The sequence below is a fragment of the Caretta caretta genome, chromosome 5 (assembly GCF_965140235.1).
Source record: "Caretta caretta isolate rCarCar2 chromosome 5, rCarCar1.hap1, whole genome shotgun sequence".
In the NCBI taxonomy this organism is placed as follows: Eukaryota; Metazoa; Chordata; order Testudines; family Cheloniidae; genus Caretta; species Caretta caretta.
Genome location: NC_134210.1, coordinates 68,670,031 through 69,691,371, shown reverse-complemented (window position 1 = coordinate 69,691,371; position 1,021,341 = coordinate 68,670,031). Strand labels below are relative to the sequence as shown.

Sequence of the window (1,021,341 nt, the reverse complement as noted above, 5' to 3'; positions counted from 1 at the left end):
TCTCACCTGGACTCTGAAATACACTGCAGCTTTACCTACAAAAGTAGGAAGATAATGAATGTAATACATTGCTGTAAATTCCCCAGAAGGACTGAGAAAGGATTCTTTAATAAGTAGATCTTACTGCACACTCATTTACTGCACTTAGAGTTACTGACAAAAATTCTCTGCCCTGAAGCTGCACTTTCCATTTCCACATTGCACTTAAAAGGCAGACTAACAAATTGTTTAATTCCATGTATGTTGTATTATGCTAATTAAAGAGCAGTAGATGCCTTACAGAAAACCATTTTTTCTGACTTTTTCATGTTACTATAAAATGGGTAAATCTCACAAACTACACTTTTCACCAGGTTCAGTTAGGTTATTACAAATGAATTGTTATGCTAACCTAGCTGAAGTCATGTACACATCATTAGATTCTAGTGAATGTGACTATTGGCAATATAACAATACAATCATGCTATCTATAGAATACATCATTAGTGCAAAGAGTGCTAGTAGTACTATTATGGGTATTTAGTATTTACTCTCTACTGTTTAGGATAGAATTTCCACACTACTAAAATTATATGATGAAGCATTAAACTGAACTCCTGACCACCTGTGATGATGAACAATATTAAGCACTTTTCACAAGAGAAAGGATGTTCTTCCAAGTACCAAAATAACATTCTGGTTATCTTTATTCCATTTATAGTTTCAACTGATACATTATTTTTCACATTCTATCCTGAAAAAAAAAAAGGAACCTCTGGTAGAATGCTGATTGTCAAAGTGGCTATATACCAGTGGAGAATGTAAATTCTGTTTATGTTGCAACCTATAAAAGACATCTCACAGCAACATGGTGTGAGAAGCCAAAACAAACCACCCAAAAAAGCTTTAAGTCCTCCCCTGTGTGAGATATAATAGTTCAACAAAAAAAGGCCTTCCTTCTAAAAAGGCATACACAAGTTCAGATAAACATCCTTCCTGCTACCAATTTTTTTTTTAATATGTAAATATATAAAAACAACCTCTCCCTTTCTGGAGTCTACCTATAGGCATAACATTCACCCATTGCTGGCTCTCCCCCATCTTGCTTACTTCCATCTCCTTTTATATCTAGCAGCTGGGCCCGACAAGTTATTGAGTTCAGCTGCAAGTATCTTACACTCCAAAGTGTAGAACAGGATCTTCCTTACTGTTTTTAACTGAACCAGTGCGTTATAATGATTTTATTGCAAAAGTGTACCAGAGAAAGCAGTATACACACTGTACTAGTACAATGGCCAGACTCAAAGATCTGTAGCAAACAAGGAGGAGATCATTTTCCAAGATAATGAAACTGGCCTGTTGTCTTCCTACACTCTATGAGTCAAGTCCATAAGAATAAAAATTCATCAAGCTTCTCCCCCGCCCCCCAAAAAATCACCAAAATATGAAAATCACCGTATGCTGAATATGAAAAAAAATGTATGTCACTGACATCTATAAAGATCACCGTAGGGGAAGTCAAAATGCTCATTGTGATCCTTGGAGACCCTGCTTACCCTTTAATGCCGTGGCTCATGAAACCCTACACAGGGAGCCTTGACAGCAACAAGGAGCGGTTCAACAACAGGCTGAGCCAGGGCAGAATGACTGTGGAATTTGCTTTTGGCCATTTAAAGGGCCACTGGTGCTCTCTGTATGGGAAGCTGGACCTGGCCGATGACAGGATCCCCACGGTTATATCCGCGTGCTGTGCCCTCCATAACATTTGTGAAGGGAAGGGTGAAAGATTCACTCAGGCATGGAACTTGGAAGTTCAACACCTGGAGGCTGAATTTGAACAGCCAGAGAGCAGGGCTATTAGAGGGGCCCAGCTCGGGGCTGCAAGGATTAGGGATGCCTTGGTGCAATTTGAGGCTGAAAGCCACCAGTAATGTCTGGTGCCCTGCACGGGAGTGAAGTGCAGTGGTTCCAATGTTAGTAGGAATCTGTGTTTGCTACTCTGACTTGCAGTGAATGTTTCTTTCCTGGGCTAAGGTATCTTTTACTTTGTGCAATAATAAAGAATGTTTTCAAAGCCAAAAAATTGAAAAGAAAATTCATTTATTGAAAAGAGACACAACTGCTTGGGAAACAGAAAGGGCAAGGGGGTGGAGAACGGTACCATCACAGATTTGCATATGTCCTATCTGGAATACTGTGCACTGAGTGCTGCACTTCAGGATGGCTATACTGCATGGTGATGGGGGTTGAATGCAGTGAGTAAGGATCGTAGTTTTCAGGGCTGGGTGGTGAAGCTACAGGTGTTGGAGGGAGCTGGTGGCGGTAAGAAGCCGGATGTTGGGGAAAGTGGTTTGGAGGTGACATGTGGGCACAAGGGAAAGAGTTTTGGGACAAGGGCTGCGGGGGGGGGGGGCGTGGTAGTGCTCGGCCTCCATTGCTACCAGCGCCTGTATCTAGTCTGCTTGGCGCTCCATGATGCTTAGCAGCTGCTCCGTGCTTTGGTGCCGGCGATCTGCATTCTGCTGGCAGACCCTCCTTTCACTCTCCTGCCACTCCTGCACTTTTTGATTTTCATTACTTGAATGCTGCATTACTTCATGCAACATGTCTTTCTTGCTTCTACATGGCCTCTTTCTGATTCTGTGGAGTCTTTCAGCCGGTGATAAGACGGACGGCTGAGATCTCAAGCTTGCATCTGTAAAGGCAAAATTCAACACTTAACAGAGGCAGCATTGTTCACACCAGACAGAGCAATGATTCCCCCATACTTAAGGGCAAGCACAGTCTACACAATAGCAGAATTTGCCCATTCCAAAATGAGCGCACATAACCCACGGGAGCCCCAAAATGATGAGTAAGCACAGGGTCAAGCATGACTGATTGTTTCACGGCTGTACTGTCCTCTGGGTTTCTGTGCCTTGGGGAGAGCCAACAGCGGCAGGGGGCCCCTATACTGAACACTGTCCCCACATTTTTCACAGGAATTCATCCTGCAAGATATCTCGCTGCTGAGGGTGACCTGGGAAGCAAGGGAGGGTCTTCTGCTACAATGCGGCTTCCACCCTGGCCCATATGCAGCTTGCCTGTGTGCAGCAATGGTCCCCTCGCCCCTCATGGCAGAGTGGCATAGACAAGTTAGCCTGACTGGGACAAGGACCACAGTGGCTCTCCCGAGAAACCTGCACAAGCGCATTGCCCAAGTTCTGGATGAGACCTTTGAAGAGATCACTGAGGCCGATTACTGCAATGTGAGAGAGCACATCAACGCCCTATTCCGCATCCAGGCATGCATGCAGCCCTAACCCTCCTTGCACCAAAAGCCTGCACCGAATAACTTCCTTCCCAAAATAAAAGCCGCTTACCAGGAATCTCCTCTCGTGTTTGTCCTTCCCCAAGCACCGGCCCCCGCAACTGGCTACCTTCCTCCTGGCTGCATGCATCTAGGGATTCCGGGGTGTCTTCCTCCGCCTCAGCACCCTCGCTCCCGCTTTGCTCCTCCTCCTCCTGCCTTGTTGCACTGGGGTCTGAAGTTCCCATGGTGGTCCCCGGAGTGGAGGTGGGGTTACCCCCAAGTATCGCATCCAGCTCTTTGTAGAAACAGCAGGTTGTGGGGGCAGCACCAGAGTGGCGGTTTGCCTCGCAGGCTTTGTGGTAGGCATTCTGCAGCTCCTTCACTTTAATCCTGCACTGCAGTGCGTCCCAGTCATGGCCCCTTTCCATCATGTCCCTTGATATCTGCCTGAAGGTATCGTAATTCCTATGGCTGGAGCACAGCTGGGACTGGACAGCTTCCTCCCCCCAAACACTGATGAGGTCCAGCAACTCGCCATTGCTCCATACTGGGACTTGCCTGGCGCGTGGAGGCATGGTCACCTGGAAAGATTCGCTGAAAGCACTCCACGCCTGGCTGAGCAAACAGGAAGGGATTTTTCAAAATTCCCAGAGAATTTAAAGGGCGGGTCTGATGGTTGGTCACCTGAGGGCAGGGCGGTAGAGATCAAAGTGATGACCATAGTGGCTAGCACAGGCATTGCGGGACACTTCTGGAGGCCAATCAGAGCGCACTATAGGACCAGGGCATCCACATTGGCGCCGCAGCTCTCCAGCGGGGGCACAGCAAACGTTATTCCACTCGCCAAGGTGGAGTACCAGTAGTGCTCTAGCCATGGAGTCAGAGCGCCCTACGTGCCTTGCCAGTGTGGACAGGTAGTGAGCTAGTGCGCCCGGGGCTCCTTTATTGCGCTGTAACTCACAACTGTAGCCAAGGCCTTAGTGGAAAATCATCAGAGGCATCACCAAACAATCAAAACCTCTTAGAGGTAAAAAAGGAACATTACAATAGACTGAGGTTTGCCCTGGCTGTGAATGGAAACAAAATACTGTTTTCAGTATAACAAAGTGTAGGAAAAGGCACTATTCATTCACTGAGGAAACCACTTGAGGAGCAAGGGTACTTTCATGAAAATTTGGGATCCTTGTTATTCAGAAAATACTGAACTGGGGGCAGGTGGGGTGGTGAGGAAAATCTGTATTAGATACAATAGGTAACTACTGCTTAAGTATAGCCACAGGTTCACATTTGATTATTTTATTTTGTATTGTAAACATTTGCTTCCAGCACTCTTTCTTCTTTCTATTTAAATTTTTATTCTTTCTTAAATAAACCTACTTTTGTTTTATCATAAGTGCTGTGTGGTTTACAGGTAGTTTCAGGTAAAACTGGGGTACACTCCACCTTTGGGTGTAGAGGATCTGGAATTTCTATGAATAGTCAGTTTCAGGGGCTTGATACCACAGGGAACAATTCAAGGGTGAAGTTAGGGCTGGCATAGCCCAGAGAAGAGAGCTTGAGTGGCTGAAAGGCTGTTGGTGCCAGGAGTTTTGTCACAGGTGCCCTTCTCTGTTCTTTTGGACCACTGCAAACAGGCTGGACAGTTCCATGTTTATAAGCACCAGTGTGTTATTGATTGGGTCTCCTCTACCGGTTCACCAGTACAGCCTTGTGCAGCAACACACAAATTAGAAGTAAACTTCCCCTTTGGTCCATTCTCCCAGAAGTACTCCTGGAGGGAATTCTGCACCAAAAAGTTAAAAATTCTGTGCACAATATTTTAAAAATCTGCATATTTTATTTGTCAGAATAACACAATATAATCATGCCAGTTTCAATTATTTTGGTAATTTATTTTAAAATTTCTGTCAACTAGTATGTCTGTAACAATACAGACAACAAAAAAGAGTCAGGAAATGTTTTTTGACAAATAGATTCCTTACTAGGAATATTAATATAGAACTTTGAGTAATAATTCATTGAAACTACAATACACAAACATATTTCCCGCACCCCTTAAAAGCAGTGCAAAGGCTTGGAGTAGTCAGGGGTAACAGAGGAGCTGAGGGAGAGAGAAGTAATTGCTGGGAAGGAGCCTGGGAGTCTACCTGGAGGGTTGTTGGGTGTGGATGGGAGAAATATCGAACAGGTTGGGGGGAGGGATTGTTAGGGAATTGGGGAGTCTCCCCCATGCCTGACTGACCCCTAGCATCTCCCATTCAGTCAGGCACATCTGCCTCTATTCCCATGTGTCCCTGCACTCCCCTGTCACCATGTGGCCCTGCATCCCTCCATCCACACGTGACCCTGTACTCCCACTTACCCTCCCATTTGTCCCCATGTGGCCCCGCACCCACACTCCCATTCAGCCCCTGGCTCAATGCTATCATCCCACTAGCTCCTGTGCACCTGCCCCAGTCTGTTCCCCAAACTAACCATTCTGAAACCCCAGTTTGTGACCTCCCAGAAGCCCTGTGTGCCCCACACTGTCTGCCACCCCTATGTCCCATACCTTTTCACCTGGTCCCAAGGGCAGGGTGCTCTAAGAGAATGAGCTCTCAAAACTGGAGACTCATACAAAACCAACCTTCCACACAAAATTCCACATGGCTGGACTTTACAAAAACAAGACAAGCCATTTACAACACACACTTGACTTCTCTACAGAGGAAAAAGGACATTAAACTATTTAAACTCCTACATGCCACAGGGGCTACAAGAGTGGTACCCTTAACTCATCCAACAATATTGTTAATCTATCCAACCACACACTTAGCCAGCAGAAGACACTGTCCTATCTTGGAGACTCCCTTTCTGCCGCAGCCCACCCCACACACATGATACAGTTCTGCGGTGATCTGGAAGCCTACTTTCGCCGTCTCCTACTCAAGGAATATTTTCAACACACCACTGAACCGAGCACTGACCTACAGGAACCCTCCTACCAACATTACAAGAAGAAGAATTCTGCGTGGACTCCTCCTGACAGTCAAAATGGCAGACTGGACTTCTACATAGAGGGCTTCCGCAGATGTGCACAGGCTGAAATTGTGAACAAACAGCATCATTTGCACCATATCCTCAGCTGTACAGAACGCAACACGATCCGCAGCCTCAGAAACAACTCTGACATTATAATCAAAGGGGCTGACAAAGGAGGTGCTGTAGTCATCATGAACAGGTCAGATTATGAAGAGGAGGCTGCCAGGCAACTCTCCAACACCACATTCTACAGGACACTATCCTCCAGTCCCACTGAGGAGTACCAAAAGAAACTACAACATCTGCTCAAGAAACTCCCTGCTAAAGCACGGGAACAAATCTCCATAGACACACCCCTAGAGCCCTGACTAGGGGTATTCTATCTGCTATCCAAGAGCCATAAACCTGGAAATCCTGGTGCATTGGCACTCTTACAACAGGATCATCTGGCTATTTGGACTCTCTCCTCAGACCCTACGCTACCAGCACTCCTAACTATCTTTGGGACACCACCAACTTCCTGAGGAAACAACAATGCATTGGTGATCTTCCTGAAAACACCATCCTATCCACCATGAATGTAGAAGCTCTTTACACCAATATCCCACACGAGGTTGGACTATAGGCTGTCAGGAACAGTATCCCTGATGAGGCCATGGCACACCTGGTGGCTGAGCTTTGTAAATTTGTCCTCACCCACAACAATTTCAGATCTGGGGACAACTTATACCTTCAAGTCAGCAACACTGCTATGGGTACCCAGCATGGCCCCACAGTTTGCCAACATTTTTATGGCTGACTTAGAACAACACTTCCTCAGCTCTCGTCCCCTAACACCCCTCCTCTACTTGCACTACATTAATGACATCTTCATCATATGGACACACGAGAAGGAGGCCCTTGAAGAATTCCACCTGGATTTCAACAATTTCCACCCCACCATCAACCCCAGCCTGGACCAGTCCACACAAGAGATCCACTTCCTGGACATTAAAGTGAAAATTAGTGATGGTCACATAAACACCACCCCATACCGGAAACCTACTGACAGCTGTACTTATCTACATGCCTCCAGCTTCCATCCAGGATACATCAACACGATCCATTGTCTGCAGCCAAGCTCTAAGATACAACCACATTTGCTCCAGTCCCTCAAACAGAGACAAACATGTACAAGACCTCTATCAAGCATTCTTAAAACTACAATACCCACCTGGGAAATGAGGAAACAGATAGACAGAGCGAGATGGGTACCCAGAAGTCACCAACTACAGGACAGGCCCAACAAAGAAAATAACAGAACACCACTGGCCATCACATACAGCCCCCAGCTAAAACCTCTTCAGCGTATCATCAGTGATCTACAATCTATCCTGGAGACTGATCCCTCACTCTCACAGACCTTGGGAAGGAGGCCAGTCCTCGCTTACAGACAGGCTCCCAACCTGAAGCAAATACTCACCAGCAACTACACACCATACCACAGAAACACTAACCCAGGAACCAATCCCTGTAACAAACACCATTGCCAACTCTGTCCCCATATCTACTCTAGCGATACCATCATAGGACCCAACCACATCAGCCACACCATCAGAGGTTCATTCACCTGTACATCTACCAATGTGATATATGCCATCATGTGTCAGCAGTGCCCCTCTGCCATGTACATTGGCCAAACCAGACAGTCTCTACGTAAAAGAATAAATGAACACAAATCAAACATCAGGAATGGTAACATACAAAAGCCAGTAGGAGAATACTTCAATCTCCCTGGACACTCAATAGATTTAAAAATAGCCATTCTTCAACAAAAAAAAACTTTCAAAAACAGACTTCAAAGAGAAACTGCAAAGCTACAGTTCATTTGCAAACTTAACACCATCAATTTGGGCTTGAATAGGAAGTAGGTGTGGCTGGCTCACTACAAAAGAAATTTTCCCTCTCTTGGTATTGACACCTCCTTATCAATTATTGGGAGTGGACCACATCCACCCCGACTGAATTGGCCTTGTCATCACTTTTTCTCCACTTGTAAGGTAACTCCCTTCTCTTCATATGCCAGTATATTTATGTTTGTATCTGTAATTTTCACTCCATGCATCTGAAGAAGTGGGTTTTTACCCATGAAAGCTTATGCCCAAATAAATCTGTTAGTCTTTAAGGTGCCACCAGACTCCTTGTTGTTTTTGTGGATACAGACTAACACAGCTACCCCTCTGATACTTGAGGAAGGCAGCCTCTCCCCCCTCCCTTTCCATGGCAGTGAGCCAGCTGCTCTCTCTCTTCTGGCACCACAGCAGCCCCTGGTGGGAAAAAGGTATAACTGTAGCACCGCCCTGGCAGAATCTATTATTCTATGGGTTGAAAAAATCTGGGAGGGGAACCTGGTTTCTGCACTTATGCAGTGGCGCAGAATTCCTTCAGAAGTATAAGAAGGAAGAGGACAAGTTCTTGCAATTCTGAGATCCTGTATCCCCGACCCCTGCCAGCCTTCCTCCTTGCACTTTCTTCCTATTTTTAGCAGTTCCAAGCTGACAGATTGATTACTCTCATTAGCTTTTCAGTCTGCTGCCTAATAAAGTGAATGAAAACCTTTCCCCACAACTGAACCCACTCCAGGGAGGAAACAGCTAACTAATATCTTAGTGATCAGAGTGCTAGGTCCTAGCAGTCTGTCATAAGCTGACACCCAACTACCACAAGAAAGACTCCCCTCTCACTGAAGGCAGGTCCCCTCTCACTGAAGGCAGGGAGTAACAAGGTGACTCACAGTCCTGGGTATCCTGAGAACCATCACAATAGCCATCAGAAGTTAGATGGGAATAGAAATGGAAGCCTACACTCAGACTTTAATACTGGGTCGAGACCAACATTTCCACAATTCTGAATTTCAGCTACAGTGTTCTCATTTTAACAGGGCATTGAGATGGGGGTCTACCGACCTTATGCTGAACCAAGGCAAGCAATAGAGCAAAACTGGTCTAGGGAAACCCCACCCCTCAGCAGGTGCAGGGCATGCTCTCACTGGAGGAATAGATTAAAAGGACGCGCAGAAAAAGTGTGCATGTTGCAACAGGAAGCAAGGCTGATGCTCGGATAGGAGTAGTTACAGCTTTGTTAAGATTGTTATAGCAACAGTTGATTTCCCTACCCCTTGAGAACTGTAGGTTTCTTTATGCTAAAGTTCTTGACCCACTGCTGGTTATTCCAAGTCTGCATGACTATGTGATTCCACCAGTCTGTGCCTGTGGCCTTGCTCCAGAAGTACCAGTCTATGTGGAGGTCATCAGTGGTTACACTGAGAGTCGTAAGCAGCAGCAGCCAGTTCAAGTCCGCCATGTCTGTTTGTTCTCCATATCTGACAGGTACCTTTGATAGGTCAGAAAAGGCTTCCAAAATGTCCACCAGTATCTCATGGGTGCTCTGCCTGTTTCCTGAAACAGGAGTGAAAGTCCACACAGGACAAATTCTTCAAATGGTGACTCTTCCATGTTGCTGGCAGCATACAGACCCAAAAGATGGCTCAGCTGGATGTTGTGGCAGGCTGCAACAACTTCCTGTTAGGTGCTGGGGAAGACAGTCACATTTTCCCATAGTGCCTCATGAACAAAGGGCTACAGTGACTTGGGTTTACTTGGGTTTGCATCATGCAGTGTAGATGCCTGAGCACAGGTGTGAGACCTGTGTTAAGAAATTCTAAACCTCAGATAAATATTCAGTGTGGAGGCCCACATCTGGGCTTACAAACACTGAGGCTGCAGGCTTGAGTTCCACAGACTCTTGGTTTACATTGCAATCCAGATATACCCAGGGCCTAAGTCTCATTGAAAGTCAATGGAAGTTGGCATCCTATGTGCCTAATTCACTTTTGAAAGTAGGACCTAGCTGTCTAAGTCACTTAGGCTTTGCAGCACTGGGTGAAGCAATGCCTAAACTTTGAAAATCTGAGCCTAGACCCTTATCTTGGATTTCAGATACCCTCTCTTTTAGATGAAAATAATTTGTAGTGTCAACAATTCTTTTTTAATTTAAAAAATAGTAATTAGGGCCTGATACTGCAGTGAATCCTGTACAGTTCTCCATGTTGAGTTTATTGCAAGACTGGGACTTAAAATTAGTAACTAGCTTGCATAAAACCAAATATGTATGCAATGGAAAGAAAATAACCAATAGCTATTTTTCTAATTGTAAGAGGAGATGTTTGTTAAGATGCCATTTTTTTAGGTTGGACTTTTTTTCAGCTACATTGAATTTGAGAAGTCTTAATTTAATTGCAAAAATGCTGAATAAACAAAGGGTTAAATTGTCTGAAGAAGCAACTGACACATTGCGGGTCATGGCTTAACTGCAAGTGTAGACCAGGTTAGACCTTACTGTGGAAGCTTGCTTGCATAAATAGTCCTTACCCAAGAGAAATTGCTCAAATGAATAGGAAGGACAAATATGAGTAAGGTAGGGTTTGTAGGATCTAGTCCATGGTTTAGATAATCTAGCTGACTTTGATTATTTAGAAGCTGTTTCAAGGTTAGGGTAGTATTTCTCCCTCCAGTTTTGTGGGAGAAGTTGAAACAGTTTAATCTTAAAAGCCAAACATTTTTTCCATTAAAGATGTTTAATTAGTTAATTTGAGACTGCCGCTACAGCATGCTCTATTTCAAGCCTTGCTAATGTTTATGCAATAAGAGGAGGTAAAAACAGAAATCACTTTGTCTCAAGACAACCAACCTCTATAACATCATCTGCTATATCCTTTGCCAGTTTCTTACCCATCAAATAAGTTCCAACCTTTCTTTCACACTCTATTTGACTGTCCCTATGGCCCTGGAAATCCCATGTGATTTTCTCCTTTCATAACAGCTTTTCTAGTCCTGTTCGATTAAGCTCCAGCTATCCAGAATCCTTTCCTTTTTGCTCTTCTGTCTGCTATCCCTTCAAGTTCACTACCAGACCTATATTTCAATGCTTTCTCTTAATTTTGAATCCTCCTCTCCACCCTTGTCTAGTTTCTTCTGCTTTCTTATACATAGTCTTAAATTCCCAAATGAAATTTGGAGTGTGTGCTGCACAGTGCTAATCCTTGTGCTGAGAAACCTTAAAGTTGTACTTAGGGGACAGATCACTACTTTGTGTTCCATTATTAGAAAGAACAGCACAGAGAACAATATCAAATTTTAAATGAAATTACATGCCTAGAAGGGGAGTATAAATGTAAGAGGGAGAGTACCTCATTATTGCTCCTCTAAGCAGCTAAAACAAAATTCAAGTAATTGTAAATTTAAAAAAATAAAAAATAAATCTCTTGGATATACTAAAAATGCTATTATGCACACAGCAATAATATGGGAAAGTTATTAGAGAGGGACATTAAGAGTAAGAAATTGCAGAGGCAGATTTCTGTGAGGGATAAAAAATAATAAGCTCATTAATAAATATCCTGAAGTAGTCAGCTCTCAGACTTTTGAGCAGAAATTGCATTCCTTGGAGTACTCAGCCGGTCAAGTGATATAAACTCTTCTAGTTCACTTAGATTTGCTACAGGTCTTTGCTGAGCCATGCATGAAAGTATGTATCAATAATGTACTGTATATTCTTGGAAAGATTTGCAACTGCCAGTGGTGCACATCCATGGTTTCACTCTCTTTCCTCCACCCTTCTTCGATTTGCTACTACTGCAAGATAGGAGGAATATGGCAAAGGAGTTAAAAAAAACACAAACTAGTGAAAAAAGCACTTGAACTTTTATACCAGGTGTCATAAATATAAAGGGAAGGGTAACAACCTTCCTGTATACAGTACTGTAAAATCCCTCCTGGCCAGAGGCACAAAATCCTTTTACCTGTAAAGGGTTAAGAAGCTCAGGTAACCTGGTTGGCACCTGACCAAAAGGACCAATAAGGGGACAAGATACTTTCAAATCTGGGGGGGGGGGGAGGTTTTGGTCTGTCTGTTCAGTGTGCTTGCCAGACACAGATCAAGGAAGCAAGCAATCCAGCTCCATTAGAATTGGTAAGTACTAGCAAGGGAATGTGTAAGCTTATTTTTGTTTTGGCTTGTGATTTTCTCTGTGCTGAAAGGAAGGTGTATTCCTGGTTTTCTTTTTGTAATTTCAAAGTCTGGCCCAGAGGGCAATCCTCTGTGTTTTTGAATCTTTTGTTACCCTGTAAAGTTATTTTTCATCCTGATTTTACAGAGGTGATTTTTATCTTTTTTTTTTTAAATAAAATCCTTCTTTTAAGAACCTTTCTGATTTCACAGGGGTTTGGGTCTGTGATCACTTTGTAACCAAGTGGTTAGGATAGTATTCTCAAGCCTCCCCAGAAAAGGGGGTGTAAGGGCTTAGGGGGGATATTTTGGGGGAATAGGAACTCCAAGTGGTCCTTTCCCTGATTCTTTGTTAAATCACTTGGTGGTGGCAGCGTACCTTCCAAGGGCAAAGAATTTGCGCCTTGGGGAAGTTTTAACCTAAGCTGGTAGAAATAATCTTAGGGGGTCTTTCATGCAGGTCCCCATGTCTGTACCCTAGAGTTCAGAGTGGGGAGGGAACCCTGACACCAGGAATGGAGAACTGTTATTGCTGTGTAAGGGACTTGTGCTCTTCAATTTCTTTTACATAGTGAATAACAATCATATGTTAACATGTAGTGGAATGATGAACTTGTGGGTAAGAAACAGAACTGGGAGTCAGGAGTTCTCTTCTCCACTCCGCCACAGACTTCCTATCAGTCTGACCTTGAGTAGGCCATTTTCTGTGTACTTCAGTTTTATCATATGTAAAACAGGGATAACAATACTGTTATAAGCTGGGTGAAACTTTTTTATGGTATTGACACTGATAGGTGTGAACTCACCCTTCAATTAACATAATGGTAAGCATAAGCTCCTCCTAAGACAAAGGAAGTGTGTGAACCCATCCAGGAGCTGAGGATCATTTTAGGCAGATGTAAGTGAGTGAGAAAGCAGAACAAAAAGAAATTGAGAACAGACAAGAGAGCAAGTGCTTAAATAGGCAGCCTAAATTACAGCAGGGTTGATTGCTTCCCCTAGAAGAAAGCTGGTGCGGATGACATTTGGGTCGGGATGGAGGCTGAAAATAGCATTCTTGGTGCTGTGAGCATAAGAAGCTGTTTCCTTCTGCGTTCAGAGACACAAGACTTTGTACATTCTTTGTGAATAAAGAAAGCTGCATCCAAGAAATGCCTGATTCCATCAATACCCAGCTGGAGCACCCACAGGGCCTTAACTTTGACTAGCCACTCAGGTCAAAAGGGACAACAGTACTTTCCACCATGAACATTACAAGGAGTAATGCCTGGATACTCTGGTATCTGTGGGAGTAAGTGCCTAAATACCTTTCTAGGATCTGGGCCGAGGGCATTAACAAATGCCTTTCAGATCCTCGGATGGAAGATGCTATACAAATTTGTTTATTTTATTTTTATTTTTATTTTATTCTTTATTTTTATCATCATACGGCATAGAAATCCCAGTCATTGATCAGGACCCCATTGTGATAGGTGTTGAACAAAAAGACAGATCCTGCCTCAAAGACCTTACAAGCTAAGTATAAGACAAGGGACAACTGATGGATGCAGACAGATGGGAAACAATAAGGCAACAGAATGACAGTCAGTGGTCTCAACACAGTGGCTGTCTAACTGTTTCCAAGTTTTTTGGTAGGTCTCACAGCAGAGTAGAATTTTAAGGAGGGTTTTGAAGGAGGATAGCATGGTAGCTCTGCGGATATTTATAGGGAGCCTCTCCCAAACATGAAGGGCAGCATGGGAGGAAGTACAAAGGTGCTTGTTTGAAAATTAAACAAGTGGGCAGTAGAGGCTGGAATCAAGGGCAGATTCAAGGTGGGAATCAACTTTTAAATACTGAATGAGAAATGATAGGTAGGGCAGAGATAGGTCATAAAGGGCCTTGAAAGTGAAGACAAGTGGCTTATGTTTGATACAATAGACAAGCGGGAGCCCATGCGGGGATTGAAAGAGAAGGGTGACATTGTCAAGCCAATGGGTAGGAAAATGATCTTTGAAGCAGCATTCTGAATAAATATTAGCAGGGCATTTGTTATGTCCAGAGAAAAGGATGTCGCAGTAACCAGAATTCAAGATAATGGGAACCTCGATGACAGTATTAGTTGATGAATAACATTTTAACGATTTACATTGCAAACCTGTTGATCCCCAAAGTGTAAAATTTTAAATTCTTTTACACTCACTGCATATAGAGTTACATGATTGCTTGCTATATTTTTCTACGAATGTTTTATCCTTCCTCCCCTCTCCCTTCTTTTGTAGTTAGTATTTTGAATTTCAATGTGTGTTGCCATGACAACATCATGATCTGACTGGAGCTGCTTTCTGAGTGTTTTCCAGTCTATGCTGTGCTATTTAAAACTACACATTTTCTGTTAAAGGTGCCTGGAGATTTCCTCAGAACCACCTGATAGGCTTTTCCCTATCAGAAGCTATGCTGCAGACACACGTTCGTGATTCCTAACACCTACTGTTGATTCCTATCCCCAGGCATAAATTACTTTGAAGAATTGCTTCTCCAGGCCATGCTGGCTAAATCTGAACTGGTGAGGATGGGTGTGGAATATATACTATATACCTAGCAACACTGTCATCCCACTTTCCTTCAGGAAGCAACATGTGAACTGGAACCCCTAGGCAAAATTTTCCAGAGAGATTGACCCCAGAATCCACCAGCTGCTACCATCAGCACCAGAGAAGAGTGGGAAGGAGATAGCAAGCTCCCTTAATCTCTACAAACCAGGAAGAAGTAGCCAACTCAGTCCACTCCCAGAGAGTCAGGACTTTGGGGCATTTGGCCCCAGGGTATGACATAGTTATATCCTCAAAAGCCTCATGATATCAGCAGTTCCAAACTCCAAGCTGCTATGTGGGCTTTGGGAAGAGACTGACTGTTGGGGAGGGCCAATGTAGGTAATAGGTAGGCCACAGTGGATTCTTCACAGCTCCGGGCTGTAATGACATCAGCGTATATGCTCCATAACTGATCAATGGACTTTCTGCTCTCCTGTAGCTGTCACTTTCAGGGACCCTTCCCTGGCCCCTGGACAGGAGCAGGGAAAGAGGAATAATTTTGAGGGTCCTGTGGTGCCCAATGTACATGGGACAGGTTTCACAGGGTAGGGAACTTCCGAAGAAGTACAGGGAGGTGAGATTGTTGTGGGGATCATCATTTTTTTTAAAGAACTAATAATGCTAATCTGTATAGAAAGGTAGAAAAATACATGCTATGGAGGTGCCAGTTGCAGTCATTAGTTACAATTCAACAGTTCAACTCTCGCCTCTCCTAATGTTGTCTAAACTCCCATACAATTTACAACCCTTATTATTGACTGCAACAATTAGCCACAGTGTAGAAGACAAGAGCTGCTAAACATTTCCATTTTAAAACAACTTAGTAGAGAGCTTATGCGAGGTCACTGCAGGCACAGATCCCGAGTCTCACATAAACAAAACCAATATTATCCAGTACATCACAGGGTGACTTAGGTGCTGCAATGGTCAACCTAACTTTTAGGGGCAATGCCACAAAGTCGAATTCCCAGCTCTGAGGCACGCAGGCTCCCTATATAATGCCTGGAGAGAGTTAAGCGTCTAGAACAGGGATTCACAGATGCTAGCATTCTGAGTGCTGAGCTGCATAAGCTAATCAAAAGGAAATGCTGAGGAAAGAGATGGGGACTAAGTCTCATCACTCAGAGGGAGTTAGGCACCTAACTCCAGGCCAGAGGGAGGTGTCTCGCTCCACTAAGGATTCACAGCCTTGAACCCTTTCCCAGAGTTAGGCACCTAAACACCAGGTCAGTAATTTTTCAAGAAAAACTGAGGGGGAGCTGCTGTCCTCTATCCAGAAGTCAGAGCACTAATCCAGGATATGGGAGAAGCGGCTTCAACTCTCCATTCTGGTTGAAGTGGAACAGAAACTTGAATTCAGGTCCCACAAACCCCCTGTGACAGCCCTAACCACTGGGCTATTAGGTATTCTGGGGAGGGTAGCTCTCAATCTCTCCTTTTAAAGATGATCAGCTTGGTTTAATATACTTTTAGTACCAAAAAAAAAAAAAAAGAAAAAGATTATCTCTATAGCCAGTAGTTATGGCACTCATGTGAAATGTAGAAAACCCAGTTTTGAATTATTCTGAGTCAGACAGAGTGAGGATTTTGAACTTGCCTTTGCCGCAGCCCTGGACAAATGGATATGTGAAGAAAAGAACAGCACCACTATCTTCTTCTTTGGCTGTTTTTTATAGTAGGGGCGGAGGGAACTGGTAGCTATGCTCTAAGGCAGTCTCTGAACACATCTGCTGTGGAGATATAGGGAGGTAGGGATGCCTAGTTTGTGACTCACACAGTACGAGTTGAGGCACAGAGATGCTTAGTTGTGTCAGGATTGACATGGCTCTGGGCATGGCCATGGGCATGGCCATGAGCAAAAATTTAGTCACCTAGGGGACTTTACCATTGGAACGTTAGATGTCTAAAAAGTTTAGGCACCTTGAGGGTTAGGCAGCAACAAACCAGGCATCTTGAGGATCTAAATATTGTGCTTGGGCACCAAATGTGGCAGTTCGATGTCTCAGTCTCCACAGTGCCTTTCAGAGTAGGGTGACCATACATCCTGCTTTGGTCGGGACTGTCCCTTTTTTTAGGCCCTGTCCCAGGCGTCACGACTTTTTTGACAAAACTGGGTATTTGTCCTGTTTGCTCTTTTCAACTGATCATCAGAGGGGGGCCTTGGGCAGCCCCATGCATGGGCATGCGGCGGAGGGACTCCGATGACCGGTGCTCAGCTGGCCCCAGGGGGTTCCCAGGTGTCCAATTTTCAACTGAACACTCGGTCAAGAAGGGACCCTCCCCTCAGTCCAGTGAAAATGAGCGATTGAGTGAGGTGGGGTAGAGTGAGCGACAGAGGAAGCGGGGGATGGAGTGAGCAGGGCAGGGCCTCGGAGAAGGGGTGGGAGAAGGGTGTTCAGTTTTGTTCAGTCAGAAAGTTGGCAACCCTAGGCACCAGTGTGGAGGGGGACCTCAGGGTGTCCTCAGATGGGTGGGAGGCAGGGAGGGCTTGGCCCGGCCTTGTGCGTCGGAGGGGTTGCGTGGGTGAGCGGTGGGATTCAGGCAGCCCCAAGCATGGGGAAGCAGCAGGAGGTCTGGGGCCAGCTCTGGTGGGGGGAGGGACCTCAGTCCAGCCCTGCATGGGCAGGAGACAGGTGGGGCATGGGCTGGCCCCACACGGTGCAGGGCTCAGGCCGGCCCAGGGGTGTACCATTTTCCCTTTGGGAAAATATGGTTACCCTATTTCAGAGTGACTAAACCAGTTTGTTATCCTACTTCTAATTACTACAACCCACATTCCTTTTCCAGATCCAGGAATTGAATCCAGGATTCTTGATCACTAATATTCTATTGCAGACCAGCCAAAAGTTGTGTAACCCCTCCTCCAGGTGCTGGGCTAGAAAGGAGCTAGCAATTACCCTGAATCTCAACTAGTAAGGGCCTCAGCTAAAAATCTGAAGCTCAAGGGAGTGAAGCCATGCTGCCTATATATGTGGGGGGGAAGGTATGGTTACATGTGATTCACAAAGTGAAAAGACCACTTTAAAACAGTGACTTCAGCAAATTAAGGCAAATTAACTTCCCAAATGCATGGAATGTGTGACAGTCAGATGTGCTGATATGTTGAAATACAAGCATATGAGGTCACTATTAAGCGTTTCTGTTAGAGTCCAAGTTTGGTTAAGATGTAGTACATTCTGCTTTGGGGTATCTGTGGGAGATGGAAGTGAACCCCTAATGGAGTCTTGGAGTGTGTTATTGGATGTGTGGGCAATATGAAGTTGAGCAAGTCTTTCCCCTTAACTTCTTAAGGTTTTGTGTAGATGGGGTGTGTCCTGTTGCAACCTTTGCTATTACTAAACATAGTTTTTTGTTTTGCTAATTGGATACATTTTGAGGCAAGATTCAGTGTTACTGAAGCCACAGACATCTCAATTAAACCCCATATGTTTTCCACATCACAGAATTATTTGCCAGCGCAATGGTCTGGGTGGCAGGGTTGAGAGCTTCTAGGGCAGTGCAGCTGCAGAGCCTGGCCTGACCTGATGCTCTGTGCTGGGCAGTGGGCATGACTGGCTCCGGCCGGGCGGCTCAGCTGTAGCAACACCAGCCACCAGTGCTCCAGGCAGCGCGGTAAGGGAGCAGGAAGCGGGGGGATTGGATAGACGGCAGGGGACTTCGGGGAGACTGGTCAGTGGGTTGGGGTGTGGATAGGGGTTGGGGTGGTGAGAGGGCGGGGAATGGGGGGGGTTTGAATGGGGGCAGGGGCCCCAAGGGAGCAGTCAGGGAGAAGGGGTGGTTGGATGGGGCAGGGGTCCGGGGGAGGGGGACTGTCAGGAATGAGAGGAGGGGTTGGATGGGGCGGCGGGGGGCAGTCAGGGGTGGAGGTTCTGGGGGCCGTCAGGGGACAGGGAGCGGGGGGTGCGTGGATGGGGCAGGAGTACTGGGGGGGGCCATCAGGGAACGGGGGGGTTGGATGGGGCAGGAGTCCCGGGGCCGTCAGGGGGCGAGAAGCAGGGTGGGGGGAATAAGGGGTGGGGACCAGGCCACACCTGGCTGTTTGGGGAGGCACAGCCTCCCCTAACTGGCCCTCCATACAATTTCCAAAACCCAATGCAGCCCTCAGGCCAAAAAGTTTGCCCGCCCCTGCTTTGGCAAGTCATAAGAAATACAAACCTTGGGTAGTGCTAGTGGCTAGAAACACTCCAAGTCAGAAGACATTTATGGTTTTATTTTTCTTTTGCTTTGAAATCTTTCTGGAGTGGTACCAGAATTCTCCTTAAAATTCTGACCATCACCAACAAGTGGGCTCTCAGCTTGGCATTTCATTTTAGCAGAATGTGGTTTGGATTTCTAGGCCTCAATCCTGTGAGGTATTTAGTGTGTTGTTGTTCTTATTAAGACATGGAAAACTGGTATTTTAAAACTATTACTCGTTAAGCATTGCATAACACAGCAATAAGAGCCTGCTTCAAGCTACAGCTAGCTACAATCTGTTTTGCCTCGTGCAGTCCACAACGCCACCTTCCAAAATGGAGGATGGCCTTTGGTCTTTGCAGCCACAACCACATCTTTACACAGCAATGACAGCTATTCCACATCTTTTGCTTTTATACAAAAGCAAAAAACAAACCTTATTTCTACATCAATAAATTGAATCCCACAAAAAAATTCTTTTTCAATAAGTTTCTTGGGTGTTTATTTGAAAACTATTCTGTCACTACATATTGTTGCAGGTGTTAAAACAGACCATTTAGTAGAAGATCCTAGAATTGCAACTGCATGTTGTGGTGACATTACTCCAACACATCATTACCAAGAAAGCACAGTGGTTCTGTGCCAGGGTATTAATATCCTTGGAAGTCTCATCTAGTTATACCATTTCTGTGCAGATTAGTATGGCTCCAGGCAAGTCCAGTCCATAGGCTGTTGTAAGAGTGAGCACATGTGCACATTTTTCCATATGAACCCTAGTAAGTCTTTGGTCAGTGAAGCACTGGAACCAGAAACAGGTGATTAAAGTTTCTTCTTAACAAGAGTCTTACACAATGATAACTATGCCACACACTGAACTTTTCCAGCAAGGTGCTGCTCACCCTCCCATTGAAGCCCTTGCTGATTATTGGGGGGCTTGTGCCCCGGCTTGCCCCTCCTTGTGCACACCTGTGTGCCACCATTCTCCTTCATGTTGTTGTGCTGTGATTCAAGCAGGCTTCTCCAAACGACCAGTATCCAGGTTCCTGCCCCATTCCACTGAGCCTTCCTTAGTCCTTGGACTTATCTTCTTCTCTTTCCAAGCCCCTTCCCTTCTTGAGGCTCTGCTGTGATTCAGGCAGGCTGCCCTAGCTCACCAGTCTCCTTTCTGGTTTGGGATCTCATCTCAAAGGCCCTCTCTCCTGACTTGATGCTCCCCTGTCATTCTCTTCTGCTAGGAGTCACCTAACGGCTGGGTTTTAGCATGTTAAGGAGGAAACTACCTGATTAACACCTGGCTTCAGCGAGTCTGCTTCTCCCTTGAATACCTGTTTCCTTGGAGTAGGGTTTGGCTGGCCCAAAGCACCACTATCCCTTAAAGGGGACAGACCATCCTGTTATATCAGACCACTTCCAACAAGCTCATATACCACCAGTAGTACACGTACCACAGTACTACAGTAAAGAAACTGTGCCCTCTAAATTCTGACATAGGTTTCTACATGAGAAATACTTTCTGAATTAGCCTCTTCAACTTCGGTATTTAAAGGGAAAAATCAGCAGAAAATATTAAAATAGGAACTGTCTTCCCGGTTGCAAATATAATAATTGATCTTGTTTCAAAAAATATCTATTTTGTCTTTATCTCTATTTCAGTCCTGATTGTATCATAATTGTACATTAAGTGCAAACAGTGTGCTTCTTAGAAGATTGAAAAAAAAAGGTTTTTTTAAGTCAAGACTCTGTTCTCCTTCACTGATAGTTGTTATTTAATGTAGATGATTGCATTTGCAGGACTACTTTGATATAATTTAAAAAAAAACTAAAACCAAAAACACCATTAATGTATTTGACTAGGATGTTGTATAGCGTTACTGTATGTAGTTTATTTTATAGGCACTCATCACTATATTGATTTTTATTAAACACAGAAGTTGCTTGGCTGCCTTTCATTAACTATCTGGTACTTGGGACAATGTTTGTGTTTATGTACAAAGTTGTTTTTTTGCAAAAACTACCTTAACATCTCTACGTCTTTTTTGGTTTCTTTTAGATATTCATGCCAATACATCAAGAACACACTATTTGTTTCTTTTTCATCCTTTTATGTCCCTTTGTCCTTTTTACATACTGTATGAATGCAAAGGCTTGCCTGAACTTGAAAAGTAGCACAGACTGCACCACACTGCCACAGAAATTTCTTAATCTAGGAGTGAAACTCACCAGGCAAGAAGGGGTTAAAGAGCAGCTTTGGACCCACAAGGCATGCCGGTCGTGGAGAAGGAGAACATCTTGATGAACATCTTGATGGAGAAGGAGAACATCTTGATAGAGAAGGAGAACATCTTGATGAGTGAATGTAGTGAAATCTGAGCATAGTATGTAGTGAATGTATGTGAAATCTGATTTCACTGAGCAGTGAAATCTGAGCATTCATCAGAATGCATCTGATGAAGTGAGCTGTAGCTCACGAAAGCTTATGCTCAAATAAATTTGTTACTCTCAAAGGTGCCACAAGTACTCCTTTTCTTTTTAAAAAAACAGGGAGATTTGTGTGGGTGTGAGGAGTAAGGGGCAATTTTGGGGCTAACATGTAAGTGGTAGAAGCCAGTTTAGAATGGTAGTGATTCACCAGGCCGCCAACTTCTTGCCCTATGGGTGGAATGGACTTGGACAGAGAGTTGTATGGGGAGAATGGGACTGGCTGGGCAAGGAGCCTGGACTGAGATAAGAGGCCTGAGGAGTGGAGATTGTTACTGGTATCTGAGGAGAATGGGATTAGGATAAAGAAACAGGACTGGCACAAAGGCAGGTTGAAGTGGATGAGGCAGAAGGAATCAAACTTGGAGCAAAAGTGCAGAAGCTTCTGTGCTCCCTAAAGCATGCTCCCCTCCAGAGCCTTGAATGGAACCCAAGATTCCTGAGTCTTACCATTCCTCTCTGGTTAGCAAATGTCTCTGGAGTGCTGTGACAAAGTGCCTCATCCCCATCAAGGTTGATCCACAAAGAGGATTACATATTACAATTTACAGTAGCTAGCATTAACTCCATTAGCTCAAGTGGCTGAAGTTTGGGTGGCGGATCTAAAGGTTCCAATCTTACTGATGAAACATGGGTGACAGTATGATGCCAAATGATGGAATTTCTAGGTTCTGTTTAGTTTGATTTAGTTTGATTTTTAAAAAAACCTAGCAAATTACTCACAAAAATTATATTAAAAGAACATTATTAAGGTTGTAAACTCAAGTACCCAAAAGTTAGTAAATGCTACAATTAAGATTTCCTATGCAAACTTAATTTTTCCTTCTTGTGCATCTGCTTTATGATACAGTTTTAATTTACATGATCACATACTATTTTCTCCACAATACCCCTGCCTCTTTAAGTGCACAGAATGGACCTGCTATATGGGTAAATCAGTGTTGTGTAACAAAAGGAGATTTTTATCCACAAACCCCTGCTTCCTCCGTGAAAAAGTTGGAAGGCGTGTCATGAATGAGGCAGGGGATTTCAGGAAGAGAAAAGATGATGTCATGATTAAGATACTTAAATGTTGCCCAGGGGAGTTAGATTCTATCCTAGCCTCTGCCACAAAGTTCCTATGTGATGCTAAGCAACTCAGTTAAAACAAGTTTTTCAAAACTTTGCACAGGTAATCTTAATTCTGGCATTTCCTAAGTTGAATGCTTGACTTTGCGACCTTAACAATGTTCTTTTAATGTAGGTTTTTGTATATAAATATATAGTTTCCACTGAACTCTTTCTTTTCTCAGCTACAGGCAAAACACCAGGAAATCAATTGCAGAACTTCTTGAAATTTAGCTTATAATAATTGTGTTTTTTCCATTTTCTCATTGTTCAGTTTTTTAAAAACAATACAGCTCTCTCAAAATTGTTTCCCACATTCATCTTCATAGGCTGTATGCATAATTAGTAGCTCAGTCTCATATTAGCATGTGGCCAGCTGTCACAGGATGGCACTATAGGGAATCCAGTATAATTTTAGTACAAGCTGCAGAGTCACATCATCCATAAATCTAAAATTCACTTGATGGTTTATAAGGGACATAGTTATCATCAGACCTGGAAACAAATCCTTCATTGCTTTTATCTTGAGTCTCATCATTTACTTGGCTTAAATTATTTTAATTATATAATAGATGTTGAAGCTCATCAGTGATAAAGTTGCAAAGTACAGTCTCAGTTGCAGAACTCTTTTAAAGTCTTCCCAAAGACCTCTGATTCTCCCGCCCCTCCCCAAGCCTTTCAGGGTTTTTGGTTGCTTTTTTCTTAATACTTTGCAGCCCCTGAAAGAGATCTGTGGGCTGCTATCACTGAAATGTCATATCTTATGATCATGACTAAAAATAATCAGAAGCATACGTGTGTAGCCTAACTGCAGCCTAGGAATTTCAGTGTGAGTACAGATTTTATTGTCGGAAAGACTATAAAAAGTGTCAAATGGTCACCTGCTCCAGATTTCTATCAAAACCTGACTGTTCACTTCCTTAATTTCTTATGCTGATTTAATTAGTAATCATTCTTTTATTTTTCACATAAAACAGTCCTATAGTTTTCCTGAAAAAAGAGACAGAAGATGAAATTTAGCTCAGAATCATCTTACTTTAGTAGGATCAGAGTCTCACATTCCCACTGTGTGTTTAATCTTTTACCATGCTTTACAAGCTCCTGTGAATTTTGGCATAAATCTCTGATTAAGGTGGCATAAAGCACTGAATGACTTCTAGAAAGTTTTTGAGAATGCAGTGTCTAATAATAAAATTTATTGTATTTGTATAGTACTGTCCAGCCCTAAGAATCCAAAAGTGCCTTACAAACTGTGGACCTGATCTTACAGTCCAGGTTCATGCTGAAAATAACAGGGTCTAGATCTTTGGAACCAGCCACATGCAACCAAGTGCAACTTTTGAGGGGCAGCTGCAAAGATCACTCTTACTGCTCATTGATCCTCAGGCTTCCAAGTTCTGGTCTAGTCCTAAAGCATTTTTAGAGTCTCTTATAGCCACTCTAACTTCAGACACTTGTAGTGACCCCTTCAGGGCTATTGCAGCAGCTAGTGATTGCTGGTCTGCAGCAACACTCTCATCCCCTTTTCCTGGCTACATTGCCCTCGGTTGCAGGAGTATCGGGGCGGGGGGTGCAGAGAAGAGGTGGCGTAGCACTTCAGATAGCTGGTTAAGGCAAATATAAGTCTGCTCCTTGCTACCAGAGAGGCACTAAATGTCTCAACAGAGATTGTGATCAGACTTTGGAAGTGCTACTTGTGTTATGATTGCAGGATTGAGATCTATGCTTAGGAAATACTTCACCCACACCTGTGTGCAGCCACTTCTCAAACAGAATGACCGTGCTGTATCTTAAGCGGGGTGGGGGGAGGGCATTGTCTACATGTCTGGGGGACAGGGGTATACCTCTCTCAGGGCAGAGGCATGGATGTTGTTGCGGCTGCCAAGTGGATCAGCATGAGGACACTGACTCATTCCCCCCAGGAGACTGCTAAGAGGGGGGAGAGTAGATAGATGCAAGCTAGGCAGGAGAAGACATCTTTCACTCAGATTCTTCTGGAAGGGCTTTGGAACCAGAGGATATACACTGGGAGGGGCAAGTGGAAGTCAAAGGAACTTGCAGAAGTCAAAGAAGGATCAAGGAGGCTGGGGTGAATCAATAGTCCTTTGGGAGGGAAGCAACCCTGGGGGCTGCCCTGTGGAGTCTTTGAGGGCATACATGGCAATAAGACCGAAGAGTGATGATCTCCTTTTTGTGCATGGTGACAGGAATTGCCTCACAACATACCAGTTCATTACAGTGTTGAGATGGGGACTAGTGAGCCTGGGGCTCCCAGGCTATGAATTTGGTTCCCACTCATTCAGGATTAGGGCAGCAACAGCAGTGACACAGCTGGGTTTGGGGGCTAGGCCAATTCAGGCAATTGGGTGTTGGCATTCGGAATCATAAGGAACCTATGTGAGACCCCAGGTGGAGGAATCAATGTTCATTTTCTGTTGTGTTTTCATTCCAGATGTGGGAAGATGGGCCAGGCAGGCAGTGGTATGGATCTGTAGGCACAGTATTGTACTGGGTGCACAGGTGGGCTTCCATGTTGTCTGAGGGTTCGCAGCTGGGGCTCACTGATTAAGCAATCCTGAGCTGGCATGGAAGGAAGGGCATGTTATGTGATCAGCTGATGCCCCTTCTGTATGTTGTGGGGGCTCATAAGTGGGAACCACATATAATTGTGATGCACCGTGGGGGAAATGATTTGGGAGTGTGTAAAGGAGTAGCCTCAATGCTTAGAGTGAAGAGGGACCTGGGGGAGCTCTTGGAACTTTTTCCAGGAGTAAAAATTGTGTGGTTGGACGTGCTGCAACACAGGGTGTGGTGGGGAACTGTGAAGGTCCCCTTGGGTTGACAGGCTAAGAGGTATGTGAGTAGGGAGGTGGCCAAATTCATGGGGGTCATATGGGGCTCAGTAAGTTTGTATCCTGATATAGCATACAGGATACGAGAATTATTCAGGGAAGATGGGGTTCACCTCTCAGACGTGGTGGCTGACACTTTTTTGGCTGATATTAAAGGGAACATTAAGAGACGCCTGGGAACCTGGCTGGGTATGCAGGGGAGTGGCCGCCTAGCTAATTGCTGGCACCTCCTTGTGACAGATGTCCAGTGTAGGTACTCCAGGGAAGGGATACAGTGATCAGACAAATGGTTTGGTAAAGAATTTGAAGGAGGTGTTTGTTAAAGTAGCGGAAACAGGGTGGGATTCAGGGTTCCTATGACTGGCACGGCAGGGAGCCACCCCTCCTTCTTTATAGCCTACCTAACTCTCATTCAAGGGTTGGGGAGATGGTAAGATCCCAGCACGGGGTTGGCTGGGGACCAGGATGAAAAAAAAGCAGGAGGGCCTGATGGAAGCCCTCCAGGTAGATATTGAAATGATCATAGAATTACCTGCACTGTACACTTTTATCTGCTGGGTACTCCCAGACAGTAATATAAAAGTTGTGGTCTAATTAAACACATCCAGTTTTTGAGCTGTAGCTCACGAAAGCTTATGCGCTAATAAATTTGTTAGTCTCTAAGGTGCCACAAGTACTCCTTTTCTTTTTCCAGTTTTTCCTGTCCACTTTCCAGTATAGCTGGACAATGGATTTAATATTTACAAGGAGATTGGTTTATGTCTCATTCTAAAGAGTGCACCCCAGAACCTCATTTCTGTCTGAAGACTATGCTGAGGCACTTGAAGAGTAAGAGTTTTATTTCTATTAGGCTGGGCCTGTTCACTCCTTGGATTTCTTAATTTGGGCCGCCTACCCAGAGTGGATATTGCTGTAGAGTAGTGACAGGATATTTTATTTTGATTCAACAGAAATGCCTTTAAGACCAACAAAGAAATTCCTAGCAAAACCAAGAAAGATCAGAGAATGATACAGACAGCACTAGCTTCACTGATGTCTGAACATCCTGTTACATTATGCGTCAGTTCATCTGTGTAGACTGATGGTGAGTGCCTTCTCATTCTAACAGCATACCACAAAGCTATCTCAGTTGGTTTATTCTGCCAAGCATCTGTCACTTCATGCTTATTGTATCCCCTATTGTTTTGGACCCCTGTCTGGAACTTTTTCTTCCCTTGCTTGATTTCTGTACTTCATTGGAAATTTTTTACCTCCTAATTCATTTCTTATAACCCTGATGTCTGCACTAAATTCCTGCTGGTTTTCTTTGACCTCTAGCTATATTTCTGGCTGATAGTTGCACTTTATTTATTTTTTTGGATTTACTTTTACATCTACTGTTCTTTAGAAAAGTGCTCTCCTGACCAGTGTTGTTATACTTCAGGTTTTTACCAGCTATTTTTCAAGATGTGAGTGGTGTCAGAAGTACTTTTTCTTTGATTGGCAGTTTTAGGACCCTACACTACGCTATGAAATTAGGTCGAATTTATAGAAGTCGATTTTTTAGAAAGGGATTTTATACAGTCAATTGTGTGTGTCCCACTAAGCGCATTAAGTCGGCGGAGTGCATCCAGAGTACCACGGCTAGCATCGACTTTCAGAACGTTGCACTGTGGGTAAGCTATCCCACAGTTCCCGCAGGCTCCGTTGCCCATTGGAATTCTGCGTTAAGCTCCCAATGCCTGATGGGGCAAAAATATTGTTGGGGGTGGTTTTGGGTACGTCGTCAGTTGCCCCTCCCTCCGTGAAAGCGACAGCAGACAATCATTTTGCGCCTTTTTTCCGTGCGGGCATCATACTGCTTTCAGCAGAGGGTGCAATAGGACGGCAAACCATTGTCATCGAACGACCGCTTCCGCTGCCACTCTGCTCTCCTGATGCTATGAATCCACCTGCAGGTCCTCTATATGACCGTCATCATCCACTGCTTCTGCTGCCACTCTGCTCTCCTGGTGAACTCGCAGGGCCACTTCCGCTGCAGCTCTGCTCAGCTGCTATTGTCTCACCATACCACGGCAAGCGTGCAGCCCGCTCAGCTATTGTGTCCTGTCAGCAGATGGTGCAGTAGGTCTGCAAAACCGGTCATCCAACCACCGCTTCCCCTGCAACTCTGCTCTCCTGCAGACGCTATACCACAGCAAGTATGGAGCCCGCTCAGATCGCCGTGGCAGTTATGAGCATTGTAAACACCTCACGCATTATCACACAGTATATGCAGAACCAGAACCTGCAAAAGCAGATGAGGAGGTGATGGCAGCATGATGACGAGAGTGATGAGAACATGGACACAGACTTCTCTCAAAGCACAGGCCCCGGCAATTTGGCCATCCTGGTTGCAATGGGGCAGGCTCATGCTGTGGAATGCCAATTCTGGGCCCAGGAAACAAGCACAGACTGGTGGACTGCATAGTGTTGCAGGTCTGGGATGATTCCCTGTGGCTGCGAAACTTTTGCATGCGTAAGGGCACTTTCATGGAACTTTGTGACTTGCTTTCCCCTGCTCTGAAGCGCAAGAATACCAAGATGAGAGCAGCCCTCACAGTTCACAAACGAGTGGCGATAGCCCTCTGGAAGCTTGCAATGCCAGACAGCTCCCAGTCAGTTGGGAATCAATTTGGAGTGGGCAAATCTACTCTGGGGGCTGCTGTGATCCAAGTAGCCAACGCAATCACTGAGCTGCTGCTATCAAGGGTAGTGACTCTGGGAAATGTGCAGGTCATAGTGGATGGCTTTGCTGCAATGGGATTCCATAACTGTGGTGGGGTGATAGACAGAACGCATATCACTATCTTGGGACCGGACCACCTTGGCAGCCAGGCATAAACCGAAAGGGGTACTTTTCAATGGTGCTGCAGGCACTGGTGGGACAAGGGACATTTCACGAACATCAACACAGGATGGCCGGGAAAGGAACATGATGCTTGCATCTTCAGGAACTCTGGTCTGTATGAACAGCTGCAGGAAGGGACTTACTTTCCAGACCAGAAAATAACCGTTGGCGATGTTGAAATGCCTAAAGTTATCCTTGGGGACCCAGCCTACCCCTTAATGCCATGGCTCATGAAGCCATACACAGGCACCCTGGACAGTAGTCAGGAGCTGTTCAACTATAGGCTGAGAAAGTGCAGAATGGTGGTAGAATGTGCATTTGGACATTTAAAAGTGCGCTGGCGCAGTTTACTGACTCGGTTAGACCTCAGTGAAACCAATATTCCCATTGTTATTACTGCTTGCTGTGTGCTCCACAAAATCAGTGAGAGTAAGGGGGAGACGTTTATCGTGGGGTGGGAAGTTGAGGCAAATCGCCTGGCCGCTGATTACACACAGGCTGACACCCAGGCGATTAGAAGAGCACAGCAGGGTGCATTGCACATCAGAGAAGCTTTGAAAACCAGTTTCATGACTGGCCAAGGTACTGTGTGACACTTCTGTTTGTTTCTCCTTGACGAAAACCCGCCCCCTTAGTTGCCTCTAAATTCCCTGTAAGGCAACTGCCCTCCCCTCCCTGCTTCGATCACAGCTTGCAGAGGCAGTAAAGTCATTGTTGTTTCAAATTCATGCATTCTTTATTAATTTGTCACACAAATAGGGGGATAACTGCCAAGGTAGCCCAGGTGGGGTGGGGGAGGAGGGAAGGACAAGGCCACACTGCACTTCAAAACTTATTCCATGCTAGCCTTCTGTTGCTTGGGCAGTCCTTTGAGGTGGAGTGGTTGGGTGTCCGGAGCTGCCCCTGCCCCCCGCGTTTTTGGGCATAGAATCATAGAATCATAGAATATAAGGGTTGGAAGGGACCCCAGAAGGTCATCTAGTCCAACCCCCTGCTCAAAGCAGGACCAATTCCCAGTTAAATCATCTGGGTGAGGAAGCTATGGAACTTGGGGAGGAGGGCAGTTGGTTGCACAGGAGCTGCAGTGGCGGTCTGTGCCTTTCCTGCACCTCAACCATACACCAGAGCATATCAGTTTGATCCTCCAGTAGCCTCAGCATTGCATCCTGCCTCCTTTCATCATGCTGCTGCCACCTTTCCTCTTGACCCCGCCACCTCTCCTGTTGCTTCCGCCACTTGTCCTCACATTCATTTTGTGCCTTCCTGGACTCTGCCATTGTCTGCCTCCATGCATTCAGTTTGGGTGGATTGCATGAGCTCAGAGAACATTTCAACGAGAATGCGATTTTTTCACCTTCTCATCTGCGCTAGCCTCTGGGACGGAGATGCTAGTCACAGCGTTGAAACATTTGCAGCTGCAGGAGGGAAAAAAGGGAGATTAAAATTGAAAAAGACACATTGGCCATTTAAAAGGAGGGGCTGATGTTTTCGGGTTAACGTGCAGCACAAACCCAACTAAACCTCCGCACACACCCAGTTCTCTGGGATGATCGCTTCCAGATCTGCGTGGCTAACAGGGGGGATGATTTCTTTTCAGCCACAGGCAAACATCCCAGCAGGAACGGGCACCTCTGATGTCCTCTGAATAAAATTTCCCTATTTCAACCAGGTGACCATGAATGATATCACTCTCCTGAGGATAACACAGAGAGATGAAGAACAGATGTTGTTTGAATGCCAGCAAACACTGGGACCACACACTGCCATGCTTTCTTATGCAATGATTCCAGACTATGTGCTACTGGCCTGCTGTGGTAAAGTGTCCTACCATGGTGGATGCAATAAGGCTGCCCTCCCCAGAAACCTTTTGCAAAGGCTTTGGGAGTACCTCCAGGAGAGCTTCATTGAGATGTCCCTGGAGGATTTCTGCTCCATCCCCAGACATGTTAACAGACTTTTCCAGTAGCTGTACTGGCCGTGAATGCATCCCAAGTCTTCAGGGCAAATTAATCATTAAACATGCTAGCTTTTAAACCGTGAATTATATTTACAAAGGTACACTCACCAGAGGTGTCTCCTCTGCCTTCAAGGTCCGGGAGCCCGGGTTGGGACAGTACTGTCTCCGGGGTGATAAATAGTTCCTGGCTGTTGGGGAGAACGGTTTCTCCGCTTGCCTGGTGTGCGCTATCTTCAACCTCCGCCTCCTCATCATCTTCCTCATCCCCAAAATCCTCATCCCTGTTGAGTAAGACTCCTTTGCAGGAGTCCATGTACAGGTGTGGGGTAGTTGTAGGGGCACCCCCTAGAATTGCATGCAGCTCATCATAGAAGTGGTATGCCTGGGGCTCTGACCCCGAGCAGGCGTTTGCCTCTTGGGTTTTTTGGTAGGCTTGCCTAAGTTCCTTAAGTTTCACGCGGCACTGCTGCGGGTCCCTGTGATAGCCTCTGTCCTTCATGCCCTTGGAGATTTTTTCAACTATTTTGGCATTTCGTCTTTTGGAACGGAGTTCTGATAGCACGGATTTGTCTCCCCACACAGCAATCAGATCCAGTACCTCCCATTTGGTCCATGCTGGAGCTCTTTTGGGATTCTGGGACTCCATGGTCATCTCTGCTGATGAGCTCTGCGTGGTCACGCCACGGTGGCCAAACAGGAAAAGAAATTCAAAATTTTGCGAGACTTTTCCTGTGTACCTGGCCAATGCATCCAAGTTGAGAGTGCTGTCCAGAGCGGTCACAATGGAGCACTGTGGGATTGCTCCCGGAAGCCAATACCGTTGAATTGCATCCATACTAACCCAAATTCGATCCAGCGATGTCAATTTCAGCACTAATCCCCTTGTCGGAGAGGAGCACAGAAATCAATTTTAAGAGCCCCTTAAGTCGACAAAAATGGCTTCGTTGTGTGGACGGATACAGGGTTAAATCGATCTGGTGCTGCTAAATTCAACCTAAACTCGTAGTGTAGACCAGGGCTCAGAATATAAAATAAAAAGCACAGTGATTAGGCAATATTTACTCTACATGTTATATAGAAAGGAAACAAAGAACAAGGAGATCTATTGATATTCCAAGCCAAATGCTGACACTAAAATGGAGTTAAGGTTGAGAGTAAGTATGAATAACATAAGGGTAAAAATCTTTACAGGGACATTGTAATCATCTCAAAACCAAATATAACAAACCCAGGAAATTCAAAGTTAAGGTTACATTTAAAAATGCAAAAATTAACAGTTAAGACACCCTAACAACTTTAACTTTGCCCTGAAATGATTCCATGCAATAACCAAGTGAATTTTTTATTTAAAAATTTTAGTATTTGTACTTAGATTAAACTGATTTTTAAACAGTTAGATTTTTCAGCTTTTTTCATTTTTTTTCTCCCCTCTTGGTGTCACTTTCCCTGCCTAAGTGGCTGAACCCTATAGATATTTGAGTCAGTAGAGCCTTTGATCTAACAGATCCAGAGGTCTTGGATAAGCCGTCATGGGATAAGACAGAAGGTCATCTCATGAATCAGTGGTTAAAAGAAGGAAACAAAGGGTAAGAACAAATGGTTAGTTTTCGGAATGGAGAGAAGTAAATAGTGGTGTCCCCCAGGGGTCTGTACTGGGACCAGTGCTGCTCAAGATATTCATAAATGATCTGAAAAAGAACATGAACAGTGAGGTGGCAAAATTTGCAGACGATGCAAAATTACTCAATATGGTTAAATCCAAAGCTGACTGTGAAGAGTTACTAAGGGATCTTACTGAACTGGGTGACTGGGCAACAAAATTGATCAATATTGATAAGTACAAAATAATGCACATTGGAAAACATAATCCTGACTATACATAAAAAATGATGGGGTCTAAATTAGTTGTTACCACTCAAGAAAGAGAGTTTGGCATCATCGTGGATAGTTCTCTGAAAAGATCCACTCAATGTGTGTAGCGGCAGTCAAAAAAGCTAACAAAATTATAGGGGCCATTATGAAAGGGATAGATAATAAAACAGAAAATATCATAATGCCACTTGTGATGGGATATTCACCCCATACCCGCCTAGAAGGGCTTAATGAGGCTGAGGAGAGACCAATTAACCAGATAGGCCACAGCTGAGGGAAATTAGCTGGCCTAAGTAACCCCCTGAATAATGATAGAACTCAGCTTGGAAGCAATAGGTGGGGCTAGGATAAAGCCAGGAAGCTGGTAGCAGACTGGAATTGCAGTGAACACCTATAGCCATTCTTAGGATAGTGCCGCAGAAAAGAAGAAAAATCAAGTTGGAGCTAGCATAGGAAAAGGCGGTAAGGTTTAACAGGATGCAGACTTGGCTGCTGATTAGAGGGTCCCTGAGGTAGAACCCAGAATAGAGGATGGGCCTGGGTTCTACTGGGGAAGTGGCATGATTTGGGTAGAGGAGGTAAAACTCTTCTCTTGGAAAAAAGTTTCCAGAAGGGGAAAAAAAACACAGTGATTTGGCAAGAGGGCTATGACAGGAAGCACCCTGAGTCAAGCAGAGTGAGGGTGGATGGTGGTAGTATATGCAGCAAGCAGCTGAAGGAGGTGTTGGACCTTGGAAAGAGCTAATCCACTAGTGGTGAGTGAACCTCACAATGCCACTGTATAAACCTATGGTATGATTAAACTGTGAATACTGCATACAGTTCTGGTTGCCCTGTTTCAAAAGTTCTATTAGAACTAGGAAAAGTACAGAGACGGGAAACAAAAATGGTTAGAGTTATGGTACAGCTTTCGGAGGAGAGACTAAAAAGACTGGGACTGTTCATCTAAGCAAAGAGGTGACTGGGGGCAGGAGGGATATGTTAGATGTCTATACAATCATTAATGGTGTGAAGCAAGTGAACAGGGAAGTGTTAATTATCCCTCCACATACTACAGAAACCAGAGGTTACTAATGACATTGAGAGGCAGCGGGTTTAAAACAAAGAATGTACAACTTCACAGAGTTAACCTGTGGAATCTGTTGCCAGGGCACGTTGTGAATGCCAAAAGTAAACTGGGTTCAAAAAAGAATTACCTAAGCTTATGGAGGATAGGTCTGTCAAGGCCACAACCCCATGCTTCAGGTGTCTCTAAACCTCCATCTGTCAGGACCTGGGACTGTATATCAGGGGATGGATCATTTGAAATTGCCCTATTCTGTTCATTCCCTCTGAAGCATCTGGCACTGGCCACTGTTGGAAGACAGGGTACTGAGCTAGATAGATCATTAGTCTGATCCAGTGTGGCCATTCGTATGTTTAATTCCTGCTGCCAATCCACCCAAAAATAATGTGTTAATATTTCTAATGATCTGAAAATATGAAATAACAGTCTTAAAAATGAAAATTTTAAAAATAATTTAACAGCAAATTCACTGAAATGCTAAAGCAGCAAAAAACAACCAGCGTATACGAGTGGGTCTGGCCTTTATTTGCAATTGACTGGTTGACTTAGATGACTGTTAGTGAGACCATTGCTAAGTAGAGGGAGAGTCCAGTTCTTGAATCCTAATATGTCTGCCCTTTAAAGGGTTCTCCCTATGTTTCTGCCTCAGTTTCCCTAGCCATGTTGTCTTCGTATATAGTGGTGCCAAGGTAGCATTGCCATGGGGAGTCTTTCAAGCACTCAAGCCCAAAATAGCATGTGGACACAAAACTTTTAAAAACAGGGATAGTTAGGCCACGCAATCAACAATGAGAACTTTTGACAGTGGCATATGGAAGTATAGACACGTGACTCACAACAATAGAATTATTGCTTGCAAAGTAGTTGTAGAATGGTTTGCCTTTGTCACAATAGTCATACTTAAAGCATTACCTGAGCTATGATGTGACCCTATCTGTAGCCTGTATAATAGTCATGACAATGAGATACAAGGTTTCAGTTAATTTTCTCTATAAGGAAAGTTTAGAGTTTTTGTTGTCCTATATTTATAATCACTTGGAACAAAGATATCAATGCAGCTGATTTTCTTTTTATTTAACTCAAACTAATTAGTGGATTTAATTGGAAATACCCTGATTTCTAGAATGAATTTTATGAGAAAGGGCTGTAACTTTGGGAAGTGTACTCTACCTTTCATACATTAATAAGGGGTTGGATTCCTGTTTGAAGTATAAAATGGTTCATGCCCCTGCTGCAAATCAGGTAGAATGGGGATTTGAAAACAACAGGTTTCTGATATACCAAGTGAATGCCTGAACAGCTTGTCTATTTGGTATTCTGACACTTTCACACTTGCCCGAAAAATTCCTAATCTAGTCACCCCAGTTGTCTTGGGGTGAGGCCTGATTCAGTAGACAGGTGTCCTGGATTGAGCCCCACAGAAGATAGGAGGCAGAGAGCCTGATTTAAGGAGCCTGCCAAGGCTCATGTGTGAGGGTGGGTGGCAAGCAGCTTGGTAGCATTAGGACTTGGGCACTTTTGCACAGACTCAGGAGAAGCAATGTAGATAGTTTGAACTTTTCTGGGTGCCCACAGGTATAAGCAGCAGTGGAGTGGGATTTGAGGATCCCAGGTGGATTTATATAGTGGACTTTGCCACATAAACTGGCAGTTAAGGACCTATGTACCTTTGAGAATCCCTTGATCTCGGCCTGGCCCTCAATACTGTACCATCTGAGCGCCTGACATGAAAGCATATACAAAATTAGGAGTGTATGAAGGCACAGCTGGGAGCGATGTGATACTCCAAGTGGAGGGAGATAAGTCATGACCATGAAGGTGTAAAGAAGAAGCTTGAACTTTATTTGGAAGAAAAGAGGAAGTCAGTGTGTAGTGATTCAAAAAGTAGGGGCGGTATGGTCAATACACCATGTGCTGTATTATACATATGTTTATCACTCTATTATTGCAGCAGATGACTATTGGTATTTAAAAAAAATACAAAAGAAATCCCATTATCGCTGTACTAATTGTATTTTATTTGAGAAATATGGTTCAATTTTGAAAAGGCAGTACTTTTGACTGACAGTGGACATAGCAGCAGCAGCAGCAGCAGCAAGCATGGTGATTCATAAAATGAACCATTGAGGCTATGGGAAGCACAGGAAAAAGTGAGATGAGCAGATGAAACATACCACACAGTAGCATTTCTTTTCTCTGTACATGCAGTTTGGTGTTTTTTTTCCTGTGCTTTTACCAAGAGGAAAGGCACTGATTGCACCATCCCACTCAATGAGAAATAAGATATAAATTACAGTGTAAAAATACTGATTATGCTTCTAGAACCCTACAGGAAGAAGCAATGCTATTTTGTCTTTGGCTGTGTGGGCCTGCCTTATCTTTCACCATAAGAGATTAAATTCTATAATCCTATTTTAATAAATTAGGATGCAAGGACCATGCATAGCAGAAGGAAAAAGGAGCTGAGACTTAGAGTTGGAAAGACAAAGCATTTTTATGGGGGAGAGGGGAGGGGAGGATTCAGCACTGGAGATTTTTTTTTTTTGAGTATTTGTTGGTCTTTTGTCCTGAAAGCTTTTTTTTTTTTTTTCCCCCCCCCTGGTGTTGCATCCTGTCACTCTCCTCTTTAACACGAGGATCAGGCGATTGGGAGAGTTAGCTAGAAGATACCTATAGAAACTCTTTCAGTATGTTGATGACACCCAGCTTTTTATCGCTACTTCATCCCATACAGACAGTGTGGTAAAGCATGCTTTCAAAAGCTTGGTAGGTATTGGGTCATGGATGACAGCAAGTTGATTGAAGTTCAGCCTATGCTAAGGTGATGAGAGATTATGAAAAAGTTACATCGGGCCCCTTTGACAGTGTGCATCCATGAGTTCACTTGAGTTCCTAATTTGGGAGAATCTTGTTAGATTCCCTAGTGTTTTTAGACAAAAAATAGCTGCAGGGACCAGGATGGCTTCCTTTCATCTGCAACAAGTCAAGATACTCTCTTGGTGGGGATCTCACTATTATGATTGAATCCTTTGTTGGCTCAATATTAGATTACTACAGTGCACTCTATTTTCACCACAAAATCCATTTGAAAATGGAAGCTAGGGCAAAATATAGCTGCCAAATTGTAGAGTATGAGCACGTGAAATCTGTACTCTGGTATCTACACTGGTGGAATGTTTCTGATTATATGGTGCTGGCTTGACCTTCTAAGCCACCTTCTCCTTTATCACATCAAACATAAACTGCTTGTATTCACTGTCAAGGTCCTTCACAGTCAATCACCATGGTATCCATCATTTCTCATTGAGCTGACAAGGCTCACTTTTGATTGCCCAGGTGCCAGACTCCACTGACGACTTGCTAAATTTTAAAACCAGCATCTTCATGCTTTCTCCCATGCTGCCCCACACACTTGGAAGGCATTGCCTGTAAACATCCACAAAGCTACCTCATCTTCAAATCCTTTGCCATGATGCCTATGTAGAACTGGATAGTGGTTAGGCTGCTTGTGTGCAGAGACCACTGCCTACCATGCTAACCAATATTGTCTCATTGTTCACTCATATTTCCCCTTCTGTCTGTATCCATCTCTTGTCTCTTACTTAAGTTGTAAGATCTTTGGGGCAGGGACTGTCTTGTTCTGTGTTTGGTACTGCGCCTGACACAGTGGGATACAAGTTCACGACTGGGGCTCCTAGGCACTATAATAATACGAATAAACAATAATAGAAGTCTTGAGACCTGTTGGTTTGAGAGACTGCATCTCTCATTAGGCAATAATGCCTCAGTTGTGACCAGCATTTGTGCTCAAGCCCCTTTATAAACACGACTGGAATCAGAGGACCTGGGATCTATTCTTAGCTGGTTGATATTGGGCAAATCACTTAACCACATCATACCTCAGTTTCCCCATCTGCAAAATAGCAACAATAGTATTTGATGATCCCCTTCATAAGGTACTTCAAAACCTTGAATGAAAGGCACTTTGTGATTAAGTATTGCTTTTATTATAAACGAGGGGGCTGTCTCAGCAGCAGCATTTTGTGAGGGTGCGTGATTCTGGAATTCTATTTTAAATATTAGAATAGTTTTAATTCAAACTCCTAACCCTAGAAAGAACGGAACCATTTTTCTTTTAGTAGTAGATGCTATCTGTTGGCTCTATATACTATTCTCACCCACCCCTGAAAACAAATATCTTTTGTGTTTTGAAAGATTACATTGACAACAATTACTTGTTTAGGTCTTACATGCCATTGTTGTTTGTTCTGACTGGAAAATATTTTTCATTATAAATCTCATGGACCAGAAATCAGGATACAGTAATAGATGTCTTACATTACTTCGCAGTTTTTAAATACTGACTATAAAATGCCTTTAGTGTTTGAGAGGGGGATGCTGAATTACCCCATCATTCACTTCTTGACCTTTCTGCTCCAACTGGCAACAAGCATACCAATTGTTTCTGAATAGAAACTGGACTGAAACCAGCTGGCTGTGGCTGAGTGAGGGGTGGGTGATTTGTTGAGGAGATGGGGGAGTGTTCAGCAGTCAGGAGTAGGTTAGAGTTGCTTTGCTCAACAGTTGGAAGAGGATTGCTGAGGGGAGAGGAGGGAGAGCTTTTCAGAGAAGGAATTGTAGGAGGATTCCATAGAAGAGTTGTTCAGGTCAGATTCCAGAGCAGTATATTCACTGAACTACACTAAAGATGAAGTTGAGTCTGCAATATTTTAAGGGATACATCTGGTGATGTTACAGACTAGATCCCATTTCTTTGTAATGCAAGCTGGTCAGTCTGGCACTGTTCTGTTCTTGATAGCTTTTTTTTTCTTCTTGAATGAAGAGTGAGTAACTTGTTCCATTCTGTGACCCCCCCCCCCCCCGACATTCAAGGGTTGTCAAAATTTTGACAGCTAATATTTTGTGAATTGAAGTGACCTTTTTAAAATACTATGTTCTGGCCACATGGCCACCCCTTTCCTCTCTGGATTTTGGGACAGTAGCCAAGGCAAATACAGAATACTGAAAAGATTAGTATCACATTATCATAACTCAGATAGTCACAGAGTGATTCCTCATTCTTCTGACAAAGCTCCTCACAAAGGAGGCTAGATGGTACCGACAATTCACTTGGGTTTATTTATAGGCACTTATGTGTATGGGGGGTGGGGGGAAAAGCTGTGTTATGTGGGACTTCAATCTGGGTGACCAACTGGAAGCCTCAGGGTGCAATAGTAAAACATCAGAAAAGTATAGATTTCCTAACTCAGTGTTGCATCCAACATAGGGGAAACCTATATTAGTCCTCATTTTGATAAGTTAAGAGGAATTGATCACAGAACTAAAAATTAGTGGTTGCTTTGGTGCATTTGAGCTTGACTTGATTTCATTTGTTGTGTGCAAACAGGATAAAGTCCAAACCAGCACTTAGGAATTTAAAAGGGCCAATTTCACAAAGTTGAAAACAATTATAACCAAATTATCTGGGAGAAAAAAAAATCAACAGAAAAATGTGAATAATTGGCAACTGCTAAGAATATTTTACTAGATACCTGAGAATCCTCAATCAAGGAAGAATACTACAATGATTAAAAAGTTAACATGGCTTAGAGTGGAAATGAAAGCAACTATAAAATTTAAATATATAACAAATGGAAAAAGGGGGAAGTTGATAGCAATGTACATAAACTGGAAGCTAAAGAATTGTAGAAAATAAAATGGAAAACAAAGATACCAAGAGAAATCAATGGCTAGCAGAGTAAGGAGTTTCTTAAGTGTATTAGAAACAGAAGGAATTCTAAAAATAGTATCCTACCATTATTTGCCTTTTCTGCATTATTGACAAATTGTACCATTTCCATCAATGTTCAATAAATACTTGTTTTGTAGTTAGGGATAGGCTATGAATAAATCACTCTTCCCCTATGATAATGAAATACTTTCAATTCCAACAATAACTCAGGATGTTAAATAGCTGCTATAGTTAGAGTCAAAGGTGTATGCAGAGAGCCAAAGGTGTAAGGGGCTGTTGCCACCCAACTTGCTCTCTGCTCCTTTGCACCACATTATCACGATCCTAAAGTAGAAGGGAGAATAAGGGAATGTGTATGTTCAGAACACATTTTGTACAATAGTTACCATACCATTTTAGTGAAAGAAAAAAGTTACGTGGTGATGAACATATATTCCACTTCAGGTGACTCACCAGCAATTCCCATGTCGATGGCTGGACTTCAGAACCATTGAATAATAACCTAAACACCAACATGCTGAAGTTTGCATTAGCTCAGGAAGTCTGGATAATGGCTTAGCACCTTGAGAAGGTTTGCCTAGATCATGTAGCAGCCCTGCAGATGTCTACAAGAGACATAGCTTGAGGCATTCTGGAATAAGCCATTATCCTTGTTGGAGGAATGAGTTTAGCAAGGTCATGGCAATATTTTTATAAACTCAAATACCCAAAGGAGACAGTCTTTGAGCTGAGACAGGTTGTCTTTTAACTCTCTAAGCATATGCTACGATCCACCAAGAAGATGCTCTGAACACTTTGGTCCAATTGATAGAAGATAATGCTCTACAGCCATACAAGGTATGAAAGCTCACTTCACTTTTATTTGCATGAGGCTCAGGACAAGAGATGGGCAGCTAAATCTGATTCAAATGAAAAGCTGAAATTATTTGGACATAATTTCAGGATGGGGCCTCTGAGTAACTTTGTTTATGAAATACCATGAATGGTTGGTTCGCTAAGAGATCCTGCAGCTCTGAAACTCTAACAGCGGTAACTGCTATCAAAAAAGCAGTTTCCATTGACAGGACTGATAAAGACTGTGATGCTGGCAGACCAGGTGCCAGCTTATGCCAAGCCCCTAGGCCTCACTGAACAGTGACAAATGCATAGGTAGAAGCCTGTTTGCTATTAGATTTATAGAGGTGTGTTTGAACTTTATGAAATGTTTGTAGGATGCTGCATGCATTAATCTCACTTTTAAAATCTGTATCCCATGTTATAAGACACTAGTTAAGGGTTTTTGCTCTAATTATTAAAGCATTTTCTATGAAACCAGAAACCCCAATAGTCAGAGAAGCATTACCAACTGTGAAATACTAGTTTCTGATGAGGTGTCATCTCCTGCCCAACAAAAGAAGGGCTATACCAGACAAACTGTTTTTGTCCACTGATGTTCAACAGGTTTTGTTTTCCCCACACCAATTAAGAAGGGATGTGCACAAATGCTTGTCCCATCATGGCTTGAACTCATGGAGAAGGAAATAAAAATCCCTGTCAAGAAGAAACTATCAGAATGTTGCTTGGAATTTGGAGAGGGCAATATTTCTAAGAATAAGCAAGGAATCTCCAAGCTGCTTAACTTAGTTTAGCCCTAAAGGACACAGAGCTTGTACATTGCATACGACTTTTTGGAACCTCAGTCTAACTCATATGTTTACTTGCTTTAACCTTGTAAATAACTCATTTCTTTTTCCTAGTTAATAAACCTTGAGTGAGTTTTTATTATAGGATTGGCTACAAGCATTGTCTCTGAGAGATCTAGGGTGCACTTGACCTGGGGTAAGTGACTGGCCCTTTAGGACTGGGAGTAATCTGAATATTATGATTTTTGGTGTAAGGGACCAACTATGACAAGGGAGACCTTTCTAGGTGGCAAAATAGACTGTCAGACTGTCTGTGACTCCACATTAAGGCTGTTAGAATGCCTGAGGGATTCACACTTGATACTGGGTTGGTGAAATGTAAGTATAGAACACAACAAATTCAGGGTTTATGCCCTGGTTTGTAACAGTCTACTCTGAGGTTGGTACTCACAGCCATGAGCCACTCCACACAGCTTGACAGACTGTCACCATTAGTTCAAATGGGGGTCCTACTGAGCAAGACAGAACTAAGTTCAGGGGGGAACTGGAAATGACATGAGGATCATCTTAGACAAGACTTCTAAGGAATTTTTGTTACCATTGGGTGTGAGAACCGGGGAACTATTGATGGGTGGGTGAAAAGTTGAAATGGCCATCAAATGAATTAACACCAAACTAATTGAGAGATGTGCAGGTTTCAGATGGAATGAATGGTCCAGCATATGCGTAACTTCAGTGTGAGAAGCTGAGAAACCATGAGACTGAGCCTAGACTGAACCTTTTCCTTTGAGCTGAATATAACTCTCATTGAGTCCTCTCTAGTGCTGTGAGTCCTGTGAGATGAGCTAAATCGTTGATCAGCCAGAGATGAGATGAAGGCTCTGTAAATCTGGATACAGAGTGACCTTGATTTTGAGATGGAAGATCTTCCATCAGGGGCATGATCAGCAACTGTACTGAGAATTGCTAGAGATCAACTAAAATACCAAATAGCCATTATCACAGAGGGAATCCCAGGTGAGTGCCCTAACCATCATGGTATAGAATCATTGGCCCAGTGACTATTTATCCAAAGACTTGCTCTTTAACCCTTGGTTCCCTAGTGTGGGGCTTATATACCCATCACATACATTCCCTCTCTGGCTAGGACCCAGAGGCAGGTCTTCCTCCTGTCACCTCCTCCATCCCAAGAAAAGAAATTAGTGTTTGTGTGCCTTTCCCAGATGATGGCGTACCTGCAAGTCATAGGACTGCAGAGAAAGGTACCATTTTGTGATCTGGGCATTGGTGTCCTTCATGGAGTTTAGCCAGTGGAGGTGGGCCATGGTCTGTAGTGTATAGAACAGAGTTCTTTAGGAGAAATCTCTGGCCCATTTTACAGCCAGGGCTTCTTTCTTGATCATCAAGTAGCCCACCTCTGGAGGGAACATCTGTTTACTTGTGAATAGGATCAGATATTCTTTGCCCTCGACCTCTCAGGACTACATCTGACATGTCCACTTGTGGAATGGATTGTTTCATGAAGTCAGGGTGGAAGAGAACTGGCCCCTGGATTAACTGGTTCTTTAGACTTCTGAAGGCCCTGTCACCAGCCTCCATCCACTGCTCCTCCTTCAGGGCTGGTGCCTTACCACAAGTTGGTAAGAGGGGTGGCTACTGTGGCAAAGTTGGCCTGTAATAGCCAGCCAAGCCTAGGAATCCTAGAAGATTAGAGTTGGAAGAGACCTCAGGAGGTCATGTAGTCCAACCCCGTGCTCAAAGCAGGACCAACACCAACTAAATCACCCTATCCAGGACTTTGCCAAGCCAGTTCTTAAAAACCTCTAAGAATGGAGATTCCACCACCTCCCTCAGTAACCCATTCCAGTGCTTCACCACTCTCCTAGTGAAATAGTGTTTCCTAATATCCAACCTAGACCTCCCACTGCAACTTGAGACTTACTCCTTGTTTATCATCTGCCACCACTGAACAGCTGAACTCCATCCTCTTTGGAAGCCCCCTTAACGTAGTTGAAGGCTGCTATCAGATCCACCCTCTTTTCTGCAGTCTAAACAAGCCCAGTTCCCTCAGCCTCTCCTCATAAGTCATGTGCCCAACCCCCTGATTTTTATTGCCCTCCACTGGACTCTCTCCAATTTGTTCACATACTTTCTGTAGTGGGGGGGCCCCCCAAAACTGGATGTAATTCTCCAGGTGTGGCCTCACCAGTGCCAAATAGAGGGGAATAATCACTTCCCTCTATCTGCTGGCAAGGCTACAAATGCAGCCCAATATGCTGTTTCCCTTCTTGGCAACAAGGGCACATTGCTGACTCATATCCAGCTTATCCACTGTAATCCCCAGGTCCTTTTCTGCAGAACTGCTGCTTAGCCAGTTGGTCCCCAGCCTGTAGCAGTGCATGGGATTTTTCCTATGTAAATGGAAAACTCTGCACTTGTCCTTTGTTGAACCTCCTCAGATTTTTTTTTGGCCCAATCCTCCAATTTGTCTAGGTCACTCTGGACCCTATCCCTACCCTCCAGCATGTCAACCTCTCCCCCAAGCTTAGTGTCGTCAGCAAATTTGCTGAGGGTGCAATCTATCCCATCGTCCAGATCATTAATGAAGATGTTGTACAAAACCAGCCCCAGGACCAACCCCTGGGGCACTCTGCTTGATACCGGCTGCCAACTAGAGATCACGATGTTGATCACCACTCATTGAGCCTGACAATGTCGTACCTGGTTTTTTTGGCTGACTGCATCAGGCAATTTCCCAGCACTTGGTCCTTGTCTGCCGGGGGAGCAGCCAGCTCTGCCCCATAGTGTATCTGAGGTATGTCACCAATCTGTCTGAAGTAGCATTTGGCAGGGTTCACTATAAGTCCTGCCCTCTCAAGGGCTCAAACAATTGTGGTGACATGCAGTATGTGGTCTTCCCCATTACAGCTATAGGTGACTGTCATCAATGAATGTGGCTGTGTACTGATCACAGGGCCACAGCACCTAGTCCATCCACTGCTGAAAGGTGGCCAGAGTGGACTCAGCCTTTCCCAGTCTCTCGGGTAGCTCACCCACCTGGGGCATTGGGTATGTGCTGAACGTCAATATCTCATTGACTTTCTAAAAGTCAGGGCAGAATCACATCAAGCCATCAGCTTTTGGAACCAGCACAATCCAATTCCTCCTTTTACTGTGGGACATGTTAACAACTCCAGGTTAGCAGAGCTTGTAGTTTGTGGACCACATTCCTCGGCAAGGGTAGATGACACTGGCATACTCTTGGCTCTGGTGCTGTCGCAAAGTGATGGTGGGTTAGAGCTTTCCCCAGGAGGGCCAACAGCCTGGGGAATGCCTGAGTCAGTGGCAGCATTTGTGCTCATTGCATCAGGTAGAGCTCTGTCTCCATTGGCATGGAGCCTGGGTTCAGAGATGTCATGGCTTGAGGCCCCCCACTTTGGCTATGGTGGGTACGGTGCTACCAGTGAGTCCTCCTGAGATTTCAGGCCTTTAAGAGGTTGAAATGATATGTTTGCATCTCTCCATTTTCCAGGCAGATGGATCTCCCAGTCTACAGGCCCTACCCTCACTGCTTCAAATGGCCCTTGCTACTGGGCCAGTAGTTTAGAGTTTGCTGTTGGGAGTAACACCACCCTGTCTCCAGGTTCACCCCATCACAAGTCCCCTCTGTTGGGGGTGTTTTTTTGTTTTTTGTGTTTGTTCTCTCCCTTCTATATCTACTGTATTTTATCACAACAATTTGTATTCAACCCAACTCAAAACACCTACACAAGCCTAATGGGACTCGCTTACCTACTTCACTTCAAGCATATATGAAAGTATTTGCTCGATCAGGGATCTAACAATATATTTTTTGAAATAAAAGTTTTAACAGTTAAAGTGCAGGAGGTTCTTGCTTAATGTGCATCTCTCTTTCAACATAATGACTAGAGGTTGTTGGGAACTGGCATTTCCATTCTGTAGGAAATTCCGACATTTAAATTTAGTTCTGAATCAGAAACTTCAACATTTCTTATGAAATGAAAATTCTGAAATTTTGACTCCAGACCATCAAAACATTTTGAGTGTCAGTGTTTCATTTTGTTTTGGCTTTTGTTTGTTAATCTGATATTGAAAGGAAGCTATAAGTGAAAATGACTTTGACCCCTTCCCCTAGAAAACCTTGTCAAAATCATGTTTCTGCAAAACATTTGGATTTTTGACAAAACTGTATATTTTGACCAACTATTCCATCAAAATTTGTATAACGAGCTCTAATGATGTAGTTTCTACTTAAGTATCTACTACTTAGTGTGCAATGTCTGAGGTCACTGTCATTCCCCCTTCCTCCATAAGGTGTAGTTTCTACTCTCAGGAATACTCTATTTGTCAGGTATTGTGCTCCTACTCGCACTGAAAATCTCTTCCTTTACCTCTACTACAGACTAGTATTTGTTTCTGTTGCTAGAAATACTGGTACTTTTTTTAATCTTTGTTTTTTGGTGGGTTTCTCCCCCACCTCTTGTGCTATAGATAAGTGGCAGCATACAAAGCTTTGCACATGCATAAGTGTTTGCCTGACTGGTATTCTAGTGTCCTAAAAATCTATAGGTATCTGTCCTCAGGCATTTTCTGAGGTCTGCATAGGAGTCCCTTTAACTCAGTCAGTAATGGGACCATTATGGTTTGTAGATACTGCTGTCTAGTTTTATACAACTGTTTTTATGATATTGTACCTTTTTTGCTTTTTACATAACAAATGTAATATGAAGGAACAACATGGGCACAGGGCAGTCCAAATAACATTTTTTACTTCCTGGATCCTGTACAACTTACAAAGCCTAGCTACACTGCAGTTCTGGGAGGGTTCTGGTGGCTTCTGAAACAGAGGACAATGAAGCCACTAGAAGGTGTCAAATCATTTCTAGGGATACCACCAAATTCCTGTACACAGCTAACTGATACCCTTTAAAGATGAAGTACAAATCAAAAGACAAATAGCATATAAACTTATACTTAGCTGATGCTCAATCTTCTCACTGTAGGAAGCATTCAGCACAAAAACACTTTTTTAACTTCCTCTTTTAAGATACCTCCCCCTTTACTGTAGAATCAGTGATTCTACAAACTCTGTGGTCCTTACTCAAGCACAACTGCTATTGTGTTCAGGGGAGTCTTTTGTTCAATCAAGGACTGCAGAATTTGGCCTATGGGTTACAACTAGACTTTTGGTATTTGCTGTCACAGTATGACACTGATACTATCTGGGATACTTATTTTCAGAGAACCAGGAAGTACCAAGTGGTTTACAGAGGGAAAAATATTTTAAAAGTGAGTTCAGTGTTTGTTTCATGGCCTTACCCGAATAGTCATTAGTGACTATTAGCGGAGTTGTCCCTTGGGTACAGCAAATCAGGGTGACCACTCCTGGCCCTGCTCTTTGGGAGGCTCAACAGGCCAATGCAATTGGCTGGCGTGATTGGTCCCAGAAGTGACAGGTTCGTCTCTTTCACCCCAGGCCCTGCACCCCACTAGGGACAGCCCTGGCTATTAGTCACAATGATCAGGGATGCAATCCCATGCTCTGTGTCCTTAAACTCCAATTGCCAGAAATTGGAAGTGGACAATGGAGTGGATTGCTTGATAAAGTACCCTGTTCGCTTCCTCTGAAGCATCTGGTACTAGCCACTGTCAGAAGACGGAATACTGGGCTAGATGGACCATTGATCTGACCCAGTATGGCCATTCTTATGTTCTTACCCTGTTCTTCATGCTGAGTAATGAAAACTGTTTAGCACTTAATTTTAATTAATCATAGATTTAACTTTTGATTTGCAGTTCACCTTTAAAGAATAACTGAGCTCTTTTTGCACAGCACAACAATCTGAAAGTAAATAAGCTAAGAAGGACAGTCCAGTAGGAATAAGCTGTGGAAGGTAACTAAAATTAAAGGTTTTAATTAAAAATGGCTTTTCTAAATCTACAGATTATGCTGGCCATTCTTCTTGGAAAAATTACACTGTTTGTGACAGACATAGGCATTGCACTCTTTCAGAACTTGTAAAACCAGCTCTAGCCTACTTTCATACTGGCTTAATAATTAAGAGGAGCATCTATCCTTAAAGAATTTTTTTAATTCAATTAAGTTTAAGGATAGAAGCTCTTCTAACTCTTGTTAAACCAATATGAAAGCTGGCTGGAGACTATTTTACAAACTGACATTGGAATTTCTCTGCTAGTGTCAGAAATGTTATACTTTATAGGCAGATGGTTGTATGCCAGGATTAGCTCGAGAAGTGTCAATTGTAATTAAAAACAAACAAAAAACCCCACCTCTTTATCTAAGCAATCATAACCCCTGTCTGGTATTTCCTGGCAGTTACTGACCAGCTGGAGTTGTTGAGTTAAAGCTCCAAGGCATTAACTGGCAGGAAATGATCTTCTAGATGGTCCTTATGCCTGTTAATTTTTTAAAATATTTTTATGGTTTAAGAAATAAAGCTCATTTTTAAAGTAATTTCTGATGCAAACTTAATTGTTGCCATGGACACTCTGTTTATAGTCCCAGGCCCAGATTCTGAGTCAAGATCCACCCAGAGAGGTTGCTGGGGTGGGGAACAAGTCAAAGAGCTGGTTATAGCGATTCACAGGCTGACCTGGCCCTGGGCCCTAGCATAAATTAGAGCAGACTTGGGCTGCTTTGATTTGTCAGCTTTTATCTCCATGTAACAGGTATGGGTGGGGATCTGGGCAGCAAAGCAGGGTGTGAGTGAAAGTACTTTTGGGCTTGGAATCAGGAGGTGAATCTATTGGAGTATGATGCTATCTCACCAACATAGTTTCCGCTGCTCATTGAGCTAGTTCTATTATATTGACAGAGCTCACTCCTGTTGACATAATGTGGCTACACAAGTGATCTTACAGCAACACAGCTGTATTGGTGCAGCTCTTAATTTCATTTTGTACTTTTCCATTTATATCTAAATTAAATCTTGAGATAGGATCTCCTTTTCAACTGGGTCATGATCAATTGAGCTCCAGTCTTTCACAATCTCACATAAATACATCCATATGCCAGTGCTGTGAAGGATTTCACTATTTCCTGGGACAGATACTTAAGGGAAAGTTCACAGCTGCTGAAAATCTATTTTTCCAAGTTTATTTTTAAACATGACACAAAGTTGTGCTTATATGGTTAAGCTCCATTACCCACTACCTCAATCCTTCTTCAGACTCACTGTGTATTTTTTAGGATCAAGCCTTCCTAGGAGGCTCTCTTAGCTTGGCAATAAATATATCTCTAATATGAAGATAAACAAAGACTTGAGGACAGGGTTGGCTCTAGGTTTTTTGCTGCCCCAAGCTACGAGAGCGCAACTGTCCAAGCCCCTCCTCCCCCCCTCCCCCCCCAAAAAAGGGTGGCCGGATTGCTGCCCCAGAATTGTGCCACCCCAAACACATGCTTGCTTTGCTGGTGCCTAGAGCCGATCCTGCTTGAGGAATTAAGATTCTTTTTTCTGTTTGTAGAATCCTCCAACATGCTGTTTCAGAATACTGATGTAAATCAGCCACCATTGGTATTAAGAAGTTGAATTTTGTATCACTAATAGAATTACTTTCCAATAATTATTTGATGGAAATACCCATTTCATCTAAGTATCACTCTTGTGTCTATGGAACTTCATGTGGATTTGGCAGGACATCCTTTAGTTTAACATTCTAATCTAAGACACATGACCCAACATCTTAACGATAGGTTAAGACAGCTGTCAGATGAATTCTTAGGGAAACTTCCCTTTATCCTCCATCTCTGACACCTGCAGGAGGTACTCAAGTAGTTTTTTCTTTGTGGTTTTTTTTGTTTTTGGTATGAAGCATGTAAATGGATTAATTAGAGCTTTTTTGCACTAGACCACAAACAGTTTTTGCAGATACTAATACTTTCCATAGACATACTGTCTTGGTTTTTTTTCTTTCTTGGCTGGTAGATGCCCACTAGATATTTCTTGTTGGACTAATCCCAAGCCTGCAGGGTTTCTTGAAACAGGAGACAAGCCCCTAACAGACCTTGCTTTATATGTAAAACTTAGTGGACTGAGTGGTGGCTGCAAACAATGGCGAAAACAACATGGGAAAACCAAGTCTTAGTTGTCTGCACGTTCCTCGATTTCCCCACTCCAGAGGCAGTGAGGCATTCGAATGACAAGAGGCTGCAAAGAATCTCTGGTGCCAGGTTGCCAAAAGGAAACCAGACAACTCTCTCAGTGTGCACTTATAACTGCAGAATACTGACAAGGGAGGAATCTATTAAACCATCTCATGGAGGAAAAGGCAAAAACAACCTGCAATGTGCTGGGTGTTTGTGAAACATGATGAAAGAAGGAGATAGAAGTCAGCTGGAGGGATGGAAGCACAGTCCTTCCAGGAAAAGGAGAAGGCAGGAGGACAGTTGGAGTCAGATTCATCATAAACAAGGAATGGTCTTCAAAAATTCTCATTACATTTTAAGTCCTTGCATATCAGGGTGCTTTACCTCCAACTGAACTGAAATAGTACCCTCAAATCATCCAGATCTATGCTCCCACAAGTGTATGCAAAGATGATGTGAAAGGATTCTATCAGGAACGGGAGGGAACCCTTGCCCAGAGTTCCACATATATGATTGTGATGGGAGATTTTAACACTAAGGTTGGAAGAGGGAGAGAGGGCAAAAAGTTCATAGGAAGGTACAGTATCGGAGAATGAAAGGTGTGAGGAGAACAACTAGCTATATTGGCAGAGACTAGGAGAATGTTCATTGGTATGATCCAGGTCCATCTTCTGTTGGCCTTCTTTTGGAACCAGGTGTTACCAAACACAGGCAAAAAATGAGAGATTATTTTCTGACCAATAGACAATGCATTGTGCAGGATATTTCAGTAGTGCCATCATTCAATATTGGCAGTGATCATCGCTTATTGAGAGCGAGCCTATTGAGAGCTGTGTTAGGGCAGCAAAAAATGGTCGCTGTCAAAGATTGAACATCAGCTGTCACACAGAGGGCAATGGAACAAACCATTTTTGGGCATTGCGCTCCACGATCACATCCCAATGAAATAATTAGGCAGCAGTCTAGAGTGCAAGATGTTGTTGAAAGCAGGCTCAGCAAAATGGGGCGGGCGGGACGTGGCCCAACTCGGTGACAACAGACGGACTGAAGCTATATCAGAGTGGTATCCACGAGAACAGAAATGGCCATACTGTCGGCCTCCCAAGAGGTGGGATGACTTCCTCATAACAAGGAGATATGGACAAGCATGGTGAAGGATGTCTAGAGCGAGAGAAGATTGGAAGATGTGTTGTGTTGTGATCAGCTCAGTCTCAACCGATAAAGGACCAACAGTCTACGCAGTGGACTGATTGCTGTTATGGAATATCCAGTCTCCAGAGTTTTGAATGAAGACTGGTAAAGCAGATGGCCCAAAAGAGGCTCTAGGTCTTAAATGGTGGACAGCACAGAACCTTTTGAGAACCATTACATTAGTGCTTTCGGGGCTACTTCTCTCCATAACAATAAATAAACCTGTAGTTCCTGGAGAAATTGAGAACTCTGGGTGAAGAATTCATCCCCATGAGCTGCCCGTCCTAGGTAGGATACATCATGGTTACGGTTACAATTTAGCAGTCCCTGCATTTCCACCACGCCAGAAAAGTTTGGAGGTCCATTTGAGATATGAAGTCTTTGTGTACATTGTGGCCACTTGGACCTCAGAATCCTGAGGTTGTCTAATGCCTTTGAAACTATGATTATTGTTAATCCCTCCTATCATGGACCTGTCTTATAGCTTCTGGTTCTGGCAAGTCCTTTTTTACCTGTTGTTCAATGGTCTGGATGCCAGTCTCCGTCAGGAAAGCTTTGAGATGTCTCACATATATGTTTTCCAATTTGTTTCCAGGATGCTGAATAGTTCTCTTGAACCCTAATGACTCCATTACCCTGCTCGTGGGGTGGTCTGAATCTTGGATCTCTTCCTTGATAAGTTGGTAAAGGAACACCCATACTCCACTGTGTAAATATATGGTCACTATCGTCAAGCATTTTGTAAAATTGGACAGTGCCAACACCAACTCAAATTGGTGATAGTGTTACAGTATTAGACATATGAGGTATGTGTCAAGTACAGGGTGCATCTGTGACAACAATTTTCAAGGTTGATATTCTGCTCTCCTGTTTAAAACAAAACCCTATTTTGAATTTTTCTTTGACCAAATAAGTGATGGGCCTCAGATGGGCCCGTGTTCTGCCCGTCTCCAGGACTGATGCCCTAAAATTCAGAACTCAGTGGGTCAGCTATTGCCAGACGCTTTCTGTCCTCCTCCACCCCATCTCCTTTCGCTCCTGGAAGAGACAGACAAGGCAACATATCCAAGAGGGAGTTAATGTTTTTGGCCTTAGTGAGGGCTTCCAGAGGAAGTTCACACTGCTTCACAAGGATTCTGGTTCTTTAAAGCCTTATCCTGCACTGAAAATAGATACCAGATAGGAAAGCAACATAGCTGAGAGAACAAAATGCCAATGAGCTGAGACAAGCCTTCCTTTTAATTGTCTGTTGCTTTGCAGGCTTGGAGCTGGTGAAGACTCCTTACCAGGTGTAAATACCTTTTTTTTTTTTTTTTTAGGAATTTTTCACTAGTTTCCGATGCAAGGAATTCTAGGAAGCAGTCTAGGCTATAAAAGCCTAGATGTAACTGAAGACAGGATTTAGCTCTTGCTTGTCACTTGAGGATGACTGAAGAGTCTATTTCAAGGGAGACATTATGCAGAAAACCCTGGAACAGCTCTCACAGCAGGGGCACAGATAATTAGGTAGAGCTTATATGTTTGATTTTTTTTTCTCACTTTGCAATAAACAGTTTGTTTTGCAGGATACTACGTCAGGACACTATCAAGATGCCAGTACTTCTATCACAGTATCCTTAATTTAGATGCTTCACTCAGAGAGCAAGTATGACACAAAATTTGTGCCAACTAAAATTTAAAGGCAGTGTTATCTGTTGGATTGGATAGAGCTATCGCTTCATTTATTGGGCAATGACTCTAAATTATTCATACCTGATCTAAGCAGGGCCACCAGAGTGTTCACATGACAGATTAGGAACCAATGTGATTGGATGGCTACCCAATTATCCATCAGTATTTTACCACATCTGATCATTACAAATTAAGCTATTGACTGTCACCATTTTTCTATTTTTGCAAAGAGAGGATGCCTTCTGGCATTTAAAACTGCCTGCAGGCTTGGTGATCAAGGAAAAGAAAACATACAAACAATAACCCAGAATAAATGATTCTTACATATATTTTGCTTCCACCTGTAGGAGTCATAATGTAGACTGATCCTCTTACTCTCATTTCTGCCAGTGACTAATCTAACTTCATTCTCCTATCCATACTGGCAAAAGTACCAGAATCATGTGAGGATGATTGATTATAGGTTTAATGAAAGGCCCTGTGTACTCAGGGGCATCATCAGCCTAGATCCTGTGGCAAGGTCCTATGGTTTCTTTAACATACCAGTTCAAAATTTAAAGTTTTAAACAGGAAGATTGTGATGAATTTTATATTTAATACAATTGTCAGAAATATCCCTTTTTATATTGAATTTAGTTTATTTTACCTCTTCCTTGAGGCACAGATTTGTTTTTTGTACTAATGATTCCTACCCATCTATAGGAGTTGCCAGAAGAAGCTGGAGGCTTTAGCAGCTGTGGAGGGGGCAAGTGGGCCTTTAACAATGGAGTAGCAAGAAGTTTGGGACTGGGAGATAAGCCATTAGCTTCATATTTCTGCTAAAATAAGTGACATTAAAGTGGTTGTTGTCATACATCAGCATGAATGCCACACTGAAACAGGATAATTACATCTAACTGTCAGCAGAGTAAAAAAAGATAGGACTATACCCATTTTACACTTAGCCATTATGTACAAAAACCTTAAAACAAACTATCAACATAACTTTTATTTTTTTAAAAAAGAAAGCTTAGATGCCAGTGCAAAATTCAGTAGCAAGGGGTGGATTGTGTTAGATATGGTGTGTGCTAGACTGTGAACTATACAAGGCCTTGATTTAATGCAAACATAAATTAAGGACACTTTTGCATAATCCATGTTCTAAGCATGTATGTTCCGTTACACTCCCTGATGAGGGACAGTTTTAGAACTGGAATTTTATGACACTTGCTGCAAAATAACCAACACATGCCCCATTGCTGCTCAGTCCTTTTAGAACACATGCAACTTTGCTGCTGCAAACCAGAGCTACCCCCATTGATCCTTTCAGGAGACTGTCAATCCTTAAAGGGACAGAGTACAGGTAAATCAAACGCTCATATTCCCTTATGAGTGCTACATATGCACTTTTGATCCTTTAGGGAAAGGAAAAGGAATAATGCTAAAAAAGATGTAGTAGTATTCATGACATATCTCTTAAATAGGAAACTGTCATTTATATAATCTACTGTGGCATGTCTGTCTCCATTTGTGTCATTTAAATGAGATTGTGCATCAACTGTTTTATAGAATGGAAAAACTAACTATAGTAACTAGCAAATTATGACTAAGACTTTGAAAAATACCTTCCTAAAATAAGGCTTCGAAGCCAAGATTTTCAAAGGTATGCAATGGCTGTCTGTTAGGCATCTAACATAGTGTCTAAGGTCCTTCTAGTTACCTGTGCCATTTTCAGAAGGGGGGATAAGCATGAATCAGGTCTTACTGGCATATTTCTGGGGACAAATAAGTTGTAAAAATTCTATGTCTAATGGGAAATGAGGAAAAATTCTGAAAGATATGCTGGCACCTAATTTGAGCTTTTTGAATGGGAACCACACTGACCTCATCAGGGGACCTATGAGATTGGTATACAGGTGATGCCTCCTAGGGGCAGTATAAATCCTGGTTCATGCCCCTTGTAACCCAATAGGGTGTGCGGATGCACTGGATATTTGCACATATAGAAAATTAGGCAGGGTCAGCCAACAATTACCTTTCCAGGAGCAGGACCAGGTAGTCTTCACCAAAATATTGTGTGCATAAATTTAGATATTTATTAGGCCTTATCTACACAGCTAGTTACTGCGTAGTCAGCCAGTGTGTGAATCTACAGTGCACCAGCTTGCTGTGCAGTAACATCCCATGAGGACACTGTTGTAGTGCAGTGAAAGACCTAGAGTATGGGTCGGCACGCGACAGTTTCAAGAAGTATTCTAAAAATTCCATCCCATAATCCTTATTTAGGATCACGCTAAAGACTACAACCTAACTGTAGTGCTCATTTTTAAAAATTTTGGCCTGTCATTATGCGTGTAGTACAAAGGAGAGCTGTACAAACAGGGTCCTTTTCATTCAGATCTGGAGGACAAATCCTGGCCATCACAGGGTGTAGTGGAGAAATCTGAGGAGAATGTTCTGATTTCAAACAAATGACATTTACTCCATAGTTTAATCTATTATTGAAAAATTATCACATACATTGCTAAAGAAGCATTATTTTTATGCTGAAGTGAGACTTTTCTTAACTAATCCTAATTGGGTTAAGTGAGTTAGGTGTTATGCCCTTTTTATATTAATAATAAATTAACCATATATTAAGCCACTTGGCCAAAGTGTTCTCCCTCCTTGCACCCCCCACCCCCAAATAGGTTAGTTATTTGGTTTTGTAGTTTAAATGCTGTGGGCTTTTTTTTTTTCCCCATCACACCCACCACGTAAGATACTTATGTGTGGAAATTACATATTAGTTAAAATCTAATTCTCCCAAACACACTTGTGGGCAGAGAGAAATATCACCTTGATATTTACTTCAATGATAGACCTATGCAGTCTCTCTGGAGCTGTGAAATTGTTATCTAGGACATAGTAATCAAAAGGGGAGGTGATCATTTAAATTCCAACATGCACAAAGCCTTGCTCAATGAAGGTCACTTATAAATCAAATCGATGTCATTTCATAAACACCCCTAAACAACTGTACTCCATTATCTAAATGGGAAACAGAGCTGTTAATGGGTATCTAAGGACTGAAATCAATTTAGCTTACAGGCACTCAGCTGTTAGAACAGTTGTGAATGTGTCTGAATGTTTTTAAACATTGGTTAGTATTACCATCCCATACACATTTTGTAATGGGGCTAGAATGAAACTTTAAAATCATTGAAGGGTGGGGCTTGCTGATAAAGGTTCAGTTTTCTTTATGCCCCGGGGTGTGTAGAGTTTACCATCAGCTTTATATCAAAGCACTAGCAGTGCTAGGTTCGTGAGTCTCTAAGGTGCCACAAGTCCTCCTTTTCTTTCTGTGAATACAGACTAACACGGCTGCTACTCTGAAATAGGTTTTGGAGACTTACTCCCAAAGGCACTCTTTGCTTGTGATGATGCTCTGAAGGAGAATGTGACTGGGCTGTAATGTGCAAACAACATACACTATTGCACTGCACGCTTTAAAAGCTTCCATGGGAAGAAGAGACTTGGAGCCATGAAGCAGACCTGTAGGGGATGATGCAGATATTTTGAAATGGAGTTTGGAAGTTGCCTAATTATATAGCTCAACTGTCAGTGTCTTTAGCCCAGCTGTGTTTTTCTTGTGATTTTTTTTTTTCATAACGTGATGATGTTACTGGGAAGGGAGAGCCTCTGCTATCAACTACAGCAGAAGTAGAAAAACTCACCAGAACAAAAACAAACATTTTGCTCTCCAAAACAGGTGAGGACCATGTCAGCTCCACTTTTTAGAGGTAATTAGAAAATGTGAAAAATTAAGGGGTAATCAGTCTGGTCAGACTCTATCAATCCACAAAGGTCTGAATGGTACTCGGGGGGAATTCTGCGTGTGCCCAGAATTCATGTCCCTTGCAGATTTCTTTGCTTCCCTGCAGAAAAATGACTTTCTGACAGGGAAGCAAAGTGAACCTGCAAGAGCAGTCATGCACCACTCCCTAGCAGGCCAGGTACATTGTTTCAGGCACCTGGAGCAGCCGACAGAGACCTAGTGGCTCCTATCCTGAGGCAGGATCAGTTGCTAGTCCCAGCTGGGGACTAGGTAGGAGAGGATTGGACTTCCTCTTCCCCTGCAAGGAGTGGCTGGGGCTTTGTCAGACCCACCCCCAGCTGCAGGAAGCTCAGCATCCTCCCCTGCTTTCTACCTCCATCACTCATCAGCTGTGGAGGGAGGAGTCACTGTATTGGGAACTGCTCCCCCATCTGCCCAACCCCCATGCAGCTGGACTTCCCATACCCAGATATGACTGCTAAACCTCACCCTACACACCCAGAACTCATGTAGCACCCCAACCCCACCCCTCTGAACCTCAACTCCTCCATCTGGAACCTCCCTGCATCCAGACCTCCACCCCTACACACAGACCACCCCCCACTGAGCTCCCTGCACTGAAACCCACATCCAGACCTCCACGACCCTCAGACCTCGCTGCAGAATTTTAAAATATTGTGCATAGAGTTTTTAATTTTTTTGGTGCAGAATACCCTCAGGAGTAGAGAGGCAATGGAGTGTGCTTGCACTATCTTGCCACTCTGAAATATTGGCTGAAAAGAAAGCTCTTTGATTGAACCAATTTTGACCCCACATCCTAAAGTGGAGTCTCTTCAGAAATGTGTGCCCTCGGAAGAAGAGAAAGTGAACTGGTTTTTGGGAAGCTGCCTGGTGTTCAAGAGTTTCCAGTAAAGAGTAGAGAAAAGACCCCGTGGAATCAGAGTTTGAAGAAACAAAGGAAACTATGAAATAAATGTCTAAACTTGCAAAACACTCCTAAAAAAACAACCTTGGGCTGGAACAAAACTTGGAAGCACTTGGGAATTAAGTTAGGGTTTGAAATATGCATATTCTTGGAACATCAGCTTGGTTTTTTTTGAGCCCCAAGCCATAGCAAAGCAAATCACTTGTGGACACTCCAAATGATCCCATATATATATTATAATAAAAAGAGGAATTATAGAGCCCCTACATGTAAAAACAAAGTGTACAATGGAGGAAGCACAACTACTACCTTGTGTAATACGTGACAGAAAGGGATTGCTGAAAGCAGCTAAACCCATAAGGGGAATCACTTACCAGAGTTAACATATTATTTTTCTCTGGTCAAACCCCTGTCACGCAGGTTCATTCAATAGTTTGTATGTCTTAGAAAGGCCATAGAAAGAGTCAGGATTAGAAACAGCTACATTATTCTTAGCAAAATTGCAGATAATCTCTTGGCTCATTAGTTCAGCTAAAGCCCTGCTGGAAAAGATCCTTAAAGCCAACTGATCTAGCTCAGCTGAATTATCAGAGGAGAAAGGGCTAATGTTTAAATAGTAATTACTGCAAATAAGAGAATTTTTACTTTAGGGTGTGTCTACACTTTGAGCTGGGGGTATGATTCCTAGCTCAAGGAGCCATACCTCTGCTCGCACTCTCATTTAGCTAGCATACTAAAAATAGCCACAGGGGCATGAAAAGCAAGAAAAGCCAACAGAGTATATGCTTAGGGTCTTGGATGGGTACACATTCAGGATGGCTAATCCCTCTAGCTTCTCGCACTGTTGCAGCTACATTCTATTTTTAACATAGTTAGCTAAATCCAGAGGTAGTACATGTTTCCCTGAGCTGGGAATCACGCCCCCAGCTCAAACTGCAGACATACCCTTAGTTGCCAGACATCTTATTCTATTGCAGATGGATTTACTGTCTATCCATCAATGGAATGCTTTTTCCCCTTCTTCTGTTATAATTGTGTATAGCTGTATCACAATGGCAGTGCATACACAGTGAAAGCAATTAGGAGAATTCTTGTGGGCCGTAGTAAGACAAAACTTACATTTTCAGCAAGTTACGTTTGACATCTCCCTATTAAAAAATGGCCAAAATTTTCATATTTGGATAACTAAAGTTAGGCACCTAAATAAAAATGTCTTTCTTGCATTGGGGATGCTTCAAATTGTAGCCAATACTTGAGGAGGGGAAGGAAACTCCTCTTAGCATAAAGGATCATAGGAAGATCTCCCAGGTTTCTGTTTACAAAGGGAGCAGTAAAGATTAATTTTAACCCCTTTCTTCCTAGCATACAGCTCAAGTAGTAGTAAAATTTTCCAGATCCATAATACCTCCGACCATACTGTATTTGGTGTTCAGCCTATAGTCTTTTAGCCAGGGCTAGATTTGGCCATGTGTTCTTGCTCCAGGCTATTACTAGTACTATTTGTATTGCAGTACGGCCCAGAGGCCCAATTCAGGATCAGGGTCCTGTTGCTCTAGGTGACATACAGAAGACTAGGAAAACACAATGCCTTGTACTGGTGCCAAACATGAATATTCCCCTCTCCTCAGTGGCACAAAGTCATCTTACACGAGACTGGAGCACAGGTATTGAACATGTGTGGCAAAGTGACTCATCAAAACACCCATTGGAGTTATCACTTTGGTCTTGGTCTCCCTGTGATTTACATGCTGTAGCATTGAATTTGCAAAGGAAGAAGACAGGAGACATAATGAACAAAGTGGAGCCACACTTCTGGGTACCAATGCAAAGGCACCAGAGATGCAGTGCAAAGGGACAAGGAAAGGCCTCATTGGATCTTGGGGAACTGCCCGTTTCTGAGACAGAACAGTAAAGGTGAATCTCTGTAAGATTTTCTCCCCCACATCCCTCTCCTGTGGGTTTTACCTTGGACATGAATGATCTGGGTCGGAAATGTCTTAGTGTAGCTAAAGTTATGTGTTATGGGTAGAGTACACTTGCCTAATCCTTTCCCAGAAAGTGTGTCAGATTGATGTGGGTAACCTAATTAACATGAAAAATGGAAGAGAGAAATTGTGAGCACAACTAGTATTACTAAGTTACCTGCATTGATTCATTTCATGGCAATAGGTGAAGATGGTAGCAGTAATTGTGGATACTTAGCATGGCTCTGCTGCTCTCATGACAACACCAGTCATCTTCTCTGAAAGTTGAATGGATTAAACGGTTGTTCACAGCGTTGGGCCAGTTGGTGCCTTCACCCTGGGGACCACCATCTTCTTGGTGTTTGTCTTCAATAAAAAAGGGAAAATTAGGTTAGGGTTTTTTTAATTAATAATATTCATTCAGCCACAGAGCACCTGAACACATGAACAGCCTGCCAGATCTTTGTACACACTCAGAGGGCTAGTACCACAGACTAACAGGTTGCAGACTGATGCAGAAGTACCATGAGAGCGATGCACTATTTGCTTTTATATCCATTGTGAAGAACTATTGCTGCTGTTCATTTAATAGAATTTTGGTGAAATAGGTGATTCTACTTCAATACACTGATATTTCATATAAAGAGTTAATAAGAGTATTTAATTAAGGAACAGATGTTGGTGTAGGTAATTCAGCTGCTGCTCTTCTTCCAGGTCCCAGTAATAAACTATGACCTCGAAGAAATGTTATTACTATAGATGTATTATGGCTGTCCTTATGGTGAAATTGCTGGTTAACAGTGAACTAAGCTTAATTATTTCTGGATGCTATAATATTTAGAAGTGTTACATGAGGAAAGAGATGACAAAAGATAAAAGCAAGCTTTTTAGGAAGCCTGGAGATAAGACAAAACTTGAGGGATAAAGAGGAAACAGACCACAAGAGGAGATACTAATTCAAAGAAAATAAGAGAAAAGTAGAGGAGAGCGAAAGACAGAAAAGGTAGTGACACATTACTCATTGGCAGGAAAAGCAGCCTGAAACTGTTGGTACCTGTAGGGGAAGTTTAAATAATCTGATCTATGCATTATGTGATTTTTTTTAATTAAAATATTTTTGAAAGACCACTAGGGGATAGGAGAAGGGAAGGGAGCCTCATATGTCTTAGAATAACTTTCAAATAGACTTTTAGAGCACTTTTGAAAAAATATACATGTGGAGGATTCCAGAACTTGTTCTCCTATTGAGATTCAAAGCCTTTAGCAAATTAAGCTTCATGCCCAAGCATTTCTATTATGGCATAATGGCAAGGACTTTAAAACATTTCTGACTCTGGGGGTTTAAAGTTAATAATGGCCTCTGCAATGCTTTCAATGTATTTATAGTTTTTGATCTAAGATAGACATAGTTTAATTGTGTTTAAAAAAAAACAGGTGAAATTTTTAGGAATTTTTTTGCTCAGCTACCAAGAACAACACTCACATGGATCATCCATTGTTGAGCTCCTAAAAAAAAATTAGAGGAAACGTTATTTAATATATGCATAGGCCAAGTTTACTTTTTCCAGATTGGTTTTAAATCAATAATTTTTGAAGTTACAGTTTAAATAAGAGAATAAAGTAATTTAACATGTTATATTTCTGGTTGAAGGTTTTTATATTTCAAAATTATATAGTCCCTTCCTGCAAACTCTGTACAACACAGTGCTATAACTATGTCTTTGTGTCAAGCATAACTAATAGAGCCTACAATTTGAATTGATATGCATTATTTAATAAAAACTGAAGATAATATGCCCTTAGGGACATTGTTTTTGGTCTGCTTGCATTACTTTATTGTATATTTGAAAATATCTTAAAAGAAATACATGGAATAACCACATGTAATTCTGATCTAAACTTCTCTGTGTAAAAGGAACTTTGATGCTGTCAGAAAAATAAGCTTTTCTGCTATTCTTTTGAGGAGCAAAAAGAAAACCACTGATTAGGTTCTTATTTTTCTAATTTTCAAATGATTTATTGTACTGTATACTTATCTTTTATATGCCTGAAGGTAATTATGACATTCCAGGGTGTAATCCAGACCCAGGAAGGGGCTATATCACCACCTGCCCTGAAACCTTGAGTGCCTCACAATGTTTTCGCAAAAAGAAAAGGAGTACTTGTGGCACCTTAGAGACTAACCAATTTATTTGAGCATGAGCTTTCGTGAGCTACAGCTCACTTCATCGGATGCATACCGTGGAAACTGCAGCAGACTTTATATATACACAGAGAATATGAAACAATACCTCCTCCCACCCCACTGTCCTGCTGGTAATAGCTTATCTAAAGTGATCATCAGGTGGGCCATTTCTAGCACAAATCCAGGTTTTCTCACCCTCCACCCCCCCACACAAATTCACTCTCCTGCTGGTGATAGCCCATCCAAAGTGACAACTCTTTACATAATCAAGTCGGGCTATTTCCTGCACAAATCCAGGTTTTCTCACATCCCCCCCACCCCCATACACACACAAACTCACTCTCCTGCTGGTAATAGCTCATCCAAACTGACCACTCTCCAAGTTTAAATCCAAGTTAAACCAGAACATCGGGGGGGGGGGGGTAGGAAAAAACAAGAGGAAACAGGCTACCTTGCATAATGACTTAGCCACTCCCAGTCTCTATTTAAGCCTAAATTAATAGTATCCAATTTGCAAATGAATTCCAATTCAGCAGTTTCTCGCTGGAGTATGTAGACTACTCCCTCCTCAGGCCCTACGCTACCAGCACTCCCAGCTACCTTCGAGACACCACTGACTTCCTGAGGAAACTTCAATCCATCGGTGATCTTCCTGAGAACACCATCCTGGCTACTATGGATGTAGAAGCCCTCTACACCAACATTCCACACAAAGATGGACTACAAGCCGTCAAGAACACTATCCCCGATAATGTCACGGCTAACCTGGTGGCTGAACTTTGTGACTTTGTCCTTACCCATAACTATTTCACATTTGGGGACAATGTATACCTTCAGATCAGCGGCACTGCTATGGGTACCCGCATGGCCCCACAGTATGCCAACATTTTTATGGCTGATTTAGAACAACGCTTCCTCAGCTCTCGTCCCCTAAAGCCCCTACTCTACTTGTGCTATATTGATGACATCTTCATCATCTGGACCCATGGAAAAGAAGCCCTTGAGGAATTCCACCATGATTTCAACAATTTCCATCCCACCACCAACCTCAGCCTGGTCCAGTCCACACAAGAGATCCACTTCCTGGACACTACAGTGCTAATAAACAATGGCCACATAAACACCACCCTATACCGGAAACCTACTGACCGCTATTCCTACCTGCATGCCTCCAGCTTTCACCCTGACCACACCACACGATCCATCGTCTACAGCCAAGCTCTGCGATACAACCGCATTTGCTCCAACCCCTCAGACAGAGACAAACACCTACAAGATCTCTGTCAAGCTTTCTTACAACTACAATACCCACCTGCAGAAGTAAAGAAACAGATTGATAGAGCCAGAAGAGTTCCCAGAAGTTACCTACTACAGGACAGGCCTAACAAAGAAAATAACAGAACGCCACTAGCGGTCACCTTCAGCCCCCAACTAAAACCCCTCCAACGCATTATTAAGGATCTACAACCTATCCTAAAGGATGACCCAACACTCTCACAAGTCTTGGGAGACAGGCCAGTCCTTGCCTACAGACAGCCCCGCAACCTGAAGCAAATACTCACCAACAACCACATACCACACAACAGAACCACTAACCCAGGAACTTATCCTTGCAACAAAGCCCGTTGCCAATTGTGCCCACATATCTATTCAGGGGACACCATCACAGGGCCTAATAACATCAGCCACACTATCAGAGGCTCGTTCACCTGCACATCCACCAATGTGATATATGCCATCATGTGCCAGCAATGCCCCTCTGCCATGTACATTGGTCAAACTGGACAGTCTCTACGTAAAAGAATAAATGGACACAAATCAGATGTCAAGAATTATAACATTCATAAACCAGTCGGAGAACACTTCAATCTCTCTGGTCACGCAATCACAGACATGAAGGTCGCTATCTTAAAACAAAAAAACTTCAAATCCAGACTCCAGCGAGAAACTGCTGAATTGGAATTCATTTGCAAATTGGATACTATTAATTTAGGCTTAAATAGAGACTGGGAGTGGCTAAGTCATTATGCAAGGTAGCCTGTTTCCTCTTGTTTTTTCCTACCCCCCCCCCAGATGTTCTGGTTTAACTTGGATTTAAACTTGGAGAGTGGTCAGTTTGGATGAGCTATTACCAGCAGGAGAGTGAGTTTGTGTGTGTATGGGGGTGGGGGGGATGTGAGAAAACCTGGATTTGTGCAGGAAATAGCCCGACTTGATTATGTAAAGAGTTGTCACTTTGGATGGGCTATCACCAGCAGGAGAGTGAATTTGTGTGGGGGGGTGGAGGGTGAGAAAACCTGGATTTGTGCTGGAAATGGCCCACCTGATGATCACTTTAGATAAGCTATTACCAGCAGGACAGTGGGGTGGGAGGAGGTATTGTTTCATATTCTCTGTGTATATATAAAGTCTGCTGCAGTTTCCACGGTATGCATCCGATGAAGTGAGCTGTAGCTCACGAAAGCTCATGCTCAAATAAATTGGTTAGTCTCTAAGGTGCCACAAGTACTCCTTTTCTTTTTGCGAATACAGACTAACACGGCTGTTACTCTGAAACCTGTCACAATGTTTTGTTGCTGTATTCCCATCTGGGTTGCTCCAAACAGCCTGCCAGCATGCAGGTCACACCCTGAATGTCTGTGTATAGCTGCAATCTTCCAGCACACTCCAGTTGCACTCAGGCTTCCACCAGCCTCGGTTACTACACAGAAGGTGACCCAACATATTGCCAGTCCTGGATTTCCCCCCCAAAACCTATGATCTGTACTAGGCAGCCCTCCCTTAAACAGTCCAAGTATATTATATCCATTGCCCCTTGAAGGGGATCAAGATAAAATAGTTTGTCACCTCAAATGGAATTACCCACACAATTCACAACACTTTTTTAATTAAAGAACAAAAAAGTGTATTTAATTAAGAGCTGTTTTAAGCAAGTACAAGTATTGAGGCATAAAATCAGAAATGGCTACAAGAGAAAAAAAGAAAAAATGCTTTCTAAATTTAACAAACTAGACATGGTTCAAGAAAAGTCCCTTACCACATGTTCCAGTAACTTTGCTGACTAAACTCTCAGGCCAGGATCTGTTTCCAAGCTTCAACGTTTTTTTTTGTCCTTAGGTGAAAGAGAGAGAGAGAACTAGGGCTGTTTTTGTTCCTCACGTTTATAGTTGTCACCCTTTGAAATGCATTTTCCTGAAAGTGATCTCCTACATAAATTTCTTTCCAACTGTGACCAAAGAGACATTGACTCTGGTGGAGGATGTTCCATGCTTTTTCTTTACACCTGCATATGCTGAAACAAAGATTTGCCTTGTTTCTTGCCTTCCTTTCTTTCCATGCCAATGAATGGCTGCTTGATACATGATGGCCCATCAGCTTTGACACCTGGGTAGAAGCGTCAGCTTGTCCTTTGACTTTGAGATATAGGTTTACCCACTTTCTGGACTGCTCTGGTAAACACACTTCAGTCATGATTTCAGCTTATCTTCATAATTTTATATATAATGTTACTACATACATGTCACCATATTATTGACCAGCAAGTTATTAGTTTTCTAATGATACTTTACACGAGATATTTTGTACAAATATTATTACAGTGGGGTGTAGGGTGTGAATACAGGGGTTCATTCCACCACAGTAATACAGTGGTTGGACTATCTTCCCTGGATTCAAGTTACTCCATCTGTTCTACTTCTGAAGTTTTTCTTATTATATCAAAGCAACAGAACCTCTGAAGATATTTTGTCAGGATTCTCATTCCTTGGGCTTGTGCACAAGGTAGAAGGAACTCCTCAAGCTCTAAGGATTTGTTTGATCCGTGTGGGTTAAGGCACAGCCACTCCCTACTACAATGGTGGTGCATGTCACCTTTTAGATTTAAAAGTCACATTTGGAACCCTTCCAGTTAGTTCCAGATTTGACCAGGACATAAAGGTTCAGCAAAGAAAAATCAGTAAATCATTAAACAAAATCAGTGCCTCAAAAAGTTAGAACAACATCTTTGAAAAGTAAAACCGGGCAAACAAACCAAAAAGGTTCCCTTCTGAACACAAAAGGGAGGTAGGTGAGTGCAAATCCTACCAGAGTTCTGTCCGCAGAATTACAAGGAAAGTAATTCCATGTTATCTAAAGAAACTATCTTTGGAAGCTTTCAAAAGCTTTGGGTTTTTGATGTTTTGGAGAGGGAAGTTAGGCCTGCTTAGCTTATGTTGATGATGATGCTGTGGCCAAATGCCCTGTGTTGGGGGAAACTAAGCCCTTTTAAGTCAATCATTGATTTGAAAGTTTTGTAAATTGAGTATTTCACTTCATGGCTATTGGAAGGGGGGGGGGGGGCATTTGATAAGACACACATCTAAAGGAAGGCAGAGGGACTCTTAACTCCTTTATCTTCTCTAGATAGGTTCTTGCTGGTATAGAGTAGATCCTATTCCATGCCTCTTGGTGGAATGTTGAGATCTGCAGCCAGTCAGCTGTGTGAACATTCACCCCTGAAACAGGGCTCTTGCTACCATATGCCTAAATCACAGGACTCCTGTACCTGATGTTGTATCACAGCCAGACTTTCAGGCACTAGCTTTTTAAATTCCTGATATTTGTCCTGTGAAAGAGATTCAATAAGGGCAAATAAATTTTTCCAGAGCTTGTACCTTTTGACTATGAAGGCTTGGTTATCTAAATTGTGAAGGGTAGCAGCTGCACACTGAATTTTGTTCAAGAAATCCCAGTACCAAAGCTCAGGGTTGTGGTGTATAGGTACCATGTGTTTACAACTGGTCTTTGTTCTGCCCATGGGCACTACAGATCCTGAGTTCTCTGGTGAGTGGGTGGAAGACATAGCCAGCAGCACTCTCAGAGAGGACATATTTTTGATGCCTTTCAAGTCAGAGCAGTGATCTTAGGTGTCCCCCATACCTTCTTCGTCTATTGGCCCAAAATAGGGTGGAAGGATACAGTAGCCCTACTGAACAGGGTTTTGTGGACCAAGTACCTCTGCACTGTGGCCCCTAAAGATACCTGTCTCAGATTCACCTGACTTAGCCCATCTTTCCATAAACTTGCTCTCATGCAAATAGTTCTAGCAGAAATGGAGATGAACATGATATTGATACCATAGGCTGCTGAAAAAGAAGTAGAAATCTTCAGGAACCACTCTTTTCTTACCTAAAAAGAAAAGGAGTACTTGTGGCACCTTAGAGACTAACCAATTTATTTGAGCATGAGCTTTCGTGAGCTACAGCACGAAAGCTCATGCTCAAATAAATTGGTTAGTCTCTAAGGTGCCACAAGTACTCCTTTTCTTTTTGCGAATACAGACTAACACGGCTGTTCCTCTGAAACCTGTCTTTTCTTACCCTAAACCCACATAAGCTCTCTTAAACTAAGTAGGATTGGGCAGTGCTAACACTTCACTTAGAGACTTGCAAGAACAGCTAGGTGCCTGGGCCAATCCCCATCTCTAAAGGCATATGACAATGTAGAGCCAGGATTGTGTCAAAGTTTAAGAGTTGAAAAGGGCAGCGTTCATTTCAGTGAGTTGCAGGGGATGATGCAACACAAAGCAGCTGTCTCAAAGCTCTGGCTCTCTGCCCAGCCTTACCTCCCCAAACTTCACCTTTGTGGCGTTCACGCAGCGGGACTTCCATGTTTTCTAAGGAAGGAAATGAAACCACATAGGTTCCTTTGCCTCCCTTTACTTACTTAATGGACATTTGGGGCTGGTATTTGTCCCCCTCTTGTACTCTTCCCACCTAAAAACAAATGAAATAATTGGGTCCAAAGTTTGTAAAAGACTTTGAGATCCTTCTGTATGAAAGTAATAATATATAAATGTGAGTTCATTCTCAGTCTTATCAGTTTTCTTAAATACCACACATTGTTAATCATTCTCAGGACAGTACTAGTTTTATTTGTTTGTTGTTGTTCTGTCTTTGAGAGGAAAATGCTAATTTTTAATAATTTACAAGAAATTAACATGACAAAGTAATTTCATACTGTTATTCTTTTTATTTTTGTGTTTTCAAATGTAAATGGCTTAACAGGCTTGTAGAGACCAAAGATGACCAGTATTCTGCATTCAGTAAGAAACTCTTTGATTCCTGTTGAGTATGGACAGCTGGATGTTAGCATTTGCATTGTGCTTAAGAGCCATCATGTAAAAAAGACGCACACACATAAAGGCTGATTGTTTTTCATTATGCCCTTGAGCAGCACATCATTAACAAAACTTTGTCCAATTAGTTTATGCTGTGGAGCAAAATTCTACTATACTTTCTAAATTAGCAGAGAGGAAACTCATTTAAACCTGCCGTAAGTTTCAAGCTAGTATCTCTTAGGGTTTCTAACTTACAGGAATGTAATAACTGACCTATTGTGCTATGCCCTAAAGCAACACAAGAGTTGAAACAGTATCTAATTAACCTCCTGCTAAACCTCAAATGTCAGGCAGGAATATCATCAAACCTAAAAGGTTTTTTAATACAGTAGACATGGATGGAATTAGTTGTTCTCAATTTTGAGTCAATTGCCCTGAAAGGTGACAAGTCACTAACAGATAGGCACTTTGCATTTAAAACCTGGGACTTTGCCAAAAGGGAAATCTAAGGTCTTCTATATTTCAACCTATGTTTGTAATGGTGAGACAGACACTAGTACCTGAAAATTACATTTTGCTTTTTTTTAAGCTTGAATTCGTTTGCAAGTAAATTGGTTTTCTGTTGGGAAGCTGTCATCACTGACCAGAATGTGCACATGATGATCATTCCAATTCATGTAAATGTAGAAAGGAAAACTTATTCACGTTGTGTAGCAATTCCAATTTGAACATTTTACTTATCTGCTTTATATTCTTGATACACAGATGTTAAACCTGGATATAATGCAGAAATTCATTAACAAATAAATTTCCCATATAGCTTAATAAAACAGAATCACAGGGAAAAAAAGCTTAGAAATTAAGATGCTCTTGGTGGGTCCATATGCTAAGTGAGTCAGTATGAAAAGCACCTCAAATTATCTTGTACATCTGCATCAGAGGCTAGAGAACATAAACTTCAGTATTTTAATTGTTTGTGCTCAAATGTGTAGAGTTATGTGCTGGGAAGATGATCATGTTTCATTAACGGAAGGGTTTTGGTCAGAGTCCAGTTACTCTCTGAACATGGAGAGGTGTGTTCCACACCTGGAATAGTAGTTCCATTTTATGCTATTTGTGAACTATAAAAATCTTGTTAGAATGATTTTGCTGCTGTGCTAGCTGTGCAATGGAGAGAGAGAAAAGTTCACTCGAGGTTCAACTCTGAACATAAAGTTACCTCTCCAGGTAGCACTTTATTGCAGGGTTTGAGATTTTAACACAAGTTTGGCTAATTAACTGCATTCCGTACATGCACTTTCACAAGCAGCAAACTCGAAATCCCTTCCTCAGAAAGCACAAACCATACTAGTAGCTCTCATGTTTCCCTCAAACTCTGTGCTCTGGCTTCTGATACAACTCCTTTTTCCCTCCCTTCACTGTAGTACCACACCCGTATTTTAAGGTTTTTAGCTTAAATAGTAGGATGACCATATTTCTCAAAGGGAAAACAGGACACTGCCCCCCCCCCCGCCCCACTAGGCTGTCACTGGAACCCAGCCTATCCCCTGTGCAAGGCTGTGGCTGGTTGGTGGAACTCTGTTTCCCCCCCCACACACACAAGCCCTGCCTGCCCCATGCATGCTGGCACCCTACGTGCCCCTGCCAGAGCCCTGCCTCCCCCATTGCATAAGGCTGGCATCATAGCTCCCCCCCAAACATTCCTCTGCACCGCACCCCACTTTTTTGACAAAAGTGGGGATTTGTCCCATTTGCTCTTGTTTGCTCTTGCCAACTGATTAAGTCAGAAAGAGCAAATGGAACAAATGGCCACTTATGTCAAAAACAGGGATTAACAACGGGACTGTCCCAGCCAAAATGGAATGTATGGTCACCCTACTTAGACTCCATGACACTTAGGAACATAGGATAGGAAGGGACCTCCTGGGAAACCAAGTTCAGTCCCCTGTCATTGCAGGCAACCATGTCACATAAGTGCATTCATAAATTTATCAAGCTCCATCTTAACACTAATTAAGTTGTTTCCTGCACACACACTATTCCTATTGCCCTGCTGTTGCAGAACCTCACTCCTCTGATGCTTAGAAACTTTGTAATTTCCAGATTAAATTTATTCATGGCCAGTTTATACCTATTTGTTTGTGTGTTAACATTGTCCTTTCACTTAAATAGCTCTTCACCCTCCCTGCTGTTTACAGTCCTGGTGTACTGATAGGGGGCAATCATCTCCCCTCACAGCCTTCAGTTTGCTAAGCTAAACAAGACAAGCTCTTTTAGTTTCCTCATCCTAGTAGCCCTTCTCTGCACCTGTTCTAGTATGAATTAATCTTTCTTGAATAGGGGTGACCAGAATTGTACATGGTATTCCAGATAATATCTTATCAGTGTCTTTTTTTCACCTCGTAGCCTTTCTACTCTGCTGTGTAGGTTCGTACATCATTCTTATCTCTGTAATATCTGCACCTCCCAGCAGTGCATTAAATGATATAACATCTGTCCCGTGTTGTTTGTTCTCTCATCCTCTTCCCAGGCGGAAAAATATGTAAAGCTGAATGTCTTGTTTTGGTAAGGATTTTTTTAATTAAAAAAAAACCCCATGCTGCTAAGGATTGGGCTATTCTACCGCGGTAAATCAATCTAACTTACGCAACTTCAGTTACATGAATAACGTAACTGAAGTCGATATAGTTAGATCCACTTATTGTGGTGGCTACATTGTGCTGTGTAGACGGGAGAGCGTCTCCCATTGACTTCCCTTATGCTTCTTGGGAAGGTGGAGTACACAAAGTGATAGGAGAGTGCTCTCCCATCGATTTAGCGTGTCTTCATCAGACCCTCTAAATCGACACTCGCTGTATTGATTGCAGCAGTGCCAATCTATCGGTAAGTGTAGACATGCCTTAAGTATCTGTTAAAGAAGGCCAGGTCAAAGTAGTACGCCTTGCATTTGGAGTGGAAGGTGGTGAGATCCATCCTGTCTATTCAGAATGTAAACTCCTCAGGGTGGCGATTGTCTCTCACTGTGTGTTTGTACAATGCATAGCAGAATAGGGTCCCTACCTTGTTTTGGGTATCTAGGGCACTACTGTAACACTGTAACTAATAATATTTCTGATTCAATCACATACCATATTACGAAGCTGTAGGATTACTTGAAAAGTTCTGCTTTATTTTAAAATAACAAGAGTACTTGTGGCACCTTAGAGACTAACAAATTTATTAGAGCATAAGCTTTTGTGGACTACAGCCCACTTCTTCATCAGCAGAAAAACAAAAACAAAAACTTTTGTAGTGATAATCAAGATGGCCCATTTAGACAGTTGACAAGAAGGTGCGAGGATACTTAACATGTGGAAATAGATTCAATACGTGGAATGACCCAGCCACTCCCAGTCTCTATTCAAACCCAAGTTAATGGTATCTAGTTTGCATATTAATTCAAGCTCAGCAGTTTCTTGTTGGAGTCTGTTTTGCCGATGAAGTGGGCTGTAGCCACAAAAGCTTATGCTCTAAAAAATTTGTTCGTCTCTAAGGTGCCACAATTATTATGGTTTTTTGGGGGGTTTTTTTTGTGGATACAGACTAACACGGCTGCTACTCTGAAACCTGCTTTATTTTAGGCTCTGTCTAGTAAAATACATGTCAGTCTATGGGTTTGCTCATTTTAGTTATCTCAGTACCTACAGTAAATAAACTTTTACTATTTTTCTACGCATGAAAATTTTTCATTTAAGAAAATTAGAAAGATTAAAAGACAGCAGTTATTGTATGGTGTGTTACTTTCTATTTATCTGTATTGGCTTCAGATGCAAGATAAGTCTCCATCGTTTCTGTAATGAACTTTGATCTTTGTGGTTTGCTATCAGAACAATTCTGATTTAGGACATTTTGTTGTTCTAACTAAAAATTAGAACTGCATAGATTAAGCTACGGGCATGCAATATGGTACGACAAGGAAATCTGGATTAGCTTCTCATCTTGATTTCTTGTTCCTGGGAAGAGGCAAGAAGAGAAATAAAGTTAGGATATTCTTCTGGTTGGCAGAGTTTGGGAGGAGATAGAACCCTTGACCACTTCTGGTCAAATGAAAGTGCTCATTGACTGACTGCAGAAGGAAGCAACATCTAACATTACTGGAAGAGGGGAAAGGTTTTTGTCACACCAAGGGACTTTTGAGGGAGGATTAGCATGACCTGGAAGGAGAAAATTGATGGACTTCAGAGACGTACCAACCAGGGCTGATTGTGCCCCCAAAGATCTGTATGTAAGGAGAATCTTTATTGCACAGATCACATCCATGCTTCATGAAAATCGGAGGAGAGAGAGAGGAAGCAAAGAGAGGCAGCAACCTCCATGGCAGCAGCTAGCTGTCTTCCCCAGAGCCTGTGGAGCGAAAAGGGGATGAGGGCTAAGGGGGGAGGAGTACTGATGGGGTTGTCCCCTTCTGTGCCTTGTGGAATGTGGTAGAGAAAGTAATACAGTACCAGGTTGTATTATCTCTCCCCGTACGTGATGGTGATACCTCATTAAGGATTGTCCTGGAGTAGCTGCTGTCTGAGGAAGCCTCGACTCCACATCCAAACACACTGAAACTCAGCAGCTTGGCCCCAATTCCAGTTGTCATTTTTTAGTTCTCCTACACCTCTCCACTTTCTTGTTTGGGCTGCACCTGAAAGCAAAAATACCTAAAGCGGAGCCATTTTTCTGGTATTTCCACCAGTATTTCCAGTTTCTCCCCCCAGTAAACTTCAGGTAATCTACTCAGCTCTTCTCTGACAGGGACCTCTCAGAACCCCAAAATCTTTGTGGTTTGTTCATCACTGGTAAAGACAAAATCCTTTGTCACTATTTCTGCTGGGATATGTCATACATCAAGTTGCACCACTCTGATCACCAAAAATGTCATGTGGCATGGCAGTCTGATAAAACAAATGGAACAGTAGCAGGGTGCACTTAAGATGCAAGGGTTAATTTCTATTAATTATGTAAGGGTCATGCACAAGAAAGTTTGAAGTATTTTTATGAATCATGTAGAACCTTTCAAAATTCCTAGATCTGTTTAAAAGTCATGGCAGCAGGCCAGCTGACTCTGTAAGTTCCATATGAAGAAAGAGCAAGAGACAGGAACAGAAGAACATTGCAACTTAGAAGGTATTTAAAGCCTTGCTAAAACTAGCATTTCCTTGCCAAGTTTGATAGGGTATAGCTAATTTTAGCAAGTTTATTTCCCTATAATCTCCCTCTCCAGAGTATCACATGCCTTCAAAAGAGAAAGATTTTTTTATTTTCCAGTCTGAGTTCACCCTCAGCCCACACCATAATGATGAAATACAATGTAAAGAGTCATAAAAGTTTACGAATGACATATTTCTGATTACCTGAGGTTTCCTTTAGAAAATTCTCATCACAGATTCCACTGGGCATGATTTAGCCTAGTTGGGATTAAGGACACTCAGCAAGATATGTTCTAGTCTAGATAGATCCTTATAGTGTGCTCATCACAGTAGTATCTGAGCATCTTCCGGTAGGACATAAATAACATGACTTCTAAAATCTGACACATTTCCTCACCCCAGGGGGAGAAGCATGTGCTGTGGATTGTCTTGTTTTGTAAATGTGTTTTTTGCGAGCACGGGGTTGGGTGGGATTCATTTTGTGTTTTATTTGCTTTTTAAATATACATGTTGCTATGTATGTGTTAGAGGCTGCAAGGTTAAAGAAATGCACCTCACACTTGGAGAAGAGATGGTGAGATTTGTTATGGTCCTTAGTTCTTGTGGGATTTTGTTCCAGAATTTTGGGTCAGCCTCTGAGACAGGAGCCTCTGGGAGCCTCTGTCTCCCACACAGATGAGTTTTACCCTTACTGTGAACAGTTCCATTGTGCCAGAGGAGAGAAGATGTCGACCACAGTGTTCATTCAGAATCCTTAGTAGTCTTTTAGATATCCTGGGCCAGATACCCTGGACCATGAAGCACCTTGAACATAAAGTGTAAGACCTTGAACTTGATTTAAAATGTTCTGGGGAAATCAATGGAGAGAGCAAAAGGCAGGCGTGACATGCTCACACTAGCCTTGGTTGCTGAGGAGACACGCTGCAGTGTTTCTATACTTGTTGGAGTTCTTAAGCATTGAAGCTTTCATGCCCAGTTATACTGCATTACTGTAGCCCAGCTGAGAGGTAACAAAAGCATGAATAGCTGAGGCCAAGTCATCATCTGACAGGATGGGACAGAGTCTCCTAGCCACCCAGAGATTATAGAAAGTGTAATTCATGAATGCTGCTAGGTGAGAGCTTAGTGTGAATGAGGAATCCAAAGTAATTATGTAATTATTCTCTGTTGCTTAGCCTGATCAAGTGAATTTAAGAGGCACAAAAACAGTGAAAGAGAGTATCTGCCCACTAAATCTGTGATGCGGGTGAATCAACAACCTCACCACTTTTCACAAGTAATTTTACAACGGTACCCACTGAAAGAACACTGCATCCATTTTCCTTTACCTTTTCCCCTTATCGTTCAGAAAGGAAGAAGCAATTTTCACAGTGAAAACACTAATGCATTTAAAATACATTTGACATTTCTGGGCCCATGTTGGTCATTCCCGTCTTGCTGAAAAGTGACATTGGCAATATAACAACCCAAAAAGCAATAGTGCTGTAAGTAGATGCAGCCATGTATTCCATGTAGGTGTGTATGAGCAGTCCCCTTCAGACCTGGCAAGTGAAGCCATACCACAGCTCACACTGCCCAGGCCACAGACCATGGAATTGAGGCCATTGCTGGGCCCAAAGGCCTCCTCGATGCTGGTGCACCCTTTGCCACCATTGTTGTCTTGGTGACAGATCCCATTGTCAAGTTCAGTGCTGGCATCCTCTGCCCAGTCGGGCTCGACCCATGCCAAGCAAGGGGCCAAACGGTCATTTTGAGGATGTACGCGAGGGCGACCTACCAGACTGTTCCCCAGGAACCACTCCATCGTATATCCTCTATCTGCACACCACACTAATATCATCCCGGCCTGGCTTGGTCTTAAAGCCACTGCTCTAATCTAATCCAATCTAAGCAGCTAGGCACTGGGAAAGCACAGATATTACACCATCCAAGTGTGATGAAAATGAGACAAAGCTGCAGGTCATCTTCATACAAATTGTCTTGCAATCTTCTTCAGTGGCTTCATTGAACTTGAATAGGAGAAATTACAAAATCGAGCCTTGTGGAAGGTGCCACAAAAAATCCTTCCAGGCAGGCTACTGTGCAAAAAGCACCCTTTGTGACTTCTTGTGGAGGAAACAGTAGAATTAATCAAGAGCAACACCATCCACCTTGGCTGGGTTGGTAGGCAGGTTAACAAAACTTCAAGTCAACTATATCAAAGACTGCTGGCAAATCTAAAAGAATTAGTATGAACTTCTAAACATGATATCCTCTAACAAATCAGCCAATGAGACTAGAGCAGCCTCTATCCCATATCCATATGTAAAGTCAGCTCAAAAGGGACCAAGGAAGTCTGAGGCCTACAGCTGATGCCAAAGTTATTTTATCATAAAAATCCAAATCTTTCTCAAGGGAAGATTAAAGAGACAGAGATCATTAGCAACATTGCCAGCATTCAGAAATGGTTTTATGATTAAAGGTCAAACAACCATTGGTTTGAGAGAAGCTGGCCATCCATCTTCCCACAGGGAGGCTGTGGAGTGGACTAGTTGGTCCAGTTGCAATTCTTTCACCAAGCTGTTTTCCTTCCAGGCTTTATTTTGAGCCATTGTGTGCATTAGTTATGGAAAAAAACCCACAAGTGTTTTTAATATAAACACAGATCCAAGAGCAAGAAAAAGTCATACTCAAGCCAACAACCCAGCTCTTGAACAAACAAGTATAAAGGTGAACCTCAGAGACCTAACTTCCGATGACCATGTAGATGTTCTTCATAGAAATTTGCTGTGTTCTCTCTGAGAGCCTGATTAGGCCTTCAGTTCTCAGCTCCGTTTCATTACTTCACCTTGTCCACCGGTGTAAGAACTAAACATATTAACTCCTTGCTGTCTGGAAAAAAGATAGTGTCTCTGCATCTGACACACATGATTGACTAGAGTCTATTTTATCTAAGTTGGAGGGGGAAAAGGCAGCAGCACAGAGGTATTGACAAGCCCAACTAACAAAGGGACAGTACCTCTCCGCTTCTTTCAGCATGGATACGAGCAAAGCTAAAGAAGGAACTTAAAGTAGGGAACCAGGAGGTGCAAATCATTAGTTCCTTCTGTATTTCATTCACCTTTTTGATTATTGGATTCCCAAGCAAGAACGAGACACCAGCATACTGGAAGCACGTTTGAGGGTAGCCAGACGATGAGTTGCTTTCCTTGCTGGTCCTGCTACGAGCAGCTCAGTGAGAATAAAGTTTGGCAGTGAATTGTTTTCTCATCATCAAGTTTCCATACTAAACTACAAAGAAACAGTACCTCATGAACTGAGAGCTGGCAGGGGATGTGAGCCTCCCAAAAAGAGAGGCTACTCTGCAAGCTACTTTCATTGCTCATGTGTCAGGTGAGTCTCACATTCAATGGTACTCACATCACAACTGAAGCAGAATACCAATGTTCTTTTCAGCCTCACGTTGGATGTTTTTTTTTGCTTTTTTATCATCCAGGATTTTAGGTAGATGTCAACAAGTTTACTGTAGCACAATGAGAAATTAAATGTCACTTTTCCAGACTGGGTTATGATTATCTAGGAGTGCTGAACAATGACTAAGATAAAAGTGAATACAAAATTTATAACTGGCTAAAATCATCACTGTTTTACCCAATGGAATTACCCTGGATATTAATTTTATTTATTAAGACTAAGAGAATAGAGGTCAAGGACGCAAAGGACATTGGAGCTTATTAAGCACCGTACACAGTGCCAGAACAACTTCTGAATAGTAATTTTGATTCTAACCTTTCATTGGAAGAAATAGGAAATAGCTTCATGAAAATCCACTGAAAACCTCTGTAGCATTTCCTGGTGTTTAATTACTAAAACATGGATCTTCAGTATACTGAAACTTAAACCTTAATCTAGCTCTTTTTGTAAGAAATCCTCAATTATAAAGATGGGAAATCTAGGAGGGTTTGCTTAAGGGAGCTGTGATTTGAGACTATCTTCTTTTTTTGTCATAAAAGTTGAAGGTACCTGGGTTGTGAGAGAAAGGTGCCATTCATTCCTGTGCAGAGTGTCCACACAAAACTCATTCCGCACACTTATGCTCCATGGTAAGATCTTAAACAGCATAAAGGTCTGGTGTGGGTTCTCTGTACTGAGGTGAATAAAATGTCCCTCTATGGCCCAAATTCCCTGCTGGTGTAAAATAGTGCCGCTCTGTTGGGTTCCGCTGAGAATTTGGGCCCTAGGGCCTGGATCCACACAAACGTAAGCATTGTGATGCTGACCATTGCCTAAAGGCGCCTTAAAAATCACTGGAATCCATAAAGTCTGAGTTGGGTGCTCAGGCTATATACAATGCACAGGACCAGAGTCTCCCACATCCAGGTGAGTTTCCAAACCACAGGGCTAAAGGCTGGTTATCCTTCTCCCTGTTTTGTGTGGAGTTAGGCAGGTGCCAAAGCCATTCTTGCAAGAAATGCCTTCGGTGTCTAAGCCTATCTGACTCCAGAAGACAATTCCCAGCTGTGGATTGCAAGCAGAGATAGGCATCAGCACAGTTTTAGGTGCTGAAGGCCAGATCTTTACATATATTTAGGCATCTAGTGAGAATTTCAAAACATCTAGGTACCTAACACCCATTCAAAGGAATGTGTTTTAGCCTAGGTGCTTTTGAAGATCCCACTAGGAGCCTAAATAGTTTTAAAAATCTATCTCTGAGCACTGTAATGTCTAAGTTCCTTTGTGAATCTAGCCCTAGATTCTTAAGGGGTTGTTAAGTGATACCTAGGAGCTTGCACCCTCTGCACAGGGTGAAGTTCATATATAGAGGACAAAAAGAAAAGGAGTACTTGTGGCACCTTAGAGACTAACCAATTTATTTGAGCATGAGCTTTCGTGAGCTACAGCTCACTTCATCAGATGCATACCGTGGAAACTGCAGCAGACTTTATATATACACAGAGAATATGAAACAATACCTCCTCCCACCCCACTGTCCTGCTGGTAATAGCTTATCTAAAGTGATCAACAGGTGGGCCATTTCCAGCACAAATCCAGGTTTTCTCACCCTCCACCCCCCCCACACAAATTCACTCTCTGTCAAGCTTTCTTACAACTACAATACCCACCTGCAGAAGTAAAGAAACAGATTGATAGAGCCAGAAGAGTTCCCAGAAGTTACCTACTACAGGACAGGCCTAACAAAGAAAATAACAGAATGCCACTAGCGGTCGCCTTCGGCCCCCAACTGAAACCCCTCCAACGCATTGTTAAGGATCTATGGCCTATCCTGGGGGATGACCCAACACTCTCACAAGTCTTGGGAGACAGGCCAGTCCTTGCCTACAGACAGCCCCGCAGCCTGAAGCAAGTGCTCACCAACAACCACATACCACACGGCAGAGCCACTGGCCCAGGAACTTGTCCTTGCAACGGGGCCCGTTGCCAATTGTGCCCACGTGTCTATTCGGGGGACACCATCGCAGGGCCTAGTAACATCGGCCGCGCTGTCGGAGGCTCGTTCGCCTGCACATCCACCAATGTGATGTGTGCCGTCGTGTGCCAGCAATGCCCCTCTGCCATGTACATTGGTCAAACTGGACAGTCTCTACGTAAAAGAATAAATGGACACAAATCAGATGTCGGGAATTATGGCATTCATGAACCGGTCGGAGAGCGCTTCAATCTCTCTGGTCACGCGGTCACGGACATGAAGGTCGCTATCTTAAAACAAAAAAACTTCGAATCCAGACTCCAGCGAGAAACTGCTGAGTTGGAGTTCATTTGCAAATTGGATACTATTAATTTGGGCTTGGATGGAGACTGGGAGTGGCTGGGTCATTATGCAGGGTAGCCTGTTTCCTCTTGTTTTTTCCTACCCCCCCCCCCCCGATGTTCTGGTTTGACTTGGATTTGAACTTGGAGAGTGGTCAGTTTGGATGAGCTGTTACCAGCGGGAGAGTGAGTTTGTGTGTGTATGTGGGTGGGGGGATGTGAGAAAACCTTGATCTATGCAGGAAATAGCCCGACTTGATTATGTAAAGAGTTGTCACTTTGGATGGGCTAGCACCAGCAGGAGAGTGAATTTGTGTGGCGGGGTGGAGGGTGAGAAAACCTGGATTTGTGCTGGAAATGGCCCACCTGTTGATCATTTTGGATAGGCTATTGCCAGCAGGACAGTGGGGTGGGAGGAGGTATTGTTTCATATTCTCTGTGTGTATATGGGGTCTGCTGCAGTTTCCACGGTGGGCATCTGATGGGGTGAGCTGTGGCTCGCGAAGGCTCATGCTCAAATAAATTGGTTAGTCTCTAAGGTGCCACAAGTACTCCTTTTCTTTTTGCGAATACAGACTAACACGGCTGTTCCTCTGAAACTCTCCTGCTGGTGCTAGCCCATCCAAAGTGACAACTCTTTACATAATCAAGTCGGGCTATTTCCTGCATAAATCCAGGTTTTCTCACATCCCCCCCACCCCCATACACACACAAACTCACTCTCCTGCTGGTAATAGCTCATCTAAACTGACCACTCTCCAAGTTTAAATCCAAGTTAAACCAGAACATCTGGGGGGGGGGGGGGGGTAGGAAAAAACAAGAGGAAACAGGCTACCTTGCATAATGACTTAGCCACTCCCAGTCTCTATTTAAGCCTAAATTAATAGTATCCAATTTGCAAATGAATTCCAATTCAGCAGTTTCTCGCTGGAGTCTGGATTTGAAGTTTTTTTGTTTTAAGATAGCAACCTTCATGTCTGTGATTGCGTGACCAGAGAGATTGAAGTGTTCTCCGACTGGTTTATGAATGTTATAATTCTTGACATCTGATTTGTGTCCATTTATTCTTTTACGTAGAGACTGTCCAGTTTGACCAATGTACATGGCAGAGGGGCATTGCTGGCACATGATGGCATATATCACATTGGTGGATGTGCAGGTGAACGAGCCTCTGATAGTGTGGCTGATGTTATTAGGCCCTGTGATGGTGTCCCCTGAATAGATATGTGGGCGCAATTGGCAACGGGCTTTGTTGCAAGGATAAGTTCCTGGGTTAGTGGTTCTGTTGTGTGGTATGTGGTTGTTGGTGAGTATTTGCTTCAGGTTACGGGGCTGTCTGTAGGCAAGGACTGGCCTGTCTCCCAAGACTTGTGAGAGTGTTGGGTCATCCTTTAGGATAGGTTGTAGATCCTTAATAATGCGTTGGAGGGGTTTTAGTTGGGGGCTGAAGGTGACCGCTAGTGGCGTTCTGTTATTTTCTTTGTTAGGCCTGTCCTGTAGTAGGTAACTTCTGGGAACTCTTCTGGCTCTATCAATCTGTTTCTTTACTTCAATCTGTTTCTTTACCACACAACAGAACCACTAACCCAGGAACTTATCCTTGCAACAAAGCCCGTTGCCAATTGCGCCCACATATCTATTCAGGGGACACCATCACAGGGCCTAATAACATCAGCCACACTATCAGAGGCTCGTTCACCTGCACATCCACCAATGTGATATATGCCATCATGTGCCAGCAATGCCCCTCTGCCATGTACATTGGTCAAACTGGACAGTCTCTACGTAAAAGAATAAATGGACACAAATCAGATGTCAAGAATTATAACATTCATAAACCAGTCGGAGAACACTTCAATCTCTCTGGTCACGCAATCACAGACATGAAGGTCGCTATCTTAAAACAAAAAAACTTCAAATCCAGACTCCAGCGAGAAACTGCTGAATTGGAATTCATTTGCAAATTGGATACTATTAATTTAGGCTTAAATAGAGACTGGGAGTGGCTAAGTCATTATGCAAGGTAGCCTGTTTCCTCTTGTTTTTTCCTACCCCCCCCCCCAGATGTTCTGGTTTAACTTGGATTTAAACTTGGAGAGTGGTCAGTTTAGATGAGCTATTACCAGCAGGAGAGTGAGTTTGTGTGTGTATGGGGGTGGGGGGGATGTGAGAAAACCTGGATTTATGCAGGAAATAGCCCGACTTGATTATGTAAAGAGTTGTCACTTTGGATGGGCTAGCACCAGCAGGAGAGTGAATTTGTGTGGGGGGGGTGGAGGGTGAGAAAACCTGGATTTGTGCTGGAAATGGCCCACCTGTTGATCACTTTAGATAAGCTATTACCAGCAGGACAGTGGGGTGGGAGGAGGTATTGTTTCATATTCTCTGTGTATATATAAAGTCTGCTGCAGTTTCCACGGTATGCATCTGATGAAGTGAGCTGTAGCTCACGAAAGCTCATGCTCAAATAAATTGGTTAGTCTCTAAGGTGCCACAAGTACTCCTTTTCTTTTTGCGAATACAGACTAACACGGCTGTTCCTCTGAAACCTGTCATATAGAGGACAGTAACTATTTCTCTTCATGAAACCCTGAGCTTTCTCCCCAGAAATCATTTCAACAGCCAAGCCTTTATACTAAACTTTTCTACATTGTTATGGAAAAGAGGGAATGACACTGTATATGGCTCTAGAGGGAATAGCAAATGCTTTGGGGCTAAAAGGAATAGGAGGTCTTCAAAGGTGAATGCAAACCTTACATGAAAATTGAATTAAGCCCAGAAATGTGTGCTGAATGTCTCCCTTAACTCGTCTCTGGGAGTGTGTGGGACCAATGGGATCCAGGAGCTCACAAAATGATGTAATTCAGCAGACAGTATCAGACAATCGAACAGAAATGGAGAAATAATTATTTAAAAAGTAAATGATCCATTTATGTGTGTTCCATGTCAGCCATAGTCTGGTACTGTGGGCAGCGTTTTTATTAATTAGTCAACAATATTGCTGGTCTCTTTACAGACCAGGGTGAGGTGACAAGGGCCCTGCACCCACTCAGCATATTTTTTTTTGGACTAGTTCAATTTTCATGTTAACTGTGCTGTTCACCTTTAAGCTTTTGAGCTGTTTGCTCACGTTGAAGCTATTAGGATTCCCTTTGGTTCATTCCTGGAAACAGGCCTAGTGACCTCGGTAAGTCAAATGAAAGGGGGAAAATATTGCACAGCATTTCATGGGACAAAAAGAATTTGAAAGTACATCTGTTGTTGCCTATTGTGGTTACTTTGGGATTTTGTCACATTTTGACAAAACTGCCTTTTCTCTGGTGGCAAACAGGTCCATAACCATTATTCCCTATTTTTGACAGATATAGTAAAACCTGCAAGCCCAGGGCGCTTTCATCACATTGGACAGACTCCAAGATCAACCACTATGCTGTCTACACTTATCAGTTATGTGAACTGTGCCTATACTCTATGCCCTGGTCTACACTAGGACTTTAGTTCGAATTTAGCAGCATTAAATCGATGTAAACCTGCACCCGTCCACACGATGAAGCCCTTTATTTCGACTTAAAGGGCTCTTAAAATCGATTTCCTTACTCCACCCCTGACAAGTGGATTAGCGCTTAAATCAGCCTTGCCGGCTCGAATTTGGGGTACTGTGGACACAATTCGACGGTATTGGCCTCCGGGAGCTATCCCAGAGTGCTCCAGTGTGACCGCTCTGGACAGCACTCTCAACTCAGATGCACTGGCCAGGTAGAAAGGAAAAGAACCGCGAACTTTTGAATCTCATTTCCTGTTTGGCCAGCGTGGCAAGCTGCAGGTGACCATGCAGAGCTCATCAACAGAGGTGACCATGATGGAGTCCCAGAATCGCAAAAGAGCTCCAGCATGGACCGAACGGGAGGTACGGGATCTGATCGCTGTTTGGGGAGAGGAATCCATGCTATCAGAACTCCGTTCCAGTTTTCGAAATGCCAAAACCTTTGTCAAAATCTCCCAGGGCATGAAGGACAGAGGCCATAACAGGGACCCGAAGCAGTGCCGCGTGAAACTGAAGGAGCTGAGGTAAGCCTACCAGAAAACCAGAGAGGCGAACGGCCACTCCGGGTCAGAGCCCCAAACATGCCGCTTCTATGATGAATTTAGGGGGTTTAGCCACCACTACCCCAACCGTGTTGTTTGACTCCTTCAATGGAGATGGAGGCAATACGGAAGCAGGTTTTGGGGACGAAGAAGATGATGATGATGAGGTTGTAGATAGCTCACAGCAAGCAAGCGGAGAAACCGGTTTTCCTGACAGCCAGGAACTGTTTCTCACCCTGGACCTGGAGCCAGTACCCCCCCAACCCACCCAAGGCTGCCTCCTGGACCTAGCAGGTGGAGAAGGGACCTCCGGTGAGTGTACCTTTTAAAATACTATACATGGTTTAAAAGCAAGCATGTGAAAGGATTACTTTGCCCTGCCATTCACGGTTCTCCTGGATGTACTCCCAAAGCCTTTGCAAAAGGTTTCTGGGGAGGGAAGCCTTATTGCGTCCTTCATGGTAGGACACTTTACCACTCCAGGCCAGTAACACGTACTCGGGAATCATTGTACAACAAAGCATTGCAGTGTATGTTTGCTGGCGTTCAAACAACATCCGTTCTTTATCTCTCTGTGTTATCCTCAGGAGAGTGAGATATAATTCATGGTCACCTGGTTGAAATAGAGTGCTTTTCTTCAGCAGACACTCAGAGGAGCCCATTCCTGCTGGGCTGTTTGCCTGTGGCTAAACAGAAATGTTCCCCGCTGTTAGCCACAGGGAGGGGGGAAGGTTGAGGGGGTAGTCACGCGGTGGGGGGAGGCAAAATGCGACCTTGTAACAAAAGCACATGTGCTATGTATGTAATGTAAACAGCAAGGTTTACCCTGAAAGAGTGTAGCCACTGTTTTATAAAATGTGTCTTTTTAAATACCACTGTCCCTTTTTTTTTCTCCACCAGCTGCATGTGTTTCAATGATCACAGGATCTTCTCCTTCCCAGAGGCTAGTGAAGCTTAGAAAGAAAAAAAAACGCACTCGCGATGAAATGTTCTCCGAGCTCATGCTGTCCTCCCACACTGACAGAGAACAGACGAATGCGTGGAGGCAAATAATGTCAGAGTGCAGGAAAGCACAAAATGACCGGGAGGAGAGGTGGCAGGCTGAAGAGAGTAAGTGGCGAGCTGAAGACAGGGCTGAAGCTCAAATGTGGTGGCAGCGTGATGAGAGGAGGCAGGATTCAATGCTGAGGCTGCTGGAGGACCAAACCAGTATGCTCCAGTGTATGGTTGAGCTGCAGCAAAGGCAGCTGGAGCACAGACTGCCACTACAGCCCCTGTGTAACCAACCGCCCTCCTCCCCAAGTTCCATAGCCTCCACACCCAGACGCCCAAGAACTCAGTGGGGGGGCCTCCGGCCAACCAGCCACTCCGCCACAGAGGATTGCCCAAAAAAAAAGAAGGCTGGCATTCAATAAATTTTAAAGTTGTAAACTTTTAAAGTGCTGTGTGTCATTTTCCTTCCCTCCTCCACCACCACTCCTGGGCTACCTTGGTAGTCATCCCCCTATTTGTGTGATGAATGAATAAAGAATGCATGAATGTGAAGCAACAATGACTTTATTGCCTCTGCAAGCGGTGATTGAAGGGAGGAGGGGAGGGTTGTTAGCTTACAGGGAAGTAGAGTGAACCAAGGGGTGGGGGGTTTCATCAAGGAGAAACAAACAGAACTTTCACACCGTAGCCTGGCCAGTCATGAAACTGGTTTTCAAAGCTTCTCTGATGCGTACCGCGCCCTCCTGTGCTCTTCTAACTGCCCTGGTGTCTGGCTGCGCGTAACCAGCAGCCAGGCGATTTGCCTCAACCTCCCACCCCGCCATAAACGTCTCCCCCTTACTCTCACAGATATTGTGGAGCACACAGCAAGCAGTAATAACAGTGGGAATATTGGTTTCGCTGAGGTCTAAGTGAGTCAGTAAACTGCGCCAGCGCGCCTTTAAATGTCCAAATGCACATTCTACCACCATTCTGCACTTGCTCAGCCTGTAGTTGAACAGCTCCTGACTACTGTCCAGGCTGCCTGTGTACGGCTTCATGAGCCATGGCATTAAGGGGTAGGCTGGGTCCCCAAGGATACATATAGGCATTTCAACATCCCCAACAGTTATTTTCTGGTCTGGGAATAAAGTCCCTTCCTGCAGCATTTGAAACAGACCAGAGTTCCTGAAGATGCGAGCATCATGTACCTTTCCCGGCCATCCCACTTTGATGTTGATGTCCCTTGTGATCCACCAGAGCTTGCAGCACTATTGAAAAGTACCCCTTGCGGTTTATGTACTTGGCGGCTTGGTGCTCCGGTGCCAAGATAGGGATATGGGTTCCGTCTATGGCCCCACCACAGTTAGGGAATCCCATTGCAGCAAAGCCATCCACTATGACCTGCACATTTCCCAGGGTCACTACCCTTGATATCAGCAGATCTTTGATTGCGTGGGCTACTTGCATCACAGCAGCCCCAACAGTAGATTTGCCCACTCCAAATTGATTCCCAACTGACCGGTAGCTGTCTGGCGTTGCAAGCTTCCACAGGGCTATCGCCACTCGCTTCTCAACTGTGAGGGCTGCTCTCATCTTGGTATTCATGCGCCTCAGGGCAGGGGAAAGCAAGTCACAAAGTTCCATGAAAGTGCCCTTACGCATGTGAAAGTTTCGCAGCCACTGGGAATCGTCCCAGACCTGCAACACTATGCGGTCCCACCAGTCTGTGCTTGTTTCCCGAGCCCAGAATCGGCGTTCCACAGCATGAACCTGCCCCATTAGCACCATGATGCATGCATTGTCAGGGCCCATGCTTTCAGAGAAATCTGTGTCCATGTCCTGATCACTCACGTGACCGCGCTGACGTCGCCTCCTCACCTGGTATCGCTTTGCCAGGTTCTGGTGCTGCATATACTGCTGGATAATGCATGTGGTGTTTAATGTGCTCCTAATTGCCAAAGTGAGCTGAGCGGCCTCCATGCTTGCCTTGGTATGGCGTCCACACAGAAAAAAGGCGCGGAATGATTGTCTGCCGTTGCTCTGACAGAGGGAGGGGCGACTGACGACATGGCTTACAGGGTTGGCTTCAGGGAGCTAAAATCAACAAAGGGGGTGTCTTTACATCAAGGAGTATTTCAGGCAGGACTTCACGGAGGGTTCCAATAAGAAATGGTGCACCTAAGTTATTGTTCTTATTGGAACAAGGAGGTTAGCCTGGCCTCTGATTGATACATGGCTAGATTTACCTCGCTGCACCTTCTCTGTGAGTGACTGCAGTGTGACCTAGAGGAATGAGTCCCCTAGACAGGGGAGGAGGCAAATGAGTACAAAACAAATCTGGTCTATTTCTTGTTTTGATCCACTCCATCTATCTTTTACATCTTTGGCTGGCAGCAGACGGTGCAGAAGGACTACATGCCATCCACATCTCATGGCTGCTTGGCAGAAGATGGTACAGTACGACTGCTAGCCATCCTCATCTCTTGCCTGCCCGGCAGAAGATGGTACAGTACGACTGCTAGCAATCCGTATCGCCTGCCTGCTCACTATAAGACGGTTCAATAGGACTGACTGCAGGACTAAAGAGAATGACCTAGTCAAGTCACTCCAAATTTAGTCCCTGCGCCCATGTCTGCCCAGGCGCTCCCAGCCGACATGGCCAGGAGCACCTCGGACATGACGATGACGGCTACTAGTCGTACTGTACCATCTGCTGCCACAAGGCAAGGGGTTGCTGCTACTGTGTAGCAATGCTGTACCGCGTCTGCCAGCACCCAGGAGACATAGGGTGACGGTTACCTGAGCGGGCTCCATGCTTGCCGTGGTATGGCGTCTGCACAGGTAACTCAGGAAAAAAGGCGCGAAACGATTGTCTGCCCTTGCTTTCACGGAGGGAGGGAGGGAAGGGGGGCCTGACGATATGTACCCAGAACAACCCGCGACAATGTTTTAGCCCAATCAGGCATTGGGATCTCAACCCAGAATTCCAATGGGCAGCGGAGACTGCAGGAACTGTGGGATAGCTAGTTAACTTCCTCCTGGCCCTGGCTAAAACGGCCATCTATAAAACCAGAGCGAGGAAGTTGGCCGATGGAGTTTCCTGTGACTGTGGGGCCGTTTTCCGATCCTCGGTCCGTTCATCTTCCCCTTTCTTTCTAGTGTGTCAGGAACTGCTCTAGCACACCTAAGGATTTGTTTCAGGGGCTTTGTTTCAAAGATTCACGTCACAGTTCCTCATTTTAAGGGGCAGAAGTTAACTAGGAGATCCCGCAACTTTGTGAGGCCACGGATGGGGAGTGCATAAATAAAAAGGTGAGGGGAAAAATGCAACCAAAAACGTAATAGGAGATTTGTGAGGAGCCGGAACAGGGGCTGCAGCCTGGTGCACTCCAAATATATGTGTGCCAGGGTTCCCTCACACCACAAAAGGGACAAGTATCTGGGACGAGGGTGAACTGCTCCAAGTACGTGCCTGTGCTCACAGCTCTGTGAAGGAGCCACCAACTGATGTCCCCGATGGGCCTCGGAACCAAGATGGAATATAGGCTGGCCCACCGGGGCTGCTTACCCTCCAAAGGTGGCAGAAGGTCTCGCCACTTTGTGTCGGGGCGGGACACTAGGGTGAGGGCGTGAAGGGTGTGGAGCACGAGCATGTATAGATGTTTCCTTGGCGTGGTTTGGAAGCGTACCGGCTGCAGTTCATGCAGCCGGCTCACAGTGAAGGGCGGGGGGGGTCGATTGGATCTGTGGGGCAGGGGTCCAATTAAAAAGTCCAGCAGGCCTGGGGTAGAGGGTGGGCGGGGCATGCCCTCAAGCAGGACCTGGTCGAGGTAAGCTCGAGCAGAGGGCGGCAAAGCGGCCTTCACCTCCTGAAGTACACACCGGGAGGTATGAGGTCTGGAGAGTCCCATGTGCCGGGCGAGCATCAGGGGATCCAGCCAGTCTCCCCAGTCGTAGTCCAGGAGGTCTCTGACTCTCGTGAGTTCTGCCAGGATCAAGCTCTGGCGCACCGAGCGGGACTCCGCCACCTGCACACGGAGCTGGGGGTTGTGTAGCAGGGGCTCTGTGAGGAGATCTACCCCCTTGGTGGCCGCCACAGACCTGATCATTAAAAACAGTTTCCAAGTCCGGAGGAGGTCCTGGTAGAAGACCAGCAGCCTGGAGAGGTCTCGCGGAAGACCTCCCGGACGGAGATAAAAGAGCTGCCGGTCATATTGGAGCCCTCGGATGCGGCGCAGGATGGCGTGCGCCAGTGTGCTCCACGCCGAACTGCCTGCACCATAGAGGAGCCTCTAAAGGGCCTGGAGGCGGAAGACACGGACCTGAGTGTGTAGACACTTCAGGCCCTGTCCTCCTTCCTTCAGGGGTAGATGAAGAACCCCTACAGGGGCCCAGTGCGTTCCTGACCAAAAGAACCCCAGAACCGATGTCCGGAGGTTGGTCAGGAAACCCGGGGCTGGGACCAGGGTGTTGAGCCGGTACCAGAGCATGGACAGGACTAGTTGATGTTAGGGATTGTCTATAAATGAAACAATTCCTAAAAAATCTATACCACCAGTCATATTAAATCAGACTATTTATTTATGCTGTGCTACCTAGAAACTTCCACTTTAAATGAGTTGCATCTGCTTACACCGGGGAAAATGCATACCTCATGAAGCGGTGCATAGGTCATGTGGTGACTCTCTGCAAAGACATGAATTTCACCTGGTTTGAATTCAGCCCATAGGGGCTCCCATATAAGGGAATTTCATTTCCTGACAGGAATTTGAAGGAAATTTAGGGCATGTCCACAAAGGAAACCCAGGAAAGTTGACTAATCAACTAAAGGTGTGAAATCAATGTGCATAAATTAAAGTGTGTTTAATCCTCTCTCTATCAAGGATACTGTAATTCAGGAATGAAGTGGTCTGTGTTCACTGTAATTTATATTCGTATAACAACGTCGCTCAGGGGTATGAAAAATCCACACCCCTGAGTGATGCGTTTGTAGCGACCTAATCCCCTGAGTAGACAGCACTACATTGACGGGTGGGCTTCTCCCCTCAACATAGCTACCATCTCTCATGGAGATGGATTAATGAGGTTTAGCAGAGTCTTCACTGAAGCACTACAGTGGCTCAGCTGCGCCACTGTAGCATTTTAAGTATAGACCTGCCCTTAATCCTCTTTACCTAGGGTTTGTCTACACTGCAATCACAAGGTGTGATTGCTGTTCATGTATGCACACCTGAGCTAGCTTAAATCTAGCTAGTTTGGTTAGCAGTCGCAGTGAAGCTGCAGCAGGGCAGGTTCCACAAGCCCACCCAGAACACTGGATAATTGCTTTGCTGGCTAGCCTGCACTGAAGCCCATTGTCCTGCAGCTTCACTGCTCTAGTACTCAAACTACCTAGGGTATGTATACATGAGCTGTTATCACACCCCGCTATTGTAGTGTAAACATAACCATTGTGAGCAGAAACGTATGCTGTTTTCTCATGCCCTAGTGGTAATAAACTCTGCAGGAGAGAAAGTGGCCCATATTTGCTATTGCATCAAATAAATTGTCTTCTTTAAATATCTGCTTTTAATTTATTTTTATTTTGATTATCAATATACACAGGTCTCTTGAACTTACTGTTGGCTGATATGTGATACAGTATTGTGTACAGCAGGCTTGTCTAGTCTTTAGATGAGCAGAGCCCATTGTAATTATGTACAGCAACACATAAGTCTAAACCCTAAATTTCTGAAAATGTGACCTTAGGGCCAAAACAGTAAAAACCTTTACTGCTGGAGTGAGTCTTCTAATAACCTCAGTAGACAATAAAGTTATTGGCACCACAAGCTTTGCATTTATAAAACCAACAAACAAACAAAAATAAAACAGGTGACTTGACATTTCATATTTGAAATCAGGAGTGTAAATAAATGTACATAAATCTTTGTATCATGATCGAACTAAGGAGATGCACTGTGCTGCTACAGGCTGTATGAGCACAAACCAGTTTTATTTCACTAGCTCAGGAATAACAGATGTCTGGTACAGAAGAGATAATCTTCTCTCAAGAGAAGGCCAAGTAAAAAGAAGTAGGCTGAAAAAAAAGAGAGGAAAAACCAAAGGACTGGACTGAATTTTATTTACTTTCACTTTTGTGAATTATACTAGATATATAAAACTATTTATACAGATACTGGCCCTAGTTCTCCAATGTACTCAAGTTGTACTAGGACATGGTGGAGAGTGGCATTTACTACCCACAACATGCACATTCTTTACCCTTGTGCTAGGGCTTGAAGGACCAGACTTATGACCGTGGAAATTGCCTCTCTAGTGGGAAAATTCACCTGTGGGTATCTCTGGCTGGTTTAGGTTACCTTTGTGCTGCTTATATGGTGCAATGTGAACTTGGCAGGCCAGGAAATTTGGCCTGCTGAATTTTTAAAGGTCATACCAACCCTCATGTTACAGACTGGAGATGACCAGCTTTTTGGAGGGGGTCTGGCATTACTTGCTTGATCACATTCACTTCTCACCTTGGAGAAAGCCTAATTAAAACCCTAATTGAAAACGAGTGGTTTTTGAATGATTATGTATGCTTGGTCTATACTACAGAGTTAGGCTGACAAGCCAGCTGACACTGACCTAATTATGTCAGTGTACACACTATAGCCTTGCCCCTGTGGATGTAAGTGTTCTAGTACACCGACATAATAACTCCACCTCCACAAGAGGCGTAGGGCTTACGTTGGTGTAGTTAGAGCAACGAAGTGTCTGTGTAGACACTATGTTACTTATATTGGCATAGTGCCATGAAATTGACAAGAAAGTCAGGCTGTCAACCTGGGGCTGATGGGGCTCTAGCTAGAGCCCAGCTGCCCCCGAGGCTCCCTGCTCCCATACCGGCTGCGCCTGCCCTACGTGGAGCTGGGCTGCGCCCCGGGTCCTGGGTCCCCAGCCTGGCTGCTGCTCAGGCTCCATGCTCTCCACTGGATTCACCCTGGATTCCCTGCTCTCTGCTGGGCTGGAGCCCAGGAGCCTCCTGGACTTAGGGTACGGAGCTCCTTGCTGGGGCAGGGTGGGCAGCTGAGCTCCCGCATGCAGAGTTGTGTGTGGAGCTGAGAGCCTGGATGGTAATTTACTGCGGTGGTTGTAGGGCAACCTACCATAGCTTGACTAAAGTTTCTAGTGTAGACATGCCCTTAGTTTACTACAGCATTTTAATGTCATGCATAATACAATAACAGTCACAGATGGAGACCATAAAAACATAAAAATTGCCATACTGGGTAAGATCAAAGGTCCATCTAGCCTAGTATCCTGTCTTCTGACAGTGGCCAATGTCAGGTGCTTCAGAGGGAATGAACAGAACAGGTAATCATCAAGTGATCCATCTCATCGCCCATTCCCAGCTTCTGGCAAACAGAGGCTAGGGACACCATCCCTGTTCACCTTGGCTAATAGCCACTGATGGACCTATCCTCCATGAACGTAACTCGTTCTTTTTTGAACCCCGTTTTAGTGTTGGCCTTCACAACATCCTCTGGCAAGGAGTTCCACAGGTTGACTGTGCATTGTGTAAAGAAATACTTCCTTTTGTTTGTTTTAAATTTGCTGTCTGTTAATTTCATTTGGTGACCCTAGTTCTTGTGTTATGAGGAGTAAATAACACTTCCTTATTTACTTTCTCCACACCAGTCATGATTTTATAGACCTCTATCATATCCCCTCTTAGTCATCTCTTTTCCAAGCTGAAAAATCCCAGTCTTATTAATCTCTCCTCATACGGCAACCGTTCCATACCCCATATCATTTTTGTTGTAATTTCCTGAATCTTTTCCAATTCCAATATATCTTTTTTTGAGATGGGGTGACCACATCTGCACACCGTATTCAAGATGTGGGTGTACCATGGATTTATATAGCGGCAATATGATATTTTCTGTCTTATTATCTATCCCTTTCTTAATGACTCCCAATATTCTCTTTGCTTTTTTGACCTCCACCACACATGGAGTGGGTGTTTTCAGAGAACTATCCACAGTGACTCCAAGAAGAAAAGGAGTACTTGTGGCATTAGAGACTAACTAATTTATTTGAGCATAAGCTTTCATGAGCTACAGCTCACTTCATCGGATGCATACTGTGGAAAGTGTGGAAGATCTTTTTATACACACAAAGCATGAAAAAATACCTCCCCCACTCTCCTGCTGGTAATAGCTTACCTAAAGTGATCACTCTCCTTACAATGTGTATGAATGCTTTTTCATTGTTCTCAGATCCAAGGGTTTGGGTCTGTGGTCACCTATGCAAATTGGTGAGGATTTTTACCAAACCTTCCCCAGGAAGTGGGGTGCAAGGTTTGGGAGGATTTTAGGGGGAAAGACGTGCCCAAACTACATTTCCCAGTAAACCCAGTTAGAGTTTGGTGGTGGCAGTGGAGATCCAGGGACAAAGGATAAAATTAATTTGTACCTTGGGGAAGTTTTAACCTAAGCTGGTGAAAGTAAGCTTAGGAGGTTTTCATGCAGGTCCCCATATCTGTACCCTAGAGTTCAGAGTGGGGGAGTGTGCGGGGGGGTGGTGGTGAGAAAACCTGGATTTGTGCTGGAAATGGCCCAACTTGATTATCATACACATTGTAAGGAGAGTGATCACTTTAGATAAGCTATTACCAGCAGGAGAGTGGGGTGGGGGAAGGTATTTTTTCATGCTTTGTGTGTATAAAAAGATCTTCAACACTTTCCACAGTATGCATCTGATGAAGTGAGCTGTAGCTCACGAAAGCTTATGCTCAGATAAATTGGTTAGTCTCTAAGGTGCCACAAGTACTCCTTTTCTTTTTGCGAATACAGACTAACACAGCTGTTACTCTGAAACCAGTGACTCCAAGATCTCTTTCTTGAGTGGTAACAGCTAATGTAGACCTTTAGTCATGACCAGAAAACCAGCTGAAGCATATGTTTTTCATAAAGGCTTTGAGGATTTTTTTTCTGATAGTCTTCTTCAGTAAATTCGTATTGAAATTGAATATGAGACAAAATTGCTTTTAGAATAAGGCATAACAACATTGGGTCTGATTTTCAGATATAATCAACACCAGCAGTTTCCACTGACTTAACCTGGCTTTCCGTGTTTAGCACTTCCGAAAAATAAATTCCCTTGTCATGTGCCATTTGGTTTGAAACTCACTGCCTCAGTGCCTCACCTTCTCCTGCTGAAGCAAAACTCAAAAATTTACAAGTAACAGAAGTGTGTGTGTGGGGGGGAATAATAAAAAGCAGAGTAAATAGTGAAGCTACCAGACAGAAAGTGGGGTTTTTAATTTTTTTGTATTTTGTTTTCTTCCCTGTCTTCTCATCTCATCTTCTCCCACTTACTTCACTATAAGTTAACAAGGCATTTCTCCTCAGACTACCTGTCAGATATTTGTGATTAGAGTGTCTGCTTATATGGGGAGAATCCCAAGTAGTCTTTTGAATTGGAAAGAAGCAGCTTTAAAAAAAATTATTAATTTTTTTCTTTAAAATTTGAATAGTTAATGGGGACATTTTCAATATAACTAACTGGAAAATTATTCCTATTAAATGTGCTTCCTTTTGTGTTAGATGCCTTAAAATACCTTACCTAGATAGGTAATTACCATATCTTGGACACATTTCAAAATACAAATCATGAGAGGGCATGTTTCCACAGGAGGACCCCAAAACATGAGGAGAACAAATGAAACATGTACATGAACTTGTATGAATTAGCAAACAATTGTGAGTATAGGGACAGGAAACTGGAAACTGTGAGGGACAAGCCTGTCATAAGGACATTAAATAAAGAGTTTCCTTGAACTTGCTTGTCTGAGAGTAGCTGGCCCTCTGCAATCTTTTATTAAACACTCCAACCACTAAAACAACACAGCAAAAACAGACATAAAAAAAACAACATAAAGGGTCAAAAATAGAGACAACCTAACCGTCCTCTTCTTTCTGTCTGATATTCCCTTGACAGGAGAACCTCAACACTAAAGGTTTGTGCCCATCCTCCAAATACCATCCATTTGGTGTCCAAAGTCCAATCCAAGAAGAAATCAACCTTGATCAGTTGTCCTTGCTCAATACCATAACAGGTGCTACATCCCTCCACAGAAAGCCCCATACATATGCTGAAAATTCTGCTTCTGGCATCCTTCCAAAATGTGGGTGCAAACACAGCTCCTTGATACACAGAAACACATCGTTCCATAAAAACCAAAGGATAGAGAAAGACAATCAGCCTACAGCTATAACAAAATCCTCAGTCATTACATAGTACTGATACTCTGTGCCCCGACATATTAATCAGTTAACTATACTCTTGGTCCAATGTAATTTCCCCCACCTTACACAGTAATCCTTTTCCAATTCCCACTATATCATGAGCTAAAACACATTCCAACATCCTCTTACTCCTTCACACTTTTGTCCCAAATTTACTTCCAAAGGCCTTTGTGCCTATACACTGGGCTTTTCTCCCTCAAAGGAGATTAGCCCAACCCAAACTCAACCCATGTTAAACTCCACCACGTCCTCTCCTTCTCTAGGCTGCATTTCCTCTCTGCATGCCCCAACACCCCCAGCTCCTTCGGGATTGTGTGCATCAACTCCTTCACAGATTCCCACATTAGAATAATAGAATATCAGGGTTGGAAGGGACCTCAGGAGGTCACCTAGTCCAACCCCCTGCTCAAAGCAGGACCAATCCCCAATTTCTGCCCCAGATCCCTAAATGGCCCCCTCAAGGACTGAACTCACAACCCTGGGTTTAGCAGGCCAATGCTCAAACCATTGAGCTATCCTTATTTCCTAATAGGTCATAGGTTTCTTCTGAAACCACCACCTCACACCTTGCCTTGTACACAGGACCATGCTGATGAGATAGAAGGTCTCTCCTTCCCACTATACCAGACGTGATATACCAGCCTTGAAAAATCCCCATATCCCCATTGGGCCCTCTCTTGTCCTAAAATAACTAGCACTTTCAGCATCCTTGCTAATCCCACCTGAACCTTCTGAGCCCACAGGTATTCCCCAACAAATACGCCAGAGCCTTCTGAACCACCACACCCCCCTGAACACAGCTGTTGCCTGGGACGTGCCCAGTCTTGTTTTTGCCAGGTTATCTATACTTCCCGCACGGCCACTTTATCAAGGCAAAGCCTCCAGGCCATCTCTTTATATTTAAAGGGGACCCTCTGGAACCTTAGAAGTCTCAAAGCCCCCAAAATGACTGAAGGGCTAAAATCTATATGCTATTTATGTAACAACCTGAAATATAGACCATGTCAGCTCTTTTTACAGGCCCAAAGTCCAGAGTTTGGTCAAGAGGCCAGAGGCCTAGCAAATAGTGAACAGTATTAGCTAAGAAGCAGAATAAACAAAAGACAACCTTGCTTATTGCTGAGATAAGCTTGGTCAGCAAGATGTCAGGTGAAGAATTATAATTGGTGGTTTTATCTAAAAGTTGCAAACAGACCTAAGGAATGAAAGGGGCCCTGTTTCTTCTGTAGGAAGAGGTGCCTTTCCACACACCAACCTTGAGTTTATGGAAGAGGTTCAAACATGTTAGTATGAGATATGACATCCTCCTTCTCACAGATGTACACCCCTCCTCCAAGCCACTACCAATGCCTGCCTTAGAAACACAAATGAGCAACTAAAAAGTAATCTTTATTGCCATGTGCTTTTCATTTGTCTCTTTGCTTTAACCCCTAGGTATGTACCTGTGGACAATCAGAGGAGCTACTTCATTCCTATGGACCCCAAATCAGAATTCAACATATATATTTTATACTAACACAGTTTATACATTTTTTAAAGGAAAACACCTGTGTACTAATTGTATGTTACTTGTTAACCTGAAACCATGGGTGGAGACATTATGTAATCTTTTTACTATTGGCTACTGTGCTTATCTTGTCTTGCTGCTAGACCTATCCAGGGGTTTGGGACTGCCTACCCCGTCATTTCCTCTGCCCATGGAAAATCCATATAATCCACTGTAATCAATTGTTTGGCATTGTCTCTGAGCCTAATAAGCAAGTTGACACTCCGCCAGCGCTGTGTGTAACAAACCCACATGCTTGATTCTACACAGTGTCCGTTTGGTCCTTCAATGACTATCATCTGGACCACCAGCTGGCTGTAAAGGCTCATATACCTTAGCCTCCAACACCTGCTGGTACATCCCCTATCTGGTCTGTCCTCCTCTCATCTCATCCCAGCATGTCCACCATTAGACAGGAGAGATTCCAGAGGACTGGAAAAGGGCAAATATAGTGCCAATTTATAAAAAGGGGAATAAGGACAACCCAGGGAATTACAGACCAGACATCTTAACTTCAGTACCAGGAAGATAATGGAGCAAATAATTAAAGCAATCAATTTGCCGACACCTAGAAGATAAGTAACAGTCAGCATGGATTTGTCAAGAACAAATCATGTCAAACTACCCTAATAGCTTTCTTTGACTGAGTAACAAGCCTTGTGGACAGGGGGGAAGTGGTAGCCTTTTCATACTCCATTTCAGAGTGTAATCTGGTTTTCCGAATCAGGTCTTGTAACAATCCCATCTTTCACTCTCGTGTCGTTGATGCTCTAACACAATTCACATTCAATGTCCCCATCAGAGGATCCAGCTCCCCTGTCTGCCCCTGCCCATTTTGCCCCTGCAGGTCATATTCTCACAACACATCCTGTTCACTTCGGACAGGAAGGTGGGAGGAGGGGGGAAGAGAGAGAGAGACTGACTGTTAATAGCATTTTTATTTTTAAATCATTAGGAAGTGATCATGCTCCACTGAGGGGAAACTATATAAGTATCTACATAGAACAGCTAAGTTTGTGATGCAAAGACCATGCCAAACTAACATGATCACTCTTTTTTGACATAAGTGTTGGTGAATGAAAAGACTACAATTTATCTGTATTTTAACAATTTATAATACTACACAGAAAACTCAGTGAGTGGCTGGAGAAATATTGTTGGGCTAGTATACAGTAAAATGGGTAATCTAGTTACTTAAGAAAAATATTATTTATCCCGATCAGACCAAATTACTGTGCGAGGATGTGTAAAATGGGATAAGTCAATATGGGAACAAGCATTATTCACCATAGTCATTAATGACCTTGAGAAAAATGTTAATTCAACATGAATTCAGTTTGGTGATGAGACAAATAGAAGGTACAGCAAATATAAAAGCTGATATATTAAATGTGCAGAGGGTCTGGATTATCTGAAACACTGGGCAGAACAAAGTGAGATGAAGTTAAGTATTAACAGACCTGCCAAGACTATTTTCCAATATAGACTACAGGTTTTTGTCTGCAGGAAAGCTCATGTACACTGCTGGTCTTGTGCCCACTGATGTAATGGTAAAGGCTCAGTGAGGGGGATTTCATATGAAATTAGAAAGTGGTGTGGGGGTAAATACCCTTGGAATTAAAATATTTCAGTCATCTGCTTTCTTGATTTCTCTCAATTTAGATTAGCCAAATCCATATATCCCGGGTTCTCTCACAAGCAAGTATCTTTCTTTCATTTTTTTAATGTCCAAATTTCTCACTTCATCCTATTTAAAATTTACTATGAGAACTTATTGGCGCTACCATGGAATTTTACAAGTGGCTCTGAAGTCAGAGAGCCATCACTTTTGCATTTTTGAAAGAAGTTCATCCCTGACTTTTGAATCCATGATCTTAAAATATAACTACCAGTTCTTATAAGAGCACCAGTGCAGTCCTTTTGACATTTTTGCGGTTGTTATAATGAAGCAAGGGATAGTACTCCCAGGGAATCCTCCCCAAGTTACTGCTTGCCAAACTGGAAATGTGGTATGAATGCTTTTAATTTATTTAATGGATTTATATACAGTATGTGACAAACAAACGATTGAGTAAATGTGTGCAATTATACCCTCATAGTGGGGTTTGTTACAGCATAACTTTAAAAAAGGAAGGGTGATGCTTCTGATGATCTATGCCTGAATTTATACAAATGTATGAAAACTTAGTTAACTTGCAAATCTAACGCTTTGTTGCAGAGGATGTTGGCAGGTGTGTGTTTATAAAAGCCTTCAACATAATACAACTGGGGAAGTAATTCAGCAAAGATTATTCATGGATTATTTAGAAATCAGTCATGAAGAGAGATGTAACTGAGTGGTCTGCCCCTTTAAGAGCTAGGGGACCTCAGGCCAGCCACCCTTATTCTGAGACAGAGCACCTTTAAGATTAGGTATTTGGGCCTGGGAGAGGGGATTATCAGACACTTGTGGGAAGGGCTTGGGTGACTCCTCGATGAGCACTTGATTCCTATAACCACTGAAGGAATGGGGTGCAGAGTACAGAAAGCAGGTTGGCTCATATGGCAGTTGCTAGAGTAGGGGGATGTCCAAGCAGATGGTCTGGGGAAGAGCTGCTAGGAACAGAGAGACTCTGGCCAGGTAACCCCTGGATCAGGGGAAATATGGTTTAGCTGTTGGATTTATGTTGAACTGTTGGGTTTTGCTGAAGATTATTGGTGCCTCTGATAAATGAAGTCCAGAGGAAAAGGGCCTGATCCAGACTCAGGGTGTGGTGCCAATCCTTTGTGGGCTAGGGAAACAGATGATCAGCCCTCAGAAGAGATTGAGGAGTAACGTTGGGAAACACACTAGATGAGTTCACAGCATAGTGTTGTGAAGGGCCAATACTGTTCTGGGATGTGTAGAAAACATAGAGGGATCTCTTCACACTGCATTGGTAAGAATGAACCTGTGATATAATGCTGGAGATTGTTTTGGTGCCAACAGCTTTAAAAAGACATTAGTATGATAAAATAAACCTAAAGAATGGTAACTAGAGCAATGAAAGGATTTCAGAACAGTTTCAATAATTAAATTTGTTTAAATAAAGCTAAGGAAGAAGGTGGTATCTTCATAGAAAAACATAAAAGGTAAATTATACAAGGGAGGGAAATACTATTTAGATCTGATAATACTAGTAACACAACAAGCGGGGAAGACAAATTCAACTTGGAAAATAGGAAAGTCTTTTTTGATGACATTAAGGACAAGCAGACAGCAGATCGGTTTGCTTAACAGAGGAGTTAGAGCAAACTAAAAGCAATTCAAGTCAAGGCTAGATCACATTATGTATAGTATAGACTGTTTCTCGCTTGGCAAAGGTGCTGCTCCCACCTCTGTAATCTCCGATTGTGTAGTGTTCTGCTTTAACTGAAGATCTGACAAATTTTGGCACTTGTGAACTTTTTTCTTATTTACAGTAGTAATAGATTTAAAGTATCACTCTTAATATTTTCTGCACTGTATTGACAAAAAGTGTGTGGTGCCTAAGTGCAATGTGAAAGCATATTTGTGTATGTATCAATATGTTTCCATAGCACACATTAGAAATGTAGGCACTATCCATGAAGAAAACATAGAGTTAACTTTATTAATCTGTTTCTGCCCTCAACGGGTAGTGATCAATGGCTCCATGTCTAGTTGGCAGCCGGTATCAAGTGGAGTGCCCCAAGGGTCGGTCCTGGGGCCGGTTTTGTTCAATATCTTCATAAATGATCTGGAGGATGGTGTGGATTGCACTCTCAGCAAATTTGCGGATGATACTAAACTGGGAGGAGTGGTAGATACGCTGGAGGGGAGGGATAGGATACAGAAGGACCTAGACAAATTGGAGGATTGGGCCAAAAGAAATCTGATGAGGTTCAATAAGGATAAGTGCAGGGTCCTGCACTTAGGACGGAAGAACCCAATGCACAGCTACAGACTAGGGACCGAATGGCTAGGCAGCAGTTCTGCGGAAAAGGACCTAGGGGTGACAGTGGACGAGAAGCTGGATATGAGCCAGCAGTGTGCCCTTGTTGCCAAGAAGGCCAATGGCATTTTGGGATGTATAAGTAGGGGCATAGCGAGCAGATCGAGGGACGTGATCGTTCCCCTCTATTCGACATTGGTGAGGCCTCATCTGGAGTACTGTGTCCAGTTTTGGGCCCCACACTTCAAGAAGGATGTGGATAAATTGGAGAGAGTCCAGCGAAGGGCAACAAAAATGATTAGGGGTCTGGAACACATGAGTTATGAGGAGAGGCTGAGGGAGCTGGGATTGTTTAGCCTGCAGAAGAGAAGAATGAGGGGGGATTTGATAGCTGTTTTCAACTACCTGAAAGGGGGTTCCAAAGAGGATGGCTCTAGACTGTTCTCAATGGTATCAGATGACAGAACGAGGAGTAATGGTCTCAAGCTGCAGTGGGGGAGGTTTAGATTGGATATTAGGAAAAACTTTTTCACTATGAGGGTGGTGAAACACTGGAATGCGTTACCTAGGGAGGTGGTAGAATCTCCTTCCTTAGAGGTTTTTAAGGTCAGGCTTGACAAAGCCCTGGCTGGGATGATTTAACTGGGAATTGGTCCTGCTTTGAGCAGGGGGTTGGACTAGATGACCTTCTGGGGTCCCTTCCAACCCTTATATTCTATGATTCTATGATTCTATGATTCATCCATTATGTTCAGTTCAGAATGGCTTATGTTAAAATATTTAATTTTTGTTATATATGTATGTGTTCTGAATGTTTTGGAGGATGCCTCTGTCTGCTAGGCATTCACTTGGCATTCCTGTCCATAGAATAAAACCATGTCTCCACACTAACCCAAACCAGACTAGAAAAATATCATTATTTGTATAGTAAAATGTGATGCTTTCAAAGTAATTCTTACCATATCTAAAGTTAATGAGAAATTCAGTGACTCCCTCACCTAGCTTAGCTGAAATATGCTTCTCAAAACATCCTTTAATTAAATTTTACAGTGTTTTGCTTTTTAAGTCCTATTGCTGTTGGCTGTTATGAAAATAGGATAAGCGTTACTGCTGGAAGGAGAAAAATCCATTTTTTCCTCCAAGAAAGCACCCTTTGGCTAATCAGCATAGTGTGTAAATAGTGTGTTAGACGGTGTTTCTGTCTAAGGGGAAGGAACACTGAAGCTGGCAAGATACAAGTAGAAACTCAGCCAAAGATGCCAGGTAACTTGCTGTAGCCCCACAGTTTTTCCATTTGGAGAAATTAACTCTTAGTCATATTGATTTGGAGGAATAGAGGTCAGTGCGAGAACTGGATGAATCATTGTTTTATTTTTTGGGTACTCATGTGGGATACAGGAGACCCAAGTTCAAATCCCTGTTCCAAGTATTGGTATAAAGCTTTAACAGAAGAGACTGAGGGAGACCCACCCTCCAGTACATGACAGTTTGGGGGCACTCCCCTGCAAAGAGGGAGACCTGGGTTCAAGTCTATGTTGCAGAGCAAAGAATCAAACATGAATCTTCAACATCCCAGGTAAATGACTTACTCTGTAGGTTAACTCATTGGGTATGAGGGGCCATGAGTACTGCTGCTGCTAAATCCCTTGTGAATCTAGTCTGAATTATTTTGTCTTAAACTGTCAAATATGAGAATAGTTTTAGTCAACCTGAGACTGCATTTTTTGGGCAAATAAACCATTTGTCTGAAATTTTTTTTTAACTTGGTCCTAGCCAGAATATAATCCACTGTGTTCAAAGTGCAGTGTGTACTGAGTGAGACATGATCATCTCTTTAGCGGGGGGCGGGGGTGTTATCTCCTGGAAAACAACACATGCCAATGATATTTACTGCATTCCTAGTAAATGAAAAAGACTGACCTACTAAGTAAATTGCTTAAAAGGCCCCAGTAAAAATGAGATTTGTTTCTTCTCTCCTCCCCCCCAACCCCCCGCCCCAAAAGAGAGAGGTCAACAAATGTAATAGTCATAGGCGCCGACTCCATGGGTGCTCCAGCCCTGGAGCAAACATTAGTGGGTGCTTAGCACCCATCAGCAGCCAGTTTCCCCCCTCCCCGACCCCAGTGCCTCCGGTCCGCCAGTGGCCACGCTGATCACTTCCTCTCCCTCCCTCCCAGCGCCTCCCACCCACCACAATCAGCTGTTCCGTGGCTTGCAGGAGTTGCTGGGAGGGAGGGGAGAAGCGGGGATGGAGCATGTTCGAGGGAAGGAAAGTGGTGGAGCAGGGGCTGGAAGAGGTGGGGGCTTGGGAAAAAGAGTGGGGTGGGGCATGGGGCAGAGTAGGGGTGGGAAGAGGCAGGGTATGGGTGGGGACTTGGGGGAAGGGGGTCAGTGGGGGTGGGGCCTGGGCAGAGCAGGGGGTTGAGCACCCCTTGGTCCCAGAGAAAGCCAATACCTGTGGCAATAGCAGATCCTGAGTTTCTACTTTATCTTCTTACAATTTAAATTGTTTACAGACTTACAGCTTAGATATAGAGAAGACATAGAAATTTACTTCTTTCTGAAGATGTCATCTCTGGGATTTCCCTCTTCTTTCCATCTTCCAATTACTTTGGGTGCTACTTTTTTAGACTATGAAGCAGTACTTCTCCTGAGCTAATAAGCTCCAGGACTTCTTGTTTTTATCCTCTGAGTTTTAGCCAATGAAATGGTTACTACCAACTTAACAGGGAAAGTGGTCAACTGTTATACTGAATGTATTATGATACTCAAATGTACTCTCCATCATCTCAGCTCTGCACTCTGGCTGCTATAAATCCTTCTGCTCCGATAGTCTATAGCCCTCAGGACCATATGCCCATACAGATAAGGATGCATTGACTTCTTATCCAATCATCCCTCTGACCCCCATCTTCTCAAAATCTACCCTTTGATGATCCGTACCTCCTGAGGAAGGTTTCCTTGCCCCTTTTACTTCTTGAACTAAGATTAATTCTATTTCTAGTTACACTAACTCTAATTCTCATTTATACTCAGGCCCATTGTACTTAATATTTATTGTTAAATTGTGTGATAGAGTAGGAAGGGGAAAGGAGAAGAGGTGACCATACGTGTTGTAAGCAGTGTATTGCAATAAAGCAGTTTATTCCACGATTGATCAGTCTGAGCCTGGATCGAGGCAGCACCTGGGGGTTAACCCTGCAGCACAAGCTATATTCTTCAGTCTGTGCACTACAGTGTTGGAATTATTATTATTTATGCAGGGTATTAACATAACAGTAATTTAACCATAAAATCCTTTATTAAATCCAAAGGCTGAATGGTATTTATACAATTGCTTATTATTTAGGCTTTTAGGCTTGTTTAGAGCAATTCACTACATCCAAACAGGAACAAAATATTTATAAGCATTATCAACTGGCTAAACTCTGGGGTGCTTAGACCCATATTAATCAGCTCTAACTTGGTTAGGCAGATATTAGCAATGAACCCTTTAAGAGTTTGTTTTTATACCCTTTAACAAACAAGTGATGTCTTTGCCAATTATCAGATTTTAGCTAAGTCCAGATGAAGGAGTTTCTTATATAGCTAATTATATTCTGCACCTGATACCCAATTAACCATGTTTTATTTCTATTAATTCAGCCCAAACCTGAAATAAGATAACACTGGTATTTCAAAAGGCCTCTACAAGTTTAGCACAACAACTCTTCTTTCTCATGATTTCATTCTTTTTTGGTCATAGGCTTTGGATCTGTTGCTCATGCTAATATCCTAACTCAATTTAAAACCATAGTTCATACAGGTTTAATTTGGGCCTATATTCCTACATACAGAATATCTGCTTGTCCTGTCACCTGCATATGGTAGCTGTACTCTGTACTTACTGCACCTGGATCCTGTCTCATTACCATCACAAAGAACACTACAGGCTTATGGATGGGGAATTTTGCTGATCTCTACTGCTGTCTTTTCTCTCTTCCCCTATGCTAATCACAAAGTAAAAAACATGATCGTTTAAGCTTCATACACAATGTCACATCTTTGGTTTTTATAATCCTTCTCTTGCCTTTCTGTTCCTCTTCCTTCACTGTTATTTCTGTATTGGTCTAATTTATGCTCCCCATTCCACTTTATGTGGGAATAATCTTCAGGAACCATGCTACAAATTCCTCCTTCAATCTCCAGCTTCTACAAAACTACCCTCGAGGGATGGGATCCACATCACAGAGCGTCAAGCAATGTAAATTGTTGCAGCCTCTGTACAGTAATTTACTCTGCTTTGGCACACGTGTGTGTGTAAAAATGTGGCAGAAATTTGCCTATCTGTCCATATCCATTGAGCTGTGACTCCCTGGAGCATACCATGGAGGAGACATCCCCTGCCAGCTGTGAGCTCTATACCTAGGCTCCCTTCTGTTAGCTCTTCAGGGAAGGGACTGTGCCAGTTTGTTTTCTGCAAGGAATCTTGCAGATTTGTGGCACAACATGAATATTAAATAATAATAATCCTGAGGACAGTAACCAGTCAAAGCAGAGGGATTTACATAATCAATGTGTGGCTGTAACTGTGCAATTATTAGGCATATGTCCCATCTCTGGCTGCAATGGCTCTCAGCCAGTCAGTATGACTATTAGCATACTATATTGTTAAAATACCAGTAATAATTGTATGAATAACTTCCTTACAGTTCTTGCCACTTGATGTCATAGAATCATAGAATATCAGCGTTGGAAGGGACCTCAGGAGGTCATGTAGTCCAACCCCCTGCTCAAAGCAGGACCAATCCCCAATTAAATCATCCCAGCCAGGGCTTTGTCAAGCCTGACTTTAAAAACTTCCAAGGAAGGAGATTCCACCATCTCTCAAGGTAACACATTCCAGTGTTTCATCACTCTCCTAGTGAAAAAGTTTTTCCTAATATCCAACCTAAACCTACCCCACTGCAACTTGAGACCATTACTCCTTGTTCTGTCATCTGCTACCACTGAGAACAGTCTAGATCCATCCTCTTTGGAACCCTCTTTCAGGTAGTTGAAAGCAACTATCAAATCCCCCCTCATTCTTCTCTTCCGCAGACTAAACAATCCCAGTTCCCTCAGCCTCTCCTCATAACTCATGTGTTCCAGTCCCCTAATCATTTTTGTTGCCCTCCACTGGACGTTTTCCAATTTTTCCACATCCTTCTTTTAGTGTGGGGCCCAAAACTGGACACAGTACTCCAGATGAGGCCTCACCAATGTCGAAGAGAGGGGAACGAACAGGTCTCTTGATCTGCTGGCAATGCCCCTACTTATACATCCCAAAATGCCATTGGCTTTCTTGGCAACAACAGCACACTGTTGACTCATATCCAGCTTCTCGTCCACTGTAACCCCTAGGTACTTTTCTGCAGAACTGCTGTTTAGCCAGTCTGTCCCCAGCCTGTAGCGGTGCATGGGATTCTTCCTTCCTAAGTGCAGGACTCTGTACTTGTCCTTGTTGAACCTCATCAGATTTCTTTTGGCCCAATCCTCTAATTTGTCTAGGTCCCTCTGTATCCTATCCCTACCCTCCAGCATATCTACCTCTCCTCCCAGTTTAGTGTCATCTGCAAACTTGCTGAGGGTGCAATCCACGCCATCCTCCAGATCATTAATGAATATATTGAACAAAACCGGCCCGAAGACCGACCCTTGGGACACTCCACTTGGTACAGGCTGCCAACTAGCCATGGAGCCATTGATCACTACTTGTTGAGCCTGACAATCTAGCCAGCTTTCTATCCACCTTATAGTCCATTCCTCCAGCCCATATTTCTTTAACTTGCTGGCAAGAATACTGTGGGAGACCGTGTCAAAAGCTTTGCTAAAGTCAAGGAACAACACGTCCACTGCTTTCCCCTCATCCACAGAGCCAGTTATCTCGTCATAGAAGGCAATTAGATTTGTCAGGCATGACTTGCCGTTGGTGAATCCATGCTGACTGTTCCTGATCATTTTCCTCTCCTCTAAGTGGTTCAGAATTGATTCCTTGAGGACCTGCTCCATGATTTTTCCAGGGACTGAGGTGAGGCCGACTGGCCTGCAGTTCCCAGGATACTCCTTCTTCCCTTTTTGAAAGATGGGCACTACATTAGCCTTTTTCCAGTCGTCCGGGACCTCCCCCGATCACCTTGATGTTTCAAAGATAAAGGCCAATGGCTCTGCAATCACATCCGCCAACTCCTTTAGCACTCTCACATGCAGCGTCATTCATGTCATTCAGGCCTAAGCAGAATACAAGCACCACTCTGACGCTTGTCTATAGAACAAATGCAAGGAGTATGGAGAATGAACAGGAAGAACTGGAAGTATTAGGGTATAAGCCAAATTATGATGTATTTGGCATCACAGAGACTTGGTGAGGTAAGTCTCATGGACTGGAATATTGGCAAAGAGGGATATAGCTTGTTCATGAAGGCCAGGCAGGGTAAAAAGGGAGGAAATGTTGCACTGTACATCAAGAATATATATACACTAGTTCTGAGGTACATAAGGAAGTAGGAGGAAGACCAGTTGAGAGGCTCTGTGTAAAAGATAAAAGGGGTAAAAAAATAGGGTGATGTCATAGTAGGGGTTTATTATAGACCAACTCAGGAAGAGGAGAAGGAAGAGTCATTTCTAGAATAAATAACAGAAATATCCAAAACACAAGACCTGGTAGTAATGGGAGAACTACCCAGACTTTTCTGTTAGAAAAGTAATATGGCAAAACACAAAATTTCCAAAAAGTTCTTGGAATGTATTGGGGACAACTTTTTGTTTCAGGAAGTGGAGGAAGCAGTGATTAATTTGTAATGAAAGAGTTGCTGGGGCTCAAGCAATTTTTTTACTTTCATATATGATGGGGCAACCCCAGAGGTGCTGGGGCTATGAACTGGAAAGCCTAGAGGTGCTTGGGCTCAGCCCTGGCAAGCCCTGGCACAAATTAAGCACTGGGAGGAAGTAACCAGGGATACAGCCATTTTAGACTTGATTCTGACCAGGGAGGAATTGGTTGCGAATCTGAAGGTGAAGGCAATTTGGGTGAAAGTGAGCATGAAATGATACATGTCATGATTCCAAAGAAAGGAAGGAATGAGAGGAGCATAATAAGGACAATGGATTTCAAAAAAGCAGACTTTAACAAACTTAGAACTGGTAGGTAATGTCCCATGGGAAGAAAATCTAAGGGAAAAAGGAGTCCAGGAGACCTGGCAGTTTCTCAAGGAGACAATATTAAAGGCACAATTGCATACTATCCCTATGCAAAGGAAAGGAAAAAGAGCCAATCTGGCAGGAGCTTTTTAATGAATTGAAAATCATAAAGGAATCCTCCAAAAAGTGGGACAAATTGCTAAGGAGGAGTACAAAAGAATAACACAAGTATGTAGGAATAAAAGCAGAGAGGTAAAGGCATAAAATGAGTTACACCTAGCAAGGGACATAAAAGGCAATAATGACAGGTTTCAAAGGAACAGCCGTGTTAGTCTGTATTCGCAAAAAGAAAAGGAGTACTTGTGGCACCTTAGAGACTAACCAATTTATTTGAGCATGAGCTTTCGTGAGCTACAGCTCACTTCATCTGATGAAGTGAGCTGTAGCTCACGAAAGCTCATGCTCAAATAAATTGGTTAGTCTCTAAGGTGCCACAAGTACTCCTTTTCTTTTTGAAAAGGCAATAAGAAGACTCATAGACTCAAGAGGTTCTTTAAATACATTAGGAGGAAGAGAAAGACAAAGGAAAGTGTAGGCCCTCAACATACCAGGGAAGGAGAGCTAATAATTGGCGACATCAAGAAAGCTGATGGGTTTAATGCCTATTTTGCTTCAGTTTTCACGAAAAAGGTTAATGGTGAGCAGATACTCAAAACAATGAAGGGGGAAGGAATGTAAGCCAAAATGGGGGAGGGAGGTTAAAGAATATTTAGATAAGTTAGATGTATTAGACAGATAACTAGGGACAAGTATAAAAATATTGCTAGAGCATGCAGGGGTATAATAAGGAAGGTCAAGGCATGCTTGGCGTTGCAGCTGGCAAGGGATGTGAAGGGTAACAAGAAGGGTTTCTACAGGTATGTTAGCAACAAGAAGAAGGTCAGAGAACATGTGGGACCCTTACTCAATGGGGGCAGCAACACAGTGACAGATGATGTGGAAAAAGCTGAAGTACTCAATGCTTTTTTTGCCTCAGTCTTCACAGACAAGGGCAGCTCTCAGACTGCTGCACTGGGCCACAAAGTATGGGGAGGAGGTGGACTTCAGTAGACTTGGAGAACAGTTGTTCACAGTCCCCTTTATAACAGCCCTTCACATATTTGAAAACTGTTATCAAGTCCCTTCTCAGTCTAGTTCTCAAGACTAAACATGCCCATTTTTTAACTTTTTCTCATAGATGAGGTTTCCTAACCCTTTTATCATTTTTGTTGTTCTCCTCTGGACTCCCCAATTTTTCAAGATCTTTACAGAAGTATGGCACCCAGAATTGGACACCATATTCTAGTGGAGGCCTCACCAGTGCCAAGTAGAGTGGGGCAATTACCCTCCGTGTGTTAAATATGGCACACTGTTAATACAATGCAGAATGATACTAGCCTTTTTCGCAGCTGCATCACATTGACTCATTTAGTTTGTGATCCGGTAACACCCAGATCCTTTTTCAGCAGTACTAGCACCTAGTCAGTTATTCCCCATTTTGTACTTGCGAATTGGATATTTTCCCTTCCTAAATGAAATTCTTCGCACTTGTCTGTATTGAATTTTATCTTGTTGAATTCAAACCAGTTTTTTAATTTGTCCAGGTCGTTTTGAATTCCAATGCTGTCCTCCAAACAAAGTGCTTACAACCCAGCCAAGCTTGGTGTCATCTGCACATTTTATAAGCATACTCTCCACTCCACTATCCAAGTCATTAATGAAATATTGACTAGTACCGGACTCAGGACTGATGCCTGCCAGACCCCACGAGATACGTCTTCCCATTTTGACAACAAACAATTGATAACTACTCTTTGAGCACAGTCTTTCAACCAGTTGTATACACACCTTATAGTAATTTCTTCTGGACCACATTTCCTTAATTTTCTTATGAGAACACCATGTGGGATGGTGTGAAAAGCCTTATTAAAATCAAGATATATCACATCTACTGCTTCCCTCTTCTCCACTAGGTCAGTAACCCTGTTAAAGAAGGATATTAGGTTGGTTTGGCATGAGTTGTTCTTGCTGGCTATTTCGTATCACCCAAATATCCTCTGGGTGCTTACCAATCGATTGTTTAATGATTTGTTCAAGTTTCTTTCCAGGTATCAAAGATAGGCTGACTGGTCTATAATTTCCTGGGTCCTCTTTGTTCCCCTTTTTAAAGATAGGTACTAAGTTTGCCCATCTTCAGTTCTCTGGATACTCATCCATCCTCCATGAGTTCTCAAAAATAATTGCAACAGTTCTGAGATTGCTTCAGCTAGTTCTTCAAGTACCCTAGCATGAATGTCATCAAGCCCTCCTGAGTTGAATACATAGAATCATAGATTATTAGGGTTCAAAGAGACCTCAGGAGGTCATCTAGTCCAATCCCCTGCTCAAAGCAGGACCAACACCAACTAAATCATCCCAGCCAAGGCTTTGTCAAGTTGGGACTTAAAAACCTCTAAGGATGGAGATTCCACCACCTCCATAGGTAACATATTCCAGTGTGTTACCTCCCTCCTAGTGAAATAGTGTTTCCTAATATCCAATCTAGACCTCCCTCACTGCAACTTGAGACCATTGCTTCTTATTCTGTCATCTGCCACCATTGAGAACAGCCGAGCTCCATCCTCTTTGGAACCCCCATCCAGGTAGTTGAAGGCTGCTATCAAATCCCCCCTCACTCTCGTCTTCTGCAGACTAAATAACCCCAGTTCCCTCTGCCTCTCCTCATAAGTCATGTGCCCCAGCCCCCTAATAATTTTCGTTGCCCTCCACTGGACTCTTTCCAATTTATCCACATCCCTTCTGTAATGGGGGACCAAAATTGGACGCAATACTCCAGGTGTGGCCTTACCAGTGCCGAATAGAGGGGAATAATCACTTCCCTCGATCTGCTGGCAATGCTCCTACTAGCTACAGCCCAATATGCCATTGGCCTTCTAGGCAATGAGGGCACATTGCTGACTCATATCCAGCTTCTTGTCCACTGTAATTCCCAGGTCCTTTTCTGCAGAACTGCTGCTTAGCCAGTCGGTCCCCAGCCTGTAGCAGTGCACGGGATTCTTCCTTCCTAAGTGCAGGACTCTGCACTTGTCCTTGTTGAACCTCATCAGATTTCTTTTGGCCCAATCCTCCAATTTGTCTAGGTCACTTTGGACCCCATCCCTACCCTCCAGCATATCTATCTCTGTCCCGCAGCTTAGTGTCATCTGAGAACTAGCTGAGGATTCAATTAATCCCATCATCCAGATCATTAATGAAGATGTTGAACAAAACTGGCCCCAGGACTGACCCTTGGGGCACTCTGCTTGATAACAGCTGCCAACTGGACATCGACCCGTTGATCATGACCCGTTGAGCCCGACAATCTAGCCAGCTTTCTATCCACCTTATAGTCCATTCATCCAATCCATACTTCTTTAACTTGCTGACAAGTATACTGTGGGAGACCGTATCAAAAGCTTTGCTAAAGTGAAGGAACAACACATCCACCACTTTCCCCTCATCCACAGAGCCAGTTATCTTGTCACAGAAGGTGATTAGATTAGTCAGGCATGACTTGCCCTTGCTGAATCCATGCTGACTGTTCCTGATCACTTTCCTCTCCTCTAAGTGCTTCAAAATTGATTCCTTGAGGACCTGCTCCATGATTTTGCTGGGGACTGAAGTGAGGCTGACCGGACTGTAGTTCCCCGGGTTCTCTTTTTTCCCTTTTTTAAATATGGGCATTATATTTGCCTTTTTCCAGTGGTCTGGGACCTCCCCCGATCGCCACGAATTTTCAAAGATAATGGCCAGTGGCTCTGCAATCACATCAGCCAACTCCCTCATCACCCTAAGACGCATTAGATCTGGACCCATGGACTTGTGCATGTCCAGCTTTTCTAAATAGTCCTTCACCTGTTCTTTCACCACTGAGGGCTGCTCACCTCCACTGAAGGTAGGACAAGAAGTAATGGTCTTAATCTACAGGAAGGGAGATTTAGATTAGATATTAGGAACATTTTTCTAACTATAGAGCTAGTTATGCTCTTAAATAGGCTTCCAAAGGATATTGTGGAATCCCCACCATTGGAGGTTTTGACAGGTTGGACAAACACCTATCAGGGACGGTCTATGGTTACTTGGTCCTGCTACAGCACAGGGAGTTGAACTTGATGCCTTCTCAAGGTTTCTTCCAGCTTTAAATTTCTATGATTCTAATACTGTTTTCTTTTTTCAGCTGGTGGATCTATAGCTCCTGTACTTCCAGAACTACTACTGCTGGTTTCTTCAGTGGAGTTTTATTGAATGCTCATGTAGTTGAGTTATATGGAAACTTTAGGAGGTCTGTGTGTAGTAGGTCTGAAAATGTTCTGCAGAGGCTCACATCCTTCATGCTAATCTTCAGTGCAACAGACTGAACTGTTACACTGGTGTAAATCTGAAGTAACTTCATTATCTTCAGTGGAGTTACTCTGGATTCAGAATGATGTAATTGAGGTCAAAACCTGGCCCAACGCCAGAAAGTTTATGAATATACAGTTATGCTTTACAGCTGGACATCCTCATGAGCTGACAGTCTAGTTTAAAATTAGCATTTTCCATAATTTCTTTCCTTGCCCTCATGTCTGATCTTATATTTGTAAGATTCAGTCCTGTGAAGTTATAAGTATCAATATATGCCATAAGGTAAGAATACAACTCCAGTGCTAAAAATCTGACATCTAGGCAATAAAATTATTTACAGTTTAAAAACACAATCCAACTCATATTTAAAAGATACTATCCTAGATCTTTAGCTTGGCTAAGGGGCTCACAAGGCAACTCAGGAGAGGGTAATAGGACAAGCGTGACCTTTGTGCTCCCCTAATCCTGTGCTGACGGTTTGCCAAGCCCACCTCCCCACATAATTTATTGGAGCCTCTCCAAAGTTTCCCCAAATTATGCCAGCTATCAATTGCCCAAGTAGTCACTATGGCTGCTGTGGATCAGTGGGGTGGGCATACGGAGGCCCAAAAATGCCCTCTGCATCAACACCGAGGAAGAAAATTGGTACAGCAGCCTCTTTATCAAGTCAGTACTACTGCAAAACATCTTTACGGTTGTGATCATCCCCTGTCTGGCTATGCAGCCAGACTTTACTCGTGTGTGCTTGGATTTATTAATTTTAGCAAAATCTACCACCACCATAACATAATTTGAACCATTTGGTATTGGCTGGAGTTCTAGGCTCTTCTGGGACCAATTAGTTTTAACTTATAATGCTGAATATTACACATGAGTAGTTACTGAATATTTTTCCCATTAAAACTTCCTGAGCTTACTGAAGTGGCAAATTTTGTTTTATTTGCATGAATATAGCCTCTGTATTGCATGTTCTTTCAGAAAGGTACTTGTTATACCAACAGAAAAGGTCTGCACTAGCTTGTTTTCAAGTCAGATCTTATCCTCCTTATAAATGTTTCGCATTTGACATGGTTTAAAGGGGGAAGAAAAAATCCACACAGTTGCAGTAGATGAACATTCCTGTGGCTCAATTTTAAAAACTAGCTGTTAGCAGGTTATATTGTCACTTGTATTGTTTTTCCTATGGAAATTCTTGATTATGAGTTACCCTGGAGGCAAGTGACTCAAATCTGTTAATATTTATATGTTGCTCTTGTAATTAATTTGCAACACACTAAATGGTCAGTTTTCAGAATGGAGAGGTAAATAGTGGTGTTCCTTGGGGGGTCTGTACTGTACTAGTGCTGTTCAACATATTCATAAATGATCTGGAAAACGGGTAAACAGTGAGATGACAAAATTTGAAAATGATACAAAACTACTCAAGATAGTTAAGTCCCAAGCAGACTTCACAGAGCTACGAAAGGATCTCACAAAACTGGGTGACTGGGCAACAAAATGGCAGGTGAAATTCAATGTAGATAAATATAAAAGTAATGCACACTGGAAAACATAATTCTAACTATACATATAATACGATGGGGTCTAAATTAGCTGTTAGCACTCAAGAAGGAGATCTTGGAGTCATTGTGGATAGTTCTCTGAAAACATCCACTCAATGTGCAGCAGCAGTCAAAAAAGTAAACAGAATGTTGGGAATCATCAAGAAAGGGATAGATAATAAGACAGAAAATATCATGTTGCCGCTATATAAATCCATGGCATGCCCACATCTTTAATACTGCATGCAGATGTGGTCACCCCATCTCAAAAAAAGATACATTAGAATTTGAAAAGGTTCAGAAGAGGGTAACATAATGATTAGGGGTATGGAATGGCTGCTGAATGAGGAGAGATTAATGACTGGGACTTTTCAGCTTGGAAAAGAGACGACTAACGGGGCATATGATAGAGGTCTATAAAATCATGACTGGTGTAGAGAAAGTAAATAAGGAAGTGTTATTTACTCCTCAGGTCACTTGTCAGGATCATCTGAATATCTTATTTAATCAATTTCTTGCCATTGCAGGGGCCTTAAGTATTGGTGCAGCTGGGTCCCTCCTATTCTCTGCCTGTGGCACATAATAGTTTAGTCCCTGAGGGCTGTAATACATTGGTCTAATTTCAGTTGTTGGGTTTAGTGTGCAGGTATTGGCTGGTGTTGGTGTCCTATGATACACAGGTAGCCAGACTGTGTGATGATCCCTCTGGCCTTAAATTCTGACTCTATGACTCTGTCTGCTTGAGCATGTAGGCAGCCTGACATAAAAGCTCTACAGGGTGTGAACTACCCTATGCATCTTAATAGGATGTTAACTGTTCCATCCCCACCAAAGACCATGTATAGCAGGAGGAGAAGAGCCCAGTTGGCCAGGTCCACCCATGCAAACATATACACCGCAGCTGCTGAGGTAATTATTGAGGCCCCCCTCTGCTGCTACCACTGCCTCTCCAGGAGAGAGGCTAAGGGAATCCCTGCTGAATGAGTGGACCTTCCGGAGTGAAGTCCAGTGTTGTTAATGGCCTAAAGGGTGAAGTCCTACATTGCCTTAATCCTGTCCTGACCTAGGCCCTAGTAAGGTTTTGTTTCCTTTCTCCTCTTTTCTTTTTCTTCCTTGCTTTGTAATAGGGTGGAAATTAAAAAAAATTTCAAGCTACAATAAAAGTAAAGAGGAGGGTTTATTATGACAAAAGCAAAAAATACTGAAATGGTCTAACTCTCTATTATGTCTGGGTATAGCAGCAGATGGAACATTACTTTTATCCCTATTAATTAGACACCTATAAATAATAGGATGAGCAGGACATCATGGTCAGTGAATATCAGCTGATATCTTCATCCTATTTGTTCTCTAGTAATGAGCCACTTTTGATTCTGAGCAAATGCACAGATCCCCAAAATGCAAAAAATTCACTTCTTGAATATCAAGATCTGTCAGACAAGTCATTGCCTCTGAAGTGTTTTAAAATGTCTGAAATGATTCAACTCCATTAGGAATAAGTATTTTAAGAACTTCACGTTGCAAAGTGTGTGAAATAATTTTCATCTTTGAAGATGAAAAGCAAGTAGTGTCTAACTTGAAGAGCTTTATTTTGAGTCTTCAGACAACTTTCTTTTACTTCCTGCCATATAATTTGTGATCCATCAGCATGAACGACTGCAAAATATAAGGAAATGATTTGTCAGTTTTAATAACTATTTCAAAAGGATATTTTATGTACTTCTGTACCAGATATGGGCTGGTCACAGAACTTGCTTATGCACACCAGATGTGTTCATAACACCCTTTAATGCTCTTCCAGCTATGGCTCAGGTAAATAAGGTATTTTATGCACAGTATCACCTAGTGACTGAAAAGTATAATACAGTATAGCATTCCATTACAGATATCACTTCTGTTTCCTGCAAAAGTTGATGGAGTTATCCAGAAGACTATTTTTCATTACAAATATTTATCAGCCAGCCCTGCTGGATTGTTTTTGGGGGGATGATCACTGAATGAATGATGTACATTATAACAAACCTAGAGGAATGCTTTTATGTACTTAATTTCTTTTATTAAACTTGAGCTCTACCTCTTTTTCTTCTAGAAAGTGTGTGTGTGTGTATATATATATATATATTTAAAAACCATTGGCAATAGCCACTTATCTGTAAGCACCCAAAACAAATATTTAGTCAATTGGTAACCCTTTATAAATGATACTTGGGAATGGGTCTATATAGAACATATGCGATTCAACTATGGGCATATGGTGGGGCATACAAATCCCACAGTAGCCAATCAGCCCCAGCACACTTCATGTGCAAGAGCTGTCAGGTATGAAGGGTGCTCAGTCTGTGTAGTGAGAAAGTGGAAGAGGAACTATCTTCTGATTTTCATTGTGGGAAAAGAAAGGATGGTCGTGAGGCTATCGCAAAAGATAGGGAAATGAGTGTTGTGCATTCTATTTCCATTTCTGCAACAAGTTTCCTGTGTGATCTTGGGCAAGTTATTAACTTCCTTGAGCCTTACTTTCCCCATCTGTAAATATAGGATAATGTCAAACAATTAATCTTTGTAAAGTACTTTGTAATCCTAATACATAGAAGGCACATTAAATTGTACAGATCCCTGCAGCACTGTCACTGGAAGGGCTCTGAGTTGCACTTTTTCTCAGTTGGAGACTGATTGGGAAGGAAAGCAGACAAGGAGCTACCACGTTGCATGAGAAATCTGCATGGGTCAAGGAGCTAACTGAAGTATGTGATCTTGCAGGACCTCCTTGTGCAAGGGTAGACCTGACACCAACTGTTATTTTGATTTGTTATCAACTACCAGGAACCTGTTGGTGGGTGATAAGGCAAGCCACTGCAGCTGGGGCCTGCCTAAAAGGAAGAGAGCTGAAAGCTGAACCCACTAGTCACTAATTCTTTTTATGTATTTATCTATTTTTGTACATTGCTATACTAGCTGTTTCTATGCTAAGTCATCTTCCGTTTCACAGAACTGCAGTATTCTTTGTCTAAATGTGTCTCTATATAGTTATTTGCAGCTTATTTTCTGAGGTCTAGAGGGTTTAACACGTACTCTGACTCAAAGTGTCTCATCTATAAAAACAGACAAAAACCTAACAGGAAAGTAGCAGTTACTAGTGTGCATAGCTGTGGGCTTTGCAAGAAGTGCCTAGAATTACAGCTTGTTGGAACTATAGGTTGTTGCCTTGCAGCAAAGGTGCTATCCCTGTACACGCCCTAATGGCATAGGATTGCAGGAGCACTGCCTCCCCCAATGGAGTTTCACCCAATGGAGTCTTCAGGACACTTTGGTTACTGATGACACCAGCCAAGTCACTGCGAGAATTCAACTCCTTTCAGAGGTACAGAGTCCTCAAGTCAAAATCCAACATAAACACAAACCAAAAGAATCTTCTGCCAGTGCCAATTCAGTACCTGCTGTTTACTATGGCTCTAAGTGGCAGTGGACCCCAGTCTTTATGTTGCTTTCTTGTTCTTTGCTATAAGCTGTTCTGCGATAGTCACAAACCATATCATTCAAGATTTTTGTGGAAACAGCCCGTGTCGCTGGAGGGCTCACATGCACATCCCTTAGGATCAGTTCATTTGGGACAGTGGCTGGGGAGAAAAGAGGAAGAGGGGCTTAAGAATGAAATATCCCACTTGTCCACGTCCATAAATTGGGAGGTAAGCAAGATAGATTATCTGCTGGTTCTGAGACCCTCAAATCAGTTCTGCTCATAAAAGCTCTAGGTTTATTTGCTATTAAGATGACAGTATTGGATCCTAACAGGTGGTATGTTCTGCTGTAACAAATACTTGCAAACTGAAGTGTCTCCATTATAATGCTATTGTTTTCTGCAAGATGTGTTCTCCACATGGATTCCACTCTTGATGATATACAAAATCTGATTCTTTTGGCCAGCACAGTCAAACTGAAACCATGCCTGGGCCTGAGGTGCCCTCCCACTTGAGGGCATAAAGGATGGAGCAGTCCCAATCACCCATCAGCACCTTTGCCAATACAGAAGTCCATAGGAGCAGTACTCCATAGTAGTTGATTCCATGACCCCCCCTCTTTCCCCGTGTGAAAAACACATTTAAAAAACCAAATCACTCCAGAATAATACTGGTTTTTCCCCCCTCCAAGTGGTTGTCCACACAGATTCCACTCTTGATGACTAACAAGCAGTTGTCTATTGCTTGGAGGTGGGCAACATGAGTCCTACTTAATTAGACTACAAATCAGCCTTACTAAAACTGGCATCCGATCTGGAAATCTCTGTTAATTAATAATGTATTGTAAATGTGTTTGAGCTCCATTTAGTGCTCTACAAATCTCAAACAGGCAGCAGAGGCTGCCTGAGCTCTTTTTATTATTTGTATTACAATAGCATCTACCAGTATGGCTACAGAGCAAAGAAAAACCCATGGGTGGCCCACGGGGGTTACATCTGTAACTAGGGTCAAGCCAGTGGCTTCACAGTAACACTCTTTACTGAAGTGATAAAGGCACAAATTTAGGAGGAATCTCAGTCTTTGAGCCAGTGGATAGAAATGTTTGGGCTCCAGGAAGAATGGAAGTACTGTTCAGTGTCATTCTTTCTGTCAGCCAGTAACTAAAGTGAGAACTTTCAAAATGGTGAATGGAGATTTACAATTTACATGCTCAAATCCCAGGAACATTAGTGGGAGCTTTTTTACCTAACCTGCCTCCATGCCCTCCTCCCATACCCCACTTGTGCAGCTTTAAAGATGCAACTTTTAGTAGCATTAGCCACATCAGACATGTTCCTGTCTGTAGGGACAGAGATTCAGTCAAAAAGCCATCTAAATAATGGTTGGTTCTATGGGGATAGAATAATGGGGTGCTGCAGGACTCATTTAAGTTACTTCAAACAGCAAAATCTTTAGGAACAGATCTAGGCTATTTCAGTTAAGTAATTTCAATTTAAACGTGGGCAAAACATAGTAAGCCGTTTTACCTATTTCAAATTAATGCCAATGCATAGAGAGAGAAAGCAGGCCCAGAATGTAACCTCAGGCTAACCCATAGGGAATGTAGACCTATAATTAACCATCATTAGGTATCACTACTGCTCAACTTAATTGCAGCTCAGAATGCATTTATCTAGCAGTGTAAAGTACTTTATATGTCTCATACAACAGCTTTGTACAGTTGCATTTCTAAATAAATCCACTTTATTACAAGAAAGCTTGGGTGGGGGGATTGGGAAGCATGAAGCTGTGTAAATATGAAACTTTATTAAGGAATAAAATTGTATGTCATTCAATGGGAATAGGTGCCATATGTTCCAGTTCTTGCACGCATTGCAGTAAATGGGAGTTTTGCTATTGACTTTCTGGGAGCAGGACTAAGCCCCTAGGATCACTGACCACTCCTATCTGACCACTGACATTTATTTAAACTTTAAAATAGAGGTACCTCCAAGGGTCTGCCTCATGATTTTTGATCTTTTAAGGTTGGCACTATTGCAGATTTTCTAAAGAGCTGTGCATGCAACATGCTGAGCTTTTCAGAAATCTGCCTTCTATTTTGATATATAAATGGAAGGCGAAATCTTTTGAAAAACTAGCTCAACATCTCTCATAGTTCCTGTGAGGGTGATGTACCTTTTCACCAGCTCATACATGGGACTGTGCCTTCAAGCCCTCTATATTTGCCTTTTGTAGTAAGGGTCTTTTCGCCTACTGATCTGGTGCAATAGAAATATTGACAAATCCAGTAGAGGACCTGATCCTACAACTTCTACACACTTATGTAGACTACATTGAGACTACTCATGAGTAAAAATTGCAGGAACAAGACCACATTCAGTGATCGGAATGCAGTATGGCATAACTATTTGGATAAGACTGTATCAATTTAGTAATTAACCATGACAAAGTATTACAATAAAATATTAATCCTAAAAGAGAAAAAAATATATATATGAAAAAGTAGTATAATGGTAGAAAAACTAGAAATGCAAGAAAGTTATGTGTACATAATTATTGTATGTGTTTTATAGTTTAAGCGGGGCTTGCTATTTTGCCAAGAAATACTTGGCAGAAGATAGATGGTATCCATTGGTGCCACACATTATGGGTGTACCTGTAGTGGTCCCTCACTCACAAGCGAGGAGGGAGGCCACTCCACCTCACTACTGCTGGCAACAATAGCTGGGCTTACTGGCCCCCATAGACGACTGGTGCCTCCCCAAACTGGGCAATCTAAAAGGGAGGACATGTGACCACCCCATGTGTCTCCTCTGACCAGCAACACCCCCTGCGCCCAGTCTGGGCCCGCCGTGCTCTCCCCTCCCCATGTTACCTGCGAGGAGGGGCGGCTTTGTCCTTTTTCTGCTGCACCATGACTTTCCATCCACCACAGCACGTTTGACCGTTCTCCCTCGCAGGTGGGCCCGGGCAGGGAGCAGGACAGCGCTGCTTCTCACGTGACTGAAGCTGGCCACTCTGGGTCGCTGCTCTGTGCAGCGCAGCAGCTGCCTGAGAGCCTGGCTGGGGCAGCAGTGGTGGCCCGCCCCAGGTCTGGCTGCCAGGGACAGGAGCCAAGCAAGCTGGAAACATGCTGGAGCAGGTGGGGGGACTCCAGCTCACTCGGCCCCTGTCCCTGGTAGCTGGGACCGTGTTGGGGGCAGAAGGGGGCAGCCCCGCCACCTCAGGCAGCTGACATAAGAAGTGGCTAGTCCCACCCCTTCCACTCCCTGCCTGAGCCCAGCTGCTTGTGGGGTGTGGGGGAGCAGGTGCAGCGGGAGGACAGAGCCCCTCTCCCACCCACCCCCAACAGGCCAATATGAGGGAGCATTTGACCCCGCATGCCCCCCGCATGCGTTGCCCCAGCTAGCACCGCTGGCCGAGGCAGAGCAACAAGCAGTCCTTAATCCTAACCCTTCTGGCTGGGGCAGACAGCCGTCAACAGCCAGAGAGGAAGTGTACAGCCAACCCCAAGTGTGGGTATGGCAACAGGGGTACAGGGGCCCAGGCCCACCCCACTCCACTGAGTCCCAGCCAAGGGTTTTGTTAGTGGAAGGTGGTCCCTTCATTAGGTCAGCAAAGAAACAAAAATACACTGCTTTGCTTCCTACCAGCACAACCAGACCAAAGTCTAGTTCTGCTGGACTACTTCCTACCCAGCTCAGACAGCTTTGCTCTATTGGCCCCAGGCTCCTTCTCACCGCTTCACAGTCGGATGGCATCCTTTCAGGCAACTCCTCAGAGTCCTCTGCCTCTTCGGTCAGTAGGGCGCTAGTCTGCTCAGTTTCTCGTCCGGGATCCCGCAGAAAGCTCAGTTCCCCAGAAAAGATGTCTGTCTGTTCCAGCCCCAACTGAGCTACAGAGCCCTCACTTTTATACTTCCTGTCCTGCCCAGATACTTCCGGCAAGTGAGGCAGGGCAGGACAGGAAAATAGCCTCTCTCTAGCCCAGAGGGAGGCCACTCCGCCTCACTACAGTGCCCTTCAGGATCTCCATTAGAAAATGTGTGAAATAGAGGGATATGAGATAAGATGCTGTACCATTTTAATATAGGTTTTACCACTGCAGATCTCTTAAGTTACTGAAGATTTCACAGCTTTTCTGGCTTTGTTATGTTTGCATAAGGGTTATGTATACCTTCAGTTTGGGGATCTGCAATTGTTAGAAGGAGTGAAAATGTTTAACTTTGTTGCCCATTGGGGACTAGACTGACAAAGCTTCAAGGAATATTGAGAGCTGTATTTTCTCTGAAAGGTTCTGCCATGGCTGCTGCTACAAGATAAAGGGCCAAGTTCCATGTAGGTTTATGCTGGCATAAACCCTGGCAAAGACCACAACCTCATTTCCATGGAGAGACTGTAGGGACTCAGCTCTGCTCGAAACATTTCTAACGGATTATCATAAATGGCTCCCTGAAATAGGAAATGGGATTTGATAATTTTCTAGCCATATATATTTTTGTCACTTTTATGAGGCAATGTACAGGTTATGTTGATAGAGTAAACTGGGCAAAGTGAAAGATTACAGACTGTTCATTTACAGACATTTTATCATTTGGCTTTTTCAAAGAAGCAGAATTTTTGAAAAGAAAGTATATTTTTGGTGTTAGCTGAGCTTCCCGGAAACACACATTCAGTCTTAACTCCGTTTTCAAAACTATTAGTTTCCAGATTACTCTTTAAATATAAACTTTTCCTAAATAAAGGTAAAAAGTCTCCTGGCAAGTCTGTTACCACAAAGGTTTTCAGCCACATTGCCCTTTGGCTTGCGTCACCTGTTTCTGACAGAATTTCAGGCACATACCTAGTAAGGTTTTTCTCAAGACAGCTTTTGTGTTCAGTCCTGTATCTCTTTTGGGGGCAACCTTCATCTTGGTCTGGACTTGCTCATTCTCTGGCTTCCCATCACTTGGTAACCCCCAGATATTGGTCAGGTATTTTTGGGATTGGCTCACTCAAGTTTTCAAATTCCTTTCATCATCTTGTAGCACGGGGTGGCCAACCCGTGGCTCCGGAGCCACCTGTGGCTCTTCAGAAGTTAATATGCGGCTCCTTGTATAAGCACCGACTCTGGGGCTGGAGCTACAGGTGCCAACTTTCCAATGTGCTGGGGGTGCTCACTGCTCAATCCCTGGCTCTGCCATAGGTCCTGCCCCCAGTCCACCTCTTCCCACCCCCTCCCCTGAACCTGCCATGCCCTCGTTCATTCCCCCCCTGCCCCCCCCGCCTCCTGCATGCCACAAAACAGCTGATCTGGAGATGCAGAGAGGGAGGACGAGGTGCTGATCGGTGGGGCTGCCGGTGGGCAGGAGACACTGGGAGCAGGGGGAGCTGATGGGGGGGCTGCTGACGTATTACTGGGCTCTTTGGCAATGTACATTGGTAAATTCTGGCTACTTCTCAGGCTCAGGTTGGCCACCCCTGTTGTAGCATTTTATAAGTTATTGCAACTAATTTAATGATAAATCCTTCCAAAGACAACTTTCTAAAGCATATTAAACAAAATGTAACTCATTTAAAACCACTTATTAAAAATAACAAAAATGCCAGTTTAAAAAACAGCAACCAGTTAAATGGCTTGTGCATGTTAATTAGGAAGTGTTTCATGCAGCTTCTCCTTTCCTTTCGGTAAGCAGGGGAAAAAAGCCATCAAAGTCAGCCAGATCTTCTCCTCTATTTTCAGTATTTATAACAGAGTAAACTAATTTAAACAGTGAGTCAGCAGAGCTACACTAATGATCTTTCTCTGAGTACAAGGGGAGAGGAAACTGAGGTTAATACCTTGTTCCTCAAGAAACAGGCACTGTTGTATGCATTGTCACACCTCTGTGTGGCATCAACAATTTTTTTTTTCCCTGGAAGGTTATTGGGGCTTTCCTGAAAAAGGATAATCCCTCCTCTCCGTTTGGTACTTAGAGTGGAAGAAACAATGAAACTTTCAAAAAAGCATTCTATATGACATACAATCTGTCAGTAACAATTCTCAGATGTATAACAAATAAGGAGCAGTCTAGATATACAGTGTCCCATTCTCATTTGCACAAAGACCTCTATGCTGCCAGAGTAATGTAAAATGGTTATAGTGTAAATGACACTCAGACTCATATACTTTTAAACGCCTTTGTACAGAATAGGAGATCCAATGTCACTGAGTACACTCTTGTATATAGACCTGACCTAATAAAATGTACAGTTGCATTAGAATCTGATCCTACATTCCTTACAAACCAAAACTCACTTTGCATTCATCAGGCATTCTGAATGTTCATGGAAAAATTAGGCCCATTATGTACAGCACTCAGTTTGTGATCTTCAGATTGAGAATATGGGATAAATAATATAATTTTTCAGAGCACAATATGGGCCCATGTGAAAAAAGACATAATAAATAAGAAATTGGTTCTAAAAAATGTTGCATAGATACCAAGGTCATAAGTGATCATTGTGATCATCTCATGTGACCTAGTATAAAACACAGGTCATAGAGTTTCACCAAAATAATTGCTAGAGCATATCTTTTAGAAAAACATCCAATCTTGATTTTACAAAAGTCTGTCTATTACATCAACACTATTACCTTTATCAACCAAACTTGTAATCTCATAAAAAAAAGATATCAAATTAGTTTGATATGATCTATTTTCTATAAAGCCATGTTGACTGGTATTAATTATATTATTATCCTTTTAATGAAGTCCTGCTTCATTAACTTGCCCAGGATTGACATCGGACAGAAAGCCCTATAATTACCTGGGTCATCCCATTTACCCTTTTAAAATATTGAAACAACATTAACTTTCTTCCATTCTTCTGCAACTTCAAGACTTATAGAAAATCAACATTAACAATCTAGTGAGCTCCTCAGCCAGCTCTTTTAAAACTCTTGGATGCAAGTTATCTTGGGCTGCTGATTTAAAAATGTCTAACTTTAGTAGCTGCTCTTTAGCATCCTCCTGAGAAGTGGAATGGAATGGAATACTAGTGGAATGGAAAAAGTGTTATCATATGCTATGACTACATCATCTGTTCCCCCCCCCCCTCGCAAATACAGAATACTCCTGTAAATACTCCTCCTCATCCTTGACTCTACTAGCCATAGATTTCTCCTTGTGTCCCTTTGTATCCCTGATCAATTTTTTACAGTTCCTAGCTTCTGATTTGTATTCATTACTATCAGCTTCCCCTTTCTTCCATTTGTTATCTTTTTTACTTACCCTCACTTCCCCTCTAAACCAGGTCAGTTTTTTTATCCAATATAGCCTTCTTCCTCAAATGTGGATTGTGACTTTTTGGGCATCTAGTAAAGAATTCTTAAATAATTCCCAATTATCAGTCAACATTTTTCTGATTAAATTTTTTCTGTCAGCTGATTTGGCTAATAATTGTTTTCAACTCTGTGAAAGTATCAAGTACATATATTACTGGTCTAGACTTTATTCTTTGTGCACATTATAAACGTGATCAGGTCATGACTGCTTGTGCCCAGGCTACCATTAATTTTTAGTTCTGTTATCAGTTCTTCTTTATCTGTCAAGAAGAGCTCAGATATTGAATTCCCCTGTGTTGAAGGCAACGCTTTTTGGCTTAGGAGATTGTCATCTATAATATTTAGAAATTCCAAGGATGTTTCAGTACAGGCAGCATGAGACTCCAGCATGTGTCACTCAAACTGGAGTCCCCCATGATCACACAGCTTTTTTTCCTATACATTATGGATAGGTACATAAGGAGCACTGGCCCTGGTCTTCCACTAGGAGAATGGCAGCCACAGTGAGACAGCTCCCTGGTCCTCAGTTGACTTCTTGAAGTTGGAGCAGAAGGGGGAGCCTCCTGACTTCTACAACTAGCTGAAAGTCTACAACCTGTAGATTGAAGGTCTACAATCGCTATGGAGCTCTGCTCCTCCACACCCCCTTTTGACCTTGGAATGACCGCCCTCTTCCCTGATGCTAGTGGCAAAGAGGTAGCTGGTGCAGAAACCAGTGTAGAGTTCCCCTACAGAAGAAGAATTCTCTACTGTCTGTCTCAGGCCATTTTAAGGCCATGTGGCATTAGCAAACTGGAGAATCCAGATTACTGTATATTTTATGCCACAGTTATTTATTTTACCCCCTGTGTAGTTAAGATCCCTGTATGATACCTTAGAATACAGAATCTATAGTTTAAATTTTATGGTAGCAAGGAAGTATGAACCACAGTCATAGAAGCACTAGTTATGTGTCCCTCAGAAAAAGGTAAGAGACAGATTTCTGGGAGAAGTTCTGTCTGTAAAGGGACTTAGAACTGTGAATAAAGAATCTGTCTCCTGATGTTTGATTCCTATTGTGTTCAGAGAAACAGGACATTTTTACATTCTTTGTAATTAAACAAGATTGTAGCAAAGAAATACCTGACTCCATCATCTGTTTCTCCCCCAGATGGAAACAACCCAGAAGACCCTGCAATGTGGCTAATTGCTCAGGTTTATATATTGTGATTGCATCTATATAGATGATCAAATCTTGTGTGTTACTGTAAATGTCTTAACCATTTAACAGCTGTGAGAAGGGCATTATATAAGTCCATGAGAGAACCAGGCAGCCTTGCTGATGGGTGCAGCCTGCAAATATGTGGCCTAAATCTTTTGATTTTGACTTCGCACTTTGCCACTGCAGCCAAAGGCCCCACTTATAGTCATTATCAGTGCATCTGATCACACTACTTCTGAAGCAATCAAGCTTTCCCCAAAATGGCATGGAAGGTCAAAACCAGAGGCCTGGACTGTTGGATCTGTCATGAGATAGGCATTGGCTATGTTTGTAGGTTGTTCTTGCCACCTACCACACCGCATGCAGGTGATATCAAGGTTCCTTTGGCAAATTGTCCAAATGGGGGTGACTTGAGCTGAGATGATGGCTCAGTGGATTAAATACATCTTGAAACAGGGATAGGTGTGATATGTCTTGCATCTAAAGGAGCATATTCCACAAGGTGGCTTGCACCTGATGTCAGGAGTGGCGATGTTGAACAGGACTGGCAACCAGGCCAGGTTGATCAGTATCATGGTACCCATTATACACATGGTTCCATTCAGCTGAGTATCTATTAGTCCGGAGGGGTGGGGGAGAAGGAGGAGGCTGAGCCACACCGGGGAGCAATACTCTGCCACAAAATAGCACAAGACATGCCAAGAGTATCTTAATGTCTGCACATTGGCTCCCCAGGTAGAATCAGCTAATTTGCTGATCAGGTTGTTTCTTGTCCTTATTTTCTGTGAGGTCTTGGTAAGATGTTCCTTGAAAGTCAAGGTATATTTCAGTGTAACACCTGAAAGTCTTTGGGTTGTGGTCCAGCCTATGACAATTCAGGAAGATGCTGAGCTGTTTGTTGGTCTTTGTGTGGTATAGATGGAATCAGCTGGAATGTCTCTTTTTGGTACTATATTTAAGTAACTTTCACAATAGTGGGTCAGATCTCTGATAAGAAAAGGAGTACTTGTGGCACCTTAGAGACTAACCAATTTATTTGAGCATGAGCTTTTGTGAGCTACAGCTCATGCTCAAATAAATTGGTTAGTCTCTAAGGTGCCACAAGTACTCCTTTTCTTTTTGCGAATACAGACTAACACGGCTGTTACTCTGAAACCAGATCTCTGATGTTATCACTAAGGACTTCTTCCAGGTGACTGACATCCTGGTCCTGTAGTCCCAGACAGATAAAACACCAGGCAGTGGTGTTGATAAAACATCTGGCAGTAGTGTTATGAAAATCATTTGTAAAAGTTTAAAAAGTGTCAATGCTAGACTTTAGCCCTGAGGCAGAGCATTGTTATGGGACCTCCAGGAGCTATTTTGTGTGTGTGTTGTGTTGTGTGTTTTTTTCCAGGTAAAACTTGGAAAAGATGGCCTCTCAGCAACAGTTCCACAACCATGAGAACCCACTTCGTTAGGACCAATGACAGTTTGTACAGTAGGCCTGTATGTCAGATCGTGTCATATGCAACAGTAGGATCTAGGAGTACTGTCTTCTGCCTGGTCTGGAAGGAATTCTCATTGTAAATGGTGAGTGTCAGCACTTGAACACAGATATTTAGCTACACTCAGGACATCATCCAAGGTGGGGGCATTTCTTTGAAGGATAAGCTTTTCAAGTAATCTGTACACGCAGCTTAGCAAAGAGATGGGTTGGTAATTTATTGCAAGCTGGTGATCTCTCTCTCAGGTTTTGGCAGGGCTATTACTTTTGCTCTATGCCAGAATTTAGGTATTTTATTCTCCTGAATGGCTCTAGATGGAAAGGTGGCTAGCTTTTGTCTGCTAATTTTTCCCAGGTTCTTCAGGAATTTAGGGGAGTTGTTATCAAGCCCACAGGCTTTACCATTTTTCACAGGTTTCATTGCCATTTCTATTTCTTCTGCAGTGAAAGGCTGGAAGACTTCTTTGATATGCACTGTTTACATTGCTGCCATTTCTTCTTTACCTCTCCTTCAACCCTTTTGTTCTTATTCATCTTAGCAACATTTATCAGGTGGGTAGCAATCCTGTTTGGAGAGACAGGGTAATGGGGCTGTACTGGAAGCTTCCGAGAAGCATTAAGTTATCTGATGAGTGCAGGCCTTGTGGTAGGATCTTGACATGTTTAGGTCCAGGGTAGCCCGATGACACCTTGCTCTTCTACAAATGTTCAATCTGTCTAAAAGATGTGTGCCAATGACTGGATTGCCACTCTCTTCATATTTCTTGAAGAGTTCTGTACTCTCCTCATCTGGGCAGGGAACATATTATAACGGCATCTTGGAATTGACTTGGTGGTAACTTTGCAAATAGTTTTGGTGATCCGCATGTAAGCTTCTTCAATAGAGTTGTTGTGTGGGATACAAGTGATGTGGTGGTGAGTGAATTGAGCAAATCTGGGCCAGTTTGCTTTCTGATAGTTCTAGAGAGTGTTTTTATTAGTGCTCAAAATAAGCATGATTACTTTGACTTTGGTAAGGATCCGACAATGTTGACCATATGGAAAGTTTTTCAATACACTGCTTATAGTCAATTCTTGCCTGTGTTGATTGTCCAGGTGAGGTAAGGAGAGTAGTCTTACTTCCATCGGGTACAATGAAAAGTACTCAGTTGTCCCTGTTGATCACTCAGGTCGAAAGAGGTAACACCAGTCACAATTGATTTAGTAGGAGAAAAAGAAATTACTAGGAAGTCCATTTTGCACTTAAAAGTCACAGTGAGACACATAGAAATGAAAAATTGTAAGTAAAGCACTGTAGGTGAGTAAAGCACAGTGGCCCCACTGAAGTCAGTGGGAAAAACTCCTGTAGATTTCAATAAGGCTAAATGAATGAGTTAACACAGGACAGTATGTGTGTAGCCAAATGCACAGAGTCCGATCTGGTCTGATCTGCCAACAAGGATCTTCAGAAAGCAATGACATTTATGGCCTTATTTTAGAAAGAGAAGAGTTTAATTTTGCTTAAAGTAAAGCCCTTTGAAGCAAATATGTCATTGGGTTTAGCCAGATTTTTATAACCTATTGCAAAAAATGCACTCTTCTTGTAAGTATAAAATATAATGCAGTATAGTAGGCAAAGGATGTTAAGGATGCACTTTTTAGCCTTAACATTGAATTTCCTGGATTATGTCAATTTAAAAAAGTCTTAATGTTATCTTTAACAATTTTTGTGTGTGTGAATTTATTTTCTCCATGTTACTTAAAAGACAAAACGTTGCAGTGAGGAAACTACAATGATTCCAAATGAGACACTCTGTAGTTTTCTTGAAAAAATCTGTACTGAATGCTTGGAAAGTAGTATTTTGGTAATAAAGTAATATTCTTCTTTAAAAGGCAGTTTCTACTTTTAAAAGTTACAGGATAATTTATTTCAGATTTTGAGCTAATTTTAATTCAAAATTAATTTCACTGCTTTTTTAAATTTCAGGATGCATATTTTTGTCTAATACTGGTAATTCTGTATATTTTTCACTCAAAATTTGAAACTTGTAATTTTAAAAAAACCTTTGTAAACGAAAAGGATGTGGTGCAGAGCTGAGACCTTTAGCACCTAAGTTTCTGTATTAAATAAAGTTTTATTGACCAATGACAAAGGCTAACCTAACAATAAGGATTTTAATGACACCATAGACAGCAGACATGTACTTATAGCAGTATTATGGGAGACCAGAATACACCTTTTTGGTAATCAGTGTAAATATGCTGTTTCACTGCAATCTCAATTATACAGGCTTTTACAGGTGACAGCGATTTTAAGAAAATTATGGCAGATCAGAATATTTTGAAACATGTGCCACCTCTTTCCCCATCCTCCCTCCTCTTATTGACAGCCTGCCACTTAGGTTCTAGTTTTCTTTTAATTGTACCTTAGCACCTGAGCTGTATTTCTTAAATGTTTGTTTTCTGAGTAAAATGCTGCCATCTTGAGGCTGTCTTAATTAAAACAAACAAACAAAAAACTTCTATTTTTTCCCCTACACTTCATGAAGTATTCATAAATGTGGATTTTTAAAAAAATTATTGAAAAGTTCTTCAGCTCAAAAGAAGCAGCTACTTTTATAGCCAATCAATTAATGGAAATATTTCTTCATTTAACAGGTGTACACACTCATATGCCCGAATCCTGCAAAAAAAAAACACCTGTCACGGATGTTCTACATAATACTTAGACCTGCCTCAGTGTAGTCCTCAGCAGACTGGACTAGATGACCTATGGAGGTCCATTCCAATCTTACATTTCTGTGATTCTATGTGCTTAACTTTATGCACATAACCACATGTGCAAGTCTTTGCAGGATCAGAGCCTAAGTTTTAATGATGAATCAGGTACTGACAGATTCTGAATTTATACTAAGAAAAAAATCTCTGACATAATCTTTAGGATGTTATACGAATGTATGTGAAAATGAAACTGGCAAACGTCATTTATTGCAGCAGACATTTCAGATGAACTGCATTAAGCAGGCTACAAGGCATTCAGCACATCAACAATTACATTAACTTTCCTTTTCCTTCCTCACATTGCCCTGGCTAATTGTGCTTAGCAAAGTGATCACATAATGCAGCAGAAAGAAGCATGGCTGGAGTGAAGACTGGATCTATAAAAGCTCTGATAACATAGTAGATTTTTTTCATTTAAAATTTATGACATGGTTTCCTTTTTAGTACTATATACCCCTGATGATATACAGTAATATAAAGATAGGAATTTTCAGATTACCATTTTTCCAAAGATTTTTGTTTAATGTGGCACACAGAAACCATCATACTCGCTCTATAAATATGATCGTATGTATGCCATCCATAAATAGATCAGGATTCCAAAAAGCAAAAGAAATCAGTACCAGCTTGATCCTGAAGCATATTTATGGACAAACACTTATTTATGGACAAAAAATTTATGGACTAACCCAGATCATTCAATTAAATTAAAAAAAACAGTTAACATACTTTTAAAGTTGAAATATCACAAACTTTAAAAGTCAGAAATTCAAATTATTATTCCCATGGACATATTCAGTCACATTATATGTATTATGTTCTATTTTCTACTACTGTTTTATTAGTTAAATGTAAAATATTCAGGATAGCATGGGTGAGTTAATATTATGGAAATTACTTAATCTTTTGGGATTTCCTAAACTTTATGTACCTGATATTGGGAACTGGAACATATCTCTTCCAGTTGTGACTTCCACGAGCCTCATGAGCAAGAGCCCCGAGATCATTGCTGAGTCTGTCTCCCCCATATAGTAGAGCAACATGTTTCTTCTGGATCCCGAGGTTAGTAATGTCACTGACATTTTCCTCGTTGTGATTTATTTTCACAACCCAAATCCAGTGAGAATAAACATTTTAAATTTGGTGATAGTAATGAACAGAGGAGTGGAGGGAGTTTAAATTAAATTCTTTGGAGCGCTTCAGTTAAAGCTTTGGGGTCATTTCTCCGTTTCCCTTGTGTCAACTATGATAGGATAAGAGACTGATCTTGTGGAAACAGATATATGAAAGTTTGTGAGATTCAGGAGATCAGATACTATGATAATAATGGCCATATCAGTACCATAGATAAAATGATGAAAGGAATAAAAACCTTCTCTGATCATCAATGACTTTCAATATGAGAAAAATCTCACTTAGAAAAGGAAAAGTCCTTGGCCAAAACTATTCTTGTGAAATGCCAACCTTCTATTCCTCGTAACGATCGTTTTACAAAATGTAATGCAGCCAGTTGCTGGGAATGAAGATAACTGAAAGTTGAAAGTAGACCAGTTCTCCTTCAACCCAGCTATCTTCCTTGGTGAGTATATTAATATCTGTATATGCCCTATATAAGTACATTATTAACCAACTTTTTAAAAGTAACCCAGAGTCACTGTGTAAAAGTGTATATGCTGCCTAGATGTCCAAATGCAATTTCCATAATTTCACATGAAAATAAAGAGTTAGGTGACTATCATTTGCAGGAACAGTCACTGTAATTTCATGGGCATATGTAGGCACATGACTGCCCATACATTTTGCAGATAGACCTCAAATCACTTTCTAAAAGAGTCTGTTGGCTTCTATGTATGCATAAATACACTGTACAGAATATATTTTAATTTATACTAGAGCCAAATTCTGCTCTCATTTACACCTCTGTAAATCTGGAATAACTCCATTGTTGTTGGAGTTACTCTAGATTTACATTGATAACTGAAAGTAGAATATAGCTTTTTTCCTCCCTTGCCTCTTACTCTTCCTGTTCAGCACAGGAGAGAAGGCACCTTCTCATTCATTTCATCATTTTTTCTTTATCATTTTATTTTATCAATTTATTTTATCAATTTATCATTTTATTTTCTTCCTATCCTTTCCCTCTGACAGCTGCTGACATGATGCTTTGTCAAATAACCTCTTCCTAAGCTAGACCCAATTGCACTCAAAGTTGCAGCCAGCATGGGAACATTGCAAGAGAAATAATGTTATCAGCAACCAGTCTCCTAGGGTCCAGGTCACCTCTATGTTTAACTCATGGACATAGATGCAAGCACAAAAAAGGTTGGGTGGATGGTGAGGGAATCAGTAGACTTATTTGGACTCACAAGTTGAGGGGGAGGGGCAACAAGCTAGCTTCACAGAAAAGCTTAGTTCTACTCTTCCCAAAGGTCTCCCCAGTAACTCCACAACCTATATTTACACCATAAAGGTATGTGTGTGGCTATCTTTTGTGTACATATGTGTATACCCAGTGATTTGTCACCCCCTTCACCCCATTATTCTGTCCCCTTCATTCTCTCCCTTTGTGTTTTGTTCCCCACCAGCCTGTGTTCTTTGTCCCTTCTGCACTCCCCCATGTTCTCTGTTTCCCTCACCCATCTTTTGGATCCAGGCAGTATCTGCTTCCTTCCAAGAGTACCTTCTTCCTTTCCATTGGGAAAGTCACTGCTGCGTGTTCTCTTCTTCCTCTCATAAGTTGCAGCTTGTGGGGGCACGAGGGAGGGGCTCTTCCTCCCTGCCCCTGTGAATATAACCAGAAGGTAGGAAGTTTGACTTTTCCCTCTGGTTTTCCCTGCTGGATCTGTATGGTGCTGCCTCTGCTCTGTCTGTCAGATTGTAAGCAGCTCTTATCCTCACTCATCATCTATTAGTAGACTCAACAGGGGATGGAAGCAAGAATGCTGAGCCCACTGCTGGTGGAACTCATCCCCATTTGCTTCCCCTCCAACACAAGCTCAAAGTTGGGTGAGAAAAGACAGGGGTTGTGAAGTCTCACAAGTAATGTTATTTTGGCCCCTGCTGCAGACAGTCTTGCAATGATGTGAAAAGCTATGGCCCTCATGCAATTTTTTAGAAGTAAAACTAGAGAGAAAGACGCATCCCCACACCCAGCAATGCCCCTGTAGCAGAAGCTTTAACTGAGAGTTTATAAACCATGAGCTCTAGTCTCAGCTCTTCCACTGACTGCTGTTAAAATTTCTGTGCACTTAACCACCCTTATTATGAGCAATTTCATTCCTTTTCTGGTAATTTTCACAAACCTATTTCACAGATAAGATCAACAAGAGCTTGCACAAAATCACTTCAGACAGAGCTCACAACAGAAGTGAGCTCTCTAATAATAGACCTAAGTCTTTGCCACAGTCTTTTGAGAAGAATTTGTGAACGTAGGTGTTTGTTTAACTCTTACTAAGGCAGTGTGACTCTGTCACTGTCTACCTACAGCACATGTAGAGATTTATGGCTCTGCTACTACTTCCACACTGAGAGAGCTTGTTTTCTATCTGCAGTGGTAAATGCTCATGCTTTCACATGCAGGGTCCCAGTCTCAACAGACGAACCAGACAGCATAGTTGTTACATTTGGACATGCTGTCTGTAATCACTAAACAATAATCTGCTCCCAGTGCCAGGAGAAGAATCCTGGTGCTCAGTGTTCCACTGCTATCTTACAAATACTGTAACCCACTAGCACTGTGTGTATTGCAGGGGATGGTTCACATATCAGATAACAGCATGCTTTCACTCTCTACGGCTCCTCTTGTAGGTGGAGTGGATGCTATAGATCTGAATTTTGTGGTTTCAAACCTTTCTAACTGTGAATAAATTGAGCAACTGTCTTGTCAAGCTTAAATGGAATAGAAGTATTGCAAACGTTAGGCCTCAAACTTCTGTTTACTTTAAAATGTAAGCCTTGCAAAAACAAAGCCTAAGCTTGTGGCTTGTGGTCAGGACGTGCTGCAACCAGATAACAATTTATGCTGACTCCTATGTACTTATCAACCCCAAATTACCCACATTCAAGATCTAATTGGCTACAGAAAATAAACAGGCCTAAATTATATGAACAACTAACAATTGGACATAAAAATTAAATATGCATCTGTCATAAATATAAAGGGAAGGGTAAACCCCTTTAAAATCCCTCCTGGCCAGAGGAAAAATCCTTTTACCTGTAAAGGGTTAAGAAGCTAAAGGTAACCTCGCTGACACCTGACCAAAATGACCAATGAGGAGACAAGATACTTTCAAAAGCTGGGAGGAGGGAGAAAAACAAAGGGTCTGTGTCTGTCTGTATGCTGCTTTTGCCGGGGACAGAACAAGAATGGAGTCTTAGAACTTTTAGTAAGTAATCTAGCTAGGTATGTGTTAGATTATGATTTCTTTAAATGGCTGAGAAAAGAGCTGTGCTGAATAGAATGACTATTCCTGTCTGTGTGTCTTTTTTGTAACTTAAGGTTTTGCCTAGAGGGATTCTCTATGTTTTGAATCTAATTACCCTGTAAGGTATTTACCATCCTGATTTTACAGAGGTAATTCTTTTCTTTTTACTTCTATTAAAAGTCTTCTTGTAAGAAAACTGAATGCTTTTTCATTGTTCTAAGATCCAAGGGTTTGGGTCTGTGGTCATCTATGCAAATTGGTGAGGATTTTTACCAAACCTTCCCCAGGAAGTGGGGTGCAAGGGTTGGAAGTATTTTGGTGGGAAAAACGTGTCCAAACTCCATTTTTTTCAGGAACCCAGATAAAGTTTGGTGGTGGCAGTGGAAATCCAAGGGCAAAGGGTAAAATTAATTTGTACCTTGGGGAAGTTTTAACCTAAGCTGGTAAAAGTAAGCTTAGGAGGTTTTCATGCAGGTCCCCACATCTGTACCCTAGAGTTCAGAGTGTGGAAGGAATCTTGACAGCATCAATTATACAAGTAGGGCAACCACATAAACAATGTGGCCCACCCTGATTGGTTGGTCTGTTCTAAAACACGGCCGTCAAATCAGATAAAAAGAACGAAGGCATGGGACTGTGTGTATGTGTGTGTTTTTGGTACCCACACCCCCTGAACCGAAGGGACATGCACTTCTCGACTGTCTGTATCCGGCCAATGCGGAAAATGGCTGACTGAAGGGTAACGTATTTTCGGACGAGTGCAGGGTAAGTCTATGGCGTAACGAAGTCTGGTCACTCGAGCTGAATTGATCATAGTTGTATCGATACTGTAGTATAACATCAATAGTAGGTGGCTGATGCATAATAGCTTTGCATGTATTTGTGCTTCTTTTTTAAGTAGTCTGAGCAGATGCATGTAGTGCTGTCGTTCACTAGCTCCTTATACGTATAGTTGTGTTGCCACAATATTACATGTACTTACGCTTGTCTTCAATATAATCTGCCTTTTGTATTAATTCTTATTCAGTGCTGGTCTTTGGTTTTCCTTTTCTTGTTTTGTTTATGCTGTTATTGTCATCGAAAATCATTAAAAGCCTTTCTTGAGGAATAATTAGTAGTTATAAGGACACCACTTAACCTCATTACATCTGTGTTGAGTGGTGGGAAGTAGCGAACATCCCGGGGTGAAATAGGGCCCCAAAGTGTGCCTCCTTCTTCCATTATCTCCGCACTAATGAGCCATGTGAGGGTAAAATACATTTATGTATAGAAATTAGTGTAAGGATGCTGAAATGATTTTATATTGCAAAAACCACAGAGCTAAAGTATGATTTAATCTTTTAAAATCTGATGATTTGGGGGCCAACTTCATGGTGTTTGGGGGTGTCATAAATATAAAGGGAAGGGTAAACACCTTTAAATCCCTCCTGGCCAGAGGAAAAAACCCTTTCACCTGTAAAGGGTTAAGAAGCTAAGACAACCTTGCTGGCACGTGACCAAAATGACCAATGAGGAGACAAGATACTTTCAAAGCTGGGGGGGGGGCAAAGGGTTCTCTCTGTCTGTGTGTGTGTTGGTTTTTGCCGGGCCCAGAGCAGGAATGCAGGTCAGAACTCCTGTAAAAAGTCAGTAAGCAATCTAGTTAGATATGTGTTAGATTCTGTTTTGTTTAAATGGCTGATAAAATAAGTTGTGCTGAATGGAATGTATATTCCTGTTTTTGTGTCTTTTTGTAACTTAAGCTTTTGCCTAGAGGGATTCTCTATGTTTGGAATCTGATTACCCTGTAAGGTATTTACCATCCTGATTTTACAGAGGTGATTCTTTTACTTTTTCTTCAATTAAAATTCTTCTTTTAAGAACCTGATTGCTTTTTCATTGTTCTTAAGATCCAAGGGTTTGGGTCTGTGTTCACCTATGCAAATTGGTGAGGATTTTTATCAAGCCTTCCCCAGGAAAGGGGGTGTAGGGCTTGGGGGGATTTTGGGGGAAAAAATGTTTCCAAGTGGGCTCTTTCCCTGTTATATTTGTTAGACGCTTGGTGGTGGCAGCAATAAAGTCCAGGGACAAAAGGAAAAATACTTTGTACCTTGGGGAAGTTTTAACCTAAGCTGGTAAAAATAAGCTTTGGGGGTTTTTCATGCAGGTCCCCACATCTGTACCCTAGAATTCAGAGTGGGGAAGGAACCTTGACAGGGGGTCTGACTCATTACTTTTGAACTTTTTGTGTTGACTACTTTTGTCGTCCCTCCCTGTCTGAAAATTGGAGGCAGGGAATGATCCTTGTGTCCCCTTTGTACTGGTACTTCCAATCATGGATAAATTAAACAATGATCTTCCCTTTTGAGAACGTGTTTACATGAACAGATAATTTCACCCCTTGAGCACCTATTTGTGGGCTCAGCAAATGAAGTGCTTAGCAGTCTGACCCTAATATAGCCAAACATTTAAGTACATGTTTAACTTTCAACATAGGAGTAGCCCCACTCAAAGTTAAGCATTGCTTAAATTCTTTGCTGGATCAGGGCCAGGGTTCTCAGCATCTTGCAGGATAAGCAGGTGATCTCTGTCAAATACACAGTTGTGATGCATGAGAGAGAAAAATAGAATAGCTTCATTTCTTTTAGCAGCCCAGAATTGTTTAGTCCTACCTTTAGCTCACCATTAACTACATGTATCCTGATCAAATTTGCAAGGAGATAACTTTGATAAATGTCATACATTCAGAAAACTTGATTGTAGTATATCCAGTAAATCTTTAGCAGCATAAACTAGGTGGGATAGATAATTTTTTCAGTGTCCAGGTAGTGCATTTAATTGAATTTCTTGGATAGTTAGTTATTCAGCTTTTGGTTTTATGCCTTTTAATCTCAGCTAATATATGCAATAATCATTCAGAAATGCACTGCTAGTTATGTCCTCTTGCTTAAATTAAGGTAGTTAAGACTTCACAGCTGATCAGATTGCTTGATTACTCCATTATCTAATATTTCTGTCTCATCCCGCTGCCACAGCAAACCTTCACATGGTGCTCTTCTTGCATGAAGCAATAGTGACATCCAGTGACTAAATATATATATTAATCACAAGCATCTATGCCCATTGACTTCTATGTATCCCTTAGGACAAAAATTCCATAATTGAAACTTTATGGGTTTACAGCTTCTAATAGGCCAAATTCTCCTCTCAGCTACACCAGTGCAACCCTAATTGGCTAGCTGTGTAGATGTTTAACAGTAAGCAACATTTAAAAATGTTGCTTGAAGAATTGCAATTACTTTAGTCTCAATACAAATTTACTGGGAAAAAATCTGAAATACTCATAGATTATTAGATCACCATTTTACAAAAGATTATAGGACCAAACTTGCTCTACCTGATCATAGAAGATATATACGACCAGATTTGGATCTAATTTACACTGAAGTTAATAATTAATTCATTTAGCCTGTGGTATTTGATATTTATATCTGGGAACAAAAAATGTAGGTCATACTTACAAGATGGGGGACTCTATCCTGGGAAACAGTGACTCTGAAAAAGATTTGAGGGTTATGGTGGATAATCATGTGAACATGAGCTCCCAATGAGACACTGTGGCCAAAGGGGCTAATGTGGTCCTGGGATGCATAAACAGGGGAATCTCGAGTAGGAGTAGAAAGATTATTTTACCTCTGTATTTGGCATTGGTGTGGCTGCAACTAGAATACTGTGTCCAGTTGTGGCATCTATAGTCCAAGAAGGATGTTGATTGGAGAGGGTTCAGAGAAGAGCTACAAGAATGACCAAAGATGAGAGACCATGTCTTATAATGATATATCCTAGGGCTCATTCTATTTAGCTTAATAAAGAGAAGGTTAAGAGGTGACTTGATTATTGTCTAAAAGTAACTACACAGGGAACAAATATTTAATAATGGACTCCTCAATCTAGCAGAGAAAGGTGTAACATGATCTAATAGCTAGAAGATGAAGCTAGACAAATTCAGACTAGAAATAAGATGTAAATTTTTAACAGTAAAGGTAATTAACCATTGGAACAATTTACTAAGTTGTGGTTTCAGAGTAACAACCGTGTTAGTCCTGAGGAACCTACAGTCCATCAGTGATCTTCCTGATAACTCCATCCTGGCCACTATGGATGTAGAAGCCCTCTACACCAACATTCCACACAAAGATGGACTACAAGCTGTCAAGAACACTATCCCCGATAATGTCACGGCTAACCTGGTGGCTGAACTTTGACTTTGTCCTTACCCATAGCTATTTTACATTTGGGGACAATGTATACCTTCAAATCAGCGGCACTGCTATGGGTACCCGCATGGCCCCACAGTATGCCAACATTTTTATGGCTGATTTAGAACAACGCTTCCTCAGCTCTCATCCCCTAACGCCCCTACTCTACTTGCGCTATATTGATGACATCTTCATCATCTGGACCCATGGAAAAGAAGCCCTTGAGGAATTCCACCATGATTTCAACATTTTCCATCCAACCATCAACCTCAGCCTGGTCCAGTCCACACAAGAGATCCACTTCCTGGACACTACAGTGCTAATAAACGATGGTCACATAAACACCACCCTATACCGGAAACCTACTGACCGCTATTCCTACCTACATGCCTCCAGCTTTAACCCTGACCACACCACACGATCCATCGTCTACAGCCAAGCTCTGCGATACAACCGCATTTGCTCCAACCCCTCAGACAGAGACAAACACCTACAAGATCTCTATCAAGCATTCTTACAACTACAATACCCACCTGCAGAAGTGAAGAAACAGATTGATAGAGCCAGAAGAGTTCCCAGAAGTCACCTACTACAGGACAGGCCTAACACAGAAAATAACAGAACGCCACTAGCCGTCACCTTCAGCCCCCAACTAAAACCCCTCCAATGCATTATTAAGAATCTACAACCTATCCTGAAGGATGACCCAACACTCTCACAAATCTTGGGAGACAGGCCAGTCCTTGCCTACAGACAGCCCCCCAACCTGAAGCAAATACTCACCAGCAACCACATACCACACAACAGAACCACTAACCCAGGAACCTATCCTTGCAACAAAGCCCCTTGCCAACTGTGCCCACATATCTATTCAGGGGACACCATCACAGGGCCTAATAACATCAGCCACACTATCAGAGGCTCGTTCACCTGCACATCCACCAATGTGATATATGCCATCATGTGCCAGCAATGCCCCTCTGCCATGTACATTGGTCAAACTGGACAGTCTCTACGTAAAAGAATAAATGGACACAAATCAGATGTCAAGAATTATAACATTCATAAACTAGTCGGAGAACACTTCAATCTCTCTGGTCACGCGATTACAGATATGAAAGTTGCGATATTACAACAAAAAAACTTCAAATCCAGACTCCAGCGAGAGACTGCTGAATTGGAATTCATTTGCAAATTGGATACAATTAACTTAGGCTTGAATAGAGAATGGGAGTGGCTAATTCATTATGCAAGGTAACCTATTTCCCCTTGTTTTTTCCTACCCTCCTTCCCCGTTCCTCAGACGTTCTTGTTAAACCCTGGATTTGTGCTGGAAATGGCCCACCTTGATTATCATACACATTGTAAGGAGAATGATCACTTTAGATAAGCTATTACCAGCAGGAGAGTGGGGTGGGGGGAGGTATTTTTTTCATGCTTTGTGTGTATAAAAAGATCTTCTACACTTTCCACAGTATGCATCCGATGAAGTGAGCTGTAGCTCACGAAAGCTTATGCTCAAATAAATTGGTTAGTCTCCAAGGTGCCACAAGTACTCCTTTTTCTTCTTAAGTTGTGGTTGATTCTCTGTCAATGGCAATTTTTAAATCAAGGTTGGATATTTTTCTAAAAGAGATGCTCTAGGATTTTTTTCGGTAAAGTTGTATAGCCTGTATTCTAGATGATCACAGTGATCTTTTCAATCTATGAATTAAGGGGGCTTCTCTGATTTTGCAACAAAGCTTTACAGTCGTTGAAGTTTATAGGATCCTGTCTTGAGCAGGCTGGGTCTTGTCTTCAGTTAATCAATGCTGTAAAAAGAATATTGGCAATCTGAGAATCCCATAGAACTTGCATTGCCAGAGGGAACTCTGAAGACTAACTGCTAGAAAAATCCAGATTGCCTGAGACAAATATCTATTTGTAAATAAGTAACAGAGCAATTGAACATAATATGTTAATTAGTAATTGGGTAAAGCTTCCATCCTTAGGTCCAAATACTGATTCATATGTTTCATATTTACTGTGTGTAAATAGTCTTTTGTTATGTGAATTGGCCCCTGAATATTCCCACTGCATTCCACCTCAAGTGCTATTGAGTTTCAAGGACTTTCTGGAAAGCAGTGCCCGCTGGGGCCACAAAAATGCCCTCTCACTCTCTAAATGTTTGGAGCTAAACTCTTTCCTTTATGCAGCCAGTAGTGATTATAGGGCCCTTCAGTTTGTATCTGGAGTGATTTCTGGGTGTGTAGTCTAGACTACAGAGATAGGTTGACGTAAGGCAGTTTTCGTCAACCTAACTCTGTAAGTGTCTACACTACAGCATTGCTCCTGCCAGTGTAAGGCCCCCATTATGCTGACCTAATAACTCCACCTCCACAAGAGGTGTAGCGCTTAGGTTGATGTAATCAGGTCAGTGTCTGTATAGACACCGCATTACTTACATCGTCTGTCAGCTCCACACCCTGCCCAGCTCCCTGCAGGGAGTTCTGTGGGGAACTCAAAGCCCAGCCTTTCAGCACCTGGCAGCCGGGCTCCCAGCATGGAGCTCCGTGGGGAGCTGAGACCCCAGGCTCTCAACGCCAGGCTTCCAGCAGGGTGCTCTGCAGGGTTCTGAAAGCCCAGGCTCTCAGCCCCTTCACTGTCCCTCTTAAGTTGGTGCAGGTGTTCCTGGTGTGGACGCTAACCACCATAGTGTGGATATGAAAAACTGTGGTAATTACTGCAGTGGCTGTAAGTTGACCTAACATAGGTTGACTTAATTGTGTAGCATAGACAAGGACTTAATTTATGGTTTGTCATAACTAGTTAGTTAAGTTAGGTAGTTCATTACCCAGTGTAATTAGGGGCTGATTCCGACCCCAGTATGGTACTTCAGCAATGTATAGGGGCTGTGAATGACTTGCAATTTCTCCCCCTTCCCCACCAGAGAAGAAACATTGGGCCAGTGCAAGAGGCTATATGCTTCCCTCTCCTAGCAAACCTTGGACCAATAAAAGATGTTATCTCCTTCACCGTCTCTCTAATTGTTGCATAAGATTGTGTGGCTGCAGAGACCAATAGTCATTCTCCCTTTTGAAAGATGGGGTTCTGGACTGCAAGCAGCAAAACAAACTGTGGCAGACTGAATCTTTCAGCAGGCTCTCACTGCTGTGTTACATAATGCTTAAATAATAATTTGTTAATCAGTCTTTCTATGCCTCAATAAGAACAACACCACAGATGTAAGTAAAAGTAGCCATAGCACTCAGCATAAAGGAGATTCTGGGCTTCATTGGCCATTATCTTTGAAAATGTGTGTGATCGGAGGAGGTCCCGGACGATTGGAAAAAGGCAAATATAGCGCCCATCTTTAAAAAAGGGAAGAAGAAGAATCCGGGGAACTACAGACCAGTCAGCCTCACCGCAGAGACCAGTCAGCCTCACCTCAGTCCCTGGAAAAATCATGGAGCAGGTCCTCAAGGAATCCATTTTGAAGCATTGGAGGAGAGGAAGGTGATCAGGAACAGTCAACATGGATTTACCAAGGGCAAGTCATGCCTGACCAACCTGATTGCCTTCTATGATGAGATAACTGGCTCTGTGGATATGGGGAAAGCAGTGGACGTGATATATCTTGACTTTAGCAAAGCTTTTGATATGGTCTACCACAGTATTCTTGCCAGCAAGTCAAAGAAGTATGGATTGGATGAATGGACTATAAGGTGGATAGAAAGCTGGCTAGATCATCGGGCTCAATGGGTAGTGATCAACGGCTCGATGTCTAGTTGACAGTCGGTATCAAGCGGAGTGCCCCAGGGTTTTGTTCAACATCTTCATTAATGATCCAGATGATGGGATGGATTGCTCCCTCAGCAAGTTCGTAGATGACACTAAGCTGGGGGGGAGAGGTAGATATTCTGGAGAGTAGGGATAGTGTGTAGAGTGACCTAGACAAATTGGAGAATTGGACCAAAAGAAATCTGATGAGGTTCAACAAGGACAAGTGCAGAGTCCTGCACTTGGGACAGAAGAATCTCATGCACCGCTACAGGCTGGGGACCAACTGGGTAAGTGGCAGTTCTGCAGAAAAGGACCTAGGGATTACAGTGGATGAGAAGCCATTGTCCATCAATGGCTATTAGCCAGGATGGGCAGGGATGGTTTGCCAGAAGCTGGGAATGAGCGACAGGGGATGGATCACTTGATGATTACCTGTTCTGTTCATTCACTCTGGGGCACCTGGCATTGACCACTGTTGGAAGACGGGATACTAGGCTAGATGGACCTTTGGTCTGACCCAGGATAGCCATTCTTATGTTCTTAAGCCGGGTATGAGTCAACAGTGCCCTTGTTGCCAAGAATGCTAATGACATATTGGGCTGCATTTGTAGGAGCATTGCCAGCAGATAGAGGGAAATGATTATTCCCCTCTATTCAGCACTGGAGTACTGTGTCCATTTTTGGGGCCCCCCCTACAGAAAGGATGTGGACAAATTGGAGAGAGTCCAGCGGAGGTCAACGAAAATTATTAGGGGCTGGGGCACATGACTTATGAGGAGAGGCTGAGGGAACTGGGCTTCTTTAGTCTGCAGAAGAGAAGAGGTGAGGGTGGATTTTATAGCAGCCTTCAACTACCTGAAGGGGGGGTTCCAAAGAGGATGGAGCTTGGCTTTTCTCAGTGATGGAAGATGACAGAATAAGAAGCAATGGTCTCAAGTTGCAGTGGGGGAGGTCTAGGTTGGATATTAGGAAAAACTATTTCACTGGGAGGGTGGTGAAGCATTGGAATGGGTTACCTAGTAAGGTGGTGGAATCTCCATCCTTAGAGGGTTTTAAGGCCTGGCTTGACAAAGCCCTAACTGGAATGATTTAGTTGGGGTTGGTTCCGCTTTGAGCAGCGGGTTGAACTAGATGACCTCCTGAGGTCTCGTCCAACCCTAATCTATGATTCTGTGCAGTGCAGCTAATAGGCAGCTGGGAAAAGGCTACTGCAAGTTAGGGCAAGGTTCATTGCACAGTAGCTGCCAGAGGGTACGCAATGGTGCGTGTATACTGCTTAAGGAAAACCTTGCTCTCTGCTTTTGTCTATTACTCCCATCTTCTTCAACTCTGTCTAACTCAACCTTTTCTTTGTCTCCTCCTATTTGTGGCTCAGTGTTTCCCCCTGCTAAAATATTTCCTACACCTATAACTTACTTCCAAAGCTAGCCCACCTTTCCCCATCCTTCTCCTCCTTCAAATGTCTCCTTAAGAGACTTCAAACAAAGCTATAAGTTGTACACTTCCCCGCAGTGAAGTGCTCAAATCCTCTTTAATAGTTTATTGATAGCTTTCAAGTAGGGTTGTCAATTAAACAGTTAACTCATACAATTAACTCAAAAAAATTAATCAAATAAAAAAATTAATTGCGATTAATCGCAGTTTTAATCTCACTACCAATTGAAATTTATTAAACATTTGTGGATGTTCTTCTACATTTTCAAATATATTGATTTCAATTACAACACAGAATACAAGTGTACAGTGCTCACTTTATATTATCATTTTTATTACAAATATTTGCACTGTAAAAATGATAAAAGAAATAGTATTTTTCAATTCAGCTCATACAAGTACTGTAGTGCAATCTCTATCATGAAAGTCCAACTTACAAATGTAGATTTTTTTTTGTTACATAACTGCACTCAAAACAATGTAAAATTTTAGAGCCTACAAGTCCACTCAGTACATCTTCTTGTTCAGCCAATCACTAAGACAAACAAGTTTGTTTACATTTATGGGAGATAATGCTTCCTGCTTCTTATTTACAATGTCACCTGAAAGTGAGAAGAGGCATTCACATGGCACTTTTGTAGCCGGCATTGCAAGGCATTTACATGCCACATACCCTAAACTTTCATATGCCCCTTCATGCTTTGGCCACCATTCCAGAGGACATGCTTCAATGCTGATGGTGCTCGTTTAAAAAAAATGTATTTAAATTTGTGACTGAACTCAGGGGGAGAATTTTATGTCTCCTCCTCTGTTTTACCCACATTCTGCCATGTACTTCATATAGCAGTCTCGAATGATGACCCAGCACACATTGTTCATTTTAAGAACACTTTCACTGCAGATTTGACAAAACACAAAGAAGGTACCAATGTAAGATTTCTAATGATAGCTACAGCACTTGACCCAAGGTTTACGAATCTGAAGTGCCTTCCAAAATCTGAGAAGGACGAGATGTGAAGCATGCTTTCAGTAGCCTTAAAAGAGCAACACTCCTATGCCAAAACTACAGAACCCGAACCACCAAAAAAGAAAATCAACCTTCCGCTGGTGGCATCTGCCTCAGATGATGAAAATGAACATGCGTCGCTCTGCACTGCTTTGGATCGTTATGGAGCAGAAGCAGTCATCAGCATCGACGCATGTCCAATGAAATGGTGGTCGAAGCATGAAGGGGTATATAGATCTTTAGCACATCTGGCACATAAATACCTTGCGACACCAGCTATGACAGTGCCATGCGAACATCTGTTCTCACTTTCAGGTGACATTGTAAACAAGAAGCGGGCAATATTATCTCCTGGAAATATAACAAAACTTGTTTGTCTGAGCAATTGGCTGAACAAGAAGTAGGACTGAGTGGACTTGTGGGCTCTAAAGTTTTACATTTTATTTTTTAATGCAGTCATTTTTTTTACATAATTCTACATTTGTAAGTTCAACTTTCATGACAGAGATTACACTACAGTACTTGCATTAAGTGAACTGAAAAATACTATTTCGGTTTTTACAATGCAAATATTTGTAATAAAAATAAAGTGATCACTTCACACTTTGTATTCTTTGTTGTAATTGAAATCAATATATTTGAAAATGTACAAAACATCCAAAATATTTAAATAAATGGTATTCTATTATTGTTTAACAGCGTGATTAATTGTGATTATTTTTTTAATCACGATTAATTTTTTTAATCACTTGACAGCTCTACTCTCAAGACAAATCCTCCATTAAGAAAAAAAATATTTACGGAATAAGATAACAACACTTCCTGCTAATCTCGAACTGTAGCCTGTGAATGCCTTGCCTTGTGCTCCTTCGTTTATCTCCTCCCTAGCATGTAGTGCCTCACAGAAAAAAACACAGAACTGCTTATAGAATGTACAGGAAGTGTGGCATCTCTGCTCCTCCTGAGGACTCACTCTATAGCACAGCCCCCTTTCAATTTTTTAAATTTATATTTTATTAATTTTTTCCCACAAAAAATAAGGGGAGAACAAAACAAACAAACAAAAAAGGAAGGGGAAGGGAAGGAAGGGGGACTGGTAGGAAGAAAGGAATGCCACATCTCAGTTTCCATCTGCCAGGAATTAATCAAAGGTTTCTAAAATGTTAGAGCAAATCTTTTCAAATTTGTATTGAGGTCCCTCGTCTCCAAAACATTTCTCACTCTTTAGCTACCAAGTCAGTCAAGTTGCTGTGCCAAGCTTCTATCCGTGGAGGCAGTCTGCTGTTCCAGCTAAGTAATATAAATCATTTGGCTACAAGCACAGCTCTGCAGAACCAAACTTTCTATGAGTTAGAGAGTTTCCAAGATGCTGAGAAGTAAGTAATTTTAAAGTCGGTATCCATTATCATATTAATTCTCCTGCCGACTTCTAGCAAAGAGGATAGTACCATGGGACGGTCCCAAAACATATGAGCCAGTGTGGCTCTGGGAGACTCACATCTCCAGAAGCAGTCTGTTTTACCAAGGCCCATGCACTGCAACCTGTGTAGGGATCAGTGTAAACAAAATACAATTTTCTCTTGGATTAGCCTTAATCATAGATCAATAGTATGGTTTTTAACGTTTTGTGAGGCACTTCTACATTGGCTAGGTTTCCAATATATCCATAAATCTTTTTTCTAGGCTTGGTCCAGGTAATCTAAATTAGGGAGGGTCTTTTGGGCCAGGACGTAATTTTTTTTTTCAATTGACATGTTACATACACATTCAGTGTGTCACATTCTCTTTTTTTCCCTTTCTTGATTTTGTGTTGCCTACTCTAATGTAAAGCTCCTTGGGGCAGAGTCTGTCTTTCATAAGTTTGTAAAGTGCCTAGCAAATTGTGGGTTCAACACAAACAATAATCAATCATTTGTAGACAGGCTTGTAGGAATCTTGAAAGAAATGTGTCTTCAACACAGTCTTAAAGAAAGAAAATGTGGGAACATTTCTTACAAAAAATATAAATCACAGTTGTGCGTTTGATAATTTGATTTTGATAGAACAATCGTTTTAAAATCACATCACAGACAGAATGTCTAAATGTAACCACCTTGTTTGGGCAGTTCTCTTACTATGGAAGTAGGAGCAGAGTCATAAACCTCTACATGCTAGAGGAAGACACGTCATTATACTGCATTAGTGTATGCATTACACAAGCACCTGCTATGGCAGGTATTGTCAGGTAGCACTGGTATCCATAATCTTCAAATTTATTTTTCTTTGAGTGAAAACAAATGATAAGCCTTGGAAAGACATGATGTGTGTTGTTGTTAGTTTTGTTATGCAAGGTTCTGTGTAGCTGTTGTGGTCCTTGGAGGGGCAGTTGTGCAAGCAGCAGGAGCATTTGCTGTCTGCCTCAATCCTTGATTAGAATCAGTTCCTGAAGTAAACTTGCTCTGTAGGAACCAGGCATTGATGTTGGACTGGGATTATTGAAAGATGAGATTGCCAGCATGCTGTTTGACCACCTCTGTTCTAAGAGTGGTTTACATGTGTAAATAAAACAAGTTACACTTAGAATATACTCAGACTCCACATCACTGACTTCTCTTCCCTGGGAAGGCAGCCTTCAAGACCCCAGCATTTACGAACTTTCAGGAGATGGGTGATTCTGGTGTTAGTATGAGATGCTGGTGTCTGGAGAAGGAACAAAACTGTTATAATTTTTAAAGTGATATTGAATAGACTTGTCCATAACATTCAAGCCAATCATATTGACAGCAAAAATATCCCTACCAAAAGAATAATTTAAAAAGAAGTTTACTATTTCTTTCTTAAATAAACATATTAGAATATTTATAAAATGAATTTCCTATACTTGGTTCTCCTTGCATAAATGGAACTAGTCTTAAATCTTAAATTTAAGCATCACCAAATACAAGTGATTTGTTTTGAATATTGAAAAGAGATGTGTAATAAAATTGAACATGTTTAATACCTGAATTATCTCTTTGATTTTGTCAAGTTGAATTGTTAACTTAAAAACATAATCTTCCATGAAAAAACATTTCATTTCTTAAGAAACAATATACACTGCATAAATTCATCACAAAGCCTCTGAAAGAAAACTTTCTGTTAACCCAGAACACACCAACTTTCCTCTGAAACATAATTCAACATGCACATAATAAAAGAACTCGTCAGAGCTTTGATTAAAAAAGAACAGGTTCCACAATAACATTTTTAATAGCTTAAAATAAGTTTAGGTAATTTTATATTTAAGAACATCATCAAGTTTTAGTGCTCTGTAATTTTACTGTAAGTTGATAAAATGCTCTAAGGTTAAATCAGCTGGAATCAGAAGGCAACCCAGGTCACAGGCTGTGTGATCATGGAACAATGAAGTGATGGATCCTGCTCTGATTCTTTGAACTGTACTAAGGAATTCATTGATTCCAAGATCGGTGAGACACAGTGACTTATAAACTTAGTATAAGGCATTCCTAAAAGTTCTGGGAAGATAGGAGCATTTTGAAATGCAATGTTCACTGCAAGGGTCAATCTTTGTTGCAGCAATAGAGGACTAGAAATGTTCATACTACTCAGTCCGGCTGCATAAACCCAGAAGATAATGAATTTTTTTCAGGGTAGCAATTTCAGACTGGATAGTGTTCCAAAAACTGACTCATCATCAGACTCAGAAATCCAATATTTGCATGTATCTCTTTAGATTTATTCTGTAAAATACAAAATCCCTGAAAATGAAACTTCAATTCCTAAAACTGAGCAGCTTTAATACTTGAGCAGTTATAACTATTTCAGAGCTCCTTTCATAGAGATTAACTATTATTCCAGTATACTAAATATTAAAAAATTGAATTTAAGCACGTTAGAACCTTCATAATGAACTACAAAAATAGGAATTCATATTGAGAAAAAGCTGCTGGCATCAGAAGATTTACTAAATCTCATGTGTGTAAAGTGATGACTATAAGTCAGTACATTCACCATATATTTTAAAAAGGACAGTCAAGTTAAAAATAATACAAAAACAAATAAATACATTTTACAGATGTAATGCCCTGCGTGTTTGGAGTGGTGCTTTGTCCCCCTCTAGTGTTGGCTAGGCCCTGTAGAAAATTATGAGCTTGCTACAGCCTTGGCTAACAGAGATGCGTCTTCCAGAGGTCCCAGGGTTGATCCCTGCTGCTCATGCCCATGTGTGGGTAGGCTTTACAAGTGGTGGCCCAAACAGGGATTTCAGGCAATTCAACTGGGAAACAGCCTCGGAAGCTTGGGAACATGTTTCCCTGCCCAGGGGGAGTATGTTATCACCTGCTTTCTCTGAGGGGCACTCATGTAGTGGTGGCTAGGCCCTCTAGAGCAGCAGTTCTCAGACTGTGGGTTGGGACCCCAAAGTGGGTCGTGACCCCATTTTAATGGGGTGGCCAGGGCTGGCATTAGTCTTGCTGGGGCCTGGGGCCAAAGCTGAATCCTGAGCCCCACTTCCTGGGACTGAAGCTGAACTCCGAGGCCCACCTCCCAGGCAGCAGGACTCAGGTTACAGGCCCGCTGCCTGGGGCTCAAGCCCTTGGGATTCAGCTTTAGGCCCCTCCACTGGAGGTAGTGGGGTTCAGGCTTTGGCCCTCCTGCCAGAGGGGTTGGGGCTCAGGTGGCTCAGACTTCGGTCCCGCCTCCTGGAGATGGGTAATAATTTTTGTTGTCAGAGGGGGTTGCAGTGCAATGTAGTTTGAAAACACCTGTCCTAGAGAATGCTGAGCCTGTTACAGTCTTGGCTAATAGACAGGTGTCTTTTAGCTTGTGCAGTAGAAGCTAATGCATTTAGCTCCAGAGGTCCCAGTTTTGATCCCTGCTGCCAATGCCCGGGTGTGGGTTGTTGCTACACATCTATTGAAAGAGTGAAAGATAAAGGAGTTAAATAGGTGAATGGTAGAAAACTGTAGAAAAACCTGAGTGTCTCTGGATTAAGTTTAGAAGTGTGTGCAACAAGAGTGATGTAGTGGTGGGAGTCTGCTATAGACCACCGGACCAAGGGGATGAGGTAGATGAGGCTTTCTTCCGGCAGCTCACGGAAGCTACTAGATCGCATGCCCTGATTCTCATGGGTGACTTTAATTTTCCTGATATCTGCTGGGAGAGCAATACAGCAGTGCATAGACAATCCAGGAAGTTTTTGGAAAGCGTAGGGGACAATTTCCTGGCGCAAGTGCTAGAGGAGCCAACTGGGGGGGGGGGGGGGCGCTTTTCTTGACCTGCTGCTCACAAACCGGGTAGAATTAGTGGGGGAAGCAAAAGTGGATGGGAATCTGGGAGGCAGTGACCGTGAGTTGGTTGAGTTCAGGATCCTGACGCAGGGAAGAAAGGTAAGCAGCAGGATACGGACCCTGGACTTCAGGAAAGCAGACTTCGACTCCCTCAGGGAACGGATGGCCAGGATCCCCTGGGGGACTAACATGAAGGGGAAAGGAGTCCAGGAGAGCTGGCTGTATTTCAAGGAATCCCTGTTGAGGTTACAGGGACAAACCATCCAGATGAGTCGAAAGAATAGTAAATATGGCAGGTGACCAGCTTGGCTTAATGGTGAAATCCTAGCGGATCTTAAACATAAAAAAGAAGCTTACAAGAAGTGGAAGGTTGGACATATGACCAGGGAAGAGTATAAAAATATTGCTCGGGCATGTAGGAATGATATCAGGAGGGCCAAATCGCACCTGGAGCTGCAGCTAGCAAGAGATGTCAAGAGTAACAAGAAGGGTTTCTTCAGGTATGTTGGCAACAAGGAGAAAGCCAAGGAAAGTGTGGGCCCCTTACTGAATGAAGGAGGCAACCTAGTGACAGAGGATGTGGAAAAAGCTAATGTACTCAATGCTTTTTTTGCCTCTGTCTTCACGAACAAGGTCAGCTCCCCGACTGCTGCGCTGGGCATCACAAAATGGGGAAGAGATGGCCAGCCCTCTGTGGAGATAGAGGTGGTTAGGGACTATTTAGAAAAGCTGGACGTGCACAAGTCCATGGGGCCGGACGAGTTGCATCCGAGAGTGCTGAAGGAATTGGCGGCTGTGATTGCAGAGCCATTGGCCATTATCTTTGAAAACTCGTGGCGAACGGGGGACGTCCCGGATGACTGGAAAAAGGCTAATGTAGTGCCAATCTTTAAAAAAGGGAAGAAGGAGGATCCTGGGAACTACAGGCCAGTCAGCCTCACCTCAGTCCCTGGAAAAATCATGGAGCAGGTCCTCAAAGAATCAATCCTGAAGCACTTGCATGAGAGGAAAGTGATCAGGAACAGTCAGCATGGATTCACCAAGGGAAGGTCATGCCTGACTAATCTAATCGCCTTCTATGATGAGATTACTGGTTCTGTGGATGAAGGGAAAGCAGTGGATGTATTGTTTCTTGACTTTAGCAAAGCTTTTGACACGGTCTCCCACAGTATTCTTGTCAGCAAGTTAAGGAAGTATGGGCTGGATGAATGCACTATAAGGTGGGTAGAAAGCTGGCTAGATTGTCGGGCTCAACGGGTAGTGATCAATGGCTCCATGTCTAGTTGGCAGCTGGTGTCAAGTGGAGTGCCCCAGGGGTCGGTCCTGGGGCCGGTTTTGTTCAATATCTTCATAAATGATCTGGAGGATGGTGTAGATTGCACTCTCAGCAAATTTGCGGATGATACTAAACTGGGAGGAGTGGTAGATATGCTGGAGGGGAGGGATAGGATACAGAAGGACCTAGACAAATTGCAGGATTGGGCCAGGAGAAATCTGATGAGGTTCAATAAGGATAAGTGCAGGGTCCTGCACTTACGACGGAAGAATCCAATGCACCGCTACAGACTAGGGGCCGAATGGCTAGGCAGCAGTTCTGCGGAAAAGGACCTAGGGGTGACAGTGGATGAGAAGCTGGATATGAGTCAGCAGTGTGCCCTTGTTGCCAAGAAGGCCAATGGCATTTTGGGATGTATAAGTAGGGGCATAGCGAGCAGATCGAGGGACGTGATTGTTCTCCTCTATTCGACATTGGTGAGGCCTCATCTGGAGTACTGTGTCCAGTTTTGGGCCCCACACTACAAGAAGGATGTGGATAAATTGGAGAGAGTCCAGCGAAGGGCAACAAAAATGATTAGGGGTCTGGAACACATGACTTATGAGGAGAGGCTGAGGGAGCTGGGATTGTTTAGTCTGCAGAAGAGAAGAATGAGGGGGGATTTGATAGCTGCTTTCAACTACCTGAAAGGGGGTTCCAAAGAGGATGGCTCTAGACTGTTCTCAATGGTAGCAGATGACAGAACGAGGAGTAATGGTCTCAAGTTGCAGTGGGGGAGGTTTAGATTGGATATTAGGAAAAACTTTTTCACTATGAGGGTGGTGAAACACTGGAATGCGTTACCTAGGGAGGTGGTAGAATCTCCTTCCTTAGAAGTTTTTAAGGTCAGGCTTGACAAAGCCCTGGCTGGGATGATTTAACTGGGAATTGGTCCTGCTTCGAGCAGGGGGTTGGACTAGATGACCTTCTGGGGTCCCTTCCAACCCTGATATTCTATGATTCTATGGTCAAAATAAAACTATGAACCTAACTTTGCTCAGCAACTCCTACTGATTTTAGCTAGAATTGGGTGAGTGGTCATCACTTCTGGAAATAGAGCCTGAGAAATATCTATGTTCAGTGCCAATGCAATAAACCTAAAAACAAAAATAGAACAAAACCTAGAATGCTTGGCAATGGAAGAGGACTGTAACATAATGGACATTATTAAAACTTGGTGGGGCAGATCCTCAGCTGTCATGCAGTAGAACCCCTATTTTATGCGCCAGTTGAGGCAGTCTTAAAATCCGATGAAGTGAGCTGTAGCTCACGAAAGGTCATGCTTAAATAAATTGGTTAGTCTCTAAGGTGCCACAAGCACTCCTTTTCTTTTTGCGAAGACAGACTAACACGGCTGTTACTCTGAAACCAGTCTTAAAATTGAACATCTCAAAAGTACAGTAGGCACTATACATAAATTGCAGTATGATTCACTGCATTGCTTTCTTCTTGTCCTTCAAATCAGTGCATTAGAAATCACTTTGCATGAAGGCATCAATGTGAAGGGATGTCAACTTGTTCTTCAATGACATCACTTCTGTTATGTGATTCCCTCCTCCCCCCCCCATCAGGAATAATAACTTGTATAACTGGTCATTTGTAAGATTGGTATTTGTAAAATGGAGATTCTACTGTCAGTGGAAAGATGACAAGTTACACCAACTGAGGATCAACCCTGGTGGTTTTACAAAAGTCCATAGGATACAGTATCACGTGGGTATAATCTATATAGGAAGGACAGATTAGGTCACAGAAATTGGAAAGTAGCATTATACCTGAAAGATACCATGTAATCTAATTAGATGAAATTTCTGTAGGAAAGGACCTTACAGTAAAACCTGTACTGATACAAATTCCAAGGCATCTGAATTCCAAAATATTAGTATGGTTATATTTTTTTAGTATAAAAACATAGTAAGAGACCCAAAAAAGTACCACTGTGGCTAAACAACAACGTAAAAGAAGAAGTGAAAGACAAAAAGGCACCCTTTAAAAAGTGGAAGTTAAATCCTAGTGAGGAAAATAGAAAGGAGCATAAACTCTTGCAAGGAAAGTGTAAAAATATAATTAGGAGGCCCCAGAAGAATTTGAAGAACAGTTAGCCAAAGACTCAAAAAGTAATAGCAATTTTTTTAAGTACATCAGAAGCAGGAAGCCTGCTAAACAACCACTGGAGCCACTGGATGATCGAAATGCTAAAGGAGCACTCAAGGATGATAAGGCCATTGTGGAGAAACTAAATGAATTCTTTGCATCAGTCTTCATGGGTGAAGGAGATTCCCAAACCTGAGTCATTCTTTTTAGGTGACAAATCTGAACAACTGTCCCAGATTGAGATGTCTTTAGAAGAGGTAAAGAGTAATAAGTCTTCAGGACCAGATAGTATTCACCCAAGAGTTCTGAAGGAACTCAAATGTGAAATTGCAGAACTACTAACTGTAGTCTGTACCCTATCATTTAAATCAGCTTCTGTACCAGATGATTGGAGTATAGCTAATGTGATGCTCATTTTTAAAAAGGGCTAGAGGTGATCCTGGCAATTAGAGGCTGGTAAGCCTGATTTCAGTACCGGGCAAACTAGTTGAAACTATAATACAGAACAAAATTGTCAGACACAAATTAACATTGTTGTAAGCAAGACACAAGAAGTAATTCTTCCACTCTACTCAGCTCTGATTAGGCCTCAACTGGAGTATTGTGTCCAGTTCTGGGCACCACATTTCAGGAAGAATGTGGACAAATTGGAGAGAGTCCAGAAAAGAGCAACGAAAATGATTAAAGGTCTAGAAAACATGACCTATGAGGGAAGATTGAAAAAATTGGGTTTGTTTAGTCTGGAAAAGAGAAGACTGAGAGGGGACATAATAGTTTTCAAGTATTAAAAGGTTGTTAAAAGGAGGAGGAAGAAAAACTGTGTTTCTTAACCTCTAAGGATAGGACAAGAAGCAATGGGCTTAAATTGCAGCAAGGGAGGCCTAGGTTGGACATTAGGAAAAAACTGCTGTCAGGGTGGTTTTGCACTATAATAAATTGCCTAGGGAGGTTGTGGAATCTCCATCACTGGAGGTTTTTAAGAGCAGGTTAGACAAACAACTGTCAGGGATGGTCTAGATAATTAGTCCTGTCATGAGTGCAGGAGACTGGACTGGATGGTCTCTCGAGGTCCCTTCCAGTTCTATTATTCTATAATTTGTTGTGGAAGAGTCAACATGGTTTTTGTAAAGGGAAATCATGCCTCCTCAATCTACTAGAATTCTTTGAGGGGGTCAATAAGCATGTGGACAAGAGGGATCCAGCAGATATTGTGTACTTAGATTTTCAGAAAGCTTTTGACAAGGTCCATCACCAAAGGCTCATAAGCAAAGTAAGCTGTAATGGGATAAGAGGGAAGGTCCTCTCATGGATAAGTAACTGGGTAAAAAGATAGGAAAAAAACAGGCAGGAATAAATGGTCAGTTCTCAGAATGGAGAGCGCTAAATAGTGGTGTCCCCCAGACGTCTGTACTGGGACCAATACTGTTCAACATATTCATATTCATTCTGGAAAAAGGGGTAAACAGTGAAGTGGCAAAATTTGCAGATGATACAAAACTATTCAAGATAGTTAAGTCCAAAGCAGACTGCGAAGAGCTACGAAAGGATCTCACAAAACTGAGTGACTGGGCAACAAAATGGCAGATGAAATTCAATGTTGATAAACGCAAAGTAATGCACATCGGAAAACATAATCCCAACTATACATATAAAATGATGGGGGTGTAAATTAGCTGTTACCACTCAAGAAAGAGATCTTGGAGTCCTTGGGGGTAGTTCTCTGAGAACATCCACTCAATGTGCAGTGGCAGTCAAAAAAAGCAAACAGAATGTTAGGAATAATTTAAAAAAGGGATTGATAATAAGATAAAATATCCTATTGTCTCTATATTAATCCCTAGTGCACTCACATCTTGAATACTGCATGCAGATGTGGTTGCCCTATCGCAAATTAATAAGCAGCAGGTTTAAAACAAACAAAAGGAAGTCTTTCTTCACACAACACAAAGTCAAGCTGTGGAACTCATTGCCAGAGGATGTTGTGAAGGCCAAGACTATAATGGGGTTCAAAAAAGAACTAGATAAATCCATGGAGGATAGGTCCATTGATGGCTATTAGCCAGGATGGGGAGGGATGGTGTCCCTAGCCTCTGTTTGCCATATACTGGGAATGGGCAACAGGGGATGGATCACTTGATGATTATCTGTTCTGTTAGCTCCCTCTGGGGCACCTGGCATTGGCCACTGTTGGAAGACAGGATACTGGGCTAGATGGACCTTTGGTCTGACCCAGCATGGCCACTGTTGAGTTCTTATACTAATGGATTCCTATTCAGGAAAAGGACATTGTGTGCACACTGCTGAGGGAGATGAAATAGATAACTAAATCTAATACAGCAGTAATGCTCAATGACTTCAACTATCTGTATATAATCTGATTGTATATCATGTGAAGATAAGGTTTACAGAAGATATTCGTAGACATATGACTACTTCTTAGAATAAATAGTTCTACACCAGTCAAAAGGAGAGGCTTTACTGGTAATTCACTGTGATGCTTCCTGGGGACACACAGAGTTGTGAGGCACCTCGCTAACAGCTTAGTGTGAGGAAGTGTTGTCTGTGCCTGCTGTGAGTCAGCTCCCCAGCTCCACTGGCCATAGGCAATACAAGCACTGCCTTCCAGACCTCCACAGGCCTGCTCTCTCTTTCCAGATTAGTGATAGGCACATATCAACTCCCGAGCCCTGTAATCATTTCCCTGGGTTTCCGGCCCCTGTTCTACTGGACACTCACAGAATTCACAGATTCACTGCTCCCAAAGGAACAGTACACTCCAGCTTACCAGTTTCACCTCAGATCATTACTCCATTTAACATGCAGCACTTACATATGTTTATAGTGAAAACATGTAAAAGTTTATTTTACAAAGTACAGAGTTTCACGTGATACCAAGGAGTATTAGACACGAATGATAACATCTAAAATAAAATCATAACATACATTCTATAACCCAGAGTTATTTAACTAAGCACTTTCATGTTTTATAAAGCAATGCTCTCTCAAAGCCTTCCATCATTTTACGAGACAAGTCACGCTGTCAGCTTTCCTCCTCAGTGAATGCTCCAATGTTTCTGTTTGCACCCTGTGGCGCTGGAAAATTTTTAAGAGTTGGGGTGCTGAAAGCCATCCCCCTTACCTCTGTCCACCCCACCCGAGAGCTGAGGCCAGGATCCTGGGTGCCTGGGGCTGGCAGCCGGGAGTTTGGGGGTGGTGCAATACCCCCCGCACCCTTAGTTCCCATGCCTATGTTTGCACTCCCAGATATATCAGAACAATCCTTTGTCCTTATTCATCACAAGATACTTCTGTGTGGGTTGTTTTTCCTGTATACTTTTTTATTGTAGATTTCACAATCCTTTAATCAGCATCTGGCTCAGTATGGAAATAGGCCTGCATTGTGACGCATACAATACACAATGACCAGACAGGGAGATAAGCGTCTGTTACCCCTGGCCTGAAAGGAATCCATCCCAGACATGACACCTCCTTGTTACTTGCCTCAGGAACATAATTTTAAGTATAGACACGTAATTCCTTAAATATTATTTGTGCATACATTTCACAATGATCATGGTGACCAGTGGGCTACGGGCTTGCAGTAGAGCCAGCACGTGTCACCCTTCAGTTCCCTCTGCCATTTGGCACCAAGAAGTCCCTGGGTCACACTCAGGTAACACTCAAGGAACATAAACCTCAACTTCAGCTTTCCCCCCCACCTAGTCATTCCTAGTTTACTGCAGGCAGTGGTGGATTAGCCACTTGGCCCCATGCCCAGAGGCCCCGACCAGCTGGTGGCCCCCTGGAAAAAATCCACTACTGGCAACAGAAGCCTGGAGCCCCGGCCACCAGGCGGGCAGGGTGGGGGAAGCCCCCCGTGGCAGCAGCTCTGAGCAGGTGGGGTGGGAGAAGCCCCAGTGCCCTGACCCCGGTCCCCTACAGAAGTGTAGGGGGGATGGCGGGGAAGTCCCAGCACCCAGACCCCCACTGCGGCCCTGGGACTGGAGGAGCTCTCACTCCCTGCTGTGATCCCGGGACCGGGGTGCAGGGAGAGAGCTCCTCCGATCTTGGGGCTGTGGGGGGGAGGGCGTGGTATGTGTGTGGCAGAAAGGAGCAAAGGGGTTGCAGGGCTGCAGTTCTGTGGGAGCAAAGTGGGCGAGAGACCCTGGGTGGAACAGGGGCAGGCCCTGGGGAAGGGACAGAAAGGGGTGGGGCCGCAGGCAGAAGGGGTGGGGAGGAGTCTCCCACTTGCTCTGGCCCCGGGCCCCAGCAAACCTTACTCTATCTCTGGGACATACTTTGTGGGAAGCCAAACTCTTGGTGGTTTTGAGCCTTGTTAAGTCTTAGCCCATCATTGCTGAAGACTAAGGTGTCTACACTGCAATTAAAAACCCATGGATGGCACGGACCGGCTGACTCGGGCCTGTTTAATTGCAGTGTGGGGCTTTTTAAATGGAGTGTAGACATCACGGTTTGGTCTGGAGCTTGGGCTCTAGGATGCTGGTAGGTGGGAGAGTCCCAGAATTCAGGCTGCAGCCCAAGTTGGAATGTTGCAGCCTGAGCTGGAATGTCTACAAGGCAATTAAACAGCCGCACAGCCCAAGCTGGAGTCAGCTGTCACAGGCAAGTCATAGATGTCTAATTGCAGCGTAGACATACCCTAAGTATGATCTTGAAAAATACATGTATAACTTGACTCACCTTGGTAGCCCTATTTAGTTCAATAGGAACTATACACATAAATCAAGTTAGTCCCATGCTTGAGTGTCTGCAGGAGTGGGCCTGAACATAGGTATAATGCAGTGTCAGTTGGTGCAGTACCTAGCAACCATGCTTGTAAAAGGAGAAGCAGTTACTTTGTGTGGGGCAGGGGAGGCAGGAGTGAGGCTGTTTTTGCGTGTATGTGGAGGGGGGAGAAGGGTTGTTGTGGGTGTATGGAGGGAGGGAGAGGGGCTGTTGTAGAGATGTATGTGTGGAGAGTGGAGTTGTTGTGGGGATGGCGATAAGAGGAGGAATTGTGGATGTGGGGGAGTGGTAGGATGACCAGACAGCAACTGTGAATAAACGGGATAGGGGGTGGCACGTAATAGGCGCCTATATAAGAAAAAGTCCCCCAAACCGGGACTGTCCCTATAAAAACGGGACATCTGGTCATCCGAGCGAGTGGAGTTGTTGTGGGGATGTGTGTAGGCGGAGAGTGGGGCTGATGGTGTGTGCATGTAAGGGGAGTGGGGCTGCTGTGTCTGCTTCCGGGGAATGGGGCTGTTGTGGGGTGTGTCCTGGAGGAGTGGGGCTGTTGGGGGTGTGCGTGGGGGGTGAGGACAGCCCCTCGCCGTGAGCCCGGGGAGTGACTTCGCGGAGGGCGGGCTCCGGGCTCCTTTCTAGGCGTCTCGCTGAGCATCCTCGGCCCCAACAGCCGTTGCGGGTTGGCGGCCCGAGTCCAGCCCGGCCGCAGGCGGCAGCAGCAGCGCAGAGTGCTGGCCCCGAGGCGGCCCCTCTTGCTGGGCCGCGAGCGGCGCCTGGGTAAGGTCAGGGCGGCGGTAGCGGAAGCTTCTGCCGGTTCCATGTCCCGGAACAACCGGCGCCGCCTCCCGCTCGCTGCCACCTGCTGCCGCGCCCAGCGACCGGCCCCCGCCCGGGCACCATGACACCCGCCGCCCCTGCCACCGGCCGCAGTTGACACCGCGACGGGACCTGCCTGGGGGCGGCGGCCGGGCCCCCGCAAATCCCCGCTCTGGAGCTTCCTATATGGGCCACCTGCTCTCGAGGGAGGGAACCAGCCTAAGCCGGGAGAGGAGTCGCCGCCGTTGCGGGAGCAAGGTGCCGCCGCGGAGCCGGAGCTGCTTCCTGCGGGGGCCCTGCATGCTCTGCTTCATCGTGCACGGCGCCAGCCCGCCCGCCCCGGAGCAGCCCCTGCCCGGCCGGGACTCGCCGCCTCTCTGCGCGGCCCTGAGTTCCCCGGAGCAGCGCGCCGCCCGCCGCCTCCTGCACCTCTCGCCCGCCGCCTGGGAGCAGCGGGGCCCCTGCCAGCGCCTGCTCCTCTCGGGCCTGCTGCCTCCGCCCGTGCGGGCCTTCCTGGGCTCGGCGCGGCCGCCCGGCGAGCCGGCCCCCGACATGGTGTGTAAGCGCAAAGGGGCCGGCCTGCCCGCCTGCCCCCCCTGCAAGCAGCCCCGCTGCGGCGCCACCGCCCCGCCGGAGCCAGAGGCCGCCGTTTGCGAGTGCCCGAGCGAGCAACAGCTCTCTCCCGTGCCCTGCGCCTCAGACCGCGCTGCTGGCGGCGGGGGGCCGCTGCCCAGGGGCTCCGCCGGGGAAAGTGGCGGCAGGGGGGAACTGGCCGCTGAGCTGCCGCCGCAGGAGGAGGAGGAGGAAAGCAACGAGCCGGACCGCCAGGAGCCGCTGGAGAACCCCAGCGAGTGCTGCCGAGAGTCTCTGCAGCCGCCGACCCCTGACATCAATCAGCTGCCGCCCTCCATCCTTCTCAAGGTGGGTCCGGGTGCGGGGGAGGCCCCGCCAGAGGGGGCTGATTCCTCGCCAGCGGCTAAGCGGGAGCCGGAGTTGAAGGTGCTTCAAACTCCTTCTGCTGATGGTGGTGTCTGTCGTCATCAGGAGTGCTTGCACCGACTTAAGTGGACCATTAAGTGGACCAGTGTTGGGGGTGACAGCAGGAGTCTCTCCTTCCCCATCCTGGGGTCTGATAGCAGGAGTCGAAGTGGGGAGGCTCCAGCAGTGAGCTTGGGACAGGGCTGACAGACAGGGGTGGCAGAGCTCAAGCTGTGAGCCCTGGGGTGGGGCGGACAGCTAAGAGATGATGTAAGTAATACAGTATCTACACAGACATTGCAACACCCTAATTACATCAACCTCTTACAGAGGTGAAGTTATTAGGTTGATGTAGTGGGCAACTTACATCGGTGGGAGCAATGTTATAGTGTAGATGTTTACAGAGTTCGGTCAACATAAGTTGCCTTACATCGACCTAACTCTGTAGTGTAGATAAGCCTTAGTTGCCTCAACAATGCCACTTCTCCTCTCTGCTGCATCCCTTTTCCTCTAGGACCTTGCAGGATGTGGATCCATGCATGGAGGTTGATGGGGTCTGCTTATGAAGATAATGGGCGTTCCGGAGTTGGGTGGGAAGGGAAAAGGCATGTGATTACTTCAGTAGCTTTACAGAATAATCTGGGAGACATTTAGTGAGGGTAACCTTGCCTACCTTCTACCTTGTTCCCTTCAGAGTTCCTCTGGGCGGTGTCCACTGGCTCCCTTGGCACCTTCGAGGAGCAGTGGGCACTGTCTGGGGGTCTCTGCTTGGTGTCCCCCTAGGGTTCCCTTTGTTTGACCCTTTAACGCTTGTACCTGCCCCAGTTACATTTTTGGTTGTCCCCCTTAATTATTTGCATTCCTGGACCTTGTGGAATCTCCCCTAAGGCTGGGGGAACATCCTTTAGCAATGGACGGGCTTTTGCCCACCCGGTTCCCGAAACCCAATAGGACCTTGTTCCTTTCTGAGAGTCTTACCATGGGATGTGGAGTGACTGAGCTCTTAGTGGTAGGTAATGAGTTCAGTTTCAAGACTTAGCTCAAGGTTAATTTAAAGAATATTCTAATGTGTTCTCTCCACCCCCTGAGCCCCTAAGGCATAATCTCAGGTGAACTTCAGATTTAACCTTTCCTTGCCAAAATTTTCTCTATCATGTAAATACACCTGTTTGTTACAGCTGACAAGTACTAGGCTGTTGGAGTTGTGTGTGATTGAGGGAGACACATGGATGACCACTGATGGGAGAATAAGAGATGTTGATAAAATGGAAAGGATTTTCATTTGACTAGATTGTGACCCAACTCTTGGGTCACACTTCAGAGGAAGTGCTGTTCAAAATTTATTTGAAATTAGTTGTACGTTTTAGGCAAATCTGACTCTGTACAACAATTGTAATACTCTTCCTTAGGCATATATTACAATAACGCCTTTTAATGTATGGTTCAGTGTGGGAAGTAAAATAAAATAATTCATGTGGACTTGTGTTACAAATTTACAGAAAAGTGCTTAACGTTTTGCCATCAGTTTCTATCTATTTTCCTTTGATTCTATTCATGTATAAAATTCTATTTGTTCTGTTCACTTCTTGTTCCACCCTTGGTGTTTAGTCTTCAGATACTTGTAGACTGTTATGTCTCCCCACTAGCTATTTTTTAGCCACGCTTTTCATGTTTAGCTCTTAATCTTTCCTTATGCATCAAACTCTCCAGTTCCATATTTGCTTTGGTTGAGTATTCTGATAAAGAATTACACTGGAGTTGTACACATTGGGAAAACTGCTTCCCTATCCTTCGTATTCCATGATGCTTATTTGCAGCTTAAAACTGCATTAAGTTTTTTATATTGGCATATTGCATTGCAAACTTGTCTGTTTTGGTATCCATTACATGGGTTTCTTTTAGCAGGACTGCTTTCCACATTTCTCCCAACCTGAATATTAGCATCTTTCCTGGATTATTTTTCTTAACATACTCTGTTTACTGCCTTTCCAAGTACAAATTGATGTGGTTTTCCCCATTTTGCTAATTTCTTGGTCCCTTAGTATTACTTTTGTCCTCACTAGTGATCAGAGTGCTTTCTCATTTTGTTACCCTTCTTTTTGTGTTGCTAACCAAGATATTAAATGAAATATTACTGGATCCAAAGATGGATACTTGTTACCTCTTCCATAACTTAAAACATTGTTTCTTTACCTATTTATTTTCCTTACATACATTCCCCAAGCCAGTCCTACTCATACAATTCAGCTTTTGTGAGAGACTATTGAATGCTGTACTAATACTCAAGCATGCATCATATTTCCTCATCGACTAAGGTCCCAATCCTGCTGACACTTAAGTATTTGCATAATTTATAGGAGCAGCTTCATTGAGTTGATGTGCTTTAAATGTTTGCAGGATTGGGATCTTTCTTCATAATGCTGTGAAAACAATTGCTTTGGTCTGGCAATATTAATTCTTTATAAGCCTATGTTGCTCATGGTCACAGTATTCTCTAGGGATGTTAAGTGTTTGTGTTTTTCTTCTTAATATTTGTTCTATTATCTTACTGTCAATAACTTCTATTCCTAGTAATTCCGAGGATTACTTTTTTTAAGATCATTGGCACATTTGCTTTTCTTTGGTCTTGCAGTACTTCCCTAGATCCCCAGGACTTCTCAAAATAGCAGCTTGGTGAGCCCACTAGCCCAGTGGTTCCCAAACTTTTCTGCATCATGCCCCTTTTTTAATTTTCAAGAAACCCTCAAATCCTCATGCCCCCCATCTCTCCTTTACCATCATCCAATCCCCCCTGATCCTTGTCTGCTGACTGCCCCCACAATTTGCAGTCTCTTTGACTGTTGGGGAAATCACAGTTCTTCTAGACCAGCTGTCCATCTGATTTCTCCAACACCAGTAGCTAGTAGGGGAACCCAGGCCTGCTACCTGCACTGGGTTCCAGACTAGGGACCCTATAACATGTACTGTACTGACCTAGTCCTTACTGCTGTTTCCCTGGGCTTCTACCTATATAACTGGCTTCCACCTTCTCTGGGTATGCCAGCCTCCCAACTCCCTTCTCTCAGGAAGTAACAGTAGCCTGCCTTCCTGCTCTCTCTTGTTGCCCTCAGCTTCTGGGCTTTATACAGGCCCAACCTGTTCTTGCCCAGCTGAGCCTGCTACTAATTAGTTTACAAAACTTAAAAGCTGTATGTTTATTTCCTCTAATTAGTGGCCTCTTTGTAGCCTACATCTCTCCCTGATTTGCTGCTTAATTGGTTAATTAGGTGTGCCTCCCTAATTTACTTTCTCAGAGCCAGTTTGGGGAATACACCCCATCACAGGTGCTCTCTCTGGACCTTGCTTAGGGCTCTATCTTAAATATTTTTCTTTAGCTAGTAGGCATTTGACAGACTTGAAGCTCTACCTCTCTCTAGGTTTGGGAAAGACCTTTCCATATCTTTTTCCTAACTTTGTAGCCTCCTGGCTACTGCAAGGAAGTAGGTAGAAAATAAGTTAGCATTATTCTCTCCAATTAATTCCAATTTTTTCCTACAGTTGTGCACAAATTTTTCCAAGCATGAAACTGACTTGGTGGGGTGTCTTTGTTTTGTTTTGGAAAGTTCACTGCTGCCCATAGCATTCCAAAAAAACAGTCTGAAACTGACTGGTCTTGTTAACCTCATCATGCTGCTTCTGGGTGAAGCTAGGAGTAGCATCAGAGGTACTGTTATTGTCAGAAAGATGTTTTGGTTCACGTTTTGAAGGCTATCTTTGCAACCATAATGTTTAGAAACTTTTTTTTAACATCTTAAATTCTGCAGAAATTGATGGCTTGGGCTTTTGCACTTGTCGTTAAAAACTTCGGACTTATCAGTGTTCTGTTGTAAGCATGCTATGTACTATAAAGATGAATTTACAAAGAGTTCAGTAAGTGTGGTATAGAACAGCATGGGAGAACAGATCATAGGAAAAATGACTGGGGGATTGGGAGAAGAGAGGAGGCATATTTGTGAAGAGAAAGAAATAGACTGGCAATGGGAAAGAAGAGGTGGGACTGGTTCAGATGCTGTATGAATCAACATTAATTTTTGACAGGTTTCAGAGTAACAGCCGTGTTAGTCTGTATTCGCAAAAAGAAAAGGAGTACTTGTGGCACCTTAGAGACTATCCAATTTATTTGAGCATAAGCTTTCGTGAGCTACAGCTCACTTCATCGGATGCATACTGTGGAAAGCTTATGCTCAAATAAATTGGTTAGTCTCTAAGGTGCCACAAGTACTCCTTTTTTTTTTCATTAATTTTTGGTGGCAGACTTATGAAAGGCAACCTTAAATATTTGAATGCTGTAAAGTAATTGAGCATCACCTGCCTGATTTTGCAGTCAGCATGATACAATAGTTATGTGATACAATAGTTACATGATACAATAGTTATGTGAACTCTCATTCACTTTCTTTGGAAGCACCCATGGACTTTTCCCAAGATGTTGTGGAACACCTCCCACTGCAAAAATGCTATGCATTTTGCTGCAGTCATGTGCCTTCTGTCTCTGCCCTGCTGGAGTCAGCCTGTAGCTGCCTTTTGCTCTCCAAAGCTTTTCATAAAATTGGTTGGGGGTTAATTGGATTGTCGTATGTGTTCCTGAGCTGATTTGTAGAGCCAGACAATTGTGGATCAGGAAGTCAAGCTTGCAGCCAGTGCAGGGTGGGGAACCAAAAGGGCAGGCTGGGTACTTGGGCTGCCTTGTGAACAGCACAGAGCCAAAGGCTGAAGAGATGAGCTGTTGGAGGCTGGCTGCCAGCCTCCTTTCCCTGACATGCATGGTGGGGAAGTAGGTTCCGAGATGGACTGACTGAACAGCACTACAACAGTCAAGATTTATGGAGCTGCCTGGAGAGCATAATGAATAACACCATCAAAAAATAATCATTGCTGAATATAATTGATGAATTTCTCAGTTGAACATGCTCATTATGAGCTGTAGTAGTAAGTGAGGGAGGAGATGGGATAGAATAAAATATTACTGTGTAACTTAGTGATGTTTGTTACAGAATTTGAGCCCTTGTCCTACTGAGTGCACATGGGACCATGCCTGTATCTGATGTTCAAGTGTTAATACAGTTTTGTGTTCAGAATGAACTTTGAAGATGAAAAGCACTATACTATATGAGTGCTATGTAATTTATCTAACACAGACTTCAGTTGTGTTCCTTTCTTTGAGGTACCTGACAGCTGAATATATTTGCTTTTTTTCCGTAACTTTTTCCTGGGAGAAGTGTTTCAGAGAAAATATTTTTCTGTCGATTGTTGTTACCAGATTTGCCCAATATTTGGGGTGTGCTAATTGATTAGGGTTACTCTTCTGGGGTGTGTGTGTGTAATTCTGTCAATGTACTGCTTGTATCACTTGTGTTGTCATACGGAGCTCTACTTCTCCCTGCTTCAAGTTCCCTCCCAATGGAGCTATCCTGCAGGACCTAGGTTCCCCAGGGCTGGGTTTTTCCAGCCCCAGCATCAGACAAACGCACACATTAACAGAGCACATCTTAGCAGCACTCCCAGGCAGACCCCTTATATGTTCCTGGACTCAGCAGGCTGGGTCGAACAGCACCTCCAAGCTGTCACCCTCAAATGCCATGGGCACCACACCAGAAGTGTGGGGCCCATGCTTGGGGTGGGGGCAGCACGCAGAGCCCCGTGGTCCCACTGCCTAGAAGCCGGAACCGCTGCTGGCTGGTTCCGGTACTGGGTCTCTACCTGAACTTTGAAAAACACTGCTATAAAGGATTTACTGTCTCTGAGCTTTCCGCCATTGTGTCTGTTTTTACTTTCTTTTAAACATATTTAGGAGTTCCCTAAGAGTAAATAGTAGCAACAGTATATTATTATTAATAGGTGGCAGCATCTGCAGGACATAGGCTGGAGGGGCCTTGTCTGGCAACAGCAGCCGGGCTAGCAACTTAGAGTAGTAATTGTATACCTAGTACCTTTTTTCCTAAAGCTCTGGTAGCAACTTCTTTCACTTCATTTTGGACCAAGGACTTTTGGCTGACTTTTCATCTCCCACTCATTGTCTCCAAGTGCCATGAAAGCTTCCAGCATTTTTTCTTCAGTCTTATCTGTAGTCGCAACCTTCTTTTTTCGCATTACAGCCATACCTCTGAAAGAGGACTGGGTGTGACTCCTTTCCCAGCACCTCCGCTCCTATATACCCTCTCTAGAGTGACACGGATCATTCCATCTTTGAAGATCATGGTGTGTCTCTCTAGCATTCAAAGCCTCAAATTGGGATAAGGATAAAATGCTAATCCTGCACTTGGATCCCTTGCATTGCAGTGATTTGTATTGTTGAACCTCTGGGCTATCCTTGTATGTGATCTCTGAGGATGCTTTTTAAAAAATTAATGAACATGTTTGTTAATAAAGCATTGTCGCAGTGTTTAAAAGGTGTGCCATGTCTCAGGCACATGCAGAACATCAGATGTAACACTGTGCCTGAACTAAATGTTTAAGTAGAATCCATGCTCTATACCATATGGTTTATATGACTGAGATAAATATCTCAACAAAGCTGTTTTGTTAGTCCTGTTTTTCATCCTTGGCTGAACAAGTTGGAGACAAAGAATAGAAACAAGTGGAAATTACAACTATATGAATATTTTTTCTGTCTGTCTTATACACAGGTTTTCATGGTCCACTAATAAGGAAAGCATTTAATTCTGTCTCTCATATATGGTAACCATATCTGACAAAGTTTTTCTTCTTTTACAGATATTTTCCAATTTATCCTTGAATGAGCGCTGCCTTTCAGCATCATTAGTTTGTAAATACTGGCGTGACCTCTGTTTAGACTTCCAGTTCTGGAAGCAGCTGGATCTCAGTAATCGTCAGCAGGTATGAAGACATAATTATGAAAAATTGAGTACATTTGGACAATTCAAAATTTGTTAAAACTAAAATCAAAATTGTGAAGTACACGCTGGTAGTTGGTGATCTTTGTTCCTTCACTTTTCAACTTTACTTTTCCTGTTAGAAGCAGAAGATGAGTGAATTATGTCTTAATTTAGATTTTCTAAATGCACTTTTGCTTTACTTTGAAGTCTGTTAGAGCACACCTTCATTCTGTTCTATTTAAATCAAGTGGTGTGTTACCTGTCATCTATTCATTGTATACTTATGTAAATAAGACTACCACTGTTTAATAGCTGATCTTGGAGAAGAGGCCTGCCTTTGCTTAAATTGTTGAGAATTGGTTGCTACTAGATCTAGTTTTTGTGATCTTTGTCCAGCTGGTAATTGGTTCAGCATAATCTTAGGGAGAGGCGTATCTGTGGTGTTTTGTGGGCGTTTTTTTTTTTTTTTTAAATGACCCTCTTCATCAGTAGAGGGTGCACCACTTAAACATGGAGTCTGTGTGTCTCCTCGGTGAACCAAGTCCAGAATTAAACCTATCTAGGATTCACAGAGCATAAAGTCCATTTTGCTCCTCCCTTAGATTCCTTACGGTGTGTGACAGGAATCTTATTGGGCCTGGTGTTGGAGTTGTATATGGTTATTTTTAAATGCTGGATTCTTATTCTGTAACAGCCTATGTGATTATCAAAGTGACTTGAGAATCCACTCAAAACAGTGGTTACACACTGTAGTTTATCTTTGGGATAGACCTGGAGATTGAAAATATGAAGGTAATACATTGGTCATGGTCAGATAAGCCCTTCCTTTAGACCAGGGTGGGCAAACTTTTTGGCCTGAGAGCCACATCGGGGAATATAAATTGTACGGTGGGCCATGAATGCTCACAAAAGTGGGGTTGGGATGCGGGCGGGAGTGAGGGCTCTGTTTGGGGGTGCGGGCTCTGGGGTGGGGTTAGGGGATGAGGAATTTAGGGTGTAGGAGGGTGCTCTGGGCTGGGACTGAGGGGTTTGGAGGGCGGGAGGGGAATCAGGGCTGGGGCACAGGTGAGGGAAGGGGTGCAGGTTCTGGCTGGGGGTGCGGGCTCTGGGGCAGGGCTGCGGATGAGAGGTTTGGAGTGCAGGAGTGTGCTCCGGGCTGGGATCGAGGGGTTTGGAGAGTGAGAGGATATCAGGGCTGGGGCAGGGCATTGGGGTGTGGGGAGAGGCTCAGGGGTGCAGGCTCTGAGTGGTGCTTACCTCAAGCGGTTCCTTGAAGCAGCGTCATGTCCCTCCTCCAGCTCCTACGTGGAGGCGCGGCCAGGTGGCTCTGAATGCTGCCCCATCTGCAGCCACTGCCCCGGCAGCTCCCATTGGAGCATGTAGGAGCTGTAGCGGGGCCATGCCGTGGCTTCTGGGAGCCCGTAGTGCGGCTTTTGACCCAGCGCCCCGGCTGGAGTGGGGCTGAGCCACGTGGTGTGGCCCCCGACCCAATGCCCAGGCAGAGCGCCAGGGCGGGGCCAAGCTGCAGACCCCGCTCCCCAGTGGGAACGGCTCGTGTAGTTTGCCCACCCCTGCTTTCGGCTGAGGTCAGGGCTTAGCCTTACTTCTGATAAAGTGGAGGTATTGGTCTTATGGTCTGCCCTACGACCATTGGTCTAATGCTCTGATGTAGGAGGTTCCTTGTTGAGTTTCCAAGTATGATATTTGACCACTAGTCCATTTGGTTGATTATTTAATAGGATACTAAACCAGTTTTTTAAAATGCACAGTCATATCCTCCATCCTTATGGGTGGGGTGTGTGTGTGTTTTTAGAAGTCACTATGGTTTTACAAATAGCCATTGGCTGATTAAATAAGGGTGGAGGCTTGAGGACCATTAACGGCAAACCGATTGTTTATTCCTGTACTGTACAAGAAATGGAGGCAAAACGTTTTTATTTTCATCTGCCCATAGCAAAACCAAGATCTCATACAATGTAACTGAGTGATGAACAATTTTGTCAATTTAGCTGGGTTTGCTTTACCTCTATTTTTAAAAGTAAACTTTTCTTCCTTACTGTTAGGAATTTTCTGTTTCTTCATTTGGATAGGTTTTGTACTGTACTCTGTCCAATATGGTAAAGCTTTGAATTGATTCATAGGCTTAAACAGCTGGAATTTGGCTGTCATTTCTACTTTAAAAGACTTATATTATGCTAATATATTATTGGTTTGAATTGATGAAATGTGTTTAGGTGCCAAGGAGATGAGTGCTGTTACAAAGGAACTACTGTGAAAGGCATTGTATAACAGTTCCTGGTTAATGATGACTGAGCGTGGGCTAACTGGCATTTTTAAAAAAATCAAATTTTCTATTTTTTTTTTTTTTAAAATGAGAACATTATTTTTTAAGAGACTTTCTATTCCTGTTTTTTTTTTTCCCTGTCAACATATTGGATTTCCAGTTATCATCAGACTCTCCAAGCTGCTGCTGTCATTAAAAAACCGGGTATCACTGACATCACTGTAATGTTGAGATGGTAACAGCTATTGGATGGCTGCCAAAAGCTATCCAATACATAGCTTCTTAAGTGAAGAGCAATATCGAGTAATTCCAAGCAGCACGAGCACAATAGCTCTCTACTGTGTTCATAGAAAAGTACCACAGCAGGAGTGAGATTAAGGCCAGGTCTACACTTGGAAGTTAAGCTACATCACACAAGGGTATGAAAAATCCCAGACCATGAGCAATGTCATTAAGATGACCTAACCACCAACACAGACCATGCTAGGTTGATAGAAGAATTCTTCCATTGACCCAGGCACCGCCTCCTGGGGAGATGGATTAACTATACTGATGGGAGATGGATTAACTATCCCCTCCCATTGCTGGACTGAGTGTATATGCTGAAGAGTTACAGTGGTGTAGCTGTAAGTGTTTCAAGTGTAGACAAGTGCTTAGTTTTTTCCCCATGAAAGACTGTGGTCCCCTGTTGAGGGTGTGAGCAGGCCATTTAAAACTATAGCTTTAATTGTCATCAGGGATTGGGACAGGACTCGTACAAAGGTAACTGTCAAGTTGATTACAGTAATTCATGCTTGGAATCTGTAAAAAACAGAACTTTTTCCTCCCCTCCTTTGTGCAAATGCTTCCTGCTACTAAGTCATAGTACTCGTGTATTCACATATGATATCTCCTTCATTATTCGCTCTATATACATGTTTTTAATCTAAAGAATCAGATGACTATGAGAATATTAAATTGAGAATTTGAATTTTGTTGACAGGTCACTGATGAATTACTGGAAAAAATTGCATCAAGAAGCCAGAACATATCTGAAATCAATATTTCTGATTGTCGCAATGTGTCAGATACAGGAGTCTGTGTGCTAGCATTTAAATGTCCTGGACTTCAAAGATATACTGCCTACAGATGTAAACAACTTTCAGACACATCTATCATTGCAGTAGCCTCCCAGTGTCCTCTACTTCAGAAAGTACATGTAGGCAACCAAGACAGGCTCACTGATGAAGGACTCAAACAGGTAACCTTAAATTTTTGTCAGAGATACCAAACTTGATACTGTCTTTTGCAGTGATATTAGGTTGTGATGACAGACTTTCTTCTAAAATCAGGCTAGTCCTTTTCAGCTGTATGACGATTGTTATTAAAGGGGTACATAAAGAGGTCAGGAAACTGAGGATTTTCCATACAGACCTTCCATAAAAGAAATATTACTTGGAGTGCCTGGTCTGGTGTAGTGTAAATACATATCTTGCAAAATACGAAAAAAAGTAACCTTTTGCTCTGTTTTGTTATGGTTTAGAAAAAGTTAATCTTTTAGACCAATAAGTTTTCCCCCGATGCTTGCTCTTAACATAAGAATGGCCCTACTGGGTCAGACCAAAGGTCCATCTAGCCTAATATCCTGACTTCCAACAGTGACCAATGCTAGGTGCAGCAGAGGGAATGAACAGAACAGGTAATCATCAAGTGATCCATTTCCTGTCTCCCATTCCCAGCTTCTGGCAAACAGAGGCTAGGGACACCATCCCTGCTTATTCTGGCTAATAACCATTGATGGATCTATCCTTCATGAATTTATCTAGTTCTTTTTTGAACCCTGTTATAGTTTTGGCCTTTACAACATGTTCTGGTAAAGAGTTCCACAGGCTGACTGTGCATTGTGTGAAGAAATACTTCCTTTTGTTTGTTTGAAACCTGCTGCCTATTAATGTCATTTGGTGACCCCTAGTTATTGTGTTATGAGAAGGAGTAAATAACGCTTCCTTATTTACTTTCTCCACACCAGTCATGATTTTGTAGACCTCTATCATACTCTCCTCCCTCCCCCTCGATGTCTCTTTTCCAAGCTGAAAAGTCTCAGTCTTATTACTTTCCTCCTACCCCTAATTATTTTTGTGGCCTTTTCTGAACCTTTTCCAATTTCAGTACATCTTTATTGAGATAGGACAACGACATCTGCACGCAGTATTAAAGATGTGGGCATACCATAGATTTATATAGACAACATATTTTCTGTCTTATTATCATTTATCCCTTTGTTAATGATTCCCAACATTCTGTTTGCTTTTTTGACTGCCGCTACACATGGAGTGGGTGTTTTCATAGAACTATCCACAAGGACTCCAAGATCTCTTTCTTGAGTGGTAACAACTAATTTAGACCCATCGTTTTATATATATAGTTGGGATTGTTTTCCAATGTGCATTACTTTGCATTTATCAACATTGAATTTCATCTGCCATTTTGTTGCCCAGTTAGCTAGTTTTGAGAGATCCTTTTGTAGCTCTTCACAGTCTGCCTGGGACTTAACTATCTTCAGTAGTTTTGTATCATCAGCAAATTTTGCCTCCTCACTGTTTACCCCTTTTTCCAGATCATTTATGAATATGTTGAACAGGACAGGTCCCAGGACAGAGCCCTAAGGGAACCACTATTTACCTCTCCCCATTCTGAAAACTGACCATTTATTCCTATCCTTTGGTAACTGGTTAAAAGACAGGAAACAATATATGAGAGGACCTTCCCTCTTATCCCATGACAGCTTACTTTGCTTAAGAGCCTCTGGTGAGGGACCTTGTCATAGGCTTTCTGAAAATCTAAGTACTGTAATGTACACTGTATCCACTGGATCCCCCTTGTCCACATGGTTGTTGACCCCCTCAAAGAATTCTAGTAGATTGGTGAGGCGTGATTTCCCTTTACAAAAACCATGTTGACTCTTCCAACCCCCCAACCTCCCCCCCAACAAATTATGTTGATCTATGTTTCTGCCAATTTTGTTTTGTACTATAGTTTCAACCAGTTTGACTGGTACTGAAGTCAACCTCACTGGTCTGTAATTGCCAGTATCGCTTCTAGAGCTCTTTTTAGTAATTGGCGTCACATTAGCTATCCTCCAGTCACCAAAGCTGATTTAAATGATAGGTTACCAACCACAGTTAGTAGTTCTGCAATTTCACATTTGAGTTCCTTCAGAACTCTTGGGTGAATACCATCTGGTCTGGATGACTTATTACTGTTTAGTTTATCAGTTTGTTCCAAAATCTCCTCTAATGATACCTCAATCTGGGACAGTCCCTCAGATTTGTCTCCTATAAAGAACGGCTCAGGTTTGGGAATCTCCTTCTCATCCTCAGCCGTGAAGACCAATGCAAAGAATTCATTTAGTTTCTCTGCAACGGCTTTATCATCCTTGAGTGCTCCTTTAGCATCTCCATTGTCCAGTGGCCCCACTGGTTGTGTAGTAGGCTTCCTGCTTCTGATGTACTTAAAATTTTTTTTGCTATTACTTTGAGTCTTTGGCTAGCTGTTCTTCAGATTGTTTTGGGACCTTCCTAATTATATTTTTACATTTCATTTGCCAGAGTTTATGCTCCTTTCTATTTTCCTTACTAGGATTTAACTTCCACTTTTTAAAGGATGCCTTTTTGCCTCTCCATGCTTTTTTTATTTTTACTTGTTTAGCCACAGTGGCACTTCTTTGGTTCTCTTACTATGTTTTTTAATTTGGGATGTACATTAAAGTTGAGCCTCTATTATGAGGGCATTTTTTGGTGAGTTCTCCCTGGAAATAGGACTATACGAATATGAAGCTGATACCTTAGTTTTTTGCCTTTGGTCAGGATGCAGGAATTCTGAACTTTGCCTCAGTATTTGAATTATTTTCTCTTGCTCTGTATTCTTTCACCCTAAATACAGTGGTTTCTGATTTCCCTTTTGCAGATTAAAGACATATTCTTCTATTAAATGGACATAGAAAGCTGTTCTACTTTAAAAAGTAACTTCTAGTTTTTACTTTTTTCCCCCCTCCTTCCATCTGAATTTTTTTTTTAAATTTCTGCCTCTGAAATCACAGTTAAAAGAACAAAGATTGGGAGACTCCTGAAACTAAAATCTATTTAAAGCAAAATAGACCTTCAAAATAGAACTTGGCTAATTAATGGGAGACTTGGTGGGTGTCTTTCAAGTTATATCTTGAGTTTTCATATTGTGTGGAAAGTTGAAATTTCCATGAATGTTTTTTAAGTCATTTATTTTAATATGAAATAAGTCTTCAAAAACCTCCTGGGTTTTTTTAGAACGATTATTCATTTGTTTTATGTTTTCAAAATCAAGATTATTACAAATTTTCATCTTATAATACACAATGGTGACAAGGAAGAGAAAAACCATAGAGTTTAGAAGTGCGTGTAGGGATAGGAAACACCAATGAGGGAAGAAACATCTCTAGTTTTGTCTCAGTTCTCCCTACCCTCCTCCAACGATTTCTGGTTAATGTGTTGGTGGTGAGGAGTTTAGTTTTCTGGGAAATTAATGTGTTGTAATTTTTCCTTCCACCTCTTAATAGCCCTCCCCCAACTCTTTCTATAGACCTCCCCAGTACTACTTGCCTTATTTGCCTGAGCAAAGACAATTCCTGGATGACTCTATCTGTACCCCATTCTGATTATATCCTCTGCAATAAGAGTAAGCAACAGGAACAGATGAATTATTAAGGAACACAGATCCTATATTCACACAATTACCTAGTGTTTTAATAATAAAAAATACAGACTAGATCATGAAAATTCAATCACTTTTTTTCAAAGCTCACCCAGGCATCAGCAGGCCTTTGAAGAAGATGGAAAAATTGAATGTTGAAGAGTAAGTCAATGTTCAACTTCAACAAAACACAACACACTGATCTTATCAAAAGAAGTTTATTTCCCCAACAACACTTTGAGATCACAGATGCCTAAAAGACTATATGAATTCAAGTTTCCAGTACTACTGCTTGTGATATCATCTGTGTCCGGAAAGATTCTGGAGTCTGGCCGGTTTAGTCAAGTGAAATGAATTTTCAGATTTTTTGAACAGTGCAGTTAGTAAGAAATGTTGATTGTACATATAAAGCTTGATATTAAAACGAACAAGTGAACCTACAAGCATGTCTAATTTTTATACACAGCTACTATGTGGGACAGAGTCTATGTAACTGGGCAGATTGATGCTGGAGTCTTAAGCAAAGAAAGTCATCTTGAATTTTTGACTTTACTGGGTTTTTGGTGTACCCTTCAATTCAAGCTCTTCCTGGACCACTGTTGTGCCTTGACTCTTAAATCTCAATGTCTCTGTTGCTCAGAAGAGCCTCTAGGAGCAGCACTGAAGTGAGGTGTGTGCTGACTTTGAGGAGGGAGTTAGGCGTCAGTAAACTAATACATAATGTATTGTCAGTCAACTGAGTGTCATAATGATTTAATTGTACATTCAGTGCTTGCCCATTTTTAAAAGTTGAGCGTATGGAACTACCTGTTCTCAGTTTTGTAGCATAATGTTGTTTTGGTGGGAGCAATTAACCTACAAAAACAAGTGAGAGAAAACAATCCTCCTTACACAGTGACTGTGTAATTGAACCACTTGTTGGCATTTAATAGGTTAACATGGAGGCTGGGAGGAAAAATGAAATTCTTTGGATTGTTCCAGAATTGTAATATCTACCTGAGTTTTTTGCATTTTTCATTATGAGCTGTACATCAGGCACTGTGACTATTGAATCACCTTCATTTTAGGCACGCATATATCTTGCTGCACATCTATGAACTGTAAATTAGGATAAAAGCTGAGAGTATAATCTTATTTCAAAGGGTACTGTAAGTATTCAGCCTTCCTATTACAGTTGTTATGTGGCAACCCAGTTCAGTTCAGGCTGACCACTGGCACAACTTCTTATATAAAGAAAAGAGGTGAAACGTTTTTATAAGCCAAGATTTTTAAAAAGTGTCTAGTGATTTTTTTTTTATGATCTACCCCCCCCCCCCTTTTTTTTTTTTTGCTTGTCCATGTGACAGAGTGGCCTGTTTTTCAGAAATATAGAGCACTTAGCCAATGAAAATAAGGCCCCTTTAAGGTTCCTCAGGTTAGGCAATCAAAAGTGGTGAAGTTAAAATAGCTAGTTACTTTTGAAAATTTCAGGGATATGGTAGTAGCTGTCCATGCTCAAATGCCTATTCATGATTTGAAGAATGTAGCCCATGAACCATTTTTAGTAGTTGTTCATTTTCTTACTGTAGACAGGACTTTAGTGATCTGGCAACTAGAAGTTCAACTTGTTAAAACAAATACACTAGGAAGTTTTGTTGCAAAATGGAGATGCTTAACAGAATTGATGTATCTGTCTCTGAGGTAACTTTTCCTCAGTCTGTCTGTTTTTCCCAATGCAGACAGTGCAGCAGATACCTCTGATTTTGCCTTTGGCCACAGACATTTCCCATAAAGGGATTTCCTTTACAAAAGGTCACTTTTGTACAAAGATGTGCATTAAAATACTGGTTATTCTTGCACCCCAGAGAATTTCCATTTCTTGACTACTTCCATTAAAGATCAGGTAATAGTGTACCGCCAAATAGCTACACTTTTTCTTCAGTACAATGGAGCCCTTATCACTACCACATTCCATCCTGCACCTGCAACTGGGAGTGATTATGAATTACAAACTTCACAAAATATGTATCCTGAAGTGGTCTTAGTCATCCATTCATTATGCTTTAATTTTCTCAGACTGAGTGCAGTCTGAGTTTTTCAGGAATGACAGCCTTCTGCATAGACATTGTGATCTGGGCAAGGTTTCATGAGAATCTCTGCCGAGAGTCTTATTTTATTTATCCACCAAAATAGGCCACCCATGAACTAATGAAATACTGAAGCTGGTAGTAATCTAAGTTCAGGTTCTGATGTGGGCAACTTATCTCAGAACCAGAGGGAATGGTTATCACAACAAATGGACTTTTTGACTGTGGACTTTGATTCCTCGGACAAGTTAGTTCAGGATCCGTGGTCTCCACAGGAATGTCACAGGTGTATCAATTGTCTAGATCACTGAGCAACCTGATTAACTTATTGGGCAATAATTTCAGTAAAAGGTTGCTCCATGCTATCATTAGTGAAAACACCATAGCCAAGTCTGTGTGAACAGGCAAGGAAAACAGTCACCTTCCCTATATGAGGAAACTGAATTCTATGTTTGTTAGATTTCAGAGTAGCAGCCGTGTTAGTCTGTATTTGCAAAAAGAAAAGGAGTACTTGTGGCATCTTAGAGACTAACAAATTTATTTGAGCATAACTTTCGTGAGCTACATCAGATGAAGTGAGCTATAGCTCACGAAAGCTTATGTTTGTTAGAGAAACTCTTCCCTCCATTTGGGCACTTTCATAAGAAAGGTCTTTTTTTCATAGCAGACAAAAAGTGACCTGTTGAAATGGCACTTGCACAACACTGGCTTTTTTGTCGCTCTCTCTGTTGGTAGAGATTTGGCTATCTAGCTGCAGACTTTTTTGTCAGGCAAAATTACAAAAGACCTTAGCTCTAGATGCTCTTTCCTAGCCCTTCCCCAATTTGACCCCTGGTCTTTCATTAAGTACATGGCAGTACAGTGTATTGGCACCTCTCTTAAGCTGCCAGGTTGTGCCCCAGAATCTAAGCTTTAATTTTGAGTGTAACCAATGCAGCAATATTGATCTGTGTTTGCAGAGACCTGAAACAATAGTTCTTATTATTTTAGAGCTATCTTGTTTCCCTCAGTGAGATATCCTGATGATTTTAATATCAACATCGTTACCTATATCAATTCTAATCAAAGTATGTAAGAAGGGAGATGAAAGTTCACATTATGGAACAATGGTGGAAATCTCCTTTGCAAACAGATTGGAGAAGATCTGGAAGACAGGGTAATTGAATTCAGATTTTTGTCAGAACAGTGTGTTGTGGGATCTATCTTTACTCTCCTTAACTCCAGCACAATGGTGCCCTTGTTACTGGTATTGGTGGAGCTTGCCAAGTGCTGCATCATCTCCTATCCCATTGCATGGTAGGAGGGGGGTTAGGGCTGCCCTGTTCCCTGGCTGGAGGAGTTGGGGGGCCTCTGGCTTGTGATCTTTAGTTGATATTTCCAAGCTCCGGCACCCAGGAAAAGATGGATAGAGCATTTCCCAGAGTGACTTCAGGCATAGTTACAAGACTGTGGTCATGGGTGGGTTTGGGGGACAATGCTGCAGGTTACATTCCGATCAGATGACTCCTGATTGGATTCTTTAGGATTATAACTGTAGAGCAGGGGTGGCCAACCTGTGGCTCCGGAGCCGCATGCGGCTCTTCAGAGCTTAATATGCGGCTCCTGCATAGGCGCTGACTCCGAGGCTGGAGCAACAGATGCTAACTTTCCAGTGTGCTGTGGGGTGCTCACTGCTCAACCCCCTGCTCTGCCCTAGGTCCTGCCACCACTTCGCCCCTTCCCCCGAGCCTGCTATGTCCTCGCTTTTCCCCCTTCCCAACAAGAGCCTCCTGTGCACTGCAAAACAGCTGATTGCGGCAGGCGGGAGGCGTGGGGAGGGATGGGGAGGCGCTGATTGGCGGCTGCTGGTGGACGGGAGGTGCTGGGGGCTGGAGGGAGACAGCAGATGAGGGGCTGCTGACCTATAACTGTGGCTCTTTGGTAATGTTCACTGGTAAATTCTGGCTCCTTCTCAGGCTCAGGTTGGCCACCCTTGCCATAGAGATACTGCTTATGATAGTTGCTTATGGCAACTATCATAGAGAGGCAGCCTAGAATCTGTCTTTTACAGCCCAGGCAGCATTCCTACTTGTGGATATCACCAGTCTACTGTACTGGACCAATCCTTTGGATTCCCTGTGCTCTCAAGCCACCTGAGTCTGTGTAGTATCCAGACACTTCTGCAGTTCTGGTTTCTCTGGAACACTTTCAGGTTGCAGACTCCCTGTCTGGTACCTCTGCTTGGATCCTGTAGTCCAACTGTCTTCAGCTCTGAGACTAGTGCTGAAATCCCCCATGCCTCCATGGCATGCATCCGATGAAGTGAGCTGTAGCTCAGGAAAGCTTATGCTCAAATAAATTTTTTAGTCTCTAAGGTGCCACAAGTACTCCTTTTCTTCATGCCTCCCCAGTAGCTAATGCATGCTCTCCCCTGAGCTCCATCCTTGTGTGCATTCTGAATTATCGTTTAACTGTTTGAGGACTGCATGATAGATGAAGGTGTGATGATTTGGGAAATGTGTATATTTACAATTTATGAGTTCAGATTGCTGTTATGGAATTTGTTGTATTACAGGGGGCCTTTTTCTGCTTATGGAATCCACCATTCGCTGATAGGAGCTATAGCCCCTATCTACCAGACCAGGACAATGGAGAATTGTTAACCATAATGACTTGTTCTGACCAAACAGTAGATATGCTAACGAGATTTCTTTAGTGGGGAAACTAGTTTGACCAAAAAAAGAAAAGGAGTACTTGTGGCACCTTAGAGACTAACAAATTTATTAGAGCATAAACTTTCCTGAGCTACAGCTCACTTTATCGGATGCACCAAGTTTGACCAAGTTTCCCTGAAGGGGAATGGTGAACAAAGAGAGTGGGAAATCACCAGGAGCAGCACAAAGAAACAACCTGGTGTTGGTGGGGGAATATATAAACTTGAGAGACTTTCAGAGACATTCAAGAAGCTATTGGCAGGAGAGAGGAAGAGATGGGCATATTTTCCCTGGTAGCAGAAGAGGTCTGGCTTAACTGCAGGACAGCCAAGGTCAAAGAAAGCTAACTTACCTAGAAAGCTTCGTGTTTTGAAGCGAAGCCATGAGTTCCTGGAGAAAGACCATGGATGCCCCAGAGGACTCTTTCCCCAAGCCCAAAGAACTTTCCAGAGTGGCGAGGAACCTGAGGCTGGGACATGCATAAATATATGTATGTGTTGTTTTATGAAAAGGAGTACTTGTGGCACCTTAGAGACTAACCAATTTATTTGAGCATGAGCTTTCGTGAGCTACAGCTCACTTCGTCGGATGCATACCGTGGAAACTGCAGCAGACTTTATATACACACAGAGAATATGAAACAATACCTTCTCCCACCCCACTGTCCTGCTGGTAACAGCTTATCTAAAGTGATCATCAAGTTGGGCCATTTCCAGCACAAATCCAGGTTTTCTCACCCTCCACCCCCCCACACAAATTCACTCTCCTGCTGGTGATAGCCCATCCAAAGTGACAACTCTCTACACAATGTGCATGATAATCAAGGTGGGCCATTCCCAGCACAAATCCAAATTGTGCTGGGAATGGCCCACCTTGATTATCATGTACATTGTAGGGAGAGTGGTCACTTTGGATGAGCTATTACCAGCAGGATAGTGAGTTTGTGTGTGTGGTTTTTGGGAGGGGTTGAGAGAACCTGGATTTGTGCAGGAAATGGCCCAACTTGATTATCATGCACATTGTGTAGAGAGTTGTCACTTTGGATGGGCTATCACCAGCAGGAGAGTGAATTTGTGTGGGGGGGTGGAGGGTGAGAAAACCTGGATTTGTGCTGGAAATGGCCCAACTTGATGATCACTTTAGATAAGCTATTACCAGCAGGACAGTGGGGTGGGAGGAGGTATTGTTTCATATTCTCTGTGTATATATAAAGTCTGCTGCAGTTTCCACGGTATGCATCCGACGAAGTGAGCTGTAGCTCACGAAAGCTCATGCTCAAATAAATTGGTTAGTCTCTTAAGGTGTCACAAGTACTCCTTTTCTCCTTTTCCTTTTGCGAATACAGACTAACACGGCTGTTACTCTGAAACGTGTTGTTTTATGTAGCTCTATTTCTCATGCTACCTAAGTAAAGCTACTGATAGTCTTAGCTCCAGAAGCTGTGGCTTTAAGTAAAATATTAAATATCGGGAGACTTATAATATTTCCAGAGTTCGCTACAGGTGTTAACGTTCCTAATTACAACCTAGTTTTTTAAATATATACACTGGTTGAATGCGGCTAATGACTTAACTGAATTGAAGGACAGCAAGCCAGATCTTTTACAATGTTTCTCACATTTTAAAAAAATTAACAGATTTTATTTTAAAATCCCCACATTTTTTTTTGTCCACAGCTCAAAGTGCTACAAGTTTGGGGAAGATGTACTTTATTGTGTATATGAAATAAAGAAGTCGAATCCTTATTAAAGGGGAAAAACTGATCTCTGCCTTAATAGCGGCACTACTGCATATCTATAAAATATATAGACACGTAGGTGCAGTCCTGAATGGCACTGAACAACTTCTTTCCTTCCATATCTCAGGAGCTTCTAAAACAAATGAACAAGAGTTTTGTTCAGATTATTCCACGTGTCGTCTTAGAAAACAAACTAATCAATGTGAGCATTTTTTGGCTTGTCATGCAGGAAATACAAGTGCATTATCTGGGTTATTTAATACTGTTTGGCTCATTTTCATCAATGAGGGAAACTACAATTAAAAGAAAAAAGGGTATAAGAGAATACTCTAAAATAATTTGTATAGTTTTCTTCAGCTTGCTTGATTACTCTGAAAATCAGTTTACGATCAAATATATTTATTTACTTACATCAAGTGTAAGTATGGTCAGTATGGCTATTGCTTCTCAATTTTCTTTACAAGTGTCTGCATGATAGTGTATTGAACCAAGTTTCCTGGTCAGTCAATGAAGGGGGCTCTGGAAAAACTGCTTGTTACCTCTGAACTTTTTGAGGTCGTCTTGGCTTTCAGAAAGTTGTTTTTATTTGCCAGTGGTTGCTAGGTCTGCAGTTAGTTGCTCTTTTTCCCAACTGCTGCCTATAAACCCCCAATTTTTTTTTTCAGTGGTTACTTTGGTACCTAGCTTTTAAAATTACTTGTCAATTGATTAAATTATCTCTAATGTGTCAGTCTGGAGATTAATTGTATTACAGATTTTTGGCTATTATGCCTGAGTTTTTCAAGGCTTGACTGCCATTTGGAACTAAGGTTTGAGTATCTAACTTGCAGAATGAAAGAGAGAGTTACTTGATTCTGACTGCTTTTATTCTTATTAGGTATGCCCCTCAAAATTTAAGGAGAATTAGAATTAATGAACATATATTTTAAACTGGTATTTACAACACAATTATATATTAAAACAAATGTGTTGGAACTGGCGTGGGGCACAATCCTCCTGGGCTGCTCAAAGTTGTCCTGTCAGAAATCTGATTTTCCTAGGCAATGTTGTAAACTTCTTACAGGTTCTTCAATTTCGTCATATTATAGGAACACAACAATCACACTAGTGTTATTCACAAACAAGAAAAAGTATCTTTCAGATGAGCATATGCTTCAAAAACATGCTACAAATAAGTTTATATTCTTGTATGTTTGCTGTTTTTCTTTAAGTATTAACATTAATTTACTTACTTGCAGCTGGGCTCAAAGTGCAGAGAACTGAAAGACATTCATTTTGGCCAGTGTTACAAGATCTCCGATGAAGGAATGATCATTATAGCTAAAGGATGTCTGAAGTTGCAAAGAATATACATGCAGGAAAACAAATTAGTAAGTACATGTTGAAATATATGAAGTTTTAAAAATGCTCATGCTGTCCTTTTGTTGTTCTGTGTCCAACTTTTCAGCATCAATATTTTCTCTAGATTTTAGTTCTTAATGCTATTTCTAAATACTTTTTTTGAAGTTGCTAAAACAACTTCTCCTCAATTTGAGATTTTCAGTTCTCTATAGATAACACAGCTGACTGACAAACTGAATGTCAAAACTCTTTTGGTATGTGCTGATTAATCCTCTTGTACTGATTAATCCTCTTGGAGGACAGCATATCTAATACCACTCCAGGTAAGTGTATGTTTTTGCACTTGTTGCATGATCTACCCTACAGACTTTTAAACTGCTTCAGTCTAGAAATAGATTTCTTATAAAATATGTTCAGGCGTCAGGTAGATAGATAAATAAGAACAAGTCAAGTCCATGCACAACCTTATGCAATAATTACACTCTTACCAATACATTGTTTAATAGGAAGTCAGTGCCACTTTCTCTGAACTTTCAGATGTGTAGTTTTTGTAATGCCTGATCAGAAATGCTTGCAAGTACAACAATTTAGTAGTCTAATCTGGAAATGTGAAACCATTTCTCAATCAGGTTCCAGTAGAGCAATCTTCTTTAGATAAAAGGAAGCTATAACTGTGTAATTTATTGAAGAGTAATACAGCGTCTTTTGTGACCTAGATATTGGAGGCCATTTCTGAAGTGACAAGTTGTTACCATCAAAGCCAGCAACTGCTGAAAGCAATAGGTTAGAACAAGTGAGTGTCATGTATGTAGGTGAGCTGCATACTATAAGTGTATGTTTGTTTAAATGGTTCTTAGCCAGTTGATCTTTAATCTCAATTAGATAGTTTCACAGTACAGATACTAAAGCAGAATGGCTGTCTGTGTGTGGTATCTAATGAAAAATGAGCTACACTTTGTGGTGAATGATAGACACGAAAGAATACTTTGTATTTGCAGAGAAGTATGGGGCGCAGCAAAAATTAATGTGATTGCCAAATGTAGCCCAGAAGAACATGGAAAGGTCACTTCTTCATGGTGTAAAAATGGCATTTTTCAGTACAAGAGAGACTAAAATGATGGTAAATAATATTGACTCAAAGTGCCTGAAAATATTAAAACAAAACCAGATTTATAGTAGTATAAGTTTCCAAAGATCAGGAGAAATAATACACACTACAGAATACATTGGTGAAGAATTTTTTTTTTTCTTTTGAAAAGGCTGTTTTTTGCTTAGTTAGATTTAATGGTACTCCAAGGAAAGGCAGAAAAACAATCTCTGCCAGATGTGAAGACCCACGATTTGTGCATAATAGCATATGTAGATTTCAATAAGTAATAACTGCAGTTGTGCATACCAAGTTATTTTATGTATTTGTGGCTGCTAAAGAGTGGAACTAGCTGCTATTGGCATAATCACTATAAATATATGGTTATGCAGTTTCTTGTGTAATTTGACCCTCTGCGTACCTGTTTTATTTTAATTATGGCATCTGTCTTTACCCACTGTATTTTCATATTTGTCACCTGAAGTCATAGTCCTTGATTTGTGACATCCTAACTATTTGCATTAGAGAATTTTCATAACAAGGATTTTGCTACACAATAATTCAACTTATTTCTGAAATTATTTTTATTAGGGTCATTGTAGAATACTCATTTCTGAACTAATTTCTGAAATTATAACCCCCTTTTAGGGACACTGTAGTCAGAAATGAGTATTCTGCAATGACCCTAATATAAAATTATATTTTCAGAAATGAGTTGAATTGCTGTGTAGCAAAATTCTTGTTATGAAAATACAGAAGGTAGAAAAACTTTTTTTTTTTTTTTAAACATTTCCTGTAAGTAGTATGCTGGTTTAAGTTGTAATTTGAAGTTTTGTCTTTATCTTCACTTATAATGTATTATCACTAAAGCTGAGCAGAAAATGGGATGAAAACTGAAATTATTTCTTTTGAGATTTCAAATCTCAACTATTTATAGGTTTTTTTTTTTAAACTGTAATTTTAAATTTCCAAATGAAATATTGTTTTGAACTGGAAACTCAAAAGCTTTCATTTTAGGAAATGTCGAAACACTCTGTTTTGACAACTTCAAAACTTTTTTTAGCATTTTTTAGAGTTGAGAAATTTGTCCAAATTGACCTGTTCCTGCAGAAAGTTTCAGTTTGAATTGTATTTTGCAGCGAATTAAAAAAATTTCAGCTCTAACTATCACAAAAAGAAACTGAATTTGTCACAAAGTATTCCTTCTCTAGAATCTTGAAACTAGAAATGAATTGTGAGACTGAGAGAACGAGATGACACAGGATATTTAGTTAATGGAAATACTGTAATATTCAGTGATGATACTTATTGGTAGCAAAGCTTTCAAAAAGCTGCTAGGTTATTTAAAAACTCCAAGCCCTACGTTTTCCAGCCCCCTAATGCAAAAACCTCATCTGCTATGGGTCAGGACAGTAGGTTGTGAGTTTTAAACTGTGTCACAGTTGTGTGGTAATAATTTTCAGTTTAGAAATCTGAAGGAAAAGGTTCAGAATCATTTGATGCCATGGGGTTGTCTGAAAACAGAGTGATAGTAAGTGGCAAATATGTGCTGATCTATGGTTTGCTTTAAGCAAGTCATAATTTTGTAGACTTAGCTTTATAAAACACCATATATTGCTGGTTGTGCTTAGTTTATTGCTCCTTTGAAATTATGTTCGCTGTGCAGATTGTTCTAGCATCTTGTCAGATTTCATTTAAACTGAGATACATGAAACAGATTTATCCATGGACTACTTCCCTCAAATCACACATTCTCTAGCAAAATAATTTTAAAAAAAGGCCTGACATATAATTTGTATAAATATATTCTTTTTTTTTCTTTGTAATTTGTTTTATGGACTAATAACATCCTATAGAAAAGCTGTTTTTATTCTAAACGTTCTGTTGTGGCTTCAGTCTATAAGATTGCAGAGCAACTCCCTTCTCTCTCTGAGGAGTTGAAAATATGTACATTTCACTGACTATTTCTCCTAATAGGAAACTGTAGCAGTGCAGCATAGAGTGCTCCCTGGTGGCTGAGTTTGCCTGTGGACTCATCTCAGAGTTTGTTATATTAAAAAATGAACAAACAAAACTAGGAAGCTTCAAGTTTTACAGTGAAAACAAACTCATCAGTAAAAATTCAGCTTCTCTATCAAATGCATAAACAGTATAATTAGGTCCCTGTTTAATCTGTGACTCTGCTTCTGTGGGATCTACTCCTTCTTTCAGAATTGTACTCCAGAATCAGAGGTGTCATTTTAAAACCCAAAAATTAGCCTTTTCATTTGCTAAAATAACAGTTGAGAATATAGATGAAGTGTTATTGTGCTTAGTCAGAGAGCTGAGTTTCTTCTCTGCTCCAGAGCTCAGCTTCATGCACGGAAGGTGGGGGGAACATCAAGGAGCTGGTTGCAATCCAGCCCTGACATAAATTGGAGCTGTTCTTACTTATGCCAGTGGCATAAAATCCCTTGCTGACCTTAAACTAGTGGCGGATAGGCATAGTGGAGCTCCACTCCACTCTAAACACCCCTTTCTCATGACAGGCTGTACCTCAAAATAACAACCTGTACCCCCATATTCACCACTTGTATATGGTTATGATATATATTTGTACTAAGTATGCCTTGTAAAAGTCCTAATCTGTTGACAATTAGTGTCCTATTGAAATGTATGTATCATCATGGTATATGAAGTTATGAGATTCTGCTATAAGTCTGTGACTGAAACATGTGAGTCTCGGAAATGCCCACAGATCAGCTCCTTAGAAATAACAAAGGAACTGTGAACACAAGACTTACATGTCAAGCCTCATGTACACAAAAGGTGTAAGCAAGGAAATGCATTTCATATGAAGGACTGAATGCAGGGCTGTCTAACCCTATGACACAACAAGGATTTTTTTTCTATCACCTGCAGGAGAGTATAAAATAAGGGACAGTGACCCTTATCAGACAGTGACCCTTATCATCAGGCCACATCTCCTCCACCACATATACTGAAGGCAACAAGATCATTTAGAAGACAGATATATCATTGAACTGGGGGGAGTGGTCATAACTGGAAAACTTTCTAGTTAGCACAGACTGTTGTAGGCTTTCGTGTAAGAAAAATCTTACTGCTTCAAATTTGATTTAGCTTGATAAAGTTTAGGAATTAAGCTGCAATTTTATCTTTAATTCTATATTTAACCAATTCTGATCTTCTATGCCTATATAACTTATATACACTTAAAATCTATCTTTCTGTAGTTAATAAACTTATTTTAGTGTTTTATCTAAGCAAGTGTGCTTTTGACTGAAGTTTGAGGAATCTACTCATGTTACAAAGGTTGGTGCATGTTCAGACCCTGTGAAGGAATCACAAACTAATTAATGAGCTTATTCTGTCTGGGGGATCTTGAACAGTGTAAGACACACAGTGTAGGACTAAGGGTGACACCTGAATATCCCATCTGTAATTCAAGAATGGCTGGGCATAGCACTCTGGTATTTGTCTGGGAGTGACTTGCATGCTAGAGACTAGGGTGCGTGGCCATAGTGGCAGCTCAAATGGCAAAGCAGGGCATAGTGCACACCGGACTGGTGAGTTAAGGGGACGGCACAATGCAACAGTCCAGATTCTACCCTGGGATATGTCACATAGATCTCGTATCACAGAGCTGTGGCCAGGGGGAGGCTGGCACAGGAGCCGCTGTGCTGCCTCCACTAGCTTTAGGTGAGCAGCTAATTTCTGTACACGGGGAATTCTTTGCTGGCCACCTCTAGTCAGAATCCTATGGCCACTTTGCATCACCTTAGTAGTGCATAGTAGTTGTAGTGGACCAGTGAAGCTACCTCAGACCTGCGGGCAGCCTGAAAAAACACCTGAAAGTGGCAAATTGCCCTGTTTTTCTCACTGGATTGCGTCTGAAACCCAATGATTATAGTATAAATGTCAGCATTGTTAATGGTTTCATTGCAGATCACTTTAAACTGGCATTTCTCAAACTATGGGGCGGATCTTGCAAGGGAGGTGTGGGAGCATGTCAAGGGAGGTGTCAGCTGTGTGGTTTTTAAGAGCTTTGTCAGCCCCAAGTGGCTGGGACTTGTGCAGAAAGGCTGTGCACACCTGGTGGTGGGTATAAAGGAGGCAGCTGGAGCCCCACCACTGGGCTCAATCTCTCCTTTGCCCACCCCATCCCTCACCTGGAGGTGGCTGGGTGGCATCAGCAGTGCAGAAGTAAGTGCTAAGTCTGCTGTGAAAAATATTTACAAATATCACTTAGCCACTCTTACTTCTGTGCTGCTGCTGGTGCATGCTGCCTTCAGACCTGGGCGCCTGGCCAGCAGCCCCTCCTCTCTGCTCTGCCTTCAGAGCTGGGTGGTGGTATATGTACTTGGGGAGGGGAAGAATAAACAACAACTGACACAAAGAAGGGGACCTGATCAGATAAGATTGAGAACCACCACTTTAAACAGCTAGGTAAAGTGCTTATTCCATGATCTCCATACAAATTCCAACTGCTTCTGACCCAGCAGCCAAAACCTCCTTTGCTCCCAACAGCTTTTGTAATGTAGTTGTAAGTTGCCAGTTCAAAAATCGGTAGCATATCAAACGAAAATGTCTTAAAATTATATTTGATATCAAAGTAACACCAGATGTTCTGTAATTTCTTCATTATTCATTTTCATATGTAAACACGTCCTTTCTTTTTTTTATTCAAAGTAAGTCTTAAAATCTTCCCTTTGCAGCACTGTTGCGGTGTAGTTTAGGTCCGGCTTGCTGTAGAGTAAATACACTTTTGCTTATAACAAATGGTTTGGAACAACCCATGCTATTACAGAGCCATCCAGCAGCAAAATGATGTCTTTTAGAGAGAGGATTGCTTTGCAATGAAATATAGATTAGTGAATGCACTTCAGTTGCCTCTTATATTGCAGAGTAACTCCATTATGAGGCTGGTGGGTAAGAACAGGGAAAGCAGAACCTTTTGTTTTTTTGGTAACTGGCTGTTCATAGCACCAAAAGCATGCGATGCTCCTTACAAAATAGACAGATGCATTCCTTGCTTTGAACTGCTGACCGTTGAATGGTGGAAATGGTGTACCATAGAACCTCAGAGCTACGAACTGATCGGTCAACCATACACCTCACTTGGAACTGGAAGTATGCAATCAGCAGCAGAGACACCCCGTCCACCCGCCCCAAAAAAGCAAGTATAGTACTGTGTTAAACTACTATAAAGGAAAGTTTTAAAAAAAAGATTTGACAAGGTCAGAAAACTGTTTCTGTGCTTGTTTAATTTAAATTAAGATGTTTTTTCTTCTGCATAGTAAGGTTTGAAAGTTGTATTAAGTCAGTGTTTGGTTGTAAACTTTTGAAAGAACTACCATAACGTTTTGTTCAAAGGTACGAATATTTCAGAGTTACGAATATGACCTCCACTCATGAGGTGTTCATAACTCAGAGGTTCTGCTGCATTAAGTGGAAGTTACAAACAATAGACAGAGAAAGAAGATGGGAGAAGTTATACTGTCACTTGGTTACTTTGTGTACATGTCTTATTACATGTGGACTGTTTTGTTTCTATCCCATCAGAATGTCATGCTTGCTTGCTTGATTTTATATTCTCTCTAAACAGGAGAGAAAATACAGGCAAAGCAGGGTGTTCTCCCCCTCCCTCCCACCCCCCATTGGGCAATTTTTCAGTCTGATAACATAGTAAAAAGTAACAAACATTCCACTTTGCAAGGTTGTTGATTTGGTTTGATTTTTATAATTGCTCTGACAGTTTCTGATTTTATAATAGGGTAAAAACTTACATCTAACTACTTTACAGTAGCCGAACATAAATGGAAAAGCTGTTTTAGAACCAGGCTTTCAAGTTTAACATATTGGTGTGAGGATATGGTTTTTACTTAGCTGCTGCTGCTGCTGCTATTATTTGTCTGGCTGGAGCTAACTTCTGCAAGGCAAATATTAAATATATTTCAAATGAAATAGTAATGTAGATCAAGATGGTAGGAGATGAATTGGTTAATATTCCTCACCCTATCCCTCCAAAAAAGGTGATTAGTAAATTACTGTACATACTCACTAAATGAAGCACGTAATCCTTGTCCTGCATTCAAAGGCACTGAAACCTCTCAAAAAGTGTAAAGCAACAGTATGGTATTGCCACCCTTATTTCTGCAATGCTGCTGGCAGTTGCATTGTCTTCAGAGGTGGGTAGTTGGTAGGGTGACCAGACAGCAAATGTTAAACAATCGGGACGGGAGTGAGGGTAATAGGAGCCTATATAAGAAAAAGACCCCAAAATCGGGACTGTTCCTATAAAATCGGGACATGTGGTCACCCTAGTAGTTGGAGACCTCCCCAGGCTACCTCCCCTCCCTGCAGCAGCAGTCTCTATTTCAGCAGTTCTCAACTGGGTTTGAGACCCCTGTGAGCCCACAGTATGTTTTAGGGGGTCTGCCAAGCAGGACCAACATTAGACGCACTGGGGCCCAGGGCAGCCAAAGCCCCATCACCCTGAGCCCTGCCATCTGGTGCTGAAGCCTGAGCAACTTACCTTTGTGGAACCCTCTGTGGCATGGGGTTTGGCCTTTGCCCTGCTTGCTACCCCCTAATGGCGGCCCTGGCTTTTCTGTGCAGAAAGACAGTTGTTGTGGTACAGGTGGGCCATGGAGTTTTTATAGCATGTTAGGGAGCCTCAGAAAGAAAATGGTTGAGAACCCCTGCTCTATTAGGGAACTTGAAATATGGTAACCTGAGCACAAAATCTAAAGGTTATCACATTTTTTTTTTCTGATCCAGTGACTGTCCTACAATAGCCTTGTTGATTCCCTTTTGGGCTGGGACCCCCAGTTTGAGAAACTCTCTGCTCTTACCAGATTGGACTGGGAAGGGTGTTTTGTTTTTTTTCCCCCCACCCCCACCCCTTCACCTTCCCCACAGCAGCCCAGGGACTCAGTGGGTAGGTTAGGTTATAAAATTCAGGTTTGTTGCAACTTTGCAGGTGCCTAGTGCAGGTACTTGTTCCATAGGTAGTCAGGTTCCCTGATAAAAACAGAATTGGAAGCATCTTAAAAGAAGGCATCTACTAAAAGAAGAGGAGTAAGGTTGGGGTACCTAATGTCTGATACAACAAGACAACAGGTCCATGCTTCCTGATCCACTTAACTCTAGTAAGAGGGAAAGGCAATGGGGTCCCAGAAATGGTCTGAGAATGGGGTGGGGAGGGAGACAGCAGTCCTCCACCAAGCAAAACAGATTACAAAGTAAGCATGACCTGTACTGGGTGACTTGTTGCCAGATGGTTCCTAATGAATTAGTTAATAAAGTTGCGGCCTAGTTCAACCACATTCCTGGTGTAGTGTTTTGTCTTGTCTTTGTGTGGTGTCTAGAATAATTGGATTGATGCTTACAACCATTAGTAGTGGACAACTTCCATTTTAAGAAGACCAACTTCTGTTTGTATTAACCACTTGACATTTGAAAACCTTGGTTTTGATACTTTGGTTTGTGAGAGCATTTTGAAGTGTTTTAAAGAGAGTTACTTCAGAGTATTCTGTCTTTTAACGACACCATGCTGATCTATAACGTAAGTTTGTCCAGGTGTACTTGATAGCAGAATCTGCAACAAGTTGTTCCATATTTATAATCTTTGCTTTTCCCCATGCTGTTTTAGGTTTGTATCTTTTAACAGAGTAGAAATGGATTGGAAAATCTCATGCCATAATGATTAAATGTAGCTATAAAATTAAGAGTGGATGTAAAGTGGGCAATCATTATAGTCCCTATATAAAGGAGACACTAGGCAAGGTCAGTTCAAGACATTTCAGTATAAATGTTTCTATCTCTCTATTGAATACATGTATGTATATATGTAGAAACACTAACTTAAAAACATATTTATACACTAAGTGAAACCCTCCTCTCTCTCCTTAGTGGTACTTAAAACCTATAGGAGAAAATAAATTTGCTTCTAACTTCTTCCACATAGTTACTGTGAAGTAACTTGATCATTGATCCCAAGGGTATGTCAACACTGCAGTTGCAGTTGAAAACTTGCAGCTAGCCTGTGCCAGCTGACTTTGGTGTGTGGGGCTCAGGCTCAGGGGCTGTTTAATTGCAGTCTTTCTCCACATTAGGCAGATGGGTCCAGGATATGGTTTGACAGGGTTACATTGTAGAATTTTCAAAGATTCCAAATCATTTTCTCCTTCTTCCAGTATCCTCAAATCTGCAAAAGAGGCAAAATATGTAAAAGCCTATAGATTGTCCTTTGTGAATTGGCATGATAGAGTTCCTGAGACAGAGAGGTTCTCTGACCAGTACTTGGTCTTGTTTTTGGGATCCGGGGAAGACAGCACTGTGTTGGACTTAAAACACTTGAACAAATTCATAAGGAGAAACAGATTCAAAATAGACACCTTGAAGTCAATAAGGTGGTCTTCCAGGGAGATTACCTTATGGCCTTTGATTTGAAGGAGGCCTATCGTCGTGTGCAAATTCACCAGCACACAGGAATATTCTATGATTTATTCATAGGACCAATCTTTTCAATACTGCCTTTTGGACTGCCATCCATTTTCAAAGCACTGCCTTTTGGATTGCCACCCATGCCTCAAATGTTTGCAAACGTTCTTGTTGTTCTGTTGGCTCCTCTCAGGCAGAGCATGTCCAACGGGGGGTCGACACAAGAAACTCAGACCACAGTGCAACATCATGAATTTATAGTAAATTTTGATAAACCATCTGCAGCCATCTCAGTGCCTGCTTCTTTGTGAAGTGTTGATAGACAGACAGGACCTCAAAATCTTTTCATCAGCTAGGAGATCAGATTGGCGATTACCCCTGTGAAATGCCTGAGGATGTTGGTAGGCACCCTAATGAATATTCTAAGGATGATTGTGTCCTGCATAGGGACAGTGCTTTGGGCAAAAATGTGTCAGAGGATTCTCCAGGGATTCTTCTATCCTTCCACTGCTATCTTCTGATACTTTCCATTTCAGAAGGTGAACAATACAGTACTTGTTTGAATTCACTGGTTTGCTGGATGTGTCCAGAGAGATTCCAGGGAGGGCTGGCCATGGTGGAGCCAGAGAGGTCTGTCATAACTGACATGAGTTTGAAAGGCTGGGGATCGTTTCCTGAAAGTCAGTGATTCAGAAGATTTGGTTCTTCTCAGAATGAAAGAAAAGCACATATTGTCTCAAAGTGAGGACAATAAAGTATGCTCTTCAACAAATGGCTGAAGCATTGCTGAATGGTCACATCCTGGTAATGATGGACAACACACCAACGGTGGCCAGCGTAAACCATCGGGGGTGGGTACAGGGTCAAAGGATCTACAGAAGGAAATGGCATCATTGATGCAGTGGACAGAAGGCCCATCTACCATCTGTCAGGGTCTCGCACATAAAGGGTGCCAGCAATATGAAAGCCAATTGGCTGAGCAGAAGGAGAAGAATCAATTTGGCAGAATGGAGTCTTCACAATTAATCCTTCTGGTTGATCCCCAAAACTTTCAGCACTCTGATTCTGGATATTTTTCTGTGTAAGGCAAACTGGAAGGGTCACCAATACTTTTCAAGTGAGAGAGAGCCAGGAGCCTTAGGCACATATGCCCTGCCATTCAAATGGCGAAAGGGCTTACTTTATGCTTTTCCCCGCAATGCCCATCATTGCCAAGGAAATACAAGTCAGGAAGGAGGAACAGAAGTGATTTTAATGGCTCTCCATTAGCCCGGGAAGTCTTGGTTTCCTGACCTCATGAACGTAGAATTGTACGGTTAGAAGGGACCACAAGGGTCATGTAGTCTAACCCCCTGCCAAGGTGCATGATTTGTTGTTGTGTCTTAACCATTCAAGACAGATGGCTATCCAGCCTCCGTTTTCAAAACTCCAGTGAAGGAGCTTCTGTAACTTCCCGAGGCAGTCTGTGCTATTATCCTACTGTTTTTACAGTTAGGAAGTTTTCCCTGAGATTTAATTTAAATATGCTATGCTGTAGTTTGAACACATTGCGTCTTGTCCTGCCCTTTGGGGTAAGAGAGAAAAAACTTTACTCCATCTTTTTTATGGCAACCTTTCAAGTATTTGAAGACAGCTATCATGTCCCCCCTTTAATCCACTCTTTTCCAAACTAAACATACCCAGTTCCCTTTAGCCTTTGCTCATATGACTTACATTCCATTTCTTTGATCATCTTTGTCGTCACTTCTGGATCCTTTCCAGTTTCTTTGCATCCTTTCTATACATTGGTGACCAAAATTGGACACACTACTCCAAATGAGGCATAACCAGCGCCAAGTAGAGCAGTACGATCACATCCTATGACTTTCATGCTATGCCTCTGTTAATGCAATGTTAAATTGCATTTGGTTGCTTTTTTTTTTAAATTTTTTTTTGCAATAGCATCACATTGTTGATTCATGTTTGAGGTCATGATCCACCACAACTCCCAGATCCTTCCCAGCAGTGCTTCCTAGCCGGTTACCCTGCATTCTGTATTTGTGCATTTGGTTTTTCTTCCTTAGGTGTAGCACCTCACATTTCTTTGTTGAATTTCATTTTGTTGGCTATAGCCCAGTTCTCCTCCAATTTATCAAGATCCCTCTGAGTTGTAGCTCTATCCTCCAAAGGATTGGCAACCCCCACTGGCTTTGTCATCTGCAAATTTGATCAGTATGCTCTCTATACCTACATCCAGGCCATTAATAATGGTGCCTCCACTGACGTGTTGTTTCTGAATCCAAGGCTGGATTTATCATCTGGCGGTCCAGTTTTTCCCCAGGATCCAAAAAGATTATATATAGCAGCCTGGCATTTGCAAGCAAGTTTCTAAAATGAAAGGGTTGCACGGCTTGTTGCATTGAAACTCTGTTGGCATCTAGGAGAAAATCAATAAATGGGGCTTATTTTAGGATGCGGTCTAACTTGAAAGCTTTGTTCACAGGGAGATGTGTTCAGCATCATGTAGCCAAAGTGTCTCATGTTCGGGAATTTTTACAGGATATTTTTGTTCTCAGGTTACAAGCTAATCACTTGAAAGTATGTTTCTGCACTGTCAACAATTTTGAGTGTAGCCAGAAAATCTTCCATTTCCCGCCATTAGGACATATGTTGCTTCATTAGAACAATTGAGATACTGTGTCGCCCTACAGCTCATAGAACTCTGTCTTGGGATTTGAACGCAGGCACCTTTTGAAGCTTTGAAATCAGTTTTATTGTAATATTTGACTATCAAAATGACCTTTGTGATCTCTATCACCTCAGCACCCAGGGTATCTGAGCTGGAAGCATTAACAGCTAATCCGTCTTGCTGCATTTTCCACAAAGATAAGGTGGTTTTGAGAATGGATCCCACCTTTTATTCCAAAAGTAAAGTTGCTTTTCCCCTCGCGCCCCCCCGCCCCCCAATCAAACTCAGGAGATCTCATTGCCTTCATTTTTGTCCAAGTCCTTTTCATCCAAAGGAGAATCTATGGCATTTGCCGATTGTAAGGTAAGCCTTAAAGCTTTATATTAAAAGAACTGAGAGCATAAGGAAAAGAGGTGCAAAGGCATCTAAACCATCTGTCTTATGGTGGAGATGCTGGTTCATTGCTGAGGCATATAGAGCAAAAGGAGTCAATCCTCCAAATAGGCACAAGAGCTCACTCAGTACAAGTAGTGGCAGCATCATGGGCTGAGAAAGTATGAGAACTCTTGTAATGAAATCTGTAAAGCTGCGACTTGGTCATCCTTGCGTAGTTTACCAAGTTTTACAAGTAATTTTACTTGGTTTTCAGCTAATGCAGCCTTTGGCAGGCAGGCCCTGCTCAGTGTGGTGTGACTGCTTAGGGTAAGGGAGTACTTTATCTCAATGATGTTATTTTGTTCCCTGATAAGGTCTCACACTGAGGATCTGTGGTCCTAGCGCTGAAAGAGATTGGGAGAATTTGTGGTTGCGCACCTGAAAAAATTCCCTTATTTGACAGGATAGGACCATAGATCCAGCCCTCCCTGAAAAAGGTAACTAATGGTTAAAGTTATCTGCAGTAATAAAAATCTCTTATTCATAGTGTTCTCTTTTTAAGGTGTGTTTTTTTTTTTTAATTTTCTTTTTTTTTTTGCAAGGTGCTGATGAGGGTCAAGAGATTAGTGTTTTGTTTTGTGGTGCATTGTTGTGAATCTATGACTAGTATAGATACCTACGGTGCAAAGATGTGAAATAGTTAAGTGTATTAGAGGAATACTCAAAGGCCAGCAAAGCTTTCTTCCTAGCTACAGTCTGATCCTTTGCTTATTACTATGCATGAAAATCCTTGCCTTTTGATCCAGTTAAGAAGTTTCTATTTTGAAATACGTTTTAAGGGGAAAAAAAACCTTCTTGTCAATATCTCAGAGAAATATCAGTGTTCTTCAGATTTTTGGTTAAATATATTTGGTTAAAAGCACTTGAACTGCTATATAAATGTTTAATGTTTAATTTTTATGACAGTTCTCTATAAATATCCTAGTACTAAATACACATCTTTACTTTGTGTATTGGCCTTTAGGTGGCAGTATTGACTTTGTAGATGGCAGTAACAGGCCTTTGTGTCCTTGGTATAACAATAATGAAATGCCAGTACGCAGGCTGTTTTTAAATACAGTACTGGTACTGTATGTTGCAGTATCCTTTATTCCTGTCATATACAAGTCACTGGATGACTATCTGTTTGTTGGTTTTTCTTTTAAAAGCCATTTCAAAATATGTTGACAGCGAGCACATAACAGGCAATTTAGCCTACATATTTAAATCTTACAATACAGATATGCATATTTTAGTTGCAATTTTTTTAAAAGCTTTGCTTTTTAAGTATAGGTCATTGCTTTGTTTCCAAAAATGTTAGCAAAGAATGGGGGGCAACTGACATGAGTTGTGGTGTTTGGGGAGTATATTAAACCCTTTCTTTTATAAAGTAAAGTTAGTTTAATCGTGTAGGACAGCAAACATATCCAGGGCAAGGAATATATGGAGTAGAAAATAAATGTGCTGAGGCTAAACATCATGCATCCTTAGGGAAATGTTGGAGAGAAACAACTATTGTTCCTCGATTAGACTTTTGCCCTGTCTTAAGGTCGTATGTCTGTATTGTGAGTTGTGAAAGGTGAGAGGTTGGTGGTTGCTCATAGAGCACAAAGACCCCATCTTCTCAGGATGTGGTGTATTTGGGAATTCAACCTAAAGAGGATGGAAGTCTCCATCTAAGTACTGACATGCTGTCAATAATCAACAGCTAGTGTAAGGTGGTACCTCAGGAAATTGGAGGGAATTCTGACTAGAACTGTATTGTTCATGTTCAAAATAAATTAATTTTATTTTACTTATTTCTGTGTGCATGCACATTTCTCTCTGATACGGTGTATTATTTATGTATCATATTACGTGCCCTGTATAATACAAAATAAAAATACTAAAGCTCTTTGAGAATGTATCTGAAGAGCTATGTTTAGTTATTTTCAAGTCTAATATATTTTATTACTTCTGAGTATGACTTAAACAAATCCTATTTAACTCCTTGCTGTCAGGTAAGTCAATAGCTCCTTATCAGTTAGCACTGTTGCATCTCAGGTGCCTCCTCCTCTAATGTTATATTAACATTTTTTTCTTATTGCATAGTTTGTTCAAAAGGCATTTTGGTATGTGCAGGAGGAAGATACCGCTTAGAGTGGAGCAAATCTTTTTATGTACAGTCACTGTTTGTTTTTCACCATCTTTAATAAATTAACTTAGTACTTAGGCCCATTATTACTTTTCAGAATTCTAATAACTTTATCAAGCAAACAGTACTTAAATAAAGTTAAATATATATTCAGCTTTAAAATAAATTTAGTGCTTTTGAAACATGCCAGATTGACAGCATTGGAAACTGAAGTCCTCTTTTTGTCCACTGAACAGGTACAACGTGAGCAGCAGCAGTGCAAGCTTCTCCACACTGCCCCACCCCTGTGCTGCAAACCCTGACCTAGAGGATTCCTCTAGGATGGGTAAGAGAGTAGTTCAGTCTCCATGCTTGTTCAATCGTTACTGTGGCTGCCAACGAGAGTCCCCATTTGTGATAGTTGATAGCATCAAGAACTGGACTGAAACCACCAGCTCATTTTACATTAACCACCGAACATCTGTCCATGGTAATAACTTCAGTTACAGCAGACCTGGACCATTGATAGAAAAGTGAAAGGCTCCATGTCCCTTTGCCAATCCTCCAAGTCTAATCAAATATATAAACATTCATTATGATCACTACTTTGTTATACTGTACAAAAAAGTGTACAAATTATAATTATTTTGTAAAGTTAATGTCGTACAATTTTTAAATGGCTACCTCCTTAAGATTAAGGGCCATAATTTAAAAAAAAAAACAAAACAAAACTTCAGTTACATAATTGTACTACTCTGTACACTGCAGACACTGCCTTTAAGTTAGCGATTTTTTTTAAATGGTTTATATGACTTTGTCATTATACTATGTTACATACAGTATTTTTAGGCACTAAGCAATTTAAATTGTAATATGTATCAGCTTGTGCATTGTATATCTATTCTTTTTACTACGTGAATTATGTTTTCAGTGCTCTGTTAGGTAATAAATGTGAGATAAATTGAATAAGAAATTTTTATAATTTTCCAATTGCTAATTTTAAGTTATCAGACACATTTTTGTATAAATTTATAATTTGGACATTTGATATTTATTAATAAAACATAAATGTAAATAGGTTATTGAATATCATTTGTGATATTTATTCAGGTGTTAACTTGTTACAACATTCCTGGCTATAAATATTTCAGATATACGTGAAAAACTTGGTGGATACACAGGAGCTGTGCAAATTGCAAATGAATATAACAGAAAAGATTACATTCAGTAGAGCTGGTTTTATGGTTTAGATAAGATGGAAATTAAAAAGTGATGGATACAAAGCACTGGTAAAAGCTGTGTCTATGATTCTGGTCAAAGCGTAAATGTGGTATGATCCTGACTATTCTTCCATAAACAACATATTAATATATTTTGCATACAGTTGTATGGATTCAATGCTTTTATTAATTATTGTTGACAGGAGACTTGCCAGTCATTAAAATGCAGGCACATTAGCACTACGTAAACTTGTACATTGAATTTACAGTGTATATTAATGGATTCTAGTTTTAAAATTCTTTAAATCTTACTATATCAATCATAGCGTAATGAGTGGAGTTCAAATGGAAAATACGAAATTTAAAGCTGAATGAGCGCTAAATCCCGCTTTGACCTGAGTAATCTAATGGAGTCCTATATTGTAATTTAAATTAATACTGCAGGTAATGGGACTAATCAAGTGCGTAAGGTGGAAGAGGTTTGTCCCTGTTTTTATAGAACATACGTTTTATTTTTATTAAATATCCTATTGATCTTTATTGTAATTAGTAGTTATTTAAAAATAAAATCCTAAAATTTCATTATTGCTGTGGTTTTTTGGTAATTTGAACTGTTGGCTTTTATGGATCAAGGAGAAATGTTAGCAAAATTAAACCAATAGAAAGGTTGTGTTAAGCAAATCTGCCCCAAACCAGGACATCGCTATAGTTCAGAAAAATTATTTTACAGAAGCTAAATATTTTACTGAAGGATATTTGTAAAGTGCAAGGTATTTATCCTGAAGAGCCACAATCACCTTTTTTTGTGAGATTTATTATGCTTCAAATTTTTTACCAAAATGAGCAGAAAGAATTTATTAGAAAAAACTCCAAACTGTCTGAGCAGGATAATTCAATGTTGTTTATCAGGTTCGTGTATTATGTAGTGGACATCATAAATCTTTGGTTAATCTGAAGTATATGTACCTGATATTTATATTAAAAACAATCCAAAAATCTGCCCTGAGCTGGATATGGAGCCCCTTTGATTGCTTGAACATATGCATTATATTATAACCCAGGTCAGTGATGATCAAGCCATTACATTTTATACTTCTATAAAATGAGAATTCTATAGTGTTAGAGTGACCGAAAAGGGGTTTCCGCAGGTACATATGGTTAGGTGAGAAGAAACAGAATGTTTTAACATTTCTGAAGTACTTGATATCTTTAAAGCACTGTACAAATAGTAAACCTCTGAATAAACCCGTGTGACCTAGCTAAGTGTTATCTCCATTTTATGGATGAGGGGGAAACGAAACATAGAGGTTGAGACATGTCAGAAGCCACACAGTGAATCAGTGGCAGAGCTGGGGCTAGAAATCGTGATTTCATTCTATCCTGGCCTGTGTCTAGTCCATTGGAGCATTTACCTACCTGTAAAAAGCTAGGAGCAAATTTTTTCTAACTCGGGAGCCCAAAGTTAGGCACCTACATAAAAATGACCTGGCAATTCAGAGTTGGTCAGCACCCAGAGTTTCTACTACAATAATTTAAACAAACAAACAAAAAAATTCCACCCACCACTGTGGGACAAGAGTGATTCTGAAAATCAGTCCATTTTTACTTTAGTGTCTCTCGACTTCCAAGCTTGAAAAACTTGATGCTAGCTCCTTATGTCACAACTAAATTAAATAAAGAACTATTCAGATATTTCCTTTTACTGTAACGACATCGTTTAGTTGAAGAGAGCACTGAAAAACTCTAATTATATGCGATTCTCCATTTACATAGTCATAATCTTGACCTCTTTTGTGTTGCTAAAATTTCTCAGCCACTCACTTAAAAGTGAGCAATGAATCAAAACCGTTGTTACTTCCAGTGAGCTGTAGTGCCTTCTGGTGAAAAGAGATCACAGTTATGATGCTATGAAGTGAGTCCTCATAACTGTTGGTATCATTTCTTTAAAATGGTAGCGATTTGCATCCATCAAAGATAATATAAAATAGACTTTTTATATCAACAGAACACAGACCAGATTATGCAAAAATAAAATGCCAAACAAGCCTTCCTATTTAAATCAAGCAGCTCTAACAAATACCAGTAAACATCCGTTTAGCTTTGTGAAGCTAGGTTAAATGATCATATGTTCGTCCTTGTTCTCAGTTTTAAGCAGGACTTCAGCGATTTCTGTTCCCTCAAAGGAGATATTGATTATCACCATAAGTAGTTCAAAGTTTGGGAGTATAACAGTGCAACCTCATGTTCCATAGTCTATTAAATGCCTTTTTTAGTGCAAGAAACTTCTACAAATTCTCTTCATCCATGCCAGTATAGTGCACCTATCACCGTAATAGCTAAGCACCATGTGTAATCATGACCTTTTGATTTTATGTTTTGAGCTGATTTTAGCACAGTTACTACTGCATGGTTGGACACAGGTAACATTGTTGGCATATGCACAATAGAGGCCACAGACTGAATGGGCATGGAGACTGAACTATTCTGTCAGTGTTTAGAGGTAGTTACTCCTAAATCAAGGTTAAGCCTTTTTGCTTTTTTTCTCCATTGTTATGAACAACAGAACCATCTGTCACCCATGTTTACAATCTTGGGTTCCTATTTCATGCTTCACTTTCCTTCTTGCCAGGCTTCCTGGTTGTCACCATGTTTTGCCACTTCAGCAACGTAAAATCTTTCCTGAGCTGTACAGATCAAAACCACAGTCAAACCCTGCTTTAATTACTGTAACCTCTACTTTGGCCTTTCTCCCCACATTAGTCCTGTTTAGTTTGCCCAAAAATACAGCTGCTAAAATTATCTTCTGTTAATCAGGCCTTGTTGCTTCATTCTTCAAATCCCTTTACAGACTTACCTTTACTTGTCATTTCAAAGTTCTTGTCCTTGTCTGCAAAGCTATGCACAACTTCATTCTGGCTTCCATGTCAGATTCCATTTCTTACCATGCCATTGCTCAATGATTCTATCTTTGCCTCCTTTGCTGATTTCTTCCACTCCTGTCTTTTGCCTTCGTCCATGGTACCCCCATGCCAGCATCAACATGCCAGGTGCATTACCCTTTTTGCTGTTTTCACGTACCTCCTACAGACTCTTTTGGTGTGAAGTCTTTGAATACTAATCTGTGTCAGTCTGATGTCCTCTCCACTCCAATATTGTAGAAGAGGGATACTCACGCTTCATATATAAAAATTATCTTCTTCTGGGTTTCATAGTGAGATTTGTTTTGATTGTTTACCTTTATAAACTCTTGAGGTGTAGAGATTCTGTACTTATCTTGTGCAGCATTAGAACATGATAATGCATGCCAAATAATAAGACCCGTTAGTAGGGGATTGGGGGAAAGATTGCATTGCCACTGTCCCGTGCGCCACTTATTTTGTAGATAAATCAGGAGACCAACTCTGTTTAATAGAAGAAATACTTGTTTACTGTGCAGAACTGGTTAAATATCTGTCCCTAGACGACTTAAATGTTTGTTTGAAAAGAGTGAACTACTGTTACAGTAAAATGCAATGAAAATGATCAAAGGGGAAACAAAAGTTGCTTTTTAATTTACTCATTTGTTTCTTGGTCTTGTGTGAACTTTACTTTTGTTCTATGTGCCTAACCAAAAAAAAAAAAAAGTATGTTAACAATTTGGGATGTATAAGTAGGGGCATAGCGAGCAGATCGAGGGACGTGATCATTCCCCTCTATTCGACATTGGTGAGGCCTCATCTGGAGTACTGTGTCCAGTTTTGGGCCCCACACTTCAAGAAGGATGTGGATAAATTAGAGAGAGTCCAGCGAAGGGCAACAAAAATGATTAGGGGTCTGGAACACATGAGTTATGAGGAGAGGCTGAGGGAGCTGGGATTGTTTAGCCTGCAGAAGAGAAGAATGAGGGGGGATTTGATAGCTGCTTTCAACTACCTGAAAGGGGGTTCCAAAGAGGATGGCTCTAGACTGTTCTCAATGGTATCAGATGACAGAACGAGGAGTAATGGTCTCAAGTTGCAGTGGGGGAGGTTTAGATTGGATATTAGGAAAAACTTTTTCACTCAGAGGGTGGTGAAACACTGGAATGCGTTACCTAGGGAGGTGGTAGAATCTCCTTCCTTAGAGGTTTTTAAGGTCAGGCTTGACAAAGCCCTGGCTGGGATGATTTAACTGGGAATTGGTCCTGCTTCGAGCAGGGGGTTGGACTAGATGACCTTCTGGGGTCCCTTCCAACCCTGATATTCTATGATTCTATGAATTTACGAGCTGTACAGAAATCCAGACGAAAAGAGCAATTAAGACTTTGGAAGGGTCAGTGAAAACTTGCTGCTGTTAATATTTTTGTGAAGCTCCAAAATATTTAGTTTGATGTGACAACTAATTATTTTATTACTATAGTACTGGTATTGGAGGGCTAATAGCAGTAGAAGTAACAATAACCAAATTTATGGTACTTTTTTAGCCTTTAAATGATTGGTTGAGAATAAAACAAAAAGGCTATTGTCAAATTATTTTTAAATTAATTTGAATTCATGACTGACAAAGGTGAAACAAAAAATATTAATAGTTTCCAGGTTATACAATTCATTATGCTTTTTTCTTCTTCTGGCCTGGATTCAGATGTTGGTCAGACTGGTTAAATTTAATGGTCAGTCTTGTCCCTCAGTAGATGTTTAGTCAGCATAAAATATACAAACTTTGGTATATTTGACTTTACATCTCTAAAATAGTATGGAATAGTTGATCCAGACTGAAGAGCATTAGAGTTTGTAACTTTTTAGCTACTATGATGATTGATCTATAGTGCGATCACTGATAGGTACAAGGATATAGACAGCTCAGCACTGAGAAGGTTGTGGAGAAGACAATACTACAGCAGCAGCAATTTTGATTGTCTCATCCAGACCTCCTCTTGCAGCTTCCAGGGAGTATAAACTGCAGTGGTAACTCTCACTCTTTTTAAAATGATTCTTACCAGTGCTAAGGGCGGTGTAGTCATAACTCCACTATCACCGCTTCCTGCTCCGTTTGTAAATGCGGGTGCCAGTGTCTTTTTCACGGAACAGTAGGATTGCTTCTAGGCCACTCTGCATTGATATTGCTTGTGCCTCTTTCTTCCCACAGCCTTCCTTTTATATCCGTGTAGGGCTAGCCAAAGTATAAACCTCTTAAGACAGGTCTTTTTGCACTACCGAAGTCTGCTGTGTTCAAAACTCCTTTTATACAGTTATAAGTTGTTTCAGTGGTGCACAAGGCTCACCACTGCTTCAGCAGGTTGTTCTGCTCCATTGTAGTGCGAGTGTAAATCAAAAGTGCTGGTGTCTTTTAGTTGCATTGTTGCAATTAGTTTATCTATCACAGTCCAACAATACTGAAAAAGAAATAGGTCCATGTCTGAAGGAAAACTTATTTTTGGTGAATAAACCAAACGTTTTTCAGAATTTCAGCTGTGAAGAGCTTGCTACTGCAGAACATTAAAGGTTAAAATCAACCCCCCTCTCCAAATTCTCCCCAGGCAATCCCTTCTCCACTTCAGCTTGGTGGATGGGATGTGAAGAATCTCAGATGCACACATGACCCATACTAATGTCACTCTTGGAGGGTAAAACCGTTTTGGATTGTTAAGAAAGTTCACATGATCAAGTTTGTACAATATGTGTATATTGGGTCTCCTTTCTCTTGTCTCTCTCTAGTGAAAGCTTTTGGCAGAATTTTGTTCCGGAGTACATAACGGGATGCTGGTAGAACATTTTGACAGACTTTTCAGGATGAAAAGCTTATCTACAGCACCTTTTTCATTTATTGTGGAGAAGAATTAATCTCTGTCCTGGTTAAAGTTGATTTCCTATATTTAGGCCTGTGGTATGGATTTTTTTTTTGCGCCCCCCTCTAAAATCCACTGCATCTTTTCAGAATCCTGTACATGTCTTAAGATTGTGGAACGGGGGGTTTAGAATCTGGGGGAAGTGAGAGGACGAGGGGGAGAATAGTAGGTCTGCAGCTACATGTTGCTGAACTGCAATGACAATGCTCCCACTACTGGTTCTCCATAGCCTGGCAAACTGAAAGCCAAGAGAGATTTTAGTGCTTTTGAGGAAACAGCAATTTGTTATGAGGTAATAGTTTTAGTGAATATACATATCAGATGGTACAATATCTCTTTACTGATGTGGGAGTGGGAATGGTTCTGCACCCCAGCTTCTTTTGAAAGCTCATCTGTGGTGTGTGTGAGGGTACCTCCAAGCCTAAATTTTGGTTGGCTCTGCAGAAAACTACTGGCATTTTTGCCACACATATGACAAATCTGGAAGGACAGCATGGCCATCTCTGACAGCAGTAGCCTACCTGAATCAAAAGTAGGCTACTGCTGTCAGTATCTTTCCTGCAAATGGAAGTAGGGAATTAATTGTTAACGTATCATGCAAATGTAAATACTGTCTCTTTTTCCTTTGAAGCCGTCTATTTGCGGATCACTTCTACACCCGCAGGAATAGTAAGGAATTTTATAAGAGGCCATGCAGTATTCATTCACTAGTATAATCTGATGCTGCTGCCTTAGTTTGTCTTTTTTAATATCCCTTCACCTTCCATCAACAGAATTTTGTAGCTTAGGAGCTAGATGGATGCAAGCTGTTTACTATAACTGTGAATTCAGAGCTTTTAAGGAGTTTTCCCTAACTTTCTTCTTTTATTTTTTAAGGGATGTAATTAAACTAGGGTGGGGTCATCTTGGTATCCAAAAACACTCTAATGGCAGTGTTAATTTAAAAATTGAATCCTAATCGCTATGAAATAAGGCACTAATTCTGGAAAAACTTACGTCTTTGGTACTATTTGTGCATAAAGGTAACTGTTTGGAAGATTGGGACTGAGGGTTTTAATGTAGGTATTTAGATATCAAGTTTTAGTTCAAAAATGTACTCCTAATTTTAAAAAATGTATAGTTTGCAAAAAAAAATAAAATAAAATATGGAAAACTGCTTGCTGTTGTTGACCATTGTGTCTGCTAGGAAATGTTTCCTAGTAACTTAATTTGAAATATATATTTATTTTAACTACATATGTGTGTGAGGTTTGAGGAATGCCTAATTTTTCTACTTTAGGGCATGGGAATAGTGCTATTAAGATGGTAATATACATTTTGGCTTATTCTCATTTGTTGTTTAATATTGGTCAAGTGATTAAAGATGGACAGGGTACCTGAGCATATGAGAGCTATTAAAGGAAAATGCACATAGACTAGTTATCCCTCCAGGAATGTTTAAGACCTGATATTTCTGGCCAGGAAAGTGTGTGCTTGATTACAGCTGGTTTCTGTTCTGCAGAGGATATTAGCTACACTATATTACCCTACAAAGGAATCAATGTAACTAAACATAAGTGATTTTTTTAGCATGCTGTTTGAATAACAAGAATTCGAAGATTTCATTACCTGCTTTTAAAAAAATTATTTTTAATAAAATTTGGATCCAAAAATGTAGGAGTTCATTTTTGTCCAGTAGTTCAAACAGAAATTTTAACGGGTTCATCTTGAATTTAACCATGCTATTTATCTTTCTGCTTCCAGTATTTTTAGGAAACATTGGTTTGAAAGAAGATAAATTTAGATGCATAAATGAAAGGCAAAAGACAGATTAAAGATTTAAATCCAGTGGTTCAAGACCTTGCACCCAAAATGAATGTGTTCCTTTTATCTGGTAGCTGTGTTAACGATGTCATTCTTTATGGATCAAATCTACCCTGCTGAAGTCATTAGTTTGCTGAGACTGTGTTTTCTAGAACATTTGGCTTTTACAGTACTTAAACTGTTCATCAAATTGGAGTTTAATTCCTATTCTTTGTACCGAATACTAGATTATTCCATTGCTTACTTCTGACAAATTTTATTATTTTATAACTAAAACTGGATTACACCATCCTAAAAGTTAAAATTAGTTTTTTAAACAGTGTCCTTTTTAGTAATTTTTATTTTCCTTCAGATTTCTTTAGGGAAGGAATTACCCTAAATAATTTTCTTTGCAGTACTGGTTGGGGGTGGGAAGCAGAGGAGATTTTATTTCTTTTTTAATTGCTTTTGCCCATTTGGGGACAAATTCCACACTTCATGATTTTTGTTTTACTCTGGACTTATATTTACCACCTAGGATAATTAGGCAGATTCATGAATTAAAGTAGTAGGTATTATTACTCTCATAACCTACAAAAGCAGCATGTTTATAAAGGAAACTGGTTTTGGTTGATACATATATTGCAATGGACCGTTTACTATTATTATTTATTTATTATTTATTAAACTATTTTAAAATTGGGACATTACTGAATAATTGATGATGATAATTTAGTTTAACGCCTCTAGTTAATGTTGCCAAATTCTATAAGACCCTATTTTCAGTTGCTTATAACTTTGCCAAACTTTTACTGTTTGTTTGGGCTGAAATTTTCCATGTAGGGTGTCTGTCTCAGGGTGATTGTGTGATGCTTCAGCAATAAAGGTTCAACTGTTTTTGAAAACCCTTAAGGTTAGAGAAAAATAAGTTGTTTTGCCAATGTGAAATCCTAGTGTCAGGGAAATGCCATTTGCTGTCCCTGTGAAGAAAATCGCCATAAAGTGAGTCAGTGTATAATCCTCTGAAAAATGCAATTTGAACATGTTCAGCCAAGATTTGTTGTTGGCTGGCAGCACTATTCTTTGAAAATTGTCTGTCTGCTTTGAGCATGCCCCATTCCCACAGAGCTCCTATGTTCCAGCTGGACTGTGCGTGCACAGAGTGACAAAGCATGTTCTATTCCTGGTTGGAAGGGGCTACAAAGCAATTGCTCCTCCCGGGTGCCAGGAGCTGCTATAGTCCTAGTAACCTGAACTAAGATCTAGGAGTCTGAACTGGGTCCCTCTACGAGCACCCAGTAGGAACTACCTGACTCAAATACAAAGGGTTGAGGAGCAGAGACGGGAAGAGTTAGGAGCAGAGTGAGAAACTGAAGTCTGTGTAAACAACTAATGTACACTCCTTTTCTGGGCCTAGAACTGAGTTGGAGAACCTTGAATCTCAACATTCCTCAGATGCCTAGCCAATGGCTGTGAAACCCACTAGCAAAATGTCTCCTCTTTTTCTTATTGATCCACATACAGGATAACAATCTACTACTCCTATCAATCTGTGACTCTAAAAGTCCTCATCTTGTTCATAATGTGGGGGTGGTCCGAATGCTTCTGCATGATGGAATTTTTTTCCCCAGTTTGTTTTTATAAAAACTTAGCAGTTTTTTATATAATTTCCTATGTTAGAATATTATGTTTGCAAAATCAAGCACTCAGATATAAGAAATTGATATTGCCAACCTCAGTTCTCGCATTTCCCGACTTTTTTGAGTGTTTGATTTTGCAATGTTAACTTTCTTCTAACATACATTTAATTACTCTGCCCCCCCCCCCCCCCCAACAGCGTGTGCACACACAAAACTACGTATAGAATGTTTAAACAGTTTAAACAAAAATCTGGTCTATTAAAAACACTGAAGCACAGTGAAACAAAACCCTGTGTAAGTAAAACTTTCATCTAATGTACATTGGATATCAGGTTTCAGGCCATAAACATGGAATAATATGTGAATTAATTGAATGAAATACTCCTGAAATCTCATTGGTTTATGTATAAATGCAGTCAGATCCTGTACATACACAAAGAAATTGCATCACTAGATCCATGCTTCAAAATGAGCCATAAAAAATTGTAGACCTTTGATATAGATTTTGTCCGTGTTTCCAAATTAAGGTGGGGTGGTGTGTGTGTGTGTGTGTGTGTGTGTGCTGCCTCTTTAACTATTATTTTTTATATTTTAGTTCTACCACCAGTCTTCTTAAATGTTGTTCCCTTCTGGCAGCTGGTGGATAAGCAAGACAGTGTATGAAAATTTTTATTGCTGCAATATGCTGTTAATTTAGCACTTTCCTGAGAATATATTGGTTTCCATGCTGGTTTATGGAATTAGAGATGTACTATTCTATAGTAAATTCCACTCCTTTCTTTAACAACCTGTTGCACTTTCTTTCCATTTGCAAAGGCACTTAGAGCCAGTTAGCAATGATAAGGATCTATGCTGAAGGTTAATCAATCCTTCCAAGAATGGATGTTCAGGACTACTGGTCTCTGCCTCAGTTGTATGGGCCCCTTTGAGCTAGGTGTAGAGACCCAGGCTGTGTAGCCTCACTAAAGAACTTACAGTGGCGCAATTGCATTGGAGAAGCTCTCCTACCAGCATAGCATTTTCCACACTGGTGCTTAGGTCGGTGTAACTTATGTCACTCAGGAGAGTGGCTTATTCACACCTCTGAGCAACATAAATTATATCGACATAAGTGGTAGTGCAGATATAGCCTAAGTGTCTTCTGACTAGGTAATAACTCACAACCTTAAGAATGAGCCCGTCTTAACAAGGTTCTTGCATATACAAATACTAATTATGGATAGGTTTTGTTTTTTTAAGAGTCTTTGAATGATCTTTCTCTCTCCTAGCTAATTGCATTCCAGCTCTACCTCTGTGCACCACAGCCCTGGTTGTTTGAAAGGTTCCAAATACAACTTTATCCAATAATAGTCATAATTGGTAGCTGGAAGCATGAGCTCTAATGTGGGGATATACCAAACAACTGCAGCTGACAACATTTGTGAAAACTTTTTAGTCTAGGTGTTTCTGTACATTCTTTTGATTCTCTAATTTCCTGAGTTTTCCAGACTTTACCACATTTGTCAAACGTGGTAACTTCACATCTTGTAGGCACCACCTACATTTGCTGAAGGAGAGTCAGGCATCATAAAAAATTTCTATTCTGAGCTCTGATGTTAGAGGTAGCTTACAGTGAATCTTCTGGATGTTCTATATAGATATTAAAGCTGTGTGATACTTAGCCCAAAAAGAAGTGCCCCCTCCAAAATGCGGTATTATCGTTGACAGTTTGTCCCATTAAGTATTTTGATGACTACATTTATTTGTTACATTTATGCCTTAATTTGTGAACAGTGTGGCTGGTTAAAGTGGCTCTGGGAACTGTAGCAGAAGTTTTTTATACTATTTTAATTTGAGTACTACATTCAGTTATACTGTTTGAATTCTTTTATTTTCCCTTTAAAATTATGTAAAATATACATTTAAAATCTGTCTGCATGTGTTTTAAAGTACTTGCTTTTCTAACTGTAGGTTTTTGGTGTTTAATTTTTGGCAGTGCATTGGTGAATATTTGACAAGTCATTGGCTCATTATGTTCTTGCAAGGACTGAGCCTCAAAGCTCCACCTCTATCCTCATTCTCTGTGCTGTTTCCCAGCCAGTCTGAGCTCCATAAGAAAGGAGGAGGAATGCTCCTGAATTGGCCCTTGCTTAGCTCTGTTGTTGCAAGCTCTTGTCAGGGGAGGCATATCTTGTGTTTCTGAACATGGGTCTCATTCCCATAACCCACTCACTCTAGTTTAGCCAACTGCGGGGGTGGGTGGGGAATGGCTTGAGCGTCTCTTCTCATCCATGTGTCTGTCTTAAAAAAAAAAAAAATTGAAGAAAACTTGAAGATGTGGGAATAAAAGAGAAAAATAGAAGCAAACTGCTTAATTTTGAGAGGTTTTATATCTTCTTTTCTTTTGGTTACTTTTACAATTAACTATCACCTTTAACTAGATTGAATTTTTCAGATAGTTTCAGAACTAACCTCTTTCCCCATTCCTCTTAAATGTTTTGAGTACCTTCCCCTCATGAAAATTTAATACCCCACCCCACTCAACTCTTATTTGGAAAAGGGTAGGGCTAATAGAGTGATCTCATTATGGTTCATGTTCACAAATTTAATGCAGCCTGTGTCGACAGTGGTTTCTTTTCATCAGCTTGTAATGTTGTCGTCTTTTCTGTTCAATTGCCTACGTTAAATTAATATTGTTCTATCTTCATGATGATGTGGGGTTTTTGTGTGTTCTGTTAAACAAGTTGACTTTTAATTGTTATGTTCTGGAAGGGTTTTTTTGGTATTGAGTTTCTCTTTGTTTCTTCTCTAATCTGACACGTTCTTTCTTTTTGCTCATAATATCGTTTCCTTTACAGTTTCTAGTGTTACTGAGTTCCTAGAGAAACCACATAAAGATTTGGACTTCTTTCTGTATTTCTGAATTATCAACAGCCCTTTTTTATATTCTATTCATCATATTGTGAAGATCACATTTTCATCTTTTTATCCACCATCCCTCCCTGGAGGCTAAATGTAATTGTGTCTGCAGAGATTTTAATATCTTTCCCACTGAATCAAAAGTGTGTAAGAAATGTCTCATTCATAAGACGTTTCTGTAACAGGGCGCAGGTGGGCCCCTCTATCTTTGGCCAGTTCTGTACCCACAAACCAGCCGGAGACCTCTGCTTTGGTGCATTCACCCATGCTCCTTATTTACAGTATAAGCTCCCACCACCTTGTAACTACAGACAGCGTTCAGCTTACAGCCTCAGGGACTGCTAGCTTCTGCAGCCAGCAGGGGAGAGCAGCCTCTAACTCCCTGGCTCCTCCCTTTCCTCTCCCCCCTCTAACTCCCTGGCTCCTCCCTTTCCTCTCCCCCCATGGCTTCCTTCCTGCCAGCCTTTATGCAGCCCCTGGCTAACGAGGCCTGCAGTTGTTCTCTATTTGTCACTTAGGCCTGGGCCTACTCAGCCAGGTCCAATTCCCCTTTCTGGATTGGAGCTGGCATGACAGGTCTGGCTCAGGGTTTCCTAGCCTGTAACAGTTTCATAATGGCTGTCACCATTTTTTTTTCATTGTGAGCAAGTGGTCTGCTTATATAAAACCTTCATTGTGCCTTGGTTACTTAAAATATATTTTGCCTCTTTATATTAGTGTTGTCTTGAAAAATACATGAAGGAGGCTGACGAGCCTGAAGTCATACAAGGCTTTCTTTCTTTAAAAAAAATAAATAATTTGTGTGTTACAGGTTTTTTCTCTCCATTTTATGACATGAACACTTATTTTTTCCCCCATTGTTGCTCTTCCGCTATGCTCTTGAGATACTTTATGATGTCAGTAGTGATGTTTTTTCCCCTCGAGCACACTTTCTCTTGACTGCTTATTTTCTCTGCTTGTTGTATCTTCACCGTTTATTTTCTGCTTACAGATGTTGGTGCCAAGGTCAGTTTGTAGAACTGTTTGTCTAGCAGTAAAACTCTGCTACCTTCTGTAGGATGCCATCTCGCTTTATAATTGTTTCATTGTTTGTCCTGCAAAAACTGTCACTTTTTTCATTTGAGAGTCATTTCCTTTTAGCCCTTTTTTCCTTCCAGAGTGATATTTTGTTTCTAGGATGCCTTTCTTTAGATCACCCATGTTGTCAGATGCAGAAATCACAAGGTGTATATCTCCATCTCTTCAGCATGTTTTTATTATGTTATGCAAATAATTTATCTTCTTTGTCCAGGGTTTATAGATGTATGGTTTATTAAATAAAACATGCTTTTCTGTGGTTTGTTTGCAAGAACTTAAAATCAGAAACTAATTTCAAGCGAGAGAAAAATGTACCATCTTTTCTAAGTTAATTCTCAATATTTTGTACACTGATCAGTTTTGTGTTATGCAGCTTTGTTGATCTATTTTGATTCCATTTCAAGGATTTTCATGTATTGGCACCCTGTGGTCTTTTCTTTTTTTTTGCTTTTTGTTTTGCTATGAACAGTTTTTTGCCAATAAGCTAACACTGTATATAAAAAATGAATAGTACTGCACATATTTAAAATATACTTATTTCAGAAAAAGGTTGGCTTAATTTTGCTGAAAATGGGAAATCAGCCTCCAGATTTCATATTTACGTAGATCATGGATTAACAAATAATACCACTGGATTAAACTAGTTTATGACCTGAGTCCCAGGGGAGCCAGCTGAGGCCACTCAGTTAGGGTGAACTGGAAAGAATGGTGCAGATAATCCCCAAAGATGGTGGATATTCCAATATTTAGGTTTACCAAGCCAGCACAAAACAGCTTCTTTACTACCTCACTGGTTACTCAGAAGTCAACACCACAGTTCCCTTAAAATAACCCAGCCTCAGGCCTCCACATAGGCACCCAAGTCAGATATGATGAGTGTCAGAGTTCCCTCCCCACTCTGAACTCTAGGGTACAGATATGGGGACCCACATGAGAGACCCCCTAAACTTATTTCTACCAGCTTAAGTTAAAAACTTCCCAAGGCACAAATTCTTCCTTGTACTTGGATTAGGTAATGCTGCCACCACCAAGTGATTTAGACAAACTCAGGGAAAGGACCAGTTTCTACTCCCTAAAATTCCCCCAAGCCTCCACACTCCCTTTCCCGGGGAGGCTTGAGAATAAATAAGATGAGCATTGACCAACCTTGGGCTTTTTTAGGACACTAAAAAAAAACAACAAAACCCAATCAGATTCTAAAAGAAACTTCATAATAAAGAAAAAAGGTAAAAGAAGCACCTCTGTAAAATTAGAATGGAAGATAATCTTACAGGGCAATCAGATTCAAAAACACAGAGGATTTCCCTCTGGGCCAAACTTTAAAGTTACAAAAAGAAAATCAGGAATACACCTTATACAGAGAAAACCACAAGCCAAAACAAAAATAAGCTAATGCATTCCCTTGCTAGTACTTACTAATTCTAATGGCGTTGGATTGCTTGCTTCCTTGATGTGTGCAAGCACACAGAACAGACAGACCAAAACCACCTCTCCCCCTCATCCCCCAATATGAAAGTATCTTCTGCGCTTATTGGTCCTTTTGGTCAGGTGCCAGCCAGGTTACCTGAGCTTCTTAACCCTTTACAGGTAAAAGGATTTTGTGCCTCTGGCCAGGAGGGATTTTACAGTAGTGTATACAGGAAGGTTGTTACCCTTCCCTTTATGACAATGAGGATTAATGAAAATCTTATTATCATACAAAAAAGGTTTTACCAATCCCAAAGGATCAGACACATTACCTCCCATGTTAATGAGTATTCCAGATCTTAGTCAAATACCCACTTACAGCCAATTCTTATTAACTAAACTAAAATTTTATTAAAAAGAGGAGAGAGAGAGAGAGTATGGTGAAAAGATCAATATACATACAGACATGAGTTCAATTCTTGAGGTTCAGATTCATAGCAGAGATGGTGAGCTTTGTACTTGCCAAAAGTTCTTTTTGAATTTAGTCCATAGATTATAGTCTAATGTCCAATATCATATTCAGGGTGTTCCAGCTTAACTGGAACTCAATCTCAATCTTGTGACTCAAACTTCCCCTGATGAAGCTTAAGCAGATCTGAGATGACAGGATCAGGACCCAAGGATCTTTTATTAAATTTCAAGGCCTTCTTTGACAGATCGGAGTCTGTTAGCTTACAGTAGGCAATCAGTGTGACTTTGAAGTGGGTCCATCACCGGTACTTAGCTACATTAATTAACATAGGGCAGTTGCCTGTTGTTCCACCATTCGCAGATTTACTATACATTTCAAAGAGAGATGAATAGAGCGATATCCTATGTTTACAGTTCATTTAAATGTTAAGAAGTTATTTTGATCTCTGAATAACAGAATACAGCATAGACAGTGACTGTTGGATTATATTGTTGACCTCCTCCAATATGTATGTAAAAACACAAACATTATCTCCCCATATGTTTTTACGGGTTAAATTTGAGTAATTTGTTCTGCAGGATGTTTAACCCTTTCTGGTCATTTCACACAGTTATGAATCTGTACTGGTTTCTTATATTTAGATCAGTGAAGATCTGTGCTTTCCTTACAAATATATATGTGATCACTGTGCTGCTACTTTCCAAATTGTCTCCTCTGCACAAAACTGACACAAGCAATCTGTTGTGGCCTGGCAGTTTGTCCCTTGCCCCTTACTACTTTTCTGGTATGGATCTTGCAAGGGCCTGGTTCAAAATTCACCATGTTAAAGTGGTGATTGTGCACTGTATTAGAGTATCTTGATGGCTGGGATGAGAATCTGAATTGATGCCTCTTTTCCGTATTTTCCTTCCTCTCTCTCCAGGAATGCTGTGGGTTGCAGATCAAGCAGTGGACTGTGACCCCCTGCTTACCTAGTTGATGATCTGGCCATGTGGCAGTCTGTGTGTCTTGAGGAGTTCTGGCCCAGATCTTCAAATGTGCCAAAAGTTAGATTCTGGAGCCAGATTAGCAGCAACCAGCAGCTCCTTTAAATAAGTTGTTGGCTTTTCAGTTGAGTTTGGCTCCCATTCAAATATCTGTTAGGAGCTGCTGGTTGCTGCACCCTTCTGAAAATCTGCCCCCATCATTTAAGTGCCAAACTAGGAGCTGAGCTCTTAGAAAAGTTTTGCATGTTGAGCACTTTTGAAAATATGGTCTATACATTTATTTTTAGTCTCCTGAGTAAAGATGGCCAGAGTTTCAAAGGCATTGAGCATACTCAGCTCCCATTACCTTTCAAAAGTGTTGAGTATCAATAGATTCCTTTGAAATCAGGCCACCTTTATTTCATGGATTATAGCTACTGAAATTTGTAAATTGACACATTCTTCACATGATGATAAAATGGGAACTGTATGAAATCTACTGGGCTATGCTTGTACTCTGAATAAGACCTTTTAATCTGTTCTTCCAGACTGAAGAATACCACCATTTTCAAATGTAATATCTGAATATTTACAGTTGGGTGTCCAAGATACTATTATATAATTACAGTAAGAGTCTGAGAATGATTTTAAACATGCTGCATATAGTGTTTTCATTTTTCTTCTTTGCTTTGATATAGTGTCCAAATACAGTGTGTTTCAGTGATCTTTGAAAAGATCATATATAATATGTAGTAGTCTTATTCTGTGCTGTAAGACTTCCTGAAAATGAAATTATTGCTAAAATACATAGCCTTACTAAACTCTGAATTAAAAAATCAAAATTTGTAATTATCCCATGTATCTGTTCTTTTATAGTTTATAAGTTGATCATAGTCCTCTTATATGAAATTTCTATGTAACTGCTAAAAGCTGCATGCTTTTATTGCTGTTTTTATGTATGTAAAAAACAAAAATTTAAAAAAAAACCCCTTCTCCAACCCTTTTCCCTCCCCGCCCTTTCATTGCCGCTTGCCAGCTGGCCTGCAGTGACCTCACACAATATCAGTTGGAAACCTTTTTTTAAAAAAAGTCCTTAGTTTAACTACAGGACATTCAGTAGCTTTTGTTTTCTGAGGAAAGAGGATTTAAACAAACTTTCTATTACATTTGTTGAATGTGTATTTCATAGTAACCACCATGAAGTTCACAGCATTTAAGGAGACGACGAAGCTGAGATGAAAAGATATAAATTCATGAAGGCTTGGCTTCACAGTTGGCGTATAATCCTTTCTGCTGTCATTGGTACCCTAACCCCAGTACCCACCAGAACAAAAGAAACTGAATTGGAAATTGTGGGAGCTAGGGAATGTTCTGTTGGCAGCACATCTCATGGCCCATAGGCCTTGTCAGGTCTCAGTTTGATACCCTTTATTCTATCTGACAGATGTGAGGTAAGTTCTATGAAGGGGAAGTCATTACTAGAGTGAGGGCAGTGTCAGATCAAAAGTAACCAGTGATCAAACAAGGTGAAGGGCTGTGGAAAACAGGCTTTTTTTTCTGGCCTTGACACCTGCCTGATCATTAAGGGGAACAGTCCTTGTGTGTCAGGTTGAGTTGATTCTCTTTGATGTACAGTGAATGAGTGAAGATGGAAACTGAACTGGAGAATGGAAGATTTTGGTTTCCCTTTTCTTTCGGGTCAATTAAAGGTGCTTTGTTATGTAACACTGACATTTGGCTATACAACTGCATGTCCTGTGTATGAAATAAAATGTTCAGTCTTGGGGTATTGTATTTTAGGTGCCTTAGTCTTGCTAATTAAATTTGAAGTAGCACAAATTGTGCTTAGTGAAAAAACAATCTGGTGTATTAGTATTTAAGACACACTTTTCAGAAAAGAATCAACTCGTGGTTTAAAACACTCAATCTTTCTAGAATAACTTGTTTAAAATTATGATTAATATGTGCTACTGTTGGGAGAAAACTCTTCTATTTTGTGGAGTTACTTTGAAAATTGCAGGATTTGGAAAGTGTCTCTGCTGTTAGTATACTCACACAGTAATGTCTCTCTCTTGCCTTTCAATCTTGATTTCTACATTTTGGTAGAAAATAATACTTTTTTTCAAAAGTAAGAAAATTTACCCACAAAAAGTACTTTTGCTTGTATCATTAATAAAATAAAGTGTAAAATATTGAATACTTTCAAATGAAGCATGTCTATAGAAAGCACCCAAAGGATTTGTATAAATCGCTTATTGCCAGTTCAAATGTATTGATAGCACTTACTGGGGTTCTAAACCTAACAACTAAACATGTAGTCTGTTCAGCAAATAGAAATATATTATGTAAGGGCTAAATATACAAATATTATAAATAGAAAATGAATTTTATAGTTGCCTAGAGTTTAATTTTAGGCTCTCCATGCATTCCATTGAATACATGATTGTATAAGCTACTGTAGTTTCAGTGAGCTTCATTGGATCCCACAATTAGGATAATTTCTGCCTCATTTCTTTGCATCCTTTTTGATCTCTAGTTCAATATTTTTTACAATATTTTCATATTTCTGATGGATGGATGTCTTAATATTTGTAATAGGAAATATTGTACAAAAATTCTATGGAAAAGAAATTCAGTCCGCTCATAAAGCGTGGTGTTAACTGTAACATGTTCACAGATACGTACTGAAATTAAATAAATCTCATATTCTCATACCTCTAAGTATTGCACATCACATCACAACTATATTTTTGTTTTCCTCTTTGCAAAAGTATATCGGGTATACAAACACACGTGCAAAAATATTGAAAATTTAAAAAGAGACAGGTACTTTAAAAAAGAAAAGCATTTGAAAGAAGAACTGTTTGATATAATCTTAAAGAAGCTGTATTTTAAATGAAATATTCTATATTACTGCTAATTATGGTCTGTTTTTTTTTAAAGATGGTAGATCTGTTTCCACGTGTTTCTATATGTTTTTGTAGTTAAACTGGAAATTTGACAATATGGATTTCCCATAAATTTTAGTCAGTATTGGGCCTCTTCAATATTTCTTTTATTTTTAAAAATAAAATATTTAAGTTAGGTTAAGTTAGAGATAAACCTACCAATTTTAATTAAAATAATGGAAACTCTAATTGTTACCATCTTTTCTAAGCAATGCTGAAATGCTTGTGCAGTTCTTAACATTCCAAAGTTCAAATTTGAAAGATCACAGAATTGACTGTAAACATTATTAAAACAGTCACACTTGACAACATACAGAGGAAATCTTTCTCTCTCTTTCTTTCTACAACTGTAAATTTTGTTTCTGTAGTAGGTCTGAGATTCCTATTAAAAGAGTAATTTGGCCTTCAGGTGGTCTCTTAATTTTTATTTATTTAGGGCTGTCAATTAGTTGCAGTTAGTTCACGAGCTTAACTCAAAAAAATTAATTGCGACTGAAAAGATTAATCACAGTTTTAATTGCACTGTTAAACAATAGAGTATCAATTGAAATGTATTAAATATTTTGGATGTTTTTCTACATTTTCATATATATTGATTTCAATTACAACACAATACAATGTGTATATTATTTTTTATTACAAATATTTGCACTGTAAAAATGAGAAACAAAAGAAATAGTGTTTTTGAATTCACCTAATACAAGTACTGTAGTGTAATCTCTTTATCGTGAAAGTGCAATTTACAAATGTGGATTTTGTTGTTGTTACATAACTGCACTCAAAAACAAAACAATGTAAAACTTTAGCGCCTACAAGTCCACTCAGTCCTACTTCTTGTTCAGCCAATTGCTAAGACAAACAAGTTTGTTTATATTTGCAGGAGAAAATGCTGCCTGCTTCTTGTTTACAATGTCACCTGAAAGTAAGAACAGGCGTTTTCATCGCAAGGCATCGCAAGATATTTGTGTCAGATGCATTAAAGATTCATATGTCCCTTCATGCTTCAACCACCATTCCAGAGGATGTGGGTCCATGCCGATGACAGGTTCTGCTTGATAACAGTCCAAAGCAGTGCAGACCAACGCATGTTCATTTTCATCATCTGAGTCGGGTGCCACCAGCAGAAGGTTTGATTTTCTTTTTTGGTGGTTTGGGTTCTGTAGTTTCTGCATTGGAGTGCTGCTCTTTTAAGACTACTGAAAGCATGCTACATACCTCGTCCCTCTCAGATTTTGGAAGACACTTCAGATTTTTAAAACTTGGGCCAAGTGCTTTAGAAATCTCACACTGGTACGTACATTCTTTGCGTTTTGTCAGATCTGCAATGAAAGTGTTCTTAAAAGGAACAGTGTGTGCTGGGTCATCATCCAAGACTGCTATAACATGAAATATATGGCAGAATGTGGGTAAAACAGAGCAGGGGATATACAATTCTCCCCCAAGTAGTTTAGTCACATTTAATTAACGCATAATTTTTTTAATGAGCGTCATCAGCGTGGAAATGTCCTCTGGAATGGTGGCTGAAGCATGAAGGGACATATGACTCTTTAGCGCATCTGGCATGTAAATATCTTCCGATGCTGGCTACAACACTGCCATGAGAACGCCTGTTCTCACTTTCAGTTGATTTTGTAAACAAGAAGCAGGCAGCAGTTTCTCCTGCAAATGTAAACAAACTTGTTTGTCTTAGTGATTTGGCTGAACAAAAGGTTGGACTGAGTGGACTTTGTTTTATTTTTGAGTGCAGTTTTGTAGCAAAAAAAATCTACATTTGTAATTTGCACTTTCATGACAGAGATTTCACTACAGTACTTGTATTGGGTGAATTGAAAAATGCTATTTCTTTTGTTTTTTACTGTGCAAATATTTGTAATAAATAAATATAAAGTGAGCAGTGTACACTTTGTATTCTGTGTTGCAATTGAAATCAATATATATGAAGATGTAGAAAACATCCAAAATATTTAAATAAATGGCATTCTATTAACAGAGCAATTACTCGTGATTAATTTTTTAAAATTACTTAGCGCTATTTTTATTAATTACTAATAAATATTACATTGTTTAATTAACCTGGGAATTAACCTCAGGCTACTCTTCCAGTTCAGGTTTCCCATATGGTCAGTTACTTATAAACACAAGCACACAAATTAACTTTTCCATCTGTGGCTGTTTATTAATATCAGCTTTTTGAAAGAGAATATATCAATACTTTGGTAGGACAGTGCTTTAAATTTTTATTATTTTCTATCTGATGTCATGACACTACAGCTAAGAATCCACCAGCCAATGGAAATTCACGACATTTTTGGTTTTTTAAAGTTTTTTAGGAGGGTGACCTGTTACAATTGTTTTCATCCTCTTGTATGGTGCCCTGAGTATTCTGGGAGGAGGAGAACTATACAGATAAAATGATGAAGTGACCATTATACATTTTTTTTTTTTTTTTTTACTGAAGCAACTCACTGTGTAAGCTCCAGAGGGGTTAAATGCTTAAGGTCTCAGTGAAATGCAAAGCAATGATGCAGCTTTAACTAGGAGCCCCCATTAGTGTTTTCATAGTATTCAGTTTGTCTTAAAGATTTAGAGGATTATCATCAAGAGCTTTGCATTCAGTTTGACTCCTCTTAGAATGTTTATCATTTAATGTGTAGATTCAGTTAACATGCTTCTCTTTTTGAACATACCTCCTAACAACCCCCCCACCCCCCCCCCAAAAAATTCAGAAAACAACCCAACAATCCCAACTTTGTGTGGTGTCTATCAAACAAATGTGTACATGTGCTGTCAGGTATCACAAGTAATGCACCTAGCTCTTTTTGTTTTGTGGTTACAAGAATTTGTGCATTCCTCTTTAAACTACTGCTTCAAGAAGAAATTAAAATAAGAAAAAGTTGATTTACAGTAAAATATTTTAAAAAGTAGTAAATGTAAGTTAAATTGGAAACTAAATACCTTTATAGTATCCCACTAAGAAAACTGGCACTAATTTTGTAAATTAAACTACCAAGTACTTAAAGTAATAGATGCTCGTTTTGTGTGCATTGGGACTCCTTCGTAAAAGAAGTTTACTGGATTTGAAATGGACAGTTTGGATGCAGCATAAATTTATACTAATATTTAAATTCAGTTACTCAAATAGTTTAGTAGAATACTGTATGGTACTAAATAATACTGATTTTGTCATACCATTGGATGATTTTGTCTGAACTATTACTTCCCTAGCCCCAGGTATTGAAGGGGGTATTGGTTCACCCTCAAATTCTCCTGCTTTTTTAAGGATATTAATCTTGTGAGTCTCCATAAAGCGTGCCTGGAGAAAACCACCAGCATTTTATATTTGTGTACATCTCTATCTCTGTCTTGATTTTGAGGGGTTTTGGAGAAAGCTGTGTATGAATCAGTTTTTTTTTTCTTTAACTGCCCTCAAGCACTTAATTCTCCTATGTTGCTGTAAAATGCATTTTTACCAAAATGTTTAGTTTTGCTAACAGTGCACAGAGCTGACTACTAAATATCTCAACTTTTCAGAAAACCATGGAATTTCAAATAGCAAAAGTAACTTTATTTCAATTTAACATGGCAGATACTTCAGGTATGTTTTAAATGCTGAAACCTTTCTGTCACATCTGCTGTGCTATCCGTCATTAACATGCCATTAGTACCACCAGAATATTAGGATGTCTGGTATATTCAGCATGGCTAGTGTATTGTGCCTGGAACGTTAAAATAATGAACAATTAAAATATTGTGTCCGAAAATGGTATAAGCACCTTGGATATGAATATCCAAACTGTGCCTTGATGAGCATTTTAGAAAAATGTATATACTGTAGCCTGTAAAATTCTAATGATCAGCTTTATAAAAGGTAAGTCTTGAATTGTCACTGTTGCATTAAGGAATTTACAACTAGTTGTGTCTTAAAGTTGTTTTGACTGCTGAGGTATAATAAAATAAAACAGTCTCATATTTATAAAATCTTTACATTAAGAGGGGGAGAAGTCTGCACATTGACCAAACCAAACTGCATCTTGAACTTCCAAGAGAGTGGCTTAGAAGCAAGTGAGTAAAAAATAATTGTAGAAATTCTAAAAGGTGGGGGGTTTTTTTTTTTGGTTTGGTGTGGGTGTGATGTGGTTTTTTTTTTTTTTTTTTTTTTAGAGAGAGAGAAGAGAGCGAGCGCGACATTTCAAGTAGTATTTTGGAGGTCGGAGGATATTTTCTTGGAGGAAGACTTAATTTAAATCCATTAGAATTCCAAAGACCCTTGAGATGCACTAAATTATAGAATCCTACTTAACATTAGGATCTTTTTCTCTCGACTGCTTTGAGCTAACAAGGGGGGCAGGCGGGCAGGGAGAGTTTGGAAGCTTTCCAAGACCACAGTCTATGTGTATGAGAAGTTATGATTTCTGGCTGTGAAGTCTGAGTTTTACTGGGCAGGCTTTTCTGGTGGGTTAAAGCCCCCCTCTATCCCTTCCCAGATGGTAACTGGCTTTTATAACAAGAATTACTTGACATTCTCAGACCTAACTAAATGGGGCATCCACTGTAGGGTTCTCATGCTGCCAACTGAAAGAAAGTGACAAATGAGAACAGATGACAAAACAGACCGGTATAGTAAGAGAGAGGAAGAAGAAAAGAGAAAACAAAAGGTATGAATATAAAGAAAAGGGAGATGGACATTGGGGAAAAATGAGGAAATAAAAAACAGAGGTAAATAATGAGCTCCAGCAAGTTTCAGGACTTCAAAAATTTATTACAGGAGTAAAAATATGCCCTTTGCAATTAAGGATACAGAGAAGATTTGATGATCTTAACTATGAGGTAATCTAGTGCTCAGTAATAGTGAAATGGAATGTTATCAGCAAAGTTTGCAAGATATTTCAGTGGTCTTTTTAGGTAAGGCCGGGGGGTTTTGAGTCTTTTTTAGAACCATTTTTCGAGTGTAGCAGGTTAGAAATATATTTGAAATTGGTTTATATAATCTGATCTCTGTATTTACCTACTATTACTGGTTAGAACTGCCCTTTGATTTAATTGTCTAGAGAAACTTATCATTTGCATAGTGAATACCAATAAACAGAACAGATTTCTAGTAAAGGAAAAAATTACAAAAATATATGGGCCTTAGGTGTTAGAAAATGAATTCTAAAGAATTCCACACTTGAAATTATATATTTATTATTTTTAACTAACTATTTTAAACTACTTCCACTCTAGAGTACTTTTTAGTGTTGTAAAATAAAAATAACGTAGAATGTTATTTTTAAAATAGCCAGAGGAACATGAGAGCTCAACTGAATTTTGTTTGAACTGCTGTAAAATAATTCTGAACCTCTTTTACAGAACTTAAAAGGGACCAGTGAGTCCAATGGGAGTCTTGGCAGTTATTTCAAGAGTAACAGGATTGGTCTAATTCAGTAAAATCTAATACTCTCCTGAAAAATTAAAATTAAAACAGAATCTAATGCATATCTAACTAGATTGCTTACTAACTCTTTACAGGTTTCAGAGTAGCAGCCGTGTTAGTCTGTATTCGCAAAAAGAAAAAGAGTACTTGTGGCACCTTAGCGACTAACAAATTTATTTGAGCATAAGCTTTCGTGAGCTACAACTCACTTCATCGGATGCATTCAGCGGAAAATACAGTGGGGAGATTTATATACATAGGGAACATGAAACAATGGTGTTACCATACACACTATAAGGAGAGTGATCACTTAAGGTGAGCTATTACGAGCCGGGGGAGGGGACCTTTCGTAGTGATAATCAAGGTGGGCCATTTCCAGCAGTTGACAAGAACATCTGAGGAACAGTGGGAGGTGGAGGGGGGTAAATAAACATGGAGAAATAGTTTTACTTTGTGGAGAGTGGGGTGGGAGGAGGTATTGTTTCATGGTCTATGTGTATATAATGTCTTCTGCAGTTTCCACAGTATGCATCCGATGAAGTGAGCTGTAGCTCACGAAAGCTTACGCTCAAATAAATTGGTTAGTCTCTAAGGTGCCACAAGTATTCCTTTTCTTTTTGCGAATACAGACTAACACGGCTGTTACTCTGAAACCATCCCCCACTGTTCCTCAGATGTTCTTGTCAACTGCTGGAAATGGCCCACCTTGATTATCACTACAAAATGTCTTCCCCCCCCCCCCCCCCGGCTGGTAATAGCTCACCTTAAGTGATCACTCTCCTTACAGTGTATATGGTAACACCCATTGTTTCATGTTCTCTGTGTATATAAATCTCCCCACTGTATTTTCCACTGAATGCATCCGATGAAGTGAGCTGTAGCTCACGAAAGCTTATGCTCAAATAAATGTTAGTCTCTAAGGTGCCACAAGTACTCCTTTTCTTTTTGTGAATACAGACTAACACGGCTGCTACTCTGAAATCTAATTAAAATCTAGTATTTTTTTAGCAGCTGTAATGCTCTTAAGCAATAACATCTCTGCCATCGGAATCCCTGAATTGTTTATGGCAGTTCTTATAATTAATTGAGCATTTTGAGGTCTAAACTATTATACAGCACCACGTGCATTTTAAAATGTAAATAAAGTGTCATTTCTGGGAAGTCTTAGGTATGACTGTATAAATATGTTTTTTGTTGCTGGTATTTAAAAAATGTATTGCTACATTCAGTGGGTAGTTTATAATTGGACTTGTAGACATAAAAACCTAATAAATCTGCAAAAGTCCCAGATATGTATAAATGTCAAACATGTTTAAGTGACAGGAATCTGTTGTACATCCTAAAGGTTTGCAAGAAGGTGATTGTTAAATACCTTATTTAGAAAACAAAACAAGAAACCATCTCATCCAGTCCCATACTTAAATTGACCATCTGCTGAATACAAGGTTCACAAACCTTGGCAGCAGTGAGATATTTTAAATTCATATGCTAATATAAATAGAAATGCCAAATTTAAAGCTTTGATAAATCAGGAAATATAAAAGTTGCACTTGAAGGCTCAAACATTTTGTTCCAATTTACTGTCTGTTTTTCATAGTCTGAATATGCTCTCAGAAGGAAGTTTTCTTCTTATGATGGTAGTAGCAGTGTACCCTTTAAGTAAATTGCTAGAAATTGGTGATGCAATTTAATATTAGTTGATTAAAATGATGACTGCTGTTGCTGGTTGTGTATAATATTAAAAAGCTACCAAGCTATTTAAATTTTCACATTACTAGGATATTTATTTTGATACTTCTGCCATATATGTAATTTTCTAAGGAACAGTTAGAAAATCATATTACCGAATTTGTTCTGCATTTTTGTTTTCTATAAGAACAATTAAAATTTCAGGGCTTTTTTCCAAATACAGTAACCAACACATTAATGTCTTGCATTTTTTTTCTTAGTTTCTTGTCCTTCCTTTTTTCAGTGGCTGTTGCTCAATGTTCGAGTTAAAGAAATCGATAACTTGAAAAATAATGACTTTTCAAGCTGAAAATGTGAACTATTTTTGTTACTTAAGTAACTTAGTTACAATGTGGAAAGCAATTTAGATTGGAAGCTCCTTGGGGCCAGGATCTTGTTTTCTATCTTTGCCTCAAAAGCTCTGTTCTAAAGTAGTAAGATTGTTAATTCTGTACTTGGGGGTCCTATCATTCCTTTGCCAAGCATGATCCATGGTGTAAAGTTATCTATTACAGCCAAAGTCTTACTTTTCAACTACATGCACAAAGTGAAAATAACCAGTTTCTATTTTTGTAGGATTTTATCCTGTGTGGCGATAGCACTGAATTGTAACATGGAGACATTATGTTACAGCATACATGGGATTTGGGAAGGAGTTCCTCTTGAAGGGAATTCAAAATTTTGGAAATATTGCAAAGGATAGGGCAGTACCCACCAAATTAAAACCCTCTTTAAAAATTGGGGATGGTGGAAAATGTGTGTGGAGAAAGTCATTAGTAAAGCGCAGCTCACCTTTGCATCCTGTATTCTATTGTGTGTGTTCTCTTTCTTACCCCAAAGTAAATGAAATAACCTGGATGTTAGAGTGTAATAATAGAAATCGGCTGTAACACGGCTGCCAGTCTATTTCAGCCTTATGGAAAAGCCATTGCAAATACCTAATTACTATTCAAGGCAATCTAGTAACTTCTGCGCTGTTACAAAAGCATTTTTCCGACTTGCAAATAAAAAGCATCAACAATTCTCACGTCTCAGCAAAGATTTCGTATCATAGGGCTGTAATGAGGTCTCAGATTACCAAGATTTCATTATTCAAAAAAAAAAAAAAAAGATAGAGAGAGAACATAATGACTTTATTCTAAATAATTAAAAGTAAGTTACATTTGTCAAAATAAATTAAGCTATGTTTTGTGATGCTCTAGCCTTGATTTTTTATTTTTTTCATTTACTTGCTACTTTACAAAGTTGAGCAATATTTAATGGGTTTCCTAGTTATTAATGAGGTTCTACGGACTGTTTTTGGACACGGACCATCTTTGGGATATGTGCTTTCAGTTCTAATTACTCTTTTGTTTTAAATAAGTAAATAAATCTAATAGGCCTCTGTGCCCAGTTATATATTTCCAGTTCCCTCAGCTCGCACAGTAGTTATTTGAATATATTTTCTGTAGTCTTCTTCACTATTTATTTGGTAGCATATAGGACAAAATGTAGAGGATTTGAACAAATGAGGCATTTTCTGTACTCTATCATATTAAGGATCACAGTATTTCATAAATCTAATGAGCATTAATGAAGGTAAGTAGCTTAAGGAAGGAATGTTTGCTTAAAATATTACTAACAATGTTCACAGCATTGGAAAAAATATATATGTAAAAATGTAAACTAAATCCTGCCTTTTTTCATCACCTCTGCTTGTCCATTACTCTTTTTCATTAAAATAGGGTTTACCTGGGAGAAATTGGGAGGGATAACTAGGCTCATCAGATTAAGAGGAAGGCAGTAATGATATTGTTTTAGGACCCAATCCTCTGAAATGCTGAGCACATTGAGCTGCTTTTTAACATCATAGGTATAGCCTTCTATGTTTTACCTTTTATTTAGGAAGCGTGAATGTTCATTTTTATTTCAAATTTAACTAGGAAATATGCATTTGACAAAAGCTAAACATGCAAGAAACTGGTTCTACATACTATTTGTCCATTTTCATACTCTGCTTGTATCAATATTTCTCGAAAATGCTTCAGTGTTTTATTTTTAAAATTGGAATAAATAAATTATTGATCATGTAAAAGCACTTTAGCTAATGGTTTTGTGTATTATCTACATTTTAGTCCTGGGTTAAATTGTTTTCTTTTTATGTTACATTAGTAAAAGCACATCCACTCTTGGTAATGGAGAAGATCATTAGTAACAGTGTGAGCATTTTTGCACTCTCTCTTTATGTAAAGGAGATTAACAATTGTAGATTACAGCACAGCTGCTGGATGGGGGTTTTTTTGGGTATTTTTTGGGCAAGCATATTGGTTTCCTTTCATAGAAATAAGTGTCAGTTTGCAAATTACTCCAATATTTTGAATCTTGCCTTCTATATATAGAGGCTTGATCAATGTGCTTTTAAAATGTATATTTAATGTATATTCTTTTAATGTTCAGAATAATTTTATAGGGTACATAATTGATTATACCATATTCTTAACATCGTGATAAAGTATAATCAAATTAATTTACCGAGGCTTACTCTACTTTTGCGTTTTATATGCTAGTGAATGAAAACTACACAAGACTGTCAACGGAAAAGAGTAGTGAACACTTCCAATAAAACAAACCAGACTTAAGCATCTGTTGTGTTTAAAAACAATAGACCTGTAGGCACCTGGCTCATATTTGTATGCCTTCATTATAGGTTGGGTTCCATTGCTTTATTAAAGAACATTGCCATTTGTAACTTATATATAAAATCTGCATTTCAGTAAAATACACTATGCAAATTAAATGCTCACATTTATACTATCTGTAGTCTTGAAAGATTTGGATATATGCAGTGGTCTTGATACATATTTAAAGTGATAATATTAAGACAGGCCTTAAATTTAAAGTATCTTTAAATTGTATGGGATATTATAAATTAAAATGTGATTTTTTTTAATTAATTGTTTTCATCTAATTGTTCCACAAGGCTGAACAATTTAAAAAATGAGACTAAACAGAAAAGTATGGCACACAGTGTAGGTTCCAAGAATAAATAAAAGTGCTTGCAAACATGAAATTTGTGAAGATATGGTTATATATCTCTTTGTTTCTGTAGTACCTATGAGTACCACGGATGGGATAGTTGGTTTGTTTTTACTTAATGATTCTTCCAATATATTTAATTTTACCCAAAAGCACTATGAACATGTTGTGTTTTATTCCCCTAAGCCACATAATTTTTTAAAAAGAAGTTTAATTTTGATGGCTAAGCATGTTGAGAATTCCGGTAGTAAACAAAGCAAGAGATTTTGAAAGCTAGTTCAAGGCATATCTTCCCTTTCTAAAATGCACATGTGTAAATAAATTATATTTATGCACAAGCGTACATGCAGACACTGATATATATTTATGCCTGCATAATTTTTAATAACTGGAAAATCAAAATAAATTAAAAAAATTCACATATGCAGCTAAGTTTTAAACTCAAAGAAATTGTATGCTATATACTCTAAAATTAAACAGATTTTTCCACTTAAGATCAGACATTTTCAGTAACACGGCTTCACTAAGAAAACCAGTGGCATCTACATGAATATTTATTTGAATTTTTAAAATACAACTATAGGTAGAACGTAGCTAACCAATAAGATTTGAACAGTTTAATACGTAGTGCCAACCCATTTATTATGCTGAGAAAGCTAATTTGTCCTTTTTTAGGAAATGTCTAAATTCTGATTGCTTAGTGCAATAGTAGAAAAACATAATATGTGACTCATAATTTGGATTTAGTTCTTGACATTTTAACGTGACTAGCCATTATCTAGCTGTTATCAAAGCTGTAATTTTACTTTATTGATAGCAAATGTAATCAATCTAAAATGCATAGTAGGATTTTTAGTTTGCATAGATAACACGATGGCTCTCAGAAATTGTGGAATGGTTTCTTATTGACGGCTTCTGTGTACTGTTACCACACTGTAAAAGTAATTTGTTTGCTAGTAGTATCTTAGTGTTCTAGTAGTATTACTTTACTTGGTAGCGTTTAGTGGAAAGTTTAGGTTGTGGCACACAGGCTAACCTGAACGTACTCAATACTTTACATTTTATCTTTCTAAATTGTAGAAGTATTCTTGAATTGTATTATAAACTTAAAGTGTTAGGTTTGATACGGTGGAGACTTCAATGTTTGTGAAAAGAGAGTATTTTATTCATGTTAAATTATGATTAAAAATATTGTATCTATAAATAGGGTTTTATTTTGCTAGAAATATTAACCACTGTGAAGAATATCAGATATACAATAACTTAACATCTTGCAATATTTGTCTGAATGGAGACTATATGTGGATGACAGATAACTTTGGAAGTGTTTTTTAAATCTTTTTTAGGTGGCTGCTCTTTCCTGTGCAATAATATTGTAATATGTTTTCAGGATCCTTTTTTTTTTTTCTTAATGAAGTGTGCTCTGCTTCTATCACTGTGAATATTTTAAAAGCCACTACATTTTAAGGTAACCTGTTCTGATAGGCTATTGTTATCCCTACCTTATGAGCTTTAATAGTTTGTAATATTTTATTTTGGCAGTAGCGTAGCTCTTGTAAGTGCCATTTTTGCTAAAGCGTGGTTTCTTGATTTATTTTTTAACATGGTACATTTATTTTACTTAGTTTATGAATGTTGCTTTTTGAAAAATATTTTAAAAGTATTTTTGTTTTTATTACGATAAGTTGAACAAAATGGTTTAAAGTAATAATTGTATATTGGCCTTCTGTTTCCTCTTAGATTTGCAGATCTGCTAAATGATAATTTGAAAGTAGATACTTTTTGCTATTAATAATAATGTTTTTTTTTAATGCCAAGAGCCCTTAATTTTTTGTCTCTGTATTTGATTGGTATTCTAGATATGTCACAAGAAGAAGGGGGAGCTAATGTGATGCTGGCAACTCTTTTTGGAAATTCTTTATTGCTGAACATGAATAATAGAAAATCTGAAAATAAAAGAACATAAATGATAAGAAAAGATGAAAACAAATAAAACCCTATACTGTCAGAAAGGGTTCACTGAGGTAGGGGTTCATAAAATGTCAATAGTTAGTGCGAATGGATTTTTGGATCTTTATTGTTTGACTAGACTGCCTAGGTTTTGATCTTTTGCACGTAAGAGCCACATTATTCAGTGTAGTTTGACAAAACTAGAAAGTAATTAATCTATCTGCCATTCTGAATTGATTATTAGAGAACCTTGTCATAGTGTACATAATGTATGACTTTGTCTTCTGTCGATAGTGATATATTTACAACTTACAGAATTTAAACATGCGTCAATTTCTTTTAATATGTCCTTGAAATGATCTGCTTATACTACATTTTGTGAAAAACACTTAGTTCTTGACACAGCAGAGAAGTGATGTGTTACTAGGAAGTGTAACTCATTTTAGCTTTCTGCATGTGTTAATGCAGCATCATGGTCGTGGCACTATAGCTCTGGTGCTTTTCGGACGTCGGAAAGTGACTTGATCGGAAGGAAACCTAGTTTCCTTTCTTTCCTAGTTTTCAGATTTGTGTTTGCTATCACTGCAAGATCACAAAAAATATTGTTGCCATCAGTGTAGTGAAGTACTTTAATCTTTCATTATGTGAAGGATGGTCTTGTGCCTAAAGCACAGGATTAGAGGTCAAGAAATCTGGGCTATATTCCTAGCTCTGCCTGATTATGGGACTTCATTTTTATTCCTCTTTCTTCCCGACAGCAACAGCCTAAAGGCCTGCAGGCTGGGAAGGGGAAGAGAGAATTAGTTATTTCTGTTGTTAAATACTTGAGATGTGCTCAGACACTATACTACTTGGCACCCTGTGAGGAGATAGATTAATGAACTTCCTGTGTTACCTTCAGTAAATTACTTAACTCTTCTGTGCCTTGATTTCTCAATCTGTAAAATGGGGATAATAATGTCTACCTCATAGGGGGTGGGAAGAATAATGTTTTCAGTGTGCTTTGAAATCCTGTGTTGGGAAGGTGCTATGAAAGTTCAAATTGTTTTATGTGGTTTGAATCTTAGAGCATAGGAATACTTAAATTGCATTGGGGAATCAGAAAAATAAGGCTAGAGAGCCCCTTCTGTCCCATCAAAATTTAGCAATAATTTGAAGACAGGGCAACTGAAATGTCATTTATCCAGCCTTTTATGCTGTGACTGTTCTCCGAGTACCCAGGATTGAGAATCACCTTGTTACCTTCCTGCCTTCAGCATGAGAGAGACTTACTTGTGCTTAACTGGGGATCGGCTCGTTGAAACCACCAGTCTGTTAGGCCAGAGGAGAGTGCTTGGGTGGCTATGCCAGCCTTTACGTAGGCTTGTGGGTTAACAATAGGTGTACCCGAGTTCCTGAAGCCCTTTGAAGCATTCCCCTGTAGTATCCAGCCCCTTACCTACTGAATGCTCCTAGAAATACAAGGTCTGCTGTCTCCAAGGGAACAGTGTACATCCCAGCTTGTATGAATCAGCTTAATATCACAGCATTTAGATATATTTATAGTGAAATGAAGGATACATTTATTACCAAAGATGCAAGAATAAGGATAATGGAAACCAAAGGGTTACATATAAAACAAAAGCTTCACATGCTTTCTAGAGACTAAACTTAAGTGTTAGGTTGACCTCCTGTCTAGTGAAGTTTTTCACCCAAAGCCTTTTGCAGCATCTTGAACCAAAGCTGGTTGTGGTCCCATTTTCATGAGAGTAAACGCACTGCCTCTTTACTTCTTGATGGGGTGTCTTTTTTTGTTCCCCAAATATAGGCCAGCAAACCTTTGAAGTGTATTGCAAGATAAGGTTCTCTTCCCCCATTGTGTGCTCTTCCTTGTTGACTTGATCTCTCTCTGACTTGGTATGCGTAAATGTGCCTCCATTGTGATAGCTTACAGTTTACATGCCAACAGAGAGACAGGTGAATAAACTGTTGTTTGTCTAACAAGAAACGTGTTTCTCCCCCTGTGGTGTGATACAGAATCTAAGAACATATTTTCAGTATAGCTCCATAACTCCTTACCTAATATCAGTCCAACATTTCACAACAATGACCAATGTGACCCTAGGTTTCATTTAAGACCTCACGTGACATTCTTTGATGAATCAGAATGTACACACCAGAATCAGGATATTCTTCTAACCTACTTGACCGTTGCCATTGAGGGGTTTTTGGGTCATATCTGCCCACTAGCTATTTGCAGATGGGAGTGAATGTGACCTCTGACTGAAATAAAGAACAACTCCAAACAAGGTGAGGATCAAGAAGAACTAAGGATGTAACTACATTTGAAGTAAAGAGGTGAGTAAAGCATTGGTAGGCATACCGGTGTTAGGTTTAATCTAGCTAGTGTGGGTAACAATAGTAATCTAGAGGTCATGCTACAGTCTTCAACCTGGACTAGCAACCAAGCCTGCCAGGGACCCAGGGTACATACTTTGGTTGCTAGCCGGTGCCACCACATCTATGCTAGCTAGTTTGAACTAGCACGGATAGGCATACTGGTGATACAGTCACATTTTCACTTGCAGTGTAATCATACCCTAAATCACTAGTGTGATGGCCACTGCTTCTTGAGGCTGCACTCAGAGAAACAGAACCTGTGGACTACTATTCTCAAATATTTAAGTTGATTGTGCTTCTGCATACTATGCATTGTGGAGGTGCATTGTGGATAGATGAAGAAGAAAGATGGTAAGAGGAGAGGGAGAGATTCTGAAAGTGAAAGGGAAAGGAAAGAATACTGATAGAGGCAAGTGTTTAATACACGTCAGAGTTTTAATATTGGGAAGTTGTATGTGTGTAAGGAAAACACTTCACATCAGCTTGTCTAATTAAATCTGTCTAGTTCATGGTAATGTATATGTATGTTAAAAAGTTACTTGAAGTCAAAAAATAAATACTGTAGGTTTATAAAAATTCTGTTAAATTTGCAGTTTATATATTGAACACACATAAAAGATTTAATTGCCAGTATATAAAGATACAACGCATCAAAGTTATGCTGGCATTTTCTACTTGGTCTTTAGTTGGAAGGTACATTTTTTTTTATAAATACCATTAGTTTTATATAAAACATGTAGTGACCAGAATTCATACAGTCTGTCATGATTTCCATAGAAGTTTTACTAAATTAAAGAAAAGCAAAATTAAAATTTTTAAGATAATGATTCCAGGAGTTGCATTTCAGTACTCTGTCTCTGAAATACTTCTTCAATGCACCTGATGTTTGCAAAAATAAATACCTTGTCTTTATCAGTTTGGTCAATATACTTTGAATAATAAGACTTTGCTCTTATATAGCTCCCTGTTTTCAAACCACTCTAAAAATATTGAGTAATTAGTCCTCATTGAGGGCATAAGAATTTAACAGTTTAACGTTTCATACAACACCTCAGGTCCTTGGGCCTATAAGAAATTGAGATGTCTTCTAACTTTTGGGAAAAAAATTTCTTGTTCACATTGTATGTACTTAAATGACAAATGTTCCTAATAATTGTGATATTTTCAGAACTCCATTCATTAATTTATATTCTGAAAATTCCTTTCTCTCCACTTTTATCCTACATATATCTGATTACCTACATGTCTAGAGTTCTTGAGCTCTGGATGTAAATATTGCAGATTACAGTTATATATGTGGACAGAGAATGATGACAGACAGGAAAAAAGCTGAACCATAAGAAAACATTGAAATGCTGGTCCAGATCCTTGGATATTGTGTGGCAGCTTTACACTGCACCAGTGGCACATTCTGTCATGAGAAAATCACCCCAGTGTAGAGAGATCTGTCAGTGCTTCAGGGCTGCAATATCTTCTCCTTTCACACTAGTGCTGGCATAAAGACATGGTTGGCGTAAAGGTGCATGGCTTGTGTTTCCAAATGACCGGCTGATTACCAACTGCACTATAGAGCTTTTGGGGCACTGGGAGATGTTGTGACTTGGAACAGACGTCAGGTTGCTTAAATTACACTGGGAGCTGCCTCAGGATCAAGGGAGCAGAGCACATTGTCTCTTGAGTTGAATGCTCGCGCTCTCTATCTCTGTCTCTCGCACTGCACTGTGAGCTCTTTGCGTTATTTCTTTCCTCATCACTAGGAATTGTGAATGTTTGATGTAGTGATTGGTAAATGGGTTTTGCAGGAGGGCTGTTAAGAGCAGAGGGAGTAATGGTTAGAGTTGTGGAACAGGGTCTGTGGTGTACCGATGCTATTTAGTGTTTGCTTCTGACTGGAATTTCTACATACAATGCTTCAAACCTCGTTCTGGAGAGGAGAGCTTATTTAGAGATCCAGGTCTCACTGGCATATCAGTTTTACCTTGAATAGAAGCCACTAAAGGCCTTTAACTTAAAAATGTGTTGGAATTCATCATGATTTTGGCTGTTTTTGAAAATACCTTCTAGTTTTTCAAATGTAACACAATTTGAAATAAAAGCCAGCAAGTTTCCGACAACAGAATGTAGGGCTGGTCTATGCTTGAAAGTTTATTTCAGGTTAACTCAGGTATTTTTCAGAATCAATTGCCTTGTGTCCAGATAAACTTTTCCCCAGAAATTTTCTGGCATCACATTCCACATTCATTAATCTACTATGGAAGTGAATTTACTCAAATTCAGAAGAAGTTATTCTGCCATAATGTAGGTGTGGATTCAGATAAGCTATTCCCGTTCTGGCAGTACTCTGGCTGCTGTCCTTTACTGCATTGCTGCACACCTGCTTAAGCCTGTCTGTGTGTCTGTGTGCCTTCTATTGCAGTCATCTTGACCTAATGTTGTTTTGCTATTTAAATTCTCATGCACAGCCCTTTGTGATTGTAGCTTCTGGAGAGTTCATGCACCCAGAGTCACATACTGGTTATACAGCAGCTGTATTCAGCAACTGTGCTCTGTACTTCCCAGTTGTTCCCTGCTGAGGACTTGGACTTCCTTTCCCTCTGGGGAGAGGAAACAGTCCAGTTCCCTCATAGCCCCAGGTACTAAAATGCCAAGATATATGATAGGATATCAAACCAAATGGAGGACGGGGGCACTCTAGGGCCCTGGTCTAGTGCCACAACAAAAGAAAGATGTTCCAGCCGGGTTATAAAAACAGAAGATTATGACGACTGTTCGGGAGGAGAGAAGGTTTGTATGGTCCTGAGCCTGCTGTGAGGAGCTGGACTGGATTTTTGCAGTGGAGGCCATCATCAAACCCTGACATTTTCTGGACAGCACTGAAGACACCCCAGTGGATGCTGATTCGGCAGATTGACTATCCATGGTAGGATTAATTTGATCCACAAAACCCTGAGATGCAGGTGAGATCCCCACCCCCATCCCAGGAGGATGGGACCTCTTCCAGTAAATGTTGGGTGCTATATTACAATGCAGTTGTCGTGGGGGATTTAAATAACTTTGTGCTGGGTACTGTCAAGGCACTGCCATATTGGGCAGATGTGAGCTAGGAGCCTCTCACCTTCGCTTGCATTTTTGGTTTAAGTTGGCACTAGATTTAAATTTGTACTGTTATGTTCAATAACATTTATAATTCAGATCTTGGTTCATTTATTTACAGCTTTCACCCAAGATACCTTCAAATTCTCAGCCAGATCCTTCCTATTTGTCAGAATCAAATCTTGCCTCTCCCCTCGTTGCTTTCTCCACCTTCTGAAATAAAAAGTTGTCTCCAATGCATTCCAAGAACTTGTTGGATAATCTGTGCCATGCTGTATTTTCCCAATAGATGTCTGAATAGTTGAAGTCTCCCATCATCACCAAGTCCTGTGCGTTGGATGATTTTGTTAGTTGTTTTTAAAAATCTTCATCCATCTCTTCTTCTTGGTTTGGTAGTCTGTAATAGGACTCCCACCGTGACATCACCTTTGTTATATACCTCTTTTATCCTTACCCAAAGACTTTCTACAGATCTGCCTCCCACTTTTGTCTCAACCTCAGTTCAAGTGTATATATCTTTGATATAAAAAGCAACACCTCCTCCCTTTTTCCCCCTGCCTGTCTTTCCTGAACAAGCTGTACCCATCTATACCATGTTTCCAGTCATGTGAATTATCTCACCAAGTCTCTGTGATGGCAATTATGTTGTAATTGTGATTATTCACTACAATTTCTAGTTCTTCTTGTTCCTTATACTTCTTGCATTCATATACAGACATCTAAGATGTTCATTTGGGGTTCCTTCTACATTATTTTTTGTTTCCTTTGCCCCTGCTATGATTACCCATATGTTCCCCATCTTCCCCAGATTCTGATCCTTCATCAAGATCTTTCGCCTGCGCCTCTGTCGTCTTGCTCAGTAAGTCCCAGTTCCTTCCTTCACACACCCCGATCTCTCTCTCGCTCCTGGCCTCCAAGTTGTCGTCCTTCCTGCCCCATATTCCCTATCCCCTTCATCTTGCTCAATTGCACTGTCCTTGTCTTTCCCAGTATCTTGTCCTGTCTTTGTCCAGCCAGTCCCAGTTCTCCCTGCACACCCAGTCTCTGCATCACATCTGTCTCACTTCCCCCCACTGTCAGGCAACCTTAATAGGTGGTGGTACACAGAGCATATTCTACGTGAAGAAATGGGATTATATGTAGATATATATGGTGAATTGAAACAAGCATCTAATAGAACATAGGCCATTTAGAAAAAGAGAGTAAGGCTTCTGGCAAACCATAAACCCTGCAAACCCCATAATTCTTCCTGTAAGGATATAAAATGAAGTATTTTAGCTTGTTCAAGGCACTTTTTCAGTGTAGTGTTTCTTGATAGTTGCAGTGGGGGAGGTTTAGATTGGATATTAGGAAAAACTTTTTCACTAAGAGGGTGGTGAAACACTGGAATGCGTTACCTAGGGAGGTGGTAGAATCTCCTTCCTTAGAGGTTTTTAAAGTCAGGCTTGACAAAGCCCTGGCTGGGATGATTTAACTGGGAATTGGTCCTGCTTCGAGCGGGGGGTTGAACTAGATGACCTTCAGGGGTCCCTTCCAACCCTGATATTCTATGATTCTGATATAATTTATTCAAGCAACTTATTGATGCTCTTTGATATTTGTTTGAACAGGAAAGAATTGGTGAGAGAGGCAGGCTGCTGTTTGCACAAGTTCCAACTAAAGAGAAAAGGGGCTTACTTGAACTTAAAAGATACAAGGTTAAGAATTATTCATTTGCCAGTATTGTTTGGAATTTAGCACTGTATGAAAATACTGCAGTAGTCAATGAACAAATAAATGTCTTTATAAATGTCATCAACTTTTGACTGATTATTACAAACAGTTTTTAAAATAACAGCACGGTCTAACTTATTCCTAGAATTGTGCATAGTGCTTAATAAATTGTTAGTTAAAGGAATGGGTATGTAAATTTTTTTGAGAGAGCCATGAATATGAACATAGGAACCAGAAAGCACTTATGGCTGGTAATGTAGAAACCTGATGGTCAAGCACAGGAATTACTTCCTCTAATTTTTTTTTCCAAATGTATGGTCTATTTGGTGAGTAACTCACAGGGTAAGTCTTACAAAAAAACAACGACCCGAGGTGTTCAGATAACCTGAAGTGGTCAAATTATTAGATACCTTTTTCCACAGACAAGGAAACAAGCGATTGGTTTTTCTAAGGATGGAACCCAGTCTAAGTATAGCACAAGAGTCAGTCACCAAGGTTCTAGGCAGAAGACCTTCATTAACAATGCAACTACATCTTTATAATTCAATTTCCAAGGCTAGCCACAATAAGGGAGAAAGTTCTTCTGAACAGTAAAAGACTGTCAGACAACTTGCACCTTGGAGATCATGTGGGAGTAATATGCTCTGGGATAGAAAGAGATGCCTCAACCAAAGTTTTTCCAATGATCAAAATCCAGCAGTGCCCTCAAACATGAAGTGATTACCACTGAGGTTTCACATCAGTTACTTTATATTTACAATATTTTTAAACAATACCAGCAAATGGAGAATCATTGCTTCCCTTTAGTCATTAGAAGTGCATATTTTCTCCTTTTTGGATGGCATTTTGACAAAGATATAATCTTTCAGGCTGTGCTGTTACCTGGTTGGGCATGAGGGAACAAACCTTGAAAGTGGTCACAAAACTATGACAACTAATCACTCAAGTGTCACAGTTTTGTGATGAATTTCAAGATCCGTTTCTTCATACGCTGGTAGGTGATTGATTTCAGCACTACCCCCAGATATTTAATGTAAGAAAAATGTTCCATAACATTGAGTTAATCATGAATATTAAATTCAAAAGATCTTAATTGATTCGAGAGATGATGAGGGTTTTGGGTAGATGGTACCTTTTTTTATAGGTGTGACATGGGCCAAATACCTCTTTAGTTCCTTGAAAATGTTTAATCAGGGACCTAATTTTTCAAATAGGTCATGCAAGTCTACCTTAGAACCTAGGGCCAAGAGTTTAACTAAAATCCAGTAGAAATCATGGAAAAAAAAAAGGACAGACCTCTTTAATCTGTTATCTTTGCAAATCTCTCTTAGCCTATTATGTGTGGAATGGTCCTTCAGAATCTGTTAGTCAAGCCTCCGTCTGCCTCATTCAAATTACGACTATAGATTTGCTTCTACAGAAACAGTGTGCACACACACTTATATACGTATGTTTGTGTTTTCACTAGACAAAAGGACTATCAAGACATATGAACACCCAACATCATAATTGTATATCTGAAATCCATGTCTTTCCTTACTGCTCCCCTTCCTGGTATATGTTATAGTCTTGTTTGTTTCAAATCCATCCATTAGTTTATAAACATTATGGGACAGGACCTATTCTTTATATGTTTTCTGTGAGGTGTCTAGCACACTTGAGGGTGATATAAAATAGTTGGGATTTTTTTTTTTGTGATGGCTTAGAAAACAAACCACAGATAAATATTCAGTTAATATATTAAAATGCTTTATGCAAAGTTGTTTCAGGAACATCTGTATGCATTGTCCCATTTTCTGTTTTGACTGATGAAGTTGAAATGCAAACATAAATAAGGTGTGTGTACAATATGTATATTAGTATAGTGTAGTATATGGTAATGTTAGGATTTTCTTTAATAGCCCCTTGGCTACGTTTTTGGAGTATACTTCTATCTATATATCCTCAAACAGCTGAAACGATAGGAACTATAAAAGCATATTTGCCTTTTAGGCAGGAAAAACTAATGGCAAGGATTGTTAGAAATTTGTGTGAACTGGTTCTATTTCTATTTTCTCATGTTATTGTTTGTATGTGGTTGGTGGGTTATTGTTTCCAGCAGCACCTAGAAGAAGCTAGGTATTGTATAAACATAAAAGCAGGTATTATCCTTCCCCCAAAGAACTTACAATTTAAAACACAAAATGATGCCTCCTCTCCACCACTCTCTACTCAATTTTAATGTGTTGGGATAATTACAAACAGATGAAAAGTGAATTGAACAACCTCTGCTGTTGCAACGAGTGCTCTATAGAAGTCACAGAACTCAGCAAGCCACCACACTGTTGGTGTCCAATAATTTTTAATTAATGGAAGTATAATGGTAATTTTGCAGTTATATCTAAGGCCCTGTCAAACACCTCATTTAACAGAATAATTAGGAGAATATTTGCCAATTTGGATATTCAAATCTTGGAATCTTCCAAAGGATGGAATGGATTGATTGCGAACTGTGCTAGATAAAGCAGTCGTTGGAATGTTCCTAATATAATAAGCAGTGTTGACATTAAGTGTTCATAAGTAGACTTCAAAGTTAACAGCTCATTTAGATGAATGAGTGAAATTAATTCCTGATGCTTACTGTTTTAGTTTTTCCCAGTAGAAAACAATTCAAACATAATTCACATACTGAAATGGATCTGAAAGCTTTGAATACTAGCAGGCTTTTTAAAATGAATTACTAGATTCTGGACTTTTGTGGGAAAGACTGTGAATCTTAAGTAATGTAACGGTAAGGAAAATCTGTTCTATGTAAACATAACACTACCTAAGAAAAGTGAATAAACAATCACTACTGCCCAACATTTCATGTAACTTTATCACAAATGTTAGGCATTGTCCTCCAGGCCATAAACTGGAATGTTCTCAGTATCAGTGCTGACTAATATGAAGGCATGAGTGAATGAGATCCTGAAATGTGACCTTGTCTCTAATTCAGGGTCCATGACATAGGCTCATAGTGAAGGAGAATAAAGAGAAAATAAGGTTTATGCTAAAGAGTGGTTGCTAGCAATTCATACTGCTAAATTCTATCTAGTTTGAGATTTTAAAAATGTTTGTTCTTAAATTTGTGGCACAGGTAGTTTTCCATAGGATATGAATAAACTTACTTAGAGTGTTATCAGATTTTCTTCAAAGCATTCAAAGACATTTTGAATACTGGAAACTCTTTAGTTTTATTGCATGTGGAATGGGATTATAATGTGTTGGTGTGTTGATTTTTTTTTAATGATGGATTAATACAAATTGTAAAACTTTATATTTTTCATTGCTGTGTAATCATTAATTCTTATAACAAGCTTATGAAATACATTAATGTCATCTTCATTTATGGAGAAACTGAGGTATAGAGTGTGACTTGTATGATGTCGTGCAACAGGTCAGTGGAAGAACTAGGGGTAGAACTTGAGTCCAGGATAGAAACAGTGTGAAATTTACAGGAATGTGGTCATTTTGAGTGAGGCTAGCATTTCTAGCCAGCAATCAAGCTGACTATATTCTTGTAGTGTGCAGTGTTGTAGCCATGTTGGTCCTAGGGTGTTAGAGATACAAGGTAAGTATCTTTTATTGGATGAACTTCTGTTTGAGAGAGAGCGAGAGACAAGCTTTTGAGCTTACACAGAGCTCTTCTTCAGGTCTGAGAAACGTTCTCAGAGTCACAGCTAAATACAAGGTGGAGCAGATGTTTTAGGATAAGTAGTTAACGCATATTTCAAGGGACCATTCAACGGAAGTGGCCCATTAACACCCCTAGAGTCATAGGGGGGAAAGAAGGTGTGGGAAAAGGCCGCTGTGTGTGTGTTGTTATTGGGTTATAGATTTGTTGTAATAAGCTCTAAATCCATTGTTGAAGTTGTGATTTTTAGCGTCTTACAAAGTTATGAATGTAGCCTCCCAAGCTTGTCTTTTGAAAGTCTTGTGCAGGTTTCCTTTTGAAGAGGAGGACTGATAAGTCAGATATAGACTGATTGCTTTGTGAAAAGTCTTCATCCACAGGTAACACAGTTTTTGTCTTTTATCATTTTCCTTTGTGTGTTCATTCGAGAGCATAATAATTGTCTGCTTTCACCCACATAGTTGTTGGGACATTGAGGTACACCATATGTTGTGATAGGCATGTGTTGAACCCATGTATCTTGAAAATGTTGCATGGGGTGTTGATCATCGTAGCAATGGAGATATGTCTGCAGGTTTTGCATCTGTTGTTCTGGCAGGGTCTGGTGCCGCTTTGAATTGGTGTGTTCTGGTCTGTGGGGAGCTTGCTTCTGATAGTGAGCTTGGAGAGGTTGGGAGGTTGTTTGAAGGTTGGAAGAGGGGGTTCAAGAAAGTTTTCTTTCAGGTTAGGATCTCCACTGAGTATGGGTTCTAGTTGTTTGATGATACCCTGTATAGGTTCCAGTGTGGGGTGGTAGGTGACAACTATGGTGTGCAGTTGGTGGGGGCGGGGGAGGTTATTTCTTTATTGAAGCAGATTCTCTTGGGATATTTGGGTGGGCCATTCCATGATGCAATCTACTTCTCTGATGGAGTGTCCTTGTTTGATGAAGGCAGTTTTGAGTGTGTTAAGGTATATATCGTGGATGTTCTCCCTGGAGCATACTTGGTGGTATCTGAATGCCTGGCTGTAGATAAGATTTCTTGATGTGTGTTTGGGGTGGTTACTGGATCTATGAATAATATGGTGGTGATGCATGGGTTTCTTATATATAGTTATCTGTTTGGTTCCATTGTTGAAGCTGATTCTGGTGTCCAGGAAGTTGATGCTAGGGTGGGAGTGTTCCAGGGAGAGTTTTTAATAGATGGGTGATGGTTGTTGAAGTTGTGGTAGAAATGTATGAGGGAGTTTGTCCTCTGTCTAGACAATGAAAATATTATTTATGTATCTCACGTATATCATTGGTTTTGTGATGCATTCTTATAAATGGCACTGTTTTGCTAGTTGGGAACACGATCAGAAGTAGCAGAGGCAGACTAAATTCTCTGCTGCTGTTTTGATGGACAGAAGAAAATGAGAGACAGAAAATGTTTAAAGCCTTCACTGTATTTTTTATCTTTGCATATATCTGATCATCCTCGATCTATACCATGCCTGATTATATCTTTCAAGCTTTTGTAGCTTGTCTCTCTTTCTATAAAGTCAATAGGTGTCAGGAGTTAAAATTGAGCACATTGCTTTGAAAATGGCTCCCTTCTTAATATAGTTATGATTTCTTTTATTAAATATGGATTTCCATTGAATGCTTTTATTTATTTTTAACGTTGAATAAGGAAGTCTGTGACTGATAATAGATATCAAACATATTTACAGGCATCCCATATCTTGTCCATAGGGCAGCATGCAATAAGTCTGAACTGACATTTGCTTCTGTCAAAAAGGCATTAAAAATATATGTTGCTCTTTAAAATGAGGCACAAAAGGATCTGTATGTTTGTTTTTTCTACTGAGACATCAAAGTGAGTGCTAGGACTGTATCAAAATCTGAACCCTTATATATTAGTAATGTACAGTAAATAAATCCGTGCTTTTGGGTCTCTGAGAGGTTAGTCCTTTTTCTTTTAGGTTGTATTTCTTAAATAGCAAGTATTTCTAGCATAGTGATCTCCTATTAATAAAATATCTTTAATAAAACAGGAAGTTAGAAATGAAGTACTGCATAAAGTACACAACCTTTCCCCCCAAAAAACCCTGAACAAAACTCTCCATTCGTCACATGTACATTCTTTGTTATCATGAAAGTAAGTGTTTTCTTTTAAGAAGATCTTTCTGTTTTTCAATGGACTTTGAGAACTTGTTTGCAAATTGCTTGTAAAAAATTCACTTTCACCTGAAATTGGGTATATTGTACATACAGAGCTGTAATCTCAGACCAAAGTGAGTTAAATATGTTTTTAATAAATAATATGGCACAAATATTTTATTTAAAATTTTGCCTGGTGCTGTTTCTTTGAAAGAGTGTGCTGGCTATTAATCTGTACTATGGACTAATGTGTTTTACTTTAAAACAAACAAAACCTATTGTGGTTTATAAAGTAATTATGGTTTATGTGCCGTTCTTCTTTTATGTAAAGATTTTTATTAGGCCTTTTATGAATGTTCAGGTTAGCATAATGAACATTTAAAAAATCTAAATAGGAAATTTACCATTTCCCTTGAGTAAAGTCAGTTAAAATGCTTCATTTAGTAAAACAAAAATATAGAACTTTTACAGTCATAACTCTTCATTTTGTTTAGTGTATTAAATAGGACATCTGGTTTTAAGTCAGTGTAAAAAATAACAAATAATGTTCAGCAATGAGAATAGTAGAAATTTAAAGTTTTCAAAAGTTGAAATAAGAAGAAATGGTGAAAGAAATTATTTTATAAAATTATTTTATATTATTTTATATTTTATGGCTATTTTGACATAAGCTTCCACACAGAAGATTAACAATTTTTCCTGGTTTTGACTTGTGGTATTTGTAGAAAAATCATTTTACTTGCTGTTAATATAAAGCTGTTTCGTGACTCTACATTTGCATTGATATATAATTCAAGAGATGTTATCTTCAGCCTTGATGTCCAGCAATCAAGTATATGATTAAACGGTTATGGATTGTTAGCAAGAAGTCTGTGTGTGTGTTTGCACTAAATGCATTTTTAATCTAAACAAAAATTAAAGTAGAACACATTGAACACAAGCTTCATGGCCAGGACATAGTGTCATAATTCATCTTCTGTTGTATTCCATCTGAGTTATAATAAAATTATTTGAATACTTGAATTAAAATTTCAAAATATTTCAAGCATGTTTTAAAAAAAGGTTAGTGTGGTAGGAAAAATATTTTCAGAAATGAAAATAAGTCATAAACACATACACAATAACACTCTCAAAAGAAAAGTAAATGACAGAAAAGTTAAGAAAATGAAGAAATAGGGTGTTTTAAAGTTAAAGTTGACTTCTCACAGAGTAAGGCAAGATTATTAACTCTGAACCTTGTGTAATTGTAATGACAACTGACTGAAGCAGGTAAGTACCTAAAATACTGACCAACAGAAAGGACCTAAATATTTTATGGACTGGATAAATACTGTTTAATAGTCAAAATGAGCTTAATTGCGAAATTAATAGCTTGATTAAATGTATGGTACATTTTTTCTGAATTATGTTCAGTCTTTTATTACGGGTCTAACTATAATGAACAGAAATCTTAAAATACTTGTTTTTAACGTTGACCAATTTGCACATACATAAGTTCCTTAGTAGTGAATACAGTAGCTAAGTGAAAGTATTTTGCAACGTTATAAACTTGCTTTCACTTACTCATAACTTTCTGAATAAACAATTTTCTGCTGAAACTTTCCATGCATGTTCTCAGATGAAAGGTAATTTTTTTTTTTTTAATATTTGAAGGAAAATGGTCAAGCGATTTTTGAGTTGTGTGAGGCAGAAGAAATATTCCCCCCCTATTGAAAATAAGCGTGCACAATTTTTTTTCCTGATCATTTTGATAGCACAGAAGGTTGTTGCTGGAATAATTGTATGAAAAAATTATAACTTTCTCATTGAAATAGAGAGAAAAATCCTCCAAGCTCTTTACCATATTAACATCAGGAAAGGAGAAAATTGTGGGCCTCTGAAAACTGCATATCCCATGATTTTGTGATTTCCCTACAATTTTTACTTAATTCTCTAACGTTCCGCTTTCATTTAAAAAAAATCTATCTTTCTTACTTGCTAAGATACAGATATATAAAAATGGGGAATATCTAATTGCCGAATTGCAGCATCAATGGTGTGAACTCAGCCCTCCCCAACCTCCTCATCTCAAAGAGATATGAACTGCAAATTCTAATTGGAACCATTTGAATGGTAACATATTAAGCACAGGCATCTCTTCCCCGCCCCCCTTCTTTTATAAAAATGGAATGAAAAACTAATATGGCATTGACGTTTAACACTTAAAATCACAAAATGGCAGGAATTTCAAAAGCCAAAGTTTCCTTCAGCAACATTAGGTCAGCGGCGTTGCACATCCTGTGTTTTATGGCGTACATTTTATAGCTTTGATCCCAATCCTGCAAAACCCTTACTCATAGAGGTAGTGCTTACTCATGTGAGCAGTCTCATTCATCTGCATGAGGCTTCTCATTTAAGTACTTTGTGCATATATAAGATTTTCAGGATTGGACCTTTAATCAGTGATTTACTAAGCTATGCATTTATCCAGAGGAACAACATATGGTACAGTTGGAACGTAAAATTTTATATTTCCTTTGTTTTTGAAATGTACTTTGAAGTTGCATTAATGGTAATTTGCACTTGATATGGCACTTATTAAAACAATCAACTATTTTACTAGTATTATATCAATAATTTTTTCTGTTAAACTGTTCATTTTCTGTAGTAAACCTAGTGTAATTGTTCCTTTTCCATCATTAAATGTGACCAACAAAGGAAAATTAGATTGGGTTTGTCCCCCTTTTTTCTATTCTGTTTTTTGTGTGTATGGTATCTAAAGATGCGGAAATTGGTTTTGGTTCTTTTTTTAATATTTTTTTCTTCTTGTTTTACCTTAGAAATATAAGGAATATTATTTCCTATTTGGGAATGGCATGGTGGGGCATGGTCTATTTAGAGGTCTAAAGAACTGTAAACTTTCCCAGCCTAATTTAATTGGTGGATGTTGAACTGTTAAAAAAAATATTTTCACCAAAGGGCTTGTCACACATTTGAGTTATGTGGGTGTTAACAAATATAAAAATAAACAAACAAAAAATCCCAGGATTTTAAACAGAGGCTAGAAAATTGCACCACTTTAAACTAAATCGTCGGGAAAAAAATCAGTCTGGTTAAACTGATGCAAGCCCCTCATGGAGACACACTTAAATCAGCGTAACTCAGTTTAGATTTAAGTCAGTAAAGAACCAATGCAAGCTTAACCAATTTAAGCAAAGCTTAAACACATTTGTATGTGTGTCAGGAGTTTGTTGATTTAACTAGATCAACTTTTCAATCACTTAAGCTAAACTGATGTTTTTTTCTAGTATAGACAAAAACTTAAACTTCTTCCTCTTGCTCAGATATCACTTCCTAAATACTTGCTATGTCATAATCTTCCTAGTGTAGTTCTCAAATCATCCACAGAGTGTGCAGGGGAGAACAAAGTAAACAAAGTCTGAATTCCTTATGGAGAAAAAATCATCAGGAACTCCCATTCTTTTTAGGGGAATTTTTTAGCTTTCTTTGTTCATCATAAAGGGCAGTAGAAAAGGCACCACCACACTTTCTCCCTCCCCTACCTTTTTCTGTAGTAAGGTATATACAGATTTTTTTTTTAAGAATACTGTATAATTTTGAGTAAAATTTCCTTAAAATTAGAAATTTTATATATTCCATTTAGCCCAATCCATGAAATTGAGAGGTGAAGGATCCATCCTGCTGTCTTTTGAAGTCCATGGCAAAACTCTTGTTGAATTCAAAGAGAGCATGAGTGGTGCTCAAAACAGCCATTTTAATGCATGCCCTTGGATATTTTACTTTTGATTATTCATTTAAAAAATGAATAGTGTCTTTTGAGAGCTATCTACTATTGATATTGACTTTTTGGGTTGGTAAATCTGAGAGTTTGTATACTTTCTGAGAGTACAGTATAGTAAAAGTCAAGTTTTTTATTCTTTCTAATAGCATCCATATAAATACCTTGTGTGTAACCTTGTTCAAATCTTTTCTCTTAATCAATAAATCTTATTTTACACTTTTGGCTTTGCCATCTATAATCAGGTGCATATCATGTAGCAGTTTCCAATAACTGAAATAGTTTTCACTTTACTTTTCATTTTAGAAAAGAAATCAAAGCTAATTGAAAAGAGAGCTATTATACTTGGTTGACTTTATTGATTATCGTAATCTTATTAATATCGAATGCAACAAATCATATACATCTATTATTCCTGTAAAGGTGACTGGTCAATTAGAAATAATATGGAATTGGCGGCATAATGTTGTATGGCTATTGGACAGTTTTATTAGAGACAGTTTTCTGCTTTATCCTTTCCTCCTCTCCGTGAGTCATATTGAGTTTTTTTTTTAAGATATACTGTTGTGTTAAGACAAATTGGTCAACAAATATTTAATTTAATCTGTGTCCAGTTAAAACATTTATGTGTAAATACTTGTATCCACATAGGTCTCCTGCTTTCTTCCTTGATTCAAGCCATTAGCCAGTATTTGTGTCTATGCAATATTTGAAGAAGATTGTTGTATGTGAAAATTGTGTTTTTTGTAATTTTTTTGTGTGCAAAATCTTAATGTTATGATTATACCAGTGTAATTTTTTGCATTTGCCACATTTGGTTTTTAAAGGAAGTCTATGGGAATAGTTGCACAGTGATATTAATGCACAGAGTTTATTACAATATTAGCAAATATGCGTGGGATCACACATTCAACATACTGCATTTATATGAATGTATAATCGCTACATGAATTATTTCAGTGCTTTGCTGTCCAAATATATACAAGCTTCTGATGCACACTGAGACTGATAAGCGCAGTACAGGTTCTAAACAGACAATATATATGTTGGTTTTCATTTGTTTCATAATTTTTAACCACAGTTTTTTCAAACTTGGAAAAGCTTGAGAACTGTTATACAATCAGAAGTTGAAATTCAGACAAATGTGTTTGAGTACAAAAATGTCTTTAATAACTAAGGTGTGAATTTTTTTTCATTACCTGATTACTGGCTAATGGCTGGATTGAAGTTTGTCAAACTTCCCCCACAAAGAGAATACAGCCTTTGAACTCAGAACATGCATGAAAAAATTGGGCACAGAGGGCCATTTTCCTGGCAATTTACATGTGCTTGAAAACAGGGCCTTAGAATTTGTGGGTTTTTTCAAGACCATGGGCTAAATTGCTTCCTCCTTGTGAAAAGACATGGTAGTGGGTTCTTTTGGAAAAAACCTCTCTCAAGATTGCTTCATGGAAATTCTTTCAAATTATCCCAGTGGAAATAGGGAAAAGCAAAGTTTTTCTCTCAGGGTAAAGTGGTGCAGAGACCTCATTCAGACCTGGCAGATCCCATTAATGCCGCATTACTAGGGGTTCCCTGACCACACATGATTACATGGAAGGTATATTATCTTTTCTGGATAAATTCTACGAGGTTAGAAGTGGGGCCATTTGCATTCTCACCCACCCAGTCTTCATCTTGTTATCCAGAGTAGATCCAGAGAGAGCAGGGCAGAGGATGTGGGTGAGTTGTTAATATCATCTGTGTTGTGAATCCTACAGGCAGGATGTGCATACAGAAGAACTCAGGTTATCTACTTCTCATTCTAATTTCAGAAAAACAACTGGGGAAATTTTGGATATCAGCTTCTTGCTGATATTTTTTATTAATCTCACAAATTAGAAATGGGAAAATACTATTAAATCATCTAGTCCATATGACTTATGATTTGATGGTGCCCATCACCATCTAAGTGCTCCCAGTACAGCACTGGAACCTACAGTATGTTTCTACTACTTTGTCCAGCGTAGTTTTAATGGTCTGAGACAATGAAACTTATGTCACTTTATCAGTGAAATTATTCCACAATCTGATGTCAGTGTCCATTTGTTTGCTGATATTCAGCCAAATATTTTTCTTCCATAATTCCTAATTATATAAATTTGTAGCAACCTAAATAATTCCTCTCCTTTATGTTTATACTCTTCCTGCTTTACACACTTTATATAATTGCAAATGATTATTATGGCTAAGACTTTTTTTAAAAATGAGTGTCCAAAGTTACACTCTCTTAAATAAGTAGCCGGATTTTCAAAAGTGCTGCGCACTTAGCAGTACCACACAGGTGGTCCATGGCTTTTCAAGTCTATCTCTCATTTTTTGTATATACATATTTACATACACATATTGATTAGGAGAGTCTGTGTCGATCCCTCAACATAGCAGCGAAATTACAACAATGGGTTCTTTTGAGTCTGAAAATTATTCCCCTATCCCAGGCTTGTGGCCCGAAATATAAAAATTACATAAAATAAGACTGTCCTGGAATATAAATATCGTAGCATGAATGTGTTTCTTAAATGTGAACATACACTATGGATTGATGGCAAGTTTGGAATTAGATTTGTCCTTTTAGTGATGTCATACAATGATATGTTCAAGCGAATAGCAAAGTGCTGGTAATATTTTTGGGGGGAAGAGATTTATTTATTTTTAAAAATGATTCCTTTTCTGTCCTGTCCAAACAATTTGATTAGTGTGAATATTTGACACACAGATCTATACTTAACTCAGTTTTCTTTTTTGGTTTGCAGTTAACCTTTAAATAAGTTGCATTAGCCCTTAATCAGAGTAGCTTAATTGAGATACATGAAAGCATAGCTAATAGGATAATATTTTTTGAATGAGATTCTGTGATTGAATTAAGAGATGTTTAAAAGTGAAACAATACTTTTAAAGTAGAATTAGCCTATAAATATAATTGTACAGATAGATAAACTTTAAAATAAAGTACTTGAAAATCTGTTGTTCCTTTCTGTACTTGTCAAGACACGAGTTTAGGTTTCTATTATAGATGACAAATCAAACCTCAAAATAAGAAAAACAGGGGATTCTGCTCCCTGCTGTTGAGAAATTTACCAAATAGTAGATGAGAAAAACAGAAACTGAACTTGAATTTTGTAAGGGTGGGGGGGGGAATCAGTTTTTTCAGCTCCCATGGCTTCATTCAGAGTCTCGTGATTGGTGTTTTTCTTAAAGTCCCAGCTGCTGGAGTCATGTGACAGCGTTAGAATATCAGCTTTTTTAAAAAAAGTAAACTTCTACCTCTTATGGTTGGAAAGTAAAGCCTACAACCATGAACGAAGGACTAAAAACAAAAAACGAACCCTTAGTAAAAGAAACCTAATTTACTATTTTTAACAATCTCGCGATTTTTAAGTCAAGGTCATGATTTTTGAATGCTTGGAGTTAACAATACTGAGGAGCAGATAGTTAGTTCTCTTAGGCCTGTATTTAAATTGCCTCTTGTTCCCATTCTCCTCAACTCTGTTGGACTGTCCCTAGATTGTGAGCTCAGACATGACTCACGATATGAAAATTTATTTTTTTAAGATACTGAAAATTTTTAATAAAAGCATGTAGTAGAGAAATCTCTTAACATCAATAATGTTTCTGAGCAAAAATTGCAACTTCAGTTTGTTCCACTTAGTTTTTCTTTGTTTAAGTAACTTCTGTTTTCTGTTCAGATTTACTCTTGACTTTCAGTATACAGTATCTGTATTATTGCTGCTGCCTTTTGTATTCTGGAAATGCCAACAATGTGGTTAGTAATTTCCAAACACGCAGACACATAATTACTGCCCTGAAGAGTTGATAATTTGCTCTTAAAATAGTGTAACGTATGTGACCAAGCAGGAATTATATCCCACATATTCCTACGTGACTTGAAAACAGGCAATAAAAAAGATTCCTTTGACTGTGGAGTAGATGTTTTGGCATAGAGCACTTAAACTATATTTATTTGTTCTTTGATTGCATTTAAACTAAACTGGCAATTGTTCCCCCTACTGTTTATTTACTTGTATTGCAGAGATGCCTAAAGGCCCACTGAAGAGGTTCCAAAGGATGGTGCATATATTTAACACCCCAAACTTTTCATTTCAGAAAAGTTGGCCTAGATTGTCTTTTAATTGTACAGCTAGAATATCTATATTGAAGCAAAGAAGGTGCTTTACCCTATACACTATTTTTGAAGCATAACTGACTAGAAAAATCCCAATACTTAACAACGCTGGAGGGTAGGGATAGGATACAGAGGGACCTAGACAAATTGGAGGATTGAGCCAAAAGAAATCTGAGGATGTTCAACAAGGACAAGTTCAGAGTCCTGCACTTAAGAAGGAAGAATCCAAAGCACCGCTACAGACTAGGGACCGAATGGCTCGGCAGCAGTTCTTCAGAGAAGGACCTACGGGTGACAGTGGACGAGAAGCTGGATATGAGTCAACAGTGTGTCCTTGTTACCAAGAAGGCCAGTGGCATTTTGGGATGTATAAGTAGGGGCATTGCCAGCAGTTCGAGGGACATGATCGTTCCCCTCTATTCAACATTGGTGAGGCCTCTTCTGTAGTACTGTGTCCAGTTTTGGGCCCCACACAACAAGAAGGATGTGGAAAAATTGGAGAAAGTCCAACGAAGGGCAACAAAAATGATTAGGGGTCTGGAACACATGAGTTATGAGGAGAGGCTGAGGGAACTAGTATTGTTTAGTCTACGGAAGAGAAGAATGAGGGGGGATTTGATAGCTGCTTTCAACTACCTGAAAGGTGGATCCAAAGAGGATGGATCTAGACTATTCTCAGTGATGGCAGATGACAGGACAAGGAGTAATAATAGTCTCAAGTTGCAGTGGGGTAGGTTTAGGTTGGATATTAGGAAAAACTTTTTCACTAGGAGGGTGGTGAAACACTGGAATGCGTTACCTAGGGAGGTGGTGGAATCTCCTTCCTTAGAAGTTTTTAAGGTCAGGCTTGACAAAGCCCTGGCTGGGATGATTTAGTTGGGGATTGGTCCTGCTCTGGGCAGGGGGTTGGAGTAGATGACCTCCAGAGGTCCCTTCCAATTCTGATATTCTATGATTCTATGACGTACAGCTTGATTGTCCATGTCATTGCATTGGCTGGGCTTGTTCAGAGGGGTGCACGTCCGTGGGTTGGGTCAGGGCTCCCAGCAGGCTCCAGCAGTGCTGTGCTTCAAAGTTCTCCATGAGGCCCAGTGTCTACTACCTTGCTACTGGGGCTGTGAGGCTCTGCAAGGCATAGTTGATTTTATAATGCCTGCATCAAGATAAATTCAAGTAAAAATAATCTTTGTTTTGTTGTTGTTGCACTCTAAATTTCAGTGAGCAAAACTATTTTTTTTTAATCTTATTTTGTAAGAATCTTTTACTGCACTGTCAGGAGTTGAATATTTTAGAGGAACATTGAAGCTGAACAGCTTTCTCATCAGTTTGTTTTGACAGTAAATGATGTAGAAGTTTATATACAGGTTGCTAAAAGTAGATGACAAAATATGATGCAGAAATAGATTTTCTAAATGGCTTTACAGAATATAGTTCTTTAAATAAAAATAACAGGACTCTTATAGGAAGCAATGTCATGAGTAGGTTTTGAGTGACAGAATGACGTATATTTTAGTATGAGCAATGTTTGGTTTAAATCAAGGCAAATCAAAATTGTAATGTTCAAATAAAAATATGTTCTTTAAATGTTCACAGGAAAACATCTTGCAAAGTAATAACTATTGACTAAGTCTTTAAACCTTAAAAGACACAAAATACATCTTCGTTCAAGTGGAGATATCATAAGCCTGACAGTGTGAAGAAGGCTCTTCTCATAAATAACTTCATAAATAGTTCCAAGGTGTCTGAGTAGATTCTTGAATCACGTTTTTCTGGAATACTCTGCAAATGACATTAACTGCATTGGGATAGACATAGTTCACCAATATCCTGTGCTGTTCAGAATCATTACCTTATTTAAGATTTTCATGGTATTTATGGTGCTGTGTGTGTGAAAAACATGAGTGCTGGATAGTTCTTCCCCCTTTCTTCTCCCACCTTATTTAGAAATTATACTGCCAGTGTGCTTGTCAAAGAGCATTATGAATAGGGAGATAAAAATACCGGTAGTTAGATGGCAGTGTTTTATCCTTGCACGTTATTGATCCATAAAGACTTACAATGTATTATTCTAAGATTGCTATTGCTATAGGGGACCAAGGAAAGAATTAAGAAACTGCATGTACAGATTTCAGAGTAACAGCCGTGTTAGTCTGTATTCGCAAAAAGAAAAGGAGTACTTGTGGCACCTTAGAGACTAACCAATTTATTTGAGCATAAGCTTTCGTGAGCTATAGCTCACTTCATCGGATGCATACAAGTACTCCTTTTCTTTTTGCATGTACAGAAGTTGTCATTTTAATAACTGGCAATTTTGTTTGGGGTAGGTGGAGCAGTGAATAATACAATCAATCCTATCAGCAAGTATTTTTACAAATTTTCCTAGTTTATAACAAATGTTGTACATACCATCGAGGTCATTTGATAGTGTTCCCGAGATACCCTTTTCATATCATTACAATACTGGTGTTTTGAATAAACTGCCATGTCCAATTCCTTGGAGTTTCCTCAGCACAGTGAAGCAATGAGATAGGAAATAAGACAGCTGCAAAATGAGACAATCACTTCAAAGTAATAGTTCTAGTATTTTTTGTAATAAGCAGTTTTTAGTACAGATCCTCCTCTCTTCTTAGTCCCTAATAAATGGCTGGTGCCCAGGCAAAAAACATTTCCAGTAGAAGCAAAAGGCCTATGTTTGACCAGAATTCTGATAACCTGAGCAGATGTGTTTTCCTTCCTTTTAGTTTTTGCCTGCTGTCTTTAATGCTCCTTTGCTCTTGTAATAAAAACTCGATGGTAGGGGCAGAGATGGGAAACACACTTTATAGACTTGGGAAAGGTTGCGCTGAGGTGTATCCTCCAAACATAATTTGTGTAGGGCATAAATACATTTCTTTATCATGAGGAAGATAATACCAGATTTGTGTTAGAGATGGAACAAATCTAAAGCTGCCTTAATGTACAGTTAAAAGGTTCAGTCAGGCCTCCTCACAGTATATGTGATTGAATCCATGCCAGTCTGACAAGAAAAAGGGTTTTATTCAGAGTACTAGGTGATTATTACAGGGATTCATGTAAGTTAGTTTTGAGAATATTCTCTTCCTTTAAGGATCCCAAAAGGAAAAAGTTCAGTATTGTGAGGTATGGAAAACTTGGGTAGTTTCATTGAAAACCTCTACACAATAAAACATTCTTACATTCATTCAGTGGAAGATTCTTCTCTGTTGATTTCAGTGGAAGATTTTGGGAGATATTAAAACTTGGGTAGCAAGCATTTAACTATACTTTTTCTCTTTTTCATTAAGAAGTATCCTGGGGTAGCCATTTACTAATACATGTTTATATTCAGCCAGGCTTCTGGATGTTATTCCTAGCCTGTCTCCTCCACTTCTATTCATATCTTTAAAGCCAAAGTGTTAATCTTGGCACAAGCATAAATAGTTATAAACTGAACATGAACAAATTTAGGTTGGAAATTAGAAGAAAGTTTCTAACCATGAGAGGGGTGAGGTTCTAGAGCAGCCTCCCAATAGGAGTTGTGCCGGCAAATAACTTAAATAGTTTTGAGAGAACTGGACAAATTTAACAGTAGAATTGTATGATGGGGTCGCTTGTGATGATAGAGGGCCTCACTTCTAGTTTGTCTTACGTTGCTAACGCTCATATTTCAAGGTTTCAGCCGGCCACTATGTTCTGGGTTGTTTTTTTTTAATCTCCTCCTTCTGAAACATCAGGGGTGGGTGTTGCTGGAGTTGGGACATAGGGCGGAGTGGGCCGGGCTCTGAGGTGGCACTGAGCATTCTCTCTCTCAGGTGCTTGGCTGGCTGAGGATCTAACTCATTGGTTCTCAAACTGGGGGTTGCGAGCCCTGACACCAGCACGCGAGCCCTGAAACCTGCACCAGGCTGTGAGCCCCGACCGTGATGCATGGCTGCGAGCCCGACTCCTGTGTGGAGCTGCGGGGCTATGAGCCCCGACCTGGGCACACAGCTGCGGAGCTGCGAGCCCCGACCCCGACAGGGATGCGGTGCTGCGAGCCCCGACCCCAACCCTGGCCAGGACCGGGGCTCTAGCTCCGTCCAGGCATTGGGCTGCGAACCCTGACTCTGACCCCCCCCATGGGACTGTGGGCCTAGACTCCAACCCTGGCCAGGAGCGGGGCTTTGAGCCCTGAGGTGGGGCATCCAGGACGCTGTGAGCCCCAACCCCTGTACTGGGTTGTCAGGGGGAGCCCGGTCATGCTGAGGGTTATCAGCCTGGTGATCTGCCAGGCACAAGGTTAACCTCCAGCCCTGCCACACACAGGGTTGTCAGCCCCGAGCCCTGCTACCTGCTGTGAGCCCGGCCAGGCACTTGATGATGAGCCACCATCATCACCATGTGCTGACCTCAGAGCCCCAAGCTCCTCCAGCTCAGATCCACCCCAAACTTGGCTCCACCCCCAACTCCACCTCCAGCGCTGCTCCACCTCCAAAGAAAGGGCACCAAATAGAAGTTTGCCCAGGGCGCCATTTTTCCTATGGCTGGCCCTGGTACCGAGACAACATTAGAGGGCTTGATTCGCAGCTGAACAAGTACTTTATTAATTAACAGTCAGACACACAAGTGCAAACTTTCTCCTGAAAACAATGGCCAGTTGTACTGCTAAAACTGCTAAAAAACAAAAGTATCTCGAGTCTTACATTATACTTGGTTTTACCAGTATCATCACCTCTGATATTGAAAAACTGTAATGTGTAATTTGCTGTGAAGTTTTGTCTGCTGAATCAATGAAACCATGCAAAGTGCAGCGACATCTTGAAACTAAACATCCTGAGCATAAAAATCGAAACGTGGATTTTTTTCAAACGCAGACAAGAAGCAACAAAAGGCGGCCAGGCTTGATGCTGGTGGACGTGTCCGACCGCAAACGTCCTCAGCTGTGGAGGCCTCTTTTGTTGTGTCACTACGAGCTGCCCGTACCAAAGTGCCGCATACAGTAGGTGAGGAGTTTATTCTGTCAGCATGCAAAGAGCTTGTGGCACTTATGGTTGGCAAGGATACTGCCAGAAAACAGAATATGCTCTCTATGTCTAATGATACCATGAAACACAGAATATGTGAGATGCCTGACGATATCAAAAAACAAGTTGTACACAAAATTCTGCTTTCAGTATGTTCAACCTGCAACTTGATGAAAACTACTGATGTTACTCACTGTGCACACCTGATTGCATTTGTCCAGTATGTTAATGCCGGGGATATTAAGGATGAGTTCTGATTCTGTGAACAACTTGAAACAACCACAACAACATAGGACATTTTCAATAAGGTGAATGCCTTTTTTTCAAAATCAATGGCATTGAATGGAAAAATCTTTGTGGTATCTGTACTGATGGTGCTCCAGCAATGATGGGTGCATGGTCTGGCTTTCAGCAGAAGGTAAAGTGCGTCTCACCTAATGTGATTGTCACTCACTAATGTGATTGTGTGGAATCCATCGTCAAATCCTAGCTGCAAAGACATTGCCAATATGCCTTAGTGCTGTGGTGGATGTTGTTACATGAGCAGTGAACTACATTAAACCTCATGCTCTGAATAGTAGTCTCTTTCGAGAGCTCTGCAATGAAATGTGTGGTGAATGTGAAGTTCTGCTTTTCCATACTCAAGTCTGATGGCTTTCTAGGGGACGCGCATTAAAGCGCGTTTTTATACTCCGTGAAGAGATGGTAGAGTTTTTCCTGCGAAAACAGAAACAAGAGCTGAACAAAATATTGACAAGAAATGGCTTCTCTGCTTGGCATACCTAGTTGATATCTTTGGTAGCCTTAATGATCTCAATCTGTCACTTCAGGGAAAACGTTCAACATTAATAGACCTGACTAATAAAATCAAAGCCTTCCAGATGAAGTTGGATCTGTGATGCAGGAAGCTGGACACAGACAGATACGGCATGTTTCTGACACTTTCCTCATTCAGTGAGGAAGAGGAGGAAGTTAACATTGATAGTGCTCTCAAGTCAGCAATCAGTGAACATTTGAGAGCCCTTCATGAAGAGTTCTGACACTACTTCCCAGCGCTACGAGAAGCTCTTCATTCCCTGGTGAAGAACCCTTTCAGTGTGACAGCTGAGCATACTGAAGATATTCACACACAGGAACAGTTTGTCGACCTGATCAATGATGATGAAGTGAAAGCAAAATTCACACAGCTGACTCCAGACCAGTTCTGGTGCTCAGTTGCAAGTGAATACCCACTGGTGTCTGAAATGGCCCTGAGAGTCCTTCTGCCGCTTCCCACTACCTACAAATGCGAGAGTGGATTCTCCAGCCTTCTCACAATAAAGATGAAATCTTGAAACTGGCTTCATGTGAAGTATGACATCAGATGCACCCTTTCTAAAACAACACCAAGAATAAAACTTCTTGTGTCAAATAAACCGCATCATCCACCTCACTGATTTTTGGCAGCTTCAGGTCATTAATTGCTGTCAAGTATTAAAATAAAATTCTACTTAAAAATAACTTTTCCACTTATTTTTAGTTTGATAAAAAAGTGTTTTAGTCTTAATTTAAAAGCAGTGAGAAAGGTAAATTCATTTTAAGTAATAGGGTTTAAATTTAGTATTTAACATAGTGTTAAATATCCAAAATGTGTTCTTAATTTCTAAGGGGGGGGTCGCACTCAGATGCTTGGTGTTCAAAAGGGGTCACCAATACAAAAAGTTTGAGAACCACTTATATCTGTGTGTGGGTTTGGAAAGCAGTTTTCCCCCAGGTGAGATTGGTAGTGACCTTAAGGGTTTTTTTGCCTTCCTCTGCAGCATGGGATGTGGGTCACTTGCAAAGATTATCTGGATATATCATTTAACTTATTTCCCTGCCATTGCAGATGCCTAGGGCCTTGGTGAACCTCATTTCCCTCCTGTTCTCTGTCAGTGACACACAATAGTCCAGCTTCCTGTGGGTTGTAATACTTTGGTCTAATATCTGTTGTTGGGTTTAGTGCATGGGTGTATTCATGGTCTGTGAGATACAGGGGGTCAGACTGATCTGGTGGGCCCTTCTGGCCTTAAACACTATTACTCTGAATCCCTTCTACAGCATAGAGTTTCTAGTAGCTAGATGTGCATTCGCCTTCTGAAAATTCCAGGAGGGAAGAGACAGGGAGAAGAGAATCCTACTCCCATGGTATGGAGTGGCAGTAAATCTACTCAGCAGCCATGAGACATTAGTACCAACCCTGGCTCGTGTACTTCTGCTCTGTAGTAGAAAATGGCTGGTGAATCAGTACAGCCTTTGCTCTGCTCCAGATTTTCCCTCTGAGTCCTCACTGAACTCCACACCCCAATGCAGGCTCCTCAAATCTTGTTTCTCCCTTCCATTACAGCAGAATTAGTGTGCCCGCACAGCTGCGAGGCATAATTTACCTTTAAATACATTGCATGAAATCGTGACTCTTTTAAAGTGAATGAGAGCTTGGCCATTGACTTCAGTGGGGCCATGATTTCACCCATTGCTCTACTTGGAATCCACAGGATGACAAGGAGTTGCAGTCTGACAGTGTTGGTAAATAAAATGGACTGACATATGTTTCAACAAAGTATAGAAATAACTTGATATACATAAGTAAAACTTACTCAAACTCATCTCAATCCTTAATGGAATGTATAACAAAAGTATTGTAGTATATTACAGAAACTTACATTCTAGAACTGGATTTAATCTGTTCTCCTTTCATGTTTTTTATTAGAAGTTTGAAGTGCAAAAATAAATAAATGTTGTGTTCTACTAGTTGAATTGAATTCAAGTTTACTTTCAATTCTTATTTGCATTGCTAATTAGTCTCCATAAGTTCTTATGCATGGGTTGATTCTTAATATGACAACTTACTTTTTAGATATGTTTTGAAGATATTGCTGGTATGCTTGAAATAGTTTACATATTATTTAAACAGACACTTGTAACATTGCAAATATTGATAGTTTTAGTTGTGCAAAGTATTGTATTTAAGTTCTGAATATATGGTTATTGTAATTGGTTGCTACCAGTGCACATTAGCTGTGTAATTCTCACTTTATTTTCATCACAGGCAAAAATTAAATCTCTAAGAATTCTGTGTCCTCTCATCTTGTTCAGAGCTTCTCTAATGCCATCAAATTGCAGTTTTGGCTTGATTGCAGGTTTAGCAGATCCTGTTTTTCCCTGTCATTGATTGAGAGACTGTTATACTTCCATATTTGTATATTTTTGTACATAGTCATAAAAAGGAAGAAATATGAGAAAATATTTATGTAAGGACTTGGATGTATTGTGCTGATATGCAGGAAACTACATGAGGTTCCTTTATGGAGCACCAAATGCAGACTGGATGTATATGAGCACAACTCTAGGGAGACAAATTTATTTTATAACAGATCTAAGTTTGGCAGGGAGTATTTGCTTATGTGCCCACTGGGAAATACACCACGTTGCTTAAATGGCTCACTCATTATACAACAATTTTTTGCTAGACTGTGCAAGAGCTAGAGCAGAAAGTAATGTGCAGGAACATTAGGAAACATATGAGTAATGTCCAGTCTTTCTTTTTCCCAAGATATTTTTCTCCATTTCGGGGTAGGCCTGAGGGGCCCATATTCAGGCATATTTACTTGAACCAACAAGAAATTTCCTAATTTGGGTCTAGACTTGTATATTCAAGTTTTTCCCTATCTTCTCCCCACAATATTTTTCTCCGTGGACCGGATCAATAATAGGTCTTTCCTATCTTCATGTCAGCTTCAATGTAATGTCAAGTTTTACAGAATATTTAGTTTGAGTATATAATGGTAATCTTTCTCTCACTCTAGGAGACTGTCCAAAGAGCATCAAGTTTGCAGCCTAGGACTGATTATTACCAGCTAACATGGTGTTGAATCTCATGCAGACTAGGTATTGAGTGAGGTTTTGAATGAAGATAGCCCAGCTAAAAGCAAACCGATTTCCTAACCTAGACACACCCATTATGTAATCTTAGACTGTAGTGTTGACCCCAGTTATACCTGTTATCCTGACTTTATGGTCTGATAGTTCCTTACTATATGCAGTCAGTTGCCTTTATGGTAAAATAAAAAGGAATTCAATAGGTTCTGTTCTGCATATGCTCAAATTTGAGCAATTCTCATCTTTTTATTTTTATTTTGAAGATTGGGTCACTGATGCCTATGTTAAAGATCAAACTGGGTTTGAGGTGCATGTGTGCTTTCCTTTAGTCTTCCTGAAGCTGTTCTTGATGGACTTTTTCAGTAGCAGTGTTGCTAAGTTTTACAAAATGTGATGTTCTGTGCCAGGTCCCAGCTCTTGGAGTAATGTGATTATCTGAGAATCTCACCTTTCATTTTTTAAAAAGAAAGTGGAATAGAGTGGGGTGCTAAGATCCCAGTGCACAGAAGCTAAGATCCCACTGCACAGAAAAAAGCCTGAAAAAGTGAAATGTCAAAATGAAAAAGGCAAATAAAAATCAAAACTTTATTTGTTTTGAATTGTGGCTTAAAAATTATAAATCTCATTACTTTTTGGGGCCTAGCTCATGATGATTGAATACTTGCAGTGGGCAATACTGCAGTAATAATTGCCATGACTAGAATAGGAATTGGCAATGAACTTTGTTTTTAGCACTACTGTGTGTGTTACACAGAAGTAAATTAACAGGTATAAAATATTTTTTCCAAATATTTAAGTTTAAAAAGAAATTAAATTTGTGTATTCATATTGTAATGGCAAAAGTTTAGGACTAGGCATTTCCCAGGACCTGAGAGAGAGCCCAGGGATCTGGTCATGAGAAGAGGACAGTGTTCTATAACTGTCACTGTTGGTGGGTGGCTGGGTATAATTTCTGGAAATTTTGTGTATGGTTTGGATTACTTCAGTGAAAGATCAACAAGACTCATGTACATAGTGGAAATATGTCAATAAATTGCAGTACACCTGACTTAGGGTCACAGATTTCTTTAACAACTCAATCTGACTTGCTGCAAGGCCTGAAAAAGAACTACTGCTTGGTCAAAGCAACAACAGAATTAATACGGAATAGAAAAACTACTTCTTAGGCTTCTATTTATAATTAAAAATGGACATAGATGGTAAGATATAAAAGTAATCTGTAATAAAGAAATATAAAATTCCTTGCTGCACAGTTCAAACTGGGAATATTTCTCTTCATGTTACAATCCTAGATTTGTTTAGTTGAGTTGCAAGCAGCTCAAACAGTAGTACATCAGGGGGAGTACCTCCTATCCCTAAGAGATTGATCACAATCAAGCTTTAATTGAAAAAAAAAAAAAACCAACAACATATCTACCCTTAAAAGTTGCAAAGAAAACCTTCTAAAAGTGCTGAGTCTGCTATTGACAGAGAACCCAAAACTATTGCAGTAAAAGAGTATACTCCCCTTATTAATTTTAGTGGTCTGTTAATGCTAACAGACTGTCTCTGGAAGACATTTTTAAAACGTTTTCAGTTATTTATTTTAAAATCAGAATTGGGAGGGATGTCATTCTCTCCAAATCCCAGGCGGCATGAGAACAGGAAACCTATGGAAACCCATGCAGAGCCAGAGAAACTATATAAGTGTTCTCCATTAAAGGCAGGAGAGAAGGATGACTAAGTAGATGGGCATAGCTGGGGGCCAAAGACAAAGGAAGGGAATAATCGAAGCAGACTGTTGTGGAGGGTGTTGTATAAGAACCTGAGTAGCAGGCCTGGATTAACCAATGTGTACTCAAAGCACTTGTACAGTGCCTCATCTCAGGGGAGGGGAGTTCCCTGACCACTGGATAAAAACAAAAATAAAACTGAGTTCTGCTGTGACCCCATGCACCAGGTCACAATGCAACTAACTCATATGTGGCCTGGCCTCCTCTCCGTCATGACCGAGGGATGTTCAGGCCAAACTGAGTGGCACAGGGCTGTGAGACTGTGGGGAGGACGATGGAAGTGAGTGGATCTGCCTTAGCCTTGGAGAAGTGCAGAGCACTGAGCTGGGGGGTACTAATGAGTGGCCACAAAGGTCACAGGGATGGTGGGTGAGAGGCTGGGGGTAAGTTGTTGGTGTGCTATGGGGTAAGTGGGAGTGTTGGTGGGCTGTGGAGTGTGGAATTGGAGGTGAGTGGAGATGATGTGGGTTGGGGTCCAGGATGTTGGGGGCTTGGCCATTGGGGCTCTGGGGAGTGGCATACAGGTGAGTGCTGCTGGGATGTGTGTGGTAGCTGTCAGAGTGGAGGGTTGTTGGGGTTTGTGGTGTGGGAAGAGGTGAATTTTGGTATCTGTGGGGGAGCTTTAAGGAAGGTGGGGGTCCCCAGTTTGCATTTTGCACAGGGCTCCAAAATTCTTTAATCTGGGCCTGCTGAGTAGAATACAAGAGTACAGAATGAAGGGAGAAGGGGCCAAAGGAAGTGGAAGTGGACAAAGGGGCTACAGGATGTTAAATAGAACTAAGGATGGAAAGAGGCAAGAGAGGACAGGGATTGCCAGCTTCTTCTCAGACCCTGCTATGTTTGCACAGCGTAGATCATCACATATTTGCTATTCTATCTATGACTACAGCTAATGGAGAAAATTCTTCTTCTTCTACTGTTACACAGCTGAAGAACTACTAACATTGTAAAATGACCCAGAATTATTCACTGCTGATGGAATAGTGTTTATTCATTGAGAGTTGACTGAATTGGTTGCTTTTCAAGAAAACCAGGATCTTGAAGATTTATTGCTTGTGTAAAGCAGTAGGTATTTTTCTATTCATTATATTTACACAAAGTTGGAGCTCATTTATGAAACAAAAAACCAAAAAACCAAACTCATTGAATGATTAATAGTGTCAATGCTTAAATTTTTTCCATGGATGTAGTGGCTCTTTAAGTAAATTATGTATTTTAATGGAAAGAAATGTGATTCATACTGATTTAAATAATAAACATGAATAAAGAAAACAACTTTTCAGATACAGTACTGTGTATGTTGCACGTTGGATATAACACAGAGATTCATGTAAGCAGTAAGACAAATTGGGTTCTGTAGCATGAAGCCGAAGTTAGTGTTACTTAAGTCTTAATGGCGATATCCGTAGGACAGCTGACAATCTGTAGCAGGGGTGGCCAGCCTGTGGCTCCGGAGCCACATGCGGCTCTTCAGAAGTTAATATGCGGCTCCTTGTACAGGCACCGACTCCGGGTCTGGAGCTACAGGCGCCAACTTCCCAGTGTTCCGGGGGGTGCTCACTGCTCAACTCCAGTCTCTGCCACAGGCCCTGCCCCCTCTCCACCCCTTCCCGTGCCCTCCCCTGAGCCTGCCATGCCCTCACTCCTCCCCCTCCCAGCCTCCTGCACGCCACAAAACAGCTGATAGGGAGGTGTGGGGAGGGAGGGGAGGCGCTGATTGGAGGGGCTGCTGGTGGGCAGGGGTCGCTGGGTTGGGGGGAGCTGGTGCGGGGCTGCTGACCTATTACTGTGGCTCTTTGGCAATGTACATTGGTAAATTCTAGCTCCTTCTCAGGCTCAGGTTGGCTACCCCTGATCTATAGGAAAAGGTTGATAACTCTACAGAGTTTTTACACCAAATTCTGTGGAATATTTTTAAAATTATCTGCCAAAGACCTCCCTCCCCCCAGTTTAATTTAAAATACACTTGCAAACACAAGTTGTTTACGACATTATTTGTGTGTGACCTATTCAATAGTGCTCAATAAAATAGCTCTTCCATTTTCACATTTATTTTTTACAATCTCCCCTTCTGGGAGAACTTTTTGTTTTCCTCCCCTACATGAGAGAAGGAAGCCACTAGCCAGTTTGTTGCAAAGAATTCCCTCAGATCCAGTCATAAGGCCTGCCCCTCAAAGTCGAGGAATAGAAATTGAAAGGGTATGATTTCCCTTTTATCTGTTCATTAATCTCCTTATTAGTAACATCTAGCTGATGTCCAATTCCAAGTAAACATTGCCCACTCACAGTGCTGAGCTCTATGGATAAAATGTACTCTTTTTTTACATTGGGCTGACAAAGAGCTTCTGCACCACATAAGCCCTATAATGGAGATGTGTGTGGAGTTTCTTTTTCCTTCTGTGCATACCATGGAGAGAAGGAGGTTGCCAACAGGTCTGAATAGGATAATAGAAAGTGGGGATGGAGGAGGGCTATGAGAGGCCCTGATATCTATTACTAGGCTGATCCACCATCCAGTATTTGTGGGTCACAAAACCCACAAATGAAGTTTGTGAATGGATAGTTATTGTCTTTTCCAGTGTGTAGGCTGAAATAAGTGGCTGTATTTCAGTTGTGTGGCCTTTCTTACAGTTAAGAGCTGTTAATTTAATTTCCATAACCCTGGTTAGTTCCCTGTAAAGTAAGCCCCGTTACTAGTTTATTTCTGGAGTTCTAAGATTTTCATAGTGTGGCACATGTCATAATATAGGGAGTGCATTGTGAACACATTCCTTCCCATTCACAGTTGCACTGCCTCCCCTCCCATGTGAATTTGCCTGATATATCTGTGATAATGAAAGCAAAGACGTAAATGAAGAATTGTCAGGAGGTATATAATCTTAGTTCTCTTTAACCTAAGTGTTTTGTTCATTTCATAAAAATTAATCGCACTCTGTTTAATCCTTTACTCTTTTAACACATTTTTAAATGACAAATTTTGTTGTAAAATATGCTAAAATGAGCACAAAATAGAGTGGAATATATTTTATACATCACCTAGGGTCTGTTCTTATAGAACAATGCTATAGCTAAGAGCTTGCACATTATACTTCATTATATTTTTTTAGATGATGTTTACAGTGCCAGTGTTGCCAGGGCTCATACTTTTTAATTTAATGCTGGAGTAGGTTTATAAAAATAACCCTACATTAATAACCAGATTTCCAGTCAGATAGATGCTTGGGCATTGTCAGCTTGTGAGATTTTTTTGGTTTTGGCTTTTTTTGAGGCATATATAACAATTAATTTGGTTTTGGTCCTGCTTCAGCTCTCCTTTTTGGTTTTGTTACATTATTTTCAGTGATAGGTAAGTTTTTGCACACGGGGAAAAATCTGGTAAGTATTTGTCACACAAGTGTACCAAGAACCAAGAATATCACAGGTGCTTTCCACATAAATTGTATGAAGAGAATTTTTAGTAAATTCACACTGTTTGATTGCAACTCATTAATGAGTTGGGTCGATGTGTAAAAATCTCTCAGAAGAGATATTTGCCACTATTTGACACTGTGCACTGGGGTTGAAAAACATGGACTTGCCATAAAGCCAGTGTTAAAACCAAGTGAACATATGATCCTCTTTGAATTTCAGAGGAGATGTTTCAGTTTATTCCAGTTGCTTTAAATTTTGCTGCCAAAATACAAAACTACGGTTTTAAAGTATACAAATAAATTGTCTGTGTTGTTTTAAAGGGTACTTACAGTAGAGAAAAAGCGTCTCTTTACTTCTTGGTTTTGTTTTTAAACTTAAGGGTGAGAAGAGAATAGGTTAAAAGAAACAAGTTGAAATAAAAATAAATGTACTTTATTTAGACAAATTCAGACTATTAAGTAAGGCGTAAATTTTCAACGGTAAGGCTAATTAACCATTGTAACATTTTACCCAGGGTTGTAGTGGAATCTTGATCTCTGTGCAGTGTAAGTACAAGAATGGATGTTTTTCTGAAAGATATGCTCTAGGAATTATTTTGGGGAAGTTCTATGGCCCATGTTATACAGGAGATCAGACTGGATGATCCTTGGAATCTATATGAAGCTATGATTGTGTAATTGGCCAGTCATCACAGGCTATTAGGTGGAAACTGTTGTGAGCTGTTAATAATGGAGGCATAACCATAGAGTCGGACTTATGGAAGTTTTGTTCTTGCTTGAAAGAACACATTGACACATGAGTGTAATGTAATAGAAAAATCCATCTCCAATCCACTTGTTGAATCATATTGCAACATGACTAAATGTCGTCCAAGCCCTAGTTACTTGAGGCTTCACATTCCTAAGTATAAAGCTAAAGCCAACCAATGATAACTGAAGACAAAGAATTATAACAATGAAAGAGATCGGGGGAGAAGAGAAGGAGAAAGAACACTCTAAGCGAAGTTGCTTAACTTATGACAGGTAATGGCAAACAGCAGAGTCCACTAATAGAGTCTAGTATGGCTAGCTCAATGCGAATCTTAATTACAGTATTCAGTAGATATCCACTTCCCTTAAGGAGGTAGTTCTTCACTTAATAAACATTTTTTTAATGTGGGCACTCACCAATTATTGTGGATCCTTGAGAAACCTTAGCTATACAAGTTCTGTTTTATTCTTGGTCACGCTTTTATATTAAGCGTACATTTTATATATAGTTTATAAAGGGATAATACATGATAAATGTTTTAATAGTTAATTGTTGATTTCAGCAGGTCAATATGCTGAAAAACCATCTGCAACACACACCAGTCATAGTGTTACCTGAGGTTCTTTCAACCCAAAGCTCTTGGTAACTTTTACTCTGTGTGAGGTGGTGTCAAGAAATAAATCAGGGGAGACACGGCTGTCCGACCGATAGATGGCTGGCACAAACAGGACAACACAAGAGTGCTTTCACTTAAAGCTAAACTTTACTTAGTCTCAAGCACTTATACACACGTCTGCAACAGGTTAGTAAAACACCCCAACCCTTGATAATTACCAAAGCTGAGTGTGGCTCTCGAGTGACACAGCGGCAGGCTTCCAGTGGCCAAATCTTCCATCTGCCGGTGAGGACTGCAAGATGTATCCTGAGGGAGAGTCCAAAAAGAGTCTAACTACCTCAAACTTTTTCCCCTTATTTATACATTAGTAATAGAATGACATGTCCCTTAAAGAAAATGTGTTAAGTAAGCAGTTTCAATAGTCAAGCAAGAGGTTCCTTCTGATTATCGATTAACCAGGTGGGAGGTTTTCCAGAATTTGCAGCCTTGAGGCCCCCAATAGACATTCCTGGGGTATATCCTGCTCTTCTAAAATGCATGTATCAGCCACTTCAACACAGTTCTTATCAGGAAGGACGTGGGGTCAAATTGCCCTCTCTGTGGCACCCAAAGACCTCCCTCCCTTCCTGCCTTGGTTAAGCTAAGCCTGCTGACTTGACGAATTTACAGCCTGCTGACTTGGCTGCTTTTAGCAATAAGCCATAGTGGTTTCCAGCACTTTACTGTTTTGCCAAAGTCTCCCCATACAATAGCTGCAACAGGCTTCTAACATACATTATTTATTAATTGTTTGCTGACTATTCATATATATACTTTTGAAATAAAGTGGGATCCTGTTCTCCTTAGGATCTTATACTGTGTTCACCACCAAGGTATCTTAATGATCCAGATTATGCAAAGAATTATATAGTTCAGCCATGCACTAGTGGGAATTTGACTTAGCTGGCATTGTCAAAGTTCCTGGCATGGCGAGCTATTCAAACTAGAGGAAAACAGTTGGGAGACCAAATGAAAAGCTGGTGCTACTACTAAATGAATTGACAGAAGCTGTACAAGACTTTGACAAACAATTCTAGCGTGAAATATTATTGAATTGAAAGGAGTCATTCCTTGTATAGTTTTAACAAATCTGAAAATTTGATGGCAAGCGGATGGTCTCTAAAGTCACTTAGATAAGGTCAGGTTTCTGTACGTAGAGCTTGATTGAATCGATGTAGGAGAAATAGAAATCAAAATAATTCAAGGAGGATTCAGTGCCAGAAAGAGAACTTCCTCGTGTATGTGTTATATGAATTTCTTTTTTGCTACCTACAATAACTGACTCTCACACTTACCTAAGGTCACACAATGAGAATCTCCTTGTTTTTGTAGTCTTTTGTTATGAATTATAAGTGGCCTTTCTACACAAATTGTTGGAAGAAGGAAGAGAAATAAAGATTTGAATAATTAAAGCCTATTTCTCTAATTTTGTAATACCAGTGAAAAAAACTTAGATTAGGTTGGCAAGGGTATATAATGGTAACAAAATGTCATGAGGGGACCAGTGATAGGTAATCTAGCTTAGTACTAATTACAAAGGCAGGGTCTTGGGTGCTGCTAAGACTGTATAGTCAACTATTGTGTCAAGGAGGATTTAAAAATCGGATGTTGCTTTGCACTGGTCACTTTGGTCATTTTGAATGTGTTATTTCTGGGATTTTGAGTGAGCCTCACCCAGCCTTTGGAGAAAGGATCATTGAGACATAAAGGCATTTAGGGAGGGTGGAGTAAATGGGAGGGAAAAAAAAAAAGATTATTCTTGCTCCCAGACTGACTGAGGGGATTCTCACTTCCAGAAATGAAAAATAAACAATTTGGAATTCTCTGCCCTGTGTTATGTAGGGGAGAGGATCATCATATAAAACATTGCACTTGTTTCCCATTCTTCCAACACTAGTGTCCCCTTTTTGAGACTGATCTTGGCAAATGTCCAGTGCATTGCGGACAGACTTCCCAGTGGAAGTAAATTCTGTGATGCAGAATTTGTGGGTATATTCTAGGTCTCTAACTTCTTATTTAGACACATACAGCAATCCTGGATTTTAACAATAAGATAATAAATGATAAAACAGAAATTCTTCATCCAGTAATTGGAGGAGATTGCAGAGTAAAATAAATGATTGCCTGTCTTGGATTACTGAAGGCATTTAAAAATATGAATTTAACTTATGAATTTAACATGTGATTGACAGCCCTGGTGACTGGTATCTTCTTTGTGCAGCGTACGTACAAGACAAATAAAATCGTAATCTTCTCCACGCTGCTTGGTCAGTGTAGTTTAACTTCTGTCCTGAAAGGAACATATTTAGGGGAGAGATGGGATAGTTCTGTGTCCAGGCTAGTGTGTCGGCACCTTGGTACAACTGGGACTAAAGATGCTAACTGTGGTGGTGTCATATATGAATGACAGAAGATGATGTAAGAGTAAACAAATTGGGGTAATAAATTTTGGGATAACTTCTTAGGATTTGGAAATTCTTGTATTTTGCTTTCTTAAAACTCTTCTATTCTTGTAAAAATAATAATGTAAAATTCATCAAAATAAGCAGAACAATGTTTACTCTTTTCCCAACAATTTTAATATATATTAAAGCATGCTGTAGGAAATAAAGTATGTAATAAAGACAGTATAGATTTCTAAAATCCTTAGTGTATCTATGTATCTATCTAAACTATGTATCTGGTTTACAAATCTCTGTAGATCATTTTCAGTGCAATTGTGCTATGTATTCTGCAAAAAACATTTAGAGAGTTCTCTGCATTCTAAACGTTAGCAGGATCTTATATAATTGCACTCTAAGGGAAGATTAAACGCTGTGCTTTGGAAGCAGTATTTTTAACAATCCAGAGTAAACAACATCTTGAAATGAATAACATTTTAGCATGAAAGCAATATTTTAATAAGCTAAAGAAAATACTTATTAGTTTTAGAACTTTATTTCAGTTTCACAAGAAATAAGTTCAAACTTTTTGATAGTCTTGTTCAATATAACAGCCGTCAAATAGTGCTTTATTAAATGGTGGGGATTATTAATGTTGAATCAAAGATAATTTTACTATAATACTGGTATTTCTTTAAGTCATAATTAAATTCTGAAGGCATGCGAGATGACTGTACATATAATTTTTCAAATTTCCTATGCTCTTTATTTGCTGAGATTTAGCCTCTGACTAGGTCAGCAGTTAAAGTAGATCAAAATAGGAAGGGAAACTCACCAATTTTGGTGGCTATCATCACAAATCTCTATGTGAAGTGATGTGATGTGATGATTTAATGACTGGGTGCATCCAGGCAGAGAGAATAGGACCAAAAGAAGAGATATTCCGAAAGGAGGAGGTTTGCGTATGCAGGACCCTACCCAGCAAACAAGTGTGAGTGCAATGGGCATAGCTGGCCACTTGAATTATTAAACTACTTTGTAGCTCGTACAGATACAGACAGACATCATCTTCCTTTCCAAATGCAAACGGATGGACATCATACCAAAAGGACTGAAGGTAAAAAATCCATTACAGTCTACATACCACACAGACTATGCTGACAGATTGTGCCACACACTCTCAAAGAAACTGCGGAACCACCTGTTCAATATTCTCTACAGCAAACAGGGAAAGATTAAGAATGAGCTCTCAAAACTGGATACTCTCATAAAAAAACAACCTTCCAAACAAACTTCCTCGTGGCTGGGCTTTACAAAAACTAGACAAGCCATTTACAACACACACTTTACTTCTCTACAAAAGAAAAAGGACACTAAACTATCTAAACTACTACATGCCACAAGGGGCCACAACAGTGGTTCCCTTAACCCACCCAGCAATATTGTTAATCTATCCAGCTATACTCTTATTCCAGCAGAATAATCTGTCCTATCTCGGGGCCTCTCCTTCTGCCCCTCCACCCTCACGAACATGATACAGTTTTGTGGTGACCTAGAATCCTATTTTCGACGCCTCCGACTCAAGGAATATTTCCAACACACCTCTGAACAACATACTAACCCACAGAGCCTTCCTACCAAGACTACAAAAAGAAGGATTCTGGGTGGATTCCTCCTGAAGGTCGAAACAACGGACTGGACTTCTACATAGAGTGCTTCCGCCGACGTGCATGGGCTGAAATTGTGGAAAAACCAGCATCACTTGCCCCATAACCTCAGCCATGCAGAACACAGTGCCATGCACAGCCTCAGAAACAACTCTGACATCATAATCAAAAAGGCTGACAAAGGAGGTGCTGTCGTCATCATGAATAGGTCGGAATATGAACAAGAGGCTGCTAGGCAGCTCTCCAACACCACTTTCTACAAGCCATTACCCTCTGATTCCACTGAGGCTTACCAAAAGAAACTACACCATCGGCTCAAGAAACTCCCTGAAAAAGCACAAGAACAAATCCGCATAGACACACCCCTAGAATCTGCTACCCAAGATCCATAAACCTGGAAATTCTGGACACCCCATCATCTCAAGCATTGGCACCCTGAGAGCAGGATTGTCTGGCTATGTAGACTCCCTCCTCAGGCCCCTACGCTACCGGCACTCACCGCTATCTTCGAGACACTACTGACTTCCTGAGGAAACTACAATCCATCGGTGATCTTCCTGAAAACACCATCCTGGCCACTATGGATGTAGAAACCCTCTACACCAACATTCCACACAAAGATGGACTACCAGCCATCAGGAACAGTATCCCCGATAATGTCACGGCAAACCTGGTGGCTGAACTTTGTGACTTTGTCCTCACCCATAACTATTTCACATTTGGGGACAATGTATACCTTCAAATCAGTGGCTCTGCTGTGGATACGCGCATGGCCCCACAGTATGCCAACATTTTTATGGCTGACTTAGAACAACGCTTCCTCAGCTCTTGTCCGCTAATGCCCCTACTTTACTTGCACTACATTGATGACATCTTCATCATCTGGACCCATGGAAAAGAAGCCCTTGAGGAATTCCACCATGATTTCAACAATTTCCATCCCACCATCAACCTCAGCCTGGATGTGTCCATACAAGAGATCCACTTCCTGGACACTACAGTGCTAATAAGTGATGGTCACATAAACACCACCCTATACCGGAACCCTACTGACCACTATACTTACCTACATGCCTCCAGCTTTCATCCAGACCACACCACATGATCGATTATCTACAGCCAAGCTCTACGATACAACCGCATTTGCTCCAACCGCTCAGACAGAAACAAACACCTACAAGATCTCTATCAAGCATTCTTACAACTACAATACCCACCTGCTGAAGTGAAGAAACAGATTGACAGAGCCAGAAGAGTACCCAAAGTTACCTACTTCAGGACAGGCTCAACGAAAAAAAAAACAGAACGCCACTAGCCGTTACTTTAAGCCCCCAACTAAAAGCTCTCCAACGCATTATTAAGGATCTACAACCTATCCTGAAGGATGACCCATCCCTCTCACAGATCTTGGGAGACAGGCCAGTCCTTGCTTACAGACAGCCCCTCAACCTGAAGCAAATACTCACCAGCAACCACACAACAGAACCACTAACTCAGGGACCTATCCTTACAACAAAGCCCGTTGCCAACTGTGTCCACATATCTATTCAGGGGACACCATAATAGGGCCTAATTACATCAGCCACACTATCAGAGGCTCGTTCACCTGCACATCTACCAATGTGATGTATGCCATCATGTGCCAGCAATGCCCCTCTGCCATGTACATTGTTCAAACTGGACAGTCTCTACGTAAAAGACAAATCAGATGTCAAGAATTACAACATTAAAAACCAGTTGGAGAACACTTCAATCTCTCTGGTCACTCGATTACAGACCTAAAAGTGGCAATTCTTCAACAAAAAAACTTCAAAAACAGATTCCAACGAGAGACTGCTGAATTGGAATTAATTTGCAAACTGGACAGCATTATCTTAGGCTTTAATGAAGACTGGGAGTGGATGTGTCATTACACAAAGTAAAACTATTTCCCCATGTTTATCCCCCCCCCCCCCCGATTATCACTACAAAAGGTGTTTTTTTCTCTCTCTCTCCTGCTGGTAATACTTCATCTTTCCTGATCTCGTTATAGTGTGTATGGTAACACCCATTGTTTCATGTTCTCTGTGTATATAAAATCTCCCCACTGTATTTTCCACTGCATGCATCCGATGAAGTGAGCTGTAGCTCACATAAATTCCAGCCTCTAAGGTGCCACAAGCACTCCTTTTCTTCTTGCAGATACAGACTAACACAGCTGCTACTCTGAAACCTGTAAACTACTTTTGTTACAGTCTTGAAAGTTGGATTATTAGTGAGATCTGTATTGTGCCAGGTGCTCTATATAAAAGTCAGTTTGACAAGTTTTCTATCAAGAAAACTTGTAGTGTTTGTTTAATGTTAGCCTTTAAAGAAAGGGACAGGAAACTCTTTTACCAGACCAAATCTTGAATTATAAGATTATATCTATAGCAACTGCAGTAGGCTTGACTTTTACATTATATATGTTCTCTCTCAGAGTGAATGACTTCAGTTTCTAGGAAATAATGTAAACTATCTTAAAACTCACATCTGAGTAAAGACAACAATATAACTTTACTACGTTAAGTAAATGTTCTCACAGTTGAACACCAGCATATTTTTATCTTTTGGAAATATTTGTGATTAAACAAATGTGCCCTGTGCAACAAACAGTTTGACTATGCTAAGCAGACTTTTGGGGATGCTATAAGTTTTATGTTCCATTGAAGCAAACTCAGTCAGTAAAATGTACTGAAAATGTAAGTGTTCATTGTTGTCTTCTAGGGTATGTCTTCACAGCAAAGGAAAACTCGTGTCTGGCCTGTGCCAGCCAACTCAGTCTCTCAGCGCTAAGGCTGTGGAGCTGTTTAATTGCTGTGTAGACTTCTGGCCTTGGGATGGAGCCCAGGCCCCACGACTTTGCAGGGTGGGAGGGCTGTAGAGCTCGTCTCCAGGTGGAGCCTAAAAGTCTATATAGCAAGGAAACAGCCCTGCTGCCTGAGCCCCGTGGTTCAGCCACAGGTTGTTGTTTTTTTTGTTGTGTAACAGACCCATAGTGTCTGGACCTTCATGAAAAAAAGATGCATCACATGAGGTTATCTCAGGGTGCAAAAGTGTTTATATTTATAACTTATTTTAACAAAACTCTAATGGATATAGAATTATGGTAATTCAAATGCTTTGATCTTAGCTACAGGAACCGGAATTGAATCTTGGTAGCTTTTGTTAGAGGCTGGATGTATGTAACGGAAGAAATCCTTTGAATGTTCCTTGCCCTTGGCCAGAAGAAAGACCTGATAAAAACTTAACTAGATTGCAATAATCAGTAGCAAAATTTGAGATGGCCCATTGTAACAAATGATGAGAGAATTGATGAGCCTTTGCCTAGTATTTCCCATTAAGCAGTATGTAAATCATTCTGAGACCTGTTACAGAAATACTAATGAAGCAGTATAGAAATTATTTTAGGTATTGTAGCTATAAAATGGCACTATGTCTTCCTTTTTTTAACCATCTCCTATTGAAAATCTTCATCAGAAATTAACATACATTACATAAACTGAAATTACACTATTGAATACTTGAAACATAGGTTGGATTGTGCAGTATTTTCAACTCTTAAAATGTCATTATAAATTCATAAATTGTTCTGAAATAACTTCATCAAAGAAGTGGAGGATATTGAACAACTGGTACTAGAGAGGGATGATTCCTGGAGCAGCTTCAGATCATGCAACAAGGTTTCTGGGCTTGAGAAACCAGCATGGATTGTTGGGAAAGGATTGGTCTGCGGACGTGGGATGACTAGCAGGGATGAGATAATTTCAGGATGGCAAAGGCAATCTTTTTTGAGATATGAGCTGAACTAGCCTTGGAGCTGCAGTGACAGTGCACCAACACACAATACCCCATACCCATGGAGAAGGGAGTTGCCATTGCCATCTGGAAGCTGGTCACCCCAGAATGCTAGTGGTCCATAGCCAACTGATTCAGCAACGGAAGACTGAATGTTAGGGCCTTTGCCATGCAAGTGTGTAATGCCGTGAAAAAAGTACTGTTGCACCGGGTTGTAAAGTTTGGTAATGCTCAGGAGATTATTGATGACTTTGCACTCATGGGGTTTCTAAACTGTAGTGGGGCAATTGATGGGACCCATGTGCCTATTATCTACCTTCCTTCTGCCGTGCCTGCTCCCCCAGAGCTCAGAATTTATAACAGAAAGGGGTATTGCTCCATGGTGCTCCAAGGCCTGGTTGACCACTGTGGCAGGTTTACAAACATATATGCAGAATGGTCTGGGAGGTTCCACAATGCTTGATTTTTTGGAACTCAGCTCTGTTTACTTTCATGGTTACAGGATAGCTTACCCACATGGTCATGATGGACATTAAAGGGTGGAGATTGCTCCAGTTACCCTGGGAAACCTGGCTTATCTTTTGCTTCCCTGGTTAATGAAGCCATTCAGAGGCCGCTTGGACAGAAGGAAGGAACTGTTTAACTGTCACCTCAGTAGTTGCAGAATGGCAGTGAAGTGTTCATTTGGCCATTTGAAAGGAAGGTTGTACTCTTTGTGGAAAAGGTTGGTAGCTTGAGAAAAAAAGAGTACCTAAGATTGTAGCTGCATGTTGTAATTTGCACAATATTTGTGAGGATTAAGGAGAAAGCCTTAGTGAGGGTGGGATACTGAGGTGCGGAGACTTGCTCAGCAGTTTGAACAGCCAAGAAGACATCCAGTAGAAAATGGAAACCTCCAAGGCAGTACTGGAAGGGATGCCTACTATTGCTCTTATATTGACTCTCAGGTCTGAAAATGTGCAACTGTACATCCCAGCTGTTAGCCCATGGAGGGGCGTTGGGATGGATTGTGAGCAATGCAGTTTCATTTTTGGGTGGTGGATGTGGCATGTTGTGGCAGTCCTTATTTTATCTTGTCTGTGCCTAGATACTTTTTGTAAAACCCTATGAATTAATTAAAATGCACAGACTTTCTGTGTAAAATGCATTGATGCATCTTTATGAAGGAATTTTAAATGGTTATTATTAAACAATCTATGATTTAACACCAGAAATAAACCTTTAATAAAAGAATATGAAATAAACATTCCAAGTGACACAGTGCAGAGGACGGCAGAACAATGCAAGGGGAGGGGGGGATTCAAGTCACAAGCAAATATATGCCTTGCCTCTCTGCCTCTTGTTCTTGGGCGTTAGGGTGACCAGATGTCCTGATTTTATAGGGTCAGTCCTATAAAAGATTTTGGGGTCTTTCTTATATAGGCTCCTATTACCCCCCACCCATGTCCCGATTTTTCACATTTGCTGTCTGGTCACCCTATTGGGCATTCTTGTGTTGACTGGTGATGCTTGAAGTTATCAGGGGTGTTGGATGGCTCAGAAGAGCTTGGCTCCCAAACTTCTTCTTGCTGCTCTGAGCAGGGGTCTGTGAAGGGAATGACCCATGGGAGCAGAGCTGATGGGGTACAGTGGGGATGAGTTGCTGGTGTTCCCAACACACTGTATAGTCAAGGCGCTGCAGGATATGACTGGGTCCTGGTTTACAGCATTACATTTCCTTCCTGGTGCCCTAACAAGACCCTGGGTTGCAGCAGAGCACTCTGGCTCTATATTGTCTCCAGGAGTTGCCTCTGCATCTCCCTCTGTTTTTCAATTGTGTCATGGCAACACTGTGCTTGGCCACTGCAATGCTGCCTTTGGCCACTACAACAATCTTTCTGGAAAACTCCATTTCTTTTTCTCTCTCTGTCCTCAACTGCAACCAGCACCTCTCTGTTCTTTTGGGCTATTGTTTGGGGGTGGCGGTGGGGGAGGGGAGGAGTCTGTAATGAGGTTTGCAAATATTTCATCCTGAGTTTTCCTTTTTGCCCGTCCCCCCCCAGGGTAGCCAGCCACTCAGACATTGGTGAAGGTCCTGCAGGTGTTGCTGGCTGCTGCAGGTGCTGTGGCTGGGAGTAGGGAAAAACCACAAGTAGTTATTGTTCATATTCATATTGTTCATAGAGAGGCTAAGTTAGCATTTTTATATGCATTTCTGACTTTCCCTTCTGGAGCGTCTTCCCTGTATTGGGAGAACTTGAGAGAGGGTAAATGGTGTGTGCATGAGGGCTGTATTGGGATTTCTGTTTGCAGAGTATATGCTCTTTGGGTTTGACTTTGTGCCTTGGAGGGTGGGGAAGGGGTAATGGGAAATACGATCCTGGTTTTAGTTTGCAGTTTTGCTTATTTAGTGTCGGAGGGCTTAGCAGGGGCATCTGGGACTGAATTGGGTAGTAATCTCCTTACGTCTCCTTTAGGCCGTCCCACTTACTTACTCAGAGGTAAGTAACTAGAAGGCAGAGAATGGCCATAATTCAAAAAGGAAAAGGGGAGACCATTGAGAGATGCTGTGAAGTTAATCATCAGCGTATTCCTCCAGAAGTGCTGCAGGAGTGGAAGGGAGTTGGAGCTATACTGCGGAAATGACCATGCAGCTTCCCCTCATAACGGCTGGAGCAAAACAGAGCAATTTCTCTGTCTTAAATTCTGCTTTATCTCCCCTGCAGACATGGTGAAAGTGCTGAGAAAAATAGATAGGGTTCTGCAATAATTATCTGAACCTTTGTGTTCCCAGTTTTTCTCGGTGGAAGCCTGTAAAAAGCCATCACGAGCTTTGCCATCCCTAACATAAAGCTCTTTTCCTGGAAGAATGAGTGTTATAGGGCATTTAAGCCTAAGTGGGGAGCTGTAGTCTTTGTACCTTTATGGGCATGCAGTGCCACATCTACTTCTTGTAAACTGACAACATGAAACAAATTTCTTTTCCTGTAACCACTGTCTGAGCAAACTGTTGAATTTTCCACAATTGAATGTTTCATTATCTGAATCTGCTGTGGAAGGTGGGGAGGGAGGATACTGTGGCTGTGCCACGTTGCCTGACTGCCATTTTGAGCTGGAGAACCAGGTGCAGGCAGAGTTTGCTGGGCAGGACAGAGGCGGGGTGGGGAAAGGAAAATAGGTAGATGAGCATATACCCTCTGAGTTGTTGGCTTGAAAATGGTCAATGGTCAGGGCTTTAACATGACACAGAGGCCGATTTGCCTGGCTGGAGCAGCTGCCATTTAAAAAATATGAACGGGGGCAAAACGGAGAGTGTGGGCTATGGGAGGGAGGGGAGCCAGAGACTCTCAAAGTCTCCTAACTCACATCTGCCTCAAATGGCTTTAGCTGTGGAACGTCCGGAACAGAAACTAACAGGGAAGTATAGCATACAAATAATATTAAATTGTAACTAGAGATACTCATATGACGAGTTTCCCTTGATAGGGTCGGCCTTCTTATTCCTGGCCTGTGTTTCTGGCTGGGAATTGGGCTCATTTCCTGCATGGCAGGAATTTAGCTTGCCTGTGAACTGACCAGTGTCAGGGTAGAGCTAAGAGAGCTAATTCTGGGGCAGCTCTTCACTGGCCTCCTGGTGTACATGCTCCAATGATATGCTTTTTGGCCTCTGGGAGGGGAGAAGCAGAGCCGGCAGTAGGGTCCACAACCTTCTTGGGTTGGGTAGTTGTGCAGTTGATCAAAATCCTGTCCAGCGCCTCAGAAAATGGACAGGTCACATGTCCACTGCTGGAGCTTTTCCTAGTATCCTTGGTTTTTAAAGTACATTTTTGTGAGCTGTTTGCTCTTTATCTTGCACTGATAGGCATCCTAGTTGTGGCCCCTCATGGCCATTTGCTTAGCAATGTCCACAAAAGATCCTGGTTCTGATGGCAGCTTCCAGCACCAACCCTTCTCCCCAGATGACAGTCAGATCTAGAATCTTAGCTCAACTCAAGGCGGCTGCTTGAGATATATTGTAGGGCTTCTGGAGTAATATCACAGCAATGCTGATATACTTGAATCTAGGACAAACGGGTAATTCCTGGCTATGCAGCAGTTTTTAGACAGGGAAGGGGACGTCCGGTAACCTTGATGCTGGAGCAGTGGACACGTGCATGTAAACGAATGCCCACAAAAGCAGTATGGGATAGCAGTTGGAGGACTGCCAAAGTTGTGCTCAGCATCATAGTGTACACATTAACTATGGACCAAACTCACTTGGTTCGCATAAAACATCTTCCATTTTGAAACAGGACTGCAGGGTTTGTGATAAATGCAGAGTTAGTGCACTATAGTGAATTGTGTTGTGTGAACACAAGCATTTTCAGACCAGATTAATTTGAACTAATCTGATTTAACCACCTCAAGTAGACAAGCCCATAGTCATAGAACTAGTCATTATGCACGTGAGTAGCTTCCCTGACTTCCGTGGAATTATTCCCATTCGTAAGGTTCACCTGCGTTCCAGGTTTTGGCTCTGTATTAGAAATAATATACTATAAGGCCAGGAAGGGCCATTGCAGACTCGTTAGTCTGACCTCCTGTGTAATAGAGGCCATTGGATTTCGCTGAATTAATTCCTGTTTGAACTAGAGCATATCTTTTTGTAAAAAACATCCAATCCTGGTGTAAAAATTGTCAGTGATGCACAATTCACCACAACACTATGGTAAATTACCCTCACTATTAAAAATGTATGCCTTATTTCCAGTCTGAATTTGTCTAGCTTCAACTTCCAGCCACTGGATCTTGTTAGAGCTTTGTTATATTCCATGTTTAGATTTCAGCTTTAAACACTAATGTATATTTCATGTGTCCTATGACTAGAACATGTGTAGGTCTTCTGTAAAATTCATTATTGAAAATGTCCACTGTAGTAAAATGTTCAGTTTATTGTTGATGTTCAAAAATTGGACTTGCAATTTTGGCAACATAACTTTCCCCATGTTTTGAAACAATCAACTAAATTAAGACATGAACGTTCATTTTTTGGTTAATAATCTAGAACTTTTATTGTCATATGGTAATATAGCTCACTTGAGCAACTATAAGATTATTTCTCTTTTATAGGGTAAAAAAAAACCTAGAAAAGTTTTATAAAGCCATATTATGAAGAGAATGTATAACTGTAAATATTACAAATAATTAAAAAGAAAAAAGAAAATTGGATAATTTCCTTACCTGCTGAAACTAGAGCACTGGAGTCTGTTATCCCCCTGCCACTCCCGCTCCCCCCCATGTTTATAATATTGAGTTGGCAATAAACCTGAAAGCTCTCCATATTACTGCAGATTTAACCCAGAGCTCTTGAGTTGCCTTTTTGAATAAATCCACAGTTAAATTATCCAGCTATTGTACTGAGCCTTAAGAAATTAGTAATGTGACCAAAAGCATTTAGATAAGGTGGGCATAGTACTGAACCATTAATGAAATTTGGATGTCTTGTACATTGAAGAATAATGATAAATTATCATCATCTTATCTTTTGCAGATGTTTTGTAATTACTGTAGGGATTTGTGAATTAAAATAGTCACTTCAGCACTGGTTGCTTTCCCAGAATGTTTGCTCCAATTATCATTTAAATACAGTATGCCATTTGTAAAAAGTAAGCATCTGTACCATTTCTTTTAAATTCTGTGAGAACCTTTCACTAAATTTTAGATAAGTCCTTTTTTATGTATTTATATTGAAGCTGTTTTCCAGCAATTTTGTCTGTGTGGAAATGTGCCCCCATACCGTGTGTGTGTGACAGAGAGAGAGAGCGAGAGAGAGCCATATTCCCATCTAACTCAATACTACCACTTTAAATTCTGAGTTTTATATTTGTGCACTTTAAGGTAGCATGGTCAATTTCTATTAAACTTTCTTTATTAATAAAGGTTAGAAATAAATGTTAATGAGTGCCCCTGGCATGCTAAGGGAAGGTGCCTTTAATTGCCTCTATACCCAAAAATGGTTGCTGCAGCCTGATGTAGAAATGGATTTCAGTGAAACTGAACAATTTAACAGTTCAGATTAAAAACGTAATAATGAATACTCATTTCTAGGGAGGCATCTCTTTTAGGCTTCTTTCAAGCTCATCTGTGATTGCAAGTTACATTTAGTCTTTGATGTATGTACCTCTTTCCTTACTCAACCAATAGGGACATTCCAGAATATACAGTGTTATAGCTTCACCTATGAGGAGGTGAATAGACGAATCGGTGTGCACGCCCTGTATATAAGGTCCCGGCACATCTGTCATACTATATTTAACAGTTTTTTTTTTCTTTGCCTCCTGTTCCTGGAAGCATGAAGCATGCCTTTGTTCTCATGCCTAAGTTCTTCTCTTCCCAATCCTGGAAAAAGAGTGAGGAAAAGAAACGAGAGTGTGCCGGGAAAATAGAAAACCAGGGGCAGAGAGTTCTTAACAGTGAGTCCTCTGCTTCCTTCCTATCCTCCTTGTAGGACAGGGTGGTAATAGCACCAGCAGCTGTGAAAGGCAAAAGCCCCCAAAAGCTTCCATCCCTGGGGGCTCTTAAGTTGCGTTGTGTAGCACTCATCCCCACTCTGTTCAGCCATCTTGCCTTGTTGAGCAACTGCCTCTATCTTAGCTTCTCTGAATCAGGAAGCCTCTGTCCATAGCTCTTCACATGTAAAAAGTGAAGGAATTTGTTTTGCAAATTAATCGTTTGTCATAAATGCTCTGTAAGATAATAGTGTAGAGGGACTGTCACAGGAATCGTGAATAACAGTTAGCCATGTTTGGCAGATGTGTAAGACGGGTACTTGCTTTCACGTTATGTACAAGTGAAAAATACAACTCCTCTGTCTGGTATAGAAAAAGTACTAGATAACTGCAAATTTTTGAATTAGGCTGTTTTGTATATGCTTAACTTGACAGTGACAAGGTAGATTCATTGTGCCTTATTGTAAAGCAATGTATTGCTTTTTTCCCTCCTCTTTCCTTTTGAAGGACAGTATCACAATTGTATCTCCTCTTCTGATAGGCTCTGATGTCTTCATAGAAAAACTTTGAATCGATTATAGTAAAAGAAACATTTTGATTGATTACTGTGCCAGTGCTCATTTACAAATTATAGGTTTCAGAGTAACAGCCGTGTTAGTCTGTATTCGCAAAAAGAAAAGGAGTACTTGTGGCACCTTAGAGACTAACAAATTTATGCTCAAATAAATTGGTTAGTCTCTAAGGTGCCACAAGTACTCCTTTTCTATTTGCAAATTAGTTTACCTCTTATTTTCCCAGCCATATAGCTTGATTTAATACAAAACATCCCTAATTATGCAAAGATACTGACAGTGCTGGTGGTGGCAGTATGACACCCAAAAGCTGGGCCCTGAAGTATGCATCTAGGGATGACAGAAAGGTCAAAGGCTACTTTTCCCAAACTTGCTGGCTCCTATGGCTTTTTAAGAGCTTTTCAGGGCTGAGCGGAACAAGAGCTCTGGTATGCAGAGCTTAGCTTTTGACTGAGGCTTCAGACAAATCTCTTGGGCTTTAGTTGGCATTCTCATACCTGAAACTCTGTTAATTGGGGCTCGGATTACTGAGGTTGGACTGTATTCAGAATTGTATAATATAATTACTCATACATTTCCAAGGTAATTTTTCTACATTCCTCAGACAAACCCTCAGATATGAACTACAAAATGACAGCAACTAATTCATTTGTTAAAATCTCTTTGGTGACGGTCATTGTAATGTTGAGTACGTTTACTAAAAATTCCTCTAAAATAATACCACCATGCTCACAGTTTATTACTCAGAAGGCAATACTTTCCCCAAGTGCTCTTTAATCTGACTTTAAATGATCTAAATGTTTTCAGTGCTATTCTATAATAAGGGATTGACCATAAACCTCTCCGATTAAGTGGATCAATCGCTTGCATTGAAGCAATTGTCACAACTGCCTTATCCTTTTAGACAAAATGGCAGAGTAAGTCTCATCTTTAATTATGCTTTTGTAATTTGACATGCTTTAGCAATGTGGTAACCAGATTTCTTTTCTGAACTGATTTTTAGTAGTACATTTACAGTAATCTCCGTTTACAATAGTACTTTTGCTTTTGTCTGTATTAGCAAGAAGGGTACACAGAAATAGGAACAGTTTTCCTTACCTCTTGCCTTATAACATGCAAGTAGTTGTCATAACTTTAAACATTTTCATTTCTTCTGTGTTATAAAGGAGCCTACTCCCATGTTGCAATAAAAGCTGGTAAAACCATTTCCCCCAAATTTCTCCTCTGGCATATTTATAAATGTATTTATTCTAAAGTTCACAGTAGTGAATTGTGTAGGGAAAATTGTGTAGATTTTCATTGTTATAGTTTTATGTCCTTGAGATTTGTTGTAGTTATATATGATTGTAAATATAAATTTTTAAAAATGTGTGTTTGTGTATAGCTGTTGTGATAAGCTTGAAGTAGTTTTACCAAATCCAACCATGTCATTGCCTGAACAGTAGCCGATAAATACCATGTTAGCACATGTTATTATCATCAATTACCAATTGGCTAACTATTATTTGGCTGATCTGAATGTTCTGAAAGTAAAGTCTTTAGCATTAAATGTGGGAATCACTGATCTTAAGGACTATTGCTCTTATAAATCATTTTCAGAAGTTGCTAACAACATTTGAAGATTAAGAGCAGTAGCGTGGCTGAAGTTAGTATATTGAAAGGTATTTGTACAAGTCAGATGACAAATTATATTCTTACAGTTTATAATCCGAAAATACTAATTTATACTAATTATTCTTTTTCTCCTTAATGAATAGATTAGTGGAAGCCATTGAAATATTTGGAAAGAAATATGGTCTAGAGCAGTGGTTCTCAACCTTTCCAGACTACTGTATCCCTTTCAGGAGTCTGATTTGTCATGTGTACCCAAGTTTCACCTCACTTAAAAACTACTTGCTTACAAAGTCAGACACAAAAATACAGAAGTATTATAGAACACCATTACTGAAAAATTGCTTACTTTCTCATTTTTACCATATAATTATAAAATAAACTGATTGGAATATAAATATTGTACTTAGATTTCAGTGTGATATTCGAGCCTGTTTTTCACTTGAGTCTTGTCTGAAGCTGGAGCTCTGAATGAGAGGGCTGAAGCCTGAGCTTCGCTGCCTGGGGCTGAAACATGTAACTTAGCTTCACGGGGGCCCTTTTGGTGTGGGGCCCCAGAGAGTTGCCCTGCTTGCCACCCTCTAATGCCAGCCCTGCACTTGCAACCCCCCTAAACTCACCTTGCGACTTCCCTGGGAGTCAAACCTCACAGTTTGAGAAACACTGATCTAGATGAGTTGATGTACCCCTGGAAGATCTCTGTGTACCCCCAGGGGTACATGTATCCCTGGTTGAGAACCACTGGTCCATAGTTTAAAGAAGGGGGTAAGGAGCCATTGAGAATCTGAATCTGTGTAATAAGTATCGATTACACAAACTTGTGGGTGCACTTAAGACTTCAGGATAAAAGAAGCTGCAAGAAGATAACTTTGGTATCTCAGATATCAGTGTGTTGGCAATTCTTGGAAAAGATTGATTTCTTATCTTAAAATTATTCATTTTGGCAGTGTGTCTTTACACTAGATTAAATATTCTAGAACTAAAAACAGCCATGCAGCTAGGGATGCAGAAGTATCATGTCATGGGACAGGATTATGATAATCCCACTCTCTTATTATTCTGGTGTGACAGCCTCTGTGATATTGAGATGCCTCCTGGGCTCTTCATTATCAGAAAGATGGAAAAATTGGAGGCATTTTAGGAACGAGATCTGGAAATAGTTAAGGGGCTGGTAGTTTTATTTAAGATTAAAATATACGTACTTTTAGGTTAGCTAAATGATGACTACACAGGAAATAAATTCACAGGTACTTGAAAGATTTAAACACCAAGGATAGACAGAAATTCTTCATATACTTATATATCCAGGTTAGAAGAGAACCGAGAAAGAGGAAGAGTGGCCAGGATGGACCAAGTTGGGCTGTTCAACCTTCTGAGTTCCCTCCAAAAGGCACCTTTGTAGCTCAAGTGATAACGGTCTGCAGTGACATGGTGAAAATTTAGGCCTCCAATCCTGAAGATGATGTATGATATGAGGGCTGTTTAATTTGCAGATATGGAATTTGCTTTCATTTCCTTTTTAAAAAAAAGTAATTACACACACAGTCTATTCAAAATGTTATGGTTTCGTTTTAACTGTTTCTTTATATAACCTTTTTATAAGTGTACCAAGAAAAATAAAAGGGAAATGTTAGACTAATGATCAGAAAAAAGGTTTCTAACAGTGATTTCTCTTGGTTTGTGGCATAGCCTTCGTAAGAAAAGACGAAGAAAGCCCTGGAAAGAATACTCTTAAGGGGATCGTCATGCTGGCAAGTGGTCATTGAGATGACAGAATAGGTTTTTTCCACTTCTAATTTCTATGAAAGCATACCCTTGTAGTTTCTTTTAGAAAATTATATTTCAATCAACCAGTGAGGGTCAGTGGGTGGGTGCGCATGAATTCACATGAGTGGCCAATCTTGTTCCCACTGAAGACAAGAGGTATCTCCCTTTATCCATTATGAAGAAGCAGAAAAGGGCTCAAACAATTTTTTCTTTGCAGGTGATCCTTAAAAATAGCCATTAGTACAGCTAAAGGGACAAATACTGCCTTCCTCTGCAGGCATGTATGTCCCAAAATCCAGTGGCTCTATTATAGTTCCTGTAAGCCAGTGGGTTAACTCACTGTCCTGCATAACAAAGAACACTCTCCATCCACAGGAATCCAGCTCTACGTTGCTACTTTCTCCCAAGCGCACATGGTAGGCGTAAGGATGGGGGAGGCACCACCTGGGTCCTAATACTACCATACTGTGCAGGCTAAGCTAGGGTGCGCACACCTTGTGTGACACAGAACACAACTAGATGGGGGCTGCACACCAACATGTTGTTGTGCAGGAAAGATTTCAGGGTGAGCTGACAGAGACCTATTTTGTTTGTATGCATTGGGTTCCGTTTTTAAAAATGTGGTCCTTGATATTAAAGCTGAGATTATGTACAGTAATGTATGAGTCTCAGGTGAGTTCATCCTGGGTAATGTGTGGGTTAGTGCCTGTGCACCAGTTAAGTAAAAGTGTTTTGGTTTGAATTTTGGATTTCCTTGCATTTGTCAATTTGTGACCATTAAAAACACTAACTTTCTTTAAACATAAAGCTGAATTCAACTAAAAGAGACAACAACAACAGAAATTCAGTCTGGCTTATATGAGCCCTGAAAATCTTTCTGTATGGAGAAAGAAAATCTGGAAAAATAAGAATTGCATGTTGCACATTAACGTCAATTTGTAATATGCATGTATAAGTTAGGGAGCACAATTCCTATTTTAATCCAAGCTTTATTTATAACATTATCTCCTTTTATGTATTTCCAATTATTTCTGTTTCAGCTTCTCTTTAACTTTGTTAATCAGTTATTTTCAGTATTTTTTGTTGAAATTTAAGTAGCTTGTGTTATTTTTCATTTTTGTTTAGAATTATCACCTTTGCTTCAGAGAGAATCTTTTTTTTTGCAGACTTGAAACTTGAATAGAATACCAAATAGGCTAATATTTAGTGAATTTAATTCAGAATATCCAAAATAGTGAATCTGAATAAAATAATGCAGAACTGCAATAATAGAAACTAGTCCAATAAATTAAAGGAAAATGGTTAAGCCAGGCCTAACTTATCATAGATCATTTTAATAGGTGAAAAATATCTGTGCCATTAGTTCCAGGCCAATGTCTTTCCCATTCACAATGCTTTAGTGCATAACTTATAAATCTCTGCTCATCAGCTTATATGACTATTTCAAAGCAAGACTAGCATTGAGCAAGGCAGAATGAGCGAAAGTCAATGAAGGTCGAACAGGCAATCAAATTATTACAGATTCCTCAATGAGCACTAATGTACTTTTGTAATGTGATTAGTTGCGAATTTCTGTGCCCTTGTTGACAAGGGGTCATTTTTAGTAGAACTATAGTATATTCTTTGATTTGCTTTGAGTTGCACTGACTAACCTGTGTGTATTTACATGCAAAGAAAGATAAGGAAAAGAAAGTTATTTTGGTTGCAAAGTCAAGCACTCAGAAATTAGGAAATCCCAAATTTACAGATGCCTCTGCAACCTTATTTCTGACTCTTGTGCTTCCATACTGTGGACTGAATGATGCAGGGGTTCACTAAAAACAAATTATGTGATCATGTAAGTAATGATTATCATAATGCACACATACAAAGGCACAGAATTAAGATTGTACAGTCACTAAATCTGACATTTCCTAACTTTCAAGTGCTTGATTTTGCAACCTAAATAACATTTTTAACACAAACTTTGTGTAATTTCTTAGTTGCTTTTTTAAAGGAAATGAAAGAAAATTCCATTATCTGCAACTGTAAATAGCCTTCATATATTGCATCATCATCAGGATTGGCGCCCTAAACTTTCACCATTGCAATGCAGACTGTTCTTACTTGAGCTACAGAACTAACTATGTTAGCTGGGTATAGAGGGTGCCTCTGGGGGGGAATCAGAAAGTTGGAGAGCCCAACTTGGTCCAGCTGGCCAGTCTTCCTCTTTCTCTCTGATCTCTTCTTACCTGGATGAAGGTTTTAAACACCAAAGATAGGCAGGTCTGATTTAGTGTGGTATAAGGATTAGAGCTGGGGATTTCCTAGCTTTTCCCAGTACAGCTGCTGCTGCTGCTTTGGCAGCAGCGTGTACTTGGCCTAGAATTTTCATGTTCCATTATTATTTTGCCAGTGTTTTCCTTAGGCCCATTTGTGAAAGAAAGGAAATGGCGATTTTTACACTTTGTATCTTAGCAAAAGTTGAATGGAATTTCCTGGGACAAAGAAAGGGAACTTCTGTAATTTGAGGGCGTTCTCTTTGCTGAATATCAAAGGTCTTCTGCAAGCAGTGGAGTTGGGGAAGCTTCTCAAATAAAAGACTGTAAAAAGTTTTTATAATGTAAAGTGCAACCTGAATGTTACCAGCTCCTCCTATAAAATATTGTAATTCATTCTCTCTCTCTCTCTCTCTCTCTCTCTCACACACACACACACTCACACACACACGTTTTGTTTTCTGAGCTGAAATCTTACACTTGTTATATATGTACGTTGTCTGTTCTTATGTATTGATGTCTGTCTATTTATATACATGTTCTATTTATATATAAATCTCTATATAAATAGCAAACACAAAATACTAATAAAAGAACATTACGAATACAAAGTTAAGCACTCAAAGTTTAGAAGATGCTAGCATTAAGCTTGTCTGTGCAATCTTAATTTGGCCTCCTTGAGCATTTGCATTTTGATACAGTTTTTAATTACATGATCACATACTATTTTTTCCACAAAACCCCTGCCTCATTCAGTGCACAGGATGGACCTACTCTCAGGATGAATCAGGGATGTGTAGTGACCTTTGGTTCATTTGTTGCAGAAGTTGGAAGGTGTGTAGTGAATGAGGCAAGAAGTGAGGTCTTGTGGTTAAAGTAATTTTGTTTTGTTTTTTTAAAGATGCATATACCTCCATTTGAATAACTCTCAAAATTTTTGAAACACTTCTCTCCAGATGAAAACATTGCATTTTCTGTAGGCATGTTGACTCTTTGCAAGGAAAAGTAATGTCCAAGTTAGGTTTGGTAATGGGATACTGTTATCAGTGATTCTGGCTGGATGCAATGCTAAAGTATTTGACCACAAAGATATTTTTTGTTTGTTTGAAAAAAAAAAAAAAAAACCCCTCCCAATCCATCTCTTCCACCTCCCAAAATATCAAATCAAAACAGCTACCCTAAACATATCTAACACTAAATATCTGGCCAGACACTGAAGGACTTATATCCATTTTTCCATAGAAGTCTGTCGCTTTAATCATGTCCCAGCTGATTCCCATTTTTTATCGCAGCCAGGGAAAAGAGCAGCCATGTGTTAGAATTTCTGATTATTAAAATGTCTGGTGACATCTGTTGCATACTCCCTGGACACTGCAACATTAAAATATCCATTTGCCGTGTATAGCATTTGGGCTGAAAAAATTCAGGAACTCCTGAGTACAAGTATGGTGAGGAATGTTAACTAGGAAATTACAGTGCTGACCAAAGAAATTTTATAATTTTCCCTTGAAAATTTAAATTAGCCTCCACAGTTAGTGGAATTTCTGCTGACTGGCAGCCAAGGAGGCTATCTATTATTGAACTGAGTCCACAGTTGTTAAACTGTTTCAGTTCAGTACTGGTTTTTGCAAGTCAATATTTAAGAGCACTTGTGTATGTTAGCAATACCCTATTGATGTCTGTCTAAAATTTAATCAGTTCATGCATAATGTAAATAATTTCTACGAGACCGGAAAACATATGACTTGCATACTGTAGAAAAGGAGTGAGAGACCATATTTGATTGGGTGTATACTAAAATTATATATGACATTGAAAAGGTCCGCTCAAGTAATAACCTATTTTACCAGTAAAATATCCTTTGTGCAAAAATTACTTGGTATGTAAAATGTTTTGTTGAGTACATTCATGTATTAGCAGGAAAGCATTGTGAAGTTTAGTAATTTTATTATTTGCAAACAAGTCAAATATTTGACATGTTTGTCATGTATTTAATATTAGCCATATATTTAATATTAATGTGAGAAACTGCAGAGCCTTATTATAAATCTATGGTATTTGACCATCTAACCCACTATTTGCCCACTCCATATCAGCACGGGGGAGGGAATGTTACGCCACACTGAAAGAAATGATGCTCATACTCCAAGATGAGGTGGAGGAGGGAGCGTCAGAGCTAGCCTCTTCTCCAATATCAGTGAATGGAGGAATGTGCGTTGGGCGGGTGTGGGGGAGGTGATTTCTCTGCCTTCCATTGGCTGGCTAAAGGGGGGAGTAGAGCAGCCAGTTGGCTATCATTCCCCCCTCCCCCATTTCAAATGTCCCCAGGCTTTCAGTAGCCCTCTTACGCTCTTTGTCTACCCCAGTAACCCATCACTAGAGTGAACATAGGTCCCATAACAGTCCTATTTCCAGTGACCGGACCCTTGGGGAGCCAAACCCCGCCAGTGCTGCTTTTGTTGCTGCCCTGATCTGGAAGGAATGTGTGCAAAGTTCTCAAATTAATAAAGTTGCAGACTGCTACTGAAATCCATCTATAACAGGGTAGATGGCCCCTCAAATGAAATTGGACCCAGCTCTCCTGTTCCAGTCCAGATGTGCTATGGTTTGGTATAATGAGGGAGGGTAGGGCTATCTCTGGGAATTATAAATGAAAGTCCAGAACCCAGAGAAGGGAGAGTTCAGATCCCAGTGTCCAGAGTGGGGGATGGGTGAGATGGGAGAGTCCTGAGAATAGAGAGAGCTCAGAACAAGAGCAGAGCTGTGCTATGAGCTTCAGAGAGGGGATGCTCATGAAGAAGGGAGCAGTGAGAATTCCCTAGTTGGGCACTGGGGGCACATCGAGCTGGTGAAAGCAGAAGGCAGCTAGGGGTCAGCTACAAACCTTCTCCAGGCCAGACAACCACAGGCAGAGCGGGCTGGTGAGGGATGAAGGCTGAGACCATCAGCGGGAGATGCCTGCTGGCTCTCTAAGCCAGAGAGCTGAAGTAGGAAGGCTAGAAAGGGCTGAAGGCTGGGGAATAATGGAGGAGTGAGCCCACGGATCTCTCCAGGCAAGAGTTGGAACTATACCAGGAAAGGAAACAAGGCAGAGAAGCACCCCTTCTGGAGGGGCCTGGGTCAGGCACACTGAGGAACACTGCAGCTATACCTAAGAGCCAGAGCATGGTGAGGTGGCGTGTTGATGGACTGTTGGACTGGAGAATTTTGGACTATGGTTGTGGGATTTTGGGTAATAAATTAAGCACATGAAAGGTTGTTTATATGTGAAAAGCTATGGTGTAGAGTTACTGGGGACCCTGTCAAGAAAGGGAAAACTGAGGCAGGCTTGCTGATCATTCCTGTGTGTCTTGATCAATCTCCTCCAGAATTTTTTTTAACTTTTCAAGCTCCTTAAAAGCTTTAAAAAATTCTTTGTTGTTTCCCACATTGTTCTACTTTTCCTTCTACTCCAAAATGTGGAATTTCCCTCCAGAATTATCCTGGTCTAAGGTCAATAATGGCTTTTCTACACATAGAAATGTCATGAATTTAAATTTGTCTCATGATCCAAGAAGCCTAAAATTAGTCCTATCTTCCTGTGGGGACCCAGCAGCATTCTTTTCTAAGGTGCTTGTCAGCAAAGAGGACATGGGTGCATGCACACAACATTTAGTTGTATTAAGAGCGTTACATGCATACTGTGCATGGAAAGGAAGATTTACCCAAATGAACATTCATTTTCACATGTCAGAAGTTAACCTTCAAAAAATATTCTAAGTAACTATTAGTGAAGAAAAAATGCTCTTGATAACATTCATTTTAATTTTCTTTTTATATTTTACTGATTATAAAAATAAATTTTAAATATATGATTTTAATTCTCATAACCTTGAATATTTTCCAGTTGATTTGTTTGTGGTTCAGCACTGTTTTGAATGCACAGTTTTAAATGATGAAATGTTGCTCATGTGTTAATGAGGAACAAAAACATCCTGTGAATGGCAGATAACAAAATGGTACTGAAAAAGAAGATCAATCAAAAGAAGGTGAAAAGAAAAATGAGGGCTTCTGAGCTCTCTTTAAAGTAATGTTGCAGACTAGAAATAGTGTCATAATGCTCACAGTGTTTCAAGAGAAAAACTTGAGACAAGTGAAGTTTAGAACATGTTAGAATGTATTGGAAAAGTTATTTATTGTATCAGAATTAGAACATGTACTGTAGAGCTGTACATGAGGTTGTAATGCTGTATACAGTAATCATTCTTCTTACTATTGCAGATAAATATTATAGTGTAAAACAAAGTATCCTCATACTTCCAAGGGACAGGAAACAAGATGTATCTAGATGTATGTTTTACTGCACTTAGAATCAGCTAACTTTTGTAGCACGGTAACTTTTTCAGCATATATACATTGGGGTCCAGTCCTATTCCCATTGAGGCCAATGGCAAAACTATCTATGACTTTAAGGCAGCAGGCTTTTGTGCACTTTGCTATCTTTAACTGAGCATATAACTTTATATATGATGAACATCCTTTTGATTCAACCTCAGGAAAGTGGAAAATGAGAAGGGAAACATGATGAAGAGGTTTTATGACAATAAAAGCATAGACTTGATTTGTTTATGGTACGTTGTATATTCTTTGCTTTAAACAAGTCTTCAGGAGAAAATACAATACAAAACAATGCAAACTCAAAAAAACAAACAAACCCCAAAACCAAAAGTGGCAACAATGCCTATTTTGCATTTATTAATACAACCCTTAGCTTAAATATGCTTCAGGCACGTATTACATTTGAAGGTGAGCTTAATATTTCAACAGATGAATGCTGATGCCAGTGGCTTCATTTCTTTTAAAAAGTACCCCTTTTGATTTGTTTTTATATTATGCTTTTAATATACTGTACTTAAGGATGGTGAGTTTTCAATGTCTGCTTAAAGTAGATAAAGTTCTAAGCTGACATTCTTAACAAGTAAAGCCAGTGTGAAATAGGTATTTGTAGTGAAGAATAGAAAATCTAATAAAAATATGTAATTGTCTGGATAGTAAAATTGAATTCCAAACTGTGATGGAGAAAATTGGGTTTGGTTGATTTAAGCCATGCCTTAATAAACCATTGGGAGAAATACAGTAAAATATGGAAAAATATAAAGGAGTTGAAAATTTAAGACGACTAAAAGTTTAAGGAAAGGAGTTCAGACTATTGTCCTTCCAATGAGAGAACATTTTTGTGCAGAAAATCTAATATTAGAATATTTAAGCATCAAATTGAGTGCAGCACATTGCTCATGTTACATTTTATTAAGTTTTGTTGCAGATATAGACTTAATTATAAAGCTTTCTATATAGATAGATATAGATGTAGAAAAAGTAATATTCCAGAATAACAAAACACGCAGCCTGTACACCTGGCTTATAATGGGAGGTGGGGGGAGAAGGGGAAGGAGCAGAGATTAAATTGGAAAATTAGTCTCTCGTATGGAAAGTGAGGACAAAGCATTATTTACAACTGCTAGCCTATGTATAATACATTCACTTCTGTTAGTCAAAGATTTACTCATTGACAAGAAATTAGGATTGTGTTTTAAGATGAAAAAACCTTATTCATTCTAGATGGCTTAGATTTAGTGGAAGTTGTTTGAAAGATGAAGTAAAAAATCTTCTTGAAATATAACATAGTTCAAGTACTGTCTGCACAGCCAGTAATGGGGACCATGAGAGTCTGCAGGAGCTGGCAATAATTTTCATTCGTTGATGTTATGATGTTGTGCAAAGTTATGTGAAAAACAGATGGAATGGATTGTTTTTCCCCTGCAGATAAATTCAGTAGTAAAATTTGAAATTCACTGTCCATCATCTAGTAGTTACTGTCTTTCTCTTTTGCTGGGGGAGATGATTCTTTTTTATCCCATACATATATATCTGCAGACCTGTAGGCACGCTATACTTTCTCGCTCATACTGTCAAGACAAAGAGAAGGATTGAACCAACAGTTCACCACTGTTGCTGAGATGCTTGCTAGATTTCATTGAATTGAGTAGATAAGAGTGTCATCTTCAACTGCTTTCTCTCTATCTCTTTGTGTAGGTGACAGATCACTCGGTAAAAGCATTTGCTGAACACTGTCCTGAGCTGCAGTATGTTGGGTTTATGGGCTGCTCTGTTACATCTAAAGGAGTCATTCACCTCACCAATGTAAGTACAGTAGCTACAGTACTTAATTATCACCAAAACTGTTGGCATCAACAGTATTATGCTTGTACGTATAATAAAATAACTAGAACTGAGTAGAACGGAAAAAGATTTTTTTTGTGGTCATAAGAAAAAAAAAGTCTTTGAAAAGTAAAAAGTGGGCTTTCCCTCTTCAACTGTATACCATAAACATGTTGTGTAAAAAATCTTCCCACAGAAAAAATAGTGTAAATGTCAAATGTCTTGTAGGCAATCAGTCAGATTAGATGTATAGATTCAATAGAAAAACTTTCTGAAGTTCCGTGCCCTCAGTTAATTGCAGACATAAAATTGTGGATGCAAATAAGACTTTAAACACCTGCCTGTGTGCACCAGCATATATTTTACATGTGTATGTATATGCATACATATACTATGTATATGGATATCTGTATTATGTAATATATAATGTAAATCACTCTTGATAATTATCTTTTATGTTTCCTTATTTCCTTTTTAATCAGTGTAGGAACATGAGAGAAATATGCCAGGCTCCAGAAATTGGTTTTGGGACTGGTCTTATTTAATATCTTCATTAATGATGTGGAAGAGGGGATAAACATATTAATTAAATTCATAGATGATATTAAATTGGGAGATGATGCAAAACAACAGGAAGGACAGAGAAAAATGCAAGATTAGCAATATAGCTGGGAAATAACAATGACATTCAAATAGGAAAATGCAGTCTAGTACAACTAGTAGAAATAACCAGGAATAGGGATGTCACAGGGTGACTGGGCCTTTAAGGGATGAGAGGTGCAGCCCAACTTGTGACACTTAGGTTACTTCTCCTGCTTGTCATGTGACTTTGTTTATATGCCTAAAATCAGGCTTTGGGGGTGGCAAGCCAAGGGAGAAGAGAGGACAGACAGCCTGGAGAGGAGCATTGCAGGGGGAAGCCTACCTGCCTGCTTCACAGCTGAGGAGGAGTGTGGAATTCCTTTAACCTATGGGAAGGAACTGAGTTCCCTACAAGCTTAAATTAGAAGCCACAAGGGGGTGAACAAGTATGGCTATGAAGGGTCAAAGGAGACTACATTGTATACTTACTAAATTAAGCTCTGGAAAGGGGGGTGTTACTTTAAGAACTCCAGGCTGTGGATAAGCTATTGGGAAAACCAGGAGGGAACTGAGTGCAGGTTATATCAAGACCATGCCATGCAGGTTAGTGCTGTGGGATAGGATCCTACCTTAAATGTGAGAGAGAAAACTGGTAAGCAATAGTGACCAAAGAGACCTATGGGTGGCAGGTGACATCAGAGAGCATATGAGATAAGAATTTGTAATGTAATATGGCTGCAAAAAATACAAATACAATTTTGTGATGCAATTGTGTTGGCCTCTTGTCATGATAGTGGTTAATTATAGACTCTCTGTACTGGTCAGACCATCTCTAGACTATTCTGTTAAGTTCAGATCACCTCAGTACTTGAAAATGTTATTGAACTGGGAGGAATTCACAACATTAATAAAGTGGCTGGAGGGACTAATTTACTTGAAAAGTTAAAAAGAATTAATTATGTCTAGTTTGGATACATGACCGTGTTGGATACTGAAATCATGTCCTAGCATCTGAAAGGTGTAAACAACATTAGGAGAGAGGAATTACTTAAGTGGGACAAATAGGACTAACCTTCAGTGTCTTAACTGATATGTAAGTATTGTCCTGGGTATGCAGGAAGAAAGCGAAGATGTAAGGAATATGGTTTGATTAGGCTGAGACTTTATTAACTTGTCTGAGAAATACCCTGACGATAACTTGTATAGTGCAGGTCATCATTCTTTCCTTTATCATTCCCATTGGTATGGGAGGGCTGCTGCCAGCTCTCCCCCTTCCCAACCTGGTTCCTGCTTGTTGTTGGAATTCTGCCACCTTCCTCTTACAGGACGGTTAAAGGGGGTTAGGCACTATACTATATATTAGGAGCGCCAATTCACTTTCGCCAGCTTCTTTAGGGGATGCCTTCCTGTAAGTCCACTTCTGACTGGTTTATCAGGGAACTGGACCCCCTATGGAATGAGAACCTGCCAAAGAAGGCAGCAGCTAGTTTGGTTGCCTCATTCTATCGTCAGCTAACAATTTCCCGATAGCTAACAGTTCCCACCCTAATACTGGCAAAAAATATATCCATGCTGTGGTCAGACAGGTATACCCCGTTATCCCTAAATAACTTGGATACCCCATACAATATTTCCTGATGGGTAAAGCTAAGATTTAGTTATGGGTAATTTTAGTAAAAGTCATGGACAGGTCACGGGCAATAAACAAAAATTAATGGCCCTGTGACCTGTCTCTAACTTGTCCTATATAACCCTGACCAAATCTTGGGAGTTCTGGGGGACTCTGGGGGCACAGCTGCTGGTCTGCATAGGGGGCTCTGGGGCACCTGCTGGTGCTTGTAGGGGCAGCACTCCAGCGTGCCTGCTGATGCTTGGGGGGCGAGGGATGGGCTGGGACTGTCGCTGTTGTGGTGGAGCAGTGCCACAACTCCTTTTCTTCTTGCTGGCCAGACAAAGCCTCACCACATTCAGGTTGCATTGACTTCATTTAAACTAACCTATAATTTACTAAGAAATAGAGAGGTTAAGTAATCTGTCTAAGGTCCTGGAGAGATGACCTCGCATGCTTTTGATGCAGGACCATCCTTTCCCTTATTCTAATCTAGCGTTACCTATTATTTAAGACGATTACATCATCTCCTTTCACCAAGTGATCTTAAAATATACAAATATTTGTTAATAATAAGAAAATATTAGGTTTCTTCCTCTGATTAATATTAATTCATTTTTCTTAATATTTTCAATGTGATTTTTTCTTTAATAAATGAGGTTTTGCCATATCTGCACGCCAGAGTTCAAACTGGCACTCGGTGAAATACAGACTAGGGGAAGACTAGGAGAACCAGCCAGAGGAACCGACAGGCTAGTGAAGGGAGTGTGTGGTGTTCTGGAAGTGTTGTGGTGCTCGCTGGGGGGTTTGTTTTGCTGTGGGTGGTGGTGTGTTGGTTTGGTTTGTGTTTCCTGGACTAACAGGACTTAGGTGTGAAGGCTATGACAGATACAGAGGCAGCAGTGGTGGTGACCCAAGCAGTGGAAGATACAATGAAGATGACTGGATGTGGAAGCTGTGGTATGTGCAGGATCCTAGAGGGAGTATCTGAAAAGAGTTTCATCTGCATGAAGTGCTGCCTGATAGAGCTGATGGAAGAAAAGATCAGAGGATTGGAGATGCAGGTGGAAACTCTGATTGAGTTTAGAAGCGGGTTTGAGCAGATGATGGAGCAAAGACATGAGGGGAGACTGCTGGGTGGGTGAGGAAAGTGGACAGTGGAAGCATGTGACTAAGAGAACCAGGCAGAGAAAAAGTGAGGGAAAAACAGAGCTGAGGAACAGGTTTGCGGAGTTGGAAAATGAAGAAGGGGCACAGCAGGTGGTCACTGAAGGTGGGAGGGCAAGGAAGAAGAGAAGAGCAGCTAGTTCTATAGGAAGAGACGAAGAATCAATGGAGATAACACCAAATATGAGCCCCAGGAGGATATAGGATGGGTTGCAGAGGATTGCAAAGGGAGGATAGGAATCGAGAGGACTTGCAGCCAGAGGGAATGGGATAGACCGGAGAATCGCACCATCACCAGGAAAAGGCAGGTCTACATGATTGGGGACTCCTTACTGAGAAGAATAGACAGCCCTGTAACAAGAGCTGATCCAGAGAACAGAAGGGTGTGCTGTCTGCCGGGTGCAAAGATACGGGATGTGGACCTGAGGTTGAAGAGGATCTTAACAGGAGCGGGAAGGAATCCACTGATTGTCCTTCATTTGGGAACAAATGATATGGCTAGATTCTCGCTGGAATGTATCAAGGAAGACTATGCCAGGCTGGGGAAGACGCTTAAGGAAACTGAGGCTCAGGTGATCTTCAGTGGGATTCTGCCTTTTCCTAGAGAAGGGCAACAAAGGTGTGACAAGATTACGATGATCAACAGTTGGCTCAGGCAGTGGTGCTATATGGAGGGCTTTGGGATGTATGGCCACTGGGAGGCATTCCTGGACAGAGGACTGTTCTCTCAGGATGGACTTCACCTGAGTAGGGATGGAAATAGACTTCTAGGATGGAGGCTGGCACAACTGATTAAGAGAGCTTTAAACTAGGAATTTGGGGGAGATGGTTGGGAGATGTCCAAGTAATCTCCATGCCGGATTTTAACATTCAGAAGTAAGAAAGGATACAGCCGTGGGTAGGAGAATGGACATAAGGAGGAAGGGAAGTTTAGATACCAGTCTGATACTGGCGGTAGAATGTCTGTGCTTAATCAGGTAAAGAATGTGAGCGAAGCCAAACAGCAAAAATTAAGATGTTTGTACACCAATGCAAGGAGCCTAGATAACAAAATGGAGAAACTAGAGCTACTGGTGCAGGAAGTGAAACCAGATATTACAGGGATAACAGAAACATGGTGGAATAGTAGTCATGACCAGAGTACGGATCTTGAAGGGTATGTGCTGTTTAGGAAAGACAGAAATAAAGGCAAAGGTGGTGGAGTAGCATTGTATATCAATGATGAGGTAGACTGTAAAGAAATAAGAAGTGATGGAATGGATAAGACAGAGTCTGTCTGGGCAAAAATCACACTGAGGAAGAAAGCTATTGGAGCCTCCCCTGGGATAGTGCTTGGGGTGTGCTATAGACTACCGGAATCTGATTTGGATATGGATAGAGACCTCTTTAATGTTTTTAATGAAGTTAAATACTAATGGGAATTGTGTGATCATGGGAATCTTTAACTTCCCAGATATAGACTGGAGGACAAGTGCTAGTAATAATAATAGGGCTCAGATTTTCCTGGATACGATAGCTGATGGATTCCTTCACCAAGTAGTTGCTGAACCAACAAGAGGAGATCCATTTTAGATTTGGTTTTGGTGAGTAGTGAAGACCTCATAGAAGAAATGGTTGTAGGGGAATAACCTTGGTTTGAGCAATCATGAGCGAATTCAGTTCAAACTAAATGGAAGGATAAACAAAAATAGATCTGTGACTAGGGTTTTTGATTTCAAAAGGGTTAACTTAAAAAAATTAAGGAAATTAGTCAGGGAAGTGGATTGGACTGAAGAACCTGTGGATCTAAAGGTGGAGGAGGCCTGGAATTACTTCAAATCAAATTTGCAGAAACTATCAGAAGCCTGCATCCCAAGAAAGGGGAAAAAATTCATAGGTAGGAGTTGTAGACCAAGCTGGATGAGCAAGCATCTCAGAGAGGTGATTAAGAAAAAGCAGAAAGCCTACAAGGAGTGGAAGATGGGAGGGATCAGCAAGGAAAGCTACCTTATTGAGGTCAGAACGTGTAGGGGTAAAGCGAGAAAGGCCAAAAGCCATGTAGAGTTGGACCTTGCAAAGGGAATTAAAAACAATAGTAAAAGGTTTGATAGCCATATAAATAAGAAGAAAACAAAGAAAGAAGAAGTGGAACCGCTTAACACTGAGGATGGAGTGGAGGTTAAGGATAATCTAGGCATGGCCCAATATCTATACAAATACTTTGCCTCAGTCTTTAGTGAGGCTAATGAGGAGCTTAGGGATAATGGCAGGATGACAAATGGGAATGAGGATATGGAGGTAGATATTGCCACATCCGAGGTAGAAACCAAACTTGAACAGTTTAATGGGACTAAATGGGGGGCCCAGATAATCTTCATCCAAGAATATTAAAGGAACTGGCACATGAAATTGCAAGCCCATTAGCAAGAATTTTTAATGAATCTGTAAACTCAGGGGTTGTACCGTATGACTGGAGAATTGCTAACATAGTTCCTATTTTTAAGAAAGGGAAAAAAAAAGTGATCTGGGTAACTACAGGCCTGTTAGTTTGACATCTGTAGTATGCAAGGTCTTGAAAAAAATTTTGAAGGAGAAAGTAGTTAGGGACATTGAGGTCAATGGTAAATGGGACAAAATACAACATGGTTTTACAAAAGGTAGATCGTGCCAAACCAACCTGATCGCCTTCTTTGAGAAAGTAACAGATTTTTTAGACAAAGGAAACGCAGTGGATCTAATTTACCTAGATTTCAGTAAGGCATTTGATACGTTTCCACATAGGGAATTATTACTTAACTTGGAAAAGCTGGGGATCAATATGAAAATTGAAAGGTGGATAAGGAACTGGTTAAAGGGGAGACTACAATGGGTCATACTGAAAGGTGAACTGTCAGGCTGGAGTGAGGTTACCAGTGGAGTTCCTCAGGGATCAGTTTTGGGACCAATCTTGTTTAATCTTTTTATTACTGACCTCGGCACAAAAAGTGGGAGTGTGCTAATAAAGTTTGACACAAAGCTGGGAGGTATTGCCAATGCAGAGAAGGATCGGTATATCATACAGGAAGATCTGGATGACCTTGTAAACTGAAGTAATAGTAATAGAATGAAATTTAATAGTGAAAAGTACAAGGTCATCCATTTAGGGATTAATAAGAATTTTTGTTATAAAGTGGGGATGCATCACTTGGAAGTAACAGAGGAGGAGAAGGACCTCAAAGTATTGGTTGACCACAGGATGACTATGAGCTGCCAATGTGATATGGCTGTGAAAAAAGCTAATGCGGTCTTGGGATGCATCAGGCGAGGTATTTCCAGTAGAGCTAAGGAGGTGTTAGTACCGTTATACAAGGCACTGGTGAGACCTCATCTGGAATACTGTGTGCAGTTCTGGTCTCCTATGTTTAAGAAGGATGAATTCAAACTGGAACAGGTACAGAGAAGGGCTAGTACGATGATCTGAGGAATGGAAAACCTGTCTTATGAAAGGAGACTCAAAGAGCTTGGCTTGTTTAGCCTAAACAAAAGAAGGCTGAGGGCAGATATAATTTCTCTCTGTAAATATATCAGAGGGATAAATACCAAGGAGGAAGAGGAATTATTTAAGCTCAGTACTAGTGTGGACACAAGAACAAATGGATATAAACTGGCCATCAGGAAGTTTAGACTTGAAATTAGACAAAGGTTTCGAACCATCAGAGGAGCGAAGTTCTGGAACAGCCTTTCAATGGGAATAGTGGGGGCAAAAGACATATCTGGCTTCAAGACTAAGCTTGATAAGTTTATAGAGGGGATGGGATGATGGGATAGCCTAATTTTGGCAATTAATTGATCTTTGACTTTTAGCGGTAAATATGCCCAATGGCCTATGATGGGATGTTAGATGGGGTGGGATCTGTGTTACTACAGAGAATTCTTTCCTGGGTGTCTGGCTGATGAGTCTTGCCCACATGCTCAGGGTTTAGTTGATCTCCATATTTGGTGTCAGGAAGGAATTTTCCTCCAGGGCAGATTGGCAGAGGCCCTCGGGGTTTTTGCATTCTTCTGGAGCACGGGGCATGGGTCACTTGCTGAAGGAGTCTCTGCACCTTGAAGTCTTTAAACCAGGATTTGAGGTCTTCAGTAGCTCAGACATAGGTTAGGGGTTTATTACAGGAGTGGGTGGGTGAGATTCCGAAGCCTGCATTGTGCAAGAGGTCAGACTAAACAATCATAATGGTCCTTTCTGACCTTAAAGTCTATGAATCTATGAATAGTCAATATTTTGATTAGTTTCAGGGTAACAGACGTGTTAGTCTGTATTCGCAAAAAGAAAAGGAGTACTTGTGGCACCTTAGAGACTAACCAATTTATTTGAGCATAAGCTTTCGTGAGCTACAGCTCACTTCGTCTGCATTAGTAGCTGTCATATTCATTTTGGCATTCAGAATACAATAATCATATTCTATTATGGAATCTACAATACCAAATATGTTTACATGAAATAATTTTTCTAAACAGTAGCAGAATTTACTTAACTAGGATTTGCTGTGGAACATAACCAATATATGCAAAAATTAAAAATAAGGAACGCCATTACATAAAGGAAAAGTAGACAAAAGTGCTTATAATAATTTTATATATACAAAATACAGTGCTTCAAATAATTTTGAAAGAATTGCGGCTATTTTTTTGTTCAGAATGTGTATAGGTACATTTTCATCTGGATTTTTGGAAATTCATGCATCTGACTCCCAATGTACATACAAGTGTATAAACTCTGTTAAGTTATGAATTAATGGTATTGGAATATATAATATCCAGCTCCTAAATATAAATTTGCCTTTGTTTCCAGGTGGTTTTACAGTTATTTTTACTAGTAATTCATAAGTGATTGCTTCTGGGTTACCAGGTATTAGTTTCAGCACCTATGATTGGTTCCATTAAATATCAGTTTTATTTTTTAAATTGTGAGATACATGTGGGAAATGTCTGATTCCATAATGAGGTGTAGAGCTCTTCCTATCCTAATGGGAGAGAGTGGCTTTACCAAATGGCTAATTATTTATCTCATCAAGGACTTTGTTTCGCTTGTCATACTCCTTTCCTATCTTTTCCCTAATGTTTTACTTTTAAAGATAAAGATTGTGATGGGTTCGGTCACAGAGATCCCCTTGGGACTGTCACCTGAAGTGCTGAAATTACCTCTGAGCCCGTTTTCCTTCCCAGGAAACCCTGCCTTGTTGAGCCAGACACTCTAGCCTGCTGCAACACAGACTCAGGGTCTGGGCCATGCCCCCAAAGCTGGAGACTTTAACCAAAAACTGCTCAGCAGATTACCTCTCCAGCACCAGACACCCAGTTCCCAATGGGATCCAAACCCCAAATATATCCATTTTACTTTGTATAAAACTTATACAGGGTAAACTTATAAATTGTCCGCCCTCTATAACACTGATAGAGAGATATGCACAGCTTTTTGCTCCCCCCAGGTGTTAATAACTTACTCTGGGTTCATAATAAACAAAAGTGATTTTATTAAATATAAAAAGTAGGGTTTAACCGGTTTCAACTAATAACAGACAGAACAAAGTAAGTCACCAAGCAAAATAAAGCAAAAACACGCAAGTCTAACCTAATACATTAAGAAACTGATTACGGTTTCTTGCATCTGAAGAAGTGGGGTTTTTACCCACGGAAGCTTATGCTCATATAAATCTGTTAGTCTTTAAGATGCCACCAGACTCTTTGTTGTGGATACAGACTAACACAGCTACCCTCTGATAGTTGAGTACAGGTAATATCTCACCCTCAGAGATGTTCCAATAAGCTGCTTTCACAGACTAGACTCCTTCCTAGTCTGGGCCCAATCCTTTCCCCTGGTACAGTCCTTGTTAGTTTCAGCAGACATATTAGGTGGTAACTAGGGGTTCTCATGACTGGCCACCCCTTTGTCCTGCTCCACCCACTTTTATAGCTTTGGCACAGGGTGGGAAACTTTTGTCTCTCTGGGTCCCCACCCCTCCTTCTAAATGGAAAAGTACCAGATTTAAGATGGATTTCATTATCAGGTGACATGGTCACATGTCATTGTAAGACTCCTAGTCTCCATTCTTCCTGGGTTAGCCCACATGTAAACAGGAAGATTTGCAAGTAAACAGCCATTTACAGTTCATTGACTCTGAAGTACCCTTAATGGCTTCCACTTAATATGTTTACATCAGTAATACAAGTTTAAATCTTATTCTCCTAACTTCAGACATAGAAATAATAAATGCAAACAAATAGGATGAACACACTCTTGAGACTATAAGATTTGTAATGATACCTTACAAGAGACCTTTTGCATAAAGCATAATCCAGTTACATCATATTCACATTCATAAGCATATTGCATAAAGTATATGGAATGCAACGTCACAAAGATAATGGGTAAAAATTTGTGCTCTTAAAATAGGACAAGTTATGACCAAGTCATATAAGACAGTGCCATCATTGAGCAGTTGAAACAATCACAGTGTTTACTAGCACCTGAAATGATGGCAATGAAATAAGTGTCACTGCAAACTGTAGCCACTGTGCTGCACTAAATACACCAGCTGTGAAGTGGTTGGTATTGCTGAGTAAATCCCTTTCTTGCTGGCTTGCCCCTGAGGCTATGAAAAATGTCAGAATTATTCTACCTTTGAGCCATGTAGTTCAAGAAAGAGTCCAGATATCTCATACAATGGGATGTAAGACTATTGTACGGTATATAAAAATGGGCTCACTGCACTCTGGCAGCTGAATTTCAGAATTCGTTGTAAGAGGACACCTTTCATGTTTAAAGGAAGTAGGGTTAATCAGTTCTTCTGTATGTTAGGTTAAATGGAAAACTGGTTTCCAATTTCCTTCTTTAACAAAACTTTTCTACTAGATTTTCTGTTTTCCATGCTGTACCTTTTTATGGAAGGTTTACTGAAAATTCTTCCCATAAGAGTTTTTTTCCATGTTTCATGATAATATTTTGCACCTCTATAGCATCTTTCATTTGAGGACTCTTTAATAAATATGTGTGCGACTTAAGTATTGCGATCCATGTTTTATTAAAGAGTAAACAGGTACCGAGAGGTTAATTGATTTGCTGAAGGTCATACAGCAAGGAAGTAGCAGATACAGCTTTGGAATCCAGATTTCTTGATTCTCAATCCATTGCTCTTAACATGATATATTTCTTATGTTATGTTTTACGTTAGGTTTAAAAATAGTCCTTTTACAAAAGCTATAATTCCTGTATGTTGTGGGGAAGAGAAGTACCTTGAATGTATGTGTTTCTTTGAATGTTTTCTGCTCCTAAACATGATGAAATTATACAATCAAACAAACAAAAACTAAATACATTTTACAAAGATATAAGTATTTGTTCTTGTGTCTTAGGTAAAATACTTATAATCTTAGACCTAAAATAAATCACAGTAATGAGACAAATAGGTGTAGGTAATCCTAGGACTCCATTCTTTAACTGTAACCAGCAGAGTCTTCCGTTTCCTCTCAATCGTAACTTAAAATATTGTTACCATTGTCAGTTTCATAGCTGTAATGTCATTTTAAAAATAGTGCCACAAAACAGCTTGACAGTTCTCTGTGATGCCAAAAGGATTTGGTCAGTGGTTCTGCACTCTTTTGGGGTGGAGGAAGCACACTTAGTGAAGGATTGGGTGATTACACACTTGTATACACAGTAATGCACTATGGGGATTTCTTTTTTAACTATTTCTTTAGAAATCTTCAAGTTTACACATCCTTGCTATGTAAATATCAGAAACAAAACCATTATTACAAGAGTTAGTTTTTGTTTAAAGAGACATTATACAGGATTAAAGTAATCAGATATTTTTGCTTAATAGGGTGTTACTCTATTACAGAAGAAGTATCATTACAACCCCTATGTTGTTTCTAGTGATTTTATTAAACTGAGTGAAATCTTTATCTATACATATTTAATAGACCAGGTATGTCTATCAAATATTAATTTTAAAAAAAGGGACAGGTGTGCTGGGTTTTTTTGCAGGTGAATGTACTTGTCTGAGTACTGAATAAAAGATAACCAAATAGTTATGTATCTATTCGCTGTCTGTTTTGCTGGGTACAAATTGGTGTGTTAATTTTTCCGTAATCAGAACCTTCCATATTTTTTTAAACATTCCTCAATGGTTATTTTTCTTTTCCCAGTAAGAGTCTACCAAGAGCCAAGCAGCTAGTAGTAGATAAGAGATCAGTTCATTTCCTTTTGTGTGGCTGTTTCCACTAGGAAGCCACAGGGAGATTACCAAAGGATCATTTGGTAATAAATATCCATCAATGTGTGAGATTTGGTTATGGATTGCATCCCAATACTCTAATGATTGGGCATGTCCACCATGTATGAATAAAATCTCCTCTTTCATCATGATTTCTCTAACATTTGTCCCTATCCTGTCTCTATATTTTTAATCTGACTGGTGTAAGGTATCATTGAAATAATACCTTAAAGAAGTTTTCTTTTGTAGTGCTACAGACTGAGGTTGCTGGTCCTCTTTTCCAGATCAAACTCGATTCGTCTGAGCTAATTTGTCTAGCCACAGCCTTCTTCCCGTGTGTCATATATGGACACCTTTTTGTCTGCAAAGATTTATATCCGCTAGTTATAAGTTTTTTAAAAAGAAAAGGAGTACTTGTGGTACCTTAGAGACTAACAAATTTATTAGAGCATTTGCTTTCGTGAGCTACAGCTTGAAAGCTTCTGCTCTAATAAATTTGTTAGTCTCTAAGGTGCCATAAGTACTCCTTTTCTTTTTACGGATACAGACTAACATGGCTGCTACTCTGAAACCTCTACTCTGAAACCTGTCTTTATAATTTTTTCGTTTCCTAATTAACTAGACACTATTGCTTCTATTAAAGTTAGCTTTCTGTATAAAACAGTGTTTCTAGAAAGTTGAGAAACATAGTGCCTGGCTTGAAAGTACTGGTACCAGGGGACAGTGGGCCAGTTAAAGTTAGTTCTGATCTCTAAATAAATTAGAAAAGTTTCTTTATTGAATAGCTAGCCAACCATGTATATTCCACATTTCTCCCATCTTTGAAGCTCTCTAGTTCTTGATTTGGGTTAAAATCTGGATTATCTGCAATGGGTATCATTGGTGAGGGAAAAGAACTGATATCTCTAGTTCTATCCCAAATCCAAACCCACTGCTAAAGGATGTGTGTAAATTTCTGGTGGGTATGATTTTTTTAGTAATCTGTGGTAGCCTAGTGATATTTACACTTTTGCAATCTTCTTGTGGCTAGGTTAGAGCACCCCCACTCCCCTACAGTTTAGAGCTGTCTGGCATGTTAGTACAATAGAACATTTGGAACAGCTAGTCCACTCTGTTTAATGGGTCTGTACAAAGTATCTGCTATCTCTCTTGGACTTGTCTTATTCAATATAAATTCTACCATCATCCTCTGTATTCCTGCTAGGGTGGGATGATCACAGAAGGATTTTTAAATAAGAAAGAGATCCTTGGGTGAATATTCATTTTGACTGTGGCTATTCTTCACCACCAAAAATTGGCATTCTTCCGCTAGCACTCCAGACCTTTTTTTCATTTGCTGAAGTGGTGTTTTGACATTTAAATCATAGAGCTCTTCTAGGGTTGTTTGAGATTTGAATTCTGAGATATCTTATAGAATTTGTTGCTCATTTGTATCCAAGTGTTTTCTGGAGGAGTGACTTTTCAGAGTCTAGCAAATTTATAGCTAACGTTTCAGATTTGGCATAATTTACTTTAAATCCAGACACTTTCCCAAAGTCCTGGATTTCTTTAGAAACTAATTTTAGGGAAAATAGTTGGTTTAGATAAAAATACTATTACATTATCAGCATGTAATGCTATTTTCTGATGTGTTCCCGCAAATTTAAGCTTTCGAGCAAATTGCCTATCAATTTTATTTCCTTTTTCATTAAACTGCTTTGTATACCTGCAGGCTTTTCCAGAGGTGTCTGTCCATTAACATATGCAACTGTCCTCTAGTATTAGTAACTGTTATCTTTTTTTTCTGAACCTGGGTTTTTATTAATGTCTTGTAACCTTTTCATTTCCTGTTCTAGTTTTATTTTTTCTTCAGCTCCTTTTTTCAATTGAGAACCTCTGCTTTTCAACTGACCCCTAAATATGCTTTACCTGCCTCCCAGAGAAGCCCTCTTTTTTTTAATTTTTTTATATTGTCCATATAATTTATTTGGAAGTATTGAACAATTCACTCTTCAATTGCTGCAACCCAGTCTTTGTCTTGGAGAAGCAAGCAGTTCATTTTCCAATACAGTGATTTTTAGGACCAACCCAGATATCAAATATTGCTTCCACTGGTGCATGATCTGACCATGTAATGTTGCCGATTTCCACAGACCTTGTCTTCTTCGTTAATGACTTAGAGATTAACATTAAGTCTCTTCTAGTATATAACCGATAAGGATGTGAATAATATATGCAGTCTTTTTCCCCTGGGTACAGTTTTCTCTAGAAGTCTGAAAGATTGAGTTGTTGGTACAGAGAAGTCAATGCTGTATCTGCTTCCCTGTCCCCCATGTCTTTTTTTATCAGATCCCTCCCAGTAAGGAGTCGGTGTGGAATTGAAGTCTCCTCCAAGTAGAATTTCCCCCTCCCCATAGTGTTGCAGTGTTTTAAATAAGTCCTTTTAAAAAAATTTTTTTGCTTTTGGTTGGGAGCATACACTGAGCCCACTGTTTTTAATAACCTAGCAATTGTGCCCTTCAACAGTATAAATCATCCTTCCTTATCCTTAAATTGATCTTTAATCTGAAAAGTACATGTTTAGCAAATATTATTCCTACTCCTCTTTTCTTTTCTTTAGACAAAACGTCTGTTGAAACCAGTTACCTTTCATGTCTATAATTTGCTCCTCCTGAAAATGAGTTTCTTGAAGTAGAATAATTTGAGAGTCGGTTTTAAGTTCTACCAGGGCTTTTTTCCTTTTAACAACATGATATAGCCCTTTGATATTCAAAGATGTTACTCTCAATGTGTCTTCCTTTTAAAGTAACTGTTCAGGTTATTGAAAAACCTGAAATTATTGTGATTCTTCAGCTGTTTGATAAAATGAACCCTTGTGTTGCCAGTGACTCTCTTGTTTTTAATTATGTTGCATTCACTATTGTGTGCCTGAATATGGCTTAGTTTCTGTTTGTAAACTTCCATATTTACTTCTTGTATTAATTCTGCCTGGCATCCCCAGTTCTCTTCCCCCTTCTGCATTCCCTTCACTCTAAATGGACAAATGAAATACCAACGTAACATGTAAAACAGTCCCAAAACGACTATGCTTTGCTGAACCCTCATCCCTGTACTCTCCCCATAAGCACTTGGATTGCTTCTCTTGCAATCCAAAGGAGGTACATTCTCCACCTATAGAACCTTGACCCTCACGTTTAGGGATATATTTCTATCTGATCATTTGAGTTATGGGGAGGGTTTACACAGAACCCGTAAAGACTCCTTCCCAACTCCTCTCTATCTTCTCTAATCTCCTCCAACCTTGAAATCTCCCCTTCCCCCGACTCCCTTCGTATTGTTCTTTATTTCCTCTACGTTTTAAAGTACAGAACACAACTATTAAAGTAAGCTTCATACTGTTTTGCTTATAACATTAGCATAGTCACTGTCCAGTTGTTCATTCCCGGTGACTCACAAGAAGTCCCTTCTGATTAGTTTTTGGATTATTGCTCAGGTATCTGAGTTCTCTTGTTCAGCTTCACTTCTGCCATTACTAGTGTATGGTCTCTCTTCTTTTTTTTCCCTGTCTTCTTTTTCCTGGGTTTCAACATTCACCAAGAGATTTTTTTAAGTAGCTTAGTTGTAGTTACTATCTCTGGAGAATCTTCTTGTATTTCTTGAGATTTGGATTTGTATTCCAAGTGACTGGAGTGTATTTTTTCCTTATTTACAGTCTCTTATTGTATAATACTGATTTTTGGAAGATGAATCAGATTTTAAATGGGAATCCCTGTTTATAGTGGATATCTTCCTTCTTGAATGCTGCTGTAATTCCCCCCGGCTCTCCTCTCTTTTTTAAAGTTAGGGCAGAGAGGTCATGGAAATTTTGCAGCTTGTGGCTTTTGAGTATGAGCTCTCAATACTCTCTGGCTTTTTTCATAACTACATTTTTTTGCTGATAGTCATGAAATTTCACAATGAGATCTCTGGGTTTATTAGTATTATGAGACCTAAGTAAGGGGAGCAGCACCCTCTTTGCTCTCTCCCCTTTTCCAGAGAGTTCAGATGTAATAACTGCGCAATTAAAGTTTTTACATACCAAATTGGGTGTCCTCCTTCAGCGTTGTCAGCCAGTCCCATAATTCTGAAATTGCTGCTTCTTGGTCTTTTTTTCTATATTCTCCAATTTAAGGCAGCATTTCTGTCTCTTTGCTCCACCGCAGCCAGGCAGCACTGCAGCACTTTTTCTCACTTGCTTTTCTTAGGTCTCCAACACTGTGACTGTATCTTCTAAGTCAGCACCTTCTTTCTTTACTGCGAGAAGCCTGGTCATCAGATCATCTCTCATGGCCTTATACTCTGAGAACTCATGTCTGCTTTGGTAGCTATTTGATTTTCTTGAGCCCTGGCATTTCTGCTTGATTTGGCTGCTACATGTTCACTTGGAGCCTGACAGGCTTCTCCATACTGTGAGCCAGAAACATTCTTCTTCGTGAGATGTCCTTTTCAACTGTCAGATTTTCTCAGAGAATCCATCCTCTGCAACTATGTGCTCTGTGTTTTGGGGGAGTGTAGCAGGTTTTGGGGGTCGATGGAGGCAGATTGCTCCTGACCCTTGCTCCTTATTCCAGGCTCCTGCTGCTGGTTCCTGTTTCTGCTCCAGTTGATACTCTGGCTCTGACCCTTGGCTCCTGATTCCTGGATCTTGGCTCCATCTCACTCCCTGGACTTAATATGTCAGCTCCTGATTTGGTCTTTTGCCACTGGGCCTGGTCACCTCTGCTCCAATCACGAGGCCAGGCAACCACCTTGACCATTAGATAAGACTGCCCACTACCCAGTCTGTAACAGTGTCTTGTGTACTGCAGTAGCTCAAATAGTTGTGCTGGGAATAGGGGATGACCTGACATTCCATTTTACTGGGTTTGACCCAGTTTGGATAGAAAGATAGAGGGTCCCAGCTGCTTTTAGTAAAATCAAGGATTTTAATTTGGTTTTCCTGTTTAATTTGGTTTTCCAGAGTAACCCAAAGACGTTTGGTCAGCTGCCTGTCTCATTGCCAACATGTGCTGCTTTGTCCCCCATCAAGTCTGCATTTTCCCTCCCATGATTCTGTGCTGGCTGCTTCTCAGGTCTTTAACAGATACATTTCTAGCAGATATACTCTCTTTAGAGTTGGTGTCAGTGAGTTTCAACCTTTAGAGGTTAATCTTCTGTCTAATACATTTAATAAAGCCAAGATAGATTTGTATTCATATTGAAGCCTACTTCCTTGTATTCATATTGTAGCCTAATAGCTTATCATTTTATGAACACTTCCCCTAATGCCTGTATGGGTGAAGTTGAGTGCATGATTTGGTTTAAAGTATTCCTTTTGCATTAATCCTAATTGGGCATGTCTTATTTTTCTCATCACCAATGTATCAGGTGATTCTTCATCTAAGAAACCTTTTACAGAATAAAGTTGTCATAATATCTGCCTAGCCATATTCTGATAATAGCTGCAACTATGCTATGTTGCCAAGAAATGTCCTGCACAACTTGACACAAAGAAGGTGCTGCATGCCACTGTGTGTGTGTGTGAATGGCTGGTTCTATGAGGGGAGATGGGAGGTGTTGCAGAGTTGGCCACAAGGGATGAAGGGATTTCAGGGCTCTATTAGGACTGAATGAACCTCTTAGGTATATGATTAGTTTCCAAAACCACAAGTGGTGAATTATACATGACACTTTAGTAATTAATATGAAAAGAGCAACATAGAACATAGCAGCAATTTTCCATTTTCAGCTCATAATCCCTTAACTATTTTGGGCAACTATACATGCAGCTCAACTTTTAAATACACATACACAGAAATTTGAAAAATATGAGTTGGGGTTTTTTTGGTTAATATTTTCAACCTGCTGTCATGGAGCAGCAATTTGAATACAAATGTCCTTCATTTTGTCACTGCACTGCAGAGTCTGTTGTTGTGAAAAGGATGTATGCATAACATTATTGCTTTATTCAATATATCTCATCAGTAGTCATACTATTACTCCCTAGTGAATATACAAAACACTGAATATATAAAACACTTTGAGATCGATAAATGATGCTAGATTCTCTCATTACGTAAACTCTTAAAGTGTAGTCTCTACTGTGCTTGCTAGGGGTCTGATCATTAAGGGTGCAAGTCTGTCACGGAGGTCAAGGAAGTCACAGATTCCGTGACTTTCGGGGACCTCTATGTATTCTGCAGCCGGCTGGTGCGACTGACCCCAGGGCCACTGGAGCAGCTAGGGTGGCCCCAAGACTGGCCACACTGGCCCATCCTCAGCAGTGGAGGTCCCAGGCCACTCCTTTTCCCCCCAACAGGGACCACCCACTCCGCCGAGCTCCAGTGGGTGTCCCGGAGGGGGCCCCCCCGGAGCACTAAAGGGCGCCCCAGAGCCCCCCCTCCTGAGCAGCAACTGCTCTTCCAGAATCCCCCCAGGACACTCAAGATTTAGTCATGGGTATATAGTACAAGTCATGGACAGGTCACGGGCCATGAATTTTTATTTATTGCCCGTGACCCATCCCTGACCTTTACTAAAATTACCAATGACTAAATCTTAGCCTTACTGATCATACATGGTGTTGAGCATACTTCTCATTGTAATCAGTGGGAGTTAAGAGAATGGAACATGTTGCAGGATTTGACTTTAAAAATGTTTTAAAATAAAACTTGTAGACATCTGGATCATTAAAGTACTCTGTGGGAAAACAATTTCTTCCTGACCTACTCAATCATCTTTCCTTATTTTTTTAAAAACCAGGGATGATTACTATTTAATGACAGCCATAAATTTGAGTAGTATAACTGAAGTTAATCACTGAATGTAAAAAGAAGCCATTTACCTCCATCTTTAGTAAAGTCTAATATTTGTACCCAGCATTTTAGAATGTGAGATTCCATTCATATCTTCTTGGTGACCTCAAGTTTTTAATGGCAGTTCTTTAGAAATGCTTTAAAGTGACAGGGCTTGATTTTCCTCTCTTAGGGCAGTGGTCTGCAAAGTGGGGTGCGCAAGACGATCGAGTGGGGGGCGCAGCAGGAGGAGCGCTGCCAGAGCAAAAGGGCCGCGCAGCAGGAGGAGCACCGCCGGAGGGGGGAGGGAAATAAAAGGGGGGGTGGGGGGCGGTCTTGAGTCCTCCAGCCCGTGGAGGAGCAGCTGCGCAGCCAGCGGCCGGAAAGAAGCGGCACTTTCCCCTTCAAAGCCGGCCGGAGAGAAGCGGTGTTTCTCTCTGATCGCTGGCTGCGCGTTTGCCCCTGCTCCTCCTGAGTCCCCCGGCCCGTGCTCGCAGGGCCGCATTCCGAAAGGGTCTTTAGCGCTGCAGGCCAGGGCCCCGGGGCCCCGAAGCTCCTAACCCCCCTGCGTTCCGGGGGGGTGGAGGGAGGGCAGCTCCCAGAATGGTGCCGCGTTGCGGAGAGCCACCTGCACACCCCCTGCACCAAACAGGAGCTGCCCCAGGTAAGTGCTCTGCACCTCCGGCCTGCCCCAGCCCTGAGCACCCTCCCACACCCTAGCTCCCTCCCAGACCCCGCACCCCACCCTGAGCGCCCGCTGTATCACAAAGTGTTAAGCCAAGATTTTCAAAAATAATAAAGCGTATTCAATCACATTGCTCTCACTAAAAATATTATTAATAATATTTTTTTTTAGTGAGAGCAAAAAGGTTTTTTGTACTGTTAATAAAATAAAATATTTTTTTAAATATTGTTTATTTCATCTTTATCTCATCATTTTTAATTTCTATTTTTGTATATGTTTTATAATTTACATAATATATTAGTACAGTAGTACATGTATATAATTTATACATAAATAAATATACATATATTGGGGGTGCGTGCTCAAAAATTTTTTACTGATAGGGGTGCTTGATGAAAAAAGTCTGGATACCACTGTCTTAGGGAATGCCTACAAGGAGACACACAGGAAAGTTAAGCTGAATTAATGTGAATTTAGAGTGCATTAAGCCCCTGTATGGATGCTCTCATTCAGAAGGAAAGTGGCTTTAGTTCCTACAGGGTATTAAGCTAAAGCAAACTAAGGCACTTTGCTTCTGAATGAGAGCATCCACACTTGGGTTTACAAAAAGAAAAGGAGTACTTGTGGCACCTTAGAGACTAACAATTTTATTTGAGCATAATCTTTTGTGAGCTACAGCTGAATGCGTCCGATGAAGTGAGCTATAGCTCACGAAAGCTTATGCTCAAATAAATTGGTTCGTCTCTAAGGTGCCACAAGTACTCCTTTTCTTTTTGCGATTACAGACTAACACGGCTGCTACTCTGAAACTTGGGTTTACAGTGTTGTTAACTAATCCACTATAAATGCATGCCTTCAGTTAATTTGTCTTAACTTTCCTAAGTGTACCTTTGTAGACATGCCCTTGCACATTGTTTCTGTGCCTGACTTTATTGATTTTCTTAAAGAAACAATGAAAAGTAAAAAAGGTCAATGACTTACAGGTTGTCTGTTTCCAAATACTGCACACTTCATGGAATCTCCAGTAGAAATATGCAAATGAGGCAATTTTGCCCCTGTCAAGGCTGCAAGACTGGACAATACTATGTAGACACAACATGTTAGGGAGGGGTATAATAGTAATAAAATGGGAGAATATATACATGAATAGAGAAGAAGAAGATGTGGGGGGCAGTGAAGAGGAGTTAGGTGGAATGGAGATCTGGCCTTGTTTGAACCTTCTCAATATTTTTTATCCAAAGGTATCTAAAATTTCTTTGTATTCAAATAATTGTTTTTTATGGCAATAAACTGTTCTTTCTTTGGCTAAAAGAAAAGGAGTACTTGTGGCACCTTAGAGACTAACCAATTTATTTGAGCATGAGCTTTCGCGAGCTACAGCTCACTTCATCGGATGCATACCGTGGAAACTGCAGTAGACATTATAAACACACACAGACCACGAAACAATACCCCCTCCCACCCTCCTGTCCTGCTGGTAATAGCTTATCTAAAGTGATCATCAAGTTGTTTCATGGTCTCTGTGTGTATATAATGTCTACTGCAGTTTCCACGGTATGCATCCGATGAAGTGAGCTGTAGCTCACGAAAGCTCATGCTCAAATAAATTGGTTAGTCTCTAAGGTGCCACAAGTACTCCTTTTCTTTTTGCAAAGACAGACTAACACGGCTGTTACTCTGAAACCTTTCTTTGGCTGTAACTCAGACAGGTTTGAATTCCACTGCTGTGTTCTGGGCATAAGTCTACTCTTCCATATTTGCAAAATCATGCTGTCACAGGGTCCCCACGGTGCAACCTGGACTATGGGACTGCTGAGCCCTCCAAAACCCACCAGCCTGTGATGCTGATGTCAAGCTACAAACCTCTGACAGGCACTGTACTTACACAGACATCCTTAGGCAGGTCCACACCCAACTGTGTTACATGAATGATCTCCCAGCCACTCAAGAACCATTAATAGAGAGACTCCAGCCAATTCCCCCCAGCTCTCCAGCCTTGCACCACCAGAACTTTGCTGATTTGCACTGGTCAGAAGCCTGGTCAGTGTAAGCTCACTGGTACACCAGTCTGACAAAAAGGTAGTGGACATGCAATAGCTCTTGTTAACCTAAGCTGAGTTTTTGCAAACACTTCAACCAAAACACAGTTTTAGGTAAAATATAAAACAGATGCATTAACTACTGAAAGGTTGATTTTAAGTGATTATACATGCTAGTCATAAAGGTCAGAGATAGTTACCTTAAGAAAATGAAAAATAAACATGCATTCTAAAAACTAAAATTGTAGTCTAAGCAAGAGTTGAATCAAACAATGTCTCAGCCTGACAGATGGTACAGCAGGTTAAGTTCCTTAATGTACCGACTAGACTCCCTTTCTAGCCTGGGACCACTCATCCCAGTTCAAAGTCTTTGTCTTCCAAACAGATCCTTTTTCCAGGTGTTGAGATGTGTGGGAGAGAGGCCAAGTGATGACATCACTTCACCTCTTTTATATTTTCTTCGAGCGGTTGGCTATGAGCGTCTCCCAACCTTACAACATACTTCAGTAACACGTGTAGCAATGCTTCATAACTTCACAAATTATGATAGCACCATACAATTCAATAGGTTATTGATGTTCAGCAGATCAAGACTTTTAAAATGATACCTCAAAAGGTATACTTTGTACAAAACATATCATAAAAATATCACCATGGTGAATATGGGGATTCCAGATTGGCACTTTGAGGTACGGAGTGTCACACATGCGCTTCGTGATCATTGCAGCCCTAAAGAACCAAATTCTGTGTGACAGAGTTGATCCCATTTTACCAGGTAAATGTCCTATGATATAACTTTCATCTGCGGTTTGACTCCTGAAGCGGAGCTTTATTTTAACTCTAGAGTCCACCTCTTTCCACAGCTGCCTGACTATTGGACAGTCCCATCCGTGCATCAGGGTTCTTTTTTCTTTTTTTGTTGTATTAAGCATAGGCTGAGATCCACAGATGCACTTTTAACATTAAATTATATACTTTGCCACTGGGATTCTTTTTAAGGGATGGGACAAATCCTTTGTCCAAACTAGGTTCCCAGTAGTTGTGGCCTCTGGCAGTCTTAGGGCATCTGGATTAATTTAAAGCGGAAAAAGTCCCTTTTTTATACGCAAAACCGTAGGAGTGTCTACATTTGTCAATGACTTTTTGCATTGAAACTCAGAAGTTTCACCGCAAAAATGAAACCACCTGCATGAGAGATGGACAGCTCTTCGCCCCCCACCGCCCCAACCTGTCATCAAAATGGAGAGAGCTTCACTGTGGGATAGCTGCCCTAGAGCGCTGCTGTCATCGGGAATGGAAGTGCTGCTAATGTAAACACTCTCTGAGGCCCGAGGAATTAAGTGAGTACACAAACCAGTGCTTTACTTTCACCGGTTCTCTTAGTTGTAAGTACTGCCACTCCACTGAGGATGGCAGGCCATAATGATGCTTTAGTATTAGAAAATCACTGACTAATCGAGAAACGTGTATGATGCCCCTGCTCAGGCAGTTCTTCCAAATCATGGGTTTGTTTCTAATTTGCAAGTCTGGGTTGCGCCAAATAGGTGCTTTTGCACACTGGCAAGGATTAAATTGCTGCATCTCTGCTTTGATAGCCCAAATCCTTTGTGCAGCCACCACAGTATGCAGCTTATTTTTTTCTTCATCTGACAAAAAGAGGAGCCAAGGAACCCATGGGGGCAGAACAGGTTCGGGGGGAATTGGATGCATTAATACACGTTCCATTTCCATCCTCATGATTATAACCGTGTTAGCATGTTGGAACCAATCTAACATCTGAGACATCATAAAAGCATATGATTTATTTTGTAGGCCTCTGAACACAAGCCGCTTCCCCTTTGCCTCTTGGGAGTTGGAGTTTTATTAAATGATAGTTGTGAACGTTGACCAGGGTCCCACCGGAAGGCTCTGATAATGCTATTAAATTTTCTTAAATAAAACAAAGGAATATATGCAGATAGGCCACTTAGAATGTAGAGGAGCCTAAGCAGAATATTCATTTTTATTGTGATAATACTTTCCCATAGACTCAGGAAGAGAGGATGCCACCTATTTGTGTCACTAACTGTTTGAGAGAGTACAGGATCTAAATTTATTATTACTAGTTTATTAATATTTCTTGGAACTTTTATAGATAGGTTCATAACTGCATCCGTTTGCCTATGAAAATTCCACTAAAGAGTGCCCTACTACATGCCAACTGGGAGATTTCCAATAGTTCTGCTCCTCCCCCCCATTTTATTTTGTATCCAGATATTGATAGAAGTTTTTGAATTAGTGCTAAGAGGGCTGGAATTGTGATTTCTGACTTGCATGTAATTCATCAATTTATTTACCATGGAGCCATGTTGGAAGAGCCTATATGGCTATTGCCAGGGCTCAAGAGCCAAATCAAACAGTAATGGAAACAACTTTCCTGAAGAGGCTGAAAGTAGCCGAAATCACATTGTTGGTTATGTTGTGGAAGGTGAGGTGAGATCATAACACTTGGATCCAGGAACTAAATATAGCTCCAAATCCAATTTTTTGTACGGTATAAAACATACCTGTAGCCCACTGTATCAAAAGACTTCCCTGCATTTAAGACTAAAATGGTATATGGTTTGGGATTGTCATATTTTATTGCTATAATATCAATTAGTCAGGCATCGGCAACCTTTGGCACACAGCCCGCCAGTTTACTTGCAGCGTCTGCAGCTTCGGCCAATCGCAGCTTCCGCTGGCCGCGATTCGCCCTTCCAGGCCAATGGGGCCTGCGAGAAGTGGCAGCCAGCACATCCCTCAGCCCACACTGCTTCCTGTTGGCCTGCAGTGGTGAACAGCCAGTGGGAGCTGTGATCGGCCGAACCTGCAGATGAGGCAGGTAAACAAACCGGCCCGGCCCGCCAAGGGCCTTACCCTGGCGGGCCACATGCCAAAGGTTGCTGATCCCTGCAATAAGTTGGCGAAGCTTAACAGAACCATGGCAGCCTCTGACAAACCTGACTTGATTTGGATGTATGATAGAGCCCAAAACCTTTTAATAGAATCATAGAATATCAGGGTTGGAAGGGACCTCAGGAAGTCATCTAGTCCAACCCCCTGCTCAAAGCAGGACCAATCCCCAACTAAATCATCCCAGCCAGGACTTTGTCAAACCTGACCTTAAAAACCTCAAAGGAAGGCGATTCTACCACCTCATTAGGTAACACATTCCAGTGCTTCACCACCCTCCAGTCTCCTTGCCAGGACTCTTGGCAATATGTTGACATCACTATTAGTAAGTGAAATTGACCTGTAATTGGAGTATAGTGGCATCTCTTCCTTGTTTAGGAATAACTGATATTAAGGCTTCTCTTATCATAGGCAGAAGGGTACCCTCTATAAGTGACTAATTAAATATTTGAAGCATCTTGTCAGACAGAAGTTCAAGGAAGTGTCTATGGCATTTAACTGAGAAGCCATCGGGCCCAGGGGCTTTCCGTACTTTTATATTCTTAATTGCCCAATTAACTCATCTTATGTTAGGGGGGTGTCAAGGTTTCAACACTAGATTGCAGTAATATTTTGAAAAATTGATCCAAAACTCTTGTGGAGGGGTTTGTGTCTAATTTGTACAGATATTTATAGAAATTAAAGAACTCTTTATTAATATCTTTGTGATGAATATAATTTACCATATTTGCCATGGCTGGTTGTGATTCTACATGCAGATGCGTTCTCTCTTATGTGGCATGCTAACAGCTTGCCTGCTTTTTCATCTGATACCCAGAAATCCTGCCTAAATTGAAATAGGGTGAATTCAGTGTGTGCCAAGTATATCTTGTTGAATTTATATCTACAATTGATCAGGGATCATAACCTATCTGGAGATGGGACTGTGGCATAAGAAAAATAAAGCTCATTTACTTTTTTCTCAAGGGCCATCATATTTTCTCCATGTTCCTTCTTCTAGGCAGATGCAAAACCAATAATTCTACCTCTCAATAGGCCTTGAGCATCTCCCACAATAGCCTGCTAGAAGCTGTTGAAGGTTCATTTATCTCCAGGAACAGACCAATTTCTTTTTCAATAAGAACTTTGAAATGGAGATATAATAAAAGTGAAGTAATAAATGTCCATCTACATGGCCATTTCTTACCCGGCTCTTTTGATAGTTGAAGAGTTTTACAGGGGCATAATCAGAGACAACAACTGGTATCGATGGAAGAATCAATTACAGAATTAACCAAGTCCCTGGAGATCAAAGGTAATCTATATGGGAGTAGGACTCGTACTGGGGAAAAGCATGAATAGTTCCTACTTATTTGGATGAGCTGTCAAATATCACATAGTCCCAGGACTTTAATGTGCAATTCCAGGCCATTCTATTTTTGGTTAGTTTATGACCCTTATGACAAAAGGATCGAGTCCTTAATTAAAATCCCCAGAAATCATAACAGGGGGTGTGGGGTTCTCCATATAATTTAGTAAATAGTATATGAAAGATTTTGGAATCATCTAGATTAAGTCCATACAGCAATTATTATTTCAGATTCATTTACTGTGACTTTATGGGTTAAAAATCTGCCCCTGATCATCTGAAGTTGACTTTGACATTGTTACTGCCAGCACTTTTTGGAAGAGTACGGCTGCTCCTCTGTATTTGGATGAGAAGCAGCAAGACACTGCTTCTTCTACTGAGTCACATTCTAATTTAGCAGCCTCGTCTGCGGTCAAGTGTATCTCCTGCAAAAAGCACTACATCTACTGTTGCTTTCTATAACTAGGTTTCAGAGGAACAGCCGTGTTAGTCTGTATTCGCAAAAAGAAAAGGAGTACTTGTGGCACCTTAGAGACTAACCAATTTATTTGAGCATGAGCTTTCGTGAGTGAGCTGTAGCTCACGAAAGCTCATGCTCAAATAAATTGGTTAGTCTCTAAGGTGCCACAAGTACTCCTTTTCTTTTTTCTATAACTAGTACACTTTTTTCTTTTAACACTCCCCACAGAGAAGGGGAGAGGGAGGAGCAAGAATCTATGGCTAAAATGCTGCACATGTTTGTTCCACAATTTTTGGATTGTCTTAGAATCATAGAATATCAGGGTTGGAAGGGACCTCAGGAGGTCATCTAGTCCAACCCCCTGCTCAAAGCAGGACCAATCCCCAATTAAATCATCCCAACCAGGGCTTTGTCAAGCCTGACCTTAAAAACTTCTAAGGAAGGAGATTCCACCACCTCCCTAGGTAACACGTTCCAGTGTTTCACCACCCTCCTAGTGAAAAAGTTTTTCCTAATATCCAACCTAAATCTCCCCCACTGCAACTTGAGACCATTACTCCTCGTTCTGTCATCTGCTACCACTGAGAACAGTCTAGATCCATCCTCTTTGAAACCCCCTTTCAGGTAGTTGAAAGCAGCTATCAAATCCCCTCTCATTCTTCTCTTCTGTAGACTAAACATCCCCAGTTCCCTCAGCCTCTCCTCATAACTCATGTATTCCAGTCCCCTAATCATTTTTGTTGCCCTCCGCTGGACTCTTTCCAATTTTTCCACATCCTTTTTGTAGTGTGGGGCCCAAAACTGGACACAGTACTCCAGATGAGGCCTCACCAGTGTCGAATAGAGGGGAACGATCACGTCCCTCGATCTGCTGGCAGTGCCCCTACTTATACGTCCTAAAATGCCATTGGCCTTCTTGGCAACAAGGGCACACGGTTGACTCATATCCAGCTTCTCATCCACTGTAACCCCTAGGTCCTTTTCTGCAGAACTGCTGCCTAGCCATTCGGTCCCTAGTCTGTAGCGGTGCATTGGATTCTTCCTTCCTAAGTGCAGGACTCTGCACTTGTCCTTGTTGAACCTCCTCAGATTTCTTTTGGCCCAATCCTCCAATTTGTCTAGGTCCCTCTGTATCCTCTGCCTACCCTCCAGCATATCTACCTCTCCTCCCAGTTTAGTGTCATCTGCAAACTTGTTGAGGGTGCAATCCACACCATCCTCCAGATCATTTATGAAGATACTGAACAAAACCGGCCCCAGGACCGACCCTTGGGGCACTCCACTTGATACCGGCTGCCAACTAGACATGGAGCCATTGATCACTACCCGTTGAGCCCGACAATCTAGCCAGCTTTCTACCCACCTTGTAGTCCATTCATCCAGCCCATACTTCTTGCCAGATGATTGCCACTTGCCAACCTCCAGGGAATAGGGTAGGTGCAGGAGGATTGGGTTGATACATCAACGTTATTTGGAGCCGCCTGCAGGAGCTTGATGCAAATCACATTCATGTAGGTTGTAATTTTCTTGAGTGCTGGTGTTAGAGAGAGAGGTGAAAGCGGGTGTGGAAGAGTGAGTGTAATAAGGGCTCTGGAGAGGGGGAAGGAAGAGCCCAAAAAGACAGGTTAAAGTAAAAACATCAGGATACATAACGACTTGACCTATTACCAAACATGAATGGGCTCTCTTTGGTGTGTCGTATTTTCCCATTCTCTCCTGAGTGATAACTCCACTTAAAAGGTAAATCATAATGAAAAAGCAGCAATTGTCCAACATGTAATGCTGTAAACTAAATTAAACCAATCATCAGTTCTAGAGAGAGTTCAAGGCCAGGAGCTTCATCAATACCCACTATTTAAAAACAGGCATCCTATATTTCCCAGACAGCAAAGAAATAAGCACGTTGTAAGGAGATAGAAAGGGAGTATACAGTCCACAAATGTGATATTTTCTTCACCTGGAATGTCAAGTATATGCCCGTGTGTTATCCCCTAATTGTCATCTTTTCAGTTTGCCAAACCAAACACCAAAGAACTGGTAGTGCAGGTTGGAGCACTGTGAGAGATGATGTATGTTGTGGGGATTATTTTCCCAGGGCCACATGCTCCCCTCCCTTTGTTTTACAACCAAACGTTCTATTTCCATTCTCCATATTAATGAACATATAACTGATGGGAGAAATTCATCTGCTTTACAAATTGTAAATTTATGCACCAAATAGCACAACTCTCAGTCCAATTCAGCCAGTGACTCTTCCATACTATTTTCATACTCCATGTCCATGGACTCAGGACTGAGCTTATAGAAAATGTTAGTTTGGGGAAAGGGACTGAAGAAGTTGACAGGAGGCAGGGCCGGCTCTAGGTTTTTTGCCACCCCAAGTGCCAAAAAAAAAAAAAAGGGCCAGAGTGCTGCCCCTTGAAAAGTGCTGCCCCACGCGCATACTTGGTTTGCTGGTGCCTAGAGCTGGCCCTGATAGGAGGCTTTAGTGGGAGAGGGAATGAAGCAAGAGGGGGAAAAATTGGGGAAATAGAAGATGGAATAAGAGGAGCCAGGGAGGCATGGAGGGGAGAGTAAGGCAGGGGAGGTGGAGAAAGAGATAAGCAGTGAAATAGAGAGGAAGTAGGAGCTGATAGGGATGGCAGAAATCACTAGTCCATGTAGCTCAGCAACCGCTATTTTCTCCTGCTCCGTTAGCCCACATGGGGTACAGCTGCATTACTCGGCCCCTGTGCATCATACGAGGAGGAAAGCTACTTCTCATCCTTCCAGCACATCAAATGTCCCGTCACCAGGCTTTGAGGACCCACCAGTAGCTAGTTGTGGTGACACAGTAAGGTCTCTCCCTGAGATGAAATTTTAAAAGATGAAATCAGAGCTCTCAGGTTCCTACAGAGCAACAGGCAGCTGAACTGCTGCTGTGATCTCTTTGATATACTTCTGTGCTGAGGTAACACGTAGATCTTGTATAATCACAAAGAAATATTTCATGTTGATCTATCCAGTTAGGGATGTCGTCAAATATTTCATTGACTTCCCAACACAAATACGGGCACAAAGGCACTAAGTATTGTTAATACACATTTAAATAAATCATTTTCAGTCAATTCTCTCCCATGAGATCAGTTTAGGATGAGGTGTTCCCCTTAACAACCTTTCTGGGGGACTTCACTTTAGCCATTTGATGAGATGTGATATTTATGTCCCAAAAGTTAATAAAATAAATGCTTGGTGTAGAAGAGAGAGTCCAAATAAGTTAGTTAGTCCCAGTCACTGGATAAGTTTGGATGTGCAAGTAGGGTAGACATACCGATTGGGAAGTAAACTTGGCATAAACTAGAATAGATGCTTAATTCATTGCAGGCAATTTAAAAATATTTCTGCTTCTGATTGCTTTTGGAACAGATACACTTCATCCCCCAACCTTGATGTAGAACTGTGCTGCAAACTTCTTAAAATATTGGAGCCCTTGCTGCTTCGCAAGTTCCCTTGCTCTTCTAAAGGCTGATCTCTACTCAATCACATCTTTTGCTAAATCTTGAGGAAATCATTATAGTATTTTGTGACATCCCCCCAAAACAGTTCTCTCTCTTCATGAGCTAGCTGCATTATTTTTCCTTTTGCAGTAAATCTGAGAAATTTAACAATCAGTGCATGAGGCTTTGGCTTGTCAGGTCATCTTAGGAGCCCGGGACCTTTGTGTGTTTCTAAATTATATTTAAAATCATCCAGCAGATGGAGCACTTCTGCAAGAAGCCAGGGAACCAATTCTTGTGGTTTGCCTTTCTCTGCTTCTTCCGGTATTCCTGTAATTCTTAAATTACTGCAGTGAGCCCTTTCCTCGAAGTCTGCCACTTTAGATTTAGGAGAAGGTAAGTCTGTTAGGCTTCTCTTCACCTGGGTAGAGAGCCCTTGTACCAGATCTTCCACTGAGGATATTTTCCTTTCTGCTTCATTCACCTGTCCTGTCAGAATTTGTAGAGAGGAGTTAATCGAGGTAACAGTCAATATTATTGTGGCCGTTGTGGCCTTGATATCTGATGCACCTGCAACAACTTTCTCCAGCAGAGCCACCACAGACACCGTGCCTTCATCAGCCATCTAGTTCAGGGGCCGAAGGGGGAGGGGGGGTGTAAATGGAATTGAATTAACTGCTATTTCCTTCTTTTCTAGCTTTTACTTTTTCTTTTTACTTTCATGTTTTTAATTCTTCTGTTTGTACAATTCTTTCTGTTTCAAGAGAAAGGGTATGTTTACACTGCACACTCCGTTTGGTGGTGTTTAGAGTACATACACAACACGCCTTCCAAGCCCAAGTATATATAGCGGTGTAGATGGTGAGGCTCTGGTTAGGTGAGTAGACACTCCTGTATCCCATGGGTGTGTACCCCACTGGGTTCTCTACTCAACCAAGCAGTGTCTCCCCATCTACACTGTGATTTTTAGCAGTATAATGTCCTGCTACCTCGCTCTGCTGGAGTCTTTCCCTGCCACAGGTAGGGAAAGGCTCCAGTAGTACCCTGAAAGACTCCAGCAGTGGGGAGCAGCCAGAGCTTTCTCCCCTGCAACGAAAGACTCTGGCAACAGGAAAAGCTCTGCTGGGGGAAGGCAGCAAGGAAAGGCTCTGGGATTTACCTGCTGCTGACCCTTTCTCACTGTCTCCCCCTAACCAGAGCCTTCCAATGACACATGTAGCTATATATGACACTGTAGATGCAGCCTACCACAGTGTAAACACATGTCTAATCTAATCGCCTTCTATGATGAGATTACTGGTTCTGTGGATGAAGGGAAAGCAGTGGATGTATTGTTTCTTGACTTTAGCAAAGCTTTTGACACGGTCTCCCACAGTATTCTTGTCAGCAAGTTAAGGAAGAATGCTTAACACTGGATGAATGCACTACAAGGTGGGTAGAAAGCTGGCTAGATTGTCGGGCTCAACGGGTAGTGATCAATGGCTCCATGTCTAGTTGGCAGCCGGTATCAAGTGGTGTGCCCCAAGGGTCGGTCCTGGGGCCGGTTTTGTTCAATATCTTCATAAATGATCTGGAGGATGGTGTGGATTGCACTCTCAGCAAATTTGCGGATGATACTAAACTGGGAGGAGTGGTAGATATGCTGGAGGGGAGGGATAGGATACAGAGGGACCTAGACAAATTGGAGGATTGGGCCAAAAGAAATCTGATGAGGTTCAATAAGGATAAGTGCAGGGTCCTGCACTTAGGACGGAAGAACCCAATGCACAGCTACAGACTAGGGACCGAATGGCTAGGCAGCAGTTCTGCGGAAAAGGACCTAGGGGTGACAGTGGACGAGAAGCTGGATATGAGTCAGCAGTGTGCCCTTGTTGCCAAGAAGGCCAATGGCATTTTGGGATGTATAAGTAGGGGCATAGCGAGCAGATCGAGGGACGTGATCGTTCCCCTCTATTCGACATTGGTGAGGCCTCATCTGGAGTACTGTGTCCAGTTTTGGGCCCCACACTTCAAGAAGGATGTGGATAAATTGGAGAGAGTCCAGCGAAGGGCAACAAAAATGATTAGGGGTCTGGAACATATGAGTTATGAGGAGAGGCTGAGGGAGCTGGGATTGTTTAGCCTGCAGAAGAGAAGAATGAGGGGGGATTTGATAGCTGTTTTCAACTACCTGAAAGGGGGTTCCAAAGAGGATGGCTCTAGACTGTTCTCAATGGTATCAGATGACAGAACGAGGAGTAATGGTCTCAAGTTACAGTGGGGGAGGTTTAGATTGGATATTAGGAAAAACTTTTTCACTATGAGGGTGGTGAAACACTGGAATGCGTTACCTAGGGAGGTGGTAGAATCTCCTTCCTTAGAGGTTTTTAAGGTCAGGCTTGACAAAGCCCTGGCTGGGATGATTTAACTGGGAATTGGTCCTGCTTTGAGCAGGGGGTTGGACTAGATGACCTTCTGGGGTCCCTTCCAACCCTTATATTCTATGATTCTATGATTCTATGTCCAACATGCCACCACCAGTAGTGTGCAGTGTAGAAGTAGCCAAAGAGTAAGAGAGAGTTGTTTCGTACTTAGGGGAAAAAATGCAGAACTCAGCTTCTGCTTCACTTTGACTGCTGCTGGTAGTCAGTTTTGAGCTTTGGAAGTAAGTGTTGGAGAAAAGAGGGACTAATTGCAGGAACAGTCATCCTAAAAGTAGTCAGTAAGAGGGTATTGCTGCCTGTCAGAAGGCAGAGGAGAATTATACTCATTCTCATGCTCTAAGATGCAAAACTTAATAGAATATTCTGTTCCTGCATTGTCTGTTTCTGACCGTGATTAAAAGTCTGGCATGTTTAGGACACTCAAGATTCATGCCTGATGGATCAAAAGTCCAACTGTTTACAAAGGTTTTTTAGTGTTCTGTGCTCTAAGAGCAAATATGTAAATAGTGAAATGATCATGTGTCTTGGTGCTGGAGTGGTTTGTAAATCAGTGGAATGGGAATTTGTTTGTTTTTGTATTATAGTTAATTGTGTATTAATGAATACATACTTTGCATAAAGATTTCAGATGCAGATCTTCAAAGTCCAGTTTAAACTATTAATTCCTAGATTCCAGCATGATTATATTATTTAAAAGATTCAAGACAATATTTCTAAATCTTTCATGGACAATTATTTTTTTCTTCTACATTTCAGGTACAAATATAAATAAATGTTTTGCCAGATATTCTGCAACCTTGTGCAACTAAAAATCTACTGGTCCATTTAGGCCTAGAAACAAAATTCCTTAGTGCTTTGGAGTTTTGTGTCCCTTGTTTCCCTGTGGGTCATTGTAAAGTTATTTGGTTCTTTCCCCTACTTGTAAAACTTGAAACAAAGAAGGAACACTGAACAAAGTTTGTGAAAATTCTATACAGCTTTTCTTTACTAAGTCTTTATAATGTGTTGCAGCATATATGATGGTTGGAGTAGAGGACTGGGAGCCAAGAACCTTGGATTCTATTCCCATCTTTCCTACTGTCTTTATTGTGTGACTGTGAATATATCATCCACTGTAATTCAATGTCTCAGTTTCCCCATCTGTAAAATTGCAATAATATCCACTTTGTAGAGTTTTTTGAATCTTTACACTTCAAAGTGCTTTTTGATCCGGGATTAAAGATGCTACATAAATGCAAAGTAGTAGTAGCAGTGCGATTATCAATTATTCATACATTTATAGTATTCGTGACTTACAGGGAACTTAACACTGTGGCACTTATGCTTTACAAAATACTTCCTTTGAAATCAAATGAGAATGCCATAAGCATATGACAAGAGAGCATACACTCACCTCTAATTTAATTCGTGATGAAAATTGATGCAAATATATTTAACACAATTCACTAGTAGCTAATGACCACTGCCATGTAGTCCTTACCAGTTAGATCAGGAGGGATATGGCCTTTCCTTTTCATTTGTATAGCACCCACTGTCAAGAAACCACAAGGCTCCACTGTAGCTCAGTTGAACTAGGCACTAATGAAGCCAATAGACCCACCACTGATGTCTGAGCAATTCAAATCTTGTATACTATTGGGCTCTCCCAAGCCCAAAACAGTCCCTAATGGTTGGCTTATTTGTAAACCAGGACAGCCTTAGCAAATATGATTGTGTGGGATGGCTTTCCAGTGAGAATCACAGTTGAGATTTGCATCCACTCCTGGTTAGTGGCAGCTGGAGTATTGGCACCCTGATATACCTAAGGTAAAATGAATGCTGACCAGATCTTACTCACCTTCCAGAAAAATCCACCTCAGTTTGATGTTATTAGACCAAACATTTCACACTCATTTCCTTTGTGGTCTTTGATCCCATGGTGACTAATAATTACTTCTGGCCAGTTGTGCTTGTGCTACATGTTATGGATAAGGATCACTAGTTGGTACAAGGACCTGCCTCGGATACCTTCTCATGTAATTTGGTTGAGTTCCTGTTAAATCCCAGTTGTGAGCCTCACTTTTTACCATTGACATGGTTTTGAAATAAAGGGGTATTCTGTGAGTGTTTGATAGCAACCACCTCTAGAACATAGTAGGAAGAAGGATAGATACAAACTTTCTGCCTATCCTAGGAAATTTTGCTACACCATCAGATGCACCCCTAAAAATCTCTCCAAATGCCATTTGTCAATGGCTCTCACTTCATGGTCTAGGGATCATCTATAGCAGCTGAGGTGGGGTCCTTGATATCAAAGGTTCAGGTTACATATTGTCTTGAAGGAAAGCCCAAGAGAGAAGGTCTTGCAGTGGATTGTCAGAAATTGGTACTGGATAAGGAAGAGCTCTATTCCCAGAACAGAAAGCTCTTTCCATGGGGGTGGAGTGATACAACTTGACTGTTGTGAGCTGTCTTGGTAATGAATCATTATAGGATGATGATCTAGGGCAAAATATTCCAAAGTGTGTCACTTAGAAACCTAAATTCCATTTTCAAAGAGGTTTAGGAATTTAGGCACTTAAGTCTCATTGAAGGTCATTGAGACTTAGCCTCCTAAGTTATTTAGGTGCATTTTAAATATCTTACCCGTAGCTCATATTCCTTCTGGTCTGTCTGTGAGAACTGGTTGTGAGGCTCAAATCAATCCTAAAATATGTACTTGTTCCCCTAACTATAGTGTGTTGGATGTGTCCCATCTTCTAGTCCTTACAGGCTGTTCACTCACCTGAAGTTCCCCAAAGATAGTGATGGTGAAGTAGCTTGGAATAAATGATGCTTGAAGAGCCTGGAGCTAGCCACTCCTACTAGCTAAATGGATCCCTTAAGATTTGTGAGGAAATGTACATTGTGTATTTACAGTAATAACAATGATAAATATTAAGTCTAAGCTTCTCCACTGGTCAGGGAACTAGGTAAGCTACCTGTGAACAAGAGGATATGACAATTAATAGAAAATGAATAGAATAAAATAGAATAGGATGGTGGAGTGATGTCTAAAGATATGTCTACACAACAAAGGAAAACCAGCAGCTGGCCCATGCCAGCCACTTGTGGGACGGGTCCCAGCGCTCAGGCTCCAATCCAAGCCTGGAAGTCTACACAGCAATGAAACAGCCCAAGCCCCATGAGCCCGAGTCAGCTAGCATGGGCTAGCCATGGGTGACTAGTTGCTGTGTAGACATACTATAAATGTGAATTGGCCATGGAGTGACTGTGCAAACAAGGGATGACATCGTGGCCTCATTGAACTAAATGGCAATTTTGTTAATGATTTCACTGAGACTAGAATTTAATCCCAGTTTTGGGGAGTGTCTCCATCCAGAGCAAAAAGCCTTTACTGAGAAATTGTGTATTCTTATTTATGACACCCCCTATCCTTCCTTCCCGGAGTTGACCCTATCGTTTTGGTGCCCCACTTGTAAGCCACTTGCAGTAGGCCTCAGAGGCCTCATTTTTCAGAAGTGCTGATCACGCAAATCTCCAGTTTAAGTCAGTGGAAACTGCAACATTGGGAGCTGTTGAAGTTTTCAGCACCTCTGAAAATCGGACATTGAGTCTTTTTATCTTTATTAAGTGGTGCCCTTTGTTGGACACTGTAAAACAATAAATAATAATAATAAAACTCATGAAGGGAAAAAAGAGCCAGCAACATTGGTATCTGTGAGTAAACATAATGGGGCTTGAAAAAAGAGTGCTTTTGGCTGGCCTTCACTTCTTGTAATATGTAGTCCCTTATTACCTCCAGGAGTTCCCTGATGGATATTTGGTATTGTGGTATGGTGCACATGCCCTGCTGAATTGCCCAACAGAATTATTTCCTGCCCTTTTAAGACACTCATCCTTCATGGGATGGTCTTGTGGCTAAGGCAATGGACTGGGATTCAGGAGATCTGGCTTTAATTCTCCACTACAAACTCCATGTGTTAACTTGGGCAAACTTTGTATCTCAGTTCCCCATCTGTAAAGTGAGGATAAGAGGATAGTTATCTACCTCGCAGAGCTGTTCTGAGGCACCTAGATACAGTGATGATGAGCACCATATGAAAACCTCAATAAATTAATCATTGAGAGACTCTGGTACATCGTTGATTAGCAGCCCTCCAACAGTGAGAGCTAGGGCAAGTATGTGTGTTTGATTATTCTTTAGACCTTGTGTCTTTCTGGGATTTGGAGTGATTCTATGCAAAAACATTTATTCAGAAAACAGCAGTGAACTATTCCCTGGTAACAGTCTTTCATAATGTATAGATCCATTCTTCAGTTATAAGTGAAAGAGGAGAACATCTTTTCTAATATTGCTGTAGGATGTACATTTATTTGGATTGACATATAAAATATTATTGTAATGATTTGTTTGATGTTTGTGCATGCCGTTGATTGACTAAATAGGGGTTGCACTGCTTGCGGAAAATTTTTGAAGGGAACCATTAATTAGGATTATCATCCAAATTCATGACTATCGTAAGTAAGACTTCAGTGGACTGTCATGTGGCCTGTTATTCCCAAAATTATTACTACGTGTCAGATTATTTAATATAACCATTTAGTTGAGGCGAATCCACATCCCAATAGCAGCAGAGTAATTGCAGTTTCACTGCACAGATACAAAGGGAGATGGGGTGCCTTTGTGGGGGACACTGAAAGTGTTTCTCCCCTGGGCTGTGTAGAGCCCAGTGCTGCTGAGGCTCTCTTTCCAACTAAGTGCATGTATTAGACAGGAGAAGGGCCAAGAAGATCTGCTGCTGCTGTATGAGTCCATTGTCCCCCAATCTATCCGAACCCCATTTGCCATTCTTCTCCCCCTCCCAGTATGCATGCACAAAGTAGTAGGAATAAGTTAGGGTTACAGAGAGCCTTTCAGCAATTGGACTGGAGTAGCCTCTACATAAAGTGGCCCTATGTCTCATTTTGGCTGGGACCCTCCCTTTGTAAGCCCTCTCCAGAGTGTCCTGAAATTTTTTGGAAAAAGCAGGGTGCAGAGGAACATGCGGAGGGGTGAGCAGTGATGCCAGCCCCATGCGGGAGGATGGGGGGAAAGACAGAGCTCTGGTGGGGGGCAGGCATGGCTCTAGCAAGCAGCGACGTCAGCCCTAGCCTCACACAAGTGGCAGGTGGGCTCAGGTGAGCAGGGATGCCAGCCCCAACCTTTGGGAAATATGGTCACCCTATTTAGTATGTGCGTTGCTGCTCACCCAAGCACTGCCTGCTCCCCGTGCGGGGAGAGGGCTCAGGTCATTCCCGCGCTGGGGGTTTGGGCGAGTGGCTCAGGCCAGCCCCGTGCGGGGTCCTATTTTCCCTTTGGGAAATATGGTCACTCTACCTCTACAAAACAGCTCTGCAACCTGGGGGTAGCATTCTTTTTCCCACTCCTTGAGGAAATATCCTCCATCCAACCCATTACTGGGGACTGGGTCCCTGAATTTAACTCTTAATCAGCAGAGTTTTGTAGGCAATAAATCTATTTAATTTCTTTTCTAACTTTAAATTGAAGAAAGTTAGACCTTGTGGAATAAAACATGGTTACACCAGTTCTAAAGATTGCCTGCATTCTAAGTCCCCAGTTTCTTTTAAATATCTTGACTTAGTGTTTAACTACTGAAGTGAACAATTTATATGATCTCAGTTGTAAGCCTTTACTTAATCAAATCCGTGGTGGTGACTTAAATCACTGAATAGGATTACTATTCTTTCATACAGAGAAGGTAAATTTAATTAAAATGTCAGTATTACCTAAATGCAATTATTTGTCCTAGAGTATGCCAGAGATTATTTCAGACAGCTTTTTTTTTTTAAACACTAGAAGTTACTATGACTAAGTATATTTAGAAAGAAAAGGATTGAGAATTATTGTCTGAGGAGTTTGTGGCAACTTGTGTACATTAACTCAAAATATGCCTCCTGCTATATCCATCCTTCACTTACGTGCATACTGAGTTCATCCTTTTTTATTTTTACAGGGAAATACTGAAAAATATTAAAAAATGGGAATACATCAAGTTAATGTTAAAGTTACCCAGGCTATATCGTTTGTCATATTGTGCTCCTCCCAGGAAGGCAGGATTGTGTTCTGTGTGCCTTTGAATTTTGTGTAACCCTACTCTGTGGATAGATATTTGTTTAAATTCTCCATATATAACTATAGTTAGATGTAGTATTTTAGACTGTTAGGTTAATAAGATAGTACTCTTTATACAAGATCACTCTGTCCAGAACGAGCTGGAAGCTGCCTGTTCCTGGAGAGAGAGAACACAATAAAAAGACAGCACAATTTTTGATGTAGGTCTGACTACTGTAATCAGGGTTCAGTTAACTATTCTGGTAATAGTAATGTCTACTGTTTATAGGAAGATTGAGTATTTTAGGGGTATCCTTCCTGTCTCAATGAATTTGAAAAAAGGCTTTGATTTAAAGGGAAGTTGTCAATATGAAAATCACATTTCCGTATGAAAACTATCACAGGTCACCCCAAAGTGACTGAAAGAGATTAGAGAAATTAAGTCGATCAAAGCGAAGGTGTCTTGATTACTCTCTGTAAATACTTACATGGAGAGAAGCTTTCAGATAGTAGAGGCCTCTTCAGCAGAGAACGGGCTTGTCCACATGGTAGGATAGAGGTTGCGCGCTAGGGGGGTGTTGATTTTTACTGCTCAGTAACATAGGCACTAACTGTTCCCTCGTTCTCATGCTTTAACGTAAAATGCACTAGGGAACATTTAGTGCACACCAGTAAGGTCTACAAGGACCAGTTAATGCGTGACGCATTAGTGGGTGTTAAAAACCACACATCCCTAGTGCTTATTACTACACTGTGTAGGCAAGTCCAAAGATATAACAAGATATAGTATTGCCAACTCTTGCGTTTTTATCATGAGACTTACACTACTTGTAATTTTCTTAAAGCTTTGGCTCCCAGAGTTAAGTGATTACATTTGCATCTCAGCTCTTTCTTTTCTTTTTTTTTAAATGTCCCAGCACTTGTGGTTGCAAAGAAAAGCTTGAAAATTGTGATCTAAAGTTTGTTCAAATGGCTCAAAAACCAGAAGGCAAATACCTCCCCTGCAAGTTTTTTTAAACACCTCATTATTTTTAAGCCAATCTCAAAATTTTGGAGGGGGTCTAACTTTGACTGCTTTTGGTTGACAATATTGAAGACCAGTGACTGTGAGGATATTCACCATTGGATTACTTAACAATGGATATGAGGATTCCCCATCATGTAGTCTTTAAATCAATTTAGATGTCTTTCTAAAAGATACACTTGAGTTCAGCTGGAAATTGTGGACTCGATGTAGAAACTGTATCATGGAAAAGCAATGCGATGTCCTGCAAAGATTAACTTTAAAAGTCAAAGTCACATATTTAAGTTCTAAAGTTGTAAAAAGTTTTTGAAAGCATTAACTTTATTTGCCTTCAACTAAACCACCACCAAAGAAACATTTTAGTATTTCAGGAAAAGAAAATGCCGGAAGCCTCTGATTTCATACAGCCAAAAGCCAGAGCAGAGTTTTGCAGGTACTAAACCTGGGGGGGGGGAATTCATAATAGAACTGCTAAAACACTCTAAACTATAGATACACTAGAGGGCCCATATAATACTAGCCAGCAGTTATTCTGTTATTTTAATTGTATTACATTTTCAGTAATAAACTCTTCTCAAAGAAAAATCTGGTTGTCTCATGCTGATGTCTGTATTATGTTTCTGAGTGAGAAGGGCTTTTCATTAACTGTCATGCATCTTGCCTGTCTGTCCTATACTGCACATGATTCCAGAAAGGTGTAAAAGCTTTTATAACAGAATGTGTCAGTACTTACTGAATATTAGTACCTTTTCAGACACTTTCCTCTTTATTGTATTTCTCTCAATAGCTACGAAACCTTTCCAGCCTGGATCTACGTCATATCACAGAACTGGATAATGAAACTGTGATGGAAATAGTGAAGAGATGCAAAAACCTTAGCTCCCTCAATCTCTGTCTGAACTGGATCATTAATGACAGGTAACTTAATTATACCATCTAACAGCAGTAAATCTCAGAAGAGCAAAGTTAACCCATTGTATTGAATAATTGGAGTCAGTGATGATTCATAGCAGTTTGGAGGGAAAGAACTCCTAAAAGCAAGCAAACTGTTTTTCAAACTGATGTTTCTGTCTATGTTGGGTAAATCATCTAGACCCTTATTTTCTGGTGCGTCCGTCATATTTTTTAACAGTAGAGAGTGAGTCACTTATAAATGAATGAGGGCATTATTCAGTTTTTCTTGTAGATAAAGTCAGAATGTGCTCCTTGATTTGGTTGCTTGAGATATAGAATTCCTGTTTTGAATACTTCTGCAGACAGGTGTGCAGTATTTGAACGTTGCTCATGGGCACATAAAATCCAAACAAAAACATGAGTATGCAAGGAATGATAATTTATTTGTAGGTTCAGTTTGTGGAACTTGTATTTGTTAAAAGTTAGAGAACTGTATTACTGCCAGGCTTTTGGCAAAAGAAATAGTGTGTATCAGTAAAGAATTATCCTTAGATTAACTTTAGCTATGACTTTATATGTTCCTGTTTCTTTCTGTCTGTAAACTAATCTTGTATTTAAAATTAAGAAAAATCTCATGGGAAATTTAAGTTTACACCTTACATGGGGTGGAAAATATTGTTAAAACATGAGACTAAAAAGTTAGAAGTGTCTTTTAAAACAATTTGAAAATATCTCAAAGCCAGTTCTTTGAAGTGAAAAGCAACAAAAAATTCTTCTGAGTGAATTTCTACAGAAGGAGTTTTATAAATGCTGAAAATAGAGGCCTTAAGTAGAAGCCATGAGATATCCTTAAATTACAGTGGTTGTTCACAGTGCATTTCATACTAACCATAAAGACATTGTTTAACAGTTATAATATATTCCTCTTCCTAACCACAATCACAATTTTATTTTTAAACCTCTTACAATCTTTTTTCTTTATCCATTAAAAATTATACCTGAAATAAAAATGGGAAGTAAGTATTGAAGCATATGATTAAAGAAATATTCTCTCTCTCTCTCTCTCTCTCTCTCTCTCACTCTCATTCTCACTCTCACTCTCACTCTCACATATCTATATATCTATGACTGCCTTAATTAGTTTTCTGATTTTTCTTGAAATGGCCAACAAATTTATTTTTAACTTCATTACATTTTACTGATATTTTCTTTTTAATTCACACCAGTACCAATTCAATATTGTTTTAGAATTTTTGTGGGAAAATGGGTAAAACCTTTTTGGATAAAGGTCTTCTCACTCTCCCTTTGTCTTTATTTTTAAATGCCTAACATATGTTTGTGATGTACAGTACCATCATAGACCACTAACATGAATACCAATTATACCTCAGATTCAGTCATCCTTAGGCTGAGTAGTTAATTCCTTTGATAATTAAATGGGCACAACAGATATAGTAACATACTTTCTTATAGGTTTCAGAGTGGTAGCTGTGTTAGTCTGTATCAGCAAAAAGAATGAGGAGTACTTGTGGCACCTTAGAGTAGACTAACAAATTTATTTGAGCATAAGCTTTCATGGGCTAAAGCCCACTTCATCAGATGCATGCAGTAGAAAATACAGTAGGAAGATATATATATATATACAGAAAACATGAAAAAATGGGGGTTGCCATACCAACTCTAATGAGAGTAATCAATTAAGGTGTGCTATTATCAGTAGGAGAAAAAAAACGTTTGTAGTGATAATTAGGATGGCCCACTTCAAACAGTTGACAACAAGGTGTGAGTAACAGTAGGGGAAAAATTAGCATTGGGAAATAGTTTTTTGTTTGTGTAATCACTCATCGACTCCCAGTCTTATTCAAGCCTAATTAATGGTGTCCAGTTTGCAAATTAATTCCAGTTCTGCAGCTTCTCGTTGGAGTCTGTTTTTGAAGTTTTTTTGTTGAATAATTGTGACTTTTAGGTCTGTAATTGAGTGTCCAGGGAGGTTGAAGTGTTCTGCGACTGGTTTTTGAATGTTATAATTCTTGACGTCTGATTTGTGTCCATTTATTCTTTTGTGGAGAGACTGGTCGGTTTGGCCAATGTACATGGCAGAGGGGCATTGCTGGCACATGATGGCATGTATCACATTGGTAGATGTACAGGTGAACGAACCTCTGATAGTGTGGCCGATGTGATTAGGTCCAATGATGGTGTCCCTTGAATAGATATGTGGACAGAGTTAGCAACGGGCTTTGTTGCAAGGATAAGTTCCTGGGGTAGTGTTTTTGTTGTGTGGTGTGTGGTTGCTGGTGAGTATTTGCTTCAGGTTGGGGAGCTGTCCATAAGCAAGGACTGGCCTGTCTCCCAAGATCTGTGAGACCCTTGATGATGCGCTGGAGAAGTTTTAGTTGACAGCTAGTGACTTTCTGTTACTTTCTTTGCTGGTCCTGTCCTGTAGTAGGTGACTTCTGGGTACTCTACTGGTTCTGTCAATCTGTTTCTTCACTTCAGCAGGTGGGTACTGTAGTTGTAAGAATGCTTGATAGAGATTTTGTAGGTGTTTGTCTCTGTCTAAGGGTTTGGAGCAAATGCAGTTGTATCATAGAGCTTGGCTGTAGACAATGGATCGTGTGGTGTGGTCTGGATGAAAGCTGGAGGCATGTAGGTAAGTATAGCAGTCAGTAGGTTTCCGATATAGGGTGGTGTTTATGTGACCATCACTTATTTGCACTGTATTGTTCAGGAAGTGGATCTCTTGTGTGGACTGGTTCAGACTGAGGTTGATGGTGGGATGGAAATTGTTGAAATAATGGTGGAATTCCTCAAGGGAAAAGAAGCCTTAGTGTGCCATGTTATAAAATAGGAATCCTTATTGTCTTGTGCTTCTTTCTGGAGTGTTTCATCTTGAGAAAATGGCTTTTTGTGGTTGGAGTCCTGGGATCCAGAGGAACATTTCCCACTCTCACTGTTGCAGAAGAAGGTAGGATTATATTCCCTGTCTCTTAGTAGACTGGAGAAGAAATGGTCTTGCATGTTTGATGGCCCTTTCGAGGCTGAGAATAGGGAAAACTGACCATTCCCTTAAGTTCAAGAAAGGAACAATCAGCAATTTTCTAAAGTGTTTGGATGGAGGCTTACAAGATGCCTCTAGAAGACAACACTAAGTATGCAGACAAGGGCAGGAGCTGTTGTTGTTTTGGAGGTAGGGAGTGTCCTATGGGAGAAGTCATTTAGGTGAGTTTTTTCAATTTTGTATCAAAACCAGTGAGTTTTGATGCTTTTGTACTGAATTTCACTTTGAGGATTTGGATTTGTTTGTGTAAAACAAAAACTTAAAAGTGAAACTCTGGAAGTGTTGAAAACATGCAAACCAAACATACTGGTAAAGTTACATGTAATCTGGTTGACGAAAAACTAGACTTTTTGTTCAGCTTTAAGGTATAATGGTGAATAACCATGAAATGCATTTGATGTAGAACAGCCGTGAAATGAGGACAGACACATGGATGTGGCAGGCCACAATTTTTATTAATCTTAAATACAAGGGAGGGGCACTACCTACCCATGACCCATACACTCCTATGCTAGGCATTTAGTTCCAGTGTAGGTGTTACAGAGCTCCTACCATATAACCTGTAACTTTTGTGGTAGGCTCTCCTCAGCCTGCACCCCCAGGATTCAACTTGCTCTGAATCCAACACACATACCCCTGCAAGGAGAACAAAGGGTGCGGAAGGGTGGGGACCTCAGCTCCATGAAAGCCACAAAGTCTTACCTTACCCCATGAGCCCAGGGCCCGTCACCAAAATCCCAGGTCTTTCACCTCTGGGAATTGTTCATTTTATTATTTTAACTGCACAGGAAAGCAGATGCAAGTTGTGATAAATCAAGAACTCAACCAAGTACCTCAGTTAAGTACCAAGTGCATTGTTACTTAACCTACCGTGGCTTGACAGTGTGTGCAGGAAAGGCGTAAAACTCCCTGGCTCATGGGAGAAAAAATTCCTTCCTGACCCCAAAATTGACTAGACCTGCAGCATGTGTGAGGCCAGATTCCCATTCCTAGTTTGGGGTGGATAGGGTGGACTGCTGGGACGGAGTTGAAAGACGCTCCCCATTGCTCCTGCGCCAGGTTAAATCCTGGGAGCCGAGGAATTCTGGCCAATCAGCACCCCTCTCCCCAAAATGATCAGTGTGTGTCAGAGGAGTTACCTGGTGTCCCACAGTGAGTCTCTCCCTCCCTCACTGCTGGGCCTTTCACCACCAGTCCCATAAAGTTCCTCCACCTGTTGAGGTGAGTGAGTGGGTGGCATTTGCAGATTCTTTGGCAAAAGTAATCAAAGTTTGTAAAACTGCATTTCAGATGCAAAGTACCTTAACCTGGAATCACTAGTACTGTGGCAATGCACCAGTCTATCTACAATGTTAATTCCTCCTGGTTGCACAGTGCCATCTCCCATTATGCTGCAACCGAGGCATTTCTTGTTTTCAGGAATTTAAGCCTTCAGCGTGCAAGACTTTCACATGTCTTGTATACCCTGTAAATCATCTCCACATGCAGAAACTCATAAGATCTATTGATTATTTTTCGTGTTTTATTAAAGCTATTTTGTCATAAGACGTCTGTGTCTTCAAGGCAAGCACAGAGAAATAAATTCATTTTCATTTTTACCTACAGGAAAAATATGTTCACTTAAGATAACTGTGAATTAGTTTTAATATGTAAAGAAAATAGGTTTCTTGTCATGACAAATAAACCAGTCTGTCAGAAGCTGAGGGCTAAATAGGAACTTGAAAATAGTTTATTTTAAAATGGCTTATTAGGAAAGTCTAAATATGTTGAATACCTGAGTAGGTATTCAAAGTCGCTCTGAACTTGCACAATATATGTATCACTTAGGTAAAACAAAATGTGGAAAGAATTCCTTACTACCTGTTTCAAATGTGAAGGAAATCAAAAACTGTCGTCAATTCCATTAATAGACAGACTTGGGGAAAATGGTCATTATAGATTATTAAGTCATTTTGTATCCATACTTTATCATCTGATGGGTACAAACAGGAGATCTCTGTACACCCCTAGCTGCTGTAACACGCTTTGACACTGTATTTAAATATTTCTGTGGACCCCAATATTTTCTGCTTGCTTTCTTTTTACATCAAATTTCAGTTGATTCAATAAAAACGGTGACATTTGGAAATAAAATTAATGGGGGATTTGAGCAAGTGGTGGTTTACCAAATGTTTGCAGAGTGCCCCATAGTATGTCATTTTCCAAGAAAGGTTTTGTGAACTTGTGCTATGTGTTGTATCTATAAATGATCAAGGATCACGCAGTAGATGATCTGTTATTCTTTTGTAAAAGTCATGTCACAGTGCACTTGGAATTGCAGTTCATGTCAATTTCAATATTACTTAATTCACCTAGAGATAAGTTTAAAAACTATACAAATGAAACAAAACTATATACTAAATATGGCACACACACAAAGTAGATTTTGTTTTACAGAACTTCTAGTTTATCTTAAACTTGGGTGCTCTGGAAAGGAGAGATGGAATTTTCACTCAAACTTTTGGTACAAGGCTTGAGCGATTTTTGTTTTTCCTCTCCATGAATGGCAATGAAATCTTTGGCATATTACGGGCTGCATAAATTGCCTTTCATGCTAAAACACTTTATTGGTAGTATTTGCACCACAGATGGTCTGTGTATGTCTGTTGTGATCAACATAAGTTTTGAGTGGAGAGGGAACAGTACAGGTTTTTGTTTTTATTTTTAAATCATTACTAGAGAATTGAGGCAAATAATTTTAATTGGTGTGACTTTGTTTCTCTTAGCCAAGAGCATGTTGTACTTTTTCCACTGTATAAGAAAAGATAGAATCAGTGGGCATGGGAAAAGTAGCCACTGAAAAGATACAACTGAAAATGGAAACAAAGAGGTAGAACTCAGCAGAGCTGAATTTTCAGTAAATCCACCAAGTGCTGAAACATAAAGTTTTTAGTTCTGTCTTGTACTTCCTTCTTAAGAAAATCGTGTGCAGTTGCATATATATTTTTGCAAGCCATTAAATATGAGGACCTATCTGCATCACAAAATTGTCAGTATTCGGGGACACTACTACAACACAGTAGTGCCCCAGCTATAATTAGAACACAGTTTGATCCTTCCTGTGTAGATGGTATCAAATAGCGTTATAAGCATATTTCAGTAGAGTTGTAAAAGAGTTTGGTAACATGGTGATAATACTGGCTGGTGCTATATAAAGAGGCAAAACCAACTAGTGTCAGAGCACAGTGGGGGGTACTACCATGTTATTACCTAAAGTAAATTGTTATTAGAGCCATAACTACAATAGGGAAATATATGAACAGTTTCCTATTGTTGCTCACACAGGTTCATCTGAACTAGTGTTAACAACTTTGGGAGCCTGAGTGGAGATAAGGCTTCTTTTCAGACTGCCAGTTGCATTTGTTGCAACCAGTGCTAGATGATAAAGTGCTGAAAATGGTGTCAGCAGCTGACTAGCTCCCTTTGCTAGTGCTCCCAAAGTTGCTAATGATAGGTTCAGCTAAAATGGTGTTGGCAGTGGTGGAAAATGAGGCATTAGGACAATAACTAAGCTGTTACTCTCAGGTGTCTACTAAAATGCAGAATCAGTTGTTGCTAGAAACAATCTTAAATGTCTAAAAATGGTCTAGTACATTTTAAAGCTTGTCCATTACATGTAATGAAACTAAAGCTGTTCCTTTAGAAAGTATAAGTTACTACATCTTGATGTTGAAGCATTATTTTAATAAAACACATTTTAAATTCAAATGTACATAGCCTTCCTTGCACCGTATTTTTACATGAGAAAGAGAATGTACGCTCTCTTTATCGGTGGTCGCTCTCTTTATCGGTGGTAGCTACAGTAGTAAATGGTGCGTGTTCAGATCCATCATCTTTAATCTGACTGAAGTCGAAATGTACTTCAGGAGCATTGATATTTATTCTTCTTCCTATCATGTAATATAACTTGTGCTTGGGGATATTTTAGAGTCTTCCAGAAGAATAAATGTACTTTGTACTGTATGACAGCTGACATGAATTACTATAGGTAAATCCTAGCATTTCTTAATTCTGAATGCATTCACTTCTTTCAGTTGTCTTCTTTCGGTGTTGTCTAAAAGATCATATCCCTTGTGTCTTGCTATTATGCATTTTGATGTCTACATATTCGTAAGACGTTTACAACCATCTACGTTTAAAAAAATGCTCAAACTCCACCACTAAAAAAATAAGTTATACAACTTACCTTACTTAAATAAGTTATACAACTTACATTAATGCACATATGACCGATATTGCAATCCTCTGCAATATCTTTGGGGACCATATTGTATTATGTATCACTGTGGGCCAGAAATTGTATGAAACTCGGGGAGGGGGGGGGGGATGGTTACCAGAACTCGTCCAGGAACAAAAAACAGTGTATGTGGGGCTGATTAAGGTGAATTGCTTAGGTTGTAAACACTTCCAGAAAGGCACCACCCTTTGGGAAGGCTTGCATATACTGGTACACACTGGATTTTCCAGAGATCAAAGAAAGGACTTTGGGTAAATAGCCTGAGTTTAAACTCAGGGCTCTTCTTCCTGATCCAGCAGACAAACAGGGCATTCTGTCCAGGAGGGGCCCCAACCCTTACATTACGGTGTCATTGTTCTCTGGCTGCTGATGGGCACCTCCTACAGTACGGATACTGAAAAATGCTTTGGACACCCCATCTGCCTATATGGGAGTCTCTGTGATATAAATTGGGTCATACCGTCCACTTGTGTTTGAAGAGGATGAAGCTCTCGGATCCCACTGCCCTAGTCCCTTTAGTATGGTCTCAGATTCCCTAACCCCAAAAGGGGTAGGGGATAGAGGTACTAACCTCTACCTTGGAGCTTGCCCAATCTATCCTGTCTGATCAGTATACCAGGGACATTTTCTCCATATAGGCGGGGTGGTGGTGATGCTAGTGAATGGCCTGTCTTAGGGCAGTTCCCCCGAAGGCTTCCAAATGTCTCCCTTGGGAACTATAGAACCACTGTCTGTTCTCTCCCAGCTGCTGGGAACTTCCTGCTTTTAAGCCCTTATTCCACGCCAACATGATAGACAAGGCTGGAAGGACAGGGGCCAGCCTTGCTCACAGCAGCTCTTTAAACCCTTTGTCACTAGTATGGGGTTTATAAAGGTTTGGAAATACTTTAACTTACTAGGGCCCTATAGGGCTGATGAATGATGAACTTTTAGCATGCATATGGGAATGTTTGTTGTTTTTTATATGTTTTCTCTGTAATGAATGCATGTGCTTGCTTGGAAAGAGCTGTGTGGTAACTTTTAACTGCTGGCAACACAGTGTTAGTAGCCCTCAGAGAGAGAGAGAAAAGCCCAGGTACTGACTTTTGGGAAGACTGGCTTGCTGGGGATTTCACAGTGTAAGGAAAGGAGCTGTGCAACTTTAAGCCCCGCACCCCACATCAGAAGGGAGAGAAACATGAATCTCTACCCAATAGAGGTGATTGCTGGGAGCTGGAAACCTTAAATGAGTGGAAAGTGGAAACCTTAAATGAGTGGAAAGTGGAAACCTTGAGGGAGAACTGAGGGGGAATACAGGTGCAGTTACCTGAAAATGTGACAGTGTATTCATAAAATTACTTATTCTCTGAGAGTATCATACTATTGTGCTTAATTGAAGTAAATTTAGAAGAACTTTTACAACTTAAGTCTTTCATAACATAATTAGTTGATGAGTGTAAAATATTTCAAACTTTTAAATTTGGAGATAAAGTCTGACCAGTCAATAGAACTGGAATACTTTGGATGAGCTCCTACTTTAAATTGTTTTATTCAGAAGCTGTTTTATTTTGAAGATTGAAACTGTCTGTGAAAACAGTGTCTTTGTGATGAATACAGAGGTTGCATTAATCTAGAAGCTAAAGTAAATGGGGAAGACACAAAGTGTTTGTTCCTTCACCATTAAAAACAATCGGAGCTTTGCCATTGAATTCTGTGGACATAAGATCAGGCTCAGAAGTTTAAGCCAAGTGTTAAAAATGTTCATATAATTAAGACAGATGTAAGATCACTGAGACAAGAGGGATCAATCAGGAAACTATCACAAGCATTTTCTGGCAAACATAAAATTGCTGGATGAGAAATTTGTCAACCTGGCTTCTGTTAACAGAAAAGTATGAGGCACGTTAAGTAAGGACGAAGTAAAGACAACTTCCCCAGAACACCAGTCAACCTAAAAGACCAGTGCCTGTGCTTTTTCTTCAGTGGCTATGAATAGCATATTGCCAGCAGTTACAAGTTACCACACAGCTCTTTCTAAGCAAGCACATTTATTCTTAAGATAAAGGCATTGCAGAAAAACCATAAAGACAACAGACGTTCCTTTGCACATGCAAATAGCTCATCAGAAGTTATTCATCAGTCTTACAGGGACCTAATAGGCTAAAATCTTTCCAAACTTTCTGTGAGGTGTGGGGCCCCCCTTTGAATAGAAAGTGCTGTCCATCTGTTGATTCAGTTGAATCAGGCTATTTATCCAAAAGTCCTTTCTTTGTCCCTTGATCTCTGAAGAATCTAATTTGCCTTAGTATCTCTCTCTTTGGGGTTATTACAATTTGGGTCATTGGGCTTAATCACTGCCCACTATTTTTAGTTTCTGGTGGAGCAGTAGCAGTCCTCCCTCATGAAGTAGAACACAGTCATACATAAACCATTGATTTAATACAATGGACTCCAAAGATGCTTCAACTTAAATTCAATAAGGATATAACAGGAAGTTGCGACATCTGTCAGATGCCTCCATGCATCTTTGGTTGGAGACTTTCAGTAGAAGTGCCCATTTGGCCCGCACATGTGCTTTGGATCTCCTTCTGCCTTGTTCTAAGGCTATATCGAGCTGCACAGGCAAACCAACCTCAGTTCCTTCTCAACTGCCCTACGGCCCGACACAGAGCATCTTGCGTACCTGCTTTAAGCCCTTTAGTTTTTACATCTTAGACTTCTTTAGTTTTAGCTTACTCATTGGACTTTGAAGTACAGAAGGAACTGAGGATCATTTATCTGTGCAGCTTTGTATGTCCTCAGTATGGGACATGAGGAGGTCTGGAGCACATGCGTGGGTTGAACAGGCAGTCCTACCAAAAGTCTCCAATCCAAGGCTCTTGGGACACGTGTGCTCCTGAAGTGGAGCACCCATACAAACACTCATTTAAAAAAACTCCAGTTTCTGAAGAAGGTAAATAACCTCTACAACTGGCATTGCTCTAGTCAGAGAGCATTTTAAAACTACTAATAAACGTATTTAGTGAATTCAGAATATTCTTTATTGTTTTCTGGTTATAGTGTTATGATTATGAGGAAATGGATTACAAATTCTTATTCTTGGAATTTTTGATAGTTTCACTTCAGTGAATGTTAGGTGTGTTAATAGATAAGGATGTGTCATGTATCACATTTTTCTTCATTTTTCTCTCAGATATATTTTGGTAACATTGGAAGTTGTCCTGATTAAATGGAATAAGTTTTTGGAGCTTTTATTTTGTTAATGGTGTATAGGGTCTATGCTTTAAAATGTGTACATTATTGGATGATTTGATTAATTTTTCTCTTTGCAAGTAATAGTTTTATGTGAATCAGTATATTATAGAATTTAATTGAGTGGGGGGCCTGAGGATTTTGGAGTATCAGATAATTCTGATGCAGTGTAAACAGGAAAAATATTAATAAGGTATTTACATATGTAATTAAACAAAAGTTGGCTTTCAATTGTTTTATTGCTCTTTGTGGTTGCTACTTCAGATGTATTTCTGTTAGATTAATTATAGCCAAAAAAGTTTGCTTGTTTATAGGTTTCAGAGTAACAGCCGTGTTAGTCTGTATTCGCAAAAAGAAAAGGAGTACTTGTGACACCTTAGAGACTAATCAATTTGTCTGAGCATAAGCTTTCGTGAGCTACAGCTCACTTCATCGGATGTTTATATTCCCTCTATTCTGTTGTCTCTCCAAGTCAGCTGTATCTGTTGCAGCTTTCACATGACTGTACCTAAACGTGTTGACTATTAGGAGTTTTTCAACAGTAACCTAAAACCTGATTTTACTGTACTCATAAAATTGATTCATGGTAGCGTCTTTGACAAGAATTTATGGGAAACTAAAAGGACAAAATTATGATGTCTGATTCACTATCTCCTCTACGTTATATTCTGCCAACAATCTGTAATTTAAATAAAAATGCAAGTTCACATCTTTAGGTTCTCGCCATTGTGGTTTTAGGGAATTCCGATATCAGTTTTCTTTTAAAATCAATTAAAATTGTGAAGCTGCATTGTTCTGCTTACTGAATATCGAAGCACATATTCTGCAATATTTCATTATAACAGTAATGTAACATTTATACACACAATGTCTCCACTGACAGATTTAGGAGTTGTCACTCATTCTTTATTTCAGTAAAGTAATTTCTTGCATGATTTGCTTTTTGTTCTCATTGAGCAATAATGTATAGGTAAAAGGAACTTCATCTGATTATTCTTAGTAATCCATGATGAAATTTCTGTACAAGCTAGCAGTGTACATATTAAAGTGCCATTCCACAGAGCTTTCTTTGGATGATGGAAGTACAGCAGCCACTTAAGTATGTTTACTGAAAAACAGTCTAGGGCCAGTTCCCCAAACACCTCTCATAAATCAAAGTGCTTACTATAGTGAGTAGTCCCACTGAAGTCAGCTTATAGTAGTAAGCACTACATCCAATTAGAAGTGCTTGTGAATTGAGGCCCTTTGGCATTTTTACATCAATTTCTATTATAGGAGACAGATTTTAAATATCAAGCATTTGATTGAAACAGATCCTTCTCATAGTTGTTTTTAAAGTTTTACCAGACATAGACTCAGAGTATATTCTCAGTGATTAAAGTGGAAGTGTATGTTTGTACCCTTCTTAATTCTACTTTTACATACCACCAGTGTTAAAATAAATGTCTCCTTAGAAACCATTTTCTGGTGGAGATGGATTTTACCAGAAGTGTTAAAATATTTAAGCCACATTGCCACCCTTTTTATTTTCTTCTTTCTATACTTGAGAATTGGGAAAGGCAATTAAATAGCTCAGTGTTGTCAAACTGCTAAAATGTATGATAAATGAAGCTCTGTAAATAGTGAAAATATGCTTAAGGTGATTAACTCCGACAATTTTCATGTAAGAAGCTTGAGATGATAAATCTCTCCTGTGGTTAGTTATTAATTCAGTGCAAGGGATTTAGCATCAGCCTAAACTATTTTATGAATTGTGGCATAAAAAAAAAATTTAGAAGTTAGATACATGCATGTTAAACCAAAGGAGAAGTTGTTTGGACTTGATTGGTAGTAATTAAAAATGGCAGATTTGACGTAAGTGTGACTTGGCTATTTTCTATATGACAGTCCTTACAGAAATTAACAGAGTGCAATGGACCCTGAAGGTATGAAAAATGACAGAATATTATAAATGAGTCCTTAGACCTACCTGAAAACTGAAAGGTTTTATAGATATCATTCCTCTACAGATAAAATATTTGCAGTGGTATAATTTAAAGTACAAAACAGTAAAAAAACCCCAGTTATTGACACATAGAAAACAAGACACAATCTTTATTGCAATTATAGTTTCATTTTGAGGCTACCACCTATAATTTACCATGCAACTAGCATGGACACTCTATTTACACAAGAAAGAGAAAAAAGTGATGGTTGTCTTAATGATTTACGGCACTGACTATATTGTTTAGAGTCTGTCAGTATTTCTGTTATAAACACCATTTTTGAAGGGTGAATAACTCATCTTTTAAATTTGCCTTGCGGTCTGTCTTGGTGCAAGGGATATCAGCGCAAATGTAGATTGTTCCTTTTTAAAATTTTTGTGCGTGAATTTGCTTTTCATAATAAATGAGTGATTAATATTACTGTGTGGAATCTACGCAAGGTGCCACAGACAGCTCTGCTAAATCCCTTGAGTCCACATTTATAGTATCTCTGTGATCCCAGGTCTGGGAGCACTTTTAGCAGAGATTGCTAATAGTCCTGAATTTTTGTGGTGGTTTCGTATGGACAGATATTCGCTGGGAACAGAGGGCGAAATGCTCATATGGTCAGAATCCATGGCTGGCCAAGATGATGTGCAGGAGAGGAGATGTGAACTTCTGCTTCTACAGAGATAGTGATCCAGGGAAGGTTGTGGGGAGGAGGTTATCAGGACATGATGAATCTCTGAGGGAGCTTAGTAGCATTAGGATGGTGAGGTGAGGGCTGCATCAGAGCTGGTACAGATTAAGCTATGGGGAATGCAAGTGTTAGCAAAACCAGCAACAGGTATACATATATGCATGTTGGGAGGGGTGCAGTGGCTTCTGAAGCTTGTGAGAGAGCAGACTTCTGGGCGCGTGAGTGGAAAATTATGAGAAAGGCTGGTGTTCTGAGGGAGGATTTAGGAGCAGTAGTGAGCACTACTAGTTGTGGTGGAAAGTAGGAGAGGATTAAGGAAAAGCAGCACAGTGGGAAGGACTATGCCTAGGGGAGGCAGAAGGAACCCCTGACTCCTCACCAAATATAGTTTCTCAACTCTCACCTTTCACTGGCAAGCTTGTCTGTCCCTCATTTGTGTCTTAAAGAAGGCCACTCAGTACTGGCTTGTCCCTCTCCTAATAAGATCTGTGTCTGCATAGATTGGTGGGCTGATTTGGAATACAGTCACCCTCTTAAAATGATGCTATATCAAGGGCACAGGTGCTTATCGTAATAATAAAAGAGGAAGAGATTCAGGCAGATAGTCGTAAACAATCTTTGACCTTGAGGACCATGAGGTGTTACTACTTACTTCCACAGCCATTATGAAGGTAAGGAAGACATTTTCTGTTCAGAAACATAAGACCCTCCAATATTAATACTTATATTTCTATTGTGGATAGAAATAATTCTTTCTCCTGTGGCATCATTGCAATTAGTGGGGAGGTCTGGCCAGGACCTACCTGTTCTTTGCTAGCTCTGCCCCATAATGAGGCATATAGGCTTCTAAGAGAGAGAAAGAAGTTTGTAGCAGCATCCTAAAAGAGAGTCAGATACTGCATAGTGTTTTCATGATGACCTTACTTTCAGCTCTATGGAGGTACCTTCAATTTCTGTCCATGAGATATGAAAAAAGACTGGAATGAACCATTAACCCACTAGGCAACCTGTCTTCCAAAATATTATATTGGAATTGGTATAGTCAGTTTACAATTAAATAAAATCAATAGGTTTCTTTTCTGCCGGCCTCTGAGACAAAAATGTTCACAAATAGAAATGTCAAGCCATTAATCTATGACTGCTTTACTTCTGGCCCATAAAAGGATGTACTACTACTTTTAAACAGACTTTCTTTAAAAGTTAGCAAAAACAGCAAGGCATTGCAGGTATATCTGAGAGCACAAAAAGGAGGTTTGTGTCTGCCAGACATACTCGGTGCATTTGGCATTTAAATACAGTGAACTGGCAACTGATGTTTCCATTGATTTACTGTGGTATTTTGGTGTATTTTCTATTGTGCTTATTTGTAATTATTTTCCTTCACTGTATATTTAAAATTGTTATGCTTTTGTGTGTCCTTTTTTTCCTCCTATTGTGGGTGTGCGCATGTGTGAGATCATTGTTGAGTTATGTTATATTTGGGGGACAGGGGAAATATTCTATATTTGAATAACTGCTAAGGATATTAATGTTTTCCTGCTTGCTTGACAGTTTAAAATTACTGTTAAATCTTTACAGCTCTCAGGAGTGAAGTGGGGGGAGAAGATTTTATTTGAGATGAGGCCACACTACAAAATTCAGATACAGATTCAACTCCATATTTTAACCCAAAGTTTAGGATGCTATGGCATGTTGCAGATTGAAACTCTAATTATGACATTGAAACCTGGGTTCAGGTCTGGGTTTCAAGCTCTACATCACTTTGAGGTGTTCAAATTCTTGTTCCTGGATCATTTCCTATACTTTGCTAAAGCAAATTATTAACAACTATATTTTTAGAAGTTAAGAGTTGTTGCTCTGTTACATACAGATGACACTATCTTTGGAGCTCTGTTGCCAGTGTTATTGAAGTTGCATGGCTTACCACAACTAAGAAACATCAAACATATGAACAAGTATAAAAAGGGAAGTGGGCTGGGGAAATACTGGAATAAATTTATATTTGACAGAATGCCAACATGAGACAAAAGCTCTCTTATAAGTCTCCATTAACTAGGGCTAAAGGAAGAGAAAGTTGTTTTCTTTAATTCTTTCCACGTAAGTATAAATTGATAAATTAACCATCTGTACAGGCATACAGCTTTTGAGAATCTAATAATTATATTTTCAATTTGGCTAATGTTTTGGATCATAAGTGGCGTGCTTACTATAACTGAGACTTTAGAAAGTTTTAGACTTCAAAGCAAAGTGCACCCTTGAAATGTATTTGTTTACTTACCATAATATCTTCAAGTGGAATTTATTCCCAAAGTTTAAACATCATTATATTGTAGAGAACTGCCTTTCTGTGGTGAATCATGGCAGCCATCCATCAATAGGACATAACAGTGAACTTGTTAGACCGAAGACTGAATGAAGTATTGCCAAGCAGGTCTTGTCAGATGACATTCAAATATTCATGCAAGTCATTGCAGGCTCTTGATAGTGGTTGCCCACTGTGAATAAAGCAACTGCTTTAACTGGAAGGTCGTAACTTCAGAATGTTATAGACGTATTGTTTACTCTGTGCATACCCATGTTTCTTTCAGTTCTGGGTGTACACCAATTTCTTTACTGTTTAGTTTCAAATGTATAATACTGTATCTCCGATTTTAAAAACCATCACTTTTTGGACACATTTACACACATGAAAAAATCGGAGACAGTGGATTCTACTTCTGGAATTTTGATTTAACGTGAATGTTGTCTCCTACTTCAAGACATACAATGTAAGTGGTAGAAATTTTAATTAAAATTTAAATCTCAGGAATGATGCAAAGTTATGACTTTGTTTAATTTACATTTTGAGAACCTGATACAGTTGCATACTTTTTTTGTGATATGTAGTTTTGTGGATCTGAAATTGTTTACAGAGTGTTTTAATAGAATATACATATGTGACTTTTATTAATCTGTTTAAATATGTTTCATGTAAAGTTTTTTAAAATAGTTTTTTATTGTGTTTTAGTTATAGTAATATATCACTGTCTGTGGATATATCCACACTATGAGTTAGGGGTAGCTCATGTACACATACACATGCTAGCTTGATGAGTGCCTCACATTCAAAATGGAGTTTGCAGCTTGGTAAAGATATATATAGAGTTCAAATATCATAGACAATTCATAAACTGTACAGAGTCCCCAAAATCATCACAGTGCTTAATACCCTGATTTATACATTCAAAGAACTTCTTGGGAATTTCTTTGCTTTCTTCTGACCCACATAATCCAAAACATGCTTTTAGTGATGTTTGAATCTTGATTCTCAGATAGCAAAGTCATGATTTGAGGATTCTCTTCTTATTTAAAACAGTTTTGATCGTGAGCCTGGAATAATTTGCATTCTGGAAGAAAATTAAGGACCATTTAAATGCCTACAAAATGTTACTGCATAGTGTATGATACACTGTTTGCATTTCATGCATTATTTCCCCACAATTTTAATGAGCTTTCCCAAATTCATTCCTACAGGAGCAGAAGTAGGTAAGTGACAGACGCACCACTATTGTTTACTGTACAGGGTTACCAGATAGCAAGTGTGAAAAATCAGGACACTCTTTTTTGGTGTGTGTGTGTGTATGTGTGAGAGAGTGAAATAGTTCCATATATAAAACAAAAGTCCTAATATCGGGATGGTCTCGATAATGTCAGGATATCAGGTCACCCTATTACTATAACAAATGTGCATACGTTGAAGTATTTTTGCTTACTTGTCATTTTATACACCAGAATTATATGAGCTTGAAACATTTTTAACTTGGTCTCATCCATAACCAAAATACGATCCCCACCTTCCTTTTACCGTTTTCTGTTCCCACAAGTACTTAAAAAGTAATTATTTTCTGAAGCAACAATTTTGGTAAATATTCTCCCTTTCATACAATTTTTAGGTAATTTAAGAGGACCTGCACACCACTTTCCTAGAATTCAGTTGCCAGTTCGCTTCATGAAATCAGAAGTTACTTTACATAAAATCATGAATACTTTTCCTCTCTTCCTCAAAGAGCACAAAATCTAATATTACATATAAGCAAAATTAAGGAGCAAACACAATAGTGGAATAGGAATGGGGAGGAAAGACAAAGACTATTGTAATAAGATTACAAGGTTCCTCAACAAAGGATGATATGCAAGAAGGATATTTTTTTATAAAATGTGTAAGTAAAATAAGTACATGACTTTTTAAGTATAAATATTTGTCATGATTTTTTATAGGTGTCACAGTTAGAAATGGGTCTCAAGGAAGGATTTGAAGGAGAGGAGGTTATTGGCCTTGATCATACATAGACACCTCCCACCCTTTGAGACACTCCTAAACAAGCAGTGCCTCTCACTTCTCTTTGGAATGCTCCAACCAGCAAACCTATTTCCCCCTCTACCCACAGGGGAAGGTGCTATGCTGGAGGCCTTTCCTGCTCTTCTACTCCCAATTAACTTTTTCTTTCAGTACTGCATGAGGAGTCCAGGGCGAGGGGGCTGAGGCTGGTGCTGCCAAACTTGAGATCTCTGCTGTACTAGACCTGCTTCCGGTTCTGTCCTGCTCAGAGCACACGGTTATGTACTGCAGGCAGCAACTGTCCGATGCTGTCTGCTGCACAAAGTGGCACGGTAACTGTCTGTTGGCCAAAGGGTGAATTGCTAGGAGCTCAGGTGAAATGTCCGAGCTACTAGCAGTTAATGTACAGGATTGAGAGTCCCCTCAAAATCTGACCTACATTGTGACAAGTTTTGGCAACGCTGCTGCTGCTGCTTCTGAAGATGCCAGCAAGCAGGCTGGAGGACACCCAGAGTAGCAGAAGAATGAGCCCAATTACGTTAGGTGAAATTTGTTTCAGTTCTTCTTTCTCTGCCGAAAGGGAATTTGATAGCATCATCTTAATTTGTGTTTATTCCCTCCCAGCACAAAGAGGCCACAGAGGACAGCTAAGGAGTAGAAAATGTGTGCGTGCTCCTTTATAATATTGGGAGGGTAAAGAAGGACATATACTGTCTATGTCGAATAAAATTGGCCAGTATTTCATTAAATGGTTCCGAATTTAGAAATGTAGAAATCCTTTGCAGTACAGATGATGTAATCATCTCCTTGAAGGTCTACATTCATGATTTATCTGGAATATTACATTATCACTAGTAGATGAAAACCCGCTTTGTCATGCACATGTGGCAATTGGGACAAGTAATATACCATATGTGCAGTCTCCCTCAGACAGCCAATTAAATTGTTGCATGCAAAATAGCTGTCAAGTAAGGTTGATGATAGGTTAATTAATCTGTGATATCATTATGGTCTAGAAACTCTTGGCATGGCACAGATACATGGCTTAGTGTATCTATACACTGCATGGGTGTAATTCGAAAAGTCAGAGTGACTGAGAACTTGAAAACTTAAAAACTGGACAATTAACCGACCACAAATTCCAGTTATGATTGAATGTGGTGGTATTCTAAACAAAAAGAGCTCTCAGACATACTTATCGCTGTTTCCATCTCTCCATACTGTCTCAATGGACATTCTAGGCTTCAGAGTAACACAGTCTGTACCACAAGTTAGGAAGTAATTCCCTGCTCCTGTATGAGAGCTAGTATGAATATAAGTAGTAATGAAGCTGCGGTTGCATGGACAGTGATATGTTGCCCTGGGTTTATACCCGTTGGTTTTACTTGGCACAGCTAAGCTAAGTTTTTTTGCTGTTTGAAATATTTGATAAGAGAGTTTGCCCTTTCCATCGTTTTCCATACTAATGAAAAAGCTTCAGGAATAAATGTGGAGTGATGCACTAAACTCTTGCAAAAATTCGGTGACATTGAAACTTCTTGGAAATTTCTTCACCTTCTCCTAGTTCATATAATAATAAAAATGCTCAGCGATGATCTTATCAGGGTTCTCAGTGATTTGGAGAATCCTTTTTCTTTCTTATTCAGATAAGTTTTTATCACTTTGTTGGTGTGCATGGAATAATTAGCATGCTGAAATCAAAGTAAGGTCCAGTTAAATATCCACGTGAGGTAACTTCATGGTGGACTTTAAGCATGTGTCCTACAATTTTAGTTTTCTTAAATCTATTCACTAAGAGGTAGACCCAAACACTGATAGATCCACTATTGTACTTAACCTCAGTATATGCTAGGGAGACCAGTCAGCAAGTGTGAAAAATCAGGACGGGGGTGGGGGTAATAGGTGCCTATATAAGAAAAAAGACCCAAAAATCAGGACTGTCCCTATAAAATCGGGACATCTGGTCACCCTAGTGTATGCCCACACAAAATTGTATTGTTGAGCAACCTATGTGAGGAGTAATAACTGTTTGCTGAGTCTCAGATCTTTTACAACTATTCAATAACTGGTCCAATATTTCATGTCTATCTTTATATGGGTTATCTATACTTAGGTTTGCTGCTACTCATTAGAGAAAAAGGTTTGAGAGGCAGTGTCTAGAAAACTGTCTTTTTTTGTATTTGCTTAACGTAAGCTACAGTTTCTCTTGGTTGAAGTTGTTGCTTAATGTATGCTTACCAGGTTCAATTATGTGTTCCAAGATGGTGTTTCCCTTTGCCTTTGAGTCAGGAGTCCTAGTTTTGGAAAATTCTTTAAAGATTTTTTCCTTTGGTTTACCTGCCATTCTTTCGTGCCTGGTTGTTCCCTGGACAGCTTAACCTTGCAAATCTTGAATAGCTTTTTCATACTCAAAGGAAAGTAAGGTTCAGTGTGTCCTTGGCGCTTTCCCTCACCTAATTACTTCATAGTTATAATTTCTTCTCTCTCTGACGTACATTTGTGAGAATTTACAAAAGCAATAAATGAACTCTTGAAAAGAGGAGGAAAGAAAAATTAATTATAATCTATTACAATATCCTTTGCCAAAATGTACTCAAGTCAAGCAGAGCAATTAGTTACCGAATTAGACAAAGCTTTATGTAGTGTATTTCTCTTAATGCTGTTCTGATCATAATGCCAGTAAACCTCTTATAGGTTTGGCCAAGACAACACTGTGATGTATTTTTTGAGACATGTATAAATAGGCTTTCTTCTAATGAATAGGTTCAGTTCACCAATTTGGGCCAAGAAAACATGTTTTCATTATAATACCTTTGCTTATTTATAAGGCTGAGGATAAAGTCCTTCAGAAATTTAATAATTGGATTTCAAAAGAGGGATCTCCACATATGTGAAAGCTAGTTTTTGATTAATGACTTGGCCTTCCATGCATTTCTGTGAAGTTTAGGTTTTTTTTTTCCAGTGTATAGTGCTGGATGCAGCTCTTCAACTTTAAGTACTCAATTACACTGCTCTTTGCAGCATCAAGATTTTAATCACTGTCAATTGACATTATCAATAAAACATTTGGCACAGATCATATTTCTCCTGTACTTTACAATGAATTACACAAAATGCACAAAATGTGGGAACAGTTGAAGATTAAGCAGATTATAGAAGCACATCCTGCACATGTCATCACAATATCTCAAAGTTTTAAAAAAAAAAAAAAGAATTAAAAAAAAAAAGGGTTTTCTGGGTTGTGGAGGCCATGTCCCCTGCTCTTCTGTTTGTCCAGAAACTCCTTGCCCCAGGGGGTGACCATTTAAATTCATGGAGTTTCCACACACTTCATTCCTCCTCTTTCACATTTTGTCATGGGAAGATATGGTATGACCCAAATTGGATCTAATGATTTCACTAGTATTCTGATTAACAATATTCTGCATGAGATTCACTAAAATACAAAATTGGGCGGAAAGAGATGTTGTTCTGCTCTCTTTTTTCGTTTCCCCTAAGCCAAATATAGATAATAAATAAATAGATGTGCTAACATGGTAAAAATGTCATTAACTTGCTTTCAGGGGTTTTATTACTATGAATTTGCAGTAAACATGTATTCAGGATTGTTAGTTTAAATACAAGATTATGGGGTATAGTGGGTACAGTGTTTTTGTTCTTGGTTTAATAATTGTGTTGAGAGACTTGTACAAATCTCAAAACCAAAGATGTTTTGTGGCATACTTTAAATTTTCACTTTTTGTAAATAAAAAGTTGATTTAAAAAAATGAATACAAATTTTAAAGCTCAATGGTGTATAATGTGTACTTATTTAGTTATTTAAAATTCATGAGGTTGAAAATTTTAAAAATGGATTCCTCATAAGGATTGTCAGTGGCAGACACATTTGCTAGGTGTATTGTGTATAACAAATTATCTGGCTAGTGCAGTGTATTGCTTTTAAATACAATATGCAAATACTTCTCAGCCATTACAGTGAATACTGTCAGTTATATCTGTATTAATAATTGTGAAAATATGCACTGACAGAAATGTCTCACTTGATCCTGTAGAAGTTGTAGTAGTCTGTTTTATCAACTATTTTTGGATTATGCCAGTGAGTCTATCACTGAGACTTTTAAAAAACTGTTGATTATACTTACCTTTTTAATATTTCTGTGGGAATTTAAAAGTGTAATGCATAATATTAGTGCTAAGTATTATCATCCTCATCATTGTCATCACTGTGTTCATACCTGTGCAATTCTGTACTTCAGTGTCACGGGGCAAACTGAGAATGGTGTGGACGTTTTAATTCAGCTCTTTCATGGTACTTGCTGTTGCTTTTGTGTCTGAGATATTCATGTGCTGCTGAAGCATGGTTCTTTTTAAGGCTTGTTTTCTCATTTGTGTTCCACAGTCCTCCATTTGTATCTACTAAATGTTAGGCTAATAGCACTGAGTAGCCTAAAATAGAGTCTATGTAAACAATTGCTTCTGCTTTATATTTCCTGTACTCTCGAGTTCTATAACACTTAGTCTTTATAAAACATTTTGTGATAATAGTTCATCTTCAGCTTGTGTGTTCTGAATTTTTTTCAAAACGTCTAAACTTGCAGACAAAGACATAATAAAATCCACCATCAGGAAGCTGAAGCTTGACAAATTCAGAGTGAAAATAGGGTGCAGACTTTTCACAGTGATAGTAACTAACTGTTGGAACAATTTACTGAAGGCTGTGGTGACTTCTCAATCACTTGGTGTTTTAAATGAAGATTGGATATCTTCCTAAAAGCCATGTTTTAGCTCAGCAGAAGTTAGGGGCTTCATCCAGGAATTACTGGGTGGAATACTATGGGCCATATTATATAGAAGGTCAGACTAGATGATTATAATGGTCTCTTCTATTTTCAAGTTCTATAAACCTATATGCTTTAATGTAATATGAATTAAGATAAGTGAAGACAAAACTGGGTATTTTAGAAAAATAAAACTGAAGCAAGATTTGTAATTTTCACTATTTACATCCTTTTGTTTAAATCAGGGGTGGGGAACATTTTTTTAATCAAGGGCCATTGACCCACAGAAAAAATCAGTTGCGGGCCACACACAGCCCTGTTTGCAGGGGTGGGGGGGTGGGAAGAAGGGGGCACAGAAACTCGGGGCTTCCCCTAGGCTCTGGGGTGTTGCAGTTCAAATACAAGACAGCACAGAGCTTTAAGCAAGCAAACAGGCTGGTCTGCCAACGGACTGGTCCTGTCAGCTTTCCACCCTCTCCTTTATTCTTTCTCTCCCCCCGCGCATTACATTCTCCAACAGATAAAAGGAATACACTGGCTTTGTTTAACATTCTTATTTACCAATTTCTATCTACCGCATTCCTTGCTCTTGGGCCTTGAGCCCAGTCCTGGGAGGCTTCCCACGGTTCATGTCATCTGGGCGAGATTCCAAGGTTCATGCCCTTGAGAGGAGCTGTGTGTGCACAGCTCCTACACAACACTCCGGGTGTGCCCTGAATGTTGCCAAGCGCATGAACCCTGTATGAATCCTACAGTGGGGTGGGGCCAGAAATGAGGGGTTCAGGGTGCAGGAGGGGGCTCCGGGCTGGGGCAGGGGATTGGGACGTGGGAGGCGGTGACGGCTCTGGCTAGGTGTACGGGCTCTGGGGTTGGGGTGGGATGATGGGTTCGGTGTGCAGCAGGGGGCTCTGGGCTGGGGCCAAGGGGTTTGGAGTGCAGTAATGGGTTCAGGGCTGGGGCAAGGGGTTGGGGTGTGGGAGGAGGTTCAGGGTGCGGCCTCTAGGAGGGAGTTTGGGTGCAGGAGGGGGCTCAGGGCTGGGGGTTGGGGTTAGGGTTGGGGTGGGGGTGCCAGGTCTGTGAAGGAATTAAGGTTCAGGAGGGGGTTCCGACCTGGGGCAGGGGGTTTGGGGTGTGGGCTCCAGCCAGGCGGCACTTACCTCAGTCGGCTTCTGGTCAGCGGCGCAGCAGGGCTAAGGCAGGCTCTCTGTCTGCTCTGGCTACGCATTGCTCCCTGAAGTAGCCGGCATGTCTGGCCTGTAGGCAGAGGGGCCAGAGGGCTCTGTGTGGTAAGTGCTGCCCGCTCCTGCAGGCATTGCACCCACAGCTCCCATTGGCCACAGTTCCCGGCCAATGGGAGATGCAGAGCCAGCGTTGGGGGCAGGGGCAGCACACGGAGCTTCCCTGATTGCCCCTGCTCCTAGGGACCACAGGGACATGCCGGTTGCTTTTGGGAGCTGTGCAGAGTCGACTGGAATATAACGGCTCGGCAACCTTAGCTTCCCACTACAGTGGGGCGAGCCAGCGCTCGCAGCTTGGCATGGAGGCTCGAGCCTTCCAGCCAGCAGTGCAGAGACTTGTCATGGTTCGGATGAAATGAAGCAGTGGGTTGGATCCGTCCCGTGGGCCAGAGGTTCCCCACCCCTAGTTTAAATAATGATTTAATAACACACAAATTAGAGATATAAAACATTTATTTCAGGATCAATTTTTATGGATAATTATGTGCTCCAAGTACCACTTCTTAGTCACAGACATCATCTAGTACTCCTGGGGGAATTCTGCACCAATGCGTAAGTGCAGAATTATTGTCCCCACAGAATTTTTTTTCTCCTCCAGAATAATTGATTCTGAAAGGGAGGCAAAGGGAAGCAGCAATTACATCTTTCATCCACCGCAGTCTGAAATGTCTCCAGAAGAGAGGCCAGCTGACTCATGGGCTGGAGCAGCAAGCTGTGGAGAAGGAGGGGGCAGGGGCTGCCTTCCTCACAGTGCCCTCCCCATGGGGTCAGGTGCGGAGGCATGGGATATGTGGGGGATGGACAGAACAAGGCACATGGGATTGCTGGGGTGGGGGGTGTCACACAGACTGAGGTTCAGAAGGGCCAGCGGGGGGAACAGAAGGGAAGGAGGCCCAGGAGCTAGTGTGGTGACATTGAGCCAGGGGCTGAATGGTAGTGGGGGTACAGGGCCACATGGTGACAGGGAAGGGGAGGTGCAGGGAGTGTGGGTGGCTGAGTGGGGGTGCAGAGACACATTGGGCAGGGGCAGCTGTGAATGGGGAGTGGGGGTTCAGGGTCAAATGGAGACAAGGGCAGATGAGCCTGACTGAATGGGAGAGGCTAGGGGTCAGACTGCGTCTGTATGGGGCTGGCTCTTCAATTCCCTAACAATCCTTCCCCCACCCCCAAAAAAGCAACAACTGTTCCATGCTTCTGCCACCCAAAGCCAACAGGCCTCCATGTTAACTCCCAGGCTCCTTCCCAGCAATTACTTCCCTCTCCCTCAGCTCCTCAGTTACCCCTGACTCCCCCAAGCCTTTGAACTCCTGAGGGCTGCGGGAAATAACATTCTGTATTGTAGTTTAAATGAATTTTTACTCAAAGTTCTGTATTAATATGCCTAGAAAGGAATCTATTTGTCAAAAAACATTTCCTGAATCTTTTTTGTTGTTTGTTTGTATTGTTATGGACATACTTGCTGACAAGTATTTTGAAATAAATTTCCAAAATATTTGAAACTGGTGTGATTATATTGTGTTGTTTTGACAAATAAAATATTCAGCGTCTTGCAGAATTTTAAAATATTGTGCACAGAATTTTTGTGTGTGTGTTGGGGGGGGGGAGAATGCGGGGTTCAGAATTCCACCGGGAGTAATCTAGATCCATTTAGTGAATGCATGAAATCACACTGTGGTGCATAGTAACTTAATGTGCTTACCTTTCAGAAATGAAAAGATAATCACTCTTTTAAAAATGCATTTTTACCAAATTGTTGGGGTTTTTGCACTTTTTGTAATACAGTATCTTCCCATAATCTTGCATTACAAATACCAAAAAGAAAAGAATAAGCTTTGTCAAAAACTCCCCTGGGATTTTTTTATATTGACAGCCAAAAGGCAAACTGCCAGGAAGAAACAATAACAGGTGCTAATTTTACTTCACTAGATCTTGCCCTAGTTTTTGGCCCAGAGACTTACAGGTTTATTATAATCGTATGTTTATTCAGTTTTTATTGGCATCTTTCCAGATTTGGTTATTGACATGCCTAAAAGTAGCAGAATGTAACCTCTGAATTTTTGAAACAGGTTTTAGTCAGTAGAGATATAAAAATCATATAGTTAAAAAGACGTGTGCTAAGGGGACTGTCTTTTGAAGCAGAGATCTTAATATGGATATAAAGCAATGCTCAGACCAATAGAGTCTACTAATGGACATTGAGTCTTTTTGGTTTCTCTGTATGTTGTTACCATTTAAACAATAAACATCCTGTAAATAAGAATGAAATAATTAGGTCTGGAATGGAATGGTGCTGTATTTGAGATAGTTGTATGTATTATTTTGCACGAAAGCATTTAGTGCCTTCTAGGGCACTGGGCAAGCCATGGCTGTTTGGTTTAGAAGAAAAAGAGCAGTGCTTCTGCGTTTGGAAACAGTTCCAAGGAGTAGAAACCAATCATGATAGTAGCAGAGAGCTGTGGGGGAAGAATCAGTCCCCAGTTGAGCCCCGCAGGCTGCCCTCACCCGCTCAACCTCGTGGAAAAAGTGGTGCCATCAGATACTGCTTTCTTCAGTTTTAACTCTGGGCAGTTTTTACTCTCTGTTGATCAGATTTGAGCTAAAAAGCTTCAATGGCTTTTCCATTTTATTTTGGGAACTGATTTTATCACTAACTTTCCTTCACCTTGTTTTTCCTTTTTAACTGGTGCATTGAGTACTGTACCTGCAGGGTAGAGTAAACACCCTCTTTTGAGGTATACATCTGATGAAGTGAGCTGTAGCTCACGAAAGCTCATGCTCAAATAAATTGGTTAGTCTCTAAGGTGCCACAAGTACTCCTTTTCTTTTTGCGAATACAGACTAACACGGCTGTTCCTCTGAAACCTGTCTTTTGAGACTGCTGATAATGCCAGTCACTGTATCAGCCAGCAAAGAATGCTTTAATAGCTGGCACTCTCCTCTGCATGCTACGTGTTGCTGGTCATGATTAGTCTCTACCAGCAAAGGGCAGGAGAGTAACGGTGTTAAACAGGCTCCTTCATCTAAATAACTTGCGCTATCTCAAGTCATGTGGTCATGAGTAACCTCATCAATATGTAAAACATATACGACTATATTACAAAGTAAAAGGGATTTCAGGAAACGAGCTATTTAAAAAAAAATAAATATCAAGTGTCAGATTACCATATTTTAAAATCCTTTTCTGAGATTGTTTAGGTGAGAGACCTCCTCACCTGTGCCCCCCAATTCAAAATACCATTTGAATTTCAATACTCATATAAATTACTTGTATAGAGTGAAAAGGGGCAAGCCAACAACATCTCTTGTTTATAGAGAAAAATAATTGTTTCATCAAATATAGAGCGTTTTGATACATAGATACCTCCGAAGATAATGCTTTTCCCACTTCAAGATTATATATATGAGTAGAGGTGGTATTTGTAAAATTGTTTCACATAATTTGGTACTCCAGATATTTCAGTATGTTGTGAAATTTCAGGAGACTGAACATTTTTTACTTTGAGGCACATGATAAATTAAAAAGGCTTATTACACAATATTTTATTCAGGAGGTTTATTGTGACTTTTTGAAGAGGAGATTCCATGGAGAATACCTAGTGTAGAGAAAACATAGGACTGTAAGCCCCTGAGTCACATGCTGCTTGTGCCACTGATAGGACTTTACATTTATACTTTGCTTTTACATAGCACTTTGCAAGTATTGTTTGATTACAGCTCATAACATCATTATGAAAGAAGCTGTGTTTTCCAAATTGGGAAACTTCTGTTCAGTGAAATTACGTGACTTTCCCAAGATCATATAGCAAGTCAGTTTATAAAGAGGACTAAAATCCAGTCTACCGTTAAACACAGCCTCACAGGAAAGTCACTTAACCTCTCTGTTTCCCCATCTGTAAACTGAGGGTAGCAATTCTAGTCTACCTCCATCTATATGTTTGTGTATATTTTTAATGCTGCATATCTTTATTATTTTACAGTGTTATAATAGAGAATTGTATGAAACAGTATTTAATAAAAAAGTAGAGCTTGATGGCCAGATACCGTCTCTCTTATGTGTTTAGTAGTACTTGGTAATTGCTTTTCTAACAGGAGAGGGAAATGATTTTTAATATAGAACTGTCAGACATGCAGCCTAATCCATGAGAAATCTGAGCTTTTTTTAGATGCTTTTTTAAAACAGTCCTTGTTCAATGTGTACTCCGAATAATGGGGACATTTGATTTTATGTGGATTCTGCCTTTTCTATCAGTTACAATGAGCCAAAGGGTGTGTGAAAAATTGAAATGATAAAAAAAAATTCTTTAATATGGTAATAGTGACAGACAGCAGTGTTCACCTTTACAGGATCAATGGATGCGTTGGGGGATAGATGATATAGAGTGTTCCTAAAATATTTGTCACTTTTCATTATCGTGTATGATGTAATAGAATTTTCTCACCCCAACTTAATTATTTCTTTCTAGAAATTAAATCTTGCCCACATGAGTGCAAATGTAAAATGCAGTTGTACTTTAACACCAGCATACAGCTGGTGACTGAGAACCACTTCCTTTGCTTTTTATTTAATATGTATGTGAAACGATAGAGATTGCGATTCGTCTAATTGCTGTACTGTAGTTACAATTATAGAGAAAAGGTCAATCTAGTCATCACCAATTAAAGTAGGAAAAAGCTACATTTATAGCCCTGAAGAGCCATTATGTCAATTTTATGCTGTTCATCAGGGTATAACACATTTTCTAGGATATATAAATCTAATCTTCCTTGGTAGCAGACTCATTTCATTATAGGCATTTGGTGCTGTAGAGGAGAGGTAACCCTGAGCAATGTCTGTTAATTGCACATCCTTTCATTGTATCTCATGTTTTTCAGGATTCATGTACTGTTAACCCTGGCAATTGTAATGAGTAGAAATGGATGTTCCAGATTGCTATTTGACCTCCTATTCTTACATATTTAACAATGTGAAGAATGAAATTGTGGAGTCTTGTGTCTTCTAACCTTTTCTTAAAGGCTGTGAGTGATAGTACTAATTGACTTCAGTTCTAGAATTGGCTACATTTTTAAAGGGACTGTTTTCACAGTTCCTAACATGATAGCAGGTACTCCCTGGAACTTTAATATGTAAAGTATTACCAAAAGCTTAAAGGGATATTCAAGAACTTACTTATTCATGTGTCTTTGCTGTGTGGTCAAAGGGCTTTCTCTCTGGTTCTTCATTTTAGTTGACCTGATTCTACTCTCATTCTGGTTAAAATCATGAGTAGCTACATTGATGTGGATAGGATTACATTACTATAAAACTGGTGTGATCATAAAATTGGCCCACTCTATTTATCTTAAAAAGTTACTTAACATTTTGAAACAAATAAAACCCCACATTTTAATAGATTATATCTGAAATTCACAAATATTAGGTACTTTTAAAGAAATTATAGAACAGCACAATTATGGTGGATGGCATATATTATATTATTTAAACTTACATTTTTAGTCATTTGACTTACTGATTGCTGCAATAGATTAAATACAAGCTATAATATAAGGTTTCAGAGTAACAGCTGTGTTAGTCTGTATTCGCAAAAAGAAAAGGAGTACTTGTGGCACCTTAGAGACTAACCAATTTATTTGAGCATAAGCTTTCGTGAGCTGCAGCTCAACTTCATCGGATGCATACTGTGGAAAAACAGTATGCATCCACAGTATGCATCCGATGAAGTGAGCTGTAGCTCACGAAAGCTTATGCTCAAATAAATTGGTTAGTCTCTGACAAGCTATAATATAAGTTTCTAAATGTTTCAGAATGTGTTTGAGTTAAAATATAATTGTTGTTTGCCCCCAATGCTAACAAAATTAAATCTGAGGCCATGTCTCCATGCCCTAAACTTATTACTGTATGTCTGTCGTCATGAAGCATGTGATTTTTTTTCCTAGGAACATAAGAATTTTGAGGCAAATATTTCCTTTTCAGCAGAAGACTGAACAGCTAAAAATTTCTGTGAAAAATTACTACACTTTCACTACAAATTAAATTTAAATGTGAAGGCATACTTTCACTACAGCTTCTCTGCCAAAGCCATCTTGCATTTCAAGAGGAGTGTCTGAAAGTAAAAACTGGTGGAAAGCAAATTAGGAAAAAAAATAATTTGACAGTGTACTACAGTTTTATTAAAAATTCCTCTTAATGATTCTTTTTAAAGTAGGTGGATGGGCATGAGCAAGGAAAATTAATATAATTCCATTAATTAAGCTCAGTGTTGATTTAAATGTTAAGAAAGGCAAAGTTTTGTCCTGTGCATAATGAAAGTAGTATAAGTAAGCAAGAATGCAAAAATAGTTATTGATCTTATAAGATATACTAGTTAGATATGTATATAAGATTTTTGTAGAAAAAGGTCTGGTGTATATATGGTTATTTGAGAAAATAATATGAGACAATAACTTGAGATGATAGAATTAAAGATTGTATTGTAATCCATAAATACAAGGGGGCAAAGTTAAAGTTTCATGCACAACTTTTACATTGTTTTCTCAGTTTGGAACACTTAATGCTATATTATTAATGTTCTCTTAACATAGCTTTAAAATATAATTTCTTAGGTTTTTTTTTAAACAGAAAAAACAAATTCTATAGTTTAGATCTGTTTGGTGCTATCTTGCCAGAATACTCTATTGTGTACGCTATATGTAAGAATTTTGCAGATGAGAATCTTCACTAAATTCTATGAACGGGGCTGCTTTTATGTTTCAAGAGGCACAGTGAACTTTGCAAGGATGCCTGATGTCTGGATTCCTTTTCTAACCACTTAAAATTATTTACGGTAGTTAAGGTGCACAGCGAATGCTTAGAAAATATGCGGTGAATGAGGCTAGGGCTTCTTCTGGTTCCTGAAATGCAATTTTCAGACTTATTGTTTGGTCAAACCAAAACTATTTTTCACCAGAATGCTTAAACACACTTCCCTTCAGAGAAAGCAGTTTTGAAATTTCTATGCTCAGCCATTTTGCCACTAGAGCTGTTAATAAATAGGGGTAGCATTTAAAAAAGTGCTTAGGAGGTTTAGAAGCACAAGTCCTTTTTGAAAATCTCTCCCAACATTGTGTGTATATATACACTCACACATACTCTCACACATATTTTCAACTTGTCCTGCAATTTGGCTTAAAGAATGGCTCAATCATTTTAAAAAGAAATCTCCTTAAGACAAAGACAAGGCCTGGAAAGCTTCAGGTCAAAAATGACTTTATCAGGACATTACAAAGGACTAAAGCCAGCATTGTAGAAAGGAGGTGCTTTTGCTCTCTGTATAATGTAGTAATCCTTAACTCCCAGTATCTTTCATTTCAACAGCAAACCAAATGTTGTGAACACTTAGAAGAAATATGTGGTGGTGTTTAATTATCTTGTCCAATTTTAGATAGATGTAGCAGTTTGAAGACAGAATGAAAATCTAACCTTTCTTAAAACTTGCGTATGTTTAATATTTCTAATTTAAAAAAATCTATTATGATTCTGACATAAGCACACGTTTACAAGTGTTCTTCCTGCCCATTCCTTCCTCTCCCCCCCGCTCTCCCCTCTCCTTTCCCAGCTGGAAAAGGTTTGACACAGTGTCAGACCACAGTCAAAATATATTTCAGCCCTTTGTAGATAGAAAAATAAAATAGTGAATTATACAGTAGTATTTTAAACTTTTCAGCATTATTTGGGAGACTTATTGTTTTGTGAAGACTTAGAGCGTTGTAGCAATTACAAGCCCTGGAGAGATTAATTTCTTTGTAAAATGGTTCTGGGACGTTGCCAGAGAAGGTATTTATGTGATAGTTAACCTTCTTTTCCCCTCTGTGAATCTGTACTAAATTTCTATGAAGTAAGGGTTGGTTTTCTGTGAAAGAGGTGAACACTTTGAAAAGATTGTAGAAAAGAACTAGTGTGAATATAATGGTATTATTGTAAACTGACATCTTATGTTAAGTTGTGCTAGGTTTTTAGGTTTTAGTTCCTGAGATCATACTGACAGAGAGTGAATATCTCCCAATGCTCCATTTTAAAAAAAGGGTGAATGGATGATCCAGCTAATTATAGGCCTGTAAGCCTGACATCGATCCTGGGCAAGGTAATGGACAGCTGATACAGGACTTGATTAATAAAGAATTAAAGGAGGGTAATGCAATTAGTGCAAATCAATGTAGTTTCTGGACAATAGATTCTGTCAAAATAACTTGATAGCTTTTCTTTTATGAGACTACACAGTTGCTTGATTTAAGGCAATAGACTTCTATAAGGTGGTTGACTTGTTTCTGTACAATATTTTGGTTAAAGCACTAGAACAATATATAATTAACATGGCACTCAGCCAGTTTTTAATCCATTTAATAACTGAGACGTCTCAAAATGTAACTGTAAATGGTGAATCATCATAAAATGGGTCTGTTTCCAGTGGGGTCCTGCAGGGATCTGTTCTTGGCCCTATGGTATTTAACGTTTTTTTCAATGATCTGAAAGAAAACATAAAATCATGACTGATAAAGGTTGGAGATGACACAAAAATTGAGGGAGTGGTAAATAATGAAGAGGACAGGTCATGGATTCAGAACAATCAATCACTTGGTAAACCACATGAAAGCAAACACTGTGCGTTTTAATACAGTACAGTTAAATGAATACATCTAGAAACAAAGATTGAAGGCCATACTTACAGGATGGGGGATCTATCCGGGGAAGCAATGACTCCGGAAAAATTTTTTTGGAGGTGAGGGTGGATAATCAGATGATTATGAGCCCCAGTATGATACTGTGTCCAAAAGACCTAATGTGATCTTGGGATGTATAAATAGGGGAATCTTGAGCAGCCGTAGAGAGGCTATTTTACCTTTGTATTTAGCACTGGTGTGGCCACTGCTGGAATACTGTGCCCGGTTTTGGTGCCCACAATTCAAAAAGGATATTGATAAATTGGAGGTTCAGAAAAGAGCCATGACAATAATTAAAGGATTAGAAAACATGCCTTATAGTGATAGACTCCGAGATCAATCTATTTAGTTTAACAAAGAGAAAGTTAAGTGGTGAATTGAATACAGTCTATAAATATCTACATGGGGTACAAATTTTTGATAATCAGCTCTTCAGTCTAGCAGAGAAAGGCATAACAATATCCAATGGCTGGAAGTTGAAGCTACACAAATTCAGATTGGAAATATAGCGTACATTTTCCATGGTGAGATTAATCAATCATTGGAACAATTTACCAGGTTTAGTGTGGATTCTCCATTGCTGACCATTTTAAAATCAAGATGGAATATTTTTCTAAAAGATATGCTCTAAGAATTATTCTGGGGATATTCTTTGGCCTGTGCTATACAGAAGGTCAAACTGGTGGTCACAATGGTGCCTTTTGGCCTTGGAATCTATGAAGTACCTCCTGTCACTGAATTGAGCTCAGATGCATTTTGTGTAGTAGAAAGAAAAGCTTCATACCATGTTATAAATTGTTCAGTATTGGCCAACATAGGTTTCAAACAAACAGAATACAGTAATGGCATTTCAGACTGTTAATGGAAATATATGGACAACATGTTTTCATATTTGTGTGGAATTTTTAACTTTTTCCATACTCTTATTTAAAATAAATAGATTTGATTACTCTAATCAGACCAGCATGGATCCTAGTGTTATCAGTTTCCCCCCTGCTCCTAGTCTAGAATGCAATAGCTAAGCTTTTTAGGATTACAGTTATTGATCATGTATTTGTATAGACAGTCTTAAAAACTTAGTTGCAGATTGATCTAGGTAGCACTCGACCTGCAAGGAGGCTACATCCCTTTGGGATTTGCCATGATGCTGATGATGATTGTATATTGGTTCTTTCATTGCTATTGTAAGGGGTTGACAGTAGCACATTGACTGTAATATAAAATGCATCAAAAACTGGTACTATGTTTTGTGCTTAATCTTATTGTATCTTTTATCTGGAGTAGATCCTTTGTCTCTGCTCATTTTTAATTAAAAACAAAACGGACAAAACAAGTCCAGTGTAGAAGTCTTTCCACATTTTATTATTTTTATTTGAAACTCCTTCTGAACAGTTTTCAGGACAGCTTCCTTCTTTAGTGTAATTTAATAACAAAATTAAAAAAAAAATCTTTTCTACTTAGCGAATGGTAGTGAATATGTTGCACATTCTTTGTTTTCTAGTTGTCCGTGTTTTAGATCAAGTGTTAACAAATTCCACTATCTAATTGGAAAAAAAGGATAATTTAGTTTTTGTGTACTAAGTATAGTAATCAGTACTGCTTCACGTAATCATGGCAATATATGACCTTATTTCCAAATGCATTTTTTGATGGCTTAGCACATACAATATCTGTACTTTAGAAACAAATTGTGATTTCTGGGACTTCTGAGTAGGTCAAAAGTCCTAAGCATTTCCATTAGCTCATTTTGGTAGGACAGTAATGTGCCAAGTTAGAGGATTTGCTTGATTTTTTTTTCAGTCCCCCCCCACCCCGCATGGAAAGAGAAAATCTTGAAGGAAAGTTTCTGAAAGATTATTCATAAGAGCACAAATTAATCTAGCATTTCCAGATGTGAGGCTTTCATGCAAAAAACCCTGTAGATTAGTTGAATGCAATGGACCTACATAGGGTTTTTCAGGCTCTTTGCTAAAGGAACCATATATCCCATAAACATTACTAAATATGACTGTAGTTCAGACATCATGCCTAGGAAATCTCAGTGAGATTTCTGGGGAAGAAAAACATAAAGCACTTATTCTTCTGTCTATTGTTATGTACATTCAGTTAGTTCAAAATTCTGTAACTATAATGCATTTGCTGAGAAACAATCTCTTGTACATGATTTCATGGCATATAGACTTCTTTCTAATTTTCATTAGAGTTTTCATAATCCCAACACGAAGTTTATCATAATCTATAATCCCCAGAGCCTCCTAGGTGAGGGTTTTTTGTCTGGGACAACACTTGCTTTTGGCCTCTTTAAGATTTGTAAACCCCACCCCCTTCTTGTGAGCTTGAAGGGGAGAGAAAGGGGCCTTTGTGGTTGATTGGTTGGGCAGCCGATTGGCTCCTGTGCAACCAAGGGTAGATTTTGTAAGCCCTTCCCTAGCCCTATTCTGCACAGGGAAGAAAAATCCCCCTCCTCTTTTGGGATTAGGGTAGGACCAGGTTTGGGGGCCTTTCTCTGGATGTTATGCTTATAGCCTTTTTTGGGCTGGGAAGGAATTTTTCGCTTACTGCCAGATTGGCTTGTGTAGTGTGGGTTTGGTTTTTGTTGGCCTTACTCTCGGTAGTCCAGGGACCTGGTGGGTAGGTTAGATTGTAAAATCCATTTTGTTGCAACTTGGCAGGTACCCAGTGCAGATACTTGTTCCACAAGTGGTCATATTTTCTGATAAACCAGAATTGGAAGAGGATTAAAAGAAGACATCTCCTAAAGAAGGTGAAGAATTGGGTTGGGGATCCTAATGTTTGGTAGAGTGAGACAAACACCCATCTTCCCCACGCCCATACCCTTGTATAAAGGGGAGGTGATGGGGTCAATTGATAAAATGTCCTGTTCTGTTCATTGCTTCTGAAGCATCTGGCACCAGTCACTGTCGGAAGACAGGGTTCTGGGCTAGATTGAAAGTTGATCTGGCTCAATATGGCCATTCTTACGTGCCCCAGAAATGGTGCTGAAACAATTTGTGTAGTGGGGGTGCTGCGAGTCATTGAACCAAACTGTAAATCCTGTATATGATGGAAACCACTTAAAGCCAGGGAGTGCTGCTGCAACCCCAGCACACCTACTTCCAGCAGCTATGGTGCTGGGGTCAGTTAATGGAGCCGGGGGCTGAAGACCTGCACCATATGGAATGGGTTACAAAGGAAGGATGACTTTCACTGAACAAGTTATGCTAATGAAGTTGTGGCCTAGTTAAAACACATTTTTGCTGTCTTCCTGTGATGTCCGGGACAATTAACAAGAAGCATATCTGGTTCTTAGAATCCAGGTAAAGTTCATCTTTGGGAGGGAAGGGGAACATGAAACAGAATCTAAATTATGTATTCTTATGGAATCATCACTAATTGTAATGCCCAGGGATTTAAAAAACTTTTTATGGATAACCTAGTACTGGTGTGGTTGCTTCTATATAATCTAAGTAATGTTAGTGGACAATGCAATTGATAACTTTCTTCATGAAAATCATTTATACTATTTTTATTATAAAATATGTTTTCAGAGAATATCTAGGACTGTATCTCAAGAATACAGAAATATACATTACTGTATGCTCGAAAGTATTTAAGTTTATTTTACAATGTATATAACATGACTGTGACAACTACTGAATGTTATTTATGAAGTGTATGAATGTACGTATTTGGAGCTAAATCCTTTGAGGCCAGTGGGAGATAGATGCTCAGCTTCCTTTCTCTATTATTATTCTTATTTATTTGCTTTACCATTGTGCCTAAATGTCCATCTATTGTTCTCTGATTTCATGTAATAATTGGTTAAATCCAAACCTTACTAGGCATTGCTATACTTATTATTTACTCCAGGAGAGGAGCCTGGCACAAGATAGAATGGATTAAAAGATCACGGCTGGTGGGAGAAGAAATTTACTTAGTCTGTGTATAAAGCAAGTTATTAGAATTAAGGCTAAGATTTTGTCACAGGTATTTTTAGTAAAAGTCACAGAAGGATGAAAGCAATAAACAATAAATCATGGAAGCCCGAGCCCCGCCGCTGACAGCTAGAGCCTCGCCACCCAGGGCTACAGTCACGGAGGTCACATACAATTATGGAATCCGTGACCTCCATGACCAACTCGTAGCCTTAATTATAATTAAAACAATAAACTAAGTCACCCCTCTATCTTCGTGTTATAACTACAGGCTTTACCCACACTCTCAAGGCTACTTGTAGAATTGACACAATTGCCTCTGAACAGGGTGAAGGCTTCTCTGGAACAAAAAACGATGCACATAGAATGCGTTTACTCTGTAGACACCACTCTGCAGAGATAAAGAAATCTTAACACTTGACAGTTGTTGGTAAAAGGATGTGGAACTTCATTAACCAAGGAACTAAATAAGGAAAAATAAACTATTTAAATAATATATTTGGTTCAAAAAGAAACCGTGAAAAGTTAATGTTCTTTGCCCTAAACACATGTTGTTGAATCTAATTAATCTAATCCTTCTTTGTTACTGTGGTATTTGAGCATCTTACAAGAAAACAGAATTGGGTAGTTTATGCAGAATTAGTCACTTCTCTGTTCCCATCTCTCCTGTTGAATGGGAGGGAAGGGTATTTGAATTTAAGTTTGTTTGTTTTGGGGGCCTTTGTCTTAACTTGGATCAAAAGGTGTTGAGAGTTGAGATTGCTTTGATTTCTTGAGAACAACAATTCCACAGTTGAGGGCTACCTACTGAAAAATTCTGGCCCCAGCTCTCTCATGTCTTACCTTTACTGTGGACAACACTGTCCTCAAGGAGTGTAACTGATGTGAAAAATTGTAGGCTTGGAGGGGAGGTAGATTTGATATTTAATGGAGAACAAGTGTAATAATAAAAACAATCATAGAATTGTAGGACTGGAAGGGACCTTGAGAGGTCTTCTTGTCCAGTCCCCTGCATTCAAGGCAAGACTAAGTATTAGCTAGACCAGCCCTGACCGCTGTTTGTCTAACCTGTTCTTAAAAATCTCTAATGTCCTACCTAAACCTCCCTTGCTGCAATTTAAGCCCATTGCTTCTTGTCCTATGCTCAAAGGTTAAAGAAAACAATTTTTCCCTCCTCTTTGTAATACCTTTTATGTACTTGAAAACTGTTAAGTCCCCCGTCTTCTTCTCTTCTCCAGACTAAACAAATCCATTTTTTTCAATCTTCCCTCATAGATCGTGTTTTCTAGACCTTTCATCATTTTTGTTACTCCCACCTACGCATTTTGCTGATAGGATATCCTCACTTGTTCTCAGATGTAGGACATGTGCAATAATAATCCAGCCTTGAGGTCCCAAAAACTTGGATCATCATTCCTAAGTCAATAGTGGGAGCAGACTCATTTGAAGAAGGTTTTTATAGTGTTAGTTATAAATTGGGTCTGCACAGAGAAACTCCCTTAATGAAGTGAGAAGAGACGCTTCTAGCTAGTTCTTCAAAAACCGCTTCATCTTCCTACCAACATGAGTTTCCTGGGTTTAGGTTCAGCCAGCTGCTTATCATTCATGCATTGGTATTACATAAGTATTGGAAGAGAAGGAAGATCATATGTCCTAAACTTGTTGGGAAGAAGTACCGGCACTTGAGTCTCTCAATCTCCCTTCATGATCATTTAAAAGAGATGATGAGATCCTGTACAGCACACATTATAAAACCTAGGCAAAATGGGATAATTTTTGGATTTAGGTGTAAGCATTAAGAAGAAATGTGAGGTTTTGTGGTAGTTTGTTACTCTACAAAATATAGGGAAAGCATTGGGCTAGGTTTACACCTCTTTCAGACTTTATATATTCAGTGAAATTATTAAGACTTGACACACCTCATTTAACCTTCATATTTAATATATTAATTTCAAATTGTAATTAAAATGTGACTCCCAGAAAAATTGAGCTTTTCAAGTAGCTCAGCATCCTGAAACAAAGCTTTTTCAGAAAAACAAAGAGTAGAGAATTTGACTAATTCATCTAATTATTTTATATGGTAAAATACTTTTTTGTTTTATTTTTAGCCAGGGAATTGTGTGGGAAAATTGGCAGACATCTCTTAGCTGTGGTGCTAGAGATTCTTCCTGCTCCTTCCCTTCCACTAAAAAAGAGGTCAGGAGATGGAAAAAAAAATTATCAGTATGCACAGAAAGTATTAAATGTGTTCCCGGGAGCCATGTTAAAATGCAAAACTGAGTGTCTGTGTAATTGGTTACTTAATATGGGTACTGTTCCTTCAGGTTAAAAGCTAGTCTGAATCACTTCTTTTGCTCTGAAATTGTGTTCCTTCCTCAGAGCAGTTCTGATCAGATAAAGTTCTCTGAGTTAGGCTGATTGTTTCATTTATGGGAGCAGTAAGCAAATCAAATAATTAGCCATAAAGAGGTGTGGTCTGGGCAAGGTATTCAGCAAATAGAAGGAAAATGAATGATCTATAAAGTTAGAAATAATTGCAAAGTAGTTGTGCATAAAGGGATAGGCTGTTGAGAAGCAAATTCATAGAAAAAAGTTTGAGATCTCAATTTAGTATTTGATAGTTCTAGTTATAGTCAAGATATTTTATATAGACTGCTTAAACTAAACTAAATTCCTCTTGCAGATGATATTAGATTCTTCTGTAATTTAATTCTTGAATGGGAAGATGAAACCTTCGTCAAAATAATATAAAAATGGTTTAACAATCTGTGGTTGCAAACTTCTATATTTTGAAACAGATCCCGAGTCCTTATCCAGTTCTCCCTCACTGTCTTCAGTGGGAATTAACTTGAGTACAAGAATTAAGACATAAGTTCTATAATTTTCAGTCATAATAAAAAAGGACAGATATTCCCTCAAAATAAACTGAATCTCAACCCACCAACCACTCACCAGGCCTGAGAGGAAAGATGAGCCTTGCACCATGCTATGAAGGTCAAAATACTATATCAAACCATGGGATGGTCTCTTTCCTAACCAGGACCAAGTAGAGAGGGCATTATTCATCAACATTTACACCCACTTGAATTGAACACAGAAATTAATAGGAAGCCAGTACAGTCCCTGACACAGTGAAAATCAGATAACTATATACAGGCAGAATCAAGAATAATCTAGGTAGAAACCTCATTTTGGGAGAATCCTCCATTGTAGAACCTTTAAAGCAAGGGGTCATTTTTATTAACATATTGTAGTAAATGTTGTTGAATGCTTGGTCATTACTTAAGTACCTTCTTTCTGATGCAGCGGGACAGGAGTCAGCTAGTAGAGGGCTTCATAATTCCTAGAATACAGGAAAGAGAAGTAATATCCTAAGGTCAGAGAGGCCAGACTCAGAAGAGAGACAGAGGTTTTCATGACGGCATGAGCAGCAGGCTGGCAGCAACAACCTTAGAGCTGAGACTAGAAGCATTAGAACTGGGGAGACACCTCCTGTTGCCGGCAGGTGGCAAGCAATAGCCACGAGAGCTCGGTGAATTATTGAGCTGGGCCACCAAACTGAAAAATTAAAAAAAAGGGGGGGATTTAGGTTGACCTAAAACAACGAATTGTTGGTTTCTCTTGCTGAAATGAAAAACCAAAAGCATGTAGTTTCTGGTCAAACTAAGGGCTTGTTATAACTTAAGTTGCTCGGGGTGTGGAAAAGCCACCCCCCTTAGCGCCATAAGTAACACCAACCTAAGCACCTGTGCAGACAGCACGATGTAAGTGGGAGAAGCTCTCCCGCTGACATAGCTACTGCGACTTGGGGAGGTGGAATAATTATACTGATGGGAGAGCTCTCTCCCGTCAGCACAGAGCGTCTGCACTAGAAGAGCTACAGCGGCAGCTACATCGGTACAGTTGTGCCACTTTAGCGGTTCATGTGTAGATTAGCCCTAAATGTTGAGTGCTCTGCACTTTCATTCTGTTTTAGCTAAATTTCACTAAATTTCAAAGTGAAAAGTCATTTTGAAACAGAGTTCAAATGTTTTGTTTCAAAAACTTTTCAACTGTTTTGGAAAGTTTTTTGTTTGTTTGTTTGTTTCCCTGGCCAAAATTATTAGATGAACAGTTTTGGTTGGCTCCAGACTATATTTTTTTACAAATAAACAATTTGTCAACATTTTTGCCCATCTGTACTAGCCGCAGATGAAAGATATTGAGCAGTGGCCTTCATTGAGGAGAGTGTTCAGACATTATGAGACACTGTTACCCATGTGCCTTCCTACAGCACTGCCTCTAAAGACTTAGTTAAGAACTGTTGGGTTGATTATTTTGTTGTAACTGGTAAGGAAATTGTGTGTATGGTATTTGCATGTTTTTGTTTATGGCAGCCTTGGCAAAATAATTTTCTGTTACTCATAATGTGAAAGTGTTTATGGAAACTTGCCAAGGTCTACAGCCAGTACCGCTTTGTGCTTGGATCTCCTATAGAGCTTGCGTCTGAGCTCATGGTCCACAGAGCAGGCTACCAAACTTCCACAGGGGACTGGGAAGTACCACTACTCTCACAGCATCATCCTGCAGTGGGGATAGTTACAATATTTTTTTAAACAGTTTATATTCAAGCTTTGGCCCATATCTTTCTATTCCTGGACACTATTGTTACATGAGGTGTGTCCATAAGTCATGGGAGAACTGGCAGAATCTTAGTTTAAAAGCTTTAAATTCATTTAGCAGTGAATGGCAAAGATTTGAGTTTAAAAAGTCCCCAAGCCATTAGCATCCCCAGTCTACAACAAAATGTAATTTATTCTTTTGGAAACATTTTAAAACATTTTACCTTCACTTGCTTGACAGACATGAATTCAGGATTTCGTAACCTCACAAATCCCTTCAACAGTTTAGCAAAATGGAAAGAAAAAATATCTTATGTCCTGATTTTCAGGACGTCTGCACAACTCCCATTAATTTCAGTGAGATTTATGGATGCCCTGCATTTCTGAATCTCAGGTCACTAATGAAGAAGAAATGGAAAAAGATCAGGTTTAAACTAAAGAATCAGAACTGGGAAATTTTGGGAAGCTATTTGGTCCAGCAAGTAGACCACTGGATGGGGACTGAGAGATTTGGATATTATTCCAGGCATTTCTTTTACTACATTTCTGACTACTGAGAAAACATTTAACCTGTCTCTTCTTCTTCTGTAAAATGAGGGTAATGATGCTATAACTCAGTTTTATATGTTTCAGAGTAACAGCCGTGTTAGTCTGTATTCGCAAAAAGAAAAGGAGTACTTGTGGCACCTTAGAGACTAACCAATTTATTTGAGCATGAGCTTTCGTGAGCTACAGCTCACTTAGAATCATAGAATCATAGAATCATAGAATATAAGGGTTGGAAGGGACCCCAGAAGGTCATCTAGTCCAACCCCCTGCTCGAAGCAGGACCAATTCCCAGTTAAATCATCCCAGCCAGGGCTTTGTCAAGCCTGACCTTAAAAACCTCTAAGGAAGGAGATTCTACCACCTCCCTAGGTAACGCGTTCCAGTGTTTCACCACCCTCTTAGTGAAAAAGTTTTTCCTAATATCCAAACTAAACCTCCCCCACTGCAGCTTGAGACCATTACTCCTCGTTCTGTCATCTGCTACCACTGAGAACAGTCTAGAGCCATCCTCTTTGGAGCCCCCTTTCAGGTAGTTGAAAGCAGCTATCAAATCCCCCCTCATTCTTCTCTTCTGCAGGCTAAACAATCCCAGCTCCCTCAGCCTCTCCTCATAACTCATGTGTTCCAGACCCCTAATCATTTTTGTTGCCCTTCGCTGGACTCTCTCCAATTTATCCACATCCTTCTTGAAGTGTGGGGCCCAAAACTGGACACAGTACTCCAGATGAGGCCTCACCAATGTCGAATAGAGGGGAACGATCACGTCCCTCGATCTGCTCGCTATGCCCCTACTTATACATCCCAAAATGCCATTGGCCTTCTTGGCAACAAGGGCACACTGCTGACTCATATCCAGCTTCTCGTCCACTGTCACCCCTAGGTCCTTTTCCGCAGAACTGCTGCCTAGCCATTCGGTCCCTAGTCTGTAGCTGTGCATTGGGTTCTTCCGTCCTAAGTGCAGGACCCTGCACTTATCCTTATTGAACCTCATCAGATTTCTTTTGGCCCAATCCTCCAATTTGTCTAGGTCCTTCTGTATCCTATCCCTCCCCTCCAGCGTATCTACCACTCCTCCCAGTTTAGTATCATCCGCAAATTTGCTGAGAGTGCAATCCACACCATCCTCCAGATCATTTATGAAGATATTGAACAAAACCGGCCACAGGACCGACCCTTGGGGCACTCCACTTGATACTGGCTGCCAACTAGACATGGAGCCATTGATAACTACCCGTTGAGCCCGACAATCTAGCCAGCTTTCTACCCACCTTGTAGTGCATTCATCCAGCCCATACTTCCTTAACTTGCTGACAAGAATACTGTGGGAGACCGTGTCAAAAGCTTTGCTAAAGTCAAGAAACAATACATCCACTGCTTTCCCTTCATCCACAGAACCAGTAATCTCATCATAGAAGGCGATTAGATTAGTCAGGCATGACCTTCCCTTGGTGAATCCATGCTGGCTGTTCCTGATCACTTTCCTCTCATGCAAGTGCTTCAGGATTGATTCTTTGAGGACCTGCTCCATGATTTTTCCAGGGACTGAAGTGAGGCTGACTGGCCTGTAGTTCCCAGGATCCTCCTTCTTCCCTTTTTTAAAGATTGGCACTACATTAGCCTTTTTCCAGTCATCCGGAATGACTTCATCGGATGCATACCGTGGAAACTGCAGCAGACTTTATATATACACAGAGAATATGAAACAATACCTCCTCCCACCCCACTGTCCTGCTGGTAATAGCTTATCTAAAGTGATCATCAGGTTGGGCCATTTCCAGCACAAATCCAGGTTTTCTCACCTTCCACCCCCCCACACAAATTCACTCTCCTGCTGGTGATAGCCCATCCAAAGTGACAACTCTTTACACAATGTGCATGATAATCAAGTTGGGCTATTTCCTGCAGGAAACTGTAGCCATTGCTGGCAGCTACACCTATATGAATAGAATAGAGCGGAGCTCTTGTGAAATTTTCACAAGCCAGGGCAAGGCATTCTTGATACTGGGCTCTACCTTGTAAAGAGATCCTAAATGTTGTCCTTCATTATCTACTTTCCGTAATTCATGGTGGTTGAAAATAGAAGTAGGTACATTCAAATGTTTTGATTTGGAGCAATATTATCCTCTTTTATAGAATATTGTTGGAAAGTGAAAAGACTATAACTTAGCATGGCAAATGGGAAAATATGTCTGTCCTGCTTTTCTGAATGAACTTGCACTTGTTAAGTCTTTTTTAGCTGGACAATTACTTAATACCTAAAGCCCTACTTCATTTGCGAAATTGCAAAAATTGTGGATTCCACCATATTAGTCTTCCACTGCAGTTTTGATTTTAATTAGCTTATTTTGCACAGTCCACAATTTTGCATAGATTTTGAGGTTTGCAGCACACACTTTTTCTCCATTAGTACAGTAGAACCCCTTTTATCCGAGTTGACAGCATCTGGGGCTCGGGCTGTCATCCCCTGGCGTCTGGGGCTCAGGCTGTCAGCCCCATGCATTAATGACTATAAAATAGTTGCCGCAAAATGTCTGATTATCAAAAAAAGTAGGAGGCATAACATAATACTTGAATGCTTATATTGTTGCAGGAAATTGTTCTTAAACAAATAGGTTTTCTCTGGCTTTTCCAAATACTGCAATTAATAAAGCTCCATTATTACTTTTCTGTGATTTTTTCGTGCCTTGTCCTCAACTGAGCCACAATATTTGACAATCGTCCTGCAATTGAGGTAGGGCCTTATTAATACCACATTTCTCACATCTCATGGATTTCTCCTCGGCAAAACTTTCTGACACACTATTCTTTTAAATTTTAATTTGCTCCTGTGAATCTGTTTTCTGAAAAGGAAATGTATCAGATATTCACATTTTGTAAGTCCAACTCTATTAGTTGCTTGAAGATATATCTACTCCAGTCCTCAACTAAAATGAAATTGCATCAGGAATGAACAACACAATGCAAGCAGTGAGGTATTATTGTGATGGGGACCAAATAAGATAAAGTAAGAGAGAGAGAGAGAGATTAAAAAAAGAGTAAGAGATACTGTGACAAATTTTTGTGGCTTTGATATGTCATCTGTAGAAGCAGTGTATATGCATTTGTACAATATTGTGTATAAGATGTGTAATATTATGTGCATATATATCATAGTTAATGTATATATTGCATTGCATATTGTAGAGAGAGCTGGCAGCATCAATGTTGCCTGACATTTTCCTTTATAAAATCCCATTTTCAGTTGGTACAACCTGTGTGCTGGAGGATGTAGGGGTCCTATGGGCAAGACTATCAAAAGGCTCATGCAGAAAGAGGCAAATTAAGGTTGCACAGGCAACCTTACCATTGGCATCACCTAAATTTTGAGTTCTTGACTTTTCAATCTTGATAATACTCTTATAACATAGTTTTGTGTGTGCAATCTAATATATACATATATACACACACTACTCCTAAAGATATTTCAGAACCACAGAAGTATATTGTCTTTCTTTTTCCATTTATCTATATCTTGCTTCTTTTCTCTTATCTACTGATATGGCCCCCACCACTATAACACCTGAATGTTTTGCATTGTGGTGTCCCTTCCTCCTCTTCTTTAATTTTAGTTGAGGACTGGAGTAGATTTTGAATTAAGACAAATTTCTGATAGGAAAGACTATATGAATGTATTAAACATACTGTGAGGAACAATATAGGCAATGAATTTAAGTATATGAAAGGGAAAAAGCACTCTGTATACTTTTTAATGTCTGACATTTGACTTGCTTACAAATTGCCAGTAGTATTGTATAATCTGGTATGGCCATTGCCACAGAAACATGAAAATATTTTCAATCTTCGTTGACAGCATGCCTGTGTATTTTCGCATAATTTCATTCTAGATTGGATTTGTTGTATACTTATCGCTCTAAGGAATTCCTTTCATGTACTGAAAAAATTAAAATGAAGTCCACCATGCTATCACTTATTATTCCTGTGTATTCATATTATAAATATCATCTTGGGGGCTAGGTGGTGCAGTGAATTTGTGTAGTCATTTTTCATTTGTGATGGGTCATCAAAACATTGTAATACCTCCAAATGCAAAGTTATACATCAAGGATCCAAGGCATTCAGGCCATACTCTACAGACTGAAGGACTGTATTCTGGAAAGCAATGACTAAAAATGATTTAGAGGGGTCATAGTAGAGAAGCAACTGACCATGAGCTCCCAGTGCAATGATATGGCAAAATGAGCTCATCTGATCCCTGGATTTATAAACAGGGAAGTAATGAGTAGGAGGAAGGAAGTGATTTTACCTCTGAACTATGGCATTGGTCAGACCAATACTGGAATACTGTGCAAGATGACTTGATTACAGTTTATAAATCTCCTTCAAAAGGAGGTGTTACACAAATAAAAATGATGCCAACAGGATCTTGTAAGAGGGACAAGGCAAAATGCCACGTTTATTGTAAATACAACAAAATATTCCTATATGCAGTTTCTATATAAATCCATTCACACACACAGACATTCACAGAGGTTCTGCAAAAAGGTTGTTATAGTTACCAGCCTAGACTTTGCTCGTGCCAAGTCACTGGCCAGGTGGCCTGGACATGAGAGTGGAGCCGAGTCGTTGTCAGATGCACATCCGATGCTCCTGGAGGGTGGTCGTAGAACCAGACTCAAAGAACACAGTCCCTGTACCCAATTTTTATAGGTCTCTGGTTCAATACGAGTCTATGGAAGTTGCTTTATCATGCTGAATTTACAATTGAAATGACCATCAATCAACAGGTGGTACATCCATGATGGCTAGGTGTTATCTACTTGTTCTTCCTTGATGCGTTTTTGGGTGGATTCCGGTTCGCCCTCCGGGGGTTATCCAGTTATCTCCACTTTGCATATTCTTCGTCCCATCGATACCAAGGTTGAAATTTTTAGGATTAGGCTGGCACCATTTACTAACCAATTAACTCTCTGCTTCAGGCTCTCAATTCCATGCACTCATCATTCATTCTTTTACTTAACAACACAATCTATGACTCTTGATTCATTTAACAATTTTTTTTCTCCACTATCTTTTTTTCCCCTCTTTGGATACCAAGATTTACATAGGCATGACAAGGGGCACCCCCGCGGGGGGAAAGCATCAGGGTGTTGTTTTAAAGAACAGCATTGTTTTCTCAAACTTCTTATCACTTTCCAGCACAGACTCTTTATCCTGTACAGGCCTGAAATAATGAGCACTTTGGCCTTGCATTTGTTACAGAGTGAAATTCAACAGCATGGAACTGATGTTCATACCCTTTTAAAATACCTATATACTCTTTTGTCTATCTTTATTTCTACTACTACATAACTAAATTATATGATACTTATATAACTTTGAGGGTGACCCAACAGAGGCAATAATGGCTACTAAAGGACTCTGTAATCTAGCAGAAAAAAGAGTAACAAGAACCCATAGCTGGAAACTGAAACCAGACAAATTCAAATCAGAAACAAGGTACAATTAACAACAGTGAAGTTGATTAACCAGTGAAACAAACTACCAATGCAAATGGTGTATTATGCATCTCTTAAAGTCTTCATTTCGTGACTGGATACTTTTCTGGAAGATATGATTTAGCCAATGCCAAATCATGCTTTAGTCAAACCTGAAATATTGAGCTCAGTATAGGGGCAAATAAATTGGGTGACATTTAAAGGCCTGTGATATATAGGATGTCCTAAATGATATAATGGACCCTTCTGGCCTGAAGCCCTGTGACTGTATGACTATGATGATTTTGAGGTAACTGGTTTTAATTGCGTTTGTGTTTGGGAATGTAAAGGGATACTGCAGGCCTTTCCTGTTCCTGGTGCTCCCTGTAGGTTGTCAACTCCACTTAGCAGATCTTCAGATCTTGGTGTGGGTTGCACTGTCAAAAACGAACCCCTTCCGAGGTAGCAAAGAGTTCAACAAATAGTCTGTTTGCTCTCACTAGGGTTTTCGGCCCCAAAACCAGGCCCTTTAAATTCAGCCCTTTGCTGTCACTTCTAAAGAAGCCTTGTCCCCTTCTCAGGACTTCATCAGTGGCCACTGGGGGAACATCCACCCACCTACTACTCCAGGTTCTAACCCAGGGACCTATAAACAGCAGAGACACACTGTTCCTTTCAATTAGTTGCTGCTACTTCCTCTTTCCACTTGGTCTCTTTATCTTCAAGCCTCACCTTAGGGTTAAAATTCTCAGATCCAATATCTCCCAGCTTAAGCAAATGCAGCTACTTGAGCTCCTGTGGCCAGAGAGGAGCACTCCTCCTTGTCCCTTTGGTCTGAGCCAGGAACTGACTTGCTAAATTTCTGCAGGCCCTTTTGTCTGAGCCTGCTGGGCTCTGATTAGTTGCTTCTATGCAGCCTCTCTAGGCAGGCCTGGAGGACCCATCTTTGCTGCTCCTTTTCTGGGGCAGGGTGTAACAGGACTGTGTGGCCTCCTGCAGGGTGCCATGAAGGTCAGGTACACCCCATCACTTGGAGTAATTACAGTCAACTTTGTATGGGGGAAAACACATTTGTATTAGGCTGATTACCTTGCAGAGAGTTGTATCACACCAAAGAACTTCCAACACCAGTTGTTTAACAAGGAAACTAAGTATTTTGACTATTCAGACATCAAAGAAAATTTTATCCCCATCAGAATCTGCTAGAATGCACTTACAATGACAGAGAGATCATTAATAAATCTCAAATAAACTTAATGTAACTGTTTTAGTGTTCTAAACTAATTGAGGTTTGAAACCCACCAGTAATAATGGTTGTACTAGAGAGGTCATAGCTTGACATAGAAGAAGGTGATCAAAGACTTCATGATATCTATAACAAGGTTTCTGTGATTGTGCCAATTTGTTAGGCCAGTCCTGCATATCTCAAACAGTGCACATGAAGTACAGTCCCAGAACAATGGCAGCTAATGCAGAGACCCATAATTCTATCTCTTGGCGGAAGGAAGAGAAATTCAGATAGGTTTAAGATTGTCAGTATACCTGCTAACTCGAAGATGGCATTAGTTCAAAATTGTCCTACTCCTTTATATGTTTAGATTTACGAAAGAGGCACATTTCATTGTAATCTCTTTTCTGTTAAACCTTTTAAAATGTTCCACAGTTTCTCTCTGGATCATGTTTCTGTGTTTGCGAATCTGAATCTATAAATATAAATATTATTGTGTAAACAATCTCCGGTCTGATCTATGAATCCAGATTAAATTCTAGTCACGCTCCATCATTTTGTAGTATCATATTACTGCTACAAATATCCTAGAATCACCACACATCGTCCTAAATATGACAATATGCCTGAGAAAAGGTGTTATTTCTCATGATACTTTACAATAAGGAAGTTGATCTACATGGGGTAAGCTTGGTTATGGTAGACTTTTTAAATCAGAAACTAGATGCAACAGTAGTAGCAATGAAACACTATATTACAAATGTTACTCAAAGAAAATATGATCTCAAGTAACCTTTAAACTAAGTCTCATATAAAATGTATGCTTTAGGCAGTGATTAGCCTCATAAATTCTGGTTCACAGTATATCTATATAATTATTGTAAAAACCTAAAGGATGTTAACGGTTCATTAAATTGACCATGTTTTTTTCTTTACATATTGTATAATGCTTCTGTAATGTCTTATAAAAAGAAAAAAGTAATCAGTAGTTAGATATAATTAACCTAAAGAGTTTTTAGGGGATTACAAACTGAGCCAGGCAAAGTGGCATAAGCCCTTAATGTTTTATTAAAGAGTTTCCTTAAAATGTTTGTACTGTCTTATAGCTGTAACAACTTAAATGTGAGATTCTGTTGTTTTTATTGGGTATGCTTTACTTGGTTCTATATCATCTTTTATGTAAACTATGGCTTAGTTAATCTTTTTTCTCATTCCTCATCTTTTGTTGAACTAGTTCAAATCTGGACTTTCACCATGAGAAAAGTGGAGGAATTTAAGCACTCTGTGCAGGGCAGGGGGGAGACGGTCAGTATCAAACTGATGACGAGTAAACACTTGTGGCAGGGCTTGTGAGTCAAGATCTCTTCCAGATTCAAGAAAAATAGCATACATTGTTTACTGAAAAAGTTATGACACTGGCAAATCACCAGTACTGATGGGATCCATCCCAGAATTCCTAGGAAATTAAATAAGAGGCTAGGCGAACCACTGGGATTTTTTTTTGTAATTCACTGAGTATAGGGAGGTTACTCAATTACTGAACCAAGATGTAAGTAGTACCAGTTTTGGGGACAGGGCTGTTTGTTTATTTTTAAAAGATAGCAGCTGGTAATTACAGGTGAGTAAATTTGACTTCTGTTCCTCAAAAACAGGAGTTAGACACTTAGGTTTACTAAGGCAATATGATATCTTCAATGGAATAACCAAAAATATTGATGAAGGCAGGGCACTGGGTGTGATTTATCTGGGTTCCAGTAAAACATTTGATGTTTGAATGGTAGCTTAAGATGGTAAATATAGATATGGGGTGGGCTCCAACAAACACCTTTACACTTTTACCCTTCTTGTCCCCTGGGAAGAGCTCCCTGTAAAAATTTCCGCTACACTACTGTTCTTTCACTTTCTCCTTAAAAGCAGCCTCAGCTATTACACCTACAAATCACTAGATAGTGGCTAGGAGTTGGTGTGCTGTGACCACTGCCTATTATGCTTATAATAGTTTTGGTGTTATCTTGTACTCCCCCCATCTCTTTGTGGTATCCAATTTCGGCCCCTCTTATACTTAGGATTTAAGGTCTTTGGAGTAGTAACTTTCTTTTTGTTGTTTTTTGTACAGTGCCCGGCACAGTTGGACTAGGGACTCTAGACATTACTGTAATAAAATAATAAAAACTATAAATAAATAAAACTATAAATAAGTAAAAATAACTAAACACTCTCCTTTATTTCCCAGCTATGGTGCAACAGAAGCAGCACCTATTTCCAAAGTAATTAATAATATGCTGTTTCCTTTCTTCACCTCCTCTGCTCTGGATTAGGCCCCAATTCACCAAAGGATTTAAGTATGTGCTTAAAACGAAGCTTGTGAGTAATCCATTTCTGTTCTGCATGTGTTTAAATCCTATTAATTTCAATGAGACTTAAACATGTGCTCAAAATTCTAATATCCTTGTACAGTGGAACTATGCCAGCTACACTTTGTGTGGGGATGACTGTGCATATGGACAGTGAGGGAGAGAATACTTGTCACCAAAAGTGGATTTGTATCTTATTTGCTAATAATATTTTAAAAATACTAAACTGATTATAGAACGTTATGACCTAATTGTTAGCTAAATACAATGTATTGTCTTAAAGCTATATTTTAATTTTACAGACACGAAAAAGCATTCAAAGCAGAGAAGCTTTTTTTCATATAATCACTTTTAAAATGAATAAAGAGAATAGGTTTGCCAGGTTTCATCTTGGAGTAAATATTCATAATAGGTGTGACTGAGAAGCTGACAGACCCTTAACTTTTCTTGAGCGCAAACTCTGATCATACCATAAACATTGCTTCTGATGTTTTTCATTGTGGATATTTGTAATCATTGTATACTGTACCTGATCAGCTTTGTTTGTTCTCCTGAACAAATGGCCATCTACACTGTAAAATAAATATGGTAAAAGTAAATATGGGAAATTCTCAGATTCTTGGAAAAGTTCAGATTCCAGTGAAGTTCAAAAGTACACTTTATATCAGCTGACCCATTCTGATCCTCTAAGACAGCGGTGTCCAATAGAAATTCGATGCTAGCCACACTGCTAGCCACCCTTGTGGTTTTGAATTTTTCTTATTAGCCACATTATAAAAAAGCCACATGCATTAGCCACAATTCAATAGTCTATTAGCCACATGTGGTTAGTGGCGAACATATTGGACACCGCTGCTCTAAGAGCAGCACCCACATCTGTGCTACCTTAAATGTTCAGATTTTATTTTTTTTTAAATAACAGAAGTAAGTGGCAAGTGTTTTGAGTGAAGTAATTTCCTCAATGAAAACTTCCACTGCAAATTAACAAGGCAAATTAACAAATCTGTATAAGCAACATGGTTGTGGTAACAGTTTTATTGTTACTTGTCATTAAAGGCCTCAATTGGAAAGGCTGGAAGCCTGATAGACAAAAAGAGTTTAAAAGTTGTACAATTGCAAGTAAAGCAGTGAAAAAAATCTTTATGTAGACCAAATCATATGTTTGCAAATATAAACCTAATCTCTAGTCAGTGGACTGAGTTTTTGTTGTCCGTATCTGAGTTATCCCTGAAATATTAACAAAACTGACCATTACCTCTACCCTTCTATTCTGGAAATATTTGAAGTAAAAATAATTCTAAAAGGGGCTTCAATAGTCAAGAATTGACATTCCCACCTCTAGATTTATATGTTCTTGATTCTTTCAGAAAAAGTCAGAAGTATTAATATTTACTTCTAAAAAATAGTAGTTGGCTAGAATTTTGAATATTGCTGGAACCTGACTCCATAAATTTTCATTTTGTCTTATTTCTTACTGAGCTTCTCTCTTTAATTCCTAAGTTAAAAAAAGGCCATTCATTTAAATGTTTTTCTTCATTGTCTTTTAGATTTTTAACATGCAATTAATTTTTAAAAGGCTGCAATTAGTGTTATTTATGTAGATTATAGAGACCGAAGCAGTTAACATATTGTAACAAATTGGCGTTTATTTATAATAGCCCACTGTTTTGAGGACTGAGATTGTCTCTTGAGTGTCAGAATGTTGTTGCTTTGAGTTGACTTACCAAAAAAAAAAAAAAATGAGCATCTGGAAGTTTCAGTCACAAATTATTTACAGTTTTACCTTATCATTCTGGGTCTGAGTACAGATTTAGCTCATTAAACACCTTTTAAGAATCACCTGCTGCTGGGAGTAAAGTGGGAAAAAAATTCCCAAAACAGTCTTTGAAAAATTACTGTTTGCAAAAAGATTACAGGGGAAGCAAAACATTGGATGCAAAGTAATTACAGTTAGAGTGCAGCTTCACAGTTTCTCAAGTACCAGTGCAAAAGTGATAAGACGAGCATGAGAGAAGTAATTTTGAAGATGTATTCAAATAAATAAACACAAATATTTAGGGTAATTAAAATTCTAATTCCTCCTGCTGCTATCTTCTTATCATTGTGAGAAGATGTTAAATATTTATAGGGATGATGACCTCTTGAGGTCCCTTCCAGTCTTACGATTCTATGATATGGATCACAGAACATTTTGATTCGGAGTCTAGGTCAGTGTTTCTTAAACTATAAACACCTAACAATGAGAAAATCAAATAATAAGTTTGCTCAATAGCATGAATAGTAGTTATATTGGATGAGGTGAATGTTTTTAAAAGGGAGCTGAAAAATATTTGGAAGTGAATGTGATGACAGTAAAGTGTTAAGGATTAGAAGATTTCCAAGGCTCCCCAGAGTATTTCAGCCAACTAGTGACTGGATTTAGATTCTTGTATGATTTGGAGCAAGGTGTCTGCTTTCTTTTCATTGCTTCCTGGAAATTAGTAAGAAAAAGGTCTCACATTCCAATTCCAAACAAGCAAAAATATATAAAGTTCCACTTAACAATATATTGTTGTTATTTTATGTTTTGACACAGACAGGAGGAGAGGCAGAGCAAGTGAGGTCTCTTTCAAGACACGTTTTAGACTTTTGCTTTAGTTAGTCTCTGCTGACAGTGTTGGGTAGTTGCTTTGTTGTGCTGCAGTCCTTGGTTGCAGTCTTGAGTTTTTTGGTGGGGGAAAGTCTGTGCACAAAAATGTGTAATTGTATGCATAAATACAGGCATGCAGTCAGGCAATTGTACATACTACTGGCTATTTAGGCATCTAAAATAGCATTCTCATCAGTCTCTAACAGACGTGAAGACCTATAAAGATCCAAAAAGAAACTGTGCGTATGTCCATAGAAACATATGTTTGTCATTTATCGTTTTAAAGTGTAAAGTCACAAAAGGGCAGTCCTGCCAACCACATGCTCCAGTCTGTCTCCACTCCCTGGGCCCATCTGCTACTGAACAGCTCTCCCTGCTGGGATATTATCATAGAGAAATCAGCCAACCTTGCAATGAGTCTTCTTAGTGATGAGCAACAGGGGGAGCTCTAATCAATGAAATGATGCTCTGTTCTGTGTCTGACCTCTTTAAAACAGCCAGAGGCAGTTAGACAATCTATTTCCCTGTTGCAGCAAGCAGCGTAATCCATGCGACAATCCAGAAATCATACAAACTTGATACATTTCTAGAATTCCCATGTATGCTGACAGACATGACTATGTCCAGTGCTAGTACATATGGTATGATTGGCGAACATGGTGGTGGTCGTGGCATCATTCCACTTTACATTCTCCCTTCTTCTGGGTCACCACTGCTGCTACCCTGCTGCGTGCCCTTTAAAAAGTTGCAGTGGCGGCAGCCTGACTTCTGCTGCTGTGTTCTATGACAAGGTTTGATTAACAGCTGGTTCCAAGCTTCTACGTTTGAAAATAAATTTTCTTAGGTATCACACTCTTAAAAGGGACAAGTCAGCAATGGCAGTGAGGGAAGGCAGGGGAGGGGATTGAGGATCAGAGGAGGAACGTAAGCCCAGCTGCATAATTAGACTGTAAATCCATTGAGGAGGAGGGGTGATGAGATAAAACATATAGACAGAACAGAGGTGGGTGTACTGAGGCTACCAGAGCCACAAGATTAGCTTTCTGTCTACAAAAGAAGTATCATAAGGGTTTAATAATTGTTGTGTTCTGACACATTCTGCTTCTCCTACCCCCACCTTCCTATTTAATTGACAGATACATTTTTAAAGACGGCCTTGGAATTTTTTGATTTATGTTTTATAGCATGTGAAATAGTGAATTATGAACATCAATAATTGGTAAACCAAGTAAACAGCAGCAGGTGGAAAGGATATGCACCAGAGAAAAGCAGTGAGATTAAAGTAAATAATTTTTAACGTGCAGCAACTAGAATGATCCCCTCAGGAACATTCCACCAGCTGGGGAATTGGTGCAGCACTTTGCATAAAACCCCATTTTGCCCGTTGTGCTTTCTGTGCTGGCTTTACACAGGCCCAGAATTCCTCCATACAGAGATGTGGTATCTGCCTTACACAGGAAAGAGGAAAATGTAGTATTGCCAATCCATTTCGGTTCCTTCAAACCTTGTAGTTTACCTACACCAGCAGTCCAAAATGACACTGGTAGAGCCCAGCACCTGGCCCATGGGTGGTATTATTAAGTTTTATAAACTTTAAAAAAGGTACTTTTAGCTTGTTTGTAGTACTCTGCTATAGTCATGACAATAAATGCAGTGTGCATTATAATTAGTCCACAATAGTTCCCTTGTGTCATTTCTCTCATTCATAGATACGTGTGTGTGTGTGTGTCTGTAGGTGATGCAGTGAGTTTGTGTATGCACACAGACAGATGTGCATACACTTAACTCACTGCATCACCTAGCCTAGTGCCATGACAGCAGGAAAAAATATTCTTACACTGTACTTCAGGGTGGCCACTTATCGTTTCTCTGCAAACTAAAGCCACAGAAAGATTCCATGCCACACTGTATATAGTGCAGTTGCATAACATGCTTGCACTTCCACTCACTGATGCAAGTGTGCGATGCCTATATCTTTGCCACTGTTTGGTTAACCTTGACTCAGACTGCCGCTAGGTGAGCTCAGGCTGGCTCTTCCTATAAGTCTTTGCTCCTGTTTGGTTGACCCTAGGTCTCTGATGTCTTGCTTGCTGCTCTTATATTTCTTTAGTTGGCTCTGAATTCCCTGCCCCACTATGCTTGGGAAAGCTGGTGGATATTATGCTACCAGCAGCATGTTTCCTCTTTGTTGTCCCTGATGCCTGAAGCTGTCCCTTAAATCCTGAATAACATTACTTACACTTCCAGTAATCACTTCTACTTCCCACACCTTGGGCTACTGTTTGTTGTTCCCTGTTTTCAGCTTACGTGGTTTCATCTTAGTACGATGAACCTTAAAAATTCTAACCTGAACCTGGCAAAAAGCACACTTCCAATCATTTCCCAACCCTCTTCTGTCACTCCCACACTTTTCATATTCAGAATTCCAGACTTGGCTAACATGGTCTCTCATTCTCCAAATCTGACTAGTCCCCTGACTTCAAACTGCCGTCTGTAATTCTTACAAATGTAAGCAATTATTGGTGTTCGGCTACTCTGCTGTGTCTATTTTTGTTCTCTTGGATCACCTGTTTCCCCTGTGTGTTACTGCCTCCTGCTTTGAAAATTGACAAAATGCCTTGACATTACAAATCTTGTAGCTGGTGACATCTTGTCTCAGTCATCCTAAGAGTAGCACAGTGATTATGTGACAAATTCAAGTCGTCGGTTTAGATTTCATTGGTTGGGATTCCATGCTTTATTGATGTGCTTGCAAAATTGACCAGTCTCTCCTATAATTTTCACTCTGCTTGGGTTGCCAGTCATCAATAGCAAGACTCATTTGAAGATGAAAGTTATTAAATGTAGTTAGAAACATTCATTTTTAATACTTACACAACCATATCTCATACTACTGTCCTTATGTGGTCTCAGTCAATATCCTGAGATAAACACATTTGGCCACAATGATTCGTGCAGTTGTGATATTGAGGAATGAATGTGAAGATATTGATGCTCCAGGTTGTAGCAAGCAGCTGTCCATCTACTTACTGTATGGATCATGGCTTGATCGCTCTCTCTCTTTCTCTCTCTCTCTCATCAGCAAAGTACATGCACTAAACAGATGTTGATAGAATTCTGGATCATTTCAAGAATCTGGTGGTGATCTTGAAATCTATCAATTGGCTTGACCCAGGCTATCTCAAAGACTGCTATTTTCTGCTACAACCTGGCTTACCCTGATATATATTTAAATCACTTGATTTTAAAAGATCATTGGTTTAAATCAAGTTGCCGCTTTGTACAACTAATTTGAAAATGTGTGCTATAATTTTGATTACAATTTATAATGAATTAAATAACTGCAGTGTTTTTAAATGCCACGGTTGGTAGGATGTTCTTATTTGAACTTTACTAAGCTGTTATAGCAAAAAAAACCACAAAATATTGAAAGGCCCTGAATCTACAAATACTTAAGCAGGTACATAGCTTTACTTCTGTGTCTTCAGTGGAAATTGTCATGTGCTTGAAGTTAAATGTGCACGCAAATGTAGCATCAGAGACTAAATCTTTCTCTTTTTTTCTCTTAAATCTTTTGTCTTAGTGGCATAAAATCTTTGTCACTTCAAAATAACTTTGGTTCAGTGTTAACAATGGAAAGCTATTTCAATTTTCAATACATTAACAAAGTTGTTGTGAAGTCATTTTGTAGACACAGGCCAATTTTTTCCCCAAAAACAGGAGCTTAAAGGTGATAAATACAGACTCTTCCTAGCAAGCACACCACTTTTGTGTATTGGGTGTGTGAGTTATCTGCAATATGAAATTGCCTATGTATAAGCATATCTATTTAGCAGAATTAAGTTTGAGTTGTGTTCTGGTGCAATTTGGTCTTCTCTGTTGGGATAGGACCAAACCATTTATCCAGAGATGGGATAGGACCAACCCATCCACTAGGGAGGAGTATAAAAATATTGCTAGAGCGTGCAGGGGTGTAATCAGGAAGGCCAAGGCACAATTGGAGTTGCAGCTAGCAAGGGATGTGAAGGGTAACAAGAAGGGTTCTACAGGTATGTTAGCAACAAGAAGAAGGTCAGGGAAAGTTTGGGACCCTTACTGAATGGGGGAGGCAACATAGTGACAGATGATATGGAAAAAGCTGAAGTACTTAATGCTTTTTTTGCCTCGGTCTTCACAGACAAGGTCAGCTCCCAGACTGCTGCACTGGGCAACACAGTATGGTGAGGAGTTGAGCAGCCCTCAGTGGTGAAAGAACAGGTTAAGGACTATTTAGCAAAGCTGGACATGCATAAGTCCATGGGTCCAGATCTAATGCATCCAAGGGTGCTGAGGGAGTTTCCATTTTGAAGCACTTGGGGGAGAGGAAGGTGATCAGGAACAGTCACCAAGGGCAAGTCATGCCTGACCAACCTGATTGCCTTCTATGATGAGATAACTGGCTCTGTGGTTATGGGGAAAGCAGTGGATGTGATATATTTTGACTTTAGCAAAGCTTTTGATACAGTCTCCCACAGTATTCTTGCCAGCAAGTTAAAGAAGTATGGGCTGGATGAATGGACTATAAAGTAGATAGAAAGCTGTCTACATTGTCAGGCTCAACAGGTAGTGTTCAACGGCTCAATGTCCAGTTGGCAGCCGGTATCAAGCGGAGTGCCCCAGGGGTCTGTCCTGGGGCCAGTTTTGTTCAATGTCTTTATTAATGATCTGGATGATGGGATTAATTGAACCCTCAGCTTGTTCTCAGATGACACTAAGCTGGGGGGAGATGTAGATACACTGGAGGGTAGCGATAGGGTCCAGAGTGACCTAAACAAATTGTAGGATTGGGCCAAAAGAAATCTGATGAGGTTCAACAAGGACATGTGCAGAGTCCTTCACTTAGGAAGGAAGAATCCCGTCTACCACTACAGGCTGGGTACTGACCGGGTAAGCAGCAGTTCTGCAGAACAGGACCTGGAGATTACAGTGGACGAGAAGCTGGATATGAGTCAGCGATGTGCCCTTGTTGCCAAGAAGTCCAATGGCATATTGGGCTATATTAGTAGGAGCATTGCCAGCAGGTCAAGAGAAGTGATTATTCCCCTCTATTTGGGACTGGTGAGGCCACACCTGGAGTATTGCTTCCAGTTTTGGTCCCCCGACTACAGAAGGGATGTGGACAAATTGGAAAGAGTCCAGCGGAGGGCAATGAAAATTATTAGAGGGTTGGGGCGCATGACTTACGAGGAGAGGCTGAGGGAACTGGGCTTATTTAGTCTGCAGAAGAGAAGAGTGAGGGGGGATTTGATAGCAGCCTTCAACTACCTGAAGAGGGGTTCCAAAGAGGGTGGAGCTAGGCTGTTCTCAGTGGTGGCAGATGACAGAACAAGAAGCAATGATCTCAAGTTGCAGTGGGGGTGGTCTAGGTTGGATATTAGGAAATACTGTTTCACTAGGAGGGTGGTGAAGCACTGGAATGGATTACCTAGTGAGGTGGTGGAATCTCCATCCTTAGAGATTTTTAAGGCCTGGCTTGACAAAGCCCTGGCTGGGGTGATTTAGTTTGGGTTGGTCCTGCTTTGAGCAGGGCTAGATGACCTCTTGAGGTCTCTTCCAACCCTAATATTTTATTATTCTATCAAGGTTAAAAACAAACAACAGCTCCACATGTATTATCCATCAAGGCTAAAGTATGGGGGTAAGGGGTTTTGTTTTGTTTTGTTTTTAAACTTGGTTAATTCCATCCTTGCAAGAGTGACCAAACCCTGTTATAACACTTTTGATATTAAACTGGGTTAAACAGCTACTAATATTAAACAGGGTTGGGTTTTTTTGGTCATCCATAGTGTAAAAGGTTCTTGGGTCTTTCTAGTGGTTGCTCTCTTAATACCTCAGATCTTATTTACTCCCTTCCCTGTGACAATATAGATTTCAGATTGTCTGAATTCTAGTTAGTTATCTTTTTAGACTCACTTAAAATGCATGTTAGATTATGGTTCATTATATGAAGGTGAGCAACGTAACAGAAATGACCTTATATACTCAGACATGCATGATAGTGGTCTATTTTGTTTTCTTTTATAAAGTTATAAAACATTCTTTTAAAAGAGAATAAACTGTCACAACTGTTCTGATATACATTTGGAACATATGGCAGTCCTGTTTTATATCCAAAGTATGAAAAATGCGAACTACACAAACAAACCCGCTATGGGCACACCTGATTTTCACATTGTTAATGTCGTTTGCTTTTAAATTAGCCTGGATAAAATTAAAGGTAATACAACATGAATGCATGATTAATTTTGATTCAGACTATGGGAAAATATCTTTTACCATGTGCATTTTATTTATAGCCCATTTATATTTTTAGTGCTTATTCTTTCTTTGGCCAAACATTTTTCTCTTTTTAGTTCTGGTAAAGTTAGGAGTTTGAAATCATTCCTAAAACTGTCAAGAGAAAAGGGTTAAAATGTTCGTCTTTTGTGGTGGGGAGTGGATTAAAATGGCTTTGTTCAATTTATCTTTTTTCTCTATTGCTTTCAGGAAATATTGAAGAGACCAAAGAAATTTTTCTAGATAACTGAAAAAGCAGGTTCACAGAGAGTGCTTTTGCTTTCCCCCAGATTACTTCTAGAATTACTTTTCTCTTGAATTTGTCACATAAAGATTATCAAAGTGTGGGTGAATTTTTCAGTAAAGTTTTTGTTTTCCACAGTGGATCAGTTTTCTGTGCTTATTCTGTTTGAACGTAAGAACAAGCATTCTAGGTCAGAGCAATGGCCCACCTAGCCCATTATCCTATCTTCTGACAATGGCCAGAGCTGGATGCTTCAGTGGGAATGAACAGAGCAGGGTAAGCTATTGAGTGACCACCACTTGTCGTCGAGTCCCAGCTTCTAGCAGTCAGAGGTTTAGAGACACTCAGAGCATGGGGTTGCATCCCTGACCATCTTTAGCTAATAACCGTGAATGAAGCTATTCTGCCTGAACTTACCTAATTCTTTTTTTAAACCAGATATACTTTTGGCCTTCACAACATCGCCTGGCAACAGGTTCCACAGGTTGACTGTGCATTGTCTGAAGAAGTACTTCTTTTTGTTTGTTTTAAACCTGCTGCCTATTAATTTCATTGGGTGAGCTCTGGTTCTTGTGTTATGTGAAGGGTTATAGAACACTTCCTCCACACCATTCATGATTTTATAGAGCTCTGTCATATCTCCCCTTAGTCCTCTTTTATTTAAACTGAACAGTACCAGTCTTTTTAATCTCTCCTCATGTGTAAGCTGTTCCATACCCTTAATCATTTTTGTTGCCCCTCTTTGAACCTTCCCCATTTCTAATATATCTTTTTTGAGATGTGGTGACCAGAACTGCGCACAGTATTCAAAGTGTGGGTATACTGTGGATTTACATCGTGACAGTATGATATTTTCTGTCTTTTCCTAATGGTTCCTAACATTCTATTAACATTTTTGACTGCCGTTGTGCATTGAGTGGATGTTTACAGAGAACTATCCACAATGACTCCAAAATCTCTTTCTTGAGTTGTAACAGCTAATTTAGAGCCCATCATTTTATATGTATAGTTGGGATTATGTTTTCCAGGGTGCATTACTTTGCATTTATCAACATTGAATTTCATGTGCTGTTTTGTTTCCCTGTCACTCAGTTTAGTGAGATCCCTTTTCAGAGTAACAGCCATGTTAGTCTCTATTCGCAAGAAGAAAAGGAGTACTTGTGCCACAAGTACTCCTTTTCTTTTTGAGATCCCTTTGTAACTCTTTGCAGTCTGCTTTGGAATTTGAAGAGAGTTTTGGAGCAGTTTCGTTGGGTGTGATCTTTTATTTGGAGGCTGTGCTAGTTTTATTTGATTTTTGTATGCTTTTTTGTATGTATGTATGTATGTATGTATTTCCTGTAAATGAGATTGTGTAGTACCACATGTTTGCAGAAGTTGGAAGTAGCATAGTTCCTTGGGTTAGTTAACACAGTTGGGATTTTTGTCTGCATAGTTCAAAAACTATCTCATAAAGAAGTGTGAGTCAGCACAGCATAGGGATGATATCTTCTCTTTGATACGGTATTAGCAGTAATTTATTAATGATTAGGGTCACCAGACAGCAAATGTGAAAAACTGGGACAGGGGGCAAGGGGTAATAGGAGCCTATATAAGAAAAAGCCCCAAATATCAGGACTGTCCCTATAAAATCGGGACATCTGGTCACCCTATTAATTATACTTATCTTTGTGAACACATTTAACAATGCTGTAGTTTAGATCCTATGTATTTATGGTTAATACCTTTTTGGTAAGCAAAATTAAAGTATTGGAAACTGTCAGCAATAGCTAATCTTCAATAAATTGATTTAATTGCTTATGTCACAATAATTTAACATTATTTTCAATTAAAGTCCTGTGACATTTCTATTTGAAACATTGTTTCTAGGAATTGTGCTGTAGGTATATCAAAGGATAAATTGTGCATTAAAAAGTATTGTTGAATCCCAAAGTATTTGATCTGAGGTGTATTCAACATAGAAGAGCTAGGCAAGATGCCAACTCAATGAAACTTATATTTTCACTTCAGAGTTTTTATTTTTCTCTCTGAGACCAACTTATAGGAAATGGAACTAATTGAAAGTAGTTATAATCTATATCTATGGTGAACCATCCATGCTGGTTTTGTAACAGCAAGACTGAGTATAAATATTAAAATCATTACAACAGCTTTGCTTTAGCCAATCAGAATTCTAGGTCATCAGAGTTCATGGATTTGTAATTTTAGAAGGGTTTAAAGTGATGGTTAATTGAACCCCTGAAACAAAGAGCACCAATCTCTAGCTTTCTGTTCTCAGTAAGAAAGCATGAGATCAACTAATAATATATCCTCGGGAGTGGTGGTGGGGAATTAAACTAATGTTACATTTAAACCAATCACTTCAAATAGAAATGCAGATAAAATTATACCTGGATGGTACTTCTTCATATTCCTAGAACCTAATTTTTGGATTCTCACTTCCAGAGTGGAGGTAGAGAGAAATTACAGACTACTTTATCAGGTGATAAACCATGATATTATACCTCAGCTCAGAACCCCAATGTCCCTGTCTTGAGATGGCATTATGGTTAGTTTTGGAAGAGGCAGATGCTTTGCTTTTCCAGCCAAACTAATCTCTAGGATGGTATGTATTCTGAAGGGGCGCAAAGGAAGAAAGGCACCTGAAAGAGGGAAATAAAGAAAGTGTAGAATGAAGGGGTAATTGAAAACTGGAGATCTGGAACTGCAGGCTGACAAATAATAATAATAATAATTAACACTGATAAAAAACCACTCTTGAACCTCTCCCCCTGGAATCCTTTTGCATATGCACTGAATTATGATAAACAAATGAAGGTTCTCTTTCTGCCCTTATATTGTAGTAGAGTGTGTGTGTGTGTGTGTGTGTGTGTGTGTGTATACATCCTGAGATGATTGGAGAGGGGAAAAATTTAATGAAAAAATATGAGTCAATTCAATATTTTGTTTCTGTTGGAACAAGTAACAGGTTCTACTAAACGTGTTTCCAAGAAAATCATGTATAATGGCAGTCGGATAGTTTGATTGCATTTGTAATTGTTACAGTGTGGTAATGTGAAGGACAATCCAAAGGATGTCAGTCTTTGTGGCCAACCTCCAATCTATTTCTTTCCAGGGCTATTTTAGGGTCTAAACCTGCAAATACTACTTAAGTACATACATAAGTGATTGCGGCATTAGGTCCTTAAATTGCGCATACTCAGAGTCAGAAGAGTTAGGCAGTTTCCTAATACCAGATCAGTTGCACTGCTACAGTTAAGCATTAGTGATGCATCAGATTCCTCTAGCAAGGATGCCTGTAACTGTGGGGAGATCCATTGAAAGCAATGGAACTCTGCCTGGATGCAGAAGTCTATGTTAGCAAATCCCAATGAATGAGTGAATCCTAAATGGATAAGAATCCAGTTCATGATTCTAGTTTTTTCTTGTAGCAAGATTCATAGCTTGCATTAAGAAGAATAATCCTTCCCTGTACCAAAAAAATGGCGTTTTGAGTTTTATGGTAAAGCCATGTGACGTAATCCTTTCAGAAAAACTCTCAAAAGCAACTTACGATATCTTGTTAAATATCAGATTAGAAGAGTGTATTGTTTAAATCACCTTCTGAAGAGATTTGAATTTTCAGATATTAATCAAACATAAATGTAATAATGCTCCTCGAAATGGTTTGGCATTGTTTGATGTTGCTTCTTTGTTAAAATAATCCTGATGATTTTAGCCCCTTAAAGCACTTATGATTTTTTAGAAGTTGTTTTTCTGAATGTGTGGCTTTACATGCTGAACCTCATAATTGGTATCATCATCAGCTGCATACTAAAGTGTTCCCCTTTAACGTTCTTTAACAATGATAAGAGAGATCAACATCACATTAAATTTTAAAGATGCCCAGAAATAAAACTGTGGTACAGAACTTCACATCATTTTCATCTATGCTGTGTAGTCTCCTAATGCATATGAAATTTTATGAGCTAGGTACAGCCATCAGAAGATTTTTAAATAAATAAATATATAATCTTAGAGTACTACTTGCCGCAGGGCAAGTTATAATAAGATGGCAACTACACTCAATGTGACATTAACCCTTTAACTTTTCATTTATTTTACAACACTGTTGATCTTGTAAAACAATATTTTACCATTAAGCCATAAACTAGTTAGGCTAACAGACCATAACGGTATGACTCTGCAGATTTTAGGTAGAAAGCATCTCCTGTTAAAAATGATAAACTAGAGAAATACCAGAGCTGTTTGTGAGTAAATAAGCATATTTTTGCTGTGTGAGCTTTCTGATAGATGTGAAGCAATGGATAATAAACTTGAGAAGAGTGACTGAATTAGCCCTGTCTTCGCATTTTAGGGATGAAGGTAATGAGCCTCTTTTGAAGAGATTATAGATTAAAAAAAATATCATTAACACATGATTCTCCCTTGAAATTTGGCAGATAAACTTTTAACATTCCTGAAATGGCATTCCTTGGAAGTGTCATAGTATTTAAATGTAGAGTACATAAACATCTATCTGGGCTTAATTCCTCCTTTAGGAGTCCACAGAGGTTAACAGCTTCCTGAAAGTTTTAAATTAAGTCATAATGATTGTTATTTTCCACAAAATTCATGTAGTGGGGGTCCTAAATCCACATTACAGGAATTCTGGTATTTTACAGGGAAATGAAACAGTTCATAGAAATTTTTTTCCCCATGCATTGGTATTAGATTTCGAATAGTAATATTTTATAGTTGTTTTTATGCTAAAAGATCTATAAATACTTCACAGATATTTACATATATGCAACATCACTGACATGCAGTCATCTCTATGTTGGAAGGCAGCAGTTAACTGGCACACAGGAGGAAAGGAAAACTTTGACTAAAAATCATAGACTAAGCCTCTACTTATCATGGAAAGCAGCGTGAGAGTCATTTGAGTTTTCCTTTTAAGAAAATTAATGTAAGTTTGTGGAAAATCCAGCTCTGATGGGAATGCCCATATAACTCATTAATGTGATATGTTTCTGAAAGCATTTTCCTACCTAATTTCTTTCTGTAGCCCTGATACGCCAGTTTGGAATTGTTGGGTCATTGCTGTGATGTGAGTGGTAGAGAGAGGCATCACTTAAATTGCATGACTATTGGTCCTGCCCTGTGTCTCCTTGATTGCTTTGTATCTCTCTTGAAGGAGCTACAACCCTCAAGATCCCCTTGAAATAAAATTGGTGGGTCCCTTAAGAGATCTTACGAGTTTGTGGCTGACATGCTCATTGTGGCATGGTTGGAAGAATTTCTGTCTTCCTCTAACAGGGCTGTGTCTCAGTCCTATTATATATGTCAGGACTCTCTAATCTCGTGTCCTCTTATCTCCATGATATGTCTCAAGACTGTTTAAAAATGTCTTACAGTAGCAAGCACCACCATAGTGACATTCATGTATAGGAGGAAAGAATTCTGCAAAATTCTGGATCATGGTCCTTGCACATTATGATGGTTACTTTTTGAAAGATCCTTAGACCAGATATCAATGGCCTGATCAAACTCCCATTGAAGAAAATGGGATTTTTTCTGGGACTTCAGTGGGCTTTGGATCAGGCTGTTAGAGACATTACAGAAATCAGAGATGGTATGTATCTTCTTAGGAGACACTTAAGTCCTCTAATTCTTCTAGTCCATATATATAGTAAGTCCTTACTGATTTTTGACTTTCCTTCTATAATGGATCACTTAGGGACTGATAGTGGAGAAATTATCAACGGAATTTGTTGTTTCATTCCAACTTCACTCAAGGGAGAGTTGGGAATACACAGTTCTATTAATCATCCCCACTGAGAAGCTGTGGGGAAAAGAGGCAGACATATCGCGTTTCTTAATTAGTGGTGGTGCTTTGACCAGTGGACCCTCTTGATAGTCACCCAGAGTCTATTACGTAAAGATTCTAGACCTTCCAGACCAATCCTCTCCATAGTCCATGCACCTGAAACATTAGCTTTCAGTGAAAGGTTCCCTATCGTGATGGTTAGTAGTGCCTGTTAAAATGGATCTCTCTGAAACCTGACTACTTCATAGTGACCACAGGGGCTAGGCTTGTGATATGGGGCCCTGATTAGGTGTGCAGAATGGTATAAGGAAAGTAGTTCTTTTCTCCATGTGAGGATTTTTCTATTCTTTTTTCCCATATGCTTAGAAAAATCTCCTTACTCTTAAGTCCAGCCATTGGGAAAATGTAATTACGCATTGTTCTAGGAACATGAATCCCGTGTCTCTGAGTTTCTTGCTATTGTTCAGATGAGACACTCTTCTTTAGGGAGCCCTCTCCTTGTACTCCTTAGAAGCCAGATACCCCACCGTTATAGTAGCTACATCAATTCACACAGGAATCTTTTATGGATGCCTTTGTGATCTTGTATAACTGTTGCTTCTAGTGGTTGGGTTTTTTTGGCTCCCTCTCAGTGATCTTCCCTCCTTTATTCCCCCTTTTTTCCTGTAATGGACCCTTTCAAATTCATTGAATTAGCTTTGAATTTTAATGAGTAGTTTTTATTATAATTATTTTATTGTAGTTTAAATGTTCCTGCTGTTCTGCACAGCACTAAAAGCATCTGATTAGAGGAGGGGTCTTTAAGAATAAAAGGATGATGATGAAGGAATGAATTATTATGAAGTGAATAATATCCAGGAATAATGCACACCATTTTATTTCCTACCGTTTTTTTCTGAGATACGGAATAATGCTGCATTCAGTTTGCCAGTTTGGAATAAACATGGCATGGAAGAGAATAGATTAGAACCACTTCCAGCTGATTAGAAACCAGTGAGCTGGGACAGTTCCCTGAACCAGCCAGGCCTGTGGGGAAAAGGGTATTTAAAATTGTTAACAGCTACCAAAATTGTTCCAAAACTATGTTAGCTAGATTTTTGTACCGTCAGCAAGCAGAATATTGTTTTCAGTTCTTTGTCTTTTAAATGCTGCTGAGGGAGCTACATATGTTATAATTGATGCAAGTGAAGAGATTTAGAATTTTATACTCCTATAAATTGGCACAGTTACATAGACTAGAAGAATGACACAGAGAAAATTATTTTCCGGGGCAAATAATACAAATGCTGTTTACACACACTAAAACATTTTTCAATCCATTCATTTTCAATACTAGCTGTATAGTCCATTTATTGTTGTACAATAATGTGGGGGACAAAGTGAAGAAGTTTGCAGTACTTTTGTTTATAAATTAGGGCTGTTAGGTGATTTAAAAAATCATTTGCGATTAATGGCACTGTTAATAATAGAATACCATTTATTTAAATATTTTTGGATGTTTTCTACATTTTCAAATATATTAATTTCAATTACAACACAGAATAGATCATGTATAGCGCTCACTTGATATTTATTTTTGATTGCCACTATTTGCAATTTGTAAAAAAGAAAAGAAATAGTTTTTTTCAGTTCACTTAATACAAGTACTGTAGTGCAAGCTCTTTATCGTGGAAGTTGAACTTACAAATATAGAATTATGTACAAAAAATAATTGCATTCAAAAGTAAAAAATGTAAAACTTTAAGGCCTACAAGTCCACTCAGTCCTACTTCTTGTTCAGCTAATCGCTCAGACAAACAAGTTTTTTTACATTTGCAGGAGAATAATGCTGCCCACTTCTTTTTACAATGTCACCTGAAAGTGAGAACAGGCATTTACATGGCATTGTTGTAGCTGACATCGCAAGATATTTACGTGCCAGATGCGCTAAAGATTTATATGTCCCTTCATGCTTCAGCCACCATTCCAGAGGACTGGAGGGCAGCCTAGGGGTACCACAGATGCTCAGGGGGGTGGCCCGGGGGCGCAGTGGGTGCTCAGGAGAGGGGGTGCGGCAGGCTCCCTACCTGGTTCCACACCTCCCCAGAAGTGGTAACATCCTTCTTCCTCAGCCCTCTCGGTGGAGGCATGGCCAGGCAGTTCTGTGCACTGCCTCCGCTCTGGCTCCACACTTCCCACTGGCCGGGAATTTCAGCCAATGGGAGCTGCGGAGGAGGTGCCTGCAGGTGGAGACAGTGTGCAAAACCCCCTGACCCCTCCACCTAGATGTTGAGGAAGGGGGATGTCCCACTTCCAGGGATCCCCCCCCCCCGAGATAAGCGCCACCCAGAGCCCGCCTCACCCCATCCCGGGCCCCAACTCCCTGCCCCCTCGCACCCAAACTCCTGCTGCTGCTGGGGGTAGGATGGCCTGAGACTGCCCCAACAGCAGCAGGTGTGACTGGCCCAAGGCTGCCTGAGCTGCTCAGGTGGCCCTAAGGCCAGGCACACCCAGCCACTGCAGAGGTCATGGAAATCCGTGACTTCCATGATCTCCATGACAAACTCGCAGACTTATGCATAGCATATGCATTAGCCTACTCACAACCTTAAACACATCACATAATCTCAATTGCATAGTAATTTCTATATTAATAATTTGATGCTTTATTCCTGCAGTTAGGGCCACATCCATTTCTCAATATTGTTTCCTTCAAAAGCAATTAATAATGGAGAAGCCCCTCCAGCCTCCATGATGTCTGGAGAGTGCAACCAATATTGGAGAGGATGTGGGGTCGTTGTTCAAATTATATTTGGTGGATTGTTCAGTACAAATTGTAATGATGACTATTTATTATATGCATTTCCAGTGTTCTCATAGAACCCGAACGCATTGGGGTGTTCACCATTTGGTGTTCAAATTTATGTACTTGAATGTGGGACACCATGTCCATGACAGTCTCACTGCATATTCTGTATGATATTCCCGCTACTACTAATGCAATCCTCTAGGTAATAGTGCAGGCTTTGCATCATTCTCAGCACAGTGTTCACAGTTTTGTGACCTACAGTTGATTTTTCTACTCACATCAACTTCTGTTTATTACAAAGCTGTCATTTTCCTCATGAGTTGGAGGTACAATATGTATGTAGCTAATTTCTTTGCTAATTTCTTGATCCTTGTTTTTACTATAAAGGGGATCATCTGGCTTTATAGCACAAATACTATATATAAAATAATATGTATAAGCAGTAAAATACATGCACAGCATGAAAAGGGGTATTTTAAAAAACAAAATTGTGACAGAAGTTAATAAGGGATAGAATGGACTGAGGGGATTTAGGACCACAATATTAAAAGTGTATCCAAGTGAAACCCCTGAGACACAAGCACAAACTGAGATTTGCATGCATTTTTACTTGATCACTTCTTAAAATTTGTCCCATGCTGACTTGAGAGGGAATGATGTAATGGAAAAGACAGTGTGATACAAATGAGGAATGGACATGCTAAAAAACATAAGAAACCATGTTATACAAAGCCACAGAGTTAAATTTTATGGATGTAGAAGGAAAAATAAGTAAAGAAATAAAGTTAGCACCATGTAACAGTTAGCTCTGGACCACCAGCTAGTGGTCTGTGGCTCATCAGTTGTCCATAATCAAAATTTGGGATTGTCTTCTTTGAATGTTCCCCCATAGGCATGTAGCACAGTACCTTGACCTTGAGATTACTATAGCTTTAAGTGAGTTCCAAGATTCATCTCTATTTGTTTTTCAATTTGAATCATGACAATACACAATATATCATTTAAGGAGTAAGATGGAACAAAAGGAAAGTAAATAGAGCTAATGTAAATAGATTAGACAGTTATAGGGCAGAATGATACAACATTAAGTGGTGAATTTGGATATTATGATACAATTAAGGTTTTATATATAGAATGTTCAGATATAAAACAATATAATGGGCTAATCGGCAGCTCTTGGGTATCAATGGCAGCTGCAGCTCTGTATTTAGGTGGATGGTAGAGAAAAACATTTTAAACATTCGATCAACAGAAGCTGCTTTAACACTTTTCTTGTAGATGGAGGTGGTCCCAGTTTGCTTTCCAGCACTGAAATCTCAATGTTGTTCTTATTAATATTGAAATATAAATGTCACCAGGAATGTTTAGTTCTCTTCCAACTTTGTGCTATTATTTAACTTGGTGAAGATGGGTATAGATTTTAAGTTTACATTGTAACAGATGGCTGTTGCTAGTTGTCTAGCACACAGTGGATGCATGGTTCTTTCATGGTGCTACTGAGAAACTACAAAAAGGAAATCAGTTTAGAATAACTGGACTCTTAAGTCTGAATACTAAAAGATACTTGCCATTTACATGTTTCAGTTACTTAGTAGAAAGTAGCAGGAATAACTGTATACAAAGTTTTAAGTTTAGAATATGTTTATTTCCTACAATGAATCTATTAAGAAGAAAAATGGGTTGTATAACCCAAATGTGTAAACAACCACGATTATCTTGTCCTGCTTCTGTGGATTCTCTGTCTGAAATTCAATCTGGAAGAGATTGAATGTTGAACATTGATTTATAAATTGAAACCCATCACAACACAATGGTAAATAATTTCATCCGTAATTACTGAGCTAAATTATAGCTTTGAGAGCCAGTGTAACACTGAAGAAATGGGGAGGGAGAAGAGAGCATGTGAGCAATAGGAATGGTATGCTATAGCTGTATAAGGCATAAGGTAACCAGGATCCCAGAAGGCAATTTGATCCACAGCAACATTTACTGTACCTGCACAAAAGATGTAAAAGACCTATAAAAAGACTCCCCACTGCTGTTCTCCTCACACTTGACGGTAGGTATGGGGTGGAGGCTAGGGCCTGTACATAGGTAGAAGCAGCTCCCTGCGCCCTCTCTGCTACCTACCACATGTGTAATCTGTTTAACTGTGAATAGCTCCGTCCATAGGATTATCAATCAGTGGTCTTTCAGTAATCCATATTTCTTCTTCTTCTTCAACGCTTAGCCAGACACTTGGCTGTAGCGATCGTTCACCATTTGGTCCATTCCTGCACAGCCGCAAAGACTTGACGGCCTGGGAGTCCAACATCGGAACAGACTTGATGAACCCATGTAATAAGGGGTCTGCCTTTGGGCCACCTCCTCCCCTCGGTTGGTGGAATTTTATCCCAGATGTTACAAGCCACCCGGAGAACGGAGTTTGCTGGAACGTCTTGTGGCATCCCTGCAACATGTCCAAAAAGCATAAGGCCCCTCCTGCGGACAATGGCCCCAGTAGTCTGTAGACCCAAACGACCATAAACATCTGCATTACAGATGAAGTCATTCCACTTTATGCCCAGTATATGACATTGACATTTTGTGTGTAACGCCTCCAGCTTTATCTAGTCTGCGCAGCGTAGTGTCCATGTTTCGCAGCCGTACAACAGTATGGGAAGGATACAGCTCGAATAAATCCTGAACTTGGTTGTCATACTAAGATGATGTTGATTCCATATCTGTTATAAATGGCCCATGGCAGATGCTGCGATGCCAATCTAATGGGAAACCTCTGTGTGAGAATTGAAGGAGATGGTAAGTATAGAACCCAGATAGTAAAAGCTGGAAACTGACTTAATGGTTTCATTGCTCAAAGAGGCTGGAGTCACAAGTGGACCTGGTTCAAATTTTGCAGTTTTGTCTTTGACCATGAAACATGGAGACCAATTTTAACTGACTCCTCCTCCATCTGCTGGAGTGCCTCACGAAACCTGTTGGGGCTCCGTACTAAAAGAACAATGTCGTCAGCGTGGTCAAGGTCTGTGAGTAAGAGATCACTGATCTCAATTCCTATGGACCTGATGGAATGCTGCAGTATGAAATCCATTTCCCGACGAAAGAGTGCAGGGGCCAGAATGCAACCCTAACACCAGATACTGATTTAAAAGGCTCTGACATCCGGTTCCCCAGACGGACACAGACAGTGGTTCCATTATGCAGCTCTCTAATCAAGTCCAGCAGAGTGGTAGGACACCTTCATCCATTAAGGCCTTCCATAATGCGACACGGTCTCATTAATCAAATGCAGCCTTAAGATCAACATACACTACGTGCAGGGGCTTCCTGAACTCGCGATGTATCTCTGACAACAAGAGAAGGGCCAAAATGGCATCTAATGTGGACCTGTTCCTCGTAAAGCCTGACGGTTGAGGACGACACTTCCGATATAGCAAAGGCTCTAGGCGTGCCAGCAAAACATGCACAAACACCTTCCCTGGAACGGAGAGCAAGGTGATCGGCCTGTAGCTCTTACATTCGCTGCACAGTCCCTTGCCCTTATTGAGTGAGATCACAATACCGTCCTTCCAGGCAATTGGCAGGGTTCCAGTTCTCCACAAGCGAAAGGATGGCCAGAAGTGATTCTGCTACAGAATCAATAGCACATTTTAGCAGCTCTGAGGGGATGCCATCAGCACCGGCTGCACATCCATTTTTTAGTTTAGAGATGGCACACTTCACTTCATCCAATGTTGGTACATCAGTCCATATTTGGGCTCAATAAATCTAGATAAATTTTCAACAGATATAAGGTTGTGTTTGTGCATATATACAGTGTTTGGTATCAGTATACATTATTGCATACAAGATGCCTTTCTAAATTTGTATACTCCAAGGAACAAAATCTACATGTGACGATAACATAAAGGTCATACTATCATACTTCAGCATGTACTAAAATTGCTAGGTTTTTGAATATACAACACCTTTTTTCCTGTATACAATTATTTTCTTGCCTGATTTGCTTCAATCAGCCATTTAGTGATATATGTATAATTGTGCGTCCATAACAGTAAATCTCAATTAAAATATATGATGTTATGAAAAATTTATAATAATTTTAAAACCAAAGATGCTTACTTATTGGGAACATAATGAGTGGGATTGACTGATCACTGACAAATCAAAAGTAGTTTTAAGCGTAAGCAAATTGTAAAGGTTACTGTGCACAATAAATCAATAGGCAATTGTGCAGTTCCTTAGAGTTGATATAGGCAAAAAATCATGAATTTGTAACCACATCATGAAGTGCCAACTCTTCTGTTACATTTATCCTTGAGTATTTATTGCAGTACAAACAATCAGAAAGTCAATATAGTGGCCTTCACATTTGGCATTACTTTGTGCAGAAGGTTGCTTTTCGTACTCAATACAAATTCTGCAGAAAAAGAGTCGTGTATAGCTAAGGGGAAGAACTTGTTTTGTAATTACATTAACTGGTAATCATAGCTGATGAAAGCAGCATATCCTCTTATCATATATTGTTGAAATGAGGAGGAAACAAAAATGCATTTCTTGATATTTCATTTTTAGCAGTTCTGCATTTTTCCATTTGAAATCTTAATCTAAGAGATTTAATTACATAATTAGGAACCCAAAGTTTTTGCTCACTAAATATATTTTAATTATAGAGTTCAAAAATAATGTATGCCTTTGTTTTACATGAATTGTGTCCATAGAAGGTTGCCCTAAATCATTCTACTATGTAGTAGACAGTGGCATATGCTAACTATCCAACCCAGAATTTATCCAAATTTGGGCTAATTATACACAAGCCAAAATGATCTTTTTGGCTGCTCACCCTTAGCAATGCTTTGAGTTTCCTAGGCCAGAGGTTTTCAAACCTCGGGTCATGACCCAGGCACTGGGTTGCCTTGCTCAGCACCCAGGGACCCTGGCAGCCGGCCAGTAAAAACTAGTAGTCCCTACCTGTTCTGACACCACGCTGCGCACTGGAAGCGGCAAGCAGCAGATCCAGCTCCTAGGCAGGGGGGCCATAGGACTCTGAGCACCAGCTCCGCACTCCCAGCCAATGGGAGCTGGGGGGGCAGTGCCTGTGGGCGAGAGCCACATGGAGCTGCTTGCGTGCCTCCACCTAGGAGCTGGACTTGCTGCTGGCTGCTTCTGGGGCACAGCGAGGTCCGCAGTGCCAGGACAAGTGGGAAGCCTGCCTCTGCACCCCGGCTGTGCTGCTGACCAGGAGCCGCCGGAGATAAACCCGTGCCCCAACTGCTCACCCCAATCCCCTGTCCAGCCCTGATCCCCCCCAAACCCAGATCCCCCTCCTGCACCCCAAATTCCTCATCCCTGGCCCCACCCCAGAGCCCTGACCCCCCTCCAGCACTCCACCACCCTGCCCCAGCCCAGAGCCCCCTCCCACACCCTGAACCCCTCGTTCCCGGCCCCACCCCACAGCCTGCACCCCCACACCCCAACCCTCTGCCCCAACCCTGAGCCCCCTTCCACACCGCAAACCCCTCATCCCCAGCTCCGTTGGGTGATGGGCATCAACAATTTTCTTCAACTGGGTCACCAGAAAAAACGTTTGAAAATCACTGTCCTAGGCTGTTCAGCCTCCAAAGTTCCATGCAGTGCTGATTTCATCTTCATACAGTACTGCTTCTTTTCTTTCCCTGGAGAACTGTGTAACTCAGTGGCACATACATAGATTTGTTGTTTGCAGCAAGTCATCTGTTCTGGTTAGTTTGACCTTCAGCATGGCTAGAATGCATAGCTTTCCAAATTATGCTGAATTTCTGCTAGTTAGGCCTGTTAGGTTGTTGCGGGGAGATCGGGAGGACAATTAAAAGAAAAGTGCAGGGAGGCTGAGTTCTTTACCATTGAAATATAGTAGACTTATTTTTCACCTTTTTACCAGGTGAGCTTGAACTCTGGAGACATTTCTGATTGTGCAGTAGATATGAAAGAAATTATTCTAATCTCTTGCCTAAATTGGGTATAAAAGATTTTTTGGAATGTTCAGTGTGCAGCTAGATGATTCCAGTATTGTGTTCTGAGTGTAGCAGCACCCAACCAGCAAAATTAATAGGTGCAAAGTTCATAGGCTATAGATTTTTTGCCAAAGTAAAATTCAGATCCACAAAGTTGGGGTGGGTATAAAGGATTTATAAAAGGACCTAGGCACCTAATGGCCAGAATCAGGCCTTGCTCTGCTGCCCACAAACCCTGTTGGCACCTAAACTTGCTCAGTGCCTACATTTTTCAGTAAAAGCTCCCTAGGCAGCTATTTTTGTGCCTCTCACAAGCACATTGCAGCCCCGTATCAGGTGTCCAGATGTCGAAGCTCCAGACTGAGGCAAGGACCCTGGGAAAATAGGTGTTCCTCTTAACTCACCTGTGAGGCCCAATCCAGTAAGCATGCTCAGATCTCACCTACCGGATTGCGCCCATGTAGACAAGCTTACACAAAATGGGGGGAAGGGAGTGAAAGGCTGCTTTAAGATAGTGGTTAGATAGGGTACTCACCCAGTTTTGAAGCCATTGCACTGTGGATAAATAATGAAAGAATCACTGGGAGAGAGAGTGAGTGTGAGCAAGCAAGCAATCAAGCATGCATGAGAATGATTCTGCAGTGTGGCAGGGAACTCACCTAAGAAATGGGAGATCCAGGGTCCAGGGCCCTGTCTCCAATGAATTTTTATTTATTTATCCACAGTGCAACAGCTTCAACAAGAGAGACTGAGGGAATCCCTCATAACAATATCCTATATCCCAGTGGCTACATCCGTCCCCTGAGAGGTAGCAGATCCCAGTTCAAATCTCTTCTCTCCCTCAGGTGGAGGGGGGAGTTGAACTGGTGGTCTCCAATGTGCCAGGGGAATACCACTGGGTGAAAAGTTATAAGGGAACGCCTTCTCCTCCTAAATTTCTTTGTGAATCTAACCCTAAATGTATTCAGGTGAGGTTTTTTTCATATATAGAGAAGGTTTGCTATAAGAGTTTCCAGATTTACTTTAACAATTTTTTGGTTGTAAATAATCTACCACGTTAATATTTATGTCATATAAAATATATTTTTGAAATAAATTAAATCAGTAAGAAACAATCTACTCTGAAGTGGTTTTATAGCTGAAAAACCAGGCATTGCTTAGCACCGCTATTTACAAATACTTCTAATTTATTTAATATAAAATATTAATATTTTAGTTTAAATGAGTACTGTAGCTTATAGTGGAGATTAAGGTCATACAGTTGTATAAAAATTAAGTGAATTTTGGTTTTGTACTTTCATCAGTGTTATATTAATTGCTTAAGACAGTGATAGGCCCCTTTGAAGCTATTCTAAAAATACTTTTACTAGATCCTTTTAAATAGAATCAATAAACAAGGGTGTCAAAGCTTTATCGTGTTTTTTAATTTTCACTTCAAACAGTTTTCAGCTAAGGTGTTCTTCAATTAAGTGTTGAGTTTTTAACCCCCTTTTACTTGTTTTTTCCTGTTTTGAAAAGTAGTATCTGCAGCTAGTTGTTAATATGTATGAATTCACTGGTTCACTCTAGTGCAAAAAAGGGTCATTCCGGAACAGAAAGAAAAGTGATTGCAGAATTTCAAGCAGTTTTTGCTGCTCAGCAGGGTCTGTTAAAAAAGGGTCAGGCTAGCACCTGTTGCAAAGATGTTCTGACCTTGTCACAGTTAGAAGAGACCTGATGCTAGAATGAATGGTCTCTTATGCATTTGTAGTAATAACACTATAGCTACCATAAGAAAATAGGCCACTGTAGCCCAAAATGGTTAAGATCACTTTTTAGAAGATCTACTAAAATGTCATCCACATTAGAACTGCATTTTTTAATTCTGCTTGCCAAATATTTGAGACCAATATATATGTAACCAGGATTTTCACCCTTCCTGTTTATTAGTTCTCTCCCACTGCCACAGTGATTATAGCCAGCTTCCTTTCAGCATCTTTTGTAGGTATCACAGTCCATTTTAAGTTGAGTCTTCAAGCCCATTCCCTCATTTCTGCTTCTGCCTTCCTTAGAGTCAGAGGACAGTGTGCATCTTTCTGAAGTGCCTGACAGAGGACTTGTCTACACAGCCACTGGAAGTGAAATAACTAACTCTCTGGTTTTAAATCATTTTGTTGTTTCAGAGCAAATCTGGATGATTTCCTCTTATTTTGCATTAAGATGATCCATACTCAGGTTTGTACCAAAATAGCAAAGGGTGTGAATGAAGACCCAAGTTAAGTAATTTCACTTCCCATTAGTGTGTAGATAAATCCAAAGATTATACCCGCTAGATCTCTACACAACCATTCCATGTGTTTGGGGTGGGAGTAGTTACTTGTCATTGGATGGAAAATCAAAGAGAAAATGGTAAAGAGTTACGTTGTAAACAGAATGATGTAAACATAGGCAAATGCAATACGAAAAGCATAGCTATGCATGATCTAAACTTAGGTACACAGCATGTTGGTTAAGAAAAATTAAGCTATGTATCTTAGAAAATTCTTTCTCAGACACATTCAGCCGGCTTCTCTCACGTTTCCCCAGGCAGGAGTATGACAATGAAGTTTCTGTTTGCCAGGGAGGATCTTAGTCCTTTATAGGAAAACATCTTTTCTTTGATTTCCCAAAAGCATCTTCCCTTTCTTGTGCTGAAGGAGATCAGTTATCCATTGTCTCATGGTCCCAGACCAGTTTGAAGCTGCTGCATCCTTCTCCCCAGCCTCCAAGTGCTGTGAGCAATAAACCATATATTCTTTGATTAGCTGCTTGTAGTCCTGCATTTGTAGCAATTTGTCATAATGACCCTCCACATTTTAGCTAAACCTATGTTTTCCCGAACAGTTTTGTTCAAGAATAATGTAATTTGATCATCTGTATTAGAGATTAGTTTAATACAAATGTCAGAGGATTTGCCGTGTTAGTCAGTATCCACAAAAACAACGAGGAGTCTGGTGGCACCTTAAAGACTAACAGATATATTTGGGCATAAGCTTTCGTGGGTTAAAAAACCCACTTTTTCAGATGCATGGAAGAAGTGGAGTTTTAACCCACAAAAGCTTATGCCCAAATAAATCTGTTAGTCTTTAAGATCCCACTGGACTTGTTGTTGTTTTAATATAAATGGATTGTTCTCCTTTAGTAAATGATTTCATATTTCCTAGATGAAGATTTCTCACCCATTTCAAATAGAAGATCCTGTGTTTCTTGGAATGCTTTATGGTTGGCCAGTCTTGTGGCCTATAAACTGTTATGTGCAGGAGATGCAAGTCTCTCACTCGCTAAACCAGCAAGACAAAAGCAGATTGTGGACTGTGATGAGAGGAGAGTCTGAGAGTTTAATTTAAAAGATTTGATCTCCAGATTCTGATTGGGATGCTTGTTTCAGGAGACACATTGGCCCGCAAACATGCTATAAAACAGGTGACAGGGCAAAAGCCATATCATTATAATAAAATCTTATTTTGTCAGCACATTAATTAAACCACACAATAAGCATTACAAGACATCTAAATGAATCCGGAATACACATTATTAGCCACATTTTTATTTCAAGATGTACAAAGAAAATGATTGACCTATTTTTCTTCCTATTTTGATTAAGCATATAAAATAGACTCAGTTCTATCAATTTTGATTACTTATTTGGGCTACTGAAATTGACTGTGAAATTCTATGTAATGGAAGAATATAATTCCCTTGTCAAATATATTGCTCACTTGTAAAGAATTAACTTTGCTGTTTGTTTAAAAGCTCATATATGATAGTGAGTAGTGATGTGGCTGCCTCCCCCAGAAAACAATCATTTGATAGCCAAATGATACTAAAAATTAAAAAAAAAAACCCCATAGTAATAGAGAATTACACATTTGTATTTTGAATATATAATGCATATTTCTTTTTGAAGTGGTGTCTCCTTACTGTAAGTGTAGCACCCAGAGTCTCCAGTCAGAATTGGCAACCTTTTGTACTTTCCTATTGACCCTACTTTTGTCTAGTGCTTTTATAAGTTGAAACTAGTGCACAGTTATTTTCCTTCAAATTAAAAAAGCAGATTGAGGTAAGCATGTCAATCCCCAAAGAGTTTTGGATGTTTATAGTCTAGTTTGGATGAAATGGGTTGCTGACCTTTTTGTTAGTCCATCACTACTATTATATAAAATATATGTATTTAATAAGAAAGCAGCATTAATAGCATATTAAGGATTTAGAAATCAAATATTCAAAAGTCAGGAAATTCCAAAGGTTACAGTTGAAAACTCTTATATCTGCTTGCTTGTGTTCATGCTTTAAAATATGGGCTTTATATCATTATTATTTATCAAATAATACAATGTTGTCCAAATCCTGCTGTTCTTATATATGAATAGTCCCACTAAGTGGAATTACATGCGTGAATAATGCAAATAGGAGTTTACCTTATATAATATAACTAACATATAATGCATAATATAAAGACATAATATGAAAAAAAAAGTATAAATTCATGCATCATACTCAGAGTTAAAGTCAAACTTTAATTTTGAAATTTCTTGTCTTCTAGACTTTGATCTTTCAATCTTAACATTGCATTTTTAAGTCTTAACGAGATCTACAGACAAGTCAACTTTGAACATTCTGGTTTCTACTGTTTTGAGCTAGCCAAGGGCAGAAATCCTGATTAGAACATATGGGGGAAATATTTTTCATAACTAGAAGACTCAAAAAATATTTTATTTTAAATCACTTTTCAGCTGTGGCTCAAAATAGAAAAACTTTTAGTTCAAAATAAATTTTTTTGAGTGAGGTCTGAGCATCTAAAAGGTAGGCTAAAGTGTAATCAGAACTAAACCTTAACTAAATGCAACCCATCCCTGTTGTATTAAAAACAGTGCCACTTTTAGCCCTAAGATATCTGCTTCTCTATAATAAACTTCATTTCAAGCCATAAAGGTTCATTCCAGGCTGCTATGTGGAATACAGAATAGGTTTGGGGAAAATTTCTTTAAATTAGTAGTATTCCAAGAATGGGCTCTGTGTAGTTCAGTATTTGGTATGACCTATGGGAAAAGGACAAAGAGGAGAGAACAAGATGGGAGGAGTGTATTTCCTTTGCAGATATTGTAGCTCTGTCAGTTTGGGGGAAGGAATTGGCGTAATTAATTGTTTTCAGCACTTATATGTTAATAGTACTGATTAGATACTCTGGATTCTGAAGTTAATATTGGAGTTGTCTTGGCTGCTTACCTATATTTTTAGTATAAGTTCAAGCTGTTTTTATCTTGGTTGTCCCTTTGACAATGTAAAAATTGTCTAGGTGAGGGAAAAGCCAAAAATAATAAGTATGAGTGTTACTTGCTGTGTACAGTCACTCTCTTTCTCCCCTACAGCTACTTCTCATTTATGTCTTTGCAGATTGTCTTTATAGATTGCAACCAGTGCTCAATTAATTATTTTTCTTAAAATCAGAAAGCTAGATTGAAGTATGTTTCTTCAAACATTTGCACTGGAAGACCACTTTCCTCCTGATTTTCTATTCTAGGCATTCCTCCATCTTTTCCTCCTCCACAAATTCTCCACTCAGGAGACACACTCACATTTTTAAGTTCCTCTGATAAAATGCCATTAATCTCAGTTCCTTTTGGCAGAGCATTGCTCAGGGCTCTGTCAAAAGAGGTATTTCACTTCATTTAACGCAGCTCCCTGATTGTTTATGTCATTTACTACACTAAGGACTCTGGTTCACCTAGTTTGTGTAAAATTTGACTGGAAGTATATTATTAACAGATATATCTCTATTAATAATCAAAAGTTTCCTTGAAGTACTTTTTTATGCCCTTGTAATGCTTACTTTGGGAAAGTTATACTATTAATACCTTATTGTCAGTAATCCAACACAAAGGCAAATTATCCTTAAAAATATCCACAACGCTACCTCATTATCCAGTTGCAAATCCCTTTTCAAAACTCTCCTTTGCTGTGATGCCTATGAAAAACCTGAAAATGATTAGGTTGTTGGTGTGCTGAGACCATTGCCTGTTGTGCTGACAGACATTGTCTCATTGTTTCCTTGGCTTTCCCTGGCTCTATCCATCTTTTGTCTCTTGTATTATACTTAATTTATTATGTATTTGTCATACTGTAGCCCCTATGGGCCATAGTCACAGACCAGGACCCTATTGTGCTAGGAGCTGTGTTATACTATACAAAGCACACAAGATCTTTTATAGGGGAGAAGGCAAAACGCCAAATTTATTGAGAATAGAGCACTTAGCATATGCTTTTCAGTCACACACACACACACACACACACCATGCACACAGTCCCATCAGTCGATGTTTATAGTTACCAGTCCAGAGTCTGAATCAATCTCGTGGCCAGCCAGATTGGTCACAGAGGGGAGCTGGGCTCTGTCAGTCGCAATCCAATGCTCCTGGAGTGTGGCAAGACGAACCCAAAGTCCCATGGCAAAGCACCCTGTTCTTACAGTCTTTTTTTCTCCGTTGAAGTCTATGGATTTTGCTGTGTCAGTCTGTGACTGGTTACTCCTTAATCGATGTTATCTTCTGGTGTTAACATTCCAAAACACCTCCGAGAGGATCATCCTGTCCTGAATTTGATTTAATCAATTGTCTTTAGGGGTGCCAGCCTTCACCTCAGAGTCGTCAATCTGCCCTTCCTCAATCATAGATGCGTGTTGATGGTTCTCTGGTGTCAATAAGTCTTGATCAGTGTCTTCGTTCCTCCTTTCTTGACCATCTGGTTAACAATGGCCTTCACAACTTATCTTTTCCTGATGCATGCATTCCTCATTCACACAAACAGTCTTTTACAGAGACCTTTAAGAATGCAAACAGCGGCATTTTACGTTGAGCGAAAAGACACTGTAAATTAAACCTTGCTAAATTTTATAACCAAAACAATTCACATTGAGGCCCAGCCCTTCAACGTTCCTCTAATCTACTTAACATAGACACAATGCAAGATCCTGTCTCTTACTAACCAAACCTTAAAACAAAGAACTAAAAGGGCTCAATTTGTAATGAGTATGGGAAACAGAATCCCATGGTACCAGAGGGTCATTCCTTTCTGCTCTTTAAAAAGGGTGACTGGCAGGATGAAATCAAATCATACATTAATTCTCACAGTACAATTATAAAAATCCTTCTCCCACAGCTGTACAGTCAGGGACCATCTTTTTGTTATGTTTGTATAGCACCTAACACAACAGGGTCCTGATCCATAACTAAGGCTCCTAATACAAATAATAAACAATAATATATGAAATAAAAGTATGTTTATAAAACTAATGTATTCATTTTATTGCTAAATTAAAAACTACAATCAACTGGCATTCAGATTGTGTGCATATCAATTACTTAAAGGCAGGGGCAGTGGAACCGAGGGGCGGGGAGGCTTGTATCCTTGCAATGGAAATATTGTGGGTGGCTGATGTATGTTTCCACACACCCCAGTGTTGTCTGCCCCCATACTATCTCTTGGAGGTGAGAGTGGGACCTGGCTATGTTTTTGCTCCCCCCATCCATGTACATGGGGAAGGAGTGGAGGTGAGAGTGGAGCCCAGAGGAGGGGCTGGAGTAGCCGCTGCACACGACATTGACCCAGCTGCCAGGGAGCAGTTAGGAAACACCCAGTGGAGACACCCGGCCCAAGTGAAGGGCAGGACTTGGAACACATGTGCCAGCTGGCATGGTAAGGTGAATGTGCGGGTTCATATCTTTTACTGAACCAGCATCCGCTAGTGAAAGAGACAAGATTTCAAGCCACATTGAGCTCTTCTTTAGGCACAAAAAGTGGTCTGACACCAAGAGCTAAATTTTATTAAGTATCCATTTTTAATGAATTTTAACTCATAAATTAATTAATCTTTTACTTGAAAATTCTCAGAAATTTCATTCTGTACCCAAAGTGTTGAAGTGTTTTAGTTTTGGGAAGGATCCACTCTGTTCATCATACATAACAAGTAGTGGAATCTCTGTGTTTTAAGTATAAATCTCAACTCATCCTTTACTCCGGAAGCATGACTGGCACGTCTATAATACTACTACTAATAATTATTATTATTTATTGTTATTACTAGCAATTGCTAGTCTGTAGTTGCTACCTCTGACAGTTCCTCATTGTCATTCAGCAGCCTGTTACTTTCTTGGTGCATGTTACTGGACGTACATTATTGATGAATGATGGGTATTTTCACTACAGTTGACTCATGTTATATTTAATGCATTTTTTAAAATTGTTTTGTATTAGAGCAATGTTTTTGGATCCTTTGACTTACTCTATGCATAATTTAGTTTTAAATCCTCAAGATGATTTCTTGGGTTCTCTTATTTCCCTTTAAAAACATAAAAGGGGCAGATGTTATCTTACTTTTCCTTGTCTGCATGCTATCCTGTGCAAGGAAAATGTTAGAGGGAAAGTTAATTTTAAAAAATAAAACTTTTTTTTTATTCAATAATTAAAAACTTTTCCCCCATTTATATTGGTTGATATTGAAATTCAAGAGAGAGGTAACTCAGTTTAGTTCAAAAGCCACTTTCTAAATGAGAGGAATTAACTGGGAACAGTACTACATTAACACACCCTGCCAACAGCTGAGCTCTGCATACAAAACACTTGTTCATGTTTTCCTGAACTCCTTTGATTGGACCTAACATTCAGCTTACACTGAATGAGCTCTGTCTGAACCTTGGCAGGAATTGGAGAATGTTGATGTGTGTTGTAATGAATAGTGGAACTTCGAAAGGCTTAAGTGTGCTGGCACAAGTACTGTCTCAGTATGATGAGCTAAACACAGGCATTGTTCAATGAGAAGCCTCTGTGTCTTTTTTGGAAATTAAATCTTGGCCAGTGAACATTAGATCTGAATTGAATTTCTTTGTCTTCTTACTGTGGTATTCCATTCATAATCAAACATTTCAAGCAAAGTTCTAAAGAGGTTCTTGAATGCCACCTCCTTCAAATATGTCCTGAAACAAGTGGTTGATGTAAGGATGACATAGTCCTCTCTCTCTTAATTGGTAACATTCCTTAATTTACATCAAAAACCTTAAGAACAAACTTCTTGCTCTAGTCATAGTTACAGCTGGAAAATAGCATAGAGATTTATGACTGTTGGGGACATGATTCTTCTGAACTCAATGGTAAAATGAAATTTACAATAGAATGTATAATGTATGGTACTTTAATATCTAGAATGCCTCCTGAATTTGCAGTTGCACTTCTATATTTGTCTCAAAATAAATCTAAAGTCAAAGAATCCATCTGTTTTCTAACAAATGCCTGCTGTTTGCATGCAGAAAAATATGAAAGTAAAATAATTATTTAAAGTATTAATTCAAACTCATTAAAATTAGGGCTGTCAAGTGATCAAAAATATTAATCGTGATTAATCGTGCGATAAAAAAATTAATTGTGATTAATTGCACTGTTAAACAATAATAGAATACCATTTATTTAAATATTTTGGATGTTTTCTACATTTTCAAATATATTGATTTCAATTATAACACAGAATACAAAGTGTACAATGCTCACTTTATATTTAATTTTGATTAAAAATATTTGCACTGTAAAAACAAACGAAATAGGTTTTTTCAGGTCACCTAATACGAGTACTATAGTGCAATCTCTTTATCATGAAAGTTGAACTTACAAATGTAGAATTATGTACAAAAAATAACTGCATTCAAAAGTAAAACAATATGAAACTTTAGAGCCTAGAAGTCCACTCAGTCCTATTTCTTGTTCAGCCAATCGCTCAGACAAACAAGTTTGTATACATTTGCAGGAGATAATGCTGCGCGTTTCTTGTGTACAATGTCACCTGAAAGTGAGAACGGGTGTTCACATGGCACTTTTGTATCTGGCGTAGCAAGATATTTAGATGCCAGATGCACTAAAGATTCATATGTCCCTTCATGCTTCAACCACCATTCCAGAGGACCTGCGTCCATGCTGTATATAAAAGTTTGTTACAAGGAGGAGGGAGAAAAAATGTTCTTCTTAACCTCTAAGAATAGGACAAAAAGCAATGGGCTTAAATTGCAGTAAGGGAGATTTAGGTCGGACATTAGAAAAAACTTTCTGACTGTCAGGGTGGTTAAGCGCTGGAATAAATTGTCTGTGGAGGTTGTGAAATCTCCATCATTGGAGATTTTTGAGAGCAGGTTAGACAAACACCTGTCAGAAATGGTCTAGATAATACTTAGTCCTGCCGTGAGTGCAGGGGCCTGGACTAGATGACCTCTTGAAGTCCCTTCTAGTCCTATGATTCTGTGATGACGGGTTCTGCTGGATAACAATCCAAAGCAGTGCGGATTGATGCATGTTCTTTTTCATCATCTGAGTCAGATGTCACCAGCAGAAGGTTGATTTGGGGGGGGGGGGGGGGCGGTTCGGGTTCTGTAGTTTCCGCATCAGAGTGTTTTTCTTTTAAAACTTCTGAAAGCACCTCCACACCTCTCAGATTTTGGAAAGCACTTCAGATTCTTAAATCTTGGATCGAGTGCTGTAGCTATCTTTAGAAATCTCACATTGGTACCTTCTTTGCGTTTTGTCAGATCTGCAGTGAAAGTGTTCTTAAAATGAACAGCATGTACTGAGTCATCATCCAAGACTACTCTAACATGAAATATATGGCAGAATGTGGGTAAAACAGAGCAGGAGACATACAATTTTCCCCCAAGGAGTTCAGTCACAAATGTAATTAACACATTATTTTTTTAATGAGCACCATCAGCATGGAAGCATGTCCTCTGGAATGGTGGCTGAAGCATGAAGGGGCATATGAATGTTTAGCATATCTGGCACGTAAATTCCTTGAAATGCCGGCCACAAAAGTCCCATGCGAATGCCTATTCTCACTTTCTGGTGACATTGTAAATAAGAAGTGGGCAGCATTATTTTCTGTAAATGTAAACAAACTTGTTTGTTTTAGCAATTGGCTGAACGAGAAGTAGGACTCAGTGGACTTGTAGACCCTGAAGTTTTGCATTGATTTATTTTTGAGTGCAGTTATGTAACAAAAAAAATCTACATTTGTAAGTTGCCCTTTCGCAACAGAGATTGCACTACAGTGCTTGTTTGAGGGGAATTGAAAAATATTGTTTCTTTTTATCATTTTTATCATGTTATCATTTTTACAGTGCAAATATTTGTAATAAAAATAATATAAAGTGAGCAGCATACACTTTGAATTCTGTGTGGTAATTTAAATCAATATATTTGAAAATTGTAGTAAAACATCCAAAAATATTTAATAAATTTCAATTTGTATTCTATGGTTTAACAGTGCGACTAAAACTGCGATTAATCACGATTAATTTTTTTGAGTTAATCACGTGAGTTAACTGCGATTAATCGTCAACCCTAATTAAAATTGATCAGACTACTAACTTTTTTAAAACTTCACTTTCTACTCCATTTCCTCCCCAATTCAAAAATCTATCACAATGGGAATTACTGAGGGAGCCAGGCAGGTGTTGAGGAATAGGAATTTGTACAGCAGTGCTTCATTTGTGTTATGAGCCTTGTGTATTCCATGATTCTGCAGTCACGTGATTTGCTGTGGAATCCATCCCTCCCTGAATTGTGCTCTAAAAGATATATTCATGCATCTAGTCATTCCACCAAGAACCCTCTGTAGAGGTCACTGTCCCACGTGGTTCCGCTTCTCAAATGCACAGTAGGGTGACCAGCCATGTCCATATGTCCCTCATCTCAGAGAACCTGCAGATGGTATTTTTTGGATCTGGGGAAGCAGGAGAAGGATTGGCGGGCGGGGTGTGACCCTGTTGGAGCCAAGCATCATTCTTGAACCAGAACAAGTTCTGAGTAAAATATAATACAGCCCCAGACTGTATTATCTTTCTATGCCACTCTACCTACTCATCCATTCTCTATGATGAGAAATTGCAATAAGGGGGTTCCTTCATCCATGTGGATCTGGTAGATATGTGATTTTTGTGCTCAGGCCTTGCAGCCTGTTCCATGGGGGAGCAAACCTTAACTCCCAAATGAAATCAACAGGGAAAAGTTCAATGCAGTTTTTTAGTACAGTAGAAGACACACACACACAATTTTGTGCCTGTGTTAATCTGGTCTTCCAAATGACCTCACAGAATACACTGCTCTATTTGGTACTGGTGATGCTATGTGTTTGTCTTCAGGACATTCTGTTCCCTACTGAGGCATTAAGGCATAGCATTAAGGCCCAAAAAGAAAAGGAGTACTTGTGGCACCTTAGAGACTAACCAATTTATTTGAGCATGAGCTTTCGTGAGCTACAGCTCACTTCATCAGATGCATACCGTGGAAACTGCAGCAGACTTTATATACACACAGAGAATATGAAACAATACCTCCTCCCACCCCACTGTCCTGCTGGTAATAGCTTATCTAAAGTGATCAACAGGTGGGCCATTTCCAGCACAAATCCAGGTTTTCTCACCCTCCACCCCCCCACACAAATTCACTCTCCTGCTGGTGCTAGCCCATCCAAAGTGACAACTCTTTACATAATCAAGTCGGGCTATTTCCTGCACAGATCCAGGTTTTCTCACATCCCCCCCACCCCCATACACACACAAACTCACTCTCCTGCTGGTAATAGCTCATCTAAACTGACCACTCTCCAAGTTTAAATCCAAGTTAAACCAGAACATCTGGGGGGGGGAGGGTAGGAAAAAACAAGAGGAAACAGGCTACCTTGCATAATGACTTAGCCACTCCCAGTCTCTATTTAAGCCTAAATTAATAGTATCCAATTTGCAAATGAATTCCAATTCAGCAGTTTCTCGCTGGAGTCTGGTTTCGAAGTTTTTTTGTTTTAAGATAGCGACCTTCATGTCTGTGATTGTGTGACCAGAGAGATTGAAGTGTTCTCCGACTGGTTTATGAATGTTATAATTCTTGACATCTGATTTGTGTCCATTTATTCTTTTACGTAGAGACTGTCCAGTTTGACCAATGTACATGGCATATTCTCTGTGTGTATATAAAGTCTGCTGCAGTTTCCACGGTATGCATCTGATGAAGTGAGCTGTAGCTCACGAAAGCTCATGCTCAAATAAATTGGTTAGTCTCTAAGGTGCCACAAGTACTCCTTTTCTTTTTGCGAATACAGACTAACACGGCTGTTCCTCTGAAACCTGTCATTATGCAAGGCACTGCATTTAGCCGTATGGAGTGGAAATCTATCAACTGCATGAAAAAACTTGTACAGATACAGACAGACATCATCTTCCTTTCCAAATGCAAACAGATGGACATCGTACCAAAAGGACTGAAGGTAAAAAATCCATTACAATCTACATACCACACAGACTATGCTGACAGCTTGTGCCTCACGCTCTCAAAGAAACTGCGGAATCACCTGATCAAGATCCTCTACAGCAAACAGGGAAAGATTAAGAATGAGCTCTCAAAAATGGATACTCTCATAAAGAACCAACCTTCCACACAAACTTCCTCGTGGCTGGATTTTACTAAAACTAGACAAGCCATTTACAACGCACACTTTGCTTCTCTACAAAAGAAAAAGGACACTAAACTTTCTAAACTACTACATGCTACAAGGGGCCACAGCAATGGTTCCCTCACCCCACCTAGCAATATTGTTAACCTATCCAACTATACTCTCAGCCCAGCAGAAGCAGCTGTTCTATCTCGGGGCCTCTCCTTCTGCCCCTCCACCCCCACGAACATGATACAGTTCTGTGGTGACCTAGAATCCTATTTTCGACGTCTCCGTCTCAAGGAATATTTCCAAAATACCTCTGAACAACATACTAATCCACAGAGGTCTCCCTGCCAACACTACAGAAAGAGGGATTCTAGATGGACTCCTCCTGAAGGTCGAAACAGCAGACTGGACTTCTACATAGAGTGCTTCCGCCGACGTGCACGGGCTGAAATTGTGGAAAAGCAGCATCACTTGCCCCATAACCTCAGCCATGCGGAACGCAATGCCATCCACAGCCTCAGAAACAACTCTGACATCATAATCAAAAAGGCTGACAAAGGAGGTGCTGTTGTCATCATGAATAGGTCGGAATATGAACAAGAGGCTGCTCGGCAGCTCTCCAACACGAGTTTCTACAAGCCATTACCCTATGATCCCACTGAGAGTTACCAAAAGCAACCACAGCATTTGCTCAAGAAACTTCCTGAAAAAGCACAAGATCAAATCCGCACAGACACACCCCTGGAACCCCGACCTGGGATATTCTATCTACTACCCAAGATCCATAAACCTGGAAATCCTGGGCGCCCCATCATCTCAGGCATTGGCACCCTGACAGCAGGATTGTCTGGCTATGTAGACTTCCTCCTCAGGCCCTACGCTACCAGCACTCCCAGCTACCTTCGAGACACCACTGACTTCCTGAGGAAACTTCAATCAATCGGTGATCTTCCTGATAACACCATCCTGGCCACTATGGATGTAGAAGCCCTCTACACCAACATTCCACACAAAGATGGACTACAAGCCGTCAAGAACACTATCCCCGATAATGTCACGGCTAACCTGGTGGCTGAACTTTGTGACTTTGTCCTTACTCATAACTATTTCACATTTGGGGACAATGTATACCTTCAAATCAGCGGCACTGCTATGGGTACCCGCATGGCCCCACAGTATGCCAACATTTTTATGGCTGATTTAGAACAACGCTTCCTCAGCTCTCGTCCCCTAAAGCCCCTACTCTACTTGCGCTATATTGATGACATCTTCATCATCTGGACCCATGGAAAAGAAGCCCTTGAGGAATTCCACCATGATTTCAACAATTTCCATCCCACCAGCAACCTCAGCCTGGTCCAGTCCACACAAGAGATCCACTTCCTGGACACTACAGTGCTAATAAACAATGGCCACATAAACACCACCCTATACCGGAAACCTACTGACCGCTATTCCTACCTGCATGCCTCCAGCTTTCACCCTGACCACACCACACGATCCATCGTCTACAGCCAAGCTCTGCGATACAACCGCATTTGCTCCAACCCCTCAGACAGAGACAAACACCTACAGGATCTCTGTCAAGCTTTCTTACAACTACAATACCCACCTGCAGAAGTAAAGAAACAGATTGATAGAGCCAGAAGAGTTCCCAGAAGTTACCTACTACAGGACAGGCCTAACAAAGAAAATAACAGAACGCCACTAGCGGTCACCTTCAGCCCCCAACTAAAACCCCTCCAACGCATTATTAAGGATCTACAACCTATCTTAAAGGATGACCCAACACTCTCACAAGTCTTGGGAGACAGGCCAGTCCTTGCCTACAGACAGCCCCGCAACCTGAAGCAAATACTCACCAACAACCACATACCACACAACAGAACCACTAACCCAGGAACTTATCCTTACAACAAAGCCCGTTGCCAATTGTGCCCACATATCTATTCAGGGGACACCATCACAGGGCCTAATAACATCAGCCACACTATCAGAGGCTCGTTCACCTGCACATCCACTAATGTGATATATGCCATCATGTGCCAGCAATGCCCCTCTGCCATGTACATTGGTCAAACTGGACAGTCTCTACGTAAAAGAATAAATGGACACAAATCAGATGTCAAGAATTATAACATTCATAAACCAGTCGGAGAACACTTCAATCTCTCTGGTCACACAATCACAGACATGAAGGTCGCTATCTTAAAACAAAAAAACTTCGAAACCAGACTCCAGCGAGAAACTGCTGAATTGGAATTCATTTGCAAATTGGATACTATTAATTTAGGCTTAAATAGAGACTGGGAGTGGCTAAGTCATTATGCAAGGTAGCCTGTTTCCTCTTGTTTTTTCCTACCCTCCCCCCCCCAGATGTTCTGGTTTAACTTGGATTTAAACTTGGAGAGTGGTCAGTTTAGATGAGCTATTACCAGCAGGAGAGTGAGTTTGTGTGTGTATGGGGGTGGGGGGGATGTGAGAAAACCTGGATCTGTGCAGGAAATAGCCCGACTTGATTATGTAAAGAGTTGTCACTTTGGATGGGCTAGCACCAGCAGGAGAGTGAATTTGTGTGGGGGGGTGGAGGGTGAGAAAACCTGGATTTGTGCTGGAAATGGCCCACCTGTTGATCACTTTAGATAAGCTATTACCAGCAGGACAGTGGGGTGGGAGGAGGTATTGTTTCATATTCTCTGTGTGTATATAAAGTCTGCTGCAGTTTCCACGGTATGCATCTGATGAAGTGAGCTGTAGCTCACGAAAGCTCATGCTCAAATAAATTGGTTAGTCTCTAAGGTGCCACAAGTACTCCTTTTCTTTTTGCGAATACAGACTAACATGGCTGTTCCTCTGAAACCTGTCATTAAGGCCCAGTGTTTCCAGGATGCACTGATTCAAATACAGTTAGGCAGTGTCATTAAAGTACAAACATGGTTGATCCCTGGTTGTGTTGTAAACACAATTCAACCATATTTCTTACATCGGATGAGAATATCACAGACTGGTTATAAAAACAAGTTTGTATTGGTAGTGTAGACAGGGACTTAATTTGGGAGGAGAACAAGGGACTGGATTCTTCAAGTTTCAAACTCACCCTAACCTTCCTGGTCCAACAGGGCCAAAGTACTACAGAGAAAGCGGGTGGCTCATGTTGCTCTTGAACAACCTCTTCTGGCTGACACTTGGAGTGATATTGATGGACTCTGGAGGGATGTTTGGTGTGACATGATATTTTATAGGATGATGGGGTTATTGAAGAAAATAAAGAGGGCAAATTAAGGGTTAAAGTCACCCAAATGGCTGCAGAAGATCAATGCAAACAGTGTATCGGACATCTTGATTTGATGTCAGTGTGCTTATGAGGACAAGGAGATCTTTTTCTATATGTTTTGGTCCTTATAATGATAAGAAATATAAGCCATTATGTCTAGCTTTTAAAGCCAGTGAGAAGCTTAGTAAAAGCACTGGAAGTCTGTTTATTTCCTTCTTTGCAAGGGGAGTTTCAACAGTACCCTCCTGGGCATGATGTAAATAAATAAATACAGTCTCAACTAATAGTTTAGAAATATTGTCGTATTCCAAAAAGAAAATACTTATCCCATCATGGGACAATGATGACTCAGGTTTGCCGACTGCATTAACTCCCTAATGGCAAGATTTATGCCTGATATGTACTGCTCAGCATTCCTAGATAGAAACTGTTGATAATACAAAACCCTTTTAAAAGTAGTTCATGAATTGCTATTTTTTCTCATACTCTTTCAAAATATTTACCAGGTTTGTATGTAAAGGGCATAAACAATCAAACATACATAATTAATTTTGCATTTTAAAAACATAGAGATACCTTTGTAACTTGTTTGTGTAGAAGAGTGTTTTACCTGTGGTTTATCCCAGTTTCTTGATTAACTCATGAGTCTCATGGTACTTAATTTGGATGGAGTAATGACTGAAGGAAAGCATGTCTGATTGTTGTTGCTTAGTTTCACCGGTTGTGCTGTGTGCATGTATTATAGTGGTGTAAGGCAGCTTTATTTTTGACATATCCAGGACTTGATGGTAACACGGATAGTACAATACCTTAAATTCCTTACAAGACTACAATTTGTTTTTTTATTATACTTACTTGTCCAGGTGAAATGTTTATGTTGTTTGTTTATGTTGATTTTAACAGATATGTATTGACTTGGTATTTACTCAGGGGGTAAACTCGGTGTTCAGCTACTGTTAATGACCTTCAGCTAACAGTTAAGCACTCATGGTACGAATTGAAATTCAAATACTGATTGTAACAAGGTCAGAGATTTGCACTTCTATCACAAAGTTTCCTCATGATTCCTGTGTAGTTTTTAGTAAAGATTTACAGTGATCAGTGTTACTGAGTTCATTTAAAGGCTTTTTCTATTATACCTCAAGTAATATTCAGTAACTTCAAAAATTGTATTTGCTTTTTCCATAACCTCTTGTATGGTATTGTTTGACTGTCATCTTTCTAAGATAAAATTTTATATTAAACCCCACAGAGTTTAAGATTTTAAATCTTATTCAACAATATGTACAGTTAGACAGATCCACCCTTCTTGGAAAACACTATTTGGGAATGTGTAAAAGGGTTCAATTACTGGCCAGAACATGAAGGGACTTGATGCAGATTCATGTTGTCGGACATGCATAAACGCAGGGTCTGGCTGGGAGCTGTGGGGTGCTACCTGGGTGGACAAGGCACGACAGATGTTGATGGGGGTGGTCAAATTCCTTGGGTTCATAAAATGCTCGGCAGTTTGGGTATCCTGGGGAACCAAAATTACTTGGAGTTTGGGATTCCCCCATCAAGCTTTGGAGCTGATTTGTTTTGGCTGATATAAAAGGGGGGCAGTAAGAGATGTCTGGGAACCCAACTGGGTTTTTGCTGGCACCTCCATGTGGTATTCTTATGTAATCCACTGAAATTCAAGTAAAGTAGTTTCTGCTGAGAATTTGAAGGGATCAGTTTGACAATATACATTGAAATTTCATAAATCGGAACAGCAAACAAGCTTTCAATATAAACCTTTCAGTAAATTCTTTAATCTGTCCTTTTAGAGAACATAATTTGGATAAGAACTGTCTGTACCTTCTGGTCTGTTAATTCTCCTTTTAAAAATTGTACATTCCCCAGTAACATAATCAAAAAGGGTCCAGTTACATATGCAGGGAAAAAGTAGTTAACGTATCCTAAAAAATATCCTTTGAAATTCAAAGGAGGCACAGATACACACAGTGAAAATCTTCATGTTTACATGAAAACAGGCTAGATATTTGAATCAGGGTTTAATGACTCGTATACTGTTATTGTCGAGGTCCTCTCTTGTTTGATAGAATATTTTGAAGTAAAAAGATAATGAATAAAATTAGGGCAGAATTTCTGCCATAGCATTACAAATTAACTTTTCTCTCACCTTTCCTCTTTCTACACATGCAAAGGGCTACGGGCTGTGCTGCACTAGAAAATTAGATGAGCCCAGCTATCTCGCTGAGGGGTGTAAAAAGTCCACACCCGTGGAAGACCTAATTAATCTGACCTAACTCCCAACATAGACAGTGCTTCCATTGACCTAGCTACTGCCTCTCCGGAAGGTGGGTTACCTACAGAGATGGGGGAAGCTCTCCTGTCACTGTTGTAAGTGTCTTCATTGAAGTCCTACAGTAACACAGTTGCAGTACTGCAACTGTGCTGCTGTAGTGTTTCTAGTATAGACATAGCCTTAGAGATTCATGTATGTAATTGAACCGAGAATTTAACCCATCATGTATTTACACTTTTTCCTTTTTTATGTGTACTCTACTGTGTGAGTCACTGGTTTATATCATAATCTAGTCAAGAGTAAAAAAATAAAAAGTGACCTCACTGAGTTTCTAAATACACTGAAAATATTTAATATAAATAACAAATGAAACAATATAAACTTAACTAAAACTCATTCATTTGTATTGCTTCAGTTTAGTTGATAAATGTTAATATAGGTAATCTGATAAAAGTATTCACATAATATAAAATAGTATTATAAAATAAATGATAGTGCTAAGTAATGACATCTGGAGAAAACAATATCAGACATCATTTATATTGCTTTCCCATCTTGCTTTTCCCAAGATAAATGAGAACTTTTTAGTATCTATCTGCAATGCTAAAAAGTGATGTGACTAACTGAAATCAAAATCTATCTTCATAAGTAGTGAATAGTTTATCATATTATTAGATCTCTGTGTGAGGAACTGTAGAGAGATATGGTACATATAGACATATTACTAATTATTTTGCACTTGGTCTATTTCCTGTAGCACATCAGTACAGTCAAATGTTGGGAGATACTTTAATATGTATAGAAAGAAGAGTAGTATATACAGACCTTTAGGGACTGGTGGTAATACATTTCTACAAAAAATTATCAGGTAGGGATACTTATTGGACTGATTGAAACCATATGTAGATATATAATATATGTAAGTATTTAATCTGATAGACAATGGTACAATGATTTTTAAGTATATAATTTGATTTCTGTGTTAAAAAATTTGCTTTGGCTCAGTGGATGAGATTTGCAAGCTTTCTCACACTTATTAATTATACTGGATTTTTAGTTTTAATTAGAGTAGCTCTTCTGGGACTGAACCTTTTTATCATTAGGCCATTTGAAACCTATGAGATAAAAAGGAAGAGTTCTTTCAGAATATTATTTACATGATTTTAATTAATGATTATAATCTCCATGGTCATTTTTGCAAAAGAGCATTTAATCCCTTAACCAGTTTTCATGATTTGCATTTTGCAAAAACACGTAAGCCCCATAGGCTTATTATCTCCAATTTTTTTCAAACCAAACTTCTTTTTAGAAAATTTTATTTTGTTCCTGCTCCAAGTCTCATTTCCTACCATAACACCTGTTTCTCATGCAGAGTGAACTGATAGGTAGAAAAGTAAAGTTTGCTTCCTTTTGCCAAGACAGAACATAGCCCTTGGCAAGGTTACCTTTGAAAACAGCTTTTCATGCAGAGACCGTATACAACAGCATTGCTGTTGCCAAGCTCCTCTGACTTTCGAAGGGTCGGAGCAATAGTGTATTCTTTCTCATTGCTGGCGGCACGTATATGTAGCATTTCTTTTGAGGAAAGGCACTCTAGTGTTCCAAACAGAAGCTAGAAGTTTAACCTTCTAGGAGGAAGGTCAATGTTAGTTTTATTGATAACACAGAAGGAAAGCAACTTTATAGGAATATAAAAGTTAAATTCCGTGCTGAGCAGAAACTGTTAAAAACAATGAGTTTTCAACTGTTTTTATGAAAATCAGTGTGAAAACTTTTATGTTTACAAAGTTGCTTCTTTAGCTCTCAATGCAGACTTTTGTTTAAAATGTCCATATTGACGATTTGGAGAACTGATTCCTAACCTGTATTAGCATACAGACTGAAATGAAAGGTCAAAATTTCAGATGCGCACTATAGATAGATTTCCCCTTTCATTCCTAATTCAAGTTGTGCAGCATTAGGGAAAAAATGTACCCTTTAATGTTAATTTGGTTTACAAACATTGATTACTCATAATGCTGGAGAGCATTTGCACTGTGTGTGTATTTTCAAGTCTTTGCAATATATGATGTTTCACAAAAGTATAGTTTAGGACCATATAGTTTGTGCTTAGACATGAAAATTTTGAGTAATGAGAGGTTTCAGAATGGCAGCCGTGTTAGTCTGTATCAGCAGAAAGAACGAGGAGTACTTGTGGCACTTTAGAGATTAACAAATTTATTTGAGCATAAGCTTTCGTGGGCTAAAACCCACTTCATCAGATGCATGCACTGGAAAATACAGTAGGAATATATATATGTATATGCACACACAGAGAACATGAAAAAATGGGGGTTGCCATACCAACTCTTAACAAGACCAATCGATTAAGGTGGGCTATTATCAGCAACAGAAAAAAAACTTTTGTAGTGATAATCAGGATGGCCCATTTCAAACAGTTGACAAGAAGGTGTGAGTAACAGTAGAGGGAGAAGTTAGCATGGGGAAATAGTTTTTAGTTGGTGTAATGACTCATCCACTCCCAGTCTTTATTCAAGCCTAATTTAATGGTGTCCAGTTTGCAGATTAATTCCAGTTCTGCAGTTTTTCGTTGGAGTCTGTTTTTGAAATATTTTTGTTGAATAATTGCGACTTAGTGTCCAGGGAGGTTGAAGTGTTCTGAAACTGGTTTTTGAATGTTATAATTCTTGACGTCTGATTTGTGTCCGTTTATTCTTTTGCGTAGAGAATGTCCAGTTTGGCCAATGTACATGGCACATGATGGCATATATCACATTGGTAGATGTGCAGGTGAACAAGCCTCTGATAGTGTGGCTAATGTGATTAGGTCCTAATTTTTGAGTTAAAATTAATTTTAAAAAACAATCCTTCAAGAAAATTGGGTTTACTCTTTCAGTAGGAATAGTCTAGTTTGCAGATTAATTCCAGTTCTGCTGTTTCTCGTTGGAGTCTGTTTTTGAAGTTTTTTTGTTGAATAATTGCGACTTTTAGGTCTGTAATTGAGTGTCCAGGGAGGTTCTTGACATCTGATTTGTGTCCATTTATTCTTTTCCATAGAGACTGTCCAGAGTTGGCAACGGACTTTGTTGCAACGATAGGTTCCTGGGGTAGTGTTTTTGTTGTGTGGTGTGTGGTTGCTGGTGAGTATTTGCTTCAGGTTGGGGGGCTGTCTGTAAGCGAGGACTGGCCTGTCTCCCAAGAGACAAAGCAAAGCAAAGTTGCAACAAAGCACGTTGCCAACTCTGGACAGTCTCTATGGAAAAGAATAAATGGACACAAATCAGATGTCAAGAACCTCCCTGGACACTCAATTACAGACCTAAAAGTCGCAATTATTCAACAAAAAAACTTCAAAAACAGACTCCAACGAGAAACAGCAGAACTGGAATTAATCTGCAAACTAGACTATTCCTACTAAAAGAGTAAACCCAATTTTCTTGAAGGATTGTTTTTTAAAATTAATTTTAACTCAAAAGCTAATTATTAATAGATTTACTTCTACATTCTGTCAGTGGGTAAGTGCTGTAATTTTGGGGAGGATGTGGTGAATTTTTTGTAATACAAATAATAATAAAAAGATTGAATTCTACTTTAAGTGCAAAGGTGAACTCAGCCCTAACTATGGAGCCTCAACTGGAACCTGCATAATGCTTTCTTCTTCTCTGCAGAGCTCTTCCTCTGCTTTTCCAAAACAGAGCATTTCTTATCTCTGTTTCAGAACAAGTTTAAAACCCCAGTTTGATATGGAACTCAGGGCTTGGGGCTTTCTCTTCAGTTAAATATTTTGAATGGACAATATCTAGCTGTTTTGAGAACCTGTCTTTTCTGTGTTTACTACATACAGACATTATACATGGAGGATATTTCCCCCCATGTGTCTGCAACCCTTTTGAAGTTTACACATAGAACTTCTATTGCACACTAACAATGGGCTTGCTAATTTAATAGACCCCTATCTACAGGCCTTGGTTCACCAGGATAAATAGTTTGTCCTTTTTAATATCTTGTCATAAAATTGTATTAATTCACATTTTCAAAACCACTACAGTTTCCTCACAACATCTCAAGAATGCACCAGCCAAACCAAGTGCTTACCTGTAGTTGGTAGTATATTTTCAGTTACAATACACAAAGTGTTAAGTAATATAGAAACCTATGCTTAGTACCTGTATCTTGACTTTGTTTTTTAATTGGATATGTGCTCTAGAGGGCATTAGGTTGAAGTGAACAACAGTATAGAAACAACATTGTGTTCCTTGAGTATAGTCAATTAATCTCCCTCTACCTTTCAAAATAGTTAGTTCTAAGTAACTGTTGTATAAATTAGGTCCCACTGCAATTGCTATACAATAAACAAAAGAGAGCCAGCTACAATGCAGATTAAATGCAGTATACATTTGATAATTCTCAATCCCTAGTGAGATAATCCATAAAACCTCATTGTTTGCACCCGCCAAATAGTTATAGAAACCATGACCACAATGATTATGTAGTCCCATTGTAATTGCATATTTAAGTCTTGCAAACAGGTGTTCATAAAGACAGATTGTTATGCCTTTAATTAGGTTCTCTGGGTCTAGTACACTGTATAGTATTGCAGAGTGTTGTTAAGAAGTGTTTACTTTTAACTAGCTGTGACATAAAAACTTCTCTAAAGGCACTTGCAAAAAGAAACCAACCAAAGAAAAACAACCTCACCCCTACCTCTCAGGGAAATAAAACAATGATGAAACCTGCTGGGAACTAGATGGCTCATATTTTGTGCACTGGTTTTTCACCTCTTCGCCTCTCGGTCACTGCTCTGAATTCAGGGTAGGTCCTCATTGACCAAAAGTAGTTTTGTGTTCAGGCTATTCAGTGACCTCTGAGTAATGAGTGTGGTCATACTCCACATATGTCCACATCAGAGTTGTTGCAAATTAGCAGTTTCGTTGGCAGTGTCATTGAAGATGCCAAAGTTTGAATGGACCTGGAGACTGGATAAGCTGTTCGTGCCTATGTGCTTTGAAAAGAAAGAGATGAACTGTCACTGACAAAGATCAGACCCTACTTATTATTAAAAAATATTATCATAGAGAAATCAAGAGGAAAATATTGACAACATCTTTCCATAACTATACAAATTATATATTATATAAGCTTTATATTGTGTTCTTGAAAGTCTTTGTGGTGTTGAAAGTTATAGCTAAGGTTGAAAATCAACTTTTTTAAATGAATTCCTATGTTGACATGATCATGACTGTTCCTCAAATTTTAGTTTACAGCTGAAATGTCCATGCTTAAATTCTCACAAAAGGTGAATTTATTTTGGTAAAAGTATGATCAAATGCCATTTAGAATAATGCAAAAAGAGAAAATATCAGTTTTGTATTTTAAAACAACTGATTGATTTGTGCATAGCACTCAGAAAAACCAGATTAATTTTAAAATGCCAATCTTCTCAGCCAATGGCTGTTCTTCACTGAGACAAATGCTATGTTTGGAAACCATATTTTAAAATAATGAAATTTATAAGCAATTTAAAATTTGTTTTTGCAAATGTTCAATAAACGTTGTCTTAGACTTTGTTTCTAAATTGCCTGCAGCACAAAAAAATAGATTTATTTGCATATATGTATTATATAATATTATTTAAACTATGCAAATTATAATAATACAGATTCATGCTGAAATCCATATTCCCACAGCTCACATATGATTTTATTTTTTGTTTCTGCATTCTCTTTGGTGTATATAAAAATAAAGGAAAGTAAATAACAAAACCTATATTAATGGAGCATCATGGTTGTAACTTGAAATATGAGATGTCAGGAAATGAAAAAGTCAAGTTCACAATACAACATGAAGTCAACTCTGCTGTTAAATATATGTGTAGTACTTTTTATTAATATTTAGATACCTATGGCCAGAGTCCAGCCTCCACTACAGCATATCTTGTGCTGCCCTGGGGCGCGTAAAGAGGCCTTAAAGCTTCCTTCAGTTGCTCCTACCCAAAGCAAAGCTTCCTTGTAGGGGGGAAGAAAAGCCAACGTCTCAGTGAAGTCCACTAGGAACATCACGTTGCCACTTTTTTTCATGTTGGAGACCTTAAGACATCACATTGTTTAGGCCATTACAAAACCACACCACCTCCTTGCCGACCCTTGTTGTAGTCCCCAGTGTATAGGATGTGTCAGACCAGAGTAGCTTTGGCAATCCTTCTCTTTGGAGAAACTTGAAATCTGTTCTAAATTGCATTGAGCCAAACTGGTACCTGGATGACCACAGGAACAAAGGTAGCTTAGAGCCGTGTTTGAGCTGTAAGGTCACCATACCTATAGAGGTTACCATTAAAAAGCCAGTATTTTCCCATTGTCACCACCCAGTGGAATCTGAGATACTGTAGTTAGGGCTAGGCAACACACAAACCAATTCACCTGCAGCAACATAATCCACTTTCCTTTCATCTGGTCTACCACAGATGTTGACTACAAATGGAAGCGAGTTGCTCCAGCATTTGTATCAGTCTCTGATTAACACTGCCTTTGAGAATTGAATCTCTTATATTGCTTTAGTCCCTCACGGCAGCAATGACTAAACCAACCATAAATTGTTTTGCCAGATTTTAATCTTTAGCAGTTGCTCACTATGACTTTTGAAAAGCAACTTCTCAGGGGAATTTCCTTAGAGGTGTCTTACTTTCAGATAATACTGTATACCCACATCATAAAAGTCAGACCTCTTTAAAGGTGTCTTATATTGGCAGTCAAAATCACTAATCACTTTTCAAAACGTCGGCCTTCAAAACCACCAACTTGCCATCTTAAAGTAATCAAGCATAATATCATCTCTTTTCTGAATACACAGATCTAAATATAGTTTTTCTTTGGAAAAATAGGCATGGTGTGTGTAGACTAGGTTGATGTTGCTTTTTAAACTTAAGTATGATCTAACTGGGTTAGCAAATTACACATTAATAAGCAATTTTCCAATTTACCAACCTTTATCCTCATTTACTCTTTTTTTATTTATAGTACAATATATTTCATAGACGTTTATTGATGTAACTTTTGGTTCGTTTTGTCAGTTTCTAGGCTTTTCAGTAGATACTATGTGCACAGGCCTCTTGTTAAACATTTTCATAAATTTGTTTAAACTACGAATTTCAAACTCCTCCTTTTGCAATCATAGTATATTCTGAGGACTCTTCTGGAGAATCCCTTGCTTGCTACAGATCTAAAGACTATGTTTTCTCATTTGCTCTGCCATTTAGTGAGTTGTTTATGGGCACAAATACCTAGTACAGTTATCATTTCTAACTTGTAACATGGGATAGTGCTAAAATAAAGTATCATTCTGAGGTATGCACAAGTTGTTCTTAATGTTGTACTAAGTGTAAATGAAAAGAACTAGTACAATGTGAATTTCTGTGTAAAGAAAATAGTTTTCCTACCCTTTTATTCTTTGGCTTAGTTCTTGCATTTGTCAGTTTCACATTTGTCTATTTTTTTTTAAACAACAACAACTGCAAGTTTAGTGATACAATCAGCATTGAATAAGGCCTGGACTGCCTCCAGCAATTCTGTAATGTCTTCAGTACCATGGAGCTGATGTAAAATGATTTTACAAATCTGTCAGTGGTTGAGGTCAGAAGCTTTATAACATTCTGTACAACTTATATGACATTCTTTAGATTGTGATGGCTTTGATCCAGAAATAAAATAACAACAACAATAAAAATTTTTTTGTATAACTGAGAGTTACAAAGGAAAAGTCTTGTTTATAGATAACATTGTTTTTGATATGACTACCTGTTCAATATCTTTAAATAGTATCATAGTGTGGAAGTGATTAGTTAACATCTTACTGCATTGGATTTCGTGTTCCTATATGCAAATCAGACTGAGTGCCTTGTTCTAAACTTTGCCTGCTTGTACTTCACAAAAAAAAATTGCATTTGTCAAAGATGGCTTGCACCACCACTTAACCTGATTATTAAAAGGTATTGCAGGAATCATAGATCCCCGTGTGATGTTCCACACAACGTATATGCAGTGTTGCAACATATCCGTTGCAATACTGAAGCACAAGCAATCATTAGAGTCAACTTTCTGCTTTCAATTTGTTTATGAGTTACTTTCTGTCAAAACTAGAGCATTACTGTAAAGGCAAACAGCAGTTTCTTTAAGATTCAAGTCATTAACAGAATATACTTGAAAAATCAAGGATTAAAAATAGTTACATACTCAAACAAATTATTTTGAAAATCATTTCTACTATCTTCAACAATCTGGGTTCAGTGAGTTGTCACCATTATTTTACAGGTCGTAGCTGTTTATGGTGTTAACTATTGAAGGGAAACCACATAACTGAAGGCAAATCAGTTTTAAAATAATGGTCCAATTTGTGCATTAGCCTACACTCCTGTGTGTAAATCAGCATAATATTACACCTATTTTATTTTAAAATGTAAAATGCTTGTTTGTAATTTTAAAATCTACAGTAATTGTTTCTTCGAACTCCCTGGTATGTATGTCTGTATCCATGTGTTGTCCTTTGTCTTATACTTAGATTCTAAGCTCTTTGGGCAGGGACCACTTTTTTTGTCTGTTTGTACAGCACCTAGCGCAGTGTATCTTGGTCCATGACTAGAGAGTTTAGGTACTACACTGAAACAAATATATCATAATCATAATTAATAATATACATGGATCAAATTGGAAAACATAAGTGTTGATAATCTCCTAGGCTTTGCCTGCTTGAGATGCCATCTTGAGATGACACTGGCAATAGATTTTGCATGTCTTTGAAATACACTTGCTGCTCTTCTTTCTTGCATGCTTAAATCAATCAGCAATGAAAAATAACAATTAATAGTTAATCTTTCCATTAAAATTATTATGACTCTTCAGAGATTGTGAACTGTTACTTAAATTAATGAGCAATTATTCCTGTGACTGGAACCCACTTCAGCCAGTGGGAGCTACTCATGAAAAAAGTGCTCACTAGCGAGAGTGAGGGTGGTCACAAACTGACCCTTATATTTTTTGTAATAAAGAATTAAACAATGGAGTTGAATTCAACCCATATGTGTGCATATATCATTAGTGATTTCTGACAAATTCACACTTTTAAAGTGCCATTCATCTTTAAAGTAGCTTGTTTATATGTTGTTTATTATTTTTTTCATCTAGAATAGAAGGATTTTTTTTTATAAATAATAGAAAATGTGGGGAGGTTGGTCTCATGAGGAGGGTTTGAATAATTTTTTCTTTTTACACAAATTCTTGCATAGTAAGACTACTATTGACACTTCTTAGCCTGTTCAGAAACGTAACATTCAATACACAGAGCATTATGTGAAACTGTTTTTGCTTTATTATGATGGTGAGACTAAAATTCTCACAGTACTTTATTAACCTAAAATTCATTATTCTGAAAAGAAACTATTTTGAAGCCTTTGTGGGCAATAAATTTTGGCTTTTTGGAAAAGAAGTGCTATTTGTCTTTGAAACTTAGAATATTTTTCCATGTATATGTTATCTCAAACCTATAATAAATCTTTATTTTTATCTTAGAAATTATTTTTCTCCAGTACTCCCATGTACCATGCAAGTGGTCTTAAATGGTAAATGTTGTTACTCAGAGGGCGTTCCTATAGTAGAGGACTGAGATGAGTGGGTGTTATTTTGCTTGAATTTTGAGACTGTATGTTACAAAGAAAGCATTCTCCGAATGTTGTACTGTATGTATTATTTAAATCACTGAATTAAAAATAAAATTAAGCAATTATAATGTGCTTTAGTCAAACAATAACATTGATCTGTCCAACAAACAGGTCAAAATGGCTGAACCTTGAAACAGTATGTGGTTTTTAACTAAGTTATATGTGGATTTCAAATGATAACTTGGTAGTGTGTAGAATTCTTTTTTCTTATTATTTAAGATAATGTAAAGTTCCTTTAGATTTATTACAGTAAAATAAGGAATTAGGGAACATAGTATATAGAGTTTCAAAATTCAAATAAGCTATTTAAAATAATATAATGAACTAGTCTTCCCTCTCAAATAAAACACTGAATATGAATGTATTAACAGATACTTTATTCTCTGCCAGTTTTAACGATTTCCAACCTTCTAAAATGTATATAAAATAAAAAACATAAAAAATTGCTTTGACAGTGGCTGGTTCTCAAACTGTGGTCAGTGGACAGCCACTGGTCTTTGAGCCCTTTCTATTTATCTGCAGAGTGAAACCTGTGAAGCAGCCCTGGCAGAGTGGAGATCAATTAAAGGAGAGTTGCATCCATGAGAAGATCTTTCTCTTACAAAATGTTCCTCAGAATAGCAATTTTGGAGAACCACTGGCCTGGCACCAATATCAATGGCAGAGGATCACAGTCCTGGATTCAGGTTAGCAAGGACTGTGAGTGCTACAGAATAGTGTAAATGAATCATTCATATGCCTCCTGTTGCTCTCCAGCAACGTTGGTAGCTAACAGGTGGAGCATTATTTTGTAGTGCCCATACGTTTTCTGGTAGCTTCACAGGAAACACATAGAAGATCGGCTCATGATCAAGGGAGCTTAGAATTTGAATGATGGACTTTAGGATAAAACATACACAAGGAAGAGGAGGTATGAGGAAGTGATTTTTGTGAAGCATACATATGCCATGGTTGTTTGGTTTTCTGGGTAAGTGAGCCAGTGTTGACTTGGCATAGAGGAGTTACATATAGTTCTCCTTATCCTGAATTAAACATTGCTAGGGTTTAACAGGATTTGTAAGGCGAAGAAATGGGGAAATGAATGATGACTCCTCAAAGGGAGGCCTGGATACATTGTACTTGGTTGTTTTTTAATTATAAGACGTTTTGCAGAGGTTTTCATTGAAGAGTTTTATTTATTTATTGCCTTTAAGTTAGTAATCACAGGATATGTTAGGAAGGTATCTGTAATGCTATTTTATTAATTTAGGGACAGATACTTCCTGTACAGTGGCAAGGAAAATCATTTCCTTAAATGGTTTGACACTTTAAATGTTTTCTCCTCATTCTCACATCTAGTGTGGATGTTCTGCTGTGCCCCACACAGAAGTGGAGGAGTGTTTGGCCCACAGAACTTGTGATTTTCACAAAATATATGCAGCTCTCAAGGATGCACTAGAATCTAGGGCCTGTACCTTCAGACTGTCTCCCAGCCTCCTCTTCCCCCAGTTTGTAAGCGGTTGCCCTGCAGCCCCCCATTGTGGGAGGATCCAAGTCTTTCTGGGGAAACGCACACAATTCATTGCTGACTATATTAGCATGAACTTGTCCCAGGGTTTTCTTTGACGCTTTGAGGGAATGTTCTAGAAAGCAGCCTTCCTCCTAGTTATCCCTCTTCAAATCTGCAGGGGCCAGATCATGTGGGGCACTTATAGAAAGGCTCACATTGGGTTGGGAGATGCATGCCATAGAGCCAAAGCAACAGGCAGAATAAAACTACCCATTTGCAGAGACTTCAGCTCACAGTGAATGATACAGGGTTGTCCTCTGTCCCCCTCCATTGTTTGACATCTCCATAGAACCTATGGCACACTGTGTTAAGTACAATTTTTACATAGAAGATTTTAATTTAAGGGTTACGAACCATGTGCTTTCTTTATTAATGGAAGACATCCTATTCTATCTGGGGAGCTGTTCACCTGAAAGACCTTCAGATTCTAATGCATATTGAAGTAAAACTAGTCTGTAAATAATGTGAAGAGACTCCAGTAATAACAGTGCCCCAGGAATCCTTGTGGGAACCTACCTGTAAGGTGTAAGGAGGACACCTGAGAAATGTGTATATACAGTGTAAATGTATATACATGCATTGTGCTCAGATAGGGTTAGCAAAACAAAATAACACAATCAGAACTATGTCCATGACTGTCACTTCCATAATTGATTCACTTATGAAAAATAACTGCAAAAATTAGATTTGCTCCAATAGAATGCAGTAATGCCATTCAGAGGAACATCCCCCATACGTTGCCTATATTTCCTGAGGCTTTCACATTAACTATGCACACAAGTCTATCTCTGTGTTGACAGACTATTGAACATATTCCTGTGAAACGATAAAATGGTGGGAGCTTTGCCATTGACTTTGAATGATACCAGGATTTCACTCCAAGAGTTTGTTTAAAATATTGGTATTGTGTTTGGTTATCAGTAACCTTCTGGGCCCTTCTTTTAATTGTTCTTCTGGGTAGGTCAATTATAATTTTAATATCTGAGTTGCAATATGGCCACTCTTCTACAATATATCAGCTTGTTAAGACACTTCCAGCTCTATACCAGCCAAGCAATATTCTGTCTACTTTGACAAAAAATGAAATTAAAGCCATTACTCAGGACAGAACTATAACAGCATGTATCATTTGACATAAAGTGCTCAAACTTTGTAAAGTACATAAGCAATATCCCACTTTGGTCTTTATCTAAAAATCCTATGTTTCCACGAGCTTTACAAGATAACATTTTAGTCACTGGAAGTGCCAGAAAATCAAATTGCTATTAAATATTTATGGTGGAAGACACCTAATGACTTCCAGGGGATGCTGAAAGAGAGTCAGTATCCACAGAGTGCACTTATCATAGTTTGTTGTTGTTGTTGTTATAATTAATTATTTAAGTGCTGACAGTTTGCTCAAAGTTGTACAAAACACAAATAAAAATAGTGTCAGCCCCCAAGAACTTAGTCTCCATCAAAGACAAGACAGTGTGTACCAGGAGATCCAGAGGAAGGAGCTAATTTATTTTCTTTTTAAAGCACTTTAGACCAATTGGCAGAAGAAAAGACCTGGAATTAGCAGTGTTATTACAAAGTTGCAGTTTTGTTGTAGCTGATAATTTTTTTTGATGTTGATGCTAAGTATACTTGTTTTCATATGGATTGCTAGTTATTTTAATGTCCATGTGGCTTGATTTTTGTGTTAATATGCTTACTTATTTTTTAATATAATGTATCATAATAACATAGGAAGGGCAAAAGCTATAAAAAGGGAATTAAAGGCCATTTTTTATTCATGTATTTTTTGAATATTCCTTCTGTAGCTGATTCTAGATGCAGTTTAGCCTAATAAAGCATACCAAATGAAGCTACACAATCACTGCACCGCATCTAAAAGTGGGGGGCGGGGGGGGGGCATTGTGCAGTGTTGCTGGAGAAAGGCAGCAGTGCTTTAGGGGGAGGGAAACAAGGTCAGAAACTGCTGCAAAAAAGGTTAGCGGTGGTCAGCTTTCCAGCGCTGACTCACCCCCCTGAGAAGGGCCGAAAGCTTTAAAGGTGCAAGCCCTGGCGTTGGAAACCCCTTTCTTCATGCAGCAGGCAAGGCAGCACCTACCCTTCTTCCCCTAGAGATGCGTTTATCAGGTTGTGTTTGCTGTGGGCATTGCGCTAGTCGTTCATTTTTAGGGGGGCTGGGAAGGAATTGTTCCCTCACCGCCATATTGGCTTCAGTAGAGTTGGGGGGGTTTCACCTGCCCCACAGCAGGTGTCAGGGAAGACCTATTATGGTGAGGAAAAAAGTGGTTAGGCTGTATATCACAACTTATTTTGTAAATGTGGGGCAGATGTCCAGTGCAGGTAAAGGAATCCAGTGCCCAGATAAATGGCCTAGTAAAGGACTTAAAAAGGACGTGCTGATTAAAGGAGTGGAACAGTGGGAGATTTTGCGGCTCTTATGGTTGGAACGGCAGGGAGCCAATCCCCTTTCTTAAAGTCCACTTTAATCCTCCTCCAAGGGGGGATGGATGGTAAAGTCCAAGCCACGGACTGGCTGGGGAACCTGGATGGAAAATGAAGGGGGGGCTGGAGGAAGCTCTGGGTAGCTATTTGAATGATCATGGAGTTGCCTGCACTGTACACTTTTATCTGCCGGGTAGGCCAAAACATCTAATAATAAAGTTGCGGCCTGATTAAATCCATATCTAGTGTCTTCTGTTGTTCTTTCAGTATAGCTGGACAATAAGGGAGCTGTGGGTTTGTTTGTTTGTTTGCAAAAGGAAAGGTCTGTATATTTTAATTTTAATTCTTTCAAATGTATGCGCTTTTACTTTTTGAGAATGATAGCTACTTTTTTATTTTTGATCACAGCCTAATTTTCAGAGGTCATTGACGAGCACAAAGTTTTAACTTATCTGAGCACCAGAGAGACTACTTATTTCAATTACACTATACTTTTGTGAAATACATTTGCTAAAACATCTTATTTTACAAACCTGAATATTATATTGATATTGTGAGTACTTACTTAAATTGGAACTGAGAGTACTAGAATATATCCACAGGTTTAAACTATCCTTCATTAATTCAAATAATATAAGTTTTTGCAGACACTTAATCTATTAAAAACTTCAGACACAAAGAAGTTACTTTTAAAATTAAATGCTGAATATCTGAATTTATTCCAGTTTCCATTCCAAGAAAAATAGGACTGTCAGAAATTTAAAGACAATCCTGTGTTTAAAAGGTAAACTGATGTAATATGTCATATTAATAACCTGCTATACATTTATGCCACTCTGATCTAGAGTAGGAACAAATGCAGTGGGAAGGAGCACAGCAAATGGTAGTTTATTTCGATAACCACTGCAATAATTGTTGAAGAAGTAATGCATTTCTTATTGTGCTACCTATATTTGAAGTTGAGAATTTGTGAATGTTACAGTTTGATAAAATTTACAAAACATCTTTGCAACTGTAGAAGAAGGAAGGCATAGGGCTGTGGCCCCTTTTTGAGAGGGTAGTAATTAGAAGTATATAGAAATAATATAATGATTAGATAAAATATTGTACAGAGTTTTCTTTTATGTGATTCTGCCTGTTCTAAAGTCAATTTATTAAGTGAAAATGCTAAATCTCTCTTCCCCAGCCCCAGTTTTTTTTTTCTCTCTCTCTCTCTTTGGTTCTACACGTTTTATTTCAGGCTGAGACACTAAATCTGTGTGTATTTAGTTCACAAATTTCTTTCAAGTTCTATTGCTGCTAGCTATAAAATATTTGGAATTTCTCTATGCTTTGCATCTAAGTCTTACCTAGACTTGGGCATAGATCACATATGTACATCTGAGATATATGGAGGACCAAAAAGGCTTATTTATAGTTTTTGTGATGTAGGGTACACACTTTATACTCATTTTTAGGCTTTTAGAGAGAAGAGATGTGATTAATGAGATTTGGGAGGGGCAGGGAGTAGAGGTTGCTGGTTGGGGCAAAAATGTATTGGAGCCTATAAAGCTACATTTCTTGGTTCGTGTTGTCTCATCAGAAATCCTAATCTTAGTTACAGCAATATGATGATGGTGAGATACATTGTAATGTGTTATTGTAAGAAATGTTTCATATCAGATATTTTACTTGGTTTTATTTTTAGTTTGAACTCTGAAAACAAAATTTAAGACTCAGGACAAAGAGAAACTGACCAAAACTGGAAACATTTAAATGAATACCCCTGTAGATGAAATGTTGACTATTCAAATAAATGGGATCCGGATATCAACCTTTCCTGGTTTTGGCTTGGCAAAAACAAACCAAAAAACCATAACAAAGCTTTGCTAAAACAAAATCCCCTCAAGTTCAGTCCCTCTCTACGTAGAACCATGTAGCTGAACTGTCCCACAACTCTGGAAAGTTGGATGAATTGGGATCAGAACTGAGCCTTCTTTGAATTTAGCTTTCCAAAACTAAAATACTCAAATGCACATTTTTTGGGTAGCTACTTAAAGAAAATTGTGTGAAACATGCTGGCTTACACTAGCACAGGGTTATCATAAACCAGTGGATTTAGTAAGCATGGATTAGCATCCTGAGCATAGAGTTCATATGATCCTTAAGTGAAATCCGATAAAAGTTTCCATTTTCATACTGAAACTGGCAACTTTCATCAACTATAGGTACCAGATTCCTATTCTAAGGGAGAGCCAATGTGACATTCAGCATCCTTTCCTTCAATATCTGGGAATGGCTGGCCAGCCTCTTCTATTCCTTCTGTGCTTGTTGTCATTTGTAGTAAAACACATAGTTTGGGGGTTTGTTCTGATAGCAAAATTCAAACTGGATTGAGTTTCACAGGAGCTATACGAGGGCATAAACCACAAGGGGTGTTCTAATACAGAGATGGTGGCTCACAGTTACATTTGCAGACAGTATTGTGCAGCATGGTTTAGAAGTGTTGTATTAGTCTTCATATATTGCTGTAAATATTGCTCTACTGGTCCAAGGAAGGCACCTGAGGAGTCTTTCCCTCACTATCTTCAGGGATTCTGTTTTTCTCTTAAATGCCTCTCACACCTCTCCATTAAGAACACTACATCAGCACAACAAATTCATCGATAGACTTCTGATAGCCTAACACAAGTCTGTAGAAGTACCTCAATAGACAAAAAGAAAAGGAGTAGTTGTGGCACCTTAGAGACTAACAAATTTATTTGAACATAGGCTTTCGTGAGCTACAGCTCACTTCATCGGATGCATTCAGTACAGTAAGGTACAGTACTGAATGCATCCGATGAAGTGAGCTGTAACTCACGAAAGATTATTTTCAAATAAATTTGTTAGTCTCTAAGGTGCCACAACTACTCCTTTTCTTTTTGCAGATACAGACTAACACGGCTGCTACTCTGAAACCTGTCAATAGACAAAACCACTCTAAACTAGCCTCCCTTATCATCTCCCCAGTGCCCCACCCCACAGCTTGGAGTGAAAGAATGAGCTGGAGTGAGAGAACAATTTCTAACTTTACCCTCCCACATGGTATCACAATGTCTGTACCATGCAACACACTTTAAGAAAAGAAAATCAAACAAGTGACTACAACTTAAAAGAAGGATATATACGGTATGCTATATTAATGTAAAATAAAAAACCTTTACAAATGCTACAGTTAAAAAGACTTGGAAAATGTCAGCAACAACATAGGATACAAACTACAGAGAGTAAAAAAAAATTTGGGATACAAACTTTTTCAAATAATTTATAGGATACCAATGAACCACAGGCAAAAAATACTACTTAAAGAAAACTTCAATGGAAAATGGGAAGCTCAGAATAAAAAGTACTCCTAGCGGAATGAAGCTTTGTTTAAAAATAACCAAAGAGACAAAGCTTAAAATATTCAATTTTTAACTCGAGTAAGGAATAGTGAAACTGAATCGAAAAGTTTGTGACTTGTTCGAAAACTCTATTAAAAAAAACCAAACCCAAACAAGCTCCGGTTTCTGTTTAAAACTATTTTGACATTCAGGTCTCATAATACATACATTTATTTGTGTAAACACCACACTTTTATGGCAATGTTTCCTTGTCTTTTGTAATGAAAAGTGTTTTATTTTATTTGTACTATATCTTGCATCCAATTAAACAAAAAACAAAAAGATCCTTTACAATGTCACAGTTAAAGAGGCTTGGAAAATGTTTGCAACATATAGGATACAAAGTACAAAGATCAAAAAACATTTTGGATACAAACTTTTAATAATAATTTATAAGACACCAACGAACCACAGGCAAGAAATACTACCTCTTAAAATCATGTTATTTATAACCTATTCTTCCAAAATATAAAATCACTGGTTTCTCAGGATAAAATTATGTGAGATTAGGGAAGGTCAAACTAATTAGAATAACTTAGTATTTTCTGCCCTGAACTTTTGGCCAAAATGTGAATCAAACCTAAACTTAACCTTTTTTAAAGGTCTGAAAAGTTCAGTTACATTTTTATTATTTTTATTCATTTATTTGAACTGTCATAGAATCATAGAATCATAGAATATCAGGGTTGGAAGGGACCCCAGAAGGTCATCTAGTCCAACCCCCTGCTCGAAGCAGGACCAATTCCCAGTTAAATCATCCAAGCCAGGGCTTTGTCAAGCCTGACCTTAAAAACCTCTAAGGAAGGAGATTCTACCACCTCCCTAGGTAACGCATTCCAGTGTTTCACCACCCTCTTAGTGAAAAAGTTTTTCCTAATATCCAATCTAAACCTCCCCCACTGCAACTTGAGACCATTATTCCTCGTTCTGTCATCTGCTACCATTGAGAACAGTCTAGAGCCATCCTCTTTGGAACCCCCTTTCAGGTAGTTGAAAGCAGCTATCAAATCCCCCCTCATTCTTCTCTTCTGCAGGCTAAACAATCCCAGCTCCCTCAGCCTCTCCTCATAAGTCATGTGTTCTAGACCCCTAATCATTTTTGTTGCCCTTCGCTGGACTCTCTCCAATTTATCCACATCCTTCTTGAAGTGTGGGGCCCAAAACTGGACACAGTACTCCAGATGAGGCCTCACCAATGTCGAATAGAGGGGAACGATCACGTCCCTCGATCTGCTGGCTATGCCCCTACTTATACATCCCAAAATGCCATTGGCCTTCTTGGCAACAAGGGCACACTGCTGACTCATATCCAGCTTCTCGTCCACTGTCACCCCTAGGTCCTTTTCCGCAGAACTGCTGCCTAGCCATTCGGTCCCTAGTCTGTAGCTGTGCATTGGATTCTTCCATCCTAAGTGCAGGACCCTGCACTTATCCTTATTGAACCTCATCAGATTTCTTTTGGCCCAATCCTCCAATTTGTCTAGGTCCTTCTGTATCCTATCCCTCCCCTCCAGTGTATCTACCACTCCTCCCAGTTTAGTATCATCTGCAAATTTGCTGAGAGTGCAATCCACACAATCTTCCAGATCATTTATGAAGATATTGAACAAAACCGGCCCCAGGACCGACCCTTGGGGCACTCCACTTGATACCGGCTGCCAACTAGACATGGAGCCATTGATCACTACCCGTTGAGCCCGACAATCTAGCCAGCTTTCTACCCACCTTATAGTGCATTCATCCAGCCCATACTTCCTTAACTTGCTGACAAGAATACTGTGGGAGACCGTGTCAAAAGCTTTGCAAAAGTCAAGAAACAATACATCCACTGCTTTCCCTTCATCCACAGAACCAGTAATCTCATCATAAAAGGCGATTAGATTAGTCATGCATCTCCAATTTCCAGGTTGGTCCGAAAGTCTGAATGGTACTTCAAGCCCAAGCAGAAGCAGGAAGCACTGCAAAACTCATAGAAACACAAGTCTCTTGAGATGATCAAATGAATTTTGTAGAGTCAGAAAGTTGGTTAAGTTCAGATAAGCATCTGGCCTTTAAGATGCTTTCTGAAACCAAACTCAGACTCTGAATGTTGTGGAATTTGTCCATCATTAGTCGAGAACATGCACAGTAATGGAGTTTGAAATACAGTCTCGTGCCCAGGGAATTCATCAGTCCAGAAGAGAGTGCTGGTAGCCAAGCCTACAAGCATTCCTGGAGGCAGCTCAACTGGATACTTTTTGACCCTGATCCCTCTGTTTCATGACGGTGGAGATGTTGTTAAGGGCGCAATCTGCCCTAGTGTGCCTTCTTTGGAGTATTTCACAAAGTGGGGGTGAGGAATTCTCCTTTTTTGTTCTTTGCACATAGCTCCCATTGTCATTAATGAGAGCTCCATAAGAGATCCTCATTTCTTGAAAGTGCACCCACACTTTCAAAAGTGTAAGTTCTGAAAATGAAGGCTCTCCCTTCAACAAGTGTTCCTTTACATTGGCTGAGAAAGTTTTCCAAGCCCATCAATTAAGGCAGCCTTTCTGATAGACCCAAGGTGCATCTGACTGGAAACTTGGCACATACTATAACACAGTGCATTTTGGAACATTCTTAAGAAGGAGTATGTATAATTTGATTTACGGAGCAGTAGGGTCCTAGCAAAGAGGCTGCGATAGCTATTAGATATTGCAATATTATTTGCTGTGGTACAAGTGCTTTAAAAGACACCATGCTGTTGTCATGGGCTTCATGTTGCTAAGAAGTCTATGAGGGAAGTCATACAAGTGGAAAGAAAGGAAGTATCATATTTTTCAAGTGAAAATTAAGTTTTGGAGAAAAATGCAAACTTTCTAATATTTTTCAGAAACCACTGGCCTTCTTAAGCTTTGTTCTTCTTATACTCGCTTATCACCTTATTACTTCATTTAAATCATTATCGAAGGTGAGAAATTTTCAGTATGTAAGAGACACCAGAATATGACACTTAATAGAATCATAGATGATCTTTTGCACAGTCACAAATAAGTACTAACGATTGTTTCCTGGAATGCTGATTTAAAAAAAAAAAAAAAAGACAAGACAATAATGAACTCTCTCATTTCTCATACCATTGCAGGATTACCTGTGTCTCAGAGTCAAGGCCAACTCCGCACTTAAGACAATTTGGATAGAAAAAGGATTAATGAAATTAAGTATATAATGCAAGATGATAGACTGGCCTCCTTTGGTTATTCCTGGGAGAATTTTGTGCCAAAAAAATGAAAAATTCTGTGCACAATATTTTAAAATTCTGCAAAAATCTGCTTTTTTAAAATCAAAATAACAAAAGTATCACTCTAGCTTCAATTATTTGGGTAATTTATTTCAAAGTACCTGTCAACAAGTAATCAACAATACAGACATACACACAAAAATTTTCCCCGGGAGTATAAAGAAACCTCTACAACAGCCTAGTTCCAGTTCAGTGCTACTTGGGGGGCTGCATGGGGCCCCCCAGAGACCAAATATCTGCACCCTTCTCCCACCAGAGCTCAGCTGCAGAACATTCCCCAGCAAAGACACCCAAACCCCCTCCCCCCAGAATCCAGCTATGGGGCACCCCCAAGTCCAGACATCTGCGCTTCCTCCCCCCAGATCCCAGCTGCAGGGCACCCCAGAGCCCAGACACTTGCACTCCATCACCCCCAGAGCCCATCTGCGGGGCACCCCCAGAGCCCAACATCTATACTTCTCTCCCATCAGAGCCCAGCCACAGAGCACTCCCCAACCCAGACACCTGCACCTTGTCTTCCCAGAGCCCAGTCATGGGGTACCCCTAGCTGAGACACCCGCATCCTCCTCCCCCAAGAACCCAGCCATGGAGCACTCCTGGCCCATACACTTGCATCCTCTCTCCACAGCTTCTTTACTGTCCTATCAGGGGACGAAGTATGGTGCCGCCCTGCCCTTCCTCACCATTTACCAGAGCCGGGTCTCCCAGACCCTCTCCTGTCCCTGATGAGGATCAAGGATCCCTTGATCCTTGATGAGGATCAAGCCTGTCAGCCAGAGCGTGCAGAGCCTCCATCCCCCACCAGACTGGGTGCTCCGCTCACTGTCAGCTGAAAAGCTAGGCTCTGCAGAGCGTGGGGGCCTGCAGCCTCAGTTCTTCAGGGAAACATAAAATTCTGTGTGCAGAATTCCCCCAGGAGTAATGTGGAACTAATACCAGCTGCCACTGTCTCACAGTTCCTTCTTTCAGAGGCTATGCTCAAGGATTCATTCAAGGCTAGGGGACAATTGATTTGTTTCAACTCTCTGACCTCTTGAGGAACACATTAAGAAATATAGGGGAAAAGTCTCTTTATAGGAATAGCTTACAGGTGAATTAATGCTTTGCAGCACTCTCAGTCTCAGTCTCAAAGAAAAATGGGAAAAAGAAATGACCCTTCCACATTTCAGTTGAGATAGTAAGGCTATCTGGCTTAATGTAAAGATACATCAGATACTCTTTATCCTTGTGATTGTTCCAGAGCAAGATATTTAACAGGTGCTACTGAACTATGAAACATTTGTTTTTCTAGATAGGCAATGCCCAGCGAATGTTAGAAATGCAAACAGCCACATGCTAAACTTTTGCACACCCTGTGTATCTGTCAAAAAAAAAAAAAAAGCATGTGGTCTGAAAAACCATATTCATTGCTCTCTCAAAAACTTAGTGTCACTATTTTTCCATCTCCATACTTGTGTATTTTAGGAGTGCTAGATGACTTGGTATTACCACTTAACATTAAGAAATGCATGGCAGTGAGTATTCAAGTAGCCCAAAGAATTATTTGAAGAAAATGAAATCTGTAATTCCTCCCTCATACATAGACTGGCTTAGTGAGCTCTTTACTACAACATTAATGGGGGAAAATGACTGTCTAATAGAAACAACTGGAAAATATAGGAGGATGTCTGGTTGCACACAAAACTATTGCATACTACTTCAATTTAGTATATATTAGTTCCCAATACTCAGAGGTTATGTTCTCACTTACCTATCTATTTAGTCATTTAATAATTGATGCCCTGCACAACCTCTATGTGCCTCCATGGTTTTTTTCAAAAGTTTTGCAAATAATGAACACTGAATTATGTTATTTTTGTTATTTCCATCTTATGCATGTATTTATACATGATTGTTATGTGTTTATAATATATATTAGGGCTGTCAATTAATCACAGTTAACTCACACACTTAACTCAAAAAAATTAAGCGCGATTAAAAAAATTAATCGCTATTAATTGCAGGTTAAATCACACTGTTAAACAATAGAATTGAAATTTATTAAATGTTTTGGATGTTTTTGTACATTTTCATATGTATTTTATTCTGTGTTGTAATTCAAAAAAAGCACAAAAACAAAACTATGTAAAACTTCAGAGCCTACAAGTCCACTCAGTCCTCCTCATTCAGCGAATGGCTAAGCCAAACAAGTTTGTGTAAATTTACAGGAGATAATGCTGCCCTCTTCTTAGAATCATAGAACATTAGGGTTGGAAGAGATCTCAAGAGGTCATCTAGTCCAACCTCCTGCTCAAGCAGGACCAATCCCAACTAAATCATCCCAGCCAGGACTTTGTCAAATCAGCCATTTAAAACCTCTAAGGATGGAGATTCCACCACCTCACTAGGTAACCCATTCCAGAGCTTCACCATCCTCCTTGTGAAATAGTTTTTCCTGATATACAACCTAACCCTCCCCCACGGCAACTTGAGACCATTGCTCTTTGTTCTGTCATCTGCCACCACTGAAAACAGCCTAGCTCCATCCTCCTTGGAACCCCACTTCAAGCTGCTATCAAATCCCACCTCACTCTTCTCTTCTGCAGACTAAATAAGCCCAGTTCCCTCAGCCTCACCTCATAAGTCATGTGCCCCAGCCCCCTAATAATTTTCGTTGTCCTCCACTGGACTTTCTCCAGTTTGTCCACAATTTCTGTAGTGGGGGGTCCAAAACTGGATGCAATACTCCGGATGTGGCCTCACCAGTGCCAAATAGAGGGGAATAATCACTTCCCTCAATCTGCTGGCAACACTCCTACTTTTGTAGCCGGCATTGCAAGGTATTTATGTGCCATATATGCTAAACATTCGTTTGCATCTTTGTACTTTGGCCACCTTTCCAGAGGACATGCTTCCATGCTGATGATGCTCGTTAAAAAAAAATGTGTTAATTAAATTTGTGACTGAACTCTTTGGGGGAGAATTGTATATCCCCGGCTCTGTTTTACCTGCATTCTGCCATATATTTCATTTTGTAGCAGTCACAGCTGTTGACCCAGCACATGTGGTTCATTTTAAGAACAATTTCACTGGTATCTTCTTTGCATTTTGTCAAATCTGCAATGTAAGATTTCTAAAGACAACTACAACACTCGACCCAAGATTTAAGAATCTGAAGTGCCTTCCAAAAAATGATCGAGACAAGGTGTGGAGCATGGTGTCAGAAATCTTAAAAGAGCAACACTCTGATGCGGAAACTACAGAACCCGAACCACCAAAAAAGAAAATCAGCCTTCTGAGGGTGGCATCTGACTCAGATAATGAAATTGAATATGCATTGGTCCACACTGCTTTGCATTGTTATCGAGTAGAACCCATCATCAGCATAATCCCCTTGCTGAAATATATTTTACTGAATATCCTAATTTTGAAAATATTCTCTTTTATTTTTTTAGGGTTCATTCTTAGTCTTGGCTGTTGGCCAAGTGGGATCTGACTAAAGCCTTGTAACATTAAACAGAACATTAAAACCGTGGTTTCCAACCACCGGTAGGGGTGCTATTACTGGTGCTTCAGCTTTAGTGACTGCTACTCTATATTTCCTCTTCATGCCATAACTTCAAAGATGAGCCGGGCCTCTCTGAGATGATTTCTGTCATTTAGGGGTTTTACCCATAAACAAACAGAGGTCATCTGAAAGCCTTCCCATTGATTTCAGTCAGCATTGGCTCAGACCCAATCTCGTACAGTTTCCTGAAAAATTTAGGAAACACTGCATTGAGGCATTTCTTTTGAGGAGATAAATTAGAAAGAATTACCCAGAGTTTGCCAACAAATACTGTATTTGCATGAAGAGAGGGAAAGGGAAGATCACATACATTTTGAGCCTTAGCAATATGGGCATAAAAGCTTAATTAATTTGATATTACCACAATATATTTTTCTTTTATTCATTTACCAAATAGGACCTTATGTGAAGCACTACTGTATGTAATAATGTTCAAGATTATATTGATGACAGATGCCATAATGATTTAGAGTAAAGCATTCCTGTAATTCCTTTATCTGCTTCCCATTTCAAGAGCATACTCAAACCATATTAAATTGTTAACTCCTCATATTATCTAAGTTGAAAAACATTTTTGGGAAGAGGGGGGAATGGGATATTAAAAACAATTATTTTACATTGTAGATAAATCACCTGCAAAAAAAAGTCTGGATGAGAAAACACGGGTGTTTTAAGTTACTAAACTTAAAACACAAAAAAATTAAAAAGGTTGGAGAGAGGACACTCAATGGCTTAGAAGAGTGATAATGAAATATAAAACTTTTCTTCTGTCTCCAGCTCCCACTTCAGATTGATGTATTGGGAAGCAAGATGTACCCAGAGGAAGTCAATATGATGCTTCCCAATTCTTGTTTGGCTGGAGCTAGGAATTTTTCATCACAGTGGGCATTTTCTCTTCTCCAGGCTCAGCTCCACTGCAAGACTGTCAACCCAGCAGATTTACTTTTTAGGTTGTACAGTCCCACTTAAAATTCCTCCTTAGCTGACTGAATGTCAGCTCAGAAACAGCCACATGCGGTATTTAAAAGTAGGTGGATGCACTGAAGTGCCACTTGGGGTAAAGAGCAGCCACTGTGTAGTTAAGGAAGCTCGTGTAGTAGCTAGGTCAGTGGTTGTCAACCTTTTCTAATGTGGACTCCTAAAAAATTTCAAATGTAGGTGTGGACCCTTTTGAAAATCTTAGACATAGTCTGTGGATGCCCAGGGGTCCGTGGACCACAGGTTGATAACCACTGTTCTATGGTAACAACAACCTTTTCTGGGCCCTTGGACGTAGTCTGCAGACCCAGGGGTCCATGGACCACAGGTTGAAAACTACTGATTTAGGTTCATTAGTTCTGAAAGCTGTTTTCCCATGAATAGAGCTCTCATTATGCCATCTTTAAGCCTGACATGAGAGAGCCTTCTAATGCAAAGACTTTTGAACCAAAAGATGCCTCTGTTTCTTTTTTGTGGATTGTTTTCCAAGATTAGTATTGGGAAACTGCTCCTCCCCTCTGAGGCTGCTGTCATGTGGAATTCTGCAGGGTTCCATTCCATCACCCCTCTTGTGTAAAGTGTATAGAGAGTTTTTCAGTGCATTAGTCTGGAGACTGGGCTATGGTTTTTCAGTACTATGATGAGTCTTGATACAAGGCTTTACCTCTCCCTCACCCAATCTTATTCAATGTCTGGGTAAGATTTGGGAAAGAATGGGCATTAGCTGGCTGAGACTTCGACTAGACAAGACCGAAGGGATGTTAATTTGGTAGGGAAAAAAACCAGAGGATATAGCAAGAATTATATGATTCCCATTGAGGGGGTGTGTCTGTTATTCACAAGTCAAATTCACAAACTAGTATTCTTGTGAAAAGTGGGTGCCTACTTGACATCACTGTAGACTGAAGTCCTCCATCCATAGAACAGTTATAGTACAGAATTCTAGACAATTACTACTTGTAAGATAGCTCAACTCCGAGCTGGGGAATAAAAAGACATTTCTATGGTTGTTTAGGATTTAAGGTTCTTAAGGGTTTAGAGGGTTTCAGCCTCATAGGGTATGTCTACACTGCAGTTAAACATTGATGGCTGGCCTATGTCTGTTGACTCGAGCTTGTGGGGACTGCAGGGCTATAAAATTGTGATGTAGATGTTTGGGCTCAGGGACCATCCCGCCTCATGTGGATAAAAAATTTTATGGAAGATTTTCAATAACAAAATATTGCTGTGTTTCAGTACCTACTGGCAATAAAATGCTTTCATAACTTTCAAAGGTTTTTTCAATGGTTTCAACAGCTTTGTAAGAGAGTCCAAAGGTCTACGTTTCTGTCTAGAAGCCTCTTACTGCACAAGAACTCAACAGTCGTGACAGGTAATATCAGCAATATGGAGAAGATTAATTTCAATCACTTTGATTACATATATCAAACAAGATCAGATGGTAGCAACTTTCTGTCACTATTCAATAAAATTGTTTCAGGCTGGTAATCTAATGGAGAACAACTCCATAACCTGCTACCAACCCTCCAAATTACTCAGTGTGAAAAATTATTTTTTTCTGTTTGGTGGAAATTCTGTATTGGCTCTCATTGATTCAGTCTACGAAGTTTTGTTGATTTCCTTCTAATCCACATAATTTTAATGACAATATTTACTTTTTTTTAACACGTCCATACTATGATACATCTGTCCAAAGATTTTTTTTTTTAGAGAAGATTCAGCAGGATCAAATGAGTTATATGTCCATAGATTGTTTACTACCCTTTTGTCCCAAAATTGTAATTTTTTTAGAAACCCAACTTGTAAATTCCTATAATTGGTAAGCGTGAGCACAAAATTTTTTTTGCTTCTCCAGTTGGTGCACTTTAAGTGATTTAAAACAGTTCCTGTTAGCTATTGCATACTGAATAATTTCTTGATGACCAAGTAATACATTACCACCAATTTTCTCTTTGAAAAATTTAAACAGCAGCAAGACATTTAGGATGAACATCTAAGATTACATTTCCCATTTTTCAGAAGATCCAGCATGTCCAACACTTGATCCTAATTTAATCCACTCCCATATTTTAGTGCAAGCTGTTTTTAAAATGACATCTATTTTGTTTAGCAAGGAGAGACATTCAGTCTCTTCTCTTACACCATGCTTGCTTGCATTTCCCCCTTTTTCCTCAATAAATCCTTTGCATAAATGATCAAGATGTGTCTCTAAGGGGACAATTTGAACATTAAGAATTCCTAACTCTCACTGTGTAGGATTTTATATTCAATTTTTCTTCTTGTTTCTGTTGTTGATATTTAATTTCATTTAAAATAGTAGTAGTGTTTTAAGTTTTGAGTGCAATTATATAATCTGCTGATATGGAACATTGTACATATTGGTGAAGTCGGATCTCTAGAAATTGTTGTATTTTAGTATGTCTAATTTTCTTCCCCATGTGTCCTCTAGCTTTTTATGTGGCGTTTTCCCCCATAATTCACACCAACATGCACTGGGACAACTTCTGAGTCCCAAGTCTTAGCCAGCAGTGTGCAAAGCATATATATGAAGAATGGGATTGTAGATTTTCTACTGCTGTGTTTTGAGATTTGTGGTGACGGTTAACAAGGCAGGGGTCTAAATAATTTTTCTTGTGGCAGAATAGAGAACTGAACTATTAAATGTTTCAAGTTGATTTATATCATAACAGGAACATAAAAGCCCATGTAGATTTACATATTTCCCTTGAACTACTAGTGGTGCCATTTGTTTTTATATCATGCTGTTTGAATTCAGATTATCGAATTCTACACGCTGGCATCTATTTCAGATATGTTTATTTATTATCTTAGATTTGCTTAGTATTGTATCCCAGGAAAAGTCTACCACACTTTCAGCTTTACTGGCCATTATTTTATTAGTTTTGCCAGTTTTTAGTATTATTTATTTAATTACTAGTAAGTATATATGATATTCAATAATTCATAGCTGTTTTATTATTTTATTTATTTTTGCATCTCTACAACAAATGGGAGTGCTTTGTAAATGACATTATTTGATTATGATAAATATGAAGGAAAAGCACTGAATTAACTATTATTCTTATAGGACAAGATTACCACCTTTAAATCAGCCCTGAGTAAGGGGCAGAACGTAGTAATGTTGTGTGGCCCCAGAAGCAGAACATAAACAGAATTGTGACTGAAGAGTCACAATTTGGTCACTGGTTCCCCCTTGTTTTTCTTACGTTAACATTTTAGATAAACTGATCAGAACTAACACTGGTGTTTTTTGTTTTTGAAAGTTTTAAAAATCTATTTTGGTATGACAGTAAAACTGAAGTGTCTGGTGAAAGAATTTTGCTGTTTTTCAAATCATAACTGCATGAAGCAAAACAAGCCTAAGTCTTGGATTTATCTACAATTAGACAATCCTTGATGTGTCATAACTAGTCTTTTTATTATAACCCACTAATAAACTCGCTGGAACTCCAGCATCAGGAGTATACTGGTTTCTGTAAGAGTGGGAAAGTTTACACTAATTGTGAATGTCAGCCATTCTAACATGTAGTCCAGAACCAGTGAGGTGCTTTGTATTGTTTCTGTAGTAATTGAAAGGGAAATTAAAATTTTGTGAAGTCCAGTTGTTTGAGGTTTGCAGGTTTTTTAACTCGACTAATATCAAACATTTTATCAATTTCTTGCGAATATTTGTTCCTATGTTAACTTATAAAACAGATCCAACTTCAGAGATGTTCCTCATGCTTTCTTTGAGTAAAGCTATGGAACATTTAATTGCTTGCACCCATTTTCATGGATGCATGAACTTGCTAGATGAATACCATCAGAGCAGTTATTTCTGCAATTATCCTTGCTCCTGTTTGTATGCAGCCCTATACTTCCTGAACTGTCTGTGGCTGCATGGGGGTTACAGTCCTCTCCCTGGCAAACAAAAGTTTAAAAATAAAAAATACCCGAACGGGGAGTCAAACTCTCAAAACTCTTTCATCAAAGTAGCAAAGATTGCTTTAATTCATGGAGCCACAGCACTCCTTATGAAGACTGCCAGATCTTGCTTGAAGGAGCAGAGAATGAAATGGGTGTGGGTGGGACAAGAAGCCCATTTATTTATTTTTAAATAAATACTTCATATGTTTATAGTTTTTATAGCATTTATGGAGTCATTGAAATTAGAGATGGAAAAGATTTCTCTGTTAGTTATAGCCCATTGCCCTACCTTTGCCAACTTGTTTTCAAGTGTTTTTTATAATGTAGTTTTTAAATGATCACTATTTAAACTATTCCTCGGCATGTTTCCTGATAACCATCCTGAATTTTCCTTTGCTGAATTTCATCCCATCCTATTTATAAACTCTTGGAGTATCATTATAGACCCAGACAGAGATCAATTATTTTCTGAAAGTCCACATTTCTTGGTCAAAGTATAGTCAAGGTCTAGACTCCAGAGAAAATAATACAAAAATAGTAATAATAATGATTGCAATAATAATACATAAATAAAAAGATTTTGTGGTCCATTGAAAAGCATCTGGTGTCCGGATTTGACCCGTGATCTGCCTATTGATTACCCTGGACCCAGATTTTTAAAGGTATTCAGGTGTGTAGGAATTGACTGTTAATGGAATTTAGGCTTCTATGTGCCTAAATCCTTTTTGAGAATGAGCTTTAGGCTCCTACAGGAGTTAGGTGTTGCAATGCTGAATGCAGTAATGCCTGAATACCTCTAAAAATCTGGCCTTAAGTGTCTAGGTAATTAGAAGACTTATATCACTGAAGCACCTGATAACCTCCCAAGTATTTATGGATTTATCCTCCACACATCCCAATGAGGTAGGAAAATTTCATTATTCCCATTTCACTGATGCAGAACTATCACCCAGAGGAATGAAGTGAATTGCCCAAGTCAAATAAACCAGTTTTCCTGAGTCCCACTGCAGTGCCTTTAACCACAATATCATTCTTCTCTCTCTCTCCCTCAAATAGGTATACACTACTACCCATCCTGGCTCCTATATCCTCCTTAGTAATCATTTAGACAAGCTACACCTATTTATTTATCTTCATTTTTTTGATAAGTCATCCCACTAGACAATCATTTTTATTGCTCTTCTCTGAATTCACACCGTGTGTGTCAACCTCTTCCTGGTTGCCCACCCATCTTAAGTCAAACATTATAATGTTATGCTGTTCTGCCATTACTGCTTTCCAAAATTTTCCTAACATTGTATACCTTTGTTTTGATTTATTTTTTCCTCACTGTATTACTTTGCATTTAATGGGTTCATTCCCATTGAAATTCCAATTGCTGCTTTTCACATTATTTGTTTGTTTCATCACATTCATAACACACTTTCCTTTTTTAACATTAACTTTTCAGACTTTGAACTTAAATAGTGGATTATTCCACTAAATTTCAGGAGTTAAAACTTGTAGTTGTTCAAGAGTGTTTTCTGTTTGGCAATGTATATTTGAATTGTTCTTTCTAATTTGCTGAAGGTTTTTGTTTGTTTAAATCATTGCACAGGACAATTTAGCTGATGTAAGCTAATGTACAATGATGCTTTATTTTGAAGACAGCGTTACTTGCCTAATTAATTGTGCTGGCCAAGAACAAGAAAAAAAAGTAAAGCATTCGTATTATTATAGGTAAATTAACATATACCCATATCAAATCTGTGGTAAATGTTTAAAGGGTCTGCTTTTAGTACACTAAAGGGAATTACACTGATATTTTGATAACAAAAAGAACAAAGATTTTCTTTTTAAAAAACTGCAGAATTAATTGAACTGATGGACAGTAGATGCTGTGTTTTTAAAAAAAAAATCTATAGAAGCAAAATCCTGTTTGCTGTATTTATTATTGGTTTCTGAAATAAGCAATGTTTTATTAGTGCTGGATCTGGCACATGCCTGGATATATGATGTACAAGCTTTTCCTTTAAAAAACAGCTGAATCATGCTTTCTGCTGACCCTTCCTGAAAGCTGTAAAAGAGTATGAGATTTCTCATGTTCCCACTTCAGGATATAAACAGTATAACTGCCCACAGTAAAGTTACCACAGAGCTCTTTATAAGCAAGCACATTTATTCTTAAGGTAAAAGCATTACATAGAAAACATATTTAAAACAGTCAAAGAGTCTACATTCATGCTAATAAGCTTGCCAGAGATCACTCCAACTCCCAACCAAGGCCTCTGGCAGGTGAACAGTACTTCAAACCCCACCAAGGGGTTTTGCTATGGTCACAAGTTCACAACAGCTGTTAGCTCAGAAGAAGCACATTCATGAAAAGTTTAGTCCCCTCTTTATAAAACCTGGGTCTTTAATCTGGGATAAGTAATTTGTAAACTGTGAGTTTCTTCTCAGAGCATAGCTTCAAAAGTCTGGGTTTTTGCATAACCGTAGGATTTTTCATTTGCATACACTTCTCCCTAGAGATTTCCTGGGAAACCCACTTAACTTTAAAAGTTCACATTGTTTCAAATAGTCCTTTGAAGCTCATAACGCTTCCCAGGTTTTACATTAGTCAGAACTTCTCTCTAGAGATGTGTCAAAGTCAGATTCAGGACTCACATAATTTGTCAGACCACTCTGTTTATTAGCAAAGCGCTTTGCCAATGCACCCAGATATGTGAGCCCTTCTCTGAGACTCAGGCTAACTTATTTATACAAATAAGCCAAAGCCAATTTAACATAAGAGACAAAAGGAAGCAGAAACTGACAAATATACATACATATCTTATTTGCATACTAACATTTACCAATCTCCTAGCTCAGTAGGAGCTCTAAGTTAATTAGTTTGAGGACCCATTGTCTCACACTCCTTAATGTTTCTCTTCCTGACAACTATATTTCAACAAACCCTTCAAGTAGCATTTCTTTAATGAATTATAATTTCAATATAATTCATTCTACTTTCACAATCCCTCCTTTTCGTCAAGCTACGCAATAACCAACAATGACTGGGTTCCACGTATCAATTGTTCTTTATCTCTTTGTTCATCAGTGATATTTAAAATCATCAAATTAGCACTCTGGTTTGGGGCAGCTATCTGTGTAGCATGCCTGACACAATTTTGGATACAACAGGAAAGTAACTGAAAACATACAAAAATTATTAGGATTCCAAACAGGAGAGTTAGGGCTCCCTGAAACAACCAGTGTCCTATGCCAGAGAAATTGAAAAGGTTACTTAGCCACTTCCATAAAGAACTTGGCTCTTCGTGCGGAAGATATGCGATTTGTTCTCAGTGGCTAGCATGATCTATTACCTCATTGGTGTTGTCTGGTATATACACACAGCAGTCTTTTCCAATGAGAGCACAAGTTCCTCCTTTTGCTGCCAGCACTATGTCCAATGCCTGACGGTTTTGGAGGGCCATCTGTCGGATTGCCCCTGTTTCTTTGGCCAGGGCTCTTAAACTTTCTCCGGTTTCATTTGCCATTATTTCAACTACTGCTTGTAACCTTAGGAGCCTTTTTGCATGGTGTATTACTCCCCCTCATGGTATGAAGGAACCACCAATGGCCTCTTCCCAGGTTAAGGGGCTTATGTTATTTACATACCATTGGGCATCTGTTAAGTCCCTTCTTTTTCACCTGAAATTGCGGATGCGTTCTCGAGGGAAGGTTCCTAGCACTCGGAATTGGGGAAGAGTCGGGCGGGATAACAGATTCCTGACCAATTAGCTGGTAGTGCGGTATAAGCTCTGGTCCCACACACCCAGTGATGGCCTATTAAGGCCGGGAAGGGTCGGTTGCACCCATTTGTCATATAGGTGTTTGCAAAGGAGGAGGAGTATCCCCCACAGGGTACAGCGTAATTCTCCTTACGAGGAGTGGTGTTATTTGCATGACTGTAGGGGGAACATGAGATTGATTTCTCTGTTTGATCCCAGATTGAGAAAAAAATTCATATCTCCATACCCGGCCCGCCACTTTTTAGGAATAAAAAGTTTGTTTGAATAATCCCATACACCATTGGCCACAATATGCTGAAGGCAACGACTTTTCCCCAGATCCAGCCCTGTCCCATTACACAACCAACACCAGTGACCTTTTCCCTCCACCGCACTTATCCATTTAGATGCATTTATTCCCACCGCTTCCCAAGTGTCATTGCTGTTCCATATTTTGTTAAACGGACGAGGCCCTCCAGTGAGGTTTGGGGACTTGAGTGGGATAGCCAGGACAGGAACACCAGTTTGAGAGTGGGCTGGGATGTGGCTGCAGACTCAGCAATTAGAAATATTAAGGGTCTGAGGTATCCACACCTGCTGCTGGATAAAAGAATTATCATCGTGGTCTCCCCAAACCGTAAGATAGCAGCAGCCGAGAAACAGGCAGAGGCGCATGTTGGAGGCAAGGCTCTTCTGGTTCTGACAACCTCAACTGAGGGAACCGCGGTTTTATGCCCACCGGGTTTTTTTTTTTTCTCGTCTGCTTCTGGCAACCCTTACGAGAGCGTAGATTGTAAGGAATTGCAGACTGTTCCTCTACGTCTTCTTCTGGAGTCAAAATTGACTCTGCATTGTCCTGAGGTGATGATTGGTTCTCTGGGGATGGTGCCTTCTTACACTGTGAAGCATGTATCCATGCTGCGATGCCAGATAGTTTAACAGCCGTCTGTGTAGTAAGCAGTACCTGAAGAGGACCCTTCCACCGGGGCTCCAAGGAGTGCTTTCGATGATGGTGCTGTACGTAGACCCAATCACCTGGCTCGAGGTTGTGGCAAGCGTCAGAGGTGGGTTCTGTGGGCCAGGCGGCTCGAACCTGTGAATGGAAGTGACTTACACTTGCATTAGTCCCTTGCAATACTGAAGAAGCGCACTGTGAGTCAAGTTCAAATCTGGAACGGGAGTAATGGTAGTCATAGCTCGCATAGGGCGTCCCATAACAATTTCAAAGGGACTTAATTTATGCCTTTGGGATGGAGTGGATCTCATGTCCATAAGGGCTAATGATAAGGCTACTGGCCAGCTTAATCCTGTAGAGTCAAAAATTTTAGCAAGCTTATTCTTAAGTACACCTGTCAAGGTTCCTCCCCCACTCTGAACTCTAGGGTACAGATGTGGGGACCTGCATGAAAGCCTCCTAAGCTTACTTTTACCAGCTTAGGTTAAAACTTCCCCAAGGTACAAATTAATTTTATCCTTTGTCCTTGGAATATCCACTGCCACCACCAAACTCTAACTGGGTTGACTGGGAAACGTAGTTTGGACACGTCTTTCCCCCCAAAATCCTCCCAACCCTTGCACCCCACTTCCTGGGAAAGGTTTGGTAAAAATCCTCACCAATTTGCATAGGTGACCCTTGGATCTGAGAACAATGAAAAAGCATTCAGTTTTCTTACAAGAAGACTTTTAATAGAAATAGAAGTAAACAGAAGTAAAGGAATCACCTCTGTAAAATCAGGATGGTAGATACCTTACAGGGTTATTAGATTCAAAACATAGAGAATCCCTCTAGGCAAAACCTTAAGTTACAAAAAAGACACACAGTCAGAAATAGTCATTCTATTCAGCACAGTTCTTTTCTCAGCCATTTAAAGAAATCATAATCTAACACATACCTAGCTAGATTACTTACTAAAAGTTCTAAGACTCCATTCCTGGTCTATCCCTGGCAAAAGCAGCATATAGACAGACACAGACCCTTTGTTTCTCTCCCTCCTCCCAGCTTTTGAAAGTATCTTGTCTCCTCATTGGTCATTTTGGTCAGGTGCCAGCGAGGTTACCTTTAGCTTCTTAACCCTTTACAGGTGAGAGGATTTTTCCTCTGGCCAGGAGGGATTTTAAAGGGGTTTACCCTTCCCTTTATATTTATGACAACACCATTTCGTCTTTCAACTGCACCTGCACTCTGTGGGTGGTAGGGACAGTGCAACAGGTGTTTGATATGCAATACACGGTCCAGGTGTTGAACAAGTTGTCCAGTAAAATGTGTATCCCGATCACTGGACAGAGTAGCAGGAATTCCCTTGGCAGGCATAATATAATTTATCAAACATTTGGCAACAGACAGTGAGTCAGCCTTGCAACAAGGAAAGGCTTCAATCCAATCAGAGAATAAACATACCATAACCAATATAAATTCATATTGTTGACACTTAGGCATTTGTAGAAAATCAAGTTGCCAATGCAAGAACGGTGCTTGAGGCAGACCCCGGAATCCCTGGGCCACTTTTACAGGTTTACCAATATTATGGCTTTGGCAAATGGTACAGGCTGCACAGTGGCAGGCTGCAAAAGAGCTAAAATGGGGGGGGGGGGCACCATCCTGTCCTAGTTACAGCAGAGACCATCCCCTCCTTTCCGACATGCGAAACACCATGTAGCAGGGCGGCCAGAGATGGGTAGAGTGAAAAAGGGGCTACAAAGGCACCAGTAGGCGAGCGCCAAAAAGAATCGGGATGTAGAGAGCAACCTTGGGCAACCCAGGATTCTTTCTCAGTTTCTGGGGCAGAGTCTTGGAGCAGGGTGAGGTCAGTGAGGGACCAGGAGGGTAAGAGGAGAGCGGAGAACAAGGGAATCAGACATTTCGACTAGGCACGCTGCAGCAGCCACAGCACGCAGGGAGGTAAGCCTTGGGCAACAGGGTCTAAAGTGGCAGCGAAATAAGCCACTGGGCAGTTCTTTTCTCCGTGCATCTGAGTGAGAACTCCAAGTGCACACCCAGATTGTTCGTGGCAGAAAAGGGTAAAAGGCTTAGAATAGTCAGGCAGCCCTAAGGCAGGGGCAGAAGCCAAACCCTGTTTGAGGGAAACAAAGGCAGAATTGGCCTCAGGGGGCCATGGCATGGGGTCAGGCACAGAGAAAAGAGTGAGTTCCTGGAGAGGTTTTGCAAGGGAGGCATATTGGGGAATTCATTGTCTGCAAAATCCAGCCATAACTAAAAACTTCTGGACCTGGCGTGGGGAGCGGGGTCGGGGAAAGCTAAGGATAGCTTGGACGCGGGTGGGAGAAAGTGCATGGGAACCCTGGGAGAGGAGAAAGCCAAGGTATGTGACAGAAGCTTGACAGAGTTGTAGTTTAGAGCAAGAAGCTTTGTGACCCTTATTTGCTAGGGCAGTAAGGAGCACTAAAGAGTCAGTTTCAGAGGCAGACAATGAAGGGGAACAGAGGAGTAGATCATCTATATATTGGACAAGTGTGGACCTGGACGGGAAAACAAGGTCAGCAAGGTCTCAGGCTAATGCTGGGGAAAAATATGACGGGCTTTCAGTATACCCCTGGGGCAGTGTGGTCCATGTGTACTGTTGCCCCTTGTAAGAAAAGGCAAACAGGAACTGGGAGTCAGGGTGAACCGGGATGGAAAAGAAAGCAGAGCACAAATCAACAACAGTAAAATGAGTTGCATCTGGTGGGATAGAAGCCAGAATCTTTGAGAGAGGCAAGTTTTGATTCTGTCCACCTATGATTTGCCTCTTCCCACCACTGCATGAAACAATCAACCTCTCCTTTTGCCAATTTAGTTTTAGGTTGGCCGAGTTTGCTTTTAAGACGTCTACTCGGTCTTTGTCCCAAGATCCTAACAGTGGCCACTGAATTTTGGGATTCTCCTGAGTTAGCCTAGACCATTTTTCCAGAAATTTACAGGAGTCCAGACCCTTCCTAAAATACATAAAATGAGCCGGTGTTCCTTTAGGGAACTGTCCCGACATAGACATCTGGTTACCCATACAGGAGGACTTTACACACCAATCACACAAGAAGGAAAGTCGGGTTTGTCAGAGCGATGCCCGGTGCAACACACAAAAGGAGCCCACAGGCTACTGCCTCAATCGCCCTTGTTTTCACACCAACGGTTTTACCCAAGGCGCGGTGCGGCTGCGATTGTGCAGATTTCACTCACTCAGATCGTGGGGACAGGGACCCTTTGGTCAGCCGATCCCCGGACGGAGATGGCGCCCAGACTCAAACACACCATAGGGAGGATGGATAGACACAGAGACAAGACAGTCCTCAGTCCGGACAAAACACAGAAATAATTACCTGACCAGATTCCTGATGTCAGATCCCGGGATCCCTACCAGAACAGAGTGGGAACCAACAGGTTCAATGGCGTAGACTTCACTGTGGTCATGCACCCTTCCATTCTGGCGGAGGACCGCTCGGGCCAAATGCCCAGGTGCCGGCTTGCCACGGCAGTCCTAAGAACAGTCAGGAGTCACACGGCCCCAGTGAAGATGGTTGCCATCTCGGTGGAACCTCCAAATTGTCAAAGTCAGATTCAGGACTCACATAATTTGTCAGACCACTCTGTTTATTAGCAAAGCGCTTTGCCAATGCACCCAGATATGTGAGCCCCTCTCTGAGACTCAAGCTAACTTGTTTATACAAATAAGCCAAAGCCAATTTAACATAAGAGACAAAAGGAAGCAGAAACTGACAAATATACATACATATCTTATTTGCATACTAACATTTACCAATCTCCTAGCTCAGTAGGAGCTCTAAGTTAATTAGTTTGAGGACCCATTGTCTCACACTCCTTAATGTTTCTCTTCCTGACAACTATATTTCAACAAACCCTTCAAGTAGCATTTCTTTAATGAATTATAATTCATTCTACTTTCACAGATGTTACTTACAATTCCACAATAATACAAAGAATCATTGAAATGTAGGGCTGGAAGGAACCTCAAGAAGTCATAAACATTAACATTTTTGTTACAATGAACTCATAGATAATCATAGAGTTTAAGGCCAAAAGGGACCACTAGATCATCTGATCTGACCTCCTGTATAGCACAGGCCACCAACACCACCCAGCACCCACACACTAAACCCAAAACTGAAATAAGACTAAAGTGATATGGCAAAATTTGTGAATGATACAAAATTATTCAGGATAATTAGATCCAAAGCTAACTGTGAAGAGTTGCAAAGGGATCTCACTAAGCTGGGTGACTGGGCAACAAAATGGTAGATTAAATTAAATTTTTATAAATGCAAAGTAATATACATTGGAAAACATGTTCCCAAGTATACATACAAAATCATGAGGCCCAAATTAGTTACTACTGAAGAATGAGATCTTGGGGTCATTGTGGATAGTTCTTTGAAAACATCCACTCAAGTGTTAGCAATTGTTAGGGAAAGGATAGATGATAAAACAGAAAATATCATAATGCCACTATATAAATCCATGGTATGCCCACACCTTGAATACTGCGTGCAGTTCTTCCCATCTCAAAAAAGATATGTTAGAATTAGGGAAAGTACAGAGAAAAGCAACAGAAATGATTAGGGATATGTAACAGTTTCCATATGAGGAGAGATTAAAAAGAATGGGACTGTTCACCTTTAGAAAAGAAATGATTAAGGTGGGATATGAGAGGTCTATAAAATCATGAATGGTGTGGAGAAAGTGAATTAGGAAGTATTATTCACCTCTTCACATAGCACAGGAAACAGGGGTCACCCAATGAAATTAATAGGCACAGTCAACATGAAGAACTTGTGAAGTCCAAAAGTATAACTGGGTTTGTCAGAAAAATAAAGGGAAGGGTAACCACCTTTCTGTATACAGTGCTATAAAATCCCTCCTGGCGAGAGGCAAAACCCTTTCACCTGGAAAGGGTTAAGAAGCTAGGATAACCTCGCTGGCACCTGACCCAAAATGACCTATGAGGGGACAAGAACATCTGAGGAACAGTGTGGGGGGGCAATAAACATGGGGAAATAGTTTTACTTTGTGTAATGACCCATCCACTCCCAGTCTTTATTCAAGCCTAAGTTAATTGAATCCAGTTTGCAAATTAATTCCAATTCAGCAGTCTCTCGTTGAAGTCTGGTTTTGAAGTTTTTTTGTTGAAGAATTGCCACTTTTAGGTCTGTAACAGTCTCTACATAAAAGAATAAATGGACACAAATCAGACGTCAGAGAACACTTCAATCTCTTTGGTCACTTGATTACAGACCTAAAAGTGGCAATTCTTCAACAAAAAAACTTCAAAAACAGACTCCAATCAGAGACTGCTGAATTGGAATTAATTTGCAAACTGGATACAATTAACTTAGGCTTGAATAAAGCCTGGGAGTGGATGTGTCATTACACAAAGTAAAACTATTTCTCCATGTTTATTTCCCCCCTACTGTTCCTCACATGTTCTTGTCAACTCCTGGAAATGGCCCACCTTGATTATCACTACAAAAGGGTCAACCCCCCCCCCCACCCCACCCCACTCTCCTGCTGGTAATAGCTCACCTTACCTGATCACTCTTGTTACAGTGTGTATGATAACACCCATTGTTTCATGTTCTCTGTGTATAGAAATCTCCCCACTTTATTTTCCACTGAATGCATCCAATGAAGTGAGCTGTAGCTCACGAAAGCTTATGCTCAAATAAATTTGTTAGTCTCTACGGTGCCACAAGTACTCCTTTTCTTTTTGCGGATACAGACTAACATGGCTGCTACTCTGAAACCTGTCAACGTGTATCTATGTTACTAATAGGTAATCTGAGGGATTTGATCAAAGTTGCATACAGTTGTACAGTAGTGGCAGAGATAGCAATAGAAAAACAGTCTTGAGTCTCAACCACTAGATCACACTCACCCCTAAAAAGTCAGGTTTTATCTCTGTCTGATGTTTTAATGCTACTATTTACCCAGGGATTCTTGTATACAAAGTGTTTTACACAAGTGATTTTTGTGCCACAAATTTATTTGTAGTGGGGAAAGCCAGGGAAATTCCTCTCTCTAAATTAAACGTTCTCTAGCTCAAAATTCAACAACTTCCATACCAGATGATGTCTCTTTCCTTATGTCTAATGTATTCTTCTTTAGTTTGCATCATTACTTGGTAAATATATTACAGTATGTTATTTATTTGGTCTATACTTTCAAGAACTTTACATGCATTCCTTCCCCTTTCTTTCTTTCTTTCTTTCTTTCTTTCTTTCTTTCTTTCTTTCTTTCTTTCTTTCTTTCTTTCTTTCTTTCTTATCTAAATAGTAATTCTGAGTTTATAGTACTTTGCTAAGTACCTTCACCCCACCCTGTCCTGTATGTGGTTTATAATGCATGGTAATAGTTGTTAATTACATTACTTCCCTCGTCTTTTCAAAGTACACTACCATAACTCTTGAGAATCCTTAATAGCAGTTATCAATAACCTTTCTATGTCTTTGGCCCTTAATTGAGTGCTTTTAAAGATTTTTGACCGCTTCTATTTTCCTTGATCTTGTTGGGGAGAGATGCCTACAAAGAATTATTTAAATGACTGAGGTTTGGCCGTTTTATACAAATCATTGAGATCATAGGTGGATCATTTTATGTGAGGTATAAACAAAATTTAAAACAGAGTGATAACTTAACCAGACAGTGTATTCCTTTTCTTTGATCTTTTTTGTCCTGTATTTAATTATGAAAAGAGAAAAACAAGCTTTTAAAGTTCTGCAATCTTTACAAAACATCTTTCTTTTATTTATTTGGTGACTTCAGTAGTTTGAGAATGTTTCAATAACAACTTTAATTCTATGGATTTATTCCAGTAACAACAGAGGTTTGTGACCTTTATCTACCTGCCTTGTATGTTCTTTAAAGGATGTGTAGATATAAATTTTTTTTGTATTGCTTAAGAAAGAGAAAGTTATTCTTGTTCTTTCCCCCACCCCTGGCCTTACTAAATAGAGGAAATTTCCCAAATTGCATGGGGAATCAGTCCTCTAAGTGTGTAAAGATATGTCTTAATAATGCCTCCTATTATCTCGGACAAACGTCAACATTGCTATTTAGGTACAGTACCCCACAGAGCCTAAAAATATGTCATGGGCTGTGATCTTGTCAGCTGTCATAAATTAAGCAAAGTTAGTTCTAGTAAAAACAAAGCAAAGTTAGCTGTAGCTCACGAAAGCGTATGCTCAAATAAATTTGTTCGTCTCTAAGGTGCCACAAGTCCTCCTTTTCTTAATGTTAAACTAGTATAACTGGATGTTTCTGAGAATTGGTAAGGGGATACAGAATCTTTCATCACTAGTCTTTCACCACAGTTCAGATATAACCTACATGAGAAGTTCTCAGAAATCATGATCATTTCATGACTGTTGGTGACCTAAGTAAAATGAGTTCATAATTTCCTTATAATTGCCTACAAGTGTCTCAAGTAATGCCATTCTCAGTAAGGAGGACAGAAGTGATTGGCCATGGAGACTGAAGTTCTGTCTCACAGGGTGTGTTTCCTCCAGTTTAAGGCTAAGGCACGGTTGATAGAGCCGTGAGTCTAAGTCACACTGCCATTGTCTGTGCTGTACATCTTATATGGATAAACAGATGGCGTAAGTCTCTCGGCCTGGCGGTCCACAAGCGCTAAAATTATTTAAAATTTTAGAAACTATCCCCAGTGTAGGTGCTGCAGTCATGGTGACTGCAGCACCCCTATTTGTAGGGGAAGCTGTGGTGATAAGAGTGTCTTCTTTTGGATAAAATTAAAAAGAAAAAAAACACTACACAGATCCCTGAGCATGTAGGACACTTCTAACTAGGAGTTATCTAGCGGTGTCAGCATTGGTATCTCAGCAAATTGGCATGCTAGCCATTGAAATTGCAAATTACCTCTTGTTTCCCTATATTTGACGCTGTAAGTTACTCACCATTTTTCAAACCTAAATTATTATTAGGTGCTGCTGATACTATTTAAAGTTGTGTTGCATTTCAGCTTGTGGTCTCTTGTTCAGCTAGTGTATGTGAAATGCTGTTTGGACTCAGATCTTCTAGGTAAAAAGTGTACTTAAAGTTATAGAATTATTATTCATCAATATGTGGGAGCTGATGTACTGTAAACCATTCAAAACACCATGCTCATATGCCACATCCATGTGTAAAATTATATGTCGGTTAAGAAAGAGGGAGAGAAATCTAGCTAAATTGTCTTTCTTATGGATGCGAAGCCCAGAATTGTAAGGAAAGTAACCAAAAAAATGTCATATGCAGTGGAGTTGTAGCCATGTTGGTCCCAGGATACTAGAGAGACAAGGTGGGTGAGGAAGTATCTTTTATTGGACAAACTTCTTTTAGTGAGACAAACATGACTATGAGCTTATACAGAGCTCTTCATGTCTGGGAAACATACAGAGTGTCACAGCTAATAAAAGGTGGAACAGATAGTTTAGCATAAGTAGTTAACATTCAAGATGAAATGCCCATTAACACCCCTGCAGTCATAGGGAGGAAAGAAAGGTGGGAGTGTGGAAGGCAGCTTGGGGGCAGGCGTTGTTAGTTGATTATAGATTGTTGTAATAAGCTGTCAATCCAGTTTGTCTATTCAGTCCATGATTTTTAGTATCTAGCAAAGTTACGAATTTAAGATCCCAGACTTTTCTTTTGAAGGTGTTGTGCATGTCCTTTGAGGATGATGACTGAGAAGTCAGATATGGAATGATCACTTTGTGAAAGGTGATCATCTACAGGTGATCCGGTGTTTGTCTTTTATCATTTTTCTGTGTGAGTTCCTTTGAAATCATAGTGATTGTCTGGTTTTACCCACATAGTTGTTACTGGGGCATTGAGTGCACTAGATGAGGTACACCGTATGTTGTGATAGGAATGTGTAGGACGCATGGATCATGAAAGGTGTGTTGCTGGGGGTTGAGCATCATAGCAGTAGACTTATGTTCTTAGGTTTTGCATTTCTTCTTCTTTCAGGGTCTGATGCCTCTTTGAGTTGGTAATCCTGGTTTGTGGGGAGCTTGCTTCTGATGATGAGCTTGAAAAAGCCAATCTAATACCCATGGCTGTTCCTGTGGTTTGGACAGTGTTTGTTGTTGAATGTAAAATTCTTTTGAGTGAGGATAAAATGGATGAGAAAAGAATGCCAACAGGAAAGGCAAAGTTGTCCAGTGCTCAAAAAAATTTCCACAAAGACCTCCCACACCAAATCAGTGATATAGACTACTGGCAAGAAAAGGACTGTTGAAGATTGTGATTACTAAGGTGAAATTGATAAAATGTAACCTGGCTAAAAGGAAATGTCTCAGTAGGGAATTTCCTTTGTCTCCCACCCTCCAGGAAAGTGGTGCACAACAAATCAAGATCTGAGAATTGCCTTCATGCTGAGTACTAATGGGACAGTCCTGGGCTCAGTATGATATGAGGAAAGAGGACATATCTAAATTTGCCAGGACACAAACCATTTAGCACTTTACAGGTGAAACCCAACATTAAAAATTGCAGCCAAAAATCATGTCAAGCACTCCCTTGCAGGAAATACCACATAATAAACAGTCACATTCTGCCCTAATTGAAATTTCTAAACAGTTTGAATAGTCTAACCTTGATGAGATAAATATATCAGTAAATTCTTTGCAGAACACAGATGACAAAATACATTCTTGGCAGCCATTGCTATCTGAACAGCAGCTAAGAACAAGCAAAGCACCTATGTTGTGAATCTGAGTAACAAATGCTAGATATATCCCTTATTTGTTTTCTCATGTAATTATGATGGCTGAAATCTTGGCAGACCAGGGATTAAACTGTGGACCTCCAGAGCTAAAAGTCTAAAGCTCACTCACTTGGGCTGTAACATATTCATCTCCTCTGAAGATTGGGGACAGAAGGGGACCTGTAACACACACCAGATAAAAAGAAAAGGAGTACTTGTGGCACCTTAGAGACTAACCAATTTATTTGAGCATGAGCTTTCGTGAGTGTCAAGGTTCCTCCCCCACTCTGAACTCTAGGGTACAGATGTGGGGACCTGCATGAAAAACCTCCTAAGCTTATCTTTACCAGCTTAGGTCAAAACTTCCCCAAGGTACAAAATATTACACCCGTTATCCTTGGAATGGCCGCTACCACCACCAAACAATTACTGGTTACTGGGGAAGAGCTGTTTGGACGCGTCTGTCCCCCCAAAATACTTCCCAAAACCTTGCACCCCACTTCCTGGACAAGGTTTAGTAAAAAGCCTCACCAATTTGCCTAGGTGACTACAGACCCAGACCCTTGGATCTTAAGAACAATGAACAATCCTCCCAACACTTGCACCCCCCCTTTCCTGGGAAATGTTGGATAAAAAGCCTCACCAATTTGCATAGGTGACCACAGACCCAAACCCTTGGATCTGAGAACAATGAAAAAGCATTCAGTTTTTACAAGAAGACTTTTAATAAAAAATAGAAGTAAATAGAAATAAAGAAATCCCCCCTGTAAAATCAGGATGGTAGATATCTTACAGGGTAATTAGATTCAAAAACATAGAGAACCCCTCTAGGCAAAACCTTAAGTTACAAAAAAGATATACAGACAGAAATAGTTATTCTATTCAGCACAATTCTTTTCTCAGCCATTTAAAGAAATCATAATCTAACACATACCTAGCTAGATTACTTACTAAAAGTTCTAAGACTCCATTCCTGTTCTGTCTCTGGCAAGAGCAGCACACAGACAGACCCTTTGTTCCTCTCCCTCCTCCCAGCTTTTGAAAGTATCTTGTCTCCTCATTGGTCATTTTGGTCAGGTGCCAGCGAGGTTACCTTTAGCTTCTTAACCCTTTACAGGTGAGAGGAGCTTTCCCCTGGCCAGGAGGGATTTCAAAGGGGTTTACCCTTCCCTTTATATTTATGACAGTGAGCTACAGCTCACTTCATCAGATGTATACCGTGGAAACTGCAGCAGACTTTATATACACACAGAGAATATGAAACAATACCTCCTCCCACCCCACTGTCCTGCTGGTAATAGCTTATCTAAAGTGATCAACAGGTGGGCCATTTCCAGCACAAATCCAGGTTTTCTCACCCTCCACCCCCCCACACAAATTCACTCTCCTGCTGGTGCTAGCCCATCCAAAGTGACAACTCTTTACATAATCAAGTCGGGCTATTTCCTGCATAGATCCAGGTTTTCCCACATCCCCCCCACCCCCATACACACACAAACTAACTCTCCTGCTGGTAATAGCTCATCTAAACTGACCACTCTCCAAGTTTAAATCCAAGTTAAACCAGAACATCTTGGGGGGGGGGAGGTAGGAAAAAACAAGAGGAAACACCAGATAGTTACATGATCTCTGTAATGCCTTCTGGTCACTTCATCCAGCACATAAGCATTAGCTAACTCAAATCTAGGTTGAGTCTCATCAGTGTCCCAGTCCTGGTTAGGCACTGTTATGACTGGGTGAGGTAAATAGTACTGGATGGATTAGATGAAATGGAGGTGTAGAGCTTTGTGTCATCCATATTCTGAAGACACTGCAGCTTATACCTCCCTATTAGCCTGCTAGCAGCCTCATACACCAGCTAAACAGGAGAGGATGGCAGAATTAAAACAGGTGAAACCCAACAAGAGAGATTTCTCGGTGCAGATAAACAAGATCATCTAGGATCTTGCTAAGAAAGAAGAGAATGGAGCTACTCTCATCATTCTGTCAAAAAAACCACATGGTTATGTTAAAGATAGCTGACACATATAACAGAATCAGCACTGATGCCTGATCATTGTGCACAGCCAGAAAGAAATCATCTTGAACCAGGATGTAATAATTATTTCCTTAACTGATGCTGGAATCTTGCTTTCCAACAGCAAAATATTGATGATTGATTCCAAAAATGCCCCAAAGACATGCCTTCACCAAACAAGACCGGCAAGTATCCAACTTGCATGTTGCAACCTGAATGTCTTCTGGCACCTCCAGAATCTCAGAGAGTAACAGCGACTGAAATTCCTCTTCAAAAACAGAAATGGTGCTAATAAGAAGGGAAAATATTTGAAGAGCTTGTCAAGACTCAGACCTCACCAGTGACCAATGGCATTAGACCACAGATCATCAAGTTGGTGTGAAGCCTTAGGCTTTTGCTGGACTCATCGCCACTCCAGGAGTAATAGACTCAAAAATTGCTACTGTAGTGAGGAATTTTCGATGGATGACTTACCAGGAAATTGCATCTTTTTTTCTCAGGAATGGACCAGCATCCTTCATGCTAAACTCATTCTGTGATGCCAGAGTTTGAAAATTACAGGTGTCAAAAGAAAACTGAAGTTGGTGCCGCATATGGTAGCATATATATCAGAACAGTGCAAGACATCGCCTCTGCTTTGTGAATTCATTGGTTCTCCATTCATTTCAGAACAGAATTCAAAGATCTGGTCCTAACCTATAAAGCCCTTAATGAACTGGTAAAGATGAACAGAGAAAATGCCATTTGTTCTTGACTGCTACTTTTCATCATAATATGGTCCAGCTCTCAGATACCAATGTACTAAGCACCTTGTAAAAAACTGCAATATAAAGACTGATAGAAACATAAGCTGAGGAAGCTCTGCATTGTCACCAATAGACATGATTCTGCTACCATGGAGACAGATAGATCAGTATGAATCTGAGTACTTGTGGCACCTTAGCGACTAACCAGTTTATTTGAGCATCCGATGAAGTGAGCTGTAGCTCATGAAAGCTTATGCTCAAATAGATTGTTTAGTCTCTAAGGTGCCACAAGTACTCCTTTTCTTTTTGCAAATACAGACTAACACAGCTGTTACTCTGAAACCTATGAATCTGAGTGATCTTATCTGCAAAATAATTTGAATTTATAATTTAATAGAATGAGGTTACTTACACATCCAAAATGAGTTCTGTTTTCCCTATCTTTGAGCAACAAGGTTGTCTACCTGTCCTGCAAATAATCAGCAAACTGTTTTGGGCTTCAAATTAAACAGCATAAACTAGTGATTTCATTAGGAGTTAGAGAGAGACTAATATTTCTCAAATATCCCAATCAGTATTTCCTAGGTATAGCCTAGGTAAATAGTAACCACTAGCCTTGGTAAATAGTAACCACTCTGAATTAGATTTTGAAAAATATAAAGCAGCATGTTGAAGGTTGGGAGTATTGTTTGCGCCTACTGACTACCAGACATCAGCAGAGTTGTTTAACCATCTGGGGGGAAAAGTAAGCATACGTTTTTGTTTTCTTGGTGCTTATTTCTTCTCTGATTTCACAACTTTATACATGTGGAAACTGTAATTCCTCCTCTCCCCTCCCTCCCCCCACACACTGTTTCTAACAAGCTAACCCTAAGCATTCTAACCTAACCCTAAGCTAACCCTAACCCCTCTAACCTTCTAACCCTAAGCATTCACACTAGCTACATTCGTTTTCCACCATCTTCCCTGGTGAGTAAAGAAGTGTGCCTAAACTGCTTATATACCAATTGAGTGGCAAATCAAACCAAGGCTACCTGATTTTAGTGACTATCAAATTTCTAAGCTAAGGCCAATAATACAGTCCTTACCTTTGGAAAGCTTGCATCAACTGTAATATTTCTTAATTTAATAAAAAGGTTAGGAAGGACAATTCATATGTTAATAAATTGTGATCAAAATAAAAAGCGTAGCTTGCTTTGACTCCAACAAAACCATTTTACCACTGGAAAAGTGAGGATTGATGGGTTTGCCATTTTAGTGACTTAGACTGCTTTATTAATAATTCTTTGGAAGCTGACATTCCCTCAAAATAGGCAGTGTTTAGTCTCAGGGTCCTTGACTGAAATTGTCTACCTGCCAATGAGCAGAAGTGGAATCCACAAGAATTTGTTTGCCTATCTAGCACATAGATTTTAACTGATTTAGATAAGAATGGTCCATCCAGCTCAGTATGCTGTCTTCCAACAGTGGCCAATGCCAGATGCTTCAGAGGGAATGAACAGAACTAATCATCAGTGATCCATCCCCTGTCGTCCACTCCCAGTTTCTGTCAAATAGAGGCTAGGGATACTCAGAGTATGCATCCCTGCACATCATGGCTATTAGCCATTGATGGGGCTATCCTCCAGAAAGTCATCCAGTCCTTTTTTTTAACCCTGTTGTAATTTTGACCTTCACAACATCTCCTGGCAAAGAGTTCCACAGGTTGACTGTGCTTTGTGTAAAGAAGTATTTCCTTTCATTTGTTTTAAACCTGCTGCCTATTAATTTCATTGGGTAACCCCTAGTTCTTGTGTTAAGTGAAGGAGTAAATAACACTTCCTTATTTACTTTCTCCATACCAATCATGATTTTATAGACCTCTATCATATACCCCCTTAGCGCTCTCTTTTCCAAGCTGAAATGTCCCAGTCCTATTAATCTTTCCTTGTATGGAAGCTGTTCCATATTCCTAATAATTTTTGTTGCTCTTTTCTGTAGCTTTTCCAATTCCAATATATCTTTTTTTAGTTGGGGCAACCAGATTTGCATGCAGTATTCAAGATGTGGGTATACCATGGATTTATGTAAAGGCATGGATTTATGTCTTCTTATCTATCCCTTTGCTAATGATTCCCAACATTCTGTTAGCTTTTTTGACTGCCACTGCACATTGAGTGGATGTTTTCCAAGAACTCTTCACAATGACTCCAAGATATCTTTCTTGAATGGTAACAGCTAATTTAGACCTCATCATTTTGTATGTATCATTGGGGAGTATGTTTTCCATTGTGCATTATGTTGCATTTATCAACACTGAATTTCATCTGCCATTTTGTTGCCCGGTCACCTAGTTTTGTGAGCTCCCTTTGTAATTCTTTGCATTCTGCTTTGGACTTAATCATCTTGAGTAGTTTTGTGTCCTCTGCAAATTTTACCACCTCACTATTTATCCATTTTTCCAGATCATTTATGAATATGTTGAACAGAACTGGTCCCAGTACAGACCCCACAAGGAACACCACTATTTACCACTATTCACCACATTTTGAAAACTGACCATTTATTCCTATCCTTTATTTCCCATCTTTTAACCATTAATTGATCTATGGGAGCACCTTCCCTCATGTCCCATGACAGCTTACTTTGCTTAAGAGCCTTTGGTGAGGGACTTTGTCAAAGGCTCTCTGAAAATCCAAGTATCGTATATCCACTAGTAGATCGCCCTTGTCCACGTTTGTTGCCCCTAAAAGAATTCTAATAGATAGATGAGGCATAATTTCCCTTAACAAAAGCCATGTTGACTCTTTCCCAACATATTGTGTTAATCTATGGGTCTCATAGGTCTGTTCTTTACTATAGTTTCAACCAGTTTGCCTGGTACTGAAGTTATTGGCCTGTAATTGCCGGGATTGCCTCTGGAGACTTTTTTACTAATTGGTATCGCATTAGCTATTCTCCAGTCATCTGCTATAGAAGCTGATTTAAATGATAGGTTACATAGCACAGTTAGTAATTCTGCAATTTTGTATTTGAGTTCCTTCAGAATTCTTGGGTGAATACCATCTGGTCCTAGTGACTTATTACTGTTTAATTTATCCGTTTGTTCCAAACCCTTCTCTAATGACACCTCAATCTGGACAGTTCCTCAGATTTGTCACCTAAAAAGAATGTTTCAGGTGTGAGGATCTCTCTCACTTCCTCTGCAGTGAAGACTGATACAAAGAATTCATTTAGTTTCTCAGCAAAGGGCTTATCTTTCTTGAGTGCTCCTTTAGCACCTCAATCATCTAGTGGCCCCATTGATTGTTTAGCAGGCTTCCTGCTTCTGATGTACTTAAAAAAATGTTTGCTGTTACTTTTATAATCTTTGACTAATTGCTCTTCAAAATCTTTTTGGCCTGCCTAATTATACTTTTACATTTTATATATGGGAATTATTTTGATTCAGGGATGTAACCTGTGTTTTTCTGTATCTTATTACAACTACTCAAGGATAAAGTTTCCAATTGGGGCAAATTAGTCACACTACCTAAATATAGCTTTAAAAAACCTTATCCTTTGGTTTTCTGTCTAGTTAGACTATTTCCCAACAAGATTTTATTATTCATTTTAGGATTTTGGAAAAAGCAGACATTTTTAAATACTAAGCAATATTTAAAATATGTATTTGCAAAACACAATTGGCAGTATACTAAGATTATAATATAAAGAAGGAAACTCTCCCTTCCCAGTCCAGGAGAAAATATTTTGCTAGATCACCTCTGAATTACAGATGTAATTTTATTTCCTATAAGCAGAGACAGCGTCATCAGGCATTTTTCTCAAGTAATGTACCAGTGATAGGAGTGCTAGATAGGCAACCTTGTTGAAGGGAATTCCTAATCGTTTCAATAATAGGTCCTGAAATCTTGCCTTTAAACGTTTTATAAGAGTCACAGCCGTCTGTCTCTGTATCATTTCTAGATTTAAAGTGAGTGAAACATCTTAGAACTGTGGTATACCCTATCAAGATTTATAGTAATATTTCAGTCCAATCGAGAGGCTTAAGATTATACAGAAATTTCATATCAGTTTTAGGGTGGGGTATTGAACTTCAGATAAGATTTATACTGAAAATTTCCCATGTCTTTGTTAGTATTGCATGACATAAGAGTTCTGCCAAGGAAGTTTTGTAAGCCTTGCTAGCATTTTACCTGTCTTATTACTCTGTTGAATAAGTCAGTGTCTTGCAAATAATGATGGAGCATTAGCCTGTACTAGGTGCTTTAGAGTTTCACTTGCACAAATTTTACACTAGTGAAATGCCATTTTACTTAGTGTTCACAAATCAAAAGGTGCTGTTCCCTTTGTAGAGGCTGAGGCCATATCTATACATACTGTACTGCAGCGGTGCAGCTGAAGCACATCTGGTGAAGATGCTCTGTGTCAGCGGGAGAAGCTCTCCCTGTGCTCACGAGGGGGTTGGAATATACACACCTTTGAGTGACATAAGTTTTGCCAACATACATTGTAGTGTAGACATAGCCTTGAGATTGGGGAAAGGTATTCAGTGTCGCAGCTAAATACAAGTGGAACAGAGTGTTTAGCAGAAGAAGTTAACACTAGTTGCAAGAGATCATTAAAGGTGAAGTAGACTGTTAACACCTCTGCAGCTGTAAGAAAAGGATGGTTATTTGGTTACACGTTGTTGTAATGAGCATAAATCCTGTGTCTTTATTGAGTCTATAATTTATTGGGTCTATCAAAGTTATGATTTTAAAATGCTCGTCTTTTGAAGGTGTTGTGCAGGTTTTCATTGAGGATGAAGGCTGAAAAGTCAGATACGAGTGATCATTTTGCGAGAAGCGTTTGCCCATGGGTGCTAGGGTGTTTTTGTCTTTTATTGTGGTTTTGTATGAGTTCATTTGAGGAGAGTAGTGTTTCCTCTCTATTTAGTTATCTTGGTTCTTATTTTTTACCTATAACCATTGTGTTTAAGCAGGAACTTGTAAGAAGCAGTAGCTATATAGAGAGAGGGAGAGAGAGAGAGTTACAGACACATGCTATATAGATTTTAATGACTTCTGGCAATAGGATTGAAATACTTAGCACTTAAGTAAAAAGAAAAGGAGTACTTGTGACACCTTAGAGACTAACAATTTATTAGAGCATAAGCTTTCGTGAGCTACAGCTCACTTCATCGGATGCATGAATACATCGAATACAGACTAACACGGCTACTACTCTGAAACTTAGCACTTAAGTAGTGCTTTTATAATTTCAAAGAACTTACTGAACAAACATTACATAAACAATCTTCAAAACACCACTGTAAATTAGAGAAATATTATTTACTTCCATTTACAAAAGGGGGAACTGAGATGCAGATATTTTGTAATATGCCCAAAGTCACACAGGGAGTCATTGTCAATACCTGAATTAGAGCTCAGGAGTTCTTGACTCTGAGTTTTGTTTTCAGTCCACTACACCACATTGACTACTATGTTCTTCTGCACTATTTATTTCCAAAAGGGTTAAAAGAAATAAAATTCTGGGGGTTTGGGTTCCATTTCTGTGAGGCACAATCAGTAACAGTAATTGGCCCAATTATGGTAATGATTTTACAATAGAGACCAACCAAAAGGTATTGATGGGTGAACCTCAATAGAATTAGTTAAGATAAGGATTTAAAATTTTAGTTGCTTAACTTCAAAAGCTTCACCAAATTTATTCTAACTGCTTTGGTCTGGAAATTGAGCTGTGAATCTTGTGAGAACAGGGTTTCTTGTGAAACTCAGCCTAGAAATAATGTGCATATTTTTTAACAGTGAGGGTAATGACCATTGGAACAACTTACCAAGGGCTTTGGTGGATTCTGCATCACAGGAAATTTTAAAATCATGAATGGATGTTTTTCTAAAAGAGATCCTTTAGTTCAAGCACAGCTATTGGAATTGAAGCAGAAATTAATATAGGGAAATCCTATGGCCTGTGTTATGCAGAAGGTCAGATGGTCACTTCTGGCCCTAAAATGTGTGAACCTATGAAAGTGTTCAGTGTGGCCAGAAGTAGCACTTGGGATGGTACTCTGGTACTTCGATACATGTCCTTGCTGAGACCTGAGCTGTATGAACACTGAACATTTTGGTTAGTTTTCTTAAAACTTCAAAGTATTAAGTGTTGGGTGAAAGTTTCTGTTCATTCCTATTTCATTAAAAAAATGCACCCAACTCTTCTAGAAGGATATGTGTTTTAGAAACGCATTTTCAAAAGGTTCAAGTATAATGCAGTGCCCTTTATGTAGAAGGGCTTCCGCACATTAAACAAGACTATTTTCTTGCTGTAGAGAACAGCTGGTTTTGAGTACTCTGTTTACTAATATGCCAGAAACAAGATGACACAAAAGCATTTAACAAACAAATAAAAACCCATCATCATTGAGTCTACATTATCATTATATATGAAGGCCTCTTTAACTCTGAAGTAAACTATCATAATCCTTAAAATGCAGAGTTGTTGTAGCCATGCTGGTCCCAGGATATTAGAGAGACAAGGTGGATGGGGTGATATTTTTTATTGACCCAATTTGTGTTGGTGAGAGAGACAAGCTTTCGAGCCACACAGAGCTCGTTCTTGAAACCTGGTCTCTCTCACCAACAGAAGTTGGTCCAATAAAAGATATTACCTCACACACCTTGTATCTCTAATAATCTGTAACAGGCAGAAGGAAGTGGGACCAGCCTTGCTAGCAGAGGTGCTGTGCCTGGCCAGAGTTTAAAGCTGCCTTTCCCTACCTTTATTAGGGGAGAGTTCTGTCCAGCATTCTCAGGAGTGAATCTCTTTTGCACCCGTAGGAGCTGCTGCTCCAATGGTTAAGAGGTCCCTGAATCTTTCTCCATGTGTGAGATCAAATAATTATACTTGGCACTTATAAAATGCCTTTCATCTGAAGATCTCAAAGCCCTTTTCAGTATGAGTTATCCTCACAACACCTCTCTGTATAATTCCCATTTTACAAATTAAATCAAGTCACAGGGAGGTGAAGTGTTTTACCCAAATTCACAGTTGCTTGCAAAGCTAGAAATACAATCCAGATATCCTGACTCCCAAGTCCCTACTCTAATCCCTATACAGTGCTCACCACTGAAATTTTTACAGTTTTGCTGTTTCAAATAGGTAATATTACCATCATTTTCCTTATACTCAGGCATGGGGAGTGTCATAATGTGTGAATTATTTGCAAAGGCATTTGTACAGATTATGGTGGTGACGACTGTAACACAGAGTCATCCATCTGAATCATAAATAAAATTGACCAAAATGCAAGTCATATGCAGGTTTCTCAAGAAAGCAGTAAAGAGCACTTAGTTCTGACCTTAAGTAACATAAATCTGAGTTACTAAAGAGCAATCTTGTACTTAAAAGGAGATCTTGTTTAAATCAGTTATTAACAGGCATACAGAAAAAGTGGAGCGGACGTGGTGGAGGAGGGGCTCTTTGAGCAAAATAACCTGTTTTCCTTTTTAAAATCATTTAGAGGGCATAATAATTAAGTGTTTTATTGTGTTTTTTGAAACATAGTCTGTGAATGTGTGTGGGGAAGTGCACCATCCTGGCAGCAGTTCCTGAGGGCCTGATTTCCATGTCGCTTACACCATTACACTAGCATACTCTTATTTACTTCTTGGTTTACATCAGTGTGAGAGGACAATCAGGCCATCTAGCATTCATGGAGACATAATACCTTGATGAATGATTAAGGGGCAGCCAAGTGTGCAATGTGCATTCTATCTACAGTGGCTGAGCTTTGCAGGTTGGCGTAGAATGAAGAGCCAGGCCATGCCCTGTCCCACTCTGGCCCCTTTGGTAATTCTAGCACTGGTGACTCTAGAGACTCTCCTGATGCTTGGTTTCAGAGTAACAGCCATGTTAGTCTGTATTCGCAAAAAGAAAAGGAGTACTTGTGGCACCTTAGAGACTAGCCAATTTATTTGAGCATAAGCTTTTGTGAGCTACAGCTCACTTCATCGGATGCTCCTGATGCTCGTACTTTGGGAATGTAAGGACTGAGATGTTGGCTATCACATACCCTGGGTAGAAAGAGAGGCCCGTACGCACTCTTCCTCTCTTCCCTCTTCTGTATGTCCATACAGGGCTAGCTCCAACCTAGCCTCATGTTGCTTCTTTGTCGTTTAACCTAATAATATACAATAGCACAACTAAAATGTTTAAAAAGGAAGGCATTATTTATTTGTTCAATATAGGCAAAAATCACTGCTGGCAAAAATTTTCCAACTCTATTGTAGTCAGTGGAATTCATTGCTCTTGTTTATTCAGTGGAGATATTGGCCCTATGAATTTAAGATGTTACACTCGAAGTTCTTGCTATTAAAAAGGTTGATGGCCTCTCTTCATCTGTCATCCACGTTTCAAAAGCTTATAGAAAATGGATAAAATGTAACATTTAATTGTCTTGCAGTCTCTAGCATCCCTCGTAGTGGACTTTTCCCTCAAGGTTCGTCCAAACAAGTCCTAAATCTTTATTATTTTCCACAGTTGCTGTTATTCTGTAAATCTGTTGTAACAGCACCTAGTACTTCCAGTCAAGTGAGGAGCCTGGTGCATCAAAAGCCACCTCCAGTACTATTAATGTGTAGGCCTGCAAGGAGAATGAGACAATTAGCTGATTCTCCCCTTCTTTTCTGTTTTTCAGTCCCCCAAATTAATACAAATCAATTGCTAGTGTTCCACACCATTAGGGTAGCAAAAATTCTAAAGACATTTAATTTTAAAAACTACTAGAAATTTGAAAATAAATATCTGTCCACTTTTTGTGTCTTCTAGCATGACAAAACATTTATTAATTTCTGCTGTTTTAAGTAGCAAAGCTTCTTGGTAAAAATGATTTTCTAATGACATTGGCTTTCTAGAGAATACAACTTTGCTAGTGAGAATTTAATGACTGCCCTACGATAATTGTTGTTAACTCGTGGAAGTGGTGACATTTTGCAGATCAGTCCCTGACTACACCATAGTCTGCTCAAAACGTGCTTTGCACACACTATTTAATGCTTTTAATTGCAAGTCTTAGTCTGCTTTCTCTTGCTTGCAATTAATGTCTGTTGCTATAGAACATCTCTAATGCTCAACTGAAAAGTAATTTACAAGCATATATTTTCTACTGAAATTTAATTCAGCAGATTATTTAATTGTGTCCTATGATAGTGAAAAGAGAAGTGAAAAGCCAGTTTCTCATTGGTATAGAGCATTCACAAACAAATATATAGAAAGGGACAAATTTATACATACCTTAAATACAAAATAAGCAATAACAGGCTGTCCTGTGTCCAAATATACACACTCATTTTTAAATAAAGAGTCATAGATTTTGTTTACATGGTGTTTTGGAAAGATTCATTTGATTTTATTATAGTTTTTATAGATGCTGGATAATACAACGCTACTTTCATTTTGTTACTTCTCCCATTGTTCCTCTGAACCTGAGTACAAATTTCCTAGGAGTTCATCGGTTCCTTAGTATCCTATATCCGATCCCGTTGTCTTGATGGGAGATTTTTCTGAGCTACAACTGCATTATTTGCCTCTTTATGAGTTTTTAAATGATTCTGATTTACTGATTACTGAGTACTGATTTAATCCCTTTTCCCATTCATTTTATGCTTATCCTATCTGCAGCCTTTCCTCTCTACTACCTCTATCTTACTTGCAAAGCCATCCTTTCTGAGAACCCTGATGCATCTCTTTCACAAAAGTGTTCTGTCTCCACCAGTTTGTACATTAGAGCTCCATGTTCATTCCAAAATCTGCTTCTCTTCTCAATGTACTACAGTGCTGTTCTTGCTTATGTTTTAAAAGATAGCAGGCATTTGGTTTTCTGCTCACAAAGATATCTGTGCTAATCAAATGCAAAAGTGACTTGGCATGCACATTCTGATGTTTTTTGAATCTCATCAAGTCATGTATTAATGTGTCTCTAATGGTATGATTTCTTTTCACACCTCTACGGTGATTGAAACTCAGTCCTTTTAAGTGAGATCTCCTAACCAGTGTATGGCGGTTCCAATTAGCTTCTCTTGGGCCTGAAGTGCATCACAAACGGTAACAAGGTCTCCCAGGAACACTTTTGTTGCAAGTACTGTAGTCATATTTCCTCATTAGTTCCTTTCAATTGTCACTAATGCCATGTTCCAAGCTTTTGAGAAGTAGACCAAAAACAGAAAAACTAGGTATCAGTGTAGAATAGACAATTATTTTTCATATTTCAAGACCCCTTTGAATGCCTTTGATAGTTTTGAAGCTTACACAGTTTAATTTATTAACCATTACCACTCACTAAAGTCAGAGGATTTAGTGATTTGTTGCCTCGGAAAAGAGAAAAAATATTTTGTCATGGCCGATGGTTCATTTTCTAAATTTGTGATTTTTTAACATTATTTTTAGTCTTTTAATTAAATTTTGCACAAACTATGAGCAAAATAAGAAAAACATAAAGTGTTTAACCATGTTGTGTGTACTTTTATATGGGTACCATCAAAACCAATAGGCCTCAATTTTTGGTATGGTCTGTGTGTGTCCAGATCATGCTTTTTTCTGCTCCACTTGTCAGCGCAGTTCTTGGGAGGATAACAGTTTTTGGAGACTCTTGCCCTTGCAGATGCTCTAAAGGAATGATTTTTTTTAACATTTCATTACTCTGCCTGCTTGTGTATGTAGAACTGAGAAGGGCTGAGGAAAGGAACAGCACAATATGGAGGTGCACTGTTGCACACTTTCTCCAGGGTTTGTCAACAGTGGTCCTTCTAACCTAGGAAGCTGAGATTTTAACAATGTTGCAGTTGTTTTTTGTCAAGTTGTCATGCTTTTCAGAAATATTAAGACATTTTTAACTAATAGGTGTAAGAGGCAGTTTTGATCCTGTCATCCTCAGAACACCACTTAACTATGGGAGTTTGAAACTCCATTCATCATCACAGTACTGAACAGATTCTGGTTGCTTACAAATTCATAACACATTTCGTATTGTAACACTTCATATTTACGTTAGTTATGTTCTTCCTCTGTGAAATATTATTTAATTGGTTTTGTACTGTAAAATAATTTTGTGCTATTTGCATTTTCCTGGGCTCTGTACATTTGCTTGTTCAGACTACCAACTATCAAATTTGATGATAACTAACTGCATATCAGTCTGTCAGAGAGTAGTCTTCATAAAACTTATGGTGGATGTGGAAAAGGCTTGGCAAGATGGCACAAGGGCTTTTCCTTTGGCATCTTCAGACTGAGTGAATGAGTAATTACATCCCTCCCATAAAATACACTATTTATAGTTCGCTCTTCTTTGGAATTTTTCCTTTGTTAGATGGTTCTAAAGAGTTCTCCTCCTTTAGAAAAGTCACAAATCAAGTCAGAAGATTATATTTTTAGTGAGCTCAGTTCCTGAGTATCTTGTTTTTATTCTACAAGCTCTACTAATTGAATTTCTTTAGCCCTTTGATTAGGAATAATTCATTGTTTTGATTATAAAATTGAAGGGCTCAAAAGAATATGTACATGTAAGTGTATTTTCATAGTCTGGGAAAAGCAAAATTTATTTTTATCGTTATTCTAAGACACACTCCTATTTCCAACTTTCTTTCTGCAAAAACGTTTGCTCTTTCTATAGGTAAATTGACATTAAATAATGAATTGTTCAAAATAATAATTTTTTAAAAATCTAACATTTTATGAAAATGGGTGCAAATCAGCCACAGTATAAACTTAATGTCTTAAAAAGACAGATATGGCTACAATTTGGGGTAATTTTTTGATGGATTATAGCAAACAGACTAAATATGACTTGGTCCTTGCTTTGTAGAAAAGGTTAATATCATTTGATGCTTTTACCCTTTTTCTTTGATTTCATTTTTAACAATGATTAATAAAGGTAATGAATATACAACTACTTTCCCCTCTCCCTTTCATATTGTAAGGGACATATTCACAAAAATAGTTTTAATATTTGTTCTTTCCTATACAAGTTGATTAGTATGTGGGGGAGGCAATCTAAAGTGTTTTTGATATCCCTACAAATTAATTTACATGCGGGTGAGCTACAGATGGGAACTAAAAGTGAGAATTAAATGGTGGAGCATAGAGGCAGCTGAAGGTGAACACAGGCATTTCTATAGCATTGTTCTAGCTATATTAAAAATTGCATGCTTTCAAAGAAATATGTGATCAATTCATTTATTTGGATGCCCCAGGTGATTCAGTGTTTTCATAAAATGAAAAATGGTCACATTTTGACAATGGGTTTCATGTATTCAAATGTAGTGCAATCAGCTGAAAATTGTGAAAAATTTACTCGGATTGTAGAAAGTTGAACCGTGTTTTCAATTTAAATTCTGTGTAGTTGCTCTGAAAACTGTAGAGGATTCCACAAGCCATGCAATGGGGGTTCAACTCTCACAATTAGAATAGCACAATTTGGGAAAATTAAAGAATAGTCCCTTGGGTCCTAGTTAGTGAACTCACGTGATTATGTTAAAATTTAAGCTTTCATTAAAAATAATGCAATCTTGTATTTATGCTCATGGAGAAAAGTTGTAAAATATAAACTGAGTGTAAATCAGTGCAGTGCATCTGTCTCAGTCTTCAGCAAACTTGAAAAACAGTTCTCAGAAACATAAATTGCCTCCAGAGTTGGGTGCTCCTGAACCCCAGAAACCTCTCCTAATGCCATTCCTAAGAGGTGTGGGGCCATGACATGGGTAGGGGAAGCCATTTAGGGCAATGGATTGCCTTCACCTGGCCCTGAACATGGTGTCTTTGCAATGTTTCATAATTGACGACAAAATGAAAAACTAGGTTGTTTCTTTGGTTTGACTCTCTTCAGTTAGTAATGTTCAGGATTAATTATAATGCTGTGTGCTTGCTCAGTTAACCTTCTCTTGGTAAACACTGACATAATTATAAAAAATTCTAAACCTTATAGAATACATCTCATTAGACACAATAATATAAATAATTTTTTCCAAGATTAGAAGTTGGCCCAAAGTGTGTAATGTATGAAAGAAACATTTTCAAATTAGGATTGGAACTTCAGTTCTGTGCCTCATGACTTACTTCATAAATGTTAATAGGCAACATATCAAAATGTTCCTGTTAATTAAAAGGGCTGTTCAGCTTTTAATTTATCTAATTTGCAGATATATGGTAGACTGCAAGTAGTTCTTGTTAAAATGTATCTAGTCTCATTTTGTAGGAGGATAATTTTCTTTTTATTCAGATTATGGATGTGCGTAGTAAAACAGTATTATCATGGAATACAATACAGAAATAAAGTCTTACATTTATTTGTCTTAAAAATAATCACTTTGTGCCACCTCACAAAGGCAACAAATTCCTCTGCCAAAATGAGGTCCTCCAAAAATGTGAATGCATTTAATAAATTTTATACAATAAGAGGGTTTAACTGTCTAGATAGTTTCTGATTTGTATAAAAGTAACCTGATGAACCTGCGTAGTTCTAGAACGTAAGAATGGCCATACTGGGTCAGACCAACAGTGGCCAATGCAGGTGCCCCAGAGGGAGTGAACCTAATAGGTAATGATCTTGTGATCTCTCTCCTGCCATCCATCTCCACCCTCTGACAAACGGAGGCTAGGGACACCATTCCTTACCCATCCTGGCTAATAGCCATTAATGGACTTAACCTCCATGAATTTATCCAGTTCTCTTTTAAACCCTGTTAGAGTCCTAGCCTTCACAACCTCCTCAGGCAAGGAGTTCCACAGGTTGACTGTGCGCTGTATGAAGAAGAATTCCTTTTATTTGTTTTAAAGCTGCTGCCCTTTAATTTCATTTGGTGACCCCTAGTTCTTATATTATGGGAACAAGTAAATAACTTTTCTTTATTCACTTTCTCCACACCACTCTTGATTTTATATACCTCTGTCATATCCCCCCTTAGTCTCCTCTTTTCCAAGATGCAAAGTCCTACCCTCTTTAATCTCTCCTCATATGGGACCTGTTCCAAACCTCTAATCATTTTAGTTGCCCTTTTCTGAACCTTTTCTAATGCCCGTATATCTTTTTTGAGATGAGGGGACTACATCTGTATGCAGTATTCAAAATGCGGGCGTACCATGGATTTATATAAGGGCAATAAGATATTGTCCATCTTATTCTCTATCCATTTTTTAATGATTCCTCACATCCAGTTTGGTTTTTTGACTGCCACTGCACGCAGCGTGGACGTCTTCAGAGAATTATACACGATGACTCCAAGAGCTTTCTCCTGATTAGTGGTAGCTAAATTAGCCCCCATCAAATTGTATGTATAGTTGGGGTTTTTTTTTCCAATGTGCATTACTTTACATTTATCCACATTAAATTTCATTTGCCATTTTGTTGCCCAATCACTTTGTTTTGTGAGATCTTTTTTAAGTTCTTCACAGTCTGCTTTGGTCTGAACTATCTTGAGCAGAAAGAAAAGGAGTACTTGTGGCACCTTAGAGACTAACCAATTTATTTGAGCATAAGCTTTCGTGAGCTACAGCTTACTTCATCGGATGCATACTGTGGAAAGTATAGAAGATCTTTTTATACACACAAAGCATGAAAAAATGGGTGTTTACCACTACAAAAGGTTTTCTCTCCCCCCACCCCACTCTCCTACTGGTAATAGCTTATCTAAAGTGATCACTCTCCTTACAATGTGTATGATAATCAAGTTGGGCCATTTCCAGCACAAATCCAGGTCCCCCCCCCCCCCCACACACACACAAACCCACGCTCCTGTTGGTAATAGCTTATCTAAAGTGATCACTCTCCTTACAATGTGTATGATAATCAAGGTGGACCATTTCCAGCACAAATCCAGGGTTTTTTCAAGAACATCGGTCGGGGGTAGGAAAAAACAAGGGGAAATAGGTTACCTTGCATAATGACTTAGCCACTCCCAGTCTCTATTCAAGCCTAAGTTAATTGTATCCAATTTGCAAATGAATTCCAATTCAACAGTCTCTCACTGGAGTCTGGTTTTGAAGTTTTTTTGTTGTAATATCTCAACTTTCATGTCTGTAATCGCGTGACCAGAGAGATTGAAGTGTTCTCTGACTGGTTTAAGAATGTTATAATTCTTGACATCTGATTTGTCTCCATTTATTCTTTTACGTAGAGACTGTCCAGTTTGACCAATGTACATGGCAGAGGGGCATTGCTGGCACATGATGGCATATATCACATTGGTGGATGTGCAGGTGAACGAGCCTCTGATAGTGTGGCTGATGTTATTAGGCCCTGTGATGGTGTCCCCTGAATAGATATGTGGGCACAGTTGGCAAGGGGCTTTGTTGCAAGGATGGGTTCCTGGGTTAGTGGTTCTGTTGTGTGGTATGTGGTTGCTGGTGAGTATTTGCTTCAGGTTGGGGGGCTGTCTGTAGGCAAGGACTGGCCTGTCTCCCAAGATTTGTGAGAGTGTTGGGTCATCCTTCAGGATAGGTTGTAGATCCTTAATAATGCGTTGGAGGGATTTTAGTTGGGGGCTGAAGGTGACGGCTAGTGGCGTTCTGTTATTTGTGCTGGAAATGGCCCAACTTGATTATCATACACATTGTAAGGAGAGTGATCACTTTAGATAAGCTATTACCAGCAGGAGAGTGGGGTTGGGGGAGAGAAAACCTTTTGTAGCGGTAAACACCCATTTTTTCATGCTTTGTGTGTATAAAAAGATCTTCTGTACTTTCCACAGTATGCATCCGATGAAGTGAGCTGTAGCTCACGAAAGCTTATGCTCAAATAAATTGATTAGTCTCTAAGGTGCCACAAGTACTCCTTTTCTTTTTGCGAATACAGACTAACATGGCTGTTACTCTTAAACCTATCTTGAGCAGTTGAATATCATCTGCAAACTTTGCCACCTCACTGTTTACCCCTTTCTCCAGATCATTTACGAATAAGTTGAATAGGATTGGTCCTAGGACTGACCCTTGGGGAACACCACTAATTACCCCTCTCCATTCTGAAAATTTACCATTTATTCCTACCCTTTGTTCTCTGTCTTTAACCAGTTCTCAATCCATGAAAGGATCTTTCCTCTTATCCCATGACAACTTAATTTACATAAGAGCCTTTGGTGAAGGACCTTGTCAAAGGCTTTCTGGAAATCTAAGTACACTATATCCACTGGATCCCCCTTGTCCACATGTTTGTTGACCCCCTCAAAGAACTCTAATAGATTAGTAAGAATGATTTCCCTTTACAGAAACCATGTTGACTTTTGCCCAACAATTTATGCTCTTCTGTGTGTCTGACAATTTTATTCTTTACTATTGTTTCAACTAATTTGCCTGGTACTGACGTTAGACTTACTGGTCTGTAATTGCCAGGATCACCTCTAGAGCCCTTTTTAAATATTGGCGTTACATTAGTTATCTTCCAGTCATTGGGCACAGTAGCTGATTTAAAGGACAGGTTACAAACCATAGTTAACAGTGCCACAATTTCATATTTGAGTTCTTTCAGAACTCTTGGGTGAATGCCATCTGGTCCCGGTGACTTGTTACTGTTAAGTTTCTCAATTAATTCCAAAACCTCCTCTAGTGATGCTTCAATCTGTGATAATTCCTCAGATTTGTCACCTACAAAAGACGGCTCAGGTTGGGGAATCTCCCTAACATCCTCAGCTGTGAAGACTGAAGGAATCGATAATGTGAAAAGAGTTGGTCTCAGTCCAGTTCCCAGAGTGAAAATCACCATCACAGTTGATGCTAATAGGCACCCTTGTTGGCAGTGTCAGTAGAGAAGAGAAGGACTGGAATGGACATGGAGACTGTATTGTCCTCTGTCCCCTAGAATTTTTACTTAAAGTCAAGGTTGAGATGCAATGGTAAGAAAGTTTTCAGTCTTTCTACATTTGCTGTGTCTGCTCTCTGGTTGAAAAGAGGACTTCACTCTTCAGTACTGCCACTCTAACAACTTTCCACAGACTAAGTTCACCCAATTTTAGAAAGGAAAATTAAAAAATTATTAAAAATGTGACCTGATGGATGATATAAATTTGGTGAGGGAAATCAAGGTTAAAGTGACCTCCACAGGAAGTTTTTTAAAAAAGTAGGTTTTGGTTCAGGATTTGAGGAGAGGGAAGGGGACAGATAACACCGAAAGTATGTGATGCTGTTATCACTGTAAATTCTAACAGCTGTTCTGATTTAAGAAATGAAATTGTCAGCATCAACAATAAAATCAGGTTGGGGAATATACTGCTGCTCCCGCTGCTGCTGTGTGGAGTGTGTTCCTGAGGGTATAAATGTATTTTCCCCAAAAGATTATGAAGAATTCAAGCATACATATTTTCACTTTAAAGTTAGCAAATATTTTTATCCTGAGTAATGCAGTTGGATTGACTTGGGAGCTGTAGCAGTCTATTGGGTCAATGACCTGCAAATTAAAGAGGACCCATTCTGGCTCTAAAGGAATTGTTACAATCTATCTTGCAAAAAATCCTCTTTTAAAAATATGTCTATGTAGAAAGTTACCCACTCAGCAGGCTATCACAGCTCGTCTAATGAGCAAGGAATACATTTTAAAATTAGCAGAACAAAAAGACATTTTATGGTACACAATTGATACTGTGTAAATAATACAGTTGTAAACATAACATATAAAGAGATATTAATCCAGATTCAGTTATAATTAAATTATATTTTACACATATTTTACAATATATTTAGTTCATTTTCCCCCTTTTTTTTTTGTACTTACAAGTTAAAGAATGAGAGAATTCACAGATAAAGAACTGTTCAATTATATAGTTGTGACAAACCAAACAGAAATGTAGAAATTCAAACCCCATTTTCATAAATTAGACCTTCTGTAAGAACATATTGGAACACAAATGGTACATGCTATTTCATGACCTGATGAATGCTGATCTCTGCAATAATCACAGTAAAAACATAAAACTGAATTTCAGCCTGACATTTATAATGGCTGGTATATTCTGTGTCGCTATTGTAATGTAGCTTATGCTTTTTGTCTGCAAAATCTCTCAAAGCTTAAACATTGCATGAAGCAGATCTTGTATCTGATAGTTGCACTGAATTTTACAACAGAAATCAAAACATTTCTGGAACATTTTTTTTTCAAATAACCTCTATGTGATATTGTATATTGAAACTGCATTAGTGTGTCTTTTTATAAGGGTTGTCACAGTCCCACCAGGCTGTTGAGTTTGGGTCCACACAAGTCAGACCATGTATACTTTTAAGCTTACCTTGCTCTGTCTCTTTCTTCGGCCTCTCTTTTTGGGACATGGAAATCTTAGTAGTCAAAAATGTGTCTAATTGAACTCATACATTTTTTAGCATCTGAGTTTAAAAGGTGTGGTAATAATAAATTCTATTGAAAGAGTTCTAGGGAAGGTCACAAAAAGAAGAAAGTTTTGTATAATGCTTTCAGAATTACCTTGTTGTGTTACCGTTGTGGATGAGTCCTTATTGATTTAATATGAAATGAATTCTTGCAAGTGTGACGCTTATTTTATGTGTATTCCAGATGTGTGGAGGTAATTGCTAAAGAAGGACAGAACCTGAAAGAGCTGTATTTGGTATCCTGTAAGATTACCGACTATGGTATGTAAAATGGCTATTGTTTTTCACCCTTCGTCAAGACTGATCTGTTGAAACTTTACATGGAGACTTAAAAAGTGAAATTTACCTTGTGATACTTGTAAAAATGTTGCTGTGACACTAGACAGAGAAGATTTAGAATGAAGAAGCTACAGGACAGGCACTCTGTTAGATTTCAGAGAGCTGCAGATTTATCCTTCATATAGAATTGACTAAAAAAATTTGATTGATCTCTGTGATGAGAGTTTGAGTGTTGATAGATAAACACTCAAATTTAAATTAATTTGCCTCGTACTCTTCCTTTTTTCTTTGCCCTTAGTTTAAATGGAAATTTGCAGGGTCTAGTAGATATCTAGTCTTTTTAATGAACTCAGACTGATTCTTCCTTTCAAATCTTGCACTGTTCTGGGATCTGAGAGTTGAAAACAGAGATTATTTTTGGCCCAGAAGAGAGGAAGGGCCATGCAATGCTTCATGAAGAGGTAAATCACATCCACTGCATACCTAGCCTGAGAACAGTGGCTTGGTGCAGGGGAAACAGTGACCCTGAGTTTTGGGAAAAGAATCCCTCTCAGGATGCAAAATGATAATGAAGTCACTTTATGGCTACTGCTGCAGTTTTGGGGTTGTAGTAGCCTCTGCTCTGCTTGAAACCCCTCCCTCCCTTCATGTAGTTGCCTCAAACCTTTCTTCCTTGGAAGGAAGGAATTCCTATAGGGTTCATGGCATCCTGTCCCTCATCCCAACCCAGTGAACTCACATCACCCTCTAAGGGCCTTCTTCGGCTGAAGGGGCTGACAAGGGAGCAGTATTTTCCCTCAAAAGCAGTATGACCAGACTAGCAAGGTAGTGGGGAAAGGAAGGCAGATGAATGTATTGTACTGGATTTGATGGAAAGTGAAAGGAAGTGGTTATGCATAGATGAGACATGGGAAGAGCGATGATTGGGAGGATGGGTGGGGGGATAGGGAGCATCTCCATAGGCTTGGTTGGTGAGATACCATAATTATCCAAACTGCACTGTTACATCAAATATTTTAATGTTTCCCCATCACTAATTTGTAAGATTCTGTAGTCGTTTCACATCATCAGTGTTCTTGATCTTGTAGTCATTGGGACTTTTCAAACAACTTTTGCAGGTGCTACTAATACTAGATGCTCATGCTGATACTACTAATAAATTAATTACCTTTGTGATAGTGTTAGTAAATTGTTCAGTACAGTAATTGTGGCACTGAACAATTTTTAACATTATTATTGAATTAGGGTATGTCTACACTACGAAATCAGGTCGAATTTATAGACGTCGGTTTTTTAGAAATCGGTTTTATATATTAGAGTGTGTGTGTCCCCACAGAAAATGCTCTAAGTGCATTAAGTGCATTAACTCGGCGGAGTGCTTGCACAGTACCGAGGCTAGAGTCGACTTCCGGAGCGTTGCACTGTGGGTAGCTATCCCACAGTTCCGGCAGTCTCCGCTGCCCATTGGAATTCTGGGTTGAGATCCCAATGCCTGATGGGGCTAAAACATTGTCGCGGGTGGTTCTGGGTACATATCGTCAGGCCCCCGTTCCCTCCCTCCCTCCGTGAAAGCAAGGGCAGACAATCGTTTCGCGCCTTTTTTCCTGAGTTACCTGTGCAGACGCCATACCACGGCAAGCATGGAGCCCGCTCAGGTAACCGTCACCCTATGTCTCCTGGGTGCTGGCAGACGCGGTACTGCATTGCTACACAGCAGCAGCAACCCATTGCCTTCTGGCAGCAGACGGTGCAATATGACTGGTAGCCGTCATCGTCATGTCCAAGGTGCTCCTGGCCGCGTCGGCCGGGAGCGCCTGGACAGACATGGGCGCAGGGACTAAGTTTGGAGTGACTTGACCAGGTCATTCTCTTTAGTCCTGCAGTCAGTCCTATTGAACCGTCTTATGGTGAGCAGGCAGGCAATACGGATTGCTAGCAGTCATATTGTACCATCTTCTGCCGGGCAGGCAAGAGATGAGGATGGCTAGCAGTCGTATTGCACCGTCTTCTGCCGAGCAGCCATGAGATGTGGATGGCTTGCAGTCCTTCTGCACCGTCTGCTGCCAGCCAAAGATGTAAAAGATAGATGGAGTGGATCAAAACAAGAAATAGACCAGATTTGTTTTGTACTCATTTGCTTTCCCCCCTCCCCTGTCTAGGGGACTCATTCCTCTAGGTCACACTGCAGTCACTCACAGAGAAGGTGCAGCAAGGTAAATCTAGCCATGTATGATTCAGAGGCCAGACTAACCTCCTTGTTCCAATAAGAACAATAACTTAGGTGCACCATTTCTTATTGGAACCCTCCGTGAAGTCCTGCCTGAAATACTCCTTGATGTAAAGACACCCCCTTTGTTGATTTTAGCTCCCTGAAGCCAACCCTGTAAGCCATGTCGTCAGTCGCCCCTCCCTCTGTCAGAGCAACGGCAGACAATCGTTCCGCGCCTTTTTTCTGTGCGGACGCCATACCAAGGCAAGCATGGAGGCCGCTCAGCTCACTTTGGCAATTAGGAGCACATTAAACACCACACGCATTATCCGGCAGTATATGCAGCACCAGAACCTGGCAAAGCAATTCCAGGCGAGGAGGTGATGTCAGCGTGGTCACGTGAGTGATCAGGACATGGACACAGATTTCTCTGAAAGCATGGGCCCTGCCAATGCATGCATCATGGTGCTAATGGGGCAGGTTCATGCTGTGGAACGCCGATTCTGGGCTCGGGAAACAAGCACAGACTGGTGGGACCACATAGTGTTGCAGGTCTGGGACGATTCCCAGTGGCTGCGAAACTTTCGCATGCGTAAGGGCACTTTCATGGAACTGCTTTCCCCTGCCCTGAGGCGCATGAATACCAAGATGAGAGCAGCCCTCACAGTTGAGAAGCGAGTGGCGATAGCCCTGTGTAAGCTTACAACGCCAGACAGCTACCGGTCAGTTGGGAATCAATTTGGAGTGGGCAAATCTACTGTTGGGGCTGCTGTGATGCAAGTAGCCCACGCAATCAAAGATCTGCTGATATCAAGGGTAGTGACCCTGGGAAATGTGCAGGTCATAGTGGATGGCTTTGCTGCAATGGGATTCCCTAACTGTGGTGGGGCCATAGACAGAACCCATATCCCTATCTTGGCACCGGAGCACCAAGCCGCCAAGTACATAAACCGCAAGGGGTACTTTTCAATAGTGCTGCAAGCTCTGGTGGATCACAAGGGACGTTTCACCAACATCAATGTGGGATGGCCAGGAAAGGTACATGACACTCGCATCTTCAGGAACTCTGGTCTGTTTCAAAAGCTGCAGGAAGGGACTTTATTCCCAGACCAGAAAATAACTGTTGGGGACGTTGAAATGCCTATATGTATCCTTGGGGACCCAGCCTACCCCTTAATGCCTGGCTCATGAAGCCGTACACAGGCAGCCTGGACAGTAGTCAGGAGCTGTTCAACTACAGGCTGAGCAAGTGCAGAATGGTCGTAGAATGTGCATTTGGACGTTTAAAGGCGCGCTGGCGCAGTTTACTGACTCGCTTAGACCTCAGCGAAACCAATATTCCCACTGTTATTACTGCTTGCTGTGTGCTCCACAATATCTGTGAGAGTAAGGGGGAGACGTTTATGGCGGGGTGGGAGGTTGAGGCAAATCGCCTGGCTGCTGGTTATGCGCAGCCAGACACCAGGGTGGTTAGAAGAGCACAGGAGGGCGCGGTACGCATCAGAGAAGCTTTGAAAACCAGTTTCATGACTGGCCAGGCTACGGTGTGAAAGTTCTGTTTGTTTCTCCTTGATAAAACCCCCCACCCCTTGGTTCACTCTACTTCCCTGCAAGCTAACCACCCTCCCCTCCTCCCTTTAATCATTGCTTGCAGAGGCAATAAAGTCATTGTTGCTTCACATTCATGCATTCTTTATTCATTCATCACACAAATAGGGGGATGACTACCAAGGTAGCCCAGGAGGGGTGGTGGAGGAGGGAAGGAAAATGCCACACAGCACTTTAAAAGTTTACAACTTTAAAATTTATTGAATGCCAGCCTTCTTTTTTTTGGGCAATCCTCTGTGGCGGAGTGGCTGGTTGGCCGGTGGCCCCCTCACTGCGTTCTTGGGCGTCTGGGTGTGGAGGCTATGGAACTTGGGGAGGAGGGCGGTTGGTTACACAGGGGCAGTAGTGGCAGTCTGTGCTCCAGCTGCCTTTGCTGCAGCTCAACCATACACTGGAGCATACTGATTTGGTCTTCCAGCAGCCTCAGCATTGAATCCTGCCTCCTCTCATCACGCTGCTGCCACATTTGAGCTTCAGCCCTGTTTTCAGCCCACCACCTCTCCTCCCGGTCATTTTGTGCTTTCCTGCACTCTGACATTATTTGCCTCCACGCACTCGTCTGTGCTCTGTCAGTGTGGGAGGACAGCATGAGCTCGGAGAACATTTAATCTCAAGTGCGTTTTTTTTTCTTTCTAAGCTTCACTAGCCTCTGGGAAGGAGAAGATCCTGTGATCATTGAAACACATGCAGCTGGTGGAGAAAAAAAAAGGGACAGCGGTATTTAAAAAGACACATTTTATAAAACAGTGGCTACACTCTTTCAGGGTAAACCTTGCTGTTAACATTACATACATAGCACATGTGCTTTCGTTACAAGGTCGCATTTTGCCTCCCCCTACCGCGTGGCTACCCCCTCAACCCTCCCCCCTCCCCATGGCTAACAGCGGGGAACATTTCTGTTCAGCCACAGGTAAACAGCCCAGCAGGAACGGGCTCCTCTGAGTGTCCCCTGAAGAAAAGCACCCTATTTCAACCAGGTGACCATGAATGATATCTCACTCTCCTGAGGATAACACAGAGAGATAAAGAACGGATGTTGTTTGAAAGCCAGCAAACATACACTGCAATGCTTTGTTGTACAATGATTCCCGAGTACGTGTTACTGGCCTGGAGTGGTAAAGTGTCCTACCATGGAGGACGCAATAAGGCTGCCCTCCCCAGAAACCTTTTGCAAAGACTTTGGGAGTACATCCAGGAGAGCAGCGAATGCCAGGGCAAAGTAATCCTTTCCCATGCTTGCTTTTAAACCATGTATAGTATTTTAAAAGGTACACTCACAGAGGTCCCTTCTCCGCCTGCCGGGTCCAGGAAGCAGCCTTGGGTGGGTTCGGGGGGTACTGGCTCCAGGTCCAAGGTGAGAAACAGTTCCTGGCTGTCAGGAAAACCGGTTTCTCCGCTTGCTTGCTGTGAGCTATCTACAACCTCATCATCATCATCATCATCATCTTCTTCGTCCCCAAAACCTGCTTCCGTGTTGCCTCCATCTCCATTGAAGGAGTCAAACAACATGGCTGGGCTGGTGGTGGTGGCTGAACCCCCTAAAATGGCATGCAGCTCATCATAGAAGCGGCATGTTTGGGGCTCTGACCCGGAGCGGCCGTTCGCCTCTCTGGTTTTCTGGTAGGCTTGCCTCAGCTCCTTAAGTTTTGCGCGGCACTGCTTCGGGTCCCTGTTATGGCCTCTGTCCTTCATGCCCTGGGAGATTTTGACAAAGGTTTTGGCATTTCGAAAACTGGAACGGAGTTCTGATAGCAAGGATTCCTTTCCCCATACAGCGATCAGATCCCGTACGTCCCGTTCAGTCCATGCTGGAGCTCTTTTGCGATTCTGGGACTCCATCATGGTCACCTCTGCTGATGAGCTCTGCATGGTCACCTGCAGCTTGCCACGCTGGCCAAACAGGAAATGAGATTCAAAAGTTCGCGGTTCTTTTCCTGTCTACCTGGACAGTGCATCTGATTTGAGAGTGCTGTCCAGAGCGGTCACACTGGAGCACTCTGGGATAGCTCCCGGAGGCCAATACCGTCGAATTGTGTCCACAGTACCCCAAATTCGAGCCGGCAAGGCCGATTTAAGCGCTAATCCACTTGTCAGGGGTGGAGTAAGGAAATCGATTTTAAGAGCCCTTTAAGTCGAAATAAAGGGCTTCATCGTGTGGACGGGTGCAGGTTTACATCGATTTAATGCTGCTAAATTTGACCTAAAGTCCTAGTGTAGACCAGGGCTTAGTGTATTATCAGTGTTCACTCAAACATATAGCCCTCAACACCACTAAGTAAATAAATGTTATGTCAGCGCCCCCGACAGTTCCATTCTTGTGTTTTGTGTTAAAAATCATGAGTGATGAATGCTGTAGAGAAGCAGTGCTCATAAGCACCACTTAGCCATTGTGAGCAACTCAGGAACTCTTACTTAAGTGGGGAAGGAAGGTGCCACTCTCCTTGCAAAGCTCCAGAGGTCCTTAGGGGGAATGGAGCCTCTCACCAGCAGAACTCTGTATTGTAGCGCCACAGCAGGATGTGGGAGGAAAGAGAACCAGCGAACCCGTTCCCCTGAGCACATCATGCTACATTTGGCAAGTAGGAGAAATCTGCTAGTGGTTAGTAGGATGGTTTTTTGTGGTCTGGTTTAAGAAATTTCCCAATGGTCTTATTATGCTGTTGATTTCACATGCATAACTGTTCAGGCCCCACGAAATGGCAGATGCTTCTCTCTTAGTGGAAGCATGTTATTCTATAAATTTTCAGGATAGGTGTCATACAAAATGTAGACTCAGTAATGTCTTAGCCAAATTTCTAGTATCATATTACACTGACCAAAGTTCTGGGAGGGAATAACTGTATGTCAACATCCATTACTGCTTAATCTACCTGGTAGTCTATTGAGGATATTAGCATGTGCACTTGGTCCATGTCGGTCTGGTAGATTCAACACACAATTAATGCCTGCTTTTTATATTTAAAATTTGACTATTTGCCAATTGTGACTGTACAGATTTCCATACATATTTAGCAAGACACCTGAGCAACTCTATTTTCCCAACTAATTTTGAAGATAAAACCAGGATTTTTAGAAAGAGACCAAGGAAATTATGCACCCATATTCCATTCAAGTTCATTGGAATTCAGATGCATAAATCCCTTAATATCCTTTGAAACTCCCAGTCCACATTTCTTGATACATTAGTGATTAACTTAGTGGAATTGTGACTGCTGGTTCAAGAGCCTAATTGTCTCAAGGTTCAGTTAGCAAAAATGCAAATTCCATAGCTAAATAAAATATTGTTGTTAGAACAACCTGTTTTAAACACACCTTTAATTTGAGACATCAGACAAGAAAAAGAGATTAGTGCTAATAGTGATTGCTGACTCATAACTAATACCTAATATAGGGACAGATGTGTGAAATAATTATGTGTACTCCAAGAAAGCTAGACTATGAAATGTCAGATTTAGCAGTTTTCATAGTCCTGATTTGATTTTGACAATAAGATGTTGTGAAAAAATAAAAGAAGCAATATTGAAAATGGAAAAGGAGTACTTGTGGCACCTTAGAGACTAACAAATTTATTTGAGCATAAGCTTTCGTGAGCTACAGCTCACTTCATCGGATGCAGTCAGTGGAAAATACAGTGAGGAGATTTATATACACACAGAACATGAAAAAAAATGGGTGTTATCATACACACTGTAACCAGAGTGATCACTTAAGGTGAGCTATTACCAGCACGAGAGCGGGGATGGGAGGGGAAATCTTTTGTAGTGATAATCAAGGTGGGCCATTTCCAGCAGTTGACAAGAGCATTTGAGGAACAGTGGGGGGAGGTGGGGGAATAAACATGGGGAAATAGTTTTACTTTGTGTAATGACCCATCCACTCCCAGTCTCTATTCAAGCCTAAGTTAATTGTATCCAGTTTGCAAATTAATTCCAATTCAGCAGTCTCTCGTTGGAGTCTGTTTTTGAAGGTTTTTTGTTGAAGAATTGCCACTTTTAGGTCTGTAATTGAGTCACCAGAGAGATTGAAGTGTTCTCCAACTGGTTTTTGAATGTTATAATTCTTGACGTCTGATTTGTATCCATTTATTCTTTTGTGTAGAGACTGTCCAATTTGACCAATGTACATGGCAGATATTGCTGGCACATATCACATTGGTGGATGTGCAGGTGAACGAGCCTCTGATAGTGTGGCTGATGTGATTAGGCCCTATGATGGTGTCCCCTGCATAGATATGTGGACACAGTTGGCAACGGGCTTTGTTGCAAGGATAGGTTCCTGGGTTAGTGGTTCTGTTGTGTGGTTGCTGGTGAGTATTTGCTTCAGGTTGGAGGGCTGTCTGTAAGCAAGGACTGACCTGTCTCCCAAGATCTGTGAGAGTGATGGGTCATCCTTCAGGATAGGTTGTAGATCCTTGATGATGCATTGGAGAGGTTTTAGTTGGGGGCTGAAGGTGATGGCTAGTGGCGTTCTGTTATTTTCTTTGTTGGGCCTGTCCTGTAGTAGGTGACTTCTGGGTACTCTTCTGGCTCTATCAATCTGTTTCTTCACTTCAGCAGGTGGGTATTGTAGTTGTAAGAACGCTTGATAGAGATCTTGTAGGTGTTTGTCTGAGGGGTTGGAGCAAATGCGGTTGTATCGTAGAGCTTGGCTGTAGACAATGGATCGTGTGGTGTGGTCTGGGTGAAAGCTGGAGGCCTGTAGGTAGGAATAGCGGTCAGTAGGTTTCCAGTATAGGGTGGTGTTTATGTGGCCATTGTTTATTAGCACTGTAGTGTCCAGGAAGTGAATCTCTTGTGTGGACTGGACCAGGCTGTGGTTGGTGGTGGGATGGAAATTGTTGAAATCATGGTGGAATTCCTCAAGGGCTTCTTTTCCATGGGTCCAGATGATGAAGATGTCATCAATGTAGCGCAAGTAGAGTAGGGGCTTTAGGGGACGAGAGCTGAGGAAGCATTGTTCTAAGTCAGCCATAAAAATGTTGGCATACTGTGGGGCCATGCGGGTACCCATAGCAGTGCCGCTGATTTGAAGGTGTACATTGTCCCCAAATGTGAACAAGTTATGGGTGAGTACAAAGTCACAAAGTTCTGCCACCAGGTTTGCTGTGACATTATCGGGGATACTGTTCCTGACGGCTTGTAGTCCATCTTTGTGTGGAATGTTGGTGTAGAGGGCTTCTACATCCATAGTGGCCAGGATGGTGTTATCAGGAAGATCACCAATGGATTGTAGTTTCCTCAGGAAGTCAGTAGTGTCTTGAAGATAGCTGGGAGTGCTGGGAGTGTAGGGTCTGAGGAGGAAGTCTACATAGCCAGACAATCCTGCTGTCAGGGTGCCAATGCCTGAGATGATGGGGTGTCCAGGATTTCCAGGTTTATGGATCTTGGGTAGCAGATAGAATACCCCAGGTCAGGGTTCCAGAGGTGTGTCTGTGCGGATTTGATCTTGTGCTTTTTCAGGGAGTTTCTTGAGCAAATGCTGTAGTTTCTTTTGGTAACCCTCAGTGGGATCAGAGGGTAATGGCTTGTGGAAAGTGGTGTTGGAGAGCTGCCTAGCAGCCTCTTGTTCATATTCCGACCTATTCATGATGACGACAGCACCTCCTTTGTCAGTTTTTTTGATTATGATGTCAGAGTTGTTTCTGAGGCTGTGGATGGCATTGTGTTCTGCACAGCTGAGGTTGTGGGGCAAGTGATGCTGCTTTTCCACAATTTCAGCCCGTGCACGTCGGTGGAAGCACTCTGTGTAGAAGTCCAGTCCGTTGTTTCGAGCTTCAGGAGGAGTCCACCCAGAATCCTTCTTTTTGTAGTCTTGGTAGGAAGGTCTCTGTGGGTTAGTATGTTGTTCAGAGGTGTGTTGGAAATATTGCTTGAGTCGGAGACGTCAAAAATAGGATTCTAAATCACCACAGAACTGTATCATGTTCGTGAGGGTGGAGGGGCAGAAGGAGAGGCCCCGAGATAGGACAGATTCTTCTGCTGGGCTAAGAGTATAGTTGGATACATTAACAATATTGCTGGGTGGGTTGAGAGAACCACTGTTGTGGCCGCTTGTGGCATGTAGGAGTTTAGATAGTTTAGTGTCCTTTTTCTTTTGTAGAGAAGCAAAGTGTGTGTTGTAAATGGCTTGTCTAGTTTTTGTAAAATCCAGCCACAAGGAAGTTTGTGTGGAAGGTTGTTTTTTTATGAGAGTATCCAGTTTTGAGAGCTCATTCTTAATCTTTCCCTGTTCGCTGTAGAGGATGTTGATCAGGTGGTTCCGCAGTTTCTTTGAGAGTGTGTGGCACAATCTGTCAGCATAGTCTGTGTGGTATGTAGATTGTAATGGATTTTTTACCTTCAGTCCTTTTGGTATGATGTCCATCTGTTTGCATTTGGAAAGGAAGATGATGTCTGTCTGTATCTGTACGAGTTTTTTCATGAAGTTGATAGATTTCCACTCCCTACAGCTAAATTCAGTGCCTTGCATAATGATAGGTTTCAGGGTAGCAGCCGTGTTAGTCTGTATTCGCAAAAAGAAAAGGAGGACTTGTGGCACCTTAGAGACTAACAAATTTATTTGAGCATAAGCTTTCGTGAGCTACAGCTCTCTTCATCGGATGCATTCATTGGAAAATACAGTGGGAAGATTTATATACATAGAGAACATGAAACAATGGGTGTTACCATACACACCATGTTTATCCCCCCTCTCATCCCCCACTGTTCCTGAGACGTTCTTGTCAACTGCTGGAAATGGCCCACCTTGATTATCACTACAAAAGGTTCCCACCCCCACCCCCTGCTCTCCCACTGGTAGTAGCTCACCTTACGTGATCACTCTGGTTACAGTGTGCATGGTAACACCCATTGTTTCATGCTCTCTGTGTATATAAATCTCCCCCAGTGTATTTTCCACTGAATGCATCCGATGAAGTGAGCTGTAGCTCACGAAAGCTTATGCTCAAATAAATTTGTTAAGTCTCTAAGGTGCCCCAAGTCCTCCTTTTCTTTTTTGCGAATACAGACTAACACGGGTGCTACCCTGAATATTGAAAATGTAATACTAATTGATTATTATTTGAAAAATATTACTAAATACAGTGCACTGAAAGATTTGCCTTCATATTGAAAGTTAGAAGTCGATTAAAATTCTCTAAACTGTAACATATGGTCATAGGCAACATTAGTTTATCTGACACATTGCCACCATGGAATTTAATTTGGTGGAATGAGGTACAGAACGATGAGATTAAAAACATTACTGTAGTGGAGGGCATCAGACTCTCTAGGTCTGTGTTTAGACACCAACAAATCTCCAAAACGTCTTTTAGTAGATCTTCTGTTCTCAGTACAGCCACACAGGACTTTTTTTTTTATATGGAACATTTAATTATATTAGACAAAAAGAATAACAAAAAAGGAAACCAAGATGGATTTGAAATAGGCAGCAGATGCTAAGAGTTGTTAACTGCAAAGAAAAAAGAAATATATTGTTGCTGATTGCACTGCTACTGTTAAGAGTGTGTCAGCACTTCTATTATAAACTTCTCACAAGTATATAGCACAGCTGTAAAATTTTTCCCCATGTTAACACTTGCCACATAAAGTCTCAATCTTGTAATAAATTTATTTGTGTGTGTATGAATGCATATATATAAAATCACATACAAATACATTTATTACAAAAACATGACTATATATATAATTATAATTGAAAAAACAGCCAAAATTATTTGGCTTTTATAAAAACACACATATGTCTGGTTTTAAAAAGCAAAATCATTTTAGCTGTTATTCAGTTTTACTCTGTATGCTAAAAATGAAGTGTTTTGGTTTGATGTTTCTCTGTCCTTTTTTGACCCAAAAAATAGCTTCATTTAGGGATTCTTTTGTTTGTTTTGAAATGCTTAGTGAAAATTAGTTCTTGATATATAAAATTTGTCTGCCATTCAGTATTAAAATTTATGAATGTTAACTTATTTCATAATGTTTTTATCTTTATATACATATTAATATAATGCCACATTATAAGACAAATTATTAGGATACTAAATAAGGATTTAAATATTCTTTTCAGTCTGGCATACTAGATAAGTACTAAGTGTTTTAAATATTTGGCGAGGCATACAATTACTAGACAGAGTTACCAGAGAAGCTGCCTGCAACATATGTGACTGAACCACTATGATCTCTATAGTAAACACCTGTTTACCCATGACCACTGACAGAGTGAAGTCAAATCTCACATTATTTCCTTATGCCATTTTGCCTTTTTACAAACAATTATGAATTAAGCATTGACTGTCAAAGTTATCTTTGAATTTCCTGCCTTTTGTTGATTTGTGTCTCAACCTTAACTTTATTTACGCATAGGGGCTTTGTATTTAATCTTTTACAAAAGTTGGACTTTCTAGCTGTAGGGAGACTGTCAAATGGATTAGGTTAATGTGAAGATGTATAGCTGTGAGAGAAAGCAGCAATCATATACACAATTGTGTAACTGTCTTTTCAGTTTTCCATTCTAATTCTGTAGTTTATTGATTCCCTGGGTATTGAGAATTTATTTCTAAGGAATACTTCCAGGAGTAAAATATTACTTACAAGGTTAATGATGGTGCATCGTGCTTGGTACAGAGAAAAACACAAAGGTGGGATTTATGTTTAGAGATGAAAAGATTTGATGAAATGAGCTGGTGTGAGAATAGGAGGGTCTCATGATCTCGCAACTGTGCTACCCAGGCAGTTACTAAGAATTACTAAGAAAGCTTGGCTTTCTCAGCTGTGGGGAAAGATAACCTTGGGTTTTAGAGTCAGTCTCTCTCGCTTTCACCAGAAAATTCAATCCTGGACCTGAGAAACCTTTTTGAAATAAGTTTTGTCAAAACCAGTAACTTTTTATGAAAAGTTTTGGTTTCGATGACTTGGTGTTTTTGGACAAAAAAAGTTTCATCCAAAAAAATGCCTGAAGAACTCCACCCATCATTTCTGTATACTTATTGTCACTTGTACACTGCAAAAGATACAACTGAGCTGGAGTGCTTGTCTTGTTTCATTTTGATTCCCTAATAGTTCTGGACTTCGCAAAATTAAGGAATTCCCCACTTCCAGCTGTTAATTGCGCGGGACTTCTCAGGCACAGTGAACGCGAGTGTAATGTTCTCTTGATCCCTTAAGATTCTGAACACTGAAGCTGAGCTGAAGAACTCCAGATTTCTGGCCTTTTTGTTCTCTAGCTAGTCGCTCATGCATATAATGATTAGGGTCCTTCCTCCCTTACGTCACCTCTTCCTTCACGCCCTCCAATACATTTAGTGCTCCTAAGAAATTTTGAATGTGAGTGGCAGGGGGAAGAGGTTTCATTCAAGAATTTCATGGATGTAGGCTCTATTTACAAATACCTGTCTGGAAGGCCCTATGATAATGTTTGTACTGACTGGTGCTCCACTGTCACAAGCGAAATCATTATTTCAAGTAGCTTCTGTCTTCCTAATTAGAAGGAAAAAATTTAAAAGAAAAAAAATGAAGTATAATTAACAAGATTAAAATATAAGTGCTGATGAAAAAATGTTATGTTAGAATAATATCATTATAGATTCAATATACACTATATCATCACTGGTATTAAAGGAACTTGCATATAAATTCTGCCTAAAGAATAAATGTCCCTCTTTGTTAAAAAGTGCCTAAAGCAGTATGTGTGCATGTATCCTTTCTCACGGACTGAATATTGCCTGAGTAAACTTGATTTAAATATTAAGAAATTGTCACAGGGCAGTTTGCCTCTGTGATTAAAAATAGGTCCAGCTTTCCTGTGCCAAGGCAGGTGCTCCCAGTTGAGCTAATTAAGGAGGGAAGGGCTGCATCTGGGTTATAAAGGGTCAGAGGGATTGCTGCGAGGGCTTCGGGGAGAGAGGGTCTCCTCCACAGGGAAACTAATGATCCAACCAGCAGACCAAATTCGGTGATGAATCTTGGTCATGTGCCACCTAAGGCACATTGCGCATACGCTAAGAAGTGGTCCCCAAAGAAGGATGTTGGGGTCGTGGAAGAAGACCCAGCGCCTCAGTACCTGTTGGGAAAGGGCACACAGTTATTGTCAATGGAGATAAACTCCCAATAGATGTGAGCTGAAAAAGGAGAATCAATAGAAAATATATTTGCTAGTCAAAAAGATTTTCTCTTTATGTATTACGGATTATGCAAGCTCTCCCTCAGTTTCTATCATTTAAATACACATAGCTTTTACTGCTTCTCTTAAAATAATACTAAATTGCTACATTGTCAAGTACTCCTTTTCTTGTTGCGAATACAGACTAACACGGCTGCTACTCTGAAAACTGTCAATTGAGCTTCAAGTTTCCCTTATTTGTTTTCTTCTCAAAACTGGTCTTTCCCTATTTCTGTTTTCCTTCACAGTTGTACACATAAGTATTCTTTTCTCCTCTGTTTCTTTCCTCCTTTTTATGGCCTAGATCATGCAAAAATTAAAAACATGAGTACTACTCTCATGAATAAAATTAAATGTGAATAAATCTTTGCAAGATCAGGGCCTATATTTTTATCTTCAATGTTATTTTCTGTAATTTTCTAAATTCTGAAATTTGTTGTTTTCCAAGGAGTCTTTCTTTTCAAAAAAGTATTTTGTTTCTATACTCTTCTTTTGTTCTCCTATTATTTGGAACTCAACAGTGAGCACCTATTGAAGACACACAAATAAATGAACTGTATCTCAGATGGTCTGTAGAGAGCCCATTACTTTTTTTTGTTATTTTGCCTTGATGGGTTGCAAATTTTACTACCGTGATCTGTAAACTTCAGAGAGAGTTGTATAATCTTATATTCATTAATGATACTTCCCTTGGAAAAATAAATATAGCAACTAACAAGTTTAAAAAAATACTAGAATGTTCTATGTTTTAGAATCATATAAGAGGTAAAATCTTTCTTCCTTTCAATGAGACTGTGGCAATCTGGAGAATTAACAGCATATTTCAGAACCTTTTAAGTTCCCCTTAATTTGAAACTAGAAACATGAATTATATATTATATACCGTAGCTAGGTCATTTTTATATATTTAATGTATTTTTGTATTTTCTAAAAAACTAAGTTCTGAATTTGACTATTTACTGATTGAGAATACAATCTTGCAAACACTTACGCACAGGAAGCCAACAGGTTTATTCATGTGAGGAAAATTCAACATATGCACAAGTGTCAATGTTTGCAGAATCAGAGATCCAATTTGTAAAGCTCCTTCTTTTTAGCGGTAGTACTCAAGCAGTGGATTGATATTTATTCATCTAAGTAGAGTTTCATTATTAATCATTATTTTTTTAAAAAGTGAATTAAAACTTTGTCAACACTAATCTTAGCAGCTAAAGCAACAACAAAAACAAAAAAACCTTTTCTACACACTGGCAGTCTCATATGTAATTCATAACTATCAAAAATTTGTTTTCTCTGCTTAACTTTTAAGACTATTCCTAATGTGATAAGAATTCTGTGCAGTTTTCTTTAAAAGTTGGTTTACAGTGCCACTGTGCATCCTGAAGCCTCATACAGTGAGATAAATTACAGCAATAACATATTTTTCAAATACTATATAGTTGCAAATCCTTTGTCCTTCAGTACATAATAAAGGATTTTCTCCTTGAACAATGAGGTAAACTGAATTTTTAAGGGTTTTTTGTCTTGTTAGCTGGTGAACTGCACCCCTTTGTCTGTGCCATCGCCAAAACACTGTGCGATATAATGGCTAGTTAGAGGAACCTGATGTAGAAGCACTTTTGGATCAGTATGCACAGAGCATTAGTTTCCCACCTGTGATTTGCATTCCATCTCTTCTGAGGTGGTCATTCTAAATTCAGAAGACTGTTATATTGTATTTCCCTCCCAGTTCCTCTCTGTAAGAGACATCCACAGCTACTGAGGCTTGCATTTAAATTCTTCTAAAAGGAACTTTCACAGTGTTTAAGGGTTTGTTGTGTTGAACGGATGGGAAACTAGAGGCAGTAGAGAATGGACGTGATAGCAAAAAAAATTTAAAAATCCACAAAATTACAGAGTAGTTTCACAGTTAACCTTCTAAAGATACAATATAACAGCTTTCTGAATGTGCATTATTTTTGACTACTAAAAGGACAATATTTTTCTCATCTAATAAAAAAAATGGCAGTGACCTGTTTCTGTTCAGTACTATATGTAATCACAAATATATTTTCGGATTTCCATTTTATACATTTACTGTATTAGGACATAATAATTTAAGACTAAACTTTAGTTTGACCCAGAATGTGTGTTCTGTTTTCATGTGATCTTTCAATACATTTTGCAGTTTTATGTGACCTTTTAAAAATAATATAAAACTTTTTTTCCTCAGTTAACATGTTAACTCCTAGATTGCGTATAGTGCATCAACTGCTTGCCTCAAAACAGTGGCGGAAACCGAAATATTTGCTATGATATCTAATCAAGTTAGAGAACTGATAGCCTTAGCTCTGCATTTATTTATTTTTGTGGACTTGCTTTATGTCTGACTCTTAACTATATTTGATCATATTTTCCCTATGATGAAATACGCTCTGGTTAAAAAAATCTGTTGCCATCACAGTAAACCATAGAACTCTTCCAGGATCTAGCTGCAGAATAGTGTAGACGCTATGTTGCTACTGCTGAAGAGGACATAGTTCATTTAATAAGAAAGCTGAAAGGCTTTGTGCTTCCAGTAATAAAAATGACATCAAGGACCTACTCTGGTCAGCCTTAAAGATTTAAAGAGTTTGCCTTTAAAAAAAAAAATGTTCAAAGTCGCTTTTAATTTATGTATTTAAGTTCCTCATAAGTCAAGTGGAATGATTCTACCTTTTGAAATGTCAAGGTTCTTTTTAACCTAGCTTAGCTAACGACATTACTTGATTTGCAATTCTCTTTCATTCGGTGTCATATTGTTGCTTATTTATTAACTGTACATGTTGAACCACATTACTTCTAATTACAAAATGCCAAAAGCTTAATAAAAGGTATCCATAAATATGTAAGCACTGGGTCTTAATAGAACAAACAAACAAAAAAGAATCTTGCAGTAGGGGACATCTGAAAGTGAATAAAGTAAAGGAAATAAATAAAGTCCTAAAAGACACAAGTGCTTGAGTTATGAAAGACAACAAATTATACATAGCCTGACCATTTTGAAATCCAGGTTGTGGATTTTAATTTTATTTTTTAAATCTTTTTATAACAGATAACTGTAATAAATCCATAGCCCTCAATTATTTACATTTTTACAAGAAAAGGTTTTGAGCTTGTCTGAACATTTTGTGCTAGACAAAGTAACTGAATATTATTCCCTTCCCATTTTTTTCATTAGCCCGAAGTCATCAATATTCTTTGTGTATGGTCATGTTACCACATAATATGTAGGACATATTATGCAGCTAAGCAACTCTCTCTTATGCCCCTGTTTGAAAACGCACGTTTGTTAAATATGATGCAGCTGAGCTCCTCCATCAAGCTTAAACATGTAACTCTATCGGATTAACTCAGGGTTTAGACTGCGCTCCTATGTCTATATGTCCCAGTTAACTACAAAATAAGGATTCCACTCTGCCATGGGACTGGACATTAGTTTAGTTTAGATGAGTAAAGGAATACCCTCATTCTCTTCAATGGGGGAAATTCTTAGTTATCACTAATGTAAAACAGACAGACAGCGCTATAACAGAATAAAGGGAAAGTACGAAGAAAATAGTACCAACAGTGAGCCCAGTGCTCCACAACGAGTGGGGTTCTCAGGCCTTGTTTTGGGTGGGGGGAGGGAATTAAGCCTGAAGTGAACAGGAGCGTTTGTGATTATCAGGTGAGGCTCATCATCTTTATGATGAATCCAAACAGAAGTCTTAACAATTATTTTATATAAATATAATGGAATATCTTATATTATTTTATTTGTATGATCAGAACCTCTAGGCGCCCCAGTCATGGACCAGGACCCTTTTGGGCTGAGCACCATACAAACAGAAGAAAGAGATAATCCCTGCCCTGAAGAGCGTACAGTCTAAATTTGAAACATGATTAGTCTTTTCATTTCTGTGAAAACCCTTTAATGATGTATTCATGCATACAGAAATTGGAGCAATGTCTAATTTTGCACACTTATGAAAGAAACAGCGCATCCCAGTATTTTTGATGTTTTCTGTAACATTTGCATAATATCTTGCAAAACTAATAACTTTCAAGGAATACTGTGAATGCTTAAATTTGCCCACTAATGTAGGGGAAAAGGATTGGTATTAGAATTGGTCTGTGTTTAAAAAACAAAAAATAAAAAACAGCTTGCACAGGTGTATACTTAGTGCTCAAAGTACACATTCTCCAAACAGACGTCAATACTTCTTCCCGTGCTGCCTGTTCACAAAGTGTCATGAATTCAGTGGCCTCGTGTTCCAGCCTTGGGGAACCTAGAGCAGAAAGTGCAATTTTTCTTTCCTGTAAATTATATTCCTTGAAGATGCTCTTCCACTTTGGGGTGCACCACAAAATAGCTGACACTGAAGGTCTGACCATTTTTTCAGTTGTCTTGTATATATTACCAATTTTCGAAAGTGGTGTTGGTGTTCATTGGTGTTTTTTTTTTTTAAATGTGTTTAACTTCCTGCTAAATCATTTTAACCTGGAGAGTGTAAGGTCAGGCTGCTCCTAAGAGGGAGCGCTGTTGGTCCCCAAATTCAGCCAGCAGAGCAGTCCCTTTACCTCTTTGGAGTATGGCATGAGGAACAACCTATCAGTTCTTTGGTAAAAGCCTGTAGCCTACATTTGCCAAAGTGACTAGTGATTTTGTGTGTGTCAATTTTTGCGGGCCAAACGTATACAGCTTCAAGTTAAAGGATTTTCAGAGTACATGTGCTCAGCATTTTCTGAAAATCAAGTCCCTATAGGGCATCTCAAGTTGGGCACCTAAAATCACTAGATGCTTTTGAAGTTTAGGCTTTAAATTTTAGTAAGCACTCAGGAGATTGGAATATTAGGAGTGAAAACACAATGCTTTTTATCAATAGCATGAGCACTCAGCTCGTTCCCAATGGGGTCAGGCTTTGGCAAGTATCTAGCTCACACTGTGAATGCTCAGAGGCTTAATGCCAGTATTAGCGTAGTCATTCCATACTAGCATTACATCATCTCATGAGCCATAGTCTTGGTACATTTCCTAACAGTGTCTCTCACAGAAACACAGTTTGCAGGTAAAACAAAAATTAGCTCTTTTGCTAATTTGAAATGAGGCTGCAATTCAGACATTTGGAAATGAATAAATATTAATAAAATGATAAAAATTAAATGTTCTTAAAGAACTTCCTATTTTAATTTTTTTTATATTTCAGACCTTTAATAGTCAGTGTGTCCTTTTTATTTTTTGCATATTTTTGTAATGTATCATTTTTATTTTTTCTGAATGATATGAAAATAAGTGATTTTTCTCTATTTCCTTTTAGCTCTTCTGTTTATCTAGGGAGAAACAAAAGTCTTATTAATTACTTGTATATGCCCCATAGTGAGCAATTGCATAAAGACAAACTAAAAACACATTGACACGACTGCCTGCTGCTTTGTTTTAACTCACTGGAACAATGAAAAACTAAGAACTGCTTTAATTGGCTAGTTTTCAGAGGAACAGCCGTGTTAGTCTGTATTCGCAAAAAGAAAAGGAGTACTTGTGGCACCTTAGAGACTAACCAATTTATTTGAGCATGAGCTTTCGTGAGCTACAGCTCACTTCATCAGATGTTATACCGTGGAAACTGCAGCAGACTTTATATACACACAGAGAATATGAAACAATACCTCCTCCCACCCCACTGTCCTGCTGGTAATAGCTTATCTAAAGTGATCAACAGGTGGGCCATTTCCAGCACAAATCCAGGTTTTCTCACCCTCCACCCCCCCACACAAATTCACTCTCCTGCTGGTGCTAGCCCATCCAAAGTGACAACTCTTTACATAATCAAGTCGGGCTATTTCCTGCATAGATCCAGGTTTTCTCACATCCCCCCCACCCCCATACACACACAAACTCACTCTCCTGCTGGTAATAGCTCATCTAAACTGACCACTCTCCAAGTTTAAATCCAAGTTAAACCAGAACATCTGGGGGGGGGGGGTAGGAAAAAACAAGAGGAAACAGGCTACCTTGCATAATGACTTAGCCACTCCCAGTCTCTATTTAAGCCTAAATTAATAGTATCCAATTTGCAAATGAATTCCAATTCAGCAGTTTCTCGCTGGAGTCTGGATTTGAAGTTTTTTTGTTTTAAGATAGCGACCTTCATGTCTGTGATTGCGTGACCAGAGAGATTGAAGTGTTCTCCGACTGGTTTATGAATGTTATAATTCTTGACATCTGATTTGTGTCCATTTATTCTTTTACGTAGAGACTGTCCAGTTTGACCAATGTACATGGCAGAGGGGCATTGCTGGCACATGATGGCATATATCACATTGGTGGATGTGCAGGTGAACGAGCCTCTGATAGTGTGGCTGATGTTATTAGGCCCTGTGATGGTGTCCCCTGAATAGATATGTGGGCACAATTGGCAACGGGCTTTGTTGCAAGGATAAGTTCCTGGGTTAGTGGTTCTGTTGTGTGGTATGTGGTTGTTGGTGAGTATTTGCTTCAGGTTGCGGGGCTGTCTGTAGGCAAGGACTGGCCTGTCTCCCAAGACTTGTGAGAGTGTTGGGTCATCCTTTAGGATAGGTTGTAGATCCTTAATAATGCGTTGGAGGGGTTTTAGTTGGGGGCTGAAGGTGACGGCTAGTGGCGTTCTGTTATTTTCTTTGTTAGGCCTGTCCTGTAGTAGGTAACTTCTGGGAACTCTTCTGGCTCTATCAATCTGTTTCTTTACTTCTGCAGGTGGGTATTGTAGTTGTAAGAAAGCTTGACAGAGATCTTGTAGGTGTTTGTCTCTGTCTGAGGGGTTGGAGCAAATGCGGTTGTATCGCAGAGCTTGGCTGTAGACGATGGATCGTGTGGTGTGGTCAGGGTGAAAGCTGGAGGCATGCAGGTAGGAATAGCGGTCAGTAGGTTTCCGGTATAGGGTGGTGTTTATGTGGCCATTGTTTATTAGCACTGTAGTGTCCAGGAAGTGAATCTCTTGTGTGGACTGGACCAGGCTGAGGTTGGTGGTGGGATGGAAATTGTTGAAATCATGGTGGAATTCCTCAAGGGCTTCTTTTCCATGGGTCCAGATGATGAAGATGTCATCAATATAGCGCAAGTAGAGTAGGGGCTTTAGGGGACGAGAGCTGAGGAAGCGTTGTTCTAAATCAGCCATAAAAATGTTGGCATACTGTGGGGCCATGCGGGTACCCATAGCAGTGCCGCTGATCTGAAGGTATACATTGTCCCCAAATGTGAAATAGCTATGGGTAAGGACAAAGTCACAAAGTTCAGCCACCAGGTTAGCCGTGACGTTATCGGGGATAGTGTTCTTGACGGCTTGTAATCCATCTTTGTGTGGAATGTTGGTGTAGAGGGCTTCTACATCCATAGTAGCCAGGATGGTGTTATCAGGAAGATCACCGATGGATTGAAGTTTCCTCAGGAAGTCAGTGGTGTCTCGAAGGTAGCTGGGAGTGCTGGTAGCGTAGGGCCTGAGGAGGGAGTCTACATAGCCAGACAATCCTGCTGTCAGGGTGCCAATGCCTGAGATGATGGGGCGCCCGGGATTTCCAGGTTTATGGATCTTGGGTAGTAGATAGAATATCCCAGGTCGGGGTTCCAGGGGTGTGTCTGTGCGGATTTGATCTTGTGCTTTTTCAGGAAGTTTCTTGAGCAAATGCTGTAGTTGCTTTTGGTAATCATGAATAGGTCGGAATATGAACAAGAGGCTGCTCGGCAGCTCTCCAACACGAGTTTCTATAAGCCATTACCCTATGATCCCACTGAGAGTTACCAAAAGCAACTACAGCATTTGCTCAAGAAACTTCCTGAAAAAGCACAAGATCAAATCCGCACAGACACACCCCTGGAACCCCGACCTGGGATATTCTATCTACTACCCAAGATCCATAAACCTGGAAATCTTGGGCGCCCCATCATCTCAGGCATTGGCACCCTGACAGCAGGATTGTCTGGCTATGTAGACTCCCTCCTCAGGCCCTACGCTACCAGCACTCCCAGCTACCTTCGAGACACCACTGACTTCCTGAGGAAACTTCAATCCATCGGTGATCTTCCTGATAACACCATCCTGGCTACTATGGATGTAGAAGCCCTCTACACCAACATTCCACACAAAGATGGATTACAAGCCGTCAAGAACACTATCCCCGATAATGTCACGGCTAACCTGGTGGCTGAACTTTGTGACTTTGTCCTTACCCATAACTATTTCACATTTGGGGACAATGTATACCTTCAGATCAGCGGCACTGCTATGGGTACCCGCATGGCCCCACAGTATTCCAACATTTTTATGGCTGATTTAGAACAACGCTTCCTCAGCTCTCGTCCCCTAAACTCCCTACTCTACTTGCGCTATATTGATGACATCTTCATCATCTGGACCCATGGAAAAGAAGCCCTTGAGGAATTCCACCATGATTTCAACAATTTCCATCCCACCACCAACCTCAGCCTGGTCCAGTCCACACAAGAGATCCACTTCCTGTACACTACAGTGCTAATAAACAATGGCCACATAAATACCACCCTATACCGGAAACCTACTGACCGCTATTCCTACCTGCATGCCTCCAGCTTTCACCCTGACCACACCACACGATCCATCGTCTACAGCCAAGCTCTGCGATACAACCGCATTTGCTCCAACCCCTCAGACAGAGACAAACACCTACAAGATCTCTGTCAAGCTTTCTTACAACTACAATACCCACCTGCAGAAGTAAAGAAACAGATTGATAGAGCCAGAAGAGTTCCCAGAAGTTACCTACTACAGGACAGGCCTAACAAAGAAAATAACAGAACGCCACTAGCCGTCACCTTCAGCCCCCAACTAAAACCCCTCCAACGCATTATTAAGGATCTACAACCTATCCTAAAGGATGACCCAACACTCTCACAAGTCTTGGGAGACAGGCCAGTCCTTGCCTACAGACAGCCCCGCAACCTGAAGCAAATACTCACCAACAACCACATACCACACAACAGAACCACTAACCCAGGAACTTATCCTTGCAACAAAGCCCGTTGCCAATTGTGCCCACATATCTATTCAGGGGACACCATCACAGGGCCTAATAACATCAGCCACACTATCAGAGGCTCGTTCACCTGCACATCCACCAATGTGATATATGCCATCATGTGCCAGCAATGCCCCTCTGCCATGTACATTGGTCAAACTGGACAGTCTCTACGTAAAAGAATAAATGGACACAAATCAGATGTCAAGAATTATAACATTCATAAACCAGTCGGAGAACACTTCAATCTCTCTGGTCACGCAATCACAGACATGAAGGTCGCTATCTTAAAACAAAAAAACTTCAAATCCAGACTCCAGCGAGAAACTGCTGAATTGGAATTCATTTGCAAATTGGATACTATTAATTTAGGCTTAAATAGAGACTGGGAGTGGCTAAGTCATTATGCAAGGTAGCCTGTTTCCTCTTGTTTTTTCCTACCCCCCCCCCCCCAGATGTTCTGGTTTAACTTGGATTTAAACTTGGAGAGTGGTCAGTTTAGATGAGCTATTACCAGCAGGAGAGTGAGTTTGTGTGTGTATGGGGGTGGGGGGGATGTGAGAAAACCTGGATCTATGCAGGAAATAGCCCGACTTGATTATGTAAAGAGTTGTCACTTTGGATGGGCTAGCACCAGCAGGAGAAAGAAAAGGAGTACTTGTGGCACCTTAGAGACTAACCAATTTATTTGAGCATGAGCTTTCGTGAGCTACAGCTCACTTCATCAGATGTATACCGTGGAAACTGCAGCAGACTTTATATACACACAGAGAATATGAAACAATACCTCCTCCCACCCCACTGTCCTGCTGGTAATAGCTTATCTAAAGTGATCAACAGGTGGGCCATTTCCAGCACAAATCCAGGTTTTCTCACCCTCCACCCCCCCACACAAATTCACTCTCCTGCTGGTGCTAGCCCATCCAAAGTGACAACTCTTTACATAATCAAGTCGGGCTATTTCCTGCATAGATCCAGGTTTTCTCACATCCCCCCCACCCCCATACACACACAAACTCACTCTCCTGCTGGTAATAGAGGTATTGTTTCATATTCTGTGTGTGTATATAAAGTGTGCTGCAGTTTCCACGGTATACATCTGATGAAGTGAGCTGTAGCTCACGAAAGCTCATGCTCAAATAAATTGGTTAGTCTCTAAGGTGCCACAAGTACTCCTTTTCTTTTTGCGAATACAGACTAACACGGCTGTTCCTCTGAAACCAGCAGGAGAGTGAATTTGTGTGGGGGGGTGGAGGGTGAGAAAACCTGGATTTGTGCTGGAAATGGCCCACCTGTTGATCACTTTAGATAAGCTATTACCAGCAGGACAGTGGGGTGGGAGGAGGTATTGTTTCATATTCTCTGTGTGTATATAAAGTCTGCTGCAGTTTCCACGGTATAACATCTGATGAAGTGAGCTGTAGCTCACGAAAGCTCATGCTCAAATAAATTGGTTAGTCTCTAAGGTGCCACAAGTACTCCTTTTCTTTTTAATTGGCTAGATATTAATGCCGGCCATATTCAGCATTAGAGGGATAGTTTCTATATTCCGAGGCAAATCTATGCACAACCCACTTCCACTGGAAATTGTGCCATATTGAAAGATCAAGTTATAACATGGTAGTGCCCTGAATTGATCATAACACATTTTGGTTTTGCTAATGTAGACAATATCAAACCTTGTTATCAAACCGTGTTACAGCAGGGTCTAACTGTAACCAGAGTCTGTGCCAGCTTCTGCCAGCAAAGAACCCATCATAAAGTTTAGCAACATAAAGTTTAAAGTCTATTGAATGGAGTCGCAGTGATAGACAAAACCTCTCCAGCGAGGGGACCGCTGTAGCCTGAAAAATGAGTGATACTGACTGAAGGAAGGGCCATGGGTTGAGCAATCAGTGAATGCACTGATGCAACATATCCTTGAGGTACCCTCTGCTTCAGGTACCCAGAGGTACCCTCTATATGTTCTGGCTTCCTTTTGCCCCTCAGGGCTACCGCCCCAGTACTCCCTCAAAGCAGCAGTTTGTACCTCTTTGGGCCAGTGAGTATGAAGCAGGTAGTGGAGGGAAACCTTTCCAGTTAATCTATAATTATTTTTCTTCTAAAGAAGTTAACTTTGTCATATTGATCAACTTGCTTATTTTCCTAGATTGATGTTCAAGAGGGACCTAAACCAGTGTGGAAAAGTTTGGAGTATGTTACCACTCATACAACCTCCTTTCTGCTTCAGACTCTGAAAATAATACCTACATCTTTCATTGAGATAAAAGATAGCAGCCATTTATTTTACTAGGAGCTACAGAAAGATCTCCATTGTCTCTCTTTGATGAGATAGGGACAACTGGACTCTCTGTTCTGCCTAAACAAGGCCCATCAGTTTTGCAGTAAACAGATCTTACCCTTCCTTCCATGCCATGTTGTTGCACCTTGTCAGACAATTAAAGGGGGAAAATTAACAGACCACTCTGTTCAAATGCTGTTAGGAGAATAAAAACTAACAACCTCTTTAATCAATAAATACACAAGTGCATTTTGAAATTAATGGAGACTCCAAACTGGGATCACATCCCTCACAATGGTGTGTTTTCCCTTTGCAATTCATTTTCTTTCCATACTTGTTTATGATTTATGGCCATGGGAGTGCACAGGCAACTAAGACTTCAGTTTGCTTGTCCAGCAAGAAGGTATGGCTGTCTCAATTTCTGACTTGTGTTGGAGTTCTCGCTCTCTCAAGCAGGGGTTAAAGTGTGGGGAAATAGAGGAAAAATGCAGCTCCCTAACCTCCTAAGTTGGTGCTGTGAGAGCTCCCTCTTTTATTTCAGAGCACTTTAAACACTGATTTCAAGTAAATTAAAATTATTGTTGTTGCTGCTCTGCTTTTGTTTGTTCCATTTGAGACTGGTAAGCCAGGGTTTCTTATTCTTATTCTCTTGTTTTTAGTGTGTCTGACTTTCACTTGTATGTTTTTTCCTTGCCTGGGCTCAATTTGAAGGTGTGGTTTGCTAGTAACCTGATCAGTGGTCTCTTATGACAGGGTAGTGGGAAGAGAGGATCAGGGCTTTTCAGCTCTGGTCACCTTGTTTTGCAGATAATGCAGTCAACAGCTAGATTTTCAACAAACGTGGACAAGGGGAATCCAGTGGACATACTGTACTTTGATTTCCAGAAAGCCTTTGACAAGGTCCTTCACCAAAGGCTCTTATGTAAATTAAGTTGTCATGGGATAAGAGGAAAGATCCTTTCTTGGATTGAGAACTGGTTAAAAGACAGGGAACAAAGGGTAGGAATAAATGGTAAATTTTCAGAACGGAGAGGGGTAACTAGTGGTGTTCCCCAAGGGTCAGTCCTAGGACCAATCCTATTCAACTTATTCGTAAATGATCTGGAGAAAGGGATAAACAGTGAGGTGGCAAAGTTTGCAGATGATACTAAACTGCTCAAGATAGTTAAGACCAAAGCAGACTGTGAAGAACTTAAAAAAGATCTCACAAAACGAAGTGATTGGGCAACAAAATGGCAAATGAAATTTAATGTGGATAAATGTTAAGTAATGCACATTGGAAAAAATAACCCCAACTACACATACATTATGATGGGGGCTAATTTAGCTACAACTAATCAGGAGAAAGATCTTGGAGTCATCGTGGATAGTTCTCTGAAGACGTCCATGCAGTGTGCAGCGGCAGTCAAAAAAGCAAACGAGATGTTAGGAATCATTAAAAAATGGATAGAGAATAAGATGGACAATATCTTATTGCCCTTATATAAATCCATGGTACACCCACATCTTGAATACTGCATACAGATGTGGCCCCCTCATCTCAAAAAAGATACATTGGCATTAGAAAAAGTTCAGAAAAGGGCAATTAAAATGATTAGGGGTTTGGAACAGGTCCCATATGAAGAGAGATTAAAGAGGCTAGGACTTTTCATCTTGGAAAAGAGGAGACTTAGGGGGGATATGATAGAGGTATATAAAATCATGAGTGGTGTGGAGAAAGTGAATAAGGAAAAGTTATTTACTTGGCCACCAAATGAAATTAAAGGGCAGCAGGTTTAAAACAAATAAAAGGAAGTTCTTCTTCACACAGCATTCAGTCAATCTGTGGAACTCCTTGCCTGAGGAGGTTGTGAAGGCTAGGACTCTAACAGGGTTTAAAAGAGAACTGGATAAATTCATGGAGGTTAAGTCCATTAATGGCTATTAGCCAGGATGGGTAAGGAATGGTGTCCCTAGTCTCTGTTTGTCAGAGGGTGGGGATGGATGGCAGGAGAGAGATCACTTGATCATTACCTGTTAGGTTCACTCCCTTTGGGGCACCTGGCATTGACCACTGTCGGAAGACAGGATACTGGGCTGGATGGACCTTTGGTCTGACCCAGTGTGGCCATTCTTATGTTCAGCCAAGCTAGAGTAGTCTATGTAGCAACTTTAGAGGCCTGCAAACTTTGTAGCAGCTGAAAGAAGGTTTTATTTGATTTTAGAGGGAGATTAAAGTTTGCAAGCTCTTGGCCAGTCAGATACTTTAAAGACAATTATTTCTGCCAGAAAGACAAGCAATAGTTTAATTTGCTAACTATAACAGAGTAGGCTTTGGGATAAAATAAGTACAATTTGATTACTTGCTACTGATACAAAAGACAATTTGATTTGATTTTAAGATGAAGAAGGCCTCTAATGGTAGGGAGATGGCTTTTATGAGTGAAATTCCCTCTCTCTGATACCTAGCTACAGCCTTACAATTGAAAACTTAGCTGCTTGTGCCAAGGCCAGGAAGTATAATTTATAAATCAATCCTTGAATTGTATACTAATTTAAAAAATGTATATGCAAACTTTACAGACCCAGACTTGATTGATTAAAAAAATAGAATGAAATGTCTGGATTACATGAAACCATCCCATTGGGTTTAAGCATTAAAAAACAAGGTAGATAAAAATAAATTAAAAACAGATTTTTTGTATTTAATTAAATACAGGTATATGTTAAAAAAAATCTGTGTAAAATTACATTTAAAATTGACAACCTGTGTTAAAGCCTAAACTACTTACAGTCTATTAAAATCATTTAAATTAAATACAAAAAATAGTATAAACTATTACTGCCAAGTTTTAAAGAAAGTCAAAGTACCAGGAAGTCACTGACTAAGCACCTGGAACCAGCATTTGTTGAAGTGCTAAACAAGCATTTGACAGCAGTAGCCTCTTCGTCAGATTCAGATAAAGTATTTTCTTCATTTCAGTTTATTCAACTAGTTCAGTTCAATGACTAGTCCGTTCAAAGTTAGGAAAACAAGCTTTTCTGCTTTTTCTCTTCCAAACTGTGAATAAAGACCAGGCATGAGAAAATGAGATCTACTGGTTCTAAACCTTTGAAGGACTGGTGACCAGAAACAAGCAGTTCAATTCATTCAGTACAGATAATACTTTATTTAATAAACCAGGAAGCTTTAAATGCAAAAAGTGTTTGGATATATAATGGAAGAGTCATTGGTCCAGAGAGAGAGAGAATAAGTATAAGAGTGACTCTGTAGCCTGGTGGTTAAAACTCCCACCTGGGAGGTGGGAGACCCGGACCCAGTCCCTGTGCCCCAAAGCCTTTTAAAGTATTTATCCACAGTGGAATAGCTTCAACAGGAGAGACTGAGGGAGATGCCAGTTCAGATCTCTTCTTGCCCTCAGGTGGAGCAAGGACTTGAATCAGGAGTCTCCCATATCCATGGTGAATACCCAAACACTAGGCTAAAAGTTATGAGGGAGCCTCCCCTCCGCAGCCTCTTGCAGAAAAACATTGTGTTAGTGCCTAACTCCAAGAGATGGTTTTATTTTATTTAAAAAAGGATCCCTGTCTTTTCTCAGTCATTGTATAAGGATCCTAGGCACCAAACTCAGGCTTTGTGAATCCTAGGGATTTTCTAGGCACCTTAGCATTGCCAAAACTAAGTTCCTTTTTGGCTGTAGCCCCCTTTGTTTACCCTACACTTAATATTAAGGCTGTTTGCTGTTTATACCCACCCATAACTTATGCCTTTGTTCCTGTAGCCCTTCCTCCCCTGAGTAACCCATACAAGTAGGATGAATAAACTAAGGCCCTTCGTTTCTCGTTTTTGTTTTATTTTTTTAATTTCCCCGGGATTATTCAATGTTTATTTCAAAAATTAAAAAGCAGGTGAAAATCAGTGCGTAAAATTAACATCACAGTTTTCCGTGAAAATATCAGGGTTAATATTGTAGGCATAGAGGGACAGAAAAACAAAACAACAAATAGAGAAAAGTAAAAGTTTGTTTATGAAACCATTGTCTTTAATTCCCATTGAAAAAGTAAAGCACCTTTTTAAAACAAAAAGTTTACTGTTGGTGACTTGCACATACACTTGACAAAAGGGTCTTCATTCTGAATTTCAAAAGTCCAGGCTAGCGCAGGCTTGCAGCAGTTTTTTCACAGTGTCTTTCCCAAGGCTCATTCTCCTGCAGACTTGGTCACATCCCTCGGCTCAGCTACTCACAGGGGCTATAAGGGGGGCAGTGGTTGAGGGGAGGTTTTGCCTAGCAGAAAGAGCAGGTGCCTGATACTCAAGGATCCCCAAAATCATCATCTTTCCTTTCACAGGCATGGGACATGGATTGGCAGCAGATCCCAGTCACTAAGGCTATGTCTACACTGTGCTTCAGTTCAGTATGAATTTCATTGTGCTCCAAAGTGTTGCACTGTACATGCCCCGTGTGGATGCTGCTGGTGCAATCTAAAAAGTACCTAATTCATGTTAACATAATCCTTGTCAAATGCAAACTAGGTGCTTTCTAGGCTGCACCGGCAGCATCCACACGGGGCAGTTACAGCACAGAACTGCGGTGCATGCTGCATTTCACACTATGTAGTCTGAACTGTGGGGCCATGTAGACAAGCCCTGAGACACAGACCCACCAGCAGCACAGAGGCTGCCACTACCCTCCTCCCCACACCCTCGGCTCCTCAGGGTCACAGGGGGGATTGGAGCGACCTGTTCACTGGGGGCAGGAGGGGTCTCTGGTGAGTGAAGCAGACAGGGCTCTGTGCCCTGGGGCTCTTCTCGAGGCAGTGACTCATCTCTAAGCCTATGTGCTCTTAGGAGCTATCATGGGAAGGAAATGGGCAGCCACCAGCCAGCCGTTGCCCTTTCCTGCACAGGCACAATGTGCTGTCCACTGGGGAGTCTGTGAGCGGGGAGCTGGAGCAGGGGAATTTGGGTATGTACAAAAAGGTTGAAATAAAAAAAATTGAAATACTGGATTTTTAAAAACCTGGGGATTTTTCTGAGATTTTTGGTAAAAAATGAAAATGAAGTGCACTAGAATATGCTCATTGAGCCATTAACATTTTTTAAAGCTGTACATAAAATTGAAAAAAGGAACAAAAGTCTTGGAGTCATTGTGGGTAGATCTGTGACAACATCTGCTCACTGTGCAGTGGCAGTTAAAAAAGCTAACAAAATGTTTGGAACAATTAAGAAAGGGATAGATAATAGAAAATATCATAATGACACTATATAAATCCATGGTATGCCCACACCTTGAATACTGCATACCGTTCTGGTTGCCCCATCTCCAAAAAAGATGTATTAGAATAAGAGAAAGTACAGAGAAGGGCAACACAAATGATTAGGGATATGGAACAGCTTCGGTACGAGGAGAGATTAGAAAGACTGAGGCTCTTCAGCTTGGAAAAGAGATGTCTGAGGGGAGATATGGTAGAGGTCTATAAAATCATGAATGGTGAGGAGAAAGGTTTCAGAGTAGCAGCCGTGTTAGTCTGTATCCGCAAAAAGAAAAGGAGTACCTATGGGACCTTAGAGACTAACAAATTTATTTGAGCATAAGCTTTTGTGAGCTACAGTTCACGTCATCAGAGAAAGTAATTAAGGAAGTGTTATTTACCCCTTCACATAACTTCACCCAGTGAAATTAATAGGCACAAATTTGAAACAAAGAAAAGAAAGTTCTTCTCCATACAACACACAGTCAACCTGTGGAACTCATTCCCAGGGGATGTTGTGAAGTCCAAAAATATAACTGAGTTTAAAAATAATTAGATAAGTTCATGGAGGATAAGTCCATCAATGGCTATTAGCCAAGATGGTCAGGGATACAACCTCATACTCTGGGTGTCCCTCTGACTGCTAGAAGCTGAGACTTGATGACAGGGGATGGATCACTCAATAGACTACCTTGTTCTTGTTCCCTCTGAGACATCTGGCACTGGCCGCTACTGGAAGTCAGGATATTGGGCTAGAGGTACCATTCGTCTGATCCAGTATGGCCGTTCTTTATGTTAGAGCAATTCTATATTATTAGTTAAATGTGATTACTCTTTTTAAAATGCACACACTAATATGACATTTTAAAGGGAAAATGAAGAGTGAAAATTTAAAAGAAAAAGGAAATAAATGGAATAAAAGTGCTGTGATCAAGAAAGTTCATAATTTAATCTGATGTCCTGTATGGGTGATGAACTGAAAGCTGCTTGCTAGCTAGATCCATGGACAGAGATTTCTTCGGTTTGAGAAGATGTGAAAAATCAGAGGAGAAACTATATATTGAAAAGAGCCTTGCAAACAATTCTTCAGTGGGAGATGAGGCACCAGGGAGGCATTTCTTCTGCACTCCTCTGGACTCAGGTAAACTTGAGTGTGAAATCACTTAGAAAGAAAATCCTCAGGAAAAGTGGCAACGCGCGCAAGACATCTCTGCTTTAGACTCCAAATTAGATAAACTGACCTGTTTAAAAGGAAGACCGGACATGGTTTTGGGTTGCATGATCCATGCAGAAGTCAGTGCAAACTAATGGAAGAAGGTTTTCGCATTAGTCAAAGAAAGAAAAACATCACTGCAGTAGAAACTGGAAAATGTGGAAACAAATGGCAGACACAAATTGTGCAGCTGGCAAGTCTGTTGGAGGGCAACAAAGGGAAACACCCTGTTTGCTTTGTAGAAAATGGCTCCCTGAAGTTTTGATTTTGGCTATCATAGATGACTCTATTTATTTGGAGAAAGTTTATCAAATCCCTCTCAGGCAGCAATAAATAACTCTTTATCAGAAGCAAGCCTGGTAATTTTTAGAACACCCTATAACAAAATTAGCTATGGAATCAACACTTGTAGATTGTGTGTTTGGAAGATAAAATAGCATTAGATGGCAGTAGCTGAAACACCCCAATAATCGTGTTTTGCTGGATCTTTAGCCTCACTTTGAAGCCCCCAATCTCCCCTGACATGAGAATCTGCCCTGTTTGAATGGTGGTTGTCTATACTGAGCAGAATGTTTTATTGTTACTAGGCTTCTCTTTAGCCAATCAGCAGCATGCTGGTTGGGGAAAGGGTTGAAATTTACCTTTTTTGTTGACGCTAGCCCCAGCTCACTGTACCACCACCTCTACCCTTCTTCCTTTCTGGAAGTGGAAGGCAATCTTTGGATTTGCAAGGAATAAAGGTAGGAAAGGCAGGAGAGTACCACACCTACATAAGGAGAGAGCTTCTACCACACAATCAGAGAGGGGAGGGGATATCTTGGGGGAGGTAAGAGGAGCAGTAAAAACAAGGGGAAGAAGGAGAGAAGCAGGAGGAATGGATGACTGGAGAGAAGTAGAAAAATGGGAATAATTAAAATTTGAATTGCAAGCTCTTCCTTTCTCCCCTCCTCCCGGTTTTTAAATCCCATCCCTCTCCTTTACAAGCTATTCATTTGGGGAGATTGACTTCAAAATTCCCTGCCACCATTCTTCCATTTTCCTCCCCCCCCCCCCAAAAAAGACCAATTTTTTTTAAAAAAGAAGTAAGAAATTGAAGTTCCAGTTTTTGGATTACGTTTATCATATATATAACTTGTAGAGAAGAAAATGTCTAGGCCAATTATATTAATACTTTCCATGTGCATAGCACCATCCATTGGAGGATCTCAAAGTTCTTTATCAACATTAATGAGCTTGTCTTAACAAGTTCATAACATGACAGTGAGGTAGGCAAGTGTAAATCACTTAAGTTTTCAGATGAGGAACAGAGAGGGTACGTGACTTATCCAAGATGACACTGCAGATCAGAAATAAAATATGTCTCCAAATTTCCAACTCTGTTTCTTAACTAAAAAATATCTTCTGTTTGGGCTTCAAAGGTTACAAGGCATTTTTAAAACAGTGCTTTAAGTCCTTGTGCAGCTGTTACAGTGCTTTTACAGTGTGTAATTATCATATTGCTTGTTAGATTTACCTATGATTCATTTGCATGGACCGTAAAAGACAGACTGATTTTCACAATGTAACAAGTAGTTTTTACCTCATTTCTGATCCTTGCTTTCCATACTTCTTAATCCTTTCAAATTAAGACACCCTCTGGCCCAGATTGTGCTAGCCTCTAGATAGTGTACAAGTAGAGGTTAGAAGCTCCTCAGTCCCTCTTGGGGCATAAAGACTCAGCATTGCCATTTCTTTCTGTAGCCAATGCCAAGGGGACAGCAGGAGACAGGGTCATGGTCCCAGTCACTTCTGCACCAGTCAGTAGTTCATGGGAGAGAATGTTGAACTCTTTTACAGTTGCACAACCCTCCAGCAGCTTTGGAGGACACTGTGCATTGGAACTCCCACTAGGCTGGTGCAACTCTGTACTGCCCCTCATGCATGGTTATGGCTTAAGGTCACATTTAGCCCTAAACCTTACTAACAAAGTGTTGTATATCTGGACTAATAATATCTATACTATTCTTTGATATTATATGTTATCTGCTGTATTTATGGATGCTAGTTATCATTCTTTTTGACTTATTAGTTCTGTATGATTTTTTAAAAGAAAATAATTCGTGTATTAAGCACAAAACCTATTTTGAAATCTCCATGATATTTCTGCCCTCTTAATTACAAATAGCTAAAAAGATTTCTCACAAGTTTTTATAAAAATTCCTCGTGGGGAATTTTGCAAGAATGCAAACTTTATCCAATAGAAGATTATTAAGCAAGCCCTCCCCATCCCCCCACCCCCAAAATATTGTTTGAGTGGAAATGTGAAGTAACCTCTCAGTAATGTTTGGAATTCATCACTGTAATATCTGGGACAATTTAGGGTCTCAATGGGATACAGAGGTATTAACTTGAAAAATGTGATTATGATATCACATGAAGTGGTCCGGAATCTCGACCATGAGATAAATTTACAAACAGAACAATTTGCAAAGGTATCTTCAACTGATGGTTACTGGGTTATGGTAACAAATAAAAAATAAATAAATAACAAAAACAAATAAAACCTAAATGTATTTAACAAATTTAAAAAAGCTTGTTTCAATAACAAGAGAGAAGACACATTTCTAGTTTTGTGAAAAATATTTTTCTTATGAATAAATGATCTGTACTAAGGTGACAGCTCTTCCATATTGGAGAGAGCATGCTATTTTTATTCTTTTTAACATTCATGTTTTTAAAAAATGCATTTAGTAAAAGTTCATAAAATACAATTACCAGCCAACATCAACATTCCTACTCGTGTTCAGTATGACCCAGTACAAGGAAGCATCTCAGTTCAGAAAAATACTTAAGCACATGCTTAAATGCAGCATTGAATAGGAATGGGTTTAAACACATGTTTAAGTGCTTACCTAATTCAGGGCCAAAGCCAGTAAAGCCTGTATGTGACTACTGGAATAGAGACATGAATCTTACTGATCACAAGTCACACTCGTTATTTTGCTAGTTTCCATCTTTGCTTCTAGGCAAGGTAGTGAATGTATCTGAATCACTTATATTTTAGGCTCCAGTTGCTTTATCGAGGTCTCTTGGGTATGTGTACACTTCAAAAAAAGACCTGCGGCAGCGAGTCTCAAAGGTCAGGTCAACTGACTCAGGCTTGTGCTGCGGGGCTAATAATAGCAGTGTGGGTTTGAGCTGGAGCCCAAACTCTGAAACCCAGTAAGGGAGGAGGATTTCAGAGCCCGTGCTCCAGCCTGAGCCCGAATGTCTGTACTGCTGTTTTTAGCACCGCAGTGCAAGCCCTGTGAGCCTCACTCAGTTGACCAGGGCTCTGAGTCTTGGTCCTCTGGGGGTGGTTCTGTGTACGTGTACCCTCAGTGTGTTGGTTGCAGTGCTTTTTTCTACTTTGCCTGGGGCTTTATGCTTTTTGTTTTGAAAAGACAAACCAAGCACAAAGCTGTCACTGAGAGTGCTTACTTCCCACAATAGGTCAGAAGACGTAAGAACATGGCTCATCTTCTAGAGTCATTGTTCACATCAATGTTTTCTAAGACTATCTTCCTCTTAGTTGCCTAGAAAGTTAAGAAGGTTGATGAATCAGGTTCAAAACATACGTGTCTGTGCTAGAAGTTGATGTATCTGGTGCAATAGCTGACATATCAAGTCTACTTCATGATATTTGTTTCAATTAATGTTGTCAACAAACGATTTATGGAAATTGATTCAATAGATTTGTTTCGAGTGAGGAATGGCTTTGTTTCAGTTAATGTGCTATATATCTTTCCATATAAACTGTATCAGATACATTCTATAATATGTTTATTTCCATTTATTTTTATAGACTTTTCTATGACACTCATCATTGTAATAGTCTTCCAAAATTATCAGAAAAACATACCAGCCTTTGCAAAAATCTACTAACCTATCCTTAAAATAAACACAAATATGCACAAGGCCCCCCTCATACAAGCACTCTCAGTACGTGTAGGTACACACCGGTGGTACTTTTCTCCCAATGTGCTCAAACATGCCTGCAAGTTCTCACCCTTGGGTATCTTTCCCATGCACACCACCTCAGATGGTCGTACTTTCTCTCATTAACATACACTTCTGCACACACTTTTCCCTTCAGACTGATATTTCACAGCAGTTCACACCATATTGCATACTCTCTTGTACACACACATTTCAAACTTATTTCTCTCAGAACTAGTCAACCAGCCCATCCCACTGATCACTTACTACTCAGTTCCTGACTCTGTCACACACACACCCCAGCTAACCTATTTAGGCTGTACATCACACTCACTCACGGTTCACTTGGCCCCAACTCAGCAATTTTCTTTCTCCCATAACAAACCTAGAAATAGCTGTCTTATTTCTTATGAATACTATGCGTACCTTTGTGTGTTTGTTTATGATGGACTACTTTCTATTGGGTGAGATCAACAGGCAACCAAACAGGAAAGGCAAAAAGAGTGATCTAGATGAGGAGCATCCAAGCAAACACTTAAACAATAGCCAGGTTATTAGCTGTAAATAAGTTATCTCTCTGGTGCCAACAAAATAAAAACAGTTGTTTTGCCAAAGCTGAGAGGAGAGAGAGACAAAAGACATTGTCTAGTTAAAGGATTCACTTTGTAGAAAGCAGGGGGAGGAGCGAGTGGATTGTCAGTGAGATAGACGCTGACACTGAGGCCATGTATACACTACAGGTAGTACAGTGGCATAGCTACAGCACCATAGCTATACCACAGTAACCCCATAGTGTAGAAGCAGACTACAGAAAGGGAAGGGGGTTTTCCATTGCTATAGGAACTCCACCTCCCAGAGCAACAGTAGCTAGCTTTCTTCCATTGATCTAACTCTGTCTAAACTGACGATTAGGTTGGCTTAACTACAGCACTCCGTTGTGTGGAGTTTTCACACCCTTAAGCGCCATACCTAAGTTTTAAATGCAGAGCATGCCAGAGACATGGAAGTGCTATAAGACAGTCTGCTCCACCTAATCCAAAGATGGAGGAAACTGGGCTAGAGGAACTTTCAGAAGCTGGCAAGGAAATATTAAAGTATAGATAAGACCATGCATATAGGCCTTTTTTTGTTTTAACCTTTTGCTCTGTGTGTTCTGTACCTTTGGATGAAGCAATAAATAACCCTTTGCTTTGACAAAGCTGTTTTTGAATCACTGTAATTAGTTGCTGTCACAGGCTCCCAGACTGAAAAGACTTACAGGCCTCATATCCAGATGGGCCTTTCAAGTTAATAGAGTTGCAGCCCACAGATCCAGTCCAAGAATGGTAGAACTGCTTGGTTGTGCCCAGAGTGAGTGCACCTGGAAGCCAGGTCTGTCACCTGAGGATGCACTCAAGAGAGACTGAAAGGTGTCTAAAGTTTGCCCTCTGGCATCCTCAACTTAGCAATTCTCTTCTCTGCTTCACTTCAGAGCTGTAGAAGTCTCCTCAGTCCAGTCAGCCTCTCATGCCTACAGTGGCTTTCTCAGCACTGCTACCCCCAGCTGGTTTGCTAGTAATCCCCTGAAGGCAGGTGCCTTATCTCTCCTCCTAGTGATCCTTTTGTAGCACTAAAAGAAAAGGAGTACTTGTGGCACCTTAGAGACTAACCAATTTATTTGAGTATAAGCTTGCGTGAGCTACAGCTCACTTAATCGGATGCATACTGTGGAAAGTTTAGAAAATCTTATTATATACACACAAAGCATGAAAAAATACCTCCTCCCACCCCACTCTCCTGCTGGTAATAGCTTATCTAAAGTGATCACTCTCCTTACAATGTGTATGATAATCAAGTTGGGCCATTTCCAGCACAAATCCAGGAACGTGGGGGGGGGGGGGGAGGTAGGAAAAAACAAGGGGAAATAGGCTACCTTGCATAATGACTAAGCCACTCTCAGTCTCTATTCAAGCCTAAGTTAATTGTATCCAATTTGCAAATGAATTCCAATTCAGCAGTTTCTCGCTGGAGTCTGGATTTGAAGTTTTTTTGTTGTAAAATAGCGACTTTCATGTCTGTAATCGCATGACCAGAGAGATTGAAGTGTTCTCCGACTGGTTTAAGAATGTTATAAATCTTGACATCTGATTTGTGTCCATTTATTCTTTTACGTAGAGACTATCCAGTTTGACCAATGTACATGGCAGGGGGCATTGCTGGCACATGATGGTATATATCACATTGGTGGATGTGCAGGTGAACGAGCCTCTGATAGTGTGGCTGATGTTATTAGGCCCTGTGATGGTGTCCCCTGAATAGATATGTGGGCACAGTTGGCAAGGGGCTTTGTTGCAAGGATAGGTCCTGGGTTAGTGGTTCTGTTGTGTGGTATGTGGTTGCTGGTGAGTATTTGCTTCAGGTTAGGGGGATATCTGTAGGCAAGGACTGGCCTGTCTCCCAAGATTTGTGAGAGTGTTGGGTCATCCTTCAGGATAGGTTGTAGATCCTTAATAATGCGTTGGAGGGGTTTTAGTTGGGGGCTGAAGGTGACGGCTAGTGGCGTTCTGTTATTTTTTTTGTTAGGCCTGTCCTATTACCAGCTGGAGAGTGAGTTTGTGGGGGGGGGGGGTGAGAAAACCTGGATTTGTGTTGGAAATGGCTCACCTTGATTATCATACACATTGTAAGGAGAGTGGTCACTTTAGATAAGCTATTACCAGCAGGAGAGTGAGTTTGTGTGTGTGGGGGGGGGGGGAGGGTGAGAAAACCTGGATTTGTGCTGGAAATGGCCCAACTTGATTATCATACAAATTGTAAGGAGAGTGATCACTTTAGATAAGCTATTACCAGCAGGAGAGTGGGGTGGGAGGAGGTATTTTTTCATGCTTTGTGTGTATATAATAAGATCTTCTAAACTTTCCACAGTATGCATCCGATGAAGTGAGCTGTAGCTCACGAAAGCTTATGCTCAAATAAATTGGTTAGTCTCTAAGGTGCCACAAGTACTCCTTTTCTTTTTGCGAATACAGACTAACACGGCTGTTACTCTGAAACCTGTCATTTTGTAGCATTGTTTCCCTAGTCACAGTAGATGAGCTGGAATTCTGCTCAGCCCCCTGTCTTGTTTATAGAGATTTCCACTGGAACTTTGGAACCTCCCTGGACGGGAAGGTGTGTGGAGTGGCCTGATGGACCCTGGTTACGGGAGGAGGCTGGGGTCAGCTGTGAGAAGGGGCAGCAGAGCAGGATTGTCCTGTCCATTGCCTCAGCCATCTTGGGGGGAAAGGAAAGAACAGATCTGGTCAAGGAAAAGGGTGGGTGGGGTGGAGTCTCAAAGAGTTGTTGATCTTCACTTCCTTGCCTTTGCTATCTGTTTCCACACTTGCTCTAGTGCTGAATTGCATTAGAGTGGAGCTCCCAGTATAAGTCTGACTGTGTAACAGTTTCCATTGCACTCATACTGACCAACAGCTGCAACACTTGATACACTTTGTCCACATTTTTAAGAAAGCTCAAATTCTCTAGAAGTTGACAGCATTAGTCATGCTCACCTGGGCAATTTTCTTTTCCATCACAGGGAGAGGTATTTTTCAAGTCTGCAGTAGTATCTGAACATCTTATGTGTGATATGAATGTTTTGCAACCATTATATATTTGACGTCTTAATGTACACAATTACTGTCAGGGTGTAGCATGTCTACTATTCTCTTATTCTGAATGTAAGGGCAATTCATTCTACTTAGGTGGTTCTCTGTGTAATCTGATGGTCTAAGATGAAATTTGCACATAGTAGTTCTCATTCAAAAACAATTGAACCTCATTAACTGGCTGTCTGAATCAAGTGCATAAACAGTGTAAGATAGAGAGAGATTATTTATGAACTCAGAGAAGAAGGCATTCTTTATATAAGAAATACTACACAATCGTTGCTGCAGCAGTTAACTTGAGTTACTCCATTTCAGCTAGCCTAGGTCAAGTGCAAGCAGCAACACTGAGAAACTCCTGAGCTATACAGAGTGATTGGATTAGCACCACAGAGTGACTGAATTAGCAGAATGATTGGATTGGCAGCTGAGTTGTTGTTGTAACTCAGGCCTGGTCTACATTAGAAAATTAGGTCAGCAGAACTACCTTGGTCAGGGGTGTGAAAAATGACCTAAATCCCTGTGTAGATAGTGCTAGGTCAACAGCAGATTTCTTCCATCAACGTAACTACTGCCACGTGGGGAGGTGAATTACCTATGCTGGTGAGAGAATCCCTCCCATCAGGGTAGGTAGTGTCTACACTGAACCACTACAGTGATGCAGCTGTGCGATTGCTGTGTTTTAAGTGTAGACATACCATCAGGCTGCTGTATCTCTATTGCATTATGAGCTCCAGAATCAGCAGCACTCCAGCTTCCACCCACCCTCCCTGATGGGCCAGCTAATGTAAAGCTTAATTTAACTTGAGCTAGAGACTTTTTGTGTGGACTGGAGTTGGGTTAGGTGCACAACTCGAGTTATTCTCAGGCTAACAATGCATTGAAGACAAGCCCTCAGTGGTGTTCTTTTCTGCATTACCAACTAATTTGTAATGTAAAAGACAAAAAAAGCACAAGAGGCTAATTTCAGGAGATGCTTCTAGGATGGTCTCTAACATACATCAAAGTATGAAGAGCTTTCAAGAGAAACATTAGAATATTCTCTTTGGTAATCCTGGAATAAGTACACCATCTGTGCCGCTTGTATTGAGCTTTTAGCTTTCTCTTGAGGCACTTGGCAACATGCTATGTCAACCTGATACCAGAAATACAAGGTTTCAGAGTAGCAGCCGTGTTAGTCTGTATTCGCAAAAAGATCAGGAGGACTTGTGGCACCTTAGAGACTAACCAATTGATTTGAGCATGAGCTAAGGTGCCACAAGTACTCCTTTTCTTTTTTCAGAAATACAAGGGTTGATCATCTTTACCCAAGAGTTGTTATAAAGTTGCATATAATGCTTTTAAAAACAGAAATAGGAACACAAGACTGAAGTATCTCTTTCCAATGAATTTTATTCATGAAGATCTGTAACAAAGTAAGCCTGTTTCACATGAACTATCAAATGTTAAGGAAAGTGGATTGCAAAAACTTGTATTTTTACTCATTTCCATTTTGTCACCATGAGGTTAAAAATGAACTTGACATTTGCAAAACTCCATGAAAAGGAATTGGTTTGTATCTTTGGCATTATGACATAGTGGGGCTATAGCTGACCCCATGTTAATTTGTTCAGGTTCCATAACAAAAGTCAGACTGCAGTTAATGCTTCCATGGAAAGGCTTTTATTTCTAACCCTTTATGCTCGCTAGTTAAAATTGCATATGAATCTTATATTATGTTTCTTACCCCACAGAAAAAAAGTTTGTTAATGGTATCATTTCAGCCTGGACTCCTTTACATTATCTCAGTGTACATAGAGAGTATATTTGACTCAGAAGAGTCTAAATTTATCACTACCCATTGTGCTGCCTTACCATACGAGCAGAATGATGTGCGAGCTTCAGTTAGGAATTTTCTTGCTTTTGAATCTTAAGTCAAACACGTAATCAATTCCAGTATGTTTCTTTGGGGTTTAATAAAGGAATTAGTCACAATGTTTAGATATGGTTGTAATTATTGTATATGTAATTTGATTTAGAAGAAACATCTATCTCCTAAAATGTGTAAACCAGAAAAATGCTTAGCAGCAGCTGAGCTCCTGCAAGTTCTGTTAACTAATCAGAACACTAAGTCATCTCTTGACTCCCAGTGAGTTCAGTTGTAGATGCAAGAACTCAGCACCTCATAGAGTTCAGCCTTGTGTTTTCATGTGTTAATTTCCTTACTCAAGACATTCGCTGAGCCTGAAGAACACTGGCGTGATGTACAGTAACAGCTCCTTGAGAAAACATACTCTGTATCAAGGCCTACTTGATGTCTAGGCTATTTGATAGTGCCAGGGATTAGTTGAAGACTGTTTAGAGGGTTTTTTTTAATTTAACCCTCCACATATTATTTATTACTACCTTCTGTTAGTGCCCACCTTGTGTGAGGTGCATACACACAAAGGAAAGCACATCCCTGCCCCAAAGTGCTTACAATCTAAAAGGTAACACTCATAAATTGAACTCTGAAATGTTTATGCCTGATTTAGATAGTGAAAATAGTTTATAATGGACATACTGACAGACCCTTAACTATGAAGGCACGACAGAGCATCAGTATAATTCATCTCTCACAAGGAATGCTTTTAAACTGTTTATTGGAAATCTATTAAATATGACAGGAAGACAGACTGAGATCTATTTCTAAACATGGCATTATAATCGGTACATACACTAATTAAGAATGGCTTACAGAAATGTTGTCTGCAACTCCCATCAATTAAACAGAAATGTTCAATAAACTGAGGGGGTGAAATTTAGTAATTTCAGAAGCACTATTTAATACTGACAGTACATTCAGCATGCAACCAATTTTTTTCAGACTCTTGATGGAGTGAATTTCTGTACTTACATATTAAACTTTTTTCACAAGAAGTTAAAGTTAATTGCCATGTTTTTGTTGTCTTTTAAGTATGCATTGAACCAAGGGCTGCAGTCTTATAAAATGAAACATCCATCTACAAAACCTGAAAGACAAGCTTGCTATTTAACTTGTACCATTTCCTTGACACCCTAACTTTAACATCTTTTGAGTGGATACTGAATGGTACAGATTGTATTGCTGTTACCAGATTCTACTGTCTTTAAATGTGCTCTTCTGCAAACAAAGCAACAAAACAAATTCATGTTTTTATTTTTAGATGAGAGCACATGTATATTACATGCCATAAGCATCACTTAAAACTGACACACCTTTGAGCCCGCATTTTTTCTTCCCTTCATATTCAAGTAATGGAGAGTTACAGGAGTTGTAACAAGTATCAAACTACAACATATTTCTGTGCTCTGTCTGCTTATAAGAAACGCCACTCATCTTAGAACTAACATAGACCTACTGTTAGACCACTTTCTTTACTCTGAATTTTTAACATCAGAAATACTAAACCATGTTTATTAAAAACTCTATTATTATGTAAATTAAATCCATGTTATTTCACACTTTTCCTTTTTCATTATTTTGATGTGTCCGTAATTTTGTGTCTCTGACACACATTTGGGCCTAACAGATTGTGAGCTATACATAAATGAGGGCATATTGAGTGTGAATTTACTCATTCATATATATTCCATATGGACACACAATAAAAAGGCACAGATGTACGTACAATTTGCTTTTAGTTTTTATTTATTTAGATGTTTACACTCATGTTGTAAAAATGAACACCCATCCTTTGTTGCAGGTGCTTCTTCCACACTTTAAAAAGAGACTCCCCAACTATCTGCCATTGCCCAAAAGTGAAAATATAGAATAACCCAGCAGTTGAAAACGTATTTAAGATCTTGACAGTCTCCCATACGAGTCTTAGCAGTCCCTCATCACTACAGAATATAAATGAGCCTTGCAGCATGCCCTAGAGATTGATAAACTAGACTATTATGGACCTGGAAGGAAAACAAGTTCCAAAGTAACACATTTGCTTTGTAGTCCTGAGCACAAAAGAAGTTTGAATAAAATTTATATTTATTATTTATTTATTGTATATATGATCAGACAAATTTCTTGGCTAGAAGCCCCAGTCATTGACCAGGACTCCATGGTGCTTGGCACTATACAAACACAGAACAAATTCTATGTTACGCAAGCTAATAGAATGAATAGTAATATTAAAAAAATCCTTACGTATCATTGTGATGTCATTCATTGAAGCTTACAGATAATCAGATAAAGTAGTTATAAGAACTTTGTCTTATTTATTATAGGCAAGGCTGATAGCATTGACTATTATTAAGGTTGCTCAACATTTCCTACTATAAGACCATGTTTTCAGTTGATTTAACTTTGCCAGACTTTTACTGTTTGAGCTGAAATTTTCCATACTGGGTATCCTCAGGCTTAATTTGGCTGGGAAATTTCCGCCATTTCTGAGAACAAAGCTAGGGGAAAATACATTGTTTTGCCCTTGTTAAAATTGTTTTGAGACCTATACTTTGAAACGTTTTACTGACTCCAGGCTTTGGAGCAGGGACTTGAAGTTCGGAAGGGAGTGGTCTTTTTATCAGGGATGTGCCTCTTGTTGTTCCTATGAAAATCTGCCCAAATTTAGTGAACTCATTTGAAAAATTTAACTTTACACATGCTCAGTAGGGACTTTTAGCTCTAACAGCTAAAATCTCCTCAGTGAGCATGCTTGAGCTTCTCACAACTCCTAATGTTGACTGGACTATGCGTGCGCCATCTCCACAGAACAACTGAGCATGCTCACAGCTCCTGTATGTGACCAGACCAATGACCTAAATATGATGGGAGGCTGGGACTGAACCTCCCTGCTCCTCCCACAACCTGGGCTTCAGCAGTTCTCCCATTCTCTGTGCTAGGTAGTGCCACTGAGCCCTGGGTAAAACTTACTCCTCCCAGGGTTCCCAATCCAACCTCCAGGGTCATAGACCCCTTCTTCTTTCCTGGCACAGTGACCCCTCATGGTGTCCATCCCCAAAGACTGGCTGAGTATGCTCTATCCCCCAGCTCCTGGTGCTGACCAGACTGTGTATATGCCATCTTGGTAGAGCAACTAAGCATGATCCATCACAGCTCTGTAGGGCTTCAGAAGGGCTTTCCTTGTAATGGCTGCTTCCAGCTGCTCTGAGTCAAACCTGGGCACTGGAACTGAGAAGTTCCTTCTCCATTTTCCCTGGGAGCCTGTCTTTTATGCTCTTAATCACCGTTTACAGGCACCCAGGGAAAATGGAGAAGGAAGCTGTCAAGGTTTCCTCCCCACTCTGAACTCTAGGGTACAGATGGGGGAACCTGCATGAAAGACCCCTTAAGCTTATTTTTACCAGCTTAGGTTAAAACTTTCCCCAAGGCACAAATCTCTGTTTGTCCATGAACTGAGGTATGCTGCCATCACCAAGTGATTTAGACAAAGAATCAGGGAAAGCATCACTTGGAGTTCCTATTCCCACAAAATATCCCCCCAAACCTACACCCCCTTTCCTGGGGAGGCTTGAAAAATAAACGAGGTGAGCACAAACCAGACCCTTGGGTTTGTAGGACACTAAAACCCCAATCAGATTCTTAAAAAACAGAACTTTATTATAAAGAAAAAATAAAGTAAAAGAAGCACCTCTGTAAAATCAGGATGGAAGATAATTTTACAGGACAATCAGATTCAAAACACAGAGGATTTCCCTCTAAGCAAAACTTGCAAGTTACAAAAACCAGGGATAATCTAGAGCAGAGAGAATACATATGCACCAGCAGCAGACACAATTTTCTACACTCTGGGTCTTAGTGGCTCTCCCTCTCCCCCAAGTCTGGCACCTGAGGCGCTTGAGTTCGCCTCATGGTAAGGCCAGCCCTGCAACCAGGGTATGTCTCCTACCTTCGCTTTGGTGGAACCTGTCAAAGGCATGCTCTGGGTAACCTGCCTTTAACTACAATGTTCTAAGAACATAATTTCCTATATATATATATATATATATATGCCTATCTCCTTACATATTATCTATACATACATTTCACAAAGGTTATGATGACCAGTGTGACACATATTTTCAGTAGAAACTTTACATGATACTCTTTGGTGAACTAGAATATAAATTCCAGACCCAGGGGATCCCTGTAACTCTTGTGCACCCGTCCATTTAGCATCAAGAGGTTCCTGGGTCACACACAATGCTAAAGAATGTTGATGAATTGTCTAATTCTGACAAAAAAATGTTTTGTTGAAATTTTTCCGACCAGCTCTAATCATTACCTTGGCTGGTTTAACAAGCAGTAGTGCTGAAGAGGAGTGACTGTGAAATAAAATGGAAAGGGGGGGAAAAAGCTGAAGCTTTTAGACCTAATCAGTAAATTGGCATGTTTTTCATTTTCCCACCCGTTTTTTGTGGGAAAGCGTTAATGCATTAAGCAGACTATAAAAACTATAATTGTACACCACTTATTTTCTATTGTCTCGTATATAGTCTAACCTGACTGTATCTTTTCTTTTGTGGGACATTCATCATGCCATAACCCTGTCTTTGGTTATTTGAACCTGATGAAAGAAGCACATACTTCTGATTTCTTCTTCTCTTGCTTAACTTACTTAAGCAATTTCACATCTTTGACATAGTCTTTTGCTGTCCTTTCTTTTTCCCCATACCATAAAAAATAGTAAGGAAAACAGATGGGCTCCTAGAGAATTGTTTAGATGTAGATAATTGACTGCCTTAAAAATTAATGCTTTAAAATGTTCTCTTTTTTAAAATGAAGGGGACAAAATTGCCTTCTTTGGGACTTACTCTAGCCTTCCACAGGGACCCTGTCTCTCTTTATTACCCTTCTGCTCCTTCCACATAGTGACTGACTGACACTTTCTGTTTCTTCCTACACACACTGTCTGGACGCTATTAGTGGGCAAACCCCCTGCAGCTCCTACAACATGGAATAGCTTTTTATAGCTCTCTGCCTCTCAAATTTATATCTATTTTGAAATTTCATCTGCAAACATCTATATTTACTCCCTTACTTGTACCTTTTAGTTTTTCTCTTTCCCTGTTCTCATTGTATATTTTAACGCTGTGTTATTTATTGAGGGAGGATGGAGGCCTGCCCCATAGTTTGAGAACTGCTGTACTAGAGCATACCTTTTAGAAAAACAACCGTCTTATTTCTGTAGATATGGAAGTCCAAACTTAAAAAAAGAAATGTAAATGAGTCCTTAATATGAACAGACACATTTATGATAATGACAACAAATGTAAACTCCCTACTGTTCTGTCTGCCAGCACTAGATTATTTTGTCATAGACAAATGATCACTCACATGCTTAATACAAGTATAATTTCTCTCACATGTAATTTATGGGAATCTGGTACCAGGCCTTATTCATATTAGAATAGAGCAATGGTTAAGAAATAGGCCAACTAACTCTTTTAGCATGACAAATCTGGTGCATAGCCAGAAATAACATTAAGAAAACACTGTATAAAGGCCAAAGAGACTGTTCTTTTTTCGAACTAAACATGGAAGGCATAACTAAAGAGGTTTCTTAGGCCCAATCCCCTCAGCCCCTGGAGTTCACTATACTAACACCTATCTATGTGAGGTATTAGAGAGACAAGGTGGGTGAGATAATTGGACCAACTTCTGTTGGGGAGAAAGACAGGCTTTTGAGCCACTCTACCTTGAGTGGTCCCTTACAATATGTACTAACTACTTATGCTAAACAATCTGTTCCACCTTGCATTTAGTCGTGATGCTGGGAGTATATTTCCCAGACCTGAATAAGAGTGCTGTGTGACTCAAAAGCTGGTCTCTCTCACCAACAGAAGTTGGTCCAATAAAAGATATTACCTCACCCAACTTGTCTTTCTAATGTCCTGGGGCCAACATGGCTACAGCTACATTGCATACCTACATAGGGTAGTCAGACCCATATAAGCCAAGAAATATAGCTTTCCTTTCCTAAAAAGTTTGGGAGTTTCATTTGAACAAAAATATGCAATTAGTTGCAATTCAACCAAACTACCCATACTATATCTTGGGAACGATTTATGATTCGGTGAGTACCTTCCTGCCACTTATAAAGGTACAAAAAGATAGACTGATACCAAACAGTAACCTTAGAAACACAGAATGCTAGACTCTTATTTACAAAAGGGTTTCTGTTTCTTTTGAAAGTGCATACACATGTCAGGAACTAAGAGAGCTCCTGTAAGGAATATTTCCACCATATGTCCCATAATACGTGTTCATGGTGTTTCTAAACTGAGGTAAATTTAGTTTCAAATCTGCATGTATTTATCAACAGGTATTATGTAAAGTCCAGTACTCTGCTTGTGCACATATGTCTCACAGCTGGTTTTATAAATGGCTAGTTGTACAATATTAACATATTAGAGATCAGTCATAGAATCCTTATGGTGTATTGTATTTTCTCTTCTCTCTGACACAAGTAAGATCCACAATCCGATGTTTGGTTTCTGAAGATTCATAGATTCTTATTTCTCATTTGTTTATTCTCTCTGTCTACAAGGATATTTAAATACAGCAAACTAGTTTCTTAGCCCGAAGTTGTTTCTACTTTTGCTGTAAAAAGCCAGTAACATTCAGAATTATACCTTGAAATGTTCATGTTTCATGCTTAGTGAATGCACACCCTGCTAGCTGGGCCCAGGAACAGCAAAGACACCTGCAGGGGGTGGGGAAGGGAGATCTCAGCCAGGATCAGCTGTGGCTGTGTTCCAGGTGCCTCTTCCTTCCCCCAGCCTTCACTTCTGTCAGGTGGGACCTGCTGCTTCACTTCCCCCAAACTACTTGTTTGCCCCCATGCTGCATGGTGTGGGGAGGAAAAAGAAGGAAGTTACATGTTACATCTGAGACAGTCCAGGCCCTTGGCTGGAGGAGTTGCTACAGTTTAATAGAGTGGGCGACTAATCAGTGTTAGAATTTGGGTTGGGGATGTATACAGGTTGCTTCACAGGCAGGGGTTTTCATTGCAGGATCTTTGTTTCAGCCTCATCTTTAAATTAGTTACTGGATCTCCTGTGATGCAAAGGCATGGCTGATCGTCAGCTTTGGGATCTTGAAGGCAAAATTAGCCTTCAGGATCCCAAAACTGACCCCACAAAACTGCTTTGTGGGCTTTGTCATCTTCTTCTATATATTCTAACTTCTAATTTGCTTTTTCTCTCTGTCTACAGTTGATAGAGTAGGAAGGGTCCTGTTGAGGGCTGCGTAGGTGATGATCCCAGGAACTCACATGGCATGGTGAGGGGGTATGTCTCTATATTTGGTGCAGCTTGTGGGTTTTTCTTCCACCTCCTGGAATACAGAGGGTATGATTGCATTAATTAACTTTTTATTACATGCAGATATTATCAAATGCATCTTTTCCATAGGCCAGAAAGCTGGGGAGCCACCTGGGCCGTGGCCCAACCATTTGGCACTATATATACCTTCAAGTCAGCAGCACTGCTATGGGTACCCGCATGGCCCCACAATATGCTAACATTTTTATGGCTGACTTAGAACAACGCTTCCTTAGTTCTCGTCCCCTAACAGCGCTACTCTACTTGTGCTACATTGATGACATCTTCATCATCTGGACCCATGGAAAAGAAGCCCTTGAGGAATTCTACCATGATTTCAACAATTTCCATCCCACCATCAATCTCAGCCAAGACCAATTCACACAAGGGGTCCATTTCCTGGACACGACTGTACTAATAAGTGATGGTCACATAAACACCACCCTATACCGGAAACCTATTGACCGCTATACTTACCTACATGCCTCCAGCTTCCATCCAGGACATACCACACGATCTATTGTGTACAGCCAAGCTCTACGATACAACCGCATTTGCTCCAACCCCTCAGACAGAGACAAACACCTACAAGATCTCTATCAAGCGTTTTTACAACTACAATACCCACCTGCTGAAGTGAAAAAACAGTTTGACAGAGCCAGAAGAGTACCCAGAAGTCACCTACTACAGGACAGGCCCAACAAAGAAAATAACAGAACGCCACTAGCCGTCACCTTCAGCCCCCAACTAAAATCTCTCCAGCGCATCATCAAAGATTTACAACCTATCCTTAAAAATGATCCCTCACTCTCACAGATCTTGGGAGACAGACCAGTCCTCGCTTACAGACAGCCCCCCAACCTGAAGCAAATACTCTCCAGCAACCACACAACAAAAACACTTACCCAGGAACCTATCCTTGCAACAAAGCCCAATGCCAACTCTGTCCACATATTTATTCAAGTGACACCATCATAGGACCTAATCACATTAGCCATGCCATCAGGGGCTCGTTCACCTGCACATCTACCAATGTGATATGTGCCAGCAATGCCCCTCTGCCGTGTACATTGGCCAAACCGGACAGTCTCTACCCAAAAGAATAAATGGACACAAATCTGACATCAGGAATCATAACATTCAAAAACCGGTAGGAGAACACTTCAACCTCTCTGGCCGCTCAGTAAAAGATTTAAGGGTGGCAATTTTGCAACAGAAAAGCTTCAAAAACAGACTCCAAGGAGAAACTGCTGAGCTTGAAATAATATGCAAACTAGATACCATTAACTCGGGTTTGAATAGAGACTGGGAGTGGCTGGGTCATTACACATATTGAATCTATTTCCCTAAGTTAAGTATCCTCACACCTGCTTGTCAACTGTGTAAATGGGCTCTCTTGATTATCACTACAAAAGTTTTTTCTCCTGCTGATAATAGCTCATCTTAACGAATTAGCCTCTCACAGTTTGTATGGCAACTTCCAGCTTGTCTGTATGTGTGTGTGTGTATATATATATCTTCTTACTATATGTTCCATTCTATGCATCGGATGAAGTGGGCTGTAGCCCATGAAAGCTTATGCTCTAATAAACTTGTTAATCTCAAAGGTGCCACAAGTACTCCTGTTCTTTTTGCGGATACAGACTAACATGGCTGCTACTCTGAAACCTGTCATTTGGCATTTGGTGACACTCTGGCACTTCAGAATTTCCCGCTCATCTTCTCCCATTGGCTCCCTCTGAGTCTCATTCTCTTCCCTGACGTGCCATTACTGGGTTGCCTGGGGAGATGTTGTGGATGGGAGTGGCTGAAGGGGCACAGGCATCAGATAGTTTGAGCTAGAGGGCGCTTAAATCTGAACCACATGCCACCTGCTTGCACATCCCAGCTTGGCAGGTGAAGCTCCGGCTCCACGGACACCAGAGCAGCAGGATGAGCAGGGAGAGTCTCCAGACCTTGGTGGTTAGGCAAGTCTGCTGGGACTGCATCACAATGCTGCAGACAGCACCCAGCCCCCTCCCTGCTTGTCCCTTCCTGCTGCTTTGGAGTGGAGCTGGGACTAGTGTCAGCAATGGAAGGGGGGAGGGAGTGAGACGGGAGGGGAGGAGAAGGGGAAGGGGCTGCAGAGGAGGGAGCTAGGCAGTTCTCTGTGCTCCCCCATTCCACAGCTCTCTGCCATAGACCTCGCACCCTTCCCACAGCTCTCACCTGACTCCCCTCAATCCCCATCCCACAACCCTTACCAGACCCCCAAATAACACCCCCACTCAGCCCCCTGCCCCTGCTTAAACACACACCTGGACCCATCTCCCACCCCCGCAAATAAACCCACTGCCCCAAACCCCACAAAACCACCTCCTTCCATGGTCCCCACTCATCTCACCTCCCCACCACACCAGCCCCCATCTTCTCAAATAACCCAATCCCTTGTTGCACAGCCCCCAAAATAAACATGCCCAGAAAACATCACCCTCCCAAATCCCTTCCTCAACCTCCCTCTTTGCCCACGGCTGCTCCACTGCTCCTTACTGCCCACAAGGCCCTTCTCCTTCCCACAACACCCAAATCCATCTGCCATACAGGTCAGTCCAAATGGCCTGAACTCCTGGTTGCACTAAGCCCCCTCTCCCTTCTTCATTTGCTCCAATCCTCTATGACTCGTCCAGGAAGCCCCCACAGGGCCTTTCACCCCTTTAGCCCTGGCATCAATATCCCATCTTCACTTTGGAGTGTTATGTGAGTGTGGTGACCTTTTCCCTCTTCCTCTTCTCCTCCTTGTCTTCTTGGATAGGGGCTTCCTGAGAGGGAAGAGGTGGATCAGACTAGTGGAGGTGTGCAGTATACTGTATGGCTCCACAGTCCTTAATCTTTTCACAATGTTGATTCTGTTGCTTCTGTAGATGGATACAGTCATGTCTGTTCTTTGACAAAATTGGCCCAGTGGCTGAGATGCCACCTGCTTGTGTTCACACAATGGGGACCATATCTTCCTGCAGCTTTTGCTGGACCCCACTGGCCTTTTGGTGAATGACTTTTCACTAGGGAACCCACTGATTGTCCACTGATACCAACATATGGATTTAGTTTAATTTCATGTATTTGCAACTGTATGACCCCAGATTACCCACCATGGACATATGTAAAAGACAGCTTTTTGAATTGGCAGAGGGAGTTATACCATTTATAAGGGTAAATCAGTATATGTGCATGTCTTTCTTTTCTGTTAACAGTAAAATAAAATGCATTAGATTATTGGTGGTTATCTTAGGTAGGATTTCTTTTGTTTGGTTTGGTTCTTTGTTGTTTTTATAGCAAGATTGGACTTTCTAGCCTTTTTGATTGCATTCGTTAATCCTTAAAAGAGGGCTAACATCTGATTTATTCAAAGACACTTAGGAAGATGGGAGTTCAGTGTTTCCTGATATAAGAGTTGTCGTGATGTGGGAGATTATAACGTATGTAGTAACCAAGTCAGCAATTTGGGATATCAGTGGAGGTCAGAACAAGTGTGGATACATGTCAGCAGCTTGCCATGCCTGGTAACCACCATGAATCAGTATTGGGGTTTAGATCAGGGACCTGCTGATTCCCCATTGCTGTGATACAATGGGAGAAAAAACATTCTCCTTCTCTTCACACATGCAAGGACTTTCTATTCTAGGACTCTACCTTAATCTCAACATTCAATTTGTGTATTCGCACAACAGTGTGCTTTGAATATAGGAGGGTATGAAAAAATGAACACTGTTAATGAGATGGCGCTCATTGCTCTTAAATCTGGGAAAAGTCTAATTCAGTATTCTACCAAAGCATTTAATTTCGTAAATATGTTTTATCAGTGTCACTGGCAGTGATGCACTTTTAGCTTCAAAATTAAGAGAGAAAGCTCCATTTGAGTTCATTCCCAAGACCAGTTCCTGTTCACATAGGGTAAACATTACTTATAAAGATGATTCTAAAATTTAATTATTATTTCAAAGCTGTTTTAATGATGTTTATAAATGTTATAAATTGGACATTTAAATGAGTCCTTCCATTACTGTATAATTAAGACTGACTGAAAGTAAAATTACATTTTAATAGCCTTCTCTCTTTTCCATGAAGGCAATGGCAGAACTCCCATTGACGTCAGAAACTGCAGCATTAGGCCCTAAATGTCTCTGTCTTTGTTGTGAGTAATCTCAATAGCAAAATACTGTATCTCCTTACAAGAGTACTGTTTAGCCAACTATTGAGTGGCTGGTACAGTGCTTGTTCCTGAGAAAATGTTTCTGAGCTAGCATAGAGATTTTCATAAAAACTGATAGACATCATAATGTTTTGGCAGATTTTAAATTGCCATTTCATTTGAGAGAGAACTGTATTGCTCTAACCAGCATCAGCGTACTGTAGTAGCCTTTGTTTTCTGTACTGAGATTATTCACTGGGAACTACATTGAAGTTACCTGGCCCACTTTGACATGCATCCACATCTAATTATGCTCCAGTGATGCAAGGCCAAGATGATGTAATGGAACATGAAATCCAAGTGAAAAGCCGAATGCGACATTGAGGCTCTTCAACTCTGCTATTTATTATTGCGGCAGAGTTAGCACCTAGATCCAAAGAACAAATAACTTGGATAGTCTCATTGGAATATCAAAGTGGATAACCACAATGGGATGAAAGCTTTCTCAGAGCCATTAAAAATGTCAGGCCAAACACCTTTAGTAAAATGTAGAAGAACTGGAAGAAAAATATGTAGCTGCTGATTATGATGTTGGTGTCAACAAACAATTTGTTTTTAATGTGAGTTATAAATACGTCTCCAACAAATTCTGTTCTAAATGTTGCCACTCACTGTGGTAATAACATAAATACAGTGACTTGTATTAGTGCATCTGTCTCCTCCAACTGATACCTAAGGTGAAGATGTGAGACAAAGGAGAAATAGGTGAGTTTCAGGGCAAGAACATCAAAACTATATATTTGAGCCTGATCTTCCTTTCAGAGATATCCTGGTGCACTGTGTGTGTGTTAACTTCTGTACACATATGGTATAGCTGATTTTACAAAATACTCTTTTACAGTGGTTGCACTTCAAAAGTTTCTTCTGTTTTGAAAGATTCTACCAGTGTGAGATGTTCCTTATATTTAAAACCAGTAGAACCAATAATATTTCTCAAATGAAGAGAAATTTGAGGGCATATAGGGAAATATGTAGGAAAAAAAGTAGCTTTGAGACCAAAACATATTCTGTTAAGAGCTATGGTCCCGTAATAGGCTTTATTTAAGAGAATGGTATTGTTTCATATATATATATATGATTTAGTCCATTTTATTCAGAACATCCCATACGCAGAATGTATACTTTTGTTAATTGAGAATTTAAAAAAATATTTCAAATAATTCTCCTATGGCACTTGTTCTTTGCAGTAGACTTTACTGCAGCTGATTATATTGTTTGGGCTAGTTCCAGCCCTGTGTTGGGTCTTCTTTTGCTAGTGTAACCTATGGACAAGGAAAGTCCACTGGAGGGGACATTGTGGCAGAGAGAAGGCAGTCACAACCTTTTCTCTGATAAAGACAGAGGTGATACAACCCAGCTAGTGAATTTCTAAAAGTAGGAAGTGCTAGCTGGAAGGAAGGGAAACCAAAGCAGATGGGATGTGTTAAATCAGTACATCCTCTGGGGAGACTCTGTAAATGTAGGAAAAGCCTTGGCCTGAGGCCAAATTAGTCTATTCTTGTTCTGGGGAGGCAGCCCTACAATGTATTGCTTACCTTAAATTCCCTTCCCTTCTTCTATGGAAACAAAGTTTCAGAAACCTGGGTAAAAAGAGCCACACAAGCTCTTAAACTCATATAATTTGTTTAGTCTAACTTTAGTATGTTCCTACATATTGTGCTTCTAATAATGAGAAAAGTAGCTAGGCCTATAATAAGCAAAAACAATGTAGACAAAAGAGAACATTGATTTAAGGTCATTGTGTCAAATGCAGCAAAACACTCTGTTTATAGCAGGTCAGGCATGAGTTTACAATTAGCACTAATTACTGCAGAAAAATCAAAACAGCAGCTTTAAGGAAGGACACTTTTCACTGCAAGATCAAAGCCATGTCTGTGCAGAATAGCAAAGCCTCCACTATTTAATTGTGCTGAAGTGCTAATTGGATTTTGAGGTGCTTTCATGTGTTCCCCCAATTAACCAGTCACCCCTGACCAAATCCACATAAAAAGAGATTATGAGTTTTTAAAGCTTTTGTCTGCTTGATTTTGATTGGGTAGAAGGAATGGTGCCTTCTTTCTATGTAAATTGAGGGGGTTTGGGTCACAGTTACTAGCTTGCTTGAAATGAACGGATATGGGGCAGAGCAACAATATACTATGCTGTAAATAAATAGTTAACTGGCATCTAGAAATCAGTGGAGGAAAACAAAAGCTACAGCTAAACCTTATATTTATGTTTCTTAGTTTACTGATACACATTTTGAAAAGGGAGATTTTGATGCCTGGGGCAATTCCTGTGTTTAGTGAATTGTTTTTTATTTTTGTCAGTGTTTTATATTTTTCATTATGATAGAACTAGCATTGCTTATTTTTAGTATTCATTTTTAGACATATTTGCAAACTTTTCCAAGCATTTTTTAAATTCTTCAGTTTGTTTTTATAACATATGTAAAACTACTGTACACAATTATTTTAAATTTTTTAAAAATCTTTATTAAGTTATCAATGTTCGAACATTATATGCATATGTGAAAATACAAGAAATATGATGTCAAGACACCAGTAATGCAATTCATGAACCTCAGAGAGTTGGGAAAAAAACCCAGTTTATCAGTAGTAAAAGTTAGTTATCTAGTATTCACAAATTGTGAACCTTTTAGGCAAGGGGTGGAGAAATTGCCTCAGTAGTAAGCTGTAGGCATCACCTTTAACATACCCTAAAACTCCGTCTCCAGCTTACAAGCAATACATCTCCTCATCCAGATTCAGATAACTTGCCATCATCCAACCTCTAACTCAGCTAAATCTGGGAAAGCACGGACAGTTCACCACACAGATCTGATGAATGTATGACATAAAGCTGAGTTTTATCCAAGTATTTGGGCACTGCAACCCAAATCATCGTGCTGTTCCCTTCAGTAACTTCATATACATATTGAACAGGAAGAGTGACACAATGTGAACTCCACAAGAGAAATTCCTAGAGGCAGGTCAATAATTGATCACAAACATTGTATTAGTACTTCTCTGACAAACCATTCTAACAATATCACCTGTTCCTGCCAGGGTCCACAGAGGAGTCAACAAAACCTTTCCATCAGTGATATCTATGAGTATGATAAATGTAGAGTTAGTTTGAGTGATTGGCACCCGGGTGAGTCTACCTAGGGTATGAGAAGCTATACACCAAAGCTGTACACAAGTTACTGTGTGCTCACTGGTGCTGCGGTTACCTGTGTGTGTCACTAGGACTTCTGGGGGGCATATTCCATGGTTCTTTGTGCTGCACTAAGCTGAGCTGCTCTAATTCTTTCCCTGTGACTTGTGACAGAATTTATCTGTCCTTCTGGGCACACAGGAAGAATTGTGGGAAGGCATTAGAGGACTGTCAGCTTGAAGCCATTTGGTCTGTGTCCTCATACGAAAGTGGGTGGATTACCAGCCTAAGGGCATGGCTACACTTGCAGATGTAGAGTGCTGGGAGTTAAACCAGCCTTCGGAGACCGCAGCAGGGAAAATGCTGCCGTGTGTTTACACTGTCAGATTCAAGCGCACTGGCTTGGCCACATTAGCAGCTCTTGCAACACCACAAAGAGCAGTGCATTGTGGTAGCTATCCCAGCATGCAAGTGGCTGCAACGTACTTTTCAAATGGGCGGGAGGTGGAGTGTGACAGGGAGTGTGTTGTGTGTATGTGGAGGGTGAGACAGTGTGTTTTGAGGGGACTGAGAGAGAGTGTCAGCATGCTGTCTTGTAAGTTCAGACAGCAGCAGACCCTCCTCCCCCCCGCCCCTCTCTCTCTCACACACACTCACAACAACAGCATTCCATACTAATGGTTTGTTTTGTCCCGGAGCAGATAAGCATGCCGGCTGTCAGAAATGGAGCTTTGAAGGGGGATATCCGCATTCCTACAGCCAATTCCAAAACAATGAGAAGAGTGGCCACTTGACTTGACACCTGGGCATTTCAGCCGGAGCACAGCAAGCATTATGCTTCTTGTGGAGGTGGATTACCAGGAGCGCTCCAGTTCAGGGTCCGGGTGCTCTATGTGCCTTGCCAGTGTGGACGCATTGGGAATTAGGGCTCCCGGGGCCGCTTTAATGCGCTCTAACTTGCAAGTGTAGCTAAGCCCTTTGTGAAAGTGGCACTCCAACTCTCACCTGTACCACCTCTGGGTCAGCTAACTTGGGATTAAAGCACCTCCAAACTCTAGTAAGAAGCTTTTGTGTGTAGGTGGGAGGGAATTTAGAGGTGACTACAGAATAGGAGCCTGAGTTAACTCTGCAGTGAAAACATATCCTAAGACTTGACAGATGGACACCTGACCATTGTTCATCACTAGGAAGAGGCTAGGAAGTGAACCAACAATGCTCAGTCTCTGCAATACCTAGGCCAAAACCTGACTGAAAGAAATCAGGAAAATCTGAGGACTCCAAATGGCACCTGAACTGTCATGCCATGATTTTCTCAGTAATCTTCCTGAAATAAGGTGCTCAGTTGGTAGAATTGACAGCACTAACAGATAAGTGTCAAATAACCAATTGCTAAAGGGTTCCTGGTATCCTGCCCTCCCATCGGCTCATCGTGGTTATGAGAGGGGTCTCTCTTCTTTCCTTATTAATCAAACTTTTCCATGTTTTTTACTGAAGACAGATTTTTAAAAGGAGAAGCTGTGTACAATATCGGAACTACACCAACACAAGTAAGACTGTTCTATTTAGTAATTTCACTATAATTACTTTAAAGTGTTTAATTGACTTAACCAGGAACAAGCTGTGAAAATAAACAATGTAAAGACCTTTATTTCAAACAAGGTTTGAGATAAGGTCCAAACCCCCCCCACCATTCTTTTACTTTCTGATTTGACAAAACACGTTCTCCCTACCTCACTGTATTGGTTTTTATATTTCCTTTTCAAAGTGTGGCCACAGGCTCCAACCTTGGGACTTCATAGTATTCTCTCTTGGTTCCTTTTGGCTGATATGAAGGCTGAGCTGTGCCTGGTGGATGATCTAAAGATAAGGGTGGACATACAAGGCAGGCTGCAAAAACCGTAGGTGGCTTTGCACTTCCCGGATTCCTGGAGTTGTGTAAGGGATTTATTAACGTAGGCTGCCTGCAGGCTAACAGCACCCCAGACTGTTGCAGTATCTGACATACAGTATGACTCCATCAGGAACTCTTTAATGACCTGAAAATCAAAAAGGAATCCTACAAAAAGTGAAAACATGGATAAATTGCTAAGGAGGAGTACAAAAGAATGGCACAAGCATGTAGGAACAAAATCAGAAAGGCTAAGGCACAAAATCAGTAACACCTAGCAATGGACCTAAAAGGCAACAAGATGAGGTTCTTAAAATATATTAGGAGCAAGAGGAAGATAAAGGAAAGTGTAGGTCTTCTATCTATCAGGGAATGAGAGTTAATGACTGACAACATCAAGAAAGCCGAGGTGTTTAATGCCAACTTTGCTTCAGTCGTCACTAAAAAGATTAATGGTGACCAGTTACTTAACACAATTAATATTAACAACCAGGGGGAAGGAATTCCAGCCAAAATACAAAAAGAACAGGTTAAAGAATATTTAGATAAATTAGATGTATTCAAGTCAGTAGGGCCTGATGACATTCATCCCAGGGTATTTGAGGAACTAGCTGAAGCAATATCAGAACTGTTAACAATTATCTTTGAGAACTTATTGAGTTCCCAGTGAGAGTGAGGTCCCGGAGAACTGGAGAAGGGAAAACTTAGTATCTTTAAAAAGGGGAAGAAAGAGGACTGGGGAATTATAACCCAGTCAGCCTAACTTTGATAAGATACTGGAACAAATTATTAAACCATCAGTTTGTGAGCATCTGGAGGATAAGGAATAGCAAGCATGGGTTTGTCAAGAACAAATCATGCCAAACCAGCTTAATTCATTCAGGGTTACTGAATAGGGTTACTGGCTAGGGGAGAAGCAGTAGATGTGATATATCCTGATATTAATAAGGCTTTTGACACAGTCCACATGACATTCTCATAAGCAAACTAGGGAAATGTGATGTAGATGACGTTTATATAAGGTGGGTGCACATCTGGTTGAAAGACTCAAAAAGTAGTTATTAATGGTTCACTGTCAAATTGGGAGGACGTATCTAGTGGGGTCACACAGGGATTAGTCCTAAATCTGGTACTGTTCAATATTTTCATTAATGACTTAGATAATGGAGTGGAGACTGTGTATAAAATTTGCAGATAACATCAAGTTAGGAGGGGTTGCAAGCACTTTGGAGGACAGGATTAGAATTCAAAATGACCTTAACAAATTGGAGAGTTGGTCTGAATTCAACAAGATGAAATTCAATAAAGACAAGTGCAAAATACTTCAGTTAAGAAGGAAGAATCAAATGCACAACTACAAAATGGGGAATAACTGGCTAGGTTGTAGTACTGATGAAAATGATCTGGGGTTATAGTGGACCACAAATTGAATATGAGTCAACAATATGATGCAGCTCTGAAAAAGGCCAAATATAATTCTGGGATGTATTAACAGGAGTGTTGAATGTAAGATGTAGGGGATAACTGTCCTGCTGTTCTCAGCAGTGGTGAGGCCTCAGCTGGTGTGCTGTGTCAAATTCTGGGTGCCACATTTTAGGAAAGATGTGGAAAAGCTGGCGAAAGTCCAGAGCAGAGCATAAAAAATGTAAAAGTTTTAGAAAACCTGACCTATGAGGAAAGGTTAAAAAAAAGCCCTGAGCATGTTTATGTTTAGAAAAGAACACTGAGATGGAATCTGATAACAGTCTTCAGATATGTTAAGGGTTGTTATAAAGAGGACAGTAATCAGTTGTTCTCCATGGCCCCCCCATTTTGTCTCTCTAGTATCCTGGGACCGACACCACTACAACTACACTGCATACAATTGTTTTCCATGTCCACTGAAGGTAGGACAAGAAGTAGTGGAGTAAGGGTGTAATCTGCAGCAAGGGAGATTTAGGTTAGATAGTAGAAAAAACCTTTTAACTATAGGGGTAGTTAAGCTCTGAAATGGGCTTCCAAAGGAGGTTGTGGAATACCCATCATTGGAGGTTTTTAAAAACAGGTTGAACAAACAATTGTCAGAAATGATCTAGGTTCACTTGGTCTTGCCACACCACAGGGGGCTGGACTTGATGACTTCTTGATGTCCCTTCCAGCCCTACATTTCTATGATTCTATGATTACTGGAGATCAGTGTGCTCCAAACACACTCTTCCCTGACATATCCTTGTACCTGGGGTTCGGAGGGAGTGGTGAAGAGCCAGCTACAGAAGCTCTGTCACCCAGGGATTCTCCAAGGCCAAAGGAATACTTAGATAGCCACTTAGGCCAGTTTTAAGGTTACTTTGTGCTGCTACAGTGTTGCAAGGCAGTGCTGAATCAGAGCCTATATCTAGAGACCTGTGTCTTTTGCAAATACAAAATAACAGAAAATTAAAAATGAAAAACAACCTATAAAACAGAATAAAATTTTAAAAGTCACCCTGTAGCAGCTGCTCCTGTGCTGTAGGGCTGGGCCAAGTTCCCTGCTCCCGGCGTTGTAATCTCCCATGTGGGGTTGCAGCACCACTCAAGTTTGGCCTGTCACCTCGCCATCATAAACCCTGTCCTGCCAGCTCACAATGCCACTGAAATTTGGCTCAGCCACCCCCCATCATGATCCAGAAAGGGTGGCAGAGCCAAATTTGAGTGAGTGGTATTGCAACCTGGCACACAGGGTGGCAGCATCTCTCAGGTTTGGCCTGGCCACTCCTCCATCATCATGATAGGGGCAGGGGAGGGGGAGAGGAACTGAGACAAATTTGAATGTGTGGCATTGTGACCTGGCAGGACAGGAGCAGCTGCTGCAGGGTGAATGTGGGGCAGGATCACTCTGCAAACTCCACCTGCCAGGCATCCCACCTAACCCCCATTGCCCCCCCCCCCCCGGGGGGACAGGACCCTCTCTTCCCCTGCACCCCCATGTGGATAAAAACAATAAAACAAAATAAGAAATTCCCCAAAAATTAAATGAAAATATATATATAACAGGGATTTCATGGGTCTCCATCTATACCCATGTTTTAGTAAGGTACTTAAGTATGTGCCTAACGTTGAAGCAGGAATTCCATTGAAGATCCATTTTCCATACTCTAAAGTTTTTGAGTTATTTTATTTTACTGTTACAGCTACTGCTCTTGAACTTTGAAACTCATTTATTGATTTTAGAGGCTTTAATTCCTTCTTGAGAGTCAAGTCATATTATAAAAGACTGCGGCTTCACTACTGTGATTTGTGAAAATAGCAGAACCTTCATAGTACCACTCCTTCATGTTTTGCAACAGTCAAGGAAAATAGATTAATCAGACATACCATTGCGTGCAATACAGAACTCTATATCTACAGTATTTGTTTACAAATATACACAGATAGCTAGAAAAACAGCTCACTAAAGCTTATAAACATATGTATAAGGCACACACATTTCTTTCTTGTTGCCTATTTTTCCTCTGTTTTATACGTAGTAATAATGTCCTGATCCTGCAGGAGTGTTGATGGGAGTTATGTAACAGCAGGAATGAGCCACCAGTAGTGCTTCTGAACACGGCAGTTTACGTTTCAGTAAGGTGAAGTAAGTTGAAAGGAGTAGCCACTGCTGACTCATGTCTTAGCAGCTGGATGTGAGCATTAATGTTTCATGGGAATCTTTGGAAGCATGTCTGTCAGTGGGTGGCCATCATCATAGCTATCCCTGCTCTGATTTTTAAGTGCCTGCTCTTGGTCAGTAGAAGGAGTAACTGAAAAACCTAAAGATGGCTATTACCCACATAGTTTACATACACTGTATTCCAGTTAAGCACTTAGCCTTGGCTGCTCACCATCTCTACTCTGTCATGTCCTCTCTTCCTCAATCTTGCTCACATTGCTTGGATATAGAACTGCACATTTCTCCACACTATGCATAAGAACGGCCATGCTTGGTCAGACCAATGTTCCATCTAGCCCAGTATCCGGTCTTCCGACAGTAGCCAATGCCAGGTGCTTCAGAGGGAATGAACAGAACAGGTAATCAAGTGACCATCCCGTCGCCCATTCCCAGCTTCTGGCAAACAGAGGCTAGGGACACCATCCCTGCCCATCCTGACTAATAGCCTTTGTATTTATCTAGTTCTTTTTTGAACCCTGTTATAATCCTCACCTTCACAACATCCTCTGGGAAAGAGTTCCACAAGTTGACTGTGCATTGTGTGAATTAATACTTCCTTTTGTTTATTTTAAACCTGCTGCCTATTCATTTCATTTGCTGATCCCTGGTTTGTGTGTTATGTGAAGGGGTAAATAACACTTCCTTCTTTACTTTCTCCACACCAGTCAATTCTATCGTATCCCCCCTTAGTCATCTCTTTTCCAAACTGAAAAGTCCCAGTCTTATTAATCTCTCCTTCTAAGGAAACTGTTCCATATCCTCAATTATTTTTGTTGTCCTTTTCCAATTCCCATATATCTTTTTGTAGATGGGGAGACCAGATCTGCACACAGTATTCAAGATGTGGACATACCACGGATTTATATAGAGGCAATATGATATTTTGTCTTCTTATCTATCCCTTTCCTAACGATTCCCAACATTCTGTTAGCTTTTTTGACTACTTCTGGATGTTTTCAGAGAACTATCCACAATCACTCCAAGATCTCTTTCTTGAGTTGTACAGCTAATTTAGACCCCGCCGTTTGATAGGTATAGTAGAGATTATATTTCCAATGTGAATTACTTTGCATTTATCAACATTGAATTTCATCTGTCATTTTGTTGTCCAGTCGCCCAGTTTTGTGAGATCCCTTTGTAACTCTTCTCAGTCTGCTTTTGACTTAACTAGCTTGGGTAGTTTTGTATCCTCTACAGATTTTGCCACCTCACTGTTTATCTCTTTTTCCAGATCATTTATGAATATGTTGAACAGCATTGGTCCCAGTACAGACCCCTCGGGAGGACACCACTATTTACTTCTCTCCATTCTGAAAACCTACCATTTATTCTTACCCTTTGTTTCCTATCTTTTAACCAGTTACTGATCCATGAGAGGACTTTCCTCTTATCCCATAACAGCTTATGCAGAAGCGTCTCTTCTTAATGCTATCACTTTGGCTGTTTGCTCTTATTTGAATATTGTTTATATTCAATATATTTGAATATATATTCAAATATATTCCCTCCAGAATTAAGTACATAATATCTAAAATATTTTTCTTATGCTTTTGGTAGGTAGATAAGATCCAGGGCCAGATTCACCGCTGTGTTACTCTGGTTTCACATCAGTATAGCACTGGAGTAATGCAATGGTGAATCAGGCCCAGGTGTTTACTAAGTATTCTATGGCTGTACTCTACATGATGGATTTGACAAAGTACCTATTCAACTTCAGTGATTAATTTACACTTTGGGTAAAGGAATCCTTTGTTAAAAATTCAAGCAAAATGTTAGAGCTAACAAAGATTTTTGAGATCTTGTAGAGGTTCTCCAGCCATACAAGGAACAACTTTTAACTACTGATATTTTCAAGGTAAAAAAATTAGCAGAAAAAAGCTCATGAGGCATTACGTATATACATCGAATCCCAAAGCCTAGTTTTAAAAATAATTCTGTACATGTCACCTTTAATAGTGCTCAAGGAGTGTGTTGATAGAGACAGAAGGGGACTACTTATAAGAAATGTATCTTGTTGTACAAGAAGTGTGCATGTTACTGTATTTTTCATTTTTCCTTTTCCTTTGTTGTGCTCAAACAATATGCTACAGTGCTAATGAAATGTTAAGATTGAATACTCTATTCCAGTTCTGCAGAAAAGGACCTAGGGGTGACAGTGGACGAGAAGCTGGATATGAGTCAGCAGTGTGCCCTTGTTGCCAAGAAGGCCAATGGCATTTTGGGATGTATAAGTAGGGGCATAGCGAGCAGATCGAGGGACGTGATCGTTCCCCTCTATTCAACATTGGTGAGGCCTCATCTGGAGTACTGTGTCCAGTTTTGGGCCCCACACTTCAAGAAGGATGTGGATAAATTGGAGAGAGTCCAGCGAAGGGCAACAAAAATGATTAGGGGTCTGGAACACATGACTTATGAGGAGAGGCTGAGGGAACTGGGATTGTTTAGTCTGCGGAAGAGAAGAATGAGGGGCGATTTGATAGCTGCTTTCAACTACCTGAGAGGTGGTTCCAGAGAGGATGGTTCTAGACTATTCTCAGTGGTGGAAGAGGACAGGACAAGGAGTAATGGTCTCAAGTTGCAGTGGGGGAGGTTTAGGTTGGATATTAGGAAAAACTTTTTCACTAAGAGGGTGGTGAAACACTGGAATGCGTTACCTAGGGAGGTGGTAGAATCTCCTTCCTTAGAGGTTTTTAAGGTCAGGCTTGACAAAGCCCTGGCTGGGATGATTTAACTGGGAATTGGTCCTGCTTCGAGCAGGGGGTTGGACTAGATGACCTTCTGGGGTCCCTTCCAACCCTGATATTCTATGATTCTATGATTCTATGATTGCATCATTAAAAATATAGGAATTGTCATACCAGATCAGACCAGCGGTCCAACAAATTCTGGTGCCATGCCTCTGTCAGTGACTGGTACCAGATGCTTCACAGGAAGGCGCAGAGATCTTCAAAATAGACATTTATGGAATAACTTGTCCAGAGGGGAAGATTCATTCTAATCTCAGGGTGTAAGCAATGAGTTTATAAAATTTTAAAAAGGAAATGGGAAAGTGAAAGCTCTACAATAATGTTAATCAGGTCAAGTTGCTTCTAAGTAGTATTTTCTATTCCAAGAAAGAGTTTTGTTAATTATATATCTTATAGTTATTGTAAGCAGTAAATGTATGTTGCTGTTTATATTGTTAAAAGTATACAGTAAAATAGAGTTTGCAACATAGCCTGAGTGAGTTAATATGCTATAGAAATTTTGTGACCTTATTGTTGCATTAACATAGTTTCCTGCATTTAATAAGGAAAATTATTTAAACAGACTCAGTTTTACTATAAATACATTCTGTTCTGTCACCAAATAGTCTTTGTGTAATCTGTCTAGCTTTTGAGGAAGCCAGACTCTCTCTCTCTCTCTCTCTCTCTCTCTCTCTGTGTATGTATATATATATATATATAAACTTAAATTGTGTATTGGTATACCTGTTTATGTATTTTAAGATTTAGAGCTTTTGTTTGGCCTGAGACCAAATATTATAGGATCATTAATTGCAGTGTAAGCTTTCAAATGATGCACAAGTAAGGGACTTGACCTGATTTGACCACATCATCTAGCGGGAAGAGAGAGAGATCATTCAGACTTCATATTTACTCAGCCTGAAGTCTTTTCTGAGTTGAGACTGACAACAGTCACATGTTATACTCATAAAACCCAAGGAATCAAAACTGAAAAGTTTCAACATCAGCAAGAGATTATTTCAAATGTAATTAAGACAGCAGAAACACGTTACATTTAAAGTTGATGCTGCTCTTTAATATGTGAATAATTAACTCTCTACTTTTATAGAATACATACTTGGCATCAAAGCTTTACATAAGTTAACGTGTTGAAGTGCAGTTTACTCACTATCACTGTGTTGAGTTCAGTCAGAAATCATGTTGCATGACCTTGGCAATTGGCATGTTCATCCTTCTCCTTTCTGTGTTCAAAAATTAAAAAAAAATTTAAAGGAAACTTGAAAAGCACCAACTTAACTGGAGCTTTAGTGTTTCGGGGGAATTCTTCTTCTGAAGTCTACGAAAAAAGTGAGTGCAACTTGCATTAAAAGATTCAAGCTTTCCTTTCTTTTATACCTTATTCCTTCTTAAATTATGCAGGTGTTTCAGTCTTTATGTAACCACTATTACCATACCAGTCTCGACACTTCAGATCCTGCTGAATGCAGTGAAGTCGGTCGGGGGGGATGAAGATGCTCAGCAATTCCCAGGAACAGTTCTTTATCTGAAAGGTCCTAAGGATGAACATCCCCTTTTCTCTTCAAGTTACATGAGATCTCTCACTTCCCTTCCTTTTAAATTTGTTGGATGACTTGAAATGTAGGCCATTTAGACTAGAGTACTCCTTTCATTTGCTTTTTTAATTTTGATGTGATTATAATTGGCTGATGAAGTTTTATTTTTGGGTACATCTGCGTTTAGTGTTTTTTTTGACACACATGAACATTGATTTTTAATTAGTACATGTGGCGACTAAACAACTGGTCTTTGTAGAGGTTAGTTTAGAGGGAAATTAGGAACAAGGATGCAAAGATTATGTGAAGAGAGGGAAAAAAGCATAGTTGCATTGAAAGAATAGGATTTGGAATAAATAAGGCCCAGCTCATATTCTGTCATTCTCTCCGTGCATTTTTCATGGAGAAGGGCTGTTGGTGACACTCACTAAAGTGCTGCAACATTTTGCAAATTTAAAAAGGTCTGCCTCAGATCGATTGCGACCTTATCAATAGGATAGTTTCATTCATCTGCTAAGCAGACTGCTGTCACATTGTACTATAATAGCTTTAGACTGAAGTTACTCCTGTTAGAAGATAGAGCGTTTAGTAATGCTTTGAAATGGGTCTCACACAAGGTGAAACAACATTGTCCAGATTTCATGAAGACACTAGTTTCACTAAAACAATCAAATTAAGTTCTGAAAGCACAAATGTAATTGATCAAATCGTAAATTCTATGACTGACTGACAAATAGTGTTTTGTTTTCACTGATGAAGAGATATTTTGCATAATATACTAGATTTGTAGTTAATGAATTTCCCCATATATTGGAGAGTACTTAGAGTTTATTAATATTTCCTGATCACAGGTGGCAGAGGTAACCCATGCTATAGTTAAGGTTTCACAACACTTTCCATTATAGTACCCTATTTCATTTTCTTATAACTTAGCAAACTTAGTCTGAACTGAATTTTTCCATGACTGGTGTCTGCCTCCAGCTAAACTTTTGGAAAGTTTCAGCTAACAAGTTTCAGCCATTTCTGAGAATGAGATTAGGGGAAATACATGATTTTGCCCATGTTAAAAAATTATCACAATCATTTCACTGAGAAGCTCTCATCACTCTATACTTTGGAGCAGGACCTTGCAATTTAGCATTGGGGATTTGCCTTGGTGTCATAGATGTGCCTTTTGCTGTCCTTGTAAAAATGTACCCAAATTTTGCCAAGTTATAACCTCTGAAAAATATTTGTTCACACATGCTCGGTAGAGACTTTTTAGAGGAATGACTGGCAGGGAAATGGGAGCAGGAGCTTCGGAAGAGAAGAGGACCAGGAGCTGGCAGAGCATGTAGGGTTGCCACCAGTTCAGATTTTACCTGGACAATCCGGTTTTTTGGTTTCTGTGTCCGGGTGCCATTTAGGGTTGCCAAGCACCCAGTTTTCAACTGGAAAGTCCAGTCAAAAAGGGAACCTGGCAATGCTAAATGACACCCAAACCAAAAGTCTGGTTACCACAAAGCTGGGTGAGGCACCAGGTCATTTACCCACCTCCTACCTGCAGGCAGTCTCCTTGAGACAATCCAGCAAGCAAAGGGGGAAGAGGGGCAGAGGAGTGGTCAATGGAAGCAGGGCGTTGGGGGGAAGAGGTGGAGCAGGGGTGGAGCCTTGGGGGAAGAAGTGGAGCAAGGGCAGGGCCTCAGGGGCCCAGTTACTAGCAATTAAAAAGATCGCAACCCTAGGGAGACAGGTAAGAGCAGATGGGTACAGGAAACTGGGGGATGGGCAGGAGCAGAGGAAGGGGAAGGATAGGAACAGAGCAGGGGTAATGGAGGGAAAAGGATAGGAGCAGAGGTGGAAACATGGACAGGAGCCACAGGAAGAGATTAGGGACGGGGCAGGAATCCAGTGTGGGGAGGCGATAGGTCAGGAGTCAGGGGATGGATAGTAGCAGGACAAGGGACAGGGATAGTCTTGCAGAGGCAGGGACAGAAAGTTCATAATCACTAGGGCATATTCCCCTGCAGAACTTGGAACTGAACCCAGGAGTCAGTCTCAGATTCCTTTGTTGTCTAGCGAACAGCTGTGAGACTCATTTTTAAAGCATGAAAATGGCAGGTCCACACAAGTCTGGTGCTAATGGTTTCTCCATTATCTCAAGTGGCAGAGGACTGTACTGTGGATCTAAAGTTCCCAACCCCACTGATGACGGATGGGACTGGGGAGTGTCAATCTGGTTTCACAGGATGAAGTTTTTGTTTTTTCATTTGTAAAGATTTTTAGTACTTAGGAAATGACATAACCCCCCCCAACATTGATAGAATATTAACGTTGCAAAGTCAAGCACTGAAAAGTTAGTAAATGCCTGAATTAAGGTTATTTGTACAACCTTAATTCATCCCCCTGGGGTGTATGCATTATGGTATAGCCTGTAATTACATAACCTGTTTTTCCCCAGAAGACCCCAGCCTCATTTGTTGAGAACAAATCAGAGTTGTGTAGTGAATGAGTCTGTTGTCTCTAGGACCCCTGCCTCATTTGTTCCAAAAGTTGGAAGGCATGTTTTGAATGAGACAGGAATCTGCAGGAAAAGAAAGAATGGTCTCATGATTAAGGCAGGTGAATGCCATACTGGAGAACTGAGGTCAGTGTACTGAGTGAGGCAAGGGTTCTATGGGGGAAAAATGGGAGCATGTGGTTAAATGTTTTATCATAATGCTTACAGACAAGGGACCTTAATTAAAGTTGTATGGACAACAGTGGCATTTCCTAATTTTGAGTACTTGTCTTTGCAACCTTACCATTCTTTTAATACAGTTTGGATGTAATTTTATGTATATATTGGAGCAAATTCTCCAGCCCCCTGTGGAGACACAAAAGGCTGGATTGGTAGAAGAACAAATACTGGTTATGCTGTGCAAGCTGTGGCCAGATAGTGGGAATACATGCAATGGGCCACTTTCTGTGTACACCAGAACTTCTCTCTTTGGTAGTGGAATCAGCACTACCAGAGAATAGGGTTTTTGGGTCATAGAATCATAGAATATCAGGGTTGGAAGAGACCTCAGGAGGTCATCTAGTCCAACCCCCTGCTCAAAGCAGGACCAACCCCAACTAAATCATCCCAGCCAGGGCTTTGTCAGGGTCGGGACCACGCAGCAACATATATCCACTAGCCATACTGCAGCCCTCATACTGTACTTCCCCTCCCACTGCTCCCATTACTTTGCAGTGGTGGAGGAGCTCTTAGGCCTGGAAGTGAGGATTCTATCCCCCTGCAAGCCTCCACTCAGAGGACCTGTTTACTTAGGCTGTACACTGTTGCCCAGGATTTGACCCAGGGTAATGGTAAGTAGATCCTATAGGAAGTTTGTTGTGTTTAGAAGTGTTTATCGTTATGGTACCATCTCAGATTGCTAAGATCAGTGTTTGCCTGCATATGTGCTGCTGTGATACTAAGATAATGCCTGGTATCATCGTGCTGTGATTTCCCATTCATATGGGCTCTGATGGAGTGACAGTTAACAATAGTGTGGTGATGCTGGAAATCACTGCAGCAGCATTTCAAATAATCAAGGTGGGGAATACAATCGCCACCTTAAGCATACAGTTCTGTTCATTTTTCTGTCCCCTTCTTTGGCTAATTTTAAGGCAAACCCATGTATGTATATACTTTACAGTTTAGTTTTGTGTCTTTTCCCTGGGTTTCAGACAAAAGGAATGAACTAAAGTTGAATCCTAGGAATAAAAAATGAAAGTAAATTCCTTTTAAAAACTTCCCCCGCCACCACCAAAATAAAATAATAAAAGCGAGGAGAAAGAGACGGACAGACGGACAAACTGTTACTCTGTAAAATGCTGCTGCATTAGCCTCTGCTACATCAGCATTGCTGTTAACTTGGCTCTTCAAGGAGAACTAACATAGAGGGATGAAGGGGCGGGGACAACAGCATGATATCAGCACTAAGTATCATGGGGAGAGAAGGCATTCCTAATACCTTGAAAAGATCAGGAGGGTTACTGCTGTGATGCGGTAATAAGGGATGCTGCCATTGTATTTACATGAACTGTTTTATAGTTCAATGCCAATAACAGGTCATCAAATACACGTTGATAGAAGAAAAAGTGTACCCTTTTAGAACATTTTCAAATGAATAGTGGTCTGTTTGCCGTAATAATGATGTGTAATTCCATATGTGCAATCTTTTTTCAGTGATTACATCCATGTGCTTTTTTTTACTGCAAAATAAAAAGGGTCTTTTGGAGCTGTAAAAATGTGGCTTCTGTTAAGTCCTATACTTGAAAAATGGTCAGTGTTTTTCATCAGTCTGTGACTTATTTTAAGACATTTAATTTATCTATACCATATATCTCTGGAAAACAACTTGCCCTGAAAAATTAATATGCAACAATTGTTACTATTACTATTTTATTATTTTGTTAAGCACAGAAACTGATGAAAATAAGGAAAATATTTTCTCCATTTTACTTATTGTTCTATGTTCACTTATTCTTTTCAAATTAATGCTCTCTTCTGTCTGTCTCCCTTTCTCTGAGATTTCAGTTTCTTTCATTTGCTCCTTCTGCTCATTTGTGATCCAAGCCATTTTTCCTTGTAACTTCTTCTCTTAATCTTCTGTTATCTTATTTGAGTTCCTCTCCTCCATTTTAATGAATATTGTATAGTATTTTGTTTATGTAAATCCAACACTTATCATACACAATGAAAATATCTGGATTACATGTGATCCCAGTGTAAATTGGAGCTTCAGTGCACAAAGACCAAACTCTGTCTACATGCCATTACAGTGCTACCTATTGTGGAATATTTATATCCAAAAAATGTATTGAATTGAAGATGACCATATGAGTGAAACTAATTGATTAGCACAATCTTTAGATAGATGCTGTAATATTTTAGGGCTTGTCTATCTGTCTAGTCCAGGCATTTCTAATGTACATGTGTCACTTTAAGCCACAATTTAATGAAACAGGTAGCTAAAGTTAGCTCTTAAATCTACATATAGTCACCTAAAGACGTGGCCTTATTTTCAAAAGTGCTCATCATTCCTCATTTCACAGAGATGTCAGTAAAAGGTGCTGGAGGCTAAGAACATTTGTAAAATCATGCTTTAAACACTTAAATGTGGATTTAGAAGCCTAACTTTAAGCATCTGTGTTTGAAAATCTTGTCTGTAGTGTCTAGACACAACTGTAAGGTCTGTGCCTGCTTCTAAACCTACTGCTTATTTGGCTCCTGTAAATCTTCGTGTTTCATAGCTTTTAGAAGAAGATCCATGAGTATTTGAAGTTTTAAAGTTAAATTTCTTATTCTGAAATGGAGGGTTTTTTAGAAAGTAGGTATTTGGTCAGGAAGTAGAGAAAACTGGAATACGCCTTGACAGAAAGTACATTTTTCATTAGTTCCTGTGAGACTTAAGTAACTCTTTGGCACCCTCTAGCATTTCTTCTTAAAAAATTGTTTGAAGGTGGTACTTCACATGTAGTTTACCACTTTATGACAAGAAAAAGTGTGTTTGTAATAACATATCTCATGGGGAATTTGCAACTTTCCCGACTGGAGCAGTAGGTCTGATTTTCATACAGTAATGCTTTTTAGCAGGAAAACTACAGCATAGTGGATAGGGCCCTGGACTGGGAGCCAGGAGACCTTGGTTCTCTCCTGATGCTGACTTACTATGTGATCTTTGACAAGTCACTTCACCTGTCTGTACTTCTAATTTTCTTCCCACCTTTTGTCTCTTTTGTTTATTTAGATTGTAAACTCTTGATGCAAGGACTGTCTTTCACTATGTATTTGTACAGGTACTAGCACAATGGTATCAGTTAAGAACATAAGAAAGTGTGTTTGTAAGAACATGGTATCAGTTAAGAACATAAGAAAGGCCATACTGGGTCAGACCAATAATCCATCTATCTTATCTTCTGCCGGTGGCTGGTGCCAAATGCTTCAGAGGGAATGAACAGAACAGGGCAATTATTGAGTGATCCATCCCCTATCATCCAGTCCCAGCTTCTGGCAGTCAAGGCTTTAGAGACACCTGGAGCATGGGATTGCATCCCTGACCACGTTGGCTAATAGCCATTGACAGACCTGTTATCTAATTTTTTTTAACCGAGTTATGCCTTTGGCCGTCACAGCATCCTCTGGCAAGGAGTTCCACAGCTTGACTGTGCATTGTGTGAAGAAATACTTCCTTTTGTTTGTTTTAAACCTACTACTATTAATTTAATTGGGTGATCCCTGGTTCGTGTGTTATGTGAAGGGGTAAATAATACTTCCTTCTTGACTTTCTCCATACTATTCATGACTTTATAGACCTCTACCATATTCCTCCTTCATCATCTCTTTTCTAAACTGAATTGTCCCAGTTTTTTAAATTGCTCTTTGTATGGAGGCTGTTCCACATCCCTTATCATGTTTGTTGCCTTTGCCTATAGTTCTTCCAATTCTAATATATCTTTTTTGAGATTGGGTGACCAAAACTACATACAGTATTCAAGGTGTGGGTGTACCATGGTTTTATATAGTGGCATTATGATATTTTCTGTCTTATCTATCTCTTTCCTAATGGTTCCTAACATTGTTAGCTTTTTTTGACTGCCACTGCACGTTGAGTGGATGTTTTCAGAGCGCTATTCACGATAACTCTAAGATCTCTTTTTTGAGTGGTAATAGCTAATTTAGACCTGTGATGGGGTATCTGTCCAACACGGGCAAAGAAGGAGTTAATGGAGCCCTAGGGAGGCTGTGCAGAAAGTAGTCAATAGGAGAGGGGCTGTGAGGAGCGGCCAATCAGGGCCCAGAAGGCCGACATAAAAAAAGCCTTAGAGCAGAGCAGGGTCAATATTGCCTGGAGCTCGAGGAGGTGGGACTGTATCTGGAGTAGGCTGCAACCCTGTAGCACCTGGACAGAGCAGTGCAGGCAGGAACCCGGGGAGACGAGAAGGAGCTCTAGATGGGCTGCTGAGACTGAGGAGGGTGCTGTGGCCGCGGGAATGTCTCCCAGGGAAACATAGCAATAGGTAGAGGCAAAGGAATACAGTAAGTGACTGCGGTCTGGAGGGTCCCTTGGGCTGGGACCTGGGGTAGTGTGCAGGGTCGGATCGTCCCCCCCACACTCGCCACTGGGGAAGTGGCAGGACAAGTGACTGCAGTGGCCATGTGGAAGTGGCTGGAGTGGGAACTAAATTCCCCTGGAAGGGGGGAACATAGACAGTGACATTGCCAGAGGGCTGAGCCATGAAGAGGACACTGCAATTCCTGAGGCTATGAGAGAGGCAGCAGGAAGACATGATGGTGTGCATACCATGGACGAGGGTGTTGGCCTCTCGCTAATCCGCAGGACAGCTAGCAGGAAGTGCCATTAGGGCTGGCTGTGAGTGATGCCCGCTGTGACAAGACCCCATTGTTTTGTATGTATAGTTGGGATTATGTTTTCTGTGTGCATAACTTTGCATTTTCAACATTTAATTTAATTGCTGTTTTGTTACCCAGTCACCCAGTTTAGTGAGATCCCTTTGTAGCTCTTCTCAATCAGCTTTGGATTTAACTATCTTGAGTAATTTTGTATCATCTACAAACTTTGCCACCTCACTGTTGGCCCATTTTTCCAGAGCATTTATGAATATGTTGAACAGCCCTGGTCCCTGTACAAATTCTTGAGGAAACCCCACTATTTACTTTTCTCCACTGTGAAAACTGACCATTTATTTCAGAGTAACAGCCGTGTTAGTCTGTATTCGCAAAAAGAAAAGGAGTACTTGTGGCACCTTAGAGACTAACCAATTTATTTGAGCATAAGCTTTCGTGAGCTACAGCTCACTTCATCGGATGCATACTGTGGAAAGTGTAGACGATCTTTTTATATACACACAAAGCATGAAAAAATACCTCCTCCCACCCGACTCTCCTGCTGGTAATAGCTTATCTAAAGTGACCGCTCTCCTTACAATGTGTATGATAATCAAGGTGGGCCATTTCCAGCACAAATCCAGGGTTTAACAAGAACGTCTGGGGGGGGGGGTAGGAAAAAACAAGGGGAAATAGGTTACCTTGCATAATGACTTAGCCACTCCCAGTCTCTATTCAAGCCTAAGTTAATTGTATCCAATTTGCAAATGAATTCCAATTCAACAGTTTCTCGCTGGAGTCTAGATTTGAAGTTTTTCTATTGTAATATCACAACTTTCATGTCTGTAATCGCGTGACCAGAGAGATTGAAGTGTTCTCCGACTAGTTTATGAATGTTATAATTCTTGACGTCTGATTTGTGTCCATTTATTCTTTTACGTAGAGACTGTCCAGTTTGACCAATGTACATGGCAGAGGGGCATTGCTGGCACATGATGGCATATATCACATTGGTGGATGTGCAGGTGAACGAGCCTCTGATAGTGTGGCTGATGTTATTAGGCCCTGTGATGGTGTCCCCTGAATAGATATGTGGGCACAGTTGGCAAGGGGCTTTGTTGCAAGGATAGGTTCCTGGGTTAGTGGTTCTGTTGTGTGGTATGTGGTTGCTGGTGAGTATTTGCTTCAGGTTGGGGGGCTGTCTGTAGGCAAGGACTGGCCTGTCTCCCAAGATTTGTGAGAGTGTTGGGTCATCCTTCAGGATAGGTTGTAGATCCTTAATAATGCGTTGGAGGGGTTTTAGTTGGGGGCTGAAGGTGACGGCTAGTGGCGTTCTGTTATTTTCTTTGTTAGGCCTGTCCTGTAGTAGGTGACTTGTGGGAACTCTTCTGGCTCTATCAATCTGTTTCTTCACTTCCGCAGGTGGGTATTGTAGTTGTAAGAATACTTGATAGAGATCTTGTAGGTGTTTGTCTCTGTATGAGGGGTTGGAGCAAATGTGGTTCTATCACAGAGCTTGGCTGTAGACGATGGATCGTGTGGTGTGGTCAGGGTGAAAGCTGGAGGCATGTAGGTAGGAATAGCGATCAGTAGGTTTCCGGTATAGGGTGGTGTTTATGTGACCATCATTTATTAGCACTGTAGTGTCCAGGAAGTGGATCTCTTGTGTGGACTGGACCAGGCTGAGGTTGATGGTGGGATGGAAATTGTTGAAATCATGGTGGAATTCCTCAAGGGCTTCTTTTCCTTGGGTCCAGATGATGAAGATGTGTATATAAAAAGATCTTCTACACTTTCCACAGTATGCATCCGATGAAGTGAGCTGTAGCTCACGAAAGCTTATGCTCAAATAAATTGGTTAGTCTCTAAGGTGCCACAAGTACTCCTTTTCTTTTTGACCATTTATTTGTATCCTTTGTTTGCTGTCTTTTAACCAGTTACTAATCCATGAATGGATCTTCACTTTTATCCCATGACTATTTACTTTGCTTAAGAGTCTTTGGTGAGAGACCTCATCAAAGGTTTTCTGAAAGTCCAAGCACACTATATCCACTGGATCACCGTTATCCACATGTTTGTTGACCCCCTCAAAAGAATTCTAATAGATTGGTAATCCATTATTTCCCTTACAAAAGCTGTATTGGCTCTTCCCTAAAGATTTTGTGTTCATCTATGTGTCTGATCGTTCTATTCTTTAGTATAGTTTCCAACAATTTGCCTGGTATTGAGGTTAGGTTTACAGCTTGTAATTGCCAAAATCTCCCTAACATCTTCTGCAATGAAGACATATGTAAAGAATTCAGCTAGCTTCTTTGCAATGGCCTTGTCTTCTTTGAGTGCCTTCCTCAGTCATCCTGTGGCTCCACTTATTGTTTGGCAGGATGTACTATTTCTGATGTAGTTAAAAAAAAATTACTGTTAGTTTGTATCTTTTGCTAGTTGTTCTTCAAATTTTTTTCTGGCTTGCCTAATTATACTTTTACATATAACTTGCCAGAATTTATGTTCCTTTCTATTTTCCTCACTAGGATTTGACATCCAATTTTTGAAGAATGTCTTTTTATGTCTAATTGCCTCTTTTACTCTACTGTCTAGCCATAGTGGCATTTTTTTTTTTGGTCCTCTTACTGTTTTTTGTTTGTTTTTGGTTTTTGTTTCATTTGGGATATATGATAGGCCTAGTTTGGGGAAGGGCAGGGACATTGCCCCTCCAAACTGCAAGCCTCAGGCAGGTGCGGAATTTGCCTCCCCCCACGCCTGGCCCAACTGGCTCACGGGAGCTGTCCCCCCAAATGTAGAAGTCAAACTATGCCTATGGATATACGTTTAATTTGAGATCCTATTCTGGTGTTTTATAAAAAGTTTCCATACAGCTTGCAGGTATTTCACTCTTCTGACTGTTCCTTTTAATTTCTATTTAATTAACTTCCTTATTTTGGTTCCCCTTTTTAACGTTAAATGTTACTGTGGTGGGTTTCTTTGGGATTTTCCCCCCTACGAGGATGTTAAATTTAATTACATTATGTTCATTATTACTGTGTGGTTCAGCTGTATTCACCTCTTGGACTAGATCATGTGTGCCACTTAAGACTAAATCAAGAATTGCCTCTTCTCTTGTGGGTTCCAGGACTAGCTGCTCCAAGAAAAAGTCATTGATGATGTCTAAAAGTTTTATCTCTGCATCACTGCCTGAGGTGACATATACCCAGTCATCATGAGGATAGTCAAAATCCCCCATTATTATAGGATTTTCTATTTTTTATAACTTCTCTCAGTTCCCTGAGCATTTCACAATCAGTCTGACCATCTTGGTCAGGTGGTCAGTAGTACATTCCTACTGCTATACTCTTATTATTCAAGCATGGAATTTCTATCCATAGAGATTCTGTGGTGCAGTTTGATTCATTTAAGAATTTTACTGTATTTGACTCCATGCTTTCTTCCACATATAGTGCCACTCCCTCCATTAGCATGATCTATTCTGTTTTCCCTACATATTTTGTACACTGGTATTACAGAGTCCCACTTATCATCATTCCACCAAGTTTCTGTGATGCCTATTATATCAATGTCCTAGTTTAATACCAGGCACTCAAGTTCACCCATTTCAGTATTTAGACTTCTACCTTTCGGATACAAACACTTATAAAATGGGTTAATATTTAGTTGTCTGCCTTCATGTGATATAATTGAGTGGGACTCTTGTTCGTTTGACTTTTCTCTTCAGTTCCTACCTGTATTTTTTCAACTTCTGTCCTCTCTTCTTTACTAGGATGTAGAGTATCCCCTTAAATAAATCCTCCTCTAATGGATGTCTCTCTCCAAATTGTGTGCTCCTCCATACCCGTCACCTTTCCCCCAGCTCTGAGTTTAAATACTCCTCTACAAAGCTTTTAAATGTACATGCCAGCAATCTGGTTCAGTTTTGGTGGGCTCTCTAGCTGCTACTATAATACAAAAAATAAATAACAATCAAATTAATACTGTTTTAACATAATCTATGCCAAGTGTGTTATGGAATATAGTGAATAAATGCAGGTATAGAATTAAAATCTATTTAACTGATTTGATTTCCCTGCTTCAGGTTCTCTTTTTGAGTTTAGACTTACCATGATTTGGTAAAATATTTGATCTACTACTTAACTTTCCAAGCGGTGTGGTCATTTTTAAAATTTACCAGTTCTTTATTATTATTGTTGTTTTGTTTGTTTGTTTGTTTGTATTGTGGTAGGAGCAAGACCACATTGTGCCAGGCACTGTATAAACACACAAGTAGACACAGTCCAAAAGAGCTTTCACTCTTTAAAACCAATTTCAGACCAAAAGGAACAAAGTACTGGGGAAAAACCTTTAGTTTCTCAATAAACATTTTATTTTAAATCTCCCACTCTGTCAATGTGAAATCTGTATAATAGGCTTCAGAGAGACACACAGAGTGACAAATTTACAATCTTATTATGTCTGTATAGTCATTGTGAAATGACGGAAACAGCTACAAGCTTAGGTGAGAGCTCTTTTTGTTCAGAATATCACCAGGTTGAATCATCACTGGGTTTCACGGTCTATTACCATTCAGTTATTAAGTTCTGAGCCATTTTGAATTTTGAGTTACACCTGTGCGGCATACATCTGCAGTAAGGCAAGTATCTATGCTATGCCAAGAGCCCTAAACAATTCTAATATCAATCGCCACCTTTACGCTACAGCTGATTTGCATGCAACAGTTTCATTGGTTGTATGAGGGAGATTGCACATATGGTGGATTACTTGGGCCAGCTGCCACACCTGTACACTTAACTGCCACCCACAACAATTAATACAGATCTCCCAGCACAACCTTCCCTACAGACAAATCAACACAACCACCCATACAACAATCATACACAATAACCCTAAACACACATAACCCTTCACTGCAGCACACACCCCTCATTTTCCATCCATACAAATCAACACAACTCTGCCAGCACAACACAACCACCCACACAGCATAACTAGCATACACAGTAACCCCAAACTCACAAAGCCCCTCTCTGCAGCACACATCCTCATCCACTTCCTGCGCAAATCAACACAAATTTCTCAGCACAACCCCCCCGACAGAAATGAACACAACCTGCACGCACAATAACCCCAAACGCACATAGCGCACGGCCTTCATTTGCCACCTGTAAAAATCCGCAGTTCTCCTAGCACAACACAACTCCACACAAATCAACACAGCCATCTACACAGCAATACAGTCAGCCCGCACAATAACCCCAAAACATCACTCTGAAGCCTAGAATGTCTGTTGAGTTAGTGTGAAGCGATGGAAATAGCCAGAAGCATTGAGAGCTCTTTTTTGTTTAAAATATCACCAGGTTCAATCATTACTGGGATTTGAGGTCTGTTATCATCCAATTTTTAAATTCTAAGCCTTTTCAATTTTTTTACACACATGTTTTTTACAGATTACACCTGTGTGACAGCATGGACTTTCAGCTACTAGTTTGTTTGAATTTGAATCACTTAGGTGTAGCCTATCTGTAAAGACACACATGGCATATGGGAAAATTTATTGCAGCTTTTAGTCACAACCAATTGAACTACAGTGAACCTAAGCCAACACTGGAAGTTCTAATTGGGCCTAAGCTGTACCAATGTGCATTGGTAACCCACACCATTCAGAGCCAGCTTCAGTGATTCACTGGGCTTGACACCTTATTCCCTAGAAATGGTCCAACATGGTAGGCTGACCATTCATAAAGGAACTCTTCTTCCTGCTGCCCCAAATCCATTATCATTATTTATTATTTGTATTGCAGTAGCGCATGGGAGTCCTCATCAAGGAGCAGAACCCCATAGTGCTAGATGCTGTAAACACAGAATAACCCCCCACAGAGATACAGTCTAAATATAAAACAAGAGACAGCAGGTGGAGACAGACAGATGGGAGAGTACAAGGAAACAATGAGACAACATTGGTCAGCATGATAGATTGCTGATAGATTGCCCCAGAAGCTTAACTGTTGTCATGGTTTTGTAGGCATCTTGGAAAGGGAGTTTTCAGCAGAGTTCAGAAGGAGCATAATGAGATAGCTTGGCAGATATCTAAGGTGAGCTCCTCCCAACTGTGAGGGGCAACAGGAAAGCAAGAAGAGAAGCAGGAAAGAACAGAGGTGCTTCTTTGAAAATTTCACAAATGGACAATGGAGGCTGGCATCATTTTCCAGTTGGAGGCAGGAGCCAATGTCTTGATAGTGAATAAAAGATGACAGTAGGGTGGGGATGGACCAGGAACGGCCTTGAAAATGAAGCAAGTAGCTCATGTTTGATGTGATAGAGGATGGGGAGCCAGTGGAGGGATTCAAAAAGAAATGTGACATGGTCAAAGCAACAGTCTAGAAAAATGATCTTTGCAGCATCATTCTGAATGGATATGAGTACAGCAAAATTGAATTTGTCAAGGCCAGAGAAAAGGAGGTTGCAATAACTGAGATGCGAGATGTTGAGAGCCTGGGCGACAGGTTTAGCTGTGTGGATAGAGAGGAAAGGCCACATTTTAGGGCTTGTCTGCACATGGAGTTATTCAATACCGGGGACTGCTATTCTTAAATAACTCTGTGTGGACACTCTTATAAGGGTGCCTTGATCCTTTTAGCTTAATATACTTGAAAGTGGGCTAAATAGCTAAACTCCCTTTGTACTTAAGACCTGTTATGCAGAAAGAATTGGTGAGATTTAGACATAGCCTGGATGTGAGGGGTCCCAGCTGAAGATGATGCCTCGGTTATGGGCAGGAGTGTGGAGTGGCCCACAGCGACTGAGAAAGGCGGTGGAGGGAAGATTAAGAGCTCTGTGGTGCTATATTTATGCATACATCACATATGTGGAGGTGATATCCATGTGAAATATTTCTCTCACTTTCATTCTATGGCCCAGGGACTTATTGTAACATTCCAAACTCCTGAGCAACTCAAACAGCTGCTGTTTATTCCCCTTCAACTCCCACCCCCAATATGAAATTTTCCATCAGAATTACACAGCCCAAGATCTAGGAAGGCAAGATTCAGTCCTGCATCAAAAATAACTTTTCTATATAGAAAATGTCTGATATTGCCTTCCAAAGTGTCCAGATTTTATTTCATCAGAGGAGTAGGGAGAGAACTGTAGAGCAGTTAAATACAAGTGTATTACTGTGGGTACAAAACATGGTTTTGCACAGTGAGTTAGAGCATCTCTCTCAAAAGATGCTGTGCCCCTCACACCTAACTAGTCCATTGTGTTAGCAGTATCATCCATGTTCAGCTTGTTGCAGGACACAGGTCTCACCAGCTTCTCCTGCTATTTAAGATGACTTAAGTGACTGTCCATCCTGCAAATATGTACATATTGTCATACAAAGAAAAAGGCAACGTTTTGAAACTTCTTATTAGAATTCCAATATTGCCAGTATCGGTATACTGTATTATTTCTGGAATTACAATGACCATTTATCAATTGGCATCCCTGTTTTCCATGTGGTAACTGACAAACAGATAGCAGACAGCAGACCACCGAACCCACATATCATTACACTATGGATCTCAGTTTGTTCCATTGACTGACCAAATCATGAATATATATTTTAAGTACCCAAACTTATTAACTGTATAATGTGTGCTCCATAACTGCCATGTTTATTGCTTTCTATATACTTCATACATTGTATACATTTATTTCATTTATGTTTAAAATAAAACATAAAAGCATTTATAAGCTACCAATGTGGCGGTATCTGAGTGCATTTTATATGTCTTCGATTTAAAGTAAAAATATTTCCCAAATGCAGGAAGAATATAATCATGATCCCACACAGCATCATAACTTTAAGAAGAATAATGAAAATCTTGCTAGTAGAGTAAATACTAGGGCCACACGAGTGAAAAGCCATGTGGTGCGTCTTGCAGTTTACTGAATATAGCTGGGCTTGGATTTAGATATACTTCTGGCAGAAGTGAATTTCAGAGATGATTATGATGACTCTCTCAAATTAACTAAAGAGTCTGGGAGAAATGCAGTGTAGTAGGATAGAGGGAGTGATAGTTTCTGAGGTAACTGGGCCTTCACTCATTTAGGACTATAATTATATTGTATAATATATGATGTACATGCTATATGTTCCTAATACACTATATAATCATATGTGAGTATATTTTTATTGAAGTTTTTTTACAGGACCCATGGGCCTGATCGAAAACCCAGTGAAGTCAATGAAAAGTCTTTCATTGACCTATTTATTTAAACAAAGAATAAATCCAAGTCTCTTGAAGCTCTTGCCATAAATTACCAAAACACCAAACTCCTATTCACCCCACAATTCTGATTTCCCTCAAAAACCAACCTCTGCAGCAGCCAGTGTAAATAGACACATTTCAGCATGCTCTGAAGATCCATAGAAAGGCTGTGTTAGACTGGGGGAAGCCTGTTCCACAGCCAAGTGCTCCTTACAGAAATGCTTTACTGACTGCTCCCCACTCCCCATTGTAAATCACAGGCCTCCAGTGTGGGTGCCTTGCTGATCACAACTGTAACAATATGGTTTTAGATGAGGTCCTACATGAATGGCAGTGATAAATTTTAAAAAACGCATTGGCTTACTGTAGTATATTATCTTTTTTTCTGTATAAGGTATGGTTTTTAATACCACAGATGGCAAAGTCATGGATGAATTATGATTATATATTTAATGTGTCAAAAGTAAAAGTTATATCTCAGGGTTACTACTTTCATATAATTTATGAAATATGGGGACTGCAATGATTGATTTTTCAAATTTTAGAAACGCTTTACTCTATATACGTATGTTTGGGTTTGGCATACAGCACAACTGGGATTTTTTTTCCTCTCAAAAAGTTTCCCTGCTGGCGGGGATTATTTTGTTTTGTTTTTTTAACGCAAAATACTGAATTTTGGAATTGGTTAACTCCAGTGGTAATACTGAGTATTAGCATGATAAGATTTGTTATAGCGTCAGATGTGTGGAATGTGATCTGTGCCTATTGAAGGTTCCTCCGTATTGGGGAAATCTTTAGCTTAGGGAAGCCAACTAATTTATGACCCTTTTGTGCCTCTAGAATAATGCAAAGGGGCAGTATCGTGGGAGACAATAAAGCCTCTGGTTCACATTAAGCTTGCAGAGTCATGCTTTTCTAATTTTTACCAAACCTTTTTGATTGCTTAGCACCACTCAATGGAAGTTAGTGGACCATTTGACAAGACATACACAGAGCTCGATTACACAGCCCTTCTTTGGGGCTGGTGTGGAGCAGCATACCGGTGCATACCGGTGGGATGCTCCCAGAGGAATTGTACATCAGCAGGGCAGAATTACTCCACGAGTTCCCCAATGTTATGCTCCCGGCTTGTGGGCATGGAGAGGATAGGGAGAGAGGGGTGTTAATGGTCTTTGTAATCCTTGCCCTTGCCCTCCTCTTTTATTAATTTATTATTTTGAGGCACTGAGGAGCCCCAAGAGGAGCAGGGTAAATCAGCCCCCTGATTACAGGGACTATTCTTACAGGTGAACCTCCTGTGTAACACCGTAAGGGCCAGGCACAATCTGTCCAGTAGTAAATATATCACTGATCCTTCTTGCCAAATGATCCATAAAGAGGCTAGAATGATGAAAAGTATAGAGAAGTGATTAAATGTCTTCCATGGCAACACATAGAAATTGTATCCTTTTCTCCCTCATCCCTCCTGAAAAATATTATTTTGCTTCCAAGCAGGGCAAATGCAAGAATTGTGAATTCTAGAAAGATGAAAGGTGATTGCAAAAACTCCCATTGACGTCAATGGGAGCAGAATCAAGCCCTATAACTTAGACGTGATTGGAACAACATAAAATGCAGGCTAATAGCAATAACATTAAAACACTGAATGTACTAAGGATATTAGATCAGGAAGGATAGATTTCAATTTACTGTAACAAAGAGCCATCGTCTTGTTCTCAGTGTTAGAATAGCAGAATTTCTTAAAGCAATGCCCATGGTGATGTTTTATGCCACATGTGAATGGAAGATGACTCGTCTCTGTGGCACTTAAAACATGATGAGAGGAAAACTCAAACCATTAGTTCCCGTGAGTTACATTTTTCAATTATGTTTGATACACATATGGTTGTTACAGTACTAACAGTGCCCCTTGTTGCTGGGGTAGTTTTAGCCCTTGCTTCTTTGTGGTTGCCCATGCTTGACAGGATATGCAGAAGCATGATTCACTGCAGAGAGTTATGAAGACAGATTTCAGTGCTGTGAATTATCATTTTTTCTGCAGTAACATTACTATTTAGATACAAAAAGTAATATGTCATGATAAAGGTCTTATGATGTACTCTTCTGTTGTTCTGGTAAATCAGGAAGAAAATCAATTTAGGCACTTCTGTACTGGCCTCAGCTATGGTAAATCAATTTACCTTTTCATTTAAAAGATGTAATGTTTATTTCATTTAGAAACTGGATTGCATTTAGTGACATTTACATTATAAGCATAATATAATATGTAAAACAATAAAGGGCAAACAAACATTGTTTCCAGTGATGGAGATGCAAAAATTAACAATCCTGCTCTGTTTTTGTATAGCTGGATGCTGTTGTCATGTTTCAAGGTTACATGATTGAAACATGCAGGACAAGAGTATAGATTTGCTTTATGTTATGTACATTGTATTTTAAGCATGCAAAATGAAAGCCATGGACTGTGTTACTTTTTGAGCCTTCCTACAGTAAAATGCAAAAGGTTTGCACACTTCTGGTTTTGCTGCTCTAATTATGTGATTTTTTTTTCCATTTTATAGTGAGTTTTATAATGAAATACCATCAAATACATAGTGCAAAGAAGACTGATCACAAATTTAAACGAAAAATTCAATATAATTATATTTATGTAAAAAAGAAAAGAGACAATATATTTTCGATAAATATTTTTTCTATCAGTTGAAATAATATAGGTTACGTATTAAATCAGAAAATTGTCATTTTAATATAACAGCTAGGTTGTTAATGTAGATTTTTGTGTTTTGATGCTATTATTTTATTTGGTTTCTGTGGTTCTCATAACAGATAAAAAGAAAGATGTTTGAAATCATAAAATATATTTATAACACAAATTCTAGTTCTGTGAGTAATGAAATAATGATGAATTAGGCTACATACCCACTCACTGACCTGAGAATAATAACCCCAAAATAGACCTTTTTAAGTATAGTTAATACTCCTCCTATATCATAAATAAAAGACAGAAAGAAATGGGAAAAGTTAGCTTTGGTAGCATTAATATGCAGGCATGTTTGTTGTACTGCAGGGTTGCATATATTTAATTTGTTGACCTGGCACCCAGTTTTGCAAACCTCTATTGATATTAATAGTCCTGTTGAAGCTCCCTGTGTGATCTATGTGCAAAAATTGTTGTTTATAGCAATTGATTAAGTAAATTCTCTTTACTTATCTACATATAAAACCTTTATATTCATTAGTTATACTTAGAAATCATGACTGTAGTCTACAGTTGCAATTTTTTGAGGGAGAAAACATGAGTTATCAGTTCAAGTTATCCCTATCTGTTTTATGTTAGACCTTATATAATTTTTTATCCCTGTGTCAGCAATGGAAATTAAGCACATTTTCTGATAGCCAGCTGGGCTTTTGATTTAGTAGGATTGATATTCCAGCCTATTTTGTTCTCTAATTGGATAAATAAAGATATAAATCAACCAAGAAGTTAATATCTATGACATTTAAAAAAAAATCCAAGTTTTGATACAGAAGAAAGTGTTTTAATTGTTTCTCAGCACAGTTAAGTATGTCACCCACCATGAGAATTGTTAAACATCTCTAAATAAAGAAGTATTGCAACTACAAATCTTCATGAGATTATAACTCTTTATAAATGAAAATTAAATAAACATCAAATAAAGAGACTTACTCTGATCCCTTTGGGAACAAATCAAGCTACAAAACAAGAAACAGTTAGTGACGTAATATTGAAACACCAGGGAAAATATAATTGCTGATCAATAAAATAAACTCTTATGTAGTTAAAGAGAGTTTCTAACTAGACGTCCCTTTCACAAGAGAAAATTAATTTTAATATTATGAAAAACAGTTGCAAAACTAAAAAAGAAAAGTTTAAAAGGCAATCTAGCAAAGTCAATATCTGGCAAATCAGATATATTTATGAATGATTATACTGATCTGTAGTTACACAGTATAGCTCGGGGTGGGCAAACTTTTTGGCCTGAGGACCACATCTGGATGGGGAAATTGCATGCAGAACCATGAATGTAGGGCTTGGGCAGGGGGTTGGGGTGCAGGATGGAGTGAGGGGTGTGGGAGGGGGTGGAATGTGCAGGAAGGGGCTCAGGGCAAGGGGCTGGGGCAGAGCAAGGGTGCAGAGTGTAAGAGGGGGCTCAGGGCAGTGGTGCAGGTGTGCGGGAGGGGGGCTTAACGGGTTGGGGTGCAGGGAAGGGTGCAGAGTTTGGGAGGGGGCTCAGGGCAGCGGATTGGGGTGCAGGCAGAGCGCTCAAGGCAGGAAGTTGGGGTGTGGGGTGCAGGAGGGGTTCAGGGTGTGAGCTCCGGCCCGGCACCACTTACCTGGAGCGGCAACGGGGTGGCAGCAGCGTGCACTGGGGCCAGGGCAGCCTGCCTGCCTGCCTGCCCTGGCCCTGGCCCCATGCTGTGCCGCTCCAGGAAGCGGCTGGCACCATGTCCCTGCGGCCCATGGGGGATGAGGCCAGAGAGCTGAGCATGCTGCCCTTGTCTGTGGGTACCTTCCCCGAAGCTCCCATTGACCACAGTGCCCCGTTCCTGGCCAATGGGAGTTTCGGGGGAGGTACCCACAGGCAAGAACTGCAGGTGGAGCCCTCTTCCCCCCTTCCCCAGGGGCCTCAGGGACGTGGTGCCTTCTGCTTTCTGGAGTGGCACGGGGCCCACGGCGCCACTAGGGTGGCAATCCCACTGGCCAGATCCAAAGCCCTGAGGGGACAGATCCAGCCCACGGGCCATAGTTTGCCCACCCCTGGTGTAGCTGGATCAACCATAATAAAAATGTGACTTAGAAAACGCCAGTAAGTGTAGTTTAGTTTTTGGCCCGAGGGCCACATCTGGGTATGGAAATTATATGGCTGGTTATGAATGCTCCCAGCCAATGGGAGCTGCAGGGGCAGCACGCGGTGCCTCCTGGCTGCCCCTATGCATAGGAGCCAGAAGAGGGACATGCTATTGTTTCCAGGAGCTGCACAGAGCTGTGGTACACACGCGTGGAGCAGCCCCTGACCGCACGGAGTGGCTCTCGACCCCGCTCCCCACTGGAGTGTGGGAGCGGGGCAAGCCCCAGATCCCACTCCCCAGCACAAGCTTGAGGGCCACATTAAATCGGCTGGCGGGTCAGATGTGGCCAGTGAGCTGTAGTTTTCTCCCTCTTGTTCTAGACATTCTGTGCCTGAGGGGCTTCTGCAGATCCCTAAAAAAAAAAAAAATGTAAATATGCTCTTAAGGCCAAATCCCCGGGGCAGGGCACGCTGAGATATCTCAGGGGTCCATTCCTCTTCCAGCACCATTACCCTCGAGACATAGGGCGGAGGAGTCTGCAGTCCTGGGATCACAGAGTGGCTGGGATTTTGACATACAAGATCGCCCTCTCTCTGTTCTAAAGCTCCTGCAGTACTTTGGGAAAACGCTGTGACTGCATGGAGATGCAGGCTTACCTGTGAATTTCCTTGTTTTTCTGCAAAAAGAAAAGGAGGACTTGTGGCATCTTAGAGACTAACCAATTTATTTGAGCATAAGCTTTCGTGAGCTACAGCTTCGTGCATCCGATGAAGTGAGCTGTAGCTCACGAAAGCTTATGCTCAAATAAATTGGTTAGTCTCTAAGGTGCCACAAGTACTCCTGTTCTTTTTGCAGATACAGACTAACACGGCTGCTACTCTGAAACTTGTTTTTTTGGACTGAATTTCAATCTGAATGCCCTTTTAATATCATAGCGCTATCTATCTCACTGTTTTTAGAAACTGAAAAAAGATTATAAAGTGCATCTCAAAAGGAAGCAAGAGAAATACTTCTCCTGCTCTTCTGAATGAGTATTGAGAGTGACCACAAATGTGTAGCACTTCAACGGAAGGCACTGTACAGTGTCCAATATGACTTTAATTATTCTTATCCTGTTACGTGCCTATAGATATTTCAAAAGCCCAGCAAGAAAGGCTATAAAAATATAATGAAGCCTTAAAATTATACAGGTATAAAAGCTAAGCATATGGCTGTTTGCTAGAGGATATGTTAATAGTGATATAGCATATGGGTACCCATATGGGAAAGAATTGCCCTGGCAGTGCTTTGGAGATTAGACTAATATATCACTACTAAGCAGCTGTAAAACCCAGTTCCTTGGTCACCTGTTGATTGTTACTGGTAGTTATGCAAGGTGCTTCTCTATAGCTGCAAGGTAGAATGTAGACCAGATATTTGTGAAGACAGAAATTATATATTTATAAAATATCGTGTATTGGAATAGAGTCACAAAATGTCTAAGTTGCAAGTCAATAATAATGTGCTTTTCTGCATTAAAGAATACATTTTTCTCGCTTTTATTAAAACACTGTATAGAATTTCAGTAGTGACTCCATAACTTTATATTTCTTAATGTGACTCATGAAGCATTTTCTCTTATTTTGTGTCTTTGGTACAGAAATTTGGCATGCTCCTCCCTGTGTTCACAATTGACAGGCAGCAGGAACTGTCATGTAGCAGAATTTTTCCTGCCTTATTTGTGCTCATTCTTTCTCCTGTTGTGACTTTTTGACCCCAGTTTTTTCATGGAAACAGTAGCATCAGGAAGTACTCAAGTACTTTCTTCTGTATACAAACCTGCATTTTTACAGGCATGCTTAAGTGTGAGCATGTGGATTTCCTTTACATTCAACTATGGCAGCATCAGTATGGAATTTCCTGAGCTTTTGCCCCCAGGGATAGGGATTTGGGGGGCTAATGTTTATTGTTGTTTGTTCATTTATTATTTGGTATAGCATTAGGAGTATGTTTTACAGACCCTGAAGAGCTTACAACAAGATATATTCGTTCTTATCCATGCCTGGGGAAAAATGAATACCTGCAGGAAATTCACTGGCTCCACCACCTGGCACTCTGACTAATCTGCAGTTTTAATGGGATTAAGGGAATGCTGAGGCAATATTATGTATAACTCTATTACAGCAACCTTCTTCCTGTACTGCACCTTAATTCTTTGCTGAAGAACATATCAGAGTTCTGTCTTTTCATGACTTTTCAGAAAGTATCACAGAGTTGAACTCCAGGGCTATTGTAAATAAAATATTGATCAATAGGTGTTAATCATTTCCAGTCAGCTTCAAAGAGAAAATACCATACAGTTTCTTAGTAAACAAATATTTAATACCCACAGAAAACATTGTAAATAGTATAAAATATTGTAAATAGTATTTGCAATATGAATAACTTTTAAACTGATATGCAGTAGATCAACTAGTGTTCCTTACACAGATTTTCCCACTTTGTTGCCATTACGTATATTCGCATGTAAGGTTCCAACATAACATTTACACACATATAAACACATTCCCCTTTGATCTTCTCTTGGAGATGATTTCTTGGTCTTTATGGAGTGGCCATAATATGTAGTGTGCGTCACTTGGACTCTTTAGAGCTTGAGCAGAAAGGCAGCATTTCAGTCCTTTCAAAATACTTCAGAACCCTGTCACCAAACAATCAATCTGGGGATCTCTAGTAACATTCAAGACATTGGGTTAATAGTTCACTGGTCCTCAGTTGCTGGTGAAAGAAATATGTACCCTGTATCCAAAGTGGTACGTATATTGGGACCCAGCCCTCACAGCAGACTCATCTCCACATCTTGTGTGGATCAGCTAAGTCCACAGGACTGCCTTTAACTCCTATATTTATAACCTCTTTCCCCTGTGGCTTATGTTTCCTTCTTGGTTACATCAGTTTGTAGTAGTGAAAATCACCTTACACTTGGTATATCAACAGCCATCCCCACTCCTTGTTTTACAAACAAACACTAACAGATTTTCTTTGGAGGTCTTTTTTTCTACAGGTGTTACTAATTAAATCTTATGATATTACAGCCTAGGGTGATACGGTTGCACGCTATACTCAATCCAATATTAAAGACTAGCACAGAAAACCCAAGGTTCTTTCACGGTAACCTTTCTGGATGTCACCATGTCGTCCCTGAGCCCACTTTTTCCCACCCTTACTGCTAAACTGAGCACCTGGTTTCAGTCATTCATACATAACAGCCCTTAAGATGTCTCATTCCAAGCAGTGTCCTGACATATCAATATAAATTTAAAAACTGCAACTTCAGAACAGCCTTCTAGTAGATCAAAGATATTCTTCCTAGAATAAATGAGAAGCAGAAATGTAGCAAAATACTCATCAGTAAGCAAATTTTGAGTATGTCCCAAATAAAGCCACAGAAAACAACATTAATGCAAGATTCATGCTAGAAAAAATTTGCTGTTAAAGAGATGTAAAACCTGTGATAGAGATGGCACATTACTTCAACAGATATACTTATCCTTTTGAGCCCTGGTCTACACTACGAGTTTAGGTCAAATTTAGCAGTGTTAGATCAATTTAACCCTGCTCCCGTCCACACGACGAAGCCATTTTTGTCGACTTAAAGGGCTCTTAAAATTGATTTCTGTACTCCTCCCCAACGAGGGGATTAGCACTGAAATCGACATCACCAGGTCGAATTTGGGGTAGTGTGGATGCAATTCGATGGTATTGGCCTCCGGGAGCTATCCCAGAGTGCTCCATTGTGGCCGCTCTGGACAGCCCTTTCAACTCAGATGCACTAGCCAGGTACACAGGAAAAGCACCAGGAACTTTTTAATTTAATTTCCTGTTTGGCCAGCATGGCGAGGTCATCAGCAGAGGTGATCATGCAGAGCTCATCAGCACAGGTGACCATGCAGTCCCAGAGTCGCAAAAGAGCTCCAGCATGGACCAAACGGGAGGTACCGGATCTGATCGCTGTATGGGGAGATGAATCCATGCTATCAGAACTCCGTTCCAAAAGATGAAATGCCAAAATATTTGAAAAAATCTCCAAGGGCATGAAGATATAACAGGGACCCACAGCAGTGCCGCATGAAACTTAAGGAGCTCAGGCAAGCCTACCAAAAATCCAAAGAGGCAAACGGCCGCTCCGGGTCAGACCCCCAGACATGCTGCTTCTATGATGAGCTGCATGCAATTCTAGGTGGTGCCCCTACCACTACCCCAACCCTGTACATGGACTCCTGCAAGGGGGGAGTCTCACACAACAGAGATGAGGATTTTGGGGACGAGGAAGATGAGGAGGAGGAGGATGAAACCATTCTCCCCGACAGCCAGGAACTATTTATCACCCTGGAACCAATACCTTCCCAATCCTCCCAAGGCGGGCTCCCGGACCTTGAAGGCAGAGAAAGCACCTCTGGTGAGTGTACCTTTGTAAACATAATACATGGTTTAAAAGCAAGTGTGTTTAATGATTAATTTGCCCTGAAGACTTGGGATGCATTCATGGCCAGTACAACTACTGGAAAAGTCTGTTAACATGTCCAGGGATCGAGCAGAAATCCTCTATGGATATCTCAATGAAGCTCTCCTGGAGGTACTCCCGAAGCCTTTGCAAAAGGTTTCTGGGGATGGCAGCCTTATTCCGTCCTCCATAGTAGGACACTTTACCATGCCAGGCCAGTAGCACGTAGTCTGGAATCATTGCATAACAAAGCATGGCAGTGTATGTTCCCGGTGTTTGCTGGCATTTAAGCAACATCCGTTCTTTATCTCTCTGTGTTATCCTCAGGAGAGTGATATCATTCATGGTCACCTGGTTGAAATAGGGGAATTTTATTAAGGGGACATTCAGAGGTGGTTGTTCCTGCTGGGTTGTTTGCCTGTGGCTGAGAAGAAATCATCCCCGCTGTTAGCCACGCGGTAGTGGGAGGGGTGAAGAGATGATCCCAAAGAACTGGGGGGGGGGGCACGCAACCTTTTACCAAAAGCACATGTGCTTTGTAATGTTAACAGCTTAGTTCACTGTGAAAGAGTCTACCCATTGTTCTCTGAAATGTGTCTTTTTAAATACTACTCTCCCTTTTTTTCCTCCCACAGCTGCAAATGTTTCAACACTCCCCCTATCATCTCCATCCCAGAGGCTAGCACAGATAAGAAGGCAAAAAAAATCGCACTTGCGATGAAATGTTCTCTGAGCTCATGCAGTCCTCCCGCACTGAAAGAGCTCAGCAGAATGCGTGGAGGCAGAAAATGGCAGAGTCCAGGAAAGCACAAAATGAATGTGAGGACAGATGGCTGGAGCAACAGCAGAGGTGGCGGCAGCGTGATGACAGGAGGCAGGATTCAATGATGAGGCTACTGGAGGATCAAACTGATATGCTCCAGCATATGGTTGAGCTGCAGGAAAGACAGCAGGAGCACAGACCGCCGCTGCAGCCCCTGTGTAACCAACTGCCCTCCTCCCCAAGTTCTATAGCCTCCTCACCCAGACGCCCAAGAATGCAGGGGGGGAGGGGCCCTCCAGGCACCCAACCACTCCACCCCAGAGGACTGACCAAGCAACAGAAGGCTGGCATTCAATAAGTTTGGAAGTGCAGTGTGGACCTGTCCTTCCCTCCTCCACCACCCTACCCAGTGCTTCACTCCTCCCCCACCCCTCCTGGGCTACCTTGGCAGTTATTCCCCTATTTGTGTGATGAATTAATAAAGAATATATGAATTTGAAACAAGAATGACTTTATTGCCTCTGCAAGTGGTGATCGAAGGGGGAGGTCAGTAGGCTTACAGAGAAGTAGAGTGAACCAAGGGGGCAGGTTTTCATCAAGGAGAAACAAACAGAACTGTCACACCGTAGCCTAGCCAGTCATGAAACTGGCTTTCAAAGCTTCTCTGATGCACAGCTCACCCTGCTGTGCTCTTCTAACCGCCCTGATGTCTGGCTGCACATAATTAGCGGCCAGGTGATTTGCCTCAACCTCCCACTCTGCCATAAACATCTCCTCCTTACTCTCACAGATATTGTGGAGCACACAGCAAGCAGTAATAACAATGGGAGTATTGTTTCGCTGAGGTCTAACCGAATCAGTAAACTGTGCCAGCGTGCTTTTAAACATCCAAATGCACATTCTACCACCATTCTGCACTTGCTCAGTCTATAGTTGAACAGCTCCTGACTACTGTTCAGGGTGCCTGTGTACGGCTTCATGAGCCATGGCATTAAGGGGTAGGCTGGGTCCCCAAGGATAACTATAGGCATTTCAACGTCTCCAACGGTTATTTTCTGGTCTGGAAAGTAAGTCTCTTCCTGCAGCTTTTCAAGACAAGAGTTCCTGAAGATGCGAGCGTCATGTACCTTTCCCAGCCATCCCACGCTGATGTTGATGAAACGTCCCTTGTGATCCCCCAGTGCTTGCAGTACCATTGAAAAGTACCCCTTTCGGTTTATATACTGGCTGCCAGGGTGGTCCGGTCCCAAGATAGGGATATGGGTTCCGTCTATGGCCCCACCACAGTTAGGGAGTCCCATTGCAGCAGAGCCATCCACTATGACCTGCACATTACCCAGAGACACTACCCTTGATAGCAGCAGCTCAGTGATTGTGTTGGCTACTTGGATCACAGCAGCCCCCACAGTAGATTTGCCCACTCCAAATTGATTCCCAACTGACCGGTAGCTGTCTGGCATTGCAAGCTTCCACAGGGCTATCACCACTCGCTTGTGAACTGTGAGGACTGCTCTCATCTTGGTATTCCTGTTCAGGGCAGGGGAAAGCAAGTCACAGAGTTCCGTGAAAGTGCCCTTACGCATGCAAAAGTTTCGCAGCCACTAGGAATCATCCCAGACCTGCAGCACTATGTGGTCCCACCAGTCTGTGCTTGTTTCCTGGGCCCAGAATCGGCATTCCATGGCATGAGCCTGCCCCATTGCCACCAGGATTTCCAAATTGCCGGGGCCTGTACTTTGAGAGAAGTCTGTGTCCATGTCCTTATCAATCTTGTCATTGTGCTGCCATTTCCTCTTTGCCTGGTTTCGCAGGTTCTGGTTCTGAACATACTGCAGGATAATGCACAAGGTGTTTACAATACTCATAACTGCCGTGGTGATCTGAGCAGACTCCAGGCTTGCCGTGGTATGGTGACTGCAGGAAAGCAGAGTTGCAGCGGAAGTGGTGGCTGATGACGGATGCAACGAGAATAGATATTTATAGAAAACAACGAGAGGACCTGTGAGGTGGATTCATAAGAGCAGGAGAGCAGAGTTGCAGCGGAAGCAGGAGCCCATGACAGCCAACATGGAGAAATTCGCTATCAAGACAAGAGCAGGAGAGCAGAGTTGCAGCAGAAGTGGTGGTTTGATGACAACGGTTAGCAGTCCTACTGCACCGTCTGCTGAAAGCAATATGGCGTCTGCACGGAAAAAAGGTGCTAAACAATTGTCTGCCATTGCTTTCACGGAGGGAGAGGCGACTGATGACATGTACCCAAAACCACCCGCGACAAAGTTTTTGCCCCATCAGGCATTGGGAGCTTAACCCAATATTCCAACGGGTGGCGGAGACTGCGGGAACTGTGGGTTAGTTACCCACAGTGCAATGCTCCAAAAGTTGAAACTAGCCACGGTACTGTGGATGCACTCCGCCAACTTGATGCGCTTAGTGGGGGCACAAACAATCGACTGTATAAAATTGCTTCCTAAAAAATCGACTTCTGTAAATTTGACCTAATTTCACAGTGTAGACATACCCTTTGATAATCCCTCTCTTTTGAAAGGCAGTAAGCCTGTGAAAGATTTCATTAGATGTTTGTGTGAGTGCATTGTTAGCGAATGTCAGTTTTTAACTCCACAGTCTTTATTAAAACAAAACATCCAAATAGTATGCATGGAAATATGGGGAGGAAAGATTTTTTTTAAAAAAAAGGATGCATAAATGTTCTCCATTTCATATAAGTATCAGTAATTGTTTACATATCAAAGTAATAGAAAATTAAGGATCAATAGATAATTCTTGCAGTTTCTTAAACCTGCCTGCCCTTGGTGAGCCCCTGCAATTACCTAGCAATTTTTAAAATTCTATAATAATACCTCAGTGAAGAAAAAGCACTCATTAAAAATAATGTTTTAGAAACATTTAGAAACTGAATTTCTGTACACTTCTAATTTGATAAACTGCCTATATACTAAACGGAAGTATATAGGGGCAAGTATAAGTAGGGGCATAGCGAGCAGATCGAGGGACGTGATCGTTCCTCTCTATTCAACATTGGTGAGGCCTCATCTGGAGTACTGTGTCCAGTTTTGGGCCCCACACTACAAGAAGGATGTGGATAAATTGGAAAGAGTCCAGCGAAGGGCAACAAAAATGATTAGGGGTCTGGAACACATGACTTATGAGGAGAGGCTGAGGGAACTGGGATTGTTTAGTCTGCGGAAGAGAAGAATGAGGGGGGATTTGATAGCTGCTTTCAACTACCTGAGCGGTGGTTCCAGAGAGGATGGTTCTAGACTATTCTCAATGGTAGAAGAGGACAGGACAAGGAGTAATGGTCTCAAGTTGCAGTGGGGGAGGTTTAGGTTGGATATTAGGAAAAACTTTTTCACTAGGAGGGTGGTGAAACGCTGGAATGCGTTACCTAGGGAGGTGGTAGAATCTCCTTCCTTAGAAGTTTTTAAGGTCAGGCTTGACAAAGCCCTGGCTGGGATGATTTAATTGGGGATTGGTCCTACTTTTGAGCAGGGGGTTGGACTAGATGACCTCCTGAGGTCCCTTCCAACCCTGATATTCTATGATTCTAAACTTTTAAGCTTGCGAAAGGATCAGTGAAGTTGTCTGCATTTACAGTACTGTCCCTCATACTGGTTGATATAGTCAGTAGCCCACAGCATTAACCCTAACCACATGATCTCCTGACAATTTGACAATAATTTAGCCTCTAGCAAAAACACTGGGAAGAGTATAATAGCACGAATATTTCAGAATTTCAAAAGGTTGCTTGGTGAAAAATCATTTAAAACAGCTGCCCGCTGTCTCTCCTCCAGGAAAACAATTGGAGATATGTGTTTTAATCTTACTAAATCAGAAAATCAGACCAACTTAAACTGTAGAATGTTTTTATAGACTTTTGTTATGCCTTTTTATTTTCTGTAGCAGTAAAATTCAACAACTCCAAATTTCTTTCAGAAATGGATTTTTTATTTTACTGGAGTTATTTCTTTCTTCCTTATAAAAGGTGAAGTGCAATACAATATCTGGTTCAATTTGGAACATATTATTAAGTTAAGTTTCTCTTAAGGCTCCAATTTTAGGTGTATTCAGCCACTAGCCTAATGGTACATTTGCTATGAAGTTTTAAGGTCTAGAAAAGCTAAGTTCAGGCTAGCAAAGACTGAGAAAATTGCTGGGGTGATGATCCCAGGTGCCCAGGGAGGGATACAAACCTACACCACGGTAACAATGTCTTAGCTGATACATCTAGTGGAATTGTGGTCAGAAAGGCAAAGAGACATTTAAGTACTTTTTCAGCTGGAGTCATGGAATTGTGCTATGAGACTAGTAAACTTTATGAAGAGGAAAAAGAAGCTGCCAAATCAAAAAGAAACAAACACCTAGAAAGTCAGCAAAAGCAGCTGAAGTGGAAAACATGGCTAAACCAGCTGCCCTCTGAGTTAGTTTAGTGACTACTCTGGGATTCTCGCTCCCCAGTTAATGGAAATTAGAAATTACCTATTGTGGTTACCCTGTGTATTCTGGGTGTTGCATGCTGCTTTAAAATCTTAAATGGGCAAATGTATACACGTTAAAATCAGTCCTGACCGTGTGGCTGCCAGGGATGTTGTGTTCCCAGAGCTTCCTCAAAAGAATCTGAGAGTGGGTAACTTTTTTATAGTCCTGTATACGGTGAGAGGTTCATGTTACAATGTGGTATACCAGGGGACAGCCCTGGCTATAGAGTTGGCTTTGGAATAAGTAAACTGTGAAGGAATGGGTAAAAATTCCCAGGATGATTGCATTGAAAGATAAGAGAAACATCCCTTTGTGGAGGACCCGTTAACACTGTCTCTGTAAAAGGTACTTCTGCTCTGAGAAGTAATTTTGTAAAAATGGCATTATGGAGTTCTACTTGTATTGGGTCTCAATGATTTATTTCCATGCTACATTTCCTCAGTCTACAAATGAAAAAAATGGTGTGTTTTTTTCTGCCAGCCCTGCAAAGTCTTCTGGGATCTGAAAGTTAAGCTGGGTTCTTCCAGGCTTGTGGAGCAAGCTTTCTGCAGGCAAAATGCTGTACTTGCCTTCAGTGGGGCTGCACAAGAGTAAGCGAAGGAAAAATTTGTTTTGATACAGTGGGACTGTAATTGGAACTTAAGCCATGCCTATCTGAAAAAAAAAAAGTTACACTGCTTTAACTGAATTATTTTTGAATCAATCCAATTAAATGGGGCGAATCGCTCATTAGATATTTTTAAACCATTTAACCCTCATTTAATATGTTTTAGGGCTTGTCTTCACCATTGTAGCTACACCACTATATTGCTTTAGTGAAGACACTCCTATGCTGGCGGGAGAGCTTCTTCTATCGGTGTAGTTAATCCACCTCCCTGAGAAACGGTAGCTGTGTAGAAGGGAGAAGCTCTCCCATTGACATAGCACTGTCTACATGGAGGGTTAGCTCAGTATAGCTATGTCGCTCAGGGATGTGGATTTTTCACACCCGTGAGCAACACACTTATACCGATATAGGTGTGTAGTGTAGACCTGGTCTTAGGTGGAGTTAGTAAATTACTGAATAAAGCTAAACTAATTTAAGTGAGGGCTTAATTGGTCTACGTGGATTTACATTAAAGGTTTGCACTGGTTTAACTGGATTAAACCAGTGCAAATTTTCTCCTATAGGCACAACCTTAGTTAAATAATTTGGTTCATGTGTGAACCAGAAAAGAATCCAGCTTGGGTGCTGTCAGAAGTGAAAAGCAGTAAAACTTACTTTTGTCAATTGAAGTAAGTGAAATATGTGTTTGAATACACACATGTGGACCCAGATTCTCCTGAGTTGCTGAACTGTGCTTAGCACAAGCTTGTTGAGGGGTGGGGGTGGGGATAATAGGTGGTGGCATTAATCTACTTTTGGAGATCCCTAACATTTTTTAAAAAACAGTTACATTTTGTAAAAAAGAGAGGTTAACATGTTTTAAGATAATGTTAAACCTATATTGGAGACTGTTGGTCACTTCACTGTTGGTTTGACTCCAGTGGAGCAGTTTGGCTCCACTGAACCTGCACTGCCAGGAGAAGAGCGAGCATCAGCTTAATGTCAGAGGTACTGCACAGCCATGGGGCTTCCCCATGAATAGCCCTCCCTTCCCACAGATTCTCTGGGATTCTCATAGTTTCTGGATGTCCCGTAAAGTTCACTTTTTGTCAGGGAAAACCCAACAGCCCCCCAAATGAATGATTCTGGTGACCCGTGCAAGGAGATTCTCACAGGGGTTTTCCTCCCTCAAGCTTCCTCCCATAAAAGGGGTTAATCAAGCAGTCTTTCCAATCTCCTTGAATCACCACTGGCTCAAGTCTCCCCTTTTGCATAGCTAGACTCAAATAAGAACATTCTTTGCTTTTGTTATCAAAATAGAGCAGCAATCTGTTACATCTGAAATTGTAAGAATCATATTTCCCTCTAACCTTCTACTGCCATTCCAAACTTCCATTGTGATAGTTTTTCTCAATGTATATTGAATCCTCTGCAGTACATTCTAATTCAGGAGTCCCATGAGATTTGGGATAGATTTGTTATCCAATTGTTTCTGTTTGTTCAGCCCAATGTAACTTTCAGATCATTGTCCATAATAATATTTTACAATAATTTTCCTTTATTTGGTCCTTGCTGATTTCTGTACTGTGTTCTGTTGAAACCACTATGGTCATAGACTCAAATAGACCATCCAAGGAAGCCAGTGGGTCTTGCAACTTTACAATCTGCCTAGCATGATTGGAAATATTCCTCAGCTGATCCCGTTGATGCATGAGACATCAGATTCTGTTTCTTAACTGTTATTCTGAGTCCGACGGTTTGTCCTGCAGGTATGGTCCACATTTTTTGCACTAGCCAGGATGTTTGTCCCAAATATCCAGCAGCTGCTTAAAGAAACCTGTATCAGGTGTCAGTCCAAAGCACGAATTACTTCCTGCTGCTCAACAAGTGCACTCTATATGCATCTGCCTGATTCATTTGCATTATAGTAAGACACCCTCAAAATTTGTGTTTCTTTACAGGATGGACCTGCATAAAATTGGAAGGTAAACCTATCTGATTGAAACACTCAAACTAGTTAATTCACTTGTGCTTTTAGGAAGAACTATCCAGCACATAATTTATGTCAAATACACAAAGCTGTGGCTGACAGGAATGAGGGACTATAAAATGATTTGATATACACTTTCTGAATTCCCATCATTCTCAGAAAAGAAATAGAAAGATAAGCCGTTTAGGAACAAAGTATCTAAAGGCCCTGGGTATTGAGTCTTTTCAGCCTTCACAGTGTTCAGTACTGACAGTTGAGTTTCTTTTCACCACTGATATGGCAAGACTCTTTGAGGTACTGTATATTAGAAATTTCACCTTTCATTGCCTTGTATTATTTGCCCTCCATTGAACTATGTGCAGAAAGGTAGACTGTAAAAGACAGTGCATAACAAGGCAAGATTCGAATTATTCAGTCCAGCAAAACTAAAGAGATTCTGTGGTTTCTGCACATAACTGAATTTTGCCAGCGCAAGAAGCCCTCTGAAGATGTTGGTAGGAAAAAAAATTAGAGGACTTTTTTTGAAATGCCACATTTGAAACCAGCACCTGTATGCAGTTATAATAATTAGTGTAATTGGAAGGAGGCATGCAACTTAATGAAGTATGAAATGCCATAGTCATTTTAAAATTAGGAGTACATTGAACTACAATGCTTTCTGCTCTTCTTGTAGAAATCAGATATTGAATAAACAGTCAGCCTGTTAGTGAGAAGAGATCCATTTTCTGAAAATATGAACTTTCCATCCAACTGCTGTAGTCTTGTTGATCAACAGAGATGAAATTATTTTGTAAAGATATTCCATCCTTTAGTCTCTGACTCTTAAATTCTTGTGTAAATATTAATACTTTTTAAGAAATAAAATTGTTGCAAGGTGAAACTACAGTATCTGAAGCCCAAAGATAAAATGCAATAGTAAGAATAAACTTTTTAAAAATCAGTTAAACTTGCTGCTTCCCAAAGCAAATTATACAACATAATTGTCTTATGTGAATAAAGGTTTAAATGAATAAACGTTTTAGAACCAAGGGTGGAACGGATTGCTACTGTATACTTACTTTCCTGCAAAGCTAGTGAAAGGATTTCATTTCATTTCCCTTTTTAATCTTAATGAAAAGCTATTCCCTAGAGTTTGAACATGCTCCATAGGTGTCCTATTTTCCCATTATTTGCCTCTACATGCTTCCCCTCTTCACCAGACTTTATGATACATCCAGGTTTCCTACACCAGTGGTCAAAGAGAAACAATATTTTCTCACACTTATTATTATTTAGAATCTCTTTTGTTATGGAAGATAGAGAGTATGTCCAAGGGATGCTTTTCCCAGGACAGCACTAACGGTTTTTTAAATGGCCTCTGCAGGCAATCGGAACCTCACATCTCTGAGAGTGACACATGCAACCCTGAAATACTTTCTTTTCTACACTTAAATGCCAAAGAAGGTCAGTAAAAAAATAAGTAGGTGGAAAAAAGTATAATTCATGCTGCTACATGGAAAGAGTGATAACACTTGCAAAACAGCAATGCTCAGCTTTGAAGAAAAAAGCATTATTTTGTAATTCCTGCCATGCTTTTGGGGCTTTCTTTGGAAAAACTTGATATGTCAGCACATTGAAATTAAACATGCAGAAGAAAATGATGTGATAGTAAATAAGGAATCATGAAGAGCTGTGAAAAATGTTTAGTAACCTGAGCATAATTCATGGAAATGAAATACAATATGAAGGTTTTAGCACATATAAGAGGGGTAGCTTGACTAGTGACTAGCTGAAATGGTGGCAAGTTGGAACCTGCAGTTTCTTCCTGACTCTGGCCAAACCACTTAACATCTTCAGTTCTCCAGTTAAAAATGGAGATAAGTCACCTTTGTAAAGTGTTTTGAAATCCATGGATGAAAGACATTACATAAAAGACCAACCCTGCAAGCCCTTATTACTCAGTCAGTTATTATTCTAATTAAACATTTATATTAGAGTAGCATTCAAAGGCCCCAATGAAGATTGTGGTCACATCGTGCTGGGTGCTGTGCTAATACAGATAAAGAGACAGTCCCTGCTGCTGAGAGCTTACAATTTTAAAAGACACAAGAACAGATGAGGGGTGGTATATGGTGATGTAACATAGGCAAATGAACATGGTGAGGACTGACACAATATAATTAGTTTTATGTTTTATTGTTGGTCTTCTTTTGTGGGTAGAGGTAAAATGAGGGGGTATGGCAGAAGTAGGGGAATAAATAAGAAAAATGGGAACAAGAAAGGAAGTAGTGTGCATTTTAGTGGGACTAATTGGATGAGTAAAAGCTTTCAGGATCAGGCTCAAAGTACCAGATACTATTATTTATGTATTATATTTACAAATTAAAAATGGGGAGTAATTTTTCCTGTATGAGAATGTGTTTCTGTAACTCCTAGACTATCTCTGTCATATACTGTAAGTGTACGAGGATACTCAGTTACACACGTCAGTGAACTTCAGAAGATGGTGCACTCAATGAAAACATGGCAAAACAATCATACTTGATAAACACTTCATTTCATGAGGAGTAGGGTACTCAGATATCATACACAACACCTGAAATAATCACATCAAAATATTATTGTAGCTTTTAATTTTGCTTTTATAATATTTAAGGAGAAACTGCATTTTATAGTAAGTTGACATTTATCCCACGTTTTTGAAGGATCATTTTCTTTTAAAGAACTTTGTGGAATAGCATCTTGTGGGTTTTGTCTGCGATATCATATTATAAGAGGGAAAAGAACAGTGCTAAGGTTGGTAATACTATAGACCAACACCACAAATCTGGCATATCTTTCTTATTTTTGTTGACAAAGAAGATATTATTCATCCTTTTCTTCTCTCCCCCACTCCCAAAATAAGAACCTGATCTTGCTCTCATTAGAGCAAATTGAATCTATGGAACTGGCTTTTGGAGCAGAATTGGGCCCCAACACAGTCGTATATTTGTAAAACAATTTTCAAAACTCTATGCCAGTAATTCATTAATCCAGACCAACCCTGTAATAAAACAGTATGAACACAAAGCAGAAGGAAATCAACTTCATTTTTCAGTCTTTGACATTTTATTGCTATTGTATGAATGTAACTAAAAGGACTTCTTGTAGCATAGCACTTCAATATAGTTACCCTGTGATCAGCTCTATGGCCAAAGGGGACTTTTCAACCGTTATATTTTTCATTCATTTCATTGAAGCTGTCACGCAGCTAATACAGGGGACATTGTAGACAGCTGCTATCCACAGGGCCCCGGGCTGGAACCTGGTACAGAGGGTGGGCCCGGGTTCCCCCCATCCCCCTAACTCCTGATCGTCCACAGGAGGAGTTGACCTGGTCTGTCAGAAACACCAGAAGGGAAGGTCTAATTTGGAAAGGGATCTGGCCTGTCCCTGACCCACTAGGTGGGACACAAAGACTGCGGGGATTGTTCTCCATTTCCCCCATGCTGGCCAGTGATTAGGTTAGCTGAGTGAATGGCAGGTTTGAGCCTCTAGCAGAAGCAGACAAACTGAGGGCTGCCGTGAACCTCTGAGGCGAGTAAATCCACCAAAAAGCGCAGGACTCACCAAGGCAGAGGAGGAACTTTGTCACAGCTGGTGTCAGGGGTGGGATTTAGGTGCACAGTGCAGCAGAAGAAGGGTGTGGTTTTTTTTTTTTTTAAAAAAAGAGTTTTTAGAAAAAAAAAGAGAGAGGTTTTTTTTTTTCTTCCCACCACCACAATGGATGATGTAGTGTGGGCATTAATACAAGCCACGGCTGCCCAGCAGGAGGCTACCCGTGTCCAGGCAGCTGCCCAACAGGAGGCAGTGAAGCTGCAGCAGGAGACCAATCGCTTGTTAATGGACCAGGCCGCTCAAGAGCGTGCTATGTTGCGGGAACTTGTAAACCAGGTAAAGGCCCTTACAGAGCTGAACCGTGGCCATGATGGGATGCAGATCATACGGGCCAGCAATTGGCTGCAGAAAATTACTCAGGAGAATGACGTAGAGGCATATCTCCTGGCATTTGAGAGGACAGCCCTGCGGGAGGCTTGGCCCCAAGAACAGTGGTCTGGCATCCTCACCCCGTTCCTGTGTGGGGAGGTCCAGAAGGCCTACTATGATTTGCCTGAAGAGGCTGCGGCAGACTATCCCAGCTGAAAGCAGAGATCCTGTCCAGATCTGGGGTAACGACCATAGCGCAGGCCCAGCGATATCATGAGTGGAGGTACCAGGAAAACAAAACCCCGCAGTCTCAATTATATGACCTCATCCATCTCGCATGAAAGTAGTTACGAACTGAGTCCCAGAGTCCGGAGGAGATACTAGGGGTTCTGATCATTGACCGGTACATGGGAGCACTGCCGCCAGACCTTCGTGCCTAGGTAAGCCAGAACGAACCCTCCACCTACAACGAGGTTGTCGCACTGGTAGAGAGGCGAAGGACGGCGAGGGAGCTGACCCGACCAGCTAAGGAAGAAGCACCCCGGGTTAAACTAGCAGCCCCAAGCCCCGGAGCTCGGGCAATGGGGCCGCCAGGAGGGCCCAGATGGAAAAAGAGAGGGGCTGAAGGCCCATCGGAGGCCATAAAGAGTTGGAGCACTGAGGAGGAAGAGGATAGTGTCACTAAACTACCCAAACCAAGAGACCGGGGAATGCCTAGGGCCCCATACAGATGTTACACCTGCAGGGAGTGGGGACACATAGCTGCACAGTGTCCCAATGCCGAGGAGTGCATGCAGTGTAACCTGGGGAACTGGGCAGACCCATGCTCCTTAATCCACTAACCCCGCATATGTACACTAGACCAGTAAAACTAAATGGGTCAGAGACCATGGCACTGGTTGATTCTGGGAGTGCGATCACGCTTATTTCAGGGAAGCTTGTGAAGCGTAGTCAGCTGCTGCAGGCAAAGCGCACAGGGGTGACCTGTCCATGGGACAGTTAGTTACTACCCCACCATTCCAGTAAAAATTGAAATCCAGGGGAACACCACTGAGGTAGCAGCAGGTGTAGTCCCTAAACCCCTATACCCGGTGCTCATAGGGAGGGACTTTCCAGGGTTTGGAGACTTACTCCCGGTAGGGGGATTGGAGAAAGGGGGAAACCTTGAAGTTAGTGAGACATCCGCAGTAGTTTGTCAACCCCCAATCTTCTCTGAAATATCTCCATGATTTGTTCTCTACTCCCAGGCAGGGTAGAAAGATGAAAAGGGAAAGAAAGGCAGCTAAGGCCTTGGGAACCCGGATCGTGGCCCAGGGACAGAGGGTCACCCTTGTGGCAGGCGGACCAGGGTAGCTGGAAAGGAGGCTGCCCCGGAGGAGGAGGCTCCCGAGCCTGACGCCCATCCTAATGTCTCTGAACCAGGAGAGGCAACAGAGACTGGCCCCCTCGAGCACGGGCAGATTAGCCCCGGGAGAGAAAATTTTGGATGAGACCAAGCTGAAGACCCAAGGTACGACAACGTTAGGAAGGAGGTGACCGAAATCGATGGGGTCCCTGTGGAAGGGAAAACCCAGGGACCAGGACCCTACTTCATAATGGAAAAGAATCTCTTGTAACAGATAGCATCAGTACAGGGGCAGAAGGCACAGCAGCTTCTAGTACCTCAAAAACACCAGAACGCTGTATTAACTTGCCCATAGTTATCTTTGGGGGGGCATTTGGGGGTAGAAAAGACCCTGGCATGGTCCTAAAACGGTTCTTCTGGCCTGGGGTGCACGAAGAAGTGCGGAGATACTGCGCCTCCTGCCCCGAGTGTCAGCTGCACAGTCCCGGTCCCCACTTGAGGGCACCTTTGTTACACGTACCCATCATAGAGGTCCCGTTTGAGTGAATAGCCATGGACTTAGTGGGACAGTCTACCCAGGGCCACCAATATATAATTGTCGTTCTGGACTATGCTACACGGTATCCAGAAGAAAAGGAGTACTTGTGGCACCTTAGAGACTAACCAATTTATTTGAGCATGAGCTTTCGTGAGCTACAGCTCACTTCATCTGTAGCTCAAGAAAGCTCATGCTCAAATAAATTTGTTAGTCTCTGAGGTGCCACAAGTACTCCTTTTCTTTTTGCGAATATAGACTAACACGGCTGTTACTCTGGTATCCAGAAGACGTCCCCTTGCGGAACACAGCCTCTAAAACAATAGCCAAAGAGCTAATGGGGATCTTTGCCAAAGTGGGGCTATCAAAGGAGATACTGACGGAGCAAGGAACCCCATTTATGTCAAAACTAAAGAGGGACCTATGTGACCTTCTCCACATACATACCCTGAGGACTTTGGTCTATCATCCACAGACCGATAGGCTGGTAGAAAGGTTCAACCGAACCCTGAAGGCTATGATAAGGAAGGTGGTAAGTCAAGACGGGAAGGATTGGGACAATCTACTACCATACCTTATGTTTGCCATCCGGGAGATACCTCAGGCCTCAACTGGGTTTTCTCCCTTTGAGCTATTATATGGATGCCACCCCCACAGCATCTTGGACATAGCCAAGGAAATTTGGGAGGAGGAGCCCAATGAGGGGAAGAATGTAACTGAGCATGTGTTACAAATGAGGGACCGGATAGCACAGGTCACTCCCATTGTGCGGGAACACCTAAAGAAGGTGCAAGAGGCCCAACGAGTTCAGTACAGTTGCCAAGCCAAAGTTTGGCAGTTCCAGCCTGGAGACCGAGTAATGGTGTTGGTATCCACAACAAAGAGTAAACTTTTGGCCCAGTGGCAAGGACCCTACGAAATAGTTGAACCCGTAGGGGAGGTAAATTACAAGGTGCAACAACCAGGACATCAGAAACAAGAGCAAATATATCATGGCAATCTTCTGAAACCCTGGCATGCACAAGAATCATGTGCAGCTGTCCAGAAAGACTTACCCCATGAAAACAAACCTTCCGAACAGGTGAGGGTGTCTCCCGATTTAATGCCAGACCAGAAGAATGAGGTGTCTAAGATGATCTTCCGGAACCAAGATGTGTTCTCGACAAAACCAGGTCGAATAACCGAGACACATCACCACCGGGGGCCAGAGTAACAATGAGGCCCCACTGGGTGCCAGCAGCCAAAAAGGAGGAAATAAAAGCAGAAGTAAAAAAAATGCTGGAGTTGGGGACCATTGAAGAATCCCCCAGACAGTAGTCCAGCCCAGTCGTGTTAGTGCCCAAACCTGATGGCACCACAAGGTTTTGCAAAGACTTCCGGCGACTAAACGAGGTATCCCAGTTGGACTCATACCCCATACCTTGCATAGATGAACTAGTGGACCGTCTGGGCAATGCCCGGTACTTGACTACCCTAGACTTGACAAACGGGTACAGGCAGATTCCCCTTGCCGAAGAGGCAAAGGAAAAGACTGTGTTCTGTACACCAGAGGGTCTTTTCCAATATACTGTCCTCCCTTGGACTACATGGGGCCCCATCTACCGTCCAGTGCCTCATGGACAAACTGTTACGCCCTCATAATCATTATGCTGCTGCCTACCTGGACAATGTGGTCATTCATACCCCAGACTGGGAAACCCACCTAGAGAAGGTGGAGGCAGTCCTCGATACCTTCAGGCAAGCTGGCCTTACAGCAAACCCTGCCAAGTGTGCCGTAGGGTTTACAGAGGCCAAATATCTTGGCTACATTTTGGGAAAAGGTTTGGTAAAACCCCAACTGAATAAGTTAGAGGCCATCCAAAATTGGCCCCATCCAAATTGCAAGAAACAAGTCTAGGCATTCCTAGATGTGGTGGGTATTTCCAACGATTTATCCCCCACTTTGCCACAAGGGCAAGCCCTCTGACAGACCTAGTGAAGGCCCATGGATCTGATCTGGTGAGATGGTCTGATGCAGCAGAGAGAGCGTTCACAGACTTAGGGGCTGCCCTCTGAAGTAACCCCATACTAATAGCCAGATTTCACCAAGGAATTTATCCTGCAGACAGATGCATCAGAAGTAGGGATGGGGGCCATCCTATCACAGATGGTCAGGGAGGAGGAACACCCAATTCTCTACCTCAGTAGGAAACTCCTTCCGAGGGAACAGAAATATTCCGTGGTGGAGAGAGAGTGCCTCACCGTAAAATGGGCCATGGAAACGTTGTGCTACTACCTGCTTGGGCACAGATTTTTCCTCGTAACCAACCATGCCCCTCTTCAATGGAGGCAGTGGAACAAGGAGAAGAATGCATGGGTGACCAGGTCGTTCTTATCCCACCAAACTTTCCAGTTCTGTGTGAAACACAGAGCAGGGAGCCATCACGGCAATGCCGATAGCTTGTCATGTGTGCACTGTCTGGCATCCCAAGCTGCCCAACCCTTGGTGTTGAGCAGGCGAGAGGGATATGTGACAGACCCAGACCAGTGGGGTACAGGAGTCTGGTAGAAGGCAAATATACTGGCCACTGAATGAATAGTTTTCTGTTCCCTGAGTGACCGGAGTAGAGGCTGCCCTAGGGCAATCAGGAACCTGCTAAAACCAATTAAGACAGGCAAGCAAATTAAGACACCTGGAGCCAAGTAAGAACCTACTAGAATCAATTATGGCAGGCAGGCTAATCAGGACACCTGGTTTAAAAAGGGGAGGAAGGGCGCAAGGAGCAGGGAGTGAGAAGGCATGCTGCTGGAGGATTGAGGAGTACAAGCGTGATCAGTTTCAGGAGGAAGATCCTGCAGTGAGGATAAAGAAGGTGCTGGGGGAAGGCCATGGGGAAGTAGCTGTCATGCAGCTGATACAGGGGACATTGTAAACAGCTGCTATCCACAGGGCCCTGGGCTGGAAACCAATGTGTAGGGGGCGGGCTTGGGTTCCCTCCATTCCCTGATTGGACACAGGAGGAGTTGACCTGGTCTGTGAGAAAAACCGGAAGGGAAGGTCTAATTTGGAAAGGGCTTTGGCCTGTCCCCGACCCTCTAGGTGGGACACAAAGACTGCGGGGATTGTTCTCCATTTCCCGCATGCTGGCCAGTGATGAGATTAGCTGAGTGAACAGCAGGTTCGAGTCTCTAGCAGAAGCGAACAAACTGAGGGCTGCCGTGAACCTCTGAGATGAGTACATCCGCCAAAAAGCGCAGGACCCACCAAGGCAGAGGCGTTATATATATTTGTCACAATATGTATAACTTTGGAATTTCAATAGGCAGCTCAAAGAAGGAATGAAGGAGAGGGATGACCATAGTAGAAGGAAGAAGAAGAGAGAGAATAAGGCAATATAGAAGTCTGAGATTTTCACTTGTCTTTTGTACTTTCTTAATTTTTTCCTACATTTGAATTGTTTTTATATTCCAGGAAAATTTCCCAAATATTGTAAAACTTTCTCAATTGATCATTAATTCAATCTGTTGGTTCCTTTTAATATCCTGCCTCTTTGATACTGTATATAGGTCCTATTCTCCTGTATGTTGGAGTAACCTATGTAGAGGAGTTGTATCAGCTTATTGAATTTTTATGCATTCTTCCATCATGGAGGCAGGTTTACTCCTTGTGGAAGAGGTAGGTAGTTCTAGTCCCCTAAAACTGCTGGCTTCCCAAAATATACTTCAAGCTGTGGCTTCCATGTGAATGTCCCTTATTTTTGTACTGAACTTCCTTGATCCATGGTAGTTATAGGCATTTATGCGTATTGAGCTACCCTTAGGTTCCATTTAATTCTTCTCATGACTTTTTGTCTGTTTTATCTAATCAGATTTAGGCATTTACACTGCAGTCATCACCATGGTATATGAGTATCTGTGAAAGAGATCTGGTATATAAAAACAAACAAAAACAGGATTTTGTGAAAATTAAAAATAAAAGTTGCATTGGTGCTTTTCCACATAAAAGCATAATAAATAATAGGGTTTTTATCTGTGAAAGTTGTTTCACGCACAACAGATTTATTCCCCCCTGTTGAAATGGCTTCCATTATTTACATTAAGGCAATTTAAACTTATTTTATATGTACTTTCTAATCCCCAGTCTGAGGAAATTACAGGCCCTTTTAGTTTAATTTAATAGTGTCCTACAGTCATGGCAGTAGAGAACCACAATTGAAGGAACTGTTAAAAGTATTACTTATTTAAAACCAGAATCAAAAAGATAAGACTGTAGAAAAATAAAATTAGAAACACCAGTAAAGATACCCTTTGAAGGTGAGCAGTAAATATTTTTTTAGTGGGCTATCTTTTTTTATTCTTTGATGTATAAAGAGTTAGTAGTTAGTTTTACTTTTAAAATATCATACATGTCAAATCTAATCATCTGTTTTTGCAGTAGGATATCTGTAGGGGGTCTCAGAGCATCTGTACTTTTAACTGAAAGGTTCAGGGGTTCTAAATCTTTAATAAAACGTCCTTTCTACAGAATGTTCATTAGTCACTGGCACTACGTAGGTAATAAGAAAACATATTTGAAATAATCTCACTGAAAATCCCTCTCAGTTGTTCATCCTTCTGTTCTTGATTCTTGTGATTTCTTAAGTTCTTTAGTGAATTTCTGATGGAGGAGAGGGTGTACCATTTGTTCTTTTATGACAAGAATGTTCAGGCCGCCTTTATGCATCAGAAAGAAGCTAAAACACACACACCATTTTCCCCCTTTGAAGATCACTTTTAAAGCCTTTAGCTAGGAACTCTGATAAGACTGGCTGTAAGTGGTGCCCAAACAGCTACTCTCCACACTTGGGCAAGCAGTCACATACTTCCTTAAATCTTTGATATACCACTGTCTTCATTATTCCAGTACTAAAAGCCAAGTCATCCTTTTTCAATAAAACTAAAAATGTATCTCTTGGAACTGATTTTCTGTTATTTTCTCATTGCATTTCCACCCATTAAAAACTATGTTGCTAGGCTCTGACTAAACAGGTGTGCAGAAGCCCGCAATGCTCAGCACAGAGAGGCTTCTGGATATGTGCACATGTGCACAGTCCTCAATGCAAATAATATGCCTACACTGGAGAGAGGGAAATGGGGAGAGGGGAGGTAGGGCAGAGGTAGAGGTAGAGATGGGTGTGATCAAGAAGTAATGGCTTCAGTATAATCCTATGCATGCAGAAGATTGGCCAGATCCTTGGCTATGTAAATGAAATCAGTGGATCTATGCCAAATTACTCCAGGTTAGAATCTATCTCGTGTTTGTAGCGTTCATTTCAGTATGCTCCTGTTGCCACTCTGAAGTATTGCTTTATGGGCAGTGTGGAAGAACTGATCTTAGGTGAGAGTGAGCACAGAGGATCTCATAAGGAACAGCTGCAGACATAGAATGCTTTTGATGTTTTCTATCAACATTATGTCTTACATGACTTATTACATAGGCTAAACACAGTTTTCTCACTGAACTATAATGCTGCAAGTAACCAAGCATCATATTCAGCAGCCCTATAAGTGGCTCAAGTGATGCTCTCTCTCATATCTCATCCATACTCTTGTGGGATCAGGCCTTGTTACTCAGGCAAAACTCTCACTGAAATCAGTGGAAATGTTAGTATGAATATAAAGTGCTGCATGGGGCTCTTAGATTTACGCTTTTCAAAATTTTCACATGGAATAGCCAATTTTTTTAACTTTTCCTGAGATGTGTACTTATTTTTGCTTTAACAAGTAACTATTGACATAAAACATCAATACAAAGAAAAGGAGTGTCAACTTATTGAGATAACGTGTAGACAGAACTGTTTTACATAATATTCGGCCACTGGGATGTTTCATTTTTAGCCTGTGCATCATTGGGGAACATTAGTACCAAAGTTGTCTGTTGAATTCTCAAGGTCTATTCAGACCACCTGGGCATTCCTTGATGTGATTATCTTTTCTGAGATCTTTGCAGCCTCTTAACGAAGATGAAAACAGACACCTATCTCTCTGTGAAGTTGTTTGAAAGAAAGTATTCTAATTGAAAGGTTTCTTATACCTATTGAGTGCTGGAGGACATTGGTTTCTTGATGATGTATTATATCGAGGATGGTTGCGTGGATACAAACTGACAGATGCTGCTGTGGGAATTGTGCACCTGGCATCGCCACCCTGGTGACCAGCATATGAATTCTGCAGCGTAACTGATCTATAATTATTCAGAGAAAATGCCCCCTTAATTTCCTTCAGAACTAACATATTTTCCACATGCCAGGATGTGCTAGGTATTTTTTTCAACAGTTTTGTCTTTTACCTTTATTAAAAACTAATAAAAAAGAGAGAGAGAAGCAAAAACATAATGTCTCAACTATTATTAAAGAATATTACGTCACTGAGATTTCTATAGCACTATATTAAAAATGGATTTTCCAGTTTTAGCAGAATTGCTGTACTCTACTACTAGATAAATACATTTAGAAAACAATTAAATACTCTATGCAAATATGGTTTCCTAACATCCCTAGACACTTTTTTTTTTTTTACTAGAACTGCTAAATATAGTAGACCTAGTTAGTCTGTGTAAGATTTATCTGAATTTAGTCTTGACATCTAAAAGATTGCAGTTGTTGTTAACCTTATAGCATGTTAAATGGAGTTATTAATGTGAATGGTTTGTAACTCCAATGGAAACAGAGTTTGCAAACTAGAATAGAATAGATAAAGCTGGCAGTACATCTGAACTTCCAATCTTAATTTATTGTGAGTGTAAATATATGGTGGGGAGATAAGATGCAGCTAAATACCCAATATAAAATTCAGGAAATCTGTGAAATCTGTGTTTATGTCCTATGAAAATGGCAAAGCACTCTAGTAATAGTTTTGATACAAGGAACTCATACAGCTCCTAGTGGAGCTATGCAGTAATTTTCATGGCTTTATAGTCACAGCACAATCTTCCAGCACTGACAGATTATACCATGGAGACCTGTTAAACACTTAGCCTTGGTGAACACTAAATATATCCCTGCAATACGTTTATTGCCAGATTAGGTACTTATTTCAGAGGACTTCATTGTATGTATGTATTGATGTAAATAGGTGCACAGCTGGTTTATAATAGGTTTCTTTATGTTATGGATTTGATTTTTGAAAAATGTTGAAATGTTGCAATGTGGAATATTTATTAATTTAACAAAGAGGATCTTTTAAAAGTATTAACTGAAAATTTTGCAGCAATGATATGGCATTTACTAAAACTGAACACCAAATTTGTTACTGTTATTTTGCTTATATAGCTGTTTTATTTTTATTACTCCACCTGCAATTGGTGGCATTATTTTATTACTCCACCTGTAGTTGGGGTAAGTTTGTTGTCTGTAGCATGTGTATCTGTGTTTGTGGTGTGCTTGCTGCTTGACTGAAATATTTTTGTTTGTTTGTTTGTTTGTTTGTGGGACTGTGTGCTGACCATGTGTGTGTTGAGCCTAACAGCCTGCCAGGCAAGGCTGAGAGCTTCTTAACGCCACTGTGATCCGTAAGCCTTTTAGCACCCATCAACCCTTAGCCGGGGGGAGGGGCTACTCAGGGAGACCAGGGCTTTAAAAAGCCCGTTCCTGAGGCCTGGTCTACAGTACACGGTTATTTCAGAATTAGCCGAGTTACCTCGAAATAAAACTAATTCCTTTCACACAACCAAACTAGTTTTTTCGATTTAAAGGGCTCTTTATTCCGATTTCTGTACTCCACCTCGGGAAGTGGAGTAGCGCTAAAATCGAGATCGCAGTTCCAGATTACAGGTACCATGGACGCAATTCAACGATATTGGCCTCTGGGAGCTATCCCAGAATGCTCCCTTGTGACCGCTCTGGACAACACTCTGAACTCCGATGCACTAGCCAGGTAGGCAGTAAAAACCCCGTGAACTTTTGAATTTCCTGTTTGGTCACCATCAGCACAGGTGACCATCAGCACAGTCCACCGTCACAGGCGACCATGCAGAGTCCACCATCTCAAGAGACCACGCAGTCCCGGATTCACAGACGAGCTCCAGCATGGTCTGAATGGGAGGTACTGGATCTCATTGCATGTTGGGGAGACTAATCTGTTATGGCAGAACTACGTTCCAAAAAAAGAAACGCAAATACGTATGCTAAAGTCTCCAGGGCCATGACGGAAAGAGGCTACTCCAGGGACACAGAACAGTGTCGTACGAAAATCAAGGAGCTCAGGCAAGCATACCAAAAAGCCAGGAAGGCTTCTACCATGAGCTGCATGCAATTATGGGGGGTGACGACACCACTATCCCACCACTGTCTGTGAACACCTGCAAGGGGGGAGTAGCACGGAGTAAGGAGGATGAGTTTTTGGAAGACGAAGAGGAGGAGGAGGAGGAGCCACAGTGCACAGGAGGCAAGTGGGGAATCTGTTTCCCTCCCTAGCCAGGAACTATTCTTAATGCTGGAGTTAATAGCCTTCCCTCCCCACCCCACCCCCAAGCATGCTCCCGGATCATGACCCTGGAGAAGGCACTTCTGGTGAGTTAGAGCTTGATCAGAGTCACGCGATGGGGGGTGGGGGGTAACCCAGCCGCACTGGGCTGTTCGCGTTTAGTTTAAAGGGCTCATTCCTGCTCAGAGCCTCATCGGAGCCCCGAAGTGGGTAGGTGTGTGGGGTGGGGGTGTTGTGTGAAGCGATCATCACAGAGAGCCCGCAGACTGCCTGCAAGCTGAATTCTGTTGCCTGGCCGCATGTGATGGCTTACTCACACCAAAGTGGCAGGCACTTCAGTATAAGAGGCAAAATGAGACCTTGTACAGAAAGAACATGTGCTGTGTAGTATGAATTGCCTGTTTCACTAAGAAACAGTGTCCCCTTTGTTCTCTAAAATGTATCTTTTAAAATACTACCCTCCCTTTTTCTCCTCCTGCAGCAGGTGCAAATGTTTCAATGCGGCCCCTATCTACTCCGTCCCAGAGGCTGGTCCGGATTAGAAGGCGGAAAAAACGAACTCAGGACGACATGTTTGCCGAGCTCATGCAGTCCTCCCGCAATGATAGGGCGCAGTTGAATGCGTGGAGGCAAACAGTTGCGGAGTCGCGTAAAGCGTTACATGAATACGAAGAGAGGAGGGACGTGGGCGATGAGAGCAGTCAAAATGCTATGGTCAAGCTCATGGGGGAGCAAACTGACATGCTCCGCTGTATGGTGGATCAAATGCGGGAAAGGCAGCAAGACCACAGACTGCCACTGCAGCCCTTGAATAACCGCCCTCCCTCCTCCCCAAGTTCCATAGCCTCCTCACCCAGACGCCCAAGAACACGGGGTGGGGAGGCTACGGGGACCCACACAGTCAACCCCAGAGGATTGCACAAGCAGCAGAAAGCTGGCATATCCTAAATTTTCATTTGGTTTCTAGACTTGTCCTTCCCTCCTCCGCCACCCTCCTAACCCAATGCCCCCTACCCCCTTCTAGCTTCTGATTTTGCTCAATGTTTTGTGCAACAAATAATAAAGAATGGTTTTTAAACAATTGTGACTTTATTTCCTTTCATATATGTATAGGGGGCAGGCAACTTAAAGAGAAACAAACACAACTCTCACATCGTACCCTGGCCAGCAATGAAACTGGCTTTCAAAGCTTCTCTGATGTGCAGCATGCCCTGCTGCGCTCTTCTAATCACCCTGTTGTCTGGCTGTGCGAAACTGGCCACCAGGTGGGTTGCCTCAACCTCCCACCCCACCATAAATGTCTCCCCCTTACTCTCACAGATATTGTGGAGCACACAATAAGCAGCAATTATAATTGGAATATTGGTTGTGCTGAGATCTAACCGAGACCGAAAACTGCGCCAGCGAGCTTTCAAACATCCAAAAGCACATTCTACCACCATTCTGCACTTGCTCAGCCTGTAGTTGAACTGCTTCTTACTACTGTCCAGGGTGCCTGTGTACAGCTTCATGAGCCGTGGCATTAAGGGGTAGGCTGGGTCCCCAAGGATAGCTATAGGCATTTCAACATCCCCAACAGTAATTTTCTGGTCTGGGAAGTAAGTTCCTTCCTGCAGCTGTTCAAACAGACCAGAGTTCCTGGAGATGTGAGCGTCATGCACCTTTTCTGGCCATCCCACGTTGATGTCAGTGAAACGTCCCTTGTGATCCACCAGTGCTTGCAGCACTATGGAAAAGTACCCCTTGCGGTTTATGTACTGGCCGCCCTGGTGTTCCGGGGCCAAGATAGGGATATGCGTTCTGTCTATCGCCCTGCCACAGTTAGGGAACTCCAGCGCATTAAAGCCATCCACAATGGTCTGCACATGTCCCAAAGTCACTACCCTTGATAGCAGCTGGTAAATGATTGCGTTGGTTACTTGCAGCACAGCAGCCCCCACAGTAGATTTCCCCACTGCAAACTGATTCCTTACTGACTGGTAGCTGTCGGGCGTTGCAAGTTCCACAGGGCTATGGCCACTTGCTTCTTTACTGTGAGGGGTGCTCTCATTCTGGTGTCTTTGCACTTCAGGGCAGGGGACAGCAAGTCACAAAGTGCCATGAAAGTAGCCCTACGCATACAAAAGTTTCTCAGCCACCGGGAATCATCCCATACCTGCAACACTATGCGATCCCACCAGTCTGTGCTTGTTTCCCGGGTCCAGAATCAGCGTTCCATGGCATGAACCTGGCACAACAGCACCATGATCTCCCAATTGCCACATGCCATGCCGTCTGTGTCCATGTCCTCATCAGTATAGTAATCGCGGTGTCGTCGCTTCCTCACCCGGTTTTGCAGGTACTGCACATACCGCTGGATAATGCGTGAGGTATTTACAATGGTCAAAACTGAAGCAGAGATCTGATTGGGCTCCATGGCTATGGCGCCTGCACGGGTAATCCTGGAAAAAGGGTGCGAAACGTAGGAGAGCAGAGTGGCAGCGGAATCTGTGCTGTTTGGTTCACGGTAGCCGAACAACGGCGGAAAATGGTTGTCTTCTGTGGCTTTCACGGAGGTGGGAGGCCAGGACAGACAACATGGAGAAGCTCGGAAGCGTGGCAATAGCGGGAGAGCAGAGTTGGTAGCAGAAGCTGTGCTGCTCGGTTCACAATGACGGAGCAGAGTTGGCAGCGGAAGTGTTCGATGAGGAAGAGAAAGAGTAGGGGTAGTAGAGATTACATAGGAAGATGAGAGGAAATGAGAGGTGGATTCATAGTAGCAGGAGAGCAGCGGTGCACCGTCTGCTGAAAGCAGTATGGCGTCTGCATGCCAAAAAGGCGTGAAACGATTGTCTGCCATAGCTTTCTGATGACACACACCCAGAAACACCCGCGAGAATGTTTCTGCCCCGTCATGTACTGGGAGCTTAACCCAGAATTCGAATGGGCGGTGGGGACTGCAGGAACTGTGGGATAGCTACCCACAGTGCACCACTCCGACATTTGATGCTCACCTTGGTACAGTGGACACAATCCGCCGAATTCACTCGCTTCAGTGGGGACACAGAAGACCGAATGTATAAAATAGCTTCTGAAAATTCGAATAGAATAATTTTGAAATAATTTCGTACTGTAGATGTACCATAAGTGACCAGAGGAGCTAGGGAATGGGAGCAGCTAACAGAGGAGTTTGGCGAGGGAGTTTAGAGGGGGAGTGTGAGCAGGGGCTAGAACCCAACATTCTTTAAACTTAAAAGCCAAAAACACCCCCTTGATATAAACAAAACAACAACAAAGGAACTGGCTGCAGGAGTAAAAAGAGAATGCAGGCAGAAGTCCAGCAACAGAGTGGGGGCTACCCAGTTTACTGCACCCAATGCAGCATGTATGATTACCTGCCCTATGTGCAGGTGGCATATGTATGCATTCGGTGCAAGGAGCACCTGGCCCTCAGAGATCGTGTACGGGCTTTGGAGACCAGAGTGGCTGAACTGGAGTAGCTGAGGAGACAGAGAGGTACATAGATGAGACTTTCCGGGACACAGTAGAACGGTTCCATCCCCGGTCTGACAGCCACTGTGCTGTTGAGGACGATGAAAGTCCCATGGAAGGAGAGCATCTAACTGGAGCAAAGGGCAACAATCCTATAGTTGCAACCCTCCTTCTGAGGATACCTCTCTGGGGGAAGAAACTCCAGCTATTAGAAAGAGACAGGTATTATTAATGGGCGATTCGATCATTGGAAACACAGATAGCTGGGTTTGCAATGATCAGGAGAACCACATGGTGACTTGCCTGCCTGGTGTGAAGGTTGCGGATCTCACAAGACATCTAGATAGACTTATGTGTAATGCTGGGGAGGAGCCAGTGGTCATGGTACATGTAGGTACCAGTGACGTAGGGAAGGATAGGAGAGAGGTCCTGGAGGCCAAATTTAGGCTGCTAGGTAAGAGATTGAAGTCTAGGACCTCCATGGTAACATTCTCTGAGATTCTCCCAATTCCAAGTGCAGGGCCAGTTAGACAGGCAGAACTGCAGAGTCTCAATGTGTGGATGAGATGATGGTGTAGGGAGGAGGGGTTCAGGACAGGATGCAGAGATAAAGTTTCTTCACATCTTAAATGACTGCTTCTTGGAGCAGATCCTGGAACCCACCAGAGGAGAGGCAATTCTTGATTTAGTCCTAAGTGGAACACAGTATCTGGTCCAAGAGGTGAATATAGCTGGACTGCTTGGTAATAGTGAACATAATATAATTAAATTCAATATCCCTGTGGCAGAAAAAATACCACAGCGGCCCAAAACAAGCATTTAATTTCAGAAAGAGGAACTACACAAAAATGAGGAGGTTAGTTAAACAGAAATTAAAGGGTACAGTGCCAAAAGTGAAATCTCTGCAAGCTGCATGGAAACTTTTTAATGACACCATAATAGAGGTTCAACTTAAATGTATATCCCAAATTAAAAAACATAGGAAGAGAACCAAAAAAGAACCACTGTGGCTAAACAACAAAGTAAAAGAAGCAGAGAGGCAAAAAGGCATCCTTTAAAAAGGTGGAAGTTAAATCCTAGTGAGGAAAATAGAAAGGAGCATAAACACTGGCAAATGAAATGTAAAAAATATAATTAGGAAGGCCAAAAAAGAATTTGAGGAACAGGTAGCCAAAGACTCAAAAAGTAATAGCAATTTTTTTTAAAGTATATGAGAAGCAGGAAGCCTCCTAAACAACCAGTGGGGCCACTGGACAATCGAGGTGCTAAAGGAGCACTCAAGAACGATAAGGCCATTGTGGAGAAACTAAATGAATTCTTTCACGGCTGAGGATGTGAGGAAGATTCCCAAACCTGAGCCATTCTTTTTAGGTGACAGATCTAAGGAACGGTCCCAGATTTAGGTATCATTGGAGGAGGTTTTAGAACAAATTGATAAATTAAACAGCAATAAGTCACCAGGACCAGATGGTATTCACCCAAGAGTTCTGAAGGAACTCAAATGTGAAATTGCCGAACTACTAACTTTATTCTGTAACCTATCATTTAAATCAGCTTCTGTACCAGATGACTGGAAGATAGCTAATGTGATGCCAACTTTTAAAAACGGCTCCAGAGGTGATCCCAGCAATTACAGGCCTGTAAGCCTGACTTCAGTACCAGACAAACTGGTTGAAACTATAATAAAGAACAATATTGTCAGACATATAGGTTAACATAATTTGTTGAGGAAGAGTCAACATGGCTTTTGTTAAGGGAAATCATGCCTGACCAATCTACTAGAATTCTTTTAGAGGGCAACAAACCTGTGGACATGGGTGATCTAGTAGTGGATATGGGATACTTTTTCAGAGAGCCTTTGACAAAGTCCCTCACCAAAGGCTCTTAAGCAAAATAAGCTGTCATGGGATGTGAGGGAAGGTGCTCTCCATGGATCAGTAACTGGTTAAAAGATGGGAAATAAAGGATAGGAATAAATGGTCAGTTTTCAGAATGGAGAGAGCTAAATAGTGGTGTCCCCCAGGAGTCTGTTCTGGGACCAGTCCTATTCAACATATTCATAAATGATCTGGAAAAAGGGGTAAACAGTGAGGTGGCAAAATTTGCAGATGATACAAAATTACTAAAGATAGTTAAGACCCAGGCAGACTGTGAATAGGTAGAAAAGGATCTCTCAAAACTGGGTGACTGGGCAACAAAATGGCAGATGAAATTTAATGTTGATAAATGTAAAATAATATGTAATGCACATTGGAAAGCATAATCCCAACTATACATATAAAATGATGGGGTCTAAACTAGCTGTTACCGCTCAAGAAAGAGATCTTGGAGTCATTGTGGGTAGTTCTCTGAAAACATCCACTCAATGTGCAGCAGCAGTCAAAAAAGCGAACAGAATGCTGGGAATAATTAAGAAAGGGATAGAAAATTGGACAGAAAATATCATGTTGCCTCTATGTAAATCCATGGTATGCCCACATCTTGAATACTGTGTGCAGATGTGGTTGTCCCATCTCAAAAAAGATATATTGGAATTGGAAAAGCTTCAGAAAAGGGCAACAAAAATGGTTAGGGGTATGGAACAGCTTCCGTATGAGGAGAGATTAATGAGACTGGGACTTTTCAGCTTGGAAAAGAGATGGCTACGGGAAGATATGATTGACTTGTGTAGAGAAAGTAGATAAGGAAGTGTCATTTACTCCTTCTCACAACACAATAACTAGGGGTCATGAAATGAAATTAATAGGCAGCAGGTTTAAAACAAATAAAAGGAAGTATTTCTTCACACAACATACAGTTAACCTGTGGAGCTCCTTGCCAGAGGATGTTGTGAAAGCCAAGACCATAACAGGGTTCAGAAAAGAACTAAATAAATTCATGGAGGATAGGTCCATCAATGGCTATTAGCCAGGATGAGCAGGAATGGTGTCCCTAGCCTCTGTTTGCCAGAAGCTGGGAATGGGAGACAGGAAATGGATCACTTGATGATTACCTGTTCTGTTCATTCCCTCTGGTGCACCTGGCATTGGTCACTGTTGGAAGACAGGATATTGGGCTAGATGGACCTTTGGTATGTTCTTATATTCACTGAAACACTGAAGATAAGATAAGTAAAGCATAGCACACCTTGATCTGGTTCTTTTTTTTCTTGAGGGGATCCTGAATGTAGTTGGTCATTACTCTTCTATCCAGAGAACTCTTTCATGTAGGGTGTCACAAGGCTCTGTTCTTCCATCCCTCCAGCTCAATGTGTATATGCATTCCCTAGGGATGAGTTATTTTGGGTTGCAATGGAACCTGCATCTTCTTTTCATGAATCTCTATGGAGCAGTTTCTCTACTTTTCTGGTGTCTAGCCAAGACTGGGGCCTGGAAGGGTATGTCTACACTGCATTGTAAATCCAGGTCTATGGAACCTGAGCTTATGGACTCCGTGGGTGCATCTGTACTGGAATAAAAGATTTGCAGCACAGCCAGGGCTGGTCTAGGACATCTGACTCAGGCTCATGGGACTATAGACTTGCAGTGTGCTTTTGGATGCGGCCTTGAGTCCTGACTCTGAGACCCACCCACCCCTTGCAGGGTCTGAAAGCCTGCACCAAATGTCTACACTGCTATTTTAGCCTCACTGCCCAAGCCCAAGTCATTTGACCTGGGCTCTAAGACTCGGTGCTACATTTTTTTTTATTGCAGTGTGATCGTACCCAGTGTTTCGAAGGCTGCATTTGAGCATCCATTCTGCACTGTAAACCTGGACTTACAATTGCTGGACCTGGGTCTCACAGTGTGCTAACACATCCATACTGCACTACACAGATCTTCTGTCTCAGGTCTGCAGCTTGAGCTGTGTTCAGATTCCAAAATGGCAGGGCTTGGACCTGAGTCACAGTGGGACTTGGCTCTGACCCACTTCCCTCACAGGGTCCTAGGATTTGTGTGTGAATAGAAAGGGAGCTTGGCCATAAACCTGAGTGAGAGCCTGGGATTAGTGTGCAGTGTAGACATACGAAAGAAGGCTCCCTGGTTGATTCTTAGCCCTTACTAGACAAAAGTGAAGCCAGTTGGCTTTGAGGAAACACCCAGACGGTGAAAATGGTACATTTTTTCCTCCCTTTGTTAGTAAAGTGCTGAATGTAAGTGTATTGTTGGCTTGATGGCTGCTTTGAATTGATCAAATAGTAGCAAGTAATCAAGAATGATATATTTGGCTAGGAGATTGCAAGGTTTCTTCTTAGTTATGGCGCTCACCATATTAAAGTTCAACTCTAGAAAAATCCACCCAGAATCTTGTGGTGCCATACAAAACTTTGTGTTTGCTACTCAATATATTAAAATTTGACATCTGTGTTAATCTACAAAAATCCACTCAAAGTTTAGCGTGTGCTCCTAAACCTTTTTAACCTCTCATTGTAAAATCAGTACAAAAATGTTCTGTGGTCTCAATGGTATTTTGCTATCCTAGCTTTTCTCCTCTCTCATTTATTACAATGGAGTTCTTACTGGAGTCTGCTCGTTACTGCGTCCCATTTCCCATCAGTTACCCGCCATTGGTGGCATCTTCATCTCTCCTGTTATCTGTCTGTGGCATAGCACATAGGTTAGTCTCTAGAAGACTGAAACGCTTTTGTCTAACTAAAGTCTTTGGGCTCAGTATAGGTATATCTGGGTGAAAATTAATGGCCTGTGATATACAGTAGGTAAGACTAGATTATCTAATAGTCCCCTCTGGCGTTAAATTCTATGAAACATGAAACCTTTTCTTCATCTGTCAGCTTTAGAGCAGATGAAGGCAATGTGCTGTATTTGGAGCTACATCTGAAGGCCACTCAGACATTCCAGCTAGTACAGAATGTGGCTGCCAACTAATTTAATGGTGTTTCATTCAGAGACCATATAATATGCGCTCCAGAGTATGCTCTAGTTTCCAGCTGGTTTCCAGATGCAGTTCATGATGTTGGTTTTACCTATTGAGCCCTATATGGTTTCATCCTGACTTCCTTAGAGACAGCCTCCCTTCTCTTGAACTATTCCAGGAGCTGAGGTCATCTAAAAGGCACTCAAGTTTACAGTGTACAGTTTTAAAAGGCTTTTGGTTTCAAGAATTCGGGAACTCTGGAATTCTCTTTCTCCACTGGTCCAACAGTTAGTGTGGGGTCAGGGGCAGCTTTATCCTGAATTAGGAACTTTGAGTCTTTCAACTGACATTGAATCAGTTTGATTTATAGTTTCTATGGTTATGTATTATTTTAAAAGGTCCATGCATTGAGAGATTTTGATAAGCGCATTTTATGCATTTGACAAATAAATAAGTTTAGTGTTCTTTGCTTTTTGTAATACAATGATCAGACCTTCCATTTGCTATTTCAGATGAGATAGCAAAATTTGTAATCCGTACACTGCATAAGGGCAACCGACCTTTTCAAAGGCCTAATGTGATAATGCTTTTATGCACATTTTAAATGGATTGTCTGCAAAAAGAAAACACTTTCTGCAAATAAGAGGCTTGACTCTCCACTCCATTGCACTGGGTTTACACAACATAACTCTATTAACTTCGATTTACACCAGCATAAAATTAATGCACTAGAGAGAGAATCAGGTCCAAATGTCTTTATTTTTTTTCTTAAGTAAACATTCCTTTCACCCCAGCCCAAATCCAGCAATTACAAAATGGGTGGGATTAACAGAAAAATAAGTTAGTTGCTCATTGAAGGATATATTTGTAAATTTAAAAACAAAGTAAAATAACTTTGCATCATACGCAAAATGGAACAAAGCAGTTGCAGACTTACAGAATAACTCTGGGTAAGCTCTAAATTTTCTTGGCACTACTGTGTTCTGTACATGTTTTGTCATTATGTCAAGATATTGGAATACATGTGAAAATTTGTACCTGGTGTAATTCAGACTACTGCTCCTCTAATTTTCCAAATGCAACATACCTGTGTAAAAATATGCACCCTGAACTTGGACAGCCTGTACTTGCAATTAAGAATTATGCTTTTCCATGCTGCACTATTTATTCATCTTTTATCTGTTTTATGCCATAGTAGTTATCACCTTTCATAAATCCAGCCACCAGTTTGCTAACTTTTGGTATTATTACTGCTAAGAAAATTAAGAGTATTAATTCTTTGGCTTTCTAGCACTATTTATGTTGACTTCCTAGAAAAAGGAATGTTTGTTTAAAACAATTTGGTTTACATGCTTTCCCATATTGTAATTCATATAAACAATTGTTTTGATTGTTACTATTATACATAATATATTTATTTGTAGTATATATAAAATGTGTCTTTTCTAAAATGGAGTTCCTTTTCTTCCTCTGAAGTACTGTAAGGAAAGGATAGTGGGACCTGGAAAAGTAAATGAATTCTTAGAAAAAAGGGACTATGACTTTGTGATGTACCTATCATCACACTCCAAGACTAAGTTCTTAGCATGTTGCAGGGAAAAGAAGTTAATACAAGGTTTTTATCTGTTAACCTCAGAAAACTGGAAATTATACGAAGTCTTCAATTCTTTCACTCTCCTTTACAAGACCAAATTAGGGAGGGTTCAGAATTTGGGGATTTGATCAGTTGTGGTTTCCTTCATTAAAAAAAAAAAAATCTGGAGTATCTATATCAGGGGGAGCCTGGAAGGGGTTAATACTCGTACCTCTTGATAGGGAACTGTTCCCATAATTCTGCTGAACCTCAAGCTTCCAGCTATCAGTTTTCCTTCCTTCCTGCTGAACTCATAGGGTTGCCAACTTTCTGATTGCAGAAAACTGAACACGCTCCGAGGCCCCGCCCCTGCTTACTCCATCCCCCCTCCCTCTATTGCTCACTCTCCCCCACCCTCCCTCACTTGCTCATTTTCATTGGGCTGAGGCAGGGGGATGGGGTGCAGGAGGGTGTGAGGGCTCCGGCTGGATGTGCAGGCTCTGGAGTGGGGCTGAGGATGAGGGGTTTGTGGTGCATGAGAGGGATCCAGGCTGGGGGGTGGGGCTGAGGGGTGCAGAGTGTCGGAGGAGGCTCTGGGCTGGAGCAGAGGCTTGGGGTGAGGGCTCTAACTGGGGGTGTGAGTTTTGGGGTGGGGCCAGAAATGAGAGGTTCAGAGTGTGGGAGGGGTCTTTGGGTTGGGGTGCGGGGAGGGGGGGTAAAGGCTCTGGCTGCGGGTGTGGGCTCTGGAGTAGGGCCCAGGATGAGGGCTTTGTGGTGCAGGAGGGTGCTCCAGGCTGAGGCCGAGGGCTTTGGAGGGTGGGAGGGGGGTCCAGACTGGGGCAGGGGGTTGGGGCGCAGGAGGGAGGGAGTGAGGGGTGCAGGCTCTGGGCAGTGCTTACCTCAGGTGGCGGCATGTCCCTGCTCCAGCTCCTAGCCAGAGGTGTGGCCAGGTGACTCCACACGCTGCCAGCGCTCAGGGCGGGGGAAGCACACAGAGCCCCAGTGGCTGCCCCTGCACCTAGGAGCTGGAGGGGGAACATGCTTCCGCTTCCGGGAGCGATATGGAGCCAGGGCAGGCAGGGAGCTTGCCTTAGCCGCGCTGTGCTACCGACCAGACTTTTAACGGCCCGGTCTGTGGTGCTGACTGGAGCCGCCAGGGTCCCTTTTCAACCAGGCGTTCTGGTCAAAAATTGGACGTCTGGCAACCCTATGAACTCAGGAGGAGAGCCCCTTCAAACACTAACAAACCAACAGCAGGGAGCCACACTTTCCTGCATCTCCTATTCTCTGAAAGAGAGAAGACTTGACCCTGAGGATCTGTAGAGATTTTCAAAATTTGAAGACAGTTGTACCTTAGAAAGTGCTAAACTGGTTGAAGAAAAGCCTGGGGTACACTTGCTTTGTCTTAACTAGAGTTTTAGAATGTGGTAACCAGAGGCACTTCATACCTTCTGTAGGCAGAGCTATACACCCAGTGAGAGAGCGCAGCATGTGATGATGATGCTGTCTGTTATATCTGTAGGCAGTAGCAAGGGGTGCCACAGAGACTCCTCTGTCTTTAGCAATTTCATGACAGGATGTGTAGGGCATGGGGGAGGGATAATGGGGACCAAGAGAATGGGCAGAGGTAGGAATCATGGAGGCTTACAGACCCCAGCCCTTGCACTGAGAGCTGTTTTGTCCTTTACCTCCAATTACTCATTAATATCCCCTACCAGAATTATCCCCCTTCCACTTGCCCCCTCAAGCCCTGGCTGGGAATTGCTCCCTTCCCACCCCTAGGGCCTTTCTCCTTCCAGGGTGGATATTTGTAGAGGTTGAGCTGAGAAATCCTTCATTGTGCCCTCCCGCCCCGTCCCTGCTTCTTCCACCACCAACACTCCCCTCAGGGTTTCTATTTCCCCACACCTCTTGGTCCCTCCCCATCCCCAATTCAAATTCTTCCCCTCCACATCCCTGCTTCTCCCCTGCCACACCCCCTAAGTCCCTGCTGTTTCCTCCCATCCAAGTTCCAGCTAACCCCACCACCACTGCCCCATCTCTCCACTCCCTGCTGCTTACTACCACCACCACTACTCTTGCCCCCTCCCAACACTCTGCTTCCTCCCCTCTCCCTAGGGCCTCTGCTCCCCTCCTGTAAAAACCCTCCCTGTTATGCTAGCAGTGGCACTGTTCATGAGTTTTAGATTATCCCAGCAGCAGAAAAGGCTGGGGATGGGGGAGCAGAAGTTGGAGAAAATACCTGAAATTGTTAGATTTTATTCTGGCTTTCCAGTGGTATCACAGGTAGACATCTCATCTGGCAGACACTGCTAGCTAGCTAGTGTCCAGACTGAAGTCTTAGCTAGTAATGGATTTTACAAAGCAGGTGCTATGTGGCTTTATTTTTTACAAAAGTGACCAAAAAGTTTAAGTGCAAGGGATAAAGGTTTACAGAAGTAAAGACAGAGATTTGGCACAAGTACTGTTTTGTATGAAAAGGAGGTTGAACTTCTGAAACAATTATTGTCAATATGATTGAAGACAAAGAGAGCGATAAAGTAAGGCCAAAAGCAATAACAATAAAATGCGGTGGAAGTCCATTTCAGGTTTGGGGACGTATCTTCTACAATATAATAGGACAGGAGACATGTTCAGAATAAAAACTGTGCTCACAGTTGAGAAAAACAAAGAGGTATTGATCCATTTCAGGGATCAAAATTATTTTTTACACTACATGCGCAAAGGTGTATTCAGTGCTGAAAATTATCTGCACTAGTATGGTTGCTATCTGTGAACAATGTTCACTGAAACTTCAGACCAACAGACAGAAAAAAATAATTACTTCTGTAACTTCCTGAAGAAAGTTTGTCTCACATTTTTTTCCTGGCTATTGAAGAAAAGTGAAACTCTGGATTTAAGTTTAAAAGTACTTACTGACCTTTTGTTTTTCATGCCTGGGCAGTAGTCTCTGAGAACACAAGCTTGAGTTAAATATGCACTGTTTTGGTTTTTGATGGCATCTAAATTATATGCAACTTGGAAATAACTTCTCAACATTAGTTCTTCTACAAGAAAATTGCCTTCATACATTCACACCCTTGGAATCTCATATCCCAGAACTGTGAACCTAGACTGGGGTCTTGACACCATGCCAACTAAGCCATCTGTAATAGCAGGCACAACAGCTCAGTCCCATTACTTCCCATCCGGAATTCAGAAACTCTGAAGACATGCTAGGAAAGAGTGAATTTATCTGCAGAGATCATATATTTGGAGATTTTCAGTTACTGGTGACACATTTTTTTCTCTTCCATGGCTCTACGTGGTTCATTCTTGTAGACCAGAGAGCTGGGAACACAGTCCGTAACAGCACTCTTCCTCTTGAAGTTCTAAAACTCATGCCCAAATAATACGAGTAAATTAACTAAAGGAATTATTTAAGGAGTTAAAGTGTTTCTCCAGCACCTATAACTGCCTTAGAGACCTCAGAGATTGGAACTTGGCCAAGGTAAGTATTCAAAGCTGCCATAGGTCTGATCGAATGAGTCTTTAAACCATATAAAAGTAGGGTTGCCAACTTTATGATTACAGAAAACCAAACACCCTGGCCCAGACCCCGCCCCACCTACGAAAATGTAGTCTACGCCAATTTGTCTCATTACTGATTTATTTGATCTGATTTATTATCTGATTTATTTTAGGTAATTTTGCTATTATTTATAACCACCCTTGGGAAAAAACACTAAAATTATACTGCATATTTTACCTAAGACACAAGAACTAGTACTTTTATCACTATATTAAATATATTTAGGTTTTGTTGTCTGTTTAATTTCACCCATGTTTAGGAGCAGGATTAATTCAAAGCAACACATACATTCAAGGTACTTCCCTTCCCCACAACATACGGGAATTATAGCTTTTACAAAAGGACAATTTTTAAACCTATTGTAAAACAAAATGTAAGAAGAAATGTACCATGTTAAGATAGAGTTGCCAACTTTCTGATTGCAGAAAACCGAACATCCTTGCCCCACCCCTACCCTGCCCCTTCTCCAAGGCCCCGCCCCTGTTCCCTCCATCCCCGCTCCCTCCATTGCTTGCTTGCTCATTTTCACTGGGCTGGGGGTGCGGGCTCTGGGGTAGGGCTGGGCATGAGGGGCTTGGGGTTTAGCAGGGGGCTCGGGGGTGGGGCCGAGGGGTTCAGAATGTGTGAGGGGGCTCTGGGAGGTATGGGAAGGGGTATGGGAGGGGGCTCAGGACTTGGGGCAAGGAGTTGGTGTATGGGGTGGGGTGCAGGCTCTAGGCAGCACTTACCTCAGGTGCCTCCCGGAAACAGCCAGTATGTCCCTGCACAGAGGTGGCTAGGGGGCTCTGCGTGCTGTCCTTGCCTGCAGGCGCCACCCCCGCAGCTCCCATTGGCCAGGGTTCCCAGGGGGCAGTGCTCGGAGCCACCCTGGCCTCCTCTGCACCTAGGGGCCATGGGGCCATGCCACCTCTTCCAGGAGCAGGGCAGGCAGGGAGTCTGCCTTAGCCCGGCTGCACTGCCAACTGGACTTTAAATGGCCTGGTCACCACCCATCAGAGTCCCTTTTCAACTGCGCGTTCTGGTCAAAAACTGGACGCCTGGCAATCCTATATAGAAGGGGGACACATCCCTTCTTATAACAAGTTTCAGTGTATGCTACTATCCATTTGGATAGTCTTTGAATAGAGGGACCTTTCCCATGGACCACAAGGAACTTTCTCAGTATCAAAAAGTCCATTCACATAATGATTTCTGAAGAATTTTAGCTGCTAGGGAGTTGTGAATCTGAGGCAAAAATACTAGTATACAAGAGATTGATTCAAAGGACTCCTAAGACTCAAGCTTTAGAAAAGTTTGGCGTAAAAATGGAGAACTACTTTGTTCTTCTGGAAGATAAGGAAAGGAGAAGATACCATAAGAGCTCACTTATCTAACTGACATGGATGCCAAATGGAAGGCCACTTTTCCCAGAAGGAAATGGAAAAAAGAATTCCTAGGAGGTTCAAAAGTAGGATGAAAAAAATTTACTCAGGACTGGCTTTAGACCTTAAGTCTGAAACTGTTAGTGTCTGAAGGTGAAGGGAACCTTTCCTTCTTCCCGTCTTTGTACAGTAGATAGCAGGACACATGACTCCAAGAGTGTGGATCTGTGGAGACAAGATATTCAGTGAATCTCAGTTATTGGTGGGTAACCTAGTTTCCTTTAGAAGTAAGCAGTACCATTTAGCTGTTATTAATTTTGGAGGAAGAGGTTGATAGGGCTTCTCTTGCCTTTGTTTTGAAGAATTTGAAAGCAGTCACAAGACTTCAAGAGGCTGGGTCATGGAACCACACAAACAGAGAGCTTAACGTGGTTGTGATGTAGGCTGGTCACTAGGTGTCCAGGCCATACGTTGTCATTACAAGACATTGACAATCCATCACGGGGTGATGACAGGCCAGTATTTATCTGAGACTGCTTTAACCCCTCCTAGCCACCTCCCAGCATGCCTCACATCCACCAGTCCATATCCTGCAACTTATGTGGAACATCTGCCGAATATAATTTTGAAACGTTATCTGTTGTCCTTTGCTATCAAGAAAAGGAAACGTTCTTTGTGTATTACTACAGCATACAAAACATGTAGAAAATAAATAATTAGCTGTCAAGGAGAGATTAAAGAGACACCATCACTGAGTTATAGTGGTGTGTGGTATAATGGTTATATGGCAGAGTTTGGACTCATTTTTTACTTTACATTTTCAATATTTTATACATTCTGCTTTTCTAAATGCCAGTTTTTCTGAATGCTTACAGCTTGACATTAAACTGAAGATTTTTTTCATATCTATCTTCTAATGTAGTGTGTCTACGTATATATATATATACACATGTCTTCTCTTCAACCAGCAGACATCCTTTACCAAAAAATGATTTTCAATTTAGCCTTGGATCTCTGTTGAGCCAGTTGCCCAATATTAAGTTATAAGGTGAGTGATCCAGTAAATTAGATTCTCAGATAAGATCACAAAGGTACAAAACTATGTTTATATTAACTGGCAAAAGGAAATGATTTCCAGTTGACCAGCTTAGCCAGATAAGCTTAACTTCTGCATTTTAGAAAAACACCATTGATTTGAATTTTGTAAAAACTTTCAACTATAAACCTTAAATATGCTTGAGTAGCGTATGCATTTAATTTTGGTTTAATAAGGTAACTGTATTTTAATTAAATACTTGTTGAGTATTAAAACTGTTTCAATATCAGTTAACAGTATAGTTTAAATCCTGTGATCCTCACTTCAAACGCCCATTAACAGACTGCAGGCTTTGGCTCGTAGTCCATAACGTTGAAGTAACATAGCAGATAATCCTCAATCATTTTTCATAATCAGTTTGATTTAGTTAATATTTCATTCAAGGTCAAATCTTTCTTTCTCACCATATTAAAAAAGAAAATGGGGGCCCCATGTGTGATCCCACAATTTTTACTAAAGCTTCTCTTTATAGTGATAATCTTTCTGATATTCACAATATAATGGGTAACAATAGAGCTGTGCAAAACATTCACATTGAAATCAATCACGCAGTTCAGAGAGGGTTAGAGTTCTATTGTGTTCACAAATGATTTGTGAACCTGGACTCAAGTTCCAGTTTGCATAGCTCCCTCTTTTCCCACATATGGTTGGATTACTGCAAAACCTTACACAATGAATTCCAGTGTTTGAAATAACCTAGATATGTTTCTGTCCCTAGCATTGTCCTAACCACTGCAAATACGGCCAGTACCTTTTTTCTTGGTCATTGAATGCTTCCCGCAAAGTACCTCAACAAATAACTAAAAAACTCAGTCTGAAGTATCTTGCAAATCCAAAACTGTATATGCAGTTTCTTATCTCTCTCTCTCTCTCTCTCTCTCTGCAGTGTAGTTGTAGCTGTGTCAGTCTCAGGATATTAGAGAGACAAGGTGGGGGAGGTAATACATTTTATATATATTTTATTGGACCGACTTCTGTTGGTGAGAGAGGCAAGCTGTGTGGCTTGAAAGCTCGTCTCTCTCACCTACAGAAGTTGGTCCAAGAAAAGATATTACCTCATCTACCTTGTTTCTCTCTCTCTCTCCCCCTAGTTAGCCAGTTACTATAACTAGTTGAGTATCTATAAAGTACCTATCATATTGATAGTCCCCATAGAATGTAGGTACTGGTAAATGGACATCTAGTTGGAATGAACTCAAGCATTGTCCTCTGTTACAGTAGTGCTATGCTGAATGACTAAATACCCAGTAAACCCAATAAAGCTATCAGTTTCGCTGTTAATAGATCTTCTGTTGAGGAAGGATTTAGCCAAATTAAAGTGCTTTCCTATAGGGTCCCTCAGGAAATGGCCCTTACTAGTGAAGATCTTGAGGAAACTGAGATTATGCTATTGAATGCAAAGTGCACTGAAGAAATACTTAAAGAAAAACAGTGTTTTTCAAGCCCTTAGGAACTAACATTTTTGTTTGCATTTCCATCATGTTAATTATTATTCAAAGAGTTCCCGAGGTGATTACACTAAGCTACTTTCATGAAGTTTTATCCCATTTATTATGCATTGCAGCTAATTAATGTTGGAAGAGTTATTATTCTAAGGAAGATGGAAATAACGTGTAACCATTCAGCTACAAACATCTTGCATATGTACTGTAGGTGTCATTATTTGAAAGAAATTTGATGAGTCCACTGCACACCCACTGTAATAAACTGTTTATTTCTTTTCATGGGAACATGGCTACAGTTGTTCTGTTGGGGTATCCAAGACACATCTAAAGTATTTAATAGAGTCTCTCAGTTGTGTTGTCTGAAAGTAGTTCCTTCATTAAGTTTTGAGTCTGTCTGTGATGATTCACAGTATGAAGCCATTTTAAATTTTTGTTCATTTTTTCCTGAGTCTCAGTAGTATTCACTCTAAACATCCATTTACACCGATTTATATGAGCAAGTGAGATTAATACAGGTTTAGTTAATCATAATTAACTTAGTGGCAAGATACAATATTGTGGTCATTGGCTATCCCTCCCAATTCAAAACTGTGTATCTCGACTGAAATGGACCAATCATAAAGTTAACGAACACAGACACCTTGCTAAAGTTAATTCATGTTGAGGTTTGGAGTGATACACACTGACAAAAGTTGGAAAATTCAAAATTAAGTCTGACAGTTTGTGCTTACCTTTCCTGATTGTATAAATGTGTTGCGCCACATCTAATATGTAACTTCATTCTGTAACCTGGGACCTAAGCATAGAATCATAGAATATCAGGGTTGGAAGGGACCTCAGGAGGTCATCTAGTCCAACCCCCTGCTCAAAAGCAGGACCCATCCCCAATTAAATCATCCCAGCCAGGGCTTTGTCAAGCCTGACCTTAAAAACTTCTAAGGAAGGAGATTCCACCACCTCCCTAGGCAACGCATTCCAGTGTTTCACCACCCTCCTAGTGAAAAAGTTTTTCCTAATATCCAACCTAAACCTTCCCCACTGCAACTTGAGACCATTACTCCTTGTCCTGTCCTCTTCCACCACTGAGAATAGTCTAGAACCATCCTCTCTGGAACCACCTCTCAGGTAGTTGAAAGCAGCTATCAAATCGCCCCTCATTCTTCTCTTCCGCAGACTAAACAATCCCAGTTCCCTCAGCCTCTCCTCATAAGTCATGTGTTCCAGACCCCTAATCATTTTTGTTGCCCTTCGCTGGACTCTTTCCAATTTATCCACATCCTTCTTGTAGTGTGGGGCCCAAAACTGGACACAGTACTCCAGATGAGGCCTCACCAATGTTGAATAGAGGGGGACGATCACGTCCCTCGATCTGCTGGCTATGCCCCTACTTATACATCCCAAAATGCCATTGGCCTTCTTGGCAACAAGGGCACACTGCTGACTCATATCCAGCTTCTCGTCCACTGTCACCCCTAGGTCCTTTTCTGCAGAACTGCTGCCTAGCCATTCGGTCCCTAGTCTGTAGCTGTGCATTGGGTTCTTCCGTCCTAAGTGCAGGACCCTGCACTTATCCTTATTGAATCTCATCAGATTTCTTTTGGCCCAATCCTCCAATTTGTCTAGGTCCCTCTGTATCCTATCCCTGCCCTCCAGCGTATCTACCACTCCTCCCAGTTTAGTATCATCCGCAAATTTGCTGAGAGTGCAATCCACACCATCCTCCAGATCATTTATGAAGATATTGAACAAAACTGGCCCCAGGACCGACCCCTGGGGCACTCCACTTGACACCGGCTGCCAACTAGACATGGAGCCATTGATCACTACCCGTTGAGCCCGACAATCTAGCCAACTTTCTACCCACCTTATAGTGCATTCATCCAGCCCATACTTCTTTAACTTGCTGACAAGAATACTGTGGGAGACAGTGTCAAAAGCTTTGCTAAAGTCAAGATACAATACATCCACTGCTTTCCCTTCATCCACAGAACCAGTAATCTCATCATAAAAGGCGATTAGATTAGTCAGGCATGACCTTCCCTTGGTGAATCCATGCTGACTGTTCCTGATCACTTTCCTCTCATGTAAGTGCTTCAGGATTGATTCTTTGAGGACCTGCTCCATGATTTTTCCGGGGACTGAGGTGAGGCTGACTGGCCTGTAGTTCCCAGGATCCTCCTTCTTCCCTTTTTTAAAGATTGGCACTACATTAGCCTTTTTCCAGTCATCCGGGACTTCCCCCATTCACCACGAGTTTTCAAAGATAATGGCCAATGGCTCTGCAATCACAGCCGCCAGTTCCTTTAGCACTCTCGGACGCAACTCGTCCGGCCCCATGGACTTGTGCACGTCCAGCTTTTCTAAATAGTCCCTAACCACCTCTTTCTCCACAGAGGGCTGGCCATCTATTCCCCATGTTGTGATGCCCAGCGCAGCAGTCGGGGAGCTGACCTTGTTCGTGAAGACAGAGGCAAAAAAAGCATTGAGTACATTAGCTTTTTCCACATCCTCTGTCACTAGGTTGCCTCCCTCATTCATTAAGGGGCCCACACTTTCCTTGGCTTTCTTCTTGTTGCCAACATACCTGAAGAAACCCTTCTTGTTACTCTTAACATCTCTCGCTAGCTGCAGCACCAGGTGCGATTTGGCCCTCCTAATTTCATTCCTACATGCCCGAGCAATATTTTTATACTCCTCCCTGGTCATATGTCCAACCTTCCACTTCTTGTAAGCTTCTTTTTTATGCTTGAGATCCGCTAGGATTTCACCGTTAAGCCAAGCTGGTCGCCTGCCATATTTACTATTCTTTCGACACATCGGGATGGTTTGTCCCTGTAACCTCAACAGGGATTCCTTGAAATACAGCCAGCTCTCCTGGACTCCTTTCCCCTTCATGTTAGTCCCCCAGGGGATCCTACCCATCCATTCCCTGAGGGAGTCGAAGTCTGCTTTCCTGAAGTCCAGGAGCAACATGTAGGCACAATAGAAAACATTCAGAACAGACTGCCAGCCAGAACTTTTAATTTTATTGTGTCTTTTTATCATGTGTAGGGAACTAAAATTTACTTGCATATGTTAAATTCAAAAGTATTTTTTTTAAAAAGGGACAAATCAAAATATCAACACGTTTGGAACACTCATAGTGTGAAGTTCACTTTATAAAATATAAATCTCTATGTTTTTTTAAATAAGGCTTATGAAACAGATTTATTTTAAGTACCAAATTTCAAAATATGAGTGTAGAAAATACATGTGCAGTTGCATTAGGGTGTATTTAAATCAAGTATTACACTTCCAAATGGCTAATGACACTTAACTAGCCATTTACAAGTATGGATCCTTGATTTGCATTTGCAGTTTTTGTAATTTTACATGCAAATGTAGGCACATAATGGTGCATCGATCTCTAAACTCCTCTGTTTTGCCTTTTGTGCATAATCCACAAACACAATGTTCCTACCCTTGTTGATTATGCTACAACAGTTAACTGTGAATAGTATTCCCAGAGCTGTCCTGGCATAAATGAACGTTGCTGGTGTAGAAACGTGTTTTGGCATGATTAGTCTGCATAAATATAAGATGTTGCAAAATTAATGCTGTCACTGTCCACATTTACTTCATATTTACCTACCAGCCCCTGGCAATGTCCTCTTCTGAGTGCAGCTCACACCATCATCAGGGGGTCTGCTGATGATCCCACTGCACTGGAGTTGCTTGGATGTCTTCACAGAAATTGCTGTCTGCCTACTCCCCAGCTCTTCTATGTGTGTAAAGGAGGTCGCCAGTGACCGGGTCTCCACCTTAGGCAGCAACTTTATGTTGTGCATATATGCAGCATGCTCATTAGAGCAACAAAAGAAGTGGGCATACAGTTTTCAGTTATGTAGATTATACATTTTTGTTTTAATCTATGAACCTTGAGAGAGACTTTCTAAGCAAAATAGCTATGTTAATTTTAGCTCCATTTTAATGAAAAAGAATGGGCTAGGGATAGGATAGAAAAGGAACAAAACTGGTGGTTGGGTAAAGACACATTATTTTCCACAAAGTTAAAAGGATATTACAAATTGTGCGGAATATGAAACAAAAATTTAAAAATATGATAGATAGCAATAAGCAATTGGAGGCTCAGAATTGCCTCCCTTGGATTATATAGCCTCATCATTCCCATTTCATCTGATTTAATTTTTTTTTTTTTTGGGAAATATGCAATAGTGATGTCTCAATCACATCTCTTGGTGATGTATTCCATTTCCTATAATTGCCACTACTGTTAAGACTATTTTCCTAATGTCAAGCTTAAACGTTTCTTTCCTGTGCTTCAAGCTATTGCTCTTTTTTCTACCATCATCTGAAACTGAATACTTTGTCTTTTATTTACATTATAATCGTGAAGATCTCTATAGACTGTCTTTTTATATCTCCTAACTCTTCTCTTTCTAGAGTATATGTACTATATATTCTTTTTTTAAAAAACCTACATTAATTCAGTGTTGTTTACAGTGCAAAGTCAAGCACTGAAAGTTAGGAAATGCCAGAGAGAAGTTGCCCTTACTTTCTTATTTTTGCTCTTTTGTGCATACATGCAAAAGAATGCTTAAGATTTTGAGCAACAGATCATACATAGTGTGTGGCACATTGAAACAAAGTAGTACATGCACAGTGCTAATATAATATCTTGGAATTTAGGCAGCAAGCCAGAATTTGCGTTAGTGGAAATGATGATTTTCAGCAGCTCAGAACTAAGCCAAACCTAACAGATTTGCATGGGACAAGCAAAAGACACCTCCTTCACCTTCGTGTATCACATTGCCAATTTCAAAGTCCTGCTACAAACCATGGAGGTCTTTGTAGCTTTTTTTTTTTAATTTAATAAATGATCTAAATAATTTTTATAGCAGAAAGCATAATCATGAAGATTGTAAATTAAGCAACGTCACTCCAGAGCTATGCATATTTTCACTTATCATTTTAGTTTTATATGTAATCCTGTGTATCTGTTTAGTTTTCACCTTTTTTCCCCTCCAATTTGCATTGCATTTGAAGCTCCTATTTAATTTGCTATGTATTAGGATCCCTAACTCTTTCTCAGACTTGCTACTCTAGAGCTTGATCTAAAGCCTATTAAACTCACTGGGAGTCTTTCCATTAACTTCAGTGGACTTTGGTTCAGACCCTCATTCCCTCTTCCTAGCTGTATGACTTTACAAGTTTAGTAATGAATCTCATCCAGTTGCATGCATCTCACTTTTCCAGTCTTTCCAAATCATTTTGCAGGAAGACCAAGTATGAAGGAAATCAAGGATAAAGTGACTTGAACTACTAAAAAAAATGCAATCTCTTGTTAAAAACAGCCACAGAGGATTAGAGGATTGTACTAATGCAAATGTTGTACCTATATTTTTTAAAGGCTGTAGTGGTGATCCTGGGAATTATACACAAATAAACTTTACATCTGTACCTGGCTAACTGGTTGAAATGATAATTAAAAGCAAAATAACAAAACACCAGGAAGATAATGATATGATCAGGTCTAACTAATATGAGTTTTGCCAAAGAAAATCACGTCTCATTAATTAACAATTTACCAAGGGTTGTGGTGGATTCTCCATCACTGAGTATTGTTAAATCAAGATTGGATGTTTTTCTAAAAGATCTGCTGTAGGAATTATTTTGGGGAAGTTTATGACCTGTGTTATACAGGAGGTCAGACTAAATGATTGCAGACTAGATGATTGCAGCTCCCTTCTGGCCTGGGAATCTAGAAATCTATAATCTGTGTGAATTCTCTGAATATATCAATAAAGTAGTAGATAAATGATAGCCAGTTGACGTAATTTATTTAGGCTTCCAAAAGCCCTTTGACTTCCCACATCAAAGGCTACTAAAGAAGTTAAGTAGTTACAGGCTGTAAGGCAAAGTATTGTCATGGATGAAAAACTGGCTAGGAGACAGAAAACAAAAAGTAGAATTAAATAGTTAGTTTTCATCATGGCAAAAGGTAAACAAAGGAATACCTCAGGGTTCCAACTAAGTTCAGTATTGTTTGTTATATCAATAATCTGGAATGGCGGATGAATAGTGAGGAAGCAAAATTTGCTGGTGGCACAAACGTATTTAGGTAGTTGGAACTAAGAGGATGGTGAGGAACTTCAGAGAGATCTCAACAAGCTAGGTGAAGTAATGCACATTAGAGTGAAAAATGTAAACTACTCATACACCTTGCAGAGTTCAAAATTAACTGTATCAATTCAGAAAAGAAACTGGATAAATACCAGCTTTGAACTTTGAAATAATTGAGCTGTCACCATAGACCAGGAATTCCCAAACTTGGTGTGCGGCTTGTTCAGGGTAAGCCCCGGTGGCCTGCGAGACACTTTGTTTACCTGAGTTTCCTCAGGTACAGCCGCTCACAGCTCCCAGTGGCCACGTTTCGCCATTCCCAGCCAATGGTCTCCCCTTCCATATTTCTTGAAGATATTATCTCTTTTCTAGTCCCCTGGTTCTCCTTCTGACTCTGATCGAAACTGAAGGTTATTTTAGCTAACATAATGTATCCTAAGTAGATAGAATATTTTTCTAATACAATTAACTAGATACATTTTTCTTTGTTTTAAAGGTGTATAAATACTGTATCCTTTCCAAACAGATTTTTAATAAAAATTACTGCATTCTCACTGGTTGAGTGATTTGTCACCTAGTTTCCAAGCAAAGGTCAAAATATGCATTCAGATAAAGGGAATTTAACCAGATTTGCTAAACTGATAGAGAAAACAGACTTGCTCTAAGGAAGCAGTCTGACTCTCTCCCTTTTCATTTCCTCACGGCATCATATTAGATTGGTTTCCCAATGTGGTCATGCCCCATATTCCTTTTGCATTTGATTGCAGTCCCATACGTCATTCGTAAGAAATGTTGCCGGAGCCACAAATGCACAAAGGTATAACAATAAAATTATCACAGGAGACCTCAAGCAGCCTGAGGCAGGTGAGGCCCACAGAAATACAAAACATACATATTTTATTAAAAAGCAGGTTTGCTACCCAAAAAGAGATGGTATAGCATTCCATTATAAAAATATTTCCGGGTGGACAAAAGCTTGATTATCTCTCTGTCTTGTCCTTCTATCTACCTACCTACCTATCTATTCACCCACCCTTTATCACCATATTTTATGAGCTCATTTTAAATATTAAACACTGGAAATACAATACTAATCTCTCTCTTTCTGTTTTCTTTCCTAAGCTGTGGGGGAAATGGTGAAATTCATTTTTTAAAAATGTTTTATGGTATGGATGTGTGTGTGTATTGTGGGAAAAACAAGTTGAACAGATGAGTTTTCATTTAGTTGAGTGATGAAATCCATCGTCATTTTTTTTTATTTCATAGGAATTACTCATGTTTAAAAGGAAGCATATGCTTAAGTTGTGTGCTGGATCAGGGCTTTAGTGAGCTCCATATTCGAGGTCCAGTTCCTGTGAAAGTTCTGGCTCCTGGGTTCATCAGCCTCCGTATTAGTCAACTGGTCTGTGATTCCACTGAAATGTAGCTGTCGTGGAAGATCATAACCCCAGAAGGAGAAGAGATCTCTCATGTAGCTAGGACCATAGTAGCCATGGAGGGCTGTGACTATCAGGACAGAGGACTTGAACTGGACTGTTCATTCTTTGGAAAGCTAGTGCAGAGGGTGAATAGCTGGGTGGTATGCTCACAGTGACCTGTATTGAATAGCAGAAGGGCTGCTGTGTTCTAAACGTCTACCAATTTGAACTTTTTCACAGTGTTCAGATTTGTTTGTAGATATGAGTTGCAATAATTAAGCCTAGAGGTCACATATGCTTAGGTTACTGATGGTAAGTCTATGTCTGCTAGGTTGGGAAGCAATCTTTAGTCTAGTCATGGACAACCTTCAAACCTGCCAATGTGTACAGGAGCAACTGAAATATTATAAGAGGTCTTATTATAATTTGTTCACAAGTGGGTCTTTGCACAACATGGATCAATTAGGCCACGAGGGGTTTGGTTGGCAAGCTGCAGCCTGCCACATCCATGTAGGTTATCACAGCAGTTCAGCGCAAGTCTTGGGGGACACGGATCCTACAGGCAAAGCCTTTTTAATTGAGCTTTTGCACATGGCATCCAGTTTGGGTCCAGAGCGCCAAATTCTGTTGTCCTTGGCCTTATTCAGACAAAGTATCTGCAGTCAGTGAGGGATTTTGCCTGAGCACTGACTTTAGGATTACAGTGGGTTCATTTTTAGAAGCTGAAAATAAATAAAATTATATTTTCTGAAGGACTGAAAAATGCATTATTCAGGAGTACTATGCTCCACTAATAGTTGATCATAAGGGAAGGCTCTTTTTCCTATGTAAGCTAATGTTTTTCTATATTAAATGTATATTCAGTGTTTCCTACATATTTATAATACATGCACGCAATATAGATACGCTATTTTTATCCTTTTAATTGTTAAACATGTTAGTATATGGTGAACTTAAAATCAGCTTCAGCTGCAATAAGTCATCCCTTTTATTAAGCTGTATACTTCACCAGTGAATAGAGTTTATTTTAAGATCAAGGAATTACTTAATTTTCTGAATGCTATTCCACAGATGAGTGGAAATGCAATATCACAAAACATTATATGTAATATCAGTTTATTGCATTGAAGTCTCTGTAATTTATCTGCATAGTTTATATCATTCTTCTTTTAATTTAATAGAATAGAAATTGACAGTGAAAAAGATCTTTCAAATCCTCTTGTCTGATCCTTGCCAGTACAACATTGTTCTCTGTAATCTCTCCAGAGCTTTGTCCACTCACTTTTTAAATGACTCAAGCAAAGAGACTTCCACAATTTACCCTGGGAGAATATTCCACAGTCCAGCAGATTTGACTCTTACAAAATTTTCTTAATATTCAATCTACATTTTCCTTTGCTCATTTTCATTCTATTTCATCTAGTTATTTCCCCCTGGACCATCTTGAAAAAATCCTCACCCTTCTTTGTTCTTAAGCCCTTCAATTGCTTGTAGATGGTTATCACAGACCCTTTAATAGTACATGAGCCAAGATATACATGCTGTAAATAAAATGTAATGGCAAGTACCATAAGAAGAAAACCATTACCTGGTATGATTTAGTGGAAAGATTTGGTTTCTACTTGATATGTAAGCCTTTAGTGAGCTTAAAAAATTTAATTCTTATATTTTTAAAGGCTTAATGATTAATTAGATCTAATAAACCAACATGAGGTTGTTTTAAATGAATGTATATATATTTATAGTGCTACGGTTTTCTCTGGTCAATCATGACCAATATTTGAAGACATCTCTCTCAAATCCTGTCCTGTTGTTGGCTAATGTGGTGCTTGTTGCATATACAATATGTAGCTGATGGAAAGAAGTGAACAGCAGCACAATTGGATTTCATAACGGTTTATTTTCAGTTAAACTGCAGTAGGTCTTGTTGATATAGGAAATGTTCTGCTAGGGCCAGGTGCATTTTAATAAAATTATTTCTTTAAATAAATCTAATTATGTTCAGGTTTCAGAGTAACAGCCGTGTTAGTCTGTATTCGCAAAAAGAAAAGGAGTACTTGTGGCACCTTAGAGACTAACCAATTTATTTGAGCATGAGCTTTCGTGAGCTACAGCTCACTTCATCAGATGCATACCGTGGAAACTGCAGCAGACTTTATATATACACAGAGAATATGAAACAATACCTCCTCCCACCCCACTGTCCTGCTGGTAATAGCTTATCTAAAGTGATCATCAGGTGGGCCATTTCCAGCACAAATCCAGGTTTTCTCACCTTCCACCCCCCCACACAAATTCACTCTCCTGCTGGTGCTAGCCCATCCAAAGTGACAACTCTTTACATAATCAAGTCGGGCTATTTCCTGCATAAATCCAGGTTTTCTCACATCCCCCCCACCCCCATACACACACAAACTCACTCTCCTGCTGGTAATAGCTCATCTAAACTGACCACTCTCCAAGTTTAAATCCAAGTTAAACCAGAACATCTGGGGGGGGGGGGTAGGAAAAAACAAGGGGAAACAGGCTACCTTGCATAATGACTTAGCCACTCCCAGTCTCTATTTAAGCCTAAATTAATAGTATCCAATTTGCAAATGAATTCCAATTCAGCAGTTTCTCGCTGGAGTCTGGATTTGAAGTTTTTTTTGTTTTAAGATAGCGACCTTCATGTCTGTGATTGCGTGACCAGAGAGATTGAAGTGTTCTCCGACTGGTTTATGAATGTTAGAATTCTTGACATCTGATTTGTGTCCATTTATTCTTTTACGTAGAGACTGTCCAGTTTGACCAATGTACATGGCAGAGGGGCATTGCTGGCACATGATGGCATATATCACATTGGTGGATGTGCAGGTGAACGAGCCTCTGATAGTGTGGCTGATGTTATTAGGCCCTGTGATGGTGTCCCCTGAATAGATATGTGGGCACAATTGGCAACGGGCTTTGTTTCAAGGATAAGTTCCTGGGTTAGTGGTTCTGTTGTGTGGTATGTGGTTGTTGGTGAGTATTTGCTTCAGGTTGCGGGGCTGTCTGTAGGCAAGGACTGGCCTGTCTCCCAAGACTTGTGAGAGTGTTGGGTCATCCTTTAGGATAGGTTGTAGATCCTTAATAATGCGTTGGGTTCAGTTACACTAGACATTCAGTCACTTTACCTGGATAAATTATGCAAATCATAGTGTGTTCTTCTTATATTTTTCCCAGGTAAAAAACTATGTTAAAATGGAGTTAAGCTTAGGACAACGTATCGATAATTTAGGCTAAACACTAATTATAGAGATGTAATTATTCTAACAACAATATTTTAAACCTGGAGTTAAGAAATAAATTTAAAATAACTTCAAATATGTTAAGGGATGGAAATACAGAGTTAGAGCTCTCTTAAACCTTAACTCTGCCCTCTCATGGCAGTAACCGTATGATTAAGGCATTTCAGTGTTTGTGGTCCCGTATTAAATCAAACTGATTTCACATTAGATTTTTTTCATTTATTTACCCTGATGGTATCCCTGCAGGGAAGAGATAAAGTTAACTCATAAGTATTTAACAAATTTACTTGTATGTTCTTAGAAAATTCATTCTCTACTGAAAGAATAAGTTCTGTAATTTTGGGGAAGACATGCTGTATTTTTCAGCCATAAAAAAGAAGCTGAACCCTTATTTTAAGTGCAACACTCATCTGCACCTTAACTGTGGGGCTACAACAGGCAACTCCATTTTTATGTTAAATCAGGACAATTTACTAAGACAAACCTAGAAATCAAATTAAAGTTAAAATTAACCCAGGTGTCATTTGCTGGGGGATGGATGGGGAGGTAAGAGGCTAGGGATATGGTAGGCAGAACAGATCGTGGGCGTGGGCAGTGCGCGGACCCCCCCTGGCCTCTCTGCCTAGGAGTTGCAGGGACATACGGGTAGGAGCCCCCCACCCCGAGGTAAGCACCGCCCTGCACTCCAATCTCCATCCCCTAGCCCTGAGCCCCCTCCCGCACACCCAATTGGACACTTTAGAAGTCACAGAAAGTTACAGAATCCGTGACTTCCATGACAGACATGCAGCCTTAATTATAATATTGCAAAATTTGGCAGGGAGAATCAAGGACAGGTGTAGTGCCTGAAATGACTTGTAACTTATTTTTTGAAAATTACTAGATTTCAAATTGACAATGTTCTTTTTGTCTTATTGATATTCCTTCTGTAGGGTTTTAAACCAACCTATAGAATTTCTTAGAGAAGTATATCCTTGCTATAATTTTTTTTAGATTGGTTTAAAAATTCTGTAGAAAATTTATAATTTTCTGTTCTGTTTTCATAAGGATGACACATAAAAGGGCTGTGTAGAGGAGAAATGCAACAAAGCTATGTGCTCTCCTGCCACCACATCACTTGCCATTAGCCACTCTGTGTTAGCAGTACATTTTTTACTCCTGAAGGAATTCTGCTCCAAAAAATTAAAAGTTCTGCAAAATTCTGCAAATTTTATTTATCAAAATAACACTATATAATCACACCAGTTTCAATTATTTTGGTAATTTATTTCAAAATACCTGTCAGCAAGTATGTCTGTAACAATACATACACACACACAAATTCCCCCATGAGTAGAGAGTTAAAGAAACCCCTACAACAACCCAGTTTCTGCTTCTTTGACCCCTCCTCTCCAGAGCCCAGCTGGAGAGGAGGGGGGCAGACACTCACACCCCCTTTCTCTGAGAGGCCCCCCCTTCCCCCGCCCAGAGCCCAGCAGCGGGCCCCTCCCCAAGCCCAGACCCTCACACCACCCCCCATGAGTCCAGCAGCCAGGTCCCCCCTCCTAGAGTCCAGGGATTCAGAGGGAGAAACAGCTTGATGCTGGGAACCAGGCTTGCACAGTTTCCTACATGCTGCCACCTTCATCCTTCAGGACATGCTAGGAACAGCAACTGCTGGAAACCCTCCAGTTCCCTCCCCCTTCCACCATCCTTGTCTTCTATTTGCGAGCTGGCCTCTGTCAGGTCCAGTGGCAGGCAACATCTCTGCAGCCCATTTCTGTGGTGAGGGAAAAGGAAATTCTGTGCAGACAATATTAATTTCTGCAAAATTCTGCATTGCACAGTAGCACAGAATTCCCCCAGGAGTAATTTTTGGAGATGATAGAGAAACAGAAGGAATGGCCCCAGGGGAATGTTCAGAATAGAACTGGAGTGCTGATGCTCTACATCAAATCTGCCCATGAAACCATGTCTTAATGTATGCAACAAATTGCAGAATAAATTAATGATGCCAGTTAAAGGATTAAATTAATGTGATCCCTTTTCGCCCAGTTGGATAGCCAGTTTTCGGGGTCTTGACAGGTTGTTTCCATTAGGAGGCGACAGAGTCAGGATTTCTGTGGTGCAATCCTGTTTATTTACAAAGAATATATAAAAAGTCCTGTTACCATTCACACAGTAGGAATCAAACAATAGAAGAAAGTTTCCTTTCTCAGTATTCCAAAGCCGCCTCATCTGGCACTCTTCCCAAAAAGCTCTTTCTCTTAGCTTACTATCAGTGTCATACTGCAAGTGCTTCTCTGGCTGTCCTTGGCTTCCTGCTGTTTTCTTGATTGTTTCTGTGGTGTTTCTGGCTGCATCTGCTCAAACACACACTCAACTCCACCAAAACAATACCCAGCCCTCTACATTTGCATTTAACCCTCAGTAAAACAACTCTGCCCACATAGTACAGCTCTTGACCAGTCCTGCATATGGCCTGTGTTTTGGGCAGTGGTTTCTATTGTTTCCGCTATTTGACTCCAAAAGGAGCTTCACTTCTTACATTTATCCTGAATGAAGGATGACTGTTACACCCATCAGCTTCACAAGGTTTGACCCTATACCCAGCATAACATTACTGTAGCTTTTCCACACACACTTGGAGAGAACAGGGCAATGGCAGCATGGCATCGGAAATAACCAATCTGCTAGTTTGTGGGTTAGAGATGCTGGGAGGATGATCAAGGCAGACAGGCTACTCATAAATATAGTAAGGCCTGCAAGATACGGCCTTGTTTTGCCCATGCATCCCCAGGTTCCTCACACCGGCTAGAACATGCTCCTGCCCATTACATATTTGCACCAGTTCTGCAATGCAAGAGGGAAAATACGCTGCAACAGTTGTGGAGTTTGGTAAATAAAAATGTTCATCATTAAGAATGTTATATGGGAGAAGCTGATATGCCCATAGGAAGCACAGCAAGAAACTTACTTCACAGTTTATAACAATGGACACAACTGTAATTCCTTTTCCAAAAAACTGTAGCTATTACTATGTGATTTTGTATTAAGTTTAAAAAGATCTATATTTCAAAACAAGCAGAAGCCATGAATAACAATAAATCTTAGACATAGCAAGAGTAACAAAAAAGGTTCACAATTTTTTTTATTTCTATTAAAAAATTGTCACTGACGAGGCAATTCTAAGGTGCAGCAAACTACTGTTGTTACAGCATCAGTACAAGCTATGAAAAGCAACAGTGGTGTACTATAGACTATATTGTTATAGAAAACTTTATGCACACTGAACAACATCTGCTACCTGTAGTTTTTTAAAAACTTGTTTTGATGAGTCAGAAAACGCCCTATTATTCTCTGAATATTCCTGTAGTAATTGTTTATCAGGTTGGCAACCCTGTAGCAGAGTGTTTGCTCATAAAAGGAATATAATCTCAGTTGTTCTCGCAGGAAAGTCTGGTGGAATTGTCTCGTATTCTATAGTTATTTCACAGATGGATTGATCCTTCAGAAAATCAATTGAAGGAGTCCATACAGTATACAATTCTGCTAACAGATCTCTGGAAACATCTACTGTCTTATCTAGTGGGATAATATATCTTGTAGCACTTTGACAATATATAATACAAATAACAGTAAGTTTGTTTGTTTGTTTGTGGTTTAGAGGGGAAATGCTCCAATAACTGAAACTGAATTGAGTTACTCTGATAATTTTTAACATTACATTATTTGTTTTCTGTAAATAATTCAGAGAAAGAGTTCTAATTAATTGTTTGTAATTCACCATAACACATTTCCTTTCTTTCACTAGAATATACTTTTAAATATTAAATTAATGCTTTTAATTCCTAATTTGGAAATATACAGGTTGTTACGTAGAAGTGAAGTATTAATGTAGAAAATGTTTATCAGAAGGAAAACATTATGCAGATGAGTAGAGAAAGCTATGTGCTGTACAGCATATTTCTAAGGGATATTTTAAACTTAGCTCCCAGGAAAAATTATGAAAAATGCTCTAGGAGGAGTTTAGTTCCCATTGCATGATTTCAAGTCTATGCATGTGTCTATTTAACCTAGTTCCTCCATCTCTGCTATTAACTTCTGTACTTTGTCTTTCTTATTTTTACAGCCCTGATAGCCATTGGACGATACAGCATGACAATAGAGACAGTGGATGTTGGATGGTGTAAAGAAATTACAGATCAGGGAGCCACCCAAATTGCACAAAGCAGCAAGTCTCTCAGATATTTAGGGTTGATGAGATGCGATAAGGTAAGCAGCTTCTGTGAAAAGCGGATGTAGGCTTCTGAGTATATGTATGGAATGTGTGAGACAGACTTGTTTATTTTTTCCTATAAAAATATCTTTCTTCTTCGAGTGATTGCACATGTCCATTCCACTGCAGGTGTGTGCACCTTATGCACAGTTGTTGGAGAACTTTTTCCCTCAGCGGTACCCATTGGAGTGACTTAAGCACACTCTGCCACTGGGCACCACTGTGTGCCGGCGTAAGAGGGAAGAGCCACCTCCAATCCCCTTTAGTTCCTGCTTACCACCAGTGATGGTTGTTGGAGCGCTTCCAGTCTGGCTAGCACAAGTTTATTTCCCTCACTCTTTGTATATAGTCTGTTTCTTGTTTAGTATGTAGTTAGATATAATGTATAGTTAGTGTTAGGTTTTAGTTGTTAGGTCACTTTTGGACCAGATTTGATTTTTGAGACTGGGACTGGAGCCATGCCTCTCTCTCTGGGGTTCAAGTCTTGCCAGTCATGTGCCAGACCAATAACCCACACCTCATCTGCCTGAAATATCTTGGGGAGTTCCACATCAGTGACAAGTGTCACATTTGCAGAAGATTTAAGCCTCACTCAAAAAAAGACAGCGCAGCGAGACTTAAGTGTCTCCTTATGGAGGCGGCACACCTCCTCCATCAGAGCCCTTGGGTCCAGAGTATACTCCAAGTGCGGCACCATCAGTGCAGAGTTCCCCTACTGAGATGTCTTCAACACCATGCTCTGTGTGTCTGGTACCAAAGAAGAGAGACAGATCTGCCAAGGACATGGTACCTTGTCCAAGAAGACCTTTGGTACCAAGGCCAGCTAAAAGCAAGATCTCTGGGAGAGAGGAAGTGGAGCACTCCTTTGCTGTAAAGACTCTGTCGACTCTGGGACCTATCCCAGGTCCACCAAGGCCATCCCCTGAAATTTCTATTCACAGACCCAAGACCCAATCCCAGTACAGATGATGCCGGGAGCATACACTGCTGCCAGAGAATTACTTAACCTCTCAGTACCGGTGTCCCTGGCAATGCAGAAAGTGTTCCACACGTACCAATAACTGTAGTACCTATGCCAGCTCTGCAAGAGCATATGGTACTGATCCCAATTCTGGTACCTGGGAGGCCAGTACACTCCAAGGGCAAGCCGCCATTAACGTCCCTTGTACCACCATCTCTAGGTTTGGCTTACCTGTCTCCTGTCCACATGGGTTCTGCTCCACCATTTTCGCAGGACTCACTCATCTTTGTCAGATACAGAACTGGGGCTTGTTTTGTCCCATACTAGCTAGAAAGCTTACCCTCCATCAGAGGCGTGTGGTCCATGGATATTCCAGCAGTTCCAACGCTGGGCACATCACAAGGGACAATGGCATGTGCAACCATGGGGCCCACCATCCACATGTTAATGGTCATTCTGGACATCATGGGGTGTCCCTCTCCCTGTTAGGACCTCTCCTCACCTGTCTGAGTTGACTTCCTTGAGGGTTCACCAAGATCATTGGCATCGCAGATAGTGTACAGGCACCAAGCAACTGGAAGTTGCTCAGACAGCTCCTCCACCACAAGAGGCAGATCAGCCATTGCCTCAGCATCCTGGTGCAGCTTCTTCCTCATCACAAGATGAGGCTGTAGAGATTGTGAGCAATTCTTCACCCCAGAGGATAACAAAGCTCACCAAGAACTGCTTAAAGGGGTGGCCTTGTTTTAGACATTCAAGTGGCAGAGGTCTGCGAGAAGTCCCACAAGATAATGGACATTTTAGCTTTTGCAGGACTCTCCAGAGTGGTGCTTCTGATTAACTAAGCAATTTTGGAACCAGTTAAAATCTTTGACAGACCCCTTCTTCCCACCTGCCTATGGCAAAATGGGCAGAGAGGAGATACTATGTCCCTTCTAAGGGCTTCAAACACCTCTACTCTCACCCACCCACAGACCCTTCAGTGATGGCAGCAACTAGTGAGTGGGAGAGGCAAGCATTGGTGCCAAGCATTGGTGCCAGTGAATAAGGAATCAAAGAGGCTGGCCTGTTTGGCCGTAAACTTTATTCAACAGGAGGTCTACAGCTAAGAATTGCTAACCAGCAAGCTCCACTAAGTCACTATAACTTCACCTTGTGGAAAAACATAATGAAGTTTAAAGACAGGCTACTGGAGGACTCCGGGCAGGAGTTCATTCTCATGATAGAGGAGGGTAAGCTGGTGGCAAGAACAGCTCTTCAGGACAGTTTGGATGCGGCGGACTTAGCAGCTTGTTCCATGGCATCTGTTATCTCTGTGAGGAGGTGTTTGTGTCTGCAAACTTCTGGTCTCCCCCCTGAAGTACAGCAGACCATCCAGGGTTTGCCATTTGAGGGGCCGTCCCTCCTTTTGGAAAAGTTTTGGATCTATTTTAAATCTAAGAGAGTTAAACAAGTACCTGAAGAAAATTAAGTTCTGCCTGGTTATCCTGACTTTCATAATTCCTTCCCTGGAACAGGGCGACTGGGGTGCTGCTCTCAACTTTCAAGGACACTTACTTCCATATAGAGATGTGTCCAGAGCACCCCAAGTTCCTCAGGTTCATAGCAAATGGAACACATTACCAAGTCAAAGTACTTTCATTCGGCCTATCAGCATCCCCTCACATTTTCACAAAGTGCATGGTGCCAGTAGCAGTGTATCTGCGAAGATAGGGAATCCATGAGTTCCCCTATCTGGATGACTGGTTGGTGAGGAGCCGGTGATGCTGTCAAGTGCTGTCCAGCAGGGCCATCATTGAATCCACCTTCAGTGCCCTAGGTCTGAACTCAGTCAAGACAAATCAATTGTAAAACCTGTACAAAGAATTTATTGGAGCACTACTGAAGGCTATGCAAACCAGAGCATTTCTGCCTCAGTCAAGGTTCCAAACACTTCTAGATCTGGTTCTGAAAGCACATTCTATTACTACAGTGCACATTTGCCTCAGACTTCTGGAGAACATGAGCACATGTTCTTACGTGGTGTGACACGCGAGACTATGCCTCAGTCGGCTTCAAGGATGTCTAACATCAGTGTATACCCCCTGTCGTCATCGTCTAAACAGAGTGATTCATGTTCCAGGGGTAATTTTGTCCTCTTTGGACTGGTGGACGGATCTTTGGAATGTTTGTGTGGGTATCCCTTTCTTTCTCCGCAGCCAGAGCTCATTTTGGTCACAGATGCCTCATCCCTAGGTTGGGGGCATACATCAGAACTCTACAAACTCAAGGGCTGTGGTTCTTGCAGGATCTGACTCATAAACATCAGATAGCTATGTGCTATCTATTAAGAAGGAACTGAGGGAGGATGTGGGCAGCTCCGCCCTCTTGTACCAGCATGCAGTGATGTGTGGTGGTAGAGGGCATTCAAGCCACCCCAATGGGTACAGCTGAGGGGAAAAGTTCTCCGACATCTGAGCACAAGGCCTTCACACACCTATAATGGAATGGATATGTACAACACAACTCCACAACAGCTATGGAAAGGTAGGTAACCTTTTTTGCCTTTCATTGTTATGGTGGTAACTCTTGTAGCGTGTTGTATTTGCAGGTTTAAAATAGGAATTAGCCACAGAGAGAAAGAGAGCATATCTTTTTGCTGACCTAGATTTCTGACATGCATCCTTACGCTACTGGCTCTGAGCGCTAACACAAATTTTGTGTACAAGCTATCCTTTTCTGATTTGATATATGATTGATGTCTCATATCATTAATATAACAGTCTGTCTTAAAAAAAAGTAGAAGAATTGTAAAAATGCTATAGTGTTACTTTCAAAGGAAATTATTTTCTGTAGCTCCATTCTCTTGATCACCTTTGTATAAACATATGAATCAAGAATGTGGATGTTGAGATAAGGTTATGAGAATTTGAATTCATGACCTTTTGGAGTAAAAAACTTAGTCACATGGAGTATTTTAAAATTGTCAGCACTTACTGCTTTTTCCATTAAAAATAATTGTAAAGATGAATTTTGTAAAAAAGAATGTTCAGCTATAATTTTACAATTATTCAAAAGTTGGTAAATCTAAGATATGAACATTCCACCCAAATTTGGGTTTAGGCAGGTTAACTTCATGGTATGTGCAGTGGGAGACTTTGGGGAAAGAAGGGTTTTGGGATTATCCTGTGCTAGAGCTAATGAATTTTCACATCAGGAAGTCCAGACTCAAAATGTCAGAGTTTAGTGGGACAGGCTGGGAAAATAGGCACACTGATCAGAGGGAGAGAGGGTAAACAAAAAAGCTACAGCATTCATATCTGAATTCTCTTTAGTCTTAATTGAAATGTATATTGCTTTATATAAATAATGCATTTATCTAAATGTATTTTCAAGGATTAGTTGAATGTTTAAACTGTATCAAAATGCAAACTTTCTTAATCTGAGACTTTTTCTGTTTTAGCTTCATTTACAACCTCTTGGGTTCAGTCAGAAATAAGAACAATGAAACCTATTTATCCAAAAAAAAAATCTCTTCCTTTTCCTTCCTCCTTTTTCCTCCTTTTCACTGTCCATTCTATAAAAAGAAGAGATAGAAAGCATAATTAAAACATACATCGATTGGATACAGAGCTGTGTGAGCTGCTCAATTCTATAAAAGTACTCAAAATCAGACCTGGTCTCACTTTAATCACACTCTGGTCAGAAACACATTTAAGCTTGTGTCTAAGGAAAACACATGGTCAAGTGTTTTCTTGAATAATTATATTTTCCTGAAACTGGGCCCCTGCTTTCAGAGTCTTCAGGTCTAGAGATGAGTGAATAATGGGGTTTGTTGAGGGTTTTTTTTGTTTGTTTTGAGGATGAACCGAAAAATCAGGCTGGGGGGAACTTTCTGGTTCGATTTGAACTGAAAACAGCATTTTCCTAATGTTTTCATTGAATCAAAAAAAAACCAAAAGTTGTGTTTCAAATCAGCGTAAACATTTTGAGTTGACTCAAACTAATTTTTCTGAAGTTTTTGTTTTGATTCAGCCATTTCAGGTGCTTTTCCTGTTTTGTTTCTCTTGTTGTTTTTAATTGGCCAAATTTGAAATTGAATCGCTGTTTCAAATCAATTTTTAAAAGAAACTAAATGTTTCAACTCTTCAAAAAAAATTCCCAACCAAAACTATTTGTCAAATTCAACCTGAATTTGGTGAATATTTTTGGGACCTGAAAAATGCATTTTTCAGCACACACACAAAAAATTGTTGAAAACAATTCGCCCACCTCTGCTCATTTCACACTCACAAAAGTTTGGTGAACATGGGCAGAGGTTGTTTGCACATCTGTTAAAAATAATGAACCTCCCTCCAACAGCCATCCTCCCTTCCTTCCCTTCACATAATCCTTTTCACTCCATTCTCAAAGAAGTCTCAGTTAAGAGGAGAAGGTCCCAGAGTCCATAGGGACTGACTCTGTGGGTGCTCCAGGGCTGGAGCACCCATGGGGAAAATTTAGTGGGTGCTCTGCACCCACCGGCAGCCAAGCTCCCCTCAACCTCCTCACCACCTCTTCCTCCTCCCTGCCCCCCGAGCACACTGCATCCCCACTCCTCTGCCTACCTCCCAGCATTTCCCGCCCAGCCGCCGCCAATCAGCTGTTTGGCAGCGTTAGCACGCTCTGGGAGTGGGGGAAGAGCAGGAACGTGGCGTGCTCAGCGGAGGAGGTGGGGAAGAGGCAGGGCCAGGGCAGGGATTTGGGGAAGGAGTTGGAATATTGGCGGAGCGGAGGGGGAATTGGGATGGGGACTTTGGGGAAGGGGTTGGAATGAGGATGGGGAAGTGGTGAATGGGGGTCGGGAAGTGGCGGGGCCTCATGGAACAGGTGGAGTGGGGGTGGGGCTGGGGGCAGAGGGGGGATCGAGCATCCACGGGAAAGAGGGGAAGTGGAGCCTATGCCAGAGTCCATGGGACCAGAGATTAAATGACTATGAGTCCTTGGAGGTTTGAGACCTCTGATCTCAAATCTCCTAGTGAACATACAGGGATTATTTCTTTCAGTCCCCTGTGAACCAAAGTTCAGCTTGTGAACCACATTGTGAAACAAGCACAGCCCTAATTGGGTACAAGTTTTAGAACCACATTTTTATCATAAAACAATCTGTGCACGACAACTATGCTATGAATTTGTTGTGATGTGGAGAGCAGTGAAGAAAAGTATTTCAGCCAGCAATGAATAAAAAATTCCAGCTCAACTGTAAAGTTTTAAATAGCATCACACAGCCTCAGCTTTTATAGTTTTCCAGATTGAGGGGAGGATAAGCATGTTAGAAGAATTGCTCTGGTTTTTGAAGCTGACTCTACTTAATCTCCTAAACTTTAGTGTTTTGTTAGAGCCAATAGAAGAAAACAGTGTGTGAGTTGCCTTTGATGAACTGGGCTAAGATTATGTACTTAGAAATTGTTCAAAGCGTTACTTGACCTTGGGAATTAGAGCTAACCCTGAACCACCTGATCAATTTTACATATATTTATTTTGTGGATTAGTTAAAACTGCTTGTACAATCAACAGGGATCTAATAAGAGCAATAGGTTTATCCGGTCTTCAGTGGCTATAGACAATCAATTGCCTTGATGCTGAAAACAAGTTTTACCACATCAAACAGCAGCTAAACCACATATACTGCATAATCTGTATTCCTGTAATTGATGGCTTATGTTTTCCTAGTTTCTTTCAAAAAGATTGTGCAACATTTGGGAAGGCAACTGAACTGCAAGGAATAAAAATCTCTGAGAAAGTTGCAGGACAGATGGAAAAACAGTGTTCAGGATTAATTAAAAAAAATGTATTGGGTAACCAAAGCTTTCTGAGAATTGAATTAATTCTGTAGAGCAAACATTGTGGTGCTAGGAGTACCATGGGGGGACCCTTTTACTTCTTTGTGGAGCCTTGGTGTGAAGAAAAGTAGCAGCCTGAGAAGGAGTGAACTAAGTAAGGAATCTTAGAAGCACCATCCCTGAATTTCACGTGTTGAAAGGCAATGTGAAATTGGCAGATATAAGATGACAAGCCCTTTCCCACAGCAACTGAATAGAGATGTTACAGAACAAAATAATTTCTTTCACTTTTTTTTCCAGCTTTGTGCAGAACTAATTTTTTCCAATGACTGCTCATTTAGGTTGAAAATGCCAGCATCCGGGTATCTGGGGCATCATTAAAGCAAATTCTTGGAGCGTGGAGAAAGATTTATTTGCATGTCTTTCTGATTGGAATCCATGTCTTTATATTGTATGAGTTTGCAGTCTGGGGGAGGTGAGAAGATTTGCCCCTTCTGACTAGCCTTCCCCCCCCCCCCCCCGAGCAAAATCAGTACTAGGTAGGTACTGTGTGTTATGCTTTTCTAGGAATTTCCATGCATTCAAGAGAGACGTTCTTAAACACAAAGTTGCATAAGGAACATATATAAATAGATTTTAAATGGTTACCACTAAAATACCCTATGACTAAATCTCCTTGGAATTTCTTTGATATGCAATTGACATAAATTAGAATTACACAGGCGTCAAGCGTCCTCCCAGAAAAGATCAGAGAAGCTGCAGGGCTGGGTAAAGGCATGCTGTGTTTGATTCCATTGATTATCTAACTGCCTTTGGGCAATGGGTCTCAGCCAGAGTGTTATTGATCCACACCATGAAAATAATCAAATTAATTCATTTCTCATCAAACTGCCAGTGCCATGACCTTCTTTTTCTTTTCCCCCTGTGCGCCTGCCTCCTAACATGCACAGCTCAGGAGCAAAATATTCACTGCTTTAAAATAAATGTCATTGTTTTCATGATGCTCATGAGAAATGTCAATCTTAACATTATATCCTTGTAATGAGGAAGATTATTTAGGTTGGGTTTTTGTATTGTAGCATTTTAAACCCAATCTTCTAAACATCAGAGTTCATTATTTAGTCAAATCAATAAAAGAATAAGGCCCAAGGCCACTAAGATAATGCTGAAATCCCTTTAAAACTACTAGTAGTAGTTGTGCTGTACAGCTCTTGGTTTTTGCTGAGACAAAAAAAAATGTTTAATGTAATGTAAAAATATTCAGCAGACATACATTTCTCTAGAAAAATAATTACATTAAAGGAACTACTGTTCCCCTTAACAATCTGATACATATAACTCTAGATATATTAGTAGATATTGGAAATAGGAATTTCTTCAGGTTTTTAGTTGTAGTGGTGAGGAAGGGGAGTGGGGCATTTCTGATAAACTTGGCTTTTATTGCCAATGGGTAAAGATTTTTAAAAGCACCTACATGACTTGCGTACCAAAATTTTCAAAAGTGACATAGCAATTAGACACCTAAATCCCATTGACTTTCAATGAGAGATAAGCTCCTAATGGCCAGATTTTTAAAGATATTTAGGCACCTAAGTCCCACAGAAGTTGGTCACCTAAATACCTTTAAGTGTCTAAGTAGCTACTGAAAATGTAATTTAGGCTCCTAAGTCATTCCCCAAATCTCTTTTAATTGTTTAACAGGGTAAGAGTTCAGACACTAATAAACTAAAGACAGAAATAAGATGTAATTCTCCCAGGTGTAAAGGAGTCCACACAAGGCCAACTTCAGCTTCCCATAGCCTTTCTGTGGGCAGAGTGGCCATGTGAGGGCAGAGGGATCTGCACCTCCTGCATGCCATTAAGAAGAGCTCTGTGCCAGCCCCAGATAGACCAGCAGGGAGGGAACAGGGAGGCCAACAGGTAGATTTTAGGGGCAACATTTATGAGCTTCCAATGATTCAAACCCCCCCCCCCACATAGGAGGCAGAATTGAGCTATGGTCACAATTCCAGACCAGAGGCAGAAATAGTGCTCATGGATGGGCTGCATTGCAGCCCCCTGGCATACCTATGGTATCTAGTGGTGAATTCCATTCCCTCCAGGTCTGTGGAGTTCCCTACAAGAATACTGCATACAACATGTTGTTTTTGTATCACCTCGCCCTGGGTCTTCCCAGAAAAAGGTTTCTTTTATTTATCATTACATGTTTGTGTATCTTTTACTTACATCTTTCAACACGTTACTTTTGTTCTGTCAGCAGTAACATACTAAGCAGATTAGCCATTCTATATAAAATAATTGGGAAAACTACAATTATGCCAGCAAGGACTTAGACTAAGTGTTACCTCATCTGCTCATTCACTATACAAAATTATGAAAATACAAATTATTAAAAATATAGCTATCAAAACTCTTCATCTTACCATTAACAATTCTTCATTGTATATTTCAATATTATAAGTCAGTGCATGTTATTTTGTGCTACCCTCAATCTATTAGAAAGGAGTGGGGGGAATACGATGTTTCCTTAATGTCAGCATTTCTTATCTTCTTTAAACAAGGGTTTTTCATTCAAAGTCCAGTTTTGTTTGTGAATCATTACAAAGAAACTTCATTAGAAATTTTCCTGTGAATGCATTTGGAGGGTTTCTCAATTTTAGGTCCTTAATATTTAGTTGTTTTTAATGCTACGCCAACAGCTCTATGCTTTTTTGTCATTTCAGTCACATGATCCCAAATATATTTTCTGGGAAATTATAACAGATAGGATTTCAAACACCAACACTCACTGTTTAGGATTTGAGCTGGACATTTTAACCTTTAGTTTGGATATCCTTATTTGAAATTTCCGGCAGCGTGTCAGGGTGACTGCAAAGACCCAAGTCTTCAGCTTTCTAGTTTACTTTTTGTAAACACGATTATTTAAACTTGTACCCCTAAATTGTCATCTAGACTGATACAGGAGGTTCCCTACAAAGTAGTTATTCCAGTTCATTTTTAAAAAATCCAACATGATTCAAACTGAGGGAAATGTGACAAACTGGGTCGCATTAAATTAACTCATTTATTGCTGGAACTCATGTTTTAATGATTTTATTTGGTTTCTATAGTGTCCTTTATAACATCCCAATCAGTTTTTGGCTTATGGCAATCTGAACCCTTATCTTTCCTAAAAAAATCTCTTGCATGATGCCTAGGAAATATTGAATGAAAACTTCATTAATTTTCCTGACTGACGGTTTGGTTAGTTGGACTATCTGTCATAATAATCTTCAGTTAGAGGTTGTGAGTTTCCTATCACAGATTCTCACAACTCTGGATTCTTTGTGCAATCTTATGGTGTTATTTGAAATGGCTATCAGAAATACTAGTGTTAAAATGCAGCAAACATTTCTTGAAAACATACATAAAATGGCATTGAAAAACCCAGCCCCCAGGAATAGTGACAGAACTCAGCACCTCCAGTCTGACGCTGAAGTGAAGCTAATTTGACAGAGTTGGCTGTGAAGGAGTACACCAATTTCTTTCATTAAATTCACCATAGTCTTGGCTCTTCCAAGCTTTCTGTTTTTAAGAAATTTAAGTTGATCTTCAACAGGAATATTTCTGAAACCATATAACTTATCCCAGAGGCTTTCTTAGATCATCTGCAAAATATATTTTCCATCAATACTTTTATTGAGATTTTAGGACATATAAAGTGCCAATCAATACAACTGACAAAAGACCAACCCTTTTATGAAACTACAAGAGAAAAAAAAGGTCAAACTGATCCCTAAAATTGAAAAAGTCTGTTAAGAGTGTTTTTTCAATATGGTTAGGTGATGTCACATTTCAACTGCAAATCCTTAGTGTGATGAGGATGCACTACCTGTGTTTTTTTCATGAAGAATGTGATTTGTAAAGAAACACCAACTTATGAACAAGGTTGATGCCTCAGTGTATAAAGAATTTCCTGCTTTTGTATATATTAATAAGCATGGTCTGTGCAACATTTTTCAACCTTTTGTGCAAGGTCTGTTGCTACTTACACAGATTGCTTGAAAATGAACTGAGTGGAAGGGCGATAGGATCTCAGGTGCTGGATCTTTATCCGGGCCAAACCATTATTAGTCAACAATGCAACTACAAGAATATAGGGCCATGTCTTGATTTAATATAATTAGCATAGCCATTGGCCTTACCATTTTAAAAAGCTAATAGAAGCTAACTTGAAATAGAGCAAAATGCCTGACAAATTACTTCCACTTTAAAAAAAATCATTTTGAGAATTAAATTATGGTTTGATCTTGAGAACTGCAAAATCTGTTTTTCTCCCATTCAAAAAAAAGTCTGTAGCACTTATTCTCTCCCTAAATCACTGTAATTTGTTCAAATGACATTGCTGCATATTTAAGAAGATTCTCTGTATTTTTGAAGTAACGTGAAATGTAGGAGCTTCCATTGATATATCTGTTTATGAATAATGAGAGAGAGAAGGTGGGTGAGGTATATGAATAATGAAGATATCGGATGCATAAGACCACTGAACCCTATTAGAATGAAATTACAGCAATCCTCCCTCCCCTGATAAAGACCCCACTGTCTTTTAAAGTATTCATTTTGCCCTTTGATTTTCAATATGAGCATTTTAAAAAACGGAACAATAAATGATTCTTTTTTTAGCTAACTGGAATAGCTTACCCATTAAGTGCATGACTGAAAGTGTCTGCTAAAATGCAGGGGAAGAGAATTCAAGTTAACTGTATGCTATTGTATCTTTAGTTTAACTATTTCATTTCCAAAATGTGTGCAAGTTGTAGGCAGCAAAGTTCGACAATGGGATACATTGAGGACTCAGTCCTTTAAAGACTTACTACAGGGCATACACAAGTCAATAGGTCTACTCATGTACCAAAGGCCTGATCCAGTTCTTAGTATAGTCATCGAAAGGATTATTCATGTCAATGTGATCAAATCTAAAGCCCATTGGTAAGTATTTGCAGGGTCAGGCCATTGTTGAGGGGAAAAGCAATGTGAACTAACCAATATTATGTATGGAACACAAAAAGTGAGGGAATACTTTCTAGAAGTATTGTCTGAGTAACTTTTTAATGATGTCTGTTAACTGTGAAGTTTTTTAACTGATTTTTGCACTTACTTTTAAATGTCTCCCAGTTTATTAAACATTACAGTAATATGCTCACGGAACGGAGGAGATAGCTTTGATAATCCATAGTTTTCCACAAAGCAAAACAGCCATCACTATCTTATCAGTATGAACATTTCAAGAAGTTGAAAGAAGGTCCATTGTTTATAAATAAATACCATCGTTTCACTGGGCAGTCATCACTTACAAAATATTTTTCTAAATAAGGACAAAACAGCCTACGGAGTTTGCGGGGTTTATTCATTTGAAATAATTGTGAATAATTTTGTATACTATTTTTGAGGTTTGTACTCTCAAGTGCTGTACAATCTGTGTCTAGAAGCAATTAGTTACTTCGTTTGAAACATACAAAAACAAACAACCAAAAACACTTTGGAAAGGCTTCTCTTACAAAATAACAAAAGTAAAAGGCTCCTAATGATCCTGGAGACTTGAGAATGAAACATCTTTGTCATTTATGGGAATGTAATACTTGATATTGCAGGAGATGTAAGAGATAATGGTTAGCATGGCCAGCTTTGGGATGTGGGCTCTTCAAGAACTAAGTACGCTACAGAAACCTGAAATTGATTATTTTGTTAATTTGCAATAACCTTTGTCCTCTCCAAGAGACCACAGTGATTGTTTGAGGCAATAGCATTCAAATGTATGAGCAACTTCTCAACAAAGCCTTTGTCCCTGCCGGGTTGTGCATCTCTGTGTGAGCTGAAAGAAATAGAAAAAGGGGACACATATTCCACAAGTAGATTTGCCACAACTTCTCAATTGGAGTTTCATGATGTCAGTTCTTTTCTGAAACCTCAAAAGGTGCTTGAGCTAATTATGGAGTTTGTGTATTTCATTTGTTTAATTTTGGCGCACAAAAATATCAGACATATTTATACTTCTACATAGTTTCTACCCCTCCTCCTTTTCCTATCCCACGCATAACTGGGAAATAAATTGCTATGGTCTTTGCAGTACAAAATTAAGTGGTTTGAATGTCATGATAATCATATTACATCAATATTTTGGAGGAGACAGGACTTGTCAATTGCATTAATCATCAATCCACAAACATAATGATTTTGTAAAAGAACTACATCAGTTAAGCCAAAATGTGTTCTTTGTCTAAACCAAAAGGGAATTTATTCAGACTGTAAAATGTTGTACTAATATAGTTAGTGCTGTTATTTTATTATTAAAGTAGTCCTAAGCAAGGGTTCTGCTTCTGGGAATTAGGGCAGTCTTTTAAACTCTGTGGAACATATCTGCCTTAACTGATCAAATGCATAGCACTTCACACAAAACGATTCCAGAAATCTTTCATTTTGTTGTGGCTATAGGCAACAGTTATAATTGAGCCACTTGAGAATGTTACTCATTCGACTGTTAGCTGGGGGGAAAAAATCAAACATTTGTTGTTAAGTATACTTTTAAAAAACTTTGAATTGAGGAAACAGTAAACTAAAGCTGGAGAAAGGAGAAGAAGAGTGAATAAATTTGACTACTCTATAATTCCCTTCCCTCTAAATTTTGGATTTCATCTTTAAAACATGGGAGAGATTGTGTGTTTGTGAAATATGTCTAACAAAATCTAGTCCATGACTCAATAACCAAAGTTCTTTCTGTACTGTGGACTCATGGCATATTTCTCCCCACAATATAAAGACAAACTTCCCTCTGCATTCACAACATGGAAAAATGGGCTTCCATATTATACCATCAAGCATGCAGAGAGAAAGCTGCATGTACCATTTCCATGGAAAGTCCACTCCCCTGAGCGACACACTTATACTGACCCAACTCCCAGTGTAGACAGTGCTATGTTGACAGAAGAGCTTCTCCCATCAACATAGCTACCACCTCTCCCATCAGCGTAGGTAGCATCTTCACTGAGTGCTAGCGTGACTGCTCTACTGGTTAAGCTGCGCTTTGGATTTTGTGGATTTTCCACACCCCTGGGCGACGTAGTTAAACCAACATAAGTTGGTAGTGTAGACCAAGCCTGGTGTAACTTAGAGAGCCCTTGGGCCTGTCTAAGTTTCAGTAGCCTCCCAAGGCTGCCCTGTGAGCCACAGCATGGACCAGAATCTCTTCAGGGTTGTGTGCTGCAGCCCTGCCCCTGACATACTCCTTACACTGGGGCTTTTTGAATGTGTCCTCTGAAGGCAGCCTTTATGGCTTTTTATTACAGTCCACTAGAGGAATCCTCTTGCATTCTGGAACTGGAGCTTATAGGACCCCTTTACACCACTTCTGCCCTTTTACTCAGCATAAAGGGTCCAGAGCAAAGGCAAGTTATCGTCCCTGGAGACTTAGTTTAATTTTATAATGACTCCTAAATTATACTGAAACATAGTACTTCTATAGATACAGAGATTTCAGCAATTACAGCTTTGACACCAGAAAGGTATAGATGGTCTGTCATTACCTCTGTCACTGTCCCCACTGCAGTCCGCTCTTGGCAAATGTTGCTATCCACTTCACTGAAAAACTTTTAGATTCAGCTGATTGTATTTCAGCTGCAGCACCTAATTTCACTGAAGAAGATTCTTGAGGCTAATGAGGGGCTTAAATAAAAAATTGATTCTCTTGGATCAAAATATGATGTATTTGACCAACTTTATCTTGAGGGCATAATGGAGGCAGCGAGAAAAAAAACCTAGAAACAATTCCCAGATATAGAAGTTACAGAATATAGTATTAAAACTCTCTCTGGAGTCCAATATAGAACACTGCCTGAAGCATTTTTTAAAAAACCTGTGAGTCTTTTGAGAATTACTGAAAATCTAACAATGTCAGGGGCTTTTGGATTTTCCTTGACACCTGAGTGGGGAGGGCCTGCCTGAATTTACTGTTAATTTCTTAAGTTCTTTGGAGCTTTTTAACCCTCATGTTCAGCTGTGAATGGCCTATCAATAAATTGATCTTGCTTTTAGGGACAAGGACTGTGTTTTCCTTATGTGCAGATAGCACCTATCACATTGTAGGTGCTATTGGAATACAAATAAATGATAATGTATTAGATAATGTAATTGATTTATCTTAGCTAATAGCCTTTCTTTTGACATTTCAATTGATGGAGATTAATGAAAGTTGGTTGGAGAAAAAAATATAACATTTAACATGAAGATGTAAACATTCACATTTTTCCCTCGGTGTCCAATGTCATACAGGCTTGAAGGGGGAAATTGCTTTCTTTAAGTGCTGAACTTATTTTTGGAGGTTTCTGTTTTATTGCCAGGCAAATTACATCTTATCAAAGATACAGACGCTTAATTTTTTATGATTTTAATTATGAAAATGCTTGTTGGAATCTTAATTTAACATTAGAGGACCTGATGACAAGGACCAAATGATTGACATCTTTTTGATTTAAAGCTATTACCTCCTCTTGGAGAATGTACTATTTATCCCTTTGAGTAGGATACTGAACCTTTACAACTGCTAATGATTTAGTATCTGATTTGGTCTGAGTTTTTCTGGTGGTAAATAGCAAGATTTCCATTTGGTTTCAGAGGGAATAGTCTACGGCCTTATTTTTCAAATACAGTTTTTTTCTCATCCTAGAACTTACATAGGTTTTTATAATGGCTGAAAGTTTTTTTAATCTTTTTTTTTTACTATGATGTAAACTGGATTGATTTATCTTGTCTAATATAATTTTGTCATGTTTATGATTACTTTTATTAAAATGAATTTTTAAAGTGTTTAACAACTAAATATTTAACTAGGTCAAACAATTTCATCATGTATCATGAAACCTGGGGAAAAAATTCTCCTCTGGCATGAGAGTAAGCTTGCTAGTTTTCAAGCTCAAAGTGGTTTCTTTCTGGACTTTTAAAAGTTCCAAATATGAACATAAGAGAAACCCTAACTGCAATCTTACCGGTAGCAACTAAGGTTTATATCTAGAGTCTGAATAAGAAAATTAAGGTTTTCAAATGACCTTAAAACAAATCTCTAGAAATCCTCATGACAGCCCTGGAAACTAGTTGTGTCTGTAAGTTTTTGTCCATGTTCAGATTTTGATTGAGAGACAGGTGATTTACTTCTTGCTCTTTCTTCCATGGTGTTTTTGCCTGTCCCCTTCGTGCTCAGGTTTATCCTGTAGGCCAACTACATGTAATGACCTATTTATGCTTGAGCTTGCCCCCTGGCTTTACTGTATTACCTTCAAGAACTGTCTGTTCCTGCAGACTCTAGATTTGTATAACCTTCAATTTCACTCCCTCCCAAGTGGTCCTAGTTGGGTGTCCTCTTGATACTCACTGGACCACAGTCTGCCCATTTGGCAACCACAATTGCTAACAAACCTGTGTGTTTTTCCCCCCACTTATAAGATATTTCTATATTGTGGCACATAAAAGCCAGCAAGTATAACTGCCTATAAAGACACATATGGCATTAATGGCTTAAGCGTTAAGTGCTTTTTTATAGATTCATAGATTTTTAAGGCCAGAAGGGATAATTAGATCATCTATCTGACCTGTGTATCATAAGCCATTATATTTCACCCAGTTACTTCTGTATTGAGCCCAGTAATTTGTGTTTAACAAAGCATGCCTCCCAGAAAAGCATGCAGTCTTGATAGAAAGACCTGAAAAGATCCACCACTTTGTGGTTACACATTCCCACTGTTAAAAACTGTGTGCCTTGTGTCTAGGTTGAATTTGTCTGTTCCCTATCATATGAAAATCTGTTTGCACTATTATACACATTGCTCCACTAAACCCTAACCACGACATCTAGTAAGAAACCCCAACTTGTTTGAGAGTGAGTGCAATAACATCCACACATTAGTGTTTAAAGATAGTTAAATGATAGTTAGATGAGTGTAAACTCTGCTTCCTGGGTTCCCAGCTAGGAAGGTCAAAATGGCTGACTCTCCTTTCTGAGCTTCTTCATTCTGTCTACATTAATGTAATGTAAAAATCATGAAATTTGGGGGGTTTAATCCAGTGATTCAGGTTTAGTATTCCAGAGAGGGAGGTGAGGGATGATAACATGATGAGTTCTGTACTCTATCTTTGCTCTCTGCAGAAAGCCTGAAAGGTATTGGCTGAAAGAAAACTGTTTGTTGACTGTTCTGAATAGGACAAAATGGTAACAAACACAGTTATGGAGACTCTACTTCCAAGAAGCATTTCTGCTGAATGTTGCTGTTCGTTTAAAAGTTTGTATTCACCAGTGAGTGTCAAATATTTTGGAGGTCTGATGCAACCTCTAATTTCATTTGGATTTATTAAAAGATGCTTCTTGTTTTTCAGCACCCATGGGTGTTACTTTAACATAGCTGTTTACCAAAAGAGTACAGAGCTTGCATTTTTCCTGTGTACATGGAGGAGAAGTTAAACCAGTTTTCTATCCAAGTCAGCCTCAGATAGATGAATCTTCCCATGAAGATTGAGTGTTTCTATTATCAAAGCAGAAGAACTGGAGATTAAAGTCTTCATTTATCCCTGACAGAAAGTGCAATCACTGTTCAATCTCTGCAATCCCTGCTAGAGTTCTTGGGTTTTTTGAGAGGGAAAAAAGCTTTATTAGATGTTGTAGCTTTAAATATTCCAAGAAGACTCTCAATGACGAAAACAAACATTATTTTTCATTTTTTTCCTTGAATGTTGGACACTAGAAAAGTGGAGGATTGTATTACCGGTACATCCTGTCAGTGTAGGCTGCTCAGTATTTAAATGAAATATTCATGCATTGTAAAATGCCTGAGTGTTCAATAAAGATTTCAAAGAAAGGTACCTAAAAGTTGTGGTTCTTAGGTTAATCTTTTATTTATCTAAAGGATGAAGGAAGCTGTCTACTTCTGTGATATGAACTGCAATCAGCTTAAAAATAATTGACAAATTAATCCCCTCACAGCATTGCAATTGTAAAGGTGTTAGGTTTAATTAGGCCTGTCTGATTGCCTTGTCTAATCAAGAATAAAGGTGGTACCTTTGATGGTTAAGGTCTAGCGGGGACATCCCTGATCTGCCAGTCTTGTACGTTTTAATTATTGATTCCTACCATTTCAGCCCGTCTCACCAAGGACCTGAGTTCTGTGTTAGCTTTACAATGAAAGGCTAAAAACAATAGCTGCCACCAAAGATATATGTAGAGCTGTGTGGGCTTTTAAATATTTTTGAGCACTCTTTAATCTTTGGAAGTGCTGACCCATATTACCATATGATGTTCATATCCAATACAATTTGTTCTTATTGTTTTCTCCTTACGTAATCATATGATTTTATGTTCTTCATTAACAGATTCCCATACTCTTATTCACGTTGATTAGTACCATTTCAAAGGTGCTAGTTGTGGAGTTATTACTTGCTGTAAGTAAGGGTATCAGAATCATGCCCAAAGTTGGGTTTTTTTTTCACTTATATTCAGTACTCTTAAAGCCAATTTCTCATTTTTCTGTCACCAGGAAAATCTTACACTTGGTAAGCTTCTGTCTGGCTGGTAGAGTTTGAATGGATACTGCTCTGTGAAAAGACTCCTAATAAAGGTGTTTGTCACTCTGACCAGTGCAGTCGTGAACAAGATTCTCTAGTCTTTGAATGTTTACAATTTTGGCTCCCCTGAGTGTCCAGGGTAGTGGCACATGGGATCTTAAAAGGTTTTAATCTGTTTGGTAAATATTATCAAATGGTTTAAAACGAATGCTTATTTCAAAATAAAGATTATGCATTTGACTTTCCTTATCATTTTCCACCACAAACAATGGTATTAACTTATGACTTGCATTTTTTGTCATGATGGAGCCGTGATTTTTCTCATTTTTGTCATAAAAAACAACCGCACTTAATTACATTCAGATAACCCAAATTATAAACCAAGGGTCCAATGCTGCAAGCTCTTCCAGCATAAAAAAGACTTGCAGGATGAGTCATGCAGCTTCATATTCAGAAATCCAAACCCTGATATGTCTTGTTCTCCATATCGGGTTGCATGTTTTATTTACTTAGTGTGAGTTATAGAATCTTTTCTTTGGTTGTAGGTGAATGAAGCAACCGTGGAACAGCTAGTGCAGCAATATCCATACATAACCTTCAGTACTGTACTGCAAGATTGCAAGAGGACCTTGGAACGGGCTTATCAAATGGGCTGGACACCCAGTATGTCTTCTGCTTCATAACGACCTATGTGATACTACAATTCGACTAATGCATTCAGCAGGTCTAATGGGGACTGCAGATTTTGGTTGTACAATGTTGCAGGAATATTTTAAACCTTTTCATGTTTTTAAATGTCATTTTGCTTTCTGTGAAATATATGTTCAAGAGTCCATCGTTCTAAAAGAGGTTTTTATTTTATTTTTAAGTTTTAAATTAATGTTTTTTAAAGCAATGAACATTTTATGTCTGGTGGTACCTCCTGGAATTTTGGAACAGAAACTGGACTCTCTAATTGTAGTTAGACTCATGTAACTGTTCTGAATGTTAATTGTCATCCTAAAAATCTGCAAATCCCCAAAGACATTGAAGAGGGCTCACAACCTTTCATGTTGCAATATAATTGTGAGTTTACACAAGTTACAGTAAAATGGAGTTGACTATACACTGACTTTGATGTACTGTAAAACTATGTACGAATGTTGAAAACAAATCTTAAGAAATGCATTGTATCCTTTTTGTACGCATAAACACAATGTAAAAGCCTTTGTCAGATTTCCTGAAGTGGATTCCTTCTAGTTCTGTGGATGGCTTGAGTTATATTAGATGTTAAGCCTATTTTCTTTTGTTTATTCCCTTTGCCTCAGTCATGCGTGTTTCCTTTGGTTTGTAAGTGATACCTCAATGCTAGTACCAGTGTAACTGATCGGTATAGGCCTCTGCTGAAACTGGGAGCTAATCTTAATCCATATTATTTCTTAATCCATATATTACTGACACCACCCATGTATTTTAGGATGCACAGTAATATAAGAATCCACAAATAATTGTGATTTTCTTCTAAACATTTTGCTAATTACAAAAATCATTATTTTGAAATTCATTTTTGAATGGAAACCTTAACAAATGATGGTAACTATTGAATGGTTATTCACGTAGACAATCTTACTTGTTTTATGTTGTAGAACAGCAGGCGTGATTTTTCCTTAAATAGTCATGTAGGAGATGTTGTATAGATTTCTCAATTTTTGCACCTTGCCATTTTTGTAATAGGTGAGCTAACAGCGCTTTAATTTACCACAGATAACCAATTCCCACCTTGTGAGGTCAAATGCTGCATAGAAGACACCCGCTGTGGGAAATAAGTTATAAGGCCATGTTTATATAGCTTAAAATAATGTTGTTGTTTTTTCTTTGTTTTTTTTAATTAAACTTTCTGAATGAACCAGTTTTCTTTCATAACGCTGTCATGTTACCGAATTCTGAAATTTCAAGTAAAAAGGAAAGTTCAATTAATAAAAGCCACACCGCTGATTTTCACCGATGTAGTGTGTGGTTGCTAATGTGGGTTCCACTCCTGCAAAGCAAGAGCGTGGCATAGGTGACTTCAGTGGGACTCCATGTGGGCATAAGGGTCCAACCACATGCATCACTTTGCAAGATCAGGGCCTTACTCTAGAAGAGAATAATTGCTCTGGAAGAAAAATTATTCTGGCATCCTCTAAATCGTGTATTTTAAGCCTTGTACTCTCTGCTTTTCATATTTGTTCCCAAGCTCTTGAAGACTACTTTGGTTGGCAATTGTGTACTCTGTTTTTTAATCCAAAACTGATTTATAAGATAATATATGCAGAAAATAGTTGAAGTGAATACATAAAAAGTTTAATTTTCTATATGTGTTGCAAGAGTTAAATTTGACAAGTGTTGATAAGCAGCCATTGAACATACAGATGTTGCAGCTTTGGTTTGAAGTTGCATTAACCTTTAGACTGTTGCAATTTGGTGAAAGGATGATTTTTTGAGGTGTATAACACTGCGTATTTGCTTTTTAAAGGTTATACTCTTTTAATCCAAAATATCAAATGCTCAAATATCAGCTGACAAATTGCCATTATTGTCCAAGTGTTTTGCTAATCCAGAAGAACTGATGCAGCATAACCTGGAGAACAGTTTTCATATGTCCGTGCAATTCTGCCAAAACTGTATTCCAGTCCCATAGCATTAATTCTTGACAATTACAGAAAGCATCAACTCAAAGTCCAGTGACAGTTGTTAAATGTTTTCTTATTAGACACTTCAAAATGAAGCTGAAAACATTTATCTGGAAAAAATATTAAGTAGAGTTTTGCTTGGAATGTCATAAATACATGTGAACACATATTATGCTGGACTTTTTATTGACTCCAAAATGGCAACAGTATTTTCAGAATAAAGACAGTGAATAATATTGCAGATATAATGGAGAACTCAAATCATTTCTCTTTAATGTCTTTTTATGAGTGCAACAAGACAATTCACACAATTTGTAAGTTTCTATTTTTCCGTGAAAGTTTTGACTTTGAGATTGGTTGCAATAAAAGAGAGAAGCAAAACTGTGTGTCTTTTGTTTGGTTATGTAGATTACTAACTCTGTTTAAGTTTTTGTATGTAATATTGGCCTATTACATCACCACTTTTTTTTTGATCTTCTGTTAGGTCAACTCCCTGCCAATGCAGGATTTTTCCCCTGTTGTACATTTGCTAATGCATTTTCCAGTCTAGTTTTAAATGTCCCAAGCAATGAGTCTTTCACCCTTGGAAGATTATTCCATCATCTACTCGATTGTACTATCAAAATATCCAGGTTATATTTTATCTGTCTTATTTCATTAACCATTATACCCACATGTAGCTGCTTAAATAATTCCTCTTCATCCTTGGTATTTACAACTTTCAGATGTTTGCAGACTGTTATCCTATTATCATGTCCTAGTACTCATTGTGTAGCCAGGCTATACTCATTTAGCCCTTTTAATTCCCCCTCAATAAATCAGAATTACCTAGATACTACAATGATAGGTACATGATAGACAGATTAGAAAGACACGTGACCTCATTAATTTTGCTATTCTTTTCTAAACACCCTCTAGGAAAAAGCGTTCACTGCTTCTTTACCCCTCCCACTATTCTTTCCTCTGTTTTCAAAATGGAAAACAGCTTGCAGTGGAATCCAGACAACTTCCAAGCTGGATTGTCTTGGTTTCTTCAATCCCATTCTATATGCTCCATTATTTTATTTCTTCAAGGGAGTCTAGCAATTTATTGGTACCTGTCATTGTTAAGACACTTTATCCTCTCCCTCTCAGAACTCTTTCAAAATCCTCATTTACTGCTCACAATTTATGTAGTCCGAGACCTTTAATCTGCCTTTACTCCATTATCAACAATGACTCATAGCCCCAAGCTATTCACGCACAAACATATACATCGAGTTTATTTATCTCTATTTTGAAAGCAACTAGACTCCTATCAAGGATCAGGGCCCTACTGTGATTGACTCTGAAAGTACATAATACAAATATAGACCCTCCCCCTGAAGAATTTACAGTCAATAGAGAGTTTTCAAACATAGAACCCTAGGCACACACAGAATCCTAGGGCACCAGACTTTATTTTCAATCACTTGCCACTCTAATTCCAGATTTTAATTCTTCTGTAATCTCCTTTGAATCACTCTCTTTGCAATGGTTGTATAACCATTTTTTTTCTCAGCACCACCACCCCCAAAATAAAAGAAAAAAGGAAAAGAAAGAAAAAGTGTGTGTGTGTGAGAGAGAGAGAGAGCGAGTGTGTGTCTGTACACGCACCTTTCTGCCTCCCCCACTTAGAGAAGTTCTGTGAACTTCCTGGGTTCAACAGCTAATGTGAATTCCCTAAGAAAAAGTAAACATGTTCTTTGAACATTCACAGAACCTTCACCCACAGGCACTCTATCCCCTCCATGATGCAGAATCTTTCTCTGCCTAGTCCAAGAAACTGCCATGCATGACAGCAGAACTGAAAGACAGCACATTCTGCTCCTGAAATCACAATATTGAGATAGATGCTTTGTTGATTGACTCAGAGATATTATTAAAGGTGTCTTATATATAATGACCTAGCTGATTTTTCTTTTTAAATGGCCATATAGAGTGGAATCCCTGCAAAATGGGGAAATTTACTTTGTGAGAACATAGGGTTTATAGAGAGGGAGCTGAATAGGTTCCTAGGTGAACTGGCTGATGTTCACCTAGATTCTCAAAGGTTCTGACCCATGTTGCTGACTTTAAAAAATATCACTCAGTGTCCTCTTTATACATTTTATTAGAGTTATTAAAAATAAAATCAAGACAAAATCATTACTAAACTACATAAATGCTGCCAAAATATACAATACAGTCATCAAATCAAAATCATATTAAGTTCAAGTGAACAAGTAAATAAGCATATTGGATTGCAATTAAGACCAATTTAGTGAAACAATTGGATTAATGCAGCAGATAATCAATCCTTACAAATTCTAGAAAGGAATCCAAGGAGATGGCTGTCAGTTTGGTTATACACCACAACTAAAGAACTTTGCCAGTGGTGTGCAATCAAAACTTAGCTGGTTGTATATTTTAATATTGCAACCAAATTATTGTTTATCTCTTAAATCACAAACTCAAAGCTGATTAAAGATTCCTCCTTGGATTTTACTATCACAGGCATAGGTGCTGAAACTAGGGATGTTGGGGATGCTGTCACACCCTCTGGCTTGAAGTGGATTCCATTTTTACAGGGCTGACAGTTTAGTTCAATTGCTCTCAGCACCCCCACTATACAAATTGTTCCAGCACCCCTAATTAATGTGATGGCTAACCTTATCTTCTCCCCAAATGCTGATACAGACGTTACTAAGATTCTTTGATCAACAGAAGCTTCACTTTACAATTTACCACTGATAGTTTTAAAGGCTTCTTAGGACACTTCTACAAAATAGGGACACTTTTAGCAAAGATTTTATAAGGGAGTGTCTTTCCGGTGCCTTCCATATGTGGACTTTACAGGTACTTGTACACACAGGCACGCACACAACCACACTTTCACACCCTGAAATGATTAACGCCTGGGATGTTGCCCAACTAATAAAAACAAAAGTCAAAACTAGAAAAAGGAAACACAAGATACTCACAATAACAGCGGGTTAAACTCTTCAGCGCTGCAATCTTTGGGTTCACATGGAGTACGAGGAGGAGTAGCAGTCAAGGAACCAGACGATGACATTGCAGACATAGTATTTCATTCAGGCTTTTCCAGGTGCAAGGAGACTGGTCAAAACTGGCATGGTCTGTCACTGATGATTTGACTGCCTAAATGATTGAACTCAGGGTTCTTTTGATGGCTTGTTGCCTGGAAAGGCACACAGACCGTCTTCCTTTACCTCAATCTTTATATTGACAGTTCTATCTTACTCCACTTTCAGAACCTCCCACCAATGCCTTTGGGCAAATCAGGTGTGATATATGCTTTGGATGCCAACAACATGGTGGTCCAATCAAACTGGAATGGAGGAGTTATTAGGATACTATCGATTTGGAAGAGTCACACTTAAGCCATCAGTTCTTCTAAAAACATTCTTGTTGCATACCATGTGCACTGTGAGTCCATAACACCAAAAAATATCAAAACTAAAAGAGGCACAAGATTACTTTTGAGAAAGATGACAGCGTCTCAGCCAAGTGACAACACTCTTGAACTTACCAACAAAAGATAAAGGGGGCTCAGCCTTTTCTGGTTGCAAAACTTTTGCAATAACTGGTTACAAAAGATCCTAATAGGAAAAAACAAAACAGCAACCAATGATAATCATGCATTCATCAGCAATTGTTAAAAATAACTTTAGACCTCCTATGATAGGTCATAGATTTTCTTGCAAACAAGATAGTTGGGAAAATTCTCTTATTTCAAATGGGGTGAGAAGTGATACCGCTTGTCTGTTTGGAAATGTCCATCTTAACAGAAAGTTACTTTAAAGCTGACCAGGATAGCCCATTTAAAATTTATGCTAGGTCTGTATATGCTATTTTGCTCACATTCTTATCCATGTCTCCCACCCACTCCTCTGGCAGCATAGACCATGGGTTTTTTTGTTTAGTTTAGTGTTACTGGTGAATTTGGATCTGGGACTGTTGAGTCTGCTCTGCAATCCACAGACACACACTCACACACGAGATACTCCAGCGTTGAATATTCAATTTTCCATAGGTCAGCAACATTTAAAATATTCGATTGGGTGACATGCTTTAGCAAGCTGTTGCTGATAGACAGATGTGGATGTATGCATGTTGCTGAACCAGACAGGTTGGTTACAGAGTTGGGGGTTCTCTTTGCACCCCTCCCCTTTGGAGTTTTAGAGAGGGGTTGTTTGCTTTTTGTTTTTTAAGGATTAACAGTGGAGCATTTACAAAAAAACTAAAGTGGAAACCTTTATGGTTGTTTTAAATAGAGATGTTGCCTTGGTGAATTCAGGTGGTTAATCCCAAAAATGATATTCCTCTGTAAGATTATACTAAATGTAAACATTTATATTTATTTTCTTTTTTACAATTTTACTGGTGACAAGAGTCTGCTGGTCTTCTAAATTATAACTGGAAAAACTTCTGTACTGAGTCATCTGTTGGGGAAAAAGTAACAAACCATTAGATTAATATGAGGAGCTGAGTAAAAGGGGCTATCTGTCGGAAGTGTTCCATTTTTTTTTCCTCTTTCCTCTTTTGGTTTATGTAGGTTCATTCCCAGTTAATTTAACCTAAATTCAGCTAGATAATCAACGGGAAAAATGGTTATTCCCTGGACTTCATGGGAGAGAGGATTGCTTAAAAATGAGCTTAGGTTTGCCCAAAACTCAGCCCAGGTTCAGATGTCTACAGAAACTGAGGCCCTCTTTCAGGTCTGTAACAAAACTTGGATTGGTTGAAGTGTGCTTCTTTTTGAGTTTTGTTCAGAATGTTTTCAACAGTTCTGTATATGAAACTAAGTGGTGCTTCTGTTGGGCTTTAACTGTAAAAGCCTGACAAAATTAAGCTAACGACTTACTGGTAAATATTTGTTTAAGCCCCCAAATCCCTGTAATCTCTCCTGCCACGATTGTGCTCCAGGTACTATATCATCTTTTCTCTGCTTCTAGTCAGTATCACACTGAGAAGTAGCATGGGGCTGATGACTGGGTGTGTGCAGAGCAAAATACTGAGCTTTACAGACAGGTATTTATTGATCAGTAAATTACACACACAATTTCTTTTCCTATTTTGTGACAAAAAATACAGAAAATATTTAATGCTGAACTAGTCCAGGGCAGAAGAAAACTAGTCTCATTTGGTATCTTTTAGAATTACGCTTGAGTTGAAGAAAATGATTTGTTTTGCTATGTGATGGTTTTGAACTAGGAACGTTATGTATTTCACTTTTTATGGGTTAAGCCCAAGAAAAGAGAAAATACTGTAGCACAACCAAGGATCAGGGTGCAAGGTAATGAGAACACTTTTTAGAATTCCATTTCTGAGGTTGTTTATTCCGGAGCTGGTTAAGCCTGGGCCAGACTGATTGTTTCCTGTCCAATGTCTTCAATTAAAAAACAGACATCAGTAACCTCAAGGTAAGAAACAAGCATTTGCCAAACATTCAAACTTCAACCAAAAGCCTTAAGTGAGAGGATTCCTTCCTATTATATTGCTCTTTTCTTGCCTTCAATATTTCAGGAATTTAAACACATACAGTCCTGTTCTCTTCCACTGCCGCAGCTGTTCTTGATCAGTTGCCCCACCTCTATTGTTCATCAGTGCAGAAAAGAAAAAGTAAGGTGGGACAAAAGGGACGAAATACACCATGTAACAAAGCTTTAGGAAGTTTGCTTACATTCAGACCTTCTGCAACACTTTAAGCAGGAGAAGGGGGGTATCCTTTGCAACACAGCCCCTCCTCAGTGTCCTAGAATGCGGGCCAGGGCTTTAAAGAACAATCTGGTCCTGAAGTGGTAAAAGACTACTAGAAAATGCACTCACCTTAAACCCATTCAGAAAATTAGTACAGAATGCAGTTGCTCATTAATCAATGCTTCAGACTGCGTTTACCGTACCCCGTGTCCTGTGCATTGCACTGGGTGCCTATACCTTTTCGGATGGAGTTTCAGGTATTTTGTTTAACATGCAGTATGAAGCCCTAAATGATTTGAGATTTGCCTGCTTGAGACACTGTTCATCTCCCTGTGTTGTACTGCCATAACTGCAATCACTGAAGGTGTTATAGCTGTCAGCCGCCTAGTTTAAAATAGCAGGGGCTAGTGGCAGGGCATTTCCCATAGAGAATCCTCTGGGCCACCCTCTGTCTGAATTAGGCGATGATGCTCATATCACACTAATGTGAATGGGTAAGGTGAGTTTCCACCTTGCTGTTGCTATTGCTTGGCTGGAGACATTTCTGTAAGGCTAAAATAATAAAGATGGAAAGTTAGGCCGAGATTTTAAAAAATGGGTGAATTAAATTTTGTGGAAGTTGCTGGGTATGGAGCACTTTTGATCATCTGTTCTAGTTACAGTATTTAGGTGCCTAAATCTAGATTTAAGAGCCTAAATTTCGGCCTCTCTTGTCTTAGAGCTTGACCTTAATTTATTTTTAATATGAAAAGTGAAATGTGAACAACAATATAGAATGTAAGTGAGCAGTGGAGAGATTCTAAAATTGTAGAGTTGCACATTTTTCCTGTTCCTCATGTTCAGGTAGGGTTTTTTCTTTTGTATGTATGTTTCAATAAGCCCTTTATAACCCCCATCGTACAGTGTCCTAGCAGTCCCTTACTTAACTTGAGCCCATTTATCAGGGCTGTTGGGGAAAATGTGTCACAAAATGGGTGGAGTTTCATTAACCTCTGCGATAAATGTAGTTGATACCCACTTTGCATGCTCGGAAGTGATATGTCAAGCACTTGTCATGTTTTAATTTCCCCTTCTCCCCAAAGTCCTTATATATCGCTGAAGTCAACTTTCAAGATTCAACCATTACTTGTTTTGGCCATAGATGTGTTGTTATGTTTTTCCCACTATTAAAAAAATGTTTCTACAATTCCATAATTTAGAACCTGAAGGGATTTTGTTCACAATTCTCTCCACCCCACCCCACCCCCAAACAACCTCTTTCCCCCATGCAGGGGTAAAAGTAAGTCGAGCGACTTACCGGTACTCTGGGGCCAGCTCTGGCCCCCAGAAGGGGCGGGGCCTAGGGTGGAAGGGGTGGGGTTGAGGGGGTCAGAGCCAGCCCCAGCCCACCCTGTAAGGTAAGTGCCCCCCCACCGGGGTAGCAGCAGCAGCAGCAGCCCGGGGCTCCGTGGGCTATTTAAAGGCCCCGGGGCTCCCCTCTTCTAACACCCTGGCCATTTAAATAGCTGCCAGAGCCCTGCAGCCGCTACCCCAGGGCTCCAGCAGCAGGGCTCTGGAGGCAATTTAAAGGGCCTGGGGCATACCGGGGCATACCGGCTTACATTCACCTCTGCCCCCATGTTCACTCAGACACCAATCATGGGCAATTTCAACCCAGTTGGTTAATATTTTAGAGAAACAAGTGTATGTAAAAAAGCTTAAGAATGAAAACTGGCTTGTTACTTGATTACTTGGGCATATGAATTGCTATAATTATGTAATACTCAAGAAGTCTGCAGAAGCTGTAGACTTAGCTTTGGACAGAGAATATCACCATTTAATACTTTCATCACCTTGCAGCTGGATTACAGCAAAGTGATATGCCTGAGCATGATGCCTTCTGCGCACCAGAAACTCCAGCTAGTACATAATGCTTCATAATCTCCTCAGCAATATCAGCTACCATGAACATATCACACCTGTCCTCCACTCTCTACGCTGGCTTCCCATAGAATACTGAAGCAAGTTCATGGTCTTGGTCCTTCTCTTCCAAGTGGTCCACAGCCTGGGCCCCAGATATCTAAAAGATAGACGAAAGCTCCAGGATGAAGACTGTGATTGACAACTTCACTCCTCTGGCACTCTGAACTCTAGATTACTGATGTGGGGACCCGCATGAAAAACCCCCTAAGCTTATTTTTACCAGCTTAGGTTAAAACTTCCCCAAGGTACAAACTATTTTACCTTTTGCCCTTGGACTTTATTGCTGCCACCACCAAGCATCTAACAAATATATAACCAGGAAAGAGCCCGCTTGGAAACATCTTTCCCCCCAAAATCCTCACAAACCCTACACCCCCTTTCCTGGGGAAGGCTTGATAAAAATCCTCACCAATTTACATAGGTGAACACAGACCCAAACCCTTGGATCTTAAGAACAATGAAAAAGCAATCAGGTTCTTAAAAGAAGAATTTTAATTGAAGAAAAAATAAAAGACTCACCTCTGTAAAATCAGGATGGTAAATACCTTACAGGGTAATCAGATTCAAAACATAGAGAATCCCTCTAGGCAAAACCTTAAGTTACAAAAATATACAAAAATAGGAATATACATTCCATTCAGCACAGCTTATTTTATCAGCCATTTAAACAAAACAGAATCTAACTCATATCTAGCTAGATTGCTTACTAAGTTCTAAGACGCCATTCCTTTTCTGTTCCTGGCAAAAGCCTCACACAGACAGATAGAACCTTTGTTTCTCCCCCCCTCCAGCTTTGAAAGTATCTTGTCTCCTCATTGGTCATTTTGGTCAGGTACCAACGAGGTTATCCTACTTCTTAACCCTTTACAGGTGAAAGGGTTTTTCCTCTGGTCAGGAGGGATTTAAAGGTGTTTACCCTTCCCTTTATATTTATGACAGGAACCTTGGAACTTTCTACAACAAGGCTAAAGTTTGTCAGGGGCTGGCCGAAGACCAAACTCCACCAGAACCTAAAGACCATCACAAACCTCTCCAAGTGCAAGGCACATTTCTTTATCTTTCCTTCTCTAACAAACATTTAGCAACATGTGTGTGGATGGCTGTGTAAAATATGAAAGTGTGTGTGTGTGTGTGTACAGCTACTAGATTAATAACATTTCAAGGGAAGGGATGAAAAGGGAATGACATCTGTGTAGGATGGGGACTGGATCTGGAGGTCTTCAAGAGATATCAATAAGGTTACACCTAAAATATTATTTTAACGCCATTTAAAGAGGTTTGAATTGAATCCCAAAGCTCAGCTGCCTGGATGAACTTACCAAAGGTAGAATAGGCCATGGAAGTGGATCCACTTAGTCTTTTCATTTTGAGTTAAAATTATGATGCACTTTAACTGCAAAACTAAAAGGCCATTGTCCAGTGTATGAACCTTTAAAATAATAAGACAGGATCAACAAAATATCCTTAAAACTATAGAACTACCAAATTTAATAGAAATACTGGACACTTCAGTTGAGTGTACATTTAAATTGGATGTTAAGAAACAATTGGGAGGATAGGGCACAGGACTCAGAGCCTGGAAAGAGGTGATCAGATACTAGTTCTGCCCCTGAGTTGCTGGGTGCACTTAGGGAAATGACTTAGCCCTCTGTGCCTCAATTTTCCCAATAACTAAATAGGGATAGCAATACTTTGTGTACCTCCCATTTGGCTATATCCATTCATGTTTCTGAAGTGCTTTGACATCTTCAGATAAAATAGATATCCAGAGTATTATTGGTTTATTATTAATAATTACTATTGAAAAAGATCATTAGCCTTTCCAAACCATTGCATCAAGGTTCCAGTTAGGCCAGTCTGGAAATTTTCCATCTTGGCTGCCCATTGCCTTTTGAAACAGAAAATCCAAATTCATGCAATCAAAGAGTTTACATGAATAGCCTCAGATTAACTGAGGCAAAGCTGTTTCTTTGCTTTTTCCTCTGTTTGTAGCTCTGTGCACACAGCTTGTCAATGATTCCACCATGAAGTCTAGCTGAATTATTGCTTTTTTAGCAAGCACCTCTGTACAACAGAAACTGTAGAACTCTGTATTCTTACAACATTCAAAATGCTGAATATAGTCAGGCTTTTCAATACAATTGACATAAAGAACAAATGCCATAACCCCCTTCATGTTTTCAATAAAAGTAATTTCCATTTGTAGTCTCCTGCACATGGTCACAGGAACAGTTAAGTGTATGAAGAATATTTGCATTAGCTCAGCTACAGATAGAAGCAAAATGCATTTATGGATCAATGTAATCCATTCATTGGTTATGGTCCCAAAGTCCTTCAGGGAGTGTCACATATCCCCAGGCTGTCCCTGAGTGCTAGATTTCGCCATTGCATCTCTGAGCTAGCTGAAAGACAAGTAAAATGACATGTAGCCAGGCAGTTAGTTCCCTATTGACTAGGCATCTGTGAAGGCTCGAGGCACTAGGTCCTCCAGGAAGGCTGTGCAGTAAATTAAACTCAATAAATTTGCTTCAGAAAAATACATGCTCTATAGAATAGTACCAGGAAAATGTAGATGCTATACTAAATCCTTCCCTTCTTGAGGCTCTTCCATCAGAAGTGGACCCAGAAGATGACAAAAACTGGTAGGTCAGCAATTAAGCATGGAGTTGTCTGCCCCTCAAAAACCCACATTTTTTTTCTTTTCAGAATGTTGTATGTATATATGTGTGGGTCAATAGGAGTCCTAAACTGTAACGACCTTTTAATTAAGTTCTATTGAGATTCCTGAAATTTGAGAACAAAACATTACGTCATAATCCATTATGAAACAAATTGGTGCCACGTGACATTTTTTAATAAAACGAGTGATATAGGCACTATTTTATAACTAGGCAGAAGAGCTGGTACTTGATAGGAAAAAAACTTACCTACCAGCCAGTTTTCTGAGTAAAAGAGCTTATCTGAATCTCAACACAAGCTTTTTTAACAACAAAAATGAATACATTTAGGCAGTGGCCAAGGGCAACTCTAAAGGAAGACAGTTGGTTACAGTAGCTATAATTCTCTAAATAAGGTCATCTGCTTTTCTAGACCAGCCCTTTGCCATTCAGGGAACTTGCCCACTATATCTGGGGAAGAGGAATGAGTAGGGGAGGAGGGAACTACATTAATCAGATGAAATCAAGAATCATTAAGAACAGAAATGAGCAATTCTCTCCAAATTTTCAGTGTTACAATGCTCATATGTTGAAATCCTAGGAAATGCTAGGAAACACAAACTATTATTGACATTAGATTAAGAGTAACATTTGCAAAAACACCCACATAACATAGGTCTTAATGCACATGGGCCTTTTGAAAATTTTACCCAAGATGCCCACATACCATGGCAATAGGTGCCATAGAAATTTATCTCTTTTGCTCTTTCTGCATCCAGGAATAGTCTGAATCAACATAGATGAAAACAAAGCTGACCTAGCCAACAATTATGCTGAAATATGGACCTCTGACCTTCTTCTCTCCTTCCTTTTGCTTCACAACATCTAACAACTTGAATTCTTAGTCTCTGCTATGGGATAGCTCTGGAAACAGAGTCTGTCACTGATCCAAACCTTTTCTTCTTTTCTGGATCCTTAGCTCTCTTGGATCGTGCACCTGACACGGAAGCTGAATTTTACTTCTTCCCTGCTAAATTGGTTGGAGGTGGTGCCAAAGCCAGTCTCTGAGTACCGACTGTGATTCCTGCAGTAAAGTTGCCTGAAGCCTGCTTTGTCTCTCTGCTCTTGTGGTATCAATGTTAAGCATATTGGACAGATATAGAGAGAATGTCCTTCCTCCAGACATATGGCAGGCACATGCATCTGATGCTGCGAATACCACCGGGCATGAGACAGATCTCCTGAAGCCAGGTTTCATAGCCTGCTGATCCAAATAAAACAATGTAACCGATGTACTTATGTAACAACTAGCCTCTACAAGTGATCGATTGACTAGGGACCTGAAAGGATCAGACAGCAGCAATGTAACCATCCAGCTGGTTGCAGTTGAAGGAACTGAGGCAGTGGAGCACCATGCTCCTTTTAAACCCTTGCCCTAGAACGTCCAGAGTTGGGGGGGTAAGGAGGTGTGTGGATGCTCCAGTGGCTACTGCTAGTAGAATTTTACCATGCAGGCTACACCAGCTGGAGTATTCCCATGAGTAGGAATATGCAGAGCACATTTGAAGGAAGACCCTTTGTTGCCCCTTGGATGCAAAGCACTATGATAGTGCCATACTCTGGTCATTTGATATGTCATCTCTTTGCATTGTTTTCTTTGTCTGTGTGGCCTGTAAGCACTTTGGACAGGACTCTGGTCTGTGTAGCACCAAGCACACTCTGAATGTTCAGTAACGAATAAGCCAGCAGCTTATTGTTTGTCAATGAGTAAATGTTATTCCTCTCCAATCACACTGCATTTTCATGGCCCCTCCAAAAACTTCACTTATCCGTGTATAGTTCTTCTCTACTCAGTTTTGGATATAGTGGTCCTTTTCTTCTAGCCTCCTCAGTAGGTAAGTTAGACATTCTTAGACTTGGTATTTTGGTAATTATAACAAACGCTCCTTAGCCATTTTTTGAGATGGTTGCTGTGTAGCCAAAGAAGCTTTTCCTTTTAAAGAACATTGGTTAAACCATGCTCAACATTATCACTATCAGGAAAGCAGCAGTTCAATCATGCCCTTTTACCAAGATTTTTGACATGGCTTTATGATTTGTTATTTCACCCACAAAGAAGACTCTTAATACTAAGTACTTGTCAGGAAGACAATAGAAAATGACAAGAAAAACAAAGGTAACTAAAACAGGACCTCATTATAAAATTAAGTACCACAAGTTAATTCAGTAACTGAACACAGAATCATAGACAATAGGGTTGGAAAGGATCTCAAGGGCCAAGATGCAGGATTTGTTGTGTCTAAAACATCCAAGACAGATGGCTATCCAGCCTCCTTTTGAAAATCTCCAGTGAAGGAGATTCCATGACTTCCCTAGCAGTCTGTGCCATTGTCCTACTGAACATAACTACCATAAAGAATCCCTCATCTTATGTTATGCTGTTGCAGCTGGTAAATGATATGCAAATGCTAACATATTAGAGATAGTTTTTCCCAGAGAGAGAGCTTAAATGAAACTTAAATAATATGTTTTGTGATAACAAAAAGAATAGTTTTTGGTGTGGCCAAGGGCAAATCAAAAAATAAAAAAGGAAGACAATTGTCTCGTGTTAGCTGCCAGCAAGTTAGATTGATTGTTTTGCAGACATTCTAAAAGGAAGCCAGATCTACATATGATTTGCTCTATATTTATTTTACTCAGGTGTGGCACCGAGGAAAATTTTGCAGCCCTCCTCAGTGTTGGTCTCATTACAACAAGCCAATGTGAGAAAGAAGGATTTACAGGGGCACAATCTCAGTGTGAAGCCAGGCCATGATTCAAGCTCTCAGCACACATTTAGGAGCCATTCCCCTATGGATCTGACAATATCAGACCCAGAGGAGCCTTTCCTTAGGGTGAGATCTAAGGAGCAAAATAAGAGAGCTGATAAGATTTTTGTTAACACGGCTCTTCACAGAATTACAGTTAAAGCAGTAGTTCATCAGGTAGATTGTACTATGACTCCAGTAATAGTTGAACCAGGTACGGCATCTAAGGACACGTCAGGTGTGTTACTACAAACCATCAGGCTGACTGCTTCTCCAGGAGTCAGCAGCGAACAGGAAAGGGTCGGGAACTCTCAGCTGCTGCCTTCTCCACAGACAGCTTGGGGATCTCTGAAGAAGAACTTCTCTCTGCTTTCTTTTTTAAGAAGATTATTATCTATGGTCCCATCTGAGCTGTAAATGGATTGGGATGAGAAGAGAGATGCAGATCACAGATTAGAACCAGGAAAATTTTTTTTATAATCAATTCAATGCAGCCCCACAGGATCCGCAGGCACAAAGATATTTCCAACCAGATCCATATGGGGTTTTGGCATGAGTGGCATGTAGCTCCTTGGATAAGGTGGTTTCACTGGCCATTTCTGGCATCTTATCAGGAAGGACCAATGTATGGGGACAGAGCTTCAGCAAGACAGCATCAGGAGGACAATTCAATTGTCAGTTCCAAGGGTAAAGACCACCCAATGCCGCTTACTCAGAAGAAGTCACCTATGGAAATAGGTGAAATATTATCTGATAAGGAAGAACTGGAGCTGGCAAAATCTGATTCAGAATTAAAGGATATGCCTTCTCCAGATGAAAATGTGGGGGACATCTCAATATCATCACCATCGGAAGATGCTATAGCCTTTCATGAGTTAGTATCTAGAATGTCAAAGATGTTTGATGTTCCTACTCTTTCTGTGGAGAAATCATCACTTACTGTCTTCAGTATTTGGGGACAGTGGCTAGTCAATGAGTTACACTTCACTGTTTAGAGGGATTGCTTCAACCAGCAATGGAAATCTCGAAAACTCCCTCAACTATTCACCCTCTATGTAAGAAGGCTTACAAATTATGTAAATTCCCTCAAGAAGGACTTGCAGTGATTCATACTAATCCTCTTCCTAATTCATTGGTGGTCAAAGTGGCACTTCATGAGCTAAAGGTGTCCTAGCTCACTCAACTCCATCAGATAAGGAAGAGAAGAGGCTGGATGTACAAGTAAGAAAAATACCTTCTTCAGCTGCATTAAACATACATATATCCAGCTATGAAGCTGTCATGGCTAGGTACCAATTCCACCTCTGGAGCAAAATGTCCTCTTTTATTAAAGTACTTCCAGGGGAACACAAAAAACCTGTAAAATGTTATTTTGACTGAAGGACTGAATGTTGCTAAGCAACAATTGAGAGAGGCTTTTGACTCCTGAGATATTTCAGCAAGATCAATAGCTTCAGCAGTCTCACTAAGGAGACACATGTGGCTAAGATCAGTGGGACTCCTTCCCAAGACAAAAATGATGATTGACGACTTTCCATTTGAAGGAGCAGGTCTGTTTAGTATTTAGACTGATGAGGTACGAGAGACGATGAAAAATATAAGATCTACGGCTAGCTCTTTAGGTTTCTTTAATACAGGAAAGGGGCCATATTCTACTCCATTTCATGAGTATCAAAGGCAATAGCTTCCTTTTTCTTCTCCTTCATTTAATTACAATTATCAGAGAAGGGCATTTCCAACCTTAACATTATACCATTCCCCGCAACACCAGCTACAACAGAGGAAGAAATTTAAAGCTCGTAATAATAAAGAGAAAATGTGTCTTCTTAGTCCTCTATAGTTCCTCCAAGACAGTTGACATGAGGACATGGAGCTTAAAGCCAGTCCACCTGGACATTATTTATGCACAGTTTTTGGACTGGTTGTCCCATTGTTATTACCAATGGGAGTTAATAACATTGGACAAGATGGATTTAGAAGTTCTCATGTGGCTACACAATTTAATTCAAAAGTGCCCCCACCCCACAAGCCATCTACTTCATATCTGAGCAGGGATTAAAGCCATCTCAATTTGCTGAAAAAAGAGGTTCCCTCGCTACTGCAGTTAGGTGCAATGGAGGTAGTTCTGTGAAATCGCAGAGGGAAGTGGTTTTACTCACTTTATTTCCTAATCCTCCAAAAAGACAGGGACCTTCACCCTATTCTGGATTTAAGGAGATTAAACACTTACATAAATAAATTTTACTTCCACCTGTTGTCTCAAACTTTAACTTCTCTTTCCCTCCAGGAAAGGTTTGCAGCTCTGGAATTAAAAGATTCAGACTTCCACATTTCTATATGACCATGTCATTGGAAGTACCTGAATTTCTTTGGTGGAGAGGACCATTTTCACTACAAGGTCCTCTCTTTCAGGTTGTCTACAACACCCAGGCTATTTGCAAAATGCCTGTCTGTTGTGGCAGCACACCTAAGAAGGCATGGGATGTATGTATATTAGGGCTGTCAAATGATTAAAAAAATTAATCGCGATTAATCATGCTATTAAAAAAAATTAATAACGATTAAAAAAATTAATCATGATTACTCACGCTGTTAAACAAATAATAGAATACCATTTATTTAAATATTTTTGGATGTTTTCTACATTTTCAAATATATTGATTTCAATTACAACACAGAATACAAAGTATATAGTGCTCACTTTATATTCATTTTTTACTACAAATATTTGTACTGTAAAAAACAAAAAAATTGTATTTTTCAATTCACCTCATACAAGAACTGTAGTGCAATCTTTTTATCATGAAAGTTGAATTTACAGATGTAGAATTATGTACAAAATAATAACTGAATTTGAACTTAAAACAATGTAAAACTTTAGAGCCTACAAGTCCACTCAGTCCTACTTCAGCCAATCACTCAGACAAACAAGTTTGGTTACAATTTGCAGGAGATAATGCTGCCCACTTCTTGTTTACAATGTCACCTGAAAGTGAGAACAGGCATTTGCATGGCACTGTTGTAGCTGGAGTCTAACATTTTTCAGAGTTTTAATGATTCATGAACAAATTCTTCCAAAATCTCACTAGCAGAGATCTTGTCTTCATTCATTCATTCATTCATTTTTACTAAATGATAGATTTCACTCACCTCAATTTTAATTATTCCAAAAGAGAAACAAAAAGATACTCTGGGTGAAATTCTGGCCCCACTGAAGTCAGTAGGGCCAGGATTTCATCCACACTTTCTATCATAGAATATCAGGATTGGAAGGGACCTCAGGAGGTCATCTAGTCCAATCCCCTGCTCAAAGCCGGACCATGTGACTATCATGTAATCTATAGAAGCAGCATAAGTAGTAATACATTGGCCCCTTTTCTACTGGTTCGGACATTATCTGTGAGGCTTGCTGGTTAAAGGAAACAGTTATAACACTGCTGGCACAAGAAGAAAGGACAACAAGAGCTTTGTGAGAATGAACCTACTAAATAATATTACTGAACGTTGTGCAACTCTGAGAATTTACTGCAGTTATTCTAGATGAACCTTGGTGTTTAAGTTAATGGATAAGATGTGCTTCCAGATCTCTATCTTAGTTCTTTGTGCCTGCAGCCATCACTATGGAGTCTGAGCACAAAAGTTTCTGAGGGAACTGAACACTATAAAAGTAATGTTTATGCAAAGTTCTCCTCACATACCAGCTGGAGTTAAGTCTGCCTCTGTAAAATCAGATCCATTTCTTTTCAATGCCCTATCGAAATTAATTTGTTGACTCAGTCAGATTCACTGGCATCTGGTTTTCCTCACTTCCTACCTTTTACTACTCCACTTCATTGAGGAAACATATACACAGTGAGAAAAATGGGATGTTTCGAATCAGCTTAACACAGTAGGTTTTTCTTCCATCTCAAAGTCTTCTCTGATTTCATGTTATGGATTTAAAGGTATGGCAAGGGACACTGGTTTTTATTCTTTCTGGGAAAAGTGTGTTGACTTTAATAACATTTCCTACCATTCCTGAATAGAAAATGGGCCAAAACCTAGTGGAGTTACGCATGGGGTGAATTTGGCTCAGTGTAATGAGATTAACTAATTTCTTTTTTAACTGTGAACCTCATTTCAATCCAATCAAAATTTTAAATCCAACGTCCTATAACATTTTCATTCACAGATAATTGGGCTTTTTAATAATTTATCCGTGTTGCTGGAGAGATGGGGGGGAAAGGACTGGAAGTTTAAAACACAAAGGAGAAAAGTGAATTTAAAGTGATGTTTGGAAAAAAGTCCCCTTTGAGATCCTATTGTGTAATTGAACAGATTAAGAGAACTGACAGTAACTTCACGGTGTGTCTAAGTGGAGGTCTCTACGGGTCAACTCTCGGATCCTGTGCTGACATGTTAAACAAGTTTGTCAATTTTCCATCAGATTGATTTTTCTCACAGGTCTGGAAGCCTAGTCTCATTTCATCTTATTTCCACAGGGGTTCTTAACATTGCAAACTGCCGTTTACTTTTGTCTCAAAGTGTGAGGAATGATTTTTATCTCTTTGTGGCAATCAAGGCAGGAGGCTCTAGAAATGGAACTCTCTGTTTACCCTGTAGCACATTGCATTCACCCACTGTTTCTTTTTTTAAATTCTTCCCCCCACTCCTCCCTTTTCCAATATGATGTGGAGTTTTTGAATAAATTTTTAATAATTATGAACAATTTACTTAAGGCAATTGTCTGTATCCAATTTCTGAAGCATTGTTTTATGAAGAAAGAAGTGGACAGAAGTCATATTTTCCTTTGCAATTTCCAGCATAATGAAGAGTCAGCTTGAGAAAATATGGTACCCCCTAAAAGGTCACAAGAAAACCTATTAACGTCTATTTACATTTCAGTGTCTGTTCTCCCCTCCTGTTAATATTAAGGGAAATTACATGCATGGAATAAAGGGAGAGCCTGTTTCTCAGTGGCCAAATGCTGCTAAAAAAACCACTGTGTAATTCTGAAGTAATGCCATAAGTGACAATGGAACGACTCTAGATTTACACCAGTGTAACCAAGAGCAGAATTTGTCCTCATGTCCGTAAGCCCTGATTCTATTCTCATGTGGTTGCATACTAGTGCAATTCCACTGACCTCAGTGGACATCCTGATTAACACCAGTGCAAGGGCCTGATCCGGTTTCCACTAAAGTCAGTGGAAAGACTGCCATTTACTTGAATGAGAGCTGGATCTGACCTTAAGAGAGGAATCTTAGACCCCAGGGATCTGATTCTTTGTTGTCCTACATCTAATGTAGTCATTTACCCCTGTGCAAAGTAGGTATAAAACACCACCAAATCATAATGGGAGCATTTTACATGTACTTCTCACTGATGTAAATGTCTGCACAAGGTGCAGGCCAATGGGCCTGATTCTTATTTACACTAACCCAATTTACACTGTGCTGGCAATGTAAAGGGGCCTTGTTATGCCTTCTTTAGGGCTCCTTTATATTACCAGAGCGGTATAAAATGGCCATAGTGTCAATGAGAATCAGGCCCATTCTGGAATGTAATATGCTCGAGTCTAATTTAATAAAATAAAATAAAATAATGATGTGAAATATTACAAAACAGTTTATCTTATTTTTGCAGTATTTTCCATATTTTAAAAAATGTTTTCTGTAAAACTTTTTTATTTCACTTAAAGTGAAGCTTTTGGAACCAAAATCCTGTTATTACAAGTGAGGAAATTACAGTTCAAAAGGAAAGGGAATTTTGGGATTGGTTAAAAGGATGCTGTCGATCCTATGGAAATTGTCCTCTGCTACCTTGCAAGTTGTATTAAGTCATGGACTTACCGTCTAACTTTCACATGACTATGTATTTTGTTAAAAGCTTTGCTAGTTCCTGAAAATCAAGACAAACCCATTAAGCTTCATCAGGACATGGAATGAGCTGAATTTTGTTTTATAAATTTGGAGAAGCTTTAGTTTTAGTTTTTTGTAATCCTGTGTGGACATTAAAAATTACAGGGCACTTTCCTAAGAGTAAGGATATGTTTCAAATATTCCTCATTATAGTTTCTGACCTGCACAGTATCAGACTATGATGTAATATATTAAAATTCATGTAGAAGGGTATCACCGATATGATATTGGTCAGATAGGTATGTCTAGGTAATAATTGAGTTAAACAAGTAAGAAAAAGGGGACAAGTGCAGAAAAAAGAGCAACAGTTTAGCCATTTGTGTGTTTTAAGTGCAAGGTCAAATTGAAGCAGAGAACTCAAGAGTTTCGAAAACTGGGTTCTTTTCCTGGCTGTCACTGATACACTGGGCCCCCTGTCACACCCCTTCTGTACCCCAACCCCTTGCCCTGAGCTCCCTCCTGAACTCCCTACCCTTCCTGAACCCCAGCCCCCTTCCCTGAGCCTCCTCACTCACCCTCTTGGTGCGTCTTTCCCAACCTGAAAAACAAGGATCACAATGTTTTCCAACTGCACAGAATTTACTTATGATTTATTAATAGATGTAAAATTCTATAAAATTGCACAATCATTATTATAGCCATATATTCATATATTTTCTATGGAAAAAATACTATGCAAAATGGCCCAATTCAATTTGTTTTTTAATTTTGCTCTCAGGCTGAACTCTTGTGTTACAAGTTTCTAGCTGCAGCAGATTTTTACTGGTTGATTTATAAACGAGTTTCTGGTGTAGTTTACTGATTACCATTGCAGTGCAAATGTAATGGAGCTCTAATGAGTTTTTTGGTCAATTTGTAATGTGGGCTTAGGGGTTGAAATTGACAGTGGTGCGAGGTTTCAGTACCACAACTCCTATTAAAATTAACAAGAGTTGTGGCAGCTAAACCTCCAGAATGATCTTAGAAAATGTATCCCATGGTGAGTTTCATCGAGATTTGTGTCCTGTCGCTACCACCTTAAAAAAAAATATTTCAAGAGAGTTGGCTAGTACCAAAAGTAACAGTGCTATGTCTTTACCACATAAAAATATACTAAACTTTTCCAGATTTCAAACCCTCTTTGTATTGGGATAACGTGAATTTTTTTTCGCTTTAAGAGTTTTGTTGGTACTTGACTTTAACTAGTAATTGCCTGAACAGTATTTTAATCTGAGAAGTTCATGCTTAACCTATTTACCATCACTGTAGAACGACAGAGTGATGGAGTGCAACTGCAGGAAGGGGCATCAGCCTGACAAGACTAATCCCAAGACATGGCCAGAATGAGGCACTCCACTGGTGAGTAGAGTACCCCAGGACAACCTGGTGGAGAATGTGTGTAGGCAATTACCCCTGATACAAGGGGAGGGTTGAAAGACTGTGCATGATGATTGCCCCGGATAAAAGGGGAGTAAGAGACTGTGGCAGACAGTGACCCAGATACAAGGGGACTGTGAAAGGCCATAGCAGAGAAAAAAGGAAAAGAGACAATGGAGCTGCAGAGTGCAGATGTCTTTTTTGCTGAGGGTCCTTATCCTCCCAAGCTGGACCCCAGAGTCACCGCCCCTGTTGAAAGGGGCCAACAAACAGCAGGGATGGATCCAGGCTCTGCTGAGGTAGGTGCTAGAGAACAGCTGAGATAGTGGGAGGCACATGTGGCCCTGCAAAGCTATTTGACACAGCTGGCTGAAGAGAAGCTAAATAAATAAATTTTATTTAAACTCATGCTGGAAGAAATTAGCAGAGGCTGCAGATTGCAAGATTGGAAAGGAGGGGCCAAGAGGCCAGAGGCCTGGCCAAAGATGTTTTATACCTGTGGGCAAAGGGGACACCTAAAAAAGAGAGTGCTCTTACCTGTATGGAGGAAAGAAGCATTATTCAGAAGGCAGGAAAACAAGAAAGCCCAAAAGAGTCCAACCTGTGGGGAGAACAGGAAAGGGAGAGACATGTTTTGTCTGTGCTCAGCATGGGTACCTAAGAAGGAGATGCCCATGAACTTTTAGGGGAAGGCTAAGCCAGGAGAGCAGGCTAGACAACAGAAGGCTGGAGTACAGCCTACCCACAAGTCACGGACAAGGGTTTGTTTTGGGTTCTGTGAAGCTGGCCATGTAAAAAGGCACTGCCTTCTTAAGAAATTGTGGGGTAGCAAAGGGGAAGCCATGGACACCACTGAGATAAAAAAAAGGGAGAGGTGTCTGGGGACCAGAGTGTGCTGGAGACTGTCAGGGTAGACATGGCAGTGATGACATGGACCTGGCAGGTGGCCAACCCACATGCCAATCGTGGGTTGTTAGGAAATAGCAGATAAAATGATTGGGAAATAGAGGGCCCAGACAAACACAGAAGCAGAGCTGGCTCCTGTGAGCACTCAGACCCTGAGTGAAAGGGTGATGGGGGATCCTGTGGGGCAAGTAAAGGAGCTATAGGAGAAATTAGTAGCAGTGAAGCAGGCCTTGCAAGAAGCTGCAGGGACCTATCATTGCAGCGAAGAGAATACCAAGACTCCATGGAAGAGACTGGTCCTTATGGTGGGGGACCTGGAACAGGAAAGGGATGACCTGCAAGCCCATATCAGACAAATGCAGGGCAGGAGGCATCCCTACCCCTGAGGGTTACAGGATTGAGCAGGAGGGTATGTGATGGGGAGTCCATCCCACACCATGCCAGGGGTTAAGGTGGCAGGTGGGCTAATTAACTGCCTAGTCTGCATCTGGAGGAGGAGCCAGGGAGTGGGGACTAATTAGGGAGGAGAATCAGCTGGACAGGACCAGAAGAGCCCTGTATAAAGCTCAGGAGCTGAGAGCAACTAGGGGTTGCAAAGAGAGAAACATGCAGTCACTGTCAGGGAGAGAATGCCAGGTAGGAAGTAGCCCAGGGATACAGCAGTAAGGTTTGGGACTGTGCAAACATTGCTTGTTGTAGGGTCCTGGGGCTGGGTTCCCCTACCGACCACTGGGGAAGTGGCACTATTCAGGGTCAGTGAATGGGAAGACTGCCTGGGACAGTGGGTCCTGAGAGACTTTGATACCCTGGAAGGGGAGGATTACAGTGACCTGGCTGGAGGGCTAAACCAAGTGGGAGCAGTTGAGTGCAAAGAGAACAAGACAAGGAAACTAATGGAGTGCAACTGCAGGAAGGGCGTCGTCCTGGCAAAGCTAAGTAAGACATGGCCAGAAGGAGGCACTCCAGTGGTGAGTAAAGCACTCCAAAACCCGGGGCCTAAGCTTTTGGAGCACCAAAGCTATTGGAGTCAAGGCATAGCCCATCAAGCCTTGTCTTTCCAGGAAACAGGCAGACCCTCCTTAATTAGTGAAGAAAAGGGGCAAAAGGGAGGACTTTCTACCTTTTTTTAATCCTCTCTTTAGAGCCAGTGGGAATTCAGGGAACTCAGCACCTCACAGGGCTAGACCTTTCTCCTCCTGGTCTTTTTCAGATTCTAGGTCTAGGCTCAGGGGACAGCAGACCTATTCTTGCCTTCCAAGGATAAAAGGCACCCACTAGGTCTAATGCCCTTTCAAGTAACTGGATGACTCAGCAATGTAATGGTGAGAATGCAATCCAGTGGATGATGTTTGTTTGCTAAGTTTTCTGTATCTAAATAATTGTTTAAGAAACATTATTTGTGAAGCACTTTCTTGTACTGAAAAACAAATTCATTAAAATTTATCCTCCCAGAAGAGGGAGAATTGTTTATTGTCTTGGATCTAGCAAAGATATAAAAGGATACATTGGCTGGAATTTGAAGGAAGTCAAGTTCAAACAGGAAAAAAGATAAACATTTTAAAGTCAGGGTAATTAAGCATTAGAACAGATTACCAAGGGATTTGATAAATTCTTCATTATTTGCAGTCCTGAAATCAAGTTTGGCAGTCTTTCTATCAGATATGCTTTATTCAGTCACAAGTTGCTGGGCTAGACACAGGAATAACTGGCCTGTACTTTGCAGAAGGTCAGATTAAATGTTCTTAATGGTCCCATCTCACCTTAAAATCTATGTACAGTATCTGTTAAAATATTCAGTGAAAGCAGATTAGGCCATTGGGACCCTGATCTATGCTACATCTCCATCCTGTTTTAAAATATGTTCAGCTGAATCAATTTTAAAACTGGTTAGAAATTTCCACTATGTTGACTAGACCAGGGATCGGCAACCTTTGGCACGCAGCCCACCAGGCACCATCCCTGGGCCCGCGATGCTTCCTGCAGCCTCCGTTGGCCAGGAGCGGTGAACCACGGCCAGTGGGAGCTGCGATCGGCCGAACCTGCGGACTAGGCATGTAAACAAACCGGCCTGGCCCATCAGGGGGCTTACCCTGGTGGGCCGCATGCCAAAGGTTGCCGATCCCTGGACTAGACCTTTGAGTCCCTTGGTCAGTAGATGATTTACTTTTGTGCTTTCATACTGTTCAACATCATGGAGAGCTAATTTTCATCTAAACATTGTCTTATCACCTTATCATCCAAAGTATGTGATTTATTTTCCCTTCGTGTATTTTAGTAAAATCTTCAGAGTAAAGAATTCAGTGTCCCCAAAAATATGTCCAAGACTTTCTATTTCTTCCCATTCAAACCCCAACACATCTGTGAGCTATGCAGCTACCTTTGTGTGTATTGGTGTCTGTCTCACTTGAGTTCAGAATTTCTGTGTTTTGTACTGCCATAACATGCAGCATTTCATACTGGAGCAGAGGTTTCCCTGACCAGGTCTATAATTATGGGTGGGGGGGAAAGTAAAGCTGTCCTTGCATAGTGGGGAACAGAGTTCCTGTGTCCCAATTTTGTTCCATGCTTAGGCACGAATGAAGTAGGCACCTTGAAAATCCCACATATAAAATAAGATTAGATTAAGATAGATGTGTGTGTATAAGGGGATAAAAGGCCCATACCAGGGACAGGAGTGGTGTGTGAAGAATGGCATAATAAGGCATGGCAGGTGAGGATATCTGCAGTGATAAGTGAAAGATTTAAACTACATCACAAAATCTATTGTCTGGAAAAAACACTCTTATCCCTTATAGGCAAAGCAGTAGTGAAGACAGATCCTTTTACTGAATTAATCTTTTCTCAGATAAAGTTCTAGATGGAAACTCTGATACCAAACAGTTTAAGCAAGATCTTTTATGGATGCCTGTTGGGGACTTACTGTTTTCGTAAGATGGAGCTCATGGATGGCAAATTTTTGAGTATAAATCACAGGCGGAGTGGATAATTTTGAGTCTCTCTCTTCATATAATGTGTGTGTGCAGTTCACACTGGTTTTTTTGATAGAACTCCACCTCCAGAAAGCCAAAGTTGTTTCCCAAATTCCTATCTCAAAAAATAGAAAGTGATCACACTCAGCCAGCAACAGCAGAATGCCAGCAGGAAGGCACCAACACCCTGGAGCAGCATCGTTTAGAGCTAGAGGCACAATATGTTTTTAATCCAAGCCCTGATCTCGCAACTCACAAGAAATTAATGAAAAAAGATTTAGGTGAAGCAGTTACCCAGTCTGCAGAACGGCTCATGCTGGAATATCAGTATTACAAAAAACTAGTTTTCATGTTACAAACAGCAGTGATGAAACATTTAGGCATAGACAAATAGCAAACCAAAATAACAACCAAACAGCCTTGCATTCTAAAACCTTAAATGACAGGTTTAAAGATTTCTTCATGCAAAACTTTAAGGCTCCCTATAATGTAAATGCAATAAAATATTTGCTAAATGTGTGTAAACTAGGAAAGCTTAAGGGTGATAATAAGGAAGAGTTGGATGCTGGGATTACCATATGAGAAATAAAAGCCCCAGCCCATCCATGAACTATGGAAAGGCATGGAGCAAGATGGCCTTGCAACTAAACTATAGAAACTACATGCAGAAGGTCAAATCCTGACCCCGTACCAAGGCCAAGCACATTGCCTGGTGCTGGGGTTCTCTGCTGCAATCAGGGGAACAGAAACTTCCCAAAACCTCATCCTTTTCTGACATGCACAATAAGAAATGGACATTGATCTTCCACTTGGCACAACCCTTCTTCTGTCTGCACAGGAGCACGTCACTGTCCCAACTGTGCATGGTAGTTACTCCACCCAACTCCATCTCAGACTCCAGTTGATCCCTGTTCAGTGTCTATAGACTTACACAGCAAAGGAGAAATCCTGCATCCCTTTTATGAACACATAAAATACAGCAGAACAACTGTGGTTCCTTTGCACAAGTTGGGACAAACCATGGAGAAGCTCTGCAAGAATACTCCACATCCTTTGATTCATTATTATCATTAAACAATGGCCTTCTCCAGGGATCTGTACTCAGTCTGATGCTCTTAAATACATACAGCTGACCTGCTGCTCACCTTGGCAAAGAAGTTCGTGTACGTTGATGACATCCGCTTGGAAAGAGCCAGATGGATCTTTGAGGAGCTAGAGTCCTGCCTGCCATCTGACCTTGTCACCTTCGCCAAGTACTTTTCAAAGTGGTGACTTAAGCTAAATGCCCTAAAGACAGAATCATCTTGTTTCCATCTCGCCTGCTGGTTAGCTCACGGACAGCTGCAGGTCCTTCTGAACAATCAGCCAATCATTACTGAACCATGCCTTATTTATTTGCTCTCTGTCCTTTTGACAACACATTCAGAAGACACACGCCGAAGTCCAGTTGAGAGTCACACTTGTCTGCAGGCTTGCTGGCAACTCAGGCCAGGTGCCTTCTGGACATTTCCCAGTGCCCTACTTATTTCACCTGCTGAATACCGTGTGGCAGCTTGGGGCTCCAGTCTTGTGGCAAGCTGGATATCAACTCTGCCCTTCATATCATCACTGTGCCCCAGATAAGTCCAGTGTCCAATCTTCCAGGCCTGGCTGGCATTGTTCCCCTTGCAATTAGGTGTGAAGGCAGGGCCCTGGCTACATTACTGCACACAGCTGGCCATCAAGACAGCTTACTTCGCTATTCCCTCTCAACGTCACATCAGAAATGCCAGATAAAGACAAGATGCCCCTTTTCTGAAATAGTTGAGCATCTCAGATGGTACAGTCGACATGACTTGTCTAAGGAACAGTGGCAAGAGGTGGTGTGGGACTACATTTTGAATCAATGGCACATTTCTTGGCAGACTGACAAGTCAGATCTGCTCTTGCATGAACCAACAGGATATGTTGTGCTCACAAGTGGTTTAACTCATATCTGTACCACTGGGGCTTCATGAGCTCTCCATCCTGCCCCTGTGGAGCTCAGGAACGAACATGCATGCCATCTGGCTGTGGACTCCCGTCTTTATTATCTTGATAGTGGATGGATGCGCATGATGTCTCTGGATGCTGCTTCTGAGACAGAGTGGCACATCACTCACCCAACATTTAAGTAATTGTTTGCATCATCAGAAGCTGTCCTCCAAAAGATTATTATTATTATTCAACATGTGCGATAGCACCTAAAGGCTTCCACGTGCTAGAATCCATACTAATGGGAGTGGTACAAACATACAGTAAATAAATGGCAGTCCCTGCCCTCCATGCGTACAATCTAAAAAACAAGGCATAACAGGTGGATCAGACAAACCTATGGGTCAGGGTAGAATGGGGAGATGGGTAGGAAAAAGAATAAGATATTCACAATGCTGAGCCAGTCATGAGTAGTAATCACAGCTCATCACCTGCTTGGCCATTGTCAGGCTAGAGGTCACTGCATACTTGCCATGGAGCAGTGCAAAGGAAAGGACTGTGGGCAGGCCAGGGGCAGAGCAGGGCTGTGGTTAGTGGGTCCCCTGGCTAAAAACTTCACAGAGGGGAAACATAGTAGACTGTGGAGTGGCTACATCAGAGCTTTGCAAGTTTGATGTGGGATAGATCCATAGATCTCTTGTACAAAGCTGTTTACTCTGTGTGGGTGACATTGGTTTCCCCACAAATGAGCTCCTGTTCTGTATTGGGTGGGTTATGTCTCTGGTTGGGTTATATTCATTTTAGCTGTTCCACTGCCTCTTGACTCCTGCTCTATTTCCACCAAGATCACTGCTGACTTTTCATTTAAATGCTATAACAACACTGTAAAAGATTAGCTTAATAAAAAGACTTTAGAAAACATAAAAATTGCTTCCATTCTCTGAGCATCTTTCTTACCTCCAATCTAATGCCAATTTGCATGACCCAGACACACATTTTATATGCTCCCTGACCTCCCAGACCACCTGAGAACATAATGTGACAGACAGACAGCAGTATGAGTATGCAGGAAAACAATGCAATAGAACCACACTACTGTGCTTAGATTTTACAGGAGTCAGCTCAGCACACATGGACCAAACAGGCATCTAAGAAGTGAATGTGCCATGTGTATTTCCCTCCCTGTCGGACTATGCTGTGTTGTTAGTTGCTTGGATGCATTTCTGAGAAGTGGGTTTTTCCAGCTGAGAACAGATATCTGGTTAACAATTTATAAATCTACCCTTCAATTTCCCTCTGACCTAGCAAAATAATGGAGCACAAATAAACCTATATTTAAAGCATACTGCCTGCCTCTTCCCAGGAACTGCTCATGATAGCAAAAAGACGGATAAACAAATAATTTTCTGGTTTTAATGAACACATCCATTATAACAGCAATAGTTATGGCAACAGGAATTATGTACTTGGTGCAAACATCTCTTGTGCCTTGTAAACACCTCAGCCTTCTGTCAGTGCCCCCTCTGGGGCTATTTACAGCCTCAGTATTACAAGGTAGCTACTGTCTAATTATACACAGCTGGATTGGTTTCTACCACTCAGGTCCTTAGTTAACCCTTAATAATAATTAAATTTTTACTGTTACATTGTATATCAACTTTAAACTTTCAAGATTCTAAGGTGTCCCGGTAGAATTGAAAACCTATTAAGTTATCAAGACATGCATGCTTTGCAACTTCTGTTTTCATTAGCAGAAGAAGGCCCTAAAGAAAAAAGAGAGCTGTACAAAGGCAAGGTAGCTGAGGTCTCAGAATTTAATGCAGCAGCACTCAAACTGCAAAAGGGCCAGAACCTGACATCCTTACTTAGTCACACATTAACTTTGATGAGAGCTTTGCCTGAGTAAGGACTGAATTAGACTCTCAGGATTTGGTCCAGAGTAGATAGAAGACCCATGCGTCAGCAGCACAAGTAGCCAGGTCAACTTAGGTAACAGATACATTGCTCAATCCTAAAGGAACCTGAGCTTTGGAGAAATTTTAGAAATCCTGTTACCTACTCCACTGGAGCCTGGAAGCATCTTGAGTCACTACTCAAAAAAAGAAATGGCCAGCTCAGAAGACAGAGAAGGGGAAGGACAAAGAATACACATTGCTAGAATAACAGGATGCTATTGAAAACCCTGTAAGACTTCCATGAGGTTTTACACTGAATAATCTGATTCAGGTTCAGACCAACAAGGTGATGGGAATCCCACACCAGAAGCCCCCCACCCCCCTACAAATATATGGGGCTGCTAATGCAGTGTGAAAAGCTGAAGTGGGGACACAGGCAAATTAAACTGCTCCAATTCTGCCCTTCCCTCGCATCATTCCTCCCCTTTCTCCAATCCCATTCACTTAAAATACTGGGCTAGACTCTGATCCTGTTGACACTGGTGGAAATAATAATAATTTAAAAACCCAGGACAATTAGATTTATTTCAGGCCAGGAAACCTTCACCGATGGAGATGGAAGGTGGAACAGCTGGTGGAGAGGGCAGGCAAAGTCTGGTGACAAAAGAGGATCTACTTCCTGAGAGCAATTCCAGAGGAAATAAACGTCAGAGTGAATGACTTACAAGGTACTGTAACCTCATTTGTTGGCAAACTGGATAATCTTACCACACAGATAAATATTCTTGAGTTGAGGTCTGATGTTGTGAGCTCAAAGCTATTAAAACAGCATGGATTTAACAGCATGTGAGGAGAAGGTTAAGCAAACATCTGAGCTGTAAAACTCATTAATGAGACATCATAAAATAGTAGGTTTGAGAGATGAATTGCTTGAAAAAACCAATCAAGTCTCAGAATATTCACAAATATCGGACCCAGAGGGACTAGCAGAGGGGAGGAAATGTGCCACAACTCTGAAAAATAACTGCTAATGGATTGGGATCAGCACAGAGGATGACTCCCTGCACGCAGAAAGGTAAATTCACCCCAAACAGAAGGTCAGCCTAAGGCCTATGGACACTTATGTCCTATTTTGAGGGCTTAGGTGGGACTTAAGTGGTGCTTAGGCCTTTTGCTGTATCCCACTGCACAAGAGTGAATTCACCTGGAAAGCTTGCAAAACAACAGGAGACATTATCCCCAAATCTGGTAGACAGAAAGCAGCTGTTTGATTGATGAATTTCCCAGATAAAACCAGGAGTGAGACCCTGGTCGAAAATAGAGAGAATGTTCCTATACTAAGGGGATTTTGAGTTTCTCCAACACAAGTTTTCAGACTTATGCAATATATATATATATATATATATATATATATATATATATATATATATTTCTCCTGCTCAGGGAGATAATTCTGGGTAAGAAAATGGAGACATCTGAAGGGGAAAAAACTAAGGAGGACCAACCTATTTTGGAACTTTGACTAGGATTGCCAAATTTGGTTGAACAAATTCCTGGAGATTTTATCACATGACATAGTCTTTAATTAAAGATTAATCTTTAATTCTTGAACACTATAGGACAACCCTGGAAGGGCTGGCAATCCTAACTCTGACTCAACCTATTTTGGAACAGTTAAATCAGTGGTTCTCAATCAGGAGTCAGAGACCCCCTGGAGGGCTCCAAGTAGGTTTCAGAGGGGCTGCCAAGCAAGGCCAGCATTAGGTTCACTGGGGCCCAGGGCAGAAAGCCAAAGCCCCATTGCATGGGGCTGAAGCCCAGGGCCTTGAGCTCCGCCACCTGGGCTGAAGCCGAAGCCTGAGCAATGTAACTTTGTGGGGGCCCCTGTGGCATGGGGGCCCCGGCAGTTGCCCTGCTTGCTACCCCCTAATGCCGTCCCTGGTTTTTATATGCAGAAAACCAGTTATTGTGGCATGGGTGGGCTGTGGAGTTTTTATAGCATGTATGGTGGGCGGGGGGCCTCCAAAAGCAAAAGTTCCCAGAGCTAAATAACAGAAAAAATATAGATTTAGAATGAGACCTTGATAGACCTGTGGGTCATGCCTAGAACTTTGCCTGTCTTTCAGCCAGGAAAATTATTAAACCCTGACACACACATCCTTGGTTTCTTGTTCAAATTTGAATCATAGAATATCAGGGTTGGAAGGGACCTCAGGAGATCATCTAGTCCTACCCCCTGCTCAAAGCAGGACCGATCCCCAGTTAAATCATCCCAGCCAGGGCTTTGTCAAGCCTGACCTTAAAAACTTCTAAGGAAGGAGATTCCACCACCTCCCTAGGTAATGCATTCCAGTATTTCACCATCCTCCTAGTGAAAAAGTTTTTCCTAATATCCAACCTAAGCCTTCCCCACTGCAACTTGAGACCATTACTCCTTGTCCTGTCATCTGCTACCACTGAGAACAGTCTAGAGCCATCCTCTTTGGAACCCCCTTTCAGGTAGCTGAAAGCAGCTATCAAATCCCCCCTCATTCTTCTCTTCCGTAGACTAAACATCCCCAGTTCCCTCAGCCTCTCCTCATAACTCATGTGTTCCAGTCCCCTAAACATTTTTGTTGCCCTCCGCTGGACTCTTTCCAATTTTTCCACATCCTTCTTGTAGTGTGGGGCCCAAAACTGGACACAGTACTCCAGATGAGGCCTCACCAGTGTCGAATAGAGGGGAACGATCACGTCCCTCGATCTGCTGGCAATGCCCCTACTTAAACATCCCAAAATGCCATTGGCCTTCTTGGCAACAAGGGCACACTGTTGACTCATATCCAGCTTCTCGTCCACTGTCACCCCTAGGTCCTTTTCTGCAGAACTGCTGCCGAGCCATTCGGTCCCTAGTCTGTAGCGGTGCATTGGATTCTTCCATCCTAAGTGAAGGACTCTGCACTTGTCCTTGTTGAACCTCATCAGATTTCTTTTGGTCCAATCCTCCAATTTGTCTAGGTCCCTCTGTATCCTCTCCCTACCCTCCAGCGTATCTACCTCTCCTCCCAGTTTAGTGTCATCTGCAAACTTGCTGAGGGTGCAATCCACACCATCCTCCAGATCATTAATGAAGATATTGAACAAAACCGGCCCCAGGACCGACCCTTGGGGCACTCCACTTGATACCGGCTGCCAACTAGACATCGAGCCATTGATCACTACCTGTTGAACCCAACAATTTAGCCAGCTTTCTATCCACCTTAAAGTCCATTCATTCAGCCCCTTTAACTTGCTGGCAAGAATACTGTGGGACACCGTGTCAAAAGCTTTGCTAAAGTCAAGGAACAACACGTCCACTGCTTTCCCCTCATCCACAGAGCCAGTTATCTCGTCATAGAAGGCAATTAGATTAGTCAAGCATGACTTGCCCTTGGTGAATCCATGCTGACTGTTCCTGATCACTTTCCTCTCCTCTAAGTGCTTCAGAATTGATTCCTTGAGGACCTGCTCCATGATTTTTCCAGGGACTGAGGTGAGGCTGACTGGCCTGTAGTTCCCAGGATCTTCTTTCTTCCCTTTTTAAAAGATGGGCACTACATTAGCCTTTTTCCAGTCGTCCGGGACCTCCCCCGATCGCCATGAGTTTTGCTTTTCCTCTTTGATGTTTAAAGCTTCAGTAGTTGTAGTAAATGCTGTGTATAACTATGTGTCAGCTCCAACAAGGCAATTTGTATGATATGTTTGTGTTCTTTCTGTCTTAAACAAAGAAAACAAGAACATGATTATCTTAATGCAAAAGGTTTGTGGAGATATTAAAATGGATAAACATAGTTTGGAAACACCTGACTCTTTCCAGTCACATTTTCAAATGGCTTCTGTTTGCAGAATCAAACACCCATTAGTGTGTGAAATTGCAACATTTCTGAGTGCAGATCAGATAGGTGTACAGATTTGCACATGTCATTTTATGTGTAAGGGGCTAATTTGCATGTGGTCATTTTATGTGCAAGGGGCTGAGAGTGAACATACACCAAAAGGAAACCATTTGAAAGTTTAGCCTTTTGTGTCTTAGAAATATATCTTGAAAAAGTACATTTTTCTAGTTCCTCACCCTTTCCCAGTTCCATTTCCCCCTCCCTTGGGATATAGGAATATCCCAAGGTAATTTGTTGTTGGACTGTTGGAACACTATAAGTGTAAGGTTCTGAAATTATTATTTGCTATTTTCTTCCTTGCAAAGTTGCAGGTCCTTATCATTATTTTCTTCTGTCCTGTACCTATCAAAATTCATAAACATTTTTAAAAGAAGTTTCTATGTTGTTCAACTTTGAGTAAGGGCAGAAGTTCGAGGTGGGGTCGTGATAGTTCTTAATTATCCAAAATTGTTTAGATGTCTCTAACTGTAATGGATTTGCACAGCACTTAGATACCAAGATGACAGATGGTGAAGAGAGATTTGAAACAGAAATGGCAAAAAGGCAGCTACAGAATATTAGACAATGATACAATATTGTACATTGTATCAACACTAACACAATATACTGTACTTTGGAATATATGTTTCATAAACTCTTTTTGTTCTGTGTTTGTACAGTACATAGCACAATGGGATCCTAGGCACTATGATAATGCAGATAAGAAGAAATTAGAGAAGATTGGTTTTTTAACATAGTCAAATGCTACTAAAAACTAGAGCTGGTAGAAAACCCCATCTTCTTTTGTGTGGCAAAGTATCAAAATATTTCAAATTAAAATCTTCATTTCAATTCCATTTTCAAAAACTGAAGGAAACTTGAAATTTCAAAATTAAGTGTTTTTTGTTTTTGTTTTTGTTGTTATTGCGTTATTCTTTCTCCTGCTTTTCCCTTTTTTAGCCACTTAATGCAAAAGAAGGAATTCTGTCTAGGGGTTTTATTTTCCCTTTTTTCCTTTTTTTTAAATCTCCTTTTCCCGCCCACTCTGTAATTTTTCAAAATGTCTCCAATTTTGAAGCTTACAACATGGCAAAAAGAAAACTGAAACATTGGAACTTTGTCACTCTGCAACTTTTCCACAGTTTGATAACTTTTGAAAAGTTACAATGCAGCAAAAGTAAAAAACCAAACAAGAGAAAAGTGAAGGACTCAGCCTCTGAACATTTTTCTTTTTCTTTTTCTTTTTTTGCACTCACTGGGGGGAAATGGAGAATGGAGAAAAATTAAAATATTAAATTTTAAAATAATTGATTTGTGAAAACTATAACAGCACAAAAATTTCAAATTGAAACTAAAAATGAAAAAAACCCAACCCTCATTTTGTTTTGAAATTACCCATAAGAAAATTGGAAAATATCAAATGAATATAAAAAATTCATTTTTGATTAAACCCAATTTTTTGGCAAGAAAAAATTTTGGTCAAAAAAACATCAAACAGCTCGGTGGGTTTGGTTTTTCTGTTTTTTTTAAAACCACCCAACCTCTTATTTTGCTCAGTGAAGCCTGTATTTCTCAGCTTATGTTACCTTGCTTTCAGTTTCCATGCAGCTGATAATATTATGGAAAGAAAAAGGTTACTTTGCATACTAAAAATATGCAAACCCTTGAGTGCTTGCAGTATTTTTTTAATCAATTTTATGTTGTGCAATAAATAGACAAAGTATGTGTGAGGATTAATTTATGCAACGTGCTTTGAGATCCTCAGATGATCTATGTAAATGCAAAGTAGTAATATTCATGTGACCATTTTTAGAATGTTCATATTAATTCCATGTTCATATTAATCAGCAGCAAGATGAAAACCTCACAAAATAAAAAATAAGCATAGTTCTGCCAGGACTCTGTTAAATCCCCCATCCCGTGTATTTCCCAATAATATTCCCCTGTTGCTTTGCTGGGTGATATTGAAGGATGTGAGAATAAACCACGGAACTTGCAACAGAGCAAAAAAAATAAATAAATAAAAAGCTCCTCTTTGTTATATTAAATAGTATCCCGCAGTGTTTCAAATAAAATCTCATTTGATGGATCTCATCTCTTCTGTGAGCTGTATTTATATATTTAAAAAACAAGATCTTTGCTGCATTGCCAGTTCCTTGTCAACTCTTTTGGTGGCCCCTGACAGAGCAACAGGGGAATATTATTGGAAAGGGGAGGTGTAGGGGAAATTAAACAGAATTCTGGCTGCATTCAATTTTCTGTAGTTTGGGGAGATTTTGCACCTTTCTCAGAGACTGTAGCCAGCTGGGATTAGTACATTCCATTTCCTGGGCTCCTCACAAGGCTGAGAACTAAAGAAAATTAAAATACGTCTGTGAACTTGGCTTCATTTCTCTCTCAGTAAAAACTTGTCCATATGTTTGCTTCTTTTTTCTGTGATCCCTTCTTGGTTTTGCAGACTCTCTCTATATATCTGGTGAGCTTTTATTTATTTCAATTCTATTACATAACCATTGTGTGGCTCCATTGGGATTAAGTGTATACAAAAAAGCCTTAAAGGAAGACTCAGCCCTTCTAATGCAGCTTAATAAACTTCCACTCTTTTGCGCATGAAAATAACTTTTTTATTTATCTATATTTTTACTCTTTGATCAAATTCACTGTTAATGAAAGGTGATGGATTGACAGTCCTGGAAACTGAAACCGTCTCTCTGTTCAGACAACAGACTATTCAAGCTTCTCACATACACCTGTAGGGGCATCCCTTACCATGCTTACGCAGTGCTCAGCCTTCCTGCTGAGATTTCCAAGCAACAAGGTGGTGATTTTGTGATAGAGGCACCTGACTGCTGTGGCCTGGCTTGAGTACCAAACTCATTTCACGCAGGCGCCAAGTAGTCATCATAGGGTCATAACTTTTGCTCACTACTAATCTAGTCTGGATTTAAATCAGCAAGATAGAGATGAAAGACTCCAACCCTCATTATCAGCCTCCTGAGCCAGCCAGTCTTGCTTATATATTTATATACCTAATTTACCTTACTCATGCATTAATATTTCTAACACATTAACTATACACTTCTTTCCTGGACCACCACCCATCTCTTGAGCCCAAGAATCATGCCCTGAAAGTCTGAAATGCACTTGTTGACATGGGCAAACATTTTCAAACTTCAGAGTAACAGCCGTGTTAGTCTGTATTCGCAAAAAGAAAAGGAGTACTTGTGGCACCTTAGAGACTAACCAATTTATTTGAGCATGAGCTTGATGGTCTTTGTGTGTATATAATGTCTTCTGCAGTTTCCACGGTATGCATCCGATGAAGTGAGCTGTAGCTCACGAAAGCTCATGCTCAAATAAATTGGTTAGTCTCTAAGGTGCCACAAGTACTCCTTTTCTATTTTCAAACTTGGGTTCCTAAAATGAAGCACCTAAATAGAAGTGACCTGATTATCAGAGGTAATTGGCACCAGCAGCTCCTACTAACTACATTTGGAGTTGCATTGCAGGCAAATAGTCCATTCACTTGCAGCTGAGTTCAATATACATAGCACAAAGAAGGAAATAAATCTCTGAAGAGTTCCTGTTGAAGACAAGGAGAGCAGGCTAGTAGCAACAGCTTTTCTGATTATCTTCCTGCAGTGGTTGATGCTATTGACCATGTCACTTGCATAGTGGCTTAAAAAAAACAGCCACTGCAGCAGTAAGAGTTGGGTCCTATTATCCCTCAGGCTAAGAGGAGAAATAGGGAACACCTACAGTTAGTGAAGAAATCTCATCATAGAGCCCGGAGTTCACAGCTCTCCTATTGCTTGCATGGAGGGTTCTCCAGTAGGCCTTGCCCCTGGGGGCTCATTGCTATTCCCCCAACAGGGTAGATCAATGACGTTCAATTGTGGTTTCATTTTTACAACGAATTCTGCACAGGAATTGCAGTCAGATAAAGGCCGTGCAGCCTGATTTTGAAATATGGCTGAGCTGATCTCAACAAAACCTGGAGGGACCAGCAAATGGCAAAACAGCTTGTACTGCTCAGACCCAAAAGCTTTCCTTCCTTTGTCTCTAATTCCACATGCTAAACATCTTGGTCCCAGGAATAGATGTACAGCAGATGTCATTAGAGCTTCTTTTCATTTCCTTTTTTTCTCTCTCTCTCACTGATGTTGTTTAATTTAAATCTCACTAATTCTGAGACTCCAAAGCCTGCAGAGAAGTGTGACTCAACTGGACTTCGGCGTGTGTCTCCTCAATATGTCGTCGAAAAGACAGAGAGCAAATAAGTAGGGCACAGTTCAATAATGTACTGGTGACTTTGAAGACTAAATCTTGGGAAATGTAATATAGCCTAGTAAAAGGGCTACAATTCTTACCCTTTTTTGTTAGTTCCTAAAGAGGGAATTTTGCAACTTAAGAAACTTCTTGTTTTATATCAGAGTGCAAGTGAACAAGCCACTGTATAAATTCACAACTAGTGATTCCTACTTAGCTGCAAAATTAAGAAGGAAGAGGAGGATTAGGATCAGTGAGGGAGAGATTTATAGGTATTACAGGAAGAGAAAATGATAAATATTACAGAGGGTAAAAAATGCAGAAAAGAGCATAACAGAATTTAGAAGATTTGGATTTTATTTAATTTAGCATTGTCCCAGTGTATCAATATCAAAATTCTTTTAAACTCAAACAACTCAGAGAGTGAGCTGGATTTCATTACTACGTATGTATCATCCACAGAAATATAAAATAAGGTCCAACTGCAGAATCTTGACTTTAAAGGTCCCAAGTTGAGTAGGCAGAACTGGCAGATAGGAAAAAATCTTTTATTTGTAAATGGAATGCAGTTGGTGGTAAATCAGAAGACTCAAACAATGAACCATGATTCAGTTTTACTGAGTCACTTTTCGAGTAGAAGTGCACTTTACATTTTCAGAAGAATTCTGTAGTGTGGACAACACGAATTTTCTCCTACCTGGGAATCTTTGCCCCATTTTAAATAACACACACGAGATATTTTTTTGTTTGGTTGGTTTTTTGAATGAGTTGTTTCTGGATAGGCTGGATTCCTGCAGAGCGAGGATCCACAATCTCAAAGGGCTCTTTACAACATGGAAGGCCACAGATGTTTTTTTACTGACTCAGCCCTTCTCTGGCTATTTTATTGTTTTTATTATTTTATGTATTTAGTCACTCTTTCAGGATCACGTATACAGTGACAAATGTGGGAGTATGGGGTCTTAAAAAGTGCCATTCCCAGCTAATATAAATTGAGATTTACAGAGATTTACACCAGCTGAGGTCTGTTCCAAAGTATTTTAAAAGGGCATTTTATGTTGTTAGACAGTAAACATATTTTCAGCAAGCTGGAGTGCTTGTTCTTGGATCTTTAAGCATTCCAGCTTGCTGAAAAAATGTTTGCTATTGAAAAAAGTACAATGTACTTTTAAAATACTTTGGAACAGACCCTCAGCTGGTGTAAATCCCTGGGGAATGTATTTTAACACTGCAGGATATTATGTTTAGACTAGTATTTTACAGTCCCTTTGCACTTAAAAACCCACTTATACATGCACATTTACTGAGAATCTGTCACTAAGCTAATTGCCTTCTGGGAGTCTCTGTGGTGCAGAGCTCTGGAGGTACTTGGTGTAAATTTTTTAAAGAAGCCTGCTCTTTATCACATGGTAAATTCAGGTTTCACTGACCAAAAAAACAAGCTGTAGGCATACCTACGGAGTGTTGTAACATCTGCTACCAGTCAAAGTCTGCAAAGGGCAAATTGACCCAAGCCCCATTACTGGTGCACATAGATGGCTGCCTGGACTCTCCCCCAGATACCTCACAAAAAGGGAGGAAAATATCAAAAGGAAGTTAAGGATGTTTTTGACAAAGTCCTTCACAGGTGACTAAAAGACAACTAAGTACTCCTAGGGTGAGAGGTAAAATAGTCATGTATTAAAACCTGATTGGAGGCAGGAAATAAAGTAGGGATAAATGGTCAGTTTTAAGATTCTGTGGTTTGCCTGGGGTTGTTTCTTACATGCATTAATTATCTGAAAAAAGTGGTAAGCATGACCTGGCAACATAAAATGATGTAGATTAGACAAGCAGAGAAGACTCTGAGGAAATTCAGAGACACCTATCAAAGCTAGGGCAATGGGCAGCACCAGACCAAATAAAATGTGTTGATGATAAAATTGTTAGGTTCTAAATTAACTGTAGCTACTCAGGAAGAGAGGCCTTCCCATCATTCTGGACAGCTCACTGAAAAACTCTGCTTGATGTACTTCTGAGGTCAAAACAGCCTAGTGTCAGGATGTATAAAGAACGGGATGGAAAATAATTGTGTATACATAATGAAGCCATCACATAAACTGCTGGTGCACCCTGGTGAGTTCAGTTCTGGTCACTCCTGTATCAAAAAAGCTACAGCAGAAATTAAAAGGGATTGATAGCTTGGGCGTGGTCTAAAGAGAAAGAGTATTGGGCTGAATTTCTGAGATCTTTTATGTAAGATCCATTAAAGGTGGTTGATTCTCCTTAGCCTTCACAGTGAACTTGCTTCCTAATTTATCAAATGTACCCATGTACTAATAATTAAAACAAAATGGAAATGAATGTCACAAAGATAAAATGTTTTTTTGTCTTCCTGATTTGTTGTACAATGTTATATAACTGACTATGGAAAACAGACACCAGCATCCCTTTGGACTACACCAAAGGTACTAATATCTCTGTCAACTTTTAAATCTCCATCACAGTAGTCAGAGAGTTGCTCACAGTAATGAATGACAGAGGCCATGTGGCCAACTAGTCTGGTAATAGGAAGTCGTGTTGGAAAAGCTCAGCTCTACAAAAGGGACTTAGGCCTTGTGATGCTGAGCATTGCAACACCTAACTTTTAGGTGACTAGAAAATCACAGGAATAACAATGTGATCCACAAATCCTGAAATAGTGGTAGAGGCTTCTATACAATGAATGGGGAGGAGAGGCACCTTTGAATGTGAATGACAAAACCTCCATGCTAGGTGGGAGCCACCTGAGCTAGCAAATGATGATGAGTCCTAAGCTCCAGCCCTTCACAGAGATAAGCACCAAGTCTGGGCTACAGGAAGGTGCCTATCTCTGCTTGCGGTCCATGAACTGGGGGAAAATAGATGTGCCTAAGTTGCATACAGGGCCTGATCTGATAGGCATGCTCAGGGGCTGCCTAACGCCACACAAAGCAGCACTGGTAGAGGGAGAGGCAACCTGAACCAGGGGGTCTCCCGCATCTTGGGTGACTTCCCCATCCAATAGGCTAAAGATGGTGGTGCTGCTGCTGCATGCGAACTTGCCTGAGAGTTCTGATCCTGTAGGTGCGCTCAGAGGCTGCCTACCAGATCACGTCCCTGCGTGTGCCTTGGGCAGCCAAATCCCTGTCTTTCCTGGGTTGTGAATTGCTCTGGGGCTTAGGTGGGAAACGGCTCTGTATGCCTATCCTGAGGCAGTAGTGCACATCTTCAGGCAGGAGACAGGTGCCCAAGTGTTTAAAGGGAGGCTGCAGTGTGCATGCCCAGAGGAAAAAACTTAGGTTCTAAGTCAGTTTAGTCGCCTCCAGGGTTAGCTGAGTGGGAGTTCTGTGGATTGCAATGGTGACTAAAAACTAAGTACCTTTGGAGATCCAGCCCAAGATGCCTAAGTACTTTTGTGAATCCAAGCCTAGCTCAGCAGGCCAGTCTTTTTGCTATGAGTGTATACTGCGATGTGCAGCCTATTCTTGTAGAGACAGACTTTTGGAAACAGTGAGGATGATGAGGATGGTATACTCCACTGAATGAAACTTATGCTCCTTAGTCAGTCTGCTTTTTGAAGAATTCAGCTGTAGAAATGACGTTTACCAAGAGGCTTAGTGCAGCCAAGTGATAAATGGGGCAAGTTGGGTGTAGATGAAAGGGCCTCTCTTCCTCTCCATTCATAGACATGGGCAGGCAGTGGCATGCTAAATAAGTACATGGTGAGTCATGTGTGAAAAATTCTACTGGTAAAAGATAATTAGAAGTTAAAATGTTACTCTCATCTTCAGAGAGTTGCTAAAATAATGGAGGGTACGTGATACCATTTGTGTTTGAAAGAGAAGCTAAATAATTTAATATTACAAACCAAGACGCTCAGTACGGGGCAGAGATGATGAAATCCCCGTGCAGTCTGTGTTGTGCAGTTGCCACACTAATTACAGATCAATTACTTCCCAGTTGTTTGCAACCTTATCAAAGAATAGTAAATTCACCGAGAGCAAAATGTGATAAGATGACTTTTCATTATTACAGTAGATTTGTTGAAACAGCTCTGACATTGAGATTAATAAGAGCTCTCCCAGAGGTAATATGATCTGTAAGCATAGAATGAGAATTTTAAAAGCCTAAAACTTGATTTTAGGCACTGTCATAAAAATCCTTGCTTCTTTAATTGTTATCATGAGAGTGATTTTAATACAGAAGGGGGAGGAAGGTTTGATAAACTGAAAGCTTGTTACTAGAAATGTTACTATACCTTTTAGCTTCCATAGATCAGGTAGTGAGTGAAAACAAAGTACAGTAGTATAAAAATGTACACAATTCACAGTATAAATGAAGTTTAAAATATTTATAATAGAGTGTAAGAAGGGTGTTTTTGTAGAACAGTGGGCATGAATAAAAAGTAGAGATTCTCAAGTATGTCAAGATGGGTGAAGTATGGTACTTAGAGTAAAACACGGCATGTTCTGGATTTTATTCCCAGAACTCCCATTGACTTACTGTGTGACCCTGTTACATCAGCCGAGCTCGCTGTCTGCCTCAGCTTCCCCATCAGTAAAATGTTATAACCTACCTCATCAGAGCCGTTCTGAGGCTGAATTCATAAACGTTTTGAGAACTTGGGTTGGAAGAGAGCATTATTATTATTTTAATATTATCTCTTTAATATTTTACAGCCATTTTTCCACCTGAAGGCAGACATGAAGAAATTTAGGTTTGGTTTGTATAAGTATCCCAAATCCCGCTCCAACCTGACCTGAAGTGCAACAAAGAAATGTTTGTGTCACAATGACATTTGCATGAAGGTATCATTATTGCTAATTATCTGTATTGTGGTAGCAGCCAGAAGCACTGTTCAGGATTGAGTCCCATTTTGCTAGCAACTGTACAAATACATAGTAAGAGGAGGCCCTGAATAGTTTGCAATCTAATTTGTATACAATCTAATCATGGTGTGGTGCCAGCCCAAAGGAGCCTGCACTCCGGTGGGAAACCACCCTAGCATTATAGATAGCAGAGTAGGGCTGGTGGCATGGGGAAAGGGCACCAGCTGAATCTCTCCTCCTTTCTGAATTCTGGGGATGGACACTTGGAGCATCAGCTCTTCTGGGTTGCTACTGTAACATGATGTGTATGTGCTGGTGACACAAGGAACACTCTGAGACACAATTATCTCTCAAAGAGGACCGCAAATGGTTTGGATTTGGTTCAACAGATTCCAACAAGCCAGTTCATGTAAGGTCAAATTGTCTCCCAAATTCTTTCTCTATTCCTACATATATTCATTAACCCCTTGGTTGCCTTCAGCTACAGTGTATATTATGGACCCACTCCAAATCTCATGGACTTCTGTGGAAGTTGGATTAGGTCTTATATGAAGAAGAGGCTTTCATACAAGACCATAGAGATGCCCTGTACACTGAAAATAGAAATGTCGAATGCCATGGCCCTGAGTTTTCAGAAGAATACCAAGGAAGTCATTGTGCCATGGATTGCTGCAATCTTTAGACACATGTTGTAAATAATTAATTAATTAATCATGGTAAAGTGCTTTTAAAGAGGAAAAGTGTGATTTGTGTGATGTATTAAGCAATATATTCTTCTTAAGAATCCTATTAATTACTGCACAAACATTACCTATATTAAAACAAATATATATTCCACAGACTGGAAAACAAGCAAGGAGCTCTCTCAATTTATTGGGTAAATGTATTTTAAAAATATCATAAATATGGTTTAATACTTAAATTAATAAAAATGTGTGATAGGTATTTACTGGATCTGATCTCTCGGGTAAATATAACTCGTTAAGTGTTTTCTTTTCTTCTTTTCTTTAAATTAAAACAAAAATATCTCTAAATGTGGACATTTAAATAAGGTTTAAGAGTTTGATACAAAGGTTCAAAAGCCAGGAACATCAAAGTGCAGACTGGCATGCTGTCTTGGTGAGCTCACAGTTACAGAAAAGGCACCAGCAGTGTGCTTTCAGGACAGGAGGAATGACACTCTTTACTTTCATTTTCCTGGCGTTGGTCAGTTTTGTGTCACAGGTGCACATTATTTAAATAACTTCATGTTACATTACATTTCTTATTTGTTCATTGGAAAATTGATAACCAGATGTAAAGAAAAACCTGATTAAGCTGTGAATGACACAGATTCATAGTGACTCTCTGCTCCTGGGAGTAGACAGCAGTTAATAGTGGGGTGCACCAAACAGATAAGGAAGCACAATAGCTGAGGAAAATTAACTTGAATAAAAGCAGTGGGCCTGATCATGCTTCCATGGATGTCAATGGGGCAAAGCTTCCCTTGATTTCAATGACAGCAGAATTGAGCACTAAGATAAAACACAGTGGTGAAAGTAGCTTACACCAGATATATGTGCTGATTACTTCTACATTTGCAGGATCATACACAGAAAAGGACTTTGAGTCATTGTTGCTAAGTCATTGCAACTGTTTGCCCACTCAGTGGCGGCAGTTAAAAATCAAGAGACTCATGGGATAGAAAATAATATGAAAAAAAGTATAATGACATTATTTCAAAAAAGGGTACTCTGTTACCTAGAGTATCGTACCCAGTTTTGGAGAACAATCCTATCTTACTTACTTAGGCAAGACTCCCAGAATCATAAGACTGGAAGGGACCTTGAGAGGTCATCTAGTCCAGTTCCCTGTGCTCATGGCAGGACTAAGTATTATCTAGACCACTTCTGACAGGTGTTTGTCTAACCTGCTCTTAAAAATCTCCAATGGTGGAGATTCCACATCCTCCCTCGGCAATTTATTCCAGTGCTTAACCACCCTGACTGTTAGGAAGTTTTTCCTAATGTCCAACCTAAACCTCCCTTGCTTCAATTTAAGCCCATTGTTTCCTGTCCTATCTTCAGAGGTTAAGAACAACAATTTTTCTCCCTCCTCCTTGTAGCAAACTTTTATGTTTTGTGTTTTGTGTTTTGAAAACTGTTATGTCCTCTGTCAATCTTCTCTTCTCCAGACCAAACAACCCCAATTTTTTCAATCTTCCCTCATAGGTCATGTTTTCTAGACTTTTAATCATTTTTGTTGCTTTTCTCTGGACTTTCTCCAGTTTGTCAACATATTTCCTGAAATGTAGCTCCCAGAACTAGACACTCTACTCCAACTGAGGTCTAATCAGAAGGTATTCCTATGTCTGCTGGAACTAGGGCTAATGGAGAGACCAAGAGGAGGTGGTTTGTGCCAGACCTGTTTAGGGGCTCTAAACAGCTAAACCAATCCCAGAGACGAAGGCAACCATATGGGTTTTCCTAGCTTGCACCCGCTACTGCTACCACTTGTGGCAGCTGAGAATTGTCAAGGTTCAGGGCTGCCCTGCCTATACCTCCTCTTGCTTTTGGCTCAAAGCTGGTCTGCCTTTGACATGCCCCCTGAGCTGGATGCTTCTGTATGGACTCCACAGAGCCAGCAGAGCTGATCCTACTCCTGGCAGAAAGGCATCATTTGCTGGTGCTACTTAGATTCATGGATGAATCTAGCCCCCCCAGTTGCTGAGTGAGGATCAAGCCCTTAGTAAAGATATAGCAGAAATTAAAAAGATCCAGAGAAGGGCAACAATGAGGTGTGGACATGACAGGAGATTGCATAAAGTAGGACTGTTTAACAGGACAAGAGGAAAAAGTAGACGGAACTTGAAGGAAATATTCACATAATTGCAACGTACATATGCAAGGTGCAATAAAAACTGATCCCTTTCCCTTTTTTAGTCTGTCCTATAGTATGAAAGTATGGAGTGAAATTAAAAAGCAGTACATTCAGACCAAACAAAAGAAAGATTGCTTTCCTCTGAGATTTCCATCGGTGAAATCTCTACTATGGAAGCTCATTGAGTTAAATAATCTTGATAATTTTATGATGACTTATAATATTTATAGCTTTGCAAATAAGGATCCTAGTGACAACCATAATGTTTCGGTGGATCAGGACTAAATCTTTTATCTCTGTGTGTTGCCCAGTTAGCTGGGTGCATTATCAAGTGTCTCTTCCCTTTACGTCCCCCCGCCTTTCTCTGAAGCATCTGGTGTTGGCTATTGCATAAGCTAGGAAACTGGGCTCTGTGGAATCAATGGTCTGATCCAGTATAGCAAATCCTATGTTGCTAAATCAAGGCTTTAAAGAGGTTTCTTAGTATTCAGAGAACTCTTCCTTTTTTAAGCAACACCAGGAAAGAATCTGGCCTTTAACCCTTGGCATGGTACAACAGATCAGAGTTATTGTTAGTGCCCTTTGGCCTTTTGCATGTCTGAAAGGCAAACTTCTCACAGAATTAGAGATAATCACTTCTGAATGTTTTGCACCCCTCAGGTTTCAAACAGACAGTTTCAAAAATACTACTTCAACAATTCCTGTATCAAAAACACTATATATCTACTACCACGCTGCCCAAATATATTTCATTTGAATGTGCTTTCCATTAATTATCATAGTTCACCTCACTGATTTTTTTTTTCCTTCATGGATCAGTTTAGGAGTACATTGCTGTGCAGTTGCTGATTTTATTCAAACAGATCAACAGCTTCCTGCAACGAAGTGTTTCCAGGTTAAAACTGCCATCATTCCCACATGCCAGTCACAGGAAGGGATTATGAGGGTGGAGTGGTTAGTTATCTCCAGCCTCTACAGAAATCTTCTATAGCTAACAGTGCCGCTGGTAAGGAGATCCACCATTTCATTTACATTTTAAAATCATTTCAATCATCACAGCAGACTGACGGTGGTGTACATTTTGCTTTGGATGCTACATTTCTACCATTTGTCTCCACATTTTTCTGTACTAAAAAAGCAACATTCATACATTTTTTTCCAGTAAGGAAACACTGTACCAAACCCAAGAGTGAACAGTACTCTTAAAAATAATGTGTCTGCGTCTTGATGTTCTGATGCCCCAAGATCCTACCTTGCTGCTGGTCCCCGATGGCTAGCTGGTCACCTTGTTGGCTAATGGAATGTCTTCAATTATCCTGCTACACACAAGGATCTAGTTAGGAAGGAATTATAGTATGACAGCTTCCATGAGCCGTTTGTTCTGCAGCCTTAATAAATGGTAAGGACCTAATTCTTACAAAAGTTAGTCATGTAACTGCATGCACAAATGGAGTAACTGTGCCCAAAGGTATCTGTAATTAGCCACTAGTCTGTGCAAGTACTTAGTTTGTACAAGTACTTGGGTACTTATGTACACAAATTTGATACATAATTGCTCATCTGTAACCCTGCAGGTTATATTTTCCAAGGAGAGCCTAATGGGTGCACCAGCAAAAATTCAAGCATACATAGTATGCTCATACTTGTTCATGTAAATTAAACTATTGTGCATCTATTTTATTTACAGTCACAATCACCCACTTTGATAATGACTGCAAGTTTTTTGCATGGCCATTTTACAGGAGTGCCCAGTGCACTGATCTTTGAAAATTTGTCTTTAAAGTTCCAAGAGTCTGCATCATTGGGCTCTATTTTGGGGAAATTTCACTTAGCAAAATAATAATTTTCCCTCTACTGTCCTCCCTTGATGTTACACCAAAGAGCAGAGCACCACAGAAGCAATATAAATTAATTAGAAACTTGTTATGTTCTCTATGGATTAGATTTAGGTACCAGACTCTCAGCTTGCACTCATTCTGATACAAAGCTGGAGGGGAGATAAAGTGACCTAATGATCAGTGTGTAATTTGGAGTCTCCAGTCAGGACAAAGCTTTCTGTATTCACCACTAGCTGAGCGGTCTGGGGCTGAAGTGCACTAAGGACTATTTCAATAAATCTTACAGATTATTTAACAAATATGAAATTATTTTCTTAAAAGGCTTCTTCTTCCACTGCTGATTTCTATCATGGTGCCTGAAGTGTTCTGCTTCCGTTTAATGCCTTTTGTCCTTGAACTGTTGCCTTCTAGAACCCAACCAGTCTTGATCTTTTTGCAGCTCCCACTTCAGAATGTGAAGATAAGGAGCTCTCTAACATGACTGCTCTTTCTCTAGCCATGGTATTTCATTTTTTTTTAATTAAAAAGGCATGTCTGTCTGCAGTTTTCTGCTACAGTTACAAAACACAAAGGAGGTGCATATCAACTACTCTGCTGCTGTTGCATTGTGAAAAGTCATGAATTATGTTCTCCCAATTGCTGGCTTTTCCCCCTAGTTTCAGTTCCCATTAAACCATGTCTGCCAAATTAAACAGTTAAAAACAACAAGAAAACAAAAAAGCCACCACAGACAATGCTACAGTAAACTCTACTGCAGAGGAGTTTGGAATGTGATTTTCCTCCCTCCCTAGAGAAGTGATATGATCATACAAAACTGTAAGAAGAAGAGGCAATGTTACAGTGCTGATTTGTTGGGTTTTTGTTGTTTGGAGGAGGGGATTTTGTTTTAAAGGCATATTGCCAAAAACAGTAGTTTAGGCCCAAAATTTGACAAGCACTCAGACTCTAGGAAATGAAACCCACAATGCTATCATTTATCCTCCACTTCCAGGAGGTTAGGTTGGGGATAAAAAGGATTGATACTCTACTAAGGCTTTGCCTTCAATCCCCAGAGTAGGTGGATGATTGTGCTGAAGTACTGAGTGCTGAAATAGTTGACAGTGTTGCCATTTAAATTTTCATCATTAGGTTTGAAAGCTTGCAGAACATGAGTAAATGAAGGGAAAGAATCCCGCAACACCCCAAACTGTCTGTGTTTAAGGCCTCCCAAGGCCAATAAATCGAAATTCTTATCCCACAGCCATCAGCATGACATCTGAGCACCTTACAAGTGTACTGACAGTTCTCCACTGTCTCTTTCTCTTTCCTGCTTTCATAGGTACTTGTTTGTTTGGTACATATATGATTCAGGTTGAGAGAGCATTTGAACTGGAGCAGAATTTGACTTATGAATATGAACTGCCAAGTCTGCAGTCTTTGTTCTACATCAGGTCACATTCAGAGGCATTTCTTTGCAGCCATAAGAGATAGAAACTTCATTTTATTAAATAAAAGCTTAAAGTCTGCAGAAACTGATGAGACAAGAACTAGCATGGTCTGCTGTCATCTCTTGACTTAATCTAGTCCCTGATCGGTCAACTCATTGTCTCCTTCCTGAGCATCCTTTTAGTCTGGTTACCTGGACACTCTGGTTACCTTCCCTAGACCTGAAGATGAGCTCTGTGAAACTCAAAAGCTTGTCCCTTCCACCAGCAGAAGTTGGTCCAATAGAAGATGTTACCTCACCTACCTTGTCTCTGAGCTTCCTTTCCTAAGATTTCAAATGATCTGTCTTCACAACAACTCCTAGGGAACAAGTGTCCAGCGCAAAACCTAGCCCCTCCCTCAGCATTTCTTAGACTATAGGACTGAGTTCTCTGTGGAGGCATAGACCTTTCCCAGGAGACTCAAGAAGCCCTTGGAAAGTGGGAAAGAAATACTTTTTCTATTTTCTTTATTTTCCTTTAGGACTTGACAAAAAACAAATGGCCAGAACTGAACATTCAGAAATGAATATTTAATACTCAGTAGATGACTCCAAATTTTTCCTGTTGGAAATGATCCAGCAAAAGAGAAAAATAGAAAGGCTGTTCTGTCTCATTCCAACCGTTCAAAATAGAATGTCCAAATATACCATATTTTCAACATCAAAGGCTTTGCTTTCCCGGCCCTCTTTCCTCCACACATGTCCTCATTCCAGTTTTCAAAATGTTAGGCCTGAATATTTTTTCTCCCTTTAGGGGAAGAATGTGATGATAAAATTCAGGGAACCTTGATCTAACTTCCTCCCTGCCCTCCCAATGGTTTGTCAAAGTTGTTACTTTCCAGTTTCTATGCAGCCTGGAACCTGAAAACCTCAATTCATCCACTAAATAAACTGCGAGGCTAAATGCTTGATGGACTGTAGTTTTGTAGAGGTGGAATCCAGCCCCGTGCATGGGGCCTAAACACTACTTAAATTGAACGTAAGCCTTCAGAATAGGCCCTGTTTCTGCACTGGGGGAAATGTCCAGCTACCCTTCTCTTGAAGCCATAGGCACAGCTATAGCCGTCCTGAACACTAATCTAACTCTCTAGGCATACCATGAACATTGCTCTGTTGAGATTTTTAAACGATGTCATCCATCTTTTTATTCCATGTTACCATTTCCTCCATCATAATAACAGTCTGATACTGCCCTTTGGTTTAGTTGGGTTTTAGGGTGTCAGGGTTCCTCCCCCACTCTGAACTCTAGGGTACAGATGTGGGGACCTGCATGAAAAACCTCCTAAGCTTATCTTTACCAGCTTAGGTCAAAACTTCCCCAAGGTACAAAATATTACACCCGTTATCCTTGGAATGGCCGCTACCACCACCAAACTAATACTGGTTACTGGGGAAGAGCTGTTTGGACGCGTCTTTCCCCCCAAAATACTTCCCAAAACCTTGCACCCCACTTCCTGGACAAGGTTTGGTAAAAAGCCTCACCAATTTGCCTAGGTGACTACAGACCCAGACCCTTGGATCTTAAGAACAATGAACAATCCTCCCAACACTTGCACCCCCCCTCTCCTGGGAAATGTTGGATAAAAAGCCTCACCAATTTGCATAGGTGACCACAGACCCAAACCCTTGGATCTGAGAACAATGAAAAAGCATTCAGTTTTTTACAAGAAGACTTTTAATAAAAAATAGAAGTAAATAGAAATAAAGAAATCCCCCCTGTAAAATCAGGATGGTAGATATTTTACAGGGTAATTAGATTCAAAAACATAGAGAACCCCTCTAGGCAAAACCTTAAGTTACAAAAAAGATGCACAGACAGAAATAGTTATTCTATTCAGCACAATGCTTTTCTCAGCCATTTAAAGGAATCATAATCTAACACATACCTAGCTAGATTACTTACTAAAAGTTCTCAGACTCCATTCCTGTTCTGTCTCTGGCAAGAGCAGCATACAGACAGACACAAACCCTTTGTTTGTCTCCCTCCTCCCAGCTTTTGAAAGTATCTTGTCTCCTCATTGGTCATTTTGGTCAGGTGCCAGCGAGGTTACCTTTAGCTTCTTAACCCTTTACAGGTGAGAGGAGCTTTCCCCTGGCCAGGAGGGATTTCAAAGGGGTTTACCCTTCCCTTTATATTTATGACATAGGGCAATCTTTTGTGTCTGCTAGGGCAGCTATCCAAGAATACTACATATAAATCCTCACCCCATCTCAGAAACATTCCTAACACCCCCTAGCCGGAGGACTGATTCAGCATCTCCTTTATGTGCTAGCTACTTGAGCCTGATCCACAGTACAACACTTCAGCAGGTTTGAACACAGTTGTGAACAATGGAAGTAGTGCACATCATGTACTAGGTCATTGTCGGTATCATGGCATCTAATTCAATGGTTGAATCATGGTAAAATTTTGTAGCAGTGACATAACCTTGCACTCCAGAGTAAGTCCTAAGTTCTGTACTGAAAGTAATTCTCCTTCAGTTTGCCAAAAGAATGCAAATCAGGTAGATCTGGATATTTTAAAATGAACAAGGAATTTTTAGGTTAGCTTTACCCTAAGCTAAATGAAAAGCTAAGTATCTGTGTGTTTGCTTTGTCAGAACCCAACTGAATGGCAGCTGCAGTGAGCTAGTGGATTTTTTTCTGGTGCACTATTTAATGCTGACTCATTGGAGTTGTTTCACTGGGTTCACCAATAAATCCAAGGATTTCCCCATGACCACTTTCTCTAAATACTAAAAATCCTTCCCCAGGGCCCCTCTCTTTGTGATGAACTGAAGGCACACTGCTGATCCTATACCAGCACACTCTTCACTCGGCAGATTGGTATTTTTTGCAACTGAAGGGGAACTGTGAAGAAGATTATACTCCAATCACAGGGTAATGCTCAGCTTTCAGAGCTGGGCCAAAATAGTAGTAACTTAGTCAGCAGAGCAGTGATTTGATCCAGGTTCATCAAGAACATGTTACTCACACTCTCTAATGCCGCTATGGAGGGCTCAAGGTGTGACCCAGTTAATTTAGGCACCCCTGCCCTTTTTCTTTTGTGGGCTTGGGATGTGAGGCACCCATCCTTTCCTGTCCAGGGCTCAGAGCAAAATTTGGTCAATTTAAGTACCCATCCTTACCCCATTTCCTTGGGGCTTAGGGCTTTATGGGTCCACAGGACCTTTTTCAGTGAAAGTGCCTTACACACTAAAGCTGCGCTTTAAACATTTGTTTATTAGCAACACACACCGAATACATATGCTCAGCAAAGCTATTATGCTTACCACTTTTAAAACACAGTCTTATTTTATCCAATGGACAGTCAGTCTCCACTTGTATGGGGTTCCGGTGACCTTACATCACGGTTGTGCAGGGGGTATGATGTTTCGCAGCTTGTTTTTGCACTGCAGTCCAGAGTTGATTTCCAAGAAATCTTTGTTTTTTATGTACATTATATAGGCAAACCTTTTAAACCTATTATATTGTTCACCACGCCTAGTTAACAAATTATGCACTGGCACCTATGTGTTTTTCTTTTTGCCAAAGTTTTTTACATTTTTATTTTTTTGCCCAAATTGTAACTTATTTATGATCTTTTTTTGTTTGTGCAGATAGTCAGCATAAATTTGCTGGTCAGATCTTATTTTATTTACTACCATTTCTTTTTGAGTTTTGTTGTATTCTTTTTAAAACTTCTCAGTGCCTGTGTGTCTTTACTTTACAACCTTTGGGGTGATTATAACTTTTGTTAGGGGCATTTTTGCAGGGAGCTTTATTAGCTTTATTAGCAGCAGAAAATTCTTTTTTTTAAATTTCAGTGGTGAAGTCCCTGAGTTTCACCCAACACTGGTCCAGGCTAATTTAGCATGGGGGTGGGTTAGGTGCCAGGCCTACAAAAATAATATTTCATATAATTTTTCTGACTGGATTATCAGTCACAAAACCCTCCTTGTGCTCCTATGCCATGTACAGCTGTGTGTGTGTGTGTATATAAGCATAAAGTATCTGCATCTCTTTTTTGGTGGCACAAAATGCAAAAGTATTTTTTCACAAAGAACAAGTTAGCAACCTCTAAAATAGCTGAGATTTGGACTTGTTGAGGAAAGAAACCAGAACAAATAAGGCAAGCTTCATGTCACTAACTTCCCTAATACAACACGGCAGAGTATGCTGAAGATCTCTTATAATTCATATTTGGATGTAATGTTAAGATGGAGTGCTTTGTGCAGTTGCTTAGCACTTCTCTGAAACTGATTGGCTTGAGATGCTGTGAAGTTCAGCCTTGTTATTGGCACATGTTAAAACAACATGTAAACTTTTCTTGTCTCTTTGTCTCCTGATAGTACTGAATATGGTGGGACAAAATAAACAGAACAGGCATCCACGGGTTGGAGACAGTCTCTGGGAGAAATACAGTCCTGATATTATTGGCAAGCACAACTCTTATTGACTTCAGTGAGAAATGCACTAGATTACTCCAGGGATGAGTTTGATCTTCAGTATCTCCCTAGTAATGAGTGCACTGGCAAGAACATTAAGCATAACAAGCAAAGAATTAGCAGCCCCAGCATTATCTGTGTGTTGTTGTCAAAAGACACGGACAGCAAGCAGGAGACAGAAGGCAAGGTATCATATGTGCTTTACTGGTTTGCAAATATATACTAATTCTATCACAAGCAACACATTGACAAAGTTAGGGCTTATTTTTCCCCCTGCTAAAACCATACCCAAATAATAATTATTTAAAGCCCTTAAGCCATCTATTAATAAGTTATCACTGTAAGGGGCAAAGGCCCTTAGAAAGAGGATTATAACAGGAATAAATGCAGTGCTCCCTCAGAGACAGAGATAAATTGCTGAGAAATGTTTCTACCATTAGAGCTACTAGGTGGCACCTAATCAAGTTGCACAGGGTCCAGAGGAGGCTGGCAACATCTGAATTGGGTAAGCAAGCCTGGTTTGTCCCTCCAGGCCAAAGAAGCTGAAAGAAAGGGCCACTTTTAATCACCTCCAAAGAAAAAGGGAAAAATAAAGGCAGAAGGAAAAAAGATGTAGGAGTCAAATGAAACAGAAAGAAGCAATAACAGAAAAAGCAGTAGGAGGAGACAGACAGAGGAAAATATGAATAACAGAAAAGTCAGAGACACATTCTCTACCCTCCCCATTCTGTAACAAACACTAAACACAGCATACGCCTGGCCTGCACCATGCACCATGATTCTGATGGTGGTCTTTTTCAGTACATACTCTGCATCTCAGCTGAATCTGGCCATAGCTATTAAGCTGGGAATTCCCATAATGGGAAAGTGGAGCTCTCAGATGGCAGAAAGACAGTGGAGCTGGCTCCTGTGCCAACCCCTACCTCCTTTACACTCACCCGTGGCACGTGGTGGGCAGGGAGGAATGGGGAAACGGTAAGGTATAGTCACTCTTTGCTGAATCTCATTTGGTGTATCGTTCCAGAAGAGGCTATACCCAGCTGGAATGTTAGAGTGAACTCAGTCTTGGACCAAACTAGCCCACAAAAATTAGGTAGCTGCAAGTAGCTTCTAGATGCATGTACCTTGCTCCCCTCTGCTAAGCAGATCTTGACCCACCAAAGAATTTGGCTCTTTAATCTTTGTCCCTCTCTCTGTCCTTCCTCTTTCCCCATCTTTTGTTTGCTCCCTTCTGTGCCCCTCATTTTTCAGTGTTCTCTGTTTTGTTTCTGTGTTATCCCCCCATTATCTTACTCATATTTCTTTGTTCATTTTCCGCTGGTTCATCTTCAGCCATGAGGAGAATGGCTTCTCCCTTCTTTCTCCCCACTCTGAGCCCCAGTTTTATTCCCTATACAAGAGATTCCCCCTTCTCTAATCAGCCTCTGGTTAGAAGTCCCTTGTCTCACATCACTGCCCCCCTTTCCACAGGACAAGTTGCTCTTCCCTTCTTTCAACCATTCTGTGCTCTTTTCCATCCTTTCTCTGATTGGCTCCATGTTGCTGAAGGCTAGAGAACAATGCAAAGTCTAGAGGTTGGGAAGGAGTTGGGCTTTTCCTGAAACAGGGAGATTGCTCTTGCTCTCATCCAGGTGGTCTGCAAAAGGGTGGAGAAGGGGTCTCTGACAGAGACTGCAACAGAATAAATCCTTAGGAGATTTCTCCTAGAAATAAGAGAGAAATACGAAGCCTGGGACTGAATCTCCACTCCAGTACACTGGTTCTACTTCAGTATGTTACTAGACTGAGTGGACAGCCAGGCTCCCTATGTCTAAAGAAAGAGACTCTGTCTTGACTTACACCCCATGCTTCCCTACTGAAATCATGGGGATTGCATGCAGTGTACCTTAGAGTAAAATTTGGCTTTAAGTCTCTAGGAGCTCCTTAACCTCATGCTTTAAGGCTCTGCACAATTCTCTCACTGCCCACCTCTCAGCTGTCATTTGCTCGTGCACCCTATCTTTAACTGTATACGTTGGCCAGCTCCATCTCTTCAGTGCTACCTTTGTCACTTTCTCTCACTCTGAATTCCATGCCTATTTGTACAATGGCTCCTATATGTGGAAAAGCCTCCCAATGCCTGTGCCTCAAATCTCTTCTGAAACCCACCTAGACTTCCATTGCTGGTTGACTGCAAACATACTCATGCCTCACCTATTCTTTTTATTGTTTTCTTTCCCTTTAATTTATCAGAGCCTTAAAGCAGGGACTTGCCTTTTTTCCACATCTCTGGAACACCATGCATGCTCTTTGATGCTGTATACATAAATAATCATCTCCTGAAAACCCCTCCTGTGGAGTGTGGATGAATGAGGAAGGGATGAATTCTCTTTTTGTTATTCATCACACCTTCCCTCTCCTGTCCCCCCTCCCCCGGGTTTCAGCTAAAATGGCTAAAGTAGTAAGCAGAAGACTGCTAACTAAAGACTGTATTCTTCTATGAGTGTGACCTTCCTACTGAAGGCAAAGGAAGCTGTGTGGATTTGGACATAATATACACTAAAGCTGGCTGAGCTGTAAACCCTAAAAAGGAAAACACTTGTGGCTAGTTTAAGATTTGTTTCTTAACTAGAGCAGGATCAGCCATCACCTGCCATGTATGATTGATCCGCAAATTCTGTTGAATGCACCCATTCTTGGAAGTCACTAGGGTATAACCGTATACTCAGCTGTATTTGAATGCTGCATAGAAATAAACGTCACATTCTCTGGTAAAATGAGAAATAGATGGGCTTCTGTTGTGAATAATGCAGGCTTATCAGTGAAAAAACAAAATGGGATGAATGATGCTTATTTTGTTTTCCATATTTACCATTGCAAACTCTAATTCTTTACCCCTGAACAAATAAACTGTGCAGGAATGGACTGATTTCTGATAAAGCAAGGGTTGGTAAAATCCTTGGTGCAGAATGAAGTGTATTTGGTTTGTGTACAGCATACAATTAGATTTCCTCTCTAATCTCCTGACCTTCACTGATGCTACTAACTCAAGGCTATCCTCTCAAATGAAGTAACACTGTATAGCAAAATGTGCACTGTTCTTATGGCACAAGGTGAAGTGGGACAAACTAGTATGAAAATAGGTCTCCTCCTAGGGTGAAGGCCTTTTGTCAGGTTAAAAAACATAGCTCTCCAGCAAACATTTGTCGCTGGTCTCTGGAGAAACATTCTTTCCTTTTTAAACAGAGCATGTGTAAAAAAACAAGCTGAAGAGTAATTACTGAACTTAGTCTTAAACATAAGAGCCCACAAACCCATTTTTATTCAGTGGGAATTAAAAGATTATAGTGTCTAAAAGGACAAAAAGCAGCATAGTTTCTTCATCTATTTGACCTTGAGGTAGTACTAATTAATTGGCCAATGGAGCCCATCTCAGAAAGACATGCAGTTTGCAGTACAACTGTGGAAGATAATTATTCAAGAAGCTGACCAAGGACTAGTGGCTTTTGTCAGAGAAATACATTATAAAAGGACAGAGAATCTGTTACACCAGACTGACCTTGTCTTTCAAAAATGTTTACCTCTCTCTGGCAGTGGCCAGTCTTGATCATTAAGAGGAAGTCAACACCCCATAATGCACCTACACAATTGTGCAATATTATACATAACTGAGGGATGGGTGGGCTTTATTTCTTCTTTCCACTCTTGTGCCCAATTCTGCTCCTGAAGCAGGAGACCACATTACCAATATCTTGAATAACCATAAGTGATATCAGTGGTCACAAAATTAATCAGACCTTTTTATCTTGCAATAGTATTTAACTCAGTGACCCCCTGTGACAGTGAACTTTATAGGTTAACTACACATTGTGTGAAATAAAGCAAAAGAAAGGAAAAAACTAAGCTTACTGGCCATTATATTACAGATCCTCAGTGGTGTGCCAGCTATTTCACACATTATTTCCTTTAGAACTCTTGGACAAGTCTTATATGTGCCTAGTGATTTACTGTACTTGAATTATTTCAGTTCCTCCCTACCGTTCTCTGGCTGACATGCCCATCGGTATGGTATTTTAGTGCTTCTTTGTCAAGGCCACAGTCTCCAAATTCCATCACAGTCTCTTTGTTTTTCTCTCTTTGTTTTGCTGCCTGCCCTAGTGACAGGTGCTTAGTTCTAGCGTTTAGTCATGGCCATGGCGTTCTCTCTGGTGGGTCAGCCTCCAGGTTGCCCTCCATTGCTGCACAATCTCTGTCAGATTGGACAGCCAGTGCTGGTGCATGCTAGTCTGAGCTCTCCCAGCCAGACTTTCTAAGATTTTATCCATTTTTGTTATGTTTATTATGCCATTTAAAGATGGCATAGACCCAAGCAGTGAGAGGAAAGCGGCACAGAGCACGAGATAGGGAAGGAACTCAAGCAGCAGAAAATTGCTACCATTTTCTTCCACTGGGAGGTCTGGTGGAGGCCAGCATATCATGAAAATTAGTTCTTGCTAGGAAAGGGGCATGATCGGGGTGACTGACAGAGCAGCGAGTCCCTTTAGCTTGCTTCACTAGCAGAACCCTTATGGCATGCAGTCTACAAGCTAACACTTACCCCCAGTTATCCTCCATCAGAGTAACCTCCCCTGGAGAGAACAGGACCAGTCTGTCATAGGAAGATGTATTTTATACTTCCCTGTGCCAGCTGTGGTGAAATGGTCTCGCTCGCTCTCTCTTTCTCGTGGCCCTAAGGTTCTCTGGCTAATTGATCAGACAAAAGGTACTCAAATGAATGATTTTTCTAGTATCCAAATATATTTGTACATAATGGAGGACTATTTGTAAAAACACACGATAAGTTGCTCTGAATCCGTGAGATCCTCATTTAATTTCATTCTAAATCCTTGCTTTACAAAAAGGTTATGACATGGGGCTGGGAAGATTCATCCCTTCTTCAGTGCCCTGGGATCTCCCCATTGAAAAGCCTTATTACTCAAGTTTTGCACTGGGTTCAGGGTTGGCCTTTTAGAGCACTGTTAAATATATCTATACACTGGGGTATCTCATCATCCTTTGGTTCATTTAGCTGTAATGTGGTGTGATGTCGGTCCATCTATGAAACACAAGTTTGGCTCATTGCATTATTAGATATAATGTTGTTATCTGTGTTTATGTATTTTGGCAAAATTAAAGAAACCAAACAAGCCTTAAAATGCCTTTGCTTAAAATATCTGTAAAAAGGTTGAGAGGGTTTTGCAAAGTGCTGGATTAGGAGCTCTGGACAATGTGCCCTGAACTGATACACCTTATGCATCCTGATTATACTGCCCCACTCATATGTCACAATTTTGTTACAGAGGGACCAGCAGGGCTACTCAGTCTCCATGTCATTGTAGTCCTTGTTCCTCTCATTTCAACAGCTGTCCCCTAGGAACTGGACCATTTAAACTCACTTCACATGTGTCACTGAGCAGCCATCAGAACCGACATGAACATGAACTAGATTTGAACCCCCATGTTTGTTGACAGATGGCTTCTCCATCCTGCATTGGTTGCACTGGGTCAAAACTTACCTGGGGTTTGGCTTTGTTCACAAGAGGAACTCAAAGTCAAACATATTTCTTCTCCCAGGCTTGGCTGTTCCTTGAATTTCTCCCTGAGGATTGCTCAGCCCACCTGCTAGTTTCTCTCCAGAGAGTCACTGTCACCTCTATTTCCCAGTCAGCATTGAGGTACATTGGTAGGGTGGTGTGGAGGAAGCTTGAACTACTTCTCTCTTCTTTTGTGGATAAAGAGCAGACTTCAGTCTCCAGCTGGCACCTTCTATGAGCACTAAATCCTCATGAAAGAAAATGCATTTTCTTAAACAAAGAAGCATCTGCCGAGCATCCTTAGCCAATTCATAGCAGATAAATACATGGTGGGCAAACAGCTGGATCACCCTATTGAGATTCTTACTACAGAGAGGTAATAGCATTGGTTTAGAATGTTTTAGAGAGTATATTTGTTCACATTGGGTGGGCAGGAACCAGTAAAAGTTAGAGAGAGGCTCATTTAGTGCATGGTAGGCTGCTACTTTGCTGCTGCCTGTTATTGACTAGATGACACTGACTGCAGTGCTTCAAACACAGTAATTCATCAGACAGATGCTGACTAGTTACCCATTCATTGCTTATTTATGAGAAATGAAAGATTTCCAAAGGTTCTGAGAACCCAGCAATCAATGCATATATACTTCCGGTTATAATTCAAGCTAAATTCTATTTTATTATCTGAAGTAAAAAAATAAAATAAAAGCCCTCGGGGGCAAGCCAACTTTTGTTTCTGAAGGAATTGCCCATTCAGGGTGGACTCTGCCTCCCAACTCCTCATTAACTATTTATCAATTCCTTGGAAAGAAAACCTACTGTACAGTGAATCCCCATCAATATTTAATATAGCAATGCCTGGAGCACTGGATCGACTTTCTCACTTGTGCAAAAGGGAAAAGCACTACATATACTAGCCAGTTCCTTACTGGGAAAAACCTCAGATAAATCCCAGTGTTTATTACTTCCTTTTTACTGGTTATTTTATTTTATATACTTAGCATTACTAATGATCTGTTGCTGAGTATTTCTGCAAGAGCTCTTCCCGTTCTCATCCCATGACACATAGCAACTACATTTATTGATCATCATTCTGTTTTGTCTGAGAGCCAGGGACGTTCCATGTTGACCTAACGCTACCATCTCCGGCTCAAAAAGTGCCTTTGCCAGACTTGCTGATTGGTCATTTGTTTGAAGTTGTGTTATGAAACAAAATGATCATGTGTGTAGCTTGTATCATTGCTCTGGTTTTAGTCCCCTGGTTTATGAAGCTCAGATTGTAATCTGTCACTGGACCATATTATTCATTAATAGAATTTGTTTCCAGTTTTAGATCCATCATAAAAATGTTTAGTGATTCCTCCTAGTCCTTCGGTTGTTCCAACACTATCAGGCTGGCCAGTTCTTAATATTAGATATTCTGCCATCATTCCAATTAAATTTACAGCTGCCAGACTGCAGTTAGCCAAACCTCACTTTCCTCATAATTTCTATGGCTCAGATCCTGACCTAGGGTAATATGATAACAAGGGAGTAAGGAGCAGGTTAATCCTTTATTTCTGCATCACTTAGACCCAGCTCCTCACCAGCCCAACCAATCCTGAGAGTGGTTAGGCCAGTAATGAAGGGCTGCAAAGGGGACTTGCACTTGTTGCATGACTGTGGGGTGGGATGCTACTTAAGAGACAGGGACCTTGAGTGACACTTGACAGATCCTGAGCACCCTATCCTGGTTGTACCTACTGAGGTTTTTGTTTTTCACCTCAAGGCAGCAGTAACTCCCATAGACCTGCTGCAGTAGGAGAGAGAAAGATCAGAATCAAGGGTCCCTAAAAGGGATTAACCAAACAACCTTAACCCATTATAATTCTGAGGGTTGCCAGGGTTGTCTGTTCTCTCATTACTCACCCTATCTGATTGTTCTCTCTCAGCCAATGGTTCTATTTCAGGACTGTCAGCTAGGACTCATAGGGCTCTCGTGAGCAATTTATTCTCCCTGGCAATCAAGTGTAGAGTAGCATGTCCACTCCCATTTAGACATTTAGGAGGAAATAATATCATCTCCTGTCCTCTGGTTGCCATATATGGCAATCGGGGAGAGGACTGAGGGGACACTTAGGAACTATCTGGCCACCCTGGAGAGGATCACTTCAGGGTGTAATCATGGGGTGTCCATGACTTGCTAAAGCCTTCGCACCCAGTGGCTACATTGCCTGAATTTGTCCCTTAGTTAATTATAAGCTAATTTGGTTTCTTCAATAACCTTGAAATACTTTGCCTTTAATTCTTTTCCTCTGGCTGTTCACATTACTCAGCAATGATCGCTCTCTTTCTTCTCGGTTCCCTTTTTAACCGTTTGGGAGCATCGTGGCAATCTGCCACGCAGTGTTGGGATAGTTTTCTGGTTCTGGTTTATTCCTTAGTCTCCTCAAAATTTATTGCAAAGTTTTAGTTTATGTAGTGCCCAGTCCTACTGGCAGATGCACATTGGAGCTCTCTGAAATTTGGAGTAATTTATCTGTCAGAGGAACTGCCAGCAGCTTCTTTGCTAGACTGTTGATCTTCTAGTCTGTGGCTGTCATCCAAAAAGCAGGACTCTACACATTTGTGATGGCAGATTCCCCAAAACGCCGTGGTTTGGCTAAAAAGAGGTAGATTTAGCAGAATATGTAAACTCATGTGCTACCATTGGAATTAAGGGTAGTGGAAATCCACTTATCGTGACAGTGTGATTTCTTTCAGACCTTGGGGCCTGACCTGAGAGGCATAAGCAATAAACCTTGCTCTTCAGATATGTAGGTAATATGGAGCTCTCTCCTTATCTGAGGAATAGGTATTTTTTACATGTCTTTCAGCTAAATCAAAAATCCAAATCCAAAATCACCCTTGGATATCAGGCAAATTTGTGCTATTTCCTGGAGGACTTTACCTCCATAAACTAGATTTACAGTCATCTTCAGACAGCATGTAATCACTTCAGGGTGTAATCAGCAAGGTGTACAGATGCAGTGAATCTGCTGCCTGCTCCCCCACTGGCCAGCAGCTATATTAAAAAAGCCTGCTTTTAAAAATAGATAGGCTCACAATGTGTCTGTGCAACTGCAGGCATAATTTGCATGTGCACCTTGATTGTACAAACATTTTATGTAATTGTATATGGAATGGTTACTCATGGTGCAGAATTGCACGTGCGTTTCTTTTTTTCTTTTCATTATTTTCCCCCTTTCATCCTCTCCAGCCTTGCTTGTAGAGGTGGTAGAATATTATTTGTTGAATAATCTATTCCCATGGGCGGAATCTATTAATCTGAAGACGACCTGAAATTTGGTGGGATGGCCATGCCCACAGCAACGTATGGAAGTAGCTCTGTTAGAAAGTTCTGGAATCAAAGATCTCTCTCTATAGAGAGCTGAGACTGCAGTACTGCAGAATTTTGCTTCTCTTGCAGTGAAGACAGCTTGCTTATTCTCTCTGCTCTTCTTGGAACATAACTAAGCTTTTTCCTTAGAAGGGATTTGGAACTGTGTGATCTGAACATATTCCCCTCTCTTTTTCTGTATATTGACCCTTCTCTTCCCTTACTTCCCTCATGGATAATAACTCGGAAGCTTTCAGCACAGGACTTCAGAAGCAAGTTAAGAGTAGATGGGCCCTGTCTGCTAATTACTGCTCTCTACCACCTTCAGTGATGCCACCGTTGAGTCTCCAGGCACCCCACCCACCCCCAACACAGGGCCTCATCCTTGTGACATGGCTACATCTCTTCACAGAGCAGCAGCACATTTCAGAACTACAATGAATTGGGCAGTTCACACCCCTGAGAGTTATTGTTTCAGGCTGTTTGCAAACTCAGGAAGGCATCAGTTATACTTAAGTCATGTCTTCAAGCTTTTCTCTGAATCCCTAGGATCTAGAAAAATAAAATAAAATAACCTTCCCCCATGTGATTTTGACCTCATTATGTGACTCCAGGATCTGGGTTCTAGTCATGGGCCTATAGTGCCTGAGCATTAATCTGGCCCTGATTGGGCTCCAGATAATCAGTTTAACATTCAATTACTGTAGCCCTCTTGCAGCTGTAAACCAGCTTCTCAATGGGATCTATGTGTGAGGAATTTTAGTGCTCCTAAATGCAGCTGATCCAGCAGCTGTCAGGAAGACTGAATGGGAGACTCTATTACAGCTTCCCTGTGCTTTGTCACACCTCTATTTACAGGTAGAATGGAACATTGTAGAGCTTGGGGTTCCTGTGGGTGATCTTTCTTTGGAGGGACCCTTCTAGCTTCTGTGAGTTCAATCCACTCTCATTCATTCTGTGTATAAGATAAGACAATTTTGTTCTCACCCATACGTATGTCTTCTCATTACAAGATTGTTATTGCTTTGAGGCAGGAATTGTGCCTATCTCTGTGTTTGTACAACATCCAGTGCAATAGGGCACCACTCCTGACTGGGGCCTCTGTGAACTAATGCACTATGTCATAAACAATCATGTTAATATAGCACAGTGGCTTAAGGTAATTTATGTAACCAACTGCTGTATTTGTAAAATGATTAGAACAACACTTACAAAACCAATAATATTTCCCAGGGATGTCCTGCTAACTAATTATTATTTGTGAAAGTGCTTTGAGATTCTTGGATGAGAGGAGCTATATCAGATCTTAGCAGGCCCTTAAGCATATCCAACCTGTTTTATCCAGTTCTATTTATGATAATTAAAGAAAGGGGTCCATAATCCTTTTATGAATTTCATTCTTTTAAAAGGTTTCAGAGTAACAGCCGTGTTAGTCTGTATTCGCAAAAAGAAAAGGAGTACTTGTGGCACCTTAGAGACTAACCAATTGGTTAGTACTCCTATTCTTTTAAAAAGATGTTGAAATCTTCTTTCCTTTATTCCAATTAATGGGCCCAATCCTGTTCCTACTGAAGTTGATGGGAAAATGTTTGCTGCATTCAGTGTTAGACGGACTGGGCCTTATGCATGTATCAAATGTATTTTCATTATGCTATTCAATTCTTAAGTATGGTGTGATATGGATGTAACTGCCTGTGTCATTTATACTGTTTTCTTTGTCGATGACCTCACCAGTGCATTAGCTGAAGTGCCTGGATCTTAACATAATTGTTTCTCCTTTCTTTGTGGGAATAACTGCATAATCGCAAAAGGTCAGGTCACATCAGCCTAGTCCAATAAGACAGAGTCAAAACTGGTTTTGATCGTTCTGCTTTGGAACATCTTCTAATTAAATTCAAATACAAGCATGTAAACACCATGGAGGAAGAAGAATTGTTTAGGGCTATAACTAGCAGGAGTGGGATGAGAGTAAAGCAAAGCAAAATGTAGCTCAGATATCAGAATAAAAATCTTTATGGTTAAGTCTGTAAGACTGCAGACTATTCTCCCCAGAGAAGTGGAAGATTCATCATTTGAGGCATTTAAAACTCCACTGTCCAAATCACTGGAGAATATACTGTAGGGAGCATTTCCACCTCCATTTTCCATGATTCTGTGCAATTCATTTTAAAGCTATTGCATTTGCTCGTACAATGCTGCTTTCTCACAGTAAGATTCGGTTCTTTCGCTGTCACTGATACCATTATTACCATTATCTTAAAAACAAGTCAAAGCTTAGCTGAAAATATGCATTTCATTAGTCTTTTTTTACTAGAATCTTTTTCCAGTTGGAAGTTCAGGCTACAGATATCTAACTAATGCAGCATTGAGAACAGTGCATAAAAATAAATAGGCAGACAAAGCAACATTTACTCATTGTTTGGGTAAGTGGGGAAGGGAGGTCTTAGAGTACGGGAGAACAATGAGAGAAAAAGAGACAGTGTCCTTAGGAGAGGAGATAGAAGGGGGAGGTCTGGTGGTTCTGGGAGAATTGAAAGGGGTGCATGGTGGGAAGAAGAAGGAGAGAGAAAAAAGAAGGTGGGTAGGGGAAAGGGAGTAATGTGATGGGGATTCTAGTGGGATGGAGGCTCTCAAAACTAATCTGGCTTGGGGTTCTCAATATCCTAAAGCAGGCAATTATAATTTAAACATATAAAGTCAGATTTTTTTCTGGCAGGGAGCAGAGTGGGGTGGGAGGGAGGCTCAAGAATCATCTCTGATTTTCCCCTCCATTCTAAAGCCCTTCATTCAGAAGAAGGTTTTAATATGGGGGGTCCCTGGTATACATTGGGGTTGTGTTCTTGAAAAGGGCAATGGATACAGAAATGATGTAAACCGGGGAATTTTTCCCCATAAGAAATAATGGAATAAGGGAGGGGATGTGTTCACAATTTCACCACACTCGCCTATGATAATGCTCTTTTCACCTTTACAGTGTATGTTTTTACAATGTCAGGTTATACAGTACACATTTTACACATAAAACATTAAATAAAAGAATGTAGAACCCTACTAACACCATTCAAACACATAGAACATTTTAATACAGTAATAGAGTATAAAACAGTGTCAATTAAACTCTGGCGGCTAGGTTTTCTTGGGCTGGCTTTTCCGTGGCTGGCTTTTTGGTTGCAGAAGTCTTAAAAAGGATTTTATTGATGTCTGCTCTCCTGCATGAATCTTTGAAAGATAGATCTTCCTGTAGCAAGCCACTGCATCACTGAAAGCCCTGGAGACTTTGGCAGACCATTCACGAAAAGGATCACCATTCTGTATGATTTCCGTCATCTCATCCCGAAATCAAAAGAAACGGGAGAGATTCTTTGTCATCAGACTCCAGGCTTCCTGCCCCACAGCATCGTCAGCATCGTCCTTGCTTTCTTCAGATATCCATTGTTGGTCCAGCTCAATCAGTTCCTAATTTGTTAGTTATTTAGCGTGAGACTCCAACAACTCCTGTACATCCTCCTCCTCCACCTTCTTGAAGCCAACATCCAAATTGACAATTTCTTGCTTGAGAGCACGAACAGCATCAAATCCTGTGAAGCTGTGGACAGCATCTGGCCATGCATGGCACCAAACACCGTTCATACATTGCGAAGTGACCTCTTCCCATGACACATCAATTTTTCCACACCACTCAAGATGTTGTAGGACTTCCAGAACTCCTTTATACTGGGCTTTCCTTCACATGCCGTCTCCTTAATCAGCATGGAGAACATCCTCAGTAGGTAATAAGCCTTGAACGTGGCCGGCGGACGCAAGTACAGTACTGTACAATAGGGGAACGTGTTCCAATTCACGTCGGTCCCGATCCATGCAAACGATGGATATGCAGATCAGGATCAACATAAATTGTAACACGTTCCCCTATTGATGAGCTACGGATATCTGAAACCATGGATAAGGGGGAGATGTACACCAGGGACTCCCAGTATGCTGCTGTTCCGGGGTAACTCCTTCAGAATTCAGGTTTAAGATTTGTTTTTAGAGTCTAATTTTAAACCCATAGTATTTGGATAGATTAGAAATTAAGCAAAAGAGTTCACTCTTTCCTAGCGATTATTAATTATTATTAGTCATAAAACATGTGATTTAGTCTGTCCCCCGGCCCGCGCCACTTCCAGCAGCTCCCATTGGCCTGGAGCAGCGAACCACAGCCACTGGGAGCCGCGATTGGCTGAACCTGCGGACGCAGCAGGTAAACAAACTGGCCCGGCCCGCCAGGGGCTTTCCCTGCACAAGCAGCGGAGCAAGTTTGGGAACCACTGTCCTAGAGCATATCTTTTAGAAAAAATCCAATCTTGGTTTAAGAATTTTCAGTGATGGAGAATCCACCACAACACTTGGTAAATGGTTCTAATAAATTGCCCTCACCTTCAAAAATGTACACTTTATTTCCATTCTGAATTTGCCTACCTTCAACTTCTAGCCAGTGTTACACTTTTCTCTGCTAGATTGAAGAGTCCATTATGAAATATTTGTTCCCCAGGTAGATACTTATATACTGTAATCAAGTCACCCCTTAACCTTCTCTTCTTAAGCTAAATCCATTGAACTTTTTGAGTCTATCATGTTTTCTAATTCTTTTATGATTCTTGTGGCTCTTCTCTGAACTTTCTCCAATTTATCCACATCTTTCTTGAATTGTGGGCACCAGGACTAGTCACCGTATTCCAGCAGTGGTCGCACCAGTGCCAAATAAGAAGATAAAATAACCTCTCTACTCTGACTTGAGATTCCCCTGTTTATGCATCCCAGGATCTCATTAGCTCTTTTGGCTACAGCCTCACACTGGGAGTTTGTGTTCAGCTATTATACACCCCCACCTCCAAATCTTTTTCAGAGTCACTGCTTCCTAGGATAGAGTCCCCGATCCTGTAAGTATGACCCACATTCGCTGTTTCTAGATATATATACATTTACAGTTAGCTGTACTAAAATGCACATTGTTTGCTTGTGCTCAGTTTATCGCCTCTATATTGTTAGACTTCTTTGCCTGTTGGAATCATCTCATATTTGCATATAATGTCAAACAAAATTGATAGTATAAGACTTTGAATATAATGCACTATTGCATTCCAACTCACTATCAGCAGGATATGTTATCTCTCTTGTCCATGACCAACTATATTTTTCATATATTCTGCACCATGCATCCTGACTAACCAGGATCTATTACTGGTCATACCACATTCAGTAAATCATAGAACTTTCTTTTATACGTTGGAGTAAAATTTGCAGACTCCTTAAATCCATGAAAAATATTTTTGTGTGTCAATTTGTTGCAAATAAAACATGTTTACTTTGGTGAACGCAAGTCCTGGATTTTAATACTAAGGTTTTAATGCTATTTAGTTGTACACTTTAAACATTCTCTTCCAAGCGACTAGAATACTTGCTAACACTTTAAATAGGATGTACAATATCAGCAGAGAACAGTTAATCACTCTGGGTGAAATCCCTCCCCCACTGGAGTCAGTGCGACTTTTGCCATTGACTTTAATGGGGCTATAATTTTATCGTCTTTTCAGACCAAATCAAATACTCCAAATGAAGAGTCTAGGCTCCTAAACAGGACAGAGGACTTATTGGTAACTAGGACCAAACACTTTAAAACAACACTTACGCAGACGCAGTACAAACAACAGCATACCATGTATGTAGAAACTTTGTGCAATGCTGTGATTTTTACTACTTCTGTATCTTTTGAAGTTAAGCTGCGCTCTTTTTAAACGCATGCTACCAAATTACATCCAGGCAGCCTTTATTATAAATCAGTGACAATATCAAAAAGAAGCTAAGAAGGATCAGAATCTCTCTCATGTGTAACCTGACTTGCTATTAGTGCAGTTACTTAAATGAGTATAAGTGACAAGGAGATGAGGAAAGGGAGAAAGAATAGTGGACGGTTCTTGGGAAAACGATACAAGGCATCTGTCTTTTGATTCTCTAAAAGGCTTGTCTGCAGGGGTTCTATTGTGTTCTAACATTTTTTAAAATACTTACAAGTAACTTTAATATATTCCATCCATCCAACTATGCTTAGAGAAAATAATGAACTGAATAGCGATGATACTTTGAAGGGATTAACTGATTGTTGTGGAACAAACTAGATCAACTGCAACTAAACCAAAAACTTACTGAATTTATTATTTATAGTTGCTACCAGACAGAAAAGCAATATAGTCAAAATTAAGTAGTCTTTTTTTGAAAATTGTAGTTATTTTGATAAACAGTGCTGTCAAAACAGCAAACGTGAATGCCACAAACTCTAGATCATTCACTTTCATGTAAGGTTTGCAAGGTTTTAAGTGAGAATACTTCATAGTTAAAGTATGTCTTCCCTTGGGGATCACACAAGCATTTAATTTTTGTTCTGGCATTGTGCCTATTGTGTTTATGAGGTTCTTTGGAGAAATAGAATTGATGACCACAAAGGAAAAATTGAGAGTTACTTATTTTAAACCACTATTATAACCTTTTAAGTTTTTCAGGAAAAATATGTTTTCTTCCAGATATAAAATAGAGGCTTTACTGTGAAAAGGTTTCAGAGTTCCATATTTATCCTACCAGTAAACGTTCATATCAGGCTTTGTATTGTAAGGCTATCTATTGTGTTATGATGGTATCCTTTGCTCTTCTGCCCAGTTACATTAAACTATTATGAACTATATTCTCTTGATTTAGAACATATAAAATGTCTGTTGGCAAGTATAATTTTACAGGCAACATTTGATTTTTCACATAGCCCTTTACATTGTTAATAGCCATTTATTGTGCTTTTAATCAATAATGATTTCTCAAACACATATGTAAATATACAACACATATACGGTAACACCATCTTTAGCAGTAAGCCCTAAAGCTTGTGCAGCAGCAAATGACCATATATTGTGAGGTACGTGCATAGCAAGAGAAATCCTGCTGTGGCAGGCTAGCATGCCACTTGCTGATCTGACTCTATATTTGCTATCTTGTAGCTGTTGCCATGGCCTCTGTCATGAGTGACTTGCATGCTGCTTTGTTGGCTTCTTGCACAGAGTTACATCATGGTTGCACATACACTTTTCTAGTTTTCCATCTTAGCATCCACCTTACTGGACACATTCAGCATCTTACAGCAACAGGCAATTTGTGTTTAACTATACACTGTTGTAGGTTGTGGTAGAGTATCGGATTTACCTCAACACCATGTGCAATGCTGCTTGTGCGCTATATTTGGAAAAAGTACACTATTTAGGAAGGAGAATTAATATGATAATTGATATTTCCTTAAAAATTACTTCCCAGAACTGTGTTTAAGGATATTTCCAATCATCCTGGGAACTCTCCAACTCGCGGAAAGCTTGGTTCTTTAGACCATGGCTTGTAGCCAAATGACTTATATTGCTTGGAAGAGCAGACTGCCTCCAGGGATAGAAGGTTGGCACAGCAGCTTGGCTGAGCTGGCAGCTAAAGAGCAGGTAGCATTTTCAGAGAAGAGGAACCTCAGAAAAATATGAAAGATCTGGTCTAACATTTTAGAAACTTTTGATTAATTCCTAATGGATGGAAACTGAGCTGTCGCTCTCCTTCAACCTTTCCCGACCGCTCTTCTTTTCCTTCCCCTCCAGGCCCATTCCTTTACTTTTTTGATCATTATGTCTTTCCCCCCGTCTGCTCCCTTTATTTTTTTTTGGGGGGGGAAGTCAATAAAATATAAATATAAAAAATTGTACACTCATTTTGCTGCTTATGAACCTGTGTAGACATGGGCAGAATTTAACCTGCATCATATAACAAGTATGTGAATATGCCAAGTGATGATGATAATATACCGTGTAAATCTCTTCTGATGAAACTCAACTACAAATCATATTCTAATACGTTAGAGAAATATTGAACTGGTCAAACCTTAAGTAACTTAACTGCATTGAAAAATGTTCTTATTTTAAATGTGTTTTTGCCCTAGAGCATCACATCCTGATGTTTTCCGAAGTAGGGTCTAGTAATAGGGGAAAATGAATTGTTATATTCCTGTTTCATTGCTCAGGGGAAAAGTGGCAATGTTTGCACAATAGATAACATCGGTTGTCACTCAAAATGAAAACCTTTATGCTGTCATAGGAGATAGCAGATTAGTTGATTTCATCGGCAACCTCCACAGTGACATGATTTTCTACTCTAAGTGCCTCCTCCATGTCCCTGTTGACATAGGATTTTAGAAGTGTAAAATAATTAGTTTCTTTTCTTTCGTTTATGCAAAAATGCTAAATGCTGTTATTCAAATAGAATACACAGTAGATTTTGTTAGATAGTAATCACCTTTCATTAAGAGATCTTACTTCGGAATTCTCTTCATGATCACATTTCTTCTCTTTTATGACTTATCAGTAATTACTCAATTCTTGACTTCTGTTCAATTATAAGATATTAATATATTTCACATCTATCCTTTATTCATTTATAGCTAAATTCTATAATCTTTGGTGACTTCCTCACTTTGAAATTAAAGTCTGATATATTTTGATTCCAAGAACACCTTTCAAAATTCAAATAGATGACATGTGCCTTTCAAATATTTGTGACAAAGATCCAAAATGCAAAACAAACATCAAAATAAATCTTGAAAAGGTGTGGGATTAATTTATTACATATGTATGAAGATTTCTATAACTTTGTTTTCAAGAACCAGCATTTTCTTACGTTAATTTACAGTAAACAAACAATGAGTTTATACTAGATTTGTCTGGGTAGAAGCTACATAAGGGTCTAATATGTATAGAATAATTCACGTTGAAACATTTGAAAGAGAAATTGTGAACTAACTTTTCAAAAGGAAGTACCTCCTGTCTTACCCCAAGGCACATACAAAATTTAGTGACCCTAGCCACCTTGTAGTTGTGAGGTTAGTAAAATATAACATTCTAACATTTAACCCATTTGGATCTCTCAAGTTATAGCACTTTGTAGCTTATGCCACTATAGATGGGCAGGGGAGCAATATTAGTTTGGAATTGGTGCAAGCATATCATGGCATGCATACCATTGGAGATATCCTAGAAAATGAATTAATGAAAACATTTTCACAGTCTCATCAAGATTACAGCCTACCCAAAGACTGGTTTGGACACTATATACAACTTGAAATATATAATCACAGTGTCTCAGAAAATCGAAGTTCTACCTCAGGTCCATTTTGTCTGGTCTATGTTAATTCAAGTGACCAGCTACATTATGGCAGCCTCGACTATATGTTAAACATCACTCAGGATTCCGGAACAAGTTTACAGTTGATTTCAGGCAAATATTGTGGAGAAATTTCATCATAAACAAGTTGGCTATGCAACCTTGGAAACATGACTCAATGGATGTTCATATCACAGCAATTTTATCTAAGATTATGCACCAAATGGTCTGGGTACCATCTCACCTTTTAAAAATCAGTCAGGTAGGCACAAGTATCTGTTGGAAACAACCAACCAACCATGGAACCCTAATTCACATGCTTTGGAAGTGTATGTGGCAACTCTATCTTGGATAAAAGACTTCGGCCCAGATTTTTAAAAAAAGAAATATTAAGTAATTTTGGATGTCCTAGACACTTGGAACATAATTTTCAGAAGTCCTGGACACCCATAATTACAATGCAAGTCAGTGGGAGCTGTGAGTGCTCAGCACCACTGAAAAATGGACTTCAGGAGTCCCAAGTCGGGCACCCAAAATTAGAGGTCACTTCTGAAAATGTCCTTAGATTTTAACTTTAATAGAATGTGCAGCATCTAAATGTATATTTTAGGCAACACATCTCAGCCTTTTGAACAACAATCCATCAGTAGTGCACTTGAATATTATTTGTGTCCGTATGCTGTTCATGAAAGATTTTAGTGAAAGCTTCTTTTCCCTATCTGGATTTCCATGAACTTTATTAGCTTGCTGTTTGTGGCATTTTTGAAGTTTAAGCCCATTTTGTTGGCATAGATAACATGGGGCAAGTATTTAATCAGTGTTCCTGTATTTGGCCAGGCCCAATCTATGTTCTCAGGAGAGTCAACCCAGCTCAGCGGAAGGCATGTAGAGCCTGCATAAAACTCTAGGTAGCTAAGTGATATGTCAGTTGAACTTTCTGACTGAGATGGAAAAATCTGCGAGAAAAAAAGTTCTGCCAGTCACATTTACTGTGTCTTTCTGATTTAACAGGCCTAGTACACTAATTATTTTCCTTGGGTAGCTGTCTTATTAATTTATAAACAGTATTGCCAACCCCAAGCATCCAAACATCATGAATTTTGTGTTCTTATTAATCATCTTCTGCTTTTTAAACTTTTATGGTGCACTTTTCAAGCTTTTCCCTACAACCATGAGGGCTAGAAAATTACTTTTCTATATATGAAAGCTGAGATTCCAGGAACTGGGGCTTAAAAAAAAAAAAACCAAACAAAAAAACCCACACCACCAAGTATGGTGATATTTGACAATGCGGCAAATATCTTCCCATTTGCTAAGGGGCCATTGATTTATTTCACCACTTAAACCTCTGATTTTTCTTTGTTGCATCCCTATTCCCTCAAGCTTGCAGCACCACATGGTATTTTTAGAATTTGCCTGGTCACTGATTTTATATTTATTTCATATCCTGTTCATAATCAGACAGACCTTCTCCGTAACATGAACATGCTTAGACCTAGAATCAGATTGAACAAATGTCTTGCTGCTAATATATGAAAGAGACTATATCCCAAGGCAGAAGGGATCATGTAATTTTCTTAACATTGGCCACCTCTCAGTTAGGCATCTCCACCTTCAGAGCTGTTGCCCAACTACGTGCCTGTATAGGAAGAAATATGAACATACTGTTCATGAACAAGTCACTGATCAGTGTACAACTGCAAGCATAAGCATTTCTCCCTGAGTTTGGTAAAAACACCTGAAAATAATGATTTATTTGCATGTGTGAATTTGCATGTTGTTTCCTTTAACTGAACTTTCCCAGCAGCAGCTGGTGACATCTGAAGTTGCATGGACGAACGGGGCATAATATAAATGCCTAGTCTGTGTTAGGCTTCTCTCCTGCTTTTCTTCCACTGCTTTACATTTTGTCTTACTGGGTGGGTTTTGTACACACCTCTGAAAAGCAGGGCAGGCATTGCTTGCCTTTCATGCTCTGGACTGGCCTGGACCATCTCCAGCCTCTGAAGGCTTAAAATGTATCCTGAAAAGCTAATTCTCCTTACTTTGTAAATTCTGAAGGAACAGATTCCCTGTGTGGGCCCTTGGAGGACACAAGATATCCCTTAAAAACATCACTTGGCCAAACAGCATCTCTGACTATTTACCTGCTTGTTTATCTTTGTTGCTGAGCCTTGATCCTGAAATGACTCCACACCTGCACACAGCTTCATACCTTCAGTGGAGCTTTACTCATGGGGCTGCCTGCTGGATCAAGACTATATACAACAAGTTGTCTAAAAGTTTCCCGATGTCTAACTTTCATTTATTTTCACACATCTATTTTACCACCCAGACAATTCAGTTTAACATAGTCTTTCTTAAGCCTAAGAGGTCTGTAATGTAAGAACTGTCTTCATTAAATGTAGTGAGTCATAATCAATTAATCCCACAAAGAAGGTATTTTTAAATTTCTCAATAATCTTTTTAATTTAAAAAGAGTGCATGTGGGGAGAAGTAGGATGTATGGGCAAAAGGAAGTTAGAGCACTGCTTAAAAACTATGGCTTCTGTTACTTAGCAACAATTGCCTGAACTGCATCAGCTGGTCTGTTTTACCATATAATTATTCTCATTGATTCATCATTAATGACAAATCAAGACAGCTGAACATGACTTCCTTGGGTGGCCAGAGAGACTAATCTGAATATTTAGACTGGATAGAGAAGCAAACTGTTAGTTTAATATTTTCAGCATGGTAGGATACAGAATATTGTAATTTAACAGAATTTTTAATTTAAATGTTCATCTTCATAAATATATCAAAATTAGGAAACTGACCAACAAGAACACTTATGAGTAAAAACCACATGATACTGAAGGCAATTACACTTTTTATTTGATAGCTATTTCCAATTTTACATATATTCTGTGACGATATAATTTCATATTGTATGGGAAGATTTTCCAAAGAGCAATCAGGTGCTTATCTCCCATTTATGGATTTGAAAATCTCTCCCTGAAATGCTTTGTATATTAAGTTTTGCTGGAAAAAAATGTTTGATGCCAGTTTGAAGTTTAGGGAAATCCTCTGCTTTCTTCTCAAAGGTCTTTCTTGAAATATTTAAACTCTAAAGTTTCCAGGCTAGCAGCCAATAGACATGTGCAGAAGATGTCTGTCAACAGCCCCGTTCTTTTTCTAATTGGTGAGTTCAAGTGCTCTGGGTGCTCAGACAGATACACAGATTTTGTACTGAGACGTTGAAACAGAAACAGTGTGGATGGTTATTGATAACTTTCATTAAAGGTATAAATGAATTCCAAGAATAATTTGGCAAAAAAATAGGCAAGGTTTCTGGGGGTGTCAGACAGCTGTTGAGAACAGCACCAAATGAAAATTTTCAAAAATATCATTGACAGTTTGTATTTACGCAGCTCCTTTCAACTGAGGATCTCAAAGTAATTCATCTGAAAATCTACAAACATTAATTAATTGAGTCTCGACACATTCCGGTGAAATAGGTATATCTATATTAGCATCTTTTAGTACAGGGGGATACAGAGGCTGAGAGGTTAAGTACGTGGCCAAGGCCACACAGTGTCATTGAAAGAATTGCGAATAGAATTGAGAGTCTTCCATTCATCCTCTCTTCTAATTAGTAGAAAATGTAATTAAATATTTGAGGCAAGTTTATCTGTGATCATTTGATTCTCTACTTTTCCACAAAATTACACAAACTCAAAAAAAATGAAATAAAAAATCCATGTGTACGTTACACACACGCTATCTCATTTAGGTAAATGCATATCTAAGAGGGGAAAGAAAAAAAGAAAACAAATCCTTAAGTCAGAAAATCACCCGGCAAGGAAGGCTTTTATCTGGCTCATGAATATTTGCCTATGCTTGAATCAAATAATGAATATACTTCTCTGTAAAGAATTATTGAATTATTATTATAATTCAATAATTATATTGAATTATTCTCTGAATTATTCTCGCTAACATCATTACGTATGCCTTTGGTACTACTCATGTTGTATGAAAAGTATGTTAAAGATTTTGTTTTGTATTACTCTTTAATAGCCTAGAGTGTCAGGAGTTACAGTAGAATAGAGGAGGATTTATAATTATTAATCATTCTGTTCACTTATTAATTTTAAAAACAGTCTGAACTACAAGTTTTGAAAGTCATATTTCAGTAGTAGTTTTATGGCAACAGGAAGGGATTTTAAAAATGTAAGGAAATGTGATGTTTGGAAGTTCTGAAACAGAAATTTCAATGTATGCAATAGATAAACAAAAGCTCAGCTTTTAATATATATTGTTCTTCATAAAGAACATAAGATAAGTTATAGAGAGTCCACTAAGAGAGTCAGCTATATAAATAGGATCTTGTTTTAGGTTAAACCCAATAAAATTCCGCTTAAACAAAAATGTAATGAAAAAATTTCCCTCCCTTTCTACAAAACATACACAGAAAATTCTTGAAACTTACACTGTTTGCAGTTTTAAACTGTTTTTGCAGAGGGTTAGTATTTCTTAAAGCTCTTCTTTGCACTCCCCCATATTTTTAATTATAGATAAAATTCTAGTCGTCAATCCTTTCCCCAGTGAAGTCATCAGCTTCAGTAGAAGCAGGATTGGGCCCCAGTTGTTTACTCTTAAAATAGGATCAAAAATTTATACCTCAAAAATCAACACTGCAAACCAAAAATGCTACACATATGCTACAGGAAAAGTTTTAAGGTGCTCTGTCTTATTGTTTATGTTTGTGCATTTAGCTGACACCAAACTATCTTTAGTCTAGTTCATCTGGCACTTATGAAATATACAAGTTATTTTAACAGAACTGCTTGCATGAATAAGACAGGCAGGATTTGGCTCAGTATGTAATTCATATCTGTTTAAATGACCAACTATTGCTCTTGATTAATGGTTCAAAACACTGTGTAGTTACTTAAAAGTCCATGAAAAGCCAAGTATTTCTCTGCAGCTTTCTCAGATATATTAAAGGAAAACCCATTATAAGTGTAAGTCTAAAGCTACTCTTAGTTATGTACTTTAAATTATTTCAAGATAACTAATCAGTTAGCCTAATGTTTAACAGCACCACAGTATAACCAAGGCAGTTAAAATGCTATGTAACTGCCAGAAAACACATATTACATAATTCATATTTAAACATTTGTTAAGATTGTCAAGCGGGGAATAAGGTGGTGGCTATGGAAGGCATCCATCAGCCAATTCAGATCTATTGCTTATAAACTTGGAAATACTTTATTCAAAACAGTTTAACTGAAGTTAATGCTGAACAGTTCCCAGTTAACAATCCTTATGATTCCACAAAATGCATACAAGGCCAAGGTGCTCATTGGAATGCAGTAGCAGTTTACATCTTTGATGTCAATAATTGCTTAATCATGCAACTACAAAAGGAGGCCTTAAGACAGTGGATGACATCTTGTTGGATGTTAGATATTCAGTATGCCTATATAAATTGCTCATGATGTGACATCTGCAAAGAGCACAGACCTTTCAGTCACTAAAGAATTATTTTTTTAAAAGATGCTTTTTGTTTTGTTTTGGTTCAAAGTGCTTGTTTTTCTAATTCTCTGCATTGTCTATAAACAAATAAAATACAGCCATCTATAGTTTATTAAACAAAAGAAGGTGGCGAGAGGGAGACAGTACCATGACAGCTATGTCTTTCTGCTTCAGCCAGTATTCTCTTTTTTTACGTTTACAGACCGTATTAATTTTACTCACTTTACTTGTGTTCTGCACCTCTCTGTTGCTGTTAGTATACAAAGGGTCTGCTCCTGTATACCTTGCAGAGTATTGGATGTGCAGGATTGAAACTCAGTGGAAATATATAACAGACTATCTATCAAAAATGGCTTAACTAAAAAGTCAGCTTTTTCCTGCAATATTTCTTACAAGACACCAAGGGAAAAATAAATTAAAGGAGCAAAAGCCAACCACTTTTATTTTTAGCTGTGGTTAAGGAGATCCCTTGAAAGGATCTATAATAAGAAGATTTCTTGCCCAGGCAATGCAAGGATGTCTGTGTATAATATTCCTATTATCAAAATAGTTAAAGGAAATTTAACATAAGATGAATCCATTCAGGCACAAAGAACTCAGCCCAAGCTATCAAAACTTGGGAAGCCTACAAAAGTGACAAAAAATAATAAAGGTCATAAAATTAGAAATGCTATTTTTTTTTTTTTAGAAAATAAAATAACTTAGCTTTTTGGGGGGTATTTGTTACTTCTGGAGTCTTAGATGGGTTTTTTTTCCCCCAGGAATATTTCATGGGCTGCAACATGTTAGAGTAGGAGGCTGAAGGTAACCCTGGTAAGTAACAACTAGGTAAATCCTTTTAAATCCATGATAAGGAAGTAAAAACAAAACAAAAAACACTAAAGTTGTAACTTTTGTTTAGATAGATTTTTTTTTTAAATAGTTCAGGTGCTATTAGTCCTTGCCTTGTAATTGAAATATGTTTTTTTTAATTGTGGCAAAGCTGAATATCCATTCACAGCTTCAAAATATTTTTATGTAGTAGAGTGTATACAAATAGAAAATATTGATTTAAATATACTTTAGATGCAGAGAAAAATGCATAATGAGATCAAAGCCTAAAGCTAGAGCAGCTGTGAATACTATTTATATGAGGGATTTTTACTCGTTTAAACGAAAACACACAACAAAACAGAGAAACTGAAGTGGTGTTTGACCTATTCATTTTATTTGGTATTTCGGACTAGTCCAGTGTGGGGACTTTTATCGGGCTCACTTTTCTAGTCTGTTTAAGAAATACCAACATGAAGTGCGGCATGATAATCTACCACTGGAGGGAGTCTGGGAGCTTTCAAACAGCTCAAAAGCACCGGGAAAACGGCGAGCCACAGGGGGAGAAGGACACGGTGAGAGAGGTTTTTATTGAAGCAAAAGAAAATACAGCGGCGCCGGCACGATTTCAGTCCAAAACTAAAGGTGCTTGGGTCAGACGAGACAGGAATACTTGGGAGGGACCTGGGAGGGGGATCCCCGTTGGTAACTGTAGTCTGCGTGCTGTGACCCTTCGCAGTCAATGCCCCCTTCTGTCCATAGAAAAAGAGCAAAGCCCTTGTCCACAACTATTGTCCCATTCAGGCAACCTCTTCCTGAGGCTTTTGCAAACTTCGGAGCTAAACGGGTTTGTGGCTTGGGGGGACAAATGGAAGGTAAGAGACCGTGTGTCTGTATAGACACAACACACCCCTTCAAATTAGGGATGGAGAAGCTCACCTGATCTAAGCTCCCTGCCAGTGCAGCATAGCACGGACAGCTGGTGCATGGTGATGGCATTTCTGCCCTTTGAGAGATGTTAATGAAACAGAGCTGAGCAGTTCCATTATTATTAGCTCATCCTCATAGTTTACACGTAGAACTTGCAGTGTTTTTTGGCGGTTCATTTTGCCGCATTAACACCAGCTCCGCCGATGCGGGGTTACATTTGTCTGATAATTGTCCAATGAGATATTTGCAGGACACGCCCAATTATAAACTCGCTTGAATAAACTACTTTAAAGACACACACAGCCGTTTAGCAAGCCAAAATGCAATTGTTGGAAGAAGAGGATTAAATCTGTTTTCCAGACTGCTAAACAACCGTCCGGTTTTAATTTGATTATGTAATATTTAAGATTAGCGTTGCAATTTTGCAAACCAATTCAATTGATCCTGTCACATCTCATCCACTAACAGCTGATGTCAGATCCCCGGTGGCGTATAAATCATATATTTAAATCTAAACTAAGTGATGAAGGAGCTTTATTGCACGATTGAATTATTTTCTACACTCTTTTCAGTGACAGCTGTCCACTCTTAAGATTGAGTTTATGGGCGTGTATGTGAGTGAGAGAGGACCCCTAGCAGAACCTGGGTTGAAATGGTTACATTTAGCAGTAAGGCCATATAGGGACCACTCGGAGCTCCTTGTAATTCAATTAGTCAGGTTTCAGGAAGGTGAGGCTGGGTAAATTTTTTGGCATGGGGTAGGGGAGAAGAAGGAAACGCCCCTTTTCTCGCGTCGTAAACCAATCCGCGTGCAGTAAAAAAAAAAGGGGGGAAAAAAAGCAGTCTGTAAGCAAACAGCAGGCTGTGCCCTGACTGGCTGCGCCGGCACATCCCCCCCTCCCTTGCTCAAGTAAACTGCATGCAAAAATCCCACATGATCAACCAGCAGCGCCTGTGCTCCGAGCTAGATGTCTGCGCCTCCTCCGTGCATCTACTCCTCGCGCACACCAGCTTCCAGATCTCTCTTCTGACGCACACGCATGTGTATGTATGTGCGTGTGTGTATATATATAATATATATATATATATATATACCGTGTATATAGCTATGCAGCTGTCTGTTGCACACGCCCATGCACACAGACGCCCAGAGCACTAGGCTCCTAGATTTTCCTAGGCTGCTGATGTCGGATTTACAGGCAGTGAAGGGACCAGCGTTGCAAAAGGGGGCGTGACAGTTTAAATATCCCCCCCCCAACATTTTTTTTTCAAAACTGACTCCCCCCCCCCCCCCCGCCGCTGCATTCAAGTGTATTTGCTTGCTAGGGCGGAATATTTTTTTCTTCAGAGGGAAAAGCTGCCGGGCAAGACCAAGACGAAGGCTTGATTTGTTTTCTGATGTAGTCCTCTGAGGGGTGCTTGCTTTCCTCCCCCTTCCCTCGCTCCTTCAAACTGTTTCGTCCTTCGTCCCAAGTCGATGGTTCAGGGATGGACCCTGCTTTATTCTAACACAGACACTTTGGGAAGCTGAGGGAGGAGATTCCTGCGGCTCTATCTCGTTCCCTGTGCAGAGGAGGCGGCTTGACACCAGCATCACCAGAGGAGTTTGTGGGCTTTCAGTTTCCGCGCCTGCGGGGTTCGGCTGGTTTTACAGCCTCTCCTAAAACACCCTCATTTCCATCTGCTCGAGTCCCGCGCCGCAGTACTGCTTGGATTGGCCGCTTTTTGTGCCTTTGCTGTGGCTCGGTCCGTGGTGCATCCAGCGCCCAGGAACAGGAAGGACAAGAAAGCCACCCCACGAAGTCTCCTCCACCCGAGACGCTCTCTGCTGCAGAGCAGGCTCCCCAGCTCCATCCGCGCGGCAGCCGGACTCCGCGGGGCTCGCTTGCTGCCCTTCTGCAGTGTGTGTGTGTGTGTGGGGGGGAGAGCCGCAAACTTTGTACTTGCTGCACGGATTCGCCTCCCGCCCGGCCCAGCTGCCTGGACACATCCCCAGGAGCCCGGGGGGGGAGGGCGCCAGGGGGAAGATTTGTTGCTGCTGGTGCCCCTCCATCCTCGCGCGCTTACCTGAACCGGTTGCAGCTGCCTCCAGAGCCGGAGGGCTGCGAAGGAAGGAAGGACCTTGAATCCCCTCCCCGCATGTGCCACCAGCCACCAAGTAACTTTGCAAGAGGCCGGAGAGCGGTGCCTTGAGAGGAGCCCCCAGCCTAGCGCTAGCAGCCTCCCGGCACCGGTGTATGTCTCCTCGTGGGCTCCGCACTGGACTCCCGGCTGCCGCCGCCCGGCTCGGCTCCCACATCCCCCTGCCGGGGTGACTAAGCTCCAGCGGCTCCTGAAGGGACCTAAGGATCCTCCCCCCCCCCCCCGGCCACACCCTATCGGGGGGGCGTCTTGCTGCGGCTTGTCAGTGCAGCCTCCGTGTGGCCCCCTCCCTGCCCTTTCTGTGACTTGACTGCCTGAGTGGACCCCCCCCGGTGGCGGTGTGGGCCGGGACTCAGTGATGTTGCACGTGGAGATGTTGACGCTGGTGTTTCTGGTGCTCTGGATGTGTGTGTTCAGCCAGGATCCCGGCTCCAAGGCGGTGGCCGATCGCTATGCCGTCTACTGGAACAGCACCAACCCCAGGTAAGAAGGGCGAGGGGCGGGCGTGGGAGCCGATCCCCGAACACCCACTGTGCTGGGCTCTTCGCCCACGGGCGGCGTGAGGAGCCGGGCATCGGAGCGAGCAGCGCCGCACGCCGGGGGAAGATCGGAGCGCTCCTCCGGCTGTACACGTGCTCCGAGCACAGGGGACGAGGACTGGGAAGGAGAGGAAGGGGCTGTCCCCCCACTTCACGTAGCCGACAGAGAAGGGCTTCTGGGCAGCGCCCTTCGGGGCTGGAGTAGGAGGCTCTCGACCAGTGCCTGGAAACCTACTTGTCTGCAAGAGGGGCGAAAACTTTCTTCTTCGGGCTGCGTTAAGTGCAGCAGGAGGGGGAACTCTTAGTTTGGGTCTTCCCGGTTCTCCATAGCAAACAATATTGCATCAGGCTAACTGCCCCCTTGTGCTTGGCACTCTGGTTCCTTAGAGGGCCAAATAGTGATACTTGTGTATCAAAGTGGAGGTGCGGCATCTACAGTTAATAATGAACTCTGTGTATGTGTGTCTGTACATATATCGGCATATGTGTAAGCATATGCGTTTATAAACATTTTAAAATCTAATTCCCTATTCTAGATAGGTAGTGAAACCCATTTATACTGACCTCTGCTGCAGGGAAACTCTTTATAATGATGTGAAATGAAAGTCTTGAACTGTTTCAGTGCACTGCCGCCTCCGTTATAGTGAACCTGTTTATAGTGGATTTGTTCTGGGGGGGCGGAATTACTTTTCTGTAAGAGGGTTTCGCTAGGGAGAGAAGGGAAACGTTTTGCCTGGATTGAGATTGTTAGAGGCGCCTGGAACTGGCTTCCTTGCAGCCACATGTAGCAGCTGTTCCATATCAGGGCTTCAGAGATGGAGTAAAGGAGCAGCGTCCCTCTGCATGAATTTATGTAAGCTGGTTAAGTCACATTAACGGAGCAAAGAAGCTTCCAACTTCTAAAACTTCAGCACTTGTAGATTAGTCCTGGACTGAACGTTTCCCATGAAAAAGGGCAGCTTCTCTTGCTCAAGTTGTCATAGCAAATTCAGGTGCAATAGTTAGTGATGCACTCACAATGAAAGGGGCATCTGATGGTTTAGAACTACATTTATAAATGTTGGTGTGGGAGGAGGAACCAGTTGTTCACTGAGCCACTTAGTGAGAATCAAACTGTTCTTGAATTATAGTTGACAAGACAAATAGACCGCAAGCTTTCCAGTTGGGATTGTGCTAAAAGATTTTTTTTTTGTATCTTTGCACGTTTTTGGATAGTGTAGCTATAAATGAAAGATTTTTATTTAAAAACTTTCTATTCATAATGTTAAATGAACCTTCTTTGAAATAAGAGGTTTTATTTAGCATCTATCAGTGTTCCTGTTATTTCCCCTTTACTTCAGTATAATGATATTTCAGTCCTGTTCCAAATGGTATCCATATGTTTAGGTAAAAAGTCACCTGTTGTATTTTTGCCTTGTTAAAGTAAATGTGAGCAGATTTTTTTTTTAAACCTGTCAACCTAGTCAAAGTAAATTTGAGGACCTTAGGTTATCTCTGTTTTATGTTTCTGATACTGCTGTTTGGTTTGCGATTAGCACATTGATTTTTGTTACGTCATGTTTTTTAATACATCTGCATTGTTTGCAGAATATCTTTGTACTCTGTATACCATTGGTATCACCTATTTTGAAGCCAAAGTTAACTGGCAGAATTTTCAAGTGCCTGGAGTTTGCTAGTTAGCTTAGTTCTTTAATGTTATGCTTCTGATGGCAGCTTTTCAGTAAAGTTAAACTCATGTAAAAGAAGAGTGACAGAAAATAATGATTTATCTGGATAATTTTTTAGTTGTGATGAGTAACTATACTTTTTTTAAAAAAAATCTGTCACCATGGGCATAATGTTAAAGTACTACTAGAGTAGAATTAAGGAAGGTCCTACCTCCCATCACACTTAGATATATTTTAAAGCATATGCCTCTTTTAAAAAAATTGTGTCATCAAACAAAGTTTTCTTAAAATAAAGTTGAAATGAAACACAGTAAAATCATTTAAAAAAAATCAACCCTCAAACAAACAATGTTTACTTACTCTACTGTAAAGAGAGAGAAATATTTGAGGGAGTAAATTTGACCAAATGATATGCACATGTTGCTAGTATGGAGATTTTTTTTTTAAAAAAGTCTATAATTTTAACTTTTCTGCTTCTCTGTGTGTAGTTATTATGCATGGCTTGTAAAAAGGTGAAGATACTTGAAATAATATTTAATGTGACAATAAGTAGTATGTTATTTGTTGCTTTGTAATGATTTTTATTAAACTTTATAAATTTACATCACTGTAAAATAACCTTTTGTAACTTAAACTTTCAACATCTTCAAAGAAAACTTTGTTTTGTTTTGTTAAACTTCCAAATACAGAAGGAGCATGAGTTCATTAAAAATTATTTTAAGCCATCTCTTCTTAAAAAACAAAGCAAAACTAAACAAAAAACACTTTCTTGATATCTTAAAATAGGAAGCAGCCTTTTTTTTTAAAGTATCTGTTTCTATATTACATGTTTGTTCAAGAGTTAAAATATGGTAAAGTTATAAAGAGCTGCTCTTCTGTTTTATAGAGTAGTGGCAGTAAAAATCTGTATTTTGTTCATGCCTATCAAGTTCCACAATCTTGTGCTATAAAAACAGGCAAACATCTGTTTGAATATACATAAGAGGATGGGAGGAAAACTTGCTTTGTATTTTGTATTGCCTTTGTCAGGATCTAAGTTCAGAAGGTAACATTCAGTCTGGTTATCAAAATTTTAAAACTAGTCAGCTGTTCAATAGTCATAACTTGTCAGTAATTTTTCTTTGTATGTCAGAGGATTGACTGCATTTTGTTTTTACTAACATGTGGCAATCAAAAACAATATCTAATTGGATATTAACAATCTGAATTGGCAGGTGAAATAATGTTGTATTTCTTTGACCTCTAATGTAGCCATAATAGTTTAACTTACTTTTTTATAATATTTATCCAAAATTACCAATCCACTGTGAACTAATTATTCAGTTAAAAATTCAAATTTCAATTCAAGCGTAAGAAAATAGAAAAATGCTCTACAATACAGTTTCTTCAAACCTTTTGAGTGAATAGATTTTTCATGTACTTCTAACAAGTACAGCTATATCTTGGTTTTATAGTTACTAACCTAACTAAACAACTTATGAAAACAGAAATAATTCCTATTATTATTATTATTAAAAAGTCATATTAACAATCTGATGAGTGGTGCAAATAGATTAGTGCCTGCAGTATGAAACACACTTCCTTAAATAAAACACCATGAGTATATTACAAAGGTTTGTATTGGATATTTTTTGAATAGATGCCAAAATCCTGGTAGAATAGTTAAAATATTTTCTGTAATACGGTTAGTAATATAACAAAGTAATTTATTTTTAAATCATCCAAATATATTTTCAGAAAAATCACTTAGAAGTATCATTTTGCTTACTTCCTATTATGTCACTTTAATTAACAAAATATATGACTCCTCATAAATTCCGTATGCTGATTCCAAATAAAAACATATGTTCCACTTCTATAAATGTGAAGCTTTTCTAAAATGTGGTAAAATAAGGTTGCTTTATTACAGGTGAAACTCTGTGTAAAAATTTGTGGATAGAATATTTTACAATAGGTATTCTTGAAAATTTTATGCAAGTGATTTTTATACGTGGTTTTGTAGATGTTAAAGTGCTTGTGAATTCTGATCTTCTCCTAAAACACATTAGTCTTACATCTGTGACTGCAGAAGTACCACTTCACTGTAGAGAAATAGTAAGATTCTTGTCATAGCCACGTTCCTGTGTGCAACATTTAACATAGTTTTGAGAGTTCATTCAGAATGCAACATATTGATTTCATCTGACTCATCAGTACCTTGATGATGACGATTCGGTCACCGACATTTCTCCCGTTTAGGGCCAGATCCTGCAATTGCTAGCTACTGAGCACTTGCCATTGTGAGTAGTATTACTGAAGTCAAATTGGACGACTTGCCGTAGTAAGTGCTATGCGCTGTACTCATTGCAGGATTGCATTTCAAGACTGCAATTTCTGTTTAATTATATAAGTTATTTCAAGAGTTGCATGTTATGTAGAATTTATAAATTGATTCTGGTTTTAAAGAATTTTAAATAGTGTGTGTTTCTAGTTAGGTCAAATCTCTTATCACTAATACAAAGGGCAAAATCTTGCTCGTCTCACTTGGAACTAATTCTGTTGAAATCAGCGGTATTTACATGAGAAGGGTGTATGCCGTTGGCTGTAATAAATAATTTAGGTAAAAATATATGTAATTTAAAATTCAATATAATTATTTGTATTCATGGATTGATCGCTCTAGATAGAGATATGTGTGTATATATGAGGGTCTACTGGAAACAATATAGTCAAAATAATTTTAATCTCTAACTGTATGGTTCTAATAATCATAAGTGATGCCATAATTTGACTCATCAATATTAGAGTTCTCATTAGGACAGTTGCTTGAGGTCTCAAGTACAGAGTAGAAAAATGAGCGTGTTCCTGTAAATTCCATGAATAGATTAAAATTTCCAATGCAGGTGTCCAAAGTTAGGAAGCTGAATCCATAGTTAGGCACTTAGCCCTTGATTCAGGGAAGTATCTGTGTTCACAAAAGCACTTATGTACCTGTTTAAGTCCCATTATAATAAACAGGACTTAAGTATATGCTAACAGATAAGTGTTCACTTAAGTGATTTCCTGTATCAGAGCCTGAAAGAAGTGGACTGATTTTTCAGATTCGTTTTCAGAGTTTATGAGCACCCTCAGCTTCTGTTGACTTGTCAAAACTGTGTCCTACATCTAAGTACCTCAGCATGTCTTTATGCACCTGCGTTTGAAAATTTGGCCATAATATGTTGATTTCAAATGCACAAGTCGTATGGATGGGTTTATTTTTTAAAACCATGAAATATTCCTGCAGAAATGAGGGAAATTACATGGAAAGCGTTGGAGCTCAGAGAGTATAGATTTCAACTGATCAGTTTGAATCAGTGTTGGGAGCAAAGTGGGGAGAACCAAGGTGTTTGATATTGATCATTCAGAATTTGTTAAACTTCAAAAGGGACATACTGCTTTCAGTACCAGAAGTATTCACTCTTTCCATCTTTGGGTACGATATATCTTGTATTTGGAGGGATAGTTTTATCTGGCAGCTCAAATCGGAAAGACAATAAGATCTCTGGCCCAATACATTTCTTATGATTAAATGTGCAGCAGTAGAGGCTTCAGTAGTTCATTTCACCTAGCTTAGCAGATTTTAATAATGTTACTCTTCCCTTTGTGACTCTGAAAAAATACCTTTTGGTTGAATTAGTCATGGCGTCCCTCTGTGAAACCTGCACAATAGTTTTACAGGCCCACATCTTTGCAGGGAGGAAATTTAGTTAAGGGGTAAATTACTCTCCTGAAATTCGTCCCATTTAAACTTTTGCAAATGCCCATAGTGAGGGCATTTCATTACACTCTGCCCACTGGCCCTATTTCCTTGGAGAAGGACAGATAAAGATGAGCCTTTCTTTTTCTCCCTTGTTGCTATGAGCCCAGCAATCTACCAGTGCCATGCTGGGCTGGGAAAATGAATGAATACAATTAGTCCTTCAGGAGTCCTGGCCTTTGCAGTCTTAGGGAGGGGCATACATACATACACATACATGTACATAGACACACAGAAGTGTCTTTAAAAAGTGGTGGTGGGGGGGAGAATAGCATAAATGTAACAACCACCAAGAAAAGAAAGGAAATATGAAAGGTTTTTTTTAATTAATAAAGATGGCTAAACTCACAGGATGAACAGTGTGTTGTACAAACGGTTTCCCAGCCATCCTCTTCCAATAAAAAAAAATACAATTTCTTATTTGATTAAAAATAAAAAAATGTTGAATAATGTGGTTTTTAGTTCTTGGCCTTCCCCTCCACTACCCTACTTCTTTCACACATTGGTAGTCCCTTAGTAGCAATGTATATAAACAAATGTAATATGAAACACATGAAATTACAGGCCTCTGCTTCAGAAAACAAACCACTGAGAATTCTCTGCATTTATTAAAATACAGTGCTACTGCTTTTTTCCTGAAATAATCCCACATTAGGAAGTACGCTATACTGCTTAAATATTGTGATTTAATTAAAAGAGCACATAAAGTGGGAGGGTTGTGGGGAGTTCATGTTGCTGTGAGGCAATAGTTCATGTTGGAGAAAACAATATTGAGGAGAAGACACTCTTGCAGTCTGAGAAACTATGAGTTGAGTGAAATTCTTCCTTGGTTAGCAATATGTGTCCTTTTGTTTTGGTTGACAGGTTAAGGGTTTTATGTAGGAAATGTCTTAAAATTGAAATGCAGAGAAGCTCAAGAATTTTTTTCTTCTTCTACTCACTCCATGCCCTTCTCTCCACTTCTGAGCACTGCTTTGAAAAAATGTCTTTGGGCTCATGATTAATCTAATCTTCTACTGTTGCTGAATGATGTATTCATTATTGAGAAGAGAGGATTCTGTTTTGTTTAAATTTTCTTAACACTTCTGCATAAAGATGTAGTCAGCAGCATACTAACATAATTAAATGGACATGTTTAGTTTAAAACAGGCATATTATTGAAACTGCTTTCTGGTGATTATTACAGCTATTGTGAGTAAACCTATGGTAATGTACTTCAGCATAGTTGAATATAAAAATAAAAATCTTCAGGTCTCAGAATTCTTTCTGGTACTTTTGCATTGTCTCTGTTAATTGTACTCTCTACATGATGGATTACAATAGTTGAGCCCATTTAAAATGGAATAGTATTCTTTACTGTGCCAGCCTCCATATAGTTGAAACCCTGGTTTTTAAGGATCCTAAGATCGATTGCAAAATAGTGAAATGATACATTCCGGTATTGGCAAAATTTAAAACAAAAAGAATCTATATTAAAATCAACCATTTGAAAGAGAATACACTATTTTACAGTGATCATGAGCTTGGATTTCACTCAGGTAGAGTTCTATAGGTTCCAATAAAATAAAATAAAATCTTTGTCTTAAGAATTATACTTTATATATTTGACATTTGAAAGGTAGATGAAAATGAACTGTCAATCCTTATTTTTCATTTAAGTTGAGAATAAAAATGGGTTTAACTAATTTATTTTTCTTCAATACTTGCTGCAAAACGTAGAGAAATGTTTGTAATTGATACCCATGTTTGACTATCTCGTATGCTAGAGTTTTTCCATGATTTGTTTCAGTTAAATAAAGGAGCAATAACATGCATTTCAGTGAGAGAGCATCTAGTAGCTAAATGTGTGAACGTTCTGCTAACTGACAAGGTATATACTTGAGTTGCTAATACTGATGTTTGATAGCAAGTTCTTCATGATCGGCAGTTTTCATTTATAATCTTCAAGCCTGTTTGTTTTTTAATTTCTATTGCAACTACTTTGTAATCTGTTAGCATGAATGGGCAAAGATTCAGGCATGTCAAAAACTTTCAATAAGGTGAAATCTATGAATACAGTATTTACAGCAGAAGTGTTTTTTATTTTTAAAAATTTCCTTTTTGCTCATTAAGTGAATATATTTGTCCGGGAGACAATTGCACAACAAAAACTACTTTGCTGCATTATTATTGGTAGGTTGCTTGGCTAACTTTTTACTTTCATTTCAGTTACACCAAGTACTTTCCAAAGAGCCATTTTTGGTTGAGTTGAGCCTGTTCGGCTCTTGAGGAGAGCAGTGAAATGGAAATGGAGAGTAGAGAAGGACTAAACCATTTGAGAGTCATTTGGTGAGGTAAAAACTGTACTGGGAGAAGCGTGAGGTTTCTACTTTTATCTCCCTTCAATTTGCTAAAATGTTGCTAAATGCTGTGTTCTATTTTATAGCAAATATTTGGCCTGTTTCTTTTTTTTCTTTTTCTTTTTTTTTAAAAGATTAAAATTTCTGCGTCACGTGCTTTTGTATAAAACTCACTCGCTGTGCCAGAATTAATCTTTACTTTGTGGCAAGACATCCGTTCTTCATTAGAAGAATATATTCTTTTTTCTCCCCAAAGTTCTTTTTCATTTCTTTGCTGTTGGGTGAATGCTTGCCAGCCGCTGGCAAATCCACATTGCACTCGAGTGGTCCACAAACACACGCTGTATACCTTAGCACTTCCCTAGTGGCTAGTAACGAAACATTGCATTTTTGCTTTTTGTACATTTTAAAGTAGTAATCCATATATTCAGGTTCTTTGTTATGAAGAACTATCTTGCCTCCTACATACGTGCATACTCCTCAGCCCCCACAGTTATATAATCTCGTAGGGAATTATTGAGGGACATAATGATTTTTTGATAATGCACATTATTATACTGTGTGGTTTTGGTTTGTATTTTGTTTTGCTTAAAGTGTAATTTCCCTGCTGAGTATGTTTCTCCAGATACCAAGTGCTTATCTTTACTGTGGAATCAGGGTTCAGTAAATTCTAAATCACTTAATAAAAACAAAACTTTTGTGATGCTGTGTAACCAAACATGTAGATTTTTGTTTGATGCCAACTTTAAAATTTATTCTATCTGTTGATATGGTGATAATCTTTACTGTGCCAATCTGCTGTCTTGGACTGGCAATATTGGTTAGTGATTGGCCCCGGGCTGGCAACAGCTTTACCAGAACTGCCATTGTCTTTCTTTGAATTAATAAAATGGCTCCAAAGAACCTTAAAAATTAAATAGACATTCTCTATTTTGATTCACTCAACATGTTTGTGACAGATGTTTTATAATAGTAAATATGCCCTAAAATAGTGGGGGAGGGAGAAGGAATGGAGAAATGACGCGCTTTAACAATGAACAGATAACTTGTTCCTTAACTGACCAACAAAGACCTCTAAAGGCCACTGTTGCCAAAATATTTTTCCTCTGATTTACTTATGTGGTAAACGCAAAAAATCTTTATTTGCTGGTCCAAGCTTTTGAGGTTTACATTTTTAAGTTTCCTGTAAATTATTAGTGTTTGTCAAACCTGTAACTGCAGCTACTGTTATGCTCCTTGTATACAAATACAACAGAAAGAGAAAGTAAATAAAAAGCATTTTTTCCTTATGACAACAGAAACTTGTTGTGCCTTAGTTTAGCTTAGTTGGTGAGTTAGTGGGGTTGGGTAATTTGGAGATTTATTATTTGCCTGCCCTTGATAGCATTAGAAGTTTGTCTTTCCCTGCAGTTTTATTGGTATCAGTGAGGGTTTCTTTGAGTTGTACTGTAAAGTTGCTGTTGAACAAAAACAAAAATAATTCAACTTAAAAGAACAGTAAACATGCTCCTAGAGAGAGGAAATGTATTCTCCTATCATTAGCAAGTAGGAGTTGACAAAGTAGAAGCTTTCAATCCTACTTTCCCTCCTAGTGTTTTCAGGAAAGGAGGGAATAAAGAGAGACGCTGGAATTTCAAAGTGGTGACCTTCTGACACTCACACACAGCATGGTCATTGCACTGGCACAGAAAGTGCCTTAAGCTACCAGAATGGCAAACTGATTTTTGAAGTCACTGATATGAGAGCCAGCTGAATGGGGGATGGAGGCTCTGCCATTGGCTTCACAGCTATTTGCAAATTTCCATTTTATTGCAAGATACTTTAACTTTTAAATTCCAAAACTTACCATTTAAGAATAATGTTACTTTGTTCAGTTTAGCCAGGGATTTGTGACTGTTACATAAACTTACTACCATTTGGTCCAGAATTCTGTGGTTATTCTTCATAGAGATCTGCTGCGCAAATTAATTTTGTTCATCTGGTGGTGGGGAGGGATGAGAAACAATGACGGGAGGTTCATATCAACATTCTTCTGCAAGTAAAATCCTCATCCACGTTATTTAGTCACTAGAGCCTTTTTTAAAGATGTAGGCTGAGATTTGGAACAAGTAGCAAAGAACAGGTTCAGGCCCTCCTCCCCCCCCCCCCCTTCAGATTACATGAGATCTCCTGGATAACCACTGCATGCATAGTATAGAAAAGACCTAATATTTTACATGCTGCCCTTTTGTATTTGTTTACTATTGTTACTTCAATACACTTTACATCTTTTTATAGTTTTCTTAGGGCTTAGTTTATTAAAAATTAGTGATCCATCACTAAGAGGGGTACAGTACAAATAGCGGTGCTCCCGTCAGACAGTTTTTGTGCCAGACCGAGGAAATAATAGGGATGTGAAAGCTGCCAAAAAGTGCGTCTCCCAATTGCTAATTAATCAGGCAAAAAAACCCACAAAAACAAACAAACCCCCAACCTCCCAGGGACAGAAGTAGAGAGGCTGTCATAGTTGATATTGGGAAAATGTACTCTAAATATTGAATAAAGCTATTTTAAAACAAAGTAAGGGGATATGTTGCCCTTTTAGCTGCTATCACAATATATGTATTTTCTTTAAAACTATTTTAAAAATGTTAACTACAAATTTGAGTTGGTGGGAAATTTTGGTGGTGTTGTTCCTGATGTTGTCAATAGCTTGAGCTTCTTAAATAACATGTCACTTTTTTTGAATGAACACACATTGTTTTCCCTATTGAGCATTCCCCAGTAATTTTAAGGTGGGGGTCATTTGAAGCTGTGTAGCACTAGAGTAAGTGGTAATACAGTGTAATACTAGTTTTAATTGTCAGTAAACAGTCACAGGGAAAATATATTTGAAAAGCCCACATTTTCAGTAATTTGGGCACTAGAATAGGGAAGAAAGACCTATTTTTGTGAATATCTTCTATCCAAAGCTGCAAATCACTTCTGGCACAGCTCCCATCATAGTTGCTGTGCCTTTAATTAAACGCCTGCCATTAGTGTATTTTTTCCATAACATTTCAAATGGAAAAGGCAAGGGGTCCTTGCAGAGCTGTGACTGTCAGGGGAACAAAAAAAACTAATTACATACTGTACTGTCACCATTGTCAGCGCTGCTTTTAGGGGGAAAGAACATGGAAAGTGTGTGTATAACACTGTGTAATGCATGTGCATGTATGTACGTGTGTGTGTATCTAGATAGATATACACATGTATCAATATAACTGAGTTTACCTAAGAGTTACTGTGTGTGTATATATAAATAATTGTGTGTACAGATGTACACAATTATATTTATCAGTATAACTGAGTTTCCCCAATAGCATGGGTGTGTATAACACATTCTGACTCTATTGGGGAAACTCAGTTACATACACTCACAATTATATTTATCAATATATCTATATTTACATACACATGTTCATATATAAACACATGCATTATATATTTAGTGTACACACACTAACACTATTGGAAACTCAGTTATATTGAAGTGCCATTTACATGTTTGTTCATAATTTCTGCCTTCAAAAGACTTGAATTCTTGCAGAATTTTCCCCCTTCCAATTTGTGATCAAATCATATATATATTATTGCTCTTGCAGTTCACCCACTTTTTCCTTTCTCTCTGTTGCACATGCTTTCTGTGAACTGAGCTTTCCAATAAAATTGCAGGGATCAACGCTGTATTTGCCTGCATTTATTGAAAGGGTGCAAGTCATCTGTCCTATTGTAAATTTTAGATTGCAGGCTGAATAGTAAACTTGATCAAGAAGTTGAATGAATGCAGCCAGTTATTTTCAAATTACTCTGTATAGTCAGGTGTTTTTTTTTTTTTTCTGCTTACAATCTGGGGATGTGGGCCATGTGCAAGGCCCTTTGTTTTCTGTTTTTATTTTGTTTTAAAATTTTCCAGGAATTTATTGGTGGTTATTACAATTGTTAAAAGAATGGGTAAAAATTAGGGCCAAAAATTAACTTCATAGTTTTCTGGGTAAATCTGAGGGTTATTTCTGGAGGAATGGGAGTTCAGAAAAAAGCAACAAATAGAGAATAGTAAGAGTGTTGAATGTAAAAGCAGTTTAATTGTGGTTTATTTAATGAACTGTTCATTAACAGTATGTACACACATGCACACACATTGCCTTGCTTTAACAGATAAACAGTTAGTGTAAACGTGAAGTTATTAACATACATACTGTAAATGTAACGTATTGGATTTTGTTAACATAATCTGTTTTTTCATATACTTGAATGGTCCAAAATTTGGTTGCAAATCGGTAAACCCCCAGATAATAGCTTTTGTAAAACCCAGGAATCTTTTGGTAAGAAATGAAGGATTTTAGCCATCTGCAATGAAATCGACAGGCTATAGGGCTTTGGGATGTTTTGGTTTTGTCAAACATTTGCCCAATTCTTTTTAATATAAAAGTCTGCTTTCAAATATAAGGCTATAAACACAAATGAGGATAGAACTGAAATTTTATCAACATTTCAAGCAGTAAGTAAAGTGGAAGAGAGAGACAGCACATCATGCCACTTTTTTGTTATTACTGTTACTTGCATAGCCACCAAAATGTAGACTCTGCTTTACTGACTGACTAAGCTCAAGAATTTAAAAAATGGCTGAGTAAAGTTAGGTTCTTAGGGCCAGATTTTTAAAGGTATTTAGACACCTAAATATGCAGCTAGATGCCAAGGGAGATTTTTAGGCGTATCTACATACCTAAATCTATAGAAATTAGGTGCCTATGTGCTATGAAAATCTAATTTGTTGTATATCTGCCTATGTAGCCGCCTAAATACTATTTACAGTCGGGTCCCTAAATCCTTAGGAAGGTGCCTACTGTTCTTTAAATGCCTTGTTTTTTTTTTTTTAAATTGCTGGAGGCAGTATGAGGTGATAATCAGTTTTGGAAATTGGGGCACTTATTTTCAGTGTGTGTATAAATGAGGATTTTAGGAGCCTAATTTTAGGCACCCATTTCTTTTAAAAATCATGGTTTGATATCCCTGTTCCACAACCATTTAAGCCTAGGCCGTAGTCCGCTCCTGTTAAAATCAATAGGAGCCTTTCAGTTGACTTTAGTTGGCGTTGGATTAGGTTCTACGTACATAACTGTATTTATGGACATAGTCCCCTAGACTTCACTAGTTATGCGTGAGCTTAAATGTGGACCATGTATATCTGCAAGACGCACTTTATGTATGTGAGTCGTGAGGTTAATGGGGCTACTCAGGCATAGAGTTATTTACGTTTGTAGAATTGGGTACAAATCATTATTAAATTTGTTTTTTACAGAACTGGAACCTCCTTGTTTGAGGAACTGGAAGGAAGTGGGTTTTAAACAATTGTTGCTCTGGCTTCAATAGAGTTAACCTCGAGAATGAATTTTGCACGGTAATATTTTATTAGGTAAACAAAATAGGGAGTAGTTAAATTATGATGTGTGTTGGATACTTTACACCAGTGGCTGTACCCCTTTCGGGAGTCTGATTGGTCTTGCATGCCCCCCAAGTTTCACCTCCCTTAAAAACTTCTCGCTTACAAAATCAGACATAAAAATACAAAAGTGTCACAGTACACTATTACTGAAAAACTGCTTACTTTCTCATTTTCACCATATAATATAAAATAAATCAATTGGAATGTCAATATTATGCTTGCATTTCAGTGTATAGTATATAGACAAGTATAAACAAATCATTGTCTGTATGAAATTTTAGTTTGTACTGACTTGGCAAGTTCTTTTTACGTAGCATGTTATAAAACTAGGTAAATATCTAGATAAGTTGATGTACCCCATGGAAGACCTCTGGGTATCCCCAGGGGTATGTGTACCCCTGGTTGAGAATCACTGCCTTACACAATACAGACCAGTTTAGTACATGATAACTATGGTGAATAAAGTCAGAAGTTTAAAAAGGTAAGACCATAATTAATCAGATGTAAGAGTGCAAAAAATGTAAAAGCAGATGAAATCTCCTTGAAGTATCATGTGATAGGTTACTCTTTCAAGACCACCTGGAACTTGCGAACACTTACTTGTGTGAATAAAATTATGTGGTGTTCTATCTACATGACCAGCTTGTTGCATTCCTTTTGAGAAGTGGGTTTCTACTTCTGCAGTATAGCTCTAGCCATCAACTCTCCTTGCAGTATGAGCTCTGTATTAGATGATTCAGTCATCCCTCTTCCATTGCCTAGAATCTCAAGCACTGGGTCCTGCACTGTAAGTTTAACTAAATTAGGGCTGAGGGTGTTAGGAGGGTGTAAATTTTAAAGATTGTCATTTAATATGCTGTCGGGTATTTGATGGTTTTGTTGAATTTAGGTGGACTGGAAGATCCCTTGTGAGGTCTGATGTAATGGGGAAAATGTAGGGGAGATTGAAATCTCCGGAAGTTGAGATGTTGATTTAATTTTAAAAGACAAGACTTGGTGAAATAAGACCATTTTACTTATAACTACTGAGTAAAATAAAATAATTTGAAAACTAAGCTCCAATCTTGTAAATCGATTCAGCCCTTCACTTATGTGGAGTCTCATTTACTTCTATGGGGCATGTTAGCAGATCCCATTGTAGGATCAGGGCCCAAATAATGTTTTTATATGTATTCATGCTGAATTTGTCTTACAGAATCCAACACATTTTTGAAAAATGTGTGTATAACTTTGTTTTTCAGGTGAATTTCTTTGAATTTGGCAAAATATCCCATGGATTTCCAGTGGCATTATTCTGATCACTTCACAGGCTCTCTTTTAAAAAGATCCTATTATAGATGTATTAAGAAATTAATTTCTGAAGCCACCTCCAAACAAAAATACCAGGAACACTTCTTACACAGAGCATCATTTTGTAACACATTTAATAGCATAATTGTCCTTTAAATCCATGAAGTATAAATCAGACAAAGTCTCTTATTAACTTGGAACAGAAGTTGTCTTGCAAATAGTTTCTTTGCTTTCATTAGCAAATGTACCATAAGCAGGCTGAGCATTTCTTTGAGAACCATAAAGAGAATATTTATTAAATAAAATAGTGGCATTATGTTAAATATTCTTAGTATAAACCAAGTGATAGGAAATCCATAAGTGTCCTGGAATGTCATTTGATGTATATTAGCATAGCAGGTAAGGAGTGACAGCATAGGGCAAAGGGGAGGAAAATAACTAAAGTGGGAGAGTTGTTCTTTTCCTTCCCATTACTATTTTCATGACTACCTACCACTTGATAGCCATCAGCAAACTCTCTCTGTCTGAAACGTACAAAATTTATGTGCCAAAAGCTCTTACGGATAGATTTTCTGCCCTAGTTTCTAGTCCCATTCAGGTTATTTTTTTTTTTTTTTAATGGTTTGTGTTTTACAGTCTATTTTCTATTTTACTTTAGCAGACCCTGTCACTGAGTGAACTGTATTTTATAGTTCAATATAAAATGGACTCCTAGCCTTTCATTTTCATATTAGCCATCTTGATTTACTGCTGATAAAATGGCCTTCTTTAGAACAAAACATTTGGAAGAGTTTCATAAGCACTTTATTTTAGGTGCTGGGTTTGGAGCTAATATAATTTTATTGATGAAAGTGTGTTTGCCTGTAGACTATAGCGTAACTTCTCTGGGTAAATCAGACCGTTGTGCTTCTTAGCAGTGACATTGAGGCAGTACCCAATTAGGACTTTTGTTCTCATATACAAAGGAAGAAAGTCTGAATCTGTGTGTGTGTTTCTGTTTTCTATAAAGCAGGTGCTCTAGGTGCCTACAAGATTGTTGATTTTTAGATTAGAATCAGTATGAGGTAGGTTAAGGTCTTTGAACTGTGTGTTTTCTTGCATATCAGTAAAGTTACGCCCTTAAGACAAAAATGTCCTCTACATTCCACATGTTAATCAAAATGCCCAGGGTCAAAGCTGGGAGGGTCTGAAGCCGTAACACACCTAGATCAAGGCAGAGTTCCTGGATGAAACAGTTTAAAAATGGAATTAATATTTGGTAAAGATGTTAGAGATTTGTATTTTTCCTCCTGGTTACCACTAGTAATGACATTGCACTTAAATGTGTCTGCATGAGCAACATTCTCATGTTAGCAGTCAGAGGACAAAAGATCAAAATCAGGATCAGGTTCTTGGGCTGTACAAGCAGGCTATCTAATTTTGAAAAACATCTAGGTTAATTAATCAAAATTACTAATTTAAAAGAGGACATTTTCTGCTCTAATCACTTATATAGCCCACATCACAATTGTGCCAGATATTATTAAATATTCCTCAGTGAGGGAAAAATGTGGGGAAAATATAATCCTGCCAATTCAAAAGGCACCTGAGTGGCATGAAGGATCCATAATCATGACAATAATATGGGGATATGAAGATGACCCTTACTGTGCCTGGGAGTATTAATCGATATTTAAGTGTTGTGGAGATGCTAATAAAATCAACACTGGGTATATACTGTAAGTACATTATAGTAATATTTATTTGAAGAACCTATTGTAAAAGTCTGAACTGGTTGCATACTCGCAGATATGCTGACGAGATGCTACAACTATTTGCATACAACTCCCATTGCATACATCCTACCAGTGAAGATTAAACACAGAAGGATTTGCATCTCTAAATACAGTGAAATAGTGTATAACTAGTAGTTCAACTAGTTCTAGTAGTGTCAATGTATTTCAGAAGTTAGGGTATGATTGAAAGAGTTCCCTAAAGAGATTTCCCATGCCTCACTCTTGTGCTTAATATTTCAGTTCTGGTGTTTTAAGTCTATTTTATTTTCGTATTTCATTGGTTTTCACTGCATGTTTTGTCCCTTTTAAAAACTATTTTCCTCCTAACTTTGACCTGTGGGAATTGTTTTAAGAATGATGTAACACTCCCTTAAAACTCCTGTTTAGCTTGAGAAATGGGAGAGTACAATATAAAAGGGTGGGGGAAGAGAAACTGGCTGTGAAGTGATTCCTGGATAAATGACTCCAGGTTTCTTTCTTGAAAACATCTAGTCTTCTTCCTTTCAGACTGTGCTTTGGAGAAGCAGTACACTCACAGCATCTTTCATTCACTCTGGAATCCCTCTCCGTCCTAGCCCTGCTTGTCCTTAGTCTGTAATCTGATTGCGCTAATCCTTTATAGCTATTATTTTGTGCTTATAAGCATTTCTGTTTTACCTGTAAAATGGAAAAAAGGAAAGCAGCTTAGAATCCTTTCTATTCTCCATTTAAAAAAAAATATCAAAAAAGTGCTAGCAGGAAGAGGGGGAAATGTAAAAACCAAAACACAACTTTCCATCATTTCAAAAAAATAGTAGTGAACTGCTGTTGCATGCCCTTTAACCCCAGGACTGTCATAAACTATGATTTTCAATATGTCTTGACACATCTGAAGTTTAAGATGTAATTTTTCCTATTCTAAACTACAGTTTGTCAGAGTCTTTGGTTGAAAAGTACAAGTAAACTGGGAAAATGTGAAAGCTACATTTGGACAAGTCTCTAAGCATTTTAAAAAATACAGTTACCTATCAGTTTGAACAGGTAAATGATGATCATTATGACTCTGGTTATACCTAACCTTCATAATTTTTTTTAGTTCTCTAGAAGACAGTCCTATTTTATTTGGTTTTTATTTTAATGATTGCTGTTCCCTAAGATACTGTACTAAGAAATCATTTTAGTGTCCATTTTTAAAAAAATTGATCCAGAAGTTGTACCTACGAAATGTGTATGTGGAAAATGCTTAGCTAAAAGTTGAAAATGTGTAACTGCCTACTTTTTCCATTTAAAACAAGTCACTTATGTGTTTTCAGTGACAATTACTTCTGTGCACACAACTTAGGTCCTTAATGTCATAGAGGGGAAAAAATATTCTGTGTCCTTTTTCTAGTTCTGTTCCGCTAGCAAATTTCAGGTGTATTTTTAATTATAATTTCAAAACATCATCAAACAATATGTTTAGTCAGGCTAAAAGAAAATGGTACATTCATGATCAGTGTCCTTGCATATGTGGTTAACTTGGGTCACTTTAACTGGATTTGCATACTGTAGCTGTCTGATATGTGATTTTCAAACTCTTCTAATCAGCTTTAAGGGGAAGAGGATTTTCCTAATTCTAAATTGCTAATTAGTCTTGAAACCTAAATTGTTCCATTGTTTAGAATCTTCTGCACCTTTATGGTCTTCCTCCTCCTCCTTTTTTCTTTGTTTGTTCCTTCTCTCACCGTGATTATTTTCATGAAAAAGTGGTTTTGGTTGTGATCTGTTTACCTCCTCATTGCTTCCGTGTTAAAATAAAATCCGGCAACCTCTTAGGGTTCCCCACTGGTAAGTTCTGCTTGGAAGGAGCCTTAAAACAGTGGTTCTAAACTGCAGTAAATATTGACTGGGTCTCTGAGCTGAGCCCTTCTCAAAGCCTACCCTGAAGACTTGAAAAGCTCCTATTGTTGCTCCTTAGTCAGCACTCCATAGCCAAGGCTAAAGTATGCATCTGTTAGAAAAAGAAGAAAAGCAGTGGGGAAATTAAACAGGGAACACTGCTGATCTCCTAACTGCTCAATGTGGAGGAACGGAAAACCTACAACAAAGAGGGCAAGAGCTTACTCTGGGTTACAGAAAACTTTGCAGAAGTGGAGTGCCAAACATTGGCTGCCCTCTCTCTGTGGGAGAAGTTAGATACATGTAGCTGCTTGCCTTGGCTAACAGTTAGTTAACAATATGTGGCTAGGATTAGGTAAGGCTCTTAAGTGAAATCCTAAAATTGGTCCCTTCTGTCAGTCTCTGGTGGCTGCCCATGTTGTAGTTAAAGATTCCCTAATACGTTTTGGAACAACTAGGTAATGAGCCTGGATTCTTGGCTAATAGTCTTTCTTGGGTTCTGATAACAAATGCAATAACTATTTTTGAGTGCTCAACTGCTCCCATATTTGCCAGTGTCCAAGAGGTGTCTATCTCATTACTGTAAAGAATATTGGGATACTTCAAGTATGAAAGGCACTGTATAAAAACAATTTTTTATTTCTCTTCTGAGAGAACCGTTGTCTAAACTTGTTATTGCATTGGCCCTTTCCTTAGGAAGGGACAGTGCATGACATTGCCTGCTCCTAAAAATGAGCTTGTAGTTTACTTTAGTTGTCTCCTACAGGACTATGGCAAGTGGAATCCTAATCTTTCGGAGGTGTATGTATGATGAATGGAAGAAAGCCTTTACTGAATCCTGTGAAAATTGTCTAATGATCTGCAAGTATTCAATGTTATGCATTCACACGTGCAGTAAATATGCCAAGTTGGTTATAGCTCATGAAAACAGTTTTCTAAATCCATGTTGTGCAATATAGTATTTCCAAGAATACAGAATACATGATCTTTAGATAAGTGTGGAAATAACACATGGTGTGCATTGCAGTTGGGGGGACTTGCCCAACCTTCTGTTAACCAGGAGTGTCAGTTAATCAGAGGCTGGCTAAACAGGATTGTAAAGTAATTCAGTATAGAATATTGATTTAATGACTTTTTTTAAAGTTTGACAATGATGGTTTTCAACAAGCAGAGAGATTCATGCAAAACTCATATAATTGACTGCAATAGTATAAGAATACTCAACCACTGTGCTGAAGATCTATGTCCAGTATCATTAGCTAGTCTGTGTTCACAAATAGTAGAATAATCAAGACCTATGTGGAATTAGAAATGAGACAAAAAAGGGCAGATTTATGTTTTTTCCATAAATGTATATTTTTCCCTTTAAACCAATAATCTAAAATCACATTTTTTGTGTGTGCCATAAATAGTAACTATCACTTGTATTTTTAACAGCTGGAAATTTTTGTGTTTTAGTGACAGGTTTCAGAGTAACAGCCGTGTTAGTCTGTATTCACAAAAAGAAAAGGAGTACTTGTGGCACCTTAGAGACTAACCAATTTATTTGAGCATAAGCTTTCGTGAGCTACAGCTCACTTCATCAGATGCATACTGTGGAAAGTGTAGAAGATCTTTTTATATACACAAAGCTTTTTTTTTTTTTTCATGCTTTGTGTGTGTAAAAAGATCTTCTACACTTTCCACAGTATGCATCTGATGAAGTGAGCTGTAGCTCACGAAAGCTTGTGCTCAAATAAATTGGTTAGTCTCTAAGGTGCCACAAGTACTCCTTTTCTTTTATGTTTTAGTGAAAACCGCATATACTGACTTATAAAAGTAAACATCCGTAGAATAATTTCTCATGTGCTTCAGATGCAAAGTGACTTTCAATAACGACAGTATAAGGAAATCAAATGATTGGATTGGATCCAGACCAGTTTCCTTTTCTTTTTATATCAGTCTTACTTAGTCTGAATGCCCAAACTCCTGGCTTCTTGCTGGATACAATGACTTCAGTGTTATGGTCGATTATTTTATATGCAGAAAAATGTAAAAATTCAGAGTTATTGTTCTCATAGCAACTGGTATTCAGCCCTCTTGAAAATACTATAAGTAATATTTTCTGTTTCCATATAATGTGTGTGTATTGAGGGTAATTTTTCTTCCTAATGTGCAGTAGGCAAGTGGAGCCAAGTTACTGCTGCTATGAAATACAAAAATTAGAATGTCCTGCTCTTGTGTTGGTAAAACCTCAAACATAATTTTTCTACTGGAATAGTTTGTGATTTTTTTCGGGGGCTGGGGGTGTATTTCTTGATTAAAAATAGCGATTGTGACACATTTATTTCAACATTCTCGTATCCACATGCAATCACATGTGAAAACACACTCTTCTCTTTATATATGTAACCCTTGAAATAAATTGAGCTTTATTTCATTGAGCAGATATTTATTTACTGGTATTTTTATTTACTGGTATATGCACACTCACCCATGCAAATATTGGAATAACACTTGGAGCCTTATCCCGCACCATGGAAATCAATGGGAGTTTTGACACTAATTTCAGTAGCAGCAGGATCTTGATGCATACATAAGGGCCCATCATGATCCAAATAAAGTAAATTGTGCACCTGTCACTGAATGGATAGGAGCAGGATTGGGCCCTCAAACTTTGGGGGGGGGGAACCCCCTCACCCAACATATTGGCATACCTAATGTGGTTTCCCTTATATATTGATTTTTTTTTTTAAATTCTCGTCTACTATTCAAACTTAGTAAAGGCACATTCCTAACTGAGGACTACAACTCAAGAATAGTTTCATTTTGAATATTCAAATTTGACAAGTATGATCAAATTTATGATCTATTTAAAAAAAAAAAAAGTGTTTGAAAAATACCTTAAAGCTTAAGTGCATCTTTCTGACAATTGGGTCACTCAGAAATGAGCAAATGGAATTTTAATAAATTATATTACATTTGTTTGTCTAACAGATTCTTAATACATCCTTCTCCTTTGCTGCACTGGTTATATTCTTATCAGCCTCTCCAGCTCCTCATTTTTAAAAAGACACCAATTTAGAAAACAGATTACACTGTAATATATGTTTTGTTCAGTTTCCACTCTAACGTCCCAGTTCTGCAAACACTTATGCATGTATTTAACTTTATTTAATCCTAAATTAGTATTGTTCCTAGAAGATGCAATATAAATTTAAAGTTTGTTTGTGTATAATTGATTATATCTATTTTTTCTTAGATGTTGTCACCCACCTTGTTGTCATCATTATTTATTTTTTCTCACCTTTTAAATAATAGAAATTTAAAAGTAAATAGTATCCAAAGTTGAATGGGTTTACCATAAACTTTGAAAATGTTTTCAGTGATTCCTTATTTTACTGGATTCATTGTAGTTTGAAAGAATTTCACAACAAGAACTGAAAAGTTAGATGAGCTGAACCTATCAAAGAAAACTTTTAAATTTTATAATGTTTTAAATTAAGCTTTTAAAATAATGTTTTAAATTAAGCTTTATAGACTGAGAGTCAACAAAGGAAAGAAATGAAATAATCTAAGCACTTATTAAACATGTTTGCTTGAAGATTGTGCTAATGTATGCAGAGGCAGGTTACAATAGGCTATGTAACTGAACACTAATGCACCTGTTAACTATCTACTCAGCTTCACATTGAAATAGACCTGCTTAAGGAGGAAGGGGGAAAAAAATCTAATTTATTTACTGACCCCAAGCCCCATTTCAGCATACATTTCCCTTAGCTGTTCCCAAATCAGATTCATCTTAATCAGTTTCCTGGTTGATTGGAACTGATTCAACACATTTCCTGTGGCACCGTGGATTTTTAATGAACTGATCGAAATCACAGAGCACAATGAAGAATGGTTCTCCTAGAGGTTAGGGTTTGTTCTCAATCAGCCATTGCTTCAAGTAGATTGATCAGGAAACACACACGGCAGCCTAGCCATTGCAAACCGATGAATATATTCATGGTTGCCTGTGTGTTTGCATTCAGAAATTTGTTGAACGTGTTTTTATGCCTTTTCCTGTTCCTCACTTCCATGTTATCTAATAGTTTAGTGACTCACTCTCTGACCTTGCTTTAGTTTTCTAATGGCATTTGTTTTTCTTTATGTGCGTTCCAGTTTTTTAAAGACAAACATAAAAGTAGGTGATTTAGTATTTTGAATGACCAAGGATGGATTTTATATATGGTGCAAGTGATCAAACATTTATTATTATTATTATTCCGTTTTAAAGAATGATAATTCGTGATCTAGGAATAGGAAGTGGAATGTAATACATAGCTGCGTAATACAGTTTTAAATCCCAGAATGCATTTGTGTTTAATTGATTCTTGGTTACGATTACTAGAATTTGTATTACACTCTGTACAAGTCTATGTGAGTGCATACAAAGTGTGTATGTGTGAATGTGTTACATTTTTTTAGAAAGGTGGTTGTGATGCACACCAACAAAAAAACAAGCAGTGCTTAGGAAAGTGTCCTTAAGTCAACCCATTATGCTTATGTATTGCAGTGAATGTTACATAATTTCACACATTTTTTGTAATTCTGCAGTACCTTAAAGCACCTGGTCATGGATCTTTCAATTGATGAATTATAAGATTTCTTTTGAGGCTATTAGAATATATTTTATCTGTGCTGTGGAACCCTTATCATGCATATCTTATCTATCAAAAAAGTGAACCTGTTCCTGTTCATAAAATTGTTTTGAGTACATCTAATGCGTTAGCCTATATACCCCTCCTCTCTCTCTCTCTCTCTCTCTCTCTCTCTCTCTCTCTCACACACACACACACACACACACACACACACACACACACAAATACTAGAGAGAGAGAGTGTGTGTGTGAATGAGTAATATTTTACAAAGCCTGAAAAGGAGAGAGTTTGGCTGGTTTTATGTATGTTAGTTAAGAGATTACTGTGCACATGCTTAGAATACTTTTCAGTGATCATATTTCTAATATTTATAATTTGAGATGTCAAAATTTTTGCACTTGGATGCTTGAAGTTAGGAACCCAGTAAAAATAATCTGGCCCCGCCTTTTACTAAAATGCCTAGCTTCACACCTTTACTGTGAAAATGTTGGCATATACATTTTATCATTCTCTGACACTTAAAAAGTACAGTATAATTATTTAAAGATTATGACAAAAATTAAGACCTGAGATCCAGTCTGGTATGTATCATGTTATCCAGAGGTAGACTTTTAGATACTAATTAAGGTTAAGGGTCCAATTAACATAAGTGGGTTTATCTTTGAAGCAGTGAAAGCCTCTTAACTTTAAAAAAACATAGTGTCATTGTTTCTGATTTTATTACTGAAGAATTATTGACATCTCTTTATGCCCAGAAAACATTTTTTGTTTATCAGTGTATGAAATATTTTAAGGTATTGAACAAATTATTATGAGGATATGTTTAGTTTCAATTTTTAGGATTCATTTTGTTGAACTCTACTGAAACATGACATTTCATAGCTGAAAGTCTTTGGTTTCCTAAGTGTCCTCTGTCCTGATAGGTGTCCAGTAGCGCCTTTTCAACAGCTTATCTAAATAATTGTCGAAATGAGAGAAAGCATTCACTTACTTGGTGAATTATAAAACAAACACACACACAACCCCCCCCTCCCCCCCGCGCTTTGGAAGGGTTAAAGCTTTTCATGAAGGTTAATAGAAAATAAAGAAGTGTAGCAATGTAGTGTTAGTCTGAGGAATTTGAGCCAAGGTGTCTGTCTATCTCTAATGGAGGATGACAACGAAGGATTTAAGAAGTCATCCCACTTATTGTCTCCAACACAAAAACCTTCCGCCTGCATCTTTCAATTTGCTTCACCACTTCTCAAGGAGCCATGGGCAAACTGCTGAATTTTTATTAATCAGCTTATCCTAATGAAAAGACCTTTTCAGAAGAATGGGGAGAGACATACATACAGAAAACTGTTTTCGAATCCTTTTACATAAACAACATGTAGGAGTTTTCTTCATAGAGGTTGGGGGAAGACAAGTTTCAGTTCTGCTTTTTACACTTTCATCTGGCTGTTCTCTCCCTCTTTCTTTCACCTAATTTTATACTTTCTGTAACCATATGTTGATGAGTGGTGGTTTTTTTTTTTTTAAGACAACTAAAAGGCAGACTTAGTGGTGGGAGGGGGGAATGGGCGGAAATACCTTTGGGAACTGAGGCAAGAAAGCCTAAGCTGATAAAACATGACTCTCTTCTGATGGGGGCCCTGCTTGGATAACTTGCCCTCTTCTAAATTCTTAGTCTCCCTTTCTACACCCCTCCTTCCTCTCCTTTTCTCTCTCTTGTCAAACCCACTTCATAAACAGTAACAGCTGGAGGTCTTTTTAGTGGCATTCAGGGATTACTGCCCTTCAGGATTTTAATAAGCCCCAATGCCTGAAATGCCTGTAAGGGTGCTCTCTGAGACAATTACCATTCAGGATGGGGATTGAGGACCCTTCAGTGGCCCAGATGGCCAGGGTTCTGTGCACAGGGAGATAGCGTTCCAAGAACAACAGATCACTGGAGCAAAGAGGGGTTTTTTTTGTTGGTTAAAACTGGGAGCAGGAGAGGGAGAAAGGGAAGGGAATAAGGGGGTTCTCTCACCTTCCAGCTAATCAAAGCAGAGTTTACTCATTCTGTACTTAACTGGATTTAAAGCTGTAACCTCTTAAGAGCAGCAATTTTAGGTTACCACAGTCCTATGGTTGACTTGCACAGGGCACTGTAAACTGTAGGGCAGCTGCTCTTCGTAGTTTAAATGTACAGTACTCCTGATGATAAAGAAGCATAACTAAGTATTCCTTTTGTTAGGACCATAATGAGGTGGCTACCCATAATACTTCAATACTGAGAGTGGGTGGCAAAGGTTGTGGCGATAACAGATTTTTAGCTATGAGTGTTTTGGAGGGGAAAGTCTGGAAAATGCAGTTTTTCCACATAGGGCAAATATCCAGTCAGGAAGAACTGACTGTTTCAGTTTCCCTTTACCTAACGTACTGCATGGCTTCCATAGGGTAATTCAGAGCCCATGGGAGAGAAGTGGTTTGCTATCTCAGAGTCCTGTCATGCAGGGATTTCCCAGAGAGAATCTATTTTTAGCCCCAGGGCTGATATGAAATACGCGGGATGGTAGAAAGTTTGGAATTTGTTTGGGTTATCAAAACCCTCTGATTTGAGCAATGAAAGGGCTTCGATGGTGACTTTGCTACAATCAAATCAGTTTGGTCTTACTGTCCCTAACAATGGGTGGGGAGGAGTGGCTTATTAGCTGAACAGCTGTTCTCTGTCTGTGTGAACAGACATTAATTTTTTAATCCTTGTATCCCCTGATGGCAGAAAAATCCTTTTATGCCTCTTTAGATTAAGGTTAATATTTGCCGTACTGAGTTCAGATATTCCATTTGCTGACCACTGGTGTTTGATTTTTACAATGTATCCTTTATTGTTGTACATCAAACTTAATTATAAAAATAATTACAATAATTAAAATGCATCATTACATCATGACAGAGAAAGTGAACTTGCCTTAAGAAAAAGTATACATCTGGACTAAGCCTCATGATTGAAAAATCTAGATCAGTGGTTCTCAAACTTTTTTTTTCACGGACCACTTGAAAATCGCTGAGCGTCTTAGCGGACCACTTAATGATCTTTCCAAATGCTGTTTGTACCGTCAGTGCTTTGGATAAATGCGCTGTATAAAAAAATAGTAGTAATAATTAATGTTATTTTGTTCTACAAATAAAAACACACAACTCCTATTTTTATATCAGTCGTCTTTTCTAATGTGATGGATATGCCCCAAGTTGGGGCTGGGAAGGACGGGGGTTTCTCTCCTCCGCCACAGAGCTGAGGCTGGGAAGGAGGGCTGTCTCTCCCCGGCAGCTGCAGCCCTGGAGCTGGGGAAAGTTGCCTCTTTCTCTGGCTGCTGCAGCCCTGCATGTCCCAAATTCCTCCCAACCCCTCTTCTCACCCCACTGCCCCCCCCCACCTACCCCCTATTCCCCCCCCCCCAAGGCTAGCACATCACCTTACATGTGCGTCTTCTCCAGGGTCTATGCATCTAATTCGCGGAGCCACGACTGTGTGGCTCCAATAATTAGGTGGGTGACCCTTCATTCTCTCGTGTGCAGACCACAGTTTGAGAACCTCTGGTCTAGATGGATGAGGATAATTCTGTAGGTATTGATTTTGAGGCTTTTGTCCTGTCTGCTGCGTCCCGTGTCTCCCCTCCCTCTGTAGTCAATACCCCCTGACCCTTCATCTGTCTCTTAAACTACCTGTACTGAGGATACTTATAAGGTTAAGAAATCATTTGTAATATGAACAGTAGTACAGCAAGACAGTCAGTTCACCTGCAGATAATGTTTCAGTAGCCTCTTTCAAACTGACAAGTGTAGCTGCTTGAATATGCTCCCCTTGTGAAGCTGAAAGATCTGGTTTGTTTTTCTTCTGCATTGCTTTCACAGGTCATTTTCCATAAAAATCTTGCTCCTTTGGCTTTATTAGGGAAATAAGTTAATAAACGGATAAATAAATCTCATAAAGCAGGAAGGACCTAACCCACTAGTGGGTGTCAGTAGTCGAAGTTTTGCTGACCTTGGTATGAATTGTAAACTGTGCAGGCAATGTAAATCTTACGGCAGTTTCTAAATGGGCGAAATCCAGCTTGCCTTGCTTGAACGAGTTGACTTGCTAAAGTCAGTGGGATCATTTATGTGAATAAAGTGAGTGGCATTTGGCCCACTCTAATTTGTTAGTCTCTAAGGTGCCACAAGGACTCCTCATTTTTTTTTTGTTTTGTTTTTTGCTGATATAGACTAACACGGCTACCACTGAAACCTGTATAGAAATAGTATCTCCTTTAGTCTTATCTTTTCTCTCAGATCTCCAGGTTAAACTCTCAGGAGATATAATATTTTAAAACAATTTTATAAACTATGGAAACTTAATTCTTGTCTGTTTTCACAATTGAATTAAGAATACCACAAAAATGTAGTAAGAATATACATTTAATGTTATATATAATGAAAACTATACAGTTCCCCACCCATGAAGTCCATTAATTTCAGTAGAGTTATGCTAGCATATAACTTGGCTAATGTAGTAAAGTGGTGAATCAGGCGAGTGTTTTTAGAGCATATGTAGAAATATATAAAATAAACATGATGCGTGCGCGCTCTCTCTCTCTCTCTGTGATTGATTATATATCTATGTTTGTGACAAGGGCAGTTCTTCTTTCTGATCACCATGATGGATCTCTTCAGGATGATCCTGCTTTCCCATACCTTTGAAGGATTCTAATTTATATTAAGGATGGTGCCTTTTCAAGGAGATTTCTGCTCTATTTCTGTAGACACTTATACCATGTGCATCACCATGATAGGTGAGCACCTCTGTGGTATCTAATTGCTGCTAAAGAAAGGGTGCACAGAAGAGATTATAGTGCATATCAGAGAGGAGAACTTGAGCTCAGTATCACAACCTTTATTCTCTCAGGAGCCTTTAGCCTTAAATGGCATCTGTGGTTTGAGTTACAGAGAGGGGCCATTCCCAAATGCTCCAGGTCTTGCCATGTTATGATAGGATTTTTTTCCCAGTTCCCTCCCACTTTTAAGGGAAATATTTTAACTACATTGACTTAACACACGGAATCCTCCCGCCCCCACCTCCATTGTCCTCTGCCAAGAATTCTTAGTCCCTATCTGAGCCTGTAGCATTCTCCATTAATAAGTGAGACCTGAGAAATAGACCATGATCTTGGATGTTAACCTGTTTAAAATAACTGTTTGTTTTAAATGTATGGCTCTGGAGTTTTTATTCCTTATTTCCCCCAAAAGGATGTAAATGATTTTAGTCTCTTCACATTTTTCTCATTTCTGCGTCAGTGAATTGAGTATGAGCTGTGATTTGCCTGATGCTGTCTACGACTGCCAGATGCTAGAAGGCTGATGGAGTCATGGAACAGCACTACAGTGCTTGTCATTCTAGATATCTTGAACTGAGAGGACTTCTGTAACCTGATTTAGACTCTTGCTTTTTTCTTTTCTTTTTTTTTTTAGAGATACAGTCTCAAGCTACAATACTTACAGTTTCCTAGTTACTACTAATGGTTTTCATTATTTATTTTATACATTGTTGGTTACAAATGTTGCAGAGTTAGGGCGGAGAGGAGAAAATGATGAGCTCATTTGCTATAGTTGGATTGTTAACAAAAACCTAAACGGTCTGCACTGTTACATGGTTGCATAAATCATCCTCGGAAAATTTGCGATAGTTTTAAGGTCAGCTAGATAAAATAAAAATGTATAAAGTGGCACACAGATATTACTGTAATCTGTAGGTGGCATTTAGTAGAACATGCTTATAAAACTGAACCAGCAGTTTTGAATCTGCTCTAGTGGAACTAATGGCCTTGTATTCAAATATAATTTATGTTAGAAACATGTAATTCCTTCAACTAATGCTCTACTAATTGTGGTATTATATTGTATAAGTGCTAAAATAATATTAAACCTGTTTAATTTTAGAGACTTGCTTCAGAACTTTAAAAATATTTTAGCTTCCCATTTGAGACAATCTTTACTAGGCTTCTGCTAACACAATAGTATGTTGCTGCTACCACCCTATCTCCCTGTTTGTCCATCCTCCGTCCAGGCTCATCAACATAGGATCACACAACATGATGTAATGATACACTAGAAATTCATTGATGTCAGGCTAGGATGCCTTTCAATGAGATGAGCTGACATGTCAGTCTCTGTAGATATGGAAATCCGTAAAAGTAATGATAAATGGATAACAGGATAGTAATTAAACTGGACTTGCACTCAAAGCCCTCTACAAATAGGAGAGCTGTGAAGATTAGGTACTGTTAAGTGTTGTTATGAGATGAGAAACTGAGGCATAGAGTTTTAAGTGACATGACCCAAAGAGCTAGATTGGGTCAGAGGCTTCACTGGAAGACCATTCCCTGTACTCCCCTACCTAGCTCATGGTGCCAGACTACACCTCTCTCTGCATGAATGATCAGTTGACTCTTAATCAGTGTCTTATTTACTCTGTGTCCCAGTCAGTAAACACCAAAAAAGCATTCAAAAGCATCTGCTCGTCATTTCCTAAAAACTTGCCATGGCTGCCTGGCGCTTCTGGTTTTGACGGATTATTAGTCTGTGAAGGCAAAGATAAAGCATTTCCTTGTATTAAATTTGAGCACGCTCTGTGCTTTGGGCTGAATGAAATATTAAAAGCTGTTTGCGATCTCACAGATGACTATGGCAGGCAAACTTTCGCACGCACATAGGGGGAGGAAAAAAGAAAACCTGGCTGAGACATCCATAGGCAACAAGACCTGCATAGGCAGTTTGTCCGTGTTTGGTGGTAATATTTCCCTCTGATGCACTTTTGGAAAGGAGGGAAGCGATTAACACCAATGGCGCATGTTTTACATTATTATTTTAAATGTACTTAGGCCACCTACATTTGTTAATCCTCTGATTTACCACAGCTCCTGAACCCATCAGTCGTCAGAAGACTATAATAAATTCTATGAATAACAGGATCTAGTTTACAGGAACGTGTGCATAAAGTATAATATACTTACATAAAATCTCATCTAAAGCATGATGAGGAGAGGAGGATTTTTGCAGCATTGGCTAATCCTTCTAATATTCTATAATAATACAGAAGTGGTAATTGTCCTGTAGAGATTTTGTCCAGTGCAGTCCTTCTTGATTACAATTACCTTGCACATTGGCTCACTGCTGAGAACTTTCATCCCATGGATGGCTGGTTTTACAAGTTTGGCCTTATCTGTCAGTCTGTCTATGTGGAACTGAATGGAAACGCATCCATGTTACTTAATGAGAAACTTTGTCTTAAGTGTAGTGAACCCTCTCACTATGAGGATGTCTGTTACCTAAGGGCTTAAAATCCATGATAATTACCATGTCTATAAAATGCCCCTCATTACAGCACATAAAATGCTTGGCTTCAGAGAACCGTTTTGAGGAGATGGTTGCACTGTGCCTGTCAGCATAAAATAAAACTCCTGGATTTAAAAAAAAAAAAAAAAAGCATTGCACTTTATTTCATTTGCGCATCATACAGTAAAAGATATCTCCAAATTCTCTGGCTTTGGCCTGGTAGTGACTTAAAGCATGGGCTGTTCATCAGCAAGGCACTAAAATGGAGGGCAAAGTGACACTTGTAGAGGCCTGTAGGCCCCACTACAATAAAAGCTATGGCTCTGGGGGGAGCACTGTTCACGAGGGATTAAGCAAGGCTGTTCTCAGTAGATCAATACTGGAAAAAAATACAGTAAGAACCTCGTAACCTGCCAAAGAAGTTGTTTTGAAGTGTTCATATAACAGTAAAGGGGCAAATTCCCCTCTTATTTGAGGGGAATTTAGGAAAGATGCACCTAACGTGAAGAAATACAAAAACTCTTGTACTCAATTACAAATGGTTAGCTTGAAGCAAATAATGAAATCTTTCCGAAAATAACTGAATGATTAGTTATTGAATTTGGCCACATGATTTGCTGAGTCATATGGATGCTTTTAAGTAGGTTTGCTTTTTTGAGCAACTACTTCCCCCTCTTCCCTGTACCCTCTTTAATTTGCCATGGCTAAATCCCAACACATTTTTGAAACCACAATTTGAAAACTTAATATTTTCAAACTTGAAAAAATTACATTTATAAATGCAATGTTTCCTTTTTTCTTAATTGTGTCCCCCTCTATTATTTTGGAGTATTTCTGTGTGTTGCAGTCACATCTCAGATAGAAACAGTGTTGACTTGAATTGTGTCAAAACTAATTTCCTGAAGTGTGGACTATCAAGTGGAAACATTCCATGTATCCTCTATTGCAGTGTCCAAATTATTAGTGAATTTTCCAAGCAAACAAAAAATGTAATTTAGATTCATTCATGTCGTCTACCCTTCATCTTGAAGATCCCCTTGTTTTAAGTCAGTGTGAGCTGGACCTAGCACGCTTTAGGAAAAAAACCCCAAAACTATAAACTGCTGGTGTTACAAATGCTGAATCATGAAACTGATGTTAGAGAAAACTTTGTGTATATTTAAACGAATCCAGTGCTGTTTTGAACTTGTTCCTCTGCTGTTTTTGTCTGAGCAAAGCCCTCATTTTAAGTCTTTGTCATGCATTTGAAAGGTTGGTGTTGCACATTTGATCCTTGGCAGGTTGCGAGCTTGTTTTGAATCACATATTAAAACCAAAATGAAAGCTGTTCGGAGCAGAGATTGGAAAATGTCACTTTTTACATCAGTGTCTAAGTGGCAGGAGACAGGTACTGGAGTGGAGAGGAAGGAAGTGAACTTACTGTTGTCAAAGTACCAAATAATATTTTCCAGTATGCTGTTCTTTAAAGAAGTAAGTTTCTGTCCCCCATTAAGTAGCCAGAGAATGCTTTTTATGGCTATCTTTTAAAACTTTAAAATCTAATTTTTCTGTCTGAAGACCCCTTTTCTCCTTTCCTTCGATTGAGCAGTAGGGGAGGGAGCCTAAGACGCTCAGAGTTAAGCAGAGCCTTCCAACTTCTCTTGAGTATAGATCTTTGAAACTCTCCAACTATTCCAGCATTTGTGGTGCTAATATATTTTTTCTAATTAATAATAATAATAATAATAATTAATAATTAAAATATTTTTTAACTGTCCCCCACCCCCTTCTGCAAACTGGGGAGTTGTCAGTACATTAAGAATCTGAGCCTTCTCTAGCAGTACATTAGATTTTGCCAGCCTCATATCACTAGTAAAAGGAACATGGCACGCAGGTGTTTAAATTATTTACACTCATAATAGGCCTTTATGTTACATTGCCTAGCCAGCCTCTGTTATTCTAGTGCATAATTGATGGTGCTCAGAAGTGGAAAAGTTAGAAAAGCGGAAGTAATGTGATGCGAAAGTGCAGTGAGGCAGCTCCAGCTGGCACAGCCTATCGGGACTGAACAGTCTGAGGCAGAACAGGATGGCGTGCACACGCCCACCAAGGAGAAGACATCAGAAGTAACAAGTCTTGACTTGGCATGTTGTCAGGAGTTTTATTCAGGAGTTGAGTGGGGAAAGGAGTCAGCCCTTCAGATTTCTTCAGCCAACTTATGTGACTAACATAGAGCTAAAAAGTTGTAAAGGTTTGTCACAAAACACCTTCATGAAGCTTTCAAAGGAATTGGAGATCAGCATTCCCAGACAGGGCCAGTTTATAGTGAGACTTAGCAAGCTTTTCTAATGGATTGATGACTGGTACGAATGCACTTTATGGCAAAAGGGAGTTTAATCCCCTAGTACTTTTACTATAGGGACTCCAATAACAGGAACATTTTATAAAGAGGCTTGGAAACACGGATAAAACTGTTAAAAGTTTTGCCCATTTTATGTTACACAAGAATTTTGTCATAATAAAATCCAAATACTTCAAATTTTAGGAGCATCCTTTGTAACATTGTTGCCGTCTTGGGTGAAAATGCATATAGAACACATCAAAGAGTAATTAAGTTAGCTGGAATTATTACATGAAGTGGTGTTTAGAAAGAGCTTGCATGCATGGATTTCAGATGATGTCATTTTTGTGCATAAATAAAATACTTGTAATGCCCTGTTTGGAAATTAACCTGGAGGTCTTTCCTAAAGAATACATCCCATTTAGATGGATAGAAGTCATTTTAAATTTTATTTCATTTATTTATAAGAAAGAATCAGCAACTTTATTTTGCTGCCTACTTTATATAGGCTGCATGTGAGTCTTGTATGATAATGCACTTTGCCTCCTGATGGTGCCTATTTAGGAAATAGGGTTGCTTTCCCCAGTAAGAACTGAAATAGGCTTTTTCTTAAAAAATAAATAAATAAATAACTGGTTGTCATTTTGGGCTGGACTTGCATCTATTGACGCGCATAGAAGTTTTGCACTAACTTCAGTGGGTGCAGGAGCAGGCTCTTTGCTTCCAGTTCTTATGCGTGAACGTCCTAAGGTGCAGAAAACTAGCAGTGCTTGTGGGCAGGTTGAGATCCTGGGAAAAAAGTAGGGATGAAACAGTCTTGTTTTTCTCCTTGTTCCTTTAGAGCTGGCCAGAGATGATAACAGGAGGTTAGGGCAGGCAGTTGAGGAAATGTGATGCAGATGATTATTTTCATTCTTCAGGTTTTTAGCACTGGAATTCTTTCTTCAATGACAATATTTGTCCTTAAAACAAATGAGTGTTCAGCTATGTACAGTAGCTAAAGGTAAAACTTCTTCATAATTGGCAGTGAATAGTGCGAATGAATTGGACTTTCTCAACTCTTGTGAAAACAAGTGTTGCAGCTTGTATAAACACTACTGATGTAATTGAAATGGAGATACTGTAATGTGGGACACACAATGGAAGTAATGAAACATTCCATGTTTATCTTTTGTTTCTAGTAGAAACAGATAAATTTCTACGAACTGGAGCATCTGGACACAAGCACAATGGTTTAATGCACTTTAACTAATTATGTATTCTTATTCTAACAAACACTAGTGTTGTTTGTGTGCGTGTTGTAAATGTCCGCACTCTAGTTAACTAAACCTCTGCTTGTATTACCTTCATACAGAGGTAGCGCTAAACACAGGCGTTTGCATGCTAAACACTCCCTCTGTGACAATTCTTTAGGTGATAAAGTGGCTAATAACTTTTATTATTATTTCTATGCAGAGAAAATGAATGTTTCATTCCTATTCATTGGGAAGAATAGTACAGAGGTCCCAAATCAATTCATACCCATGCTTTAATAACCCTGCCTCATTAACATTTCCTATATTAATTCTGCCAATGAAAGAAACAAACAAATAAGAAAAGAAAAAAAGAAATAAAGGAAATCAGACAAAGATTATTATGACCATAAAAATGACAAAAAAGGTATGAAATGATATCTCATAGAGGAAAAGGCAGTCTCATAACGTTTAATGAAGCAACACAAATCCTTACCACTTCTTTGGTGCTGATACTATAAAATATCCTAATAAGCTATAAAGAAAGGAGCCTACATCCTGTTGAAAATAATGACTGTTGCAAAGTCCCGTGCCACAATGTTAAGAAGGTAAAAACAGAGGAAAGTAGACACTGAAAGGAAGAAAACCTCAAACAGCTTTTTCCTAGTGCTACAGCTATCAAGCTCTCTATGGAAGTGCTGTTAAGAAACAGTTTTTTCATATAAATATATTTATGAAGGAATGAATTAACACTTTTAATTATTTTTACTTATTTATTTTATTTTTTTCCTATTTCATCCACTGCTTCAGTGTAGACTATGTATGTCAACAGGAGGGGTTCTCCCATTGGCATAAGTAATCCACTTCCCTGAGATGTCGTAGCTAGGGAGAGAGAAGAATTGTGCCTCTGTCTATGCAGGGGGTTAGGTCAGCATAGCTAAGTCTCAGGGTGTGGATTTTTCACACCCCTGAGAGATGTATCTATACCAGTGTAGACCGGCCCTCAGTTTCTCTGTGGTGTGGTTAAACTACCAGTACAACGGGAGTGTTTGTAAACTGCTTTGAGATACTTGGTTAAAAGGTGGATTCTTGCTTAAGAAGGCCAAAACTAACAAAATTTTGCTTCTGATTCTGCAGTCTTTGTCCAGGTAAAAATCCCATGAAGTTCAGTGGCAGTATTGCATGCATAAGAATGTGGGGCCCTTCCTTTTGAAAATATGAATTTAAGCTGAACATTAACTTTATTCTTCCAGTTATAGACATATGAAAAAATTATTTAAGTTGAACCATAGAAACCTGTGTAGAATTTGACTGAAATCTACAAAAACAGTAATGTACTGAATTAATGCCCAAAACTTCATCTGACACTTGCTTCACTGTGCTTAATTTTTGCAATCCTCTCCAGGCAGGAAGTGATTTTATTTGTGTTGCCGTACTTCAAGAGGGTGAGAAAGGAATTGAGTTTTTGACCTGAACTCTGAATTTTTCCTTGCTTTTGTGGGATTTAAAGTCAGACCATTTAACTTTCTGTATTAAAACCACAAGAAACTATAATCAACATAACATATGCCTGTTGTGTCAAAATCTGCCATTCTTATGTTAAAGAAGGGGGCCATGTTTAATGGCGAAAGCATAGGATAGAAAGTTCAGAAATCAAGCTTCTGTTCCTAGTTGTGTCAAGGACTTGCAGCGTGACCTTGGGTAAGTCACACAACCTATTTGTGACTGTTTCCTTTTTTTGTAAAATGGAGATATGACTTGCCTAACTCACGGGGGTGTTGAGTCTTAATTCACTAATGTTTATAAAGTGCTCTGAGATAGGCGGATGGAAGCTGCTATATAGAAGTGTAAATATTATTGATTTAGAATTAATGAAGGGGGAAAAAAGGGATCTCAGTCAGGATGTATCAATACTGAAGTGTGCTTGGCATGATCTTTCACTCACATTAAAACAAAGATTATTGCAAGTGATGTCCATGGAATAGTGTTATGCATTCACTGTAATCATAATTTTCAAAATATGTTGTTTAAAGGAAACCAAATTTATGAAACTAGATGAGTGTCTCCTTTTTTGCTATATATTTTTCATATTTATAAGCTACATGGTCATTATTAATCTTTGAAATTAAAGCTATTGCTCAATAAAGAGCAGGAGTATTGATGCTAATTAAAGCTCGATTTTGGAAGCCCTTCCATTCATGTATTGCTCATTTCAGTGGCAGTTTTGCATATGGAGGGACAGCAATAATCCTGTAATACTTTGCAGTAACTAAGTGTTAATTAATGCTCAATTACAGTGGAATTTTTCTAAAATTAGATCTTTCATTGACCCGAAATCAGAAAGTTGTTGTATTTAATGTTTAGTGACTGAATGTGAAAAGCATTAATGTGAATGAATATTGTGAAATCTACCATCTTTGTATCAAACCTCTTGCTCTGCAGAAGAGCTTGCACTGCAGGCATGTGTTGAGAGAGATTTTGTTTTTTAAATTTTTTAAAAAGAGAAACCTCTGGAGACATTGGTAGGTGGCTAATGAATATACTGTCTAAAGGATAGGAGTACTTGTGGCTCCTTAGAGATGAACAAATGTATTTGAGTATAAGCTTTCGTGAGCTACAGCTCACTTCATCGGATGCTGTAGCTCACGAAAGCTTATGCTCAAGTACATTTGTTAGTCTCTAGGGTACCACAAGTACTCCTTTTCTTTTGCGAATACAGACTAACACGGCTGCTACTCTGAAACCTGTCTAAAGGATGACAGTCAAGTACATGAGACCTTGTGATGCCGTGCCCAGATGGGCCTGCGACATGAAGTCCAAACCACACATCTATCATAACGAATTAGAAGGCGCTTACTTATATTGCTGAGATGGTGTCTCCACCTCCTGATTGCCATTTCAACTCTTCTGACTCACTCGAGCATCAAATCTGTCCGCGATCGCGGGACTTGCCCTCTGTATGCTATCAGTGCAGGGAGAGAGCACGGCTGGCATGGAAAAATTTTTTAGCCGACATTACCCATCCTGAAATGAGCCAGCTCACAGAGCAGGAGATGGGAGATTTCAAGAACAATGGTTCACTTCATTTTGTTCAATAATTTCAATTATTTTCTTTTCATCTTCAGAGTTATAGCAGGTCTTAAATTTTTACTAAATACTGTCTGCTGTACTCTTTGATGTAATCACCTATTAGGTGTTTCAGTGTAAATACTAGTTATTATGTACACGATGCCATAAATGTCCAGATATCTAAGGATGTTTCATTTCTAAAACAAAAAGAAGTTAGGGAAGGATGTTTCTAGATATAGGTTTGAATGTATAAACAAGTTGCCAGCCACCTGCTTTGTTGCCTTTATATTTACTCTGCCATGTAGATCATAAAAGCCATGTAAAGGCTCATACCTCAGAAACGTATTTGCACAGATAACAGGACATATTTTATCACATTTCATGTGTTTACTTGACCTATTTTTTTTGTCCCTACACACTTGTCCTCTGTGTTCAACCATATAGTTCTGTGCTTAATTCTGTCTAGGTGGAGGTGTCTTATGGAGAAAGAGAGGACAGCTTAAAAAAGTAGCAGCCAGGCAGACAATTTTTCGGGAATTGGACATCTGCATGTTCAGAAAAACTTCATGAAATTTTCCTGAATCCTTTTTGGTTTTATTTTGTGAATGTTGTGCCATTTGAAAAGGAACAGAAATAACTGGACACCAAAATATACATAATATAAATATATATAATCATTATCTGGGGAACACTACACAGCAGATTCAGGGAGGTGGTTCTTCCCAGTATTTAGCTTATCTTTTTCTGGTGGAGAAGGAAGAATTAGTGCATCCTTCAGGGGCACAAAGGATTTTTCTGCCAGAGAAATTTATAGCATTGACTAAGTATTTTTCATAGCTGCCAAGTGCTCTTTTTTATGTTTTTGGAAGTAATAAGGCAGGATTACAAACTATAAATTATTATAGTGGTCATTGCTCACTGGCTTGCCCACCCATTCATGCTGCATAATACTTTATGGAAAGTTATGTTTAATGTCACTTAATGAGTACTTAGGACCGAGTGCTCTCAAATGCTTTGATGGGCTGTTAAATTTACAAATGTCCTGCAGCTATAAATTACCATTAAAGATTAGCAGAAAGAAACAGAGTGCATTGCCATATATTTCACTGATTTACTTTAACTGGAAGGTTCTTCTCCCAGAACTGGAAATCCACAAATGAAGAGAGAGGATTTATCAACCATCTGTGGTGACTTCTGTTTATATGTACAGCGTAAATTCCCCCTTTTTTGGTGAATTTTGGCATGAGCCTCTTTATTTTGGGGGATTTTTCTGAGGAAGCATTTAAAAAAAATATTGAAATCATTACAAACCAGCAAATTAGAGTAAGTATAATTTCTGTAATTAATAGTACTACCCAATTGGGGTAGTCAATAGGTGGGTCGCGGGTCAAATCTGAAGCACCAGACGCTTTTGAACAGACCCCAAAATCTTTTTATTTACTTAATATCAATAATGTTGGGTTTTTTATTATCTTCTCTGGAGTCTGGACCTTTACTGTACCTTGACCAAGAAATTTGGACCTTGACAAAAAATAGATTACCCCTGTACCCAATCATAAGAGTAGATAAGAATATTTTTTGTCACAGGCATAAAAAGAGGCAATGACTCTTATTCTCAGTAGTTATTTACTGTTTCTCCTAAATAAATAATGGTTTTAACCAACACAAACTAGGGGCTCAATTCTGCAAAATATCTACTTGTGCATATAGTCCTTACACAGGGACTTCATTAAGATTTACTACTCATGTGAAGAAGGGTTGCTTAGGTGAATAAGGGTTTGCTGGGTTGGTCCCAGGCACTTGTAGCTCAAGAAGTGGTTTGCAGCTGGAGTTTTAGGGACAATTTCTGGTGGAAATGTAGTGTCCCATCTTTTTGGAACAGAGATGTGTGTTTTTCCACATGTAAAAGAGAGTTGAGAAAGTGCAGATGACCTGGATAGAAGATGGAAGTAGGAAAAAGAGATGCATTGATTTAATTTAGGCTCCAAATTGTACATTTAAAAAAAAACACATTTATGACAAATTATTCCCTGATTTATATACCCTTGGATTTCAGATGAGTTATACTGTGTATCAGTTAAGGATTTGGCCTCTTAGGATATTTTTACCACCTCCATTGCTCTTGTTTTCCCCACTCCTCCTGCAAAAGACTCTTTCCTTTCCACTGGTTTTAATAACTGCACAAAGTTTTGGAAAATTGATTGCTACCAAATTTGTACTGAATGAAAAGTGCGTATGGGCAACTTAATTAAGGAGTAGCAAGAGTGCGCTCCTGTATTTATGTCAGATGATAATTGAAGACCACCTGGTGACAACGATTTTGTAAATATTCTTTATTGCTGTAGGTTTACAAGTGAAAACCAGTGAAACCACTGTGGTATTTAACTGTAGAGATATTTGCAAAATCAGCCTACTCTGAAGAACAGTGCTGTGGTTTTAAATGTAAAAGTAAAGATTACAATTTCTTCTGAAATTTACCACAGTGAGATGCTTTTGGGATGAACTTTTCCTTTTCAGAGATCCAAGAATACCATTTTGAAACTCTTCTTTTGCATATTGATAATGTTGCACCAATTGCTGTTCTCCCCCACATCCCTTCCCATCCCCTATGCATCATATGGAAGTAGATTTAAAAATGTGTGAATGGTTTTTAACTTCATTTTTGTTTCTTAGCTCTGATATACATCAGAGCTGCTGGACTAATACTTACAGCCATGACCCTCCATTTACCTCCATGACCTGTATGTACTTCCCAGGGCAGCTGATATGGAATCAGACACGATGTAACCTTTGGAAATAGGATATATAGCAGGTAAATTTATTCCTGATAATTATTTATCAAATAACGTTAGTAGAGGATGTGGAGCAGAAATTAATGGTTAAAATACTATGATTACTGATTTGCACTATGTTATATTTATAGTCCCATTGAAATGAAAATGCTCTGTGGTTCTTGTCCCAGGTAATATTTTTCAAAGTTTTTGTATATCACAAAATACACACAAAATATATTCCTCCTGCTTCTGTGCCCTCTAGTAAGTCATATTTACTGTCTTCAGAATAGGTTTGAAACAAAAATAAGGTTTAGGAATTTTGTAATTTCTAGTATGTATGTTAATTATGTGAAGGACATGTCACATACATCCTTCTGTGTGTTTTATGCTACCTGTGCTGTGTAATACCACTGTTAAATTGAGGAACAGCACAGGTTAGACACTGTACTACTGTTGAATCAGCTGTATGACATGCCTTTCACTTTATTGGTGTATGGTACATGTTGCAAAATGCAGCAACTCCTTTCAGATTGGAAAATTAGTAATTGTTTATGATGAGCTAGCTATACGTTCTAAAGTCTTAACAAGAATATTGTACACATATTAGTCTTCCCCCAAAATTTGACACGTCAAAAGATGATGCCAAATGTACTTTCAGATATATTTCATAGTTTATTCAAACTGAGAGTTACTTATTTTCTTTTGACAGGTTTCAGAGTAGCAGCCGTGTTTGTCTGTATCCGCAAAAAGAAAAGGAGTACTTGTGGCACCTTAGAGACTAACGAATTTATTTGACATAAGCTTTCGTGAGCTACAGCTCACTTCATCGGATGCATTCAGTGGAAAATTCATCGGATGCATTCGGTGGAAAATACAGATGTAGTGAGCTGTAGCTCACGAAAGCTTATGCTCAAATAAATTCGTTAGTCTCTAAGGTGCCACAAGTACTTCTTTTCTTTTCTTTTCTTTTGTCAGACTGCTGGTCTAAGGAAAATGGGTACAATTATTTTTTATGGAGCAGGACAGATGTGGAAACACACCAATATATTCAGAGAGTTTTATGCTACTGTTACTCACACCTTCTTGTCAACTATTTGAAATGGGCCATCCTGATTATCACTACAAAAGTTTTTTTTTCTCCTGCTGATAACAGCCCACCTTAATTGATTACTCTAGTTAGAGTTGGTATGGCAACCCCCATTTTTTCGTGGTGTGTGTGTGTGTATATATCTTTATATCTCTCTCTATATATATCTTCCTACTGTATTTTCCACTGCATACATATGATGAAGTGGGCTTTAGCCCACGCAAGCTTATGCTCAGATAAATTTCTTAGTCTCTAAGGTGCCACAAGTACTTCTCGTTCTTTTTGCTGATACAGACTACCACGGCTACCACTGTGAAACCTGAGATACTGCTGAGTATGTGCAAGATGAAGCTAGGGTGTCTAGACCCTATGGTAGGACAAGTAGTAGTAGTAATTAATGTTTTACTGGCTGATATTTAAAAGGTTCATGTTTAGGTTCACATATTAGTACTTTTAACTGACTAAGAAATTATTGTACTGTGAGGGAACCCTCAATTTCTGCTCTACCAAGTAACTTTCTGCATGCTGTCATGCAAGTAACTTTAACTTCTCTTTGTGATCCCATTCATAAAACTGGGATTAAAAACAACCACCTTTGTAAACTGCTGTGAGAGCTACAGATAAAAATAATTAAGTGATACTTTATGTAGGACTAAATTAAAATAGGCCAATAAACATAATACATTTAGTAAACATTTTTTTTATAAATGGGTACTTTCTTTCAGATACACACATACAGGTACACCTATCGAGTACCTGTCAGCAGAGACTAGCGAAGATGAGTTATTCCAAACTCAGTTATAAATTTGCTGCCTCCAAAATGTGTGTGAAACTGAATATGTACATTATGGAGCATCTTTACTTTTATTTCCTAACCACCAGCTCCCCATTCCTCATGTCTTCATGACTGTCTTTGTGTCCTGAGTCACTAATGTGGAAGGGGATGGTGAAAATTGAATCCCAGACTCCGTTGAGTAGGGTAGATTGTGGCCAAATCTGAATGATGTCTGGAGACTGCTAATGCAAACAAGATTGCCCGGTATCAACCTTTCTCCTGAAATCTGCAACACACGTCCCAGAAGATTGCTGTGTCAAATTTGGCCCATGACTTTCAGCAGCTTTACTTGATAACTCTCAGACTTCTTGTGAAAAAGTTCCTGTTGACAATTAAGCTCTCATCAGCTTTATTAAATTACATTTCTGTGCAAGTGTGGTAGATGGTTTTTTTGAAAACAAATAGTGGTTTGTTTTCAATGGTGGCAAAACAGTGGAGAGTTTACCTTTAAAAAACAAACAAACAAATACTCCTCCCCCCCTCCCTTTTTTTGTTTTGTTTTTGACTTAGTCTAGTGGAACTTACAGCTCTTGCCACAGCTAGGAATAATGCAGCAAAGATAAACCGCATAGTGCACTTTTGTTGATTGCATCTCAAGAAAAGTGAGGTTTTGAGTGATGGGCTGGGAGAGTATTTAGTCAGATTTCATGTAAGAACAGCATTTAAAGTCCAAGTACTGGAGAGTTGGTGAGGGGGGGAGGGAGGTTGTCCCTCCTTTAGAAATTTGAGAGGAAAAGATATAGACTTGTGCAGTTCAGTGACGATCTAATCTTTTTGAATTCATTGCTTGTGAGTTGTTATTTCTAATCACACGCTTGATTGGCTCCAGCTAAATGACTCGGACTGAAAAGGCAGGGTGTTTAAATCTAAAACTGCAAGTACATATTTTAACTGAAAATAGGGATCATCATGGAATGTGTTCTCAATCAGTGCTTGACACCCCACTGAATATATAGTTAAAAAAGAAAAGAAAAAGAAAGTAAACTGTGCTGTCCTTGGGCAGGAACAGAGCGTAACAGACTGTGATTGAGCTCTGAGGAAGAAAATGAAACTCAGGAGGGTATATCGAATGATAAAACTGAGCTCTTTGATGCCATGCTATATATAGTTAACAGGCCACTTTACTCTGACAGGAGAGTCAGGTGCCCCTTAAAACTCCTTGCTATGATTATAGTGTCATTATGAGGTTTCAAAATTTTTTTTTTACAATGGAATTGCTGATTACAACAAAATGTGGCTACTTGGGGATATTATTTATATTGGGAGCAAACGCGGGGCACAATTTGGCCAAGCCATTTCTCATATAAATTGTTCTTACTCAAAGGAATAGTCCAGGTCTCCTCAATGAGAGACTCCTGAAAACAACCATGTGGGATCAGTCCCAAATTTTTTATGATTGCGTATTCCAACTACGTGCAGAATCATTGAGGTAACTGAAAAGCTAACTTAATTTGGTTTTGGTACAACAAAAAAATAAATCAAGAGAAGGAAGAATCTTTTAAAACAAACAGAAGAGTTATGCTACCTGCAGATCTCCTTTCCACAGTTATTGCAAAATTTTCTTTTCCTGTGGTTCAGACATCTAACTTGCCACTTCCCTTTGCCTTTTAGTACACATAATATGTTCATATACTGAGGTTTTAATACAGAGAGCTCTTTGTAATTTTACAGTTTAACAGTAGCCCTTTTCTTAATTTTCCTACAAATTTTATGATAAACTAAGTACTTCTAATCCTTACACTATTGTGTGTGGTTTGTGTGGACATCCAAAACAGTATAGGGAAATCAAATAGTATGTTTGAACAAATGATTTTGAACAAATAACTAATTTGGAATTGTTAATTTCACATAAAAGTGGAGCTGACAAAGTGACTAATATCTACAAGGCATAACTGTAAAGTCTTTTATTTTTAAGAAAGGAAATACGATGGCAGTCATTGGAGATAATAAATCTAAGCATGTCATTCGTTTTGGTTATTTTAGGGCCAAATCATAGTCCCATTTAAGTCAATGATAAAATTGCCATTGACTGCAATGATTTTGACCCTTTTGAAAACAAAGAGAGTCAAACATTTCTAATAAATACATAAGTGTGCCAGACATGTTTAAATGTTCTGTTCAGCATATGTGAAGTAAAAACAGACATGATCAAATTGTAAAGAGTAGGCAATTTTAATTTCCTTTGTGAGTTTTGAGATTAGGATGATTTCTGTCTAGATAAATTAAAGTATTTCTACATGTTAAAAACAAATATGTGATTTTTCTCTCGCTTGAGTGACATTCGGAATACTCATCATAGAGCATTTACAGCTTTGTACATGTGAGCATTTAGGTAAAGCTTTAAAAAGGGAAGGAAATATGGAATGTGTTTGTGTCCGCATGTAGATTGTGTAGTACACAAGTTACTCTGAGATTTCAGTTAATCTTTTTATGAAGGTTATCTGATAGTGACCATGGACAGGTGTTGGAACGGCTGTCGGGTCCCCAGGGATCAGAAGGTTAGACAAACTGCCCCTAGAATTTGAACAGGGCAGTTGTTTCATGTCAGTTTAATTATCCTTATGTTTTATGAGACAGTCGGTCAAGTCATCTGGAAATCTTAAGAAATCGGAGGCTTTCACAGCTCTGAGGGCAAAGTTCTGATTGGGTTTGTTTGATAATCATTTTCTTTGTGATACTCTTAATGCAAGTGGTGGGCTGATAAAACCACAAGGCATTCTTAGTGCCAAAACAAAATTTAATCAAGATGGTATCATTCAGTGAGAAATGCCTTTCATTCCAGTTTTATTTATATGAATTTAGTCCATAACTCAGTATATCCGCTTGGGGTCATTACTTTGATTATAATTTAGCAATTTAACTCCTGAAGTGCTTCAAATAAAAATATCCTTGAAGGAATAATAAGTTTAAATAGTACTGAACTGGTAGAAAATAGTTTTTTAATTTAGTTCAGACTGGGAGCACAAACTGCCAGGAAAAAAGAGACAAAGTATAAAATATATCACACTGTGCCATGCAGCCACAAAACTTAACAGGGGGAAGGTTCATTTTTCCTCCTTTCTAGCACATTTGCATTAATAAATACCCAATGATAATACATAATAAGTAATAGCCCAAATAATATTTTTGTTTGTTTGTTTGTGGCTTTGATTATACAGATCTCATTACTAATACTGGAGATTTAAAAATGTAACTATGACATCCTAAATTAACAACTTAGTTACTAAATGGGGAAAAGACATTTTAACATAAATAAAAATAAAAATCTCTAGTCATTTCAACCAGCCCCATTGCTTTTATAAAGCACTTGAGATTTTATTTTCATTAGCACTGAGAGGCACTTTGAAATGAGTAGCTAGAAAATAAACTGAGATAATTCAAGTTTATATTGTTGAGTTAATAAAACTAATAAAATCTGAACATTTCCCAAGGTTTTCCATTATTACTATTTAATTTTTTTTATTGCAGAAGAAAATTGTTAGGTTTATATAGTCTAAGGCATTATGAAAAATTCCTCTTCCTATTTTATGTTCCTTTATGACTTGTTGAAGAAAATGAGTCTTGTTTTGCAGCTTGTGAACAAGGAAATGCGTTCTTCAGCGGTTTCGGCCGGGTTGGGTTCATCATTGCACGTTGCCTCTTGGTGTGTGCTTGAAGGTTCAATCCTTTAGCAGTTATTCCTCTAAGAGGATTCTGGGATCTTAGTGCAGATTTTACAGTCTGGTAAACAGAAAATGTATTCTTTTAGCAGCTCTGTTCCTTTAGCAGCTATTCATTAAGTAGGTTTCAGTGTATTAATACAGTGACTGATAGGAACATCAGAAGTTGTGCCTTCACATAAGGATGTCTATTCGCTCCTTCTCTGTACCGCTTCGCTTTGCCATGCTGTGGGTTTACTTTTGTCTTGTGCCGCTGCACAATTTTTTAAACAAGTCTCCTTCTCTTTTCATCGCTGACCTCCCCCCCTTCAAATACCTATCCTTGCAGAGTAGATTTGCTCAGACTTGACTGTGCTGAGGAGGTGAAAGGTCCTTGCCAGGCGGAAATGCTGGAACAGATTTTTAAAATAACGTAGATCATTTATCTAACAAAAGTTGACTTTGCCTTACCATATGCCTGCCTGCCTTCTATTTATTTGGACCATTGCCCTGTAATGTGCACTTTCTAATAACAAGAAGCCTTCTCCTAATCTCAACAAACAGTCTGGGAATAGACCAAATAATTTGGAAAAACTGTCTAAGAGCTGTTCAGCCGTAACTCACATGTTGTACCTCCGGTATTGATGTAGCGTAATCCCCTTATTTTGCCATTGGATATATTGCATTATTCCAGGTGGAATTTTTTTCAGTTCCAAGTTATGTTGTAATTTGCATTCATTAATTGATTCTTAGTACAACTATGTGACACTTAGCTCTGAGTAAATATCAGACGTGACAAAAAAGATGAATAAGTTAATGATCGTGAACAGTGCAGAAGTCTGTGTAATAAGGCCCAGTTGAGTTTTTGATATGACATAAAAATGCACATATGCAACCAAGTATTTGAATGATCTGAAAATCCATTAAATGTTTCTTAGGGAAGAGAAAAAAAAGAAAAGCTTTTGGTGACTTTTGTGACTAAGTTCACGTTAGGATTTTCCAGACTCTTGGTCATTTTCTCTCCTCTTTCTTTTACTTCTGTATAATTAGTAATTTGAACATAATATAAAGCCTGCTGCAATATGGAGTTGCCTTTATTTTCTGTCAACAGACTAGTAAATAAGAAATCAAACTTGAATTCATATTACATCTAATTTTTAGTACTCAAAAAAATAAAAGTTACACCTTTAGATTTAATTCAGGGGATAAAAGATGGCAGAAACATTTACAGAGCATAATTTGTCTTTCAGAATGCCCTCATTTTGATTGTGCCCTGCCCTTCATCATACCCACAATTGAAAGCAGATGCTGAGTGAAAGGGAAAAATTGAAAGAGGGTTTTTGCTTTAATTAAGAAAAATATCACTTACTGATATAGCTGAATGTTTTGCAATATGAATTGATTGTTGTTGTGGTTGTGTCCTTTGTTACTTTCCTGGAATCAAGATGGAATCCTGCACAAAGGCTTGGCTCAGGAGGAGTGAGACATCAAGTAGAGATAATTTCATTTCTGTGTCAAATCAATAGAGCAAGATAACTTCCTCATATTTTTGTGCATGCCAATATTAGTTCCCACCCCCTGATTTCAATACAAAAGGACTTTCAGATTTGATTTATTGTTTTCACCAATCTTTCCTCCCTTCCCCGCATTTTGCTTTGTTTAGAAGCAGATCAAGTCGGTAAAGAGTTAATTTCCGGTGAATACGAGACAGGAGTTCTTCCATGGTATTTCGTGCTAGGTTTCGTGTCTGTCACTGCCCCTCTTTCATGCTTCTGTGAGTATGGAAATGATTTGAGACAGAAAATTGTTGGAGTGGGCAAATGGATAAGTGCCCAGGTCTTGTGACCGTGCATTGCATCATCAGAAGTGTCTCTGTAGAACTCCTCTGGTATTCTTGGCACGCAATGCGCAGAGGGGATGAGATCGAGAGAGCACGGATCAAAATCTGCACTTCCAGAAAATTCCTTGCTCCTCAAACAGCCCCCAAACTTCACTTCCGAAATCCCCCCATCAGTTTAGTAAGTGGCAGGATTGCTGTAGAAGTGCCAGGCAGTACAGCAATAAAATGTGAATAACACGAACAGTTGGTCACATAATTGTGTTAATTGTTTTTTGCTCTTAATGGTCTTAGATTTTGTATAAAATGCTGTGAGTGTTGCCTTGAAAATGATAGGGTTGTGTGTGTGGATTTTTTTTGTTTGTTGTTGTGGTTTTTTTTTTTTTTTAAAGTTTTCAGTATGACTCTAACTACTGGATAATGGCTCATATTTTTTCCAGTGCCCTAAACCATCCCTCTCAAAAAAAAAAAAAAAAAAAAAAAAAGAAAAGAAATTATATCAGGAAGAAACTCACCCACAAAGTAATAAGAAAGGGAATCATTGTGGCATCTCTCGTGGTAAGACAGGAAAGGTAACCTCCGTAGCCCAACAACTTAAGGGACTAGCCCAAATAGCTAGCTTTAAAATACCATGGCATGGATGATGTAACACATTTATTAGCGCCTCTAAATTGACTGTTGTACTCTCGGATCATCATGAGGAGGAAAGGAAGCACCTCCCAAAGGTACTACGATCAGCAGAAATTCACAATAAATAGTGTTCTCTTGATGTGCCTGAAAACTGTAGAATATAGTAATAGTATTGTTAGTAAAACAGAAAAAACTGATGTCTTTATAGATGCACAAAGTGGTGTGATTTCCGTGAGAGGAGCTCACCCAAACTGTGCCGTATCCTTTTATAAATAATACCATTGTGCTTTGTGGTGATCGGAACACTTAGCTATCTGTCTGTATTAAAACTGGAAATAATAGAACAGGGTTCTATTTTGAAGAGCAGACTTTTATTATTATTATTATTTATTATTCCCATCCTGTTGGGTATTATCTATCCTTGCTTCTTAAATGAGAGGTGATCTTGCTGATGAATAAAATCAAAAGCTAATACAATTTTTTACTTATTCAGATTCTTCCATCTTTTTGGTTTTGTCCTTTTGGAAATAATAAATTGGGTTTGTTATCATGACCTTTCAAGGTGTTCAGTTCAGTCATCTGTTAATCAACCAGTAGGTGGAGGAATGGAAAAAAAAGGTGGAATATAGACAAGCTTCATACTTGTAAGTCTCCCATAGCCTTGAATAAAGTGCTGGACGAGGAAGAAATGTGACCAAAAAATATTCTAAATGATACTACTCAAGGTTAGCTGCAGTCGCCTACATGCTGACAGATAGCTGTTCCTCCAGTGATTCAGCACAGCAGTCACGCTGCATGTTGGGAATATTTGGTATGTGTGGTTGGTTTTTTGGGGGAATGTCTTGGTGTCTCTGGCTGCTTGCTCAGTTCAGATTCGTTCCGCTCAGGAATTACTTACCTCATTTCAACTTGAACCTGCCACTCCTGCAGCTCATGTTATTAACACAGACGGACAGATCAAAGGAGACAAAGCCCCAGGAAGAGGGAAGTAGGGTAGCTCTAGTTGGCATAAAAGACCATTAGTTTTAATTATTAGGTTCTTTTATGATGCAACTTTAATAATGGAAAATGAATCGCTTTAAATAAGCAAATATTCTCAATGTTGAATTATTACTGTTTTTAACAAAATTTGTGTTTTAGATTGTATGCAGACTTAGAACCCAATCCTGAAAACACTTATGAATGTGGTTTTACTACAAATAGCCTTCTCATCCACGTCAATAGGAAGACTCATGCTAGTACACACTATTCTCAGTAGTAAGCATTGTGGGATTTGGTCTATAGGAACTGCTTATAAAATGGTTCAACCTTTAATGTATGGAACATGACTCAAGAAATTTTGAATAGGAAGCCATGCTTGGCAGGTATCAGCACATATAATTGTAGCTGATGGTAATTTTTTTTCTTCTTCTTCACAATTAGTCCGTGTTTTGATTAAAGATAAAGTCATAATTTTCATTAGAAACTGTCTTTATTGTTACAGTTTATAGAGTAAGAATCACACTCTGGATGGAGGGAACTATCTGATCAGAGCCAAATGCAAAGAGAAGGAGCTAAGAGCACAAGGAGACAGAGCAAAGCTGTGCCCATGGAAGAATAGGAGGGTCAGTGCCTGTTTCTAGCAGTGCAGACAGATCCGGCCTCATCCTTCCTCACCTTCAGTAAGTGCCAAGGGGACACAGCTAGTTCCCTTTAAAGCTAAAAATGTCTCCTCTACAGAGCTATAAAAATAGACCACATTCTCCAGTCATTGTGAGCCCTTGATAGTGGTTACAAGTTGAATATAATTGTGCTGCTTCGCTTTACTGCCACACTGTGGAGAAAGAAGCCAAACTTTGGAAGCTTTACTACATTTTTCACAGCATGGTAGTAAAGCAAAACGATGCAGCTGTATTCCAATCACAACCTGGATTTGCGTTTTTGCCTGCTAAAAATAAGCAGCTAGTGAAGAGATCCCCAAGATTCAATTTCACATCTGGAACGGGAATCGATATGTTGCTCTTCCCCCAAACCAGGCCCCCTGCCCTTATACTATTGTAAATCAATACAAGAGAAATTAATTTTGATAAAAACACATTATTAACTGGGCAGATGAGACCAGATTACATGCACCACAAAATTTGAAAGTGTTCCTGGATGAGATAGGAAAAGTTTCAGGTTTTGAGAAGCACATTTTTGAGGCAACACTTCATATAGTAATTGGAGGCCAAAGGATGAGAATCCGATATTGTCCGGCACACCACAGATTCAGTAATGGCTCTGAAATCTCTTCTGAAAGGAAAGTAGATTTAGATTAAATCTCAGGAAAAACTTCCTAACTGTAAGAACAGTAGGACAATGGAACAGACTGCCTAGGGAGCTTTTGGAAGCTCCTTCCCTGGAGGTTTTCAAAAGGAGGCTGGATAGCCATCTCTCTTGGATGGCTTAGAGACAACAAATCCTGCATCTTGACCGGGGGTTAGACTAGATGACCCTTGCAGTCCCTTCTAACCCTATGATTCTATGGTTCTATGTTCATAAGCGAGGGAGAGAGAGAGAGAGAGAGAGAGTGCTCTGACCAGATCTATATGGAAAGAGCCCTCTTTACTACTTGAGCCTTGGATCCCTGCCAAATTAGTTTTCTGTAACGAGCCAGACAGATTTAGTGAATGACACATGTGTACTAAAGCCTGATTGTTTGTTAGTAATTCAATTTTAAGAGTAATTCAATTTTCACTGCTGTGTGCCTGCATGTATCTTGCCTTACATCCTACAAAGTAGCAGCAGCAGCGATACATGTGTTGGTTGCTTTGTTGACTTAATAGTATCGGGATCAGTTTTGGCTCAGTGATGCTCTGTTTCTTCTTGTGCCGCATTTTATTTAAATAAAGTCTCCCCCCAAAAACAATACAGCTTAAAGGTCTGAGGAAGATGGATCACTGGGACTGCAAGGCCTGACAATTAATCTGCTTTTGTCCTTTTTTTTTTTGGGCAGGCTATATGTAACATAGCAACCTGCTCTAGTTTGCTCTCAGGTGAAAGCTGTTCATTTTAGCATGTGTAAAGGTGGCTTCCCATTTAACACACAAGATTTATTTGTCCTTTTCTCTTTCTCCTCTTCTTTCTTCAACCCCACTCTCCCAAATTTCCAGTTTTGGTACTATAAGCTGGTAAACTCAAATTCTCTTTTTACATTTTACATGGTGAAGTAATTATCGGTCTTTTTAAAATAAATAGGCATTATTGGCTGGGAAAAATACATATTTAGTTTGCCTTGAGACATGTTTTTGCAGGCATTGATCTCTAGGTACCCAGCTCCCCCGTGAACATTTGGGTGAATAAATAAATATGGCATAGATGTTATCTGCAAACCACTAAGATTTTGTGAACTTGTGGCATAGCTCAGTAGGCAGGTCTTGTTGTCTCCCTTCAGTCAATCCAGTATTTAATTAAATGCGTGGTGAAGTGCTTTGTAAAACCTAGATACTATGGTGATTGGCACCATATAAATACCTAGGTCTGATAGGTGGGAGTGCAGCTTTTTTCCCCCCTGCATATTTACGTGAAAACCAGTATCTGAAGCTCTTTTTCCCAGAGTTCTCCCTTCTCTTTATAGGGCACAGAGCTGAAACATTTTCTTGACTTTAGACTCTTGATTCAAAAACACATTAGGGCCAAATTTTGTAAAATTCCTCTTGCTTCATGAGAGTAACGATATGCAGGGTAGTAAAAATGAAGCCCTTAATTTGGTGCAGAAACATTCTTTTATATTACATATTTCTCCTTGCTAAGAACATGCATTTCCCACGCAGATCCCTGAAGGGAACAATAGGATCGTGGGTTTAATTAACCCTCCCAAAATGGAAGTTAGGGGAAGAAAATGTGCACATTCATTTTGGGGGAGGTTTTCAAGAACATTAAGGGATTTAGGAGCACAGTGTAAAGTGAAACTTTTGAAAATCTTCCCCTTTCCACTTATGTTGCACTAATTTAATATTACAGTAACCGCTGTGTTATCCAGCACTTTACCAACTGGAAAGCTCTATAAACCAGCATTTCTGATCTTCAATAGGGTTGACAGGTATCCGATTTTCAACTGGAAAGTCCGGTTGAAAAGGGACCCTGGCTGCTCTGTTCAGCACCGCTGATCAAGCCATGAAGAATCAGGTTGGCACCGGGCTGGCAGGCTCCTTACCTTGTGCCGTGTGGTTCTCCAGAAGCAGCAACATGTCCCTGTTGCTCCTACATGGAGGAACGGCCACGGGGGCTCTGTGCACTGCCCCCATCCTATCCTGCCTGAGCACTGGCTCTGCAGCTCCCGTTGTCCGGGAACCACAGCCAATGGGAGCTGCAGGGGCGGCATCTGTGGGTGGAGGCAGCGCGTAGAGCTGCCTGGTTGTGCCTCCGCCTAGGAGCAGCAGGGAGAGGTCGCTGCTTGCAGGGAGCTGCCCAAGGTGAGTGCCGCCCAGATCCGGCACCCTGAAATCCCTCCCATGCCCCAACCCCCTGCCCTGAGCCCTCTCCCACACCCAAACTCCCTCCCAGAGCCCGTGCGCCGCACCCCCTCCTGCGCTCCAACCCCCAGCCCTGAGCCCCCTCCGGCACCCAAACTCCCTCCATCTTAGTTAACCGGAATTTTGGACTTACCCCCCATTCCTCCAACATGCTCCGGATAACAAAGTTTTTACTGTAATTATGAAGTTGCAACAGAACCTTTCATAAATTAGTCTTCTACTTTCCCCTCTTTCAAATACTATTTTTAGAGATGAGGACTGAACTAAAAGTGAATGAGAATGTTTTGTTTAAATATAAGATGATTTTTTAATTAATAAAAAAGCATATTAAAAAGTCAGTAACAGCAGACCTTAGGCTTATGGACAGCAAAGGGCCTGGCACTGGGACAGCAAAGGCCGCAAATATCATCTTTTTGATAAGTCTCAAAAGGATCTATTGCCACTTCTGTTTCTTCAGAAAGCCAGTTAGAGTTAAGGGACCTTCTTGGCTCTGGAACAATCCAATTTCCTTGCATCTCTGATCTGCATGCCATTGTCTAGGGAGGCAGCAAATCCAGATGTTTAGTTGGCGTCTTGGGTAGAGTTGGGAGCGGGAGGGGGGACTTTCTTATGGGGAAACTTTGAATGGGAGGCTATCACATATTCAGTGAATTGGAACAAGCAGACTGTGCTGTGTCTCATTCATCCATGTCGTCTCCTTTTTTATTATCTGTGTCTTTGATATCCTTCCTGCTCCAAAATTACTTGAATTGATATTACATGAGTCGAGGGCTGTGATGAAAAGGGTTGGGACAGGCATCCCCAAGGGAGTGGACTTCCTCCATTATAATAGAAAAGAAGAACACTCCCAAAGTTGTTCCTTTGGCAGCCCGAAGAAGAGGGAGAGACCATGTTGGTGAGTGCATGCGTGTGGGAATTCAGAGAGAAATGCAAGCAGAGGGAAACCTCTCCCAAGAAAAATGTCTACTTTAGTTTTTATTTTAAATCATTTGCAACATCTCTTCTAAATTAAAGCTGAAACTTTATACCATTTGGAATATGTGTGAATAAACAAAACCCCGTCCTCACTCAAAAAGCAAAAGGTGCTGGCAGCATGCCATGTTTAAATACTGTTGTTTGAGAGTTTGAAGCATGATAGAGGTGGTGGAAGGTCAACTCAGAAACAGAATCTGCCATTCACAGAAAAAGAAAACTAAGCCTCCGATCTCCAGTTCTCTTGACTTTGTTGCTCCGATGTTGGCTCACTCAGTTATCATTACTGATATCTGCTAAAACTACAATTTAATGCCAATTATGGTATTTTGATAAGAGGTTGAAGGTTTTGTTAAATAAATGTCTCTTCCCATTGCCCCTATGCTTCTGGTTAGGCATTAGTCTCATATAGGTTAGGTTATGTTCTCATGCCTTCTGTATGATGGAGGGAATTGATCCCCTTATGGGTCACACACACTTTCTCTCATAAGGGGTTTAAGGGAGGGAAGGAGAGGAATATAAACACAAAAACCACATCCTGACAGCTGCCTCCAGTTAGCCCTGTTTTTCCCCCGGCTCTTAAATCTTACAGCAGCTCCTAATTTGTCCCACATGACTCTTCTCCCAACGGGGCTGTTGTCCGTTTCCTCAATGCTTTCATTTGATCCAAAGCAAACAGTTAATGAAGAATAAACCAATTCAGGCAGCTGTCAATGGGCCATCAGCTTTCAGGTGTCATGGACAGGAAAAAGAGGGCACATTATTTTGGGGGCAAGGAGGGAAATCGGGACTGAAACCTGATGCTTTTTTAGAACTGAAAAAAATCTCCAGGTCAGGTATGCTTAAGACAATGAGATCACAGTATGTCCTGGAGAGAAATTTTGGGCCTTCTGGTTTTCTTTTGTTAATGCAAGTTGTACCCTTTCACAGTAGGACCCCGAGAAATTAAAAATACATATGTGGTATATGGTGAAGAGGCTACTCTTCAACAGAAAACATGTCCCAGTGCATTTCTGGTAATTCGTGAGATTTGCAGGCTCATTTCCCAGAGACCGGAATAAACATGCAAACATCCCTGCTGCTAAACGTAATGGCAGTTGCACATTTATTTGCTGGTGTTTAAGATGAGATTTTTTTTTTAGATACAAATGTGTCTTGCCTGTTCGGTATGAAAATAGCTAGCAGGAGGAAAAAAACCACCTTCGCTTTAAAATCAGACATATCTAGAGTGGTAAGACTAGTGTTTTACTGCAGTCCAATCCTGTTAATCTCTGCTATGGATAAATTGCTTATCAGATCTGTGAAACTAAAGAAAGCAATTCATCACGTCACTTGAAAACTTCTGTAGTCTGTGTGAAAGAAGGATCTGAAGGATTTTTGTGACATTTCCTGAAAAGTAAAGATTTTCTCACAAGAAAGAAACTTTATATTCTTATCCAAGTGCCCCTTTTTTGTAAGCATCTCAGTAGTGACTTTTAATAACACAGAATTATGTATATGTTGGGTCCCTTTCTCTCTCTTTCCTTCCAAAATTATAATTTAAAAGGAAAAGAAAAATAAATTGCAGTGCAGTTATGTATTGGAGAAGATTGTGTGTCTATATGCGTACTACTTTGCCTTTTTTGAAGGCATTTCATTAAAAATTCCGTCGAGGCATGCACTACATCAGCACCTTATCAGCAGCTGAGGAAGCTCCACTTTTCTGCTCACTCAGTACTTGTAAAAATGGAATCCATATATCGGTTTCCTCTTATCCCACAGAAAATCTCTGGTTAAGCATCTGTTTAAGTGAAGCTTGTTACATGTGATATTCATCTTGCGGGAGCAACAACAGAGCATGAGGCTCAGACTTGCTCAGCCTGGCTTTTGTTTCCATTCATTTGCAGTACTACTATTACTTAGAGCTGTTTTCCCTTCTTGTTTTGCCATTTTTTTTTTCATTTTCAAAAAATAATATTTTACAAGCTTTTTGTGAAATATAAGATGGCATATTGTTTCAATAAGTACCATAGCACCTAGGCCAGATACTGGTTCAGCTGCTCACTAAAGAAATTAGAAAGTGTCAATACCAATGGAAGGAAATATCTTTGTAGATACAGGCAACTTTTGGCCATAAGGTGTTTACTAGTTTTGCGTGGTGGATGCTGAACAAGAGAAGCCAGAGGAAAATTGTCTGTCTGTCTGTCTGCCTCATATAGGTTAGGTTATGTTCTCATGTGTGTACATACACGAGAGAGAGAGAGAGTGATTTTTAAAGTACAAAAACACAGTAAAAACAAGAAAATAAATTACAAACTCAAAAATAATTGCCTGCCCCGAACAGTACAAACTACACTTCCAGTAACCCACCACTGAATAAATTGATCGAAATTGCTTATATGAATATAATATCTAAACTGCAAATGAGGGCATAAAACCACTAAAATTCAAAGAACATTGGCAACCCCAATACCAAATAATTTACGTCATTTTATTTTTTAAAATGGCCATCTTTGCTTGACACAAAGTAAAGTTTGCAAAGCATAGTACAGATCTATGTACGAATCTATATCAAACAGTAAAAATAAATGCAGTAGGAAAAAAATCAAAGGACAATAACTAACAAATACCCTGAAGTAAAACACATAGTGGCTTTAACTTGGAACAAGTAAAAAATCATATGAGAAACTGTCTCCTCCATGTCACAAAAAGGACATGACACAGACCCCTTTGGAATTCATAGATTCATAGATTCATAGATTCATAGATATTTAGGCCAGAAGGGACCATTATGATCATCTAGTCTGACCTCCTGCACAATGCAGGCCACAGAATTTCACCCACCACTCCTAAAAAAGACCTCACACCTATATCTGTGCTATTGAAGTCCTCAAATTGTAGTTTGAAGACCTCAAGGAGCAGAGAATCCTCCAGCAAGTGACCCGTGCCCCATGCTACAGAGGAAGGCGAAAAACCTCCAGGGCCTTCCAATCTGCCCTGGAGGAAAATTCCTTCCCGACCCCAAATATGGCGATCAGCTAAACCCTGAGCATATGGGCAAGATTCATCAGCCAGATACTACAGAAAATTCTTTCCCGGGTAACTTGGATCTTACCCCATCTAAAAACCCATCACAGGCCATTGGGCCTATTTACCATGAATATTTAATTACCAAAACCATGTTATCCCATCATACCATCTCCTCCATAAACTTATCGAGTTTAATCTTAAAGCAAGATAGATCTTTTGCCCCCACTACTTCCCTCGGAAGGCTATTCCAAAACTTCACTCCTCTGATGGTTAGAAACCTTCGTCTAATTTCTAATCTAAATTTCCTAGTGGCCAGTTTATATCCATTTGTTCTTGTGTCCACATTGGTACTGAGTTTAAATAATTCCTCTCCCTCTCTGGTATTTATCCCTCTGATATATTTATAGAGAGCAATCATATCTCCCCTCAACCTTCTTTTAGTTAGGCTAAACAAGCCAAGCTCCCTGAGTCTCCTTTCATAAGACAAGTTTTCCATTCCTCGGATCATCCCAGTAGCCCTTCTCTGTACCTGTTCCAGTTTGAATTCATCCTTCTTAAACATGGGAGACCAGAACTGCACACAGTATTCCAGGTGAGGTCTCACCAGTGCCTTATATAATGGTACTAAAACCTCCTTATCCCTACTGGAAATACCTCTCCTGATGCATCCCAAGATGACATTAGCTTTTTTCACAGCTATATCACATTGGCAGCTCATAGTCATCCTATGATCAACCAATACTCCAAGGTCCTTTTCCTCCTCCGTTACTTCTAGTTGATGCGTCCCTAGCTTATAACTAAAATTCTTGTTATTAATCCCTAAATGCATGACCTTACACTTCTCACTATTAAATTTCATCCTATTCCTATTACTCCAGTTTACAAGGTCATCCAGATCCTCCTGTAGGGTATCCCTGTCCTTCTCTAAATTAGCAATACCTCCCAGCTTTGTATCATCTGCAAACTTTATTAGCACACTCCCACTTTTTGTGCCCAGGTCAGTAATAAAAAGATTAAATAAGATTGGTCCCAAAACTGATCCTTGAGGAACTCCACTGGTAACCTCCCTCCAACTTGACAGTTCACCTTTCAGTAGGACCCGTTGTAGTCTCCCCTTTAACCAATTCCCTATCCACCTTTCAATTTTCCTATTGATGCCCATCTTATCCAATTTAACTAATAATTCCCCATGTGGCACAGTATCAAACGCCTTACTAAAATCTAAGTAAATTAGATCCACTGCGTTTCCTTTATCTAAAAAATCTGTTACTCTCTCAAAGAAGGAGATCAGGTTGGTTTGGCACGATCTACCTTTTGTAAAACCATGTTGTATTTTGTCCCATTTACCATTGACTTCAATGTCCTTAACTACCTTCTCCTTCAAAATTTTTTCCAAGACCTTGCATACTACAGATGTCAAACTAACAGGCCTATAATTACTTGGATCACTTTTTTTCCCTTTCTTAAAAATAGGAACTATGTTAGCAATTCTCCAATCATACAGTACAACCCCTGAGTTTACAGATTCATTAAAAATTCTTGCTAATGGGCTTGCAATTTCTTGTGCCAATTCTTTTAATATTCTTGGATGAAGATTATCTGGGCCCCCCGATTTAGTCCCATTAAGCTGTTTGAGTTTCGCTTCTACCTCAGATATGGTGATGTCTACCTCCATATCCTCATTCCCATTTATCATGCTACCATTATCCCTAAGATCCTCTTTAGTCTTATTAAAGACTGAGGCAAAGTATTTGTTTAGATATTGGGCCATGCCTAGATTATCCTTGACCTCCACTCCATCCTCAGTTTTTAGCGGTCCCACTTCTTCTTTCTTTGTTTTCTTCCTATTTATATGACTATAGAACCTTTTACTATTGGTTTTAATTCCCTTTGCAAGGTCCAACTCTACTTGACTTTTAGCCTGTCTCACTTTATCCCTACATATTCTGACCTCAATAAGGTAGCTTTCCTTACTGATCCCTCCCTCCCTTCCACTCCCTATATGCTTTCTGCTTTTTCTTAATTACCTCTCTAAGATGCTTGCTCATCCAGCTTGGTCTACAACTCCTGCCTATGAATTTTTTCCCCTTTCTTGGGATGCAGGCTTCCGATAGCTTCTGCAGCTTTAATTTAAAATAATCCCAGGCCTCCTCTACCTTTAAACCCATAAATTCTTCAGTCCAATCCACTTCCCTAACTAATTTCCTTAATTTTTGAAAGTCAGCCCTTTTGAAATCAAAAACCCTAGTTGCAGATTTATTTTTGTTAATCCTTCCATTCAGTTTGAACTGAATTAGCTCATGATCACTTGAGCCAAGATTATCCCCTACAACCATTTCCTCTATGAGGTCCTCATTACTCACCAAGACCAAATCTAAAATGGCATCCCCTCTAGTCGGTTCAGCAACTACTTGCTGAAGGAATCCATCAGCTATCGCATCTAGGAAAATCTGAGCCCTATTATTATTACTAGCACTCGTCCTCCAGTCTATATCTGGGAAGTTAAAGTCTCCCATGATCACACAGTTTCCATTAGTATTTACTTTATTAAAAACATTAAAAAGGGCTCTATCCATATCCAAATTAGATCCCGGCGGTCTATAGCACACCCCAAGCACTATCCCAGGGGAGGCTCTAATAGTTTTCTTCCCCAATTTAATTGTTGCCCAGACAGACTCAGTCATATCCATTTCATCGCTTCTTATTTCTTTACATTCTATCTCATCATTGATATACAGTGCTACTCCACCACCTTTACCTTTATTTCGGTCTTTCCTAAACAGCACATACCCTTCAATACCTGTAGCCCAGTCATGACTACTATTCCACCAGGTCTCTGTTATACCTATAATATCTGGTTTCACTTCCTGCACCAGTAACTCTAGTTCCTCCATTTTATTACCTAGGCTCCTTGCATTAGTGTACAAACATCTTAATTTTTGCTGTTTGGCCTCACTCACATTCTGTACCCTATTAGGCACGGTTATTTTACTACCAGTATAACCTATTAGACTTGTATCTACACTGCCCTTCCTCCTACCTACAGCTGTATCCACTCTTACTTCATTTTCTTTCCACTCTATGCTAAATTCTGGCGTGGAGATTACCTGGACATCTCCCAACCATCTCCCCCAAATTCCTAGTTTAAAGCTCTCTTAATCAGTTGTGCCAACCTCCATCCTAGAAGTCTATTTCCTTCCCTACTCAGATGAAGTCCATCCCGAGAGAACTGTCCTCTATCCATGAATGCCTCCCAATGACCATACATCCCAAAGCCCTCCTTATAGCACCACTGCCTAAGCCATCTATTGATAGTCATAATCTTGTCACACCTTTGTTGCCCTTCTCTAGGAACAGGCAGAATCCCACTAAAGATCACCTGAGCCTCAATTTCCTTAAGCGTCCTCCCCAACCTAGCATAGTCTCCCTTAATACTTTCCAGCGAGAATCTAGCCGTATCATTTGTTCCCACATGAAGGATAATTAGGGGATTCTTTCCCGCTCCCTTTAGAATCCTTTTCAACCTCAGGTCTACATCCCGTATCTTAGCACCTGGAAGACAGCACACCCTCCTATTTTCTGGATCAGCTCTGGTTACAGGCCTATCTATTCTTCTCAGTAAAGAGTCCCCAATCACATAGACCTGCCTTTTCCTAGTGACGGTGCTATTCTCCAGTCTATCCCCTGTTCCCTCTGGCTGCAAGTTCTTTCCATTCCCATTCTCCCTTGTAATCCTTTTTAACCCATCCTGTATCCTCCTGGGGCTCATATTTGGTGTAATCTCCATTAACTCTTCCCCTTTTCCTATAGGACTAACCGCTCTTCTCTTCTTCCTTGCCCTGTCACCTTCAGTGACTACCTGCTGAGCCCCTTCGTCATTTTCCAACTCTGCAAACCTATTCTGAAGCTCTATTTCTCCTTCACTAGCCCGTCTTTTCCTCTGCCTAGTTCTTTTAGTCACATGCTTCCACTGACCACTTTCCTCACCCAGTCTCCCCTCAGAATTCCCTAGTCCTGCTTCCATCTGCAAGTCTAAGCTTTTCCCTTCAGATACCTCATGTCTTTGCTCCATAATCTGCTCAATTAAACTATGCACAAACACATTCATGGCATGAAGAATTCTCTATTGGAGATCACCCATCCTTTTTACAATTGGAGGCTTGTATACAGTTCACCAGGGTGGATGGGTGGAGTCCATCACAAGAAGCGGTCTTCTCCATACTGTATTGGATAATCAACAAGCATTCAGAAATGATGAATCTTTACCACAAGCACATAGAATGACTTGTGGGCTAAGAAGTTAAAAGTAAATTCAGAAGATACACTGAAGGTAAGCAAGCAGCCAGGCTTGTCAGCATTCCAATCCACAGTAGGAATACCAGGCAAAAAAAAATAGAAACATTTAGTATAATCAGAAATGGCTTGCTCAAGGAGGCAACTGTCCAGACTGGCAATACTGTCCCTAGGAAGGGCAGAATCCTCCTTCTGATTAAAATCTGAGAAACCCAGTGAATTGAGAGCTTGACAGCCAAGATATCCACTGAGACTCGTGTAAAATTAGTAAAATCAATTAAATGAACCTGTTTTGTTACACCTGCTGCATTAAGGGAAGAGACAGGACTCCTAGAAACAAACACGTGGAATCCTCATGGCAGGGTCATTAAAAAGGCGTACAGCAAGCAGCCCTGGGAATTCCAGCCTCCTATTCTGTGGTTTATAATCTCCAAGCTTTGAAAAGGCTTTGATTAAAAATCAGGTAACACCTCAAAATTGAGGCACTCAGGTTCCAACAACAAAAATTCAGAATCGAAACTCAACCACGCTCCCCCACTTGCCTAAAAAAAAGCAAAGGCCAGTTGCTTCCAAGGAGGTAGGTTATCCCCAAACAGCAGCTGCTGCAGAGACTGTAACCGAAAAGTAGTGACTCTGCTCAGAAAGTCAATGAGACCTTGACACCCTTCTGCACACAAAATACTCTGCCTTGACAGTGATGGCTGTCAAGATTTTTGGACTGGCTCAAATGCATTAGTACCAACCTCGGGGAAGACCCAAATTGGTTTTGAGTTCTATACTTAGATTTCAACCACCAAGTATCAAGTGTAAACCCCTGAGGCACTGTAACAGCCAGTCACATATAGTCCCCTTGCATACCTCTATCTTGCCAACTGGGCAAGCTTACCTTTAGGATAGATAGTCCCTTACACCAAAAAAAATCACAATAATATTCAGGTTACTCCCAATCCCAAAGGACTGGTCACTTACCCCAGGTCAATTGCACTTTAGCTATTACATCAAAGATAATCCTATAATAAATTAACTAAAGATTTGTTAACAAAGAAAAAGAAATGAGATTTATTTACAAGGTTAAAGCAGATAAACATGTTCACACACAGACACATGAGTTACAGTCTTAGGTTTCAACAGGTGATAGAGAGTTTGCATAATACAGAAGCTTCTATGTCCTTTAGGGCTAATCCAGGCTAAGCAGCTGGGGATCCCTTGCTTATGCATAGAAATCTTGACATCCCAAAGTCCAAGCAGCATAGAGATACCATTTTTCTTATTAGGGATTTGTATTCCTTTCCCTCCCCAGAGTTCACGCAGATGAGATGAGTTTGTGAGCATATCTCCTCTTCATGGGGGGAGGGAGAGGAATGCATTTAATAAAGTCTTTGTTCTTTGTTGTTTCACAAGGGCTCATTTGGTTTCCATGGGCCTTCCTGGTGGACAGGATCTTCTGTAGAAAGCCAACATTTCTACATGAATTAATGCTGCTTTCCTGTTTGTTTGACTTACACAATCACAGAGGATTATGATACAAACACTCACTGTCACCTTATAACATGGGGTACAGATGTTGTAAGTAAGATGAATACATGCAGCATCCTACATGCGTTTCATAAAGTCTAAACACTAAGCACGTTTTTATATTTCTAATACCTGTTTTAACAACACTAACACACAGGTGAGCCAGACTGGTTATGGCTGTGCATTCGTCTTTGTTCAGTTGAGGTCTAGGGCAGGGGTCTCCAAACTACGGCCAGCAGGCCGGATCTGGCCCGGGGCTTCCATTTGTCCGGCCCTCCAACCAACAGGGGAGAAGCTGAGTAGGCACGCCAAGCAGGCAGGAGGAGGGGCCGCAGGCAGCAGCTCACATGGGGTGGCAGCACAGCTGAGCTGTGCAGAGGAGTGAGTGCCTCTGGGAGCCAGTGTCCCCCCAAAAGAGGAGCCAACTTTGGGGAGAGTTGATGCTGCAGCTGAGCAGGTACAGGGACAAGCAAACAGGCAGGCTGCAGCTGAGTAGGCACGCGGAGCAGGCAGGGGGAGGGGTTGCCGACAGCAGCTTGCGCGGGTGGCGGGGGGTAGCTCAGCTGAGCTGTGCGGAGGGGTGAGTGCCCCCGGGAGCCAGTGTCCCCCCCAAAAGGGGAGCTAACTTAGGGGAGAGTTGCTGTTGCAGCCGAGCAGGCACGGACCCCTGCCTTAGAGTAAAAATACAAGCCAGATGCTTCATTACATCTCCAATAAATGGAGTAAAGAAGATGGAAATTAACAATTTCATAATGGTTAAATTTTTACTACAGCACTAATAGAACCAAACAGTCCCAACCAACAGTGGGAACCTGGAGCTTCTCTTACCAAAGTACAGCCAAACTTTCAATCCTTTGTCATTTTCTTCAGCACAGCAGGCATGCCTAGCAGGCACAGGGAGAAGGGAGCAGGCACGGGGCAGAGCAGACCCAAAAAGGGGAGCAAACTTACAGTACCTGCATCGATTAACTTTTATACCTGATTTAGAATTTAATGCAACACTGACACAGTAGAGTAGTGTTGTTTTTTTAAGTATTTTGCAGCTGGTCTGACCCCCTTGCCGATGATGGGTGGCCTTTACAGACTGCAGTTTGCCCCAGTGACAGGGGGCTAGATAATAACTGGCAGTAGCCACTGAGGCAGGTGGGGGTAGAGGGTTGGGGATTCCCCTGGGAGGGGAGACCCAGCGTGTGGGGTTACTGTGGTGGGGCAGCACCCCAAGGTACTGGGCACCAGGGTCTGGGAGGGACATGGGGCCTAAGGCAGGTGAGACACCAGCCTGCAGAGGGCGCTCTGGGCTGGACAAGAACTAATTCCCAAGATGACCAGCAGGAGGTGCCATGCCGGTGAGTCTCACTTTGCTGCAGTCCAAAAGAACCTTCTGAACTCCTTTCTAAAGTGTGAAGGGGGATCCAAAATAATAGAATTATGCCACAACATAAAGGCAATTGGGGGGAGGTATAGCTCAGTGGTTTGAGCATTGGCCTCCTAAACCCAGGGTTGTTAGTTCAATCCTTGAGGGGGCCATTTAGGGATCTGGGGCAAAAATTGGGGATTGGCCCTGCTTTGAGCAGGGGGTTGGACTAGATGACCTCCTGAGGTCCCTTCCAGCCCTGATATTCTATGAAATGATTAATGATTAACACCCACTCTTAGAAAGAGAGTTGAGGCAAACACCACTTCCACTTTTGCAACCTTCCCTCCAGCTTTTCCATAACTCCCTCCCAACTTTGACCCAAAGTATCATTTGGTCCCAGCATAATTCCCAGTGCCTTAAAGCCATTTCAGCTCCACAGTAGCCTCTGATGTGTCGAAAGAATAGTAAATATGGCAGGCGACCAGCTTGGCTTAACGGTGAAATCCTAGTGGATCTTAAACATAAAAAAGAAGCTTACAAGAAGTGGAAGGTTGGACATATGACCAGGGAAGAGTATAAAAATATTGCTCGGGCATGTAGGAATGAAATCAGGAGGGCCAAATCGCACCTGGAGCTGCAGCTAGCGAGAGATGTCAAGAGTAACAAGAAGGGTTTCTTCAGGTATGTTGGCAACAAGAAGAAAGCCAAGGAAAGTGTGGGCCCCTTAATGAATGAGGGAGGCAACCTAGTGACAGAGGATGTGGAAAAAGCTAATGTACTCAATGCTTTTTTTGCCTCTGTCTTCACGAACAAGGTCAGCTCCCCGACTGCTGCGCTGGGCATCACAACATGGGGAATAGATGGCCAGCCCTCTGTGGAGAAAGAGGTGGTTAGGGACTATTTAGAAAAGCTGGACATGCACAAGTCCATAGGGCCGGACGAGTTGCGTCCGAGAGTGCTAAAGGAATTGGCGGCTGTGGTTGCAGAGCCATTGGCCATTATCTTTGAAAACTCGTGGTGAACGGGGGAAGTCCCGGATGACTGGAAAAAGGCTAATGTAGTGCCAATCTTTAAAAAAGGGAAGAAGGAGGATCCTGGGAACTACAGGCCAGTCAGCCTCACCTCAGTCCCTGGAAAAATCATGGAGCAGCTCCTCAAAGAATCAATCCTGAAGCACTTAGAGGAGAGGAAAGTGATCAGGAACAGTCAGCATGGATTCACCAAAGGAAGGTCATGCCTGACTAATCTAATCGCCTTCTATGATGAGATTACTGGTTCTGTGGATGAAGGGAAAGCAGTGGATGTATTGTTTCTTGACTTTAGCAAAGCTTTTGACACGGTCTCCCACAGTATTCTTGTCAACAAGTTAAAGAAGTATGGGCTGGATGGATGGACTATAAGGTGGGTAGAAAGTTGGCTAGATTGTCGGGCTCAACGAGTAGTGATCAATGGCTCCATGTCTAGTTGGCAGCCGGTGTCAAGTGGAGTGCCCCAGGGGTCGGTCCTGGGGCCGGTTTTGTTCAATATCTTCATAAATGATCTGGAGGATGGTGTGGATTGCACTCTCAGCAAATTTGCGGATAATACTAAACTGGGAGGAGTGGTAGATACGCTGGAGGGTAGGGATAGGATACAGAGGGACCTAGACAAATTGGAGGATTGGGCCAAAAGAAATCTGATGAGGTTCAACAAGGATAAGTGCAGGGTCCTGCACTTAGGACGGAAGAACCTAATGCACAGCTACAGACTAGGGACCGAATGGCTAGGCAGCAGTTCTGCGGAAAAGGACCTAGGGGTTAGAGTGGACGAGAAGCTGGATATGAGTTAGCAGTGTGCCCTTGTTGCCAAGAAGGCCAATGGCATTTTGGGATGTATAAGTAGGGGCATAGCGAGCAGATCGAGGGACGTGATCGTCCCCCTCTATTCGACATTGGTGAGGCCTCATCTGGAGTACTGTGTCCAGTTTTGGGCCCCACACTACAAGCAGGATGTGGATAAATTGGAGAGAGTCCAGCGAAGGGCAACAAAAATGATTAGGGGTCTGGAACACATGAGTTATGAGGAGAGGCTGAGGGAACTGGGATTGTTTAGTCTGCAGAAGAGAAGAATGAGGGGGGATTTGATAGCTGCTTTCAACTACCTGAGAGGTGGTTCCAGGGAGGATGGTTCTAGACTATTCTCAGTGGTAGAAGAGGACAGGACAAGGAGTAATGGTCTCAAGTTGCAGTGGGGGAGGTTTAGGTTGGATATTAGGAAAAACTTTTTCACTAGGGCGGTGGTGAAACACTGGAATGCGTTACCTAGGGAGGTGGTAGAATCTCCTTCCTTAGAAGTTTTTAAGGTCAGGCTTGACAAAGCCCTGGCTGGGATGTTTTAATTGGGGATTGGTCCTGCTTTGAGCAGGGGGTTGGACTAGATGACCTCCTGAGATCCCTTCCAACCCTGATATTCTATGATTCTATACTCTAGCAAAGTCGGGGGCGGGAGATCACCAAAGCCTCCAATACGAGTGTGCCACTCTTCTCCCACTTTATATGAGCTGAGCAAGCCTTCATAAAAGAGTGCTGAGACTCTGTCAAAACCTGGCCATCACAATCATGAGTAACACAGTCACGTCGTCAGCAGAAACTTGCACCGGAGTATAAGCTGGAACAGGGAGAGAAAGGCCAGAAGGCTCTTTTGCAACATGCATAACAGAGGGTTGATAGAAAGAACCTACGGTAACCCAGAGAGGGAACAACCCTATCTGATTCCCCTGCAGACTGGAAAGGGGACTCTTAAAGCACCGTTCACCTTAAGTATTGTTAAACAGCGACTGAAAGTAGGAGACAAATCTGGGCCCAAAAGCACAAAGTGTGCAAAACAAATATCCATGATCTACATGATCAAAAGCTTTTTCTTGATTAAGGGAAATCAACCCAACATTCAAATTTAGACATTTCTGAGGCTGAAATTACATCCTGCAATAAGAAAGTGGACCACTCGGGGACATAATGGGCTCAATAAAGGTGCACGACCAAACCAATCAGTCTATTTTTTCCAAGGCCTTTGAGAATAGTTTTTCTAGTTGGAGCAAAGCAGGGACATGAGTCTCCAATTCTTCACCTCCCCAAGATCCCCCTTCTTAGACAACAATATAAGAACCATTTGACAACAACCAAATGGCGATATCTTCTCTCCGCTCTCCTGAAAAATCTGGAACAAGTGAGGCCCAAGAAGGATCCAAAGGCCTTATAAAACTCAATAGGCAAACCATCAATACCACATGCCTTCACTGGAGCAAAGTCATTTAGGGTAGAAGTCAATTCTGTGGTTGTCCGATCCTGTTCAAGTCTGTCTATGTCCAACACTGAGATCCTAAGAAGAGCCTCAAAGAGCCGCTGAGTCTCAGATGGACACACTGGCTCTGTGGCATACAGGTCTGAGAAAAAAATCACTGCAAATTTCCTAATCCTTACATGATCTGAAAACTGTTGCCTTACGATGTATTGAAGCGGCCAATCATCTTCTGTTTCTTTTCCAGGTCGAATTGAAAGTGAGTAGGCTCATCCTCTTGAGAGGGGCCATGAAATTGGGCCCTAACCAGTGCACCCTGAACTTTGCTATCCAACAGAACTGTTTATTTATATATGTTTATATATATGTATGTATGAGGGCTTGAAATATACATATATTTCAAGCCCTCGTACAATCCAGCATCATTACTGTCATGGAAGACTTGAAGTTCTACAATCCCCCACTCTAACTTCTCCATACTCTGGCAAAGGCCCAGGGTTTTGTGCTGCGTGTATTGCTGACAGAACATTTAATATTAATTTTATCCGTCTCCCACCATTGCCTCAAGGAGGGGAAAACATCCTTTGAGGCAACCCAGGCTCCCCAAAAATGAACATCTTGTAAAAGGTGACTGTTAAAATACCAGTATGGGTGTCTTGAATAGAAGGGAGAGAAAAGACAAATAAGACCCCAAACCATTTTCTGAAATCCCAGTCGGGACAGTGTAGCTAGAAAGCAAATGAGACAAATGAGTGAAAACAGCCCCAATGCGCCATAGAGAAAGAGGTGGCAGTAGCACTCAATCAAATGTAATGCTGCACATAAGGTTGAAAATGTCACTACGCGTCAGTAAGGTCAGAAGCCTGTAAAAGACTTGCAAGTCACTGAACAGACCGTGGGTGCTGTTCAAATGATTCCTATCTAATCTCTCATTAAGAGTACAATTAAAATTACCTTGCAAAATTAAAATATCACTCGTCAAACAATTTGCCAAAAGAGCACCCAAGCACTGAAAAAAACACACCCTCTCTTTCCCTACAGTAGGAGCATAGAGAATAATCAGAGAGACTGCTCAAAAGTAGCTTGAACTGTCAATAAATAGCTTGCAACAACTTCTGCTTGTGACTCTGTCCACAAAGAGAATGGCAACCCCTGCACTTGCAGTGGAACCATGACTCAGAAAATCTCTCCCTCGCCAATCAGCAAGCCAGCCAGTTTGGTTGCCTGCATCTGTTTGTCTCTTGCAAAAATGAAATGTCCACCTTTTTTTGTGATAGGTGCTCAAAAAGAGCCATGCATTTTTTAATTTCCCTGTACCCAATCACATTCAGAGAGCCATATACAAAATTATCCCTCAGACCAATACTTATCAGAAAAAATAAGAAATAGATCCAGAAACCCCACCCCAAACAAAATCACCAAATTTTCTATATCCATTAATCCCCAGATTTCCATTGGTCAAGGAGACAAGCACTTTGTCATCAGTTTTGTCAATCTGTATAACTTCTTTTTGTCCAACTCAGACATGTCTCACAGTATTCTGAGCAGACAGTAACAACCGATTAAGGTCAGGAAACCAATCTGCTACCTCTACTCCACGTTTCCCTGTTGTCTCGTCCAGAAACCTACTAATAGCATCTGGGGTATATCCCCTCTCAGGGAGTTCAGTAACTTAAGAATATGTGAGTTTGTCATCCACCACATTCTGACTTAGAGTCACTACCAACCTCAAGAAGGGAAACCTTAGAGACCGGAGGGAGAGGGGCTGCTGGGAGTGGGGTGGGGATCAAAACTAATACCGGAGAATTCTCCATGCCCCCAAGAACCACCCTCAGCAATGGGCATCCCAACTACATTGACAAAACTAGCCCACTTTGCAGCACCCTCCAAAAATGGAGCTCCTGCCTCCTTCAACAGATGCTTTTTGCTTTGGGGCTTTGTCAGCAAGCCAGATTCTTCAGCTGAGGCTGCAGATTCCATAGCAACAGGCTCAGCCTCCGTTTTGCAGTCAGACTCAGGCCACTGAGTCAGGAGCCACAGAACCAGTAATACCATCTCCCTCAGGTTATAAAGGGGGCACTACCCCACCTCCCCCGAACCAACATCCCCAGAGACACTGGAGCCTGATGGGACCCAGTATCTTTCCCAGCCACCCAGCACCCTTGTGCTTTACTCTCAGAAACCTCCACGTGCCCAGGCACAGGGTCACCATTCCCAGGGCAGTCTGCCTCCTCTTAGGCCACTTATCAACCAAATGTGTCAGACTCCCACAATGAAAGCAGGCCATGTCCTCAGTGGCAACAAACACAGTGTAGTTAAACTCCTCAATCCTTACTTCAGGGAAACTTTCAACTTCGAAAGCATTGTTTAAATATCGTATAAACCTGCCTACAATAGGATAACACATGCCAAACCTCTAGGATATTACAACCCAAAGGAATCCGTCTAATAGGGCTAGTGATCTTACCATAACTCGCCAGGTCTCTACCCAGTTGCTCCTTTCCTAAAAAAAAAAAAAAAAAGGAGGAGCCTTAGAGATAGTGACAGCAGATGTTGAGAGGGGCACTACAGGGACAAAAACATCCTGCATAACAGTCTCCTCCACAACAGTTTGCTTAGCCATGCCAACAAACAAAACAGCATGGCTCATGTGGGAGGCATACCACATTTTTAAATTCAGTCATCTTCTACATACTTTGAACATGCTCCTCCCAATGAGCAGAGTCTGGAGGCAAAATCCGCAACCCGTGGCAACAGGTTAAACCTTCATGATCCACAAGAAACTGAGCCAGTAGGCAGACAAAGCTTGCGAAAACTAAAGAAATCCTGAAATTAAACCCATAACAACCACAAAACTAAACAAGCACAAAAAACCGAAACCCCATTTCCCACCAGAAACACAGAGGGAACAGCAAAGCACTCCCACTCCCAGACACTCCCACAATCCTTTGAGAGAGATTGTGTATTTTATCGATATTTACATCTCTCCCACACACACAAAAGTGTATATAAATACACACACACGTGTATGTATACCATTATAGGAGTGTGTGTGAAATAAATATCAACAAGATAGACTTTGGGAGTTTTATTGATGATGTAGTTGGGACTAAGTTTGCCCTATGGTATAAGTCAGTCTCTTGCAAATCACAAACATTGCAAAACATTAGCTTCAATTAACAAGTTGGAGTTGTAGGGAATGCTTGTTAATTGGCTTGAAAAATGCATAAACAGAAGCTGAGTGGATATTGAGTGTATATCTTTAGCTTCACTGTTCATTGTAGTCAGCCCCGCCTCTCATTCTTGTGAAATAGCAATTAGAAGAAAGCTAATACTTTCTCCTGGAAGTTTAGAGAGAAGGGAGGTCATGTGTATGAGCTGTAATCTCTGACCTATTTTTACATGCTCTTACTTCAGCTGCATCATTACATTCTCTGCAAGAGAGGGCAGGAGTTGATTGTCAGGTTGTCCTAAAGCCAAATTCAGTGCTGTTCAGGTGAGAGAGTAGGTACAGATTTTGAAGACTAACTTTCAGGATGATAAACATAGAGGGTCTGTTCGGAATGAGATGTTCCTCTTTGTGATCTTCTTCTTGAACTATCTTAACATTTTTATAAATAAATCCAAGGGCATATGCCATCCCCAATGTGGGAGAGACCTACGATGGGCACAAGGCACCTAGGTAATGTCTATTCCGCAATTGGAAGTAAGCTTCCTAGCATGGGTGGTCAGATTCACATTAGCTTGGCTTGAGCTAGTGTGCTAAAAATAGCAGTGTGGGCACTGAGGCTTGGGTGGCAGTTCAGGCTCTAAAGCCTACCAGATCCCCTTGGTCCAGCGTGAGTGGTTAGCCTGAGCCTGTGCTGGTTCTGCAACATCCACACTGCTATTCTCGCGCACTGACTCGGGCTGAGCTAGCACAAGTCTGTCTACCGGGACTGGGAGGCTTGCTCACAGCTGCAGTGTAGACTTATCCTTAGCAAGGTCCACCTCATTTTCCCCTTGATCTTTTCATTGAAGGACGGTGTTTGTGCCACTAACCACAAAAACAAACAAAGAAACAGAAAAGACCCCAACAACCAAGGACAGGGCCATCTGTGTGGAAGCCATTTGCCTCTGTACTTCCTCTGGGCCCCCCTGCTGTATCCCTCTGCCAAGCTGCCAGGGACTCTGTCGCTAATATTTCCTCTGGAGTTTCCGTAAGAGGGGATGGTGTGCAGAATGTGCAGGAGGTATGTACAAAAGTTAATACTGACTGATGTTCTGCTGAATTTGGGGAGAGGGCAGAAATTATGTATTTCCTCCTCTCCATGGAATTCAAGTAAAGGGCGGGGGTGAATGATGAAAAGTTAGCATTTTCCCCATCCATGGGTTCTCTCCCCTTTTCATTTAGGGGATGTGGGGACAACTTAAGTCTTATTTTATGTATCTGTTTTTTAAAAGAAAGTCTCTGTTTTCTCAAAGAAAAAGAGTACTTGTGGCACCTTAGACTAACAAATTTATTTGAGCATAAGCTTTCGTGAACTACAGCTCACTTCATCTGTTTTCTGTTATCTTTGCTTCTGGAACTCTGAACATTTGATTTCTAGAGCCACAACTTGTAGATCCTCATCTCCTACGTTAGATGTATCTATTTCTTAATGAGCCCCTCATATTCTAGTTAGCTGGTTCTGCATTTATGAAGTGACACAAAGACCTCCCTTTGCAAAGTGCCACTGCCTTTCCCACTCCTTTATGAAGACAAATTATTAATTTTTCCCTCTTAATTAGGTTCCATCTGCTGTTAGTGTCTTGAATTCTAAAGGTTATAGTTATTACCATATTCATAAAACTGCCCAACCGTGTAAGAGAACTTTAACAACAATTTTAAAGCCAAGATTCTCCATTATGCTTTATCCAGGGTACTGTCTGCAGTTAATGGTAGGGGAGTGGATCATACAGGACAGGGTTCTACATATTCTCTCTCCATTGCCTGGTCTTAAAAACATGCCACACTGCGAAGAGAAATATTTCTGTAGTCCAGTACACATCATATAAACTAGGGCGTTCAGCATAAAATACATAAAGAGGAAATGTGCATAGTTGAGTGGCTCTTGGATGCAAGACAGTGGTGCTGAAACAATTTTTATAGTGGGGTGCTGAGAGCCACTGAGTCTTCCACACCCTGTGCTGTGTTCTATGCTCTTGTTTGTCAGTGCTGTATGTGTATAGTTTGAGAGTTGCTTGAGGATCCGTTGGAATGAAAGGTGATATGTAAATGTTAATTATTAGTATTACAACTATTGTGAAACGATTGCAAATTTATTTTCCTAAATTTATCATTGTCTTTAACTTTGAGTTAGCTGTCCCATTGTGGAGTCTACCATGTTGCTGACAAAGACTGACTAAAACACATTGTAATTGTTATCCATACACAGAAAAACAAAGTGTATTGTCTGTCTGGTGCACTGTCTGAGCCAGTTTGGACACCAGAAGTAACAATCCATTCAAGAATAAGGCATCAGTGCAGAGAAGTGGTCTTAGCAGTTACTATTCAATTAACTCTTGCTATTGCTGAGGGAGGATGAGCGGCCAGTGTAATTTGCATATAGAAGCCTATTTCAGAAGGACTCAGTGAGTAGCTATGTCTTTATGGGAGATTAAAAAGTTTGCTTTTTAATTTTAGCTATTAGTGACAGATTTCAGTGTGCGTTGCTCATGGTAAAGGTGCTGGGGGTGTCTCTTCAATAGATTTGTTTGCATAGTATAAACTGTAGTCAAGATAACATCACACTTGTGACTAGAGCTTTGTGACAGGGATATTTGACACAGGCTATAAATTCTTTTCCCACCAGACCTTTATATGTGTTCTCAGGCATTTCAAGAATTCCATCCTGCTCAGTGCTGCCCTTAGGAGAGTTCAGGATTTAGGGAAAGAAATACATCCCAGGACCGAGGTCAAAACTGTATAGGTTGTTAAGCTGAAACATGTATTTAGGTATTGATAGCACAACACAGTTCAATTCAGTGTGCCTTTTTTAGCTTGACAAGCTATGTTAGTGTTGCTAAAATAGGTTTTAAAGACAGGCCTCTCAGGTATCTGTTCGGGGTAGGTGAGATCTGCCCACCATAGGGACACTGTGTTTGGAGTCTGATCCCCTGAGTCTATTAGTCAGCAGTGTTCAGTGCTGACTTGGTGGCAGTTTGCTACATACAGTGCCATCTTCACCACCTTTCTCCTAGGATTAGGCACAGATTTGCTTCGTGGCTCTTGAGAAGTCTTTTATGGTTCATAATAATTTTGAGGAAATATCTCCCTCGTGTTTTGGGTATTGGAGTAGAAAGTGCCTCTCTGCTTCTGATTGTCCTCTAAAAGAAAAGGAGGACTTGTGGCACCTTAGAGACTAACAAATTTATTAGTCTCTAAGGTGCCACAAGTCCTCCTTTTCTTTTTGCGGATACAAAGTAACACGGCTGCTACTCTGAAAGACTGTCCTCTGTTGCATTGATTGCACAGTTGTTTTTCTCTAGGTTTGGATTGTGCTCTGTGCCGCTCAATTTCCATCTATCGGTTATGGTAACAGTTCCTGTATTTTGGTGGGAATCTACTTGTGCATTTCCTTGAATGGGCTAGCCTGTTAGTATAATGGGTGGGTGCAGGCATGTGTAGCAATCTAGCTTTTTGCTGTTTTGGTATTTCTTTCCAGTGACTGCTATATATTGGTGTATTTGGTCTAACATTTTGGGTCAGAATTATTTGCTTCAGAGTTCAGAAGGTTAGGGTTGTTGAGTCCAGGGAGTGAGGAAACACAGATGTGGATCATGTTTTCATTTGAATTCTGTTTGTCTTTCTGGGTCATGCTAGAGAAGGTAGGCCTCATTTAAAATAAATAAATAAATAAATAAATCCAAGCCTCCATGTATGAGAAATCTTAGATTAGTACTATCTTGCAGTAGTTCAGCTTGGCTGGATGGCCACTTTTATTTTGTGTGTAAGGAGAAAGAAGGGGGAGTAAGGCCATAAGGATCTTTTTCTGGCATAGCTCAAGGAACTAGAAATTTAGGAATTAGCAGTTTTGGAGAAAATAATATAATTTTTGGTTTACTTAGTGGGGAAGAGGGAAAGGTCCAAAGCAAATATACTTTACTGTCTAAGGCAGTGGCATTCAGAGTAAAATTTTGTTCTCTTCTTCTGGGATTCACAGCAGTAGCTGAAGCAGAGAATAAATGAGGAATTAAGAGCTGGTCTTGTTTGAATCTTTTTAGCATCATGGTGGTAAAACAGCAGCAACAACAACAACAAAAAACAACCTATAAATGAAATGGAAAGGAGTGAAGGAAATGACCCTCCCTCTCACAGCCTGAGTTCCCTTGTGGGGGCTGCAGAAATGGATGGTGGAAAAGGTTTCTGCACCGCAAGATTAGGCATGGGGGTGGGGAGGGAGATGAGCAGGGCCGTGCTTAGGCATACACAGAATACACAGCTGCGTGCTCTGTATGCGACAGCGGCCAGTCCCATCCCCCAGCTAGTCCCCCTGTGGGGTGTGCCCACTGCAAGGGGAAGGGCTGTTCCTAGGCGGGTGTGGGGTCCGGGACAACTCCCTCTGCCCCTGCCCCGCCTCTTCCCGCCCCCATTTCCCATCCCTTCTCCAAAGTCCCCTCCCACAGTGACGGATGCGGCCCAGGAAATGAGCGGGGGGGCCTGGCCGCTGGCAGCAGGGGTCAGGCCTACCTCCGCACTCACCGGCGGTGGCAGAAGGCAGAGCATCCCAGCTCCACTCCGCTGGCTCCCTGCTGTGTCGCTCCGCTTCCTGCCGCCGGTGAGTGTGCGGGGCTGAGGGGACCCCTTCTCCCAAGACCCCTCCCACGAGCGACATGGCTGGGGTGGGAGAGAGTGAAGTGGGCTGGGGCGGGTCGTTCCGCTTCCTGCTGCCAGTGCCAGGCTCCCTCTAATCCCCCAGTCTGCTCTGGGCCTGTGGGGCCCCCCAAAGCGGCCCCCCACAGCTCCTGCCTCCGCGGCCCCGCAGGCCTTGAGCACAGCCCTGACTCTCTGCAGGGGAGAAGGCAGGTGCTCAGGCTGCGTAGGGCACCATAATTGGTAGAGGTGGGGCTGGGGATGTGTATGACTGCCTATATCTATATATCTTTGTCTATGCTGTGACATAATTTGGAATTATTTTTCAACTTTAGTGCTGCAAGTTGAAGTGTAGTGTATGGCCTGAGGGCCCTATTTCTGGCCACTTATTTAGCTGTGTTGTAGGAATAAAGGGAGAAGTGATTTTTGTTTTTTGCTCCCGCTGAACAGGGGGAGAAATGCTGATGCAGAGCAGGTTGGTCAAATGCTGTCTGTGCCTTAGGAGCCAGAATGGTGTACACATTCCCATTTTGCACTTGAGCCAAAGCACCTGCTCTGTGAGAGGAATCAGCTAAATTACTAGATGTAATTGATGTTTGTGCAAAACAGGGAACATTTGTTTTTCTCTACTTGTGGTTAATGCTCAGCATGATAATGTAAATGAGTCCTTGACTCCCCCTCCCTCTCCTATTCCATCACACATACTTTTTACCCTTTTCCTTTGTCTTGTGGGTACTAACAGTTGCTAAATGGTTTTTATGGAGGATAATATATTTAGGAAGCAATTTCCATTTGAGATTTTAACTGCTGCCTCTCCCTTTCTACGACTTAGGGAATGGAAAGCAAATATAATACAGTTATCTTTCCAAGATGAGTCACTTTAAAGCATGTGCACGTAATATATAGTTTTTAATAATCTTTCCTGCCATAGAGCATAAACTGGTCTCAGAACGAGGACAACCAGATGAAACTTGCTTCCCTGTAAACATGGCTTGAGCAGAATCAGCCAATTTCAAGGCAGATTAGTGTCTGGGCAATGAAAACAGGATAAGGAAAGTATGAATATAAGGATAGCAGGAACATCAGTTGAAGAGCAAAAAATCTGCATGAGATCACTTTTTATTTTATTTTATTTATTTATGACACAAAAATATTTTTGGTTGACTACATTATGTCCTGCCTCTCGATTCTTCCATGCTTTAAGCCTAGAGAGATGTGTGGCAGGGCAACGTTCTTCCGTACATTCTGCCAGCTCATGATACCGGTCTGCAGATTGCCTTAGCATGTTCAGTGTTACCACAGACCCATGTAAGCAGCAAACATTTTCCTAACATTCGTCCCAGAGCATGCTTTGGTTTGCTTGTCTAATTTCTTACCAAACTATACTTTTTAATGAGTCTGTTCCCAAGCCAAAGTAGTGGGTCACCGTGAGTTTTTGGCTTCATCTTCACACATGTTAAATTGTTTAGGCCTCTCAATTTATCTGGATTTGATTAACTTTTGTTGTGCTCAGTGGTTTGCCTGCTGGTGACTGGCTTCATGAGGCCTGTTCCTGCTAGTTTAGACTCTGGGAGCCGACCCATTTCTCCCTCAGCTTCCTTCGTGGCCTTGTTTATTTTCCTAGCCAGCAGGACGGCCAGCCTCAGAGTGGAGGGAGACTACTTGTCACTTCTCAAAACTGCAGGCGGCATAAAACAAAACAAAACAAACAACCCCCCACCCCAATAACCCCCAAACACAGAGAGCAGTAGAACAAAATTTGGTGGCAGAGAGCTATCACTAACTAATCAGCTGTAGCTTTCAGCTCAAGGGTGGTGTTGCCAGGATTCTACCACCATGGTATTTCAAGGCTAAATGAAAGTCCTGCAGTTTCTAGTGGACATAGTGCTCTACTTGAAAGTGAGTCTTAGACATCTAAATGGCAGTGGTGTCTTAAATCTGGGCCACCTGTGCAACTGTATAAGGCTCTGCTTTCTCAGGGACCCCACACTATACTTGTGACCCACCATTGACTCCACCTTTCTTGATTACTGTGGCTGTGAGCCTCTTTGGCTCTGGTTACAGTAGGTCACAGAAGATGGAGATGCTATTCCCTAATTGCTCTGCCCTATTATCCCAGTCTCCATTTGGAAAGTCACACTTAAGTTCCACTTCCTGGCTTCCCAGTTCATGTAAGAATGTCCTGAGAAGCCATAGAGTCTCATAAACAGGTGTGTTAAGTGTGTGTTTACCACAGCCTGATGAATCACAGGCTGGTAGAGGCAGGAAGGGGGCAAAAAACAAAAGGTTAAGATGGGTACAAAGAGGCTGAAGGGCCCAGTCATTAGTGGATGGGGAGTTGGATGTATCCCTGCAAGTCTGGTCCTGTGGAGCTGGATGAGGAACCTAGGGCTGACATTGACAAATCGACACTCTTGGATGCTTTGCCAGAAGTGAGACCATCCGCTTTGTACTCTCTCATTATTACAGCACAGAATGCATTGTGTGATTAAGTAGGTTTCCCTTGGAACTTGGTATTTGATATTGTTTCAACGGAGCCCCTTTTCCTTTGCTGCAAATAATTCCAATATATCTGAATATTTTACTCCCTTTTAAATTATTGTGATCAGACAAACAGGTTAAAATTGCAATTCACTATGAGTGTCACGTGTCGGAGTTATGGACAGTATGTTCATTGTTCAGTGTTTCTTTCGGTGGGTCTTGTGGCTCAGGTTGTGAATGTTTTAAATAGTAAATCAGCCTGTTAAAATTGGCTGAACATGAAGCTGTTAAAAGCTGAAGACTCATACATCTCAAATAACGAAGAAGAAAAAATACATACATTGTGAATTCATTGTTCAAAGTGATGGCTGAGGTTGGGCATGCTCAGAAATATAAGTAGGTAGGTGGCAGATCTGTCAGGAGTTTTGAAGCCCCTTTGATATTTACACTGGTCGATCTGTTTTATTTGGTAGTCCCACCTTGCAGCAATTTAACTTAGTCTGTTATTAGAGAGTATAAAATATACCAATGAATCAACCTGCCCAAAGCCCATTCAGAATATTGTAATTCCATTTCTTACCATATGGTATCTTGTATTGATTTATTACCTGACAAATGCTGCTAGATAACTTCACTTCTAAAGAGTTGTGTTTCCATGTCACATTTCTTGCTAATTTGAGGGAAGGGACCTTTTAAGGCTCAATTGTGGTGATGATGGCAACCTTTTCTCTTGGGGTGAAACTTTTTTTTCTCTTCAGAAAAGCACTAATTTTCTCTGGGGTGTCACTCTTCCATTAATTTGGAGCATTTTGTAATCAGATCCATCCCATTGTACTCACTCAGACAGACTTTGTCAAAGACCTGAGTTAATTTAAACATGAAAAGTTTGCTTCCTCCCTCATTTTGTCCCTCATTTTAGACTTAGATTTCCCCTGTCCCACAGAGCGTGGTGTTCTCACTTCTGTCAGAAAACTTGAATCAAATCATGAAATGGAGGTTTATGCTGAAATAATTAGCCATCATTGAGCTTCCAGCTTTATTCTCCTTGTGTAAAATTGCCCCCCCCCTTTATTTTTAAGCTTCTGTTTCACATTCAGACCTTGGTAAACTGAGATGTTATGGTTTAGCTGCTGTTCCCCTTATATTTTTTAGAAATATGTACCTAAATAATGTAAAGCTTTGAGCATGACAAATTTCTCCCCACTTACCCTTGAATACTTGCTTGTTTTTTTTTTAATATGAAAGAGATTATTTTGCACTTTAGGAGATACCATGTAGTTTCCTTCTGGGGGGTAGATGGAGGCTTAAATTGGGGAAATTTGGGGCCCTTATTGTCATAACCTTTCAAACCATAAAGGAATCCAGGTAACTAGATTACAGTGATTTACAGCTGTTTCCTCAAAAAGCCAAAGTTCTCTTCATCTGTTGTTTGAAATGGAATGAGGGTTTTTTTACACACTAGGCTGACTGGAAAGTAATTCTCTGTAGTAATATGAAGAAAAGAGAGTATTATAGAAAATACGCTTTCAGAGGTGAAGCTTTCTACGACTCATGCCTGGTGTCACTCTTTATTTGCCATGCATGTTTGAGAACTAAGCCTGTGCACCACATACAATAAAAATTCCAATTCAATAGTAAATAATTTCTCTGATGAAGTGAGCCAGGGAGCAAGTTCCAATTTAAATACTCAGCAGTACTGTGTGTTTTTAAGTTGCCGGATATCACTGTGGTGTCTGGCAGGAGCTCAAAGGAGCATATTTTTCTTCAAGTTAATCAGTGATAGGAGAAATTTGTAACAGTTGCATTCTTAGTGTTCTGTTGCTAATTTTGCTCTGTACACCTGGCATCTCGGCTCTCACTCTGCTTCTATAGAATTTTGTAAATTTGCAACAACAAAAGAAGAGAAGTTAAGGAGCTGTTATTGACTATGACAGAAATGCTATTGAATGTTCTACTGAGAACCAATTCATGCTTATATTTGGGATGGACAAATTAGTTAGTTTGGATAAAATGGGAACTGACTCAGTTGCCACTTAAAACCGATGATTGATGTTTGATGCAGTTTAACTTTTGTTACAGTTTTTGTATACCTTTGTACTCTCTGGTTTCATCCCCATGTGGAAATATTTCTTGAGAGTATTCTTGTGGTATTTTAAAATACTAGAAATAGTGTGATAGCCTTAATTTTATTAATTTGAATTCCCAGATTAATTAATATCCCTAATAGATAGGATAATTGGTTGGATTAGGATCCAAATTATAGGGCGTTACCAAAACTTTGAACTTTTTGCAGTTCATGCATCTTTGGATTGAGCATTTAGCTGGGAATTAGAACTGGGTTTTATTCCTACATGTACCACTGACCCTCCCCCGCAACCCCCAGACCTTTTGTAAAACATTTGTGCCTCTTTGTGCCTCAGTTTTCCTATCTATAAAATGGGACAAAGGATTTTTTTTTTCCATTTTGCCAAAGCACTTAAAGATCTACGGATGAAAAGTGGTATAGTATTTGAAACTATTAATCATGTTTTTCTTTCTTTTTATTTTTTTTTATTTCAAGGAATAAATAATGAGACAGGAATTTTTTTGTTTGTTTGAATCATTCTTTTAATGAGACAGGAATTTTTTTGTTTGTTTGAATCATCGGTCTCAGTGATGTCACTATCACTTCTGAAGGAAACAATTATAATACCGTAGAACCTCAGTTACGATCTGACTGGTCAATCAGACACCTCATTTGGAACTGGAAATATACAATCAGGCTGTAGCAGAGACAGACCCCTTCTTCCCCCCCAAAAGCAAATATAGTACTGTGTTAAATGTAAACTACTAAAAAAAAAAAAGGCAAGTTTAAAAAAAAAAAGTTGACAAGGTAAGGAAACTGTTTCTGTTTCATTTAAATCAAGATTATTAAAAGCAGCATTTTTCTTCTGCATAGTAAAGTTTCAAAGCTGTATTAAGTCAATGTTCAGTTGTAAACTTTTGAAATAACCACCATAACGTTTTGTTCAGAGTTACAAACATTTCAGAGTTGTGAACAACTTCCATTCCCAGGCTGTTTGTACCTCTTGAGGTTCTATTGTACCACTAACAGAGGGTTCTGTCTTCAAGTGGGGAAGAAACAGAAGAAGCAGATTAATAAATTAAAGTGAAAATCCTGGTTTCATGCATATTTCACAATCAACAAAAACAGGGGAACAAAAATACAGAATGTATATGATAGACTATATAAGAAAAATCTCTAACAAGAATACCTCTCAAAGTTTTTCATGAGCCATCAGCGGGGCCTTTAACTTGAATTGTAAGCAGCATCAATTACACTATGGCTGCTGTGTAACTGCAACATGTTACATTTTAATTGTATTTAGTTAAATAGGCTTCCCTAGCAACTTCAAGAGTGTCATTACATAGCTGGCTAATACAATGCCTTTATGAAGGGGTTGCATTATTGTTTCAATCTTTGTCCAGAGCCCATGAAATCACTCTTTATGTCCTATATAATCAACAGGTTACGATAAATTTATGAAAGATTTATTAACAAAGACTCTGACTGTAAGTATTCTGTGTTTTTAATTGAATAGACATTCCACTTGTTCCTCGTGTTACAGGTGCTGTAAACAGGGAGGAATGCGAATGACAACTGAAATTACCAAACAGTGTGGAAGTCAGAGAAGTATAGTTTAATACAATCTTTCACACAATTGTGTACAACTTTCAATTAAACAGATAACAGGCAGCTAATACTGAGTTATGGGGTCAAACAGTCCACAGGGCCCTACTGTTTCTCTATTTCACTTTCCCAGCATTGTGGATATCCAGTATGTCAGTGAGATTGAAAGAACTTCTGCTCCTCACCCCAGGAGTCTTTTAAAGGTAGGCGTAGACAAGGAGCTGCTGACCCATTTAAGGAAGGAGAGGGCTGAAATTAGCTGATCTTGGGAGAACATTTTGCTTTGGAAATAATTGAAAGTTTGGTCTGGATATTATTTTGTCTGAACTAGCTCGCTGTTCTCTCTTAAGACCATATAGGAGTCTGACCTTTTTAATTACAACCTTTTTAACTACAGAGTTAGCATACTAGCTATTTAAAAGTGTAGAATTTTATAGTTGCTAGAAGCTTTTTTTCTTTTAAAATTCAACTTCTGAGAAGAAAGAAAACACTTATTGCTAACTGAAGATAATTTGTGAAGTCTGTGGTCAGAATAAAGGCCTTCCCCCACTCTCCTCTCCTACCAAATGCCAACTGCATAATCCAAAGGTTTGGGAAGGAGACCTAAGGTCTTTTTGAGCTCCAGCAGGCCAATGAGATTTTTCTCAGTTTTTGGATGGCAAACCTTGGCACCTCTCCTCTAAGCAGGGAGAGAGCAACCTTATCCTTTTTTATAATGACATTTTTTCTAATTTTGTTTTGGACAGGTGAGTCTTGGGCATTATCCATCTGGAATAGCAGGTATATTATAAAAAGCCCCCGTATTGCAAAGCGCTGTTCTCATTTCCAAGTCCCATCAGACATGTAGTAATTCAGATTCTGGCAGTAACAGCCACTATGGTTTTCATAGGTCACTATGTCTACAGACAAAAAGGCATGTACTGAAAACACTTTTATACAAGCAGTATCTGAGGAGAAAATAAACTCAAAAAACCCACCCTTATACCAGAGGTGTAGGTTGTGTATATCCAGGATTCACTTGTTCACGATGACAATAAACCAAAGATGAATAATGGCTTCAGAAGGACTCCAGAGGACCTGAGAAAGTAAAACTAATGCTGTTTGATTCTTTGGGAGGTGAAGAGGTTTTGGCTTACATTTTGCACTGAAAAGAAGTGCTGGCAGTGAAGGCTGAAAACCTGTTTGATTGGCCTGTGGTCTTTTTGATCTGTGAACACAGTTTAGTGTATTGTTGGGGGGGGGAATGTTTTCCATTGAAGGAGAGGGATCAGATGGCTGCCCAAGTACACTTCCATTTTTGCTGTTCTTGAGTTTCTTCCATCTGGACTGGAGAAGGGCATGAAATTTCACTCCTCCAAGGTCCAGTGTGCAGCCATTTTGGCTGCTGAAGATCAGGACACATTACACCATTCTCCTACTATAATTAGGGCCTTACCAAATTCACGGCCATGAAAAACACATCACGGACCATGAAATCTGGTCTTCAGTCTGCTTTTAGCCTATACTCTACATTCATGAGGGAGACCAGCTTTTCTCAAATTGGAGGTCCTGAAGGTTATTGGGGTTGGGGGTTGTGCTATTGCCACCCTTCTGTGCTGCTGCCTTCAGAGTTGGGTGGCTGTTAGCTGGGCGCCCAGCTCTGAAGGCACCGCCCTGCCATCAGGAGTGCAGAAGTAACGGTAGCAATACCATACTATACCTGCTTACTTCTGCGCTGCTACCTTCAGAGCTGGGTGGCTGGAGAGTGGCAGCTGCTGACTGAGGGCCCAGCTCTGCAGGCATCAGTGCAGAAATAAGGTTGGCAATACCATACCATGCCATCCTTACTTCTGCGCTGCTGCTGGCAGCAGCTCTGCCTTAAAGCTGGGCTCCTGGCCAGCAGCTACTGATCTCCAGCTGCCCAGCTCTGAAGGCAGCACCACTGCCAACAGCAGTGCAGAAGTAAGGGTAGCAGTACCGCAATCCCCCCCGCCCCACACAATAATCTTGCAGCCTCCCCACAACTCCTTCATGGGTCTGGACCCCTACAATTACAAAATCATGAAATTTCAGATTTAAATAGCTGAAATCATTAAACTCCTATGACCGTGAAATTGACCAAAATAGACCATGCATTTGATAGGGTCCTAACTATAATCTATTCCTTTGAAGCTGTTTCTTCTGAGAACTTTGTGTATATATAAAGCAGTTATTTGTTTTGGACTTATATGAAGTTATTTATTAGAACTCTGCATAATTAGAACTTATTTATTATGGTTTAGAGCAGTGGTCCCCAAAGTGTGGTGCATGCCTCCCTAGGGAGGCATGGAGGAATATTTGGGGGGCACATGGCAGAGCCAAGGCTAGTCCCCAGAAAGGGCAGAGAGGGAGCACTGCCCAGCCTCACAGTACCCTCCGGCCAGCTCCTACACCCAGCTGCAGCTCCACTCCACCTCCCACCTAGCTCCAGCCCCAGCCGCTACTCCACTTCACCCCCTGCTCTGCCCCTAGCCCAGCTCTGGGCCCAGCCACAGCTCCGCTCCGCCCCCTGCTCTGTTCCCTCTCCGCCCCCAGCAAGTTCTGCCTCTAGCCCCAGCTCCTCCCCCATCCTCAGTTGTGCCCACAGCTCCGCCTTCAGCGCAAGGTCCTCTGCTGAGGAAGCCTTGGCTGTGCAGAAATGAAGGGAAGGGGTTGTGATAGATTCTATTACTGGTAAGGGGGAGCATGACAGGAAAAGTTTGAGCACCACCAGTTTAGACTATGTGTCCCTTCCCCTTAATCTGTTTGGTTTTTAGATTGTGAGTCCTTTGGGGGCAGATATTGTGCCTTTACTGCTTGGAAAACGTCTGTCATGTTGTGGATGCTATAGAAATAAAAATAGGCAACTGGTGATAGCCTATAATGGTAAGGCGTGGGATCTGGGAAGGTTATAGTTTGTAGAAGAATTAGAATGAATTAGATTTCTGTTGTCTAGAAAAAAGGTGACCGAAAAGGGACATAACTGATATGTAGAAATGGAGAGATACATGGGAAGTTGATGGTACAAATATTTGATGGGGAGAAGCTCAAAACAAACAGAGCATTAACTGAAGCTAATCTAGGACCAAGTATGAATGGTGTTTAGGAAAAAATTCTCTACCCTAAAGAGATTTAACACTATAGCTTGATGACAAATTGCCTGAAGCAGAAGAAGGAGCTGCAAACACAAATATATTCATTAAAAGGCAGATAGACCTATAGCACACGGCCTTCTTTCCATCCTTGAATGCTGCTGACCTAACCACTGGGCTATAAACCGTCCTTACTTGTGCTCTGGTTAAGTGCGTATTTAAGTATTTCATGTACAGTGGATCAGGTTCAACAGGGGATAGTGAGAGAGACCCACATCAGAATATCCCATAGTCTGGTGGTTAGGGTACTCACCTGAGATGGGGGGGGGGGACCCATGTTAAATCCCTTCTCCATTATCAGATGGGGGGAGGTGGGGAACTGAAATCTCCCACACCCCATGTGAGTCCCCTAATTACTAGTCTCAAGGTCTTTCCTCCTTTTCTCATGGCTGCAACCCTCTCACTTCTCCCCCGCCCCCCATTTTGTGTGAAGTTAGGCACGTACCTTTCTTGTAAGAAATGGCTTAATCCAAGAGAGGGTGCCTGTCTGTGAATCTCAGTTGGAATTAGGCACCTCTCTCCAGCCTGGATTTAGGTGACAGACTCCCTAATAGGGGTGGGGTGTAGGCCATACCCCTGTCAGAATTTCCTGTTAGCTGGTTTAGGTGGCTTCCTGCTCAGTTTTCTGGCTAAGGCAACTCCCATCTTTTCCTGTGCTGTGTATTTATACCGCCTACTGTATTTTCTACTCCATGCATCTGGTGAAGTGGGTTATAGCCCACAAAAGCTTATGCCCAAATACATTCGTTAGTCTCTAAGATGCCACAAGGACTCCTCGTTGTTTTTGCTGATACAGACTAACAGGGCTACCCCTCTGAAACCATTCTTACATGCCTAACTCTTTGTATGCACTGTATAGAGAGCCTGGGCACCTAAGTCAGCTTGTGTGGTTTCCAGAAGGTGGCTAGAGGCCTGAAAGTTAGGCGTTGCTCAGCGTTGCCATTCCTAAAGCCCTTTGTGAATCTAGCCCTTAGAGTATGCAGTGGACAGTGGTGCCTATGGTGGTTAAATGATTTAAGAGGGAAGAACAGGTAGAGGAGGATCTTGGAAAAGATTCACTATGTCCATCTGCTGGATGTAAACAAAATAGCTGTAGAGTCCTAACCAGTGGTGAAACAGAAAAGAAACTTATAAGTTAGGACTGTGTCAAACCCATAGTTTCTCTTGCTTAACAAACATAAAGGGAAACTCCTGGATTAGGTCACACTAGGATAATTCATTGGTACAAAAGCTTCTTTCTTCCATGAGAGTATGCTTTGTGGTAAATACTGTTTTCAAATCCCTGATTGCAACTTTTCTAGTATTTGGCATACCCCCGACTTAATTTTATAAATAAAGCTGCAGATTTCATCCCTTTAAATAGCCTGGAAAACAGTCAGTTGATAAAGCACAGTGCAATAAAAAGTGGTGTAGAAATCAACAACAAATATCTGGTACAATGATGTACTACTAGCTCATTTCCTTAAACAGTTTTCTAAACCTGGTACCTGATTGTCATCATCATGCCAGTTACTGGGTTTTAGGATAGTACATTTACTTTGTAGGGACTTGGTGTAAACATACCTTTTTCAGTTTATACATTTGGGAATGAAAAATCACCTCAGTGGCTGTGCTGAAGGGAGGAAAACATTAGAAGGATATCAAATTAACAATTGCTCCATTTCATCACACATCAGACACAGCCAAAATGTTGGCCACATTAAAATAAGTTGGGTTTAGAGCACTTGTTAGACTTGCGTTTGAAGATGATCCTCTAATGACTGAAGTCCGTTGTGTATTAAATGGGCGAATTTACTAAGCGTCTTTAGAGACAAGTTGATTTATGTAGCGCAGCATATGAGGTGTTGAAGGCATGTGCCTAAAGGAAGTGGCCCCTAGGGAATATTTCTTCTAGGGGAAAGGTTACCATGGTGATGCCAGTAAAGCAAGAAATGAGGCAATAGGTTGTGGTGGCTGAAAAGTGAAATGAACGACTCTGGAAGATGGCTATTCTTGATACCTTGGATGCGAAAGAATGTTTTGATTTTTTTTATTCATGTTTAATCTGATTAATTAGTTACAAATTTCTGTCTGTGAGAGAGACATTTCACATGGTGTATTTTCCCTTATGGTCCACTTTGATTAACCACCCGTGTCTTTTCCCGGATGGGAAGCAATGGAACACTCCAGTTTCCCTCTTTGCTGTATTTCAGGGATTAATTGGAAATAGTGTCATGCTTTCTCAAGGGACAATTTTTCATACTAATGTTTGCAAAGCAGAGCTAGTGCCCTGTGCTGTGGCTCTTTACCATATTAGAAAGGAATGTCCTTCTAAGTCTTTGTCAATGATGGGTATAAATCAAAGTAAGAAAAATGATACATAGTAAATTTAACATTACTGCATTTTTTAATATATAAGTAGGCTTAACTTCTTTTCCTGTCTTAATCCCATCAAGATCAGACTCAAGCAGCGTTCACATCCACAATTGAAATGCACCAGCCTTTTTCTTTGTTAACATTGGTCCAAACTCTCCCCACTGCTTTTGTCAATAGATCATTTAAAGGCAGGCAATAGAGTTAAGTTTGCCTTAAGTCTTCTTTTCTTCTTCACAGCTTCAAGCTCAAGGGCATCTTTTTTAATAGGCATTAGTTAGGGCCCAGAATTAAGTAGACATTTGTGAAGGAGACTTGAAGTTTGGAACAGAATTGTCCTTTATACTTTTTCACGGGGGGAAAAATCTTCTTATGAGAATAAAGGCTGTAGGCTAATCTCTTGCCGTCTGGAAAATGGAGAAGCCAGAGGTTGTTGGCATCGGGTCACATCCCTTATGTAAACTGTCAAATTCTTTTCATATTAATGGCATATTGAGTTAAACCCATGAGGTTTGTATCAGCCACAGCTAATTTATTGATTTATATTTTGGTTGTTTCCTATTAAAGTTTAATATCATTGACTGATCTTTGATAGAAATTTGTTGCCTGTTTTTGGATATGAATTTTCCTACTTTTGCTTCCTCCTTTCCTCCCCCCCACCCCCGCCCCCTTTGTTAGCAGGTGATGGTGTTTGTTAGACTCCGTTAAATGAAATCCACTTAATTTTGGAGTTTTCTTAAGTGACTTTTGCAGCTAATTAACTTGAAAGGAAGCTAGGGATAACTGTTGTGTGCAATGAGATCGCCTGTCACATGCCATATTTAATCCTGGCACTGTAGACTACTGGAGAGGTGCTACCATCCAATGTGGAAACTATTTGGGGATGAGACTTGATGGAACCTTAAGCAAATTCAGTCAAATTAAGATGTTGTTTTCCTTGGAGGACTTATGCCTTGTGGTGGTGGAATTTTCTTTTCTTTTCTTTTTTCTTTTTTTTTTTTTTTAAACAGAGAACTTGGGTGGGGGGAATAGGTTATGCTGTCATACGGATATCTTCCTTGTAATGTAATATAATGCTGGCATTTTGGCATTGTCAGTATCTTCAGCAAACCTTCCCCCTCCAAAAAAAGGAGCAAAACAGAACAATGATTGTTTAAAATCATTAATTCTCTCGGCCTAGAAATGTAGCCTCCAGTGGAAATTGGGCCAAATAGCTTTTGGACATATTGACAACTTTGTTCAAAGACGAAGAAACACTTGTCAACAGCTGCTGTTATCAAAGTTGTTGTGTATTGATTTTTTTCCTCTTTTCTGAAACTTTTCATTCTTCTTCCTTCCCCCAAATAAAAAAGAAACCATGAAGTTGGTTTTAGACCTTTTGATAGCTAAGGGCTGAACAACGTAAACTACACCAAGGAAACACACTATGTCTTGTTATTCTAGCAGACAGCCTTTAATGTTACATGCTGGAAATAATGGCCAATAAAACAACACCATATTGTTTTCCTGCCAAATACTGCATACTCAGAATACATTGCCAAAATGTAAAATGTGATTGGTAGTGACTTGCACAGTAGTTTGTTTCCTGTTTCTCCATCCCTAGCTGTCCTTTTATTGCACAAGTCTTACTAAGACCATTAGGATGAAAGTGACCAGAATTAAAGTATAAAGATTGATATTTTCATATTATAAAATCATTATTATTTGATGACCAGAAACCTCTCCACTAGGGATCAATGTGTCTTCCCCGCCCCCCTTTTCTGTTGGTGTATTGTCTAAACCAGAGCACTAAAATGAGGCCAGATAACCAAAGGGTCTGACTGTTGTTTGTTCTATCCATTATATTTCTCTGCTCGCTTTTAGATTCCTCCTCTGTCCCCTGTGTTTGAAGTAGAGAGATGGGAACAAGCAGAAGATTGAGGTCCCAGGGGAAGTCAGTTCAGCCTCAGCCAGGGCAGTTTGTTCTCCCCAGTCTGACTAAAGGGAGGGAATTTGCTCAGAAAGCTTTGGGATGGCATATCTGGTAGAGGGGAGAAAGAGAGAGGAGACTTGTGGAGGGACGATCAAAGGCTTTGTCCACACTTTGTAATGTGTACTGTAAACAGCGCCTTTGTCATCTGTGTGTATGGAGCTGAGTGGAACATATTGGCAGTTTTTCTTAAGTAATGACAGGTTTCAGAGTAACAGCCGTGTTAGTCTGTATTCGCAAAAAGAAAAGGAGTACTTGTGGCACCTTAGAGACTAACCAATTTATTTGAGCATAAGCTTTTCGTGAGCTACAGCTCACTTCATCGGATGCATACTGTGGAAAATACAGAGAAAACCTTTTATAGTGATAAACACCCATTTTTTCATGGTTTGCGTGTATAAAAACATCTTCTGTATTTTCCACAGTATGCATCCGATGAAGTGAGCTGTAGCTCATGAAAGCTTATGCTCAAATAAATTGGTTAGTCTCGAAGGTGCCACAAGTACTCCTTTTCTTTTTTCTTAAGTAAGTGTTTCCAATTGATGATGGTGGGAATGTGCTTGCAGACATTGCCTGTGTTACACAGGATTTTCTATCAAAACCCTGAGATACTACAATAGCGGTGATGTGGTATGGAAAACTTGCTACAAAATGTCGGTGTAATTCTGTGAAATAGCAATAGCAAAAAAAAATTGCAAAACGAGAGGTCTGAATTAAGTGAGAGAATGGAATGAAGTATTATGGCATGATAGAAAAACAAGAATACAAAACTGATCTTGCTGTTATCTTTTCACGGGTTAGACAGAGATCCTGCTCTAGTGTTAAAATAATTTTCAGTGCTGTGTCATAGTATTGGACATTAGGGATTTAAAATTATTGCATGAAAGCTTCCTGTGATAAATGCTTGCTTATTAAAATTGTTGCAAAATGATCTTGCCTTCTCAGTCCCCAGTGACAAAAGGTATTTTTGTGGTTGACGAGTACTGTTCTCTTTCTTCCTAAGTCTCTCGCTTGCAGATCAGCCATCAGGTTCGTAGTCATTCACCACTGCCCTCTTGGAATTAATCTAACTCAAGAGAATTAAGATTGCAAATATATCGTGATTTGGGGGCTGTTGCTTACGCAACCATTTTCTTTTCCTGTCCCTTAGTAGGGATTGAACTCATTGTTTTGTGACCCTTTGTCAGAGTTTAGCTGAAAATATCTGATGTCTCTAGAGCAAGTTCTGAGCAGGGGCCAGCAGGGGGGTGCCCTTACCAGTTAAAGGCAGACATGGAAGAGTACAGTACCATGAGAGAGGGAAAGGCTGGGGAGGAGCTCAGGCAGTCAATTTGAATCTGCCTTCCATCCCTTTTATTAGGTTGAATAGCTAGCACTAAAGCATTTCATACCCTTCATTCTCTTGCCGTTCCCCCCCACCACCCAAAAAAAAAAAAAAAGATATATCTGTACTGTTTCACCTCTGTGGTGGTGCTGTTGTCAGCGTAGGCTGCAAACTGGGAACTGAGCATTCTTTATAACACCTGTCATAACCATACAGCTAAGGGCAGCCTAGAATTCCTCCTTACCTGTAAGGGGTTAAGAAGCTCAAATAACCTGGTTGGCACCTGACCAAAAGGACCAGTGGGGAAAGAAGATACTTTCAAATCTTGTCAGGGGGAGGGGGGAGGCTTTGTTTTGTGTGTTCTCTTGGGAAGCAGAGAAGCATCAGGTCAGAAAACTCCTTCTCCTGTAAGCCATCGTAAAAGTCTCATATTACAAAAATTGTAAGTAAAAGCCAGGCAAGGCATGTTAGATTCTTTTGTTCTGCTTGTGAATTTTTCCTTTGCGGGAGGGAGGTTTATTCCTGTTTTTTGTAACTTTGAAACTAAGCCTAGAGGAAGTTCTGCTGTGTTTTTGAATCTTTTGTAACCCTGTACTTTTATTTTCCATCCTGATTTTACAGAGGTGATTTTTACCTTTTTTTTTTTTAAAATAAAATCCTTCTTTTAAGAACCTGACTGATTTCTCTATTATCCTAAGACCCAGGGGTTTGGGTCCATGATCACTTTGTAACCAATTGCTTAGGATAGTATTCTCAAGCCTCCCCAGGAAAGGGGGTGTAAGGGCTTGGGGGGATATTTTGGGGGAACAGGAACTCCAAGTGGTCCTTTCCCTGATTCTTTATTAAATCACTTGGTGGTCGCAGCATACCCTCCAAGGGCAAATAATTTGTGCCTTGGGGAGGTTTTAACCTAATCTGGTAGAAGTAAGAGTAGGGGGTCTTTCATGCAGGTCCCCATGTCTGTACCCTAGAGTTCAGAGCAGGGAGAGAACCCTGACAACACCCAGTCCTCCTTGTTTCTTTAAAATGTCTTTCAGAGGGAAAGTTCTATGTCAGCCTTTCCCACAGAGTAAAGGGGGCAAACATCATCTTTAGGGACCAGGAGCAAGTTTTCAGACAGTAATATTCCCAAATTACATTATGTAGTTGCTAAAGAATGTCAAATCTTTCTAGAATAAAGAAAACCTATTTTGCTATCTCGGTAGAGAGCTGTGTGTTCCCTTGTCATTACTGGTGCTGCTCACTGTCTTTCTGTGGATTTGAAGTTAGGGAAAGTGTTAGAAATTTGAGCAGGAACATTCCACTGAGTGATTTCTGGCTCTTGTAGCCTGGAGGATGAAATCTGGGTTGCTGGGTGCCATGGTAGTTCATTCAGATAGTGAAATAATGACACAACTAGATATTCCTAATGAACAATAATGTCTTTCCTTATCATTCTTCAGATGGATAGCACAGTATAACATCATCTAAGTGTAGTGTGAGTAATGTTTTTAATGAAGTACAGATGACACATATTTTTTACTGGGTTTAGACCTGTTATGCTGTACCCAGACAGCGAGCCAGCTGCACAGTGAAAAAAGTTCACTGGTTGTATTGTCAGAGATTGTAATCACAATGTGGTGCTTTATCACTGAGCTCTTTGGCTTGAATGACTGACCCAGTGGGTTCCCATGCACTATGCCCCGTGTTGGATTAAGTGCATCCCTGATGCTGGGGTGCTTCCCAGGCAAAACTAAAAGAACAGAAGCCATGCAGCACGTTGCACAGATTTTGAAGAATTTTCATGCGCTGGCCACTTTACCTTTAGCTGGGAATGGTACCCAATAACAGCTGCTACCAATTCTACTGTTAGTTACTCATTTTCACTTTGAGACAAATCTTCCCAAGAAGAAAATGTGTATACACATCATCATTTTAAATGAATAAGCAGAAAGCCATTAGTTCTTTTTACAGGTTTTCTGGTATATCAAGAATTTATCAGTTTATGGGTGTTCTTTTACTTCAATAGGTCTATTTATTTGATTGAATTATTTCCCATTAGGAATAGTCTTGTAAATACCACCATGTCTGTCATAGCTCAGATTTAGGGCTAACACCTGTTGGTCCCTATTGTGTTTACACACTGTATGCACATTTTCATTTAGTTGTAAAGTCACCTGTTGAAGCTCCCTGTTACAGAGAGCTTCATTGTTCACTAATTAATGTCATGAATCCATTTGAACACTAACAGGAGCTTGTTATAATTGCTCACATACAAGTAAAAACTTTCTCCGTATATTAATTAGTTGATACAAGGGATTAAGATTATTACATGGGAGGCAATGCAGTTTCTTTCTTAATAAGTTGCCTGGAGTGGGTGCCAAACCAGTTCTCGATCCCATTTGAGCAGTGTGTTTTGATAAAGGCATAGATCAAACCACTAAGCTCCCTATGGCAGCAGGAATGTAGATCATTTTGGTTTGCTATTACTGCTGATCTGCAATGTAGGATATTAATCAAGACTAATTATACGCACTGGCTATGAAACAAACTCAAGGCCAGCGCAGGGCATGCTTCTCTATGTAATTACGGACTTTAAAGGTACTGGGGTAATTACTAGAAATTAGAGGACCTTCTATTTACAGACATCACATCTCAGAATAGCAACATAGTGCATTGGTTATTTCTTTACAGCTCTGTCTGGTTTGTTATGTCATGTCAATCTGCAATTAGATAGGCATCACTTAATTTCCTATTTTTCAGATTCCATACTTCTGTATTTTCTCAGACTCTACCAAAGTGCGTTTTTTTAATTTTTGTTTTGGAAACAAACTTTAGATAGTGAGGGGCATCATGTGATATTACTATGGAGGATGTGGAATGTGATCTACTTTTGTTAAACACTCTGATAGAAGATCCCCTTAACCTAAGCTATTTTTCAGTACAGTTTAATCACTTTGTGTATAATATGCATTATAATATATGTTAAGTATATAATGTATATAATTGTCTGTAAACACACAAACCCGTGTGTATATGTATATAATTATATATACATAAGCATGCATGGACATTCTCACATGTGTGTGTGTGTGTGTGTGTGAGAGAATGTCCATGCATGCTTATTGTGTATATAAATGGTACAAGTGGTCTTTCTCTGGAAAGTGGCAAGATTGCTAGTGATCATGAACTAACACTTAACTGCAGTGACAGAAAGGAAACTGGAATGAAGAAAATGCTGGTATTCCCCAGGGGAGATGATTGCTGATACTCTTGAGTTTTTATTACCGTGGTCCATCAAAGATGTGCTAAGATTGATTACAGAATTATGCAGGACTCTCATTCAGGGCCACATCCAGAAGAATATACCGAGAGAAGGGAATTCAATAAATATTCCTTCTGCTATTAACTTTACGCTTTTGCAACTGTAATTGTAAGTACAGGAGGGAGAGCTGAGTCTCTGAGGGTATGTCTACACTACGAAATTACTCCAATTTTACAGAAGTCGATTTTTGGGAACAGGCTGTATAAAGTTGAGTGCACGCGTCCACACTAAGCACATTCATTTGGCGGTGTGCATCCACAGTGCTGTGGCAAGCATCGACATTCTGAGTGGTGCACTGTGGGTAGCTATCCCACAGTTCCTGCAGTCCCCGCTGCCCATTTGAATTCTGGGCTGAGCTCCCAATGCCTGATGGGGCCAAAAATTTGTCGCGGGTGGTTATGGGTAAATGTCGTCAGTCAATCCTTGCTCTGTGAAAGCAATGGCAGACAATCATTTTGCGCCCTTTTCCCTGGATTGCCTGAGCAGACACCATAGCGCGGCAAGCATGGAGCCTGTTCAGCTCATGGCGGCAGTTATGACCATTGTACACACCTCGCGCGTTATCGTGCAGTTTATGAAGAACCAGAACCTGAAAAACCAGGTGAGGAGGCGACGGCAGCGCAGTGATGAGAGTGATGAGGACATGGACACAGATTTCTCTAAAACCGCGGTCCGCAGCATTTTGGAGATCATGGTGTTAATGGGGCAGGCTCATGCAATGGAACGCCAATTCTGGGCCCGGGAAACAAGCACAGACTGGTGGGACCACATAGTTTTGCAATCTTGGGATGATTCCCAGTGGCTCCGAAACTTTCACATGCATAAGGGCACTTTCATGGAACTTTGTGACTTGCTTTCCCCTGCCTTGAAGCTCAAGAATACCAAGATGAGAGCAGCCCTCACAGTTGAGAAGCGAGTGGCAATAGCCCTGAGAAAGCTTGCAACGTGAGACAGCTACCGGTCAGTCGGGAATCAATTTGGAGTGGGCAAATCTACTGTGGGGCTTGCTGTGATGCAAGTAGCCAACGCAGTCATTGAGCTGCTGCTATCACAGGTAGTGACACGGGGAAATGTGCAGGTCATAGCAGATGTCTTTGCTGCAATGGGATTCCCTAACTGTGGTGGGGCAACAGACGGAATGCATATCCCTATCTTGGGACTGGACCACCTTGGCAGCCAATACATAAACTGCAAGGGGTACTTTTCAATGGTGCTGCAAGCACTGGTGGATCACAAGGGACGTTTCACCAACATCAACGTGGGATGGCCGGGAAAGGTTCATGACGCTCGTGTCTTCAGGAACTCTGGTCTGTTTAAATGGCTGCAGGAAGAGATTTACTTCCCAGACCAGAAAAAACTGTTGGGGATGTGGGGTGGTGGTGGCGGCTCCCCCTTGAGTTGCATGCAGCTCAGCCAAGAAGCGGCATGTCTGGGGCTCTGTCCTGGAGCGTCCATTTGATTCTTTGGTTTTCTGGTACGTTTGTCTGAGCTCCTTAAGTTTCATGCGGCGCTGTGTTGCATCCCTGCTGTAGCCTCTGTCCATCATGGCCGTGGGGATTTTTTGAAATGTTTTGGCATTTTGTCTTTTGGAAAGTAGTTCTGATAGCATGGCTTCATCTCCCCATACAGCAATTAGATCCAGTACCTCCTGTTTGGTCCATGCTGGAGCTCTTTTTCGATTCTGGGACTGTATGGTCACCTGTGCTGATGAGTTCACCTGGCCAAACAGGCAATGAGATTCAAAAGTTCCTGGGGCTTTTCCTGTACACCTGGCCAGTGCATCCAAGTTCAGGGTGCTGTCCAGAGCAGTCACAATGGTGCACTCTGGGATAGCTCCCAGATGCCAATACCGTCGAATTGCGTCCCCACTAACCCTAATTCGATGTCAAAGGCGATGTCGATTTCAGCGCTAATCCCCTCGTTGGAGAGGAGTACAGAAATCGGTTTTAAGAGCCCTTTAAGTAGACAAAAATGGCTTCGTTGTGTGGATGGGTGCAGGGTTAATTTGATTTAACACTGCTAAATTCAACATAAACTCGTAGGGTAGACCAGGCCTGAGTTACAACAGCTGTTAGGGTTTTTTGCATTCCACATCCTTAGTGTGAATTGATTGCTGGACTACCAAAGGAAACACAAGAATCCCAGTTTGTGCTTTTGTGATGTATTTTATTATGGTCCATGTGGCAATGAGAAAAAATACTGTCTTTGTGTTTTTAATAATAATTGCTGGTAATGGTAATAGTTCTATCTTCTTTTCACAGATGTATTTGATTGCAGTTCACTGAGTGCCACCCTTAACAAGCTGGAAACTGTTGCTACTGTCAAATGCCTTTTTTATCTAGGTTTGAACTTCTCTGGCATGAATTGCTTATAGATGGAGTCTGAGCCAGTCCATTCCCATTGTGTGTGCAGAACTAGACACATGAATGCCCAAAATTAATCAGATCTAAGGCAAGAATAGAAAGCTCTCACCCACTTACATGTTTCTGAATGCAGCTTTTAGTTGGAGGGAAAGAACCTATCAAATGTACATGAAAAATGGTGAGTTTGTGAAGGCCAGGGAATTGTGCAGCTTGACTGGACCTGCATGCCACCATGTGGGGGTGGGGGGTGGAGGAGGAGGTACAGGGTGGGAAGACTACCAGTCTGTGAGGTTTTCTTCTAAATGATTTTCTCTGATTGATTGATGCTACTGAGGTCATAAATGAGCTCCTTGCTGAGGCAGGGTTGGAGGTCAAAGTGTAGTGCCAGCTGCCTGGCCTGCCATAGCACAATAGCAGCACCCTTCTATACATAAGAAAGGAACATTCCAGCATAGACTTCGGACTAACCTTTCCTTTTGCAAACCTCAGGATTCTCTTGGGCGGAAATTATACAGTGTCGTTTATAATTAACCCTTTTCCCCCAACCCATGTGCACTTGAGTGTTCCTTAAAATCATCTATAAACACCATGCATTAAACACTCCATCCTCTCTTCTCTTTCTCGGTTATGTTTAAAAGTATGATAGTGTAAATGAAACTGAAATAAAACTACTCCTAAAGGTAAAATTTTGGAATGATGCACTAAAAATGTGGTGGTCAACTCCCATAAAATAACAACTGGAATTATATGCCACATTCCCTAGTCTTGTGTTTAAATATTTAGCTTGAGATGCGCAGAAGAATTGTACTTTTTAACAAACGTATGGAACACTGTGGAAGACTAGAAATCACATTGCTAAAGAAAATAAATGAAATCTTGGCATTTATAGAATGATTATAATAAATACAAAACCATCAAATGTGCATACATTTTTAAAAATTCCTGAACACATCCTGATTAAATTGAAAGTTGGTCCTAACATACTGCTTTTGGTCTTATGGCTGCAAGATTTTTTTATTCTTTCTGTGGTTTGTATTCCACGTCATGTTTACTTTTCTCCATTCTTCTGTTCCTCATATGGAAACTGCATAGATCTTTCTGTGGAAAAAAGAGCTTTGTATCACACTTCCTGTGCAGTGCCAATTAGTTCCAGCGTGGACTTTCTTTGTGGCTTTCTCTTGGAAATACTATAGCACCATTATTGGCCTTCAAATCTGCTGGAGCAGCTACACTTTTCCAACCTCCAGCCCCAAGTCATGCCAAAGGTCACACTAGAACTAACCTCAGAGGGTAAAAAACAAAGTAAGGGTGTACCTTTTCTCAAAGAGATGACCCTCCTCAGCTTGGCCTCTGCAAGGCTCTAATATATTGATAAAGCTTAACAGCTTGTAAAAGCACTAAGGGCTTGAGGATAGCCATGTTAAACAAATGGCTGGCTCACATTACTCTTTGTCACTATCAGATTTATAACTCAATATCCACCAAAAGACTCTTCAGGAAGTTGAGGCAGGGGAGTGAATAGACAGGAGGATTTTGTAGGGACTCAGCAGATCATTACTCATACACATTATTTAGAAACTTTAGCTAGATACTCCTCTCTTATCAGCATCCAAAGAGAATTTTGGGAAACTCATATATAAGTAACTAAGTAGGACTGTTGTGCTTCATATCTCTGTCAAAAGATTGAGTACACCTTTGAATCCAGTCAGATTCATAGTCAGACTCTTAATTATTAGTCCAATTTGAATAGAAATTAGAGAACCGTTTTTAGACTGAAAAGCTGCCTTTCTGATGATTTCAAGGAAAACAAAACACTTCAGCTCTTGAGACTAGGTCAGCCCCCAGCTTTCTGCTGGCAGGCACAGCGCTTTCATCCAAGTTAAAATAAAACATCCATAGAGAAGGAAACACTTTAGTTCCTTCCCCACCCCTCATTTCCTGTCAAGTCCCTTGAATTGTCTGGCTCTAGCTGCAGCCTGGGATGGAGTTGGACAGTTAGGTTATAACTACCATCAGACATTTAAAGTCAACAGAGCAAGCTCAGCTGCAACCATCTTCAGAGCCTAGGAACAGCTAAAACTTGCTTTGTATTCAGATCTGGTTGTGGCCCACCCAAATCCCAAACTCATCATTATTGTACATAGATAGAAGTTCCTGTTGAGAAATCCCAATATCCAGAAGAAGACAGAACCCTGCTACTTCCCCAAAAGTATGAAATAATTATTTGTTCATTGATTTATGCCAATCCAGGTGCCTTTAAAATGGTAAACTAGGAGACAAATCCAGAAAACAGGCAACCTACTTGTGCCAGTTAATTAAAACTTTCAGAAAAGCAGACTTTGACTCCCTCAGGGAACTGATGGGCAAGATCCCCTGGGAGAATAACATGAGGGGAAAAGGAGTCCAGGAGAGCTGGCTGTATTTTAAAGAATCCTTATTGAGGTTACAGGGACAAACCATCCCGATGTGTAGAAAGAATAGTAAATATGGCAGGCGACCAGCGTGGCTTAACATTGAAATCCTTGCTGATCTTAAATACAAAAAAGAAGCTTACAAGAAGTGGAAGATTGGACAGATGACCAAGGAAGAGTATAAAAATATTGCTCGGGCATGCAGGAGTGAAATCAGGAATGCCAAATCACTCCTGGAGTTGCAGCTAGCAAGAGATGTTAAGAGTAACAGGAAGGGTTTCTTCAGGTATGTTAGCAACAAGAAGAAAGTCAAGGAAAGTGTGGGCCCCTTACTGAATGAGGGAGGCAACCTAGTGACAGAGGATGTGGAAAAAGCTAACGTACTCAATGCTTTTTTTGCCTCTGTCTTCACAAACAAGGTCAGCTCCCAGACTACTGCACTGGGCAGCACAGCATGGGGAGGAGGTGACCAGCCCTCTGTGGGGAAAGAAGTGGTTCGGGACTATTTAGAAAAGCTGGACGTGCACAAGTCCATGGGGCCGGATGCGTTGCATCCGAGAGTGCTAAAGGAGTTGGCGGATGTGATTGCAGAACCATTGGCCATTATCTTTGAAAACTCATGGTGATCGGGGGAAGTCCTGGACGACTGGAAAAAGGCTAATGTTGTGCCCATGTTTAAAAAAGGGAAGAAGGAGGATCCTGGGAACTACAGGCCAGTCAGCCTCACCTCAGTCCCATGGAGCAGGTCCTCAAGGAATCAATTCTGAAGCACTTAGAGGAGAGGAAAGTGATCAGGAACAGTCAGCATGGATTCACCAAGGGCAAGTCATGCCTGACTAATCTAATTGCCTTATATGACGAGATAACTGGTTCTGTGGATGAAGGGAAAGCAGTGGACATGTTGTTCCTTGACGTTAGCAAAGCTTTTGACACTGTTTCCCACAGTATTCTTGCCAGCAAGTTAAAGAAGTATGGGCTGAATGAATGGACTATAAGGTGGATAGAAAGCTGGCTAAATTGTTGGGTTCAACGGGTAGTGATCAATGGCTCGATGTCTAGTTGGCAGCCGGTATCAAGTGGAGTGCCCCAGGGGTCGGTCCTGGGGCCGGTTTTGTTCAGTATCTTCATAAATGATCTGGAGGATGGTGTGGATTGCACCCTCAGCAAGTTTGCAGATGACACTAAACTGGGAGGAGAGGTAGATACGCTGGAGGGTAGGGATAGGATACAGAGGAACCTAGACAAATTAGAGGATTGGGCCAAAAGAAATCTGATGAGGTTCAAAAAGGACAAGTGCAGAGTCCTGCACTTAGGATGGAAGAATCCAATGCACCGCTACAGACTAGGGACCGAATGGCTCGGCAGCAGTTCTGCAGAAAAGGACCTAGGGGTTAGAGTGGACGAGAAGCTGGATATGAGTCAACAGTGTGCCCTTGTTGCCAAGAAGGCCAATGGCATTTTGGGATGTGTATGTAGGGGCATTGCCAGCAGATCGAGGGACGTGATCGTTCCCCTCTATTCGACATTGGTGAGGCCTCATCTGGAGTACTGTGTCCAGTTTTGGGCCCCACACTACAAGAAGGATATGGAAAAATTGGAAAGAGTCCAGCGGAGGGCAACAAAAATGATTAGGGGACTGGAACACATGAGTTATGAGGAGAGGCTGAGGGAACTGGGGATGTTTAGTCTACGGAAGAGAAGAATGAGGGGGGATTTGATAGCTGCTTTCAACTACCTGATAGGTCAAAATGCCCCCAAAAATTGTTGATCAGATCGAAAGAAACTTCCAATATCTGTACATTAAAGATACCAGTGGAGACAGCTTCATCAGTGACAATCGCCCAAACAAAATACGGCTCACCTCTTCATTCAGTTTCTTACTAGGAACTTAAGTTGGATCATGTAGAATATAGTATGTGATAAACTAAGTCCAGCTGTCCTCTCTCTATCAAGATGGAAATCTCAAGTCTACATCTCTAGTGGTAAATGCTGTGAAACAGAAAAGCATTGTCCCTAAAGTGTAAGTAGAAAAAATCATTTTCCAAATCTCATAATCCAACCTTGAAAAACTTGATTTGCCCATTCACTAAAGTGCGGGGCTTTTTCATCTTTGATTTTGATAGGCAGGTAAAATATCTTTAGCTTTTTAATTATTAGTGATTGTGGTAAAGGGCAGGCAAGTAGATTTTATGCCTGGCCTGGTACAATTTCATTACAGTTTTGAAAGTCTGCTTGAATCTGAAATTCCCTCTTACCCAAATGCAAGCTGGTTAGTTGGTTTGTTGATTTATATTTTAGACACCTATTGATAGTATCTATGTTTTTACAAAAGTAAATTTAAACCAACACTTCAGTTGGCTCACTTAGATCTTGAGGTAGGATCCAGATCTTCACTTGACATATCCTTGAAATCAATGGGACTTTGTGCATTTATAAAAGCGTCTACTTTGTAGTCCCATTGCAGGATTGGGGCTTTATCCAACCAGTGGCCTGATTATCCAGCCCCGCACACCTGCAAATATTTCTGATGCCTATACAACATTTTTGATAAATGAGTTTGTATTGTAATTTTATTCCATGGAATGAATGTCAAAAATATTTGTTTTAAAACAAATGTAAAGAACAGGAAAATCAGCTCTTCAGTGGAAAGAATCTGAGCGAACTCTAATTTTATAGAGTATCTTCATATCTCACAGTGCTCACAATAATGAATTAGTGATTAGAACCAATATGAATACCATATATCTATAGCTAGTCTATATAGTCAATTTTAAAACATATATATATATAGGTAAACAATACATTTGTCTTTGCATAATGATGCACCTACCGCGCTCTCTATAATTCCACTCATTATACTGCAGAGATGACTACTGAAATTTCCTCCCCAAGTGAGGCATAGAGTGTTTTAAGAACTTCTTGTCAAGAATTAATTTTTCCTCTTGAGAAAAAATATTCTTTTTCCTCTCGATATTGCTTAACTCAGTGAATATGCTGACATAAACCTTGAAAGAGGGTCATTCTGCAGTTAGAGACAGATGGATCAGCAGTACTACAGATTATTTTAAGTTGGTTTTCAGAACAAGGGGATTCACTGAACCAAGTGTCCAAAAATGACAAATGCCGCCAGAAATACTGTCCTTTTCCTCCTCCCCCTCATTCCCATTCCTGCCTTTTTGTTTTTCGGTGCATATTGTGAGTCTGTAAGCAATGGATGGAGAGGAAGATAAATATTTACCATAGTTGTTTTCAGAAATCTCTTGAAATTTATTTGTTGTTAAAACTATATACAACAAGATTGTCTACAGTACCAAAAAATTTAGATCACTATGCACTTGATGCTTTCACTTTCTCTTAACCCCCTTCCAAATATTTTGACATCATTTTAATAAGAATTTATTAAAGATGAAACTTAGCAAGGTTAAATACTATCTGAATGCAGAGCTGTGATACTGTTTGTAGTATTGCTTGCCAGATTTGAAGTTACTTTCTAACTCTCAGTATTTACAGATTAATTTATTTGGAGCTTGTCTCCTCAGAAATAGCCATAATTCCAAACTAAGGGCTGAATCCTGGTTTGTAATGGTTGTGTATCCTTTTGGGACAGGGACCCATGTCTGCATCAGTCTTTGCGCAGCACCTAGCATGGAGAGAGCCTAATTATGCTTGGGGCTCTGGGTGCTGTGGTCATATAAATAATAATTAATAAAGGGTGAGAACTCTCAGTTTGGGGCTAAGGTAGTTTAAAGCTAACCAGTGTGGCCTCCTGATCTGGGGTTGTCCAGGGCTCTCAGCGTAACTGCCTGTCTGAAGTTCAGTATCCCTCGCTGCATGGAACCTCAACAGCACTTCCCAAGCTAAAGTGATGTAGCTCTCCCCTCTGTAGATGCTACAGCAGGTGGCAACATGCTCCTATAAACCTGAAAATAATCAGGATGTAATTCAGTTGGTGGTGCTTTAAAAAAAAAAAATCAGGCATGTAAAATGTATTAACCTTTTTAGCTTCAAGGGCATGAGCTCTTTCTCAGCAGATTATAGCATAAAGATGAGTTTTACTAAACATTTGCCTTGGCTGGGGGTCTAATGACGTTACATCTGTAATGCAAAGAACAGTATTCTCCATTGTCAAGGGAAAATATTCAATACTGAGTATTTTTATATATATGTATATATATATTTCACATCTAACCCTCTGCTATTGGCAGTTCTTTGTACACACCAGTTCTATGGCAAGTTAACTGAACAAAAGCTATGGCCAGTTTCCATTAGAATTGACGAAGTACTTTGCAGTCAAAATAGTTTAAGGTGACTATGCCTGTTAATGTGGAAACTTGCTTTAAATAAAACATCACAATAATACTGCAAATTGCAACTTTATTTACAAGGCAAGGAGGCAAACTCTAGTAGCCATACAATCTAAGGTATAGTTTATTGGGTAGTGGTGGGAGATGAATAAAGAAACAAGCCACAATAACAACAGCTAGAAAGCTAATGGAAAATAAATTTCAGCTCCACACAGAGACCACACAGATTTGTTTGCTGGATGTCCGACTAGATGATGGGGGAGCATAGCTGTCTTAGGGTTTTGAAGGTTTTATCAGAACAAGGTAATGGAACTGACTGTCTGACAGACAATCTGCTTTGAGAATTCCAGTCAGCTATGAACTAGCGTGTTGACTAATAAGTCACTGGCTTGCTAAGCCTTGTCATTACCTAATATGTTTTTGTTTAACAACTTGGGGCCTTGCAGGAGTGCTCTGTTTCCATTGTTGTCAATGCCTATTTTATTCTTTTCCCTGCTTCAGAGCTCTGAATGGTTCCGAAAGTGGCAGCTTGAAGGTTCAGTATAAGGTAGTGGGGTTTTTTGTATTCTTACCATAAAAGCTTTACTGGTATTACTGAGTTACATTATTCTTATTTTTTTTTTAAATCTACAGAAGTTAATGATCCCCCTACAAATTGGATGCAATATTAGAGTAATGTCAGCATGCTGAGATTTTATATAATATCATTGCAATGAGCCTGCTTGCTTTGTGTTATTAAACCAAACTGCTCGATGACTTTAATAACTATTTACTTGGTATATAAAAATATCAATCTTGGATAAAGATGCTTTTTGTTGTTTGAGTTTGAAATTTAAATAACAATTACTACAGTTATTGATCCAGTATACTAATAGTGTATCTTTTGGACCCTATAAAATAGTTTGAGCCCAAACCATTTTTAAACATTGGCCTTTAGTTTTGCAGGCAAAGTTTTGTACCCACCAATAATTGTGTGTACATTTTTGTGTTCAGATGCAACTGATAGTTGTTTGCCAGTACAAGTCTGGTAGCTAGATTACTTTTAGTGCTTCCAGATGTGTCTGAAATTCAGGCACAGAACTGTGAGAGCAGTTAATTTTCTCTGTTTTTTTAATTCATATTTTGTTGCTTAGGAAATGAATTCCCTTTCATATCCCCAACAAAAATACTCCCTGCTCCCGGACCTTTTTTATGTAGGATGTACTATATGTTTTTCTCGGGTACTGAAGAGCAAGCTAACCGACAGAGGGAGTAGAAGTTTAAAGGGACTCTGTCATGTTAAATATCTCAAAGGCTATTGTAAGCCTAGCTTGTAGGACATAAAGGACTATAAAAAGGCCTCAAAATAAGTCTTGCACTCAGTGGATTGTCATAACAGTGCATCGGCATTGTGATGACAGAATACACACATCACAGCAAGCAACCATATCCCATAGGAAAAGCGTAACTTGAATATTTTTATTTCCTTTTTGGATGAGTCATGACGATGACAGGAACTGAAATATTATTTACAATAAATGGTCAGAGCAATAATACACTTTTTTTTAAAAAAGCTTTAATCTGCATTGTTTTCAGTCCTCCATATACAAGTAGTTAAATAAAGCACTATACACAAATTGCTAGGTCATAAGTTAAAGAAAAAAGAAGGGATTTTTTTTTTTGGGTGGGTTGGGGGAACCAGGAAAAGGGGCATGAGGGAGAGGGGAGATACATGAATAGTTGGAGCACATGACTGTGAGCCAGAAACTCTGTTAACTTTAATCTGCACAGAACAATTTGCAGTTTGCCCTGTAAAATGGGTTTAATCATATTCTTACCTTACAGGAATGTTCTGAAGATGAATTGTTTAAAGTTAATATAACATTCTGAAGGTGGAAACATGCTGGTGCTGCAATTATATTATTTATTTCTACTGTATTTGTAAAATGAGTTTTCTTCCAGTTTGAACATTTTAAAAATGTTCATTTTTTCTCTTTAATTCACATTCACATTTAATTCACAGTACTATAGCTATAAATTATTATTTTTGACAGGCTGTTTTAGAATTGCACAATTTTGACCCAGCTTTGCGTACACTTAAGCAAGTGTATAACTTTACTCCCATAATTAGTCTTACTGAGGGAAGTTAGTAAGACTACACACATGTATGAAATTATGTATGTGCTTAAGTGTTTGCAGAATTGGGGGCTTTCTTAGGTACATTACCGTCTCTTAAGACACTGTTTCATGAATTTCAATCTAAAATTTGCCTTGTCAAAGTTCAGTCTAAAATCGAAACTCGTCAGATGACCCATGGTCAGTAGAAATGCTTTCATAAATTCGTGTATGTTCAATACATTTCCCCTCCCCCCCCCCCGCCCCCATAGGTATTGTAGTGTTTACAATCCAAATGTTGTAGCTTTGTTCTAGGGCAAAAGAACAAGAAAGTGAAACAGTTTTTTTCTGAGCTTAGAACAGGAAGTTCCCACTAGTTGCTTGGCGGCTCTGGAGAGAACAGACCACAGCTCTACAGCTTCCAAAAGAGACTCCTGGAAACCTTCAGGGGAATTGCCATCAGGAAGGCCATTTATCAGTACCCCTGTGACTTCAAAGAGACAATGAGTCTGGTGTACTGCCCGGATCGGATAGGTTCAGCAATCCCCAAAGCAAGCCAGTTGGGCAGTTGGTGCTGCTATCCTCTACCTTTTTCATGGTTAGGGGATCTGAGACAATACTAAAGGGATTAGGAGTGGGAGCCAAGAGCCCTGTCCCCTTCAACCCAAAAGGACTATCTCTCACAATTTGTATCCTAGAGATGCCTACTTAGGCAGATGTGGGGTGCCGTAGGGGCTTTCAGTGTCAGCCCAGTACAAGGCACCTGTCAACAGCCCAAAAACTGTGACTATTTTCACAACAGAAAAGAGATCTGTTTTTTTAAATAGGATCTTTATGTTGCTGCAAGGTTTTGTGCAGGACAGTGTGATATTTTATGCTAGTTATTAAATGATCCAAATTGTATATTTCCAAATAACTTGGATATAACCACAAATGTCAGCTTAAAACACTGTGTGGATTTAGTGCTGATGAATGCATTGGAGCCCTGGTGAAGTCCTCTGTTTATCTACAGAGCTGCAGCAGAGTAAGCTTCCCACATACCCTGCCTGCATGCTGATCTGGGAGCAGGGAGGAGGCTTCCTCTTGGGGCAACAGGGCTAGTTCAGTCACCCATCCACGACCCATACAGTTCTTGGTCTCTGAGCCTGCAAACTGTGGTAATGAATTTGTAATGCAGCAGCTGGAATGAAAATTCACCTCATCGAGGGGCTGCTAAACATTCATTACACAGAAACAGCTTTTAATCCATTACACAGAAACAGCTTTTAATCCCTGCTCATCTGGGCTGGATTCAAACTAGTGACCTATAGGTGAAAGTCTGTGTAACTCATTAGCAATGCCCCAAGGCTTCCAGCCACCCAACAAGTGCTAATGTTAAACCTTTGAGACAGAGGCTTGCTTTCTTGACAGATAAATTTATTAAATTAAGTTCTGACCTTTTAGGAGCCCACAAAGGCAGGATCTTCCACTTTATGTATACACAAACAAAATCATCTACACAGCACTATTCGTTTCTGGCAAATACATTTTACAATCTAGTGCCTCACCTGTTTCTTAGAGACAGCCATCATTAATCCAAACAGCAATAAAACAAATATTGATGTCAAAGTTCTCTTCTAAATGCAATATCTTGCAGTGTAAAATCAGAATCATCACCCAGGACCTAGCAGACTACTTGAACTAAAGGAGGAACCAGTGAGAAAAGTAAGTTATCTTCTGTGTGGGGCAGCCTCTAGAAGGGACATGAAATACACTTTGCGTCTAGGTTTTGTGACTATTTGTGAGATAGTAACAGAATGTTATTCAGATTCTTGGTTTCTGTCCCTGGCTGTGATAGCAGAATGTGGACTAGTTGTTGGAGCAGAGTTAGAGCACATGCATGAAAATAGATTTGACATCTTCCATCTGAAGGTGACTGTGGCTGAGACTTGGCCATGTCATATAAGAAACTGGGTTCCATATTTTCAGCTCTTCCTGAAGTGAACTTGTGCAAACTACTAATATCCTTATTTGTAAAAAGGAGGAAATGTTAATTGCTTGCCTTCTGGGATGTGAGAGCGAAACCTTTGTCAGTAATAAGGGTAACTGTACAGAAATATTAATATCTCTCAGTGGAAGAGATAACACCAGAACTCCTGGCTCCCAGCCCAGTGACCTGCCTTGAAGCCAAAGGGGAAAGGGTGTCTCTCTCTCCAATCATCTGATGAAGTGAGCTGTAGCTCACGAAAGCTCATGCTCAAATAAATTGGTTAGTCTCTAAGGTGCTACAAGTACTCCTTTTCTTTTTGCGAATACAGACTAACACGGCTGTTACTCTGAAACCTCTCCAATGAGTGAAATTTTTATCTAAAATGCAGGCACTGTTTTTCTCTAGAGTGTTTCTTTTAACTTTAATGTATGTTTGGAAGGTAAAAGGGGAAGTCTCATATTCTGTGAATTCTGCACTTTTCCTGAATTAGTATCTTAAATTCAAATTCTTTTAGCCTTGCTCACATGAGTAATTCTGCTGAAGTCAATGGGCCTATTTGCATCAGTAAGACCAGCAAGATTTGGCTCTTGGTACTTATAGCCTTACCCTGTAGCTGTTCCTCATACATAACTTCCCTATGAAGACAATGGGAATTTTGTGTAACCCTTCTGCCCGTCAGAGTTGGCAGCAACAAGGGCCGGGTTCAATATCTAGGGGATCCATTCCAATAACACAATGCAAACCGGCTGAAGCCTCCACCCAGTGGCCTGGGACAAATATATACCACCCCCGCTGGGCGCCTCCAAGAGGCAATACTTCCCCTCTCGCAAGCACATAGTCTGAGCGTAGCAAAAAGCCTTTTAATGACAGAGAGAAACAATGTGGCATTATGTTGGGGAAACACCACCAACAAGATTCGTAACACAACCCATGAGCAAAAAAACCCACGCCAAGCAAATTGGGGCATGCCCCTTTCCCTTTGGTTCTTGAGTCCAGCAACCCCAAGTCACCCAAAGTCTCTGTCCCTGGTCAGGGCAGCCCCAGAATTCGCAAGTTTATCTGCGGAGCTTTACCTCCCAACCTGGGTAGAGATAGGACGGGGGTAAGAGGCACCTTACATGATCTGAAGCTGACCGCCCCACAGCTCCATAGGCCTTCGCTTCGCTTCGCTTCGCTTCGCTCCGCTCTGCCAGCCGCCCCACGAACTCCTTTGCTCAGCTCCGTGGCCCACAAGCAGCTCCCGCCGTCCCACAAACTGCTCCGCGTCCCACAAGCAGCTCCCACCGTCCTACGAACTGCTCCACTGGCCTGTCCACAAGGCACTCCAGCCGTCCCACAAACTGCTCCACAATATATCTTCAGGATCCCCCACTACTTAACACAACACTCAGTGATTTCAGCTCTTAGTCAGTTCAGCTCTTTGGTGAATTCAGCTTGCAGTAGGGGAGCCTCAGTGCTGGTGCACCATTAGCCCAAAGTGAGCTCAGCAGCCTGTAACTAGACTCCTAATGGAATCAAAATTATCTCTGATATTCCACAGTGGAGAGAGGAGGAAGTGCAATTAGCATGTAAGGCCCTCACCAAGGGGCCCATGCCACCAACTATTAATACTTGTCCCCAGCCTGTCTCCAGTCATAGAGTTTTAAAACCCATGACCCTTGCCTAGCGAGTGCTACTTAGTTGATGGTGAGTCCCTCCGTCATAACAAAAGGCCAAGTACAGTTCCAAGCACAGTTCCCATAATCAGGGTAATAACAATTTATTCTTCCTGCCCCAATAACAGAGACACTGGGGATCCCACAGCAGCCAAAGTGTCCATTTGGGCAGCTATGGCCTCATTCTAGGTGGGGTGGGTGTGCCTATGCAAATGAGATCGGCCCCTGAAGTTCTTTTCCACAACTTGCCACACCTCACCACCAGATGTCAGGGTGGAGCTCATCGTGACACTGCTTACATCTGTGTGTGGAAAAGCTGCAGAACGGGCTAAGCAAAATGCAACTCACAAGATTACCTGATGTTCAGAATCAAAGTACATCTTATACCTTTTAAGTTTCAAATTTTATAATGAGGGCATTTAACACTTACTCCCCTTTATATACTTGGAGCACTTATTGCCTGCCCCCTCTCCCCCCAAAAGAGTATGAGGCTGTAGAGTGAAAAGGTTTTCATCCTTGTTCCCCCTGGTTAACAGAATAAGTAATACCTTCAAGCACCTGTGTGGTGCAGGTTCCGCCATGCTGAAATGCACTAACAAAAAATAGCAAGGATCAGTCCAGAATCAACGCAAAATAATTTTTTAAAATTTTTTGTTTCATACACATACATAGCATAATTGTGAGAATCGGCTCTTTTATTTTAAAAAAAATCCCATACATGTGTGTGTTAAAGAAAACTCCAAATAGCCTACTTTTGAGGATTTTAAACAAGGGTGGGGGGTGGTATATTCTGTAGAACATCACAGGAATTTTTTATCAACTTGCTTAGTGAGTATATTATTTACACATACACACAGTTCCTAGACTTTGAGGAATTTGCAGGTCTTAGGGGAAATTTCTGAACAGAATTCTCATTTAGGGAAATCTAAACAGTTTATATTCAGAGTCTAAAAGGTGGCATTCCATCATGGAGGGTGAAAGAGAAATATAGGAAGTTCTATTGTAACCTTATTAAAACACCCATGCACTGGAAATGCCACTTGTCATTGGAGATACCGGTATACTTTTGCACTGTAACACAGATTTGTTTTAATAACCTTAAATTGGCATTGAACAAAGTTAAAATATACAGGTAGATTGTGTAAACAATTACACGGTCTGCTTGTGCACTGGGCTGTTGCCTCTCTTACCCTCTTCTCTCCTGCCATGTCCCCCTCACCCACTTTTTCTTCACTGTCTCCTGTCCCTTCACTTTTCTTTCTATTTAGCTTATCCCCTCTTAACTAAATCCACCTGAAAATAGTAAACATGGAACTAACATGATGTTTGTTGCCATCACATTGATTGCTCTGCTTGTTGTTATACCTCTCTCTCTCCCATCCCATGTCTATCTCTTATCTCATTGTAAGCTCTTTGGGGCAGGGATGATCTGCTATTCTGTGTCTGTACAGTGCCTAGCATGATGGGATCTGATCTTGGTTGATCCTTAGGTACTACTGTATTAAACATGATTAATAATAATACCGAAAGAGGTGAAGTAACTGCTTTGCTGTCTAATGCCAGTGCTCAGTTAGGATCTGATTTTGAAAATTGGCGCTGTGCAATTGTGTATCCAATTTGTACCCACAATTTATATCATTACAGGAGCAGATGGCATTCTATGCTACCTGGCTATTTGCATATGTAGTTACCCAGATTGTGTGTTTTAATATTTGGCATACATTTACACTCTTATTATAGTGATTGTGAAAGGACTGGATTGAAATGCCAGGACTCTAATTTACTCTTTTTATCTACAGTATAGATAGGGCACAACAATAGTGGTGCAGGCTTCTGCATACTCTACCTACCCATTTGCCTCAGTTCTGGGGTAGAGGTTAGTTGAGTCTCTATGGCTCCTTCATTCCTGGGCTTATCTGCCAGGAAGGGTTCCAGTTATTTTAATATATCACAGTGGTTTTTGAGGCATGGAGAGCTGTCCAGCAGGAACTGGATGAAGACCACCAACTCATTTCAAATAGTCTGTCTGATAGCAATGCTTTTTACACATTTTGTCGCTATGCACAAAGAGCTTATTCACAGACATGTAATATGGTGTCAGTACATTTACTGCAGTAAAGCACCGAAGTTTGTCTCACTACAGTTCCACATTTCAGGAAATGTCTGTGCAGCATGTAATTTTCATAAAATACCTTGGTACATTATTCTGGGAAGAGTGTTTTCTTTTCGCAATCACAGGTATTGCCGATATTATGCTCTTGTTTGTCCACGAAGAACCTCTGCAGGAAAAATCCATCAATTTTTATTTCTTTTTGCTCTTTTTGACATGTGTTCATGTGAGTTCAGTACTTGGGAACGGTGCTGGATTGATGATCGTGGAGACTGAAGTGCTTTAGTTAGTCATGAAATGGGTACACAATAGGGACAAACTGACCCACTGCCCTGCCTCACTTCTGGGCCACAATTTTAGATGCCATCTGTGCAACAGTGGTGTCGCATGACAAAGCCTATACCTGCCGGAGTGATCTTTGGAAGGGTGAGTGGCCCTATAGCCCTCCCCATGGAGGTTGTTCAGTCTCCTCCTTTGCTGAGACTGCTTCCCCAGATGCCAAATACCTCTTGTTTGTTTTTTGGTTTTCTTCTTTGTAGTATGGTCAGTCACTTGTAAACTGGTCAAATGACTGAAACCACCAACCAGCTTCACCTAGACCACAGAAGAGTATTTGGAGGTTAATATCATTTGGTTACTAACTAGCTACCTGGTCTGCACTTAAATCATTTACCTGGAGATGAAAGACTTCTACCTCTGAGTCATCCAGTGCCTTCTTAACTGTGTTTCTGTATTGTACATTTCTTCTCTTTTTGGGAACAAGACATAGTTGATTAAGAATGTTATCTAGATGTGTTTAGACTTTTAAAATGTGCTTATCACAAGTCTCAGTGCATATACAAAACTTAAACCAGTAATTAAAAATATTTGAAAACTAGCTCAGTGCCAACAAAGGACTTCCCTAATAGCCAGCTCTAAAACGTCAGTCAGTACCCACCTCCTCCCTTGGAAAAGCCTGACAATATAGATAGAGCTTGCAGCATGCCCTGAAGATCATTCCATTATTGTATTGCAATGATAGTGCTTACATTAAGTTGTATAAAGAAGTTCATTTCTTCTTTTTATCCTGTTTAACAACACAAAACTTGCAGCATCTTCTCCCCCATACCCAGGCTGCATATGTATGTGTTAGGGAGAATGTGGGGTGGAGGGGACTTTGAATTGCAGCAGAAGTTTACTATGATCATCTAACCCTAGCCTAAGAAATGCTAAGTGGATCCTACCCCCTTGACTTCGTATATGGAGCAAGGCTGAGTCAGGAAGTAGCACACCTTCATTCTGCGCCATCATTTTAGGCATCATCTGTGCAGCAGCTGGATTGCAGCACAAATCCTAGGACCTATACCGAAGAGGGTTGACCACCTTCCTTAAGGCACTGCTACTCTAACTAGCCTCTACGTTGTGCTCAATAGTGGTTCTTTCTCTACATTCCTGTCTGCTAGCATGGGCTGCTGAAGGTATTTCTGCCTCAGTGGTCCCGGTCCCTGCTGGGTTACAATGGTGTACGGTGTTAGTGGACAATGGAATAAATCTCCTAGGAAACAGTTAATTGGTTCTTGTAACAAGTACCCATTAAATTCATGTAAACTTGTATAATTGGTAACTGTCCTCCTTTGTGCCTTGTCCTCCATTAATTGTATGTAAAGGCTTCTTGGGGTGTGTGTATGTGTGTGTGTGCAGTTCATAGGTTATGTTGATTTAAAAAAAAATCCAAGTGTACTGCATATGAATATATCTAGTTTAACTGTATGTTGTTGCTTATTGCCTGGCCATTTGAACAAAAATATGGACTATATGGAGTTTATGAATTCAGAGCTAGTGTATAGATAGTTCAACTGCTCAAAAAGGCAGAAATTACTTTGCACTAGTATACTAAGTGCATTTGAGGTGTGCCCTGGTATCATTCTGTCTCAGGACTGGGGTCATGATGAGGTGTGCATCTCATATGTCAGAATTTATATGAAGCTATCTTTCTGAAAAAACTTTTCCCTGGAGTCCTGGGGAGGGTTTTCTCTGTGTTAGTTTCATTATACTGTAGTTTTCAGATAGGGCAACATAGCGCAGTATATCCATGGTCTATGTTTGCAATAAGGGAATGAGTCTATAGTAATAATACAAAAAGCTACTTCTCTTGAGGCTTGATTAAAGCAATACTGTTTGGAGATGCTTGGTTGTCAGTTTGGGCTTGTCTCTATCTTCTTTCTTGCCTCATTCTTCCATCCATCACTCCAGGGATCACAGAAGGAAGAATACTTGCTTAGGCCTTGGCAAATAACCATTCATCAGCCCACTAGCTTTAAAAGAGACCATTCATTGGCCTGGTAGAACATTACAGCTTACCCAGTGTTCCCTGGTATAAGAAAAGTCACATGACCGGATCTAAAAACAAAAGGAATCCCACAATATGTTCTCGGCATTATTAATTAAAATAACTGGTGTTGAAAGGAAAGCACATGAAAGCTTTTGTTGCATGATCTCAATATTTTGTGGAAAGATTCCTTTCCTTCCTTGTTTCTCAGAGAGGATTGTTCAAAATAATAAGCATGCCCCTTGCCCCCAAAACCATTAATAAACTATTTTCTGTCTGCACGGTTTCTTATTTCAGAGTAGTAACTCTGAGACTTTGTAGCTGAGGAAAGAATAAATGTAATCAAAGCAATTGGCTGCCTGAGATCTTTTTTAATGCACTGCTTTGGACACGGCACATATGCTCTGCAAATAAATACAGAATTAGTGTTCCTGTTGGAAGCATTTGGTGAGAATGAGTGATTTGTCTTGCTTATGAAAGGTGCATATATTTTCCTCTCTTAGCTGTTTATCAGCCTGCCGTTTTTCTGCTTATGGATTCAGAGATGGAATTTATCATTTGTTAGCTCATGAGCAGATGTGCTGGAGACAACCAAATTGATCAGTGAGGATGAACAGAACAGTGGTGTCAGTGTTGGGAGGGCAGCTCTTACAAATTGTATTACCTTCCTATTTTTTCCCCTTTTTCATAGGTTATTTTCCATTAGCTCTCCTCCAAGTTGCAAGGAGAGGAAGGAGAGAATGCTTTTTTTGTTTTGTTTGGAGACAGGCACTTCAGTACAGTGAATGAGAAGGACAAGGCAGACAAAGACTGCACCCAGAGTGAAATCACTTTGCTGCAAACCACTCTTTAATGACATCAGAAAGGCATCATTTAGTGCCACATGTCAGTTAAAAAAGATCACAAGTATTACTTGCTGTGTTACCATGAGGAGTTATTTTAATTGTTGTCTGTCTTTCATACAAATCCCGGTTTGAGGGAAGGTGATGGGAGGTGAGAGAGCGCAAGCTATTTGACAAAACTGATTGACTTTTAAAAGTTTCATTTGCTTTTAGCTTGTGCAGGAAAGACTGCTGGAGCTGGGTTGATTACACAGCCATCGAAGGCCTTTCTTGCCAAAAAGCCCTCCTTTGCACTTGTGTACTGTTGAAAATTGTGATCTGATGCCAGAGGATTGAAGAGCTAAACACATGTTGCTGAAGAGCTACATGTGGCTTTCAAACCACAGGTTCCTGACCCCAGCCTTAAGTAATTAACAACTGTCTCTGGAATGATGCAATGCTCTACATGAATCATTAAGAATAAATACCTGCCCGTCTTCAGTAAATGGGAAGGTTTGAAAATGCACATTGTTTCTGGTTTAGATGCAGGGGACAAGGATAGATATCCCTTATGGGATTTGGGGATGGGATTTATTTTTTTCCCCCATTGCATTGTGGTAGCACCCAAAGGCCCTAGTCCTGCTGGTTAGCCTTTCATGGTAGGTGCTGTACAAATATGAGGATGGATAGACATTTGATGTAATCAAGATGCCTAATTGGAGCTGGAGTTCTTTTTCATTAGATAGCAGGCTCTCTGCGCAATGTTGCTGCTTATGAATACAACTTTTTCTATGGGGTATATTATTTCATAATGTTTTTTTAATTAAGTAGACTCATAAAAGTTAGCATATGTCATATTATGCTTAAGATCATATAAATACAAGGCCTTTTGAAATTGCAGCTGATGGATTAAGTACGTATCGGTGGCAGTCAAGATCACAAAATCAACTTAGTATTTTGCTTTCCAGGATCTGATATCTTGACAGGTAGGTAATGTTTGTGAAAGATGTGGTTTTGATGCAGTAAGGAAAGTGAGAGGTGCAACATGTAGCTTTTATTTCCCATTTATTATTTTATTTCCCCCATTTAGTGGGGATTGAGGTAGGGCTTTTAGAAGGCAGAGAATAACATATGTCTCAAACCTGTCATTCAACTTGTAGCCACTTCATGCTCTCAGTTATGCTAGTCATCAGTATTTTTAAAAGCTCATTGCTGCCGAGGTGGAACTGTGTAAACATAATTAGTAGGATATCTAAGATTCAGTTAATTAAAAATTTAAAGGAAGAGATTGTCAATATTAGGAATTGGAAAATGGGTGTAATTTCAGCAAGAGTTGTAGGTTGGGTTTTTTTCTCAACAGGATTTTTCACCGTTGTGTGTGGTTTTTTTTTTCCCCTATCGTCCAGTTTTGGTAAGGTTTAAAAAATAATTTTCAGAGTTTGCAAGGACACAATATTTCCTGCTCTTGTGTACTTTAAAACCTAGAGCTTTGCAAGTATACACAAGAGAGCCTGTCTCTCAGGAGCAAACTTGTTTCACAGTCAGTGCGGGGTAGAGGTGATTTGGTACCTACAGAAGTCACAAGGAAAAGCTCGTCCTTGTTCTGACTGGTTGTCAGGTGCTCAGGGTTGCTGTGGACACTAGATTTCAGGGGCTGTGTACTGCTTAGTGATGATCTTGTAGGAGATAAAAAGGCCTCTTGTAAATATAAGCACTACAGTTCTTCCCTTCCCCTGTTTTCTTCTTCAGCAAATACCAAATTTCATCTGCATTGGCTGAACTGTGCTGATTGAATACTAGTTAGCTTTCTTCTGTTCTCTATAATCTCCTCTTCATTTCTTTCCTAAATGATCTTAGTTGCTTGATACAGAGGCTCCATTCTAAAGCTTTCTTCAACAGTTGGCTGTCTTTTCCTAACTGTAATGATGTTAAATGTAAAGAGTGAAGTATTCTAAGTGGACCCTAGGCGCAGCTCTGCTGCTGATTCACTATATGGCCTTGGCAAGTCAGATTGTAAAAATTGGCCTGTAAAATTGGGGATAATACCACCCTCTCACCACATATGAGTATTGTGAGAATAAATTAATGTTTGTGAACTGCTGAGATATTATAGTGCCATAATATGAGAGCCATAGAAAAGCCCATGAGGAAATGAATAATTCTGTATTTAGAGTAGAGTTTGAAAAGTGGTAGCATGCTGGGAGTCTCACAGTGTATCAGAGTCTTGAGACTCTCAGCCTGCTCTTGATCCTGTTTCTGTTTGTGCCTTAGCCTTGCCCAGGCCCTGTTCCAGTCTTGTCGCTGCCCTGCTCTAAACTTGCTCTAGCCCTGTTACTGACCCGCTCCAGCCTTGCCTCCACTTCCTGCCCCTCCCGGACCCTCAAACTCTGACTACCCTGCTTTGACCTATGGCCTGTACCTGGACCCCAGCTACGATACGGATTTGCCTTGTCCCTGGGCTCTGACCACCAGGCTTTAAACCCAGGCTTGTACCTGGACTCTGGCTACAGTACGAATTCTGGCTTGTCCATAGGTGTGGGAACTAGGGATGCGGTGTGGGGGGGGGGGTGCTGCAGTTCCCCCAGGCTGCCGGCTCCACACCTGGGGTCTTGGTTGCTGGCTCCGCACCTCAGCTCTTGCGGGGGGAAAGACGGGGTAGACGGGGTAAAGGGCCTGGCTTAGAGCACCCCCACTATTAAAAATGTTCCAGTGCCCCTAGGCTTGTCTATGAACTGTGATCTCAGTTATGACCCTAGCTGGTCCCCGGATCTCGGTTCCAGTGCCACGCTGCATCTGGCTTTGGCGGAGGTGAAAGTAAGCCGGTCATACCGGCAAGAGCCAATACGCCGGACTGGACCGGCTTCCCCATGCTGGCGATTTAAAGGGCCTGGCAGTTTGAAGGGCCTGGGGCTCTGGCTGCTGCAGGGAGCCCCATGCTGACTATTTAAATGGCCTGGGGCTCCCTGCAGCAGCCGGAGCCCCAGGCCCTTTAAATTGCCACCGGAGCCCTGCTGCCGGAGCCCTGGGGTAGCGGCGGCAGGGCTCTGGCAGTGATTAAAAGGGCCAGGGGCTCTGGCAGCTGCTGCTGCAGTGGACCCCAGGCCTTTTAAATCTCCGCCTGAGCCCCGGGGTAGCAGCGGCAGGCGGGAGCCTCTGGGACTCTGGCATTTTAAAGGGCCCGGGGAGCCCCGGGCCCTTTAAATTGCCCTTGAGCCCTGGGGCTCCCAGCCACCTCTGCTGTTGGTAGCTCTGGGGGTGATTTAAAGGGCCCAGGGTTCCCAGCCGCCGCTGCCAGAGTTCCAGGGCCTGTAAATCTTGATTTAAAGGTCCTGCCTCTTCTGGTTGAGGCCATGCCCCCTGCTCAGGACTCCGGCGTACCGGTAAGTCCTTTAAATTACTTTCACCCCAGGGCTTTGACCTCTGCTCTAACCACTAGCCCTGACTACTGGGAGGCAGTACCTGGTCCTGGCATAGCCTGTACGAGCCAGGAGCAGCAATTGTAGGGAAGTTCTGTTCAGGCCTGGACTAGAGCATGCTGGAATCTTTGAGGAATTTGGCTGCTAAAATCTAAGAAACCTTTACTGAGCATGTGCAAATTGTGATTTTTCAAGGGTTATAGTTTGGCCAAATGTTGTGGATTTTCACAGGGATGGTAAAAGGCACATCCCAGACATAAATGTACTCCCTGCCAATTTCAAGCTTCTGCTCCAAAGCACTGAAATGGCTGAACCATTTTGGCTGAGATTCTGGCTGAAATTTTCCAGAAAAATTCATCCTGAGGTAGATACCAGCATGGAAAATTTCAGCCCAAGTGGTTAGAATTTGGAAAAGTTATAAGTAACTGACAACAGGGTTGTATATTGGGAAGTGTCGGGCAACCAATAATGGCTCCACCAGTAATATAAAGAGCTTCTGCTGAAAACATGTGAGGTAACAAGAACACAATTTGCTCTGCATCATGGTGCTCCATCCCAGTACCAGAATTGTTGTACGGGGCTATGGATGTGTTCAGGAAATTCCCTTGTGAACTGCAGATACATAGAGAAAAGTGTAGAGAAAATCCCACTAGCAAATTCACAAAAGATGCCATTCTATGGCCTCTCTGGTTGTTTTTATCCTCCCTTCTTCCCAGCATACAGGCAGGTTTCACTGCCCTGAAAGTTGTGTATCACATGTGGTGACTTCAAATGCTCTGATCCCACTTCTGGCATTTATCATCACTTTGCATCTTAATGCAGTTTAGGATAGCATCAATTAACACAGTTGTATTCATTTTTAATTATAATTTCTGTGATATTTGGAGCCCAAACGTCTAGTAATACGATTCCTTGCATTTCCTCCTGTGTGACTACTATAGATCTTGTTGCTGTGGCTGTTTGGGCAATACACCACATACTGTTTCACTGATAGGCACTTTGTAGACACTTTTAATAGTAATTTACCAACATCATCTTCCTTTGCAGCATGCATTAAATAGGTGCATATGTACCTAAACTTAAAAGAACCAGGGAGAAATAGTAGAACTTAGTACATCTGACTTTTTTTAAATTTTCCAAATAAAATCTTTTATATAACTGTGTTTAAACCCCCCTCCTTTTTTTTAAATGTGAGGGTGGGAAATATATTTTAAACAGAAAAAGATCTGCATTGCCACTTAAATTCAAATGCCATCTTAAAATAAATTCTGAAGTTGCTAACACAACTGTTAAAATCATTTCTGTCTCTGAGGACGATCTTTTTCTCTTGCTTCTATTTTTAAACGCGTAAGTTAATTTAATGCTCAGGCAAGTCGGAGACAGAGAACACTTGGGTGAGACACCCATGCCAGTGCGTTCCAGTCCGGATCTGCAGCACCTTTGCTCTTTTATTCTTGGGCAATTCCTGAGCAGAGACTGTCGGCTGCATTGTGTTGGTTTGGGGCAAACAGCGTGGTGGTTTTATGGGAACTAGTATTTGTCCACCAGTTTTATCGCTTGTGGCTGCCTATAACCTTAATCCTACAAATACTTCTGCACAGGCAAGACTCTCTTTTTGTAAGGTGTCCCATAGAAGTCAAAAGGAATCTTTAAGAGAGTAAAGTTGCAAGCAAGTGTAAGTGTTTCCAAGATGGGGGACAAGTTTTGAATACAGCTCTTCTGTTGTGAAATACTTATTAACTAACCCATTGTATCACACAGATCTCCGTGTATTTCAAGTAAAGAATTTTTCCTCCTTTTCTTGCAGCTGAAAATATTTTGTTTAACATAAAACCAAATTTATTATGAAGTGGATCAAAAGAGATATTACATACTGATTGTGAAATGCAGTATGCAGGATATTTACCAAGACCAGACGCCATCCAAAGTGTCTGAATCTTTGTTATCTTCAAATGTTAAAAGTTTTTGTATTAAATTATCTGGTAACCAGGAGAACACTGTGTCTGGAGTCTTTTCCTTGCTGGAGCACACATTAGGGCTATTTGCTGGCAGAAGAAGTATGTATCTCCCCTAATGGTGGATGGTGCATGAGCAGCTCAGCTGTCAGGTTCCTCACAGATACTAAAGTTCATCATTCCCATCATCACTGGACCAGCTCCTGTAATCTGCACCTTCTTCTTTCCCTCCCCTTTGGCATGGAGACGGCTTGTCCTCTGCACAGCAGGCTCTCACTGTGCCTATAGGACCAGATCAAAAAGAATGTTTTTTATGCCTCTCTCTTCACCAGTGTCAGTACACTTTTCTGTCAGGGTTTTGTTTTTTTTTTAATTTCCTGAAGGCCTTTGTCACTCTTTTCTCATTGCATTCCCACAAGGTCTTGCAAAACATAAAACATAGAAGATGGAATAAATCTTCTCCAACATAGGAAGGGGCGCCAGGAAGATAGAAAAATGCAGATATGAAATTTCTGATTTAAATACATTTAAATTTAAATTTAAATACATTTAAAATACAACTTTAATCTGTGTACGAGATGTATCCCATGATGCTTTTGCATTAAATACAAATACTTTTCTTATTAATTATTATTTGATTTGCTGCAGCTCCCAAAATGTACTAGGCATATAAGTAGACATAATCCCTACAAGCAGACATCCTAAAGACCCCAAACTCATAACTTGTATATGGTTGCAGAATTGGATCCTTAGACAACAACAGGTGAAGGGAGAGAGAATAAACACCTTATCAGATTATTTTAAATAGAACTGGCTCTCTAGCCATGACTAGTTGGTTAATTTCTTGTCATGTACAAGTGGTCCTTGAAGGTTTTGAAGGAGAAGAGGGTAATGGTGTGTCAGACTAGTTCAGAAAGGGTGTTCCATGCAGGGAGGGGTATATGAAGGAAAGCATAAAGCCCACGGTATGAGTTGCTGTTACAGTAAAACGGAGGACAGGGCAAGGGGGCATGATGCAATAAGAGACCAGGGCAGTTAAGTAGAGATAAGAATGTGCAGAGGTATAAATGACCTTGAGGGTGAAGACGAGAAATCTGTATTTAATCAGAAAATGAGGGATTTAAAGGGGTATGTTGACATGGTTGTGAATGACTGAAGGGGAAGATGACTTGAGCAGCGATGTTTTGCGTGTACTGGACGGAATAGAAAAGTGTTAAGTATGCCAAAGAGGAAGATGGTAGCCGTAGATCGATCATATATGATTTGTCCAGTAAATATATAAGAAAGTAGAGAAGGGGACACTATGGTACTTAGATGTTGAATGTTTTATGCCCTTCATTTTTGGTGTCCTCGGGGCCTGATCCTTTTAGATGTGGGTTGAATATTTTACTTTTCTGTCTTACTTTTTAAATTTCACCTTACTAAAAATACAATAATTTGCTTTAAGGTTACAAGTAACTAAGCCAAATAAATAAACGAGAGTGCAAGAAAATCCTCCAGCCCCCAGAAGAAAGCTTTTGTGCAAAGTTGCAGTTTGAAAAGAATTATTATCTGTAAATGCTCACTGCACCTGTGAACCAAGGGGGTGTAATTTAAAAGACCAATCAACTGATAATATGATGTTATAATTCTACCTATGTGCACATGTAAAGCTATTATATTTATATATATAAAAAATAGCACATGCCCTAAGGAGGGGTTCAGATTGGTTTTTACTTTCAGTTCTTTGAAACATCCCCCCCACATTGTTTCATCTTTCTTTTAGTGTATTATACAGGTCGTTTGTTCAGTTCATAGAGTTCCCTCGTGCTCTTAAAATAGTCTGGAAAAAATAGTCCATGGTGCTAAGAAAGCTGATGAGCATTTTAGTGTGAAATACCAGTAGTGGCTGTGGTTGGTATCTGCTGAAAATATAGTCAGAAACTAGATGCCACAGGCTATTCTGTGGCCAAAAGCTCTTCAAATAACAAAACATCAGTAGTGTAGCCACTGCCTTCAGGAGTCTACTGCTATTTTATATGATTTTGTATAATTAGAATATAAATGGTCTGAAATCATTTCAAGATCTTTATAAAGCCTAAGAGGATTTTTTTTCTTAAATTTCATTCTTATCTGGTAGTAGTCTCTTTGCAAGGCAGGGTTTCTGAATTAAATACACTACCAGGAAACTGACCCAAGTTGTCATTGTTGTCTACATGCTCTGCCTATAGCCCTTCAAAGGAGGGTGAAATCCCTTGTGTAAGCTGTAGCCTTTTGCATTTCCTCTGTAAAAGGTTCAGCTCCCTTAAAAACATAAATTAAATTAGCACATGTTGCACCCTTAAACAGTCCAGACATGTAAAGCATAGTTATCTTGCCGAGAAAATGATCACAACAACATTCAAAGAGCCCAGCAATCTGCCAAGGACATCTCAATGTGGCATGACCTTTTCAGGATAAATGGGATTTTAAATTCAGCCTTTTCATTAGCGTCCTCTCTGTGTATTATGCCTTGCAAGTTGGAGCTAGCTTTGAAGCTGAGAATGTTGTGACAGTGGCTATTGTTCCTGTGTGTGCATTGTTAATTGTAATAGCAGGAAATGTGCGAACCATATCAAAACAAGCGAGAACATAAGAGGGGAGAAAAGTCTGGAAACTTCAAAGTGAACAGTAAATAAAAAGGTGCAAAAAACCCAAACAAATATGTTCACAGACAGCAAAATGCTGTATAGAAGGATTGGGTTTTTTTCCTCTGAGAGAATGATATGGAAATAGTAACAGCCAATCTTCCCCTATTTCTAAAACACATCTTTCTGTGAAGGAAATATTTAAAGGGCTCTGAAGAGAGGAAGAAGAGTAAGGCATTAAGATGCAGAACTACTGCTTGGATGCTGAAGTCATTCAGATGGGGGAGGGATGTTGCCCCGCATTGCACCAAGTGCATTTGGTACCAGGGTGTTGCTCCAGTATGCACCATACACCTATTCTGTAATAAAAAAGACTTAATTTTAATCCTTTGGGGAGGATTAGGCCATCAGTCTTTCTCCTAAGACACCACACTGGTGACCTAATAGTGACCCCATAGTTGTAAGAGTCAGACAAACCAGGTGGGAAGACGTTGCTAAAACAGACTGAAAAAGTGCAAGGCATGACGATATCTGGGAACACACACTAAAGTTTGGATGGGGATAATCACTAGGTCAAATAGGAGGTTCATAAGGAAGAACAAAGTTTTAGGAATGAATGAAGATTGCATGAAAACATCATGCTTAAATCTATTGTATGAAATAGGAGTGTCATAGCTTACTGTGTTCGTAGAGGTTACCTGGATTTAGTTTTTATAAGAAAATAACAGAATGGATGATTAAATAACTTTTTGGGTTTAAAGGAAATGCACAGTTTTCTGCATCAATCATTTTTTGTGCTCAGTGGATGATCTGAATGAAGGACTTTTGTGCTCCAAGCTCCTCTAAGGCTTTGTAAAGCCGTTACTAGAAGAGATGGCAGAGATTTGATTTGAAGAGGTCAAGAGTAGGATCTCATCTCTAAGTAATACTATCTGATTCCAAAGACAATGTCCCCTTTTTGTTTAATTTAAAAAAAAACAAAACCTCAAGACTAACATTCTCTTCATCACTATTGGTTTCTTAGAACTAAACTGACAGTTCCCCTCTCTCTTCTTTCAAAGAGAGAGGCAGAATTTGAAGATGTTTCACAAAGATTTGAAGGGTCCCACATGTGTAAACGAGGGCAGAATTTGGCATGCAGAACCTTTAATACTAGTGAGGTTGATATACACAATACAGACAGAACATAACTTGACTTGCGAATACTAGGTTGAGTTTACAAGGAAGGCAGTTAGAAAAGACATTCTTTTACCTCTAATCTGAGCAAATGTGATCTAGAATTGATTCAAACAAAATATAAATTGAAACACATAATGTCCATTTTTACAGAATAATTTTTCAGAGGAGAATCACATTTTAAAAGTGTTGCAATGAAATGTAAAAAGAACGGGTGAATAGGAAGTAGAGCCAGAGACACTGTGTGTTCTACTAAAGACTCTGCTATTGTCAGTCTGTTTTTATGTGGAAGATGCTCAGATACTGTAGAGATTGGCAAGAGTAAAAATCCTGTGTGTGTTAGGTTTTAGAATTTGTTTCCTGAACAACTCAGGTGACATGGGAAGCTTATAAGAACCCTATTTCTGTAAAGAACCCCATGAAGCATGGTGTTGAAATTTCCATGAGCACTCTGGGGAATTTATGTTTGCTGTCATTTTTATGTTTCGCATCTCCATAGTATTCCTTAGCTGTAAGCTTGTGAGGAAAAAAAAAAAAAAGGCAGCTCAGGACTTAAAGTTTGGAGTCTCATCTCAGGGTTTTGGCAGTAGCACTGAGAAATTTATCATGAAGTAGATTAGCATATGAACAACGCCAGACAGAGATGCTAGGGGGATTTCATAAGGTAGAAAAGAGACTGATGTAAAAAGGTGAAAGAAAAATGTGTGTAGTCTATTTATTATGAAATATTCGTGCTTGACAGTTAAACCATAAATAGCATTTTACCTTTAAAAATTCACTAGGTTTTCAGCATTTGCAATTATCAGCATTTGCAACCCAGCAGTTCTTTCAAAAGTAATTAACAGCTCTTGTAGTTCTCTGAATATGTAGCATGCTCACTCTTTCTAAAACTCTCGCGCACATATGCATACCCTCTTCCTTCACCTATGTAGAGCAGGAGCTAGGTCCTGTGTCTTATTCTTGATGTAGTAGAGATAGTATCAAACCTCTCCCTGTTTACACATCCTTTAACTGTATTTATGGTGAAAGTCAAGATTTTGAATTGTTCGCTGTTAATTGGTTTTATCTGCTGCTATCATAAGAGCCTTATCTCCGCAGCCAGTTGCATGGATAATATTTGGAGATCAGCATGCAAGCCCAGCCACGCAGTGTCATCCAGCAATTAAATGTTATTTGATTGTTCTGTCTGCGGCTTAGGTGCCACGGAGCTCCCATCTCTGGTTGAGTCTTTATAGCATCATAAAACTGTTCTCAGGGGAAATCTGGTTATGGAAGGCTTTCCGAATGGAAATGGTTAGAAAAGCCTGGGTAAAGTGCAGTTCAAGCTCAGTGGCACTTCTAATCATTGACTATTGGCTAATGACTATGCAGTTCAGCTCTGAAAGATGTTTAATTATTTCTGTTGTTGGCATTTGGTGAGGGAATAAAAAGCCTCTGTCTCATGACATGGATGCTTACATGTACTATGGGGGAGAACGTTAAATGTCTCAATATTGCTTTTCTTATGGACTTCCCCAAGTGTTTTACAGGGCTGATTAGGTAGCCTTTCTGTTGTTTTGTTGGGCGCTTGGCTTTGTTCCTGCTGTATTCCTTGATGTAAGAAAAAAAGAAGCATGTCTTAAAGCAGCAGTGGTGAGCACCTGACATAGCTAGAGTTCAAATGCTATTATAGTGTGTTTCTGGCCCCTTTGGGAGTGAATTGTTTCTTGACCCTATTTGGCCATTATAGTGGAACTATAAAGAAACCCAGTATGTGCATTTTGTGGTAGAAACACTAAGTGTTCTGCTCATTACACCTTTTAATTGCTCAGTTGCACCTAGGATGTAGATTATTGTAGCACCTGATTAATTTCACCCCAGATGGGGGTAGAGACCAGTAGGATGACAAATGGAGTTGCTAAGTGGAACCCTGATCGATAGAGTGCTGTCCATTTGAGTAATAGACATCACTGTCATATCAGCTGTTAAAAAATTAGCTGAGATGAGTCCCCATTGGTCTACGAAGTATATAACCTGTCCAAGACAAGAAGCATTACCAAGTACCCCTAACATAAAAGGTAAACCTCAGGAACTCAATCTTTGAGCTGTTAGAAGCACACATTCACTAAATATATTAGCTATTTATTTAAAAAAGCCAAAAAGAAAATGCTTTTTTATTTCTGGTAGAAAAAGACCACATATTGTGCAGGGTATGGAGATCTTTGTGCACATTTTTATTTATCAGAAGTTATGGTTATCCCCTTCAATCATTTTCCTTTCTCCTTGGTGGTAAAAAGCCATTACCATTCCCAGAGTCAAGAAGATTGCTGATGAATACTTATGAACTAACAGCATATATCTGGGACATTGGGTAAGAGAGACTCTAACCAGTACACAGGTTTCTTATTCTACCCAGAGGGTAATCAACGTTGCCAGTTCATTTATCACAGTTGTCCTTGTAAAATGCCTGATTCTGCAACTGGGTTGTTGGCCATAATTTATAATTTATCATAATTTATCTTTTGAAGTGGCCATCACCACATAAATCCTCCCCCAGCAGTAGATGGCCAGATTTTCTGGAAGTACACTTATCGTGATACCTTCTGCCTTAACAGCTAGCTACATTTCTTCTCCTGAAAGGGAACTGTTCTCAATGCACATGTTCCTGTTACTGGCAGTTGCTAAGTCTGAGGACCATGGAGGAGGAGGACTTCCTGGAGAGGCTTCTCTGACCAGGATACTGAAGGCTAGTGGCTTCCTCACCTTCAGAGGGTAAAATATTAAATGAGTACTTGTGGCACCTTAGAGACTAACCAATTTATTTGAGCATGAGCTTTCACGAAAGCTCATGCTCAAATAAATTGGTTAGTCTCTACGGTGCCACAAGTACTCCTTTTCTTTTTGCGAATACAGACTAACACGGCTGTTCCTCTGAAACCTGTCAAAATATTAAATGTTACTCTTTGCCTCTCTTCACTTTGCCACCACATGAGGGCCTTTTTATATACCTTTTGCCTACTGCTTCCTCTCATTTCCTCCCTGTCCCACCTTTAAATACCAAGTCCCTTTCACACACTGCTACCTGGTACATACTTCCCCTCTTGTCCCAGACCTCCAGAGTTCTCGCCACATCCACTTGCTGCCTCTCCTTGCCCTTTCCTCCTTCAGTGCTGCATCCTTTCTTTCTTAAAGCCATTGCTTTCTTTCCTAAAGCCATTGCTTTTTTTCCTATGTGCTCCATCCATCATCCTCTTTCACATGCCTGGACCCTTTTCTATCAAATCCAGGGTTGGTGTATTCCAGCACCATCTCTCTCACAGCTGCTTCCTATACCAGTAATTGGGAGGAGTGAAGTAGAAATGTCCTTCCTCCTATTCTTTTTCTTTGTCAGCAAGCAGAACAAGTGATGGAAACTCCCAAATCCAGTAAATAGTAGAACTGGATGTGGTTCACTGACTCTAAATTCAGCAGCAAAGCTACAGAAAGCAGGGAGATTTGTTGACAGTGGATCCTGTGGCATATTAGAATGTAGAATTTCTGCAGAAATTAGAAATCAGCCTAAAATGCAGAGGAAATAGATTTTAAAAAATGAAATGAAATTAAACAAGAAAATGGATTTTATCGTAAACTTCAGTGGGAGCAGAGTTAGGGTAATGCTGAGCACTTTTGAAAATCTCACCTTACAATGATATTTTGAAGGAGCTTTTTATTTGAGGTAATAACTATTTCCTGGGCTGATTAAACTCTAAGATACAGATGAAATAAGCTCTCAGGCCAAAAGCCCAAGAATTTATTAATCTAGGATGAGGTTATTAATGAGTTTTTTCATAGATATCAGAGTTGGAAGGGACCTCAGGAGGTCATCTAGTCCAACCCCCTGCTCAAAGCAGGACCAATCCCCAATTTTGCCCCAGATCCCTAAATGGCCCCCTCAAGGATTGAGCTCACAACCCTGGGTTTACCAGGTGCTCAAACCACTGAGCTATCCCTCCCCCCTCTCAAATAGGTTACCCTCTCAAATTGTTGGTACTGTATATGGAAATGTTTAAATGTGTTAAATGAAAGAGGGGCACCCAAAATGGGCTGTGAAACCACTGAATGGTAAGCTTTTTTTTTAAGTTAAAATGTCCTTCAGCTCTTCCTTCCTTTTCTCTTCCTGTTATCTCTTCTTATTTTCATCTTTCTTGCCTTTCTCTTATCACTCCTTGTGCAACAGGTTAACGCTTCTCCCCAGGCTGCAGTGTATCTTTATTTATGTTTTGTGTCAGAACTGACCCGAGAGGGAGAGACTGCACACAAACAAAGCAGGCAGTGTAGTCAAAGACAATACAAGTGTATGCAAATTATTATGAAGACAAGCCCTTCTGACCTGTAGGGAGGGAAGCATGAGAAGGACTGATCCTACTCCTGTAGTAGTCAGTGGCAATGGGATAAAGTTGCAGTTTGAAGCAGAGAAAATAGTTCCGTTGTTTTAAATTTTAATTATTTCTGTTTCAGTAGTTCCACAGACTCAATTTCTTTACTTATTTGTATTTAGTTTTTCTTCATTCACAGACATTTGTCTGTTTCAGCTGAAGGTAGTGAGAAACTAAGATGGGATCCTTTTGGCCAACAGCCGTTTGGCTGTTCTGGGTAGAGGTCTAATGGAGCTGAAGAAGTGTAGTAGTCAATCAGAATACAGAGATGTGGGCATTTACATTATGGTTATTGAGAAATAACTGTATGGTGATTGTGTATTGCAGACAACATCAGCCCACCAAAATGAAGGGAATTTCATAGCTACAAAAACAGTGATTCTCAAACTTTTTTTACTGGTGACCCCTTTCACATAGCAAGCCTCTGAGTGTGACCCACCGATCAATTAAAAATGCTTTTTTAATATATTTAACACCATTGTAAATGCTGGAGGCAAAGCAGGGTTTGGGGTGGAGGCTGACAGCTTGCGACCCCCCCACGTAAGAACCTGGCGACCCCTCTGTTGGGTCCTGACCCCCCCAGTTTGAGAATCCCTGTACAAAAATGTTTTGTCATGGGTCAGTAACTGTCAAGGATCCCTGCGCTCTGGCTGAAATAGTTTCATAGCATAGTCAATACTGTTGTATATAATATAGTAAATCCCTCTAACTTTCTTAATGTTTTTTCTAGGACTCTCATTTTGATGCAGAATGTCTGGTTTTTGGTAAAATTTAGCATTGATATGCTGCAAAATGTAGGGAGTTTTGCTTTACAGTTTAGGTGCAATAGGCCAGTGTACCTGAGGCATTGAATATTATTCCCTATGTATTGCATTGAAATATTTAGATTGAGGAAGCATTCATGTTTTTCACTCTCCATCCCTAGACTCCACCGTCTTCTGCCTCTCACGGTATGGAATATACAGGATATAATGTTCATTGCTTTATCTGTGTTAATGCTTTCTGTTTAATTAGCTGGCCTCAAATAATCTCCAGTAACTGGTACCCACCAGATTCAATCGTGAATGTGAACATTGTTATGTGGAGTAGAGTTTCACTGGGTGGTCAGATGTGGGTCACTAATTTTCAGCGCTGCTGTTTAACTATTAATGAGGTCATGGCCTATGGGACAAATCTGATGTTACCTATCAGATGTCTTACATATCCCAATAGGCCTCTCACTTTTAGTCAAAGCTCTTGACTAATAATTGTCTCCTGCAGTGTTCACATTCCATGGTTTCATCTTTTACCCTGACCTTCTTCTAGATTAGATATAATTCCTTGTGCCCATCTCCACGCTCCTCCATTTTCAGCAGGCCCCATAAAACAAAACTGTTCCCATACTCCATTAACCTCCTTGTCATGCAACTAATTGATATACATATTTGCTTTTTCAACCAAGGCTACCAAGTTACCACCAGTATATTTCTTGCTGAGAGGCATCACTCACGTTCATTCCAAAGTTGCCTATACAAACTTGGTATCCCCTCACTTTCATTTTAAAAAATAATTTACATCAGAAACAAAGAATTATGAAAATAAAGTGAAAGAATTATGCTAAAGGAATGAATCTCTTAGGATTTTAAGTTTCCTGCATGAATCAAATTTTGGGTCTTTCATTTTGGGTCTTTGTAACACGTGGTTTTGACGGATTGAGAGGTGTGGTCACCAGTTCCAGGAAGTCTGGAGAGGCATCCAACTTACTGTTGCCACCACCTTCACTCTTGTTTTCTTGTTTACTAAATAAGTTGAAAAACTCTAAAAATGGATGATATAATTCTTAGCTGTCAGCAGCCTTACCATATCACATTTGATAGCAGATTTCATAATCTGAAGGGACATTCTGCTGTATCAAGTTTCATGGGATGTTGGGAAGGCCAAAATTAGAACTGGCTTCAAAAAAGAATGAGATAAATTCATGGAGGATAGGTTCATCAATGTCTGTAGCCAGTCCCATGCTCTTGGTGTCCCTAAACCTCCAACTGCCGGAAGCTGGGACTGGGTAACAAGGGATGGACCCGTTGATAATTGGCGTGTTCTGTTCATTCCATCTGAAGCATCTAGCTCCGGCCACTGTCAGAAGACAGGATACTGGGCTAGATGGACCATTGGCCTGACCCAGAATGGGCATTCTTATGTTCTTCTGACTTCAGAGTAAATAAAAATGGCTTTTTCAGAGCACACTACTGCTTGCTCTGTATAGCATGTAATATGAAAACTATTGACATAATGATCAGTATTTTTGCCTTTCCTTACTGCACATAGTTGCTGTAATTTATAAGATGCTGTAACTCTCTCTCTCTCTCTCTCTTTTTTTTTTTTACATGTGTTTGTTTGTACTTTTTGACAGGTAATATTTGAAATTGGGAAAGCCAACAACAAGGGAAGACTCTTTTTTAAATTCAGGGCTATCCTCAGAAAGACCTTGTGCACTCCTCTTTCAGAGCAGTCATCTTGCAATAGTGATGTGACAGTTATGGGGCCTGTGTTTTTTTATGTTTTGGCAACTCTGCTTTGCCCATTGGAATGGTTTTATTTATATATATTTTTTCAGGTAGAAAAAATAGTGCCAGTCCTGCTTCTTGCAAATTAGCATTCTCCTGTAAATATTGAACAAATCTGCATTTTGATTCAAGTCTTTTCATTCCACATACATTTTTTTCAGTGTATTTCTGCTCTCCTGATAAGGGACATTGCTCTACTTTACATGTTTAGATTTTTAACTAGAAGTTTTATTGAAGTTTACAGAAACATTGGCCGTGTATGAAATAATTTTGAGGAGAAAGCAAAAAGAAAAATGTGGAAAACTTGAACATCAATAAGTATGGTAGAACTGCTGTCAGTTCACCTAGTGTTAGGAAAGTGATTGATGTTAGTAACCAGGAAGTCTAGGCGGTTTGGAATAATATACTTGAGGTCACTCATCTCAGAGAGAGGGGCTCTGTTCTAGGAAAGATGATATCCATTCTGATAGAGACAAACAGCAGTTCCCTCCAGAATCTGACAAGCATATATCTGCTATGCATAGGACAATCCTAATGATTAATGACTTTTCCAGATGTTATTCCTAGAAACTCCAGATCAACATGTGTGATCCACTATTTCCTTGTCACAGTGCTTGAGTGTTGCTGTTTTATGCCATGGGCCTGCTGATCCTCTCTGCTGTGTTTCTCAAAGCATTTTTCACTCTCTGCCCTCTTTAACTCTCTCAGGGCACAGATACATCAGGACATGGAAATAGATAATGAGGCTCCAGAAGGTCTGTGGTTCTACCAGTGCAGAGGGTCTGACTCTTCCCTCCAGTGCCTCAGGATCTGTGAGGGATTAGAGCCTGATTTCCCCACAGTCATCAAGTCCTCTGCTCCTCTAGTGTGGCTGCAAAATCTCTTTTTTGAGAAGTATATGTTGTGTTAACTTCATGAGGTTTATTGTGGGCTGGATTAAGGCATAGGGACATTATCGACCCTGGGGGCACTTAGTACTCCAGCTTCTGGAGTTACGTGATTACATCAGAATCTAAATTTTCATTTTTAAAAGGAAATTTCTGTTTTCACGTTTGTGAGGAAAAGCTTGAAAAAGTTAATTGTTGCAGTGATCTCTGCCTAGAGCCATGTCTACATTATGCTTTACTGGTATAGGAATACTGGTGTAGTATACCAACAAAGCTCTCCTGATGAAGATACAGCTATATCTGCAAAACTGATCTTTGTACCAGTATAATAAACCTCCTCCCAGAAGCAAAATAAGTTATACTGGTGAATGTGCAGTTTTGCTGGTGTAACTATCTACACTAGGGGCTTCTGTTGAAACCGCTATGTTGGTCTGAGATCCCACCTTTTCACATCCATTCGCGACATAGCTATGCTGCCCGAAGTTTCTAGCGTAGATGTGGCCATGTCTCCAGTGGAGCCAAAACAATAGCTCAGAGGTATGAACTGCCCCATTAATCTTAACGATGAGACGTTAATTCCAAGACGAGCTACTGTGGGTGGGTGGAGAAGAGTGTAGAGAACCCAGTATATTTACCCAACAGATGCTGGGGTAAGTACAAGGGGCTGTCTTGTTGCTACCTCTGCCGTCCCTTTTCACTCCTGGGGGAATTCTGCACCACTGCGCAATCCAGATTTTCTTCAGAACTAATATTTTCCGTAGAATTTCATTTTTCTCTGCAGAATTGATGCTGCAGAGCTGCTGGCTGTCACTAGGGGCTGCTGGACCCCAGCAGAGCCTGCCTCTCCAGCTCACAAATAGAGGACATTGTCGAGGGAGAGGGGAGGGGAGCTGGAATGGCAGCTATGGTTCCCAGCATGTCCTGAAGGAAGGAGGCAGCATGCAGCAAACACCATACAGGCGCAGGATTCAGCATCAGGCTGTTTTTCTCTCTCTCTCTGCATCCCTGGGCTGTGGGCGGTAGGGGGTATGGGTTTCTGGGTTGGGCTGTGCCCCACGGCTGGGCTCTGAAGCGAGGGTGTGTAGGTGTCTGGGCTGGGGTTGCCCCGTGGCTGGACTCTGGGGGTGCAGGTGTCTGTTGGGGGTTGCCCAGTGTCTGGGCTCTAGGGAGTGGAGGGTGTGGGTGTCTAGGCTGGGGGGGCACCCCACGGCTGGGCTCTAGGGGGTAGGAGCTGTGGGTGTCTGGGCTGGGGTGTATCTCCTGGGAGGGGTACGGGTATCTGGGCTGGGGGGTGCCCTGCAGCTGGGCTCTGGGCGGGGATGCCCTGCGGCTGGGCTCGGGGGGAGTGGTGTTGTGTCTGAGACTAGAGGGGCAGATTTTTTCCCCCAAGGTGTGCCCAGCTGGCACATGTGACACACCCAGACTGAGCTGCCCAACAAAGCATAAAAGAGAAACAGGAACTGGGTTATCGTAGGGGTTTCTTTAACTCTCTACTCCTCAGGTTAAACTTTTTTGTTGTCTGTATTGTTACAGACATATTTTCTGATAGGTATTTAGAAATGAAGTATCAAGATAATTGAAACTAGTGTGACTACATTGTGTTATTTTGACAAATAAAGTATTTTAAAGAATTTTAAAATATTGTGCAGAGAATTTTTAATTTTTTGGCTCAGAATTCCCCTAGCTGTAGCTTTTTGTTGCATTCCGGGAGAGAGGGTCCTGTGTCATAATATACGTAAGGCCGTGGATTACCTTAACCCAGCCCTGGGTTCATCTTGTCCACTGACCACATTCCCCCCCCCACCCTTTTCTTCAAGAGAAGTGGACTAAGAGTCATATTTTAGAACATATGTAAGCTATTTGTGACCCCATTGCTTAGAGTCTGTTAGGATCTTCAGCGTGAGACCCTATTTATAAGTCAATAGGTGCTTGATTGCTTACACTTCTAAACTCTTTTAAAAAAAATAAAAAATGCTAGGACAGTCCCGAACCTTCGGAAATATCATCACATTCTAATTAGATATTTCTAGTCTACAAAATAACTGTCTAATACTTTTAGAAATGCACATTTTCATGTAAAAATTATCTGTCTGTAACTCCTACGCTAATAGTTACAAGCACAATTCAGTGGCATAATTCACCTGCATATAAACACATGAATTCTTACAATGTGAACAATCTGAGTTTGATTAAAGACAAAGAACGCAATTCTCATACATGCTACTAAATCTGTGCACTATAAGATTGTAATTGAGGTGATTCACTGTAATCTGCATTTCTCCGGTAATCACCCTGCAGACTGCAAGGACTGAAAAGTTGAACGAATTATTCAAAAAGTCATGAGAAGAAAGATGCAAAGCTTCAGTGTCTGTTGAGTAACAGGCAAAATTAATTCTTGAAGCAGATTTGTTGTGATTTTAGCCTCTAGAGTACTTTAATTGTATTTTCAAGGAGATACATGTATAAGTCAAGGAGTAGTATTTTGTATTTGTGAAGATGGGTAGGAATTTCATGGTAGTATGTCTTTGGAGATCATCTACTTAGTCTTACTGAAAAGCACTTTTACATCTGAACAGTGATGAAGAGGATATTGAAAATGGTGCATGTTGTTATTCTTATTATATGTATATAGATACGTTAGCACAGGGATCGGCAACCTTTGGCCTGTGGCCCGCCAGGGTAAGCCCCCGGTGGGCTGGGCCAGTTTGTTTACCTGCCGTATCCACAGGTTCACAGGAAGCGGCACGGGCTGAGGGATATGCTGGCCTCTGCTTCCCACAGCCCCCATTGGCCTGGAATGGCAAACCGTGGCCAGTGGGAGCTGCGATCGGCTGAACCTGTGGATACGGTAGGTAAACAAACCGGCCCGGCCCACCAGGCCGCCTGCCAAAGGTTGCTGATCCCTGTGTTAGCAGCATGATTCTGCATTCCTCACACACTCAAAGTTCTGATGGGCATCAAGAATGCAGAATCAGGCCCCAGAAACTTCTTTATGATGCTAATTGAGCTAGAAGATTTTTTTTTAATGTTGTGGTAGAATTGGAGGGTGGGGTAGATGTTGAGTGGTTATGATGGATTAATGTTTTTCTGCATCTTTTTTGTTGCTCATATGGGGAAATGGTCACCATGTACTCCAAAGGCTTTTTCAGATTCTCTATTCAAACAGATCAATCTGACTCTACAAGTGCAAATATCTAAACTAAGAAAATGCAAATCTGATCGATTGGGATGAAGGTTTGCAAATCGCAGATGTATAAAAGGGAGGACATACCATATGGCAGGATACATCTTAATGCATCCAGCTCTAGGAAGCAGATGTGCAGAGTTTACCCTATCCACTACTAAAAATTATGCTTAAGTATGACTTAAACTCCTAAAAGGAAGGAAATTCACAGTTAAAACTGAAAATCCAGTCTGATATAACAGCGTTCAATTAAGCCCTCTAACTCACGTTATTGTAACAAGTTAAAAAAGCATGTGTCTTAAATCATTCATGAAGGTAAATCTACTTACCTGTTCATTTTCTTCTCTTTGTAGAATTAAATCAGGTCCTTAATGTTACATAAAACGTACATTTTTAAAAATATGGTTAAACTTTGCGGTATGTATCATACTAACGTTTTTAAAAAGTAGTTTTGGTGGTTATCTGTCACATTGAAGTGATAAGAATTTAAAACGCATAATACAAGAACTTTTAAATTGGCTGTTATTTACTTTGGCTTTTACTTGAAAATCCCTAACAGTTCCCTTAGAGCTCTTACAGATGGTCAAGTAAATACAAAGGAATATATGCTGTCAGTACAAGGCTTTCTGCTGGGGTTGTGCCAGAAAATCTGTGTTGCTAAAATTTTATGACATTATAACTTTAAAAAAGTATATGCACAATAATCTGTTTGTAATATGGAATTACTCAGGTTTCTTAAATTAGGATAGCAAAACCAATAAGTTTCAGAGTAGTAGCCGTGTTAGTCTGTATCCGTAAAAAGAAAAGGAGTACTTGTGGCACCTTAGAGACTAACAAATTTATTAGAGCATAAGCTTTCGTGAGCTACAGCTCACTTCATTGGATGCATTATACCAATAAAACCAATTAGCTTACACTTTGAAAAGCTAATCATCTGTAAAAATGCTCTGTGATTTTAAGGAAGGAATCTGTTTTAGTTTCACGATTACAATAGAAAACATAGAAGAGCATCTTAAGACTCCATTATCCCGTTTATTTTTTGCAGACTCATAACTGTGAATTTTGGTGTATACTGATATGTACAATTAGTATGTGCAGGTATATTGTTAAATAGTGGTATATATCAAAATTCTTCACCCATCCTATTCGATTCCTCCCCAAACTGGTCAATTCCTAGTTCATATCACAGTATCCATAATAATAAAAGCCACTAATTGTCAACCTTCCTCGAAGAAGTAAGGAAGACTAATTGGACATGGACACTAAACTACTTTTCACTCCTAACAAAAAAACAAAAACACACACTCAAAAATGTTTGCTTCTCTTGAAGTCTCTTAGCTATGTCTTTTTTCCCTTTCCAGTGGAGTTTGCACTGGGAGCTGCACTAAGTGCACTAAAAAGTCCACTAGTAAACTCTGAGAACTAATGAAGAATGCCATGTTGCAACATTACACAAACACGATTTAACAAATAAACCCCAAAGAAATCTTAAAGGAAATGGGTGGAAAAAAGTGCCAAAAATTTCATACCTTTAGCAATACTCACGCAAACAAATGGTCTTCAAATTCTGTAGGCTAAATATATTGTTTTGGTCAACTTACAAAATCCCAAAGAATTTTTTTTTTTTAAAAATTCTTTTGGCATGACTGAGAAATGTTTCTCACACATAACTCTCATGGGCTTCAATATGAATTATGTGAGGGGAACGTGTCCCAAGGTCAAGTTCTTTGTGATTAATTATAAACATTTTTCCAAAGTTTGTTTGAAATGGGGAGTGCTAGAACCATGCATTACTAGACAATTTCAGGGCATTAGTTTTTCTTAGTAGTTACTGTACATTACAGATATTTTTATTGTGACCTTTTATAGACCATGTGCAGCTTTGAGTTACTAATTTTGAGGTGTTGGTGTGTAAAACACAAGGCTTTTTTAAATTATAGGGAAAACTTGGGTGATTTGCTTTATAGTGGAGAATGCAGCATTTTGGGACTAACTCTTTATCATCTTTACTCATCTGAATGTTCCTATTGACTTCACACCCCACATGACATATTTCACAGACTCTAGTCAATATCCCTCTGCCCTTGAAAAACAAAACCTCAGGTTGATCCATAGTTTTTCTAAATGTTTTAAAAGAATTGTAGCTGAATAAATGTACATATTTCTAATTCTGTGTGTGTGTGTGTGCGTGTTTACCAAATGACAAAGAATTTATAAATTGCTGGCTCGTAAATATGTAAATAGTTCTGGGAAATAATTTCTTGTGCTTTTGTTATCTAGAATAGACTTTTGATCTTATTTTCTTTGGCTACCTGTAAGTAAGCATCTGTATTTCTCTCAAAAAAAATTTTTTTTAAGCATTTCTAAACAGATGAGCTGTGGGACTGTCCTGTCGTTTACTTTGATGTCTGGGTAAGGCCCAAGGAACAAATGCTGTATTTGACTCTGTATAAATAACCAGAAAATGTCAAGATTTTGACAGGGTGATTTAAAACCACTAGCTTAAAAATTAACTCTTCTGATTGTAAGATTATAATCACTGGAATGACGTGTAGAAAATTGTTGCTTTAAATTGCTATGCATTTGAATTACTTTATGGCATTAAGAATGGTTAAAGCACTTGGGGAAACAAAAAAGGTCTGCTTTTGCTAACTGTGTGCCATAATCCCCAAACAGCTCCCGCTACCTGTATTGATTTGTCTTTTGCCAACCTAATATAAAAGCAGCCATGTCCCTCCTCATCTGCATACAGGACAAGTAGGAAACTCTCATTAGGTCTTACAAAGGGGTTTATTTAAATAAAGAAATAAAGCAGAGGGATGACAGATAAGCACACTTAAACCCTTTGAGTGTTACGTCAAGCTTGTAGAATGTGGACACCAAACATGATAAGCTTTGCATTCTTCCTTAATGATATAGCCTTGTAGAGAAAATAATGTTGTGGTCTGGACTATAATCTCTCTTTATGCTGCTCTGAAGGCATCAATCCTTGCAGAAATATGGATGTGCAGGTGCATTTCTAAGATTTTCCCCTGCCTGGCTCTGAAAGCAAGAGCAAGTTATTCCTTTTGACGCTTGTGTGTGTCTGTCTCTGTGTGTATTTTCTTAAATATAAGCATATGTGTGTGCATGTAGGGTGGCAGGGCTTTCTGGGATTTTATACATTGTTGCTCAGTGTGGGGTGAAGCAGAGATCATCTTTGGCCAGAGTATGTGCTTACATGTATCTTCTTCAAAAGTGTTGTTGTTGATTCTTCATGAAAACAAGTAGCATTACTCATCTGCCCACCACTTCTCACTCTGCTCTCAAACAGTGATGGACCTAGCCTAAGAACATAGGTAGAGTTTCATTGCCTTTGGCAAAAAGGGATACCTACTGCAACTTGTGCAGGTGGAGAGGAAAGGGGATGAGGAGCCTTTCTGTAGGCTCCTTGGCATTACACACGCTGCCTGGAGTCATCAGTAATCCTAGTCCTTGTTCATTGCAAAGGAAAGGAAAACACAGCACCACCAAGATGAGTAGATGCCCCCAAAGGGCCTGCGCGTGCTTTTGGCCTATCTCCTTTAATAGCCAGCAGAGCTGGTAAAGGATGAACAATTGCTGTGTCTGTTAGAGTATCACAGCTTTAACATTTTGCATCTGCAAAATGGTGCCATCTTCTGAGTGGAAAGACAGTACTCCTGAATAATGGTGGTTCAAGAGGGCTACTCAAGCCCAGTGAGACCTGGAGAAATGCTGCCTCCTGCTCTTTTTTCCTGAAACAGGTGACAGAATGAGAACATTACTAGATGGAGAAACATTTGGGTCTATTCTCAAGTGCAGTCCAGGGGTAGAATATCAGAGCTGAAGCATGTCTACACAACTGGGTAATGTGCACTACTGAAGTGTGGTTTCTAGAGCACGCTGATGTTTTGTGCGCTTATTGGTCCATGTAGAATCTGGTGTTGTGCACTAAAAGTTCCCTAGTGCATTTGGTAGTATACGCTATGTTAAAGCGCAAGGGAACTTTTAGTGAGCACCAGCAGTGTCTACATGTACAAATTTCAGTGCCACATGTTAGTGTGCTTTAGAGCACACTACCCCGCTGTGTAGACCATTGCAAACCCCATTATGCCTGACTTTGGCTACACGATTAATTCCACACTATTATATGATTCAACACACACTTTAAAAAGTCATGAGACTTTGCAATCAAGTTCAAGGGCGTACCGAAGGTACTTTTACTGACGTGTTTGTATACATATAGCTTATTTGTGAAAGAGATTGAGGATCTATTCAGCACAAAGAACTGAGCAAATGAAGAATTGGTTTATCTCTATGACTTACAGAGAAGATGTTTAAAAACACAAAACACCTCTTTTGCAAGCCTGAGAGATATCCCAGAGAGTTTTAATTATTTGTTCATTTATTTTGTTGGAATAGATATTTTTATTTACACCGTTCTGTGTATTTCTTGAATCTGAATGGTTAAGAAGATGGCAAAATGGAGGGTTTTTTAAAATAGTTTCAGTTGCCCAACATCTTGTAAGGTGATTTGAGCAGGTTAATTTAAAGGATTGCGTGATCTGACAGTGCTTTATTTTTCATAAGAGTAATGCCCAATCACCTTTTAAAGGTGATATATTTGTAACCTATTTCTGATGATCAAGGTTTTATAATATAGAATAGAGTGTGTATATGCAGTATGTATTTAACTATATTTGAGTATACTATATATTGGAGGTGATAGCCTTTTCATAATTGTAGGGGGATTGTGAAACATTCATTTATCATCGGTTTGATTGCCTCATCTGCTCTCTAATGCATCTTTCTGGGACTTGCTTTAAAATTTCAAACTGCTACTATTTAAAAAAAATCAATCTTCCAGAGAAATGTTTATACTCTCTGGTACCTTGCTGAAAGCCCTAGAGGTCAAGATTTAGTCCTTAGTCAGTAAAATTTCTTCCAAACATAAAAGTCATAAATTTAAAATCATGGCCCTGCAAGTCTAGAAAGGGGAGCTCTATCCTACTGGAAAGTGGAGATGATTCCCAGTTGGACTAAAGAGAATTCTAGCCCTGGAAGGATTTCAGGTAATCAAGTTTAAAGCCATAACTTTTAGATATTGAAAAAAAATCATTTTTAGAAGTTTTTATGACTTCCTCTGAGTTCTATACAGTTGAAATCATGGTTACTAAAACCTCTAAAAATTTAATCTAAGATAGCTCTTCCATGTACAAAAAGTCACAGTTTTCAAGTTCAGTTTGTCTGGAATTCCTAAGCCTGGAAAGAAGGGCTGTTTATCATATTAGAAACCTGAGAAATTCTCATGTTCTAGAACTTCTGTTTCTAGATGTGAAGGGTTATAAGAAATCAGACCTTTAAATCTGTCACTTGTCCAGGATGGGATATTATCTGAATGCTGGGCTCCACACCAGAGTAATTTGGGAATGAGGAGGAGGAGGAGGTTGAAAAATGTATATATTGGTGGTTTAAAGCTGTTCAGAAATTTGGAAAGCATGGAGAAGTCCTAGGGGAGATGGATTAATGGGCAGGCCTAAAGAGAGCTGGTCAAAAGGGCAAGACAAATGCAATTTATCATGTGGACATGACCACCAAGTGTGTGGGGGGGAAGGAGAGTGCTAAACAGCCAAAACAGATTTGTTGGACATGTGGTTGGAGTGGACGATTCACTAGAAAGGTGAGATTTCCACAGATAAGTGGATTTCCTTCGCTGAAGGGTCCTGGTCCATGACAAGGACACATAGGCACTATGGAAATACAAATAATTAATAGCGATAATATATACACAGATCCCCATATGGCTATATTTCCTAATGTTGTTGTAGGGCAAGTATTTTGGAGAAGATTCCTTTTGCCTCCTCAATATATGGCTAGCTGAAATTTCCCTGTTGACTGCAGTTTACTGGATTGGCCGTAAATTTTTATGTACAAGTGTTGCTTGAGACCAGAAACTTGGAAGGTCAGGGAAGAGGGAGGGATTCATTATTTTACATGATACCATAACGCATTATGTTTGACTAAATAGCTCAGAGTTGATAACTGTTGACTACTCTAATCACTCTATGGTATTGCAATAAAAGTTAATTTATAGCATGAGTAGCAAAAATATCCTGCTCATTATACATCACTATCAATCCAGGCCGGATTAGGTAGAAGTAAATTGTATAGTAAAACTATTGAAAAAACGCGCAATAACTAATACTCTTGTTAGTGTGCTAATAATTGTAGCTCAATTGACTACTTCTTTGATCATAGAATCATAGAATATTAGGGTTGGAAGCGACCTCAGGAGTTCATCTAGTCCAATCCCCTGCTCAAAGTAGGACCAACACCTACTAAATGGCTGACGTGGTGCTGGAAAGAGAATCTTGGGAAGACAAAGCTATGGAACTAGCAATACACTGGTGCTTTGGGGATTGTATCCTGAAGCTGACAGTCTGGGATTTTAATATAACTGTCTGTGTGTGGGTGGAGGGTGGTTCCTTGTCATGTAACAGAGTGGCACATCTAGAACTGAAGAATGCTTCTCTTCCAGTTTATAGTGGTTTACTCCATTTGTAGAATTTACTGACAAGCCAGCTGTGTTGTTTGCTAATCATATCAACTCGCCTGTATAAAGAGGGATAACCTAGAGTACAGTACATGAGAACAGTTATTGTTATACCAGAGACACTATGATTTATGAAGCGTCAAACCAGGTTTCCTTTGAAGAAATCCTTTCTTTACATCTGTCTTTTGTGCTTACTTCTGTTGTCCTGGTGACACAGTATCCCTCTAGGCTCCTGAAATAGTTCTGTGGCCCTGCTGAAATGAATGGAGGGCCTCTTTTTTTCTGTCTACACCGGGGAAACAAAGCTAGTGAATGAGGAATCAGGAAAGAATGGGAAAGTGAGTCACTGTGCTTTGTCACAGGTACACTCACTCCATCACAGCTAACACAAACTGAGCAGTACTCAAAGTTCAAAGGGAAAAACCAGGCCCTACTCTGGTATCATTTTGCCTCAGTTCCAGGGCTTTCGAACTTAAAATATTTCCAAAGTGTGTCTTTATTTTTTATTTTATTTTAAGAAAATACCTAAATGAAGATGTTTTAAGTGGTACTGTTTTTTCGTTCACCCTGAATGCTGTATGGAAGTTTGCGAAATAACTATAGCACTTGTTTAAGATTTTATTTTCACTCTTAAGATGCGTACCAATATTTTATGCTTCTGTGTGTTGCAAGATTTTTAAGGAATGTCTGCCTTGCCAGAAATAATCATCCAGACAAGCTTTCAGAAGATATTTTATTTTGCAAGACTAGACTTTGCAGGTGCTCTTTGGCATCAATTTTCTTGTATTTTAGAGCATATCGTTTTTCCTCCAAATTTTGCTGCTGTATTTCTTACTGTTTCCATATCATACTAGAATTCTGTGCCAGGCTGTCAGAACAATGGGGTGAATTAAATAGATCAAGGCCTTAATTCTGTTCCCATGGAAAACAACAGCAAAATTCCCAAGGTCTACAGTACAAACTGGATTATGCCCCAAATGTTTTCCGCACAGACCAGGATAAGGGCCTGCTCCCACTGATGTTAGTGGGACTTTTTCAATGGGAGCAGGAGGAGCCCCATGAAAATATTTGGAGTTCTCATGCCAAGACAGAATAGCTTATATCAGATTTTTGTTGAGGGGAAATATTTACAATCATACTTGCAAGAGGTGCATGAGCAAAGAAATTAACATTGGCTTCTTATACATTAACAGATATGTTAGCAACAAGAAGAAAGTCAAGGAAAGTTGTGGGCCCCTTACCGAATGAGGGAGGCAACCAAGTGACAGAGGATGTGGAAAAAGCTAATGTACTCAATGCTTTTTTTGCTTCTGTCTTCACAAACAAGGTCAGCTCCCAGTCTACTGCACTGGGCAGCACCGCATGGGGAGGAGGTGACCAGCCCTCTGTGGAGAAAGAAGTGGTTCGGGACTATTTAGAAAAGCTGGACGAGCACAAGTCCATGGGGCCGGATGCGTTGCATCCAAGAGTGCTAAAGGAGTTGGCGGATGTGATTGCAGAACCATTGGCCATTATCTTTGAAAACTCATGGCAATCGGGGGAAATCCCGGACGACTGGAAAAAGGCTAATGTAGTGCCCATCTTTAAAAAAGGGAAGAAGAAGGATCCTGGGAACTACAGGCCAGTCAGCCTCACCTCAGTCCCCGGAAAAATCATGGAGCAGGTCCTCAAGGAATCAATTCTGAAGCACTTAGAGGAGAGGAAAGTGATCAGGAACAGTCAGCATGGATTCACCAAGGGCAAATCATGCCTGACTAATCTAATTGCCTTCTATGACGAGACAACTGGCTCTGTGGATGAGGGGAAAGCAGTGGACATGTTGTTCCTTGACATTAGCAAAGCTTTTGACACTGTCTCCCACAGTATTCTTGCCAGCAAGTTAAAGAAGTATGGGCTGGATGAATGGACTATAAGGTGGATAGAAAGTTGGCTAGATTGTTGGGTTCAACAGGTAGTGATCAATGGCTCCATGTCTAGTTGGCAGCCGGTATCAAGTGGAGTGCCCCGAGGGTTGGTCCTGGGGCCGGTTTTGTTCAATATCTTCATAAATGATCTGGAGGATGGTGTGGATTGCACCCTCAGCAAGTTTGCAGATGACACTAAACTGGGAGGAGAGGTAGATACGCTGGAGGGTAGGGATAGGATACAGAGGGACCTAGACAAATTGGAGGATTGGGCCAAAAGAAATCTGATGAGGTTCAACAAGGACAAGTGCAGAGTCCTGCACTTAGGACGGAAGAATCCAATGCACCGCTACAGACTAGGGACTGAATGGCTCGGCAGCAGTTCTGCAGAAAAGGACCTAGGGGTTAGAGTGGACGAGAAGCTGGATATGAGTCAACAGTGTGCCCTTGTTGCCAAGAAGGCCAATGGCATTTTGGGATGTGTATGTAGGGGCATTGCCAGCAGATCGAGGGACGTGATCATTCTCCTCTATTCGACATTGGTGAGGCCTCATCTGGAGTACTGTGTCTAGTTTTGGGCCCCACTCTACAAGAAGGATGTGGAAAGAGTCCAGCGGAGGGCAACAAAAATGATTAGGGGTCTGGAACACATGAGTTATGAGGAGAGGCTGAGGGAACTGGGATTGTTTAGTCTACGGAAAAGAAGAATGAGGGGGGATTTGATAGCTGCTTTCAATTACCTGAAAGGGGGTTCCAAAGAGGATGGATCTAGATTGTTCTCAGTGGTAGCTGATGACAGAACAAGGAGTAATGGTCTCAAGTTGCAGTGGGGAAGGTTTAGGTTGGATATAAGGAAAAACTTTTTCACTAGGAGGGTGGTGAAACACTGGAATGCATTTCCTAGGGAGGTGGTGGAATCTCCTTCCTTAGAAGTTTTTAAGGTCAGGCTTGACAAAGCCCTGGCTGGGATGATTTAGTTGGGGATTGGTCCTGCTTTGAGCAGGGGGGTTGGACTAGATGACCTCCTGAGGTCCCTTCCAACCCGGATATTCTCTGATTCTATGATTAACAGTTTCTCTATCTGTAAAATGGGTCTAATGATGGTGACCACCTTTGTAAAGCAATGAAACAATGAAAAGCAATATGTATCATCATTGCTAGGTGGTGGTATTATTTATTAACAGGATGGTGCTTCAGTAAGACCAAAAGAATACAGAATTTTAACCACTTGTTGAAATTTTAATCACAACTTATAGAATCAAATGTTACTCCTGTAGCCTATGTGAAGAAATACAGTAAAGCATGAAACGTGTAATCAATAATTTGTCGATAATTCTGTTCACTGAAGCTATACATTTAAACACTGAATAGAATTACTTTTTCCCCTTGATATAAAGATGTGATTGTTTTCTAAAACGCTAGTTGGAGACAGATACTACTTGAGATATGATTTCACAAGTCGGCCTTCAGAGCAGTAGCTGGAGAAGAGGAGTGGAAGTAACAGCCAAAATAGATGGGTAGGACATGGAAGAAAGAAAAGTTACCCATATGCAGTCACATCGTAAACCAGTTTATTAACATGCCAATGAAAGCAATTTGCTCTGCATTAACCAACAAAGAAAACTGGTTTGTAAAGATGAAAGGAATGGAAATTTCATGCTTTTCTGATGTATAGATGGTGTACCTTCTAGTGAAGGGTATCTGACTGCAGAAACAAAGATCAGAATCCAAGTAGCAAAAATGTTAAGAATTGCTTGCAATCCTGTGATGCACTGAAAAGATTTCACGTTATGGCTGCAGTAAGCACTCAGCATGGAATTTCTGTTGAGCAGGTCTTCATCTGATTTGAGGCTGTGGTTTCCTGTCTCTATCACACTTCATGAAATCCCAATCCTAAAATTTAGGTTATTGTAGATTACAGAAACTGAAGCCTGTGTACCCTGGTTAAAATGAGTTTTCTAAACAACTTTACTGCTATAGTAACACGTATAGCACATTTTCTCATGGGAGCCCAGACATAAGTACACAGCAGCAAGGTGCATGCTAAAAAGTGGTTACAAAGGTAGTTTTATGAAAGACAATCTCAGAGTGGAGGGATTTATTTTTTCCACGATGAACCCTCTTGCTTTCTAGTTGGTACTAATTGACTAAGAATATAATTTGCAAAGTTTGAGACACCCCCTAGCCTTCCAGGCTTTGCCTGCTTCATTGTTCAGCCTACTGTCTGCCCTTCCCCTATTAAGCATGGTCAGTACTCAGAACTTGCCTCTCCAGAGATGTGTATGTATTATCAACCCTTATACAGGAACCAAAGGCTTGTCAATCACTGTGACCTCCAAGGGCCTCTAACAAGCCCAGCAAACAAGGCGCTGAGGTTTGAAATGGCCTTTTATTTTTCAATCAGGTTTTTTGGAGTGGGGTTCTCTAATTATTTGGAAGTGTATGCAAACACTGAAGGAGCATTAGGAGCATCAAGTGGGGCCTCTGCTTTTATTAGGAAACTCTTTCTCTTCTAAATAGATGTCAAACATATTCTTCACTCTTTAGACAGTTAACCTTTCATCACTCCTGTAGCAGAAATTCCACACTCTGAGCTATGCTAATTTGCTATTTGCAGTATTCTAAAGCAGAAGAAAAATGTCGTTCTACAGGGCCTTCATTAAAAAGCCCTTTATCTGTGTTCTACATATTTTCTGCATTCCAGCTAGTTACATTTTATTAAACAAAAACACCCCTATATGTCCTGTCCTTCTAAACTATAACAAGACAAAAAACCCAAAGAGAAGACAAAACTGCACTGTAGATAACTCTTTGCCATGCTTGTATTTGGTACAATACTGTCCTGGCTTCACCTGCCATGAAGCAGGAGACAGAAGATTTCTTAGTCATCCAAACTTGCGTAAAGATAATCTTCACCCAGTTCCAACAGTCTGTGTGCTGCCTCTCTGTTGGAACAGCCAAATTAACAGAGCCTTTTTCTGCATTGTTGTTGTTCTACCAATGGAAGAGTTTTAGCAGAGAGGAAGGAAACTAAGAGAAATCAAAGGGACTAAGAAATATATGAGGAATAAGCAACAGGATTGAGTTGAGGCTTAAATGTATGGAGGGAATGCAGCCTTCACAGACTCAGAAGCCTTCTTTGCTATTTTCTTTTGTCTTTCTTGTCAATACCTGGCTCTACTGACTAGGGCATGTTCTTATGTTGCAGCCCAAGCAGGCTGCATCAGTTGCAGCAGAGCGAGAAGGAGATGTCACAAGTCATGCCTATCTTCCATAAAATCCACATGTATTGCAAGCCCAGGCCTTTAGGCTATGTCTATGCTGCAGTCGGAGGTATTGATTCTAGTGTAGGTAGCGTTCATCTTGCTAGCGCAACCAAAAATAGCCTTTAAGACGTGGTAGGCATGGGCTATGCAAGTCTGCCCAGTACTTGGGTTGTTAGCTGATGTTTGGGTCTGTGCTACTAGACATAGCCTTAGCTGCTTCCCTGAGAGTGCACATGCCATGGTTGTGTTTCCCTTCTTCCACTTTTCAGTTGGGTGTAGGGAGAGAGAGAGAGAGAAAACATTCTCTGGTCTGGTCTAGATTAGGTAAAGGTGTTGAGGTTGACATCATGTTAGATAACATGATGCCATCTATGACTTTGTCCCTCTTGTAGACAGATTAACATCTTTTCATGTGTTTATTGGTCATGTGCCCCTCCCCACCTCCTCTCCCATGGCAGGGAGACATTCTCAGTGTCCACTAAAAGAACATTTCATACACTTTAGGAAACACTGTAAAATTTTGTGTAATCGGTCATGCAGGGGGTGATTGTTCTCTCCGAATCTGTGCCACAGGTCAGGTGTCAGTATCTCCTTGGCACCACAGATATGATCTGCTTTTTCCACAGACGTGTAAACCCTGACATCTTCCTCTTCCCCCTACCCGTTCACGGAAAGGGAATGACCTCTGTGAAGGCTCTTCATGGTTTTCCTCCCAAGATCTCCCACCCCAAGTAATGAGTTTAACTATATTCCCAATATAATCCCATTTCTCTTCCCTTTTGTGTTTGCATTATCCTAATGATTTTTGCTGGCAGGCTAAGCAACTTGCATTTGCAAATGTAGTTGTATAACAAGCATCCATTTAGCCAGATTCAAGGCCACTGGAATGTTTGTTTTTCCTTAAATTTTGTTAAATTGTTATTTATTATTATTTGATGTTTCCATCTGAGGTGAAATATCACATTCACTACAGACTCCTGAGGAGGGCAATAGCACTTACATGATAGAAAAATAAAAACTGAAATTGGGTTTTAAATCTAAATAGTTCAAACAAACTCTGATAATTAAAGAGCGATAAAGTACTTGGAAAACATCAGGTTCCTTAATCACTTTTCAGTGTTTTTAGCTTGTGCAGGTTTGGGGGTTTTGCCCCTAAACCACTTCTTTTCGTCAAATAAATGACGGTAAACAACTCTCCATTATGTGAGCTGTTTTTGCAAGGACCACACTGGAAATGTCCACCTACTCAGGCATACAAATCTAATTCTTCACAAGTGATTGGACATTCAACATGACTTTCGTATTGTACACAGGTAAGTGGAAAAAATAGAGCTCCGTAAATGAGTCCAATATGGGATGGTGGTGGTGTGATATTTTGTCTGCGTACCATGGGGTAGGAAGGGTGAAAGAAGGAGGAGAAATAATTACAGACAAAACAGTAACCTTTTCTTCTTTCAGACATTCTCATAGGCAAAGAAAAACACACAAATGATTCCTTTCCTATCATGTATTTAGACATTCCGTTAAGATGGATCTTTGTGAATTCCCAGGTGGAAATCCCAATCTGTATTTAGTCTAAAGTACTTGGAGTGGGGGGGGGGGGGGAATAATCTCTTGACAGGAGCCTTTGGCGCTCTTTTGTTTAGGTCTAAAGAACCAGCTCAGTTTAGGCCTCAACAGGGGGATGTTTCCAAACTTAGTGCCAGAAAAAGAAGGAAGATGAATTATTATTATAGTTTTTAATGATGTGGCAAAACACACAGCTAAAACCAGGAAATCAGGAACAGAACAGCCAGCGAGTGTGACGGTCACAGAAATAACTCTTTTGACTTTTGTTTTATTTTTTTATTTGGCTTGGTTCATGTAATGAGAGATTTGTATTCCCCCTTCCCCTGCCCCCCCCCCTTGGTATTAGCTGTTGTTTTTATGTTTACTGCAGATGTTCAGGAAACTAATTCCAAACCCTGCACCTGTGCAACACTGACCCAGGTCTACCTTGCCACATCCTGCCTTTATCGGTTGCACAGATCAATTTGCAGTTTATTCCTCTTCCCTCTCTCCTTTTAACCATTCATCAGGCACTCTCTTCCAACAAGTTGGGAGGGTGAACACTTATTTCTGTGTCTCCGGGCTGTTTTGGAAGAGCAACAAGAGACCAGATTTTTATCAGGTTAAGGTGCCATCTATTAAAATAGTATTCACATTTTCATTATGAAACCCATTTTGAGGGATTTATAACTTGGATATAAAAATTTTGCTTCAGGCTGAAACTTGTCATACATATTTTAATCACAGGGGAGATTATCATCATTCTCTCTCTGATTCTCTGAGCCAGTCCAGATTCTTAGGATATAGTTCTCCACCCGCCAGAAGATGGAGACGGAACAGTACATTGAGACTCTTTTGGGGTAATGTCATTTCCTGCTTGCTGGCTCCCAAAGTTCACTTGTTTCTGTCTCCACCAGATGACACATCAGTGCATTTGTGAATTTAGGGGAGAGGCCAGAACAAAGAAGAAAATGAATAGACCTCAGAGGTCTACTAGTATTTCTGGTCACACATTAGTGTGCAGTTGCCCCTACAGCACCCAAGTGAGGTTCCTATAATCTTCAAGACCTGAACTCCGATCCAGCAAGTCCCTGTCTCTCACAGAGCAGATCCCCATAGTAGATTCTTCCCCTCTCTCCACCAGGGAGTGGGGAGAGTACAGAGAGGCTGGAGGGGGAAATTGGGGAAGGTCCACAGTAAGAGTAACTACCTTTTACAAAGATCCCTTCAGTGGGGCCCAGGTAGAAAGTGGTTGCTAAAGAGGATTCCCATTCTTTCTCTAGGCACCTTGCGCCTGAGGTCCCAGAGGTGTCAGTGCGTCTAGCTAACAAGACCATGTTAGGCAGCCTACAGAATTTGTCCCTGTCACAGTGCCATTGCTTCTGCCCAAAACCAGGCTGCTACTTCTTCCTTCTTGTGTTTATTCATATATACAGATCAAAACATATACCTAATCTAAATTGCCTATATTTTAAATTAGAGGCAGGACAGGAACCAAGCAATAACAAAAGTAAAGTCTCTGCTCGAAGACTTAGTGTGCTGAATATGTCACTTGCTTTGTGCCAGACTACAAGCAGGTCTGAGAATAAGATGGCTGCTGCACAGTTCTATGTGGCTGGGAATTTTAATGGCGTCAGCAGCAGGCTGTTATCCACTCCTTTTCCAGCTACACAAGGGCACATCTTCTTCTAGGTTCCACTCTTGCTCCTCCTACTGGGCAGTAGCTCCTTTCTCCCCTCACAAAGGAACTGCTGTCAGGCTGCACAGCAAGAGAGTCAGGAATTGTGGGGGGGGGGGGGAGGGGGAGGGTTCAAATATACAGGAAGGGTGTCCGCTGACGAGAGGTGAGACCATGAGGGCGAAAGTGCGCTATATAGCACGATAGTAAAAACTTTAAAACGTTTCACAACAATTTTTTTAGATTTAACTCGTCTTTTAAAAAAATCACACAAATTAAAGTTGACTATTCAAGCCTACTGTGAAGCGCTACATCTACATCCTTCTTGGTTTCTTGTTGTAATTTTGCACAAATCTCTTAATGATGTTCTTGAATGAATCATGTTCATCTTTGGTGTCTTCTAATTTGTCTGGTACATCCAGTCCTTCATGATATGTTCATAATTAGGCAGAAGGTGACTGCTTTCAGAAAACAACTTTCTATTCAATGAAGAAAAAGAATGCTCAACAGTAGCTGTTGTGACTGGGAGTAGCAAGAGATGAATTCCTACTTCTTTCATACCAGGAAATGGAGCGCAAAGATTGGGTTGAACCACTAGTGATGATGATGAAGAAGAAGTTGAAGTCAAATCTTCATTCATTTATCATATGATATTTCACTCTGTGTTCAAATTCTCTATTTTGTCCTTATCACATAGCAGCCTCATTGTTGGTAGTGCCTCACTCCACTCAACTGTCAGTGTTTCATAAGACATACATCTGTAAAAACTGTGTAGAGGCTGAGTAGAATCCAGAAGTTGCTGCTGTAGATTTGTAAGAATCACATTTGTGTACTTTTTCCGCTGACTTAACAAACACTTCCTGTTCTCTTCACTTAAAGAGTCAATATAAGTGCCTTAATTAGTCAACTTCTGAACTGAAGTCTTTGCTTCTTCCACTATGTTTTCAATGGATATCTCTCTGATTGATCCAAATGTAGCTTCTATTGCTGGACAAAGATCTACTACTGTTGCAGCAGGTGCCTGGATGGCATTGTTTAATGACCCAAGTGCTTTCAACAGTAGACTTACAAAAGAGAGAATGGAAATAGTCTTCTCTGAACTTAGTAGCAAAAGTAGTCCACCAGCCTCACTACAAAGATCCATCCCATCGCGGGAGATACTTTCCAAAGTCAGTAATAACGGTTGCAGTAATTTTAAGACAACAACCAAGGATCACCCATGAAAAACCCAGCCAAGGATCACCCATGAAAAACCCAGCATGTTTTCCTAGATTGGACTCCCACATTCAGTCCCAGTGTATCTTCTGTTTTTTGCAAGATGTTCAGTCCTTTTGGACTCTTGCTGAAAAAAAGAGTATTACGAAGACATTACATTTATGGCTTTTTTAATGTCTTTTGAAGATTCTGCAGCTTGTACTAGTGCTAGTTGGAATAGATGGCCTCTGCAGTGTGTATAGAAGAGATTGGGGTTATACTTTTCTCTGAACAAAGCTTGTACTCCACTATGTCTTCCAGAGAAGTTTGCAACTCCATCAAATGCACAAGTAGCCATCTCTTTGAGGTTCAATTTACAAGCATTTATCTCTTCTAAGATGTGGGTTATCACAGATGTAGCCTATGTGTCTTCTATAACCTGAACATGTAGGAATGCATCTGCTGGACTTTTACTGACATCAAGATAACGTATGCAGTGACTTAATACTTGACCCCATTTGCATCATTGCATTAATCAGCCATGTATGCGCATTTTCTGAATGTGGGGAGAGAGTTCATCACTTTTTCAACTGCTGAGTCTTTCACTGTTGCACCGCTTGCTTCTAACCAGTCAGTTGAGTTTCTTGCAGAAAGATAGGGAGCATTTGCCAATATTGGTTGGAACCAGTGTCCAACTTCAGGATTAACAAGTCACAATACATTTAACATTGGCCTCCAGTTTGTTGTCTGTGGTATCTCTTGCTTAAATAGAAAGTATGATGTGACAGCCATGTTTGTTCGCCTAAACTATGTTGTGTCTCCAGCATTCTTAACAGCCTCATTAAGTAATTCTAATATTGGCTTTTACAGTGACTGGCTTATAAGGCTTTCTGCATGTCGATGCAGTCCAGAGGCTTGGTGCAGCCTTTTCATGTAGGTTGTCAGTATTGGCTTTGCTGATCGGTCTGCCAAACCAAGCTGCTCACTTTTTTACTATATAAATCCATGGTATACCCACATGTTGAATACTGCATGCAGTTCTGGTCGCCCCATGTCAAACGATATATTGCACCCCACTCACAGTTGTTGTCCTTGGTCAGTGGAGACCCAGAGTTCAGAGGTACTTTTGAGTGAGTTCCCCTCCCACCGTGGGGGGAGGAGGAGGGAGAAGGCACTTTGCTCGTTCCTCTAGCCACTCACCACTTGTTCTGGCAGCTCGCTCCGGTCGCTGTTTGTCATGTCACCATTCACTCCACCACTCGATGGCCCTGTGCTGCCACCTGCCATTGTGACCTCTGTGAATCTTTCTCTTGAGGCTCCACCCAGCTCTCAGTAATTTCAGCTGTCTGTGATAGAGCCTCACTGCTAATGCAGGCGGGGCAGGGTCTTCCACAGAAAAGCTGTCGCACAGCATATCTAAGCACTTAGACCTGACTGTCGGTGATTTCAGCTGTAGCGGTCACTTAACAAAACAAAAAGCTCTCAGAGAGCCTAATCAGGTCTATCTTTAAACAGGCGAGGGGGCAGGACAAATAGGGCCTGTCACTCTTGTGCAGAGCCCACACCACCAGGCAAAACCCCTGTCTCCACACTCTCCCCCCCATCCCCCCCCATTGGGATCTGGCATCCAAACACCCTGCTTAGCAAGGTCAGTTCAGTTGAGGGTGACCAGTGCTTAACTGGTAATGAAAGAGGTGCCAGGGCTCAACCAAGTTTTTGACTTTCATAACTGATGTGGAAAGTCCCGGGGCTATGAACTACCAAGCCTAGATGTGCTGGGGCTCAGACTTGGCAAAAATTAAGCACAGAGGGTGACCCTTTCAATCAGGACAGGCTAAGTATAGCTCTGTTGCCCTTGATAATAAGGATAACAACATTTCATTACCCCCACCATTCAATACCAAAGTGATTTATAACCCAACACCAGCCAAAATTGATCGTGTGGGCAACTCAGCTCTGTCTGCTGGATACCTAGGCAGAGTAGGTGTGTTCATGTAAATACAGTGTGGTCCTGAAGCCTTCCCCTTACCCCCCCCTCCCCAGCTCATCACTAGCTGTCAGGGGAGAGCTCACTCAGATCTTGCTTACAAACCATAATGTGAAATTATAAGGTTTGCCAACATTGCCGAAACGAATGCACTGACATTGTCAGAAAAAAACAACAGCTGTGTGAGGAAGCTAGTCTTTGTTCATACTTCTCAAACCTATTATGTTTTTTCAGGTACAAATATTTTATCATACACTGTATATGCTTTTCAAGTGTGTATTAATATTTCGGTTTCAATTCAAAATTCCAACTACTGACTAAATTGGCAACACTAATATAACTAGTTGACCACTGGGGGGAATGTTGGGGAAATTCGGGGTAGGGGATGTATGCACCCTCTGGGGGAGAGGCTGTAGGGTAATCCCTGGTCAGGAAACCAGCTGCTCAGTAAAATCCTACAGAAGGTTTTCAGTGTAGATTCTGCAAGTTTATGAAAACAGCATTTATTAAAACATGCAAAGAAAAAGGGCCAGACTTAGAGAGAGGGGAGAAGAAAGAGACTCCTCCCCTCAGGAGCAAACTCTGTCCTCTTCCAACACACTTTACTGTGGGTCCAGTTACAATAAGGATTCTTTATTGAACAAAGTAGGGAGAGATCTACAGCACTAAGAAATGTCTGACTGATTCCACAGCTAAGGAAAAGGAGATTTCAGTCTCCTCAAGAAAAGGGATGTGTCCCCTTTAAATACCTAGTTATCACAGATTTAAAGTTTGGCAGAGATAAAACCAGTGGACCCATACTGTGGATCCTGTCCTTTTGAACAGCCAGAGGTCCCAATAGCCTTGTTGGTAGATCCACATGTTATAAATACGATTACATTTCATAGGTATTCTCCTAATAAGAAACTTCAGATTAATAGACTTTGTGTTTTATTTGCAAGAACATAATTGAGAAATTTCAGGTTGATCATCTGTATCTAGGATGGCTAAGCCCTGAACAGGAGAATAGAAGATTTTGGGTCATCTGGTTCCATCTTTTTGGCTTCCATGCAGGTGACATAAGCTTGCTAACCTTGCAGATTTATAAAGGTAGAAGGGAGGTGAGATTACTCAAAGCGAAACTTGTGGATGTTGAAAGGGATATTTTGGGTGTGTTTTTGACTTAGCATGTTATGGGAAACTCAGTTTTGTGTCATAGCTAGGATTTTAGTTGAAAATAACTTTACCATCTAGATGCTGTGATCAGGTGGATGGATGCATAGGTTTGGGGTTTTCCTAACAACATTAACATTTCTAAATAGATTTTTCACATGATCTGCAATTTAGGCACAATATGTCTTAGGATTTGGCATATACATGTCTTGAAACTTGACTTAAATATTTTAACACTTTTTATTGTTGTTTTATGAAAATAATAGAACTTCCATCATGGTCTCTCATTTTTACTCTCTTCTGTTAAGCTTTTGAATGTGTGTTTTGTGCTACACATGGTATACACAGTATATTGCATAAATGCACATCTGGGGTAGGACAGTTACATTTTCTCAGTAAAACATATGAGATATAGAATCATTCCCCAAAGTTTCCAAGTTGTAGTAGTGTCACATTTCAAAAATTTACCTCTCTGCACCTAAGATAAATGTTTTTTTTCTAAAAGTAAACAATGAATACTATATACAAATGTATTTGTTGAGTACTGAATATATTCCAGAGTAGTTCACTTTGCTCTTGAAAGATTTACTTGAATATTCCCCTTGTAATACTGAGACCATTGCTATCTGTTTTCTAGCTCTTTTTTTTGCATTTACTTAGCTGTGCTTGTCTTTTACTGTTTATATCACGACAGCTCATAGTAATTTGAATTAAAGATATACAACTTCTTTTTCTTTTACACAGAAAGTCTTAAGGTAGCTGTAACTGTATGATAAACTTGGAGCATGTATTATAGCAACACCTTTAAGTACAGGAACACAAAGAGTTTGCCAGAGTTTCAACATAAACTCTTGTTTTCAGGATTATTTTTAACTCCATCATAAAAACTTGTTCTTGGTATAGGAGCAGTTTCTTTTATCATGACTAAAAAAAGATGTGGCTGGATTTTTTAGGTATGTTAGTGTTTTTTTGGTTTTTTTTACTCCTGAAATTTTGTTTAAAATGGAGGAGGAAAGTATTGTATGTTTGTGATGGGTTTTTTCTTTTTGATTTTATTTAAACATATATATTCTTTTTCTTCTTTTCATCCCAAAGAATTTTTACTGGCAGGGGGAGCAATTCAGCATCGCCATTTTTTCCTGCTTGTTCCTCCATTAAGCCCAGCTTGGTCATGTCCCCGTGTACAAACTCACACCATCTATTGGTGGTTGGACTCTAGGTCAGACAGACATTGGTTATGTTTGTATAATTTTCTTTGATATCCTGTCATCTGTTTGTTTTCTGCAATGTCCCTGGCATTGTACTCTTTTTGACTAGACAATCCCATACCTTGATTTCACATCCTACTCTTCTTTGTCTTAAAATCATTCCACTTTAAGCCTGCCATCTTTCACATAAATCTCATCTCTACTTCCTCCAGCCTTCTGATGTCTTAACAGCAGGGACGTGCTGGCCGCCGCTTCCCACAGTTCCCATTGGCTGGAAACAGCGAATCGTGGTCATCGTCAGCAAAATGTCTTGTGGCCTGCAATCAGATTACCCTGATTGGCCACATGTGGCCCGCCAGCTGCAGGTTACCCACCACAGTGCTAGATGAACAGGGCAGTTTACAAGGCAGAAGGGATATCAGCACTGAACTACCATCAGAATTGAAAACAGAAAGAGCAGAGAAGCAGTTAAAAGGGGGAATGTACATATTGACAAATGTTTTGCTCAGAACTAATGTGTTATCACATTTGGTATATAACAACAAAAAACAAACAAAAAAACCCAGGAGTGATTTAAAGGGTTTAAAACCATCTGTGTGTACATTTATTTATTTTTAAATCCATAGCTTCAGTTATTTGCATTAGGCAGGCTTAGTGCACATGCATGGGTGCCAAACTGACTTAATAGATTGTAATTACTCCAAAGGAGCATTCACAGTCCATCAAGGCAGTAATCTTTGACCTAGATATTTACATGACCGAAACAATAACTGAAGGAATTGGGGAAGGCAAGCACTCACTTGTGCTTAAATAAGGTATTGCTCAAATGAGCATGCTAACTCCAAAGGAACAAATGTCGTTAATCGCTTTGGACACAATCCTGAAAGGTACTGAGCACTTCTTGAGATGTCTTGAGGACCCATTGGCATCCAGTGAAATAAAGTAAATACTTTGTGATAAATGGAACTAGATAAGTATCACACAGGGTTTTTGTTAAAACAGATTAAAGGAATTAGCTTTCAGTGGGCTTTCAAAGGTGTCACTAATAGCATAAGCTGAAGGTCATAGGATTGCACAGGTGTGGTAATACCTAATAATAATGCCTAATTTAGTGTCACTTTGCAGTAGTACAACCATGCAGCTCTACCTTGAGAAGTAACTGTAACAGTGACTTTGGTGGGATTCCATCTTTATTGTCTCTCAGTGACTTCCACATCAAATATGTTCAGTTTACAAGTCAAAACATGGTTGGTTCGGTTTTGTAACTATTTTCCTTGCAAACTCTGCCTGATCCACTGAGAATCGAACAGGGATTAAACGATTACTCCATCCTTTGCAACAATAAAGCTTCTGCAGGCCAAATTAGGCCCACAGTTAACACTCTTGCAATCCAACTGCCTTCTTATAATGCCTAGTATATCTGTGCAAGTCCACACCTGCCCTTCTAACAGGTACAATTTACTAAACACTCCTATGGATGAAAATGATTAGATGGAATCTTCTTTTCATTACTTTTCTCAACTGTTTTGGCTCTGCAGGGCTAACAGGAGTAAAAAGCAGTAAAAGCTAATTTTTGTCACTAAAGTCCACAGATATGACTGAATGCACACAGAAAACAGATACGACAGCCAAGAAGCTGCCATTTTTACCCAAGTTCTATTAATATTAAGGATATGGCTTGACTAGGGAAAAGCTTGTTTTGCCTTGAAACTTGACTGTTTTCTTCTTCTTTACTTCTATTGCCTTCTGCTTAACATTGCTATTAGCAAATAGTAACAGGGCACAATTCCAAACTTAAATGTTGCTTTCAACAAAACAGACATAACTTCAAATTAATGATGCTTTCAAGACCTATAGAGCCTCCAATCCACTACTGTAAATATGTGTTACTATGCTTGTAAAGGCCTATTCAATTTTAATGGGATTTTTTATATTCTTAATGGTGTAGAATACTGGTACTTTGAAACAGTCATGAGGTAAAGATGATTAAAAAGTGTATATCTTATATTAAGCAGGGTATTTCCTGAGAGGGAAAAACACTAGTAGGAGGTAAGAACCTTAATTGGCATGTGGCTTAAAATTCACTTAATAGAAGTATGTATCTTGAACGCTTATGCAATAAGCAACGTAAGTATAAATAAGCAACTTCAATGCAGATACGATTTTACATGACAACCTTGCGAACAGCCATCCTGTGGTGCACTTTGAGTTAGCACCTCTTATCTACCACGCAGGTTCCCAATTCAGTTTAAATTCAGGCAAAGCCAGTAATTCTGTTTGTTTTGGGTAGATTTATCAAGCTGTTCCTGGTTACACCTTAGCTGTGGACCATCTGTTGACAGTGCATCTCTCTGTGAAGTAGTTTCTGCAGGCGATGAATGGGAAAAGTATTGGAGCACCAATGCTATAAGAAAGCAGATGCATGCTATCATAGAGCATCCTTCCCGCCTTTCAATCTGCCAGGTCCCTGTATTGATGGAGTGTTGTATGCCTGCAAGCTAGTCTGTCCTAAGGCAATGAGAAGTGCTCTCTTAGGGCCCATTCATCAAGTATTTCTGCTGGTGTTCGATGGACAGGAATTATGAATGCATAGTTTAATACAAGAACAGAAAACATGGTCTGATTTTTCTTTGCTCTTCCCTATCTTATACATGAACCACATATGCATGTTTTTCAACAGTGAACTGTTAAAAGATTTGGTATTAGAAACAACAGGGTACATAGTAAATCCCAAAGTTCCAGGAATGGATGATTTTTAATTTTGTTTCCACAACTGCCAGTTTATCAAATCAAATCAAATCAAAAGACGCTAGACCAGTACACTATCTTAGGGGACCATTTTTGAGTCTGACCTTGGCATGTTGGAGAATGTCTAAATGATTGGTTTTTTTTATGTTATAGCTATTAAAGTCATGACTAAGGTTGGTACTATATTTTCAGTTCACCGTAGGCAGCAGCTTCCTATTGCAGGAAGATTCAGAAGATGGCATTTGTGAAATAGCATGAACTGCTTCATCCTGTGTTTTGAAACAGTTGGAAGAGAGAGAGATGGACAGATAGTGTGATCGATTGGGTAATGAGTTATCCGTTTAACTCTGTGAACCTAAAAACTGAATAAGATCAGTGAAGTAAAATGACTGGTTATTTTTTTATGGTAGGTGGTGTACAATAGCCCACTTGATACAACTAGCAGTATGCCAGACGGTACAGTTATGAGCCTCACTTAAGGTTTGCTCCTCACTCTGTTCGTATGGAAACAGAATTTACCCATGCAGATAGTGTTAATCTACTCAGATTACAGGTTTGTTGTGGAGTCCTCACTGGAACTATGGTTTCTGTTGGGCAACCATACAATTTGCATAGGCACTTTCTTTAGTTCTCATCTTCAGTGAGCCAGGAAAGGTGTGGAAGCTAGATAGGCAGGAAATTGTGTGTCCATCAAAATTTCACATAGTGCACCCACCACTTAAATTTATCCAAAGGTCCATGTATCCTGGTTCAGAGACACATAAGGTAATGAATCACAAAAGTGACAGTTTGTGCTTCTATACGATTATGAGAATCTTGATGTAGTAATTTCAGCACATGATTAGGTTAATCGTGAATTCACTTTAGTTTTATAACAAAATATAATGATTGCATATTAGATACAAAGTGCAAGAATGTGGCAATGGAATTAAGATTAATGAGCTGTGTTAATTCTTTAAGAAAAAGAAAACAAAAATACAGGGAATTTCTGACCAACCCAGGGCAGTCTGATTTTATTGCAAAGCCGTTTAATGAATATGAGGTTGATTTAATCTGCCATAATGTTTGCACTAAGCTACCAATGCAGTAAATGTATTGTATGTGAGCTCTGATAGTGCAGCATGGTAGCTGATCAGTGAAAACTATAAGTCCATACAAAACCATACATGTAGGGACATACTGCAGGTGATGCTGGGAAGAGGGTTTACCTTAGAGCTGGTAATCTGTTAGCTTCTAGTAGCCAGTGATTCAGAAAATAAACCCTGGGCTTCAAATAGGATTATTTTGTATTATTTGTATAACAGTAACAGGAGGCCCAAAGGAGGATTGACGGTCCACTTTGGCAGGCACTGTACAAACCACATAGTAAGAAACCGTGCTTGCCCTGAAGTGTTTCTGATCTGAATAAACAAGACGGGCAAAGGATCAGAGGGAAAACAGAGGTACAGAGAGGTGAAGTGGTATGCCCAAGGTCACAGAGCATGTCCGTGGCTGAACTAGGAATAGAATCAGCATCTCCTGACTCCCAATCTAGCGGCCTAGATCATGCCGTTTGCCTGCCAGACTGCCCCTTTGAAAAACAGGCATGTAATCCAAGTCTTAGGGATTTTCCTTTTCCAAGTCTTTTCCTTTCTTCACTGAATGCACTAGATTTTCACTGGACTGCTACCAACTGATCACAAAGCAAAAACTGTGTGTGTGTGTGAGTGTCAGTCTGGTTCCCTCCCATATGTGCTGGGCCTAGGGTGACCAGACAGCAAGCGTGAAAAATCGGGATGGGGGTGGGGAGTAATAGGAGCCTATATAAGAAAAACACACCAAAATTGGAACTGTCCCTATAAAATAGGGACATCTGGTCACCCTAGCTGGGCCCAATTCTTCTCCCACTGGTAAAAAAAAAAAAAATCACACCGAGTTCAGAAGGAGCAGGACTGTGCCCATTGTGTGTTTAACTCTCGGGTTTATGTTCAAACTGAGGTAATGGCCCTCATGCAGTAATGCTGGGCAGTCTTTACGGAGACTTCAGTAGGCAATAATCTACATGATAAAACCATCTGAATAATTTTGTACACTCAGTAGTGCTTGAACAGCATCTGAAGAAATTGGTCTTTCCAGGTCATGGCTGCTGGCTGTTTATAGGGGAGCTTCATAAGCAGTGCATTCCTGTGTATCTGGTTTGGTGATGCATGAGGAACTGTTTTCAGTCTTATTTTTGATATTATAATGTCAGGGTTGTAGAGCACAACAAAGCACCTTATCTTGACATATTCAAAGATCGCAGTTGTGAAGTTCTCTTCAAGTGCTTAACTGTTCAACTTATTGTAAACAAACAGTTCTTGTGTTACTGTTTCCTGTCTGTGATGACATTTCCTGTCGGTGAAGTGTATTGGCTTTAGGCTTTACAACTGACAGTGTCCCTTTTTAATGATACAAAAATTGAAAAGAGAAAACATTTTTAAAAGGTTGTTTTTAGGCTTTTCTGATGTTGCACACTGTAATGCAAAGACAAGATTGTGGGGCACTTTGTCCAGCAAGAAAATGCAGACTAGTAATAAATACTGGTTTTTTGGGTTTTTTTTTATCACAATGGAAAAGATTATACAGGCATCAGCATCCTTTCTCTACATGTTGTAAATGAGAATCTCTTTTTTCTTTCTGCCTCTCTTTTTATTTCTTTCCCACTATGTGGCCATTTTTCAAAGAACCCAAATGAAAACAGAGCTCAAATAGCAGAATACTTGTTTGTGATGAGCTGATACAATAGGAAGGAAGTAATCAGCATCTGTTGATGGGGCCCTGCAGCAGGGGTCAGGCTGCAAAAGTATGGCATTTGGATAAAAAATGAGGCTTTAGTCAGGAGACTGTCACAGTGCCAAGTCACAGCTGCCTTCGAGCTATTGATCAGTGTGATTTCACCAAGCAAATTATTCCTACCAGGATAACTGCAAAGCACAACAGCATTGAGACACTGACTGTGTTTTGTTTATTTAACCTCCCCCCAAATATTCTGTTTGGTTTACCTGCGTTGTGATGTGTGTGTCATTCTCTGCATGGAAAATTGATGCATCTGTGTGGGTAATATTTCCACTGTAAGGCATTCAGATCTTGTTTTCTCACTGTTGCAATAATGCATTACAATAAAAAAGGCTTTTACTGGCAGGAAAAGAGTATGGAAGAAATAAAACTCCCAGTTATGGCAGCTTTAATTAAAAACAACAAAAATGTTTTATTCCTGTTTAGTCATTAGCTGATACCTGGATATTCCTTATACATCTGGGCTAAGACTTTTGCCAGAAGAAATCTAGTTCAGCCATGGCATGAGTGTTTGGGTTTATGATTTTTCATTCACTGCCTGTTAGTTTAAAAAAAGGCGATCACAACTTACGGTGAAAATATATCAAGATTTTTGTGTCACAAATGGCAAAAAGCAAAGGTGTTGTGCACATATGGAGAAAATGATTCTGAATAAGAAGTATAAATGAGAACTGGTAGGTATTAAGTAATTAAGGTGGCTTAATGACAGGTTTCAGAGGAACAGCCGTGTTAGTCTGTATTCGCAAAAAGAAAAGGAGTACTTGTGGCACCTTAGAGACTAACCAATTTATTTGAGCATGAGCTTTCGTGAGCTACAGCTCTGAAGTGAGCTGTAGCTCACGAAAGCTCATGCTCAAATAAATTGGTTAGTCTCTAAGGTGCCACAAGTACTCCTTTTCTTTTTAAGGTGGCTTAAATATGCTTGCCAAATTCCAGCTGTTGACTGAAGATGTATATAGAGTGTTTTGTTTGTTTGTTTTTTAACAAGTTCAACTGGACGTTGATAAGACCTCCCTAATGGACAGCGTCATCAACGCTACAAGTAAATGTCAGTTGATGGGTAAAGAACCAAGCTCTCTTTAGTTCCCCAAGTGATTTGCCATGGGATCTAGAGTAATGGCTATCTGTGTGCTACTTCAGTTCAGCAAAGACTCTTATGTATAACCTGTAAATTTATTTCTTAAAGGCAGATTTGATCTTCAGACTTTTATTGAAGGATCCATAGGCTGAAGACACATGCTGGGTAGAAGGTTAAACAGCTGGAGGTGGTGTCTGTGATGCTATCTCTGGGTGCCCAGGACTGAGAATCACCCTGATACCCCCTCTGCTTCCAGGGAAAGCGAGAGACATGCTCTTGCTTAACTGGGTGTCAGCTCCCTGACACCACATTTCTGTTAGCCAACTAAACAGTCTCCTCAGAGTTCTGCCCGCCCGCCCTTCTTTTACTTTTGCAGGTTAACACAAGGTGCACCCCAATCCCAACTGAAAGCATTCTTTGTGGTATCCAGCCCCTGCCACTGGACACTCGCAGTAATTACCTGGTTTGCTGTTCCCAGTGGAACAGTATGCATGCAGTTTGACTGGTACAACTCAGGATCAGGTCCTTCATAACATCACAGCCTGGAACTATATTTATAGTGAAGCAATCATAAGTTTATTATCAAGGGCTAAGATTTGAGTGAGAACAATAACTGTGGGAACAGAATAACAATAACAGTGGGAACAGAAATGGCTACATATAAAACAAAAGTAAAACATGCTTTCTAGAATCTAAACTTAACCTTAACAGGCAAAAATCCTTTTCTAAAGTAGTTTCTCACCTAAAGCAATCTCCCATCATCACCAATCCACATGGCTGGGATCCACTGTTCATGGATGGAAAAAGCAGTGTCCTTTTTGTACCCTCAGTGATGGATGAGCGGTTGCTGTCCCAGTCCCCCAGTTATAGTCCAATAAATCTTTGAGGTGCTGCACCCTGCCCCTAACAAAGCTCTTTTCCCCCTGCGCATCTTCTCTTCTTATTAAATCTTACAATTCTTCATCTGCATTTAGCTCAGATTGATGATTTTGATGAGACAGTACTCAATTTATAGTTAATCAGATAGATTGATAAACCCTTTGCCAGTTGGCATTGAGGAGCTCTTAGGCTCACAGTGTCTGGTCCAGCAGGAAACCAGATTTTCACTTCTGCTAAGGAGTAACACTTTGATACAAACTATAAAGACTTATTTCCAGTCTATGGAGATAAACTTTAAAATATCACCAGTCCATATATTACACAATGATATTGATAACCAGCATGATTCTGGTTTTCATTTAAGATTTTACATGGCTAAAGACTATGAAAGAAATGTGTTAGATGTAGTGAGTTGGTCAGGCTGATAGGAGTTGCTGTTAGAGTACAGTGACCTCTTCACCAGTTGGTATTTTGTGGCTCTTAGGGTCATAGTGGTCATGACATTTTCTGTGGAGAAACCGACAACACTGAGTCTTAGATCTGACCTTTTCTAGTAGAAGCATAGGTACAATACACGTGCAAAAACTCCAAACAAAACACTAAGCTACTTGTTAACAAGATGGTATTACTGAAAGAATTTGCTCCCAACAATTAGCCTAGTAGATCAATGTCATGTTTCTTGGTGTGTAGTGGACACTATTTCTAAATCTATCGTGATCAGAAACTGAGCACTGGGAAACTACATTTTGGTGTCCGTCACTGCTTGGTTGGTGCACATCTGGAACTAACCACTGGAATTGATACTTTCAGATATACAGTTCATTATTCTAGGCATGCTGGTGAGTGACGAACCTTCAGTGAACGAACATTTTAGCACCCACACATCTTCAGCTGAGAGCTGGTTTTCACAGGAAAATTGACCAGAATGGCTATTGTGGACTAAACTGTTCTGCAGTAGGTATTCTGAAGTTGCTCTATATGTGGGCTATTGTTCTTTAAATTCACATCCTCCCTTATTCTGGAATAACTTCTCCATGTAGACAAGCCCTAGGTGGTTAGAAGTAACTGCTTAGTTTACCTATGCAAATAGGAAGATATTTTGATAAAAATATAACATTTTAATTAAAAAACTAGAACAGTATAAAATTAACATGGTACACATTAAATTGATTAAAAACTGGCTAACTGTTAGGTCTCAAAATGTAATTGTAAATGGGGAATTGTCATTGAGTGGGCGTTTTTCCAGTGGGGTCTCACAGGGATCAGTGCTTGGCCCTATGCTACTTAATATTTTTATCAATGACCTAGAAGAAAACATAAAATCATCCTGGATAAAGTTTGCAGATGACACACAAATTCGGGGAGTGGCAAATAATGAAGATGGCATGTCACTGATTCACAGTGATCTGGATTGCTTGTAAATATGCATTTCAATACAACTAAATGTAAATGTATACATTGAGGAACAAAGAATGCTGGCTGTACTTAGAAGACGGGGGACTCCTATTCTGGGAAGCAGTGACTTTGAAAAAGTTTTGGAGTCTTGGTGGATAAACGGCTGAACATGAGCTGTCAATGTGATGCTGTGGCCAAAACTGCTCATGTGCTCCTGGAAGGCATAAACCAGGGAATCTTGAGTAGGAGAAGAGAGGTTATTTTGTCTTTATATTTGGTACTGGCGCAACTTCTGCTGTAATGCTGTGTCCAGTTCTGGTGCCCACAATTAGAAAGGGATGTTGATAATTGGAGAGGGTTCAGAAAAGAGCAAGGAGAATGATTAAAGGATTATAAAACTTGCTTTATAGGGATAGATTCAAGGAGTTCAATCTGTTTGGCTTAACAAACCAAAAATTAAGGGGTGACTTGATCACAGTCTATAAGTATCTACATGGGGAACAAATATTTAATAAAGGTCTCTTCAATGTAGCAGAGAAAGATACGGCACGATCCAGTGGCTGGAAGTTGAATCTAGACAAATTCAGATTGGAATTAAGGGGTACATTTTCAACAGTGAGGGTAGTTAATCGTTGAAACGATTTATCAAGGGTCGTGGTAGAGTCTCCATCATAGATGATTTTAAAATCATGATTGGATGTTTTTCTAAAAAAATATGTTCTAAGAATTATTTTGGGGAAGTTATATGGTATTAAGGCAGGAGCTCAGACTAGATCATCACAATGGTCCCTTTTGGCCTAGAAATCTATGAATACATAAATGTGAGTGCAGGATTTTTCATCCAGGACAGACACTTTAAGTATTGATCCAGGTACAGATTGGATGAGAACTCATAGTTCCCAAGTATAACCATTTGAATAATGCTGGTTGTGAGGACCAAACTAGTGGTTCCCAGACCCCTTTCCATTTAACAATATGTGATGGACAAAGGTGGTGGCAGTAACCAGAAACAAAAGGATCCATGGAGCATTCTCTCTCAAACAATTATATAAAGATTTTCACAGGGGTTGGAAGTCTCTAATTAGAAGCCCATACAGAAATGTTCAAAATTATTAAAACTAGTTTTAGTTATTAAGAAAATGTGCAATCTAAAATCAGGTGTAAATCTTATAAGATATTAACTGTTCTAATTTGGAAACATTCTGTATTTCTTGCTTTTCCATATCAACAGATTCTTTAAGAGTCAGTACAATTAAAAAACCTCCCTCCTCCCCCCTTTAACATTTTTGGTCTGTTTTGGAGTGTTCATTAGGGTCGGAGGGTTGAGAGTTCATAATAGTGGTCAGTTTGGACAGAGGCATAGCCTATACAGAACGCATATCAGTATGGCCATTGGGAATTAGAAAAATGTTCTCTTATTCCTGATCAATACATTTAGGGCTTGTGTATATGGAAAGTTATTGTGGCATAAGGGCAGTATGAGTTTATGCTACTGTAGTTCTACTGGTGTAATTCCCTGGATGGATGGACACTCTTATTCCAGAATAAGAATAAATTTATTCTAGTTTAGTTTATATTGCTTTGGAAGCAGTTTAAACTGTTTTGGAAAAGGCCTTTTATTCGGAATTAGTGTGTCCACATGGGTAGTTATGCCAGTAGAACTGCGGTGGCATAATTAGATTGGCATACTTTTGCGACTTAATTTCCTTAGTATAATAACCAACCTGGATAAAGAAAGATACAAGTTCTGTCACAGCTCTGTGATCTCCACTGTAGAGGTTATTCTCAAATACTCACACTTGAGTCGATCCAAAATAGTACAATATGACAAGTATAACCTGAGCTTTGTAGGGGATTATTGTGTTTCATTAAGTTTTATTAAAGCTGCGAGTGAAGGACTTTATGCTTGAGAGCTATAGAAATTATTCTCCTGCAACCTTGTTCTATAAAACTGTGGATGCCAGTCTGAACTGCGATTCATATTCACAGTGGGTTGGTTCCATAGGAACAAAGAAGGAGGTGTGGGAATCTGGACTCCAATTGCCTCACACATTCTGCTGCTGAGCTCTTTAATTTTTATTATCAATAATTCACTTCAGATAACAACCCTGTAGATAAAGTAGGCCTTCAAGGAAAAGGGGGAAAATGGAGGTTTTATTGGCCTTTATCGGTTTACTAAAGAGGGTTTGGTTATAAAACATTAACACAATATTATTCTATCTGTAACAAAAAGTAAATGAATAAAAGTAACAATTATAAGCCAGGGCAAATAATGACTAGAATATATTTGCCTTTCCCTGATCACTGGGGGCCTCCAATTTTTTTCTTCTTGTCTCCATGATTGTCTTCATTTACAGCATGTCCACCGAACATGCTAATTACAGTTAACCCCTTTTTCCTTTCACAGCAAGTCAGAGGGACTTGACCTGCTCTCATTCTGATTTGTATTCATTTAATTTTGTACATGTCTTTCCTCTGAGACTGAAGTCTTGTCTTGGGAGAGGAGCATATGAGAGAGTCATTAAATGAAGCCAAGAGGTTCCTATTTGGGACCTGAGGTTATGAGGATCTTTATTATAAGGAAAACCTGCAGTGCTACGTGTGCATTAATTACAATTCTCTGCACGTTGATAGCTTCAAATAAGAGTTCTTACCAAGTTTTTTGTTGTTGCTGTTGTTAGAAAATAATGATTATAGTGATCGTGTAATCTTCCTTTTTCACACCATAAGATGATACTTATAAAAGAGTCGGGGTACTTGGGATGATGAGTGGTGGAAGGATGTAATTAACAAGCAGTTAGGTAATTTATTAATTTACAACAGTAGATTTTACAAAGACATTACAGATTTTTAGCAGCAAGGAGACCTGTTTGGCGACATAGTCCAACTTCTTAAATGTGAAGGTTTCTTTTGTATGTTGTGTTCTAGTTTTTTGTCCCACCAAATGATGGACTGCTACATCTTCCCTTTGAAAGTTTACCATAGTAATAAGTTCTGTTTTTAGGAAGTGTAAAGTGCAGTTGTAGTTTTAAAAAATACACTGTGGAAAAGTGTAATGAATACACTTTTACTCAACAGATTTGTTCCGAGTGTGTACTCTGGGCCATTTTAGCTTATTAAAGTACTTGAAATTTTTCCCCAATTCTGCATTCGCAACCCAAGAATAGAAGAGAGCTGAACTCTGATTCACGCATCATTGACAGAATTCAGAGTAACAGCCGTGTTAGTCTGTATTCGCAAAAAGAAAAGGAGTACTTGTGGCACCTTAGAGACTAACCAATTTATTTGAGCATTGACAGAATTGTTAATTAAATTTCTGAGCCAAATTCTGCTGCCATTTGCATCTGTACAATGTCACTAATGACAATGAGTTGGCACAGGTGTAACTGAGGACAAAATTTCATTTATAGAATCTTTTATTACTGGTGATGATGGCTTAGTTGGAAAGAACACATCTTGATTTCCAAGTTCCAGATTGAGTTGCAGGGCTAGCAGTTAGAAAAGCCACCCTTTTTGCATATAAACTATGCAGATTTGCTCTAGAAGTCATTGAAATACACTAAATCTAGAACTTCATAAGATCATTTTTACAGTCACTTTTTAAAGCACACTTCCTAGATCTAAAAAAAGGAAATTTTAAGTTTGTGTCTTTAGCATTTATTTGAGGGAACTGCTCTAGACAATTGGAAGTGCAATTTTGAAGTGAAACTGTCCAAGCAGAACATTTGTTTGTTTTAAAGAAAATTCTTTCACCTTTCCATTCATATAGATAAGAGATGGCTCATATTGATTTGCACAACATCCTAGAGGAAAGACAGCATATTGGAGCAGAACTACATTACACCACAATTCACATGATGACATGAAGAGGGAAAATTAGTTTCAAAATGGAAACACAGTACCCACTAAATCCCACAAAACCAGGGAGTTACCTAATGCAGAATAAGTAGAAACCCTAGTATACCCCAACTTTTTCCAGTTGTGCTCAAGATAACAAGGAAATAATTAAAGAGTCTACCATTTTGAATTACAGACCTTCACCAAATTTTAATTTCCTGAAATGATTAGCCCACAGTTTTTCTACTCAAATATTTTTACACTGAATTGGCAATTCTCATTTTCAGCTGGTAGGTCTGCTCATATGCGTCTGTTCATAATGTCCTTGCCTGCCCAATTTATTGAATTTATTTACTTCTGAGTATTTGATGGTGGAGTGAGAGATTATTTAAAACAAAACTCAAAAGGTTGATCTGTTTATAAGCATTTACTGCATCAGTATGAGTTTTGACTCATAATTAATTTTTAGATGTCTTTACCAGATCAGAGGTGTCGTTTACCAAAGCCACATCTAATACACAAATTGATAGAGTTAGCAGCTAGGCATACAGATGTCCATGTGATTTGTTTACAAAATAAATAAGGGATTATAGCAGCATTTTTTCCATATGGTTATTGATTGGTTGCCTTACATATTTTAGTGCTTTTAAGTAAAGAAAACCATAATTTACTCTTATTGTTTTCTTCACACTGAGATTAAAGATTTTCAGGCCATGCTCTTATTCATGTAAGTAAACATCTGAGGAAACCTGCTTTTAGATTTTTTTTTAATCCTTCCTTATGCCCCTTTACTCACTTTAGATTATATTCCTTTTGTTCATGAGATCTATAGCATCTTCCCAGCTACAGTAATAGCTACTGATCAGGTTCACACATTAGCCCTATATTAATAGACACTGTGAATTCACAGTCCTTCCACCTACAGAGACATGAGGAAGACCAGCCATTGCTAACACAGTGGACTAGCTAAATTGAACAGTATCATTTTAGCCAGAACAATGATTTGTCCTAACATAATATATCTAATTTGTTAGCTTGTGGGCTCTGAGCATTTAAAAAAAAATTCTCATGTATAAAATCTTGCACTTTTTTCATGATCATGTTGATTTTAAAGCTTATGGGTCTCTGTGGCAAAGAGAGAGAAATATTTTATTGAAAGTATCTGGGGGATTGGTTTTAAAGTGTTTTTAAAGATCAAAATATACTTGAAAAGAGAGCCACCGTCATGTGGAAATGTAATACTTCTGCTAATACAGAACCAATAGTTTTCAATCATAAAATAAAAGTTGAATTAAGACTGCGGATGGAAGAAAACAACAATGGAGATAAAGTTTAAATTTCTTTTTAATTTGAAAGTTCTTGCAACATTTTTTCCACCTCCTTAATCCTTGGTGGAAATTGTGTGCTGTGCATGTTTGTTTTTTCCTTTGGGTAAAACTGCAATAGACTTGAGTTTCTTATTACTCGAAGGCGTTGGTTGAACACTCATCTGTGTTGTGAACCAACTTGACTAGTAATTAACGTTTTGATGCCCATAAATATGAAGAATGCAAAACCCAGTGGCATTGCGTTGAGATAAAGCTTCAGCAGGAGAGCTCCTTGCAAACTCTCACAATTAACTTACTTTACAGATTATCTGAGGGTCTGTCGGGTTAAGTTACCTGCATGACTTGGAGACTATTTGACATGTGTATATAACCTCAGTTTAAAAAGAAACTATTCAAAACAAAAGTGTGAAGCCTGAGTGTCTCCTACTGGTGCACAGGATGGAATGATCCCGCTGTGCCTTGGGGAGACGGGCGTTCTCTAGGGCAGGACAAGAAATGTTTATAACTGTCTCCCTCCTTGTGTGTGTAATGGATTCCACTGGGAAGGGCAACTTTACACAACTTCTGGGCCTCTGTGTGAAGGCAGCCCTGGGGATGTGCTGACTTTTGCAAGTGTATCTCAGAGCTGCATTATGTTATGTTCCCCACTATCACAGATAGTTATGGACTTGGATAATAGTAGTAAATAAAATGAGCTGGGAGTGGATTAGTCTCCTATAGGAACCTTTGTCTTTAAAAGGTAATTTCTGGGTTTGGTTTGCATTATAAATTCTCCACTCAGCAATGCTCATTGAAATCTAGAAGCTTGAGCAGACCAGTATCCATCAGGAAGGGAAGAGTGAGTCATGATTGACCACTGGTCTTGTAAAATGTATGCTGATCTGGGAGAACTCCATTTGTGGTGCCTGGATGCAAACTGTCACTGGTTGTGAAATTTGTGCTTCAAAAAAACAGACGGTGTCAAAAACAAGAGAAGACAGAGATAAATTACACATACACAAACAATCTAGCCAGGCTTTGGCTGGTGAGAAAAAAGCATGGAAGTAAGCCAGATATTGACGGAGGTTTTAGGATGCAAACAAAGTAGGTAGATTAAGAGTTACATATCTGCATTAAGCAGGAGCACAGGTTCAATGGGTTCCCTCATGGGGCAATTTAGTCAGAAGACTAGTTGTTGGACTAGAAGTGGTCTGTGTGAAGAGAAGAGAGAGCATGTTTTCTCATACAAGTTTATGTATCATTAAGGATTTCAGGATTTATTTGTAATTTAACTTGAAAGCCATTTTGCACCAACAAAGTGAAATTTAATTTGGACCTTCAGTGGAATTTGTTTTCTGTGGGGAATCTCTTAGGTAAACTGTATTTCAGTTGTATATTCCTCATATATGTTTCCTGCCTAATATAAATTATGCAGCGCTTTTACCTTTAACAGGACACTGATCAGGAATATAAATGGGTAAAAAAACAAAGCCGAGGAATACAAATATTTTATTCAGAGTATTTAATTTTTATATGTTCATGAATAGTCATATAGTCCCAGCTCTCTAAGATGAACAAATAATGTTTAAAAGAGTAATATGTTATTTCAATATATTACAAAATGATTCAGCTAGTTGGGGTCACATATTTATTATTCACACTGAGTACTGAGTAGCACTGCTATTTTACAAGTAGTCCCATTAAATCAAATTGCCTAGTAGTATCTTACCTTACAAATAGTCCCGTTGACATGATAGGGACTATTTTCAGACTAAAGTGCTACTCAGCTTGAGTAAAGGTGATGGAAACTGGCCCTTAATATTATTTGACCAGTGCTACTCAGAAATATTTTAGATTTTATTAAATGTGGCATTTTCCCAATCTTAGATCAGTCTCCCTAAAAAAGAAAAAAAAAGACTAGTGAAGTTTAGTGAAAAACAAACTTATTTAAAATTCAACTCTGAACATAAGCATGTGCAGAGATTACTTTCTTTAGCACTGTAAAATGAATTCTTCATGTGATCAGGAAAAGAAACAGACTGATCTAAACCCAAATTCGTTATCTGAAAATGCACTGTAGATCCCAAAACCATACACATTTCATCAACTCCCGTTTGACCACTGATGCTTGTGTTCTTAAGGCTGATCTTAAAATAAGCAACAAAGGATGCTGGCCATCCTGCCATTGCATGGAGAGGGAATAAACGAATAACTGTAACTCTGAGAATTGTAAAAAGAAAAGGAGTACTTGTGGCACCTTAGAGACTAACCAATTTATTTGAGCATGAGCTTTCGTGAGCTACAGCTCACTTCATCGGATGCATACCGTGGAAACTGCAGCAGACTTTATATACACACAGAGAATATGAAACAATACCTCCTCCCACCCCACTGTCCTGCTGGTAATAGCTTATCTAAAGTGATCATCAGGTTGGGCCATTTCCAGCACAAATCCAGGTTTTCTCACCCTCCGCCCCCCCACACAAATTCACTCTCCTGCTGGTGATAGCCCATCCAAAGTGACAACTCTTTACACAATGTGCATGATAATCAAGTTGGGCCATTTCCTGCACAAATCCAGGTTCTCTCACCCCCTCCCAAAAACCACACACACAAACTCACTCTCCTGCTGGTAATAGCTCATCCAAACTGACCACTCTCCAAGTTTAAATCCAAGTTAAACCAGAACATCTGGGGGGGAGGGGTAGGAAAAAACAAGGGGAAATAGGCTACCTTGCATAATGACTTAGCCACTCCCAGTCTCTATTTAAGCCTAAATTAATAGTATCCAATTTGCAAATGAATTCCAATTCAGCAGTTTCTCGCTGGAGTCTGGATTTGAAGTTTTTTTGTTTTAAGATAGCGACCTTCATGTCTGTGATTGCGTGACCAGAGAGATTGAAGTGTTCTCCGACTGGTTTATGAATGTTATAATTCTTGACATCTGATTTGTGTCCATTTATTCTTTTACGTAGAGACTGTCCAGTTTGACCAATGTAAATGGCAGAGGGGCATTGCTGGCACATGATGGCATATATCACATTGGTGGATGTGCAGGTGAACGAGCCTCTGATAGTGTGGCTGATGTTATTAGGCCCTGTGATGGTGTCCCCTGAATAGATATGTGGGCACAATTGGCAACGGGCTTTGTTGCAAGGATAGGTTCCTGGGTTAGTGGTTCTGTTGTGTGGTATGTGGTTGTTGGTGAGTATTTGCTTCAGGTTGCGGGGCTGTCTGTAGGTAAGGACTGGCCTGTCTCCCAAGACTTGTGAGAGTGTTGGGTCATCCTTTAGGATAGGTTGTAGATCCTTAATAATGCGTTGGAGGGGTTTTAGTTGGGGGCTGAAGGTGACGGCTAGTGGCGTTCTGTTATTTTCTTTGTTAGGCCTGTCCTGTAGTAGGTAACTTCTGGGAACTCTTCTGGCTCTATCAATCTGTTTCTTTACTTCCGCAGGTGGGTATTGTAGTTGTAAGAAAGCTTGACAGAGATCTTGTAGGTGTTTGTCTCTGTCTGAGGGATTGGAGCAAATGCGGTTGTATCGCAGAGCTTGGCTGTAGACGATGGATCGTGTGGTGTGGTCAGGGTGAAAGCTGGTTAGTCTCTAAGGTGCCACAAGTACTCCTTTTCTTTTTGCGAATACAGACTAACACGGCTGTTACTCTGAAATCTGAGAATTGTGACATTTCAAAGATGGAAAAGTAGACACAGTGATACCTTTTACTGGACTAGCAAAGAGGTCCAATAAAAGTAGCACATTATCTTGTCTACTTTTTCTTGAGTACTGATGCGACTACAAACATTTTGTGCACTACAAATTTAAATGCTTTTAAATGGATTTTTCTGTTTATCTGTCATTTAAGAAAGTTGAAACATTGTGTAATATATGGACATACCTCAAGGGGTTGCGTTCAAGAAGCTACATCTAGTACACTGTATTTGGAAAATGTATTTGGCTATTTAAACAAATTTATTAGTACTTTCTGTCCTTCATGATGGAGAGAAGAGAGGGTGGGAGAGGGAAGTGAAGGACTCCCCCAAATCCTGGACTTTATGAATTGAAGACAGGAAAGTAGGTAAAGGCATGCAAAGTAGTCAAATACTCTTGTGGCTAAGGGATTAAAGATATGTTAATATAGTTCTGTTTTGTCTTTTTCTGTTTTCAGCTAAAATTAACTGTACTTTCCATAGGAATATAATCAAAGAATCTTCTGTTTTAAAAAAAACAAGTTTATTTTCTTTAAACTTTCTCCCAAAATTATAAACTACTAACAGTGTTTGTTGATCAGAAAAATTTGGGTGTTCACTGTTAGGCAACTTTGGGACTGGTTAAAGTATATATGAAGTATTCTTGAACAATGGACCTGTTTTTAACCATAACTTCCATCTATGTACTAGACATAAGTTTAAAGCCAACAGTTTAACATGTAAATTGAAGGTTAATGAAAGTTAATACTGTAGCAATATTTTTCACGCTTTTCACTCACTTACAAAATTTTTCCTATAATCTTTCATGCATTCAGAACTATGCAAGCTGTCTGTAATCTACTAAATCCCTGAGTAGCTGTGTGATTTCAGGTATCTTCATTTAAATAGCCTGCTGCTTGCTAGCTCTCACAGGACTTACAGACATTAGCCTTGTGGGAGAATGGAGTAGTAGTCCCTTAAGCACAGCAGGATATGGCTCCTGTAGGTGTTTTGGGGTCACAAAGTCACAGCTGTGTTACCTGTTCTTTACTAATTAAGAGTTACTATGAATCTCTTTGACAATTAAGAACAGAATGAACTTTAATGTAGATAGGCACTGTGGGACAGTAAACAGTTCTAAAGCAAGTAAAGAGCCGGCACAGAAAATACTGCTGACGGCATGGACTTTCTTTTAATGATGTAAATTGCAGTGCATTAATAAATGTCTAAACTCACCATTGCAGGATCGAAGCTTGTATCAGGTAGGGACACTGTCAAAAATTCTTGCAACCATTAGATTTGTCTATTCCATGCTTCACAATCTTCAGAAAACTATTGGTCCTAACAGTCTCTTCTGAGAATGACTGTAATAAACATCATGAGAGCCAATGCTCATTCCCTGATTAGTGGTTAAGAGCAGCACAAGAAGGTTAAAGTTACAAATGACCTGGGAGGAGGTGGGAAAGGGGTGCTAGGGAGGATCTTACATAGAAGATATTCATTAAAAAGGGAACCCTGGTTCCCCAAAAATCAAGGTTTCCTAATTCAACCTAGTAATTACAGATGCATCTTGGGGTTTGGTGGTTTTGTTGTATTTTTTTTTTTTTTGTTCAGTTTATATTAGCCGGCTATTTGGTTTTCCAAGTAGTTTTAACTTAAAAGAAGGTTCCTTTAAAAAAAATTGTAAAGGGGAGGGATGCTCTGAGATTACTCAAATTTTCAGAGGGAAAAATATTCTTCTTGTTCATGTTTCCCTAGGAAGGTATATATTGTTGTATGCTAATAGGCTGGTTGAAAACTGGAAATGTAAATTAAATTTAACGAGGTGCATTCTTTAACAATAAGAGATTAGGAATTGGTTGATATGGGAGGCCATTGAAACACAAGTGATTGATGCCAACCTGTTTATATCCCCCTCCCAGAGAAGGAGGAAAAAAAGGGAGAGGTGCAGTTTGATGTCTATATGAAGTAATCTCCAGAAAGAAAAAGATTATATTTGTTAAACTGTATAAAAAAAAATCTGAAGATAATATGGCTTTGTTCACAGTGTTACATAAAGAAGATTAAAGACAGGAAACAAGCTGCTTAAACACTGTAAACTAATTAGTTCGACGAATTGTTTTCCCGAGGTTCATGAGATATGAAACATTGGCATCAGTGCATGAAATACACTCTGCCTCACTGCTCTTTTCAATTTATTTTTCTGTTAGTGTCATATGTATATATATATAAAAAAGAGCAGCCAAAAAGAGAGAGGTTACAGAGGGAGACCAATGCCTGTCAAATGATTGAAGCTGACATTTTGTCATCTTAAGTCTGATGCAGGAGGGCTTTTTTCTGATATCCTTGTATAAATACCAGCTTTATTTTCTGCCATCACAGGCTACATTGCACAAATGATGTCATGACAAGGCCCAAAGGAATTCCTCTTGTTGCTCAGAGCCACTTTGGCAGCTCCAAGCTAAGCTAAGCACAAGTGAGCTGACACATCATTAATTAGTTTGCCCAGTATCAGGATGTTCTGGGGGAGGAGGAGAGTCAGAAGGGCAATGGCAATGGAGTGGGGACAGGTGTTCGGCATCTTTTTTTTTTGTTTTGTTTATTTTTTCCCTTCCCCCTAAGTTGACACATTTATCAGATAACATGCCAACCAATGCACAGGTTCAAGGCACTTTCCAAATTTGTGTTTGCATCTGCTGTCAGATCTCCGAACTTTTATCCGATGATTATGTTGTTGTCATATTTATAGGGTCCCAGAGAAGTAAATGACAAAGCTCCTGTTGACGTCAGTGGAGGCAGGATTGCATCAATAAACTTAAAAAAACCCAAACCCTTACAATTATATCCTTTTCCCTTCTCTTTCTTGCTCTGCATGTTTCTTTGTAAATGTGTATACAATAGAATAGCTTATATGGAGACATGTATGCACAATGTGGTGGAGTGAAGAGAGTGTGTGCACAAGTACAATAATAGTTTTGGTTTGAAAGAAATGAGGAGGGAAAATCCAATTTTGACTTTAGGGTGCATTGCTTAATAGTGTTGAAATATTAATAAAGTGAACATTTTCAATTTAAATAACAGCCCATGGGTTTTCGAATAATATCTGCGGGGCACTGAATATACAAATGAGACATAGTAGAAAGGACATGGTATACATTTAGTTGCCTGTGTGGAGGAAAAAAGAGTTAAGATTTTTCCCTCTAGGTTTTCTAATAATCTTTTGCTTTATGTTGAGACACTCAACACTATATTTTCTGTACCATGTACAGAATCTGCAAGTTATTGGTATTTGCTTTATTAGTGAATATATATATATATATATAGAGAGAGAGAGAGAGAGCAAGTCTTTTACAAACTTTATATTTTAGGAGGTAATCTGTGCCTGTGTTTGAGTTGTTGAAATATGCTGGTATACAGTAGAGTATTGTTGCTCAAAGAAACAAACCAGTTGTTGAAAAGGGGAAGGAAAAAAAAAGGCTGTGGGTGAGGAGAAAAGAAGACATTATCTTTCAGAGTGAATTAAATTGTCACTTCCTGTATCCTAGAGCACTCCAGTAATGTCCCGTTTCATCAGCGACAGTAACTACCCAACATTCTTCAGTAGCTCCTTGACATCAAAGCTCTTTAATGACCGCAAATCATATTTTGGCCTAAATAACTGAGTGCAGCTGTACATTTTTAAGATTTTTTTTTTTTTTTTACTACTTTCCCCACCTTGATTTTTGCTTTTATTGAGGTCAGTGCATTAGTGCCTAAAAAGTGAATCCAGCCTGGAAATCATTGTAGCCTGGGCACTGCTCAATTATTACTTTTAAATAGGCAAATCAGATTCTAATTAGCACCACAATCAGAACTATTAGTGCTATTTTTATTCCCCATTATAATGTATTTGCTTACAAATGTACCCTGAGGTTACAGATGTTTTATTCATTATTTTTGTTGGCCACAAAGGTAGCGCTTTTTACTTCTGATTTGAGAGGTACCAAATTGAGCAATACTTTTTAAGTCACTAGTCACAAAGACATGAACAGCAACACGTGTCAATTTTACGGCACATCCCAATGAACTACAAAAATCAGTGCCTATTGGGTAGGATGATTGCCTCCTGGTAAATTGTAATTGTTCCATCTCTTCCCCACTCCCTCTAAAAAAAAATAATAATGACAAAACACCTTTGCAGCTCATATTAAAGTAGAAATGTAGGCATGGCAGCTATTGATTTTAATGGTTGTTCTGTTCAAAATCTGATGGAAATATGTGGCCCATTGCCATTACTAACTTTGTTAAATACTCCATCTGACTGAAAAATTTGCATTAGTTACATTAAAATGTAATGCTTAATATCACTTAGTTATATACCCCTGGAAGGACATATGGTGTATACACTATTGTATCATTTCAATAAGAAGAAACCTTTAGCCTTCTTAATGGATGAACTTCATTTTAAAATGCTGACTAATGAAAAATGAGCCAATCTACTGACAAAAGTAAATGGAGGAATAAAACCTCAGTCCTTTTTTTCAAAAATAATTAGATACTAAGGGGCCTTTATAGGTTCCAGAAGTAAGCCCCTGTGACCCTGTCCTATTTATTAAGACTGATGAACTCTTGTTAGTGTGTTTACCATTTCCCTCCTGCATTACTATTTTTTTTTACAAGCTGTCTAGAAGTTTGCAACTTTTATGCTATATATATTTTTCCATCTGACTTTTATGACTTTTCCCATAAAATTTATTGGCTGGCTGAGTCTCACAAATCTTAAACTACTTAATGGTTCTGGCTGCATCCATTATATCGCCTATATTTTTTTCCAGACATCTGTGTAGATATCTTCTGAAATTTACAAAACCTTTGTAAGTAATCCCATAGGCTGAGCTGCCCATTGAAATCTCTACCAGTGTTTGTTGCTGCTAATTACTTAGTGTAAACCTGTGGGAATCAGGCCCTTTCTTAATGAGTTTGGGCAAGTGACTAAAAATTCCTGTGTAATTTTAAGGAGATTTACTACTCAATTTCAGACCTAAAAGTCACAATTCTCCAACAAAAAAACTTCAAAAACAGACTCCAATGAGAAACTGAAGAATTGGAATTAATTTGCAAACTGGACACCATTAAATTAGGTTTGAATAAAGACTGGGAGTGGGTGGGTCATTACACAAAGTAAAAACTATTTCCCCATGCTAATTTTTCCCCTACTGTTACTCACACCTTCTTGTCAACTGTTTGAAATGGGCCATCCTGATTATCACTACAAAAGTTTTTTTTCTCCTGCTGATAATAGCCCATCTTAATTGATTAGTCTTGTTACAGTTGGTATGGCAACATCCATTTTTTCATGTTCTGTGTATATATATCTTCCTACTGTATTTTCCACTGCATGTATCCAATGACGTGGGTTTTAGCCTACGAAAGCTTATGCCCAGATAAATTTGTTAGTCTCTAAGGTGCCACAAGTACGCCTCGTTTTTTTCCCCCTACTGTTGTGACTTTTGGTCAAGACTGGTGTCCTGCATAGACCTGGTCCACAGTGCTGCCTGTGTAATTTTGTTCTTTGTTAATTTAGAGAAAGAGAACTGTATTTGGCACCACTCTATAACAAAAAGAGCTGTGTAATGTGGCACAAGTGGGTTATTAGATATGACATAATGAGTAGTATTTCTATCATGGAATTATATATCTGTCAGTGCTTTTGTCAGGCAATTTTTTCAGAGGTTGAAGTCCTACTTGTCTGTTTTCAGTGGGTATCAGTTAAAATGTCCAGAAATCCCAGTGCAGCCAATCAGTTTTGCTTCCTCTAAATATCCGCCTTTGATTGATGGCTTGTTAAAATGAGTTAGGAAGCCATGGGGAACTCAACTTACAGTGTGCAGACACAGCCATAACTTGACACAAGGAGTATTGATTTGCAAGGGTTAGGCAATAAAGCTAATCCTCTCATAAGTAGAGATCTGTGTAATTGAAGATCTGGAGGCTTTTTTTCCCTTCCTCTTTAAGTCAAGAACATATACGGATCCCATGCGTTTTTAAAATCCCCTGCATACATGCATAGTTGTAATGTCTCATATGAAGAAAAAACAGACTGACTAACAAATTGTCTTACACATTCATGCAGGCACTTGGCCTTGGAAGCATTTGAAACAAGACACTTTGGTCCCATACGGGGGGGACTGTAATCTACTTCTAAAGGGGGCAAAAGATTTGTAAGTCTGTTCCTGCTCTCACATGGCATTGTTGTCAGTCGTCTATCTCCCTATTAGGGTCTGTCATAGGCACCTTATTATGTGACATACTGATTCTGTTGCTGATTTCTGTGCTCTGCACTAGAATATTATGTAGAGTTCCAGATTTATGAAAATAAGTGTTTATTCCATTTCAACACAGTTATTTGATGTGTTCTGAGTATATATTGGATATCATATATTATACAAACAGTGTTCAAATGCTAACGTCTGCACTGACGGACAGCCAGGAACTTGTGGGCCACGCCTCATAATTTGCCATAAAACTGACCAGATTGCAGCCACTTTTATCTGTGTAGGCTACTAATGTGATTGCTTGGATCAAAATGGAGCACTGAATGCCAGGATCTTAGCAAGCTGCCCTCCATGTTAAAGATGTGTGTTGCTGCAGGCCATATTGTAAAATTCTGTGAACCGCAATTGGTCAACGGGCCACTTTGGCCACCTCTCTCTATACTAAAGTAGAAATGAATTCAGTATTTAAGAGTGAGTTGCTGATTCACAGTTTTAAAGTAGTTTTCAGTACCAAGAGTAGGCAGACCTCTCTTCTCTGTCACTAATTCACCACTCAGTAACTAATAAGGCCACCTCCACTTCACTTCTCTTTTTATGCTGTTAAGAGTTGTTCTTTCAGTTAAGATAATTTTTTAAAAAATTATGTCTTTAAAATATTGGAGATTAAAATTAAAGATTTAAGTATAATAAAAAATTGGTTGAGTACTTCCTTTTAATCTGGTAATATAATCCTGGCTATATTTCTGAGTGATAGAGTTGCAGAGATAGGACATAGTTGGATCACGATGGACGAATGAATCAGAATCATGCTTTCTTCTGATAATGGAAGAGGTCAGTTGATTGAAAGGGGGTTATCTGAGAAATAGAATTACTTCTGGGGGAATTCTGCACCACTGTGCATGCGCAGAATTTATGTCCCCTGCAGATTTCTATGCTTCCCCGCAGAAAAATGACTTTCTGACAGGGAAGCAAGAAGAAGCCACAAAAGTGGTCATGTGACCCTCCCCAGCAGTATGTTTTGGGTGCCCAGGGCAGCCGGCAGAGAGGTAAATCACTGTGGGGCAAGGGGCGGAACTGGGGAAGACCCAGCGGGTGGCTCCTACTCTGTGCCAGGCTCAGCTGCTAGTTCCAGCTGAGCTGGGGAGGATGGGACTTCCTCTTCCCCTGCATGGTATCTAGGGCCAGATCAGACCCACCCCCAGACTTCTCCCCCAGCTGCAAGAAGCTCTGCAAACACCCCTCCCCCCACCACTTCTTGCCCCCATCGTTCCTCAGCTGCAGGGGGAGGGATCCCTGTAAAGGTAGCTTCTCACCCATTCACCCAACCCCAGGCATCCAGACCCCCCCATATGGACACCCTCTTGTCGAGCCTCACCCTCCACTGCACTCATAACCCTCCCAATGAGTCCCATTCTCCCTGCACCTGGACCACCCTAATGAGCCACCTGCACCCAGATCCCATTCTCCCTGCACCTGCACCCAACTGAGCTCTATCCCCCACATGCCCAGCACTACACCCCCCTCCTTCCCCCCCCCGCTGAGCCCCAACCACCTTCACCTGGACTCCCCTGCAGAGTCCTATTACTGTTGCACCCAGATTTCCCCCCCTCTAAGCTGCCTGTACCCAGATTTCCCCACACAGAACCCTCTCAACCCACACCTGGATCCCCCCACACTTCAGGCCTTTGCTGAACCTGCCTGCTCACACCTCGTGCACGAGGCATGGAGGGGCAGGGCCCTGGGGTGTTTCTGGGCAGCCCAGTCGTTGCGCGATGTCAGGATTGGGTGCAGCCTTACTGCTGAGTCCATGTCCCAGGGGAGGGAGGCAAAACTGCACAATCATTTCCCAATGCCATGCTTGAGCCTCCACATTTATTTGACAAATAAAATTTGCAGAATTTTGCAGAATTTTAAAATATTGTGTGCAGAATTTTTATTTTTTGGCACAGAATGCCCTCAGGGGGATATAAAGTGAGGAGAACAAGAGTTGCAGTTGCATTGAGCCTTGGTGCAGAAGCTTGGACGTGGTAAACCCCTGACCCAAGAGATGAAAAATAGTAAGATTGAGTTCTGCATGAAAATCCTGTTGGAGAAATGGCTGTATTATACCCAATTACAATTAAAGAGAATGAGTATTCCCAGAGGATGTCTCTGCAGCTAGTTAGTTAGGGACATGTATTTTGATCATGTGGTTTACTCATGCACAAATGGAACCCTTCATGATCATGTCGAGAACAATTAATTTTGTATCTCTTGCATTATTGTTGCCTCTTCTGCAAGACATATAATTGTTCATTACCTCCCTTTCCCCTGGAGATAGATGAGTGTTTGGAAGGCCCATTGTTTGGGCCTTCCAAGCCCAAACAGACATTCTGTATTGTTTGGATAAAAAGAAGCATTAGCTTAGTTATAACAACTGCCTCATGCTAATTCACTGGCGATCCTTAAATTCTAATAGTGATGTAACAGGATGATTGAAAAATAGTTCTATGGTATGTAAAAAGAAAAGGAGTACTTATGGCACCTTAGAGACTAACCAATTTATTTGAGCGTAGCTCACGAAAGCTCATGCTCAAATAAATTGGTTAGTCTCTAAGGTGCCACAAGTACTCCTTTTCTTTTTGCGAATACAGACTAACACGGCTGTTACTCTGAAACCTGTTGGTATGAATGTAGAGATCTTTAAATATTGTTGATTTGTTTTTATCCAGATCTGTCCCCTTTCCCTGATTTCTTTTTCCTTAAATGTTGTTTCCTTGTTAAATTTGAGTATTTGTAATTCTGTTTAGCGTATAGTATTAAATCATGTGGATTACCCAAAAAGTGGAACTCGGTTACTGGATTGGGTGGAAGGCACTGCTTTAAAGTAAGATCTTGGCAGGTGTTTATCAACTGCCAATCCAGGACCCAAGAGATAGAGGTGGTGATGCCATGTGAACTTTAATAGGACCCAGGCCTATCATTCCAGATGGTATCAGTGAGTTAGCTTGCATTCATAGCCATCAGCTGTTAGTGGATGACTGATGTTTATATGTGCATATGGCTTAATGTTTCTGTGTTTGTGATATCATATTTATGTGGCTGGCGCACAGATATCAGGAAGGATAAGGGACCCACTGTTCTACTACCATGACCAATTAGGAGAGAGCTCCACTAGCTCTAATGGAAGAAGCCTTTGGTAATAGAGCTGGAGAAATAAAAATTCCAGTTCCAGATCTACTAGTGTATTGGAGATTTTTTGAGTAACTGTATCCGGTTTTTGCAGCACATGGATTCGGTAAAGGTGACTACAATAATGACTGTACACACCTTAACCATAAGCCTTACAGTTTTAGTGTAACACACGATTATTACTCTTAATAGGAAGCAATCTCAAAATATCAGCTACTTGTCTTTACATCAGTTTGATAGACATTCTCTCCGCTATAAATGGCTGTAGCTTAATAAGATATGATTAAGCAAGTTTAGCATATTTAAGTAATTCAAGACTCTTATTAAAATATTTAGTGGGTAGGAGAACATGTTTCAGTTCTTAGAAACGTGTAGCGCAGCCTAGATAACAACGTTTAGGTAGATAAAGAGCATTGGCAGATGGTTCAAGACTCTATTAACAGTGTTAAGGTTCCAGAATATCAATGAGTTTGCAAACATGATATTTCGCTCTTTTCATCAGCTTTACATTTGCTTTACTTTATCAAGCAGCTTTATTTCAGAAGTGAGTATGGTTTAGATAACTGATCAGCCTCATGTTACTGATCTGTATCTGTTTGTGTTTCTACCCCCTTTACCTCCTACATGAGTTGTACCTTTCTGGTGCAAATAAGCTGCCACTCCCCCTCCCCCCCCCCCATGCTTGATCTCTATACTACAGATATCTCTAATTAACTTTACTGTGACAGGCCAACAGGATACAGTTACAGAGGTTGACAGGTCTCAGTGTCCTTGGAGACACTACCCTGTCACCTGATGTATTCCTCATGCTAACATCCTTTTGGCAAGCTTCCTTAGTGATTACAGCCATCAAATACCCGTGTGTTTAATATGGGGAATGTGGAGTGATAGTGACTAAGAGTCAGCAAAGAATGCAGGACTTGAAAAAAAAATTCCAGTAACTACTTTTGGTTATTGATATAAAAGATGTCACTAGGTCTGCTTTCAGATCTGGCAGAGTTCTGTTCGTATATTGCACCAAAAACCAGTTTTGTTTTATTCTTAAGGTCTTACATGAGATGTTTTCAGTGCTGGTATAGCCATGTTGACCCCAGGTTATTACAGAGACAAGGGTGGCTACCTTTTATTGGACCAACTTCTGTTGGTGAAAGAGACAAGCTTTCAAGCTACACCGTGATCTTCAGTCCATTTCAGACATCCGTGTACCTTGAAATCTTCTCTTTCACCAACAGAAATTGATCCAATAAAAGATATTACCTCACCCACCTTGTCTCTTTAAATGAGATGTATCTGCTTATTTATTTAAACTCCATTAATCTACTGGAAGGGCTATGCTCTGGCGTTCACTTTATCATAGGCTAAACATTACTGCAAATGTCACTGGTGGCGCAGCATGGGAGTGAGAGTAGTAGGGGGTTATAGTCCTGTACCACGATATTAAACTGATTGTATTGCACAATGCTGATGCTTTTCATCCACCTGAGTAGGATAACTTGCTATGGAGGGTACTTACGCTAGAGAAGAATGTCCTGAGCTTTAGGGGCATCCACATTGCCTGGCTTTGTCCTGGATGAACTTTTCATTTTGGGGTGTCTGGAAAAAGTGTGTGTGAGAGCGAGGGTATCATGGCAGTCCCCATAAAGGAGGGGATATCCTCAATATTTTATCTGGGCTGGCCATCAGCCATTACCAGACCAAGTGAGGAAGGAGACACACACTTCAATGTCAGGGGGCAGGAGACACCATTCCCACAACGAGCGACCAGTTACAGAGTTAGGCTTGTAATCAGAGTTCCAGAACCCACTTAATGAATTTAAGATTGAGAATCTCATTCTCTTAGAGCTATCACTTGAGAATCAGAGTAATTATTTCCTATTGCCCTTTGTGGAATACAATTATAATTGCATTACTGTAACAGTGTTCACATTAACACTTACTTGTTAATGTCCTCCTAATTTGGAGGAAATCATCACTTCTTCATATTTCATTGCCAGAAAGGACTGTGAAATTGAAAGAAGAGCATTTGAATCCACTGAATAAGGGAAAAAGCGCAGCTGATATATCATTGGCTTGGAAGACAGAATTCAGATATATATCTCTATTTTCCTGAGATATGTTTCTCTTGTCCTTTAAGGTACTCTACATCTGCTTCCTCTCAGAGGTTAAACTAGACTGAGCAATCGTTCATCAGAGAGAAACAGGGATTCCTGTGTGGCATGAAAACTGTGCTTGTGTTCATTGTAGGAAAAGGGCAGTAACTTTCTCATGGCTGACATCCTGTCCAAGTGCTGAAAGATACATTAGCAAGAACAGAAAGACACCACTGTGGCAAGGTCAGCCAGATGATGGTGGTCTACAAGTTTCCACATCCAGATGACTGTAACTCATTCCTTTACACCTGGCTGAAGTTCTTTATAGAAACAGCCATTAGGCATGAACTAGACTGTCCACTTAGCAGCACTGTCAGATACTTATACAGTAAAATTTCTAGAAGAAACATAGGAAATGGTCATTGCATTGCCTCATTTTTATCATAATGAGCAAATATTTGACCTTGTTAAGACATTAGTGGCTTGATACCTCCAGTGATTAAAGCAGTTCGGTATAATAGGGGGAGCTCACCAGTTTTGATGGCTGTCATCACGAGTCTTGAAAAGACATCACCACAAGATCGACACAAAACTGCATCACCACAAATGTCAAGACTCATGACAGGGAACAATTGACTATATGTATCCAAAGGGAATACGCTATCTGAAACAGGTCCCTTATCCTCAATGGGAAAATTTGTGGGTACAAAGGCTTATGGGTGTGGCTGAGCACATTCCTGAGGCTCCTGTGCCAGTTCTTAGAAATGCCATCATTTAGAGTTGATCAGATTGGAGAATCTGTAATGATCAAAAAACAAATAAAAATGGGGGAATCCCTCCCAAATTTCTTACATTTTACCAACTGTTAAGACATTTCAAAGAAATTGTATAAAGAATCTGTTATCCATCTTTCCCTCCAAAGAAAGTCAGAGGCAGCACAGGGAGCTGGCGGTGATGTGGAACAAAGAGGAGATGCAGTGGGATGAGAGGAAAGTAGGTGAATAGGAGATTCTTCGCTGGAACTCTTCCTCTTTCCCTATTGGGTGAATCTGCTCCTCCACCAATTGGTGGAAAAGGATCGTGGTGGAAAAGGATCAGGGTTGTCCCTATCCATACGCAAAGTACACAGCTGCGTATGGCACCAGGAAATTTGGGGCACCAAATTTCCTGGTGCCCTGCGCAACTGTGTGCTGCTCCAGGCCCTGCCCTGCCTCTTCCCCATGGCCCCTGCCCTTGCCCTGCCCCAGCCCTGCCTCCCCCCCACTTCCCTGAGGACTGTTGCAGGGCCAGGTCTGTACTCACCGGTGGCAGAAAGTGCAGCGACCCGGCCCCTGGCACGCCACCAGTGAGTGTGTGGGGGGGGAGCAGTTCCCCCCATGGAGGTCTGGGGCCAGCCTCCTCCTCCCCCTCCCCGCAGAGGCCTGGGGCCCCACACACACACCCTTTGGGGAGGCTGCATAGGGACCCAGAATAGCTAGGGACGGCCCTGGAAAGGACAGGAGCCCCATAAACTCCTTAGCTAGACACCACCACCTCCTGCTCCCTCTTTAAATTCCTCTTGCTGGTAAGTCCTCACCTAACAGTCCAAGAATGATGGGGAGGCACACAAGTAAAGCAGCACTCCCCAAAGACAGCAGAAGGTGAAGGGAGAGCACAAAGGAATAAAAATTGTGCTACCCATTATTTTCACCAGCAGTTGCTGCCATTTGTGCATTCGTTTTCCTCCACTGTCAAGTGGAGATGTGTTAGGTATCACAGTGTGATGTTTCACTTCATCAAAAACCTTGTGACTGCTGGCTGTACGTATACAGCTCTCCAGCTGGTTGTACATGTATAGCTCTTGTACATATACAAATAGTCAGAGTAGCCGGCAGTTATATCTCAACAGGTTCCCTTTAGATCAACTTTCATTGACCAGCTAGAGTAACTGCAGCGATGTTCCCTTTTGCTGGCATTGAAATGGTTAATCTTTTTAGTCATACTTGTTTTAACATAGACTTTTATCACAAAAGAACTGTCAGGGCTGCTGATTCAAAAGTGGGCTGTTTAAAAAAAAAAAGTGTGTGTGAGAGAGTGGTTTTCATATACCATTGGAATACCCTGGGGAGCTCCTTATTTTGTAGGAGTGTGATAGCTTAATTCTGGAATATTTCAAAAACACCTCTAAAAAGTGAGGCCCCTCCTCTAAATAAGGCCAACTGGCACAATTATGGTTCAGGAATGGCTGTAGAAGGATTGCTCTTCGTGTGAGTTGATTTCTTATCAAGTTGTGTGCTGACAAGTGAGGAACTACAAGATTCATTTTCTTCTGCTCTGTGACTCATTAGTTTTATTTCTCATAAATGCCTTCCTCTCCCTCCTCCTTCTGCCTTCTAACTAGAAGCTAAAAAATTCTGTCATTAGAAGCAATTTTGTCTTTTCTGCCTTAGGAGGACTATTCCAAACAATGTATGTTCATTTTTGAAGATATGAGTCCTGCCTGTTTAAAGCTGTGGTATAATTCCTTTTTATTTGGTGATAAACTTATTTTCAGTCTTCCAAGCTCTGGGAAAACATAAGACTTTCAATAGTTCTCTGTTTTAGATTAAAAAAAAAAAAAGCATCTGTGATTTAGCACTGCTTTCCATATCATTCAAGACAGATTTTATGTAGATATACTTGTTACATCCAAGGCATACTAGCTGTGCACCTGACCTGCATACTGCCTTCCTATTTCAAGCACAACATGGTACTGGAGTTCTACAGAGGCCAGAAACAAACAAACAAACAAAAATCCTCCCAAAACACAGAGACAAAAGAAACAAAATAAAATAGTAGATGCTATCTGTGAGAGAGATGGCATGTCAGTCACATGCATGGTAAGAGACCCCCTAGGCTTTCAAGTTCAAATGCTTGAGCACTCTAACCTATTCTAGTCATTTGGAGGCAGTCTGAAGAATTTGAAAGCTGATTTCAGGGAAGAACCACTGCAAAAGTTTATTTCCCTTCCTCTAATTTTCTTTGTTTTGTGCAGTATGATGCCGATAGCCAGAACACTATGTTGTTACACTTTATGGGAAGTTCATAATTGTGCAGATTATTATCACAGCCAGTCACTCCACCTTCATGAAACAATTTTTTGGGGGTGTGTGGGGGGGAATATGTCCAAACCAATACCAACCCCTTACTCCAAACAAAAAGAACACCCCTCCTTCCCAAACTCAAATCACATGTGAGTTTTCGACTTTATATATTTGTATCACTGGATCCAAATTGGATGTTGGGATTTGCTCTTGCTATGCCTACCTTCCTTTTGCTATGCCTACCTATGGTATGTGCCATAGGATTGTGTGTGTGTGTGTGAGAGAGAGAGAGAGAGAGAGTGTGTGTGTTGCACTTAAGACATAGACTTTCAGTTATAATATTGGTGTCAGCATGCTCTCCCATCCATTCTTCCATTTGAGCTGCCCAGGTTTCCCATATTATTGTTGTTAAAAAAAAGATCCCATGTTTTAGTCACAACTTCACCATGAGCACAAACCTTATAGCCAAGAGACACGTAATGAAGTCTTCTCGAGACTGTGAGTTTTCTGTAAGTGTCTGGTGGAGAGGAGGTAAGGAGGCAAGAGAACAATGCTATGAATTCCCTTCCATTTCCCCATGACCTTCTCGACCTCTGCCTGTTTTTGTTTTCAGCATAATTTACTATCCCAAAACCATTAGTCTGACCCTCTTGGACAAACTCATTTTGTTAGAAAAATAAGGGTGGGAAGGGAGGGGAAACTGGATATTTGTAAATTTGTAGGACATTTCTTGTGGCTCCTGTGGTGGATATGGTTAGAAATAATGCCCAGTACTTATTTTGGCTACCTGTTTTTTTTTGGCTTTTAATTAAGCTGGACTAAACTTTTCATAAGCTAAATTTCCATGACAGGATGCTTAGCAATCCAGATGAGCCACATTTATGATGGAGAACACATTGATATATGTAATTTTCTTGACCTGTCTTGAAGAGGAAGTTTTCCTTTTCCAGAGCCCCTTTATTCTAAACCTTTTAATGACCTGGCCAGAGATTCTTAAATAGAATGCAATAACTCCTTAGACTCTTTGTGAAGTATATGGTGCAGAAGGATGACATGATGCACAAGAGGGTTTTTACCATGAGGGAGGAGGGGTTTGAGAGAGAGGAAAAGGATACTCATTTCTGCCTTTATCTTTTTTCAGCCAACCTGGAACTCTGTGGATTTGACTGTGGGACCCGTAAGGGGTTAAAAACAACAGCAGAAATCACATTTTTAGCAAAATCAACAGAGTCACTCTGACAAGGACATTCCCAGATTTCAGGGAAATATGGTCACCCTACTTGGCTTGAGCTCTGAAGGTGTAGAAGGATCAGTTAACTACCTGGAGAAAGAGGGGTTAGATTTAAGTGGGGATGTGAAGTAGGTAATGTTGAAGGGTATGTTTCGGAGAGAGGATTTTCTTGAGGCATTAGCAACAGTGGCACAATTAAAAAGCTGTTTCTAAAATGATGCTATAAAATATTTTTTTAGAAAGCAATAAAAGTTCATGTCACAGGTGTGAATGCTTAGGCATTGCTTCCGCAGTGGCTCCATGAACGACACAGAGGACAAAGTAAAGAGTTTTACATTCTAAACAAATTTCTGTCTTTAGTCAGAAGGACCCAGGCTGCCATCAAAACCATCTCTATTGCACTATGGGGCTTGGAACTGGAAGCAGTAAACCATTTTCCAGCTGTGTATTTTCCTCTGATTACCTGAAAACCTCGCTCCCCCCACCTGGTGTGTGTGATTAATTTCTATCATATGAAATATTTTATTCAAAGTTCTCACTGTACTAAGTTGAAGGTTGGGGACTTGGGGCTAGGTACTGTGTTTCAGCCTATGAGTGACTTCATTTATGTTAAGGGATGATATTTGCTGAATCTTTCTCTCTGGGTTCAATAAAGCTGTCTGTGTTGCAGGGAGCTGAGTTATGACAGCTCATTGTAATAGTTTCAGTCAGGAGATGGAACTGCGTGCCATATAGAATGAGAGTTCTGGGGCCAGAATACTCTGTGGTAACTGGATCCAGAGGAAGAGTGCCTGGAATTTGTCTTTTAGTGAAATTGTGTGCAGTAAATTTCCTACTGATGCTGTATCAGCAAGTAATTCTATTGTATCTTAAAAGCTTTTGATATTTAAGGTTCTTAAATGCTCTTTTAAATTTTATCTGTTGCTTTGAATAACTTCCCTCCACACTTAAAACCCATTCTGCTTCCAGAGTTTCTGAAAGTGGACACTGTGCAAGAAAATTACTGCTGTACTTAGGGGAGGTCTGCCAGCTAGGCATTTTGGTCCCAGATATATAGCTCAGTAATTGCATCCTTCTATCTTTAAAGCTGATCATGAGTCATGTAAAATCAGGGCTATGTAGTATGGAGGAGTCCTTTTCTGTTCTCAAGAAGAGGAAAGAAAAGATAATATGTGCGAACGCGCACTCTCTCTCTCTCTGCATATATTTACAGTTTTGTACAGGGAAACAAATCTAGCTGTAGTATTCAACGATTAGGTATTTTTCAGGAAAAGTGGGGGTTTTTTGTGTGTTTTTGCTTAACTTATTTCCTTGCTATATGATGATCCAATAATCATTTAATATGTTACTCTTGGTTTTGGCTAGGAAAAGACCTCCGTGACTGTTCAGAAGAAGGCTGTGATAGTACAGTTAAAAGCAACAATCAGTCTCCATAAATATAGAAAGAGAAGAACATTTCTCAGGGGAATGTGTTCAGTGTATGCATTTCCTCATATCTGTTGGAAAAAATTGTGTGTTTTGGAAGCAAAATGTAACACAACATCCAAATGTTTTGAATAAGTTGTTTAAAGTCAGTTAAGTGGAAACAGGTTTGTGTTTTGTTTTTTTTTTCATCTAACCGAGTAGGACTAGAGGCCACTCTGAGTTTCAGCATGCAAGAAAGAGAGCTCTCAAAGGCACATAAGAAATATGAATGAGAATTCCAGCCACACAGGTGCGGACTTCTTTTTTCTGGCCAACAAGCACAGTGTGCTTGGAGTCTTATCGTTAAGTTATTCAGCAGTGTGGGTGGTTTGCTTGGAACAAAGTTTGCCATTGAATTAAAAAATACTAACACTATGTCTACAGTGAAGCAGATGTTTAATTTTCTGTTTGTTTGCTGCATTTTTCAATACAAAGCCTGGTGTTTAGGACACAGCTAACTAAGTGCATGTAAAATATAGCTGTGTCGCTCCCTCTGTCAAAAGATAATTACATGCAGTAAGGTTTTCAGTATGATGAAGTACAATTTTTGTACATCACAAGACCTATCTAGGCAAATCTAAATTTTTTTTTAAGAAGTTTCAGGAAATAATTGATCAAAAGGTTACTGCATGTAGGGCACATTGGAATATAGTTAATATGTACCCTGCAGTAGGAGGTTCCTTTTTGAAAACATCTATAAGCATTTGGTGAGAACTTCAGAACTCTGTGAAGCTGCCTTTGATTCTGAGGACATCCCAGATATTACAGATGCATTCTCCCCCATCTAATTTAGGTATTGCCTATATTAAATAATTGCAATTTGCAAACTAACATGATTAAATAGGTTAATCATCTTATTGCTGCATTTGCTTAACTTATTTTGTGCGTTTTTAATTTTGGTTTTACTGTTTAAAGAGGCAGAACTGGTTCCGTCTGCCTCCACTAAAATGGTACTGCACTCACTGATCAGTTAAAGTGATAGCTGTGAAGTTGGATCTTGTTATCAAATGTTCTCGATCCCACTTGTTCAAAGCTTTAAACCTTATTTAAATCATACACCAGTGTGTTCTCTTTATCAGTCTTCTTTCCTTTTACATTTAACTTCTTACACAAAGCAATTGCTTGATGTGAGAACTCCAAGCACGAAGTCAGGTGTAGTAGGAGATGCACAATTTCAACATTCCTTTTTTTGTTGTTAAAATATTGTCTTTTCCCCCCATCAATATTGTATCAGTGTTAGGTTAAATCCCACATCTCTTACTCACTCGCATAGCCCCACTGCAGTGAGTGTAACTATTATTCCTGTGCTTAAAGTGACTCTTCCATAGTCACCTGCATAATTCCTTTACTTTGATCATGCAAGTGGTGCCGCTGGCTTTAGCCCTGTATCTGTATTTGGTCTACATTTGAAATCAGCCTACTTTTAAAAACAAATAACTATATGTTTGAAGGCTAGAGGGTCCAAATCCATAAAGAGACTTTAGCATCACAACTTTGAGGTGCCTAGCCACCAAGTGGCATCCACAAACCCTGAGTTAGATGCCCGGGTTCCCTGTACAGTGCATTGGGAAGATAAGTGCCTGAGAATAGGACCTACAAAAGCCAGCACGCTGCTCAGGGGCCCAGTAAGCTAGCCAGGAACAGATCCCCAGGACAGTGGTGTGTGCCAAGTTCCACCAGTCTTAGGGAGCTTGGTGCCTAAGTCCGGGCTGGAGGGAGATGCCTTTTGTTGCTTGGGATCCCTAACCAAGACCTGTTCTCCAGGAGTCAGGCATCTAAGATGTTTCTTGCAAGAAACTCCACACAGAATGGGCTGGGAGAGGAGGAGGTTTCCCCTATAACCATTAGCCCAGTGATTAGGGGACTTATTCAGGTTGTGAGAGAGCCTTTTTCAGTTCCTCCCTCTGCTTGACACAGAGAAGCAATTTTAACCTGGGTTTCCCACCTCTCAAGTCAATGTCCTAACTACTGGTCAGTAGAGTCATTCTTACTCTCTTGCTGGCCCAATGCCTATGTAATTATTTATACAGCTTCAATAGGAGAGACTTACATCAGAATATCCTATAGGTTAGGGCACTGACTTCACATGGTTTGAGGATCACTTGGTTCAAGGATCCTGCTGGGGCTTAGACATGAGATAGGTGCAGGCTGACAGGACTGAGAGAGTAGTGCACGTGCCCCAAGGAAGACACTTAGGAACTCAGGGACTTTTATTTTGAAAATTTAGGCGGTGAGAGATTTTTAGGCCAACTCCAAGGTTAGGTGGCAGCTTAGCAGGGGTTTTGAGGATCTCATTGGTACCTGTATTTTTGACTTGAAGAATTGAAGTGGGAGTTAGATACCCTTTTGAGGATTTGGGCTGAGGTGACTTAGAGGAAAATGCTCTCTGAGGTTGGTCTGTTTGTTGGACAGCAGTGGGGGAAGTTGAGAAGGAACCTGCATTTGTCCTTTTCCTCTCACCACATTATGACCCATCCTATGATCACTGGTTGTCCAGATGGAACTTTTTTTAAAAAAATGTGGCAAATCTAGATGTCTGGAATCACTGGCAGGGTGTCTTCCAATGGAAATGATGACTTTTAGGGAGCTGCTACATTCCCAAAAGTATCTGAAACCAATCTGTACCATAAATGGGTGGTCATGCTATTTAGTGTGATCTGGGAATATAGGATGGGGGAGACGTATTTAGCAGAGGAAGTGGGCAAGATTATCTCAGCTTTCCTTTTCTGAAGTTACCAGTTATTTGTAGGGAAATGGGGCCTACCTTTTCCTTTTAAATTATTTTTCTTCCAGCAAACAAGTTTAAAAATAAAAGGAGTACTTGTGGCACCTTAGAAACTAACAAAATGTAAGGGAGAAGAGATATCAAGAGCAGATTTTTATATATATATATTTTCTCTTTGATGAATTAGATTTTACTCAGTCAAGTTTTCAATAAATCACTTACACTGATATGCTTGCTAGGTGACAGGCTGCTACTGAACCTCATTATTCATACGTGTCTGTGTGATGTGACTGAATCAATTTGTGCTGTATCCATTTTGTACTCATGGATAGTTCACACTCCCTTATGATCAGAAATAGTCAGCAGGCAATAATGGGAGACATGGAGCAGAAATGGATTGAGCCCACAATCCTTTGCTTTGTGGCACTAGGTCTTTCTTTCATCCACTTTCAGTGTCTTTTTTTTTCTTGCCTCATCAATATGTACAGAGCAGCAGCTAAGTCAAAAAGCAGATACACTCTAGCTCTTTACAAATCAATCCTTTTACATTGTAACAGGCACAGAGTTAAATGAGGGTAGAGAAAGGTCTCCCTATTGTCTGATTGACAGAAGAGGGCCATGCCTGAATGTAATTGCTTATTGGATGTAATTCTGTTCAAAGACACTGGCACGCCAGTCTTGCCAGTGCTTAGGCTGGTATAAACCGAAAGGCTAGCGGAGGGCATCATTTTTTGTTGCTGCAGTACTGTGCATAGCAGGTATGAACTATCTGTTCTTACAAATTTCACTTGATAAATAAGGAAAAAGTCAAGGAATCTCTTTAAAATTTATTTGCTGGAGAAATATGTATCATATATATCAAACATCTATGTTTAAGACTATACACACTGTGATATTACGTATCATCATGTTTCTCCTATCCAGCCACATTCCTCTTATACAGCCTTTTTCCTTTGCCTATCTGAGAAATGCTGCTTAATAAAATGAAATAGAGATGAGAAACAGGACCGTATGTGAAATCAAAGATAACAGACATGTAAACAACAATAGGAATTCAAAATGTTCCAATTATAATCCCTCGCCATTTTATCCCTTGTGTGCTTTTGTTTTAGTATATAACAGTAGTGCCTATTGGTTTTTGGCAGGTGATGACATAAATGTAACCATTGGAAGTGAATTCTAGTAGAGTTGTCTAGTACCTTAATATGTCATGCAGCATGCTGATATGTTATCTTGCAGGTGGTGCATTCCTCTGCAGGAATGGACTCATTCTCTCTGTCACTAGAAAGACGAAAAAGTCTTTTCTTCCTCTTCTTCTCCACCATCATTTCATTGTCTGACGAAACTCACTCCCTGAAGCTTGCTTTGATTGTATCTTTAATTCTCAATTGTTCTAAGTGTACTGGGAATTAAGTTATAAATTGCACATGTCCCCAGGCTCCACAAACTAGCTCCCTGGGGCATTTAATCATTGGGCACGCTTGAGTCCCACTTTTCCTCAACAAGGCTGAAAGCGTCTAAAAAACCCTGAATGTTAGTATTAAAAAAAAAAAACAGTCAAAATACAAGAAAAAGCAGATTTAAAGGATGCATAGCTAGAATGCACAGCACCACTGCCATGTGTCATGCATCTCTTATGACAAACATTTGGCAGCCCCTTTGCACAGCCCTGCTGGGTTGTCATGTATCCAAATCTGCAGGGGGGCAGCAAGAATTACCCCTGGCAGGGATTCATCTTCCTACCAGGGGCCACAGTGGTTCTTGTGGAGACGGTAACCCTCCTGTCTTTCTGCTTCCACTCTTTGGTGGCTCCATTCTTTCTGCTGGATCCCAGCCACCATAATGGAAAAGCAGCAGCCATGGAGGGCAGAGGAGAGGAGGGAGTAGAGCAGACACACAGGGCTGTGGGGTTGAAGAGGCATAGGTAAGAATCAGGGAGAGCATTGGGGCAGAGATGGCACTGGTAGCGTCGGGGAGGGTGAGGAGGCTGTGCAGCAGGTGCAGAGGAGATACAAAAGGGGGAGGTGATGACAGTGGGGAGCAGCTAGTAGTGATCATAAAGTGAGGGCCCAGTATTGCTCCAGACTCTTCACCCTCTCTTCTGATTGCCCAATTGCCTGTCCTCCCAACAAATCCCTTGTCTCTAGCCCTCGATCAACTGAGTCCGTATTGCATCCTAACCCTCTGCTAACTTAAAACTTGCACCCCTCAGCTTCCACTGACTCCTCTTATTCTCTATTGACCTGAACATTCATTCCTATAATGGACTAAATTCTTTCTCGCCTCTCTGCATGTGGGAAACCCTTCTCATTTCAAGAGGGAATTCCAAGAGACTTCTCCTGCCCATAAAAGACAACTTCATGCTGAGCTCCATCTTCCCTTTCAACTGGGTGAGTGGGAGGGAATCTCTTCCTAGTGCAAGAGTAAAATAAAGAGAGAGGTGCTCTCAAAACTGTGCTAGCCCACCAGACGGCATGGAAACAGCATGGTGTGAGCTGGGAGATCCAGGTTTGAGAACAAAAGCAGACTGTCTTACTCTTAGCTGGTTGGACTTGATGGAGAAAGGAGGGTAAATAAATTGTTTGGACAACAAGGAGTGGCTAAACATGCAAACACCTCCTACTGACTGATTCATAGAATCGTAGAGATGTAGGCCTGGAAGGATCCTCAAGAAGTCAAGTCCAGTCTCCTGTGCTTAGGCACGACCAAGTAAACCTAGACCACCCCTGACAGGTGTTTGTCCAGCTTGTTCTTAAAAACCTCCAATGGTGGGAATTCCACAACATCCCCTGTGGAAGCCTGTTCCAGAGCTACCTTTACAGTTAAAACGTTTTTCCTAATATCTAGGCTAAATCTCCCTTGCTGCAGATTAAACACATCATTTCTTGTCCTACCTTCAGTAGACATGGAGAACAAGTGATCTAATAGCCTTTAACATATCTGAAGACTTTTATCAGGTCCCCCCCCTCAGTCTTATTTTCTCAAGACTAAACATGCCCAGCTTTTTAAAATCTTTTATCATTTTTGTTGCTCTTGTCTGGATAGTCTCCAATTTATCCACCTCTTTCCTAAAGTGTGGCACCCAGAACTGGACACAGCACACCAGCTGAGACCTCACCAATGCTGAGTAGAGTGGGACAGTTATCTCCTGTGCCTTACATACATAATGCTGTTAATACACCTCAGCATATTAGCCTTTTTCACAATGGCTTCACATTGTTAACTTATCATATTCACTTTGTTATCCGCTGTAACCTCCAGGTCCTTTTCAACAGTTCTAGCACCTAGCCAGTTGTTCCCTATTTTGTAGTTGTGCATTCGATTTTGCCTTCCTAAGTGAAGTACTTTGCACTTGTCTTTATTGAATTTCATTTTCTTGATTTCACACCAATTGTCCAATTTGTCAAGGTCATTTTGAGTTCTAAATTAATCCTGTTATCCAAAGTGCTTGCAACCCCTCCCAACTTGATGTCATCTGCACATTTTATAAGCTTACTCTCCACTTCATTATCCAAGTTATTAACGAAAATATTGAATTGTATCAGACCCAGGACTGACCCCGATATACGTTCTCACAGTTTGTGAGTGAACCACTGATAACTACTCTTTGAGTGTATGGTCTTCCAGCCAGTTTACAGTAATTTCATCTCGACTGAATTTCCCTACTTTCCTTTTCTGCAACAGCAGAGCTACAGTCCTATAAAATCCTCTCTTTCCCCGATACACATAAAGAACTAGATGAAGATGGAAAACATGCAGTAATTGTTTCTCAGCATGAATTATCTCCTAAGGATTCTATATGGACTGGCCTCATCTGCAGCTAACATAGGTGTATGTAGAACTCAGTTTTGGAGAACTGATCAGAATACATCCAAAGAAAGAAAAGCTGGGTCTTAAATGGTAGGACAAAGTTCTCTGAACTGATCTTCCTTGACATACTTCCCTCTAGGTCAGAGGTGGGCAAACTATGGCCCGCGGGCCACATATGGGCCGTGGCATTGTTCTGCCTGGCCCCTGAGCTCCTGGCCCGGGAGGCTCACCCCCGGCCCTTCCTCTGTTGTTCCCACTGCACTGCCAGCGCAATGCTCTGGGCAGTGGGGCTGCGAGTTCCTGGGGCAGCGCAGCTGCAGAGCCTGGCCTGACCCGGTGCTCTGTGCTGTGCGGTGCATGGCTGGCTCCAGTCGGGTGGCTCAGCTGCCTGTCCTGGCGCAGCCATGCCGCCAGCCGCCGGTGCTCCAGGCAGCACAGTAAGGGGACAGGGACCTGGGGAGGGGGGTTGGATAGAGGGCAGGGGAGTTCGGGGGGGGGGGGCGTGGTCAGGGGCCGGGGGTGTGGATAAGGGTTGAGGCAGTCAGAAGGCGGGGAACAGGGGGGTTGAATGAGGGCATGGGTTCCGGGGGCAGTCAGGAAGGAGGGGAGGGGTTGGATGGGGCGGCAGGGGGCAGTCAGGGGTGGGGGGTTCCGGGAGCGGTCAGGGAGTCAGGAAGGAGAGGGGGGGTTGGATGGGGAGGTAAGGGGCAGTTGGGGGGGGGGGTCCGAGGGCGGTTAGAGTACAGAGAGCAGAGGGGGTGGATGGGGCAGGACTCCCGGGGGGGGGGCGTCAGGCGGTGAGAAGCAGGGGGGTCAGATAGGGGGCGGGGGCCAGGCCACGCCCAGCTGTTTGGGGAGGCACAGCCTCCCCTACCGGCCCTCCATACAATTTCTGAAACCCAATGCGGCCCTCAGGCCAAAAAGTTTGCCCATCCCTGCTCTAGGTACATACATGTCCCTCATTGCTGTCAAATCCAAGTGCCTCACAGTCATTAATGACTTATTTCCTCACAACACCAAGAGAGTGGGGAAATGCTATCCCCACATTTTTCAGATGGGGAACTGAGAAACAGGTCTGTGTGCTCAAGGTCATACAGGAAATCTGTCACTGGGAATTGAACCAGAACTCCTGTGTCTCTGTCCACTGGTCTGTGCCCTAGACCATCTTTCCATCCTATTGTACTTTATAGTACTGTGGAAATAGTTCACATGACGGAAAGAAAAAAAAACGAGTAATATAAGGGAGATAAACTGGAACAATGAAGAGATTCATATTAGGCCTCTGACTGTATCCTACTATCCCAGTATCTCAAAGCTCTTTTATACTATACTTTCACCATGATTATATTGTGCAGCAAATCTCTTCTTTGTAAGTACAAAAGCAGAGTAACAAAGAAATCTTACGATACAATCTTATGTTTTCTCCTCTTAGTAATTATGCTGTGACATTCCCACAGTTCATCAGGAGATGGAACTCAGAGTAATGTTGCTTAATCAGATGATAAGTAGCTGGGAGTTGCATTCCTTAATGCATTCAATACCTTGATAAGAGATCTGTAGTTTGCAGGGGGGAGGAGGGGTGGAATGTCCTTAGATTTTGTCAGTTGGTTCCAAGAGTTGGGTCTTTAAATCTGTATCCCATCATTCTTTTCTCCCAGTGCATAGAGCTTGTATTCTGAACCAAATGAGCTCTTCTCCGAAGGATGCAATCTGGACAGAAAGCTTGTGATGTCAAAGCTTAAAATCAAAACAGAGAAATGTATGAAAGTAATGTTTCCATTACAGGGTTAGGCGTTAGCATTTGAACAGCCCCCTGTCTGCAAAAGGAACATGAAATAGGCAGCCCATGTATACAGCCATTTGGCTATTAGGAGTGCCTATTGCAGTGCTTTGAGCTGACCTAGAGTATACTTAGAATGGACCCAAAATCTAATAATGATGGACTCCACCCCCACCTCCCAGCAACCCACAAGCCAAACAAAAACACCACATGTGGTGCTGAACCACCCAAATCAGTGGCGTCAATCAAAGTGTTCTTTTGGTGTTGCCTGAAGTTACAGTAAATCAGTGATGAGGGCAGCTCCCGTTTACTGACCTGGTATGAGCCTGCTCAACAAACCATTGATGACATCCAGATAAACACAAAACCTGGGCACAACACTGCGTTGCTTGGTTTGCATTTTGATTTGCAATATTCATTCTCCAAAAGGGATGTATGAGCTCTCTGGAGGTTTAACAAATGTGAAGGATTTGGAATATGTTTGCTGACGGAAGCAGGCATTGCATGATATAACCTTCACCTTTACCTATGCTCAAAACACTGTATCCTCCTGCTTTGCATGTTCAAACAAGCCCTGCTTGGCTAGATTACAGTGTGTGAACAGCTGGTTCCTGAGATGCTGCAATGTCCTGATGTTACCCAAACAATCAATACATTTTTTTTTTTAATACTTTAGCCCAGAGGGAAACTTTGGTATTGCAGGAAAGGGCTACAGGTGGTTTCTCTGTGAGGATTCCACCAATGTATCTATCACAGTGAGCATCCCTAGAATAGAAACAAAAACTAATCAGCAGATGTTGAGCAGATTCAGACTCCATTTATAACCATCTTTTACAGGAGAGTCTCCTTGGCTACCCCATCAACCATACAAGCGTAAACCAACATGCATCAACAAAATTAACAAGTGAAATGTGAGTCAGTATGATCAAAATCTGTTTGAATTGGATCCTGATTCTAGTTACTGTGCTATGGGTGAAGTATTACATTTCCTGTTGAAAGAATAAACTCTTGCAATATAAATATATCTACATAAGGAATACCATACATGTGCATCTATGTATATCAATGCGTGGACATAAAATCAAAATAGTAGCATGCCATATACAATAGGTACTCAGAATCATTATTTTCTGTTGGTAAATGAAATTTGTATGCTGAAAACTTTCTGAATTGGAGGTTCTGCTTCACTAAAGCATCATGGTTATAGGGCTTCTGAATGGATGCTGATACTAACTGGACCAAAGTGTTGGTTTTACAGTTCACTGGGAATCTTGTGAAAAATAGCAATTTGTACTGGGTCAAGTGAAGAAAATTCTCCATTGCCAGATTGCTATGAGTTCTGACTGTATAGATGGAGAGGCACCACCCATTTTCTTAAATCCATAGCTGACTATGTGGAGTGGGTGGATAGCAAAGAGCAGGCTTTCCCCCATTCAAATACCTAAACAGCTTTTTTGAAGCAAAAGGGCAATTCTTCCTTTAAAATCCTCATTTGGCGTCTCTTGACATGTATCGGCCTATATAACAGGTCTGCTAAATAATCTTTCTCACCCACACATTTACTCATTCTTTCTTGGTTAAACGGTTTCTGGCAACGCACTTGACACCTTTGAATGCAAGGGGGTTTCCCGATCTCCTTCTGGACACACCAGGTAGGAGCATGAAAGGATCTGGGCACAGACAAACATGGTTAGCTGGCTTTTACTTATCCTGACAAGAAGAATTTTAAAAATGTGCCAGGGTTAGCGGGTCAGAGGCTAAAATATGGATGTGTTTAATGTGTATTTTGATTGTCCCTCTAAAAGACAGTTTGACACATTCTTTCAATGAATTGTCTGCAAAGTAAATATGCTCAAAAGCAGAGGAAGGGGGAAAGTCTTCAGTCTCAAGAACCAAAATTTTATCTAATTAATGCAGCTATTTGCAAGCAACAAGCAAACTAGCTGGAAATTCCTTTGATTCCTGTTGCAATTTGGATATGTAGATTGAAGTATTTGGTGGTGCAAAGTGTTTAACTTCTCTAACCTGATCATAACGTATACAACCAGGGATATTGGCTCAAAGGCCTGCTACAGTGTGGGCTTATTGGCATTAACCTTTTGATAACTCATTTAAAAGACATTAATCAAAAACATGCCATTATGTTCAGTCAGCCAGGTGAAAGGAAATGTAGACCACCTTCATACATTTCATGTAACTAAAGCACCAAAAGTTCCATTTAAAGAATCTCCTCTACATGTATGAAATATGGATTATGAAAGCAAAGGTCTATTTTTAGCTCCTCTGTCCTTTTACTTCTCAGCTTTTTATGTGTGATCAACTTCACAGTTTTTGAAGATATCAAATAAACAATGCTACCACACTGCTTGACATGATGTGCTTTTTGAAATTATCAGCCTAGAAATAGAATTTGTCATTGTATATTACTGCTCATTCAAATAAATACTCATCATTTTCACCAGAAGACAAATACTAATGGAAACATGAATTCATTATAGTCAAGATAGTAAAAATGGTAGAATACAGCATAGCAGTACAGAGACAGCATGACACAAAATCTGTTTATTTTAAATATTGCAGGTTTTCCTAATGATCATAATATTAATTCCACATTTTCAGAGAATCACAGTTGTACAGGAAACTCTGGAGAGATGAGCATTTTATCAAGTGTAAAAAAGAAAAATGTATAATTCTGTTTTGAAGGGGTTAATTAAGATAAAACTGGAGAAAAATGTTGTCTACTTAAAATATCTTGAAAGTAATTTCTGTTTTATGCAGTTAACTCTTAATGACACGTATCATTCAGCAGAGGTTCAGGGATTTGGTAGCTCTTGTTTTTTCGGTGACACAGTATGATTGGATCCCCACTTACAAGAAAGGCTGGAGATCAGCATTTGCTTTAGTCTATATGAAAGCAATGTCAAAGTCACAGAAGGAACATGTCCAAACTAATTATGAGGAGAATTATTGGCTTTGTTCATATAGGAACCCCTTTATGTTTGATGAGTGGGTAAATTATGTGATCTGGCATTCATTCTGCGGTGCATCATCATTATCATCATCATCATCATAAAAAAAGCCCTCGGTTGGCATTTTTGCCTACAGGCTGCTGAGAGCTGATTATTCTTCTAATCAGAACCATCATAATCAAGGGAGACAATTAGCTAGGTTATCTCTCTGCTGATTTCTCTGTGGCCCTTAGCATCAGATGGTTTTGAACATGCTTGAATCATATCAACAAGTATTTCTGTAATACCTGTTCTGCTCCACCGGCTGTCATTAGGACCCTCTTTTCATTCCTTGAAGTGCTGGACTTTTGGCATACTTATTTATAGTAAATCGAGGCTGCAAGGTATTGCCATCTTTCAAAGGAGAAAACTTGCCAACAAATGGAGAATTTAAGCATCTAGTCTGCAGCATAAAACTGTACTACGTGTATTTGTGTCTAACCCTGAATTTCTGCCATTACAGATACGTTTTAGTTCATAAAGTAAATATATATTTAGAATAGATATGTAATCAAATATACAGCATGGATGTGTCATACATGCAGTGAACCTGTGTGTGTTAGTAAATGATTTTTGCAACACAGTGTGCTCCTTCTCCCAGCATTCGCCTTCTGTCATGGGTTCTGGTTTTCCATTAGTATTTTTTCATACAGCAGATGCTGTTCTGCTTAGTAGGATTTGTCATACCTAGTGGCCTTCTTAATAGCTGAATGAATCAAATATTAGATAATGGGAGTGATTCTGCTCTCAGTTACATCAGTGTAAATATGGAGTAACTGCACCGAAAGATGAGAGCTACTCCAGAATTATACTGGTATAACGGACACCAGAATTAGTTACAGTATCTGTTGGGATAGTCTTCTCTGCCAGTACAAACAACGAGGAGTCCTTGTGGCACCTTAGAGACTAACTTTATTTGGGCATAAGCTTTCGTGGACTAAAACCGACGTCATCAGATGCATGGAGTAAAAAAAACAGTAAGCAGAATATATATTATAGCAGATGAAAAGATGGGAGTTGCCTCATCAAGTGAGGGGTCAGTGCTAACCAGCCAATTCAATTAAGGTGGAAGTGGCCTATTCTCGACAGTTGATAAGAAGGGGTGAATACGAAGGGAGGGAAAATTACTTTTATAGTGCTAACAAGGCCAATGCAATAAAGGTGGCCCATTTCCAACAGCTGACAAGAAGGTGTGAGTATCAGCGGAGGGAAAATCACTTTTTGTAGTGACCCATCCACTCTCAGTCTTTATTCAGGCCTAATTTGATGGTGTCCAGTTTGCAAATTAATTCCAGTTCTGCAGTTTCTCATTGGAGTCTGTTTTTGAAGTTTTTTTGTTGAATAATTGCCACTTTTAAGTCTGTTATTGAGTGTCCAAGGAGATTGAAGTGTTCTACTGGTTTTTGAACGTTACAATTCTTGAGGTCTGATTTGTGTCCATTTATTCTTTTGTATAGAGACTGTCCAGTTTGACCACTTTTCATGGCAGAGGGGCATTGCTGGAACATGATGGCATATATCACATTGGTAGACGTGCCGGTGAACGAGCCCCTGATGATGTGGTTAGATCCTATGATGGTGTCCCTTGAATAGATATGCGGACAGAGTTGGCAACAGGGTTTGTTGCAGGGATTGGTTCCTAGGTTAGTGTTTTTGTTGTGTGGTATGTGGTTGCTGGTGAGTATTTGCTTCAGGTTGGGGAGCTGTCTGTAAGCGAGGACTGGCCTGTCTCCCAAGGTCTGTGAGAGTGAGGGATCGTTCTTCAGAATAGGTTGTAGATCCTTGATGATGCGCTGGAGAGGTTTTAGTTGGAGGCTGTAGGAGATGGCTAGTGGCGTTCTGTTACTTTCTTTGTTGGGCCTGTCCTGTAGTAGATGACTTCTGGGTACCCTTCTGGCTCTGTCAGTCTGTTTCTTCACTTCACCAGGTGGGTATTGTAGTTTTAAGAACACTTGATAGAGCTCCTGTAGGTGTTTGTCTCTGTTTGAAGGATTGGAGCAAATGCCAATATATTTGAGATGAGCTATATCAAAACCCTTGATGACTCAGTGATACTTCTGTCTTCACTCACTTGCACCAGCTTACCTTTTTACAGTGCACAAAAGTTTAGGTAAAAAGTATGCTGGAGATTTTTGCAATATATAGTTTGTTTGTGACAACTGCTACTTAAGAGTATCTGGTTGAGCTACTTGATAAAAACAATCTATTCAACAAGTTTAGCTCTTTATGTTCACAAATTGTGAATACATTATGGATTTTACAGATTTTTCCATTATTTAATGTTTTTCAGTGAACTTATTTGAGCTACAAATTGTCAGTGAACTGTTCACACAAGTATCCAGTTAGGTATCCAGTATTTGGAATTTGCTATTGGAGCTGTTTGACTGATCACCTAAGTCACACAGTATTCTCTTTGCTCAGTGAATAACCTAAGCTTTATAAACTCTTTCGGCCTGAAATGAATTTTATTTTGACATGAAAGCCATTTCACTTCCTGATTAAACAAACTCTGAAATGAGCCCAGAATTCTGCAAATATTCATGTAAACAAACTTTGAATATTTGCAAATGGTGAATAATAAAAGGAGTATAAACAGGATGAATTGATATCCATTCTGATATGTCAAACTGTTTGTAAACCAGCTTTAAACTATTCCACCAGCTCTGTTTAATTCAGTAAATCCCTTTATAAAGCCAATAGTTACAAGAGAAAACAGATGAACCACAAATAGACTTTTTTTAAAATGGGCATTAGCCCTGTAGCTAAGGCATGTGAAAGAAAACGAAGGAAGTGGCAGATGATTGCACCAAGTAAGATGATCTGTAACATTTTTTTTTCCTTAGAGGCTGCAATGTTTTGGGTTTTTTTGGTATTATCTGTGTAAACTCCATTGCATATGTCTAACATTAAAATTTGCACTAAAGTATGAATATGTTTTGAGCTTGTTCAGTCGTAGAAACTGTTCCAGTTACTACTGTATGTTGGAATTGCCTTCAGATTAAATACAACATATTTGCCAAACTTTCAGATTGTCCTGTCCTTAGATGAAACAATTCGCTCTGTCAGTATGTTCACTTTTTCTCACTAGTAGGTGAATGACTAAGCTAGTCAGGATGATGGACTGATTCTGCATGTGTTCACTCACTTGTGTGCTTTTGTCTGATGTCAACAACAATAAACATTGCATACAGGCTGAAAAACAAGCAATTCAGTATTTGGCACCTGTGGAAATAAAGGGATAATTTGTTGAACTGTCACCTGAACTGTTAGGCCCCAATTCAGGAAAACATTTAGTGGTATTGTAACCATATTGGTCCCAGGATATTAGACAGACCAGCTGGATGAGGTAATATAAATATGTATATACAAGAAACCCACAAATCACCACACTTAAGAGGTCTAGTAACCACCCCAAATACGCCAAGAAATCCATTATCTACACCGAGGCGCTCAGATACCACAGAATATGCTCCATAGTGAAGGTCTGGGATATCACTTTGACACGCTTAAAACTGCCTTCACCAAACCACAACAAGACACCAGAGAAGTAGATTGCATTGTGGAAGAGGCCACCCAAATACCCCTAGAGAACTTGCTTAAATATGGGAGGTGGGGGAAGCCTCTGACTGCACACCCCTAATTGTTACCTATCATCCCACTCTGGAACCCGTATGGGGTGTCAGTAAACCATTACAACCCATATTTGATGGGGATCACATCCTGAAAGAAATCTTTCCCAAACCTCCTTTTCTGGCCATTAAACAACGCCCAACCTTGCCAAGGCAAGGCAAAGTCCCCACAGATCAGGACACACCAAATCAAAGTGGCACCAGTCCCTGCCATAACAGATGCAAAACTTGCAGACATATCTCCACTGCTACAATGATCAATACCCTCCCATAATATGCATTTCAAGATCCATGGGGGTCCTACACATGCCTATCGCAACATGGCGTGTACATCATTCAGTCCCGGTCTGCATTAGCAAATTAGGTCAGTATAACTGTCACTCAAGGGTGTGAAAAATCTACACCCCTCAGCAATGCAGTTAAATTGACCTAACCCCCAGTATAGATAGCGCTAGGTTGATGGGAGACTTTTCCTATCAACTTAGCTGTCACCTCCAGGGAGGTGGAGTATCTAAGCCAATGGGAGAAGCCCTCCTGCTAGCGTAGGTAGTGTCTTTATTGAAGTGCTACAGCATCACAACTGTGCCATTGCAACATTTTAAGCGTAGATAAGCCCAAAGCGCACTAACTGCCTCAATAACAGCTATGTTGGTGAAACGAAATAATCACTATGCTCTCGAACTCACGCAGAGAAATGATAAAGACAAAAACACAGTATCACCCGTGGGAGAACACTTTTCACAAAGTTATTACTCTGTCTGACCTCTCTGTCCTTGTCCTCAAAGGAAACTTGCACAACAGATTCAGAAGGTCTAACTCTGCTAGACACCAAAAATCATGGACTTAATAAAGACACTGGCTATATGGCTCATTACAACAGTCGTTAAGCCACTAACCCGCCTTTGTTCTACAGCTGTAGAGATGTTAACTGCCCACTTCACCTTGAATCATCTTTTGCAACATATGTTAACTCCTTGTCCTTGTCTGTTCCACGCTTGTATTTAGCTGTGACACTCTGAGTACTTTTCCCAGGCCTGAAGAAGAGCTCTGTGTAAGCTTAAACCAATAAAACATATTACCTTCCCTTTGCCCTTCTCTTCCCCCTCCCCCCCGCCCCGGTCTCTTTAAAAATGTACTTAAGTCCCATGCATATGGGCAGTCCTGCATAGGGCTACTTTCCAGAATTGGGGCCTTAATAATTAGATAGATAGCTTTAACCTTTAGCTCTTTTTAAAAACTGTGGTTAGTTGTAGCCTCCACAGCTTTGAACCAGTGTGTCAGGCTTTATTAGTTCTCATTATAATTTAAATAGAAATCTATTTCATTCCAGTATTAGCAAGATAATTCTTCTGTCTAGTGACAGTGTCCTATAAATTGCTTCAAAGTACATCAGAATTTCAGTATTTGAACATGTTAAGATGTGAATAAGTGTGAAAATACCAAAACTAAAGAGCAAAAGGTGCTTATTAATAAATGAATAAATAGTTGGGAAACAGAAACAAAATAGCCAGTGGTATGGTGGTGGAACAACTCAGTTCCCATAGCTCAGTGAAAACAATACATTGCTCTAACTAATGGCAGCAATTTTCCATTTGACAGATTTGTCTGTGTTTCAGAATTGCAAAGGTGTTTTTTTCGGATTTAGAAGAAACTGTTTTTCTGCTCTGGAATGGATCAGAAAATATAGATGCCCAGGAATAGTATAGAATGATGGAATCAAAATGCACAGGGTTGGGTTTTTTTAATAATTTTAACCAATGTTGTTCCCTTGACATAAAAACAAACAAAAAAAGTCATATATAAAATTCTTCTTAAATTTTCATCATAATAAACTCAAATTTACTGGTGAAATAATTAATCATTTAAAGTAAATTGCTTGCCTCACTGCTGGGACATGCATACATATACATAATAACAAAGAGGTTTTCAGTATATTTCCCTTTACAGAAGAAATGAAAAGTTAGGGAAATAAAGAAAATGACCTCCATCTGCCCAGCATACTGTCTGCAAATTTGGTGACGGCCAAAGCCTTAAATTACCATTTCCTTTTGGGAGCCTGGATAGCATAATTTCCTTCCTAAAGCCTTTGGAATAGGAGGAGATTTATCATTCAAAGGCGTGCTCTACAGACGTTTCTTGCTGTCATTGTTTTGTAGTGGGGAGCAGGTGTAAAACAGGTTTGATTTTGCGTGCTGCACCATAAAAATTCCCACAGCAGGTGTTATGGAGCATAGATAACTTCCCAAGAACCTTAGAAATTGAGACAATCTGCAGAATTGAGCATAAGAGGATTGTGCTATTAATCCAACACGTTTGACTATTGATTGTAAGGTATGCACATGTATGGGAGTTATATAAAGAGAACAATAGAATAATAATCTTCACTGTCCATGAAGTGCATTAACATTTTACAAATAAAGGTAAACTAAAGTACTTACTCTGTTTTTACTCAGTCCTTGCTTTGGCCAAACTCCCATTGTAGTCAGTGGTAGTTTGACTGAGTTTGGATCAGAGGATTTGATCAAAAATAAGGAAAACCTGGAATCCCCACTTTGCCTCAGCTCATTTTATGCAAATATGAAAACATCCTTGGAAAATCAGTGACTTCCATTTGGACCCAGTGTTCTAAAGTCTTCAATTAAATTGTGATGTATCTGGCTTAAAATGTTACAAAATGGGAAATTCAGAAATAATATGGCAATCAAATCTAAAACTACTGCATATTCCTCCCAGCAGTAAATAATTTTACATACCAGCTATGCTGCAAAATCACATTATCTTGGGGCTGATTAGAGATCAAGTTTTATCCTTAATTCTGGGTAGGTTTTAATTAGTGATGGGGAAACCTTGGGAGGTTCAGAGGTTCCGTTCAGGTGTTCATCAAACCTTTTGACTCAACACACTTGAGTGGAGACATCTAGTGAACTGATCTTTATTCCAAGCAGGTGTTATCTCCCTCCCTTGTGATTTCCCATCACACCCCCAAATCTTTCCTTTCTTATAACTGTCTTATCAAAAAGAAAAGGAGTACTTGTGGCACCTTAGAGACTAACCAATTTATTTGAGCATGAGCTTTCGTGAGCTACAGCTCACTTCATCGGATGCATACCGTGGAAACTGCAGTAGACATTATATACACACAGAGACCATGAAACAATACCCCCTCCCACCCCACTGTCCTGCTGGTAATAGCTTATCTAAAGTGATCATCAAGTTGGGCCATTTCCAGCACAAATCCAGGTTTTCTCACCCTCCGCCCCCCCCCCCCCCCCCAAACTCGCTCTCCTGCTGGTAATAGCCCATCCAAAGTGACCACTCTCTTCACCATGTGTATGATAATCAAGGTTGGTCATTTCCTGCACAAATCCAGGTTCTCTCACTCCGGAGTGAGAGAACCTGGATTTGTGCAGGAAATGACCAACCTTGATTATCATACACATTGTGAAGAGTGTGGTCACTTTGGATGGGCTATTACCAGCAGGAGAGCGAGTTTGGCGGGGGGGGGGGGGGGCGGAGGGTGAGAAAACCTGGATTTGTGCTGGAAATGGCCCAACTTGATGATCACTTTAGATAAGCTATTACCAGCAGGACAGTGGGGTGGGAGGGGGTATTGTTTCATGGTCTCTGTGTGTATATAATGTCTTCTGCAGTTTCCACGGTATGCATCCGATGAAGTGAGCTGTAGCTCACGAAAGCTCATGCTCAAATAAATTGGTTAGTCTCTAAGGTGCCACAAGTACTCCTTTTCTTTTTGCAAAGACAGACTAACACGGCTGTTACTCTGAAACCTGTCTTATCAAAAGTTACAGGTTCTTTCCTCTGTCCTTAGCCCCTTTGTCTTTGAAAACCCATGTAGCAATAACATATCTGGCTATAGTTTAGTAATAATTTTTTTAAAGGAGAAACCATTCATGTATAAGTATAAATATCTATAAAATAGTGTAAACTTACTGATAGACAATCATGGCTCCAATCATTGGTAGATGTGCAGGTGAACGAGCCCCAATCATTGCAGCCAATAATAAACAGGTAATGTGTTTACAGAAAATACTGCCTCAGAGGTGCATGTTTGGGAGTGCTTTACTGCTGTTACACTGACCGTAGAAATAAGGAAAACAATTTAATTTGTCTATAGTATTCTCTATTACTTATCCTAAACTGTAGTGTAGCATTCTCTGTTCTTAAAACAGTTGTGGTGTCCTGCCAATGAGGTGGCCATGATTCAGCTGTGGGAGAAGTGATCTCTGTATAGAGCAGGCTGAAGATGAAAATTGTGTACATATTTTGCTGAAGCCCTTTGGGATGAAGGTACTATGAAGAGATTGAGGGTGCATTTTGGTAGTTTTAACCATTTTGAAAGTTATGCTTTTGAAAGAGTCTTTCTTTCTCTCAAAATAAAATGGTCAGATTCTTACTCATGTTGAGTGGAAGTCATACATATGGAAAGGATACATTTGTGGGTTAAGTGCTATTGAATGTGAATAAGAGATGCAGAATCAAATAATCCCCATAATGGGAATATAATTAGAAACAGTAAAAATTTTCAAAATGGTAAAAGTTTTGTGTGTGCCCATTGTATAGAATTATATCATTTACTAGACCTCATTCAGTTAAAAAATATTTGTAATTGTTGTCCAACAGACAAAATATTACAAAGATTACAATCTGCTTTATAGGGCTTGAAATATGTGTTAACTACTTATGATAAATAATCTCTCCCACCTTCTATTTAACTGTGACACTCTGAGTATGTTTCCGAGACCTGAAGAAGAGCTCTGTGTAAGCTTGAAAGCTTGGTCCAATAAAAAATATTAGCTCACTCACCGTATCTCTCTAATATCCTGGGACCAACATGGTTACAACACTGCATACAATATCTCAGCACATTTTCTTATGCCAGATACCAAAACACAGATTGTATTACAAACTAATTGCCATTTTAAAAAGCAAAGCAGAGCTATTTGAATCATTTTTGTAAGCATAAAACCCTCCCTTGAATCAGTATCTTTATATTTTGTTTGAACTGGATAATTTACAAAGGCACATTTCTCTGGAAAAAATGTTTTAAGTGCATTTGTTCTGAGACTGTGTGTACCAACATTCAGTCTGATAGCAAATTTAATAGATTAGTTGTACTGTAAGTCTTTAGAAAAAATAACAGTATTAGAATAATATTTCTATCATTAATAATAGCTTTACTTGATGCTGTAATTTCTAATATAGAATTGTATTTTTTCTTTAAATTTCAGTGTGTGTGGAATGCAAGAGTGTCTTTTAAAAAGACTCGAATATAGAAAGTTAAAAAGAGTGAAGTTTAAATTATTAAATGTCCCTCTGGAACCCTCTCTAAAATTGTTCTCTTGATGTCATTAAGGTCAATCTTTTTTTTTTCTTACGATCTCATAGCTAAACATGGTTGAACTTTTTGTTACAAACAATTTATTCATTGATTGTGGCCCATTTTTCTGATATCAAATAGTCTGTGAATAGGTAATGACATTTTACGCATTTGTTAGTTATTCTTAACGGTTCAAATAGATTTGGCAAATGTATTTGAACTTGTGTTATTCATGACTTGTTCATAGCAAGTACCTCTTTGAGTATTAGATATTAGGATTTCCCTGATTTAGTAGTTAGTTTCCTGTCACATTGTATAGCTTACATTCTCTGATTTGATCCTCTCACTTGTATAGATCCTGATTCACAAAACCATCTGTATTCAGGACAGCATTTCATCATTTGCATTATCTTTAAGCACTTGTTAAAGCCCATTGAAAACTACTTGAAACAAGGGTCATGCTACTATTCAGTTGTTGAGATCCTACAGGATATTTTGCAAATAATTGTGAGAGCGCTACCCATATTGTATTTTAAGATACATAGGTCTTGAAATAACTGTTTTTCCTTCACAGTAACAATATTTTAAGTATGTTACAAAAATTGTTTAGTCCCAGAAGTGAAAGTAGTATACCCAAGGCTAACAAATTACAAGGAAAGTGTCCATAACTGAGTTGTCCGGTGGCACCTTAAAGACTAACAGATTGATTTGGGCATAAGCTTTTGTGGGTAATGCATCTGAAGAAGTGGGTTTTTTTTACTCATAAAAGCTTATGCCCAAATCAATCTGTTAGTCTTTAAGGTGCCACCAGACTCCGTGTTGTTTTTGTGGATACAGACTAACACGGCTACCCCTCTGGTACTTCATAATTAAGTTGGAAATTAACAATATACTTAACTTACCTAGAAAAGGTGACATACGTATTCTGTATTTTTGCAGCACCCTCCCATAGGTTCTAAATGATAGACTAAGGAAGAGAGCTTATATTATACGTTGCTTTTTGGGTGTTCATGTTGCTGCTTGAATGGAACCAGGCTGGTTCATGGAACATTTGTGGTGTTAGGTGTTGCTATTAAAAAGTGGTTTTTCATCTTACTGCACTTGGTTTAGGATGTGGCATTGACACCATTTAGGTGAAAAGTTGTGAAATTATGGCAGTACATAAGTTTGTTAAACATGAAAATAAGGAGATTTTTTGGTGAACATTGTATAACTTTTGTGTTTGCCGATAAGGAAATTAATAGTTAATGTGATCCAGCTAACTTTTAGCAATCCTAGTAGCTTTTTAAAAAATTCTAAATTGATCGCTAAACAGTTAAAATAAAAGTTTATTAATCACTTCAGAGATTAATTATAAGCAGGTATATAAACAGTTGGAACTTTTTATACCCCTACTAACTATATTTGCTTAAATATAAATTCATTGTCATTTACTGTCCAAGGCTTCAGCTGATACAAATCGACATAGCTGTTTTCCCATAGAGTATTGAAGTCAATGGAGCTATGGCGATTTACACCAGCTGGCTCTAATTCTTTAGTCTGACTTTAATATATCAGTGGGAAAATTTGTTTGCAAAGATGACCTGCATTAGTGTCAGTGAACTATTTATTCTGTACTCCTCAAGGTGGAAATTGACTCCACTTTATGTATATCAATCACATTGTAGGTCAACCCGCCTGTCGTGCAAGTGTTCTTTCTTTGGCTTTGAGTGTGAAAAACAAGACCTTTCGGCAAATGGGGCATTGTTCTCCATATCCATTAATAGACGTCAGTGCATGCCTCAGGCAGGATTAATCAATACCAATCATGGAATCACATTCTATCAAGCCAGATAGACTGCGGCTTCTAGGTTAGACACATGGTCAACATATGTTGTTATGTAGTGCAAATCTGGACTGTTTAACACTAACTTATAATTATTAGTGCCCTGTATTTGCCCAGTTTAATTTAAAACCCTCCTCAATTTTAACTTTGAATGGGGGAATTCTGCCCCCTAATCTCTGCTGATCCTAAAGCATGCATGTTAGTGTGCCTGAAATCTGAGATGCAGACCATGATGTTCATTTAAAAAAAAAATCTGCCAGTTAATAAACAAGTTTGTTGAGATGGCCTAGGCTAGGGCATGAATATTGATGTGGATCTTGTGTTTGCAGGTAAGTTTGTATTACACATACTATAAAAGGAAAACCTTGAGAGTTTCTGTGAATATCTGTAGGGGAGTGAGTGTGACTGAGGGGATATTGTGAGTGGTGAATATTTTGAAGGCAGTGTATAGAAATGTGTGGATGTTAATTATCAGCTTCACAATCCACCTCAGATAAATTGGAGTAAATGTTGAGTGCCAGGCCACGAGTACCATTACTGGAGAGAACTAATATGAACAAAAGTAATTGGGAAATCCACATGAGCACATGTCCACAAATCAACCTAGCAAAGCGGCTGGCATTGTCTCAGGCATTATGGTTCCACAATCTGGATAAAGAGTCTGTGTGGAAACCCAGACTGATTTGAGTGTCTTCTTGGGTGTGGTTCCCTGCAGTTTGTGTGACTCAGATCATCAGCACTGAATTTTAATGTGTAAGTCTAAGGGTATATCTACACTCTGAAATTAGGTTGATTTTATAGAACTCGATCTTTAAAAATCAATTTTATACAGTCCATTGTGTATGTCCCCACTAAGCGCATTAAGTCGGTGGAGTGGGTCCTCATTACTGTGGCTAGCATCGACTCATGGAGCAGTGCACTGTGGGTAGCTATCCCACAGTTCCCACAGTCTCCACTGCCCATTGGAATTCTGGGTTAAGCTCCAAATGCCTGATGGGGCAAAAACATTGTTGCAGGTGGTTTTGGGTACATGTTGTCGGTCTCCCCTCCCTCCCTTCTTGAAAGCAACAGCAGACAATCGTTTTGCATCTTTTTTCCTGGGTTACCCATGCAGACGCCATAGCACGGCAAGCATAGAGCCCACTCAGCTCACCACTGCTGTCGTGAGCATTGTAAACACCTCGCGTGTTATCCTGCAGTATGTGCAGTACCTGGCTAAGAGACGCCAGCGTGAGGACGATTATGAGGAGAACATGGGCACACGCGTTCCTGAAAGCACAGACTGTGGCAATTGAGACATCATGGCGGCAGTGGGGCTGATTGATACAGTGGAACGCCAATTCTGGGCCCGGCAAACAAGCACAGACCGGTGGGACCGCATAGTGTTGCAGGTATGGGATGATTCCCAGTGGCTGCGAAACTTTCACATGCATAAGGCCACTTTCCTTGAACTTTGTGAGTTGCTTTCCCCCACCCTGAAGCGCAGGAATACCAAGATGAGAGCTGCCCTGACAGTTGAGAAGCGAGTGGTGATAGCCCTGTGGAAGCTTGCAACGCCTGGCTGCTACTTGTCAGTTGGGAATCAATTTGGAATGGGCAAATCTACTGTGGGGACTGCTGTGATCCAAGTAGCCAATGCAATCACTGACGTTCTGTTATCAAGGGTAGTGACTCTGGGAAATGTGCAGGTCATACTGGATGGCTTTGCTGCAATGGGGTTCCCTAACTGTGGTGGGGCAATAGACGGAATGCATATCCCTATCTTGGTACTAGACCACCTTGCCAACCAGTATGTAAACCACAAGGGGTACTTCTCAATGGTGCTGCAACCACTGGTGGATCACAAGGGCCGTTTCACCGACATCAAGGTGGGATGACCAGGAAAGGTGCATGATGCTCGCATCTTTAGGAACTCTGGGCTGTTTGAACAGCTGCAAGAAGGGACTTACTTCCCAAACCAGAAAATGACCATTGGGGATATTGAAACGCCAGTAGTTATCCTTGGGGACGCAGCCTACCCCTTGCTTCCATGGCTCATGAAGCCATACACAGGCAGCCTGGACAGTAGTAAGGAGCAGTTCAACTATAGGCTGAGCAAGTGCAGAATGGTGGTAGAATGTGCTTTTGGACGTTTAAAAGCTCACTGGCGCTGTTTGCTGACTAGGTTAGACCTCCGCGCAACCAACATTCCCATTATTATTGCTGCTTGCTGTGTGCTCCATAATATCTGTGAGAGTAAGGGGGAAACATCTATGGTAGGGTGGGAGGTTGAGGCAAATCGTCTGGTGGCCGATTTTGAGCAGCCAGACACCAGGGCGATTATAAGAGCACAGGGAGGTGCGCTGCTCATCAGAGAGGCCTTGAAAACCAGTTTCATGACTGGCCAGGCTTCGGTGTGACAGTTGTGTGTGTTTCTCCTTGCTGCAAACCCACCCCCTTTGTTGATTTTAATTCCCTGTAAGCCAACCACCCTCCCCCCTTCGATCACAGCTGGCAAAGGAAATAAAGTAACTATTGTTTTGAAACCGTGCATTCTTTCTTTGTTAATTTAAAAAAATTGAGATAAGTGACAAGGTAGCCTGGGTGGAGTGGGGGAGGAGGGAAGGACAAGGCCACATTGCTTATTGTAGCCACACTACAAATCAAAACTGTTTGAATGACAGCCTTCTGTTGCTTGGGCCATCCTCTGGAGTGGAGTGGCTGGGTGCCTGGAGCCTCCTCTCCCCTCTCCTCCCTCCCCCACCGCGTTCGTGGGCGTCTGGGTGAGGAGAGTATGGAAGCTAGGGGGGAGGCCAGGCAGTTTACACAATGGATGCAACGGGCGTCTGTGCTCTTGCTGGCTTTCCTACAGCTCCACCAGATGCCTCGTCATGTCCATTTGCTCCCACATTAGCCTCAGCATCGCCTCCTGCCTCTGCTCATCGCAATCACTTAATGCTTTCCTGGCCTCTGCCACTGAATGCCTCCATGCATTAAGCTGTGCCCTATCAGTGCAGGAGGACTGCATGAGCTCGGAAGACATGTCATCGCGAGTGCATTTTTTTCACCTTCTAATCTGCAATAACCTCAGGGACGGAGATGACAGGGAGAGCATAGAAACATTTGCAGCTGTGGGGGGATAAAAAGGGAGCATAAAATTTAAGATGATACATTTCTGAGAACAAAAGGGAGATTCTTTCACAGTGAATCAAGCAATTCACACTAGACAGCACGTGTGCTTTAGGTACAAGGTCGCATTTTGCCTTTTATATTGTGCGCCTGCCGGTATGGTGACACATGACACATGGCTGGGCAACAGAATTAAGTTTCCAGGCAGCCATGGTAAGCCAAAGGGTATGCAGGGTTGGCTTCTTACGCCTTCATAACATGTGGGAATGGTTTCAAACCGCAGCACCCTCCTTTCCCATAGCAAGCAATGCCAGTTGGGTTTCACATTTAAAAGGGCTGCAGTTTTTGGGTGGATGTGCAGCACACACCTCCCTCCACCCCACCGCGTGGCTATTCTCTGGGATGGTCCCTTCCCCCCACTGCATGGCTATTCTCCCTTTTAGCCAAGCACAAACAGCCCAGCATGAACGGGGTCCTTTTGCTGTTCCCTTACAAAAATTCCCCTATTTCAACCAGGTGACCATGAATGATATCACTATCCTGAGACTAACACAGAAAGATCTAGACACAATATTGCTTGAATGCGACCAAAACCCAGGACCATTTGCTGCCGTGCTTTGTGCTGCAATGATTCCAGACTACTTGCTACTGGCTTGGCGTGGTAAAGTGTCCTACCGTGGAGGACAAAATAAGGCAGCCCTCCACAGAAACCTTTTGCAAAGGCTTTCAGAGTACCTCCAGGAGAGCTTCATGGAGATGTCCCTGGAGGACTCCTGCTTCATCCTCAGACATGTTAACAGACTTTTCCAGTAGCTATACTGGCTGCGAATGCATCTCAATTCTTCAGGGCAAATCAAACATTAAACACTATTGCTTTTAAACCCTGTACTGTAGTTACAAACGTGCCCTCACCAGAGGTGCCTTCTCTGTCTTCAGGGTTGGGAATCCTGCCTTGGGAGGGTATTGGCTCCAGGGTGATGAAAAGGTCCTGGCTGCCAGGGAGAACAGATTCACCGCTTGCCTGCTGCGCATTCTCCTCCTCCTCCTCATCCACAAAATCAGACAGTGGTGCGGTAGTGGTAGGGTCCCCCCATAAAATGGCTTGCAGCTGATCATAGAAGCGGCATGTATGAGGCTCTGACCTGAAGCGACCATTTGCCTCCTTTGTCTTTTGGTAGGCTTGCCTCAGCTCCTTAACTTTCATGCGGCACTGCTGTGTGTCCATGTTGTAGCCTCTCTCCACCATGCCCTGTGCGATTTTGGCATATATATTAGCATTTCTTCTTTTTGATCGGAGTTCGGCTGCACACATTCTTCTCCCCATACAGCAGTCAGATCCAGTGTCTCCCGTTTGCTCCATGCTAGAGCTCATTTGTGATTCTGGGGGGGACTGCATGGTCACCTGTGCTGCTGAGCTCGCCACGCTGACCAAACAGGAAATGAAATTCAAAATTTCCCAGGGCTTTTCCTGTGTACCTGGCTAGTGCATCGGAGTTCAAAGTGCTGTCCAGAGCAGTCACATTGGAGCACTCTGGGATAGCTCCCAGAGGCCAATACTGTCAAATTGTGTCCGCACTACCCAAATTCAACTCAGCAAGGTTGATTTTAGCAGTACTCCCAGACCAAAGTCAATTTGAAGAGCCCTTTATGTCGATGGAAGAGGGTTGGTTGTGTGGATGCATTCATTTTAAAATCGACCTAATGTGGCTAAATTCAACCTAACCCCATAGTGTAGAACAGGGCTAAGTAACGCCTTTGACAGAATAATAACTCCTCCTCTACCCTCCCTTCCTCCTTCCCCCTCTATCTGGCTCAGTAAGTTAAATGCCCACAGCAATGAAAAAATCGATAAACAGGTAGAGGCTGCAGCTTCAGGGATTAAAGCTATCAGAACTGGGAGAAGCTGAGGACGGGAGTCCGACCTCTTTGGGATCCATTCTGACATTCCGCACGGCATGAGGGTGTCCCTTTTCACTCTCCTATTTTATCGTCCTCGTGTCTTGGCATGACTGTGTCACTGAAGCCCCACAGACCAGGCAAGTGCTTCGCTTCACAGGCTGTAACAGAACAAAAATTCTTAGAGATGAAAAGGAGGGCATGTGTGTTTACTTTGAACCGAAGTTCTTTTTCAAATGCAGACTTTGAGAGAGGACAGTGTTATTAAAAGGAATGAAAAATGTCCACATCATCAATAGGCAGTTTGGAAAGGCTGTGAAGTTAAGTGGGTAAAGGTGTTGCAGGACTTGAGCATCCCTAGAGCACTCAGATTTATAGATGGGAAATAAACGTTGATTTTTGTTTCCCCTTCCCTCTTATGTTTTCTCAGGAAAGAGCAATTAGTTTCTATTTTTTATGATTACATTATCATTGCATATATATCTTTCTGCAGAGCTGGCTATAAAAAAAACAATGTAGGACCCAGCTGTACAAATAAACATAGTTATGAGTGTGAGGAGGCTATATTAATAGTAAATGGAGCAGACACATTTTTGCATAGTTAATAAACAGCTTTTAAAAAGAAGTCCTCCTTATTTTTAAGTCAGGTGCCATTGGTAGTTGCTTTAATGTAGTTATAGTTTCATATGTAGCACTGAGACTGGGAAAGTTTTTTGAGGGCATAGTGCTTTTAATGGAATTTGCATAGAATGTGCTATCTGAAGACATTATACTTATACACAAGAGGAAACAAAAAAGGATATATTACTTTTCTGCTCAAATCCACCCCTTTCTCTTTTATTTAGTGGTGTCTCTGATGTAATGCCATCAATACAAACCTCGTCCTGCTGACTATAGTTTTCTCAGTGTGGAGGGTCAGTTTCAACCCTCAGGACTGCTCAGTTCTAAATGCGTTCCTTTGATTAAAAACCAAAGGTCAAGTTAGCTTTGCTCTCTTCTTTCTTCCCACTCCCCCTCTCTTTAAATAAGCTGTCTGTCAGTTTTAGCATGTAGCATAATGTTCCATATATGTTGGCAGTTTATAAGAAGGGTAAACTTGCTGTTTAACAAAAGAATAAAATGTCTACAATGAACAGAGCAATTGATAACCAGGGGGAAAAGGATGAATTCCAAAGGGAAGGCAAACTATATAAACTGGCCCTGTGCTCTTGAAGTTCAGCTTAATGCTATTCCGTTCTGTACCATGCCACTGTGCTGTCTCGTCTTTGATTCTCTCCTCTTTCCCCCATTCCAAGGAGTATGTCATATTTTGCTGCCAGTGCAGGAAGGCAGCAGGAATAAGAGGTGAAGTTAGGTTCCTAGTACATTTGTACAAAGTGAAAAGGCAGGAAGACTGTATCAGTTTTACTGCGAAGGTGATAGGTTGTTGCAGTCTGTTGTAAAACAGTAATTTGAAGTCTGATGAACTCTCAAGTGCAGGGACTGGATTCTGCTCAGCTGCGTAATTGTGATGGAAATGGGCCAATGAAAGCAGAGGCTTGGGCACAATCTTTTGGGTGCCTATCTTCTCACAGAAGCCTGACAGTTGCGGAGCAGCTTTAGCTGAATGCCTGTGACCATGTCTTATTTTGATCAGCTGCGTCATAGCAAAGACATGTAATTATCATAATCTAACAATTAGTCTGACATCCTTTCCCAGTGTTTAATTACACCCGATAAATGATAATTTAATAGAGGACTTAATGACAAGAGAATAACTTGCGCTTTGCTTCATGTACTTAAGTTGCCTCTTTGTCTAGGCATGTTTTTGTGGCGCTGCTTGAAGAACAGTCTTGATGGTCATTTCCCTTGTTTGTTCTGTCAGTCATTATTTTGTCTCCTAATATTCTTTTCTAATAATATTTGAACTTCTCCTAACTTGTGAAATTGTAACATATAGGACCAAAAGATGATGGTAAAATCTTCTTTATTACTTTCATTTTTGTTTGTTTGCTTGCTTTCTGAGGTTGGGAATACACTTTTAGATGCCCTAAAATGTCACTTATTTCATTATACACACTTTTCTTAGCATCTGGAAAATGCTGAATATTCTTCTGGTTTGAATGGAGCTGAAATTAAAAAAGCTCTTTGATTACTTCATTGTTTGTGCATCAGAATTAGTGATGATGTCAGCACAGCTATATGAACAGAGTTTATTAAATGTTGTGACAAAGCCAGTAAAGGCAGCAGAAAAGCATTAATGGGTGCCACAAAAATAGCAGCTCTAAAATAAATTCACAGCAGTAAAATTATGTACTTAACCCCTGAGGTTATTAGCAAGCATGAAACCTTCCCCATCACATTATAGAAATTTTAATCAAATATGGGTCTTGGGGGGACTGTTTAAAAGAACAAAGAATAAATAGACATAGGTTTTCCTGTTATGAGTTACCATGCTTCCATCAGGATTCAATGGAAGTAGGAGTTTAATTTTGGATGTTAAAAGGCTTTGAATAAATCTGTTTCTTATGAGTTGATTAAGCCACTGATAATGTGTTGATTGTGTCATTATAAGTAACACAGCACACCTGTAAAGGGGATCAGTGGTGCTTAGGATAGATACATACGTCAAATACATCTGAAGGGACATCAAAACATTGTCATAGTAGACATCAATATCTCTTCAAAAAGGATTTAATTTTGCCTGAGATTGTACTGTATTATTTCATGCAGAAATACCCAAATGTACATTCAACTCTCAAAACAAAAGCCTTCTACTGTTCTGTTTCTGACAAAGCCCAGCTAATTCATTCGTTTCATCTTTCTTTCTTTTCCGCTCTCCTGTTAAATTTATGTTAAGAATTTGTTGGTTCATTGAGCCTGATTCACTGTTGCCCTGCACTTTGTATCATCAGTAACACGAGGACAAATGGGTGTTTAATCTTCTGATTTGGTAACATCCGCTTTGCATAGGTAACAAAGAATCAGGGCCACCATCTGCAATTGACTACTTCAGGGGCTATAATCAAGACTAGAATTTCAACATTCATGGTTACAGCACTTACTTGAACTAAATTCCTGTTAAAATTAAAGACCTTTCATCCATTTGAGAGAACAAACTTTGAGTAAGGGAAGGAATGATGCTACAGAAGGAAGTGTTTCCTGTGCACTCAGTTTGAAATAGAGGAGCTGCTAGTAGAATATGTACTTAAGAAAGGATATGACTTCTATAATTTGTATGGGAGAAGCAACAAGGAGAAGCTAATGCAGTTTTTCATTCATCTATATGATAATGGGCAATTAATGTCAGTTGCGCTATGTTTTAAACCAGGTTTTTATATTATTTATTTAAAGAAGGAAAGAAAGAAAAGAAAGTGAAGTAGAGCAGCATGCAAAATATTATTTCAGTCTAAATACCTAGTTAAATAAATCATTTCTTATTTCAGTAGCCAACAAAGTTATTAAATTCAAGATGAGGCTTGCATATGCTTCAGAATTTATAATTGTGAAAAAATGCATGTGCACAGACTGTGTGCTTGAATTTGCATTAATGGATAATCAGAGCACCAGAATTAGGTTCAAAAGATTTTTGTCATCATGATGTTTCTGTCATTTAAATTGGCATGCAGCTTTTTCACCATGTTCTGAATTCCTAGTGTTGAGAATTAAAAAAACAAAAACAGGAGGCATCTGAGAAATTAAGTATCCTTATGTTTGTTGTTTCTCCCAACTATTCTATAGTGGTATCAGCGTAAGTGTTGTGTAATGATCTGGTATGTGTAGGGAGGAGGTTATGGAGAAATTTTGGATTAGAAGGTACTTAGCTATCTGTTTTTGTGTCTTCTAATGCCTCTTCCTCTTCCACGTGAGTGGATCCCAATGCAGGATCAGGGCTGACGTAAGGAAAAGTAAAAGAGCATCTCTGGTGTTGGGAGAGACAGTAGGAGAGCATAAGGTTTGCATTCTCAGCTGAAAGGAACAACAGAAGTGGGGGAGGAGGAAGATGCTTGTTATGACATAAACACAGGCTGCTGTTTTTCTCATCCTTTCTCAAAACATATTTGTAAACTAATTCCACTTCCATTCTCTGTGTTGCCGCGTTCTACAAGCAGTTGGCTAACAGGGGCTGATATATGCACTTATTTAAAGCCAAAGCTTTGTCTCACTCTAGTATTTGGTTTTACACTAATAATATTAGGTTTGCAGCTGGTAAATGTCAAATATATTCCCTTTGGATTCAGTTTAGGGTGCTTTAGGGGCAGTTTCATCTTCTAGTTTTTAGCTAGTTACTAATCAGCATACTTAACTTTTTAATACAAGAAGTGTCCTGTCTCTTTTTGTTTTCCCTTTCTGAGCATAATATGGCACTTGAAGAGGGGAGAATGTAGTCTTAATATACTCTGGTAGGCATGTTGGAAATTATGTAACTTTTTGGTAAAAATAAAATAAGTTTTGAAAATCTAGTAAGCCTCTGTTCCACTTAGCTTGGACTCACATTAACTTGGTTACTGGATCCCTCAGAACATTACAGGAGAGGGAATAAATGTCCTGTCTGTTTCCTTCCTCTCTAATATCCATTCTGTCTCCTTTCAGTATTGCTGTTACTATATTTATGGAGTTGCTTGATAAAATATCTGGTATATGTTTTCCCTGAAGCAGGTTCACTGCTGTGCCAGCAATATCAGCTAAAGACCAATTTACATCACTTTAAATATGCACCATCTTCTTCCTTTTTCAGACATTTAAATGTGAATGCTTTTTGGTGATAGAAAACGATTATGGAATGAAAGTATAGACACTGTAGGGAAAAGTGATTACAAAAAATACCAAGAGGAAAAAAATGACTTAGCTGTGCACTTCAGCTGCAAATCTGCTTTGCAGTTAGTGTTTCCTTCAAGGCTTTCTGTTTCCAGCTGTCCATATTAGTGACATCGGAGTAAACTGAAGAGCTTGAAGAAGACCATAAGGTCCATGACTTGTAGAGGCAGAAGGAAGTTCAGCCAGTTCTTAATTTGTGCCAGGCCTGAGCCTGGACTCCTCTAGGCTTGGCAGTTAATGGCCCTGGCACCTCTGGGCTCCTGGCTGGCAGCCGCTGCTCTCCAGCCACCCAGCTCTGAAGGCAGCACTGGAATACACTGTACCATGCCACCCTTCTGCAGTGCTGCTGGTGGCTGCGCTGCCTTCTGAGCTGGATACCCAACCAGCAGCCACTGCTCTTTGGCCACCCAGCTTGAGCCCCAGCACCTCTTTCATTACAAATTAAGCACTGAGGTCATGTCTGTTAAAAAGTAACGGTCGAGGAGAAAAGTTAGGTCATGGATTTATTTATTTATTTGTTTATTTTTGTTCAAAGGAATAAAATGGAAGGACACCACTAGAAAGGGATTAGACAATTTCAACATTTATAATATTAGGTGGAGCAGCTCTTTCACTCCCACTAGAGATGAAGTTTAGATCACAGATTTTTTATTAGTCTATCTCTTTATTTATATGATACCCATTACCATAGCCTTGGTTCTTAAGCACAATAGCTCCCATCCCTAAACCATAATTGTCCCTCTCTATTTGGGAGAGGTCTAGTACCAAGGAACCCGGTGAATAACCGTGCAGGAAAGTTTGCAGTGTCTGCATGTGTATCCCACACACCTTCTGGGTGTGGTAGTCTGTCCCATCTGGTGGCACTGAGACCACTTAAGGAGAGAGATAAAGGAGTCTGCTCTACAGCTTAGCTAACAGCCAGTTGGCTTTTAGCTCGTGCAGCAGAGGCTCATGCATTAAGCTCCAGAGTTCCCTGGTTCGATCCCACCCACTGACAACTGGGGTCTGTTGACGTTACACATGCACAATAATTAAAGCCAGGTAGGGCACATACTCACTCTTCTTTACTAATTAAAAAATGGAATTTTAGAAAAATATAAATAAGGAGATTGTTGGGAAAATTGGGTTTCTGTATACACACAAGATATCCCTGTTTGTAACCTCTAGGTTACAACTAATAATTTAAATAAATGAGTTTTTGTCTGAAATGACAGTAGTTCAAAAAGGGTTTTCCGTGTTACAGGAAGAAACCATTGGGCTGTGCGTTGGCAAGAATTCTACAGCTATATCAGGCTTTTTCCTTTAAAAATCTGTTATTGAAGCAAAATTATTGTAGGGATATGAAAATGTATAGTTTGCTCTGAATATTTCCTTGGAGGACAGCAGATCATTGGTTTTCTCTGAAATTAGGTAGAAGGACCCAGGTGGCAGATTTCAAGCCCGTCAGGTATTTAAAATATGCCCTTCAGCTGAAAAGAAGTATTACAGTTAAACCTGTCATTATCCCTTTATCATTCTGTGGTGCACTTGACAACTGTAGCAGTCAAAGAAAGAAGCCACAAGTAGTGATGAGCAGTCAGCCTGAAGTGGAATGGGTCAATGTTTGGTTGCACGAGTTGCCCTAGGGGAAGTTCACATCCATTGACAGACTTACAGATGTTGGTTTATGGAATCTTTAAATGTATCAGGGTGGGCTCACGTGAAGGTGTTGAATTCCTTCTCATAGTTTCTTCCACAAATCATGCCAGGCATTAGAAAGTCAAAGTAAGTGACACTTGCTAAACCTCCTCCTTTCAATGTCTAAAGAATCTTCAGTAATAATAATAATAATATAAAGGAGTGCATCTGGGCCACTGCCTTACACTACATTTCTCATCTGGCTCTCATTCAGAACTGTCAGGTTAGGCTGAGTGCTGATAATTCATATCCCAGTATCCTTTTATCTGAATGTAGCAATATCTCCTCTGTGTACTTTGGCAGTGGAGTTACACCGCTTTTCAAATACCTTTAAAAAGCAATCCAGGCTTTTCTTCCATCTTGACAAAGTGTTGCCAGTAATGAAGAAAAAAGTAAACGTAGTTGTGCTGCTGTAGTCAATTTAAGTATTTTTAGCCCAATCAGCTTGCAGCACATAAGTGCTTACTGCTGGATTGGTGATTTTGTGCGTGTCTGTGGTGATGTGTACAGTGAGACTGATTTGGTGAACCTAGTGCATTTTCTCTTTCTTTTCCTCTTTTTGCTTAATTTTAAATTAAAAAAAACCCACTGTTCAGAAAACCACAGGAGAAAATACACTTTAACTTAGTGTACATTAGCAAGAAGATAATTCTACATGCTGAAGGAATGAAAGTGTGAATGATCATGGCACTGCATAAGCAGGTGCAACTCTGCTGATGTCAACAGAGTAGCATCCATTTACACCAGAAGTGAATTTGGCCAGGATTATTTTGAAAAGTGAATGATGTGGCGGAAGTGAAATGAAGTGGAAGTAATGACATTATCGTTCTCGAAAGAGAAAATCTATAGCTAAGTATCCTGAGTTAACTCTATCTTTTGTCTTCGTGTTTCGTTTAATTTTAGATTCCAGAGGGGTGACTACCACATTGATGTCTGCATCAATGATTATTTGGATGTGTTCTGCCCTCACTATGAGGATTCGGTGCCAGAAGATAAGACTGAGCGCTACGTTCTTTACATGGTGAACTTCGATGGCTACAGCTCCTGCGATCACACCTCCAAAGGATTCAAGAGGTGGGAATGTAATCGGCCTCATTCCCCGAATGGACCATTGAAGTTCTCAGAAAAATTCCAGCTCTTCACTCCCTTCTCACTAGGATTTGAGTTCAGGCCAGGCCGGGAATATTTCTACATCTGTGAGTATCTAGAGATTTGTCATTGTTGCATAGCAGCTGTAAGAAAACAGGCTAACCTTTTCACCTATGTTTTATGGAGCTGCAAAAGACCAGCCTATATGGGCGGCAGATGCCTCTTAGTAAATGCAGACTTCAGGATCCCCAGATTCATTAGCTGGGAATCTAGAGTAAAAATGAGATTAAAAGCAGTTTCTTTTCCCCACATGAAATAGCATGTCAGCCTGTTCAATGAACCTTTGCTGATGTTTAAAGCTAGAGATACTACTGTAGTTTTTCAAACATTCTAAAAATTCTCAGGGGAAAATAATTAACTTTGTATACATAAGTCCCTAACTGTTCTTATTTGTGTGGCTGAAATACCCCTGCCATCACCATCATCGTCGTCATCATCAGAGGGGAAATGCTGTATACCCTGAAGATGCTATAGCTGCACATGCCAATGGTCCAATATTGTTTGAAGTAATAATGTCTCAGGGTAAATACTTCTTACACCAAGCCAAAGAGAACTTTATTCAGAGCAGCTGTTTCTTTAAGTGTGGGGTATATGGAATGCGGTGGAAGCGGGTTCCAAGTAAATTAGCATGAATGAATGCATCAGTAAAAAGTGATGGTGAATGCTGTGTGCTGCAAGCTGTGTTCCAAGGAGACCTGTACCAATTTAGGCAAGAGAGAGATGAGGAAGTGAGGGCAGAAACCTAGAGGAGAGAGGCAGGATAACTGCTGGGGATAAAGGAATACAAATATCAGGAGGCTAAAACTGGAAAGTTGAGCTAACTGGAATTTCATGATCTCATAGCCGGTCTGGATAGCTGTCACTCCTTCAGTTATCTTGTTTGGGTAATACTCCACCAAAGATCTCATTTCATCCATTTATTATGTACCTGAAGTCTCCTGTTTCCTAACAAGCTTCCAGTATTACAACTGCAATATTTTCCCATGCTTTCAGTGTCAGACAAGGGAATTAAAAGCTTTAAACAGGGCTGAAGTTCTCAATAAATATTGCCTTCATGTCTGTAGATGGCCTTTCTACTGTGAAACAGTCATTCCACCTCATTTCAGCAGAGAAACTGAATACATAGCATTCCTATTTTTCAGCCTCATTTCTTTAGCATTTTCCCTTTTAAACCTACAGGGAAGTGTACTCATAGTGAATTGTTTTCAACTTCCTTTCCTCCCCATCAAATAAAGTTTTATAATAAGAGGGATTTCAGCATCATAAGAATACTACCTTGTTCTCTCTCTCGTGCTGCAGTGCAATAAAAAAAAAAGAACTGTAAAAGTTTTATCATTTCAGTACTGGTTCCATGAGATAGTCATGAGAAAACATGTAAAAGCCTGATGCCATTTCACATCTTGTAAGTGAATAAAAAAGGGAATCATAGCTATGTGGAGAATGTTGTAGAATAAATAATGCACATTGTATTGAAAACATGAAAACTGCCCATTAACGTCCGAAGGAGTTTTCTGTCACTAATATTACAAAATCAGGCCCCATGTAAGCATCAGGTTTGTCTTTTAAGTGAATTTTTTCCTTCTTAAAAATCCTGCTGAGAAAACAAGCAGGGATATATAAGATGAGGAATGAATTCTAATTTGCATCATGTGATTGCTTTGCAATAAAATGCTGTACAACTACCATACCACACACACTGTTCAAACCTCCTTATTTGCTTTCTAGACTAACAAACAATAATAAAAGTGAAAACCAAACAAGAATGTAGAGAAATCTCAACTTGGTCTAACTAGTTAATAGCCTGATTATCAGAAAATACAAAATCCACTGAGCTTTATAAACAAGACATTATTATTCAAATGCACCCACTGTGCTTATGACTGGTTTTCCTTGTTTGTGGTTAAATTCAATATTTCACTAAAAATCATTGTGTCTTCTATAACATTCATTTAACGAAGTCATTTAACTGTCAAGGGTTCCCATCAAAGTAATTGTTCCAAAGAGCTTTAAAATATCAGGAGTTTTATGCTGTTCAACTGAGTTTAGCTGGAATTACTTTTTTTTAATGAAAGATAAGAGCACAAAATTAGCAGCTAAGAGATGTCCATTTACCAGTAGTATATTGGCCTGGTAGTCAGTTAAATTAGATTTTCAGCCATGTTTCAGAGACACAAAAACATTCTCTCTCCTTTGCTATAGTTGGAATATTTCTTCCTCTTCATTCTTTCACTCATTGTGAGCAGTAGCACAGAGTAGCTAATACAGTGATCCCAGAGAAGCATTATATACTGTGGTAACAATTAAACATGAAGATTCTCAAAGGAAGGTTGTCCATCATGATATCTTTTTTTTCTTCAAATATGGGCTGAATGAACAAGATGGTAAAACAGTTCCTTGTTCCTTCCTTGAAGTTATCAGCATGCCCTCCATTGCAGGCCGCAGAAACAAGCATTGCTGCCTTACTGTCTGAATGGTTAATATGCTCATTGCTCAGCAGGGGGATGTTTCATCTACTCATCAGATCCAAAAATTTTGACATTTATAAACATGTTGTCCAAGAACAGAAGGCTAGTAGCTTTCAGGTTGGTGTATTCTGGGAAACAGGATTCAAATTGTCCAGTGACTAGATAGCCTGGAAAGTAAGAGGAAATTGAGCTATTGCCTGGGTTGGTGTAGTGTTAGGCTAGATTTCACACTCCTTGGTATTTATTTGCAAAAGTTTTTAAATAAGAGCCATTATCAATCTTCCTGCCGTATCATTTAAGGACAATTTTTGTCCCTCCTACTTCCACCAGTCTCAGGAAATGTAATAACCATAAACCAATAATTTTCTTTCTACCTGAACTATCCTTTTTATGAAATATCGCTTCCCTTTGTTGCTCCATGTCCTCATTGGCATTTGGCACACAACATGTATCAGCGGAATGGAGTCAGATCTCCTTGTTCTTTATTTCCCCCATCTAGAAATCTTAGATTATTACATGTTTTGTATCAGATCATCTCTATTTGCACTTGAGAGATGACTTCAATAATATAAACCTGCATATCAGCAAAATATCAGTTAAGTAGGTTTACTTTTGGAAGGGGAAAAGTTTATTAACTGGAGTTTAGTTCCAAAAACCTAACTGCTTACAGCAGCGTTTATTAGGGTAAATTTTAGTGGAAAAAATAATGGATCAAATTATGGGGCTCAGTCCTTCTTCAGACTACCATCTGTGGAGGGTAGAATGTGTTAGCCTGACTAAAAACCAAGTAAAGATCATGGGATTTAGACCTTTATTATTATTGTTACTACTGAAGCAAAAGCAGACAGAAGAAGATGTAACATACTGAAAGAGTGAGGTGTACCCAAAGAACTTGAATGTTTCATGGAATTTTTATGTTTTGAGTAACTTCTTTAAGGAGGGAAACAGAGAGAGCATGCAGTCTAATAGCAGAAAGGGGGGGAAAAACAACATAAGGAAGAGGGAAGTTTCAAACTGACCTTAACATTTGGATTTTTGTATGGTTCAGAGTATAGATTTGTCTTGAATATGTTTCAGTATTTTTATCAGTGATGTGGAAGTAACTATAAAATCACTGCTGATAAAAATTTACAGATGACACAAAGATTGGCCTAATGGCAAAAAATGAGACGGTCTGGAAACTCATATGGAATGATGTGGATTGCTCAGTAAACGGAGTCCATTCAAATTAAATGCATTTCAGCACAGCCAAATGGAAGATTTTACCTCTAGGAATAAGGAATGTAGGCCACACATACGGAAATGGGGGACTGAGACTCTGAAGCAATAATTCTGAAAAGGATTGAGAGGTCATAGTGTATAAACACCAGCGTGGCTGGTCCCTGTGACCCTGTGGCAAGAATTTCTAATGTGATCCTTGGATTCAGATTTACAGGGGAGCAGTGAGTAGGAGTAAGGTGATCATTTTACATCTTTAAACAGCACTGGCAGGACCTGTACTGGGATACTGCATTGAGTTCTGGTGCCTTCATTTTTTAAAAGATATTGAAAAAATTGGAGAAGGTGCAAAAAAGAATCACAGAAATGATTTGATGGCTGGATAAGGAGCTCAATTTAGTTTAGTTATGAAAAAGTAGCCTGGGAGGTGACTTGATTATAACTTATAAATACCTTCATGGGGAGAAAATACCAGGTATTAAAGGGGTCTTTAACTTAGAGGAGAAAGATATAACCAAGGCCTGGTTGTTATAACCAGACAAATTCAAATCAGAAATAAGGCATATATTTTAACAATGAAGTTAATTAACCATTAGAACAAATTACTAAGGGAAGTGGTGGATTTTCCATCTTTTGAAGCCTTCAGATCAAGACCGGATGACTTTCTGAAAGATATGGTTTAATCAGACACAAGTTACTGGACTCATTACAGGGGTAACTGGTTGATATTCTATGACCTGTTTTATGTAGGAGGTCCTACTAAATGATCTAATGGTCCCTTCTGTCCTTAATAACTATTAATCTAGGAGTCTTTCTGAGCTTGTTACTACTAGTTTGTACTGATGGGTATTCCCACTCAGGTAAAAACAGTCAGTTACCTAGCATGATATTAATAGCTTCTTTCCCACTGGCTTGTACATACCTCTTTGGATTGCCAATCTATTTACTGTCGTAAAGTAAAGGAGATTAATACAACCATATCTCTGTGAAGTTCGATTTGTAGGGCAAAATTTTCAAAAACTCCTAAGCCTCATTGTTAAAAATTACTTAGGCACTTAGAAGTCTAAAGTTTCATTGAAAGGTAGTGGGATTAGGGTGCCCGATTTTTTAGGAAATATTAGCCATTAATATGTTTTCTGTGTAAGTGTTGGGATGCAGGAGATACCAAAAACAGCACTATGTGGTAGTGACATTCAAGGTGGTGGTGTTGTGAAAGATGTAACAGGAAGATAGATTCCCAAATTCAGTCCTAGTGTAAGTGGATAGAACCCCAGTGAAGGCTGTAGAGTATGCAAATGCTGAATTAGACCTTGAGGCTACTATGCCAAGAATCCAGTCCCTAAGTGCCACAAATACAAAACTGTAAAAGATTTACCCTTCATGGCGAGAAGCATCCTCAAATCTCTGAATGAGGTTGGCATTAGAAATGTCCAGGACAGTCTAACAAGAAAACTGGCAGTGATCTGCTTGTTACCAGAGCTTGGTATGTGCAAACACAGACCAACAAGTAAAACAAGAAAGGCATTGTCCTGTTCTCATGGAAAGTTAAGTCACAAAGAGCAAAATAATTTTCCATGACTAAAAACCTGGCAAAGCTTCACAAATTGCCAGTGTGGCCATTATCCCTTAGGATTGTTTTAGCTATTGCAGGAGTTTTTTGATCCTTTAGAAGGGGTGGAGAGGCAAGGTGGTATATTGGATTGTAAAGCTATGCTAGAGAAATTTATTGGGAAACCACATAACCTACAGCATATTAGTAGGTTATGTGGTTTCCTAATAAATTTTGGTCTCTGAGTCTATTGTACTGTATATTAATTTTAAAAGCTATATTAGAAGGATCATAGAGCTCCCTACTTTCACAGATGCACTGCACAGACTAAAAGTGTATCTGGGCAAATGCTCTGTATAATGAGGCACAGGATTTAATGAAATAGGACTATTTGATTGTAGATAGGGACTGCCGCTTGCTCTGGAACAGGGTTGGATTTGTGTGATGAGGGGACAAAAAGGGAGGATTAGAACTGCAATCTTGTCCTTTCAGAGATTATTTGGAGAATATTTAAATCAAAACTAAAAGCTGTGGCACTCCATGAGAACACACTATTCTTTCAATCCAGGAAATCAAGTTAGTAAAAACAATCAAGACAGGTCAAATCAGAGTTATTGTTTATGCCCTGATATGTCCCAGGATTCCAGAGCTAGTTTGAAAGTCACCAGAACAACTATTGATATCACTACTTATAAATCTGCTGATTGTGAAGCACTGTGCGGTGAGATCAGCCCAGAATTGCTCTAGCTTCTAGTTTGAATTGTATGAGCTAGCTCCTGTTGGAAAGTGAGATACGAAAGAGAAGCTAGTGTGACTACTCTGTTGCACCTTGCAGAATATTGGAAGTCAACCCAGGATTCCTGTAGATTAGATCAGTGGTTCTCAAAGCTGCGGAAAGCCCCTGGCAGGCCAGGCTGGTTTGTTTACCTGCTGCGTCCGCAGGTTCGGCCTATCGTGGCTCCTACTGGCTGTGGTTTGCCGCTCCAGGCCAATGGGGGCTGCGGGAAGCGGTGCAGGCCGAGGGATGTGCTGGCTGCCCTTACTGCAGCCCCCATTGACCTGGAGCGGCAAACTGTGGCCAGTAGGAGCCGCAGTTGGCCGAACCTGTGGACGCAGCAGGTAAAAAAACTGGCCCGGCCCACCAGGGGCTTTCCCTGAACAAGTGGTGGACTGGCTTTGAGAACCACTGGATTAGATCACTGTCTTTTCATAATGCAGAGATAATGAGGTCTTTTTTTAGGAAATCAGTTGATGGATATTCTCAGACTCTTGCAGTAGTGGCAAAGCAATAGCTAACTAATAATATCAGTGAAGTACATTTTTTCACATCTAGTGCCCTTAGAAAACATGGTTTCTCTATAATCTCTCATTCCTATAAAGTCAGGTCTCTTGGGACCCAATTCTCATTTACACTAAGGCCACTTTACACCACTCTGGCAATGCAAAGGGGCCTAGTAGTGGGTATAAATTACATTTGCATCCACTTTTAGACCCCTTTGCACTTCCAGAATGGTGTAAAATAGCTTAAGTGTAGATGAGAATGGGCCCTTGATGTTCACAGATATGACCAACATTAGAACTCAGGTAAGATAATGATTAATTCTTCTCTGAAGCCTTACCATGGTTGTGTAAAAATATAAACCTCCATTTGAATGACTGGGCTCTGTTTCTCCGTTAAACTGTCCTGGAGCTATTGCCTACTCCGTCATTCAGCAATTTCCGTGTGGCTTTTCATGAGGAAAACTGGTACTTTGCAGTCTTCTGGCACTACTTCTCAAATTAGAGTCCAAATACAGCATTAGGTGGTAAATTAATTTCACTAGTGTTATAATTCTTCCATATTATAAAGACTTTTTAACATTATTTTAATGTCAACAGAGCCATTCCTTTTTATTTTGTTAAGTAACAAATCTTCCACACAAGTGGCTTTCCTTTTGAGGTCCCCACAAAGGAGCATTAAGTTTATGGCCTTGTCATCCTTGCCAAACGGCTAAAGACTTATGTCAGAATAGGCGGAAGATTTAAGGGGTTGTTAGTCCCAATGGAATCTGGATTCACTCCATCAGGGCTGGCTTTTCCACTTGTGAAGAGTGATGCTTACACAGCGGAAAGAAGGATAAAATATGGCTAAGTGAAGGTCTACCCATGGAGATCTGTGTGTACCTGTGTGTGGGGTATTCAGGTTTTGATGATTGTCTTTCTCTTTTTAAGAGTCTTGATATTCAGAACCCACCTGTCTGAAGTAGCAGCACCCAAACCTTGGAAAACACAGAAACTCGCAAAATCCAGCAGGACACTGATAATTTTGATTAATTAAAATATTTTTTTCAGTACATATTGTTTCCCTTGTCTTGAAGTGTGATGTGTAAGAAATTAATTGAAAGGCAGTTTAGTTTCATTGTGACCCCTGTAGGTGCTCATCCTTTCTTGAGATGCTTGTTTGTAATGTTTTACAGCAATACTCCCTAGTGAATCACAGGCATATTTATGCTTGTAACAGCATTCATACATGAAGATGGACTGTCTTTCTTTCTTTCTCCACTGATGAGAAAATACAACTGTCACGAGAGGGTATTATACAATAACTATTATCCTTTCTATACGAATACCAGTAAATTTTGTGTATTGTACAGACCTAAAAGAAGACTTTTTTTCTATAGTTTCTTTTCTTAGCTCATTAGTCATGAGGTTTAAAATCTGGTATAATTCAGGTTGAAAATTTATAACCTGAAAAAGCAGCTACTTCGCTTTGGAAATGAAGACTAGTCTGGTGGTTCAGTGAGAGTTTCATAGGGTATGTCTACACTACGAAATTAGGTCGAATTTATAGAAGTCGGTTTTTTAGAAATCGGTTTTATATATTCGAGTGTGTGTGTCCCCACAGAAAATGCTCTAAGTGCATTAAGTGCACTAACTCGGCGGAGTGCTTCCACAGTACCGAGGCTAAAGTCGACTTCCAGAGTGTTGCACTGTGGGTAGTTATCCCACAGTTCCCGCAGTCTCTGCTGCCCATTGGAATTCTGGGTTGAGATCCCAATGCCTGATGGGGCTAAAACATTGTTGCGGGTGGTTCTGGGTACATATCGTCAGGCCCCCGTTCCCTCCCTCCCTCCATGAAAGCAAGGGCAGACAATCGTTTCGCGCCTTTTTTCCTGAGTTACCTGTGCAGACGCCATACCATGGCAAGCATGGAGCCCGCTCAGGTAACCGTCACAGTATGTCTCCTGGGTGCTGGCAGACGTGGTACTGCATTGCTACACAGCAGCAGCAACCCATTGCCTTGTGGCAGCAGACGGTGCAATATGACTGGTAGCCGTCATCGTCATGTCCGAGGTGCTCCTGGTCGCCTCTGTGAGGTCGATCAGGAGCGCCTGGGCAGACATGGGCACAGGGAGTAAATTTGAAGTGACTTGATCAGGTCATTCTCTTTAGTCCTGCAGTCAGTCCTATTGAACCATCTTATGGTGAGCAGGCAGGCGATACGGATTGCTAGCAGTCCTATTGCATCATCTTCTGCCGGGCAGGCAAGAGATGAGGATGGCTAGCAGTCCTATTGTACCATCTTCTGCCGAGCAGCCATGAGATGTGGATGGCATGCAGTCGTTCTGCACCGTCTGCTGCCAGCCAAAGATGTAAAAGATAGATGGAGTGTATCAAAACAAGAAATAGACCAGATTTGTTTTGTACTCATTTGCAAACCGCCCCCCTCCACCCCCCCGTCTAGGAGACTCATTCCTCTAGGTCACACTGCAGTCACTCACAGAGAAGGTGCAGCGAGGTAAATCTAGCCATGTATCAATCAGAGGCCAGACTAACCTCCTTGTTCCAATAAGAACAATAACTTAGGTGCACCATTTCTTATTGGAACCCTCCGTGAAGTCCTTCCTGAAATACTCCTTGATGTAAAGCCACCCCCTTTGTTGATTTTAGCTCCCTGTAAGCCAACCCTGTAAGCCGTGTCGTCAGTCACCCCTCCCTGCGTCAGAGCAACGGCAAACAACCGTGCATCTGAGTTGAGAGTGCTGTCCAGAGCAGTCACAATGAAGCACTCTGGGATAGCTCCCAGAGGCCGATACCGTCGAATTGTGTCCACGGTACCCCAAATTCGACCCTGCAAGGCCGATTTAAGCGCTTATCCACTTGTCAGGGGTAGAGTAAGGAAATTGATTTTAAGAGCCCTTTAAGTCAAAATAAAGGGCTTCATCGTGTGGACGGGTGCAGGTTTACATCGATTTAACGCTGCTAAATTCAACCTAAAATCCTAGTGTAGACCAGGGCATAATAAAAGGTGTTGGCTTTATTTCCTTCATTTTAAAGGTCCTACAGTTAAGCCAGGAAGACTACACTTGTTTGAGTTTTTAAATTTCTTTTTAAAGCTGTCATGTCAGAAGAATTCTCCCCAGGCATCTTTTTAAGAATTATGAATGTATTCAAAAAGTTAAGAAATTAAGGTTAACTAAAGAGCGTTAGGAAGGGATATGAGGGAATTTAAAACATTTTAAATGTGTTAATAGTACTTTTCTTTTGGGGAAACAGTTGTTTATTACTAGGCGCCCTATTAACCTTTCAGTCAAGATCTGATCAGCATAAACACTGATGCTACTTTGACAGCAGTGGGCCCAGACATGCTGCACGAGTAGGAGTCTTGTCTTTGATAGTTGGTTCACCCAAAGCGCTTGAGATGTTCTGAGTGAATTGGAAGGGTTTGCTAAATGTGTACGTTAAAAAAATACATTATTTTTTTATTTTGGTGTGATAATATTAGACAGACGAGCAAGGTTACCTTTACAAGGGAATTCATGCTTAGCTTCATGTGTAGATTAAAGGACTAGTGGCTATTAGAAAGCATCAGAAGAATTAAGCTCTGGGTCTGTTTTTAAAAAAAAATCAATCTGGAACAGTCGCCAGAGACTAACAGATTTCGACGATGGTAGTGTTCTTCGAATCCTCAAAGGGTGTATTAGAAGCTGGTGAATAATTTGGTACTCAGGAGAAATCCATATAAGAAAATTAAGAGAGAACCCACAGAAGTATTGGTCGCTGTTGTTTGAGTTTTTCAAAGAGAATGTCTTTCAGATAAGTTGAAAGAAGATGATTTGGATTCATACGCTTCAAAAATTCAAGTGCTATTAAGACACTTAAAGGGGGAGGATACACAATACATCTGCAACTTTGAAAACTGTTTCATGAGCATATTGTAGAAGGTCTTGACCCCTGTAGGAGGATGAATGAATTATGTTGCATTCCACTGTTATATGCTCCATTGATACTGGACATTAAAAGAGAGTGTAGGGGGAGCTTTTTTCTTTCTTTTCATCTAATGTTGGAAGAAAGCCAGCCTGTCTCTGGGGGGAAAAGCACATGTTGAATTTTGTTATATCTGTGATTCCATCAAATCCCATGACTTAACAGGGGATGGACTGATTAGTACCTGGATAAAAAACCTCCAAGGAGCACGTAGGTGCTCGGTGATTCAGTAGGTGACATTCTTGCCTCAGTGAAAATACTGAACCAAAGTCTCAACATAGAGCTAGGGAGCACGGTATTTCTGAAGAGTAATGTCATTTAGATATGTAAAACTGAGGTTCTTAATATTTATGGTAATTAAAGATCCCATAGGATATACTTGGATACCACTGAGCCTGCCTGTTCCACCACCCTGGGCTCCCTTACACTGTCCTGCTGACGATTGCAGCTGGTACAGGAACCCACAACGGGAGAGGCAACTCTCGATCTAGTCCTGAGTGGTGCGCAGGATCTGGTCCAAGAGGTAACTATAACAGGACTGCTTGGAAATAGTGATCATAACATAATAACATTTAACATTCCTGTGGCGGGAAGAACACCTCAACAGCCCAACACTGTGGCATTTAATTTCAGAAAGAGGAACTATGCAAAAAAAACCCCAGAAATTAAAAGGTACAGTGACTAGAGTGAAATCACTGTAAGCTGCAAGGACACTTTTCAAAAACACCATAATAGACGCTCAACTTAAATGTATACCCCAAATTAAAAAAACACAGTAAAAGAACTAAAAAAGAGCCAGCGTGGCTTAACAACCATATAAAAGAAGCAATGAGAGCTAAAAAGGCATCTTTTAAAAAGTGGAAATCAAATCCTAGGAAATCAAATCAAATAGAAAGGAGCATAAACACTGCCAAATTAAATGTAAAAATGTAATAAGAAGAGCCAAAAAGGAGTTTGAAGAACAGCTAGCCAAAAACTCAAAAGGTAATAACAAAATGATTTTTAAATACATCAGAAGCAGGAAGCCTCTAGTTAAAAGTCAGGTTGACAGAAGGATGTGACGTCGGGGATACAAAAGGAGCACTTAAAGATGATAAAGTTATTGCAGAGAAACTAAATGAACTCTTTGCTTCAGTCTTCACGGCTGAGGATGTTAGGGAGATTCCCCAACCTGAGCCATCTTTTGTAGGTGACAAATCTGATGAATTGTCCCAGATTGAAGTGTCACTAGTGAAGGTTTGGAATTAACTGAGAAACTTAACAGTAACAAGTCACCGGGAGCAGATGGCATTCACCCAAGAGTTCTGAAAGAACTCAAATGTGAAATTGCGGCACTATTAACTATGGTTTGTAACCTGTCCTTTAAATCAGCTGTTGTACCCAATGACTGGAAGATAACTAATGTAATGCCAATATTTAAGAAGGGTTCTAGAGGTGACCCTGGCAATTATAGACCCGTAAGTCTAACATCAGTACCAGGCAAATCAGTTGAAACGATAGTAAAGAATAAAATTGTCAGACACATAGAAGAGCATAAATTGTTGTGCAAAAGTCAACATGGTTTCTGTAAAGGGAAATCATGTCTTACTAATCTATTAGAATTCTTTGAGGGAGTCAACAAACATGTGGACAAGGGGGATCCAGTGAACACAGTGTACTTAGATCTCCAGAAAGCCTTTGACAAGGTCCTTCACCAAAGACTCTTACATAAATTAAATTGTCATGGGATAAGAGGAAAGATCCTTTCTTGGATTGAGAACTTGTTAAAAGACAAAAAGAAAAGGAGTACTTGTGGCACCTTAGACTAACCAATTTATTTGAGCATGAGCTTTCGTGAGCTATAGCTCACTTCATCGGATGCATACCGTGGAAACTGCAGAAGACATTATATACACACAGAGACCATGAAACAATACCTCCTCCCACCCCACTGTCCTGCTGGTAATAGCTTATCTAAAGTGATCATCAAGTTGGGCCATTTCCAGCACAAATCCAGGTTTTCTCACCCTCCGCCCCCCCCCACACACACACACAAATTCACTCTCCTGCTGGCAATAGCCCATCCAAAGTGACCACTCTCTTCACAATGTGTATGATAATCAAGGTGGGCCATTTCCAGCACAAATCCAGGTTTTCTCACCCTCCGCCCCCCCCCCCCCACACACACACACAAACTCACTCTCCTGCTGGCAATAGCCCATCCAAAGTGACCACTCTCTTCACAATGTGTATGATAATCAAGGTGGGCCATTTCCTGCACAAATCCAGGAGTAAGAGAACCTGGATTTGTGCTGGAAATGGCCCAACTTGATGATCACTTTAGATAAGCTATTACCAGCAGGACAGTGGGGTGGGAGGAGGTATTGTTTCATGGTCTCTGTGTGTATATAATGTCTTCTGTAGTTTCCACGGTATGCATCCGATGAAGTGAGCTGTAGCTCACGAAAGCTCATGCTCAAATAAATTGGTTAGTCTCTAAGGTGCCACAAGTACTCCTTTTCTTTTTGCGAATACAGACTAACACGGCTGTTACTCTGAAACCGGTTAAAAGACAGGGAACAAAGTGTAGGAATAAATGGTAAATTTTCAGAATGGAGATGGGTAACTAGTGGTATTCCCCAATGGTCAGTCCTAGGACCAATCGTATTCAACTTATTCATAAATGATCTGGAGAAAGGGGTAAACAGTGAGGTGGCAAAGTTTGCGGATGATACTAAACTGCTCAAGATAGTTAAGATCAAAGCAGACTGTGAAGAACTTCAAAAAGATCTCACAAAACGAAGTGATTGGGCAACAAAATGGCAAATGAAATTTAATGTGGATAAATGTAAAGTAATGCACATTGGAAAAAATAACCCCAACTATACATACATTATGATGGGGGCTAATTTAGCTACAACTAATCAGGAGAAAGATCTTGGAGTCATCGTGGATAGTTCTCTGAAGACGTCCATGCAGTGTGCAGCAGCAGTCAAAAAAGCAAACGGGATGTTAGGAATCATTAAAAAAGGAATAGAGAATAAGACGGAGAATATATTATTGCCCTTATATAAATCCATGGTATGCCCACATCTTGAATACTGCATACAGATGCGGTCCCCTCATCTCAAAAATGATATACTGGCATTAGAAAAGGTTCAGAAAAGGGCAACTAAAATTATTAGGGATTTGGAACAGGTCCCATATGAGGAGAGATTAAAGAAGCTAGGAAAAGCTTGGAAAAGAGGAGACTAAGGGGGGATATGATAGAGATATATAAAATCATGAGTGGTGTGGAGAAAGTGAATAAGGAAAAGTTATTATTCCCATAATATAAGAACTAGGGGCTACCAAATGAAATTAAAGGGCAGCAGGTTTAAAACAAATAAAAGGAAGTTCTTCACTCAGCACACAATCAATCGGTGGAACTCCTTGTCTGAGGAGGTTGTGAAGGCTAGGACAGGGTTTAAAAGAGAACTGGATAAATTTGTGGCGGTTAAGTCCATTAATGGCTATTAGCCAGGATGGATAAGGAATGGTGTCCCTAGCCTCTGTGTGTCAGAAGGTGGAGATGGATGGCAGGAGAGAGATCACTTGATCCATTACCTGTTAGGTTCACTCCCTCTGGGGCACCCGGCATTGGCCACTGTCAGTAGACAGGATACTGGGCTGGATGGACCTTTGGTCTGACCCAGTATGGCCATTCTTATGTTCTTATGTTCTTATATTCTATCTGGTGGGCATTTCCCAAGTGCAAACACTTTTGTAGTACAGATGTATAGTCAACATTCCTAACTTTAGATACAAAAAGGATACATGCCTACGAATAGGATAATCATATTCAGTAAATAATAACCTTTCCAATGATACCTCACATGACCCATCTTGCATAAAATATATCTTAGCTATGCTACAATCATATTATAACAATATTTCAATGAAGAATATGGGGGTGTAGTATCACATTGGTGTGCTGACCAATTTAGAACTTGAGTGATTACATTGTCTACCTAAATTCTTCCTGCAGTTTTATTTTGATATAGCATTTATCACTTCTTGGCTTAAACAGGTTTTGGTGCTGCTGTGTGGTGTTAAACGGCTACCTCTTTTCACTTCAGAGGTGGCTGCATTTTAGTTGTTGGTAAAGTTATTTTGTAGTGATATTTTGTCTCTTACCTACTCTTCAGAGACGTAAGGAGATTAATAAAGTATATAAAACACTTACAGTCCTTGGATGAAAGGCACTGTAAAATTGGAGAGTATTATTTATTATTATCTCAAGGAAGCTGTTTCTCTCAGATTTATAAACCTGTATCGCTGTGCTAATTTGATTTCTGAGCTAACTGAAGCCAGTTTAATGAGCTTCTGTATTGCATGTTTGTATTTTGTAACATGGAACAGATGCCAGGAGAAATGGAAATAACACACCAGTGCCATTTGGAATAACAGTGTTTATATTCCATTGCCTCCATGTCATCAGCATGTTAGTCTCGTAGTTCCTCAGACTAACTTTATTGAGGCAGCTCATTCTAGGTTGATATTGTTGATGTGTCATGTTAGACATGATATATATGCATGCCTACAATTGAAGGACCAAAAAAACTAAATAACCTCCAAACAATAAATAGACATTTCTGTGTTCTGAACAATTGGCTGTTGGAGTTTTTAAAAAACATGAACATATAGGTTTCTTTGATTTGGAGATGCAAGTGGTTTAAACTGAGCAAACTTGTCTATCATGATGATATTACAATGTGGTTTAAAGAATGAGAATGATATTCCAGGCATTTTTTCCCATTAATGCATAGAACCGCATAGAATGACCATGTAACTCTTGTGTGAGTATTGTGGCCAGGTTGGTCCCAGAGAGAGTAGGTGGGTGAGGTAATATCTTTTATTGGACCAGCTTCTGTTGGTGAGAGAGACAAGCGTTCGAGCCACACACAGCTCTTCTTCAGGTCTGGGAAAGATACTAGTGTCACAACACTTTCAAAAGATAAGCCCGTGAGCTTAAATTCATAGCTCTGCAAGACATTAAAAATCATGGACTGAACAGACACACCGGATTTATGGCTTATTACAGTGATTCTCAACCTATTTACCATAGTGGTCCACATCCAATACCACCTATATGGCCCTGAGGATGTCACATGGGCCGCAGCTGTGTGCTGACTGGGCTGCAAGTTGAGTACCACTGGCTTATTACAACAATCTGTAACCCACCAACCCCCTCTTTTCGTCCTTGACTGCAGAGATTTTAATGGGCCACTCTGCCTTGAATGGTCCCTTACAGTATGTGCTAAGTACTTATGCTAAACTATCTGTTCCACCATGCATTTTACTGTGATGCTGGGAGTTCGTTTCCCAGCCCCGAAGAAGAGCTCTGCATGGCTCCAAAACTTGTCTCTCTCACCAACTGAAGTTGGTACAATAAAAGATATTATCTCATCCTCCTTGTCTCTCATGTAATTCTTGGCTTAAAAGGGTGTCATACAGTCACATGGCAGGTTTAAATTATCTCTCAAGTTCTTTAAGGCAAAATAAATCACCCAAAATTAGATTTTTTTACAGCCAGAATTATTCAAAAATTTGTAGAAAGACTGCTTGCATACTGAAAAATATCTTCAAGGCTACAGGAAGTCTCACACTTCTTTCTCTTTGGGGAGGTGCCATGTAAGCCACCCTCAAAACTTCCAGTTTATTGCCCAAGGAACTTTCCCTACCCCTAAACATTTGTAGGGCTTTCTTTGCATTGCAGATCATTAACGTTAAGTATGAAGTAGTGTCGCCAGCTAGACATCAGTCCTTCTTTAGGGAATTAGGAATGGCTTGAAAGTCTATAGAAATCTGTGCAGCATACCTACTACAGTGACCTTCATTCACATAGTTAACTAGGCCTCCATGGCTACTGGTGGTAGGTATGGTGAATGCCTTCGTTGTTGCTGATCTGCTGGGGTACCTTGATCATGTGAAGGATAATCAAAATGGCAGTATGCTGATCAGTTAAAAGAGCACTGGTAATTTAATTGTAGCAGTGGAGTATAAAAATGCTGCTGGATGAGGATTACTACACAACTGGGGCTGAAACACTCAGGTTTATTAATTCAAACCTTTATTTGAAGCAAAGCATAGTCTTGTATTTTACAATTACTATAAAAGCAGTGAATGACGGATATACAAAAAAGGTATCGATCAATGATCTTCTTCCAGGGTTATGATGGATTTCCTCTACGAGTCTTCAACTATACCCTACACTCTAGCATATTTATACCTTTCCACATAACGACCATCAAATCAATCATTAAGCATTATGTTTTAGTAACATGCACAATACACAAGCAGAGACTTCAGTTTACATACCTTTTGCTGTCCACATTATTTTCATGTTGTGTCACCTTACTCCATATAGGAACTTTCCTTTCCCCTCCCCACCCCAGTACAGAGGCTCTTTGGCATTACGTTTTGTGTATTAAGAGGATACTGATTATTTTAAGAGGGGGTTGGTGGGTTACGGATTGTAATAAGCCAGTGGTTCTCAACCTGCGGCCCAGTCAGTGCACAGCTGCGGCCCATGTGACATCCTCAGGGCTATATAGGTGGTATTGGATGTGGCCCACTATAGTAAATAGGTTGAGAACCACTGTAATAAGCCATAAATCTGGTGTGACTGTTCAGTCCATGATTTTTAATGTCTTGCAGAGCTATGAATTTAAGCTCACGGGCTTGTCTTTTGAAAGTGTTGTGACACTAGAAGTATCTTTCCCAGACCTGAAGAACAGCTGTGTGTGGCTCGAACACTTGTCTCTCCCACCAACAGAAGCTGGTCCAATAAAAAATGTTACCTCACCCACCTAGTCTCTCTGGGATCAACCTGGCCACAATACTCACACAAGAGTTACATGGTCATTCTCTGCAGTTCTATACATCAATGGGAAAAAATGCCTGGAATACCATTCTCATTCTTTAAACCACATTGTAATATCATCATGATAAAGAAATCTGTCCTTCAATACAGTACAAAACATTACTTTTATCCTACATAGCTAAAAGCATTATTTAATCAAGTCCACACAACAACACTCATGTCAAGCAAAGACTAGGCCAAACTCAGTTAGTTTAGCATAAGTATTACCTTGGCCTATATACATGATCCAGGATTGTGATATTTCCAGCAATCTATTCGGGGAAAGGTTGGGAAACTGCTTACCTTGCAACATTTTGGACAGATTTATAGGGGCACATCCTGCAGAAGTCAACATGTAGGATTTTTACATACTTTTTTTATTTGTCTGTTTCATTTGTGGTGGCTCCCACCCCTCCTCCTCCTCCTTGTTTAATCTGATGTCTTAAGATGACTCTCACTACAGGTCTGGTGGAATCAGAGATGAATTATGCTTTTGTGTGGCCCTGGGCCAGAGCAAGTGGGGGTCCCTCCCCACCCCTTTGGCCTGCAGTCCCCTCTATCCCCCACCACTCCCGTCCCCTGTGCTCCTGCTCAGGAAATGGGGTCTGGGCATGGGGTCTCCTCCTTCTCCCAGCAGGAGTGCTGGGTGGAGTGGGGCAAGCCCCTGCGGCCTGACCCCTCTCCCCCCAGCAGGAGAGCCGGGCGGAGCAGGTCAGGGCTCGGGGCGCCCATTTTTGTGGGGCTTCCCCCCAGAAGGCCATGACCCATTGGCCCAGTGGCTAATCTGCCACTGGGTGGAATTAAAATGGTGCAGATGCTTTCTTTCTATGAAACATTTTAGTTACACTGGCAAGTAGAGCGTGAAAGGGAATACTAAAGAGTGGGCTGGATTATGTACCGTTATGGCTGTACTGTTGAGGTAAACTGCCCCAATAGGAGCTAGAGGAGACACTGTGCCTCAAGACAGAATGCCCCTCGAGAGCACAGAAGGAATGTGACCACTGTTGTATCCTTTGAAAAGGTGCATATTTACTTCTCTCTGCAACTGGCCAGCATTGCAGTTAAGTACACAGGAGAGTAAAACCATGACTTGGCTCCCTGTCCTTCTCACACATCTCTCTTGGGGTGCCTAACAACGGTCGCCCCCTGGAGTTCTTTGCATTCCCTGAACACCATCTGCCTGGCCCCTGCACATGAGAACAATGGGGAGAAAAGCTTCCTCTGCCCTCTCCTTCCCTTGAATGCCTATGTATAGGTTGGGCCCAGCCTGATCTCCTGTATACAGAATAGGCAAAAATAATGTATATGTAAAGGGGCTGAAGTTTTCTAAAGGAGGTAGGTGCCCAATTCCCATTGAAAGTCACTGGGAGTTGGGTGCTTAACTTCATTAGGCTCCTCTCATAATACTAACAAAATAAAAGGAAGGAACAACTTAGCCAAAAGTCAATAGGAGCATATTCCAGCCAGAAAAATGTCAGCACACTGACAGGTCAGTTTCCTTAAGACTTGAGAAAGAAAAATGTAGACAGAAAAGGTATATTTAGAGAGAAATGAAAATAACTTCTGAGGAGGAAGATGACCGTAAGTTGTGGCTGAGGCCTGAACACCTGACCTCAGGTGGATGTTGGTGTAATAAAACTCTTAGTTATGAAAAGTCATAAAACGTATAAAAATGGTCAGTTCTTCCTTACTTGCTTTCTTTTGACAGTTGAGGAGTGGACCATATTGGAAAGTATGTATGTGAAAACATAATTCTGTTAAAACTTAAGATCAGTAATGTTTGTTTAAGAATACTTTTAAAGTTCATTTATGGTAGAGCAACAATTAGATATTGAACTTTGATGTCTGCATTGATCTCTGGAGACATGGGTATTAATTATTGTTTATTATTTGAACACTGGTGATCTCCACTTTTCACCCAGCTTTAGGGACTAATGGAGTAAACTAGAGGCTCTCCTTTGGATTTTAACTTTAACTGGCAAGTTAAGCAACTATTTGGCAACTATATGGTATCATCCTGTGGAATGTATACATTCCAGCCCACTCCCAAATTTTAAAGAACTATCACCTGTCTTTTTCCAACAGTGATGTGTGTCCTCCACTTGACTTGGAGAACACTCCATTTTCTCCTTGTTTTAACTGTCGCCTATGGATGCCTCCATTGTTATGACAGTCACAGAACTAAAAAGATGCTGCTGAGGAAGCAGAGCAGCACCCTCACTGACCCCAGGTGTACTTTAATGACTCCTGTGCATGTGCAACTTATGCCAGGGTGTTATCAGTGAGAAGCTAGTAGGTGGTTTTGAATGTCGACCTTCCGCTCCTGTCAACGCAGAGTGATAAACCAATGAAGATGTGGTTCGAAAGTATTGCCATTGATAGGATTCTTCATACATAGCACTGTACATGTGTTAGCTTTCCTCAGAAACGTGCAGCGATATGATAGCACATTGTGCACAGTCCCACTTGAAATACTAAGTGGTAGCTCAAGCAAAACTTTATAAATTAGTGTCTGTCACATTTAGCCATTAAAAGTGGAATTAGTAATTTATATTAATCACAAATGTTTATCCAAGTTTATTAACAAGCAGAATGGCTGCCAAAGTGCTTTCTGGAGTACACTTTTCCCCCCCAAACTGCCACTGAGAACAAACCAGTTTATTATGGTCTCTTAGATAAAGATTAATCGTTTCAACAATTCATTTGTGGAAAACCGTGTTTTACTATACATTCCCCTTCAGCGCAGGGCATCACTGCTGGCATTATTTGACAGCTCTTTGATAAAATTATACAGTGGAGAGACAAGATGGTGTAATTCATTTTAAGAACAGAAACAGATTAATCAATAGAGCAGTCTAAAGCTACAATCAAACCAGACCCACATTTCTTAATTTTTGGCAAGTCTAGTATTCAGATAAGAGAAGCAAGATGTCTATCTAGTTGCTGTTTCAGCAATTGCTGGATCATTTCCTCTTCACGCTTATGCATTTTCTTCCCTCCTCTTCCCCCTTCCCTTCTGGCTTCTTTTCTTAAGAATGCTTCAGATGCCATATTTATGGCTCCAGGAAAAAAAACATCTGAAGCTATTTAATATTCTGTACATTTGCAAGTAATCCTGTAGAATACTGTAGGAACTGTCCATGAATAATGGTACAGAATATGTGGAGCTGACCAGAATGATAAGAAAGAGGATAGAACAAATCCTGCAGGGTCTAAGACCAGTGTGGGGCAGACTGTCAGTATGACCTTCACACTTTATGTATCTTGTACAGGCAAAATCAATTTCCTAGCATACTACTTTTTGAGGCTTATCATGTTCCAACAAATTAAAGAACAGACATACAGTATCCTATTCTGTTCGGGTTAACTTCCCCTTTCCCCCGTGCTCTTGTGTTTTAAGATGGTAGAACAGGAAGGAAACCAAAACAAACACACAGAAAATCAACTGCTTGCTACAAAAGACATAAACAACGATAAGGGGGAAAGAAGCTCATTATAAAGAGATTAGAAAATTAATTGATTGGTGGCTCTGACAGTTCCCTTCGGACATCTAAGGACCCTGCGAAATGAAAGTGTAGTCTCAAACATAACATTCCTTCCTATTTCTTTTTCTCAGTTAGGAACTCCTCTGAAGAATCATTAAGTTCCAATTATTTTCAGTGAAATATTTCACAAGAAAAGGCCATGATAAAATCAGCAGTGGTGGTGGTATTCCTTAGAGAAACCTACTATGTCTGATATTAGAACTGTATAAGAGGAGGCTCCTATTCAACACAAAATTTAGATGCTTGAGTAAAAAGGCTTCTGTTTCATAGAGAATTGATACTCTAGTGGCAAGAGGTTTAGCAACCTCTCTTGATTGGTATTGGAACGTTGATGAATTTAGTGGTGGTGGGGTGTGACAGTTTGAGCAGATATGCTGGACTGACTAACATAAATATAAGTGAAATCTTCATTGAGGGATTTCTTTTTAAACATGACGTCTCAAGATGGATGTTGAGTTAAAGATTTTAATTTAAAAGCCATGGTGTCATTTTTAGAAACTACAAAATATTTGTAACCTTCAATTGTTGAGGACTTCGTATATATCATTCCATCAAATTGTGTCTCTAAATGTGTGTTTAAATTTTAAGTCAAAACTGTGTTTGATGGAAAATTAGTTTTTCACAAAACAATTTTTTGTGTGTGAAAGAGTCTGCTTTCTGCGAAATTTCATTTTTTATTGAAAAAGTGAAAACCCAACCTCCCCCCAAACAATTTTGGAAGGGGTTTTTTGGTTTGTTTTTGGTTTTTGGTTTTTCAGCTGAAAATTGAGTTACTTTGATTCTGAAATGCCACCGTGGTGCCTCATGGGAGATGTAGGTCAGGTGCCCATTCTTCTCTTTGGGCTGGGCTGGGCTCCCCAGCTGGGCTGCTTCTCCCTGGGCTATGATGAGAAACCAGGGTACATTGTGGGAGATATAGTCTCATCAGGGAGTCTGACCAGGGGAATGTGTATGGCACCTGAGCTTTAACTTCCATGACGCAGAATTGAAATATTTCAGTTTTTCCACCAAAGTAGTTCAGATTTTAAATTTTCTCAGAAATGCAATTTTTTTGTTTTTAGTGAAATTATTCATGGGAGAAAAACATTTTTTTCAAACCATCTCTAATATGTAATATATAAAATTACCGCTTAGAGCAGCTTTTCAATTGATTTAGGACCCAATCCTGTGAGGTGCTGAGCACTTCCTCTACGTTGGGAGTTGAGGGGGCCCGGACTTGGTTACACTGGTATAAATTCAGAGTAACTGCACTGAGGTCAATGAGGGCCACATAAACTAATGACTGGAGGAAAGGAGTACTTGTGGCACCTTAGAGACTAACCAATTTATTTGAGCATAAGCTTTCGTGAGCTACAGCTCACTTCATCGGATGCATACTGTGGAAAGTGCAGAAGATCTTTTTATATACACACAAAGCATGAAAAAAACCTCCTCCCACCCCATTCTCCTGCTGCTAATAGCTTATCTAAAGTGATCACTCTCCTTACAATGTGTATGATAAATCAAGTTGGGCCATTTCCAGCACAAATCCAGGGTTTAACAAGAACGTCCGGGGGAGAGGGGTAGGAAAAAACAAGGGGAAATAGGTTACCTTGCATAATGACTTAGCCACTCTCAGTCTCTATTCAAGCCTAAGTTAATTGTATCCAATTTGCAAATGAATTCCAATTCAACAGTCTCTCGCTGGAGTCTGGTTTTGAAGTTTTTCTGTTGTAATATCGCAACTTTCATGTCTGTAATCGCGTGACCAGAGAGATTGAAGTATTCTCCGACTGGTTTATGAATGTTATAATTCTTGACGTCTGATTTGTGTCCATTTATTCTTTTACATAGAGACTGTCCAGTTTGACCAATGTACATGGCAGAGGGGCATTGATGGCACATGATAACATATATCACATTGGTGGATGTGCAGGTGAATGAGCCTCTGATAGTGTGGCTGATGTTATTAGGCCCTGTGATGGTGTCCCCTGAATAGATATGTGGGCACAGTTGGCAAGGGGCTTTGTTGCAAGGATAGGTTCCTGGGTTAGTGGTTCTGTTGTGTGGTATGTGGTTGCTGGTGAGTATTTGCTTCAGGTTGGGGGGCTGTCTGTAGGCAAGGACTGGCCTGTCTCCCAAGATTTGTGAGAGTGTTGGGTCATCCTTCAGGATAGGTTGTAGATCCTTAATAATGCGCTGGAGGGGTTTTAGTTTGGGGCTGAAGGTGACGGCTAGTGGCGTTCTGTTCTTTTCTTTGTTAGGCCTGTCCTGTAGTAGGTGACTTCTGGGAACTCTTCTGGCTCTATCAATCTGTTTCTTCACTTCAGCAGGTGGGTATTGTAGTTGTAAGAATGCTTGATAGAGCTCTTGTAGGTGTTTGTCTCTGTATGAGGGGTTGGAGCAAATGCAGTTGTATCGCAGAGCTTGGCTGTAGACAATGGATCGTGTGATGTGGTCAGGGTGAAAGCTGGAGGCATGTAGGTAGGAATAGCGGTCAGTAGGTTTCCGGTATAGGGTGGTGTTTATGTGACCATCGTTTATTAGAGGGAAACTTTCGGAATACTCTAGGCTGTTCCAAAAAGATATGATGCTGGCCAGGATTATTCATTTTTGTAAAATTGTCCTGAGTCACGAATAGTGTAAGCCAAAAAGAACATACTGTTATATTTAAGAATTCAGGAGAAAAAGAAGAGAAAGTATTCTGAACTATATGGTCTATAAAGAACACGATGATTATATTTTAAAAACTTGGCATTAAATTGCATTTTAATATGGGGGCCTAGATGTCCACAAGGTTGTGTGCCATTCCCAACCATAAACTGGCCATGATATTTCCAAACCAGATGAAGCTATGTTTAGGCACACCTGCACAACTTCTGGAAACTCCCCCCCCAAATTAAAAGTGGGTGAAGCAACGGAGATTTTCATGTAAGTTCAAATGTAAAACTCAGCAATGAAAGCTTTCATAAAAATGAATACATAACAATTGAAATGCTTTTAAACTTGTTTTAGCTTGTAAAGTGACTCCAGTAGTGTGAAGTAAAAGGAGGACTCTTAAATGAAACAGAAGACAGTATCCTGTGAGAGCAAACACATTTAGATATATGTAATTATTTTCCATTCTTCACAGAGGAACAGGGTATTTTATATGACTGTACAAGAAAGTCCAGTTTGGGCTTCTGTATGAAGATTTGGGCAGGTGAATGTACAGAAACCTTGTATGTGTATGTAATTATGAATGATGTGATTTGAAACCTTTTTAGTGACTGGTTTACTAAAACAAGTATTAACGAAGATAGCTAAATTCAGCCCTGGTATAAGTAGGTGCAACTCACACTGACTTCAGTGAGCATTGGATCAAGCATGTAGAGCATATACATTTTTTCTTAGATTGGAAAACAAATAAGACTAAAACAAAAAAAATAGACTATTACATTCTATTAATCTATCCACCTATCAAAATAATCCCATCTCGGACCTCATGCTCCTTCAAGCTCCCCCACTTTCCCTTCTCAAAAACTTGGTAAAGTAGATGGGCCTTTCATTGTCCTGCTGTGCTACCACTGCAAGTATTATTCCATGTTTCTTGTCAGGGGATGAAAGCAGGCATTGTGCCCCATCCTGTCTGTCAAGCCCGTCTACCCCAGATCCACTGCACTACTAATATGTACTTTTTCTTTATTTTTTTTGGTGGTGTTTTCATATGACATTACATATCCGTGAAACTAAGCTGGTGTGATTCTGTGCAATTTAATAGGTGAGTATGTTATTTTCAGCCTCTTTAGAGGATGGGCAAAGTTTAAATTTTTTTGTCTTTGCATTTGCGATACCTCTCATTGGCTACTAATGAATGTAATCGTAGAGTAGATGGGTACAAGTCAGTACTTCTTTCAAAATGCTTCCTACCACTCATCAGATGAATGAAGCTTGTCTTTACGAACCCCAGCACCGTCCCTAGAGATGGCTACTGCAGTGTGTCGTTGCTGGAGTCCAGACTGTAAAGGAGACCTAGTGAAAACGTTGGGAACGTCTGATGTTTTCTGGTCCTTGGCACAGCTGTGGCACTCACTCTCCCTGCTGCGCTGCGTAGCACACTGGCCATTTGTTGGCGAGTTCAGATTTCACACTGCAGGGAATTGAAATGATTGAACAGATAAGACGAGTTTTATTTGTGGTAGCCTGTGTATCCCTAGACTCTGATTTGGCATAAAACATCTGCTTCATGATCTGTTTCAAGGCCAGTTCCCTTCCGCCAGCAAAGGTTACGACTTCAGGCAAGCTGTGCCTTCGCTGGCAGGGGGAAATTTGCCTGAAGACTTGGTTTAGTCAGAATCAAAGCATCCTGCCACAGAAATCCTTTTTCCATTACCTCTGAAAAGGCAGCCAGATGGTAAATGTATCAACATAATAAATGTAGTGAGTAAAGGAGGCCAATGGTTTTTGTTTTTTGGGTATTTGTGAGAAATAGAGATGTACAGTGTGTGTCTGTGTAGCTATGTACATATAGAAATGCACATTTTAAAATACTTTGGTAGATATTCTGCATGTACTCACTCCACTGCAAATGAGCACAGTAGATCAACAGTCAATAAGCACATCTATTGGTTTCAGCTACAGTATATGCATATTTTCAATTTGTAACATTAATTGGTGCAATACTGAGTGTAATTTCTACAGATAGGCACTGCAAATTGCAGTACTTGGAAATGAATCAGTACAATAGGTCTTTGTTTTCCTGATAGGTACCTAATCACATCTTTCTCTTCTATATATTTTTTTGAGTCTGATATAGATTTCTGTGCAGGACTGTCATCTTGATGCATACAAATATATACACAAATGAAATGCCTGTTCCTTCTTGCAACAGCATAGTCAGATTCAATCTTTATTACTGTGAGTAGCATATTATCACCCACATGTTTTACTACTGTTGGTACAAAGTCTATACAACATATGGATATTTCTCCTCCTTTAAAAAAAAATCCTTTTTCTAGCTTTGAAAAAAATAGTAATTGAATATTTGCATATCTCCAAGGAGCCATGCGGGTTGAACTGTGCATTCATCTTCCGCCATTCTTAGGCCACTTTGGTTTAAGAGTAAGAACTATTGCTTTTATGAAGTGCCTTTTTCTATAAAGTCAAAACCTCCCAGCAGTGCACAGAAAGCCAGTGGTATAAAGGAGCTAAGTAGAGTCTTTAATAGAGAGAGCTAGGTTGTAAGTGTTTTTGTTCCTATGGAGCAGATAGATTTGGCTCCATCTGTTCCATATTCATAACAAAGGAGCTCACTTACAGGAGGGCTGACTTCCCTGGAGTAGCATGGTAATGATCTTTTCACCACAGAACGAAAGGATCTGAATGCGGTCACTTCAACCCTGCAGAAAGCAGTGAGCACTGATAGCACTTCAGACCTGCTATTTTTCCTACAGCTCAGTTTTAGCACAAACCCTTTTATGACATATTTAGGATACACGCCCCCCCCCCCCCCCTATTCTCTATGTAGCAGTCTTGCTGCGGGGATGTTCAGAATGATGTTATTTCTGAAACAAAAAGGGGAGTCACAGTTTACAGACTGGGAGTGGGGGTTCCCCTTTCATATGATCTCAATACTAAAGACAGAAATGAAAACTGGTATAAATACTACTACTTTAGATCCTGTTTTTGAGCTTTTTAAAGATGCTAAATATCTTGACTTTGTGAACTGCAAATCTGAGGTACGCAAAATGTGTTCATAAGATCCTTGCTGGGTCTTATAATTAGGATGATCCAAAGCCAACTTTGACTACACACCTTATGGACGTACAGAAAAAAATATTCAACTTGGCCCAAGACAAAATATTTTTGGCTCCTCAGGACATTTCGCAAAGGGAAAAACAGAGAAAAACTTTCCAAAAATGTGGGAGTGGACAGCAAATGCTGCTTCTTGGCCAGAGCACAAATTATACAGTGACCCCTTGAAGGTGAACTTTCAGTATGCAAAGCTTTAAAAATTAAATACAGTGTTTAAGAACCCAAATCATACAGTATTTTAAAATTACACATCGATTGATTTTTAAAACAAAATATTTTAAAATCCATTGGCCAGCTCCAGAGTTCAGAGTTCTAGTTATGTGCTGCAACAGCTGATGGAAGCACAACCATCTCATACAGCTCTCCCTGCATGATTAACGTAGTTGGAGGTTGATCCACTCACTTGTATGGGAAGCACAGAACCCTAAATCTATTTGGAATTTGCCTGGGAAGTAAAGAAAAAACTCTCATACTTACCTGGTATGTCTCACCCTGCAGCCAATAGAACCATATTATTGGGCATATAATTTATATAGGTCAACTTCTATAACATCTACTGTTGCCAGATATTAAAATTGGTCCCTCTAGAGGATTTTCATTACCATGGAATATGAGGGTAGGATCCTGCATCTGAATGGATCCCTGAATAAGTTTGAAGCCTTCTGATCAGACTTTTATCTTTTATCCAAGGAAACTTAAAAAGACCACATATCAAGTCAGAGGCATTCAGATATAACTGTGATGGGTGCTGTGTAAGATACATAGATAAAGATTAATTCTATGGACAGATTTTTTGTGCTCTCCTTTGAAATGAAAAATGCATCAGTCAAATTTTAAAGAATGGTCAATAAAGTATTATCAAGGCTAAGTGATTTTTGTAGTCTCCCGTATAGTTAATATAACAATCATCAACTAGACATGGGAGGACTACCTGGACTGTATAAAAATTCTAATTACAAGGTTACTACAAATAGACTTAGAATCATAGACTTTAAGGTCAGCACGGACCATTATGATCATCTAGTCTGACCTCCTGCACAATGCAGGCCACAGAATCTCACCCACCCACTCCTGTAACAAACCCCTAACCTATGTCTGTGCTATTTAAGTCCTCAAATCGTGGTTTAAAGACTTCAAGATGCAGAGAATCCTCCAGCAAGTGACACGTGCCCCACACTGCAGTGGAAGGCGAAAAACCCGCAGGGCCTCTGCCAATGTGCCCTGGAGGAAAATTCCTTCCCGACCCCAAATTTGGCGATCAGCTAAACCCTGAGCATGTGGGAAAGACTCCCCAGCCGGACACCCAGGAATGGATTCTCTGTAGTAACTCAGATCCACCGCATCTAACATCCTATCACAGGCCATTGGGCATATCTACCGCTAATAGTCGAAGATCAACTAATTGCCAAAATTAGGCTATCCCATCATATCATTCCTCCCGTAAACTTATCAAGCTTAGTCTTGAAGCCAGATATGTCTTTTGCCCCCACTGCTTCCCTTGGAAGGCTGTTCCAGAACTTCGCTCCTCTGATGGTTAGAAGCCTTTGTCTAATTTCAAGTCTAAACTTCCTGATGGCCAGTTTATATCCATTTGTTCTTGTGTCCACATCGGTACTGAGCTTAAATAATTCAGCTCCCTCTGTGGTATTTATCCCTCTAATATATTTATAGAGAGCAATCATATCTCCTCTCAGCCTTCTTTTGGTTAGGCTAAACAAGCCAAACTCTTTGAGTCTCCTTTCATAAGACAGGTTTTCCGTTCCTCGGATCATCCTAGCAGCCCTTCTCTGTATCTGTTCCAGTTTGAATTCATCTTTCTTAAACATGGGAGACCAGAACTGCACACAGTATTCCAGATGAGATCTCACCAGTGCCTTGTGTAACGGTACTAACACCTCCTTATCTCTACTGGAAATACCTTGCCTGATGCATCCCAAGACTGCATTAGCTTTTTTCTTGGCCATATCACGTTGGCAGCTCATATTAATCCTGTGATCGACCAATACTCTGAGGTCCTTCTCCTCCTCTGTTACTTCCAAGTGATGCATCCCCAGTTTACAACAAAAATTCTTAATCCCTAATTGCATGACCTTGTACTTTTCACTATTAAATTTCATTCTATTACTATTACTCCAGTTTACAAGGTCATCCAGATCTTCCTGTATGATATCCCAGTCCTTCTCTGTATTGGCAATACCTCCCAGCTTTGTGTCATCCGCAGACTTTATTAGCACATCCCCGCTTTTTGTGCCAAGGTCAGTAATAAAAAGATTAAATAAGATTGATCCCAAAACTGAGCCCTGAGGAACTCCACTGGTAACTGCCTTCCAGCCTGACAGTTCACCTGTCAGTGTGACCCGCTATAGTCTCCCCTTTAACCAGTTCCTTATCCACCTTTCAATTTTCATATTGATCCCCATCTTTTCCAATTTAGCTAATAATTCCCCATGTGGAACCATAGCAAATGCCTTACTGAAATTGAGGTAAATTAGATCCACTGCGTTTCCTTAACAAGTAGGGCCAAAAAGTGCTATCTAGGCATGGGGGGGATTCCTTTAGTGAGGGTGGAGTTTGGGGAGTGGGATAATAAAATCAGAGTCTGCTAAAAAGGGAGGTTGTTAGAGTTTGGCCCACTTCCACAACAAAGAAGGGCTTTTCTGGGGAGATAATGAAGAAATACTCCTGTTTTCTGAGCCATTATGGTAGCATTGCAGCCCTTATCTTGGATCTGATAAAAAGACAAATGCCAGAGTAACTTGTCTCTCTCAAGAGTGTGATCAGTGTTTTTCATTGCCTTTAAGAAATGGTTGGCAAAGTCACCCATGCTTTTGAGTGAAGTGCACACAAATGCATCTAACTTTGAGTTATGCTAAGACCAATCATTTTGAAGAGGGATGAGTATCCCGGGGTGCATGTTACTAAAAATTCAGTACTGAGGGAAATTATTTGTGTCACATGAGAAAGCCTTGCTATAGTGTAGGCATTCCAAACTCTCTCTCAATGGTAGTTGTGACAATCCAGTCTCTTTTTGGGTTAAACTGTATGAATGAGACTACTGTGGTAAAGCAATTCTTGAAGAGACTGCAGTAATATAATTAACACCCATGCAGATTGGCTTTTTCCTTAAATATACAGGATGACTTGTAGGTAGCCTGGAATGCTGCCAGAAAGAAGGTGCCAAAGAATGTTACACTTGCTGAATTTCAAAGGAATTAGTTAGGAATTAGGGCTTGTCTACACTGGCACTTTACACCACTGCAACTTTCTTGCTCAGGGGTGTGAAAAAACACCCCCCTGAGTGCAACAAGTTTCAGCACTGTACAGCACCAGTGTAGACCGTGCACGAGCACTGGGAGCTGCACTCCCAGCACTGGGAGCTATGCCTCTCATCGAGGTGGGGTTTTTTAGAGCGTTGGGAAAGCTCTCTCCCACCATGCTGCCACAGCAGAGCTTTAACATTGCCAGTATAGTCTAGCCCTTGGATGCATATTTAGATGGATAGTTTTCAAGGAAGGGAAGACAAGTTGGCTAAAGGAGTTGGGAGTGGGGGAGAATCCTTGATGTGGAATGGAAGCAAAGTCCCTGGCTCATCTGGCGAATAGAATGAAGGGCTGAATAGTGATTAAATTTAGATTAAAGGCTCAGCTGGCCCTCCCCAGGAGTGAATAGCAAACTGGGAATTTGGCTGCTGAAGGGTATTATTGATTTAATTAATTGATTATTTATATGGCAGTAGAACATAGGAGCACCAGTCATGAACCACAACCCCATTGTACTAGGTGCTGTACAAACACAGAACAAGCAGACAGTCTCTGTCTCTTATTTTCAGTGATAGAGATTGGGGATAAGAGAGAATCTATCACATGATTTTAGACAGGTATATGTTTATCTTTTGTATTTCAACCTAATTTTAGGGCTTGATCCTGCAAACCCTTGGAAAATCTTGTGTGAGGGTGGCTAAGTAATCTTTATGCAAAAAAGCATTATTTTGGATAAAATATACTGAACTACTCTCAGACTTTCACTTATGGAAATCATTTACCAATACTTTGTGAGCAATGGTATTCTCTCAACACAGTGCATTTGCACACACACATTAGAGTTCAACACTCACCCAATTCCCAGGGTCTGCCTTTATTCTTAACTTAAGTAACAACCGAATACAAAGCTCAGCCTAAGTTTTCTCCTGAGTTTCCCTTTTTCCTATGGCTTCCCCCTGCAGGATCCTCTGTCCCTGCCTCTGGTTCTTTTCTCCCCTAGATAGAGAATTCAATGCTGGGTTTTGTAGCTAATAACACTTATCTGGTTGCATGCATCAATAGAAATAATACTGTATCTTTATGCAGAATCAAGGCACTTATCACACACTTGGTACAATACAAAATGTATGTTTATTTTTATAAACGAGTAAAATTTAGAAGCATGGCATAGTATGCTAGAAATTTTTTCTGAAATATTTCAAAGCTAGTTATGAGCCATGAACATGCCCTTCTCAGCTGAATTATAGTGTCAGTATTGGTAATGCTAGACATGGGTAATGTGAAGTCCATTAATGTATATGAGGTACAATAATATGATACAGTATCCACACATTCCATGCTGGTGAATATACATCTGCAAAGATCAAAAGAGATGGTGATTACTAACAAGACTATACCGTCTCTTCAAAGAATGTACTTATGCCTAGTTCTTAGAGATGGAAATTAGCCAAATGGATAGCCTGCTTGTAGAAAAAACAAGTTATTTCCAGTGATACCAAGGGAAAAGCAACATATGAAAGTGCTTATGAAAAGGAGAAAGGGGATGCATTTTCTCTAAGTGCTGTTTGAAAATATTAACTTGTTTTATTAGCAATTTACTGTAAAACAATCAAAATGTTGTAAAATAACTTTTTTTTCTGTTAATACTGTCAGAAACAGTAATGAGATTTGTGGCTTTCATTTCATTCTAGTTAACACTAATGCTGGTATCATGCAATAAAAAAGTGTGCCACAAAAAAGTGTCCTTGTTTTGTGACACATAATGTAGCTTGTGTCTGTTTATGCAGGGGGAACCTGATGTTTGTGTGAATTGCCTGTGTATATTTCTTATAGAAACATCCATATGACCCCTTCATCTTCTATACCAGGCCTTGGTATCTTTTACAGGAGCCTATGTACAGCTGTAAGCCTGTCCAGAATGTGGTATGTCTAAATTTTAACTGGGTTTTATTTTTAATGAGGGGAAGTACTGTCCAGACAGGATAGATTCACTGGTAAGTTCAGGTTAGCATGTGCTTCTCTGGCAAAGTAAAGCAGTGAGAACACACTAGTGACTAGCATCCATCCTCTGCAATAAGACCTCACCACAGTCTGCAAACAGATAAAAGAGCTCTTTCTTTTGTGAAGAAGACTTTGCAAAGCACAGCTGAACTGGGCTGTTGTAGCCAAGGTTGGGTCTGGGAAAACCGTTCAAATAGGGTTATTTTCATAGATGATATGTGTTTGCCATTTATTGTTCTCTTGAAGGAGGTCTGAAGGCAACAGACTACGGTGCATTGGGATGATTTCGTATCTTCCCTACTCAAGTGAACTCTGTGTCTTGGGGCAGGAAGTGGGGAGGTTGCAATAAAACTCACTGCCTTCTGAGAGCCCTCAGCTCCCACTGACATCAGGAGGTGCTCTGCAACTTGAAGGATTAGGCTATTGGGTGCTTTTAAGTTGTCCCGCAATAAAATAAAACAAAAAAACAACTCTGACTGAAGTGCACTGGCAGGGCAGTTATCTAACAACAGAGAAGCCTTGGTTTTAAGTCACCCCGTAGAGCAGATAAGAGGCCTTCTGGAGTGAAATCTAGGACTAGACCACACTAAATTCCTAATAGAGGAAATATTGGACTAATGATCTAATTACAGTTGAAAGCCCCAGTTTACATCCCTCACTATGTAGATAGTTTGATTTTGACTTTTTATATGAAATCTAATTTCAATCCATTCCGTTTTCAACCAGATCTGTAGGCTGCAGTGGATTAGAGTCTGCAAGATAAATTATATCCTTGCTGACCAAGCAGTGGAAATAGGACAGTTGGTTCACCAGTAAGTGCTAATGCACAAACAGTAAATGCCTTTACTTTCTTCCAACAGCTCTCTCTGAAATACAGTTCATTCTTGCATATGTCTGGCAAGCCATTTCCATTTACTAGACTATTTTTAGCTCATAAGGGGGAAATAGCCATTTATAATGTACAGCCTGATAATTCACTGTCTTACACCAATGCAAAGTGAGTGGAAACTGGGTATAAAAATCCAAATAGTGGCATTTTAGATCCACTGTGCCATTTTGCACATCTAGTTTAATGAGCCTGTCTCTCCATTGCTTTGTACTGTGTGTAGTCACTTATATTTGTGAAAAGTGAGTGCAAATTGCTACCATCCACGTAAGTGAGTGGAGAATTATGCTTTTAGTTCCATTTTGCACTTTGCACAAGTATAAATGGCTACCCGGGGTGTGAAGCAATGGAGAATCTGATCCACTGTTTAGATTTGGTACCCTCTGATATTTTATATTAAAAGAACCCGTCCCCTGACCGAAAACAATAGTTAGTACCCACAGTACCTTGTCTCATACCAGTCTATAGGCTATATGAGAGGTTCTTTTATCTGTTTTTTTTCCTTCTCACTGGTCCTTCTAAGACACAAAGGCATCATGACATGGTTTTTGACTTCCCTCAGCAATGTTAAAGCAAATGGAATCTTCCTGTCTGATGCTTTCAGACATCAAAGTCCTCAGCTTGCACTATACTTTTTTCAGAATAGCAGCCATGTTAGTCTGTATTCGCAAAAAGAAAAGGAGTACTTGTGGCACCTTAGAGACTAACAAATTTATTTGAGCATAAGCTTTCGTGAGCTACAGCTCACTTCAATGCATCTGATAAAGTGAGCTGTAGCTCACAAAAGCTTATGCTCAAATAAATTTGTTAGTCTCTAAGGTGCCACAAGTACTCCTTTTCTTTTGACTATACTTTCTGTGTGTGACCTGATCCTACCGATGATTAATGTGGAGATACGGTAGGCTAAGTGAGATCAAATGTGCTAGAAAGTTTAGTCACCACGTTTGGCTACGTAGCAAAGCAGTTTACTCAGGATGCATGCTTGATAAATCAGGTACCAAGAAAGAGCAAGCAATGAATGGACAACACTTTAAGTTTCCATGAGCAGAGAAATCATATTTATATGACCACCGCAGAACGTGACATTTCACTTTTGCATTGAAAATGGAGTCAAAGAGCATATCTGCATAAATATTTTTAAAGGACTCAACTCAAATTGGTAGAGGCTAAGATTTCCGTAGGAAGAGAACACAGCTATTTTTTCTTATAGATTATAAATTTTATCCTGAAAAGAAAAATCTGTAAATTCTTTTAAGAAGTCTCTTATTTTAGTTAATAAATTTATAAAACTCTCACTTCTTTTTTACAACATAGCCCCCACTCTACACGCACACACACATAAAGTGGTGTTTTACTGATTTATTAAATTCCAGCAGACTATTTCAGTAGTACCGTTTATGCAAATTTGAAACTTTTTTCAATGTGCATTGTGAGAGAAATATTAATGTCTAATTCTGCATTTACCTGGCTAATTTCCATATATTTGTGTTGTATGGTAAATCACATGAAAACCTACAGGGGAAAGTCTCAGCTCTGCTGACAACTAATAGGCTATCTTTTCTTTAGACTTGCACAAATTGAGAAATATAGCCTGTGGCACACATAATGGAAAACTGCATTTTTAATGCTCCCACACATACTCATTTCTTTACAAAGAAGAAAGCAGATGACTATTCTTAAAAAATAAAACTTGCCAAAGCTCTCGGAGTGATACAGGGTATTGAAAACTAAATGCTTCTAGCTGTGGGAATTTTGATTTGAGGGTTATTTTTTGACTAATGGGAGTGGCATTGTGCCTGAAAGGTCTCAAGGAAAATCATAGCTATACATACTTTTCCCCCAAAGATTATCTATAAGTTACAAAACTAAAAGAGCAGAAAGATTGCCTAAACTTGAGTTTCATATTTACCGTGTTCTGCATGTTTTGTAAGGTAACTCCCTTCTCTTCATGTGTCAGTATAATAATGCCTACATCTGTAATTTTCACTCCATGCATCTGAATAAATGGGTTTTTTACCCATGAAAACTTGTGCCCAAATAAATTTGTTAGTCTTTAAGGTGCACCAGACTCCTTGTTGTTTTTGTGGATACAGACTAACACGGCTACCCCTCTGATACATGTTCTGCATAATTGCTGCATGTTCTCCTCTTTTGGTACTTTTAAAGGTGATTACAAAAGATGCTCATAACAACCCTTTTGACTGGGCTTAGTGATGTCTGGGTGGCTACATCTGCCTTTTGGACAGCTTTTCTATTTAAAATTACAAGACATTTTAAGGTTTAGATTTCTGTCTCTCAGCAAGGAGAGACCACTTGGTTGATCTGATATTTCTTTTAGGTATTCATGGGTCAGACACTCTGTTCAGTTTCTGTGGTTTACTTCACATATATGCAGTTATTCTTTTGATGTCTGTCATGAACTGGACTGTGGAATTCTAAATTGAACTACAGTAAACAGAAGTCCGCACTGCAACAAGATAGTCCAGGTGGACCATATTAGCAAAACACAAGTGTTCAGATACAGGGGGAAAGAGAAGAAATAACAGTTTTTTTAAAATATAGTGAGAACAAATAGACTTGTCTCTGGGAGTGTTTCATAGACAGCAGCTTATAATTATCTACCTTCAAGGAATATTCTAAGTGGATTTGTAATAGAAGCTTACAGAGTAGTAAGAGATCTTGTAGTTCCTAGTACCTCCTCAGCATGGTATGACAGGGCTGTGAAGACTTGTTGGAGGAATGTCGTTCTATTTAAATAAGGAATACTTCTGTGTCACTGCCCTCCTGTTCTGAAAAGAAGGTGACTGAAATATGAGACTCCACTTGTGTACTGAACAGTTTCAGTGTCCTTTTGCTCTGCCTCGCTAATAGGGCCCATGGTGGATTGTGCATTGAATATTAAATGAATTTGTAATGCAAAATACAGATTTAAACTGCAGTCATGAATTTTTTTGACATCAGGGTGTTCCCTGACTTGCATTTTTCTAAAAGTTGCAATGTTATAATTAGACAGCCAGTGCTGAACTCTGAGGAAAGCAGTAAATACTGTTGATTACACATGAATGTCAGTAGATACTTTTGGATGGTAGAATTGTAGAGAAAATGGTCGTAAATAGTGTACAGCTCAATTAGAAATGGAAACTCAAATAGGTAGGAGCTAAAGTGCTGCTACTTGTCTGAAGAAAGAAGTGAGTGTAGCCCCAGCTCGTGCTATACATTTAGCTTATGGCAGTAACTGTGAGTTATTTTTAACGTTTCGAGTCCTGTTTTCTTAAAACTTTTCCCTTTGCTTTTAATTAAGACCATTCTCTGACTTGCTGCAACTCACATAGGGGATTTGGGGAGCTTAATGCACTGATTCAACCACAAATCTATTAGAAGAAATGTTTTGGTGCCTGTTCCTATTTGCTGTCGTTCTGTGACTTTACTGCAGATCTAAAGTAACTCTGATAAGATTACCCTGGCCAACTAGGATTTAAACTGTCGTATTATATCTGTTATATGATTGTATCCACTAAATGGTATCCATTGTGTCATATGATCTGATTGAATTTCTCAGTTGGGGAATGGAAGTTGTTGTTTTTTTCTATTTAAGGCAGTATGAACACAAAGGATGGGGAGGTGTACGTACATGTGTATTTACATATGCGTATATATATACACACACACACACAGGTAGTTTTAACTGTTCCCTTTGGAGACAATGATTTCCATCGTTGCCAAAGGAACTAACAGACTAACATTTCACTGTTTTGGGGGTGAAAAAGAAGGTATGGCTAGCAAACAGAAAATGTGTGCTGTATATTGTGGCTTGATTCTAGATGCTGAGAATGTGGAATCTTTTCTCATTCACTTAATTTTACTTATAAGCCATAAAAAATGGCAGCCAAAATGATACACACAAGAGAGGTTTTCCCACCCATTCTGTCATTCTGGGCTATAATTTCATGTCCCATGTTGGATCTATTGCCATGGATATTTCTGTCTAATGTAGCTGAAAGGAGGTAAAGTGAGTATTGTCAGCTTCAAGCATTCAAAATCAAGAGTCAGGCCCCCCAAAATCATGAGATTATTTTAGAAATCCAGAAATTAAGAAAACAAATGAACTAACCTATTGGCTCTTTTTATGTGTCTTCTGACTTTGGGGCCTTTAGGATACACTTGCTTCTCATTTTCAAGCTTTTCTCTGCAACCATGACAGGTAAACCATTGGGTTTTTTTCAGTGAAAACTGAGATTATCATGCAGCCTCTTGAGAGAAAAACACCAAATATTGTGTGAGTTGCAATAAAATCACAAGAGCTGGTAACAAGGCAGAGTTCTTCCTTTTTATTTTATTTTTTTCAATCAGAACTCTTCTTGCTGACATTTACTCAGGTGACCAAACTCTCCCCATTTTCTCACCTACATGGAGAGGAGAAGATACAACTTCTGCTCTTTGTCAGAGATCCTTTTCCAAAGGATTCTTTTCCTTGTGCAATACAGTTTTCTTCATTTCCCTCTCCCCCCCAGGAATTTTGCCATGTGGAATGGGGGGCATTGCTGAGGACAGATTCCATTCGTATCAGAGGCTTCTTGCTCTTGGGACTGGCCTCTATTTGTACATCTCTGATAGTACAGAGTACAAATAGAAAAGACCTATAGCAAGGCCTGAGAGATGAACTTGGTTCTCTGCAACCAAAGAGAATGGTATTTTCCCAGGTACTGTCCAGACAAGAGACTTTTTTTGTAGCAGCATGTCTAATTTCAATAGATGCTAGCAACAGGCAAATGGCATCTTATCCTGAAGATATGCTACAGATGCCAATTGAATAGTTTTCTCCTACAGGGGGGCTAGTTCACTCTCTCCTTTTGCAGAGTTCAGAGATTCCGCTTATTTCACAATCGTCCACAAGTAAGCGCAAGAGTCTCCTTGAAGTTTTTCCACCTTCCCTTGGAAAGGAAAAATGGCCAGGAAAATATACAAAGACAAGGCAGTGGTCAATCCAGTAGCACTTTGATGACTATGGCTTTCCTATTCTCCTCATTTAGATGTGGAAGTCAAACAATAGATCCTTCCAGCAGGGGGTTGGACTAGATGACCTCCTGAGGTCCCTTCCAACCCTGATATTCTATGATTCTAGTAATCCTGGTGCAACAGGGTTTTTTGGTTAATCCTGATCACTGGTGCCTAAAGCTTCTCACCTGGAGCTCAGGGATTGTTAACTTCTTGGGTGTATTGAGGCATTCTGAGATTTTAACTTCATTGGAGTCCTAGCTGAAATACTATTCCTCCTCCCTTGCCCATGAAAGTTATCATAAAATCTGATTAGCAGTGTTCTTCATAAATAAAGAGCGTATTTAGACTTTAATCTGAGCAGTATGCGTTGTACATCTTCTCCTCTTCTGCGGTAGACTTTGGTCACATTGGCAGAGTTTCTGTGTAGCTGTGATTCGCAATGCCTACTTCTAAATCACCCCAAGGACTGAAGGTTATGTGAAGCTAAAAACTCTCAATAAAGCTACTTTTAAACAGCAGGATGGGAGCCTATGCAACAACTCAACTAGCTAAATTGAACTTCAGGGTGGTACCATGCATTTGCATTGGGAAACAGGCTAAGTTTAGGTCAGATTTAGCTAGCAAGTGTTAACTAAACTCAACCTAAAAACTCTGATAGTGTTTCCTAGTCAAGACAACATCTGTGATGTGCCTATATTCACCATTCAGAAAGAGAGGATCCAGAGGCAGCCAGTCATATGTTACCATCTCAGCCCAGACTTCTGTGTCCGAATGAAAGGATTAAGATAATCCCAAAGATTTTCAATATCTGAGTTTCATGAGATGAGTGGGCAAACTATTTCACAGTAAGAAGAAGAAAACAGGTCTTGGAAGATGCAATGACACTAGCATGCCCGCTGCAGTACGTGTAAAGAGGACAGATGATAGGAGCCACCTTAAGTCCATCCTGTGAGTAATACATCTGGATCTAAAGTGTACACTAACTGGTCGTTGGGTTTTGGGGATTTCTTTTTTTTTTGTTTTCTTTAAGATGAAAAGAGAGAAGGAAGGGAAGAAATAAAAACTGATTGCAGTAGCCCAGTTTGGCAGGCAATTCTTAATTTCTCCGGAAGTCCAGAGAGATTACAGTGTGTCCCTTAATCACCTTATTCTTGGTAGTTCACGCAGATGTAAGAGCAGGGCAATAACTCAATTGAATTTTGTCCTCCTGAGGTAATAAAACATTATGGGGAATGAGGAGTATTATGCATTTGTTTTACTGTAAGCATACAAAATAAATGACCTCCTTGGAGAGGAGAGGGGGAAGCTCTTACCTCATGTCTATCATCAAAGTGTGCATCTGTTCCTAGGAGGAGGAATTTAATATCGCTGTTACATTGTAGTCATTGTATTTTTATCATGGAAATATCAATCAGCTGGTGGAGTAGAAAATTGTTTACCACACCCATGTTACCATTTGTGAGGCTCTTCTGAGGAAGGAGGGCTAGATAGGATACCCCTTTTTTTCTTCCAAAGACACAGACCATCAAATATTAATTGTGTCTGTAGGTTTTTGCTTCTAGCTGTGGCAGTGCAGGTGCAACATTGGAGGTGTATTCAAAGCATCACTTTTCTATTTTCCCAGATGAAATATTAATCCTATGTATCACAGGACTACTTTCATCACAGTTAGCAAACCGCTCTAATAAAAAACAGTTATGCATGCAAGTCCATGCAATCTCATTTATGAAACTGAATAACAGTTTCCAGACTTAAAATGTACGGGCTACATTCTGCCTTTGAATAAGTATATGTACCTTGCTGAATCATTTCTAAAATCATTTTCTACACAAGATAGAACTGTAAGTGGTGAATCAAGTATGTGTTGGTCTTTGCTTAGGCTAGCAGTGGAAATGGTTATATGTACAATGGTATCACCACATCTATATTAGTAATGCAGGAATAGATATAGCTTTTTTTCTATGAATAATCCATGACTATGTGTGTAGTCTAAGCAAAGTATTCAGTACTTGCATGTATACAGTTATGGGGCCATAGGAAGGACATAATTTCCTGGATGTAACCACAGAGTGCAAATATTGTGCCCTAAAAATAACACACCAGTTACTGTAAATGTCAGCAGGGGGAGTTTTTCTGAGTTTGATTTAGTGAGAGCCTACAGCAGAGCCAGCTGTTAGCACTTCTTAACGACTTGTCATTGTGCACAAGAGAGGGAAAGCATCATTTCTCTATATTTTTGTCTTGTGATTAAGAGGAGACAATCTCTCCTGCACTTGCCAACAGGCACAGAATCAGAGCACCAGTTCTGCTTAATTTCTTTCTCTTGTTTGCATGGTGAATTTGCTGTTTCTTCGCACTGATGCCAGCCCAGGAAGCAAGGAATCTAGGAGTGAGGAGAATTTGTTTTAAGTTAGTTCAGAGTGCTTCAAGTACACTGTTACCTTACAGAGAGTGTGTGAGTTTGTGTCTGCGTGGGTAAATCATTTTAGTTATCTGTTACACAGAGGAGGACACAGTTAATAAAAACAGATGAGACAGGAGCAAGAGACAGAATCACTTTTTTCCCAAAAAATCTTCTTGTAAACCAAGACAGCTCCCAATTGTTGTCATTTTCTGGAACACAGAACCACTTGCTATGAGCCAATACATAGCTCTTTAAATCACTGTGGATTCTGTGTATTGAAATAAAAATTATTTGCAACACTATGGGCTGTGCTTTCAGCTACAACCTCTGATATTTGTGGCCACAAAAAAGTGCCCAAAAGTGTTTGCACATAAAGAATGTGCTGTCTGCGTGGGGACTGAATGCAGGTGACTTGACTCTCAGTTTACATGCACAGATACAGGTGTGCTTACAATTTTGTAGTTGCAAACATTTATGCAGGTGCCAAAGATCATTTGAAACTAGTAGAAAATTTACCTCGAGAGATCTATATTCTCCTCTTGTGGATGTTTAATTTACAGTAGTCACCATGCATTTTAAGGACAGGCTAGTCCCTTAACTGACAGAACTGTGTAGAGCTGCATTTGTCATGGGGAAACAAGTAGATACTAACCACTGTCTTCCCCAAATTATCTTTTGCACAGTATGAAATTTAGAATTATGGCCCTGTTATTAATTTCATATTTTTCTCTTCAGGTATTACCTCTATAAAGACATAATTTGAATGGCAAGTAGGAGGTGGCTATTTTAGTTTAGTTGTATAGGATGCGGGGTGAAGTTTTGAGTAGATCCTCTGTATCACTGGCAAACAAGTTTTAGGAACATAAGCACTATGTTACCTTAGTAAAGTCAGGTTATGTTAATTTTCTTCTGATTATTCTTTTAAAGTCATCCCCTACCATTTCATTTTGTGATCGTTTGGTCCCCATTTTGTGGCACTAATTCTAAAACCGACCAATATCAAGACTAGCTTTTCCTTTGGTGAACTCAGGAGAATCCATTTCATTGTGAGTGTGGGGAAAATACTGTAATGTGTCATTTTCCAAGGTAAGCACCTGGAATACAAATTAATGTTAAATAGGCTGTTGAGAACAAGGGTTGGGAAGGGAGAGAGGGGAGATTGAAACTTTCAAGAATATCCTGTGCTTTGTTTCTCCCATTTTTTAAATAGGGACATAGACTCATAGAAGTGTAGGACTGGAAGGGACCTCAGTAAGTCATCTAGTCTGGTCCCCTGCACTCAAGGCAGGACTAAATAATAACTAGACCATTCCTGACAGGTGTTTGTTTAATGTAGTCTGGCCTGCAATTCTCTTCATGCACTTGCGTAGCCAGGGAACCTGGGTACTTGACTTTTTTGTTCCTTTCTTTGTATGGCAGAGCCTGGAATATGTATATTCCCTTCAGAAGATCTGGAATATTTGCCTTTAAGATAAAGAATAATTGTATTTTTCTCTCTTTCTCTTCTTTTACAGCTTCTGCAATCCCAGATAATGGAAGGAGGTCCTGTCTAAAGCTTAAAGTCTTTGTGCGGCCAGCAAGTAAGTTCTTTAGATCAAGCTTTAGAGGGTGGCTTAATAGCGCATGCTTTATTGTGTGGTCTGGTAAACAGCAATAAACCTTTTTGGTTTTTTTTTACTGTTAAATCTTGTGTGGTATTTGTTCTGTATAGCAACATTTGTGTTTCAGTTTTCCCCATATTTTCTTATCATCCTTCATAAAGCTTTTTGTTTTATTACCTAGCAGTTGCTAACTTGTTGTTTCTTAAATTGTTGTACAAATGGACGACTATACTGGCATTTGGACAAGTGCCAGAGACTTTAAAATATAAATATAGATATAGATATATATAAAAAAAATAGAGAGAAAAGATAGAAAAAAAAGGAAAGTGGGGAGTTTAAGGGTGTCTCACTAACATATTTGGCTGTTATCTCTATTTTTGTTATAGACAGCTGTATGAAAACTATAGGTGTTCATGATCGTGTTTTCGATGTTAACGACAAAGTAGAAAATTCATTAGAACCAGCAGGTTAGTATGCTTAGAGAATCTCTTTTAACAAATGCGTCTATCCCTCTGGTGCTTCAGTACTTTTTTCCTTCTCTTTCTCTCTGCATGCTTTGCATGGTATAATTGCTCTGCTTTGGCTCATTTCTAGCAGTGCTAATATTGCTTATGGTATACCTCATTCTTCCAGTATCCTTGTGTAATGCATGGGAGACAAAATGTTGCTTTTTTGTGGCATATGGTTTAATAAAATGCAGTGCCCAAATTTAAAATCTCCAGTGACATGTCCAGAAGCCACTTTCTGTTCCATCTCACACCCCAAGCATGTTGACAAACCACTCTATCTTCTAAATGGGTCCAGAGTTTTAGAAAGATAGCAAATGTCTGAACTGTAAATACTCTGGTTTCATGTGGTTTGTATGCACATTTAAAAGGAATTGGGTACTGCTTATTTAATACTAATGCATGACAAAGGCATATAACTGATAAAAGTTAGTGTTTTCCTAAATAATTCATTTGTACACTTAGTTAGGCAAAGTGGTGTTATAAATTTTCCCATCTAGTTTTTACAAGAGAATTGTAATCATGTCATCTTCTGGTCCAAATACGAGAGCAAATATATTCTAAAATCTTGTGGCCTCTCTTTGTATCCAAGTGTTGTAGCCTTAAAAACAGAGAGAATGCTTATATCACCAAATATTTCCTTTCCCCTTCCCTTCCTCCCCGCCCCTGCCACCCACGTGCACAGTCAGCAATAAGTCAAATTAATGTCAGCCATGAAAGTGTGTGTGTGTGTGTGTGGGTTTATATATGGTTCAGACCATGCACAGATTTAGACACATGCTTACCTTTAAGAAAATGATTAATCCCACTGACTTCAATGGGTCTACACATGATTAAAATTAAGCATGTGTGTAAGGCTCTGGAGAATCAGGGCCTAGATGTGTATTGTATAGAAACATGCACACATAGTAATGCACTGCTCATTGAAAATGGGTAATTAAACACACTATACCAAAAAATAACACAGACACAATTTTTAATGCAAATTCAGAGAGCACACTAGAAGAACCTCTCTTTTTTTAGGTTACTTGAAAAAGGAACTTCCCTTTGATATGAAGCAACAAATTATTTTTTCCTTGCTCTGTTTTGTAATGGAATATGTTTGCTGATACTTTCAGCTGAACTAGGTTATTAGGCAGCAAAATAAATAAGACTTTAAGAAATTTACTAGTCTATATGATATGCCTGTGGACATACACTGTCTTTCATTATTTTTTACTCAAGAGGATATTCCGGGCTCTCTAAAATGTATTGATTTTGGAAACCGACTAGATGCTCAAAACAAATGAGCATCTAAATGCATGCTGACTCCAAGCAATGTATTTTTGTCACAATAAATGTAGTAGTTTTATTATTTTAGCATACTCCTAGAGGAGGCCATAAGGGCAATATCTCCCTAATTGTTCATTAACCTAAGAATCGAGAAGCCCTATGTGTTTTCTCCTGATATGAAATGTAGTGAATACTGGCTAATTAATACATACACCCTTTGTTAATGGTTTGCAGCAAAGACTTTAGTCTGGGTGAGACCAATAACAAAGAAGTGCTTTCAGTAAAGATAGAGGGTCAAATTTTCTAAAGTGCTGAGCACCTGCAGCTCCCATTGACTCCGTAGCGCCTACTTAACACAAAAAGAAAAGGAGTACTTGTGGCACCTTAGAGACTAACCAATTTATTTGAGCATGAGCTTTCGTGAGCTACAGCTCACTTCATCAGATGTTTACCGTGGAAACTGCAGCAGACTTTATATACACACAGAGAATATGAAACAATACCTCCTCCCACCCCACTGTCCTGCTGGTAATAGCTTATCTAAAGTGATCAACAGGTGGGCCATTTCCAGCACAAATCCAGGTTTTCTCACCCTCCACCCCCCACACAAATTCACTCTCCTGCTGGTGCTAGCCCATCCAAAGTGACAACTCTTTACATAATCAAGTCGGGCTATTTCCTGCATAGATCAAGGTTTTCTCACATCCCCCCCACCCCCATACACACACAAACTCACTCTCCTGCTGGTAATAGCTCATCTAAACTGACCACTCTCCAAGTTTAAATCCAAGTTAAACCAGAACATCTGGGGGGGGGGGGGGTAGGAAAAAACAAGAAGAAACAGGCTACCTTGCATAATGACTTACCTACTACAGGACAGGCCTAACAAAGAAAATAACAGAACACCACTAGCGGTCACCTTCAGCCCCCAACTAAAACCCCTCCAACGCATTATTAAGGATCTACAACCTATCCTAAAGGATGACCCAACACTCTCACAAGTCTTGGGAGACAGGCCAGTCCTTGCCTACAGACAGCCCCGCAACCTGAAGCAAATACTCACCAACAACCACATACCACACAACAGAACCACTAACCCAGGAACTTATCCTTGCAACAAAGCCCGTTGCCAATTGTGCCCACATATCTATTCAGGGGACACCATCACAGGGCCTAATAACATCAGCCACACTATCAGAGGCTCGTTCACCTGCACATCCACCAATGTGATATATGCCATCATGTGCCAGCAATGCCCCTCTGCCATGTACATTGGTCAAACTAGACAGTCTCTACGTAAAAGAATAAATGGACACAAATCAGATGTCAAGAATTATAACATTCATAAACCAGTCGGAGAACACTTCAATCTCTCTGGTCACGCAATCACAGACATGAAGGTCGCTATCTTAAAACAAAAAAACTTCAAATCCAGACTCCAGCGAGAAACTGCTGAATTGGAATTCATTTGCAAATTGGATACTATTAATTTAGGCTTAAATAGAGACTGGGAGTGGCTAAGTCATTATGCAAGGTAGCCTGTTTCTTCTTGTTTTTTCCTACCCCACCCCCCCCCCAGATGTTCTGGTTTAACTTGGATTTAAACTTGGAGAGTGGTCAGTTTAGATGAGCTATTACCAGCAGGAGAGTGAGTTTGTGTGTGTATGGGGGTGGGGGGGATGTGAGAAAACCTTGATCTATGCAGGAAATAGCCCGACTTGATTATGTAAAGAGTTGTCACTTTGGATGGGCTAGCACCAGCAGGAGAGTGAATTTGTGTGGGGGGTGGAGGGTGAGAAAACCTGGATTTGTGCTGGAAATGGCCCACCTGTTGATCACTTTAGATAAGCTATTACCAGCAGGACAGTGGGGTGGGAGGAGGTATTGTTTCATATTCTCTGTGTGTATATAAAGTCTGCTGCAGTTTCCACGGTAAACATCTGATGAAGTGAGCTGTAGCTCACGAAAGCTCATGCTCAAATAAATTGGTTAGTCTCTAAGGTGCCACAAGTACTCCTTTTCTTTTTGCGAATACAGACTAACACGGCTGTTCCTCTGAAACCTACTTAACACAGTAACAGAAGCAAATCATTAAGACATCAGGCAATGGGGAGACTAAACCACATGGTGGGCATCCTGCAGACAGAGATGAAGTGGAGTGGTGCCATGAGGATGAAAGTTGGGCTTAATAAGAAGTTTATATTTAGAACACATCAGTTACCAAAAAACTCTTCCCCCCACCCCTCCTCCCGAGCATGGCATATTCACAACATTATTTGAGCTAATCCCCAGTTGACAATTAACCATTGCTGGAGCTGACAGTTTGCTGATGCGCTTCTTTATTGTTAGGATGTAAGACAGTGGATCTTGTGGCATGCTGTCTGCACTGTGTACTAATTTACCTGTCCTTGGAATGCATTTGTCTGTTTTGCGTCTTCTCACGTTGTCTGCCACCATGTTCTGTCAATAAAGGACACGAGGGTTGGGGCAGGTCAGGGGCACATTGTACAATTGCCAATCATTCTATCTAGAAATCATTCTTGTAAAAATTGGGCACTTATGTGATGACCTTCCTGGTTTCAAACAGTGTTTGTTCATAATCGGGAAATGGCGGGAAACCGACAAGTGAAAAGTCACTTCTTAATTTCAGAATTTGGGTTTGTAGCCATAAAACCACATAAAAACTTCAGAAGCCATAAAATGTATCAAATTCAAAAAGGCAAAGTTAAAATAAATTCTTCCCTCAAATGAAATTGAGATTGTGTATTTCAGGCCAGAATTAGACCCCCAGGGTATAATTTAAAGTGATGGTATCTAGAAAATTCATATTTGAGACGGTTGTACTAAAGTGTGGTCTATTTTCATTTCCTACCTTCTACGATGGTAGTGACATTCTAGTTTTTACTAGTGAGGTCCTAGTCTCCTAGTTTAACTTTCCTTTTTGCTAAAATAATCCAACCTCTTTCCCCTAAGTATTTAAGATTGTGCATGGTTTTAACTGCACAAATGCAATTAATAATAATATTTATAAAGCAATATGGGAGCCACGGATAAAAAGTGTGCTCTACTGTACAAGTGCAAAGAGACCTTGGGATCATCTTGCCAAAAAGCCCAGATGCTGCTTTGAAAAAGTACCCCTTCATCTTACATGAAAAAAGAAGTTCTACTTTGAAAAGTGGCTTTATAAAAATGGCATCATAGGGTCCTTCATCTATTAGGTCTCCGTGATTTCCAAACCAGATTTGTTCATTTACAGGTAAAAAGGATTTGGGTTTTGTTTTAACCAAATTGCCAGTGCTGCATTCACCATGGGATCTGTAACTCAAGCTGCCATTTGTATAATCACCACTCACAAATTCTGCCTTTATTTACACCAAGGCAGGCCTGTGTGTGATTGAGGCCAGAATTTCATGACAGTGAGGGTTGTACAGGGAATTATAGGTGGCCCAGGAAACGGAACTTAGTTTGCAATTTCATTGATGATACATGAGATAGAAGAGAATCAGTTTCATTCCCCCAGGAGTTTTGGTTTGACAGTAATAAGTAAACTTTTCCTCTGAATTGAGCAGATAGGGACTCTGAATAGACACTGAGAGCAGATCTGATGATTAGGAAGATGCTATTCTTACACAGAAACTTTTCAGAGTATTTTCTCAATGAAAGGCTCTTTTAAGAAATCTTCCATTCATAAAGTAACAGCGTGAAACACATAAGTGTGTAAATTATAAGTAAAAATTGTGCATTGCGTTTGGGCCATATGCCCTTCTGACCCAGTTCTGTTATCACTGGAACTAATGAAGTTCTTTAATTATCTGTTGCAGTTACATAGTGTAATTTGTAAGGTGTTTTGAAATGAAAGATGCTGGATAGAAAGATACTGTGGGCTTGATTCAGAACCCATTTAAGTCAGTGGGAGCTTTTCCCATGTATAAACTGTAGGTTGTTCAGTCGAGTCCTGAAGTCATTACTCTGACTTCAGCGGGACTTTCATTTGAATGAAAGACTGTGTTTGTCCCATTATCATGTAACATAAATAATATAATAAAATATTTATATTTGAATTTCAGTTACTCTGCATGCATGCTCTTCATAGTTATACCTTGAAACAACACTGAAAACATGTCATGATAAACTTGAGACTGTTCCATTGGCAATTTGTCCTGGAGTCAAACCTTTGATAGATTGCTAGTCAAAGTTACTATACAGATTCCAGTGATTTCAGATTGGGTATGAAGAGCCCATGGACCCAAAATCGTACTTCCTTTATCTTTTAACATTCTGTGCACTTGCATGTTGGGTGCCATTACAGTGCAAATATAGGGGTTTCTTAAAAACTGCTTTTAAACTAACATTAAGGGGTACATTTTCAAAACAGTGTGGCATTTTTAGCACTACTTCCCCCATCATTAAGGAGAGTTGTGCAGCTCACATCGTATACAATCCTGGCAATGTAATTTGTATACGTAGGAATTAATTGACTCACCATGGAAATGTGGACACATCTTGCATGAAATGCAGTAGTTGTTTATTACACTAAGTTGTAAGTGGCTGTGAAGTTTTCTGTGAAATTTTTTTAGCTAGGTTTCAGAGTAGCAGCCGTGTTAGTCTGTATTCACAAAAAGAACAGGAGGACTTGTGGCACCTTAGAGACTAACAAATTTATTTGAGCATAAGCATCCGATGAAGTGAGCTGTAGCTCACGAAAGCTTATGCTCAAGTAAATTTGCTAATCTCTAAGGTGCCACCAGTCCTCCTGTTCTTTTTTAGTTAGGGTGGATCAGAAGAAACGTCTCAAGTTAACAGTACATTTTTTTAGACCACTTCGTTGTTTTAAAAAGATGTCTGATTTAATCCATTTATTTGGAAGAAAATTCACATCCAAGACTGATGCTTTTATCCCCACCTTAGGAGAGATGAAAATTAAAATATCTAAGTTCGATAACTTAAACTCTGGGATACATAGTAATGGAAATGGTAAAATCATCCACAACTACAGGTATATCAAAGATAGTTTAATGTGATCTGTGTACAGTTTCTTTAAAATGTCTTATTGTGTTAATACGAAATTGTGTCAGAAATTTAAAAGCTTATAAAGAGAGAAAAAATGTTCTGCCCATCATGTTCTACTACTAACATACATGTACTTTGCAACTATTTTTTCCAGTGATGCTGGCGGATTTACATTAGTTTTAGATTTAGCAGAGTATATGAGTAATCTGCTAGATACAATAGATAGCAAATAACTATTTACTAAGAGTTATCAAGGTTTGCATGTTTTCTCTTTCAGATCACTGATTGTAACCTGTTAGCATTTTTTCTTTCATTCATACTTCTGGGGGAAAAAATACATTCCTTGTGCACCCCAAACTCCAGTTAACTGTACTGGAAGTTTTGCACATGGAGTGGACTCATAGGCCAACATTCCAAACTTAGGAGCCTAAAGGTAGACTCCTAAATCTATACTTAGGTAGCTAAGTAAGGGATCTGATCTTCAAATGTGCTAAGCACCTGCAACTCCCATTGAAGCATCTTTGAAAATCAGGCACTCTTATTTAGCTGTCTAAATATGGACTTAGGTGGCTAAAGTTAGATACCCAAGTTTTCACAGATTCTAAGACCAGGGGAAACCATTGTGATCATCTAGTCCAGGGGTGGGCAAACTTTTAGGTCCAAGGGCCACATCTGGGAATAGAAATTGTATGGCAGGCCATGAAGGCTCAAAGAATGGGGGTTGGGGAGTTGGAGGGGGTGGAGCTCTGGTTTGGGGTGCAGGCTCCGGGGTGGGGCCAAAAATGAGGAGTTCAGGGTGTGGGAGGGGGCTCTAGGCTGGGACCGAGGGGTTCGGAGGGCGGGAGGGAAATCAGAGCTGCGGCAGGGGGTTGGGGTGCAGGAAGGGGTGCAGGCTCTGGATGGGGGTGCAGGCTCTATGATGGGGCTGGGGATGAGGGGTTTGGGGTGCTGGAGGGTGCTTTGGGCTGGGATTGAGGGGTTTGGAGGGCAGGAGGGGGATCAGGGCTGGGGCAGGGGGTTGGGGTGTGGGGAGAGGTTCAGGGGTGCAGGCTCCAGGCAGTGCTTACCTCAAGCAGCTCCCGGAATCAGCAGCATGTCCCTTCTCCAGCTCCTACATGGAGGTGCGGCCAGGCAGCTCTGCATGCTGCCCCATCCTCTGGCACCACCCCTGCAGCTCCCATTGGCTGCAGTTCCCAGCCAATGGGACCTGCCGTGGCAGATGCGGAGCAGAGCTCCCTGGCTTTCCCTACATGGAGGAGCCAGAGGGGGGCCCCTCCACTGCTTCTGGGAACTGCATGCCAGATCCAGCCTATGGGCCATAGTTTGCCCACCCCGATCTAGTCAGACCTTCTGTAAGTGTGCACCATACTGTTTTATTTTAGGGGAACACTGCATTCCTTACCCTAGCAAAACCACCAAGGCCCTCATTTTTGCTCCCATTGCCTTGAGTAGGAGTCTTGCCAGAAAAAGGAATGAGTAAGGAACACAAGATTTGACCCCAAGTTTGTTACATAATGAGTTATTACACGCTTGTGGAAGTCAATTTGCTAGCACAAGGTTCACTGCCCTACTTCACAGAGGATACTGAAATCTACTTGCAGACTGCTGAAAGAGACCTTATTAAGGATGCAAAACCTCATCGGAATGTGTGCTTTCTGTTTGAACAGATGATACCGTACATGAGTCAGCCGAGCCATCCCGCGGTGAGAATGCAGCACAGACACCGAGGATATCCAGCCGGCTTTTGGCAACCCTATTGTTCCTCCTGGCGATGCTTTTGACATTATAGCACAGTATATTCCAGTAACCTTCTCACAGAAAACATCAGGGTCTTGGAACATCAAAGATCCACCTAACTGCTCCTCCCAGGAAAGGGACTTTATATTGGTTTTGCAGATGTCAAATTTTGGGGGGAGGGCGGGAGGGGTTGTTTGTTTGTTTGTTTGTTTGTTTGTTTTCTTTTCAGCCTGAACTATGAGCAAGAATTTGAGGGGAATAACTAGTTTCAGTTCCCAACCTTCCCCATGACTTTCCTTGACCCCTCCAAAAATCAAAGGACTCAAAATGAAAATGCCAAATTATAACAGTGATACTAGTGATTCTTATTTTCCTCTTCATTCTCCTTTAAGAAGTCACTTCTGCTAGCTCACTGTATCATCTGTATGTGGATACGGAAGAATAGTGGCAGATGCAGTCAGTGAAGGATAAGGAACCTGAGTGGAAGCCCACCAGGGTATTACTCTCCAATACAATATTTATGCCTTCTCATTCAGTACTGTAAGATGATCCTGCAAGGCATCATGTCACCATGTCAGGACTGGAGGGGAAATATTAAGAACAGATATAACACTATTTCCTCTAGGAGTTTCTAAATGAACAGGCTTTTAAAAGGAAGAGACACAGTTTCTTACAAGACTGTCTTGAAACATCACTGACAGTAAAAACCTGTGCTCCATAATAGAAGCTCTCTTTAGAAAAAAAAATATTAATATTTAGGAATGTTAGCACACAGCAAGCAAGGTCAGATTTAGGAAACTTCACTGGGGGTACGAGTGCCTCTGTTATTTTCATTTAAGTGGGTAGTGCACACCAGATTATTTTCTTTCAAAACAAATCACCATGGTGCTACAATTTTTTTTTCTTGAAATGCAAAGAGGCATTTTTTTGTGAATAAAGTGACCTTCCCCAGGGCTGACTTAGTAGCTGGTAGCTTTGTATGCAGCTCTGGGTGACAATATGCTCTAAGGAGAGGACTTCAGTGGCCAGAGGAAACATTTTTTGGGACACAGGATATCCAGTGTGTTCTTGAAAAAAGAAAAGGAGTACTTGTGGCACCTTAGAGACGAACAAATTCATTTGAGCATAAGCTTTCGTGAGCTACAGCTCACTTCTTTGTCTCCCTTGCAAGTTCCACCATCATGGGAATAAAAAAAGCCAGAAGAAGCCAGGACAGCCAATCGGCATTGTTTGGGGGTGGCGGGGGGTAAGGAAAAGTGTTTGAAAGTAAGGAATACAAATTGAAATGTTGATTTTATATCTTCTCCCTTTCCAACATAGTTTGAACAGTAGAGGAAATATGTTTATCAGCAGGAGATAAACCAGATGGGCTCCCAAAGACTTTAACAAAATATTTTTTTAAAAATCCACTAGAATAGAAAATACATTATTTAGATATACTTTATGCTGAGAGTGAGTATATATGCTTGTCCTATTTAAACGTGAGAAAAGTGGTAACCCTTGATGCAATTAGGAATATGGGAACTGTTTTGTTTGATGAAATTGGGGGGTGACCCTGTTTAAGGAATCTGAGCATGGCCAGGAAAGGACTTGAGAAATCATTCACCAGGAAATGCAAGACTTGGGGTTTCTATTGGTGAGGCTGCCATGATCTTTGAAATCTGAAATACAGTCAGGGAAATATGTCAGGCCAATATCAAAACAAAGCCTTTCAAACAAAAACTGATGATTATGATTATGTTGAATGTGGAAAAAAATGGAACATGTTCCAACAAAACAAGGGATTTTATGTATTAGTTAAAAATTAATAGGGGTTGTTAATGGGCTTCATTTTGTGAAAATGATTATAAATTAAATTAAATTAAAAAGAGCTGCTTCCTAGAATTTTGAACAGTCCATGATCCAAAAAAGAGAAAAGGAAATTGTACACATGTTAAACTTAATTGTGGGGTTGCCTGATACTATACAGTATGGATATTGATGCAGAAGCTGCCCTTGAGATAGAATCAAGGAAATTTCTACTAATATTGAACACACAAAATCAAAAACCACAGTCTAGACACTGAAGAAACTCACCATTTCATTACGAAATAGTCAATACATTTCTCTTTCTCCAGCATGTATAGTTGGTGCACATGCTAATATTTCCTTCAACTAAGAATTACAGAACTTTGGGGGAGGTGGGCTTAAGGATGAAAACACACCTTATAATAGACAGCAAAAAGATAATATTGCTAGGTAAGCATATTTAAAAAGATTCACATTGGCTGCACTTAGTCATACTTATATTAATAGTGCTGATTTTATTTCAGAAGTGAATTTCATTATGTTCTATCATTTCTCTATCCATGACAATGGACTCTCACAACCGTAGGTGTAGTTTAACTTCTGTATTGGGGAGGGACAACTCCAGTCAGGACAATAGGATTGCATGTCAGGGGGGAAATTCCATGCCTGCCCAGGCTTGCAGTTTGGCAGGGGGCAGAGGCGGAGAAAGGCCCCCCATCTCCAAATTATGCCTATGCTCAAAAGCCACACTTATCAACAGAAAACTCTTTTTTCACTAGTGTTTTCCACAGTGAAATTCAATCCTTTATTTTACCACATTATCAGCGCTAACTAAATTAATAATAGCAAGACTATCACAGCTAACGGACAGACTACTACACTACATAGAACAATATAACTGTGAATTGCAAGCTTACCAGACATCAGCTTGGATACTTGATGGCATCAGGCAATCCCAGTCATATCAAGTAAGCAAGTGCTGCAAACCATTGAATCTTTGTTTTTTGTTGTGCAGAGTTACAAGACTCTGGAAGCTTTGAAGGATGTTGGTGCAAGTGTAAGCAGCTCTTCCCCCCCCCCCCCCAACACACACATGCACCCACCCTGTGAAGTCTGAGGGACTAACTAATTCTGCAACAGACATCTCTCAGCCCAGATAGTTCACCCCTGTGACCTGCACTCCTGGTTGCCAAGGGCTTTGCAACGTGAAGCAGGGAAATAAGGATCAGTCTGTTTAGTGGATACTATGTATCCTTTAATAGACAAGGTAACATTTCGTGTTAGTTTAGAATATTGTTTTGTACTGTACTTTCTTGAATGGCAAAGGAAAGACAAGTAAAACTTAAAAAAAAAGGTATGTTCTTTAAATTCTGTATTTAGCAACCTCTGTTGTATATAGTGTTTGATAATAAAGTATTAATTTGATTCTTATGTCTTTTGTAAGTGAGAACAATAGACTTTCAGGATATTAAAAACATGCATTGATTATAAGACAGAGCTTTGAAGCATCAAGTGTAATCATGGCTGAGAACTGAGTTATAAGGGGCCATGACACTGCATCATACAGGACTCATCTGTGAAAACTGTTCACCTGATCTCAAGACTTCACAATGTCAAGACCTGGAACAACATGACTTTTGATGATCAATGTTTTGTCCTCAGTGTTTAAAGGTCTGATGTTATAGCGTGTGGTTTTTTGTGTTGGTTTTTTTGTTTTGTTTTGTTTTGGGGTTTTTTAACATGTTGGTTTCTAAAAGGCTTTGGGGATCGAAAAATTCTTCTATTCCTTTGTTTTCTTTATTCTTTGTTGTTTTCTGTTTTCCTTCTGTCTTTTCCTTCCCCTCCCTTCATGGATAGTTTTTTTCCCCCAGAAGGGATCTTGCCAGTATCATGTGTGACATGTGCATGGACTTGATTCCAAAACAACAAGCAACAGACTTGGGAGAGTCAAATGTGGATTATTTCCTTTCCTGTATATTTGTGGAAGGAAAGGGATTGTATTTGTACCTGTTGATTTTTCCTAGAAACTGAACTTTATCTGTTGCCTCATGAGAGCAATTGTTCTTTCAGTTTCAGAAAATTAGAAAATAATTTAATTTTCCCCCTTCATCCATCCACTCAGATTTGTGCTCACCAGTTTTACTTTACAACTCCTCACTTTACTCCCATCCCCCTCCACTCCCCCTCTCCCTCGTTTTTTTAATTTGGAACAGTGAATGGGCAGATCTGTTTCTGGTTTGGCATCACTGAGTTTTTCCCATGCATTCGCCCCTGAGCTTCTCGGATGTGAGACAAATCTCCCTACAATAGGCTTGCTGCCATTGTCTGTACAGTTTAATAGATGCTGGCATGTTGGAGGTTACCCATGAGTCTGCAAAATCCGCTTTCCATGCTTACTCTTGACACCCCATTGAAGCCACTCATTGTGTGTGCATCTGGGTATGAAAGTCCAGCTCAGTGTGGTCCTGTGCTTGTACTGCCCTGCTTTGCAGTTTCTTTGCACTTATTCATTGAGTGCTGTTTTTGAAATGCTTACATTATATGAACTTAAAAGAAAATGTTAAAAAAAACAACCCATAAGATCTGTATTTGTATATACACGTGTCCGTACAATTATACTTAAATAAAAATTAAAGATTTTCATCATTTTAATTGGTTCTCTTAGGCTACATTTTTGTTCACTGAATGATGCCTTTATTTCAGGGACTTTCGTCTTACGTATTTGTGGGCAATGGACGGCAGTAAGGAGTATAATAGGGAAAGGCTATGGAATGTGAGGAAAGCCATGTGTGCAATGACAAACTGCCTGGATCTGTACCCCCCAACATCCTGGCTGGTGTACTAAACTCTGGCAGCTGTGAGATTTTTCACCCCTAATGTATGTGTTAATAGCTTTTCAGAGTACTTGGGAGAGTAAGGAATTGTGTCCTCCAAGTGCTAGAATATTCTTACCGGCTTTATATTTAGGGCCCTACCAAATTCATGGTCCATTTTGGTCAATTTCAGAGTCATAGGATTTTAAAAATCACAAATATAATTCTTTCAGCTATTTAAATCTGAAATTTCACAGTGTTATATCTATAGGGGTCATGACCCAATTCTGAAGGCAGCAGCGCAGAAATAAGGGTGGCATGGTATGGTATTACCATCCTTCTGCGCTGCTGCTGGTAGGACGTCGCCTTCAGAGCTGGGTGCCTGGCCAGCAGCCGCTGCTCTCTGGCCACCCAGCTCTGAAGGCAGCGCAGAAGTAAGGATGGCAATACCGTGACCCCCCACAATCCTCTTTTGAGTCAGGACCCCCATTTCGAGGAATGCTGGTCTCCCTTGTGAAATCTGTACAGTATACAAAAGACCAGATTTCAATGTTGTTGCTTTTGCCCCATGCTGGACCTTTTTAATAGCCGCCTTTATGGCCCTTGCTAAGATGGTCACAAGTTCCAAAGCAAGTATTCTGCTTACAGAGGATCCGAGCAGGTGCAAGGGACATACAAACAGGGCAGTCGCACATGGCCCCCCTTTAACCATGATGCCCTCTGACTTACAAAGAGAGGGGGGGGTTATTAGCAGCTTTAAAATAAATGTTATTAAAAAAAAAAGGAGTGAGAGCTGTGGGAGCCTCATGGGAAGTGGGGAGAGTTTGAGCAGTGGTGCCTCATGAGATGGAGGGGAAGTGAAATGATGAGTTGCTTCTTTCCCTTTTCCCCCAGCCATTCTTGCAGTGCCTCTAAAATTATGTGAGACTGGATTGGCAAAGATTTGTACTCAGCTCTGAAACTGTTTTTCATGGTACCTGTTCTGGGATCGCATGATAGGTACAGCAGCTTAACCTGAGAAATTAAGTCACGTGGGAGGTGGGGGATACATACTGAAACCTCTAATATACACACTATGCATTTCAAAACTCAGCTTTAATTACACCATGTTAGCATGAAACTCACTGAAAGCTTTTTGTTACATACAATTAGTTGACAGGGCAGCAAGTACTAATTGCAACTTACCGTAACCTCTTTTACGAATAAGGAGTGACAGTTTTGTGGGAAGAGGAGCGGTGTATGCGAGTGCTTAGTCCAAAGAACTGGTGCTCTGGACGTTTGCCCATGGATGTGTGATCTTACAACCAGGGCATGATTATAAGTGACACATGTTCAATATGTCTTAACATAATAGCCATGTCTGACGCAGCTAATAGTCTTGGCTCAGAAGTCACTCTGCGTTTGCTGAGAATGGCCTTTGATTTCATTTCTAGACCCTGCTTTACACGAGATGTCTCTGCATTATTTTCCCCAAGAATAATTTTATTCCCAGAATACCAGTGTGGGCATTACTGAGAATATTCTGACACTCCTCACATCATTCTGATACAGCAAAGTGTTGGTGCAGTTTGCTGTACATTACACAAAACATGTTATTTTGTTTCATTTAGAGACACGGCAACCAAATAGGGTGGTTGGGTGTGTGTTTTTCCAGATTTTGTGTAATATAAATTTCCCCCTGTTTTTTCTTAGTTCCATTTTCATTATGTTTTGCCTTTGTTAGGAAACGTGGTTTAAACATAGTTCCTAATAAACAGTATATTACGTGGCACTTAGGGGCCACAATTGGGAATAAGGCTCCTGTTATACTAAGTGTTGTACAACCATGTAAAATGAACACTGTTCCGGTTCTAGAGAGCTCATCATGTAGCTTTGTTTTTGACATGATTTTGGCCTTCAAGAGTGAATCGGGCCACACTGTAGTAATACTATGATTAAAATACTATTCTAGACTAACTAGGGACCTACAAAAACCATACAAAGTGTCTCCTAGATGAAAGAATGCCAGTATGTTACTTCAAATCCAATTCAAATGGTTTAATATAGCCCTGTTAAGTGAGCCAAAGCACAGCACTATTGCAGAAATATAAAAGGCAGAGACAGATTTTTTTCAGGTAAAACACTGTCAGTCCTGGTTAATTGAGAAGAATTCAGACTAACGGGTGATTTGTACAGCCAATAATGCACTTCGAAATATCCGGATTTTCCTGTGATGATTACTTCAGGAAGTGCAGGTGTCACTTGGTTACACAAGGATGCTTGTCAATCCTGACAAGAAAACTAAGGAAGAACAAGAAACAAACTAGATACATACACTGGGGAAAAGAAATGGAATGCTTCCATGTTTTGCTAGGAATGGCTAGACTGTACATAGTATTTAAGATAAGGTAGCCAGAGTAGTTCCTACAAACTCATACATTTTATAATTTACTAAAGGAAAGCTAATCCCTCTTTCTCTCCCTCTAATCTTAAGAGCATTCTTCCTGCCTTTCAATTCTCGTGTTCAAAGTTTACTCTATCTGCTCTAAGTTCTCTTTTGTGGCACGCACATGCCCCCTCAGTGACTTGTATTTGTCTTTACTCGTTCTGATTTTAACATTGAAGTTTTGCCCACAGTACTTTTATCTCTGGGGGGAGAAATGTGTTTCAGTTTTTGTCTGTACAGTATCTGTAAAAGGAAAGGTCAAAGAAATCAATAGCATACTGTAGATATAAGCATCCCTCTGTTACTCCTACTGTTGAGAACCAGTAGTGTCTTTGTTCTCATGTACTGTAACTTGCAGTACCTTAACTAAAGGTTCCACAGAGAGATCAGCTAATAACCGGCCTCCTAGTCCAAACAGTTAAAGAAGGGTTCTTTATCTCTGCACTTTTACTTCACCCATGGCAAAGAAAAAGCGCAGTAGAAAAATGACCAAAAATCAAATGCAAGAAGAACATGTGATTAAAATATATTTTACCCTGATTAGCAAGCCAGAAGTGAAATTGTCGAGCTGTTCCCTTTATGTTAATGGTGACTAGAAATAAAAATATTGTAGCTGCTATCCTTTGTCTGAGGAAGGTCAGGATCAGGCCCCGGGCCTGGTGTGAAAGCCTAAGGGAAATTTGGATTGATGTGCATCATGGACCATTATGTATATCCTAATGCTTCCACTTTTCCACTATTATAAGCCAGATTTCATTCAATCGGGAATGTCATCAGTAAGAGCAAGGTGGGATAGACTCCAAACAAAGGAGATTACTGTTGGTAAAAACATTCTCTTTCAAGTTTATCCCTGCAAAAAAGTCTTCCTCTAATTGTGAGGATGCATAACAATCTAAGTCATAAGCCAGAAAGACGTGAGGCTGGGATTTCTGAAATTGCTCATCACTGGCCTAACTCTATTCCTGTGAAGTCCATAGATGTTCTATCATTTGTGTCACAGAGAGCAGACGTAGGCCAACCGGGAGCAATTTTGAAAAATCCCACTCTCAATGCATTTAGAAATGCGAGGTATTAATTAGTTATACAAGAGCCCAAAATATGCCAGGTGCTTTAGAGAGCAAATGAAGAGCCATAGCTTACCACTGGAGCTAACAGCCTCATGTGAAACAACGCTCAGGGAGCGAGTTGCAAACAATAAGCCATGGGGTAAAGAGAGGCCAGGAATACCATAAGCACTGGTTACTCAAAAATATGCCATTTCATTCACTCCACCCTTTTTTAAAATAGGACAATTCATTTCTTGTGAATTATATTGGAGCACTAGGTTTTATCAGGGATTTGTATGGGGGAGGGTACAGTATAGAATGATATATTCTAGTTATGCATCGTGCTTAAAAGATCACCTTCTGCAAAATCTGAACCACTCAGCTGTTAACTCTTAATATCTGCAAGGAGCTGAGCACCTCTTTCAGGCTGCACCTGGAGCTAAGGGCATGGGTGCGTACTCAGTATCTTTGCAGCATCAGAGCCTTATGAGGGAATGCACAGCTGCCCCCTGGCTGCTGAGCACTCTACGCATCAAACATCGTAGTAGGTTTAGTCCTTTTTGTGTCATTAAAAAGACCTTAGTGCTGAGGCAGGAATGCAGAGCATAGATAAACTGGCTTAAAGGAGTCAGACAACTGCTAAAGTTGCACCCAAGTACACTACAAAGAACAGGATGGCTGCTCTGCTTTAAAATGGGGTTTTCTGATCTTGAATCATGCATGATGTCAATAATTATACTTCAAATGAGAAGCAGTTCCCTGTAAACCGATGCAGTGATGTTGATCTGGCTTTGCAGCACTGGCGTTAAGTCCCTTAGTCTTACAGCTTCCTGGTCTCCATAATACCCTTGTAGTGCAAAGTGTTTTGTGTTATTGCTTCCCTATAACACACAGGAAAAAGTAAGCAAGCTAGTGAGGGCATGAATCTTCATCACCAGTGAATGTGGTCTCTGGTGGGTTTTTTTTGGTTAATTATGTAAAAAAACATATTTATTCTGCATTTGTTTTCAGGTAAAAAGGAAAACCTGAACCCATTTCCTCTGCTCTGGTCTCATTAGCCAGCTTTCCTCCAAACTCTTGTGCTCTCGAGAAGTTTTGCCAAGTGGCTAAATGAAATGCACACAGTGGCAAAGTGTTATGAATATTTATGATGGTTTAATGATGTGATTTTTGCATCCATGAATAATAAAGATTTTTAACAAGAACAGATAAGATCAATACAAAACAGTGAAGTGGTTAACACAAGAACCTCTTGGTGCGGAGACCCCACTGAGAGCAGCAGGGGCTATTCAGCTTCTCGGCCCTCCCCCTTCCTCTGCAACCCAAACCAAAAAATACGAAGAAGGGGGACACAGATTTTTAAATAGCTTCATAGAAAGCAGGCGCTTTATCTGTTCTTTATGCCATAGTCATCCGCTCCTGCATGCTTCATTTGAGGAAGTTCAAGGTTTTCAGCAATAAAGTAACTTTCAACTTTTTATCCTAGATATTCTCAGGGTGACATTTACATCTTGAGTACAGGCTGAGGCTGCTGCTTTTCCAGTCTTTGTAGGAGCAACTAACTGAAAAGTGTTTACAAGAGGCTGAGGGTGCAGGATACTGGAGTACATAACTAAAGTCAAAGGAGACCAATTGTCATATGGTGACAGAGGGGAAGGCTGCTCTCAAACAGATCATGTTAAAGGAGGAGCACATAAGTCGAGGATTGTTAGACTTTTTCTCTGGGGGTGGGGTAGTGCTCCCCTTCTTAGTTCAACAACCCGTAAAAAAGCAGTCTTGTGTAAAATCACCTTGTAGTTTACTATGAGGAAACCGCTAGGGTATGTCTACGCTGCAGCTGGGAATGAGGAGCCTGGGTGGACAGACTTGTACTAGTGGGGCTCAAACTAGCACACAAAAACAGCTGTATGGACATCGCAGCTTGGATTGGAGCTTGGGCTCTCAAGCCCACCCCTCCCGGCAGCAAAGCCCGAGAGCCAGTCCAAACCACAATGTCAAAAGCAATGTCTACACGGCTCTTTTTAATGCACTAGCTCAAGTTTCACTAGTACAAGTCTGCCAACCCAGGCTGGGAGGCTCACTTCCGGATGCAGTGTAGACATACTCCAGGGTACTCCAACACTCACTGTAACTATCTGTAGCCTCAACTGCCAAAGGGCTGAGTTCTCTAGAATCATGGAGAGCTGCTCCAAGGCCACATTAATGATATGCTGTGGGGAAAAATGGAACATTTTATTTTCAGGACACATTTTAGAATCAGGATTGTGTATTGATCCTGCCTGTTATGCTGACCTGATTATGTGGAAGCAGGTAGGCAACATAGATTTTACATTAAGGAACCTAAAGTCAAACACCAAAAATACTCACTTTTAAAAGTGTATTTAAAAGATTTGTAAGCTTACTGAGCTATGGCAGGCCAAATTCATCCCTGGTTAATTCTTTTACAGACAGTGGAGGTACCCCAGGGATGAACTGAGACCATTATTTCTCAATTTATTAGTCATTGACGATCCAGTTCACAAATCTTCTACTTGGAAATATGACAAACTGTTTGCCTGAGTTTTCACCTTTGGCCAAATCTCCCTCAAAGCTGACATTCAGCTCTGCTCTTCATTGTGAGTCTGCCTGACATAGCTCATTAGACGTTTGATGAAGAGTGGGCCTGAAATTGTGCCCCTGACGCTGGGAGCAGCTTCTCTACCAAAGCAAGTGCTAGAAGAGCTGTAGGTAGTGTTAGAATGAGATTACTGAGGTTCGGAATTTTTTATAACAGAGCGGAGGGGCGTGTGGACACAATGCAGACAAGGCAAAAAGATTGAGGGAGCAGTTGTTATACTGTGAGACCATTTCCTGCCTCCTCCCCAAAAAACAGGGAAGAAAATGTAAAACAAAAGGGTGAACGTGAAGTGAATGGAAAAAGGTCACAGCAGGGTGCATTCTTAAAAAAGAGGTTTTAATTTATACAGGTGGCCAGTCAGGGCAATAAAAAAGAGAGACTTTAGTCCTGGGCTCCAAATCAAATAAAGAAACACAGAGCTTAAGTCACTGCTTCCCCATCCTCCACATGGAAGTTTATTTTGTATTATACCTGATACCAGTTAAGGGGGAGCAAAAAATCTTGGAGTGCTTAAATGCCAATGGTTCCATTAATTTTTTGTAACATGTAGCAAACTGAGTGCATAAAACAAATGTGGCTGATAATGAGCTGCTGCAGCTATGTTTTCTCACAAAGCATACACTGTCCATACAATATAGCAAGCTCTGTCTGTGTTATACATGTGCCTTATGCAGCGATGCCCTTTAACTCCATCACAAGTGCCTAAGAAACCTTGTCACTGTCATTTTGCACACATTTTTCTTTTTCTATCTTTTGATGCAAAGTTGACTCCCCAACCCACTGTTAAAGGCTACATGGTCTCAAGCTCAGACATAGGAATTAATTAATAGACATACCACTGGCCTAGGTCCTGCTCTCCTGAACTGTACAGCCAACAGGAGAGCTCAGTTAGAAAGGCATGGAAATGTCTAAGTGTTATTGGGAGAGCTGACTAGTTTAAGAACACTGAAGAATAGCAAAGCATTTTTGTGAAGGGTAATTCTAACAGCCAACTGCCTTTGCTATAGAAAACTAGTTATACTATGAAACTATACTACCCTTTCCTCTTTTTCTACTGAATAAAATGTGAAGACCTAAGAGTTGCTGCTGAGGAGATAAGAACTAAAGCATGTACCACAGCCATTTGAAGCACTCTGCAGCAACAGTGAGAGATGCAGCTCAGATTTTGGCAGCCGAATATATACCCCCAAATGCTAAATCTGTGATTAAGGCACAACTGATGCTATCAGCAGAGAAGACATGACATTCTTGGTCTTGCAAAGAAGTAAAAACAAACAAACAAAAGGGGTGGTCTTCAGGATGAAGAGAAAAGTGTTCCTGATGAAAACAAAGCCATGCACGTTTAAGACCAGAAGGGAGTGATAGCAATTAAAAGAAATCATCTGAAGGAGAGAGAGAAAACAGGTTAATGATGCTGTCACCCCATTGGATGGGCAGCTTCCACCTGATGGAAAAAGTAACCAGAAAGTCATTAACATGCAACATTGGGGATTGTCCACATCAACACAATAGATCTAGCCAAGGCCATTTGTGACATGCATTTAGTGAGCTAGGGGAAGCCAGGAAGCCATGATGGTGCATCTACAGTCACAGTGACCAATAATACATGTAAAGTATACTGCCCCCAGTCAGTCTGAAAACACAAGTGATAAATCAGTGGGTCTCAAGCTTTTGTATTGGTGACCCCTTTTACACATCAAGCCTTTGAGTGCAACCCCCCCCTTATAAATTAAAAACACCTTTTTTATATTTAACACTAGTATAAATGCTGGAGGTGAAGCGGGGTTTGGGGGTGGAAGCTGACAGCTCATGACCCCCCCATGTCATAGGTGCTGACTCCGTGGGTGCTCTGGGGTTGCAGAACCCACAGAAAAAAAATAGTGGGTGCTCAGCACCCACGCCGATCAGCTCCTTCCCCTACCTCCCACCACCTCCTGGCCACCAGTGATCAGCTGTTCAACGGCGTGCAGTAGGTGCTGGGGAGGAATGGGGGTGGGCGTGCTTTGGGGAAGGGGGTGGAGCAGGGGTAGGAAGACGTGGGGGGCGTGGGGGCTTGGAGGGAAGGGGCGGAGTGAGGGCAGTGCCTGGGGCAGAGCGGGTGGGTTGAGCACCTCCTGGCAAATCACAAAGTTGGCGCCTCTGCCCCAAGTAATAACCTCGCGACTCCCTGAGGGGTCATGACCCCCAGTTTGAGAACTCCTGTGATGATAATAGTGGTGTCCTGACCTAGAAATAAAACCTAAATAAAACCATTGCAATTCTGTTATGAATTAAATAACTTCATTTTATGATGTGAACTATGCTTTTACTCCAGCTCCAACTGGCTGCCTTACTAACAAACATAGTCAAATGCCACTGTGCCATATAGCCACTCTATCCATACATAGCTATAAAATTTGTCCACCTCTTGGTTATTTTCAAACAGCTGTTCAAATACTAGTATGATGAGTGTGGCATAAAATCCTAGGCAGATAGATTAGTTACAGGCTGCAGGGCTGTTTGGTGGATTTGAAGTAGAAATCATGAGCAAATCTATAGTACAATTAAGAAAAATATTTTGGTTCCTTTTACTCCTCTTTTATTGCCACTTCTTGGGTCCTATTTCCTCAGTCCATTCTGCCTCCTGCCGTGGTGTTGAATGAGCTTTGTTTGAGACCTTAGTCATTTTCAAAGAATTAGATTTGCAAACATTTCCATTGCATTGTATTTATATAGATTCTTACATAGCACTCATCGCCATAGCTTCTGAGCACCTTCCAGTCATGTCTGGTGTTGTTTATTCTTTCAGCCTCTCCCCAGGGTGAGAAGTATGTGCAGTGGAGTGTCTTGTTTGGGAAGGGTTTTTTTTATTATTATTTCTGGGGGGGTTGGGGTGGGGGTTGTTTGTTTAATATATATATATATATATGTTGTTATATATTTGTGTAGGCAAAATCAAAGAAACACACCTTGCACTTGGTGTGGAAAGTTATGAGGCTTGTGATGGTTCATTCCACTGTCTCAGCCTGCCACCAGAGAAGGATCTGTTTCTGGCCCAGAACTTTATTGTAATGAGTTTCATTGTGCCTAAAGAGAAGAGTTGACAACTGTGATTTTCATCCTGGCGTGCTTGTCAACGTTCCTTCCCCATTCTGAACTCTAGGGTACAGATGTGGGGACCTGTATGAAAGACCCCCCTAAGCTTATTCTTACCAGCTTAGGTTAAAAACTTCCCCAAGGTACAAACTTTGCCTTGTCCTTGAACCCTATGCTGCCACCAGCAAGCGTGTTAAACAAAGAACAGGGAAAGAGCCCACTTGGAGACATCTTCCTCCCAAAATATCCCCCCAAGCACTACACCCCCTGTCCTGGGGAAGGCTTGATAAGAATCCTCACCAATCTGCATAGGTGAACACAGACCCAAACCCTTGGATCTTAAGAACAATGAAAAAGCAATCAGGTTCTTAAAAGAAGAATTTTAATTAAAGAAAAGGTAAAAGAATCACCTCTGTAAAATCAGGATGGTAAATACCTTACAGGGTAATCCGATTCAAAACATAGAGAATCCCTCTAGGCAAAACCTTAAGTTACAAAAAGACAGGAATACACATTCCCTTCAGCACAGCTTATTTTACAAGCCATTAAACAAAAGAAAATCTAATACATTTTCTAGTGAGATTACTTACTAATTTTACAGGAGTTGTAAGGCTTGCATTTCTGATCTGTTCCTGACAAAAGCATCACACAGACAGCCCAAACCCTTTGTCCCCCCCCCTTCAGATTTGAAAGAATCTTGTCCTCTCATTGGCCATTTTGGGTCAAGTGCCAGCGGGGTAACCTAGCCTCTTAACCCTTTAACCAGAGGATTTTGCCTCTGGCCAGGAGGGATTTTATAGCACTGTATACATAAAGGTGGTTACCCTTCCCTTTATATTTATGACACCTGGAGCACCAGAAGGTCTTTTAGATACCCTGTGCTTAGGCCATGGAGTGCTCTGAAGATGAGGGCTGAAACCTTGAAGTTGATATGGGAAGCCACTGTGGAGAATAACCTTGAAGTTGATA

At 40.3% G+C, this 1,021,341-nt stretch overlaps 2 protein-coding genes and 2 long non-coding RNA genes across 6 annotated transcripts; 2 read left to right on the top strand and 2 right to left on the bottom strand.

The window, feature by feature from the left end:
• Positions 1 to 156,569: 156,569 nt before the first annotated feature.
• On the top strand, positions 156,570 to 653,877 carry FBXL17 (F-box and leucine rich repeat protein 17). Of its 2 annotated transcripts, XM_048849605.2 has the most exons (9): positions 156,575 to 157,722; positions 164,533 to 164,655; positions 167,921 to 168,178; positions 179,377 to 179,508; positions 289,523 to 289,630; positions 329,302 to 329,432; positions 487,194 to 487,270; positions 632,354 to 632,496; positions 651,391 to 653,877. In XM_048849605.2, exons 1-9 carry the CDS (start codon positions 156,988 to 156,990, stop codon positions 651,526 to 651,528), a joined length of 1,845 nt encoding a protein of 614 aa, XP_048705562.1. In that variant the 5' UTR covers positions 156,575 to 156,987; the 3' UTR covers positions 651,529 to 653,877. The 2 variants fall into 2 exon arrangements, with proteins under 2 accessions (XP_048705564.1, XP_048705562.1); XM_048849607.2 differs by lacking the exons at positions 632,354 to 632,496; positions 651,391 to 653,877 and adding an exon at positions 578,594 to 579,155 and having other exon boundaries at positions 156,570 to 157,722.
• A 77,624-nt stretch (positions 653,878 to 731,501) lies between these two features.
• EFNA5 (ephrin A5) lies at positions 731,502 to 1,011,048 on the top strand. 2 transcript variants are annotated; one of them, XM_048850816.2, is made up of 5 exons: positions 731,508 to 733,207; positions 956,009 to 956,301; positions 997,997 to 998,062; positions 998,470 to 998,550; positions 1,006,539 to 1,011,048. In XM_048850816.2, exons 1-5 carry the CDS (start codon positions 733,083 to 733,085, stop codon positions 1,006,658 to 1,006,660), a joined length of 687 nt encoding a protein of 228 aa, XP_048706773.1. In that variant the 5' UTR covers positions 731,508 to 733,082; the 3' UTR covers positions 1,006,661 to 1,011,048. The 2 variants fall into 2 exon arrangements, with proteins under 2 accessions (XP_048706775.1, XP_048706773.1); XM_048850818.2 differs by lacking the exon at positions 998,470 to 998,550 and having other exon boundaries at positions 731,502 to 733,207.
• On the bottom strand, positions 758,884 to 772,796 carry LOC125636921 (uncharacterized). Its single transcript, XR_007356776.2, has 3 exons — positions 772,723 to 772,796; positions 759,822 to 759,966; positions 758,884 to 759,160 (listed from the first exon to the last, which is right to left on the bottom strand). It is a non-coding gene; the product is annotated as an uncharacterized LOC125636921 (long non-coding RNA).
• Positions 929,520 to 1,009,425, bottom strand: LOC142072150 (uncharacterized). Its single transcript, XR_012668484.1, has 3 exons — positions 1,009,314 to 1,009,425; positions 981,050 to 981,269; positions 929,520 to 929,784 (listed from the first exon to the last, which is right to left on the bottom strand). It is a non-coding gene; the product is annotated as an uncharacterized LOC142072150 (long non-coding RNA).
• Positions 1,011,049 to 1,021,341: the final 10,293 nt, after the last annotated feature.

Bases quoted from the DNA above. Each gene is read 5' to 3' on its own strand.
- FBXL17 (XM_048849605.2), top strand. From the start codon at position 156,988: ATGGGCCACCTGCTCTCGAGGGAGGGAACCAGCCTAAGCCGGGAGAGG. The intron at 179,509-289,522 runs GTAAGTACATGT...CTCTTTGTGTAG, and splicing joins ACATGCAGGAAAACAAATTA to GTGACAGATCACTCGGTAAA. The intron at 289,631-329,301 runs GTAAGTACAGTA...TTCTCTCAATAG, and splicing joins GAGTCATTCACCTCACCAAT to CTACGAAACCTTTCCAGCCT.
- EFNA5 (XM_048850816.2), top strand. From the start codon at position 733,083: ATGTTGCACGTGGAGATGTTGACGCTGGTGTTTCTGGTGCTCTGGATG. The intron at 733,208-956,008 runs GTAAGAAGGGCG...GTTTAATTTTAG, and splicing joins TGGAACAGCACCAACCCCAG to ATTCCAGAGGGGTGACTACC. The intron at 956,302-997,996 runs GTGAGTATCTAG...CTTCTTTTACAG, and splicing joins CCGGGAATATTTCTACATCT to CTTCTGCAATCCCAGATAAT.